Source organism: Ambystoma mexicanum, chromosome 1p (genome assembly GCF_040938575.1).
Source record: "Ambystoma mexicanum isolate Mex_15411 chromosome 1p, UKY_AmexF1_1, whole genome shotgun sequence".
Lineage (NCBI taxonomy): Eukaryota > Metazoa > Chordata > Amphibia > Caudata > Ambystomatidae > Ambystoma > Ambystoma mexicanum.
In genome coordinates this window covers 293,939,988-295,093,420 of record NC_090921.1, presented here as the reverse complement: position 1 = coordinate 295,093,420, position 1,153,433 = coordinate 293,939,988, and the positions used below count along the sequence as shown (strand labels likewise).

Sequence of the window (1,153,433 nt, the reverse complement as noted above, 5' to 3'; positions counted from 1 at the left end):
TCAAAACTATGTTGCTGCAAGAAGGATTTAATAAATTGCTGATGACCCAATTAATGGAGATTCAAGGAAGTGCACCACAAGAAGAGCAGGCATTATGAAAACAAAGGGGGTGTTCTTTATCCCCCACTGAAGCATTATGGTGACAGGATAGTACTGGAAAGCCGGTGATGCCAGTAGCATTATTAAAGGTAGTGGTTGAACAGTGGCATTACCCCGTACATGTAACAAGTGTGAATCTTGCTACAATTGCAGAAGACTGGCTAATTCCAAATTTATTGGAGCATGTTGCACTATTTATAGTGAATTGCATCATGTGTCAAATGTTTACTGCTGGGCACACACTTTGAACAATTATAGGAGTAATACCTTGACCGAATAGTCCATTTCAGCATTTACATATTGACTATGTGGATATGCTGTCAATCCCCTTGGAATCCTCCCCGGAATCCCAAACCTCCTCTTCCTGGTCACCTGAAGTGCTGGTGTCCAGGCTATTCTTCGCCAGGCATCTCCGAGCTCTGTAGTCCTTCTTTTTTTGATGAAGATAGGGCCTACTCTGATAGATGTGTATAACAGACAGTAAAAAACCAGGTGACCGGAAGATTTGCAATGTAGACTGGACTTCAATGAATTCCTGCAAGGCCTCTGTGCCCGTAAATCCTGTCCGGAAGGTAGGCTTGGGTCTACACCAAGAATGTTGGAGAGAGCAGTTTATTTGTGAAGGCAGAGTTGAAGAACAGAGCTGGTAATGAGCACAAACAGTGAGATTCCAAACAATCGGGCCGGCAAGCCGGAAGGGAAACGAGCATCCAGGGCAGAGCAGAGGAGAAGCGGCAGAGGGGGCTAAGAGGGAGACATGCGAGGAGCACGGCAGGTGAGGCACAAGTACAGGAGTGTGGAGTGGAAAAGAAAAAGAGAAGGGCGAAGTCAAACAAGGGAGGAGCCTGGAGAAAAGAGAAACCAACAAGGAGCAAGGAAGAGAGAAAGAGAGAGCTCAGCTCACGGGGAAGCGGAGAAGTCACAGGTGAGGTGCCAAGAAAGGAAGCGATCAGGACAGGGTGTTCCGGTGTGGAACGTAGGAGAAAACTTAGCGTAACTAACCGTAGAAACAGGACTAACCTCTAAGTTTGCAACACGCTGGCTGCCGGGAAGGGAGGGATTAAGAATCTCCCGGCAGTAGCCATCTTGGGGGACAAATAGACAGCTGGATGATGCGGTGGTGGAATGGATGGCACAAGTCAGTGTCGGCCCACCTCCATCTGTTCCAAATGCGCCACCGCCGGGCGCATGACAGCTGCAGGTGTGCAATGGATATAGGTATCTGATAGTGGTGGTGTGTCCCTTCTCTAGGTGGATCGAGGCAGGTTTGTGTACACACCCTGATGCCACTTGCACAGTGGTATTTTTAGTACGCAAAGTCTTTCCAGTACTAAAAGTCTGAAGTGCTGAGATCCGATAATAGGCCACATTTTGTGAATGAAGTGTTCAAACAGATAGGGCTCCTGTTAAGTATTAAACACAAGTTTTCTTCTGCTTATCACCTGCAAGTCAGCGGCATAGTGAGAGACTCAATGGCCTCCTCTAAGAAAGGATTGCCAAGATCAAATTAACATTGAAGAAGGAATGGCTATACTGCCTACCCTTAGCTTTATATGGCATTTGGAATAAGCCTGGCTCAGACCATCACCTAACCCCCCACGAACTAGTGACAGGGAGGTGGATGAGAATGCCTCTTCCAGCTACGTCTAGAAGTAGAAGTGATGCCCAAAACGTAGCCAAAACGTTAGGTGATGAATTAAAATAATATTTGACGTGTATGACCTCTAGCATCTCTCTCATTTCAGATCAACTCTGGCATCATGGGGGTCGGTCTCAGAACACAGATGAAACCATCCATCAACCGGATCGCTCAAACCTTTATGGACACCCAAGTTATTTGTTGGAGATTCTGTCCTAATTAAGAATTTCACCAGAACGTGGCATGAGCCACGTGTTCATGTCCCCTTTTGCGTTGAAAATATAATCCCCTCAGCAGTAAAAGTCTAAGGCAGGCGAGCTTGGCTTCACTTAAGTGATGTGAAACAATATAAAGGAGAGAACTACCCTCCCAACTTTGCTGATCCAGAAGCAAATAAAGAAGAAGAATTTCAGCGTGTGCAGACTCCATCGATGACAAAGAAGAAGGATGATAGGTGACCAGCTGCTGATGCAGATTTTGTACTAAGGGCCTCATTACACGGTAGGCGGTAAACCATGGTGCTATTAGCACCATGGTTGCCGCCGGTATCATACCGGTACCACCATGGAGGAAAGGGGAATTACCACCCTATTCCAAGGTTGGCGGGGCGGTAATTCCCCCTTTCTCCATGGCCCTTCCACATTCCCATTTTTGCCCCATAGGGCAGAATGGGAATGGGGAAGGAGCTAATTACGGTACCCAGCCGTTAAGGTCGGGTCCCGCAAAGGGACCTCGTAGTAAGGCGGTAAGGGTTAACGTTCACGGTCACCTTACCGGTGACCGTTAAACCTTCCCACCTTCCGTGTAATGAGGCCCCAAGACTCATACAAACACTCCTTATAGATATTTTAGTAGGAGTGTGAACCGTTGCTGAGAGTCTTAGGAATCTTGAAAAATGAACTTTAGAATTACATTGACTTATCAAAGTTATGCCTAAACAACAGTTTCTCATTAGGAACTGGAAAGTAGCTCAATATCCAGATTATTTCTTGGTGCATACCTGTTTTAAGTGGTCAACTCCAAGGTGTTGACTGATAGCGACGTGCATAGGCTTATGCTTGCTGTGTTTGTATTTATCCTTCAAGCTTGTCCTGTTCTTGTCAGAAGAGACGTTGATATTTACACTTTTTTACAGGATCCTAAAAATGGCCCTGTGATCAGAAGACTGCTAATTGTGATCATTGAGCAAATACTGTAACTACAGGAGTAAAATCATTTGGTAAAAATGTAGTAAACAGAGAAATTTGGAAGCTGGTTTGGTTCTAGAGAAAGAACATCAAGCACCAGTATGTCACAAAAGGTGGATGTCAGTGTTTTGGTCAGTATTTTGGTGCATGATATATTGTCATGCGCCCGGCCACATGGGGACTGTGGAGACGGCTCTGGTGGAGTGGCCATTACGTTGATACATGCTTTTCTGCTCGCGCATAGGTGGCGGTCTAGTCTTTTTCATGTTTTTCATGTTGTGACGTCACCGTCTCTGGAAGTCTTACTCAGCGTCTTCCCGGCGGACGGCGCGTTGCACTTTGAGCTTTCGCTTGCTTACTTTGTTGCAGTACGCTTGTGTTCTATCGCTCTATTTTTCTCTTTCAGATCTCTATCCACTCCCTGTTATTTTTTCCTCTCTTACTTATCTAGCGACGCTACGTCGCTCGCTGCTCTCCTCGGGTCTCGATCCCATTTTCTTTCCCCGTCCACACTTTCCCATGTTTCCTGGCTTACCTGTACTCTCCACCCATACTTCCTGCTCTACTCATTCCGTATACCTTGCCTCGTTGGATTTCCATCATTGGCCGCTCCGGACTGCTCCTGGACTTCAGAATCCATCCAGCCGATTCTTCAACACATTGAACTCTACAGAGGGATTTTTTGCCATTTGGCTTTTTCCCCTATTCACCCGCCTTCGGTGATGGGGCCGCAGTGGCCAATGTTGACAAGCGGCCGCTGGGGCTTCTCACAGCGGAAGGGATTTAACTTCCAACTGTCTTTAATACCGAAACGCTCCCAAATACACCATGGACTCCAGTTCATCAGGTGAGGAGTCGGAGGAGGGAAGTGGGACCGATGGTTCTGATATCCATAGCGACAGCTTTGACATATATGCCTGCACAATTACACTCTTTGGGCCTCATTACGACCCTGGCGGAAGACCATGGTGCTATTAGCACCGCGGTCCATGCCGGTAAATTACCGACTCCGCCATGGAGAAAGGGGGAATTACCACCCCATTACAAGGTTGGCGGGGCGGTAATTCCCCCTTCCTCCATGGCCCTTCCCCATTCCCATTTTTTCCCCATAGGGCTCAATGGGAATGGGGAAGGCGCTAAGTACGGTGCCGCAAATTGCGGCACCGTAATTAGCACCAAGGTCCCTTTGCGGGTCCCTACTTTAACGGCTGGTCTACACCAGCCGTTAAGGTCGGGTCCCGCAAAGGGACCTCGTAATTAGGCGCTAATGGGTTAACGGCGCCGCAGCCTTTTACGGCGCCGTTAACCCATTAGCGCCTGGGTCGTAATGAGGCCCTTTGTCTTTCTATCTCTTTTTGTTCCCAGTCTCTATTATAGTAGAGGTAGAGGCCACTATGATTCCCACTAATGCAGGAACTGCTATGGATTTGCTTACTTCCACTGAGATAGAGGCTCCTATGGTCCTCCCCACAAAGAGAATTCTTTCTGACCTGCTTCCTAATTACTAAGAGAAATGCAGAGGAAAACAATGAAGGGATAAATACCTATTTAGACAATGCAGCACACCTGGGTCACAACATGCGGTATCAGCACATGAAAAGTGTGGAAGAGAGAATGTCTAAGGAGAGTTGTTACGTCTGCGCTCTCATACTCTATGCCATGAATACAGTGCAAACTTTTATTTCAAGAGAAGTCCCAGAACATGATGCCAGGTGCTTTGTTCATCTCGCAGCATGCATAACCAGAGGACAATTCCAGGGAAATTGGGCCACGCTGCGGTGGAGATCAAAATGGTTGTTTGCATCCAAGGATGATTATATCAAGACTACACAGATGGAAAAGGAACCTGCTTGGAACAGCAAAATGCTTACATATCCTGCGACAGGAAAAGAAGAGATAGTTGTTTCAGAGATGAAGAGACTGAACTGCCCTAATAAAACAGAAGTAGCTGGATGGTCTGGATGTTGGGAACAAACTCAAGTTTTTGTATGGATGAATGAAATCCAAGAAGGGATAGGAAGAGGGACTGATGTCCTGCACAGCTCACTTATTAAAAGCAGAATACGTGCAAGAGGTGCAAAGAGTGAACGATGGATGTTTAAAGTCATGGGCTACACGTGCCAAGTGTCTAACATGGGTAGAAGATTAATCAGGTCCTATGTATGTAATCCCATTGGCAAATGTGACATTGTTCTTCCGGAGACAGGGAAAGAATCATGTGGGAGATAATAAAGACTGCAAAACTATAGTTCAAGTTTCCAGAATGGGTGCAGGGACAGCTTTTCTGATTGATAGATATTGGGCTTTTGGACCCAGGCCCTACATGCAGTTTGCCTTGGTGCTTGTCCATGTTCCAGCATTAGTGATTCGTCACAGTGACCTGAACATTGGAGAATTTCCAAAGTTCGATGCCCTTCCGAGAAGGAAAAGATCGCTTCAATTTCTCAATTGAACCAGAAGGGATAACTACTTCTCAGCCAAATCATTAGACGCATATGAGGCCATTCCGTATGAACACAGGCTGTTCAGCAGGACTGCTTCAATATTCATGACTATCTTCATGCCTGGAATCCAGACGATGGCAAATGCAAAATGGTTGCAGATTACCAGATGAGGGCTTCTGCGGACAATCAACACCACCATAAAGGGATTCAATGCTATCAAAGAAGAATGAAGGGCCATCCGGCTGATGACCCTACAGAAAAGGTATGTCCTTGACATTATCACTGCAATGGAAGGAGGAGTTTCTGCCAAAATCGGGCCATCATGTTGCACATTCATACCTTCTCACGATGACTAGAATGGGGCCTTGACAGAGGCCATAACGCTGTTGACAAACCTGCATAACAAGATGCTAGATGAGACAGAGAACATGCAGATGACAGTTGGATTCCGTCTATATTCTCATGGATTCCACAGTGGATGGCGAAATCTTCAAGTTTCTCAGAGCAGTGTTAGTGATGGTGATGTTTCGATTCTGTGTGATCATGAGCGATGTCGAATCAGGGTTTGGACCCAAGGAATTTGTAAGGAAATAGGGGCTGCTCTGCTGGTATTTATTTATTAATTAATTTATTTGGTTTTGAAAAGCGCACTAACAGCCCAAGGGCAATGGTATGAAGAGTTGCATTGTCTGGCAGCATTGGAATTACTGTTACAGTATGGAAGGGGGAAAAACTACACTTCCCATGATTCTCGGGACCGTTGGTACAGGTGTGCTGGGTTACATTAATAAGCCTATTTAACTTCCTCCCGAGCCCGTGCTACCTTTTAGTGATTGTGGCCATGACAGGCACAGGCCGAGGAGCGCAGGAGCATGGATACAGTGGTTTATTTTCTCTGAACTCGGACCGGCGGTGATGTTTGGCGTTCTGACGCCTAATGCCTTTCAGGAGCAGTAAAGGCTATGACGGTGGTCTGTCCAACGTAAAGTCAACATTTGCTTGGGGTGGTGCGGTCGAGCCCCCCAGGCCTCAGTTAAGTGCTTGGGAATGTGTGTACACATTTGAAACTCAGGCTGCATTTGTCGCACGCGGCTCACAGTGCGCGAAGCTATTTCTGGCAGAATCTTACAAAAAACATACAGGCGCATGTTTATTTCTGTTTCACTCTTGTAGCGTGCCGTTGTCCGGGCATAGAACTTTCCCACGTCTGGGGGGAGGCTTGTTGAACTTGGTTACTGTTCTATCACTTCCAATGCGGACTTGGAGAATATAACGCTGGAATCAGCGCACCGACAAGGAGAGAAATGCTATGTTGTATGTGCTTCTTGCTCTTGTCAATATTTATTTTGTTTAGTGTATCATGTCTCATGACCCAATCTCAAGAAAGTCTCTCAAGAGGGATTTAAGAGCGCCACTCTGCATGTGCTGTATCGATATGATTATCATAAGTCTGTGTATTCTGTCTTGTGTTGTATGCCCTGCAGTAGCTAAGGAAACTATACAGGATATCCTCACTGTCTGCGCTTGCTCCTAGTATTAGATTCTAACCATCATAAATAAATTAGACCAACAACTTGAAGTATGAAGCACTGGAATTAGCCAGCACTTATAACAACATATTGATAAGAAACAAGCAAAGTGCGAAATCCTGAAATAATTGTGAAAACTGAAAAAACGCCTGAAATAATTGTGAAAACTGAAAAAACGCCAACACTGCAGTAGCTATTCATGGCCATTAGAATTACATGTGCTTAAGTTTGTTGCTATGTTAGGAAGAAGCAGGTGGTGACAGGAACTACGAGGTATACTCTCTAATCAAGCAGGGAGTAACTCGGAATTAAGGAATCAGAATTGTGATTGTGAATTGTGATCATTATATGTACGTGGAATATTGTATGTTACTTTCCCTATGTTCCCTGTTACCCATCCAATGGCAAGGAAACCCTAAACCTTTTCCCGGTTTCCCTAACCACCCCCTACCTATCCACAACCTCTCCCTAACCCTCTTCCACCCTTTGGCTGCCTCGAGGTACCTGTATATTCAAGTCAGGGGCTTGTGCCAACCAAGGGTGGCATTATGTTTGGCTTCTGTGGCTAGGAAGGAGTTGTGTATACTCAGGGGTGTAACAGAATTGACAGACGAAGCTATCAGAAAATACATAGGGCCTCATTACACGGAAGGCAGTAAGGGTTAACGGTCACCGGTAATGGTACCGGTGACCGTTAACCCTTACCGCCTGATTACGAGGTCCCTTTGCGGGTTCGTACTTTATCGCCTGCTTTTTAGCAGGCGTTAAAAACCAACTGGCAAAGGGACCAGGGTGCTAATTACGGTACCGCAATTTGCGGTACCGTAATTAACACCTTCCCCATTCCCATTATGCCCTATGGGGCAAAAATGGGAATGGGGAAGGTCAAAGGGGGAAGGGGGAATTACTGCCCCACCAACCTTGGAATAGGGCGGTAATTCCCCTTTCCTCTAAGGCGGTGCCAGTAATTTACCGGCATGGACCAAGGTGCTAAAGGCACCTTGGTCCGCCGCCTACCGTGTAATGAGGCCCATAGAGACCAGCATTGTAGCACCTGAGGGAACAAAGGGGGTCATTCCGAGGTTGGTGCTAAGGGAACAACGATGGCGGTAAAGGAATACCGGCATCATTTACTGCTACGGGCTATTCTGATCAGCCGGACCACTATTAGCGGCATCGTAAAGTAAGGTGCTGTTAATAGCGGTCTGGGCTCGGCACGCGACCCACCATGCTGGCAATAGCGGCATGCCGTAAACTGGAGTAGATCACAAGTGAAGCGGACATGCAAATAACGGCTTCATGAAGGCGGAAAAAGTGGTTACCGGCATGCCGTAAATACCGGCATCGCCGACCTACCATAAAATGCCTTGAGCAGTGTTCCCAACTGCCACAGGTGCACACAATCAGCACAGGTGGAGGCAATGGAGTCTGGCCCAGTACAAAAGGAGCACACCCACACACCACACCCCCTCCCACACCAAGATGATTCCAATAGTAGTAGAATTACTAGAGCTGGAGGACATGCTTGCATTGCTACAACATCAACAACAACAACAACAACAGCCGGCATCACAGAGGAGACGCAGAAGTAGAAGGAGTGTGAGACAGGCCCAGCATGCCCTACCAGTGCAGCCACCGTTACCACGCCGGCAGCCCCCAATCCCTCGCATCAGAGCCAGTCCTTTCAACCTAACCCCTGAGCAGATCCACATCCTGTACCATCTGGACCGGGACACCATCACCACCATAGTGTACCTGATACACGACGACATAGTGAGCCTCATTGAAATACGCACCGCCATCCCCCCCTCTACTGAAGGTAGTGTCTGTGCTCCACTTCCTTGCCACAGGCACCTACCAGCACACAGTGGGGCACATGCATGGCATATCACAACCCTTATTTTCTCGGATTCTGAACCAAGTGCTGGATGCCCTCCTCAAGCACACAAGGGACTACATATCCCTATCACGGACTCCCCAGGAGATATCTGATACAAAAGTTGCCTTCCATTCACTGGCAGGCATGCCAAATTGTGTAGCTGCCCTCGACTGCACCCACGTGGAATTGGTGGTCCCGCATGCCAACGAGGTGGTGTACCGCAACCGCAAGCAATACCACTCCATCAATGTGCAGATGGTATGCGACACCAGCAAGATCATCACACATTGTTGTGCCCGATATCCAGGATCAACTCATGACTCAATGGTCCTTCGGAACTCCATGCTACCACGCTTCATGGAGCGACATGCTGGACGACGTGCCTGGCTGCTTGGTAAGTTGCAGGACTGGCACATGGCATTGAAATCGGGGCAGAGATGCACACTCACAATCAACTTAGAGAGATCAGAGGTACTATTTTTAACGATCACTTGTAAACAGCCCTCTACCAAAAGACTTTTGTTTAACGATACACTATGTTTACAGGGTCACTTGCTTCCCCAAGTCCTATTATGGGTTTTCCTTTTTATACATGATTTATACTCATTATATTATCATATACCACACCAAATTGTACCAAAAATAGTTATTTTTTATTTTTTCACCATATTGTTAATAAAAAACTTTTTTTTATCTTTTTCTGTTTTACAGTTATAGCAATTTATCACACAATTAATAAACAACAAACATTTTCTCAATATTTTTCAATTTGACTATGCACATTCAATAACATGCAGTATTTCTTAATTTAACAATTAATTAAGAATAAAAATTTCATAGGGATCTGTTGTTGCTCTCCTCTCTCATAGAGAAGTACATCCCAGTCCATAAAAACGTTTCACTCTGTATTTATATCACCCATGCTTACTTTCATACTGCATTCATACCATACCCGACATGTTTAATTTCTTTCACACTTTCATACAACTAACAAGGAAATTCTTCAGGGGTAAAAAATATACCACAGTCCATTGCAATGTACAATTATGTTTGTCTTCTTTTAGGTTTTTTCTAGGGATCAACTGTCAATGAGGTCCAATTTGTCCTTCCGTAAGGTCCAACCATCAAAGGAAAACTTAATCTTAATCACTTCTTCATTTTCGCGTCTTGTTGTAGCCCCTCTATTTTTCTGTCAACTTTTGTTGGTTACTCTGTTATGTTGACTTGGGTGTTAACTGCCAGATGGAAGCAAACGGGACAAACATGCTCTTCCCCTAATGTTCTTGTTCTTTCGGTTTCTGATTTAACGGGTTATTTACAGCTCCTGCAGTTTTTCTGTCTGCTAGCTGGGCCGGATTGTGTCATCTAGTCATTTCTTTATACGATGCGCTCCGCTTCTCTTGTACTTAGCGTTATCTTCGTACTCGTACTGCTCCCAGGCACCGGGAGTATGCTGACGTCGCTTCTTGTATGGTCCGTCTCCCATCTTCTCTCACTGTTGGCGTCTCTGTCCGTTTCTGTTGGTCACCTACGTTCCGGGAGAGATGCACACACCACCATGCTGCCAATGTTGATGTGACTGCACGATGTGCACATCAGCGAACACTGTGCCCCAAAGCATCACAAACGGTACATGACACCCAAATCCTATAGGAATGAAGTAAGGTTGACACCTATCACTACATGACTAACAGGAAACTACCCCACATCCCACAACATGTGCACCGCTCATCAGCGGCCCTCACCCTCCCTAACGCCATCCAGTACCATGCAGTGCATATGCACTATGTTGCTGTCTCCAGCATATCACCACACAGGACAAGCATCCATGTGAGAGCATCAAACTGAACCTACTAGGGAATCCACTTTCTGTCACAGGGCCGGCACACCCACAGGAGTGCTGCATGTCACCATGGGAATGATCAGTGCTGATTGCCCAATATTGCACAGACTACTGCCACGCTCCCTCTAAGTAAATCTCACAGAACACAACACCTCACTAATTTGACACTAACACAGCTGTATGCGTACACGATGCATGTGCAACAAGACGTCAGTGCACACCATGTATCATCTTGAAGATGCAACCCAAACCATTAGTCCATGGCACAGGACACATTGAGGGACTGAAAATGGCGTCAATACATCCAGGGACATGTGCATGTGGGTAACGATAACCTGCAGGCTAGTACAGCGTCCATCATGAATCGCCTAACATTTACCTTTAATTGCCTCTCATGCAGGTGATAGTGGCTATCCCTTGAAGCCGTGGCTCCTCACCCCTTTCCGAAACCCACAGAACATGCACGAGGAGGACTACAATCCTTCCCATACCCGTACCAGTGTGGTCATCGAGCAGACCTTTGGCCTGTTGAACGCACGATTTCGCTGCCTCGCCTGTCGGGTGGGGCACTCCTCTACAGGCATGAGAAGATGGCCAAGATCATCATGGCATTTGTCATGCTGCACAATATGTGTATCCGCCGGAACTTGCCCCTGCCCCCTGACATTGAACTGCTACCACCTGGTGATGATGAAGGGGAAGAAGAAAATGTGGCTGCACATCATCGCGGTGCCGATGCACAGGAAGGACGTGCTGTGCGCCAGTCAGTGATTGCACAATATTTCTGACACACATGGCAGCAGAGGGTGACATGATGGTTGCACTGGGTGTGGGGGTACATTTACACTATGCACTGTAAATTAATTAATGACACATGCGCAATGATGAATGTACACTCAGGTCTTGTTTTTCACACAACGGGTGTATTAAATATAACAATTCAAACTTAAGTGCAAAAACCCTCCACCACCCTCAACCCCCTCCGCCTCCCCCCACATCTCCCCCACACACCCTCCCCCGTCCCCCTACAACTCCCCCACATACCCTCACCCCCTCCCCCACAACTCCCCCCCACACCCTCACCCCCTCCCGCTCCCCCCACAACTCCCCCACACATGTCCCATCGAGTCTCCAATGCCTACATGAGGCTGCCCTGACGATCAATTGGCACTCCCTGGTCCAGGGGGCGGCATGTCTTGCCGGCACAGGGTACGTGCCGACCTGCGGAGCGGGCTTGTCTGTGTAGAACTGGAGGAAGACGGTGTGACCCCCTGCTGTGATTGTGTAGCGGGATCCCCTGCCTCCATGGCATCCGCTATGCGGCCTAAGACCTGCCGAAGAGCCGAGACCTACTTGCGGAGGCGGCTGGTGTTGTCAGCGAATAATTTGGCCATGGAGGCAGTGTTGTCCGTGATGGACCTGCCTACAGAGGCTAAGTCCTGACGCCACTCCTGTCTGGCCAGTCTGTTGTACTCGACAAACTCCAGCACAAGGGCAGTAAACAGGTCAGACCACTGCGTCCCTGCGGGTGCATCTGTGGAGGTAGTCGGCCCCTGGCTGTCCTGCCCAGCCTGCACAGCCTCCCTAGTCGTCAAAATTGGACTGAAGTGTCCCTCCGTCTGCTCCTGACCAGACTGCTCCGGGGTGGTGGCGTGCTCTGTATCGAGGGACGATACTTGGGGGGATGCCGGTGGAGTTGGGGTATGGACCACTTCCGAAACATCGTCCTCAATGGGCACCCATATGTCGTCCTGTGGGTCATCCACAGGCAGGGGTCCCGTGGCTGCCACCTCCCCAGCCAAACTCGACTCCTCGGATTGTGTGCCTCGCATGGATCATCAGGATGGCCAATGGGTGGTGGTGGTGGTGCTTTGCCCTCTATGGGCCTTGGTGGCACCGGTGTAATGGGTACCTGGGGCGGCTTGCCTGTTGGTGCACGGCACCCCCTGGGTTGTCCCCTCGAGGTCAAAGGGCAGTTGCTGTCATCCCAGGACCTCTTCCGGGGTGTGGACTGTGCAGGGGTTGCGTCCTGCCAATCGCTGTCATGGTCAGTGCCTGTGGGGGTCGAAGAGAGGGACAGCATGAGTGATGTTTTGTTAGGCATCATACATACATTAGGACAATTGCTCATCCACACAATTGGGGCACGTTCTTTGATACATGGGTGGTTTATGCAGGCATACGTCAGCGTCACTCATGTTGCCCAAGAGCAGTGCTATCTGACATGCATAGTATTTTGGCCCTGCACGCTGTGTGACTCATGGCATTTACATCTTTGTGTGGTATGTGTCATGTACGATATTGCCTTGCAGCATGTGTCTGTTATGCGTCCGCCTACTTTGCTGGGAGTGTGTGCGCGTGTTGGACCATGGCTTGACTCTTTGAACTGACATATTGGTTGACTTTTATCAGATTTGGCATTGCAATGTTTACTTTGGACACTCGCCTCCAATGCTCGATGTTGTGGCGCCACAATCCATCTCGCCAACACCTTCGATCCCCTCCACTCCTATCATGCTGGCGCAGATGTCCTCCCATGGGGTGAGCTTGATTGGGGAACTGGGACCTCCTCCTGTTCCCATGGCCTGGCTGCGGTTCACTGAGAGGATGTTTTGTTCCCTATGTCGCAGGTCGTCCCAGCGCTTGCGACAGTCTTTGATCGTGCGTGGGGTGTTCCCCACAGCACTGACCGTCTGACCAACAAGTGCCCAGATCTCCTTCTTCTTTAGTACTGCCTCTCTCTTCATGTTATTTGAGAAAAGTATGGCCGCATGCTCCTGCAGTGTGTCTACCAGCATCTGCAGCTCATCCTCATTGAACCCGTATTTCCACTGACGGGCAGCTCCCTTCTTCAGGGCCTTGGGCATAGTGGTGTTATAGGTGGATCTTTTCCCAAAAACAGCAGAGTCTGAGGGGTCCTGTGTGGTGAGGATGGCAATGGATTGTGTTTTTAAAGATGGCCGCCGTGCTCCTTCCCGTTCCTGTGCGATGACGCTACTTCCGTTTCCGTTTATTTGCAGTGACCATTAATAGCAGTGAGCATTATTAGCGGTCACTGCTAATTACGGTCACTGCTAATGCCGCATTGGACCTTGTCGGTAGTGTTATCTGCACTATGCTTGATGCCGCTAAGGGCATTTTAGGTGCCTTTAACAGCATGTCGCTAATGACCTTACCGGCATGGCCTAAAGCCTGTGCCCGTGAAGTCGTAATAGTCCTCTATTAGCAGGTTGATGACTGCCCAGACACGCTCTTTACGCCATGCCGGTAAGGAGCGTTACTTACCTCCAAATTCGGAATGAGGGCCAAAGTTCCTGCATCCAAAGAATCACAAGAAGTATGTGGGACGATGGGTCAATTGCAATCCGAATGGACAGTACAGATACATTACCTGGAGTGTGGATGAACATGTCAAATCAGCCAGATCCCTGAAGGGAGTGATGAAGATCTGGACTCCAAAAAAGAACTTCTTCTAGAGGAAGTATCAAGATGTGGAGACCGGTGAAGGTGTGGTTGATGGATCAACCAGAGGGAGAGTGTGGAGGAGCTACCGAATGCCTCTGCAGGAAGTCCGGCCCCCTCCCACCTATATTTTGGAGGCCTGAGATTGTGCCATGCTTGACACCAGCAGTTGTGACCATTCCGCAGCGAATCTTCGAGAAAACCCTATCAGATGTACTCCTGAAAAGGTGACAATCTCGTGGAGGAAATCCCCTAAGGAATATGAAAGAGACCAAGAAAAGGAGCTGGTGACATCACAAGAAGCAAGGCTGACGCACAGAGAAGACTGGCTGAAGAAAATGTATGACCCTTATAGAAACTAATGACGAAATAAAGAATCTAGTAAACTTTCATATGCAAAAAGAGGATTGCATGCGTGAAGAGCACTGCAGAAAATGCAAGTCGTTTAATAATTGTACACATGCAGCAATGCAAGTAGATCAAGTAATCTTAGAAGCTGGCAATAAGTAGTAAATAGACTGCAGGGGAAGCTGCCATTATATAGAAACTGGACATCTGTGTCACAACTTTAGTAAGCTTAAACCCATGGAGAAAAGAGCAGAGAGCTGTGTCTCAGCAAAGAATTCAACGAGATCATGGATGAGCCTGGATGGGCTGTCTAGCCTGGTGTCAAGGCTGAAGCAGCCAAGACTAGTTATCTATTCTTGAAGGCAGTGAACGTGAGATGCTGAATCATTCCTTTTTAAGGTGCAAAAAAAGAACACCATAAGTGGCAAGTTTTATTCACTAAAGACAATTAAATGCAGCAAAATGGACCAGATCGTGGTCTCCTGTCACATGAGCCAAGGATGGAAATAGAAGCGGGCGAAGAATTTGAGAACAACGATAGCGCGTGCTCGCACTCCCTTATATTCCCAGAGGCAAGGATACTTTGCAAGGCCAAGTTCAAAGACAATCTTCATAGCAGAAGGCATGGGTGATGAGAGACGTTGGGCTAATTGGGTGGGGAAGTACAGTCAAGTCCACCTCCTGGCACCTTGGTTATGAGCTTACATGCTGCTAGTGAGCTGAATGTTCCAGACTGGCACAAGCGTGCCAACCACTTGTAGAGGGCCATATAACAAAAGGCCTTATAGTTTGATAGCCAATGATATACTGTGTACTTAATAATGATGAAGGTGACTTGCACTAGAGATGGGCACAAGATGTCCACCTGACAGTAGAGACTCAATCACACCCCAGCCCCTTATAGAAAGTATACTTAGATGTTCCCCTTGAGCATATCACAACCCTCCGTATGTTTCCATTATTTGCCACGTAGTATGACATCACGTATGACACATTTTTACTATATAAATGTCATTTTTGTATGATGCGCCGAGATATCTTGTGCGACGTCCGTTGATGTCTGTTGTAACTCCCTGTTTTAGACAATTGATAATAAAACAGAAGACCTTTGCCATCTTCCTGAGTTGGTTCTGTTATTTTGTGTTAGAGTTACTCTACTTCCCATTCACTGCATGACACGCTACCCAAAGGGCCTTACGTTCAAAGGCCTTAGGCCAGTTATTGCTATATACCAATGTTTAACCATGTACTACGTCATGACCTACTACAGATGAATCCCAAGAAGAGGTGTGTTTTATTTAATATGATCTGAAGATGATAATCAAGAATAAGACTGGCCAATGAAAATAGAAATATTGGGAAAAGATGGGATTTCTTTGAAGAGGTTTTTTTCCAAACATAGTTGGGGGCGTATGGTGATAAAGTATCTGAGAGTGTTTTAAATTGTTACAAAATGTATATAAGATGCCAGCTAACTGCTGTCTGCACCCGAGCCCGGGACCGTAAAGGGGAACTAAGCCCCAACCTTGCCACCCCGAGCTGTAAGGACGATTGTCACCCCCAGAGAAGAAAGTCTAGGGCACCTCTGCCCCAAGTACAGAGGGAATTTGGGGCTGGATGGCTGAGATATCCGCACTGTGAGCCTAGGCAGAGCAGGAGGGAAGAAAACTGCGAGAGGCTCCGGCAGGCCACACATGAGGAGGGCCTGAGCGGAGGGACCTGGCGAACGAGTGCTGATCTCAGGTGGGGGCAATACAGTGCAGCAGAGGCCCCCCGAGCAAGTCGATTGAGGGAGAAGGGCCCAGCTGGGACAGCAGAGCAGCACGGGAGGCTGCTGCAACCGAGGCAGCCCTGAGAAGGAAATGGTGTGACCCGGCGGCCCTACAGGGCATTGCTGCAGACCCCAGGGTAGAAGTACACGGCACCCTGCAGGAGAGACCATCTGTAATGCCTGGAGTGTGGTAGGACCTGTGGCCCCCCTGCAGCTCTGCACCCCATGTGCTAGCAGTGCAAAAGGCAGAGGGAGAGGAGCGGGCTGCTGGAGACCCCTCGAGGGATGGCCATTGATATTCACTGCAGCGCGGAAACAGGGAGGGGGTGTGATCACTCTGTGGAGCTGCCGAGGCCACCTTGGAAAGCATCCTGGCGGAGGGGGCCTGCTGTGTCCCCTGGAATGGAAGGTGATGGCCTTGGCCAAGTGGGACCAGTGCAGGGCGCAAATGGTGAGGTGATGGCCCCCTAAGTTGGAAGAGGGGTGTGTGCCCTCCTCACTACAACACTTTTGAGACTGCCACAGGATTGTGCCGGCAGACAAGGAGGTGGGACTCCTGTGCAGATGGAAGTGGGGGAGTGGAGGAGTATCTACGAGGAGCCCCGAGGTATGATATGATATTTGATATTTTATTTTTATCGCGCTCATACACAAGACGTAGAGATACAGAGGCCCCTGGACATAGCGGGAGGTGACCAGCGGTAATTGGAGTGGGAAATGTGTGGGCCGTTGGCAGGGTCATGCAGCATTGAGGCCAAGCAACCGACCCGGGAAGAACAAGCCAGGCAGGCCATCGAAGGGGCTGCGGGGAGTACTGGGAGCCTGGAGACACATTTATTTATTTATTTATTTATTTTAGCATTTGTAAAGCGCACTACAGCCCACAGGAAACGAGGCGCTATAAGGACATTTTAAGAAGGCCTGCTTGAGGGTTACAGTAAGCGGCCCCAAAGAGTAAATTGAACTACATTCGCATGGTTACAGAGGATACACATAGGACGTTACAGTTGGTTACTAATAATCTAGTCTAGGTAACAGGAGGCAACACAGATATTCTCCCCTACAATGTTCAACAGTAGAAGTGCAAAACCTAGAATGCCAGGGTCTTAAATAAAGAGGTTGGTTTTTAAGGCCTTGCGGAAGGCCGTGTGTGAGTCGATTGATCTAATATGAGCGGGGAGGTTGTTCCCTAAGGTTGCCGCCATAGTAGGGAAGCTGGTGCCTCCTGCTTCCCTACTATGAGCTGGAGAACTGCCTTAGAAAGATTCCGGTTCCAGGCCCCCCTACTGAGTGCAACCCCGACTATACCCACCCAGGACGGAGGAATGGAGGAGGACCCGGTGTCCACCAAGAAGGACAATGCTGCGCTGATGGAGGAAATAAGGGGTATGCGCTAAGCACTGGGCCGCTGGTTAGACAAAATGAACCAGAGAATGGACTCAATCACTGAGAGGGTTCAATGTCTGGAGAGCAATGAAACTTCACTGGATGCATTGGTGACGCAAATGGATATGAGGCTCTCATAACTGGAAAGGAAGGAGTCTGAAGTGAAGCTAAAGATGGATGACTTTGAGAATAGGGAATGTAGGAACAACCTCTATTTTCCCAGGTTCCCGGAAAGGGAGGGAGAAATCGAGGGAGATATCAAGAGGTCAATCATGGAAGTGTTGAGGCTCCTGTTGGACTTGGACATGATTAACGAGCCCATGAACGATCGGGCATGCTGGGCAGGGGGAGGGGAAGAGGGGACTGAGAACAGTACTGGCGAGGTTCCAGTACTTCCTGGAAAAGGTGAAGATACTGGAGAGGGTGAGGATAGCAGGTCCAGTGGCCCATGGCACCGCCAAGATAACAACATACCAATTTCTGTCTGCCTTTATGTTGTCCATGAGGAAGCAATGTGTGCCTTAACGAAATGGCTTACTTCCAGGGGAGTGAGGTACCGTTGGGGCTTCCTCTTCTCAATATCTTTTGAGCATGAGGGGTATTCGTACAGGCTAATAACCGAAGATGATATTCAAAAGTTGGTCACCGAACTTATGGGGGACTCCCAGCACCCGCCGCAGGACCCTGGTGGAGCGTTGGAGGGAAAATGCAGCAGTGGCCAGTTGGAAAGATAGACAAAAGATCCCTAGAATGTGAAAGTTCAAAAAATGTAACACCCCCGTGAGTGGGTGGAGGCAATGAATAACAAATGGAATGGTACTCCTGGGGCCAACGCCAGTGAGGAAAAGTATGATGGGGAACTGAGGGGGTTGTGCGTGGCAGGAGCCAATTGTTGGGGCATGATGATGGGGGGTGAAAATAGGGGGAGAGGGGAGGAGGTAAGTGAGGACACTTGAAGTACATTTTGGTGGGGGCTCAGGGAAAAGTGCTTTGTGGAGCTGGTTCTGGGTTTAGGGGGACCACTGGTGGTTTGATCCTATCTAAGGTGACGAATCTGGATGGGGTTGGATGCCGAGGCTGGGGGGAGGGTGGGAAAGGGGAGTTAGAGATGGTTGTTTTATGCATAGTTCAGAGTGCACTGTTTCAAAGTTTATTACGTGTTCCATGGGTTCCGAAGACATGGGCTCATCTATATAAATGTCTCGGGGTATGGGGATGTTACGTGGTGCTCCGGCAACAGAGTAATGTCTGGGCTGGTTGAATTGATTATTGGCTCTCTTAATGTACAAGGTCTCAACTCGCTGAGTAAGATGTTGAAGGTGCTTCGTGAATTTATGAGGGAACAACTTCATTGGATGTGGCTTCAGGATACACACTGGCCGAGGGGCAAAGAATCCCGCCTGCGATCCCAGGAGGTGGGGGAAGTGATCATGGCCTCTCATGTGAGAAAAAAGTGGGGGGTGGTGGTTTTGGTCTCCACATGATTGGGATTTTGGTGGAATCGAATGGGAGATATGTGTTTGTTAAGAGTCAATGGAACGGTGGCAACTCAAGCTGGGTTCTGTGTACGCTCCAAATGTGGGGCAGTGAGAATTTTTTCGAGGGGGTTAGGGACAAACTGATTGAGTTTGTGGACAGTCAACTGGTAGTTGGGGCATTTCAACATGGTGTTAGACCCTTTTGGGACCGCAAGACAATGAAGGGGACGGCTGCACGGGCGGGAGATTCGGAACCTTTTAAACAAGTGAATGAGGTTTTGGGTTTGGTTGACTCCCTTTCGCCCCCCCCCCCCTGGAATGTGACTGGCCATACACCTTTTTTTCAGCGGTACATGATTCATTCTCACACATAGACCTGATTTTGGTAACCTCAACCTTGAAGGCACGAGTTTCGGACTCACAGGTCATCGCACCCTCATGGTCTGACCATGATATGGTAAGGATCTCGGTTGGCATGGGACGGACACCAGGCCCCGTGGCGAGCTGGAGGTGTAATGATTTTCTGCTAAAGGACAGGGAGGTGCAACAGAAACTGCTCTCAGGAATCAAGGAATATTTTCTCTTCATTGATACCGGGGAGGTGTGGATTCAATCTGTATGGGAAGGCCTCAAGCAACAATCCGGGGGGTATTGATTAGGAAAGGCTCCAAAAAGAAAATAGAGAGGGGGGAACAGGAAATTAATCTACGTCAGAAACTAACGCACATACAGCCGCCAGTGCCCAGGGAAAGTATATATCTCTGATGGAAGTGAAGGAGCTCTGGCTGTATAAAACACAGTTGAAGGGCATCATGACTCAAGATACTGAAAAGAAGCTTCTGTTTATTAAACAGAAGGACCATGAAAGGGGGGACAGAACGGACAAGATTCTTGCATGGAGATTGAAGGAGGGGAGGTAGCGGAGAACAATTAGACATATAAACACTTAGATGGGTAGGTCCATTTGCTCCCCAAAGGCATTGGAAATGAATTTGCAGAGTACTATAGCAACATTTACGCGTTGGAATGGAGGGTTGAGACGGCACAGATAGACGAATTCTTGAGGGGGCTACCCCTTCTGGGGCTTTCCCAGGATATAGTGGAGAATCTTGAGTGTCCTATAACTGTAGAGGAAGTCTTGCAGGCCATCAAGGGTATGAAGTCAGGTACAGCTCTGGAGGAAGATGGTTTCTCAATTAAGTTTTATAAACTATTTCTGGCATTGTTAGCCCCATACTTGTGAAGGTGTTTAATGCATGTCTGCAGGGGGAGGCCCTTCCCTCCAAGATGTTGCTGGCAACAATAGGGGTGATTCCGAAAGAGGGGAAATATTCCACCAGGTGTTCTTCATACAGACCCATCTCCCTCCTGAACAGTGACGTAAAGATTTTGGCAAAAGTCCTGGGAACGGGACTAGAGAGGGGACTCCCAAAAATGATACCTGGAGACCAGGTGGGCTTCATAAGAGGGAAACAAGGATCAGACAATATTCGGAAGACCATACATTTGATTCACAGTGCTCAGGCGGGGTGTCTGGAGGCCTGCTTGGTATCTCTGGATTCAGAGAACGTTTTCAACAGGGTCAAATGGCCCTTCATGATGAAGGTCCTGACAAGGATGGGGTTTGGGACAAACTTACTGAGATGGGTAGCATAACTCTACAATAAGCCCAGGGCTAGAGTTAGCATCAATGGGGGACTTTCTGAGGTTTTTAAGATAACAAGACAGGGGTGTCCCCTCTCTCCATTAATTTATGACCTAATGATGGAACCATTAGCAATTGCGATTCGAGCAAATGGGCAGATCAAGAGCATAACCAGTGAGGAGATCAAGAGCAAGTGCTTGCTCTTTGCAGACAATATACTGGGATGCCTCACTGACATTCAGCACTCACTCCCAGCAATCACGGCACAGATCTTGGAATATGTCCGCCTCTCGGGGCTTAAGATCAATGAATGGAAATTATGCATTATGCCGATCCTTAAGCATAGTCCTCTCCTATACTCGAAGAGACGATACCAGGGCATGAGAATTCACAAAAAGGGCATACAGTATCAGGGTAGTCAGGGGCCTAGAGGAGATGGTTCCAGCTAACTACATTCCCTTCCGTGCAAAATTGAAAGCTTATCTTAAAAGGTGGGACCCCCTGATATTAACCTGGTACGGACGGATGACTTCTATAAAGATGAATGTACTCCCCCGTCTGCTATATTTATTTGCAGCTATCCCGAGACAGCTCCCAGCGATGAAGGTCCAGTCGGTCCTCCAGTCGTCCCTCATGTGCTCAGGCATTACCCTCAGTTGGGTCACCTTATAATACAGTTGAACATCGGGGAACCCAAATCCCCCCTTGTTCCTCAGGAGTGTCAGAGTCGCCATTTTCACCCTCTGCATCTTATTATTCCAGATACATCTACAGAGTTCTCCTGTTACTTCTAAAATGAACCTTAGTTCCCTCATTGGGTACATCCCCTGTTCATCGTCTGTGTCATCAGATACTACGCTTGGAGGGGCAGAGGGAGGTGCGGAGGAATTAACGCCTTCCTCCTTCACCTAATGCTGGTTTAGCATCCATTGACGCCTCGCCGTTTCCCCCTCTCCCTCCTGAAAAATGCGCCACAACTTGATTATAGCCATGCATTTGGTCAGTTTCTTCCCTGTATGTGTGTCAATATCGATTGCTGCACGAATGGGGCCCCCCATTCAATTTTGGGTATCAGTGGCTGGCGTTCTCGCAGAAATGGTCAGATATGGGCCTTGAACAGGTGCGACAATTATTTACGGGTGGGGTTTTTCTGGACCTCAAAGCCATCCGGGAGGTATTGGGGAGAGACTCGGTTTCAGTGTTTGAATACCTCCACGTTAAGGGCATATTGACGAACTCGAAATGGGGAGGATCCATAGCAAGGGAGCCAACTACTATTGAAAAGGTTAATGACGTATCCACCACAAGAAGGGGTATCTTATCTAGATTGTATAAAGCCACAAACAAGACCTGCCTAATGGGGAGACAAACATTTCAGAGGCATTGGGTGGACTTGGTTGGGGAGGATATCTCGGAGGAGGACTGGGCACAAATCTACAGAGTTACCTTCCAGGGCAGTCTGTGTACCTCCACGATAGAGCATAATTTCAAAATGTTGATGGGCTGGCATAGGGATCCCCTGAGGCTATCCAGAATGTTTGCGGGAGCCTCTCCCATGTGTCCCAGGGGATGGGGCCAGCAGGGGTCTCTAGCCCAAATGTGGTGGCGGTGCCCTAAGGCACAGATGTTTTGGACGTAAGTGTTGAGGTGGATGGAAGAAGTCACAGGAGTTCAGTTAGGCCTTGACCTATTGCAGATGCTCTTGGGGGTCCCGGAGAAGGACAGGGAGAAATACAGGCTCCCCAGGATGTGGGAAGAAATGTTGAGAGTGGAGCAATTGGCCCTAGCCCAGAGTTGGAAAAGTGAAACACTTCCTTCGAAAGAAGTCTGGGAGGCGAAAGTACATATTATGATGGTAATGGAGAAGTTGACAGCTGCAGTGCACGATGGGATGAGTGTGTTTAATGCGGAGTGGAGCACTCTGCTGCTTAAGTGGGGGCTGCGAGAAGAGAAACCTACAGATCCTACAGGCACATGAACTATGATGGTGTTGGGGGGTGCCTCGGAGAGAGCTGATACAAGATAGTAAGGACACAGTGAGGACAGAACCTCCAAGACATAGGTGAATGGTTAACTGCACCATTGGACAAGGTTTTGAGATGGGGTGGAGGAGAGCAGAGGGGAGGGAGGGGAAGGGTTATATGGGTTTAATATGCAGGGGGATAGAGAGTCATTGGTGGAGATGAAAGGGAGGGAGAGGGTTGGGAAGGGGTGGGGGGGCCAAGATTGTTGATTATCATGTGGTTTGGAATTTATTCATTTTTGTTATGTCTTGTTCCCTTAACAAATGTGAATAAAAACTTGGTTAAAAAAAAAATGCCAACTGATGTTGTATTGTTGAGACTTGAGTTAGTTTGGTCATGCAACACCATCTAACCGCTCCCCGGAGCTTTGTACAATAAAGTGCTTCATGTACAACTGTGTACTCACTTCTTAAGTGGTTTCTTAAGTGGTGGGCCTGTTTTGGGTTAAGGTGATTAAAGGCCCATCCCCACAATATTGTGTAGTGAAACTGTTTTGAAAGTAGCTGACTTTAATCGACCCTTTATTTTGCAAACTGGCGCTTCTCATATTGGCTTAGGAGCAGTGTTATCTCAGCTCCATGATAGGGTAGATTGTCTCGGGAGGATAGCTCAGGGGCAATGCGCTCACCTTGGAAGCAAGACGACGCAGTGCAACACAGGTTCAATCGCTGGGTCTGCGCTTAGAAACCTCTGGGTATTAAGTATTAATAGATAACCAATTACAATAACAATCCTCTATATAAGTCGAGAAGTATTTGATCAGGAAAATAAATATGCCACTCTAGAGTTGGCAGCCCTTGCCATCAAATGGGTAATAACCTATTTGAAATACTATCTTACAGGAAGCAAATTCAGGTTTGTTACTGATCATGCCCCTTTGAAATGGTTGAGCCTGAGGAAAGATGCCAACGCTAGAGTCATGTGCTGGTTTTTAGTTTTACAGCCTTATTGCTTTAAAGTGGAACATCGGAAAGGTAAGGAACAAGGGAATGTTGATTTCCTTTCCTAGTTCCCCATAGACTGAGAAAACCAGCAGCATTAGGGGAAGGATATGTGAAGAATCAGAAACAAATTTCTCCAGAAACCTGGTCTGGGACCCTCCTCATGTGGCATGGGAAAGGCAGACGCTTCCTGATCCCGACCCTGGAGGTGGTGTACTGCAGGAGGATCACATGGGGGGGAAGAGGGTGGTTGAACAGCCCAGGAAGGCTTGGATGCCCCCCTTTTCAACTTCCCTGTAATCCCACCCTTTTGATAGCTCTTTTCCAGAGTTTTCCCCATGTGAGATGTGTTGCAGTGATCGCCAAGTCGTAGAAGTGCAGGTGACCAAGGCCAGAAGCAGAAGGCAAGCCGAGGGTCTCGGGAGAAAAGGAAACTCCCACATCAGGTGGCTGGACCGAAGACACCCATGCTCGAGAAGGGTGTGGGTCCTCAGCAAGCCAAAAGTAGCAGAAGAAGCAGAGGATGTCGGGGAAGCAGTGCAACCTGCAGGACCAGTATCACTGAAGCTGGTGAGTGAAGCATGGCATTCAGGTGCATTGAGTGAGCCTTACCGGTAACATTAACCAGCTCCTAATTGGCTTACGTTAGAGTTAATGCAAGGAAAATCTGTTCATTGTAGCAGAAGTCTCCCCATTGTTATGCTAGGCACTCAATAGACAATCAGATACGATAGAGAATGATTAGACTTACCGGGACTGCGGCCCTGTCCTGGTTTGAAGTGCTGTGTCTTCGTTCAAGGAAGGATCCAGTGATGAAGTAAGACCTTCCTAATGACCAACCCCACTAGCTGAGAAGAAGCTAAAGCTAGCGCCGTGGATCACTGGAAAGGGTGCGGCTGTAACAAGTTAGAAAGTAAATATGTAGTTTGCAACTAACCTGAGCAGAATGCAAGTCCTTGATGACAGGAAAATTCCCTTGTGAACTTAACTTCCCTCCGCCTGACTAAGACAGGACTCGGAGAGATGTAAAACCCCCAAGGAAACCCTCTCAGGGAAAAAAACCCTGCGTCATTTGAGAGCGAAGGTTGTGGCAGCTCTTCTATCTTCGACCCACGGACTGAGGATTACTGGACTGAGTTCTTCCAAAATGTTGAGATGATGCTACCTTCTGTCGGAAAGAAGGAAAGGGTAAGTATGGATGTGGAGAGGAGATGGAATGGAATATGAAGAGAGGAACTGGATTGCACCTGGGACCAAATTCATGCCAGTCTCTAATCAGGAGGCAGCAGAGGTGTAGAAGGATCGGGACTTCTTTCCAATGAATCGTGAGATCTATAGAAACAGAAGGAGAGTGAGAAAAGGGAAGATTCCTGATTCCGATCTTAAGCCTGCTCTACCCTGATCAACTTACGGGGCTACGTGTGTAACAGAAGCTTTGTGTTTCCGTACAGGCTGCGTGGTTGTCGGCGGACAGGACAAAGATCCTTCCGCGGAATCCCTGCAGAGAGAGATGGATTAGCTCTTTTGCTCGATCAAGGCTACGATAGATGTAAACCTTGTAAATGTCCCTACCAAGTCCTTTTGTTTCTGTGAGTGAAGGATGACAGAAAGCGGAAGTAGAACTTCTGTGTTGGAGATGCGGACCGGGGAGAGGTGACAGACCAGTGGGAAGTACGAGAGCCAGGAGGGACGTAACCGCAGAGCCAGAAGATCTGTAACACGAGAGACAGGTAAGCATAAAAGGACACAAGTGATAAGAAGATAGGTACTCCTAGATAGCGAAACCTACGGAGCGTCTAGTACAAGAGTAGCAACGCACCGGTTCACAGGAACCGGCAGAATATAATGCATCACATGATCCCAGGTAGGCGGAGTCTTTCCAAAGGCAGGAGCGGACAGTCTTGCTGTACAGAACCGGCGAGTCCCGGCGGCCATGTTGGATTTCCATAACGTACCAGCGTATCGAATACAGCCATGGCGCCACCATGACCAGCGGCCGTAATGGGACATAACAGCGGTGTTCCCTATTACGGGGTCAGCCAGGGATGCAGTGTACCTTCTCCTGGGACTGATTCTTCTAGAAAAAGGAGGATGAGATTCAATATAGGAAATGGCAACTAACTAACCTCCAACCGCTTTCAGTAATAGGCAATCCGGATACACACCCTATCTGGGACTGGGATGACTGTTCCCTGGTGGTTTAGAAGAAACCCAGAAGAAAAACAAGGAAGGAGGGAAGGTTAGTTAGGGACTAGAAGCCATACGGTACGAGGGACGCGCTAGTGTCGGGCTGGTGCACGTATCCACGGGAGAGTGTCTTTGAGTCCAGTGCTCAGGAATTCCGAGATAAACAGAGGTGGATCCAAAAAGGTAACAACACTGCAGCGTTGTTACAATCCATACAATGTCCAATCAGAATGGTGGCAAGTAGTACTGTGGGAGCTTTAAGAATGAGACAAAACAACACAGTGGAGCCTTGCCACCAGTAGACAGATGGGGTTGTTCATGGAATCAAAATCCAGGCTGTGAGAGTCAAAATAGAATAGCAGATGGCGGTGGGTACCCCCACTAGACCAAAAATTGCATCCAAGAATCTTACCCCCAAAATGGTTGTGGGAACGGCATGACTAACTGGAGCAGCAAGAGCAGTAACTGCAGGAGTATTGTGACTGTATCCGCGGGTACCATGCAGCTGGACCCGAACAGTAGGTCATCCAACATCGAGGGAGCCGCGCAGCATGAACGAACAGCTGATGTCTCTTGAAATAGCTGCGGATCAGCCAAAGTCGCGGGAGGGGAGCAGGATGAACGAGCAGCTGGAGTCTCACCGAGGATCTGCCGTAGCCACGGGAGCCAAGCAGGATAGCCGCAGAGCGGCCAAAGCCGCGGGAGCCAAGCAGAAATGAGTATGCAGCTGGGAAGTTGGAGGAGCAGCGGGAGAGGTACTGTGAAGGCGGAAACTGCTTCCAGCGAATCCATCTCAGAGTTAGAGCCGTAATAGAATGCCGAATGGAATGGCGAACTTGAAACAGATAACTGGCAACACTGTTGCTGAGCAGGAAAGCGGGAGGCAACTGAAGCTTCATGTAACAATCAATTAGAAGCACTGATCTCCCGATAATGCGTGTTTAAGTAGAAATTGACACACCCCCAAGCATGTCACATGATTCACGTGATGTGCAGTTCATTAGGGCGATGCAATGCAGCACCTCAGCAACAAACGCTGTTTCCATAACCTGGGCATTTGTCCAATAGCTATGCCGTTTGTATCCAACCTCACTCATTCTGTCAGCCCCTTCGTTTCCCCTCCAGTAAGGTGCTGCATGAGACATTTCCTTTGGTTTGGCATAACAAGGCCGCAGATTTATTTTTTACATATACATGACCACTGCAAACAGGTAAAAATTAGTTCCAACAGGTGTGGCGACTGCTCCTCGTCCTGCTTCCCCCTTTTTCCTCCATATTGATTGCAGGCACAACTCCCCCAAGGCCCTCGAGTCTGAGAAACCGCCTGCCCATGCAGGTCTTTGCGGACTGGGGGAGCGCCGTTTGTTGGGGGGAAGTTGAGCCCCAATTGCTACCGCCAGACACCCCCGCCGTTTAGGCTCCCAGGAGGCGCTGTCTAGAATGGGCGAAGCCCCTTCCGGTTTAGCAATGGCTCATTCGGAGTCTTTGTCTTATATTAGGTTGCCACAACCCGCCTGTCCATCCTGCGACAACGACGTCCAGGCTCCGCCATAGCTGTAGGGTGGGAGGGTGGGAAAAGAAGTCCTCCACTCTTGACGGGCGCCCGGCTGCTGGAAGAGCTGCAAGTGCTCCTGTGCCGGGCGCCCGCCGCCTTTATGCCCCAAGCCCCGCCCCCTTCCTTTGTTGCCCTTCGCGGGCTTTCCTGGGCTCTTGGCGCCCTTTTCTCTGGCTCCTTTGCCGCCCTCTCCCCTGCCCCTGTGGGGGAGGGGCAAGAGAGCGTAAAGGAGGAAGGCCCCTGCCCCGGTTATCGGGGTGCCTCCTCCATTCGCCGTGCTCTCCCCTCGTCACCTTCATAACCTGGGCATTTGTCCAATAGCTATGCCGTTTGTATCCAACCTCACTCATTCTGTCAGCCCCTTCGTTTCCCCTCCAGTAAGGTGCTGCATGAGACATTTCCTTTGGTTTGGCATAACAAGGCCGCAGATTTATTTTTTACATATACATGACCACTGCAAACAGGTAAAAATGAGTTCCAACAGGTGTGGCGACTGCTCCTCGTCCTGCTTCCCCCTTTTTCCTCCATATTGATTGCAGGCACAACTCCCCCAAGGCCCTCGAGTCTGAGAAACCGCCTGCCCATGCAGGTCTTTGCGGACTGGGGGAGTGCCGTTTGTTGGGGGGAAGTTGAGCCCCAATTGCTACCGCCAGACACCCCCGCCGTTTAGGCTCCCAGGAGGCGCTGTCTAGAATGGGCGAAGCCCCTTCCGGTTTAGCAATGGCTCATTCGGAGTCTTTGTCTTATATTAGGTTGCCACAACCCGCCACGCCAAAGGTGGGTTACCGCCCACCGTGGCTCCCCCTTTCCTAGCTTATAACTCCAGTAGTTTCGTGCAGATGTTCCAGAAAAACAGATCCATTCCCTGCTCCGACAAATGCACCCCGTCCTTCAAGTAGTACTCCTTGTTTTTCAGATTTGATCAAACCATGTCTGATATGTTGCAGGCCTCTCCCTTTGCAAAAATTAGCCATGGCCCAGTTCAACTTCCTCCTTGAGTTTTCAACGGCTGCCTGACTCTCGGCGCCCCTCCATTCGCACCTCGAGATGATTTCAGACCACACGATTTCCGTGTCCCCCAATTCAGCCGCTAGATCCTGCAATGAAGACATCATTTCCCTGAGTAAGATCCCCCTCCCCAACTCAGCCAAATCATTGCCGCCGAGATGAACCACCAATACATCAGGCCTCCGGTGGCCCCTCAGGAGACTGCGTATGTGCCCTTGTAACTGTGCCCATTTCATGCCCGGCACTCCGTGCCACTGCACCCGATATTCCCCGGCGGTCAGCACCTCCTGCTTGGCTGACCAGCTTCCCTTGGCCCTTGACACAAACGAATGGCCCACCACCCAGGCAGACGGCCGCCTTCCCCGCCTTGGTGCTACTGCGAGGAAACAGGAGGGAGGAATTGTTAGTCTTACATTTTATCAGGCCTGACATACCGCTTAAAACAACCGGACCTCCAGCCCCCAATCTGTTTGATTGTCTCCGCTCCCAGGCCCATCCCAGCCGCAGTTGTGGCGGCCCCTATCCTGAAGGAATGTGTCCCAAAAACCCCTATTGAGAACCCCGCCTCCCCCAGTGTCCTGTCCAACACCCTTTTAAACTGAAACAGGCTTAGTGCTGACCCGTCGTTGTGTACCAGAAAAGGGGCCTCGTCTCCTGTGTGGCACCTATGACTCACATACCTGCTCACGCATCCTACTGGACAGACCGGACTGTCTTGGATACTCCCTAACGTGATCATTCTGCCTTTCCCCGTCTGATCGGTCTTGGACCTCCTCAGAAATATGCATAACCGCTCCCCTTGTACCCTTATGTCACAGCTCCTCAGGAAACTCAAACCTTTACCCTTCTTGTTGGCTGGCACCAGCTCGCTTACCCTTAAAGCCCCAAAAAATGCCAGAGAGAAGGCTGCTGCGAACAATCCTTTTTCGTACTCGTCCCTGCACACCACCCCCAAGCTCCTGATCAATTTGTGCAACTTCCCCACATCTATGGGCCGTCTCTCGTCGGGTTTCGCCATCACCTGCTTGGCCCAACCCTTCATAGCCATGACAATGTAATGCTCCCTAGTGGGGTCAGGCATGCCCCCTAATTTGTAGAATTGCGCAATCGCCGCCAGGTGGTAAGCCACCCACGCCCTGGACCTTCCTTGGCTCCAAGACCATCCCACAAAGGCACGCACAGGCCTGCCCTTTTCGCTCTCGGGCAGGATATTGTTTTGAAAGGCCACGAATCGTTCCCAGAACACCTTGTATCTTCGCATAGTGCCTGGTGCGAGAGCCGTGTCGATCAGTGCGCTCAGATCTCCCCAACCAATCCCCACCACTGTGTCTGGAAGGGTGTCATCCTTGCGCTTGCCTCTGGATGGTTTTCCCGGAACCTTCCCCACTGCAAACGAGAAAGAGAATCAGCGGCCACATTCTTAACCCCAGGTATATGACGTACCCTGACCTCTGCATTCAGCTGCAGCAAGCACTTTGTCAGTTCCCTGAGCAGCCCCAATGCCCTACCATTCTTGCTAGTTCCCTGATTGATAATCTGCACCACCGCTAGGTTGTCCGACCAAACTAGCACTTTTTTGTCTTGCATCTGTTCGGGCCAGAGCTTGAATGCCACCACTATCGGGAACAACTCCAGTACCGTAATGTCCCTGGAGATCCCCTCGGACCGCCATTCGGCCGGCCAGGCCTGCCCGCACCACCTCTTGCCCAGGATGGCCCCAAAACCTAGGGCCCCTGACGAGTCGGTAACCAGATTGGGTCCATCTCCCTTCCCCAGGGGTTCCTTCCAAACCCATTCCCCGTTAAAATGGTCTAAAAAGGTATTCCACATTTCCAGGTCCTTCTTAACCTCCTTTCCTAGGCGCACGTGTTGACCCGCGTGCTTCAAGCCCACTGTTTTCAACTCTATGCTTCTAGCGAATGCTTTACCTGAAGGGATCACTTTGCCTGCAAAATTCAGGCTGCCCGCTAGGGACTGAAGCTCTTTCAAAGTGGCTTTCTCTTTGGCCAACAATCCTGCGATTACTTCCTTCAATTTTAGTACTTTGTCTCCCGGAAGCCTGCACACCCCTGCCACAGAGTCAATTTCAATCCCTAAAAACACCAGTGACGTGACCGGACCCATAGTTTTTTCTTTAGCCAGCGGTACCCCAAACTCTTCCATCAATTCCTGAAATACCGCCATAAGGTTCTTGCAATCATGCATCCCTTTGCTCCCAATAAACATGAAATCATCGAGGTAATGCACCATCCCCCCGACCTTGCTTCTTTGCCTTACTGCAAACTCGAGGAATCTGCTAAACCTCTCAAAATACGCACATGAAATTGCACACCCCATCGGCAAACATTTGTCGTAGAAGTAATCCTGTAACACCTTGAACCCCAGCAAATGGTGGCTGTCCTTGTGAATTGGTAGCAACCGGAAAGCTGACTCAATGTCCGCCTTCCCCATGAGGGCCCCCACCCCCGCCGCCTTTACCAAATCCACTGCATCTTCAAATGCTGCGTAGTGAACCCTGCATTCCTCTCCCGAAATGCCATCGTTCACTGACTCCCCTTCGGGGAAGGACAAGTGCTGTATAAGTCTGTACTGCCCTTTCTCCTTTTTAGGTACCAAACCCAACGGGGACACTACCAGGTTTTCCAGTGGAGGTGTGCGAAAGGGGCCAGCCACCCTCCCCAACTGTACCTCTTTCCCCACTTTCTGTGTCAAGACTTCAGGCATTGCTAGCGCAGATTTCAAATTACACGCCTCCTTAAATCCTATCTGCCCCTGGAAAGGAATCTTAAAACCCCACCTGAAACCCTCCCATAACAATTTTGCATCACCCTTGTCACTATATGTATTCAGGAAAGGCATCATGGCCTGTAAACGTATTGGCGTTGGCAGCTGTGTTTTAATCATGCTTGCTTTTCTCCTTGCCTTTTGCGTTGCCCCTTGCCTTACCCTCTCGGCTGGCGGGGCTGTGCCTCCCTGTGCTTGCAGCCTTTGAGTGTTTGAACCTGCATGCATTACCATAGGAGCACCTCCCTTCTGCAAACAACCAACATTCTGGCAACTCCCCTTGGTAATTGGGCCGGCTGTTCCAAGAGGAGTTCCCACGAAAGGACCCCCTCCCCTTTGAGTAGGACCCCCTGCCCCTGCCCTGGGCTGGTCTTTCGCTTGCCACGCTCTCCTCTACCGGCCTGGCTGGGACCGTTTTTGTGTCTATGCGCCCCCCCACATCCACTTCATCCCAGGTCATTGCTGGCCATACCTGCATTTTGAGTCTAAAACCTTTATCGTAGTTGCTCCATGTATCCCCCCCATGCTTCAGGTATTGCTCGTGAATATACTGCTCATACGCCATCAATGCCACGCCATCTTGTGGGAATTTTTCTAACATAATAGTGGCATAAACCCTGAACGCCCTTAACCAGGTATGTATATTGAGCTCTATTTTTGGCCTCTCCCTCTCCTTCTTCTCCCTTTCCCTCTCAGTGGGCTCGCTGAAGCCTTGTCCCGAGGGGACCATCCCCAACAACTCCATAATATCCATGAACTCCTTCCTCCATACCCGTTCTTTGTATGCCAGCGGGATGTGCCATGCCAATGCATTAATCGCTACTCTGGCCGGTGCAAACCCCGGAATTGGCCTCCCGTATATTGTGTTATTGCTGGCCAGCTCCTGCCCGTGTACCTGTGAAGGAGCCTGTGCCCCCCACCAAGGTGTCCCCCCAATTTGCGGCGTGTAGGTGGTATTTGCCCCTTGCGTCGCCATCTTCCCCGGGTTCACTCCCGTTACTGGCTGACCTACGCCTACCACGGGCTGACTCGCCCCCGAGCCAAGCTGCTCCGTGGCCCCACTACCCCCTATTATTAACAGGCAACTGACAATTTGCACCCGTCACCCAAGCTTCCATACGTTCCCTGAACATACCTTTCACCATCTCCAAGGTGGTTGGCACCTCAGCTGCTACCGCCGGTGTGGCTACAGGTGTGCTGCGAGGACCTCCCACTGGTCTTGGAGCCTCAGCAGGGACAGGTGCCGGAATGGCCTCAACCTCCTGCGCCCTCCCCCTTCCCTTGGGGTTGGCTTTCCGCTTCTGTGCTGCCGCCGCTTGCTGCTGGCTGTCTCTCGCTTTCTTGGTCATCACTCTTTTTCTTTTGGCGACTGGCTCCTCCTCCTCCTCGAGCTCCTCGATGTCCAGCTCTTTCCCTTCCTGCGAGTGCACTTCCACCCATGCCTCCTCGATGGGTGTAGATGGAAACAAGAGCGGTGACTCGGACCTCTGGTTGCGCCCCGCAACCTCAGCTCCCACCTGTGCTGCCATCAACTGCATCCAGCTGGTGCCATATTTGTCCCCAGCCCTTCTTGCCATCATCAAAAATGCCTCCAGGTCATCCTTCTGCTGATCCTCCTGGTTTTTTCCTTGCATCTGCATGATTCTCTTTAGGCAATGTTTTCCCAAATCAATGTCTTATGTGTCTCTTACTTTCCTGTACAGCACACGCAGCCAAAAAGAAAACTCTTTAAAATGTTGTCCTTTCTTTAGCTGTAGCCTTGCAATAGTTTTGTAGTCTCGCCCAGCACTTTTTCGTCCACCCCTCCAACTGAGCCGCTCTCTGCAGGCTTCAGCCTTAGGACCGGCAAATGACAAAGAGCCCAATACGGGGATTGAACCCGTGACCTTGGTATTAGAAGCACCACGCTCTAAACAACTGAGCTAAACAGCCAGCTTTATCTGTCCTTTGCGCCCGCAGCTGTTCCGTCGCACCGTGCGTTTCACTTTCGAAAAATATCCCCTGCCGAAAACCGGGATCGAACCAGGGACCTTTAGATCTTCAGTCTAACGCTCTCCCAACTGGGCTATTTCGGGCTGCTCCCAACCTGAGGTAGTGGCCGCCTCTCACCTCAGCTTCCCTTGTTGCGAGGCACCGCCGCGAGCGTGCAGGTTCCTGCCGCCTCGCCGACCAGCTGACTGGCGCCTCCTTTGAGGGAAACCTTGCCTTCGCCCCTGTTGGCTGCGAGCGTGTAGCTCCCGGCTGCCTCGACGCTCTGCTAGACGGCCTCGCCTGCTTCACGACCTTCCTTCCCCGTCGCGGGCGCCTCCGGATGCCGACCGCTCGCCACGCCGCAAGAGCCGCCGCTTCCTCGCAAAGGTTTCCCCTCCAGTAGAACGAAGTCCAGGCAACTGCTCCGCCGTCCAAGGAAAGTCGAAAAGAAGTCCAAAAGAAGTCCTCCACTCTTGACGGGCGCCCGGCTGCTGGAAGAGCTGCAAGTGCTCCTGTGCCGGGCGCCCGCTGCCTTTATGCCCCAAGCCCCGTCCCCTTCCTTTGTTGCCCTTCGCGGGCTTTCCTGGGCTCTTGGCCCCCTTTTCTCTGGCTCCTTTGCCGCCCTCTCCCCTGCCCCTGTGGGGGAGGGGCAAGAGAGCGTAAAGGAGGAAGGCCCCTGCCCCGGTTATCGGGGTGCCTCCTCCATTCGCCGTGCTCTCCCCTCGTCACCTTCATGGAAAACGTCCTGTGATCTTATACCGTGAATAGAACGTCCTAGTTACCTTGCAAAGTATTGTTTGGAAAGTGCTTTATTCATCCTGGAGGGAGAATGTACAGCAGCCTCTGGGACAAACCTGACAGGCATAACCCCCATCAATGGAAATGTAGCACTCGCGTATAATTCTGAAGATCCTTGTTTGTGCAAGAGGCTAAAGCACTTGAAACTCTATTGTTGGTGTATCTAAGACTATTTGCTGTATAACGAAGTAGTTAAATTTGTCTAATTAAGTTGACAGAGCTCTTTAAGAAACCTTACCAAATACCGAACCTTGATTGTATGCGAGTTACAAGTAGCAGAGTGAAAACTATAACAAAAGGAGATCGTGTGTGCCTAATTTTAATTCCCGAAGGAAGTCTGGACTGTATTCATTGTCAATAGGGGAACACAAGGTTTTATACAACTTTGAACCTTGAAAACCTTTTGAAAGAAAGATCAGTTATGCCCTATTGTGTTTTCACCTCGAAGACTGAACACTATACTATATCCAGTATTGTCATTTATTTTATTTAAAGAAGTAAAGAGTGCAAAAGCTTTGAAGAGAAGAACAAGCATTACCCGTGCCAGTAAACTTCACTTTTTCATAGTGAAACCTGTTTTGCCAAGAAGTAAAGAACCACCTAATTGTCTTGTGAAGTTGTAAAATGCTAGGTGCCATAGGAAGCAAGTACCTAATTGTTACCTGAAGCTGGAAGAGTGGTACATAAGCTTCTGGGTAATTCCTTGGGTTGATACCTGGTGGAAAGTTGGGAACAAAGCTGGGGAAGGTGAGATAAATCCTTGTGAAAAATATCTAGAAGCAGAAGACAACCTGTGGTAAAAGACTACTGAAGCCAGAAGGGATAGAGTCTTGTGAGCAGAAGCAGGTTGGTTGTAGTTAGACAGACTGAAGAGGCAAAGAGGTTGCCCCTTTTAAGAAAGCCATTAAAAGGAAGAGTGCCTTGCCTATCCGAAAAGGTTGAATGTCTAGTTGAAATCTAACTAATAATTTCCAAGTACTCAACCAGTAGTAGTTACACTAGAACTCTGATGGTGTCTAAAAATTACAGCAGATGTAACATTGAAGGGGTGGAAGTAGTAACGCACTGTGAGACAAAAGTGACAGTTCTCATAGTACTAACAGTCGGAAGTGTGGTTGTTGGATATAGAAGAAGCAGCACAGAGAAAACATCCTGACAAATATACAAAATGTAAAGTTGTAACAAAAGGAGTCGTAAAGAAGTGTATATTATTGACATTCAAGGAATATAAAGCTTTCATTTTGAATTGTGGCAATTCATCCAGAGGCAGAGACTATTGAAGTTCATATCCAGGATTACCATTGGTGATATTTTCTTTCTGGAAGTTGGAAGGCGATCTTTTCACCCAGGAACAAAGAACTGCCACCAGTGGATTTTTGTTTGGTGAACATTTGTTTTGACTTTCTTTTGTTGCACATTTTGAAGTGACTTTAAAACCTGGGGAAGGGATCTTATCCAGGAGAGGCAAAAGCCATTCTGATACTGTGTTAATATTGTTTCTTATATTGTATTGTTATATAATTACCTTTTCATATTGGTTGTTTAGTGTGAGGGGCAGTTTACCCCTGCTAGAGAATGTCCCCATAGCCTTTAGACTAGGTAGTGAATTCCTCTGTAGAGTAGGGCAAGCAAGGTAAAGGAAGGTATTTTTTCACTATATTTTCTTTAATAAAATGATACATTATGAGAAATCTACAAGCAGTTGTCTGCCTCCCATTACTGACCACTCACAGCAACCAAATGTCATCTGGCCCAATCAGCCGCCAAATATTTGGGATTCTTTGTGGGAAATTGCCTTCTCCAGCCCCAGTTGGGAAAAATTAGGGTGGTACAAGAAACCCCTCCCCCAAACTAAACGAGAACTAAGATCTTTCTCGGCCTCACCAGTTACTACGGTAGGTTCATCTTTCACTATTCAGAGATAACATCATGTCTGACCAATAAGTTGAGGAACGCTAAACCTAAAAAGATATGCTGGTCCAAAAAAGAGCAAGCTAACTTCGATTTCTTAAAGTCCATATTATGTACTGAACCAGTCTTAAAGGTCTCAAACTTCAATAAAGACTTCATCCTCTAAACCGACACTTCTTAGACTGGAATAGGAGCAGTATTTCGCAAGAATATGAAGGAGTTGAGCATCCAGTATTATATATCAGCTGCAAGCTCTTCCCCAGAGAGAAAAAATATGCGACAATAGCATTAGAAGGTCTAGTTATTAAGTATTAAGTAGGCAGAAGTGTATCTCAGACATTATCTGAATGGGAGAAAATTCAAACTCGTAACAGATCACTCACCCCTTACAAGGCTCAGTCTCAGAAAAGACAGAAACGCCAGAATTATGCGATGCTTCTCACATCTCCAAAGCTTTTGTTTCTTGGTGGAACATCGGAAGGGTAAGGAACATGGGAATGTAGATTAACTCTCAAGGTTTCCGTTAGGAGAAGATGGGGGAGCCAATAACAAAAGGGAAAGGGTATGTGACAAGCCACAGGACCTAAACACTACAATAAACGATTACCTGGGGTATGTGATGTCCAAAACTATGGAAGTTCAACTGATAAGGAAATAACAAGTGTATACCACCCTCTACTGCCTGCAACTCTCTCCATCACTACCATCTGTGAGAAACCTGAAGGTGTCTCCCTGGCTAGTCCCCGGGGATCTGTCATGCAGGTGGCTAGAACACAGCCATCGCTATTGGATCCAGTTCCTGGGGGTGGACTAGTGAGGGAGGATCACCTGGATGAGGGGTGCTTGGGAGTGGGAGTGGGACACTGATGGGTGAGACGCAGTATCCCCCTTCTTGCAACACCTTTGCCCCATCCCACCACATAGGATATTCCAAAACACTGCCCCCCCTTTCCGATACGAACACTTTTGCATAACACAGAAAACAACGGACTAACACCAGAGCCGTTTACATGACATGTCCCAATACAAGGGTCAGGCAAAGGCAGGCAATTGACCTAAATCACACACACCTGATGGCCCTTTCCCTTCCCCACAGGGATAAAAGATGGTGCACAAGAGCACATGATGAGCAAGGCAGACCACACGACGTGAAGGATAACTGAACATGGCAGTTCAAGAGGAGGCGAATGACGGCGGATACCAAGAGGGTGAAAAGAAGAGAACTGATCTTGCCATTTCGGGTCCAGGCTCATGAAACCTCTGCAGATGGAAACATAAGACTGTGAAAAAAGGCCAGCGTGTGTTACAGCAGATGTCTACAGTATTCAAAAACCCTGCTCCGCGGATTACCAAGCCAGGGAGAGCCGCTTGTCTCAGTGGTACCAACCTTGACTCCAAAGCCAAGCAGTTAATCACAGCTGGTGAGTCGAGGGGAGTGTCGATAAGAAACTGAACTGTGTTGAAAGAAAAGTAGCCAAAGACTAATTTATACTTTTAAAGATACGATTGAGGAACAAGGGGGAAAACCAGCAACAAAGGAGGCCGGCACCACGTGGGTGCTCAAGCAGGAAAACTCTGGGTGATTACCCAATAGTACAAAGTCTACCATAACCAGAAGGCCTTAGGAAGAGGAAAAGATAGGTCAAAGTGGCTATACAGGAGTCTTGTCAAGCCTCTGTACTGTCGAAGGTCTTTGACCGGCAGATGATTGAGAAAGCTAAGGGAAGTGAATCCCACATGGTAAACATTAATACATGAACTGTGTTCCGTAAAAATTAGCAAGAGTGAACCTGGTAAAGGGATGCTAATGAGAGGGAGCGAAGTCTAAAGCCCCATGATGAACTGCCTATAACCATCAGCGAGAGTGAACCCGGCAGAGGGAAGCTGACAGCCAAAGGTCGGTGAGAGTGATCCCGGCAGAGGGAAACTGACAACCAAAAGGTGGCAAGAGTGAACCCAGAAGAGGGAAACCAGTACCGAGGGGCAAAGCCCGAAACCTTGTTTAAAAGGACATTAACATTTGCGAAAGCAGGAAATATTGGAAGACAAGGGGAAGGAAAGTATCCCCCTTGTCCATTGTGATCCGAGCCCGGCCAAGGTAGATCCAGGGGTAGAAAGCTATCACCCAAAGTTCTCTGAGAAGAGAACTGTCCTATGAATTTGTTGAATATGATATTGTGAAGGGGCTACGCCCAGAAGAGGGGGATCCAGGGGTGAAGCCGCCAACCAAAGTATACATGAACCAGAACTTTGACTTTGTGTGTTGAATACATCGGCCTCGAAGGAAAGAGACTTTTATTGAAAAGAGACTTTACCATTGAAGAACCTGATAGCTGGAGCGTAACTGTGAGCTTGTGCTGAAAAGGCTCGAGCGTGTGCTATGCCAGCTGGAATGGAACTGTCAGCTTGTGCTGGGAAGACTTGCGCGTGTGCTGTGCTCCAAAGTCCCACCTTGTCCCATGCTAAAAACGTGGGGAAGGGAGACCTCAAGGCAATCACATCCTGACTTATTATTTGAACACTGTTTCCTTTGTTTTGTTACCCTAGCATACATTATTTCTGTGATTAGTTGTAAGGATTTGGAAATAGGTTTTTCTTAGTATAGTCTCTTTTATTTTGACACAACGCCACTAGGACTGCCTAATTTTTCATTTGATGGTCGACACTTGCTCCCATTTTAGATTTAAGATTAGTTTAGTTGTTTTTTCCAAACTGCATTCATTGTTCAATAAACACCCTTGAACTGTGATCACTTATGTCTGTCTTTATTGTTGCCACCATGAGTTCCTTACATATGATATTAGGGGTGGCATGTTAATCAAATGATAAAAATTGAATCCCATGCTAATAATTGTGGTACCACCGGAAGAGGAAAATAAAATAGTTGATCTCCTAGAAACTGACCATGTATCCACCTTAAAAGAGGTGTTGTCCTCTCAGTTACATATTCCCTCTAGTCAACAGGATCTGTTCTTTAAGACTCAATTCTTACTAGATACCCTCCCACTCTCTCATTATAACATCCAACCGTGGGACCGAATAATTCTAAAAATCTGGCCAGTCTTTTTTTTCAGCAGACCGAGTGCTCTAAATCCTCCTCCCTCGAAGATTTTTTTTCAGTCTCCATCGGCAGTGGGACCATCAGGGTTAAAACCTAATCCCTCTCAGTCCACTCATTTTACAGACTCAGACAACTGAGAGGATTTTGAAACTTTATGCGAAGGGGTCGAGAGTTGTTGTTTTTCCAATGCAGACAACAAAGGGGGACCCCTTACACTCCCAGAAGAAATGTCCGATCCAGCCAATATTATTGCCCAATTGGCAGCCCGTCAGGTACAAACCGAAAACAGACTTCAGGAAAATCTAACTAGACTAACTGAATTGCAAGCAAGGCCGTTACTAGCTCGAGGCATACTTCAGCCAAATCCCGAAAGGCAAAGATCTGGGAAATGTTTTCCTAAACTTCGAACGCCTGGTAAAACAACTTGGTTGGGGAGCAAACCTTAAGAAATGCTATTTGGGACCGTTGTTAAAAGTGCAACGCCAAACCTCTTATTAACTATTCAACCTTGCACAGTGAGCCTCCTTCCTATCCATCATGGAATGCTTGTTGAAAAGAGTGTTGCAAACCTGCAATTTAGATCGGCAAAAATTATGAGCCATTAGATTAAAACCGGGAGAAACTCCCTTGGAGATGGGTGAATGGATGAAAAACATGATGACTCTATGGACTAATAATAAAACCCTAGAAGAACTAACAAAGATGATTACCTTAGAACAATTTAAAAACTCCTTAACCCCTTTTTTGCAAATATCCGTACTTAAATGAAAACGACCTACCCTAGCCATGGCCATTGAGACTGCGCAAAGCCACGCAGATGCGGCTAAGTACTGCCAGCCAGCCCATAGATGGAAAGATCGAAGAGATCATAGACCCATCCATCGCCCTACGCCCTAGGGAATAGATAAACAAGGGGGTCATATAGAGCCAAGGAAGGGACGCCTCGAGAAAGAGTAGAGATCAAGAAACCTGATCCAACATCTAAAGATGAAAGCAGGAGGGAGGAATAAAAGGAAGCAAACCGCGTCCGTTGGTCTATTTATCCTGTAGAGAAACCGGACATCTAGCTAGACACTGTCAAAAGAATATAAAATATGAACCTATGGAAATAGGCTGCTTGAAGGGTGAAGAGTGAGAAGAAGCTGAGGAAGAGCTAGAGACTTTTAGCATGTTCTTATGTCAAACCCCTACCGAGTTCACCTATGAAAAGGCTTGGGTGAATGGGGAACAGGTCAAGGCTTTAATTGACTCAGGTTGTAAGCAGACCGCCATACAGGCCGATTTAGTTACACCACAAGACCTAAACCATGCAATGCCAGTCCGAGTAACTTGTGTACATAGACACAACGAAATCTATGCTAAGATACCAGTACAGATAGAAATCTGGGAAAAGACCTGTGCAATACCATCTGACATTAAGGGACTCCCTAAGGATGTTATTCTGGAGCAAGACTTCTCATCTTCTCTACTTTATGATAGGAGTCCCAACTTGTCCTGTGCTAAAAATGCAGGGAAGCGAGACCTCAAGGCAATCACATCCTGACTTATTATTTGAACACTGTTTCCTTTGTTATGATACCCTATCCCACACTCTTTCTGTGATTAGTTGTAAGGATTTGGTAATAGGTTTTTCTTAGTATAGGCCCTTTTATTTTGACAAAACGCCACTAGGACAGCCTTATTTTTCATTTGATGGGCGACGCTTGCTTAGTACTGCGACGAAGAAGGCTAAAGCTGATGAAGAAGGAAGGTAAAAGAACCAGGAGACGCAGTCTAGTCTTTCACCAATACTATGGTGGCTCCATAAAAAAAGAGCGAACCGACACAGAGAAAATGATCGTGATAGCAGTAGCAGTTGTAGTAGTGGCAGCAGAAGAGACGGCGCTAACGTAGCAGCACAGAACGAAAAGAAAGACCTTTTCATTAATCGCAGCGGCAGAGTGTCAGGCAAACACATGTGGCCGCGAGCGAAAAAGGAGAGAGTGACAAAGTTCCCATTCACGAGACCTAGCAGCATGGTGTGCACATCAGCAACAAGCATCGTGGGAGTCCCACACTGGCAGGGACCCCGTTGGAAGAATTGGGAAGCCGCCGGAAGACCCAGACAAGCAAGAGGAACAGGTATGGTTTGTCCGGCACCAGGGTATTGGTTAATGTAACCCGCAAGAAAGCCATAGTTGGCTGGGAGTTCGAAATCCATAGAAGGAACACGGTGAAACCTCCCGGTGGTAGTGTAAGGCGATAAGATTTCTTACACTTAAACCAGTCCTGGGCAGGAGAGTGAACCCTGGCTGGTTAAACCACATAAAATGGAGAAGGATATTTTTCTGTGTTAAATGGGCAGAAAGAGGTAGTTGTAAGATACAAGCAAAGACACGGTCTGCTCTTAAAAAACTGACCTGTTAAGACTTTTCACTGGTCTCCCTCGTCCCAGTCCATTTTTGCCATACAAAGTTGACAGCATTTGACAGCAGAGGAGACCAAAGCTATAAAGGACCAAAGGGGGTAGTCATTATATAATGAGTGAGAAAAGGAAAGTTGGCCTTTTTGATTGTGTTTACCTTTGAGAAGAAAGCTACTTCCTCAGAAGTTAAGGTTACTTCAGTGAGAAAAGGAAAGTCCAAGGAAGAGGAGTGTCCCCTTGGCGTTGTTGGTTGTGTTTACCTTTTGGAAGAAAGATATTTCCTCTTAACTCTACTGTACTGAAAAGTAGTTGACACGTTAACTATTAAGAAAGGCTGCAGTCAAACAGTCTAAAGACACCTTTCTTTTCCGTCGGTTATTTGTTAGAAACATTGATAGTGTGAGGTTCAGAATAGGTTTTTGGACAATTCGGAAGAGGCATTTAGTTTTGGACTTCCTAACAGGGTCATTAGTTTCATTCGAGGCAGGGAAACACCCTCTTAGTAATAGTTACAGGTAGGCATTTGTCTAAACCCAAAAATCTGTGGAACAAATAAATACTTATTTTGAAATGTCATTAATGTGTCTTAACACGTTTCTCAGAAACCTCTTCCTCTTCCTCGCCTGATGTTTCGGGTTCTGTGTCCAATGTGCTCTTTGACTGCGGAATGGCAGGCTTCTAGCTTCCTTACAGAGCACCAACCATCAAAGAAGTAAGTTCTTCCCCTTGAGGAAGCCACTCTGGCCGTGTAGATTACCCAGGAGGTCGAGTGGCATCAGGCACAGCCTGAACTAGGAAAAAAGCCAGTCGGCATAAAAGAAACCCTGGTGCACTGAGATGTAAACGGCTGTTCTTCGGTAGGAAATGAGTGCAGGAATAGAGTAGTATGTTAGCTGCAGCTGAGTAAGGTAACTCACCGAAAACCTAGCACAGAATAAGTCTTGCAGAGGCAGGTGAGCCAGCGAGCGTAAGTAGCAGCGTGAGAGATGTGCTGAGGATCGCTGAAAAAAAGCAGGGAGAGCCAGCGGTGGCTGGCGCTGGAAAGCAGGTAAAGTAGCAGAGCCATCAGGAAATGCGGGGCAGAGCGCAGGGAGGGCAAGTGGGGAAAACAGATGAAAAACTAGTGCCTTACCCGATAGTGGAGAAAAAAAGGGTTGCAACGCATCAGCAAGCGGATCCAGTCAGTTGTTATCCCGTGGGAGGGCACCATATTGGATCAAAACACTAGACCGTGGAAAAGACAGGAAAGAGAAAATATAGCAGCATGTTAATGGCGGTGTCGTCAGGCAAGCCATATCTTCCAAGGGTTCTGTATCATGACACAGATCTTCTGGCACCTGTGAGACACCAGAGGGTGGCTCATCCGCTAGTCCCCGGGAATCTCTCTCTCAGGTGAGCGGGGCACAGCCATCGCCATTGGATCCAAACCCTGGGGGTGGACAAGTGCGGGAGGATCACCTGGGTCAGTAGTCTTCGGGGAGTGGGACACCTGATGGCGAGATGCGGTATCCCTCCACCTGTAACACCTTTACCCCACCCTACCAGGTAAGATACGTGGGAACTTTACCCAAGCCCCCTTTCCCTTCATAAACACTTCCACACGAACAGCCTGCTCTGGGAGAAAACAGACTCACACCTGAGCAGTGTACCTGACATGTCCCGCTACTATGGTCATGTGAAGTCAGGTAATTACTGACCATCACGCACTCCGGACTTCCATTAAGCTTCCCCATGTGGATAAAAGGCAGAGCACAATAGCACACTCTGAGCAAGGCAAAATACATGAGGAAACAGCAGTTCCAGGGTGGCAGTTTTACGAGAGAAGACAGTCATACAGAAGGTGATCTCAAGTGGGAAATTCCCCTGACCTTTTTGACAAGGAACCATTGCTTTCATGAGCCCTCGAGATTGGAAAGCGTAAGACCAGGAAAATAGGCTGAGGAATCCTGCATTGTGTGTCGGAGATACCCGGGGCCCTCCCACGCCAATAATCAAGACGGGGAGAATCGCCAGCCACTGTGGTTCCAAGAACAAAGCAGCATCAGTGAAATCAACAGATACAATGAGTTGGGGAGATCGATACAAGACTGGTCTGTGCTGAAGCCAAGGTTGCAAGCAGGAACATTGTATGGAGATCACTGGAATGAACAGTGTTTGAAATACGTGTGTTAAAAGACGCAAGTAAAGTTGAACTGCTGATGAGTGATTGAACTTTGAAACCAAAATACAATACCTTTGACAGAGTAGTCCGGCACTGCGTGTGATCTCAATCAAAGGTCTCTGTAAAGTATCCAGCTGAAAAGTGAAAGAGTTGTAGACAATTGGGAATCAAAGTGGTCCTGCGACGGGTCATGATAAATCCTGCGCACAGTCGAAAGTCTTCGATGTTGATACAGTACAGAACGTTTCTGGTAAGGTACATAAAGTTGGTCCGAGCCCGGCAAGGGAGATCAATTGAAAGTTTTGTGTTAAAGTAGGTCTGAGCCTGACAGAGGGGGACATGGGGTGAAGCGAAAATCACCCGAGAAGGTTTTGTGTTAAAGTGAGTCTGAGGGGGACCAGGAGTGCATTGAAAATCATCCAAGAAGTTGTACACAAAAATCGTGAGGAAAAAGGAACTTTTTAATGTTTGTTTGTTGCATCAAGCCCTTTGAAAAAGAGACTTTGAAAGGCAAAGAGACTTTGGCACAAAAGGCCATGATGTTGAAGTTTTTAAGTGCACCCTCGTGCTAGAGTAGCCAGTGTGGGAAGCCAATGGCTTGAACATCCTGTCATATTATTTTTTGATCACTTTTCTTTTTGCATAACATTGTTTCCCACACTATTTGTATTTAGAAGTGAGGATTGGCAATAGGTTTATTAGTATAGGTGCTTTTATTTTGACAAGACACCACTGGGACAGCGTTATTATTATTTGATTGTCGTAGCTTGCTCCCATCTTTAGTTTTAGGATTAGATAGGCATTTTTCAAACCCAATTGAAGTTCAATAAACACCATTGAACTGCGATCACTTGTGTCTGTCTTACCATTTGATACCATGCCTTCCTTACAATTAGTATAGGCCCTTTTATTTTGACAGACTTGACTAGGACTGCGTTATTTTTTATTTGACGGTCATAGCTTGTTCCCATCTTTAGATTTAGGTTTAAATAGGTGTTCAACCAACCCATTGAAGTTCAAGAAACACCCTTGAACTGTGATCACTTGTGTCTGTCTTCACTGTTTGACACAATGCTCTACGTACACGTGGTGTCAGGAGTGGGATGTGACTCAATTGAGACAAATTGGGGACGCTAAAATTGCATAAACTTAATCACAGAGCCTCAAATCCCTCTACCGCCATGAAAGAACCCATAGGCTTTGACATTTTCTAGCAGTAGAGACACTACTATCCCTGCAGGGAAGAGAGGGATGGTTTCCACGGACTTAGTCCTAATACTTCCTGAGGATTGTTATATAAGACTGGCCGCAAAATCTGGCCTAGCCTGGAAGTTTGATCTGGATGTCCTAGCAAGCGTCATAGATCCTGACTTCCGAGGAGACATAAAGGTTCCCCTACAGAATCATAGCAAAATTCTATTTGCAACACGTTATGGGGGCATAATTGCACAGGGAATTCTTGAGAAGGCTCTATTTCCCCTTTTTAAGGAAGAGAGTGAACCACAAGAAACTGAGAGAGGTAGCTTAGGCTTTGGAGAGGCTGACGAACCACCCATCATTGAGCCATAAAGGGAAGAATAACCTACCATCCTTCCCGACTTTGCCTTTGTCCAGCAAAATGATCCAGCACTCGCGGAGGCTTTCGTACAAGTGATTCCGAGGGGGGAGGATGAGAAAAGGGAATCCCGCCTTTCTTCCTGAAACAGGGATTACTGTATAGAAAGAAAATCTCCAGAGAAGGCCTAAGTAAAGTTCAATTGGTAATCCCCAAAACCCATCATAAGATCATGTTAGAGATTGCACATTATCATTTGACAAGGGGACATTTAGGAAAATCTAAAACCCAAGGTCACATTAGTGGGAAATTCTACTGCCCGTATCCATGCGGACATAAATAACTTCAACCATACATGTGAAATATGCCAGACAACATGTGCAAATATTCACTTACCTGCCCCTTTAAGCCCCTTACCAATCATAGAAGTGCCTTTCTCACGAATTGTGTTGGATATCATTGGCCCGTTGTACACCTCTAGACTGGGTAATAAATATGTCCTCGTAATCGTTGATTACGCTACCCGATACCCGGAGGCGTTCCCCAATTAGAACAAAATAACCCAACAGATCTTAAAACATCTTCTACCATTCTGTCACAACTGAAGTTAAGGGAGGAGGATTTCAATCCCCTCTTCCGAACCACAGAAGCCGAATGGATCGACCCCTCCCACCGTGGTTGGCACGGGCGCCTAGATGTTCGAATTACAGGTAGCTACGTGACAGCCAATGGGGGGAAGAAGGAGTTAGGGAAAGGGGATGGACAAATAAAGGGAAGCAAGGGAAGACAACAAGACATAAAAGATAAAAGACCCCTACAATTCCTGACTAGATAGCTTAATACTCCTGCAACCTGACCTGACTCTATCTTCAGTAATTAGTTAGCACATAACACGCCACCCTACACAAATCGTGAGCAAACATGGATTAACACAACATAATGCACATAGAAAGGCGCTTTTCTCCATGTGGAAAAGCTAATAACTGGAAATGACTTAAAGCCATAATACACTGATCGTGAACAGGGAACATTGAGACATACACATGCCTCACAAACATGGATTAACATAATACACTGCACATAGAAAAACTTAATAACTGGAAATGCGGATTAGAAGAGTTGTTATTTCCCTGGTGCTTAGAACGTGAGGTAAACAATGTGCCTGCAACCAGACTGGCGTTTATCTTGCCCAAAACCAATGATTTATGAGCCTTCACTTAACTTTTGGTCCGGACGTTTTCCTCATACGTCCGGACATAAATACTTGAAGCTTCTGATTTACTCCATGTTAATGCCGTAACCCGGCCAAGCAAACAAACATAGAAACACTTAACTGATGGTCCGGGTGCCTACTGCGGCTGAAGCTCTGGAGCAGATTAAGGAGCGTGCACCACCGCACCCCGGGATATAAAGATGCCTTGCGACATAGCCGGCGTGACTCCTTCCCGTCGCTCACTTATACCATCAGCGTTCCTGCTTTGCTCCTGCCGCCGTCGCCGCCGCCGCCCATGCTCTCCAACATTAATCAACAGCACATGAGCACGGGCGGGCGGCCGTTAAGAGCCCAATCCCTAATTGCAAAGTGCCGGCAGCTGAGTACCGACAGGCCCAAGGAACTACATATTTCCTCATGCCTGCTGGGAATTATAGTTTTTAGATATGCCGTACCTGCTTCCTCCTGCACCACAGGCCCTTATTCCTGACACATTCTTTTCTAGGGTTGGTTTCCCCAAGGAAATGCTAACGGATCAGGGATCCAATTTCATGACCAAGTTAATGGCTGAAATCAAGGAATTACTTCATATCTCCACCTTAATAACCTCAGTTTACCATCCGCAAACGGACAGATGGTCGAGAGATTTAATAAAACCCTTAAGGTGATTTGGAGGAAATTCGTAGATCAGGATGGAAAGGACTTGGATAGCATCATCTCCTGGGCCCTATTTGCAGTAAGAAAGACCCCTCAGGCATCCACTGGTTTTTCTCCTTTCGAACTACGATAGAGAACCAAGAGATGTCTTAGACATGCTCTGGCAGACCTGGGAAGAAAGGGAAGAGGCGCCTATGCCCCTTTCACAAACAGCTACCCAATTACGAGAGCATATGAACCTCTTTCAAAATCTAGTCTCCACTGTGAGAAACCTGAGGGTACTCTCCCAAGTAAACCTCAGGAATCCCTTATTCAGGTGGCCTGGGGAGGGCTGGCGCTCTCAGATCCCAACCCTGGGGGTGGACGAGTGAGGGAGGATCACCTGGGTACGGGCGCCCCGGTTTGTGCTCAGGGAAAAGACCCAGGTGAGACGCAGTTTTATGCTGAGGAAGAAGTAGAGGAGAATGGGTTCTCTAGAACCTTTGTAGGTTGTACTACATCTATCTCCCTTCTTCCCAATGAAGCTCCTTTATACACCTGTGGTAAATCAATGAAAGACCATAACCCTGTTGCAGTAGGAAATAACATCTGTCAGAATCACTGCTTTCTTGTTGCCCACCAGAATAACTGCAACCATTCTTTTCCATGTCCCTCTGATAATTCATTCCCGAACACCCAATCTACCTTAGCAAACCGCTACCATTCTCGCAATCCCCTCTGTACAGTTCACGATTCCCGCTATACCTGTTTGTTTCATAAGCCCTACCAATCCTGTCCCTCTGATTGTCATTTTCCGACCTCCCAGTCAAATGTGACCAACAAATACAGTTCGCATAAACCCTCTTACTCATTGCACAAACCCTACAAATACCAGCCTTCTGAGATCACCAAAAATCCCTCTAGTACTATAATCCCACACAATACTACGTCTTCTCTATATCCCGTCGGATACTCTAATACTCTAACCCCCCCTTTTCCGACACAAACACTTTTGCACAACACAAAAGACAACGGACTAACGCTAGAGCTGTTTACCTGACATGTCCCGACACAAGGGTCAGGCAGAGTTAGGCAAGTGATCAGAATCACACACAACTGATGGCCCTTTCCCTTTCCCACAAGAATAAAAGGAGCACAAGAGCACAGGATGAGCAAGGCAGACCGGACAACATGAGAGCTAACTCAGCATGGCAGTTCAAGAGGAGGTGAAAGATGGCACATATTGAGAGGGTTACAAGGAGAGAAGCGACCTTGCCCTTACCGATCAAGGCCTGTGAAACCTCCACAGATGGAAACATAACACCGCAAACAAAAGCTAGCATGTATTGCAGCTTGTGTCATCGGTACACCAGACCCTCCTCTGCTGATTACCAAGCCGGGGAGAGATGCTTGTCTCTGTCGTACCAACCTTGACCCTAAAGAGAAGGAAAGCCAAGCGATTCATCACAGCCAGTGAGTCGATGGGAGAGTCGATAAGAAACTGAACTGTGTTGAACTCAAAGAAGCAAATGGCCGATTTGGAATGTCAAAGAACTATCAATGAAAAAGGGGGAAAACCAGTTAAGAGAAGTCCGGCACCAAGTGGGTGCTCAAGTAGGAAACTCTGGGTGATTACCTGATGGTAGAGACTACCGTAATCAGAAGGCCTTAGGAAAAGGTGAGAGGGGGTCAAGGTGGTTATACGGGGTCTTGAAAAATCCTCCGTACAGTCGAAAGGCTTTGATTGAGAGATGATTGGGAAGCTAAGGGAAACAAATCCTGCATGGTAAAAGTTGTACAGGAACAGTACGTTGCAAAGATTGGCAAGAGTGAACCCAGCAGAGGAATGATAACAAGAAGGGATGAAGTCTGAAGTCCCATGAAAAGTGTGTTGACAGGAGTGAACTCAGCAGAGTGATGTCTATAGTGTATTGTTTGAGAAGACATTAAGACTCGTGAGTGTAAGAGTCTAAAGTTCCATGAACAGTGTGTTGACAGGAGTGAACCCGGCAGAGGGATGTCCACAGTGATTTGGTTGAAAGGCCATTAAGATTTGTGAATGCAAGAAGGATTGTAAGACTAGGAAAAATGAATTGTCCCCCTTGGCATAAGGATCCGAGCCCGGCAGAGGGAGATCCAGGGGGGTGGAAAGTCACCACTCCAACGTTCATTTGCAAAAGGTCTTGTTATTTGTTTGTTTTGTTGAATACATCGGGCCCTCGAAGGCAAGAGACTTTTATTGAAAAAGAGACTTGGCCATCAAAGAACCTGATAGCTGATGCAGAACTGTCGGCTCGTGCTAGGAAAGTTCAAGTGTGTGCTGTGCTCAGGTGATCCAACGTGGGAAGAGAGACGCCTGGCAATCAAATCCTGACATTATTTGTGAACACTTCTTTCTTTATTGAAAACCCTATCATGCACTCTTTCTGTAATGATTTTCCAATCGTTTTTTAAGTATAGGCCTTTTTACTTTGACAAGACGCCACAAGGACTGCCTTATTTTTCATTTGATGGTCGAAGCTTGATCCCATCTTAGATTTAGGTTTAGGTTAGGCATTTTTTCCACCCTGGATTTAAAGTTTAATAAACACCCTTGAACTCTTTACTGGTGCCACCATGAGTTCCTTACACCACTCACATGGAAAAAGCCCAAGCCCAACAGAAGTCCACCTATGACAAAAAAGTAAATTTAAGCTCATTTTCATTAGGACAAAAGGTATTAGTCCTCTTACCTACCTCTGACAATCAGCTTGTCTCAAAGTGGCATGGGCCTTATGAGTTACTAAAGCAAACAGGGACCTGTACCTATAAAATAGCCCAACTTGATAAGAAGCTAAAAATCCACCTTTACCATGAAACTTTTTTTTTTTATTAATGAATTTATTTAAAACCGTTTGCAACAGAATAATTACATAGTTTTAAGCCAAGGCAATAGCAGTATGTTACAGTGATTTGTTAGCGAACCCAGCTCCCATGCTCTTTCCCACGTCCCTTGTCAGTGTATACATTTTCCTTTTCTAGTCCATCTCTAGTCCTGAGTGAGGCCGGGGGCGGGGGGATCGGGAATGAAAGGGAGCTGGTTTGAGTATATTACTAGGGGAGTTTCCCCAGTTGTGGTTGAAAGGTAAGTGCTGGGACAGCCTGGTCATATTCTAGGACGGGGGCCCAACAGACTGTGAAGCGGTAAAGCGCTCCTTCTTTTGCTGCTTCGACCTTCTCCGCTACCAAGATGTCCCTACCATGTAACTCTCTTAAAGGAGTGGAAAGAAAATACTTCCACTGCCTCAACCTCGATATTGTCTTGTTTAATACCAGAGGAGATAGACAATCCAGAGCTTATTCCCAAGAACCATCTAAACAGAAGCAAGAAGATTTAAACAACCTGGTCATTGTATTTCCCAATGTATTCTGCAGAAAACCAGGGAAAGTACATGCTACTTATCATTGTATCAGAAAGGGAAAAGTGGTCGATTTAAAACTCTATAGACTCCCAGAAGCCCGAAAACAAATAGTGGTAGAGGAAGTGAAAGAAATGCTGAAGTCAAACATTATTGAGCCTTCTTCCGGCCCATGGTCCTCCCCTATTGTGTTAGTAACAAAACCTGATAATTCTTGGAGGTTTTGCATAGACTTCAGATAGGTTGATATGACATGATATGATATGGAATTTATAACGCGCCTATACACAAGTGTTTCAAGGCGCAACAAGGTTAACGCCATCTCGGCCTTCGATGACTATCCTATGCAGTGCATCGATGAGTTAATAGATAAACTCGGAAGTGCCATCTTTCTATCGACCCTGGACTTAACCAAGGGATTTTGGCAGGTCCCCGTACATGGACCTGATAAGGAAAAGACAGCTTTTTCAATGCCCCTGGGATTATTTCAGTTTAAAGTCCTTCCTTTTGGCCTGCATGGGGCCCCAGCCACTTTCCAATGGCTTATGGACAGGATATTATAGCCCTCTTTCCAATGGCTTATGGACAGGATATTATAGCCCTACTCTGATTTCTGTGGGGCTTATATTGACGACAGAGTCATTTACAGTAAGACTTGAGTAGACACATTTTTTCCATCTCTTTACTATTATGAGAAAAGCCGGCTTAATTTCTAATCCATCCAAATGTAATCTGGCCCAATCATCCATGAAATACCTCAGTTTATTTGTAGGAAATGGCATTGTCCAGCCCCAACGTGAAAAAGTGAAAGCCATCCTAGATACCCCCACGCTTAAGATCAAGAGAGACCTTAGGGCGTTCCCAGGATTAATAGGCTATTACAGTAGGTTTATCCCTAATTTCTCAGCTAAAACAGCTAGGTTAACCAACAAGTTAAAGAATGCTGAACCCCAGAAGATTCACTGGACTGAGGAGGACGATATCTGTTACAACAACTTAAAACAAACTTTGTGCCAGAACCCAATCCTAAATGTGGAAGACTTTTCAAAGGAGTTTGTGTTAGAAGCTGTGTTGGAGTTAGAGTCCCTTGCCATCAAATGGGCAATCACCCATTGTAAACCTCATAGCCATGAATGACTTACTGATGGGCTCACGTCTGAAGGAGGGCAAGTACTACCCAGGGAATGTGGCCCGCCGACAACAACCAAGAGTGAAATGGAAGACGCCTCGGAAAACACATGGTGGGAAAACAATATAACCTGGACAACCTCTCAATAAGAAAACGCTGCAGGTGTAACCAACAGTGGTGAGGACAGTAATGCCGGCGGGGCGAAAACTTGTTGGGCAGAGTGCGCTGACACGAATGCTGCGTTATACGCAGTGAGGCCGGGGCCGTTCCCAGATCAAACACTGCAGCGGGGAGAGAATGAAAAACACGCCATAAGCGGGTGAGCGAGAAGGCCCGTGCAAAAGCCACGTGTCTACACAAAAACATAGACACGGTGGAAATAGGCTCAACAAACGATGTAAATAACGATGAACCCTCGGAATACCCTTTCCCTTAACTAGATTAGTTATGGCCATTAGACTCCGACTTACAAATAGACAATGTTTATGCTGACTTACCCAATACATAGGGACAGGAGAATCCAACCGGCAGTCCCCGCGAGTCTCCAGTTCACCAAACATTATGGTGGCCTTCATTCCGGAAAGAAGGGGGCCGGCCTTGGGGGCAGGGGCTTATCAAGGCTTCACAGTATGGTGATTCCTGATTGGACAATGGAACTCCAGCCCCTATATAAAGAAATCAGCATGAAGAGACTGACAGATTCTTCTCCCTTCTGTTTCAGAACAGACTTGGATGCGAGGAAGGAGCTGTAGAATTTCGCTGGGCTTACGAGGACTAGAACCAGATTCCAACATTATCCTCTAAACAGCCACAGACACAAGCTACTTTGGACTACTTTGAAGGAGAATATTTGATCCAGTTTTTTTTGTGCTCTTTATTAGTCAATAAAGACTAATTATCATTTCAAAGCCACATCCTGTCCAGCGTGTTCTTACTGCCATCTAAGATACTATCTTTTAGGACGGATGTTCACCCTTGTCACAGACCACTCACCTTTAGTATGGATAAGCCAACAAAGGATTCTAACCCTCGAGTCATGCAATGGTTCTTAGACCTGTAAACCTACTGTTTCACTGTGGAACACCGAAAAGTTAAAGACCAGGACAACGTTGATTTCCTTCCCCAGTTTCCCTGTGAAACAGATGCGGCTACATCACATAAAGGAAGGGTATGTGAGAAACCAGAAGGTGTCTCCCCCGCTAGTCACCGGGGATCTCTCACGGTGGTCAGGGCACGGCCATGGCCTTTGGACCCAGACCCTGGAGGTGGAACAGTGCGGCTGGATCACCTGGGTGAGGGGTCTTCGGGGAGTGGGAATGGGACACTGGATGGTGAGATAAGGTAAACCTCCACCTGCAACACTTTTACCCATCCTACCATGTAGGATTTGTGGGAACTTTGCCCCCGCTTTCCCTTCAGAAATACTTCCACATGGAAAGCTTGCTCTAGGAGAAAACAGACTCACACCCGCTACTATGGTCAGGTGAAGTCAGGTGATTTCTGACAATCACTCACAACTGACTTCCATTAAACTCCCCCACACAGATAAAAGGCGGAGCACAAGAGCACACTCAGAGTGAGGCAAAGCACACAAAGGAGTAGCCGTTTCAAGAAGGCAGCTGAACAAGGGGAGAAATACAGCAAACCAAGAAGGGTTTGCAAGGAGGGAAATACACTTGACCTTTCCAACAGGAACCCGTTACTTTCAAAAACCTTGTAGATCAGAAAACGTAAGGCCAGGAAACCAGGCTAAAGAATCCTGTATTGTGTGTCGGAGATACCAGAGGCCATCCTGCGTAGCTACTCTCATCCTTGGCTCCAAGAAAAAAAGTAGTGCCAGAGAGATCAACACAGCCGGTGAGTTGGACAGGCCGATGCAAGACCGGTCTGTGTTGAAGTAAAGGTTGCAAGCGGCAACATTGTATAACAAGCTCAGGAACTAACATTGTTAAATGTGTGTGATGAAAGACGTGAGTAAAACTAAATTGCTGATGAATGTTTGAACTTTGAGAAGGAAAGATATGATACCAGAGACAGAGTGGGAAGGTCTCTGTAAAGGTATCCAGCCAAGAGGTGGCAGAAACAAAGTAAGAACTTTGTGTGAAGTGAATCGAAGTGGTCCTGCGACGGTTCAGCAAAACCCATCGCACAATCGAAAGTCTTTGATTTTTGATATCAAGAGGAAAACATAGAAAGTGACATTGCATGGACTGAGCCCAAACAAGGGAGACCAAGTGTGAATGTTGTGCTAAAAGTATCTGAGCCCGAACAAGGGAGATCCATGGTTCAAGCCAGAATGAGGGAGACCATTTGTGCACATTGTGGTAAAAAGGGGTCCAGGCCTGAGTGAGAGAGACCCATGATGAATATTAAAAACGAGAACTTGTACATGTGAAAGTCCTAATAAGAAAGGAACTTTGGTGCTTAGTTGTTGCGACAGGCCCTCTGCAGTAAGAGACTTTTATTGGAAAAGAAGCTTTGTCAAAAGGCTCTGATACCTTTGCTTTGAACTGTCTCCTTGTGGAAGAGTAGCCAGGCTTGTAGGTTGGGAATTATGGTCACCGCAAGATATAATTCTCTACCGAAGATGGTGATGTGGATTTGGGCTTGTGGGTGTCCTTCAACCTGGCTATGGATACAGCCTACTCTCTCTTTTCTGGTCGGCTTCCATCCCTAGGGAAGGAAGTCTTTTCTTATCGCACAGCCCTTACTCCCAGTGTCTTACTGGGCCCAAATAGTTTTTCTGTTTTGGAAAATACAGATTTGATAGGTAGTTTTGGTCCAATTGTATAGGAAAACCTGTGTCTCTCTCCTCTCTACTAGCACCTCACAGGGTCGAATAAAGGGGATACTTGTATATGATGGTACAGCTTGAATGGGATCATTTATCTATGGTATGGAGAGGAGAGCAGTTCTATTCAAGGGGCAATACATTGCTGCATGGCCATATACTCCACAAGAGAAACGTTGTTTCTGATCTAAGGGATGTGAGCAATCTGAGGACGTCCTCACTTCTTTTCCACGGATATCCTCATCCCTGGTGGCCAGGGAAAGGCTGTTGCTATCGGACCCTGACCCTGGGGGTGGATATGCGAGTGAGGGCTACCTGGGTGGAGGAGACTTGGAGAGTGGGGATGAGGCACCCTTAGGTGAGACACTGTATCCCTCATTTCCCTTTCACCATGAGCCCACAGTCCCCCAAGCCTTTATAGGCTATTGTCAATCCCTTGCCTATTTTCTATTAACTCATTCCCCAATAGATACCAGTTTGGTACAGAGACGAGGAAGAGATCAACTAGAGAAATACATCCTTTCTTTATTGACACACACACACATGCAAACAACAGTTAAGTACTGGGAGAAGAGGGAGGCAAGCATGAGCAATGCAAAACTCTCCAGTCAGCAATAAGCAGTCTAGTCCTTTTTGGACCAATCAATCCGGTGGGAGGTTCAAAAGCAGGAAGTACGGTGAAAATGGAGTCAGCTGTGGAAGCAGGTCTACGGACTGTTGGACGACCTCTCCAGGAAGGCAGCGTGGCAGACGGATTGCTCAAGAACCCTGGAAAGATGCAGAGTGTATGCAGTGGGAAGCGAGGCTGAAGGAGCTGGAGGCCGGTGGCTGACCGCAGAAAGGAACCCAGCACGTACAGGCGAAGCTGCAGAGTGAGGCCCGAGCTGCGAGAGACACATCAGTGGTGGGAGTGAAGCCACACGAGAGAGAGAGAAATCGCTGAAATGCTGTAAGCCCCAACCAGTGAGTCAACCTTGGAAAGAGGACACTGGGACGGCAGGTGAACACGTAAACTGTGAACAAGCAGTGGCAAGAGCCATGAGAATATGTGAAAGTGCAACAAGTGAATGGTGGAAAATCACTCATCAGGATGTGAAATGAGAATAAACTCACTAACTCTGTAGAGCTGAAACAGTGGCAATGTGCATATGAAGGAGCAGCAAGTAGGGTGTGTCAGTGGGAGGATCTGTGATGGGTGGACTGTGTGGTCCGACAACTGTGACTAGACCGAGCACACCCATCTATGGAAAACCCACTTAAATCATTTACAAAGAAGCTTGTGGTTGAATACAAAGGAAATCTTGTGTGATATGAAATTAAGGAACTGAACTCTATGAAATTGTTGAAAGGTAACCAAACCAGAAGAGCTGGGAAGTATCCCAAGGAATTGTGTTGTTTTGGAAAGTTGAAAAGACTTGAAAGCTTGGGGAAGGGAAGCCCTTTTTGGACTGAGAACCATATATATATTTAGAGCTGGAAGAAGCTTTGAACTTTTATTTGAACACTTCTCATTTTGATGCTGACATCTCTACACATTGTATACAAACAGATGTGAGGGCAAGTATATGTGTTTGACCCAGACAAACATTTGATTTGGTCTTCCTGACACAGACTATCCTTAGTTTCATTTAGGTAGGGAACTACCACCTAAGCATAGGGCAAGTTAGGCTTTTTTTCACCTTTCGTTTGGTTTAATAAAAGTTTATAACCCAAACTTTATTTCAGTTGTCTGTGTCTACTTCCTGATGCCTTCACAGGGAAAAGACGAGGGTAGACTAGATAGTATATCTTGGTTTTCATCCTCTTTTCCATTGATGCCAAAACCTAAACCCTGCAAACCACTGAGTGGTGCCCCTGGGGTAGATGGTACTTGTTTCTCCTGGTCTAAAGGGCAATGTCCGGAAGAGTGTCCACATTCTTCCCATGAGGGATTTAGCCCGTCTCGCATGGGAGATGGTGGTCTGGGAAATTGTATTTCCTCAGGGGGGATTCTGTCTTTCCCAGATAGAATGAGAGTATTACCCAAGGTCAGGATTGACATTTTGCGACAGTGAAATTTCACCGTTTTTAGTTTTCAAAGGAAGAGGTATCTTTTCTCATCCCCTAGTGGTCTTGACTCTGTCTGATCGTAACTGGAGTCAGTGTTTCTTTCTGCCTCCAGCTTTGAGTCATACAAAACAAATCTTGGAGCCATCGCCCATCAAACTGCTTCTGTGGGTTCTCTCCATCTCCCTTTTTAATGTCAGATTGGGACAGAGGCTCCCATGCACCAAAGTCGTACCAGCTCACCCCTCCTAATCTGTATTGGATTGTATGACAAGTTCAAAAGGGCAATTTTTATTTCCTCCCCACTGGACAAAAGAGGCAACACTTTTAACCTTCCATTTCATCTACGTTCTCCCAGGGGCATAAGATACGTAACTGAACTGGTAGGGATTTCTTAACCTTAAGCTCTAGAGAGATTATTATTTTGTCCCTACTGGGAATTTGGTATTTGTGGGAAAAGAAGAGGTTATCAGTAATACCTTCCACATTTTCCCTAGTAGAGTAGATGGCTTGGGAGGTTAATGGGAGAAACCAGACTCCTAGTCTTTGGTCCAGGTGGTAAAGGGGTTCTTATGATCTGTCTACAGGTCTCAGGCCACTGGAAGAAAAAAAGATGTGTCTATATCTTTCTCCAGGTACAGGTGTTAGGGACATGGAACCTGTCTTGGTTTCTTGGGTATTTTACCGACTGGTGGGAGAGGTGATGTTACTCCACTATTTCCCAGATGTAACAACTGTGGGGCTAGTTTTTACTCTATTCATGTGGGATCCCCAGCTTTACTTTACTTTACTTACCGCGCAACCAATAATTGCCCACAGACATACGGGCGCAGAAGATGACACCTAAAAGAGGAGAAGAAATACACAACATAATACAAATATAAACAATACGCTAGGAACAGCCTGAGAAACAAACGGGACCTGACTCATACGCTGCATTTATCTGAAAAGGAAGGTCTTCAGATTTTTCTTACATTTCTCCTGTGATTTTTCACCTCTGGGATCAGATGGAATCGAATTCCACAATCTGGGTGCAGCTATATCAAATGCTCTCTTATAATGATAATAATAATAATAATTTAGCATTTATATAGCGCTATGAACCCTCAGGTATCTGAGCGCTGCTTATTATTACCCACGGTGTGTGGTGCTCATTTATCGACCTCGGAAGGATGAAAGGCGGAGTTTGGCCTTGCCAGGATTCTTACCTGCGTCAACAGGCCCTGTACAGATGTCAAAGCGAGCGCTCTACTCGCTGTGCTAACGGACCGGCTATCCACTTGTGCAAGCTTGGCTCTAGGAACAACCAAATGGAGTTATTACCTGGCTTCCGAAACATGATCATACTTTCTGAGGCCAACTATAGATCTAATGGCACTGTTCTGAATGACCCGTAGTCGTTCAATTTCCCATTTGTTAGCTCCCATCAGGAGACTACTGCAGTAATCAATCGTTGAGCCTATGCTTGCTCTAGCAATAGTCTCAGTACTCTTGATAGATAAGAATGGCCGTGTATGGCCAATAACCTTATATAATAGGAGGATGTAGACACAAGACTACTAATCTGAGCTCTCATAGAAAGATTTGGATCCAACAAGACTCCCAGCGTTTTAATCTTCTTCTTAGTGGGGATTTTACAGTCTGCTATTTTGAACTCTGAATAATCATCTCCCAGGCTGGCAATCCTGGGGGCGGTCCCTATAATCATAAAGTCTGTCCTCTCATTATTCAGAACTAGTCCATTCTCCCTCACCCACTGTTGAATGAGATCAAATATCTCATTAATGACAATTCTATCCTCCATGTGATTACCTGATAAGGGTATTATACACTGAGTATCATCTGCATTGTTGGAAAAGCATAAACCATTGTTCTCAAGTAATTGACACAGGGATGCAGGGAAAATATTCTACAATGAGGGAGACAGGCAAGCTCCCTGAGGAACTCCATAAGGCAAAGGAACTGGGGAGGCCTTGGCAATAGCCTTATAGACTCTTACAGATCTGCCCTCCAGGAAGGATTGACCCCATGCCACCACCTTATCACTAAAATTGGCAACTTCCTTCAGTCTGTGCAGCAGGAGCTGATGTTCTACCAAGTCAAAAGTGGCTGAAAGGTATAAAACCATCAGTAACATGGCTTGGCCCTTATCCATGTTGCACAGCATATTAGACTTCAGGTCCTGAATGGCCAATTCTGTGCTGAAGCCTGGTCTGAAACCAGACAGCTTGTGTCAACTGAGCCTGATCCCACCACTGACACCATAAGTGAGAGATCAGAAATGAGAGACGGACACAAGGTACAGTGTTAATATTCTCAACATTAGACATTTTATTAAGTTAAATAACATGTGGATAAAGGCTTTGCTGTCCGTTTCCTACAGCGAGTTTCCCTACCTATGAAACTGAAACTAATGATCTGTCATTGTCTCGACATTAAAAGTAGGCAAACTGTCCTTGTGTCCAAAACCTATCTGACCCTCACACTAAAAATGAACAACAAAATGTGCAAGGAAAATGTTAAACAGAGAGCAAAAACCATATAAATAAATATGTGAAGTAGAAATGTCTCTTTCACCCAACCCTTCCTACAGATGATAAAGAAAATGTATTTTCCAAACAATGAGGGTTGCAAGATGTGGGAAACCTGAGGGTATTCTCACTCCTACTCGCCCGGGATCCTCTTCTCAGGTGGCCATGGAAAGGCCATCATCTTTGGACCCTGACCCTGAGGGTAGTGAAGAGAGGGAGGATCACCTTGGTGGAAGGTCATTGAGGATTTGGAGTGGGGTGGCCAGAGGCAAAACATGGTATCCCCCTTTCCCTATGGAAGTCCAGCCTAACCCTCCCCGGCCTTTATGGGCTATTGTTGAATATCTCCCCTCATTTGCCAACATTCAACATTTGACAGTACTGGGACGAGGAAGAGGCTATTAAGAGTAATAAACACTAAACCTTCCTTTCACCACTCTAGTACTAGGACGAAGAAGATGCCTGCAGAGTACTTGCAAGGTCAGACATGCCCCTTTAATTACAGTCAAGCAGAATGAATTAAGAATCCACACCTGCAACCCGTCAAGGGGTTGTAGGTGTGTAATAAAGGGTATCAGGTCAAGAGACCTTTTGTTAAAAATCAATTTTGACAAAAAACGATTTTGAAAGAACGCTATGTGACTGCACAGAGGGATCTTTCTAAATTGAACTATCATGGGGCTTCCTCACATGAGGGCGCGCAGGGGCTGACAGCCACTCCAGGACCCGGAAGTGCTGTCGAAGGAGACCGGTTAAGTGTTTGCATGTGTGTGTGTGTTGTATGTTTGTGTATGTTTGGGTTCAAATTAATCGCACCTGAGAGGGTGGGTGGTAGGGGTCGAGGGGTGTGGGTGCTGATGGGGACGAGGGAGTGTTGTTTTTTGCTTTTTGTAGGTCGCCCAAAATCGGCTGAAAGGAATCTGTCTTTTGGTTGGGTGACCTACAAAAAGCAAAATTATGACATAGAACCGTGTAAAGGGAGACAAGTTCAACAAGCAGGGAGAACCACAGGGAGACCAGCAGGGGAGGCAGCCCTGGCGGGAACTGTGAAGAAGCCAGGATGCCGGCCAACATCCCAGCGAGCTTGTGGAGCCCAAGGCAAGTGGGCTATGCTGTTGTCCAGGGGTGTTGTTAGTTCTGGAAAAGATCAGAGGCTAAGCTAATGTCGGGACAGGCGAGACTCAGGTCAGGGCTAGCTATAGCCCTTTGGTTGTAGCCCTTGAGCTTCTATCTGGGACTACAACCAAAAGACATGGGGCTATAGCCCCCTAAGCACCTCCCCTAGCAACGCCTCTGCAGTTGTCACATTTGTGGGAGCCTTCGGATTGGAATGCGAGCAGCCAGAGCTGCTAGTGAGTGAGAAGAAAGAGGACTCTGTCCATGTCCGTGCAGGAGCACAGGAATTGCTGGCGTGCAGAAGACTTCACCCGGCCTGCGAGAAAGCACCGGGAGCTGCTGGAAAGGAATGCCGAGGACAGCCAGTTGTCAGAGGAAGACACTCGTAAGCCGGAGTGCTCCTAGTGAACCGCATGTAGGTAAAGTTATACCGAACCGAATACAAATTGAAATGAAGCTGAACTATGCATATTGAATATCGAACTGAATACAAACTTGAAACTAAGTTGAATTATATATATTGCGTAGCGAACTGAATGAAAATTAGCAACTAAGCGGGATTACGCATATTGAATATCAAACTAAATTAAACCTTGAAATTAAGCATTCTGAACACTAAATGGAAATAAATCTTTATGGGCAAAGCAAGTAACTGATGAAAGCTAAAATTGGAAAGTGCCCAAGTGAAGGTAGATTATGAAAAAGAGCGCAAGTGTGAAAGAGTATAACAGAAAGGTAGAGCATGATTCAGACCACCATAAAGTGAACTTTTATGGATGTACACATTGCAACAAGGTCCAAGTCTGGAGAGAGGTCTGTGACACGGTATTGCAAGGGCAAAAGGCGAACTAGGAGAGCCAAGAAAGTGTGAAACTGCCAACTTTGTGTTGGTTGCTGTTGGTTGTACTCTGTGATACATCTGTGCATGCCTCTGCAGCTCAATGTACATCAGGAATTCTTGTAGTTTGAGGTTTGCTACTGTTAGTATCAGAAAATAGTGGCTTCATAGTGTTCAAAAGTTTGCTTGAGAAAAGTGTGAGGCTCACATACCTTTTCAGGGACACTTGGGTGCACCCGTGGCTTCACTTCCATCACCTGAATGCATATATCTCTACCTTTTCGGTGGAGGCAACTGCACTATATTTTTGGTTGAATTACTACTATTCTTTACTATAGTAGTTTTCCATCTGGTATCTCAACTTGTTATACAACGGAGTCAGCATTTTTGTTTGTGACGCTAATTCCTCAGAGGGATTTAGCCCTGGTGGATGTGGCGCTGTTTTTGCACCGTAATTTCACCAGTGCTAATTTCTCGAATGTTAATTCCACTGGAGCAATTAGCGTCCATTTTCAACAACCCTTATTTCGGTGGAGTGTTAAAAGTGGCAGCACTTCCGTTACTGCCACTTTTTTCCTTTTCCGCCAAACCTGTAATGATACCCAAATAGAATCAATTAAACATCAACCATGTGAGAATTTCTGAATAAGCAGACATTTCAAGCCAACATTCAATTAATTCACATATCAGACTATAGGCAAGGCAGCATCAGTGCACACAATATGTGTAATATCTTGTGTGTGGACTTCAATATTATTACACACCACCTCTGTGGGGATTTCAACATAATCCCATAAAAAAAGCAAAGCAGGTCATATTTTGACTGGTTTGTTACAAAAGTGGCCAATGTTTAAACTGAATCTGGAAGTGTGGTGTGCAATAAGAGAACACTTCTGTAACGTATTTATTATATAAAATCTGTAAACATACAAAATGCTAATAAAACTGCCTAATTTCATTTATTTTCCATTTAAATGTAAAAAGGAAAGGGTTCTGGTCATTAAAAACACAAATGTATTGGGTTAATATGTTTCCCATGAATCTGATGTCTGCTGCGTAAGCATCAGATTTATAAAGTGTGTTTAAATTCCTGTGTGTTGAAGACTGCAATGCCACATTCAGCCCGCAGGGGCAGAACTGAGAAAAAAAATCAACACACCAAAATCAACACAGATTCTTAAGTTGTAAAAATTGGTACAGGTGTTTTTTAAAGTTATTTTAAGTCATTTGGCAACACATTACCATGTGGGTACTTGGGTTTAGGTCCTCACAGTGAAATTCAATCCCCACAACGTGTGCGTGTTTTCATACCCAAGTCCCCACTGTAAGGAATACATGGTATCACAAGTATGACACTGACACAAGAGATACAATATCAAAACCTTTATTAGATTTGTGGGTTTGGAAAAAACTCCTACTTTGCCCTCTATGGCTATGAGGGGAGTAGTCTCTACCATCATATAATAAAGAACACACAGTCCTGGTCAGTCTATGTCAGATCAGAATGGCCTATACTAACAAAACCTAATTCCTGTTCTATTTCTTATACACAAAGTGTGTAAAGGGGAATATGCATGCAAATAAAAGTCAGTGTTATAACATGAAGAATCAAGATGGCTGAGTTAGCTCCCCTTCCCACGTTGGACAGCATGGAATAAGGCGACCCCCCCCTTGGTAGGATGACACACTCTGGCTCTGGTTATCAAGAAGCTGTTCAAAAATATGGGTCGAGGCCCTCTTGGCCTTCCACGTTAAAGTCACTGGTATTCCCTCTTAAAGGAGAAAGTTCACATAAGTCTCCCTCTGTCGGGCTTGAGCCTCTCAAAGCATAAGGTTCACATAGGTTCCCTCTGTTAGGCTCGGACCTCTCAATAAATCATTGTTCAACAAAACGTTCACGTAGGTCTCCTTCTGTCGGGCTCGAACCTCTCAAAGCAAAAATAACCTGATTCAACGTCAGCCAGGCTCGAACCTGCAATCACAGCACTTGCAGGGGATCCCTTACCCAAGCTTTATTTACATTTGTTACGGGGTCCCTTCTCCTACCTTATTTTACATTCCAGGTCCCCCTCAGTCGGGAACTGACCTTTCACTGATGTCGAAGACTTTTGAATGTGCAAGGCTTTTACTATGGATCTCCGCAGGACCACTTCGACTTTCACTTCCATTCTCCTTTTGGGTTATTTTCCCCAATGTCTCTTTATCTTGGTAGTTCTGTACTATAAGGAAAAGTTCAAAGAAATCTTCCTCTTCAAGCATTCACCTTTTCACTTCCCCTTTTGCCAGGGTTAATCTTGACCATTACGCATTTCAGAGTTAATTCACTTTGCGACTTCAATTCAGGAGTCAAAGTTAATACAACAGGCTTGGCCTCTCCTCCCCAACTCTGTTGTTCACCTGGTAGGGTCGCTGGCAGCCTTGAAACACAATGCAGTCTTCTTGTCTCGGATTTGGCTCTCTCCTGGTTTTTCTGAGGCAATGACCTCCTGCAGGGAACTTCTGGGTTTCCCACCATTTCGCTCTGGTCACTCGCTCAGTCGTTCTGCTCCAGTGGCTTTGCCTTTACCCCAGAAGATCTGCTCTTTCTCCTGTTCCACACTGCTCCAATTCTCATGGGTCTCCCTCTGTCGGACTCGGACACCTCCTTTAGCTTCTCACACAGGTCTCCCTCAGTTGGGTTCGGCCCCTCTCGCTTTGCACAAAAGAAAAAATGTCTATGGACACCAAGGTCCACAATGCTCAGTCTTGATTTCACTCCCACTTCACCAGTTCCCCAAAAGTCGCGCGTGACGAAGCAGGTAAATGCAAGATGCCATCCTGCCTAGCAAACGCATCGCTTTGCGCACCCTTATCGGGCCGCAAGCCTGATAATGTGGTATTTGCAGGAACATATTTTGGACTCTTTCCTCTGATGGAAAGACCAACTTCTCTTGTGTGTTTATGACAGCTCCTAGGAAGTGTTTGTTTGTGCTTGGCACAAGGCTTGATTTTTTCTCGTTGATGGACAAACCCAATTGAAAGTGTAGGATACTGGCCACCAGGGGGCGCACGGATGAGCTCTGCCTTCATGGTCCCAGAAGCTGTTTGAGCCCCCACTTCTGGAATCCCTCCCACCCCACATGGGCAGAAAAGTGGTGTCAGGCTGCATGCGTGTGCCCCCCCATGACCCACTTGCAGGAAGAAACCTGTTGAAAAACGGCTAAGATTTCGCAAAATAACACCCTACTAAACATGGCGGTCTTCCACGCTGTGGCTATGCTGAAGTGAAAGTGAACCCGATCTATGTTAATCCTGTTGACACCTACGGGTCCAGTGGCAGAATCGAAGAACCTCTCCGAAGTACGGTGGACAGCCCAGTCTTGCAGCCGTCCCGCACACCCTCTGAAGTGAAAGCAGTGAATACGGTGCACGGTGGAATAGAATACTGCAAATACTTTGAGGCAGTGGAGGTGAGCCCGGCTGATGCATCTGGGAGTTGTGGGATTTCCAGTGGGGCTTTTCTGGGGTCAGGGTCATCCCACCTGCCCCTCAGAGGCCTGGGTTTTAATGTTACACCCAGGGGATGAGCCTTGGCTTGGGTCCTGTCAGATAGCTCCAGCTGCCTCTGGTCTGGTTGCCTGGAAGCACAGCTCTCTTGCCATGCTACAGCCTCTCCTGCACTCACAGGCCCAGTGATTTGGCAGCTTGTCCTCCTTCTTAGGGTTGCTTCCCAGATTCTCTGCAGCTTTTCCTTGGCTCCTCTGGACAGCACGATCCTCTCAGCCTCCCCATCTCGCTCAAAGTGTACCAGTGTGCTCTGCCTTTTATACCGACTGGGAGGCTTAACAGATTTCAGGTGGAAATGATTGTGGAGGGAGGCCTGACCTTGCCTGGCCTCATTATCGGGACAACATGGTGACCTCCCATAGGAATCCCTGGTGCATTGGCTCCAATGGGTAATCGTCATATCTCCCTTTTTCCTATTATTGTTCAAAAATGGGGGTTGGGGGCGAGGACATGTAATGGCACTGCACATTTTTCCTAAAGGCAGAGTGGGCGTGATGGTGACCGAGCGCCTGTATCAAGGCTACCGGGCTCCCCAATACAATATTGGGCTTGTCAGTTAAATCTTCTTCTTCACTCAAACACAGGATATCTCCTAGTTCCCCTTCCTCCTCACCTGACATGTAAGAGTAGTCCAGTTTCCTCCTTTGGGTGTGTCTGACATGTGGCTTCTTCTTCTTAAGAAGGTAAGGTCTGCCTCGAAAGGAAGCCACTGTGACTCTGATTCCGGAATCAACAGTGACTCCCCTCAGCGACAGCCAACAACGGAGTACGGGGAAAAGCCTTGCGGCACAAAAACCCCTTCAGGAGCGTAGGTTGAGTGATATGAGTCCACACCGGATGAAGACCAAGGCGACAAGTGGAAAGCTGACTGTAGCACAATTCCAAGCTGAGAGAATGAAACCAGATTCTCGAGGGAAACAAAAAAAGAACGGGGACGAAGGAGGCTGTCCCAGACAGAATACCTAGAAAGAGCCAGGGAGGAGTCAAGGAAGCAGGAACAAGGGAATGGCGAGCGGAAAGGAAAACAGGGGATAGAGCGGACCACCGCTAAGAAAGGTTACGGAGCGCAGCGCAACAAGAGAGATCAAAGTTGCAACGCGCCGAACCACTGAGTGTAGGATGTTAAATACACTCGGCGGCGGCCATGTTGGAAAGGTCTAGACCGTTAACTACGTCTAGGGAAGAAACGTTGTGGCACCGTTAGATGGCGGCCATGTTTCCACCTCTTCCACAGCCGCCAGTATCCCGTGGTTGTGACAGCCTTACCCTGCTTAGTCTTATTAGTGGGACAGGGCCTTTGCATATCATTATAGGCAATCTTCCTAGTCTCTGTTTTTTTTTTGTGGATGAAGGGATTGTAGGACTTGTGGTTTTGCTTAAGAATCCTGGAAAAACCATGTGGGTTTTTGTCAGGATGAAGGGGGCCGGTGTATTGTGTGGGTGGATGCGTTTTGGGCGATAATATCCCATGATAAAGAGGAGGCATGGTATCACAAGTATGACACGGACACAATAAGTACAATTTGTAAAACCTTTATTGAAGTTTCTAGGGTTGGAAAACGCTGACTCCTACTCTGCCCTATATCTAAGATGTAAGTAATCGCAACCATAAAACGATAAACAAATCAGTCCTTGTGGAGTCTGTCAAATCAAAATACCCTGTGCTAACAAAACCTAATGCCTGCCCTATCTCTTGTACAAAAACGTGTGTAAAGGAGAAATGTATGCAAAAGAAAAATCAGTGTTCAAATTAACAAAGGTGGCTGAGTCAGCTCTCCTCCTCACGTTAGTCCTCACGGAGTAAGGCACTCTTTGTAGGCAGGATGACAGGTTCTCAGTATCATAAACAGTTCCAAAACATGGATTTAGGCCCGCATGGCCTTCCACATTAAAGTCTTTCTTTCAGAACTTCAAATAATATTTCAGTGTAAAGTTCACATAGGTCCCTCTTTGTCGGGCTCAGACCTCTTCAAACACAGTTCACATGGGTCCCGCTCTGTCGTGCTCAGACCTATTCTAACACAGTTCACCTGGGTCCCCCTCTGTCAGGCTCAGACCTCTTTAGCATCAAGTTCAACAAAACTTGCAAAGGGGCTCCCTTCCCCAAGCTTGTTTCACTTTGGGTCTCCCTCAGCCAGGCTCAGACCACTTTTGGGTGTCTTTATAGACCTCCGCAGGGCCACTTCGATTAAAAGTTCAAGATTCAACTTCCACTGTCCCCTTCTCTAGGAGGTAACTCTGCTTACTTGGCTTTTACACTTCATTCGATTCGCTTTATCGTTACAAACAATGCACCTTTCATGGAGACTTTCGAGTGGACTACTTCCTTTCGCCGGACCCCTCCGTTACTCAGTATTGCTGATTTCACAGCTATCTTTTACTTTAAAGTTCATTCACAGGTCTGCCTTTCCTCATGTCTTATCCACACGCATACAGCCTTCACTTGCGATATAATGTTGCTACTTCAAGCTTTCTTTAACACACACCGGTCTCTCAGGCTTGCCAACTCACCGGCTGTGTGCTTTTCGACCCGCTGCTCTCGTTCCCTGGTCCATCGCTCTGCTCCAGTAGGTTTGCCTTCACCCCGGAAGTCCTGCTCATACGCGTGTTCTGCCTTGCTCTTAGTGTGTCTTGGGTTCTGCCTTTTATCCGTGTGAGGAGAGCTAATTGGTATCAGGTGTATGCACTTGAAGTCAAGTGCCTGACCTGATTAATGGGATATGTCCAGTACGATGTATGAGAGTTAGTCTTGTTGCTCTCAGTCACTCTCTTCCTCGGCCCAGTGTTTGTGTAAAAAAGGGGAAAGGGATCGGGACCTTGGAGAATCCTACAAAATAGGATGGGGTAGATGAACAAAAAAGGGGGGATTACCGTGTCTCACCATGAGCGTTCTCACCCCTACTCCTGAAAACCCCTCACCCAGGTGATCCTCCTACACTGTTCCAACCCCCGGGTCTGGATCCAACGGAAATGGCTGTGCCGTAGCCACTTAAGAGGGAGACATCCCTGGGGAAAAGCGGGTGAGACACCCTCTATTCTTTCACATACCCTTGCCCTATGCGATGTAGCGGCATCTGTTTCACAGGGAAACCGGGAAAGGAAATCGACGTTACCTTGTTCTTTACCTTTTTGGTGTTCCACAGTGAAACAGTAGGGTTCTAGGTCTAAGAACCATCGCATAACTCAAGGTTTAGAGTCCTTTCGCTGACTTATCCATACTAAAGGTGAGAGGTCGGTGACAAATGTGAACTTTCTCCCTAGAAAGGTAGTACCTTAGATGGTAAATTGCCCATTTGATGGCAAGGGCCTCTAATTCTAATACAGAGTAGTTTTTCTCATGTGGGAAAAATTTACAACTAGTGAATAGAATGGGATGTTCTAATCCATCGCATATTTGCGATAAAACTGCTCCTAACCCTCTGAGAGAGGCAACAGTTCGTAACACACATTCTTTGGAAAAGTCTACTATTTTTAGCATTGGGTTCTGACACAAGGTTTGTTTTAGGCTGTTGTAACATGCATCATCTTCATCATTCCAATAAATCTTCTGGGATACAGCATTTCTTAGCTTGTCTGTTAATCTAGCTATTCTATCTGAGAAATTTGGGATAAGCCTACAGTAATAACCAATCAATCCTGGGAATGCCCTGAAGTTTCTCTTGGTCTTGGGTGTGCGGGTGTCTAGGTCGGCTTTCACTTTTTCTTGTTGGGGATGGACATTGCCATTCCCTACAAAGAAGCCTAGGTATTTCACGGCCGATTGAGCCTGCTTACATTTGAATGGATTAGCAGCTAAGCTGGCCTCTCTGAGGGTTTTCATAATAGAAGAAAGATGGAAAAGAAGGTCTTCCCAAGTTTTACTATAAATGACTATGTCGTCAATATAGGCCCCACAGAAATCGGAGTAGGGCTGTAATATCCTGTGCATAAGACGCTGGAAGGCGGCAAGGGCCTGTGTAAGCTAAAAGGGAGGACTTTGAACTGAAATAGTGCCCGGGGCATTGAGAAAGCTGTCTTTTACTTATCTGGTCCATATACTGGGACCTGCCAATACCCCTTGGTTAAGTCTAGGGTTGATAGGAAGGTGGCATTTCCGAGTTTATCAATCAATTCATCAATGCGCGGCATGGTATAGGCATTGAAGTCGGAGATGGCGTTGACCTGTCGGAAGTCTATGCATAACCTCCAGGAATGATCAGGTATTGTGAACAACACAATAGGGGAGGACCATGGGCTTGAAGAAGATTCGATAATATTTGACCTTAGCATTTTGTTCACTTTCTCAACCACTATCTGTCTACTGGCTTCCGGGAGCCTATATAGTTTCAAATGGACCACTTTTCAGGCACAGCCTGAAATAGGAAAAAAGCCAGTCGGCATAAAAAAAACCATGGTGCACTGAGATGTAAACGTCTGTTCTTCGGTAGAAAATGAGTGTAGGAATAGAGGAGTACGTTAGCTGCAGCTGAGTAAGGTAACTCACCGAAGAGTTAGCACAGAGGAAGTCTTGCAGAGGCAGGTGAGCCAGCGAGCGTAAGTAGCAGCGTGAGAGATGTGCTGAGGATCGCTGAAAAAAGGTACGGAGAGCCAGCGGTGGCTGGCGCTGGAAAGCAGGTAAAGTAGCAGAGCCATCAGGAAATGCGGGGCAGAGCTCAGGGAGGGCAAGTGGGAAAAACAAATGAAAAACTAGTGCCTTACCCGATAGCAGAGAAAAAAAGGGTTGCAACGCATCAGCGAGCGGATCCAGTCAGATGTTAACCCATGGGAGGGTGCCATATTGGATCAAAACACTAGACCGTGGAAAAGACAGGAAAGAGAAATATAGCGGAATGTTAATTACGATGTCGCCAGGCACACCATATCTTCCAAGGGTTCTGTATCATGACCAGTTCTTCTGGTGCCTGTGAGACACCAGAAGGTGTCTCATCCGCTAGTCCGCGGGGATCTCTCTCTCAAGTGAGCAGGGCACGGCCATCGCCTTTGGATCCCAACCCTGGAGGTGGACCAGTGCGGGAGGATATCCTGGGTGAGTAGTCTTCGGGGAGTGGGACACCGGATGGTGAGATGCGGTATCCCTCCACCTGTCACACCTTTAGCCCACCCTACCAGGTACGATACGTGGGAACTTTACCCAAGCCCCCTTTGCCTTCACAAACACTTCCACACGGACAGCCCGCTCTGGGAGAAAACAGACTCACACCTGAGCAGTGTACCTGACATGTCCCGCTACTATGGTCAGGCGAAGTCAGGCAATTACTGACCATCACACAATCCGAACTTCCATTAAGCTTCCCCATGTGGATAAAAGGCAGAACACAATAGCACACTCTGAGCAAGGCAAAATACATGAGGAAACAACAGTTCCAAGGTGGCATTTCTACGAGAGAAGAAAGACAGTCAAACTGAAGGTGATCTCAAGTAGGAAATTCCCTTGACCTTTTTGACAAGGAACCGTTGCTTTCATGAGCCCTCGAGATTGGAAAGCGTAAGACCAGGAAAATAGGCTTAGGAATCCTGCACTGTGTGTCAGAGATACCTGGGGCCCTCCCACGCCAATAATCAAGACGGGGAGAATCGCCAGCCACTGTGGATCCAAGAACAAAGCAGCATCAGTGAAATCAACAGATACAGTGAGTTGGGGAGATCGATACAAGACTGGTCTGTGTTGAAGCCAAGGTTTCAAGCAGCAACACTGTATGGAGATCACTGGAATGAACAGTGTTTGAAATACGTGTGATAAAAGACGCAAGTAAAGTTGAGCTGCTGATGAGTGATTGAACTTTGAAACCAAGATATGATACCTTTGACAGAGTAGTCCGGCACCGCATCTGATCTCAGTCAAAGGTCTCTGTAAAGTATCCAGCTAAAAAGTGAAAGAGTTGTAGACAATTGGAAATCAAAGTGGTCCTGCAACGGATCATGCTAAATCCTGCGCACAATCGAAAGTCTTCGATGTTGATACAGTAAAGAAAGTTTATGGTAAAGTAGATAAAGTTGGTCCGAGCCCGGCAAGGGAGATTAATTGAAAGTTTTGTGTTAAAGTGGGTCTGAGCCTGACAGAAGTAGACATGGGGTGAAGCGAAAATCGCCCGAGAAGGTTTTGTGTTAAATTGAGTCTAAGCCGGGCAGAGGGGGACCAGGGGTGTATTGAAAATTACCCAAGAAGTTGTACACAAGAATCGTGAGGAAAAAGGAACTTTTTAATGTTTGTTTGTTGCCTCAAGCCCTTTGAAAAAGAGACTTTGAATGGCAAAGAGACTTTGGCACAGAAGGCCATTATGTTGAAGTTTTTAAGTGCACCCTCGTGCTAGAGTAGCCAGAGAGTGTGGGAAGCCAATGGCTTGAACATCCTGTCATATCATTTCTTGATCACTTTTCTTTTGCATAACATTGTTTCCCACACTATTTGTATTTAGAAGTGAGGATTGGCAATAGGTTTATTAGTATAAGACACCACTAGCACAGCGTTATTATTATTTGATGGTCGTAGCTTGCTCCCATCTTTAGATTTAGGATTAGATAGGCATTTTTCAAACCCAATTGAAGTTCAATAAACACCATTGAACTGGGATCACTTGTGTCTGTCTTACCGTTTGATACCATGCCTTCCTTACAATTAGTATAGGCCCTTTTATTTTGTCAGACTTGACTAGGACTGTGTTATTTTTATTTGACGGTCATAGCTTGTTCCCATCTTTAGATTTAGGTTTAGATAGGTGTTCAACAAACCCATTGAAGTTCAATAAACACCCTTGAACTGTGATCACTTGTGTCTGTCTTCACTGTTTGACACAATGCTGTACTTACATGTGGTGTCATGAGTGGGATGTGACTCAATGGAGACAAATTGGCGGACCCTAAAATTGCATAAACTTAGTCACAGAGCCTCAAATGCCTCTACCGCCATGAAAAAACCCATAGGCTTAGACATTTTCTAGCAGTAGAGACACTACTATCCCTGCAGGGAAAGGGCGTGGCCAGCACGCATGCCGTGAGGACAGACTTCCACAGAGCTCCGTCCGTGATCCTATAAATAAATATCGCTAAAATCCAGTCTGCAGAATGAAATAAACGCATAAGAGCGAGGGGGAACCGACTACTGGCTCTCGACAGCGTTTTTGGGGTGAACCGGAGAGCAGACGGCCAAAAACGGGAAGCCCGAAACCAAACCCCTGAGACCCTCAAGATGGCAGCACCCGCTGCGGAGCACAGCTGATTCGGCCACGGACCTAAACCGCCCCACAGACCGCCGCAGCTGAAGGCACTGCTGCTGGCGAGCCGACCGCCTGTTCCATCGGCCGCACCCCGGCTTTTGTGGATGGGCGGCTGGGACCGGGAAATTGGGGCTGGAGCCCTGCTGCAGCCGCGGTACTCTGAAGAGGAACTGGCGCGCGGGCGCAGATCAGAGGAAGACTCGCCCTTCGTGGCCGGAGAAGCAGGGGATAAGGAATTACGCCTGCGGCGCTGACCCACCCGCACACAGGTGAGACCGGGCGGGCCCACGGCTGAACGAAGTTATTGGGAGCATCGCAGGGGTCGCAGAAGCGGCAGGCTCCCATACAACGCAGTGCACGGCCTACCAGCGCTCGGGAGCGGGAAGGAGGCCATCTTCATCTTGGCCCCCGGACAGCGGGATGGCCCCAACGGCAAGGGGGGCCCATGACTAGCACGACTGCCCGCTCGGGTAGCAACAACTGCAACACCAAAGCCGCTAGAAGACACAGGAGTGGCCTGTGAACCCCCCGAGAAGCGGAACTGAAGGCGACTGAGGACCGCCAACACACCAGGAGCCCAGCGCTCCCCCAGCCACACATCGGGATTCACTGGCAGGCAAAGGCCCCCCCCCCCCGATGCTAGCAGCATGATAAGCAAAGGGGCGTCTATTACTGCCTGACGATCGGCCTCAGGTATTCTTCAAGTTCCAACGCCAATATAAGGCATACGTGGCCGGAGCACCGAGGAAGGCTGGGCCCGCCCAAGACCTACCGGAGGACCAGTCTGAGCTACATTCCACCAGCATAAACCAGCAGGCAAAGAAAGTGAGGCTGAGAGGCCCGCACTGTAATTCAAGCAGCTAGACACTGGCCGGATAGGGGGCCCCGCCCAGGGACACAATCGAGTAACGGCAGACCTGCAACACTGACTAAGGGCTGTAAGCAAAGATCACGCAACTTGTGGACCAGGACCGGGAACAGACAACCGAAGGACCTTAGGAGGGCGATGTCTCCGCCCAAAGGTAAACCGAAACTGGTCACAATGGATTCTTTCATGGCGGCCAGACCCCAGAGACAACCACAACAGGTCCAGGAAACCTTAGAACAGCCCCCTCAGCGGGAAGAAGACCTTAGACACGCGCAGGTCCTACAGGCGATAGCGGCCCTCCGCACATCGGTGGAAGGGAAGATAGAGGAAGTGAAATCGGACATACAGCTCATACGTCAAGATACCCGTAACCTCACTGAAAGGGTGACAGTGGCAGAAAATACTCTGCAAGACACTGTGGAAGGTACCCAGGAACTGAAGACGAAAGTCCAGGATCTTGAGCAAAAGGTGGCAAGGTTGGAGGCGCGCTCTGAAGATACCGAGAGTTGAGCCCGCCGAAACAATATCCGCATACTAGGAGTTCCCGAGGACTTGGAGGGCCCAGACCCGACCGAATTTATCGAGACATTGCTACTACAGAAAATCAGCCCAGGGAATCTTTCCCAGGGGTTCTCAGTGGAAAGAGCCCACAGATTATAGCCAGAATTCTGAATTTTCGCGACCGTGAAACCATACTCCGATACTGCAGAGAAGGAGGAGAAATCAAACGGAAGGACTTGACAATAGTCATATATCCGGACTATACCCCCACTGTGCAACGAGCAAGGAACTCCTTCATTCCAATAAAAGCACAATTACGGAAACTCAACTTAAAATACATGTTGCTTTACCCGTCACACCTAAAGATCCTCTATAAAGGAAGAGCCGTATTCCTGGAGTCCCCGGCCGCAGCAAATTTGTGGCTAGAACATAACAATCTGGCCGATGACAAGGAAGACCCACCAAGGTCAGAAATGGGATGACAACCCACCCGCTGTAACAAGAAGAATAGAGAGATATCCCCATGCGAAGCCACCAAAAGCAGACACTAAGATTACAACTGAATCCTACTGAGATGAAAGCTGGACCGGACGAGAGCTCGAAGGATTACACGAGCACAAACAAAAGTGACCCGCCCCTACGGAAACTGTGTAGGCAACCTACTTACACACATCCCGATCCGGAGGGCCAGGAGTGGCCTGGAAGGCTCGGGACCCCCTGAGCGTTGCAAGTTGGAAGCAACTGCTGGGGGCAGTTCAAAGTTGCACTGTTTGCTGTTTTCACTCAATAGAATGAACGTTACTACTGTTGGTAAGTCTCCAAAGGGGAAAAGGGGGAGGAGAGGGGCTGAACTGAGGGAAGGGGAAACATATACCTCGTCCCATACAGGGGAGGAGCCATCACCACTAGCACCACGACCACGGACACAAAAAAGGGAGGAACAGAACGAACATTATGCCCATCTTAAACCACCATGACCACAACGGCAATACAAATATTGACATGGAATGTGCGAGGCCTGGGTACATATCTCCGCAGAAATAGAGTCAAGACCTATCTACACAGAAAAGGGGTGATGATAGCGCTACTACAGGAGACCCACTGTACGGCGTACTCAGTGGCCAAACTTCAAACACACTGGGGAGGGCAGGGATTCGGCACCACCTATTCCAGATATGCTAGAGGAGTGTATACCTGGATACACCCGCAGCTCCCTTTCCGCCTGACCAAATCAGAAATAGACCCGGAAGGCAGATTTGTAATGCTATCGGGGCACATAGAGCAGACAGAAATATGCATAATGAACTCCTACTTTCCTAATAGTAACATACCGGCCCACCTGAACTCACTATACCCCAGAATTGCGCAACATAGAGATGGCCTGTTCATCTGGGGGGGCGACCTCAACTGCATATGCGATCCGACATTAGATAGATCCATTCCCCACCCGAAAGGCCCATCAGCAGCAACAACTGCTCTGACTGCAATGATAGACAGGCTGGACCTGGCAGATGTATGGCGAGAAACACACCTAGCATTAAGAGGATACTCATACTACTCGCCCCCGCACAAATTACACACGAGATTGGATCACATCCTCATAGGCAGGGAACATTTACCCCAAGTGGGAGGAGCGCAATACTTAGGGAGAACCATATCTGATCACTCCGCACTCTTAATAACATGGAACCACAATGGCCCCAGACCCCCGATTCCCATGTGGAAAATGCCGGCAGATGCCCTCAAAGATCCAGCCTTCAGAGAGGAACTACAAGACGCCATAGATAGCTATATAGAAATTAACGTGGGAAGTGTAGAACACAGCAGCACGGTGTGGGATGCCCTAAAAACGGTGATAAGAATGGAAACCATTGCGAAGGCCGGGGGAATCAAGAAACAGCTCAGGAAAGCCTTAGAACAGTTGGAGAAGGAGATAGAAATGCTGGAAGCAGCCCCCACAGACACCCAGGACAGGGAAACAGAACTTCGGAAAACTCAGGGGGGAAAATGAGATAGCGTGGAGTAGGCTAGAAAAGCTTGACTACACGGCCAAAACGAGCAGAACGCACACGGAGGCGGGTAGACCGGGCAGACTGCTAGCCTGGCTATGCCGCAGGGAACACCCTAGACACTCCACCACTTCACTGCGAGATGAGGAAGGGAATACACACCACACGCAGCAGAACATAAATGACACCTTTAAATGTTTCTATGCACACCTCTATTCACACGAGGAACAAGTCCCTCAAGAACAGATTACGGATACTCTAGATGAGATAGGGCTTCATAGAATACCCCCCGAACAAGCCTTGACACTAGATGCTGAAATTACACTTGAAGACATAACAGAAGCCATCAGGTCCCTGGCCACGTGCAAAGCGCCAGGTACGGACGGTCTGCCCTCAGAGTTTTATAAAGCATACAAGCCCTCCCTTACACCCCTGTTACATAAAGTATACCAAGAGACATATGAGAGGGGGATACTGCCTGAAAGCATGAGAGAAAAACTAGTGGTCCCGATCCTTAAGCCAAACAAACCGGCGGATCTGTGCGATTCCTACCGCCCATTGGCAATGCTAAATTATGACATGAAAATCTTAACCACGATACTAGCCAAACGACTGTCCAGAATAATAGGGGACATAATACACACCGACCAGAGCAGCTTTATACCGGGCCACAACACATCAATGAACCTGCGCAGGCTGCAACACATTATAGCGCAAACTAAGGAAGACAAGAGCTCATATGCGTTACTATCCCTAGATGCCATAAAGGCGTTTGACTCCATCTATTGGGAGTGGCTTGTGGCCGTGCTCAAGGAATTCGGCTTCGGACCTGGGTTCATTAGATGGGTCCAGATATTATACACCAGACCAAGAGCAAGAGTGAAGTCCGGGAAACATGTATGAGAAGCCTGGGATATACAAAGAGGGACCAGCCAAGGCTGCCCGCTATCCCCAATGCTGTATATACTGGGGCTGGAACCCATAGCAATCTATTTTAGGAAGCAGTTCTTCGACGCTGGCATAAGGCTAGGAGGGACAGACCACGCGCTTTTCGCTTTACGTGGATGACGTCCTTATATATGTTAGAGACCCACACCTCAACGTGCCCACTATGCTGGAAGTCCTGGATAATTACTCCAGAGTATCTGGGATCCAATTCAGCAAGTCAAAGTCTTGCATGTTCCCCCTGGCGGCCCTGAAACATGAGGACATGGAGGCACTCCCGGTGATAGGGATAAGATGGCAGACCACCACATTCCGATACCTAGGAGTCCAGATAATGCACACCCCCACACTGATGCACGAACACATCACAAAGGCAGCACTCCCGGCCCTGCGCAGGTCCATGAACTTCTGGTCGCGACTTCCCCTGTCAATGATGGGGAGGGCCTCAATAGTTAAAATTATTGTTTTACCGCGATTCCTATATGGGTTTCAAAAGTACACTATTATATCAATAAACCCTTTTTCCGACAGCTGGAGTCGCTAATAAAAGAGTTCATATGGGGGAAAAACAGACACAAAATAGCGCTGTCAACATTAACCCTACCATACGCTCAGGGCGGCATTCAGCTCCCAAATTTAGAGAAATATTATTTATCAGCCCAACTCAGCTTTGTAACTAAATGGTTTTCAGATGACCCCACCGATGAAACACCCCTGCTACAGACCATGAGCCTCCCACTCTACCTGAAAGAACTGGTCTGGGTACCACCGAAACTGCTGGGAGAAACACCCCACATAGTCACCCTGGGGAGGGACATCTGGCGTAGAGTGAGAACACTCACCCACACGCAGAATGCTTACGCTCCAGAAGTCCCACTGATTGCAGATCTATACACAACGGCCACTGACCTGAAGCAAATCAGATCATGGGAAAGGGAAGGGGTCTACACTTGGGGAGATCTCTATGAGGAGGGTACCTTTAAAGAGTTTACCACGCTACAGGACAGAGAAGGCATTCACTCGGGACAGTTCCTCTGGTCTCAGAGGGTCCTCGCTACAGCACGAAGTAAATGGGAAACATGGCCGGAAAAACCGGATACAGAACCACTATTAACGCTACTATACAATATGGGGGAGGGATGCCGACCAATATCTCAAATATATAAACATCTGAGCGATATACCTAACCCCCGGAGTATGGAGATGAAAAGTAAATGGGAAACAGATATAGGCAGAGAAATGACAGAGGGAGAGTGGAACAGAGCGCTCATATTCCCCAAAGAGGTGTCAAGAAACCATAGATTCCGGCAAATCCAGATGAATGTACTGCATCAAACCTATCTAACTCCGAAACGAATAGCCAAATTTAGCAAACAAGCGCAGTCAAAATGCACCTGGTGTATGAGGGAGGAAGCAGACCTAATACATATGATGTGGGAATGTCCCAAAACGAAGATACTGTGGGGTAAAGTGAAACAGACATGCGAGAAAACAGGCATAACCAAATACAAATGGATGCCCGAGGAGTGCTTGCTGGGAACCGATCCCAGACTAGGCAAGCTAAAGCACACTGTCAGACTTATGGACATAACGTGCATATTGGCCAAAAGAACTATAGCCATGTCTTGGAAAAAAAACAGCAGGACCACAATATAAAGCATGGCACGGAGAAGCAGAGCGATGGCTGCTGACTGAGACCAAGGCCTGGGAGGAATGTGTGGCTAGATCCACCGATGAGTCCAGCAGAGCCCTAGAGACATGGAAAGAACTCACCAGAAATATGTTTCTCCCTTCGGATGACAAAGAATTAATAAGAGACATAGCGGGCCCCAAGAAGGCACCCCCCCCATACCCATGAGTAACCTGATTGCCCTCTCCCGCACACCCCCCTCCCCGGGACAAGAGATGCTGAAACATACAAACATAGCAAGGAGACAGTTGTTGTTGTTGTTACAATGTTAAAGTTAAATCAAAATTCACTGTACTTGAACATGCGTAAGGCACAATCTGGAAGTTATGTAGCCGATATTACATAATGCCAATAAACTAATTTTAAAATAAAAATAAATAAATAAATAAATAAATAATAAAAAATAAATCCCTGCAGGGAAGAGAGGAATGGTTTCCACGGACTTAGTCCTAGTACTTCCTGAGGATTGTTATATAAGACTGGCCCCAAAATCTGGCCTAGCCTGGAAGTTTGGTCTGGATGTCCTAACAAGCGTCATAGATCCCAGCTTCCGGGGAGACATAAAGGTTCCCCTACAGACTCCTAGCAAAATTCTATTTGCAATACGTCGTGGGGACAGAATTGCAAAGGGAATTCTTGAGAAGGCTCTATTTCCCCTTTTTAAGGAAGAGAGTGAACCAGAAGAAACTGAGAGAGGTAGCTTAGGCTTTGGAGAGGCTGACGAACCACCCATCATTGAGCCATAAAGGGAAGAATAACCTACCATCCTTCCCGATTTAGCATTTGTCCAGCGAAATGATCCAGCACTCAAGGAGGCTTTCGTACAAGTGATTCCTGAGGGGGAAGGATGAGAAAGGGAAGCCTGCTTTTCTTCCTGAAACAGGGATTACTGTATAGAATGAAAATCTCCAGAGAAGTAAAGTTCAATTGGTAATCCCCAAAACCCATCGTAAGATCATGTTAGAGATTGCACATTATCATTTGACAGGGGTACATTTAGGACAATCTAAAACCCAAGGTCACATCAGAGGGAAATTCGACTGGCCTGGCATCCATGCAGACTTAAAGAACTTCAACCATACATGTGAAATATGCCAGACAACCTGTGCAAATATTCACTTACCTGCCCCTTTAAGCCCCTTACCAATCATAGAAGTCCCTTTCTCAGGAATTGTGATGGATATCATTGGGCCGTTGTACACCTCTAGACTGGGTAATAAATATGTCCTCGTAATCGTTGATTACGCTACCCGATACCCGGAGGCGTTCCCCAATTAGAACAAAACAACCCAACAGATCTTAAAACATCTTCTACGATTCTTTTCTAGGGTTGGTTTCTCCAAGGAAATTCTAATGGATCAGGGATCCAATTTCATGACCAAGTTAATGGCTGAAATCAAGGAATTACTACATATCTCCACCTTAATAACCTCAGTTTACCATCCTCAAACGGACAGATGGTCGAGAGATTTAATAAAACCCTTAAGATGATTTGGAGAAAACTGGTAGGTCAGGATGGAAAGGACTGGGATAGCATCATCTCCTGGGCCCTATTTGCAGTAAGAAAGACCCCTCAGGCATCCACTGGTTTTTCTCCTTTAGAACTACTTTACGATAGAGAACCAAGAGATGTCTTAGACATGCTCTGGCAGACCTGGGAAGAAAGGGAAGAGGCGCCTATTCCCCTTTCACAAACAGCTACCCAATTACGAGAACATATGAACCTTGTTCAAAATCTAGTCTCCACTGTGAGAAACCTGAGGGTATTCTCCCACGTAGACCTCAGGAATCCCTTATTCAGGTGGCCTGGGGAGGGCTGGCACTCTCAGATCCCAACCCTGGGGGTGGACGAGCGAGGGAGGATCACCTGGGTAGGTGAGCCCCGGTTTGTGCTCAGGGAAAAGACCCAAGTGAGACGCAGTTTTATGCCGAGGAAGAAGGAGAGGAGAATGAGTTCCCTAGAACCTTTTTAGGTTGTACTACATCTATCTCCCTTCTTCCCAATGTAGCTCCTTTGTACACCTGTGGTAAATCAATGAAAGACGCAAACCCTGTTACAGTAGGAAATAACGTCTGTCGGAATCACTGCTTTCTTGTTGCCCACCAGAATAACTGCAACCATTCTTTTACATGTCCCTCTGATAATTAATTTCCGAACACCCAATCTACCTTAGCAAAACGCTACCGTTCTCGCAATCCCCTCTGTACAGTTCACGATTCCCGCTATCCCTGTTTGTTTCATAATCCCTACCAATCCTGTCCCTCTGATTGTCATTTTCCCGACTTCCCAGTCGAATGTGACCAACAACTACAGTTCGCACAAACCCTATAAAAACCACCCTTCTGAGATCACCAAAAATCCCTCTAGTACTATAATCCCATACAATACTTCGTCTGCTCTATATCCCGTTGGATACTCTAATACTCTAACCCCCCCTTTTCTGACACAAATACTTTTGCACAACACAAAAGACAACAGACTAACGCTAGAGCTGTTTACCTGACATGTCCCGACACAAGGGTCAGGCAGAGTTAGGCAAGTGATCAGAATCACACACAACTGATGGCCCTTTCCCTTCCCCACAGGGATAAAAGGTGGAGCACAAGAGCACAGGATGAGCAAGGCAGACCGGACAACGTGAGAGCTAACTCAGCACGGCACTTCAAGAGGAGGTGAAAGATGGCACATATCGAGAGGGTGGCAAGGAGAGAAGCAACCTTGCCCTTCCCGATCAAGGCCCGTGAAACCTCCACAGATGGAAACGTAACACCGCAAACAATAGCCAGCGTGTATTGCAGCTGGTGTCATCGGTACACCAGTCACTACCGTAATCAGAAGGCCTTAGGAAAAGGCAAAAGGGGGTCAAGGTGGTTATACGTGGTCTTGAAATATCCTGCGTACAGTCGAAAGGTTTTGATCGAGAGATGATTGGGAAGCTAAGGGAAACGAATCCTGCATGGTAAAAGTTGTACAGGAACAGTGCGTTGCAAAGATTGGCAAGAGTGAACCCAGCAGAGGAATGCTAACAACAAGGGATGAAGTCTGAAGTCCCATGAAAAGTGTGTTGACAGGAGTGAACTCGGCAGAGTGATGTCTGTTAAGCAGAATCCTGTGCAGTGCCCTTAGGGACCACTACACACAATTAAGACTACAGGTGGCAATACAAGTTTTACCTTTGGTACAAGCCTGTACTACTATGTCAGAGTGGTAGCAGTGGCGGAGCAGCCAGGCTTATCTCAAGAGTATATGAGCATTAGCAGAGATTACACAAAGGGACCACAATTACTGAGACTCAAGCAAACACTGACTCAAGGTTTCAGGTAAAAAATATAAGTACATTTATTTTTTAAACCATTCGTTATAAACACAACACTTCTACTAACCTCAAATAAAAACCACACATTAAATATACTACAACTAACCAATTCACTTTGTACAGTAAGTCTCAAGGTAAGTACCCTGTGTTGAATGAACCGGTGTTACGAACAAAACACGTTACCGCAAATACGATTGCGATCACTTTTTGACAGTTCGGTCTACTAAATAAACGCGTATTGGTGACATGAAATGCTACGGGGGCAAAAACACACTTAGCACTTGAGATACCCAGAGGGAGTTGGAGGCAAAAATCACAGACAATATTTTGGTTAGGCAGGCAGAATCAAGAAACACTCAGAGACAGGAGTTCAAAAGTCAAAGGGCCGGAGCAAGGGTCGAAAGACAACGGGGCCTGTTGCCGAAGATCACACAGTCAGACAGTTCACGATTCAACGTAGCCAAAAGTACTTCGATATTGTCAATGTTCGGAAGCAAAAGTTATAAGAAGGAGGGAAGACAAGGGCAAGCCTTGGAAATGAAGAAAAGGGATTCACCCAGTTTCCTCAAGTAGAACACAGTGCCTTGTTCCAATGGTGCAGCTGGTGCCCTGGCAGTTGTTCCTGTTGGTTTCCCGCAGACCCACGATTCCTGGAGCTTTGTTGTGAAGGGGAACGTCTGAAGGAGGTCTGCACCACACAGGGATGAAGCCGGTAGCAGCGACGAGGAATAAAAGGTGCACTCCTTAAAAACAGGAGAGGCTCTTCAGGTGGCTATCCGGACCACTACAGCAGCGTGCAGTGATTTTTACCAAGGAAGAGGATCCTCTGGCTGTGGAAGATGAGCTGGTTACCCCCACCAAGCTCAAGGGAAGAAGACTCCGGACTGGATCTTCTCTGAGTCGTTGAAGGGAAGATAGCTCAGGCCTGCAGCAGGGCTTCACCGGGACGGGGTAGTTGCAGAAGCCGTCGTTCTCTCCTCTTCTCTTCAGTTTCTTGTAGTTCCAGTGGTGACTCTCTGACTTCTAGCCCAAGAGACCTGCCTTTTATGCGAACAACCCCCATTAACACAGCCTGGCTGTCAATAACCCAGCAGAGGGGTTGTCCAGCCCGGACAACTACTCTGGCCAATCATGACAAAGTGCGACTTGGGTTTCCTAGAATACCCTGTGCAGGGAGTGACTACACCCCTCCTTCACATTCAGCCCACCTAAACACCCAGGCACCTTGAGGAGGGCTTCTGAGCAGAAGCCGCCAAAAGACAGTGAACAAAGAAGGCGAACCTAGTTTGCTGCACAAAGTAAAACACAAGAAGGACTTTAACAAAAAGAAATGGTGAATAAACCCAACCGGAGCCAAAAGAAAGACGATTTGGTCAAGCGGGTTTATGTTCAAGGCTAATATAATAGCCAAGAACAGTACCACGTTTATCTAATATAATCGCGGTAGAAAAGTTAGGGTAGATACCACTGCCACCAGCCAAGTCTAAATGTTAAAAGAGCGAAACAATGCTCTAAGAGTCCACAATCACAAAAACAGGTAGAAACACATAGCAAAACACAGGTAAGAGAGGGGAAAAGCTCTCACTCTTACCAAGTGGAAATAAATAAACTCCAGAAGTCCAGCAAAGCTGCTGGGGGACTCACTAGGTCAGGGAAATTAGCCATAGATGAGAATTCTCCCTAACAATGTCTATAGTGTATTGTTTGAGAAGACATTAAGAATTGTGAGTGTAAGAGTCTAAAGTTCCATGAACAGTGTGTTGACAGGAGTGAACCCGTCAGAGGGATGTCCACAGTGATTTGGTTGAAAATCCATTAAGATTCGTGAATCCAAGAAGGATTGCAAGACCCGGAGAAATGGATTGTCCCCCTTGCCATAAGGATCTGAGCCCGGCAGAGGGAGATCCAGGGGGGTGGAAAGTCATCACACCAACCTTCATTTGCGAAAGGTTTTGTTATTTGTTTGTTCTGTTGAATACATTAGGCCCTCGAAGGCAAGAGACTTTTATTGAAAAGGGATTTGGCCATCAAAGAACCTGATAGCTGATGCTGAACTGTCGGCTCGTGCTGGAAAAGTTCAAGTGTGTGCTGCGCTCAGGTGATCCAACGTGGGAAGGGAGACACCTGGTAATCACATCCTGACTTATTATTTGTGAACACTTCTTTCTTTATTGAAAACCCTATCATGCACTCTTTCTGTAATGAGTCGTAAGGATTTTGCAATCTTTTTTTAGTATAGGCCTTTTTACTTTGACAAGACGCCACAAGGACTGCCTTATTTTTCATTTGATGGTCGAAGCTTGCTCCCATCTTAGATTTAGGTTTAGGTTAGGTGTTTTTCCACTCTGCATTTACAGTTTAATAAACACCCTTGAACTGTGATCACTTGTGGCTGTCTTTACTGTTGCCACCATGAGTTCTTTACACCACTCACATGGAAAAGGCCCAAGCCCAACAGAAGTTCACTTATGACAAAAAAAGTAAATTTAAGATCCTTTTCATTAGGATAAAAGTTATTAGTCCTTTTACCTACCTCTGAGAATAAACTTGTCTCAAAGTGCCATGGGCCTTATGAGGTACTAAAGCAAACAGGGACCATTACCTATAAAATAGCCCAACCTGACAAGAAGCAAAAAAACAACCTTTACCATGTAACTCTCTTTTTTGTATTATTGAATTTATTTAAAACCGTTTGCAACAGAATAATTACATAGTTTTAAGACAAGGCAATAGCAGTATGTCACAGTGATGTGTTAGTGAACCCAGCCCCCATGCTCTTTCCCACGTCCCTTGTCAGTGTATACAGTTTGCTTTTCTAGTCCATCTCTAGTCCTGTGAGAGGCCGGGGGCGGGGGGAGCGGGGATGAAAGGGAGCCAGTTTGAGTATATTACTAGGGGAGTAGCAACAGTTCCCAGTTGTGGTTGAAAGGTAAGTGCTGGTAAAGCCAGGTCATATTCTAGGACGGGGGCGCAACAGTCTATGAAGCGGTGAAGCGCCCCTTCTTTTGCTACCTCGACCTTCTCCGCTACCAAGATGTCCCGACCATGTAACTCTCTTAAAGGAGTGGAAAGAAAATACTTCCACTTCCTCAACCTCGATATAATCTTGTTTTTTTTTGTTTTTAAAAAAAATGTCAATGAGTTATATACACAACCAAACAATACAAACCAAACAAACAGTGCATGTTCCAACAGTTTCATTACACTTTCTTAACTTCTAGCCACTACTTCCCTTATCCCACCCCCCTCTATGTGTCTATTCCATTAAACCTTCAGTTTCCGCATCTTGTGGTTCGGTCTCCTTTTCTTCAGGCTCCACCGGGTCATCTAATGACTCAAACAGTTCGGCTATCAGTGATTTCCAGGCCATCAGGGACTCAGTCTCCTCCTCCCCCCTTGTGCTACTCGCTTCTTGCCATGCCATGGTTTCGGCTTCCGCCCATTTTTGCAAATCTCTCCACCACACTTCTACCTTTGGCACATGGCATGTCTTCCATCCCATGGCAATCCTCCTCTTTGCAAGCACATAAGCCAGATCCCTCAGCTTACTCACGTGCCTGAGCTTCTGTGGTCTAGGGAACCCCCCAGCAGACAGGCACACACTGTATCCACTACAATCTTGACCCCTTTTTCTTCCAGTTTCCCTTTCACTCCCCTCCAGAAACGTTCTATGATCGGGCATGACCAGAACATATGCACCATGCCCGCGTTCTCCTCATCACACTTGGGGCATGCTTGCCGTCCTGCATTATCAAACCTCGATATCCTCCAAGGCGCCATATATGGCCTATGCGTTATGTACAGCTGAATCTGTTTCAGCCTCGCGTTTCGAGACACCTTCTTATGATACCCCTGCACCCGTTCCCACATCCCGTCTTCCATCGGGGCTCCAACCTCCGTTTCCCAGTCCAGTCTCAACTGCGTGACCTCCTTCCCCACTTTAGACATCAGCATTTCATACAATCTGGAAATCTCATGACCCCCCTCAGCTATGTCATATATCATGTCTATGGTGGCATCTGATTCTTTCTCCAACACAGTTTCAGGCCATGTTCTCTTAATCCTCTGTACCATTCTATGATACGTGATAAACTGGCCCTCGTGCAACCCAGTTTCTTCCCGCAGCCCCTCAAAAGTAATACTAGAGCCCTCCCGCCAAATATCACCCATTGTTGCCACCCCAGCCGGTTCCCAGTGGTTCCTGAGTATCATTCGTAGCTGCGCGTCTGCCCCCGTCAATGCAACCAGTGGTATCTGCGGTGAGCATGGGGACGAGTTCTCCATCATTTGACATGCCCTGCGCCACACCTTCCACCCCAGTAGCATCATTTTAGGGCATCCCACCATTTCCGCCCTAGGACCCACATCATCTCTTTCAAATAAAAAGGTGCACAATCACGCCAAACAGCCTGAATTCCGAGGTCTCTTCGTCAGAGAGCCATTTGGCAACATACTGTAACTGGCTTGCCACAAAGTACGCCTCATAGTTGGGCAGCTTTATCCCTCCTTTGTCATGGAAGTTCTGTAGCTTCCATAACGCCACTCTATTTCGCGTGCCATGCCACAAAAAGTCCCTACACATGCTATTCAATATGGTGAAGAACTTCTTAGGAATCAGGTACGGTATGTTCCCGAAGTAGTGTAGGAGCCTTGGCAGGACCACCATCTTTAGCATTGCTCCCCGCCCCATCATCGCCAAGGGCAGCTTTGCCCAAAATTGCATGCACTTCTCAATTTTTTTAATGGCTACTTCTGTATTGCACCTATGCTCTTCCTCCATGGTGTGGTATATATCTATCCCCAGGTACCGAAATGTGCTAACCGCCCACGGCACTTGCAATACAGGTAGTCGCTCCGCTGGAATCCCCATGTATCCCCTAATGGGAACATGCTGGACTTCTGGGGGTTCACTGCTATACCGGACAGCACAGCATATCCCTCCAGCACTTCTAGGATGTACTGGAGATTTTCTTCTGGGAATCACAAGTACAGCAGCATGTCATCTGCATATAGGGAGATCAGATGCCGCTCCCCTTTCACCTCAATGCCTATGGTGTCATATTGCTGCCTCAGATATATTGCTAGAGGTTCCAGGGCCAGTATGTAGAGCATTGGAGACCACGGGCATCCCTTTCTAGTACCCCTGCTGAGCTGCCACCTTTTCGATATCACAGATCCTGTCCTAACTCTAGCCAGCGGTTCGCTATATAACATTTTCGCCCACCTTACATATCCAGGCCATAACCCATAGTACTTCAGGGCCGCAAGCAGCCATGGCCATTTAACGGAGTCAAAGGCCTTGATTGCATCCAAAGACACAATTGCCATTTCCTCATCTCTTTCTCTGCCAAACTCAATGATTCTCTGGAGTCGCCTATGATTATTGGTAATGTTTCTATGAGGGACATAGCCCATTTGATCCGGGTGTATTAATTTGCCAATAACCTTCTTCAGTCTATTTGCTAAAACAGCAGTTAATATCTTGCTATCTTGATTCAGCATTGACAAGGGTCTATAGGAACCACAGCTGTGCCCAGGTTTGTTAGGTTTGGGGAGCAGTATTATGACGGCCTCTCTCAGTGACTCCGGTAAGCATCCCGTCTCGAACGCTTCGTTCGTTTAACGTCTCTAACAGTGGGGGGAGGACCTCTTCCATGTATACTTTGTAAAACTCACTTGGGAGTCCATCTGTCCCTGGGGTTTTACTAGTAGGCAGCTGCCTCACCACCTCCCCTAATTCTTCCAAGGTGATCGGGGTATCTAGCTCCTCTCTCTCCTCCTCGCTTATCTTGGGCAACCCCATGTCCTCAAGCGTTTCTTCCATCATAGCGCGACTACTTTCCCCGTCATCACCATATAATACCTTATAATAATCCACAAACGCTTGATTAACTCCCTCCTGGGTGTCCTCTACGCTACCTTCTTCTCTTTCTATAGTCTTGATTGTGACTCTGGGGGTCTCACTCTTATATAACCACGCAAAAAGTCTCCCCGGTTTATCACCTCCCGCATGCTGTCTCTCTATGTATTTTTTATAATTAAGGTTACACAATCTCTCCCAATATTCTGCACATTTTTGCTGTAGCCTAAGTGTCAATTCTAGCTTCTCTGCTGTATCGTCTCCGCCCCTTAAGGCCTCTTCTAATTTTTCTTCCATCTCCTGTAGTTCGGCTAAAACCCCACCTTGTAGGCCCTTGGATTTCGCTATGGCTACCTCCCTCATGACAACTTTAAATGCCTCCCATAGTGTTCCCGCGGAATCCACGCTCCCAGTATTTGTGCCATGCGCCGCATTCTCAGCTGGCGTCTTCCTGATTCCCGTCACGCTTGACGCTGCGTTCACTAAGCAATCTAGTCTTTTTCTGCTTGGTTGACCATAGCGTTATTTAACCACTCCTCTCCCTTAGTCCAGCGCGTTGCAACCTTCCACGGTCAGCTGCTTTTCCTCGCTGCCGCGGTCTTGCTACACGCTGTTTACCTCTTGCTCCTCGAGCCTTACCTTTTGCACTTTCCTTTCTCTTCCCGGCTTTCTGCCTTTCGTTTGTTTACTTTCTTTTCCGGTGTTGCTGGAGTTTACTTATCCCGGTGCTTCTTGTTGCTGCCTTCTCCCGTCTCTCGTCTGCTTTCCACGAGCCCAGCTGCCATCAGGATACCTGCCGGTTCAAGGGTTTTTTTGCCTATTTTGGCTTTTTTCCCCCTTTTTTGTCCCTCCTGGGAGGGGGACACGGTCAGGGCGTATTTAAACGCTCTCACTGTGGCTTCCTCCTGTGGGAGACACGCTCAGCCTCGAAAAAAGGAAAAGGACTACACGGCACACCGAGCGCTCAGCCCAGTAGAGGAGGATTTCGACTCCACAGGTGAGGAGGTTGAAGAGATAAAGAGGGGAACTAAAATTGTATTAGAAGCAGGTGCTGACAGTTTGCAACGCCCCCAAACAACAACCATGGCAACTCCTGAGCAAGTGCAGGAACTAATTGCTGCAGTACAAAACCTCTCTATCGAAATGCAAAATATGAAAACCGAAAACAACCTGTTAAAGCAAATGGTGGCAGTGAGGGAGCCCCCCAACACAGACCTGCCTCCTATGTCATTGTCTTCGGGGAAGTACGATGGTTCCCCCAAAACTCTAAAAGAATTCCTTGACGCCTGCAGGGTGTATTTTTCCTTCAGAATCCGCACCTATGCCTCTGATCATGCCAAGGTTGGATTCTTGGTGTCCACAGGGAACGCTCTTGCTTGGGCCACCCCCCTAGTCACCGGAAATGACCCTGTCCTTCAGAATTTCGATGCCTTTGTTGACTTTGTCAAACGAACCTTTGAAAGACCCTCTAAGTCCCCGGCGGGTGCTCCCTTGTTCTTTATCCCAAAGAGGGATTCTAAAGACCTCAGGCCATGCATCGACTACAGGGGACTCAATAAGGTAACTCGCAAGGACAGGTACCCCATGCCCCTCATTCCTGACATCTTGGAATCGTTTCAGGGAGAGACAGTTTTCTCCAAACTGGATCTGCGCAATGCATATCACTTACTCAGAGTAAGTCCCGGAGATGAATGGAAGACGGCCTTCAGGATGCCATTTGGCCTGTACGAATACTACGTGATGCCCTTCGGACTAGTCAATGCTCCAGCTATTTTTCAAAGGTTCATAGACCGGATATTTTCAGATTTATTGTTTATTTCAGTGGTAGTTTACCTTGACGACATATTTGTTTTTTCACAGACTATGTCGGAGCATCTGCTGCATCTCACAGAGGTCTTGGAGCGCCTTAAAAAACATCATTTATTGGCCAAACGTGAAAAGTGTGTATTTGGGGCATCTTCGGTACCTTACTTGGAGTTTATCCTCTCACCACAAGGAGTACAAATGGATAAAAAAAAAGTCGAGGCTATTCTCCATTGGCAGGCTCCTTCCTCAGTCAAAGAGGTTCAGAGATTCCTGGGCCTGGCTAATTTTTATAGGTGTTTCGTGCGAGGTTTTTCCAACACTGTTCTACCGATTACCAACTTATTAAAGAAGACATCTGAGCCTTTCATCTGGAGCCCTCAGGCTGAAGAGAGCTTTCAACTCTTGAAGAAGAGCATCTGCAGCGCTCCCATTCTATGCCAGCCGGACCAAAACAAGCCTTTTATCGTTGAGACAGATGCCTCTGCCGCAGCTATAGGAGCTGTTCTACTACAAGAGCATGACAACGCGGAACACCCAATAGCTTATCTGTCAAAAACTCTCACTACTAGTCAACAGAATTATTCCGTAATTGAACGTGAACTTCTGGCCATGAAAAAAGCCTGTGAAGTCTAGCAACACCTCTTACAGGGGTGCAGTCACCCTTTCGTAATCCGGACCGACCATAAGAATTTACAGGTTCTACAGTCAATGGAGTGCATTAATTCCAGTCAAGCCCGATGGGCGCATTTTTTCTCACAATATGACTTTAGCATCACTTATATTCCTGGAAGCCAAAACACTTTGGCAGATGCCCTGTCCAGGAAGTCTTTTTCCTCCCATGTTGCCTCATCCTGCCCAGAGAAGTTGTTTCCCAGGAACCCCCTTGTTGCCACTATCTCCTCCTTGTTTCAACGGATAAAAGAAGCCGTCTCCTCTCATCCAGAACACGAGGCATGATTCAAAAGGATGGTTTGTTCTTGAAGAATCAGAGGATCTGGGTACCTTCCAAACCTCTCCAGAAAGACATATTGTCCTGGTGCCACGATCACAAGACTGCAGGCCATAGGGGGCAGGCGAGTACCTTGGACCTGATCAGAAGAGCCTTTTATTGGCCAAGATTGTCTGAAGACGTTAAACGTTACGTAAGGTCCTGCAGAGTCTGCTGTCAGAGTAAAAACAACACAAAGAGACACATAGGTCTGCTGCAACAAGATTCCATCCCGGAACGTCCGTGGAGTCATATATCCACTGATTTCATTGTGGACTTACCTTTGTCTCAAGGATGTTCATGCATAATGGTGACCATCGATTCCCTCACCAAGATGGCTCATTTCTCTCCACTCCCTGGTATACCAACTGCCGATGGTATGGCATTGGTTTTCATTAAAGATGTGTTTCGACTCCATGGTCTCCCAGACAAGATTGTATCAGACCGAGGGAGCCAATACGTCTCCAAATTCTGGAAGTCCCTAGACGCCGCTCTTAATATTCAGCGCGCATTGTCTTCGGGATATCATCCCCACACTAACGGGCAGACAGAGCGTTTAAACGCCACCTTGGAACAATATTTGCGCAGCTACACCAACTTGGAACAAGACAACTGGGTGGATATGTTGCCGACGGCGGAGTTCGCATATAATAATGCCAGTCATTCCGCAAGCAGAATGTCTCCCTTCTATTGCTCGTATGGATTTCATCCCCGAGCCATCATTCCCCATTTTCCCTGCAAACCTGCACTTCCGGCGGTAGAGGAGGTACTAGTCCATATAAGGGAAATCCAGGACAAAGCTAAGTTGAACCTCAGAGACAGCCTCCAGGCCTACAAGAAGCAAGCCGATCGGCACCGGCAGGTAGTACCTGACTGGGAGGTGGGCTCCAAGTTGTAGTTATCCACTAAATACCTTCCTAGATGGTCTCGGCCGTCTAAGCTGTCCCCCAGGTTTATTGGTCCCTATTCCATTACTGCTAAGATCAATCCAGTGGCCTTCCGCCTAAAGCTGCCACATTCTCTTAGGCGGATTCACCCAGTGTTTCACGCATCACTTTTGAAGAGTGCCGAACAGTCACTAAGGGCTCGTCCTTTCCCGACTCTCTCTCACTTACCTGATGCACCCGAGTATGAAGTATCCAGGTTGCTGGACTCCAGGTACCGCAAAGGGCGCCTGGAATACCTGGTGCACTGGAAGGGTTTTTCCCATGCGGAGGACTCCTGGGAACCCAAAGCACACATCCATGCCCCTGTCCTTCTCCGGAAGTTTCACCGATTACATCCCGGTAAACCGGGCGATCTGTGCTTTGGCGGGGGGCCTACTGTCATGCGCCGCATTCTCAGCTGGCGTCTCTGGCACCGTTGCCGCTTACGGACTTCCTGATTCCCGTCACGCTTAACGCTGCGTTCACTAAGCGGTATAGTCTTTTTCCGCTTGGTTGACCATAGCGTTATTTAACCACTCCTCTCCCTTAGTCCAGCGCGTTGCAACCTTCCACGGTCAGCTGCTTTTCCTCACTGCCGCGGTCTTGCTACACGCTGTTTACCTCTTGCTCCTCGAGCCTTACCTTTTGCACTTTCCTTTCTCTTCCCGGCTTTCTGCCTTTCGTTTGTTTACTTTCTTTTCCGGTGTTGCTGGAGTTTACTTATCCCGGTGCTTCTTGTTGCTGCCTTCTCCCGTCTCTCGTCTGCTTTCCACGAGCCCAGCTGCCATCAGGATACCTGCCGGTTCAAGGGGTTTTTTGCCTATTTTGGCTTTTTTCCCCCTTTTTTGTCCCTCCTGGGAGGGGGACACGGTCAGGGCGTATATACACGCTCTCACTGTGGCTTCCTCCTGTGGGAGACACGCTCAGCCTCGAAAAAAGGAAAAGGACTACACGGCACACCGAGCGCTCAGCCCAGTAGAGGAGGATTTTGACTCCACAGGTGAGGAGGTTGAAGAGATAAAGAGGGGAACTAAAATTGCATTAGAAGCAGGTGCTGACAATTTTTTTCAAAATAATTTACAATCTCCTCCCTCAAGTCCTCCCTAAAAAAAGGGTCTCGCAACGCTTCCGCTCGTAGGCGCTATGTCGGGATCCTCGCTCTCGGGGGGCAGTATTGCCATGCGAGAATCAGGGGCGAGTGGTCCGAAAGGACCCTGGCCTTGTACTCTATTTGTGCGATCGCCGCTATCATTTAGGTGATGTGAAGACATAATCCAGCCTCGTTGATAACTGCTGTGGGGCAGAATAATGTGAATATTGCCTTTCCTGGGGGTGCCTCACTCTCCATGCATCCTCCAAACCAAAGTCATACAGCAATGTATGTAACGCCCTGGCTGCAGGGGCCGGTCTATCCATCTTCCCATCCGATCTGTCCACCCTTGGGTTCAATACGCAGTTGAAGTCCCCTCCCCAGATCATCGCGCTTCCTACGCATGCGCTCAAATTCGCACTCAATGTTCTAATGTACGCCGCTGTGTTCTGGTTCGGGGCATACGTGTTAAAAACGTGGACAACACACTGTGCACACCTTGATTTGGACGATCTTATTACATATAGGTTGTATATTTTTATATATATCTAGAGATATTAAACAAAGTAAAGGTGCGGGGGAGAGGTGCTCAGCCTTGGTACCTAGGCTGGAGATAGAGGACAAAAGAGAGTGTTTTCCTATTAGGAAAGCTTTGTCCCCTGCACACTATCTAAAAGGCCAAAGCCTAATGGTGATTAGAGAATCGTTAAAGATGGAAAGTCTTTTAAAGGCATTTCAGATATATATTCAAAATTTCACTAAATAATTACATTTTGACAACTTGAAGGATAAATTCATAAGCAAGACGATTTATTATTCAGACAAGATGGTAGGCCCAACGTGTTTCAAGTAGCAAACAACTCTTCATCAGGGGCATTTTTTCTTTAAGAATAACATTTCTATAAAGAAAAGAAACATTTTAAATTTAAACAATATAATATTTTTAGTCAATAAGCAATTTCGAAAGCAACAATTTCAAAACAACCTCAATTCAAGGACATCTCTGAGATACATGTCAACACACAGATCCTGGACTTAAAGTGTACAGTGCAAAATTCAAATGGACTTAATTGTTTTAGAGTGTCTAACAGCCTTTAGAGTGAAACCGTTCTCAAAAATTGACAAAAACTTAAAACTCTTAATTTGAATCAAAACAGATACATTTTTCATCAAAACAGATACATTTTTTCGTACAACCAGGTTATTACTGGTGCTAAATGCCTATATATGCTATTCACGGAGAGAATAATTCAATGCTCTAAGTGTTTTTGAACAAAAATGGATAAACTGAAGTTGTCACATAAGGAACAATTATAGCTAGTTGTTCTTACCTATTTAAAATAGGCCAAAAAAGATGGAGTGTCTTGTATGGCCATAGATGAAAGTGTTCCTGAGATGATTTCGCAAAGTTTGTTCTTGACCTGTCGTGAGATCTGGTCAAAGAAGCAATATTCAGATAAGGAGAAAGACGCTGGCCCTCATTACGACCCTGGCGGAAATCGAAAAACGATGGCGGAAATGCAATACCGCCATCGAATAGCGCTCGGTGCGACTATGACCCGTCACCGTAAAGTACGATGCCATTAGCGACACCGTAGTGAACGCCAACGCTAACTGCACCAAGTACGCGCGCGCGCGCCATGCCAAACCGTAATTAGCACCATGGCGCAAGGGTACGCGAATTCCGACCCTAGCGGACATGTACTTAACGCCATCAAGCACGGCGGAAAGTACCATTCCGCCATGGTGAGAAGTACGGCATCGCGAATCAACCGTAAACGGCCCCACTGAGTGCCTGTACACCGCTCCCTGGCCACATAGTACAACTCCCCGTAGGTGCAACGAAGTCACAATGCAACCAGTGAAATGTACAAGTCACCCATGCATGCCAACGAACAAAAGAATCACAAGAGGGGCCAATGGGAGCTGCAGGGCACAGATGGCACGAATACAGAAGCTATACCAATGGACATGACCTCAGTCTCCCACCAAGAAACGCACGCAAACACAGGCACCTGTGACCAGCAATATTCCGATAATCACATCATTCCACCAATCCACCTGGCTGACCGGCATCTGTTACACAAAACCTAATCCCCCGCCCCTGAGCATGACATCATTCAAACAGTCATATTGGCAGCCCTCACCCCTGACCTCACTGGGCTTCGTAGGCAAACGCGCCCAGCACAGTACCACGCAACTATACTCCGAAGCTGGAACCCAATGCAGATCTCCTCACAATACATCGCTCCCCAAATAGGAATATGCCACATCACTTGCAAAGAAGAACGCTACACGGCCCATATCAGAATAGAAATTTAATGCACAACAAATTCACCAAGCCCATACAGCCATTAGGCCATGAACTCCAAAACACATTTCACCATTGTGGGCTGCATCCGCAATAAATGACCAGCTACTTCTTGTGTGACGCCCTGTTCCTTCATGGTACACAGGGGCTACATTCTCGTACGAAAAGGCAACATGGAAGCGCCTAGAACCGCAGGGCCGTCCCAATAGGGAGGCACTAGTCCAGCTGAAAGGCCGAAATGTTGCTCCGAGCCACTAGTACTGCGTAAGGGCATGTGGCCCATTGGCGATCGTCCCATAAGATCGTAATGCTGCTCCACTGATTAACACGAAGCAGCAGGTGTCGGGAGTAAAACCCATCTGCAGGAGTGGCATACAGATGGCAGTGGCAAAAGGGGAGGAGATACCTGTCAACCAAAAGAAAAGAAAAAGAATAGAATGGCCATCAGAACTACATTCGAACAACTCACTTCAATGATCACACTAGATCCACAGCCATATGCATGCTAGCCCACTCCAAAGGATCATCACCACCCCAAAACCACTTGCGACTCATAACTATCCATATCGAGGTGAAAACACCATCACAAACGAGTGTACCTGTGCATGCGTCTGTGAAAACAGAATCCATCAGATGGGATTGGTAACGTGCATGGACACAAGTGTCTGAAGGCGCGTCGAGACAGGGAGGGCTCAACAAGGCCAGATAGACGATGGTCCCACTATGGCAGCCCTGCATCACATAGCGCAGGGGAGGCGGACAGATTCCAAGAAGCCCTGTACATGGCAAACACCGTATCAAATCATCTGTCCATGCATCCATTCATCATTCCCTCATCCCGTAATGATAACGCCTGTGTCCATACTCACATAACATGTGAGAGCTCCATTGAGTCTGTGCGTCATGCAGCCTGCAAAATCCACTGTGCCCCAGCCCGTAATTCCAGTGTTGTGAAGTAACATGTATTTGGGAACGTCCGGCCTCATCATCCACTTCGCTATTGCGCATCCCAAACTATTCATATCAATCATTGCATCCTCGCCATGGCCCCTGTCCCAAGGACACTGAACAATAGAACGTTATATTTGCAGTCAGACCTGTGGGCATCTCCTCGCCGCTAGCTGAAGACCGAAAGCGCCGCCCTTCGAATTCCTCATTTGCAACATCACGTCGAAAAGGCATCTGTGGCCGCTTGAAATCACAAATTAATCCATCTAGTGCGGCTGTGTGTGAAAATGGCAACTGCCTTCACTCACAAATGGGAGGCCCCGCCCGTCGGTGAACCTCGGTACAGTGATGCATGAGGGTCCACCGTTACTCGAGTACTACGTTCCACTGACCCTTCACAAGTCTGTTCGCGACTGCAAAGAATGCATGTGAAACAATGGGACCATAGCCGAATGAACATATCAACCAATGTTACACGGCCATCGGGTACTAATACATGATTGTAATAGCAAGATGCCATTCCTCGAATTGCAGCGTTGTGTGCGGGACGTGCTCGCCCAAAGGGGAGAGCAGCTTGCACAGGTGGAATGAATCACCACAGGTGGAGGCCATACAGCCTGAAAACACATAAATTGCACACCCAGTCTCCTCCCACAACCACACCCACTCCGAAATGCTACCGGCAGGACTCGCGATGTTGGCCCTGGGGGACCTGATAGCACTGCAAGTACTCCAACTCCAAGAAGAAGACGAACACCAACTTCAACCGGCCGCACGGAGGAGACGCAGGAGGAGGAGGAGGGCAAGGCAGGGCCAGCAAGGGCTGCCAGCACAGCCACTACCACCACGCAGGCAGCCCGCAATCTCACGCCTCCGAGCACATCCGTTCAACCTCACTGATGAGCAGATCCACACCCTCTACCGTTTGGACCGGGACACCATAGCCGCCATTGTGGACATGACACAGGCTGACCTTGTCAGCATGATAGATAGCCCAACCGCCATCCCACCCCTACTGAAGGTGGTGTCTGTACTCCACTTCCTGGCCACAGGCACCTACCAGCACACAGTCGGACAGTTGCATGGCATTTCTCAGCCACTGTTCTCACGGACACTATTGCAAGTGCTCGATGCCCTCCTGCAGCACGCAGACGACTACATCTCCCTACCACGCTCGGAGCAGGAAATAACCAACACAAAAGTGGGATTCCATGCACTTGGCGGCATACCGGGTTGCATTGGTGCCATCGACTGCACCCATGTGGAATTGGTCGTCCCACATGCCATGGAGGCCCAGTACCGCAACCGAAAACAATTTCATTCACTGAATGTACAAATGGTGTGTGACTCCAACAGGATCATTGCACATTGTTGTGCCCGATTCCCTGGATCAACCCATGATTCTATGGTCTTGAGGAACTCTACAATACCACGCTACATGGAGCGACACGCAGGGGAGAGATCCTGGCTACTCGGTGAGTCTCATTTCATGCATGATGATGTGGGGTATGTGATGCGGCAATGACCTGGCAGGAAGGGGGGGGGGGTGCGTACGTAGCAATGGCATTCCACATAATTCGTTTATCGTCCACATACAGGTGATGCCGGATATCCACTGAAGAGATGGCTCCTCACACCAGTCCGGAACCCACGGGACCAGCATGCGGAGGACTACAACCATGCCCACTCACGTACCCGTGTAGTCATTGAACAGGCATTCGGCCTACTGAAGACCCGTTTCCGGTGCCTCAGCAGGTCTGGCGGGGCACTCCTGTACCGCCATGAGAAGGTTGCAAAGATGGTGATGGCATGTGTCATGCTCCACAACATGTGCGTACGTAGAAATGTGCCCATGCCCCCTGACACAGAACTGCAAGCACCTGAAGATGGTCATGATGAGGGTGGGGATGTGGCAGCACCTCAAGGAGTCTGCGAGGCACAGGAGGGCCGTGAAATTCGTCAGCATCTCATAGATGCATGCTTCTAGCACTCACGCCTGGTGGCTGATACATGGACACGGGACTCGTGGCACTGTGTGTGTCTGGTACATGCACAATATGGACTGTACGCCTATGATGGCCTAGTACACAAAGATCATTGTCCACACATCTCATTGTTTGATCGTGCATTGTTTATGGCATATGTGATATCATGTTGAACACCCTATCGACCCGCCACCCAAGTGAGGCCAACACACCCCCTCCACCCTCCTACCTCCCCCCGAACACCAGTGTCCAAAGATGCTCATTGTCAGTGGGCAGTCGCTATTGCAAGCCCCCTCTGCGGGTATCAGGGGCACCCCTGCTTGTGGAGCGCAGGTTCCTCCCAGATCTACGTTGGGGGCTGCCCTGGACGGAACTTGCAACGGATGATGTCTCTGCCTGCTCACGTCCATGAATGTCCCTAAGGGTTTGTGAGAGCTCAGTGAGCACACGGCGCACTGCGGCAAGTTCGGCACATACGTCTTTGGACGTCGCATGCAGTTCCCCCCTCAGGCTCTCGGTGCTTCTCTCCATTTGGACTCTCAGGCTCTCGGTGCTTCTCTCCATTTGGACTCTCAGGCTCTCGGTGCTACTCTCCATTTGGACTCTCAGGCTCTCGGTGCTACTCTCCATTTGTGCCCTAAGTGTCTCAGTTGATGTTTCTATGTCTGCCTTGGTGCCCCCACATCCATCGGCATGGTCCTTGAGGAGCGTGGCCAGTTGCTGCTGTTGCACGATTAACTGGTCGAGGGACTGTTGCCTCTGCTGGGCCATGGCCATTTGCGGTGGTGTCACAGAGGGGCTGTTCGCCTCATGTTGCCCTGCCACAGGGCTTGTGGGGGATGGCCAGTCGTCGTCTTGTGGGTGCCCCTGCGTGGTATCCTCATGGTGTACGGGATGGAACAGACAGGGGGATTGGGACAGGTCATGGATGGATCTGACTTCGACATCCCCGTCTTCTGTGTCGGAGCATGCTGCCATTAATGGGGTGTCACCTATGGTGCTGCTGCCACCAGAGGCAGTACCTTCTGTGGCATCCATTGGGGGGACCTGTGGTGGTGCTGTTGTGGGCATGCTGGCTGCTGGGGTGCCTGTTGATGTTCCCTCCTGTGTGCTGCCACTTGATATGTGCTGCTGCCGTGTCTTGATGCGTGCAGCTGAGGTGGAGGGTCTTTGGCCGTCGGTCTTGGCCCTCTTTGCAGGTGTGCTGGTAGGGGTGTCCTGGAGCTCGTCGTTTGGATCGGACCCTGTGGTGGAGTAAAGGAGGGCGAGCGTTATTAATGGGTCTGTGGGAATTGGAATGGCAATGTATCACATGCATTGGGGTGGTACCTGAGGGTGATTTGGGTCGGGCCTTGGAGGTGCTTTCATTTGTGTGTGGAGTGAGGGTGCAGTTGTTTGGCAGCCTGCAGTTAGGGTGTGCCTGCTGCACGTGTAGTGGGTGTTTTTGGGGTTTTTACTTATTTATGTATTTATTGTGAGTTTTAAAGTGCGCTATCAGGCCAATGTGTGTGGACGTTCTCCTGGCCATGTGTTGCTGTTGCGCTATGTGGACACATGTGAGTCACATGATTGGACATTGTGGATTTGGCATGGTTTTATTTGGGCCACCTACCTGATTCTCCGGATGTCTGCACTCCTTTCTCCATCCCTCCGACTCCCTCTATGCTCTCCATTCCAATGGTGGAGGCACAGATTTCTTCCCAGGGGGTCAACTTGATGGGTGATTCCGACCCTCCCCCGGTGGCTGTGGCAATGTTGCGGTTGGCAGAAAGTATGCTACGGACGCGTATCCGCAGGTCGTCCCACCGCTTCCTGCATTGCCGTGGGTTGCGGGGTGCGGTCCCCACCGCACTTACCCGCTGTGCCACCAGGGCCCATATGGCCTTCTTGTTCGCAAGTGCCGTCCTGGTCATTTGCGTGGAGAAGACGGCGGCGGCATTCTCCTGGAGGGTCTCTGTAAGCACGGTGAGTTCCTCACGGGAGAAGTGGACCTGCCGCTTGCGGTCGCACGCTTTCTTCGCTACTTTTCCCATTTTTCTTGGTTTCACTGGGGTGGATGACGGGTTGGGATGTGTCTCAGGGTGGTGTTTTTAGTGGTTGTGTGTATTTTGTGGTTTTATAGGTGTACGGGGTGTTGTTTCCCGTTCCGGGCCCATGTTTTTACTTCCGTTTCCGTATATTTACGGTCACCGTACTTTCCGGTTGGCGCTCACTGCGGTGTCCGCTATGATGGGTGGCGGTATTGCACCTAGGGCGCCGTACGGCGGCGGTGTGGGCCGTTTTGGGGTCATTTCCGCCATCGCGGACTTTGCACTTCCGCCATGGCGTGGTGCTCGTGCCCGATGGGTCGAAATGGGCCGCACTTTGCTCCATCGTGCAATGGCGGAAACGCTATTTACGCTGTGGCGGTCCGGTCAGTCACTTTCCGCCAGGGTCGTAATGAGGGCCGCTGTCTTAATGACAAGAATATAGGTATCTGGTTGTCATGTTTATGCATAAGTGAAAACACACTTACAAGTCTTTGGTTGAACAACTGGTCCAATGGTAGAGCTGACCAGTCAATGGTCACTGGGTATCTTAATCTGGTAAAAGGTTAATCGATGAAAACTAATCCAAATCAACTGTTTCCAAGAAGAGTAACCTAAAAATCCAAGGTGGTAGAGGTAAGTAAAGGGGAAACGGGGTATTTTTTAGAAAAGCTGTCACAGACCAAGTAAAGGCTATGTGGCCAGAATGGAAATGGTTAGTCTCTTATTATAATTCTACATAAAAGTGTTTGGCAGAAGAAAAGCTTTATTCCCCAAAGTACCTGGCATAGAACAAGTTAAGGCTATGTGGCCAGATTGGAAATAGTAAGTATCTTATTTCGATTCTACATAACTAAGTGATACCAATAAAGTGATAAAGTCCAAGTCAACTTACTTCTCTTCCTTTTTTACAGGTCCCAAAATGGAGCAACATCTAGACCGGCGAAGGCTCTGGAGGCGTCTGCCATTTTGTGATGGAACTCGTCTTTATGTACCTTTCGGACAAGCTGACGTCATTCGCGCATGCGCGAGTGACGTCACTGTTGTTTATATATTGAGTGAGTGACGTTGTTCGCGCGTGCGCGTGCAAAGTGTAAATAAAGGTGTCTCTGTAATCAACATGGAATATTAGGCGATCAGGTGCTCCAAGGGGCATGTCGTCTTGTTACAGCTAGAAAATAAGTGGGAAACGATTCCAATGAAGGTGGAAAAGGTGCATGTCACATTATAGGTAATGACTGCAACTTAGTGACGTCAATCGCACATACGCGTTGTACGTCCACCAAGTTAAATCTCTACAAGGGTAGATAAGCCAGTGATAGGTTTGGTGCAAATGGCTGTCTGTATTTTGACTAACGTCCTGTTTACACGTTTGACTAAAAATACAAATTAAATTTTGTCGGATGTAACTGTGAGGTCTTATTGACTGCTTTTCAAAGGTCCACAGGACATGCTTGGGTAAATGAGGGTGTTAAACCTAATGATAAGTAGAAAAACCTACATGGGCACATGGTCATAGATGCAAAATAGTCATGGAGTACCTGCCTGATTATTAATGGTTAAAGAAATGGATATCTTAGTGTCGACCATTATCCACATTTAAACATGTGATTGGCCTATTTGACAAATCTAGGACCTTGTGTAAACCATTATACACTTTTTATCATGTTGTGAACCTTTTTGACAAATATATGCCATTGTGTTAGCACTACCCCAATTGTATGGGTGTACAATCTAAAGCCAAAGCATCACTAAAAGCAGTTTCTTGAAGATGAAAATCACAAGTGAATTGACAGCAGATAATGTAACTAAAACACTCATATGCAAAGAAAATAAAGGTCTTTGTTCTAATATTCGATACCCCAGTAATGCTAGGGTATGTTTGATGGGAGAATCTATTTAAAAACAAAGAAGCAATAGTAACCTGTAAGGTTTAAACTGGTAGCAGCAATTGGTTTACTTTCATAGATGTTAAAACTTTAGAGGAATGGTCCAAGGTAATAGTCCTCATTCATGTCTAGTGGTGTCATTGCGTCAAGCCGTTGGATCCAAAAAAGTTCTCTTTGTAAAGTTGTCTTTGTAAATCGCCACCCCTCGGGAGTGGGTGTATTACTTCCAATATGATCATTTTCATCTGTGAGATGTTGTGGTTATGGTCTTGGAATTGTCTAAATACAGGAGATTTGATATTTTTTGTTCTTATGGAAGACTTGTGCTCTGCCCATCTTACTTTGGATTTTCTGTTGGTTTTTCCTATATAATAGACTCCGCAGGGGCAACGGATGGCATAGATGACGTTTTTGCTGTCACACGTAGCATAGTGTCTCAGACTGATTTTTTTACCTGTATTGGGATGTCGTACATATTCTCCTTTAATGATGTTGTTGCAATGTTGGCAGTGGAGACATGGAAATGTGCCTGCTTTTTGTTTAGAAAATGTTGTTTGTAGTGTTTTTTTTGGCCTTTACGCTTTAATGAGTTGATCCCGTAGATTTCTTCCTCGTTTGAATGCCATCATAGGGGGATCTGGAAACAATTCTTGTAAGGTTTTATCTGACTTAATCAGGTCCCAGTTTTTGTGTATTATTCTTTTGACTTGAAAGCTTTGTCTAAAGTATTTCAAAGAGTGAATCAAATTTTTGGGAACTGGTTTACTGTTGCTTGCTAGGAGTTCTTTTCTTTCCTGTGATTTGGTTCTTGTTATGGCTTTCTGTATTGTTTCTCCTGGGTAACCTCTTTCAATGAATCGATTCCGCATGGTTTCATATTCCATCTGTAATGTGGTAATATCAGATGTAATACGTTTCACCCTTAAAAGTTGGCTGTAGGGGAGGTTCTCCTTTAAATGTTTTGGATGAAAACTGCTATGATGTAAGCAGCTGTTAACATCTGTTGGTTTCCTGTATATTTTTGTCTTAAGACCTGGTCCATGTATTTCCACTGTAACATCCAGAAAATTAACTGAAGGTTTTCCAATTTCAATTGTGAACCCGATTCTTTCATTGCAGGTATTTAAGTATTTCCAGAATTGGAGAAGTTCACTTTCTGTGCCTAGCCATATACCAAAAATGTCGTCAATGTATCGTTGCCAGCATTTAATTTTTTCTTTCCACTGTTGGTTTTGTAGTACAAATTTCGTTTCAAATTGGTACATGAAAATGTTGGCATATGAAGGTGCCACTGATGAACCCATTGAGGTTCCTGAAATTTGTAAATAAAATGTTCCATTATGTCTAAAGTAGTTGTTATATAGAATGATGTTGATTAATTCTATAGCTAGTACTTTGTGAATGTTGACGTTTTTGTTTTCTAGTAGAAACCATTCCAATGCTTCTATCCCTTCTCTGTGTGGTATTGAGGTATATAGACTGTTCACGTCCATTGTGAAAAGAATTGGGCTCTCCTCTGTGAGATTAACAGAGTTGATGATGTTCAGGAAGTGGGTGGTGTCCTTTAGATAGGTTTGATTGCTTTGTACAGCTGGTTGTAGTGCCGTGTCCAAATATATGGCTAACGGCTGAAAGATACTTTCTGTCCCCGCAACTATGGGTCTGAAGGGAGGGTCAGTGACATTTTTGTGGATTTTAGGTAATCCATAGAAAACCGGGGCATACGTGTTAACAATGCTCATCTCCCTGTTCTCCACCAGTGCCCTCAGTATAACCATCCTCCTGTCTGTCTCAGCCACCACTTGCAATCGCTGAAAAGGGACATGTGGCGCCACCCAAATAAGCCCTCCTCTTGCATAAGCAGAGTACGATAAGCCCACCAACACTCCTTTCCACTTCCCAGCAATCGTGTCTATCCTCTCTCGTGTAAGGTGGGGTTCCTGCAGCAATGCAATATCTATTTTCTGCCTGCGCAGGTACAACATAACTTTGTTCCTTTTTAAGTAGCTGTTGAGCCCCCGCACTTTCCATGTAAGTATCTTAAGGTCTCCCATGGCCTGTACCAGTTCCGTTCCTCCTCCCCCAGGTGCAGTCTGACTTTGAATTCCAATCCAGTCTGTATAGGCTTGCATCCCATTCTAAATTCCCTTTAACCAAAAACACCCCAAACTTCCCGTACCCCCTCCCGCCTCCCGTCCCTTCCCCAACATCACTCCCCCCAACTGTTGCCCAGCTCCATCCCTGGATCTCAGGCTCCCCCGCATTTAGCTCTTTCTGGCTCTCGCCTGTACTCGAAGCTCCGCAGGGTGAGGCCGCCCTAGTGGCCAACCTACTACTACTACAACTATAATTTGGGGGGCAAGGTGCTTTCGCCCTGCCGCTCTTATGTCACTCCTATGTCACTTCGGGTTAACTACACATTGCTATACAATTTGCATATATGTACACGCTACTATATTCCAGTCCTTCAAGTCCGTTACAGTCAGCGGTATCTTATCAAAATATCAGCCTCATACAGCCGTGCCCATTGTTCTTAATCGTAATCTAGGCACCCCTGGGGTGCTCACTTGACGCCTTAACAGTATGGATACCGTATCCCAGTCACATATCGTGTCCCTCTTGGGTCTCTTCCGTGTCTCATTCCGGGCAGCCCTATAGATCCAGCCACGTCGTTGCTTCTTCCGGAGTGTCAAAAAAATACATTTTGCTCTTGTGCTCCACCTTCAATTTCACGGGGTACAGAAGCATATATTTTATCCCAGCCGCGCGCAGCCTTCTTTTGATTGCCACATAGCTGTACCGTTGCCTCTGGACCAACATAGTGTAGTCCGGATACGCCGTGATGGTGCTCGAGGCCCTTTCGATTGTTCCACCTTTTCGGTAGTATTTTCTCACGGTCTTTGTAGTTCAATATTTTGGCGATTATCGCCCGGGGAAGGGCCCCTGGTCTCGGCTTCCTCATAAGGGCTCTATGTGCACGCTCCACCGCAAATCCCTGCGAGAGTTTGCCAGCCCCAATTCCTTGTAGGAGTAGGTTCTCGACATAGTCTGTCGGGTCCTGTCCATCCTCATCCTCCGGCAAGCCCACCACGCGAATATTGTTCCTCCTCGCTCTCCCTTCTGCTTCCTCCGCTTGAGAGTCCACATTAGCTACCTGTTTTTTTTAGTACATGGATCTCCTTTGCGTTGTTAGTGCTGGTGTTCGTGTTGGTTTTCACCACACCTTCCAGGCTGCTTGTTGGTTCCGCCAGCCCCATGACATCTTGCCTCAGCAGGGAGACTTCTATGCCCACTGCGTCTATTTTAGCCTCCAGGGAAGTGCGCAGGTCTCACATTGCAACCCCCCCAAGAGTCTTTCAGCTCCGTGATGGCCTCTAAAATCTGATGGTTTTCAGCCACTGTGGTGCCCTCCGCTGGTGCCATCGAGCCTTTGGGCGCGATGGCCGCAGGAGAATGTTGTGTTTTGGCAAAAATATCCATTGTGGATTGCTTATTCTTGTTCTTGCTCACAGCCCCTCACGCCGACATTCTGCGGCCTCCGTTATGCCTCGCTGTTTCGATTCAGCATCCGCGTGCCTCCCCAACCGTCTTTTCCACCCTTATAAACTACTGTAGTACTCTTCAAGCAGTCGCACCGTCCGCCGCCTCTCACCGTGGCTTTCTGCTCATCGATGTCGAGCGAGCGCTTCATATGTCTATCGTGGCGCGGCCTATCTACCCCCGCTGCCCCGGGCTCTTGCCTTCCGGGTCAGCACGCAAGCCAACATGACACAAGGCTTACCGCTGCTGGGGTTTCGCTCTGTCTCCACTTCGCCATCATCATTATTTCCCTGTGGCTGCCGTCTCTATTCTGCCGCTCCGGGTGCTTCAGTTTCGTTTCCTTTGTTGTCGGCCATCTTGTGTGACAATGGACCAAGCAGCCGCTGTCTTTCGCCGAGCAATTCCTCCAGAATTCCACACACAATTCACTTGGTCTTTATACAGTGAGCAGAACACACGTTCCCATGCATGTATAGTCAATCCAGGAACCAGTAGCACGTTTTTGTAGATAGTTTTCACGGATCATATGTCGGATCTCCGGAGCTGCTCAGGAAGCACGTCCTACTCCATGGCTGCCCAAGCCACGCCCCGATATTATCTTGTTTAATACCAGAGGAGATAGACAATCCAGAGCTTATTCCCCAAGAACCATCTAAACAGATGTAAGAAGATTTAAACAACCTGGTCATGGTATTTCCCAATATATTCTGCAAAAAACCAGTAAGAGTACATGGTACTTATCATTGTATCAGAACTCCAAAGGGAAAAGTGGTCGATATAAAACCCTATAGACTCCCAGAAGCCCGAAAACAAATAGTGATAGAGGAAGTGAAAGAAATGCTGAAGTCAAACATTATCAAGCCTTCTTCCAGCCCATGGCCCTCCCCTATTGTGTTTGTAACAAAACCTGATCATTCTTGGAGGTTTTGCATAGACTTCAGACAGGTTGATATGGCATGATATGATATGGCATTTATAATGCGCCTATACACAAGTGTTTCAAGGCGTGACAAGGTTAACGCCATCTCCGCCTTCGATGCCTATCCTATGCAGTGCATCAATGAGTTAATAGATAAACTCGGATGTGCCATCTTTCTATCGTCCCTGGACTTAATCAAGGGATATTGGCAGGTCCCTGTACATGGACCTGATAAGGAAAAGACAGCTTTTTCAATGCCCCTGGGACTATTTCAGTTTAAAGTCCTTCCTTTTGGCCTGCATGGGACCCAGCCACTTTCCAATGGCTTATTGACAGGATATTATAGCCCTACTCTGATTTCTGTGGGGCTTATATTGATGAAAGAGTCATTTACAGTAAGACTTGAGTAGACACATCTTTTCCATCTCTTTACTATTATGACAAAAGCCGGTTTAACTGCTAATCCATCCAAATGTAATCTGGCCCAATCAGCCATGAAATACCTCAGTTTATTTGTAGGGAATGGCATTGTCCAGTCCCAATGTGAAAAAGTGAAAGCGTCCTAGATACCCCCACGCTTAAAATCAAGAGAGACCTCAGGGCATTCCTAGGGTTAATAGGTTATTACAGTAGGTTTATCTCTAATTTCTCAGCTAAAACAGCTAGGTTAACCAACAAATTAAAGAATGCTGAACCCCAGAAGATTCCCTGGACTGATGAGGACGATATCTGTTACAACAACTTAAAACAAACTTTGTGCCAGAACCCAATCCTAAATGTGGTAGACTTTTCAAAGGAGGTTGTGTTAGAAGCTGAGGCCTCTCTCACAGGTTTAGTAGAAGTACTATCACAAATTTGTGATGGATTAGAACACCCTAGCCTATTCACTAGTTGAAAAATCTTCCCACGTGAAACAAATTACTCTGTGTTGGAGTTAGAGGCCCTTGCCATCAAATGGGCAATCACCCATTGTAAACCTCATAGCCATGAACGACCTGCTGATGGGCTCACGTCTGAGGGAGGGCAAGTACTACCCAGGGAATGTGGCCTGCTGACAAAAACCGAGAGTGAAATAGAAGACGCCTCGGAAAACACATGGTGGGAAAACAATGCAACCTGGACAACCTCTCAATAAGAAAACGCTGCAGGTGTAACCAACAGCGGTGAGGACAGTAATGCCGGTGGCGAAAATGTGTTGGGCAGAGTGCGCTGACACGATAGCTGCATTATACACAGTGAGGAACAGGGCCGTTCCCAGATCAAACACTGCAGCGGGGAGAGAATGAAAAACATGATATGATATGATATGATATGGTATTTGTAACGCGCCTATACACAAGTGTTTCAAGGCGCGACGAGGCAGGGAGGGAGGGAAACAAGGGGAAGACAGACAAACGATCCTACTAGGCCAGGTGTCATTCAGATCGTGCAAGTGCAGAGGTAAGGGGAAAAGGAGAAAGTGCAGGGGGAGGAGGTGGGGGGGAAAGTGCAGTACAAGGTAAGTAGCGTAATAAAATAATAAATAATAAATAATGAATAAAAGGGCCAGCTGGTGGCAAGTGCGAGGTAAGTGCAGAGCAAGTGCTGGGAAGGGGGCTGTAGGGATGCAGTGACAGTCCCACAGTGCAGGAGGAGCCAGGGAGGCAGTGCAAGTGGAGAGTGGCTGGGCCCTGGACCGAGGTCACAGAGTGGCCCAGATGCAGGTTTAGTGCAGACTTCAGTGGGGAGTTTAGCAGGTTTAGCAAGGGAGAGGGAGAGAGAAGGCAGAAGCGAAGAGGAAGGTTTTGAGGTGCTTCCGGAACCGGAGATGGTTCTCCTCAAGTTTCAGGGAGGCAGGAAGGCTGTTCCAGAGGGAGGCCCCTGCTGCGGAGAGAGATCTACCCCCAGCTCGTTGCTTCGAGAAGCGGCTGACCATGAGGGAGTTGGAGACGGATGAGCGAAGGGCTCGTGAAGGCAGATATTTAGGAAGAGAGAGTTGAAGGTATTTAGGCCCCAGGCCCCAGAAGGCCTTGTGGACAATGCAGAGGGTTTTGAACTTAATCCTCGCAGCCACTGGGAGCCAGTGAAGAGATTTCAGTCCTGGAGAGATACGGTCCCTGGGCTTGAGGCCAAGGACAAGTCTCGCAGTTCTGTTCTGGATAAGTTGCAGAGGGCGGAGAGTGGAGGCAGGCAGATTAAGATAGAGGCTGTTACAGTAGTCCAGCCTTGAGAGAACCAGGGCTCGGGAGACAGTGAGCTTCTGGGGGAAGGAGAGGAAGGGAAGAATACCTCTGAGGAGGTGCAGCTGGTAGTGTGACTTCTTAGAGACGTCAGATATATGAGGAGAGAAGGAGAGTGTGGAGTCGAAGATGACCCCGAGGTTTTTAGCTTTGCAGGTAGGGGCAGGAAGGGGGCCAAGGGAGGCCGGCCAGAGAGCTGCAGGAAAGGAGGGAGTGGGTGTGCCGATGAGTAGAATCTCAGTCTTACTGGCGTTAAGGCAGAGGTCGTTGGCGGCACACCATTCCTGGATAGCAGACAGACAGTCGGAGATGAGGGAAGGAGAGGAGGAGGCCGAGGGTAGCCTGAAAATGAGCTGGGTATCGTCCGCATAGCACTGAAAGTGGGGGCAGAGAGCGGCGATGCGGTGGGCAAGGAGTGCCAGATACTGGTTGAAAAGCCAGGGAGAGAGGTTGGATCCCTGGGGGACACCACAGGTGGAGTAAAAGATGTCAGAGAGGAAGGAGCCCATTTGGACCTGGGAGGGTCGACCGGAAAGGAAAGAGGTCAGCCATGCCAGAGCCTGACCAGTGATACCCAGGTTATCACGGAGACGGTTGAGCAGGATGGCATGGTTGACAGTGTCAAAGGCAGAGGAGAGATCGAGCAGAATGAGAACACAGGGAGTGTTGGAATCGAGGTTCAGGAGCAGGTCCTCACGGATGTTCAGGAGAGCAGTTTCCGTGCTTCTGGCCGCTCTGAAGCCGGATTGATGGTCATGAAGATTACCAACATATTCAGCATGGAGGTTAAGCTGGGAGATGGCCAGTTTCTCCAGGAGCTTGCCCAGGAAGGGAGTAATGGAGATTGGGCGATAGTTGGCCGGGCAGGAGGGGTCGGAAGAGGGTTTCTTGAGGAGGGGGTGCACAAGGGAGTGCTTGAGGGGGGATGGGAAGACTCCAGAGGCGAAAGAGTGGTTGCAAAAGTCAGCTAGGGCAGGAGCCAGGGAGTCGATGTGGTCCTTGATGGTTTTGGAGGAACAGGGGTGAACCTGTTTAGACGAGGCTTTCATAGATCGGACTTGTCTGGAAACCTCATCAGCAGAAAAAGGTGGAAAAGCACAGAAGGAGGGCGGAGGGGTGGCTGCAAGAGAGCAAGAGGAAGAGCCGGGAAGAGAGGGAGGGAGGAGAGAGGAGGAGAGCGAGGACAGGATGTCCTGAGTTTTTGAGATGAAGTGCGAGGCCAGTGCAGTGCAGAGGGCCTGGGAGGGGACAGGAGAGGTAGAGACTGCAGCAGGGTTGGCCAGCACCTTGCAGATTTTAAAGAGTTCGGCCGAGTTGTTTGATGCCTCAGAGATGCGGGCTTGGATAAGGGCTCTCTTCTTGGTGAGAACGGAGAGCCGGTATTGCCTTTGGAGCAGGCGGCAGGCCAGTTTGTCAGAGGATGAGCATGAAGCACGCCATTTCCTCTCTGCCACCCTGCACTTGCGTTTTAGGGAGACGAGATCCGAGTCATACCAGGAGTTACATTTGGCTTTGGGCGTCAGGCGGATTCTCATGACGGGGGCAAGGATATCGAGAGTATCAGATATAGAGGAATAGAGCATGGAGAGGGCTGTGTCAGGGTGGGAGTCAGCCAAGGGGGGAGAAGGGGGCGAGAAGGTAGCAGCGAAAGCCTCAACTGACACGCGCTTCATGGGTCGGATGACCGAGAAGGTGGGTGGCAGTGAAGAGGGTGGCTTTGCCTGTGGGGTAGGGAGGGAGAGGTGGGAGGATAGGAGAAAGTGATCGCTCCAAGAGAGAGGAGTGGAGAGAGGGAGGGAGAGGGGAAGGTTAGAAGAGATCAGAGCATCAAGAGTGTGCCCTGCAGAGTGAGTAGGCCCAGACGGGAGAATAGAGAGTGAGAGAGAGTTGCAGAGTTCGCGGAAGAGACCAGTGGGGGGACAGGAGGCATCGAGGTGGATGTTGAAGTCACCGAGAAAGAGGAGTTGGGTGGTTGAGGACAGGAGTGAGGAGGAGAGGTCAGCCCACTCAGAGAGGAAGGAGGAAATTTGACCAGGTGGCCGATAGATAGTAGCCACGGTAAGGGAATGGCTAGGAGAGAGAGAAAGTCGGCAGACAAGACATTCAAAAGAGGAGTAGGTCTGCGTAGGAGTGACAGTGGCATGAATCCACTCAGGGAAGATAAGGGCAACACCACCCCCTGAACGGTTGGGCCTGGGCACGGAGAGGATCTTGTAGCCGTCAGGTAGTGTCATAAGCGGGTGTCATGGTGCAGGCACCCAAACCCCTGAAACTAGCGGGGCCATCCCGGACTTTGGCCCCCTTGGGGGCTTATCAGGCCCCAGCCAGGCCCACCTGGACTCAGTCCTGGCGCCGCTGGCGCCAGGCTCATGGAGGTGTTAGTTACATGGTCCATTAACTTGGCTCTGAGAGGCTGAGCCCTTCAGTTCAGGGTGTGGCCTGGAACTACTTTACCTGAGATAAGGGATACGGAGAAGAGGACTATTTCCTTGGAACTACTTGTAAGGCTATTTAAACCGCACCCAACAATCTGAACACGCTTCGCGTTATTCTGCACTCCTGCAGCGTAACGCTCACCGTGTCAGATCAGTGCTTGCTTCCTTCTGCCACGCCCGTCCAGAGTCTTCCATCCATCGGCACCTGCGTACAGAGAATAACAGGAGTTATTTAAGCTTCGAAGGCCTTACCTGCAATGCATCTAGAACTCATCTCCTGCTTTCCCACGGACCGCCGCATCTGCAGAACAGAGCGAAAAGCACCCTCTCGGGTAGCTACTCACCTGATCGGCCCGCTCCAGGAACTTCATCGGACAGTTCTTCACTCAGCAGCGCGCCGCAGCTCGATACGGCTACACAGATCTTCTATTCTTCTTCCTGGACTCGCGCCGTACCTGCTGAACAGAAAAAGACAAAAAGGTTAGTCGCACGTAGCAAAGGAAGGCTACAGAGGCGAACATTCGCGCGCCCAGCACAGCGCAATACTTACCGGCAGGAATCCTGAGCATCATTTTCAGGAGGGTCATCCATCATCCGAAGGTCGCTTAACGCCGCACCTGTAAGACAATAACGGACATTAGTTATCTTGAACAGAAAGACTTAAAGGCAGTCATTCCAAGCAGTTATTGGAATAGAGACTTACCTGCTTACTCCCGGGCCTTCTGCTTCAGCAATTTCCTTCAGATCAGTGACGTAACTTGATCCAGGAAAGACTCTGAACCACGCCCCTGCCAGCGTGTGCAGGACAGAGAGCTTGCCCATTAAAAAACAGAGGTGAGCCAGAAGAAGTGAAGGATAGACCAGAAGGAGGTGAAACCACTGACCAGCTTTCTTCGGTAGCTAATATCTTGTTTCGACTTGCAGGCTAACATCTTCTGAAGCAAGGACTAAGGGGAGACGCAAGCTAGCATCACCAGCCAAGCAGAGCAGCATCAGGACAGACAACACCCTTCGCACACGAGCACACCCCCCTGGAGACCAGGTGAGCGTGACAGAACGCGAAGCCTATACAGAATTCTCTACCTGGGCGTCATAGAAACCTCGGAAATTGATCAGCTAGCTCAGCTTTTGGGGGAACTCAGGGCCGAGGTCCATTTGGCTAGACAGGAAACCAATGCCTTACGAAGAGAACTGATTGTAGCCAAGGAGCGCACCGACGATCTCGCCAGACAGCTGCTCCAGTCACAGGTGGGGCAGACGCCGCTACCCGGGCTGGGGTCAGCGGTACCCCCCGCATAAAGCAGTCCGGTTCAGGTGGTCCTCCCGTGAGCTGTACCCTTGGCACCCCAGAACGATTCGCTGGGGATCCGAAAAGGTATGCGGTGTTTATGAACCAGTGCCGTCTACATTTTCTATGCAGGCCAGGAGCCTTTCCAAACGACCAGTCCAAAGTGGCTTTTGTACTTTCATATCTTAGCAGCAGTGGTGCTGACTGGTCTGTACCGCCGGTCAGTCGGGATGATCCCATTTTGCGAGACGTCCAAAGATTCCAATTGGATATGGAGAAGCTGTTTGCCCGGCGTTGTCAAGGTTAGACATTAGATAATGAGCTCTTGTCTTTGCGTCAGGGCAATCAGGATTTGTTAACATACATTGCGACCTTTAACAGACTGGTTGTGGAAACTGATTGGCCGGACGACAAGAGAACAACGCTTTTTTACCGTGGTTTGGAGTTAAAGGACGTTTTAGCTCAAGTGGTGAACCCGCCCAGGGACTGTGCTGAGTACATAGACTTGGTAGTCCAGCTAGATCACAGACTGCACAACCGTAAGGCAGATCGTGCTAGAATTGATTCTAGAGTATTCATGCGCCCCAAGGAAAATGCCTCCAGGACCACCGATGTGTCAGAACCCATGCAAATCGGGTGTGTACGGGGGCCGTTAACCAAGGCCGAAAGGGATAGGAGAAGACAACAACAGTTGTGTTTATATTGTGGTTCAGCCAGCCATTTTCTCAGAGAATGCACAGTGAAGCCACCCAAAAAGGCAGTAGGAGTCGCTGGTAAGGTTGAAACAGAGTCTGAGTCGGAAAACTTCTTCGCCCGGCAGGCGTAGAGGTCCGCTTGCCGAGCGAAAAGAAGGACTCCCAGACCTTGCACTTAGTTTTGCCTATGGTCCTTATAAACAACCAGCAACCGTCTCGAATGCATGCAGTCAGAGCATACATCGACAGTGGAGCCATTGGAAATTATATGGATCAAGAATTGGCTTCAAGGATGAACCTTTCCCTTTGCGAAAAGGCAACAACAGACTTAGTCACCACAGTCGACGGAACTTAAATAGATTTGGGGCCGGTGACACACTCTACGGCTGAGATGACTCTTTCGTGCCAAGACGGTCATCGGGAAACCATAGTGTTTGATATAACCAAGGCCCCACAATTTCAGATAATTCTGGGTATGCCATGGTTGGAATCACACAATCCTTGCATAGACTGGCGTGCCAAGAAGCTGACCTTCTCAGTCGATTGTGTTCAGACTTGTTATCCAACTAAAGGACCTTTGGTCACTGGAGCGACAACGATCATGGAACCAACCAACTCGCTACCTCTGGTATATCAAGACTATCGGGATGTATTCCAAAAGGATCAAGCCAACACACTGCCCCCTCACAGGTCGCATGACTGCCAGATCGACCTAGTACCAGGAGCACCGATTCCGTGCGGTCGAATCTATGCTCTCACAGAACCCGAGAACCTGCATTTGAGAAAATATTTAGACCAGTATCTAGCTAACGGTTTCATCCGCCCATCCAAGTCCCTGGCGGCTTCACCGTTATTCTTCGTGCCTAAAAAGGAAGGTGACCTTAGGACTTCCATCGACTACTGCGCATTGAATCAGGTCACTGTTTAAAACCGTTACCGGTTGCCTCTGATTCCTGACTTATTAGATCAAGTTAAAGATGCCCGGATTTACACCAAGTTAGACCTCCGCGGAGCTTACCACCTGGTGTGGATCAGGAAAGGGGACGAATGGAAGACCGCTTTCCGCACCAAATATGGACTATTTGAATACCAGGTGATGCCTTTTGGCCTTTGCAACGCCCCAGCGGCATTCCAATATTTCATGAACAATGTTTTGCGAGAAATGATTGATGTGTATGTCGTAGTATACATCGACGACATTCTGCTATACTCCCGTTCAGAGCAAGAACATGTGAAACATGTCCGAGCAGTTTTGGACAAACTTCGACAACACAAGCTATTTGCAAAGTTGGAGAAATGTTTTTACCATGTTACTGAGGTTGAGTTCCTCGGATTTGTTCTAACCCCTCATGGTGTGTGCATGGATTCACGAAAGGTGGATGCCATTCTCAACTGGCCGTCGCCAACCTCGATTAAAGGAGTTCAGAGTATGCTCAGATTTGCAAACTTCTATCGGCGCTTCATTCCAGGATTCTCGCAACTAGTGCACCCCATCACCACTCTGTTGCGCAAACACAAGTGTTTTCAATGGTCCGAAGAAGCTGAGAAAGCCTTCCAGGAACTAAAACAAAGATTCATCTCAGCCCCGATCTTGAAACACCCTCGTCCAGATCTACCGTACGTGGTCGAAACGGATGCTTCCAGTTTGGCTATGGGCGCAGTCCTTTCACAAAGGGATCCCAAAACTGGTCAACTGCACCCGGTAGCCTTGTGGTCACGGAAATGTACGTGACCCGAGCTGAACTATGCGATTAAGGACAAGGAACTGTTAGCCATCAAGGCGGCCTTCAAAGCCTGGCGACATTACCTCCTCGGAGCTAGACACACCATCACAGTAATTACCGATCATCGCAGTTTAAGGTACTTGAAGGTGGCAAAAGCCCAATCATCTCGTCAACTCCGATGGGCATTATTTTTTGCAGAGTTTGACTTTGTAATTACCTCCCGACCTGGCTGTCAAAATGGCAAGGCAGACGCACTGTCCCGTATAGGAGTAGACAAGGAAAACGTCAATCCCGACCCAGTGCCTATCATTCCTGGTGAGAAGATTCTTGGGATTACTACGTCTCTAACATTAGAAGACGTTGAAGAGAGTATCTCTCATCTCATGGATTCCAACACCCTAAAGGATTGGCCGACGAAAGGTCCTCACCATTCATTCACTAACCAACTACCCTATTTTCGAGGACGTCTCTATCTACCCAGCAGAGAACTTCAGGAAAAACTCCTCTCACATTACCATGACTCATTAGTAGAAGGTCATCCTGGAATTACAAAAACTGAGGCCAAGGTCAAACGACAATTTTGGTGGCCAACATGGCGTAAGGACATCAAGCAGTTTGTGCTATCCTGTGGAGTTTGTGCTCAAAACAAGGCCCAAAAGAAAAAATCACCAGGCCTGCTTCAGCCATTAGACATTCCACCAACGCCTTGGCATACACTGGGCCTCATTACGACCCTGGCGCTAATGGGTTAACGGCGCCGTAAAAGGCTGCGGCGCCGTTAACCCATTAGCACCTAATTACAAGGTCCTTTGCGCGACCCGACCTTGTTAAAGTAGGGTCCCGCAAAGGGACCTTCGCGCTAAGTATGGTACCGCAATTTGAGGTACTGTACTTGGCGCCTTCGCCATTCCCATTATGCCCTATGGGGCAAAAATGGGAATGGGGAAGGGCCATAGGGAAATGGGGAAATACCGCCCTGCCAACCTTGGAATGGGGCGGTATTTCCCCATTTCACCATGGCGGACACGTTATGATACCGGCACCAACCATGGTGCTAAATGCGCCATGGTTTAGCGCCGGTATCGTAATGAGCGCCACTATCTCTTGATTTTATAACAGACCTTCCTCCGAGTAACGGATTCAATACAATTTTAGTAGTGGTGGATTTGTTTTAAAAAATGGCCCATTTCATCCTGTTAAAAGGACTACCCTCAGCTTCAATTCTGGCTAAAGAATTTCTGAAACAGATTGTCCGAATTCATGGATTCCCTTCCATTCTGATCTGAGACCGTGGCAGCCAGTTTATCTCACGCTTCTGGAAGAAGTGTTGCGAGTTAGCTCAAATCGACATAAGACTTTCTGTCATGAACCCTCTCGGCTGGCGATGGATGCCGTTGCTACGGCTTCGCCGCCATTAAACACTGCCACCACGTCTTTCACGTTTCTCTGTTAATGGTCTAGTGTTTTCCCCTTTCCTTTCCTCTGGCCTATTTACTTCCTATTACCCATGGTTCTTTGCGTTGCAACCGTCTCCTTTCGTTTTCACGGTGAGACGCTTCCAGTGCTTTTCTCTCGCTCGCTTCCTTTCTCCCCTCCCGGGGGTCTCTCCCTCTCTCTCCTCCTTCTTGCTCTGCCTCCCTTGCGGCTCCCCCCTTCCGCCGGTTTCTCTCCACTTAGGCTTCACGGCGTTTGCCTGCCTTTCTCCCTGTTTTCTTTTCCTTCTTTGCCATTTTCCTCCGGATTAATTTTCGCATTGCTTCCTCGAGGATTCCTGATGCTATTGATTTCTACGACAGCCACAGCTATACTTCTTACCGCAATTCACTGCCAACAGTTCCACCACAACAAAGGGTTTTTTTCCGCCTTTGGGCTTTTTTCCCCTTACCCGCCTGTATCCGGGACCTGAGCCGAGGTGGGAACTGATTCGGAGTTCCACCACGGCTTCGTCCTGTGTCAGAGCTCTAACAACAAAGAGTAAAAAGGATTACCTTGCCCACCGACACGGCATCGGAGCGTCAGACCCTGAAGACTCAGGTGAGGAGAATGGTGCCTCGGGTGGGAAAGCAGAACATTCGGGGAATACCCCTACGGTAACTTCAAGTACTACAAAGGGATTTGACAGTTTGCAACGCCTAAGATTACTAATGGCTACTCCAGAGCAGCTGCAGGATCAGATGCAAGAGCTATGGAAAGCAATGCGAGCCTTTCTCAAGAGCTACAGATGGTCAAAGCAGAAAACGTAGTATTAAAACAATTGGTTTCGGGTAGAGAACCGCCCCTCCTCCAGAATTGTCACCGGTTGCCATACTTTCTGGAAACTTTGACGATTCTCCCAAGAAGCTTAAAGAGTTTTTGGAAGCTGCCACTGTATACTTCACTTTCCGCCCTCGCATGTTTTCTTCTGACCAGGCTAAAGTTGGTTTCCTCATTTCTAATATGGTTGGCAATGCCCTTGCATGGGCTACTCCTCTTGTGACTGGAGAGGATCCCGTTTTACAGAATTACGGGAATTTTAAGGCTCTTCTCAGAGAGTCATTTGAAAGACATGAGCTCACCTACACTGCGTGTGAGGATCTCCTGGATGTGAAACAGGGATCCTCGGACCTCCTCACTTACATCACTAAGTTTAAAACCTTGGCTGCAGGGGCCGGCTGGCCCGAACAGGCACAATTTGCCATTTTTCATAGAGGTCTTAAAGAAGAGATAAAGGACAAATTAGCCGGTCTCCCCGACCTGCTTCTTTTTCGGATCTTTTATCCTCAGTCCTACAGATTGAACATCGACTCCAGGAGAGGCGTAATGAAAGAAGATGTTACAGAGAAAATCCCTCTAGCATCGGTACATCATCCAACACTCTTCCTCCATCTCCTATTCACAGTGAAGAACCTATGCAGATCGGTACCACCCGGGCACCACTCACCGCGGAAGAAAGGAGACAGAGAAAAAGAGGTCTTTGCGCCTACTGTGGGTCTGACAAACATCTGCTCAAAGACTGTTCCGAACTACCTCAACGGCGTTCGGGAAACGAATCACCCCGGTTTTAAAAGGGACAGAAAGCCGGTGGTTATCTAACTCTTCCAGTCCCTACATTTCATTGGCTGTATCCACAAAGAAGACACAAGAGGATTCCAGACTCATGGTGATCAATATCAGCGTGATGATCCAAGACCAGCTCGTAGAGGCTTTGGCACTCTTAGACTGCGGAGCAGCAGGTAACTTTGTTGATACCTTATGGGTAGACAAGGTGGGCCTCAAAAGGCTAGCAAGACTCTTGGATCAGAAGGTGGAGGGTGTAGATGGTACTCCCTTGTCATCAGGACCTATAACGCAGACTACCGAGGAGCTAGATGTCCGGATTTTCCAACATGTGGAGAGTCTAAAATTCGATATCATTAGAGCTGCCCATTTTCCTGTTATTCTGGGTATCACTTGGCTCAGGAGACATAACCCACAAATAGATTGGGTCTCTAATGTGTTACGTTTCGAGTCTGAGTTTTGCAAGAAGCAGTGGGCCTCATTCCGAGTACGGCGCTAACCAATGGCGCTATTAACGCCTTGGTTGATGCCGTACCCGGACCGGCAGCGCCTTGGTGGTTGGCGGAATTACCGCCCCATTCCAAGGTTGGCGGGGCGGTAATTCCCCAATCCCCATTTACCCTTCCCCATTCCCATTCTTGCCCCATAGGGCATAATGGGAGTGGGGAAGGCGTCAATTACGCCACCGTAAATTACGGTGGCGTAATTAACATCAAGGTCCCTTAGCGCCATGGTATTTAACGCCTGCTAAAAGCAGGTGTTAAAAGCACCATGGCGCTAAGGGAACTCGGAGTATGGCGGTAAGGGATTACCGCCACCGCTCTCGTTAGCGGTGGCCGCTATCCCTTACCGCCATACTCGGAATGAGGCCCATTGTCTTCCCCAGCAATCTTACTTACAACTACAGGTCACCCCAGCTTCTTGTCAAGAATCGTCAACTGTCCATAATATGGCACATCTTGTTGAGACTTTCCGAGAGGTTTTCACAGAGGTCAAGCCAGCACCTTTGCCACCCCATCGCCCTGAGGACTGTTCTATAGACCTTGAGCCTAACGCCCTGGTTCCGTTTGTCATATATTTTCCTTGTCCCGATCCGAGAAGGAGGTCTTACGAACTTACCTGGACGTGAATCTTCACAATGGCCTCATCCAACCGTCAAAATCTCCTGCCGGGGCTCCTTTATTCTTCATCTCCAAGGGGGATTCCAAAGAATTACGACCTTGCATAGATTATAGAGGTCTCAACAAAGTCACAGTTAGAGGCCGCTATCCTATGCCACTCATCACAGACATTCTTGAGGCGGTTCAAGGTGCTCACATTTTCACTAAGTTGGAACTTCGCAATGCTTACCATGTATTACGCATTGCTAAGGGTGATGAATGGAAGACTGCTTTTCGAACGCCCTTCGGATTGTTTGAATACAGAGTAATGCCCTTTGGGCTAGTCAATGCTCCCGCAGTCTTTCAAAGATTTATGGACCGCATGTTTTCGGATCTCTTATTTGTTTCAGTGATCATCTATCTAGATGATATTCTTGTGTTTTCTATCAACAAGGAAGAACACGAACAGCATGTACTGACAGTACTTACTCGACTTAAGGAGAACTGTTTACTGGCCAAACCTGAGAAATACCAGTTCGGGGTCTCTAGCATTCCCTATTTGGGGTTCATTTTGTCTGACCGGGGAATCTCCATGGACCCTCGACGGGTTGTCTGCCATTTTGGAGTGGTCTTCTCCCACCTCTGTCAAGGAGGTTCAGAGATTCTTGGGTTTAACAAACTTTTACAGAAGATTTATACCCCGGTTCTCCGAGATGGTGTTACCCATAACAACACTTCTCAAGAAATCCTCCGGAACCTTTGTATGGTCCTCGGCGGCAGAGTCTAGTTTCAGGCATCTCAAGACTCTGTTTTGCTCAGCGCCCATATTGCTCCAGGCCGATCAATCTAAACAGTTTATCGTGGAAACAGATGCCTCTTCCGCCGCCATTGGGGCTGCCTTGCTCCAGGAGTTTGAAGGGATAGAACACCCTGTGGCCTACCTCTCTCGCACTCTGACTATCAGTCAACTACACTATACTGTCCTTGAAAAGGAGTTATTAGCAATGAAACTGGCCTGTGAGGAATGGCGACATCTGCTGTTGGGTGCCAGCATTCCCTTCGTCATACGAACGGACCATAAGAACCTAAAGGTCCTGCAGTCCCTCGAATGCGCCAACTCCCGCCAAGAGCGATGGGCTTACTATTTTTCCCAATACGATTTCACCATTACCTATCTACCAGGCTCTCAGAATGTTCTAGCCGACGCCTTGTCTCGCAATGAGTCGGTTACCGACTCGGGTCGCCTCTCACCCGAACTTAGGTTTCCATCTACTCGCATTGTGGCATATCTACATACTTTCCTACAGGAAGTCAAAGAGGCTTCGGACTCTGAACCCTGCATAAGAGATAAACGCTTGGCATCTCAGTTTCGCATCAAGGATGGTCTCTGGTTTTACAAGAACCGGCTTTACATACCTTCAGGACATCTCCGTAAGAGGATTCTTTACTGGTGCCACGACAGCCGAGTTGCAGGACATCGAGGCCAGGCAAACACCATTGAACTCGTTAGATGCTCATTTTACTGGCCCGACCTTCAAGAAGAGGTCCAGTCCTACATAAAGGCATGCCCGGTTTGCGCCATGGCTAAGAATCCAACAGGCAAACCGTTGGGTCTCCTTACTCAGCCTGACTTACCCCAAAGGCCGTGGGGAAACCTGTCTACTGGCTTCATTGTGGATTTACCCTTATCCGAGTCCTGCTCTTGCATTATGGTAATGGTAGATTTGTTTACCAAGATGGCCCATTTCTCTCCTCTGGAGGGCTTACCTATGGCTAGACGCATGGCCGAAGTTTTTGCCCGAGATATATTTCATCTTCATGGCTTGCCCGATAAAATTACTTCGGACCGTAGTAGCCAATATATTTCTAAGTTTTGGAAGGCTTTGTGTTCTCATTTAGGTATTGACCGAGCTCTTTCCTCTGGGTACCATCCCCAGACCAACGGTCAGACGGAAAGACTCAATTCTACTCTGGAACAATATCTCAGGTGCTACATTAATAGACTCAAGGATTATTGGGTTCAACTCCTCCCCACGGCAGAATTCACTTACAACAACTCTAAACACACTGCCACAGGTATCTCTCCTTTTTACTGCAACTACGGACTTCATCCCAAGTCCATTTGGCCCATTGCTTCCCATACCAGTAACTCTCCTGCTGTTGAAGCTGCATTATCTGACATTTCTGAGGCTCACCGGACAGCCAGAGACAGTCTAGCGAGGAGCCTTAGGACCTATAAGACTCTTGCTGATCAACATCGCCAAGCTGCCCCTACTTGGACTAAAGGGATGAAGGTATGGCTTTCAATCAAATACCTACCAAGGTGGATTCGTTCCTCCAAGTTGTCTCCCTCGATTCCTGGGTCCGTTTCCCATCTTAGAAAGAAACAACCCTGTAACCTACAAGATCCAACTACCCTCTTACCTCCGCCGGGTGCACCCTGTTTTTCATACCTCTTTTTTCAAGGAGTCACGCACTGAGCCACATTTTAGGTCAAGATCCTTGCAGGACATTCCACCCAGAGACTCCCAAGAGGTTTATGAAGTTTCTAAAATCCGGGACTCCTGCTACTACCGGGGACGTTTACAATATCTTATTTCCTGCAAGGGGTATCCCAGGTCTGAAGATTCCTGGGAACCCGTGCACTTTGTCAAGGCGCCCCGTCTAGTAGCTAAATTCCATCGGTTGCATCCTGGCAAGCTGGGCGGGGTAGGCAGTAAGAGGGGGCATACTGTCATGAACCCTCTCGGCTGGCGATGGATGCCGTTGCTACGGCTTCGCCGCCATTAAACACTGCCACCACGACTTTCACGTTTCTCTGTTAACGGTCTAGTGTTTTCCCCTTTCCTTTCCTCTGGCCTATTTGCTTCCTGTTACCCATGGTTCTTTGCGTTCCAACCGTCTCCTTTCGTTTTCACGGTGAGACGCTTCCAGTGCTTTTCTCTCGCTCGCTTCCTTTCTCCCCTCCCGGGGGTCTCTCCCTCTCTCTCCTCCTTCTTGCTCTGCCTCCCTTGCGGCTCCCCCCTTCCGCCGGTTTCTCTCCACTTACGCTTCACAGCGTTTGCCTGCCTTTCTCCCTGTTTTCTTTTCCTTCTTTGCCATTTTCCTCCGGATTAATCTTCGCATTGCTTCCTCGAGGATTCCTGATGCTATTGATTTCTATGACAGCCACGGCTATACTTCTTACCGCAATTCACTGCCAACAGTTCCACCACAACACAGGGTTTTTTTCCGCCTTCGGGCTTTTTCCCCTTACCCGCCTGTATCCGGGACCGGAGCCGAGGTGGTAACTGATTCGGAGTTCCACCACGGCTTCGTCCCGTGTCAGAGCTCTAACAACGAAGAGTAAAAAGGATTACCTTGCCCACCGACACGGCATCGGAGCGTCAGACCCTGAAGACTCAGGTGAGGAGAGTGGTGCCTCGGGTGGGAAAGCAGAACATTCGGGGAATACCCCTACGGTAACTTCAAGTACTACACAGGGATTTGACACTTTCCACCAGTCACCATCCCCAATCCGATGGTTAAACAGAGAGAACAAACCAGACCTTGGAGCAATATATCAGGTGCATGTTACATCAAACTGAAGGCAGCTGGAAGGATGTTTTATGGATCACTGAGTATGCCTATAACAACTCACTCCATTCCAGCACAGGTCAAAGTCCCTTCTATACAATCTACGGGTTACACTCACGAACTTCCAACCTTGACCCGCCACAACTTCTGGAAATGCCAGCTGTGAAAAGTTTGCACTCTACCATCTCCCAAGCCTTCAAACAAGCAACAGATCATCTAAGGCGGGTTAAGGAAAGGTACAAGAAATCAGCCGACGCACATAGAAGTGAAGCTCCAAGTTATCAGGTTGGGGATGAAGTCTGGTTGGCGTCAAAGCACATACCTGTTAAAGGGCCTCATACCTTCAATCCCAGATATTTGGGTCCGTATACCTTCAAGGCCATAATCAATCCAGTGGCTATGAAATTGGACTTACCCCCGCACATGAAAATTCATCCAGTGTTCCACGTCTCACTTTTGAAACCGGTGCAACCTGGAACACGAGTTGTGAAAGCACCGAAACCGGTCACAGTGAACGGAGAACCCGAGTTCGAAGTTAAAGAGATTCTGGACTCAAAAATCACCAAATCAAAACTCTTTTACTTGATAGACTGGAAAGGGTACGGAGCGCATGAAAGATCATGGGAACCTAGCGAGAATGTACATGCTCCACGGTTATTGAAAAGGTTCCACCGTAATCACCCAAACAAACCAGGACCAATGAGTGGATCAGCCATTAGGGGTGCATTGGGGGGGAGTGCTGTCATGGTGCAGGCACCCAAACCCCTGAAACTGGTGGGGCCATCCCGGACTTTGGCCCCCTTGGGGGCTTATCAGGCCCCAGGCTCATGGAGGTGTTAGTTACATGGTCCATTAACTTGGCTCTGAGAGGCTGAGCCATTCAGTTCAGGGTGTGGCCTGGAACTACTTTACCTGAGAGAAGGGATATGGAGAAGAGAACTATTTTCGTGGAACTACTTGCAAGGCTATTTAAACCGCACCCAACAATCTGAACATGCTTCGCGTTATTCTGCACTCCTGCAGCGTAACGCTCACCGTGTCAGATCAGTTCTTGCTTCCTTCTGCCACGCCCGTCTAGAGTTTTCCATCCATCGGCACTTGCGAACAGAGAATAACAGGAGTTTTTTAAGCATCAAAGGCCTTACCTGCAGTGCATCGAGATCTCATCTCCTGCTTTCCCACGGACTGCCGCATCTGCAGAACAGAGCGAAAAGGACCCTCTCGGGTAGCTACTCACCTGTTCGGCCCGCTCCAGGAACTTCATCGGACAGTTCTTCACTCAGCAGCGCGCCGCAGCTCGACACCGCTAAACGGATCATCTATTCTTCTTCCTGGCGTACCTGCTGAACAGAAAAAGACAAAAAGGTTAGTCGCACGTAGCACCGTGTCAGATCAGTTCTTGCTTCCTTCTGCCACGCCCGTCCAGAGTTTTTGCGAACAGAGAATAACAGGAGTTTTTTAAGCATCAAAGGCCTTACCTGCAGTGCATCGAGATCTCACCTCCTGCTTTCCCACGGACTGCCGCATCTGCAGAACAGAGCGAAAAGCACCCTCTCGGGTAGCTACTCACCTGTTCGGCCCGCTCCAGGAACTTCATCGGACAGTTCTTCACTCAGCAGCGCGCCGCAGCTCGACACCGCTAAATGGATCATCTATTCTTCTTCCTGGCGTACCTGCTGAACAGAAAAAGACAAAAAGGTTAGTCGCACGTAGCACCGTGTCAGATCAGTTCTTGCTTCCTTCTGCCACGCCCGTCCAGAGTTTTCCATCGATCGGCACTTGCGAACAGAGAATAACAGGAGTTTTTTAAGCATCAAAGGCCTTACCTGCAGTGCATCGAGATCTCATCTCCTGCTTTCCCACGGACTGCCGCATCTGCAGAACAGAGCGAAAAGCACCCTCTCGGGTAGCTACTCACCTGTTCGGCCCGCTCCAGGAACTTCATCGGACAGTTCTTCACTCAGCAGCGCGCCGCAGCTCGACACCGCTAAACGGATCATCTATTCTTCTTCCTGGCGTACCTGCTGAACAGAAAAAGACAAAAAGGTTAGTCGCACGTAGCACCGTGTCAGATCAGTTCTTGCTTCCTTCTGCCACGCCCGTCCAGAGTTTTCCATCGATCGGCACTTGCGAACAGAGAATAACAGGAGTTTTTTAAGCATCAAAGGCCTTACCTGCAGTGCATCGAGATCTCATCTCCTGCTTTCCCACGGACTGCCGCATCTGCAGAACAGAGCGAAAAGCACCCTCTCGGGTAGCTACTCACCTGTTCGGCCCGCTCCAGGAACTTCATCGGACAGTTCTTCACTCAGCAGCGCGCCGCAGCTCGACACCGCTAAATGGATCATCTATTCTTCTTCCTGGCGTACCTGCTGAACAGAAAAAGACAAAAAGGTTAGTCGCACGTAGCACCGTGTCAGATCAGTTCTTGCTTCCTTCTGCCACGCCCGTCCAGAGTTTTCCATCGATCGGCACTTGCGAACAGAGAATAACAGGAGTTTTTTAAGCATCAAAGGCCTTACCTGCAGTGCATCGAGATCTCACCTCCTGCTTTCCCACGGACTGCCGCATCTGCAGAACAGAGCGAAAAGCACCCTCTCGGGTAGCTACTCACCTGTTCGGCCCGCTCCAGGAACTTCATCGGACAGTTCTTCACTCAGCAGCGCGCCGCAGCTCGACACCGCTAAATGGATCATCTATTCTTCTTCCTGGCGTACCTGCTGAACAGAAAAAGACAAAAAGGTTAGTCGCACGTAGCACCGTGTCAGATCAGTTCTTGCTTCCTTCTGCCACGCCCGTCCAGAGTTTTCCATCGATCGGCACTTGCGAACAGAGAATAACAGGAGTTTTTTAAGCATCAAAGGCCTTACCTGCAGTGCATCGAGATCTCATCTCCTGCTTTGCCACGGACTGCCGCATCTGCAGAACAGAGCGAAAAGCACCCTCTCGGGTAGCTACTCACCTGTTCGGCCCGCTCCAGGAACTTCATCGGACAGTTCTTCACTCAGCAGCGCGCCGCAGCTCGACACCGCTAAATGGATCATCTATTCTTCTTCCTGGCGTACCTGCTGAACAGAAAAAGACAAAAAGGTTAGTCGCACGTAGCACCGTGTCAGATCAGTTCTTGCTTCCTTCTGCCACGCCCGTCCAGAGTTTTCCATCGATCGGCACTTGCGAACAGAGAATAACAGGAGTTTTTTAAGCATCAAAGGCCTTACCTGCAGTGCATCGAGATCTCATCTCCTGCTTTCCCACGGACTGCCGCATCTGCAGAACAGAGCGAAAAGCACCCTCTCGGGTAGCTACTCACCTGTTCGGCCCGCTCCAGGAACTTCATCGGACAGTTCTTCACTCAGCAGCGCGCCGCAGCTCGACACCGCTAAACGGATCATCTATTCTTCTTCCTGGCGTACCTGCTGAACAGAAAAAGACAAAAAGGTTAGTCGCACGTAGCAAAGGAAAGCTACAGAGGCGAACATTCGCACGCCCAGCACAGCGCAATACTTACCGGCAGGAATCCTGAGCATCATTGTCAGGAGGGTCATCCATCATCCGAAGGTCGCTTAACGCCGCACCTGTAAGACAATAACGGACATTAGTTATCTTGAACAGAAAGACTTAAAGGCAGTCATTCCAAGCAGTTATTGGAATAGAGACTTACCTGCTTACTCCCGGGCCTTCTACTTCAGCAACTTCCTTCAGATCAGTGACGTAACTCGATCCACGAAAGACTGTGAACCGCGCCCCTGCCAGAGTGGGCAGGACGGAGAGCTCGCCCATTAAAAAACAGAGGTGAGCCAGAAGAAGTGAAGGATAGACCGGAAGGAGGTGAAACCACTGACCAGCTCCCTTCGGTAGCTAATATCTTGTTTCGACTTGCAGGCTAACATCTCCTGAAGCAAGGACTAAGGGGAGACGCAAGCTAGCATCACCAGCCAAGCAGAGCAGCATCAGGACAGACAACACCCCATGCACAGGAGCACGCCCCCGTGGAGTCCAGGTGAGCGTGACAGCGGGTGAGCGAGAAGGTCCGGGCAAAAGCCACATATCTACACAAAAACATAGATAGAGTGGAAATCGGCTCAACAAACGATGTAAATAACGATGAACCCTCGGAATACCCTTTCCCTTAACTAGAGGAATTATGGCCATTATACTCCGACTTACAAATAGACAATGTTTATGCTGACTTACCCAATACACAGGGACAGGAGAATCCAACCGGCAGTCCCTGCGAGTCTCCAGCTCAGCAAACATTATGGTGGCCTTCATTCCGGAAAGAAGGCCTTATCAAGGCTTCATAGTATGGTGATTCCTGATTGGACAATGGAACTCCAGCCCCTATATGAAGAAGACAGCAAGAAGGGACTAACAGATTCTTCTCCCTTCTGTTTCAGAACAGACTCAGAGGCGAGGAAGGAGCTGCAGAATTTCGCTGGGTTTACGAGGACTAGAACCAGATTCCAACTTTATCCTCTAAACAGCCCCAGACACAAGCTACTTTGGACTACTTTGAAGGAGAATATTTGATCCAGTTTTTTTTGCTCTTTATTAGTCAATAAAGACTAATTATCATTTCAAAGCCACATCCTGTCCAGCGTGTTCTTACAGCCATCCAAGATAATGGGCCTCATTCCGAGTCATGCCGGTAACTATCGGAATTTTCCGGTATGGCGTAATGGTTGTAGGTCGAAACTTACGACCCATTCCGAGCTCTCGGACACGCGCTTTCTGCCATGCCGGAAAAGGACCGCGCGACCTGCCGCAAAACCCCCCCGAAAAACCCCTACCGGCATGCAGCGACACGTAAAGTGCAACACCGCCCTGTAAGCAAGTATAACGGTGACCGTAAATTACGTTGACCGTAATTTACCGCAAGCAGAGATTCTGCCCCGATGAACTCCAGGCCATGGTAGACTACCTGGCAGAGCATGCTGATGTAGTCTTCAGTGGCGACATGCGGAGGGAATCGACCCTCCACAAGAAGACCATCTGGGCGGAACTGGCACAGAGGGTGAGCGCTGTTGGCAACACCCCCCGGACCCCCTGGGACTGCCGCAAGCGGTGGGACGACCTGCGGGTGCGGTGCCTCCTATCCAGCAACCGCAGCCAGGCCCTGCAGACGGGAGGTGGGCCAAGCACCGCAGTACACCTCGAGCCCTGGGAGGAGACCTGTGCGGAGCTCATTGGCACGTGATCCATTGAGGGCGTGGGGACCATGGAGTGCGGGGGAACGACTTCTGGAGAAGGAGGTGAGTGTCGACAGTGTACACTGCCAATGTCCATTGCATGATGTAAACTGACCCAGGGGCCATCGAAGGCACCCTCTCGTGTTGCCCTCCACCCATCCAACAAATGCTGAGGCAAGTGCCGCCTAATGCTGGGCGAAGTGCGAGTACATAACGCACATCTACCATAGGCTATCATGCACATTGTCCAGCGTGGTAGGCATAGTAGCAGCCAAAATTTACATGAACAGGGCACAATGAATCACTCCCAGACATGTGTATATGTCATCACCATGCACATGTACCACTGCTATAGCTACCCCCCAAACAGAACAAACCGTAAATGACCGAAATGTCCATGCAACCATGTATGCAAATAGGACATTGCACATATACTAATGTTGTCCCTCTCTCCTACCCCCACAGGCACAGACCATGACAGCACAGAGCCCCAAGGAAGCCGCCCAAGCACCTCCGCGGGTACTGGCAGGGCCAGGCCGAAGCCAGCAGCCAAAAAAACCACCCCCCAGCCTACGGAAAGGCCACTTGAAGCTGGCAGACCAGCAACCCACCCAGCATTGGCAGCAGAAACTGTGCAAACCCCTAGCTCAGCACAGTCGAGCGTCTCAGGGGAGGCTGCTGCTACCGCACCGGATGAGTGGGAGCCCAGCCCGCCACCCATCCAGGGGCCCATGTTGGAGGACGACCAGGACAGCATGCACATGCCGGAGCCATGCCCCGTGACCCTTGCGCCATGCAGTGACTCCGGGGATGCACAATCACCTGTGCACAGTGTTGAACTTGACCCGCAGGGGTATAACGTCGTTCCCCCAAGTCCACCCATACCACCCCCTGCAGGGCATGCTGGTGCCAGTGGATCCTCAGATGGTCCCCCTTCCCATGACCAGCACCAAGTGCGCCAGGTGAGCGATCTCATTGATAACTATATTGAGGACAATCGCCAGGCTCGGGCTGAACTACATGAGGAACTAAATCAAATGCGGCAGTCCCTCACTGACTGCACCACCGAATTGTGCGACTCCCTGACGGACAACACGACCCGGCTATGCCATGTCCTGAATCCCATTGCAAATGCCCTTGAGGCAGGCCAAAACAATACCGAGGAGGGCACATCCGCGACAAGTGAGGCCACGCAATGCAGCCCGGAGAGACGCACTCGGCGTTCCTTGCGTCACCGGGATTTGCCTCCCCCAGACAAGGGGGGCAAGAGACATTAGCCATTCGCCAATCCTGCCACATGTGGGCCCCACACCCTACATGGGACGACTGCACTGGAGTTGGGGGGGGGGGGGAGGTGGGTGATGGTTTGTTCTGGAGTTGGAGGGGAGGGGGGAGGTGGGTGATGGTTTGTTCTGGAGTTGGGGGTTGGGGGAGGTGGGTGATGGTTTGTTCTGGAGTTGGGGGGGAGGGGAGAGGTGGGTGATGGTTTGTTCTGGAGTTGGGGGGGAGGGGGGAGGGGGCATGGACAGTTGCTGATGGAAGCACTATTTTGTTTTCCTTTTTTTATCACAATACACAATTGGTGTTGCAAAGTTCAACCGTTGTGGACATTCATCATTGCACATTTGTCCATTGACTACTGCCAGTGTATGGTGTACAAGTATGCACAAATCCGTTGCCCTGTGTGCCCATGTCATGACACCCTCTACTGACTTGTGTCCTGAAGACCTTGTCCACTGTAAGTACAGAGCATTACATGGCCCTCAAGTGCACAGCCTCAATGGACCTTTGTTGGCACTTCACCCTCCGCCTTCACCGCATCGTCCTGTGGTTGTAGCAGTACCATGTCAAGGGTGATAGCCGCTCACGTAGGGATGCACTTTTTGTCCATCTGCACATATGGCATGGGCCCATTTGACACCAAATATCATTGGAGGGGTCAGCCACCGGTCCTGGTTCGCCGGCACATATGTGCATCACGCAAGCCTGGTGACTGCTTCATCTACAAGCATGCACGTGTATGGCCATAGTCTGGTTGCCCCATGGCCATGTTCAGGGGGTTCATGACAGGGGTCATGTGGCTTGCTGTCAAGGGACAGCCAACAACAGCTGCATGTGTCGCCAAATGAGGTTGGTGTGTGGACTGTCATGGTGGAGGACAGTACTCGGATGTAATGGCAGGGTTTCTATGATGGCCATCTGGACATGTCCATGGATGTATTGGGCACGGTCAGGGACACAAATATGTGTACGATGAAATGTATTGCAGTGGGGTGTTGTCTCTACATGATGGTCTGTGAACGATGGTGTGGACATCTTGAGGTACATGTTCCTTTGTTGCATGTGTCAGGAATGGCACTCTGTCAAGAGTGGCACAGGGTACGCAGGTAGGGTTTGGGTGGCTGTGCTGAGGTGAGGTAGCAGATAAGCACACACAGCAGGAAGTTCAACAAGAAAGAAGAGTAGGAAACAGTAGCTGTGAGCCAAAAGGGGCAAAAGATACAAAGGTACAAACAAACTGGATTCCCTCTTGGGGTGTATGCTGAAATGGGAAAGAGTGTTCCACGAATCATAGGAAAATCCAGCCTTCTGCACTGATTGCTATAACAGAGGCCCACGCTGTATGCTCATGGCTGGGAACAACAGCAGTGGGTGTCTGTAACACTGAAAACGGGACAAGGGAAGGGGCAGAGGTTGCCTGCCGGAAACCAACAGGCAAGCTCTGTACAAAGGGATTACATAAGACACATGAGAAGACAAGAACAGATATATCCAGCAAAAAGGAAGTCAATGAGCAATCTAGCAGAAGGAAATGAAGGAAAGGCAGTTAGACTGAAATAGATAACCTAAGGTGGAGTACAGCGGACTCAAGGAAGAGAACAAGGAGCAGCAGTCAGGAAAACAGAAGTGCTGCAAAGTAGGAAGCAGGTCTGCAGTCAAGAGTGGCACTAGGTGCAGGCAAACTGTATTGGACTGCGGAGGACTGTAGTAGGCTGAAAGGCAGGGAGTCCAGAAGAACAGGACAGAGAGAGATTAGTAGTAGACGACAGACAGAGAGCCCAAAAGAATAGGGCCACTAGGTAGGGAGCCCAGAGGAGCAGGGCTGTAGGCAGCGAAGAGGTGCAGGCTGCAAGGCAGGAAGCCCAGAGGACAAGGGCTGTAGATAGAAGGCAGCGGAGCGTGATCGGCTGCAAGGCAGGGAGCCCGGAAAGGGCACTGGAACAAAACAGGATAAAGCAGCAACAGGAACAGCATACAAAGTAAAGGGTCAAGGCAAACAGGAGCGGGGAGAACTCAAGAAGCAAGACACTGTGCTCTGGTCCTGAGCAGGTGGAAGCAGCACTGGCCGCTAGGGCTTCTGTGGATTGTGGTCCCAATAACGATGAATGAGAATAGCCAGGAATTGAGGACTGCAGCCAGGTGCATTATGGTAAATGTAGTTAATTGAATAAAATAAGAAGGAACCAAAGTTGAGCAAATGGAAATAAAAGACCAAGGTGTGAAAAGGAGTTGTTCAAGGAGTATTAGGAGGATAAATGAGTACCAAGTAGTCCATGATGGTTGCAAATGTGTGCGCCAGCGGCGCGGGCATGACAGCATGTTGCTGTCCTGGCGTCGGATCATTGTGGTGCTGTGTACTGTGTTTATTCTTATTTTGGTGTGATGGCTGTAGTCTGTGGAGCATGGTATTCATCCTGCTCTGATCCATTCTATGGTGATTCCCAACACTCCTATGGGGGTGCCATGCCGGTGACGTGTTATCGTACCCCTGCTGCCCTCCGTGAATTCCACTCCCAGGGATGGGTCTCCAATATGGTGCAAGGCTGGGGAATGCCACATTGTGCATGTGCAGTGTGTCCTCTGATATGCGCTTACGGTTGTGGTGTCCGCCAATGAGTGGTGCTGGTGTAGTGTGCTTAGCCCTTGTCAGTTGGTGGAGATGTAGTGTGATGTGGGTGCCTTGTTCTGGCAAAGTGGGAATCTGTTCACATGTGCCGTTGCACTGGTTCTGTGGCAGGTTTGTTGTCGGGGTGAACACCGTACAATGGCTTCATCGTTTCAACGCAGTTGGTTCATGAGGGCACCCACCCTGTGGCACCAGTGCACTTGCATGACACAGTCAGACGACTCAACAGCCAGCCAGACAGGTCGTCCTGCATGTTGGGCCATGTTGCGCGGTGGCGTGGTGATCAGCTGGCCCTTTGAGTCATGTGTAGTTGTTTGGTGTCGGGCCCACCCATGTGTGCCGTTCTTGGTAGCGTTGCATTCCATCTGCACGTAGGGGGAGTGGTATTGTTTGCAGTTGCTGTCCGCAACCCGCATGCCAAGCTGGTCCACATACGACCTATGGGTGCTGTCAGGGGCACCATTGTCATTTGGCATGCCTCCATTTGCATTAGGTCCAGCTTTACTGTTGTGTATCTCATGGGTGGTCCATGTTGGGGATTGGTGGACCCTTGTGTGCTTGGGGAGGTGTAACATCACTTGTATATGTGGCCGCATGAAGGACGGTTATGACATGCCACTGTGTGCTGGTGGGTGCCTTTGGCATGGGTGTGGGGCACAGGCAACACCATCACTTGTGCCGGGTTGGCACTGTACATTTGTATAGTGCTCGCTTTTCTTGTGTCTGTGGCGCAATATGGTGGTTACGGTGTCACAGTCTAGGTGGTCAGGGTTGTCTATCTGGTAGGACTTCTCCTAGAGCGACCGGACATGCTGCGTGTGCATGGGGGCTGCTGGGGTGGTAACGGAGGCTGCACTGGTGCTGCATGCAGGGCCTGTCTCCCCCCTCCTTCTATTCCCTGTGTCTCCTCAGTGGGGGAGCGTGGTGTTGTTGTAGGGGTTTGTGTGGTTGTGGCCTTGCTTGTTCGATTGGTGTCGTCTTGGTGTGGGACGGGGGTGGTGTGTGGGTGTGTTCCTTTTCTACTGTGGCAGACTCCTGGCCTCTGTCTGTGTTGCATGTGTGCACCTGTGGCTCTGGGTCCCACTGCTCAGGGTTCTTTACTCCTTCTCTGAGATGCCTGTATGTACTCCATGCCGGTAAGGTACTTTACGGCCTTGAGGAGGCCGTAATTTACGTGTGCTCCTTACTTGGAATCAGCTCCGGTTTACGCCATCCCGTTAATTTCGCCATGGTGGGGCGTGCGCGCAATCCAGGAACGTAAATTTTGGCATTGTAATTTACGGTGCCGTAATTTACGGTCTGTGGGGTTGGAATGGCATGGAGCGGAAAACCATGCCGGTAAATCATTACCGGCATGGTTTGGACCTTACCTCCATGCTCGGAATGACCCCAAATATCTTTTAGGACGGATGTCTACCCTTGTCACAGACCACTCGCCTTTAGTATGGATAAGCCAACAAAGGATTCTAACCCTCGAGTCATGCGATAGTTTTTAGACCTGTTACCCTACTGTTTGACTGTGGAACACCGAAAAGGCAAAGACTAGGGGAACGTTGATTTCCTTTCTCAGTTTCCCTGTGAAACATATGCGGCTACATTGCATAAAGGAAGGGTATGTGAGAAACCAGAAGGTCTCTCCCCCGCTAGTCCCCGGGGATCTCTCTCTCAGGTGGTCAGGGCACGGCCATCGCCTTTGGACCCAGACCCTGGAGGTGGACCAGTGCGGCTGGATCACATGGGAGAGGGGTTTTCGGGGAGTGGGAGTGGGACACCGGATGGTGAGACGAGGTAAACCTCCACTTGCAACACCTTTAATCCATCCTACCATGTAGGATAGAACACAGACTCACACCCGAGCAGTGTTCCTGACATGTCCCGCTACTATGGTCAGATGAAGTCAGGCAATTTCTGACAATCACTCACATTTAACTTCCAATAAACTCCCCCACACAGTTAAATGGCGGAGCACAAGAGCACACTCTGAGCGAGGCAAAGCGCTCAAAGGGGTAGCTGTTTCAAGAAGGCAACTTAACGAGGGGAGAAATACAGCAAACCTAGAAGGGTTTGCAAGGAGGGAAATACCCTTGACCTTTCCAACAGGAAACCATTACTTTCAAAAACCTTGTAGATCAGAAAACGTAAGGCCAGGACACCAGGCTAAAGAATCCTGTATTGTGTGTAGGAGAAACCAGAGGCCATCCTGCATAGCTGCTATCATCCTTGGCTCCAAGAAACAAAGTAGCGCCAGAGAGATCAACACAGCCGGTGAGTTGGGGAGGCCGATGCAAGACCGGTCTGTGTTGAAGTAAAGGTTGCAAGCGGCAACATTGTATAACGAGCTCAGGAACAAACATTGTTAAACGTGTGTGATGAAAGACGTGAGTAAAACTAAATTGCTGATGAATGTTTGAACTTTGAGAAGGAAAGATATGATACCAGAGGCAGAGTGGTCCGGTGCTGCGTGGGTTCTCAATCGAAGGTCTCTGTAAAGGTATCCAGCCAAGAGGTGGCAGAAACGAAGTAAGAAGTTTGTGTGAAGTGAATCGAAGTGGTCCTGCGACGGTTAAGGAAAGCCCATTGCACAATTGAAAGTCTTCTATTTTTGATATTGAGAGGAAAACATAGAAAGTGACATTGCATGGTGCGAGCCCGAACGAGGGAGACCAAGTGTGAATGTTGTGCTAAAAGGATCCAAGCCCGAACGAGGGAGATCCAAGGTCCAAGCCAGAATGAGGGAGACCATTTGTGTACATTGTGGTAAAAAGACGTCCAGGCCTGAGGGTGCATGGTGCGAGCCCGAACGAGGGAGACCAAGTGTGAATGTTGTGCTAAAAGGATCCAAGCCAGAACGAGGGAGATCCAAGGTCCAAGCCAGAATGAGGGAGACCATTTGTGTACATTGTGGTAAAAAGACGTCCAGGCCTGAGTGAGAGAGACCCATGATGAATATTAAAAACGAGAACTTGTACATGTGAAAGTCCTAATAAGAAAGGAACTTTGGTGCTTATTTGTTGTGACAGGCCCTCTGCAGTCAGAGACTGTTATTGGAAAAGAAGCTTTGTCAAAAGGCTCTGATACCTTTGCTTTGAACTGTCTCCTTGTGGAAGAGTAGCCAGAGCGTGTGATGCTCAACGTTCCACCTTGTCCCGTGATGAAAACGTGGGGAAGGGGAAGCCAGCTATTCAACTATCCTGACATATTATTTCTTGAACACTTTCCTTTTTTGCATACACAATTGTCCCACACACTTTTCTATTTAGAAGTAAGGATTGGAAATAGGTTTATTAGTATAGGCTCTTTTATTTTGACAGACTTGACTAGGACTGCGTTATTTTTATTTGATGTTCGTAGCTTGCTCCCATCTTTAGATTTAGATTTTGATAGGCGTTCAACCAACCCATTGAAGTACAATAAGCACCCTTGAACTGTGATCACTTGTGTCTGTCTTCACTGTTTGATACCATGTCTTCCTTACATGCCTCATAGTCCAATTTGTGCAATTTGGGAAATCCATTGTTCAAAATGGGGAACATCAATCCCTATCACTAATTGGGCTTGTAGGTTGGGAATTATGGTCACCGCAAGATGTAATTCTCTACCCAAGAAGGTGTCCTTCAACCTGGCTATGGACACAGCCTACTCTCTCTTTTCTGGTCTACTTCCATCCCTGGGGAAGGAAGTCTGTTCTTGTTGCACAGCCCTTACTCCCAGTGTCTAACTGGCCCCAAATAGTTTTTCCGTTCTGGAAAATACAGATTTTATAGGTAGTTTTGGTCCAATTGTATAGGAAAACCTGTGCCTCTCTCCTCTCTACTAGCACCTCACGGGGTCGAATATAGAGGATACTTGTATATGATGGTTCATGTCATGGATGGCACTCTATAAAGAGTGTCACAGGACACCCAGGAAGGGTTTTGGGTGGTTGTGCCGAAGTAAGGTGGACAGATAAGTACACACACAGCTGAAAGTAATGAGAACGAAGAGTAGGCAAGCGTAGCAAGGAAATAAGGTACAACAGAATGGATTCCCTCTAGCGGTGTATGCAGATATAGGAAAAGAGTATTCCACGGACCTTAGGAAAAACTCTAGCCTCCTGCACAGTTTGCTATAACAGAGGCCCACGCTGATTGCTCATGGCTCCGAACAACAGCTATGGGTGTCTGTAACACAGAAACGAGAAAAGGGAAAGGGCAGAGGTTGCCTGACGGAAACCAACAGACAAGCTCTGTACAAGGGGTCTACAAACAGAACAAGAGAAGACACTAACAGACAAATCCAGGAAAAAGGAGGTCGATAGCAAACTAGCAGAAGGAAATGAAGGGAAAGTTGTTTAACAGGATTGGATTGGGATAAAGAACAGAGGGCTGAAAACAAGTAAGAAAGCAAGGGAGCAGCAGTCAAGAAACAGGGGGACTGCAATAACTGAAAGTAAATAATGTTGGTAAACTGTTGTGGATTGCAGAGAACTGTAGGGTACAAGGTTGAGAGCTCAGAGGAGCAGGAAAGCAATGAGCAAGCCCAAAGGAGCAGGGCTGTAAGGAAGGGAGCCCAGAGGGAAAGGGCTTAGGGCAGCGGAGTGAAGCAGGCTGCGCGGCAAAGAGCCAGAAGGACCGGGCAGCAAGGAGTAAGCTCAGAGGAGTAGGGGCGCTGACTGTAGAAGGCTGTAGAGTACTTTAGAAGGCTGCTAGGCTGAGAACCCAGCGGACAAAGGCTGTAGGTAGCAAGCAGCGGAGCGTGATCGGCTGCAAGGTCGGAAGCCCCGAGTACAAGGGCTGTTGGCAGCGGAGAGAAGCAGGCTGCGTGGCAAGGAGCCAGAAGGACCGGGAAGCAAGGAGTACGCTCAGAGGAGCAGGACTGCTGACTGTAGAAGGCTGCAGAGTACTGTAGAGGGCTGCTAGGCTGAGAACCCATCGGACGAAGGCTGTAGGTTGAAGGCAGCAGAGCGTGATCGGCTGCAAGGCAGGAGCCTGGAAGACAAGGACAGAAGGTAGCAGCGGAGCGTGATCGGCTGCAAGGCAGATGCCCGGAAGGGAAAAGGCGGAGGATGGAAAGCAGCAGAGCGTGATCGGCTGTAAAGCAGAGAGCCCAACAGGGCACTGGATCCAAAGCAGGAGTAAGGAGGAACCGCATACAAAGATCCGTAGCTCGAAGCAAAAAGGTGCCGGAAGGACTCAAAATGCAAGAAACTGAGCCCCTGCAGGCAGCAGGCTTTATACCGCCCAGCCCAGCACAGAAGCAGGCTAATTGGTCGCACCTGGATCAGCACACCTGCATACAATCTGCCTCCTCCCTCTCTGTTCCTGAGCTGGTGGAAGCAGAGCTGATCCCTAAGGCTTCTGGGGATTGTAGTTCCGAAGATTACGAATAGGAATGGCCAGGAATAGATAGTTATAGCCAAGTGCATTGTGGTAAGTGTAGTTTGTTGGAAAAAATAGAAAAGCACCAAAGTCTCGCAAATGGGAAACAAGGTCCAAAAAGTGAACAACGGTTGATCCAAGAGTTCTCCGCAGATAAATGAATAATAATTAGTCCATATTGATAGCCAATGAATATGCCCATGGCGCAGGCATGAGAGTATGCCCCTCTCCAGGCCCCTCTCCAGGCTCCCTGAAGACCGACCAACAAGAAGATTATCTGTCACACCGTGAAAGAGTCTCATACCAAAAAGGCACATCATGAAGCACCAAAAACTGTTTGAGGTTGCAAGGTGAGAGTCTTGAAGGACGGAGACAGTACCAATGTTCTGAACCATTGAGGTAGAATTCAGAAAAGACAAAGTCTTTGAAGCACAAAACCCAACAGTGTGTTCATGAATAGAGGAACTGTGAAAAACCGCTGCAGGCTCCATGGCAAATCTTGCTTTGAAAGGTTACAGTAAGGTGTTGAAAGGTGGAGCCAGAGGTACAGCAGAGTTGGTTGCTCTAGAAAGGTTCTCCAATACATCAGAAGCAGCAATGGCAAAGTCAAGATTAGCTGCAGAGAATTCAGGAGTCACAGCGGCGGGTTCTCCATGATTTGTAGGAAGTTCAGAAGCCACAGCAGCAGGGAGATCATGAATGGCTGTAGATAGTTCCAATGCTGTAGCAACTGGGTGTGTGGGTGCCATGGGAGAACCAGCGGGCTGGAACACACCTGAGACTGGTAGAGTGGAGTCTGGTAGTTTAAGTGCTGCAGAGGCATCAGCAGGAACAACCGGAGCTGTAGTCTTAAAAGAAGAGCTGTTAACTGGCTTAGCAGCAGGTACTGTCCTTGCAGGCAGAGAGGAAGGGGATGCTTCTACAGCATAAAGAGTGATGTGAGATGCTGCAACAGTAGCAGAATTTGAAGTATTAGCAGGAGGAGCATCAGAGATTGGGTTAGCAGATACAGTAACATGCAGTATGACAGATGTGGGGTCAGGATAGGGTAGGCGTTCTGAAAGCTGATCTTCAAAGTCTGGTGTGCTCAGATTGCTAGGTGGGTCTGAGGTATTGACTGATGGAAAGGCTGGATTCCAGATAGGTACTGGGTATTGTTCAGAATTTGAATTGTGGTCTGGTGTACAAAAACCCTTAGAAGCAGAGTACATTTCTGATTTGATCACTTCAGAAGAGGATGTAAGTGTGACTAAATGACAGTAGTCAGGGGTAAGAACGGAACAATCCTTTGACTCAGAAGGATATCTAATCAGAAGATTACACTTGTCTTGTGGTGTAATGGCAGTGTGAGTGATTTGGCCCACCGAATGAGTTAATTCTTTACTGTCTGTACAACAACCTGAGTTACTGTGGCTCAGTGGTGGACTGGCCCAGAGGGAACTCTGGAGATTTCCCGGTGGGCCTCTGCACCCTGGGCCTCTTTTGTGTGGTATTTTCAAACTTTCCCATAGGAAAAGGGTTGGGCTTGCTGAAAATTTGTAACATGGGGCCACTTTGAACATTATTTCCAGGGCCTCTTTTGCTTCCCAGTCCACCCCTGCTGTGGATGGAAAGTGAAAGAGTTGTGTCAGACTTTAGAAGGGATGCATATGCTAAATTTAGGTCTTCCATCTGCTTGGTATAAATCTGTATTCTTTTCTGCGTGGCAATTCCAGGCCTAATCATGTCGATCTTTAAAGACAGAATATTGGGTGTAGGACATAGTGTAAGAAGGTCTGGAATATTGTGTCCCTTCATTAAATATTTACTATGTAAATAAACAAAGTCATCATAGAGATCTTCGGTCTGTCTTCTAAGGCGTAGGAGTTGTTCTTGAAGCAGGTATGTACCATTAGGCTGATCTAAAGCTTCAGAATCTGGTGTAGCAGAAAATTTGGTTGTAGCAATAGGAAGACTGACCTTAAGGTTATTATGTTTGGTAGATACTGGGGAAGTGTTAAGACTACCGATGGTCAGTATTGGTCTTTTGTACCCAGGACTAGGTGGACTAACCTCAGGATACTTAATGCCGTGTCCTGTCAAATGAGGGTTTCCAGCAGTCTGGGGAGCTTGCCAAGCTGATCTTGAGCATATCACACTAGCAACAGCGTACTCTGGTTTAGAGTCTCCCACAATGAGTGCTATATCCTTGGGTGTAGCAGTGTTAGAAGAATTGTCAGAAGACGCAGGAGTGTTTTTCACTGTTTGGGCTAACAAGATCTGTAAGAATTCATTATCTTGCTGTAGCTCTTCAACAGATAAGGACTGCGGATCATAGTCGCAAATGTCATAATAATTATACATGGAAGAAGGGTCAGCAAGCCAGTGAGTGTAGTACCGTGCTTGTAAATCTTTGTTTACTAAGGCGAGACTGTTCTTTAGACTAATGTTCTTGTTTGCTGTCTTTAGGGAACCTATAGATTTTTGCAAAGGTTTCTTAACCCGAAAGGAAAGCATCCTTGGTCTGTGTGTGCCTTTCCTGCCTATGGAACAAGACATTTTTTTGCTCTTGCATTCTGTCACGGATGGCACTCTATAAAGAGTGGCACAGGACACCCAGGAAGGGTTTTGGGTGGTTGTGCTGAAGTAAGGTGGACAGATAAGTACACACACAGCTGAAAGTAATGAGAACGAAGAGTAGGCAAGTGTAGCAAGGAAATAAGGTACAACAGAATGGATTCCCTCTAGGGGTGTGTGCAGACATAGGAAAAGAGTATTCCACCGACCTTAAGAAAAACTCTAGCCTTCTGCACAGTTTGCTATAACGGAGGCCCACGCTGATTGCTCATGGCTTGGAATAACAGCTATGGTTGTTTGTAACACAGAAACGAGACAAGGGAAAGGGCAGAGGTTGCCTGACAGAAACCAACAGACAAGCTCTGTACAAGGGGTCTACAAACAGAACAAGAGAAGACACTAACAGACAAATCCAGGAAAAAGGAAGTCGATAGCAAACTAGCAGAAGGAAATGAAGGGAAAGTCGTATAACAGGATTGGATTGGGATAAAGAACAGAGGGTTGAAATCAAGTAAGAAAGCAAGGGAGCAGCAGTCAGGAAACAGGGGGACTGCAATAACTGAAAGTAAATAATATTGGCAAACTGTTGTGGATTGCAGAATACTGTAGGGTACAAGGTTGAGAGCTCAGAGGAGCAGGAAAGCAATGGGCAAGCCCAAAGGAGCAGGGCTGTAAGCAAGGGAGCCCAGAGGGAAAGGGCTTAGGGCAGCGGAGAGAAGCAGGCTGCGCGGCAAAGAGCCAGAAGGACCGGGCAGCAAGGAGTAAGCTCAGAGGAGTAGGGTCGCTGACTGTAGAAGGCTGCAGAGTACTGTAGAAGGCTGCTAGGCTGAGAACCCAGTGGACAAAGGCTGTAGGTAGCAAGCAGCGGAGCGTGATCGGCTGCAAGGTTGGAAGCCCCGAGCACAAGGACTGCTGGCAGCGAGAGAAGCAGGCTGCGCGGCAAGGAGCCAGAAGGTCCGGGCAGCAAGGAGTAAGCTCATAGGAGCAGGACCGCTGACTGTAAAAGGCTGCAGAGTACTGTAGAGGGCTGCTAGGCTGAGAACCCAGCGGACGAAGGCTGTAGGTTGAAGGCAGCGGAGCGTGATCGGCTGTAAGGCAGGAGCCTGGAAGACAATGGCGGAAGGTACCAGCGGAGCGAGATCGGCTGCAAGGCAGATGCCTGGAAGGGCAAAGGCAGAGGCTGGAAAGCAGCAGAGCGTGATCGGCTGCAAGGCAGGAGCCTGGAAGACAAATGCGGAAGGTAGCAGCGGAGCGTGATCGGCTGCAAGGCAGATGCCCGGAAGGGCAAAGGCGGAGGCTGGGAAGCAGCAGAGCGTGATTGGCTGCAAGGCAGGAGCCTGGAAGACAAGGACAGAAGGTAGCAGCGGAGCGTGATCGGCTGCAAGGCAGAAGCCCGGAAGGGCAAAGGCGAAGACTGGGAAGCAGCAGAGCGTGATCGGCTGCAAAGCAGAGAGCCCGGCAGGGCACTGGATCCAAAGCAGGAGTAAGGAGGAACCTCATACAAAGATCCGTAGCTCGAAGCAAAAAGGTGCCGGAAGGACTCTAAATGCAAGAGACTGAGCCCCTGCAGGCAGCAGGCTTTATACCGCCCAGCCCAGCACAGAAGCAGGCTAATTGGTCGCACCTGGATCAGCACACCTGCATACAATCTGCCTCCTCCCTCTCTGTTCCTGAGCTGGTGAAAGCAGAGCTGATCCCTAGGGCTTCTGGGGATTGTAGTTCCGAAGATTACGAATAGGAATGGCCAGGAATAGATAGTTATAGCCAAGTGCATTGTGGTAAGTGTAGTTTGTTTGGAAAAAATAGAAAAGCACCAAAGTCTCGCAAATGGGAAACAAGGTCCAAAAAGTGAATAACGGTTGATCCAAGAGTTCTTCGCAGATAAATGAATAATAATTAGTACATATTAATTGCCAATGAATGCGCCCATGGCGCAGGCATGACAGTTCAGCTTGAATGGGATCATTTAACTATGGTGTGGAGAGGAGATCAGTTCTATTCAAGGGGCAATACATTGCTGCATGGCCATATACTCCACAAGAGAAACATTGTTTCTGATCTAAGGGATGTGAGGAATCTGAGGACGTCCTCACTCCTTTTCCACGGATATCCTCATCCCTGGTGGCCAGGGAAAGGCTGTTGCTATCGGATCCTGACCCTGTGGGTGGATATGCGAGTGAGGTCTACCTGGGTGGAGGAGACTTGGAGAGTGGGGATGAGGCACCCTTAGGTGAGACACTGTATCCCCCATTTCCCTTTCACCATGAGCCCACAGTCCCCAGAGCCTTTATAGGCTATTGTCAATCCCTTCCCTATTTTCTCCTAACTCATTCCCCAATAGACACCAGTTTGGTACTGAGACGAGGAACTACTAGAGAAATGCATCCTTTCTTTATTGACACACACACACACATACAAACAACAGTTAAGTACTGGGACAAGGAGGAGGCAAGCATGAGCAATGCAGAACTCCCAAGTCAGCAATAAGCGGTCTAGTCCTTTTTGGACCAATCAATCCGGTGGGAGGTTCAAAAGCAGGAAGTATGGTGAAAATGGAGTCAGCTGTGGAAGCAGGTCTACTGACTGTTGGACGACCTCTCCAGGAAGGCAGCGTGACAGACGGATTGCTCAAGAACCCTGGAAAGATGCAGAGTGTATGCAGTGGGAAGCAAGGCTGAAGGAGCTGGAGGCCGGTGGCTGACCGCAGAAAGGGACCCAGCATGCACAGGCGAAGCTGCAGAGTGAGGCCCGGGCTGCGAGAGACACATCAGTGGTGGGAGCGAAGACACACGAGAGAGAAAGAAATTGCTGAAATGCTGTAAGCACCAACCAGTGAGTCAACCTTGGAAAGGGGACACTGGGACGGCATGTGAACACGTAAACTGTGAACAAGCAGTGGCAAGAGCCACGAAAATATGTGAAAGTGCAACAAGCAAATGGTGGAAAATCACTCATGAGGATGTGAAATTAGAATAAACTCAGTAACTCTGTGGAGCTGAAACAATGGCAATGTGCATAATAAGGAGCAGCAAGTAGGGTGTGTCAGTGGCGGGATCTGTGATGGGTGGACTGTGTGGTCCGACAACTGTGACTAGACCCAGCACACCCATCTATGGAAACCCCACTTAAATAATTTACAAAGAAGCTTGTGATTGAATACAAAGGAAATCTTGTGTGATCTCAAATTAAGGAACTGAACTCTATGAAATTGGTGAAAGGTAACCAAACCAGAAGAGCTGGGAAGTATCCCAAGGAATTGTGTTGTTTTGGAAAGTTGAAAAGCCTTGAAAGCTTGGGGAAGGGGAGCCCTTTTTGTACTGAGAACTATATATATATTTTGAGCTGGAAGAAGCTTTGAACTTTTATTTGAACACTTCTCATTTTGATGCTGACATCTCTACACACTGTATACAAATGGATATGGGGGCAAGTATATGTGTTTGACACAGACAAACATTTGATTTGGACTTCCTGACACAGACTATCCTTAGTTTTATTTAGGTAGGGAACTACCACCTTAGCATAGGGCAAGTTAGGCTTTTTTCCAACCCTTTGTTTGGTTTAATAAAAGTTTATAACCCAAACTTTATTTCAGTTGTCTGTGTCTACTTCCTGATGCCTTCACAGGGAGAAGATCAGGGTAGACTAGATAGCATATTTTGGTTTTCATCCTCTTTTCTATTGATGTCAAAACCTAGTCCCTGCAAACCACTGAGTGGTGCTCCTGGGGTAGATGGTACTTGTTCCTCCTGGTCTAAAGGGCAATGTCCGGAAGAGTGTCCGCATTTTTCCCATGAGGTATTTAGCCCGTCTTGCATGGGAGATGGTGGTCTGGGAGATTGTATTTCCTCAGGGGAAAATCTGTCTTTCCAGATAGAATGGGAGTATTACCCAAATTGGGGATTGACATTTTGCGACAGTAAAATGTTACCGTTTTTGGTTTTCAAAGGAAGAGGTATCTTCTCTCATCCCCTAGTGGTCTTGACTCTGTCTGATCGTAACTGGAGTCAGTGTTTTTTTCTGCCTCCCGCTTTGAGTCATACAAAACAAATCTTGGAGCCATCGCCCATCAAACTGCTTCTGTGGGTTCTCTCCATCTCCCTTTTTAATATCAGATTGGGACAGAGGCTCCCATGCGGTTCCATGCACCAAAGTCCTACCAGCTCACCCCTCCTAATCTGTATTGGATTGTATGACAAGTTCAAAAGGGCAATTTTTATTTCCTCCCCACTGGACAAAAGAGGCAACACTTTTAACCTCCCATTTCATCTACTTTCTCCCAGGGGCATAAGATACGTAACTGAACTGGTAGGGATCTCTTTTTTTTTGTTTGTTTATTTTTTATTTGGTTTCGAAAAACCTTTAAAATATTTGCTCTTATTTGCAACACATCATGAGATCCCACACCGTCTCTTGATAAGTTCACGATCATTCCATGCTTTCTCCTGACTCGACTAAGGAATCTGTTGGAAACAATACAGATGTGGGATTCGATTCAGTTAAGCAGAGTTTTAAGTCTTTCAAGAACAGCACTAGTCCAAACATGACTTTTCGTTCCGAACCTTCGAACATAGTTTTCCACCATTCATTAGCAAAGTAAGTTTGCCGCTCCTCAATTAACAGTCCAAACAATTTAGTCCGTACTGATCGAAACTTTAGGCAAAATAAAATCAGGTGTTTAAGAGTTTCTGTTGGGTATTCACAGAAACGACAAGTTAAGTTGAAGTTTTTATTCAGTTTCCAGGTTTTATGCTGTCTTTGGTCTTATAGAGGTTTAATCGAAAATGTAGGAAAGACAGTCTTGAATTTTGGTCTGGTGATTGAGCCAGATAAGACTTTATTTTGTCATACTCTCTTGCTTCCGGGGGCGCTTCTTTCATAAGGCGTGAACTTGCACGATCTGCGCAAGTTTGATGCCAGTCCGATCTCCATAACTTTAGTTTGGCTTTGTCTGGATTTTCTAACAAAGTTGAGTTTTTTATCTTGTTAGCAGCCAGTACTTCAATGCATAAGTTACTCCATTTTGAAAGGACTGTGTGCGTTTGGTTGGAGGCTGGATTTTGTAAGATTTTGAATTGAGGTGCTGGTTTCGGAAGTAAAGTCTTCCTATAAAGAGTTATTGCATTCCATAACACCCTAGCTTGTATTGATATCAGGCTCAATTCGTATCTTATATTGCTGGTAGGACAGCACTTAGGAAGGTTCAACGCTCTGGTCCAGAAGTTCTCCAGTGTGTTCCATAAATCATGCGGACAGCCAAACATGTTTTCTGCGCCATAGATTCGTGCCGGGACAGCTTTTTGTCGATAAAAGTCAATCATGGGCTTTATAGAACATTTTCCGTATTTTTTGTTTATAATTGCAGCTCGACAGGCTAACTGTTGGCATTTCCTTTTTGTAGCCTCCACCCATGGACCATTGTTTATGTTGGAGCTTATTAGAGATCCTAAGTACTTAATGTAAGGCGAGATTTTGAGAGTTGCTTTTTTTCAGGTGCCAGACATGTTGTTTGATTCCTCTTTTATGCTTTAACAGGTTTCTTAAAATCAGGACTTCACATTTTTGCTTGTTGATGACAAGCCCATTTTTGTTGACATACGTTTCAAGGGCATTCAGCCTTCGCTGAAGTCCGATGGGCGTGACGTCTAAAAGTATTAAGTCATCTGCATATATAAGCCAACCTAGATGGGATCCATGGATTTTGGGTGGAAAAGATGCTGTCGCATTTAGTGTATCTCCAATGTCCGAAATAAAGAGATTGAAGATGATTGCAGCCAAGGGGCAACCCTGTTTTACACACCTTTGTAGGTCTTGATCAGGGATCTCTTAACCTTAAGCTCTTGAGAGATTATTATTTTGTCCCTACTGGGAATTTGGTATTTGTGGGAAAAGAAGAGGTTATCAGTAATACCCTCCACATTTTCCCTAGTAGAGTAGATGGCTTGGGAGGTTAACCAGACTCCTAGTCTTTGTTCCAGGTGGTAAAGGGGTTCTTATGATCTTTCTATAAGTCCCAGGCCACTGGAAGAAGAAAAGATGTGTCTATATCTTTCTCCAGGTACAGGTGTTAGCGACATGGAACCAGTCTTGGATTCTTGGGTATTTTAGCCACTGGTGGGAGAGGTGATGTTACTCCACTATTTCCCAGATGTAACAACTGTGGGGCTAGTTTTTACTCTATTCACGTGGGATCCCCAGCTTTACTTTACTTTACTTTCTTTTATACCGCGTAACCAATAATTGCCCACAGACATACGGGCGCAGAAGATGACACCTAAAAGGGGAGAAGAAATACACAACATAATACAAATATAAACAATACGCTAGGAACAGCCTGAGAAACAAACGGGACCTGACTCATATACTGCATTTATCTGAAAAGGAAGGTCTTCATATTTTCTAACATTTCTCCTGTGATTTTTCACCTCTGGGATCAGATGGAACGAATTCCACAATCTGGGTGCAGCTATTTCAAATGCTCTCTTATAATGATAATAATAATAATAATTTAGCATTTATATAGCGCTACGAACCCTCAGGTATCTGAGCGCTGCTTATTATTACCCACAGTGTGTGGTGCTCATTTATCGACCTCGGAAGGATGAAAGACGGAGTTTGGCCTTGCCGGGATTCGTACCTGCGTCAACATGCCCTGTACAGATGTCAAAGCAAGCGCTCTACTCGCTATGCTATCGGACCGGCTATCCACTTGTGCAAGCCTGGCTCTAGGAACAACCAAATGGAGTTATTACCTGGCTTCCAAAACATGATCATACTTTCTGAGGCCAACTATAGATAGACAGGCAAGCTCCCTGAGGAACTCCATAAGGCAAAGCAACTGGGGAGGCCTTGGCAATACCATTATAGACTCTTACAGATCTGCCCTGCATGAAGGATTGACCCCATGCCACCACCTTATCACTAAAATTGGCAACTTCCTTCAGTCTGCGCAGGAGGAGCGGATGTTCCACCAAGTCAAAAGTGGCTGAAAGGTATAAAACCATCAGTAATATGACTTGGCCCTTATCCATGTTACACAGCATATTAAACTTCAGGTCCTGAAGGGGCAATTCTGTGCTGAAGCCTGGTATGAAACCAGACAGCTTGTGTCAACTGAGCCTGATCCCACCACTGACACCATATGTGAGGGGTCAGAAATGAGAGACGGACACAAGGTAAGGTGTTAATGTTCTCAACATTAGACATTTTATTAAGTTAAACAACATGTGGATAAAGGCCTTGCTGTCCCTTTCCGACAGAGAGTTTCCCTACCTATGAAACTAAAACTAATGATCTGTCTTTGTCTCGTCATCAAACGTAGGCAAACTGTCCTTGTGTCCAAAACCTATCTGACCCTCACACTAAAAATAAACAACAAAATGTGCAAGGAAAATGTTAAACAGAGAGCAAAAACCATATAAATACAAATTCAACAAAAACAATCCTTGTACCAGGGCATGGATCCTTTCCCCTGAACTCAATACAGGTAGAGGTTATTTATGTGAAGTAGAAATGTTTCTTTCACCCACCCCTTCCTATAGATGATAATGAAAATGTATTTTCCACACAATGAGAGTTTTAAGGTGTGAGAAACATGAGGGTATTCTCACTCCTACTCCCCCGGGATACTCTACTCAGGTGGCCAAGGAAAGGCCATCACTTTTGGACCCTGACGCTGAGGGTAGTGAAGAGAGGGAGGATCACCTAGGTGGAAGGTCATTGAGGATTTGGAATGGGGTGGCCACAGGCGAGACATGGTATCCCCCTTTCCCTATGGAAGTCCAGCCTAACCCTCCCCGGCCTTTATGGGCTATTGTTGAATCTCTCCCCCCATTTGCCAACATTCAACGTTTGACAGTACTGGGACGAGGAAGAGGCTATTAAGAGTAATGAACACTAAACCTTCCTTTCACCACCCTAGTACTAGGACGAAGAAGATGCCTGCAGAGTACTTGCAAGGTCAGACATGCCCCTTTAATCACAGTCAAGCAGATCCAATTAAGAATCCACACCTGCAACCCATCAAGGGGTTGTAGGTGTATAATAAAGGGTATCAGGTCAAGAGACCTTTTGTTAAAAATCAATTTTGGCAAAAAATGATTTCGAAAGAACGCTATGTGACCGCACAGAGGGGTCTTTCTAAATTGAACTATCATGCCGCTTCCTCACATGAGTGCGCGTGGGGGCTGACAGCCACGCCAGGACCCGGAAGGGCTGTCGAAGGAGACCAGTTAAGTGTTTGCATGTGTGTGTCTGTGTGTATGTTTGGGTTCAAATTAATGGCACCTGAGAGGGTGGGTAGTAGGGGTTGGGTTGTGTGGGTGCTAATGGGGGCGAGGGATTGTTGTTTTTTTGCTTTTTGTAGGCCGCCCAAAATCGGCTAAAAGGAATCTGTCTTTTGGTTGGGCGACCTACAAAAAGCAAAATTATGACATAGAACCGTGTAAAGGGAGACAAGTTCAACAAGCAGGGAGAGCAACAGGGAGACCTGCAGTGGACCAGTATCTTTAGGAGGCAGCCCTGGCGGGAACTGTGAAGGTGCAGGATGCCGCCCGACATCCCAGCGAGCTTGTGGAGCCCAAGGCAAGTGGGCTATGCAGGTGTCCAGGGGTGATGTTAGTTCTGGAAAAGATTAGGGGCTAAGCTAATGTTGGGACTGGCGGGACTCAGGTCAGGGCTAGCTGTAGCGCTTTGGTTATAGCCCCTGAGCTTCTATCCGGGGCTAAAACCAAAAGACCTGGAGCTATAGACCCCTAAGCCTTCCCCAGCAACGCCTTTGCAGTTGTCACATTTTTGGGAGCCTTCGGATTGGAATGTAAGGAGCCAGAGCTGCTAGTGAGTGAGAAGAAAGAGGACTCTGTCCATGTCCGTGCAGGAGCACAGGAATTGCTGGCGTGCAGAAGACTTCACCCGGCCTGCAAGAAGGCATCAGGAGCTGCTCGAAAGGAACACCGAGGACAGGCAGTTGTCAGAGGAAGACACTCGTAAGCCGGAGTGCTCCTAGTGAACCGCATGTAGGTAAAGTTATACCGAACCGAATACAAACTTGAAATGAAGCTGAACTATGTATATTGAATATCGAACTGAATACAAACTTGAAACTAATTTGAATTATAAATATTGCATACTGAACTGAATGAAAATTAGCAACTAAGCGGGATTACGCATATTGAATATCAAACTAAATTAAACCTTGAAATTAAGCATTCTGAACACTAAATGGAAATAAATCTTTATGGGCAAAGCAAGTAACTGACGAAAGCTAAAATTGGAAAGTGCCCAAGTGAAGGTAGTTTACGAAAAAGAGCCCAAGTGTGAAAGAGTATAACAGAAAGGTGGAGCATGATTCAGACCACCATAAAGTGAACTTTTATGGATGTACACATTGCAGCAAGGTCAAAGTCTGGAGAGAGGTGTGTGACACTGTATTGCAAGGGCAAGAGGCGAACTAGGAGAGCCAAGAAAGTGTGAAACGGCCAACTTTGTGTTGGTTGCTGTTGGTTGTACTCTGTGATGCATCTGTGCATGCCTCTGCAGCTCAATGTACATCAGGAATTCTTGTAGTTTGAGGTTTGCTACTGTTAGTAGCAGAAAATCGTGACTTCATATGTTCAAAAGTTTGCTTGAGAAAAGTGTGAGGCTCACATACCTTTTGAGGGACACTTGGGTGCACCCGTGGCTCACTTCCATCACCTGAATGCATATACCTCACCCTTTTGGGTGGAAGCAACTGCACTATATTTTTGGTTAAATTACTACTATTCTTTGCTATAGCAGTTTTCCATCTGGTATCTCAACTTGTTATACAATGGAGTTAGCATTTCTGTTTGTGCCGCTAATTCCTCAGAGGGATTTAGCCCTGGTGGATGTGGTGCTGTTGTTCACCTTAATTTCACCAGTGCTAATTTCTCGAGTGTTAATTCCACTGGAGCATTTAGCGTCAATTTTCAATAACCCTTATTTCGGTGGAGTGTTAAAAGTGGCAGCACTTCCGTTACTGCCACTTTTTTCCCTTTCCGCTAAACCTATCATGATACCCAAATAGAATCAATTAAACATCAACCATGTGAGCATTTCTGTATAATCAGACATTTCAAGCCAACATTCAATTAATTCACATATCAGACTATAGGCAAGGCAGCATCAGTGCACACAATATGTGTAATATCTTGTTTGTGGACTTCAATATTATTACACACCACCTCTGTGGGGATTTCAACATAATCCCAGAAACATAAAAAAAAGCAAAGCAGGTCATATTTTGAATGGTTTGTTACAAAAGTGGCCAATGTTTAAACTGAATCTGGAAGTGTGGTGTGCAATAAGAGAACACTTCTGTAAAGTATTGATTATATAAAATCTGTAAACAGAAAATGCAAATAAAACTGCCTAATTTCATTTATTTTCCATTTAAATGTAAAAAGGAAAGGATTCTGGTCATTAAAAACATAAATGTATTGGGTAAATATGTTTCCCATGAATCTGCTGTCTGCTGCGTAAGCATGTAAGGCATCAAATTTATGAAGTGTGTTAAAATTCCTGTGTGTTGAAGACTGCAATGCCACATTCAGCCTGCGGGGACAGAGCTCAGTCGGGCTCGGACCCTCTCGCTTTGCACAAAAGTTCCATTTAAAAAATGTCTATGGGCACCAAGGTCCACAATGCTTAGTCTTGATTTCACTCCCACTTCGCCAGTTCCCCAAAATGGCATTCTGCGGGTTCTGGGAGTTGTGGGGTTTCCAGTGGGGCTTTTCTGGAGTCAGGGTCATCCCACCTGCCCCTCAGAGCCCTGGGTTTTAATGTTACACCCAGGGGATGAGCCTTGGCTTGGGTCCTGTTAGATAGCTCCAGCTGCCCCTGGTCTGGTTGCCTGGAAGCACAGCTCTCTTGCCACGCTGCTGCCTCTCCTGCACTCACAGGCCCAGTGATTTGGCAGTTTGTCCTCCTTCTTAGGGTTCCTTCCCAGGTTCTCTGCAGCTTTTCCTCGGCTCTTCTGGACAGCACGATCCTCTCAGCCTCCCCAGCTCGCTGAAAGTGTACCAGTGTGCTCTGCCTTTTATACCGACTGGGAGGCTTAACAGATTTCGGTTGGAAATGATTGTGGAGGGAGGCCCTACCTTGCCTGGCCTCATTATCGAGACAAAATGGTGACTGCCCATCGGAATCCCTGGTGCATTGGCTCCAATGGGTAATCTTCATACCTCCCTTTTTCCTAGTATTGTTAAAAAATGGGGGTCGGGGCGAGGACATGTAATGGCACTGCACATATTTCTTAAAGGCAGAGTGGGCGTGATGGTGACCGAGCGCCTGACCCTGCTTAGTCTTATTAGTGGGACAGGGACTTTGCATATCATTATAGGCAATCTTCCTAGACTCTGTCTTTGCGTTTTTGTAGTGGATGAAGGGATTGTAGGAGTTGTGGTTTTTCTTAGGAATCATGGAAAAACCATGTGAGTTTTTGTCAGGGTGAAGGGGGCAGGTGTATTGTGTGGGTAAATGGGTTTTGGGCAATAATATCCCATGAAATAGGGGAAGCATGGTATCACAAGTATGACACGGACACAATAGGTACAATTTGTAAAACCTTTATTTAAGTTTCTAGGGTTGGAAAACGCCTACTCCTGCTCTACCCTATAACTAAGATGTGAGTAATCGCAACCATGAAACGATAAACAAATCAGTCCTAGTGGAGTCTGTCCAATCAAAATACCCTATGCTAACGAAATCTAATGCCTGCCCTATCTCTTGTACAAAAAGTGTGTAAAGGAGAAATGTATGCAAAGAAGAAATCAGTGTTCAAATTAACAAAGGTGGCTGAATCAGCTCTCCTCCTCACGTTAGTCCTCACAGGAGTAAGGCACTCCTTGTAGGCAGAATCAGGGGTTCTCAGCATCATAAACAGTTCCAAAACATGGATTTAGGCCCGCATGGCCTTCCACATTAAAGTCTTTCTTTCAGAACTTCAAATAATATTTCAGCGTAAAGTTCACGTAGGTCCCTCTTTGTCGGGCTCAGACCTCTTCAAACACAGTTCACATGGGTCACCCTCTGTCAGACTCAGACCTCTTCAGACACAGTTCATATGGGTCCCCCTCTGTCGTGCTCAGACCTATTCTAACACAGTTCACATGGGTCCCCCTCTGTCGGGCTCAGACCTCTTTAGCATCAAGTTCAACAAAACTTGCAAAGGGGCTCCCTTCCCCAAGCTTATTTCACTTTGGGTCTCCCTCAGCCAGGCTCAGACCACTTTTGGGTGTCGAAGACTTTCGAATGTGCGTGGCTTTCTTTATAGACCTCTGCAGGACCACTTTGACTAAAAGTTGAAGATTCAACTTCCACTCTCCCCTTCTCTAGGAGGTAACTCTGCTTACTTGGCTTTTGCACTTCATTCGCATTATCGTTACAAACAATGCACCTTTCATGGAGACTTTCGAGTGGACTACTTCCTTTCGCTGGACCCCTCCGTTACTCAGTATTGCATTTCACAGCTGTCTTATACTTCAAAGTTCATTCACAGGTCTGCCTTTTCTCATGTCTCATCCACACGTATACAGCCTTCCCTTGCGATATAATGTTGCTACTTAAAACTTTATTTAACACACACCGGTTTCTCAGGCTTGCCAACTCACCAGCTGTGTGCGTTTCATTCTTGGTTTTACGATTTCCAATCCACGAGTCAAGGTTAGTACAACAGGATTGGCCTTGCCTCCCTAACTCTGCCATTCACCCGGGAGGTTCACTGGTGTCCTTGAAACACAATGCACTCTTCACTTGCAGGATCTGGCCTTCTCCACATGTCTTTTGCGGCCTGTCGGATGCAACGACCTCCAGTAGGGAACTCTTGGGGTTTTCGACCCGCTGGTCTCGTTCCTTGGTCCATCGCTCTGCTCCAGTAGGTTTGCATTCGCCCAGGAAGCCCTGCTCATATTCGTGTTCTGCCTTGCTCAGAGTGTGTCTTTGGGTTCTGCCTTTTATCCGTGTGAGGAGAGCTAATTGGTATGAGGTGTATGCACTTGAAGTCAAGTGCCTGACCCGATTAACAGGATATGTCCAGTACGATGTATGAGAGTTAGTCTTGTTACTCTAAGTCACTCTCTTCCTCAGCCCAGTGTTTGTGTAAAAAAGGGGAGAGGGGTTGGGACCTTGGAGAATCCAACAAAATAGGATGGGGTTGATGAACAAAAAAGGGGGGAATACCCTGGCTCACCATCAGCGTTCTCACCCGTATTCCTGAAAACCCCTCACCCAGGTGATCCTCCTACACTGTTCCAACCCCAGGGTCTGGATCCAAAGGAGATGGCTGCCCTGGCCACTTGAGAGAGAGACATCTCTGGGGACAAGCGGGTGAGACACCCTCTGTTCCTTCACATACCCTTGCCCTATGTGATGTAGCCGCATCTGTTTCACAGGGAAACCGGGAAAGGAAATCGACGTTACCCTGTTCTTTACCTTTTCTGTGTTCCACAGTGAAACAGTAGGGTTCTAGGTCTAAGAACCATCGCATAACTCAAGGTTTAGAATCCTTTCCTTGACTTATTCATACTAAAGGTGAGTGGTCGGTGACAAATGTGAACTTTCTCCCTAGAAAGGTGGTACCTTAGATGGTAAATTGCCCATTTGATGGCAAGGGCCTCTAATTCTAATACAGAGTAGTTTTTCTCACGTGGGAAAAGTTTACAACTAGTGAATAGAATGGGATGTTCTAATCCATCGCCTATTTGCGATAAAACTGCTCCTAACCCTGTGAGAGAGGCATCAGTTCGTAACACACTTTCTTTGGAAAAGTCTACTATTTTTAGCACTGGGTTCTGACACAAGGTTTGTTTTAGGTTGTTGTAACATGCATTGTATTCATCATTCCAATTAATCTTCTGGGATACAGTATTTCTTAGCTTGTCTGTTAATCTAGCTATTCTATCTGAGACATTTGGGATAAACCTACGGTAATAACCAATCAATCCTGGGAATACCCTGAGGTTTCACTTGGTCTTGGGTGTGGGGGTGTCTAGGACGGCTTTCACTTTTTCTTGTTGGGGATGGACACTGCCATTCCCTACAAAGAAGCCTAGGTATTTCATGGCCGATTGAGCCTGCTTACATTTGAATGGATTAGCAGCTAATCCGGCTTCTCTGAGGGTTTTCATAATAGAAGAAAGATGGAAAAGAAGGTCTTCCCAAGTTTTACTATAAATTACTATGTCGTCAATAAAGGCCCCTCAGAAATCGGAGTAGGGCTGTAATATCCTGTGCATAAGCCGCTGGAAGGTGGCGAGGGCCCAGTGTGAGCTAAAAGGGAGGACTTTGAACTGAAATAGTGCCCGGGGCGTTGAGAAAGCTGTATTTTCCTTATAAGTCTAGGGTTGATAGGAAGGTGGTTTTTCCGAGTTTATCAATCAATTCATCAATGCGTGGCATGGGATAGGCATTGAAGTCGGAGATGGCGTTGACCCATCGGAAGTCTATGCAAAACCTGCAGGAATGATCAGGTATTGTGAACAACTCAATAGGAGATGACCATGGGCTTGAAGAAGGTTCGATAATATTTGACCTCAGCATTTTGTTCACTTCCTCAACCACTATCTGTCTACTGGCTTCCAGGAGCCTATATAGTTTCAAATGGACCACTTTTCCCTTTGGAGTTCTGATATAATGATAAGTGCCCGGCACTCTCCCTTGTTTCTCACAGAATCCATTGGGGAATGTCATGACTACATCTTTTAATTCTTCTTCTTGTTGACTAGATAGCTCTTGGGGAATTAATTCAAAATTATTTATTTCCTTTGGTACCAAACAGGACAGTGTCGTGGCAGTGGCTGCAGATGGATTTTCTTTCCATTCTTTTAAGAGATTAACATGGTAGAGGTGGGTCTTTTGTTTCCTGTGAGGTTGGGCTATTTTGTAGGTACAGGTCCCTGTTTGCTCATGCCACTTTGAGACAAGTTAATTTTCAGATGGAGGTAAGAGGACTAATAACTTTTGTCCTATTGAAAAAGATCTTAAGTTTACCTTTTTGTCGTCGGTGGACATTTGTTGTGCTTGGGCTTTTTTCATGTGGGTATAGACAAGGTTTCGGACAAGTTTCATATGCTCTTACAATCTGGTAGCTGTTTGTGAGAAGGGAATAAGTGCCTCTTCTCCTTCTTCCAAGGACATCTCTTGGTTCGCTACCATAAAGTAGTTCGAAAGGAGAGAATCCTGTGGATGCCTGAGGGGTCTTTCTTACTGCAAATAGGGACCGGGGAATCATGCGATCCCAGTCCTTCCTATCCTTGTCTACCAACTTTCTTAGGATCATCTTAAGTGTTTTGTTAAATATTTCTACCATTCCGTCCATTTAGGGTGGTAAACTGAGGTTCTTAAGGTGGCTATATGGAGCAATTCTTTGATTTCACCCATGAGGTTCCTCATAAAATTGGATCTCTGATCAGTTAGGATTTCCTTGAGAAAACCAACATTGGAAAAAATTTGGCAATAGATGTTTTAAAATCTGTTGGGTTGTGTTGTTCTGTATGGGAAATGCCTCTGGGTATCAGGTGGCGTAATCAACGTTTACAAGGACATACTTTTTAACCGGTCTAGAGGTTTCCAATGGTCCGATGATGTCCATCCCAATCCAGGAGAAAGGGATTTCAATTATTGGTAAAGGGTTCAGAGAGGCAGGTAAGGGAATATGCGTACTGGTTTTCTGACATATTTCACATGTCTGAATTAAGTTCTTTATATCAGCATGGATATCTGGCCAGTAAACCTTCCCACTGATGTGCGCCTGGGTCTTAGATTGTCCTAAGTGTCCCCCTGTCAAATAAGGATGTGCAATCTCTAACACAATCTTACGATGGGTTTTGGGGATTACTGAGTTTTACTTAGGCCTTCTGTGGAGGTTTCCTTTCCGGAAAGAGAGAAGAGATACCAACATTGAGAACTCCCATCCCCTGCACATTTTCTATAGCCTGAAAAGCCAAATGGTATTGAGCAGATTTCAGTAGCAGTAAATATATTTACAAAATGTCAATAGAAATTAGTAAATGATCATCAAACAAAAGAACTCATTAAGACTTCAAATTTAATGTCACACAACTTGTGTTTTAATTTTCAAATAAAAAGAAGCTTGACTCAGTTTCTCCATTGTGGAAGAATGAAGACTTCTAACTGGGTCCCTTCTTGTGAAAGAAATTTCATCACTGTATACCACAGGCATTGTTATAGAATCCATCATATTTGTTACCTAATGGAGAGCTAACTGTAACTATGTATACTCCTATTGTGTGACTAAAACATGGCCCTTTGACCCACTTCTGAAGACGTGAATGAACCATGCAAATTAGATCACACAATAACTTACCTGATTAAACACAGCATTGGATTGTATCAGAACGTTGAGATTTACACGCATTTTTTATAATTGTTTTGGCGCTTTCTTGTTTTGATCTTATTCTATCTATGGTAAACAAAGGTGAAAACATTTTTCGATGTTTACTTTGTTGGTAGAATATTTACTTACTGATATTGAATGTGCCTTACAATCCTGTAACACCACAAGTTGACATACATATCAACTGAGTTTGTGGAACAGAATACCTTATAAGGCATACAACCATGTACATTATTGTTAAGTTATCAGAATCTATGGGTATTAATTGTTGTGATGTACAGCTCATTCCTGTAATATACTTATTTTGGCATATGTAAGGGGTAGTCTTGCTCAATGACTCTGAGTTAGCCTTCCAACCTATTGGGCCACAAGCATCAGGGTTACCTTTTAAAACATTGAATAACATTACCATTTAATCATCACTGACATGACTTTGTAAAAATATACACTATGTTAGCTCCTAGGGTACTCCTTGTAGTTGGACTTCCTTTTAGAGTCATTCTACTTTATAGTGATTCCACTACATGTCATCACTATGACCCATGTGAAACAATTGGCTTACTTAGGGGTGACGCTATTGTCAAAACACTGTGGATTGTACCCATAAGTGGCTTTGCCGCGATTGCAGGACAGTGGGCGTGTTGTGATGACATCGTTGCATAACGTTACACATGATGTCATCATGTCACTCCCAGCGCATATTGCGGTGGCCATTTTTGCAGCACATTTTTGCCACGATTTAACCTCAAGAAGCTCTGACACTGTCATGCAGGTAATGAGACTTCTCAATAGTTCGATATTATACCAAATATTGGGTTTAAGTGGACTAATAGTGTATTCTTCTTGCAAATAGATGCCTCCCCTATCTAAAGATGATTGCACCCTGAATGTCATGGCAGCCAGCAGCATGGGGAAAATTATGTAAAAGAGGTTAAATGTACTTGCATCTTCATGTGTAATACAACCTCAGAGGATTAACGAGCACTTTATGCATTGGAGGCCAATTAGGGTTTAATGCATGTAATATTGCTTATGATTAATTATGACCTTCTTAATTATTTAACATTGGCAACCTCTACTTTTTAGGGATTTCCTTCCTTATACTGTAAATACCACTGGGAGGATGAACCTTCTCAAATTAGGACACAACCTATATTGATGGATTTAGGTAAGTTTTTTAAACTAATTAACTGAATTGTCAGAATGTAGACTCACTTCAGTCTCCCACACACCTACAGGTATTCACCGCGACTATCTCCCCATCTTCTATCCAGAGGCAGATTAGTGTTATCGGGAATATTGTGCTACTTGCGACATTTGAATCAAGTCACTGAAGATAAGAGGTGATTGACCAAGCTTACTCTATTTTGAAGTATTTTAAGTTTTTATGAGATTGTGATAATTTCGAGGGGACATCAACCTTAATGGCTCTTTATGATTATTTTCAGAATCTATAGATATTTGACACCCCCGAAGAAGAGAATTGTTTCTCGAAACGCGTTGGGTTCAGCTGCTTTTTATTTGAAATTTAAATGAATTGGAATTCTAAATGAGTTATTTTGTTTGATGATCATTTACTGATTTCCATTGACATTTTGTAAATATATTTACTGCCACTGAAATTTGCTCAATACCATTTGGCTTTTCAGGCCACAGATAGTGTGCAGGGGACGGGAGTTCCCAATGTTGGGAACCCTTCTCTCTTTCCATGTAATTATAGGATCCATGTGCCAGGACCTTGCTTTCTCCTCTGCTCCTTGACTTAGATTCCTTACTGCTTTTCAGATAGAATACTCTATTGATTACCCTATATATATTTCACAGAGAAGGGTGTGCCCTTAGTCTAGATTCTTTTGAGGTTTCCTTTCTGTACAGTAATCCTTGTCTTAGGAAGAAAAAGGGCTTCCCTTCTCTAATCCTTCCCCTTAAGCAATCACCTGTAACAAAGCTAGCTTCTGCGAGTGCTCATTTATTTCGCTGAGCGAAGGCTAGGTCGGGAAGGATGGTAGGTTCTTCTTTCCTTTTTGCCTCTGTGATAGATGGTTCATCAGCTTCCCCAAAGCCTAAGGAACCTCTCTCAATTTCTTCCGGTTCATTCTCTATAAAACTGGGAAATAGAGCCCTTTTAAAAATTCCCTGTGGAATTCTGTCCCCACGATGTACTTCAAATGGAATTTTGCCATGATATGATGCCCGCTGGTCCATCCAGACCGAACTTCCAGGCCAGTCCAGATTTTGAAGCCAATTTTATATAACACCCAGGCGGGGGTATCAAGACTGAGGGCCTCATCTCGAGTTGGGTGGTATCCTCAGCGGTATTACCGCCGGAGCTATTAGCGTTACTTCCAAACCCACTGGCGCTATTACCACTGGATCACGGGTTTGGCGGAACGGTAAATCCCCATTGGGCCCATTCGGGAATTACCCATTCCCCATTGGGCCCAATGGGGAATTTTCTGCGCTACTACCACCGGTGGTATTAGCGCGCGGTAATAGCGCTGAAAATCAGCAAAATTGTGGCGGATTTGCCACCAGCTCAGAGCTCGGGGTAAATCCTGCCAAAACCATGCTTTGGCAGACCCTTAAATGCAGCGGTAATAGCATTACCGCCACATTTAAGGGTTACTGCCAAACTCGTGATGAGGCAGTACGTCTTTGGGAATCATCCCTCTTTTCCCTGGAGGGATAGTAGCTTCTCTGCTGCTACAGATATCAAAGCCAATGGATTCTTTCGTGGTGATAGAGGGATCTGAGGCGCTACGACTAAGCTGCTGGAATTTTAGGGTTCCCCAATTTGTCGCAATTGAGTCGCATGCCACTACTGACTCAATATGTAAGGAAGGCATGGTATCAAACAGAAAGACTACACAAGTGATCACAGTTCAAGGGTGTTTATTGAACTTCAACTGGGTTTGAAAAACTCCTATTTAATCCTAAATCTGTAGATGGGAGCAAGCTAACGACCATCAAATAATAATAATGCAGTCCTAATGGTGTCTTGTCAAAATAAATGGGTTTATACCAATAAACCTATTGCCAATCCTTACTTCTAAATACAAAGAGTGTCGGAAACAATGTTATGCAAAAGAAAAGTGTTCAAGAAATTATATGTCAGGATATTCAAGTCGTTGGCTTCCCTTCCCCACGTTGTCTGCATGGGACAAGGCGGCACACTGAAGCTTAGCCCAGTTGCTGGCTTCTCTAGCCCGAGGGTGCAGTTCAAAACTTCAACATTATGGCCTTCTATGCCAAAGTATCTTTGTCATTCAAAGTCTCTTTTTCAGAGGGCCTGATGCAACAAACAAACATTCAAAAGGAGATTTTCGATTCACCTCTGGGTTCCCCTTCCTCCTCGCTCAGACCCACTTTAACACAAAACCTTCTCGGTTGATATCTCTCTGCCGGGCTCGGACCAACTTTATCTACTTTGCCATAAACTTTCTTTATGTAGCAACATCTAAGACGTTAGACTGTGAGCAGGATTTAGCTTGACCAGTCGCAAGACCACTTTGATTCCCAATTCTCTATAATTCTTTCACTTTTGAGTTAGATACCTTACAGAGACCTTCAATTGAGCACACATGCAGTGCCGGACCACTCTGTCAAAGTTATTGTATCTTAGTTTCAAAGTCCAATCACTCATCAGCAATTCGACTTTAGTTGCGTCCTTTATCACACATATTTCAAACAATGTTTGTTCCAGCGATCGGCATACAATGTTGTTGCTTGCAACCTTGGCTTCAACACAGACCGGTCGTGTATTGCTCTCCCCAACTCACCGGCTGTGTTGATTTCACTGAAGCTGCTTTGTTCTTGAAACAAGGTTGGAACCACAGCGGCTGGCAATTCACCCCGCCTTGATTATTGATGCGGGAGGGTCCCGGGTATCTCCAACAGACAATGCAGGATTCTTCAGCCTGTTTTCCTGGTCTTACGCTTTCCAATCTTAACAGATCATGAATGCAACAGTTCCTTGTCGAAAAGGTCAAGGGAACTTCCCTCGTTGCGATCCCCTACTGTGTGGCCATTTTTCTTCTCTCGTTAAACTGCCATCTTGGAATTGCTGTTTCCTCGTGTGTTTTGCCTCGCTCAGAGTGTGTTCTCGTGCTCTGCCTTTTGTCCGTGTGGGGAAGTTTAATGGAAATCAGGTGTGTGTGATGGTCAGTAATTGCCTGATCTTGCCTGACCATTGTATTGGGACGCGTCAGGTATATGGCTTGTATGTTAGTCTGTTTTCTCTCATAGCGGGCTGTCCGTGAGTAAGTGTTCATATTGTAAAGGGGGGGTAGAGTTCTTAATTATCCTACTTGGTAGGATGGGGTAAAGGTGCTACAGGAAAGGGGATACCGCATCTCACCATACAGTGTCCCACTCCCACCCCCGATGACTCCGCACCCAGGTGATCCTCCAGTACTGGTCCACCCACATGAACTGGATTCAAAAGCTATGGCTGTGTCCTTGCCCCCTGTATGACAGATCCCCGGGGACTAGTGGGTGAGACACCTTCTGGTTTCTCACAATCTCCACTCCCCAAAAACCCCTCACCCGGTGATCTTCCTGCACTGGTCAACCCCTGGGGTCTAGATCCAAAGGCGATGTCCGTGCCCTGGCCACCCGAGAGATCCCTGGGGACTAGCGGGTGAGACACCCTCTGGTTTCTCACACTGAGGCAATGTCGGGTAGGGATGTATTGGAACGGGGGGATACCATATCTCGCCCGAGGGAGTTCCTCCCACAGTTTCAAAGGGTCCCTTTCCCAGGTGATCTTCCCTCGCTTGTTAGGTTGGGATCCAAGAGCGATGGCCCTCCCCTAGACACCTGAGTCAGGGAGCCCCGGGAATAGCATGGGAGAAATGGCTCAGGTTTCTCACACCACAAGGATAGTAACACAAACCCACACACACAGATATACACACAGATATACACACACAGACACACACACCTCCCCACATTCACTTACACAACACTCCCGCGGCTGTCAGCCCCTGCATGCACTCGTGTGCGGCAGGGGCGTGACAGTTCGATTTATAAAGGCTGCTCTCATTCGGTCACAGAGTGGTCTTTCTAAATCAATCTATTTTTCAATTGTTTTTAAAAAGGTCTTTTGACCTAATACTGAGTTTACTTTAGTTATATTTAGTGGTAGGGTCAGATAGGGTTAGCATGGACAAAGGGCAGAGTTACTTTGGACTTCCTGACATCTGAGGAGCACATTTAGTTTCCTTAGACAGCTTGGTATCAGCTCTCCCTCCTGTGGAAAGCCAAGCTCTTCCTCCCTCCGGACAGCTTTAGATCCACTGTTCAAGCAATGGTGCTATCCTACCTAGTTGGGTGCAATGCACTCCTCGAAGGCCTCCCGTTGTCTGCTCTTGTGCCTCTGAGAAGTGTCCTACATGCGGCTGCATGCCTCATCAAGGGTCTACGCAGATACGACCACATCACCCCGACCCTTATAGACCTTCCCTGGGTCGCACTGGACGCACAAATCACCTTCAAGTCTTGCTAAATTATCTGTAAGGCAGTCGCCCTCAAGTCACCCAGCTACCTTGCTGAGAAAACTCAAGACCCACCTCTTCAATGAATCTCTCCTCCTCAACACATAAGCCATCACGCAGCCCCTCTGGTCATCTAACTCGCTAGACGCCACCCACTCCTCTCCTCCCTGCTACCTGGTACAGCTGTACCCCTCCTCTGTGCCCCTCTGTATCCTACCCCCGACTGTTCTGTTGTTACCTTTGAAAAGGGCATTATTGTGAATCTGTATTGTTGAATTTGTACCTTTGAAAAGCGCTCTATTGTGAATCTGTACTGTTGTGTACCTCTGTAAAGTGCTCAGTTATGTATCTGTATCTGTATTGTTGTATACCTCTGTAAAGCACTCCGTTGCTTCTTGAAGCTACGTCTGCGCTCAATAAATACCATAATAATAATAGTAATAATAAATCATAATAATAGTAGCGCATTCCCTTTAGTCATAGGGAGAGAAATGCAATAGTTTAATAGAGTACAAAATGTCCTCAGTGTCCAACTCCTTCTTCCGACCCACCACACACCTCTTTGTCTTGGCAAATAAATCCACAGAACTGGACCTTTTGCTGGATGAAACAACTTTTTTGTTCATGTAAGGTGAGCCCATTTTGTCTGAGATGTTGGAAATCCACCTCCACTTTCTCCAGATGTTGCTTTTCAGCTCTGGAATATATACAAATGTCATCACTTACGTTAATGACTCCTTTTCAACCTGCTAGTACACCTCACTGTGTGCCGAAACGCCTCAGCTGCTGATGACACTCTGTGAGGTTGATATCGAACATACAAATGACCCATACTGTGCTCCCAAAATCATACTGAGAGGATCACCCGCGATAGAGGCACATACCATAGCACCGCAGAAAAAACAGTACACCAATGGGAATCAGTCAGTCCTACCAAACTTGAACAACCCCCGCTGCCCCTAGGAGATCCAGCTTACTGGTGAAGGATGTAGGAGCCTGGAGGCACTCCAAACTGATTGGCAGGCGATGGCCTAGTAGGACAGGCATACAGAGTGGTGCAGCGACACATGGGGTGATGGAGAAGGTACGCTTATGCCGCAAGGGCATGGTGACGTGACTACCAATGACGAGGAGGAAATGATAGTGGCCATGACCAGTGGGGCGGGGCTAATAAGTTCAAAGGGACAAAGGACTCCTCAAGCAACAAGGGCATGGATTGGATAACCATGGGACAACTCCCTATAAAAGGGGAGGGTTTGGAACAAATAGACTTCACTTGCTTCTGTCCTTACAGGGAGAGGAGACTGTGATGAATAAGCAATGATTCTCCCAGAAACCCTGGCCTGGGACCCTTCTCATGTGGCCAGGGAAAGGCAGACCCTTTCTGATCCCGACCCTGGGTGTGGTGTTCTGTGGGAGGATTACATGGGGGAGAAGCAGGTCAGGGGGAATGGGAAACTTCCTTGTTTAACTTTAACCGAAGCACCACTCTTCTAATGGCTTCTTGCAGAACAACAGAAGAAACCATGATTTTTCCTTTAGGGGCTTCAGGTTCCAGAGAGAGGATGCTGGGACCACTGCAGTGCAGATTTCAGCTGCAGCTCCTGAGAAGGTCCGTATTCCCAGAAACCTGAGGTGCAGAGGTCGTGCAGCGGGAAGCGTGCAGAAGGAAGGCTTTCCCCCTTGTGACCTGTTTTGCAGAGGCTCTGCAGCAGGAAGCAAGCTGGAGGCTGTTTCGGGTTCCTGGCGTGCACCTGGGTCTTTTGTTTCCTTCTCCTTCTCTTGAACTGCCGTACTTGGATAGCTGTGTTGTTGTGCTGCCTACCTTGCTCGTATTGTGCTCTCAAGCTCCACCTTTTATCCCTGTGGGGAAGGGAAAGGGCCATCAGTTGTGTGTGATTCTGGTCAATTGTCTGACTTTGCCGACCCTTGTGTTGGGACATGTAAGGTAAACGGCTCTGGTTTTAGTCCATTATCTTCCGTGGTATGCGAAAGTGTTCATGTCTGGAAAGGTGGGAGGGGTACATTTTCTTATTATCCTACATAATAGGGTGGGGAAAAGGCATTATAAGAAGGGGGATACCGCGTCTCACCCGTCGGTGTCCCACTTCCACTCCCCGAGGACCCCCCATCCAGGTGATGCTCCTAACACTGGTCCACCCCGAGGAACTGGATCCAATACCCATGGCCGTGTCCTGGCCACCTGGATGATAGATCCCTGGGGATTAGTCAGGGAGACACCTTCAGGTTTCTCACAATATAGACTAGGTTTCAAACACGTTTCATATGCTCTTGCAATCTGGTATTTGTTTGTGAGAGGGGAATAGGTGCCTCTTCTCCTTATTCCCAGGTCTCCTGGGAGGAGGTGTAGCTATCATCTTTAAATCCTCCTTAGGCTTCAGATCAGTCAACTCCTCTCCTCCTAAATCATGCGAGCTTCTTACAACTAAGTTGCAAACCTCTCCCAACAGGTCATCCTTGAACCTTTGAGGAATAGCCGAGAACTCTAAGCCATCAGCTCAAACCATCATCCTCAGAGATTTTAATCTTGGGTACAATGACCATAATGACTTCCCAGCCTCTTCCGTGGCCAACGCCATAGTTGATCATGGATTCACACAACTCAGCACCCAACCTACTCACCAGAAAGGTAGAATCATCGACTGGGTAGCTGCGCTTAATTGCAATATCACATGCAAAGCTCCCCAACCTCTCGCATGGACCGACCACCATCTCATCCTATTAGATATTAATGTCAACAACCTAAATCCAAAAAGTTGCCCTATTGCACCAGCCTGTCCATCTAGGAACAAGCCTGGTCCTTCCCATTCTCAACGCACTTCCAGCCAAGGCCGACCTCAACTTATTGGTCAATACCTACAATGTTGCCACGGCTAACGCCATAGACACCATCGCTCCACTGAAACTGCGCAAAGGAAAACCTAGAGCTCATCTAAACTCCTTGTACACCCCTGAACTCAAACTATTGAGAAAAAAGAAAGCTAAGCTAGAAGCACTCTGGAAATCGGCACCCTCGGCTGAAAATAAAACCAACCTTTCAAATATCTCCTCTTTTTGCAAAAATGAGATAATTCGTACCAAGAAAGAAGCCTATAACGTTAGGATAAACCAGGCAGGATCCTGCACTAGAGAACTTTTCAACATATTAAAAGAATTAGAGAACCCGAATCCACCCACAGATACTTGCACGAAAGACAAACCCTGGTGCACCAGTATCCAGAACGCTCTTGCCAATAAAATTACAGGACTCCAAACCAAAATTGAGCGCAAACAACAACTTACTAGTAACAAGCCCACCAGCCCATGGACACAACCGCCCACTGACACCAACCTAGGCTTAAAATTTAAAAAGGTCACCATACCTGAAGTACAGAAAATTATAGCCTCTCTAAAACCGTCCAACTGTAAAGGGGACAGCTGCCCTGCCCAGCCCAGATTATAAAAGACGCAGCCAGAGATCTATCCCCTTTCATCTCCAAACTCATTAACCTATCATTCTCCACTAACTCAGTCCCTAGCAACCTGAAACAATCTTGGGTGCTCCCTCTTCTAAAAAAACGATCACTTGACCCGGCCATACCCACTAATTATAGACCCATCACCACAGTCCCATTCTTGCTAAAAATCCTTGACAGAGTTGCCTACCTGCAAATTCAGGATTATTTAGAGACTAACCAATAGGAACTCGCCAATCTGGCTTTAGACCTCAACACGGAACAGAAACTGCCCTTGTTGACCTCAAAAGCCAAATTGATGAAATCAAAGATAAAGGTAACGCTGCCATCCTACTCCTTTTAGACCTATCAGCAGCCTTCGACCTGGTCGATCACAAAATCTTCTGCAACCACCTATCCTCCACTGCTCACTTCTCCTCCTCTGCTGTCATGTGGATACAATCTTTCTTGGATAACAGAACCATGAGGGTCTTCTCACCAGTAGCTGACCCTATCCCTATCACATGTGGTGTCCCTCAAGACTAATGCGTCTCGCCCACTTTGTATAATATATTTACAAAGCCTCTTTTTGACAAACTGGACCATCTGGGTGTCACCTACACCAATTACGCAGATGACACCAGATACTCCTCACCCTCTCAGGTAACTGCAATGCCGACGTCAGCAAGATTAACGAAATCTTCACTATCATTCAGGCATGGATGGCCACACACGGCCTCTGCTTGAATGATGAGAAAACTGAACTTCTCCTTGTCGGCTCACCCAACAACCTACGAAAACTTAGCCCTAATTATAGCAGCATCATCATTGATGGTAACACTATTCCTATTGTTAAAAATGTGAAAACCCTTGGGTTTTATTTCGATGCCAATACTAACCTGACCAAACAAATTAACATGACTGCCTCAACCACTGCCTACACTGGTAAACTGATCAGGGCATGCAGACCTTTTCTATCCTCCAGCAGTTGACTCGCGCTGGCCAGGGCCCTGATACAATCCAAATTGGACTACTGTAACAGTCTATACCTAGGCGCCAACCAATCCATAATTAACAAACTCCAGGTACTCCAAAACAACGCACTAAGAGCAGCGTTAAATATCCCCAGGCGTGAGCATATCTCCAAATCAGAAAATCGTGTAAAAAGGCTTTCCATACAACAAGAAATTGACCTCAAAACCATCTGTCTCACTTACAAAGCCTTAAACCATCTAGCCCATCCTTATCTCACTAACAAATTTACCTTGAAACCTGTTGCTAGAACTACTAGATCATCCAACACACTTTGCCTTACGGTGCCCAGATTCACCTTAAAAAGAGCGGGAGGATCCAGCTTCACGGTCCTTGCCTCCCAACTTTGGAACACACTCCCACTCAACATTAAGTCCACTGAGTCCTTTCAGTCATTTAGGAAACAGGTCATCAGCTGGTTACTGAACAGAGAGTAGCATTTACCCTGTTCTCCTCTCTTCTATGACTGATCGTGTTCTTATACATAAAATGCATATTTGTATAATTGTAACTGTATCTATTGTACTATGTAACCATGCGCCCTTTTACCTCTGGGTCCGGAGCGCTTTATAAATAAAATAAACAAACAAACAAACAAGCATGTCTAGGACATCTCTTGGTTCTCTACAATAAAGTAGTTTGAAAGGAGAAAATTCAGTGGATGCCTGAGAGGTCTTTCTTACTGCAAATAGGGACCAAGGGATTATGCGATCCCAGTCCTTCCTGTCCTTGTCTACCAACTTTCATATGCTCATCTTAAGTGTTTTTTAAAATCTTTCTCCCAATCCATCCAATTGGGGGTGGTAAACTGAGGTTCTTAAGAGGTGGCCTCGAGGCTGTCTCTGGTGGCGGGCATGCACCAGGAGGTCTCCGGTGCAAGAGGCGCTCCATTTGAAAGTGGCGTGAATGAAGGCAGACTTACTGAGGAGGTTTGCCGTGTCTTGAAAAGCCAGAGCAGTAGAAGTAATGTGGAACGCGAGGGGAACAGAGGCGCACGTCGGGATCGGTGAGTGACCCCAGATCGCTTTCTCCTCACTCACAGGCTGAAATCAGGCGTGCAAGTAAGAGACACTTGTGTAGTAGCAGAACGAGTGCAAAGTAGCACTCACGTGTGAACGAAAATAATTTATACGCTGATTTTGAATACCGACCAATTGTAAAACAACAGAGGCAGCACTCGCATAAGAGCGAAAATGGTTCAGAAGCTATTTTTGCATATCTAGCTAGGGAAAAGCAGTGAAGACTTAATATCCAAGAACCAATTGACTGTAAGCTTCAAAGTGGGAGTTTGTGGAAAACCCAAGTAACTGTGGAGGCGACTTTATTGAGAGTTGATGTCAGTACGTATTGTCCAATTCAAGAGAGGCTGGAAATAAGACAAACACTATCTGGCCAATATTGCAAAGGGCAGAAGGGGGCTAATGCAAGAGATATAAACTCTGTAACTACGTGCCTATTTTATATGCAAAATTTGGTACAGACACAGACACAATGGATACAAGTTTCAAAAACCTTTATTTAGTATTTTACTTGGGTTGGTAGAATTCCTAACTGGCCCTAATTCTAGAATGGGAGTAGTTTCAATACGTCCAAGAGTCAGTCTAGTCAAATAAAAAGGCCTATACGAAGAAAAGCTAACCTTGCCCTCCTTCTCAAATGACAAATGCGTTAAGGGAATATAAAAGGAAAATAGTGTGTCAAAAGAAATGTCAGAATGGCTTCAGTAACAAAGCCATTCCCCACGTTCATCCTCACAGGGTCTAGAGAGTTTCTTAAAAAGGTTAGGTGGATGGCACAGTTCTATCAGTCTTGCACACTTTGGTTTACTGGTACAGTTCAACAGTACAGTCTTAGGCTTCAAACTTCTGGTAGTTCAATCACTTCCTTAGGCTTCGTCCACCTTGTCATCAATACTCTGTTCATATTCACCTTCTCCAGTTCTCACAGTTCTGCACAGGCTTCCCTCTGCCAGACTCGAGCCTGTCCATTCATCTTTCACTTTATCACACAGTTCTACACAGGCTTCCCTTTGCCGGGCTCAAACCTGTCTCTTTCCACTTTATCACACCGTTCTGCGCAAGCTTCCCTCTGTCAGGCTAGAGCATGTCTCTTTCCACTTTATCACAACAGTTCTACACAGGCTTCCCTCTGCCGGGCTCGTTTCTGTCTCTTCTTCGTAGGGGTTCCCTTCCCTGTATCTTTTCACTGTCAATTACTTTTGAAACTGCAAGGATTTTACATAGACCTCTGCATGACCAGTTCAACCTCTCTTTCAACAATTCTTCAATTCACAATCTACCTCGTGTTGCAACACCAATGCTTCTTGATACTTTCATCTTGTAACACCAATGCCTCTTGGTACTTGTAGTTCTTATTCTCATTAGCTTGCCTTCTTGGCCCCTTTTTAAAGTTCATATGCAACACCAATACTTCTTGGTATTTGTAATTCTTCCCCAATGGCTCTTGGTCTTTTCCAAAGCTCATTTACTTTGCCCTGTTTACATTTTGCCCTCTTGGTGTATTCATATACTTCCATTTTCTCTTATTCATCTTTCTCTCCTTATCGCTGTTACTTTCTTTCCTTTGGTTCTCGTTGTAATATCTTTCAACTCTCATAGCATTTCACAGAGACTTTTGAATGTGCTACTTCGCATTGCAGGACTACTCTGTTACTTTGTATAATTTTCTTTCACAATTCCACAATTGTCCTTGTTCATTCGAATTCTTTCGGCACACGCGCAACCTTTAACTTTCAGAATACAGTTACTTTTGCTTTAAAAACAAACCAGACTTTTGCTGCTTCCGATAACTCACTGGTCATGTTAATTTATTTTCTTTCATCTTATTCATGCAGCAGTCAAGGCCATTATTAACGCCTCCTCTGCTCCTGCCTAGCTGTCACAGTTCCATTGGCCCGTGAGTCCTCCAAGAAAGCGCTGCCTTTAAGAAAGAAAGCTTGAAAGGAATCCGTTCTATCCCGTTATGTTGTGGCTCCGTTCTTTCAGCAATGGAGGCGGCCATGGAGACTCTCACAGCAGCGTAAACTACATGCATAGCGCAATCACATTAGGATACGATGCGTTCCAGATGTCACGTGACATCACACATACTCTTTCGTACGGTGCTCTATGCCACTGACCTGCTTTAAAAGCTTCCGGGAACATTAGTAACGCTGCTTCTGAATATAGTCAAGTTCGGCGTTCATCTGTATTCTGATACCTTCGAAGTTTCGACTCCCTGCTTTGTTTCCAGTCCTTCCTTGCCTGCTGAATTGGTACTTCTGACGACCACACGAAAAATGATCTTTACCTGTTCCAACGGACTGCCTTTTTGCCTCAAGGACGACTGTTATTGAAACTGTATTGTGTTTGTTATCTTGTCTACCATTTTCCGCACTCCTTGTGTTGCGCTACGGCGCGACGAGCATTTATTTCAGCACGATCACACTCCGCTCTAAAACGAAAGATCCAAGTCAATTTCTACATTTATTTCAGCGTGATCACGCCCCGCTGTAAAACTAAAGTTCCAAGTCAATATCTACATTCTTTTCAGCGCGATCACGTTCCGCTGATAGAAGAGCTCAATACAGAACATGCCCTCTCATTACCTGCACTCCTCATCTATTAACTGCTTCTAACTCTTGTTTCCTTCTGGATTTATATAACCATGCTAGGATTTGGGACATTCCTCCTGAGTACCCATCGTGCACTATCTGGACAACTTATATAGTGCACCAACCTGTACCTAGTGCATCCTTCGTGCTGCTCGGGTGCAGTTCCCATACTAACATTCCTTCCTATACCCGTTTTTTCTTCCTGGATTGTACACCTTATCAATACTGCTTCCCACTCTGGTCTGTACCCAGTCCCACATTGGTAAGACATACACTATAGCTCCTCTGCTTTATTGACCACAATTAGACACACTACTAAAGCTTTTCTATTCCTTCCTGTTCAGAGAGGGTGGATCAGGTTGAAGTCTCAGCATCTCCAGCCCATGGGTTGATCCAAGATCGTACTACATCACGTAGGCTGGTCTTTTGACAGTATTATCTGTTGTTGTATTCATTTGCATTAAGAATTGGTCTTATTTTGTTTGTTTCCTTTGCAGCCTGGGTTACAGTGGTGTCTTGCTCCCGCTCTTTCATTTGACTTTCCCTTCTGGCTGGTGAATTTGGAATCAGCAGAGGGGCGAATCTAAAGGAAGAACTTCCCTCATGAGAGGAGACCTGGGCTAGGGCTAGCCCAGGTTCCACGACTACCAGGCCTGCAGGGATCCTGCGGCTTCTTCATCTGGAACACTGAGTGAATACAGACACCAACTCTGTCGTTCACCCAGGGGGGCCACAGGCCACTTTCTAGCACCTTGAAGGTTTCTTTCCTCTGCTCACTTGGGTTCGGTCGGGGAACGCTTTCGGCTTCCTGAAAGTATGGAATTCTCACCTGGCTCTCTCTCGATCCTTGCAATTGTCGATCAGCCTGTTGGCCTCCCAGCATCCAGAGCCTGATTGGCATCAACCCATGGGCCGGAGATGCTGCGACTTCAACCTGATCCACCCTCTCTGAACAGGAGACTAGAAGGAATAGAAAAGCTTTAGTACTGTGTCTTCACATACCCAGGCCCGTTCTAAATGTGTCTGTGTGCGCCACCTTTCATCCTCACAGGGAGTGTTAACAAGTGGCAGGCGTGCATTGTTAGGACTATGCGCCTGACTCTGCCTGGCCTCATTACAGGGGAAAGTCAATGCAAGTCAGTGGGGGTAATCTTCCTAACATCATTCCTCAACTTCCTTGGTGCAGTACTGTTGTCAATACAAAGTGAAGAGGAATTATGGGAGCTGTAGTTTCCCATACAATAAGCAGGGATAGGGGTTAGATGGGTTGTGGGAAAAAGGGATATCATGTCTCACCACAGCATGCTACTACCCCACCCCCGAGGATCCCCTACGCAGGTGATCCTCCCTTGCCCCACCCCCGCCGACCCATCCAGGGTCAGGAACCAAAAGCGATGGCCTTTCCCTGGGTACCTGAATATGGGATCCCCGGGGACTAGGTTGTGAAACACCCTCTGGTTTTTCACATTTGTCAAGAAAACCTATCCCTGTCAGTTTATTTGGTTGTTTGTGAAGTGGGGAAACACGAGTGGGAAAAAGGCTGCCCTTCTGAGGACAAGTGTTCAGAAGGAAATGGTCATAATTAACAGAAAAGTGTTGAAGAGGATTAATGTGAATATTGTCATCTCTAAAAAGGTGTAGAAAGTCTTGAAGCTGTCCCTGGTTGAATGCTGTGATGCTGTTGTAACCTCTAGTCAGTTGACATTGAATATAAAAAGAGATTATAGGCCTGGCAAGGAGGCTTGCCAAGTGGGAGTTGGAGGCGGGCTACAAGGTGGTCCTGACAGAGACATTGTAGGTTTTATTAGTACTGGAAGAAGAGTCAAGCAAGACTGTTAAAGGGGCAAATCATCCTGACCAATCCAAACATTGGCGTTACTGAAAGACTGAAAACCTGTTCAAAGAAAAAGAATTTTATAATCCATTTGCTGGAATTTACTGTTGACAAGTTGACTTTACACCAGACTATATTGGACCTTGGTTGTGAATCAGGATTTCCTTATGTTCTTTTCTTGAACTGTGAAGCAGAATTACGTTTAAAACCTGGGGAAGGGGAGTTCACCCAGGTTCCAAAGAGAAACTTTGGTTACTTTATGAACTCAATCATTATTGTTTTGAAATGCCATCTATTTCCTTTTTTATTTGTTGTATGTTTAAGTGTGAGGGACAGATATCCTTTGTTAGACTGTTTTGTGAGAAAGGCATGGTATCAAGAGAGACACAGACACAAGAGATAACAGTTCGAAAGCCTTTATTCAAATTATTTGGGGTTGGTGTAATGCCTAACTTGCCTTATCTCTAACTTGGGATTTCCCTTAACTGATGCTTCTAAGGATAGTCGATATCCGTATTGATATTGATATTTTATGTATATCACGCTTGTAAACAAGTGTTTCAGAGCGTGACAAGGCAAAGGGAGGGGAATAGGGGAGAACAAAAACTATGATCTTACTAGGCCCAGTGACATTGAAAACATGCAAGTGCATGGGAGAGGGAAAGGGGGAAAGTGCATGGAAAGGGGGGGTCGGAAAGTGCGGAGTAGGGGAGAAACAGATAAATAATAAAAAATAAATAAATAATAAAGGCAACAAACAGTGGTAGCGCAGCCAGCAAGTGGCAAGTGCTGGGTCTAAGGCAGCAGACAGGGTATGGCTGATAAGTGCAGGAAGAAAAGGGGGGACTGTATGGGTACTGATACAGACCTCAGTGTGAGGGGTGGCCCGGAGGCAGTGCAGGTGGATGGCAGGGTGAGCAGGTACCTGGGCCCGGAAGACAGAGGGTAGGCCAGGTGCACGGTGTCGAGAGAGAACAAATCAGGAGTGGACAGCGAGGTGAAGGCAGAAACAAAGAGGAATGTCTTGAGGTGCTTTCGGAACCGGAGATGGTTCTCCTCAAGTTTCAGAGTGGCAGGGAGGCTGTTCCAGAAGGAAGCCCCGGCCGAAGACTTTGAAAAACGACTGACTCTGAGGGAGTTAGAGGTAGAGGAGCGAAGAGCTCGAGAGGGGAGGTATTTGCGGAGGGATAGCTGAAAGTATTTTGGACCCAGGCCCCAGAAAGCCTTGTGGACAATGCAGAGGGTTTTGTATTTAATCCCTGCATCCACTGGGACCCAATGGAGAGATTTCAGAGCTGGAGAGACACAATCCCATGGCTTAAGACCAAGAACAAGTCTCGCAGTCCTGTTCTGGATTAGTTACAGAGTGCAGAGAGTGGAGTCAGGTATATTTAAAAACGAGGTTGTTATAACCTCGAGAATACCAGAGCTTGGGAGACAGTGAGCTTCTGGGGCAAGGAGAGGAAAGGAACAGTACCTCTGAGGAGGTTCAGTAGGAACCTACGTCCCAAAACAAAAACGGTCTGTGTCAAACCTATGCTTGAGCTCACTCTGGAAACAAATGTTGTGCAGGATTGCTCTAAAAGAAAAATAGTGTCCCAAAGAAATATATCCAAGACTAGATCCAGGCGGACTTCTTTTCAGGATTGGTGCTATAGTTCGACTGAAACATGCCCTTGGAATCTCCCAGGCAAATTTCTTGTAATGTCAAAACAACTTAGTTCACAAAGCCCTCTTAGGTTCGCTCGCGTTGCCTTCCCCAAGCTTCTTTAAGTACACAATTCTCTGGTTCTTTAGGCCTCTCAGGATTCCCTTCTCCAAGTGTAAGCCCCGCTTGTTTCAAAGTTCACCAACAAGTTCATAAACACAAAAGTTCTGCTTTTCAGTGTTCACTTTTCAAAGGCCCAATTCTTCCTCTTGGATCACAACCAATAACACAAAAGTTCAATTGTCCAACACTGGGGGCCTCATTACGAGAATGGAGGTAATGAAAAAAGGAAGGCGGAATGGTAATATCGGCATCGTTAACATGTCCATGGCATTCCGACCTGACAACCCGCCAATACCGGCACCGCCCGTACCGTGCCCCCTCATACCGGCATGGGCGCGCACACGTGCCCCTTCAGGGAGCAAATATCGGCATGGCGGTAATAGGAGGACATCACAACCCACGCGGACATGCAAATACCGGAATCCCGAAGGCGGTAATCAGGGGCTGCTCGATGCCGGACATACAGGCATTGCGGACCACCCACAATCAGCAATCAAACCAACTGCCACAGGTACACATAATCACCACAGGTGGAGTTAATGGAGGCTGGGCCAGTATAAAATGAGTACACCCACACACCACACCCCTTCCTACACCACAATGCTACCACTAGCTGTTGAAATCATGGCGCTGGAGGACATGCCTATACTGCTACAACTACAGCAACAACAGCAACTCCAACAACAACTACAGCAGCAACAACAGGCAGCAGAGAGGAGATGCAGGAGGAGAAGGAGGGCGAGACAGGGCCAGCAATTACCACCAGCGCAGCCAGCAGTGCCCCGTAGGCAGCCACCAATCCCTCGCATCAGACCCAGGCCATTCAACCTAACCCCTGAGCAGATCCACACCCTGTACCGGTTGGACCGGGACACCATCACCACCATAGTGGACATGATACACAACGACATTGCCAGCCTCATAGAAATACGCACTGCCATCCCCCCGCTACTAAAGGTGGTGTCTGTGCTCCACTTCCTGGCCACAAGCACCTATCAACACACAGTGGGGCAGCTGCATGGCATTTCACAACCACTATTTTCACAAATGCTGAACCAAGTGCTGGATTCCCTCCTGAAGCACGCAAGCACCCACATATCCCTACCACGGAGATAGCCGACACCAAAGTAGGCTTCCATGCACTGGCAGGCATGCCCAATTGTGTTGGTGCCCTGGACTGTACCCATGTGGAATTGGTAGTCCCCCATGCCATAGAGGCGGTCTACCGCAATCGCAAGCAATACCACTCCATCAATGTGCAAATTGTATGTGACTCCAGCAAGATCATCACACATTGCTGCGCCCGATTTCCCGGATCAACACATGATGCCATGGTGCTGCGTAACTCCATGCTACCCCGTCACATGGAGCGACATGCTGGACCACGTGCCTGGCTGCTTGGTGAGTTGCCGAACTGGGCCATGGCAGTGCTTTGGGCTACTGATGTGCAGGGATGCATACTCCACCTGGGTGGGAAAGGGGGGGAAGCATACTCCACCTGGGTGGGAAAGGGGGGGATCCATACTCCACCTGGGTGGGAAATGGGGGTGGCAATTGACGGTGATTGGAGAATGCATACAGAGCTAGACACTCCTGACCTGAATCTCCCAAACCCAACATGACACATCACTGGCAAACATTTGACCAATTATGCATATCGATGACAACAAGTAAGAGGCAAAACCAGGCCACCATGGGTATGTCAAGCAATGCATGACTGAACAGGATTGCAACTGTGCCAATGTGGCTAGTGTGACCATGCTCATTGTATAATTGTTATGCTCGATTTATGCTTGGTTCAAAATGGCGCGGGCGCGCAATGCATTCCGGGAGCTCTCGGAGACATGTTGGATATTTACTTCACACCGCAGTGAAAGGCCGCACACATTTAGCTGAAGTGTTAGATTCACAGTGCTGAGACAAACATGCTTTTCCAAACCTGGTATGCAGTCAAGGCCATTTCTGCTGGGAAAACGAACGCTGTTATGACTTGCTACTGTTCTCCGTGGAGCGTGTTTTTAGAGCAGGAAGGCCCTGCGTTCCTTGAGGAGAGCTCTCGATTGACCCAGCTGGCAACCGACGGCTGTTCCTATACTGCGCAAGTGCAATTTCCAGAATGTTCTGGAATTAACTCCCCTTTGTGGAGTGTGTATATATGTGGAGGCACGTAGGGGGTCAGGTGAGACTTCAGCCAGAGAAGGACGCTTACGTCTGGCCTTCCTGTGAGCTGTGGAACTCTCGGCCTGGCTGTCCCCGGGGTCTTCCAGCCGCTTCTGGACGAGATGAGGACTACTATTACACTCACGGTGATGTATTTCCTTTTGACTTCTTTACTTCTTCTGTGATGTATGACCTTACTATTTTTATGAGTTATTTCTATGTACTTGTAAGCTTTGAATAAATAGCCGTAAAGAGCTGATTTATCTTCTAAGAGTGCGTGGTTGTGAGTTATTGCGTCTGTCTGTTTTTTGTGGTTCAAAGTACTTGCTCCATAATTGCATTGATGATTTATGGTTGTTTCGTGCACTTTTCGGGGAGAGCAGTACATTTTTGGCGTCACGAACAGGATGTACATGATGAGTTGTTCCGTGCCTCCAAGAGTCTGTTGAAACATAGATAGGATTTGGTTGTCGTGTAAGTGAAGTTTTAAGTTTTTGGCTCTTTGGTATCTGTTTGAGTGCCTTTGGGAGTGATTGCAGTGTGGAGAAGAAAATATATAGGTTCAACGAGGTTTTGCTTTGCTTGTGATAATGAGTAGTTTGTTCAAGAAGAAGAACGTTACCGCTGGCGGTGACTGTTCTGATGTTGTTATTCCAGGTTGGACGAAGAGTCTGTATGATAAGTTGGCTCAAGCGTGGGCATGTGGTGCCGGTTTAAGTGAAACTTGGGATCAAGGATTGGGAGATGCCGATCCGACTGATGTAAGTGCATGCTTGCAACAAGTTCCAGTAGAACGTGGTAAAGAATGTATGGCATTAGGTAGGCGAAGTTGGGTTCTTTTGCATGCTTATAGGAAAATACATCAGATGAAAACCGACATAAAAAATGAGGTGTTGCGATTAGAGAGAGAGTTAGCTGCAGAACGGCAGACTGCGTTAATGCAGCAGATTCAAATGACATTTTTTAAAGATAAGGCTGACACATATCAGGCGGTGGCCGAGAGGCTAGCAGTCAGAGTAGCGCGATATAAGTATAGGAAAAGACAGGGAGGGGTCAACAAAAGAAAGGTGGCAACTGTAATCGCTACCGCTGGCGTAGACTGGGATCCGGACAAATGGGATGGTGATATTTTTGATTCGACCAGTCTAGAAAGTAGTTCAGCAGAGGAGTCTGACCCCAAACCAGAAATGAAACAGAAAACAGTGGCGGCGTAGCCTGTTAGAAGGCGGCGAGCCGGACCACACCTGCAGAATCCTGGTGGTGGTATGGTAGATTTAACTACTTTTGAAGATTACACACAACAGGAGGTTGGGAAAATTATTACCCGTTTGAGGCAAAAATCAGGGGAAGCCTTATTGACATGGATGGTGAGATTACTAGACGGGGGTTCTGCAGGATTGTTGGTGGATTCCACTGATTCACTGCTTTTTTTACCCCTGTCAATTGACACCAATGTACAGGAGGTCTTAAGAGCAGGACCGCCCCCTGATGCTAATGGTCAAGATACGCAGGTGTCTTTGTTGCACCTGATAGCCCAAGCATGTAACCGCAACTACCCTATTTCCACAGATTGGCCCAGTGAAGAAACAAATACGTTAAGAGAAGCAATTCAAAAAGTCAGGTGGCATGCTATGAAAGAGGCAATTCACATAGATGCTCCTGATCACATGGGAGCCGTACCGCTCTCAGTTTCAACTCGAAACATGGTGATTAGAAATGCGCCACCTGCATACAAAAGTGTCATTATGACTTTGCTCGTAGGCATGACTGGCAAGGCTACTGATGAGGTAGCAGATGCCATTCGGCAACTTGCAGATTTGGGAGAGTGGGATAAGAGCGATAACAAGCCACGAGAGAGGGAGAGGCATAGTGAGAGAAGAACCGAAGGCAGACGGCAAGATAGTAGAGACTCCCGAGTGTCCCAAAAATATATGTTTTTGGCTTTGTTAAAAGACGGTGTGCCACACGAAGAAATTGATGGCATTGAAACCAGAGTAATGTTTGAATTATACAAAAAACGAGGACTTGCAGCCAAAGAGCGCCATAAACAGGTTAAGAAACAAGTAGTCACCCACAGGGGGACGCCTCACCTTTGGCTCCCCCTGCGGAAGAACAAGATGAAGGGTCTATGGGGACACCTTCCCCGTACCAGCCGACATATGCTGACTTGAGAAAGGTGGTGAGTGCGATGGTAGAGGCGGAGGCGAGTCATACTCATTCGAAGTTTGACTAGGGCTTCGGCCAAGCTCCGGCAGCGTCTGCCCGCATAAAAGTGGATAGGCGGCCTCATGTTGATGTTAAGATTTTGTGGGGGCCAGGAAATACACAAGGGGTGCGAGCATTGATAGACACCGGGGCGGAGGCCTCTTTGATTCATGGTAATCTGACACGATTTAAAGGCAAACAGTTTAGCATTACAGGTTTAGGGGGAAAGGAAACTCCCACAGTGCAAACGAGTGGAGATGAAAATAGGCAATTTAAAGAGGCAGAAATACCAAGTGTTAATTGTCCCGATACCTGAATATATACTTGGCTTTGACATTTTGAAAGGGCTAACCTTGGGACTTGGCGGTAAAACGTACCACTTTGGGGTGAGTGCATTGATTTGTACACTCATTACCATAGGCAAATTGAAGATGCCCCCAGTGCAAGTGCCAGTGGCGATCAAGCGGGTAGCCATGAAACAATATCGCATTCCTGGGGGGCACAAGGAAATTTCCGACACCATCAAAGAGTACGTGGAGGCGGGTGTATTACGCCCTATTACCACATCATGGAACAATCCGCTCTGGCCCATTAAAAAGGGGGATGGGTCGTGGAGGATGACGGTGGATTACAGGGAGTTGAATAAACACACTCCTCCCTTAGTGCCCGCAGTCCCAGATGCTATTACTTTGATTGAAAATGTTCAAAAGTTTGAGGGGACTTGGCACGCAGTGATCGATTTAGCTAACGCATTTTTCTCTGTGCCAATTGCTGACGAGTGTCAAGAACAATTTGCATTTTCGTGGGGTGGACGTCAGTACACTTTCATGAGACTACCCATGGGGTACATGCACAGTCCGACTATCTGTCACCGGCTGGTGGCAGAGCATTTAGACAAGATACCGTGTAAACCTGACATACAAATCTCTCATTACATTGATGGTATTTTGATACAGGGCAAGGATGAGCACAGCGTGCAAAGTCAGCTAGATGTCATTATATAAGGATTGAAAAAGGAAGGGTGGGAGATTAATCTGAGTAAAATTCAAGGTCCAGCTGAAACTGATATTCTTAGGGATCCAGTTGCATCATGTGCATCGAGAAATGGTGCCATAAGCACGACAGAAAATACTTGAATTCACCACTCCAATGAGCAAAAAGCAAGCTCAGCAGTTTATAGGACTGTTTGGGTTTTGGAGACAGCACATTCCGCATTTAGGGCAGATATTGGCCCCCCTCTACAAGGTGACACGAATGAAATATGAGTTTCAGTGGGGGGAAGAGCAGCAGAAAGCTTTTGAGATGGCGAAAGACACAGTGCAGCAGGTGCTTGATTTATGGCCCTTGAAGGAAGGCAAGGTGGAACTAAATGTGTCTGTGCAAGACAATTATGCTAACTGGAGTGTGTGGCAGAAACAAGACAGGAAACGTGTGCCATTAGGGTTCTGGAGTCGTAAGTTGCCCGACGCTAGTAACTCATATACTCCGTTTGAGAAGCAATTGCTGGCATGTTATTGGGCTCTTGTTGATACCAAGCAGATGACGTTGGGTCATGATGTATTCATGAGACCTGAAATACCAATCATGCAGTGGGTACTGAGCTCTCCTAAAACGCATCGTATAAGACATGCTCAAGAAGCCAGCATAATTAAGTGGAATTTGTATATTCAAGACAGAGCCAAATCAGGAAAGGGTGGAGTGGCAAAGTTACATGAGCAAGTAGCTAACATACCGCCCTCAGATTACATACCACCGGAGGTGCCCGAAAAACGTGAGTCTCCCGTGAAATGGGGAGTACCTTACAGCGATTTGACCGTGGAGCAAACAGAGCATGCTTGGTTCACGGATGGTTCAGCTCGATATGTGGGAACTGAGCGGTACTAGAAAGCAGTGTCGTACAATCCCAAAACAAAAAAAGATGTTGACAACGACAGGGAAAGGAAAGAGCAGTCAGTTTGCAGAATTTTACGCAGTTTACCAAGCATTGAAACAAGAGACCCCTGGTCAATGTCATCTGTACACATATTCATGGTCTATAAAACAACAATTCATGGTCAGTGGTGAATGGATTGGCAGTATGGTTGCCGACTTGGCAAAAGAATGGATGGAAGATTCATTCAAAAGAGTTGTGGGGAAAGGAACTGTGGCAAGATATTGCAGAAATGTTGTTACAAAGTGAAGTCACTGTATATCATGTGGACGCGCATTGTGCCACAGATTCATTAGAACGTTGGTTTAATTCTGTTGCAGACGAACACACCAAGATTGCGACAATGGATGCAGAGGCTCGGAAAGACGATATGGAGGGTTTGTCCAAATGGGCCCATCAGAAAAGTGGGCACCTTGGGGAAAAGGCTACTATCAGGTGGGCACAAGCTCGAGGCATCAGTCTTCCCTTAGAAATAGTGAAAAAAATTATTTTGCAGTGTCCCGTGTGCCAACACCAATTGCATAGACCCATACCTCAGATTGTTAGAAGCACATTGAGAAGAGGAAAATTACCAGCTCAAATTTGGCAGATTGATTATATCGGTCCTATGCCAAACAGCAGAGGTTGTCAGTATGCATGCACTATTGTAGATACGTACTCGGGATATTAGATGGTTTTGCCATGCAAACGTGCAACCCAATTGAACACCATCAGGTTGTTAGATCAGATCATATTACATTATGGGGTGCCTTTGCAGATTCAAAGTGACAATGGGTCACATTTCAAAGGCAAACTGATCCAAGAATATTGCCAGGAAAAGAGCATTGAGTGGATTTACCACATCCCCTATCATTCAGCTGCAGCAGGGCTAATTGAACGAATGAATGGGTTATTGAAAGAACAGTTGCGCAAATCTGGAGACGGCAGTTTGGCAGGTTGGCGTGATCGTGTGTTTGATGCGGTGCAAGTGTTAAACAATAGGCCTGTGTATGAACATGAAACTCCTTTGACAGGTTCAACCCAATTCAGTCAGAGAAACATTGTTATACTGGGAAATTACGGCAGGTTCCTTAGCTCCCTATCGAGCAACTCCAGAGTCAGCAGGGGTAGACTTGCATTCTAATGAAGAAATCAGATTAGATCCAAGAGGAATAGTTGTCATTGAAACAGGAATTGGAGTACAGATTCCCCCGGAGCATATGGGATGGATTGCCCCTAGATCTAGCCTAGCATTGAAGGGAGTTCAAGTGTTGGGAGGGGTAATTGTTGCTGATTACCAAGGTGCGATCAAAATCATCTTAATGAATAGTGGGGATCAATTGTTATCAATCCACAAGGGTGATCGAGTGGCCCAATTGATAGTCATTCCTATTAAATTGTCCATGATTGAGAAAGGGGAGCCACCTACAGTGTTAACTACCCGTGGGGATCGCGGTTTTGGCTCTTCAGACATTATGGTACCGGGTGCAAAGGTGTGGGTGGAAAAGCCAAGTGGCCCACCAGTACCCACAGATGTCATTGCATCAGGCAAAGATCAAGTGGTTTTAGTTATGGAGCCTGGTAGAAAGAAATGGCAATACGTACCAGCAGACAAATGTTACCTAAGAGAGTGATGTGCAACACTGATATCTTTTCTGGTTTTGCTTTGTAGATTCTGGGTCTGGTTGGTGTGACTGTGGCACTAAATGGATTCCATTTGGGCGAATTCGACGATCTTCTGTTACCAGTGACAAATGTCACATCTGTGCCAGTGATCAAGGGGATACTGATAGTGATGAATAATGTTGTCCCCAAGCAGCCCTATGCCAGTGCCGAAAAGCCCGCCAGACCGAAGACATGGATCCGTGAAATGCGACAAACACATCAGGAGCAAGTGAAAACGACCTTGATGCCAGCTGTGCAGGAATCCTTTGTAGGAAGGAGAAAACACTCTCCTATGATCACCCAAGAAGAGAATATGTGGATATATCTGGCACTGCAAGTACTGAATATATCACACTTTTGTCTTACTGATGTGCCCAATGCTGAAGCTTTATTGACTACATGTTTAGTAGCAGTGCCCATGCCAGTTCCGGTTTTAAAGCATATCTTCAGCGTCACACATAATGATTCTTTAGTTCAAGACTCAGACATTAGACAATCTTTTTCAGTTTATGAATTTTGCAGGTTCTGCCAAGAAATGGAGAAATTTGACACGTGTGATTACGTACAACATAACCCAAGGCGATGTGTGTTATCTTATGACATGCAAAGCACAATAAATTGGTAAATGCAGACAAATAGAGTTGACCAATCAGTACAATCACACTACATTCGAGAGGAGACTGTGTTCGCAAATGTCACGCAAATGCACCAGTGTAAATAACACTATGGGCCTCATTACACGGTAGCCGGTGGACCAAGGTGCTAGAAGCACCTTGGTCCAAGCTGGTAAAATACCGGCACCGCCTTGGTGGAAAGGGGAATTACCGCCCTATTCCAAGGTTGGCGGGGAGGTAATTCCCCCTTCCACCATTGCCCTTCCCCATTCCCATTTTTGCCCCATAGGGCATAATGGGTATGGGGAAGGTGCTAATTACGGTACCGAAAATTTGCGGTGCCGTAAATAGCACCAAGGTCCCTTAGCGGGTTGGTTTTTAACGCCTGCTAAAAGCAGGCGTTAAAGTACCAACCCGCTAAGGGACCTCGTAGTAAGGCGGTAAGGGTTAACGGTCACCTGTACCATTACCGGTGACCATTAACCCTTACTGCCTTCCGTGTAATGAGGCCCTATGTCTTGCAATCATACAGTGATAACTGCTAGTCATTTCAATCATGTGAAACTTCCAACAGGATGCCTCTTTTCATGTGGTAACATTACATATACTTACATTCCAGCTAACATTTCTGGAGGTCCATGTGCTTTGACTCGATTAGGACTAATGATCTTTCCTTTACACTCAGCAATAACTTGAGGTAAAAGGTCAACTTTTGAATCTGTAGGGCTATCTCCTGACTGTGATTCACATGTACATTTGCTATCCAAAGCTGAGGTTCTAACATTAACCCTTTCATTAGTAGGTGTTTGGGGTTAAGCTGCTGGAGGTTACAAATTGTTGATGAAATTAGCGCGTTTACTAGTTAAAAGTCTTAATCATACTTTGCAGGCTTTAGAAGAATTACTCCTTGATAGTCAAGTTATTAGAAAAGCAACTTTACAAAACAGAGCTGCTGTTGATTACTTATTGCTGAAACATAATTTAGGGTGTAATGCCTTTGAAGGTATGTGTTGTTTCAATTTAAGTGACCACTCACGATCTATTGAAAGTCATATTCGAGGTTTGAGGGATCTCATTTCTCAAGTGTCTCAAGATCGTAAAAAAAACTGGTGGGATTGGTTATTTTCATGGATACCTGATATTGGGGGTACACTACGTTATATTTTTGCTTGCATTGTTATTACATTGTTTATTAGAATTGCTTGCTGTTGTTGCCTTCAATGTGTTCCCAATTTAGTTTTAACATTTCGTAGGTTTCAGAGACCAGTTCCAGTGCCACCTGGCTACGCAAGATAAATATCCAAAGGGTGGAATTGTTATGCTTGATTTATGCTTGGTTCAAAATGGCGCGGGCGCGCAATGCATTCTGGGAGTGCTCGGAGCCATGTTGGATATTTACTTCACACCGCAGTGAAAGGCTGCACACATTTTGCTGAAGTGTTAGATTCACAGTGCTGAGACAAACATGCTTTTCCAAACCTGGTATGCAGTCAAGGCCATTTCTGCTGGGAAAGCTAACGTTGTTATGGCTTGCTACTGTTCTCCGTGGAGCGTGTTTTTAGAGCAGTGAGGCCCTGCGTTCCTTGAGGAGAGCTCTCGATTGATCCAGCTGGCAACCGACGGCTGTTCCTCAACTGCGCAAGTGCAATTTCCAGAATGTTTGGGAATTAACTCCCCTTTGTGGAGTGTGTATATATGTGGAGGCACGGAGGGGGTCAGGTGAGACTTCAGCCAGAGAATGACGCTTCCATCTGGCCTTCCTGTGAGCTGTGGAACTCTCGGCCTGGCTGTCCCCGGGGTCTTCCAGCCGCTTCTGGACGAGATGAGGACTTCTATTACGCTCACGGTTATGTATTTCCTTTTGACTTCTTTACTTCTTCTGTGATGTATGACCTTACTATTTTTATGAGTTATTTCTATGTACTTGTAAGCTTTGAATAAATAGCCGTAAAGAGCTCATTTATCTCCTAAGAGTGCGTGGTTGTGAGTTATTGTGTCTGTCTGTTTTTTGTGGTTCAAAGTACTTGCTCCATAATTGCATTGATGATTTATGGTTGTTTCGTGCACTTTTCGGGGAGAGCAGTACAATAATACAAAACATAAATGCGAGGCTAAACATTGTCGTACAACCACAGTACATCCGCCTCAGCATGCATTATTTAACCCTGCATCATCTATTGAACGCCATCCAGAATACCACACCTCATAGCAGTATAGTATGCATCTAGGTAACATTCTTGCATACGTACAGGGACATGTGCATGTCCACACCAAATAGCTGCGGCCATGTGCTTCCTGAAGGTGGCTGCTCAGAGTGACACACACCTATTTGTATTTGATGCAGGTGATGGAGGATATCCCTTGAGGCCGTGGCTACTTACCCCTGTGCGGAACCCACAGAACAGCCATGAAGAGGAGTACAATCGTGTTCACACCTGTACCCGTGTTGTGATTGAGCAGACATTTGGCCTGTTGAAGGCGTGTTTCCGCTGCCTAAGCAGGTCTCGTGGGGCACTCCTTTATAGGCCTGAGAAGGTGGCAAAGATCACCATGGCCTGTGTCATGCTGCACAACATGTGTGTCCGGAGAAATGTACCACTGCCACCTGACATTGACATGCATGCACCGGGTGAGGATGGAGACGGAGGTGAAGTAGCCCCCCTGCCAGTACATGATGCACAGGATGGCCATGCAGTACGCCAAGCACTGATTCACGAATACTTCTGAACCACAGGGTCTATGATAGACATGTGTCAGTGACATACTGGGTCCATGTGGACATGCACACAGGGATTGTTGGGAGTTGGGCACTGAACACCGTCACACATTAAATGGATACACACGAAATGAAAAATGTCTAGCCATTGAATGTTTTTTCTCACAACGGGTGTATTAGTTCAAACAGCAAAAATGTGACCACTCCCACCCCAACCCCCAGTGAACTCCCAAACCCACCCAACAAACTCCAAAACCCCCCAGTGAACTCCCAAACTCACCCAACAAACTCCAAAACCCCCAGTGAACTCCCAAACCCACCCAACAAACTCCCAACCCCACCAATAAACTCCACAAAATGCTCCCCTTCACCCACAACATGTGTCCCACTCCCATTGTCCGCCCACACTACTTGCAGGACTTTTTGCTGTCCGGGGGCGACATTTCTGTGTGCCTTGCACTCCTTCGGGTCTGGCGCACAGGGCTGGTGGGGGCTGAGGATGCAGGTGTGGTGGCTGATGATGAGTCGGTGGCAGGTTCCATGCCTGCTGCAAGGCGTGGCCGCTGCATGTGGAGCAGGATTGAAGTAAGTACTTGTGTTACTGCCCCTAGACAGTCCCTCATCAGCACTAACGACGCATTCACAGCGGCTGTGTTTGCTGTAATGGCCACTGTGGTCCCCGCAATGGCAGTGGCGATACCCCGCCTGGTGTCCTCTCTATCTGCAATGTACTGCCGCAGGAGCTCCAACATGGCCTCCTGTCGGGCCTCCACCCTCGACAGACGTGACTCGAGGGTGTTGGTGGGAGATGGAGTGGTGGGTGGTGCACTCATGGGGCCTGATTTTCGGTGCTGTCCAACTCGGTGGGGCTCAGGTCCGAGTCATGGAGGCAGGGATCAGCACTGCTGTAGGAGGAGAGGGCTCGATATGGGGCAGGGGGGTGGACACGGGGCTTGGGCTGGGTGGACATGTCACTTCCGTGACTCCCTACTGGTCCACATTGCCATCCAAGTCATCTTCAGTGGTGGCCGGTGCTTGTAGGGACTCCCCTTCAACTGATGTGGGTGTGGGCTGCTGGGTCTGAAGTGTGTCAGGCACACTGGAGGCAGGTGTTGTTGGCTGTGTCTCGACTCGGTCAGGCACACTGGCTGTGGGTGTGGCCTGCTTGGCTGCCACAGAGGTGGTGGTGGGGGTAGCCCTTTTCTTTGGGTGGGACGTGGATGCCATTGCGGTGTTGTCTTGCCTGGCATCTTCCTCATCGGTGCCTAGGGGTTAGAAGAGATGCAGGGCATCAGTGATGGTGTTACATGCCAGAAGCATACAATGGTGCTGTTCATTATTCATTCAATCATGCATTCACGTCTAACACGTGTGTCACACAGGGTATTCTGAGGGGGCATTCTGGCATTCACTGCATGGTAGGTGGCATGCTGTTGATTTGGGGTTTGTGTGATGTGTTACATGGGCACGGTCCAGGTGTGTTGGCTGTGTGTTGGTTATGGGATTGGCACTCAGTATTCATTTCTGTCTGGCAGGGTTTGGCCCGCCATCTGGACTTGGATATGTTAATGTGGGTGTTGGGACATGCATTGCCTTGCCTAAACTCTCTTCCACATCACGTGTGCTATGTCATGGTTTCCCCTACAGGGATCTGCAGGGTCACTCACCTCCTTCTGGGGATGATGCCGCACCCGTCTCCATCTCCCCGAATCCCTCGATGGACTCTGAATCTATGAAGCTGCTTGCGGTCTCCTTCCAGGGCATCATTTTGGCAGGAGAGTGGGGACCCCCCCCCTGTGGCCATGGCCGCCCTCCTGTTGCTTGCCATGATGTTGCGAACCCTCAAGCGCAGGTCATCCCACCTCTTTCTGCAGTCTTTGACAGTACGTGGGGTGGTCCCTACAGCCGACACCTTGCGGGCTACCTCCTGCCAGATGTCCTTCATCTTCTGCTGCACCTCACGCTTCATGTCATGGGATTTAATGAGGTCTGTATGTGCAGCAAGGGTGTCCGCTAAAATATTCAATTCAGCGTCGGAGAAATGCTGTTTCCGCAGCTGGGGGGTGGTCTTCCGGGTAGCCTTAGACATTCTCAAAGTATTGGCACAGAGCTCTAAAGGAATCAACTGGTGGTTTGGGAGGATTGCAATGGATTGCATTTTTAAAGACGGCCGCCGGCCCATTTCCCGTTCCGACGCAATGACGTTATTTCCGGGTCCGGTTTTACGAGCCCGGTATTAGCATGTTGGTATTACCGGGTCGGTATTTAGGGGTTCCTCCTAGGCGGTGGCGGTATCGGCGGGTCCCGTGATGGTGCTATCGGGGGGTTGGAGGGCCTTTTGCGGCATGCCGGTATGACCATTACCGGCATGGGGGTTCGCGCGTGCTCGCGCACTCGTAATCACCCGCTATTAGCAGTGTCATACGAGCACGGACCCGCTCATTCCGCCGTGCCGGTAATGACCCTGTTTTTACCGCGCTACTCGTAATGAGGCCCTGGGTCTGTATAAGAAACCTTCGAGAACGCATAGCTTTTTGCTTCTTCTATGTGCGACTACTCTGATACACAGCCCCATCTCCTTCTGACTTATTTTCTGTGTTTGGCTTTAGCTGCTGCGGTGCCTTTAATAGATGGGATTCTGCTTCCTCACCATGCCTCTGGTACCATCTGTATTTTCCCTTGTTTCCTTCTTTATCTTATGCCTCTTCCAGCTTTCTTTCTGCCTTTCCTGTGCCACTTGCACTCTGATCTTCTTGCCTTTTAATCATGCCTCTTTCCATCCGTGCCATGTTCACTGTTACCTTTCTTTTCCTCCATGCCACTTGCATACTTCCTTTCCCATGTTGCTTGCACATTCAGACTTTCAGTCTTACTTTTAAACGTTCACTGTTGCTTTCTTTCCGTGCTGCTTTCACATTGCAACTTTCACTCTTTCTTTCTTTTTCGGGTCTCTCGGACCCTCTTCTGTCCTTTTGTCAAAAGCTCTCGACGCTTTTCCTTCTTCCCTTTTGGTGCTGCTCACACACTTCTGTTTACTTTTTTTGCTGTCGTGCCGCTCGCACACATCTTTCATTATTCAAAACTCCTGCTCCAACCTCACACACGTGTACCAGGTTTCTCATCCCAATAAAACTCACTGGTTAGCACAGCGCTTTTGGGAAAAGCTCATCAGCTTCAGTGTCGAGGTCAGGGCCTCACCACCTGCCCCTCAGATACCCCTGGGACCTGGATACCTCCCAGGGGGGTGGTCAATTGCTTGGCCACAAACAGCAGGGTTCAGCACACTTCAATCCGTCTCCCCGGAGACACAGCTCCCTCGCCACGCTGCCACCCTTCTTACACACTGGGTCAGCGTCAAGGTGTCCCGTTCTCCAGCAGGTAACTCAAGGTCTTCCTTCAGCTGCAGCGTTCACGGTTCCTTCATCATCTACGACTCGTTCAGCTTCTCTGGCAAAGCTCCACCTTTTATACCTGGTCAGTGTTCAAAAACAGTCAGGTATGCATAGTTGTTGTCAAGTGCCTGCCTGTGCCTTCATTAAAGGAGCATGTTGCTAGTGAAATGTAATGAGCCTTTTCAGTCATCTTCCTCCTCACAGTACTATAGGGATCTTTCCCATAGGTAACCCTTCTTACTCCCAGACTCCTCTTCTTCGTCTCAGTATGTGTTGGAAATGGGGAGTGGGACAAGACTGGCAATATCCCATAAAAGCTGAGGAAGAGAGGGGTGATGGATAACTGGGAAGGGGGAAATATGTCTCGCCCTCCAGCATTCTCTTCCCAATCCCCAGAGACCCTCCACTCAGGTGATCCGCCCTTGCTTATCCGCCCTCATAGTCAAGATCCAAATGCGATGGCCCTTCTTTGGCCACCTGAATGGAAGTTCCCAGGGGAGTAGATGAGAGAATACCTTCATGTTTCTCACAGTTCCCTTTAGTTTAATTTAGGCAGAGAAATCCTCATCAGGGTATGGATAGTGAGGTCTTCATCCAACCTCATATTCAAATAAAATGTCATTTGTTGATAAAACTTTACAACGTGGTCCCCCTCACATTTCTGACCCCTCTCAAGACACAGAGAGAAGAATCTGCCCAGCGATGGGCCTATTATAAGAGTTCAGAGGAGAGAAGCTATTCTCCCTTATTCACAGGGAAACCCCTTGAGAACTCAGGCTAAGTATAAACTATCGGAGAAGAAACCTGAGAGGTTATTAGGATGATATTGATTGCATGTCAATAAACATGTCAACCACCTTCAATTGAGTCTGACTTTCTTTCATTCTCACACACTCCAAAACTTGTATAGTAGAACTGGCTGACATGAGATAAAATGGCATGACTCAGCCAGAATCACAGTGCAGCGGTATTTGCTTGTATCCTGAGAGGAGGTTGATGGTGGAGAAAATGGCTGCTCCCTGGAGGTCAGCCACTACATCATTCAATGTGGGGTCAGGTGTCATTCGCATCTGATTGCCCTATCCTCATATTGATGCAAATGCACACCTAACCTAGTTGCTTTGGTTTTGCAGCTATCACTATCGAAGATACACATGGGGTGGGTTCCATTACACTTTCTTTGATATCCACTTCCTCTAGTCTTCGTAGCTCTTCCTCTACTTTTTTTTTAAGGTGGAACCGAATGTGGCAATGTCTGAAAGCCACAGGTTGTATTGTGGAATTGATGTGTAACCACACTTCCTGGTCTTGCAGACAGCCCACACCTTAAGATAAGTCCTGATCCCCAGCTTCTAGTACAGCAATGTCTGCTTGTTATAAATTGAATGTGAAATGCATAAGGCCAAAGTCCTCTGCCATATTACAGCTTAGTAGTGTGTCCGCCTCTGTTGTGACATAGAATGTTGCTAGTGTCACCTGTTCGTCCATTTCATGAGTGTGGAAGATGCTTCCAATGGTATTGGGTGCTTCACCCCCCATATGTAAAAATGTGTATCTAGGGTTGAGCTAGGCAGGCATTTGCTCCAATTTCTGAAATTTCACTGCTGCCGTCACATTGACAGATGTGCCTGTGACAATGCGTACTGGTACTTGGGTTGACAGTATGGTGACGGCACATGTAGGCTGAAATTGCAGATATAAAGAACACGTCTTCTGCATCAGTAGTTTCATCCAGCCCTTCGTTATTGTCTAGTGTGTCCTGCCTAACTGTAGCCACCTTGGCTGGGTGCTCTTTTGCGTGAGCTTTTGGAAGTGGTGGAGGAGGCCAGGCTTCCCTTAAGATGTTGATGAAATGGTTAAATCTGCCACAACGAACACACTGTCGGCCCACTCCCGGGCAACTTTGTGGGTGTTCCACAACACAATGCAGTCTACAGTGACAGACTGATAGAAGGTTACACGTGATATCGAGCCATCAGCCGGGAAAATAAGATCAAATGCAGAATAAGGAAGGACAGATACATGAGGGTTGTACAGTGGAGACAACTTTTGAAACAAATAATGAATATAAAGTGTGAAATGTTGCCTAAGATGGTTTACCGAATTTGAGTGGAGGTAGTTTTTGACCGCCACCACACCAGAGCGGTGGAATCTCGCTATACTACACAGGAGGAACCCTGATTCGTCAAATAAATCTTGATAGAAGGAAGATATAAAGAAATGGATGCAAGACAGTATCATCCAAAGAAGAAAAATGATAACAGCCTACTGAATAAACATCTCCTGAAGTAGGGAATCATTTTTTTATTTTTTTTTAGCATTCATTTTTAGTTTTAATTGTAGGCTTTCACAGCCCTCTGGGCTAGCATGATTAACTATTTTTTTTATTTTTTTTTATTTTTTATTTTGGTTGGTTCAAAATATTAAACCTTTCAAAACATATATATAAAAGAAATTATGATTTCTTAATTATATAACAACTTATTCCATATAAATCAATTTACCTTTACATATGCATATTCTTGAAGACAAAGTAAATAAAATATATCAACAACACAGTATTGATAAGATTAAGGAAAACAATCAAATGTATAACATTAAAATACAGATATTAAAACAAAGGAACATGATTTATTAGCCTGATTTGAACAGTGCGTTGAGATACTGTACAATTGCAATAGGCACTGTAAGTGTCTTATTAGTAAAAAGCCAATACCACCACGCTTGTGTTTGATTCATAGGAGATAAAAACATAGTGACTCTTGAAAAGTACTTCCTTCTTAAATCTATTAGATCCGGGCATTCAATTAGACAATGCTATAATGTTTCTTTCTGAACTACTGATTTACACCATCTACAATAGTATTGCTCACTGGTTATCACTTTTCTTTTTGCTAGTACATCACGTGTGTGCCAGAGGTTAAATCTGAATCGTAAATACTCACTGCGCATTTGTGGCGAGGGCCATCTGTAAAGATAGTATGCCATCATACCCACTTTCTTATGGCCAAATAACATATCAAAATCTTTTAACTGTGAGCATTGGCTGATGGTATTGATCCAATCCATCTGATACAATTATATTTTGGCTGTGCCGGGATTATGTATGAGTGTTTCCAGTGTGATGTTGGCATCAGCGAGGATATTTAAAGTGTGTTCTAACCATTTGGTAGGCAATGAATCCTTAGAAGTCATTAGATACTGAGCCAGCATACCTACTACATTTACCTCTGTGAAATTGGTTAGGCATTTTCCTAGCAAGGCACACATTGGACTTGGGAAAATAATGAAGATAATCCGACTTCATAGCGTATCATTGCTCGAGGTGTGCAATTGGGAAGGCATAAAGTCTTTCTCCAAAATTTCGCCTCGATCGCATCCCAAAAGGCTTGTTGTCGAGGAAATGTCGTCCCCTCTCCATACGTTAATATGGGAACTACTTTTTTTCTGTAAAACATTATAATATGGTCATATGAGAATTTAGCAAATGTATGCGATAGGAGTTTTGCCTGATTGATTAAAGATTGCAGTTTTTGTTGAGGTTCTGCAGTACCATTATTCATCTTAACTGAATTAGTGATTGTAACTCATAGGTATTTATAGGTTATAACTTTTTCAAGTTTTTCAGATCCTAAGTGCCAGTGTAGAGATTTAACAGCTGTCTTAGAGTTACATGCGTATACCAGAACTTTAGTTTTTGAAATATTTATAATCATGTTGTTCAAAGAAGCATAATTATTCAACTGATCTAGCATATCTTGCAGGCCCCTCAGCGTTTGCGCTATCAAAATTAAATCATCCGCATATAATAAGTAGTTAATGGAATGCAAACCCAATTTTGGGGCATCACATATGATATTTTGAAAGGCGCAGCTGATATCCAATATGAATAAATTAAACAGCGTGGATGCCAGAATGCCCCCTTGTTTCAATCCTCTTTGGGTAGAAATATATGCAGATAATAACCCATCCAATGTTAGCCTCACCTGCATTGAGGTGTGGGTATGTAAAGCATAATTAGGGCTAATTGCGAAGAGGGACAATTATATTTAGTCAGTTTCTGGTATAGTAGTAATCTATCAATCGAGTCAACAGCAACTCGGAAATCTACAAAGGCCATAAATACATTTTGGCCACGGTTTGCATATTTTGTTTTAATCAAATGAAGAATCATAATGTTCGGGATCGTGCCTACTCCTGTTACAAAACCAGCCTGTAAAGTGTCAAGGAGATGTGAATTTGATATCCATCTCTTAAGCTCTTTCAGCAAAATACGGCAAAAATCTTGCCCGGAGCATCCAGAAGAGCTATAGGGCGATAGCTGCTTGGCGCCTTACGGTCACCCTTTTTATATATCGGCACAGTTACTGAATGCCGCCAAGAAGGTGGAATGGTTTGATGTTTATTTACTAAAGTGAATATATTATATAGAATTTGGGCCCACAAAATTGGATTTTGTTTAAGTGTGTAATTAGAGAGGCCATCTGGGCCACAAGCTCTAGAGTAACTAATAGATTTGATACACATTTGAATATCTAGAAGATCGAACTTTAGATAAAACTTGGCTGGACAGGGAATGTCATCCAGGCTTATCTTGTTTGCTGGACTTGCATGTAAATCTGTGACATGGGTGATCCAGTTGCTTTCAGTAACACTGTTCACTTGGACAAGCATCTGGGATCCTGTGTATGTGTAATTGATGATAGACCATATTCTCGAAGAATTTTTTAGTTTTGATGAGATTGAGCCATCTTTTTGATATAGGGACGCCCGTCTAGCTCTTAACGAGTTTTTTATATCTAGTTTTGATATTCGCTAGGGCTAGACTCTTTAAGCTTGCTGAAAATTGGCTAACCAATCTTTTTTCTGCTCTAAATTGTGACTTCCGCGCCTTTAGGTAACCATCATAAAGATGCAACTGTTTACTTATATTTGTGGTTTCCTTCGACTTGCCAATCAAAAAAAGAGGCATCTTAGTGTAAAATGTTGCATCTGTAATGGAAGAATTTTCTGTGTCATAAAGATGGTGAACTATAAACGTATTATAGTTTTTGCAAATGTTAGTCTGTGCATCATAGTCTATTGCCTCTAATATTGACAGACAAATTAGTAAGGGCTGAAACTTTCTCCACAATTTTTGAACCAGTTCCAATTCGCCATTTAGCAGTGAGTAATTCATGATCACTGTATTGCGAATTTACAATCTGAAACGCATCCACTATAGGGAACAGGGAGGCACTTACATAGATGTAGTCAATCCAAGCAACAGAGACACCCCCGACGCCACGTTGGTCGAGCGGGCTTGATTCATTGAGCATCACCAGGTTATGGGTCGTAATAAATTTGTCCCAAATTTTCCGTCTTGAATTAGATTGCTGCCCAGTTTTGCCTAGGCAATTAAGATTAAGATCTCCTCCAATGATTACATGTTTCATCGCACTATCTAACGAAATTGCGGGCATAAGCTTGTAAAGATTCTCAATGAACCGTGTGTCCGAAATGCCCGCTGGGTTCCAATACAAATTGACAAACGCATATACATTCAGCGTTGTGCTAACCTTTACCATTTGCATGAAGCCATTTAACGTTGGCCATTGGGAGGCTATGGTTCCTATTTGCATTTTAATGGCAATTAGAAGACCTGATGAGGGGCGCCCATTGGTTGATTTACAAGCTGCATTGAGAAACACATCATAGCCATCTATTAAAGGGGGGTTCATAAGCTAAGTTTCTTGGAGCATTATGAACTCATATTTCATAAGATCACAGAAACTCACTGATAGATGCTTGTAGCCTCTCGTATTCCAGCTAACCAATGAACCCCACTCGCCCGATACAACTTGTGTTGGCTATTTTTGGGTTTGTGAACAAGAGCAGACCGCAATTTTCAAATGAATTTTAGAATCATTTTTGCGAGTAAGATTGGGCTTTTTACCACTTGTGAACTCTTTTTTTGGATTCATTTGGAGATTTTGAACATCAACAACAGCTATTTCAAAACCCCAGATTAAACAGAGAGTCTTTTGCTTGCCATATGGTTTTTTGCACAACTCTCGAATTCATCCAAAGTTTTATGCTCAAGATTGCTTTTGTTTTATGCTCAAGATTGGTTTGTTTCTCGGAAAATCGACACGTATAATGTCAGAAGACCTAATGTCTTCTAACTGCGATATGTCTGAAAAGATTGCCAGCGCTGCACGCCGATTCAGTACATATTGTGGTAATGGTGCCGGACGGCACGCTAGGGTCAGTGCATAAGATGCTGGAATCCTTGACATTCATAGGGACTATTTCACGTGTGGAACTGCTTGTGTGTTCACCTCTCTGGAAACCTATTGCACATTGGACGCTATCCTGCTTGGTGCACCAGCCCAGCTCTAGTTACGTGCCGTTGCCATCCGGGGTACTTCCCTGTACTAACCATCCTGTTTGTTATTTTCTCCTATCGTTGTTTCCTCTTCCTCTGGTACCATTCCTGCCTTCCCTGGGGTAAGAATCATTTAGGTGTCCCATTTCCTCTGCATTTACTTTAGGGAGGCCTGGGTAACCGTATTTCTTTTGTTCTACTTTCCCTTAGCTGGTGGTTATTCTGAGAAACATTCCTTTAATCTTCCATCCCTGGGCACTACAGGTAGATAACATCTAGAACAGGGTTTTTGTTACGTTTCTTTTTGTTGGATCATCAAACGTGTTCCTTTCTTTCCTTACAGCCTTGTCATAGCGGTGGGTATCTCCGCTCTTTTGAGCAATCCATCACTCTGTCTATTACATCAGCAGAGGGTTATATTGCCTAAAAGAAATCCTCAAGTGGAGGAGGCTGGGTTCTGAGTGTATCCTTGATTGGAAACACACAGCTTGAGCAGAACTATTATCTGGAGCAGCTCCCTCTTCTCTGCGGATTCGAGGTCGAGCAACGCCCCGGCCTGTTCAGCTATTGGTGAGTTAAAGTAATAGGACCCAGCAGGCCCTACACAGCCCAAACAGCCACAACAACTCTTAACGAAAAGCTTTTTCCGAAAAAGCGTGGCTTCTAGCTATGAAGGGTTGTGGGAAAAGAGGGCAGAGTTCCAGGAGACAGTTTAAAGTCTCTACATTGCTGTCTCTTTTAGTAGCGTCCATCCAGTAATCCAGTGGTCAGCTTGGAAATGGAGGTATCATACTTTCCAAAAGTCGCTGTTGCTCGTAGTATGCAGCAGGCACCAGACAGCAGGAGTATCAGCGCAGCCCAGCCACAACAGCTCTTAACGAAAAGCTCTTTCCGAAAAAGCGTGCGCGCAAATGCGCATGTGTTCTAGCTATGAAGGGTTGTGGGTAAAGAGGGCGGAGTTCCAGGAGACAGTTTAAAGTCTCTACGTTGCTGTCTCTTTTAAAACATTATTTTCGCTTTCCAAAAGTCGCCGTTGCTCGTAGTATGCAGCAGGCACCAGACATCCGGAGTATCAGTGCAGCCCAGCCACAACAGCTCTTAACGAAAAGCTCTTTCCGAAAAAGCACGCGTAGGGAATAATTTTACCGAAACGCGTAGAGCAATATTCAAGGAATTGTGACACTACCAAGACTATCAATCCATCAATATGAAACATTGTTTTGGAATTGTTTGGGAATAATTGTGTTGGTGTTGTTTTAATGCATTCTGGAGAGTGAAAAGTGAAATATTATATTTCTAAAAACTCAATTATTGTTTATTATTGGTTTGAATAAGATGTTGAATTTAATGTGGAAAGTATGATTCATAAATGATCATTTGAAATTAAGGACACAGAAATAGTACACTTTATTATTGAATATTAAGTATCTACTGGTTTTATTGAAAGAGATTCAGTATATATTGAATGTTTGGTTGTTTCACAACACAAATTGGGTGTGCAGGGGACAGGAGAGTTCCACTAAGGTGTGGACTTGTGCTGTTTTCAATTGTTTGTACCACCTCTTGTCACGGTTGTTTTTCCTCCCCAGCACCACATTGCTATCAGAAATTTTGAAGTAATAACAAAAATGTAAAGGTATGCTCCTAGACACTTAGAAAATCGGCTCAACTTTGTGGGTGTGCCAGCACACCACCACTGAACTCGCATGGGTTCTTTACTGGTATAGGACGTTGTTGCACGGCAGCACAATTTGTTGCTCTTCCCCTCTAGCTGGCACCTCTCTGAGGGACAGTTATAACAGTAGGTCTTCTTTGATTCTGATTCCTTTCATGGTTTCATCAATGTGGGCAGTTCTAGACCTCGCTAATTCATGAGCCCGGCCTAGCAAGTATTTGCAGTAAAGGTAGTCATGGGTCTTTTTTAAGAATTTGTTTGCACATTTGTGACGAATAACATTTATGGAGGGTCTGTTGGAGCCAGGGATAGAAAGTATCTAATGAATCTACAGGACGTTGATTTGCCTGGCACTGCTTGAATCTTTCATAATCAGCATTCACCATTGGGGTGAAATAATGTTTCATGGCATTTCCTAAATCTCTGCAAGAACCATTGCTTTGAAGCAGTGCCTTGAAAAGCTTATGCACCTCACTTCTAGCATAAAACAGGGGCATTGATTTCTTGGTAGCATATTCTTCAACACCTTTGGTGGCAAAGAACATTTCTAAACGTTCCTTCCACAATGTCCATCGTGTCAGAGTAGCAGGAGATCCAGAGATATCACATATGGGTCAGGATAACAGTGAAACTGTTGCGAGACATGCAGTGGTACCCTCATTTCTCTAGCATCTCTTGGTCGTGCGCCTGTCACGTGGCCCTTTTGATGTGGCTGAGGGTACCGCATCTTCCTCTTCATCAATACTGACCCCTTCCATATTGTGCCTGGACATTAATGTGAAGTCTGGCCCAATGATGGCAGACAATGGCTTATTGTTGCCACTGCCAGTGTTATACAGCACAATCACCCTGATGGATTTTGGCAGACGTTACCCCTGTAGCGTTTCACCTCCAATCAGGAGAGCACCGACCTGGCGTGATAGGGCCTGGGTGTGTTGGGTCCCATCGCTGGCACCTTGATTGGTGCACCGTTGTATTTCCAAAAACAGTTCCTGCGGGCCACTGTCTGCCGTGCAACATAAAAGGCCAGCAGCGATGTGACCGCAGGTGCCTTTTCCCGATGCCACTGCTCCTGACAGCAGTGTTGAAACCTGGCTTGTGATTTGCCTCTCGTTGGTAGGGGGGACCAATATACATGGCATCATTCTGAAGAACCTGGGAGGAAGATTTTGCCATGGAAAGCGGGAGAAATTAAAATCTCCGTAGGCTTGCGTTGGGGTTAAAATTATTTTAGACGTGAGAAAGTGAATATAGCAATATTTTTAATAGAAAATCAGGAGTCTCCTGCCTAAATCAGGAGGGTTGGCATGTATTGGAGCAGTCGCGACTCGCTCTCAGCCCTTGTCGCCTATGTTGAGGTATACAAAGTGAGGGGAGGCCTCATTTCATAAAGCATGGTTGCTGACAACGGTGGACGGTGTTGTAACTGACATTCTGAAGAAGGGCAGTGTCCCTCATTACGAGTTTGCCAGTATCCCACCGGTAATTCCGACGGGATACCAGCAAACTGCCCCTACCGTTACTGGTGCCTGATATCCTGGTATTACCGGGATATTTCAAGTGCTGGCAATGGCAGGGACATACCCATTCCATAGAGCAGGGACGTCCTTTCACCAAAATGCCAGGGGTAGCGGAAGTGACATCACACGTCTCTTGACCTCTGATGACATCACAGGAAGTAATGTCATTTAGACCTTCACAGGAAGTGGTGACACCCAACCTTTCACTCTTGGACAAAACAGGAAGTGGCATCACATTGCATTGTTCCAGTACACTAAGAAAAACATGGTTACGAGATCACTGTGATAAGACATACATTTCATACAAGAATGGATCACCATATGAAGCATTCATATCAGTGTGTATAGCACCATCAACCGTAGGGCAATAAAGTGCTGTCAACCGGCCGGTGACAAACTGTTGCTGCTGGAACGGAAAACACTGTATGAACAACCAATGCAATAAAGGGAAGATTCAGGCCATGGCAGGTGTATGCAGGGACGTTTAGCGCAAGAGTGGTGCACTACAATGAACATGCAAAACAAGGAATGGGGTGAAATGAAGGGCTGATTCAGGCCATGGCAGGCATATGTAGGGATGTTTAGCACGAAAGTGGTGCAGTGCAGGTGCGGTAGAAGGGAGGTGTTGTGCTGTGATGGCTTAGTACTAGAAAGGTGTAGCACAGTGATGGTTAGCACAAGAGTGGTGCAGTACAGTTTAGTAAAGCGAGGTGCAGTACAAGGGAAGTGTTGTGGAGTTTGTGCAGTGATTGTTTAGTACTTAAAGGTGTATCTCAGGGGTAGTTGGTACAGGAGTTGTGTACTACAATGGCGTTGCAGTAGAGGCCCGTGTTGTGCAATTTGTGAAGCGATGAAACTTGTGGTGCATAGGGTGGTTTGCCCAAGAGTGGTGCAGTACGATGCAATTGCAGTACATGGAAGGTGTTGTGCAGTTTTGTGCGGCAATGGTTGAGAACTAGACAGTTGTAGGAAAGGGTGGTTTGCATAAGAGCAGTGTACTATAATGCAGGTGCAGTGTGAAAAATGGGTTGTGCAGTTTGTGCAGTGATGGCACAAACTGTGCTCGTTAAATAGTTAACACACTAACACACTAGTTATAAAAAAGAGCAGCTCCAGGTTCCAGTATAGGCCAGGTCGCAGAATAATGCCAGAGGTCGCTGGTGAAACGGCAGAGGTCGCTCTTGCGACCTCTGGCGACCCCCAATTGACGTCCCTGAGTACAAGACTCCATGGAGGGGATCGCAGCATTTGTTTTGCCAGTGGGGGCCTGATTTACCGGCAGGTCATTCCTGGAGGTAGATCCGTGGCCCCCACCGGCAAATTTTGTTTCCCCGGGACGGTAAAAAAGCTAGTGCCGGAATTATCGGAAATGTTAATGTACATGAGAAACTGTAATGAGGCCCAGTGTCATTTAATGAACTCTTACGCCATGTACGCCTGGGTCACTGATCCTGTCTGACATACCTGCCAACCCTAACGATATGGGTGGTAGGCTAACTACTTTTCACGCAGTCCTACCTCCTACAGATTTTTTTCTCAAAACCTACCGATGTGCAAGCCTGGCTGCCTGAGGCCCAGCCAGCCGCATGAGCAACAAGAGCAGCATCCCCTCCTTGTCTTGTTGCGCCTAGAAACATTGTCTACAGGCATGTTATAAATGCCATATCATATCATATAATCCGGGATTCATGAAGGTGGGCGTGTTAAATGGCCCATTAATTTGATGGATGGATGCCGCCTGGCCACAGATTACGGGAGACAGACACCCCAGGGCCTGGGCCGTGTGAGCTCCGGACAAGTGTCAAAGTTTCACAGCGTGACACCACACACACGGTCCATGCCTCTCAGAGCTGCCTGCGTGAGCTCATTGTGCCATGGGATAATTTACTGTGTTTGTTCCGAGCTCCAAGCTGGTGCGCTGTCTCTCACTTCAGAATAGTTAACGTCCCAGTGTCTGTGCTGTATACATACAGCTGCAAATGTATATTCTCTGAGGCAGGTAAATGTGTTTCTTTTTCAAATATATGATATGTCAAGGGCAGGGACTGCATCAGGGTCTTTCAACCTTTGCAGTTGAAAGGGCCCAAGAGCCTCAGGGATGCTCCCAGCAATTGCCCCATGTTGCCAGTCACCAGTTATAAGACAGCTATATATTTCTCTCTATATTTTTTTCTTTTAAAATGATAGTTTACATTTTTAAACTTTTCATTTATAACAATATGTACTTTATAAGACATTAGGGGCCTCATTACGAGTTGCCCGGTAAAACCGGGTTCATTACCGGCATGCCGGAATGAGCGGGTCCGTGCTCGTATGAACCCGCTAATAGCGGGTGATTACGAGTGCGCGAGCACGCGTGTCCCCCCATGCCTGTAGTGGCAATACCGCCATGCCGCTAAAGGGCCTCCAACTCCCCTATGCCGGCATCGCGAGACCCGCCCATAGCAGTACCGCCTCATACCAACCCCTAAATACCAGCATGGTAATACCGGCATGGTAATACTGTGTTCGCAAAAAAACGGACCCGGAAATTATGTCATCGCGCAGGAACGAGAAATGGGCCGGTGGCCATCTTTAAAAACACAATCCATTGCCATCCTCCATAACAACCAGCCAATTCTCGGAGAGCACAGTGGAAATCCATAGAGGATGTCAAAGGCTACCAGGAAGACCACCCCAAGAAGTGGGAGGTGCAGCAACAAAAGAGGCAAATCTGGCAGGAGGTAGCCCGCAAGGTATCAGCCATAGAACCCACCCCGCACAGTGTGAGGGACTGCAGGAAGCGGTAGGATGATCTCCGGTTGAGGGTACGCAATATCATGGCCACCAATCGGAGGGAGGCCATGGCCACAGGCGGGGATGCCCACCGCCCTGCCAAATTGATGTCCTGGGAGGAGACGGCCAGCAGATTCATCAGTCCTGAGTCCATCGAGGGATTATGCGAGATGGAGACGGGTGCGGCATCAACCGCGGAAGGAGGTTAGTGACTCTGCAAATCCCTGTACGGGAGACCATGAAGTAGCACAAGTGAAGTGGTAGAGAGTCTAGGCAAGACAATGCATGTCCCAACACCCACATGACCATACCCAAATACAGATGGCGGGCCAAACGCTGCCACACTGAAATGCATGCTGTGTGCCCATCCCTTAACCAACACACAGCCAACACACCTGGAGCTTGCCCATATGATACTTCACACAAACCCAAAATCAATGGCATGCCACCTGTCATGCAGTGAATGCTTACATGCCCCCTCTGAATACCCTGCGTGACACACCTGTAAGACACGAAAGCATGATCAAATGAATAATGAACAGCACCGCCACTGCCATGTCACACCATCACTGATGCCCTGCATCTCTTCTACCCCCCCCCAGGCACCTATGAGGAAGAAGCAACCCAGGAGACAACTGCGAGGGCATCCACCTCACACCGTAAGAAGAAGGCAACCACCACCACCACCTCCGCTGGAGACAAGCAGGCCACACCCACACCTGTCCAAGAGGAGTCCCTGGAAGTACCTGCCTCCACTGGGAAAGAACTTGATGCCAGTGTGGAGCCTGAGGGAGACACGGAGGCGACATACCCGGCCACCCCGAGCCCACCCCCTCGCCCCAACACCTGCAGTCACCCACCTGCAGTGAAGTTGATCCCTGCCTCCGTGACTGTGACCTACCCACCTCTGAGGAGTCCAGTCCCGAAAATGCCATCCACGTGACTGCACAACCCACCACTCCAGCCCCCTCCAGAACCCTGGAGACACGATTGTCGATGGTGGAGGCCCAACAGGAGGCCATGTTAGACTTACTCTGCCAGTACATAGCGGACGGGGAGGAAACCAGGCGGGGTATTGCCACAGCAATTGCAGGGACCACAGCGGCCATCGAAGAAAACACAGCCGCTGTCAATGCATCGGCTCGGCTAATGAGGGACAGCCTGGGGGCGGTGACACAGTAGCTGACCGCATTTCTGCTTCATATGCAGCGGCCACGGCTTGCAGGAGGTGTGGAACCTGCCAGCGAATCACCTACTACCTCCACACCAGCTTCATCTGTCCCCACCAGCCCAGTGCGGTGTCCGGTGAAAGGATCGAATTCAAAGGATCGACAGGTCAAAGGATCGACACAAAAGGATCGACGGGTCAAAGGATCAAATTTTTTTTTAATTATTTTTTTTTGGGGGGTTTTCGTTTAGGGAAAAAAAGTGGTTTTACCACAAAAACAGGGGTGGGGAGGGGACCCCCCGCAAAAAAAAAAAGGGAAAAAAAAAGAAAAAAGAAATTTGATCCTTTGACCCGTCGATCCTTTTGTGTCGATCCTTTGACCCGTTGATCGTTTTGTTGTCGATCCTATGACTGGGAACCGCCCAGTGCGCCACACACGTAGGAGTGCAAGGCACACTGAAATACCGCCTCTGGACAGGAAGAAGTCCCGTAAGTAGTGTGGGGGGAACAATGGTAGTGGGACACAAGGTTGTGGGTGAAGGGGTGCATCTTGTGGAGTCTATTGGGGGTGTTGGTGTTTGTTGGGGGGGTCAGGGAGTTTGTTGGGGGGGACTGGGAGTTTGTTGGGGGGTCAGGGAGTTTGTTGGGGGAGTCTGGGAGGGGGAGTGGGCACATATTTGCTGTTGTAAATAATACACACGTTGTGATAAGAAAAATCCATGGCTGGACATTGTTATTTTTGTGTGCATCCATTTAATGTGATACGGTGTTCAGTGCCCAACTCCCAACATTCCCTGTGTGCATGTCCACATTGGCCCAGTGTCTGACTGACACAAGTCTTTCATAGTCCCTGTGTTTCAGAAGTATTCGTGAATTAGTGCTTGGTGTACAGCATGGCCATCCCGTGCATCACGTACTGGCAGGGGGGCTACTTCACCTCCGTCTCCATCCTCATCATCCTCAACTGGCCCATGCATGTCAATGTCAGGTGGCAGTGGTACATTTCTCCGGACGCACATGTGGTGCAGCATGACACAGGCCATGGTGATCTTTGCCACCTTCTCAGGCCTATATAGGAGTGCCCCACCAGACCTGCTGAGACAGCGGAACCGCCCCTTCAACAGGCCAAAGGTCTGCTCAATCACAACACGGGTACGGGTGTGCACACGATTGTACTCCTCCTCATGGCTGTTCTGCGGGTTACGCACAGGGGTGAGTAGCCACGGCCTCAAGGGATATCCTCCATCACCTGCAAGCAGATTCAAATAGGTGTGTGTCACTCTGAACTGCCACATTCAGGGAGCACAGTCATGGCGGCAGATATTTGGTGTGGCCATGCACATGTCCCTGTAAGCATGAACAAATGTTATCTAGGTGCAATCTATACTGTCATGAGGTGTGGTAGTCTGGATGGCGTTCAATAGATGATGCAGGGTGTAATCATGCATGCTGAGGCAGATATGCTGTAGTAGTGCAACAATGTTTTGACTCAAATTCATGCTGTTCATTATTTACTATGCATGGTCACACTGCCCACATTGTCACACTTGCCATCCTGTTCATTCATGCATTGCTTGCCATCACCATGGTGGCCTGGTTGTGCCTCTTACTTGTTCTCATCAATATGCATTATTTGTGATATGTGGCCCAGTGAAGTGTCATGTACCGTTTGACTGGTTCAGGTCAGGAGTGTTTGGCTATGAATGCATTCTCCAATCACCGGCTATTCCCACCAAGGTGCAGTATCCCCCCCACCCTCTTTCCCACCCAGGTGCAGTATTCCCACCCTTATGCATCCCCACACATCAGTACCCCAAAGCACTGCCATGGGACGGTTGTGCAACTCACCAAGCAGCCAGGCACGTGGTCCGGTATGTCACTCCATGTGATGGGGTAGCGTGGAATTACCCAGTAACATGGCATCATGTGTTGATCCAGGAAATCGGGCGCAGCAATGGGTGACGATCTTCCTGGAGTCACATACCATTTGCACATTGATGGAGTGGTATTGCTTGCAATTGCGGTACACCACCTCTATGGCATGGGGGACTACCAATTCCACATGGGTGCAGTCGATGGCACTGACACAATTGGGCATGCCTGCCAGTGCATGGAAGCCTACTTTGGTTTCGGCTATCTCCTGGGCAGTCCGTGGTAGGGATATGTGGGTGCTTGCGTGCTTCAGGAGGGCATCCAGCACTTGGTTCAGCATGCATGAAAATAGTGGTTGTGAAATGCCATGCAGCTGGCCCACTGTGTGTTGGTAGGTGCCTGTGGCCAGGAAGTGTAGCACAGACACCACCTTTAGTAGTGGGGGGATGGCAGTGCGTATTCGTATGTGGCTGGCAATGTCGTTCTGTATCATGTCCACTATGGTGGTGATGGTGTCACGGTCCAAACGGTACAGGGTGTGGATCTGCTCAGGGGTTAGGTTGAATGGGCTGGGTCTGGTGTGAGGAATTGGTGGCTGCCTACGAGGCACTGGTGGCTGCGCTGGTGGTAATTGCTGGGCCTGTCTCACCCTCCTTCTCCTCCTACGTCTCCTCTGTGCTGCCTGTTGTTGCTGCTGTAGTTGTTGTTGTTGTTGCTGCTGTAGTTGTTGTTGCTGTAGTTGTAGCAGTATAGGCATGTCCTCCAGCGCCATGATTTCAACTGCTAGTGTTAGCATTTTGGTGTAGGAAGGGGTGTGGTGTGTAGGTGTACTCCTTTTGTACTGGGCCGGTCTACATTGCCTCCACCTGTGGGGGGGGGAGGTGTGGTGTGTGGGTGTGCTCAGTTTATACTGGCACAGCCTCCATTGACTCCACATGTGGGGATTGTGTGCACCCGTGGCAGCTGCCTTGTATCCTGATTGCTGTTTGCGGGTGGTCTGCGATGCCTGTATGGCCGGCATCATGCAGCCCGTGATTACCGGCTTCACGATGCCGGTATTTGCATGTCTGCATAGGTTGTGATTCCCACCTATTAACCGGCATGCCAGTATTTGCTCCCCAAAGGGGCGCGTGTACGCGCCTATGCCGTTATTAGCGGCACCTATGTTCAGGGTGCCGCTAATAGCGGGTCGGAATGCAACAGGACGGTAAACGATGCCGGTATTACCATAACGCATCGTTTTTGCCTTACCGGCATACCTCGTAATGAGGCCCAAGGTGTTCAACTTAGTTATTGTAACACATTTACAGTGATACAAATCCAAAAAAGTCAAGAGAGTGTAAAAGAAAGACAAACAGCTATTGATTGGGCAGATCTAGTACGTATATGGTCCCATGATGCTATTTAAGAACTGAACAATGGTGTATATCCATTTTTTGTCCTTTCCCAAAAGGAAGTGTGCCCATCTGACTTCTGGGGCCATTTGTTGTACTGAGATCTGGGAGAATTCTCTATAGGTGTTTCTTTTTTCTGCCAAGGCTGGACACTCCATTATGAGATGATGCAATGTTTCCTGCCCAGACTCATTGAGGCAAAAACGGCAATGTTGGTCGGACGAAATAATTAGTTTCGTTTTAGCAAGTCGGTATCTTTTAGCGATTGTATTCAGATGTATTTTTAGATATGTATCACGAATGAGCTTATCCGGAAAAAGATTTGGATAAGATTGCAATTCGTTTAATGCTTGTATGTCAGGTCCACAGTGTAAGTTCATATGATAGTTTGATTTTATTCAGATAATTTCTGCCCAATCATTACGCTGTAACTTTATTTTGGCATTTCTCTCTATATTACTTTTGTTCTGGGGGTTGCTTTACAAGCTGCATTTGCGGGAGCCCTTGCACTGTCACTTCCCTTTGGGTTTACACAAGCGTTCTCACCTTGTTGACTGTTCACACTGGTTCCTCCACAGCAGGCACTTGCTGACATAGAAGGATGTATTGCTTTTCAGTGACTATTTCCTGTTTCAGCTCCCTGCTGGCTGACCATCTCATGATAATCGGCAGCTATTAACCCCCAGATGTCACGAGGTCATTTCCTGTAATGTCATAGGGTTCACATAACATAATTTCCTGAGATGTCATGCCCTGTAATTTCTTAGGGTAAAATTGATGTTACATCATTTCTTGTGATCTCATCATTATGGTCATTACTATTTTTGAAACTTCCTACAGATTTTTGATCACAGAATGTTGGCATGCATGTGACAGAGCCACATTTATCATGATTCTGGTGCACACGACAGCTGGCAGTACGTGTGGCCGTTCCGGCGGGGAGAGATGACTGAGGAGATTAGAACTAGACTGTGCGCATGATGAATGTTTTAGAACTCCTGCAAGTGTGGCATTTTACGTCACAAGTATAAATGTTAAATAACGGTATTCTTTAAAATAGCCTCATGTTAGAGACCAATATATATATTTCCACCTAGTCTAGAACCGTCGGCGCAGGACCACGAAATGTACGTCCCTTACTGAACAATAGTGGGAATGTTGAAGATAACTGGCTACGTCCTTCTGGATATTTGGATAATGTCGCGGAGTACACATGCAGGTGCACCTGCTCGCTTTACTTACTGAAGTAGTGTTGTAGCTCGTTCTACCTTACCGCTCGTTAAAATCCAAATAGTGACGGGTTAGGAATGCTTAAGCGTAATGTGACGTGGTTGAAGAGCAAGATACAGTACTAAGAAATGCGTTATATGGAACGTAGCGCGCAGGTCACGTGATGAAGTTACGCTGCTATGTCCATTCCTTTAATGGGAACTAGTCGCTACCTTTAAGGGGCTAGGGAGTGTGTGTACGGGTATGGTGGGTTTCTATTTATTCAAGTGCGTGTTTTAATATATTACGCCTTCGCTGATGACTCAGGCTTGAAGGCACCAGGACTTGGTCGAATTTGGTATTCTCTGAAAAAGGGAGTTGCCACAGATGTCAGTTGGATGACAGACATGGTCAGGAGCGACACCATGCATTTGTTGAGCCCCTTCCATCTTCTCGCACCTATAAGCTATGCATATACTTCCCAGACGGTGTAGAGACTGGCCACGAGGATGACCTACCTCCTGTTACGAGTGGAGACCGGCTGAACATTGCAGCTGGGAGGAGCATATAGTTCCAAAATACTCCTGACCCCAGCCAGGCCTGTGCTCGCTCTACAGATAACGTTTAGTACTGTTAAATTGGGTGCCGCTGGCTGCACCTCCACGCCCATCTTCTCTTATCCATGGTGCTTACCTGATTCGTGCACTGAGAAAACAGATAACAAGGACACCACAAACTGGTTTAAGGATACCTCCACAGAAAGTTGATTTATTACCCTGTTGAAAAGATCCTTTTAGCAAGGGATTCACAGGGTCCCCCCACTAGTAGATTTACGCCTCCGCCCAAATTAAGGATTAATTGGTCCCTACATTGTGGATGGTCTTCGATACCTCCGGACACCTAGGCGACTGAGCCGAGCCCAGCATGGATGAGGAAGAGACGACGGAAATAGGCTTTTTCGCAGAGGGCGAGCTGGGGATGGAATCTTTCATCCACCGAATAGATTCCACCGAGGTCATCTATCAACCCAGGCGCAAGCGGGCCAAGCTTATTGGCAAGTACTTAATGGGAGACCTGCTTGGGGAGGGCTCTTATGGCAAAGTCAAGGAGATACTGGACTCCGAAACGCTTTGCCGCAGAGCTGTAAAAATCCTTAAGAAGAAGAAGCTACGGAGGATACCAAACGGCGAGGCGAATGTTAAAAAGTGAGTATGTGAGTTAAATTAGCGGGTCTCGGCCAGAATCTGGCGCACCGTTTGTGTATTAAGAGTAAGCCGCATAACCAGTCTTTAAAGGGGACCGACGCTCTAAAAACACGTTTTGCAATCATGATTAAATTAAACACAGGACCAAAGGTGGAAAGTGAAGGGTTGGCTTTTCTTTTAACTCGCTCCAACAAGTTACATGCCTGATAAGTCTTCCTGTCCACAAGCTAGACTCGAAGAGCAGGGTAGACCGGCATTTCATCCATCCCAGGTTTGTATAGCTTACCAACCTGCCTTAACACACATCTCCACTGTTATTAACTCATGACACTACTACAAAAAACTGTTCACTTTATATATGACCCTCTTAAGCATACTTGATTGCATCGAGAAAAGGTAATGGAGTGGAGGGTAGGCAGAATCTGGTAGCAATAAACGCACGTGTTTTTGAGGGCATTTTATTTCCAAAGCCAAAATTGTATATCACTAGGCGTGGACGAGGTTGGTGGTTCTAAATTGTTGATAACAGCGTTTATTAGGTGATGCTGATCGATGAAATAATGTTTTAGGTACAGTAGGTCTTCTACTGTCTGTCACATTTTATGTTGAAATGGAGTCAGTCTGAAGGTACTAACAGTCCCATTTACATACATGTAAATGTGTTCACCCTTTCCTACTCGGACATTTCAAGGGTGTCTGACTTTTTCATTTCAAGTATTTATGATTGACCCTTCTCAAAATTCCACGTTAGGAAAGCGGTTTAACTATAAATATTTCTTTGTCCATAAGAGCTGTAGCAAGGTTATTTGTTGTGGCTTTTCTGCAAGCCACCTGTTGGAGGGTTGTTAAATTTGAGGTGGAGGAAAACTGTTTGATATAACAATTGTATAATTCTATACAAGTGTCATATACCCATACAATACTTTTTTTGTGTGCTCCTGCATCTGGTTGGTATCCTGAACTCTTTCTGGGAAAATCTTTGTTTCTGCTGTTCACTTTAATCCCCTCCATTCCTTGTTAATTTTAAATGGTCAACGATTATTTTGCCGTATGCATATTTGTTCTAATACGAAAACAAACCATGCCTCATTAAATTGATAGTTTTAGCATCCTTACTAATGCCTTTATCTGCCCATCAGTGGGATAAAAAAGCTCTGCATTTTCATAACGGATTTGAGTTTTTAAAAATAAATCTTCAAACTGAATGCCATACTGTTTTGCAATATGGTCTTTTCCTACTAATCTTTTGTGTAGGCCTCCTACCTTAGCCTTTACCAACACTAGTATTTCATAAACTGGAGAATATCATCCATAGAGAATGAAGTGAGTAAGCCAGACGGTTTGCGGCATCCTCTTAAGATCTTTTTCTCTTCCTCGCTCCTGCTATTTCTGAACGAGTGCATGGCTGCACATCAACACTGAAGTCCCCTTTCTCTTAGCTGCCAACGCTAACCCTATTTTTCCTCCTTCTCCTGGCTTCCATACCTCTTTGTCCATGTCTTGTAACCTTTGGGTCCAATTTAACGACAACTTGAACTCTTCCATTTCATCCTGGCACAGTAGCCAAGCTCAACCTCCAAGTGAAAAATCTGCCCCCATCTCACGCACTATTAAACAAAAACTTTTCATCGTCACTGGTGCTCTGCAGTTTGGACTACTGTGTGAGGCCTACTCCGTAGTCATCCCCTCTGCTTCTTCGCTTTCCTCAACAAAGCTTTCAACTTTGTTATACCTACAATTTTCAACCTACCCAAATGTCCCATTCTCCACCTACTAACACCATTAAGGATACCTCTCCATGCAAAATCACTTCGTTTTTTTTCTGCTGCTTGTTTTTAAATGTATCTATGGTCTTGTCCACCATTGCCTTCAATACCTGTTTTCTGTGGACTTTTTCACTTTCGACTCTGTGCTCCTTCTCTCAACAACTTGTCTTTTCCTGTCTTCCCAACATTGCCTCCCGCTCATTCTCCCTACTAGTCTTATTCTTCTGGTTTGTGCTCATTACACCCATAAAAGTCATTCTATGAGTGGAACTGTTTATAACCAGGGTCAAGTTGGACAGAAAGGTGCACCACTAACCCCCTTCCTAATCAGTTAGACGCCATCCTTTCTCAAGTGACCAAACCACTTGTATACACAGTCTTAAATACTCACCATTGATCGTGACCTGTTATAGTTCTGACTCCTGTCTGTTTCTTTATATTGCCCCCGAGGCAGGGTTCGAAATTGCTGGGAGCATGTTAGTTCCTGGATATAGCATAGGACAGCCAGGTTAGCTTGATGCAACCAGCTATCGGAAGCTACATTTGTCTCCAAGTAACTGGTACATTGCAACCATACTTATCTGACATTCACTCTTGCTGAGAATTTGTATTAAACGTGTATTAGAAAATCTATAGAATTAATTGAAAGCGTGATGGGTTACGGTTTGTATCTCTTACAAAAGATAGTTTGTGGCCTGCTGTGCATTAGCCCCTCATTCTGTAGGAGCAGCAGAGATAAAGATACGAATGAGCAAGGTGGCATCACAGAAAATAATTGGCCACAGAAATATGTTGTGGCAATAAAGAAACATCAACCACAATTGTTTGTTTGTTTGTTTATTTATTTAATATAGCGCAAAACCAAACCCGCAGGTAGCCGGGCGCAAACATTACAAGAATACTTGAGAACTTGGTTACAGTGACAAACACAGAAGTAAGCGGTAGGAGCAGATTCAGAAACATTATAGATTGCATGTGTTGGACAGTTAATGCCAGATGTTGGAAACAGAAAGAGAGTGGAAGGTGGTACAGTTCAGTGAGGTGTGCAGTAAGAGAGAACTAGTGCGGTTGATTGTCAAGTGTCGGAAGCAAGAAGGAGCTGAGTGGTGGTCGGCCGCAGTTTGTAGCTGGGTACTGGCAGTGGGGGTAGGGGTACCTAGGGACAAGTTAGCAGGGCATAGTCAAGAGGGTGTCTCTCAGGTGAATGGAAATGTTGCGGAGGGGGATCACCTTAGATGTCGTTAGATCGTAGCCATAAGAGTGCCTTGCGTCTGAGACTTGGGTAAGGTTGGTCCTTTCTGAGTTCTAGGGGGAGTTTGTTCCAAGTTTGGGCCGCTGTGACTGGAAAGCTGGCGCCGCCAGCTGTGCTTTTTTTATATCTTGGCACCAGCAGGGTGAAGGCGTTAGATATTCTTGTGGGGCGATTAGAGGTTCTTTTGTTGATTCTGTTAACTAGGTAGGTGGGAGCTATATTGTTGAGGCATTTGGATGTGAGTGAGAGAGTTTTGAGGGTGATCCTGTCATTAATTTTGAGCCAGTGGATGTTCCTTCTGGCGGTGGAGACATGGGCTCTGTTGGGTAAGTTTAATGCTACTCTAAGAGCGTTATTTTGGAGAGTTTGGAGTTTGTTGAGGATATACTTGTTAGATCCAGCATATAGGGCATTGCAATAGTCCAATCTAGATATGATAAGTGCATTAGCTAGGGTAATACAGCTGGCCTCCGTTAGGAATGGTCTACATGCTCGGATCAGTTTACAAGTATAGGCAGTGGAGGAGGCTAGGGAATTAGTTTGTTGCTTGAAGGTGAGTGCTGAGTCCAGATAGACCCCAAGGGTTTTGACTGCGGGCATCACTTTGATGACATTGTTGTCAATGTTAAATGAGGCGTAGTTGGGGTCTAGTTTTTTAATTGCTGTCTCTGTGCCGAGGATCAGAATCTCTGTTTTGTCGTCATTCAGACAGAGGCCGTGGGATGCCATCCATGCCTGAATGAGGAGGTATATCTTATTTACCAAAGCTGAGTCTTCCAAGAAGTTGCCCGAAAGGGGGATGAGGATCTGAGTGTCATCTGCATAGTTAGTGTAGATGACACCCAGTCTATCCAACTTGTCAAACAAGGGTTTGGTAAAGATGTTATACATAGTAGGAGACACACATGATCCCTGGGGGACACCGCAGGAGACTTGTATGGGATCAGCAGCTGCAAGGGGGGAGAAGACTCTCATAGTCCGGTTAGCAAGGAAGGATTGAACCCAGGTTATGGCATCGCTTGAGAAATGGGCAGCAGAGCCGAGGTGATTGCATAAAACTGCATGATCTACCAGGTCGAAGGCTGCCGATAGGTCAAGGAGGAGTAGCATAGCTGATTTTCCATTATCCTTCAACTCGTCAATTTGAGTCTTCAATCAGGGCTGTTTCAGTGCCGTGGAGGGGTCGGAAGCCAGATTGTCGTGAGCCAAGTAAGTTATTGGATTCAAGGTAGTCCTGGATTTGCAGGTAGGCTGCCCTGTCGATGATTTTAAGTAGAAATGGGACGGTGGTGATGGGTCTATAGTTTGTCAGGATGGAAGGGTCGTGAGTTTGTTTTTTTAGCAGGGGTAGGACCCAGGACTGTTTAAGGTTATTGGGCACTAGGTTAGTCTTGAAGGAGGCGTTGATCAGTTTTGAGATGAAGGGAGCTAGGTCTCTCGCTGCATCTTTTATAATTTGAGGAGGGCAGCTATCGCCTTTACAATTGGATGGTTTTAGGGAGAGTATGATTTTTTTCTGTCTCTTTTAATTGCAATTTTAGTTTGGAGAGAGCTGATTTTTCCTGCTAGGGCGTTTTGTACGTTAGTGCACCAGAGTTTATTTTTGGGGATATTGTCTGTGGTATGGGCGATTCCATGTCCCGCAGGATGGAGAATAATTCCTTAGTATTCGATTTGGCTTTGGTTATCCTGTCGTTGTAAGTGGTTTTTTTTGTACTAATGATTTCCTTTTTATATTGTTTGGCAAGGGTGGCTAATTTGATTTTGTTCTCCTCAGAGGGCGAATGTCGCCATATAGATTGCAGTTTTCTTTTTTGAGTTCTGAGGTCTTTCAGTTGGGGTGTGAACCAGTTATTCAGGTGGGAGAGTTGTTTGCCTTTACGGATTTTGGTGGGGGCAATCAGATCTAATGCCATGGTCATGGTATTATTATAGGTTTCCACAAGTAAGGTCGGGTCTGTAATGTTGTCTATGTTATTGAGGGTGGGGAGGAGATGTGGAAGGAGTTGTTCTGCTGAAATTTCTTTTTTACTTCTAGTGGGGTGTGGCGGGGCCATTACTATAGGTTTAGGGTGGTTAAGGTCAAGTGCGGCGGAGAATGAAATTAGATGGTGGTCTGTCCATATTTGCGGGGTTATATTAGTGATGCTAGTGTTGCAGTTCAGGTCCGCAACCCAGTCAAGAGTTCTGCCTTTGGAGTGGGTGGGGGTGGTGACTTTTTGCGTTAGTCCGTAGTCATGCAGTAGTGCAGCGACAGATGTGGCATGTTTGTCGTTGCAGTCGTTAAAACCAAGGTTGAAATCTCCTAATAGTAGGATTTGCGTATGGTCTTTTGTATTATTCGTTAGGATGCTGGTTAGTTCGTCCTCGAAGGTGCCTAATGGTCCAGGTGGTCTGTAGATCACATGGATGGTAAGAGTGCGGTTGCATGAAAGTTGGAGTTTGGCAGTGAGGAGTTCACAAGACTGGAGTGGCGTGGTAGTGGCTAGACGGATAGGCAGGTTGGCTTTGTGGATAATGGCAAGGCCACCTCCTTTAGTGTTGGGTCTGTCAGCTCTTAGCAGTTGGTAGCCGTCTGGTATTGCTAGCATAATGGCGGGGCCAGCAGCCTCATGGAGCCAGGTTTCAGTAATGCATAGTACATCTAGGTTCTCGTTTGTTAGAGTGTCTGAGATCTCGGTAGCGTGGGCAACCATTGATCTGGCATTAATGAGGGCGGCAGTTAGTGGCAGGGTGCTAGTTGGTAAGGTGGTAGCGGGTTGTATTTTTTTGGTTGAGGTTGTGGCTTGTGACAGTGGCTGCTTGGAGGGTAAGGCGCCTGGTGTCAGTGGAGCGGGCTTGGGGTGTTGAGATCGTTTGTTGGTTAGGTTGGTTTGGTTGGTATAGCCCCTAAAAGTGTGATAGGATGAAGGTTCATGTAGCTGGGATAGTCTAGCCCTTAGTCTCATGTTTCTGTCTTTGGGTGGGCACGTGGCAGAGGGTGCAGGAGTCATGATAGTAGGGAGGCTCAATACTAATGTGGTAGTGGCAGGCTTTGAAGACGCTAGAAGCATGATTTTAAACTGCGGTACGCTACTGGCACAGTCAGGTTAGGTGGGGTGGTCCAGGAGGGCAGGAACGGTTAGGTTCTGGGAAAGCTAGGGAGCAACCTAGGGTACCAGGGAATGTCAATGTGGCTGGTGAGCAGCGGGAGGCAAGAGCTCAGATGAGCGACCAGGAGGTGCAACACATTACAGTGAGGTCTAGGAGCGACCTTAGGGCACAACACAATCAGAGTGGTCTGTAGCGACCATAAGGCACAACACAGTCAGTGGTTATTAGGACCCTGAGAGCATATGCAGACAGGGCATACCTCGATTCGAAGTTCAAAAATATGGTTAGAATACAGGCGAATGCTAATATCACAGATGGGGAGTTGGAGGGACCAGGATAGAACAGCGTAGTCTGCAACTAGGTCAGCTATGCAACAACACACTAAGCAAATTACCTAGGGTCAAAGCACAGTTAGGTATCTGCGTGTTTGCGCACTGAGAGCAGCGGGTCATTGGAAGTGCAGAGTTAACGTTGGACCGTAGTTAGTGGAGGCTGAACCAATGGAAGAAGCATACAGTTACTAGGTATGCATGCAGGTTAAAATACCAGTATATGCGGAACAGTGGATAATAACACAGTTAGCGGGAATATGGTATGCGTTAAGAGCTGTTACAGGTGAAGCACATGGCGCGGCTGGGGTGTAAGTCTGGTAAGCGGGTGCACCTTAGAGTACCTTTAATTATCCTTTGTGCTGCCTCGGCGATCAGGGGTCCAGTCAAGTGGCAAGTGAGCAGATGCCGGTTTGCGTCTGCCGGACGATGTTTGGCTGAAATGTGGTGGGTGGCTGATTTTCGTGGAGCCTCTGGTGTGGATAGATCCGACTCCGATGGGGGCGAGGTGTGTTGCGAGAAGTTGGATAGCGGAGCAGAGTCACGCGCCGTGCTGCCGGCGCGGACAGGTGCAGGCAGGAAGTGTGCCTTGGGCTCGGAGTGCCTTGGGCTCGGAGTGCCTTGGGCTCGGAGTGCCTTGGGCGAGGTGGGCCGGCTTCCGCCTCCGGCTCACGTAGCTGCCTATGAGCAGGGAGCACGGAAGGTTGCTAGGCAACCAAAATAAACAAAAGAAGGCTCCGTACTGCGGCGGCCATTTTAGGGTTCTGGGACCACGGCGACGGCTCCTGGTGTCGAATGCTGGGGTGGATGGGTCGTGGTATGTGGCCTAGATGGGAGCCACAGGGGATTGCAGGTCCCACGTCGAGGGAACTGCATCAGCAACAGCTGATCAGCTGTGCGCGGCACGAGTGAGGAGGCGCCGTCTAGCTGCCCCTGCAGCGCGCTGTCCTCGCTGCTCGGCAGCGCTGGTGTAGATGGTGTTGCAGGGCTCCAGCCCTGTGGAATATGGAGGTCTGCTGAAGGTGCAGTAACAGCAATGGACAGAGTGGCAGAGTTATGGATCTATACTAGTAAAGATAGCAAATGACTCAATTGAGGGAGCTGCACGACAGAAGAACTGTGATGGGAATACATGAGAAAGGAGCATGACAGAGAAACATAGCGATAGTAAGAGGTGTTTACGATGTGTGGATTTTTGTATGCATGCCACAGTTTGAGAAATAAAAGCAAATCACATCATCTTTCAGTTTGTCTCTCAATGTTGAAGTGCTATACAAATGTTTATTTTCCTTCTCAATCTCTGCATTTCTTTTAGTGTTCTTATGCGTTGATTTCTTTAAATTATCCATTAAATGAACATTCTTGGTTCTAATAATCATTCATGAGACATTAATAGCTCCTACTCCACGATGAGTAGCTACTAGTTGCAGAAAGCAAAATCTTGACGCCCAGGAACTACTTGCAGATCCTGCTCCACGAATTCCAATTCGAGCCTTGCCCTGTTGCATCCTCCCTCACTTAATCAGTTCTTCCAATGAATTTGACAAGGTACCTTACTCATCGGACTGCTTCTGCCTTTTGTTAACTATAATCTGTATGTCTGTTCGAATTACATCCCGCGTTTAATGAATAAAAACTTACTGATATCAGGATCAGAGGAGTGGCTAATGCAGAAGATTTAAAAGATGATACACACAAGGAAAATTATTCAACGACCTGACCTTTGGTACGACTGAAGGAGGGTTTACAGGGTTATAGTTGAAGTAGCCTGTGAATTCTCTTCTCCCTTACATGTTGCTGATTGTGTAGAGGAAATTGATGAATCAAACATATCATTAACTTGTCCAGACTCAAAATAACTAGTTGATGTGTTGAGGCTGTACGATTGTCTTGATTTCTGCTGCATTGTCTCTGGATGTTTGAATTCCCTAGCTCCTCTTAATCATCATGGCACTTGGTCTAGGGACAGCACGAACACGTACCTTGCTGTAATGTCCCTAAACTCATGGACAGTAAACTAGGCTGTCACAAATCCAAACCAGAGATTTGAACTGTATTAAATAGATGTTCTTCCTCTGGCACCAGTTCACCCTCCTACACAGTTGGTTGTGAAATGTCTACGCAGCATGTAGCCCATCAAAGGAATTGAAAATAATGCTGCCTTTTTAAATTCAAATTGTGACCCTCCTTGCTCTAGCCACGCATTTTCACATATGTGGATCACAAACAATGAAACATTTTTCTCCCTAGTCTGCTGAGGTGTCTTGAAAAAACGAATTATGTATGTCGCCTTCCAATTATATTCCCATAGGAGTAACTATTAGTTAGTTTATTCTTGTGGCTGGTTTCCCACCATGTGTATATATATTTAATTGCTAGTTATAAATTTACTTGACTTCCATTTCCCTCTACCACATGTTGTATGTAACTTCCTGTTTAGAAGGTTGATAGGCCAGCATTTTGTGTGTCTGTTGTACATGTTTTTTTTAACTAATGGGGCTGCATCCCGGCATCCAGAGCGTTAGTTTTCTTTTCTCCAGTGGCCAGTTTCATTGGTAAACTGTGCTACTTGTGGTTGTTCATGCTTTCATTTAAGGGGCAGTGCTATTCTCTTTTTGTTTTATGCAATTTGGGAGGGTTTTGTACATTTTCCAGCTTTTGGAACCAAAAACCAGCATTTTGAGATTTGTCTGTTAGGATTTGGTTCTGTGAGGGAAAGGAAGATGTAAAGGCAGAGAGACCAGGTGTTCTTGTAACTGGTCCAATTTAGCATGGCTCCAAGCTAGGAGGTTTACGTTCCAAAATGCCTGGAGCTCCCTCCTCTTGGGAGGAGGCCTCATAATGCACGACTGCAAATGTGGTCAAAATCTGGCTTTTGCATGGCTTACTGATATTTGCAAATCCCTCTTCAAGAGGGAGAACGCTTCGGTGATGGACTGAGTGTAGCTTCTGGTGAGTTCGATCTACTTTTATGCTGGCCGATTGACTGTGAGTGCGGATTAGGAGAGTATTAATGCATGGTATAATGGAAAATAGTTTTAATAGATTATTCCAGAGCCCTCATGTGGTGAGGGTTTTAGTAATTCAGCCGTTACAGGGTTGTTCTAGTTAACTCTTGTTGATGTGCTCACATATCGAATTCTGTCAGGCTGGGTCTTCCTATATCCATATACTATTTTTGCCTACTTTAAGATTCAGGGCAGCCAGTGTATTTATCGAAGTTATCTGCTGTATGATTTACAATAAAGGATGTCCATGCTATGCAGACCAGAATCAAGGAAGGAGCTTGCTGAGCGAGTTTCTTGTAGTTGAGTTTCAGCCTGCCTTATCCACCCTCCGTCCCCAGGCCAATTTCATATGCAGTTTCACGGGAAATCTGAGCCAGTGCTGTGCTTGACTGAGTTGATGGATGGTAAAGGTCGCAAAAGGGGCACTTTGTCATAGGATAATGGTTGCTTCTCCGGCCTCAGTCGAGGAGCAGGGTTTCCATGGGGCCGGCAGTGCTGGTATGTGTTTGGGTGGTCAAGAACGGTCGCTATGATTGCAAGGGGTTAATGTTGCATGTGCCGTATTGATGACTGGGGGGATGACCACGAACTGGGCGCAATGTTGCAAAATCATATGTATCGAGTGCAGTTAAATAAAGATGGATGGGATATTGTCTGTCACTATTTGTTTAGAATTGTTTATACATATTAGATCTTCACGCATGTATAAAGATATATTAAAACTGCAAATGCACCATGAACACAATCTACACACTGGGAGCTTTGCAAAAAAAAAAAAACATGGTATTTGTGGCCATCTTGCAAAATGCATTTTGACTTTCAAATTGACTTTCTCGGGTTTTCAAACGACAGAAAATGAATCATTAACTTTAATCTTTGCGGTTAACTGCTGCACATGAGATTTAAGTAGCAGGGACACTCGTTGACGGAAAGGAGAAATCTAGTAAGGTCAGCTTGCAAACAGGACAAAGGTTTATGATTAAACACTTATGATTAAACACTTTCACAAGGTCTTGCTCATTGTATTTAAGTCACGTAGTGGTTTTTTTTTGTTGTTTTTGTTTGGGCTGGCAATAAAAATGGGTCCTGAGGCCAGGGTATCCAGCGGTTAATAGTTTTTACAGGTCGAAACCAAAGGAAATATGTTCTGGAGTATTGGTAGCATAAATTAGTATGTCTTCAGAAGCACCAGGAGTCTGGGGTAGTTGAGATCTCAATCAGTAGTTCAAAGAAGATCCTGTTTATTCAGGCCTTTCTCATATTTGCTAAACTATGTAAGCGGACCATGTGCAATCGCATACAGACCTATGCTAGTTATTGCTAGTAATGAATTCTGTTTCAATACCAATGTGTAACCATGTACTGATGTCGGCCTACTAATGACAAAGCCTAACGAGGTGTGTTTGGAGTATGATCTGAAGATAAGACTGGCCAATGAAGATGGAAAAGATGGGGTTTCTTTGAAGATGTTTCTGTGCAATCATGTTTGGGGGTGGACTGCAATAAAGTATTTGGTAGTGTTTTAACTGTTGCAAAACTGTATAAAAGATGTGCACTGATGTGGTAGTGTTGAGAACTGGGTTAGTTTGGTCCTGCAACACCATCTAGCAGCTCCCTGGAGCTTTGTGCAATAAACTTACTTTATGTACAACCGTGTACTCTCCTTTTTTCTATAGCTTATTTTTATTTGTTTTCAACAGCTAAAGATTAAACGCATCCCCCCCCTTTCCACCCTCGTCGCCCTCTCACTTCGCTGATAAAAACATCTATTTGGAAAGTGTTGCGACCTGGCAACTAGGCTAGCATACATCCAGTGCTTTTATTTGTTGGGGACACCATTGATCTCTGTGGTCCTCCCTTAGGAATGCCAACTTTTTCCTCCACTCTCTGGCAAGGTGAGTTTAAGTTATTATTCATTGCGTGTGTGGCCCATTCCAGAGCCCCTAGGTCCCATACCTTATGGAGCCAGTCTTTGATCGTGGGGATGGCCGCACCCTTCTATTGCTGTGCAATGAAGAGCATTGCTGCTATTGTGAGCTTTGTTCGTGCTTTCCTTCACCCTCTGAGCTCTCCTTCCATGGCCTTTCAACCCACCCCTAGTAGTATCTCCTCTGGAGACGCCCTTGCCCCTTCCCTAAGGACCTGGGACTCCTGTATCTCTTTCCAAAAGGTTTCAATTTTCGGGCACTTCTACCAGATATGAGACCACGTGCCCACCTCTCCACATTACTCTCCAGAAATCCTGCAAGGTCCCTGGGTAAATCTTGTGAAGGCGGGCTAGGGTATAGTGCCACTTGATAACAATTTATACCAAAATTCCTACAATTGAGATGCCCTAGCCACCTTTGGCATCATCCTCTCCGAGTCCTCCCTATCCAGCCCCTCCCTACTGTTCTCTCTCAACTTTCCATGTAGGGCCACTTTGCTCGGGGTGTGGCCTCATTAGAGCGTTTCGAAATGAGGCTCTTTGACCCATCATGCGTTGTGAGGAATTCTTTGAAATGGGTGACTTGGCATGTGGCTGATACCTTGAGCTCTGTGGGTTGAAAGTAGTGCTGCGTCAGAAAATACAGCATCCTCTCATTCTCCCCACTCCAAAGAATTGTTTGCACTCCGTGAAGGGCCTAATGGTTGGGCCCTAAAACTTATCCCGTAGCTTGTAACATCCCACTTCCAACCAGTGTGCGAAGCCCTCGGTTTGGTTCTAGTCTGGGTTATTTTGAATGGGAAGGTCATGATACTGTACTTCTCGCCAGCCTATCCCACCTGTCTGCCACAAAGTTCATTATGACACTCATGTACGTGTGCTGTGGTCAGTGCTGGCACGGGAGCCACAGTACCTCCGTCAATTCATGTCTTGCCACCACCTGGTCCATAGGCACCCACTGCTTCCCCTCGAGTCCCGAAAACCCTTCCTGTATGAGCCTCAGTTGTGATGCCTCATATTATATTTGGAAATTAGGGAGCGCCATCCCTCCCTCCTTGGGGACGTCAACAGCGAATGACTTATCCATGACCTCTTGACTTCCCATTTAAAGTGACCTGTAATTTTGCATAACTCTCTGAAGAAACTTTACAGGACTGCTAATTGGATGGCCTGGAAGAAGTAAAGTAGCTGGGGTAGTTACTAATGCCATTCTGCCCACCAATGAGATCCTAAGGGTCTTTCCACTTTTGGAGATTGTCTTTAATAGACGCTCGCATGGGTGGGTAATTTGCTGCATACCAACCTGTGAGTAGAGGGGTCATCCGAATTCCTAAGTACTTGAAGTCTCCTCCCCCACGCCCTCCAGAGCTCCATGCCTTTCGCCGAAAGATTCATTAATTCTGACTTGGTAATGTTGATCTTGAGACCTGGTAACACCTTAAAGTCCAATAGTATCTCCCTACATGTCCTCAACCACTCCCTCGGCCTCCTAAGTGCAAGTAGCATATCGTCTGCGGAAGCGGCTACTTTGTTTTGGGTGCCGCTGAAGGGGATACCATGCACCTCGCCAGACCTGTGCACGGTCTGAAGCAGAGGTTCCAGATAGATTGCATGAAGTGGGGGGGGGGGGAAAGGAGGCACCCCTGCTTATTCCCTTTATGTATGTGGATTGCCCCAGAGAAAGACCCATTAATGAGGTGACGCGCCAAGGGTGTGTTATAGTTGGCTTTAACCATTTGTAAAACGTCCCCTACCAGCCCCATCCTTTCCATCACTTTGAACAGAAAGGACCACTCCACTTGGTCAAAGCCTTTTCGGTGTCCAGTGATAGAAGGACCGAGGGAGTTGAGGTTTTATGTGCTTTCGGGTGTGCCACGCTCCTGATACTGTCATCTGCCGCCAATGTACAAATTCTGCCTGGCCCAGCTGGATTGGACTCTGGAGGAGTCTCTCTAACCTGTGGGCTAGGATTTTTGTACATATTTTGGCATCCACGTTTATCAGCGCTATTGGCCTATATATATGCTGTGCACCATGTGTGATCCTTGTTGGGCTATGGTAAGGGGGTTGATTTTTGCCTCCTCCACAGACTGAGATTCTACCTGTATCCCGAAAGTGGTTGAATAAGCTAGTTAAGGGAGGGACCAAAACTCTTGTGCATGTCTTGTAGTTTGCCGCTATGAGGCCATCCGCCCGGGTTCTTAGGGTGGATGGACGCTGTACCTCTTCCGTTGTGATCTGCTGCCCCAGCTGTTCTTCTACCCCCTCATACCCCCCCCACCTCTGCTCCCACTGATGGCATGCAGATCTTATCTAACGGGTCCGTCTGCAGCTGGTTCGTTGGGCTCTGGGATGTGTACAATTCTGCATAGTACGTGGCAAAGCATTCCTGGATCTCTTCTGTGAGGAAGTGGTGGAATCCCTGATCGTCTGTTATAGCAGCAATGGTATTGCTATCCGCTGCTCCCCCTCCGAAGCCGTACCAGAAGCGCATATGCCTTATTGGCCTCCGCATAATACCGCTGATGGATAAATGGCAATCACTGCCATATGTACAGCAAATTCATCTGCAATTTGCTGGTTTGGGATTATGGCAAACTAAAATTTGATACTGTGAAAAGCAGGGACATTTTGGGCGCTTGGGAGGTTGTCCCAAGATTAGACAGGGAATGTCGTCTGTGTGTGGGGGAGCACTCATTGATCATCTACTCTTTGTGTGAGGCTCTGGAGTTACTAAGAGCCTCGACAAAACTGGCTATGGATATGCAAAGCAGAGTTACAACCAGTGAAGGTTGGAGTGGAACAAGCGAACCATGTATCATCTACTTCACCCGATGATTTATAAATTTGGACATTTGACGTCAACAAAAAAAAACTAAGAGAGGGAATGCTCCATTTGAAGCAACAGTAAGATGGTTGATAAGCTTTGGTGTTTCTTTCCTTTTTTCTGTTTTGTGAAAAGTTTTGTTTATTCAAACTATAACACAATAGATAAATAGCAATGACCTCTCTGCCCTCTTAGTTTTAAGAAGGTTGGGCTGTATTGGATTACGGGACCCCCAGGGCATAACCCAGTACTCTGAGCTGGAGAAGCTACGGCTAGCAGCCAACCACCTGGTACAAGTGATGTCCGCACAGTCACGAGACCTGCAGGAACAGACAGAATACCTGCAGAGGGCCACCCTCCCTCAGCTGAAGCCCGCAGTTCGGAACACCTTAGACACGCCAATCTCTGCAGAAGAGGTGGAAGAGGCGATACAATCCCTTAAATCCAGAGCCCCCGGACCAGACGGATACTACACCAGGTTTTATAAAGTTTTTAGACATCAGCTGTTACCATCACTGGTGAATCTCTTCAACTCCTTTCGGGACACGGGCACCATAACCCTCTCCATGCAGGAATCCATCACGGTTCTTTTGCCCAAACCTGAGGGGGACCCAACGAACCCAGCCTTCTACAGGCCTATTGCATTGCTGAACATCGATGCCAATATCTATTCGAAGGTCTTGGTGACACGCCTTTCCTGCATCCTGCCGGACATAATCCACCCAGATCAAACCGGATTCATCAGAAACAGAGCAACAAGTGATAATATATGAAGAGCACTGGATCTGGCCACCCGGAACTCCCAAGGCCTGGCACTCCTGGCCCTTGACGCTACCAAAGCGTTCGATAAGGTGTGCCTTTATGATCCTCACCCTGGAAGCCTTTGGCTTCGGACCGGAGTTCCGTACCATGGTCCTGGCAAATTATAGGTCACCTAAGACACTTTTGAGAATCAATGGCACTTCTCTGCCCCAATCCCCCTGACCAGCAGAACCAGGCAGGGATGCCCGCTATCACCACTTCTATTTGCCCTGGTTATGGAACCCTTTGCCCAAAGAATTAGACTAAATTACTCCATTAGGGGTCTCCAGTTCGGATCCTGCCAACACAATGTGGCATTGTACGCGGACGATGTCCTACTTACTATCTCACAGCCCTGCCTCTCGCTGAAACACGCCCTGGCCGAAATAAAGGACTACGGAGGAGTCACTGGCTTCGCCATCAACTTAATCAAATCTGCTGCTCTCGGGATTGGCCTGACCTAATCGGCGAAGGCAACCCTGGCCCCGCTCTGCCCCATCCAATGGAAAACCACAGCGATCACATACCTGGGGGTCCAAATTCCAGCAAATCCAAAGGACGTCTACTGCGCAAACATCCCCCCTCCTTTTTAAGGAACTTACGAACGACCTGAAGCGATGGAACTTACAAGAAATCCCATTGATGGGCCGCATCACTGCATGTAAAATGAACCTTCTCCCCAGATTCCTATATACCTGCTCCTCACTCCCAGTCCCAATCCTGCCCCTGTTTTATTTGGAGAGGGAAAAAGCCCAGAATCCCCCTGGGAACAATTCTGGGGAATGCCAGGCTGGGCGGCCTGGGAGTACCCGACCTACAAGGATACCAGTTGGCAGCACAATTGGCAAACACCCAAGCTTGGCGGATCGCCCCAGATGGGTGGAACTCATACAGTCCCGTCTCGTTCTCCCCCTGCGCTTTCTTCCGCATATTCCACCACCTATGCGGCAGACGGAGAATCTTCTGCTCGCTACCAGGCACACCATAGACACATGGGACAGAGCGCTAAGGAAAAAAAGGGTCCCAAGATGACTGAGACCCTCCGCTCCGGTATTCCATAACCTGACGTTTTCACCGGGCCTGAACCTCTGGAACTTTAAGAACTGGATTGCGGGGGGCTTGGAATCATTGGGGCAGCTGTTCGAGGGGGCAGGGGGGAACTGCACACATTCATCCAATGCAAGGAAGCTTTCCAACTTCACGAGGCGGATAGATTCTCCTACATTCAACTTCGCCATTGGTGCTCCCACCCGCTAATTCGTCCTGCAGCAGTCCGCCCTCCCACAGCGCTGGAATTAACTCTGGTAGATCTCCCGGCCCGAGGTAAGATCTCAGCTTTATATAAACGCTTCCAGGGGGACTTCCTCGCCTCTAGAAATCGCGCCATGGTGCAATGGGAGGCAGACCTAGGCCATCCCATAGAGGACCAGTACTGGGTGGACATATGGTCCAGGGCACACTCATCCTCAGCCTGCATTACTAACAGGGAATGTTCTTATAAACTTTTGCTACAGTGGTATTACCCCCCGTGAGGCTCCACCACATGAACAGTTCACTGGACCCGGCATGTTGGTGACAATGTGGACACACGGGGTCCTTCATTTACATGTGGTGGACGTGCCCACAGGCCCAACAATTCTGGAGGCAATGTTTGAACATCATTGGAGATATTACTCAAACAACACTCCCTTTGGAGCCTGAACCCATTTTGCTGGGCATCCCAGTCCCTGGATCATACCCTAGGTCGGGGGCCAAAGCTAAGCTTCTGTCTCAATGCCTCCTAGCGGGGAGAATAGCGATTGCCCGCTCCTGGAAGACTAGAGGGGGTCCTCTCATGCCCCTCTGGTGGACCAAAATGTGGGACATCCTCATCGCAGAAAAGGTGACGGCAGCTAGGGCGGGGACTTCCCACCACTTCCAAAACATTTGGGGCCCATTCCTTGACTACGACCAGAGATTCCCGGCTCTTACATACAAGCCCCAGCAGGCCAGGCGAATTCTATGTAGCAGGACCGCGCCTGATGAGGGGGGGGCGAAACATGAAAAGGTGGGGAGAGAGCCCCGACCTCCAGGATGGTGGCACGGACAGGCATGCGAAGAGGGGGACGGAGGAGGGGGGTGGAGACAAGGGGATTGAATGTAATCGGAATGCTATAATAATGCATACCTGTACTTGTTTCCTGCCTTGTTAAAATAAACCTATTTAAAAAAAAAAAAAAAAAAAGGTTGGGCTGGCCCACCGCCTGGCGATATTCCTTCAATGTCCTCTATGAGGAGCTCCCGGCTGCTAATTTCCTGGTTACCACAACCTCAACTTCCAGCTGGGACTCGAGCCTTCTCATCTGCTTTTCCCGCTGAGCCTTTGCAGCTATAAATTCGCCCCCGATATTAACTTTAAATGTGTCCCAGCTGATGCTCTTTTCTGTGTCTGTTGCCATATTGATAACAAAGATGTCCTTGATCTTTTCCTCCTGTTCTCTCCTCGCCACCGGGTCCCACGGCAGCTCTCCCGGTACCCTCTATCCCCAGATCCCCGTCCTATGATCTGGAAGGCGCAGCTCCATCGTGACGACCGCATGGTCCCCTATACTGAGCGGGCCCACCTCAATACTCTCCACCACTCCCGATCTTTCCCCGTATTACTGCTTTAAATGCTTCCCATACTGTGGATTTTGCCATTCCTGGCAAGTTATTTTGTTCTAAGTAGTCCATTATTTGTTCCCTGATATTGTCTCACATTACAGGTAGTGTCCAACGCCATAAACCTGATTGTTTGCAACATGTGGGGAGTGTCAACCACAGAGGTGCGTGGTCTGATAATGATAATGAAATGGGGCCTTTCTCTGCGTCCTTTATCTTCGCTACCATACTCGCCAAAGCCCATATATAGTCGATCCTTGAGCTTGTGACATATACATGGGAGTGATATGTGAATCCTGGGGTCGTGCCCCTGATTCGCCGCTATACATCTTCTAGCGCCAGATTACCCATGGTGTTCTTCAGCGATTGCGTTGGGGTTCCCTGATGTGAACTTTTTCGGTTTGATCGATCTTCTCTGGGATCCCAAGCTAAGTTGAAGTCTCCAGCTAGTATAATCTGTCCATTTGTAAAGTTCTCTAATGTGTGCAGTGTGTCCTTTATGAAGCCGTCCTGACCCGTGTCTGGAGCATAGAGTGTTGCAAGTGTCAGGCGGTGGATTTCAATTTGGATTTTTACAAACCTTTCTTGAATTTGCACGTTTAGAGAGTTAGCAAATGCTATCAGGACTTTTTTTTTTCTCCCCATCGTTGGCTTGTATTATCTGATTGAAGCCTTTCAGATGGCGTTTCCCTTTTTCCTTTTTCTTTATATTCGTCTCTTGAAGCATTATGTCTAACTTCTCTATGTAGATGGTGTTCCACTTTTTCCTCTTGACTGGGGAGTTTAGTCCTCTGACGTTATATGTTAGGATTTTCAGCCCTATCGTGCTATGTGTGGTTACTTTCTCTCTTAGCTCTTTCGGGTAAATTCATCATTGTAGCGATCTCTGCCGTTGGATTCCCCTTATCCCCTTTGCCCTTCCTTCCACCACATAACGTTTAACTTCAAACCATCAACTGTCCCGAGGAGGGTCCAGGTACCTAAGGCTGCTGGGGTGCTCGGCCTGTGGCTCCTGACCCTCTGCTTACTCGAGATGAACTTTGCGGGGGATCCTATACCCTGGTCCACTGGAAATGGCCTTTTGTGTGTTTCTCCGACCTCCTCCTTGTCTCATTTTGCCGCCTTACCTCAGGTTATTTTTTTCCCTTGTTCGTCAGCGTTTTTTAGTGTCTTCCCCCCTCCTGTTTGTTTCTTTTGTTTGCTGGGCCGTCTTCCAACCCCCTGGTTACCTGAGATTCTCCGCCCTTGTGTGGTTGGTTCCCCAGTGGATCTCCTCTTCTTGTATGTCCATTATGTGGAGACCTTCTACACAGGTGGTTACCCGTCTTGGAATGCTTTTCACCTAGGAGGGCAAACAGAACAGGAAAGTCCCTTTGTAGCGAATTTTCCTCGCCACCAGTTCTTTTACCACCGGGGCCATCGCCCTCTTTTGCAGGGTCACTTGGGCTAGGTCTTGATATAATTTGATATCCACTCTGTTCATTCTGATGTGGTCGATCCCCCTCGCTCACTTCAAGATCTTCCTTTTGGGGGTATGAGGAGAGAGCCACCAGCACATCCCTGGGGCGCTACCCTGGTTCGCCTGTTCTTTTAGGGCCCTCCCTGTGCACTCTGTTCCAATGTCCTCCGCCTCTTGTGCCTCGAGTATATGCCTGAAACTTCCTGTACAGCCGATTTGAGGTCCTATCCTCCACTGTCTTAACCATATGTTTTATGCGTATGTTCGATCTTCGAGAGCGGTTTTTGAGGTCCTTGCATTGAATTTCTAGGTTGTGGGTTAGCCTCACCAGACATTTCTGCGCCTCATCGTGACAAACTGGTCTTGTACGGCTGTCATGAATTTACCTTGGAGTTCCGCAAACTATGCTTTCAGATCATCCCTTGTGGGTGGTGATTGATGTTGGGTGGGGGGATCCAGATCCAGATCTGCTGTCTGGTCTTCATGCGGTCTGCCTCTGGTGGTGCCCTAGGTGTCTGCTGACCACATTTGAATCAGATTTGCTTCTTGTTTGCTGGTTTGGGAGTTTGTTTGGGTTGTGCCCCCTTTCCCCTTTGCTTTCAACATAGTTTGTTGTGGGTGGTCTCTTCCGATGTTGTGTGGGGCGTTTCTTACGCCGTTGTCCTTAGTTCGCCTTTGTGGTATCTCCCCTGGTGTTCTCTCGCCACCCCCCCCCCCTAGAGCAGACTGATATGTGGTTCTATGGTTCAGCGTGATCTGTGTGTAATTGCTTTGTGTCTGGGGCCCTGGTCCGTGCAGACCACTCTTTATACTGTCTCTGGCGGTTCTGTGTTGACGGGGGGGGGGGTTCCCCCCCTTGCGGTTCTGCCCTCCTGTCTTTTGCTGAGGTTTTACGGTGAGCGTTCTGCTTGCACACCTATGCCGGAACAATCTGTAATGTCCTGGCTCGCCTGCTCTACACCCTCTGGCCAGAGGTCATAGATGCCTGCCCTGGCTCCTTTTTAGGGTTTTCCCTCGTCCTTGGGGATCCCTCAGTGTTTCGTTTATTTTGGAGGGAAGGTGTGCTGGGGGGGAGGGGAGCTCCTTCTGGGGCTGAGTCCCTTGATGCTTTGTGGGGGGGAGGGGTGCTCCTTCTGGGGCTGTGTCCCTTGATGCTGTGTGGGGCCCCTCACTTGATGCGCCCCTGGGTGTGCGCTCCTGCTCTTCTGCCCTGGCTTCCACTGTCCGTGTTCCCCACTCCGGAGGGGGAGGGGCAGAGGGGGGGCCTTCTCGATCCTGCTCCCGTGCCGTGGCCCTCCCTGTTGCGCTGATGGTTCCGCTGTTCTCCGGTCTGGGGTGGCCTCTCCTCCTCGTCTCCTGTATCCTGGGATCCTCGCCCCCGTTCTTACGGCTGTCGCTGCTGCAGTCCCGGCGCACCGCCTCCTCCTGATCCGGACTTCGGCTGAGTTTCTGCAGTGTTGGCGGGCTCGGGCGCTGCTTCTGGGGAGGGCAGAGGGGTGTTCTCCGCTCCTCCGTCTATCGTCCTCCCTGGGGCCTAAGAGGCTATGACTCCGGCGGCGCTGTCCTCCTGTGTGTGTCAGAGGTGGTTACGGGTCTGGTTTATTCCTTTTTTTTTTTTCCCTCCATTTTCCAGTCCCTTATTGTGGTGCTTTATTGTAACGGCCCAGCAGGAGAGAGCCTCACGCACGTCTCTGTGCCGCGGCCGTCATCTTGGAATCTGAAGTTTGTACTCTTAAGTGGTGGGTCTGTTTGGATTGAAGTGATTAAAAGGCCCATCAGCACATTTGCTCTGCATGGGTGCTGAAGCTGCTTCGGAATCCATTTAAACCTAGATGTAGCCCTTAGTTAGACTGAGATGTCTCCGGGGGCGCTGCTAAATAGCAAGAGAAATGGTGGCCTGAGTTGGAGCTCTAGCCCCGACAATATCCTAAAGCAGTAAATATCCTTTCGTGATCCATCAAATAGCAAGTGACGCGAAGGCAGCGATAGCTGGGGGCCTCTGCCATACACTGACCGAAAACCTTCTGGTTGTTGGTGTCCCGGTGGAGCATAAGGCATCTGCATAAGTAATGTCGAGAACACCAGACTCAGCCCGAAAGGCATTTGGGATAAACTCGGAGTGCCTAACGAACTGTGCGGAGGGAGGTGGGAGGTAGAAGCCGGAGTTCTGCAGCGGCATCATCCTCACGCACTGGCGGCCCTACGGAGCAGGATGAGAGGGGGAAGAACACACTCGCAGTGCTCCCAGTTTAACTGAGTGTGGAGGCGGATTGAGAGGAGGGCGGGAAGTGGTCCCAGCTGATGGGGACCGCTAGGGACCGGGGAGGATGATGAGATCCTTGAAGGGGTGGGGGAGGTCGGTCTCATCCCCCATTTGACATCCCGTGTTGGTGGAGGGGTCCGCCCTCTCCCAGTGCAGCTCCTAAACATTTGGAACTGATATTGAAAGGAGCACCGAAATCTGGGGGTACTGGACCATTTGGAGTCTGAAAGACCAGACTGGGCTCCTCAATCCTGCTGGAAGAGGCGAGGAGGGCAGAGAGCTGCAAAATGGGCTAAAGCCATTATAAAAGATACTTTGGAGGAGTGCATAAATCCTGTAATACACAATCCTGGGATAAGGTCACCAAGTACTAAGATGCTGGCGCGAGCGGGGCTGAGACTGGTGGAACTGCGACAGAGTACTGCCTCACAAGGACTCGTGATTTGGTAACACGGGAGGAGCAAGTGAGTTCCCGTGCTACAGAGGCCCCTACTCGGGTATAGCAGTGTGCAGGATTCAGGAACATTATTATTGACTCCCTCGTATGACATTCTGAGCGTTGTCCTGAACTCTATATCTCCGAGACCCCCGGGTGACTGGCCTGAGATCCCAGGACAGAAAGAACTGGCAGACTGGTAGGTGCAAACCGCTGCAGACGTCAACCTATGGGATACAATGCTAAGTGATTGGATCTGTTGCCCTAATCACATGATGATGCCTACATCGTTTTGAGAGGGAGTGCGTAGCCCCCAATACCCCTGACTCCTCGAAGTGCTGAAGTGATTTGGTGGCTGGCAGGACACTTCTCTGTGAAAGGGCACCAGGGGCAGTCCAGGGAGGCACTGACGTCCAGTGAACACATGATGAAGGGGACGGTGAAGAAGCGGTGCCCCATGTATTCTTTTACTAATAACCCGACAAGGACACCTACAGCAGACAACGCAAGTCAGAGCGAGGGAACAATACCAGCGATCACCCGAGAGGACCCGCTGATGGCTACAATGCCACTAGTCCCTGAAGATGGTCACTAGTACCGAAATGCATTGGACTTTGATTTTATAGGCCTTTTCTTTCTTTGGAATAAAACATCTACAACATTACATGCACCTGAACATTTTCAAACTACAGAATTATATTCTATGAAAAAAAGGAAAAATACATTAAAATGGACTCTGACTTGGAGTGAGAACTCGTAAAGGTCCTTCCAGCTGTTAGGGTTACCACATCCAGACAAATATTTTCCTCAAGAGAAGCTTGATGGTAGTGATTGCGTTTTGGAGCTCTAGAGGTTTTGCAAGTACACTGGAGAGACCCCCGGCCGACCCATAGATTCAGGGTTTGCTCTGCAGTACTTTAAGAAGAGATAGCTGCACCTTGAGATGGATGGGGGTGCAGATTTTCTTACTCCAATGCCAATCAATAAGGACAACTCAATGGTTTGGCAAAGGGGAGTCTGTTTAATGACGAGTACAAAAAATGGGGAAATATGGAAATCAACAGTGATGCGATAGCCCGTCTCGCTTCAACTCCCAAGAACTTCATACAAACAGTAACGTTTGTACCCAAAACTCGTCATAATCTGACGTGTAACACTCAAAAGTTAACATGCAATTCTATTGGTTGGTAAAAAGTAACTTTAATATAGGTGCTATTTCTGTATATGGTAACGGAGTGTGGGGATTGGATAAACCCTATCGGGTGGGCATCTAAGCCATTCCTTCAACATTACTACTGTAGGCATCAATAAAAGTACAACATCCCATTGGTTCTACTCACTGTAGGACCCTAGATTATTTGGTCCATTGTGATAGGGTTGGCATCAACCCCATGCATAAATCTCCTCTTTACTTGGAAGCACGCAGAATGGTCAGCCAGGTGCAGGATGCCCCAAGATTCACCCGGCCTCCCTTCCATCAATCATTACTTTAGTGGCTATGTGTCAGTTAGTTGGCTGTGGTCGGCCTTGAAACTGTAGCTTCCTGTCAGGAAAAGTTATGATATCTGTCTGGGTGACAGCCAGGCGTAGGTTTGAATCCGTGCCTCTTTTTGCTCGGATGGTCACGTGCTGCTCACACTGTGAATATGCCTAGTTTTCCTTCTATTTGCGCCTTTAATTCTTATTTGGCTTGCCACCTGCCTGGGCCTCCTTATCTCGGCCTTCCTGAGATAGGCTGTTCTGTTCTTATGTTTCGATTCCGCGAAGCCACTGTTCGCTCCTTCTATTGGTCTGACATTGGCTCTTCCTGGCTCACGTTGCCTCTGCTGTTTCGATTCAGCCATCTGTTCTCGTTTTAGCTGAAATACGAATCCTGTCCTGTTTGACCTCTAGTAACCTGAGTTAATTCTGGTTTTGTGTAAAGTGGACTTGCACTTATATAACATGCTTCGTTTTGAAGTAGATTGTGTATAATGGCGCTTGCCGCTCTATTCTTCTACTTAGCATAGCAAGCAGCACTGTTTTCTTAGCTTTTTTACGGTTACAAGCATATGTATAGGCGTTAGCGGGTTGAATATCTTCATCCTGCTTACAGTTTAAGTTCTTTTGTCTTTAATCAACGTTCTCTTCTTTCAGTTTCGCAATATCTTTATGCATGGCATTTCGTCTCTTTGTGTCATCCTTGGGTCGTCATATCTTCTATGGGTGTGTTAGTCTAGGCCCTCGTGACGTCACCATTCGTCTTCCATTAAGGACTTTTTGGTTTCTTCCTGGACAGTACTTGAGCAATCTTAATTTCGTTGCATTTGCTGGTAAGGTTTTCTCAATGGATACCTTACTGTCCATGGTTGTCTGGTTATCAGTGCTTCAATAGGTATTATTCTTCTGATAGGCACTGGGCAGAGCCCTACTGCGGCTCTCTGCTGGTTTATTTGCTCCTCATACCTCACATATATCGGTGTGAACGTTCCTGGTACTTCAAAATGGGCGACTGGAGTGCAGGCCTCGCTCGGGACCTCCTCCACACAAGCATCTTGGGGAAATCCGGGTTTGTTCGCACAATAGACTATTATTTGCTTACCGGAAACCCTATTGTTGGATACCCTGTTGACAGATGGGTTCGACGTTCTGTTTAAAACCAAACAAGGAATTGGGGGTTGCCCCAACGGCGATATCCTTACAGTGCTTAAGCGTAACTTAGGTTTTAAAGGGCGTCACATTGAATGTACTAGAAATGATATGTTTGCAACCATTCTAGAGTGGACTGTGCAGGGGTCCAGCGTGCCCCAGAGGTTTTTATTGGCTAATGTCTATCTCGACCCTGAGCTCACACGGATGGTGGAAGCATTGTCTGATCTCTTCGCTTCTTCTGGGCGAAATCCCAGAGGAAGGTAATAGTTATTCTTGTTGACTTCAAATGTGAGTGCTTGGAAGAGTGTAGGTACCAATTTCCGATAATGGAAAAGATGTCTAGTGCATCTCGAGACAGGGGATTTCTGGTCAGACAGGAGCTTGAGGTGTGAGATTTGATATTGTTAAATGGAAACTTTACAGGCGATGTGCCGCCTCCTCAATTTTTACTTGGCACAATAGCTCCTTGTGCTCCACCTTGGACTACAATTCTGTGTCGGCTGAATTATTCCATGGGGGCGGGAACCTGGAGATAATTCAGATGGACTTAAGTGACCATTGTATGATAATTTGTGAGCTCACCATTCCTCGTTCTGGTGATATATTAGATCGTGGTGTGAACCTTGATCAACTGACGTAATCATACTGTAAAATGAAAACAAAAATATTCCTTGGCCTTAGATTACCGGATCTCTGATTTATAGCAGAGTAATGATAAGGGTATAAGCTCACCAAGGGGGTTTGTCTCAAGAATTTGATCAACTCTCAGGGAATTGTTGCTGGAAAATCAGCTGGTTAAAAGGTCAAAATGACTGGGGCACAACCATTCATTTGATGCTGAAGTGTGTGTGCGTAAAAGGTAGTTGCGCGCACAAATAAAGTAGTTTTTAAAAAAAAAAACAATTTATATTTTATATAACATAGTAACTTACAGACTTGCATAATCATATAAACCACTTTTACATCAAATCTTAACTGTCTGCTCCTCACACGCCTCCTGCGCTTCCTCAGCTCCCTGGCCTACGTCGCACACAAAGGATTCATCTCTGCCTATCTCTATTCATTAAAGGCCACACTGGCATTCGTCTCTTCCTGTACAGGTAGGTTTTCTAGGCTTGTGGCGCCCTGCTCTGCAGTGGCCAAGTCCGCTATCAATTTCCTCCATGCATCAACCCCCACCGTCCCCTTGTTCCGTGCATCGACCCACGGCGTCGTGCCACACCACGGTCTCTGCGTTGGCCCATTTTAATAGGTCCCTCCACCACACCTCTACTATGGGCCTCGTATTTGCTTTCCATCCCATCGCAATCCTGTGTTTTGCAAGTATATAAGCCAGATCCTTAAGCTTACTCGCGGGTCTTGCTCTCTTGGGCCTTGTGAAGCCCCCTAATAAACACGCTAGGGGGGTATCCAATATCTAGGGTGATAGCTCCTGTGCTAATGCTTGGGTTTCTTCTCCCCAGAATCTTCTAATCTCTGTGCAGGCCCAGAACATATGAAGTAGATCTGCATTAATCTCCCCACACTTCGGACATGATTGTGCCGCTGCTTGGTTGAACTTAGCTATTCTGTATGGAGTCAGATATGATCTATGGGTCACGCACAATTGAATTTGTTGTAAACTTGCATTTCGAGGTTATTATGGTACGCCATAGCTCTACTACACGTTGACTCTCACATTGGTACCTGCAAGTCTGTCTACCAAATTTGCCTTGTACGCTCTAATGTATTTCCCCCCCCCCCCCTTGGACATAAATAGCTCTTACATCCTAGAGATTTTGTGACTTCCTTCTGATGCATTCCATCGCCTCCTCTGACTGCAAGAGCGCCTCGGCCTCTGGCCATCTGCGTCTGAAATTCCTCAGGAGGCTGAAATACGTGAGGTGTTGCCCCCGGGTTACCCCAGTGTCTACTATCAGTTCTCCAAACTCCTTGGTAACCATTCCTTTAGCACGTCTCCCACCATCGCCACTCCCCTCGGTTACCAGTACTTCCTCACATTTAACCTCCATTGCTTGTCTACCCCTTCCAGCGCCAACAACAGATTATCTGCGGAGTACGGTGTGGTGTTCCCCAGCCACTGACCGGTCCTACGCCACATTACCCACCCCAGCCGAGTTGCACTTGGGCCAGTTACCCATAACACTTCTTTTAAAAAGAATGGAGTGCCAACTGCCTGCATTAACCGTGATTCCGGTGTCTGTTCATCAGACGGCCATTTGGCCACAAATTGCAACTGGCTAGCGACAAAGAATATTTCAAAATTAGGCCCTTTCATTTCCCCCCTCCTCCCACGCCTCCTCCTTTCTGAACCTTCCCCAAAGCCACCCAGCACCTCAAATTATGCCACAGGAAGCTCATGCATATACCATTCAGCCAACGTTTTCGGTATCGGGAACAGAACATTTGCAAAATAACGAGTAGCACCACCATCTTCAGCAATGCTGCTTGCCCCATCATGGACAACGGCTATCTGCTCCAGACCGACATGGAGTTCTCCATTTTATCCATTGCCTTCACTGTTGTTGGGCAGAAACCTGTGCAGTTTGTTGGCAGTAAACCCAATTGGTAGCAGTCTGCACAACCTAGATTTACCTGGTAGCTGTGGCTGAGCAGCCATACTTATCTCGAGAAGAGTTAGACAATATATAGAGTATACAAAATAAGTACCAAAATACAGTATTACAAGCAAACACTGACCAGAGCTTTGGTATAAAAGTATATAATTATTTATTTAAAAACACACTTGTAAAATATACTAACACTAATATGGCAAGCAAGTTCAAACAGTCACTATTAATATATATACATCCCTGATTACTTATTGAACAAGTCTTAGTTAAAACACCACTTATTTGCCGACAGAGGTGAGCGCTTAACCTAAGATGGCACTCCAATAAGTTAGTTAAAAAGGGAGGGAAGAGGCAGAATTAGGAAAGCACACAAAACCAACACTTTTAAAAGATCCACAGCAAGTCAGAAAAGGCAGAGTCTACTGTAGAGCAAGAAAGTTCATAGGCCTGGCCCACTCCTGGAGAGAGCAAGGCGGAATGTGTCCAAGATCACACAGTTGAGTTATACTTAAAACGTCTTTGCAGATAGTTCAAAAAGAGTTGGATCAGTTCAGAGAAAGTTAGTTAACAGGTCCCAGGTGACCCCAGGATAGAAAGTCAAGTATTTACGGGACACCTTGAACAGTCTGTTGCAAGGGAGACCAGGCGGAACACAGTACCTGAAATGGTGAGAAAGCTCCAGCGGGGGCAGTTGTTACTGGCAGCGGGTGCAAGTCGGTGCTTCGTCCAGGGGAAGAGAGGATCTCGACGTGGAGGAAAGCTGGAGGTCGTTGCACTGTCAGGGAAGAAACCAGCCGCGGTATTTCCCGGTTAAAAGGTACTAACCTTTTTATTCGCGGTAGTGGTGAAGCGTGGCTATCCGGCCGCCGGGGGTGCTTGGCATGGGCGATTCAACCACGAGACGATCCAGGAAGGCGAAAAGAGGGCGAACTGGTTATCCCCAGCAGTTCAGAGGAAGAAGTCTCCCCGGGAGGAAGATCTTTTCTGTCGTCTGGTTCAGCAGGGCTCCACCGGCGGTGTCGTCGTTGCAGGTCGGCTCAGCTTCTCCCTCTTTGGTCCTGTGGCGTCTTCTGAAGTTCCAGTCCCCAAAGCCCTGCTTTTATGCAGAAAACCCCCACTCATCAGTCCTAGCTGTCACTCAAACATGCTAAGTGGTGAGCCAGGCGGCTCACCACTGGGCCAATCACACAAGAGTGCGACTTGAGTTGCCAAGGCAACTCAGTCCAGGGTGCCTAAACCCCCCTCCACACATCCTGTAGACCCAGACAGAGTGGCACCACTTTTGGAGGCTTCTGTGCAGAAGCCCGCCAAAAAGTGGAACAAAGGGCTCAACTTGGGTTGGAGTTAGAGGCGAACACAAACGCCATTTTAAAACCGAGTCCTGGCAAAAAGACCCAACGGGGAATAAATATTAAATCAATAACCCGGCGGTATCTTTAACATTGCACCAAAAAGTGGTGCGTTTAAAATCAATGGGAAAATCCCATAAGAAATATTCCGGTGGAATATTTTGCGTGGTAACCACTGCCACCAGCCAGAAACTCGACTAGGGGGGACTGCACAGTGCCCCCTCGAAAAACAGACCCAGGGGCAATCTAATTACCCCTACCAGTACTTTCACAATATGATAGTTGGTACTGGTTCTGTTCACAATTTAAGACTAGTAAAGTCAATGGTGACTTTACATGCCCTGGGAGACAGCAGTCCGTCCCAGGGTATGGAGTCTATGTTTGGGGGTCACCATGACACCCCTGTGTTACTGCACCGAGGGTGCTGTGTAACACACTTAACAAAAACATATGAAACCCTATGGAGTAAAAGACCCCATAGCTCATCAAACACATTACAAAGTCAAAGGATATCTCAAATCATGTCCAAGAGTGGGAGAAAAAGAGTCTCACTCTTGGCAGGAGAAAAACATCAACCCCAAAAATCCAGCAAAGCTGCTGGGGGACTCACTAGGTTTGGGGGAAATTAGCCTATACAGAGAATTCTCCCTAACAACCGTGCTCTGTATGTGTACAGTCTTGGGATCATGCTATGTCTACCCCCAAGTACCTAATTATCCGCCTTCCATCTAATTGGGAACAATTATCGACTCCCTCAGACACTGGTAGCCTACCTGTGTTTAGCATGCCCAAATTAAAGTTATGCATAAGGAGGAAGAATGTGAATGGGAACAAAGAAATTGCAATCCTAAAAAAGAATTTTTAAAATTGGTTGAAGGGTCATAAATTCTTGATGGGCATAAATAATGCAGAAAGGATGCGTTGCATAATGGGGGGGAAATGACACAAGTAAGTTCTGGCAGCTCATTAAACCGAGATGGACTGACCAGTGTTGGCAGATTCAAGCCATTCCGGAAGATGTGGGAGTGAAGTACTTCACAGATCTATACGTAAAGGAGGGTTTGTTTGTCTGACGGTCCTACACGTGCAAAAACTGGTTATGGGTTCTTTCTTGGGATTTGGATGATATTGTATTGTTAATCAAGACTAGTAAAAAAAAAATCAAATGCCCCTAGTCCAGATGGTTTATCCAATCTAACATTCAAATCTAATGCCATATTATGGTCCCACGTAATGTCCTGGTTATTTGGAAATATCCTGTAAAATCTGAAGTTTCCGGTGTCTCTAATAAGATGGTTGCACGGATACTCTTGAAAAAAATTCAAAATTGGGCTGCCGGGCAAACTGCTTGGGTTTCTGCCATTCCAGATGTAAGAAGGGTGTCTGGACAATCCAAAATGATTTTGTTCTGTCCCTTCTTGCTAGGCAAGTGAAAGATTTAGGGAGGCTGGTCTTCTTGACGTAAGCGAAGCTTTTGACCGTGTCAATAGGGAAGTCTTCTGGAAAAATCTAAATGAGAATGGATGCCCCCGGTCCCTTATTAGTATGCTGGAAGCCCTCCATCCAGGAACATAAAGATCAGATTGGATTGTGTTCTGACTGGATTGACACCCTTCGAGGGCTTTGGCAGGGGTGCGTCCTTGCCCCTCTCCTATTAAGTTTTAGATAAAGGATATGGCGTCCTGTTGGTAAGTGGCGAGGACTAAACCCCCCCCCCCCCTGTTTTTGGGCTCGTAAAGTTACAATACTTGAACTATGCTGATGACATGGTCATTTGCGATGACCCCAATAGGTCTTCAGCGGGCTCTGCATAGTATTTGGGGTTTTCCTTTTTAGCTTGGATCTCTCAATTAACATTGTCAAATCGAAAATTCTACGGAACTGTCATGGTCCTTGATTGGTCAGGTCTTGGAAGCTTTAAATCATGTAAAATATCTGGGCTCCTTTTGTATGCTACTAGAGGGAAGTTGAGGGCTGTTAGTGATCTTAATGCAAAATTCTCAGCAGCGGCAAGTCGGTTGATGCAATTTGATTTCAAATTTGGGAGATTCTCGGCTCTGCCATTAATGAAACTGTACAGACATAACATGTTACCAAGGTTGATCTTTGGGATACAAAGGTATGATGTAGGTATCCCTTTGGTAAAGCTGGAGGCAACAATGTGGCGGAAGGTGTTGGGACTCCCCAAGTCCGTTCCATTGGTGGGTATTTTGTATGAATTGGGTCAACTACCATACAGACATTTATTGACTGGGGGGGAGGGGGTTACAAACCCATGTTGGGTAAAGGGACATGTAGGGTGCTTGATAAATGGGTCCAATCATGTACAGAGCTTATTGTAAAAATTGTGGAGCTCTCTGGTAATCCTAATAACGTTAAATTGAAGTGGTACAGATATGTATGGATCCAGTCTAGGGCAGAACGTTTGGCTTATAGTTGTTTAATGACCATTTTAGTTGGTCAATAAATAAATGTAATGTGCTGGCGCTGTACCTAATGAAACATCCCTCCAGCGATTTTTTTTGTTTAGAGGCTGAACTTAAGCGTACTCCCTACCATGGAGGTGATGCGGATTAGGGGGAATGTTCCAAGGGGCATGAGACTGTGTCCATTAAAACGAGTCGAGTCCATTAAAACATTTATGTATATCCTGCCTGGCTTTGAAATCAGTTCGGAAGGAAAAAATGCAACTATTGTAACTGTCTTGGAAGATGACCTCTGGATTTGTATTGAGGATATGATGATATGGAAGATATATTTAAATTTGTAATGTGTGAAAAGGCCAGTTTTTGAACTATAAAGCACAATAAAAAAGTTTTCTCACAAGTCGCCATTTCATCAAATCATAAAGGGTGAGACAAACGCATATCTTTCCCTAACCTTACAAGGAGTTCCTTATCTAACAAACTAAGGCTAAAGGAAGGTGTCCTAATGTCTGAAAGTATCTTCCCCTCACACTGATACATACAACAAAATCATACAGGAATTATTTGGCTGTTTAAACTTCACAAAATAACATCTGAATTCAAATAAAAAACTGAAATCCTTGTGACCAGCGATGGATCCCCTTCCACTGGATCAATTCAGGGTACACATAACGAAATTGAGGAGAGATGGGGGGTGCTATTGTTCCTGCTTCTAGCATTTTAGACCCTGGTTAGCCTGAAACCAACAGCTTCCAGGACCTTCTTTTGGCTCCTAGGGCCAACTGGTACCATCCTAACATGTAAATGGGACATCAACTTTGAGCATTTGAGAATGTTAACCGAGAAGAATTGCACATATAATATACCTTTTTAAACACAATGGTTCATACAAAATGGACAAAAAGTTAGGACCAGCTCAGGTAGCTCCAGGTTACCCTGCTGTAGCTCCTGCCTACAACCCTGCTGTAGATCCTCCCCACAGGACAATGCCCGACACCCAGGAGCTGGCTTTAGCTTTGCTCATAAAAGTTCGAACCCTCGGGTGTTTCAAACCAAAGTCAATTTCAGGAAAGCTTTTTTTCACTAGTTCAGTTCCACTCCAGGTAGAATACACAGTTTGTTACATCCAATAAGTCCTTCACTTGGCAAAGTGACCATCTCGGTTCCAAAAAGGCTTCTCACTCTTAAGACGATTAGTTAAAATGTTCACAACCTTCCGCTTGGCAAACCAAAAACACTCTCTTCATACATCAAGTCGAAAAGTCAAAGTCCAAGTTATTTTCTCTGAAGACCAATCACTTTTTATCACATCGCATTTATTCTTCATAAGTAATGACTTAGTCGGGATGGTTCATTCAGAAATTGATAGTTTATTGAGCAGTGCTCCATATAAGATTTTGAAGTGAGCATTTTACTCTTTTTAAAGTTGGCAGAAGGAGTAAAAAGTCAGAGTAAAAAAGTAGTCCCATTCGGAACGGGAGTTTTTTTTTTATAAGCTAGTAATAATGTTTTAACTGCAAAATAGAAATGTTTTGTAATATTTCTTGGCACCAATTATTCATGCACATCAAAAGAATACATGTGTACCTCTTCAGATCATGCAGCAAGACTAGAAGACTTTATTCCTGTGGCATTAAGTGCACTACTGGTCCACACCTCTATGGAGCTGTATGGATGAAAGCAGGGAACAACCTCCTATGTGTCGGTTTTTCATTTTTGTTGGGAGTATTTGCCTATTTTAAGGGAGTACAAGTAGACAAAACACCCCTTATCTGTAAGGCTGTTAGTCAGGATGGATATACAACAGTTCATCAAAACACAGTAGTGAAATTACCACTTCCTTTCCACCGCAGCCTTCTACTACATTCACAGTACTTCAAATCATCATCTTCCTGGTACACTCGCCTGCCACGACTAACCCCTACTTGTCCTTTTCCTGGTGTACTTGCCTACCAGGATAACGCTCCTGCCATTACAACTTGTACTCTGTGGTGAGGATATGGATTGATGCACACTCGTTGCTGTTATGTAAATAGAACTGGTAGCGCTCGTAGACCTAGTGCAGTTGCAGTATAGTGTGCTTGCAAAACTCAGCAAATAATAAGCACGGAGCACCTTCCTTGTGCAATCCCCAGCAAACCAGGAAGGTTTATATTTATTTGGTCACATGGGTTACAACTTGGAGGTTTTCAGGGTGTGTGGTTTTCTTATCACGTGAACATTGGAACTTTCAGGAGGAATTGGGGGGGCTGCTAAGTGATACCCCAGTGAGAGCCTGCTCAATTACACTAATTTGTTCGTTTATATGCAGAAGCAAAGATGTCCCTGACAGATCTGAGAGATTCAGCAAGTTCGGTCTTTTGTGCTGATGTCGTTTCTTGTATTGTTGCTGATCTCTCCATTGCATGTGTAATTTCTAAAGTGCTGATGGTTCAAGTTGGGATTTAAATGTGTTCTTCTGAATTATTTGCTATCTTTCTAAAACCCAGTTCCTTCTTGTAATCTTCTCTGGCAGTTTGGTTCATAGATTGGTGTCATTTTAGATGAAGGAATTGCCCATTGTCCAGCCGTGGTTGCATTAAGGGACATGCAGAGGGCGCCTAGCTTTAATAGTGAAATTATCTGGCACTCTTATTCAGTTCAAATGTTTTATTGTAAGGTATGTGGGAGCATTTCTAAAAAGCATTATGAACTGAAGTGAAAAGTGCTGGTGTGTAGTGTAAGGAATTTATGGTGTCCACAGTAAAGACACACAAGTGGTCACAGTTCAAGGGTGTTTTTCATTGAACTATAAATGCAGGGTGGAAACGCCTAACCTAAATCTTAGATGGGAGCAAGCTTAAACCATCAAAAGAAAAATGAGGCAGTTCTAGTGGCGTTATCAAATAAAAGGGCCTATGCTAAAAAAAACACTATTGCCAAATCCTTGCAACTAATTACAGAAAGAGTGTGGGATAGGGTGTCAAAGTGTTAACAAATAGTAAGTCAGGAATGCGATTGCCAGGGGTCTCCATCCCCTACGTTTTGAGCACAGGACAAGGTGGATCTCCTGAGCACAGCACACACTGGCTTTCCCAGCATGAACCGACAGTTCCGTGTCAGGTATCTGTTTATTCGATGGCCAAGTCTCTTTTTAAAAAAAAAAAAAAAAAAAAAAAGTCTCTTGCCTTCGAGACCTAGTATCCAATAAACGAACACAAGTTCAGTTCCACGTATCCTTTGGGTGATGGCTTCACCCCTGGGTCTCCCTCTGCCGGGCTTGGACCCTAATGACAAGGGGGACAATTCACTTCCCCTGGTCTTCCAATACTTCTTGCATGCACAAATCGTTCTTTGGACTTTGCCCCTTTTTGTCGGGTTCACTCTCGCCAACCTTTTACAATACATTGCTCATGCACTAATTTCACCAAGCAGGATTCAATTCCCTTAGCTTTGTAATAATTTGTCGGTCAACTTTTGACCTCTTTTCGCCTCCTCCCAAGGCCTTCTGGTTACTGTAGTTTTTACCTCCAGGTAATAGCCCAGAATTTCCTTCGTGAGCACCCTCGTGGTGACGGACCCTTTTGTTGCTGGTTTCCCCCCTCTTTTATCAATAGTTTTTTAACCCTTTAAGTGCCATGGGTTTTCCCCCCCAGTGCCAAGGCAATTTTTGGTAATTTTGGTATGTCTCCATTCAATGCCTGAGATATCTTGGCCAAATTTGGCCCCTTTTTTTTCCTCACATGTAGGCGGTCGTAACGCCACCCAGGAATCCTAGGTTGCTGTAGGGGGGTGAGAGAAAATAACCAAAAAGTCGACAATTTTGTGTTTTTTCAAAAAATGCCAATAAAATGATATACAAAGAAGCCTGTGGTTTTTTCCTTGTACGAGCTAGGAACAAATGGTCTACTGTGCTGAATTTCCCAATGTCCTGGCTTTCAAGAACAGGTTGAGTGGAAACAAAATAAATGTATTTTGGTGTGGTTATGAACCGTTTTGTGAGAGGTAAGCAATTGGACATGCATGGACGTAATAGAAGAACGGGGGAAAAAGCGGGAAAATGACCAAAAAAGGTTTGTGGTGGACATGGGTTGGCTTGGTACGGCAATGGCTTCTATGAATTTTGAGAAAAATAATGCTCCGCTACATTCCCCTGACTCTTGCAGTTAGGAAAGCACACTTTTTTTGTAGTGTTTCGCAAAGCAAGCAATACCACAAGCCAAACACTGAGCCATGGTACACAGGAGTTTTATGCTTACGGCCTGAACAGACCTACTTAGCATGTGTAAATTGGGAAAACCAATGTGGCGAGGAACAGCAAGCGTACATTCTTTTGAAAGTGCACAGGCAGACCTTTTCAAGGGTAGGTGACTTGTGCAGGTTACAAAAGTGTATGGTGCCTAAAGCAGCGAGTAAATGTAGGGCACCTTTGGGAAATGCAAGGGGTGTGTGACAGCAAATGGGTCGAAATGTTATGAAAACCACAAAAACGCAACAAATACCATACCTTCCCGCGTTCCCACACATGTCCCGATGAAAACGGTACCTCACGTGTGGGTGCACCTACCTGGGCGCCAAGGGGAAAGCCAAAAACACCCCTAACCCCAAGTCTTTTCCGACGGCTATATCGATTTTTCCAGACGGGCACACCATACAGATATGGGCCTCGGGTGTCCAAGACACAGAGGAAAACGGGGAACCCCATGAATTTCCGAAAAGAGGACACCCGAGGTCTGACTTGCGCAAATCGGCCCAGAATTTATTACCCACAATCCCCGACAAAGTGTGATATTTGGTGGTGGAAAAAACACAATGTTCACTTTGTCAGGGGTTCTGGGTAATAAATTCTGGCCCGCTTGGCGCAAGTCAGACCTCTGTGCAGACCTCTAGGAAGGGGACACCTGAGCCCAGGGAGGAGTGCAGGACAGCCCCCCCCATATCTGCCTCCAGGGAGGGCTACATGAGATGCGCTGCCCCTCCGATTGGGGTGGGGGTGGAGAGGTGCCCCTCAGCAACCCCCTGCCCCCCTAAAGTGCAGCCTGCCATTTTCAATATTTTTTCTTTTTTCTTTGTTTACCAAACTTGCGCAGAGGGGCACATTGGTGTGCCAATCTGGCCCCAGGGTGCCCAAACCCCACTTCCCCATCCATTGGGGGCCTGTCTGACGTTTTGGGGTGGGCTTCACAGAAGTTAACACAAAAATAAACCAAGGGGGAAGACGCTCACAAAGGATGATACACACAAGCATGCCTTCAGAATTTGAGTGGCTGCTTTGCCAAATCTCGGCCAGTGTGCTTCTGTTTGTCTTTAGTTTTGGGTAATTGATGGCACATCCGCCGCTGTTTCAATGCATGGTAGAGGGCTGAGATAATTGACTTAAGAGCTATGTCCCCAAAATGTCTGTGCTGTGGCTACTCTACTACTTGATAGGTTTTGGTGTGGCGTGCATGTTGCCGAGCCATAGATGACCTTGGCAGGCGCTTACATTATAGAGGGTGGAAGTACACTTCAGCTGTGAAATCCTTTCTTTTGCTGCTACAACAGTTAAACAATCTGTGACCAATGATGTGGGAATAGGGATGTATTTGAATTATATTCATGGCAGCGAGTACTGGCAATGGTGTGGCTAAAATTACTTTTGATTGTATAGGATATGTGATGGGGGTCAGCATTGTGCAGGCAGGCCCCCTGCTCAACCCTCCTTACCTGTGGTGATGAACACCAGCATCACTTGCAAGAGGTGCCAAAAAACCATGCAACACTTGCTGTAGGCCTTAGTAAGGACAGACGCGGCACCAAGGGTGCTGTGTCCATCATGCATCAGCAGAAGACTGTCTGCTGCAGTCTGTAGCCTCAAGAGACCCCGCTAGCCTACCAGCGAATAGTTTTATCAATAAAGGCACCACAAAAGCCTTTATCCCCACTGCCACCAGGGAATATTATTTTAAAATGCCCTGTAGGCAATGATCTGTACAAAGTCCCTGGACCCCAGCAGGGTCCATGTTGTAAAAGGCGTGGTGCTTACCTGCCCTTTTAAAGCCCTGCCATGGCCTTTCCCTGTTGCACACCCTGGCAGCAGGTATGCTATTCGTTAAGGTAAGTGGCCAAGCCTGGTACAGGGTGGGGTATTTAAGTAAGCCTGTATAAATGCTTTAGTGTGGGCAGGTTGGTTGAGGACAGGAGGTGGTGAAGAATATCTTGGAGAGGAGGTGGGAGCGAAAGGAGTGCTGAGGCTATTTATAAGGAGGGGGGGGTCTGTGAAATGTTTGAGTGTGAGAGTAGAGAGTGCGAGTAGTAGTGGTAGGAGTGGAGCAAAGGGAAGTGAGATGTGCAGGTCACCATATCCCTGAGGTTTGTGAAGAAGCCGTGGTAGTTTGCGTTAGGGTCAATAGGTAGCGCACAAGAGAAATGGGTAGTAGATCGGTAGTGGGTAGTAAGGGAGATGGTGCGCATTAGTGAGTTAGAGCAAAGTAAACCCAGTGGTGGTAGTGGGAGGCAAAGGTAGTAAGGAGTTGGTGTGAGCAATGAAGCGGGAACAATAATAGTTTGAATAGGGACAGTGAGTGGGGAAAATAGGAGTAACTATTGGTGTAGAATGAACAGAGATTATAAATTGAAGAATAGTAAGAAGCAGGGAAGTAGTGTGAGGAAGGAGGGAAGTGAAGACAACCGAGGTAGATCGGAGTACAAGCATTAGTAAAGACAGGAGTAGGAATGGAAGGAAGATCGAATGGTGGAGGTGGAAAGCCAGAGTAATAGATTGTAGGGATAGTGACGTGGTGGGTGGAGAACATTTTAAAGAGGACAGTATAGTGAAGGGTCGTGTTAGCACGAGTGAAGCGAACGTGATATCTGATGCAAGAAAGGCACAATTCTTAACTCCCCAAGACTACGAAGCTTACTAGTTTAGGGGAAGCCTAGAAGATCCCTAGGGAGCCAGGTAGCCTTAGAGGAAAACCCTTTTTAGTACCAGTCAAGACTACGGGGAGGGGGGGGGGTTACCGATCAGAGAACTAATAACCCCCACATTAGGGACACCTGGGTTAGGGAGGTGGGGGGGGGAGGTAAGGCCGGGGAAGCCCAGGCAGAGAAGGACGGCCAATTGCCCTTAGACCCGGAAGCCGTTCTGCACATCTAAAATTTTAATAAAGGACCTTGGCCTTGCTCAAAGATCCAGCGTGATTGTTGTGGCGGGCCACCCCGTGACAGATGGAAATAACGGTATGATGGTGTTAATGGGCATATTTGTATTGAATGTTTTAGTGATGTCGGAGCGTTCTATGAATAAAAACAGTACATAAAACGAACTGTAACGGCAGCAATTTAAATTCCTGGGTGCGTAGGGAGGGAGCTCAGAACCGGCATAATGGTAGTCATGAAGGTGAACGTGGAGAGATGATTCCAGAACCGGTAGGGGGGGGGGGGAGAAGCCCCTGCCTTGCTCCAGCCCATGTATTGCATTGAATAGGGGTGGGTAAGCGCAAAAATGTATGATTAGAGAAAAGGTTGGGGTGGTGGAGGGTGTTTGGAAATCTACTGATAACTATAATCTCTGCAAATATCCTCACTAGACTGCTACTGAATTCTTTATGGATGGGTTAGGCTGGCACCATGTTGCCAAGGGGGCCTAATGAGGGTGGTGCCAGGTGAACAGGCGATGCCCCATGTAGTTGGATTACAGTTTATACCTAGTGTATACCAAAGAATTGCTTTTGCCAAAATGTCTTTTGAAATCTGAAAAGCATTTGTTTGCCATTGACGAGATATTATGTATTTGTGGGCTAAAATGCCAATGATCAGGAGTCCAGTAGAGTTGCAGAGAAAACGGCGGTAAGAGATTTTAAAGCAAATTATACAGAATATTCAAAGTCCACATATTTGCAACAAAAAAAAAGAATGGAAGGTCTTTTCGTGTCTTCCCAAGGCACCCATCGTCCTTCTGGCACTGGGGTGATTGATAGCCTATAAGTTGATCAGAACACACCACCATCCCACTGTCTTCTATGCAACCCAGGTAGCTTTGTCATTGAGGGTCGACCACACAAATTATGTATTTCTATATGCAATACTCCTGTTGAGAGATGATACTGTTTGTTGGCTCCCAGACATTTTTAAAATGGAGCTCATCAACACTTGTCACTGTCATGCCGCTGTCAATGTTGGCTAGTAGGGGGATGGAGTATTCGTTTTTTTGATGTTTTAGAGCACGGACTAACGGGCTAATCTCGAGAAACACCCTATGTTGGTGGATCTCGATTTATATTTCCTTGGATGGAGGAGCGGGGGGGTGCAGGCGGGAGGGAAATCTGTGTCCGATCAGGACTTTCCCTGGATTTTATATACTGCCCAGTGCTTTCCTTTAAATATTTAGTGTAAAACGTCTGAAATTCTCATTGCACCTTAAAAAGATTAAGGAAATGTTAATGTTGTTCAGCGTGATTTATCCTAAATTAGGGCCAGTGCGTTGCAGCACATGTGCAGCTTTAATGTGGCATTTTCCTTTAACTACAGTTTCTTCTACTTCATGCTGCAGCCTTCACGCAGCTGTCCACACTGCATACAAAGTTATGTTATGCTAACTTGAATTATACTGTGCACCGCTACCTCCCAGGGGCAGTTTCTAGGGGCTCGCGTGCCTCTGCAAGAGTGCGGTCCGTGGGATAGGATTAAAGAATATGTTCAGTACCAGGAGGCACTGGCGTCTGGTAGTGTTTTGCATGTGGGGGGGGGTTTGTGCATGAGGCCTTGTGCATTGTAACTGTATGGGTAAGATTCAGTGCGTAGGGGGTGTGGTAGTAACTTCTATTGGTGTTAGTGTCGGGTTGTGGTGCATATGGATGTGCGCACTGGTTAGATAGTGTCCATAAGGAATCCAGTCACGGGTGTCCGTAGCTGTAAGATAATCCAGTATCTTGGGGTGTAGTTGCGTTGTTGATGGTTTTATAGGTTCTGTAGATGGTTCACTTTGGGTATGCTTCAGCAGCCAGAGATGTATTGAATCTGTGATTGTGTAGTGAGGCTAGTCCAAGGTCTGGTGTATGTTGCATCAGTTACGTTGGAGGAGCAGGAAGGGTAAAGTGGGTTAGTAAGTCGGTCAGTTTGTTGGAGCCTCTGGCACGGCTCTTGGCTAGCCACTTGACTATCTATCCAGGTTCTTGTTTGTGATTCTTTGGCCCACCTCGTCTCCTCTCTAGCTGTTTGCCTGTGGTGGTGTTGTTTCTGGCATCCATTCGATTTTTATCTGAATAGCCAGGTTTTGAGCAGTTTCCTGAAGGTGATGTGGTCTTCTGTGGTTCTAATTTCTTTGGGCATGTTGTTCCAGATGTTAGCTGTTAGACGTCTGTTCTGCCGAATTTCCTTTTTTTCCGTAGTGTTTTGCCTCTTATTTGTAAGTCGTTGATGGATCTTAATTCCCTCTTTGATTGATACAGGCTAATCCTGTCTTGGAGGAATTCTGGTCCTTGTCTGTGCTATGCTTTGTGTGTGATGCAGAGTGCTTTGAATTTGGTGCTCATTTTTTTCTGGTGACCCGTGTAGGCTTTTCAGTGCTGGGAGTGATGTGGTCACCTTCTGTTTAGTCTTAATGGGATCCTGGCTGTTGTATTTTACACCCTTTCGAGTTTCTAGGTAAGTCTTTCCGGCAATTCCTAGGTAGATGCTGTTTACTTAGTCAATTCTTGTGAGTATCGGGGATTTGATTGTGAGGGTTTTTTGGGGGAAGGACAGGTAGGTAATCCTCTTACTTTCCTCCATACTTATGGGACATTCTCCGTCCTGTGGGATGGGACCGGCGCACTTTGAAAAAGCATCATATTTTTCCAAAAATGTGTCTTCGTTACGCGGGGTACCGCACGTGGCCGTAACCCTGCCCTCCTTAGCTCCGCTAAGCGCATCGTCCATCTATCCTTTTCTCTGCTCGTTCGGGACTGGACGCACTAGCATCTTCGGAAGATTTTTTACTTCCAGGTCCACCTCCTCCGGCTCCGGCTAGCTGTCGCGAGTCCGTCTATGCTGTTTCAGTTTATTTTTCCTACTTGTTCTCCTTATCAGTGATGCTTCGCTAGGGCAGACCCTCATCCTCTTTGTTTGGAGTATTTGGGTCCAGACTACCGGTGGGACTCGTGCTTTTACTGTGACTCCTTTTCGGTTCGGGCGCTTCTACGTCGTTCGGGGCGGTGGGAGGAGGTGTTCCTGCGTGCGCCCCCATTGCATTTTCTCACGTTCATCGAAGAAAAGAAGAAACGCCCGGTGAGTTCTTAGAGCACCCCTGCCGGGGGACTCATTCCCGGGGTCTTCCCGGTCCGGGAGGAGCACCAAGAGCTCTGTTACCGGGGTTTGCCCTGAGGTGCCTTCTGTGCCTAAAAAGTGTACCAGAGTTGTCTCTGAGGGTCTCCGTAAGGGGCCTATTGACACCGGATTGCTATCCAAGGCCCCTCCTGTGGGGGCTGTTTGTGGGCCCAGCTTGGCTGCGGGTACCAGAGCTTGCTTCGAAGTCTCCCTCGGTTGGAGCTTCCCGTAAAAACACCGGGGTATGCCCTGAGGCCTCAGTTGGGGCTGTTAGTACCGAACAGAAGTTGGAGGCCCGTGGTAGGGCTTTAATTACCGGGCTCGGGTCCGAGGCCCCTCGTTTGGTGGCTAGGGTAACCGACAGTTCTGAGAGACCTGTTAAGGTTTTGTCGGTGAGGTATGTTCCTCATCGGTCCCGTTCAAGCGGTGATACCAGACCTGTTGAGGGGGCACCGAGTGAGGTCTTGGACCGTAATTGATCAGTTACTGGCAATACTGAGGTCCTTCCGTTGAAGGCTTCTCTGGCTGTTAACATGTGTCAAAAACATTCTAGGCCTCGCAGCACCGGTTCGGCTCAGTTTTTCTTGTATCAAGGCTAAAATGAAGACCCCCCCCCCCCGATCCACCTGTGGAGACCCCTGTCTCACTTCAACACGTGTCGCAGTTCCCTTCAGGTGCGGACAAAATGGCGGCCGCTCCCGCCAAGACTACGGCGACCATTTTGGATACATCCCTACAACTACGCCCTCGGCCCTAGGTGTGGGGAGTGGGTTGTCAGGTGAACATAGTTACCCTTGCGCACATCCTTTTCGTCCAGTTTATGACTGGAATGCTCGGATGCCCCTACCGCACAATGTCTTTCTTCCTCAGACATCGGCTCCCCGGATTTAAGTGGACACCAGTGGGGAAGGGCCCTCTTGGCGCCCCTCTCCCTTGCGTCCCAGGAATAACTCTGCTCATGAGAAGCATCCTCCAGTCGCGCATAAATCATCGGCGTAGGACATCTTTTTTGGCAAGTTTCAAAGACTAATGCATTCCGACCCCATGAAGGAGTATTTTCGAGGCTTGTTTAGGGAGGTATGCGCCTGTGCCGACGGTTCCAGCTGCGGCTCCGGGGATTCCGCCGGCGCCGCCTTTACTGGCAGGACCTCCCCTGGCTCTTCCTCCCATGCCTCCGTTGTCGCCAGTGGTGCCTGATGCAACTCAGCCTGATCCGGATCTGCTGGATGACGCACAAGAGGATCAGGACAGCGATGACCAGCCCCGCTCTGTCAGGTCCTTTCATGACGGGATGCTGGACATGTTTTTACTAGATGTTCCAGTACCCGAGGCACCCGCTCCCCAGGAAGGGGTGCTTTCGGGTGCGTTCACCTTATCTCCTTCAGAGCGTACCGGCTTGTTCTTGCAGAAGTTTTGGCTGAGCGCCGTAATGTTTCGGAAAAACCACACTCTGGACTGTTTGTCAACAAGAAAATTGGCGCGCGTTATAGGCTCCATTCTTTGGAAGAGGTGGCTTTAGCGTTGTCCGCCTCCCTTCTCCACAGTAGTGGCTGCGGCCAATTTGCAGTCTAGACCTGCGGCATAGTCTTCCGCAATGGCTACTCCGGTTCTGGCTAAAGAGTACAAGCTTCTTGACTCTTTGGGATGGAGGATTTTCGTTAATTCAGCCCTGCAGTTACATCAAGCAAAAGCAGAACTGGCGCTAGCGGGGTCGAATATGAAAATGTGGAAAGGTCTTTCGGAATTTGAGGAATACATCCCCGCCAAAAAGCTAGAGTATTTCAGAGCGGATTTGTCAGATGCTAGGGTCCTGGCGCAGGACATGCTGGAGGCCGCAGTGCATCATGTCGACACTGCGGCCTCATGCTCGGTGTAGACACCTCTCGTCCGGCTTGGCTGCACGCCACCAATTCTCTAAGGCGGTGCAGGATAAGGTTTTCCATTCCACAACAGACGTGGAACTGACCAAAACCAATGATGGCACGGAGACCGCCATGTCCTTGTCAGTCCTGGTGAAACAGCCTTTCAGGGCACAGAGAACATCCTCACAGCCTCGCCCTTCCTCTGGTTTCAGGGGGTTTCTGGACCAAAAGTCCTGCAGGGTTGATACCACTTCGGGAAATTCCCATCGAATGCAGCAACGGAGCAGGTTATTCTCCCGTTCCTCAGCCTCCTCTTGTTAAATGAAGTCTCTGCGCTCGCACGAGACCCCGGTGGGTGGACCCATTGAGTCTCATTGGGAGGCGTGGCAGACCATCACTGAGGACCGGTGGGTCTTGTCAGTCGCTCAGGCGGGCTTCCGCTATACCCTCCCCCCCCCACCTCACCCTTCAATCCTCCCTTCCAGCAGTCAGGGTTGCCCTCCCTCAGAGCTGAGATTCAGAAGTTGCTGGATCTCAGGGCGGTGGAACCTGTTCACCTAGGGGAGCAAGGGGAGGGCTTCTATTCCTGACTGTTTACGGTGCCCAAACCCAATCAGGCTGGTCTGCGCACCATCCTAGACATTTCCCAATTCAATCTCTCTCTACACCAAGAGAAATTCAAGATGATCATGCCTTGTCAGATAGTCTTCTTTGCAGAAGGGCGATTAGCTCAGCGTGGTGGACCTCCAGGATGCGTATATGCATATACTGATCTGGAATCCACATCGGAGATGCCTACGGTTTTCTGTGGGAGAGGAGCACTTCCAGTTCCGAGTGTTCCCATTTGGCCTCAGCTTGGGACCGCGTGTCTTCACAAAGATGTCGGTTATCGCAGCTTATCTTGGCTTCAGGTTATTCACGTGTATCCTTATTTGGACGATTGCCTGCTGCGCAGTCCTTGTCCTATGGAGGCCTCGAGCAATCTTCAGTCTCTCCTCCAGCTCCTGTTCCACCTTGGGTTGTCGGTGAACTGGCAGAAATCCTCCATGACAGTCTCTCAGGACCTGATTTTCCTGGGTTTTCGCTGGAATATGAACGACGTCAGGGTATACCTGACCGGGGACAGAATGGCGGATCTGGTAGCCACGTGTCAGGTCTTTGCGCAGTCGAGAGCATGTCGGCCTGCTGGTTCCAGAGATTTCTGGGCCTCGAGGCCTTGTGTGTTTTGGCTCTTCCTCTTGCTCGGCTCAAGATGAGGCGGACACAGTTGGCTCTTCGGAGCTCTTGGCGTCAAGCTGTGGACCCGGACTCCAAAATGATTCAGATTCCAGCTTTCATGAGAGCGGACCGTTTTGTGGTGGTCGTCTCTCGGCAATCTGTTAGTGGCCACGGCTTTTCAAGACTACGTTCCACTGATGAGTCACAACCGCACAATATGAGGGCATATGCTTTTCCACCCCTGCCTCTCATTCATCGGACAATTTGAAAACTGAGGAACACGGTGAACTGTTCTCTTCTGCTCATAGCTCCGTGGTGGCCGGCCAGGTTCTGGTTTTCAGAGCTTCAGCATCTGTCAGTGTGTGCGCCGTCAGGCTTCCATTGGTTCCCGACCTGCTTCACCAGAGATATCGGCAGCTGTGGCACCCCTCCCCACAATTGTTCAGTTTGGCGGCAAGGTGCCAGAGTTCAGATCTCTAGAACATCTCAACCTGTCTGCTGATAACATGCGCATTATTCAGGCAGCCAGGAAGCCATAGACCTCTCAGTACAGGAGCAGGTGGCTTTGGTTCTGCCACTGGTGCTTAGCTAAACAATTGGATCCCAGGGTGGCTTCAATCAACAGTGTTGTCTTTCATCTCATCTAGTGGAGTCAGGCATCCATGTCCTCTCATGCAGGACTTATCTTTCGGCTGTTGCCTCTTACTTATCCACGTACCAGTGCTCTTTTTCACTATCCAATCCAGTGATTAAAAGGCACTTTGCGGGTCTAATGCGTCTTTACCTTCTTGTTCGCTAAACGCATCTGACCTGGGATCTGAACATGGTCCTTACGGCATTGTGACATAAGCCCTTCAAACCAATGGCTTCGTTAGATCTTAAGCACCTTTCGTGGAAAGTGTCTTTCTTGGTTGTCGTGACTTTGGGAAGACGTGCGAGTGAGCTCCAGGCTTTGTCTTTGGAGCATCCCTTGTTGGCTTTCCACAAGGATAAGGTTGTCCTGAGGACCAATCCTTCCTTCCTTCCTACCGAGTGGTCTCGGATTTTCATCTAAATCAATCAATCTCCTTGCCCGTCGTCTTCCCAAACCGAAAGGGTTCTGCGTTGCCTGGATGTTAGAAGAGCTCTTAAATTCTATCTGAACAGAACGGCTGAATTTAAGAGTTCTTCTCAACTATTGGTGACCTTTGGTAATCTGCAGGGAAAACAGGCCTCCAAAGCAATTATCTCCAGATGGGTTGCTGCCTGTATTATGGAGTCTTGAACTGTTCAGGGTCCCCAACCTCCTTAAGTGATTCATGCACACCTGGTATGAAGCAAAGCCGCTGCTGTTGCTTTTCAAAATTATGTCCCCTGGGAGACCATCGCGAAAGCTGCGACATGGGCCTCTCAATCAGCCTTTTGTAATCCCTACTGTTTAGATCTGAGCTCCAGAGCTGATGTCCAGTTTGGCCTTGCTGTGCTCAAAATCCCTTTTCAGTAAGGAGTTTCCATCCACCCGTAATACCAGTGAGGAGTGCTTGGAAATCTCCCATAAGTATGGAGGAAAGGGGATGGGACGAAGGAGTATAATAAAGTTACTCACCGTAGTGACTACCTTACTCCTAGTCCATACTTCCCTTTCCTCCATACGCCCGCCGTCCCCTCTAATAAGGTTCCTATGTTATTGCTTAAAGGCGATAGAAAAGGACTGATGGACGATGCGCTGGGCGGAGCGAAGGAGGGCGGGGTTACGGCTGTGTGCGGTACCCCGCGTAAAATGAGGAACGACACATTTTTGGAAAAATGTGATGCTTTTTCAAAGTGCTCCGGTCCCGTCCCACAGGACAAAGGAATGTCCCATAAGTATGGAGGAAAGGGGTCTATGGACTAGGAGTAAGGTAGTCACTACGGTGAGTATATTAAAACAGTCGTAGGAGGAAGAAGCATTTTATTTTTTTTGGCCATTGCGTTGACTTGTGGTTCCAGGGATAGTCGGTTGTCTGACTATTCCTAGGTTATTTTATTACATCGTTAGTCTCTGCTTGCATTCCAATGCTGATCGGCCAGTCCAGTTCTGGGTTCCCTTCATCGAATCCTGCGGGTGAGCATTTATTTCCGTTTTTGCTGGGTTTAGTTTAAGGTTATTCGTTGTCATCCAATTGTAGATGTCTGTGAGGCAGTTGTCGAGGCTAAGTTGGTCCTGGGTTTGTTTTTTTTTCCACTATCTATTTGTCTGGGTAGTTGTAGGCGGTAAGTCCGTGGCTTCAAATGATTTTCATCAGTGGGCACATGGAGATGTTGAAAAGCAGAGGAGGGAGGCTGGATCTCTGTGGGACTCCGCATGATCTATTTTTGGTGTTTCAGGTGAATGGTGACAGGTAAGTTTTTTGGTTTGGTTTGTTAGGAATAAGGTAAGCCACTTTAGTGCAGATTCCTGTATGCCACATTTCATAAATCTTTTTATTAGTGTTGCATGGCTGATTGTGTCAAATACTATATTATGATGGCCGATTGGGCATTGTCATCTGCGTTTATTTTCAGGTCGTTCCGTATCGATAGAAGTGCTGATTCTGTTCCTCTCATTGGTCTGAAGCCAACTTGTGACCGGTCAAGTATTCCGATTTGTTTCGTTGTGTTTAAGAAGGATTTTGTACACGTGGTTCTCCAGGATATTTGCTCTGTAGGGCAGGTTGGATATCTGTCTGTAGCTACTCGGGTCTTCTGCACTTTCTGATTCTTTTTTTAAAAAATCTGTGGTTTAATGTAGGCAGATTTGAAGGAGGACGGTACTATTCCTGTTTGAGTGATAGATTCATTAGGTTCCGAAGTGTCGCTGGGGTTCCTGTGTTTGAGGACTCCTTTGAAGATGTCAGGGGGGCAGGGATCCCTTGGGGATCTTGCAAGGTTGGTGTCCTTGATGAGTGTGGCGAAGGTTTCTTCTGTGATTAGTTCTAGGCAGGTGAGTTTTGCTGAGTCTGTATCGACCGGTGTCTGCGGTCCAGCAACAAGGTTGTATTTGCCCGGGTTAGGTTGCAGTGGACTGAAACCGTAAGCTAAAGTCTCACAGTATGAATTGTTGTCCTGGTGGGTTAATAGAATGGCGGTCGCACCCGCTCGTTTCGTTGCAATGTCGGGGTTGTAAGAAGATGGTCTGTAGATTAGGAGGAATACTATGTTGGTTTGGTCGTTGAGTTCTATATTGATAGTCTTGTTCATAGGTTGTGATGAGATGAGATGAGATGCTCTGTTGTGTTTGTGTATGATTGCGATTCCGCCTTCTTGTCGTTTATTTTCTGTTGGCAGACATTAATCGCAATGACACTGAATCAAACGCCTTTTGAAGGTCTACTCTAGCAGCCACCACCTGGACCCCCGGGTCTATCTGCGCCAGTATGTTGGAGGTGCCGCAGATTCAGTGCTGTGGACCTTCCCTGGATGAATCCCCGACTGATCTGGGTGAATGATGTATCGCATGACCAGCATCATTCAAGTGGCCAGTATTTTTGCAAACACCTTCACGTCTGTATTGATTAGGGAGAGAGGGTGATGGGAGCCGCATTGGTCCGTAGGTTTCCCAGGTTTCAATAGAGCTGCGATGCCTCACGCATACTGCCGAGGAGCGACTGAAATAGGAGGGATTCCTGCCACACCTGCAGAAGGTAAGGGGCGAGGACCTCCTTGTAGATCTTATGTAGTTCCGCTGTGAGGCAGTCAGTGCTTGGGGCTTTCCCGGAAGGTAGATGGTCAATTGCCTGGATAATGTTGGAAAGAGAGATTGGAAGGTCCAGTAGGGCCCTGGTATCTTGTGAAAGCTGGCTAAATGGCTGAGTGTCGAGCAACGTAATATTTTCTTCTATCGTGCGTGTGTCTTTGTCGGTATAGCGGTCCGTATAGAAACTTGTGAACACCTCATTGATGGCCGTGGGTGTGTGTGTGTGTGCGGCAAGCTACCAGATGGGTCCGTTACTAAAGGAATGTGTCCGCTGCCGTTTTCTCAATGCGCCATACGGGCAAGCAGTTTACCAGGTCTGTTGCCTTCCCTGTACTTCCTGGCCGTCAATGGGGCATCAAAAAATTGAACTTCTTGCTCAGCATGCATCCTAAAGGTGTCAATGGCCTGCTTGATCTGTGTCAATATGGACATGGGGGAGTGGGGGAATGTAGGGGGGAGATCAGCAGCTAGTCCTTGGTCCAGTTCCCTCTGTTTTCCCTCACATTGCACTATACTGTCTCTGATTGCTTTGAGGATCGTGAACTCTGCAGACATCGTGATCCCTCTAATGCTTGAAGGTTTCCCAGAGTGTGCCGGGCAAGGGAACAGAGCCCACATTTTTTTCAAAAAACAATTGCACGTGGTCGAACACTGCATCTTGTAATGCTAATGGCTTAAATCGCCTGTTATTATGTGACCAGGAAAGTGTTGTAATGTCAAGGAGGTACTAACTGGTGTGTGATAGGAATAGGCGCGAGGGAGCATGTGTTTCTTTAACCCCTCCAAGTAGTGTATCAGAAATGAGCCGCATGTCTATGCGGGAGAAGGAATAGTGAACCGACAAATAAAAGGAGTAGGGGGCGGTCATCGCATGTAGCGTTCTCCCAGCAGCTAGCACCACATACCCTCTTTAATAGTGGAGGCTGCGTGTGAGAGAGCTCTCTGAGGATGTGTGGGAGAGCCCTCTGAGGGTGTGTGGATCTGTCTAGTCTCGGAACTAGAATAGTATTGAAAGCCCCTCCTCACAATGTAGGGATCAGTGGGTAACGGGCAAGTTCCTCCATCACATCAGTGTAAAACGGGGGGCGGGGGGTCGTAAATATTGGGCCCATAGATAGTCATCATTAATACCTCCCTCCCATCAAGAGACCCGTACACCAGGGCATATCCTGCTAAAGGATCTACTTTTGCACGTTTGCACCGGAATGGAAGGGACTTATGCACCAAGGTCATGACTCCATACTCCTCGCAATCCAGGGAAGTATAGAAGCAGTTCCAAAGGACCTTAGCAACCAGATAACATTGGCAAGATCTGTTTATGCGTAGCCACTCCATGTCTACTATGTAACGCCGCATTTCGCTCCTGCGTGTAACCCTGACCGCCTTGAGTCTGTACATACATGATATGTCCAATACGGAGGTTGCCGGTTGCATTTGGCCCGCTTACCACCCCCACCTACCAGTCTTTATCTCCGCCGTACTTAAAGCTCCTCTTTCCAGCGTGTCCCAATCATAAAGCACTCTTGTATAATCCTCACACGCGTAGCCGACTGTATGCATAGCCTGTGTTTTGAAATCTGCCTACTGATTTAATTACCCGTGCTATTCCCATAGTAGCCTACCAGATGCATAGCCTGTGTTCTGAAACGCATAGTAGCCTACCAGATGCATAGCCTGTGTTTTGAAACCTGCCTATTGATTTAATTGCCCGTGCTAGTCCTCCTAGTAGCCCACTGTATGCATTGCCTCTGTTTGAAAAAAGCCCACTGCTCTAGCTGCCCTGCGCCAGCCTTGTTAGTAGCCTATTGCAGACACTGCCCTTATTTGAAACCAGCCCATTGCGCTACCCTCCTACCAGCCTAAACTTAGACCACTACCCATCCTTAGCTATCCACCATGATGTCCTCCTTCCATAGAGCCACGCTAGCGCTTGCCTCTCTCCTACCTTTAGTTTACCCAGGGACACCAGCACTCCCAAACTGCACCCAATCCACCTTACCCTTACCCAAACCCCCCCTCTCCCCTCATCACACCTCCCATAGACCATGTGGACTCACTCAGCCACTCTGAATGGTGACCGTGTTACGCCTCACGTCCCACACCTCTTGTCCCGCTCCCACTCCACACCCGGAACCAAAGACTTGGAACACGGTTTATTAAATCCCAAGTTTCTGTTAAGCCCAAGAATATTCCCAGTCCCTCCTCTCACCCTCCTCCCCATACGAACACTAAAATCTCAAATCCCCTGCCATCACCCACAAACATCAAAGGAGCCCTTACCAATGCTCGGTCCCTTGTAGCACATGCCCCAGAGATCCGACATCACCCTCAACAGTCTGGACTTTCTAGCAGTCACTGAAACCTGGCTTCACCAGGCAGCAGGCCCTGCTCTCTCCTTAGCACTACCAGAAGGCTACACCATCATCGGAGCCGACAGAACATTCAACAAAGGCGGGGGAGTGGCTTTCATCGCCAAATCCCACCTAGCTCTGAGCCATACCCCAAATCCGCTTCCAATCTGCAGAACTTCTATCTGTGAAACGATCACTGACACCCTCCACCACAATACTCATGCATCTTGTCTACCAGCCCCCCGGCCCGTCATCCACTTTCGAGAGCGACATTCTTGATCTCCTCTCCACACATACCAAACTCGCATCAAAAACTATCCTCCTAGGCGACCTAAACCTCGGCCTCCATGACCCCAACGACCCACATGCCCAATCATTGGCTAACTCTATCTCCAACCTTAGTTTCATGCATAGAATTTCCACTCCAACCCATTCCAAAGGCAGAACCCTGGACTGGATCGCTGACCTTAATTGCTCTATCACCATCACCCAAAACGATCCTGTTGCATGGTCTGACCACCACCTCATCCAGTTCTCCATCCCTGGCCGCCCCCAACAAAAGCCAACATAGAACCTCCATCGCTAGCCAGAAACTGTCGAAACATCTCCATAGACAGCCTCCAACCTCTCATCAAAAACATTCTCGTTGAGCCTAAAGTTAACAACCTCAACCCAACATACCTAGTTGATCTCTATAAAAACACCCTCAAGTCCGCTCTAGACGAAGTTGCACCCCCCAAACTCAGGAAACCTAATCCCCAGGCTCACCTCAACAAATGGTTGACACCCGAGCTGAAAAACCTCAGGACTTTAAAAAGAGCCGCCAAAACCACTTGGCGAAAAACACCCTCTACCTCTAAAAGAACAGCGTTCACGCTAGCATCTGCGACTTACAAAACAGCCATCCTGTCAGCCAAAAAACATACCTATGATACCAAAATCCAAAATGTCAATTCCAGAACCTGGGAATTATTTAGCATCCTAAAAGAGCTAGAGTCCCCAGCACCCCCCCACCCAAGACTGCATCAAAAATGCAGAATGGTGCACCAAAATACAGCAAGCGATCGCAGACAAAATCACCCTCCTCCAGAACAAAATCAAAGCCAAAAAAGCTAGTCTTCGAAAGGACCACCAATCTCCTAACCTCAACTATGACAGAACAACCCCCTCTCCCCCCTTGTCCCTCATTATCCTTCTCTCAAGTAACACATAAGGAAGTCAAACATTATTAAAAGCCTAAAACCCTCACACTGCCAAGGTGATGTCTGCCCGGCCACTCATCAAGGATGGAGCTAAAATCCTAGCCCCTTTCATCACCACCATGATCAACTCCTCATTCGCCTCCAATCGGGTACCCCAAAATCTGAAGGAAGCATGGGTCATGCCACTACTAAAGGAAGCCAACCTGGACCCGAACATCCCCACCAACTATAGGCCTAGCACCACTGTCGCCTTCCTCCTAAAAATCCTGGACAGGGTGGCATATCTGCAAATTCAGAAACACTTAGACGAGAACAACCTCCTCAGTCTTAGACAATCCGGATTTAGACCTAGACATGGAACCGAGACAGCCCTTCTAGACCTAAAGATTCAAATGGACGAGGCAAAGGATAAAGGTAAACTGGCAGTCCTTCTATTACTAGACCTATCTACAGCCTTCGACCTCGTCGACCACCAAATCCTTGCCAAACACCTATCAACAGCAGCATTCTCCTCTAATGCATCTGATTGGTAGTGTGGTCTGCTAGGAAGGATTTGATCCAGAGTCTTTTCACACTCAGTCTCCGCAGACCCAACTAAATACTGTGCGGCGTCCCGCAAGGTTCTTGCGTGTCACCCACTTTATACAATATCTTTACGAAGCTCCTTCGACCGCCTAGGCAACTTGGGTGTCTACACTAATTATGCCGATGACACCCAAGTCCTCATCCACCTTACTGGCTGCTATGACCATGACTCCAAACTACTCAACAATATCTATCCTGAAATTCAAGCCTGGATGGCCGACAACGGCCTTTGTCTCAATGACGACAAGACAGAGTTGATGATCGATGACGCTCTCAGGCACGCTTGAGCAAATTCGATTGCAGATACTCCTCTTTCGTCAACACAATCGGCGTCTCCAAAGAGATAAACCCACAGGGTTTTTATCTTGATTCAACCCTCTCCCTCAGAAAACCGGTCCACAGCGTTGCATCCTCTACAGCCTACACAAACAAACTAATCTATAGTTGTAAATCTTTCCTATCCACAAGTAGTTGCTTAACGCTAGCCAGAGCACTCGCTCTCTCCAAAGTTGATTAATGTAACACACTATTCCTCGGCACCTCGGAACACAACCTCAACAAACTTCAGGTGCTTCAGAATAACTCCCTAAGAGCAGCACTCGGCCTCCCGAGATCCTGCCACATCTCCACACAGACAAAATGCCAACTGGCTGCCCATCAGTGACAGAATTACCCTTCGTACTCTAGCCATCACGCACAAATGCTTCACCAATTCTGCCCTGAATTACCCGGCAGATAAACTCTGCCTCCACCAACCCACCCGTATCACCAGATCTTCGAACCCCTCAAACCTAGTGGTCCCAAGATGCAACCTAAAACCAGCAGGCAGCGCCAGCTTCCCAGTTCAAGCAGCCAAACGCTGGAACGCCATCCCCACCACCCTCAAACAGGAACCCTCTTACCTCACCTTCAAAGCTGGCATAAAAACATGGCTATGCAACAACCTCTCTCAGTAAGAGACTAGCCGCCCCCCTTGACAGATCCTACTGTAACCAGCCTCCACCATTGTACAACCACCCGTGTATTTTCGTATTCCGACCCAGCTGTAACCAGGGTCACTTTCTGTTATTTATCTGTATAACCTGGATACTTGCTGTAAATCTGTAACCTATATTCTCAAGTGCCCAGTTACCCCAGGGTTCGGAGCGCGATATAAGTAATAAAAAAATACTAACAAATACACCCCAGTTCTTAAAAAATCCCTCGTAGGTCACCGAAAGGGCATGGGTCTCCTGCAAATACAGGATGTTAACCTTATGCCTATCAACATATAAGTGCATCTTTCAACGTGTGATTGGATTACCCAGGCCACGTATATTCCAACTAAGGCAGGTTATGTCGCCCATCCTGTTACAGATCAATCAATATTATCTCTTACAACACTTTGATTCAACCACCCCAATACCAGAGCCTCTGTGCCTGTTCCTCTCTTGACGATATATGCTACCCCATAGAAAACACCCCAACCATAAATGCAACGTTGCATAGGGAAGCTGATGCACAGGCTCACCCGGGCCATCACCGGACTTGGATACAGAAAGAGAAGCATGAGTAATGTCCCACTGCTCATATAATTTACCCCAGGGAGTAGCATGTTCACCGTCTACCATAGCGTTGTGGAGAAGAAGGCACTCTACTGAGGATCCTGGTCCATGACAAAGCAGCAGCCGGGGCGTGCAAATCTGTAGGCATAAAGAGATCCACTGAATGTGTAAGGGCTTAAGAGAGCAGTCCACCTGGATAAGTACATCAATTGGGCTTAGTAATCAAGGCTCAGGGCGTCAGTAAGGTTTTGTCCAAAAACTTCATGGCTTCGCCTGGTATCATGAAGAAAGTTTTGTTCCATTCGACTTAGTTGGGTGGGGTACAGCATCGCATATTTCAGGTTGTTGACCCGCAGCCGTTTTTTTAACCGCCAGGAAGTATTTCCTCTCTTGCTGAACAGCCACTGAGAAGTCAGGATAGATGTGCATCTTGTTCGAACCCAGTACTAGGTCTCCGTGCTCAAGGGCCACCAAAAGGATAGCATCACGATCATTGAGTATGCAGCCAATGATGGGCTCGTTCAATAGCCAACTGCGGCTATCATGGTGGACTCCCTAGAAGTGGTAGCAGGGTGGACTCTATCCATTGTTCCAGGGAGCATTCGGTGCTGCCCTCGGGGACTCCTATAATGCGAATATTATTGTGGCGGGATCTTGTCCTTCTTTTCCACCTGGAGTACTCGCCTGGAGAGTGTAGCCAGTTCAACATTCATGGTGGACATATCGTCTTCCACCGTATCCACTCTTGTCTCGGCCACCAATAAACATTGGTCTGTCTTATCGATACGTGTCTTTAATGGAGTCGATGCTGCTGGTCATGTCATCAAGCTTACTCTGCACTTTAGCGAATCCCTCCTGCATGCATGCTATCATGTGCTGATTTTCAGTGAGTTCCATTCAGTTTTCATGTCAGCGGTTGCCCCGCCAGCTGTCTTAAGGTTTACGGGTATATTTGGTGTATTGGCTCATGGAGCATCAGTTCTTAGCACCTTCTTTGTCATCTTGTGTTGAAAGCCAGGTTTTCCGGTAGAAGAGGAAGGCACCCTGAGGGTGTCGGGCGTCCCAACCAGACCACTGTGCACAACCAATTCCAGGGCAATATGTCACCCAGTTGGTAGAGGGGCTGTCGAGTGGAAGTACTATCAAAACTCGAGTGGTAGGGTCATACAGGATAATCGCAGCGTGCTTTTTCAGGGTCACCACCTAGATATCCCCAGGTCTGCACGTGGTCTGCATGTGGTCCTCGCTAGACAGCGAGTGAGGCAGCACCCATACAAGGCGATCACCAGCACAACATGGTCTACCATGCCCCGGGTGTGTTCGCTCCGTAGCTATTCTCGATGGTCCGGCAGTTGCAAATAATTTCTATGCTGCCTCAAGGTGGCCGCCAGCTCTCCCACAAGCAGATGGCAGGCAGGGGGGCAAATAATGTTGGTCACCAGTTCGCGCCTGCAGAAGCCACAATGCAGCCAACCAATGCTGGACGGAGGCTTGTCTGTGCCTCACAACGTCTGAGGGACGATCTCTGGACCGAAGTGAATGTACAGGCTAGTGGGAGACCACTCACAAAGCCTTCTGTTGCAGGTATTTCTAAAGAAAGGTTGAGGCGCTGTGGTTCCTCTGGTGCTTCACCAATATCCGTATGTTAATGGTACTCCTCTTGCTAAGGAGTCTCCTCTGTCACAAACCACCCGCTTCACTAGTGTAGCGGCGGCGGGTGTCAACACTAAACCACCACAGTGGGAGATCTGTGTGGGAATCTGATATCCGCTGGGCATCTAGGACCAGGGTAGGATGTGCCCCCGGCCCTTAGTGTGATTTGCAGCAGGAGCCGGGCATCGCAGTATGATGGGCGGCGTAGGTCGTCTGTCGCTTGCTGTCCCCCTCGGGCATAGAAAATCGAGCCGCTCGTCCCTCACTTTTCGGATCTCTAAGCGGGGCCGGGCGAGGGATCACTGTGTAGCTGGGACTGTCGGGGATCCACTGGTTGCCCCCAGGTATCTTGTAGTCTGCTGTAGAAGGTTATTTCTATCCTTAAACAGTGCTGGGTGCGGGAGCTCTAGGTGAGAGCTGCCATCTTGGTTGCCGTGCTACAGCGTCCCGGAGCAGGGATGTTTAACAAGGAAGAGAGATGGAGTGCACGCTTGTGCACAACCCTGGCCTGGAAGCCTAAGAAAAGTACATGATATGAATTTGGGTGAGTAGCGAGGATGTGTGCGTAGCACCACCTTGCCTTTGTGTTTTACTACGAAGGGATTTTGTACTGACAGAATGTGTAGTTCACGAACGCTTCTGATGGATGTAACGGCTATTAGGAAGGATGTCTTGTATGTAAGGTGTTTAAGGTTGGCTTTGTGCCAACTCGAAGGGGGTGCCCCATGATCCTTGGGAGTATGAAATTTTGATCCCAGCCGGGAATAGGATTAGAGATGGGAGGGTACCGTTTTTGGCGCCCTTCCTGAATGCTTTAACTACAGGCCTCTTCCACCACAAAATCTTGGGAAGTGGTGTAAGCGGAGAGGGCAGCTCGGTGTATTTTGAGTGAGTTAAAGACGATCCTGATTAGAGTAGGTAGATTAGGTAGTTGACTATGTTGGCTGGTGAACAGTCTGTTGGATTAAGAGACTTGTTCTGCTCCAGAACACCAAGCGTTTCCATTTGTTATAATAGCAGTGCCTTGTGTTAGGCTTGCGTGCCTTCTTGAGTATTTCCATGAACCTCTGGTCTAGGTGACCAAATTGTATGACCTCGGGTGCAAAGGTGCTAAGTTCAGCTTCTGAGAGAATGGGTTCAGCATTGCCCCCCAGATTCCGGGTCGACAGGTTGTCCGTGCAGGGCAGTTTCATTAGAGGGATACCATTTGCATGTGTGAGAACCAGGCCTGGCGTGCCCGCATTGGAGCTATTCGGATCAGTGTTACTTGTTCCCTGTGTAGCTTGTGGACTATTCTGTTGAGGTGTGTCTGGGGCAGGGGGGAAGCGTATGCATATTTCCCTGACCTGTTCATCAGAAGTGCATTCCGCTTGGATCCTTTCTGGGGAACAACAACACCAAGGGCAAAAACTAATAGCGTAAAACACTTCTGTTACATTCCAGATGTTAAGGTCAACATGTTATATCACAAAAGAACGGGCACTGGAGTATGTATCTGTTATAAGACTCACTCAAAGGTTATCAAAAAGCAAACATAGACTGTCCCTGTTATAAGCACACCCTGACCCTGTCCGGGAAAGCTCTCCTAGAAAGCCGGTGGTGTACCGCCTATGTAATGGGGATAGCAAGATATCTTAGATCAACATGGCTGTAGTACTGTCCGAAAGGATTAGGACTGTTTGTGCACTAGTTAAGTGCTTTGAGAATCGCTAGTAGTTCCAGAAGGTTGATGTGCTTTCTGGTTAGCGCCTGTTTCCACAGGCTGTGAGCAACGTGATGCAGGAATGAGCACCCCACCCAGTCATAGACTCCTCTGCTGTGAGGGTGGCCTGAATCTGTGTGTGTGGAAAGGCGGTCTGTTTAAGAGATTGTTTGCGTTCCACCACTGTAGCGATTAAACCAGAGGTTGCGAAACCACCACTAGATTGTCCCACAACTTGCTTGCAACCATTGTTTCGTTAGTCACTCTTGCATCTGATGCACGTGCAGCCTGGCGTGAGGCACTAGGTAGATGCTGGAAGCCATCATTCCCAGCAGGCGCATTGCCTTTGGTATCGTCACCTGACGACTGGCTACATACTGAGGTGTTTGAAATAGCATGTGTCACATACAGTTTGTGCAGATAACTGCACCAGTACTCCAGATAAGATTTTGAAGTGGGAGTATTTTACTCCCTATTTTTTTTAAATACACGTTTTCTGATCAGGCAGTCAAAATAGAAGTTTCTTGCTGTTGTACTACGTGCTCTCCTGGTTCACAAACGTCCATGGAGCTGTGAGGGCGAAACCAGGGGGTGCAAGATTCTAAATTTTTTGTTGGGAGTTTATTTTACTCCCCACTTTATTTTTGGGAGGATGCCTATTTTTAGGGAGTACAAGTTGCTGATGCACACCTTTTGTGGGGCTGAACATCACCCTGCTCATGTACTATCTTTGAAGGACCTTTTCCGCTTGTGAATCTAAAGGAAAAGCAAAGCTATCTCTGTGCAAATAAACTACCCACCCAGAATATTTTGCAACTTTGCTTATATTTTACACAAATTGAACCATCAAGCAGAAAACGGTAACTGAACGGGGGAAGGAATGAGAGCAAGAATCTGAGCTAAAATGGGGAGCCAAGCCGGAAAATGTTCATTCGGGTGTGTAAATGGTGTAGCAAGATGCATCGAATATCAATGGGAAGGGAAATTACAAACTCTGAGCCAACAGAGAAAAGGAGCGAAAGCGGGCTTGAGCACAGGGGGGCTTGGGAGAGAGCAGGAGAAAATGGTTGGCAGAGTGTAGAGCAGAAAGGTGAGGAGGGGCAAGTAGATTTGTAGTGGGGGGTGGGGTTGAGAAAATGGTATCTGATTGTCCAAGGTAAACCATGAGCGAGAGTGAGAGAAGGAGCTTGGTAGCATGGGAAGAGACGAAGTGCCAACCCTTGCATATGATACTGAGAAGACTTGGCAATTGCAGCGAAGTGAGGCGAGAATGAAAGGGCAGGGTCAAAGATCACCCCAGATTACTGGCTGTAGTACTAAGCGATAGAGGAGGAAAGGAGATAGGTGGAGGAGGGGAGCACAGTGGACGATGGGAAGAGGAGCATTTTAGTTTTTGAAACATTGAGTGAGAGCAGTGAATGCTCATCCAAGATTGGATGGCAAGAAGGTAGGTGGAAGTATTAGAAAGGGAGTCCGAAAAAAAAGAAAATTAAAGATTTGGGAGTCATCTGCATAAAAATAAGTCCAAAGGAAGAGATAAGAGAAGACTGAGGGGTAGTGTAAAGTGAGAAGATGGCCAACGACCGAACCTTGGAGAACCCTGTGTAAAAGGGGAAAGGAAGAAGAGGTGCTACCAGACTAAGAAACCGAAAAGGAGCCGTCTTGGATATAAGAGAACCAACGTAGAACCGGGCAAGAGGGTGCCAGTGAAGAAAGCATAGAAGGAAGAAAAGAGGTGGTCCATAGTATGCAAAGCAGCAGATACGGCAAGTAGGATAGACAAGAGTTTGGAATGCCATGCAGAATTAAGAGTTGGAAATGCTTAGCAAAGCAGTTTCAGTAGAGTGATAAGGGTGGAATCCAGATTGGAGAGTAGATAGTTTGGATCAAGATAGGTGGAAAATTGGGCGTAGACCCAGTGAAGTAGCTTGGAGCGAAAGAGTAGCGGGGAAATGGGACAGAAATGAAGCGAGCAAAGTGGTCAAGAGAGGGTTTCTTTAGATAGGGATACTAATTTAAAGGTTTGAAGGAACATTATGGAGAATTTTAAGGTAGAATGGTAAGATTTAGTGAAATCTGTTATGTTTAGGAAGGCACATCGGGGAGAGGTTTAAATGGCAGCTCAGACTTTGCACATCATAGTCTCGACGTCAAGCACAAGGGTTTACACACCACTCCTTCCTGACCACATGAGCCGAATGGAAGTCAACCCTCCCACCTTGGTTGGCACGGGTTCATGATAGTCAATAATGGGTAACTGCAACCCAGCCAATGGGGGGGGGGGTTCGAGGGGGAAGAGGATTAGGGAGAAGATGGGGAGGACGAGTTAGGAAAACCGGAAAGAGGGTTAGGAAATCTTGTTTGGTAGGTAAGGGGGTTTTGGGGAAAAAACATACCATACACTATCTCTACACTGCACTTGTATGCAACTGCCAAAGACACAATGGCAGCTGGAAACCTAGACCTGTCTCTCGTAAACACCTGCAGATTATTCCACACTTGCCCTTCCGAGCGTACAACTTTTATTAAGGGCTCCTGAGCCTGTAGTGAACATGATGGTACCGGAGGTTATAGCACAAACCAGTAACAACAAAGTACATTTAAGCACATTTAGCATGGGCTGTATTTCTTTACACGTGGCAGCACGAACAAACCTGGAGCTTAAGCACATGTAAACATTAGTTGCGTAAAGTTCTGAGCACAACGAAGCGTTTTCACAAACTGCCTTCCATTCATGTTGACCTCACAGAATTACTTGTACAGTTTATGGATGCCTGAATGTGAATGTCTAACAACTTATCTGATGCCTGGGAGCCTTCCCTGGAACTCACCAGGCTCTGTAGAGCGAGCAAGGTTCACAGCGTCGCTGTCGGTGGCCTGGTTGCATGTTGCTCATCCTCTGTGTGGAATGCTGAGAAAGTCGCCCGCAGCACTTTAATGTATGGAGGCCCCAGCAGCCAGCAAAAAGGGTAGCCTCTTTCATACTAGTCTCCTGCTGCCGGAAACCTCCAGACACCCGGCCCATGCTTGTGAAAATCACCAGCAAGCAGCACGGGCTGGGGTGGAGCTTAAGAAGGCCTTTGCCTGGTGCTGCCGATCACGTGCACAGTCAATTACACGACCCACAGGATCATGGGAATAGTGATCCAAAAACCGTCTGGTCCCAACACACCAAATATCCAGGGTTTATTCGCCCATGTGTTGTGACTCCTGCTGCATAACCCAACATGCGAAACCCCAGATCCTCCACTTCCTCAGACTCAAGCTTGATAAATGTGATTACCATTTAGTCAGTAATTCATTTCCAACACCACGAAATGGAAATGCGCATGCAACTTTGGTAAGAATTGGGACTGGAAATGTTGGGAAGTGGGCTTTCGTGAGTGCTAGGGTACATGATAACATGCCCAATTTGTTATGTACGTTAGTAAACACTGACTGACCTGAGGCAGAGTAAATGCTGGAGTTTGCTTGCCATTTTACGTAGATGGTGAAAGAATCCCTGGAAGTATCCGACATCTGGAAGCAACAGGAGGTCGTATACGCACTGGGGAAACCCTCATGGGGCATAAATCCGAGACAAGTAGTGGTAAATCAAGAAGTCCAACAGCAATAAAGTAGCTGAGCGAAGACGGGAATCCTCTCAAGTAGCGATAGAATATCCAAGATGGGAAACGGGTAGTAACACAGCGAAAGCATGCAGCGGCAGGAGCTGTGAAATTTGGTAGTAGGCAGGATGAGGAAAAGAGCAAGCAAGGAAAGGAACTGGAGAATGGTCACCAAACGAGCAACAGAAACTGGCACAGAAAGGAAGAAAGAAACTAAAGAGAGTGTTTATGATCAAGGAAGAAGCGATGCACTGGACCTAACAGTTTAGTCCTCCTTATCAGTTTCCTCAGAGTGGTGTTGCCGTGCACTCTGCGTTCCGCCATCTTGTAAATTAACTAGTTGGTTAAGTCTAGTTCTGAAAGCGGCCCCTAGGGGTCCCTCGCGATATGGAAACAAGGCAATAACCATACACAAAAAGATGCGCCAGACACAAGGTTCAAATTCCCAATGCTAGGGTTTATTGCAAGCAAAATAGTCCCAATTGGCCAATTCTGGTCTCACGCCCCGCGACGTGTATTTTCTAGACCTCGAGGGACGCAAGAGCGAATTACGTACATCAGTTACATATATACAAAATGCATATCATACAATCCGCTATGTCATGTTTAACACCCCCCTTTATTAAGTTTCTTTGAACTCGGGATGACGATTTCCGACGAGCATGACAATTATGACACTTTCAATGTCTATTCTAGTAACAATATGCAATTTAGAAAGTGCGGAGGCATCTTTTAGTTGTTGAACAGAACACGGTGTTTCTGTTCTTGGAAGCAAGCTGCACACGGGGGAAGAGCCACATTCCAAGCTTTGCTATCTATGAGGTACTATTCGTGTCCTGGGAGCCGACACGCTCTAAACGGTTTTGCGGGGGGGGGGGGCCGTAAGAAGAGCATAATTCAAGCCTTTAGCTGTTTTATTCTAACATATTCTTCCACAGTACGAGACTGGCTGGCAGCTGTGAAATTATTAAATGCCCTGCAGCTCTCCCTCAAGGCTACAGAGAGGGAGCGTGGGCATTCCTTTCTGGGCTACTCATGAGGAGTTTCAACAAACTCCTCAGTCCCGCGACCTTGCCCTTTCATATTCAGACAACAATGTTAACAGTTGAGCAGAGTAAGCAGAATTCACAAGAATTGCAAGTTGCAAAGCAATTTAGACAGAAAGCAATGAGCAATGGTTAACCAGCAAAATGGCGATTCTTGCTACTTTTAAAATGGCCGCTTGCTGGTCAAGCATAGCATTCTGTATTTCTATAATTCTGTGTATAAGACGGTTGGCCTTCGTCCATCAAGATACGTCCGTCAACTAAATGAAGGGTATTCATTTTTCCAGATTGACAGTTCAACTGAGTCTCAACAGTGCGCCATATTGGGACTGGTTGTACACGGCGCACCGTAGTTCTCTTCCATTCGTGCCAACGGGGGATCAGGTGGGGCTGTGCTTCCCGACACCATATCATGTGGGATTAGTTTGCCCGTTCCAGATTTTTCTTTTCATTCTTGTACTTCCTGAATTTCCCGTTTATACATCCAGAACTAAAAGGCTGAGAATGCAAAAAACAGCACTGGATAAATCCCTCCCGATTTGGAATGGGGTCATGTAATGGTACAAGTGGTACATAGGGATTCCGCTTTACTGTTGGAATTTTTTGTGATATGTTGACCTGTTCAAGGTTGAGCATCGCCATACTGACCTATTGAGTGATATGAAGTTCTGCTAGGATATCTGCACTTATTCTAATATTTTTTAAAAAAAATAATTTGTATTGGTTTTCAACAAACCATCTGCATAAAACAACTTGCAGTGCATGTCATAACTTCCAACATTTTACGTTTATCGTTCAATGCCTACTGCCTATCCCTTGCCCTCCCCCCAACTCGAGCCTACTCCACTTCGCGATCCACAACTGCTTCTTCTAGAGGGATTTATTTTTCTGTATCCTCGGCAGAGTCCCAATCTGAGCTGTCCTGGGTGGTCCCATATAGTGTAGCCACTAAATGTTTCCAGGCCATCAGAGTTACTGCTTCTTCCTCTCTTCCCTTATCTCCCGCTTCCTGCCATACTTCCGTTTCCGATTCTGTCCATTTCTGAAGGTCTCTCCACCAGACTTCTACTCTTGGTCTGTTACATGCCTTCCATCCGTTGGCAATTCTACGTTTGGCTAGTATATATGCCAAGTCCTTTAGCTTGCTTACGTGTTTCAGTTGGCGTGGTCTAGGGAACCCTCCTATCATACATGCCCACACCGATTCAACATTTAGCTTAATCCCCTTTTTGTCTAGCCGGTTAGCTGTTTCCGCCCAGAACTTCCCAATTGCTTGACATGCCCAACATATATGCATCAATCCAGCGTTTTCCTCCCCACGTTTGGGGCATGTTTGTCGTTCTGTATTCTTGAATTTAGCTATTCTTTGGGGAGTCATATATGCCCTGTGGGTTACATATAATTGTATTTGCTGTAACCTCGCGTTCCTTGACACTTTCTTGTGGTACCCCTGAGCCTGTTCCCACATTCCATCACTCATGGGTGCCCCGACTTCTTCGTCCTAGTCATGTCTTAATTGTGCCACTTCCTTCCCCACCCTGGACATCAATAGCTCAGATAGTCTGGAAATCTCATGCCCCCCTTCGGCTTTGTCATATATCGTTCCTATTGCCATGTCAGGTTGTTCTTCCAGCGTTATTTCAGACCATGTCTCTCTGATCCACCGTACCATTCTGTTATGTGATATATTGCCCTACATGTAGTCCTGTTTCCTCCACCAGCCTCCCCAATTCTATAATCTACCCCTCCTGCCCTATTTCTCCCATTGTTGTGACTCCCACCGGTTCACAGTGCCTTAGAATCGTCTTCAATAATTTCCCATCTTCTCCCGTCGGAGCCACTAACGGCACCTGTGGAGAGCATGGAGTTGGGTTTTACATAGCCGGACAAGCTTTACGCCATAATTTCCATCCCAGTATCGACATCTCTGGGAGCCCTTTCAATTGTGATTTGGGTATCCAATGATTTGGGTATCCATATAATTTCTTTCAGACAGAATGGAGCACACTCCAGTCTCAACAATCTCGATTCTGAGGTTGGATCTTCTGATAACCATTTGGCCACGTATTGTAGTTGGCTGGCCAAGTAATAGATCTCATAGTTGGGCAGTTTTATACCCCCTTTTGTCATGCAAGTTCTGCAACTTCCAAAGGGCGTTTCTGTTCCTAGTTCCGTGCCATAGAAATTCCCTGCATATGCTCTGTAGCTTGATGAAAAACCACCTTGGTATCGGGTATGGTATGTTCCCGAAAAAATTAAATAATCTTGGCAGCACTACCATCTTTAACAGCGTCCCTTGTCCCATCATTGATAATGGCAGCTTAGTCCAGAACCTTATACTGTTATCAATGTTCTTTACCGCCTTTTCAGTGTTGTGCTGGTGTTCTACTTCCACCGTATGATAAATATCTATTCCTAGATATCTGAACGTGGTTATTGCCCATGGTATTGGTAAAACTGACAATTTATCTTTTGGGATTCCTATATACCTCCCCAGAGGGAATATACATGATTTTTTAGGATTCACTGCAATGCCAAATAGCAACGCAAAGCGCTCCATCACTTCCAGCATAAATTGGAGGTTTCCTCACGATATCTCAGGTAGCGCAGCATGTAATCTGCATTTAGCGAAACCAAGTGCGGTTCCTCCTTTACGCTTATCCCTATCACCCCATACTGCTGTCTCAAGTATATCGCTAGAGGTTCTAGTGCTAAGATATACAACATCGGAGACCACGGGCATCCTTGTCTAGTGCCCCTGCTTATTTGCCATCTCTCCGACATAATGGCTCCCGTCTTAACTCTGGCTAGCAGTGCACTATATATTATTTGACCCATTTGAGGTATCCAGGTCTTATTCTATAGTTAGTCAAGGCTGCGCTCAGCCAGGGCCATTTGACAGTCGAAGGCTTTTATTGCATCAAGCGATAAAATTGCAATCTCACTCAAGTCTCCTTTCGTGTGCTCTATGATCCGATGGAGGCATCTAAGGTTATCGGATATGCTCCTGCGCGGGACATATCCGGTCTGATCAGGATTTATCAGTTTATCTATGACACGCTTCATCCCATTTGCCAGCACCGCTGTGAGCATTTTGCTGTCTTGGTTCAGGATAGTTAGTGGCCTGTACGATCCGCAGTACCTGCCTGGCTTGTTGGGTTTAGGGAGTGGTGTGATTATTGCTTCTCTCAGGGATTCCGGTAACTTCCCTATTTCAAATGCCTCATTTAGCATTGCCATCAGCGGCGGAAGCGCCTCGTTTTTATACATTTTATAAAACTCACTGGGGAGTCCATCCTCCCCCGCGGTAATTACTGGTGGGTAGTTTTACTATCACCGCTTCTAGCTCTTCCAACGTAATTGGGGCGTCTAGTTTTTCCCACTCCTCTGCACTTATTTTCGGTATACCTATGTCTTCCAATGTGTCCATCTCCTTGTAGTCGCTCCCCCCTTTATCCCCATATAGTTGTTTATAATATTCAAGGAACTCCCTATTTACTCCCTCTTGGGTGTCCACTCTTTGTCCATTTTCCCCCCCTCTATTGCTCTGATCGGTGGTCTGGGAGTCTCGCTTTTATACAACCATGCCAGCATCCTCCCAGGTTTGTCTCCTCCCGCATGGTGCCTCTCTACGTATTTTTTTTTTATAGTTTAGGTTACATAATCTCTCCCAGTGGCTTGCGCATTCCTGTTGTATTCGGCTTATGATTTCCGCTTCCTCCTTAGTGCTGCCTCCCCTGCTCAATACTTTCTCTAGTTCAGTCTCCGCCTTTTGTAGTTCTCTAGTTACACCTCCCTGCAGCCCCTTAGATTTGAGTATAGCTATTCCTCTCACCACCACTTTGAATGCCTCCCATAGTTTACCTGCCAACTCAACACTGCCAGTATTAATTTCAAAGTAGCTTATAATTTCTTCTCTTAGGTCCTCCCTGAATATTATATCTTTTAATGCGTATGCTCTAAGCCACCACGTTGGAATCCTGGCCCTTGGGGGTCGGTATTGCCATGTTAAAACAAATGACGAGTGGTCTGATAGGACCCTCCCCTTATATTCAGTCTGTTATTTCTGCCGTGACCTCCTGTGTAGTGAACGTGTAATCTAACCTTGTGTGAAAATTCTGTGGGTAGAGTAATGCGAGCACTGTCTATCTTGCGGGTGGCGTACTCTCATGTGTCCTCTAACCGGAAATCTGTCTGCAAGGTTTGCAGGGCTCTAGCCGCAGGGGCAGGTCTGTCTAATCTGTCATCTGACCTGTCTATCCTTGGGTCTAATGTAGAGTTGAAATCGCCACCCCATATCACCGCCTCCCCAGGTACAGGCTCATTTTATCATATAGGGTCTTAAAATATGTCAGTGTCCTGATTCGGGGAATATGTATTTATTATGGATATCTTTGTATTTTCCACCAGCCCCCGTATTGCCACCATCCTACCATCCGCTTCAATTGTGGACTGTAGCAATTGGAATGGGACATGCAGTGCCACCCAAGTGATCACCCCTCTGGCATAGGCTGAATATGTTGCGCCTATGACAGTCCCCTTCCACTTCTTCCGGATCACCTCTAGCTTTTCTTTTGTGAGGTGAGTCTCCTGTATTAAGGCAATATCTACTTCTCTTTTTAAGTACAGTATGACCTTGTTCCTTTTTTAAATAGCTATCGAGCCCCCCGACATTGCAAGAAATTACTTTAAGGTCCCCCATCTTCCAGCCTCCCCATTGTCCCTCCCCACCCGCTGCTTGAAGCACCAGCACTTGTGTATGTAAACTCGTTCCCCAACTTAAACTACCCCCAACACCTCAACTTTTGTCCCCCCCCACCCTTCCCAACCCCAACTTCTCACATTCCCACCCTCCCTCCCAACTGTTTCCCAGCTCCATCCCTGGATCTCGGGCACCCCCGCACCTAGCCTTTTCCTGGCTGTTGCCAATACTCGGAACCCAGCAGGGAGATATCGCCATATAGGCGCACCTACTACTTCAACTATTGGGGATAGGTCACCTGTATCCTGTGTCTCCTATGTTGAACTAAAAGATCGCTGCGCTCTTGCATCTCCGGTCTAATTTACTCGCTATTATATTCCAGTCCAAAAAATTCACCTGGCGAGTGTATATGTTAATCTGTTACATATTTCCCCACTGTGTCCTTTTCACTCTCTTTGCATTTCGCTGCTGAAATATTGCTCGCCCCTCCCCCCCGCCCCCCAACAATATGCATGACGTCGGGTCACTTATCCTGTCCATCTCCCTCCTGGTCATGTCCTGACTCTGGGCAGCCCTGTGTATCCCACCAACATGTCACCTCCTCCGGGGGTTTCAAAGAAGTGTGCTTTGCCTTTGTGCAGGACCTTTTAATTTTGCCAGGTACCAAAGCATATATTTGAGTCCGGCTTTACGTAGTCTTTTCACTGCCACATAGTTGTAGCGCTGTCTCTGTACTAGCATGGTGTAATCTGGGTAAGCAGTGATCGTTGCCGCCGCCAGAGTTATTGTTCCGCCTTTCCGAAAGAATTCTAGGATCTTCTCCGTGTCTCTGTCTCAATATATTTGCTATAATTGCGCGGGGAGGGGCCCCAGGTTGAGGTCTCCTTGTCGGGGCTCTATGCGCTTGTTCAATCGCAAACCCTTGGGAGAGTTTACTGGCCCCTACTTCCTGAATTCTCATATTCTCCACATAATCCGTGGGATCCGAGCCGCCTTCTCCTTCCGGCAGGCCTACCACGTGTATGTTATTGCGTCTTGCGCGCTCTTACGCTTCCTCAGCGCGGTTTTCCAGATTAGCCACTTGTTGCTTCAGTATATGGACCTCTTTGGCATTGGTGGCGCTGACAACCGCATTTGTTTTTATGGCTCTCTCCAGGCCACTTGTTTGCTCTGCCAGCGCCCTCACATCTTGCCTTAGTAAGTTCACATCTATCCCCACTGCATCTATTTTGAGTTCAGTTCCGCCTTCAGCTCTGCCATCGCAGTCCCCCATGAGGATTTTAGTTCTGTGATGGCTGCGAGGATCCGATGGTTGTCTCTTGGCGAGGTCGTCTCTTCCTGTGCAGTGGTCGCGGCATGTGCTGGCGTGGTTGGGGGTTGCTGCGATTTGGCAAATATGTTCATTGTTGGCTCTTTGCCTTTGCTTCCCTTAATAGCCATTGCACTAGGCGTCACTGGTGCACTTTTCTTCTGCTCACTGTTGCATCTAGACGACACTGTGTTGATTCCGGTATCACTCCGTAGCTTTGCCTTCCCAGATGTGGGGCTCTTGGTGAAAATATCTTCCCTTCAACTTTTACTGCTTGGTGTGGGGGTCCGTTCCACATATGGACAGTATTTCGTATCCACTATCCATTCAGATCGGTGTGCCCTCTCTTTCCCCAGTGGGGGCCCCGGCACTTCAGTAGTCCAGTGCTCAGTCTCTGGTTCCGAACCCTTGAGGAACCTTATTTGTGTGGTCCGTATGTGCAATCTCCCCCCGGGCAGCTGTCCATGCTGGCAGTTTACTGTGTGTCCATTCAGATCAAGCTGTGGCACAAGTATGTCTATGTTGGGCAGGCCAGTCATAAGTCCAGTTACCCTTATTGCAATTTGTGGGGCCCCCTGCACCGAGCCGACATCCAGCGCACTTCGGGCATTCCAGTGCTACTCACTCACTCGACGCGTGCTATCTTCCATACATCTCTTAAGCCCTACTATTTGTCTTCATCATCCGGTATTTGCCTTTTGATACGTCAAGACTTACCCCCTGGCCATCTCTGTTAGGGGCTGAGTTTCGCTGTTTCCCCTCTGCTGTTACACACGCTCACCTTAGTTCCTGTTCCCACAGTCCGCTTTTCAGTGTTACTGCACTCGTATATGATGCGTTTTGGGTGGAGGTGCTGCAGCAGTGAGTTGTATACCATCTACTATATCAGGGCTACGTGCACTCCTTCCGTGTCTCATCTGTGTTTGACAGTTTGAATAGCGGTGGCTACGTTTCAGTATTTCCACCTTACCCTGCGTTCAATCAAGGTTCCCTCTGATCTTCACACTCTGCGTCTTTATTTTAGTTCCATTCGCGCCTTGGCCGCATCTGTTTCGTTGTGGTCTCCGGTTCTTCCCAGCTGCTGGTGGACCTTCAGCGCCACTTGAATCGCGGAGTACGTCTCCGCTTGTGTGGGTTCCCAGCCCTCATTATTAGATCGCCGTTCTTCCGCTGTGCACTTGTCCGGTGCTGCTTCTGAGGAAATCTTGCTATCTTCTCCAGCGCCCCCAGGACAGTGATATACACACAGTTGCTTCAATGTCCCAGTACGGGCGGCCGCTCTGCTACGGTGCTCCTCCGCCGTCACCGCCGGTTATATTCCTTGCTGCACAGCTATCTGCCGCACTCACTAGGACCCGCTGTCTCCTCTTCCCCGGCGGCGCTTGCAACAGTCGCGGACCTCACTTAAAAGGGGTTACTTTGTCTTGAGGCTGCTGCCATTTTGTTGACATCAACGCAGCGCCCAGCGTCCGTCGGAGGCAACAAAGATAATCAACTTTTTGTTGTGCTGCTCCGATCTGCTTGCTGGAACGTTCATTTGGGTCACCATGTATTCCTATTGCTCGGGTCTTCTTTTCGTGCTGAAATTAGTATTCAGGATGCATGCGCATATCCGGATCAGCTTTCGGATCGAGGAGCCCACAGGGAAAGCAGCCTAGTCCATGGTTGCCAAGCCACGCCCCCTGCACTTATTATATCTGTAGTCTGTTCAGCCACCTAAACAATACCTTTTGCATTCATGGATGTTTGGGGAACCTGCTGTATGCCCCTCCGACCCTCCCAGTAGCCTCAGAGGTTCATCTCGCTTCAACTTCAGGACCACATGGAGACCAAGCTCATTATGAAACATTCTCCTGGATTTAGACGGAGGGGAAAGAAAATCCATGCAGTTATCGATCTGAGACACCCTAAAGAACAATGCTGATGCACCATGTGCCCTCATCTGGATATCTCGGGACATTAACACCACCAGTTATAGAATTCTCCTGAAGACTTGTGGGAATCAAGCTGTGAATGCTACGCCAAAATATTTCGCTCCTCCCAAAAAGAACTGAGTCTTACTAAATGTACCCCATTCAAATTGCACCCTACCTCACCATATCACTTGTGGACTTTCTCGCGCCTAGCCTATCCCAAAAACCTCAATATTTAAATGGACTGGCTATTAAAAATCCTAAGCCTTCATCTGCGACAACTACGCAGACAATATATTCCAGTTATGTCCAAATGTACACAAACTGCAACTCAACATCTCCAACGGCTAGATAAATTGGTGATTGGCTGAAAGTCAGCACAACTAAACGAATTTAGGATCTATGGCTTAACAGCCCACCACACAAACATTCCTAAGACGTGCACCAAATAGAACCTTTCCCCCAATGACCTGGACAGTCGAAAACTTGAGTTTCTCATGGCTCGGCATCAAGACTTCCCCCAGGCTCTGAAAATTCAGAAAATAACTCCAGACCCCCTGTGACAAACCTGAAGGTATTCTCACTCCTAAATTCCCTGGATCCTCTTCTGAGGTGGCCAGGGAAAGGCCACCAATCTTGGATCCCGACCCTGGGGGTGGAGAAGCAAGGGAGGATCACCTTAGTGGAGGGTCCTTGGGAACAGGGAGTGGAGTACCCTTAGGAGAGACCTGGAATGCCCCTTATCCTGACTCCACCCGACCTTCCCTGACCTTTTTTATAGGTTATTGTAAAGCAGTTAGCCCTCCTTTCCCTACATAGAACACATAACAATACTGAGAAAAAAAATGGGCAACTAAGAGTAATGAACACCACACATTTTCACCACTTTGGTACTGGACGGGGAAGATGACTGCAGGGAGTTTTAAGGGTCAGATATGTCCCTGTAATTATGGTAAGGCAAGTCTCATTGGAGACCCACACCTGTAGCTTGATTATTAAAATAGAGGTAGATCAGATCAGAGCAGAGAGCAAGAGGGAGGCCTGGATGGAAGACACCAGGAGGGGGACCATGCTCCCGTGGAGGCAGCCGTGGTGGGACTAGACGAGAAACCAGGATGCCGGAAAACTTCCCAGAAGACATGCACAGCCCGTAGCTAGTGGGCCGTGTATGTTTTGTCACTCAGTGAACCTTTGTGACCTGTGCTCAGCAGTAGGAGTTGTGTGAGAGCACGAAGTGAAGAGGATGCCGTTCGAGTCCGGGAAACGGCATTCTGGCCACCGGCATGAGAAGAGACGCGCGGCAGGTGAAGGAAGCACGAAAGGGCGAGTTTCCCTGCTTTCCGCAGAGAAGGAAAAGGGGGCGTGAACCACAGGACGCAGACGTCACAAGCTGGTGCGTGTCGGGACACAGAGTAGCTAAAAAAATCAAACGCAAGCAATCCTTATTGATTCGAAAAACTTTAAAAAACAGCAAAACCAATGTATATTGAATATTGCACATAATGGAACTTTACAATTATGTGGCATGAATGCTTATCGAACACTGTATTTATTGAAACCCTGAAATTAAGCATTCTAAGTGTTTAATGGAATAAATCAATTAAACAAAATAAATCACCTAAATGCCCAGGGGAAAACTAATTGCAGGAAAGGGCACATGTGTGACAGTCATAAGAAGATGGGTGTGAGCAAAATACCCTTAACTGAACTTTTGTGAATGAATGCAGAGTGAGGAGACCAAAGACTGGAAAGGATGTGTGACAATGATGGCTGAGCCATGAGGATGATCAGGAAAAGCTAGAAGATTGTAAAAGTACACATAAAGCCAAGAGGTCAAGAATGTGGGATCCTGGTAGCTTGACCTGTGATGGGTGGACCATTTGGTCTGACACCTGCGCATAGGCCTGTGAGCCCTACATGTTGGAAACTTAAAGACATTGTGATCCTGAAGATAGTCTTGTGGGGTGGGGGAGGAAGGGAACCTGCATTGTGTGGCCTTGAGAACAAAACCTATGAACTGCGTTGCTTGGAACTTGGAGAATGGAACCCTGAAAATTGGTTTGGAACTAGATCACTGTGAACTGTAGAAAAGTAATCTTGAGACTTTTTCGTGTAACGTTTTAATATTTGTTGAAGGGGAGCTGGGAAGAAGGCTGTGAGCTGGAAGAAACGCGGAACTTTAAGTTGAATACTATTTCTTTTGATTCTGAAAACCCTACGCATTGGTTAGCTTTAGTTGTGAGGGCCAGTATAGGTTTTGGGCACAGACTTTTAAGTTGAACTCACGGATACAGACTTTCCTTAGTTTCGTTCAGGTAGGGAAATCCCACCATAGCGTAGGGCAAGTTGGCCCTTCTACCATCCTGATGTTTAATTTAATAGTCTTTTATTTTAAACTTTGTGTCTTGCCTCATGATGCCCTCACACCACCTCTTCAAGGAATCTTTCTGCCTCAACACCTAGACCATTGCATCTCCCCTCGAGCCACTTGACTCGCTAGATGCCGTCCGCCACTCTACTCCCTGCCACCCTGTACAGCTGTACACCTCTGTGCCCCTCTGTTTCACAACCCCGCTTTATATCTGCTCTGTTGTATACCTCTGTAAAGTGCTTTGTTGCTTCTCGAAACCAAGTCTGAACTCAATAAATTCCATCATAATGGCTACTTTCACCCTGGAAAGCTCACTTGAAGCTATAATGTTGTTTGGAAAGTTATATATTAAACTGTAACACCTGGAATAAAAACTTTAGTTGCTTCTTCCAACTAAAATCTCCAATACGTCATCTCATACCTGATGTTCACACATAAAAACATGGATTGCACTGCCCTAGTATACAATCTTGGTTATATCAACAGCCTTCACCTAGGCTTCCGTTAATACTTGCTACTCTGTCTACAGAGAGTGCAACGTGCAGCAGCAAGACCCCTCTTTAGATTGCAAAGTTGGCAACTCTTCATGCCATCATGCCGGAATTAGTTCCCAGTCTAGTGCAAAAGCCGATCTATCGTCCACAGGACCTTTTTGACTGCAGGGGCCCATGTCATGCAACATTGAAGTTAATCTATAGCGCCCCCCACCCCCCAGAATACTTGGCACACAAAAATGCAGCACTAATAACAGTTCCACGCTTTAGCCAGAGACTTCGAAGGAAGTTTCTCTTCCTAATTATTGGCAATGAACCTCTGGAACACCATGCCTACATTGGAAGACCACGTCCCCTTTTTAAACACGTGATATCTTGCTGGAAAACTACATAAAAAATAACTTGACTGAACTCAAACAGGTCTGTATAGCCCTTGCACTCTACGATGCGCCCTGGGATAAAAGATTGCCCCCACCCTCTTTCTCACCAGGGCACCCTGCTGCAGGCAGATGGGCTCCTCTGCCATTCTCTCTCGGGTTTGTCTTGACAGAGCTTCCCTGTTCGCTCAAAAGACCTGAGACATGAACAGCCACATCGAGCACCGGCTGAGGATTGGCTTCCCACAACTGTAACACAGAGGCAATGACAATTAGCTTGCTCTCGTGTTGCATAGCCTTACCTCTCCCGCCTCAGAGGATTGCCATGGACACAGAATATTAAGACCTCTTCATGAGTACTTGCCAAACAGGGGCAAGGAAACTGGAACACACCAGAACAACTCCTTTCCGACAAAGCCCCAATGTCCCCCCCCACTCCCCCTTCCCTACGCTTCCTCATAAGCACAAAACCAAGGTCTGACACAAACCCTCTTCCTCCGGCCCCTAAATTCAAGTGAATAGTCATTCCAATATTCCACCACCCACGCCCTCCACTAACCTTTTTCTACTTTTCATTAACTGCTCCACATCCTTAATTGCTTCCCTAATGGCGAATGGTTTTCTCCAAGACATATCTTTTCATTTTGAAAAGCCAACTGAACGATCTGTTTATAGCTCACTTTGGAGTTTGTCAATTTCCAGTGACCTCACTCTTGGGTATGTTATGTAGTCTACCCCACTCCTACTATGAGACCACATTACAATACATGTAGTTTCAAGGGTTAAAATATCAAGTTGCAAGTTAATAGCCAACAAGTTACATGTCCCCCTCCAGCTTTCCACATGCGCAAAGTGCACCATTTTGTTTACTCTAGGATTTAATTTTTGCTTACAAATGGCTAGTGGAGAATGCGCATTTTGAGACCTTTTATAGTGTAGCCATTTTTGGATAGGGCTCTATACTTAATATGATTGTATTTTTAGATGGAGTCCTTTGGAAGAATCCGTATTTAGTGAAGCAAAACCTTCTTCTTTTTTTTTTTTTTTTTTTTTGGGTACATTGTCGATTGGATGCATCTGTACTGCACGATGCACTGCATCTCTACATTATGACAGTGTATTGTAGAACACTTTTTTCAGTTTTTCTTTGCTCATAGAACGGAGCCTATTGTTGGAAATCTGGTCCAGCTGTTTCTATGTATTTTGAGACTGGGAAACGTGGCATCTAATTTTGCTATACATGCATATTTTGGCAACCTGCCAAGAACTAAGGCATTCCATTAGGACAGGGTTTGGATAGCGTTACTGCCTCTTAGATGCAGTCCATATGACCAAAAGCTCTCCAGGTATCGGTTCTATGTGATTTAAACGAATGGAAATGCAGAGAATGAATTTATAACTAAACATTAATAACGAAAAGAATATCGTACTAAACCCACCTACCTATTTTTATTACTCGATATTTTTTTCCTTGTTAATGTTTTTGCTGTAAATTCATTCTTTGTTATTAGGTATAATTACTGGATACCCAGTTATCAATCCTGTAGATACCCTGCCTCAGTGTGAAAGTTCAAACCCTTAGCAACAGCTGAATTCATTTGCCTTGAGAACTGGAGATGAATCCTGGCAAATTCGGGGAAACTCTTTATCCTTTTTGTTCAAAAAAGGCTTTTAGCCTGAAAGAAGCTGCAGACATGATTTATCTGACTGCGTTGGGGCAGAACTATGCATACAATTTCCTTAAATACTTAAGTTTGACTGTTATCAAGGAATGTACACTGCTTACTTCACCTACTCCTGCCTCCAACCATTAGGCACCTTCCTTTGTAAATGTGAAGCCTCTTATTGCAGTAAGCTGCATACTAAACCGAAAAGAAGTAAATTGCTGTATTATTGGGGTGTCTGGGCATTTGGATTTGGCATTTTGGATGTACCTGATGAACACTCTTCACCTGGTTGTAGGCTGATGACTGTGTGTATTTGGCTGTATCTGTGTAATTGCTGCACCTCATTATTATACAGGGTTCAAAATTAATTTTCGATGAGCAGGAGCTAAAATGAACTCCTAGGTGGCCGGCATCACCCAGTAGGCAGGAGCTGAGGAACCAGCCGCAAGTACTCTGGTGAATCAGAAGGAGGAGTTGTGGCTCTTTGAGGACATTCCCAAATTACGTTTATTTAAATACGAGAACCACCTACCTTTCCCTATTATTACAAAGTGTTTCCCTACCCATCTAAAGGTGCTCGTCTGTCATTAGGAAGTTCCAAAGAAAGAAAAGTACTCTGTACAAACCTAGTTTTACCCCCACCCAACCAGTAAGAAACTAAACCTAAACAATTCCAGGAGATTGGCCTGATTCTCCTGATGTACCAAACTTTTCCGACGGCCTCTTGGTATCAATGTCTTTTAATCTTGCAGATATTTATTGATTGGTTATTTATAACGTGCTTAATACCCAGAGGTTTCTAAGCACGGACCCAGAGCTCAAACCTGTGTTGCTCCCTGTCGTCTTGCTTCCAAGGCAAGCACGTTCCTGCTGAGCTGTCCTCCCGAGACAAGCAGGATCTTCAGTAATGGTCTTTTCATATCTCTTGCCTTGGCTGTTGTAATTCCTGTACAACATTCTTGGGTTTAATATTCTTTTTAACAAAGTGCTTATGCCAACCTTCCTTGTGACAATACTTCCTCTGTGGTTGGTTGGAGGTTTTCGACCTCCCAAGGTCAATTGGTCCAGCCTCTCTCGGCTTGGTTGGGGTTTCTGTCCACTTGGGGGTTTCTCTTTGTCGCCACTTTCTGTACTTGAAGTTTGTCTGTCCTTCTCTCTTACAAGACTTTGTGTTAGTTTCTTGGCTTTGCAGCTTGTTTCTCATATAGTATTTTCCCTTTTATTGTTAGGTTCTGGGTTCGACCTTTCATAGAATTCCCAGTCAGGGTTATTCAATCCCCCTACTTCTTAGCTTATACAATTCCAACTGCCTAGGTTTACATTCAGTAACTCCTGAGTACTGGGGCAAGTTCCTCTTCTTCCGTTCTCCCCATTACCCCTCTGCAGGCTCGGGAGTGTTGCAGGCTCTTGCTTTCCCTTGGGCACTCTTCTCTTGTACTGGGTTTCTACTTCCTTCTCTTTTTTGCGCTCTCGTCCTTGGCTGTCCTTCTGTTGTGTATGGAGGAGGCGTTTGGGAAGCAGCTTTTGTTCCCAATGACTCCCATTCATTGTGCTCATCGGTTTCCCATTCTCAGCTGTTGTGCGTGGTGAGTGTGTTTGTGTGTATATAACCTATAATCTCTATCTTTCCTGATGGCGTCCTCGCTTCTTTTCCCCCAGAATGCTCCGGTGGCCAGGGAAAGGCCATCACTTCATCCCGACCATGGGGGCGGATATGCGAGGGACATCACCTGGGTGGAGGGAACTTGGGGATTGGGGAGAGGACGTCCTTGGGTAAGACACAGAATCACCTTTTTCTCTTTTCACAATGAGCCCTCTTTCCCTAAAGCCTTTGTGGGATATTGTCAACCCCTTCCCTTTCTTTCAATCTGTTCCCCAGAAACATCTTAGTACTTGGACGAGGAAGAGACCAACTAGGAGGACACATCCTCATTTCATGAACACACCCATAGTTCGGAGACCAAACTGAAGTGAAATAATTTCATTTATTAAATCTGACGTTTCCAAACGCCACTCTGGTACTCGGAGAAGTAAGAGGCACATGGAGGCATACTAGGTTAACAACCAGGCATGGGTGTATAATGGTGACCCCCAGAGTCGGGCAAGAGAACTCTCTGTCCCACACTTGGATCACTTAACAACCCTAATGGATATAAAAAATGCCCGCCATTCTGAGGGACAATGAATGGGCTGGATGAAAGGAGGCTTGAGCAGTGCTGCAAAGGTAAAGTGGATGCCGTAGTAGACTGTTTGATGTTCCAGAGGTCCTGCCATCCACTGAAGCAGGTCTGGTGGGGAGAAGCAGTGGTGCTCCCTGTGACCGCAGCCACTGCCTAAAGAAGCCAAGAAAGCGTGCAGACCGCAGAAGCCTGGAGAAGCCTGTTGCTAAGGACGCCAGGAGGGTCAACGCTGCAGTGTGCGACCAGCGAGTGCAGAGCCAATATGCACTCTGACTGGGGCGCCCCGGTATCGTTTAGCCAAGTTCTTTGCAGCTGCCGAGTGAAAGGCAAAGTGAATAAAAGTACAATTCAATGCCGTAACAAGTATAGCGAAACAAGTGCGACCGATGGAAGGCACTTATTACCGCTCAGTCAAAAAGTATTCAAAGCAATTGTGAATATCGCAATGGAGAAAGTGTCTAAGATTTCTGAATGCCGCACCAAGTCAGTTGAATGCTCATGAAGGGAGCAAAAGCAAAGTAGTGCATGAAACAAGAGTGAAGGAGTACAGTGTGTGAAACAAGTAAAAGCAAAGTCAAGAGAGTACTAAGGAGGTATGTAGATCAAAACTTAACAATGACCCAAGTCCAGAGGGGCCCAGGCATGGTAAACTGAGAGAAAGAGACTTGTGTTGGCAAGAGCCAGAGAAATGCAAGCAAGAATAATTAGTGTACGGTGACTGAAGCAGCCACGGGACCGTGTTTAAAGCCTGTTACACTGAGGATTCGATGAAGCATCACTGTCAGATGGAACCAGTGGTTTAGTGTTGATGGAAGCAATAAGAAAGGGTTATCGGTTGCTTGACCTGTAATGGGTGGACCGTTGGGTTGGACAACTGCGCCTAGACCGATTGCCCTAATTGTCAAAAGCCAATGAAAGCATATTTGAAGTCAAGCTTGTGTTGCTACATCTTGGCTGGAGAAGCTGAAGTTAAGAATTATATCATCTTAGAGAGGTGGGAGCTTTGAATCTTTTAGAAAAAGATTCCCGAACTGGGGATTGTGTCAATTTTGAAAGCTGGAAGTTTCAACTCTTCGGGGAAGGAAACCCTGACTAGGGAAGTGTCCCAAGGAATTGTTTTGGAAACCAGAAGGTTTGGACTCTTGGGGAAGGGAATCCCAATATTTGGATAACTATTGTGAACTTGGGGAAGCTGAGCCTAAGCCAAGAGCTGCAAAAAGGTCCAACTTTTCTTTTGAACACTATTCTTTTGAGATCGACATCCCTACACGTTGTATATGGTTAGTTGTGTGGGCAAGTATAGGTTTTGGACACACAGTCCTCTGACAGACTACCCTTAGTTTTCTTTAGGTGGGGAAATCCCACCTTGGTATAGGGCAAGTTGGGCTTTACTCCACCCTGCCTTTTGAAGTTAAATAAACTCGCGGAGTACAAATTTGAATCTGTTGCCCGTGTCTTGCTTCGTGATGCCTTCACAAAATATATATTCAGTGAAAAATCTTTGTTAAAGGGACGTTAGGTTTTTAGTAGCACAACTTGACCATATCCCTTCACTGAAAAATGTACACTGAAGGAACTTTCTGGATCCACTGCCCTACTAAAAACCTAAGAAATAAACAAACAAAAACGCTGTTAAAGGAACGTTATGGCTAAGTTGCACTACTAAAAAAACCTATGAAAATTATTGGTAAACCGTAGTTATAGGGGTGTTATGGTTACAGGTAAAACTGAAAAACCCCAGAAATTTGCCAGTTATGTTAAGGTATGCACCGTTAACTTGCGCTACCACTGTGCACTGCAAGGACTAACACCCATGACCTCAAAGATGATATTACAAATGTCATTGATGAAATCACAGATGCCATCACATGTCTGGATCACTCTTTTTCTGTTCACTGACCTATCTAGGGCAGGTGGTTTTATACACTGACTGGCAGGAAGTGAAAATTCAAAAGGTACTATATTTGTAGACCTTACCCTTCTCATATCTCCTTGCACTCTTTTGTTAAGGGTTAAGTCCCATACTGTGATACATGTACATAGGGGAAGAAGCAGGCCTGAAACGCAGCAATCATTTCTGTGCATGAAGATAATCAGTTAGGTTATGAACACTTTCTGGTAACACAGCTGCATTTTTGCTTACTTTACTTTCCTGATATGTGGGCATGTTTGTGTGTGTTATGCTCTTTATGGTTTGTGTGTAGTGGTACAAATATGTATTAACTGAGGGGGTATTAGGCACTTATTACATGTTGCACAGTACGCAAAACTCTGGCAATAAAGCATTGTACTATGTAACATGGCAAAAAGTAGAATATTGGACCTCTATGGTGCATGCTGCAGACAATGCCTACATTTCTGTATGAGGTGGTTGCTGTGCTGGAAAGAAGTCTGTAATGCAATGGTGTTTATAGCAATGGATTGTATATTGAAATATGTATCTCACGATGGTTCTCCCAATGACCTCTGATAGTTTTGTGGCAACATTATATTAACAATCCCTTGTGGAGGCTTCTTATTCAAACTAAAGACACATGTGATGGCATCAGTGATGTCGTCAATGACATTTGTGATGTCATCTTTGAGGTCATGGGTGTTAGTCCTTGCAGTGCACAGTGGTAGCGCAAGTTATGGTTGCGTACCTTACCATAACTGGTGAATTTCTGGGGTTTTTCGTTTTTACTTGTACCCATAACATCCCTGTAGCAACGTGTTTCCATTGAATTTCATAGGTTTTTTTAGTAGTGCAACTTAACCATAACGTCCCTTTTAACAAAGTTATTTTTCACTGAATTTAATAGGTTTTTACCAGGAAGCCATTAGTTTGTGTAGATGTACCATACAGCATATGAAATGGATTTCTCCATACCGATGAGCACCATAACCACAAACTGTATGACTGTGCGCATATAGCGGCTAGCATTCAAAGTGCTAGAAACAGCATGAGTTCTATTACATACTGCTACCATTCACCAAAGTGAATAAACATGTACAAATAGCAACGTGTGTATATTGCAAGGAGAACGAAGTACGTTAAGTTTGCAAACTCTGTACTTTTGAAACCGACCAAAGGCAAAGAGTATGCACCATAATGCAATGCACCAGTAGACGAAGTGACGTGTGCATCCAACAATAGTACCACACTGGGAAACGAAGAGCAAATAGCAGAGTAAGGAATGCAAAGTATTGAGAGCAGAACGTAACTGCAATGTGGTAACTGCACTGAAGTCTCTCCTATGAATGCAACATTTCTGCAGTGTACCACAATGGCAAACCATGGTCTTTTTTTTTTTTTATGCAACAATGCCAAGCACCCTAGAATGGCTGGAAGACAACGCCCCTCTTCACTAAAGGAGTAACGATAGTAACTGTATTGGCAAGCAGCACAGTCTAAAAAAGTAATGTAGTTAATATGTATTGCTTTATGTACACTTCACACGTATGTTTGTGTGACAGGACATAACTTTACAAAGAAGGAATGCATCAGAAGTGGCACCTCTTCTGCAACTGCATGTAGCCACACGAAATCGATGAGAGACTGTAAAAAGCAATGTAGACAGCCTGTATGTAAAAATGGAACAATTGCTAAACAATTACTAGTGCCCCTATCCTGTCCTTATTACAAATTAAACATGTACATGTAAACTGTGATTGTGTGTAATTGCATTGTGACTCTGTAGCGCCCAGGGCTGCCAGAGATGCCTTCAGGTAAGCAAAATGGAGGTTTCCTACTGAGAGCGCACCTACCCGGCGTATGTCCAATCACAATTCAAGTGTCCATATGACTACAGGACTGGCCTCATGTCCGCATCTTCTCATTCCCTTTTAATTACTTGTGGCACTGGACGTCTGTTGGTTGCACAGCTATACGTATGCGTATGTCATCCTCTGTCTCCTGGTAATGCCGCCCCTGTCACCAACCCTACCGATTCACGCGACAGGCTATAGCATTTCCTGCCGCCTACGGATTTCGTGTTGCAAAGCTACCGAATTGCTACTGCATCACGCCTGGCTCCCTGAGGCCCATTGGGAGCAAGGAGCAGGATGCGCCAGTGTACAGTGGGTGTGTAAAATGACCCATTTCCTTGATTGATGAGCTGCTTGCCCGTGAAACTCGCACACTTTCTCTGCACTTCGCCCCGTGAGGTTACGTAGCAATTTGCGGTTTGTACAGGTGCACAAAAGATTGCACTGCACATATGACAATCCGTAGTGAATCTGGAAAATATGAACGCTGTTGCTGTGTTAACTTGCAGACAGTTACATGTAAGCACAGCTAAGTAAACAACTAAATCTTTGAATCTCAAATGTTATCAGTGCCGGTTGCAAAAGTACTGAGGCAGCGTGCAGCCGCCTGAAAAACTTTCTTGTTGCTCTCCCTAATGAAACTGCGTGTCTCCTGATGAAAAGCATTCCTATTTGGCAAAATGTACTCCTCTCCATGAATGCTACAGATACGACTTAATTAATGGCGTGCCTTCAAGTGACGGTACTTTTGCTTCGATGCACAGATTGCTATATTTGAAGATGTACAAATAGCAGTTTTGTGTCGTAATAGATGTCGTACAATATGCTGCAGAGCAATATGTGCGAGAACACATTACCCGTGGTGAGTCATTCACACATATGGCAGCGCCACTGCACAAGCTGTTTAGGACTAGTGCATCAGGCGTTGGATATATACATTCGCTGTTGTATTGTACTGATCATAGCAACCTATAGAGTGGCCCTTTGTTGAACACAGTGCGTATTGGGACCGAGTTGCAGTCAATGGCTTTCAGTCCCTGCCCACCCTTTGCAGTAGCTATTGCAATTACCTGCTAGCAAGATTATGTACAATGCTATAATATTTAGTTGGTAACTATTTTACAAACATTACACTTCCAAAACATTCTTGCTCACATCACACCCAGAAACCTTATTGCACATGCTCTTAGCTTCCACAGACCCATTTCCATGCGCGCCATTCTGCAAATGGGCCGGATGTGGCACGTGGAATCCCGGAACCAACGGGGTGTCCGCATACGTTTCGTGCTGTGTGCTGGCGTGGCGGAATACATTTCAACCAGGACAGGCGATTTCATAAATAGTAGTGGCTCTAAACAGAGGAGTGTTTTGTGGTTTTATTTTTTTTAGATGCTTTTAAGGAAACACTATTTTTGTGTTTTTTTTTTTTTTTTTATATAAGATTTTTATTTTTCTGCACTCTGCCCATTCTTACAGTAAGCTCCTCCCCGTATCCTGTAGATGGAACAAAACACCATTGCCAATATTGGACAAAGAAATGCCCTTGTCATTAAATAAGTCTGCATTTGTGGAATCAATTATGTCATTGTTGCCGAAGAACATTGGAGCATCAACAAAAACGAGACCGGCTTCCATTACTGACACACCTTTCGCTCTCTCGCTGTGAACAAACTACATTAGAACAGGCTCATAGTCTTCTTAGTGGTGTGGATAAGGAAAGGGTTTTTTGCTTTTTATACCAATTTCTTTTCTTTTTCTGTACTCTGCGCATTCTTTACAGTAAGCTCTTCAATGCATCTTGTATATGGAGCAACAAAATACCATTTCCAATGTTGGACAAAGAAATGCCATTGTCATGGAAGAAAACCGCATTTTTAGAACCAATGATGTCATTGTTGCAGAAAAACATTCCAGAATTGCACGAAAAAGTAGCATATTTTCAATTGATGATGCACCTTTTGCCCTTTGGGTGTAGAAGAAACTGCATTAGAACAGTCCCACCTTCTTCTTGGCGGTATAGATGAGAATAGAATTTTCGCAGTGGGGAAAAAACACTTCACTGCTTTCACCAATTTCTTGAGTTGATGCAACACATATGAACAAGGGGCATAACCCAAATGCGGTGCTCCGTACTGTACCACATCAACATGAAAAGTCGTGAAAGTGACCACTTCTTTGCAAAGGTCAATGACCATGCCGAAATTGCAGACATCGTCAGCGCACCACAATGCCTCTACTCCTTCCAACCCGAAATTGCCATGCAAGTCTTTCCTGGGCCTACCTGTGCAAATGTACCACAAACGCATGACCCAGTAACAGCACTCTGCGTCTCTCCATTTCTACCAGTCTGAGTACAAGAAGTACAGTTGTTACCGCCCCTTCATGTGAGTCGGAACCGAAGTAGCTAATTGAATAATCCCCACAGGCACATTTCCATTGCCCAGCATGCTTAGAAGGGCAGAATGTGGCAGGTGCTCTTTCCGAACTAGCGCAAGGTCCGTGCCCCAGTGAAACACGAGTTCTTCTTCCTATTAGTGTGATTTCCTGTGACTCACACCCTGAGCACCTGATGGGACAATCCCTACAGCTCCCATGTCAATTAGGCAACATGGTAGGCAGGGTAGATTCTAGCATGTGCGCCTTCCCAAGTTCCGCGAGGGCCTCACCCCAGTAAAACTAGAACAGCCCTTCTTCCCTTTCCACAATCTTCTCTACAGCACTACCTCATTGGGTTATGCATAAATGGGGACATGCACCCACCAATCGCTTTGGAGCCGCCATCATCCAACACTGTCACCCCTATACAACACTTCAAATGTACTGTTACATAATTAAAGTAAAAGTGTTGTGCCATTCCAAAGCACATCCACTGCAAACTTCAGTAAAAGTATGTACGATTTCTCCACCCGCATACATCCACAGGGCCACCCAGGATGTCGCGTGTAATCCTGAAAGTACTGCGGTATCTGCTACCTTTTCGTGCTAGTGAGGGGAGGCGTGGCAGTGGAATCCATGTCAAGCTGGGTAGGGGATTGAGTCTTCATCATTTTATGTATAAAGGCATAGCTCTCAACTCACACTTTTGGCGGGTGTCACCCGCATTGTAAAGAGCTAACTCACCCGCCAAGCCACTTGCACGCCAATTCATTTCAGTGGGCTCTCACTTAGCAAACACAAAATCTGGTGTTTTGACCCGCCGTTGCGACACAAATGGTTGAGAGCTATGATGAAGTTTTCTTTATTTTTCTTTTTTTTTTACGTGTGAGCAATTTTTATTTATTTATTTTTTTTCTCTTTATATGCGTTTGTTTGCCTCGCCTCACATTTTTTACCACATTCGGGTCAATGCTTCTTGCACAGTGTAGAAGAAAACAGCATGGTCAATGGCGCTCAAATGCCATTTATACAGAACCAATGCATAATTTGCCACCTCATGATCTCATAGTGGATGGAGAAGATGCCGGCAATCTGCATAAATTCACACATGCTTCTGTTTATAACGCACCTTCCGACCTCTGGCTGGGGACAAATTGCACCGGCATGGGCCAACACTCCTCTTGGTGTTATGCATGAGAAAACGACCTTGACATTAGGAAAAATCCTGATCACTGCGTTCAGCAACCTCTTCCGGTGACTGATAAAACATCCACACGACATGTAACCCAAATGTAGACTTCCATAGTGCACCACGACAAAGTCTACATTCATGATGAGGCCACATATCTGCAAAGCCGAACCATGCCACCAAAACTGCAGTCACCCTGACAGCTCCAGAAAGCGTCCTTCTTCCAACCCGAAATTACCAGCAACGCCTCTTTGCACACACCACCTGTGCAGATGGCACACAAAGGGATCACCGACGATGAGCAATGTGCGTCTCTTCATCTCCGCCAACCTCACGAGGATATGTACCGCCCCTTCCTGGCAACCACACCCATAACACCTAATTGCCAATTTCCCACAATTCCTTTTCCGTGGCCAGTATGCTCATAATGGCAGGATGTGCCACGTGCGCTTCCCCATCTACTGTGAGGGCCACGGCGCAGTAAAGCAGACCCATTACTTCTTCCCTTTGCAGTGGAATTTTTGCAGCGTTCCCTCATCGGATCCTGTCAAAGTATCAAACACGCTTGCAGTGATCACATACAAAATCTCTGCATTGCACACTATCATTTCTGTACACCACTCCATATTTACTGTTACAAACTGTCAGTGCACGTTCCGTTTAATTTCAAAACCGCTCCACCAGAAACATCTGCTAAAGAATACAGAATTGCAGCATCCACAAAGATCCTGAGGTGCACCCAGTACACCATTTTGGCCATGCACCCAACAGTGCAGCCCTTGCCCACACCCACCACAACACTATGGATACATGCGCGAGACCATGTGGGCAGCTAACAATATGCACAAATTCAACATGCACACTGGCACTTTTACCCAACTCCCCCACACCATAGAACATCCATTCTTGAAACCGTGTCACAATTAGAAGAATCCACAAACCTGCCGCAGCCTGCACCACCCACTGCCATTCACAAAGTCTTTTGTCACTGGCAACCGAAGCACAACACCATCACAACATTGGGCCTACTTAAATAAATCTGCACGCAGCACACTACCGAAGCACATATTAGCTGCACTTCAACCATGCCCTCTTCCATACTCTCATTATATACACACTGCACCTCGTAGCCACACTGCACACCTTCTCACTGCACCATCTCCTACCACACACCAAATACTGTAGCATGTTGCAACTATCAGCACAACCATGGAACGCACAATAAACGCTTTTCAACTCTCGTGTGATGCTGTAGCACGTCTACAATGAGCTCCGCACCCATTTTCCAAAGATCACCACCATGTGCCGCATGCACTGTCAAGCCAGCATTGTTGCAGTGGCTGTGCTCCTTGCAAACACTCCCCACGGTAAAGCATCCATGTCAGCATGCCACCACTGTGCACATACGCACCACTGGCACCAGCACTCCTACCCAATCTCTACACCACAATGGAGCTTTACAGCGTTAAATGCAAAGGTTGTAATGTTCTACAAACATTACACTGTCTCTGGCACCCAAACACCCTTTCATTCACATACTATGGTCTTACCCACTTCCACTCAAAGTTTTGTGTCACTGCCAACCTACCCACAACCTGTTCACAGCATTGTCCCTACTTCAAGCAATCTGCGCACAGAGCGCACTATCCAAGCACATATAAGCTACACTTCAACCATACCCTCTGATACTGCCAATATGCAAACACTGCACCCAGTGCACACACTGCATGACGTTTCACTGCACCATCTCCAACCACACAGGAAAACCTTACCATGTTCTAACAGTGACCTCACCTGCAAAACCAAATGTACACGCATGGCAGCTCACTTCTGCTCTATTGCGTCTAAAATGTGCTCCACATACATTCCGTTCAAGTCACCACCCTCTAACTGATGCAGATTCACAAATGCATCACTGCCTTCGGTGTTCTCAAGCCCTAGGCTCTTGAGTGCAGGGCCTACGGCCTTCGTTATTCTAGCCGTGTAATAACGTTTGTTTGCTTTACCCATGATGCACATTATTGTGTGCATCAAGGATAACACAAAAAACAATGCCTTGCCCCGAGCAGCCCACTAGATTTAGGGATGGTAGGTTGGAAAAACGCACGCACGTGCAAACCAACACTTCCATCCAAGCATTCGCACATCATTCATACAACTTGCATGCACGCGTTCATAAAAACCAATAAATCAATACACACCACATTTAAATAAAAAAACTCACTTGCATGCATGCATGCATCCACCACTCATGGCAGCGTTGCGATATGGTGGACCAGATGGCCCTTACTTCATCTCTGGGATGGAGACCTGCTGCCTGACGGAGATCTCTCCTGACAGCCAAGCGTGTCTACCATTTTAGCACAATGAGTGCCGGTGGGACCAGGTTTCTGCCGCCCGGTCGACTCTCATTCTGTGCTGCGTTTGTTGCAGAACCGAACTGCTCTGCATACAAACAAGAGTAAAAGTATTGTGCAGTAGGTGATGCATATTGCTCCAAGCAGTCAGCAGGCGGGGGGCACCACATACTACACTCCCGCCCATAGTGGTGGACTGCCATTTACTTGCACGCTTCAGGCCTTTCTGGGTGCAAAGTGTGATAGAAAAGAGCGATAGACAGAGTAAAATGAAACAATAGAAGCAAGGGCATAAGGGTTCTGATGTAAAAGCTGTGTGTGTGTTTTATTTTGCTTGTTCCCCTTTTCATGCCAACGAAACTTGAGCCAGTTTTGGACTTGAGGTTTCTCCACATGGGGCCTTGCTCTGCTTGTATTTTGAGGCTGATCTTTGGATTTCTTCCCATGTCCATTTTGTACATTTCTTGGTAATCCATATTGCAGTGAGGGGGGTGGTGGTGGATTTTGTTTGACGGATACTTTGGACCTCTGTTAAAATAAATATCGTCGGTTAGACCAAGCATTTGTTGCTGGAGCCATTTGAGCGTTTTAAAATGCACAAGATATTGTAGTGGTTTTTGAGGTCCAAGATGAGTCTTGCTCCCTTATTATGCCCAGTTGTACTTGGGTGCACAGAGATAATTAATAATAATAAAATGAAGGCTCTTGTATAGAACAAATGCTTGAATGGTCTCCTTATTTTAAAGTGATACTTTCAAATATAATTTTTCTATCTCTAGCATGCTGTTGGATTGCCAACTCGAGATCATTGCCACCAAAGGATTTTTAATGTCTGCCTAAGGTTGTGTCCTTTGGTTCAGAGCTTCAGCCCCAAAATAGCCCAGCCCAATTCAAGCTGCTAATATTTAGGCTCTCTAGACAACTGGAGGGAAAACGGGTATATAAAGAAGAGGCACTTCGGGACCAAACCTGTTACTACTTAAACAATATACATAAAAGGCTCCTTTGCCTACACACGGTTTGGAATTCTCAATACCCTGAATCATTAAAGGTATATCACACTGTCAAACCAGGTCATACAATGTCAAATTGAAGTACATGGAAGATATAACCAGACTTCTATGGTAATTCATATTAAAATAATTAGTTTAATTGGAAAAAGGGGGACAAGGAAAGAACTAATCATTAAAAACACACTTCTAAAAAAAAAACATACAAAAGTGACCAGTGCATCAATAAAGTGCTAATCACCGATAAACTGACAATGTGCAAGAATAATACAAATTGTATCTCTCCTAGATACTACAGTCACATGGATTGTTCAATCACATACATATTAAATTACAGGTTTAATCTGACCTTGAATTATTGAGTACATAAAAACCACATAACCTACATAAACAGCCTCAGCTCGGCTCTGCGTGTCTTTACGAAGATGTCGGTGATTGCAGCTTATCTTCGTCTGCAGGGTATCCATGTGTATCCCTATTTGGACAATTGGCTGTTGCGCAGCCCTTGCCCGCTGAAAGCCGCATGCAATCTTCAGTCTCTTGGGCTGTCGGTGAACTGGCGGAAATCTTCCATGACGGTCTCTCAGGACTTGATCTTCCTGGGTTTTCGCTGGAACACGTAAGACTGCAGAGTTTACCTGACCGGGGACAGAATGGCGAATCTGTTGGCCACGTGTCGGATATTTGCGCAGTCTGAGAGCATGTCGGCCTGGTGGTTCCAGAGGCTTCTGGGACTCGTGGCCTCGTATGTACTGGCTCTTGCTCGACTCAAGATGAGGCAGACTCAAATGGCTCTTCAGAGCTCTTGGCGTCAGGCGGGGGATCCGGTCTCCAAGATGGTTTTGATTCTGGCTTCCATGAGAACGGACATGGTGTGGTGGTCGTCTCTCAGCAACCTGTCAGTCGCCCCAGGACAAGCTCCTTCACATAAACCATTTGGAGCTTCTGGGATTTTCCTAGCGCTCAAGGCGTTTAGGCCGGTCATTGCCAACAAGGTGGTCCATATCTGCACGGACAATGTTGTGTCAATGTATTACATCTACAAGCAGGGGGGCACAAAGTCTCCTCCTCTTGTGGATCTGTCCATCCAGATTTGGGAGTGGGTGGTTCGGCATGGTGTCTGGCTGGTAGCAGTACACATCCTGGGCCAGCTAAACGTCACGGCGGATGTCCTCAGTCGGCGGACAATGGTCAGCTACGAGTGGGAATTGAAAGCTGAGATCCTCTCGCAGATATTCTGGTGTTGGGGCACTCCGGAAGTGGACCTCTTCGCAACATCGGCAAACAAGAAACTTCCTCTGTATGCCTACACAAATGGTCTGGGAGCCGCCTCTCTGGGGGATGCCCTTGAAATTCCTTGGCACAACATGAGGACCTATGCTTTCCCGCCTCTGCCTCTGATTCATCTGATGATTTGCAAGCTGAGGAACACAGTGAACTGTTCTCTCCTGCTCATAGCCCCGTGGTAGCCGGCCAGGTTCTGGTTCTCAGAGCTTCAGCATCTGTCGGTGTGTCCACCGATCAGGCTACTGGTGAGCCCCGATCTGCTTCACCAGAACGATAGTCAGCTGTGGCACCCCTCCCCACAATCATTCAGCTTGGTGGCATGGTTCCTGAGTTCAGGTCTTTAGAGCATCTCAACCTGTCGGCTGCTAACATGCGAATAATTCAGGCAGCCAGGAAGCCCTCGACGAGGTCTCAGTATAAGAACAAGTGGCTTTGGTTCTGTCACTGGTGCTTAATCTCGCAGCTGGATCCCAGGGTAGCTACGATTGACAGTGCTGTCCTTCGTGTCTCACCTAGCAGATTCGGGCGTTCATGTTCTGTCATGCAGAACTTGGGCGATAGGTGCCTACCTGTCTACAGACCAGCGCTCCTATTCACTGTCAAATCTGGTGATTCGGAGGTACTTCGCAGGCTTGAATGCGTCTTTATCCCCCGGTTCGCAAACCACATCCGACGTGGGATCTGAATGTGGTCCTTACCACGTTGTGCCATAAACCATTCGAACGTATGGCTACGGTGGACCTTAAGCACCTTTCGTGGAAGGTGTCTTTTTTTGGTTGCTGTTACTTCAGCAAGGCGTGTTGAGTGAGCTCCAGGCCCTGTCGGTGGAGCACCCCTTCTTGGTTTTCCACAAGGATATGGTGGTCCTAAGGACGAATCCCTCTTTCCTGCCAAAGGTGTTTTTTTGATTTCCATCTAAATCGGTCAATCTCCCTACCGGTCTTGTTTCCAAACTCCGCTTCAGAAGCGGAAAGGGTTCTACATTGCTTGGATGTTAGAAGTGCTCTTAAGTTCTATCTGGATAGAACATCTGAATTTAGGAGCTCTTAACTTTTAGTGACCTTTTGGTAACCCACAAGGTAGACGGGCCTCAAAGGCGAATATCTCCAGATAGATCCCGGCCCGTATTACGGAGGTTTACACTGTTCAGGGTCTGCAGCCTCCTAAAGGTATTCATGCGCACCTGGTGCGGGGCAAGGCAGCTGCAGTTGCTTTTCAGAAATATGTCCCCTGGGAGACAATCGCAAAGGCGGCCACATGGGCCTCCCCATCGGCTTTTTGTAAACATTGTCTAGATCTGAGCTCCAGATCGGATGCTTAGTTTGGCCAGGCTCTGCTGAAGAACCTTTTTCAGTAAGGGTTTTTTCCATCCACCCGTAGTTCCTGTAAGGAGTGCTTGGGAATCTCCCATAAGTATGGAGGAAAGGGGACGGGACGCAGGAGTATAACGAGGTTACTCACCGTAGTGACCACCTTACTCCTAGTCCATAGTCCCCTTTACTCCATACGCCCGCCCGCCATCTCTAATAAGGTTCCTCTATTATTGCTTAAAGGTTTCTGACCTGGCGATAGAAAAGGACTGATGGGCGATGTGCGGGGTTACAGCGGCGTGCAGTACCACGCGTAAAAGAGGAAGGACTACATTTTTTGCAAACTTTTGATGCTTTTACAAAGTGCTCCGGTCCCGTCCCACAGGACGGAGGAATGCCCCTTAAGTATGGAGGAAAGGACCATGGACTAGGAGTAAGGTGGTCACTACCGTGAGTAACCTGGTTATTCTTGGACATGCATATCCATCATCAGCAGGGAGTCTGCAATGTCTTCACCCTCTTGATAGGCCACCTGAAGATTTGAAAAAATCCGGCATATACTGCCCAGTCCCTGATGCTGAAGATCCACCGCCCTGAGCATCATATTCCTCATACTTCAGGGTGTTTTCCATCTTCCTGTACCCTGGATCCACTGGCAGAGGCTCATCGGGGGAGAGATTCTGTTGCCCAATGAAGTCCCCCCAACTGGGGGGGGAGGGGTCTGCTTTCACATTTCCTGAATACTTTTCCTCAAACCTCTCCAAAGGTTATAATTTGGACAGATGGGTGAGGAAAGGATGCTTTCTCTACATCCCTCTATTCATGTAAAAGATTTTCAATGTCCTCGTAAAGGGGAAATACAATACTGGGATCGCTTTTGAGCTGTTTAAACCATTTCCTCTCCATAGCAACAGTTTGTACTTTGAGTTCCAGGTTAGCCCTGCTATGGTCCAAGATTAGATCCAAGTCGTCCCATTGAAAACCTTGCTGCTGCCTCTTCCGCCCCATTAAGCAGAGATAATTTGTCATCCTGAGCATCTGCAGCAAGGTACCCATCCAGCTCCTCAATGACCCGAGGGTCAGAAGAAGTGTCCTGGGCAGATTGCGAGATATTTGGAGCAGGCAAGGTACCCTGGACAGGGCTGAACGCATTGCCTCTGCCACTGACTTTGGGAACAGGGGTGCCGCCACCCCCATTTTCTCCCCTCTGTGGTGCGAGCGAAGAAGGAAGGCTCAAAATGTGCACCTTTTGACCCTCCATCACAGCTCTGAAGAGTCCTATAGAAGAAGCACCCCAAGAGACACGCATTTGAATCCCCAAATGTGGACGGGGCTTGCTGATGCAGGTCTGCATTCGAAAACCATGGCAACATGTACAAGAGCTCGTGCATACCTGCGAGTGCCCGCCCCCTTCACGGCTTGGGAGCTTTTCTCCGACCACTGTATCATAGACCCGCAACTGCGTTGTCACTGGAGTACACTACCAAAGCGGGAACGGCCTGCAAGCAGCAAAGACAAAGTGGCTGGATTTTCTCTCGGTCATCAGCCGTCTCCTTCGGCAACAGGTAGTGTCGCTGCTAGTAAACTATCTAAATTATGTTTTTCATCAGTCTCACGACACTCTGTTGGGAGGACGAATATCGTCTCCTATGGAGGCGTGGCAGACCATCTCATCAGACTGATGGGTTTTGTCCGTCATCCGGTCGGGCTTTCATTTGCCCCTACCTCAAACCCCACCCTCACCCACCTCTTCAGAAGATTGGGTCATCTTCCCTCGGAGCTGAAGTACAGAAACTTCTGGACCTTGGAGCAGTGGAACCTGTTGCCTGGCGGGAGCAACGCGTGGGCTATTACTCCTGCCTGTTTACAGTGCCCAAACCCAATCGCGCCGGCCTGCACACTATCCTAGACCTCCAACTTTCATCCTTTCCTCCCCAAGAGAAATTCAAGACGAACATGCCCAGCCAGATACGGTCCTCTCTCCGGAAGGGCGACTGGCTCAGAGTGGTATATCTTCAAGACGCTTGCATGCATATCCTGATCTGGGGCCCACATCGGAAATACCTTTGGTGTTCCGTGGGAACGGAACACTTCCAGTATTGTGTGCTACCGCTTGGTCTCAGCTCTGCACCATGTGTCTTTATGAAGCTGATGGTGGTCATCACAGCATTCCTCAAACTGCAGGGAATGCATGTCTATCCATATTTGAACGATTGGCTTCTGCAGAGTCCTTGTCCACAGGCTGCAACGGCCAATCTTCAGTCACTCCTCCAGTTCCTGTTCCAGCTGGGGCTATCGGTGAACTGGTGGAAAATCGTCTGACGGTTGCTCAAGACCTGATTTTTCTAGGTTTCTGATGTGATCCTGTCAGTGCCAGAGTGTTCCTAACGGAGGACAGAATTGCACATTTATCGGCCACGTGCCGGCTTTTCCTGAAATCCTCCCACATGTCAGCCTTGTGGTTCCAGAGACTCCTGGGCTTGATGGCTTCATGCGTGTTAGCCCTACACCTTGCGAGACTGAAGATGACACACCCTGCTTGCTCTTTGGGACTGCTGGTCCCAGGCCGTGGACCCGCACTCCAAAATGATTCTGAGCCCATCTTCCATGGTGGCGGATCTTCAATGGTGGTCAAACGCTAGCAACCTTTCAGTGGGAACCTCCTTCCAGGAGCCCTGCCCAGAGGTTACGTTTACAACAGACTCATCCCTCGTAGGGTGGTGGGTGCACACAGCGTCACCTGAAGGTGTACAATCTGTGGACCCCCAGGACAGTGTGTCTTATATCAATTATCTAGACCTCCTGGCAGTTTTTCTGGCACAGAAATCTTTCCAGCCCATTAACAGAGTGGTGCAAATTTGCATGGACAATACCGTAGCAATGGTCTACATCAACAAGCTGGGGACAACCAAGTCGCCTCCCTCTGGTGGATCTAGCTATCCAGATTTGGAATTGGGCTGTCCAGCACAGTGTCTGGCTACATGCCGTGCACATTCCGGGTCAGATCACTGTTGCAGCAGAATCCCTGAGACGCCAGTGTGTGCTGGCCAGCCAGGTTATGGTTTTCGCTGATGCATCATCTATTGATATACACCCCGATCAGGTTGCCACAGATTCCCGACCTCCTCCACTAGAAGATTCACCAGGTGTGCCCCCCCCCCACCCCCCACCCCCCTTACAATCATTCAGATTGACGGCCTGGTACCAGAGTCCAGGTCCTTAACGCAATTTTTAATCTTTCAGAGGATAATCTGCAAATAATTCAGGCGGCACGTAAACCTTCTACGAGGGCTCGGTACAAAAGTAAATGGCTTTGATTTTGTCATTGGTATCTAGCTAAACAGCTTGATGCCAGGATTCTATTGACTGTGTCTTGTCTTTTAGATCAGCCCTTGCTGCCTCTGGCATTCACGTCTTATTGTGCAGAACATATCTATCAACCATTGCAGCTTATCTGTCTACAGACAGTTGCTCTTTTTCACTCACAAACCCAGTAATCAAGAGTCACTTTGCAGGTTGGCTTCACCTCTTTCCGCTGGTCAGGCATCCTCTCCTAAAATGGAATCTGAACGTGGTCCTCACCGCTTTGTCACAAGCCATTTGAACCAATGGCCTCTACCGATCTCATTGTCCTTTCTTGGAAAGTTGACTTCTTGATTGCAGTAATATCTGCGAGAAAAAGGAGTCCAAAGCCAGGGCTGCTACGTGGGCTTCCCCTTTTGGCTTTTTGCAGACACTATTGTCTTGACCTGAGCTCCTGGGCTGATGCTCAGTTCGGCCAGGCAGTTCTTCAGAACCTGTTCAGTAAGCAACATTTCCATCCTCATGTTTCTTTGGTCGGTGCTTGGGGAATCTCCCAAAAGTATGGAGGAAAGGGGACTGGACTTGTATAACAAAGTTACTCACTGTAGTGACTACCTTACTCCTAGTCCATAGTAACCTTTCCTCCATATGCCTGCGCGCTGTCCCCTCTAATAAGTATCTTCTATTTTGCTAATGGTCCTTCAAGTTTAATATACAAGGACTGAAGGGTGAAGCACGGGGGGAGGTGCTCGGGAAGGTGGGGCTACGGCCGCGTGCGGTGCACCGCATAAAAATAAAAGGACACCTTTTTATTTTTGCTTCGAGAGGGCTCTGGTCACGTCCAGACGTAATGTCCCAAAAATATAAGGTATGGCGGAAAGGGGACTATGGACTTGGGTGTAAGGTAGACACTACAGTGAGTAACTTAGTTATTCTTTTACAATGTACCTGGGTTTGGGCTCCCCTCTTGGGACAGTTGTTCCCCAGTTCATCACTCTGTCTTGTACTTTGATCAGAGTTCATATGCCTTTTCTGCTTATTGGAACCCAGGCCTTTTTTTTAGGTTGCGTATCCTTTGTAGGGACTTGACCACCTCCTTCTACTGGGTTGTCGGTTAGATTATCTCTTCTCTTAGTTGGTTCACCTGACTTTACTTCTCATTCAAATTTGTCAAGTCGTTAATGCCTCCTCTTTCAGTCTTATTTGTTATTCTATTTGCCACAGCCACACAGTTCCACTTAAATGGCTTTGTCTGTAGTATCTCATTAATTCACTTAAACGAGTTACTCCTGCTCCGTAACAATGCCCTGGCAGCATCCCGGTTCTCCAATTTACCTTGTTGTTACCGCTGTATCTCCAGGCGAATGCTATCTTGCTCGGCACATGCTCTGGTTCCATCGCTCTGCTCTGGGTTTCGTGCTTCTACTTGTTGCTGGTGTCCTGTCTTCGGTCCTCTTTCCCATTGCTGTGAGGTCTGGATGCAGATTGTTGGGTGTCTTGTGGACTCCCCAGCTAGGTGGTTTTGGTGGTGATTGGGCACACCACCACCGGGACGCTCCTTCTCCTCGGGTCACTTTTACTCTGAATTGCTAGGGCCTCCAATGTTTCACTCTGCTGCTAAGGACTCTTCCAAAAGTCACATGCCCAACAAATCTCCAGCTCTGCCTCCTCCTGGCGTCCCTTCGTCGGGGGGCTTCCCCTGCTTATGCTCTTCTCTCTGGCTCAGTGCCTCACCTCAGCATGCTATCCTTGTTCAGCCTCCTCGTCTGTTAAATGTACATATCTTCTCAGCGACAGATCCTCCTCCTTGGTCATAATGGGGTATTTTGGCTTTGTCTTCAGATAAATATCTGTATTTTATAATGCTCTTTATATCAGATTATCCCATATATGCTATCATGGTGGATGGTCACAGGAATGTGGGTCCTTTTCTTCTGAGGGCGAGTCTCTCCCAGTGAGGTCCCACCTGCCCAGACTCATATGGGAGGGTCTTGCTGAGGGGGCTCACCTCCCTAGCCTCAAATGGGGAGGCTCCACCTTGAGGAGAAGGGGTGAATTTCCTCGATTCGTCACATGACCAAGAAATAGATCTTGAGGAGGGGGAAATGAGGTGTGGAGGGTGCTCCTGCCAGACTAGAGAGCTTCAACTGCAGGGGAGATTTAGAGGAGTGAATGACAGTGGTGTTTTTGACATGGAGGATGTAGTAAATTCTAGTGGTGCACAAGCGAATGTGGGAGATTTTGTAAGTTTGCCACAGAATGACCAGATGCAAGAGGTGTTGGTGGCAGATGAGGGAGAAGTGTAGTGGGAGAGAGTGTAAACAGGTGGGTGGTGAAGTGATGCAAATCCATGTATTATTTTGAAGGCCAGTACTAAGAGCTTCACATTTTTCTTAGAGACAGTGTTCAGAAGCTGCAAAACAGCAGGAGAGATTAGAGGGCTCATGTGGTGAAGTTTAATATTTTGTAATTGGAGGAGTGGACAGAGGAGGTGGTTAGTAAATGACACTTTGACTAAAGTTAGGAGAAGGGATTTGGCAAAATGGTAGGCAAGCAGAGAGCAGATCCTCCCTGATATTGAGCAGGTTAATCCTGGCAGTGATAATAGTAGTGATAAAGTGGTGAATATGAAAATCTGTCAGAACCACACATTTGTATGCTTTTGGGGGCCAACGCCTGCCAGTTTAAGAGGAAATTAGAGTGGTGATGGAAGGAGTGAGGCATTGTGAGGCAGGAAGTTGGACGACTTCAGTCTTCAAGCACTTAAGCATGAGAATGTGAAGTAACATCCAATGATGGATTCCTGAAGGGTATTCAACTGGGTGCAGCGAGATCAGGAGTGAATAGGAAAGATGAAGATTTTAGTGTTGGCAAACACTTGTGTATGGGTGCGTTATAAATGCCATATCATAAGAGGGAGGGGAACACAAAGGAGGTGATGGGTTGTTGGAGGAAGAATGTATAGAGGGTGAAGAGTAGAAGCCAGAGGAAGAGCCTTGGTGGACCACAGTAGGGCGGAAGGTATGTTCAGAGTTAAATGTGTAGCTCGAGTTGGAGATTGATTGATTTTAGAAAGGTACCTGGTAATCAATTGGAAGTGGCATTATGAATTTCTCCAGCATTTGATCTTACTTAGATTCACATGCTGTGACTATTATCCGGCGTCAGGCTGCGAATACTCGGTTATCCTTGGGTTTCCCTTTCTGTAATCAAGAAAAACCTTCCATTTTGTAGGCTGTCACTCTCCTTATGGGTGTTTTTGGTTCCAACCATTGGGACCTTGAGTAGTTGGAGATTAGTCTCTCCGACTCCACCCAGATTCTAACCGTGTCCTCAAGTGTCTTCACATAGAATCTACATCTAAACGTCTTCTTGTTCAGAGAACATTTCCACAAAATTTTAGTTTTCATAGATCACAGGTTCCACGGTGGTTTACCCACACCAGATTGTGTTACAGATTAGTGGGGATGGAGGAAAAATGTAGACCCCTCTTTAAGGCCTGTGCCACCTGTAGCCTTAAAAACATACATGAAGGGAACAAACCTCTTTATTGTGTATATAATTTTTTTGCTGCCATCCCAGTGAGCATTGTAACATCTGTGTAAAGGCTTGGCTCGAAGGCCCTTAATCTCAAAATGTTGGCTAGTATGCTGGCTGACCGAGGGCAACTATTTAGAGTATTCCTCTGATGTCCAGTCACCGAAGAGCATGGCCATCCCCACAGAGAAGCAACCACGCTCCAGGGAGAGGGCCGGGTCGGACGAGCAGCGGTCAAAGAAAAAAACACTGAGTCGCCTTCGAGCAGTCTACAGGGCAGAAAGTCCCTGCGGTGGGTGAGAAGAGGTCCTTCATGGGTACAGAACTGCAGTCCTCGCTGGAAAAAAGGCTATTGTCCAGTAGGCTAAACATCATTAACACAAGTCCAAGTCCATGGAAGGATCGTAGGTACCGTCGACAGCATTGATGCCAGAAGTACTGAATCCGGCGGGGTGTTCGAGGTCCCCAGGAGAGGCTAAGCCCTCAGGCCATAAGGCTCCATTGGCCACGTCGACGGACACCACGTTGATGGAAAAACATCATTGGTGGCGGCTGTCCCTTTTAAGACGTCTAGCAAGCCGCGAGGCCATGCAAAGCCCCCCTAGACATGTCAAACAGGCGACCACGTCCATTGAAAGATGGTTGGTCGACAGATGCGTCAACAAAGCAAAAAGAGGTAGCAATGGGGTATCACTCGCAGGTGTCCAGTACGTCCACCAAAGATAAATCCCAGTCAACAGGTCGCTGCAAAAAGGCAGCTTGTCATTGACAATGCTCTTGTCGACGGAGAAGCAAAAGAAGCTTCTGGGGCAAGTTTTCAACCAGCAACCTCCAGAAATGGCCTCATTGACAATTTAGCTACCATCCGTGGCCCTCCTGCTAGACAAGCCGCTAGAACAGACTGGGCCATCACCAATTTCTCTGATTGCATACTCTGAGGTCATTCCATAGGAAATCTTGCAGCACAAGAGCAATACAGATTTCGAGACACAACACAAGCAAATTCAGTTTTCAGACTCTAAAGAGTCTAATGCTACAGGCAAGCTACACCAGGGAGACACATTCCTGTGGATGACCAATCGGGTCAAGTGAAAGCGAACCCCAATTTACAGGAGCACCCCTTAAATATTTTGGGGTACCCTCTGATATCACTCAAACCAGAGTAAATACTTCCCTCCACAGAATTAAGGCCATGAGTCTATCTTGCAAGAGATGACACATTTTAATCTGTACAGAAGTGAGGATTGGCAAAGATCTCTGCCCTAGAGCGGTATATTCTGTCCCTCAACCGCTCCCAGGTCCTGAAGATTGGTGCTGGGCATGGGGCTTAAATACTCTTGACTTCATTACTGGATACCGACACAGCTCATCCAAAACTGTTGTTCTTCCTTAAAAGGGATGCTGCATTTCTTCTTTCTGGCATGGCTGGGTTCTGTTTGGGACCAAGCTGCTTAACATTATGCTGCCTCTGCAGGAATACATTGTCTGTCATAATTTTCTATGTTCTAAACATTCATACATGAACACATCTTCCCGCCATTCTCTCAACACTTAACTCAACATAATTATATTTGATCTGGTCCAGAAATTCCTACAAAAACCCTTGTTTTCCTAGTACACTGTAGTCTTGCATTGAAACTTTTTTTAAATCTCCATTGGCTTGTGATGGACAGGAACAGTTGCTGAGTTACCTTGTGCTTTCTGCTAGAGCTAGCCTCGGTGACGTAATGCCTGTAGTCTATTTTTAGCACATGCTGTATTCACTGTGCGCTTTAACCAAAGCTAACTGAAGAGCACTATGCTCCTTCCCACACAAGCCTACACAACCACGAATGGAGGCGGCACTTCATCCTACTCCAGGGCCAAGCCACTTATGCTCCCACCAGGAGGAAATGCGGTCACTACTGACTAATCCGGAGGCCTTACTGTCGTTACGAGCCCTCTCTACAGAGGGTGATTACCTAACTAGACGCAGCTTTGATGAAACCAGCTTTACCGGCGTTTCAGCCACCGGTCCCACTGTAGGGTGGTGCATTTAAAGACCCTTGACAGAAGCCTCTCCCACCTGAACAGCAGAATTTAAACACTGCAATCAAAACGGCCTTATTTTGCTCTTATTTCACAAGGGGCAAGAATTTCTGCACTGCAACCAAAAAACGGCTTTTGCTCTCCGTTGCACATGAACAGCAGCCCTTTAAACATGCAAAATGGCTTGGCTTTTTCTTTGTGTTGATGTCAAATTAAAGAACCATGTGAAAGGGGGGGGGGGGCGTGGCTTGGAAGCCATGTGAAAAGACGTTCCTGTACGGGGGCTCCCGCTGATCCGTACATAATCCGACTGATACCGCGCAAGGACCGCTGCGATTTGGCGAAGATTGTGATGACTGTGTACATGAAGTTCGGCTGCACGCGAGGATACATTTTTACACGGGTTCGCATTGCGCACGTGTACTTAGGAGCCGAGTGAAGCGCTGGTGGCGAGACCTCGACGGACGACAAAATGGCCGCCGCCGCTTGACGAGGGGACAAAGGAGCGGTGGACCGGGACCACAGCATACGTGCGCCCTCTCGGCGTTATGAAGGGGGCAGCGCGACCCGGCCCATCTGGGGGGAGCGCCGGACAACAGCGGTGCCCGAGATTGTTGGGCGAGCTGGGACTCTCAAACTGAGTTGTGGTGTATGGGCATAGTGCCTCCCTGCCTTGGACCCGAGCGCGGCCAGAAGGACGCTCCTGACTGGAGATATGTCGAACAAGCTTCTGAGAGCGAAGAATAAACAGCCCACGCTCGACGAATAAGCCAGGACGCCGCCCGGCCCGGAAGGAGCCAGGAGCAAGGGTAAGGCTCAGACCAAGGAGATGGCCGCCGGTGGTGCGAACCAGGAGGTCCTCGCTGCGATCGCGGACCTGAAGGCGACGTGGGAGACCAAGCTCCAACTTGCTGTGGCCGAATTGAAAACTGCGATGGAACAACAGGTTGGGGCGGTGCTGGAGGACGTGATCCTCCTGAGGCAGGATGTGCGAGCCCTGGCTGAGCGCACGGAAACTTTGGAAAAGGAGATGGGCCCTACTGCACCACACATAAGCTTGATATCCATGCCCTGGTGCAGCAGGTGGGCAACTTGGAAAGTAGGGCTGAAGAGGCGGAAGGACGTGCCCGGAGGGGGCTGAAGGCCAGAATCCCACGGAGTTTATTGAGAACTTGCTGCTGCAGGAGATCACTGGGGGAGCCCTGTCGTAGGGGTTTGCGGTGGAGAGGTCGCACAGGGCCTTGATCAGGAGACCACCGCCGGGGAACCCGCCTAGTCCTGTGATCGCCAAGATCCTCAATTATCGGGATCGGGAAAAGATCCTCGAACACTTTCGTAAGGGGGGCACCATACGGCGAGGAGAGGCGACCATTACTGCTTACCCCGATTACACCTTGCAAGTGCAGCGCAGTCGCATGAACTTTGGGGCGGTTAAGAGGCGATTGCGGGCAGCTGGGTACAAGTATATGTTGCTCTACCCGGCCAGACTGAAGGTTTTCTTCAAGACTAAGATGCTGTTCTTTGACACTCCGGAGGAGGCCATGGAGTGGCTCGATGCACAAAACTGTCCTCAGGAGCCAGATGAGCGGACGGCGGATGGAACGGGAAGAGATAAGTGGCGCTGCGGGCCCGGCTGGGCTATGAACATTGGGACTGGAATATAGTCTTTGTGACTTTGTTATGGAAGTGTATGCGTTAGGAACATGGTCCGTGTGCGCGGATACGGATGCGAGGGAGAGGAGCCTCCATGGGCTGTTCTTTGTACCCCAGTTTGAGTTTAGGTTAGTCACTGTGTGTGGGGTGACACCCTGTCGGGTTCTCTACTTGGGTTCCATAGAGAACCGAACACGGGGATGCCTGAGATCCAGGGATGGAGCTGGGCAGTTGGTTGGGTTAGGGGGGTGGGGTGTGTTAGTTTTTATATGAGCCTGGGAGAGAAACTGGAAATGGGGGTCTTTGAGGGGGGGGGAGGCGAGCAGACCTGGGAGGGAGGAGGTAGCTACTGATAAATCATGGGGGACCTTAGGATACTAACGTGGAACGTTAGAGGGCTTAACAGCTACCTTAAGCGTAACAAGGTCATGTTGTACCTAAAAAGGCAAAAGATAGATGTCGCCTTGTTACAGGAGACGCATCCGACACGGGATAAACTGGAACTGGTGGGGAGGAAGTGGAGAGGGACAGTTATTGGATCTACATTTTCTGCCTATGCTAGAGGTGTGCTGGTTTGGGTTTCACCACATGTCCCGTTTAAGCTACTTGGGGAGGTTGTGGAGTCTGATGGGAGGCTGGTCATGGTAAGGGGGCTTGTGGAAAATAAAGTAGTGTGTATTATAAATACTTATGCTCCCAACCAGGACACAGCGACATACTTTAGGACACTGATCACTAGACTTGGTGAAGGGATGGGGGGTCCGGTGATTTGGGGTGGGGACTTTAATTGTGTACTAAATCCCAGGGAGGACAGGTCGGATGACAGGGTGGTCAGGCCCAGCCCGGCGGCTAGGGTACTGCAGACGCTGCTGGTAGACCTTGGCCTGGCAGACGTGTGGAGGACGAGACACCCTGGCGTGAGACAATATTCGCATTACTCGGCCCCGCACCAGCTACACACAAGGCTGGATTACTTTTTCGCCACTCCGGACGTTGTCGCGGAGTGTGACCAGATAGACTACAGGGCGAGAGTCCTTTCGGACCACTCGCCCCTGGTCATGCGATGGCAGCTTTGTCCCCCACATGCGCGAATTCCAACATGGCGCCTTAGGGCGGAAGCGCTCAAGGATCCAGTCTTCAGGGAGGACATGAGGGAGGAGATAGTTGCTTACTTTGAGGCGAATACAGGTAGTGTCAAGTCGGCTGGTACTTTGTGGGAGGCCTTTAAGGTTGTAATGAGGGGGGTTGCCATTGCGAAGTCCAAGGGATTAATGGGTGGAGTCCTGGCTGATCTGCGTAAGGCCGAGATTGAGTTGGAGAAAGAGCTGGGGGAGGGTGGGATTGATACAGAGGCGGTCACTAATCTGCAACAGAGGTGTGCAGAACACTGGGACAGGCTCTGTAATCTGAATTACAGGAAGTACATTGAGAGGTTGCATGCGGGGCGGGACAAGACGGGCAGGCTTCTTGCTTGACTGTATAAGAGCGAGACCCCGAGATCCCCGATCCGATCAGTTATCACTGAAAAGGGCATGGAGGAGGACACCCAGGAAGGGGTGAATGGGGCATTCGCGGAATATTATCAAGCATTATATGAGGATCGAGAAGGGGGAAGCCGGGAGGAGATAGAGGTAGTACTTGAAGACCTAGGCCTGCCCAGGATAAGTGACGAAGAGCGAGAGGAGATGGATGCTCAGATCACTCTGGAGGAGCTGCAGGAGATTGTGCGGCAGCTACCCACTTGCAAGGCCCCAGGAGCGGATGGGTTCCCCAGTGAATTTTATAAAGCGTATGGAGAGGAGGTGCTCCCGCCCATGCTGGAGATGCTTAATGAAGCGTTCGAGGTGGGGCGGCTGCCGGAATCGCTCAGGGAGGAGATTATAGTACCGCTCCCCAAACCCAATAAACCGGGACATGATTGTGGCTCCTACCGGCCCCTGTCGATGCTGAACCAGGACAGCAAGATCCTAACCGCTGTCCTGGCGGCCAGAATGCGGAGGGTGATAGGCAAGCTGATCCATCCTGACCAGACGGGCTATGTCCCGAATCGGAATATTACTCAGAATCATAGACGCCTTCACAGGGTGGTTGAATGGGGGTGCAATGAGGACAGCGAAATGGCGATAGTGGCGTTGGACGCGATTAAAGCGTTCGACTCTGTGCGATGGCCGTGGCTGCTGGCGGCTTTGGGGCGGTTTGGACTGGGACCAGGCTACATGAGGTGGGCCGAACTATTATATAGTGCGCCTCTGGCTAGGGTCCGTACGGGCGCAGTGGTGTCAGATAGATGGCAGTTAGGCAGAGGCACTAGGCAGGGGTGTCCTTGGTCCCCAATGTTGTACATACTGGCCCTCGAACCCTTAGCAATTTACCTCCGGCAGCAGTATGATCCGGTGGGCATAGAGGTGGGAGGGGAGCGCCATCTTATATCCCTGTATGCAGACGATATGCTGTTATACCTGAAACATCCGGAAGAGAATTTGCAGTATATCTTGGAGGTATTGGAGAGGTACGCCTGGTTGTCCGGCATAGCGGTCAACCCTCAGAAATCCGCACTATTCCCGCTAGGCAGTTATGTGGGGATACCGGTGGAGAGGTTGCCAGTGCTGCGGATCCCGTGGGCGACGAGCTCCTTCCGGTACCTGGGCATTGACGTGTATCACACGACCGAGGAAGAACACAGGCATAATACCGAACTAGCTGTGGGAAAGATTGAGAAGTGCATGAGGTTCTGGGAAAGATTGCCTTTAGCGATGATGGGTCGGGGAGCTATGCTTAAAATGGTGGTGCTGCCCAGGCTCCTGCATTACTTTAATAACATCCCGTATATGATACCTAGGAAGTTTTTTGCTAGGTTACATAGTGTATGTAGGAATTTCCTATGGCACGGCACGCGCAACAGGGTCGCATTGTGGAAATTGCAGAACTCTTATGAGAAAGGTGGCGTGAAGCTGCCGAACTTTGAGGCCTATTATATGGCGGCGCAACTGCAATATGTGGCCAGGTGGCTCTCGGATGAAGAGACCTCCGAACACAGGCTGCTAGGGAAAGACTGTTCCCCCTTCTATCTGCGGGAGGTGATCTGGGTGACCGGTTCATGGATGAGGGAGCGTCCTAAGATGCTAGCCCTTGGCAGGAACATATGGCGGCGTGCCTGTCGGATGATGGGTGACCCCTTACCGTGTATGCCGCAGTTACCTCTGGTCGCCCTGGCGAAGGAAGACTGGCAGCTGAGAGCTATTCTTCGGACATACTGGGAGTCAGTGGGGTTGATCACTATGGGCGACATCTGGCAGGATGGGACCCTGATGGAGTTCGATGAACTGGAGGCAGGGTCGGAGCTACACAGGGGTCAATATGTGACATATCATAGGGTGGTCCGGGAGGTCCGGAGCACGTGGCCCGAAACTACTTTGGCTGATGAACCGGATGCCACGCTGGAAATAATGTATGACGCATCAGAGGGTGGGCACGAGGTCTCTAGGTTGTACGAGATGTTGGTGACAAAGGTTGGGAAGGATTTGGGGCACCTGAGACTGGAATGGGAAGCGGAGATGGGGGCCTCGATGGCGGATGGGATGTGGGAGCGCGCCCTGGGGTACCACAAAAAGGTATCGAGGAACGCCAGGTTTAAGCAGATACAGCTCTATATTACGCACAGGGCATATACGACCCCCCTTAGAATTTCCTTATTTCTGGATAATGGGTGCCAGGCGTGCCCCAAGTGTAACGAAGAGAATGCGGACATGATACACATGTTCTGGGCGTGCCCAGTGATTGCAACCTACTGGGGTGAAGTGGCGCGGAGGCTGGCAGGGAGGGGTATCACACTTAAGGTGGATTCGGCTTGGGCCTGTCTGCTGGGAGGGTATCCCAGGGCGCGTAAGCTTCGACATGTTGAGAAACTTAAAGATCTGGCCTATGTGCTGGCCAAACGTAGGATAGCCATGGGGTGGAAGAAATGTCATAAGCCGCGAGTGGAGGTCTGGTGGCGAGATCTCCAAAAATGGGCTGATGCCGAAACGGCAGCGTGGCAGGATGGCAGTATGGCAGGGGAGGAGGAAGAAACCGGCTCTCTCACGGCATGGAAGTTATTGTTAGCTGAGCTATTTGGTATGGGGTCGACCTCGGCTGGACTTGAGAGCGATGAGGCCCCACCGCATGGAACGGACACTGATGGCGGACACTCTACAGGCTCATAGGGGGGAGGGATGGGGATTGCAGTGCCTTATTTTTTGTTTGTTTGGTTTTTGTTTGAGGTGTTTTATTTATGTTTCGTTGTAATGTTGTTTGGTTGAGATAAAATAAAAATATATTTAAAAAAAAAAAACCATGTGAAAGGGGGCCTACTATAGTCAATGGACCAACAGCAAAGGTAAATTTACCCCCAAAAGAAATCGTAGAATCCTGTGACCTGCAAGACAGGATTTTAAACATTAAAAGCAAAAAACAGCCTGCACACGTGTGAAAGGAAAAACGGCTTTACAAAGTCAAGTGGAAAAATATAGCACTGCTCACACAGAGAAATGTCAGGGAACATGATGTGGGGGGTTGACAAAAGCAAATGCAATGCATATGTTCCAACCCCCAAACTCAAGTCACCTTTCAATAGACCCTTACTTCAGGAAAAAAACAGTTCTGACATGAAGGCAGGAAATTCTTTATGACAAAGCGCCATTTCCCGCGGGATATCGCACATATCTGCAGACATGAAGGCAGGAGCCTAGAGATTTCAAAGAAGGCAAAGTGTGGCTAAAGCCTGACCAGGAGGGGTGAGCCCTTCCTGCAACCACTACAGAGAGCAAACTGCAAATTTCAAAGGGAGTCCTAACAATCTCTGCTTACTGGCTGAGCCCAGAGGCAGACAGATAGCTTTGGGGGGGGGGGGGTGAAGAGACTCCGAATTGACATTAAAAGACTTTCCTTTTAGGCATTTTTCCCAGCAATCAGAATGAGGACTAATTTTGTTTTATGCAACTTGTTTTCATGTAATTTCCAGGCAGTTTTTAAAAATATGAATTGCATTTCCTTAGGACTTTGGGGACTGAAATGGCCAGTTAAGACTAGTTTCTGGCTGATCTGAACAAGTATGACAGTTGGTGAAAAGATGGAAAGTGAAATTAGGAACGTGCTTGATCATTTGCAGATTCATAACTGTTATACATTTTATAAAAAGGACAAGAATGTGCCAAATGGCCATGCTACATCTTAAGGAGTTGGCGATCAGCTTACATAATTCTCTATGACCAGCTAAAACCGCATATCTGTTTCATATGGCGGCGGCTAGTATAAGTACGAAGTTATGAGACATAACTCGTTTTTGCCAAAAAGTGGTAATGAGAGCAAAGAATTGTAATAAATGTAAATTGACAGGTGGTGCTCTCTTCCCTTGAACCAATCATGCCGGGGGGGCCAGAGAGGGGAATGGTAAACTTTCCTATCTGAGTTGCAGGGATAATTACAGGGTACTCGCCCTAGATTACAAAGAAAGTAATTACATGTTTACAATGTATGGGGGGCTGTACTAGGTCAGGGAGACGCACAAAAACTGGGAGACAGGACGATGATGACTGCGAGAATGCTGCTGAACCTTACCATCTTTGAGAGTGCAGTGACCAGACCCCTTGAGATCGAGCTGGCTTTCCTGAATCCTAAACCAAGGCTTGCTTTGTAAGTAGTATTTCACCCCAGCCCTAAATTGCACAAACCCCTTCATTTTTGAACCCCCCCCATTGAAAACCCCAAATGGCAAGTGTAATCCAGTCCTCTCCCAATAGAAGAATCTCTTATTTGCTTGTGCGTTAGCGTATCTCCCTTTTTAAAAGCCTCTGTGTCTGTGTAAATTCTTAGTATATTAAAGTAAATTAATTCACCCATTGAAAAGCACGGTACAAGATTGTTGCAATTTGAAATCAACCATCTTGTTCCTGGTGTTAGTATTTATTTGTTATAGTCATTAAAGTATTGCCTCAAAAGAATATCTTTGTAATCAAAAAATGGACCAGCAGGACAGGGAATAGTCAACTCAACACATTTACCTTTTTAGAAATGCCAATAAATGCTAAATCTTGGATTCAAAAATCTTTTATTCTTATATAAAAAAAATATAAAATATTGTTTAATTAAAAACATTTAAACCAACAAATACCTTCATATTCAACTCAAACTGAATCACTCCTACCATTCATTCCAATTTCATTTTTCCAAATCAATAGCATATATTTTGTGGCCTATTAATAATTAGCCTCAAATTCTCATTTCCATAGTGAAAAAAGGTCCTCCACCAAATGATCTGATGGTTCAGTCTGTATGCTCCTGGTCACACAGACATACAGTGTATATATATACAAAATATGTGCTATTGATGTGGAAAAATGAAATTGGAATGAATGGTAGGAGTGATTCAGTTTGAGTTGAATATGAAGGTATTTGTTTAAATGTTTTTCATTAAACAATATTTTATATATTTTTGATATAAGAATAAAATATTTTTGAATCCAAGATTTAGCATTTATTGGTATTTCTAAAAAGATAAATGTGTTGATTTGGCTATTCCCTGTCCTGCTGGTCCTTTTTTTTTTAAGTATATGAAGCCTGCAGGACCAGGGACTGAAATCACGCAACCCTTGTGTTTATAAAAAAAACTCAAAAGAATGTCTCCTTGTAACTAAAAAACGAATTTGTCCGTGTGTTGTGTGCATTACCAAATAAATTCCTATTTGCCTCTGTCCTATTAATGTAAACCACGGTTTGGGTTTGTGAGCAATCCCTTTTGCCTAGAAGTCTACCTGTTATGTGCCTCTGTCCCGGTCATTGAAAACCAATTTATCTATTGTAAGCTAAATCCCCTCGCTTAGCTGCCTGTCATGGTAAACCTCAGTATAAACGAATTTCCATTTGCCACTCTTTTCCCTTTGCATTTGCTTTTCTCCCAAAACCGATTTTTTCCACTTCATTTCTCTTGTTACCCTGGTGTGCTGATTAGGAGATATGGAACGTTTAGAGAATAAGAAAGTGTAAGCAATTCGAATTTCCTTTCATTCTGTCCCCTAGCAGTTGGGAGTAATAATCAAAATCTCATTCTGTTATTTCGCTCCAAAAACATGTTCTGGGCATTAATCCAAATCTGAATATTTTTTTTTCTATCTATTCCTACTCCTTTGCTCTGCCTCCCATTCAAAGGAATAAAGTCTAATTGATGTTTCGGGGTGAGTGTTGCAGGGGGAGTGCTAAACCATTGGTGCTATCACTTGGTGGAAAATTATTATTTTTCTGTTGTGCCATTAAAGATCTGTGTGAACTGTAATAGGTTATCTTAACCTAGTTGTTCTGTAGAGATCATTGCATTTCGTGTGGCCTCAACATTGGTGGCTGTGATTTTGTTAGTTTGATTTTTTTTTTCTTCTTCTTCCCTTTTTCATCAAATAATAAATTAATAAACAATTTTTGATACACACCGTCCTGGTTTCTAGTCCACTGTGACATGGGGTGTTTGTGGAGGTTGGGTGAGGGACGGGTTGGAGGCCTACTCCAAAGAGAATCCGTAGTATAGTAAAATTAAAAAGCATTTTATTGTACACCACATTAATTGTTGGGGAAGGAGTCCCTGGCTGGAGTGTGCCGTGTAATGAAACCGTGACACCACCACTGCCACTGTGACACTGCTGGCCAGATTCAGGTCAAGGTCCATGAGCAGGTCCATGACCAGATTCCCATGGGCCTCTCGCAATCCAGATCATCTCTCGCTCTCTGGCCAGAACCCTAAGACCCCGTCCAGAGTAGAGGGGTAGGAGCGCATCGCCAGCATTGACGTCTCCGAAGGCCGTGTTGTACACTCGTGCCTCTACGTCGACCTGCGCAAGAAGAATGCGAGCTAATGGACACAGACGAGCCCCATGACACATCGACCGCCTCGTGCACATACCAGGGAGACGACTCGGACACAGCCACAGGACAATCTGCGCAATCAAGACTCATTCAGAAAGAAGGTGCTGGCAATAGGTGCCACCACCATAAAGGTGGCCAATGCCCTTGCCATCATCAGATGCTGCAACCAGGAAATGTGGAACACACTAGCGCCCATTCTAGAACAGCTCCCATAGGACAAGCGGGAAGAGACGAAGGTGAGTGATGCTCAAGGAAGGAGAGGAGGCCACAAACCACAACATAAATATGGATATGTTGGATTACTTTACATATTTGACAATTGGTGCGAGTAAATGGACTTATGTATGATACATTATTCAAGCACTAAATCCTCAGTGCATTAGTCTTCTAAGAAAGGATTCCAGTAAACTGTAGTCCGACACAGCAAATGTATACCTTGTGTGAAGACCAAGAAGTTGCAACACGGAGACCAGTCTAAATCCGGACAGTCTTTTCAGTAATACTGTTGAAAACATCTGGCAGCACAGTCGAAAATGGGCTCTATACACAAGCCAGAGTATTGATTCACCAATGCTTGTTCTCCCACAACCTGCATCTTGCAAGCGTGCTGCCATTTAATAGCACTTGTACCTTGATCCTTACTTTAATTCTCTAGTCTAATGAACATCTGACAATCGGCATTCATTATTTTGATCTGAATTTCAAGAATGTTTTCGTGACCTTAACACTATGCATGGCATACTTTGTGACACCGTGGCAATTAATTCAGTAAGTAAAACCAGTATCCTTTTCGGACTCTCAGTGGTTTGGTGCTTGGATGGTGAAAATACAGATGTGTGTGGACAAAGTAGGGTGTTTTGCAGATGTTGACATTATGATTTCCTGATGTTATATTTTGCCAATTATTCGGGTAACTAAGATCTTGTATTACAAATGAAATGCTCCACCCTAGCAATTGGAGGACATGCTCCCTAGTCCTTGTGCAGGACAGTGATCCTTTCTCCAATAGTGGCTAATTGCCACTTGCTCGTTCTTTAAGAAGCTAGCGTGCAAGTCAATGGTACATTCCTGCTGACCTAACCATTGTGCTGGAACTGTCTGCAGCCCCATTTAATAAAGTAGAATTCATGCATCTCTTGGTATTAAATGGAGACACTCTGTGTTAGAGCTTAAAGCAGGCCTTTCTGGATGAACATTTGAACTTCATTTTTAAGCAGTGGATCACTTATTTAACACTGGTAGAATTGCAACATATGATCTGATATTCTTTTAACTGTATTCTAGATGTTTCCCCGTGCTCCTTTTTCATACATCTTCTCAAGCATTGGTTCTTTCATGGATTCACATGCTGTGACTATTTCCCTCCGTCTGGCTGGGAAACCTTGGTAACTTTAACTTGCCGTTTTCCTATGGAAAACTACGAAACTTTAGTGTCCAATTTGTTTTTTGGGCGCTTTATGCCACGGCAATAGGACGTCTGCTATAAATAGTCCCGCCCCTGCAGCTTCCCTTCAGATTTCAAACTTCTCCAAACTGTTGGGATCTCCTCGTGTTTCTTTGTGTTTGCACGTGCTGTTTTGTATTGCCCATTATGTCATCTGTGGGCCAGAAGTAGTCTTTCGGCCTTGTGCTACCTGCGGCCTTAAGAAGGTATTCGAAGGACATGGCCATACGGGCTGTGTCTACCCCATCACAAGGCGGATGCCGCCGAGATATGCCAGGGGTTTTTGCAGAAGACTTTGAAAGACCGTAACAGTCGGTTCATATGTTGGCTAAATGAGGGCACTTAACCGGCTTGAGAGGTGGGTTTGGCCCGGGGGAGCCAGTCTTCAGGGAGAGTGGGACAGGCCTCTGAGCACCGCCGAGCGGCGTCGGCAGAACCCCCCCGCTAAAAAGCTACAGACTGAGTTGCCGAAGTCGGAGGTGGGGAGAGGTAGCAAGTCATCTACGTCCAGGTCGCATCATTCGAAGGGGGCGAGTGGTTCCCCGCTTTCCAAGTCAGATCGTCCAAGGGGTCTGGTGGTAAGCCCGAGAAGTCGAGTGTCGAACAAAGGACAGGTGAAGCTGAAGGAATCTTCCCCGAAGCACTCCTCGTCCAGAGGTCATCATAAGTCCTCGTCCAGTCGAGAGTCTTCAAAGCACCGTTCTGGTTCGTCTTCCAAGAAAGCCGGGTCTCCAGTGAAGGTTAAGCCCATGGATGACGGAGCTCTGACGAGATTGACTGATATTCCCCCGTCAACGGTACAGTCTGCGGTTCAGTCGTCGACGAAGGTGTCATCGGCGCCGTCCACGACTCTTGACGGACAGTGGGCCACTGCTGCTGCTGCTGTTGTCATTGACGCAGATGCAGTTGGAAGGCTTGTTGCCGATTGGTGGGCCGTGGCAGTCCGCCAGCTTCGGGCCCATGCTTCCTGTGGACACTTTGTTACAAGTTCCAGCTGCATATTTGGTTTCCTCCGGGATGGAGAAGGAACAAGAGCCAATTTTTGGTCTGTCGGCTCTGGGCCTGCAGAGTGTTAGGCTGTCTACGTCGAGTGGGGTGTGGGCTGGGCCGCCCCTTTACCCGTTGGCTATTCAGCAATCTCTGCTGTCTTTACAAGTATTGAATACGCTCCAGTCTTTGTTAGGGCAACTGAATGCGAGGCTGCCACCGCCTCCGAATCCGGCGGTGCCGGTGGTCGACTGTTTGCCTGGTGTGGCCCCTAGGAAGTCTCCTCCGGCACGGTTGCCATTGCTGATGGGTTTGGGCCGTCCACGTAGTCCTTGAGGAAGGGGAATTACCTGATTCAGATCCGGAGAATGCTCTGTGTGACACCCTGTCGACTATCTTTGTCGCTGATGAACAACGCCGCCTGGTACACGGACCCAGAGTTGGAGCAGCCATCTCCGCCGGATGATATTTGGGCATTCCACGCCATGATGGCAAAGGCGTGTCAGGAGTTTGGACTGGCACCTGAAGAGGATCGTAAGGATTGCTTTCTCTTGAACCATATGGGAAAGCAACGGAAGGCGCTCATTTCGGTTCCGATTTTCGACCACGTGTGGCAGGAGGGACTGCGCACTATGCGCCGCCCATTTTCTGAGCCTGCAGTGAAGGGTCGGCTAGAAAAGAAATTCAAGGCGCCTGAGTCTACCCCTAGATATCTTGTGTCGCAACCCGTGCCCAAATCTGTGGCGGCAGCCAGCCATAAGGCCAGAAGCCAACCCATGTGTTACGCCCCCGGACAGTGAGGCCAGGAAGCAGGATGCATTTGGGACAGTGAGGCCAGGAAACAGGATGCGTTTGGGAAGGTCCTGACAGTGGATGGCTATGACTGTGAAGGCTGCAAATTCTTTGGCAATTATGCAAGATATGATTAAGAAATGTGGCACCAGCTAGTCCCGATTCTTGACCATCTTCCAGAGCAACACTGTAATGAGGCAATGCTGTTGGTCGGGAGGGGGAGGAGACCTCCAACCACAGCATCAATATTGCAGTTGACCTGGTGGAGTCGGGTTTTAAGCAAATTAATAACTGGGTGGTGCTCCGATGGCAGGCCTGGTTGAAGTGTACGTATTTATGCCCAGAAGTTCAGTATAAGGTCATCGATATGCCCTGTGAGTGGTTACACTTGTTCGGCAAAATGATTGAGGCCCTGAAGGGTATGAAAAAGGATACTGAGACAGCAACGGTTTTGGGCTCCCTGCAAGGTGGTCGCTCCTTTCAAGCTTTTTGTGGAGCCTCTGGTAATGCCTGGTTTGCCTCATCCAGAGAGCGACGTTACTGGCGCTCCTCCAGCTACTCGTCTCAAGGCTATCAGCGATCCGTGCAGTCAGTTCAGAAGAGCAGGGACTTTCAAGCTCAGCAAAAGAAAGGTTCACAAGCCTCGGCTGCTAAAGGAAGGCAGTCAAAAGCTCAACAATGACTGCCATATGGACAATCTACTGGGGGTAGGGTGGTGAACCATGTCGACAAGTGGCAGCGGATAACAGATAGCTGGGTGCTGGACACGGTGCGTCTCGGCCAATCTGAGTTTCTGCAGCCTCAGTCCCTATTCCACCGGTGGATGTGGTGCAGCTGCATCATCGGCAGCAGGGGGCTCTCATGCTAGAGAAAGGGTCGATAAAACCAGTTCCGGTCGAGGAACGAGGCCATTGGGTGTGCTCCCGGTACTTCGTCGTGAAGAAACCCAATGGGAAATGGAGGCCTATTCTAGATCTTCGGGCGTTAAACAAGAATCTGCAACGCCTGAAGTTAAAGATGCTCACTCTTCAAGATGTCATCTGCTTGGTGCAACTGGGCGAGTTCCTAGCGTCTTTAGATATGCAGCATGCCTATTTTAACATCCTGATGAGGGAAAAACACTGCAAGTTCCTGCGTTTTGTGGTCGGCGATGATCACTTTTAGTTACGGGTCCTCCCATTAGGCCTAAAGTCGTCCCCCAGGACGTTTACGAAGTGTCTGGCTTCGGTGGCGGCCTTCCTCCGAGAGGGCCATCATGTGTACCCCTACCTGGACGATTGTTGGTAAGTGGTTTGTCGCAGGAACGGGCAAGGGCGTCTCTCATGGCGACAATGGGCCTTTTGCAACGGCTGGGCTTCACCGTCAACTTCAACAATTCATATTTGCGCCCCGAGAAACACCAACTACCTGGACGGCGTCAGTTTCTTACACAGGACAATCTGGTAAAAACTTCCAGTGAGCGTGTGGACACGTTGAGATCCAAGGCAGGCGAGTGGAGAAGGGGTGCAGTGGTCTCAGTCCGAGGTTACATGTCGCTGTTGGGGACCATGGCGTCGTGCATCCCTCTCCTTCCCAATTGCCGCCTGTTCACAAGGCCGGTGCAGGAGTTTCTTGCAGACCGGAGGTCGCAGAGTCGAGGATTATGGTCGGACAAGCTGGTGGTCAATGAGGGCTTAGTGGTCGCCCTTGGGTGGTGGACTTGCACGCCCAATCTTGTAAGGGGCATACCCTTGCTGGAGCCGGAGTTCCAATTTACGATCGTGGCAGACGCTTCCCTGTTGGGGTGGTGGGCACACCTCGATGACTCGGGTACGGGGCCTATGGTCTTGGGAGGAGACTTCATTGCATCTCAATGTACTAGAGTTGAGGGCGGTGCACTGGGCCCTGAGGTTGTTTCTTCTCGAATCCGCGGAGCGGTGGTGAGGGTGTTGACGGACAATACCACCACAATGTTCTATATAAGAAAGTAGGGCAGGGCGACACGCATTCCTGAGTCCGGTCAAAGGAGGCGCAGCACGTTTGGCATTGGTCTCTGGCTCAAGGGATCAGTATTGTCGCTTTCCATCTGCCGGGGGTTCTGAAGGTTCAAGCGGACGCCCTCAGCAGGGACGCCACTCGGCTGAATGAGGAGAGGCTGAAGGCACAGCAGGTGGCAAGAATCTTCTGGCGATTGGGGGGCGGTGGGTGCCTCTTAGCATATGCGTTTCCACTGATTCGGAGGACCATCCAGTGGGTGCGGAAGTACCGGTGCAGGCTTCTGGTAGCCCCGTTCTGGCCCAGGCAGACGTGGTTTTCAGATCTCCTTCATCTAGCTGTTGAAGAACTGTTGCTGTTGGGAGAGGAGCAGGATCGCCTGTCTAAGGATGACAGCAGGGTGTGGCATCACGATCCAGCTTCTCTCAGCCTGGCGGTGTGGCTCCTGACCACTCTGAGTTAGATCATCTAGGGATCTCTCGGGAGTGTCGCCGTATCTTGAAGGCGGCAAGGGCCCCTTCTACCAATGTCTCGTATGGTCATAAATGGGTGCCTGGTGTGAGGGTCACCCTGAGATAAGATGGTTGGATGTCTCCCCAGCTCAGGTTCTTCCATACTTGTTACACCTTGCGAAAGGGGGCCTGGTGTTATCCTCCATCAAGGTGCATTTGGCAGCGATTTCTAGGTTCACGAGAAGGCACCTTGTTGCTCCCGTTTAGTGATCGTTTTGGTGAAACATTTTCTGAAAGGGTTATTTCGGAAGTTTCCCTCGGAGAAGCGGGTTGCACCTGTGTAAAGCCTCAATGTTCTTTCGGCTTTGATGAAGCCTCCGTTTTAACCCATGTGGAGTGCTTCTTTTGAAGTTCCACTCGTGGAAGGTGGCGTTTCTGGTGGCAATTGCCTTGGCCAGACTGGTGTCCGAATTGCAGGCAGTGGTCATTGACCCGCCTTACCTGAGGTTCATGAAGGACAAAGTTCTATTGGCTACTAACCCACACCTTTTCCCGAAAGTGCCGTCGGCATTTCACAAACTTGCCTCTATTGCCTTACCCTCATTCTTTGCTAATGCATCCACGCCGGCAGAAAAGGCCCTTCATTCTCTGGACGTTAGAGGGCACTCAAATTTTATCTGAACCATATGCAGGACTTCAGGAAGTCGAAGCAGTTGTTTGTGGCATTTGGGCCTGCCAACAAGGTGCAGTCTATTTCCAAACAGGGACTTTACGTTGGGTTTCATCTACAATTTCGTTTTGTCACACGAAAGTTGGCAAGCGTTTGAGGAGTGGCAGCGTCGTCGGCGGCGCTATGGTCTGGGATACCGCTGGTGGACATTTGCAAGGCGGCTTCCTGGGTGGTGCTGCATACCTTCACCAGCATTATTGCCTGGCCCAGCAACATGAGGACGATGTGAAGGTGGTACGGGTGGTCCTTCAACGCCTGTTTCAGTAAGTTAGGCACGCAGCTTCGGGGGTTTTCTATTTTACTGTTATTTGCTGGGTGTATTGGCTCATGTATGTGATAAAATGCTATTGGTGGGTTTGCCTGTGATACACCACCACACATTGGTTGTACTGCTATGTAATCTATTCACAGCATGTGAATCCATGAAAGATTCAATGCTGGAGAAGGGAGTAGTTGTTTACCTGTAACTCCATTTCTCCAGCGTTGGTATCTTTCTTGGATTCGCATGCGCCCACTGGCCGCCCCTGCAGGCAAACCTAGGGTTCGGGTTCCCTCTAATTTGGAGGTTAAAAGCTGAAGGGCAGCCGCGGGGGCTGGGCTATTTATAGCAGACGTCCTATTGGCGTGGCCTAAAGCACCCAAAAAGAATGTCGATAGGACACTAAAGTGTTGTAGTTTTCCCTCGGAAACGCTAAGTTAAAGTTAGAGAGGCTTCCCACCCTGACAGGAAATATTCACACAGCATGTTAATCAATGAAAGATACCAACGCTGGAGAAATGGAGTTACAGGTAAGAAATAACTCCCTTTGGAAACTGAGTTAATGTCCGCTAGTTAGGTTTGTCACCCGCTGGCCTGGAGATTAAAATGCATCTCCTGGTACCTACCAGTTATTGTCAAGTTAACCAGGTCTTTCTATGTTACAAAAGGGCGTTAAGTCAAGGTATAAGTGTGGGTTGGCTAGGCTTTCTTGGGGCCATAATCCTAAATCGCTCCTGCTCTTCCTTAAAAACAATCATTTGGAGGAGAGGAGGCAGGGGGTGGTGGAGGTTGAGGCGGACACTCAGCCTTTGGGGTTTAAAGTATACTTTCTTTTCTTTGTTAGCCTTGTGGAGAGCATTCCTTGTCTTAATGTAGAAGTTGTCTGGATCTCTTGCTGGCTCTGCTGCCCTTCTGCAATACCCGATTCCACCACCCCAGCTTTCTGTCGTTTCTACATGGGTCAGACTGTGCATGCGTTGGACCCTAGAATTCTCAGGCTTAACCCTTGATAGTCTATCTACACCTTTTCTGGAGTTCCTTCTCCTTCTAAAAGCTTAGTTCTGGTGCAACTCTTCTTCAACCTTTTTCTTGGCCCCTTCCTCCTGCTTCTTACACCCACCTTGCTATTTGCTATAAATCTCCTCCTCTCTCCCATCCCCGATCTTCCTTCTGTTAACCCCTGGTCTTGATCCCCTCTGCTTGACACGCACACTGCTTCTAGATTCCTTCCTTTTTTCTATCCCCTTTCTGAATCGGCTCAAGTAGCTGAGGGCATTTTAATTTTATCTGCCACTGTTTTTTCTTCAGATCATGGACTGCAGCTTTCAGCGCTACTTTATAGTATTTGGGTCGCCTTTCACTCATGAACTGATGAAACTAAGGGTTTCTGGCCCATATGGGAGGTGGTGGGGGTGAGGTGCATCTGTGCAAGAGGGACTAGTGAACAGGTTATTTTATGTCACTGGGATTTATACCACGCATACCTGCTTTTTGCATGTGACTATAGACACTTTTGCACATCTGCAAGAGAGCATGTTTAGATTAGTAGGGAGAGTGGGGAAAATGCAAGACCACTTTGTTGCAGTGTTGATGCGTGCAGTTCTGAAGTACTTGGGTACTGTGTGCAGGTTTGTTTTAAGGGCATAGAGCAGTTGTGGGCATATAGCAGCACCAAGATACTCCGGCCCACAAATCCCTTGATCCTCTACCACGAAGTTAGCTGGCCTGTGCTGATGGGAGCTGCATGCCAAAATCTAGGGTGAGATGCAGGTTGCCCAACTTTGGCATAGAGTAATTTCTGTCGCTATAATTGCTTTGTGTGCCCATTCTACTGGAGTGCATTGGCTGGGGCAGAGGAATGCAAGTTGGTTGGGGTTAAGTTAGTCTGTAGGGCGAGATTTAAAAATTGCAGTGTTGGTGGCATAGTTCGGATTTATTGCGTCTAGTGCTTTGTCATCACGAATAGTGTATGTGTTTGGACAAACAATTCACATTGTGCCGAAATATAGGAAGCCAACGAGCACATATTTATCCCATGCTGCTCCAGATGAGTGCACAAACGTAAGGACATTGGGAACGTTTAACTGCATTTCCCTCCGAGTGTGTATGGTAGGTATGATATGGAATTTATAACGCGCCTTTACACAAGTGTTTCAAGGCGCGACGAGGCAACAGAGGTGGGGGAACAAAAGGAGGACAGGTAAGGATCCTTCTAGGCCAGGTGTCATTGTGATTGCGCAAGTGCATGGGATGGGGGGGGGGAAGGGACAGTGCAGTACATGTTCATAGAATAATAACAAGTAAAGGTAACGGCCAGCAGTTGGCAAGTGCAAAAGTTTAAGTGCAGACAACAGGTGTGTAGTGCTGGTAGTGGGACTGTATGGATACAGAAACAGTCCCCAAGAACGGGGGATGCTAGGCAGGCAGTGCAGGTGTGAGTGACTGGAGGCGGAGGGACCTGGGCCCGAGCACAGAGGTTGGCCAGGTAACCAGTGCAGTTTCATTTTCAGCCTGGAGGTCAGCAGGATAGGGGAGGAGAAAAGGCAGAAGCAACGAGAAAGGGTTTTGAGGTGCCTCCGGAGATGGTTCTCCTCAAGTTGCAGGGAGGCTGTTCCAGGGGGCGGCCCCAGCCGAAGAAAGAGATCTACCACCAACTCGATTCTTGGAGAAGCAACTGACCCTATTGGAGTTGGAGGCGGATGGGCGAAGAACTCGAGAGGGAATATATTTAGGAAGAGCGAGTTGAAGGCCTTGTGGACAATGCAGAGGGTTTTGAACTTGATCCTCACAGCCACTGTGAGCCAGTGCAGAGATTTCAGTCCTGGAGCGATACGATCCTTGAGTTTGAGGCCAAGCACAAGTCTCGCAGTCCTGTTCTGGATGAGTTGTAGAGGGTGGAGAGTAGAGGCAGGCAGATTTAGAAAGAGGTACATGTTTAACTAAGTTTCATGGTACATTTTGTCCAACATGTGAGTCTATCCTAATCTGTATTTTTGCTGTCGTGCTGAAGTATGAACAAGCTCAATGTTGCCACTTGCATATGTGGTCTAGTGGCACATTACGTAACACCCACCTTACTGTTTGTGACCTGCAATCTTTTCCAAGTGGGATTCCCAAACAATTGGACCGTTTACTTAGTGGGATTTGTCTTTCCATGCAAGATATAACCACCACCCTCCGTATATCAAGTTTCCTGCAGATTTGATCGTGGATTCTTTAAAAACACTGGCTGTTCAATTGTCTGGTTGTTATGAAATCTGAGAATTTAGACGCAAGGCTATAATTTGTTCTAAATACCACTTGTGTATGGCTACGAAAGCTCACTCCTTGTTCGACAGAGCTGGTAGTTAGCTAACTCTCCTGGTGGGCATGCTTGCCACCAAAAAAGAGTTCATGTAAGGCAGGGGTCTGCATCCTGTGGCTCTCAACATTTTTTGGACCACAACTCCTATGATGCTTCATCTTTGACTGAGAAGGTTCGGACTGATGGGACATGTAGTACAAAACATGTGGAGTACCAAAATGGCTTGCTTCAAAAGGCAGTTGCATTAACCACTACTGGCTTTGAGATTGGGGAAAGCAGCCTTATCTCGTCCTTGAAATTGGCAATTACTGGAAATGTCTATCATGTAGGTGTGTTACGGTATATGCTGACAAATGCATCTTTAGTGAATAGCATGCTAATCCAGTTGCTTCACTATATTGATTCTGATTCTTAAAGTTACATTTACTGCCTTGTGGACTAGAAAACCTATTTCACGATGCTTTAAAGTAACAAAACATTATGTCAATTCTGTGCATGTTTGTGGCAGACGTAAGTGTGATGAAGCAAAGATCGGCGACCTGTGTCTTTTAATACACAAACATTTGCACGGATCACCTGATGTTGCTCTGCCCTTCTATACATTTGCCTTCAATATGCCATGTTCTGAGACTGCCAGATGTTATCAGCAATATGAGAAACACCGACTAGGCTAGGGAAGGACTGAGGGGTGCTTTGGGAATAGACCTTATACTTCGACTGGGGCCTACATTAGAGCGCGCAGTGCTCCCTGGCACACAGGCTTCAACCCTCACCCCAGTTTATTTATAGCTTCAACCATGTGATCAATAAAAAGTGGCATATGCTGCGTTTTGACACTTAAAACATGTACAATTTTCAGTTTAAATTGTGTATTTTGGCTGCTTAGTCCAATTTTTAGGCCCCACTGCTGTGGGCATTTTACTGGTGATGCAAACAACCCATTCTGCTGTTCTTGTTCTGCAATATGCTTTATGTGGGTGCTGTTGTACCTTGTCTGTTATGCTGTGTTATGGTACGCTATTCTACGCGGTGACCTTGTGCCATTTGGTTTTCTGGGAATGCCTATTATTCCAGTTTGCCTCCTTGTAGAGGTAGCAAGTGTATAACCTTGAGTTAGTACTAGGGAGCAGTGGTCAAAGTGTACAAAAGGTAGTACTGGAACTATGTTCCCTGCTGACCTGCCCCGTCTCCCCGCCCACGTGCAATCCAAACACCCAAACAAAGGCGCCTGATGTTTTAAGGGATCAGTGCAAGTTGAAATGCAAGTTTCGACTTATTCCTACACTTTTATTTGAAAACCTAAGCCATTCCGAAACCGTTTCTTTTTAAAATAAAAATTATAGGAACGGTCAGACTTAATGAAAGAAAAAGAAAGTAGAGGAGCACCAGTCCCAAATGCTCCCGACGAACTTCGACCACTGACGGGGAGGTGTTCTTTTGTCATTACCAGTGCCCACTACAGTCACTTTTCCCCCCCACCAGAGACTCTGTGAAGCTCCTGGGAATGCTGAGTGAGGTTAAAAGACGACACACATTGTACCTCTGTGCTTGGACTGGCAACTGTCCTCTGTTTAAATGTGACGCGTGTTTGCGGGCAGAGGTGGCCAAAGCATAGAAGTCGCCCTATAGAATCCCAGTACCGCTCACCCCTCACTTGAGTTAGACACCACCTTCTGAGATCAAACTTAAGACACAATAATCAGTTTGGTGATAGATAATCACGAATGTGACATGAAGCCAGAGCTTCCCCTTTGACAGCCTTACAAGATGTCTGACGAGCAGTTTGTAGTGCTCGCAAGACACGTCGTATTGTACCAAAATAAAAAACACACACATAATGCACCTAAAAAATTTGATGATATGGGGTCACCTTCCCCAGCAGCTAAGAGCAAGATGTAGCAAAATCCGCGCACATACATTTGACTTTCCTCTCGCACTTCTGGACTTGGGGGGGCTAACTCATTCTACTTGTCCCATCTGCCAGCAGACTTGATAATATCTTTAAAACTGCAGCTTTTCTTTGAAAGAGCAAGCCTTCTAGCAGTTCTACTTTAGTCTCTTGTGCTCACTTATAGGATTCACCCTGATGGCCACTTCAAGAAGAGGGACATTTTGCTCTCCACGTCCCTTGTTATTGTGTTCTTTACACCTTGTATCAAAATGACATCTTGGCGTTGCGTATGCTTTAAAGTTGGATCACTTCCAAGACAAAGATATACTGCATCATTACACCCTTTCACACAAGGGTGCTGGACTGTCTCGCCACATACAGGAGATGCATCTGAGCCACAGCTTGCAGAGAGCTCACCCTATTGTAATGGTCATTTATATAGCTCCTTTTACTATAGTCTCAGCGTGCTGTGTTGGGACCATAGTTCAGAGTATGGGAAATTCTCATAGAGGTTTAGAATGCGTGTGGATTTTGGCAAAGATAATGCACTGGGTCGGCTGACCGGTCTCCTGTAAGGAACCCAAGAGGCCAAGCATGTGGGTGGGTGCTGAGAGGTCATGAGTGTGTGCATTGCAAGGGATTTGTTATGCGTCCAGCGAGACCAAATTTTGTCACAGGTCCTAGCTGCGTTCTGATGTGTGTGGATGGATAGCCGTGCCTGTGGCAGATGTCCACCCAAGTGGTGCGTTTATACGTATCTAGAGCTCTGATGGAGCATATCTTTGATGTTGCTGTCTCATCATATCCTCTGTAGGAAGACAAAACAGCTACTCTTGTAGATTTTCTAGGAACTAGGTGGAGGCTGCCCTTGAGCCTTCTAGGTGCAATAGACTCGCTGTCCTAGTACATCTTCTAGGCGTGAGAGGCAGGCTGCCATAGGATCTAGGATAATGGGATTCTCGAAGTGCTGTAGGCAGGCTACCTTTTTAGTCGTACAAAGTATCTTTCAAGGTCTATAAATGCTACCAACAGCCATCTACCAACTGCGTGATATGATTACTTGTAGATAACCTCTGTGTGGTCCAATGATTGACTTGGATAATACTAGTAACCCTTCCATTGGACGTAATGGGTGGGCTAACCTTATTCATTGCAACACAAGTCGCTCCCAGATCCATCTAAATGTAACGCGTTGCCCATCCGCTGGTCCGTCTAATACTGTTCTTCTAAATGTAATACAGGTGCCAGCCTTCACAGTTCAAAAGCATGTGATAAATCTACACCATCTTCCAAATGGAGTGCATGTGCTGACCTTCACAATAATTCTGGAGTATTACGAGTGTTTGACTTCACAGTTCTTAATATGCGATGCATATGTCAATCTACCCAATTAGTTCTAAGTGAACTAAAGTTGCTATTGCAACCAAATACATAGCGCAATAAGTGTGCTTACCTGCATAATCCCCAAGTGCAGTACATGTGCCAATCCTCCGTTATTCCACGTGCAGTAGGTGTACTAACCCACACAAAATGCTCCAAATGCAATACCAGGATAAGCAGATCTAGGTGCTAGCCCATGGCTGTCCTCGCAGGTATTTTAAGCGTTAAAGGTGGGCTAATATCTAGAATCTGCCAGATTCAATACCAAGGTCGGGTGCAGAGGAAGCTATCCTCATCTTCAATCCAGTATTCCTCTAGGTGCAATAAACTGTCCTCAAATGACTTCGGGTCCATGGCTGATTCTCCCTAGGATCCTCTGAGTGCTGGGGACAGGATATCCTAAACCTCAGCGTAAATACACTGGCTAATGAAATTCCCGCACAATTCCTACCCCCAGCAAGTCATCAAATTGCAAAAACATTTCCTACCCTAAAATTGCAGCTAGGTGCAATATTTTTTTCTGCCTCCTCTCCCCCACTCCCAAAATCCAACCAAGTGGACACCCTTCCCACTCTTAAAAATCCATCAAGGGTGACACCTTTTCTACTCCTAAATTACAGCTATGTGCAATACATTTGCTACCCCCCAGAATACAGTGTGGTACACGGATAACTCCCAACACATCTAACTGATTATCTAGGGGATGCAGCAGGTAATCTACACCGTGCAATAATATGATGGAGGTAATGTAGAAGTGGCAGGGTTGTAATTGACCGCCCGTACCAACCTTATCTTTGTTGTCGATGTAGGATGCTCTGTCTGGCGAACAGGGACAAAACCGTGAGATGAGCAACCCAAAAAGATGCTGCCCATGTGGCCCTTCGCTTATGGCTGCCCTGGGAGGATCAATGAAACGGGATCTCATGTGATCATGCTGGCGGGCCAATCCACTCGGGGAGGGTGAGCGGAGGGTGCAGAAAGCATTGGAGGGGAAAAAAAAACTAAAGGAGCCGGTGCCCAACAGAGGAGTTGGTCAGGTGGGTGAGGGGGAGAGGGGAGCACTTACCCAGTGTTCAGGGAATGCAGCCCCAAAAGGAATTGCAGAGTTAACAAAGTGTATGCAGAGGAACCATTGCTTACTACCTTGGTCATGCTGGTGGTCTTCTCTCTTGAAGAAACCCAAGACTTCAAATTACATTATGAATTCTACCACCGTCTATTGGTGTAAATAGCTTCTGTTTTGAAGAGTACGGTACAGCCATCAACCAACTTGGTAGCAAAGCGTTTCACGAAACATCAGCCGGTGATGCTGCAGGTCTCTGAATTAAAACCCACAAGGTAGAGGATGCAAAAGATCCTTCCCCCGAGAAGGAACATTCCCTTTTGTAGGTTGGCGTCTCTTCACAAGGTATCCTAGAATGTTCTTCAGAGTATTTCAGTGCTCTGGCGCATTCCACATCATTGACATTCATAAGCCAAAATAGACGAGTGATCCTATCTCCCGACCCCTTCCCAGTAAACAGAAATCGCATTTGTCAAAAGGTGCAGGCTAAGATGGGAAAAGTGTGAAATGGACTACTGAGGAAAAACATGCTAGTCAATCTTGTACCCACAAATGCTAGCAATTAAAAAATAAAAAAAATTAAAAAAAAAACACCAACTATAGATAGCTTTTTATTGATCTACTTTGATAGTGTGGTACCTTACTCAAAAACATGTCTGTTCCGTGTCTATTTATGCTAGACTTTGGTTTATTTCACGGCCAAACTCTTGATATGCCTTCAATGTGCCAGGCTTTTTCAATATATCCTTACTAGTTTGGCATTCAATTTCCATTCCTTTATTTGCCAATGTTCACCGTTATAGAGTCTATCCTGAAGTACACAACTCTTTGCTTAGGCTTGCCAGCCCAGAATTTGTATTCTGGAGTTTGACCTGAAGGCTAACGTAGAAATGCCAAGGCAAATAACTCGCCACATTTCCAGGGTTGCCCAAGCACGTGCTCTCTACCCACTCATGCATCCATCCTTACACTGTGTATTAAGTTAAAATTCTCCAATGCTGCCCTAGAATCTCAACCCAATTATCACGGGGCATATCCGCCTCCTTTTTTGAATAACTATGGTCCTCCTAATATGACTAACATGCACCCCCCACTTCTCCCCTCGCTGCATCCCTCACCCCACATGTTTGTAGCATGCATGTCCTGCTTTCCCTGTCTCTTACCTTGCCCTTACTCATTTTCCTTTCTGCAGCAGACTAAGCTCTGCATAGCCCTGTCGGAGGTACACTGTACCACTGCGTGGCCAAGACTTGGTTCTTCAAAATTACTACTACAGTGAATTTTTTCATGCTGTATAAAAGCCTATTAACCAAATCTCTCTCTCTCTCTCTCATATATACTACTTTTTTTGGTTTAACCTTCGCTATATATATATATATATATATATATATATATATATATATATATAATTTCTGAGGCTTGTGGAATCTGCTTAGATCACATGCTGTGCATAGGCCGACATCTAGTGGAAGCTGCGGAGTATTACAGTTTGTTTTTCGAAACTCGAAAATGGGCGAGCGACACAGGCGTGCCAGTAATACTATCCCTAGTGTGACGTCCACTGTACCCAAGATCCCTCACGCGTCTAGGATCCTCAGATTGTTTTTTTCCGCCATACTGGTCGGAAGCATCTTGCGGAGTCCCCTGGCCTTAGCCTTACTTTTGCTAATCATTGAAGTTTAAAATTATTTATTGACATCCTTCCCCACCCCAACGTCGACCCTCGACACTCGACGATGGCTGGAGAAGACATCGACCGTCGGCTGCTGCACGACGGATCTGGGCCTCGGAAGGCCGCTGGCCTCGGCCCGGGCCTAGTAGGCCGCTGGCCTCGGCCCTGCAAGTAGGGAGAGTGGGGGGTGGTACATACTCTTCACTCTTGGTATATAGGTACACCTTATATATTTCCTACACTTACCAGCCCGCTGCCTCAAGGTGCGTATGGAGGGTACCCCTTTCCAATTCTGCCCCAAGTGCAACCGCAAATACCCTTGGGTCGACAGGCACGCCACATGCAATCTCTGCTTGCCGAGGGACCACCCCGAAGCGAACTGCAGAGCGTGTAGTAGGTTTAAGCCTAAGACACTTAAGGACCGTTCGACAAAGCGTTGGGCCCACCACGCCAGGCAGGCGGCCATGGCAGCGGAGGGCGCCTTCAGCGATGGCAGCGACGCCGTACTTTCGGACGGCGAGGGCATTACGGCGTCGAAAGACTGCCGAGCGCAGGTCCCCGACCTCGGAAGGTTGTCCGGCAGGGCGGCTATGGGGAAGACCCCCGGCGACGCAAGCGCTACACACCCTACACGCACTAAGCACACTAAGTCCAACCGAACCTCGACGACGTCGACTTCTCGGAAAGGGGCACAGATAGAACGGTCCGACTCGGTGTCCTCTGGGCGCTCTTGATCGAGATCGCCTCATGACGCAAGGCAATCATCCACTCTTGCCAAGAGTGCCTCGCTCCCTAGATTAACGGAAGTTCGATCGTCGGAAGACGAAGACGACTTCCACCCCCAGGCCGCGCTCCAGGAGACCGAGGCCGCAGTTAACACCAGCGAGGCCCCACGCTCGAAACACACAGATACCTCTCCCGACCCTCGACGCCAGGCGTTGAAAGTCTCTGGGGCCTCCAAGGGGCAGGGAAAACATTTTTCCACGCACGGGGAGGGGGAAACAGCGGAAAGCACAGCCTTCCACTCCTGTAAGACCATCCTTCCACCCTAAGCAGACAGACAAACATAAATCTACTGGGACATCAACATCCAGCAAGGGTACCCTTGATAAGTCCTCTAAGTTGCCTACTAAAGTCATACCCTGTTCCAAAGAATGGTCCAGTGAAGACATAGACAGGGTCATGTCAAGGATGTCTTCCTTAGCTGATTTTTATGACAAAAACCCAGAACATTTCCTTTCGTATGACCCTCAAGGGGCCACACCCTCAGGCTCCTCTGATCCTATCCCCCTAAGTAAAAAGGCCCGGTTCGAAAGACCTGAACCCTTCGAGGTGCAGCCTTACTCTACTCCATACTCTACTCCACACCCCAGATACCAAGGACAGCCCTTCCCTGAAGGGGACCAGGAGTTTACAATTATGGAGGAACAAACCGGGACTGAATACTATGCGGATGATGAGGACCTGGAGGAGGTAGAAGATGAGCAGGAAATTTACAGAGTAGATTCCCCGGTAGAGAGCGAAGCCCCAGTTACCGACTCGCCAGTTGATAACCAGCCCCTCCTTAATGAAGTTCTCGCTCGCGCAGCAGAACATTTTCACATCGACACCCAGGGTGTACAGGAGGAAAGGGACTTCGCAGAAGAGTTGGTGGGAGAGAGGAGGCCGGTCGCTCAGACCATCCCCATCCTTAAATCCATCCAACGTAGAATAGATCCATCCCTGGTGAATCCTAACCTCACCAGAGCCGTCAACCCCAGAGTCGAAAAACTTTTTCGGGCAGCCCCGTCTGACCCTCTTTATATAAGAGGACATCTTAAACCAGACTCCCTAGTGGTTACCAACACTCGGAAGAGGGCTGGGACACCCTTATCGTCGTCAGAAGCTCCTCCCGACAAGGAGAGCAAAAGACTGTACGGGTTTGGCAGGAAGGTAGCCTCAACGTCCGCCTACCAAGCAAGGATTGCAAACTCCACCACCCTGTTGGCAAGTTACAACTGCCATCAATAGGAAGAGGTCGCGGCGCTCATAGCCTCTGCTCCTGAACCGTTAAAGGGTCAGTTGGCTCGGATCTCGGCAGAAGGGAGAGCCGTGTCTGGTTGCATATTAAAAGCAACTTTCGACGCCGCGGACAACGCAGGAAGATTGATAGCGGAAGGTACCGTTATCAAGAGACATGCGTGGTTACGGCAGTCGGGGTTCAAAACAGAAACCCAGCCTTCATTAATAGACAAGCCGGTGGAACCCGATCTATTGTTTGGGAAAGCGGTCGAAGACGCACTTAAGAATGCCAAGGACGAATACGAGACTCTCAAATCCCTTGGCCAGCTTACCAACAAACCCCCTAACCAGAGGGGGAACAGTAATTTTCGTCGCCCACGCGGCCAAAATTCACAAAGAGGCAACTATGCCCAAGGACAGGGTACACAATGGAACAACAACCAGCAGTCTACCCAAAGTTACGGCAGGGGTAACGAGAGAGGTCGTGGAAGAGGCAGAGGCAGCCCCAACAAGGGAGGTGGCACGCCTCCACCAAAGCAGTGACGCTCAGTTCAGGGTCCCTTCTCACGCAACCCCAGTAGGGGGACGCATTTCCAACTTCACCCAGGCTTGGGAAGGGATCACCTCAGACAGATGGGTGCTGTCAACAGTGTCCACAGGATATTGTATAGAATTGCTGCAGCGTCCCCGGAACCACCCTCCACGACAAAGAATACACTCCTTAGAATATCAGAAGATCCTTCTCGAGGAGATCGCCATTCTGCTAGAAAAGGACGCGATAGAACTCGTCCCAGGACACCAGGTAAACAAGGGTATCTATTCAACTTACTTCCTTGTGCCAAAGAAAGATTTGACAATGCGCCCAGTATTGGACTTATGGCCTGCCAACAAGTATGTCAAGCCCCAAAAATTCTGTATGACCACGCTACAAGAGGTAATCCCCCTCCTAAAAAAGGGGGATTACATGGCAACCTTGGATATGAAAGATGCTTATTTTCATATTTCCATGCTCCCAGCGCACAGAAGATACTTGCGCTTCAAGGTGGACAGTCGCCACTACCAATTCAAGGTACTGCCCTTCGGAATAGCTTCAGCACCAAGTGTATTCACCAAGGTACTGGCGGTGGCAGCTGCACACCTACGCAGGGAGGCAATCCCAGTGTACCCTTATCTGGACGACTGGCTCATAACGGGGGAAACCCCAGGAATTTGCAGGTCAAACATTCAGAGGACTATCGACCTCCTCCACGAATTAGGCTTCTCTATCAACGAGAAGAAGTCAAGTCTGGTGCCAAGCACCTCAAAACAGTTCCTAGGAGCTATCCTAGATACTCAGAAAGGGTTGACCTTCCCCTCGGAAGACAGAATTCGGAATATACTACTGCAAATTCCACATTATCAGTCAGGTCAACAAATAACGGTACGCAAAGCAATGCGGTTACTGGGCATGATGGCGTCATGCATTTACCTGGTCCCCCACGCGCGTCTGCGCATGCGTCCCATGCAGGAATGGTTGGCGAAACAGTGGTCTCAGGCAAGTGGTCAGTGGGACGATCTAGTGGTCGTTTCGCCAACACTCGTACAGAGCTTACACTGGTGGACAAGAGAGAATCTCGCAAGGGGAAAACCCTTTTACGATCCCGAAGTACAGGCAGTGGTGACTACAGATGCATGCCTGACTGGGTGGGGAGCTCACAATCTCCACCACACAGCTCAGGGTCTCTGGTCTCACTCAGTAGCCAAGAACCACATCAACCTGCTAGAGCTTCTGGCAGTATTCCGAGCGCTTCGGGCGTTCGAGCCCCATCTGCTAAACTTGTCGGTGCAGATCCGGACGGACAGCACGACAGCCATGTTCTATCTGAACAAACAAGGAGGGACTCGTTCGCCAAATCTGTCCAAGCTTGCCCAGAAAATCTGGATATGGGCACTCAGACGGAACATCTTCCTGTCATCACAACATGTTCCAGGGGAGCTCAATTCCCTAGCGGATGCCCTAAGCAGAGACTCCCTCCCAGAAGAACACGAATGGGTCCTTCACAGAGATATCGTAGAAGATCTCTTCTCTCAGTGGGGTTTCCCCACTATAGGCCTATTCGCCACAAGCGAAAACAAACGATGCCCAGGATTTGCATCAAGGTTCCCCCAGCCAGACTCCCAAGGGAACGCCCTGTGGATGAACTGGTCAGGGATGTTTGCGTACGCTTTTCCACCAACTCCTCATCAGGAAGGTGGTGTACAAGATGAACAAGGAATCGATGACGCTCATCCTAGTTGCTCCCATGTGGGCGAGACATCCATGGTTTCCACACCTACGCAGGATGGCGGTGTGCGAGCCCATCAAACTCCCAGCCTGGTACAACCTACTGTCCCAGCAACAAGGTCAAACAGTGCACCAGGAACCCAACTCAATGAACCTGGCAGCATGGCTCCTGAGGTCATAGAGTTTGCACATCTCAATTTGCCACAGAGGTGTATGGACATCCTAAAAGAATCCAGGAAACCAAACACAAGGCACTGTTACTTTGACAAGTGGAAGAGATTCGTTATTTGGTGCCAGAATAAACAAATCAACCCAGTTGATTGCACTCCTTCCAACGTCGTAACATACATGCTCCACCTGCTGGACGCAGGTTTGGTTTTTAACTCTCTGAAGGTACACCTGGCAGCCCTCTCGGCTTACACCACATCCCATAACAAAGTATCGTGGTGGAAAGTACCAGTAGTTCAAGCCTTCATGGAAGGAGTAAAGAGACTTCACCCTCCTATTTCGAACCCACCGCCAGGATGGGACCTCAATGTGGTGCTAGCTAAGCTCATGGGCCCCCCCTTTCGAACCCATGCATAAAAGTAGTCTCAAACACCTGACTTATAAAACGGCCTTCTTAGTAGCCATTACCTCTATAAGAAGGGTCAGTGAAATTCAGGCTCTGTCAGTGCAGGATCCGTTCTTTACTATACACAAGGACAAACTGGTTTCACGCACACACCCTAGGTTCTCACCTAAATTTATATCTAAGTTCCATGTAAACCAGTCCATCGAGCTTCCGGCTTTCTTCCAGAACCCGCAAAGCTCAGCTGAGGTGAAACTACACACCCTTGATGTGCGTAGGGCGGTCCTCTACTATGTAAATAAAACCAGACCGCTAAGGAAAACAGATCAACTGTTTGTCTCCGTAGCTACAGGCAGAGAGCGGGATCGCGTCTCTAAAGGCGCGATCTCGAAGTGGATTATCAACTGTATACAGCTGTGTTACTCTCTTTCGGAAAAAACTCTGCCTTTTACGCCAAGGGCCCATTCTACTAGAGGCATTGGGGCCACTCTGGCTTTCATTGCAAATGTTCCCCTCGACACCATTTGCAAAGCAGCTACTTGGAGCTCTAGTCACACTTTTACTCAGCATTACTGCATTGACACTCATTCCAAGACAGATACACAAGTGGGACAAGCGGTTCTAAGACACCTGTTTGCTCATGACCCTTCTCACATCCCACCTCCTTCTTCGGGTACTGCTCGCTAATCTATGCACAGCATGTGATCTAAGCAGATTCCACAAGCCTCAGAAGGGATACATTACTCACCGTAATCGTATTTCTGATGCTTGTATCTGCTTAGATTCACATGCGACCCACCCTTCCTCCCCTCCGAGAGAAGGCGCATGATTGTTTGTAGTCTTACCTTTATTTCTATCTGCTTGGATTATCTGTACTCGCGCTACTCCCCATGCTTCCTCATGTCAGAAAAAATACAATCTGAGGATCCTAGACGCGTGAGGGATCTTGGGTACAGTGGACGTCACACTAGGGATAGTATTACTGGCACGCCTGTGTCGACGCCCATTTTCGAGTTTCGAAAAACAAACTGTAATACTCCGCAGCTTCCACTAGATGTCGGCCTATGCACAGCATGTGAATCTAAGCAGATACAAGCATCAGAAATAAGATTACGATGAGTAATGTATCCCATATATATATATATATAGTTAAACCAAAAAAAGTAGTCTACAAACATCAGAAATAATTTCAACTTTTTTGACGGTTACATTATTATTGATTCGGATTTTTGTTTTTTCATTTTATTAGCGTGTTGTAAGAGCATGTAGTCTAAGTGTGTGGCGTAAGAGCATGTTGCATAACATCAGGTGACATGTTTGTATCCTAAGTGCGTGTGCTGTATGTTCTGTGTTATGATTGTGTGATCAGGATCGTGTGGTAAATGTAGACCCTACGTAAAACAAAACCCATGGAAATTGGGGAGAGCTCGGGATTTTTGAAGTCTGCAATCTGGGGACCTCTGCCCGACTGGATGATGGTTGAATGGGCTAGAACCTTGAGATGGGAGTACTCCCCATGGGCTCTGTTCAAGAGGAAGCCTGCTTCAAGCTTTCGGACTTTCAATCTGTCTCGGGGAATCCGCTCTGTAGACAGATGACCATAACTACACAGCCACTACTGTGTATATTTATTACACGGCCACGGTAGTGGCTGTGTAGTTCTGGTTAAGTTGCTGTTTCCATAAGAAGAGCACTTTTTGGGCAGCTTATAAGTTCGCTCCCCCTGGACGAATCCTCACCAAACTTTGCAGAAAAAGTATATGGGCCACTCTGCATTGTTTTGTAAAGTTTGGTGATGTTTGGTCCAGGTGGGGAAATGTTATAGGCGTGGTCCCAAAACGTCTTTTTTTTTCCCATAGACTGAATGGGGGAAAAACTTTGCGCATGCCTACAGGTCAAACCGTTGGATGGATTTTTGCCAAATTTGCAGCAGGGGCTTGCTCCCGAAAGCGTGCTTTTGTAAATTTGGTGACAATCTGTCTAGTAGTTTCCTTTAAAACGACCAAAGAATGTCTAAAAATATTAGTGATATCTATGTCCGCTCCGTGGTCACACTTCCCTGTTCGGTCCGCGGACAAGATACCGATTGGGCAGGGGGTGGCGTCATGACCACGGACGTGCGACGTTTTCGCCGATTGGCTGCAGAGAGCCATGATGTGCGTCAGAATGTGTGGCTGCGCCTGACATCTTGGATCCAAAGACAGCGCAGTCGCCACCAGAGGCGAAATGCTGTTTCGGAAACTGTTTTGCTCTCCTACAGTGCGTGGGGAGGTTCACAGAGTAAGCAATGGGTTAAATAGTGTTCTTGTTTGGGCGGCAGTTGTTAATGATGTATTCGCCATGCAAAATGTTGGTTCGGAAAGTACTTTGATGTCCTACAGTGCTTGGGAAGCTTCAGCGAGTATGAGATGTGTGAAATAATGTACTTGTTTGGGCAGCAGGTGTCAATGAGGTCTTCTCTATGTACGCCTTGTTCGGGATGTTTGTACGTGTAGAAAATGAGGGGGTCTCAAAAGGGTAGTATTTCAGTCAGTGCTGTGTACAGGCACCTTGAAACTGTTCGAAGGACACGCGTGGTGTTAGCGACCATTGGAATCGAGTAAATGTCGTTATTATGATTTTTGCCTAGGGGTGTGCATTGATACGATTGTTTATATAGCGCCTATATACAATGTGTTTCAAAAGCGCTTCAAGGCAAGGGAGGGAACAAGGGAAAATACAACCACATTCTTACATGCCATGAACCGTAAGGATGTGAAATTAACTATCGTACTCGGCCTGACGACATTTCAGATAGTGCAAGAGCTAAGACCTAGATAATGAAGTGTGGGGGAGAGTGGGAAGGAAATGGAAACAGACAGGTGACTACTGTACTAGGCCTGACGACATTTCTGGTAGAGCCGGAGAAAAACAAAAGGTGAGGGAGAGGGGTGCAGAAAGGGAGGGGAGGAACAAAACCAGCGACTATCATACTAGGCCTAACGACATTTCAGGTAGTGCTGGAGGGGTGGTGGGGAGGAAAAAAAACAGTAATGGGAGGGTGGAGGAAACAGAAGAGGTTGCTATCATATTAGGTCCAGGGACAATTCTGATAGAGTAAGTGCATAGAAGAAAGTAAGGGGTGGAGATAGGAAAAGGGAGAAGGGAAATGAGGAGAGAACAGAGAGTAAGCAGTCAAAAAGAGTGGAGAAGCAAGAGTGGAAAGCGAATACAATTGCAGAAGTTTTTTTGATTAGGGCGCCGCCATGCGTGTGACATGCTGCGGTGGTTGTGGCCAGGGCCTAGAGTCTTGGATGCATGGCCGTAGGCCGAAGGCCTTACTTGGATACGCCTGTAGTATTGATTGATTGTTGATTAGGTAGTTGTGAGGAGTGTGTACAGTCTTGGGTGCATGGCCGAAATCCATGCACCCAAGAACTAAGTTATAAGCACTGGAGGTATAAGCCACTGCACACCCACAGATTGTAATATCTATGAACATCTAGGAGTCTAGCCTCTGGCCAGAACAAGTGAGGCATTCCACATCTGTGGATACAACTGTACTTGCACACATCACTCAGGTGGTTGTGGGCAGGATGCAGAGTTTTGGATGCATGGCTGCAGGCCGTAGGCCATACGCCTTACTCCTAAAACTCTAGGCCCTGCCCAGAATCACCACATCATATTACAGGAATGCATTCACCCGTACTATAGCTTAGTAGTCTGATGGTTTTGGGGAGGGTGTACAGTGTTTGGTTCATGGCCATGCACCCAGAAACGACCTTATAAGCAGTGCAGTTATAAGCCATTGTAGGTCTTGCCCACAACCACTGCAGCATATCGCACGGGCACGTTAGTGGCTGTGTTGTTATGGTTAAGTTGCTGTCTCCATTGGTTGTGGAACAGCGTTGAGTATGACAGCTTTGTTCGTTCCCCCTGCTATCTTTTATTAATGGTTTGGTGTACGCGGACATCGCTAGAACCACATACAAAACAAGACCGCATTGCACTAGTTACACTTATGTAATAATACCCAGATGGCTATACCATATCCAGGCAGGACCGGGTGGGCAACCGGGGCGGTGGCATCGCCATCATATCTAAAGAAAGTTTAGCTCTCAGACTAGCCCCGACCCAAACTCTGCAATCGTGCGAATCCCTCACTGCCAAACTCCCTATAAACAACACCCAATCCCTCACTATCCACCTGATCTACAGACCACCAGGTCCACTCGGGACCTTCGAGGAAGATTTGCATAACCTAATTTCCAACAATGTGAAAACCACCTCACAACTACTGCTACTAGGTGACCTTAACCTAGGGTTTAACGACCCAGCAGACATACATGCCTCTACCATAGCCAACACAATCTCATCACTCGGACTCTCACAAAAAGTTAACCTACCCACCCACCTGAAGGGAAGAACCCTAGACTGGGTTGCTGACGCTAACTGCTCAGCGGTCATCTCCTCCACCACACCACTACCTTGCACTGACCACTCGCTGGTCTCATTTAATCTACTGACCTCTAGACCACCTACCACAACCGTGCCACTGGCACCACCCTGCCTCACAAGAAACAATAAAAATATTTCAGTAGAAAAAATCATCCCAGCCATCCTTCCAACCCTAAACGCATTGTCAGACAATCTAGATCCCAACACACTAGTTCACGAATATAATAAAATCATGTTAACTACCATGGACAAAATTGCCCCACTCAAACTTCGCACCAGCAAGCCAAAAACCCATTTAAATAAATGGTACACACCTGAACTCAAAGCCCTCCGCCTTAAAAAGCGAAAATGTGAAGCTGATTGGAAACTATGCCCCTCCAGTGAAAAGAAAGCCATCCTTGACACGATTTCTGGTCATTACAAATCTGAAATCTGCTTAGCTAAACGGAATTCCTATAACAACCGCATTGCCAACTCCAACTCAAGTATGAAGGAGCTCTTCTCCATACTGAAGGAACTTGAGTCACCCATTGCCACACCCGACACCTGTACCAAGGACCAGACTTGGTGCACAGACATCCAACAGGCACTAGCAAATAAAATAAACACCCTACAAAACAAAATTCAACTAAAAAAAGACTCCTTAAACCTCACTAACTCTCCCACATCTCCGCCCAACGCCTTACCAAGTACACACACTAACTCATTCACCTTCTCCAAAACCACCACCCTGGAGGTTGAGAAAATTATTCTTTCTCTTAAACCCTCAAACTGTAAAGGCGACATCTGCCCTGCACACATAATCAAGGACGCAGCCAGAGACCTGTCGCCCTTTATCTCCAAACTCATAAACGCCTCTTTTTCCTCAGGCAGTATTCCTTCCAACTTAAAACAATCCTGGGTGCTCCCCCTCCTCAAAAAGCAGACGCTTGATCCTCTCATCCCCACCAACTACCGACCCATCACCACGGTACCCTTCCTACTGAAAATCTTGGACAAAGTGGCCTATGTCCAGATTCAAAAATACCTAGAACTACACAAATTACTAGGCTCTAGACAATCAGGTTTCCGCCCATTACACGGCACGGAAACAGCCCTCATTCATCTGAAAACCCAAATTGATGATCTGAGGGACAAGGGTAAGACAGCACTTCTCCTCCTACTCGACCTCTCCGCGGCATTCGACCTCGTCGACCACAAGGTCCTCTGCAGACACCTTGATTCAGCTGCTCATTTCTCCCCAGAAGCTATCAGATGGATTGAATCTTTTCTGAGTGAGAGAACTATGAGAGTTTTCTCCCCTTCAGCAGCAGCAGACCCCTCTCCTATCACCTGCGGAGTCCCGCAGGGCTCATGCGTCTCCCCCACACTATACAACATCTTCACCAAACCCCTGTTCGACGATCTGGACCATCTGGGTGTCACCTACACTAACTATGCAGATGACACTCAGATTCTCCTCCCACTTTCAGGGGATCACAGTAAGGACAGAGAGTTGGTGAATAGGGTATATCTCATCATTCAGGCATGGATGGCATCTCATGGTCTATGCCTGAATGATGACAAGACAGAGCTCATCATTTTGGGTACCCCTGCTAATATCAACAAACTAGGCCTTGAATATGCCGAATTTAACATAGATGGTAATTCTATCAAAGTATCCAGGGAAGTAAAAACCCTCGGCTTTTATTTGGATGCCACTATGTCATTCACTAAACAGGTCAACTCACTAGCATCCACCACTGCGTATACGTGCAAATTAATAAGAGCAGGCAGACCATTCCTATCCAATGACAGCTGTATGATCCTGGCAAGAGCACTCATACTATCTAGGCTCGATTATTCTAATGCCCTTTATAGCGGTGCTAACAAAGCCATTATCCACAGGTTACAAATCCTACAAAATAATGCTTTGAGAGCTGCCCTCGGCATTAATAAGAGAGATCATATCTCCACCACCAGACGCCAACACAAATGGCTCTCCACAGACAACAAAATCAAACTAAAGTTGGCCTCCCTAACCCATAAAGCCCTCAACAATGCCGCCCCCAGTTATCTGATGGACGAGGTAAAGAGAAAGTCTTCCATCAGACAAACAAGATCTATCAATTCAAACTGCCTGATAATTCCCAGATTCAAACTCTCCACCATTGGTGGCAACAGTTTCCCGGTGAAAGCTGCCACATTCTGGAACTCTTTGCCACACAACCTAAAAGCTGATCAACCATATTTGCACTTTAGAAGGCACCTCATCAGTCACCTGAACTCCAATAACCCCTGTACTTGCACTTTCTATACCCATGTATAGATATTGATACCCTTGTTTGCGGCCTTGCCCTCGCCTCTAACAGCCCTGTACACACCTGTATATTTCTCTCCTGTATAGATATTGATTTTTTATGTATGAAGATTTGTATATTTCCTATTCCTGTAATCCTTGAATATTCTTTACTTCAACTGTATATTTCTGTAACATTGTAAGCTTCGAATTATCTTTTTGCCTGCGCCCTGTTGCCCCTGGGTAAGGTGCGCCATACAAATAAATAAACAAACAAACAATACTTCAGAAGGTCACCTTTGAGGGGGTTGGGATGGGATGTGGGAGCACAAACTAAAAAAGTGAAGTTTTCTTGTCTCCTAACTCATACGTTTAAATGCAAGTTCGTGTACACTGTACCACTAACAATTAGTGCGCATGGGTTAAAATGTTTTTGGAATAATATTGCCGTCAGACTGGCGATGTGATGTCATATTTGATGTCCTGGGTGTTAGCGTTAGCAGTGCAGTGATGTGGGCAGCTATGGTTACTTAGCCTACCATAACTGGCGAATTTCAGGGTTTGTTTGGTTTTATTTTGAACCATAATGGCACGTTTGAAAAGTGTTTTTTTTTTAGTAAAGTGCACAGGTTTTTGGTAGGGCAACTTAGCCATAATGTTCCCTTAAAGTTTTTTTGAAGGTGACCCACAATGCATTGCTGTTGTGGCTCAGAACTGGAGGTGAGCTGTCAGCGATGGCTACTAGTTGACTTCCCTACTGAGGTTATAAGCAGTAAGCAGCTTCTTCATCTTGCACATTTTTTTATTTTTTAAAAAAAGGCAAATATTGGCAAAAACATTAATATTTATTTGGTGCCTGGAGCAATACCCCAACCACAAATTGACTTTTCCAGGTTGGAAGGATACATCTCAAGCTTTGCAGTCCACTTCTACTTCGTACCTGTTAGTAGCCAGGTCAATTGTGGGTTTCACACAAAACTAGCTTCTACTGGACCATAACTGCTGTAAGGAGCATGTAAGCAGTCCACCTCCGTGCCCTCACAAAAGCATGGAGGGAGCACTGGGAAGCAGGTCCCCCTACACCACATTGGTGGCTTCCCTGATAACCGTGGTGTAGTGACCGTGCTAACATTGACTGGGAAATCAATGTAGGTTCTTCCAGAGATGGTGCAGACTACATGAAACTAGAAGGTTCATTTAGAACAGGACACTGCAGCCAAGGACAGGGTCTGAAGACCACTGTATGCTGCAGCAAGTGGATAGTGGGTTGGAAGCAGCAGGGAACTGGCAGGAGGAAGGCAAGGCAGTCCACAAGCAAGGACGAGTTAAAGCAACAGGAACGGGCAGAGTAGGTGGTGTGACGAATCTGGCAATGCCATCACTGACTCTTTGGAGGGAAGCTTCTCCTATGTGGACAGTAAAAGGCAGAAGCTACCTGACTCAGGGGTTGGCATCTGCAGAGGACCACATGGGGAAAGGCCCACTCCAGGGAGTTAGGGAACCCATAGTGCAAAATAACCTGAAAATCTGAACACCTTTTGTCTCCCATGCACCTGTACAAAATAACTGTATGGCCTATTGCAGCATGGAGAAAAAAATCACAGGTATTTTCAGCCGAAAAACCTTTGTGCCTTCCCCTCCCATATAAGTACAGAGACGAGGAGTAATGAAGATGACTAGAGGCGGGAAGCCAACGGTGCGCTCAAGTTTTTGGAATCTTTCAACTTCTACCAGGAAGTTTAAAACCCACACAGCCAATGCCAATGGCAATGGGAGCATGGCAGAGTGGAAGGATGCCAGTAATCCATGGGAGTTCTGATGACCCAAGATGGCAGGGAAGTGTAAGCTGCAGCGCAGAGGCGCGAACAAATGCTGAGAGAAGACCTGTGCTGTAAATGATCTGCTGCATGCTCATCGTGAGCAACAGAAGCCGCCCGGAGCAGGAAAAACAGAAGAAAGACACATCGACTGACCAGATGAACACAGAGTCAGCAGACGGAACAAAAAGTCACAAAGATGCCGCGGGCACCGCTAGAGACGCCCGGTAAGCACAGATGGACAGGATGGGTTACTAGGGAGGCTGAGAGCGGTTGTTGGGTCGCATTGAGGGCGCATGAGGACATTATTGAAAATAATGAACAAATCGATACAAATGAGGAACGCTTTGAAAAAGGCGAACAAAATAATGCAAACAAGAATATTGTGAAAGACCAGTATTCTGGAGAAGAGAAGTGTATATGAATGACGAAAGCGCAAACCTTAAAGGGAACTGATATAAATGAATGCAAGATTGATACGGGATCGCAGACCCACTTTTGGAAAAGGGGACAAAGTGAATATCGTAAAGGGTTTGGTGACTTAATTGTGGAAAGCTTCTGTGACCTGTATGAGAGAAGAGAAAGTGGATAAAGAAGTAGAAAGCCTTAACACATCACATAAAGAGTCTGAGACTCCTACACGAGAAGAGATTTAAGGAGCAAATGGTTACCCTGGCAGGAGAGTAAACCAGCAGTAAGAAACAAAGGAATATCCTGGCTAAATAGACAAGGAGAGAGAAGTGAGACTTCTACACGATTGAGAGGAAAGTTTCAAAGATCTTGAAATATATACATAAAAGGAATATAAGGGAAGGCACATACCACAAAGTAAAACCAAATTGAGACCAAGCATAAATATACCAAATTAACTTAAAGAGAAGAGTCATTTTCCTGGTGATAAGTGCAATGATGCTAACGTGTTGAGTGGACTTTAGAAATACTTTACCCAATACTGTGGAACTGTAAAGAACCAAGGAACATTGAAGGAAGAGTGTGGAAAGGCTTCATCTGGTTGGTTGTGTACCTGGTTAGAACTGTACACTACTGCATGTGTTAGTATGGTTGTGCTTTTGCTGTGACTTGCTGATTGATCTTCCTTTTAAAAAGCACTCAAAGCAACACTGAGCGGGCGCTCCGCAATAAACTACACCTCCCAGAAATCCTAGAGTCACCTTAAGAAAACGATTGCTTCAGTGCCGTCGCTTCTGCGACCAGCCGGTCTTCGCCAGTCTGCGACGGACGCACCGTGTCCTGTGCCCCGAACACTTACAGGATTGCACTGCCACCCACAAAGGTCACCTTTCTTAACCTGGCCATATTGGGACTGATACTTCTAGTGTCTTCTCTTTCTCAGTATGGGTATCCATGCAGAACTCGCTTTACTACTTGCGCTACAATAACTAAGAGGAGAAACTGGTAGAGAATTACATTACTGAATTCTACAGGAATGCCACTAATAGATTGCACCTGGGGGTCTTGCAGCACTGTAAATACGGTTCCACTCGCAGTGGAGCTACCAGAGCCATTGTCACACGCCGCTGTTACAAACTGCAGTAGCACATGCACCTTGAGGCACTCCGCTACTACCAGAACGAGGTGCAATAGACTCATCAGTCTAGATTTCAGTCCTAACTCAGCCCCAAGTGTACAGCCCTTGGGAGAAGAGATCATATGCCTTTCAAGTAGGAACAAGTGTCCCACAAAGAAGGTAGCTCCAGAGCCTCTGCGTCTCTCGACTGCAACACTTCAGATAACTACTGCTTATTAAAGAGGGGAGATGATCACACCAACCGTTAAAACAGACCACTCAAGACCTGTCTAACATAAAGATGTGCCTATTAAACACTTGCTCGCTTAACAAACGTGCCATCCATGTACATGAGTACATACAGGAAAAGGCCCTAGATGTCATGTGTGTAACTGAAACCTGGCTTAAAGATTCAACTGGCCCGATTCCAAGTCTAGCCATCCCTCCTGGTTTTAGTTTTTTCGGTACAATCACAAACGGGCAACAGGGGGGAGAAGTGGCTCTCCTGGTTAAGTCGGACCTGCACTACTTCGAGACCCCTATTACTTGCTCAGGATACAAAATCATCCATCTTAAATTTCTCCCTAAGGTTAATTGCTGCATCATTTTCATTCTGGTATATCGACCTCCAGTCAAGATGCCAGAGTTTAATATAGACCTACTTCACATCCTGGCACCTCTTATCAAACCTAATGGCACTTATCAAACCTAATAGCGCCACTATACTGCTAGGCGACCTCAATAGATAGCCAATTTGGAAGATAAGGATGCTAAAGCATTAGATATCTGAAAAAGCTAAATATTGATATCCTTAACACAGAACCCACACACATAGGGGGGGGGAAATATCCTGGATTGGGTGCGGTAAGGAATGTCACCATGAACATTACCAAGACTAGACCCTGTGCTTGGTCTGATCCCTGCTTCATGGAATGTCTTATGCACTACCTGAATAATCCCAGAAAAATCCATGGCTCACCTAAAATAGTCACCAACAGAAACTTGAAAGATTGATTCCGATGGTAGGCTTCACGGGTAATGGAAAATACATCGGACTTGGACAAGACCCCCGACCCACACTCCGTGTCCCAGAAGTGTTAGTAAATACATATAATAATCATAGAACTGACTTTCTGGATAGTTGCCCCACTTTAAAACAAGCTGGTTGGGGTCAAAAACAGCCAGCAAATATTTTCTTCAAACGACTTGGTAACACTAAAATGACGAAGGCAAGCAGAACGCCGATGGGGAAAGATTAAACGGACAAAAACAAAACGTCCAGGAAAACACTACAAACCATCTACAAAAACTAAATTCTAGATGCAAAATAGGTGTTCTGTAACAAAGAAATGGAGAATGCAGAGAATGATTCCCAAAACCTATTTATCGTAATCTGGAAAAACCATTACTCTAACCATACACCATGTAGGAAAGATGGCATTGAGTTATAACGGGCGTTTGCCAAAATAATCTCAATCTCTAAAATACCGGAGGAGGAGACTGGCTGCAATTTCCAACCTGCCAATAAAGAGGACCTTGCATTCTCTTTTCAAACCAATAAGCAGTGCCAAAATATGCACTTTCCTTAGAACTACGCGCCCAACCCACTGTCGGGGAGAAAGTCTGCCCTCAAATGTCATTCTAAAGAACCCTCATTTCGGATGAATTGTGTCCTCCCACGTATTCCTCATTTTATGATAATGCATCTCCCAGCTTTGCTGGTTCGGAATTCTTTTTTCACCAGAGGGCGCTGTCTTTGAGCCCTGCGGAGTCGTCCCTCAAAGGCCGCCGTCTACGTCATCCGCTGTATAAAGAGTTCCAGCAGCACCCGTTACCTCAGTTCTGTTTTTCCGACGCAACTGCTTTGTGTTACGAATGGCGCATCAGATGTTTCCTCACCACACCCAAGACAGGGTTCAAGAAATGTCAGAAGTGTGGTAGGAAAATGTTTATAACCGACCCCACCATCGGAATTGCCTCTGGTGCCTCAGCCCAGACCATCGGGTTGACGGGTGCAGTTCCTGCCAGGCCATGTCCAATAAGGCTCTTAGGGAATGTAGAGGTAAGCTGGTGTTGGGGAGGAAAATTACAAGTCTTCTAAAAGACAAAAAGATTCAGATGAATCTAGTCGAAAATCTCGACATGGGTCGAGGAGGGTCGACATCAAAGAGTCGCTTGGGGAAATCCTCGTCGTCGACTTGCGACATCACAGGTCGTCTTCCTCCTCTTACTCTTCTGAGGGGAGAGTAACTTATCCATCCAAACACAGTTCCCCAGAAAAATGGGAGGCCTTTGGGGCTTCGATGCTTGAAATATTCGAGAAAGCGGCCCAGACCCCCTCGAAGTTGCTGCGTGATGATCATGCCTCTACCCACTGGGAAATCAAAATCTAAACACGCGAGAGCCGAAGAAGAGTCGAGAGTGTCATCAAGGGAAAGTTCCCCACGCCTCGTACTAAGTCAAAACCTCTGGTGCATAAATCGGTGGTAGTGGAATCAATGACGCCTTTGACTGTATCGAAGCCGCCTTCGACAGTATGGAAGCCGCCTTCGAAAACGTCAAAGCCATTGGGTTTTTTTTTTTATCGACTCCTTTATAGAGGCATTCATTCATTCCGATACCCAAGTCAACGCCATTACCCATGCCTAAGTGGATACCACCCTCTTTACCTGAAAAAGCTTTCCATCCTCAACCCAGACAGGAATTTTTCAGATCCATGTCATCCATTTTTAAAGAAAACTCCTCTGAAGAGGATGTCACTTCAGCTGGAGTTAGGTTTGGAGCCAGAGAGGTCCCTGAAGAGCTAGTGGACCCGAATTCCAAAATAACAGATCTTTAGGACTGTCTCCAAAATGCCAGTGGCCTAGACACTTCACCTGAAGTGGATTATGAAAGACCAGACTCTACAGATCATGCTGATCCTAGTTATAAGAATCTTATGGGAAGGGTCATTGCTTTTATGGGTTGGAAGGCAGCTTCCCCAGAGTTCGACCAGGATGACATGACAGACATCCTGAGTGAAGGTCCTCTAAAAGATCCTGTTCTTCCATTCCATAAAGCACTTCAAAAGAGGGTGATGGTAAATTGGAATACTCCTGAATCTATTTCGGCAGTAAACCAGAAATGTGTACCAAAATACAGGCCATCTTTATCAGAACCAGAATATTTAAACATCCCTCCCCTGAAAGTCTAGTGGTTCAAGCTGTAACCTCCACTAGGCAATCAGTTTACCCATCAATGCCACCAGACAGGGATGATAAAGTTGATGCTTGGGCCCGGAAAGTTTTTTTTTTTTTTTTTTTTTTTTCCTTCGGGCAGCATGGCCCTTAAATCGACTAATGTCACTTGCACTTTAGCATGATTTACATATACCCTGTGGGACTGCATGACATCAGCGGCTGAATGCATCGCGCAAGGTGAGGAAGGGGTTATTTCCTGGCTATAGTAAAAGATGGTAAAGAGGCTATGGAGGAATATGCCTTCAGTCAGGACTGGACCCTGTGAATATAGTGTAAGCGGGTCCATGGCATCTAGCACGGTCCTACGCAGGTTTGCATGGCTAAGGAAATCTGGCTTTGCACCTGATGTGCAGTCTAGATTACTTAATATGCCCTTTGATGGCTTCAAGTTGTTTGGCAGCAAGGCGGACAAGAGCTTGGAGAAGCTGCAGACCTCAAAAGGGGCAGTAAAATCACTTAGCACCGCTATAAGGAAGCCTCAACAACACTCTTACGCATGCTCATCTTCCTGGAAGAGTCGCCCCTTCGCTTCTACTCCTCTTTTGGAAAAGGGAGGGGGCAGGCCAGTCAGAGAGGCCAACAGAGAAAACCCTTTTGTGGTGGAAAAGGGAAAGGTGCTAGAACAGCGGTGTGCAGTCATAATGTCGACATCAATAATGTCGACAGTCAAAATGTCGACAAATTAATGTCGAAAAACAATGTCGACAAACAAAAATGTCGACATTGTTCTATATTTTTTCGAAATTTAATTTATTGTATGAATAAATAAATATATATATATATATATATATATATATATATATATATATATATATATATATATATATGATGTGTTGAGTATGAGGGGTGGTTGGGGGGGGTGGCAGGGGGGTGTTGGGTGAGGGGGGGTTGGGAGGGGACCCCCCATAGTAAATACTATTTTTATTTATTTAATTATTGACTAAATAAATAAATATATAATTATGTGGTGAGTATGAGGGGTGAAAGGGTGGTTGGGGGAGTGTGGGGGGGTGGCAGGGGGGTGTTGGGTGAGGTGTTGATAGTTTTAAGGGTTTATAGTCATAATGTCAAAAAAAGTCGACATTATTATTTTCGACATTTTTTTTTCGAAATTTTTGTCTGTCGACATTTTTTTTTCGACATTATGACTATAAACCAGAACAGCCACAGCAGCGGCTCTACCTCCTCAGCCACTACTGCAACCGCTGCAAAGCCACTTTGAGGTCTTCACCCACAAGACCCCAGTGGGAGGCAGAATCACTTGGTATCTGGACGAATGGCAGGGGGAGGGAATGTAGAGGGGGGGGGGGGTGCATTCCATCAGATGCCTGGGCACTAGAGATAGCGACCCCTGGGCACTAGAGATAGCGACCCCTGGTTACTGCATTCCTTTTCATCAAAGACCTCAAGACCTCAAGATCATCCACAGGGAGCCAACTCTGTAAATATTCCGGACCCGCTCCTTGTGCAGGAGATTTTAACCCTGCTAGAGAAAGGTGCAATAGAACATGTACCTGTAGCGGAGAGAGACCAGGGTTGGTACCCCCCTTATTTTCTCATCCCCAAAAAGACAGAGGATTGAGACCCATTGTGGACTTAAAAAACTTGAACAAGTTCCTCAGGAAGGACAAGTTCAAGATGGTGACCCTTTCTCAGATCCTTCAGGCTCTTCAGCTTCAGGACTGGCTGGTTTCATTGGACCTTCAGGATGCTTACTTTCATGTGTCAATCCATCTCAAGCACAGGAAGTACCTTAGGTTCGCAATTGGTGGTTCTCTATCAGTTTCGGGTTCTACCTTTTGGGCTGACCTCTGCCCCAAGGGTTTTCACCAAACTGGTGGCAGCGAGTATCGGAAGAAGGGGATTCATGTCTACCCTTATCTGGACGATTGGCTAATCAGGGCAAGTTCACCCGAACAAGCCCAGGAACATCTGGCCTTGACCTGCCACTTCTTACAGTCTGGGATTCTCCATCAATTACAAGTCACAAATGATTCCAAGCCAAAGACTCCAATTCATCGGAGCAGTCCTGGATACTTCCGCAGGGAAAGCCTCGCCTCCCAAGGAGAGGGCTCACCATGTTATGCAGATGGTAACAAAGTTTTAAAATGCTCAACATCTACCGGCATTGGACTTTCTAAGGTTGCTAGGCTTCATGGCATCCTGCATTTTTCTGGTGCCAGAGGCCAGATTGAGGATGAGATCCCTGCAATAGGCCCTCAGGACTCAATGGTCCCAATTTTCGGGGGAGATGTCAGATCTTCTGCAAGTCTCGACCAAGTGGCTCAAGATCTCCTATGGTGGGCTTGCAAAGAGAATATCCTCAAGGGGGAACCTTTTTGGCAACCATGGCCGGAGAGAACGGTAGTGATGGATGCGTCACTCACGGTATTGGGGAGCCCACACCAACGATCTGACAATCAGCAGTCATTGGTCTCCATCGGAGTCCAAACTACACATCAACCTTTTGGAGCTAAGGGCAATCCGACTAGCGCCGTAGGCCTTTCTGCACTCTGTACAGGGAAAGAATGTCCTAATAATGACTGACAACACAGTGGCCATGTACTACCTCAACAAAAGAGGCGTCGTAGGATCACTCCCATTGTTTAGAGAGGTAATGCACATCTGGTACTGGGAAATGCAAGAAGAAGCCTCTATTGGCAGTTCACCTAGCTGGAGAGCTGAACATGGCGGTAGACGCTCTGAGCAGACAGAGCAGTCTCCCTCGAATGGGAACTAGCTCAGGAAGTCCTTCAAGAGATCTTCGCCCTTTGGGGAACCCCTCAAGTGGATCTGTTTGTGACTGGTACCAACCGGAAGTGCGAACTGTACCCACTCAAGGGAATTTCCCCCAAGAGGAGCTCTAGGAGACGCATTCGTAGTGGACTGGGTATTTCCACTCCTTTACGCGTTTCCTCCTGTCCCTGTGATTCCTCATGTAATCGGGAGGTTCAGAAAGTTCAGGAAAACCATGATCCTAATTGCCCCGGATTGGGCCAAGAGGACGTGTTACCCAGACCTTCTGGACATGTCCATCTCCCCTACAATACGTCTTCCACAAAGCGAGGATCTTCTCTCGCAAGAGGAAGGTCGGCTTCTCCATCCAGAGGTCAAAACACTCAGCCTTTATGCATGGTTTCTGAGAGGCTGAGATATAAGGATTGGGACCTCCCAGATGATGTAATGGAGATTTTGCTTTCGGCCAGAAGGCCTGCAACTAAATCCCTGTACCGGTGTTGCTGGAACAAGTTCAGTAACTGGTGCACGGATAAGAATGTGGATCCATTACTTTGTAATACTCCAACAGTACTTTCTATTCTCTTACTTAGTCAATTTGGGGCTCCAAGTTGGCACTATAAAAGGATATCTGGCAGCGCTATCTATCTTTAAGCTTTCCTCGGAAGAGGTGTCCTATTTTAAAATGCCCTTAGTAGTTCAATTCTTGAAAGGGCTAACAAATGTTTAGCCTCAGACACCTTTTCAGGTACCTATTTGGGATTTGAATTTGGTCTTACAATTTCTCGTGTGCCCCTTTCGAACCTTTACATTCTTGTCCATTAAGCCTTCTCACTCTTAAAACAATTCTGATGGTGGCTATAACATCAGCCCGGAGGGTAAGTGAGTTGCAGGCACTGTCTTGTAAGCCTAAGCACACCATTTTCCATAGGGACAAAGTTATTCTAAAAGTCAAACCATCTTTCTTGCCTAAAATAGTTTCTGATTTTCATCTGTCATAAAAAATTACCTTACCATCTTTTTATCATCCTCCTCAAGCTAGTAAGGAAGAGGAAAGGTTGCATAGACTGGACCCCAAAAAGGGCTCTGTTTCTACATTTCCAGATTGGCAAATCTTCGATAATGTGACCAACTATTTGTTGGGTATACTGGACACAAATTGGGCCTTGGAGTGTCTAAACAAACTCTATCCAGATGGATAATTCTAGTAATCTCTGAATGCTATAAATTGGCTGGAAAAGAGCCTCCAGATGGATTAAGGGCTCATTCAACTAGAGGCATGGCAACTTCCACGGCTCTTCAGAGGGGTGTCCCAGTGCTGGATATTTGTGCTGCGGCCACCTGGTCGTTAATTCACACCTTTGTGAAGCATTACTGCTTGGACTCTACTTCATATCAAGGAGGGCTATTTGCAAAAGCTGTCCTTCATTCAGTCCATAATTTAAAAATTCTAGTTCTCCACCTCCAAAATTACTACTGCTATGGGAGTCTATCATAAAATGAGGAATACGTGGGAGGACACCATCCATTTGAAGAACAAGTTATTTGAAGAACAAGTTACTTACCAACTGTAACATTCCTTCTATTGGATGTTCCTCCCACGTATTCCCCAATCAACGCTCCCAACCTACCCCTCCGTACGGTTTACGCCAGTTACACTCTAACTTCCTTAAGAGCCTGAGGACTTAAAACCTGATCAGCTGATGCAACCATGAACACTGTAACAGAACTGAGGTAACGGGTGCTGCTCGAGCCCTTTATACAGCGGGTGACGTAGACGCTTGACGGCGGCCCTCGAGGGACTACGACTCCGCGGCCTCTTACACGGCGCCCTCTGGTGATGTTTTTGTTTTCCAAAGCAGCAAATCTGGGAGATGCAGTTGGTAAGTAACTTGTTCGTCTTTGTGTCTTTCTTGGTGTTCCCTTTGAGAACTTTCTTTTCATCATGGCTCTGTCCCGCGATTATTATTATTTTTTAAATAACATTTATCCCAAAGGATCCAAATCTATGCCCCATAACAAACTCCCTATTTCTGTGGAAGATCGTGGCCTAAGTACCATCTGTCCAATTTCAAAAGCACTTTGTAAAGTTGGATATCCAGCACCCTTAGAAATCTGGTTTCCATCCACAGAATGGCACGGAAAGTGCCCTATCAGACCTGTAGTGACATATGTAGGACTATTTGGAAAAAGGCAAAGCTGGCCTTCTAGTACCTTTCGACCCATCAGCCGCCTTCTATTTGCTAGATTATGGTTGCTTATTGGGCACGCCGACCATGACTTGGAAATGTTCTAAAGAGGCTGTATATTGGATCCACTTCTTCTTGAGCAACAGACAAACTCGTGTAAACTGAGGCAGAGCTTTTTCCGATGTAGAGAAAATGATATAAAGAGTCCCACAGAGAACCTGCTCATCACCGGCCCTGTTCAATCTTTTTATGAAGACTTTCTGAGACTTAACCAGCCTGGGTGTGTATTTTGCCAATTATGCTGATGACACCCAGCTTGTGATAGAGAATGTGTGGAGACTACATAAGCGACTCAGCTAGGCTCGGTTCCATTTTTGATTCAATAAGTGGATGTGCAGTAACTGTGGATGTGCCTTAATCCCTCAAAGACGAGATCATGATCTTTGGTTCTACGCAGGCGATAATTAAACTAAGCCTTAAATGCAAATCCATGCATCTGGATGGAAACTGCATAGACATTTTAGAGAAGGTTAAGACATTGGGCGTCTACATTGAAGCCTCTCCGCTCCTAGGGGCACGTCGATGGAGTTGTCAGCAACACTATCATCTGAGAGTATACTGAGACATGCCAATCCATTCTTTGCACTAACCAGTAGTGAAGTCTTGGTACGAGCCATCATTATGCCCCGGCTGGACTACTGTAACTCTCTCCTCATATGAGCCAATGAACAATGCAATACCAAGCTTCAGATGATCCAAATGAAGATGTCCGGATTATTTTTGATATTCCCAAGAGGGGAACACATTTCCTGGGCCACAAGGAAATTGCACTGGCTGCCAATGTCAGCCAGATAGAGCTCCTGGGCCCTCTCCCTTGCACAGCCATGCTTGCATGGGGAATCTCCCAGCTATCTCTGCAAACTTATATTACCCTACATACCCTCTAGGTACATCCGATCAGGGACAACTTGTTGTATCACGTGCAAAAAAAGTCAAAGGGTGTGGGCCCTCATTTGACATCTTCGCACCCCTAAATGGAATGCACTACCCCCTGAAGCTACGCCTTGAGAACTGCCGTCTGGCATTTAAAAAACAGCGGAAGGTTCTCCCCAAAGAGGGGAAAGACCCTTTCCCTCTGTCATTCCTACCGGCCTATCTCCCTTCTCAATACAGATGTTACATTTTGGCGAAACTCCTCCCTTCCCTGGTGCACGGAGACAGGTTGGTTTTATTCCTGGTCGCCAGGGGTGGGACAACGTGAGGAAAACTCTGGATCCCATGCATGAGGTTTCGAGTCAGGATTTGAAAGCCTACCGCCTTTGTTTGGGCTCTGAAAAGGCCTTTGACCGAGTCGAATAGCCTTATATGGGTAAGGTGCTCTGGAAAATGGGCCTGGGAGACACATTTATTGGGTGGGTATCAGCCCTATACAATGGCCCTGTGGCAAGGGTTCTGGTTAATAACTGTACCTTGGCACTTTTTTCGCTTTCCAGAGGTACCAGTCAGGGTGCCCCTCTTATGTTTTTGGAGATGGAACCCCTCACCATTGCGATCTGGGCTGAAAGCGGGATTTCGGGGGTACAGTGTGGGGACTGTGAATTTAAACTATCTGTTTGCAGACAATATTTTGGCTTACTTGACTAACCTCCAGGATTCCCTTCACCAATTGCTTGGCCTCATTGGTTCCTTCTCAGGGCTTAAGGTCAACGTGACCAAATCCTGCATAATTCCGATCGGTGTGATAGACCACGAAATTAATGGCAGAGCTGAGGTGCTGGGAATGAGAGTAGAACGGGAAGCCACCAGATATTTAGGCACCTACATACCCAGAAACCTAGGTAAAATGTTTGAATATAACTTCCCCCCCCACTTGTGGCAAAGATTCGTAGTGACCTGGTACGTTGGGCTCCCGTTACTCTTTTGTGGATTGGCCGCATGGCCACGGTTAAAATTACCATACTGCCCAGACGACTCTTATCGGCCCTCCCCTGCATTGTCCCTGATTCCTTTTTTGAACCATTACAGTCCCGTGTTCTTCATTTCATTTGGAATGGCAAGGGGGCTAGAGTAAAATTTTCAACCCTAACTCTTCATAAAACTTTCTGAGGCTTTGGCCTCCCTGATTTTAGATTGTATTAAAAGGCAGCCCAGTTGCGTGTGATGCTAGAACACATGAGAGATGACCTAGGGACTTCTTGGACTTGCGTGGAGGATGTCAAGACCCACCCGAAAAAAGTCAGGGATCTCCTATGGCCCCCCCCCCCCGAGATCCCTTCCATCGCATACTAGATCGCACCCAACGTTGGCTGCCCTGTGGGCATCTTGGAAGCCAAACAAAGATAAACGGCTCTCTTCTTGGCCTTCCCCCTTATCGTCTCTCTGGGCCACCCCACCCCTCCACCCCCCTCTTGTTCAATCTTGGTTCTAGTGGTTTCCGCGAAACGCAATTGTGGTCTGATCAGGGGTTGGAAAGAGCAGCTCAACTCTTTCGCCAGGGTGTCTTCATTGAATATGACCAGCTGTCGGAGGATTTGGGGGGCGGGTCGTCCCCCATATTTGAGTGTTCGCGTCTCAAGGGGATCCTTACTCAGGCCGGTTGGCTGGCCGATATGACTCGCCCCTTGTCTCCCATTGAAAATATCTTTGTGGAATCCAAGGCCAGAAAGGGCTCTCTTTCTAAGATTTATAAGGTACTGGTCACCGCTAATTTAAAGGGCAGACAGCCGTTTAAATAAATATGGGAGGAAAGAATGGGCCTAACCCTGGATGATTCTACATGGAAAGCAGTCTTTAAGTCAATCTTCTCGGGGACGTTGTACACTCCAGCCATGGAGCATAGTTTCAAGATTCTCCATTCTTGGCATCGGCCCCTGGTCACCCTATCTAGACCGGGTCTGCATTTTTTCTTCAATGGTTGCAGTTGATGTTTTTCGCCGGGTATTTGCTGGTGGTTCCTTTGTATGTTGAAATGCTTAATACATTTTTTTCTTTTTGTTTTTAAACAGCAGAAGACCTGGCCCCCACTTGTCCGTATCTCGCTCTTTAAATGTTCTTGTCAGCATGTATGTCTGCCTGCGCCCTGATGCCTGTGTTCTTTGGCGCAATATAAATGCAATTAAACATTTTTTAAAACCATGGGGGAAGGCAGGATTCTCTAATCAAAACCTTTGTGCCTTTTTTCTGTTATGCACTGTGGGAATTTGTTGAGAATCTGTGAAACAAGCTAAAGGTTTATAGTTTAACAGAACCTCCCTATAAACATTTTTATTAAGTTTATAGTGTACAGGTAAGATTAGGAATTTTGGATACAGGATTGAGGACACTATTTTTTTGTTCAATATCCTGACAGACGTTCCATTTTCTTTTTTTGGGAAACCCCTCATTGTCTTAGGGACAGGTCAGGTTTTCCCCCAACCTTCTTATTATTCTCACGATAAAGGTCCTGATGGACCTTAATACTTCTTACTGTGCTCGACTCTAACTCTTGATCCCTAACAGTGGACAGAAAAACAGGTACTCTCTGGGAGCATTGATGCTCCAAATATCTGTGCCAGCGGTTTAAATACAATGCTGTCACAACATTGAGGCTTTGCATCGGCATGCCGGTAGCCACGTTAGCGGACAATGCAAACTGCAAATGTGCGGAGCTTGTTGACCAGTCCTCCGCCCATGTTTGGTTGTCCCAAGATGGCAGCGCTTAGGGAGACCGGGATTGGCACCGGTCCACCCGTGGACTGTAGCCACCATCTTCTCCGGAGGCCCACCTCGGTACTCTGCCATTCACCACCAGTGCAGGTAGACCTGCAAAGGTAAGTGGTTTGTGGGATGTCACAACACAATACAGACCTGCAGTCCGATTGGACTAATGGAGTGGGGACGAAGTGTTCAATTCGGTTATGTCTGATGCAGACCAGCCTGGATCAGGTTTAAAAACCCGATTCTGAAGTATGCTCAGCTGCAAGGAAATAGCAAGCAAAGTACTGCATCCACCGAAATCTCCAGTACCTCACGCTACAGGATTAATTTGCTCACAGGTTTGCTTTTTCCACTTTTTGCAAGTCTTTACAAAAATAAGAATACATTTTAATTACACCAGAATCTGGTTGGTTGATAACTACATACGAGGAGTCTGGAATGAAACTGGTCCATAGTTTTGGTCCGAGACTTGTATTAAAATAAAAGGAGTTGGGTAAAATGCCTCTGTCCGTGCGCTAGAGGAGTTTCCCTACCTAAAACCAAAATTAAGGACCCGTCAGTGGTCAGAGTGTCCAAAACAAAACGTCCTGTGTCCTGTCGTTTTTTAATCTATATTTGAGACACCTCTGGGAACTCCTGGAACACATTGGCGTATTCTTCACGAATTACGCCGATGACACGCAGCTCATTTTTGAACTCCAGGGTGATTTATACCAACAAGAATGCAAATATTACAGAGGTATATCCGGTTCTAGATTATTGGATGCAACATCATTGGATGTGCTTAAATAACACAAAAACTGAACTGATGATCTACGGAATGCGACATGCCAGATCAAAGCTGGGGTTGAAATATAAGACTTTTACCATCAAAGAGGCTATCATCCCGGTGATGCCGCATGTTAAAACTCTCGGGATGATGGTAGAAGCATCGGTGGGATCGGAGGTACAGGTAAACTACCTGCAGAAAAACGCCTACTATTTGCGCCTCTTGAGAGCGATAAGAATTGCTAGAGCCATCATTTTGTCACGTCTTGACTATGGCAATGCCTTATTGCTGAGACACTCGAAGAGGGAAATCCAAAAGTTCCAAGTCATGGAAAATGATGCAGTTCGCATAGTTAAGAATATCAAAAACAGAGCACATGTATCGATAGGGAGAAGAGCCCTCCATTGGTTAAGAGTGTAGGGCAGTTAACTTCAAGGCTATGACAATTTAACATAGATGCTTATATGGAGAGGCCCCTAGCTACTTTAAAAAACATTTCTCCCTTTACACATCCCGAAAATGCTTAAGATCAGCCGACAGGGGTACCTTGCACATACCCTGTGCCAATCGTGCACTCGGGCGAGGCAAGTCCTTTCTGGTAAAGGCAGCACACTACTGGAACAAATTGCTGATGGCATTACGGCAAGAAATGAACTACCAGAAGTTCAGGAAATTGCTGAAAACCTTTTTGTTCCAATGAGTAGTGCAGACCATTCTCTATTATCCAACCTCATTTTAACGAAGAGAACTATGTGTATTTGATCTTTCTTGGTTCCCCGCGCCCTGATGTTTTCGGGCTATCGGCACGTTACAAGCAGGCACATAACGTGAATATGAAATCAAACACATCTCAGAAATCAGGAGACAAGTCCACTGGCTCCCGGTTAAGCAGAGAATCATTTTCAAAACTCTCTCACTGGCACACAAATGCCTCCATGATACTTCCCCTCCGTACCATGTACAGAGGATTGTCAAACACACCGCCTCAAGACCCCGTAGGGAAGGTTACTCTAACCTTATCTTGGTGCCCAAAACCAAAAAGGCCTGTGCAGGAGGATCCAGCTTCCCCCACGATAGCAGCAACACAGTGGAATGCCCTCCCGCCTAACCTTAGAATGATTCAGTCCCACCTAGCTTTCCGCAAAGCACTCAAGACACAACTCTTCATCTAACAAACAAGCTGTTTTCCTATGTCTACTAAAGGAAAAAATGTTATGAATACTGTACTTGTAACTAAAAGACCTGTCGGTCAGATGTAACCTGCCTACTGAAAATTCCTTAAACTCCTGTAACAAGCACAACGATGCCCCCGGGCTGTAGGTGCGCTTTACAAATGCAAAAAATGTATCAAAATTCTATTCTGGTCACATTCTAGCAGAGTAATTCTAAAGTGGAAAGGGAAAATGTATTTGGCCTTGGGTGATGTATAAATGTTCCCAAAAATAATCCGTAACTCCAACACAGTTCGAAAGGATAGAGTTTCTTGTCTGAGAGGGTGATTACCTTCCCCTGGATTTCTCTTCACTCTGGTTTCCTTTCAGGATTATCAGAATTTTGAGTATCCATGTGGCTGGCACACAAAACCACTTTATTGTATATTGCTGTATTAGGATAGCTGGTGTACTCTGTTTCAAGGTTTCTTTTCTACTTTGATATATTTACTCTGACATTTTCTAATATCATCTGTTCAGGATTTCTTGAATCATTCTTTGTTTTACACTTAGGAAGGTATATCGGGCAACAAGTTGACCTATCGGGGCCCTCCTCATTGAGACATACATTCACAATTAACATCCACCTTGTATACTCTCCTTCCAGGCCTTTCTTATGCGTACACATTACCAATACGGAGAGTCTCCTATATTGGCCTTTTCTGGATTTTTATCCGCCTGGTGCGCTGTTTACTTGATTTTTATTTATTGAATGTTTGTATGGTGCCTATACAGCTAAAGTGTTTCCAGGAGCCACAACGCAAGAAATAGGGTGTGGGAGGGCGCAGGGGGTGGTGGGGGTTTGGTAGATCTAGGAGAAAACAACAAAAACAGTCCTGGGGAGGCTTCCCTTCCAAATGGTCTGGAATATTAGTCTTCTGCATAGCATACGCAGACAACCTAATCCTCTCTCAAATTATGATATGTAGCAAGAGGAAGAATATGAAATCATTCTCTTGGAAAGTAAATAGCGAGAGAATTACTAGAGTAGATTCTTTTTTTTATCTAGGGATTGTTATTGCACCTAAAAACCATTTGGGTAAATATAAAGTTAGGTTGGAGGAAAAAGTTCCCTCTCGTCTGTCAATGATGAAGGTGACATGCAAGAATTATTGTGCATATTCTAGATAGATTTCTATAAACCTAAGGCTACTGTAGTCTTGTGTCGGTGTGAGTTAGTTAGGAATAGAATATCTCTGGACATCTTTGAGGCTAAGATTCTAAAACGAGTGTTACGTTTCCCTTCCTCAGGCCCTATCGGTATTGTGAGACTGGAGTTTGGGCTGACTCTTGGTGTGCACAATATGCTAGTAGATGCTTTTCCCTTTGGAAGAAGTTGGAGAGATCTATCCCCGGTAGACCGGGGTGGAATATAAAAGACATGCTGTTGAAGGGCTCCCATATTTTTTTTGAGCCCTCGAGTAGGTGTGAACTATTTCTGAAGATGGTTGACATCCAACGTGAGGATTCTGATTACACAATATAGAAGAAAATACAAAGATGGGTTAAAATTAAAGGCACTAAGGATTTTGTTTATATAGGGGAAAGCGTCTATATGTCTGTGCCTGACTGAAGGGGCCCCTGAGGGTCCCTTACGTATGGAAACAAGGCACAATCGCCACACACGAACTGATACGCCAGACACGAGGTTGTATTCCCAAAAGCTAGGGTTTATTGCAAAGCAAAATAGTCTGTTGGCCAACTGGGTCCCACGCCCCGCGACGTGTGTGTTACCAGAGCTCGGGGGACGCAAGAGGGAGAGAGAATTGTACAACAGTTACATATATACAAAGCAAGCATCTTACAATCTGTAGTGACACATCCAATACCGCCCCTAAAACATTTCCTTTGAATTGGGTACAATGATTGACAATGGGGACGGGTATGACACCTTCAAACATTCAATTAGCAACAGTTTGCAATTTCGGGGGCCTACAGACACAAGTCTGTTAAAGAACACAATGCTTCTGTTTTTGCAAGCAAGCTGCGTGCATGGGAGAGCCACATTCCAGGCCTTGCTATCTCCTAGTTTCTATTCGTGTACTGGGGATCAACATGCTCTCCAGGGCTCTACAGGGCTCAGGAAAGGGGGGGCCACAAAGCAGAGCATAATTCAAGCCATTTAATGTTCGCTTCTAACATTTGTACTGTATTAACGAGACTAGCTGGCACCTGTGTACTGATTAGAATGCTTTGCTGCTTACTTCCAAGGACTCGTGAGGGAGGAGACCGGGCATTTCTGTCTGGATTGCTGCGTTATGTGTCAACATGCCTCTCGTGGCCTTGCGTTATGCACTAGTGGAGCAGAATAAGTTTTCAGCAAAGCAGTTTTAACAGAAAGCAAAAGGCAACCGTTAGAAAAAACAAAATGGCGATTTCAGTCACCTTAAAATGGCTGCACTTAGTCAAGTTTATGGCTATATATTTATAATACTAAACACATGAGGCGGTTGGTCTTCGGCCAACAAAATGCCTTGCTTTAAGATTGAGGGGTGTCTACTTTTTCTAGACTGACATGACAGAAGGCTGTATTTAAATAAATGCCCTTCTCAGGTACTCCGTAGGTGATATCTTAGGTTTCGGTTACATTGTTAGCCGACTCTGGAGGTTATGGGACCAAAGTTGGGTCTTCCGAGGCTGTTTTGTAGGCTGTGTGGGGCTGCTTCTGTTGAGTCATTATCCCATTTTGTAATGGAATGCTCTTCGTTCGGACATGTCGGGAGTCTAATGTTGGGACTTTTTGTGCATTCTGTTGGCCGGGTACTTACAGATTGTGTGGGAAAGACTGATGTCAACTTCTCTATTAGCTCAGTTTGTGGCTCTGGTAGTGTTATTACAAAATATCTTTTTGAGCATCACCAAAGTGATGATGCAGGGCGCTTGTGATTTAGGCGAGGGGTGGGACCTCTAACCCCATGGTTAAGATGTGCAGTCTTTTGTTTATCTGTTATGGTTAATAATCTGATTTTTTTTTATTTTTTTGATTGAATTATAAGTTATTGGTTTAAAATCGTGGATTGTGGTTTTAATTCTGTAATTGTTCTGTGGTTTATTTTTTTGTTACTGTTTGATTCAACTGTGAATTTTATCTGTGTAAGGTTCTGTGTTCTAACACAATAAAAAGAAAAGGTCATTCTAGGCCTTGTGACATTCGTATCGTGCAAGTGCAGTATTAAGAAGTACATGCGGATGGGGGTTGGGGGTAAGGAGAGGGGGAGTCGGAGAAGTGCAGGGAGGAGGGGGCCCCCAAGGGCTTGGCAAGTGCTAAGGGGAGGGCATGTGCACGGGGAAGCAAGGCAGGGGGTCAGCTAGTGCGAGGACTGGGGTGGACCAGACTCAGGTTAGCCAGGTAAGGGTGCCTAAGGTCAAGTGCTAATAAAAGGTAGGGCGCAGGAAGACTGGTTGGAGGAGGCCCTGGCCCCAATAAGACTCCTAAGGGAAAAAGGCAACCAGTTGCAGCTGCAGGTGGAGACTAGCAAGGGAGGAGGAGAAAATGAAGGTCTTGAGCAGCTTAAGGATCTTAAGGAGATCTGGCTGAAGCCGAAGAGGGGCAGGGAGGCCATTCCAGAATGAGGGTCCTGCCGGGGGGAAAAAAAAGATTTACCCCAAACTCTGCTTGTCTGATCTGCAGAGAGTTCGAGCTAGAGGACTGAAGGAGTCTTGCCCAGAGGTATTTAGGGAGAGAGTTGGATTTAACAATCAAGGATCAAGTGTGCAAGAGGGACAGGGGTGTAGGGGGGGGAAAGGTAAATGTTGAAAAGCCATGGCGAGAGGATGGAGCCAGAGGGACGCCGCAAGTGGAGAGTGTGGTAGAGGAGAGGTAAAGGCCCAGTTGCACTTGGGATGGCCGGCTCGAAAGTAAAGAGGTTAACCAATCCAGTGCCAGGTCCATGATGCCCAGGGTATTGCAGAGCCGATTTATGAGGATGGAATGATTGACGGTGCAAAAGGCAGAGGAGGATGAGAGCAGAGTAAAGGTTGAGAGCAAGTCGTTGCGGGTGTTAGTAGAGAAGTTTCCATGCCTCTGGCTGCTCTGAAGCCAGACTGGTTGTCGTGGAGACAGCCAACAGATTCAGTGTGGAGGATTAGGTGGGAGATGACTAACTTCTACAAAAGTTTGCCCAAGAATGGGGGTAGGGGAGGTAGGGTGATGGGCGGGTAGGAAGAGTCCGCAGATGGCTTTTTTAGGAGGTGGTGCACAAGGGAGTACTTGAGGGGTTAAGGGAAGGAGCCAGGGGTAAAAGAGGGGTTACAGAACTCTGCCAAGGAGGGAGTGAGCGAGGCAATGTTGTCCTTGACGTTCTAGAGGAGCAGGGAGGCACCTGTTTGGAGAAGACTTTCATGGAGCAAACTGTATTGGTGACCTCATCTGGTGCTATGGGTGAGAAGGAGGAGAGTAGGGGAAAGGAGAGGGGGGCCCAGGGAGGCCTGTCTGCAGGAGGGGAAGGGGCAGGGGCAGAGGGAGTAGAGGAGAATGACAACAGAATGTCCTGAGGCCCTGGGAAGGAAGAGCATTGGAGACGGCAGTAGGATTGGCAAGTTCCTTACAGATTTTGAAGAGTTCAGCTGTTTGTGTGGCCCCAGAGATGCAGGCTTAGATATGGGCCCGTTTCTTCGAGCGGATGTAAAGTCTGCATTGCCTTTAAAGCAGGCGACCGGCCAGTTTGTCAGAGGATGTGCTAGAAGCTATCCACTTCCTTTTCACTACTTTGCACTCAGCGAGGCTAAGTCCGAGTCGTAACAACTGTTATACTTGGAAGCAGGCTTCATGCAGATCCTCATGGCAGGGGCAAGGATGTCCAGGGTTTTGGAGATGGAGAGATGAAGGTCAGCAAGGACTGTGTCTGTGTGAGTCGATAGCAGGAGTTGGAGCAGGGGGGATGAAGCAGGCGCAAAGGCAGATACTGACACTTGCTTAATCAGTCGAATGAGAAGGAGACTGGCAGTGAGGGCAAAGGCTTACCCGGGGAGCCCCGTAGCTCCAGATGGGCAGAGAGGAGAGCATGGTCTGACCAGGAGAGAGGAGTAGTGAGAGGGTTAGCGGGGAACACCTTGGATGCGCTCATCTCAGCTGATATCTCCCTTCTCTGAGTGAGTTGGACCGCAGGGAAGAATGGTGAGGGAAAGCGTCACAAGGTTGCGCAAGAGTAAAGTGGCTGCATCAGGAGAACCCAGATGAATGCTGAAGTCTCAACGGAGAATAAGCTTAGAGGTAGAGTTTAGAAGAGGCAAGGTCAGCCCAGGGGTCCTGTAGCTGGTACCACGAGATCGGTAGAGGAGGCTCTGAGCTTGCAGACGAGACATTCAAAGGAAGAGTAGGATTGAGTGGGTGTGACAGAAGCAGGGACCCATTCAGGAAAGAGGAGGGTCACTCGCCTCTAAACCATTTAGACTTGGGCTTGGAAAAGATCTTGTATCCCTCAGGGAGAGTGTCAACAGCAGTGACATAGCTGACATTGAGCCACTTGTCAGTGAGAGTGAGAATGTCTAGGACAAAGTCTTCAAGGAGGTGACGGATGTCGGAGGAATGTTTGACAGCAGAGAGAATTTAGAGTGGCAAGCTGAAGCTGGCTGCCACGTTTTAAAGGTCTTCGAAGGCAGGGTACATGGACAAGCTACACCCGACGGAGGGAGCAGAGGGGTGGCAGACGGAGGAATGGGAAGAGAAGGGAGGAAGTTGATGAGAGACGGATGACGCCTGTCAAGGAGGTTGGGCTGGGCGCGCTGGGGCATGATAGTGCCATTCTGGTAGACATTAATGATGCACCTCGATGATTGTATGCATCTTCTTCACAACATGGAGGAACAGACTCTGCCTGCCTTCTCTTCATGATTCTGTGAGGCAGCCATAACGGGGCGGCTGGCTTAGCCTTGAACATCATGCGGTCAGCTACTTTTTTTTAACGTATCCTTAATGTTAAAAAAACAAATATATTTATTTGAACCTTTTTTTATTTTTGCAAATCAGTACTCTTATGTTGGCAAACTCCATCCACTGCCTGAATACACTAAAGTGTGTTGTTTCGGACGCTCCCTGCTATGGTAGCTGGAGTTGACAATTGAGTTGTTTACCTTACTGGGCAACTCGAGGTACTTCCAACATGGCTGCCGCCTGCTTCCCACATCTACCTGACACCTCTGCAGCACAGTGAGCTGCCTCCTGCAAGCAGATTGCCCAGGGAAGCCTTCTTCTAGCCTATCAAGGCACCGGTAGGATTCAGCCCGCAACAAAGACCCGGGCCGAGGAGGGCCCCTTCACCTGACTGGATCCTTGGTCATCTATGCTCCCTGCACATCTAAAAGTGAGTGATTGCTGAACTCCTCCATTGCCCCCTCCACCAGTCTGTCTGAACCATTCACTGTACATGTTCTCAGACTTCATTGTCACAACTAACCTACTACATCTCTCACTGCATGTGTTCCTCCTTTTGAAAAGTCAAAATTAGGTTGTGTACATTTAACATCTGCACCTCTTTTGCATTTCATTTGTGCCTTCCATCTGTGCACATCTTTCTGGATTCCATTTACGCCTTTGTGAAGACCTCTACTAGGCCACCTGGTGATTTTAGCTAGAACTGTGCTGTGCAGCCACTAGTCTTTAATTTCTCGACTAACCTCTGCTGCTCCTATGGCTCTCTCTATCTCGCCCATATTCTCTAACTGCTACACTATCACCCCCCCCCCCACCCCCGCCGCGAAGTCCGGTAGAAAGTAGCACAAAAAAGACATTTTGAGTGTAAACCATGGACTTGCCATTGCAGACACGTAGGTCAGCCCTTCCTCCAGAGAGGTTTTCACTGATAACCTCTTATGTCCCCACTCCAGAACTATGGACCCCCGCTCCCCCATTTCATCTCCATCCTTCTACATCCTCTACCATTAACAGTGGCACCAAGTGGGAGGTCCTCTTGGCCGGCTTCTCATCTTCATGTTGCTTCGTAAATGTTTATCACACTGGCACTATCCTGGTTCAGGGTCCACAATCCAACCTCCTTTTCTTTGATCGGATCTTGCCTTCTCTCATTAACTTCCTTCCTTTACCTGCATTGCTCCTGTTCTCTCTCCCCCATCCTTTGACGGGTATACCATGCCCCTGCACCCCACCTCGGAAAACCTTCAAAGACTGAGACTTCCTCCATCTGGCGACTCTTCACGCCCGCTCAGCCAACAAACACTCTGCCGATATCTCTCTTCCACTTGAAGACCTTGACTTTGACATTCTCGATCTTACAGAGACATGGTACAATACCAGCTCAGTCACTGCTTTTGACGCCCTCCCTGACTGCTTCAAGATCATCTCAAAGCCTCGACCTCACTGCTCTGGCGGGGGTTGCCTTAACGTTTCATGAGTGGGTTCCTGCTTCCATCTTACCCACCAAGCTCTACTTTTCCTTTGAAAGCCTGGTTTGCAAGTTGGTCATCTCCCTATCTCTACCCTGAACATTTCCACAATTTACAGGCCTCCAGGCGCCACCACCCTGTTCCCCTCTGAATGGGCTGATTTCTGCTTTTCCTTACTCTTGTCCACTTTCAACCTCCTCCTCCTGGGTGATTTCAACATCCAACTGGACTCACCTGGCTGTACATCCACTCTCTTCACTGACCTCTGCACCTCTTTCCCTCTCCATTCTGGGCCAACCCATTCCGCTGGCCACACACTGGTCTCTCTCTCTCTCACTCTCTCACTCTCTCTCTCTCTCTCACTCACTCACTCACTCACTCACTCACTCACTCACTCACTCTCTCTCTCTCACTCTCTCTCTCTCACTCTCTCTCACACTCTCTCACTCTCTCTCACACTCTCTCACACTCTCTCTCACTCACTCTCACTCTCTCACTCTCACTCTCATATATATGCCCCTAACTAGTCACCCCTATCTCCTGGTCATACTATTGTCTCCTCTCCTCTCCTCCCACCAAAGTCCCTCTGACCGTCCCCCAAAAAGCCCAGTCAACCTCATTCACTAATATGCGCCCGATGAAATGAGCGTCAGCTGCTGCCTTCGCTTCGACCTTCATCCCTCCACTCAACCCCCCCTACATCAGTTTCTACCCCTGACTCTGCCCTCAGCAACCTCCATCTGTCCATCACCAATACTCGTAACATTCTTGCCCCAGTCGTGAGGATCCGCCTGAAACCTGCCAATAAAATAACACCTGGTACGACTCCGAACTTGCGCCACTGAAACGTAAGTGCAAAGGTTTCAGGTGCATCCAACAATGGCTGAACTTTGCAGAAGGGTTGGCTATTTTCCTGCAAACCTTGAAGTCTCCTCCTTCCGAGGTCCTCTGCAATGCACTGGCTACACACTTGGCCACCAAAACGCAGGACATCCTGAACACCCTGGCTACCCACACTCCCAACCCATCCCATCTCCCATTACCTGCCTTGGTCCCTAGCCTTCCTCCTCCCCCCCTCTCCCCTGTCACACCTGAAGAATTTTACCAGAGTTGTCCGCTCCATGAAGGTCTCTTCTAAACAAGTTTCCCCTTGCTCATCCAGGATCATCTAGAATAACATTGACTCTCTTGCCCCCACACTCGCTAATTTTTGCACCACTCTTTTATTACTGGATCTTCCCCTCCTCCCTTAAGCACTCCCTTGTGCGTCTACTCCTGAAAAAGCCTTCAGCAGACCATATTGGCCCCGACAGCTACTGTCCTATTTCCATCACCCCCTTCCTGGGGAAGCTGCTGGAGAAGCTGGCATTGCCCCAACTCAACTCGCACACCGAACATGTTGGTGGTCTCCACAACAATCCGTCTGGATTCGGAGCATCCAGAGGCACAGAAACTGCTCTTCTGAACACACTTGAACAACTGCTTGCATCTCTGGACTCCAACTCCCCAGCTGTCCTCATCCTTCTCGATCTCTCCTCTGCCTTTGACACAGTCAACCATTCCATCCTCATACAAAGGCTCCACAATACGCTTTGTATCTGGGAACAGGCACTGGACTGGCTGATATCCTTCCTAACAGACCACTCTTCCCAAGTCATCCTGGGCACCTTCTCTCCTACTGCCTTCTCTACCTGTAGTGTCCACCAGGGTTCTATCCTGTGCCCTTGGCTCTTTAACATCTACCTTGCTCAGCTTGCATGCCTCATCTCATCCTTCTCCTCCAATTTACAACCTGCAGCTCTTTCAAACTTCCTGCAGACCCTCTTGCACCTTTGACCCCATAGGCCATGAGGGCTCTCATGACCTAGATCAAATATCTCCACTGAAAGGAAAAAGATATTGCGAGACAACAACTGTTCCTGCGTACACCCAGATGGAAGGAGTGTGCAATTTTTAGCAGAGCTTCCCCGCACCGTTGGCCTTTTTTAGACTGCATTTCCATTTTTTGAACTCCAAGTAACTCTGACTCTCTGACCTACGGGAATGATTAAATATCCACACAGGAAACGGAATACGAACAGTTGACCTAGTTCAAGTCCTTCTTATCACAACTACACAGCTACAGAATCTAATCCCCAGTTCTGGATAGCTTTGGATCAACAAAAATGGATCTGCCACCCTCCCTTCACCCCTTGCACTCGAGTTTGAAGATCTGTACTCCCAGTCCTTTGCTTCAGTAATCCTGATGAATTAAATACATTTTCCTACAAAACCGTTGCTTTTGTGTTATCACAACCCTCTTGCACCCTCCATCATCCCTGACTGCCTATCTGCCATCCAGCCCTTCTGCACCTCCAACGTTCTCTGCTGCCTCAATGCCTGTAAAACTGAGATCCTTCCCATCTGGACCCCTGCTCCCTCCTCCTTCCCTTCACTCTGGCCGCCTTCCTTGGTCTTCCCCCTGATCCTTCTTCTGAATCCAGAAACCTTGGAGTCCTCTTAAACTCCTCTCTCCTTCCTCCCTCACACTCAGGACATTGCCAAGAAGTCCAATTTTTAGCTCTCCCTTTAGGAATTCTCCCTTATCTCACTTTCTCCCTTTTCTCACTTTCTCCCGGAGGTTCAATGTGACCTGAGCCCTGGTTCTCTAGACTTGACTATTGCAATAGCCTCTTCCTGAATCTACCTTCAACTCTGCGATTCCTCCAGCTAAACCAGAATAGGGCAGCTAGACTTATCCTTGGCCTCAAGCCCGGGAACCGCATCTCTCCTGCCCTAACAAGTCATCAATGGCTTCCGGTTGCTGCATGGATTAAATTTGAATCCCTCTGCATTATCCACAAGGCTGTTTGGGCCCGGGGACCACAATATCTTCAACTTGATCTTACTAAATACTCTCCCCCTAGACTACTACGCTCCTCTGGCTCTAACTCTTTGTGTGTAAAGTGTTTCGCTAAACAGAGGGTAGGTGGTTGATAGCTTTCCTTAGCTGGCACCATCCTATGGAACAGCCTCCCCCTGCTGAAGCGCCTTGGGCAGGACGTGCTTAAATTCCGAAAGCTCCTCAAGACTTTCCTCTTTACCTCCTCCTTCCCATCTTCTCTCCTCTGCTTACCCCACAGTCTTATCTCCGGTTCTTGCGTCCCTGTAGCGGGGTTCCTCTTCAGTCTGCTTCCCTGGTCTTCCTTCATAAGCCGTGTGGCTCCACAGAACGCCTTTTGCCTCCTGCCCCTCCAATCTCTTGGTCGCCCCCGAGAGAAGCAGTCTTCCCCGCCGCAGCTCTGCTTGGTCAGCTGCTTCCACTGTTTACATTTCTATGCTGTAGGTAAACGCTCATAACAACTAGAAAGCGGCTTGTGCTCTTGAATCTGTATTACTCAATCCCTCGTCTTCGTCTCTGTAATCTCAGATTTGTGGGAATGGAAGCCCATGTTGGGTAACTCGCATATGAAGTTTGTGGAAAACATTTTTAGTCGTTTTTCAAAGGCAAGTTGGGTTTTGATGGTTTGTAAACGGATCTCTTTAGGTTGATTGGGGGGGGGAGTCTGGAAATACGCCATTTAAGGCATTGTGTATGGGTGGGATAGCCTCAGACGGAAAACAATACCATGTCTCATCTGGCGATGCTATGAACAGAATTTCCCCCCGCCCCCTCCTCTCTCTGGTGGATGGCCCCACCCTCGGGTGATCCCACATTTATCCGCCAAAGGATCAGGTAGGGGCTACCATCACCTGCTCAAATGAGGGGAGGTCACCACTGGGAAAGGAGTGATGCCATCGGATTAATCACATACAACAAACCCATTAGCTTTCAGGCAGATGCGTTTGCAGGCAGAAATGGCATTTATAAAACACCCTAATGTTGCTAGGATGTCGTTCAGTAGCTGAATGCCTGCGGATAATCCATTACTTTTCAGACAGATGTTTTTACATGCAGAAATAATCAGTAAAGTCAATATTTTCAGTCTGAGGTGGATGTAACTTGAAAATGTCTCACTCCTACAGATGGTATACAGGTCAGCGATCTCCAACCCACATGAGGGTAGGTTGCCTACCTATATAGGTCAACATACTTTAGTGTGGAGTATGTTCAAACACCCTCCTTCGACCAAATACTCTTTATGGGATGGGAACCTTGTGTTTACGCTCTGTAAAAATTGGCTGGCTAATGATTGTTGCCTCAAGCCCTTTCTTCCTAGTTTATTTTGATTGGCTAAACTTCCCTTGCTAAGTTTTCTGACTTTGGAGCATTAGATCTGAAGGATTTGGTCATGTCCTCTGGTGTTTGCTTTCAGATCTTCATGCAGCGTAAGAAGCTGGTCAAGTGGCACAGCGAGTAAAGCGCTCGCTTTGACATCTGTGCAGAGCCTGCTAACACAGGTTCGAATCCCGGCGGGGCCAAACTCAGCCCTTCATCCTTCTGAAGTCGATAAATGAGCACCACGCACCGTGGGTAATAATAAGCAGCGCTCAGATACCTGAGGGTTCGTAGCGCTATATAAAATGCCAAATTAAATTAAGAAGAATGGCAACCATGTAGAATGGCTTCCATGTGATGTCACCGCAAAAAAGTCTCCATGCTAACAATTTGCTGAAAAAATTGCAGTTTTTTGTGGGGACATTCTTATGTCACACCGTGCTCTTTGGAGCCATTACCTCCTGAAGCGTTCTGGGATAGAGCATGTTTAGTCGCTACCCTCAGATCAGCTGACGGGTCGTCCGAGCAGAGAGGATAGCTGAAAGCATCGCACCTTGAGGGCAAGTTGATCCCGTGCAACGTGTCCGATCCCTGATCAAGCAGAAGTAGAGCTTTAATTTAAGGGATGGACAATAATAGTATGTCACCACTTATCAATGAAGATAAATTGGGATCTCCTGTAAAATCTATTTTTTTATCGGGTCTATGGGTAGATGGGCCATAGTATTTGAGTCTGCCGAAAACTGGCATGGTAGACTACATTGAAGATGGAACATTTATTGATATTTTCGCTGGCTCAAGGGAAAAAGGCTTGCCTAAAAAGAAAGATTATATAAGATCTGATGCAAGATTGCTGCTCATTGTGTTCTATGTTAAGTGATTATTTGATTTGTAGCGCCAGTAAACTAAGTTCGAGGGGATTGGGTCCTCCGACGTATTCCATATCTATGACCGGTAATATCCACAGCTGTGCTGCATTTGGACAATTTCCTGCGTCGATGCGCCGTCCCCGAGGACCTCCTCCGACGGCCGACGTCACCCGATGTGATAAGTAGGACGCACGACGCCTGTAGCATCAGTTCTGTTTTTTCCGCGAACGTGTTCGCTTCGTGAATCTCGGTACGCCTCGACTCTTTGGAGTTTGTTGTATTCTTCTCGGTTCTTGGAACCTGTTCGGCTGTTCGTGACGATGTCTACCTCGTCTTCAACCCCGCGTCCGGGCTTCAAGAAATGCGTGGGACTGTGGGTCCAAGATGTCGGTCATGGACTCGCACGACGCCTGCCTCTGGTGCCTCGGGGAGGCCCACGATACGGATGACTGTCGACTGCCAGTCGCTCACGGCCAAGGCCTTGCGGGAGCGCAAGAAGTTGTCGGTAGGTCAGGTGTCTAAGCCCCGGAAGTCGAGGTCTATGGGGCTTTCGACGGATGACTCGAGAGGCGACTCTCCGCGTCATCGTCGGAAGTCCAGTGGGTCTCCTTCCAGGAGTCGGTCTCGCCTCTCGTCTGTCTCTTCGAGGCATTCCCGGAAGCACCAGCATCGGTCACCTTCCCCGTCACCTTCCCTGTCACCTTCCGAGGAGTCTGCCCGTCGGCGGGTCGCTTATTCCACCATGCAAGCGACACCGAGGGAATGGGCTTCCTTAGGGAAGCAGATGTTAGCGATTCTTGAATCGCAGGGCACCGGTCCGTCCGCGCCTCCGAGTGGGGTCGGTCGGCACCAGTCGAGACACCGCTCGTACGCCTTCGGGCTCGGGTGGTCGGCACGGCTCGCGGGAGAGGTCCCGCTCGGACAAGGGTAGCCACCTGTTCCAGGTCCCGGTCCTCGACGTGCTCGAGACCGCGTGATCCTGTGCCGTCTTCGAGGAAGACGTCGACGCCTGTGGCACCGAGGTCGTCGAGACACGCCCGGAGCTCCGGCTACAAGGCCTGTGTCGATGCTGGCAGCGCTGCAGTTGACGCCGATCCACTCGACGCCGATTCTCGGCACCCTAGACACCTTTCTGTAACGCTCACCTGGCTTCCACGGAGGCGCGGGCGTGGCTGGGACTGCTGTGAACTCTTCTGCAGAGATGCGTAAGACCCGGAAGATGGACTGGACTGGATTCCCCAACCTGGCTTTTCTGGCTCGGAGGAATATCCCACTGTGTGTGAAAAGGAAGGGTTAATAGTCTGCGGGCGATGTTCCGACCTCCCACTTCCCTTCTCTCCCTCCGCAGGGAATCCCAAAAGGGTTTCACGAAGACTCACCTTAGGGACCAAAATGACGAGCTCTCCATCCTGCTTCTGATGCAGGGGCGCGTTGTGATTCCAGTTACTTCACTGGATTGATGAGTTTAAACTAGTTTATCCATTCCCGTTGTACCGCAAATGTTTATGGCAAGTTTGGGTTTATATTCACTCATCTGTTCTTTTCTTTCGCAGGTGCTGGAGAAGATTCCGGGCTGCAGGCGATTTGGATGAAGCCAAATTCTGGTAAGAATTCCGATGAGAGATTCCTTTGCAGTTTTAAGTATCTCCTTTAATGTCCAATGTCCTCTTCCCCATAGGGGCCGGGGTACGGCAATGCCGGAGGTAAGGCGCCGACCCGAAAAGAGCTGCTGTGTCTCTTGCAAATGGGTAAGTCTTGAGTGAGGGTATTGCTAATGTTCTCACATGCTCTCACTAATACAATGTCTGTTTCTTTTCCCCTTAGGGGCCGGGGTGCTAAGATGCCGAAGGTATGGCACAAACCCGAAGGCGGAGAGGGAAGTGAACCACAGGTAAGTTCTACTTAGATTCGTGTTTCCCTTCTCACCTCTCCTTCTCCTTCCTTCCAATAGGAGTTGCATGGCGGTGGAAGCTCCGGATGGACGTCGCAGGACTCGAAAACGCCACGTGCAGGTGAGTGAAATGCAGCGTGCTGCGCGTGACGCGATGCGCGTTTAAAATGTTTGCCTTCTTTGCAGGATCGTCGGCGTGCAGAATCCGGAGTGCAGATGTATCGGGTAAGGTTCTTGTTTTCACCTGTTCTCTTCCCTTTTCTTCTTTAGGTGTTTCCAGGATGCTGGCAGGCGTGATGGAGGACCAAGGCAGGAGCAGGCACGGTGAGCGTCCAGCTGCTAAGTGCAGAACAACGCGAACCGTGGTCTGCTGCTTGGGTGTAGCTTAAATAGCCTTTCAAGTAGTTCCAGGTATGTATTCTTCCCCCAGAAATATGTATTCCTCCACCGGTTACACCCTAGAGATCAAGTAGACCCTAGAAAAATAGTTCCTTCCAGTCTTGGAAGTTGCAGCATGGTCTGCACAGGTAAGTTTACACCAAGCACTACTCCCAACCTACTTCTGTATGAGCCTGGCGCCGATGGCGCCAGGACTGATGTCCCCTATGAGCCTGACGCCAACGGCGCCAGGACTGAGTCCAAAGGGCACCCATCTGGGGCTGCTGGGACTTCCCTTGAATGCATGGTGTCTGTCTCTGAGGGTTCCGGGCCTGGTTTGACTCCTTGGAGGCAGGCATCATGACACTTTCGAGGCAGTGGTGTCTGAGGGGCCCCGTGGCACGGGTTAGCCCCTAGAAAGGCTCTGGATAAGGTCAGGCATAGCTTTGGTCCCCAGGTGTCTTCCTCTCACCACCTGGAGTACATTTCAGAGGGTGATGAAGGCTCTGATGAAGGCTTGGTTCCGGTTACGGTGCCAGATGAGCTTCTCTCGGGCCATAGCCAATTTGATGACCTGAGGCAGTCACTGCATGATGCCAGTGGACTGGACACCTCCGGATGTGGAGTTTTGTAGGCCGGAGCCTGGCACTCATGCCGATTCTTCGTACCGGCGCCTTATGTCTTCGGTCACCGAGTACTTGGGATGGTCGGCTCACACAGGGGAGTTTGATCTCATGGACATCCTTGATCTTGGTCCTCCCCACTGACCCGGTTTTGCCATTTCATATGGCTCTTCAGAGAAGGGTGGCGGTGGCTTGGACTGCTCCGGAGAGTCTCCCGGCAGTGGGCAAGTCTTTGTCGCAAAAATACCGTCCAGCCAGTAGCGACCCCTGCTACTTGTCCAGGCACCCCACTCCGGAGAGTTTGGTGGTGCAGGCGGCTACGGCCCCGGCAAAGCAGCCTTCGTATCCTACCAGTCTTCCGGATAGGGATGACAAACCTTTTGACGGCTGGGCGAAGAAAGTGTTTTCTTCAGGGGGTATGGTGATTCAGGCGGCCAACTCCGTATGTGCCTTGTCTCGTTTCACACACACTCTGTGGAACTGTGTTGCATTAGCGGCTGAACATATTCCCGAAGGGGACGAATGGGATGGTTTCCTTGCTATGTTATTGTTATTTTGCATTTATATAGCACCTTATATACCATTGGTATGGTCTGAAGGCGCTGGTAGGTTGAACGCCCTTGGGAACCGAAGTTCAGATCAGTAGAGGGAGTAGAGAGAGTCAAAGGTGCGTGTGGGCACCATGTATGTGTGCAGCTTGTGCGGTATTCGTTTAATAGCTGCTTCTTAGCGGTAGGTGTGGTGGTTGAGGGGTCAGGAGTATGTGTTCGTTCTGGCAGGATTTATCCAGACCAGATGTGGCTGCGTTAGGCCTGAGGAGAATGCCTGGCTCGGGGTGTGTAACCAGCAGTGTTTACATACAGTGATGTGGAGTATGTGACGGATGTTGGTATGAGAACAGTTATACCGAATGGTGTCATAGTATCTCTGTGTTCTAGTTGAGTGGTGGTGTAAAGGAGAGAGTAAGCATATGGTGGGTTATATGGTCATTTGAATGTTTTCTAAAATGTTCTAAAGAGGCTATTGGGGACACTTCTAAATTCAACTTTCACAAAAGGCTATTGGGGACACTTCTAGGTTCAACTTTTCACAGAGGCTATTGGTCACATTTCTAAATTCTACTTTCACAGGGGCTATTGGGCACACTTCTAAATTCAACTTTCTCAGAGAGGCTATTGGTTCAGGATGGCAAGGATGCCATGTGTGAGGCCGTTCAGTCGGGTTTGGACATGGCAGATTGTGTCAGCTGCTCCATGGCGGCGAGCACGGTAATCCGCAACCACGCAAACCTGCGTAAATCTGAGTTTGCTCCTGATGTGCAGTCCCGGCTCCTCAACATGCCCTTTGACGGTGAACATCTTTTTGGCAGCAAGGCTGACGAGAGCCTTGAGAGGTTGCAGACCTCCAAAGCTGCAGCGAAGTCGTTGGGCGCTGCAGTTCGACAACCTCTGCCTTTTCGTCCAAAGGGACAACAATGGAGGGGAGGTTCCTTTCACTATTACTCGTCCTTCAGTAAAGCGAGAGGAGCTGTCAGTCAAAGAGGCCACCGTAAGAGTGCCAGAGGTGGAAAACAGGGTACTCGAGGTGCCAAGGCCGCTCGGGCAGTTGCCTCGTTGCCCCAGGCAACGCCGCAGCTGCTACCACTCAGTCATGAGGCCAGGTCCCATGGTTCGCCGGTTGTGGGAAGGCTTTTCCCAGCATCTTGTAGAGTGGCGAGCCATTACTTCAGATGTGTGGGTTCTGGAGATCATAACCCACGGCTACTGTCTTCCTTTTTGGCAGAGGCCTCACGACAATCCACCTGGGAACCTCTCTTTGACGAGTCCGGATCCACTCCTTACGCAGGAAATTCAAGCCCTGCTGGAGAAAGGCGCCATAGAACTGGTGCCTGTAGCGGAGTGGAACAAGGGATGGTATTCCCCTTATTTTTTGATTTTGAAGAAAGACGGGGGATTGAGACCCATCATGGACTTGCACGTTTTGAACAAGCTCCTCAGGAAGGACAAGTTCAAGATGGTTACTCTCTCTCAAGTCCTCCAGGCCCTTCAACTTCAGGACTGGTTGGTGTCTCTCGACCTCAAGGATGCTTACTTCCATGTGCCGATCCATCCCAAGCACAAGAAGTACCTGAGGTTCGCGGTTGGCGACTCGCACTTTGTTTCGGGTCCTGCCGTTCGGATTGACCTCCGCCCGAGGGTTTTCACCAAGCTCATGGTGGTGGTGGCAGCGCATCTCAGGAAGGGGGGGATTCACATCTACCCCTACCTGGACGATTGGTTGATCAGGGGGAGCTCTCCCGAGAAAGTCCTGGATCATCTGTCTGTCACCTGCCACTCCCTTCACAAGCTGGGCTTCTCCCACAATTTAAAGAAGTCCCATTTGACGCCAACACAGCGGCTCCAGTACATCGGAGCAGTGCTCGACACATCCCTGGGGCAGTGTGTTCCTCCCCATGTGAGGGCTCTTCGCATTCAGCAGATGGTGCACAAGTTTCAATTTGCCCAGATTCTCCCAGCATCCGAGTTCTTGAGACTGCTCGGCCTCATGGCATCCTGCATTCTTCTGGTGCCAGAGGCTCGTCTGCGGATGAGATCTTTGCAGTGGGCACTCAAGCTCCAGTGGTCTCAGTCCTCCGGCAGGATGTCGGACCCTGTTCAGGTGCTGCCCTCGGTCGCCCAGGACCTTCTGTGGTGGGCTGTCGAAGGCAATCTGATGAAGGGGGCCCCATTTTGGCTGCCCTGGCCGGAGGTGACGATCGTGACGGACGCATCCCTAACGGGATGGGGAGCTTATGCCAACGAGTTGAGTCAGCGGTCGTTGGTCTCCATCGGAGTCCAGACTCCATATCAATCGGTTGGAGCTGAGGGCCGTCCGGCTTGCCCTGAAGGCTTTTCTGCCGACTGTGCGAGGAAAGAGTGTCCTGGTTCTAACGGACAACATGGTGACCATGCACTACCTCAACAAAAAGCGGGGGGGGGCAGGGTCACTTTCCTCTGTGCAGGGAGGCGATGCAGCTCGAGTTCTGGGCCATCCAGCAGGAAGTTTTGATCTTGGCTGTTCATCTGGCCGGAGACGACAACGAGACGGCGGACACTCTGAGCAGGCAGAGCACGATCACTCACGAGTGGGAGCTGGCTCAGGAGATTCTCCTGGAGATCTTTGCCCTTTGGGGGTCCCCTCAAGTGGATCTCTTCGCCTCCAGTGTCAACCGGAAGTGCGAGAGGTTCTGCTCAAGGGAATTTCCTCGAAGAGGAGACTTGGGAGCCGCGTTTGTATGTGGATTAGTCATTACCACTGCAGTACAAGTTTCCTCCATTCCCTGTCATTCCTCAAGTGTTAAGGAGGTTACGGAGGTTTGGATGCCACATTATCCTCATTGCTCCGGATTGGGCCAGGAGAGCGTGGTACCAGGACTTTCTTCAAATGTCCATCTGCCCTCAATGCCATCTTCCCTACCGAGAGGATCTGCTCTCCGCGAGGGGGGTCAGGTTCTCCATCCAGGAGTCTGGACTCTCAACCTTCACGCTTGGTATCTGAAAGGTTGAGGTATAAGGATTGGGACCTCCCGGTTGATGTGATGAAGGTGTTGCTTTCGGCCAGGAGGCCAGCAACAAAATCACTGTACAGTTGCTGTAAGTTTTGCGATTGGTGCAGAGGACAAAATGTTGATCCTTTTCAGTGTTCCATTCCTGTGGTTTCGCCTTTCTTACTTTCTTTGGCCTACAGGGGCCTTCAAGTAGGTACCATTTTAAGGTTACCTGGCAATGCTGTCCATCTTCAAGCGCTCGTCTGAAGAATGTTCTTATATTAAGATTGCTTTGATTTCCCAATTTCTGAAAGGGCTCACAAATGTGTTCCCACCGTCCCCTTTCCAGGTGCCGGTTTGGGATTTGGATTTGGATTTGGTTTTGAAATTCCTGATGTGAGCTCAGTTTGAACCTTTGCACTGATGTCGTTTGAGATTGTCTTTCAAGACGGTGTTCTTGGTTGCGGTTACTTCGCTCGCAGAGTGAGTGAATTGCAGGCACTTATCTAAGCCGCCCTTTACTGTGTTCCACAAGGATAGGGTTGTACTAAGGGTACGTCCTTCCTTTCTACCTAAGGTAGTGTCTGAATTTCATTTAAGCCAGAAAGTAGTTCTTGCGTCTTTCTATCCTCCTCCTCATCTTGGTAAGGAAGAGAAGCAACTCCATAGGTTTGACCCTAGAAGAGCTCATAGCTTTTATATTTCTAGAATGTCCATGGTCCGAGTGGACGATCAACTTTTTGTGGGATATGCTGGACAGGGATTGTGCCAGGCTGTTACCAAACAGATCATGTCCAGGTGGATTATCCCCACCATTACTGAAAGTTACCGATTGGCTCTTAAGGACCCTCCTGAAGGGTTGCGAGCACATTCCATTGGGGGCATGGCTACTTTCACAGCCCTACAACGGGGAGTTCCTATTAGAAATATTTGATTCAGCCACATGGGCTTCTATCCACACCTTTGTTAAACATTATTCCCTGGATATATCCATGGTCAAGATATGGCCTTTGGTAAGGTGGTTCTTTATTCCGCCATCTGATTGGGTACTCTAAATTCTTTTCCCTCCTCCATTTTCTGGTACTGCTTTGGAAGTCTGTCAAAGATGTGGAATACGTTGGAGGACACAATCAATTCAAAGAACAACTTACTTACCAACTGGTAACGTTCTTTCGATTCGATGTTCCTCCAATGTATTCCACATCGCCCTCCCAGCCTGCCCCTCTGGAGAATTTCCTATGCGATTGCAGCGTAGGCTGTGTCCAGTCAAGCAGGCATTGGATACGTGCATGTCACACGTTATGGGGGAAAAAACATAAACTGAGGCTACGGGCGCTGTGCGTCCTATTTATAACATCCGGTGACGTCTCCCTCGACAGAGGCCTTCGAGGGACATCAACCCGACGCCATCGACGCAGGACACCCTCTGCCGAAAGTTTCCGAAGTACACAGCTGTGGACATTACATGTCAAAGATGTGGAATAAGTTGGAGGAACATCCAATTGAAAGAACGTTACCAGTTGTTAAGTAACTTGTTCATTGCATGCGCAGCGCCCGTTGGTTTCAGTTCCGTTATTCAGAGGGAAGCTTTTGCTTTGTGAACTACGGCGTGGTTCAGAGATTTCTATGAGAAATATCTGAAAATGGCTGTCACCGACAACCCTGAAGACCATGTTTAAAAAAAAAAAAAGTGCCAATACTGCGATGCCAAGATGTCGATGGATTTGCATAGAGTATGCTTGTGGTGTCTTAGTGTGGAGCACAAGACCTCGGCCTGTTCAAAGTGTTAGTCGATGACCGGAAAAGCTGTGAGGACTGTATCTTGTCCCACTAAGGTCTCTACTCCGGCTGAATTGGAAACATTCAGTCAGGAAATGCTAAACATGTTTGAGAGCCAGAAATCCTTGAAGAAAGTAGGCCATGCTCCTACCGCGCCTTCTGAAACTGGTAAGGAAAGGGCTCGAGCCAAATCCTGCGTGCCCGAGTCCGTAACGAAGGCCCGATTCCCATTGAGAGCAGTCAAGGCCTCGTCGCGATGAAGTGTCAACGAGGAATCCTTGGCGTCTGTAGGAATTGGCACAGGAGTCAGTATTGTGATGCCAAACAATTCTTCATTTTCTTAATGTTCTTACTGTGTCCATAAACAAATAATAGTTGAGACTTGGAGGCAGTTGCTTCACTGTGTTCAAAGTCTGGTAGTCCGGCTACTCCTCTTGAGCCTCCTCCTAGTCACTCAAGCCCGGGTAGGCCCACCAGTCGCTTCCTCTCTTCTCCAGCTTCCTGCAATGAACCAACGCAGGAGAATGAACGTTACTCCTTTTCGTCTCCTGTGCTGGGCTTGAATTGAATCCAATCGGGGACAGGTCCTGCCACCCCCACCCTGATAAGCTGGTATTGTGAAAGCCCTCCCCTTACAAGAGGAGCTGCTGTCCCCTCTCCTCCTCGAGCCACTCTAGTGTGATTCTCATGACCGCCTTCTCTGCTCCCTAACTCCACGTGACTATTACGTTTCTGCTGCGCACTCCAGCATCAGTGCTCTGTGTAAACCCCGTCTCTGGTGTGCAGTGGGCCGGCAGGGGCCCATCTCCTCCAGATTGCGGTGGTCCGGTCTTGCCTCCTGTGTGGGCGTCTCTCCATAAGTGTTGCGGCAAGGGACGCTGCGTCCGCCAGCCATGCAGGTAAGATAATGTGCCCTGGGTATGGACGGCACTTCAGGGCTGCTCCTCGAGATTCCGTCCTCCCTCCGATGTCGGCCAGGTGTACTGAGCATGGGACAGTGTTTCCCCTTGCATGCTGCCGGACCCTAATGGAATGGGATGGCGTTCTTTCATGAGCATCCCGCACCAAGCGCGGCGTGTGCTGTCCCACCACCGGCGGCGTGGAATGTGGCCTGCCATGCTGGCTACGTACTACCGGCTCATAGGGCGACACCATACTATGTCCAGGAGCCTGCGGTACTTCTGAAGTTTGAAATGCCCTCGTTCCCTCTACACCCCCAGCCTCAACCATGGCAGTGTCCATGCCTCCCTCAGTCATTGGATAAAAGGGCAAGTCGAGGTCTAAGTAATCGGCACCAGCGGCGACATCGAAAACGTCTTTGTCGAACACTTTAACGAATACATGGGCATCTGGCCCAAAACCTTTGAAGCCATCAACGCCTTTACCTGAAATACAGAAAACCTTACTCCGTTAACAAGAAAGGATTTCTTTGTCTCTCACTTCTATTTAGGAGGACAATGAGCCATCTGATAATGATGCGCCCTTTGGTTTGCAGAATGCCACACCTATTGTCCCTGAGTTTCATATCGGAGGAATACAGATTGGGAGACATGCATGAAAATCACCAGACAGCCAGTGGAGTGGACACTTCACCAGTATTAGAATTTGGAAAGCCTGAATCAGATGAGCACGCAGATGCCTCATACAGGCAATTCATGAACAAGGTAGTGGATTATCTGGGATGGAGCAGACCTGTCCTCCCATTTTGAACAGGATCACTTCACAGATATCCTGGACAAGGGTCCTCAAAGGGATCCTATCCTACCTTTTTTCATGTTGCTCTTTAGAAAAGGGTAAGTGCTAATTGGGATGCCCCGGAATCCAGTCCGGCAGTAAATAAGAATCTGACAAAGAAATACCAACCGTCAAGCAGTGACCCCAGCTACTTGTCAAAACACCATACTGCAGAAAGTCTGGTGGTGCAGGCAGCAACCGCTACCTACAAGCGTTAAGTGTTAAGGATTTCAATCAGGCGACGCACACCTTAGTCTCGGCCTAGTATGCAGCGCGCGACTCAAATGCTTATTTCCTTTATAATTAGATTCAATATTGAGGTGGTACACCACTCATATCACACCCCCTTTTCAAATACCCTGGGTCACAATGGACCATGAACCAGGCTGGTTGGTAAAATACAGTATTTATTTAAAAAAATCAAAAGAAATCATACTTTTTAATAAGGAGCAGCAATCACGAATGTGGTGATAACAATGGGAATGTAAGCAATGCACTTAGTTTAACCTTCTATTGACGCATCTACAAAACGCCAGGGAATAGAACCTTTGGTTTAGGTAAGATAGCACCCAAGTTAGAATTTCCCCCTGCAATGTTCCCTCAACCCACAATAATCAGAAGCAACAAGTAATCGGAATGACAAATGGGACACAGAATTCAAATCTGAGCTTCCCTCCCCAACTAAGAGAAAAACGGATTTTAAACCCCTGGCAATGTTAAAAAATGACACTCGGAAATGGACAATAAAATAATGAATGTGTGTGAAAAACCTTGAAGCAAAAATAATTCCTCACTAAAGCAACAATGCAGAGACAATAACAATCACCAAGAATGGATTACCAAAAGCATACAGTTTGAAAATGAGTGGCAGGTTTAACACAGATTGTAGCAAATGACACGTTGGAAACTTAGCTAACTTTGCGTTTCCCGCCTGAAATTACCCAAACGGTTTTTAATAAAAACTGGTGAAATGCACTGATTTGAAATGCTTGTGTTGGGGGATAGCTATAGATCACAGGCACAATATGGAAGTGAAATCAAGTCTTTAGTTGGTAAATTGAATGAGTTATGCAAGATCTAGAAAGGTGCGCTTTGAGTAAAATGGAGCAGTGAAAAAGGAAAGGAAATCTGTTTTGACAAGAACAGTTTTACTCTACACTAGAGTATTCAGGCTAGGCCACCAAAGAGGGACACAGTAAGCTCCAGGGTTAATTTGCGAGTTCAACCCTATCACCCCAGCGCCCAACCCTGGCGGAACCAGCCCAATCACTCGAAATAGGACTAAGGCATAGGATTTACACAAGGCAAAATTACTAAAGAGATGGCGCTAGCACTAGAAATCAAGAGCAGGATTGCAAGAATGATTCTGACAGTTTGAACAAGGTATAAGGATATGGTGACAGAGTGGGATGAGGACAAAGACAAGATGGGCTATGGGTTTAGGTGGGGTGGCATTTGATACTCGCCGTCCACTTTTTAGTTTTTGGATTTTGGACAGTCAACGGTTTGGTCACTAAACGGCAGGGCGCCTGGCAAAACAGCTGGGCAGTTCTGGTTCTGGTCGCCGGGTAGCAATGCTGGACTGGCAATTCTGGTCACTGGATACTACAGGTTAGCTGGATTGCAGCAAGCATGCAGTGAGTGGGATCAGGATGTTTCCCAAAAAAACACCAGAGCTTTCCCCTTTGGTCATTTGGGAATTTTAGTGGTTTTCAGATTTGTGGCCTTGCTGGAGCAGGATCAGCAATGCTTGGGTTTTTGCAGTGGACCGTGGAGTAGGGTCCGCAATGTTTTGGCCTTCTAGTTGGGATCTCTAGTCTGGATGGATGGAACAGGAAGGCAGCACAGGAAATCAGGAAGAGTGTGTGTGTCTCTAGAGTCTGGTCAGGTACCCTTTATTTATAGTGCATAATGACATCATCAAAGTATAGGCTGGGTAGGGTTAACTAAGCACGCCCCTAAACTACTTGGATTGGGCAGGGGTGATTGTCTCCGCCTTGCTCTCAATTGGTTGGATTTCCAAGGAAATGTTGTTAGAATTATGAGGTGAGTTTTACAATGTCCAAAAACGCCCACATTTACTTTACTGAAAATATGATTTTGCCAAAAACATTTATACAATTGCAATCTCTTAGTAAATTATATACACATCTTACATATTATGTGCAGCACAGAGCAGTCCAATCCTCCAGTTTGTGGGACCTTGTTTCACCCTTCTGAGACATTTTGGTAATTTTGAGCATGAAAGATTCGGCCTAGAATTCCCTAACTTTATGCACAGATGCAAATTATCCCCAGGGATGTATGTACAAAATGTTATGTTTGCAACATTGATACTTTTTAATTTATCACCAATACTTTGCCCTTTCTGCCCCCGAGGTGTCAGCGATTTCTACCATGTCTCAAAAGAAAGTGCACAAAAAAATCACTTGTAAACTGCAACGTTTTTACAATTTTTCAAAGTCTTGCTGCAGAGATAGAAGTCTTTAAAGTGTATTCCTGAAATGGTCTTTAGGAACAAATGGCAGTCTTTGTTCCTGGATACATTTTTTTTCCTGCCCTTCAACTGCTGCCAACTGTCATTTCCTTAGAGTATGGTGGGTGTTTCTCCCTTGATTGAGTTATATTGCCCCTTAACACTTCAGACTTCCTTCCCTGGAAGCTTCATTGTCAGGGTCCCAGCAGAGACCCTGTAGTTATCAGGGGGTTGTCGGTATCTGCTGAGAGAGAGCCCTCCTTTTGGTGCCACCCCTCCAAGCAGAAAACCTGTTTTTCAACTTGCAGCTCCAGCCACCATAGTTTTAATCTTACATTTCTGATCTTAGATCCAGAATTAAAGCAAGCCGGTTGCATAAAATAACCCATGTTACATAGTCTCACCATCAACAAACCCCTTCATATTGCTAAAGACTGGCTGGCTTTCATTCACCAGTGTACTGTTCCAAAACATAGGCATTTGTTTTTCTTTAATTTGCAAAAGCCCATTTTTTTTTTACACGTGGTGCAGCTGGCCTTTCCTTCACTTCAACTTTTCATCTCCAACAGATTCACACACTGTCTTGCAGCTATAGTTATTCTCTTGAATGCTGAAGTTGGTCTGCAGCACAGATGCATTGAAACAAACATGGCTCAGCTAGTTAGTCTTTTTCTGAACAGCTGAGTTTTGGATACTTTTACAAAGAAAATGGCTGCATCCCCCGTGTAAGTCAAAGTAAAGTTCCTGGTTGATTTTAAGAGTTGGTTTGACTGGGCTTGTCAATTCAGATTTATGCCTGGTCTTTCTGAGGCACAGTGAAACACACAGGGATTTCTAGGGCTCATTAATAGCAGTGGCTTTAATGAACAAGAGGAATTGGTGTCAAAATCGATTATTTATTTTTTTATTTATTTTTTAAAGGTGAAAAGGTTTCTTTTCAATGGGGATTTTGGCTTTGGCAGCAAACAACGCTGCTTTTTCCACTTTCTTCCTTTTATTTATGTCAGAACACACTGGCAATCTCCTTCAATGTGCCCCTTTGTTCCATCTTGCCTGATGTGTGCTTGGCAGGACAGTGCAGCCATTTTTGTTGTAGTTGCAAAATGCAGTTTTGAGCCATGACGTTTACAGGAGCCAGCGCAACCATTTTGTGGTGTCTGCGAAACTGCAGCTTGGTGATGTGGGGAAATGCTGTTGAGTGGGTCAATAGATCCCACAGAAGGCAGTCGCCAAATCTCTAGGTGCTGCTATTAGGCAGCATCAGCCTTTTCACTCCAGTGGAACATCTTGGAGGGGTATATTCTTTCGCTACTACTCCTAAATTTGGAAGAGCGAGAGGAATGGCTGGTCAAAGAAGCCAAAGAAGATTCCCTCGTGGTGGACGAGGGAGAGGTGCAAAACCCAGCCAAGCATCAGAATCTTTACTAAGAGCCATTGCTTCAACTGCCTCAAAACCTTTGAGGTCTTGACTCGCGACACACCAGTGGGAGGCAACTATTTCAATATCTGAAAGCATGGCAAGACGTTACTTCTGATCTTTGGGCAATACAAACAATAGCCATCGGAGTCCAAACTAAACATCAATCTTTTGGAATTGAGAGCAATCAAGCTTGCGCTAAAGGCTTTTCTGCCCTCTGTATAGGGAGAATGTTCTGATAATGACCAACACCAAAGTGGCCATGTACTACCTCAACATCAGAGGTGTAGGGCCACTACCACTGTGCATAGAGGCAATTCAACTCTGGTTCTGGGCAATTCAAGAAGGAATCTGTCGGTAGTTCACCTAGCCAGAGAGAATACATCGGCGGACGCTCTAAGCAGGCAGCGCAGTCTCCCACGAGTGGAAACTAGCTCAGGAAGTCCTTCAAGAGATCGTCACCCTTTGAGGAACCCCTCAAGTGGATCTGTTTGTGACCAGTGTCAGCTGGTAGTGCGAACTGTACTGCTCCAGGGAATTGCCCCAAGGAAAAGCGTTTGTAGTGGACTGGGAATGTCCACTCCTGTACGCATTTCCTCCCATCCCAGTCATTCCTCACATGATCAGGACGTTGAGAAAGTTCAGGAAATCATGATACCCGGACCTTCTGGACATTTCCATCTGCCCTCCAATGCATCTTGCACAAAGAGAGGACCTTCACCCGCAAGAGGAGGGTCAGGTTATTCATCCAGAGATCAAGACACTCCACCTTCACGCCTGGTTTCTGAAAGGCTGAGGTACAAGGATTGGAACCTCCAGAAGACGCAATGGAGATTTTGCTTTTGGCCAGAAGGCCAGCAACGAAGTCCTTGTACCGCTGCTGTGGGAACAAATTCTGCGGCTGGTGCAGGAGCAAGACTGGAACTTTGGTATACAAAACACTGGAGGTGTTACCCTGTCTGTTGTACTTGGCCAATCTGGGGCTCCAGGTGTTGGGACCATTTAATGTTATTTGGTGGCGCTTTCCATCTTCAATCGCTCGTCTGAGAACTTCATATTTTAAGATGCATGTGATAATACAATTTTTGAAGGTATTCACTAATGTGTTCCCTCCTTTTTTTTTTTTTTTTTTTTTCCTTACCAGGTTCCCGTTTAGGACCTTAATCCTGTTTTAAAGTTTCTTATGTGTGCACCATTTGTACCGCTACATTCATGTCCCTTAATACTACTAACATTCAAAACCATCGCTAACATCAGCCCGTAGAGTGAGTGAGTTGCAGGCACTATCCTCTAAACCACCGTTTACAGTATTTCATAAGGACAAAGTCGTCCTGAGAGTCAAACCGTCATTCCTACCTAAGATCATATCCGACTTTCATTTAAGACAAAAGATGGTGTTAACCACTTTCTACCCTCTACCTCATCCTGGCGAGGAAGAGGAGAGGTTACACAGGCTCGACCCGCGAAGGGCTCTGAGTTTCTACATTTCAAGGTTGTCAAAATGTCATCAATGACATTTGTCATGTCATCTTTAAAATCCTGGGTGCTAGTCTTAGCAGTGCACAGTGGTGGCGCGAGTTATGGTTGCTTAGCTGACATAAAAGAAAGGGGCTAAAGATGTGAAGGCGTCAATGATGGCATCAATGACATGTGTGGTGGCATCTTTTATGGTCGGGTGGTAGCAGTGGAGAGTGCAGATGGAAAAAATGGGTGATAAGCTTACCATAACTCCCGAATTTCAGGGGTTTTAGATTGTACTTGCAATCATAACATCCTTTTTACAAAGTTTTTGTACAGAATGGCATAGGTTTTTAGTAGGGCAACGTAACCATAATGTCCTTTTGAGAAACGTTTTTTGAATTATTTCCATAGGTTGGCAGTACTGTACGTGATGCATATCATAAGTTGACCAAAATTTTATTGAGCATTTAGAAGGATTCCAGTAGTAACACAAGCATACCGTAAAGCAACATGTGACTTCAATGCCTATCTTTCTACGAATTGCACAGTACCATATGCTGTTGCACAGCATGGTCACATGGTGCAGAACGCATACACACTGCACAATAATATGGGTGAGTCGTTGATAGTGCGGAAGGACATTGTGTATTGTTGTACGAACTTGCAACTGCAACACTTCCCGTTCACAACTCAACAGGGCAAGTTTGCACTACAATAGAAGCAAGAGTGCATACCGAGGTCTTTGATGCAGTAAACCCCATTCCACCCTTAAAGGATTTTTTATTTTCAACCGGAACGCCTCTGGCGTTCCCGTATGAAAAAACAAATCCTTTTCCAAGATGGCCACCATGGAAAGGGAAAGCGGCCGTTTCATAGAAAGTCTTTCCGATTCTCCATTACAGCTGCCAGAAAGTAAAAAAGGAAAACGTGTGACCGTAGTGGGCGAAGATGATTTGTATTAGTTCGAAAATGTGTGGTTATCAGCAACACAGAAAGCCAGTGTCTGGTGGACATGTTGACTGCAATGCAATGTTTTGTCCCAACATGTAAATTGAAGTATTTGCTTCCCCAACACTGGTCAGTAAGCATACCTACAGCGTACCCTTCAGAGACGAAAGGCCTACCGTTGATTGCTTATGTACATGACTGCACTTGTGAAGTATGAAAACACTGACATGTAAAATACAAAGGTGTTTGTTCGTGCGCAATGACCTTTACATAAATGAGTGGAACATACAGGGAACATGTTTGGCAAAAATGAGCGTTCAACGCAAAAAAGTAATCCTCTAATATGTGGACAAAATCACAACCACCCCTAGGAAGTGAAGTGCACTAATGGCAGAAATATGGCAAGTAACACCCTTACCACTGACCTGTGCACACATTTTTGTATAAGTGTCACAAGGTGAAAAGGGTGAAGAAATGTGTAGTGCGAAGGTATAAGGAAGCATTGCTTTTGAAACGTTTCTGTACAGCAAACACTTTCAGTGCACCTGATCTCATTTTTCCACTTTTACAAAGATACCAAATCTGACAACATAGCGTCTTCATGCAGAACTAATGTTTTGTAATTGGGGCAGCTGGGTAACAGAGTACCCTAACGGCACAAAAGCATAATAGATGGGCCCGAGCCTTAGTTGCCAAAGCAAGTGGTGTGCAATAGCGTTCTGGATGATGTACCTTGGCAGAGTAAACAAATTCTTTCTTAAAGGCTTACACACCGTGATACGGCACCTATTAAAGAACATACTACAACCTGCAACGTACCATGGCAGATTGTGAAGGGGAACATGAAATGATTAAAAAACACACTCGCATGTAAAGAGTAGTAATGTACTTTTATTTCACAATGCACAGCGCTAAATCATCACCCTTATCTCAGTTGCAACGAAATTTGAAGTTTGTTTCTCCGCCGCACAATGAAAATGTTCATTTTGACGGTCACGTTGTTTTCTCACAGTCACCATGCCTTGGCGCCACAGTTTTTATCATGCACACAGTGTGCAGTGGCGACACAGTAGTAGGTTTCCTCTCACATTCATTGGCAAGATGCCGTCAATCGTTGGTATGTAGTCCATCAGAAAGTATAATGTTAGTGGCAGTGGTGACGTTGTAGTTTAACCACACATAAATTATGCGTGGTTGACACAGTAGGCGTATTCCTGTCAGTGATTTACAAGGCGACATGAATGGTTGCAAACTATGACACCAGAAAGGAGGGTATGTTGCTTCTTACTGCTAAAACTGCATAGGGACATAGAGGTCCGATGCGGTCATCCCATTCAATGATGACGCACATACAAACGGTGACGAATAGCTGCAATTGACGATTAAAAAACCCATCACTCGGACGCTGCAATCCATGACACTCGCAATACGGAAGGAAGTAGCTCAGGGGAAAATGACAAAAAAGATCAATATGAACCCTTTGCGGAAATGTAAGGTGTACTACATAGCATCTATATTAATAAAGAATGTTATGTGGGGAAATGTACTGATTCCCTACAAACGGCGACAATATGCAATAGCCATACTAGGTAAAGTATCAGTGCCACATAAGTTTTGTAGGTAATAGTGGAAATTGTAGTGACATTGTACAGACAGCGGTAAAATGCAATCTGAAATTTCAACGGCACACAAACTTCCAAATGCATTACTAGTATATTTTTTTTCACACTAAGTGAATAATGGCAGTTTGGTGTACAGGCCTGAGAAATAAGCTTACATTATGTGCACCGTCTCCATTTCGGCCTCCGCAGTCACACAGTAGTTGTTTGCAGTAAGACGTCCTCGGGAACTGATATTTCATGAGCTTCACAAACCTTTTCTGAAGCATAACTTATCAAAGGGAATGTTTTACAAACAGTGACTCCCTACATTCTTAAACAATTGACCCTTATGAGGTTTGCTATATGTGCGCCCATACTGAGCGCCTACTGAAGAAATGAAATGAAATGAAATGAACTGACCTTCACTCCGAACGCAAATACATTCTCATTTTGCAACAACATATCAGCAGTCAATAATGAGAACCGTTACTCCCGACCACGTGTTACTTGCGCCTTACTCCATTTTCCTCTTGGGTAATCAACTCTTTCCCTTCTCGCCTTGGCGCCATGATAGCAAAATCCTTGACTCATTCAATCTACCTGGGTTTGGGTCATGGGAATCAAGATATCCCAAGAAAGCATCTGGGACTTCCTCCTCCACTGCTGTCCCATTGGAATACTGCTTCTCTCCTAGGGTATTCACCTGAGGTCAACCCCGGCCTCCCCTACTCTGGTGATGCTCCCTCGCTTGTCCACCCCGAGCGTTGAGAACCAAAATCGGTGGCCTTCCCCTGGTCTATATGGGAGAATACCCCCTAGGTTTCTCGCTACTACTGGATACATTAAACATTCAGTCTAACATTGCCTCTGAAAGCAAGACAGGCAACAAAGGACCTGATATTGCGGCATCCAACATCAATATGAAATGCCTGGAATTTGATTTCCATCCTATATCTGACCATGATCTTGCCAAAATGTTAAGAACGCTAAAGCCAACAAACTGGTAAAGGGGACATTTGTCCTGCCATCACAGTGAAGGCGTGTGCGCCGCAGCTAGTACAACTCATAACTAAATTTGAGAATGCCTCCTTCAGGGAGAATTCCATCCCAAGTGGTAAAAATCAGGCCTGGATTCCTCCCTTGATAGAATCTTCCTTGGACCATGTTGTGCAGGGTAATTATTGACCCATTATGAATATTCCCCCATCTAATCAAAATTCTGGATAAAGTGGCTAATTTACAGTTTGATCTCCTTGCTAAACATGACACCCTGGGCCACAAACGATCCGGTTTGAGACGTGTTCATAGCACTGAATCTACCCTCTGCGAACTAATCACCAACATGTCTATGATTCTAGAGAGGGAATACTACTATGCTTGTGCTACTTGATCTCTCTGCCACATTCGATCTGGTGGATGATTCCATATTGGCGGAGAGAACACATCGCATGTTTCCTCAAGATCCACTCAGTGGTTGAAATCCACAAGGTTTGTGCGTGTCAGACTCTTTTTCTTTTTAAAAAATTTTTTTTAACATCTATATGCTCCCTCTGTTTGACCAGTTCGAGGAAGCAGGTAGTATATATGCTAATTATGCAGACGACACGCAGTGCCTTGTCCCTCTCACAGGGAATTATGCCACTGACTACACGCTGAACTCTACCTATGACCAATTTCAAATTTTGATGCAAGCTAATATGCTTGCGCTCAATGATTTAAAAAAAAAAAAAAAAAAAAGGAACTCCTGGTTCTGTGTATCAATTCACAGCTACACAAGCGTAATCCAGAATATGCAGGTTGTAGTATATCTACTCATTCGAAGCTCCAGACACTGGGGGTGACATTGGACCAAGAACTCACTAGCAAGGCCCAGGTTAATAGTCTTGTTTCCAGCACCTCATACCATCTAAAATTGCTTTGTCCAGCTTTTCCCATTTCTTAGCACCTCTGTGCTCCGATCGCACGTGCCCTCATAGGGGCAAAACTTGACTATTTCTCCCGTCTACTGCTTGGCATCTTAAAAAAATAACTTGGGTCGCTTACAGGTTATCCAAAACAATGCTGTTTGCATCGTTGAGGGATTACAGAGAACAAACCATGTGACTGCAGCCATGAGAAACCTGCACTGGCTTTCTGTCTGCAGTAAGATCTCTCTTCGTGTGCATTGTATTACGGTATTACCCAAATTGGTCGTTTACAATTGAGGTGACGTCCACTGTACCCAAGATCCCTCACGCGTCTAGGATCCTCAGATTGTTTTTTTCCGCCATACTGGTCGCAAGCATTTTGCGGAGTCCCCTGGCCTTAGCCATACTTTTGCTAAAATATTAATTTATTTACATCCTTCCCCATCCCAACGTCGAACTTCGACACGACGCCGGCTGGAGAAGAAATCGACCGTCGGCTGCTGCACGACGGATTTGGGCCTCGGAAGGCCTCTGGCCTCGGCCCGGGCCTTGGAAGGCCTCTGGCCTCGGCCCTGCAAGTAGGGAGAGTGGGGGTTGTACATACTCTACACTCTTGGTATATAGGTACACCTTATACATTTCCTACACTTAACAGCCCGCTGCCTCAAGGTGCGTATGGAGGGTACCCCTTTTCAGTTCTGTCCCAAGTGCAATCGCAAATACCCTTGGGTCGACAGGCACGCCACGTGCAATCTCTGCTTGCCGAGGGACCACCCCGAAGCGAACTGCAGAGCGTGTAGTAGGTTTAAACCTAAGACACTTAAGGACCGTTCGACGAAGCGTTGGAACCACCACGCCAGGCAGGCGGCCATGGCAGCGGAGGGCGCCTTCAGCGACGCCGTACTTTCGGATGGCGAGGGCATTACGGCGTCGAAAGACAGCCGAGCGCAAGTCCCCGACCTCGGAAGGTCGTCCGGCAGGGCGGCTATGGGGAAGACACCCGGCGACACAAGCGCTTCACACACCACACACACTAAACACACGGAAGTCCAACCGAGACTCGACGACATCGAGTTCTCGGAAAGAGGCACAAACAGAACAGTCCGATTCGGTGTCCTCTGGGCGTTCTCGATCGAGATCGCCGCATGACTCCAGGCAATCATCCACTCTTGCCAAGAGTGCCTCGCTCCCTAGGCTAACAGAAGTTCGATCGTCGGAGGACGAAGACGACTTCCACCCCCAGGCCACGCTCCAGGAGTCGGAGCCTGCAGTTAAAATCAGTGAGGCCCCACGCTCGAAGGACAGGGACCCTACCCCCGATCCTCGACGGCAGGCGTCGAAAACCTCCGGTGCCACAAAAGGACAGGGAAAACATTTTTCTACTCACGGGGAGGGGGGAAAACAGCAGAAGAAGCAGCCTTTGCACTCTTTCACACCTGTGAAACACACCACTCCCCCTAAACAGACAGACAAAACCAGGTCTGCTGATATGTCTAGAACCAGCAAATCTACTCAAGATAAATCACTGAGACTTGCTGAGAGTCATTCCCAGTTCCAAAAAATGGTTGAGTGAAGACATAGATAGGGTCATGTCAAGGATGTCTTCTTTGGCTGATTTTTACGATAAAATTCCAGAACATTTCCTTTTGTATGATCCACAAGGGGCGACACCCTCAGGCTCTAATGATTCTATCCCCCTGAGTAAGAAGCCCCGGTTTGAAACACCGATGAGGCCTACAGACCCCTTAGAGGTACAACCATACTCAAGACCATACACGCTGTATCAAGGAGAGGCTTCCTTTGGTGAGGACCAAGAATTTGGCATGGTAGAAGAGCAAACCGGGACGGGCTACTATGGGGATGATGAGGACCAAGAAGAGGAAGAGAAAACCCTGAAACCTACAGAGTAGATTCCCCGGTAGAAAACGAAGCCCCGGTTACCGACTCCCCTGTCGATAACCAACCCCTCCTAAATGAGGTTCTCGCAAGTGCAGCAGAACATTACCATATTGACACCCACAGTGTCCAGGAGGAGAGGGACTTCGCAGAGGAGTTAGTGGGAGAAAGGAGGCCTGTTGCCCAGATCATCCCTATCCTTCAGTCCATTCAGCGAAGAATAGACCCGTCCCTGGTGAACCCGAACCTCACCAGAGCAGTCAATCCCAGGGTTGAAAAACGTTTCAGGGCAGCCCAGTCTGAACCTCTCTATATAAGAGGACATTTGAAACCAGACTCCCTAGTTGTCACTAACACTCGTAAGAGGACTGGAACACCCTTGTCATTGTCCGAAGCCCCTCCCGACAAGGAGAGCAAAAATCTATATGGTTTCGGCAGGAAAGTAGCCTCAACGTCCGCCTATCAAGCAAGGATTGCAAACTCCACCACCCTGTTGGCCAGCTACAACTGCCATCAGTGGGAAGAAGTCGCGGCACTCATAGCCTCTGCTCCTGAACCTTTAAAGGGCCAGTTAGCTCGGATTTCCACAGAGGCTAGAGCCGTGTCTGGTTGCATTTTGAAAGCAACCTTTGACGCCGCGGACAACGCAGGCAGATTGATAGCAGAAGGCACTGTTATCAAGAGACATGCGTGGTTACGGCAGTTTGGTTTTAAGGCAGACAACCAGGCATCATTGTTGGACAAACCGGTGGAAGCCGATCTATTGTTTGGTAAGGCGGTCGAAGACGCACTGAAGAATGCCAAGGACGAATACGAAACACTCAAGTCCCTTGGCCAGTTAACCAATAAACCCCCTAACCAGAGAGGGAATAGTAATTTTCGTCGCCCACGCGGCCAAAATTCCCAGAGAGGATCTAACTATTCCCAGGGGCAGGGTACACAGTGGAACAACAGTCTACCCAGGGTTACGGCAGGGGTAATAGAAGAGGTCATGGTAAAGGCAGAGACAGCCCCAGCAAGGGAGGCGGCACGCCTCCACCAAAGCAGAGACGCTCAGTTCAGGGTCCCTTCTCACGCAACCCCAGTAGGGGGGACGCATTTCCAACTTCACCCAGGCTTGGGAAGGGATCACATCAGACAGATGGGTGCTGTCAACAGTATCCACAGGGCACTGTATAGAACTACTGCAGCGTCCCCGGAACCATCCTCCACGACAAAGAGTACACTCTTTAGAACATCAGAAGATTCTCCTCGAGGAGAGCGCCATTCTGCTAGAAAAGGACGCGATAGAACTCGTCCCGGGACACCAGGTAAACAAGGGTATTTATTCAACTTACTTCCTTGTGCCAAAGAAAGATTTGACAATGCGCCCAGTATTGGACTTACGGCCTGCCAACAAGTATGTCAAGCCCCAAAAGTTTCGTATGACTAAGCTACAAGAGGTAATCCCCCTCCTAAAAAAGGGGGATTACATGGCAACCTTGGATATGAAAGATGCTTATTTTCATATTTCCATGTTCCCAGCGCACAGAAGGTACTTGCGCTTCAAGGTGGACAGTCGACACTACCAATTCAAGGTACTGCCCTTTGGGATAGCTTCAGCACCCAAGGGTATTCACCAAGGTACTGGCGGTGACGGCTGCACACCTACGCAGGGAGGCAATCCCGGTGTACCCTTATCTGGACGACTGGCTCATAACGGGGGAAACCCCAGTAATTTGCAGGACAAACATTCAAAGGACTATCAACCTCCTCCACGAGTTAGGCTTCTCAATCAACGAGAAAAAGTCAAGCCTGGTGCCAAGCACCTCCAAACAGTTCCTAGGAGCAATCCTAGATACCCAAGAGGGGTTGACCTTTCCTTCAGAGGAAAGAATTCGGAATATACTACTGCAAATTCCGCATTATCAGTCCGGTCACCAAATAACGGTATGCAAAGCAATGCGGTTACTGGGCATGATGGCGTCATGTATTTACCTGGTCCCCCACGCGCACCTGCGCATGCGTCTCATGCAGGAATGGTTGGCGAAACAGTGGTCTCAGGCAAGTGGTCAGTGGGACGATCTAGTGGTCGTTTCGCCAACACTAGTACAAAGCCTTCACTGGTGGACAAGAGAGAATCTCGCACAGGGGAAACCCTTTTACGATCCCGAAGTACAGGCAGTAGTCACTACCGATGCATGTCTTACGTGGTGGGGAGCTCACCATCTCCACCACACAGCTAAGGGTCTCTGGTCTCCCTCAGTGGCCAAGAACCACATCAACCTGCTAGAGCTTCTGGCAGTATTCAGAGCGCTTCAAGCGTTCGAGCCCCACCTACTAAACCTGTCATTGCAAATCCGGACGGACAGCAGAACAGCCATGTTCTACCTGAACAAGCCAGCAGGGACTCGTTCGCCAAATCTGGATATGGGCACTCGGACGGAACATCTTCCTGTCATCACAACATGTTCCAGGGGAGCTCAATTCCCTAGCGGATGCTCTGAGCAGAGACTCCCTCCCAGAGGAACACAAATGGGTTCTACACAGAGAGGTCGTAGAAGATATCTTCTCTCAGTGGGGTTTCCCCACTATAGACATATTCGCCACAAGCGAAAACAGACAATGCCCAGGATTTGCATCTAGGTTCCCCCAACCAGACTCCCAGGGGAACGCCCTGTGGATGAACTGGTCAGGGATGTTTGCGGACGCTTTTCCACCAACTCCTCTCATCAGGAAAGTGATGAACAAGATGAACAGAGAGTCGATGACGCTCGTCCTAGTTGCTCCCATGTGGGCAAGACAACCGTGGTTCCCACACCTGCGCAGGATGGCGGTGTGCGAGCCCATCAAACTTCCAGTCTGGTACAACCTACTGTCCCAGCACCAAGATCAAACAGTGCACCAGCAACCCAACTCAATGAACCTGGCAGCATGGCTCCTGAGGTCATAGAGTTTGGACATCTCAATTTGCCACAGAGGTGTATGGACATACTAAAGGAATCTAGGAAACCAAACGCAAGGCACGGTTACTTTGGCACCAGATAACAAACCTCTTCCACTTTTAAGAGTAGACAAGCCATCCCTGTTGATTGCACTCCTTCCACTATTGTTACAAACATGCTCCACCTGCTAGATGCAGGATTGGTTTTTAACTCACTGAAAGTACACCTGGCAGCCCTGTCGGCATACACCACTATCAAGGTCTCGTGGTGGAAAGTACCAGTAGTTAAAGCCTTCATGGAAGGAGTAAAGCGACTTCACCCTCCTATTTCAAACCCACCACCAGGGAGGGACCTTAATGTGGTGCTAGCCAAGCTCATGGGCCCCCCTTTCGAGCCCATGCATAAAAGCAGTCTCAAACACCTGACTTATAAAATAGCCATCTTACTAGCTATTACTTCTATAAGAAGGGTCAGTGAAATTCAGGCTCTGTCAGTGCAGGATCCCTTCTTTACTGTCCATAAAGACAAACTGGTTTTACGCACACACCCTAGGTTCTCACCTAAGTTCATATCAAAATTCCATGTAAACCAGTCCATCGAGCTTCCGGCTTTCTTCCAGGACCCTCAAAGCTCGGCTGAGGTGAAACTACACACCCTAGATGTGCGTAGGGCGGTCCTCTACTATGTAAATAAAACCAGACCGCTAAGAAAAACAGATCAACTGTTTGTCTCCGTAGCTACAGGCAGAGAGGGGGATCGCCTCTCTAAAGGTGCCATCTCAAAGTGGATTATTAACTGTATCCAGATGTGTTACTCACTCTCTGAAAGAACTCTGCCTTTCACGCCAAGAGCCCACTCTACTAGAGGCATTGTGGCCCCTTGACACCATTTGCAAAGCAGCTACTTGGAGCTCTATTCACACTTTTACTCCGCATTACTGCATTGACACCCATTCCAAGGCAGATACACAAGTGGGACAAGCGGTTCTAAGACACTTATTTGCTCACGACCCTTCTCACATCCCACCTCCTTCAGATACTGCTCGCTAATCTATGCACAGCATGTGATCTAAGCAGATTCCACAAGCCTCAGAAGGGATACATTACTCACCGTAATCGTATTTCTGATGCTTGTATCTGCTTAGATTCACATGCGACCCACCCTTCCTCCCCTCTGAGAGAAGGTGCATGATTGCTTGTAGTCTTACCTTTCTATCTGCTTGGATTATCTGTACTCGCGCTACTCCTCATGCTACCTCATGTCAGAAAAAATGCAATCTGAGGATCCTAGACGCGTGGGGGATCTTGGGTACAGTGGACGTCACACTAGGGATAGTATTACTGGCACGCCCTGTGTCGACGCCCATTTTCGAGTTTCGAAAAACAAACTGTAATACTCCGCAGCTTCCACTAGATGTCGGCGTATGCACAGCATGTGAATCTAAGCAGATACAAGCACCAGAAATACGATTACGGTGAGTAATGTATCCCATATATACAGACCCAAGTACAAGGGTTGCCAGGAGGCCCTGTGGGTATACGGCTGTGTGGACAGGAATCTGGACCTGAAATTAGAGGGTAGGCAGGTGCCCAGCGCCGGGCACCTGGGTAGTGGACTGATGCATGAACAACTGCTCTTGCGCACCTTAATGATCTGAAAAGCCCAAGGAACAGATGCAGCATATATATATGGGTTTTGGGGTTTTGGCATTGGGGGGGGGGGGCTGTGGGGGGGTTTCACCCCACATATATGGTACAATTGACCTTCACAATTCGGTCAATTGTGAAAAGGTCAATTGTCATTCGAGCAGTTGTAAAACGATCAATTCGTATACAACCTGTATTACGCACAGATGTCTATGATATGATAGGTTATTTATAACACTTTTAAGACCCAGAGGTTTCTAAGCGCTGACCTGGGAATCAAACCTGTGTTGCTCTGTGTCGTCTTGTTTCCAAGGCGAGCAGGTTGTCCCTAAGCTATCCACCCGAGACAATACGGCAGGCGCTTGGGCATCTGTCCAAATGCATTTCTCTGCTTCCGAGCCGCATTGCGCCGAGTTCTAACACCTGCCTCTTGGAACTACTAAAGACGACACTCTCCTATGTGGCTTAGACCATTCCTGTATGCTGCCCCGAAAATCTAGAACAATCTTCCATTGGATCTGAGAACATGTTACTCGCTTGCCTCCTTCAAGCGCAAGCTGAAAACTGCCCTGTTCTTCTAGACCTTTTGAATATTGCTCTGATTTGATTTGGTTCTGGGGTCTTTTTTTTGTTTTATTTTTATTTATTTATTTATTTATTTTTTCATATGTCCTTGTCTAAGCACCACTATGACACTGGGCTCGTTAGGCACTATACAAATAAATTAAATATGAACACAGTAGAAGAAAATGCAGGTTACTGTCCCTTGTAACCGTCCTTAGTTTTCCTTAAGAATGTTGTTTTATCTAAACTGCTTTCCTGTTTTGGTGGGGTCGAGGCCTGGCACACAGGCTTAGATTTGCTCTGCTGCTCAATCCGTATGGTATGTAACGACATACTAGACTCTACGTAGAGATACTGAAGACTTTTTGCACCGTTAAACAGCATAGTATAATAACCTCAACAAAAGCACCTTGCTCAATAGAATGACAACTGAAAAAACACTAGTACTCAAGATATGGCTCTATACATGGCATGCTCCGAGTACCTAAATTACTTGTGGTTTTCATCAGTTGGCACAAAAGTCTACAAAGTGCTTGTTTTGGTGGGTATTTAGCATACTTGTCCATTTCATGATCATCATACTTGTGTTGAACTGGTCTGCTTTGTCAGGTATATACATAGGAGCCACTCTTGGCCTGCAATTTGTCTTTTCTCTTCTGTTTAAATCGGTAGCTAGGACTGTGATGTACTCCTATTTAACTTTGTTTTTTTATCTCTCTCCCTCCCCCCTCAGAGAAATCCAGCTCCTCCGGCGGTTGCGGCACCGAAACGTCATCCAGCTTGTAGATGTTTTATTTAATGATGAAAAGCAGAAGATATATCCTTTGCATTATCTTGTGGGGGTGATGATGGTGCGGGGGGGGGGGGTGGTTGGGGATCTGCATTAATGCCATGTTTTGGCTGCCTTCCTTGCACTATTGAATGTTCTCTGTTACGGCCTTTGCTAGACAGGCCCACAATCCTCAAACATAACCATGCTTTAATTCAGATTTTATATTTGCTACTTATTCAATTACAATCCCTTGTGACGTTAAAGCAGCCCAGCGCTGTAGCCTTCTATGGAATGGACCAGGGAGTTTGTCAGTCTCTAAAGAAAGGGACTTATATCTCCACTCATCTTGTAGAGCCCCCCCTAGAAGACATCTGGGGCATCCCAGATGTCTAACCTGCTTTTTGTCTGGCTATCACTGACAAGTAGCAAAGTATTTCTGAAAGGCCTTTTATCTTTGGTCGTCCCCAAAGTCAGCGTCTTGTTGGTAGCAAGTTGAATCATCAAGAACATTGTTACATTCATAGGAAGACTAAATATCTTCTTCACTAAAAAGTAAAATTAGAGTAGCTTTCACATACAATTGAACATTACAGGTATTTTCTGTAAGCCACTGTCAGAATGTGTATTTGGTGAAGGGTGGTCCTTGGGAGCAGAGGATTTCAAGATATCTGTGGAGGCATGAGGTTTGCTACTTGATTTCCAAGTCCTTCTTGTGTGGAAGGGGGTGATTTTTGATGGTAGGAATTCCGCTCCCTATCCATGCAGTGCTCTATGATCACTGAAGAGTGCTTTGAAGTGGATTCTTGGTAGTAACTGTAGGCTTCTCAAGGCCGGGGTGATGTGTTCACTTTTCTTTATTCTTAGAAGTCTTGCTGCTGTGTTTGTGATGCCTTGTAGTTTCTTTGCGAGGCAGTCTGGCTTACCCATGTATAAAATCAAGGGTAGGAAGTATAGGGCAGTGCGCCTTCCTGGGGTTAAGTTAGTATCAGATTGGGGGTTGGGGGGAGGGTTTAGTCTGGCAGAAGATCTTAGCAGAGACTGATACTCACTGGTCAGTCAGATTCAAGAAGTTTTTAGAGGGATGTGCGAAGTTCGGTTCATGCGCCTATGCTTTTGTATAAATAGCTTGAGTCTTAAGTATGTATACTTAATTTCTGATTAATGTTAGTCTCATTTTTTTCTTATGTACGTAGTGCCAACAATCTCCTTTCAGAAGCATGTGCTTGTGTTTCGCCCTTACCCGGACTTTCTCAAGGCACAGTAATCATTAGCTGTTGATCACGTTTGTTAGCTTTACATTCACATTCATTAGTGACTTCATCATATTCAGCATTTCATATTTATTGGCTTTGTTGTTGTTGTACATTCTATTTATGCATACAAATGTATACTTCGAAGGGATTGTGTTGTCCGACGTATTCCTTATCTTAGATATCTCCTTCCAGCTCTGCTGGCCTCGGAAAATTTTTCTCTAGAGGGCGCTGCGCGTCGACGTCCGCCGAGTCGATGTCCCTCGAGAGCCGCCGTGTCGACGTCATCCTGCCTATAAAGGCTGCGTGCAGCGTCCGTTGTTCAGTTCCGTTTTTCCGCGCTTACTCAGTGCCTCGGACTACCGTTGCTCAGTTTCGTAGACAATTTATCCTATTTACCTCAAGATATTCGATCCGTACACGATGGCTTCCTCGTCGGAACCGACGACCCCTCGGTCCGGCTTCAAAAAATGCTGAGATTGTGGGAAAAAGATGTCGCTGACTGACCCTCACAGAGTTTGTCTGTGGTGTTTGGGAGCTGAACACCATTGTTCGGAGTGCGAGGACTGTATGTCCATGACAGCTAAGGCCCTGAAGGAGCGTAGGAGAAGCTCGAGAAAGGCAAGACTTCAAAAGCTTCTTCTTCCTCGATGAAGTCGAGACATTAGTCTCCTCGTCACCATTCGCGCCTCAGGTCTCGGAGTGGGTCCCATCACTCCTCGAGATCGAAGCACTCGAAGAGGAGACGTCGAAGATCCCCTTTTCCGTCCTCCTCTTCCTCTGTTTCTCCTAAGAGAATCCCTTGCCCCACGAAACATAGTTCCCGGGCTGAATGGGAGGAATTCCGCAAAAATATGATGAGCGTCTTCGAGAAAGCGGCCTCAACCCCCTCGAAGACTGCCGAGAGCGATGCTCTGTTCGAAAGACCCAAAGGTCAAAAACGCTGCGAGTCGCAGTACCCGGCGAAGGAAGCTTCTCGAGTGCGTCACGAACCCTCGAGTAAAGCTATGACCTCAAACTTCTTCGAAGGTTCTGTCGACGCCGAGGTCGGTGTCTTCGATGCCGTTGTCGAAGGGACCTTCGACACACGCGTCTGTCGACTCGACGCCATCTTCGACACCGGCGTCGACGCCAAGGAAGGTCACGGTTACGACGCACCCAGTGACTATCCCCAGGTCCTCGATGACGATGGCATCGAGATTGTCGACTTCCTCGAGCAGAATCCCTATTCTATCGAGGACCTCGAGGCCTCCACCTTTGTTTTCGATGCCACGCCCGAAGCCTTCGACGTCGGCGTTGACGACATCGACGTTTTCGAGGCCGATAATGACAAGTTTGGCACCCTCTGCCTTGGAGATGGGTTTTACACCCTTTGTGAGTTCAGAACAATTGAGAACTATGTCCTCAATTTTGGAAGAGGCAGAACTATCTGAACAGGAAGACACATTTGAGTTGCAGGGACCTGCAACCCCAGTTAGAGAGGAGTTATCCTCAGAAGAACGCAGGTTAAAGGATCTTCATGATTCCTTACATGAGGCAAGTGGGTTAGACACTTCCCCTGAGGTGGAGTTTGCTAGGCCAGACCCGGGGGAGCATGCTGAAACCCCCTATAGAGCCTTAATGGCCAGGATCCCGAATTTATGGGGTGGTCAACACCTTCACAGGCTTTCCAACAAGATGACCTCACGGATATTCTTGACAAAGGTCCACAGGAGGATCCTGTAGTGCCCTTTCATAAAGCTCTTCAGAGGAAGATTATGACGAACTGGGAAACCCAGATGTCGTCCCGGCAGTAAATAAAAAGCTGTCTACAAAATACAGGGTATCTTCTGCAGACCCGGAGTTTTTGTCAAAACACCCATCCCCAGAAAGTCTGGTGGTACAGGCAGCATCTTCTACTGACGTCAAGACTGCTTACCCTACCGTCCCACAGGACAGGGACGATAAGAAATATGATGCTATGGCAAAGAAAGTTTTTTCGGCATGTAGCATGGCGTTAAAATCTGTTAACGCTACTTGCACCCTTGCTAGATTCAGCCATACACTTTGGGAGTGTGCTTCTACAGCGGCTGACAGCATCCCGGAAGGAGAAGAAAGGGAGGCGTTCCTAAATATCATATAGGACGGTAAAGACGCTATGTGCGAATCCCTTCAGACGGGCATTGATTCGGCTGACAGTATCAGCAGAGCAATGGCGGCAAGTACAACAACCAGGAGATTCGCTTGGTTGAGAAAGTCTGGTTTTGCCCCAGATGTGAAAGCCAGGCTCTTGAACATGCCTTTCGATGGCTCTTCTTTGTTTGGGGAAAAAGGCGGATGACAGTTTAGAAAAACTGCAGACATCAAAAGCAGCAGCAAAATCCTTAGGCGCTGCAATCCGTCAGACACCTTTTCGTCCCAAAGGAACCTCTGCGAGGGGCAAGTCCTTTCGCTTCTATTCCACATTCGGAAGAGGTAGAGGACGACCAGCTCAAAGGGGACAAAGAAGAACTACCCGAGGTGGACAGGGTAGATATTCAAAAGCCTCAGCAACAGCAGGTGCCTCTTTACCATCGGCATCTGCATCAGCCGCCCCAAAACCACTCTGAGGACTTCCCTCACAGGACACCTATAGGAGGCAGGTTAACTCGGCATCTGGCGGAATGGCAGGCTATCACGTCAGATGCTTGGGCATTGGAAACAGTTGCCCAAGGTTACTGCCTGCCTCTCCTACGCATACCTCAGAGTCATCCACCGGGGATCAGCTCTCAGAAAGCTCCAGATCCGCTCCTCTTGCAGGAAATTTTAGACCTGCTAGAGAAAGGTGCCATAGAACCGGTAACTGTAGCGGAGAGGAACAAGGGCTGGTACTCCCCTTAATTTCTCATTCCAAAGAAAGACGGAGGACTGAGACCCATCTTGGACTTGCGAGAATTGAACAAATTCCTCAGGAAAGACAAATTCAAGATGGTCACTCTTTCTCAGATCCTCCAGGCCCTTCAGTTCCAGGACTGGTTGGTATCTCTGGAACCCCAGGACGCTTATTTCCATGTGCCTATCCATTTCAAACACAGGAAATACCTGAGGTTCGCAATTGGCAACTCTCATTATCAATTTCGGGTACTGCCATTTGGGCGGATCTCCGCCCCGAGGGTCTTCACCAAGTTAATGTCGGTAGTGGCGCCAAGTCTAAGGAGGGAAGGGATTCACGTCTACCCCTACCTGGACGATTGGTTGATCAGGGATGTATCTTCGGAACAAGCTCAGATCCAGCTAAATCACGTTTGCCACTCACTTCACAGACTGGGCTTCTCCCTCAATTTAAAGAAGTCACAAATGATACCATCACAGAGACTCCAGTTCATCGGAGCGATCCTGGACACTTCTCTGGGAAAAGCCTCGCCACCAGAGGTGAGGGCTCAAGATATTCTAAAGATGGTTACCAAGTTCCAAAATGCCCAACGTCTCCCAGCCTTCGACTTTTTGAGGTTGCTAGGCCTCATGGCATCCTGCATTTTCCTAGTGCCAGAGGCTCGCCTGAGAAAGAGATCTCTCCAGTGGGCACTGAGGACTCGGTGGTCACAATTCTCAAGAAGAATGACAGATCTTCTTCAGGTTCCCGGCAGGGTGGCTCGAGACCTTCAGTGGTGGGCCTGTCAGGAGAACATTCTGAAAGGAGAGCAGTTTTGGCAACCTTGGCCGGAGATAACAGTAGTCACGGATGCCTCACTCACGGGGTGGGGAGCCCATGCCAACGACTTGACCATCAGCGGTCGTTGGTCTCCATCGGAGCCCAGACTACACATCAACCTGTTAGAGCTGAGGGCCATCAGACTTGCGCTGAAGGCTTTTCTGCCATCTGTACAAGGAAAGAATGTCCTGATAATGACGGACAACACAGTGGCCATGCATTACCTCAACAAAAAAGAAGGCGTAGGATCACTACCTCTGTGCAGAGAGGCGATGCAGCTCTGGTTTTGGGCAATCCAAGAAGGAATCTCTCTATCGGCAGTTCACCTAGCCGGAGAGAAGAACTTGACAGCGGACGCTCTGAGCAGGCAGAGCACAGTCTCCCACGAGTGGGAACTAGCTCAGGAAGTCCTTCAGGAGATCTTCGCCCTTTGGGGAACCCCTCAGGTGGATCTGTTCGCCACCAGTGTCAACAGGAAGTGCGACCTGTTCTGCTCAAGGGAATTTCCCCCGAGAGGAGCTCTGGGAGACGCGTTCATAGTGGACTGGGAGTTTCCAATTCTGTATGCGTTCCCACCGGTCCCTGTCATTCCTCAAATGATCAGGAGGTTGAGAAGGTTCCGGAAAACCATGTGTAACGCTCACCTGACTCCCACGGAGGCGCTGGCCTGGTTTGCGCTGCTGTGACCTCTTCTAAGGTGATGCGCAGGGTTCGGAAGACGGACTGGACCAGGCCCCCAAATCTGGCTTGTCTGGCTCGCAGAAGTATCCTTCTGTAGGCGAAAATAGGGGATTAACTGTCTGCGGGGTAATGCAATCAGCCTCCCACTTTTCCCTCTCACCCTCCTCGAAACTCTTCTGTGATTCCTCGTAGCGTCTCACCTTTGGGTCTGGAAGGACGAGCTCTCCATCCTGCTTCTGATGCAGGTGCTCGTTGGTATCCAGTTACTTCACTGGATTTTCGGATTGGTGAGAACCAAACTTGCTTGGCTTCCAGGTAAGTTTTTTTTTTTTTAATAAATCTTTTTTTTATTGGTTTGTTAAACAGAGAACAAAAAGAAGAAAAAGAAAGGTAGCACTTTCAGCATGAGTACACAAAAGACATTAGGAGACCTATCATCAAGATCGCAATAGACAGGGTGCTCAACATATTCCTTGACAGTTGTGTGGTTCTGCGGGGGGAGGGGGGGACTGGGGTTCGAATTCGGAAATCCGCACCCTCCACCCGGCAGCTGCGTAGGGCGTCGCCGCTGTCCCTTGTTTTGGTCTTAGCATTTATAGTTCCCATTTTCCCCATATTTTCTGGAACTTACGGGGGGAGCCCCTTGCATTATAAATTCGCCTCTCCAGGGAGGCGCATCTGTCCATTTCATTGGACCATCTGTCAATGGTTATCCCGTCCCCCGAGCCCCATGTGGCTGCCGTGAGTCTCTTTCCAGCACCAAGTGCTACTCCTAGAAACAATCTTTCATACTTGTTAAGGTCAGTTTCGCCCCCTATACCCAGTAGGATAAGCTTAGGGTCTCTCGGGATTGTGGAGCCAAGTATTCCGGAGAGGCGGAGTAAACAAGCAGTCCAAAACTCCTGTAGTACCCCACACTCCCATAACAAATGGTAGAAGGTGCCCTCTGCCCTCTTGCATTGACTACATTCTGCGGTTACATCCCCATCCCAACTGGCCATTTGCGTTCTGGAGTAGTAGGACCTGTGCAGAATTCGGAGCTGAATCAGCCGGAGTTTGGCATCTATCCCTATTTCCCTCGGGGACATCAGGGCCTCCACCCACTCCTCCGCCTCTAGTGGCCCTAGGTCCTGTTCCCATTTAGCCCTGAGAATGTCAAGTTCCCTGGATCCAAAGGAGTTAATTGCCTGATAGAGGGTGGAGGTTACCTTATGGGGGATGGGGTGCGGGAGTATGTTTGTTTCCAGGGGAGAGCAGGCAGGTATATCGGCCAGGTTCGGGAGTTGGGTGTTATTGGCGTGTGTGAGCTGGAGGTATCTGAAGCGGTCCATGGGTGACAGCCCGTGTCTCGTTCGCAGGGTTTCAAAGTCCATCATTCGCCCCTCCTGGACTATGTCCGCCAGTGTGGTTATCCCTTTCCTCTCCCAGGTTTCGAAATGGCCCATTTTTTGTATTTCGGGAAGGTGTGCATTACGCCAGAGGGGTTGGATCAGGGTTGGTCTGTCTGCCCAGCCTAAGTATCTATGTATCTCCCTCCAAACTCTCTGTATGTGACGGGACCCTGTCGGCGTTGCTCTTAGGATCCTTGGGCTATCATATAGTACGTGCAGGGGGGATGGCAAGCCAGTGTCCCCTGTCTCCACGCGGATATGTGGTAGCCGCGGGTCTCCGTGTAGCCATTCATTTGCCACTCCCGCTTGTGCCGCCCAATAATATGTACGAATGTTGGGCAGTCCTATACCCCCATCCCACACAGAGCGATAGAGCGTTTTCAGGGCAATGCGCGGCTGTTTCCCTCCCCAGAGAAGTGTGCGGAGAGTCCTGTTTATATCTGCAAATATTGTGGCCGGGATAGGGAGCGGGGCATTTTGGAGGACATACAGAAATCTCGGGAGAGCCAGCATCTTAAAAAGTGCCGCCCTCCCGAGTAATGAAAGTGGGAGGGAGTGCCAGTGGGTGACATCGTTCTCCAGTTTTTCCATTATCGGGTGTAAGTTCAGTTTGGGGAAGTCCTCCTGTGTTTGGTTAATTCGTATACCTAGATAGGTGAAGCCCAGGATTGAAACGGAGTATGGACAGGGATCTGGGATTGCTTCCTCCCCTCCCTGTACCGGGAAGTAGATTGTTTTCTGTGTGTTGACCCGTAGTCCCATGAAGTGTTGGTATTCCTCCAGGGTTCTAGTCACAATCGGGCAGGAGATTATTGGGTTGCTCAAATATATCAAAAGGTCATCCGCGTACAGCGAGACCCGTTCCTCCCCGCCCCGTGGCCAGACGAATCCTGTCCATCGTGTATCAGTTCTCAACCGGATTGCCAAAGGTTCAATGGCGAGGATAAACAGCAGGGGGGAGAAGGGGCATCCCTGCCTGGTCCCCCTACTCAGCTGAAACGTGGCAGATGATTTCCCATTGACTCTTACAGAGGCCTCGGGGAGGGAGTAAAGGAGTTTAACCCATGACATGAAGTATTGTCCAAAGCCCATGCGTTCCATTATGTCCCACAGGGCATCCCATCCCACTGTATCGAAAGCCTTCTCAAAGTCCACCGCCAGGAGGGCCAGTGGAGACCGGATCTCGTCAGCTCTGTTGAGGGCAATCTGGACCCTGCGGAGATTCATTCGGGTGGACTTGCCGGGCATAAATCCACACTGATCTGGGTGAGTTAGAGATCCAATCACCCCCAGCAGTCTATTGGCGAGGACTCTGGCTAGCACTTTTGCCTCTCCGTTTATTAAAGAAATGGGCCTGTAGGAGGCGCAGTGCTCCGGGGGTTTCCCTGCTTTGGGGATCACCACTATTGTTGTTTTTCGGAGGTCTGGGGGGAGGGTGCCCAATTCTCTGCTACGGAGGAACATGTCGTGCATGTGTTTCGTTGTCGTTGCGCTCAGTTTTTTCCACAGTTCTACGGGGAACCCGTTGGGGCCTGGGGTCTTCCCCGTCTGTAGTTGTGAAAGGGCTTCCCCTACCTCCTCTTCAATGATGGCAGTGTCTAGCTGTTCTGTCTGAAGTTCAGAAAGGCGGGGGATCGTGATCTCGTCCAGGAAGTTTGGGACGTATATTGTGGGGTCTCGTATTTGTGGGGAGTATAGTTCTCTATAGTAGTTTGCGAATTCCCCCGCGATCTCAGCGTCCCCGGTTAATAAGTTCCCGCCCTGGGTTTGGATGGCCCGTACTTGTCCTTTGCTCTGCTCCCTACGTTCCAGCCAGGCTAGTGTTTTGGTAGCCTTGTCTCCTCTCTCGTATATATGGCTCCGGGCCAGCCAGTGGGCGGTTCGGGCATTATCTAAGGCCCTGTCTTTCAGGATTATTTGGGCTGTTACCAAGGCTTCATGTGCCTCCTGGGTTCCCTCTTCGAGGAATTGCTCCTCCCGCCTAGTTACCTGGGCTTCTGCTTCGGAGATTGCCTCGCTATGTTGTTTGTGGTGAGCTGCCACCAAGGATATTGCTTCCCCCCGTATGACGGTCTTGTATGCCTCCCACCTTGTTATTGGGCAGTCCACTGCCTCCACATTTAGGTCGAAATATTCCGATGTTTTATTCTCGAGCCCTTCCAGTATTTCGGGTATCCCTAAGTAATAGGTGTTTAGGCGCCAGGTGGGTTCTTGTTTTGCTGATAGGCCCTTGTTTTACCAATAGGGGGGAGTGGTCGGAGATCCCTCTCGCCAGGAATTCTGCGGACAACAGTCGATGGCCCATATTCCTTGGGGTGAGGATATAATCAAGTCTGGATAGGGACCGGTGTGCATTGGAATAGAACGAGTAGCCCCGGTCCATTGGGTGGGCTGCCCTCCATGTGTCAGATAGCCCCATAGTTTCTGCAAAGGTGTGGAGTCTGGTCGGGATGCCTACAGCTCTGTTGCCCACGCGTGTTCTGTCCCGAGCTGTCTCCATGACCTCATTGAAATCCCCCCCAATCGCCCATGAGTCTGCCTGTTCTTCTAGTATTATGTCCTGGAGCTCGGCAAGGAGTTCCGCTGTAAGTGTGGGAGGTGCATACACTGCCACGAGGCCCCACGTCTCCCCCTTCAGTTCACCCAGCACCATCACAAACCTGCCCCGAGGGTCTGCTTTGACTTTCCTCGTAATAAACGGAAATCTTTTATGCAAGAGGATCATTACTCCCCTAGAGCCTCTGGAGAACCCAGCGAGGTATGTGCGCGGGTAATTTGATTTCCTAAAGAGCCCACAGTTAGTACCGATCAGGTGGGTTTCTGTTATGAATGCAATGTCTGGGGAATGGCGGTTAAGGTACTGGAGTACCAGTTTACGCTTTATGCCCGACCCCAGGCCGTTCACGTTCCAAGTCAACAGGGATATCTGTTTCTTTTGTGTTATATCAGCGTGGGATTTGGTTTGGTGTCATATGTAAGGATGCGGGGTGGTTCCTATTTTCTTCTTTTGCCTGTCGTTCTAAGGTGTAACTGACGCCTGAGCCCTTCTGCCTTGCTTATTTGGTGATCTACTTTGTGTACTTCATGTGCAAACTCTAGAACCCCATTCTGTGAACCATAGGTCCCGTCCGTGCAGGTGGATATGTGCTGGCCAGTGGGGGGGACGTGTCGGTCCCACTCATATCTAGTACAAGACTTTCTGTGAACTTCTGTTTTGCAGCCCACTGTTGCTAGCGGTTGTGACATGAGGCCAGTCTCTTCCTTCTCCAAAAACCCCAAACTCCCCCCACCCCGCACTTCCCCCCCCAACCTGAAGTACCTGTTTCCCTAACCATTTAAACTACTAAAGAGGCGAAGGCCCCAACTCGGAGGCGGGGGGGGGGGAGGGGTCAGGAGGACCCTACCCCGCAACTTGTGTGGTTCAAAATAACCACTGAACTTAAAGTACAGCTAGCCGTGAAGAGTCCCCCTCCGGGGGTGAAGAGGTGGTAGCCGGCCAGGGCCGCCGGTCGCAAGGATCTCTTCCTGTTTCCTTGTTCCTGTCCCACAGCAGCTGCACATTTTCAGGTGTGTCCTGTGTCTATCGGGGGGCCGGGTTCCCCCGCCTCCCCACGTGGTGGGGTGACCTGTCCAGTAGGGCGGTTGTTGTCTCCATCGTTCCTGCGGGGTGTGTTTCCATCCGGTCTATTCGGGCGTGGAGTAGAGAGGACCTGTGTTTCCAACCAGTCCCAGGCCTCGCGGGGAGTGTAGAACACTTGGACCTTGCCGTTGTGGTATACTTTGAATGTTGCCGGGAAGAAGAGTGCATATTTGATGCCCAGGGGGGACAGTTTCTTTTTGATAGTCGTAGGACTGTCGCAACTTCTGGACCTCCCTCGTGTAGTCGGGGAAGAGCCCGATTCGGTGACCATTGTAGGTGATGGGGCCGGTCGCCCTTGCCATGTGCAGTAGTGTGTCCCGGTCCCTGTAGTTCATGAGTTTTGCGATCACCGTTCTTGGGGGGGCCCCCGGAACTGGTCTGCCCGTCGGAACTCTGTGTGCTCTTTCTATTGAGAAGAATTTAGAGAGCTGCTTGGGAGCCATCAAGTCCGCTAGCCAGTGTTCCAGAAAGAGCTCCATAGAGGGCCCTTCCTCTTTCTCGGGAAGGCCGAGTATGCGGAGGTTGTTCCGGCGGGACCTACCCTCACTATCTTCGGCTCTGTTTTCAAGTGTGGTGATTTTCCGTTCCATTTGCTCAAGGCGGCTTCCCAGGTTTTTAACCGTGTCCTCGGTGTCTGATATTCGTTGTTCTGCTTCCCCAACCCTGGTAGTGAGGTTCCTTAAGTCTTGCCTCACAAAGGACACCTCGGAGGCCAACCAGTCTATTTTGGTCTCTACCGAGGTTCTGGAGTCGTTAATTGCTGCCATGATGTCGGTGAGGGACAGCGTTTGGGCCGCACCCCCCTTAATAGTCTCATTTTCCACCCCACTAATTGGGTCCGGGAGAGCCACCGGGGTGCTCATCGTGTATTTGTCTATTTTGTTCTGGGTCGCTCCCCTACGGGGCTGATCCTTGCCCATCCTGACCCTGTGGGGCGACTCTAGGTGCGGGTGTGTCTCCTTGGGTTGAGGTTCCTTCCTGGATGGTCCTCCGCCCTCCGCTCCGCCCCTGTGGTCTCCTGTGTGTCGCTGGCTGGTGGCCTTATCACTGTTTGCGCCGCACTGCTTAGGCCCTCATCTGGCCTTGGCCTGCACAATCTGGTGCTATGTCCCGTATGGCCTAGCGCAGGGCCTGCTTTGTCGTGTGGTTCCGGGGGTGATTATGCCGGCAGAGGGTGGTGTTGGACTTGTGTGCCGGGCTGGCAAGTCTGAGCCTGGGGGGGGGGGGGGGGGTGAATCCCTCGTTTCTTCAATACGTGGCGGGTGCTTTTTGGGCTGCCCGATGGCAGGGGGCCCCAGTTTGTAGTACCTGGTGCAGTCCCCCAGCAGGTCCGCTTCGATCCGCTGGTAATTTCACCTCCCCCAGCCGTCGCGCGTGCCCCCCCCCCCCCCCCCCCCCGCACTCGATGTTCCCCCTCGACCCAGGCGGGGGCTGGGGAGGGAGAGCCCGCACGGTTGCCGCACCGGGTGGGGAGGAGGCAGCCCCAGTCCCTCGGCACCGGCGGTTACGGCTGTAACGGAGGCCCAGGGGGGGACGGGGAGTCCTCACCTCACGCCTCGCTGGGCGATGATTCCGATCCTCCAGCAGCAGTCCAGCGGCCCGGGGCGGTGAACCCGCAGCGATCTCCGAAGTGCCCAATGTGTCCTTGGCGGAGCCGCGTTGGTCGCGGCTGGTGTTCGCGCCGGCTCACTCGCGCGGCCCGCCTCACGGCCCCGCGGCCCCGGCCGGGCTTTCACACGGTGCGGGAGGCTCCGGCAGGTCCGATTTTCCTCTGGATTTTTCGGAGGGGGTGCCGGTGCATTCCCCCACCGTGGTGCGAGGTGCTGGTCAACAGAAGGGTCGAAGGAACGGCAGGATTATGGAGGATTTAGGCGGCCCTGGCGGAGCGACGTGAAGCTAGGTCTTCATTCGGCGCCCCCCGTCGTTATTATTCATCTCCAGGTAAGTTTTTTGATAAGAGGTTCCCCTTGTGTCCATGCATTAATGTACTAATGCTAGTGTCTTTTTCCCCATAGGGGCCGGGGTACGGAATGCCGGGGAACAGGCACCGACCCGAGATGAGAGGAAAATCCTTGTAGAAATCAGGTAAGTCTTTAATGAGCGTTTTTTTGGTAATGTCTTTTCATTCGCTCATTAACGCTGATGTCTCTTTTTCCCCTTAGGAACCGGGGTCCGGAAATGCCAGGATGCGGCGCGGACCCGAAATGAAGAGGGAATGAATCAACAGGTAATTGTGAATGTTCGGGTGGGGTTTAAATAGCCTTGGAAGAAGTTCCAGGTATGTATCCTTCCCCGACCACACCCGGATGGTAAATTAGTCCCACAGGTAAAGTAGTTCCTTTCCGGCTTCAAGGAGGCCAGGATCCTGCAGCATGGTCTGCATCAGGTAAGTGCACCCAAGCACATCCATAATGAGCCTGGCGCCATAGGCGCCAGGACACTGTCCAAAGGGCCCCTATATGGGGTTTCTGGGTCCTTCCTTGAGGACTTGATGTCCGCTTTCGGGGACGCAGGGCTTGAACCGGCTCCCCCGGAGCGGGCATCATGACACCATGATCCTAATTGCCCTGGATTGGGCCAGGAGAACGTGGTACCCGGACCTTCTAGACTTGTCCATCTGCCCTCCAATTCGACTTCCACCTACTCCACCTACTCCACCTTCGACTTCTCACAGAAGGGAGGTCAGGTTCTCCATCCAGACATCAAAACCCTCAACCTTCACGCTTGGCTTCTGAAAGGCTGAGGTACAAGGATTGGGACCTCCCTGATGATGTTATGGAGGTGTTGCTTTCGGCAAGGAGGCCAGCAACAAAGTCTTTGTCGTTGGAACAGATTTTGCAGCTGGTGTAGAGAAAAGAATATCGACCCTTTTTCATGTAGTACACCAATGGTTTTGTCCTTCCTACTCTATTTGGCAAATTCAGGCCTTCAAGTTGGCACCATTAAGGGCTATCTCGCAGCGCTATCCATCTTTAAGCGCACTGCGGAAGAACCATCCTATTTCAAGTTACCCTTGGTAATACAGTTTCTAAAGGGGTTAACCAACGTTTATCCCCCAAGACCATTCCAGGTTCCCCTATGGGATTTAAACTAAGTCTTAACTTTCCTGATGGACACACCTTTCGAACCACTCCATTCTTGTTCGTTAAGATTTCTTACTCTTAAAACTGTTTTATTAATAGCACTTACATCTGCTAGAAGGGTGAGCGAGTTACAAGCTCTTTCTTGTAAACCCCTAATACAATCTTTCACAAAGACAAAGTTGTCCTGCAAGTGAAGCCTAATTTCCTCCCAAAGGTGGTTTCTGAATTCCATATCACTCAGAAGATTACCCTGCCATCTTTCTATCCTCCTCCTCATCCGGGGAAAGAGGAAGAGCGGTTACACAGGCTGGACCCTAGAAGGGCTTTTAGTTTTTACATCAGTAGACTGGCCAGGATAAGACAAGCAGACCAGCTGTTTGTAGGCTACACAGGTCACAAGCTGGGGCTACCGATAACTAAGCAGACCATTTCCAGATGGATCATTCTGGCCATTTTGGAATGTTATAAACTGGCAGGAAAAGAGCCCCCTCAAAACCTTAGGGCTCATTCGACCAGAGGTATTGCAGCTTCATCGGCCCTCAAAAGAGGAGTGCCGGTTAAAGACATTTGTGCGGCCGCCACATGGTCGTCCGTCCATACCTTTACACGATTTTACAACTTGGATTCCTCCTCGTCAAGAGACTAGGTTTGGAAGGACAGTATTGCACTCTATTCATCAATAGAAGGCAGCATGAAGTCAGTACTCCCACCTCCAATAATAGAATACTGCTATGGGAGCCTATCTAAGATAAGGACTACGTCGGAGGCCACAATCCCTTCGAAGAACAAGTTACTTCTTACCTTGTAACGTTCTTTCGATGGGATGTTCCTCCGACGTATTCCTTATCGACCCTCCCATCCATCCCCGAAGTTCTACTTCCCTTGTTACAGCTTACGCTCCTTCAGGGTGATTAGTCTAGTGCAAACAGAAATACTGTGGGCTACAAAACGGAACTGAGCAACGGACGCTGCGCGCGGCCTTTATAGGCAGGATGACGTTGAAGCGGCGGCTGTCAAGGGACACCGACTCGGCGGATGTCGACGCGCAGCGCCCTCTAGAGAAAATTTTCCGAGGCCAGCAGAGCTGGAAGGAGATATCTAAGATAAGGAATACGTCGGATGAACATCCCATCGAAAGAACGTTACAAGATAAGAAGTAACTTGTTCATTCGCATTAGTCACTCTTTCTCTGATATTGTTTCTACAGTAGTGTGAAGGGTAAAGGAAGGGTTGGAAGGAAGGAAGAGTCGAAGAAAGTGTGTTCGTTCCCAAGTGTATTACTTAGTTCCATTTCAACATATTTCAGTCTGACACCCATAGCAGAGCGTGTCTTACCTAATGTTTACGGTTGTTTGCAAGCAGTCCTTCTGTTAGAGTTTCTATGTTAAGTTACTATGTGGAACCTTTAAGAGTTTGAATATTTTAATTCTGGTGATTGTTTAAAGGCTTCATTGGTTTCACCATTGTAAGTAATTGATTTGCATTCAACATATAGTATTTAGCTAGTTACGTGGGTTTTACTTGTATAAATTCCCTGTCGTCATTTTTAATTTATCATTTCATCGTAATAGATTTCAATATTTAGGCAGGTACTATTAACGGCACAGATTGTAATAAAGAGCTCATTAAGGTTAGGGATTTGTAAATATTAGACTAACATTACACCAAAAATTGAGTATACATACTTTAGACGCAAGCAAATTATTTTCTCTAAAATAAACGACAGCCTAGTCGTGTGAACTAAACTTGGCACATCCCTCTAAAAAGGTCCAATGTATAGTCTGTGGGTATTTTAGGCATGGAAAAAATATGAGAAGCTTTTATAATGCGCCTGTACTCCAGTGTTTCTAGGCACCGCAAGGTAGGGAAGGGATAGGGAGGACAAGACTAACTATTCTACTAGGCCTTTTGTAATTCGGATCAGGGCCGCATGGTTCTGGGTAAGTGCAAGGAGGACGCAGGGGGTGCTGTAGAGCGTTAGTTACAGCCCCTACGTGCGAGGTAGGCCAGGAGACAGTATAAAGGAAGACTGTTTGTGGAGGATCCTGGTACCCAGTGAGACTGGGGGATCCAAGCAACCAGACGGCGCAGCAGACGGGTAAATTAGCAAGGGAGCGAGAGAGAAGGCAGAGGAGAAAAGGATGGTCTTGATCTGCTTCCATAAGTTCCGGTGGTCTGTCATCTGAGCAGGGCAGGGAGGCCATTCCAGAGGGAGGCACTTGCAGAGTAGAGCGATCTAACCAACCCCCCCTCTTTCCACACACTCTGCCTGGAGAAGCATCTGACCCTCAGAGCTGAAAGTAGCTGAGCGACTGGCTCTAGTAGGAATGTATTTCAGAAGAGCGAGTTGATGTAGTGCGGGCACCATCCCCAGAAAGCCTTGTGGACGATGTAGAGGGTCTTGAATTTGATCCTGGCAGCCATTGGGAGCCATTGGAGAAATATCAGGGTGGGAGAAATACGGTCCCTGGGTTGAGGCCAAGGATACGTCTTGCAGTACTGTTCTGGATTAGTTACAGGGGGCGGAGAGTAGAGGTAGGCAGATTGTGAAAGGGGCTGTTGCAGTAGTCCAGCCTGGAGAGAACCAGGGCACTGGAGACAGTGAGCTTCTGGGGGAAGGTGCGAAAAGGTAAATGCCTCGGAGGAGGTGCTGTTGTAAGTGGGCCTTTTTGGCAAGGTCTGTGATGTGAGGAGAGAGTTGAGTCGAAGATGACGCCAAGGTTTTCTGGCTCACAGCAAGGCAAGTGTAGAAGGCCGAAGGAGGGCAACGTGAGGGAGGGAGGGAGGGAAAGCGAAAGCAGGGGTCCCAATGAAAAGGATCTGTCTTACTGGCATTAAGGCAAAGATCGTTGGAGGTGTACCAATCCTGAATCGTGGCTAGACAGTCAGGAATGAGCGAAGGAGGAGTGGAGGCTGAGGGAAGTTGGAAAGAGAGCAGAGTGTCACACTGAAATTTAGAAGAGAAGGTTGAGATCAGGTAGGCCAGATAGACATTGAAGAGCCAGGCTGAGGGGATGGAGCCCTGGGGGGACATGCCACATGTGGAGAGAGAGGTGGTAGAGAGAAAGGACCCAAGTGGGACCTGGGAGGGGCAGTCCAGGAGGAAGGAGGCCAGCCACGCCAGGGCCTGATCCGTGATGCCCAGGTTCAGATTCTGTTGATAAGGGTGGCGTGATTGACTGTGTCGAAAGCAGAGGAAAGGTCAAGGAGGATGAGGACATGGGGGGGGGGGAGGGGGGAGGAAGCTGGAGTTGAGATTAGAGAGCAGATCTTCACTGGTATTCAGGAGAACAATTTTCGTGCCTCTGGCTGCTCTGAAGCAAGACTGATGGTCATGGAGACAGCCACCGATTCTGTGTGGAGAGGAGCGTAAACTGGGAGATGGTAATCTTTTCCAGGGGATTGCCCAGGGAAGGGGTGATAGAAATTGGGCTATAGTTTGCTGGACATGTATGATCAGCAGAAGGTTTTTTTTAGGAATGGGTGCACCAGGGAGTGCTTGAGAAGAGAGGGGTAATACAATGGTGAAAGAGTGATCGCAGAAATCAGCCAAGGCTGGAGTGAGGGTGGCAATGTGGTCCTTGATGGTTCTGGAAGAGCAGGGGTAGCACCTGTTTGGATGACACTTTCATAGATAAGGCTTGTCTAGAGACATGGCCAGATGGCGGGGTGGGGGAGGAGGAGGAGGAGGAGGAGGAGGAATTTCCAGATAGAAAGATGTAGGTTAGAGAAGCGGCTTTTGATTGAGCATAGGTGGTAGAATCATTTTCATAATATTGTGCTTGCGTTTGGTTCTAATGAGTCAACTGTCCATGAGAATTCCTCGAGTCGCCTTAGTTCTTAATACTATTTATGTTTCTGGTTTCGTTCCCATTTCCGATGGCAAAGGTAATGGAATCTGTAGTTCATTGTTGTGTGGAGTGATGAATATTTGTGTTTCTTTTAGGTTGCTGTTAGTTATCCAGAGGCTTTTTTCATTGAGGCATTTACTAGTTGTAATATGTTAATCCTGGTTTTCTGATTAATTTCATGAGGGGCCATGTATGTATTGAAGAGAAGTGACTAGAAGCGCCAGTGTTATTGAATCTGTTCTTTTCAGTTCGATCTCAAATACGTAATTTAAACATCGCACTGTGGCTTTGTGACTGCCTGATTTTTGTAGTCTCTTGATTCAGGAGGGCTGATTCTGTTCCTTTCGTTGGTCGGAAGCCTACCTGGGATCGATCCATAAAACCATTTAATTCCAAATAGCAAAGTTCTTTTTATACGTAACTCTCCAGGATTTTGGTAGGGTACGTTGGATATGGCCATGTAATTTGAGGATTCCCGTTAACAGTAAAAGTCATCCATCTTTGGCAAGTAGAGTGCTGGGAGTTCTTTTGGGAGTAGATATTTGTACAGGTGTGATGGGTAAAAGTTATTGGTTAATCCAACCTTATTACTCTGCTTTGTTTTTTGGAAGGTTTCTTCTGAAATTGGTGTGAAGTAATTGTTATGTTGGTATTACCAATTTCCTGTGTCTTGTAAATTGTTTTCTTTTTTTAAATCAAATTTTATTAACATTTTGCGTTATAACATTGCATAGCAAAACATGAATCTCCAAGGCACAATTATAACACGTCCCCCGTATCCCTCCCCCCACCCATCCCCAGTTCGAGCACTCATACGTGTTCCGCCTAACAAGTTCGAGAGCATAGCAATGTTTGGCCGAAAACTCCAGTGTGCAATGAAACAAAAGAACAAACATTGAGCCACTTTCAGTTGGTCCAGTCGGTAGCGGCTTTTCCATCCGGGTGGTGGGGGGGGCCCTGATGTGGTTACATCCCCCTAAGCCAGGCGACCATATTTTTCGAAAAAGGGGAGCCATAGTTCTTCAATGTTTGATTTGGATTCATCGATCAGATGAGTGAGGAACTCCATGTCGTAAATGGCCCGCACTTTAGTGACACATACCTCTTCCCCCGGCATACAAGGAGTTTTTAATTTCTGTGCCAGACAGCACCTGGCCGCCACCAACATGACCTGCAACATGTAACCCTGAGTTCCCTCATGGTCGTCCCCTATATCAATTCTAAACAGGAGGAGCCAAGGGCACAGGTACCTTTCTACTCCATCAACCCTTTTGATCCAGGATAGTCCCTCTCCCCAGTATATCTGGACCACCGGGCACCTCCACCACATATGGATGTAATCACCCTTTACCACCTTACACTTCCAACAGTGTGGGTCATACCCTGGCCTCATTCTGGCGATCCTTTGCTGCGGGGGGTAGTGGCACCTGTGTATAACCTTGAGAGCCTGATGCCGAAATTGCAGCGAGGCCGTGGAGCGGTTGGCCTGCCTGCACATTCTTGACCACCTTTCATCATCTATCTCCTCACTTAGGTCCCTTACCCATTGCAAGCTAGCTGGTGGTGGGTCGCTTGGCGCAGTGAGCAAAATGAGTTTATAGAGGCGAGATATCACCCCTTTGGAGCCCGGAGTAGAAATGAGGAGTCTCTCAATCGGTTAAATCTCTCCTGTGGGTGTCGCCCCACAAAGGTTAAGTAAGGACACTCTTGAGTTGGTGGTATAGGGATGGTGATAGGGTGCCTATTCCCAGTGCCTCCTCTAGATCTCAGGGGTAGAAATGAGCCCCCCCACCCAAAGATGATCTTTCTTGGGACCCAGAGCCATTCCTCAACTGTGACGGGTGCGAGGACTTTATTATCCATAGCCACCCATTGTTTTTCAGTACCTGGGGTGAAGTGGTCGACAACCACTCTCAACTGGGAGGCCCTATAGTACGTCTCCAAGTCCGGGGTAACCCACCCCACCATCTTCCTTTGGCCTGGTTAGTACCTCGTAGGAGATCCTGTGTTTTTTGCCAGACCAGGGGAAGTTCAAGAGGACTAGTTTTGTTCTGTAAAGAACGTCTTGGGGACCTGTACAGGAAGCATTTAGAAGAGGAATAGAAACTTGGGGAGAATCACCATTTTCACAAGGTTGAGGTGCACCATGCAGGAGAGGCCTGATCTTGCCCATCTCTTTTTAATTTCAGTCCAAAGCGAGGGGAAGTTACCCGGGAATAGTCCCTCGGGGTCGCGTGTCACTTACCCCTAGATATCGGAACCCTTCCTCCTGTAGTCTAAAGGGGAGCCCCCAAACATAATTTATCTCTGGATCTGGCAGACCTCCCCCTATGAATGCCACAGATTTCCTGAGGTTGACCTTGTATCCCGAAAGGTCCCCATAGCGCTTCAGACCCTGGAGAATCCTGGGGACTGTCTGGGATGGCCTCGTGATGTAACACATCAGCGAATAGGCAGATCTTGCACTCTGTATTCCCTATCTGTACCCCTCTAATGGCCTCATTCCTACGAACGGAGATTGCCCAAGATTCCATCACCAGTGCGTATATCAGGGGAGATAATGGGCATCCCTGCCTCTTGCCTCGCTCAGGGGAACGTCCTTGATTCCGTCGCTTTTGCGACCGCCCTGGCCGAGGGAGAAGAGTATAGCGAGGACATCCAACCCAACCACCTCGGGCCCCTGTCACGACCCACACTCTGAAGACCCCCTGGCCAACCTATGGGCCAGGGAGAGCCTTGACTACAGTCCCCACTAAACCCAAGAATTTTCAGCCTAGGCCTTCTTGGGGCCAGTCCTGGTGCCTTTGGTGCCAGGCTCATGTTTGAGTATGGACTTGTGCTTGGGAACTACTTTTCGTTAATGCCAGTCATGCGGCGGCATCCACATAACCTGGCTCCTTGAAACCAGGCTTGCAGTAGTGTTTTTGGGTGTGGTACCATGGGGACTATTTTACCTGGACTTCTTTCCTGAAGTTATTTAAACCACACCCAAATGGACTGACACACTTCGCGTTAGTTTGCATTTATGCAACGTAACGCTCACCGTGTTCAGCTTCAGCCACGAACCTCGGAAGAACAGCACCTGCAAAAAAGGAAGACATCGTGAGAAAAGGCAGCATCTTACCTGAACTTCATCGCCAGCGGTCCGCAACTCTCCCGACCATCATCCTGGAACTAGCGCTCCTTCGGATCGACGGACCTGTAAAAGAGAAGAAACAAGGCATTAGACATTGAACAATTAACGAACCGTGCCGAAAAGCTTACCGCACCAGCCGCTCCTCAATCAGCATCACTACGGAAATTCTATACTCCAGCCGAGTACTGCGACCTGTGGAGAGGAAAAGATAACAGGTTAACAAAGGCAAGGCATCTTAAGCGCAGCGTATAGCGCCTACTCACCGCATCAAGGCGCTCCAAAAACACCCATACTTACCGGCGAAATATAGATTCCGCATTGCCACATATTGGACTTCCGCGTACCTAAGTAAGAAAAAGACATTGTTTAAGACATTGTTTAAAACAGGCATGCAAGGATAGCAATATTCATAGCAATAAGACCTACCTGAAAGACTCAAGATTGACCACCATCAGTGAAGCAACTCGATCGCCATTGCCCACCAAGCACAGCGCGCCCCTGCCAAGACAGCAGGACGGAGAACCCGCCAACCTCTAAAACAAGGTCAGAAGTCCAGAAGGGTAGCAGACCTACAGGGAGGTGGGAGGCTGTTTACCCCGGTTGCCCAGTCCTGAACATAGCCTACCTGTATTTCAGGCAGAACTCTTCCGCTGGTCGCATCTGGGCATCGCAAGGAGGGACATCTGAACCCCAACTGCTGGGTGGCGCCCCCGTGGAACCAGGTGAGCGTAACAGCCCCATCCCCAGAGCTGAGAAAACCTCCCCCATGAAGGCCCAGCTAACCCTGTCGAAGGCCTTCTCCGCGTCGAGGGCCAACAAGAGTGTGCCCTCCTCCCGCACCACCCTCGAGTTAGGAACATGAAGGGTTTTCCACATATTGTCGGAGCCCTGTCTATTTAAGATTAATCCCGCCTGGTCGGGTGTATTAAGCGGGGGAGGCAACCCTCTAATCTGTCGCTACGATTCTGGCGAAGATCTTGGCGTCTAAGTTTAAGAGCGAGATAGGTCTGTATGACCCGCATTCTGGCTGGTCTTTGCCTGGCTTGGGTATTGCGGTGATTAGGGCCTGTAGGAATGTAGGTGGGATCGAGTCCCGATTTCTAATTTGGTTAAATAATTTGGTCAGCGGCTTCACCAAGATTGATTGGGATTGTTTATAGAAGTCCGCCGTATAACCGCCCCCCGCCCGCCCGGGGCATTCCCAGCCCTTAGTCTTTTAATGGCTCCCTCCACATCATCCTCTGATATATCCCCCTCCAGGGCCTCACGCTCAGGGTCAGTCAGTCAGTCAGTCAGTCAGTCGGGGCAGGGGGCACTCAGCCAGGTAAGTCTGGATGTCCTCCAGTGACTCGCCCTCCCATCTGCAATAAAGTTTGCTATAGAAGTTGGCGAATCCCTCTGATATCTCCTACCGACCTTTGCGGACCCCACCCTCTTTATCCCTGAGAAGGCCCACCCCTCTCTCCACTCTGCATCCCCGAGCCCTGTGCGCCAGGAGGGTCCCAACTCTGATCACCCCTTTCGTAGTACCTTTGTTTGATGTATTTCACTTTCTTGATGACTTCCCCTATGAGGACCGTGTGCAGTGCCTGTCTTTTGCCCTGCATCTCTACCAAGGGAGCCTCCTGGTCCTCCCCGGGTGCGCCCAGCCTAGCTCTCGGGGCCCGCAGTTCTGTACGGATTTTTTTTCAATTGGGCCCCTTTCACGCTTACGCCTTGAACTTTCGGCTATTAGGAGCCCCCTAAATATGGCTTTTTCCGCCTCCCACGCCACGGTTATGTCCGTCTCCCCATTATTGTTTTATCTCGAAGTAGGCCGTAGTTTCCTTCCTCATGAATTCCTGACACATTTGGGTCTCTGGGGAGCATATCGTTGAACCGCCATCGCGCTGTTCTCTGGGAGACGGGCAGTGACAGGTTAGCTATCAGAAGTTCATGGTCCGACCAGGTTATTGCCTCTACCCTTGGTTGTTCAACCTCCCCTCTCCCTTCCTCCGATATTAACAAACATCGATTCTTGTGTAGGTATAGTGTGGGGGTGAGAAGGTGTATCCACCCTGGTCCGGGCATGCTCTGCGCCATAAATCCACCCAGTAGTGTTCCCTCAGAAGGGTCTGCAAGGCTAAATTGTCCCTGGAGGGTCCCTTGGGCGCTCCGCCTTTTGCGGACCACCCGTCCAAGCGGGGGTCCAGTATGAGATTAAAGTCCCTACCAAGTATCGTGGCCCCCTCTGCCCATTCGTCCATAACCCTGAAGATTTGAGTGAGGAATCGTATCTGGCCCGAATTGGGTGCGTATAGGGTGGCTAGGGTGATGCGTTCCCCCTCGTAGGTACCCTTAACTCCCAGGAACCGTCCCCCGAAACCCTCTTGTTTTCCATTTCCGTGAGGCAGAACGTCTTGCCCAATAGGATACCCACCCCCTCCTTCTTGGTACTTCTATGGAAGGCCCAATAGTTGCTGCCTATTTCCTTCCCCCTTATCGTCGATTCCTTCCCCTGTTTGTAGTGTGTTTCCTGTAGGAAGAGGACCATTAGTCTTTGTTTGCAAAACCTGTTATTCGTGAGAGATCTCTTATTCTGGGAGTTTAGACCCTTAACCTTCAGTGTGCCTATCCTCCCCTCAATCATTGTTGTTCTTGTGCTCTTCGAACTCCTCTATGTAATTCCTATGTGAAACCCGTTGTGGAACAAAAAACCATGGCTCAAACTGTTTTTCCCCTTTTCCCTTAACCCCCTAGTTTTCTGGAATTTCTGGAGCTTCCCTTGAGTGAGGTCCGGGACCTGGAGGGCACGGCTGAGATCCCTGTCGCTTCCGTTCTTGTCTCTGGATGTTCCTGCCATGTCCCCTGTCCAGTCATCTGTAGCCCTCTGAATGTCCTCTTCCATAACTAGCTGGTATCTCTGGCCCTGCCATTCAAAGGCAAGGTAGAATGGATGCCCCCCAGCGGTAACGGACCCCTTTCTCCTGCAGCCATCTGGTGATGGATCCACATTTTTTCCTCATCTGAAGTGAGAGGTGCTGATTGTCACCCTAGAGTTCCCGTATTGTATGTCTCTCAAGGTCTTTGCCCTTTCTAAAAGTCTGGCTTTGTCTCTATAATAGTGAAATCTTTCCAGCACTGACCGCGGACCCCTTCCGCCCCTGCCCGCCCGATGGACCCTATCGAGCAGAAGCGTCTCTCCGGAGTCTGACCCAGGACGATCCTGATAATGTCTTGAACTTTCCCCTCCAGGCCCACATGGGTCTTCCCCTCTGTCTCTGCCAGACCAAAAATCCTCGGGTTGTTTCTCCTTTTGCGGTTTTCCATATCGTCGACCTTGAGATGGACATCCTCCTCACAGCGCTGCAGCTCCTTGAACCTTACTTCCATTTGTGTTTCAAGAAGGTCTGCTGAAGCCTGATTATTCTCCACCCCCTCCATCCGGTCCTCCAGTGTGGAGACCTTGGCCGTGAGGTCAGCAAGCTTGGCGCCCATGTCAGTCCTCATACCTCTGATTTCGTTGATGATTATCTGGATGTTTCTCTGGTGTTAATATCTGGAGCTGGCGTGCAGGGGGGTGTCTGGTTTCTATCCTCGTTTGCCCTGGTGTGAACTGATATCTCGCATGGGTTTCTTTCCAGCTCAAGGGACCCCAACCACCCTGCGTTGCTGTGATTTATGGTGCGTCCACTGGTGTCTTTCTGGTGCCCTGGGTTGTCTGTGCTGTTGTGTGGAGCAGGTCTTTGGGGTATTCTCCCTGCGTTCGAGGTGTGCGTTGCTCCCAGGGCCCCCTTCTGTGGGGCTACCTCTCATCTCCCCGGGTCGTCGACCATTGGTGTGCCATTTGCGAGTCAGTGTTCTGGGGGAATTCCAGTGCCCTGTTTAGTACCCCACTCTGGACCTGGGTGGATCCCTACTGGTATCAACGAGTTCAGTGGTGAGGACTCCGCTCTTCCGTATGGCCCACTCTGTATGTCCTCCCTGTGTCCCCTCAGTGCATTGGGGCAGGGGCAGTGTTTCCAGAGGGCCTCCTGCGCTGCTCCCAGGGCTGGGCACCGCTTCTAACAAGGTATTAATGTCTCTGCAGGTTCCGGCGGGGGCCCGCTGGGCTGGCGGTGCCCCGTGTAGTCCTCTAGAGTAGGCCGCAGGAGGGGGGGCAGTCAGGGCCGTCCCCCCGGTGTTGGAGGAAGGACTGCCCCCAGGGGAAAACCAGGTAGCTCTTGGTGCTGGTGGAGGGGCTGTCCAGGTAGCTCTTGGTGCTGGTGGAGGGGCTGTCCCTCGGAAGAGGAGCAGGGTGCTGTGTGATGCACGCACCACAGGGAGTGCACAGGAAAGAGCCTGAGGCCCTGCAACTATTCCGCCGTGTGAGCACTGCAGTCCAGGTGTGTGGCAGGGTGGTGTGGATGTTGCTCCTTATTGCTGATGTAGGTACGTGGAGTGGGGTGACTAACCTGTTATCACCCCCTTGCAGGGGCGGATTCCCCTGTGTGGCCTCCTTTTGGGCGTCCCCATGAGAGGAGAGGGGTGTGGGCCCGGGCGCGCTGCCGCGATGGCCCGGCCTGCTGAAGAGGGGGGGGAGGGGGAACCACTGGAGATCCCGACACCCCTGCGGCCTCACAGCCTCGGTTGTAGCCCCCCTCTCCGGGCTGCCCTGGTAGGGTCCCAGCTGATGTCGTGTGTTAGAGTGAAGGGGCCCGGGCATGCTCCCGCGTCGGCCCGGGCCGGGTGCTGTCCTTACTGGCAAAAGTGGGGGAGCCAGGGGAGCACATGCCTCGGCGCTCCCACGGCACAGTGCCAGAGATGCACAGGTTGCCGCGCCAAGCTCTCCTCCAGCCGCCTCCCCATACGTGGTCTCGATGCAGCACTTGACTCCGGGGAAGGGGCGGGGAGAGGGCCCTCGCGCCAAAGCGTCTGTGCCGGCGGACCCCGGGGGGGGGGCCCCGACACCTCCACAGCACTGTTGGTTGTTTTTGAGGTAGTTGCATCAAGAGCTTGTTGAATATTGTTAATTTGCTTCACTAATGCTCTGCAATGTGCGTAGCTTTTGGGGAATCTGGGATGCATTAGATGGGGTTTTTCATTTTGGTGATTATTTTATTCATTTCCTTTTGTGGGTCAGTGCTTTCAAAGTAGTTTTGTTTCTTTGCTTTTTAGACAGCGGTTTCTTATAAACTGTTAGTTGGCACTTGACTTAGCCAGGTTCATTATAGTGTTTTCTCCATACTTTCCTGAACTATAGGTTGTTTTTTTTGAGTGCTATCACTTATGACATGAACCATCTTGCTGCTCCTTTTTGTAATGGGTTGAAAGGTTTTAGGGAAGTCTGCCTACCTGGGGAATTGTTATCTAGGCTATGGAGTCTATTTTTGAAAGTGGCATAATTTGGTCCCGCTGGTGGATGTCTGGTTTGGTAGTTTCCATTAATTGTGCTAACCTTTCAAGGATAAGCTTTTCCCATCATCTTTTGGTTGTGGTTACTTGGTTTCTGTTAGTGGCTGGTGTGGGAGTTGGGATATTGATAGTACCAGAGATCATGTGCTAATCGGATGACTGTTAAAAGGTGCGGTAGTGATAAGTCCATTCCTGCAAACGATTGCATCTAGTGCGAGTGTGGCCAGATAAGTGGTTCAGTTTACCATTTGTTTCAGATAATGGCTTGTCTGGTGTAAGATGAGTGAATTTTGAATATTGTTTCCCCTTCTCAAACCAGATGTTAATGTTTGGCATTTAAGTTTAACAATGAACTTTGGGTTCTATGTGGGCAGTCGGTATATGAGAATGAAAAATAGGTTTCCTTGGTCTGAGTGAAGTTGACAAGGAGAGATTCGCAATCTGCAATGTATGTTATAGATGAGGCACTGATGGGATTTTTCTGGGCCTCAGCAAGGCCTCCTCCTGCCTTCACTGTGGAGTTTAAATTGGTTAGGGAGGATTTCATTGGCTATTACTTGTGGTCTAGCCGTGTATCTGTGAGGAAAAATGTGTCTGTGCCACCCACGTTTAGAGTCCTAGATTTCTGTTTTACTTTGCCATTAAACATACGTTGATTAGACTGCAGTGCATGCCTTTTGGGTGGTGAATGGGTGGTTCTCAACATTGAATGGGCACAGTGCAGCTCTCAGGCTGCTGACCAGTAGATTGATCATTGCTGGATGTTCCATTGTTTGAAGAAGTGTTTATCTGTTTCCTTTTTGTAGTCCAAATGGGTTAGGTGTGCGATTATTCTCTTGCATCGTTGTTTGTGCAGTCTATGGTGTATTTTTTTTTCCAGTTTCTAGTTCTGAATCTGATGGAGTGTGGTGTGCTTGTTTGTTCAATTTCTTACAATTGTTTGATAAGGTGTTTTTCAGTTAAGTGGTGCTCCGTTGAGGAGAGCACTCTATTTGGCTGAGTTCTATAGAAGGTTTCTCTGGAATTGTCTGTTGGGCACCCACTTCTTGTTGACCATGGAATCTTTGATCCAGTGAGTTGATAGATGGAACGTTATTGCGCAATGTAGGTTGTCTTGTTTTTGCAAATTGATTTTCCCTTATTCAGTCGGTGTTGATGGTTTTTCTACGGCGTTGAGATTGAGAGGGAGATTTGTGTTGAACAAATGGCTTGTATTTGATTCCTTTTTTGCTCTGTTTAACTCTGCCACAATTTGCAACTCCAAGCCAGGCCACATGAGCCTGTTGCTATATATGAAATATTACTTTTAGCTTTGACAGCCATTTCAAAAATGTGCATTCCAACTATTGACTTGTCAGCATTCTCTTGTTAAGCACAATTGGAAATATTCAGAACATTACTGAAGGTTTTCAGTGTGTTATGGGGTTAATGCATCACTGGAAACCAAAAAGCTTGTGTTTTAGAAAATACATGTCTTTCTGCCCGGATGTAGGTGTTTTGACCGAATCCATGTTTTCGAAAAAGTTGAGTGACTAAATTTGTTTCTTATATTTTTTTTTATTGCAGGGGAGACCCATGCATCCTCTCCTCCTTCCCCCTTACTTTATTAATATCCCTTATCCCACCCCCACATATACTTGATCACATTTCTTTTTTCAGTAAAAAAATAAATGAAACAATTCGATCAATTCTATGGTATTGGTCCTGCTCCCCCGCGACACCACTTCCGGCACTCGGACACAAGTCATACACAGGAGACACATACAGAGAAATGGGCTGCAAGGCAAACACAGCAGTGCATTGGAGTGCTACTGCTCTATCTTCCTTAGTTTGTCTATGATCTACTACATCTCTGTCCAAAGTCTTGCACTACTTCTACATAAAGGACACTGCAAAAAAACTATTCTGATATATACATACTCAATAAGGAAGCAAAAAAATATAAAACATTGTCAAAACAAGAAAACTAATGTATGTCATAGCTCCTCTAAAGCCATTCATTCACTGTACTGCCTAAACACCCCCGCTATCATCACCTATTATCTAGGGTGCATCTAAAACAAACATGTAACAGTCCCAACTACATGTTTCCTTTTATAGTGCGCTTTCCCTCACCACCAAAAAGGATTGAGTCATGCTACCGCTGACAAGTCTTTATATGTGGACCTTCTCTGGTGCACCTGCCCTGAAAACGTCCTGTTGTGTTTTCATGTAGTTTGCCTAACACTACCCCTTTATTTCTTGCCCATCTGTCTGGGTATGTCTCCCACTCCTAACCCCCATGCTGTCAGGACCGTGTGTGTGTGTGTGTGTGGTATTATTAGCCGTCGTCACCACAACCATTGGGACTATCTGTACCCTGCCTCATTCTCCTTGCAGGACCCCATTTGCCTGTCATTGCACCACTTTTTTCCAGAATGTCAGCATGCCCATGTGTTGCACACAGTTGCCTCTCCCGGTACCCACCCAGCCTGTGTCTCCCTCAAAAATGTAGAGCCACCTACATAGTGTTCTGCCTCACCCACCTCGATCTGCTCTGGTGCTAGCACCTCACAATCCTGCCCGCTGTGTGTTCTCCCTCCGCCCACTCCTTGCACTCCCTCACCGGCGCTGCTTTTCTCACCGTCAGACGCGCATCTGCATTCAGAATGTACACCCACCCCTGGGCGGACCTTATTTTCCTCCACGTTCACCTTCCCTCCCACCTCCGTCATGTCGCCTGGCATCGGCCATACTCTTTCCACAACTGGTGCTCTGACTGTATCACAGGTGCCTAACAATGCTCTGACCAAATTGCAGTCCTGTAGTTGCCCTTGCAGCCCTATACTGTACCACTGCAGCGCTCCGAGGCACTGTCTCTGTATTATTCCTAGTCCCTGAAGACTCCTGAGTCACCTAGTCCAGTGTGCAACAAGTACAGCAGTTGGTGAGCAGGTGCAAGTGGATCTAGGTCACCTGACCTAAGCCCCACCTGCCTTCTTAGCCCTTCCTCTTCCTTTCTGCTCTTAAGATGAAGGTTGTCTCTTGCACAGGCATTCAAAGTGAAGAGCAGACTTAGAAAGGGGCAATTCCTGTTTGGACCTGTTCGTATCTGGAGGCCCGAACACCGGCTCAGACAACAGATAAGCACACGCCGACATGCGTTTTGTTGCTCTGTTTCCACGGGCCATCCCCACCATCACTAACGAAATTGCCCCTCAAAGGCATGAGCATCACAATGCAGCAATCCCACCCACGTAAGCCACAAGCCCATCAACGCCCTCTCCATCCACAACACGAAAGTTGATGCTCGCCGATGTCCGCTCAGCTATTTCCCATGCAGCAGATATCCCTGACATCCTCACTACACACAAACTTGATGCCATTTTAATCACTGATACTTGGCTGACCCCCACCTGCATCCTAAACGCCCAATTCCCTGATGGCTACAGCATTCAACACAGAGACTGACCAAACAATACAGGCAGAGGCCTTGCAGTCAAACACAAGACCTTGTGGCCCTGCACCAGACTTGAAGTCCTCTCCTGCCACTTCCCACTCTCCGTGATGGACAGTCGACTTCCATCTGATCTATAGGCCATCCAAACCCAACACTGCTTTCATCAGAGACTTCACCGACCTGGTCACCACCATGTCCCTCGCGCACAAAAACATCTTAATAAGAGACTTCAGCCTCCCAGGCAACAAGGCCACCAAATCGATGAAGGAAGCTCTCCTCAGCCTTCTGGAAACCCTAAGCCTCCCACAACACACGAGAAAGGTAACCTCCACCTAATCATCTTTCCTTCACTAAAACTCTCCTCTGCTGCATGAAAGGTCTGACCACCTACCTGTGCCTTTCAACAACCTGCACACGGCTCCAGTCAAGCACTCCCAGCAGACTAACTTTCACGTCCTAAAAGAATTTCCCAGTGGAATCCCTCCTAGAAGACCTTGCTAAACTACACCTTACATGGACCGAACACCCCCAACCGAATTGCGACTCAACTGGAAGCACTCAACACCCCCCCCCCCCCCCCTCTCGGCCTCCATCGACCAACATGCACTTCTGAAACAACGCACTTGCAAACTGAAGCCATCAGCACTCTGGTACACGCAAGAACTCCACCACAGCAAAAGAGTGAAGAAAATGTGGGGCCACTCCAGGACCGCACCTGAGTTGGCACTCCTCAAGGTACGCCAAGCAACCTGCCGACAACTAATTGACACAACCAAGGCCTCCTACTATCCAAATACCATAGCAAAAGCCGACAACAAAAGCAGATCCCTCTTCAAAGCAGTTAAACAGTGCATCAACCCGCTACCCAACCCTGCCATACCACACCATCGAAAAATCCACTGCCATGAACACCTTCATGGATAAAATATGCAGGATTTGCATGCGCACAGACACCAGCTCTGCATTCCCAGACCCACCTCACGTCCCTACTTGCAAAATCTCCACACCCTGGACAACATTGAAGACAATCTTGACAGAGGACCTGGTAGAAACCCAGGAATTCCCTCAAAGCCACGTCGTATACAGATGGCATCCTCCCAGCATCCATTCTGAAGAGGCTCCCTGCAGAAGCTCTCCTTTCCTACCTGGAGAGCATCAACAACTCCCTAACTCAAGGCACCTTCCCATCGACCCTAAAAACAGGGCAAATCCTCCCTCTGCTAAAGACAACCTAGCTAACTATCGCCCCATCTTCCCTTCCTAGGTAAGATCATTGAGAAAGCGGTAGCCGCATAACTGCAGTAACACATAGACACCAACAACCTCCTCTAAACCTACCAATCCGGATTCAGACCCAGATGCAGCACAGAGACACAACCATACAGGTGGTCGACGCCCTCAACATCCTTGACTACCACCCCAGCCTCCAGGTTCTACTCCACCTCTCTGCCACTTTCGACACAGTAGGCCACCAGGTGCTTACGGACAGCCTACATTGGTGCATGAGGATCAGCAACCTTGTCCTACGCTGCTTCAAGTCCTACCTCGCTAACCGCAAGCAGTTTGTTCAGATGGACTCCTAGATCGCCAATGCTACCAGTCGCCAGAGGAGTCCTGCAGGGTTTCATCCTCTCCCCAGTGATCTTCAATCTATACACGGAACCGCTGTGAGCTCTCCTAGCCATACACATACACATCCACCAATATCCCAATGACACACAGCTATACCGCAAGGAAATCATAGGCTCAAAACCTGCCTCTCGCTGATCCAGTCTTGGATGTCCAGTGCTTACTTGACGCTCAACCCCTCCAAGACCGAATTCCTACTCACCAACAACACTGAACACCCAGATATACAGACCTGGCTATCAACCATTAACTCTGAGGGATCACACCCAAGCCTACCTCCTATGCCAAGTCCCTTGGTTTCCACATCGACAAACAACCTGCCTTCAAGATACACATAGCTAAGAAAACTCAGACTGCTTGGTATCCGCTCTCCCTCCTCCGAAAAGTCAAGCCATTCCTCCCTCCGGACTGCTTTAGATCTTCATTCAAGCACTGGTCCTAACCCACATGGATGGGGGCAATACACTCCTCATAGACCTCCTGTCCTCCTCCCTTATGCCTCTGAAAAGTGTTTTACCCTCGGCCACACGCCTCATCAAGGGTCTATGCAGATACGACCACATCACTCCGCCCCTCATCGACCTTCAGTGGCTCTCGCTGTCCTCGCTGATCACCTTCAAGTCTAGCTGCATCATCTATAAGGCAGTCGCCCAGCTACCTTGCAGAAAAACTCAGCATCTCCGGCGAACAGCTTAACACCAGAAGCCAGGACATGTGCAGACTTGAAATCCACCACTGCAAATAGGAAAGAACCAGAAAACAAGCCTGCTCCGCCTGCAGCCCAACACTATGATGCTAAAGGGGAAGAGGTTCCAAACTCTCCCCCACGTTCCTACAATTCAGAATAGAACGCCAAACCCACCTCTTCAAGTAGTCTCTCCTCATCGCCTAGACCATCAAATCGCCCCTTTCTCCACCTGATCCGCTGGATGCCTCCCGCCCAGCCCTACCCCATCTCTCCCTCTTTATCCTACCCCCCGCTGTATATCTGTTATGTTACCACTGAAAAGCGCTCTGTTATGCATCTGTAATGAGCACTATTGTAAAGCGCTCTGTTATGTATCTGTATTGGTCTATACCTCTGTAAAGAGCTCAGTTGCTTTTCAGAACTAGGTCCATGCTCAATAAATACCATAATAATTTGAAAAACATTTTTCACTTACTAGTTGTATTGTTGCACTTCAGGAAGGGGGAGCTCCTGGGTTTCGTCACCAATACGTTACAGGCTCTTCCTGCTTCCCATGACAACATTTCTGGCACTCAGACACAAATAATACACAGGAGTCCAGAAGTCCAGAAGTAATGAGAAATGGGCTGGAATGCAAACACACCAGTGCATCCGAGGGCTGCTTGCTGTTTTCCATCCTCCCCTCAAATCCACTGCTCAGCTCTGTGACCTCTCTTGGCATGGGTGTTCAGCTGTTAGGCCAGTCTGTAGGCCAGTCTCATTGCATCAGATTGGTCTCAAAGAAACAAAAAGAAAATGCAGTATCAGTGTAGGGCAACACTTACTTTGGTGCATGTGCAAGAAAACTTGCATCAGTTTGCTGGATTATTACTAGGGGTGATGCATGATAAATGTTGCCAGTGATTTAAAAGAACATGTATTTACATCTTTAGCATTTGCGCTTTTTGAATTTTTATATTCTGCCGTTACATTATTCTACTTCACATGCAGATTACTATTGTTCAGCAAAACATAAAATATTTACCAGTGATAATAAAATGGATTCGTATCCTATGACTTTACATATAGGTTAGAGCTCAAGAGACCTTTGAAAATATGCTGAGATCTTTGCACATCCTATATATTTGAATCAAGGCAGGGCTTTCTTTACCTTTTACCCTTGACCAGTTGATCAAATTCGTTAATTATATCTGGGGTAGCAGAAAAAATAGACAGTTCTGCAGCTCTTCTGTGTAGAGGTTGTGGGCATGTGATTCGAAACAGGTTCAAGCCACAGAAAGACTTCCTCTAAGTCACGTCTGATTTTGCCGATTTGTGAATTGATTTAGACTTGCACAATTTGCATAGACTAGTGAGCAGTACCTCATGAAGTCTGTGGGCGAGCTGAAGGACCCATTGATAAATATTTTAAAATCGCCTGACGCACCGTGGAATCTGCTCTTGGTTGTGTGTCTACAGTGTTTTGTAAAGGTATGAACTGTACTCACAAGTAGCTGTCTTGTATATGGTGTCCACAGAAAACATTTGTCATGAAAGCTACCATAGCTTCTTTACTACTTGAGTGAGCTTCTGGATATCAAGGTAAGCGTTTGTGCACTAATATGTAACCTTCCATAGAACAGACAGTCCAACTTGCAATTGTGGTCTTTTTACCAGGTTACTCTTGGCCTGTTGCAAAACAATGAATTGACTGCTCTGCAGGGACGTAGTTCTGTACATGTAAAACATAACGCTGCGCACATCTAAAGAATTCAAAGCTTGTAGTCGGTGGGTTAAGGATTGAAATTCAATGGATTGGTTAATTTCCGTGAAAAAACAAGGGTGAGTCTTGAAAATGTGTTTTGTGAACTGCTACAAAATGGTTCTGCAACAGTGCCCAAATTTCACTTATTCTCTGGGTAGACGTTATGCCCACCAAAAAAGCCACCTGAAATGTGACTATCTTAATGGTGGTTTTTGTGGATTGGCAAAAATACCGGACCCCTTAGCTCATGTAAGACTGTATTTAGAGTTTCTACACAAACCACTACACTGTGGCATATGTGCAAACTACAAAGACTTACTGGTAAGTAACGACTGGGATATATAAATGTGTATTTATATTGATGTATTTATAATGCACAAATATCTCGCCACCAAAGAGGTATCATGGCACAACTAGTACACCTAACAAACGTAGCCGATGTAAGAATTTTCCTAGAGAGAAGGAAAGTTTTGAGCTTTTCCCTAAATGTATTATATTAAAGGAGATGCAATGATAGTGGCAGAGTATAACATAGAATAGCTGCCTGCACAGAGATGGAACACACTCCTGTATGGGAGGATATGTCCAAGAGGCCCCCCCCCTTGTGGGGTCCATGGCTCGTCGGGGGTGCCCCCTGCCACCAGGGCCCAGGTGGAGGGTGAACCACTGGCTGAGACATTGACCAAACGTGCTGTATTAAGCTAGGCCCTGGAAACCATTTTGTGAAACCAGACTGACATGAGCCCCTGTGCGCCGCAGCGCGGCCCCCACCCTTGGAGAGTTCTCACTTGTCCCTGCAGCCGCAGCTCCCTGGCAGATCTGCTGAGAGCCTGTTCCCACAAACAGACGGACATGAGCTAGTGTTAGAAACAAACACTGTAACATTCACCTTACGCAGTGTATCACTGTCCACAGTATGGCCTGGCCAGCAGGGCCAGGGTGGAAAAGAACTGTAAAATGGTCCCCCGGCAAAAGCAGAGACCCTAAATACCAATATGCAAACTGCCTGTGATAAAACCCTTTTCTCCACAACCGTTTGATAAAATATGTAAACTCCATGAAGATGGCAGAATGAATGTGTGTGTGTGTGTGTGTGTGTGTGTGCATATGGCATTCTGGTTGAAATACCTACATCCCTGTAGTTATGCGCAAATGGTAGAAGTGTCCCGGGTTTTATGTTATGTTTCCTTGAGAAGAATGTACTCCAAGGCCCTATGCCATAACTGAACTAATGCTGCTAGAGCGCGACGGAAAACAAGTGCAATCGCATTGGGAGCTCATGTAAAGTGTGTACAAAAACGCATAGAATGTATTCGAATGTTCAAGCTCACCATGTGTCACTACCATCAGTCTCATTGGCCAGTTGTTCCCGCGTGCTCCGCCAACCTTAATACTACCTCGCTTATCGTGCATGCATAGAATGTAACAAAATGTCGTGGTTGTTAAATGCTTAATCATATACTTACCTATACCAATGTTGCTATTGTTAACACATTTGAAATGGCCATGTGAAGGCACTAACAATGTAGACATGTAAGTTTTGAAGAAAAAGCTCAATGAGCATTGAACAGTATATGAATTATCATGTCTTTTTGTATAACCTGCAAACACGCGAGGAAAATACTATTGTGGGCATATCCAAGGCCACTTCCCCTCCCTCCCCAGTGAAGCCTGCCAGATGAAAGGCAGAGGCCCGGGCTGCTCTGCCTCACCTCCCCCAATTCGGCTGGAGCCGCTTCAAGCATTCACGTCCCCCCGCAGCTCACATGGCCACGGCCTGCCCCCTGGATTATTTACTACCCAGCAGTAAACCCCGGCCATAAACGCAGGCCACAAGATGCCCTTTCTTAGGCTCCACGACCCATCAGCTCACCCCAGGTTAATGGGCCCTGTAAAATTAGGACACCCAATATTATAGCAACACTGTAGGAACACATTCATAATGACTTCTAACGAGACATGATAACTTGGACAGCTCACCCCTCGCCCTGAGACCCAACCTTGTGACCTATGATACCCGACCAACAGGATGATGGTAACCATGTATTACCAAGGGACCCCACTCTAGGTGCATTCCTCCTGTGTTATTAACCTGTAGAATAACCTATTGTAGGATTTACAGGGAAAGATAATATTGCAGTATTGAACGAATGGGGTGTGCGTGGCCCTTGGGGCAGAAAGCCAAGGAAGACGTTCATCAATGACAATGGCCATGCCTGGCGCAACAGCACCACCCGGATGAGTCCAGCTGACCTGCCCAGCCCACGTTGGCAACCAGTGACGTCCACCAACCACGGCGCACCACATCACAGCTGCACCTATAGTTAGTCGTCGCCACCCAATCCCCACCAACATGTGCCCCCTATAGTGTGTAGGTTCTTATGACGCATTTTGTAAATATATACGCCTGTCTTTGCTAGTGTCAGATAGAGCGCTCTCGGAGTTTGCAGAGTCCTTTGCATGCCCTGTTTTCGACTTAGATAAACTCCCATTAAGCTCACCCGCACTTTGTCTTAGCCTTATTCCCATCTTGGGAGAGTCCATTATTGTCTCTCATTGCGGGGAGGATCGTGCTATCAGGGGACGCTCACCTTCACGCCTTTGTTTTGATACTTCTATTTGGGGACGGTTCTGTCGGTAGACAATGTGACTAATCTGGACATTCGTCCTTTCTCCCCAGAGGGATGCAGCCCCTTTTAAGCCTGGTAGGTGAGCCTGCTCCACATACCCTCCCTGGTGGTCTTTGCAAGTGGGACCTCACTGAGAGTGACTCCCCCTCCATTCCTTACAAAACAGGGCCTAATAGGAGGCATTTTCGTTCTTTCTTACACCCATGTATTCCTGTCAACACAAAAAAGAACTTGCATATTCCACAATCTGCATTAGTAGCAATCACTGTCTTCCCCGAACGGAAAGTCTCTACTGTCCCTTATAAAGCTCTTTTCCTAGAGTACCGTGGTGGGCCGCCTGTCTAGGAAAAGAGGAGAGCAGAAGTCCTACCTAATTGCATGAAGAATTAACACTGTGATTCTAGCCACTCATTCCATACAAAAACGTTAAAAGTATTCTGGATGCGTCGCCTAATTTTGATTGTTGACCATCTCAACACTATATTAAAAACAGACACCCAAGTGAGTTCATCTGATGAAATTTCAGCTACAAAGAGAACACCCAATAGTGGTGTAGTTACTCAATTCACCCTATCCTAATGTGGTATTATAGGTTAGGGGGTAAACATTATTGGCTTTACTCTCCTACAGTCTGTCAACTGCTTTCAGCGGGTTTGTGTGGTTCTTCAGGACTGGTGAATTTTTTATTTCTGGAGGGCTTCTTACATGCAGGATTCCATTCTTCACGTGCCTCTATTGCTACCTGCTATCTGTGAGGAAGACAAAAAAGAGAGAAAGAAACTGCCATCACTGCATTTTAATGAAAGAGCTTTAAGGGACAGAGACTTTGTTAGGGGAAGACTGTGATTGCACCTTAATTATCGGGGTTGGGAAAGGGTTACGGAGCCAAGAAAATCAGAGCCGGTAGACTCTTCACTGAAGTAAGCCTGTTGTAGGGCCAGAGGACTTTGGCTGGCAATGTAACGAAGACTTCAGCGGTATTAATTTGGCAGATTAGAATTGTAGTTTTTAGAACATTGACCTGGTATCTATTCCTATTAATCTACTTCACAAACGGTTCATGCGTGGTTTGAAACTTACCAATTCAAAGTCTTTTTGATTTCCAAATTGTGTTACCAGCATGCTTTACCAATTGGGTCAGCCAGAATTCATTTATAAAGGAGTCTTTATGGAATACATCTGTGTGAAGAATAAAAAGACAGAAGAGACAATGATGGGAAACACCTGGTCAAGAAAGATTTGAGCCATTTCCAGGCTTATGCACATATTAAGTCACCCCAGAAGAATTTCATGATCTACAGTGTTGAAGGCCTGGGGGGGGGGGGGGATCTGACTGAATAAGCCATGTTTCCTGTGTTCACATAGAGATCAATCATTTGGGATAGCAGCACAGATTCTCTGTTTCTACCTGGCCTAAAATCTGCTTGCTCCTCACCAAGCAACTTGCCAACTTTGCAAATTGCTGAAGCTGGGGTACCATCCTTGGCCTCCAGAAGTTTACTCATGTAAGGAAGCTGTAAAATGAACCTTTGTAGCTGGATGCGCCGGCAGGAACTAGCACATATTTTTGTTTTCAGTAATGCTGCTACAATGTTTTAATGGGCCAGGGAATTTCCCAGACATCAGTTGTGTGATTGAGGCATGTAAATATGGTGCACCATGTTTCGGTGTGAGCCTTTCGTCGCTTGGCATATTGCTGCACCACTGTGGCTATAGAGCCCTTTTTGGCACGGCCAGTGGTGAGACAGCAAACTCGGCTCAGGTCATTTGGTGCGAGGTGCCGTTTAGGCACGGCTGCTAAGTGTCTGCATTTAATAGCTGACTTTGAAGCCCATTTCTAAATGCCCCTTGCACCTGATGAGTTGCAGGATATACATGGGCTGCAAGGTCAGCTGCTAAATGCTGACACTTAGCAGCCGCGCCCTAAGTGACCTTCGCTGGAAATTATCTGCGATGTGTTGGCTTTCGCACTACTGCGCCAAATGAAAGCAACCAGCACCTTCATTATTTTAAAAATAAAGTGTACTAGCGGTCACGGACCCCAGCCTGCAAGTGTTTTAGACCCAGCATTTAACCATAAGGCCACATAGAGCTTAGTGTGTGATTAGGCCCCAGTTTCATACTAAGCCTAAAATTGTATATTCGTGTAAATGTATTTGTATTTATTTATTGGTCATTTGTTAGGTGCTTCTACAATTAGCAAAAACTGTTTCAGGGGAAGGTTGACAATGAATTACACAAAGATAAATAATTGAATTAATAGTATCAACAAATAATGAGAATAACAGGGAGGCTAGACGAACCTACTATGCCTTGTGAGTGTTCAGAACTTGCATGTGCAGAGGGGAGTGGGGTGGTAAGGGATAGGTGTTGTGGTAAGGGATAGGTGTTGTGGTGCTCATGGAGAAGTGCTCGGGGTGAAGTTCTTAAGAAGAGAAGAATGCAAGTGCAACCTCCAGTGGGAGCCTAAGTGCAGTAAATAAGACATCAGCTGGGATGAGTGATGTGGGGGCAGAGGGTCATGGCCCCAAGGATACATAAGGACCCTGCACATCAATCACGCTACTGTATGATTAACAGGGAAGAGAGGAGGAGAAGGCAAAGGTGAAGAGAAAGGTGTGTAGGTATTTTGGGAATTTAAGGAGGTCCGGCTCAAGTCGCAGAGGGAGAGGGAGGCTATTCCACAGAAGGGAGCCCGCTGAGGAAAGTGATCGAACACCTCTGTTTGGCAAACCGCTTCACATGCAGGAAGTGGGTGCCAGAGGAATGCAGGGGTCTAGAAGTGGAGTATTTGGTCCGGAAGTCTTAAAGATGGTGGTCCCCGGCCCAGATAACCTTGTGGATGATACAGAGGGATTTGATTTTAATCTGTGCTGAGACTGGGAGCCAGTGAAGACTTTGTAGGGTAGGAGAGATTCGGTCCTTGTATTTGAGGCCAAGGATACGTCTTGCTGCCCTATTCTGGGTTAGCTGGAGGGGTCGCCGGGTGGATGAAGTTAGATTAAGGAAGAGGCTATTGCAATAGTCTATCCCTGAGAGGACCAGAGCACTGGTAACATTTATGTCTGAGAGAAGGTGAAGGACGAGCTCAAAGTGGGACTTCTTGATGATGTCCTGAATATGAGGGATGAAGGAAAGGGAGGAGTCTAAGAGGACTCAGGAGGGGGCAGGGGAAAGCCCATGGAAGAAGGCCTGAGTGAAGGGAAGAAGTAGGGTGCACGGGACCCAATAGCGAGAATCTGTTTTGCTGGCATTCAGGTAGTGGTCATTCGCAGTGCACCAGGCTTGGATGGCAGAGAGGCAGTTGGGGATGAAGGAAGGTGCAAGGGCGTCAGTTGGATGTTTGAAGAGTTGTACCGTCAGCGTAGCACTGGCTGTTGGGGAGAAGAAGGAAATGAGGTGTGCCAGCAGAGAAAGGTATATGTTAAAGAGCCAGGGCAAAGGAAGGGAGCCTTGGGGGACGCCCCAGGTGGAGGTGGAAGTAGGGGAGGAGAAAGCCCTTAATGATTATGTAGGAATAGTCGGTTAGGAAGTAGGTACGCCAGTCCAGTGCCCACTCCGAGATTCCAGGGTAGGGTATCCTGGAGCCTTTTTATGAGGATGGAATGTTTCACTGTGTCAAATGCAGAATAGAGATAAAGAAGGATGAGGACAGCATCAGAGTTTGAATCCAGGGATGCGAGCAGTTCTTCACGGGTGTTCAGAAGAGCAGTTTCGGTGCCTCTGAATACTCGGAATCCAGACTGGTGGCCTTGTAGACCTCCAACAAGTTCGGTATGAGAGTTGAGTTGTGGGAGGGCCAACTTCTCGAGCAGGTTCCCCACAAAGGGGGTGGTTGAAGTGGTGAGGTAGTTGGCTGGGCAGGAAGGTTCTGCAGAGGATTTTCTAAGGAGGGGGCGCTCAAGGGATTGCTTGAGGGAGGATGTACCAGTAGCAAAGGAGTGGTTGCAGTGTTCAGCAAGAACAGTGGCAAGAGATGTTTTGCTTGTTGGTTCTGGAAGAGCGTGCAGCAACCTGTTTGGAGGAGACCTTCATGGAGTTGACAACTCTGGTGACTTGTTCAGGGAAGGCAGGAGCGAAGAGGGAGCAGGAGGAAGGAGGAGGGTGAGTGGTTGGAGGCGACGGAGGGAACAAGGTTTGGGTTGGATGAGTTTGTGAAGATACTGCGGACGGGTTGCCAAGCTCCCTGCAGATTGTGAAGAGTCAGCCGTGTTAGACGCATTCCACACTCATGCCTGAATGTGTGCTCTTTTTTTGGCATGGATGGAGAGTCTGTAGTGTCTCTGGATCAGGCGGCAGGCCAGTTTGTCAGAGGATGAGCCTGAAATGTGCCACTTCCGTTCAGCAGCCATGCACTTAAGCTTTTGGTCTGCACGTTCAGAGTTATAGCAGGTGTAACGCTTGGTGGCAGGTTTCTGGGGGATCCACATGACTGGGGCAAGGATGTCAAGGGTGTTGGTCATGGCAGACAGGTTGCTGAGGGCAGAATCTGTGGTAGTCTGGGTTGGGTGGGCAAGGGTTAATGAAGGTGGAAGAGAAGGCATCTCCTGACACTCGTTTCATCGGATGGATGTTTGTGAACGAGGTTGTCAGAGCTTTATGAGGAGTTATCACAGGGCCATAGGGACCCAGATGAGGCGAGGAGAAAGTGGTCCGACGAGGAGAGGGTGGTGTCCAGGGAGAAGAGGGAGTGAGCTTGGAGTGGATGATGAAGTCTTGCGTGTCCAGCAGAATGGGTAGAGCTAGAGGGAAGAATGGAGAGTGGATATGGAAGAGCAGAGGTCAATGAAGAGGGTGGTTGCTGTGCAAGGGGAGTCTAGGTGAAAGTTGAAATCCCCTAGTAGTAGCAGGTTGGAGGTGGTAGAGAGTCCGCCCACTCAGAGATAAACTTAGGAGTGGTGCCTGGGTACTCGTAGATGGTAACAATGGGCTGGTGGCGGAAGGAGAGATGACCAGTTTGCATACTAGGCTCTCAAAGGACGAATAGGGCTGAGTTGGTAGGATGAAAGAAGGAATTCACTTTGGGAAGATTAAGGCAACCTTTCCACCAGCACTATGAGGTTGAGGCTTAGCGGTGATCTTAAAGCTGTCTGGTAGGAGTGAGTCAAGGAAGTAACTGAGTTGGCATTGAACCAAGTTTCAGTGAGTGTAAAGATTGTCCAGGTCAGTGTCTTCAAGAAGCAGGCAGATGTCAGCAGAGTGTTTGATGGCTGAGCATGCGTTGAGGGTCGCCAGGTGGAGGCGATTGCTACCTTTGAAGGTTTTTTGAGGCGGACTCTGAGTGAAGGGCTTCCATCCTAAGTGGTGGAGCAGAAGGTGTTAGAAGGGGGAGAGTGGAAATTGACTGAAAGATTATTGGGCATTTGAGTCTATCTTCTCTCTGATACCACCTTGCACGTACACATTAATAGGTTGGGAGAACTATCTAAGAAAATTAAGACATCTAACGGCCTGAGACTGGGTTTCTTTTTAGCACCCTGTCTTTTTTTATTTATCTCTGTTGGATTTAGATGAATGTCTGAAGGAAAGTGCATATGTGTCCCCCAAATTGGCCGGTATTAGAACTTTCATGGCTTACCTATGCCGATAATATAATTGTAATGGACCACACAGAGGTAGGACTACAAAGCATGATAAACCAATTTTATGTGCACACTTTTGAAAATAAACTGAAGATAAATGTGAAAACAATCTTGAGGTTCTCAAGGTCTAAAAGAAAAGCCAGCTGCCAGTGGAACCTGGGTGCGAGAAACTGGAGATGGTTCAATAGCTAAAATATCTTGATTTCTTTGTGGTAACTAAACCCTCCAAACACAGCCTAGAGGATAGGATGACAGCAAAAACGGAACAAAGATTTGCGCAAATGAAGCATATTTTGTATAAATAGTGTAGGTTTACACTGGTGCTATTCACCAAATTCTACAGCAGGAAGGTGATTCCTGTAATGATGTACGAATGGAGTTCTACTCTTACCTCGATTCTTCATTTTTGGAATGTTTGGAGGCTGAAATCTGACTTTCAGTTTTAATTTTGCCGGGTTTCGTACCAATAGTTGTACTGAGGTACGAGTTGGGATTATCGTCCTTAACTGTGCATGATTCTTGTAGAGTACTATTCGTGTATATGTGCATTTTGGAGGCAGATTCTGATCAATTGTATTGGGTCGTGAAAGATCAAACGGTCCTAGACAAATTGGGTGTGTTGGTTACATTTCAGGAAAAGAGCTTTTTTCTCCTTGAAGTGATGAATCAAAAATATGAACATTTAACTTCAAATTTGTGCATCAGTCAAAAAATGATTGCACTTCTACGACTGTTGCAAGATGCGAGCCAAGATCGCAATATTATCTGTCCAAAGAGTTGGCTCAGAAAATAAACAGTGTTTCCTAAATATTTAGAACTTTTTTTACTCTATCCTAAGAGTCGATATGCTTTTGAAATTTTGTCTTAATCTACTACCCACTAGTGTGATTCTTGGAATAAGGAGTGCTTCGCCTATGTGGTCCCGATCCTGTCACTTTTGCAATCAACTGGAAGTTTAAGGCTTAAAACATGTTCTGTTTTTGTCCCGGGTTGATTCAATTTAAAGAACATTTTAGAGATTTGATTACTCAGAGAACTGATAATTTACCGGATGAAGCATGGTTTAATTTCTTTAGTGGGACCAAAGTTGCTCAAGTGATTGCACTCCTAACCTTCTTAAAACTCATTCATTTGGTTGGTTTTAAACCACGAATATGGTTGAAATTTTAGCAGCTAGCGGAAATGAATTGATGGATTCAAAGACTGCATTTTGATCGGGTTTTAATTCTTCTAGTATGTTTAAATAAGCCTGTATGCGTCAAAGTATTGTTTTAACAAGTGTATTTGTATGTATTCCGATTTAATCGTTTTGTTTGATGTAGAATCTTGTGTTGGGTTTGAATAAAACAATACACAAATATAAAAATGACTTAAAAAAAATTGATCTGAGATGGAGGTAACCTACATATACCAAGTTTAATTGATAGGAAATTACTCCAGGACTCTGCGCCAGTTAATCACCGGTGTTCGTGTTTTATTCCGTAAAGGTGCCCTAAATGATAACAAGTGTTTCCGCTCAGCAGAGCCTTTCTCAAATCTCGGCTAGTATTCACCATTAACTTAACAAATTGCAGTGAAACTGTGCTATTTGCAAAACTATAAGGTATACATCACATTGACCATGTAAACATCCCCAATGCCGAATTTTCAACCGTAGACAAACATTATTTGTAACAATCGAAATCATATAGTTGGTTGAAACAAGCATATCCTGCAATTGCAGAAATGGTGCCAAGAAATGAGACAATGAGGATTGGTATTGGGGAGGATTGTATGGGATATGAGAAATGCAATCATAAACAATTTGTCAGATGTGGAGGGAAAAATACAAGAAAAATGTCCAAAATGTCTTATCTTCCTTGCAGAATTAAGCAATTATGCTGCGAATGGTTTGCCAGTTCTAAACTCCACCATCTAATGTTCTAAGGCACTGGCTAGTCCCCATCATTGATATATAACACTGCCATTATTCAAATGAGTAATTTGGTTATTGTATTATAAAAGTCGATTAACTCTCTGTTAAACTTGATAATATATCTTACCATGATGGAGAGCTGTTAACAAGAGATTCAAATGGCCAACAAAAAGCATCCCACTCAGACAGGTAAATCCACTTGATTCTCCCGTCTGTTTGTATGCTGAGGGTATCTTATCTGCCATGTTCAATTGTCTTTCTGAATGGCTCCTAATTGTGAGTTGAGTGGCAACCTGGTGCAGGCTGGTAGTGCAGAAATTAATTATACATGTAAATTCTTAATAAGCTTAAATCCCCAATATTCAAACAAATCTTGCAAGCAAATGCCATCCTGCAATTAACTCATAGGTCTATATTACAGCAATTTGTTCATAACGCTCAGAAATTCATTCTTTCAAACATATTTTTGCATCTGTATGGAGCACCTACAGGAACGATGCCATTTCATTATCAGTGTTTAGGCCTGTTACCGTTGAATTTAAATAACAAATGAGTCTTGCCTCCGCCTGACGTAAAGCTTTGGTCCTGTCCCCGCCCCTTTTGACCAGGTGTAACGCTCACCTGATTCCCGTAGAGGTGCCGGTCTTGACTGGGCGTATACCGTATCTTCAAAGGTGATGTGTAACACACGGCTGGCTCTTTGGGCTGGACCTCTGTGCACTGTATGTCTGACTCGAAGGGTAAGATGTCTGCAGATAGAAAATATGGGATTAAGGAACTGGGTTATTGAATGTCTCTCTCTTCTTCCCTTTCTCTTCTCCTGTAGAACCCCAAAGGTTAACGCTCTCACCTTAGGTAAGTGAACGCCGTGCTCTCCATCTGCCTCGGGGCAGGTTGCTGTAACCAGTTTCTTCACTGGATAAGGGGAGCAGGCCTCTTGACTTCAGAGGACTGCTGTCCGTCGTTTACTGCACGAACGGTACATTTCGAGTAATTATAATGTCTTAAAAGTCTTTAGTAATGATGTTTCTTGTTTTGCAGGGTTCCGGCGATGACGGGCTGAAGTGAGTTGAAGATGGAGCCCGTGTGATGAATAGAAGCGCCTGGAAGCACGTAAGTAAGCGCTTGTTGCCTGCTTCGATGCGCTCTAACTGTATTTTGCAGGTACAAGTTCGGAGCGGCTGCAGGGTGCCGGAATACCCACTGGGTTAGATGTGGAAAGGAGTAATGGCACGTGAGAATTAAAGTTCCCCAATGTCTTTAAACGCACCTTGTTTTGTCTTTCAGATGCGGGATGCAGCGCCGAAGGCCTCCGGAGCGTGCAAAGAGTTGGTAAGCTTTTGTCTTTCAGATGCCGGAATGCAGTGTGAAGACCTCCGGAGCGCACGAGGAGTAGGTAAGCCTTTCTTTCAGATGCCGGAATGCAGCGCGAGGCGTTGGTGACAGCCGATGGACCAGGTAAGTGAAGAGCTGTCACTGAAGACCGTAATGCTAACCTGTTCTTTCTTGTCTTTATAGGTGTTGCTGAAGACTGGATTCAGGATGGTAAGCCTTTTTCCTTAGGCCCAGGATCAGATGCAGAAGACACGATGAGCGTTCTGCTGCAGAGGATGCAGAATAACGCAAAGCAAGATTCATCCATCGGGTGTGGTTTAAATAGCCTCCTGTAGTGCTTAGGTGTCTCCTTCCACAGCCACGCCTAGGTAAGAAAAGAGTTCCTGCTTTCCAGAAGAGTTCCAGTGTTCTGAATCTAGGGAGTGGCTCCTGCCCCACCCAACAGGAAAAGTAGTTCCAAACAGAAGAGGATCAGAGGCTCAACTGGCAGGCAAGTAAGCAGCATGGTCTGCTGCAGGTAAGTCCACCCAAGCATTATGAGCCCGGCGCTTCCAGCGCTGGGACTGGGCATATTTATGAGCCTGGTGCCACTGGCGCCAGGACTGTGTCCAAAAGGTCCCGATTGGGACTGGTTGGCACTCGGAACCTGGGTTATGGATCTGCTTCCAAGGGAGTTGGGAAAACCCTGACCTTTTGGAAGCAGAGATCATGACACCAGGTTCACCTGTTGGAGACCATTAAACTTGATTTTAGATCTGTCATCCATTTGATGGACATTTTGCCAATGTAAGGCGAATGGCAATAATGGGTCTTGACTCCCGATCTTCGACGTGTGCTCACGCATCCTTGGTCTAAGCTCTCTTTTTGTGCTGCCTATATAGACTTTGACATACACAGAGAATGCCATACACAACATACTTAGTTTTACAGTTAATTCCTTATTTAATCTTGATAATGTTTCCATTGATATCCTTAAATTTGTTTGTTCCTTCGATTTTGCATTTACACATAGAACAAAATCCACATTTTCTGAAACCCGTTTCTTCTGTTCTTAACCATGTAAATCGCTTAGTTTCCTTAATGTCTGAAAGTAATAATGGGCTGATTAATGTCCTCAGGGTATCTGCTCTTTTGTAGATCATTGAACGTTTTTCACCTACAAATTTGGTTATATGTTCATCATTTAAGTAGGTACCAATGCTTTTGTAATGCTTTTATGATTCCAATATGATCTTTATTGAATTGAGTTATGAACAACTTCCATTGATTTTTCATCTGGTGTTAGGGATGTAACGGTATACCGTTTAAGATACCGTGAACCACTTAATTGAACAATAATAACAGTCACATTGTTTATACCGTATTACCGTTCATACCGTAAAGTGTGCTTTTCAATCTGATTTGGAAAGGCTGCAGTAAGCAAGTGCTGCGCAGTCTTGGTCTTGCACTGTTGGATGTGCCGTCTGCCAAGTAGTTTCAGTTGGAGCAGTTTTTAATGCCATTCCATAAACCACACGTGCATGACACAAAATCAATATGTTAGCAATAGGAAGAATAGATACAGTGCCAAGAAGGAAAAGGGTTTACTTTGGGTTGGCGGCTTTGGGGTTTATATATTTATAATGGATAATGTTCTCTAAACATAGGGCAATGGGGGATTTCCCTGGTTCTATCATTGAATTTACATATAATAAGTCACACTGCGAAATTCACTCATCTCTGTGGGTATTCCCTGCTGCCATACCAAAGGGTAACATGTCCGTGAGTAATGAACACCTTTTGGCCCGCAAGTAAACTAAAGGCTGTAAACGTAAAGAGAGTGTGTCTGTGTCTCTGTGTGTGTGTCTGTGTGTCTGTGTGTGTATATGCGCACAAGCGTATACTACCATCAGCCTCCATTGATCGGTGGCATGCAGGTTATCAAGATAGCAACATGTTCATCTTCACCAGTAGCCAGTGGGGGAGCATAAAGCCTAAATGACCACTTAAGAAAAGCTATTCAGTTTGCTTTGCCAGTTGCAGCAGGCCCCCCCCCCCTCCTCTCCACACGTGTGCTTGTGTTTGGTGGAAGCAAGGCATTTCAGTGGAAAGTATGTTGAAAAGCCCAATTCTGGCCCTGGGTGCCCTGTTTTGTTTGTGATGATAAATCTGTCAATTTATGACCTTTTAGAAAATATTTAAGATTAGTTAACTCCACCTGCTATACCGCGATAACCATGATATACCGTCATTTGGCAAGAAGATTATCGTACCGTCATAAAACTAATACCGTGACACCCCTATCTGGTGTTTGTATCTTCTTTTGTAAGGTATCGCCTGTTTTAAATGTTTTGTTTTTTCAAATGCCTTTTTCACACTACTCGTTGGGTATCCGCTGTTCTTAAAGCTATTTTTTAGGAGTTTACATTCCCGTTTAAATTTATCTTCCTCTTGGCAGTTGCGCCTGGCTCGAATATACTCTCCAATGGTATATTCTGAATGGTCGAACAGTAATGACAGCTCTTGGCATGTAAGGTTGAGTTCACCTCAACTATTTATCAACGGGTTAGGCTTTATACTGTTTTACTCCAGAGAACTGCAACATTCTTTTATGCATGGTCTTACTGCAACCAAGTTTAGGTTGATCCTGCACTCTTGTATTAAAAGCTTTATTTAGACCGACAGCAATGCATTTCATAAAAGCCCCATTTGTGTAGTATATTAGAGGGATCTGTGTACCAGAAGGTGGATGTCTCATAATGTATCTCCAGACACATGGAGCACTTGTCTGTAACTGCACCAGTTGGGAGTGGAAAGTTCCAGTAATGGATCCAAGCTTCATTTGTCTGTAGTACCTGGGATGGGATCACCACTGGAACCGCTGCAAACGTTGTGTAGTGCTTTTATACTGACTCCAACTCCTTTTGTGATCCAAAGATTCCCAGCTCCTGGGCTAACGATGGGGACACTGAGGATCTCTGTCTAGGGATCTCTGTCCAGGGACTTAAACCAATACAACTATTTTAGATCCTTCTCATGGGGGTGAATGCATAAAATCACCCCTGAGATTTGCCAAACCAGAACATAATCGGCAAAGTTAGTATGAAAATGCCACTGTTTGCTAGATGAAAATACTAGGGGCATAGCGCTGAGTGATAGTAACCCGTTACCATCAGCTGTGCAGCGTTCAGGGAGCTCCTGAAGCCTAGTGGCAACTTTGCTTCCACACCCAATATTCCGTCCGTTTCATGCTTGGGCCTTGCTCAGCATGTTCACACATGCAAAATGGTGAACGGCACTTAAGGGGCTGGTAACCATGTCCGTCATTTCACATACTGACGCTATACCTCTGGTTACCACCCACATCTTTGGCCATGGACTTTGGAGACTAGAGAACCTCTCCTTCCATTGTGGCAATGGGCTGAGGCTACATTTCAACAAGAGTGGACTGGTCAGCACTGTCGCTATATCCAGCTTTTGTGCCTCCATTTTGACTGCCAGGTTCTAAGGCATTTGCACACTGAATTGGTGAAGGATATTTTTCAAATTGCATGCCATCATGCCGTTGTCATCTTTGAAGTCCTTCAGTTGGCTGAAGAGGTCTTCTTCCTCCAGTGAAGGGCAACATTGGCAGAAAGCCCAGTGACTTCAGCTCGTTGGGAGGCTTCTAGGACATACGTGGTCTGCCCCACTCCCCATCACACCTGTAGCTCTTCTTGATCCTTGAAGCAACCATCTGAACCCCATCAGTACCAGTGTCTGTAGCTTTTTTTCGGCCCTCACCTCTGTTTGTAACACTGCCTTTGGTAATGGTTCCTCATCCTCCTCCAGCTAGCCTGCTTGTGATGCTGTTTCACCCTCCTGTGGATACCTCCAAAAGTGATTCAGTTATGCAGGAGCCCTCCCAGAGTCCTCTGGAAGAGGAAATTCCTTCAATGCCGGCTGGGCATTCTGAAATTTCCCCTCACTTAAGCAGAATCTCCTCTGATTAAGTCTGGAGGTTTTTTACCTTAATTTTATTGCTTATAGCACAAACCTAGCATGAGAGTCGGCAGAGTGCTTTACAACAGGAGTCTGATCGCCTTGGGCTTGATATTTTATATAGTAGCACAGTATTGTGGGTGGAGGAAGTGTGGTATTTTTGTTTGCTTGACAGGTTTTGTTGAAGGAGCAATGTTGTGTTTTTCAGAATTGGTGGATGATGGGGACATTTAAAATCTCTTCCAGGATAATGTCTAGACGGTCGGGTGTAGCAAGAGGAGAACTTGTTGGGATCTTTTCTTCATGGACTAGCTTGGACTCAAACCTTTTGATGGTTTTGCTATGCCAGCGTCCCGATGTGTGGAGTTTAGGCACCAAGTATATGTTTGTTCTTTGTATGTGATAACATGCAGTTTCAATATGATCCTGGTAGGAAGGAGGAGCTAGTGCACAGTGTAAGAGTGATACCATCGAATTTATATGCCTGTAATGAGGTCGGGTGCACCTAGATACTTTCTCTCACACGTGTATTCAGAGAATACCCTCAAGCCCCACTGTATATACACCTATACACAATAACTCCTGTTTCCTGGCTGCCCAATGGAGAACACTTCATTTACATTCTGCCCCAAGTGCAGCACAAAATCTGCATGGAAGGACACACACTCCGTAATAACTCCCCTCCGAGGGACCATGCCGACTTTGTGCAAAGCCTGCAGGCTTTTTAGTCCGAAAAAGGAATGTCGAAACAAAAAGGTGGACAGTCTGCAGGCCGAAATGAGATTGGGTGAATCTGCCGCTACTGCAGAAGATCTTGAGGTACACGAGTGACAGAGAAGAGCAAGAAACAGAAGGAACCCCAAACTGTTTCCTTGCAGCCAGCCCACAACTCTGTAGGGCTGACGTCCGGTTGGGCTGTTGAGACGACCCCTGGCATCCAAAAGGCGTCAACTCGAAACCCAAGGAAAAACTGGGTCGATTTTGAGTACTCCCACCCCAGCTTCTAAATGTTTCTGTGCAGTCAGTATGTTGGAAACTGTATCCATGAGGAGAACTTCAAAGATTCAAAGATCTAGGGTTGGGAAGGTGTGCACGACATTCCGGTAATGAATAAGACAACAAGATAGCAGTTGTTTATGAGATTGATGGTGGAGGCGGCATGTGGGGCCTTAACTATAACACCTGTTTTGTATACACTGGCCCTTTCATTTTTAACTGGTTTTAAGCACAACCATTACTTTCAGTTTACCGCACATAGACTTGACTTTGAGCGGGATGCTCACCAAATGGATGCTCTTGTCTCGGACATAGATCCTCACTTCCCATAACCTTGCTAACATGTCTAACTTGGCATGGGGTTATATTCCATCCATCCTTAAGCAAACCTTGAAACTGCACCACACACTCTCTTGCTTCAATTAAAATGTCTCCCGACCATGACACGTAGTTTCTCAACATATTGTAGCGGTCTCCACAGACGTAACACCTTTCACCAGGGTAATTCATTAACTAAGAACGGAACAAGCACCTTAGTGTATAGATCACCTTCACATGTATTTATATCGACCACAATGGCTCTGGCTTGGAAACATTTACAAATAACTTGGAAACACCTTTTCTTTTCTACCAACATTTTTCAGCCTCATGGATTCTTATTGAATATGCAGGCTTCCGTGCCATCCGGCGCAATAGAACTTAACACCCAGTTAGCACCATCAGGTCCTCCCCTAATAATTGCCTTTTGAAACCAATTGACATCCAACTAACTTCTTTTCTTCTCTCCCCGTCTAACCAAATGCAATTATGTGTAAATCTGATGAATGCAAACAACCTTATTTAAAAATAAGTTTTCACTGTGCTTATGTCACCTAGTCACACTACTTGTCACCATGCCACTATGCCTCACAAATGGTTGCAAATGTAATGCATTTCTTTGCATGTAACATAACTGCATGACTATGACCATCAATGCCTACCATTGTTATTATCAGACTTGAGAAAGACCATTATGGGTTGAAACACGTGTCGGCTGACCACCCTATCTAGACGAAACGTCTACACTTAACAATTAAGACACTCTGTAAACACAGCAACATGCTTCTGATCCTTTACTAAAGGGTTGCACATTCATTTTTTCTCACTGCAAGGTAACCAGGACTCTTTCTGTACTTTACTATAAAACGGCAAATGCAAATAGTAGGTTTGTGTAGAGAGTTGTATGGCGGATATTGACGAATATGTACAGACTTTTGTGGTTCCCAGTATAGGGGTAGGTCCCTGTAAACTTTCTCCTCAACCTAAAGGGGGCTCCCACCTCCCTCGCCCAGACACTGTCCAAAGAGGTTTTCTCCAAAATGATTTATTACCCTTTGTGTGCATGTGTCTTTGTTTTCAGTGGGAGTTTTCGGTCTGAGTCTGGGTTGATTAGGGGTTGAGATTAGTATAGTTTGCTTTGATTGTTCTGGTCTTTAAGCTAGCAAAAATGTCTTGGTTGATATGGAAACCTACGTTTTCAGCAGAATGGAAGTGTTTGTTGCAAACACCACTTGTACTTCAGCCCCTCCTCCTCCCCAGCCGAAAGGGCCTGCAGAATATGTATCCGCCTCTTGATAATCAACCAATAATAAGGTTTTTCAGATTTGAAGAAATTGCATAAATGCCGTGGCTTCAGAAGAGGAGGAGCCAGAGCTGTAAACAGTATTTCAGTCCCATAAATTCTTTTTAATAACTTAATGAAACTGTTCCCTTTGCTGAAATACTTTGACTCCAGGATTTTGTAAGGGTCAGTTTTTTTTTTCTCAATAAACTGATTGCTTCCACATAGGATTCCCTTTACTCCATTGTATGCCTACGTTAAAATGGGTGGAGTGTATGTGAGGACATAGTAATGGTCCTCTGAGAAGAAAGGTACGGTCTGCAGAGTAATATGAGGCTCCATTGTTGGTTAAGGTTTGCATTCTGTGGTTGCAAGAGTAGTTGTGCCACACTCTGGTAAAGTAGGTACCGGTACTAGATTTTGTTGGGCTTGCTCTATGTTAATAGCAGCCAACATACTAAGTCCTCAAATTCTGTATGACTTTGAAGACAGGGATGTTGAGATTTATTTATATAGTACCGATGTGGGCCTTGGGTGCTACCCAAAACAATATTCACAATAACGAACATGCATAAAATAAATATTATAGAAGGATCCAAAAGGAATACAATAGAGCATTTAAAAAGATATATTCGGCACAATCCTCAAATTAGAGGCAGATTACCTGTTGATCAGATTACATAAACTCAAAAATGATGGAGACTGCTCTGACCACAACCTATAATGATAGTCTGTATTGTTCCTAGTGCACCCATACCCTAATATACATCGTTCACTAAAGTCTGAAGTCCTCTCCTCTAACAGAGCTATGACCCACTTTAGTGTGTAGCCAAGACGAGACCTTATTTCTGAGTGCCTCTCTGCTACATTGGTGATAACAATGTTCCTGCGATCCATGGTAAGCCTCTGAGAGATACCGGTTATCACCAGCATCCTCGAGTTTGGAATTTCATAAGCCAACGTCCTGACCTGTTCAAAAGCAAGGTTGTTGTGGTAGAATGAGATCCCTTAGACATCCACTATGATTAGATATATTTGGAGATCCTATAATTTGTAAATGGGTGCATTAGGGAAGTAGATGTGAACTTACAGATGGAACATTGTGATGAGTAAACCAGCACAAGTTATTTGCTCTGCCACTGTCTGCACCTAGCAGATGTGAGGCAGAGGAGTGGTCCAACCAGTTTGACTCAGTTCAACCGATCCATTGTAGCAAATCTCCTCCTCATCTGTTTGAATGGAACTTTGAAGTTTATAAATCTCTTAAGTCATGACATAAGTGTAGGAAAGAATACTTTAGGGCTAAGACGTCAATCCGCTTGAGCACATTTATGTCGAATGACCTCTTGAAACAGGATAGCAGGACCCAGGATAATATTGTTGGTAAAGGTTGTCTTAGTCCTGAAGCTCAGGTTCAGAAGATAAATCTACATCTTGTAGAGTTGTGAAATATACTGACAAGCCTGTCAATCAAGAGAATAGGCAATCCAGGCTATACTAAAAAAGGTAGCTGGTTGGAAAATAAGCTACAGGATGGCATGTGTTAAAGCAATCTCAAAACATAGATTTTCCTCTACACCAAACCATCCTTGCATCTGTGGTGTTTCACGTGCTTTCCCGTCCTCTTCTCCCTACTCCTCCGCAGACTGAAATCTGGATACCCCAGACGTGGCTCCAATACACAAACCACCTGAAAAGCCAGCTTCTCGGATAACACTGCAGTATAAGCAGAATAAAATCTTGTAACATATGGCAACCTAACCAAATACTGCACACATTTAGGGATTGTTCACATAGAATAGTTATGAAAATATAATTCATAAGCTTTGGCAAGAAAGTTACGTCGTACTTGACGGGTTACATTAATGGATAGTCTTTAGGATATAGGCCTCCACTAGAGGTCTCCAAGTGGGCACAAAAGTACCTTATGATCAAGCTTTCGTCGTCTTTATTTGGGTATTCTTAGAAATGAGGATAAATGGGGAAACTTGTGTTTAGGATGAAAAAGAGTTTTCAAACTGTAAACTGTCTGCACAAATTGCAGGGTACTTGCCCAACTCACCGTGACAGTTGCATTGCATACGAGTGGTACTTTTGCTGCATTTTATTAACTAACTTTTTTAGTGGGGTTGTTGGTTATGCGTATAATTTTGTAAAGAATTGAGTAATGAGTGGTAGGATGTAATGGGGGGAGGCATTTGCTCTTTAAAAAATGATGCATGTTTTACTAGATCCAAATTTCTTTTGTGCTTTGGTGGTGCCCAGTGTCTTCCTACGGGCCCATTGTTATCCTATGCACCAAGGTCCTGCAGCAAGCCTACAATTATGACGAAAAGGAGCTGTCAAAGATGTGGTCCAGTAAGGATATGTCTGCAGGGTGTGCTGACAGCTATGGGACCAATTAGGGTGAGACAAGGTCCCTGGGCTATGCTGGATCCAGCAGAGATTAACCAGGTGCTGGAGCTTGGTGCACCTCCTTCAGCTGGTGAGATTTGCCGCCTTGGTGACTATGGCGCAGGCTGTTGCCCAGTGGATCAGGTGTTGGTAAGATATTGTTTGATAAGTGGTAGGTCATGTACATTCTCTGATGCAGTGAGCACCAAGTTTCTGAAGCTCCGGTAAGCCAGTTAAGTGGCTACATAAGCTATTCTGATGAGAGCCATCCCTGAGAGTCTTGAGATGAATAAACAGCCAGGTGTGCTTGCTGAGTCAATAAAAAGGAGCACCATTGTGGTGTACTATGGTCCAGTTGGTAGTCTGATTGTAAAGTGCAAAAATAAATAATTTGTCTTTCTTGAGTGAGTCCCCCCTTTAAGGTGCTTCAGGGCAAGTCCTGCTAATTGATGAAAGGTACAGCGCACAAATCTCTATTTTCATATAGTATACAGATCGTGGTGGCTGGATGCACAGCTACTCTCCAGTTAGTCACACTTATCCATTCAGATGTTTTACTTACACAGACTTATACAATTGGGAGTGGTTGCCACATTCAGACCTTTTTTTGCTTACTCCTGGGGAAATGCAGAATTGACATTTCTGATTAATTATCAGATATAATCGTACATCGGGCCAGATGTGGTCATGGCTGAGCTCAACCTAACATGTATGTAACAGCGTGCAGCTTCTAAACAATACAAACATCTTCCACCAGCCAGTGAGTACACGCAAGGAGCCAAGCAGTGTGACTTGGCATACAGGGCTTCCTTCTCATCTAGAGACCTTTCTTTCAATCCCACGTTCCCGGACAACCTGGCGGATGTGGTTGCTAACTGTGAACATGCAACTCTGTCCCAATACTGGAGGTTTTCAATCTTTGGCTGGACAAAAACAACGTGGTTACAAATTCCTCTGTGAATTGGCACCATGCGCATAAAGTAATTAAGAGGACTTGCATATGCAACCAGCCACACCCTTGATAGTCTTCTGTAATGAAAATATCACCAATGTGGCATTGCTATTACTTGTACCATCGAAAGCCTCCTCTCCGTTCTATTCACGGTTTTCACCCAAGCAGCACCACTAGCAAAATGTATCTGGCTTTGCACCCCCCCAAATGTGTTCAGTGGCTGTTTTTGCTTTCATCCTTTCTGCTCTGTAGATCTGGAGTTGTATGAGTACATAATTTGTCTATTAGTAAGTACTTTATAATCGAGCTCCGGTTTTCTTTCTTGAGCCGATTGATTTTGGGGTGAACCACTTAACTTGCTACATTTGTGAGAAGTAGAAAGGCTTCTCTGGGGCCAGTATGATATCCATGCATGAAGGTTGTGGAGTTGATCACCTGTGTTCCCATCAGGTTTATGGAGGGTTTGGGGGAATGAGGTTAGATTTGTAGGTTTCTTGTTCTTTGAGGATTATGCGCATTCGATGTCCTTCAAGGGTCTTATGTCTGCTCAACACAGCCAGAAGGAATTGTTGTAAATTATTAAAGCTTTCAGCATGCGACACGCCACCAATGTGCAGACTCCGTTTTGAGCACACCTCAACATACTAATTCGACATAGCCAAGACAACTTGGATAAAGACACAGCAGTAAACTTAATGTTTAACGTAGCACCAAGTAAAACCCCAATACCGGACCAAGGAGTTTTCCTTCCCTTCTCAATTCAAGTATTCATAACAGTCTATACCAACAAAGCAGGATTACCTGAAGACCTGTGCCCACCAACCCCTAGAAAGCTACAAAACAGTCCGGCCTACAGCCACCACCCCTTCCCCAATCATTCATACTCCAATCCATTTTAATTCATATGTAATGTGACGAACCTAGAGGTTACGTCCCCTTTTTTTTTTCCCCTAAACACAAAATAAAAAAATATTCTCTATACTTCGCACTCATTCTACAAGCACACAGCAAACTAGATATTTAAATAAAGGGACTCCTGTAATGAATATCTGTAGTACTGGGACAAGGAGGCCCTATACGGAGGTGCTGGTGAAACATCAATGACGTTCTAGTTGTTGCCCAAGAACAAGAGACACACTTCTTACAAAAGGAGGAGTAGAGAAGAAGTACAAGCTAAGAAGCAGGAGTGGGAGCAGATGACGTGGTAGTGTTGGAGAGAGTGAATTGATTAGTAGCTGGAGACTGGTAAAACGGAGAGGGAAGGAAAACCGGTACGACTCTGAAAGCAGGCAAGAAGCAGATGACACACCACCACAACTATGAAAACCGACTGAGGACTGCTGCCAAAGCTCACGAGACAGCAGAAACGAGGTCTTTGAGCAGTGTTGCCTCTTGAGTCTTTCCACTGTGTCGCAGAGGCACTCGGACTGTATAATCTAGCGGGTATGTAAAGGCCCTGCACATAATCCCCATCCGCTCCACCGTTTTTGCATGCCCATGTCAGAGCATCAGGCAGTGGTTAAACTTAATTAATGCTGCTGGGCCATGCAAGCAACGACTCTGTGAAGGATTGGTAAACTTTTGCGTGCGTATGGGCAATACTTAAACAAGAAAATGCCAGCCGTTGCCTGGGAACTTTAAGACCCAGTGTCTCGCTGTTAGTAAGACCTCCATAGCAATCGTGCCGTGCTGGAGCGGTAGCAGGCTGGGGAGTCGTGGACATTTAGGCAAAGCAGGCTGTGCACCCCACACTGGGATGCTGTACACTGCTCTACAGACATGGGCAGCGTCTGCAGATGTTGCAGATGGCAACCTTGCGGAAGCTGCAGGACCGTTTTGAGAACAGCGGGGACACCTGGTCTGGAATCCATACAACAATGCGGGCATCCATCAATGGCGGACGAGTGGAGACTCGCAGGTAAGGTAACCCGAGCAGCCCAGAGGACATTGGGCATTGAGTTGGGAAGCAGCAGGCCCACAAACTGGGAAGCCCCCTGACTGAATGAGGCAGCTGGGAGAGTTGCTGTACCCGGAACATCTCTAAACGGTTACATTTTGGGCAAAGTGGGTAGGGCTTAATAAAGAAAAAGTCCCAGGGAGAAGCTATTACACGTGTTGCATATTAGTGAACGCCTGCATATTAACAAGAAATACCATCGATCAATCACTGTAGAAGAAAAGCAACAAGCAGGTATACTTCTTAGAGCCATTCTTCCTCATATCAGTGAACTTTTGAAATAACATTGGCAGCATTTACCAGAAGGTCATACCTGGCCTACAGACCAGATAACTTTATTTAAATAGTTTATGTATACCAAACGTGTGGGCCAACTGGAACACAATAAAGAATCTTTGCACATAACATCCGTGCAGGACCCAATAAAAGATTGGCATAAACAATGTTTAAACAAAGTGACAATACAGAAAAGGATTGGCAAGACATGGGGAAGTGGATTGTCCTTCAAGGCACTTTGGGAAATTTACTTTGAAATACAGAGGGTGTAGAACTAACTTTATGCAAAACGTTGGAGAAAGGCTGATGGAAAACGGCCAAGTACATATTATTTTCCCTTTTTAGTAGGTTTTGAAGCATTTGAGTGAGGGTCAGGCTAGGTTTACGACACAGGACATGGGTTATTTTGGACATCCTGACTGGTCCATTAGTTAGTTTTGTTGCAGTAGGGAACCCCTTCGTAGTTTGGATTAGTGAGGCATTGTTCCCCTCCCCTTTATTATTTAAATGAGTATTTTTGGAACCTCCAACCTTTGTCAGTCTCCTTACTCCGATCCCTCACAATAGAAAAAGGTATTGTACAATCCTTCAAAGCCACTATCGTTTTGGATCTACTAAAAACAGCACTTAATCCTTACAACCTGGCGAGCCACCACCCACTTGAAATCCAACAAGACCCTTCATCTTGGAAATCCATACCGAATTCTAGGTGCACAAAGGGAATAAAGCACAGATTAAAGCTGATTAGGAAGACAGACTCTATCCTCTTTGATTGTTGAATATCTACAATGCAGATGCAAAACACACTAAGTGCACTTATCTTCCTGATTATGTATACATCATTCAACACTATCAGCCACCATATCATGCCAATAAGAAATGAGGGCATTTGATTAGAGGGTCCTGCACTCTGTTGTTAAACTTAGTTACTCTCAGATAGGACAGAGGCCTTATACTACTTTCCCCTTGAGGACCCCAAAACATACCTGGTGAAATACACATGTTCCAGCCTTTCACTGATTATCTTCAACATGTACATGATAACAATTTTGTAACTCATTAATAATGTGTGCCACTTGTCCATCTGTGGAGATGAAATCCACATTTTGGAAGCTTCTTTGGTTCACAATCAAACCTTAAATACAATTCACCCTCTGTATCGCCTACCTCATATTCCACGGCATGGGCCCAGAATCCACCCATAAGAATTTCATACACTATAAGCGGACCAGATGCTCCAGCCCTCGAACTCCACCCGCCCCCCCCCCCCGTGGCAATCTGGACTACTCTGTCTCCTTCAGATTAGAAAAGAACTGAAGACCTTCCCTTCTAACTACATCTTGTATAATCTAGATTCTGGCTATTGGGCACACCTGCCGATGTTCACTGTTGATTTTGTTAAATTCTCACTTCAAATGTTGTGCTCTGGCAGCACTTGTTGCTCTAGAGCTAGGTTTGGGTTAAAACATTCAATAAGGATTCTATCCGGCATTGCAGCCTTTGTAGCCCTTCCAAATCTTGTCTGGAAACTGCAGAGGATCTTCCTTCTCATTTATGTCGACCAAACTTTGGATTCAATCCTGAGTCCTCCCTGCACAGAGGAAGACCACTTAGCATTCAGAAAATACCTCAAAAGCGGGTTATTAAAAAAAAACAAGTGACATACTAGCAAGCACTTTTTGACCTTGGTTACTAGAGTGTAGGTTTTTCATGACAAGATGCAATTTATTTGTGGTGTGCAGGCAACCTACACATCAAATCAAATACTTAAATGTTTTGTATGCTTCATGTGAACGCTAAATTACTGTACCTCGGGTTAACCAGCTGTCCATGGTAAGGGGATGTGTCTGCTGGAGCAGCAAGTCCCCGCTGTGAGTAACTTGTACTCACCCAACCCCCCTCTAAAGTGGTGTACTAGATAATTGGTTGAGCCTGTGAACCATGTTGATCATTATGTAACCTTTGTCTCTTGGTATAGTGTACAGTTGCAAGTTCCTAACCTGATGTTTCCTTAACTTGGCCCACGTATATGGTGATGGAGTACTGTGTGTGTGGCATGCAGGAGATGCTGGACAGTGTAACAGAGAAGCAGTTCCCGGTTTTTCAAGCACATGGGTAAGTCCATAGCTAGACTTATCCAGACTGAGGTATTCGAATGCAGTTCTGGGACCGAAGACTGATTACCCAGTGTACTCTAGACCTTGGCCCAATGCCCCACTTGCCGGTCCAGTGCTCTATCCCAAACACAGCTCTGAAATGAATATATATATATATGTATCAATTTCAACATTACGTATTGCACTACTGAAACCCACACATCGCTCTACCCTTGCACTTTGGCCCAAATGCAGCCCTGCTTTTTGGTTACCAGGGGTCCACACACTGTTTTGTCAGTGCACTTGATATGCACTAAGCCTTTTGTATGTAGAACGTGGATGACACTTAAGGGCTGACAGAGCCTTGCTGTGCAAAGACTAGCACTTTCCCTTTACTTTTCTTCCACCAATGTGTATTTACCAGTTTATTTTGTCTGCAATTAGGGTATCTCTATAGTCCGTCTGTTTGGTGACCTCCTGTATACTTTTTGCTTTGCCTTATATGTGTTTTGTGTGAATGATCAGTCTCTTGTGTGTTCTAAACCTGGATGCCCACTACATGCTTTGTTTTAACTGTTACTTTGTTCCCACATTTCTCATCCTTCTCATAGATGCTAGATGTTTTTCTGAGTGCGTTCTGACACTAAATATCTGCAATATCTTCTAGAGTGTCCCAACTCTGCTGTCTCCCATGTGAATTGTGCCAGTCAGGTCTCCCACAAGCTCCTTTCCCCTTGATTCCACCTGCTTTGTTTGTCTCTTCTTCGGATTTGCTCATTGTTAAAAGTGCAGTTGTACTTTCCCATGTATGCTGCGGAGTATGTACCCCTCTCCTTCGTACCCTGCTCTCCACGTGCTATACTAGTATGATTTTTATGAGTTCTCGAAACATTACAATGATTTATAGAAGTTTTTTATAATGTAACTGCAGTGATTCACATTTTCCGGTTGGTGGTCCCCTTTGGGTAGACTGGGGTGGTTTTAAATATCTGGGGATAAAAGTGCACAGAGAGGACATGACATTTCTGGAGAACAGCCCGACCCGCTAATTCACAGATTGCAGGACAATGCTAAGCGTTGGGCTACCTTACCTATAACACTGTTGGGGAGGGTCAACCTGCTTAAGATGTTTGCTTTTCCCAGACTATTGTGCGTACTAGAAAACACTCGGATGAGGATAACCCAGAGATGGTTCGTAGTGATCAAAGCCTTGATTAGGGGAATTGTATGGGGAAATGGGAACCCCTCTATTCGCTATGACTACACTGACTAAGTCAGTGTGGCAGGGAGGGGTAGGACTATCTGATATTGCGAAATATTATTAGGTGGCCCACTTGATGGTCTCGAACTAGTGGATTTTTGGGGGGGGGGAGGAATCTCACATACCGGACTGGAACTATCATGTCTGGACGGGAAAGACTCAGTGTAGGTACTCTACGGGAATCGGTGAGGGAGCTGTCTATTCCTGCCCTGCCCCTACCCCCCCTCACCCACGCAGGACAGACTGTTTCAGATTTAGCAAGTAGTAACGATATGTATGGGGTGGAAAGGAAAGATCACAGGCACCACCCTCTATGGGATAACCCCGGAAATTAATTAAGTAATCTGGTGAATGTACCGCAGTGGATACGGATAGAAATGTGTAAAGTGGGAGACTTGGTGGAAAATAATGGGCTGATGCCCTTTCGGGCATTAAGAGATAGATATAGTCTGGCGCAGTATGAGGCTTATACATGCATACAGCTCTCACACACATGACTGCTCAATTTGGGGGTGACCTTGGCCTCCTGCAACATAGTCCCCTGGGGGTTAATCTCTTCTCGGAGGAACTAATGAAGAAAGGGATTTCGAATGGATTGTGCCCTCCAACTTATTCCTCATCTTTAACATGTAATGTCCAGCATCGGCTGCTTCGGAAACCTTTTTTGGCAGAGGGCGCCCTGCATCGATGGCGTTGAACTGGTGTCCATCGAAGACCTCCCATGGAGGGTGACGTCATCAGAGGTTAGAAGTAGAACGCACTTTGCCTGTTGGCCTCCGTTCTGTTTTTCCGTGTACGCGTTTGCTTCGTGAGAACCTCAGCATGCCTCCTACTTGTGAAGTAGACTTATCTCTTTATCGAGTTAACGACTCGTTATGTCTTCATCTACACCGTCAACCCCTTGGTCAGTTTCAAGAAATGTGAAATTGTGGCCCGAAGATGTCCACGGACCTGCATCGAGTTTGTCTGTGGTGCCTTGGCGAGGGCAACACAACTGTGTTCCAAGTGTCAATCCATGACGGGAAAGGCCTTGAGGGAACGAAAAGGGGAAGCCTCAGGTAGGAAAAGTTTCCAAACTCGCTAAGTCCCGACCTGCTAGGCCTTCGACTGATGAGTCGAGATGTGACTCTCCTCGGAGGAGGAAGGCCAATCGCTCTAGGTCTCGGAGTGGTTTCCACCACTCATTGTCTTCTTTGAAGAGATCGAGGAGAAGATGCCGTCGGTCACCTTAATCGACGTCTTAGTCAGACGGTTCCCCCAAGAGGGTGGCATTCCCATCCAAAACATCTACACTGAAGAATGGGAATCTTTCCCTATGGAAATGCTGAATATATTTTGAAAAACAAGGTCATGCTCTAATTGCTCCTTCTACAGAAACTGGAAAGGAGAGATCTTGCCTTAAAACTTGCACGCCCTCGAGCCCAAGTAAACTGTGATCCTCATTATGAGGCCTCGATCAAAAAAGAAATCCAAGGATCATTCGAGACAGCGGGAGAGATCGAGATCGACACCTTCGAAGCCGTTGGTGCCCATCGGGTCCTCAACCCCGATTAAGCCGTCAATGCCATAGACGCAGATATTGTCGACGCCAGCTGCGCCAATTTTGCCTATTCAGCCACCAGTGCCTATTGATCCTCAGAAAAAGGCGCTGACTAAGACAAAGTTGACGTCTTCGCGAACGTCGAAGCTTCTAGGTTCTAAACCAGAGAAGATATATAATCCTCTGCTAAAAATTATTTGAGGAGGAAGAGTGCTCGGATGAGGAGGGTGCTCCTTTTGGACTTAAGTAAGGCACACCAAATGTGCCAGAATGCCTTATTTCTGAGGAGAGTAAAATGAAAGATATCTGACCATTTGCACAATGCTAGTGGCATTGACGCCTCTCCTGAGCTGGAGTTGGGAGCATGCAGACTCCTCATACAGGCAGCTCAGGTCTAAGGTTGTCGAATAATTGGATTGGTCTCTACCTCCAGCCCCATATGATCAGGATGATCTAACCGACATTCTGGACAAGGGTCCACCTACTGATCCAGTCCTAACTGTCCATGTGGCACTTCAAAAAAGGGTGGCCAGGGATTGGGAGACCCCAGAAACTAATCTGGTAGTTGACAAAAATCTTAAAGAAATACTGCCCTCAGTAGCGACCTCGGCTACCTGTCAAAACACCCCACTCCCCAGAGTCTGGTGGTCCAGGCAGCTACGGCTACCTTTTACCAGGCAGCGTACCCTACCATCTCTCCTGATAGGGTCGATAAGCGCATAGATGGATGGACAAGAAAGGTGTTTTCTGCAGGGAGCATAGCATTGAAATCTGCCAACTCCACGTGTGCCCTTGCAAAATTTTCGTACACTCTGTGGTAATGTATTTCTAGGGTGGCAGAGCATATTCCCAAAGGGGATGAAAGGTACAGCTTCTTAGCTATTCTTAGCTATTAAGGTCGACAAGGAAGCCATGTGCGAGTCCCTTCAGACTGGATTGTATTCTTTAGTTGACCTCAGCAGGTCCATGGTTACTAGCACTGTGATGCACAGGTTTGCGTGGTTGCGTAAGTCTGGTTTTGCATCTGATGTGCAGGCTAGACTTCTCAACATGCCATTTGATGGTTCTCAACTTTTTGTCAGCAAGGCTGTCGAGAGCCTTGAAATTGCAGACCTCTAAGACGGCAGCCAAATCTCTGGGCGCCGCTGTTAGGCAACCTCAGCCTTTTCGTCCTAGCGGACAACCTTGGAGGGGTAGATCTTTTCACTACTACTCCTCATTTGGAAGGGCGAGAGGAATGGTCAGTCAGAGGCCAGCGAAAATGTCCTCGTGGTGGACGAGGTAGAGGTGCCAAGCCAGCTCAAGCAGCAGCCTCTTTACCATCTGCCTCTATAACATCTGCTTTAAAACCACTCTGAGGGCTTGAGTCACAACTCAACGGGGAGGAGGGAGGCTGACTGACTCAGCATCCAGAAGAATAGCAAGACAATTCTTTCGGATGCTTGGGCTCTGGATACAATAGCCATGGTTACTGCCTTCCTTCTATAAAGACGCCTCAGACCAATCCACCGGGGAAACACTCTTTGAGGATTCCGGATCCGCTCCTAGAGCAGGTAATTTTGACCCTGCTAGAGAAAATTGCTATAGAACCGGTGCCTGTAGCAGAGAGGAGCAAGGGTTGGTATTCCCTATATTTTTTGATTCCCAAAAACAACAGAGGACAAGTTCAAGATGGTCACTCTTTCTCAGATCCTTCAGGCCCTCCAACTCCAGGATTGGTTAGTGTCATTGGACCTTCCTGATGCTTACCTGAGGTTCGTAGTTGGTGGCTCGCACTATCAATTTCGAGTTCTGCCATTCGGGTTGACCTCCGCCCTGAGGTTTTTCACCAAACTAATGGCGGTGGTGGCAGCGAGTCTCGGGAGAGGGGAGATTAACGCCTACCCCTACCTAGACGATTGGCTGATCAGGGCGTGTTCTCACGAACATGCACTGGATTATCTGAGCGTTAACTGCCATTCTCTTCAGACTGGGCTTCTCCCTCAATTTCAAGAAGTCCTATATGACATCCTACCAAAAGCTCCAATACAACATAGCAGTAATGGATAGATCCTTGGGAAAGAGCTTGCCACCCGAGGTGAGGCCTCGAGATATTCTTCGGATGGTGACAAAATTCCAGAGTGCCCAGAATCGTCTGGCCTTCGAATTTTTGAGGTTGCTCGGCCTTATGGCATCCTCCATTTTTGTCATGCCACAGGCCCGCCTGAGAATGAGATCCCTTTAATGGGCTCTCAGAACACAATGGTCCCAATTCTCAGGAAAGATGTCGGACCGCCTTCATATTCCAACCAGGGTCGCAAAGAATCTTCTGTGGTGGGCCAGCAAGGAAAATATTCTGAAGGGAAAATCCTTTTGGCAACCATGGCCGGAGAGAACGGTAGTGATGGACATCTCACTCATGGGATAGTGAACTCATGCCAGCGATATGACAGTCAGCAGCTGTTGGTCTCCATCGCAGTCCAAACTACACATTAATCTTTTAGAGCTGCAGGCAATTAGATTAGTGCTGTCCGGGGGAAGAATGTCCTCTTGTTGACCTGTCTCAACAAGAGAGGAGGCGAAGCGTCACTAGCACTGTGCAGAGAGGCAGTAGGGGTGCGTTCTCCATCCAGAGGTCAACTCTCAACCTAAATGCTTGGTTTCTGAAAGGCTGAGATCCAAGGATTGGGACCTCCTGGATGACGTAATGGAGGTGTTGCTTTCGGCCAGAAGGCCAGCAATCCAAATCTCTGTACAGTTGCATTGAAATAAGTTTTGCGACTGAAAAGGATCAACATTCTTTTCTCTACACCAGTGTACAACATCAGATGTTTTATCCTTTTATCTTTCATTAGTACATCAAGGTCTTCAGGTTTGCTCCATTAAGGGCTACTTGGCAGCGCTCTCAATCTTTAAGCGCTAATCAGAAGAATGCTGATGGTAGGTCAGTGGTGTGCCCTCTTCCTCCATTTCGGCCCATAGTATTGCAAAAAGCAACTGACACCCCCCGCGCCCACATCGGCCCAGAGCGCTTTCATGCCTTCTCCCGCCTCCCTACCCGCCCTTCGCCTGTGATTTGGTTTGCTCCACCAAAGTCATAAGTGGCTTCTCCAGGGCAGCCCTCTGCCCATGCAGCCCCTGCGGCTAAGGGCCCCAAGGCAAAGGGCGGCACCAGATCGCGTCTGCAGGGGAAGCCAGGGGCCAGCCGTCAACCAGCAACGACTAGGACTAGCACAGTAGGAGTGGCCTAGGTGGGGAGCGGGGCAATCACTATACCCTGGAAGCCTAACCACTTAGCAAACTTATCTAAAACAGATTATTCTTTGCTGCTTCTCTCTCCCCCACACTGTCAACCCAGCTATGTCACTCCCTATACAGGACTCTCAAATCTAGACGTGCTTAATATTGTAGTCAATTGGCCAACTGTCTCAAATCTAGCTGTGCTTAGTCCCGTACACAACTTGCATTGTTAGGTCGCTGTGTACACAACTTGCATTGTTAGGTCGCTTTGTTTTGTCTTATACCCAAATTGCATTTGTAGGTGTAGTGGTGCTTAGCCTTGTACACAAGTCTTGTACATTAATTGCATTGTTAGGTGTTGGCCTCCCTCCAACTATACTGGACTCCCAAATCTACCGTGTTTTAATCCTCCACAAAAACTGCATTGTTGGGTAGCTAGGTTTTATTCCTGTACACAAAATGCATTGTTAGGTAGGTGATCTCATACACAAAGGTAGTCCTGCTCTACCTCGCACGCAACCCGTTTTGTGAAACCTTGTCCTCATTCCGTAACAGTCAACGAGGCACCATGTCATTCACTGGCCACACATGTGCATCTCCCTGGCGCAACCCTAGCCACACCGAAACCCACTGCAGTCGCGCTCTACCTCCACTACCACACAGCCCACAACCTTTCCACAGTGCACATCAAACTGGGATCCCTTACTCCCCTTTTTTCCCCCACACCAACCTTACCCTCCCGCTTCAAACTCTCACTCTCTCCCCTACTGTTAGATCCCGCTCTGCACAATTAAGAGCAGCAAGATGGAGGGAAGAATCAGATGGCTCCCACCCACGGAACACACAATCCCTGACACAGGCCACTTACACTCACTCCAACCGACCACACCCACCTCCCACTTCCCCCGCACAGCAAGACCAGCTCTAGCCAACACTCCACTTGCCAGAGAACCACCTACCCTCTCCCACACTCCCATGACCGCACACAGTGCAATGAAAGGGCGAGATCCCAGACACCCAATGTCCCCCCCCCCTCCACCACATCCTTCCAGCATTTCCCACTCCAACACATTTTGCTACCACTGCCACTGCAATACAGGAGCAAAACGTCACCGCCTGCACCCAGCCCAGTCCTAACTCTCTTCCCCTCCCTCCCCTGCCACCCACCCCAACTACCCCCTCAACCCCCACACTCCACCCCCCTCCCATCACCCCACCACTGCCTTTCCCCACATCTGACCCCGCTCGCCCCCCCAAACACCACCTGCCCTCTACCCACAAAGGCACCCCCCCAACACCCCAAATATCCAGCACCCTCATCAACGCCAGGTCTGTTTCCAAAAACAAACTCACATCTACAGCCTCATCAAAAAAGAAAACCCAGATGTCCTCTTCATTACTGAGACCTGGTTTTTGGATGATTACGAACCTCTCGCACACAAGTACTTCCCACCTGGCTACTCTCTCACAGTTCGCAACAGATATCGTAGGGGAGGTGGGCTTGCAATATTACACAAAGACCAATTTAATCTAATAACCACGGACACCTTCACCAGCCCCACCGACTACGAATCCCTCCTGGTAAAACTCCTACTCGCACCATCCACCTCACACAGCTTCCTACCTACTATCTATAGACCCCCTGCTATAACAAAAACTTGCAGACACTTTTGGTGAAGCTCTGGCCGCCTACCTCATCCAACACCCACTCTCACAATCTTGGGAGATTTCAACATATGGTTTGACTAACCATCAAACCCCTTGACCAGATCACTTAGTCTAGACCCCCTCAATCTGAAACATCACACTTCCACTCGCACAAAAGGCCACACCCTTGATGCAATATTCAGCACCACAAACATATCCACCCAATCCCTGCGCCCACTGTCGTGGTCTGATCACCATACCGCTCAACAAAGTGGTACGCGGCCAACGTCCTCCACAAACTGCCCCCTCCATTTTCCCAGTGTGCAACAAAGTGGTAATCTCCCCTGATTTTGAACTCACTTTGCAACTCCCTCAACTCACTTCTCCTATCGGACAGACCACTGGCAATTGACTCCTTTGACTTCTGGCTTACCAATGCCCTCAAACCCCTCACCTCGTCAAAACGTACCTTGCAGAGATCTGGACCATCACCAAGCTGGTTCTCCCCAATCTCCAACCCCTCAAAACTCTCAAGTACCTCCTGGAACGGGCTTGGAGAGCCGACCCTTCAAACCAAAACCAAACTGCCCTAGCAGGTACAACTAGAAACTACACAAGAGAAATCAGAAAAAGCAAGAAATCATTCTATGGGAACCAAATCCAAAATGCCTGCAACCCAAGTAAGGAATTGCATGAAATCATAGCCGAATTTAAAGCACCCTCATGTTTTCGCTTGGCTAATTTGCTGAATCGAATAACCTCCTAGATCCAGCACAATCAGGCTTCGGACCACTAAGGGGAACAGAAGCCTCCCTAGTCTCCATCTGGGATGACCTGAAAAAACAGCTGACACAGATGGCTGCGCGGTTCTCGTCCTTCTCGACCTGTCTGCAACTTTTGATACCATTGACCACATGATTCTATTAGACGGACTGCAAACACTAGGAATCAAAAGCACAGCCCTATCGTGGATCTCTTCCTTCATCTCTAACCGGTCGCAAATCATGCACCTTGACCAAATCACATCCATATCGCGTCCAGTCTGCAAAGGTGTTCCCCAAGCAGCATTCGTGTCACTGCTAATTTTCAATTTCTACATACAACCCATTCCTGCAATCATCCGTTCGTACAACCTCACATGCTACTCAGATCATACCCAGATCATCCTCAAAATCCCAACCGCTGAAGGATTCTGCAGCCCGGACCCATCATTGTGCCTCTCCGATATTGATCACTGGATGACGACCAACCACCTCATCCTCAACCCTGGGAATACTGAAATCCTACTCTGCGGGAAAACATTCTTATTCCCCCAACCAAATCATTGGCCTGAATTACTAGGAAAAGCACCAGTGCCTTCAAACGTGGTTAAAAACCTTGGCTGCAAATACGACTCAGATCTATCCCTCACCAAACACACCACCACTGTATCCAAAACCTGTTTTTTTCACTCGCATATCCTCAGGCTGATTTTCCCCTACCTCACTTATCCCCACCGCTTCTCGGCTATCAACTCCATTATCCTCTCTCGCCTTGACTAGGCAAACTGTCTCTACCTAGGAGCCCCCACATCCCAACTATGGAAACTCCAAAGAATAACCTTCCCGCCAGAGAACACATCAGCCCAACCCTGAGTCTTCCACTGGCTCCCTATTGCTCGATGCACCACATTCAAAGCCATGTGCAACACCCATCGCGCAATCCAAAACACTGGACAGAATTCCTCAAATTCCTCAAATCTAGGTGTTGCCTGGATCTAGGTTCACCATATGGTTACACCTTTAGCACTGTGAAACATAGGCCTTCATCCCGCTTTATAGGTTCCTCTAATGTAGGTTTTGACTCCGTTTCTGCTTATTACACTCTGATATGGCTACAGTATGAAACCTAGGCCCTTCGCTGTAGGACTCTCAATTCTGGACCCGGACACAGCTGACCTCACATAAATGCTCTTGACAATAGCAATCTATCTCAAACCCTCAAAGAGCACCCACCCACTTCGCTGACCTCTGCTGGTCTGCTTAGTCCAGACTTGCCAGCCACCCAAGTCTTAGATTGGCAAACATGCACACACACATCTAAGCTAATCCCCTAGAATCCACTTCGACTACGGTCACCAAGGGGTTCCAACCAAGGAAAAAGCTCATTGAGGCCACACAAGTGGTGAAAGAGCGTTATATACATAACAAAATACAATACAATACTTAATTTCTAAAAGGGCTTTTGAATGTGTTCCCTCCTCTCCTTTTCAGGTTCCGGTTTGGGACCTCAACCTGGTTTTAAAATTTCTGATGTGTGCTCCACTTGAACCTTTGCACACGTGTCCGTTGAGTTTGTTAACCTTTGAGACTTACTATTGGTTGCTAGAAAATCAGCTTGTAGAGTGAGCGAATTGCAGGCACTTAATTCCAAGCCACCCTTAACTGTATTCCACAAGGACCGGGTTGTGTTACGGGTAAAACCCTCCTGGTCTAAGGTGGTTTCTGACTTTCATTTAAGTCAGAAGATTGTGCTACCGGCTTTCTATACTCCACCTCATCCTGGGAAGGAAGAGGAAAGGCTCCATGGGTTGGACCCTATGAGAGCAAAATTTGGAGTAGACGACCAGCTCTTTTGTACGATATACAGGACACAAGCTAGGCCAGGCTGTTTCCAAACAGACCTTGTCTAGATGGATCTTCCTTGCCATATCGGAGTGCTATAGACTGGCAGGCAAAGACCTTTGTGAGGGTTTACAAGCCCGTTCTACTAGGGGCATGGCTACATCGACAGCCCTTCAAAGGGGTGTCCCTATTAAGAACATATGTGATGCGGCAATGTGGTCAACAATACACAAGTTTACAAAGCATTATTCTCTGGATACTGCTCATGATGTCGCTTTTAGTAAAGCAGTACTTTATTCTGCCCTTTAAGATTCTCAATATACTTAAATTCTACACCCTCCGCCAATCATGGATACTGCTTTGAGAGTCTGTCAAAGATGAGGAATGCGTTGCAGGACACAATCCATTAGAAGAACAAGTTACTTACCAACTGGTAACATTCTTTTGACTGGACGTTCCTCAAACATATTCCTCATCTGCCTCCCAACCTACCCCTCTGTAGAATTTCCCTTGCTATTACAGCTTTCGTTCCACCAAGGCTGATTACTGTCATGCCAGTGTATATGGGCATTTCTGCTGCACGAGGAGGGGGAAAAAACAGAACTGAGACCAACAGGTGCTGTGCGTGCTACTTATAACCTCCCATGACGTCACCCTCGACAGAGGCCTTCGAGGGACACCAATTCAACACCATTACACGTAGGACGCTCTCTGCCAGAAAAGTTATCAGAAAGCAGCCGAAGCTAGACATTACATGAAAGGTGAGGAATAGGTTGGAGGAACATCCATTCGAAAGAACGTTACCAGTTGGTAAGTAACTTGTTCATCTAAGCTATATCCCGTCATAAATGGCTTCACTGCCTCCCCGTTGACACAGCTGAAAGAAAAGTGGAAAAGGGATGTGGGGACTTAGGAGAGTGCGGTATGGGTGTAGGCACTAGTGGCAGCCACAGAGGTAAATGTATCGTTGAGGATGAGATTGATATAATACAAAATATTACACAGAGTATACTATGCGAGAAGTTATATAAGATGGGGAGAGCCAGAGATGAAAAGTGCCTTGAGTGTGCATGAGAGACGGGTACCTCCTATCACTTACTCTGGGAGTATCTGAAAGTCTCAAACTTGTGCAATAAGGTTCTACGTAAACTTATAAGGCTACTAGGGCACACATACATCATGACTCGAAAATGCTGTTACTGCACATTAGTGGGGTGCATGAAGGGAACAGGTGGGAGGGGAAACTGATCTCTATTGCTGCAATGGTGGTTACAAGGGACTTAGCAGTGAAATGGGGATCCTTGGAGGTGCCCACTTTGGGGATCTGGAAGATGGGTATGGGGCACGCTCACAGCATGGAAGAGATAACTTATAGGAACAGGTGATGGTAGGGGGATTATCAGAAGATTTGGGGTAAGTGGGAAAAGGCAACAGAATAAATAGGGGGCCTCTACACCCATTAACTAGAAGATACAGGTCTGGGCAATAATGTGCATCTTGGGCTCTGGATTGTCTATGGTAGCATTGTTATCATATGTTGTCTTACTATGGAAAACTCAATTAAAATTGTTTATAAAAGAAATCGCATACAATTTCCCAGTTTCACTATAAATAGCTACTGCAGAGTGATAGGCCTTCTCACCATTGTATCCTAGTTGTGCAGATCTTTTATAAACCAGTATGACATATTCGAGTCAGACTCTTCCTCACACCCATCCCTGCCAGAAACATATGGGCAAACATTAATAAATGTCAATTGTGTGTGCACTAGACTTGGGTCGAGTCAGGATTCTCTAGTACATTTTAAAGCAAATCTACGCCCAAACTAGGTTGCTACCAACAAATTAACAGCAAGAAACTTCCGGCATTATGGTATGTGTCAGTATGTCTCATCTGACAGGTTATTGCAGATGAAAGTCATCTGGTCCAATAATTTCATTGTGTTTTGGTGCTTTGAGATACAGCCCACATACCAGTCTTTCCATCACCCATCCAAGAGTGGTGGCTAGGTTTTCCTATTGCATATCTACATGTTCTCCAGCATGGAGTCTGGCATGGATTCACATGCTCATGAATATTCCCTGTTGTCAGTCTGGGAATCCTTTGTAAAAGAAAAACCGTTTCACTTTCACTTACAAACTGTATTTCTCTTTTAAACCAATCACTGTCCTCTGGGTCATACTGCCATCATCCAATGCCCCTCCTCTGGCAGCCAACTTCATATTTGTTCTGCATGCTTCAGTTTTGGTAGCCCACGAGTTTGCTCTGCGAGCTACTTTTACGTTCTTTTGTGTTTTTCGATGGAAAAGGTTCTATTTAGCCAATGTGCTCATGTGCTCTCTTCTCCATCTGCAGACAGCAGGGATCCATTCTCAGTAAATTTCAGCGCCCCTCAAGGGCCAGGATCGTCGAAGATTCTAGAAGGCCTTTGGGCCTACTTCGTGATCTCCACACATGATGTAGGAGAAGGAGGGAGGGTCCCTCTTCAAGCCCTGCACTAAATGGAGGCTACGGAATGTGTTTGTAGAAGACAAGCACCTGCAATGCCTTTACTGCCTGCATCCAGACCATAAGGAGGTGAGTGCGAAATGTGTCTTGGGTTCTCCAAGAAGACGAGAGACGGGCACAGTAGACTGGCGGTGTTGCTTAACGCCAAGCCTCTGGCCCATGCTCCAAGCAGAGTCATGCCTCCCCATGACAGGCTGGGCCAAAGAGCTGTCTTCCAAGTCCTTTGAGGGTGCCTCATCCGTGGGGCCCAAGACAATGCCAATAACTGCAAGTCCGAGTTCACCAGGTTCGCTGCAGAAGCCGGTCCCAAGGTGGATAGGGTGCAATCGACCTCACCCTCCATTGCCAGCCGGCAATCAAGCTCCTCCTCAAAGGAAATCTACCCCGGCTAAACTGCGAGAGAAGTCTGAGAAGCCGTGGACAGAGAAGGCCGAACAGCCCAAGCAGGCCCAATCAGCACAGGATAAGACTTTGTCGACGATGGAGTTGGTGACTGCTAAGGGCGTGGACTCTGAACAGGTAGCCCCTGCATCACAGAAGGTATCCCTGCCCCAAGGCGCAACACTGACCCGGTTCAAGCCCCGCTGGGGGGGAAAGGGGAGGCCCCCCAAACAGCCCTCCCAGGCTGTGGCCCAAGCCATGGAGGTCTCGTCCAGGAAGAGGACAATGGGCGCAGGGCCTAGTTTTCCGATCCCGCAAGCTCAACCGAGGGACGTGTCTCTGGACATTCCATAAACTCTGCACACCTTGGTGCCGGAGATCCAGAGGAGGATGCCCCCAGCACCGGTGGTCCTCCAGGTCTCTGGTCAGCCTCCAACGAAGTATCAGGTGCCGGACTCGGCACCGAAGTCGCAATCATCGCTGGATTCAGTGGTATTGGTGGCTGTGAGGTAGCGGACGGCTAACCCGTCCTAGTCGGTCCCTCAGGACAGCGAGGGGAAGAGGATGGGCGCCATGGGAAGGATGGCGATTTACACCACGGCGTCCACTATGAAAGCAGTCAACGTACTGGCGATACTAGCCAGGTACGACAGGGAGCTGTGGTAGAAGCTGGGGACTAGCCTGGAAGTCTTCCCTGACAATAAGAGGATGAGTCAATCTCTCTCTGTTCCAGAAAAGGGGGAAGTAGCATCTTATCAAAGTGGTGTTGGATGTCGCTGTCACAAAGTTTGGTCAGATGGGGACCAGTGTCTGCCTTAGTCGGCAAGGCTAGGTGAATGCCACGAAGAATCCGGTGGGAGGTCCAGGCGAAGGTGTTGGACATGTCCTTCGACTGAGAGAATTTGTTTGGGAAGGTAGTCGGAGTCCCTCCAGGCCATCGTGGCAGATACAGAGACGGCCTCTTCCCTGGGCATCTCCAGCAGCATTGCTCATTTTCTTTTTCCACTCGTTCAGGGGAAAAACAAGCAGTTCTTTCAAAGGTTTCTCCGCTTCGTACCGTCAGCCCTCCAGATCCATGACTCAGGAAGCCTAGAGAGGCCGTTCCCAGGCCTACAGTAGTGGAGGACAGCATCGTCGCTCAGTGTTGGACGGAGACGCCGGTCTGAACTGTCTGGGACGTATGGCCCCCACGCGTGCCCCCTGGTGGGAGGGCGGTTGACTAGGTTCGTCAGTGAGTGGAATTCCAGCACCACCGCCAGATGGGTGCTGGACGCTCTCACCCAGGGGCACACCCTGGCGTTTCAACGCAGGTGTCCGCGGATCCCTCTGATTACCCGTCGGGAGCAGCACATCCCTCAGCTGGAGGCCCATTCTAGACTTGCTAAGTCTCAACAAATAACTGAAGTGCCAAACATTCAGGATGGTCACGTTGCGACATGTGCTCGGCCAACTTCAGAAAGGAGACTTCTTGACGTCACTTGACCTGGAGGACCCCCCATTTCCATGTCCCCTTTCACAAGAAACATCAGAGGTTTCTGTTTCGTAGTGCAGAGACAGCACTACCAATTCAAGGCTCTAACTTTCTAATTGAAGTCGGCCCCCAGAGTGTTCACAAAATGCCTACTGCCGGTGGCTGCCTATCTAAATCAACAGGGCATACATGTGTACCCGTACCTCGACTGGCTCATTCGGGCCCAATCGCATGAGTTGGCCTTCGGCACACGGAGACGACTGTCCAGCTACTGATGGATCTGGGATTCTCCATCAACTATCCGAAGTACTGCTTAACACCATCGCAGAACGCGCTGTTCCTAGGAGCCCGACTCAATACGCTGCCCTGCCTGGCGTCGCCCTATGAGGATAGGGTAGCCGCCATTCAAGGGAAGGTGCAGCAACTGTGGTCGACGACAGCCACGGTGCGGGCCATCAAGTTGTTGCTCGGCATGTCGTCGTCCTGCATCTACCTCATCCGGCTCTGCAGGTTGCAAATGCGACCTATTCCGGAGTTCCTGGGTACTTGCTGGATACAGGTGTCTGGTAGCTTCGCGGACAAGATCCCTCTCGACGATGAGTTCCGTCGGGCGATAGGATGGTGGGGCGTCTGCTCCAACATCGCCCAGGGCACAGGATTTCAAAACCCTACATACCAGGAGATGGTCACCACAGACGCTTTCCTGGAAAGCTGGGTGGGGTAGGGCTCACACCAGCCGTTTGCACGCCAGAGGCTTGTGGCTGCCGGAGGAGGATTGCCATATCATCCTTGTGCTATGGGCAGCGTTCTGTGCCCTCAAAGTAGTTCCTATCCGTCTCTGAAGGAACAAGGTGGCGAAGATCATCATGAACAACACCACCACCATGTTGTACATCAGGAAACTGTGGGGCACTTGATCCCCAGCGCTCTCAAAGGAAGCGCAGGACTTGTGGTGCTGTGCCATCGGACAAGGGATGTTCCTCATCCCTCTTCACCTAGCGGGAGTCAAGAACACCATCTCAGGGAATTACGTTCTTGCCACGAGGGGGAACTTCTGCAGGATCAGGTGGACTGCATTTTCGTGAAGTGGGGCAGGCCCAAGATCGAGCATTTTGGCGACGGCAGCGAACCCCATATGCCATAGGTTTGCTTGCAGATTCCACCAACCAAGGAGCTGGGGGATTGTGGGGGGTGAGGGGGGCACGTTCGATTTCCCCAGGGTGTGTGGGGCGCATTCTACTTCCCATGGGGCGGCTGTTTCTGTATGCCTTCCTCCCCTACGGTGCGTCACCAACACACTCGGTGGCAATGCAGGATGGTTCGCCTCGCCCCGGACCTTTTCATGCTGTCAGTGGCTCCTCCGGTCAAGCTGCCAGTGGTTCTGGATCTTCTTTCCAGAGGAGCAGGCACAAACCTCCATCACGACCCAGGATCGCTGTATCTGGGGCTTGGCTCCTACAGCCTTAGGGTTTGAAGGATGAGTTGCCAGCTGACTGCAGGGAGGTCCTCGCCAAATACAGGGCGCCAGTGACCTTGAAGTGCTACGGTCACAAGTGGAAGCATTTCGCTACGTGGCGCCAGTCACAGAAGATAACCTCTTTGAGATTCACGGCCCCATGGATCCTGCCGTAATTGCTATCCTTGGCCAAGGCAGAGTGGCGCACGCCTCCATCAAGGTACCTCTGGCGGCTATCTCCTGATGTACCAGGTCGCCAGGCAGATCATCACTTTGGTCCCACCGACTCGCCTAGGATTTTCTCAAAGGACTTTTCAGATCTTTCCCACCAATCAAGGCTCCTGCCCCGGTGTGGGAACTCCATGTGGTTCTGACTAGGCTCATGGGGGGGTGGGGGGTTCCCTTGCATCAGGCCGCCAAGTTCTTCTTGTGGATAACTGCTTTCCTGCTGGCAAGAATTGATGTAGTATTCCTGTGGGAGGCTACACATTTGTCCTCTTGTTAATAGGTAATCCACCTTTTGCTATAGGCCTGTACGACACAAGTTGGTAGTGTGACTGAGCAGACGGGTAAATGTGAGCTTTAGAGCTGTAGAAATGAAATTCACAAGTACCAGTAACAAAGTGACACTTACACTCCAGGTTTCAGTTATAAATAGTTTTCTGATGCTTGTGAATCTGTTTAGAATCACATGCTGTGCATATAGTCTGACATCTAGTGGTCACCGTGGAGTATTAACTCTGGTCTTTCGTGGATTGAAAGAGGAAGTCGACAGGGTGTGCCTGTAACACTATCCGTGACGTGTAGGATACCCAAAATCCCTCACGCACCGAGGTCCCTCAGATTGTTTTTTTCCACCCAGCTAGCTGGTCGCCTTATGCAGAGCTCTTACAAATTGCAAATGATATTCTTCCACACGACCGCCGGTCGTATCTACATCTTTGCCAGAAAATATGATGGTGTTCGTAAAGTAATTAAAAAGAAAGCAGAGATCAATGATGAAAATGCAAGTCTGACAGAATCAGAATTAGAAGAGGATGCCAGCACTTCCACAGACGTCTCAAATTCCAGCAATGAAAGTACCCCCATCAGGCTGAATTTTTTTAGAGGACATGAGACTTTTACATCAAGTGGGGGGAAAAACAGGACAAGTGCGAAATACAAACAAAAGCAAACAATTCCCAAAAACAGAGTCAGCAAAAGGAGGTCAAGGGGTGCCGGGGACAAAGTAAGAAAAGGAGAGCAATCGACAGGCCGTCTGACACGCTCTGGCAAAACCAAGAAGACCTCCCAGTAGAAGACACCATGCAAGTAATCAACTTATCTAACAGAATCTTGACTCAATATGAACAAGAAGTATTAGCAAAAGGCCTTTCCTTTTGCCCCACTGCTGACTTTGATTATTCTCAAGTAAGAATCGATGTGTACTGTTTCATTCGCAAATTGAGACTGACCAAATTCCATGCTAGTCTAAATGATGCACCAACCCCTGGACGGAACAAAAATCCTTCACAATTGAACATCAGCGATATACCAGCATTAAGAGATCTTGTAAATCTAGTAGATATGGATACCATCCAGATTACCTCACATGCAATACAAGACGAGTGGCAAATCGAATTACCTCTGGAAATAGACACTGGCATGGCGATTTCTAGTGGAATGAAAAAAAGTCCAAATTCAATCCCTCTAATGTATTCTGCCCAACGATGGATCTCTTTGAGGACCTTGTTATAGATTATCTAAAAAAACTGGCGGTCAGACCACATGCAGTCCAGAATTTGACAAAACTACAACATCTAGCGATGGAAAACTTACAAGCAAACACGTCAATCATTATTAGATCCTTGGATAAAGGTGGAAATGTGGTAGTTCTCAATACTAAGGACTATCAAAGAGAAGCAGCTCGGCAATTGAATGATCCAAGTAATTATGTTAAACTGCCCTGTGACCCTTACCCTGAATATAAAGTGCAATATGACATCATGTTGGACAGATGGTACAACCTGGAACTCATTTCCATTAAAGAGAAACAGTATCTAACTAAAAACCATCCTAAAACTCCAATTATTCACTTTATACCAAAAATCCATAAATCCATGACTAGCCCACCAGGAAGACCTATGGTGGCATCAATAGACCCTTTGAAAACACCTCAAAGTTTGTTGATACATTTTTATTCTCCTTTGTAGAAACCTTACCCTCATATACAAAGGATACAACAACATTTCTGAACCAAATTGCACACATTCCATGGCAATCTGACTTTCTTTTGGTTACATTAGATGTTGTTTCTCTTTATACGTGCATTACTCACTCAAAAGGTATACAGGCAGTTAAAAGATTTTTGTCTACAAGATCTTTGAGTTTTCGTGAACATTCCATTATGCTTTTAGATATGCTGTCTCTCATCTTGACCCATAACACTTTCATGTTCGATTCCACATATTACAATCAAATTTGTGGGACGGCCATGGGCACAGCAGTAGCTCCGACTTTTGCTAATTTATACATGGGCGCATGGGAAGATCTCTTTTCCAATGATGACTATAAAGAACACACAGACAAAGTAATTATGTGGCAAAGGTACATTGATGATCTATTCATCATCTGGAGTGGGACGAGTGTGGAATGGACACATTTCTTTCATATTCTGAATCAAAATCAGCAGAATTTAAAATTTACGGAACATAGAAAAACAGAAATAGTCTATTTAGACATAAAGGTGAAAATCATTGAAAACAGTATAACCACAGAGTTGCATAGAAAAGAAACAAGTACCAACACATTATTACACGCAGCAAGTGCGCACCCACAATGTCTCAAAGAAAGCCTTCCATTCGGTGAGTTCTTGCGAGTGAAAAGAAACTGTAGTGAGAAGGAAGTATGGGAGACAAATGCCAAACTGCGGCCAGATTCCTAACCCGAGGCTACAAAAGAACAGTTATAAATAAAGCCTACAACCGGACTTGAAAAAACCCGCGAAGTAATCTTGGCCAAAAAAAGTACACTCAGGGATCAAACACAGGATCAACTGCACGAAAATGGCTCACTCAGATTTATCACCACATTTAATTCTGGAGCCAAAGAAACAAAACAAATATTAAACAGACATTGGCACCTTTTGAAAAGAGATCTGGATATCCGCCCACATTTGCCGACACATGACACTGTGACCTATAGAAAACTTCCATCTATACAGAATAAATTATCGCCCAGCATGTGCCAATCAACTAAAGAGAGTATGAACACCTGGCTAACCACTAAAATAACAGGCTTTTACACCTGTTCCAAATGTAAAGCATGTCGGTATGGAATAAACATGAAGGCTTTCTTACATCCTCGAACAAGGAAAGAAGTTAAAATCAAATGAGACTTGAGATGCTCCACACAATTTGCCATTTATGTGATTACCTGTGCTTGCAAGTTAGGGTACATTGGCAGCACCAAACTGGAAGCCAAATTACGAATACTGCAACATCTACGTGCCATTAAGAACCATGATATGATGTACCCACTTGCAAAACACTTTGAAGAGGTTCACAAAAACGACATTAGTTCCTTTAAATATTTTGTCATTGACTCAGTGGAAGTTCATCCCAGAGGAGGAGACAGACTCCGAACTCTAAGACAATTGGAATCCAGATATATAGTAGATTTCAATACTAAATATCCGGGAGGTCACAATCGTGACGAAGAACTATATGTATTCTTGGGTTCTCAATAATTTAAGGAATTCAGACTACTTTAACAATCATCATTATCTAGTTTGGGTGTATTTACATGATAACTTGGGTATATACGTGAGCGTCTGTACTCTCTGAATTCTCTGGACTTTCTAATTTTTCTACCTTTCTGTATATCTGTTGTTTTGAAAATCTGGTGTGCTTATACAACAAGCTAAGGTTTCTAGAATATTATGTCTAATTTGGATGCTAATGCATCCCTTTGCGGTTCTTTTTGCATTGATTCATCGTCTATTTTAATTCTCACTGTGTGAAGCACTAAAATTTCTTATTTTTAGCACACTTTTCTGAAATGAGACTGTTTTACAATTTTAGAAATAGCGTATTTTTTTTATCAATATGTAAAGTGAAGTATTATCAATTTGTTGTATTATATGGAAGCAGCAGCTCACCTAACACACAGGATGGTTAAATTACAACATATAGGCACCCGTATGGGTCAAATGCTGCCTACACTATTGAACCAGATCAACATTTATGTTTTTAAGACTATTTACAACATATTTTACATCACATGGATTACTAAGGCTTTTGCAGTATTTTCATGTTAAGTTGATTTGATTTGTGTATATTACATTATACCATGGAGGCACCCGCAAGGGCCAAATACAGCCTCAAGCAATAACACTAGACGCCCGCAAGGGTAACATACTGCCTTTTTGCTGCATCAGATCAATTCACATATAGCCTTATGAGCACTGCTTAAACCATATAAGGTTTTAACATTTGCACTTTACAAGTAGCACCTTATTGATAGCACTTTGTACCTTGGTAATTAGAAATCCTTTGATTACAATAGCACACAAGCACTTTGCTATTTAAGATATATCTATGATTTTGGTATTAATGTTTATAATGTGTACTCTGTAGACTTTGATAGTAAATTTCGGTTCAAGCTAAGATGTTGTGTTGGCTCACTTGAGCTGTTAAAACATATCTGGTGAAATAGAAAATTATGAGGAACTGTTTCCTTCTAACCAGGTTGGTAATGGTGATAACCATCATGCCAAACACATTATTTTAAATTACCATTTTAAAATAACATTTCTATGTAAAATCGTCCACCCTTAACCCACTTGGGCTAATAGGTATTTGGGACGAGAGCGAGGACCAAAATCATTGAAATAGTATCAAAATAATATTGTAATTATCAGCACACACTTTACCAAGTGCTTTAAAGTGAGAGGTCACACAGTTCCAATATGGCCACCTCCTTGACTAACAACTATCACTGCATTTAAGTAGTAAACATCAACAATGGAGGCACACACTATTCTCTATAAAATCAGTCCTCTTTCTCTGTCACATACCAGACGAAGCCCGAGTAGGGTGAAGCGCGTCGTTTTTTCTGTGCATTCAAGACTGCTTTGTCCTCCTTGTCTATGCAGTTTTAATTGATAAAGGACACTTTAATTGCACAATACACAAAGACTGTTTGTGGATCAATCGGAGAAATACGTTTTGCTGGAAACACTGCCGGAGTGCCGATGCGACTCGGATTGACTTCCAATCCACTTCTTTGTGTGTGTGTGTGTGTGTGTGTGTGTGTATATTTCTGATGCTTGTATCTGCTTAGATTCACATGCTGTGCATAGGCCGACATCTAGTGGAAGCTGCGGAGTATTACAGTTTGTTTTTCGAAACTCGAAAATGGGCGTCGACACAGGCGTGCCAGTAATACTATCCCTAGTGTGACGTCCACTGTACCCAAGATCCCTCACGCGTCTAGGATCCTCAGATTGTTTTTTTCCGCCATACTGGTCGGAAGCATCTTGCGGAGTCCCCTGGCCTTAGCCATACTTTTGCTAATTATTGAAGTTTAAAATTAGTTATTGACATCCTTCCCCACCCCAACGTCGAGCCTCGACAAACTCGACGACGGCTGGAGAAGACATCGACCGTCGGCTGCTGCACGACGGATCTGGGCCTCGGAAGGCCGCTGGCCTCGGCCCGGGCCTAGTAGGCTACTGGCCTCGGCCCCGCAAGTAGGGAGAGTGGGGGGTGGTACATACTCTTCACTCTTGGTATATAGGTACACCTTATATATTTCCTACACTTACCAGCCCGCTGCCTCAAGGTGCGTATGGAGGGTACCCCTTTCCAATTCTGCCCCAAGTGCAACCGCAAATACCCTTGGGTCGACAGGCACGCCACGTGCAATCTCTGCTTGCCGAGGGACCACCCCGAAGCGAACTGCAGAGCGTGTAGTAGGTTTAAGCCTAAAACACTTAAGGACCGTTCGACAAAGCGTTGGGCCCACCACGCCAGGCAGGCGGCCATGGCAGCGGAGGGCGCCTTCAGCGATGGCAGCGACGCCGTACTTTCGGACGGCGAGGGCATTACGGCGTCGAAAGACTGCCGGGCGCAGGTCCCCGACCTCGGAAGGTTGTCCGGCAGGGCGGCTATGGGGAAGACCCCCGGCGACGCAAGCGCTACACACCCTACACACACTAAGCACACTAAGTCCAACCGAACCTCGACGACGTCGACTTCTCGGAAAGAGGCACAGATAGAACGGTCCGACTCAGTGTCCTCTGGGCGCTCTCGATCGAGATCGCCTCATGACGCAAGGCAATCATCCACTCTTGCCAAGAGTGCCTCGCTCCCTAGATTAACGGAAGTTCGATCGTCCGAAGACGACTTCCACCCCCAGGCCGCGCTCCAGGAGACAGAGGCCGCAGTTAACACCAGCGAGGCCCCACGCTCGAAACAAGATACCTCTCCCGACCCTCGACGCCAGGCGTCGAAAGTCTCTGGGGCCTCCAAGGGGCAGGGAAAACATTTTTCCACGCACGGGGAGGGGGGGGAAACAGCGGAAAGCACAGCCTTCCACTCCTGTAAGACCATCCTTCCACCCTAAGCAGAGAGACAAACATAAATCTACTGGGACATCAACATCCAGCAAGGGTACCCTTCATAAGTCCTCTAAATTGCCTACTAAAGTCATACCCTGTTCCAAAGAATGGTCCAGTGAAGACATAGACAGGGTCATGTCAAGGATGTCTTCCTTAGCTGATTTTTATGACAAAAACCCAGAACATTTCCTTTCGTATGACCCTCAAGGGGCCACACCCTCAGGCTCCTCTGATCCTATCCCCCTAAGTAAAAAGGCCCGGTTCGAAAGACCTGAACCCTTCGAGGTGCAGCCTTACTCTACTCCATACTCTACTCCACACCCCAGATACCAAGGACAGCCCTTCCCTGAAGGGGACCAGGAGTTTACAATTATGGAGGAACAAACCGGGACTGAATACTATGCGGATGATGAGGACCTGGAGGAGGTAGAAGATGAGCAGGAAATTTACAGAGTAGATTCCCCGGTAGAGAGCGAAGCCCCAGTTACCGACTCGCCAGTTGATAACCAGCCCCTCCTTAATGAAGTTCTCGCTCGCGCAGCAGAACATTTTCACATCGACACCCACGGTGTACAGGAGGAAAGGGACTTCGCAGAAGAGTTGGTGGGAGAGAGGAGGCCGGTCGCTCAGACCATCCCTATCCTTAAATCCATCCAACGTAGAATAGATCCATCCCTGGTGAATCCTAACCTCACCAGAGCCGTCAACCCCAGAGCCGAAAAACTTTTTCGGGCAGCCCAGTCTGACCCTCTTTATATAAGAGGACATCTTAAACCAGACTCCCTAGTGGTTACCAACACTCGGAAGAGGGCTGGGACACCCTTATCGTCGTCAGAAGCTCCTCCCAACAAGGTGAGCAAAAGGCTGTACGGGTTTGGCAGGAAGGTAGCCTCAACGTCCGCCTACCAAGCAAGGATTGCAAACTCCACCACCCTGTTGGCAAGTTACAACTGCCATCAATGGGAAGAGGTCGCGGCGCTCATAGCCTCTGCTCCTGAACCGTTAAAGGGCCAGTTGGCTCGGATCTCGGCAGAAGGGAGAGCCGTGTCTGGTTGCATATTAAAAGCAACTTTCGACGCCACGGACAACGCAGGAAGATTGTTAGCGGAAGGTACAGTTATCAAGAGACATGCGTGGTTACGGCAGTCTGGGTTCAAAACAGAAACCCAGGCTTCATTAATAGACAAGCCAGTGGAACCCGATCTATTGTTTGGGAAAGCGGTCGAAGACGCACTTAAGAATGCCAAGGACGAGTACATGACTCTCAAATCCCTTGGCCAGCTTACCAACAAACCCCCTAACCAGAGGGGGAACAGTAATTTTCGTCGCCCACGCGGCCAAAATTCACAAAGAGGCAACTATGCCCAAGGACAGGGTACACAATGGAACAACAACCAGCAGTCTACCCAAAGTTATGGCAGGGGTAACAAGAGAGGTCGTGGCAGAGGCAGCCCCAACAAGGGAGGTGGCACGCCTCCACCAAAGCAGTGACGCTCAGTTCAGGGTCCCTTCTCACGCAACCCCAGTAGGGGGACGCATTTCGAACTTCACCCAGGCTTGGGAAGGGATCACCTCAGACAGATGGGTGCTATCAACAGTGTCCACAGGATATTGTATAGAATTACTGCAGCGTCCCCGGAACCACCCTCCACGACAAAGAATACACTCCTTGGAACATCAGAAGATCCTTCTCGAGGAGATCGCCATTCTGCTAGAAAAGGACGCGATAGAACTCGTCCCAGGACACCAGGTAAACAAGGGTATCTATTCAACTTACTTCCTTGTGCCAAAGAAAGATTTGACAATGCGCCCAGTATTGGACTTACGGCCTGCCAACAAGTATGTCAAGCCCCAAAAATTCCGTATGACCAAGCTACAAGAGGTAATCCCCCTCCTAAAAAAGGGGGATTACATGGCAACCTTGGATATGAAAGATGCTTATTTTCATATTTCCATGCTCCCAGCCCACAGAAAATACTTGCGCTTCAAGGTGGACAGTCGCCACTACCAATTCAAGGTGTACTGCCCTTCGGGATAGCTTCAGCACCAAGGGTATTCACCAAGGTACTGGCGGTGGCAGCTGCACACCTACGCAGGGAGGCAATCCCAGTGTACCCTTATCTGGACGACTGGCTCATAACGGGGGAAACCCCAGTAATTTGCAGGTCAAACATTCAGAGGACTATCGACCTCCTCCACGAATTGGGCTTCTCTATCAACGAGAAGAAGTCAAGTCTGGTGCCAAGCACCTCAAAACAGTTCCTAGGAGCAATCCTAGATACTCAGAAAGGGTTGACCTTCCCCTCGGAAGACAGAATTCGGAATATACTACTGCAAATTCCACATTATCAGTCAGGTCAACAAATAACGGTACGCAAAGCAATGCGGTTACTGGGCATGATGGCGTCATGCATTTACCTGGTCCCCCACACGCATCTGCGCATGCGTCCCATGCAGGAATGGTTGGCGAAACAGTGGTCTCAGGCAAGTGGTCAGTGGGACGATCTAGTGGTCGTTTCGCCAACACTCGTACAGAGCTTACACTGGTGGACAAGAGAGAATCTCGCAAGGGGAAAACCCTTTTACGATCCCGAAGTGCAAGCAGTGGTGACTACAGATGCATGCCTGACTGGGTGGGGAGCTCACCATCTCCACCACACAGCTCAGGGTCTCTGGTCTCACTCAGTAGCCAAGAACCACATCAACCTGCTAGAGCTTCTGGCAGTATTCCGAGCGCTTCGGGCGTTCGAGCCCCATCTGCTAAACTTGTCGGTGCAGATCCGGACGGACAGCACGACAGCCATGTTCTATCTGAACAAACAAGGAGGGACTTGTTCGCCAAATCTGTCCAAGCTTGCCCAGAAAATCTGGATATGGGCACTCAGACGGAACATCTTCCTGTCATCACAACATGTTCCAGGGGAGCTCAATTCCCTAGCGGATGCCCTAAGCAGAGACTCCCTCCCAGAAGAACACAAATGGGTCCTTCACAGAGATATCGTAGAAGATCTCTTCTCTCAGTGGGGTTTCCCCACTATAGACCTATTCGCCACAAGCGGAAACAAACAATGCCCAGGATTTGCATCCAGGTTCCCCCAGCCAGACTCCCAAGGGAACGCCCTGTGGATGAACTGGTCAGGGATGTTTGCGTACGCTTTTCCACCAACTCCTCATCAGGAAGGTGGTGTACAAGATGAACAAGGAATCGATGACGCTCATCCTAGTTGCTCCCATGTGGGCGAGACAACCATGGTTTCCACACCTACGCAGGATGGCGGTGTGCGAGCCCATCAAACTCCCAGCCTGGTACAACCTACTGTCCCAGCAACAAGGTCAAACAGTGCACCAGGAACCCAACTCAATGAACCTAGCAGCATGGCTCCTGAGGTCATAGAGTTTGGGCATCTCAATTTACCACAGAGGTGTATGGACATCCTAAAAGAATCCAGGAAACCAAACACAAGGCACTGTTACTTTGACAAGTGGAAGAGATTTGTCATTTGGTGCCAGAATAAACAAATCAACCCAGTTGATTGCACTCCTTCCAACGTTGTAACATACATGCTCCACCTGCTGGACGCAGGTTTGGTTTTTAACTCTCTGAAAGTACACCTGGCAGCCCTCTCGGCTTACACCACATCCCATATCAAAGTATCGTGGTGGAAAGTACCAGTAGTTAAAGCCTTCATGGAAGGAGTAAAGAGACTTCACCCTCCTATTTCGAACCCACCGCCAGGATGGGACCTCAATGTGGTGCTAGCTAAGCTCATGGGCCCCCCTTTCGAACCCATGCATAAAAGTAGTCTCAAACACCTGACTTATAAAACGGCCTTCTTAGTAGCCATTACCTCTATAAGAAGGGTCAGTGAAATTCAGGCTCTGTCAGTGCAGGATCCTTTCTTTACTATCCACAAAGACAAACTGGTTTTACGCACACACCCTAGGTTCTCACCTAAATTTATATCTAAATTCCATGTAAACCAGTCCATCGAGCTTCCGGCTTTCTTCCAGAACCCGCAAAGCTCAGCTGAGGTGAAACTACACACCCTTGATGTGCGTAGGGCGGTCCTCTACTATGTAAATAAAACCAGACCGCTAAGGAAAACAGATCAACTGTTTGTCTCCGTAGCTACAGGCAGAGAGGGGGATCGCGTCTCTAAAGGCGCAATCTCGAAGTGGATTATCAACTGTATACAGCTGTGTTACTCTCTTTCTGAAAAAACTCTGCCTTTTACGCCAAGGGCCCATTCTACTAGAGGCATTGGGGCCACTCTGGCTTTCATTGCAAATGTTCCCCTCGACACCATTTGCAAAGCAGCTACTTGGAGCTCTATTCACACTTTTACTCAGCATTACTGCATTGACACTCATTCCAAGACAGATACACAAGTGGGACAAGCGGTTCTAAGACACCTGTTTGCTCATGACCCTTCTCACATCCCACCTCCTTCGGGTACTGCTCGCTAATCTATGCACAGCATGTGATCTAAGCAGATTCCACAAGCCTCAGAAGGGATACATTACTCACCGTAATCGTATTTCTGATGCTTGTATCTGCTTAGATTCACATGCGACCCACCCTTCCTCCCCTCCGAGAGAAGGCGCATGATTGCTTGTAGTCTTACCTTTCTGTCTATCTGCTTGGATTATCTGTACTCGCGCTACTCCTCATGCTTCCTCATGTCAGAAAAAATACAATCTGAGGATCCTAGACGCGTGAGGGATCTTGGGTACAGTGGACGTCACACTAGGGATAGTATTACTGGCACGCCTGTGTCGACGCCCATTTTCGAGTTTCGAAAAACAAACTGTAATACTCCGCAGCTTCCACTAGATGTCGGCCTATGCACAGCATGTGAATCTAAGCAGATACAAGCATCAGAAATACGATTACGGTGAGTAATGTATCCCATATATTCCTCTTCGACTCTCTCTGCCACTGCCGAAGACAGCGGAAGACCACCACAGACAGAAGAATGCATTTCCTTCTCCCTTCTCTTTGCCCCTCTGGTTTTGCCATTGCTATAAACCTGAGCTATGGACAGGACACTCTTTAAATGTTGCCCTTCTTGTAAAGGCAAATACCCCTGGAAGGACACGCATCGGTGGTGCAATAATTGTCTCCCTTGTGATAACCACTAGGCGTCCTGACGGTCTTGTCAGCTCTTGCGTCCTAAGATGATCAAGGAGCATACAGTTAAACGGTGGGCGGCCTACGCCATGATGCAGGCTGAGGGTAGCGCACCCACTGCTGTAGGCACTGAGCATGACGAGGAGTTAAGCGACGGTCGTGGCTCGGATGCGGATGCCATCGACCTTTCAGTGGAGCGGTCGTGCCTCGAAATGTCCGTCCCCTGCTGGCCCTGGCAGGCAGGACGAGGGTTCTGCTATGTGGAGTGTACATCCTGGCGATGGGGACGCACCCTTTACTCGGAAGCATACAAACCCCAGTTCCGCCTCGACAGACTTGTCGGATCGGTCTAAGGCGCCAGCGGTACGCTGGGCTACTCTACTGCACCTGCCGATCCACGCGGTCGGCAACCTTCCCCGAAACTGCGTAAGCGGCATGCGTCTGAGCGCACCACAGACAAATGCATTGAGACGCCTCTTAAGAGCGTGCTGACACATAAGGTTCCGGCAACATCGAAATTGATGGCGAAGCCGCTTGAACAGCCGAAACCCCTCCCAGTAAATCCAATAATCTGCAAGAGTGTTGCAAAGATTGTTTCGACGGCCAAAAAGCCCAAAGACAGGTCGAAAGACACGTCCACACACCTGGAAAGGAAGGAAGACTATTCCGAGAGCCCCCAGCCTTTATTTAAAACACTCTTTTATAAATCTCGGCGTTCTAAGTAGGTAGATCCCCAGGAGGAGCCCTTTCCCCCTCTGGTTCCTCTTTATGGACCAGGGAAAGATTTCAGGGGTGTATGAATAAGCTTGCCAAGTTTGTGGACTTCTTAGAAAGGTATACCACACCCAAGAGGCCTAGTGAGTAAGACCTTTACCCCACAGTGTCTAAATTCCAGAGAACCTCCTGTCCCGTTTTTATTTGCATCTATAATTCTACAATTTTCAAATTTTGCTGGTTACATCACTTAAGTTATAGTGCAACTCTCAGGATTGTTATAACAAATAACAGTCAAACATTAACAACAACAAACGATGTATGTCTTCTAGGGCCTTACCCTGGCATCACAGAGTTCATCTCGGAGGGACCATGCTGGTCAGATATAGCCAAACTCATTTACCATTGAGTCACCTATACACGACATGTTGCAGTGCAATTCAGGGAGGCTTGTCATCCGCCAGGAGAAACATGTCTCTGATCAGTGCCTTCCATGCCTCGAAAGTTACATGGGACATGTTAGTTTCCATACCCCAAGCAGCAGCAGTCTCAGCAGCCAACCATCTTTCCAGTTCCCCAAGCCATCTATCAAACTGGGGGCCCCCAGGCAATTTCCATGCCATAGTAATCGACCTTTTCGCTAATATGAACACAATATCCATCAGTTTCACGATATGATTGTGCTTACTTAGCCTGGGATAGGTACCCAAGAGGCATTCCTTCGGAGTCCAATCATATCGGCTCACCCCCGCATTGCTACAGTCCGACACAGCACGTTTAACTGTATGAACCTGACTCTGGCGTTCCTAGACACCTCTTTCGGGAATGCAAGCATCCTTTCCCATTCTTTATCAGTAATCTTGATTGCTAGATCTCTCTCCCATTTTTCCTTCAATGCTGCACTGCGGGGGTTCCGACTATCGGACAGTTGGCCATATAGTCGGGACACAGGTCGCCAACAGTCATTCAGGCTATACATCTCATTCAGCTGGGGGTTCAGTGACGGCTCCTCCGGCCAATTATACCATTTCCCTTTAGCTGTGTGCTTGATGCGTTAATACCATAAAAACTGTCCCTTCACCACTCCCTCTTGTGTCTGCCATGAGTCCAAGTTCCTGAAGACTCCCTCTTCAAACATGTCTCCCCCAAGTGTACAGTCCCACCCTTTCCCAGTGTCTCATCATGGGAAGATAAATTGGCGCTTTGCAGACGTCGACCGGCATTAGGACTCATGGGGCAAAGGGGTGTTGCAAACAAAGCACCGATTTTGTCCTACTCCAGATTTGTCTCCCCAGATATGGGTATCAGCTGTCCCCATAGGGGGGGGGTTTCCAAAGAACCTCTGTTGGGTATAGCGGAGCAATCGGTCTATGCAGGATGCTAGTTTCGTCCGTGGGCTCATCTAATAGCCATCTGGTTACATGACTGAGCTGTGCCGCTAAATAATACCTCTCTAAGTCCAGGAGTTGTATGCCACCTTCTTTATGCGGTAACTTCAGCACTGACAGAGATATTCTGTGACGAGCTGCACCCCATAGGAACTGCCCAAGCAGAGCTTCCAATTTTTTGAAGTCTGATTTTATATAGTAACATACGCATTGGAAATAGTATAAGAATCTTGGGAAGATAACCATCCACCCTTTATTACAGCCACTGTATTACATTCCTGTGTGTGCTTGATGGTGACTCCCAGGTATTTAAACTCTTGTGGTTGCCACTTGATTCCCACATCTGGTAGATCCAGCGCGTCCTCCCCGGTCAGTTTCGCCAGAAGGAATTTCGCAAGACTTTTGTTTACTAACCCTTATTCCCGAGACCCACTTGCATAATTGTCTAGTATCTCCAGTAGTACCGGGGCGTTAGCCTGCGGGTCCCTCAGATATGAGGACGTCATCAGCATAGAGCGCTATTATGTTGTATTTACCCCTCACCTGTATCCCAGTATCGTATAGCTGTTTCCTGAGATATATTGCGAGTGGTTCTAGGCCCAGGATGTATAGCATAGGTGAAAGCGGGCAGCCCTGCCTGGCGCTTCTCTGGATTGCCTATACTTCCGACACCCTTCTGCCAGTTTTAACTCTAGCCTTTGGAGTATTGTATAACACTTTGACCCATCTCACGAAACCCTCTCCAAACCCAAATTCCCTTAGAACTTCACTAGCCATCCCAATATATCGAATCAAATGCTTTTATAGCATCTAACAATAGGACCGGCATAGGGACCTTGCACCCCTGTGTTTGTGCTATGATGTGTTGGAGCCTGTGCAAGTTGACAGTCGTATTGCGCCCCGGGACAAACCAGTTTTGATCTTCATGTATCAGGTTCCCCATTACCCTGGCCAGCCTTTTGGCCAGTATGGTGGTCAGAATTTTGCTATCATAATTCAGCATAGCCAGCGGTCGGTATGAGTCGCAGTCTACAGGGGCTTTATTTGGCTTTAACATTGGGACTATCAGTGTTTCGGTCCTACTCTCTGGTAGGCTTCCTGTCTAGAAAACTTCAGTGAAAACCTCATGCAACAGTGGGTTAAGGGTGGACTCGTAGGCTTTGTAGAGCTCGGGGAGGAAGGGGGGGTGCAGGGGGTAGCCCATCGCTCCCCGGAGTCTTACAAGTGCATAAAGATCTGATCGCATCTATCATCTCCTCAGGAGTGATCGCCTCATCTAGTACTTCACGTTGGGATGTGTTTAATTTGGGGGAGTCCCATCTCCTCTTGCGTGTCCCTTATTTCGGATATCTCGTTGGGGATTCGTGGACATATAATGTGGAATAGAATGTGGCAAATGTGCCGTTAATCGACGCTTGTGTCTTGTCATCCCACTCTCGTCCTTTAATTTCTGTAGGTAAGTGCCTTGGGTGTTCTCTCTTACATATCCACGCTAATAGTCTGCTTGGTTTATCTGCCTCTTTATGTGCTCTGGCAGTGTAAGTGGCATAATCAAACTTGGATAATCTGCCCCACTGCATTTATACCTGACCTCTACCAGTTTGGTCTCATCTTCTCTAGTTCCCCTTGTGCGTGCCTCAATCCGTAGTATTTCCCTTTCCCGACACTTGTTTGTGCCCTCCCCGTCTTTGACGTGCAAAAGAATAAAACACAACCCTGACGGGGTATAAGGCAAAGAGAGCAGGCTGCGAGAGTTTAAGAAAAGATTTTATCTCTGGTGAATAGTATTCAAGAGATATCTGAGAGCGCTCTGCACAAGTTATCATTACATTACGTTTTATAGGGTACATGATGCAACTAACATGGGATACTACTTTGGTCCCGGATTGGTCCGTTCACTCGATGTCTCAGGTGGGGTGGCATCTCTTCATCCAGGTTGGTCGCTTGGTTGGCAGGAGGATTGACGTCAGTCATCTGTGCTCCGCATAGGTGAAGGTCAGGTCGCTGGGAGGTAGGATGGTCACTATCTAAGCTAACATAATATATTCTCAAAGAATGCATGCACTAAATAATAATTGTTCAAAGACCTTCAGTATACCTCTCTATAAAAGTCACACATATATCTATACTATCAATAACATAGGATTATACAAGTCTTAGGTTAGGGGTCTTGACCGCTATAATAAACTGGTTGAAGTTAGGGTCCGCACATATAAGAATCTCTGGTATGTGGCATTTGTTAGTGGTAGGCAACAATATATTGCAGCAGGGGTCTAATGTTAGTTGGGGATCTGCTGGGTGGGCATCATGGCATGGTTAGTGGTCTGGCACATGAAAGGAATATCTTGCGGGGACACAGGGTCACAATGGTAGTACGTTTCCAGTGGCGAGGGTGCGGGAGGGGCAACGACACATTTGTGGAGATGGATGAGCTATGTGCTTAGCTCATGCTGGTTCACATGCAGGACAGTGATCTCAGAGGAAGAGCGATATGTTACATTTATTATTGTGTTGCGAGCATCTCCGGCTTCAGCGTGAGAATGGACCTGCAAAGATTTCCAGTCAGAGTGAGAACGGGGGTGGGGGCCCTATGCCCTGCGCGCCGGGCCAGGCTTCTGTGAGAAAAGGGAAGAGAAGCGTTTTTGTACTATCGCAGTAAGGCCTAGTCACCAAGATGGAGTCGAAAGGGGGTACAAAAAATGGATGCCCCATGTCCTGCTCAGTGGTCCCATCTATGCGGAAGTCAACCAAGGTTAACATCGCATAAGGGCATGGGGCGAACCCACTACTGGAGACACTTGGTCCGAGTTTTGTACTGAGAAGTAGAGGATGCGAGGGGCCTGATGGCCCATCGCTCCCACACACACACACTCCAGTTCATTTCTCAAAGTTCTCCTTATGCCACCTGCACTAGCTATCGCTTCCCCCCGTGTTACCACCTTAAATGTCTCCCAGAGTGTGCCCCAGCTTTCCACACTGCCTTGGTTAATACCCACAAATTCCTCCAGTTTGTCCCTCAGCTCCTCCCTGAAAATCTGATCTGTGAGGGCTCCTGTGGGCATTCGCCATATTGGTATAGGGGGGTTTAGGGCCTCTAATAGACCAGTGAATGTGCAGTGGTGAGTGATCAGATAGAATACGCGCAATATCTGGGCAGATCACTATCTGTGAAAATAATTCACTGTCTGTGTGAAAATAATCTAGTGTATAGACTGTGGGGAGAGGAGTAATACGACTAGCATCTGTCAGTGGGGTGAAGTTCCCGCCACACATCTACTAGGTCTAGCTGATATACCATCATGTTCAGTGATTGGCGGGGGATGTGCCACCATGGTTGTCACCTACCCATGCCCCGGACCCTGACACAATATGCATGGATCTTCCCGCCTCCCCACGTCTGCGTCCAGCATCTCTCACAGATGACCAGATGGAATTCAATGCCATTCTGAAAAAAGCAGCCGAACATTTCCAAATAGCCATGCAAGAAGCAGTGCAGGACTCTGATTTCGTGTAGGATATTCTTAAAGAGAAGCCACCTGCCAGCCAGGCTATCCCTTTGCTTAATTCCATTAAGAGGCGCATTGCACCTTCTTTACTGACACCTTCACAGACCAGGGCTGTGAACCCACAGGTGGAGAATCTTTTTTGCCCCCTCCGCTACAGACCGTCTCTATATTCAGGGACATGCCACCCCAGATTCTATTCCTGTCCCCTTTCCTCCACAGTGCCTGAGCGTCCCTTCCACGGAAAAAACTTCTTCACCTTTAAATTTAGAGTGCGCTGGGGTGTGGCCGTGGGAGCATGTGCTGCCCTGACTCCGCCCTCCGGCGCCACACCTCCGTCCCCTTTTCCGCATCGATGGCAATGGGCCAAATTCACCAGCGCTCCTAGGTTTGGCTTCGGCTATGTAATTCCCTGCGCGGATACTTCTTCTCTTCTGTCTTTGTCTTTTTATCCAGGTACGATCCAGGCCCAAGGTAGGGCCACTCTTTTCCAGTGCACCCCGCAAGGGAGACTCCTTTCCAGGGACTCGCCTGCTCGGGAGGAACCGCTCAGGTTCTCCTACCAGCACGAGTACCGAGGCTAAAGCAGCTGCAGGCCGAGGGGTCAGTTGATACTCCCAGGGAGTGTTGAGGGACCAGAAGGTTCTTTTACCAGGTCTTCACCCGAGGGGCCACACCCTAGTACCGGCAACATGTCAGAGGTGGCGCCTTTAAGCAGTTCTACCGGCAGATCTGCCGAGGGCGAAACGCCTACCAGGTCTCGGCCTGAGGAACTGGGCAAGCCTCATGATCCACACAAGTCCTGGACAGGGCTGGGCCCTGTGAGCCAAACTACACAACGCAGGCACGTGGAAGGCAGCTTGACAAAATGGCCACCGTGCCAGACATTTCTGACATCCGCCCGATACCGCACCAAGGCAGGGAGCAGGTGGAGGAACATGTGAAGGTGGGGATTGGTGTCAACCAGATATGTGGCCTATGGCCTACCCTTCATTTACGCAGGTCAGGAATCCGTTTGGCAGGGTATGCAACGGCTACAGCAGCCGCCCGCTACCCTGTCAGTATCGCCTACCACCCCTCTGGTCTGTGAGGACAGATTTTTTTAAAGGTTTCTCGGGCTCATGAAATCTCCTCGGATGGGGGTGGTCCTCATCAGCTACACTACGTTTAACAGAGATATAGTCCCCAGCTCGGTGGGCAGAAGGCTGGAGACCAGGACAGGACGGACTCTGAGACAGCACGCCGGCAGCCGGATGGGGGAGGGGGGCACACCACCAGGACCTCGGTCTTGTCCCTGTTCAATTTCAGCCAATTGCTGCCCATCCACTTACCCACAGTCGCAAGGCAACGCCTAAGCTGAGATGCGAGGTCCGGCTGGCAAGAATCCAGCCGGATGATGAACTGGGTGTCAGCATAGGAGTAGCACCTAAAGCCGAAGGCCCGGATGAGCAGAACAAGAGGCTGAATATAGATATTAAACCAAGCCGAGGAGAAGGCCGATCCCTGGGGGACCCCACAGAGCAAAATCGTAGCAGCTCAAAAGAAGGAGCCAAGAGTCAGAATTTGACTGCGGTTAACCAAGAGGGAGGCAAACCAAGGCAGAACCTGGCCAGACAGACCGGCTGCGGTCAAACGATACAATAGCACCTGATGGTCTACAGTATCAAACGCGGCTGATAAGTGTAATAAGATAAGGGTGCCTGTTACGCTCTCATCGGCCAGTCGGCAGAGGTCATCATACCACAGAGATCAGAACGCTCTGTCCCGTGACCCGGACGAAACTCTGACTGAAAGGGATTGAGAAAAGAAGGGGACTCAAGAAAAGACTCAAGCAAAGGAGATGCAAGGGATTCCATTCATTTCATGGAGAAAGGGAGTAAAGAAATGGGCCTGAAATTTACTGAGATGTGGGATGGTGTCTCGATTTACTAATAGTGATGACCACCGCTTTCATGTGTGTGCAGGGCTGGATTGATGCTCTTGGACCTACCCTGCTGTGGCTTGAGGGCCATTGGCAGCCCTGCCATTTCCCAAAATTGGCCTTTAATGGTAAATTGAAAGCAGTTGATATCAATGACGGGCAAGGGCGATCTTGTCCACTTGATGTTTACAATCACCCTGCCTACAGCAACACCATATTACATACTTGGTTTTAGGCTATTGATTTCCTTTAACAGTGTGAACTTTTTGATTTGTGAAACATCTGAATTCCTCCTTGCAGAGCAAATGATGGGTCAAGCCTACTATATAGTGGCCACAGCCCTGCACAACACCACTGCACCCGGGTGCACAGAGCCTTGCATTGAAAACTCTTTTCAGAGCCGTTTTATCGTATACATGTGTTCATCCATGCAGCTAACCTTTACATTTTACTGACATTCATGTCACCAAGATCTTTCTTCAGCTGTACACAGAAATGCTGTATTGTTGCTCATTTAATGTCTCGGATACAAAGAACTTTTTGCAACATGAAAAATATTTGTACAGAATTGCTAATCAAATAAATTGGTTTGCTAATCAAGAAAACTGTTGCTAGAAAACTCTGCTAATCAATTTTAGAAAACTAATGTATCCTTTGCGGCGTGCCAGGTAATATTCCACCTCTTTAATAACAAACTAGGTAAAAAAAAAATAATACATAATTTCTGAGGCTTGTGGAATCTGCTTAGATCACATGCTGTGCATAGGCCGACATCTAGTGGAAGCTGCGGAGTATTAGTTTGTTTTTCGAAAATGGTCATCGATGCAGGGCGTGCCAGTAATAGTATCCCTAGTGTGACGTCCACTGTACCCATGATCCCTCACGCGTCTAGGACCCTCGGATCGTTTTTTTTCGCCATACTGGTCGGAAGCATTCTGCGGAGTTCCCTGGCCTTAGCCATACTTTTGCTAAAATATTATTTCCCCATTTCACCACCCCAACGTCGAGTCACCGAACATCCACACTCGACGCCGGCACGGAGAAAGAATCGACCGTCGAGATCTGCATGACGGATTTGGGCCTCGGAAGGCCTCTGGCCTCTGCCTGGGCCTAGGAAGGCCTCTGGCCTCGGCCCTGCAAGTAGGGAGAGTGGGGGGTGGACATACTCTACACTCTTTTGGTATATAGGTACATTCTTTTTTTTTTTTTTTTTTAGTAAATAAATCACACTTTAATGAAAAGAATGACTGTCTAGTCATGATTAACAGTGCAACACCGAGTGTATTAAAAGGAATGAAAAAAAAAACTGGTGGACCAACACCACCTCCCCAACTATCCCGCCCTACACCCTATGTGGTGAAGGCAGGTTGTGTGGTTAACAGTGCTAAATACTGAAGAGAGTTCGAGGAGAAGGAGAATAGAAGAACATTGAGTGACTACAGAATCTCACCTCCCATGAAAAAAAGGCAGTTAATGTACTTCTTGCTGGTCTAAACCCCATTTGCTGATCATGCAAAAAGCCACAGGTTTCTGATATACACTGCAATTTCCTAGTAGTCCCTTTGTCAAGGATTCTTCTGATAAAAAGAAAAGCGTGTTGGCAATAGGACAGTCATTTGATGGAATATTAGGGTTGGCATTGTCTTTCTTAAAGGGTAGTGATATACAGCCTTTCTTCAAAACCGGAGGGACGATGTCGAATTCCAGGGACCAGTTTACCAGGGAGGTTAGGACAGTAGCAAGGGTAAGAATATTGCCCTTAATGGCATTGCAAGAGGGCGGTGATGCAACCTGATCAGTAGACGTTTCATATTCTTTACCAGTGGCAAAAGCTCTGATTGAAGAAGGTAGAGAAACAGGCATGTCTCCCTGTGTCAGGGACCAAAAGAGCTGAAGATTGTGGTTAAACTAGAGGTAGTCCTCGAAAGCTTGGGAGGCTACTAATTTGAAAGGCAATTCGGTGGGAGATCTAAGTTCACTACAAATCCAGAACAACTCGGTTGATGCATTGGGAGCTGATGCAATCCGGTGATGAAGGAAACCAGCTTTCTTATGGAGGATAGTTGTGTGGTAGCCCCTGTGGTGTCGCAGGCAAGCCATTTATCTTTAGGTTCTTTGATTTTCCACCATTGGCATTCTTGTGAAATATTTGCTTTTTGTAATGCTGTAAAACCTGTATCAAACTGAAGGTTGATTTTGGGAGGGAGGCTTGAGTTTCCTTTGAAGGACAGGAGCCAACTCTTATACAATATCTGTTGTACCTCCTTGATGCCTACAATAAATTCACTTCTTTCTTTCCAAATCTGCTGTCATACCCAGGTCTCAATGACGCTTTGGTCTTAATTCGATGGCAGCCTGAGCCTTTGCCTTGCTCCGAGGTGGGATTCTAGCAAATCTATATCACTACTGTAATTCCCTTAGGCTCTGGATTACATTGTTATTCTTTTTTTTTTTTTTTAACTTTATTTTTCGGTAGGCATACAGGAGAATGCATTAAAATATCAGTTTAACACTTTATCTCGGCATTATAATAGGCTTATTTATATCCCCACACCCAACCCCACCTCTTAGTCTCGGGCGTCTACCGTGGACTGTCTTTTTTTCCCCCCTATAAGGTCCGATTCCTGACTCATTCGCTCCTGTCTCTTCCTACCTCGGTTCGCCTTCCTCCTTCCTCTCCCGGCTTACGCCCCCAAATCCTGGGTTTGGCTATCCTCTAGGGCCTGCTCCTCCATCAGCTGGGACCGTTCCCTGTCCGCCGCCTGCTGGGCCAGTTGCACCAGGCGCGGTTTGTATGTCATGGCCGGGAAGCGTAAGTCATAGTCTATCACAGGCGACCAAATTTTTGTGAAATGATGGAGGCGGCCTCTGTTAGCTGCCATCACTTTCTCAGCGATGAAGATGTCCCAGATTTTCAGCCACCATAGCACCGTTAGGGGGCCCTCCGGAGTCTTCCATGTCCGGGCTATTGTGATTTTAGCGGCTAGGAGTAATTGCGTAATGAGGGCCGCGGGTGTGCCCGTTTTCGGGTAGGTGTCTGGGATCGGGGTCCCCAGCAGTAGCGGCTCCGGTTCCAGTGGAAGTGGAATTTGGGTTATGTCTGTGATGGTCGCTATACATTGGGACCAGAAGACCTTCACCACCGGGCATGACCACCACATGTGTAGGTAGGAGCCTGGCGAGCCGCACCGACGCCAGCACTGTGGGTCCAGCGACTGGTTGAAGTGGTGTAGTTGTTGCGGTGGGAAATACCATCTCATGAGCAGTTTATATGCACATTCCCGGTTGGTGATGCAGAAGGACGATGAGTGTGTGCGGGCCCAGATATCGGTCCAGTCTTGATCCTGGATTGAGTGCCCTAGGTCCTTTTCCCACTGCGCCATATATGTCGCTCTCTTGGACAGGAGGCTCTCCTGGAATAGTCGGTGCAGCGTCGAGATCCGCCCTCGGGAGGGGGGGTCCGCTACTGTTAATTCCAAGGCATCCAGGGACCGGGTGGCCGCCTCTCGCGTCTGGGGGTGTGTGCACCAGTGTCTGATTTGGCAGTATGTGAACCTGTCTGACTCTGCTAGGTTAAACGTACTTTTGCATTGGGCGAATGTCAGCGGCTGAGTTCCCTCAAATAGTTGGCTTAGGGAGGAGAGGCCTCCGGCGATCCAGTTCTTGAAGTTAGTGGGGTGAGCTCCCGGGGAGAACGCCGGATTGTGGAAGACTGGGGCTGAGGGGCCCAGAGCTCTCGGGATACCTCTGGATTTGCGGGCCCAATCCCACGCCTTCAACGTTTGCTTGGTTGAGGATAGTATAGCTGGCCATGTCCGGCGCAGCGCGGTTGGCAAGTGTAGAAGAAAGCGCAATGGGAGGGGTAATCTGGACTGCTCTATGTCCATCCATTTGGGGCGCCCTGACGTTATAGTCCAAGCCCTGGTATGCGCTATCTGCGCCGCCATTTGGTATTTTTGGAGGTCAGGGACCCCTATGCCTCCCTGGTCCGGAGCACATAGCATTGTCTTCCGAGGAATGCGGGCCTTCTTCCTCCTCCATATGAATCCAAATATCTTCCTTTGAAGTCTCTGTAGTTGGGGGCGAGGGACTATGATGGGGAGAGCCGAGCAGGCGTATAGGAATCGTGGCAACAGATTCATCTTACAGGCTGTGATACGACCTATTAGGGATATTTCCTGCTTGTGCCAGGAGTCTAGGTCTTTTTCCAGAGTTTTCATCAGGGGCGGGAAGTTTATCCGATAGATGTCTCCCGGGTTAGCGGGGATCTGCACCCCGAGGTAGGGGATGGATGTGTCATTTAACGGGACCGCGCACTGGGCATTGAAGGATGCCTTCTCTCTCTGATTCAACCCTATCCCCAGAGCTGTCGATTTCATCAAGTTAATGGCAAATCCGGACACCTTCCCGAATCTGTGGATTTCCGCTAAGGCGGCTTTTAAGGATTGCGAGGTGTCTGTGATGGTTAGCATCACGTTGTCAGCGTAGAGCGCTATCTTGTGCTGGGTAGAGCCCACTTGGAGGCCTTTGATTCTAGGGTTAAGTCGAATCCGCTGGGCCAATGATTCCATTACCATAGCGAACAGTAAGGGGGAGAGGGGGCAGCCCTGTCTGGTGCCGCATGTTAGGGAGATCGGGTTAGTCAGGAGGCCGTTCACTCGGAGCAGGGTGGTCGGGGATTGGTAGTTCGCTAGGGTGAGCTTTAGGAAGGAGGGCCCAACGCCGAACGACTCCAGAGAGAGGCGGAGGAACGACCAGTCCACTTTGTCGAAAGCCTTGGTCGCGTCTAAGGCTAGCAGGGCGAGTTTCTTCGAGTCTTGTCTGGCTATCTCGATCAGGTTGAGGACTTTGCGCGTATTATCTGTGGTGGCTCTGTTTAAGATAAATCCCGTCTGGTCTGGGTCTATGATGTCCGGAAGAAGCCTCGCTAATCGGTTTGCCAAGACCTTCGAGTAGATATTCGCATCCAGGTTTAGCAGGGAGATGGGTCGATAAGCTGCTATATCGCTGGGGTCTTTTCCTGGTTTCAGCGCTAATACTGTTATTGACTCTTTCATTGACGGGGTTGTTGATCCAGAAGTGGCGAAGGAGTTGAAGAGGGTCGTCATTGGGGCTAGTAGCTGAGGCCGGAAGAGTTTGTAGAATCGGGACGAGAAACCATCTGGGCCCGGGGCTCTCGTTCTTAAGCTTTTAACGGCTTTGTCGATCTTCTCGCTGGTAATCGGGGCCTCCAATTCTTCCCTACTCGTTGCTGAGAGCTTAGGCAAGGCGGCTTCCCGCAGGTAGGACTGCTGCTCTTCCTGGGGCTTTTGGGTAGCTGACATAGTTTCGGTTACATGAGCTTCTGCCATTCTCAGCTTATCCTGATCTGCGAATTGGGCTGCACCCTGAGGGTCTCGGAGGCTTAGTATAGTGTTCCTTTTCTTGATTCTTGCGAGTTTTTCCACCAGGAATTTATTAGCTTTGTTTCCCCTGGCGTAGTAGCTCTGCTTCGTCTTGGTTAGTAGCTGGGCTGTGTCCTCTGCGTAATGAGCCTCTAGTTTCCTCCGTGCCGTCTGCAGGATTCGGTAGGTTCTCGGGGACCAGTTTTTAGCTTTACATGCCGTTTCCGCCTCCAGAACCTTGTCTTCTAGGATGCGGCGGGTCTGTTACTTTTGCCTATGGTAGGCCGCTCCTCGAGAGATCAGCACCCCTCGTACTACGGCCTTCATTGCATCCCATGTCGTCGCTGGGGAGGTATCTTCGTTTTTATTGTCTTCGAAGTACTGTTTGATGGTTTTAGCTACTACGTCTCTCGTCGCCATGTTATTTAGGATCGGGTCATAAAGAGACCATCTGCGTCTTGGGGGCGGGTCCGGGTTATAGGCTCTTAGCGTTAGCATTACGGGTGCATGATCTGAATGGATTCTGGGGCCTATGAGGACATCGTCCGTGTACGACAGGATCTGCGGGGATGCCAGCAAGAGGTCGATACGTGAATAAGTCCTATGCACATAAGAGTAGCATGAGTAGTCTCGCTCCTCTGGATGGAGGATCCTCCAGGTATCCACCACTTCGAAGGTTCGGAACAATTTAAGCAGGGCGATCGCCAAGCCAAAGTCTCCGCGGGCAGGGGGGTGTGATCTATCTACTAGTGGGTTGGGGACTCCGTTGAAATCTCCCCCGATGATGGTCTGACCCTCAACAAACGGAAGCAGGGAGTTTTCCAGGGTCGAGTAGAATGCCTCTTGTTCTTGATTTGGTGCATATACTGAGATCAACGTGTATAGTTGGCCGAGAATTCGGCATTTCACCGCCACGAAGCGGCCGTTTGGGTCCCGTTTAGAGTCCAGGATTTGAGGCTTCAAATCTTTGGCGATTAAAATAGCTGTGCCACCCTTCTTCACTCCGTTCGAAGCTAGGAACTGCGTTGGGAATTGCCGATCTCTGAGCCTTGCGAAGTCCGCTGGGATCAAGTGTCTCCTGCAGGAAGACAACGGAGGCTTTATCATTCTGGATGCGTTGTAGGATTGTTTTTCTCTTCTGTGGGGCGTTGAGGCCTCTAACGTTCAGCGTTAGGAACCTTAGTTTCTGGATCGGCGGGGGGGGCCTCTTGGGTGCCTTCTGGGGTGGCATACTGTTCCTCGTGGGTGGGCTGGGGGTATTCAGTTTTCATTTCGAGATTCCGAGTTAGCTAGGTCCTCCTGCAGCCGGGTTTTCTGTATCCTCCAACGGGAGGGCAACATTTTATCTGAGTGGGTCCACCAACGGGTGGGCAAACTTAAACGGGTGGGAGAACTCCCAACTGTACGGGGGGCCGGAGTTTTCTGCGCAGCCACCCTTACGGCCAACGTGGCCCAAACCGTTTTCATCGCCAACGGGGCGAGGGTCGAACCATTGAGATCAGCTCGGCTCCAAGGGTGGGTAGGTGACATACTCCTTGGAGAGGGGGGACTGGGCCGTTCGGGGCCCGCGGCATTGCCATGCTTCGTTTTGGCTTCAGCGTCGGTCTTAGTATCATGGCCGCCAACCTCTAAATCATTTCATCTTTCGGCGTCTTTGCGCTTTAGACCAGGGTTGTTGCTGTCTTTGAGGTGATTGATCTGGTTCCTCTGGCGGGAGGAGTGGACTAGGGGTGGTTTTGGTCTCCGGAGAGTTTGGGTGCAGGATCGATTTCGCGTCCTCTAGGTGGCTAATTTTGCGTAGAGTTCCCTGGTACGAGAATTGTAATGTAGCGAGGAAGAGCCAACGGTAGCGGATTTGCTGGCTCTGGAGGAACAGGGTCAAGGGCTTGAGAGCTCTCCTTTTCTGTATAGTGATCGGGGAGAGATCTTGGTATATCTGCAGGGGGGTGCTCATGAACGACAGTTCATCTTTGGAGCGGCTTATTGCCGAGATGGCTTCTTTGGTAGCGTAGAAGTGTACTCTCGTGATCACATCCGGAGGGCCGTCTGAATCTACTCCTTGTCTCGGGCGTAGTCTGTGGGTTCGGTCCAGGACGAGTTGGGCTTTGTCCGTTAGCGGAAGGAGAGCCTGGAAGAAGTTGCCTATATACTCCGGGAGCTCTTTATCTTGGATCGTTGCTGGGACCCCACGGATGCGCAGGTTATTCCGTCGGGCCCTGTTTTCTAAGTCCTCTTGCTTGAATGCGAGAATCTCATTACTGGACTGAAGCGCTCGGATCTCACGGCGCATTTCTATTATTGCTGCATCGTGGTTCTGGGTCAAGTCTTCGACTTCTCCTATTCTCTGTTCCGCTTCCGTGAGTCGCTGGTCCGTCTGTTCTAGTCGTGTGGTGAGCTCGGTCATGCAGGACCGAATTTCGGCTTTGATGTCCCTCATGAAGGCCATTAAGTCATCTCTGGTGGCGAGGTTACCTTGTTCTTCTGGGGGCTTTTGCGGGGTAAGCTTAAGTGAGGGGTCCGGTTTTCTTGTCTTGTCTGTTACTAGGAGCATGGTGGAAATGTCCGCGGTTTTGGCTGGTTTGGTGAGTCTCAACATTTTGCCGGGGCTGGGACTCTGGGGATCCTCTTCTGGCTGGAAGCCCCTGGGGGGGGGGGGCGCTTTGGGGAGGATGATTGGTTTCGGACGAATCTGCTGTGTAGGGCGAGTGATCCGTCCGCCGTATTAGTTGTCAGAGTTGCAGTGGTTATGTCTGGGTCTTGCCCCTCTTGGATGTAGTGGAGGGGGTCGGCTCCGCTTGAGGTAGATGTTCACCCTGCCAGGGGGCAGCAGCTATCCAGGATGATTGGCCTGGTGGATGAAGTGGGCAGGTGCGCCCCAGGATGTTTTGGCAGACGGAGACGTGGGGGTGCCTTCAGAAGGAGGTCGGGGGAAAGCTGAGTGGTCAGGGGGGGACAACCTGACCACTCTCCCCAGCCGGCAAGGTATCTGGTGGGCAGGGGCGCCCCAGGAAGCTGGAAGGGGGGGCTCCGGATTCAGCGCTGGGGGGATTGTGGGGGAACGGCGGACACTCTCCCAGTCAGGCCTCCGATACCGCCTCCAGGGTGCTGGGCTGCAGGGAGGAGCCGCAGCCTCCTCCGTTCTCCGGGTCGATCGTTGCCAGTATAGAAGGTGGGGGGGGGCGGTAGAAGGGCCCCTGCCCCCACAGCTGGTCCCGAAGCTAGAGGGCCTCGGGGGCTTGGTCGCCCCCCCGCGAGCTGGTCCGCCGTACGAGCGAAGGTCGGGGAGCCCTGGGGTCCCTCCTCCAGGAGGGCCTCCCTCTGAGGTCTGGCCTTCAGGTCCGGAGGGCCGAAGAGTCAACCGGACTGGGGGGTCGAGATGGTGGTGGGGGCTGATGCCGATCCCGTACTCCGCTCCAATGGAGGGGGGAGGCGGATGGAAGAAGCACTCGAGCCCGCGCCGAGGCCCCAGGTGGAAGGGCCCCGGGGACCGGAGCGGCCGCCCCTCCAGCGAGACTTAGGATCGGAGCAGAGGGCGAGAGCAGGAGGTCCTATGGGCGTCTCGTCACTGGGCGCCGGCGGGGGAAAGGGGCCCGGGCCGCGGCCGCCATCTTGGCTCGGCGCGAAGAGGCACCCGCGTCGAGTTCTTTCGCCGCGTTTTCAGGGTTCCCACCGCGTTCGCTTTACCAGATTGGAGCGGTGGATGCGCAGGAGGTTCCGCCAGCTTCTCCCGCCAGAGGGACAGCAGCGGCGGCGCTGGCGCCGGCTAAATTTCAGCTGAGGCCGCGGGTCCCTACGGAGGCCATTAACGGAGCAGCCTCATCAGTGGCGCTCCAGGCCACGCCCCAGGTACATTCTTATATATTCCTACACTTATTAGCTCGCTGCCACAAGGTGCGTATGGAGGGTACCCCTTTCCAATTTTGCCCCAAGTGCAACCCAAGTACCCTTGCGTTGACAGACCCGCCACGTGCAATCTCTGCTTACCAAGGGACCACCCCGGGGGTAACTGCAGAGTGTGTAGTAGGTTCAAACCGAAAACACTCAGGACCGTTCGATCAAGGCGTCAAGAGGCCATGGCAGCGGAGGGCGCCTTCAGCGATGGCAGCGATGCCGTGCTTTCGGACGGCGAGGGCAATGTGGCTTCAATTGACAGCGATGCACAAGTCCCCGACCTCGGAAGATCGTCCGGCAGGGCGGCTATGGGGAAGACCCCCGGCGACACAAGCGCTAACCACAGCACTTCCACAAAACACATGAAGTCCAACCGAGACTCGACGCGCACGTCGAGTACTCGGAAAGAGGCACATAGAGAACGGTCGTAATCTGTGTCCTCTGGGCGTTCTTGATCTTGATTGCCGCAGGACTCCAGGCAACCATCCACAGTTGCTGGAAGTGCCTCGCTCCCCAAGGTAACGGAGGTTCGATCGTCAGAAGACAAAGCCGATCTCTATCCCCAGACCACACTCCAGGAGTCGGCGTCAACAGGCCGCGCAACGGCGGTTCCCGAGTCCCAACCTCCACACTCCAGAGATAGGGACACTACCCCTGAACCTCGGTGCCAGGTGTCGAAAGGCTCCGAAGGGGCGAAAAAACAGGGTAAACACTCTTCCACCCACGGGGAAGGGGAAAAACAGAGGAAGCAGTCTCAGCCTTCTTCCACACCTCAAAAACATTCTACCCCACATAAACAGATGGACTAGTCTCGGTCTTGTGTTATCCCAAAGACACCTGTTCAAACCAGTAGGTCTAGTCAAGATAAAACGGGGAAAGGCCTTCAAGAAAGAATCATTCCCAGTTCAAGGGAGTGGTCTAGTGATGTCATGTCAAGGATGTCATCATTGGTAGATTTCTACACCAAAAACCCGGAACACTTTCTCTCTTTTACCCCCGACGGGTCAACTCCCTCAGGCTCTAAGGATCCTATACCCCCAAGTAAGAAGTCCCAGGTTGAAGCTCCTACTTCAGACCCTTTCTACTTCAGATTCTCAATATCGGGGAGATCCATCCTTTTGTGGGGATCCAGATTTGGGCATGTTGGAAGAACAAGCTAGGACGGGCTACTATGGGGATGAGTAGGACCCAGAGGAGGAGGATAACCCAGAAACCTACAGGTTAGATTCCCCGGTAGATAAAGAACCCCCGGTTACCGACTCCCCTGTCGATAACCAGCCTCTCTTGAATGAAGTGCTGTCCAGAGCGGCAGAACACTTCCACATTGACACCCAGGGTGCTCGGGAAGAGAGGGACTTTGCCGAGGAGTTAGTGGGAGAAAGGAGACCGGTTGCCCAGGCCATCCCTATCCTTAAGTCAATACAAAGAAGGATAGACCCCTTCTCTTCTTAATCCCTATCTCACTAGGGCGGTAAACCCCAGAGTTGAGAAGCTTTTCAGGTCATCCCAAACAGACCCACTGTACATAAGAGGGCATCTGAAACCGGACTCCCTGGTAGCGACAAACACCTGTAAGAGGGCGGGAACACCCTTGTCATCGTCGGAAGCTCCTCCCGACAAGGAGAGCAAGAAGATTTATGGCTTGGGCAGGAAAGTAGCCTTCACTTCTGCCTACCAGGCAAGGATTGCAAACTTCACCACCCTGCTGGGGAGTTATAACTGCCACCAGTGGGAAGAAGTCGCGACACTCATAGATTCCGCCCCAGAACCCTTAAAAAGCCAATTGGCACGAGTTTCGGCAGAAGGAAGAGCCGTGTCCGGTTGCATATTAAAAGCAACCTTTGATGCCGCGGATAACGCCTGCAGATTGATGGCAGAAGGTAGTGTTATCAAAAGGCATGCTTGGTTGCGACAGTCTGGGTTCAAAGCTAAAACCCAGGCATCATTGATGGATAAACCGGTGGAGCCGGATCTATTGTTTGGAAAGGCGGTCGAGGACGCGCTGAAAAATGCCAAGGACGAGTATGAGACACTCAAATCCCTAGGCCAACCAACCAATAAACCCCCAAACCAGAGAGGGAATGACAATTTTCGTCGCCCACGTGGACAAAATTCCCAGAGAGGGTCTAGCTATTCCCAGGGGCAGGGTACGCAATGGAACAGCAGCCAGCAGTCTACCCAGGGTTATGGCAGGGGTAATAAGAGAGGACGTGGTAAAGGTAGAGGCAGCCCCAGTAGATGCGACGGCACACCTCCACCAAAATAGTGACGCTCCGTTCAGGGTCCCTTCTCACGCATCCCCAGTAGAGGGACGCATTTCCAACTTCACCCAAGCTTGGGAAGGGATCACATCAGACAGGTGGGTGCTGTCCACAGTATCCGCAGGGTACTGCATAGAAATGTTAGAGCGTCCCCAAAACCACCCTCCATGACAAAGAATACATTCTTTGGACCACCAGAAGATCCTCCTCGAGGAGATAGTCAATCTTCTAGCAAAGGACGCGATGGAACTCGTCCCGGGACAACAGGTAAACAAGGGTATTTATTAAACTTACTTCCTTGTGCCAAAAAAAGATTTGACAATGCGCCCAGTATTGGACTTGCGGCCTGCAAACAAGTATGTCAAGCCCCAAAAATTTCGCATGACTACTCTCCAAGAGGTAATCCCCCTCCTAAAAATGGGGGATTACATGGCAACATTGGACATGAAAGATGCCTATTTTCATATTTCCATGTTCCCAGCGCACAGAAAGTACTTGTGCTTCAAGGTGGACAGTCTGCACTACCAGTTCAAGGTACTGCCCTTCGGGATAACCTCGGCTCCAAGGGTATTCACCAAGGTGGTGGTGGTGGCGGCGGCACACCTACGCAGTGAGGCAATCCCGGTGTACCCTTACCTGGACGACTGGCTCATCACGGGGGAGACCCCAGTAATTTGCAGGACAAACATTCAGAGGACGATCGACCTCCTCTTCGAATTAGGTTTCTCAATAAACGAGAAGAAGTAAAGTCTGGTGCCAAGCACCTCCAAACAGTTCCTAGGAGCTATCCTAGACAAGCAAGTGGGGTTGACCTTTCCATCAGAGGAAAGAATTTGGAAAATACTGCTGCAAATTCCGCAATATCTGTCCGGTCGCCAGATAACGGTACGCAAAGCAATGCGTTTGCTGGGCACGATGGCGTCATGTATTTACCTGGTCCCCCACGCGCGCCTGCGTATGCGTCCCATGCAGGAATGATTGGCGAAACAGTGGTCTCAGGCAAGTGGTCAGTGGGACGATCTAGTGGTCGTTTCACCAACACTGGCACAAAGCCTTCACTGGTGGACAAGAGAAAATCTGTCCAAGGGAAACCCTTTTACAATCCCGAGATACAGGCGGTAGTTACAACCGATGCATGCCGTACAGGGTGGGGAGCTCACCACCTCCACCACACAGCTCAGGGTCTCTGGTCTCACTCAGTGGCCAAGAATCACATCAACCTGCTAGAGCTTCTGGCAGTATTCAGAGCGCTTCAAGCGTTCGAGCCCTACCTGCTGAATCTGTCAGTGCCGATCCGGACGGACAGCACTACAGCCATGTTTTACCTGAACAAGCAAGGAGGGACTCGTTCGCCAAATCTGTCTAAGCTTGCCCAGAAAATTTGGATATGGGCACTCGGACGGAAGATCTTCCTGTCATCTCAACATGTTCCAGGGGATCTCAATTCTCTGGCGGATGCTTTGAGCAGAGATCCCCTCCCAGAGGGACACGAATGGTGTCTACACAGAGAAATCGTAGAAGATCTCCTCTCAGTGGGGTTTCCCCACTATAGACCTATTCGCCACAAGCGAAAACAGACAGTGCCCAGGATTCGCATCCAGGTTCCCCCAGCCAGACTCACAGGGGAACGCCCTGTGGATGAACTGGTCAGGGATGTTTGCATATGCTTTTCCACCAACACCTCTAATCAGGAAGGTGTCAACAAGATGAACAGTGTCAATGACGCTCGTCCTAGTTGCTCCCATGTGGGCGAGACCACCGTGGTTCCCGCACCTACGCAGACTAGCGGTGTGCGAACCCATCAAACTCCCGGGCTGGTACAACCTACTGTAGTGTATCCTCAACCCAACTCAATGAACCTAGCTGCATGGCTCCTGAGGTCATAGAGTTCGGACTTCTCAAATTACCACAGAGATGTACGGACATCCTAAAGGAATCTAGGAAGCCAAACACGAGGCACTGCTACTTTGACAAATGGAAACGATTTGTTATCTGGTGCCAGAATAGACAAATCAACCCAGTTGATTGCACTCCTTCTACTATTGTTACATACATGCTCCACCTGCTGTTTGCAGGACTGGTATTTAACTCACTGAAGGTACACCTGGCAGCACTGTCAGCATACACCACATCCCATAACAAAGTGTCGTGGTGGAAGATACCAGTGGTTAAAGCTTTTATGGAAGGAGTAAAGAAACTTCACCCTCCTATTTCAAACCCACCACCAGGATGGGACCTTAACGTGGTGCTATCTAAACTCATGGGCCCCCCATTCGAACCCATGCATAAAAGCAGTCACAACACCTGACTTATAAGACGGCCTTCTTAGTAGCAATAACATCTATAAGAAGGGTCAGTGAAATTCATGCTCTGTCAGTGCAGGATCCATTCTTTACAGTTCATAAAGATCAACTGGTTTTACGTACACACCCTAGGTTCTCACCTAAGTTTATTTCTAAATTCCACGTGAACCAGTCCATCGAGCTTCCAGCTTTCTTCCAAGACCCACAAAGCTTGGCTGAGGTGAAACTACACACTTAAGATGTGCGTAGGGCGGTCCTATAATATGTAAACAAAACCAGACCGCTGAGGAAAACGGACCAACTGTTTGCCTCCGTAGCTACAGGCAAAGAGGGAGATCGCGTCTCTAAAGGTGCCATTTCTAAGTGGATTGTTAACTGTATCCAGCTGTGTTACTCCATTTCTCAAAAAACTTTGCCTTTTACGCCAAGAGCCCACTCTACAAGAGGCCTTGGGGCCACTCTGGCTTTCATTGCATATGTACCCCTTGACACCATTTGCAAGGCAGCTACTTGGCGCTCTATTCACACTTTTACTCAGCACTACTGCTTTGACACCCATTCCAAGACAGATACCCAAGTGGGACAAGCGGTTCTAAGACATTTATTTGCTCATGACCCTTCTCACATCCCACCTCCTTCTTCTAACATGCTGTGCATAGATTAGCGAGCAGTGTGATCTAAGCAGATTCCACAAGCCTCAGAAGGGATACATTACTCACCGTAATCGTATTTCTGATGCTTGTATCTGCTTAGATTCACATGCGATTCACCCTTCCTCCCCTCTGAGAGAAGGCGCATGGATGCTTATCTATCTATCTATATATATATATATGCTTGGATTATCTGTACTCGCGCTACTCCTCATACTACCTCATGTAAAAAAAAAATACAATCTGAGGGTCCTAGACCCGTGAGGGATCATGGGTACAGTGGACGTCACACTAGGGATAGTATTACTGGCACGCCCTGTGTTGACGCCCATTTTCGAGTTTCGAAAAACAAACTGTAATACTCTGCAGCTTTCACTAGATGTCGGCCTATGCACAGCATGTGAATCTAAGCAGATACAAGCATCAGAAATACGATTACGTTGAGTAATGTATTATATATATATATATATATATGTATATATATATATGTATATGTATATATATATATATATATATATATATATATATATATATATATATATATATATTCTGGACTTGCAACACAGAACAGTTCATTCACTCATTCAGAAGATTCAATTCAATTTTGCAATCCCTTCAACCTTGACTAATTCTGTACCTCCGTATTCCAACTCTACCCTTACCTATCCCCTTAAATCAAGAGAACAGAACCCACTTTCCCACCTGGCTTTACCTCCCAAAAGTGCACTTGTGTGAACTCGAGGCGCTCCGATGTGGTGCTCAGTCAAGTCGTCCCGCACACCCGGGCCACTGCACTATGCCTCCGGGGAACAGACCGATCTTTAACCAATATGGCCTTCACAAACCTTTTTCACCATGCATGAAAGACTGGTCCCCGCAGTGAGGTGCCACAGGTTAGTGGTGCGGACAGAAGACCCCCAACGTCTTGGAAATCCAGAGCTCATGGCTGGCTCGCCAATTTGTGTGGGAGGACCCCCTAATTACCCCAACTCAAGCGGGCCCACCACTTGAGGAACGAGTCAACATTCTGTACATAAAGCAGGTTTATTGTACAGGGAGCAGTTGGATGGTACAGCAGGATCAAGCTAACCCTAGTCTCAAAGAACCACATCTGTTGTTACCGTTTTGCAACAGTTAAAACACTTACAGATACATTGACAGTCCACTAACCCCACCCCTTCCCCCAACCCCCACGTGATTGGACAAAACCTCTTCAAAGGAATCCCATCTTTCTCCAATTCATACACTCGCATTGCTAGCCGTTCTCTTAACTACCATCTTAAGATCATGTGTAGAACATAACTCTTTTTAGGATTTGTTTGTGCTAAGTCATGACATTCTAAATCGGGTACACATTTGTAGGCAAGCATAATTAATTACAGTAATAACTGGCCTAAAATCTTTCTTGCGCATGGTTTGCATAAATACTTCAAGCGATATGGCTGATTAAACTAGTTCTTCTTTGAACTAGCACTATCTCATCCCTCGGTTCCCTGTCCCCATTGGAACATTCTAATGTAACTGCCATTTCATCGCACCCAGCACATCTAAAAATGTAATTCACACTCCTGGCTTTCAATTACTTTAGCCCTGAGCATTGACTTATCCTGTTTTACTGCTGGTTAAAAACAAATGGCGAAAACCCTCTGTCAAGCTCCCATGCATTCACGAGATTACATCTGCTATTTGTGCTTCTTATCAGACATTAACTCTGGCCAGCTCCTTCAGCTGAGTTGATCATTGCTAAGGTTGTAGCTGCTTATGCACCCCTACTCTGGGCTTTGAAACTCTGCAGAACCCGTTAGTTTGTCATTTATTAAACAATGCGTGGAAACTTGATGCAGTCGTCGGTCTTAGTGGAGGGCAGAGAGTCATGCCTCTTGCCACCACTGTCATATGTTGTTTTTATCCACACTGGCCCCTGGCTATTTGCGTTCCAGTGAGAAGGCTCCGGCCTGGGATTATTTGTGTTCAGGACCTCTCCTCCGGATGGGTGCCCCATGACATCCCCAGTTTTCGTCATTTCAGCAATGCTTGGCATGACTGTTGCCTTGCCTTCATCCCATTTCAGTACACTTACTCCGGCAAATGTATCTCAATGACTCTGGTCTCCTCTGAGCCTTGTTCACTCCTTAGTTTCTTTCCCTTTGCTTCTTCTGGTCTCCTCGCCACCTTCCTCTGGCTGCTGCTGGCTTCTTCCTGATGCCCAGCAGTCTGTGCTGGTTCCCTCTATCCTGCTTTTTCTTTTTCTTGCAGCCTGCCTGCCAGCCAGCATCCTGATGGGGGACATTTCCTTTCTCTGATTAGTACCTCCTTTTTTTCTCTGCTATAAGCTGGATTGCAGAGCTGCCTACCTCCACCTTAATTTATCCTGCCACCACCCTTTGACCTGTGTCTTGGCACGGTCATGCACCACATTTATCATTGGAGATGCCTTGCTCTTCTGTTATGAGTCAAAGCCATTCCAAAACTGTGTTTTCCTTCAGGTTTGCCGTTGTGGCGAGTTCCTCTTATCTGGCCTGCGGCATACGACTGCATCATGCTGGATCCTCAAGCTAGAAAATATTCATAGGTACACATTGCCAAGCCCATCTTGACAGACAGACCGACACAAGGGTGACCACTCTCTAAAGCTTGTTTTAGTCGATCAATGGTCACTTCTGTATTGAGTTGAACCCACCTTGCTGGAAAAGATTCACAGATAGTTTGTTTGGTGTTCATTCAAGTCCAGTAATAACCACCTCCTTTTTTAGAATGCACTTTTAAAAGCATTACTTTGGTTTTCTGTGCTGAGCCTATAGAATGACACCTGAGTAATACATGTTTCCAACAGAGGAGGGATGCAATCACCAGGATCCAACAAGAAAAGGACATAGGCCAAGACTCTGACTTCATGATGGGAATCCTTCATCTCGGGACTCTGCCTAACTGCCATGGGCTTGATGGCTGTACAAACTGAAGTTGTTACAGGGAACACCCTCCCCTTGTTTTATGAGGTAAAGTAAGGGGGAAATCAGTTGTTAAACAAGTTATATGTATTTGAGATACTGTAAAAGTCTGCCCAAGGATGTAAAGATGGGTCTGATTCCATGTTATTTGGCATGCACTAGGAAGGGACAGCCAATATGCAAAAGGCTGAATGACAGAAAATGACCTAGAGTCAGAGGAGGGGATTATTTGGTTAAGAGCCAGAATGCTTATCCCTATTAAATGTATGGTAACAATCATGTCCGTGATGTTTCACCCTTGAAATTAATAAGGGAAATGGGCCATTTGTTTAATTCTAATTTAAGATGTTGGTGAATATACCAGCAGAAATACAAAAAACGTTGGACCACTTTGTATTGATACTGTTGCAATAAGATAGAGACTTGCGGTTGACTTTCTGGGGAATTTTATCTAATAATTCCATGGACAGACCAGGCTGGTGTGAAGGAGCATTGTCCTTGTTTTTCACTGCTATTGTGGTCTTTAAAAATGCCCTCAGTGTCTGGTTGTCTAGATGACTCGGCTAGTAGGTTGTCTTTGTCAAGAAGCCTTCGAGCCTGCTATGGACTTTAACAGATTACTGACTCTGACCCTTTCAGTTAAGTTCTAAATAGAATCCATTGTGCACTTAGTGAGAGCAATGAAGTGCTGTTGGGCTTATCAAAATCTACTTTTTTGAGGCTGCTGACTTCTATTAGGGTTGTGGCAGCCTCCTCTCTCGGCAACGCCTGTTTCTTGGATACATAAACCATTCTATCACTTCGTAAAGCCACCTTAACACTAAATGGAGCAATTAATGTTTGTCAAAATCATTCTCTTGTACTGTTGAAACGGGTTTCCAAGATCAAATTTTGAAAAAGCTGGCGAGTAGTGAGCCAAAAGCAAGGGCCAAATATAGCTCGATCTCTGGAGCGAGCATGCATGTAGGAAATAAATAAGAAGTCCTGCTCAGAATGATTATATGGTCACCAGATGTAGTATAAATCCAGGGCTATGTGAAAAAAGCATTGTGATGTTTGGTGTCAAACAGTACATGTAGCATGATGAGCTGCTGCTTTGAAAAACACAAAGGCTTGCAACTAAAGCTCAAACCAAGAGAGTTGGGACGACATAAGTTCAAATTGGCACTCTCAGAATTGCAAATCAATGAGCCCGGAATTGCCAGTCAACCTTTAATTGTACTGAAAATTGAATAGTAACCCTCGCCCATCCTTTGGCGTTTACATTTTCAGACTTCCAAAGTGATGAATCCAATAGTCGTCATGGATTCCCCGGCGGTAACCTTCCATGTGGCAAGGAGGCAGCATCCACTACCTGATCCTGACCCTGGGGGTGGTTATCGGAGGGAGGATCACATGGGAGGGTATAACCTCCAGGGAGAGGTCATGGCTTCATTGGATAAGATGCGGTATCCTCCATTTCCCCCATGAGGAAGACTGTTACCCAAGACCCTGATGGCCTCTTGTTATGCTTCTGTTTCCCACTATAGGAAAAGTATGGAAACCTTTTCCCAGTATTCTTTGGGCCAACCTTCCATCCCTGACCTAAAGAGGCAAAGCGCCAAAAACCTCCCTTTCAAATATAGTTTTCCTTCAGATAGAACAGTCTACATGGAAGATCAAAGACTTTTCAAAAATCTTGCATCAGAAACCATCAATGGTTTTATTTCCACAACCACCTAAATCCTCAGTGAATATCAGTGTACTTCAATTCCCATTACTAAAGTACTGAGACGAAGATGAAGGAGTTGATATTGAGCAGCAAGCGTGGTGACCGTACTGGTCATTAGAGGGAACACCTGTACGCCGGCCTTAAAAACAAATTAACTTGCTGAGAGAAGGGGCTTCGGAGAAGATGTGATCTCTCCAGGGAAGGCGTACAGCGGCTGGAGGAATGAGCCGGTGCACAGACTCTAGAGGCATGAGTCCGTGTGCAGAAGGTGGATGTGTAAGCTGGTGTGGCATGGTGAGAAGGCTTGCCAGCAGAGAAGGAAAGAAACGTGGTGTGAGCAAAGCGGGCAGTGGAGACGCCAGGAACCGCAAGAGGGTCACTGGACTTCCGGCTGCCTAAAGAAAACCACCATCCATACCGGGATTCGGAGCGGAGCCAGCATTTAGGAGTAGAGCTGCGAGAGAACCTGGAGAGATGTCGGAGCCGCACAGAGTGGAGAGCTGGCTGTAAACGTACACCGTGTAAGGGCGTGGAAGCCTGGAAATGCTACAATAAGTAGCTACATCTGCCAGAGCAGAGTGGGGACCCCGGGCTGTTTCGTAGACCATGCTGAAGTGAATTTGAATATTGTGAAGTTACAAAAGTCAAACGGCAGAAGATTTTAGATCCTTGTGAGATTGCTGAAAACAAAGTAAGTGAAGATTGTTTATAAAGTAGAAATACCAAACCCAGAAGAAGGTTATATGCTATTTGCGACAGAAGTCCTGGGAGGAGAGTACACCTGGCAGTTGGAAGTGCACAAAGGGTCCTGGCTGGGGAGTTGTACTAGGCAAATTATGAACCCACAAGAAGTGTCAAGCGCAGAATCAGTGTTTGTGCTAAAAGAATTAACTTTGGTTGCAGGAGAATTTAGAAGACTAAACTGTGTTAATTTAACAAGACTGTTGTGGGCTAAGGTAGGAATAAAGAACAGTTACGTCCTAGAGACATTTGTGATACCTGTCCAGGGGCGAAGGGAACCACCCTCTGGAATGAAGATATTTTCCACTTTGGAGAATATTTACGTTAAAGCCATTCTACTTTTATTTTAGTACACCCTTTTTGCAAATACCAGGTTATAGACATTTCTCTTGTCTGTATTTTTTTGCTTTAGTGTGATGGTCAAGATGGAATGTTTTGTTCACAAGGACGGCTGTTTGAGCTATGACTGCCTGACAAAGACAGATCCTTTGTTTTTGTTTTTTAGGTAGGGGAAACTCCTCTTTAGAATTGGGTCAGAGGTGTTTTCCCAACCCTTTTGATTTAAATAAGTCTCTAACCAAAAGCATGACAATTTTGTGTCCGGCTTTAATTTCTGACTACTCACACATCACAGACAGATTGGTTTCTTCTAGGCACACGGGGGATGGTCTTGCTCATCCTCAACAAATCAGCACCTACTGCCTTGATTATTGTTGCAAATTTTAAGGAGTAGGAAAACCAATCCTACACCCATTCAAAGCCGTCCTTCGGCCGTAATGACCCGTATGTTACTCTGAAATTGTAATCTTTCTTTTGCAGTAAAGCTCATTATTCCAGCTTTCCTTGCGCCTTACATTGAGTGCTTCAGAAGATGCACAAATTCTCCAGCATGGGGTCTGGCATTGATTCACATGCTCATGAATGTTACCCGTCGTCGGGCTGGGAATCCTTGATAAAAGAAAAAAATTTCACTTTCACTTACAAACTTTATTTCTCCTTGAAACCATTCACTATCCTCTGGGTCATACTGTCCCCATCGAATGACAGTCCTCTCCCTAAGCCCCTGGCAGCCATCATCATATTTTTACTGCATGTTTCAGCATTGTGTCCTTGAGTTTGCTCTGCGGGCTATTACTACATTTTTTTGTGTTTTCGACGGAAAAAGGTTCTCTGTTTGTTCCAAAAGAGCCTGTGTGCTTTTCTCCATCTGCCGTCAGCGGGGTTCTGTTGTCAGTGAATTTTAGCGCCAGATCGTCGGAAGTTTCCAAAAGGCCATCTGGCCTACTTTGTGGCCTGCGACCATGACTGAGTTGAAGGAAGATCTCCAAGTCATCCACCAACTGCGTGCTACAGAATGTGTTTATTGAAGACCAGCACCTGCAATGCCTGTACTCCCTGCATCCAGACCACAAGGAAGGAGAAAGCGCGATATGCCTTGGTTTCTCCAAGAAGAGGATGAAGGATAAGCACAGTAGACTGGCGGCGTGGTTGAACGCAAAAGCATCTGCCCTGTGCTGAGCAGGGTCATGCCTCACCCAGGACCGGCCGGTCCGAGGAGCAGTCTTCTAAGTCCTTTGACAGCGCCTCATCCGTGGTGCCAAAGGCAAGGCAAAGTACTGAAAGTCTGGGTGCACCGGGATCGCAGTGGAAGCGGATCCCGCGGTGGACAGGGCGTGATCGAGATCACCCTCCGCCTCCATTGCCAGCCGGCAATCAAGCTCCTCCTCCAAAAGGAAATTGTCCAACCTGGCTTAACTGCGAGAGAAGCCTGAGATGCCGCAGATAGAGAAGGCCGAACTGCCCAAGAAGGCCCTATCGGGATAAGACTTTGTCGACAATAGAGTTGGTGCTGGCTGCTCTCACATCGGCTAAGGGGGCTGACCCTATGAAGGTAGCCCCTGCAGCGCAGCAGGTATCCCTGCCCCCAAGGCATGAAACCGCTGCACTTTGGTAAAGTCTACTGGCATGCCGGAGAAGGGGACACCATCTCCGAACCCGGTTCCAACCCCTCAGGGTAGAAAAGGGGCATGGGGGAAGAGGCCAAGTCAGCCCTGGATCAGCCCTAGGACGTGGCACAAACCATTGAAGTTTCGTCCACTGACGACGAGGACCTGGAGTCCTTAAGCACGGTCCACAAGGACATGGAAGAGGAGGACAACGGCGATGCAGGGCCTAGTGTACCAGTCACGCCAGCTCAGCCAAGGGATGGGTGTCTGGACATCCTGTTGACTCTCCACACCTTGGTGTCGGAGATCCAGAAGAGATGTCACAGGGCCCGGTTCCAATGGTCCCTCAGGCCTCTGATGACGCTTCCTCTTTTTCAGTGGCGGCATAACCAGGGCTCCCTCTCCCCCAGCAGACCCAGACACTGGTACGGTGACTATATGGTCACAGAGACTACAGACTACGATATTGTTGCAGCGGGTCTCCTCAGCCTAGGGCGTCCCCAATGGATGAGGTGGTATAGTTCCATTCCATAATCGCCAGAGCCTCCAAGCTATTCCAGCTTGTTGTGCCAGAATGAACCAGGAAGGAGGGTTTCTTGTACCAGAGGCTAAGAGGAAGACCATTATGGCAGTGCCTCTTCTGGATGACATGTGGGAGGAGGGCTTGGCCCTCTTGAACCCTTGCACGACTCCAGCCATAGGCTGGAGAAGAAGTATCGGGTGCCGTAATCAGCACCCAAGTGCTGAGGCCGCAACTATTACTGGATTCGGTGGTTTCAGCTGCCGCAAGGAATCTATCGGCTAACATGTCCTTGTCTTCAGTTGCTCTGGATAACGAGCGCAAAATGGATGCCACAGGAACTAAGGAAGGAGATTTACACTGCGGTGTCCACCATCAAGACGGCCAACTCACTGGTCATCCTAGCCAGGTACGACAGGGAGCTGTGGTAAAAGCTGGGTCTGATTCATTGTTTTTCTTTTTTTTTTTTATCACTCTCTTCCAGGAAGGGGAGGTAGCTTCGGATCATGCCATCACAGTGGCGCTGGACATTGCTGACACAGGGTTCCAGCAGATGGGAGGAATAGTGTCTGCCTTAGTCGGCAAGGCTGGATGATGGCCACGAATTTCCGCCAGGAGGTCCAAGCGAAGGTACTGCACATGCCTTTTTATAAGGTCATCAACGAGTCCCTACAGGCCATCAAGTCTGTCCCCGGCACTTGTCGACCGTGGCTAGTTTCAGCAGGGGCACATTGTGCAACAGTTCCTTCCCCACTTAAGATTCACACACGCTTTGTCTCCGGTGCCATGGGGAAGACCACCGATGGGGAAGGCTGCTCGGCGTGCAACGCCCTCACACCCCGATCTCTAAGAAACAGGCTGGTGCAGTAGAGAGAGTTGTTCTCCAGGACACCATCGGAGAGCATTAAGGAGTATGTACGCAGGAAGACCAAGAGGGTACGCCTCCTACTGAAGAAGCCTACCGATGGGAGGGGACAGTCAGCCCTCGCACCGGCAGCAAGAACACCAAGGCTCCTGTAGCTACCAGCTTAACATCCAAGGGTGTTAGGGCCTTTCTGGTTCCACTGTCGAGGGGCCTACAGGCTCTGATACCGGGATTCGCCCGAGGGGCCTAGCTCAGCTACCGAGCCCGCGCCGGAGGGGGCGCCTACACGCAGCACTACCAGCCTCATGACCAATTGCCTACCAGGCCCACACCTCAGGTGCGGGGGTGGGAGGTGGTGGGATATCGTTGATGCGTCCAGGCCCACAGGCCAAGCCCAGGCCCACGTCGTCCACAATGTGTGGACGGCACAGAGAAAATGGCGGTGCGGTCGCAGACAAGATGGCGCACAGGACAGAAACTTGCAGACATGATGAAGATCAAAGGTGATAGCCTGCGGCCAGGGCAGATTGGGGTCCTATGGCTCCGGACACATGGTCCACGTCCTACCCGACATTCTGGGGTCAGTCAAGGCACCAGGAGGGCATGTACTCGCAAGGAGGGAGCAGACAGCAGGCCTTTACTCTACCTCAGCCATTACAAGATCGTTTTTTCAACAAATTCTTGATCCTCATGCAGTCTCACAGATGGGGGAACATTCTCATGGGCATAACAGATCCTCCTCAGCCGGTACCTGCGCAGCCTTTACCTCCTCCACCTCTGGTGCCCATGCCACCGGTAATTCTGGTAGCAGCGCCTACACCCAAGGTGTCTGGGCCTTCTTCAACAGCAGTACCGACACCTGCGGGGCTTCTAACACAGGTGACCAACAAGACACTGATGAGGAGGAGGAGCAGGACACGCCTTTCTGCGCTAGGGCATTCCATGACCGGATTGCCATGCCTAGCCTACTATTTGGGCATTCCCCCACCACAGAGGGAGGCACCAGAGTTGGGGGTAGTCTCCAAACTGCTCGCCCTCAAGGCTAAATCCAGATTGGACACTGCTTTACAGAAGGATGTGGATGCCCTTGCTAAAAAGGGATGGCTCAAGCCCCATTCCACTCTGCAAAAATAAAAAGGTTGGGCACAAAGTTCAGGCAGGTGGAGTGAGACACTCTGCTCTTTTCGGTGCACCCCCAGCCACTGTCTTCAGTCTTTGCAGCGGCATCAATGAATGGCAGGCCCCAGACCTCCACCACGAGCACTGCAATTTCAGCCCCGCTGGGCAAAGAAGAGAAAATACTCGAGGCCTACGTTGAAGGTCTTTCCAATTACGCGACTTCACCTCTGGCAAGCCAATGCCGACACCCTCCTGGCCGCGGTTAACCAACGGCTGTGGACAGAGATAGCAGACTTCTTGCCGGATATGCCAGCTGATAAAAATAGCCTCTTTCAAGGCGGGACTCGCAGAAGCAAAACTTCTAGCACAGGACATCATGGTGTCCACGGTAGCGCACATGATACTGCAAACAGGGCCATCTGTGTGGCAACGGACATAAGTACGGCATGGCTCAAGGCAACCAGATTCAGAAATGTGCTAATTCCCTCCACCTTAGAGACCCCCAGCAACTTTGCTGGATTTTGAGGACTTGGTTTTTTTAACCTGGAGAGAGTGAGACTCTTTTTCCCACTCTCTCATGCATTTTAATGTGATGTCTAAACTTTGTGTTTCTTTTGGTTATGGAGCCTGACAAACTCCATATGCATAATATTGTACACAGTCACACTGCACCTTCAGTGCAGTGGCACAGGGAAGTTTTTTAGATTTCCCCCAGGTTTAAATACCTTTTCTAGGATAAACTACTGTTTCCTGGAGCTGTAAAGTGAAATTGATTTTACTTACATTTATAACTTTCTAGACCCAGCACACACTATCTTACAATAGGGTGCTGGAGGGATTATCTAGTATCCCCTTTGTCTAGCTTCTCGTGTATCAATTTTGTTACCCTTTCCTCACTGAAGGGCTGGTGGTAGTGGTTTTGTTTTAACTACCGTGGTGTGCATTTTACGCGGGCTGCATTCGCAGCTGCTGTAAAGCACCCAAGGGTGCCATTTATGTCAAAATGGCCCGCGTCTTCTTTTTTCGCCATGTCTTTCTGGAAAGGTCTTTCTTGAGATTTACTCTGCGCGCCAAACCAGGTTTGGTCCCATTGTTCGCTTTGTCTTTGGCGGGATTCACAAGTCAAGCCTGCCTCTTTCTCCAGGGTGTCTGGGGTGGGCAGGAAGTGAGGGAGGTGCCCGAAACTCACTCTGCTTAGTCCCCTAGGAGATCCAAATGCACTTTGTAGTGATTGGACGGCTGACTGTACAGCAAGGACAGCCACCCTGCTGGGTGAGTGACAGCTAGGCTGGAGTGAATGGGAGAGAACTTAATAAAAGGCAAGGCTTTTGGCTTGGAAGGCAGTCGACCACTGGACAAAGGAAGCGAAGAAGAGTTTGAAGAGGACACCTGATGCAACTCCTGGACCGTTGGTTAGCCCGGTGAAGCCCTGCTGCTGTGCGGAAACTCCAAATTCGGATCAACAGAGAAGCAGCCCCTGCAAGGACAACTTGTCCCCTTGAGTTGGTGGGACCAATCAACTCCAAAGTAAGCCACCTGGACATCCTTCTCAGAGATGGTTGAATTTCCAGAGTTGCTGCTGGAAACCGTATAGCAAGGGAGAGGAACACCAAATTGTGTGGATTGTTTTTAAGAGCTGGCCTAGAGCTTCAGGAAGATCCTCTGGACTCCCAGGAAGCAGGACTGACCGAGCCTGAGCCCCCTTAACAGAGTGCGGGACCCCAGAAGCAAGGAAAGTCCATCTCTTCAGCCAGGAACCGCGGTAGACGCGAGGAGCTGAAACCCTGAACAGCCGCAGATTTGAAGATTGCCGGTTGCGAGCGGTGACCGTCGCATTGCAGTGCAGGTGTCTCCAGAAGTCCTCCCTCTTGTCCCCACGACTGAGGCCCACGGACAGTGAGATCTGCAGAGCTGCACAGGAACAGAAGTCATCGGCTGCACTTTTTCTTCAATTCAAAGGTACTGTACAAAGTCTAGGAGAACTTGCCTCTTGCTGTCGAGTTGCTTGCATCTTCTACTTCTCACGTCTAACGGCTTGTTGCCCTACATTTGATTCTTCTTTTCTTCAAAGACACCTAAAACATTGTGCAAAGACTTTTTCTACTTACCAAAAGTGCTTCATTCTATATAAGACTTTTGCCCATTGACTTTGGCCTAGCCTGTTATACTGAATGACTCTGCTGTAGGGATTCAAAGGTACTTGCCTGGTTAAGAATATTTGTGGTCTCTTGTTCTAATAACCTTTTCCTTTTGCCAACTTCTAACAGTATTCTAAATGCCAACAGTGAGCTATTAATGTCCCCAGCACCCTAACTATTGAAGTCACCTGAGGGTGTAGGTTGTGTCTGTGGGCCATCCCAAAAGGTTCTTTACTGATTTAGAAAGTAATAGTGTACGGTATTGAAGTGTATTTGTGTTACTATTATATTGTTCTATTCTGAAGGCTTATTCTAACTGACTGATAAATTAATAATTGTTTATTCAAGAAACCTTGAGTGTAAGAGTTTATTTGAATAACTATCACTGTGTAACTCCCCTACAGCTCGCATTGACCCCTCTTGAGATGAGCCTGGCTGCTCAACACGCTTCCTAAACTGCGTAGCACAAGCTTATACCAAAGGTTGGGTTTCCTATACCTGTAGTCAGAGTTGTGTGCAGTGTGCCCAGAGGGTACTGCATACAAACTTTGCATAACAATGTCCAGGACAGGATCCTAAACCTACCCTTCGAGGGTGGTGACTTGTTCTATTCCTCCACTGATGAGGAACTCGATTAGAAGAAGCTCACAGACAGCCAAGTCCCTGGCCATTCTCATCAAGCCAGCAGCAAAGCCCTTCTCAGTGGGCCACTCTCGCTGAGACAGAGGCCAATCTTTTGGCGGGTTCCGGGGTTTCCAGGACTCCCGTTTCATGCAACTAGACAGGTCACCCAGCCAGCACAGACGAAAACCCCAGATGTCTTCGCACAAAGGCTTTTTTCAGACGCCCCCCCCCCGGTCATCTGCCTCAGACCCAAAAAAGCAATTACTGCTCTTCTCGGGTCCACAGCACCCCAGTTGGGGGCAGACTAAATCTGCACAGTTAAGCTTGTTCACCGTTAGCGGACTCATTGTTTTTTCAGTGTTGGTCTCAGGCTTTTGACTCACCCTGCTATCCCTTCCATAAATTGGAACTCCCTCACTCTTGGCAGAGATTAGTTCCCTGGTGGAGAGCAAGGTGGTGGAGGAAGGAAGTGCCTCTCCCTCAGCAGGGGCAGGGCTTTTACTCCCACATCTTTGTCATTTAAAAGAACCACCAGATGGGCCTAAGAGTGGTCCTAGAGCTTTCCTTCCTCAATCTATACCTACTGCTGCAGAAGTTCCAAATGGTGACGTTGACTCTTTTATAGGACATGGTGTGTGGGGTCTAAGCACGGGGGGACTGGACCTGCTCACTGGATCGGAAAGATGGATATTTGCATGTCCCCATAGTGCCACACCATCGATCCTTCCTCAGGTTTTGGGTCAATGGGTTGCACTTTCAATACAAGGAGCTGCCATTCGGCTTGAACTCAGCACCAAGGGTATTCGCAAGACTGGTGAAAGTGGTGGCCACAATGCACAGATCGGAGTGCCCTCATGTGTATCCGTACTTCGACGACTGGTTGGTTAGGGGGGGAGGGGAAGAGTTCCCGGAGCAGGTCAGGTACTGAACCTCCAGACTCATGACTACACTCTACGAACTGGGGTTTTCAATTAACTTCAAGAAGTCGCAGCTCTGCCCTACACAAACTCTGTTGCTGCTTTTGAACACTCGGAAGCAGAGGATGTTCCCCCACAGCGGGGAATGTGGCGGCAATCAAAGCTTCCGTTGCTCACTTCCTCAGCAGAACGGCACCTACGGCCTGGTGGTACTAGCACCTGCTAGTACTGGCAACATGCCTCCTGGCTATCCCTTACACCAGGCTGCGAATGAGGAAGCTGCAACTTCATTTTTTAGCATCCTGGGATCAGGAGTCTGGTCATCAGGGAAACCTGGTCACTATCTGCGTACCTACAGCAGAACCTCATGTGTTGGAGGCAGGATGTGAACCTCCTAGTGGGCAGACCGCCTGTGACAGATCATACTAGGACTACAAACTCCTCCCTCCAGGGATGTGGGGTGCTACCCTGGGGGCTCACTCACTTCATGGTCTCTGGACCAGGACCCACCAGCAAAATCAATTCATTTGTTTGGAAATGATGGCAATTTGGCTCGCACTCAAGACATTCCTGCAGTACGGTTGTATTCGGATGGATAACTGTACCTGCATTTATTCCATAAACAAGCTAGGCAGACTGGCCCTCAGCATCTGGGAGTGGACAATCAAGTAGAATATCTGCATCTCAGCTGTCCATCTGGCAGGAGAATCGAATGTCGAGGCGGACAGACTGTCGGATGGGCTCTGACAATTATGAGTGGCAGCTGAACACGAGAGTCCTTCATGAGATTTTCAGCAGGTGAGGTCACCCTATCGCAGACCTTACGAGTGCACGGCTCCCTTGGGGACACGCTCCAGATCCCCTGGGAATGGATCTGGGTGTACTTTTTTTTTTTTCTTTTTCCTACTACCACGCTCATCCACAAGGTTGTTTGCAATACAATCCCGGCGGCTGCGTTTATTCCTCATAGCTCTGCAGTGGCTGGCCAGGCCTCAGTTTTCAGACCTGCGACAGCTGTCTGCCCAACCAGAAGTCCCTCTCCCGCTCAGCGCGGCCCCGCTCCTGGTGCAGCTTGGTTGGGGGGAGGAGGCAGTGATTCCCCCTTGCCAGGAGTGGCTAGCCCTAGCAGCCTGGTACCAGAGAAGGTGACTCAGCAACATCTCCAGCTTTCCCAAGACAATCTAGAGATCATCCAGGGAACCAGGAGTCGGGCTACTCGAAAGCAGTACAAGAGCAAATGAACCGGCTTCTGCTTCTGGCCCATGGAAAACTGAGTGGATCCGCTATCCTGCACTCTGGATCAGGTGTTGTCTTTTTTGGTGTACTTAACCAGATCAGGGGTCCAGGTAGACACCTGCAGAACATACCTAGCAGCAATTGGCACATACAGAAACTCGGACAGGTTCACTTTTCCTCGGCTAATCTAGTGGTGAAGAGGCTCCTAGTGGGGTTCACCAGACTTTAACCACCTGTCGGATACCTGCAACCAATATGGGATCTTAACTTTGTACTTTTGCGTCCTTACACACAAACCATTTGAGCCTATAGTGACAGTGGACATCAAATTGGTCACGCTCAGAACAGCACTACTAGTGGGGCTTACTTCAGCTCGCAGAGTTGGTGAGATTCAGGCTGTGGTGGCTTCCGAGCTCTACACTTTCTTCCTTCAGGACAAGGTCGTACTCCGCACGCACCCTGAATTCCTACCGAAGATTGTCTCCTCTTTCCACATTAATGAAGAGATTGTGCTCGGCTCTTTCCAAATACCAAGGAAGACGCAGAGAAGGCCATCCATTGTCTAGACGTCAGAAGAACTTTAAAATTCTATCTTGATGGGACCAGGGCATTTCTCAAGACCATTGCCTTATTTGTCACTTTTGGAGGCTCAAGGCCTGGACAACAAGCGTCCAAGATCTCGATAGCCAGTTCGATGACTGCCGCCATCCAGGAGGCATACAGGCTCAGCGCAAGGAGTGTCCTAGGGGCATTCACGCTCACGCTGTAAGAGCCAAAGCAGCGGCTGTTGCCTTCCAATGTCACATCCCGTGGCGAGTAATTAGCAGAGCTGCAACATGGGCCACTCAATCGGCCTTCTGCATGCTTTACTGTCTGGATACCAGCTCCAGGGCTGACACAGCATTTGTCCCGGCTGTCGTTGGTCATCTGTTTGCTTAGAGTATCTATCAAGCTCTCCTCCCAGGTCATATTCATCAGTTATAGTTACCCATACAGGATGGAGTAAAGGGGACAGGGCGTAGGAGTAATTAAGTGTTAGTCACCGGAGTGACCAACGTACTTCTAATTCCCTTGCCTCCATATGTCCCACCATCCTTTCCCCTAAATAAGAGCGGCGAGGTTGAACAGTTCAATACAGCCGACACGTCAGTGGCGACTGAGGTGTGGCGGCGGTGGGGCGGGCTTAGGGGAGCACATGCTCCCAGAGCCACACCCTAGTGCGCATATACATTTAAATGAAGGTGTTATTTTTCTGGTGAAGAAAGGTTCCGTTCCCGGCCCTAGCGGGGGACACATCCATCTCCCGGCTGCCCGCAACCCTCCCTTCCCACAGTTTTTCTTCTTTCACCCAATTGGCTGTTCTTTCCCCTTGAGCCCTTTGCTTCTTGCTCTATTCCCTTCTGTAGGCATCTACCCACACCTACCCATCCTTATTGCACAACCTGACTCTGACTTTTCCAGTGATCCCCTGCTCAATGCTTCCACCGCCTCACCTTAAGTAGCCCCGTGCCCGATTTCACTGCTGTGCATATTGGCCCGCACTAAATATGTACTGCTTTTGCCTCTGCGCTGAAAATAGAATCTAGCTTTTGTGATGCCTTACCCAAATGTTCTGCTTCAAAATCAAATCTGGCTGTTGTGATCAATGTTGTTCAATTCCGATGTTGGGCATTTTGTAAGTCCTGTGACAGTGTTTATAATTTAGGCCCTTCACCCGTTCTCCCCCACCACCCATTGTCTCATTCATCAGTTGTGCTACTACAGCTTGCTGTAATTTAGCCCTTTTTTTCTATTTTTTTCCTTGGATACCTGATTTACAGCTGTTTCATCTCTCCTATACTGGCTGCTAAGCTGCCTGATGAATTCGTATTGCATAGTGCAGTTGTCTCCCCCACCCCCTCCTCTTCCTCCCCCTTGCTCTGTCTTCCCTTTCTACTCTGTCACTCTCTCACCTATCCCCCCCCTCTCTTTCGAAGTTGAAGGAAATTGTTTAAGAAAGAGCTCCTGGCCTCTAACCCGGGGTCCTCCTTGCTGATAGCTACGCCAATGCTTCCTCCTGGCAGACTCACTGACATCCTCGCCACTGTCCGTTCCCCTGACCTATGGACTCCGTATATGGTCGCTATCCTTTCCCGTTTGTCCTCCTCGCCCATTAATGGTGGAACCAGATGGGAAATTCTCTTGGCATACTTCTCATAATCTCGGTGCATCAATAACATCTACCAGAATGGCACTATCATGGCCCAGGGCTCGCAGCCCAATCTCTTCCTCCTTGACAGACCTCTTCAGTCTGTCATTCACTTCCTCCCTTCTCCTGCCACTCTTCCGACTGCCACCCCTCTGGCCTCTCTGCCCCCTCTGATGGGTGTTCCACGTCCCTGTACCCCACCTCGGAAGACCTTTTAAACGTGGCAACCACCTTCACTTAGCTACTCTCAATTCTATCTCTGCCGTCAAACATTTTTCTGACATCTGTCAACACCTCAAACTTTGACCTTGACATTCTCTCTCACTGAGACATGGTTCAACACCAGCTCTGTCACTGCTTTTGACAGACCTTGCTGAGGGCTACAAGATCCTCTCTAAGCCCAGGTCTAACTGGGCTGAGGTGGGGTTACACTTCACTTCCCTGAATGGGTCCCTGCTTCCATTATTCCCACTCAATCCTACTCTTCCTTCACATGTCTCGTCTGCAAACTTGGCGTCTCTCCTACCCTCTCGCTACCATCTACAGGAGCCCTGGGCCAATCCCCCTTTTCCTGTCGAAGTGGGCCGACATCGCCTCTTCTGACCTCCACCTCAAAGCTTCCCCCTTTCTAGGGGACTTCAATAACCATCTCGACTCTCCTTATGCAGCCACTTTTTTTTTGCTTACTCAGTGTCTGTAACTTTCCCTCCCTATTCCATCTGGGCCAACTCAGTTTGCAGGGCACACCTTCGATGCGCTTATCTCAGCTGACATGACATCCCCTTCTGTAACCCTCACTACTGCTCTCTCCTGGTCCAATCATGCTTTCTTCTCCACCCATGTGGAGCTCCCTGGTTCTCAGGCTAAATCCCTGCCTGCACTACCATTCTCCTCCTCCTTCATTAGACCGATAAAGCGAGTGTCAGTAGCTACTTTTGCAGCCTCCTTTTACCACTCCCCACTCCTGCTATTGACTCACTCTGACTCAGCCATTTCTAACCTCCCCCTCTCCATCTCTAACACTCTTGACATCCTTGCCACTGCCATGAAGATCCACATGAAGCTTGCTTCCAAGTGAAATCGTTGGTATGGTTTCGACCTAGCTCAGCAACACAAGTGCAAAGTTGTAAAAGTGGCTGGGTTCCAGCACATCATCTGACAAACTGGCCTGTCGCCTACTCCAAACTACTATCTACTATACTATACTGTCCTACTATCATCTGTCGACTCTCCAAGAAGTGGGCCCATATACGATCACACATCTCTAGGTCCATTAACAATGTGCCCAAACTTTTCAAAATCTGCAGGGAACTTGCCAGTCCTACTGCATCCTCAACTTCTCTTCCTTCCTAGTTCCTCTGCACGGCATCAGCCTTCCATTTCACTACCATACCTCAGGCATCTGGTCCTCTCGCCTCTACCCCCTCCCTCCTACCTCTGCACGCAGGCCTTCCTTGGCCCGCCTCTCTCCTTGCTCCCTACTCTCCTCCTCACCTGTGTCACCTGACAAGCTCACCAAGACTGTCTGATCTATGAAAGTCTCTTCCAAACGGGTGCTTCGCTTGTCCTCAAGAACTATAAAGGACAATATTGCCTCTCTTGCTCCGTCCCTGGCTGAGTTTTGTAACCACTCTTTTGCTACTGGCCCCTTCCCATCACCCCTGAAGCACTCGCTTGGGCACCTCCTCCTAAAGAAAGCGGTCTGCTCACCCTTCTTGCCTGGTTAACTACCACCCTATCTCCACTACCCCAACTAATCCATCACACTGAATCTGATGTCCGTCTCCACGACCACCAGTCTGGCTTCACAGGCACGGAAACTGCTATCCTGAACACCTGTGATGACTTGCTCTCAAACCTTGATTCTAACTCTCCTTCATTTCTCATCCTCCTCGATCTGTCCTCTGCCTTTGACATGGTCAATCACCTCACCCTTGTAAATCGGCTCCATGATAAGGTGGGCACCACGGATCTGGCACTGCACTTGTTGACCTCTTAACTCCTGATCGGCCCTCTTGTACAACTGGGCCTTTTTCTATACTCGATCGCACTCTACCTGCGGCATCCCTCAGGGCTCTATCCTCTCCGTGTGCATTTTCAACATTTATCTTGCCCCTCTCGCCCACCTGATCTCATTTCCAGTGCTATGCTGACACACAGCTTTCCTCCTCTTCCTCCGCTACTTCCACTCTCATCCTAGACTATCTGATCACTTGCAAAGCACTGTGTGCTGATAACGATCTCTGCCTTAATGCCAGTAAGACTGAGATCCTTCTCATTGGGACTCATGCCCCCTCCTTCCCTCCTACTCCCTGGCCACCCTTCTCGGGCCCCCTCCCTTTACCCTCTTGTGAGGCTAAAAACCTGGGTATCATCTTTGACTCCTTGCCAAGAAGGTCCACTTTCAACTTTACCTTCTCAGAGGAATTCTCCTCTTCCTCACCTTCCCCCATAAAGTTGGTGTCTCCAGACCTCCGTTTCTCTCCAGGCTGGATTATTGCAGCAAGCTCTTCCTTAACTTTCCTCTTTCCTCCCTCTTTCCTCCCTCTTCCTTCAACTAATCCAGAATAGGGCTGCAAGACTTATCCTTGGCCTCAGGCCCAGGGACTGCATCTAGCCAGCCCTAAAATCTCTCCACTGGCTCCCGGTGGTGTCCAGGATCAAATTTAAGACCCTCTGCATCATCCACAAGTCGTTCTGGGGCCGGGGACCTCACTACATCCAACTTTCCCTAAATATCTCCCTACTTGAGCCCTTCAGTCCTCTAGCTCCAACTCTCTGCAGATCTAACCATTCTCCAAGCAGAGATTGGGGGGTAGATTTTTCTTCGTCAGGAGCCTCCCTCTGGAATGGTCTCCCTGCCCCTCTACGTCTGGAGCCAGATCTCAAGTTCCGGAAACCTCTTGAGACCTTCCTTTTTTCATCCTCTTCTCCTTGCTCCCTCCTACCGCTGAGACTGGTTGCCTGTGAGCCTTATGAGCCTTATGAGTCTTCTGGGGCCAGGCCTTGGTTCCAACCAGCCTCCCCTGCACCCCCTCTGCGAGCACTTGCCCTCGGGCTCCCTTCCCTGACTAGCCACTGAGTCTGGTCCACCCTCGTCCTTGCACTGTTCACCCTTCCCCTGCCACTAGCCCTCTTGGGCTACCCCAGGCAGTTGCCCTTTCCCTGTGGGCTCCTTCCCCCCCCTGCACTTCTCCCTCATCCCCTTTCCTCTCCAATTCCATGCCCTGTTATCCCCCCACCCCCTCCCTGCGATTCCATTCCTGTTATTGCACTTACATGATCCGGATGTCACAAGGACTAGTAGGACGGTTACTGTTATTTTTTTTTTTTTTACTCTTCTGCCACTGCTCCCCCCACCCCCACCCCTTTTTGTCTTGTGGCACCGGGAAACACTTCCGTAGGCGCGTTACAAATGTTCAACATATAAAATTCCAACACCAAGCTCTGTGTTCAGGCATGTCACTTTTCAAGTTAAATAAAAATACAGTATTATTCAAATTCGGGTGAATTGCATGGAAAAATACAATGGAACTTCTGGTGGTTGCTTTTCTAGATTACGCTTCATTTTAGCTAACAAAATATACAGCAAAATACAATAATTGAAGCTGAATAAACGGTTATTATGCCCAATGCATTTTTTTTCTATATGCTTGGGGCCCAGGAACATTACACTTTAATGAAAACCTGTAATTGCTCATCTAGGTTCTCAAACTGTACATCCATGTATTTGAAGCCTGCTGAGTTCCTGTGGATGCGACAAACACTTTTTACATGTGCACAGTTCCATCGCCCCTTTGCATTTTTCTTCATGTCCTTACATACTGATTGGGCAATAGTTGAATAAATGCACAATTTACATTTCTGTCTTTACAGCATGAAATCATGCCTTTTTGCTCTTTAACAAGTAGAAGCTTTCAATTTAAATGGGTACGGTTCTCGGCATGTCCTTAGCAAGACAAGCAAGTGTCTGGATTCCACTAAATGCTTAAAGTTTGAGTCGTTAGTGCACATGCAATCATGTTCTACCTGGCATTTTAAATGGGAAATTTTTTTAAAATCACGATAGCGAGTAAGATGTGCAATCCAACAGGAAGCATACTTTTGTGAATGGTACTTGTTGTAATCTAAGTGCGAATATGATGTTTCTAGATTTCATATGGTAACGGGGGGGGGGGGTGTGTTGTATCGGAGTCCTTTCCCTGTATGCATGTATTGGTGAATGGTGATGTCCGTATGGAATGCTAGTGTGGAATGCTGTGTGCCCGAGTAGTGCTGTGTGGTTGGAGTTCTGACCGAGGCAGTTGATCATGATTTAGCCTGGGTGGTGGGAGCCAGTGGGGTCTCCACAAGATCTCTTGATGATTTCCTAATGTTACCTGATTACTATGATGTAGTCCAGAAGCAATAAACGTGTGACATGTGAACTACACCACTGAATAAGCGTGTTATTATGAAGACTGCATCCCAACTTTGGCGACGAGGACTGGCCCTGCCAGAAACTGGTATGAATGCATTGTGTAGTGCTGAATGGCAGTGTTTTTCCGAATCTACATTCTGTGTTGAGTGTCTGGATGGAGAAGAATGGCTTGAATGCACTGAGCCGATTGGCTGCCTGAATGCCCTTCTGAATGATTGGTTGCCTGACTGTGACCCAGCAGAGTGAATCGGAGATCAACAGTATATCTGCAGGCCTCTCACTGCTAGAAATCATTCAGAAGCTGAAGTTGAAACTGACATTTAACTTTGAAGCCCACTGGAAGAAGAACTGCTGCTGCTGTCCTTCGCTAATCTGAAAGCTGCTGTGCCTTCAAAGAACTGATCCAAGCGAGGACCTGTTTAAGAGACTTCTCCACAAGCTACGAGGGACCATAGTGCACTAGTTGATCTTTGCCAAAGCTCCCTGGTAGACAGACCTACGAAAGGCTGCCGACCAGGGAAGGGGACCGCCAGGGAGACCGAAGAGAAGCATCTGGCCGTCCACCGTCGACGACGACCGTCGCCGACTGGAGCCGCTGTGCTCCCTTTGCCTAAGAACATTTGATCCAAGTACTCCCTTGTTCATCACCTGCGACCGCTTTCATCCTGCCGGAGAAAGTCAAGGTCCTTGACGACCAAGGAGAATCCATGGGTGTGTTTCCCGCCAAACAAAGAACGCAGAGACACCGGACGACTTGACACCCTTGCTGGGCCAAAGTTGTTCAGTAACTCTTTACGGATATGAACACTCGTAGTCGAGGTGTCCCACACACCTCAGCTTGCTGGATGTTTTCGACCGATCGTCAAAGAGCACTGCAAGAACCTGAAGCTGTGCCGCAATGACTGTGTTCACCCTTACTCCTACGTCCCGTCCCCTTTCCTCTATACTTGTGGGGCATCTCTCCGTCCTGTGGGACGGGACCGGAGCACTTTGTAAAAAGCATCCAAATTTTTTTCAAAAATGTGTCCCTCCTCTCTTTCCTGCGTGGGGTCCGGCACGCGGCCGTAACCCCGCCCACCTTGGCTCCGACCCACGCATCGCCCATCACTCCTTTTCTCCGCTCGATCGGGGCCGGATGCACTTGCATCTTCGGAAGATTTTCTTCCCTTTTTTCCTCGCTGGCTCTTGCTAACGTTCGTATACTAGTCTGTCTGTCTTTCAAATGAGACTTTCCAGATTGTTCATCGTGGCAACGTCGCTTCGCGAGGGCGGATCCCCATCCTCTTTGTTTAGAGTGTTTGGGTCCGGAACACAGTTGGGACTCCTGTTTTTACTTTGACTCCCTTTCGGTCCGGGCACTTCAACGTCGGTTGGAGCGGTGGGAGGAGGTGTTCCGATAAACTCCTCCTTCGCATTTTCATGCGTTCATCGACAAGAAGAAAAAACGCCCGGTAAGTTCTTTACTTTTCAGAGCACCCCGGCCGGGGGATACCTTCCCCGGTTCCCCTCGGTCCGGGACGGCGTTGATTGTTCTGTTATCGGGCTTCACCCTGAGGTGACCGTTGGGCCTAATAATTCTACCAGAATTTTCTCCTAGGGTCTCCGTAAGGGGCCTGTGGACACCGGAGTACGCTCCGAGGCCCCTCCTGTGGAGGCTGTTTGTAGACCCAGTTCTACTGAGTCGTGGGGGTACCGGAGTTCGCTCTGAGGCCTCTGTCGGCTTCCCTCAAAAATAAAACCGGGGTGCGCCCCGAGGCCTTGGCTGGGCTTGTAGTTACCGAACGGATGTTCGAGGCCCGCGCAGATAAGGCTGTTACCGGGCCTGGGTCCAAGGTCCCTCGTACAGAGGCTAAAGTTGCCAACAGTTCTGAGAGGCCGGACAAGGCTTTGTCGGTGAAAGCACACCGTTCCCGCTCTTGTGGTGACACCAGATCTGTTGAGGGGGCAAAGAAGCAGAGTTCTTTTACCGGCAGTGCCGAGGTCCTTCCTTCGAAGGCTCATTTGGCGGTTGGTATGTCACAAAAACATCCCAGGCCTCATAGTACCGGCTCGGCCGAGGTTCCTTATGTTAAGGCTAAGATTAAGACCCCTGATCCATCGACGGGGACCCATTCCTCACGTGCCGCAGTTCCCCTCAGATGAGGACAAAATGACGCCCGTTCCCGCCACGACCACAGCAGCCATTTTAGGTGCTACCCCTACAACTACGCCATCGGCTTCTGGTGTAGGGCTCGGTCTCTTGGGTGAACCTAAGGTCCCTGTACGCATCCTTACCGGCCGGTTTATGATTGGAACGCCCGGATGCCTCTTCCGCACAATGTTTTGTTGCCCGCGGTGGCGGCTCCTTTGATTTATGTGGATACGTCGGCGAAGGGGCCGGTGAAGCACCCTTCCCCGTTACGTCCCTGGATTTGTCCACCTCATGAAAGGCCTCCTCAGGTCCTGAAACAATCTCCTGAGGATGCCTTTTTCGGTAAATTTCAAGCGCTTATGCGCACCGACCCCATGAGGGAATATTTCAAAGGGCTTTTCAAGGAGATATGTCCACCTGCGCCTCTGGCTCCACCCGTTCCTCCGGTGGTTCCGCCGGCGCCTCCCTTGCCCATGGTGCACCCCCTGCTCTTCCGCTGTTACCTCCATTGTCCCCAGTGTACAAGGCAGTGCCTGACACGGCTCAGCAGGATCCTGACCTGTCAGATGACCCTCAAGTTGATCAGGACAACAAGGACCTTCCCCGCTCTATCTGAGCCTTTCATGACCGGGTACTGGATATGATTAGTTTCTTTGATGTTCCGGTGCCCGTAGCCCCCGCTCCGCAGGAGGGTGTGCTTTCTGGGGCGTTCACCCTGTCTCCCTTGGAGCGTACTGGCCTGTTCCTGCAGAAGGACGTTCTGGCCGAGGTCCGAAGAGTCTGGGAAAAGCCACACTCTGGACTTTTTGTCAATAAGAAGATTGACGCGAGGTACAGGCTACATTCTTCGGAAGAGGTGGCCCTGTCATCTTGTCCGCCTCCCTCCTCCACAGTGGTGGCTGCTGCCACTTTGCAGTCCAGGCTTGCAGCATCCTCTTCCACGACGGCTACTCAGGTTCTGGGAAAGGAGGACAAGCTCCTTGACTCCCTCGGGAGGAAAATCTTCGCCAACTCAGCCTTGCAGCCCCGGCAGGCCAACGCCGAATTGATATTGGCGTAACCTAAAATGCGGATGTGTAAAGGTCTGTCGGAGTTTGAGGAGCACATCCAGGTCGAGAAGTTGGAGGACTTCAAAGGAGGCCTTCCGATGCCAGGGTCTTGGCCCAGGATCTCCTGGAGGCTGCGGCTCATCATGTAGACACGTCGGCCTGGGGCCTGATGCTCGGGGTTGATATCTCACGGCAGGCATGGCTGCATGCCACTACGTTTTCTAAGGAAGTGCAAGACAAGGTGTTGGACCTTCCGTTCGATGGTAAGGAGCTTTTTCGTTCTTCTACTGATGTAGAGCTCACCAAAACCAAGGATAGTACTCAGACGGCTAAATCATTGTCTGTTCTGGTTAAAGCTCCTTTCAAATCCCAGAGACAGTTGTCGCAAAGTCGACCTTCCTCTGGTTTTAGGGGCTTCCTCGACTGCAAATCTTGCAGAGTGGATACTCCTGCAGGGAATAACCGCCGTAGACAACAGCGCACGCGATTTTTCTCCCGCTCCTCAGCCTCCTCATCATGTTCAGGTGGCACCGCCACCGATAAGCCTGCCAAATGAGGGTTTTCCGCGCTTGCACGAGACCCCGGTGGGAGGGCGCATTGCGTCTCATTGGGTGGCGTGGCAGACCATCACAGAAGACAGATGGGTCTTGTCAGTCGCTCAAGGGGGCTTCTGCTTACCTTTACCCGCTACCCTACCCCTCAACCCTCCTTTTCAGCTGTCGGGCTCACCCTCCCTCAGGGCCGAGGTTCAGAAACTTCTGGACCTCAGAGCTGGGGAACCCGTTCCCCTTGGGGAGCGAGGGGAGGGCTTCTACTCCTGACTGTTTACGGTGCCCAAACCCAACCAGGCTGGCCTGCGCACCATCCTAGACCTTTCCCAGTTCAATCTTTTCCTCCCCCAAGAGAAATTCAAGATGATCACGCCCAGCTAGATACGCTCCTCTTTGCAGATGGGCGATAGGCTCAGCGTGGTGGATCTTCAGGATGCGTACATGCATATCCTGATTTGGAATCCACACAGATACCTCCGCTTCTCTTTGGGAGAGGAGCACTTCCAGTTTCGGGTGCTTCCTTTTGGCCTCAGCTCGGCGCCGCGTGTCTTCACGAAGATGTCGGTGATTGCGGCCTATCTTCGTCTCCAGGGTATCCATGTGTATCCTTATTTGGACGACTGGCTCTTATTTAGCCCTTGTCCGTTGGCAGCAGCGGGCAACCTCCAGTCTCTCCTTCAGCTCCTGTTCCATCTTGGGCTGTCGGTGAACTGGCGGAAATCCTCCATGACGGTCTCACAGTACCTGATCTTCCTGGGTTTTCGTTAGAACACGATCGACTGCAGAGTGTATCTGACCGGGGACAGAATGGCGGATCTGTTGGCCACGTGTCAGATGTTTGCGCAGTCGGAGAGCATGTCGGCCTGGTGGTTCCAGAGGCTTCTGGGCCTCATGGCCTCGTGTGTACTGGCTCTTCCTCTTGCTCGTCTCAAAATGAGACGGACCCAGATGGCTCTTCGGAATTCATGGCGCCAGGCAGTGGATCCGGATTCCATGCAGATAATGTTTCCGGATTCCATGAGAGTGGACCTGGATTGGTGGTCATCTCTCAGCAATCTGTCTGGGGGCGTGGGGTTTCAGGACCCGGTCCCCACGGTGACAATCACAACGGACTCCTCCCTCCTCGGGTGGGGTGCAAAGTTGGATCTTCTTCAGGTCTCGGACCTCTGGTCTCCTCAGGACAAGCTCCTGCACATAAATCATTTGGAGCTTCTGGCGATCTTCCTAGTGCTCAAGGTGTTCAGACCGCTCATTGTCAACAAGGTGGTCCGCATAAGAACGGACAATGTGGTGTCAATGTATTACATAAACAAGCAAGGGGGAACAAAGTCTCCCCCCTTCGTCGACCTGCCCATCCAGATTTGGGAGTGGGCCGTGCTTCATGGTGTCTGGCTGCTTGCAGTAAACATCCCGGGCCAACTGAATGTCACAGCGGATGCCCTCAGCCGGCGGACAGTGGTCAGCTACGAGTGGGAGTTGAAGGCAGAGGTCCTCTCATGGATTTTCTCACGTTGGGGCACACCGGAGGTGGACCTCTTTGCTACGACGGTAAGAAGCTTCCTCAGTATGCCTCCAGAGGGGGGCTGGGAGCCTCCACTCTAGGGGATGCTCTCGAGATTCCATGGCACAACATGAGCTTACGCCTTCCCGCCTCTGCCTCTAGTTCATCGAGCAATTTGGAAGTTGAAGAACTCTGTGAACTGTTCCCTTTTACTCATAGCCCCGTGGTGGCCGGGCAGGTTTTGGTTCTCAGAACTTCAACACCTGTCGGTGTATCCGTCCATGAGGTTGCCAGTAACTCCCGATCTTCTTCACCAAGGGTAACAGATGTGGCACCCCTCCCCACAATCGCTCAGCTTGGCGGCATGGTGCCTGAGTTCAAGTCTTTAGAGCATCTGAGTTTGTCTGCGGATAACATGCACATTATCCAGGCAGCCAGGAAACCCTCGACCAGATCTCAATACAGGAGTAAATGGCTCAGGTTCTGTCATTGGTGTTTGGAGAAGAAGTTGAATCCGAGGGTGGCCACGATTGACACAGTGCTGTCCTTCGTGTTCTCCATAGCTGAGTTCTGGATTCATGGTCTGTCATGCAGGACTTATCTCTCAGCGGTTTCCGCTTACCTTTCTACAGACCTGTGTTCTTATTCTCTAACCCAGTGGTGAAGAGGCATTTTGCTGGCTTGACACGCCTCTACCCTCCGGTTCGTAATCCGCACCCGCCATGGAACCTAAATGTAGTCCTGTCGGCGCTGTGCCATAAACCCTTCGAACCAATGGCTATGGTAGACCTCAAGTACTTGTCTTGGAAGGTGCCCTTTCTGGTCGCCATTACGTCAGCAAGGAGAGTGAGTGAGTTCCAGGCATTGTCGGTGGAGCATCCTTTCTTGGTCTTTCACAAGGAAAAGGTAGTCCTTCGGACAAACCCGGCTTTCCTACCGAAGGTAGTGACCGAATTCCATCTGAATCAGTCGATCTCCCTTCCGGTCTTTTTTCCGAACCTTGCCTCAGAGGCTGAAAGAGTTCTACACTGTCTTGATGTCCGAAGAGCTCTTAAGTTCTACCTGGACAGGACGTCCGAGCTTAGGAGTTCTTTTCAACTTTTTGTGACCTTCAGTAACCATCAGGACAAGCCGGCGTCTAAGGCAACTATTTTCAGGTGGATTGCCGCCTGCATCACGGAGTCTTTCACCATGCTCACCTGGTGCAGGGCAAGGCAGCCGCGGTTGCTTTTCAGAAATATGTTCCCTGGGAGTCCATCGCTAGGGCAGCTACTTGGGCCTCCCCATCTGCTTTCTGTAAGCATTACTGTCTCGACATGAGCTCTAGAGCTGACGCTCAGTTTGGTCAGGCTGTGCTGAAGAACCTGTTTCAGTAAGGGGTATTTCCATCCACCCGTAGTTCCTGTAAGGAGTGCTTGGGAATCTCCCACAAGTATGGAGGAAAGGGGACGGGGACGTAGGAGTATTACCAGGTTACTCACCGTAGTGACCACCTTACGCCTAGTCCATAGTCCCCTTTCCTCCATACGCCCGCCATCCCCTCTAATAAGGTTCCTCTGTTATTGCTTAAAGGCGATAGAAAAGTACTGATGGGCGATGCGCGGGGCGGAGCCAAGGTGGGCGGGGTTACGGCCACGTGCTGGGCCCCGCGGAGGAAAGAGAGGAGGGACACATTTTTGAAAAAAATGTGGATGCCTTTTACAAAGTGCTCTGGGCTCGTCCCACAGGACCGAGAGATGTCCCACAAGTATGGAGGAAAGGGGACTATGGACTAGGAGTAAGGTGGTCACTACGGTGAGTAACCTGGTAATTTTCCTTGGAGGATCTCAACAATCTGTGGCTACTGCCTTAGAGGGCATCCGTCGACGACCCAACGTCGAACTCTGCTATTCCAGGTACATTGGGTTTGTAGAACTATTTGGAAGGAAATGAGACTCTTGCGAACAGTATATGGACTGGGCTTGTACGATATATCTTTATTTACAGGTTGCCCAGGTGGGGGATCCTCATACAGAACTGTGCCTGGTGGTAGGGGCCTAGTATTTTGCCAATTGTTCTAACCAACTGCTTTCCTCCTATGTCTATTGTTGGTTCTCTTTAATACTTGATTTGCGTGACAATAGAACTAAGTCCAGTTGACGCACTTTAGTGAAATCTGATAGTAATTGTGGTACCACGCAGAACTGTGTATAGATTTGTCATTGTAGATTAACTGAGCACAAAGTAAGTTATTGTGTATATAACCTTGAACTTAATTGTATACAGACTGTGTTTTAACTAATAGTGTGTGGACATTCCTTTGTGGATGCTTGGGGGAATACACTGTACTTAAGAACCAGCCCACATCACAGCGTCTCGTATAAGAGGTCCTTTTATGTGAATTGAAAAGAGCGCGAGCAATACAAGAGGAAAGGGCCTCCTGTGTGGTGACATGTTGCGTTCCGTTGCCTGTAAATGTTAACAGAGACCGCAGTGTCTGAGAGATCCCAGATGCCACAGCATTCTGTATCGAAAATGGTCTCTTCTGTCACCATTGCAATGTCTGGCGGCTCCTCACTTGTGAGTTCTGAGGTAAGCGTGGAGAACTGCCCGCGTTATGCAGGTTCAAGCTCGGTAACTTTGATATCAGCGGATGGGGCCTGTAAGAAACCTGAAGGTGTCTCTGACTAGTCTCCCAGGATCTGTCATCCAGGTGGCTAGGACATGGCCGTTGTTGTTTGATCGTTCCTGGAGATGGACCAGTGATTGTGTATAGGTGCTATACAAATAATGTGTTTCAAAGTTCTTCAAGGTGGGAGGGGACATGGGAGAATACAGTTACATTCTTACACGTCCTTGAAACAAATCAGAATGTGAAAAATAACTATATCAGTTAGTACACGTTCATGGAACAATAAGGGAGAGGAGTGGAAGGAAAAAGAGACAAGACTAGCAGTAACATTACTATGCCTGACTAAAATTGTTGTAGTGAATGAATGTCAAGGGGAGGGCAGGCGAGTGGTGAGACAGGGTAAGGAGAGGAACAAAATAAGTGACTATCTAGAAATGTCAATGACTATTTAAGGTAGTGCTGGGAAGGGAGTGGGAGGAGAAGACGAGGAGGGAGGGGGAGACAGACGAGCTGTTATCAGAGGTCAAGGGACACATAAGAGTAAGGGAGGATCACCTGGATGGGGGGTCCTCAGAGTGGAAGTGGGACACCAATGGGTGAGACGCGGTATCCCCCTTCTTATAACAACCTTTACCCATCCTGCCATGTAGCATACTCTGAAAATCTACCTCCGCCAACCCCTTTTCCGACACAAACACTTTCTCACACCACGAAAGACAACGGACTAACACCAGAGCCGTTTTCCGGACATGTCCCAATACAAGGGTCAGGCAAAGTCAGGTAATTGACCAGAATCACACACACCTGACAGCCTTTCCCTTCCCCACAGGGATAAAAGGTCGGGCATGAAAGCACACTACCAGCAAGGCACACTGCACAACGACACAGCTATAACAAGACAACAGTTCAAGAGGAGGAGGAAGGTGGTGAGAACGAAAGGGGTATCAAGGAGAGAAGCGACCTTGCCCTTTCCGACACAGACCCGCAAAGCCTCCGTGAAAGGAATCATAAAAACCGTGAACCAAAGCCAGCTTGTACAGCCAGTTAGTCGAGGAGAGAACCTATAAGAAACCGAAATGTGTTGTACGAAGGTTGCAAATGGTAAATTAAGGGAAGTTCAAAGAACTGTTCAACATCTTAGTGGAAAAAACAGCTGCAGAGGGGTCCGGCACCACGTGGGTGCTCACTCGAGAGACTGTTTGATTCCCCTCTTGTTGAAACTACCGATACCAGAAGGCGTTGGGAGATCCACAGGAAAAAGGTCAATGTTGTCATACAGGGTTCTAGTAAAATCCCCTGTACAGTCGAAAATCTTTGACCGACAAACAATTAGAAAAACAAAACAAAGCAAAGTGAATCCTGTATAGTGAGAAAGTAGAAGGGACTGCGAAGCTGGCAAACGTGAATCCGACTGAGGGATTCCTGCAGAGCAGGGCAAAACATGATGCCCCAATGAATATTGTGTTGACAAGAGTGAACCCGACAGAGGGCGGCCCACAGTGAATTGTTTAAAAGGACATTAAGACTTGTGAATGCAACTGGAGAAGTTGTTTTGAGAAAAGCAATAGTGAACCCGACAGAGGGAGCTTAACATTCGTGATCGGTCTGAGTGAGCCCAAAAGAGGGGGAACCAGGGGTGAAAAGTCATCACCCAACGTGCATACAGAAATAACTTTTTGTTTGTTATTTTGAACACATCAGGTCCTCTGAGGCAAGAGACTTTTTGTAGAAAAGATTTAACCACCAACAGTCCTGAAAACAGAAATGTATTCTCGTGCTGGGAAAGCTAGAGGAGTGTGCTGTGCTCAGGAGTCTCGCCTTGTCCTGTGCTAGAAATGCGGATAAGGGAGACCAACGGCTACCACATCCTGACTTATTAGTTGTGATCACTTCTTTCTTTCTTGTGAACATTATCCCAGACTTTTCTTTTAGTTGTAAGAATTGGCAATCGTTATTACATTTTTTAAAATTTTATTTTTAGTATAGCCGCTTTTATTTGACAAGAAGCCACTAGGATTGCCTTATTTGATGGTCGTACCTTGCTCCCATCTTATATTTAGGTTTAGATTAGGCATTTTTCCAACTTACCTATACAGTTTAATAAACACCCTTGAACTATGATCACTTGTGTCTGTCTTTACTGTTGCCACAATGAGTTGCTTACAGGCCTAACGCAGGACCTCAATGGTAGAAACTCCCCTTTAGGGGACAAGGATTCCTGTTCCCATGAGGAACTCCCTCAAGTGGTACATACTTTGGCCTACATGGCATGTTTAGCAACAGCTTCTATGAAATACCAAGACTGGGAGGAAGAAGCTATAATATCAGTAACTGTAACCTATCAACACTGGGGTGAGGACATTCCTAATGGATGTGGTCGTCTCAGGAGAAAAGGTCATGACCCTTTAAATCAAGGAGGACGGCACTATTAAAACAGCAGGGTTTTCAATTTACGCCGGAAAGTGAGATGATCAATCGTCTCACGAACATCGCGCGTCTGTAGCCGAGACTTCAGATCATTTCGTAGCCGAACTTCAACATTCTTTGTCAAACGGGGAAAAAACATATATACAGCCGGGACTAGCCCATTTGGTTAAACACGTCCCAGAAGGCTTAATAAAGGGGAGGGAGTCCAAGAAGAAGACTTCCAAGTCCCCTCACAGGGAAAAGTCCCTTAAGGATAAGTCCCCTCACAAGGGTAGAGACTCACAGGAACAAGATTCCTTCTCTACAGCCCTAAAGAAAAAGGGTCTACCCTCACCACAAGTCCCTGTCACTCCTCAGGATAAGGGGTTTTCATTGGACTCTATGTCCATTCCCAGCTCTGCCCAATGGACCTGTGAGGATATTGATAGTGTCATGAGAAGGATGACCTTCATGGCAAACATTTTTTTAAAAGGACCCGAATTACTTGCAGATCCTTATTATGGTGATGATGAAGAGCCAGGCATGTATATCATGGACTCTACCGTCAACCAGGATCCCCCTGGGGTCGACTCACCCATAGATAACCAGCCACTACTAAACGACATGCTCATCAAGGCATCTGAGCACTTCCAGATAAAGACGCAGGAAACTCAACCAACAAAGACTAGGTTGACATTTTGGTGTATAAGATGGCCGTCCCTTGGTTCATTCCCCTCCTTTAGTCTACTCAGCGGAAGATACAACCCTCGCTGGAGACACCTAACCAGACACAGGCACTAAGGCCCTGCATCGAGAAGCTCTTCCGACCTGCTTCATCAGACCTTCTCTGAATCGGCGAACAGCTCAAACACTCTGGTAGTTACAACAACCAGGAAGAGAGCGGGAACACCCCTAGCCTTTTCTGAAGCTTCTCCAGACAAGAAGAGCAAGAAGCTGTACATGGGGAGGAAGGTGCCCTCATTGGCTGGCTTTCAGGCGAGGATAGCTAATAACACCACTCCTGGCGAATTTTAACTGCCATAAATGGGATGAAGTGCCAGCTTTATCAGCAGCCCCTGAACTCCTTAAGACACTGTTGACCCTTGTGGCTGCAGAAGGCAGAGTAGTTTCAAGCTGCATGTTAAAGATTATTCTGGATGCCGCTGACAACGTGGGCAGGATTATTGCAGAGGGAATAATTGAGCGTCATGCTTGGCTACCCCAGTCCGGCTTCAAGCAAGAGACGCAAGCCACGCTTCTTAATATGCCCATTGAGCCCAACATACTCTGGAAAGGCAGCTGAAGACGCCTTGGAAACTGCTAAAGAAGAATATGATACTCTAATTGTGCAAGCTAACTAATAAACCCACTGGCCAAAGAGTCAATAGTAATTTTCATCGCTCACAGGGACAAAATTCACAGAGGGGTGCAGGCTACAATCAGAATCAGGGAGCATCCTGGGGTAACAATCAGGGCCAGGCCTCACAAGGTTACCAAATGGGGCAGCGCTGGGGGAGGTCCTCCTCGTATAGAGGTGGTACCACACCTCCAAAACAGTGACTACCCGCTTCAGGTGCCCTCCCATGTCTCTCCATTAGGAGGTTGTATTTCAAACTTCACCCAAGCCTGGGACGGAATCACCTCCGACAAATGGGTGCCATCCGTCGTGGTGTTCGGTTATTGCATGGAGCTCATCCAGCAACCCCAGAATCATCCCCGTGCAAGAAGACTCACTCGGGGGAAGACAAATGCATCCTACTCGAGGAAATCGCAATGCTGCTCCAAAAGGACGCCATTGAAATCGTCCCAGCCAACCAGGTAAACAAGAGTATTTATTCCACCTACTTCCTTGTGCCAAAGAAAGATCTAACAGTGTTCCCAGTCTTAGACGTGTGCCCTGCAAACAAATATGTCAAGCCACAAACATTCTGCATGACTACGCTGCAAGAGGTAATCCCTCTGCTAAAGTGTGGGGATTACATGGCAACATTGGATATGAAAGATGCTTATTTTCATATTTCAATGTTCCCAGCGCACAGAGGATTCTTGCGGTTCAAATTGGCAAACCAACACTATCAATTCAAAGTGCTACCATTCGGTATAGCATCCGCACCAAGGGTATTCACAAAGGTACTGGCGGTGGTGGCAGCAAACCTACGCATGGAAGCAATCCCAGTGTACCCTTACCTGGACAACAGACTGATTACAGAGGAGACACCCCAAGTCTGCAGACAGAATATTCAAAGAACTATCTACCTTCTCTTTCAATTGGGCTTCTCAATAAACGAGATAAAATCAAGCCTAGTGCCGGGCACAACCAAACAGTTCCTAGGAGCTGTTATATAATCAGAGGAAAGAGTCCAAAACATGTTACTGCAAATTCCTCATGATCAAGCCAGCCGCCAGATAAGCGTACACAAAGCTATGCGTTTGCCTGGCATGATGGCAGCTTGCATTTATCTGGTACCACATGTGCGCCTACGACCCATGCAGGAATGGTTGGCGAAACAGTGGTCTCAGGTAAGAGGTCAGTGGGACGATCTTGTGGTCGTTTCGCCAGCACTAGTATAAAACCTTCGCTGGTGGACAAGAGTATCTGTTGAAGGAAAAACCCTTCCATGATCCGGAAGTGCAAGCGATTGTCACAACAGATGCCTCACTCGCCGGGTGGGGGAGGGGCTCATTACCTTCATATCACAACACAAGGTCTGTGGACTCAAACTACGGCGTTGGTACTTCTGGAAGTGTTCAAGGCCCTTCAGGCGTTCGAGATTCACCTAGTGAACGAGTAAGTGCAAGTCCTCACTGACAGCACTACGGCGATGTTTTACATCGACAAATGAGGGGGGGGGGTCACACGTTCTCCAAATCTGTCCAAGCTAGCGCAACAAATTTGGAAATGGGCACTCAGACAGAAAATATTCCAATGGTCACAGAACGTCCCAGGGGAACTCCACTCTCTGTCAGGCTCACTGAGCAGAGATCCCCTACCAGAGGAACACAAATGGCAACTAGACACAGGGGTCGTAGAGCACCTCTTCTCTCAATGGGGTTTCCCCACAATAGACTTGTCTGCTAAAAGGGAAAACAGTCAATGCCCAGACTTCGCATCCAGGTTCCCCCAACCGGGCTCCAAGGGGAAAGCCCTATGGATGAACTGGTCCGTGAAATTTGCTTACGCTTTCACCCCCCTACCATCCCCTCGCCTCCTCTCATGAACAAGATCATATTTGCTCATATGGCCAAGGCAACCTTGATACCCACATCTGCGCAATTTGGCGATGTGCCATCCCATCAAGCTCCCGTGCCTGACCAATTACTCACTCGGCATGGGGGAATGTACAGTGCAACCTCACTCATTGAACTTGGCAGCATGGCTCCTGAAGTCCTAGAGTTGGGACATCCTAACCTACCACCGAGGTGTATGGATATCCTGAAGGAAGCACGAAAGCCTAACACTAGACGCTGTTATTTCGACAAGTGGAGGATAATTTGGTGCCAGTCTAAACAAATTAACTCCATAGAATGTACCTCATCCCACATTCTAAATTATATGCTCCACTTGCTAGACTCAGGGGTAGTATTTGACTCTTTCAAGGGCCACCTGGTGGCCTTGTCAGCCTACACCACCTCCCACAATAAGGTGGTATGGTGGAATGTGCCGGTCATCAAGACATTCATGGAGGGAGTAAAGCGACTTAACCCTCGGATTTCAAAACCGCCGCCGGGATGGGATCTCAGTGTAGTACTCGCTAAGCTCATGGGACCCTATTTCGAGCCGATGCACAAGTCAAGTCATAAACACCTGACTTACAAGACTGCCTCATTAGTGGCTATTACTTCCATAAGAGGAGTTGGTGAATTGCAAGCATTGTCACTGCAGGATCCTTTCTTTGTCATACATAAGGACAAACTGGTTTTATGTACTCATCTTAGGTTCTCTCCTAAATTCAAATCTCAAAATGTCATGTTAACCAGTCCATTGAGCTTCCGGCTTTCTTCCAGAGCCCAAAAAGCTCAGCTGAGGTGAAACTCCATACACTAGACGCAAGGAGGGCAGTCCTTTACTATGTAAAGAATACCAGACCGCTATGAAAAACAGACCAACTGTTGGTCTCTATAGCCACAGGCAGAGAAGGGGATAGCATTTCCAAGAATGCCATCTCCAGAAGGATAGTCGGGTGCATACAACTGTGCTAGTCCCTGTCGGACAAGACAATGCCTTTCACGCCTAGAGCTCAGTCCACAAGGAGCACAGGAGCTACTCTGGCATTTATTGCAAATGTCCCCCTAGACAGCATTTTCAAACCAGCTACATTGAGCTAAGTACATTCTTTCACTTGGCACTACTGCATTGACACACATTCCAAGACAGATACACAGGTGGGACAAGCGTTTCTAAAACATCTGTTTGCCCATGAACCTTCTCACATCCCCCCCCCCACCTTCTTCTAACAATGCTCGCTAATCTATGCATGGCATGTGATCTAAGCAGATTCCACAAGCCTCAGAAGGAATGCATTATTCACTGTTATCGTATTTCTGATGCTTGAATTAGCATTCTGTGCATAGGCCGACATCTAGTGGAAGCTGCAGAGTATTAGTTGTTGTTTTCGAAACTCAAAAAAGGGGACGTCAACAGGACGTGCCAGTAATACGATCCCTAGTGTGACATCCACTGTTCCCATGGTTCTTCACACGTCGAGGTCCCTCATTATGTTTTTTGGCCTCTTTCTGTCCTTTTCCTTCTGTCTTCGACCAATTCATCGACGCACAGGAAAAGACGGGGGCGAAAGACGAATTCCAGATTCAACTGACCCTTTCGGCCATGGAAGGCCCACCGGGCCTAGGCCCGTACAGTAGGGAGAGTGGGGGCGGGGGGCTGGTCATTGTACAATGCATTTTCCCACCCATTCCCTTTATCGCCCGGCTGCCTTTCCTTTACATGGATAGAACACTCTTTAAATTCTGCCACACGTGTAATAAAAAATGTCTGTGGATCGACAGTGTGCAACTTGTGTCTGCACCGCGACCACGACGAGGGGCATTGTCGAGCTGCAAGCTCTTCAAACCCAAGACTCCTAAAGCCCGAGAACCAAGCACTGGGCCCATCACACAATGCAGGCAGAGACCGCCATTGATGTGGAGGGAGCTTCCAGTGACGACAGAATCGCTGTCTTTTTGTACGGCGAGGGCAACGGGGAATAGCCAAGTTCCCAAGTGCAAGTCCCTGACCACAAGAGACAGGCCGGCGGCTCTGTTACGGGGACGACACCCGGCAGCAAGATCACTTCCACTAAACGCACATCCCGGGCCGATGAGTCAGTGCCGTCGATGTAAAACGGCCAGATACTGCGTCAAGTACAGATTTACTGTCCTCTGGGCACTCAAGGTCCCGATCGCCCCATGACAGGCCCCCGGAAACCGAAGGAGGCCCCCATAAAAAAACATTGTCTGAACGTCGGCAGAAGAGGCAGAGGTTCATCCCACTGAGTGTCGATATCATTCATTGAAATTGGCTGTATTATCAAAACACACTGGTTTGTCACACCTGGTTAAGAAACATGTCCCTGAGAGCCTGCTAAAGGCTACTCATACTAAGCATAAAGACAATTCTCATAAGGTCAATGCTACCCTTTCTAAGGAAACTATACCTGCCCAACAAGAAGAGGGTTCTTTGGCCGAGGCCTTACAGAATACAGGCCTATCCACACCTACAACCTTAGTACAAGTCCCTACCCCCTAGTGCCCTGTGGTCATCCCCAGTTCAGCCCTATGGACTGCGGAGGACATAGATCGGATAATGTCAATAATGACCTTGATGGCCAATTTTTTTTAAAATAACCCTCAGGCTTTCGACATCTTTCAGATTACACCTCCAACTACTCAGGCTTCCAGCTCTCATCCCCTGGCTTCCAGCTCTCAGCCCCTGGCTTCAAACCAGCACCCAGCAAAAAGGTCTTGTGCAGCAGCTGAGCTTTATGACGTTAATACAGACACTTAAGGGGATAATGAGGACTACCAGCAATCTGACCATTACTATGATGATGATGGTGATGAAGAAGAGGCAGAGGTGTATACAGTGGCCTCACCAATTCAACAAGATTCCCCAGTGCCTGATTCTCTGGTGGATAATCAGCCCCTCACAACGACCTATTAATCAAAGCAGCTGAGCACTTTGGTATCCAGACACGAGACTCAGCAAGACAAGGACTTTGTGGGGGATATTTTGGGAGACAAAAAGGCTGCCACCCAATTCATTCCAATTTTAAAATCTGTCCAGAGAAGAATCCAAACTTCACTGGAGACACCTAATCAAACACAGGCAGTAAACGTGCAGGTAGAGAAACTTTTTCGGCCAGCGCCGTCTGACCCGCTTCATATCAGGGGCCAATTTAAGCCGGATTCGCTCGTGGTCCCAACTACCCGTAAAAGGGCAGGGACACCACTAGCCTGTTCAGAGGCTCCCCCAGACAAACAGAGCAAGAAGCTCTATACCATGGGAAGGAAGGTAGCGACTTCGGCAGCGTTTCAAGCTTGAGTCAACAACAATTCTACACTGTTGGCAAGTTATGATTGCCATGAATGGAATGAAATAACTACCCTAATAGCTTCTGCTCCCAAGTTTTTAAAGTCTCAGCTTGCCTTAGTAGCAGCTTAAGGCAAAGTTACTTCCAGCTGCATTCTCAAGAATAACCTTGATGCTGCATATAATGCAGGCCGAATAATTGCAGCAGGAATCATAATCGAACACCACGCTTGGCTTCGCCAGTCCGGCTTTAAGCTTGAGACACAGGTGAAGTTACTTAACATGCCAGTGGAACCAACAGTCTTATTCGGCAAAGTGGTAGAGGATGCCTTCAGGTCCACCAAGGCGGAATATTACACCCTCAAATCCCTTGGCCAACTAACTAATAAACCACCTGGCCAGAGAGGTGCAAACAATTTTTGCCATTTTCGTTGCCAAAATTCCCAGAGGCTCCGGTTACGGACAAGGTCAAAATTGTTCCTGGAATAACAGCCAAGGTCTGGTGTCGCAGGGTTACCAGAGAGGCCAGCGCAGATCCCATGACCGGGGGAAGTCCTCCACTTCTAGAGGTGGAGGAACACCTCCCAAGCAATGACAGCCCACTACAGGTCCCTTCCTATGCCTCCCCAGTAGGGGGACGGATTTCACACTTCACCCACACATGGGAGGGAATAACCACGGACAAGAAGTGGGTGCTATCAACAGTAGCGGGAGGTTATTGTTTGGAGTTCCTCCAAAAACCATCATACCATGCCTCGCGCCAAAGGAAGACAACAAAGGAAGACAACAAAGGAAGAACAGCTCATCCTTCTCAACGACATCAACTTGTTGCTTCTCAAGGACGCCATAGAGCTTGTACCGCCCAGCGAGGTAAACCAGGGTAATTATTCAACCTACTTCCTTGTGACAAAAAAGATCTAACTATGCGCCCAGTGTTGGACTTACGCCCTGCCAATACTTAGGTAAAGTGTCACAGTTTTAGAACACAGCACACTCCAGCCAGGCACTCCTTCCCCTGACAATGAATGTGGCACACTATAAAAACGTTTTTTATCTTTAATAGACCACAGGTTTGTTTTGAGTAGGCCCCAACCCATCTTGCACCTACCTTTACAAACCCCTTGTGCCACAATGGACTAGGAACCAAGCCGGCGTGTATCAAAAAGATATTTATTTTATTATTTAGTGGAAAATGAAACAATATTCAAAATAGAATTTACAGCAGCCACCAATGTTGTGGCACACAATGCAATGTTTTCTGCAAAACAATTGGTTCAAAATCCTAACACAATTCTCATACATATTTAATGGCAAACAGGAAAATGGTTTAAAGCATGTGATTGCACTAAGTTTAAGCACTCCCCCGCAACACTCACCCCAAAACATCAGCTCACTTAATTCCCTTTGGATGGAAGACTGAGTCTCCTGCACAGTGCTTTTCATTTGACATGGGATAAAAAATAAAACCAAGCTTTTTTTCATTCATTTGCAGCGTTTCAATGTGCTGCCCTCCACATGAAATGGACAACAAAGCCATATCAGTTGCAATGTAAAATGCTTGCCCCTCATGTGAATGAACAGTAAGACCAGGCTGTTGTTGGAATGTATTGCCTAGCTTTTTGGCATTCCGATGGAATAAGGTAAATGCAGGGCCGTTTTGAATGCTGTCATGACTTATTATTATTCAGATGAAAGGAAAGCAATTGCAGCGCTGTTCTTCGTGAATGGTTCAACTTCTGATCATTCAAAATGGAATAAAACCATTGCAGAGCCATTCTTTGAGTTGCAGTGTTCAATGCTTGCCACACATGTTCCAAAGAAGCAGAGCACAGTCGTTTTTGGGACACATTTTTAAATGCAGTTTTTTAGGTGAAGGTTATTTCTGTTAGGGCCTGTAAATGCACCCCATAAAAGCCACAAATTCTGCATGACAACGCTACAAGAGGTAATCCCCCTGCTAAAAAGGGGCGATTACATGGCAACTCTGGATATGAAAGATCCCTATTTTCATATTTCAATGTTCCCAGCACACAAAACTCTTGCGTTTCAAAATAGCAAATAAGCACTACCAATTCAAAGTGCCACCTTTTGGTATAGCTTTGGCTCCAAGGGTATTCACCATGGTACTGGCAGTGGTGGCAGCGCACCTGCGCAGGGAGGCAATCCCAGTGTACCCCTACCTGGACGACTGGCTGATCACAGGGGAATCACCCCATCTTTGCAAACTAAACACTCGAAGAACCATAGACCTTCTCTTCCAATTGGGTTTCTCAATAAACGAGAAGAAGTCAAGTCTTGTACCAAATCCTGGGAGCTGTCTTAGACACAGACTTGGCCTTTCCGTCCATGGAAACAGTGAAAAACGTGCTTTGGCAAATAACCCGGTATCAAGCCGGTCTCCAGAAAACCGTACGCAAAGTAATGTATTTACTAGGCATGATGGCATCGTGGTCGCACACGCATGCAGGAGTGGTTGGCGAAACAGTGGTCTCAGGCAAGCAGTCAGTGGGACGATCTAGTGGTAGTTTCAGCAACACTAGTTCAAAACCTATGCTGGTGGACAAAGGAAAACCTGTTTTAAGAAAACTCTTCCATGAACCGGAAGCACAAGCTATCGTTGCAACAGACTCCTCCTTCTCTGGGTGGGGGGCTCATTACCTTCACCACACAGCACATGGTCTGTGGACTCCCATAACTGCACAGAACCAAATAAACCTGTTGGAAATACTAGCCGTATTCAAAGCACTTCAAGCATTCAAAGCGCAATTTAAGAACCAGTAGGTTCAAATCTTAACAGACATCACCACTGCAATATTCTATGTAAACAAACAAGGGGGCACACACTCTTCAAGTCTGTCCAAGCTGGCGCAGAAAATATGGAGATGGGCACTCAGACGGGGGATGTCCCTATCCTCCCAACACGTTCTAGGGGTACTCAACACTCTAGCAGACCCTTTGAGCAGAGATCCCCCTACCAGAGGAACTAGAGTGGCAACTAGACTCTAGTGTCGTAGACCACATCTTCTCTCAGTGGGGTTACCCCACTCTAGACCTACACCCTCCCTCCCACCCCCCGAACTCCCTTAATGAGCAATTTTTCTTTACCGAGGATTCCCAGCCTGACGGGGAATATTCATGAGCATGTGAATCCATGAGCATGTGAATCCATGCCAGACTCATGCTGGATTGAAATTTCTGAAAGAAGTAGCTCCCATATCTTCGGCCATGTCCACGCGGGGTTGACCCATGCTGGAGAATAATAGTTACAGGTAAGTTACTTGTTCCTTCGAGGGGATTGGGTCCTCCGACGTATTCCATATCTATGACAGTAATCACCACAGCTGTGCTGCTTTGGAAAATGTCGGCGCCTGCGTCGACGTCTATGCGCCGTCCTCGAGGACCTCCTCCGACAGCCGACTTCACCCGATGTGATAAGTAGGATGCACGACGCCCGTAGCCTCAGTTCCGTTTTTTCCGCGAACGTGTTCGCTTCGTGAATCTCGGTACGCCTCGACTCTTTGGAGTTTCTGTTGTTCATCTCGGTTCTTCGAACCTGTTTGTTTGTGAAGTTATTCTTCGTGAAGATGTCTACCTCGTCTTCCACACCGCATCCAGGCTTTAAGAAGTGCAGGGACTGTGGGTCCAAGATGTCGGTCACGGACTCGCACAACGCCTGCCTCTGGTGCCTCGGGGAGGCCCATGACACGGATGACTGTGTCGACTGCCAGTCGCTCACGTCGAAAGCCTTGCGGGAGCGCAAGAAGTTATCGGTAGGTAAGGTGTCCAAGCCCCGGAAGAAGAGGTCTGCGGGGCTTTTGACGGATGACTCGAGGGGTGACTCTCTGCATCGTCGTCGGAAGTCCCGTGGGTGTCGGTCTCGCCACTTCTCTGCCTCTTCGAGGCACTCCCGGAAGCGCCGTAATCGGTTGCCTTCCCCGTCCTCATCCGAGGACTCCGTCCGTCGGCGGGTCGCTTACCCCACCAAGCATGCGACACCGGAGGAATGGGCTTCCTTCGGGAAGAAAATGTTGGCGATTCTTGCATCGCAGGGCACTGGTCTGTCCGCGCCTCCGAGTGGGGTCGGTCGTGAACAGCCGAGAGGCGCCGCTTGCACGCCTTCGGGCTGGGGTGGTTGTCACGATTCGCGGGAAAGATCCCGCTCGGACAAGGGCAATTGTTCTCGGCATGCCCGGTCCAGGTCCCGGTCCTCGACGTGCTCGAGACCGCGTGCACCTGTGAAGTCTTCGAGGAAGACGTCGACGCCTGTGGCGCCGAGGCCGTTGACGGACTCTCTCGAGGCACCACCTCCGAGGAAGTCATCGGCGCCCCGGATATTGAGGGACACGCTCGGGGCTCCGCCTTCGAGGACTGTGTCAACGCCGTCGATGCTGTCGGCGCCACGTCTGTCGCCGATTCACTCGACGCCTTTCGGGGCTGTGTCGACGGAGGTACCCCATGGCTCGGGGGTACCACCTAGAAAGGCTCTGGCCAAGGTCAAGCATGGCTTTGGTTCCAGTTCTGTGCCTTCTTACCGCCATCTGGATTTCATTTCAGAGGTGGATGAAGGCTCTGATGATGGCATGGTGCCAGACACGGTTCCTGACGAGATTCTCTCGGGCCATAGCCAGTTTGAGGACCTGAGGCAGTCCCTGCATGATGCTAGTGGGCTGGACACCTCTCCGGAGGTGGAGTTTTGTAGGCCTGAGCCTGGCACTCATGCCGATTCTTCGTACCGGCGCCTTATGTCACGGGTCACAGAGTACTTGGGATGGTCTGCTCCCCCAGGAGAGTTTGTTCAGGATGACCTTACGGATATCCTCGACATTGGTCCACCAACTGACCCGGTACTGCCATTCCATATGGCTCTGCAAAGAAGGGTGGCAGCGGCTTGGACTGCTCCGGAGAGTCTCTCAGCAGTGAGCAAGTCTTTGCTGCGAAAATACCGCCCAGCCAGTAGTGACCCCTGCTACTTGCCCAAGCACCCTACTCCGGAGAGTTTGGTGGTGCAGGTGGCTACGGCCCCGGCAAAGCAGGCGTCGTACCCTACCATCCCTCCTGATAGGGATGACAAATGTTTTGACGGCTGGGTGAAGAAAGTGTTTTCTGCTGGGGGTATGGCGCTTCAGGCGGCCGACTCCATTTGTCCATTGTCTCGTTTCACGCGCACTCTGTGGAACTGTTTCCTTGGCGGCTGAACGGGATGGTTTCCTTGCCATGGTTCAGGATGGCAAGGATGCTATGTGTGAGGCCGTTCAGTCGGGTTTGGACATGGCAGATTGCGTCAGCTGGTCCATGGCGCCGAGCACGTGATACGCAGGTTTGCTTGGTTGCAGAAGTCGGGGTTTGCTCCTGATGTGCAGGCCCGGCTCCTCAACATGCCCTTTGACGGGGTACATCTTTTTGGCAGCAAGGCTGGTAAGAGCCTTGAGAGGTTGCAGACCTCCAAAGCTGCAGCGACGTCGTTGGGCGCTGCAGTTCGACAACCTCCGCCTTTTCGTCCTAGGGGACAGCAATGGCGGGGAGGTTCCTTTTTGTTATTACTCCTCCTTTGGTAAAGCGAGAGGAGCTGCCAGTCAAAGGGGCCACCGTAGGAGTGCCAGAGGTGGAAAACAAGGTACTCGAGGTGCCAAGGCCACTCGGGTTGTTGCCTCTTTGCCCTCGGGCAACGCCGCAGCCGCTTCAGCTGAGTCATGAGGCCATGTCCCATGGTTCGCCGGTTGGGGAAAGGCTGGAGCAGCATCTTGCAGAATGGCGCGCCATTACTTCAGATGTGTGGGTTCTGGAGATCATAACCCACGGCTACTGTCTTCCTTTCCGGCAGAGGCCTCAAGACAATCCACCGGGGAATCTCTCTTTGAAGATTCCGGATCCGCTCCTAGCACAGGAAATGAATTCCCTGCTGGAGAAAGGCGCTATAGAACTGGTGCCTGTAGCGGAGAGGAACAAGGGATGGTATTCCCCTTATTTTTTGATTTCCAAGAAAGACGGGGGATTGAGACCCATCATGGACTTGCGGGTCAAGATGGTTAATCTCTCTCAAGTCCTCCAGGCCCTTCAAATTCAGGACTGGTTGGTGTCTCTCGACCTCAAGGACGCTTATTTTCATGTGCCGATCCATCCAAAGCACAAGAAGTACCTGAGGTTTGCGGTTGGCGACTCACACTTTCAGTTTCAGGTCCTGCCGTTCAGGTTGACCTCCGCCCGAGGGTCTCATGTTAGTGGTGGCAGCGCACCTCAGGAAAGGGGGGATTCACGTCTACCCCTACCTGGACGATTGGTTGATCAGGGCGCGCTCTCCCGAGCAAGTCCTGGATCATCTGTCAGTCACTACCTCCACAAGCTGGGCTTCTCCCTCAACTTGAAGTCCCATTTGACACCAACTCAGAGGCTCCAGTACATCGGAGCAGTGCTCAACACGTCCCTGGGGCAGTGTTTTCTTCCCCAGGTGAGGGCTCATCACATTCAGCAGATGGTGCACAAGTTTCAACTTGCCCAGACTCTTCCAGCATTCGAGTTCTTGAGACTGCTCGGCCTCATGGCATCCTGCATTCTTCTGGTGCCAGAGGCCAGGTTGCGGATGAGATCTTTGCAATGGGCACTCAAGCTCCAGTGGTCTCAGTCCTCCGGCAGGATGTCGGACCCTGTTCAGGTGCCGTCTTTGGTCGCCCAGGACCTTCTGTGGTGGGCCGACGAAGGCAATCTGATGAGAGGGGCTCCATTTTGGCTGCCCTGGCCCGAGGTGACGATCGCATCCCTCACGGGATGGGGAGCACATGCCAACGAATTGACAGTCAGCGGTCGTTGGTCTCCGTCGGAGTCCAGACTCCATATCGATCTGTTGGAGCCGAGGGCCGTCAGGCTAGCCCTGAAGGCTTTTCTGCCGACTGTGCGAGGAAAGAATGTTCTGATCCTGACGAACAACACTGTGGCCATGCACTACGTCAACAAAAACGGGGGGGGGGGCAGGGTCACCTCCTCTGTGCAGGTAGGCGATGCAGCTCTGGTTCTGGGCAATCCAGCAGGAAGTTTCGATCTCGGCAGTTCATCTGGCAGGAGACGATAACGAGACGGCGGACGCTCTGAGCAGGCAGAGCGCGTTCTCTCACGAGTGGGAGTTGGCTCAGGAGATTCTCCTGGAGATCTTCGCCCTTTGGGGGACCCATCAAGTGGATCTCTTCGCCTCCAGTGTCAACCAGAGGTGCGAGAGGTTCTGCATGCGGGTATTTCCTCCAAACAGAGCCTTAGGAGACGCGTTCGTAGTGGAGTGGTCATTCCCACTGCAGTACATGTTTCCTCCAGTCCCCGTCATCCCGCAAGTACTGCAGAGGTTACGGAGGTTCGGTTCCCGGATGATCCTCATTGCTACGGCGTGGGCCCGGAGGATGTGGTACCCGGACCTTCTCGACTTGTCAATCTGTCCTCCATGTCGTCTCCCTACCGAGACGATCCGCTCTCACAGGAGGGGGGGGTCAGGTTCTCCATCCAGAGGTCAGGTCCCTCAACCTTCATGCTTGGTTTCTGAAAGGTTGATGTATAAGGATTGGGACCTCCCTGAAGACGTGATGGAGGTGTTGCTTTCGGCCAGAAGGCCTGCAACAAAGTCCCTGTCCCTGTACCGTTGCCGTTGGAGTAAGTTCTGCGACTGGTGCAGGGTTAAGAATGTGAATCCTTTTGCATGTGAAATTCCCATTGTCCTGTCTTTTTTGCTTTCTTTGGCCCACAGGGGCCTTCAAGTGGTTACCATCAAAGGTTACCTGGCGGCGCTGTCCATATTTAAACGCTCGTCTGAAGAGTGTTCCTATTTTAAAATTACTTTTAATTTCTCAGTTTCTGAAAGGGCTCATTAATGTGTTCCCTCCGTCACCTTTCCAGGTGCCCGGTTGGGATTTGAACCTTGTTCTCAAGTTTCTGATGGGTGCTCCATTTGTACCTTTGCATTCATGCCCTTTGAGACTGTTAACTCTGAAAACTATTTTTAGTTGCGGTCACTTTCGCTCGCAGAGTGAGTGAGTTACAGGTACGTTCAGTTAAACCACCCTTCACTGTGTTTTAAAAGGACAGGGTTGTCCTTAGAGTTCGTCCTTCTTTTCTTCCGAAGGTGGTGTCGGAATTTCATTTAGGCCAGAAGGTTGTTCTTCCGGCATTTTATCCTCCTCCACATCCTGGTAAGGAAGAGGAGAGGCTCCATAGGCTTGATCCTAGGAGAGCGTTAAGCTTTTATATTGCAAGCATGTCCCGGGTCAGAGTGGACGATCAGCTCTTTATTGGTTACGCTGGAAAGCGTTTGGGACAGGCTGTGACGAAACAGACTGTCTCGCTGGATTATTTTGGCTGAGTGTTACCGCTTGCCGGGTAAGGACCCCTCCCGGTCGGCTTACGGGCCCATTCTACCAGGGGTATGGCTGCCTCTACTGCCCTGCAGAGGGGTGTTCCTATTCGCAACATCTGTGATGCAGCCACCTGGGCTTCGGTACATACTTTTGTATGTCACTATTCCCTCGATTCCACCCGGGGGCAGGATCTGGCCTTTGGCAAGGCGGTCCTTTGCTCCGCAATTTGATTGGGCATGCTAAATTTCTGTTTTCTAAATTCTCTTCCCACCCCCTTGCATTGGTACTGCTTTGGGAGTCTGTCATAGATATGGAATACGTCGGAGGACCCAATCCCCTCGAAGAACAAGTTACTCTTACCTGGTAACGTTCTTTCGATGGGATGGTCTGACGTCGTATTCCATATCTCTCCCTCCCTGCCTTCCCCGCTACAGAATTTCTTATGCGATTGCAGCTTACGTTTCCGCAAGGCTTTGTGTCAGACTGGCAGAAGACTGGTGGCACACGTTCTGGGAAAAAACTACAACTGAGGCTACGGGCGTCGTGCTTCCTACTTATCACATCGGGTGCCGTCGAAGGAGGTCCTCGAGGACGGCGCATCGACATCGACATCGACGCAGGACGCAGACGCCAGAAAGGTTCCGAAGCAGCACAGCTGTGGTGATTACTGTCATAGATATGGAATATGTCGTCGGACCATCCCATCGAAAGAATGTTATCAGGTAAGAGTAACTTGTTCTTCTATTCAGACAAGAACCCCCTCTATCCCTCCCATACCCCAACACCACTGCAGCCCACAATACCCACCAATCTCCACAGCACCAAGCCAAAGCACTATCAGATTGTGTGTTGCCCCCTCCACACCCCAAAGCTGCATCACTGTTTGTAACCCACATCAACTATTGCAATGTTTTGTGTGAAACTAGCAGTTTAATTAACATACGAAATAGGAACGTAAAGGCCGAGATTAGCCCCCTGCCCCCCCTCCGTCTCAATTGCCCAAATAAAAGGCACAGTGCGCATAGTTCTCACCCCCTCCCCCCCCAAGGCCCCTGAAACTCCATTCTTCATATAGTCGACAAGTTTCAACCTGCTAGAGCTAGTGCAGTAGATCATCAACTTCAACTCCGTTATCCTAGAAACCATAATGACCTGTGTCCTTCAGGACTGCTGCTCTGGTGGGGGGGTTGTTGGGAGGGGTTGGGGGGGCGAAATCAGATGGAGGGGTGTTAAACTATTTAAACTTTCTGGATCCTGGCATTCTATGTTCCCTGCCCCCCTTAACCTTTTGGAACCCATCACCCTGGAGACAATCATCCCCTCGATGCTGCTCACCCAAAGGACCCATCAGCAACACTATGGCCCTCTGAATTTCGTCTTCCGTTATAAACTTACATTTATGACCATCATATGTAAAATGAGGGAGAAAGAGAACCCCCAGTTGAATATCCACCAGTGATTTCAACAATTCCTCACCACAAGAAAGCACTACAGCGTTTGGCAGTCCCTCTGTCCAATCAGGCCAGGTGCACTCACAAAGTTCAGCCCTGTAGTCAGACTTGCAGACCCCAGGGCACAGACCACCTCCACGAACCAAGGCTGAGAGGCACGGTAACCAACATCCTCACCAATAGCACCGGGTTGGACCTCTACAGGAAACTCCTCATCGGGCACTGTGGAGAAAGCCAGCTCCACCACATGCACAAACTGGAGTCGCCTAGGGTCCTTCAGCACCCTCAGGCCAAGCCGACCATGTCCCTGACTTAACCACCCATTGGGACGGCTCAAAGTCTGGGGCACTCTGCTTCTAGCCCCTCCACTCAGCCATAGTGATTCTTATCTCCTTCTTTGGGGCCACACAGTCACCATGGATCCTTCAACACCACCTGCTTCAGGATCCCAGACCAGCCCAGTGGCTCTCGCTGGCATTCAACTGCAGGGGGACCGTCTGCAGCAGCGAGCACTCCACCACAGCTCACCCTGGGCTCCCTACTTGCAAGGAACTTAAATTGTTATGTCACAGGATCCACTTACTGCAGCAGGCCAGGATTGGGATATCCGCATTGCTGTGAAGTCTAAGCAGGGTCCCCAAAAGTTTCCATCAGGTCTTTCAGTGGAGGTTTGCCTGTTGTGAGTCAGCCCCACGTCTCTCCTGTTCTCTGGGGCTTGACCCCTGTTCTTGCTACTTCCTGGGGGTCCTGCGTCACTGCAGTGTTATTATCCATATCCCAGATGGGCCGGCCCTCTACTCTCCTTGCTCCGCGCCTGGGATCCTCTGAGAGGGCCTTTTTGCAATAGGGAGCGTCCCGCCCCACCACCAAGAGGCTGCACTGATGGCTCCCTTTCCCTGGGGCTCTGCCGCTACTTGGGCACTACGCTGTATATTTTCTGCCTGGTCACCCGAGCTCCGGCCCACGCTCTGGGGCTGCAGGCCTGCAGGTCCCCGCAACCTCGGTGTCCAGTGCAATGAAGAGCCTCTCCAGGGCACAGTCCATCGGGTCAAGCCTTTGACCCACCTCTGGTCTGCATGGGGCCAGGAAGGCCACACTCTGAAGCTGCTCTTCTTGTGACTGTATCTTCGCAGCCTGATGGACATGGGCTCTGGAAATTCTCCACTGAGCTACTCAAGGCTTAGTAGCCCCAGCTGTCTCTTTCTTAGCTTTTTTGGGATGCCCGAAAGGGGAGGCTCACCCATTGTTGACTGTCTAAACATAGAGCTCAGCACTGAAGCTGTCTCCATGCACACGCTCCCTGGTGGCCTCTGCACCTTGTCCTTTTAAGACAAACCCTGCCATTTATTTTTATATTTGGTGCATTTGATTTATACAGGTATAGATTTACCTTCCAAAAGAACGTCCAGTGCCCTAGTGAAAACGCCCTGGTTTCTTTAAATCATCCGCCAATAACCCATGACCTTAGTAAAGTATAAGAGTTAAAACTACCAAACCAAGTGGACTATTAAGTCAGAGGCTATACACAAATGGCATTTTGGTATTAGATGTGTGGTATATATACATTTGGCACAGTTTAGGGAAAGTAACTAGAAGGATGGATGGATGTGGCTATGCTGATTGGATATGGGGTATAAGAATCCAGTCCAGGGTACAAATGCCTAACATAGTTTGAAAAACGACCCTCGCGTTGGTTAAAATTGCTCCGTTATTCACAAGGAGGCGGAATGCTATGGCACATAGGCCTACAATGTTGGTTTGAGAGAACTGGGAAGGAAATGCTATACTGAAAATAAACTGTGTTGGAGGGAAAGATCATATGGTAAATATTTGATGCTTTTCGAAGGGATGCTTTTCGAAAGTTTCACATCATTGTCGATGCATTCAATTTAAGCATTAATTTACGTCAGCCTTTGACGCTACATGAAGGGAGTAATTCTGCAAGGTCCGTAATCTGCTATAAAAAAGTTTTGTATTGGGATTATTTACCAAATATTCCTTCAAGGTCGAGTGGGCTTACATTCCATTCAGTTTCCTTCATAAAATTGGGACATCTGTTACCTTGGGCCCCAACGGGGAGCACTGTTCAGGAATACATTATTTTACAAAATCTTTCCACGGCTGGGCTTGCATGCACAAGACTGCTGCATCTACCTTTTGCCTAGTGCATGTGCCCGGCTTTAATTGTTAGTCCTTGTATTGTAAACACCCCTGCACATTTTTTCTATACTAATGTATTGTAAGTGCTTGTTGTTCTTTTTTTATATACAGAGTATATTTACATAGACATTGACAGACATGAGGAGATGGTGGGAGGAACAAACCAGAATGCATGCCAATCAATATTGGAGAGAGGTTGAAGCAGTTGCCATCACTTAAAATGTTCATAATTGGTTTTGGTCCCCTTTCAAATTTCATTAATTGAAACTGTCGAGTAACAGCATTTTGTGGAGGTTATATGAAATTGCATGCAGACTAGTACAACACCTTTGGGAATCTTATTTGGACGTTCTAGTCCTCTGTGTGCGAGCAATTAAAGACTGCATGATTTGTAGAATACCTAAAGGCATACATGATTGTGAACCACGAAGATGATATAAATGTGCAGTTGCTGGCTTAAAGGAATGGTTCGGTCAAAAATTTGTATTGCCCCTACGGGTCGGCCATGTGTTTTTAAGCCTAAGTTCCTCGATTTTAGAAATATTTCCTATGGACCTTACCCGAGTTTTCGTCCATTAAACGCACGCGAAAACGGGCACCAGGGAGCTGCCATTTTGTGATAATCCTATCATTTACCCCATCGCCCTGGCTGACCTGCTTTTGCGGCACTAAATCGTATCCCCCGCCCCGCCTGTCATCAGCAGACAAGTACCGCCCATTTCACAACGCCAAAGCACGTCTCGTGTCAACATTCGCTGCGCTTCAGCTAATGACATGTCGCCATGGAAATGGCAGGACGCCTCTTTCCTCAATAAGTATAAACCGACCGTTTCACAACACACAGCAGCAGATTTCCGATTCCATTCCTCTTTCTGTGCTACTTTGAGTATTCTGTGACTCGTTTCTGTGCTCTGGTCAGCTACCTTCATTGCTTGTAGCCTGTGTGAACCGATAGCAGTACCACCGCTATCAATTATTTTAGTTTGAGTAACACACAATGGATACAATAATGCCCTACATGTACGAGCCTGAGTATACCAAGGAGGAACTACTGTAAAGGGAAACACGCGCAAACGATGGGTCTTCGGACGGCAGTTGGGAGGACGATTCAACAGCTGAAGAGCCTGGACCTAGTCGCATGGACGGTGTTTCCACCTGGTGCACATGCAATCGGTGCAAGCTAATGCCAACTGAGGACGAGAACTGCTCCTGCTGTGAAAACTCGGGATGCGTGGCCTACATTTCGGAAGGCGAGCCACGGCCGCAATGCATCACCGAGCTGCCAGACTTCAGGGCAGCCTGCCTCACACGGTCCGTGTTGAGGATAATGATGGTGCTTATGCACGAACTTCGCGCAACTGTTCGTCCTCGTAATCTGAGTAACGAGTAAGTATACTCTGCTTGTCATGCCACTCCCATTTCATGGTCTTCTACTATATCCAAAATTACATGTACATATCATTGTAACGCACGAAAGTCTTTCAATAGTGTGCAGTATCTAGATAGCATTTGTCCGAGCAGAATGCCATTAGTTACACGAATTGTCATTGACAACAAATGTTTATTAAACTTAGCTTGGTCATTTAAAAACAGTTTGTTTCATTCCTTTTCACAGGTGGTACAGGCTGGTGGCCTATCGTTCCTTTACATGGTGGCTTCACGGGAGGCTTGGACACCGCGTTCGAAGAGTGATACCTGCCTGTGCCAATCGTGCCATAAGAGAAACGTTCCCGAGTGACAGCGGTCAGTACAGGGGATTTTCTCTCGCTGCGCTGCAACCTGAACTGTACAATGTGTAAAGTTTTGTATTTTTGTGTCATCAAAATAAGTTACACAATAAAACACCACATATATCTTAACAACGGTTGTTTCGATTTTTTTAAGTGAATCCAGTGTGTCTCCATTCAAGGATGGACGTCGGACACCTGTGCTCGGAATGGGTGAAGTTCAGGTCGCTGTGAAGCAGGGTGGTCACTATCTAAGCTAACATAATATATTATCAATAATGCATGCAATAAATAACACTTGTTCAAAGTCTTTCAGTCGGTTATGTCTCTATAAAATTCACACATATATCTATACTATCAATTAACATTGGATTATACGGGCCTTAGGTCAAGGGTCTTGACCACTATAATGCACTGAAGTGTGGGTCTGTGCTTACAAGAATCTCCGCTATGTGGCATTTGTTATTGATAGGCAACGATATACTGCAGTAGGGGTCTAATGTTAGTTGGGGATCTGCTAGGTGGGCATCATGGCGTGGTCAGTGGTCTGGCACATGAAGAGAATACCTTGCAGGGACACAGGGTCAGAATGGCAGTAACTTTCCACTGGCGAGGGTGCGTGGGCAAGGACACGTTTGTGGAGATGAACGAGCCATGTGCTTGGTTCAGGCCGGTTCACATGCAGGACCGTGATCTCAGAGAGTGATGTGTTACATTTATTAGCTGTTGCAAATACCTCTGGAGTTTTCCAGTCAGAGTGGGAACGAGGCTGTGGGCCATGTGCTCTGCACGCTGTACTATCGCAGTGAGGCCTGGTCACCAAAATGGAGTGGAAAAGGGGTACAAAAATGGATGCCCCGTGTCCTGCTCAGTGTTCCCATCTACGCGAATGTCATGCAAAGCTAACATCACATAAAGGCAAGGGGCGAACCCACTACTGGAGGCACTTGGTACGAGTTTCTACTGAGAAGTAAAGGATGAGAGGGGCCTGATGGCCCCTCGCTCGCACACACTTGCCTGCACGCCAAAAGGCACTTCGCACCCGGGGATGAGCGCTGGCATGGGGGGCTGTGACGGGCGCAAACGGCCAAGGTGCCAAACAGCATGTACACTTCAAAAGGTATCCCACGCCCAGGGGCCATCGCTCACATGGCCTCCTCAGACCCCGTGTCTCCAGGCAGGCCTCCCCTGAGGCAGGCCGCCCCCCTGTAATCCAAATAATACCACGACATACACACGTCATTCTTTCACAAACACACCCCTGTTTCTAATACTTTATAAACCACTTGATATGTCTCATGAGAACATCTTTGTGCTTTGCAAGTCAACTCCTGAACCTTCTACCTGAGAAGCACTGAGATTATGCTAATCTGCTCGTCGCCGTGCTATCTGTGACCGCTTCGAGCAAACTAGTCAGTGTGCTACCTGTGGCCATCTACCTGTTCTCCTGCAACATACTGCTCGGCCTGCTGAATCCAACTGTTTGTTGGTCCAGGTAAGGCCATGTATCCTAGTCATATTTCGGTCATTTTCACATTTCAATCTATTTGCTATTACAGTACCCAATAGAGCTATGGTCATTGGTCTCATTGCTATTGACTTGAGTTTCAATTGTTATGCTATCAATAGATCTATTTATTTTCATCTGTGTCAATTGTCATCGAATTGCATCCTTCGGGGGTCCAGTCTATAATGTAAGCATGGTTCCTTTTCGTGCAAGACGGAACATCCAAGGGACGAGTCACTTGTTCAGAGTTTAGTCACATAAATTAAATAATTTCTGTAACTTATTCAAATACTAAGCCGCACATGATGAACTGGTATTGTTCCGGCGACCAAAACAAATCTTGCATTGAGCATGGTATGGTTCATTTACTTTTGTATGACATTTTTATTCATCAAGGTTTTATAATCTTGATATTTACTTTTCAGAATTTTCAACAGTGCCTGCCTGTTCGATTAGCGGTTGCCCTTTCGAAGACCCATGCTAAATCTGAAGGCAGTACAATGCATGTATTCCCGAAAACTGTTGATCGAATAAGAGAATGGGTCAGACATTGCAGATATCCACTGGATGAGCTGGAAAGTAGAATCCAACAAGTCTTTGAGGACAAGAGGGTTGATCGATACCTCATCTGCAGCCGGCACTTTCCCTCGAACATGTACACCACATCTTGGATAACAAAGAAGAATAAAAGTCGATCGACACGAAAATTGCTCGCAAACGCTATTCCCACTCTATTCGTCCACAATCCGCCACTGGTGCGTCAAGTGTCCGTTTTTAGCTTTAGGCCTGTGGTAGTGTGTAGGTAGCCGAATGGATTCATTGATATTTTAGGTGTTGTTTCCAATTTGTAATACTTTCGACATTGATATGAGTGTATAGCTTTTTGAATAATGACATTTATCAATATATTATTTTTAGATTTCATAACCCACAAACGAAATCTATATATGGGCACAGGGAACTGTGCTATATTGCACATTACTCAAGTATTCTGTCGCCTTACATGGCAATTTTAAATATTGGCATTTCATTATCAAACAATTTACCTTTACAACTTCTTGACTATCCTTTGAACCTGAAGCAAGAACATTCTACTTCTGTCACGTGCTCGCAGTTATCAACCACTTCTAGCGCGGATCAGGTAATCATACTTGGCTATTCTGCTACAGACTTGTTTTATGGATGTCAAGTAATAGTTTGTATGTATCTTGTGATTATTTTACCAATTGTTTGGTTAGTGCTTTCCAATTGATATACACCTTAGTTGTCGTCCCCTGGTGTTTGTTTTCAGGTATAATTAGTGTTATCCATACTAATGCAAGTACTGTCTTTCAGGGAGATGCTGAAGTGTCCACCACATTGACAACAGCCCTAGATGTTCTTCAGCTGCATGAGGTATAGATACTGACAGCTCCATCGAGCATGATCATATAACATGATTCCATTTGCTATACCTTCTTCCCTATTAACGCAAGTACTGTGTTTCAGGGAGATGATAGAGCTTCCACTACAATCACAAGATCCTATTTAGAAGATGCAGATGTAAAGAAATCCGAGAAATAAGTCGATTAAATCTGATCATATTTAAATATTCCATGATTCTTTTAAACAATGCAACATTTGTGGTTATCTCTTTATATGTACCTGTGCCTTCGACCCCAAGTGTTTTATGTTTACGATATTGAAAACCATACTAATGCAAGTACTGTGTTTCAGGGAGTTGCTGATGCCTCCTCTTCAATACAATCATTCGTGGCAGTCCATGCAGAGCCAGAGGTATGGATACTGACAGCTCCATCGAACTAGGCCATCAGAGCTCGAATACTTGTCGTTTAATTGTTCCACACAATGTTTAAATCGTGTTTGACTATTGAGATGTACATGTGTTCGTCCTCACGTGCGTTTTATGCTAACAATATTTTGATACACAGTAATGAAAATACTATGTTTCAGGGAGTCGATGGAGCCTCATTCCGTGCTATGTGTACGGATACAGAAAATATAGTCGTTGCAGCGCAAGAGGAAGGGGAGACATGTGGATACGTATCGGAGCAACAGCGTGCAGATGTTGAAGGTCGAGTCAAAAAAAGTTGCAAAGAAAAACAAAAATAAGGTTAGTTACAAACAGTTCATAACTTTAGTAATGTTTTTGTGCTGGGGACTATTTTGTTTTTTTAAAGTCAATTGTGCTATACTTTATCTTGTGTTTAAACTGAACATCCCTTTTCCAATCTGTCCTCTAGTTACCCATGGGTCTACGAACTATACATACACAGACAGTGAAGCGAATGAGAGATGTTGCTTGCCAGACCATTTACGCTATGGAGGCTATGGAGGAACTATTAATTCAGACGCAGCGTGTTGAGACTCTGGATGCTCATGTCCAATGTTCAGAAAATGAAATTAATGTGTCCGGAGAATCCGGCAAAGTTGTATTGGACCATTGCTACAGTACGACCGCACCACCGCAACAACATGATACTGGATGTATTGAAGATAGCACTGAAGTAGTCGCAGATCAATTTACACAATCTACACCCGCCAAAAAATTGTCACCAAAAATGCTGTCGACATTGTTGTGTTCTCCCATCAATGTTGAAGTAGCAGATGTTGAAATGACAGAGAATGAACCAGCAGCAGCATTCACTGAAGCATTAGAACTTGAATGCAGCGATCTTTCTTTCAAATGTGGTGATATGTCCTCAACGTCACAGGCCGAAACAACTTTGACGCAGGATGACAGTCTAATGAAAGAGGACAAATACATAGTATTCAACAGTTGTTTGATGGATATTATAAGTATGCTGAAATGTGGGCATTCCGTCAGAGGGAAAGTATGTGGGAAGCCATTGATTCATGTGACTCGTCAAAAACAAGGCAGTAACGTCACAATACATGCCGCCTGTAGATTACATCATACATTCTCATGGTCTGCACAACCGATGCTGGGGAAACTGCCAGCAGGCAATCTGTGTGCAGCTGCATCACTTTTTAGTTGGTCCAGTTTTAGAAAGTTAGTCTTTCTTTCAGTTTGTGGGACTCCATTTCATTTAAAAAACGCAGTACTACAAATACCAACATGATTATCTGTTTCCGGCCATTAGTGATGCTTGGAAAATTGAACAATTGTCTCTAGCAAGTACATTCGAAGGCAAACGATTCAGGCTAGCCGGCGATGGACAGTGCGATAGCCCTGGATTTTCTGCCAAGTACTGCACCTACCACTTTCAGGACATGGATAGTAAGAAAATTGTGAGTTTGGTGGTCGTGCAGGTAACACAATGTACATCCTCAGTGGCTATGGAGAAACTAGGATTTATAAAATCAGTGGAATATCTGAAATCGAGTGGAATTCACATCGACCTCATAGCCACTGACAGACACGTTTCAATTGCCAAGGCAATGAGAGAGCAGTTCCCACATATCAAACATCAATTTGACGTATGGCATTTTGCTAAATCAATCAATAAGAAAATCTCGGCTGCAGGGAAAAAAAAAAGGTTTGCAAAGTATTTCAGAGTGGTCCCAGTCTATCAGCAACCATCTTTGGTGGAGCTCCAAAACTTGTGAAGGGTCAGTGGAAATACGACTTGAAAAATGATGGTCACTGATGCACCACTGTACCAACGTGCACCGCTGGTCAGAAAACCTACATTCGAGGGGATTGGGTCCTCCGACGTATTCCATATCTATGACAGGTAATCACCACAGCTGTGCTGCTTCGGAAACTTTTTTCTGCGTCCTGCGTCGATGACGTCGATGCGCCGTCGTCGAGGACCTCCTCCGACGTCCGTCATCCGATGTGATAAGTAGGACGCACGACGCCCGTAGCCTCAATTCCGTTTTCTCCGCGAACGTGTTGCTTCGTGAATCTCGGTTAACGCCTCGACTCTTTGGAGTTCTGTTCTTCTCGGTTCTTCGAACCTGTTCGTTTTGTTAGAAATTCCTTCGTGTGAAGATGTCTTCTATTTCGTCTTCGCGTCCGGGCTTTAAGAAGTGCGGGGAGTGTGGGTCCAAGATGTCGGTGACGGACTCGCACGACGCCTGCCTCTGGTGCCTTGGGGAGGCCCACGACACGGATGACTGTATCGACTGCCAGTCGCTCACGTCCAAAGCCTTACGTGAACGTAAGAAGTTGTCGGTAGGTCGGGTGTCCAAGCCCCGGAAGTCGAAGTCTGCAGGGCTTTCGACGGATGATTCGAGAGGTGACTCTCCGCGTCATCGTCGGAAGTCTCGTGGGTCTCCTTCTAGGAGTCGGTCTCGCCACTCCTCGGCCTCTTCGACGCATTCTCGGAAGCGCCGACAGCGGTCGTCTTCCAGGTCCTCTTCTGAGGTCTCTGCCCGGCACGTTGCTTACCCCACCAGCCGTGCGACGCCGGAAGAATGGGCTTCCTTCGGGAACAAAATGCTGGCGATTTCCGAGTCGCAGGGTACTAAGCCGTCCGCGCCCCTGAGTGGGGTCGGCCGTGAGAGGTCGAGAGACACCGCTCGCAAGAGTGGTCGGCACGAGTCACGGTAGAAGTCCCGTTCGGACAAGGGGACTCGTTCTCGACGTACCCGTTCCAGGTCCCGGTCCTCGACGCGTTCGAGACCGTGTGCACCTGTGATGTCTTCAAGGAAGACATCGACGTCTGAGGCGTTGAGGGCGTCGACGGGCTTTCTTCGAGGCTCCGGCTCCGAGGAAGTCGTCGAAGCCGTCGAAGCTCAAGTCGTCGAAAGACGCACTCGGAGCTCCGGCTTTGAGGACTGTGTCGACGCCGTCGATGCTGGCAGCGCTGCATCTGATGTCGATTTACTAGACGACGACGCCGATCCTCTCGGCGCCGATGCCTGTTCTCTCAACGCCGGCGCCGATGCACTCGACGCCCTCGATGCCTTTCGAGGCCGGGGTGTCGGAGGTACCCCGTGGCACGGGGGAAACCCCTAGGAAGGCTCTGGTTAAGAGCAAGCACTCTCGGGTGCCTTCTTTTCGCCACCTGGAATATATTTCGGAGGTGGATGAGGATTCTGATGGCCTGGTTCCTAGTCAGGTTCCAGATGAAATGGTCTCGGGCCATGATCAGTTTGACGATTTGAGGCAGTCACTGCATGATGCCAGTGGACTGGACACCTCTCCGGAGGTGGAGTTTGTAGGCCTGAGCCTGGCTCTCATGCCGATTCCTCGTACCAGCGCCTTATTGCTAGGGTTTCCGAGTACTTGGGATGGTCTGCTCCCCCAGGGGAGTTTGTGCAGGATGATCTCACGGACATCCTTGATGTTGGTCCCCCAACTGACCCAGTACTGCCGTTTCATATGGCTCTACAGAGAAGGGTGGCGGCGGCTTGGACTGCTCCGGAGAGTCTCCCGCCGGTGGGCAGGTCCTTGTCGCGAAAATAGCGTCCAGCCAGTAGCGACCCCTGCTACTTGACCAGGCACCCCACTCCGGAGAGTTTGTTGGTGCAGGCAGCCACGGCCCCGGCAAAGCAGGCGTCATACCCTACCATCCCTCCTGATAGGGACGACAAACGTTTTGATGGCTGGGCGAAGAAAGTATTTTCTTCTGGTGGTATGGCGCTTCAGGCGACCAACATTTGTGCCTTGTCTCGTTTCACACACACTCATTGGAACTGTGTTGCGTTAGCGGCTGAACATATTCCCGAAGGGGACGAACCGGATGGTTTCCTTGCAATGGTCCAGGATGGTAAGGATGCCATGTGTGAGTCCGTTCAGTCGGGTTTGGACATGGCTGAATGCGTCAGCAGGTCCATGGTGGCGAGCACCGTGATACGCAGGTTTGCGTGGTTGCGGAAGTCGGGGTTTGCTCCTGATGTGCAGTCCCGGCTCCTCAACATGCCCTTTGACGGTGAACACCTTTTTGGCAGCAAGGCTGACGAGAGCCTTGAGAGGTTGCAGACTTTCAAAGCTGTCGCGAAGTCGTTGGGCGCTGCAGTTCGCCAACCACCGTCTTTTCGTCCTAGGGGACAGCAATGGAGGGGTGGTTCCTTTCGCTATTACTCTTCCTTCAGTAAAGCGAGAGGAGCTGGCAGTCAAAGAGGCCAACGCAGGGGTACCAGAGGTGCCAAGGCCACTCGGGCAGTTGCCTCTTTGCCCTCAGGTAACGCCGCAGCCGCTAACACTCAGTCATGAGGCCATGTCCCATGGTTCGCCGGTTGGGGTAAGGCTGGCGTAGCATCTTGTAGAGTGGCGTGCCATTACTTCAGATGTGTGGGTTCTGGAGATCATAACCCACGGCTACTGTCTTCCCTTTCGGCAGAGGCCTCGCGACAATCCACCGGGGAACCTCTCTTTGCAGAGTCCGGATCCGCTCCTTGCTCAGGAAATTCAAGCCCTGCTGGAGAAAGGCGCCATAGAACTGGTGCCTGTAGCGGAGAGGAACAAGGGATGGTATTCCCCTTATTTTTTGATTTTGAAGAAAGACTGGGGATTGAGACCCATCATGGACTTGCGCGGTTTGAACAAACTCCTCAGGAAGGACAAGTTCAAGATGGTTACTCTCTCTCAAGTCCTCCAGGCCCTTCAGCTTCAGGACTGGTTGGTGTCTCTCGACCTCAAGGATGCTTACTTCCATGTGCCGATCCATCCCAAGCACAAGAAGTACCTGAGCTTCGCGGTTGGCGACTCGCACTTTCAGTTTTGGGTCCTGCCGTTCGGATTGACCTTCGCCCCGAGGGTTTTCACCAAGCTCGTGGTGGTGGCAGCGCATCTCAGGAAAGGGGGGATTCACGTCTACCCCTACCTGGACGATTGGTTGATCATGGGGAGCTCTCCCGAGCAAGTCCTGGATCATCTGTCCGTCACCTGCCACTCCCTTCACAGGCTGGGCTTCTCCCTCAATTTAAAGAAGTCCCATTTGACGCCAACACAGCGGCTCCAGTACATCGGAGCAGTGCTCGACACTTCCCTGGGGCAGTGTTTTCCTCCCCAGGTGAGGGCTCTTCACATTCAGCAGATGGTGCGCAAGTTTCAGCATGCCCAGCGTTAGAGTACTCGAGGTTGCTCGGCCTCATGGCATCCTGCATTCTTCTGGTGCCAGAGGCTCGCCTGCGGATGAGTTCTTTGCAGTGGGCACTCAAGATGCAATGGTCGCAGTCCTCCGGCAGGATGTCGGACTCGGTTCAGGTGCCGCCCGGGACCTTCTGTGGTGGGCCATCGAAGGCAACTTGATGAAGGGGGCTCCATTTTGGCTTCCCTGGCCGGAGGTGACGATTATGACGGATGCATCTCTCACGGGATGGGGAGCTCATGCCAACGAGCTGACAGTCAGCGGTCGTTGGTCTCTGTCGGAGTCCAGACTCCATATCAATCTGTTGAAGCTGAGGGCCGTCAGGCTAGCCCTGAAGGCTTTTCTGCCGACTGTGCGAGGAAAGAATGTCCTGATCCTGACGGACAACACAGTGGCCATGCACTACCTCAACAAAAAGGGGGGGGGCAGGGTCACTTCCTCTGTGCAGGGAGGCGATGCAGCTCGAGTTCTGGGCCATCCAGCAGGAAGTTTCGATCTCGGCAGTTCATCTGGCCGGAGACGAAAACGTGACGGCGGACGCTCTGAGCAGGCAGAGCACGATCTCTCACGAGTGGGAGTTGGCTCAGGAGATTCTCCTGGAGATCTTCGCCCTTTTGGGGGACTCCTCAAGTGGATCTCTTCACCTCCAGTGTCAACCGGAAGTGCGAGAGGTTCTGCTCGCGGGAATTTCCTCCAAAAGGAGCCTTAGGAGATGCGTTCGTGGTGTAGTGGTCATTCTCGCTGCTGTATGCGTTTCCTCCAGTCCCCGTCATCCCGCAAGTGCTGCGGAGGTTACGGAAGTTTGGTTCCCAAATGATCCTCATTGCTCCGGCGTGGGCTCGGAGGACGTGGTACCCGGACCTTCTCGACTTGTCCATCTGCCCTCCACGTCGTCTTCCCTACCTAGACGATCTGCTCTCACAGGAGGGAGTTCAGGTTCTCCATCCAGAGGTCAGATCCTTCAACCTTCACGCTTGCCTTCTGAAAGGTTGAGGTATAAGGATTGGGACCTCCTTGAAGACGTGATGGAGGTGTTGCTCTCGGCCCGACGGCCAGCAACAAAGTCTCTGTACCGTTGGCGTAAGTTCTGCGACTGGTGCAGAGTTCAGAATGTGGAACCTTTTGCATGTGACATCCCCATGGTTCTGTCCTTTTTACTTTCTTTGGCCCACAGGGGCTTGCAAGTGGGTGACATTAAAGGTTACCTGGCGGCGCTGTCCATCTTTAAGCGCTCGTCTGAAGAGTGTTGCTACTTTAAAATCCCTTTAATTTCACCGTTTCTGAAAGGGCTCACTAATGTGTTCCCTCCGTCACCTTTCCTGGTGCCCGGTTGGGATTTAAACCTTGTTCTTAAGTTTCTTATGGGTGCTACGTTTTAGCCTTTGCATTCTTGCCCTTTGAGGCTGTTAACTTTGAAAACTGTGTTTTTGGTTGCGGTTACTTCCGCTCGCAGTGAGTGAGTTACAGGCACTTTCAGTTAAGCCACCCTTCACTGTATTTCACAAGGACAGGGTTGTCCTTAGAGTTCGTCCTTCTTTTCTTCCGAAGGTGGTTTCGGAATTTCATTTGGCCCAGAAGGTGGTTGTTGCTGCATTCTATCCTCCTCCGCATCCTGGTAAGGAAGAGGAGAGGCTCCAGAGGCTTGATCCTAGGAGAGCTTTAAGCTTTTATGTTTCACGCATGTCCCGGGTCAGAGTGGACGATCAACTCTTTATTGGTTACGCTGGAAAGCGTTTAGGACAGGCTGTGACGAAACAGACTTTGTCTTGCTGGATTATTTTGGCCATCTCGGAGTGTTACCGCTTGGCGGGCAAGGACCTGCCGGCTGGCTTGCGGGCCCATTCTACCAGGGGTATGGCTGCATCTACTGCCCTGCACAAGGGTGTTCCTATTCGCAACATCTGTGATGCAGCCACCTGGGCTTCTGTACATACACTTGTGCGTCACCATTCCCTCGATTCCATCCGAGGACAGGATCTGGCCTTTTAGCAAGGCGGTCCTTTGCTCTGCTATTTGATTGGCAATTCTAAATTTTGATTCTAAATTCTTTCCCTCCTCCTTGCTCCGGTACTGCTTTAGGAGTCTGTCATAGATATGGAATACGTCGGAGGAACCAATCCCTCGAAGAACAAGTTACTTTCTTACCTGGTAACGTTCTTTCGATGGGATGGTACGACGACGTATTCCATATCGCTCCCTCCCTGCCTTCCCCGCTGCAGAATTTCTTTTGCGATTGCAGCTTACGTTCCGCAAGGCTTTGTGTCTGACTGGCAGTTGACTAATGTCACACGTTCTGGGGGAAAAAACTACAACTGAGGCTACGGGTGTCGTGCATCCTACTTATCACATCGGATGACGTCGGACGAGGTCCTCAACAACGGCTCATCGACGCAGACGCCGAAAAAGTTTCCGAAGCAGCACAGCTGTGGTGATTACCTGTCATAGATATGGAATATGTCGTCGGACCATCCCATCGAAAGAACGTTACCACGTAAGAAAGTAACTTGTTCTTTCAACCAATGTAAACATGGCCCTTTATCCCCAGTGGAGGCACGGAAGAAGTGGTTGAATCCATCTTCACCGATACACAAAGCCATTGAGAAGATTGTTTTCGATAAAACTCTATTAAGAGATTTGAGGGGACTGACAGAATTCTGTCACACAGGAGGTTTGGAGGTGTTCCACAATATGTGCCTAAAGTACAGGCCAAATCGCTTGCATTTCAGCATACAGGGCATGAGACATAGGACTCTACTTGCCGTCTTGGCCCATAACGAGAATCTCGGCCGTGAACAATCTAGGACTACGGGTAATGTAAGGGTGCCTCGCTACACTAAGGCATTTTCAAAAAGAAGTAAGCAATGGGTGATCAAACCAGTCTATGAGGAAATGGAGTTCGACTTTGTCCAAAGCCTTATTGTTGCTGTATTAGAGAAGCACAGATATGGAATTTTGAACGTTTCTGTGCAGGACACTGATCCATTGCCACCCAACATTGCCACTGTGCCATGTCCACCTAAAGGAGAGCTGGTTGTGAAGTACAAATCCCGGTTTAAATAATTGTAATAAGATTGTCTTTTTGTAAATAAATGTTATTGTACAGTGTGCATACAAAGTACGCTAACCCTAACCCCTACCTTCACCATCCTGGGTGCCGAGCTACCTGGGTGTCATCTTTGAATTCTCTCTATTCACCTCATATTGCTGAGCTTGTCTATATGTGTATGTATCTATTTCTGTTGATGTAACTTTTCGCAATGTCTTATAAATGCTGCGCACTGTTAACCGAGGGGAGGATTGCGTATTGCAAATAATAAAGCAAACAAACAATCTCACTTTCAACTCAACTCATCTGGTACTTTATACTTTCCCTGACCTTCCCCAAAAAATTCAAAGTCTCAATAGTTATGGTTCTTTGGGGCTTCAAAGCTCGCAGACAACGAGGACAAAATTGGGGGCCTTAGAACGCGCCAAGTGAGCCGTTGCAGATGGGAGAGAAGCCAGTTCGCATTTGCACATAGAGGCACACTAAATAGATGGATTCGAAACTTCAAATTCTCACAGATGGCTTTAGTACGGGATGTTGCAAAGAAAGAATGTATGCTCATTTCTAGTGAAGGTCAGCGGCTTTGATTTTCAGCTCGCGCCCTGAAGAGGCCCACAACTCGCACTGTCAGTATAAGGTTCTATTGTTTTTTGACTTTGAGAGACAGGGACCATGCCGAAAGAACTTCATTTGAAGGGGGGTTTGGGGGGTGCAATAACATAAGAGACGATAAGGCAGAAAATTCTTAAACTAGACCGAGTTTCATGTTAGTTCAGTATACGAAAAATCGTTGTCAAGAGCACAGTGGAATTTACGGACTGCATTACGCAGAGAGACAATGTAAATTGCAAATATAATGTAAGTAACTCTTTAGACGCTTTTATACCGGAATGAAGAATTAATGAATGGATGCATGAATAAATGAATGAATGAAGAGCTTTGAAAACGTTTGTGGGATCGTCCTTGTAGCGGGCACATGGGCATGCAGGTCCACATTCCACACGCATGTAGACAAAGTAGTTTCTCATTGTGTACTTACCTCGATTTATTTCGTTAGTTTTCGCATTGATTTTAGAGCCGAACATACTCCATTGCACTATCCTTGACAACAAATAGTTTCAGCTCGGCCGTAATAAATAAAATGAATAATATTAATAAAGATCGGCTGGTGAGACTAATTATACATTTTATGTTTTCAAAACAGGTATATACTTCCCTTTTGCCACTGCCACCAGTTTCAGACACCGGCAGACGGTTTCTTCAGCCGCCAGCTGCAACTTAATGTAAACAACTGCACCATTCTGATGATCTTATGGGACGATCGCCAAGGGCCCATATGCCCTTGCGCGGTACTAGCGGCTAGAAGCAACATATCAACCTTTACGCTGGCCTAGTGCCTACTTGATGGAACAGCCTTGCGGTTCAACACCCTGTGTACCATAAAGGAACAGCGCGTGACTCACGATAACATTTTACGGATTTGCGGATAGAGATAAAAGAAAATAAATGACTTTCGGAGTTCATATGGCAATTGCTGAATATTCTATAAATATTTAATGTCAAATAAATGTACTTTACCAAATTTACCGTGTTGCTGGTTGATTTTAAAGTACAGTTTCATATTCCGAATTGTGGCGTGCTGTGTTGTGATCTCATCTGTGTTGGTTTCCGGGTTCTGTGTGAAGTCGCGTAGAAGACGACTGGGCGCGTTTGCCTACGCAGCACAATAACGTCACGGAGAGAGGCGGGGAATATGAATGTTTTGATAATGTCCGGCTCAGAGGCGGGGGATATGATTTAGTGCCGCCAGGGCGATGCGGCAAGTGATAGGATTATCACTAAATGGCGGCTCCCTGGTGCCTGTTTTCGCATGCGTTTAATGGACGAAAACTCAGGTAAGGTCCATAGGAAATTTTTCTAAAATCGAGCGACTTGGGCCTAAAAACACATGGCCGACCAGTAGGGGCAATACACATTTTTGACCAAACCATTCTTTTAAGGTTGTCGGAGACTGACAAAGGTGGCATGACTTTGGTTATAGACCTTTACTTGGGAAAATTGGAAAGGGGTCCTCACTATCCCTAACTTCTAAGAGGGGTTTCCGTGCCTCAAAACTACTAGTGTCTGTCAAGTTGTCCAAAGTATAAGCAACCATCCTGTGTCAAAAACGTACTTCTATACTTCACACTCTAAAGCTAAAGCGTAACCTAACATAAAGTTCCTTCTTTAAGGAGAGTTGCTCCTTTCTCCTGCTTCGGGACTTTTGCTTTACTAAAATGTTCCTTCAAACATAAACACCAGGGGGAATGATTCACTTCCCCTGATTTGTAGGTTTCAAAACGGTGTTTACAATGTTCCCTCCAGGAGAATGACTCCCTTCTCCAGGTGTGATTCTGTACATGTTTCTATACAACCAGGGGGAATGACTCTTCCTCTGACGTCTCTCCTTCTGTTTTGTTTGTTTATTGATTTAGGTTACAGATAGGCATAGAAAAGGTGACAAGCAAGTGCAAGCAATGTGTACAAAAGAGGCAGGGTTAATACAGTCTATGGCAGACTACTACAGTATAAAAGCAGACTAGCCCATTTAGATGTTATTGACTATAGTTTGACTAAAAGAGGCATTGTAGCATAGTTCTCCTTGAATGAGGTACTGTCCTAGGCATATCATTGGTCCTTCTCCGACAACCAACTTATGGTGTTGCTCCTGAAATTGGGGAATGCATAGTCTGATTTTTAGTGCGACTGGGAGTCTGTTCCATAGCTGGGCGGCCATAACTGGGAAGCTGCTCCGCCCCGCTTCTTTTAGTTTGTTCTTGGACACTACCAGGCAGGATGAGTTCGCCAACCTAGTGAGGCGTGAAGAGGATTGCAAAACAATTTTCTGCGAGGTATCGTGGGGCAGCGTGATTGAGGCATTTGTGGGTTAGTGACACTCTTTTAAGTTGAATTTTGTCATTGATGGAAAGCCATTTGTACTGTCTCAGAGATGTGTTCTCTCCTCGAAATACTCAAAGCAGTTATAAGTGCATCATTTTGAAGAATTTGGAGTTTGACAATGTAATTGCTTGCACCCAAGTATAGTGCATTGCAATAATCAAAATTTGGACCGGACGAGGCTCTGGCTCAGATAACACAGCTCTTTGGAAAGGAAGGGATTTCCATTTCCATAACACCTTGTGGTCCACCAGATCCAAGGCCCTTGTTAAATTGCCAGTGATTTCCTCTTCCCCACTTTCTGGGATGGACAGAGTCCCAGAACTTCCCTGTTGGCTATTGGGCTGTTCTCCAAACTGCAATTGTGGGCTGGTTCCCATACCATTCCCTGGTGGCCTGTGGACCACTTTGCCACTGTCTTGAGTGCAACTCACTCAGGAATTTGCTTGGGGTCCCAGACCCTTATCTTCCTTAGGTTCCAAACCCTTTCTTTATTCCCCTTTTTGCTACGCTCACTTGGTTCACTCTTCTGCCAAATAATGCCACAAGGAGGTTTACCCAGAAGATTGCTCATCAAGTTCGGTTAACTTTCATTCAGTATTTCCAATTAAATTGTATTTAGTTTCAAGTTCCCCTACTGGTTCCCTATTTACACATGTAACCTTTTTTCTGGCTTTGGGACGTTCTGCTGGTTCTTTCTTGGGGGGTGGGGGGGAACAGGGAGGGGAGTCTTTTTTCATTCAGGAGTGTTGTGCAGGCCTTACCTGTCTGTGGCTCCTGCTCCACTTTCTTTGTCTCTGCTCATTGTGCCGGCTCTGTTGGCGGTGTTGCAGGACCGCACAGTCTACCTTATGAAGTTCGCACCACTACTTCTCGGCCTCCAGCCATGTTCCTGACCAGCTCCACACCACCGGGCAAAGGACTCTTGCTGCATGCTTCTCGTCTCCAGCGGATGACTGCTTTTGGCTTCCCTGGTGTGTTCTCTGCTCCGCCTTTGATTTTTTGGGGGGATGGACGGTCTCCCGTGCTGCTTTCCTTCTTGGCTGGCCTGCATCCAGGACAGTTCTCCGTGTCTGTTCTTCGTCGGTTTACTTCGTTTGGTGATCACTCCCCCACGGAGCACTAGAAAGTTTTCTCTTGTTCATGAGTCACTCTTCATGGCTCCTTGGGTCCACCTCTTCTCAGTACTTGCATTGTAGTTGACCTTTGCTTTTCAGACTGTCTTCTTCGTCTCAGTTGATGAAACCGACACATATTGCATTTTACATCTTGGATGACCTTCTCAGTTGGTGAAACTGACCTGATGTTAAAATAGCACATGGTCGTCAGTCAGAGGGGAGGTGTGAAAGGGTGTTCGCGGATTCGGGTAGGTTTGGTGGTTGTTCGTATTCATACAGCGCACGTACTCCCAAGGGTATCTCGGTGCTGGACGGGCAAACAGAGCTGACTCTGGACCTAGAACAGACAGGTTTTGAGAGAATTACGAAAAACCAAGTGATCAGAAGTAGCTTGCATGGAAAGGGGAAGAGCGTTCCATGGCTTTGCAGTGGAAACTGAACAGGCACGCCCACCCACACGACACAGACGAAACCGAGGAATGGAATAGAAATCAGAAAGACAGAGTGAACGGAGAGAACGAGATGGAACATACAAAGGACATTTTTCCTGAAGATATTCAGCCTCAACTTTATAGCAAGCACGATGTACGATACAAAGGTATTGTAAAAACATGCTTCTCAACCTGAAGCCAGTGAAGCTGTTGAAGCAGAGGGGTCATATGGGCCCCCAAAGGATTATGAATAGATCTGGCTGCAGCATTCTGAAGACGCTGGAGTCTGTTCATCAGATACCGCGGTAGACTGGGATAGAACTAGTTGCAGTAGTCAACTGCACGAAGCACAAGTGCAGTTACAACTGGCGCCTGAAATTTAGCTGGAATAAACAGAAGTACTTTTTGCAAGATTTTAAGCTCAAAATGGCCAGTACTACAGACAGCTGTAACCCCATTCTCCATGGACAGAGATGCAGAGATTTTTACTCCTAGATTTGTTTTATTAGGAGTGCTGGAACAGGAAGGAGACCCAGGGAGCTAGGCCAGCATTCTGCCATCCAGAAAGAAAGGATCTGAGGTCCCAATCACCAGAACCTCCATTTTGTCGCCTTTCAGTTTAAGTCAGTTCTCCTCCATCCAAGAGCCCAGGTCATCAAGCAAACCCTAAGCCGAGCTGCAGTTTCTGGCTGAGAGAGATCGAGATGGACCAGAAATCTGCGTATTGTCAGCATAGGAGTAGCACTTGAAGCCATGGAACTGAGTAAGGGGGAGAAGTGTCCTAATATAGATGTTGCATAGAATTGGTGACAGCGCAGAGCCCTGTGGTACACCACAGAATAGCATAACCTACTTGGAACAAAAAGGGGGAAGAGACACTGACTGGGAGCGGCCGGCTAGAAAGGCAGAGATCCCAGCCAAAACCTGGCCAGATAGGCCAGCTGCCGATAGCTGGATGACGAGGGTGGGGTAATCGCAGATAGATCTAACAGTATATCTGCGCCGACCCCTCCCTGATCAACCAGGCGGGTCAGGTCATGCAGCACCAAGGTGAGGACTGATTCCATACCCCTCCCAGGCCGAAAATCTGACATTGTTGTGCCGTCTATCACCCAGGTGGTTGTCCTTATCCCCACTAGGGGAGCCCCGACCGATGAGGTCCTCCCACATTCAACCACCTCTCAGAGGGACTATTTGGTACAGCCTCACCACCCTAGTCTCATGAGAAGGGCCTCCACCCTGGGGAGAAGTGACGACACCTATTGAATCATCACACTGGTCTGTGTATGTTGAGAATGGTGTGCATACCACCAAGTCTACAATGTGATGAACAGATGAGTGAAGTTGTGAGATTATCCATCGACTCTTAAATTACGTAAATGGATTGTGAGCCTGGAACTAATTGTACTTGGGAGGTGCAGACTTGAGAGAATCATAAAAAGAGAAGATATATATTAACTGGATATAGGACCAACATTCAAAATAGAGAATTTACTTCTCGGAGAGGAAATGGGTGGAAGACCCCTAGCGGAATGGATTTACTCTGTAGTGATGTGCACATTTTAGTCCTATAAAAAGAACTGCTTGTATTTTTGCAAACTGTAAACTTACAAATGCCCTGCAAGGCCGTCTTTGTTTTGATATCTAATGCTCATGTGTTTTAGGTACTTCTGTCAGCTCGTGGACGGCTTGGAGTATTTGCACTGTCAGGGGATTGTGCACAAAGACATTAAACCAGGGAACCTGCTGCTCACCACGGATGGGACGTTAAAAATATCTGACCTGGGGGTAGCAGAGGTATGTGCTAATTTTACGTGGATAGCAGAAATGTGTCTGGAGGTGGTAGCTTCAAGACTGGCAAGTTGGCCTTTTTGGTGGAAGGGGTAAATATGCATGTCTGGTGGTTGCAGCTTAAATGTAAAGTACATGTGTTAGAAAGAGGAAGTAGAAGTGCATACATTTTAGAGGTCCATATTAGTCCAGAGGGCAGGGTTACATGCTTGCCTGAAAGAAGAGCATAGATCGAATCTATTCTAGTGCTTGTTTGTGTAATAATGTGATAAAAACACTTTTGTATATTGTAGCTTGATATTGCTTTCTGTGTTTATTTCATGGTTTCTTTTTTGGCAAATCATTAATGATGGAATGCACTGATAATCCTCATTGCAAGAGTAGTTTATTGGCATGTTATGTAAACTGAAAACTGAAAAGTCAACGATTTCGGTCCTTGCTATTTAAGTGTTACAGTACATGCTTAGCCCTTTAACTGCTGAGGATTTTCCCTGCCAGTGCGAAGTCCTTCTTTGGAAATTTTTGGTGTGTCGGCAATCCATCCCTTTTAAATGTGCACCCTTTTCTTGCCATATGTAGGCAGTCATGATGCCATTAAGCATTCGTGGTTTGCTGTTGGTGGGAGGAAGGAGAGCATGAGAAACTAAGTAACCAAATTGTGTGTGTTTTCAGAAAATGCCAATAAAATGATGTGCAAAGAAGCCTGTGGTTTTCTCCTGTAAAAACTAGGAACAAAAAGTTTGCCATTCTGTATTCACCATTTTCCAAGCTTTCAAGAACAGGTTATTGATATTTTATTTCTATTGTGCCTGTACACAAGTGTTTCAGAGTGCGACAAGGCAACGGAGGGGAACAGGGGGAGAACAAAAGAACGATCCTACTAGGCCCAGTGACATTGAGAACACGCAAGTGCATGGGAGACAGGGAGGGCAAAAGTGCATGGAAGGGGGGAGAGGTGGAAAGTGCGGAGCAAAGGAGAAAGATGAATAATAAAAAATAATAAAGGCAACAAACAGTGGTAGTGCAGCAAGCAATTGGCAAGTGCTGGGTTTAACGCAGCAGATAGGGTAGGTCTGATACGTGCATGAAGAAAAAGGGGTGTGGGAGTCTGGGTCCAGATACAGACCCCAGTGCAAGGGGTGGCCCGGAGACAGCGCGGGAGGGTGGTAGGGTGAGCAGGTACCTGGGCCCGGAGGACAGTGTGTGGCCAGGTGCACGGTGCCAAGAGAACAGATCTGAAGGGGGCAGGGGGAGCAAAGGCAGAAGCAAAGGGGATGGTTGAGTGGAAAGAAAAAAATATATTTTTCATAAGTGTACCTTCAGTTTTGTGGGAGGTAGGTGATTTAGTTATTTATTTTTCTTTTCTTTTCTTTTTTTTTTTAAATAGAAACTTATTGGACGGAATGGAAGAGGAGAGTAGGACAACTATGTGAACACAAAGGCATACATTTCTGAAAAGTAGATAAAATTCCAAATTCAGGAAGGGGTCATTTCTGCAGGTCAGGCAGCAACTATGTACCCATAATTCCAATAGTTTGTCATTGTTCACAGATGGGACTTTGAATGTTAGCATGCCTGCACCTAGGTGAAACTTGAATGTTAGCATATGCCACACTTAGAATTGTGGATATTGGCATGTGTTGCATCTGGATGGTACTGTGAATGTTGGCATGTCAACACCTAGATGGAATCCTAAACATTGGCCTGCGCCGCATCCATTTAGAATTGTGAGGGTCAACAGGTGCCACACTTAGACAAAACTGTGAATGTTAGCATGCTAAAGGTCAGGTAACCCACTAACCAATATAAGCTCAAACTCTGCATACTCCTCTCACTCAAAAAACTCACACAACCATCTCTCGCACAACAAGCCGCACGCACTTCACAACACTGCAACACATAAGCCGGAGCAACAGCACACGCGGACTGACACGATCCAATACCCGCACCAAAGCTCAGCATCTGTTGTATACCAAGTTGAAGCTGCCAACAGAACACCACTCCTCACTAGCCTACTCCCTCTTCACCTCACTAACCCATTCCACTTCATTTACAGATCCGCCAGAGCGCCTGCGGACCAATTCTGTTGGTGACGGTACGCGGTACAAATACCTTTAACATTGAATGCTGGACATGTTTGCACTTGTAAGATAATATCTTCCATGAATATTCGAATATTCAGAAAAGCAATGCAGTGCTGCTACATTTCCCCAACTCTTCTAGTTAGGAAATCACACATTTTTCGTAATGTTTCACAAACCAGCAATGTGTCAACAAATACGTGTACCCCTGCGTTCATCGCTAAAGAAAATACTAAGTTTAGTCAATAGAAGCTAGGGTTTGAGTCTGTCTTGGTTCTATATTGTCCAGTCTCCTTAATTTTAGAGATCCATGGACGTTAAGTCTAAGAATATCCACCCACAGTACCAGTGAATAATCAATTACATTTGGTAAATAAGCATTAAAGGGAAAAGAAAGGGGAATGGAGACACTTTAAATCAATGTTGCTCCTTTACTCAGTGCAACCAGACATATTTATTTTGTTCTCTGAACCTGAAATGTATCAACTATTTCAGAGTGTGACAACACTAAAGGAAAGCCAAAAGAAAAACATAAGTAGAAATCTATACATTCATCGATTATAATTCATTGATAATAATAGTTTTCAATTTGGTTTGGATTGACAATGATACATGATAAATAATAAATACAAGTATTTTTAATAAAATTGAGCAATGTAGTGTTTGGTGTACGAAAAATTAACAATGATTGTAAATTCTAACAATTCCAAGGCTGAGTTCTGGTGTTCCAGATGCTGGGTGTTAATGCCTTTAATGCATACCGGGACAGGGAAGGTTTCCTAGTTGCCCCCAGATTACGTTTTTTTAGAGAAGAGAGACGGAAAGATATTCCATGGTCATTGGGTAAAAGATATCTTTGCCAACGTGGGAGATGGTAACAGGCAAAATCTAAGGACGGGACCTATTATTTATAATGGTTCCCTGTAATCTTCACGTTTCGGCGGTCATGAGATGTATAGAGGCCGCCTTCATCAGGGCTCCGTGTCAACGACCCTGTAGAGAGGTACAAAAGTGGAGTGTGATTGGAGTATTTCGGAGAGTGCCTGTTAAAACTAGGCACAAATAATCAATAGTTAATTCTCTCTTTCCGAGACATCTATTTACCTGCCGGGTCTGGAATCCCAATTTCTGGGTTTGGTCATCAGTGGAGGACGATACAGTAGAGTTTGGTTAACGGTGGGTGTGCAATGCCCTTAGGGTTGCAAGAAGCCAGGTCTTGCTGGGTAGTGTGCAGAGAAACAGGTTAGGCACACATGGTGTCCTGTGAACAAACAGTGGTGTTTAAGAAAGCTATTAACTTACTGGGCTATGTGAGTATGATCATCTAGTGTCTGGAATAACCTGTGGTTGTTCCCAATTTTAATTCGAATCTGTGGGTAATCCGATTTGATTACTGTGGTGACAGTTCCTGTCAATGCGCTGCATGGTCACTGCTCCTGTGGAAGAAGGTAGAGGCCAGGGGGCCATGGTTAGAGAACTGCTCTGACTGTCGATCTTTGTGCAGACTCAAGCCATTATGTACACTGCCAGATACAGTGCAGCAAATATAATCCGTGGGTGCTAGGTAGACTATGAATGTGTATTTAGGAATGTGGCTGCCCTGCGGTCAGCCCCTGCAATCGTGAACATGCCAGCGTGATGCACGGTCTGTGCACTGGTTCAGACAATGGGCACTTTACCCAATGGCCGTATAAGTGTCATGCGTATGGTATATAGAATTCAATGTGGATGCTGTCCTGAGCAGAACCTTACTCGTTTGTTCCTCCGTGTGCGCAGCAAGATGCGTACAGCGTTTAGTCGACGGCAGACTAGTGGAGGGAAGGGCGCGCGACATGGCCGATGCTAGTTTTCATGTTGCCATGGTGATCACGCTTGCGTGGCTTCAGCTAACTGTTCGGGCGTAAACATAGTGCTTGAGTCTGTGCTGGTAGCTATGTGATCAGAGATGGTGACAAGTGCCTCATATGTTCACTACCCCTAACGTGGAGCTGGTGTATGGTTGTATGTTATAAAGTGTTGGGCAGCTCTTCTGGACGGGGAATGTTTCGATGTAGAGCCTTGTAGCAACGCGTTGTTGCAGGGTTACCATGGTGATCACGCATGTGTTGCTGTGCAAGTCGTGTCACTGGGGGACCCCAGGTGTTTTTATTACAGTATGAGCCATCCCTGGCCCTGTGGTGGTAATGTGGAGGAGGTGCCTCGGTAAGTAGATGGCTCAAATTGTAAAAGCTGGTGGTGCATGCAAATCCACTGTGCCCATTTGTATCTGCATATGGTTTGTAAAGTGCTGGTAGGCTTCATGTCATACTGGTGCATCTATATTGGTCCTGGTTCCGTGCGCCGTGTCATAATGGAGAAGCCTTTATGGAGGCGCCTGAAGAGCCTACGACAGCCTGTGTTTTTTGGCTCCGTTGTGAGTTTCAATGATCACTGCGTGCCTGGCCACTGGTACTTGAACAATTGCGTGAGGGCTTGGTGCTCCCTTCTTACTTTGCCAAAAAATGTTGGCATCATGTCCACGAGTGGTGGTTGTAAGTGATGCGCTGCCAATGCAGCTGTATATTCCCATGGATTCAATTCCCTGTCCTGATTGGGGAACTGGTCATGGGGCACATGAAACTTGTTTCAAACATGGGTGGATGTCGAGCACTGTGATAAGTCACGGTAATTGGTCTCCCGGCTCGTGGTTGTAAAGGGGGCCGAGGATGGCACCCCGTTTTTTCAAAAGACTATTGGCTTGAAGCTGTCATTCAGGTTGTGGTTGTATGTGTCTAGACGATGGATCTACCTGGATTCTTTGTGTAGGAGGCTTAGTTGGATGTCCGCTCCTCCCTTGATTTTTTTCTATCACCCACCAAAATATGTCATTGGTGTGTGGTTGGTGGCTAAATAGTGTTCGACTAGGGGTGCTGTCAGATTTTTACATCTGATTTTGATCAGTATTCCGATTATTCTTGTGTTCACCGAGCGGGTGGTTTGTCCGATGTTTCTTAGGCCACATGGGCATTTGATACAATAGACCACATTGTAGCTTTTTACAGTTTGTGAGATCTCTTAAGGTCCATTCCCGCCCTCCCATTGCAAAGGTACATCTTCTTCGTGAAATGGCAGGCGACAGTTGCCACATGGGTGATGGCCTTGTAAGGGACGTAAAGTCATAAGACCCTTGTGTTTTGGATCTGGTTGATGAAGAGAATGTACCAAGTATTCTCTGATATTCTTGGCTCGTTTGTACGCAAATCTTGGGGAGGGTTCTTCAGGTAAGTTGTGACAAGCTATGTGCCAGTGTTTATGGATGATTTTCTTTATTTGGGAAGTGTGGGTGCAAACCAGCAATACCACGAGCCAAAAACCAAGCCATGGTCACAGTATTTTTATTTTGACGGCCTAAACTGATTTCTCCAGTATGGGGTGTGGCATGGATTTATATGCTCATGAATGTTCCCTGTCAGGCCGGGAATCGCCAGTAAAAACTGTTTCACTAACAAACTGTCTTTCTCCTCTAACGCAATCACTGAGCTCTGGCTCATACTACACCCAGCCAATGACTGCCCTGTCCCCAAACCCCTCCTCTGGCAGCCATCGTAATGATTTTTACAGCACGTTCAAGTGTTGGGAGTCCTTATGTTTTGCTCTGTGAGCGTTTCTACGCTTTCACACTTTGTTTTGGTAAAAAGTTATATTTTTGGTTAATTGAGCCAGTGTGCCCTTTCGCACCTTTGACCGGCAAGTGGGGATCCATTTGTCAGCGTTTTTCAATGCCCCTCAAAGGCAAGAATCGTTGAAGTTTCATCAAAGATTCCAGAAGGCCATTGGGCCTAGACCGCATGCTGGACCATGTCGCAGGAGGAGGGAGGCTCCCTCTTCAAGCTCTGATCCAGCTGTAGATTGAGAACGTGTTTGTAGAAGACGAATGCCTCCAGTGCTTCTACTGTCTGCATCGGGACAACAGGGAAGCGGATTGTGAAATCTGTCTTGCTTTTTCCAAGCAAACAGTCAAGGATCGTCACAGTAGGTTGGCGGCGTGGCTCAACGCCAAGGCCTCTACTCCATGCGGCAAGCAGGGCCATGCCTCACCCAGGACTGGCCGGTCTGAGGAGCGGGCTTCTAAGTCCTTTGAAGCCGCTCCATCCGTGGGGGCCCAAGAAAAGGCCAAGTACTGCAAGTCCGTTTCCGTCGGGGATCGCTGCGCAAGCGGGTCCTGCGATGGGCAGGGGGGGGAACGCGCTCATCTTCACCGTCTGTTTCCATCTCCAGTCATCGCTCCAGCTCCTCCTCACAGAGAAAATTGGCTGCCGGAGAAGTCGGAGAAGACCAAGGCACAGGGAAAGGTGTCCAACCTGCCCCTCAAGGCCCAGGCAAAGTCGTCCTCGATGGAGCTGGTGGCGGCCGCCCTCTCGAAGGCAAAAAGGGCTGACCAGGTCCGGGGGCCCTGGCGGTGCCCAGATGTATCCCTGCCCCGAGCCAGGAGGCCTCGGCCAAGCTGGTGGAGAAGACACCTGAGAAGAGGTTGCCATCCCTAAGCCTGAGACAGACACCTCAGGATGCAAAAAAGGGTGGGGGGGGGGGAGAGAGGTCTCAACCATTCTCTAGGGCACAGATATTTCTTCCTCTGAGGAGGAGGACCTGGTGTCTGTTCTAACGGTCCCGGAGGACGGGGAGGGTAGGGGGGACGGTGGAAACGCTGAAGTGGACGGCAGAAATGCTGATGACTAGGGCGCTGGGCCCAGCAAGCCTACTCCCCCTCCCCTCCCCCACCACCTCTGAGGGACGTATCGCTGGATCTCCTTTTGACCCTCCACACTCTGGTGTCGGAAATCCAGAAGAGGATGCCGACGACGCCACCGGCCCCAGTGACACTAGGCCAGCCCCCGGCGAAGGAGAGGAGATGGCACCCTACACTGCTGCATCAACCTCGGACATGCCCTCCCCCCTCCCAGGGATACAGGGACAGACGCAGCGACTACAGACACGGGCGACGACGGCAGCGTTTCTCCACCGCTGAAGGCTTCTTCCCCAGAAGAAGTGGGGTTGTTCCATGCCATGGTAGCCAGATCGTCGGAGCTCTTCCCGCTGATGCCAGAATAGACCAAGAAGGAAGGTCTCCTTTACCAACAGCGTGAGGCCAAGAGGAAGACCATTCTGGCAGTGCCTCTCCTGGATGACGTTTGGGACGAAGGCCTGGCATTGATGAGAGACCCGGACTCAGCCCCGGCAAAGAGGAATAGGCTGGAGAAAAAGTACAGAGTGCCGGAGTCCGCACCCAAGTGCCTACGTTTGCAGCCTTCTCCGGACTCCAATACTGAAATACTCCCCATGCACACAGGAGGAACTGGGCCGGAGCAAGACAGAGCTGTGCTCTGGCAAAAACAGTCTTGCCCGAGCTCTGTTCCATTTAGACAAGAGGCCAGCCCCCCCACCCTCAAGTTGAGGAACCTCTGCTCACCTGCACACATCACCTACGTCCTAAACACAATATCGTTGCTCGCAACTCTCAAGTGACACCCCCGCCAAACCTAACCGCCCATTCACGTCAATGGGCTCTAACCCGGCAAAAATAAAAATCATAGGGTGTTTTCACCCACTTTTCTAGCACACAAGGTTCAAAGCAATGCCATAGCTCTAAGTTGCATGCTTTTGGCAGATTTAACCCCACCTTACAATCAATTAACTCATCTGCCAAGCCTTCTATTTGCCTACTTAATTCAGTGGTGTCTCATCCACCCCCCCCGCAAAAGTGTTTTCTTATTTTAAATGTTTTATTTTTTTATTATGCAGTTAGTTTATTACAAACTTTTCGCATTACTTATTATACCATTCTGTCATTCCATAACAATCAAATTTCCTATTTTTACATCTACTTTAAAAACATTATTCTACAGGCTCTTTCATTTTCGTTCCAACTTTGAACGTTACATTTCTTTTAGCTTCTTCAAAGTGGCTTTTAAGTTCACAGTGGCATAATTAACTTTGATCTTCCGATCCGTAGAGACTCTCCCACCATTTTCCAGCATCAAGACCTACTTTCTTGAAGAGTTCTTTCAGGCGGTGGATTGATTTTAGTCCCTTAATTTTGGGTAGAATATACATGAATATTCCAATGATTCTTTCTGTATAATACAAAATTGACACTTGTCCGAGACTTCTTTATTATTCCACCTGAGGGTGGTTTTGTTATGTAATGAATTTAATCTCCGTCTTATCAGTATGTTCCTTGATTCGTTATTTGGAAATGTCCTTAAATAATCTCTTCTTCTGTCAGTTGCCCATATTATTCTCTTCACTAACATTGGATTTTTATAGAGGGTTCTTTTTTTTTTTTTAACTTTATTGGCAAGGAACAGTAGCAATCGACAATCGGCATTTCACACTTAGAAGATGTAAGAAAAACAAGCAATACATAAGTAGTAAACAGGCACATTAACAGAGGGCGAATTAAGTCTAGCGGGGCTGCTCAGAGTCCGGGTTGCGCTTCCGCCCGTTCCAGCGATGGGGGCGAGGATAGAAGCTCTAAGTCAACTTTGTTGTTCAAATAACTACAAAACACAGTCCACACATTTTTGGGGCGAGCATTCGTAGGTAGGGTATTGATATAGGCCTCCTCACACTCTTGCGTCCAGGTGAGAGCCTTTAACCACATCTCTAATGAAGTGGGGGAGCGTCGCTTCCAGCACTGCAAGATGCATCTTTTAGCCACTATGGCCTAACATTCAAAAATTTGGCAACCTGCTTTGCCCCAGTTCCCTCCCATAGTCCGAACAGCACAGCAAGGGGTTGGGACTAATCCGGAACCCCACCATTTCTGAGAGGGCCTCAAACACAGCTTCCCAGAACGTGCCAGCGCCCCACAGGACCAGAACATGTGAGTATGCTCAGCTTCATTGGATCTGCATCTCTGGCACACATGGGATTGCTTATGTGCGAATTTCCCCATCGCGTGAGGAGTGTAATACAGGCGATTAAGGATCTTATATTGTATGCATCTAAATCTAGAGTTGAGGGAGACCTTACGTGTGTGTATGCACATTTTCGCCCACATGGTATCGGTAATTGCCAACCCCAGTTCATTGCTCCATGCGGCATTTTATACAGGGCAGATGTTATGCCCTTAACTCCTGCAGAGTTGGCAATATAGCAGATCTCAGGGGATTCAGGGGTTTTATCTGGGTGTGAGGGCCACATGTCATGCACTGCCACTCTAAGTCTGAAGTATTGTAGTAACTCCAGTGCTGATTTGGAGTGTCCTGGTCTCCATGTCTGCGGGGTGTTGAATTTCCCCTCAGGGAACAAGTCGGAGAACGCCCGATACCCTAGGTCCAGCCAGTATCGCATGAGGAGTTTGTCCTCTGTGGGGGCAAGGCCTGGGAATGACCATATGGGCAGTAATTGGTAGTATGCGCGGTGTTCGGGTGGGATTGCAGAATCGATCTCCATGCCATGATCGTGGTGGCTACTGGATCAGCCGGGGCATCAGTTTGTTACGTGTGGTAGAGGATCAGGGACATAACATTCACCTCCTCAGTTGCAAGGATCTCGAGTTTGATGTGGGGGGGAGGGTCTAGATATTTATACCAGTGTGTTGCATGTTGGACTTGTGCGGCAATCCAGTATCGGGTAGGGTCTGGGGTGTTAAATCCCCCCTCCTCATAGGGCAGAGTCATATGTTGCCATTTCCTGCGAACGGTGCCAGAGTGCCACAGGAACCTGGTGCACTCCGCGTGCAAGTTTGTGAAATAGTGCTTCCCGAGCCAGAGCGGGACACTAGCAAATTTGTATAGGAGCTTTGGAACTATAATAATTTTGATTAGGGACCGCTTTCCCGAGAGAGACAGGGGCAGGTTGCGCCATCTACACAGGGTTTCTTTTGATACACCCAAGTGTGTTTGATCATTTTCACATTCGTTTTTCCAGAGTTTGAGGATCTGTTCATCTTCACAATTTTCTCTACTTATTAGAACTTCAAATTGGGTTTTCAACCACCTTGCCAGCACACAATATATGCACCTACCCAATCAAAACCAACACCCCCCCCCCCCCTCTGAGTACAAGCACTGAAAATCACACACACACTGCACCTTCCTAGGGCAGATAATACTGCCAATCTACCCCGAGGGAGGGCAACAGATTGGGGTCTGGAGAGGGTAGGGATGCTTAAGCGCCCTCACTCTCCCCTCAAAAAGGCATCCCTGGTGATCCAGTGGCATTGCTGGGTGTGGGTGACATGCCCCATCCGTTTGGGGCGGGGGGGGAGAGGGCCTCCCCATCCCCTTTCAGAAACCCATCCCTGGTGATCTAGTGTGCCCCCCCCCCGTCCCAGTAAAATGCATACATTTGTGAAAAACAAAATAAAAAAATAAATGTTGCTGCTTCCTAGGGCCAGATTGGTAGGTTACACAGCCCATTTGCCCCCAGGAAGAGCAATGTGCATTGCCCCATCCCTTTGGGGTGGAGTGGGGGGGCTGACTTCCTATAAACTTAGCTGCCCCCCTTCTTCAAATAAAGCAGCCCTGGTGCTCTAGTGGTGTTGCTGGGTGTGGATTAGGTGATCCATGCCTAGCAATGCTTCAAGGTAAGTGTTGTTGGAAAGGGGAGTGTCTCCCCTTTCCAACGACTCCTCCCGTGATCAAAACGTCATAATGATGCCAGAGATCGAGGGAGGAACTTCTCCCTCCCCGATGCAGCTGAAAATGGCTGCGGCGTGTGACTTTCCATTCAGTGTCACGTCGGCACGCATTACGCACGCTGATGTAAACGGAAGTCCAACCCCTGGGCTGTGAGGATGAACAACCTCCTCACTTAGCCTGAGAGTTGGATTTACAGTTGGTGTGATTGCTTCACTGCAGCAATCGCAGAAACTAAAGTGCCTAAAAGGACGAGATAACTTGTCCTTAGAATGTAAGGGGTTAAATAGTGTCTGTTTGTATATTTATATGTATATGGAATTAGCCATTTGAACCAATTCAACCTGCCACAGTTCCGCCAGTGCATTTTGGGTATGCAAGTTAGTCATAATGTAAGATTTTAGATCGGAACATTATTTCTTACAGAGCAGTGCTACTTTATAGCTTCTTCGGCCTAAGGCAGACCGTTCACAAGGGTGCAGACAATTGCATAGCGGTTTCACTCGTATTGGCGATGATCAGCGCAGTATAGTGCGCCAGCCTTGTGGTTTGAGCATTGGGGTTGGTGAAGCAAACATTGCTGATATATACATTTTGCCCAGCCCATATGCAGATGTGAGATCACCAATAACATCATGGGTCTACCTGGGTCTAACTTGGGAACTGAGTCGACATGGTCGCCACTTCCCACACCCATCAAACTTCCTGGGTTTTGTTACAATGAATTGTATCGTCTTAATTTTCTCTTAACTGAAATTTTGTTTTTCACTGAATTGCAAGTTTTTGTTTTTTTTATGCCCGATCTTCTCCAGGGCTCACTGGCCTTGGTCTTCTGCCTTGGCCAGTGCCCATGGCCTCAGCCACTGTCCATGTTTCATCAATTATTAAAGACCAAATGGGACATTGTCTTTTTTCCTTTGCCTTTGTAATTTTGTTAGTTACTTGACGGGATATAGACCAGATTTCACCGACCACAGGCTAAAAAAACCATGTCCTATTGGCCATGGCCTTCGTCTGAGGCCCATAATCCCCATCACTGTTAAATTGTGAGATCCCACCAGCAATGCGCATGGTCCCTGTTGCACCAACACAACTAAAAATGGAAGGACCACTGACCATTGTCCCATGCACCCCCTTAGTTTCTACATAGGAGATTGCCACAGAAACGTATTGCACCTCCTTTCACTCATTAGTATGTACGACTCATTTTTTTCCCCTGAATGAGTCTTGCAGGGTTTGTGCTGGAATCCTGCTGCAGCCCCCCAGATAAAACTAAAACATTTTGCCATGAAAGAAGGGGGTGGGGGCGCTGTCCAGCACAACCGTAACTCTCCCACTACACATGTGGTCATCTACCCTAATGTAAAAACCACTTTCAAATATTGATTTGGGTCCTTTCGTCTTTCGGCTTTCTGCAGGATGCCTGCAGTAATGTCTTGCGTTGAGACAGCATTTAATTTCAGAAAAGCCTCACTGATGCAGTGCACTGTGGCATCATTTTTTGAGGGACACCGGGGCACTCCTTTCTCATTCACAAATTTTAAAAAATGACTGAACAGATTTACACTAGATGGGTGTTCCATAGAAACACCTTTTTCTCCTTTGCAAAAGGAATGGGAGTACGTTTTTTTTAAATTAACTTTTCAATGTTAAACACATTTTTACCAATTTTTACCAAAATTCCCTGCATGGAGAGGCAAATGTGAAACATTCCTTTAAAAAAAGTTATCCAAATCCATTGGCAATAGAATTTTGGGACAAGTCAATGAAAATTGGTTTTACCGTAATTAACTTCAGATACAATAAAATCAATAAAACCAGTACGTTGGAACTTTAACACAACCTTTTGTATTGTCCATGTTGGCTTAGTGCTGTTGCATGTATGATTGTTTCCAGTTAGTATGTGAATGTTAGTGTTAGTTTGGTATGAAGTATAAATATGGTACGAAAACATCTCCCCCCCCCCCCGCATTTAAAGTACAAACAAAATTGTTGTTTTACATTCAAGTTTTTCGACCTTGCAGTAAAATGTTGATTTTCTTTAACATAGAGCCGTGACAATCCACTTCATTAATGGAGAAATATGCAGCACACTGTGTCAAAAGCCTAAGAATACCAATGTGCTATGGCACAAATCCGGCAATCACCCAATAAATGTCACATAGCCCGCCTTAAAGTGAAATTCTAAGTACCAGGTGAAACTGTCTCCCCAAGATGTTAAACCTAAGGTTATTGACAAAATTCTATGCCCAATACTGTCACCAAAACCGAATCTGCAGATGGCTTTTCCTTTAAGGAAACCTCTGTAGTAGAAATGATTAACATCATGAAATCTATGCGGCTTATTAACTGCCCAGGTGAACTTCTCCCATCCAAAATCATCTTGGAGCACAAAGAGCAATTTGCGCATTTCTTATGCAGATTTACTAATGCCTCGTTTCGGTCAGGCAAAATCCCACAGCCACTAAAAAATGTTGCAGTCTTACCTTTACTAAAAAAAGCTGGACTGGACCCCACTGATGCTGCCAACCTAAGGCCAATTACTAATACTTTGTTTCTACTCAAACTGATTGACAAAGTTGCAACCATCCAATTGCAGAACTATGTATTGATGGCTGATATACTCCATACTAAACCGTCAGGTTTTAGAAGCCATCATGGCACTGAGACCGCCCTCCTGGACTTGCAGACTCGCATGCTTTCTAAGTTGGAAGAAAGCAGGTCAGGGCTGCTGATGTTGTTGGACTTATCGGCAGCTTTCGACCTGCATGATCATAACATACTTCTTGAGAGAATGCAGTCAGTTGGGGGCCTCTCTGCAAATGCTATAGAATGGCTAAGATCATTCCTAGAGGGTCGTCGATCACAGATATACTGGGGGGATTGCGCCTCGGAATCTCAACTGCTAACCTGTGGAGTTCCACAGGGGGCCTGTCTTTCCCCTTTATTATTTAATATCTATATCCCCCCCTTTTGTAATGATTTGGATTTCTTTCACATTTTCTTTTGAAATTATGCGGATGATTTCCAATTGATCCTTGACATCACAGGTAATCATGACACAGACCAAAATCTGGTGGATATGGTATATCAACTGATAAAAAAATGGATGTCTACAAACTGGCTTTGCCTTAATGCCTCGAAGACTGAGCTTGTGCTATTCGGACCCCGTCAGGTGCTAACCAAACTGGACCAGGCATATTCAGGTTTCAAGATTGATGGTAGTGATATAAAAGTTGTACAGAAGGTTAAAACGTTAGGCACCTTCATGGAGAGTAGCTTAGACTGCGAAGCTCACGTTGCTGCCATATCAAAGAGCACTAACTACCATCTTAAAGTGCTCAGACAGGTTGCCCCACTTGTTTCATTCGAAAACCGTACTAAACTGGTGAGAGCTGTTATTCTACCACGCGTAGATTATTGTAATGCTCTCCTATGTGGGGCAAGCAAGGCCAACATCCTTGAACTCCATAAGGCCCGAATTCGGTTTAAGCTTCTCACCATCTGTCATAAATGAGTCTTTGGGACTGCACCAATTTATTTGAAGGATGTGGTAAGTGTTTATGAACCCTCAAGAAGGCTCAGATCAGCGGAAGATCTCTTGCTAGTCCAACATCGTGTGAAACGGTCCCATGGGCTAGGCAGAGCATTTCACATCCAAGGCGCTAAGGCCTGGAATGCGTTACCAGCTACACTGCGTAAGACTGAGGATTTTCTCTCCTTTAGGAAACAGCTGAAGACCTATCTCTTTCATTAGTACCCTTTTCTTCCCATAGGTAGCCCGTATGGTCTGTCTCTCGGCGCCTGGATGCCTACAGGCTTTGGCGCGGTATAAGATAAAATAACATAACATAACAATAACAAGAAGGACTTTTAGGTAATGCAAAATTGATGGCCAGAAGAATTTGTGAACTGATGCTACTGAAAATAACAGACGCTTGCTTCAAGAAAAGGCCAAAACGTTGAATAAGAATTAACTATTAACATCAGTCAGAGCAAACTGCGGCATTGTCGGAGGGACCGATTTTGCAGGCAGTCATCGTTGTCAGGAATTAAAAGCCTTAAAAAGCACTGAAGTATTTTAACATCAGATTAAGGATCTAAGGGACATTTTAATTGGCAGCATCGAGATGACCTGCAGAAAACGTATGTCGCTCAAGAGAATCCTGGCTTTAGAAAGAAAGAACTGAGTAATGTCAATTAGCTGACCATATACAAACCAGAATTTATTCACACTGAGACGGCATGGTATCAAGAGAGACACAGACGCAAGATGTAACAGTTTGAAAACCTTTATTAAAAGTCTTTAGGGTTGGTGTAAAGCCTAACTTGACCTATTTCTAACTTGGGATATCCCTTAAATCATGCTTCTAAGGGTAGTCGATGTCTGTAAGTCCCAAAACAAAAACTGTCTGTGTCACACCTATGCTTGCCCTCACTCTGGAAACAAATGTTGTGCAGGATTGCTCTAAAAGAACAATAGTGTTCCAAAGAAATATATCCAAGCTGGATTCAGGTACACATTTTGTCAGGATTGGTGTTGCCAGTATCTATATTGTTCAACTGAAACAATAAGCCATTGGAATCTCCCAGACGAAATTCTTGTAATGTTAAAACAACTTGGTTCACAAAGCTCTTAGTTCGCTCTAGTTCCCTTCCCCAAGCTTCTTAAAGTGCACAGTTTGTTTAGGCGTTTTAGGGTTCCCTTCCCCATGCGTAGGCCCTTCCTGTTTAAAAGTTAAACTAGTTCATAAGCACAAAGGTTCTGCGTTTCACTGTTCATTTTATGAAAACCCAATTCTTCCTCTTGGATCACAACCAATAACACAAGTTCTATTTTCCAACACTGGGTCTGTACCAGAGACTTTGGAGAACACATAGCTTTTATGCTTATACTATGCGCAACCACTCTGATGCACAGTACCCTCTCCTTCTAACTTATTTTCTCTGTTTGGCTTTAGCTGCTGCAGTGCCTTTTAATACATATTCTGCTTCCTCCACATGCCTCTGGCACTATCTTGTTTTCTTCATCTTATGCCTCTTGCAGCTTACTTTCTGTCTTTACTGTGCCACTTGCACTCTGATCTTCTTGCCTTTTTAATTATGCCTCTTTCCTTCCATGCCATGTGCGTTGTTACCTTTTACTTCCCTCCTTGCCGCTTGGATGCTTTTTTTTCCATGGCGCTTAAACTTTTAAACTTTACCTCTTGCTTCCTTTTTCGGGTCGGTCAGACCCTCTTACTTCTGTCCGCTTGTTAAAACTTTCAACGCTTTTCCTTCTTCCCTTTCATGCTTCGTGTCACTCGCACACTTTGTTTCCTTTTCTTTCTGTCGTGCCGTTCGCACACGTCTTTTTCTTTATTTAATACTCATGCTCAAGCCTCTCACATGCGTGACGGGTTTCTCATCCCATAGAATCTCACTGGTTAGCCCTGTGCTGTCGGGAAAGGCTCATCAGCTTCAGTGTCGATGTCAGGGTCTCACCACCTGCTCCTATGTCGCACCCCGGAGTATCTCGCAGCTCCTTTCTGACCATGGAAGCCAAATGTAGTTGACCCCTCTTACCTTGGTTGGCACGGGCTCCTGTTTCTAGTTAACAGGTTACCTTGAGGCAGCCAATGGGAGTCTGGGGCGGGTGGGAAGAGGGCTACGGAGAAGTTGTGTATAGTGAAGCGGTTGTTAAGGTAACCGTATTGAGGGCGAGGTTGAGGCTCTTGCATAAATGGATGGTAGGGGGAGTAAGGATAGGCACAAACATGTATCATGAGAAAACGAGTAGCCTCCTGCTTCCCTGACCTCCTAGACACACTCCCCTACTAAACTGAGCACACTCCTTCTTGGTTAGGACCATGCTCTCATGGAAAAGCAAACATTAAGTAAATCATAGCATAGCTGGTAAGGAACTAACAAAGTACATAGCACCCAGGACCCAGGAACACCTGGACAAGCAATAACGAACACCGGTACCAGACACACAAGCATTTTTTAAAAAATGTCTTTTAGTTTTAACAATATAACCAAACTTACAACATTATCAATGCGACAATCATAATTCGCTCATCTGCGATTCCCCTCCCCCCTACAAGACCACTCTTTGTCCATCAGTCTTGTTGTACCAGCTTTCTATCCTGGGCTGCCTGCTTCCGCGTTGGGGTGGAGCAAAGGCACCGTTGGCGCTACCCACCGGTGCCGGTCTCCACTGGTGTCCAGCCTCTGTTCTAGTAGTGCAGTCACCCACCTCAGGAGATCTCTCTCCCCCACCACAGTGCCACACTTGGGTTTTTCGTTCTCTTCCATCCCATGGCTATGCCTCTTTTCGCTGTTATGTATATTAAGTCCTTGAGCTTATTCAAAGGCCTGTTTTTCCTGCTTCGTTTGTATCTGCCCAAGATGCAAGCCGCCGGTGTTTCCTCCTCCACGTCAATGCCTGCTCCTGCCACTTTTGCCGCAGCTTGCGTCCAAAAATCACGTATCACTGGACATCCCCAGAACATGTGGGTCATTCCCGCCCTAGGTTCATTACATTTGGGGCGTACTTGTGTGCTCGCTCCCCCAAACCTTGAGATGGCTTCTGGTGTGAGGTATGCTCTATTAGTGATGTAGAACTGTATGAGTTGCAAGCGGGCGTTTCTGGAGATCTTTTTGTGGTAGTGGGCTATTTTCTCCCATTCCTTGTCATCGAATTCTAGAGCCAGTTCGTGCTCCCACTTCGCCCTGCATTTGAGTTAGTTTCTGGTCGTGCTCTCCATTAGTGCCTCATAAAGTCGTGAGGTTTCATAACCCCCTTCAGCCGTGTTTAGCAAGGTTCCGATAACCTCATGTTCTGTTACCGGGTTTGTCGCTTCTGGCCATATGTCCACAATTCTCCGCACCACTGCTCTATGGAGCAAGAACTGCCCTGTCGGCAGTCCCGAGGTAGAGCCGGTTGTAAGAGTCGGGTGTCTGTTGTGGTTTCATCCACCATCCACTTCACTACATGCGTCAGTTGGCTTGCCAAGTAGTATAGTTCAAAGTTGGGGATTTTCAAGCCTCCCCTTTCGTAGTGTCTCTGTAGTGTCTCCAGTGCCACTCTGTGTCTGCCTCCTTGCCAAAGGAACCGTCTGCAAAGTTTATTTATTTCTCTGAAGAATGGAGGGGGGATGTTGAATGGGACATTGGTGAAATTATGTAAGCCGGGGTAGCACCACCATTTTGAGACCAGCCCTCCCTGCCACAGAGAGCGGCAGTTTCCCCCTGGAAGTCCATTGATTTCTCCAGGGCGTCCTTGGCTCTAACCGTGTGGAGGATGTGTTCAGTTTTGGGGTTTCGGTGTATAGTAATTCCCAAGTATCTGAAGGAGGTAGTCTTCCATTGAAGGGCCATGGGGGGGGTGAGGGGTCCGAATTCGTTGCCACATAGTGCAGCGAGAGGGTAGAGGCAAGATTGTACTTATTAATCTAGATCCCCGTGTATCTGTAGAATCCGTCTAAAGTCTCTAGGATATATGGAAGTAGGTGTTTGGGGTTGTGTAGATATATAGAAGTGTCGTCGGCGTACATTGAGATGAGGTGGGGTCATGCCCTCTATCTCTATACCCCCATCCCCGTATTCCTGCCATAGGTAAGCTGCTACCGGTTCAATGGCCATGATATATAACATGCGGGATAGCGGGCATCCTTGTCAGTACCCTGGCGGTGGGGTTAGTGTATACCAGCTGGGTCCATTTCAAGAAGGCAGGCCCTATTCCCATTTTTATCATGGTGGCGTGCGGCCATTTCCACCGTACTGAATGAAAGGCTTTGGTAGCGTCTAGGGACGCCACTGCGTATTTCTGGGGCCTATTTTCAGTGCTGTATATGACGTGATGCAACCTGTGCAGGTTCTCTGTGATGGAGCACCCAGGCACGTAGTCGTTTGGTCCTGGTGGATCAGTAGGGGGACTACTCTGCACAATCTCTTCGCCAGCAGGGCCATTAGGATCTTGTTATCTATGTTTAACATGGAGAGGGGCCTATACGAGCCGCACTCCGCACCATCCTTTCCTGGTTTTAGTAGGGGAATAAGAACAGCTTCCCTCATGGTTTCTGGGAGGGTGCCATTATTGTAAGCTTTGTTAAACACTTGGGCCATTAATGGAGCCAGGGTCTCCTCGTATGTCTTGTAGAACTCTCCTGGGAGGCCATCCGTGCCCGGGGATTTCCCGGATGGCAGTTATCTAATGGTTGCCAGCACCTCATCAGGGGTGATGGGCTCGTCCAGGGCTTCTGCCATCTGCCTGTCTAGTTTGGGTAGCTTAGTGGTGTCCAAGACATTGTCTATTTCGATGTCCGTAGGGGATGTGGAGCTGGAGTAGAGGTCTTGGTAAAACTCAGAGAAGACCGAGTTTATTTCTATCTGCGTGTGTGATGTGGTGCCGTCTGGTTTGCGAATGTGACAGATGGGTATCTGGGGAGTTTCTCCTCTTATAAAGCCAGGCTAGTAGTTTCCCAGATTTCTCCAGCATTGGATCTTTCATGGATTCACATGCTTAGAATATTCCCCGCAGTCAGACTGGGACCCCTCGGTACACATATATAGCCTTTTCCTATAGGAAAACTTCCGACACTTTTGTGTCCTATCTACGTCCTTTTAGGACCGCCTATGCATGCTCCGTAGGCCGTCCCAGTATAAGAGGCCCGCCCCCGCGGCTCCCCTTCAGATTTCAACCGTCTCCAAAGTAGTGGGATCTCCTCGCGTTGTCTTACTATTTTGTACAAGGTTGTATTCCTGGAGTTTGAGTTAGAGAAAATGTCCTCCATGTCAGGAAAAGCGCTGGTCCGTCCATGCGCGACGTGCGGCTTGAAAAAAGTTTACGAGGGGGACGGACATATGGATTGTATATATTGCCTCCACCCTCATCATTCGGCCGATAACTGCGACATATGCAAAGCGTTTTCTCAAAAAATCCTCAAAGACCGGAGTCGATGACTGGTGGCATGGCTGAATGATGGAGCGGGGGCATACCCCCCTTTGGAGGGAGGCTCCACACAATCGGCGAAAACATCACGCCGCGCTACCTCGTCGGAACCACCGGCGAAGAAATCTCGACCGCCGGAAAAAGAGTCATCTGGGAGTCACTCAGCTAGAGACTCATCGTCAAAAAAGCATGAAAAGGAAAGGAAATCCTCCTCGGGCGATCATCATAGATCGACCACGAGTCGAGAGTCGAGTAAAAGCAGGCCAAGTGTGGAAAAGGCGGGACCGCCTAAACCACCTGCTAAGTCACCGTCGTCGACGGCGGTCCAGTCATTGGCCTCCACCCTGCCACTTACGCAGGTGGCATCCACCGTCCCACCGACAACGGTGGCGACGATGGCCTCGTCAACGGGGGTTCTACAGGAGGCCTGGAGGCCTGAAGTTTTTGATCCGATGCCCCCGGATACTTTACTGCAAGAACAGGTTGTGTCGCTGTCCTCGGAGGACGAGAACGAGAGAATAGCTGGCCCAGCAGGGCTACGAGTGGCTGACAAGTCGTCGAGGAGGGGATCCGGTATAACTGCCCCTCTTCTTAATCCTCAATCTGTTTTGTAATTGGAAATTCTGTCCACGCTTCAGTCCTTGCTACAGTCGTTGGACCAGAGACTACCTCAGGCAAACCTGCCACAGTCACCCGTCGATGAGCCGGGCCCGTCCCGTCCACCGACGCACCTATGCACGCCAATCTCAGCACTGGCACAAGAGGAAGGTGAGCTGCCAGATTCGGAGTCAGGGGAGCCACGTCGGATATCTCATCATCCCCCTCCAGGGATCCAAACTGGGAGTCAGAGGTGGAGTTGGAAACCCCTAGAAGCCCAGCTTACCCGTCCCCTCCGGACGACATTGCGTCATTCCATTCTATGATGGAGAAGGCATGCAAAGAATTTGGTTTGTCCCAGGAAGAACAGAAAAAGGACTGTTTTTTTTGTTCGACCACATGGGTAAGAGAAGGAGGTCTGTGTTCTCAATACCAATACTAGACCACGTGTGGAAGGAGGGGTTGCAGACAATGCGTCACCCTTTTTCAGAGCCGGCGGTGAAAGGACGCCTCGAGAAAAAGTTTAAGGCTCCAGAGTCTACCCCCAAGTGTTTATCCTCCCAACCAACGCCAGACTCGGTGGTGTCGGCGGCAGCGGCGAGGAAGGCGAAGGCCCAGCACAAGTGCACGACTCCGCCTAAAAACGAAGCGAGACGCCAGGATGCCTTTGGCAAAAAAGTGCTATCCGTGGGAGCAACCACAGTAAAGGCCGCAAACTCTCTGGCGATTGTAGCCAGATACGATAGGGAGATGTGGCACAGGCTAGCTCCGTTGCTTGATCATCTTCTGGAAGAGCATAGGAAGGCAGCGATGTTACTTGTTCGAGAGGGTGAGGAAGCCTCAAATTACGCAATAAACATTGCGGTGGACCTCGCTGAGTCAGGCTTCAAGCAAGTCAATAATGGGTTCGTATTACGACGACAGTCATGGCTTAAGTGTACCTACTTCAGGCCAGAGGTACAATACAAAGATTTAGATATGCCCTTTGAGGGAGACCTTCTTTTCGGTGAGAAGGTGGACAAAGCCCTAAAGGGAATGAAAGAGGACTCGGACACGGCACGTTCATTGGGTGCCCTCCAGAGTGGCCGAAGCTACAAGTCTTTTCGTCCCTTTAGAGGGGCTTCAGGTAACTCAAGATTCTCTGCGTCTGGAGACAGATCCTTTGGCAGATCGGCTTACCCCTCCCAGGGATACAGACGTGCTTCCCAAACGGCAAACCGACGCCGGAACTTCCAGACTTCCAGGAAAAGACCATCATATCAGTCGTCGTCGAGAGACGAGCCAAGTAAAGATCAGCAGTGACATACAACACACCGTTCTGGGGGGCAGAGTGTCAGCATATGTCGACGAATGGGAACGAATAACGACGGATCAATGGGTGCTGGACACTATAAGAAACGGACACTCTCTACAATTCAAACACAGCCCTCCGCACATTCCACCTGCGTTCACCGCTGTAACGCCCACCTGGTTCCCACGGGGGCGCTGATCTAGTCTGGATTACTGCGGCCTCTTCTAGCGTGATGCGCAGGACCCGGAACACCGATTGGACAGGACCTCCAAATCGTGCTTCCTTGGCCCTAGGAATATCCTTCTGCAGATGAGAAAGGGGATTAACAGTGCAGAATGGTGTGCTAGCTCCCTCCTTCTCCCCCTCCGTTCCTCTCTATTCCTCCAAACCCGGTTTAAGCTCACCTTATGGTTTGGAAGGTTGAACTCTCCATCCTGCTTCTGGTGCAGGGGCGCGCGTTCGTCCAGTTACTTCACTGGTTTTCAGAATGGCGCTGGCAAAATCCACTTGACTTTCCTGAGCGATGCGCCGTAAGTATGAAAGTTCAAAGTTCAAGTGAGGCCCCCTTTATGCTGTCTTTCTCACCTGTGATCTGTCCTTTATTTCAGGTGCAGAATGAAGGTGATGCGTCGAGGGGTTAACCTGCCGAGGTGAGTAGTAATGAGGGCGATCCCTCTAGATGTCCTTATCATTCCTCTGAAATTGCTCTAGTCCTTTCCCCATAGGGGCCGGGGTACGGTACCTGCCAACGGGGCGGCGCCGACCCGAAACGTGGAAGAAAAGCCGGTAAATATTATGGCTGTTAATCAGGCTTTCCTTCTGTGTGTCCTTCTGCTCACCTTTTGTTTCTTCCTCTCTCCCCTAGGTGCAGAGATGTGGCGTCCGATGCTGACAGCCGCGATGGAGCCGGGAGATGTCTCGAGGACAGGACAGGTGAGTGAAGCGTGGCGCTGCAGCGAGCAACGCAATGCTCTTAAATTGAAGTCTTCCTTCAGGGATGCTGGCGAGAAGATTCCGGATGCAGGTAAGAAGCTTGAAATAATCCTTGGTTTTCACCTTTCTCTTCTCTTCCTTCCTTGCAGGTCTTCCAGGTTCAAGACGGGCGTGGCTGTAGTCCAGGAGCAGACACAGTGAGCGTTAAGCTGCAGGAAGCAGAACAACACGAAGCATGAGCTGCTGTCTGGGCGTGGCTTAAATAGCCTTCCAAAGAAGTCCCAGGTATGTATCCTTCCCCAACTAGGTATGTATCCTTCCCTGGCCATGCCCGAGTGAAAAAATAGTCCCTATGAAAAAATAGTCCCTTTCAGGTCTCAGGGAGGCCTGAAGCGTGCAGCATGGTCTGCATCAGGTAAGTGCACAAAACACCTCCCTTTATGAGCCTGGAGACCAATTCTATGCCTATGGCGCCAGGACTGAAGTCCAACATGAGCCTGGCGCCAAAGGCGCCCAGACTGAGTCCAAAGAGTCCCTATAAGGGGCAGCTGGGCTTTTACCCGAGGGCATGATGCCTGCTTCCGGGGGTGCTGGGCCTGGCCTGATGCTCCGGGAGTAGGCATCATGACAACCGCTCATTCCCATCTGAAGATACTGCAACAAGAGGTAACACTCATGTTAGCAAAGGGTGTGATAGAATTAGTTCCAACATCACAGAGAAGTCAAGGAGTCTACTCAAGATATTTCGTGGTAAAAAAGCCGAACGGCAAATGGCGTCCCATTTTAGACTTACGCAATCTCAACAAGTCTTTAAAGAGCCTAAAATTCAAGATGCTCACTCTGAAGGAAGTGATCCGCGCCGTTCAAGAGGGGGATTTTCTAGCGTCCCTGGATTTACAGGACGTGTACTTCCATATTCCAATGTGTCGGAAACACAGGAAATTCCTGAGATTTGTAATAGGGCGAACTCACTACCAGTTCACGGTTCTTCCCTTTGGGCTCAAGACCTCCCCCAGAACGTTCACGAAATGCCTGGCTCCAGTAGCGGCCTGGCTAAGGAAGCAAGGCCACCATGTATACCCATACCTCGACGACTGGCTGGTAAGGGGATCCTCCCCAGTGTCGACCAACACAAGTTTACAAGCCACTATGCAGCTTCTACAACAGCTGGGATTCGCCATAAACTTTGAAAAATCCTCTCTGCGGCCATCGAGAACGTTGGTATTCCTGGGGGCACAGTTCGAGACCCAGTTAGGGCTAGTGAAACCTTCTCTCCACAGAACCTCAAGACTCAATCAGCAAGCGAGCCGACTACGGCGAAACACCAGGCTCTCAGTGAGAAAATACGTTTCGGTCCTAGGGGCCATGGCATCCTGCATCCATCTGGAGGAAAACTGTCGCCTATTCATGAGGCCAGTCCTGGAATTCCTCGCGGACCGATGGCCGCAGGCTCAAGGATCGTGGTCAGACCAGATAACCATCGACGACAAGCTGCTTCCGACCCTTCAGTGGTGGCAGAGTTTCCACAATCTGAACAACAGTGTACCCCTACAGGAGCCGGAATTTCAGCGAACCATAGTCACGGATGCGTCCCTAACCGGATGGGGAGCTCACATGGGTGCTCTCCAAACGCAAGGTCGCTGGTCTCCAACGGAGTCACTCCTACACATAAACGTGTTGGAGCTCAGAGCAGTACGATGGGCCTTGAAGGCATTCCTACCATACATCAAGGGTTCACGAGTACTGACCGACAATACAACGGCCATGTTTTATCTGAGGAATCAAGGATGGACGCGATCAAGAACTCCTTCCATAGAAGCCCAGAAAACATGGCGTTGGGCATTAAAGCACGAAATTTCCATCGTGGCTCACCACCTCCCTGGAGTGAGGAACTCCCAAGCAGACTCCCTCAGCAGAAGCATGGCCCAGATACACGAGTGGGAAATGGACACAGTTCACCTGATGAAAGTGTTTGAGAAATGGGGTCACCCCCCTCTGGACGCCTTCGCGACCAAAGACGACAAGAAATGCGAGCAATTCGCAAGCAGATGGCCTCAAGAGGGTTCCATGGGGGAGGCATTCTCCTTCCCATGGACGGACATGTTCCTTTATGCTTTTCCCCCGTCCCCCTCATACGGAGGACGATAGTGGATACGCAGATACAATTGCCGGGTAATTCTAGTGACACCATACTGGCCAAGGCAACCGTGGTTCTCCGACCTGCTTCACCTGTCGCTGGAACATCCCATAGCGTTTCTGAGAGTCCCGAACCTACTATCCCGGGACAAAGGCACGGTGTGGCATCACGACCCGGACAGTCTCAACCTTACAGCCTGGCTCCTGACTTTTCGGAGTTCGGTGCTTTAGACGTTTCGGAGGATTGTCAAAAAATTCTGCAGGCGGCTCGAGCCCCTTCTACAAACAAATCTTACTCTTATAAGTGGCGGAGGTTCTGTGAATGGTGTAGAGGACAACAAGGCCTACAACCGTTGTTGGTGACGCCGGAACAAGTTCTACCTTACCTGCTCCTCTTGGCGGAGAGGGGGTTATCCTTCACATTGATGAAGGTGCACCTGGCGGCCATCTCGAGGTTCACAAGGAAGAGGCAGTCGTCTCCTCTATTTAGTGACAGACTTGTGAAACACTTCATGAGGGGTTTATTTCGAGTTTTTCCCCCGGTAAAACGTTTCCCCCCAACTTGGAGTCTCAACACAGTGTTGGCAGGCTTAATGAAACCGCCTTTTGAGCCTATGGCCACGTCCGACATAAAATTCATTTTGTGGAGGTTGGCATTCTTGATTGCTATCACATAAGCTAGGAGAATCTCGGAACTGCAAGCGCTGGTCGTAGACCCGCCATACCTAAGATTCTTTAAGGACAAAGTGGTCCTGGCAACTAATCCTACGTTCGTCCCAAAAGTTCCGACAGTGTATCACAAACACTCGTCCATTGTTCTCCCTACTTTCTTCGCCACACCATCATCGGCAGCAGAAAAAGCTCTTCATACCATGGGCGTTAAGAGGGCTCTGAAATTTTACCTACATCGTACACAGGAACTCAGGTCTACTCGACAACTGTTCATCGCATATGGTCCGTCGACGAGAGGAAAAGCAATCTCTAAACAGGGATTGGCTCGATGGGTCTCATCGACGATTGCGTTTTGTCACTCTAAGGCCGGAAGGCCACTGCAAGGACATCCTATAGCCCATTCTACAAGATCAATGTCCTCCTCAACAGCTTTATGGGCAGGAATTCCGCTGACGGACATATGCCAAGCTGCGGCATGGTCAGTGCCCCACACGTTTACCCGCCACTACTGCCTTGCCAGGCAGCATGCGGACGAGGTGCAGATGGGAAGAGCTGTCCTGCGCCATCTGTTTCAGTAAGGTAAGCTCCACGCTGTGGAGAATCTGTTTTCTACCTTTTTGATGACAGTATACTTTATGTGGGTAAGGTTATATGAGTTAACTTATTCCTACTGTACACATGCATTGTGTAGTATGGTGAGGGTATATTACATTACATTCTCACCGCCGTCTCAAGTGTTACTGCTATACAATCTATTCTAAGCATGTGAATCCATGAAAGATCCAATGCTGGAGAAGGGAATAGTTTCTTACCTGTAACTCCATTTCTCCAGCATTGGTATCTTTCATGGATTCACATGCGCCCGCCAACCTCCCCGGAATGCAATGTATTTGATTGATAAGTTTAACCCTTCCTACTTTGGAGGGGCCGAAATCTGAAGGGGAGCCATGGGGGCGGGCCTCTTATACTGCCTACGGAGCATGCGTAGGCGGGTCCTAAAAGGACGTAGATAGGACACAAAAGTGTCGGAAGTTTTCCTATAGGAAAAGGCTATATATGTGTACCGAGGGGTCCCAGTCTGACGACGGGGAATATTCTAAGCATGTGAATCCATGAAAGATACCAATGCTGGAGAAATGGAGTTACAGGTAAGAAATTATTCCCTTATCCCATAGGGCATGACTTCTCCCGACGCGTTTAGCGTGACTTAATTTCCCCAGGGTCTCCCACTGTGTTAGGCAGGTTTGCCTAAGCTCAATCTCCCTCTGCAAATGTTCAAGGGCTGAATCGGCCCTCCCCTCCAGATCTCGCAGCTCTTTCGGTGCGTTCCAATGTGGCTGTGATGGATCTCTGGGCATCTCCCATGGTTGCAATCATTTCTCCCCTCATGACCACCTTGTATGCCTCCCATACTGTACCTATGTGCCGCACACTGTTTAGGTTTGTTTGCCAATATTCTACTGTGTTTTCTCGTATGTGCTCACAGAAGGCTGCGTCGAGTAGAGCATCGCTTCTGAGCCTCCAGGTAGGCATCGGAGGTCTAGGTGGGAACACCTCCCAGGCAATTGCTAACGGTGAATGGTGAGATAACACCCTCGGCAGATAGTGCGCGTCCCCAAACATGGCTTGTTGCTCTTTTCTCACGAATATGTAGTCTAGCCTGGTGTGGACTGCGTGCGGCGGGAGTAAAAGGAGTATTCACGCTGTTCTGGGTGCTTTTCCCTCCACAGGTCTTGGAGTAGGAGCTGTTGCGTTAGTGTAGCTAGTATTTTGGCAGGGGGGATGGGCGGATGTGCTTGTTGTCTGATCTGTCCTTTCGGGGATCAAGAGTGCAGTTGTGGTCCTCCCCCCCCCGATCCCCATATCACGGTGCTCTCTCTGTAAGGGCTAAGCCATGTGTATAGTGAGCGAAAGAAGACTGTTGCGTCATGGTTAGGTGCATAGGTGCTGATTAGACATACCTCTTTTCCCTCTATGGTGCCATGTGCTAACGCCATCCTGCCCTCGTCGTCCGTTTTGGTGCCTATTTGAAGGGGGTGGTCTGGTTGATCCAGATCAGGACCCCTCTGGCATAGGAGGAGTAAGAGGATCCTATTAAGGTTCCCCACCAGGTCTTGGCTAATGCATCGTCGAGTTTTTGAGTGTTTAGGTGGGTCTCTTGGAGCATAGCGATCCCAACCTTGCGCCTTTTTAAATATGCGTGGATGCGGGGTTGCTTGACAAAGCTGTTCATGCCTCTGATGTTCCATGTCATAATTTTAATTTTGTCAGCCATGGGTGTTGGATGAGTGAACATTTGAGCGGGGTATCTCCAGAGGTTGTTTTATCGACATGTTTATGAAAGCTCTGTGTGGTCTTGATGTTTCCCTGTTCAAGTCCCCAACTTTAGTGCTAACTCCCGCTTCCCCTGCACCCAATAACTTTGAACACCCCAAACTAAGAACGGGTCCAGCGAGGTTTCACCCGTTATGACTATCCCGTTTCCACTCCGTTTGACCGAACATTGGTCTCCTGGTGCCCTACGGGCGGGTATATATACCCCAATAACTTCAGGGGGTAGAGGGGTATTAGTCTTCGGTGTCGCTCTGTAAGGAATCGTTCAGCTGCACTTGGCTTCAGTCATTTTGTTCGTGAGCTATTCTGGGTCAAAGGACCTGCGTGCAGCCTCCTGTAATGCGGCTTACCGCGGCTGTCGCCTTTTCTCATCAGCGTCTGGATCTGCTCCCCATCCATACATTCCCAGGCCTCTGCCGGGGTGTCAAACAGAAGGGCCTTGTCGTTATGTATCACCTTTAGTCTAGCCGGGTATAAGAGCATATAACGCAGTCCTCTTTCTTCAGTCTGGCTTTGGTGTAGATGAATTGAGCCCTCTTCAGTTGGACCTGGAAGGTCTAGTCTGGGTAGATGGCTATTTTCGCAGAGTCTCTCTGGATTTGGCCACCCGATCTAGAGAAGGCCAGAATAGTCTCTGTCCCTGTAGTTGAGCACTTTTGCAATCACCGGTCTAGGCGGGGTACCAGGGGGTGGTTGTCATGATGCCTACCCCCGGGCATCCGGATCAAGCCCATCAGCCCCGGGAGCAGGCAACAAGATATTTAATAAAAACCTCAGCAGCCCCGGCTGGGGGCTGTCTGGGTTCAGTCCTGGCGCTTTAGGCGCCAGGCTCATAGACTTTACTTACCTCATGCAGACCATGCTGCAAATGAATCCAAGCCAACGTGAGGCCTGGATGGGACTATTTTACTACAGGGACTATTTTTTACTCTGGTGTGGTTCTAGGGACTTCTTACCTGGAACTGCTTTGGAGACTATTTAAACCACGCCCGAACAGCAGCACATGCTTCGCGTTATTCTGCATCCAGCAGCGTAATGCTCACCGTGCCTGCAGTCAGCATCCATTCTTCAGCCACGCCCGTCTCGAATCCAGAGCTCCTAGCAATAGAAGAAAGAAGGAAAGGTTAGAATACAGATATTATTTCAATCCTTACCTGAATTCCGGATCCATCACGTCTTCGAACTTGAAAAGGACATTATTCTTCACGCGTTGCATCACCAGCTGCAGCGCCGCACCATACTCGCCAGTCCTCACAGCATTTTTCGATCCGGCGCAGCCTCCATCGTTTTCTTCGCCAAATTCCACCATCTAGGGGACAAAAGAAACATAAGGTGAGCCGAGAGAGCCAACAAATACAACCTCTCCACCATAGACTTACCTGATTAACAACCGGAGGCATTATTCTGTAACAAACCTCAACTTCTTACGCCGCACCTGTAAGGAGAGAGAAACCAGCAATTTAAATGCACACATCTTTTACCGGACAGTGTTGGGTGATACAGACTCTTACCTGAACACCATCAGCTGCCACAAGACAATCTTCCCTTGGATCCAGCTGCAACACAAGAAAGGATTGTACAAGAGTGAACATCGGACATATTGAACTCTTTGAACTTTATACTTACGGGTTCTCGCCTGGAACCTCGGAGTCTATATTTATCCGGAACTCTTCCAACGCCTTCAAACCAGTGAAGTAACTGGTATCTACGCGCCCCTGCATTCCACGCAGGATGGAGAGGTCATCATTAAAAAACATAAGGTGAGCTTACTGAAAGTGAATATCGGTGGCGATTAGTGGGGAGAACAGTGGGGTGCCATTACTAGGATCCACGGGTGGCTAAATCCCTTTCTCAACTTGCAGGAGAATACTTCTACGGGTCAAGCAGACGAGATTAGGCGGTCCAGTCCAGTCTGTCATCTCTGCACTACGCTTCACGCTGGAGGAGGTTGCAGCTGTCCGGGTCTGATCGACGCCCCTGTGGGAGCCAGGTGAGCGTAACAGTGGTCTTTTGGTGAGAGATCGATGGGCTCTCTCAATTGTGAAGCCTTGCAAGAGTTTCTCAGCACCTAGCTCCTGTAGCAAGAGGTTCTCTACATAGTTCGTGGGGTCAGATCCTTCGATGCCCTCCGGCAAGCCAAAAGTCGGATGTTATTCCGGTGTGCCCTCCCTTCAGCCTCCTCTGCCCTGTCCTCCAGGTTCTTCACTCTTTGCTGCAGCACGTCCACGTCTTTTAGAAGCTGCGTTTTCACCTGTATTTTCTTGGACCTGGACTTCCAGTGTTTCGGTCCTGCAGGCCAAGGAGTGAAAGTCCTGTCGCAGTAGGCCCAGATCTATGGCCACTGCGTCGATTTTGTTTTCCATTGCTGTTTGAAACATCTTGATGGCCTCCAGGATTTGGGTGTTGCTTGGCTCGGCTGTCATTTCAGAGGGATCAGGCAGCGCCTCTGCAGCAGGCTTATTTGTGGTTTCAGGTCCTGTGGCCCCTCTGGCAGTGTAGGTGTCCATGGTGGTTTGGGGCGGTTTGGCCCTTGCCCCTTTCGAGGACAGCACAGCCCGACTACAAAGGTTTTAGCTATCCCAGATGTAAGCTTGCGTTGGCGGCATGGTTAGCATTATTGCAGGGCAACACGGGCTCTCGTACATACCGCCGTTGCTCCTGCTGTGGCAGCGCCATGAAGTGTCTTATAAGCGTGCTCCTTCTAGGGGCAGTGACAAAGACCTGTTATATGGGCCCTGCGGCCCGTTTGGCTGTCATTGTGCGTTCGTGCTGTACTCCTTCTCAGTGCCTCAAAGTAGTTCTGCGTTGCCGGTCCCAGAGTGCTCGCTCAGCGTTGTGGGGGAGGTCGGGTGGCACCTTGGCAGCGTGCCCCTGGTGCGCAGTTAGTGCGTCAGGCTCTCTCCCCCACCGCTCACCTCTTCTGCTCCTCACTTGCCTCAGCTCTCCAGCGCCTTATCCATCCCTTTTCGGAGCGGGTCCCTAGGAGGCTCCACCGTCTCAGGGCACCCGCTTTCCTCTGCAGGCCCAACTCGCAGCAGGCGGGGCTTCACTCCTCCGCCTCTCCTCGCTCCTCGGATGTTGCCTCCAGGTCTCTGGATGCGCCGCTCTCGCTCCCAGATCAGGGGAGTGCGCGCATTGTCCTCGGCCTCTGTCACTGTTCGTGGGTCTCTCGCCGCTCAGCAGGTAATGGACTGGGGCCTCGGCACAGTATCCGCGCTCGCAATGTTATACGGGCTAGTGCATGGGAGCTGCCATTTTGGGCGCGGCTCCGTGGTGTCGCTTCGCGAGGAGTCTTGATCCTTGCAGGGCACTCTTGGTCGCAAAATTTAGCACGGAGCTTCCTGATGTTGTCTGCGACAGGTATGGTAGCTCACAGGCTTCTGGGGTTTCTGTGTTGCGTAAAAAGCAGCTTATTGTGGACACATTGCACGAGCTCACCCAAGACGCGTCCTCGTCACATGGCGGTTAGACACGCCCCCCTCCAGACACACAAGCATAACCTTTTAGCATGCAAGTGCTTGCAGAACACATGACAGGGAAATAGCATTTTGCAGGGAAGTTATTCCAATGTTCAGTACCCCTCTGACAATTCGGCCTCTTGCCTGAGAGTTACACATGTGTGCCTTAGCAAGCTGCAACAAACCAACATTGCGTGCCTCATGACCCATGTCCTCTAGCATACTCCTCCAAGAGCGTTCAGGGCTGTCAGAAGATGTGGTGAGGCCCGGGGCAAAACATTTGGTGAGGCCCCCTTACAGTTTTTTGCACTCGGCCAGCGGCGGCATATCCGCACACAGGAGACTTGAGAAATCTACCCTTGAGTTTGTGTGCAGGATCCCAAATATGGTTTATTACTACTTTCTCTACTGAAGAAAGGTTCATGCCAGACTAACTTTTTTATCATATGAATAAATATATATAAGATGGCATGAGCTCTCCACTGCGCCACCTCCAATTCTCTGAGGGTCGATCACTTTTCCAAGCAAAGAGTTGAGGGCAGATCTCTTTCTTCGGCTGGGGCCTCCCTCTGGAAACAGCCTCCCTGCCTCGCTAAAAACGAGGAGCACCATCTCCGGTTCCGGAAGCACCTCAAGACCTGTTTATTTGCTTCTGCCTTCTTTCTTCCTCTCCCTTGCTGATCACCTGCCTGATCCATGCACTGGTCACCTGGTCAAGCTCTGAATTCGGGCCCAGGTCCCTGCCTGTACGTCCTATTGCAATCCCGCACTGCCTCTTGGCTCCCCTGCACTTGTGGTCTGTATCTGTAACCCTACAGTCCCCGCTCTTGCTCGTATTGTCCACCTGTTGGCTACACTTATGAGTACTCGCACTTGCCACCAGTTGGCTGCACTCTTGTTTCTACTTTGTTCCTGCACTTCTGCATCCTACCCCACCCTCGGCACTTCTCCCCTCCCCATTCCCTGCTCTTGTACGATCTGAATGACACAAGGCCTAGTAAGATCTGTGTTTTGTCCTACTCCTTTGTTTCTCCCTCCTTGCCTTGTCGCGCCTAGAAACACTTGCGTACAGGCACGTTATAAATGCCATATAATATAATTAAGGAGCACCCTGCCCCTGTTTGCGCATTAAAACACACATCATACACAGTGACAAATGATGTACAGTGGAGGCTGGTACATTTCTGAACTTAACAGGCTTAAATGTTTGTTCCAATTAGTCAGGATCAACAGAGCACAGTGAGGGAGCCCAAACCAAAGGGTGGCTTGGGGGTGTGGGGGGGGTGGGGGGGGTTCTCACTCCCAAGAAAATGTTTGAAACATTGGGTTAAAAGTATGCATTTTATAGCACTTTCTTTGCAAAATTGGGTAGAAATCCACACAGTTTGCAATTAGTTTTGTATGGAAGCACATGGAAATTCCCAATAGTTGCAAATCACAAATTGTGCATAGGAACATTTTCCAATACATTTCATGCCGCCTTTCCACACGGGATATGCTAGTATAAACATATATTCATGCTGGTTGTTCTAATTATGTTGAAGCAGGCTGCATCAATATTTTCCATTATTACCATGTACGGATTCCCAACCAGTAAAAATGCCATGCCACAGAAAGTATATCCAGGCTGACGGTGTACCATAAGTGTTATTACTGGCTAGATTGGCCTACATTCAAAGTGGGCCAATTTAGCTAAGTAGTATGTTTGCTTTAACCTTGATGCATAGTCCTGTGCATCAAGGGTAAAGCAAAAAGAGCACTGGCAATGCTAACAGTTTGGGCATTTGTGTAGGCATGGCAAAGGCACTTCTGTATTGGTATTAGCTGGCCATTGATAGTGCCAGTGCAAAATGGTTTGAGTACCTGAGCAGCTAATAGCAGTGCCTCGTAAATGCCTAATACTTATACATAAGCCAAAACTGTTGGCTTTGCCAATGCTTATTTTTAAAAGAATTTCAGCGAAAGACATGCAGGGTGTTTTTAAATTGAGTGGCCAAAGGCAGACCTGATTAAGACATTTTTATTACACCAGTTACGTGTTTACAACTCCAATGAAGTCATGAACTCTTAGAAGACTCCTTTGAGGAAACACTTGCAGGCACATTGAGGGCAAAGTTTGATGGCTAGCCATGTTTAAAGCTAGCCCAAAGAGTTCCAGTGAGGAGTTGTTTTGGGTGGGGGAGGACAGGGACTGGGTGAGAATGCCATAGGGATAAGCATGGCCATGAGAAGTCATTTCACTTTTAGCACCTGCATTCATATCCATACACTTTTAGGTAATTGAAATCGTGATGTGGGGTTAGCACTTGCATGCTAGGGGAGTGATTAGAAGGGAAGTGGTGACATGAGACACCTCATTCTCACAGCAGTCCTTAAGTGTGATGTTTCAGAAATGAAGGCAAGAGGTAGCTGCTTGTAACATTGAAGCTTCGCCAGAATAGTCTCATTCGAAAAGTGGAAAGATTTTAGGTGCCCCCACACAAGGAAGTTTGCCCCTTCCTCACAGCTACTGACGTTAGCACCTCTCCCAACATTTGAAGTATTAGTCCCCTTTCCCCCCTGACATTTTAGCCTAGGTGCACCTCTGATGCCATGAGCCCAGCCCTTAATGAAGTGGCCCCCAGGGTGGCTACATTTAGGGGTGGTGCTGAACACACACTCACAAAAAACACTTTCACCCATGCATTCAACCACCAGTTACACAACTCCATACATGCATGTATACATAAAACCAAACACAGCATTGACACAAACATCAACATGCATGCATGCATTCATACATACATACATACACATATACATACTAATTTAAATACACATACCCACTTTTAATTTAAAATAAAAAACACTTACCTTACCTCCATGCACCCTTAAAAAGCATCCACACAGCCGACACGTAGACATGCTGCCTGACAAGAGAGAACTCCTCTCCTGTCAGTCAGCATGGTCATGCTGAGCAACGTGAACACTGACTGACGAGAGAGAACTCCTCTCCCATCAGTCAGCGTGGTCACACTGACAACATGAACACACTGACTGACAAGAGAAAACTCCTCTCCTGTCAGTCAGCGTGGTCACACTGACAACATGAACACACTGACTGACAAGAGAAAACTCCTCTCCTGTCAGTCAGCGTGGTCACACTGACAACATGAACACACTGACTGACAAGAGAGAACTCCTCTCCTGTCAGTCAGTGTGGTCACGCTGAGCAACGTGAACACACTGACTGACAGGATAGGAGTCCTCTCTTGTCAGTCAGCGTGTCCACGTTTTCAGCTGAATGACGGGAGGCAGCAGAGCTCACTTCTGAGCCCTGCTGTCTCCCATTATTTTGCTGTTTGTTGCGGAGCCAAACGGCTTCACAAGAAACCGCAAAATCATTGCAGCGGCAGCACAGTCCCCCATGTGAATAAAGGACACGGGAGACTGTGCTGCCTTCCACTTAGGAGAGGGGGCCGCGAGGCCCCCAGCAAGCGCGAGGCCCGGGGCAGTTTGCCCCCCCCCCTGCACCCCCCCTGCACCCCCCTCGTGACGGCCCTGAGAGCGTTCATATGCCGTTTACTCAGCAATCTTTGGAACGTTTCGTATGCCAAGAGAAACGTTCCTGATCAGCAGCGCTGTATGCCCCCAGCACTCCAACTCTATCCGTTCCTCCCTCATTCACCAGATAAGTAATACAAGGGAGCACTTAACTGAGGCCTGCGGGGCGGTGGGAGGGGCTGACTGCCTCCTCCCCCCACAGTGTAGAACATGCTATGAAGCAGGTTGAACCCCCAGTCTGAGTGGTGTTCGATTCTCACGCCGTGAAGAAAGTGTTGCTGCTGCCGCCTCCTGTCCCTCATACCGCACAGAGACTCCAGTTCTTTGCAACACGGGCCAGGAGGGGCTTAATAGCAAGTCCTGTGTGCACACGCGTGTGCACCAACACCCATGACCATGGGAAATGTCGTTTCCTGGTCCATTCAGCCCGCAAATGGAGCCTCCATGCTCCTGCTGCATCATGGCCAGCCCGCACTCCCCTTTTCCCCACACCCTCAGACGCCACTGGGACATCGACACCTCCCAGGGGAACAAGCAATTGTTTGGCCACAAGCAGCAGGGGGCAACACGCCTCGCTCCGGCTCCTTGGACACACGTCTCCCTCGCACCGCTGCACCCCTTCTTACACATCGGATCAACATCCAGGCATCCCGTTCTCTACCGAATACCTGTCTTCCTCCTGCTGCAGCTTTCACGGCTCACCAGCATCCACAATTCGCTCTGCTTCTCTGGCAAATCTCTAGCTTTTATACCTGGATCGGAGTTCAATAACAGTCAGGTGTGCATAGTTGTTTTCAAGTGCCTGACTTTGCCTGGCTCTGCCTGACTCATTAAGAGGACCTGCTGCTAGTGCAATGTAGTAGGCCTTTTCAGTAATCTACCTCCTCTCAGTACTATAGGGATCTTTCCCATAGGTAATCTTTCTTACTCCCGGACTCCTCCTCTTCGTCTCAGTATGTGTTGGAAATGGGGAGGGGGTAGATGGGATGAGACTGCAAATACCCCATAAAGGCTGAGGGGGAGTGTACCTATGTACGATCGGAAAAGGGGTGGAATACTATGTCTCGCGTTTAGGCATTCTCCTCACAATCCCCCGCGACACTCCACCACCCAGGTGAATCCTCCCTTGCTAGTCTACCCCCAGGGCCGGGATCGAAAAGCAATCCTGAATGGAAGGTCCCAGGGAAGTAGGTAGAATACATTCAGGTTTCTCACACTACTCTATGCTGAAATGAGAGATGAGCATAAAGAAGATGAAATGCAATGATCCTTATGAATGTATGCCATCTGATGCCCTTGTGAGAAGCTGTACATGGGAACCACCACCTGAAATCCAAATTCCGGTTTTCTTCTGCACATGAAGGCAATCAAAAATCGGGACTTCCATAAACCATTTCAAAACGTTTCTAAGAGCGCTACAAATCGGATGTTAAGTTCTGCAGACTTTTCACCATTGCCAAAGCTATCCCTCACATCATAAGGGAGCAGGGCTATTATAAATCTGGGATCAAAGCAACCTTATGGACACAATGTAGAGTTGGAGATCAACATTTTCCTTGGGGAGTTAAACGTGTGCCCTCTCTAAACTGCTCTACACTGCTCACCCACTGAACTTTGTATTCTTCGTTGTATTTTTATTTTTATTAGTCATTTGTTAGAAACCTTTACAAAAATACATAAAAGAAAAACAAAGATAATTATACATGGTAAAATGAGTATAAACAAAGCCTCATAGAAATACAGGATATACAGTGTTGTAAGTCTGACTGCCTGAATCATCACAGGTTCTTAAATATAACACAAATACATTCATGTATTGAAACTTAGTCCATGTGCTCTCTTTCTCATTTACAAACATGCTTTTCAAATCGGTTTTGTCCTCCCAAGTATACCGCAGTCTTGGAACGTTCCATGGGCTTTCAAGTTTAAGACACGCTGTAAACCGCTTACAGGATAGGATTTAGGCAACAGCTTTTTCATTCTATAAACATCCTCCACTCAGGCCAGTCGAATGGGTGCCACACCTGTCGGCTTCACCTGCCCAACGCACTAGCCAACTACCTATGCACTCCAAGAGGACGTTTCCTTGAAGTGATTCGAGCCCCAATTTCCATTTCCTGATTTGATGTTGAAGAGCAAGACAAACTAGTCATCGTCCAGTTAAGCAACCATCTAACTGATTCAGACTCTAGATGAAGTAGCCGCCCATGTCCCTCCCTTCGATGAAGTAGCACCCAGAGGGCTCCTCAAAGAAATTTTGAAAGGCCCTGAAGAAGGCAACAGCCAAGCCACAGACAGTTGCCGAAACATCAAATCGATAGACTCGTCGGCCAAGAGCGATTGTGAAATGGTTAATAAGAGTTCCCAAATGGTAACCCCTCAAAATAAAGTATATTTTTAGACGTAGACCTGCACTAGGATTTATTCCTTGTCCAGTCTAAACCAGGATCATAACACCACACTTGTACATCATGTAGTGTGCCTACAAGAAGATAATACAATGCGTTTTTCACTGTATGTCACATACTGATTTATTGAATGTTTTTTAATTGGTACACAGCACCATGTATTAGATTTTGGTACTGGTTTTTTGTCTCCTACTCTGCGAGAGACTATTGTTTTTTCTCATCTTTGTTGGTAACCACCTGTTCACCTAATGTTATGAGTATATAAAGTTTCTGCTCACAGATGCAATCAATAAATTAATATATTTTTCTATAATATGTATGACAAAAATTAGACTGAAATATTCTGCAAAAAGCTTTTGAGTGAAATAAAAAATCTGACGGATGAAATCGAAAACAAGTTCCACGAATGGACTAAGAAAACAGGTGAAAACAAAATGAAATGACTGTTATGTAATAAAAACCTTTATACATATAACGTGGCTGTCTGCGCCGCAAAATGAGAAAAAAACTACGAAAGATAAAGACCTTGGGGTTAAATTGCAACCAGTCCGATGAACAAAGAAAGCTAATAACAGGCTGTTACCAACGTTGGCTGCGAGACCATAAATACTCTATATTAAATCAAAACTGGCAGTCGATCAAATTATTAGCCAGTAAAAAGAGTATATGGGAGAAACCAGCCAAAGCCAAAGGAGACACACGCGAACAAACAGTGAATCCCATCCAAGCTAACACCTGGGTGACTGTCTTACAACAAAAACAAAATATTAGTTTGGAAGCGCATCTTACAAACCGCAATGAAAAATTGTGTTTGTAGTTTACTGTTGAGAATTTGAAAGCTGTGATCATAAAATTAAGACTCAAGAGCCCCGGGTCCCAACGGACTTGCGAATATCCTATTCAAACAAAATCCAAATTCATGGGCAGAGATACTGTGTGAACTGTTTAACAAAGTCTGCAATACGCAACAAATACCAAAAACGTGGACTTTGGCAATAATACTCCCGGTTTACAAGAAAGGGGCACGGGGGTTACCGGAAAACTACAGATTGTTTAATGCTCTATGGCTCTGGAAAACTATTCACTTCTTTCGTGGGCCCACAGTAAAGAGATACTACACTTTTCACAAACAGGCTTCAGACCAGGAGCAGGCACTACACACAATTTAAGGGTATTAGATTTGTGTATTGGTGATGCACGCCAACTGAGAGGAACTACACTATACGTGATTCTTGTTGACTTCGCTGCCGCATTTGACAGCGTTGATCGTAAAAGACTATGGAAGAAAATACAGAAGTAGGGATGCCCCATTGGCTGATCACGATAGTAAAACAACTGCACCAAGGTACACAAGCTCGAGTACGACTTGACATAGACGGCAGCACCACAGCCCCTATTGATATCACACGCGGGGTCTGACAAGTATGCCCGATGGCTGCGCTTCTCTACAAGCTGTACATGGCGGATCTACCAGACTGGCTCGCACCTGTGCATGGATGTTGCCCGAAATGAGGAGGGAAAGCTATAACATGCTTAATTTATGCTGACGATCTGGTGCTAATGAATTATATATATCTTGGGATCAAAGAAATGTTCACTTCTCTTATAAAATATGCAAAAGTAAACAAACTAAAGATAAATATGAGAAAAACTAAAATTATGGCTTTCTCCACAAAAAAGTCCCCCATCCAGATATGATCACAGAAATGGGAACAATAGAAAATGTGAACACTTAGCCGTATCTTGGCCTAGACGTGAGCAATGACAGAGGTTACAAAAACATAATTGAAAATAAACAAATAAAAGCAAAAAAATTAAGTTAATTGCAAAATTTGCAAGAGAAACTGCTGGGTTCTCAATAGAAGGAATTAAAATCCTTTATAAGCAATGCTTTAGCCCGATCTTATGACCTGGAGGCACTAGCAATGGAAAAATTAGGCTGGTTGAATGTTCTGGAAGGCTGGTGCTGGAGAAGAATTCTCAAATTGAGCCCAAGCACACCAATACAATACATCCGTCTTGAACTAGGACTAACTTCTTTAAAAAGTATGCAATGGATAAAGATTGGATCGTTACATCTAAAAATACTCATCCCCCTATGTAAATTATTGGACTCATTAGACGACAGAACTAGAAGGAATGATGCATTCGAAAAGATAAGTAATTGAGTATTTAACACAGTTAGCTGGCACCCACTGTATCATAAAAAGACTGCATACGTGATACTGAAACAAATATACACTAACAAGATCAAAGCTTGGGACTGGACTAAAAATTCTGAACGTTTAGAACAACTAAAGAATCATAATTTTGTTTCTGGGATAGTGCATAAATATCTACAATCAGAAACCTATTTAAAAAGGTGCCCAAATCGGGCAGTCCGATACTTTCGTTTAAGGGTCAGAACCAACCAACTTCCTTTATTATCTACGATGGGAGCACAACAAAATTCCAGTGTGGGGCACGCACATGTAGAATATGCAAGAATCCCAATACCTTGGAATCACCACAACATGTTTTATTACAGTGCCCTAAATTGAGTACCGAATATATGATACATTTAGGCCATTTGGTACACAACTACGATTTATATTAAAAGTGATGCCTTTTTGACAGCCTGAATACTGACTTGCAGACAGTCCACATAAGCCTATATCAATAATGGAAGTGTATTAAAAAAAAGTGAGTAGGTCGTCAAAAACGTGATGAGTAAGAATGCTAGCTAGCTCACTCAATACAAATGGAAAAATAACAAGTTGAAAATAGAAAGCCAGCATAATACAAAATGAACTCTAAAGAGAAAGATTATAGATTTTTAATATCAGAGTACTGTAACTGACACAGCCAGCGATGAAGCTTTTGTAATGACATGTATGCATGTAAAAGTGAGCTTAGACATAAGAATTTTTAGAATTGTATTTTTGGTTTTTAAGATACAAGGTGTACAATTTTATGCAATTATTTTTTTCTTGGAATTTGTTACTTAAGCATTGCTCGTAAATCACAATTTTATGTAATTTTAACAAAACATTTTTGTAAAGTTTTCTTAAAACTAAATCAAATGAAATATGTATTGGGGCCGTCGCCCAAGGGATGTTTCTGGTGCCGTTTCATCTGGCAGGGATAAAAAACACCATCGCCGACTCGCTCAGCAGAGAGCTGCGCTCGTGCCACGAGTGGGAACTACGACAGGATCTAGTGGACCGCCTCTTCCGACGGTGGGGCACACCCCAGATCGATCTGTTCGCGACAGCGACGAACTCCAAGTGCCGGAGGTTCGCCAGCAGGTTTCCCCAGCCGAGGAGCATGGGCGATGCTTTCGCGTTCCCCTGGGAGGGCCTGTTTCTATACGCGTTCCCTCCATTGCCATTGCTGATCCGGCTCATCAACCAGCTCAACAAGAGGTCACGGTGCAGGATGATCCTCGTCGCACCTGCGTGGCTGAGACAGATATGGTTCCCGGACCTTCTGGACTTGTCAGCGTCCCCGTCAATCAAGCTGCCAGTGGACGCGGATCTTCTCTCCAGGGAAGGAGGCGCCATCCTCCATCACGACCCGAAGTCACTGAACTTGCAGGCCTGGCTCCTGCAGCATTAGAGTTTGGAGGATACGACATACCGGCCGACTGCAGAGAGGTTCTTGCAAAGGCCAGGGCGTCCTCAACTCTTAAATGCTATGGACACAAATGGAAGAGGTTCTCTGTCTGGTGCCACGCACAGAAGATTAACCCTCTACGGATTACAGCTCTCCAGGTACTGCCGTACCTTCTGACGCTGGCCAAGGCTGGACTGGCGCACGCGTCCATCAAGATTCATCTTGCTGCTATCTCCCGATGCACCAGAACCACGGGGCGGACGTCTTTGTGGTCTCATCGTCTGTTGAAAGAATTCATGAAGGGACTGTTCAGATCGTTCCCGCCGGTGAAGGCTCCGGCCCCGGCGTGGGAGCTCAACGTGGTGCTGACCAAGCTCATGGGACCTCCGTTCGAGCCTCTGCACTCGGCTCCGTTGAAGTTCTTGTCGTGGAAAACAGCGTTTCTTGTGGCCATCACCTCCGCACGAAGAGTGGGAGAGATCCAGGCCCTTTCCTGCAAGCCCCCGTACTTGACTTTTCACGACACAAGGGTAGTGCTCAGGACGCACCCCTGCTTCATGCCCAAGGTGCCGTTGGACTTCCACCTCAACGAACCCTTGGTGTTGCCCGTTTTCTTCCCGTCGCCTTCGTCACCGGCCGAAAGGACTTTGCACTCGCTGGATGTGGCTAGAGCGCTGAAGTTTTACGTGGACCGCACAAAGTGTTTTCGAAAGACGTCACAACTTTTTGTGAACTTTGGACCTGTCAATCAGGGGAAGGCTCTCTCCAAGGCCTCCATTTCCAGATGGCTCTCCGGCTGTATCATGTACTGTCATCGGTTGGCAAACCAACCGGTGCCTGGCCGTCCCAGAGCACATTCCACCAGAGCGATCGCAGCTACCACGGCGTTCCTATCTGGTGTGCCCTTGCTGGACATCTGCAGGGCTGCTACGTGGAGGTCGACGCACACCTTCACGAAATTCTACTGCGTCGATCGGGATTCCAGGGAGGAGTCCAGGGTCGGCCAAGCAGTGCTGCGCAATCTGTTCGCCTAAGGTGAGCTTGGTGAGGAGGTAAGAATTGCTTAATGTTGATTTTGATGTAATGCTTAATGTTGAGCCTTTGCCACCTCCCGTGGTTGTGCATGTGTGTACTGCTATGTATTCTTTATTCATGAGCATGTGAATCCATGCCAGACCCCATGCTGGAGAAGGAACAAGTTACTTACCTGTAACTGTTGTTCTCCAGCATGGGTCTGGCATGGATTCACATGCGAACCCTCCCGCCTACCCCTCTGCGGCTCTTTACTTGGTCATACTGCCACTTCACGTGCTACCAAATCTGAAGATGGCTGCCAGAGGCGGGGCTTAGGTAGAGGGCAGTCATTGGCTGTGGTCAGTATGACGCAGAGATCAGTGATTGGTTACTACTACGAAAGACAGATCAGAAACTAAACTGATACTGATTTTTTTCTTTACCGAGGATTCCCAGCCTGACGACGGGGAATATTCATGAGCATGTGAATCCATGCCAGACCCATGCTGGAGAACAACAGTTACAGGTAAGTAACTTGTTCCATGTATTGGGGGAATAAGAACTTGTTTTGTAAAAAATAAACTTTTCCCTTTGGTTTAAAGGTTCTCTTTATGCATTCAAAATACTTGAAACTATGTTCATTTATTATGCAAGCATATGTTGGGAACCCACTTAAGTATTTTGTCAGAAAAAAGATTCACTGCAAAGGGCGCTGTGCGTCGTCTATCTCATGTCCCTCAGCGACCTCTGTCCGCTCTCGAGTATGACGTTTATGTATGTATGTATGTGTGTGTGTGTATATATGTATATATATATATATATATATATATATATATATATATTCTCTGAAGCTTGTGGAATCTGCTTAGATCACATGCTGTGTATAGGTCGACATCTAGTGGAAGCTGCAGAGTATTAGTTGTTGTTTTCGAAACTTGAAAAGGGACGTCGACAGGGCGTGCCAGTAATACTATCCCTAGTGACATCCACTACCCATGATCCCTCATGTGTCGAGTTCCCTCAGATTGTTTTTTTCTGCCATTCTAGAAGGACGCGCATAGCGGAGTTCCTCTTTCGGCGTAAAGCCTTTTACTTATTTGAATTACCGATAGTTCATTCTTTCTATACTTTACTTCACCGACCATCGAAATATCACGCTGGTGAAGACAAAGAGACTGCCTGTCGAAAGCCTACTGCGACGGACCGTTCGGCCTTGGAATGCTGCTCCGGGCCTCGCCAAGACTGTAGGGAGAGGGGGGAGGTCATTTTAGGATGTATATGCCCCTTTTCTTACACTCCTTTTGCCCAGCTGCCATAGGCTCTTCAAGCCCAGGACTTTAAAGTACCGATCGATAAAACGCTGGGCCCACTACGCCAAGCAGCTCAAGGCCATGGAGGTAGAAGGTGCTTTCAGTGATGGCAGGAATGACGCTGTTTCGTACGACGAGGGCGTCAGGGTAGCTTTGGCTACCCAAGCGCAGGCCCCCAACCCGGAGGACAGGCCGGCGGCTCTGTTTTGGGGACTACACCCGGCGGCGGAAGCGCATAAATTCCATCCACCACTAAACATACAACCCCATGTCGAGACTCGACACATTGGTCGAGCTGTCGACGGCGCACGACACCCAGAGAAATATCTGAGACCCTGCCCGCTAGGCACTCTTGCTCTATCGCCGCACGAAAGGGCCTAACCGTCAAAAGATGGTGCGGGTGTCGCATGTTTAACTCCCTCCGAGGGCTGATCATCCGAAGACAAGGCCTCGGCCCGATCCACTCCCGAAAGTTGACGCTCTGCGTCAAGTCGGGTAGTAGGCCCCAAACAGTAAGATAAACACTACTCTGTGTGCCAGAAGCGGGGGGCCAGATGGGGAAAGAAGCACAAAAAAACTCCTCAAAGACCCTTCTTAGGGATAAAAGCCCTCATAAGGAAAAAACTCAAGAACTTAGGCCCATCCCCCGGCACAAAACTATTTATAGAAGGTCTACTTGCCGCTCGTGGAGAGGTGAGGTTGCTCGAGTGAGCTACCATTTATAAAGCCACTCCGGGGACCTTGTGGGATATTTCATTGTATTGAATGTATTTTTGAACATTGTGCTTCATTTTGAACTACTGCTGCCTACGCTGCCTTGTAAGTGCTTCACATCTTCTTACTGGGCTATTTTTTAACCACATTTGCAGCCAGTCCACCTTTTGATTTCCTGAGGGGCGGGTTTACTGCCCTCTCCTCTGGCACAACCACTATTAATGTGTGTAGGCAACTGCCCGCGCTGCGTACGGCCGCTGTGGGCATTCAGTCGGTGCACCGAAGGCATGCTTAAGGGGAGCCCGTTCATGCCAGGGCGTTTGGGCGGATATATTACTCCAGGACTGACCTCCTGGAGTTACGGCAGTCTGTGCCTTTATTTCCTGCGGCCTGCCGCAATCTCCCCATCAATGTAGCCCCGCCAGGACTAGCTTTTCCAGCCAAGCTACATCGGCCATAGCAGAGAAGCCCAAACTCTTCCTGCGCATGCAGATGAAGTTTACTCCTTTTTTTTTTTTTTTTTAATCTGACAGGCGCCCAGCCATTCTATGTCTCACAGAGACGTGGCTGCAAGCCACCTCTGCCCCCTCCTTGGTTCAAGCAATCCCTCCAGGCATCTTATTACCCATAAGGACCACACTCACCCCCCTCCCCTTCGAGGAGGCGGGATTGCATTAATTTATAAGGATGAATTTACTGTCTCAGTTGAATTGTCCCCACAACTTGATGATGGAAGCCCTCCTAGTTGGGTGCATTGCTTCACCCACTAGGATCTATCGCCTACTACTAATATATCGCCCGCTTGGCCCTCCAGGCAAGTTCCTTGAAGCTTTCCCTGATCTGCTAGCTCAATTGCAAATACAGCACAAGCATTTGATTATTTTGGGAGACTTCAATATTAAATTTAATCAGCTTATGCCACCTGTACTTTATTTTTTGACAGCCTGCATGATTTAGATTTACATCAATTTGTTACTACTGCTACACATAGACTAGGTAATACCATAGATCAGACCATCTACTGGTATACGGGTCCCTGGAGGTATCAGGGCGGCTGCCTAAGGCTCCTGTAGCTAAAATCTGGCAACGCTCGTGGCGCGCTGTTGATGCCCAGAGGATGACCTCTGATATGAATACTAAATGCATGCCTGACTCTCCTATGTCGCTATCCTCTCTATTCCAGGTACTTGTGGAAGCTGCCCATATGGTCGCTCCCCTTCGACTGATATAACCACACAGACTACCATCAGAACCCTGGTTTTCTGACCAATTTAAAGCTGCACGGCTTAAACTTAGACAAACGGAGACAATGGCGCAAAGCCTATGACCCGGTCCAAATGTTATTCTTTAGGGCCTGTTCTAAAGAATACTCAGCAGCCATCAAAACTGCCAAAGAAGCCTATATTTCCGAAAAAATTGAATCCTCCCTGGGTCAATCCAGAGCTTTGTTTACGGCAGTAAATTAATTGATCTCGACAGAAAAACTCTATCCCAAAGTTAACCCTACTCGGGAACTGTGTGACGCTTTGTCCCTGTATTTTATTACTAAAATCAACACTATCCATTTAAACATTGCATCGTCTCTGACCAGTTCCACATCTGTAGATATACACCTCCCAACGGTTATGGATCCTGTTAGGCCTACAGGGTGGTCAGTGTTTCCTATGTTCACTGAGGAATTGGTGTTAATGGCTGTTCTTAAAATCAAATCTTGCTCTCCCTCAGATGCTATCCTGCTAGCTGTGATGAAACCAATTACCCCAGCCCTTCTTACTGTTATCATAGCAGCGATCAATAATTCCTGCCAAACAGGTTAGTACCTCAAGAATTGAAGGCGACTAGAGTGATTCGCTTCTGAAAAAAAGTCTTTTGACCCTGGTACTTTGTCCAATTTCTGCCTTATTTCTCTTCTACCTTCCTTGGCTAAACTTCTAGAATCACTGGCGTCACCTCCTACTTTCTACATTTCTGGAGTCTTCCTGCTTGCTCGATCAGGTTTTCGTCCAGGCAGAGGCACAAAAAGTGTGCTGGTCACCTTCCAGGATGATATGATCAGGCTGGTGGACGCAGGTGGAGGGGGAGCTGTTAGATCTATCAGCAGCTTCTGACACGGTCGACCACTCCATCCTGTTGCCTCACCCTGCTGGGTATATATGGGCAGGTGCTTGCCTGGTTCACCTCTTTTCTGGTGGATCGTACCCAGACCCTCTCTATGCCCCCTTTCTCTGTCCCTTGTCACCCCAGCTGTGGTGTCCCACAAGGCTCCTCTCCGTCTCCCATTCTGTTCAATATATACATCTGGGCCCTTGTGTCTCATCCGCTCCTATGGCATCAGATGTTACTCGTATGCAGACAACACTATGATCCTTATCCAGTAGGATCTTGATCAAGCTGAGATGTTGTCTTGCCTGCGGGGATGTCTGGCGGCTGTGGGAGATTGGATGCACCACAATTTGCTCAAACTGAATGGGGACAAAACTGAGGTGTTGGTGGTGGGTTGTCCTCCTGATTCCACACTTTGGGTGTCTTCATTTTGGCCTCCCTCCCTACTTCCCCTGCCCACCCAGGTAGACAAGGTGAAAAACTTTGGGGTTATAATATCTGCCTCATTGTCTATGGACAAGCAAGTAACAGCCGTATCATTTTCAACTCAAGATACTTAGAAAGGTACTCCCTATGATACCTGCCCCGCTGCGTCCTCCGGTAGTGGCGGCCTTGGTCATCTCGCGGCTGGATTATTGTAACTCCCTCTACTTGGGTCAACCCAAGGGAGTCATCTATCTGCTTCAAGTGCTTCAAAACCTATCCGCTCGGGTTGCCACCGGCTTCCCTTATGGAGCCCATATATCTCCAGTACTTTGAGCCCTGCATTGGCTTCCGGTAAAACACATCATGTTTAAGTCATTATGCATTGTGCACCGGGCCTTAAATGGCCAAGGAGCTGAATATCTTCAGGAGAAATTCTCGCCATATGTACCTCTTCCGTCCTTCCGTTCTGCCTAGGCTGACCTCCTTAAGGTGCCCGGTTATAAACGGACCAGGGTTGGAAGACGTGCCTTCTCTGTGGCTGCTGCAGTATTGTGGAATGGCCTCCCGATGACTATAAAGAAAATTCATAGCTACTTAGCGTTCTGGAAGGCCATTAAAACTTTTCTCTTCTGGGTCTCCGTGGCTTCATTAGGATCCTCTCTCCCCAGCACCATGATACCTTTGGGTGACCACGTGCTTTACAAGAGTGATTAACATAAGGCTAAATCTCTAGAGTATAGGCCTAAGAAATCTGGTGTAATTCCTCCCACAGATGAACACTTAAGACTTCCTTCCCAACCCTTGGTCTTCCCAAGTTCAGCACAATGGTCATCACAAGACATAGACAGGGTCATGAGGCGAATGCCCTTTATGGCCAATTTCTACGAAAAAGGACCCTGCCTACTTTGAAAGTTTCCACTCCACTCCCCCCACTACAGCTCCCTCTGGGTCACAAGTCTCTGCTCAACCTTCTCAACCCCCTGCTAAAAGGTCTCGTACAGAAATTCATGTACGTACAGAGTCCTAGAACTCTTATGACCCGGACTACGAACACGAAGACCTCTCAATTGTAGAGGCACCTGACCCTCAGTACGATGAGGATGCAGCAGACTCTTATTATGGGGACGATGAAGACCAAGAGGCTGAACCAGATGCCAATATGTATCCTATGGACTCACCTATTGATCAGGACCCCCTATCACTGATTCTCCTATTGACAACCAACCCCTTCTTAATGAGGTGATAGCCAGGGTGGCAGAACACTTTCAAATTGAGACACAGGAGGATAAGGATTTTGTAGAACAAATCCTTGGGAACAAGAAGACGGTGGCACAGTTTATTTCTCTACTTGAGTCAATACAGTACAAGATACAACCGTCAGAGACCCGTAACCTCACATGGGCTGTAAACCCCTGTATAGAAAAGCTATTTAAACCCGCACCTTCCGACCCACTGTATATTAGAGGGCAGCTGAAGCCCGACTTGTTAGTTGTAAATACAACTAGGAAGAGAGCGGGCACCCTCCCTTGCTTCCTCTGAGGACCCACCCGACAAGGAAAGTGTTGTAAAGTACTTGTTTGATTCTAATGTTTGCCATGTGATTGATGATGTCATGTGAGTGCCTCTGGAATGTTGATGTATGAGTGGGAGAATGCTGTTGTGAGTGTTCCATGTTAAGTGAGTTGGCCCCCCCCCTTCCTGGGTGATGGGTGCCAGTGTTTATATGTCTTATACCTGATGTCATAGTCTTTTAAATATAACTTAAAAGCTGAAGTAAAACTTAAGGAGAAGTAACCAAAAGCAAGCGTGGACAGTGCTTTATTACATTGGTGACGAGGATGGCTAAAAGAATGAACCCCTGCTGCAAGAAAAGCGGAGAAGACAGTGACTGAAGGGGACTGCTGCGTGCAGTAGACATCCGGACCAGAAGGAGTAAAGAACACAACACCGCCCCCAAGTAAGGAAACCCATCACCCAGGACGGATAAGGGAGGATAATACATAGGATCAGCAGCCCATAGGTTATTGGGAGTGCTGGATCCTGGGACATAAGAAGTAGTCCTGGGACATAAGATGTTTTGGAAGTGGTCCATGTAGGAGGAGTGCCCATACCAGAAAGTCCGGCAGTTGACTGAGCCAGGAGTCCGATTCTGCAGCACATAACTATTGGGAATACTGTACTCTAAAAAGGGGGCTCCCAAGGGGCACTATGATCAGGTTGAGGTCCATTTGAGAAAGGTGTCGGGTCTCATTTCGGATGGACTTTAAGCCCACTAACTGTGGAGAGATGTGTCCTAGCATGCCTGGACAGAAGCTATCTGCGTGACCGGAGTGCCTGTTATAGTATGCCCACATTAAAATGTAAAAAGCACTGGCTTTGTGCTGCACGCCAGAGAGAGAAATGAAACAGGAGTCATGTCAAGACTTTCTCTCCATGAAGTATTATGGCATGAACTAGGCGAACTCTGTGGGTAAAAAGACAAAACTCCTGTGTTTAAAAAAAAAAAAATGCAAAGAAAGTGTTTCCGTTTTATGAGATACGAACCGAGTGTTTTATTTGCAAGACTTCTAAAGATGAGGAAGCTGCAGAATCAAAGTGAAGGGAGCAAGCATAAGTGTGTGACGGTTGGATAAAGGAGCTCTTCACTACCCTGCTGACCTGTCAGGAATGATGTCACAGCATGGACGGTCAGAGATGTTTTGGAACCTCCTGTCTTGTGTTCCACAAATGGAAGATGCAGGTGTACGGGGTTTCAAGCAGTGAATTTAACTGTGATTGTGAGAGATGCAGTCTTCGAATAAAGAACCTTGTTTGGTGGACGCAACGCCACGCCATCACATGGTCATATCTGGAAGGGATCAAGGTACTGCTGTGTTTATTCGGAAAGCTGCAGCGTCTCAGGGAGAGAGGCGTTCAGAGGCAGCTCTTTGATGAAGATATGCCGCTCCGCCTCAGTAAGTGAGGCGTTTGAAGCGGCCAGCGAATAAGGTGTGCGATATATATAAAGGTCGCCGGACTTAAGCAATGGTTGTGGTTTATACCGGTGTTAGCTGGTAGTTAAAGGGATTGTATTGATGCAGTGCAATTATTATAAGAGGATATGTTATGGAAATGCAATAGTAACTCAACATATGCCAAAGTGTGGTGTTCAAGATATGAGTTGCACAACGCATTAGGATGTAAGCTTCAGTATGAGTGAGTTTCTTGTGGTGTTGAGTTTGACGATTTTGGGTACTATTACAGATTAGTAAACATTAAAGCATGGCATGTAGTTGAGTAGTATACTAACCAATTTTGAGGATTTGCAGGTTCGTGGACTATTGTAAATTATAGAGAAAAGTGCATAGTGAAGTGCAAAGAAGTAAGGTATGGATCTTATTTGGGTGCGAGTGGGCTAGTGTAAAAGGACTTTAAGCAGAATAGCACATGTTAGGTGCTAGGGAAAGAGTGTAGGTGTATAGCATATATGCATAATGGTGTTAGCATAACATCTGGAGGAATTTTAGGTGTTAGGTTGTTTATTTAACAATATGGACTTTTAGACACATGTAACATTGGCTGTGCTAGATATGCTAGATATGTTAGTTTAAATGTTAAAAGATGAAGAAACAGAACTGTCACAGATATATTTTCGCTTAGTTGAGAAGTATGGAAGTGAAGAATAGAATGTGTGGTTGTGACATTTGTTTTTTTTTTTAAATATTAAATATGGATATTAGGGAGAGAGCGCCTCCGTTGAAGTTGACAGGAGGTAGCGCCTCCGCTTTCATGTATGAGGAATGATAGGTGGTAGCACCTCCTATAGTGGTTTCCTCTTTCAATAGGATTAGATTAGTGTGGTTTTCACTATTTGGGTTTTGGAGGTAACGTTTGATTTAACTAGGGTGAAATTATTTTAACTTTGAGGTCATAAGTGTGATTTCTGTGTTGGGTTGGGTAATATTGTCAGGAATATGACCTAGTGGAAGTGAGAGAGATGCACTGAGGATGGAAGTAGTATGTTTAATGATTATAGGAGTAGTAGTGGTACATTGTGGTACAGGTTGACTCTTATCTTGTTTTAACCGACAGATATCCAAATTAGATGTAGTAGTGGTAGTTGTAAGGGACGTCTTCTAGTATACTTGGTAAGTGGCTGTCTAAGATGTAGTGTCAACTGAAGATTTTGTTTTTTTTGTGGTGTTTGTAAATCCTGGCAATTGTGTTTTGAGATCAGCGTTTGACCATAGGACTGGTTAATGCTGCCATTGAGATGAGTGGTAAGTTTAATCCATGTTTTGGTGGTGGTTTTGAAAATGGCTGGCCAGCATTTTTAAGTTTTGGAGGATCTGTAGATCATGGCGTGGATGGGTTGTGCTTGATTGGCTAAGTCCATCTGTGTATTTGTGTATGTGAAGCATCCATATTAATGGGGATTTTGTATTGGTTGTAGTGTTTTACTGAGTTTTCTGGTTATGGTGATTCTGTTGTCATTCTGGATGTCTACTATTGCTTCATGATGGCAAGTGGTTCTTCAGGGTGGCAGCCTGAAGGCTCGGCGGGGGCGGGCGGAAGGGCAAAAGTATTTTGTTGGTTATTGGGTAGGTAAAGCCTTGGATCTGGGCTGGTATTGTTTCTAGAGTGTGTATCTAGAGTTTGTCCGTGGCATGGGCAGATGGAAGGAGATTAGTGTTTATAATGATTGTGTTTGGAGAGGTTGAGGGGCAGTTTTGGAATTGCTTACCTGTGGGATTTTACTGTAGAATATGCACGGTCGTTTGTACTGGGTGTGATGCGTGATTACATGCTTTGTTTGTGCGTATGTTTGGTAAGGAGGGAGATGTGTTCTATAGTACTTGTTTGAGTCTGATGTTTTTTGCTATGTGATTGATGTCATGTGAGTGCCAGTGGAATGTTGTATGAGAGGGAGAATACTGTGGTGAGTGTTCCATGTTAAGTGAGTTGGTCCCTCCCTTCCTGGGTGATGGGTGCCGGTCTTTGTCTTATACCTGATGTCATAGTCTTTCAAATGTAACTTAAAAGCTGAAATAAAACCTAAGAAGAAGTAACCAAAAGCAAGCTTGGACAGTGCTTTATTACAGAAAGCAAGAAGCTTTATACAATTTGCAGAAAGGTCGCCTCCTCCGTGGCTTACCATACCAGAATTGCAAACAATGCAACCCTTCTGGCCATTTACAACTGCCACAAATGGGAGGAAGTGTCGGCCTTACTGTTGTCTGCCCCAGAACAATTGAAATCCCAGCTAGCACAGGTGGCCGCAGAAGGGAGAGCAGTGTCAATCTGTTTACTTAAGACCAACCTTGACACTACAGACAGCGCCGGACAGGTTATTATACAGGGTTCTGTAATTAAACGTCACGCGTTGCTGCGGCAGTCAGGTTTTACACAAGAAACGCAGGCCACCTTAACATGCCAATCTAACCCAGCGTGCTCTTTGGCAAGGCCATCAAGGACACCCTTAAAACAGCTAAAGAGCAGTATGACGCACTTAAATCTTTGGGTCAACTCGCCAAACAAGCCACCCGGCCAGAGGGGTAATGGCAATTTTTGCCGTTTTCACGGCCAATGTACACAACTGGGGTCCAAGGGACTCCCTGCAGAATTAATCAAGGTCCGTCCTCCCTGAATTATCCTAGAGGACCGCGAAGAGCCAGAGCTTGTGGCTGGGGTAACTCCTCTCATGGGGGTACCCCTCCACAGAACCAGTGACTATCCAATTCAGGTGCCCTCCCATGCCTCTCCAGTAGGAGGGCTTATTTCCAGCTTCACCCACGCATGAGAGGGAATCTCCTCAGACAGATAGGTGCTGTCCACAGTAGCAGGCGGATAGTGTATAGAGCTACTCCAACTGCCCCAAAACCACCCCCACGACAAAAGGTCCATTCAAAGAAACACCAACGTATCCTCCTCGAGGAAGTCGCCACACTTCTGCTAAAGGACGCCATTGAAACTGTCCCAGCAAAACACGTAAACAAGGGTATTTATTCACCTTTCTTCCTTGTACAAAAGAAAAATGCGTCCATGCACCCAGTATTAGATTTGAGCCCTGCAAACAAACATGTAAAGCCACAAAGGTTCTGCATGACTACGCTACAAGAGGTAATCCCTCTACTAAAAAAGGGGATTACATGGCAACACTGGATATGAAAGATGCCTATTTTTATATTTCAATGTTCCCAGTGCACAGAAGATTATTGCGTTTCAAGAGAGCGAACCAGCACTACCAATTCAAAGTGCTACCCTTCAGAATAGCATCTGCTCCAAGGGTATTCACAAAGGTACTGGCGGTGGTGGCCCCCCTAATTTGCAAACAGAACATTCAAAAGACTATCAACCTTCTCTTTCAATTGGGTGTTAGTTGGATGCTCGCAATGTACTTAGTTTACGGAAGAGCTTATCCACAATGTGTGTGTGTGTGTATTTGTGTATATGTATATAGTTACTCACTGCTCAGTAGTCATGTATATCCAGTTGGTTGACATATGATGTAGCTCAGCTGCTTCCTGACTACTGTTGCTATGTGCATTTGTTAGACTCACACCATAGAACAGGAATGCTGCAGGGTGAAGGTTTCTGGTGAGAGCAGTTGATTGTTGGCTTCCTGGCTGGGGGTTGTTATCTTATGTACTTAATAAACTCTTGCCCTCACCATATGCAAATGTGGTTGTCTTGTTACCTACTCACCCACAACAAACTGGCTACGAGGATGCAGAGAACAACGGCAACCCCCCAGCGGCTCCTGCTCGGGCAGATGGTGAGAGGTGGAGAGGCGACTGCCTGCTGGAGCGGAGGCGAGTTTGTGTGCTCTGCATGTGGGTCAAAAGTGCCCTGGACTGGTGTCTTGGTCTGTGCACCCTGGATGCCCCATCTGGACGAGGGCCACGAGACGCTTAGATGGCGATGAGCCCTCTGGAGAAGAGATTCTCGTACTGCGTTCTGTGAGTATTGAGCATCGCTAATCACTGAACTGCGGACAGCGGAGAACCACACGGATGCCTCGAGGATGAGGAGAGCGTGAGAGGTGAGCGCAGTGTATTAACGATTTCAAGACATTTATTTGTTTTGCCATAAGAGAAAAGAGAAAAAAAACTTGTTGTCGCGTCTTTCGAACAAGCAACAGCAAGTGAATTGCTCAGAGTAAAGGACCTAAGTACGTGCACTCTGCGTGGCAACCATCTTAAAGTTTATACATTAGGTTGCCATAACAACCAAATACATGTTTCACTTTACGTAAGGAAACAAATCGCTGCCGATTTAAGTTTGTATTCTGGGTTGCCGTGCCAACCATGTACACAGCGTTTCACGGGACGAAAGGTAACGAAATGCTGGTGATTGCATACTAGTCCTAATTGAATGCGAATGAGTTCACATTGCGGATGTACTATGCACAAGTTGTTGTGACGGAGAGAGTGAAGGGAAAGCAGCTGCCGGATCATGCAATACATCACACTGCAAGTGAAATTGTGAGCTCATTGTGGCTCTGGAGCTATTGAGTGTGCCATCCAATTAATCTAGTGGCACTTTGGAGATCTCCATAGGCGGACTGAGATTAGGGTTGGCTATGGCAAATATTCCGGCCCCTGTGTTTCCCCCCCTCCCCAATGCTGGAGAGCCCAGGATTAGATGGGCTGATTGGAAGGAGGGGTTTGTGAAATACATCCTGGCAGCCTTTGGGGGCAAACTATTCAAATGTGAGGAAGGAGGCATTGCTATTTCACTGCCTGGGGCCAGCGGGGCAGGATCTCCTGAGGAAGTTGCCGGAACTTGCAGACTTGGGGGATGAGGGTCCATATGAGAAAACACTGGCCAAACGAGACAGGCATTTTCGGGTGGAAGAGAACATCATTCTGGAACAATATAAGTTCCACTAGAGAACCAAAGCCTGGGGAAAGCATAGAATAATTCATGACACTGCTTAGAGGTTTGGCTGTTAAATGCAGATTCACACACTGTCACGATGAACATCTTGGGGAACAGCTCATGATACAATGCTTGAATGATGCCGTCGGGAAAGAACTATGGAAAGAGCGGAACCCTACCTTGGACAGGGCAATTGAAATAGCGAAAATGGTGTAACGCCGAAAAATGTATCAAGACCCTATAGCTTGACAAAGGTGGTGACCAGTCAATAGATAAGCCCGGGTTAGAAGAAGGGGATGTGTACAAAGTGTCCAGGGCACCACCAAAACAGTATTCATGTGATGTGTCCAAGAAATACTAGAAGCTGAACAGGCTTTCAGATGTTCATGGAGATAACAGGACACCCAGCAGCAAAGTCATTGGGCGCCAGTGGGTTTCTTCAAGGGATGTGAGAGGGTCCTCAAGGGGTCCTGGTGCTTTTAGGGATTTCAGAAGTGGCCCTGGGAGGAGGTGCTTCAGGTGTGGAAGCGACACACATTTAGCTTTTGACAGAGAATGTTTGGCGGTGCACATAGTATGCCATGAGTATGGAAGGAAGGGGCACCCTGCACAGTGTTGTTGGAATTTTAATGCTGGTCAGGTCTGGGAGCTTATAGCAAGGGGTGATGATAAGAGTGGGGAAACAGGGAGAAAAGTTGTATTCTCAGTGAATGCTGTAGTAGGCAGGGTGAAAGTTTCCAAACCTTATGCAGACGTGATGGTCCGATTGACATCGGTGCAGACTATACTTTGATCAGTGTGGGGGTGTGAAAGAACACATTTCAATGTTGTACCTTGTGGGAATATGATATAAAGGCAAATACTTACAGGGATGTTCCCATAGACATTGATTGCTTCGTGGGAGAACTCAAAGGGGAGGAAGGCGGTGAGTACTATTTGTGGCATCCAAAGGTGGGGAGTTGCTTTCTTGGAACGATCAAGCTGAGCTGAAGATTAGATTCCAGTCATCCTGATCAGGTTCTCACTGAGATGTCTTTGGTGACAATGAGGGACAGTATGGATGGGATTTGGTGAACAGGAGAGTGGTAAGATTGGTTGTCTAAAAGGTTTCGTTCACAAGATCAGGTTGAATAGGGGAGCAGTGCCCAAAGTGGCAAAGCTACGTACAGTGCCACTGGTGTTACGTAAGGAGGTTGACGAGGATTTGCTTAGAATGGAGAGGGATGGCATCATCAAATGGGTGCAGTCATCAGAATGGGTCAGTCCTATTGTTGTACTCGGGAAATCCAATGGACGGATCAGGTTATGTATTGATCTTCGACTTAACAGCATGGTTTGTTTTGTTTGTTTATTTATATGGCGCACCGGACCAGAAGGTATGAGGGCGCAGGCATTACAAGTATATTCACAGCTTAGTTACAGTACTGTACATTATTTTACATTGTTAGCATTGGTATTGCGAAGGACACAATGAGGTAATTGTCATGATGCCTACCCCCGGGAACCCAGACCAAGTCCAGCAACCCCGGAAGCAGGCATCAAGTTACCCCAAGCAAGCCCAACAACCCCTGCTAGCGGCTATTTTGGTGCAGTCCTGGCGCCTATGGCGCCAGGCTCATATGGAGAGTCCGTTCTGGCGCTATAGGCGCCAGGCTCATAGATTAAAACGTACCTGATGCAGACCATGCTGCAAGAGCTCCAAGCCAAAAGAGGCTTGGAAGGGACTATTTTACCTAGGGACCATTTTTTACTCGGGTGGGGCTGGGGAGGAATACTTACCTGGGACTACTTTGGAGGCTATTTAAACCACGCCTGAAGAGCAGCACATGCTTCGCATTATTTTGCATCCAGCAGCGTAACGCTCACTGTGCCTGCAAGTCTGCATCCAGTCTTCTGCCACGCCCGCCTCGAGTTGGGAGCTCCTAGAAAAAGGGAGAAAGAAGGAGAAAGGGTTAGAACAAGAGCAATACCTTTGATCCTTACCTGAATTCCCGGTCCATCGCGCCTTCGAGCTGGAAGACAGAAGTTATTTTATGCGCGTCACCTCGCCTGCTACAGCGCCGCGCTGAATTCACCGGCCTTCGCAGCATCTTCACATTCCACCGCATACTACTGCATGTTCCCGCCGCACTCCGGCACCTAAGGAGAAGACAAGAACAGCAAGGTGAGCCAAGGGAATACACAGAGGAATACCCCCCATAGACCTACCTGATTTTACCACCGGGGGTACTATTCCTCTTCACAGGTCCGCGCAGCTTCCACTGCATCCTAGCCGAACCCCGGCCCCTAAGGGGAAACAAAAGGACAGCAAGGTGAAATAAAGGGACTAACAAGGGGAACCCTCCTCACCACAAAAGACTTGCCTGATTTTACCGCCGGAGGCATTATTCCCCGAGACTTCATACTTTCTCTCAGCGCCTGAATAAGGGAGAAAGCAACAGATTACATATGGACATTATTTTATCGAACTGTTTTGGATAATACAAATCCTTACCAGAATATTACCGGTTGCCACGAGGAACTCTTCAATAGGGTCAAGCTGCAACCTGCAAGGAATCGGACAAGAGTGAAAGTCAGGCATTTTGAACTCTTATAAACTAAATACTTACGGCCTCATGCTGGGAATATCAGGGTCAATATTGTTGTGGAACTCACCAATTCCTTCGTGCCAGTGAAGCAACTGGTTATCTACGCGCCCCTGCGCTCTATGCAGGATGGAGAGCTCATCTTTTCAAACCATCAGGTGAGACTATAAGAGGGGACATCAAAGGTGATCAGTGGGGAGAACAGCGGGGTGGAGGGATTTACGCTCAACTTCACGGGTGGTTAATTCCCTTTCTCCATTTGCAGAAGAATATTCCTAAGGGCCAAGCAAATGAAGCTAGGTGGGCCAATCCAGTCCGTCATCTCGGCCATACACGTCACATTGGTGGAGACCGTAGCTGTCCAGTCCAGATCGACGCCTCTGTGGGAGCCAGGTGAGCGTAACAGTAATGCAGTTACCGGCAGGAGAAAGTCAAAATACAAATACGAGAGACAGATCAAGAGAGTTACAAGTTGATCATTTTTGCACGAATTACAATAATGGTGTTGGTTACTGGTCATTGTTCTTTAGCCACTGATGTAGCTGCGTCTAAATTGGTGGTAGGTTTGTGGTGCTGTAACGGATGGTGGCAGTGTGTTCCAGTGTTTGGCTGCTTTCACCTGGAAGCTATTACCGTCCATTTTCGTTCGTTTGAATCTGGGAACAGCGAGCAGGTTAGCGTTGCTATTTCTGGTGTCTGTTGGCCGTGTATCTAGTTATTCTGTCGGCTTGGTAACTGGGAGCTGCATTGTTAAGGCATTTGTGAGTGATGGAGGCTACCTTAAGCAGGATTTTGTCCGTGGTGGTGAGCCAGTTGTGGGTTCTCCTAATATTCGAGATGTGTTCTCTTTTCGGGAAGCTAAGCGCTGCTCTGAGAGCATTGTTCTGTAGGATCTGGATTTTGTTGATAACCTGTTTGTTAGCACCTACGTAAAGGGAGTTACAATAGTCCAGTTTGGATAGTATGAGGGCTCTGGCTAGGGTGATGCAACTTTGGGTGGAGACGAAGAGTTTGGCCGAGCGTATAAGCTTACATGTGTAGGCTGTGGTGGAGGCCATGGAGCTGACCTGTTTATGGAAGGAGAGGGTGGAGTCTAGGTAGGTGCCAAGCGTTTTCACTTCCTTGGCAACCTTTATAGAGTTGCCATCTATGGTGACGCTGGAGTAGTTGGGGTCCAATTTGTTTAGGTTTGTGTTTGATCCCAGGATGAGGAGTTCGGTCTTGTCATCATTCAGGCATGGACTGTGGGAGGCCATCCATGCCTGGGTGATAAGGTATACCTTGTTCACCAAGGCCAAGTCCGTGTTGTAATCTCCCGCCAACGGGGATGAGGATCTGGGTATCATCAGCATAGTTGGTGTAGATGTAACGCTCACCTGATTCCCACGGAGGCGCTGGTCCCGGCTGAACTGTTATAGTCTCTTCAATTGAGAAGCGTAGAGCTCGGATAACTCTCTGGACTGGGCTTCCTCTTATTGACCGTCTGGCTTGCAGGGTAAGGTTTCTGCAGGCGGAAGAAAAAAGGGTTAATGACCGTTTGGCTGGACTTCCTCCTCACTAATCGCCAACTCTCCGAAAGTCCAATGTCCTGGTGAGCTCTCACCTTAGACGTATAAATGCTGGGCTCTCCATCCTGCGACTTATGCAGGGGTGCGTGGGTTCCAGTTACGTCACTGGAGATCCTCAAAGTCTTTTGTGGCCTTAGAAGTGGCACAGGTGCTGAGATGCCAAAAGGTGATGCCGCCGTTACTGCACGAGCGGATGCCAGTAGGTATAAAGAGTTTATAGTCTTGAAGAGATGGGCACCTTTAATGAAGTCTTTGCATTGTCTTTTTCAGGTGCCTGGATGCTGAGGGCGTTGTTCGTCCGTTGCTGTTGCACATGCGAAGTACGTGAGTATAATGATCTGTGACCTTATTATAGCACCTCTAACAATGTTCTTTTCTTATTTGCAGGTGTCGGGACCTTGCGGGAGTTTTCCCAGTCGCGGATGCACGTGGGGAAACACGTAAGTGTTAGGCTTTCTTGCAGTCTTTAATGGCACTTAAATAATGTCTTTTCTTGTTTTCAGATGCCGGGCTGCTACGGTTGAAGAGATCGTAATACGCGCACAAAAGCAGGTGAGAAAAGTAAATGCGGCTGCCTTCACCCGGTTCCTACTTAACAATGTTATTTGTCTTTACAGGTGCCGTTAGGCTGCTGAAGAGAAGGCCGCGAAGAATCCGTGAAAGCACAGATGGATCAGGTAAGCGAGCGCGGCTGCGAATGTGTTGCAACTTGCTAACCTTATGTTTCTTTTGCTTGCAGGTTCTGCCTGTGTCTGGATTCCTGGATGGTAAGTATAGTTGTCGTGTCTTTCTTCCACAGGTTGCTGAGCTGAAGCTGGAGATGTCACTGGAATGCTGGAGCTGACTCGGTGAACGTCCTGCTGCAAATGCAGAATAAAGCGAAGCACGTTTTCCCAATCGGGTGTGGTTTAAATAGTGTTGGAGTGATTGGGTGTCTTCTTCCTCAGCCTCGCCCAGGTAAAAGAGTTCCTGTGTTCCAGAGCTAAGGAGTGGCACCAGCCCCACCCAGGTAAGAAAATAGTCCCAGTTCAGGGAATAGTTCCTCCCCGCAGAAGGCTGGGGACTTCATCCTGCCAGCATTTGCAAAGGTGAGTATGCAGCATGATCTGCTACAGGTAGGTCCACCCAAGCACCTTTGCAAGAATTATGAGCCAGAGGCGCCAGGACATGATCCAAAGGGCCCCAATAGGGGTTTGCTGGAGCCGGGGACGAGGGTCATGAGCCTGCTTCCGGGGATGCTGGGCTTGACTTGGCTTCTCGGGAGCAGTGCTCATGACAGTAGATGATACCCAGACCGTTGATCATCAAACAGGGGCTTAGTGAACACGTAAAGTGTAGGGGAGACACATGACCCCTGAGGGACTCCGCAAGTGATGGGGATGGGGTCCGCGGAGGCTGTGGTAGAGAAGACGCGCATGGATCTATTGCTCAGGAATTACCTGATCCAGCCAATCGCTGCTTGGGGAAAAATGGGCCGCTGAATCTAAGTGGCTGCATAAGATTTTATGATTAACAAGATCAAATGCTGCAGAGAGGTCTAGGAGAAGCAGTAAGGCAGTTTTCCCATTGTCTCTCAGAGTGTCGATTTGGGCCTTGAGGTCGATGAGAGCGGTTTCTGTGCCGTGTTTGGGTCTAAATCCTGATTGCCAGATTCCTACGGGATGGTTTTGTTCAAGAAATTTTTTAATTTGTTGATAGGCTGTCTTGTCAAGGATTTTAAGTACGAAGGGGACAGTGGTGATGGGTCGGTAGTTAGTGGGTACTGCAGGGTCTAGTGAGGGATTTTTTTTAGTAGGGGGAGGACCCAAGATTCTTTGAGGTTATTGGGGATGGTACCTGATGAGAAGGAGGCCTTGATAAATTTGGTAATGAATGGGGATAGGTCTCTAGCTGTGTCTTTGATGATTTGAGGTGGGCATAGGTCACCTTGGCAGTTGGAGGGTTTAAGGCGGAGTATGATTTTTACCTCTTCTAGCGTGGAAACTTTAGAGAAGCTGAAGCGGGTGAGGGGGTTCGGGGGAAGGTGTTGAGGAGAGGTGCGCGAGGGGGTGTTGTTAGGTTTGGGCGAGTTGGATAAAGCTTCTTTCTTGTTAATTTTGATTTTGAGGCCTGCAACTTTGTTGGACAGGGCATTCTGGATGTTGGTACACCATTGTTTATCTTTCTTGCAGGTGTCTGTGGCAGAGATGGGTGTTTATAGCTCTTTTAGTATGGTGAACAGTTCTTTAGTGCTTGATTTGGCCTGAAGTATTCTCAGGTTGTAGGATTCTTGTTTGGCCTGGAAGATTTCTTTTTTGGTGGTAGAAATTATTTTGTTGAGAATTAGCTTATTGCTGTCTGTTGGAGCTTGTCTCCATACTCGTTCTTTTTTGCGTTTCTCGAAGGGCTTTTAGGTGGGCCGTGAACCAGGTGTTCAGTTGTTTTATCGGCTTGCATTTTCTCAGCTTTAGAGGAGCGATGGCATCTAGGGCTGAGCGCATGCTGTTGTTGTAGCTTTCAGCAAGGTGGTGGGGGTTAGAGTTGTCTGGTAGTTGGGTCAAGGTTGGTAGAATGAGAGGGATGAGTTTTTCCACAGTTATGATGGCTGAGGCTAGAGAGGTGTTAGAGATTGGGCTAGACGCTTCAAGTGTGAAGGAGAGAAGGTGGTGGTCAGACCATGGTTGCGGGGTGATGGCAGTGATATAGATCACACAGTTGTGATCTGCTATCCAGTCAAGGGTTCTCCCTTTGTTATGAGTAGTCTTTGTGTGTAGTCTAGTTCTGACAGTGTGTTAATGACGGTCGCTTGGGGGTCTTTAGAGTCATTGTAGCCAAGGTTAAAGTCTCCTGGAGTTGAGGTCTTCCTCAAAGGAACCTAGAGATCCCGGGGGTCTGTACCCCCGGGACCCCTAGGTTTGTAGGTGGAGGGTGATGGTTTGGAAGTTAGCGGTGGGGAGCTTCGCAGTGAGAAGTTCACATGATGAGTAGTGGTCGGTGGTGTCAGGTTTAAGGTTAAGGTGGGTTTTGGCGATTATAGCGAGGCCACCGCCTCTGGAATCTGTTCTGTCTACTCAGAGGATGGTGAAGTTCTCAGGGATGGCTAATGTAAGGGAGGGGCCAGCGGCTGCATGAAGCCAGGTCTTCGTAATGGCTAAAAAGTCTAGTTCTTCCGTTAAGATGAGGTCTGCTATGTCGGTTGCGTGAGCTACTGCAGATCTCGCATTGATTAGAGCATCTCTTATGGGTGTAGTGGCTGGTTTGCTAGCCGTAGGTGAGGCGGTAGATAACCGAGATTTGTGCTTGGTCGTATTGTTGGTTCGGCTAGGCTTAGGTAAGTCTGAGCGGTTGTTGGAGGGGGGGGGGAGTGGCCACGATGGAGGGCTGGGACCAGTTAGAGGACTTGGTCTGGGTAATATCCCTAGCTCTGGGCTCATAAATTTTGGGGAGTCTGGCGCTCAGTTTGGCGTTTCTGGCAGAGAGGTTGCAAGGTGTGGTGAGGTACATGGTGATTGGGGTGGCGGTACTGTGTGTTAGCTAACAGATTTCCTCTTCCCAGGTTTGATAATTTATTGGTGGGGGTATGGGGGGTGACAGTTTTTTCCATACTAGATCTGGAGGCCGCGTATTACCAAGTTGAACTTCATGAGGAGTCCAAGGATCTTATGGCTTTCATAACCCCAATTGGTCTTTAGGTGTATAAGGAAGCCCTTCGGGTTAGTATCTGCCGCCAGTGTTTTTCAGGGTATCATGTACAAGCTTCTGGAAGGAGAGGCGGAAGTGATGTGTTATCAGGATGATGTGCTGGTTTGTGGAGTTGATGAAGCCGAACACGATATGACGTCGAGGAGGGTCATGAGGATTCTAGGAGAGGCAGGTTTAACAATAGCCACTGAAAAATGTGCCTTCAAGGCCAATAAGGTGGTTTATCTTGGTCATGAAATCTCATGGGGCGGTGTCAAACCCAAGGAGGATGCCGTGGAAGCTATCGGGAGTATGTTGTCACTGAAATGCAAGGGGGATGTCTTATCCTTTTTGGGGCTAATTGAGTTTTATGGGAAGTTCATTAAAGGTCTGGCAGACACGACAAGGAACAGGCAGAAGCTGACGCACAAGGGTGTATTGTTTTGTTGGGATAAGAATTGTAAGAGGGAGTTTGAGGAGGTGAAGTTGGTGGTGGTTAATGCACTCATTTTGAAGGCGTTTGAGGAGAGTAGAACTAATTTGTTGATCCTAGCGACTACGGGCTACGAGCAGTGCTGATGCAGGAGGACAGTGGTGGTTTGCACACCATAGCGTTTACATCCAGGAGTCTCAAGAGTGCTGAGAGTAGGTACTCTGTGGTTGACAAAGAAGCTCTCGCCTGTGTTTGGGGTGTCAAGGTTCAAAAGGTTTTTGTGGGGAAGGGAATTTGTAATTTGTACCGACCATAAGCCTTTGGCAAGCATATTTTCCAAAGTGGGTTTGGAGGGAGTTTCCCGACGCATAACGAAATGGGTGAGCTCAATGCAAGGGTTGTGATTTTCCATGGGCACATTCGAGGTGAGAGTAATGTTGTAGCGGATGCCTTGTCGAGCGGAGTGGAGCAGAATGGGGCTAGCGCGAGCGAGGAGATCCAGGAACAGGGTCCGATAGAGATTTCAAGTTCACATCTGCATACGATGAAATGAATGGGATGCTGCATGTTTGGAAGATGAGTTGTACCAAAAAGTCTTAACCATGGTGAGGAAGAATGACATTCGAGGACAGCATGGAGCAATGGAGGGCTTTGGTAAGGTGAAGGATGAACTGTGGGTTCAGGGTGACTGTATCAAGGACATCAATTGGTGGTTCCAGTCAAGATGAAGGGTGAGGTGATAGATTTAGCCCATGTTGGTCACTTAGGGGTGGCTAGGACTAAGCGCTGGTGAGTGCTGACTTTTGGTGGCCTAGGGTAGATAAGGATGTAGAGAGGGTAAAGGTATGTGTGGAAGTTGAGAAGGGTCTGACATTTCAAAGAACGCCCATAGTTGTAAGGAATGCTCGCGAGGTTCCCAGGGATGAGATAACCTTGGATTTATTACGACCATTCAGCATCCATGGGTCTAGAGATGTGTACCTGTTGTGATCGATCTTTCTAAATAGCCTCAAGTGTGTGTGTTGAGGGAAATCTCGAGTGGTAGGATTATCCAATTTTTGGAGCAGTTGTTCTGGAGGGAAGTTTTCCCGAAAAGGTGTTTGTCCCACAATGGCACACAGTGTCTAAGGAGTTTAAGGAATTTCTTGACAAATGTGGTGTAGAGCAGGTCACCACGGCGCTCTACCACCCCCAAGGGAATGGCTGCATAGAACGGTTTAATAGAACTCTCATGGAGGCAATCAGAATAGCAGTAGCCACTGGGGGAGACTGGCTGAGGACTGTAATAGAAAGGACTTTCCAGTATCGGTTGGCGCCCCACAGCGTTATAGGTGTGTTTCCCTTTGTGGTTCTGCATGGAAGGAAGCCTAATGCTCATTTGTGTCCAGGATGGATGGGAAGGTCAAAAAGTGAGTGTAGATATTGAAGGTGTGAGGGAGAAGATGCGTGTGAGTGGGATGAAAGCTTGCTATGACGAAAAGAATTGTTGCAGGAATTTGGAAGTTAAGGACGGAGATTGGATTAAAGTAAAGCTTCCTACTAGGGTGCGGAAGAGTTCTGCTGTTTATTCAGAACCTAAATTAGTGGTGAAGGATTTGGGGGCGTCTGTTCTTGTGAAAGGAGGTGCTTTGTGGAATAAAGAGAAGGTGGCAATTGTCAAAAATGGAGTGGTGTGGAAGGGAGTGGTGGATGCTAATGATGAGTAATTCTATTGCCACTCAACTCTCTGATTTTGTTTTGCATTTTGAAAAGAAGGGAGGTGTTGGGTGGATACTCACAATGTACTTAGTTTACGGAAGTGCTTTCCACAATGCATGTATATGTGTATATAGTTACTCATTGCTCAGTAGTCATATAGTATACAGTTGGTTGACATATGATGTAGCTCAGCTGCTTCCGGACTACTGTTGCTGTGTGCATTTGTTATGCTCACACCATAAAACAGGAATGCTGCAGGGTGAAGGGTTCTGGTGAGAGCAGTTGATTGTTGGCTTCCTGGCTGGGGGTTGCTATCTTATGTATTGCTATCTTATGTACTTAATAAACTCTTGCCTTCACCATATGCAAATGGTGAAGGCAAGCACAACATTGGGCTTCTCAATAAACGAGAAATAATGAAGCCTAGTGCCAAGCACAACCAAACAGTTCCTAGGAGCTGTCCTAAACACACAAGGGGTTGGTCTTTCGGTCAGAGGAAAGAGTCCAAAATATGCTGTTGCAAATAGCACATTATCAGGCCGGCAGCCAGATAAGGGTGCGCAAAGCGATGCGCTTCCTAGGCATGATGGCATCTTGCATTTACCTGGTTCCACCCTCGCGCCTGCGACTCATGCAGGAGTGGTTGGCAAAACAATAGTCTCAGGCAAGCGGTCAGTGGGACGATGTAGTGGTCGTTTCGCCAACACTGGTACTAAATCTTCACTGGTGGACGAGAGAAAATCTACTGAAGGGGGAACCCTTCTACGATCCAGAGATACAGATGATTATCACAATGGACGCCTCTCTTGCTGGGTGCGTGGGCCCACTACTTTCACCACACAGCTTAGGGTCTGTGGTCTTGCGCGATAGCTCAGAACCACATCAATCTGCTACAACTTCTGGCAGTATTCAAGGCCCTTCAGGCGTTCGAACCCCACTTAATGAACCAATCTGTGCAGGTCCTGACAGACAGCACTACAGCTATGTTTTACATAAACAAACAAGGGGGCACACGTTCGCCAAATCTGTCCAAACTTGCACAGCAAATCTGGAAATGGGCACTCAAACGGAAGATATTCCCATCGCCACAGCACGTTCCAGGGAAACTCCACTCTCTCGCAGACTCATTGAGCAGAGATCCCCTACCAGAAGAACACGAGTGGCAACTTAACGCGGAGGTCGTAGAGCACCTCTTCTCGCTTTGGGGTTTCCCCACAATAGACTTGTTCGCCTACAAGCGAAAACCAGCAATGCCCAGACTTTGCGTCCAGGTTTCCCCAGCCAGGATCCAAGGGGGAACGCCCTATGGATGAACTGGTCAGAGAAATTTGCTTACGCTTTCCCCTTAAACGCCCCCTTTCCCCCACAGGTCCAGTCTCAAGCACCTGACTTACAAACCGGCCTTCTTAGTGGCTATCACGTCCATAAAAAGAGTTGGTGAAATACAAGCATTGTCCGTACAGGATCCTTTCTATGTTGTACACAAAGACAAGCAGGTTTTACGTACTCGCCTTAGGTTCTCCCCTAAATTCATCTCCAAATTTCATGTAAACCAGTCAATTGAGCTACCAGCTTTCTTCCAGGAACCCTACAGCTCAGCTGAGGTACAACTCCTCACATTGGATGTGAGGAGTGCGGCCCTCTACTATGTAGATAAGACCACTTCGAAAGACAGATCAACTGTTTGTCTCCATAGTGGCAGGCAGAGAAGGTGACAGCATTTCAAAGAATGCCATCTCTACGTGGATAGTCGGATGTGTCCAACTGTGCTATTCCCTATCAAATAAGACACTGCCTTTTACGGCCAGGGCTCACTCCCCAAGAGGCACAGGAGCCACCCTGGCTTTCATTGCAAATGCCCCTTTAGACAGTATTTGCAAAGCGGCTACATGGAGGTCAATACATACTTTCACTTAGCACTACTGCATTGATACACAAGTGGGACAAGCGGTTCTAAGACATTTGTTTGCTCATGAACCTTATCACATCCCACCTCCTTCTAACACTGCTCCGCTAATCTATGCACAGCATATGATCTAAGCAGATTCCACAAGTCTCAGAAGGGATACACTACTCACCGTAATCGTATTTCTGATGCTTGTATCTGCTTAGATTCACATGTAATGTATCATATATATCGGCCGACATCTAGTGGTAGTCACAGAGTAATACATTATTTGTTTTCGAAACTCAAAAAGCGACAGGGCATGTCAGTAATACTATCCCTAGTGTGACGTCCAGTGTACCCATGGTCCTTCACGTATCGGTCTCTCTGTTTTTTTAAGCCATCATAGTCGGACACAAGTTACAGAGTTCCTTATTTCTGGCTAATGCCATTGATTGTACAAGTTTTAAAAGTTAGATTTCTTCCTTCCGACAGCCGTACCACCATAAGATCTTTGGCGATAGCTTGCAAGGACAAATTCTTTGTCGACGACGACTACTTCAACAATCTCGACGAATGTTGACTGCGGCCGACTTAGGCCTCAACCCTTCACAGTAGGAAGAGTGGGGGGAGGTAATAACTTCTTTCCTTTAAAGAATGCCTATTTCCATTTTCTTCCTTTTGCCTCGCCGGGAGGCTGCTATGGACTTGGAGGGAGCCTCCAGCGATATGATATATTTATAACATGCTTAATACCCAGAGATTTCGAAGTGCGGACCCGGGGATCGAACCTGTAGTGCTCAGTGTCGTCTTGCCTCCAAGGTGAGCACGTTGCCCCTGAGCTATCCTCCCAAGCGATGTCAGCGTCCTAAGTGACACTGCGGGCAATTGGGACCCGACAGCCCCCCAAACAGATGCTGAAGTCAGGTTCCGACGCCACACACAAAACACAACCCCTCTGGTACATGGTGAACATGCATCGAAAGACACTGGCCTTTCTAGTAGCACCAAGATGAGAGCTTATTAAAATTCATGTCCCAGACAATCTCCTCAAGTCCAAAACGTTGAAAAAATGCAATCTTCAACTCCCCTATTCCCTAAATCCCCTATTAGTGACACCCATTCAGTCAATGAAGCACAAACAACCCTCTTAATCAGAGTGTATCTCTATCCCTATTCCCATAGATTTTCCAAGCTCCACCCAATGGACCCCTGAACAATTCGACAAAGTATTTGCAGGGAATGTCATGGTTTAACTTTTTTTTATTGTTACTCTGATAAACTGTCCAACCTCGAAGGGACCCCCCACGGGGAGGCAGTGAAAAACCAACATGCTGCTAAAAGACCATGACTAGACACTGCCCAGCCAAGTACTTCACAGGACATGACCGAAGACCTATACTACATTGACACTTCAGGCTCCCAAGATCCTTGTTCAATAGCAGACCAAGGAGAACTAGATGACACAGACCAGTGTCATGACGATGACTTCTACATCATACAATCTCCGGACCATCATGACCAACCCGTGGCTGACTCCCCTGTGGATAATCAGCTGCAGTATAGTGAGCTGTTTTTAAAGGCTGCCGAACATTTTAAGATCAATGGCTAAGAGGCTCAAGTCGACAGTAGAAGACATACTTTGGAGGGGGGGGTAAGATGTCTGCAGCACAGTTTATACCACTCCTGCAGTCAATCCAGAGGCGCATTCAGCCTTTATTACTTACCCCCAACCTTACAAGCGCAGTTAACCCTGTATTGAAAAGATATTCAGACAAGCCCCCTCTGACCCATTACACATATAGGGTCAATTAAAGCCTGACGCACTCGTCTTAACTACCACAAGAAAGAGAGCTGGCATGCACTTAGCCTCTGCTGAAGTCCTTCCTGACAAGGAGATCAAAAAGAAATCTACACTGGGCAGGAAAGTAGCTTCCTCTGCTGCATACCAAGTAATGATAGCTAATAACAGCACGCTCTTGGCAAGTTACAACTGCACAAATGGGACGAGATCTCAAAATAAATCATCTCAGTCCCAGAGCCCCTTAAAACACAGCTTTTAAAAACAGTGGCTGAGGGTAAGCAGGTGGCAAATTGCATCCTGAAGAATAATCTGGACGCAGCAGATCATGCATGCCGCATAGTAGCCAATGGGACTCTTGCCGTGTATGGCTAAGACAATCTGGCTTTAAGCTGGAAACTCAAGCCACCCTGCTTTATATGCTGACCGGGCCAAATGCCTTATTTGGGAAAGCAATTGAGGACGTACTGAAAAGTGCTAAAAAAAAAGAATACGACACTCCAGTCCCTGGGATAGCATACTAACAACCCTTTTGTGCAAAGAGGCACGTTTAATAGACACAGATTTCGAGGAGACAACTCCCAACGGTCCTCTATAGTCGGGTGGACAAACTTCATCTTGGGGTTCCTCGCAGGGGCAGTCCTTTCTGCAACTTTCAAAAGGGGGCACAAAACATCCAGGAGTAGAGGCAGAGACTTCTCCACCAGAGGCTCCACTTCCCCCACCCCCTCCTGCCCGCCGCTCAAAGCAATGACCACCCTATCCAGGTCCCCCCATGCTTCTCCAGTAGGAGGTTGCATTTGTCATTTTACCCACGCATAGGAGGGGATCACGTCAGACAGGTGGGTACTTTCCACTGTAATGGGAGGCTATTGTCATCCTGCTCCTCCTTGTACGGAGGCCCGTGCGAATAGCTACATTGGATCCGACCTAGCTACAACAGGCAACATTAGAACTCGCGCCCCCAGCCTCGACCTTGTCCCGATCGCTGGCTTTAAGATCAGTCTCAGGCGAAGCCGAGGCAAAAGTCTGTAACAAGTCAGAGCCTGCTGTTTGCGGCGGCCGCGAGGAACACCCGCTACTTTCTACCCATACCCGGATGGTGACTGAGACCAGCGCCTCGTATTGTACTGTTGTACATATTGAAAACACCTGCTCTGTCATCCTGCTCCTCAGCGTACGGAGGACCGTGCAAATACCTACACTGGAGCTGTTGCCTAGCAACAACAGGCAACATTAGAAGCCACAGCCCCAGTCTCGACCTTGTCCTGCTCGCCAGCTTTATGATCGTCGGTGACAAGTCTGAGCCTGCTGTTTGCGGCGGGAAGGCGGCCTATGGCCTTGTAACCATGCCACGCTTTGCTCCCTCGTCCTCCCCAGTACCATCGGGCATACCACTACCCGTCTTCTGGATCACTATCAAGGTACTGCTATATTTTTACATGACTATTGCAATATCAAATGTCCAATCTACTGCCAGCAATCAGACAGCCGTTCTGCATACTAACCTCACTTATCCACCAATTACTGATACGTCTGCTGCCATAGACCTGGGCCTCTGGAATGCCAGGTCCTTATGTAACAAGACATCTGCAGTATTGGATTTTTTCCTGAGACTACGTTTTCATTTTCTTTGCATTATCGAAACTTGAATTTTACCGCATAACTCAACTGTTGCTGTCTGTTACTACTTCTGTCCTCTTTTGCACATGTCCCTCGTACCAGTGGCTGCGGAGGCGGCGTGGATATACTGTATTGCTCTTCTTACTTTCCAGTCCTTCACCTGTTGCCACGCTATTTACACTTCTTTTGAGTTCATTTATAAGACTTTCACTGCTCCCCATGCTGTTTCTTTTCTCATTATCTACCGTCCACCTGGCCAGCCTGGGTCATTCTGTTAGGACATTGATCATATTCTTTGTCATATCCTTACTAGCCCAACTCTGCTTGTTCTACTTGGAAATTTTAACCTCCATCTTTCCTCTATTCACTCTGCCTCTCCTTTAATTTCTATTCTCGACTCCCATTTACTATTTCCTCTCCCCACTCATATTTGTTGTTCTTCATTAGATTACATTTTTCTTTCAACAATTACTGCCTCCTCTGTGCTAGCCTTACCAGTCAATCGATCATTCTTTACTCTGTTTCACGTCTTCCTCCTATTTCTTATATCTCCCCTACTTCATTTATATCGAAGACATTCTTTCGACGCGATCTTTTAACTCTTAGCTTTCCTGTAATACCTATACTACTATTCTTCCCTCTTGCGCAATTTTGTTCTCTTACTGCTGACAAGGCCTTGGCTACTGTTTGGTAATTTGTGGAGATTTGGGACCTAGCGGTATTTTGTTTACCGCCAAAAACAAAATAATTTAGTAATAACCACTCCTTGTATTTAGATTGGGTTTGGTATTATAGTGGTATAGTGGCTATGCATTATTTCAGTACACAGATACATTTGGTTGGTATACATTTCGTTGTGGTATAGTGGTGAGCATAATTTCTTTGTTTTATTTGTGGCCCCAACATACAAAACCCCTTTCTTTTGTTAAGACTGTTCTTGTGATCTCTAGAGGCCTCAGGCTTCTGCATTATTCAATAACACCACATTTTCATATGGAGTGCCACTTATGGCTGTTATCACTGTTTTATCTACACCAGTGAGCTATGCTTCCATAAAGTATTCACAATGACATGTGGTGTTATCACTAATTTATTTACATTAGTGAGACTATGTTTCCAGAGGCCTCTCTCTGCTGATTCATATACTCCCAGCATACTATTGTATTATATTCCACTCAGAAGACACACGTACATATACACTGAGTGGAACCACGCACACAGCTATTTATAATTGCTCATAACATTACATTATCTACATAGGCAGTTTGGCACATATTACCTAATAACCTCCCCTTTTATTATGTGATATGGGCTAAATGCACCAGAGAAAGACAGAAGCAAAAAAAAAACCTTTACTCAGGTTGTGATTTATACCAGTTTCATTTCAAAATCATACATTACCAGCTTTGCGAGGCAGTCTTTTCTAGAATAAACAGAAGAGAAACAATACAAGGCATTTCATTAAATTCTTTGCAACAATAAAAAGAACAGTACATCAATTGACTTGCATTTGGATGGCAACATTAGAATGTGGCATTTAAACACGTTGATTCCCCAATAGTGACTATCGCTACACTGCCTGCCTGCCTAATAATAAATCATTTGTCCGTCACAGCAAACTCACTCCATTCGTATATTTACCAGCTATTTGTAGCTCTCCCACACGCGATCTCTTGGCTTGTCGCCTCCGAGAAGTGGCCCAGGGTTTTCTTTTTAAAGCCCGCAGCGAGAACATGCAGTTCCAATCTGCAGTCTTCTGTTCTCAAGCAGGTGCTAATTGACTGGGGAACCCCAGTCTCTGAGGTCAGCAGCCCAGCCAGGCGACCTCAGCAGCTTCAGCCAAGTCCTCACTGCAGCACCGCCAAATGTCTAATCCTTCTCCCTCTCCCCAAGCTGCTTCAGGAAACCTCTGTTACAGCCCCTAAGGTGACGTGTCCCCAATCAAAATACACTATCTATCCTCCTTCTTCAACAATGGCTTGGCTTATACAGTTTAGAAACTGTATCTACTAATTTCCTGGCATGCAGATTTTGCATCCAGCTTAACACAGTGAACAGAGAAAAAAATTAATCCATGTGCACGTTTAAAATGACTTTCAGAGCCTGTCTTTTCTACCTCATTTTCACATGGAGATCACATTATGATGTTATTTGATTAGTATTAGTATTTGTTAGTTAAGTTAATTAATCAAGTATCTAATGTGTCTCCTGTAATTGAGGCATTTTCAATTGAGAAAAAATGGTGTTCTTTTAAACTAAGTATTGAAAAATGGAAAAAAAATGTTTATAGATAGTCTGTCTTCATATACCTGTCCATATGTTACCCTGGCAACACATGACTTGCTGTACCACCTTACAGCTATAATGTGTTCCCATGAAGTGGTGCTGCACTCCAAAACAGGCTAAATTATACTACACTACTCTTTCTTCATCTTTCTTTAGGCCTATACAAACTCTATCCCCTTTCTGCTTTTCAGCCTACTGGTAAACCTGCCTAACCTTAGCTTTCTCCTCATCTTTATTCTATGTGGCACCTTTTCTGTCATTTGGAAAGGCGCTGGCTTAAAACCCCTACTTCTTCAAATCACTCTACTTATTTATTTATCACTCTATGACGAGTGTCTAAACTCTGCCAAATGCACTTATTTCTCTGATCTTCATTCTCAAGCTGCCCACCATAGCTGCCTTTTTCAAACTCTAACTCGGATTCTTCTTCAGAGACAGAAGATTTACTATATTTGGGCTAAAATGATGGAACTCCCTTCCACCGGAAATTAGAACATTAGTCACTTTCACAATTTCAGAGAGCACTGAAGACTTTTTTATTTAAATAACCTCACTCTTCGATTTCTGTCTTATCTTCACTGGACCTCTGGCCAACCTCTCTATATTTTTGGTTCCACCTGCGCCTTTATACAGGTCTCCTCGTCATGTGCACGTTAAAAATATAAAAAATCAAATCAAAATCATTCTCGCTTCTCCTGATCCTTCGATTAATTCCACTCTTATCTGCGACTGACTTTGCTCTTTTCTGTTCTTCTAAAGTTCACTCTCTACGTCAGGACATTGTAAACTCGTCTTCTTCTAATACTCTGTTCTCCCCCTCCTACTCCCTCGACTCTCATTTCTAGCTTAGCTCTTGTCTCTGATTATGATGTTTTACTTTTGTTGGCTGAAGTTCTTCCCACAGCAGCCCCTCCGGATCCAATTCCATCCACACTTATTCCTAATATCTACCCTGCTCTTGTACCTTTCCTTGTTTCTTTTTTTAGTACCTGCCTTTCTACTACAATTTGTCCGAAAGCTTTCAAACGCGCAACTATTATTCCCATCATATAAACCTCTGCTAATCCTCTTATTGTCTCAAATTTTCATCCCATCTCTCTCTTACCCTATTAATCTAAGTTTCTAGAGCGTCTAGTCTATTCTCAGATTTCCTCCTTCGTAATGGTCTTTCTTCTTCCATACTTTCAGTCTGGTTGTCGTCCTCGCCACTCCACTGAGACTGCTTTGGTTTGTGTGCTTAATTCTCTTCTTTCTGGTCCCTATTCTAAACGCTCTTCTATTATTATTCTTGATTTATCTGCTGCTTTCGACACCGTGGATTATTCCTTGTTCTTGGAATCTTTCGTCTTTTGGTCTAAGGGTTTATTTTCTTTCCTGGATTTCTTCTTATCTATCTAATAGAACTTTTTCTGTTTCCTGGGGTGGTAAAACCGCCTCAACCTTCTCTTGATCAGGGTGTTCCCCCAAGGCTCAGTTCTAGGTCCTTTTCTATATTTGCTTTACACTTCTCCACTTGCTCCTATTATCGCTTCCTTTGGTCTCTCACATCTTTTACACCGATGACACTCAACTTTTGCTATCCTTCTCTTCCTTCACTGTGGAAATACACCACACTCTCAAGACTTGTCTTTCTGCCATTAAAGCTTGGATGGCATCTCATTTTCTCACTCTAAATGCCGGAATGACAGAGGTTGTATTCTTCCCTGCGAACACACTTTCCCCTCACCACCCTCTATTTCTTTTCCTCCCTCTACTCTTTGCTTCTCTCCCACTGCATGCAATCTTGGCCTCTACTTATATTCTGGTCTTTCCTTTACTCACCACATTTCTCTCACCTCTCGTTCCTGTCGTTTTCATCTTTATAATATTCGTAAAGTCCGCTTCTCTCGCTTTTCATGCTACTAAACTTCTTTTTTCTTATCTTTTCTCGACCCTTCTACTGTTCCGTTATGCTTTTACGGTCTCCCTTGTTCTCTTCTTGCTCCTTTAAAATCATTCTATGATTCCTCTATTCATCTTCTGTCTTCTATACTATCGTGCCTCTACTTCAGCATCACTTGCCACCCTTGGTTGGCTACCTTTTCATTCTCAACTTAAATTTCATTTTCTTTGTTTAGTCTTTAAATCTCTTTATGGGTTAGCTCCCGATTATCACGCAGCACTCCTGTCCTTTAAACTCCCTCTCGTTATCTCCATTCTTCCTGTCTTTTTAGGTTCTGTTCCCCGTCCCCCTTGTGCCCAGTCCAGTTTCCAGTCTTGACAGCTTCTTGCCTTCTTCATTGGAAGGCTCTTCCTTTCTCTTCAGTTGATCAGTTTACTCTTTCGTACTTCCCTGAAAACTCATCTCCTCCACTGTCTGATTGCTCGCTACCAGAATTTTGATGCTTTACTTGTACCAATGATAATTATTTTGTACTGTTTGATTTTAACATTGTGCAGCGCTTTGCTTTAAGGCGATATATAAAATACAAAAATACATAAATAGAACTCATACATAGACCCCCGCCAAGACCAACACAGGAGGAACAATACATTCTGCTGGAAGAGGTCAAAGCACTGCTGGAAGAGGACGCTATAGAGATTGTGCCAGCAAACCAGGTAAACAAGCGTATCTATTAAGTGTACTTCCATGTGCGAAAGAAAGACCTCACAATGCGCCCTGTCCTGGACCTGCGCCCTGCAAACACATATGTCAAGCCACAAAGGTTTTACATGACAACGCTACAAGAATTAATCCCACTGCTAAAACATTGGGACTACATCGCAACATTGAAAGATGCATACTTTCATATTTCAATGTTCCCAGCGCACAGAAAATTCCTGCACTTCAAAATAGAAATCAACACTACTAGTTTAAGGTGCTACCCTTTGGCATAGCCTCGGCTGCAACGTTATTCACCAAGGTATTGGTTGTAGTGGTGGCACACTTACGCAGACAATCCATACCAATGTAACCTTATCTGGACGACTGCCTGATAACCGGGGAATCTCTGCAAATTTGCAAGCAAAATACCGAAAGAACAATAAACCTTCTGTTCCAGTTGGGGTTTTCAATCGACAAGAAAACAATCCAGCTTCATTCCAAGCCAAATCAAGCAATTCCTAGGAGCTATCATAAAAACAAAGGAGGGGGCTAGTCTCCCCCTCAAACAAGAGTTCAAAAGATACTGCTGCAAATACCTAATTTATCTTGGTGGTCGCCAGATAACAGTACACAAGGCAATGCGCATGCTCGGGATGATGGCTTCATGCATTTATCTAGTTCCATATGCACTGTTGCGCATATAACAGTGGCCTCAGGCAAGCGATCAGTGGGCCGATCTAGTGGCTGTTTCGCTAACCCTAGTACAGGCCTTTCGCTCTGGTCAAAGGAAAATCTGTTAAAGGGAAACTTTCACAATCTTCCAATACAAGCGACAATTACAACAGACTCCTCACTCTCAGGATGGGGAGCCGCTTACCTTCACCACACAGCGCATGGCCTGTGGACACAGATCACAGCCCAAAACCACATGAACCGTCTAAAACTACTAGCAGTACTCCAAGCCTGCAAGCTTTCCAACTGCATTTAACAGGCCGAATGGTGCACTGCTATGTTCTACATAATCGAGCATGGAGGCACACTCTCCAAGTCTGTACAGGCTATCCAAGAAATTGTGGAAGTGGGCACTCCAGTGGAACATGTTCATAGTGTCTAAACACATTCCAGAGGAACTCCTTTCTCTAGCAGACTCTCTAAGCAGAGATCCCCTACCTGAAGAACACTAGTGGCAACTCAACAGACATTTTAAACAGGATCTTCTCCCTCTGGGGCAATCCTCCTTTGGACTTGTTCGCCACAAGCCTAAACACACAATGCCCAGACTTCGCATCCAGGTTTCCCCAGATCCAGGGGGAACACCCTGTGGATGAGCTGGTCAGGGAAATTTGCTTACGCTTTTCTCCCAACACAGCGCCTGAGCAGGATAGTGCACAAGATGCACCAGGAACAGGTAACTCTAATCCTAGTGGCTCCTATGTGGGGGAGACAAACTTGGTTTCTGCGTCCCTTCAACATGCTCACCCAACACGGGGGGATAACGTTACACCCACATCCTCAATCGATGAACTTGTCAGCTTGGCTCCTGAAGTCATAGAGTTTGGTCATTTAAAACTACCACAAAGGTCTATGGAAATCCTCAAAGAGGCATGTAAATCAGACACTGTTACTTTAACAAATGGAAAAGATTTGTAATAAGGTGGCAGTCAAAAAATGTATACCTTATCAAATGTACCCCATCACACATTCTTCATTACATGCGCCACTTACTAGAATCTGGCCTAGTACAACTCCATCAAAGTTCACCTAGCAGACCTATCCCCATAAAGCACTTCTCGAAACAAGGTGTCTGTCATGGTCTCTGCTTCCAAAAGGTCAGGGTTTTCCCAACTCCCTTGGAAGCAGATCCATAACCCAGGTTCCGAGTGCCAACCAGTCCCAATTGGGACCTTTTGGACCCAGTCCTGGCGCCAGTGGCACCAGGCTCATAAATATGCCCAGTCCCAGCGCTGGAAGCGCCGGGCTCATAATGCTTGGGTGGACTTACCTTCAGCAGACCATGCTGCTTACTTGCCTGCCAGTTGAGCCTCTGATCCTCTTCTGTTTGGAACTACTTTTCCTGTTGGGTGGGGCTGGAGCCACTCCCTAGATTCAGAACACTGGAACTCTTCTGGAAGGCAGGAACTCTTTTCTTACCAGGAACTCTTTTCTTACTTAGGCGTGGCTGTGGAAGGAGACACCTAAGCACTACAGGAGGCTATTTAAACCACACCCGGTGGATGAATCTTGCTTTGCGTTATTCTGCAACCTCTGCAGCAGAACGCTCATCGTGTCTTCTGCATCCGGTCCTGGGCCTAAGGAAAAAGGCTTACCATCCTGAATCCAGTCTTCAGCAACACCTAGAAAGACAAGAAAGAGCAGGTTAGCATTCCGGCATCTGAAAGGCAAAGGCTTACCATCCTGAATCCAGTCTTCAGCAACACCTATAAAGACAAGAAAGAACAGGTTAGCATTCCGGCATCTGAAAGGCAAAGGCTTACCTACTCTTCGTGCGCTCCGGAGGTCTTCACACTGCATTCCGGCATCTGAAAGACAAAAGTTTACCAACTCTTCGCACGCTCCGGAGGCCTTCGGCGCTGCATCCCGCATCTGAAAGACAAAACAAGGTGCGTTTAAAGACATTGGGGAACTTTAATACTCACGTGCCATTACTCCTTTCCACATCTAATCCAGTGGGTATTCCGGCACCCTGCAGCCGCTCCGAACTCGTACCTGCAAAATAAAAAGACAGTTAGAGCGCATAGTGAAGCAGGCAAGAAGCGCTTACTTACGTGCTTCCAGGCGCTTCTATTCATCACACGGGCTCCATCTTCAACTCACTTCAGCCCGTCATCCGCCATCGCCGGAACCCTGCAAAACAAGAGACATCATTACTAAAGACTTTAAAGACATTTGAATGACTCGAAACTTACCGTTCGTGCAGTAAACGACGGACAGCAGTCCTCTGAAGTCAAGAGGCCTGCGCTACCTATCCAGTGAAGAAACTGGTTACAGCACCCTGCCCCGAGGCAGATGGAGAGCTCGGCATTCACTTACCTAAGACATTTTACTCTACACGTCAGGCATACAGTGCACAGAGGTCCAGCCCAAAGAGCCAACCGGGTGCTACACATCACCTTTGAAGATACGGTAGTCGCCCAGTCAAGGCCGGCGCCTCTGCGAGAATCAGGTGAGCGTTAGTGTCCTAGTGGAAAGTCCCTGTTAAGCCGTTCATGGAGGGAGTAAAAAGGCCTCCCGGGTGCGTTCTCAATGTGGTGCACTCAAAGCTCATAGGTCCTTCCTTTGAGCCTATGCACAAATCCAGCCTTAAACGCCTAACGTACAAAACAGCTTTTCTGGTGGCCATCACTTCCATAAGAAGAGTCGGTGAACTACAAGGTTTGTCAGTGCACACCCTTTCTTTGTTATCCACAAAGACAAGTTGATACTAAGAACACACCCTAGGTTTTCACCTAAATTCATATCCAAGTTCGATGTTAACCAATCCATTGAACTACATGCTTTCTTTCAAAACCCTTCAAATTCAGCTGGTAAAAACCTCCACACACTAGATATAAGGAGAGCGGTTCTTTACTATGTAAACAAGACAATCGCTTTGAAAAACAGACCAACTGTTTGTCTCCATAGAACCTGGCAGGGAAGGTGATTACGTTTCAAAGAACGCCATCTCCAGATGGATGGTGAAATGCATACAGCTCTGCTACTCATATCAAACAAAACTCTGCCTTTCACAGCAAGAGCTCACTCTACCCGGGTACAGGAGCTACTTTGGCCTGTATTGTAAACATCCCGCTGGACGCCCTTTGCGAAGCAGCTACCTGGAGTTCCATACATAATTTTAGTCAGCATTACTGCATTGAAACAGATTCTAAAGCAGATTCACAGGTGAGACAAGCGATGCTAAAACATCCATTTGCCGCTGTACCTTCTCACAACCTTCTCCAGACACAGCTTGCTAATCTATGCATAGCATGTGATCCAAGCAGTTCCACAAACCTCTGAAGGGATACATTACTCACTGGTATCATGTTTCTGATGCTTTTATCTGCTTAGATTCACATGAGCCCACCCTTCCTCCCCTGTGGAGTAGAAGGTACATAGATGTTTTCTGTCTCTATCTACTCTTATCTGCTTTATTACATCTGTATTCACGCTACACTTCATGCTACCTCAGGTCAGAAACAAAACAATCTGAGGTATCTCGACGCATGAAGGACGATGGGTATAGTAGACGTCGCACTAGGGATAGTATTACTGGCACACCCTGTCGACGTCCCTTTTCGAGTTTCGAAAACAAAAAATGTAATACTCCTCCCTATCACTAGATGTCGGCCTATGCATAGCATGTGAATCTAAGCAGATACAAGCATCAGAAATACGATTACGGTGCATAATGAATGCCATCTATAGCTATCACTGTGTCCGTTGACTCGGTTACGTTTTTCGACATGTACTGCATGCTTCGGATGGTTCTTTTCTACTGCATAGTAGCAGTTTTCTTTGAAAATGTCTACTCCTAAGACCGGCTTCAAAAGGTGTGCAGAATGTGGGTCGATGATGTCCATCAGACCCACACCGTTTCTGCCTTTTGTGCCTTGGAATTGATCACAAGGTTGATGACTGCGGTTCCTATGACTGGAAAGGCCTTGAAGGAGAGTAAAGGGAAACTCGCCCTGGGTAGATCCCCTTCAAAATCCCCTTCTACTACTCCTAAGAGGAGGTCATCGGATGAAAGAAGTTAGTGGGGCATTTCACCTCTTAGTAAGTGCTCGAAACACTCTGTAAGAGGATTCAATTCAACACTACAGCTAAGTCAATGCCTAGTCTGGGATACTGAATGGAAACCCTTATTGATATATCTTTATGTCCAGTTCATGCGTTCTGGATGACTACCCCTATATAACACCCCTCTCTTAGAATCCCCCTGACCCCACTGAGCCAAGAAGTAGTTCTGTTTTGCAAGTTAAAAGGTTTATTTGATAATTTAAACAATAGATATATATATCACACTTTAGAATAAATTAATAATTGAATATCACACTTAATCTGACCAGTAATCAACAATGGATAGTCTGGCACTAGCACACTTCTTTATAATCAATGAGTGGTTATAGGATGGATAAGATAGCAACAATACTTTATGGTTTCAAATGGATGCAAGGTGGAATGAAAATGCAGTACAGAAAATACTCAATATGATTTCAACAAAACAATGTAATCACTTTTCTCTGGCAATTCCCTCCCCCCTTTTATGCAATGCAAGGAAATGGAAGGAAAGCACACAGTTCTCAGAAATGCAATCAAATGTAATTCAGTTCACCCCAGCAAGCTTAGCCTACAGAAGTTTGAAACACAGGCCCAAAATGCTTTTATATGTGCTGGCAATGAAGTGAAAAATATGCTAAAATGCTTTTAATTCCCTCTATGAGGTTCAGGGTGAGTGAAATATACTTGGGATGAGTTCAGGCTCACTTTAGCAAGGATCTAGGAGTAACTAGCAGGTTAAACGAATTTTTGGCAACTGAAAGCAAGAAGCTTCTGTTTTCACACGTGGAGAAATTTGCAAATCGCGGCAAAATTCGCGAGTGCGTTTTTCACGATTGCGGCAAACCTATAGGGACTAGCACTATCGTTTTGGGGTCCTAGGAAAGCCTAGGATCTCAGCCTCCAGATGAAAGTTACTGCAAGTCTCTAGCACAAACGGTTACGGAGATATGAGCGATTAAATGAAGGTCGTTTTTCGGATTTGAAATTTTAAAGTTCAAAAAGACAAGTGCAGCTTGCAACTAGAAAATGACAGGTGACAGCTTTGCAAATGACAGGTGACAGGAGGCAGTTCTACTTAGATTAAAATAGATTGAATTATATTATTTTAACTAAGAGATTGGCTCTGCACAGTTTGCTAGGTACTCACACTATATTCTTGAATTAAATGGGCCTCGCCACGGATCTGGTCAGGTTTTAGACTGGACTCTGGTCTCTGCACTTCACAGTGATCTGGGTCAGCTCTCTCTGGTTCTGCTAACAGCGGTCTGGTCTGGGTCTGCTCTCTCTGGATTCTGGAGATTGATGGATTTGAAGTCTGGATCTTTCTGCACAGCTTTCTCTAGAGATTGATGGAGGTAAAGTATGGATTTTCCCGGCAGAGCTTCCAGCTGCAAATGGATTTGAAGGTCCCTATCTGTCCTGTCTGTCTGCTTTTATCTGTTTTGAAAATGGGTGTGTGTGCAGCATCACTAGACCCTACCCCTCTCCACTTGTCATTGGCCAAGCTTTCATTTCTCCCCTTATTGGGGGAGCTAAGTTGTGTCAGAGTGATGTCATTTTACAGCCTGCAGAAAGTCCACTCCTCCTGTCAACTTGCACACAAATCTAGATTTGAACCAAATACATATTTGCAGAGGTACATATTTGTTTAAAATTACATGCACCCATCACGCATTACAGGAGGTATACCCTGTCCAAATCTGCTCTTCCTGGGGGCTTGCATTCAGAAATGGCAATATTTTGCACTTTTTAACTGGTTTGCAATACCGGACATTACCCCAAATTTACACACATGTGCGCAAGGCGTATGGACATTAGTTGATGAAGTGTCAGATTTTTCACATGCACACATTTTGAGTAATATCATCTTTTCCGCTAAAACCCCCCTGAACATACCACCGGGTCCTAACACGTCTTAAAATGTGGGCAGAAAAATCACAAGAATTATGGTATCATTTAAATAATTTTCACAAGTCCGTACTATGAGTTATTCATCTTGTTAGAGTTATGTTCTGGCCGCAAAGGGGTGTGGTTTCCCCCCAGCACAAGGTTGAATTTCTGGTTTTTCCAGTTCTGCCAAGCCAGCTTGCTCTCACAGGCAGTGCCCCTCCCCTGTCCTTCCAGGAGGAAGCTCCATTTACGACTCCCGCCAATAAAACATTTGCCTGAGTCAGGACAGGGCTTTGTTCAGAGCTCCTGTATTCTGTGGGGGCTCCCCTTAATTCAATTATCAGAGAGATGGCATATCCTTAGTGTGGCCAGCAAAAGGCAGATAGGCCTGGGAACACAGCTGTGACTCAAGTTTCACTCCTGATGGGAGGTAGTTGCCAGCAAAATTGGAATCTCTTTAAGCCAGTTTTTAGCTACATGTCATTTCTGTTCCCCAGTTTTCTGCATTCAAATAAAACTAAACATTTTTACATATGCAGCTAGAATGCTGATTCTAAGTTTAAAACTATGACATTTAAACAATTGAAACCTATGTGACACTCAAAAGTAGGTCACTCAGTCAATTTAAACATTTAGATTTTTAGTGTCTTTCAGTCCAAATTTACTTAAACTGCTGAAATCCACAGCTCAGCCAGTCTTGTTATAAACCTTCAAGTCACTTCAGAATATAACTTTACATTGGATCCACCTCTCAGTAAGTCTTTCTTCGGCTTGCCTTGGGTTCATTTATTCAGTTTTCTACAAAAAAGTAAAATCTGGTGTTTTAAAACGCCGGCTTTTTGATAGTGGTGAGTACTGGTACTGCACCCCTTTTTGGGATTTAAGAAAATGAATTCCCAACAGTTATGGGTTTGCTTTTGGCAATCAGCATTGCCATTCCCAATGGTTTCAGACTACTGTGTGGGTAGTCCAATGGTGGTTTTAGGCAGTGTCCTTCTGTGCCCATAACATCGGCAAAAATGAGTGGCAGCCTATTCTTCATGCATTTCCCTGTGCATTTTCTGGGAAGCTCTGGCCATCATGTTTTCCATGTCAGTACTGCACAGTTTTGAGGTAGGGCTTGGATGCGTGGATAAAAACATCCCACAACTCCAACCGCTATTGATTCAGAAGAAGTTCCCATCATTCTTAGTCTTCGGCCTCCCGCAAAAAATAGAAAGAGAGACTACATTGTTCCCGCTCTTCATCTTTGTATGTCTCACCCGACTGCAGATGAGTGAGTTTCCCAGGTCTACCAAAGCTGAATCTGAGGACTTTCGCCTCCAGATGAAGGTTTTTGAGAAGGTGGTTCCTCCTGCCCCGTTGAAAAAGTTCAAGAAGGCTTCTGACCCTATCGAGCCTCTAAGGAGTCCACAAAGGTTGCTGCTTGTCCACACTTGAAGGTTAAGCCTTGCACCTCCACTCCTTTTGACGGGTTTCCATCAAGACCATCAGAGTCAAAGCTTTTGATGTCTTCTGAGGTTTCTAAGGTTTTCAAACCTCTGCCTAGAATAAACTTTCAAGTCTGTCTTACATTTTTGAGGAGGAGGTCACTGATCAGGACACTCCTTCCATTGGCCTGAATTTGGAACTCCCAATGTTCCTGAGGCCTTGATTTCTGAGGCGTCCAGGATGCAGCATGTGGTGGACTCATTAAGAGATGCTAGTGGGCTAGATAAATCCCCAGACATGAATCCTGCCAGCTCAGAGCCTTCTGCACATGCAGATGTATGATTCCATGATTCCTATAGGGCAGTCCTGGGCAAAGTGACTAAATATCTGGGCAGGGTAAGTCCGGCTGTGGTCTACGAACAGGATGACAACAGATCTTCTCAACAAGGCCCTCCTAAAAGACCATGTTCTCCCTTTCCATATTAAAAGCAGAGTTATGGCAAATTGAGAATGTCCTGCTACAAATCCTGTGGTTAAGAAGGTTTGTACTAGTAAAATACATGCCTTCGAGTGTAGAGTCATACAGTCTGGTGATGCAGGCTGCCACTTCATGAATAGCAGACACCTATTGTACAATTCCCCCTGATGGGGACGATACCCTAGCAAAGCTAGTTTTCTCAGCCAGCAGTATGTCGGTGAAATCCATCAATCCAACCGGTGCATTGGCCAAATTTACATTCATGTTGTGGGAAGTGGTGGCTATGGCTGCTGAACAGATCCCGGATGGTGAAGAATGGGACGGATTTTCAAATATTGTGAAGAATGACCAGGATGCTATGCGCAAATTGCTCCAGTCCAGATTGGATTCAGCTGACTGTCAGCAGAGCGATAACCGCCAGTAAAGTCTCACGTAAATTTGGCTGGTTGTGGAAGTCTGGCTTTCCACCAGATGGCCAAGCAAGTCTATTAAACATGACTTTCGACGGCTCCCATTTGTTTGGCTCCAAGGCTGATGCACCTTGGAAAGGAAAAGCTTCATTGCTCAAAAGCAGCTGCAAAATCGCTGGGTGCATCAGTTCAACAGCCGCAACAAATCCACACACCTTTTCAAAGTTGCAGAGGCTGGTCCTTTTGCTATTTTTAATTGGTTGGAAGGACAAGGGCTGGGAGTACACAAAGGGGCCAGAGGAGATTTCCTTGTGGTGGACGAGGCCAAGGAGGTACGTCCACCCACCCCACGCAACTGCAACCTCCTTGCCATCAGCGTCTGCCACCGCTCAGCCAACACCTCTGAGGCCTTGGTGCACGGGACCGTAGTGGGGGGGGGGCATGCTGTCTCGCCATCTGGAAGAATGGCGATGTATTATTTCTGAGACTTGGGCCCTGCAAACTGTAGCTCATGTTTACTGCCTCCCATTTTTGAGAATGCCTCCCGATTGTCCACTAGGGCATCGGTCCTTTGATCCGGATACGCTCCTTTTGCAGGAGATGCACATCCTGCTGGAGAAGCTTGCTATATAGCAAGTGCCTGTAGCGGAGAGGAACCAGGGATGGTACTCCACTTCTTAATACCCATGTAGGATAGAGGACTCCGACCCATCTTACTTGAGATGCTTGAACAAGTTCCTCAGGGAGGACAAGTTCAAGATGCTTACTCTTTATCATCAGGCTCTCCAGCTCCAGGTGTGGATGGTATCATTGGTCCTTCAGGATTCTTACTTTCCTGTCCCTATTCATCACAAACACAGGACGTATCCGAGGTTTGTAATTGGCAGTACTCCTTTTCAATTTTGGGTTCTACCGAACAGTCTTGTAATATTTCTCCATTGCCTCCATCTATCTCCACAAACTGGGCTTCCTTAATTTCAAGAAGTCCCACATGATTTCTTCTCAGAAGCTTCAATTCTTTGGAGCTGTCCTTGATGCATTCTCGGGTAAAGCCTCGACACCTGAGGTGAGGGCACAGCATATTCAGCAAACGGTCATGAAGTTTCAAAATGCCCAATGTCTACCGGCCTTCGACTTTCAAAGGTTGCTTGGCCCATGACATCCTGCATTTTTCTGGGGCCGGAGGCTTGTCTGAGATTGAAGTATCTTCAATGTGCCCTCGGATACCAGTGGTCCTGAGCAAGGTTGCGCTCCTGTGGTGGGTCTGCGAGGAGAACATGTTAAAGGGGGAACCCTTTTGGCAATCATGGTCTGAAATGACAGTAGTTACGGGCGCCACCGTCACAGGTTGGTGGAGCTCATGCCAGCCCTCTGGCAATCCGCGGTCGTTGGTCTCCTTCAGAGACCAAAGTACACATACACTTTTTGGAGCTTTGTGCAATCAGACTAGCGCTGATGGCCTTTCTGCCCTCTGCTTGCGAAATTAATGTCTGATGCACAACACGATGGCCATACGTTACCTCAACAAGTGAGGTGGTGCAGGGTCACTACCACTGTGCAGAGAGGCAATGCAGCTATGGTTTTGGGCACTGCAAGAAGGAATCTTTCGGCTGTTCACCTACCAGGAGAGAACACGGCAGTGGGCACTCTGAGCAGGCAGAGCAGTCTCCCATGAGTGGGAGTTAGCTTAGGAAGTCCTTCAAGAGATCTTTGCCCTTTGGGGAACCGCTCAAGTGGATCTGTTCGCATTCTGTGTCAACAGGAAGTGTGACCTGTTCTGCTCCAGGGAATTTACTTAGAGTAGCTCTTGGAGACATATTCATATTGGGTTGGTAATTTCCACTCCTGTAAGAGTGTCCTCCAATCCCTATCATTCCTCATGTGATCAGGAGGTTGAGGAAGTTTGGGAAGTCCATGATCCTCATTGCCCTGGTTTGTTTGAGGAGAACGTTGTACCCGGACTTTCTGGACCTATCCAATTAGTCTTCCCCTAAGAGAGGTTCTGCTCTCCCAAGAGGGAGGTCACATTAGTCATCGTGGAATCAGGATTCTGAACCTTCACGTCTGGTTTCTGGATGGTTAAGATGGAAGCTTCGCGCCCTGCCGGAAGATGTAATGGAGGTTTTGCTTTCGGCCAGAAGACCAGCAACAAGACTCTGTACCTCTGCCATTGGAACAAGTATTGATATATGGTGCATAGCTAAGATGATGGACCCTTTCTCGTGTGACACACAGGTGGTGCTTGCTTCATTTAGCCCACCAGGGGCTGCAGGTTGTGACTGTAAAAGGATACTTGGCAGTCTTGTCTATTGTAAGCGCTCGACCAGAGCCGGGATTGCATTTAAGGTCCCTATCGTGATCCAGTTGCTAAACTAACCTTTCCCCCCTTTACCATTCATTGAAATAGTCTGGGATCTAAATCTGGTGCTAAAGTTTCTCATGGGATCTCCATTTGAGAGACTCCATTCATGTCCTTTAAAGGTGCTGACCCTTAAAACTGTCTAACAGTTATTACCTCGGCTCATAGAGTCAACCAGTTGCAAGCCTTATCTTGTAATCCTCAGTTTACCACCTTTTACAAGGAAAGGGTTGTTTTGAGGGTCTGCCCTTCATGTCTACCGAAGGTGGTCTCTGAATTTCATTTGATACAGAAGATTGTGCTGCCTACCTTTTTATCTGCCTCCAGGAGGAAATGCTTCAACACCTCTATCCAGAAAGGGCATTAAGTTTATATCAATAGGCTGGCAAAACTCACAGGATGATCAGATTTTTGTGGAATATGCTGATCACAAGCTGGATCCAGCTGTGTAAGCAAGCAAACATTATCCCACTGGATTATTTTATGCATTTCTGAATACTATTACTTGTTGGGCAAAGATTTACCTGCCGGTTTAAAAGCTCATTATACCATAGGTGTGACTACTTCTTTGGTTTTGCAACGGGGGTTGGGGGGTACTAGTGCATCTGTAGTGCTGCAACCCTGTCTTCTCTTCATACCCTAATAACTTGTTATTGCCTGGATTCTGCATCGGTTCAGGAGGTGAAGTTTGGGAAAGATGTTCTGCACAGCATTAAGGAAAAGTAATGCAACAAATCGCCCTCATAACCTACCCCTCTTCCTTTCTCTCTTCCAACGTCTTGTCATCTTGTGGGCTTGGACGTCTGTGCCTACGAGAAGGAAAAATTAAGAAATGAGACAACCGGCGCAGGGCATGCTATAAATATCAACGCAGACGTCCTACTCTAGAGCGGAGAGGCCGCTGAGGGACACGAGATTGATGCACAGCGACCTCTGCTGTGAAAAATATTTCTAAAGCAGCTGAAACTGGATGGAAATATATCAAAGATGAGGAATACGTGGGATGAACATTCAGTCGAAACATTACTAGGGGAAAGTCGTTTGTTCATCTCTTAACAATTAATGTAGCTAGAGATTTCCCCAATTGCACGTACTTGTCCTGCTAACACTGAATGTATACATTTTACAGCAGCTATGGTTACGGTATTGTAAGTACCATTTAAATTCCTATGTCAAAACTAAGCAGTCAGATAGAATTGGAACTATGTACATATTTCAAAAATGTGTTTTCTCTACACAATAGTTTAGGGAATTCTACACATAAATGTTTCTACTACAAAATCGAAAACCTTTTAGAGATATTGGCCACTTATTGATAGCTCCCAGTATTTCCCTGTTTGGAAGCAGGCTAAATCTTCACATGAAAGGATCTCTGTGATGGCTAATTGGGAACAGTTTTAATTTTTGGACAGCTCGTTCGGCTTTTTGATGTCCTAATTGAAATGGGACAAGGATGCAAACTTTTTTTTTTTCCTTCAATTGAATTCATCCAATCAAGTAGCCAATACTGTTTTTTTTTTTTAATATATCAAGGACGCAAAGTCTTTAGTTGCATTTACTGTACCGAGAAGTGCCTTGCATATCCATTGATTAAAAACTAAGCAATTCCCTTGTCTTGCCAAGACAATTCTGTAAACTAAGTTTGGCCCTGGCAATAGTAGACTTTTCTTGTACAATGATGAAATTCCCCATGCCAATAAACTCTTGATGTGAGGACGCGTTTCCATTTAGTAATAAATACTGGAACACATGGGAGTAGTTGCATGAGTCGGCACCACAATTTGCCTTCTACGATCGACCATAAGAAAGCTGGATCTCTAAATACTCCCCATAAATCAGCGCAGGAATTACCTTTGTTTTTTAAAGTTTAATGGTAGGAATTGTTGTGAGCTTTCTGTATTTATAATTTTTTCTTTTCATTTGGGCGGCCAATGAGACAATCCGGGGCCACAACTCTTTCAAATCAGACTTCTGGTTATTTTTGTGTTTTAACTGAAAACCAGAAGTAATCATTTTTGTTATATGGACATTAATTTCGAGATCCATGTTTTTAGTAAATTATGCAAAGGGATTGAGAGAATGCTGTAGCCACATTGGTGTCTGGTCCAACAAGATGAAATCATTGTTGTAAACTAGATATTGGGCTGCTATGGCTTCTTATTGTGAGCAAAATGAGTTGGAAGTCTTAAGAACCCTAGATACGTCTGCTAAATGGAAGTTAATTAGTGCAGGGGCCGTCACCCCTCTGCCCCAACATACCCGTCCAATAAGTTGCAAGTGTGCCGTGAAGGAGCCATCCCTGTAGCCTAACTCGAACTTGCGTGTTTTCGTGCAAAGAGGTTATATCAATATTGAATTGGGGCAGCCTCAGGAGCTCATTTTATCCCAGTTTGGCCCCATTCACCCTGTCGAAGGCCATAGGCCATTCTATCCGCGCCAAGTCTCGGGAGTATAGCTTGGGGGCAACATGCTCGTCTTGACGACGCGGAGCAACACAAGTTCGATCCCTGGGTCTGTGTTTAGAAACCTCTGGGTAGTCGGTGCGTTATAAATAACCAAATATAATTATGTATATTTATTTTTGTTTGAAGAGCTTGTTCTTGTATCAAATGGATAATTAAACATTTCAGCGAGGTTGGTGCCCAGCCTCTTTCAGAATCCGGACAGATTCACATCCAGGCTACCAGATGCCTCAGCCCATGTGTGACACTTAACTAAAATTATAGACGCAAAGAGTTTGCTGTGGACCTTTATTATTAGGTAATTCTTATAGGGCGCAACACGCCTGAAGCCCTCAGTGTGCACAAGTAAGGAAACCTGAGATCAGGCCAAAAAGTTTACTTCAAGAAGTTCAGATAAAAGATCCAGGATGAATGATCTAGGGTATAGCAAGATGGGTAGCGGTAGTCTAGTCATTGCAATTAAATAGCAGTGTTTTAATAGCTTTTTTAAAGCCAGATATATTTAGGCTATTTTTCAGGTGCAGAGGAATAGAGTTCCAAATACGCGGCGCACAGCCATTAAAATGAGTGCCTCCAAAACACTTCAATTGTCTGGGGAGAAACAAGTTATCAAGAGCATTAGACCGGAGCGATTGTACAACAGACTTTCTTCAACCTTTTCAAAAGATAGGCAAGGGCCTTATTTGCCAGACATTTGTAAGTCAATGTCACAATTTTGTTAAATGCTGCGATGGGTGACCGGTAGCCAGTTAAGAGATCTCCGAACTTCAGTAACGTGGTCGCTACTTGCTAGGCCACAAAACGCTCTAACACCACCATTTTGGGCCACCTTCAGAGTTTTCAGATAGTTTTTTGAAGTACCTGCAAGGAGGCTATTAAAGTAGTCTAATCGTGAATTTACAAGGACAGTAGCCAACACAGATCTAGCAGGGCGATTGGTCGATAATTAGTAGGATTTTGACGGTCACCTGTTTTGAAGATGGGGTCCACATTTGCTGTACTCCAGGTGTTGGGAAATGTTTTCTGTATGACAATACGATTTAAATAATTTATGTAGAATATAGGCCCACATTTGTGTCCCCCTTCAATTTCACGTTGGAAAACCAATCAGGACCACGGGCATTTGTTTAACTTTATTAAAGAGGGCACATTCTTCTGGACAAACGCCAGATTCAAGGACCTATCTCTATCCTTCATGTACCAGTATAGTATGGTATCTAGGTGACGAGTAAAATTGTGTCTCATATTGCTTCCATAAAGTTTCAGAAATAGGATTGGTCAATGAGCTAGGGCGGTGTGCATTTTTGAGTTTACCAAGTCCCAGAAGTTGTTTTGTTTCTTCGAGAGTAGGTGGTGTAGCATTCTTTCAGATTCTCGTTGGATTAAGAATGATCTATGGGATTAGTCCCAGTTTTTTATTTTCCTCCTTCTCAGCGAGACTGTTATGAAAGTGTTCTAGGGAGTGTGGCATTATTTCTATATAAGATGCTTCTTGCAGTGTCATCTGAGACCCATTTTAAGGAAAACTGCACATTTAGTGGAATGGCGGTAGGAAGGCAATTCATCCAAGTAAGAAATTATTAAAACTGTCTTTTATCCTTTTATCAAAAACAAAATTGCGTGTTCAAATGTATTCTAATGGAAGATGTCAATCAAAGATTACTGTATATAGAAGTGCCTGGATTATGGTTAATTTTATACTTAGTTGAATTTGTGAATGATCACTAGTTATAGTTTCAACTTCAAAAGACATACATCTATCAAAAAGGAAGGCCTATACATAGCCTATTATAGACGTGAGAGTAACTCTTCATTTACATATAGGTAGATATATGGAGCGATATTCCCATTAAATCTGTGTAAATTCCATGATCTCTTAGAGTTCTAACCCATTCTTCGAACAATCCGGTCACATTGATCCTCCTCCCTAGAATACATGTCGGAGGCGTTTGCTATACAAATGAAATAAATGTCACCTGCTATTAGGTTTAAAGGGGAGGTGGGTGGGGGGGGGGATTTCATGCCAAGTTCCAATTAGATCACCTAAGCTTTTACTGAATAGTTGAGAACGATGGCTATTGGGATTCCAATGAACATTCCATATTAACCAGCCCTTTCCCTTTCTAGACCCCCCTCATCAAACCAAGTTGCTCTTAAGGCGAATATGTCAATGTGTGGCAGAGATAATTTATAACCCTTCATATTCAAGTTTGTACAAATGGCTGTGATAAGCCCACCCCTTGATATCCATAAGGGCAGGAGTGCAGTATAAGTCGAAACCATCCATCACAGGACATTCCCATGAGTTTCAAGAAAGGATTTTTAAGGCACAATGGTGTTTCCTCACAATGCATCTGTGTTTCTTTCATTAAGTGACCTTGCCAGCTAAGATCTGTCTTTTACTTGCCTTTTGTGGTTCTAGGCTATTTTGTCAGGAACACATTGCGTTGAGTTTGTCATTGGGACAACCCACCTTTAAAGGTCCTGCAAAGTTAATTATCTTTACTTGTTTGAGATTTAACAAAGTTCTGCTTATTCAGCGTAGTGGGTTCCTCAATGCTGTTTGTACTTTTCAGCCTCAACAACAACCACACAATTGGTCTTTCCCCAGCTCTGATACATTTTCTTGCACACTTTTTATGCGCAATTGCATACCTTTCTCACCAACTCCCTTTTTCAGTATTTTCTTGGATTAACACTTATTTCTCCTATTCAGCAAGTAGAACTTGAGCAGTGCAAGGCAAATATACATCAATATTCTGTCCACTTGCGGGTCACTTCTCCTTGGCCGTCAATGAATACCTCTGCACCCTAATAGGTCACAGTTGTTAGTGTGAACTGGGGGCAGGGGGATCATGTTTTATTGAATTTGGACAGTGCCCATTCTCTTTAGAGTTCACAATGACACTGCTAGTATGACTGTCTTGACATTAGTCATACATCCTGGGCAGTGTTCTGTCTTGTTGGGATTCTCATGTGCAACTTGACTATCCTGTTGGCCTGCTGTATACTTTCAAAAATCCCGTTTGAGCTATACAGTTAAAGTTGCTTTGCGCAACTTGTAAGAAAGTCATCCACATTTGCCTTTGAGACCCCCTTGCCAGATAAACCCATTTGACACTTAGCCAAACTTCCCCAGTCATTCCTTATATTCATTAGGCAGCAGTCGCAGTGCATGAGATACTGTCTTTGTATCATAATTGATGGTTGGATTTAAATCTAATTACATGCCTTAACACTTCATCAAGTTATATTTGCCACCATTTGGTTGTTTCATCACTTTGGACCAAAAGTCTCTTGATTATGGCTTTCTCTCCTACATCATGGTTTACATTAAACACATTACCTTTGCTCATGAGTGGTCCTGACACATATGAGGACTTTTCTTGGGCCAACAGTGTCCACAGATACTTGCTGTAATGGGATAGGATGTAACCTTCCCTCCCTCTTTTTTAAGCTGGCCAAATGTAAGAAGTATATCACAAGACATTACAAACAATATTTTCGTTTTACAACTGTTGCTGCACTCAGTATACAGCGTTGATTGGTGGCATAAAGGCATTTTTTCAGTTACTGACAGCTCTCATCCCTTGCCACTTAAGCACAATGCCACAACAACACCATGGATGAGTCCTGATCAATCTAGCGAAGTGTCTTTAGCATCTGGCCCCGCCCGCTAACAGGCTTTTGTGTTGCTTCCTTTTTAACATGTATCCCTGGAAAAAGCCTCACAGGGAAATGTCGTCATGATGACCTCACCTGCCAACTCACAATACGAATAAATACATTTAATTGCCTGTCTGTGTCAAGGGTCTGGCCGGAGAGCACAGGGCAAAAGCTCTGTCTACAATGTAGATTCAGGGAGATTCATGAAGCAACGCTAGCATGTAACAGAAACTGGGTACATACCAAGCTGATCTGAGTTGACAGGTATTCACAGGAGCTGGCGGTAAGTAAAGCGACATAGAGAAAGCAAAGACAAGCAAATCTACTGGGCAACACGGATTGATCAGAATAAAAGGTGTACCGGAATATGATAAGGGGTCTCCAGGGATTAGGGAAAGCACTTTGGATTTGTACCGGCAAATTACTCTTAACGGTCATAGAGCAGCGCCATGAGTTAGGCATGCTGAAGAGACTGTTGTAAAACTGGAGACCATAGGCAGGTAGGTAAGACTACAATGGACTAGGCGAAGGCAACAGGAGTCTTTCCTTTACCTTCCCTTACCTGATATGAACGGAGACCAACCCAGGGGTCACAGTGTAAACGGATTCAAAGCGGAGGCACAACAGTGGACCAAGATGTAACAAGGTAGAAAGCAGTGTTGAAAGAAATAACCTAGTGCATGACAGGATAGTGAAACTAATTACAAGGCGGAGTCTGGAATTTCAGAATACGCAAGGCAAAGGACTGCCAACACAGCGATCGCAAGGGATTCAGGAGACTCAGAGTACTTAAGAACAGGCACTAGAACTATGGACTGAAGTTGGGTGATTTTGCAGGCAAGGAACAAACGGGAAAACATAAAAAAGCTGTGATTGCAGAGAGAAAGAAAAACTAGGCAGAAACAGGAGAAGTCTGTGAAGCAGAAATACAGAATGTGTCGTTTACAGAAAGGCAGAAAAGTTATCCGTAAAGAACTGATTGTCTTTAACAGCAACACAGGACAAGGTTTTAGAAGTCAAAAGCTGGAAATCGAGGAAAGGTTCAATAACAGGCCGACTTTAAAAGCAGACTGGAAAGGGTGTTGCAAAACAGCAAACTGGATTCAAAAGCCAAAATCAGGATATTCAGAAAGGTTCAAATACTGGTCACAGGCGTACAAGCAGGAACTCCCAGTGGAAGAAGTTCACAACTGCTTCTGTTCAAAGTGATCTTATAAAGGATTTCCCAGCCAACAAGGGGGAGGCTGATTGCAGTCTCAGGCAGCTGTGTTCAATTAAGCCCAGCCCTGGTTTCAGTAGCCTGCAGCAGTGGTTTGTAATTAAGGGTTCTCCAGCTCTCTGCAGCCTAGCCTGCAGTAGCTTGGAAGAGGTGAATGCAATAAGGGCCTCTCCATCTCTCCATCTCTTGCTACAAAGAAATGAACTTAGTATGCATCCTCCACCACTCTGCCTTTTGGACAGCATACATGTACCAGAATGTATCAGCTGGTTTAACCCAAAACCCGGAATGGAGCATGAAATTAGATTGGTCCAAAACTGCAGCGGTAAAACAAGTAAATTAATGCAGAGGCAGTTTGCATCTTTTAACTTCGCAGGTATACTATAAACAGTCTCTGAATGTGTGCGTGTAGTGGTGCTGGGTGGCAGGTGGGTAGGATCGTGACAGTCTCACTTAATTGAAGGAAGGAGTGTGGTGAGACATCAGACATTTGGATTTCTTTTTAATGTAATGTCATTCATTGGTTGCCTAAATACATTTGCATATTAATTCAGACCTTTTTAGTGCTTAACCTTTAGTTTATCACCCAGGTTTAATCGGAAGACAACCACACTTGCCAATAGCGCCCAACTTCAACCACAGACCCTAGCCTTGTGGCTCAGCGATTATGCTGAACAGTTTATGCTTTACCAATAAGCTGATTCTGGCAGTCCATTTTAGAATATATTTATAGTGTAGTAGCGTGCTAGTTCAAAATGAGCATATATGGCTTTTGCAATGGAACTTTACATCTTCGCTGTACCCAATAGTATACTCGTAGTCTGAAGATCTCCATCTCTTTTCTTTTACATTTTGTGCACAGATGTTAAAAGGTCCCTGGGCCAGTGTTCAGGTTGAGCGTTGGTGCATTTAGAAAAGTGGCATGGAATAATACATAAACTGTGACGGGATGAGGTGATGTATAATTTTCCTCATACTCAATATGCCCGAACCGAAGATCTACCTGTGAGGCCTGTAAGGGTGCCGAATTATGAGTGACGCAATAGTGTCATGTATGGCAAAGACTTGTATTAAAGTGCAAAAAGGAAAAAGAAACATATCTTTGCATGCCTCAACAAAATAATAGTCCGTCAGGATGTCCAAAAGACCTCATCCATCGTCCTGTCGGAAAGCTATTACTTTCTCATACAACTAAACTAAAGACATGGTAAGTCTCTTTGATCCAGAAGAATGACTCCCTCCTTCTGAATAGTGGGTAAAAGTTCCAAAGTGAGATCGTACTCCAAGGGGGATGTCTCCATTCCCCAGGCCACAATCTTGTTCAGAGGTAAAACCCAAAGTTTCAAGGTTTTAAAAGGTCCCTTAGTTATCTTTACTATTGGGTTCTTCTTTGGCTAATTTCGGGGGGGACTAGGGGGGGAATTGGCTTCTTGCTCCTCTAATACACCATTCACAATGTCAGGGGGGCTGTCGCACTCCCATTAACCCATTTCAGCTTATCGCAACGCGTGCTGAGGGATTGTCTCCCTTCTCCTGGCCTTTTTCATGATTCTTAAACAGTTCAGACTGTGTTCACTAACCTTCCCAATAATGACACAAGTATGCAGTCCCACAGAGGATTTAGATTTTTCTGTCCATTTGCAGGTCCCTGACCCGGCTTCTTTCTCTTACTTCTGTTGCCTGGTTCTCTATCTGCCCAGGTAAGGATTAAGGGTGTTCAGGCCCCAGCTCCTTTTAACAACAATATCTTTTGTCCCGCTTCAAGACCCTTGCATCTCCGGTACTTTTCGGGTGCTTCTCTACTGGTCTCTGGATGGCTTGGCGACTTCCCAGCAGCTCTCCTCACCTATGACTCCCATGTCACGGCTCTGCTGCATTCTCCCCAGCCATTCCGGCACTCTGCCTTGACACTTTCTTGCTGTTGCTTCTGCTGCTCGGTTCTGTCTTCATCGCCACGGCTGACCGTGCATGGATGCCTGAACCTCCCAGTTCGAGTCCCAGCTAGCAGTCCTTTTCCTCTGCACGGCTCGAATATCCAGTTCCTAGGGGTACCTCCAGGGAAGGTTTCTTCTTTCTGGGTAGTCTTTAAGTCTTTATACTTAGCCTATCAAATTGGCTAATATGGTGACTGTGACCTTCTAGATGACGTCAGAGTTCTGCGCATCCTCCTTGTCGCAGGCATTATTTTCTTTCTCATCACTGCTCTTCCTCGTCACAGTACAATGTGTAAGGGTGGCCCGACAGAAATATGTAGCAGAGAATGGGGGGGAGGAGGAGAATAGATCTGAAGGGGTAGAGGTGTGATGTAAATACTGCGTTCTTTCTAGATTGTCATCCCTGATCCCTCCCCATGTGATCCTCCCACGGTATAGTACGCCCAGAGGGACTAATCGGATAGCGGCCTCACCTCCTTGGTTGCATGGGAAGGGACTCCCCCTAGGGTAGCAGGGACGATATCCTGGGATTTGTCACAGGCCCTATTGTTAGAATGGACTGCTCTGCAGATTGTGCATCAGAATAGTGCTTTACTAGGTGCACCGCTCCAGAGTTCTCTGTGCTCTATTGCAAGGGTACCCTCTAACACCCGACAGGTGTTAACTGTTGGCAAAATTGTGTTTGGTCCTACCCCTGCGCATGCATGGACTAAATGAAAAATTGTAATTTAACATCCATACATTTTTATCTCTAAAACAAGTGTTCCTACTCTCTTCCTCTATTCCAATACTTCCTCTCCTCCCCTTTCTTTCACTTGCATCCCTCTCTCCTATCCCCCCGATGTTGCACACTCACCCTCTCAACTCTACTTGCTTCTCTCCCCCGTTCCTCACTCATAGCTTTAGACTTTCACAATTGACACCACTCTCTCTGACAACCAATACTTACCCTGCACCCTGCTGAGCCCCCTGTCCTCCACCTGATCTGTCCTTGTCCTCTCCTTTTGAACTCCCTCCCACAATTCACACACTGCCGTCCATTTGCTCCCATTATAAACCGATTTTTCTGACCTAATGCCTACTCCCCCTCCTATTGGTTCCAGTGCTCACCTGACTTTGGGCCAGTGTTTGCCCATCTCTTCACCAGACACATCGCTACATGGGTGAAAAGCTTTAAAAAAAACTAACCCTTTTCCAACACGATTGCGTTTGTAGTCTCTGGTTTCTCTGCCTGCTATGGGTCTGGATTTTCGTTTTCCTTTTCTTTATAAGGTGTTCGTTTTGTTGGTGAGCTGGACACTGTTGGGTTGTGTTGCTGGTAGCGTTTTGAGTTTTCTGGTTATTTCTCTGCGTGTGCAATGCATTCTGGTCCAGGTATTTCTGTACAAGCAGAGAAAGAACACAGAGGCTTCGCATCTGGTGATACGGTGGTTCTGTAAATAGCATTTAAGGATTTAGACTCTCTCTCTGAAAGGGGTCAAGTCACTGACCCTGTCATAGAATCCAAAATATAGAAGCCAGACTCCTACTCAGACTCCACTGGAGACAACATATAATGCCAGCTCTCAGAGCCTGATTCTGGCTGCCATTCAAAAAAGCATCCAGTTTTAGGCCCTCTGCACCGCCCACAGAGCACTTAGCAAAGAGCAGAATTCCTCAAAAACAAAATCTCACTGTACCAACCAGCCAGAAACCGAAAATCGAGAAACCTACTTTTAGAAACCAAAATATTTTGCAGCCTGAGACACTTGAGGCTTTGTCTTTCCACTATGGTGTGCTAACACTAAAGCGTAATCTACACCCATCAAGCAGTGAAACCAACACTTCTCAATAGTTCGTCTTTAATTCGCAGACACATCCGAAGGGAATGCCTTATCGGCCCCTGTCCTTCTGCCTAGAACACATTGCATGGCACTCAGGAATCTAAAACGACTGGAAGCCATCACATAAAAGCACTGCAGAAACCCAAAGAACACCTTTCCCATCTCCCAGAATATTTAGAATGCAACACAGGACATCTTCATGCATCAACCCCTAAAGCCAAACACTGCTCATAACTCAACCGACAGCAAGAACAATAATTTGAAAGTCTTACATAAACCACTGTACTCATCACGCACAAATGCAAACCTGTCTTTTCTCACGGCATTAGAAAAAGACGCACTCTCCAGACTTTAACATCACAGATGTACGCCTTGAACTGCCATGGACATAACCAGTCCCTGGCCAACACACTCCAATACTATAGGCAGAAGGTCACCCCTCTGAATACACAGCCTTTGATGCCTCCTACACTGTACACCTAGAAAGCTTACAAGCATGCAGAGCTCGTGTTCCACAACACACAGCCCTACAATCTCGTGGTTCCCTCTAATATTACCAATGTGCAGTACAAATCCTAAAAACATATGTTCATGTTAAAGGATATTTGTACCGTGCACCATCACCACCAGAGTGGTGCCCTGGCGGCTCTGGAAAAAAAATGGATGGGTGGGGGGAGTTAGTGGGATGAGCTGGAGAAGTGCAAGAGAGCAGTGATGTGCTGTTGGTGGCCTCAGCCCGGAATTTCCGTTGGCTGGGCTTGGGGTGTTATACTGTCGGAAGACGTTGTGTGGGTCTGTGTGCTTTTTGTTGTTGCAGTGAAGTGAAGTTTGTGTGGTTTGTTTAGTTGTACTTTTGTGTTTGTTTGGTTAGAATTTGAGGTGTATGCAGAGGGTGAAGTTGTTAGTGGGTTGGTTAATTGGCATTGCTGTCTTGAGGTGCGGCGCTAAATTTCTGTATTTCTAATTAGGTGGGGTACTCTCATTCTCCCTTTCTCCTCTCTCGCAATCCCCTACTGCTAATCCCTCCCTTCCAATCTACTCACGTCGTGACTTTTGTGACTTCGACACTACCCTCTTTTTTTTTCTTGCACCGGCTCTTCTTCTCTTCCATCTCTCCATGCTTTATTCTCTGCGGACGATGCTCTATCCTTCCCTTTCCTCCTCTATCTCCACTGCCCTTCATCAACTTACCCCCCTTTCTCTCTTCCGTCCAACCCGGAAGCCTTCTCAGCCCTAGCTTACTTCCCATCTCTCTATGCGGCCCCTTCTCCGACGGCTGGAGAGACTCTGGCTCAAAACTCCCTTGTTTTCTAATCAAACCTCTTACTTCTCTTACCATGCACTATGCAACTCTAGTCTTGCAGCGGCCAAATCCTCCTACTACTCTAATCTTCTCCAGTCTCAAGCCTCCCACCATCGGCGTATTTTTCAAACTCTCTCTCGTCTTCTCTCTCTCCTCCTACTCCTGATCCCTCATCCAACTCCACACTTTCTCCCTCTGACTTTGCTAACTTCTCCTCCAAAATCCTCATCCTCCGGCAAAAAATCAACTCCCTCTCTGAACCCCCTCTCATCTTCCCCCTCTCCTCAAGTCTCCTCCCTTCTATCCAAAGCCCACCCCATGTCCGCCTCTTCTGACCCTCTTCCCTCCGTTCTTAACCCCAAGATCTACCCTCTTCTTATCCCTTACCTTACCACTTTCTTCAACACCTGCCTCTCCTCCTCAACCTTTCCCTCTGCTTTTAAACATGCAACGATTATTCCTATTCTAAAGAAACCCTCTGCCGATTCACTTATCACTGCTAACTACAGACCTATCTCTCATCTACCATTCCTTTCTAAGCTTCTTGAACGCCTTGCCTACTCTCAGCTCTCATCCTTTGTCACTACTGCCTCTCTCCTTCCTCCCTTCCAATCTGGCTTCTGTCCCAAACATTCCACAGAAACTGCTCTCACCTCTATCCTTAACTCCCTCCTCTCTGCTCGACATGCCAAGCAATCCTCTATCCTTATTCTCCTTGATCTTGCTGCAGCTTTTGACACTGTCGATCATCCACTATTGCTCCACACACGTTCCTCCTTTGGGTTTAAAGGCCCTGTTCTAAAATGGCTATCCTCTTACCTCTCCTCCCGTTCCTTCGCTGTATCATGGGGTGGCCAGACCTCTCCTTCCTTCCCTCTTATTTACGGTGTTTCTCAAGGTTCTGTACTTGGTCCTTTCCTCTTCTCTCTTTACACCTCCCTCATTGCCCCTGTTATCTCCTCGTTTAGCATCTCCCACCATTCTATGCTGACAATACTCAACTCTTTCTCTTTCTCCTCCTTCTCAACTGACCTTCACCTTAAACTCTCCTCCTGCCTCACTGCTATCAAGAACTTGATGGCCTCCCGCTTTCTCTCTTAATATCGAAAAAAACGAAATCCTTTTCTTCCCCTCTAACTCTCTTCCTCCTCCCTCTCCACCCCTTTCATTCACTTTCCTCCCACCAATCTCCCTATCTCTCCCCAAGCTCATAATTTAGGCGTTCTCTTTAACTCCTCTCTCACCTTCTCCCAACACATTTCATTCACCTTTTGCACCTGCCGATACCACCTCTACAATATTCGCAAAATCCGCCCCCCCCTCACATTCTACGCGAACAAACTCCTAATTTCCTCTCATCTTTTCCCGCCTCTTCTACTGCTCTTCACTACTCTTTGGACTTCCCGCATCTCATCTTTACCCTCTTAAATCCATCTACCACTCTGCTCTTCGTACCCTTTGTCCCCTTACCTCCCGTGACTCCATCTCTTCCTCACTCTCTTACCTTGTCTGGCTAACATTTCACTTTCTCTGCCTTGTCTTGAAATCCCTCCATGGTCTTGCTCCTCCTTATCTCTCCTCCCTTCTCTCCTTCTACTCCCCCTCCCGTTCCCTTCGTTCTGCTGAACATTTACTTTTCACTGTACCTTCATCCCCCTGCGCTTCCTCCCGTTCCGCTCCTTGCACCTCTGCACTGGAACTCACTCCCTCTCACAATCTGCTGTACCACAACCTTCACCTCATTTCACACTTCTCTTAAATCCCTCCTCCACCTCTCCTCCACCTCTCCTCCTTGAAAACTCCCCCTCTGCCCTCGTTACTTCCCCTCCCCCCTCTCCCTTCCCTCTGATTTTCTCTCCCCTCTCCTCCCCTCTCTCCCTTCCATTACCCTCGTCCAACTCATCTCCACCCCCCACACCTAATCCCACTCCCCTTCCCCCCCACCTTCAGTTAATTGCTCTTTACACTGTTAGTTCGAATGATTCATGATGTAATTTTGCTCCCACTGTTATTTTGTTATCTTCTTGTATTATGTTCCACTGTACAGCGCCTTGGTGTAAGGCGCTCTATAAATAAATCAATCAGATCAGGTCTGTATGACACTCAAGGTTCCTTTCCCATATGGCATTTGTTCATATGCATAACCTTGTCCAAGTTGGGTACTGGCCGCCTGCGTGGCCTGTGTTTGTATGCGGGGCGGGCAGGTGTTGTGCGTTCCTTGCAGTCTAGCCCAGAAAGCATTCCCAATCTAGTCTAGTAGGAGGGCGGCATCGGTAAGCCCAGGTTTACTCCCTCCATGTGTTGGGGCTGTTCGGGCATTCAACATCTTATCCGGTTGCTCATTCATGTCCAGAGGCGGCATCTGCCTTCATTCACAACTGTCTTCGGGCCATGCCCCTGCCAGTATCTACAGCTTAGTGTGACAAGTGCTAACGTTCACCCAACTTTATACAGGTATGATCTATAGTAGCATTTATCGAGTGGGTGAATGTTGTTCGCTGGGAGTTGGCTAGGGATGCTGGGATATCTTTCAATAGGGTGCCCTTTTATGTTCCCTAGTTGGTGACAAAAAATGCGTTTGTTAATTTAGCATCTGTGCATTTATTTTCCTGTAAAGATAATATAAGTATTAAAATGAGCATAGTCCAGCAATAAGCAGTTCCCAATTGTATTAATATTCTTGAATATAATATCTTACTGTTTTCCAATTGACTTTTTAAGAATTTTAAAACCTACCGCCAATTAATAATGTGTATAGCTGTCTAACCTATGCCACAGTAAAACCTAGGCTAAATTCACGTTTCATGTTCTGAAGATACACTCGCCAGTAGTCATGATTGTGTTTTATCCACTGTGTAAGCTATCAAAAAGAATAGCTAAGCAGAATGATGATTAAAAGGCACTAGTCTAAAAATGAGCTAAACCCATGGACAAAAATACAGACAAAACAGTAACAATCCGGGATCCAACTGTCTTTTTATCTAGCGGTGCATTTATGGGGGTCACTTTTCCTGCCATCACAAAAAGTTGAATTGCCACTCTATTTACTTTAAGTCCATGTAAAAGGTAAAACTTATGAAAGCATGGTATACATTTTCATTCAACACAGAAAATATAAGAACAATAATGAAATGAGAATTTTTAACTATCACCAATTCAGAATATGTGCAAATTTACATTACCACTGATTCCCATCCACTCTAGTCATGTGAGCTCTGCCCCGAATGGATCTGCTCACAGTTCTTGTTTATGCCCTTCCCCAATTCATACAGGCAAAAAAGGAATGTGCCCGTATAAATTGGGAAGGGCATAAACCAGAACGGTGGCTCCTTGTGGAGAATACACCATAGAAAGGCATAAATAAGGTTTTTGATGTGTTTGTTGTTATGCCTCTAGTGGAAATGCACACACAATAATATGTGGTCAAGTATGTGTTTTGAACTAACGTATGTGTTGTTTTAACATTGTGTATTTGAATTGATGATATGTTGTGATAAATATTAAAATATGTATATTTTTTCAACTACATGGTTAAGAGCCCTTGTTTTGGGGTAAAAGATGCAAAGGATTAAATATGTATACATCTAGGGTAGCTCACTCGGAGCGGTAAGGGAAGGAAGCTGATTTGTGGGATCCTTTTGAATTTGTGTTTAATCATCCTCACCCACTCAGCCCCTAAAAAGAGGATCATTGTGGCTCATAATTTGATAGTGTTTAATCAAGCCTCCTCTATGCTCCCGTGTCTTCTAACAGCCAGTCGTTGTTCGCAGTGTAAATGCATTGATCAAATCCATGCAAAATGCATGTTTATCTAATTTATTTTGAAATTTGTTTATTGAATAAAGTACAGCATGATTGTTATTACATCACTACCACAAGGATGTGTGATGTTAAATTCACATCAACGGAACTGTAATATGCTGTTCTATTGTCACGTTTCATAACATATAAACAATCAGTTAATAAACAGACAAACAAAAAGAGTTTGGGTAGTCCTATTTCGTAAATGAGTCCCTAGGCTGGGTGGATTAGCGGGCACAGCAGTGTCAAGTGCTCAAAGGTGTTTACAAGAGCAGCCTAAATCAGAGAATTCAAACAGGTACAAGTATATCTTCTATGTTATGCAGCCACTACTACAATAAGCATATCATTGTTCAGGGTGGTTCTTCATCCGAAAAATAGAAAATTGCTATAGTAAGACTTTCCCCAGGCATCAAATGTAGTGGCTAGCTCCTCCTCACTCTCGTGTACAGCACCAGCCCGTGCTTTTGGCTCAGTCAGGCACCAGCACACAAAATCGTATTTTTGTGCAACCTAGCTAGGCGTCTCTTTGCTATAATGCATATGAGGTCCATGAACTTAATTGCGTGCCTATGGTTGCTCGACCAATGATACATTCCAAAAATACACGCTAGTGGAACCTGTTCTATACGGGACCAGACGTTTTCCATCAAATAGCATTTCGAAAGCATATGCATTAACTCTGCTCCTTCACCATTACACCAGGGACAGGTTGGGGTTGCCTGCATACTAAATTTGGCCACTCTGCTGGGAGTCATGTATGTACGATGCAGCACGTTAAATTGGATAAACAGAAACCATGCATTCCGGGACACTTTTTTGGTGAAGATCAGGGCCTGTTGCCATTGTGCCTCTGAACTTTAACCCCATGTCCACCTCCCATTTTCCCTTCAGTCGCTCATTGTTTGTGCTTTCCATGCCTAACGGACATCCATAAATCCAGGTCACCGGCCTTCAGCTATCTTCCAGGCTATACATGAAGGCTAAGACTGCTGTCTCTTATGGTTCAGCAGGCAACCCTTTCCGCAGCCTCCAAGTGGTTTAGTCAGGCTCCCACAACATTTTCCAGCTTTCAATAACACCCTGCATTTATTACAGGCCGGTAAGCTTCTTTATGGAGAACTAGAGCAGAGTAGCCCTCGAGTTGCTATGTCACCGGTTCCATGTGTTAAAATCGTGTCAGAAATTGCTGTGGTAACAAAATATCGCAGCAAAAATGCTGTGGTTTTTGCGCCACGATCCATTTAAAACATGCGGGGGACACCCCCGCAACCACCACGCCCATTATACCATTTAAGGGGAGCAACTCCCGCTCCCCTTAAATGGTATAATGGGGCACATCTTTACCGGGTCAAACCACTGCCTTTTTGCCGCAATTCTTTTTTTTTTACTGCAACATTTTTGCCACAATTTTATTACCTGATACCATGTCACCTTAGCAATAGATGATCCCGTTATCGTAAAAAATCAAGACGAAGACTACGCCTGTGTCATCCAATCGAGGGTTGAGCCTTTGGATGTATATGGTTGTTGACTAGCAAGGGGCGTGTTCTTTTGGAATCTGATTCGTATTCTGATACTTTTGACAGTATCACAAATTAACAACTGTGACCCAATTTAACATGGAGGCAGTACCTTCGAACAGCATTACGTACTCGAATAGCATGCATGTGACTAATACGCCGTTCTGACCAATTGCGATGCTTATCCGCAATATCGCACAACCTTTTATAAATATACCGTCAAACAACGAATGGGTCGCTGTAGCGATTTTGAACATCGACTCATAAGCCACGGCATAGCGTCATGAAAATACAGCAACCTGCGGGGGAAGATTATACCAATTAGGTAAGCGAGGGCATTGCGTTTGAAAAGTTGAGGGCAGCAGTGTTGATGTCTGAATTGAGACTCCATGTGTTTTACATTTTCTCACTTTCAAATGTGTAAGTCTGCATTAGTGGATTAGCCTCTGTGCTTCAGTTTAGAAAAAAAATTCCCCCATAGCCGGGAGGAAGAGAGGGAGTTCTCGTCCCCACCTCTTTTTCCGGGAGCAGCAACCGGTTTGCTGCTTTCGGAAATACTGACCGGGCCACAGGGACCTGCAGACCTTGCACATTTGGCGAGGCGGGTCAACAGTGACACAATTACAAACACGTTTGGGGGCAGAGGTAGCAAAAGGTAAAATACTGGCAATTCCATACCAGGCACACTATAATCCATACATGCGTCCACCCGGTGCAATAACCTTTGGGCAACAGACTCCTTCGGATAGTTTTGGAACCTCCAGGGGCTGTCGTGCATTCGGGAGACAGCAACCGGTTTGCTGCCTCACTCAGTCTTCGGTCACCTAATCAACTCTTGAGGGGCTGCAGGAAAAATGTTTTGATGGAATTCCACTAATACCATCCCGTGTTATTTCTAATTGATATAGATTGGTCTAGGCCACATCGATCAGCTGTCATCAACACACAACTTGTCAGACTGGGCTTGAGATTTTGAACTTGGGTCACCTCTCTTCCCTCAGTACCCAATTACAACAATAAGGTCACATTAGAACATTTTTACAAATCAGTAGGATTGGTTTTGTCCGAGGGTAATGGCAATATGAGAATGTATGGGGTATGTTACATAAACCATATGTTTCAATATTTGACAGAGAATTTGTGGAGTTATCAGGTAACAAAGTAATGCTCAGCCTGCCATATTTTAACATCGGTCTTACCCGCTGTTAACAAGTAGAGACGGCTAATTCTCCATTTTAGAGGGATGTTGTCAAATGAACATCGCTAAGCAAGAACGTAGGTAGGTGTCTGTGACAGACAGCCATTAATGAACTTGAGATGATGATTTGTGGGTGTTCGCACATGTGACTGACATTAATATATTTAAAGCCAGTCAAAAGGGATAGGCCATGGGGTCAAATGTCTTTTCTCTCCACCCTTGACCTAGGAATGCCAACCACTGGGTTGCCGGAAATTCTGCAAATGTGGGAAGTTCACAACCCTTTCCAGATAAATGATTTGATCTTTTTAAAAGTTTAAATTGTTGCAAGAACTGGAAAAAGTAGAGCTATACCAATTCATTATTGCTATGCATCAATACCTAAGGGTAGTTAAGTGTGATATTTTCTATAGTTCAGAGGTTCCCTTTTTAAGAGGGGTATGAATACAAAATATGTCTCTGCTTACACACTTGAAATATTGTTGGTTTGTATATTGATGGAGATGCATTTTTTCTCCTTTTTTTGTTAATTTGTGTTTTGGAATGCGTGAAACACAGACAAGACAGGGAAATTCATTAGCCAAACGATTCAACACACACCAAGGTGGTCCGAAATGAAGGTTTCTTCATATGTACTGATGAGGGTGGTGGTAGGAAGAGCACATCAAATACCACACCCGAAACTCAAGTCTACATTGTAACAGCTCAAGTTCCATTTAGGAACTCGATTGTGTTGGTTTACATAAACGTTTGTGGCAATTTATTGTATTAGAATAATCACATAATACATGCCAGTTATTCAATTATCGATGCATTTATGGACAACAAATCTTACCTTGCATTGAAGGCCTAATTGTATGACCTGACGTTTTATGACATTGTTTCCATTGCGTGTTTTGCACAAGTATGACTGGTTTTTGAATGTGTATGAATGAAATTGAAATGGATGATTGTGAGATCACAATATGTGGTATTGTGCCAATATGATGAAATTGGTTGACTCTAGATTTAGGTGCATTTTTTTACCAATGTTTTAAATGATTGTTATTCTAATGCACACTGTCTTTATACATGATGATTTCTAAAGAATGGAATAATAAAGAGAAGAAATTGCTCAAGCTAATTCTGATAAATATTTTTATTGGAAGGGATTTAAGTTGAGCATTTATAAATAATTAAATTCTATGAGAGTCTATACATGTCTGTGGCAACTGTATTTTTTGTGACAACTCTTCCCATTTACGCTTTGTCACTTTCATCACCCTCCTATATCTTAGGAATTGGCCTCCAGTTAGACCCTCCCTTTGCACCAAACATTCTAAATCTTCAAACATCCGTTGTCAAACATTTCATGGATTCCTTAATTCCGTCCACCGCCTTAAATGTATTGTGTAAGAGTGTCATGAGGTGCATGTGTGATCCAGACTCCTAAGTATTTAAATGTGGTTGTTTCCTATTCCAACCCCACGTCTGGTAGGTCTTCTGTGTCTTCTCGTCGAAGTCCTGCCAAAGGAAATAGGCAGGACTTGCGCCTGCTGAATGAAATCCCAGATATTTTTTCAAAATGATCGAGGACATCTAGTATAATAGGAAGGTTGTGTGCCGGCTTGCACAAGTACAGTAGGACATCATCAGCGTATAATGATATAAGATGCCTAGTTCCTCCGATATTCATACTAGCCTCCAGGTATTCCTGCCTCAAGTATGCATCAAGGGGCTTCAGCGCCAATATATACAACATTTTCCATATGTCTGAAATCTGTCTTCCCGACTTCACTCTGGCCACCGGGCCAGTGTACAATAGTTCAACCCAGCGGATGAAAGTTTCCCCAAACAGCCTCAGTGCTGCGTACATCCACTCCCAATAAACCAAATCAAAAGCCTTAATAGTGTTGAGGGATGCAGCCACCAAATATGCAGGTTGCGACTTGTTCTTGATTATAACATGCTGCAATCTGCGAAAAATGTATGGCTTTGCTGCGGCCAGGTCCGAACCCCGTCTAGTCTTTATGTATTAAGGAAGCTATCACCTTGCGCAGGTGGCCAGCCAATATGGTAATATCTTAACATCCTAGCTGAGCATGGCCAGGGGGCGGTAGGAGACGTATCTCTATAAGTTTTCCTAAATTAAGGATTGATCTCACCAGCGTTTCCCTCATGTTAACCGGAAGCATGCCTTTATGAAACGGCTCCTCATAAACCTTCAAGAGTGCTGGTGTCAATTTAGAGCTATGGCTTATACCATTCTGCTGGGAGTCCATCACTCTCGAGTCTTACCTACAGAGAGTGCATTAATAGCTTTTCCGAATTCTTTCTGGGAGACTGGGCAATCTAAAACAGCCACCTGGTCGTCAGCAAGTCGCGGAAGTCGAATCTGCCTAAATGCACTATGGATCTCATCTTGACCTATCTGTGCGTTTTGTACAACTGAGCATAAAACATGGTAAAGATATTATGAACTATCGGGGACCGCCATGGGGCCCTGCATTTGTCGTGTTACAACTTGGTCATGACTCTGGGGTGTTCACTTTTGGACAGCCATGGCAATATCCTTCTGGATTTGTCCCCCTCAGCATGTGTTTGCGCCACTCGTGTTTCGTAGTCAAATTTTGGACAGCCTCACTCAACCCTGTGCACATTGCGAGCGCAGTTCAGCAAATTCTTTTTCCAGTTGTCGTTTATCAGAGGAGCGCGGGCCTCCAGTTTAGTGATCCTATCTTCTGTTGTCTCTAAATCCTCCCTTGGTTGCCTACGGATAACCACGTGCCCTTGTTATAATCGCCCCTGTAACCACTACTTTCATAGCCTCCGAAACACTGCCACAGCTGTCAACACTGCCAATGTTGGTCTCCAGTTATTGTACTAAGGTTTCACGTAGTGAGTCTCGGAAGGGACCAGCCTGGACAGTATCTACAGGCATACGCCATGTCTGGATAGGAGGCCTTGTTTTCCCAGTTTCCCATGTGATCAAAAATGGGGAATGGTCTGAGATTGTGCGTCCCATGTAGTCTGCGTTGGTAAATTCTGCCAAATGTTCGATTCCTACAAACATGCAATCTATCCTAGTGTACAGATTAGGGGGGGGGACGAGTAAAAGGAATATCCCTTCGTGTCTGGATATAATCCCCTCCAAATATCTTTCGCAGCAAACTATGACAGGGCTGCGCTAAGGGCATCAGTGGCTAGGGTTGTGCCACCCTGAGGGTTAGCAAATCTATCGAAGGATATATCTGGTACACAATTAAAATCGCCACCCAATAGTAGCAGCACATTGCATCTCAATGCGTTCCTGCGCTCAATGAACGCACATGTTCCGAGATCCTATTTTTGGGAAAATATGAATTTACAATGCACACCTCTCTATGGCCAAGATTGCCGCGTAAAATCAAAAATCTCAACATCTCCATCAGCCATCACCTCCAGTAGCTGTAATGGGACAGTCGCTTCCACCCATATAAGGACACCCCTCTCAAATTGTGAGAATGTGGAGCCGTGTCCAGTCCAACCCATCTCGTTAAGAAGACCTGCTCCTGATTTTCCGGCAGCAGATGGGTCTCCTGGAGTAAGGAAATGAATATCTTTTTCCTGCAGAGATTTGACTTCACCCTATTTCTACATATGTATGATCCCAGTCCTCTCATATTCCAGGACAAAAATCTATGTTGCCATATTAAGCTTTTGATAGCCGGCCCCACCAAGCGCTCAGAACAGACTGTCGTACATTCCAACATGTGTCCATCACACAGCGCGCACACCCCCCACATGGGCACCCCTCAACGTCGTCCACTGGCTCACCCAACAATAACTCAGCAGGTTCCTGTCTGCACCGTCAGCAGCCCCCTACCCACCCTCTGGTGCTCACTTTCACTAAGCTCTATAAAATAAACAGTAACAGTTTAACAACCCCCTTAACCTGGTGTACCCAACAGAATGTCTGGTCTGGCATACCCATACCACCAAAGCTATCTTTAGCCATTGGGTACTGGGTTAAAGGGCCAGTAACAGGCTGGGACCAACTATAGTAGTTCAAGCACCATCTAGTGGGTGACAGTACCCCCTCCCACTGATACCCATCACTTGTTTAGCAGTGATCAGATCATTTGCAATAGTTCCATAGATGGTCCGGACCAAATGGACCTCAAGGTGCTCTGCTGCTTGTAAGGTTAATCACACTGGTGCAGTTCCGCTGTTTCCTCGGGTCCCAGATGCAAGGAGTCAGTTTTCTGAGGAGAGCTTCCATGGCCTTCCATTGTCAGCTCAAGAGGCCACTTAATTGTTCCCTTGGATGCCACCGTCGTCCTCGCCCGTTAAGTTGTGTTCAATCCACATGTTTACTGCCGCTGGGCTTTCAAAGAAATGCGTTCTCCTGCCATGTAAAACCTTCAGTATGGCTGGGTACATAAACATATACTTAAGTCCCAGCTGCTGAAGCATTGCCTTGGTGTGCACAAGCGCATTCTGCTTTTGTTGTACCATAGGTGAATAATCTGGGTATACTGCGATCATTGAGCTGCCCCTCTGTATCTTCCCACCCTCTCTGGAGAATTGAAGCATCACTTCCCTGTCTCTGCGATATGACCCGGGCGGGGGCCTCTTCTGAAGGGATCAGTTGACTCTCTCAATGGCGAAGCCCTGCGATAATTTCTAAGGGCCTATTTCTTGCATGAGTAGATTCTCAATATAATTGGTCGGATCCCTGCCCTCTGTTCCTTCAGGCAGCCCGAGCACTCATATAGGTCTACGAGTCCTGCCCTCTGCATCCTCAGCTCGTAGGTCTAAAATAGCTTTTCTCGCCTCCAAAGTCTTAATTCTCATCATTAGGTCTCCAGTAGTGGAGGCTGTGTCCATCAAGAGTGCTTCTGCTGTCGTGACCCTCTCTGCAAGGGAACGCACATCCTGCCGGAGAAGCTGCACATCAATTCTCATCAATTCTACCTTCTAAGGAGGTTCGTAGAGCAGCAATGGCGGCTATTACTTTGCTTTCCTGGGATTCTGTCTGTAGCATTTTGTGTTTTTAAACTCTTATTTATTGGCAGAAACAACCAACACACACCTGTGTAGAAACATTACTATACAGCAGGAGCAGCACATTGCAACATTTATCAACAGCAAGTCATTAACATCTTTCCTGGAGGTACACAGTTTAGATATGACCACTTAATCTAGGTCGTAGTGGCGGGGGCCAATCATTCAGGTGATGACGAATCGCAATCTGTTTGTCCATTCAAATAGCTGCAAAATGCAGTGCACACATTTTTAGGGCGGTTAAGTGACGATAGGGAGTTGATGTATTCTTCTTCACATGTTTGAATCCAGGTGAGTACATTTAACCACATCTTAAAGGTGGGAGGGGATGAATTCTTCCAGCACAAAAGGATACATTTTTTGACCACCATGCAACTCACGTTAAAAAATGTAGACGTTTTCTTGGCATTATCTTCCTTCCACATCCCAAACAATACCCCTGCAGGGTCAGGGTCAATTTCAGCCCCCACAATTTCAGAGAGCCGTGAGAATCTCATCCCATTACAAACCAAAGCCCCTGCAGGACCAGAACATATGCACGGGCAGGTGTGTACCTGGTGTCTAGTGAACCTGGTTAGTTTGTGTGGGGTGTAGTACAGCCTATTCAGTAGCTTATATTGCATACAGCGGAACATCTGCGTGTGTGCAAGCACATTGCCTTCCAGATTTCATCTGTGATCTCCTGATTGAGCTCATCGGACCACTCATTACTTGCCCTAGGTGGTAAGCTTGGAGTTTTTGACATTAGTATTTTATACAAAGCGGAGACTACCCCTTGTGTCTGGGCCGAGTTGGCTATGAATTGTAGTTGCGACGTCTCGTTGGGTGTGGGGGGTTCATAATCCGGAAAGGATGGCCACATGGCTTACACCGAGGCGCGAAGCCTGTAGTACTGCAACACCTCCATTGCAGATCTGGAGTGTCCTGGTCGCCATGTAAGTGGGGTCTATGAACTTGCCCCCAGGGAAAAGGTCTGCCATTGCCTGGTATACCAGCGCTTTCCAGTGGGCAGAAAGAAGGCTGTCATGCGTGGGCACGAGCCTGTGAAACCCCCATATAGGAAGCCATTTGTAATAGGGTCGTTGTTCCGACACCAAGCCCAATATGCGCTCCCGTGCGAACAGTGTGGCCGCAACAGGTTCGACCAGAGAGGCATCTTTATATGTACGATGAAGAATTAATGTCATAAAGTTTACTTCAGCCGCTGCAACACTGTCAATTTTGACATGGGGCGAGGCGACTGGCCTATAGTACCAGTACGTTGCGTACTGTGCTTGTGCTGCGATCCAGTACAATGTGAGATTAGGGGCAGTGAAGCCCCCTTTTTCATACACAAGAGTCATGTGTGTCCACTTTTTGCGAACTGCACCAGCATGCCACAGGAATTGTGCACACGAATTGTGAAGTCTATCGAAGTACTTTTTCCTGGGCCATACTGGAACATTAGCAAAAATAAAGAGGCGTTTAGGAACAAGAATCATTTTAACTAATGGTCTACCTGCCAACGAGAGTGGGAATGGGCGCCATCTTGGATTCCACTTGTTGTGCAGCCGCCACATAGTTGTTAGGAGGTCTTGGACAATGACACTTGGACCCCCAAATATTTGATTCCCTCAGGAGCCCAGCGAAGAGGATACTCGCACCCAGGCTTCTGGTTCACACTGGTTAACGGAAGCATTTTGGACTTGGAATAATTAATGGTAAAGCCAGAGTACAACCCCATCTGTGTCACATCTCGTATAATGGGGTCCAAATTGCTAGGTGGGTCCCTAACATATAGTAGCATATCGTCCGCATATAGCGAGATTATTTTGGGGTTCCTTTTTAGACGTATTCCTCTGCGGGCATGTCGGGAGCATATGTAGTCAGCCATAGGCTTGATGACCAGCGCAAAGAGAATAGGGGAAAACGGGCATCCCTGGTGAGTGCCTCTAAATAATTAAAAAGCAGGTAAAGGTGAAGGTGTAGAATTCACCAGAACCCTTGCTGTGTGGCCAGTGTACAATAGTTTGATATATCTAATCATTTCGGGGCCCGCTCCCATCTGCCCTAGGACCTCCCACATGTACTGACATGATACCATGTCAAAGGCCTTTTGAGCGTCCAAAGTAATGGCGACTGCTTCAGCATTTTGATCCTTTCTGGACATAACATTAAAGAGCCGTCTTATATTGAGGACGGTCGATCTCCCAGGGGCAAACCCACCCTGGTCTTCCAGGACCAAGTACGACATGATCGGCAAGAATCTATTTGCTATGACCTTAACGAATATTTAGTGTCTAGATTCATCAGTGACAGGGGCCTATAAACCCACATTCATCACTAGGTTTGCCGGATTTGAGGAGGATGGTGATCGTAGCCTCCTGCAAGGAGGGAGGGAGAGCAAATGCCTGGAGGGACGCCGATCAAACTTCAAGTAACCTCGAAGCGAGCAGTGCCATTTACTCCTGATAGAATTCAGAGGTGAGCCCATCTGCTCCAGGGGCCTTGCCCTTCGGTAGGTCTGTTATAGCCTGCACTATTTCCTCTAGCGTGAAGGGGATGTCGAGGTGGTCTCTAGATGATTGTGAAATGTGCGTCATGGGAATCTGATCAAGTAACTCATGTATATCTTGTTCTGTGTGTATTTGATGTGGTGCGAACAGGTCAGAGTAATATTTGTGAAAAGATCTCCAGTATCTTTTGGTCCGCCCATTGCGGGTTCCCCTGCAAGTCCTTGATACATTCGTTCTGGGAATATCCACCCTCCACCCGCACTAGTCTGGCCAACGTTCTTCCCGGCCTTTCACACTCACTATATTTCCTTGCAGCTTGTGGACGAGAGAAGTAGCGTATTTGGCGTAAAGCGTGCGCTTCAAAGAACTCTAATTTTTTCCTAACATGTGCTAGTTTAATGGGGGTAGCAGCAGTTGCACATTGCCGCTCGACGTCCTTGAACTTGACCACAGACCATCAGAGGTCATTCGTAATTACCCTGAGTATCCCGGACTCCCTCGCGATAGACATGCCCCTTATATATACCTTAAAGGCCGCCCAACGTACACCCACTTCAGTATCATGCTGTGTATTGCACTCAAAGAAGCTCTCAATGTCTGAAAGGATCTCAGCCTTAAACACAATGTCATTCAGAGCTTCCGACTTGAAATGCCAAGTCGTGCGGGGCGGGTGGGGATGAACCCAGTAGTACGGACAAGGTGACCGGGGCATGCTCGGACAGTGTCTGGGTAAGTATCTGTAAATCCTCAACTCTACCAATCAGGTCACCAGAGGTTAAAAACAGAACTATTCTGGAAGAGCTGTCATGGACTGACAAATAGAAAGTGTACTCATGTTACCGGGGATTAAGTGCTCTCCAGATGTCTCGAATACCCATGTCGTCATATGCGCGTGTAGCCTACGTACTGCGTGCGACTGGGTCCTCACTGAAACCCTTGTCCTGTCAAGCTCAGTATCCAATATCAAATTCACATCCCCCCCCACCCCATTACAATCTGCACTCCAACATAGCCCATGAGTATCGAAACTACAGTGTCAAAGAAATCCGGGGTATCAACATTGGGGGCGTATGTATTTACTAGTAGGTAATCACCATTTGCTATCATGCAATGAATTATAATAAATCTGCCGTCTGGGTCTATGTGGCTCTTATTCAAGCTAAACTTAACTGATTTATGAATCCACGTCATTACATGCCTGGTCTGGGAGGAGTAGGTTGTGAAAAATCGATTAGGTCCCCAGGAAGGCGGCAGGCACTGAGCCAGACCACCCCGAGCATGCGTTTCTTGAAGGAGAATTTTCACTCCATGCCTTTGGGCATATTGTCACGACCCTCGCCCAAAACCCCCTCTGGCAAACCCATTGGCCAGGTAGAGTCAGGACTCGGGCCACTAGAGCCTGGCATCCTCTTCAAAAGCCCTCATGGCCGCCAGGCTCATACACCATGAAAAACAATGTGCTTGGGAACTACTTTATTGTATTGTCAGCCAACATGGAGGCATCCACATGGCTTGGTTCCTAAGAACCAAGCTATGCGGTTTAGTGTTTTGGGTGTGGTAGCCTAGGGACTACTTTACCTAGACTATTTTGTTGGGGCTATTTAAACCACACCCGATCAAGACAACACGCTTCGTGTTACTTTGCAGCTTGCAACGGGACGCTCACCGTGTCCAGCTATTCCCTCGAACCTCGGAGAAGCAGAACCTGCAAGGAGATAAAAGGAACATCATTAGCAGCAGCATCTTATCTGCAGTCTTCATCTTTAAACACTCGCAGCTACTGAGAACAGCTTCCTCGAATCTGCAGGCCTCCCGGACAGAAGGACCTGAAAGAGGAAGATAGAGGCAACATTAAAGAAAACAGAGACATTTGCAAATTACGAACTGCTCAAAAGGCTTACCTGGCTGGTCGCCTCTCGGCTGGCACCACTCCGGACATTCCACTCGCGCTGAAGAACACCACGACCTACAAGGAAGGAAAACACAGGTTAGCAAAGGCAAGACTTTGCAGTGCTGCGCATAGCGCTTACTTACCGCATCATAGCGCTCTTAATGCGCCATCATTTACCAGCGGGGCTCAACCATGCCAGTTCGCCGCGCTGAAGCTCTGCATACCTAAGGGAGAAAGAGACATTTTAAACAAAGAAAGGCATGCAGGATAGCAACAAAACTAAAGAACAGCAATAAGACCTACCTGAACAATATCAAACGGGCCGGCGTCAGTGAAGTAACTGGACCGCACTCGCCCATGAAAGACAACGCACCCCTGCAAAGAAGGCAGGACGGAGAGCATGCCTAATTCTACCACAAGGTGAGGAGAGGGCGCCAGAGGGACTGAAAGCATACGGGGGTGGAGGGAGGATACTTACCCCAGTCGGTCAGTCTTGAACACAGTCCTCCTGTATTTTCAGGCAGAACCTTCCCCGCAGACCACATCAGGGCAAAGCTGAGAAGCATACCAGCGAGTAACCTGGCTGGGTGGCCTCCCTGTGAATACCAGGTGAGCGTAACACATATGCAGTTATTATACGGGCCTTTGTATAATTACCTATCTCCGAACGTTCCATGTCATTAGTCGCAATGCCATAGCTGGATTTTAGGTGACGTCCCAACAAGCTTGCCTCCGTGCATTCCTAGTTACTTTAACAACGCCATAGTGCCACTCGCTCAGTATGTGCAATGTTGCATTGCCTCTACCATTTCTGGCATAACAACCTCCCAACAACCTACCATTCTCCCTCACTGCCCTCCCCAACCAAGCAGTGCTAGCTCCCACCCTATTCACCCAATGTCGGGAGGGCCGGCCCCAACTACGCCCACCCGTGCCATAGGCCTACCGGGGCCTACAGCAATGTGAATTTCCAGCTGCCGTGGGGCGCGCTGCTGCCACATCACAACACCAATGGGATATGTGGTAATCGGCCATTTAAATATTTTGGCGGACATCTTACAACATACTATCAGCTCTTCGTGAAGAAAGGATAACGGGGCCTAGCAACACAGCCCATAGTCTAACTCTGATTCTGATCAGTCTTTTCCCCCTACTCCCTCTGCAGCGTTGTTGAGTGGTATCTGCGCCTCGATACATTACACTGCTTCCTCCGACACAGTGAAGAAGTAAAGCTTCCCATTAAAAGTAAACTAACCTGAGCGCGCGGGGAACAACATAGCATACTGAATGTTGCGTTCCCTGAGCATCTTCTTGACACCCAGGAACTGCTGTCGTTCCTGTTGTACCTCGGTGGAGAAGTCGGGAATATTCTTATTGTCTGGGAGCCCAAGCGCAGCTCCCCTCTCTCCCTTGCCAAATGAAGTAGATGGTCACGGTCTCTATAGCTCAGGATCTTCGCTATAATGGGCCTCAGGAAGTCTCCAGGCTTGGGGTGGGGGGCAAGTGCCCGGTGAGCACTCTCCAGTGTGAAGAAAGGGGACAGATTGGGGTTGGCCAGCAGGTCTTTAAGTAGGATCTCTACAGATAGCTCCATTTTCCCTGTTGGGGCATTCTCCGGCACACCAATTATCCGGTCGTTATTTCTGCGTGACCGGGATTCCAGGTCATCACACTTCGACTTGACCAGTTTCATGTCGCGAGTGAGGGAAATGACGGTGTTCTGAAGTGCAAGTATCCGTCTACATTTACGCCTATTCTGGTCTCCGCTTCGGTGATCCTGATGCCTGCATGGTCAAGTTGTGTTTTTAGTGATGCCACATTGGCATTAATGCCATCCAACTTTTCATGAAAGGACGCAAAATGTTTAGCCGTAGACTCCATCATACAGGTTAGGTCTGGCGTTGGTTTCGGGGGCATTCCCTTACACTGAGACGACCTAGACAGCTCCTGCTCCTGTCTAGATGCTGATTTGGTGAATTTGTCCATAGCACCAGTGTTCTTGCCTGCGCAGGTTTGTTGGACATTCTCTGGATGGGTGGTGGTTCACCTATACACCACTTGCCGTACCCAGTGAAGACCTACAGAATAGTGAGTGAGTGTTGCCCTATATATGTCGAGCACTGTATCCAGGAGTAGCCTTGTTGAAAGTCAGAGTGGTATGAATTGTGTGGGCATATGTGGAAGATCAGGGCACGTCACAGGGGCGTGGCAGGGTTCGATGGGCTAGGAGAACCAGTGGAGCATCCACTTGGATCGCCGCAGACGAATCACTGTCTCCAGAGCGGTGTTAGTGCGTAGGCGCTGCAAAGATATGTCATGCGTTTAAGTGAGGGGATCCCGTCATAACTTCCATTGCACCCAGTGGGCACCGCTATGTTGAGGAAAGGGAACAATGCGCATGTAGCAGACAGGGCCGTCTCAATAGAAGGAGGGACTACGATGTTGGGGGCCCCTATGTGCCCAGGTATTATGCCAAGGATCAGCTCAGATGGCCGTGCTGGAGTGTGATTGCTAGTGTCCCAGCCGCTATGTAGCAGCAGTATCGGAGTGGGCAGTGGGTCAAGCGGAGGGCCATCACAGCCCATGTATATTAATCGCAATGTCACAGTGCAATGTGCTCCAATAGGTCTCCAGTGGTGTATCCGGCTATCTGTGTTGGAGCTTGGCTCTATGGGTACAGCGCTCCGCTTTACTCTGCAGTTGGAGCAGGTGGAGTTGCCATGGGCAGCTCCTACAGGGACCCCGGTGATCACTGCCCTAAGCTTAGTACTCATACAGGGTTTGCTCCAGTGCTCAGTGCTCTCTTCTGTGGTGAGGGGTAGGGGAAGCAAGCAGGAGGCCACCAGATGCCACAGGATCCCGGCTGCCGCAGGGGAGATGAAGCGGAACGGTGCTGCAAGCACTCACCCGCTCCCAGGAGTTCCAAGGCAGAGATCAAGTATCCGACCGCCAGACCCTCAGTGCAGGCTCGACGGGAGTCACAGGGGTAGAGGCGGGACCGGCTCAGCATTGTCGGGGCATGCGCCAGCCCCCAGCAGGCGAGACTCTGATGCTCAGCAGGGGGGTCGCCCGCCTCCAGCAGGGGGCCACAGACTGCCCTCGCTCTTTGGGGATAAGTGCAGGAGGATCAGAGGCCAGCCGGGGCCCCGACGCAGGGCTCCCCAGGCGAGCCGACGTTGGGGTGAAGGGACTGCCACCCTGCCGGTGTGCGACCAGCCCAGCAGTCACTCGCCGGATATGCGATTCAGGAGCCCGGTCGTGGTCGCACCGCCACGATAGCAGGTAAAGGGGTCGCAGCTGCTGGTCAATCCAGCCCACTCTCCACAGGGTGACGCCTGCACAGTTAGGCAATCAAGGAGTTGGCGTCCGTTCCCTTCTGCACCAAGCATGCAGACTTGCGTAGTACGAGCCCCAAATCAGCCAGCCAACCGGAATTCGCCACACTTGTGCCCGATAGTCTCCAGAGCCTGTGTGTGCAGTATAGGATCACACACAGCCGTTGATGCAGAGCTCTTCAGCAATGCAGCCATTTTCAAAGCTGCTCAACAGCGCCCCCTGTCTGTAGCTTTTGAGCTTCACACTGCGTTGAGCCTGCAAGAGAAGCACCATCCCGGGTTTTCGCTTGGCTGGGAAGAGTCCATGATTTTGCCTTTATTTTCGTTTTTGGTAGGGGACATAGCCAGGCTTGTGCTGAGCTCACCGGTCACGTCGTTGGCTTTCACAGCCGCAGGGCGAGAGTAGGGAACCCCCCTGCAATGTGTCAAATGTCACGCAAGTTTACTTACTCGGTGCACGACGTGCAAGACAGCAGTGCTTCAGTGCAGAATTAATAAATTGATCCCAAGGACAGGGCATAGGGCTCAGCATTGTGGTTCTGTGATGGCTGCACGTGCTTTTACAAGGTTCAAAAGTGCAGCCTAGTTATCCGTGGTGTCCCCCTGCTCCGGGTGCGGGGCACGCACCAGTTCAAACCCTTATGCCATGTAGACTGCTCCTCATAGGCCCGGGCGAGTTCCCTGATGTTCCCAATATGCAGGCCCAATATCAGTCTTCCCTCCTTCCGGGGGGAGGAGCAGTTCAGAAGACCCAGTGATTTAATAGCGTGTCCGTGAAGCGTTTAAACAACGTATTCCCAACTTGCGTGGGCACTAGCAGCGTACAGTGTTTTTCCCAGGGCAACATGCCACGGCAGCTACTCCCTGATAATTAGCAGTACAATGCGAGGGAGAATCGGGAGTGTCTTCCTGTAGGGCCCTGATGCCAGCCGGGCATGCAGCTGTAGGGTCACCAGCTATGTACTCCACCCAACAAGCCAGAGGGCTGGCTTCTCCCAGCCTAAAGCAGAACAATGTGGCGCACTTACGCCCACGCACTACCTCTAGAGGGGGTCACCGCCCACCAGCAGCTGTCCAAGCGGACCACAATCGGTCTTTGGAAAATCTGTGCCTGTGGAGTCCCGACAAGTCCTCTCGTTGCTTGCTGGCAGGAGTCTGAGTGCAATCAGCAATCTCGCGCTGGGCCCGCTTACCGTGTGCGCAGGGTTCGCCATTGTGTCTCCTGCGGTTGTCGCCGCCTCAGCCCACTTTCCTGCTGATCGGGCCAATAGTCACTGTTTAGGTTGCTGTTTTCATTCAGAGGCCAACTCTATCCTCTGTCTGCCTCTGCAGGTGCCTTCCAGCATTCAAAGCCAATCCCACCCGTCTGTGCCCATGTCCTGTCCACAGCAGCCCGCTCCGCTGCACAAAGCCGGGCCAGTTGCCATCTTGGGTCTCCCCACTCGGGCTTTCCCGAGCTTCCCAGGCATCAATCTTCATTGCAGTTGGACCAAAACGACCAGCGCCGCTTTTAGCAAACAAACGGTGCCGGCATAAGTGCCCAGTTTAACGATTAGGTACTGCCTTCAGGATCTTACTACAGGATTGCAGTGGGTGCTCAGGTAGGTCACGTCTTCACTGCATGTGTTCAGGCCACGCCCCCATGTTTATCTGAAAGAGACTAGACCTGTTACTCAATTAGGAGTTAATCTGAACTGCCATTTTAACACTGATATGAACTTTAAGCTATCTGGATAACAAATATCCAGATACAAAACTATCTTGTCTCGGGAGGATAGCTCAGCGGCAACGTGCTCGCCTTGGAAGCAAGACGTGGAGCAACACAGGTTCGATCTCTGGTTCTGCACTTAGAAACCTTTGGGTATTAAACGCGTTATAAATAACCGATCATATATCATAAATCACCCATAGAAATATTGATAGTAAATTTGGTGCAAGGAATTTGAGTTCAGGCGGAGAGGAGTTCAAAGAGCAAGGATCCAGTCTGCCCTTTAGAATTTTGCACTAATTATATGGCCTTATACTTTGCCCCAGCTGTACGTGGATAAAAGTAGAACGTGGGGAGTGAAGATAAAGGCCACAGCCAGGATATGATCTACGGCTTATACATCAAGCATGCACTCATCTATGCCCTCAATAGGGACACATGGGTTAAGGTCAAAACAAAACCCATTTTTGAGTAAGGCAGATCATTTACAAAAACACATCCACACTTTGGACCCCACTTCATTTTATTATGCATCACTGCACATATAGGGCGACGTGTTGCCATGAAACAACATTGTGAAAATGTGCAACCCCTGATATAACTTTAGAGTGGATTGTGTCCTCCCACATATTCCATATCTTATATTTCCAAATCCTGCTGCAGCTGCTTCAGACATTTTTTCCAGCAGAGGGGGCTGCACATCGGTGCCTGTCAACTCGATGTACCTCTGAGGCCTCCGTCTCGATGTCGATGTCATCGATGGTATAAAGCATGCGCAGCAACCGTTGGCTTCAGTTCAATTTTTCCACGAAAGCTATGGTGCGCTTTGGTTGCCTACGAGAATCTTCAATAAAATGTTTACAAATGGCGTAGTCATCGGTGTCATTAACTCTGAGATCAGGGTTTTAAGAAGTGCCAGGACTGTGGGGCAATGATATCACTTACGGACCCACATCGGGTGTGTCTGTGGTGCCTGAGTTCCTCTCACGCTACTTTTGACTGAAAGGCCTGCCTACCCATGACAGTGAAAGCCCTGAAAGAGCAAAGAGGAAAACTAGCGGCAGGTATGTCTAAATCCCCATCGATGACTCTGTCAAAAAAAGATCTTCAGACGATTCGAGAAATTTCTCCTCGTCGAAAGAAGACAAAAAGATCACGATCACGCAGTGGCTCTCACGACAGCGTTTGAAGAAAAGGCACAATAGATCGCCGTCTTTGTCGTCAAGTTCCTCCTCCAGAACGGGTCAAGTGCCCGAGGAAATCAGCCTCTCTGGCTGAGTGGGAAAATTTCCCAGTTAAAATGATGAAAGCATTCCAGAATGCGGCCTTGACTCCCTCGAAGACAGGTTGAAAAACTCGACAAGAAAAAAGATGAGGGCAAAACCTTGCGCCCTCGAGCCCAGCAGGCAAGGAATAAAAACTCCTCGAGAGCGGTGGAAGGATCACTCGAGTCAAGACCAATCTCCTTCCAGGAAGAAGTCATTGATGCCAAAAGACTCCTCGTCGGGCCCTAAAGAGTTCACCACACCACAAGCGTCGAAACCCACGTCGACTGGATAAAAAATCTCGGCAAAGCCATCGATCACTGAAAAATCATACAAACCACTAGTAAGAGAATTTGTTTGAATCACTTTCTTCTATTTGAATATCTATAATATTCCTCTGATGATTCACATCACTTTGGCCTACAATATGGAACACCTGGGGCCCTGAACCCTTGATCTCTTAGGAATCAAGGATCAAAAATCTACAAGAGTCCCTGCAAAATGCAAGTGGACTAGACGCGTCCCCAGAAATCTAATTTTGGAGACCTGATCCTACTGACCATGAAGGTGGGTTTTACAGACATTTAATGTCCAGGTTGGTTGAATAGATGGGGCGGAATAGACCCACACCAATATATGAGCAGGATACTCTTACAGATAACCTGGACAAAAGGGCCTCAGTAGGATTCTATTCTTCCCTTTCATGTGGCTCTACAAAGGCGGGTAAATGCCAATTGGACTACAGAGTTAATTTCAGCTGTAAATAAAAAGCTATCCTCTAAATAAAGGGTGTCCAGTAGTGACCCTGGTTATCTGACGAAACGCCAGACTCCTGAAAGTTTGGTAGTGCAGGCTGCCACGTCCACCTCAAAACAAAATGCATACCCAACTATTCCGTCAGACAGAGATGACCAGTGTTGGGACGCATTGGTCAAGAAAGTTTTCTCTGCGGGGAGTATGGCCCTAAAGTCTGTGAATGCTACATGCCCGCTGGCCAGGTTCACGTTCACAATTTGGGAATGGATAGCCATGGCGGCTGCACATATTCCCAAAGGGAAGGAAAGAGACGGAATTTTAAATCTGGACAAGAATGGGAAGGACGCAATGTGCAAATCTCTCCAGACCTGTATCGACACTGGGGAAAATATCAGCAAGCCAATGGTGGCTAGTACAGTAATGCACCGATTTGCCTGGTTAGTCTGGTTTTGTTCCAGATGTGCAGTCCAGACTTCTCAACCTGCCCTTTGACGGCACACATTTATTTTGTAGCAAGGCTGACGAGAGCCTGGAGAAGCTGCAGACCTCCAAAGCAGCAGCCAAATCCCTTAGTGCTGCTATTAGACTGCCACAAAACCGCCCTACTGGGTCGGGTAGGTCCTTTGGCTTATACTCATCAGTCGGAAGGGTGAGAGGACTGTTGAATCAAAGAGGTCAAAGATTCCCCGTGCTGGACTGGGAAGAGGTACTTAGACCGCCCAGGCAGCGGTTACTTTACGATCAGCTACTGCTTAAGCCACCTCAAAATCTCTCTGAGAACTTAGTTCACAAGACCCCGGTGGAAGGCAGACTCACAGCATCTGAAAGAATGGCCAAGTATTACTACAGATGCATGGGCATTGGAAACAGTTGCCTAGGGTTACTGCCTTCCCTTTCTAAAAAACCCTCAATCATCCACCGGGGAACAGCTCTTTGAAAATTCCAGATCTGCTTCTTATGCAGGACATCTTGACCCCGATAGAGGAAGGTGCTATAGAACAGTAGCTGTAGCAGAGAATAGCAATGGTTGGTACTCCCTGTACTACTTGATTCCCAAAAAGGACAGAGGATTGAGACCCAGGCCCTCCAGCTTCAGGACTGCATGGTATCATTGGACCTTCAGGATGCTTACTTTAATGTGCCAATCCATCACAAGCACAAACAGTACCTAAGGTTTGCTGTTGGCAGTTCTCCTTATCAGTTTCGAGTTCTGCCATTTTGGCTGACCTGTGCCCCAAGGGTTTTCACCAAGTAGATGGCGGTGGTGGCACCGAGTCTCTGGAGAGTGGGATTCACGTCTACCCCTACCTGGACGATTGGCTGATCAGGGCCTGTTTCCCAAACAGGCCCTGGAACATCTCAGCTACACTTGTCATTCTCTCCACGGACTGGGCTTCTCCCTCAACTTCAAGAAGTCCCACATTATACCATCTCAAAGGCTCCAATACATTGGAGCAGTCCTGAATGCATCCATGGGAAAAGCCTCGCCACCAGAAGTGAGGGCTCAAGACATTCTGTAGGTGGTCACCAAATTAAAGAGCCCAGTGTCTCCCGTCCTACGACTTTCTGAAGTTTCTCGGCCTCACTACATACTGCATTATTCTGGTGCCAGAGGCGCGTCCGAGAATTAGATCTCTCCAGTGGATACTCTGGTCTCAATGGTCTCCATTCTCAGGCAGGACATCTGCTCTCCTTCAGATTCCAAGCAGGGTCACACAGGCTCTCCTGTGGTGGGCCTGCAAAGACAAAATTCTGAAGGGAGATCCTTTTTGGCAGCCGTAGCTGGAGATAACTGTTGTAACGGACGTCTCATTCACAAGGTGTGGAGCACATACCAACAATCTGACAATCAGCAGTCGTTGGTCTCCATCGGAGTCCAAACTACATATCAACCTTTTGGAGCTGAGGGCAATCAGACTAGCGCTGAAGGCTTTTCTGCCCTCCGTGCTGGGGAAGAATGTCCTGATAATGACAGACAACACAGTGGCCATATACTACCTCAACAAGAGAGCTAGTGTATGGTCACTACCACTGTGCAGAGAGGCAATGCAGCTCTGGTTTTGGGCAATTCAAGAAGGAATCGCCCTATTGGCAGTTCACATAGCCGGAGTGGAGAATACGGCGGCGGATGCTCTGAGCAGGCAGAGCAGTCTCCCACGAGTGGGAACTAGCTCAGGAAGTCCTTCGAGATCTTTACACTTTGGTGAACCCCTTAAGTGGATCTGTTCGTGACTGGTGTCAACTGAAAGTGCAAGCAGTACTGCTCAAGGGTGTTTCCTCCCCCCTAACCCCTCATGAGGAGATCTAGGGGACACGTTCATAGTGGACTGGGAGTTTCTACTCCTGTACGTGTTTCCTCCAGTCCTCGTCCTTCCTCAAGACCTCAGGAGGTTGAGGAGGTGCAGGAAATCCATGAACCTAATTGTTCCAGATTGGGCCAGGAGGACGTGGTACCTGGATCTTCTGGACATGTCCATCTGCCCTCCAATACGTATTCCACAAAGAGAGGACCTTCTGTCGAGATACGCGAGGGCCATGTTCTCCATCCAGTGGTCAAGACACTCAACCTTCATGCATGTTTTCTGAGAAGTTGTGATACAAGGATTGGGACCTCCCGGATGAAATTTCTTGTACCGCTGCCGTTGGAACAAATTCTGCAACTGGTGCAGGGATACCAATGTGGATCCTTTTACATGCAGTACACCTATGGTGTTATGATTCTTATTACACCTGGTCAATCAGGGGCTCCGGGTTGGTACAATTAAGGGGTATATGGCTGCGCTCTCTATTTTTAAGCGCTCCTCTGAAGAGGTATCTTTCTTCATGATCCCACTAGTTCGAAAATTCTTAAAAGGACTGACAAATACATTTCTTCCGGACCCATTTCAAGTCCCATTTTGGGACTTCAACTTGGTGGTGAATTTTCTAATGTGGGCTCCTTTTGAGCCAATCCATTCCTGTCCTTTAAGGTTATTAACTTTGAAGACCATCCTTTTAGTGCCCAACACATCAGCCCAAAGGGTGGGTGAACCTCAGGCCTTGTCCTGCAAGTCTCCTTACACAATCTTCTATAAGGACAGTCTCAAGGTTAAATCTTCCTTCTTACCTAAGATTGTGTCTGAGTTTCATTTAACTCAGCAAATAAATCTACCTTCATTTTTATCATCCTCCTCATCCTGGAAAGGAAGAGGTGAGGTTATACAGGCTTGATCAAAGGTGTGCATTTAGTTTCTGCATCTCCAGGATGTCTAACCTAAGGCAGGATGAACAACGTTTCGTCGGCTACACGGGCCACAAGTTGGGTATGCAATCTCGAAACAAACTATCAAGATGGATCATTTTAGCAATATCTGAATTCTACAGGTTAGCTGTAAAGGATCCCTCCATAGGGTCTTTTAGCTCAATCGACCAGGGGCATGGCTACCTCCTTTGCCTTACAGTGGAAAGTAAATGTGTGCGGCAGCTACATGATTGTCTGTACACACTTTTACCAAACTCTATAATCTGGACTTTTCCTCAAGCCAGGAAGGTTTATTTGGAAAGGCAGTGCTACATTCTGTGCACAGAGACCTATAAAGAAACTTCTATATTATCATGAGTCTGAAAATTCTGACTCCCTCCTCCAGGGATACATACACTGCTTTAGTAGTTTATCATAAGATGAGGAGTAAGTGGGGTGGGGGAGGGGGGGGGGCAATCCAGTCGAGGAACAAGTTACTTACCCATAGTAAAATTCTTTTGAGTGTATCTTCCTCCCACGTATGCCTCATGGACCCTCCCAACCTGCCCGTAGTAGAGTTATTCCATGTGTTTGCAGTCTTTAACTTTTCAGGTGGAGTAATTGTCGGGTGTAGGATATCCTGTTCACGTAAAAAAAGGAACTGAAGCCAATGGTCGTTGCGCATGCTTTATACCATCGATGACGTCGACATTGAGACAGAGGCCTCAGAGGGACGTCGAGTCGACAGGCATCGACGCGAAGCACCCGCTGCTGGAAACAAATTACGAAGCAGCTGAAGCTGGATATGGAAATATCATAAGATGAGGAATGTGTGGGAGGAACATCCAGTTGAAAGAATGTTACCATGGGTAAGTAGCTTGTTCTTCTAAATTATACACTATCCATCTATGCAGGTTTGTATGCTTTTGTACTTTGTGGGTTCGCCTAACTTTGTCTATATGTACTATCTGCTTTTGTGGGTTTGCAGAACACTCCATGACTATTTTATGTGGCAAATAACTCTGAATGCAGGCGAGTTGCGCTGCTTTGAGCTTTCTACAAACTAAATGGCACTCCACAATGCCTTTCAGCATATACTTTTTAACTTGGTGGGTATTATACAGATATGTTATGAGTTGATTAGACACTGAGGTTAAAAGGTGCTTGAACTGAACCACCTGGTTAAGAATCTGTCTTGTAAACTTAAGATAATTGATAGTATAATCTATTATAATATTCTAAGCTTTAGGGTGTATGACACCATATCAAAAAATGTCACCTTTCCCCGTGTGCTTCTTGCTGAAGGAACATTCAGTGATAACTTTTTGAGTCGTCCATAGTTCTTGTGGAAATACTCATGATCAGGCATTTTCATCTGTGGTTGTGGAAGTTCCTTGCCCGTGGTGTGGTGGTACTTGTTCCTTGCCCGTGATGTGGTGGTACTTGTGCTGCGTCCCACTTAGTCCACATAGTGAGCTCCACACTTGAGCAAACTCTGCCCTTACACAGAACATCATATTGACAACCATGGGTAAGCAGTTCCTACCTTTTTATTAGTGACATGTGGATTGTGCACCAACGCCAGCATTTTCTGGTCCTGCTGCGTGGGAGGGTACCTTCCTTTGTCCTCTTGAATGGTGGATCATGGAGCTTCATATAGGGTTCATTACCAGCACTGACTCCTTTGCATGCCATCCTTGGTACAAACTCTTGGAGACAGAGTTCAGTTAGCGGGGCGAGCATCTGGCCTAGCGCATTGATGTATGATTGTGCAATTCTGCCACTGTCCATTACAAATATGTTGCAGTGGTTCTCGTGCCGCTGCTCACCATCCTTTCCTGACGCTACCTTACTTGGTGCCTATGCCCAGCCCATTACTCAAGACGGTAATTGAATACTGTCCCTGGTTCGGCAGAATGGTTAAGACCTCCTTTAACTCAGCTTATATGTTCTACAGTTGTCAAACACCATCTACCACTGACAGTGATGGAACACTGCCCATAAATCGGCAGCACTCACAATGGCAAGGGTTGGTGCCGGTAGGGAACCTGGCTCATGAGATACTGTACTCTAACCCACACTATACCTTAATTTCATTGTAGGCACTCTGCAGATCATATTATCTGCACAACTGTTCCCCCAATAAACCCCCAAGCTTAGCCAGTACTACACCTACTTCGGGTCTGAGGTAGAGCAGAACGCTTCCTGGCCGGAGAATAAGCTAGCATTCGGGCTCAATAGCCCCATGCAGTGCTTAATGGCTGGTGGAAGGCTCTATACCAAACACTGGGTCCCAAATGTCGCGCAAGTAGCTTCTGCCTTTGGAACAGCACCTTTACATGTTCCCTCTAGAGCAGTAGATCTAGAGAGATGCTGTTCTCTGTGACTAGAGCAGCTGGTTGATGGGCTCACCAGCACAATTCATATCCTTGTCCCAATATGCTGATTGACTAGTTGGCTCCAATCCTATTCCTTCGTCTGACTTTAGCTTCGTTCAATGGCTACTTTGCAAGCCAGTGGTGTCCAAGGAGTGATCATTGTCTGACAGGTGGTGGATGTTGGATGTTGGTGGCTCCCTCATAGCAGCATTAGATTTCTTTATCTCCTTTGTTTTACACCTTCGATTGAGACTGCATGCTGGAATCAGGTTACTTAGATCTGATTCTTTTATTTTAATTCTTCATCTTAGTCTCAACAGGTAATGGGATATATATGCGAAGAGTGTCTCTTTAAATTACTTTAACCACATTCAGGAATCAAGACTATAGCACAACAGTTCTTTCAGGGTGTTAGATGCTTGTCAGTAAGGGACTACTGTGTTGCCTTCGAAATAGCATGTACCATTGCTACGCTATAACAAGATATGTGCAAAGTATGTGTCAGAAGGGGAGGAATAGAGCTACCCATCTCTGGAGGGCCCATCGGGGGCATGTGCATTCATGGGCGTTAAACAATTCAAATCATTTCTAAATGGTGTCTCATACATATGTTTTCTTGGAGGTTTTCTTGGAAGCCTTTTCTGCTGTTGCTATGTGAGTGAAGTTTTTCAGGTGGAAGTAGCTTAATCAGACTTGTCAATAGATACTATTTGATGTTTGTGCATATTGGAAGGTTGTAACAAATGTGGGTGGTATCTCAGTTGTGTACATCAGGAAGTACTAAATGTACTTGCATGTTAAAGACTGAGGGCAAATGTATGCCATTATTAAGAAAGGGGGTGAGAGGGGAGAAGTACAGGCATGAGAATTTTCAATGGGATTTTCAGGGGGTGTATGTGTTGTGGGTGTGAAGTAGCTATATGATGAGGGCAAAAATTCAAGTTGCAATCTATTAGCCAGCCATAAGTCACTTGCCACTTCAATTTTATGCATACACACCCCATCATTTCTCACTCATCAACAATCATGTAATCACTAGCCAATGGCTAGTGGCCAGTGCATATTTGTGCGCTCTGCTATATTCATTTCAAGAGGGCATTCCAGAGGTACATGCTTCTTGGGAAAGGCAGGTCTCTCAGCAGGACTTAGTGGAGTTGTATCTTTCTCAGTAGTTTGGCAATAGTAAGTCTCAAAAGAGGGTACAGGCTTTTCACACAATTCAGCAGTAGTAAGGTGTATGAGAGGAAAGCGCAGCAGAGTGTAGTTGAATGAGCATCAGCGAAGGGTAACATATCTGTCCTCTTGTGAAATTTTGTTTTGGTGGAATGTGTGCAGTCTCTAGCACCTGAATGAGGGCTTGCGCTGATACATACCCCTGCCTGGAACGAGGACCAATTTCTAAATTAGCATGCTCCATGGCACAGGTTTGAGAAATATTTCTTTAGTATTGGATCTTTCTTGGATTTGTCACCTTATAGAAATCTCTTCCTTTATAATCTTCATTAATTGTATAAGGGTTAATGCAATTTGTACACAGAGTATCAGTGCCTTGCTTGAACTATAATTACCAACGAATTTGCTTCTGTGATGTACCTGATGATGATGCCACTCCTTTCCCGTAGGTAGCCTCTCCTCATGTGGCCAGGGGACGGCAGTTGCTACTGGATCGTGACCCTGATCCCGACCCCGACGCTGGCTATGCGAGGGAGGATCACACGAGGAGAGGCGACCGTCAGGGGGATGGATGGGCATCATCAGATGAGGTTTGAAATCCCCCATTTCCTTTTAGTGATACCCCCTCCATTCCCCATGTCTTAATGGCATATTGGGAACCCCCTCCAACATCCTGCAAAAGCTGCTGACCGAATTTATGAACCTTGTTACCTAGTAAAACATGTACTGAGACGACAAAGAGGACTGCCATGAGAGAGAGTATGAACCATGTTGTGAAGAATGATTGGTTCAAGAAATCTTTCCATCCTGGAGGTGGGAGTTTAAATCAGCTGATGTGAGAAAATTGAGAGATCTTCCTTTTCCAAGCATTGGCTTGGAGACCAAAGAGAGACGCAGGGTGCAGAGCAGACAGTGTCCCAATCAGTGAGCGAACCCAGATGGCAAGCGAGTGGAGCCAGCGAGAGAGGGAGCCGAACTATGCGCCCCTGGCCGGTCTGATAGATCAGGAAACAGACGGGGCCGAGAGCTGTGGCTTCAGAACACTGCCAGCGAGAGGAGCCGTGCCGAGATGAGCTTTGGACTGGCAGCATAGTAAATCGGTGCTGGATGGGCATAGAAGCGACAGAAGGAAGTTGCAGCGGGAACAATAACAGTGTAAAAGTTAAAACGTATGTTTTAGAAAGTACTGCTTGGGACCAGGGTTAGGCTCGCTTCCCCTGGATCGATTCAGAAATACCCATGGAAAAGTTCTTATTCAACAAAGTTCCGTTCAGTTCAAAACAAAATGTCTTTTCCCTCCAGTGCGTCCTTCCACTTGGTAAAGTAATTGTCTCTTTAACAAACACAAGTTCATAAATCAAGGCAATTGTTTTCCTCAGGATGTAAAGCAATTACTAGCATATAACACTTATTCTTCCAATTGAATGCTTTTGTCATGATAGCACAGCCAACTACCTTTGGTGATGTAACAGTTTGCTGCAACCACACTTCTACAAAACCTCTTTCCTGGTGTACTTGCCTTACCAGAATTCGTCTAGGTGTCAATATTTGTTCCATGGTTCGCCACGCCGTATCCCATGTGAAGACGGTTGAACAATGGCTGCCACATTGGCAATGTGGGTTCTCCAGCATGGGGTCTGGCATGGATTCACATGCTCATGAATATTCCCCGTCGTCAGGCTGGGAATCCTCGGTAAAGAAAAAACCAGTATCAGTTTCGTTTCTGATCTGTCTTTCGTAGTAATAACCAATCACTGGTCTCTGCGTCATACTGACCACAGCCAATGACTGCCCTCTACCTAAGCACCGCCTCTGGCAGCCATCTTCAGATTTTTACCGCACGTTCATGTGTTGGGATCCTCGTGCTATTGCTCTCGAGCGTTAGTGCTATTTTTTCGCGCTTTTTACAAAAAACTTCGATTCTTTCGGTCAAAAGAGCCTCAAGCTCCACCGATCCTACATCCGATCAACGGGGACCCGTGTCGGATTCATCTGTGCCCCTCAAGGGTGAAGATTTCGTCGAGCTACGCTTCGGAGGACTCCAGAAGCTTCTCAGGCCCTGTCTCGGAGATGGCCCAGGAGAAGGGAAGCTCGACGCCCGGAAAGCTGTTCAGGGTCTGCCCTGGATGCCAGCTGCAGAACGTCTTCAAGGAGGACGAACACTCTTTCTGCCTTTACTGCCTTCATGAGGACAAGACGCACGTGGAGAAGGACTGTGCGTTTTGCGGCAACATGTCGGAACGGACCATGAAGGACCGCCATCAACGTCTCGCCAACTGGCTGGAGGGTAAGAGCCCGTCTGGCGAGAAGAAGAAGAAATCCGAGCGGTCTTCTAAGACCTTTGAGGGCGCCCCGGCGACGGGGGCCCAACATAAGGCCAAGCACCGCGAGTCCGCTGGCACCGGGAGCGCCGAACGGTCGGGCTCTGCGGGCGCCAGGCAGGGCGCACCCTCCCCGGCACCATCAACCACGAGCCAACGCTCTGGGTCGGGTAAGAGGAAGGCCGAGCACCCGGCGAAGCTCCTGGAGAGGCCCCGGTCGAGCTCTAAGGCAGAGGAGGAGCGTGGCAGTGCCCCCTCCCTCAAGGATAAGGCGGTGAGCGCACCTAAGGTGGTGAAGGCCTTGATCCATCCGGCCAAGCCCTCTATCGAAACGGTCGCGGCGGCCCTGGCTCAGCCTGTGGTGGCTGCACCAGTGGTGGCGACCTCAGGGCCCAGAATCTCCCTGCATCCTCGGAGGGAGTCTTCCTTTGTGCCCATCGATAGGACCCCCGTGAAACCCTCCGTGGGGAAGAAGAAGGGGGGGCAGGGCGTCGTCGTAGAGTCGGCCTCAACCTCAGAAGAGGAACTGATCGAGGTCTTAAGCCACGGCCTAGGCGTGGAAGAAGGCCAGCCCGTCGGAATGGACCCCGACGCAGGTGACGACGACATCGTCGAGGATACCGACGGGGCCCCTGCTTGCCCGTCGGATTCCCCTCTGCCAGCGCCGCAAGACAACTCGGCGGCCATTTTGTTGGCCATACAGTCCTTATGCTCCGAGATAAGGACGAGGCTACCGTTACCGACGGAGGAACCTCTCCCGTCGGGGGATCCAGAACCGGGACATTCTGGTGTTCCCCCTACCAAGAAAAGAAGGATCCATCCACCACCTCCTTTTCAACCGTCGCGCCCCTTCCAGCCCTCCTCCCCGTCCACCCGAGGGGATGATACGGGGACTGACACGGCAGCGACGGGTACGGACGACGAGGCATACGACGAGGATTTTCCGTCGTCGCCTCCCACCAGGGCCTCTCCGCCCGACGAGATCGGATCTTTCCACTCCATGATCTCCAGGGCTTCCGAGCTTTTCCAACTCTGCCCTGAGGAGAAGAAAAAGGAAGGCTTCCTTTATCAGCGGCGCGAGGCCAAGAGGAAGACGGTCCTCGCAGTGCCTCTGTTGGACGACATTTGGGATGAGGGCCTTTCCCTCCTCAAGAACCCTTCCACGACGCCAGCTAGAAGAGACCGGTACGAGAAAAAGTACCGGGTCCCGGACACGGCCCCCCTATGCCTCCGGGCGCAGCCTACCCCGGACTCCGTCGTCTCCGCGGCAGCCAGGAAGAAAGCGGGGGGGGGTGCGGCCTCCACATCGACTTCCCCGCCGGACGGCGAGGGAAAGAAATTGGATACTATGGGGCGTAGAGTCATCTCGTCGGCAGCGACGACGATTAAAGCGGCCAACGCCTTGGCTATCGTGGCCCGCTACGACCGGGAGCTCTGGTACAAGATGGCTCCCCTGCTGGATTTTCTGCCGGACGACAAGAGGGCGGAGGCCCTTGAGATCCTGCAGGAAGGTGAGGTGGCCTCGGACCACGCCATCACCGTGGCGACGGACATCGCCGACACTGGATTCCGCCAGCTGGGCAACGGTGTTTGCCTTCGACGTCGTGGATGGCTCAAAGCCACGGACTTCCGGCAGGACGTCCAGACCAGAGTCCTGGACATGCCCTTCGACGGGAACAACCTGTTTGGGAAGACGGTGGACGATTCCCTTCAGGCCATCAAGGCGGATACTGAGACGGCCCGGGCCCTTGGAGTCCTGCAACGACGGACGCCCTTTCGGAGCGGCGGAGGCAAGGGCGCCTCCAAAGGTTCCGGCGGCGGTTTCGCTTCCTACCGTCAAGCGGCCCGCTCGTCGTCGCAAGAGGCTTACAGAGGACGAGGCAAGTCTAGCGGACCCCGCCGTCGTCGCCAAGGAGGTCAAGGCGGCAAGGCCGCGTCCAAGCAGGATTGAACCGGCCTTGGGGTCGGGCCCCCACCGAAGCACCCCGGTGGGAGGCCGGCTGGCGGGCTTCGTCAGCGTGTGGGAGTCCATCTCCACCGACCGTTGGGTGCTGGACGCCCTGGCCCGGGGCCACGCGCTCGAGTTTCAAAGAAGGTGCCCGCGCGTCCCCCCCGTGGCCAGGAAAGAACTTCACGTCCCTCAACTTCTCCTGGAGGTAAAGGCGATGCTCAGAAAGGGCGCCATCGAACTCGTCCCAAAGAGGCTTCGGGGCTCCGGAGTCTACTCGAGATACTTCCTCGTGAAGAAGAAGACGGGAGGATGGCGCCCCATCCTGGACCTGCGACGTCTGAACAAGTTCATCAAGGCGCAGAAGTTCCGGATGGTCACCCTCCAGCACGTCCTGGGTCAGCTGGAGGAAGGAGACTTCCTATCGTCATTGGATTTGGAGGATGCCTACTTCCACATTCCCATCCTAAAGGGGCACCGCAAATTCCTCAGATTCGTGGTCCAAGGGCGTCATTACCAGTTCAAAGCCCTTCCCTTCGGACTACGGTCGGCACCCAGGGTATTCACCAAGTGCCTTGCACCGGTGGCGGCGCAGCTGCGCCGCGAGGGGATCCACGTCTACCCCTACCTGGACGACTGGCTCATCCGCGCCAAGACGAGGGAGCTCGCCGTGGTCCACACGGCAAGGACCGTCCAACTCCTCACGGACCTGGGATTCTCCGTGAACTACGCCAAATCCCACCTGGTGCCCGCGCAAGCCGCACTGTTTCTGGGAGCGAGGCTCGACAGTGTCCCTTCTGGCCTCCCCGTCGGAGGAGAGGACCAGGACCATCTTGGGCAAGGTGCAACGGATGTTGGTGGCCGACGCGGCCAAAGTGAGGTCCATCAAGTTCCTCCTCGGGATGATGTCTTCCTGCATCTACCTCATTCCCATGTGCAGGCTCCGGATGCGCCCGTTGCAAGAATTCCTGGATGCGCGCTGGATCCAGACGACGGGCAGCTTCGAGGAAAGGATCAAGCTCGACGAGAGTTTCCGACGAGCGATACGGTGGTGGGGCACCCGCGCGCATCTGACGGCGGGCATGGACTTCCAGACCCCAGCCCACCAGGAGACTGTGACCACGGATGCCTCCCTGGAAGGGTGGGGAGCGCACACCGAAAATCTGCACGCAAGGGGACTCTGGCTCCCGACGGAGAAGTCCCTACATATCAACGTCCTGGAGCTCCGTGCAGTGTTTTGGGCCCTCAGGTCCTTCCTTCCGTCCCTCAAGGGCAAGGTGGTGAGGATCTTCACCGACAACACCACCACCCTGTTTTACATCAGGAAACAGGGCGGAACCAGGTTCCCAGCGCTGTCCAAGGAGGCGCAGGACCTGTGGCATTGGGCCGTCGCCCAAGGGATTTTTCTGGTGCCGTTTCATCTGGCAGGGATAAAAAACACCATCGCCGACTCACTCAGCAGGGAGCTGCGCTCGTGCCACGAGTGGGAACTACGGCAGGATCTGGTGGATCGCCTCTTCCGACGGTGGGGCACACCCCAGATCGACCTGTTCGCGACGGCGACGAACACCAAGTGCCGGAGGTTCGCCAGCAGGTTTCCCCAGACGAGGAGCATGGGCGATGCTTTCTCGTTCCCCTGGGAGGGCCTGTTCCTCTACGCGTTCCCTCCCTTGCCTCTGCTAATCTGGCTCGTCAACCAGCTCAAGAGGTCACGGTGCAGGATGATCCTCGTCGCACCTGCGTGGCCGAGGCAGATATGGTTCCCGGACCTTCTGGACTTGTCAGCGTCCCCGCCGATCAAGCTGCCGGCGGACGCGGATCTACTCTCCAGGGAAGGAGGCGCCATCCTCCACCACGACCCGAAGTCGCTGAACTTGCAGGCCTGGCTCCTGCAGCACTAGAGTTTGGAGGATACGACATACCGGCCGATTGCAGAGAGGTTCTTGCAAAGGCCAGGGCGTCCTCGACTCTTAAATGCTACGGACACAAATGGAAGAGGTTCTCTGTCTGGTGCCACGCACAGAAGATTAACCCTCTACGGATTACGGCTCCCCAAGTACTGCCGTACCTGCTGACGCTGGCCAAAGCTGGTCTGGCACATGCGTCCATCAAGATTCATCTTGCTGCGATCTCCCGATACACCAGAACCACGGGCCGGACGTCCTTGTGGTCTCATCGTCTGGTGAAAGAGTTCATGAAGGGACTGTTCAGATCGTTCCCGCCGGTGAAGGCTCCGGCCCCGGCGTGGGAGCTCAACGTGGTGCTGACCAAGCTCATGGGACCTCCGTTCGAGCCTCTGCACTCGGCCCCGTTGAAGTTTCTATCGTGGAAAACCGCTTTTCTTGTGGCCATCACCTCCGCACGACGAGTGGGAGAGATCCAGGCCCTTTCCTGCAAGGCCCCGTACTTGACTTTCCACGACACGAGGGTAGTGCTCAGGACGCACCCCTCCTTCATGCCCAAGGTACCGTCGGACTTCCATCTCAACGAACCCTTGGTGTTACCTGTGTTCTTCCCGTCGCCTTCGTCGCCGGCTGAGAGGACTTTGCACTCGCTGGATGTAGCTAGAGCGCTGAAGTTCTACGTGGACCGCACGAAGGGTTTTCGGAAGACGTCACAACTCTTTGTGAACTTTGGACCTGTCAATCAGGGGAAGGCTCTCTCGAAGGCTTCCATCTCCAGATGGCTCTCCGGCTGTATCATGTGCTGTCACCGGTTGGCAAACCGACCGCTGCCTGGCCGTCCGAGAGCCCATTCCACCAGAGCGATCGCAGCTACCACGGCGTTCCTATCTGGTGTGCCCCTGCTGGACATATGCAGGGCTGCTACGTGGAGGTCGACGCACACCTTCACGAAATTCTACTGCGTCGACCGGGATTCCAGGGAGGAGTCCAGGGTTGGCCAAGCAGTGCTGCGCAACCTGTTCGCCTGAGGTGAGCCTGGTGAGGAGGTAAGATGCTTAATGTTGAGTTGATGTGATGCTTAATGTTGAGCCTTTGCCACCTCCCGTGGTTGTGCATGTGTGTACTGCTATGTATTCTTTATTCATGAGCATGTGAATCCATGCCAGACCCCATGCTGGAGAAGGAACAAGTTACTTACCTGTAACTGTTGTTCTCCAGCATGGGTCTGGCATGGATTCACATGCGAACCCTCCCGCCTACCCCTCTGCGGCTCTTCACTTGGTCATACTGCCACTTCACGTGCTTCCAAATCTGAAGATGGCTGCCAGAGGCGGTGCTTAGGTAGAGGGCAGTCATTGGCTGTGGTCAGTATGACGCAGAGACCAGTGATTGGTTATTACTACGAAAGACAGATCAGAAACGAAACTGATACTGGTTTTTTCTTTACCGAGGATTCCCAGCCTGACGACGGGGAATATTCATGAGCATGTGAATCCATGCCAGACCCATGCTGGAGAACAACAGTTACAGGTAAGTAACTTGTTCCTTACAGGTTCTCCAAGTTGGTATCCTATAAAAGAGGAATTGCGACCTTGTCTCTTCACTTTATTTGTTCGGTGTTCATAATTATTGGTTGCTGCCAGATGTCCTGCTCTGATCACCCCGGGATCCCCTTTAACTTTAGGCCAACTCACTGGTCTCCTTTGGCATCTCTGCTTCGCTTTCTGCTGCTACTGCTGCAGACCACCTGCGTTCTGTCCACTCAGTTGGCAGCTCCTTGGGTTTAAATGTCCCACTCTGGGTTCTTGCTCTACAACAACTAGACAACAACTTTTGTACAATAGCACCTCTGATCCTCACTAACTCAGAGTCCCTTTTCCTCTTCCCAGTACCACAGGTACTTAGATCCTGAGCACATAGTGGTTTTGGACCTTTGACATTTAGTTGGGCGATGTTATGTAATAGGTTTGTGATTTAACATTGGGGTTGGGGTCCTCTACCTAAAACCGAATCATGACAATTGGAGGATGGCGTATTTAATTCCGGAACTCCCAAAGCACAAAATATATTCTGTTTTAGATGACTTTTCATAACATGTTCTTTGGGTAGTTTCATGGGAAGGACTTGTGCAATCACAGCATGCCATTAGATATTTGGGAATTATAGGACTCATCTTCACAAGATGAAGAATACCGTCTCTCTCCCAAGGAGTCTCAACTTCCCCCTGACAGCAATCTCCTCCCATGTGATCCTCCTTTAGTAGAAGAAACGGCCAATAGCTGCAGGGGCATTTAAATGCCACTGCCTGGAACTCTTAAGGAAGCCACTGATCTCTGACAACCTCCTCTGTAACTGAAAGGCATCAACTTGAAAAGGTTCCAGCCCTCACTTAGGGCCCAACATTAGCAATGGGGGTAAACCTATTGACAGCACAGAATGAAGAATAGAGTGTCCCGTATATTTGTTCACTTGCCCAGCAACATATTCCATTCAGGACAAATTGAAGACAACACCCGAAGGAAATTGTCTTATGTTAAAGTCACCCTCTGATTACCAAAAAGCCTAGCTGACCATCTGTTTGAATGAAAACACAATTGATTTCATAGATATTTGAATTGTGAAAACACCTCAGAGTTGTCCTAAATTGAAGGATAAAGATGGATGACCTAGGCTGTCAATTGGTATGTTATAAATGGCAAATTAACGTAATAAAATGGATATCGAAACAATCCTTCAATGAACCTGGAATGGCATGTTGTTATAAGGGCCTGTCGCATGGAGAAAAGTTTATAGAAACACAAGGTGGCAGTAGAAAACCACCCATAGAAGGGCAGACATCAGATCCTGCTCAACTTTAAGAAATGCCCCATTTCAGTCATGGCTACACAATGTGATGAGTCCGGATTTGGGTTGTTCGTGTTAGATTTGTTCGCAGTAAACTCGACACAATATAATTGCTCGGGCCAACGTTTTAAACGTACATATTAAAGCAGGGAATAACATGAACAATCAACCCAAATCCTACAATGATGCGAGCCAGTTTACATCCATAAAATGCCCCTGATAGACAAATCGTACACCACCCCCACTACACCACCCCCACCACTCGCCTACTTACCTGCTTGCTCACCTCCGCTTCCCCTGCAGCCCTTCCCGTTCTTTGTTTAGCTACCCCATCTCCAATGTTAAGGTAGCGGGGGACACCCCCACACCCTGTAATCCCAAAATTACCAAGCATGGGGAGCGGGAGACACCCCTGCATCCCCTGTTTTCTGGGCTCCGTGTTTTGAAAAGTATGCAGGCAAAGTGCACAGAAGGTCAATTCAAACATGTAAAAAATGATCAAATGATTAATTTGATCAGAAGTTTTCCAACGAATTGGCTAGTTCCGAGTCAACGATACAGCCTCAGATAGTCTTAAGCCGAGAGATGCGGTCAACCTTAACATTATAAAATACAGCAGGAAACGCCATTGGTACCCATGCAAGGAGTGTTTGAAGCACTGACCCTAATAGTCAATAATTTATATTCACACCCACGTGTAAAATAGGTCAATTTGGACCCAGCACATAATAGATGAACCAGGTGTTGAAGTTTGGAGAAATTCTAAAAAATATGAAATTAAACTTGAATAGAGAAGCCAAAAGGTTGTCCAAAAGAGATCTGCCTAGTATGAGTTTGAACTCGAGAGCAGTTTTGTACAATACCAAAAAGGTACTTTTTGTAAATAAGTACTGCAAAAAGCAATCAGACTAAGAGTGCAACGGTCTGAATTATGAGATCAACCTGGGATTACTGGAGCTCAAAACAGAAGAACATCAATTTGACTGAAAAAAAAAGACAGCAGTTTAGTCCCAAATTATGTAGCCAATGGGCCTAATCCGATATAGACAAATTTGTGTTCATAATTGGGAATAGTAGAGAGCCTGAACGAAGACGCTGTACCTGGTGTTTTTTCACATGACCAAAGTCCCTGCTCATGTCTGAAATGTGACCTAGCACGTTATTGTGCATTAACAAAACAATCATAGTTTGACATCAGCAGCTTTGACTGTGAAAAGTGGTAAAGACGCAAATAAAACCTTATTGGGAATATTTAGTGGCAGTAGCTTATTGTAAACAGTACAACTAAAAGATATGCTCAGAAACCTGTTACCTTGTTTGAAAATAAATGGAGACCAAAACCTAACGGGCCGATGCACACACATCTCTATTCCCATTGGATTATCAGCAGTAAAAGTTAAATGAGAGCAACACTGCAGTGGTGGTGCAGAACATTTTAGTATCCATGTGAATCAGACTTTGTTCGAATCTTTCCTTGCAGTGCTAAAACACTATGCTCAACTGATCTCCATAAAGAGACTGCTTTAATTTGTTGGGTATTACTTTCAAGAAATACATTTCCATTAGAATTGTTAATGCCATTTTCTTATCCAAAGATTATAATCTGCATAACAATATATCTTACATTTGAGACATCAGCGTGAGGACTGTTTCAGTTCATAGGTTCTTTTCTCAAGCAAACTCTGAACCAGTAATGACATGGCTGGTTCTTCATATTCAATGTGCATGCTACTGCTGCTTTGACTTCGCCTAAGCACGTGCGTTATCTGGGGTTATAAAAAATAACAAAATACTGCGAGATGCTTACGTTTCTGTAACACAAAAAACAGATTCATGATTAGTATTAAGCAGTATTCGTTCTTCCCGTCCACTTTCCTCCATACTTGTAGGCATCCTCCAGTGTGGGGGATGGTACCGGAAATATATAGCAATAAATGAGCTTCCCCTTTAAATTTAGTATAGCACAAGGGTGCACAGCCCCAGGCGTATGCATGCCCACTAAGCCCCACACTCTGGTGCCATTCCCTTTTTCCGCCCGGACGGTAACAGATCTGGCAGCTTGCCCGGGCCTCTTTTTACAAGCTTTGCTCGCTTCCCCTTGCCATTTTTCTTTTTAAACCTCCCTTCCGTGCCTCGCCTTCCCCGGCGCATCTGTCGTGGGAGGCTTCTCCAGGTGTGCCTTGTGCGAATATTGCTTTCCGAGATCGGATCGGATCGCCACGCACTTTGCCTGGAGTACTTGGGCCCCGACCACTGTAGGGACGCATGTGGCGCCTTTTTTTCCATATTCTCTCAAGAACGGTATTTCCCGCTAGACGGAGAATTTCAACACTTCGCCACCTAGACATCTGAAGGACTTGGTCTCCAAATCATTGCGGCACAACAAGGTAAGTCACCTCTTCAATAAAGCACCCCAGCATGGGGATTAATTCCCAGGGTCACCGACTGGGAGGGACCCTTCGGGCTCTTATACCGGCGGTATGCCTGAGGCTATGAAGACTACCGGTGTACATGGCGAGGGGCTCAGGGACTCCCTAGTTCTCAGGCCACACCAGGGTCTGAGGGGTCTTCAGGCTCTAGCTTGAAAAAGAGGGCAGAGGCGTCTTCTTCTAGCGCATCGACTACTGGTGTTTGCACCAAGGCCGGAGCACCTACTGGAACCCTCTCCGAGGTCGAGGGGCAGTGCCAGAGGACTTTGTCGTTCGACTGAGGGGGTGGATGATCCACTCAGAGGTCCGGAGGCTTGGGCTGGGACATGCCATTTGGAGGCCCTAAGCATTCATCAGTTGCCGTCACGCAGCCCCTAAAATGGCAGCCAAGCATATGGCACCACCTTACAGGCCTGGCTTCACGTTTCAGCCCATCTAGTGCCCCGGAGGTTCGGGATCAACCACGTGCGCCCAGTGCTTCAGGGGGCCAAGCCAGGCGGCGTGTGAGGACTGCTTTTTCAAGCACTTTATAATGCTCATGAAAGCACAACAGATGGCGGACTACCTTAAGGACCTTATCCGGGATATGGTGCCTCAGATGCTGCCTTCAATGCCACCCCTACTGGGCCCCCACAACAGTCCCTGCCGCCCAAGTGGCGTTGCCAGCTGCCACTGCTGGCTCCTATACCTCCACCGTAGGGTCTGATGACGCCCCCCCCCTGCCGCTGCTCCCTCCAGCTCCGTGACCAATTCCCCCTGGCATGAGCCCCCTCCCATGTGATCCTCCCACATAGTACCACTCCCAGGATCAGTATCAGGTAGCGGCTGCCTTTCCCTGACCACAATTTGAGGAGGCCCATAACAGGGTCTCAGTGATAAGATCTCGCTGAATTCATCACAGTCCTTGGTAGCGATGGCTCTGTGCTGGCTGGTGCAGGGCTGAAGTGTAGGGCTGGTTTCAGGCTGGCTGATCCTGCCGACAAGGCTGAATGGTGGTTGGCTGGGTCCTGTACCTTATGGATGATGGCTGGGGCCCTCTTCTTTCTTCAGGGTGGCCCCACCCACCACACAGGGCCATCCATACTCACTGCGCAGCCCACGCTCTTAAGTCCTGGGTGACCCCCTGTGCGTGGAGATCCGCTCAGTCACTGCTGCAACCCTGCAGCCTTTTGCGATCTTCAGGATGGGGCCTTTGACTTGGCCCCCGCCCAATACCCCTGACTCGCTGCCATTCCCATGTCCCTTAAGGATCTTCTGGGTGGGCCCCGTTGGCTGGGGAGGCAGGGGGGGGCACCTGTTATCACGCTACCCTTCAGGCTTTTATGAAGGGCTGGCTGAGGCAGGCCATTGGGGTAATGGCCAGGCAGCCCCACACATGCTGCCTGGGCCTTGGAGTCTGCTGAGCCCGCTGGGTATGGATCCGGATGGCTTGACGACCGCCACGGCAGCGGGGCAGCAACATGGCCCCCTTGGATCTCTGTTTGGGGGGGTGAGCCGCGTGATTTTAATGTTTTTTAAAACATTGTCTTTTTATCAAAGACTAAGACAGGGAACGCACACTACACATTTATTAAATACTTTAGTTACCCTGGTGTCTGCGTCTTTGGTCCCTTATGGGTCAAGCATGTAGCCCCTACTAGCTGGGCCCAGTGGGGCCAACGACTACATAAAGTAAAATCTGCTTTCAGTCATCTAATAGATGAATCCATGGGTATCCACACACCATTTTTGTGGAATATGGAGTGGAGAAAAGTCTGTTGGCCACTTTTTCTCCTAGTAGACTATTTCTTTGTGGCATGTATTGATTGATTTGTTCTCCTGGATAACCGAATGTTGCCAATAGTTTCCGTTCTAATTTAATGAAAGGTAAGCCAGTAGCACTGGCAATTATTCTTCCGACACTAATCGATAGGGCAGCCATATCAAATTTAAGTAGGTTTTGTGGGCATTTTATTATATTCCCTGATGGCTTGTTTTGACTTGCTGATGGAGTAGGCTTCAATACTTCCTCTCACTCTGCATGTGTACTACTTGCTAATGTGCTGCATCTAAGAAAGTCCTTTCACTGGACCATGAATTCTTCAGTGGTCATATTTTCCTGTGATTCATAACTACACTTCCATTTTCTTTTAAAAATGAACTAAATGGCTTCTGCGGTGTGTGAGGTTGTGGAAATGGCCTCCCTTTTCAGCAAGAATGTTCATTAAGATAGAGCATAGTTTGCCATTGTAATACTTTTTGCCTTTAAAAAAAATAAAGGTGGTGGGGGGCGGGAATGGAATTGTATGAAAGTGAAATGTCACTCCCTGACAGCATGGATATATTTCTAATTCATGTGAAAGGAACATTCGAAGGGATTGTGTCCTCCGACGTATTCCTCATCTTAGATATATCCTTCCAGCTCTGCTGGCCTCGGAAAATTTTTTCTCTAGAGGGTGCTGCGCGTCTACGTCCCTCGAGTCGATGTCCCTCGACAGCAGCCGTATCGACGCTCGACGTCATCCTGCCTATAAAGGCCGCGCGCAGCGTCCGTTGCTCAGTTCCATTTTTCCGCGCTTACTCGGTGCCTCGGAATACCGTTGCTCAGTTCTTAGTCAGATTAATCCTATTTACCTCGAGTTATTCGATCCATACTCGATGGCTTCCTCGTCGGAACCGACAACTCCTCGATCCGGCTTCAAAAAATGTCGAGATTGTGGGAAAAAGATGTCGTTGACCGATCCTCACAGAAATTGTCTGTGGTGCTTGGGAGCTGAACACCATTGTTCGGAATGCGAGGACTGTATGTCCATGACAGCTAAGGCCCTGAAGGAGCGTAGGGGGAAGCTGGAGAAAGGTAAGACTTTTAAAGCTTCTTCGTCGACGAAGTCGAGACATTCGTCTCCTCGTCACCATTCGCGCTCCAGGTCTCGGAGTGGGTCTCATCACTCCTCGAGATCGAAGCACTCGAAGAGGAGGCGTCAAAGATCCCCTTCTCCGTCTTCCTCTTCCTCTGTTTCGCCAAAAAGAATCCCTTGCCCCACGAAACATAGTTCCCGGGCTGAATGGGAGGAATTCCGAAAGAATATGATGAGCGTCTTCGAGAAAGCGGCCTCGACCCCCTCGAAGACTGCCGAGAGCGATGCTCTGGTCGAAAGACCCGAAGGTCAAAAACGCCGCGAGTCGCAGTACCCGGCGAAAGAAACCTCTCGAGCGCGTTTCGAACCCTCGAACAGGACTATGACCTCCAAACCTTCATCGAAGGTTCCGTCGACGCCGTCGACGAAGGTCCCGTCGAGGTCGATGTCTTCGGCGCCGTTGTCGAGGGGACCTTCGACACACGGGTCTGTCGACTCGACGCCGGCGTCGACGCCAAGAAAAGTCACGGTGACCACACATCCAGTGACTATCCCCAGGCCCTCGACGTCGATGGCGTCGATATTGTCGAGTAGAATTCCAATTCTGTCGAGGTCCTCGAGGCCTCCACCTCTGTTTTCGACGCCACGCTCGAAGCCTTCGACGTCGGCATCGACGTTTTCGAGGCCAATAATGACAAGTTCGGCACCCTCTGCCTTGGAAATGGGATTTACTCCCTTTATGAGTTCAGAACAATTGAGAACTATATCCTCAATTTTAGAAGAGGGTGATTTGTCTGAACAAGACACATTTGAGTTACAGGGACCTGTAACCCCAGTTAGAGAGGAATTTTCCTCTGAAGAGCGCAGATTAAAGGATCTTCATGATTCTTTACATGAGGCAAGTGGGTTAGACACTTCCCCTGAGGTGGATTTTGCTAAGCCAGACCCGGGGGAGCATGCTGAAACCCCCTACAGAGCCTTAATGGCCAGGATTACAGAGTTCATGGGGTGGTCTGCACCTTCACAATCTTTCCAGCAAGATGACCTCACGGATATTCTTGACAAAGGCCCACAAGAGGATCCTGTGGTGCCCTTTCATAAAGCTCTTCAGAGAAAGATCATGACAAACTGGGAAACCCGAGATGTAATACCAGCAGTAAATAAAAAACTGTCTGCAAAGTACAGGGTATCTTCCACAGACCCAGAGTTTTTGTCTAAACATCCATCCCCAGAAAGTCTGGTGGTACAAGCAGCATCCTCTACCGATGTCAAGACGGCTTATCCTACAGTCCCACAGGACAGGGACGATAAAAAATATAATGCTATGGCAAAGAAAGTCTTTTCAGCATGTAGCATGGCGTTAAAGTCTGTTAATGCTACTTGCACCCTTGCTAGGTTCAGCCATACACTTTGGGAGTGTGCTTCTACAGCGGCTGACTGCATCCCGGAGGGAGAAGAAAGGGATGCGTTCCTGAATATTATACAGGACGTTAAAGACGCTATGTGCGAATCCCTCCAGACGGGCATTGATTCGGCTGACCGTATCAGCAGAGCAATGGCGGCAAGTACATCAACCAGGAGATTCGCTTGGTTGAGAAAGTCGGGTTTTGCCCCAGATGTGCAAGCCAGGCTCTTGAACATGCCATTCAATGGCTCTTCTTTGTTCGGGAAAAAGGCGGATGACAGTTTAGAGAAACTGCAAACTTCAAAAGCTGCAGCAAAATCCCTAGGAGCTGCAATCCGTCAGACTCCTTTTCGTCCCACAGGAACCTCTGCGAGGGGCAAGTCCTTTCGCTTCTACTCCGCATTCGGAAGAGGTAGAGGACGACCGGCTCAAAGGGGTCAAAGAAGAACTACCCGAGGTGGACGGGGTAGATATTCTAAAGCCGCAGCAACAGCAGGTGCCTCTTTACCATCGGCATCTGCATCAGCCGCCCCAAAACCACTCTGAGGACTCCCCTCACAGGACACCTGTAGGAGGCAGGTTGACTCAACATCTGACGGTATGGCAGGCTATCACGTCAGATGCTTGGGCATTGGAAACAGTCGCCCAAGGTTACTGCCTGCCTTTCCTACGTATACCTCAGAGTCATCCACCGAGGATCGGCTCTCAGAAAGCTCCAGATCCGCTCCTCTTGCAGGAAATTTTGGACCTGCTAGAGAAAGGTGCCATAGAACCGGTACCTGTAGCGGAGAGGGACAAGGGCTGGTACTCCCCTTACTTTCTCATTCCGAAGAAAGACGGAGGACTGAGACCCATCTTGGACTTGCGAGAATTGAACAAATTCCTCAGAAAAGACAAATTCAAGATGGTCACTCTTTCTCAGATCCTCCAGGCCCTTCAGTTTCAGGACTGGTTGGTATCTCTGGACCTTCAGGACGCTTATTTCCATGTGCCTATCCATCTCAAACACAGGAAATACCTGAGGTTCGCAATTGGCAACTCTCACTATCAATTTCGAGTACTGCCATTTGGGCTGACCTCCGCCCCGAGGGTCTTCACCAAGTTAATGTCGGTAGTGGCTGCAAGTCTAAGGAGGGAAGGGATTCACGTCTACCCCTACCTGGACGATTGGCTGATCAGGGCTGTTTCTCCGGAGCAAGCTCAGATCCAGCTAAATCACGTGTGCCATTTCGTTCAGACTGGGCTTCTCCCTCAATTTAAAGAAGTCACAAATGATACCATCGCAGAGACTCCAGTTCATAGGAGCGATCCTGGATACTTCCCTGGGAAAAGCCTTGCCACCAGAGGTGAGGGCTCAAGATATTCTACAGATGGTTACCAAGTTCCAGCATGCCCAACGTCTCCCAGCCTTCGACTTTTTGAGGTTGCTAGGCCTCATGACATCCTGCATTTTCCTTGTGCCAGAGGCTCGCCTGAGAATGAGATCCCTCCAGTGGGCACTGAGGACTCAGTGGTCACAATTCTCAGGGAGAATGACAGATCTTCTTCAGGTTCCCGGCAGGGTGGCTCGAGACCTTCAGTGGTGGGCCTGTCAGGAGAACATTCTGAAAGGAGAACAGTTTTGGCAACCCTGGCCGGAGATAACAGTAGTCACGGATGCCTCACTCACGGGGTGGGGAGCCCACGCCAACGACTTGACCATCAGCGGTCGTTGGTCTCCATCGGAGTCCAGACTACACATCAACCTGTTAGAGCTGAGAGCCATCAGACTTGCGTTGAAGGCTTTCCTGCCAGCTGTACAAGGGAAGAACGTCCTGATAATGACGGACAACACGGTGGCCATGCATTACCTCAACAAAAGAGGAGGCGTAGGATCACTACCCCTGTGCAGAGAGGCGATGCAGCTCTGGTTTTGGGCAATCCAAGAAGGAATCGCTCTATCGGCAGTTCACCTAGCCGGAGAGAAGAACTTGACAGCGGACGCTCTGAGCAGGCAGAACAGTCTCCCACGAGTGGGAGCTAGCTCAGGAAGTCCTTCAAGAGATCTTCGCCCTTTGGGGAACCCCTCAGGTAGATCTGTTCGCCACCAGCCTAAACAGGAAATGTGACCTGTTCTGCTCAAGGGAATTTCCTCCGAGAGGAGCTCTGGGAGACGCGTTCATAGTGGACTGGGAGTTTCCGCTTCTGTACGCGTTCCCACCGGTCCCTGTCATTCCTCAAATGATCAGGAGGTTGAGAAGATTCCGGCGAACCATGATCCTAATTGCCCCGGATTGGGCCAGGAGAACATGGTACCCGGACCTTCTAGACTTGTCCATCTGCCCTCCAATTCGACTTCCTCTCAGAGAGAACCTACACTCACAGAAGGGAGGTCAGGTTCTCCATCCAGACATCAAAACCCTCAACCTTCACGCTTGGCTTCTGAACGGCTGAGGTACAAGGATTGGGACCTCCCTGATGATGTTATGGAGGTGTTGCTTTCGGCAAGGAGGCCAGCAACAAAGTCTTTATACCGCTGCCGTTGGAACAGATTTTGCAGCTGGTGTAGAGAACAGAATATCGACCCATTTTCATGTGGTACACCAATGGTTTTGTCCTTCCTACTATATTTGGCAAATTCAGGCCTTCAAGTTGGCACCATTAAGGGCTATCTCGCAGCGCTATCTATCTTTAAGCGTACTGCGGAAGAACCATCCTATTTCAAATTACCCTTGGTAATACAGTTTCTAAAGGGGTTAACCAATGTTTATCCCCCAAGACCATTCCAAGTTCCCCTATGGGATTTAAACTTAGTACTAACTTTCCTGATGGGTACACCTTTCGAACCTCTCCATTCTTGTTCGTTAAGATTCCTTACCCTTAAAACTGTTTTATTAATAGCACTTACATCTGCTAGAAGGGTGAGCGAATTACAAGCTCTTTCTTGTAAACCCCCTCATACAATCTTTCACAAAGACAAAGTTGTCCTGCAAGTGAAGCCTAATTTCCTCCCAAAGGTGGTTTCTGAATTCCATATCACTCAGAAGATTACCCTACCATCTTTCTATCCTCCTCCTCACCCGGGGAAAGAGGAAGAGAGGTTACACAGACTAGACCCTAGAAGGCTTTTAAGTTTTTACATTAGTAGACTAGCCAGGATAAAACAGGCAGACCAGCTGTTTGTAGGTTACGCAGGTCACAAGCTGGGGTTACCAATAACTAAGCAGACCATTTCCAGATGGATCATTCTAGCCATTCTGGAATGTTATAAACTGGCAGGGAAAGAGCCCCCTCAAAACCTTAGGGCTCATTCGACCAGAGGTATTGCAGCTTCATCGGCCCTCAAAAGAGGCGTGCCGGTTAAAGACATATGTGCGGCCACTACATGGTCGTCTGTCCATACCTTTACACGTTTTTACAATCTGGATTCCTCCTCCAGTCAAGAGACTAGGTTTGGAAGGGCTGTACTGCATTCTATTCATCAATAGAAGACAGCGTGAAGTCAGTACTCCCTCCTCCGAATATAGGATACTGCTATGGGAGCCTATCTAAGATGAGGAATACGTCGGAGGACACAATCCCTTCGAAGAACAAGTTACTTCTTACCTTGTAACGTTCTTTCGACGGGATGTTCCTCCGACGTATTCCTCATCGACCCTCCCATCCATCCCCGCAGTTCTACTTCCCTTGTTGTTGCAGCTTACGCTCCTTCAGGGTGATTAGTCTAGTCCAGACAGTAATACTGTGGGCTACAAAACGGAACTGAGCAACGGACGCTGCGCGCGGCCTTTATAGGCAGGATGACGTCGAGCGTCGATACGGCGGCTGTCGAGGGACATCGACTCGAGGGACGTCGACGCGCAGCGCCCTCTAGAGAAAAAATTTTCTGAGGCCAGCAGAGCTGGAAGGATATATCTAAGATGAGGAATACGTCGGAGGAACATCCCGTCGAAAGAACGTTACAAGGTAAGAAGTAACTTGTTCTACTGTGGGAATGGCATTACAATCAAGTACTGTTTCCTTCTTGTTTCAGGCACTGCATCCTTTTGCAGAGGATGATACGTGTAGGACAAGCCAAGGGTCACCTGCATTCCAGCCCCCAGAGATAGCCAACGGACTTGATACCTTCTCAGGATTCAAAGTGGACATCTGGTCAGCAGGGGTCACGCTGTAAGTCATTGCATCATTCAAATGTTTTCACCTTTGCAACCAACATGTGTTCTCTGGATTGCCAAAAATGTTGTCTAAAACAATTAATAAACATGTAGATAGTCTCCACAGTGGATCCTACATGCACCGCTGTTTGCAAAGCTCAGACTTTTCTGTTAGACTCCCCCAAAGGCTCCCGGTTGGAGTCACTTAATGCACATGAAATCCTCTTTGGCCGACTACCCACGTAATTGGCACAGTGATCACTCAAATTGAATTGTTGCAACTGCAGTGCTATTCCTAAACTATGGCTATCCAACCACTTCTACTCGCTTTGCAAGAGAACGGCTGCACAAACACGGTTCATGGACGTAGAACAGTCATGCAAATGTTTGGTCCTCGTGGTGGTCTGTAGACAATTGAATTCATGCTGCTGATTTCACCAATCCTAGAGTGCAGTATAAACCGGATCCAAACAACATAGAAGAGTTAAAAGCCCTTCTTGTTGCTTCAGGCTCTTAAAAATTAGATTGGGCTCTATAAAGGCCTTGCTCATCCAACCAGCTTGGTGTAAGTTCTGTGTCAAAAAGAACTAAGTCTGCACGGCATTTAAGGGAATTATCTAAAGGTGTTAACCTATTAGAACAAATCTGTTAACTTGGGCAGTTTCTGAGGCCTGCGTGATGTCTTATACACAAATTGGAAAACAAATCTAAGATCAATTATTTTAGAACAAAGGCTTGTTAAAAAGAGAAATCCACTGGTAGCATAATGGAATTTTGGAATGTATAGATCTTGGGCTGCGTTACTAGAAATCATGAGATTATCTAGACTAATACATTATTTTACAATGTTGTTCCATGCCACCACTTAACAAGCAATATTACACACATTGAGCAGGTGACTGAATGGTCTTTAGGGGAAGCACTGTCCGGGCTTCAGTGCATGTGGCATGGGAGATGGATCTTGGGAAAATGAGGGGTTTGAAACAAGTTTCAGGGTTCATCAGCCTGATATATTGGCCGGGGTGGTGAACCATTGATATGGCATAGATATAATACTGGTATTGGCGGGTTGGGGAAGAAATGGGTACTTTTACTAGGGACGGTTGTGGCAGAGGGCACATCTGTTCAGTTTGAAGGTGCATGCAGAGGTGTTAGCTTAGTGGATGGGGGTCAGAGCAGTGAATGTAGGCAAGTGGCTTTGGACTAGCATCTGCAGCATCACTCTTGTCTAGTGTCTATTAAACTGACAAATATTTTCCTTTGAGATGCTGTACCATTCCATTCTCTCCTAACCTTCATTCTTCTTTGGTTACTCTTTGTTTTGAAGATATAACATCACTACAGGCTTGTACCCGTTTGAGGGCGACAACATCTATAAATTATTTGAGAACATTGGGAAGGGAGATTACACGGTTCCAGAGGACTGCGGCCCACTGCTGTCCGATTTACTCAGAGGTGAGTGCTTGTGTAATCCAAGGCCATGGCTTGCAGGTTAAAGGCATCCTGCTGAATGAGACATTTAAGGGGATTGACTCTGGTCGTTTGGCGCTCATACACAATGCTTCATTGCTTCGCTTTCTTTCCATAAAGTGCGTTTTTTTGCTAGTTATATGTAAGCCTTATTTACAGTGTTTCATGCTTAGCCTTAATTACAGTGGAAGGTATCTGCTCTGACAGTGTTGACACACAAAGTGAAATATAAACTTTCTTTTTCCTGATGCCTTTCCTAATTTTCTGGCACCTGTATTGTCTTCCTACAGTAGGTTTTTCTTCGCCATTGATCAGAGGCTTACTATGAGTCTACTGCCGGGTTGTGCATGGCCAGCAGCGTTGTCTTATCGTTGTGTATAGGGAGAAATGTTATGATGCACATGGTACTGTAAATGGACACATTATCCCTCCTTTATTAGGGGGAGAATGGTATTTCTCTGCTGGGAGACTGTGTGCAGTGTATCCTCAATTTATTATCATTTTTTTGTTGTTGTTGGTCTTGGAACAAAGCAGTTGATTTGTTTCCCTGATTAGCATGTTGACAAGGCATGTCTTGCTCTTGCACACTGCTTCATTGGCCTAGGATTGGTGAGGGTTGGTCTGGTTTTAAATTGCCCAGCCAATGATCTGGAAGTGCTAGCAGGTTTAACCAGGGATCTCTTATGCCACTTCTCCAAGTAGTGGCCTCATACATGCCCACTTTCCCCTTAATCCAATGCTCCACACCTCAAGGTTTGAAACATAAAATAGTTGCTCAACTGCATGCCAGATGTTTCATAGGAAAATGGATGGAAACTATTAAGATAGCCAGCAAAAGGGTATCCAGACGAGCAGATCTAAAGAGGAAATGGGAAATTGTAGCTTGGGGACAGTGACGATTCACAGGATCTCGTTACTTCTCACCAGAGGGGGAGCCCTACTCTGTGAGGCTAGTGCGGTGAGCCCACTATGCAACATTCCCCCCAGTGGTGGCAGTAAGCGGGACCTTACAGGGAGTGACTCTCCTTTTGGTGATAGGGACTCCTGTTCCGTGAAGAAACTCCCTGATCCTCTATCCTATGAGATCCTTAGGTCATCACTACCTCAAGAACTCCAACCTTGAAGAGATCACGGTTTGCTATTGTAATACGTCTTCCCTTACCTCATTAAAACCACTACCAATGAGAAGAGGAAGAGGAAGAGTGAAGGAAACTTGAAGAATGCCAACAGGTTGGAATCCACTCATACTAGGAAGAGGAATGAAGGAGTAATAAAGATCACTCCTCCATTGGAAACATCCATCACTGGGGAAGAGTAGGAACCATGTAGTCCTGACGAATACTTCATGAAGACCGTGGAAGCACAAACCCCCTCCCTTGGGGAGGTCCCAGCCAGATAGTATACAAATTGAAGCAGGACTTGCAGAAGCGGGATAGCGGATGCTGAGGAGGTGTAGCCTGGGAAGTTCAAACCCGGGAGGGAGAACACTGTGGTAGCAAGGCTGCTCCTCTGTCGAGAGGACATGGTGAAGCAGTCTAGGAGGCAGCGAGCCAACTGATGTGAAGTACTGGAAGATCCAGGTGGTGGTGTGACCTTGAGGAAGTGGACCATGCAGTCTGCAAACGATGCAGAGACTGCTGAGCAGAGGGCTCTGCAGAGATGCCAAGAAACACCGAAACCAGAGGGAGAAACGTTGGAAGCTTTTACCATCGTGGAGGAAACCGTCAACCCCACAAAGACCTGGTGACGCCAACCCGTCAAGACAAAGGTAACTGGAGTGGCGGGAATCGTGGTAGGGGACCCAGTAGTAGTAAAGTAATTAAAGTCAGTCACAAGTACTGTAGTACTTGTGGTACTGTTCCGAATAACAAAAAAGTGGCACTAACAGAAAACCAGTGGGGGTAAAGGGCAAGATTCTGACATAGTGAAAAACATAACATTGAATCATTGGACATATAAGAGGGACTTGAAGAGCCCCCTTAAGGAACTTGGGGGTTAATTAAGAATATCACAAACTATATGTAGATAAGTTACTAAGGCTGAGTAATCCTGTCCAGGAGAAAGTAAGCTTTCTCCTGGAACCCTTTTTGTTTGCTTGACCTTTTTCTTTAGTGGTAGGGTCAGCATTTTAGTTTTTGGACGGAGAACTGACTAGTTTGATTTCGATAACATCACTGACGATGAGCACCATAAATAGATTTCGAGGGGATTGGGTCCTCCGACGTATTCCATATCTGAGTTATCACCACAGCTGTGCTGCTTCGGAACATTTTCGGCATCTGCGTCCTGCGTCGATGCACCGTCCTCGAGGACCTCCTCCGACGGCCGACGTCACTGGATGTTATAAGTAGGGCGTATGACGCCCGTAGCCTCAGTTTGTTTTTTTCCGCGAACGTGTTAGCTTCGTGAATCTCGGTAAGCCTCGACTCTTTGGAGTTTCTGTTGTTCATCTCGGTTCTTCAAACCTGTTAGTTTGTGAAGTTATTCTTCGTGAAGAGGTCTACCTCGTCTTCCACACCGCGTCCAGGCTTTAAGAAGTGCGGGGACTGTGGGTCCAAGATGTTGGTCAGGGACTCGCACAACGCCTGCCTCTGGTGCCTCGGGGAGGCCCATGACACGGATGATTGTGTCGACTGCCAGTCGCTCACGTCGAAAGCCTTGCAAGAGCGCAAGAAGAAGGTATCTGTAGGTAAGGTGTCCAAGCCCCGAAAGTCGAGGTCTGCAGGGTTTTCGACGGACGACTCGAGGGGCGACTCATCGCGTCGTCGTCGGAAGTCCAGTGGGTCTCGGTCCCGGAGTCGGTCTCGCCACTCCTATGCTTCTTCGAGGCACTCCCGGAAGCGCCGTCATCGGTCGCCTTCCCAGTCCTCATCCGAGGACTCCGCCCGTCGGCGGGTCGCTTACCCCACCAAGCATGCGACACCGGGGGAATGGGCTTCCTTCGGGAAGAAAAGGTTGGCGATTCTCGAATCACAGGGCACTGGTCCATCCGCGCCTCCGAGTGGGGTCAGTCGCGATCAGCCGAGAGACGCCGCTCGCACGCCTTCGGGCTCGGTTGGTCGTCACGATTTGCGGGAAAGGTCCCGTTCGGACAAGGGGAATCGTTCTCGGCATGCCCGGTCCAGGTCCCGGTCCTCGATGCGCTCGAGACCGCATGAACCTGTGAAGTCTTCGAAGAAGACATCGATGCCTGTGGCGCCAAGGTTGTCGACGGACTCCCTCGAGGCTCAGCCTCCAAGGAGGTCGTCGACGCCTTTGGCGCCCAGGATGTCAAGGGACACGCTCGGGGCTCCTCCCTCGAGGCCTGTGTCGTCGCTGTCGGCGCCGCGTCTGTCATCGACGCAGATTCACTCAATGCCTTTCGGGGCTGTGTCGACGGGGGTACCCCGTGGCTCGGGGGAACCACCTAGGAAGGCTCTGGCCAAGGTCAAGCATGGCTTTGGTTCAAGTTCTGTGCCCTCTTACCGCCATCTGGAATTCATTTAAGAGGTGGATGAGGGCTCTGATGATGGCATGGTGCCTGACACGGTGCCTGATAAGATTCTCTCGGGCCATAGCCAGTTTGAGGACCTGAGGCAGTCCCTGCATGATGCTAGCGGGCTGGACACCTCTCCGGAGGTGGAGTCTTGTAGGCCTGAGCCTGGCACTCATGCCGATTCTTCGTACCGGCGCCTTATGTCACGGGTCACCGAGTATACTTAGGATGGTCTGCTCTCCCAGGGGAGTTTGTTCAGGATGACCTTACGGGTATCCTCGACATTGGTCCACCAACTGACCCGGTACTGCCATTCCATATGGCTCTGCAAAGAAGGGTGGAAGCGGCTTGGACTGCTCCGCAGAGTCTCCCGGCAGTGAGCAAGTCTTTGCTGCGAAAATACCGCCCAGCCAGTAGTGACCCCTGCTACTTGTCCAAGCACCCTACTCCGGAGAGTTTGGTGGTGCAGGCGGTTACGGCCCCGGCAATGCAGGCGTCTACGGCCCCGGCGATGCAGGCGTCGTACCCTACCATCCCTCCTGATGGGGACGACAAGCGTTTTGACGGCTGGGCGAACAAAGTGTTTTCTGCAGAGGGTATGGCGCTTCAGGCGGCCAACTCCATTTGTGCCTTGTCACGTTTCACACACACTCTGCGAAACTGTTTCCTTGGCGGCTGAACATATTCTCGAAGGGGATGAAAGGGATGGTTTCCTTACCATGGTTCAGGATGGCAAGGATGCTATGTGAGGCCGTTCAGTCGGGTTTGGACATGGCGGATTGCGTCAGCCGGTCCATGGCGGTGAGCACTGTGATACGCAGGTTTGCGTGGTTGCGGAAGTCGGGGTTTGCTCCTGATGTGCAGGCCCTGCTCCTCAACATGCCCTTTGACGGGAACATCTTTTTGGCCACAAGGCTGACGAGAGCCTTGAGAGGTTGCAGACCTCCATAAGCTGCAGCGAAGTCATTGGGGGCTGCAGTTTGACAACCTCTGCCTTTTCGTCCCAGGCGACGGCAATGGAGGGGAGGTTCCTTTCGTTATTACTCATACTTTGGTAAAGCGAGAGGAGCTGCCAGTCAAAGGGGCCACCGTAGAAGTGCCAGAGGTGGAAAACAAGGTACTCGAGGTGCCAAGACCGCTTGGGCTGTTGCCTCTTCGCTGCAGCCGCTTCAGCTCAGTCATGAGGCCATGTCCCATGGTTTGCTGGTTGGGGGAAGGCTGGCGCAGCATCTTGCGGAATGGCGTGCCATTACTTCAGATGTGTGGGTTCTGGAGATCATAACCCACGGCTACTGTCTTCCTTTCCGGCAGAGGCCTCAAGACATTCCACCGGGGAATCTCTCTTTGAAGAGTCCGGATCCGCTCTTTGCGCAGGAAATTCAATCCCTGCTGGAGAAAGGCGCCATAGAACTGGTGCCTGTAGCGGAGAGGAACAAGGGATGGTATTCCCCTTATTTTTTGATTTCCAAGAAAGACGGGGGATGGAAACCTATCATGGATTTGCACGGTTTGAACAAACTCCTCAGGAAGGACAAGTTCAAGATGGTTACTCTCTCTCAAGTCCTCCAGGCCCTTCAACTTCAGGACTGGTTGGTGTCTCTCGACCTCAAGGACGCTTATTTTCATGTGCCGATCCATCCAAAGCACAAGAAGTACCTGAGGTTTCCGGTTGGCGACTCGCACTTTCAGTTTCGGGTCCTGCCGTTCGGATTGACCTCCGCCCCGAGGGTCTTCATCAAGCTCATGGTAGTGGTGGCAGCGCACCTCAGGAAAGGGGGATTCACGTCTACCCCTACCTGGACGATTGGTTGATCAGGGCGCGCTCTCCCGAGCAAGTCCTGGATCATCTGTCAGTCACCTGCCACTCCCTCCACAAGCTGGGCTTCTCCCTCAACTTGAAGTCCCATTTGACACCAACTCAGAGGCTCAGTACATCGGAGCAGTGCTCGACACGTCCCTGGGGCAGTGTTTTCCTACTCAGGTGAGGGCTCATCATATACAGCAGATGGTGCACAAGTTTCAACTTGCCCAGTCTCTCCCAGTGTTCGAGTTCTTGAGACTGCTCGGCCTCATGGCATCCTGCATTCTTCTGGTTCCAGAGGCCAGGTTGCGGATGAGATCTTTGCAATGGGCACTCAAGCTCCAGTGGTTTCAGTCCTCCGGCAGGATGTCGGACCCGGTTCAGGTGCCGTCTTTGGTCGCCCGGGACCTTCTGTGGTGGGCCGACGAAGGCAATCTGATGAGGGGGGCTCCATTTTGGCTGCCCTGGCTGGAGGTGAAGATCGTGACGGACGCATCCCTCACGGGATGGGGAGCTCATGCCAACGAGTTGACAGTCAGCGGTCGTTGGTCTCCGTCGAAGTCCAGACTCCATATCAATCTGTTGGAGCTGAGGGCCGTCAGGCTAGCCCTTAAGGCTTTTCTTCCGACTGTGCGAGGAAAGAATGTCCTGATCCTGATGGACAACACGGTGGCCATGCACTACCTCAACAAAAAGGGGGGGGGCAGGGTCACTTCCTCTGTGCAGGGAGGCGATGCAGCTCTGGTTCTGGGCAATCCAGCAGGAAGTTTTGATCTCGGCAGTTCATCTGCCAGGAGACGAAAACGAGACGGCGGACGCTCTGAGCAGGCAGAGCGCGATCTCTCACGAGGAGGAGTTGGCTCAGGAGATTCTCCTGGAGATCTTCGACCTTTGGGGGAACCCTCAAGTGGATCTCTTGGCCTCCAGTGTGAACCGGAAGTGCGAGAGGTTCTGCTTGCGGGAATTTCCTCCAAACGGAGCCTTAGGAGACGTGTTCGTGGTGGAGTGGTCCTTCCCACTGCTGTACGCGTTTCCTCCAGTACCCATCATCCCGCAAGTACTGCAGAGGTTACGGAGGTTCGGTTCCCGGATTATCCTCATTGCTTCGGTGTGGGCCCGGAGGACGTGGTACCCAGACCTTCTCAACTTGTCCATCTGCCCTCCACTTCGTCTTCCCTACCGAGACGATCTGCTCTCACGGGAGTGGGGGGGTCAGGTTCTCCATCCAGAGGTCCGGTCCCTCAACCTTCACGCTTGGTTTCTGAAAGGTTGAGGTATAAGGATTGGGACCTCCCTGAAGACGTGATGGAGTTGTTGCTTTCAGCCAGAATGCCCGTAACAAAGTCCCTGTACCGTTGCCATTGGAGAAAGTTCTGCGACTGGTGCAGGGTTAAGAATGTGGATGCTTTTGCATGTGAAATTCCCATGGTTCTGTCTTTTTTGCTTTCTTTGGCCCACAGGGGCCTTCAAGTGGGGTACCATTAGAGGTTACCTGGCGGCACTGTCCATATTTAAGCGCTCGTCTGAAGAGTGTTCCTATTTTAAAATTCCTTTAATTTCTCAGTTTCTGAAAGGGCTCACTAATGTGTTCCCTCCGTCACCTTTCCAGGTGCCCGGTTGGGATTTGAACCTTGTTCTCAAGTTTCTGATGGGTGCTCCGTTTGAGCCTTTGCATTCATGCTCTTTGAGACTGTTAACTCTGAAAACTGTATTTTTAGTTGCGGTCAATTCCGCTCGCAGAGTAAGCCACCCTTCACTGTGTTTCCTAAGGATAAGGTTGTCCTTAGAGTTCGTCGGAATTTCATTTAGGCCAGAAGGTTATTCTTCTGGCATTTTATCCTCCTCCACATCCTGGTAAGGAAGAGGAGAGGCTCCATAGGCTTGATCCTAGGAGAGCGTTAAGTTTTTATATTTCACGCATGTCCGGGTCAGGGTGGACGATCAACTCTTTATTGGTTACGCTGGAAAGCGTTTGGGACAGGCTGTGACGAAACAGACTTTGTCTCGCTGGATTATTTTGGCTATCTGAGTGTTACCGCTTGGCGGTTAAGGACCCACCGGTCGGCTTAGGAGCCCATTCTACCAGGGGTATGGCTGCCTCTACTGCCCTGCAGAGGGGTGTTCCTATTCGCAACATCTGTGATGCAGCCACCTGGGCTTCGGTACATACTTTTGTATGTCACTATTCCCTCGATTCCATCCGGGGGCAGGATCTGGCTTTGGCAAGGCGGTCCTTTACTCCGCAATTTGCTTGGGCATGCTAAATTTCTGTTTTCTAAATTCTCTTCCCACCTCCTTGCATTGGTACTGCTTTGGGAGTCTGTCATAGATATGGAATACATCGGAGGACCAATCCCCTCGAAGAACAAGTTACTCTCTTACCTGTTAACGTTCTTTCGATGGGATGGTCCGACGACGTATTCCATATCGCTCCCTCCCTACCTTCCCCGCTACAGAATTTCTTATGCGATTGCAGCTTACGTTTCCGCAAGGCTTTGTGTGTCAGACTGGCAGAAGACTGGTGGCACACGTTCTGGGTAAAAACACTACAACTGAGGCTACGGGCGTTGTGCGTCCTACTTATAAGATCCAGTGACGTCGGCCGTCGGAGGAGGTCCTCGACGCAGGATGCAGATGCCGAAAATGTTCCGCAGTGGACCGCCTCCACCAGACAGCGCAGGTAGGGCACGTGCTGTTCCTCTAAGACATGGCAATTCTCAGTTTAGCCAGTATACAGGCCAAGTCCATAAGTTTAACCACATGCCTAGCCTTATTTGGTCTGGGATATATACTCCGTAGGCATGCTGAAGGGTCCACATGTATCTACATAACACGCACCTCCTCCACCACCCGCTGGAGGTCAAGCCAAAAGGTGTACACCTTCGGCAGATCCAGAACATATGCAGGAAGTCTAATGGCTCACCACTGCATCACGGGCACCCAGTGGGCGTCAGCCTATGGAAATGAGACCTTATGGGTGGTCATGTACTTTCTGTAAAGAACATTCAACTGCAAAAGTTGAAATTGAGAATTTCTAGATACTTTCTTAACCAACAATAGTGTGGTGTCCCACTGCTTTTCATCAAACTCACATTCCAAATCAGTCTCCCATGCAACCTTCATGTGAGAAACACGTACCCTCCTACTCATTGTCAGACTCTGGTAAAAGCGCGTAAAAGACCTCCATCCGTCCTACAGGTCATATAGTGTGGACAAAATGTTAGCACATTGGGGCTTTTCGGACCAAACTGGGCAATGCGCCTTAGCAAATTTCGGGAGCCTCAGGTAACCCAAGAACTGACCCTTGTGCATCCCATATTCCTTCACTCTCGGAAAAAAATCCTTAAACTTTCTCCCACTAATGACATTGCCCCAGGTGGCAAGGCCTGCCTGCTCCCAATGCCTTAATTGCGGCTAGTCACTCTGACCTCGGCACAGATTAGCCGTCAAGGGCAAGTTGGGGTTATTATGGTGTTTGTAAATCAAGGCTCCTGTGTTTTCTACACCATACTCGCCTGCCCACGCTCATCATATAGCGTATATACGTGAGGCCGCCATCTTCGATCGAAAATGCATCCTTGAGGACAATCAGACTAAAAGCACCATTAATTAGGGAAGTTTCCAATGACCCCTCATCTGACAACCAGCCAGCTAGAAACAACGCCTGAGCGGCCATGTAATAGAGCTTGAACCACGACAACTGAACCTCTCATCCTCAAATCGCAGCCTCAGTAGCCAGTCCAATCTGACTCTTCCCCCACCCTCCCCTCCTCCGAGAAACACTTTCACCAAGGAGTCTAAAAATCTAAAAAAATGAACACGGAACAAAGAACAAGACGTAATTCAGATCGCAGGACAACTGCCAGCAGCTCCAGGGCCGCTCTCTGGCTTTCTCTCCTGGTGCCCCCAAGTATCTCCCAGAAGGCAGAAATGTGTCTGCCTGTGCAGACTCTAGCTACAGGTGTGGAATAAATTAATTTAACCCATTCCCAATCCCAAAGCCCTCCAAGACAGCATAGATCCAATGCCAATAAACAGAATCAAAGGCTTTGATGTCATCAAGTGATGCTACAGCATAATACGCGTTGAGCGCGGGACCTGTCCATGATGTACTTGAGTTTGCGCAAGTTAATGGATGCGTTTCTATTCTAGACAACCAGTCTGGTTGCAGCGTATCAAGGAGGAAATAAAACACATCAGCCGGGCTGCCAGCAACGTGGTCAGTATGTTGACGTCCCGATTAAGCATCGACAGAGGCATTGTTGGAGTCACACATGGTTTGTGGTTTTCCAGGCTTAAGGAGCGGGACTATCATGGATTTGTGCGTACTATTAGGTAAAATACCAACCTCGTATGCCTGTTCAAACACCATTTGTCACCAGCGCACCGCTATGTCTTAGAGAGCTCAGATGGTAGCCTATTCCTCCCCGGGGACCTGCCCATCTTTAGCGACAATGTGACACCTAGGACTTCCGCCTCCTGTTTATAGGGGCTTCTAAAGCAACCACTTGTTCAGCCATCACCTTCGGTAGCTTAACGTGTCCGCGTAATGGTCACCTCTTCTACGTCTATGTACACCTGAGCTCCGTACAGCTCCTGATCGTACCTACTGAAGATATCTTTGATGGCTGCCTGGGACCTTCAGGTCTCGTCACATTCTTCGGAAATCTCTTATCACATGCCAGGGTCTATCATTTCCACATAACCATGCCAACAGGCGGCCAGACTTGTCCCCATCCCCTTGCATCCTAGAAGTAAAGACCCCATAATCTAACCTTGTAAGGTTTTCCCAGGTCTCCTTACAGGCTATGCACAGGGGGGTCAATCCCTCTTAATCAGTACCCATCCCACCATCAGCCTCTTCTAGTTGCTGGATGTCATCCTCTAGCCTATTCAACTCGAAGACCAAGGTTTTCCTAATGCCCCCGCCTTAACCATCGTCTCCCCTCAGGTCACCTCCTTAAAGGCCTCCCAGATCGTTCTCCCAACACTCCACACTACCAACCTTAACCTCCTGGAACTCTACAATCACCGCCTCCAAGTGGTCTTGGAAAATATCATCGGAAAGGGTATGCACAGTCATACGCCATGTCTGAATCGACCCATGTAGGACTCAGGACACAATGAGTGCGGAGTGATCAGAAATGGTCCTGCTGGCCTATACGGACTCCACAAATTCAATATGGAATTCCCTCCCTGTGAATTGATAGTCTATTGTAGTATGAACCATGTGTGGTGTAGAGTAATGAGAGTAGGACCTACTGTCCCCATTAAGTGCCTGCCAGATGTCAACCAGAGACTGGTTACGGAGCATGGCACCAAGGGTCCTGGCTGCCCGGGAGTGTTGCGTGAATCTGAGGTCATATCTATCCCAGCCGGGATCAGTGTGCAATTAAAATAGTCTCCCCCAGATCCACAGGAGTCCTCTGAGATGTGTCAGCCTCCCGTACAAAGAGTGAAAGAAAGCAGATTCATTATATTTTGGGGCATAGGAGTTCACAATGCAGACCTCCCTATGCACCCATGAACAGTCAACAGCCTACCCTGATCGTCCCTCTCGGCTTTAATCAATTTGAACGGCACTGATCACGCTATCTACACTGTTAATCCTGCTGGCATACGCCGAATACGTAGAACCATGTTATCTTATAAGGATTCCTGATGCTTGCTAATCTGCTTAAAATCACATGCTGTGCATTTAGTCTGACATCTAGTGGTAACCGCAGAGTATTGCAGCTAGTCTTTCGAAGATCCAAAGGTGACGACAACATGGGCGTGCCTGTTAACACTATACCTAACGTGACGTGTAGTTTACCCAAAATCCCTCTCGCGTTGAGGTACCTCAGATTGTTTTTTTTTTCCACCCAGCTAGCTGGTCGCCTTATGTGGAGCTCCTACTTATTGCAAAATTGTTATATTTCCCGACCGCCGGTCATTTATTATCGTCCCCTCTTCGATTTCTTCCTAAACCACCGCCGAAAACAGCAAAGAACCGATTTTGACGGCTGGTGCTCTGGTTGGCGCAATCCGATCGCTTGGCAGGCCTGTACAGTAGGGAGAGTGGGATCTGGGGGTTTCTATTCTTTTCAAAATTGGCTTTCCTTCTCCCCTCTCTTTGCCCTTTTGCTTTTGCCATCACTTTCACACACCTGAGCTATGGACAGGACACTATTTACATTTTTCCCTTCCTGTAAGGGAAAATACCTCTGGAAAGACATACCGTCAGTGCAATAAGTGTCTCCCCCCTCAATCACGACGAGGCGTCCTGTAAGCACTGCCTATTCCTGCATCCTAAGACGATCAAGGCGCGTCGAGTAAAGCGGTGGGTGCCCTACGCCATGTCGCTGGCCGAGGGTAGCTCCCCCCGCCGCATCAGCCGCCCAAAGTGATGAGCTAAGCAACGGCCATGGCTCCGATCCGGCTGCCATTGACGTCACATGGGAGCATGTGCGCTCCACGATGTCCGTTCCTGGCCCCACCAGGCACCACGATAGTCCTGCTATGGGGGAAGGTACACCCCGGCAACAGGGACGCACACAATACCCTTAGTACCAAACATACAACCCCAGGTACCGCCTCAGCGGGTCAGTCAAAGTAGTCCAAGGCGCCAACGGGTACGTCTCTCCGTGCAACTGTCAGCAGCATGCATCCGGGCACTCTACAAGTATGGGTGCCAGCACAAAATCTCATGAGTGTCGAGACGCCTCCTGAGAGCGCGCTGACACGTAAAGCTCTGGTTGCGTCGAAGTCTGTAGCGCAACAGTCTAAACAGACTAAACCCCTGCTGGTAATGCCAAACATCAGCGAGCGTCTCGCTAAGATCGTTTCGGCGGCCAGTAACCAAAGGACAAGTCTAAAGACATGTGGCAAGACAAAGACACGTCGAAAGACACGTCGAAAGACACGCCTAGAAGGGTGGGAGGATTATTCTGAAAGTCCCCAGGATTTTTCTGAAAAGCCCCTCCTTGATAGATCTCAATTTTCAAGGCTGGGGGATCCACAGAAGGAGCCCTTTTCCCCCCCCTCTGGTCCCATCTGGCTCTTCTCCATAGACCAGAGAAAGATTTGAAGGGTGTATGGACAGGTTGGCTAGATTTGTGGATTTCTCAGAGAGGTTCTGAGAAAGGTAGACTACCTTTATCCTGCTGCGACCAAATTTCAGAAGACATCCTGCCCTCTTCATGAGGTGTTTGATCTAAATGATCAAGAAGAGCCCCTTGACTCTAACTTGCAGGAAGATGATCCCTTTGTGGATACCACTGATCAGACCCAAGATTGGGGGAAATGTCCAGCAGGGGGATGGCCCACCCTGGCTGTCACCCACCCATATTCCGGACCCTGATACCATATGAATGGACTCTCCCTCCTCACCTCCTCTGCGTCAGGCTTCACCGGTCGATGACAAAATGGCATTTAATGCTGTTCTGAAGAAGGCACTTTTTATGATTGACTGATTCTTGGGATTCAAAGCCATCATCCCTATATATACTACCTGTTCTGATGCACTGTTTTACAGTCCTGTAAAATTACACTAATTGTCCTAACAAATATTGGATTTGTGTAGGTTTTAGATTTTGTGTATGATAATAATAAAATATCTATTTGTATGAAATTATTTAGCTAATATTGGCCTTTGACTGACGTTGGGTTCATTTATGGTCTTTTGCCTAGCAACAGAGTTGTCGTGCTATTTTGCTCATCCACAAGCATTGCTTTGTATGTTAATGAAAGGTTGGTAACCTTTTGTAAGTGATTGCTTGTGGTTTAATTCCCCTCAAACCACCTGGTTGTGGTGTAATGCATTCTGAGGAAAAGCAGCAGTACACTTCAAATAGCCACGCAAGAGGCAGAGTTAGATTCAGACTTCGTGGAAGACATATTAAAGGAGAAGCCTCCTGCTAGCCAGGCTATCCCTTTGCTCAATTCCATCAAAAGGCGCATTGCCCCATCCCTATTAATGCCCTCTTAGACTAGTACTGTGAACCCACGGGTGGAAAAATTGTTTCGCCCCTCACCCTCTGACCCCCTATATTTTAGGGGTCATGCCACCCCAGATTCTCTTGTGGTTATGACTACAAAAAAGGAGGGAGGGTTCCCCTTGTCCACAGGCGAGGCTCGCTGGACAAAGAATGTAAAAAGTTGTATGCTCTTGGGAAGAGAGTCACTATTGCGGCAGCATATTCTTCCAGCATAGCCACCAATACCATGCTTTTAGGCAGCTATTTTGACGTCCAATGGATCCTGCTGCAGGAGGGCCTACAAGAGGTCCCTGAACCAGTGCGTTCTCGTCAATTTCAATTGTTTCAGAGGGTAAGCAGGTAAACCACAACATCCTCAAGAACACTTTGGATGCTGCTGAGACGGCAGGGAGAACCTTGGCCCAGGGTACCTTTTTTAAAACGCTACGCCTGGCTGAAAAACTCTGCTTCAAACCAGAGACAAAGGCGTTGTTGATCAACAAACCTGTGGAAGACTCAGACTTATTTTGCAAGGCCGTTGATGAATCACTGGAACCGGCAAAAGAAGGAACACAAGACTTTAAAGACTTTGAATCAGATCACTCGGACCCTTTCAACAGAGAGGGGGAAGTTCTTGCTGCTCCTTTCATGGGCAGTCCTACTCCCGTTCCCCACAGAACCAATAATTGCTCAGGCAACAATTGCTCCTCAGGACAGGGTACTGCCGCAAAAACCCTTATCCACCCAGAGGACAACGCTGTGGGAAGGGAAGGGTTCGGAACACTACCCCCTGAGGCTCCCGGGCCTCCGGTGAGAAATGACTCAAGTCCGGGGGGGTGCTCAAGACCATCACCCACGGTTATTGCATACAGTTCAGCCGGCTACCTTGATACAAACCTCGAAGCCCAGGTGCCTAACACCGGACCAGCTGAAGATCCTGCTGCAAGAGGTTGAGATCCTGCAGGAAAAGGTGCAATCAAAGTTGTCCCCGTTTTACAGGTAAACCAGGGTATTTATTCAGTGTACTTCCTTTTACCCAAAAAAGATCTCACCATGTGCCCAGTGCTAGACTTCGCCCAGCAAACCAATTTGGCAAACCACAAAAGTTTTGAATGGTAACATTGCAAGAGTTAATTCCTCTACTAACGCAGGGGATTACATGGCAACATTGGACATGAAAGATGCATACTTTCATATTTCAATGCTGCCGGCACACAGGAAATACCTAAGTTTCATGATGGAGGACCGAAGTCATCAGTTCAAGGTCCTTCCTTTCGGCATTGCCTCAGCCCCAAGGGTATTTACAAAGGAACTGGCAGTTGCAGCTGCACACCTGCACAGGCAATCCATTCCAGTTTATCCTTACCTCGACGACTGGCTCATAACAAGGGACTCCTACTGTACATGCCTGTCGAACACTCAAAAGACGATGGACTTCTTAATCAGTCTGGGATTTTCCATAAACGAGAAGAAATCCAGCCTAGACCCCAGCCAAGTCATGCGGTTTCTGGGGGCTCTAATTCAGACAGAAGACTGCCTCGTCTTTCCCTGCAACGAGAGGGTTCAAAACATGCTGTTTAAGATCGCTCATTATGTAGCCAGTCGAAAGGTGATGGTACGCAAGGCCATGCGACTGTTAGGGATGATGGCATCCTGCATTTACTTGGTTCCTCAGGCACTTTTGCACATGCGCCCCATGCAAGAGTGGCTCAACAGCCAATGGTGTCAGGCCTGCGGACAATGGGACGATCTAGTGGTTGTCTCGGCAGCCCTCGGCCTCTCTACAGTGGTGGTCGAGGGAAAAGCTTTTGAAGGGGAAACCCTTCACCACCCCCGTAGTAGAAGCCACTCACGACGGGCGCATCTCTTCCGTGGTGGGGGGTGGGAAGGGCTCACCTTCTTCAGCAGCCAGTGCACAGCGTTTGGTCCCCAGCAGTAGCAGCCAACCACATAAAACTGTTGGCCGTTAGCGGTATTCAAAGCACTGAAGTCCTTTCAGACACAGTTGCAGGGAAAGACAGTACTGATCCTCGCAGACAGCACCACGGCCATGTACTACCTGAACAAGCAAGTGGGCACTCACTCTCCATTGCTGTCCAAACTGTCACAGAACATTTGGAAATGGGCTCTCCAAACACAAGCTGTTTCTATTGTCTCAACACGTTCCAGGGGAACTCAATCTTCTGGCAGACATGCTCAGCAGAGACTTCCCAATGCCCTTAGAGTATGAATGGCGACTACACGAAGACATCGTCTCCAACGTTTTTTACAGAATGGGGCTTCCCAGAGATAGACTTGTGCGCAACTCTGGAGAACTCGCAATGCCCAGATTACTCCTCCAGGTACCCTCCGAACTGGTCCAAGGGGATTGGTCTCTGGATAACATTGTCAGTGAAATTTGTTTACTCTTTTCCCATGATGCCCCTAATCAACAAGATTGTGCACAAGATGCACCAGAACCAGTCACCATATTATTGGTGGCCAGATGTGGGCACGCCAACCCTGGTTCTCCCATGTGATGGAGATGTCTCTCTCTCCTCCATTGAAACTGCCTTGCCCATACAACATGCAATCTCCGGACAAGGGGGAAACACTTTATCCATGCCCGCAGACTGAATTTAGCGGCCTGGCTCCTGAGGTCATAGAGTTCGGGCATCTCAAACTTTCTCAAGGATGCATGGATATACTTAGGCAAGCAAGAAAGCCTAACCCCAGACATTGCTACTCCAATAAGTGCAAACGCTTCGTCAACTGGTGCAATTCCAAGAGCATCAATCCCATTGACTGATCTCCTACTCATATTGTGTTACACCTGACTCACTTACTAGACTGGGGTCTGGTTATTAATTCTCTGAAGGTTCACTTAGCTGCACTCTCGGCTTACACCATGTCCCACCAGAAGGTGTCATGGTGGAAGATCCCAGTTATCAAAGCTTTCATGGAAAGGGTTAAGAGGATTCACCCCCCGCATTTCTAACCCGGCTCCCGGATGGGACCTAAATGTGGTATTAACCAGACCATTTTCTGAAAAAGCAGGCTCTCTATATAAATGGTGGGGTCAGCTCCCTTCTCTCCTTCCCAAATCTCCATTATGTGAACATTGTTGCAGCGAGACCTGCCCACTGCATCCTCAGCTCGCTGTTACAGGACCTTGTTCGTGTGCACCGGGTCATCTATCATTTTCAGCGACTCAGTGGCAGTCTTTTTAGACGAGAGCTTCTCCTCCTTATCTGTCAGTCATGCGGCCAGCGGCCACATGTCTTGTCAGAGGTTGACATCTAACTTGATTGCATCAATTTTATATTCTACAAAGGAGTGGAAAGCTGCAATTTCTGCCAGTACCTTATCCTCCTGATCCTGCTGTCAAAGGCCCACAGCCTGCAATTCTCTCTGGTCCCGTGGAGGGATACTTCTGGCTCCCCCTAGCCTTGGTTTCCGGCATGATCAACAAGGGACGGCTCCAGCCACCAACAACATAGGGCTGGTCAGAGCTGACCCTTTCCTGCTATGAGGATCTTCTACAAAGTCCTGCCAACGGATCCAGTCAATAAGTGATGCATCAGAGCCACTCCACACCAGCTGCGCACCTAGGCAGTAGTGTAGGGTCTCAGACGGTGCAAGGATGATTCTGTTAAATAAGAGACAGTAGAGGGCTCCAAGGGCACACCGGTGTGTCAGACCTGTGAGAAACCTGAAAGTGTCTCCCTGACTAGTCCCCGGGGATCTTTTATCCAGGTGGCCAGGACACTGCCATCGTTATTGGATACAGTTCCTGGGGTTGGACGAGTTCGGGAGGATCACCTGGATGGGTGGTCCTCGGGGAGTGGAAGTGGGACACTGACGGGTGAGACACAGTATCCACTTTCTTATAACACCTTTTCCCTATCCTACCACGTAGGATACTCGAACTCTACCCCCTCACCCCCTCTTTCTGACACAAACACTTTCTTTCACCACGATAGACAACAGACTAACACCAGAGCCGTTTAACTGATATGACCCAACACAATGGTCAGTCAGAGTCTGGCAATTAATAACCACACACACACACACACTTGACAGCCCTTCCCCTTCGCCACAAGGATAAAAGGTGGAGCACCAGAGCACAATATGAGCAAGGCAAACTGCATGACAAGGCTGCTACTCCAGGATGGCAGTTCAGGAGGAGGAGAAAAACATTGAGAACCGAAGGTACGCCTTGGAGAGTAGCGGCCATGCCCTTTTCGACCTAGACCTGTGGAGCCTCTGTGAAAGGAATCGTAGAACGCGAACAATAGCGGACGTATGCTGTAGCAGAGGTCAACGGTATACAGAGCCCTCCTACACTGATGACCAGGACGGGGAAAGACGCTGGCTACCGTGGTACCATCCTTGACTCCAGAGACCAGAAAAGCGAAGCGGTTCATCACAGCCGGTGAGTCAGAGGGAGAACCGATGAGAAACCGAAATGTGCTGAGCGAAGGTTGCAAATGGCTAAATAAGGGGAATCAAAGAACTGTTAACACAGAAGGGGAAAGACCAGCTGCAGAGGGGTCTGGAGCCACACGTGGGCCCTCTTATGAAAGACTCTAGCTGATCCCCCTCCTTGTTCTGTTGTTAAAACTACCGATAGCAGAAGTCCCTAGGAGAGCCGCAAGGAAAAGGTCAGAGTGGTCATACATAGGTCAGGTAAAACCCCATGTACAGTCGGAAGTCGTTGACCGACAAATAAAGCAGAAGGAGCTATATAGCTGGCAAACGTGAACCCGGCTGAGGGATGGCTGCAGAACGGGGTGAAGCATGATGCCCCAATGAACATTGTGCTGACACGATTGAACCCTACTGAGGGTGGTCCACAGTGGATTGTTTAAAAGACATTGAGACTTGAGAATGCAACAGGTGAAATCTTTGGAATAGAAGCCGTAGTGAACCCGAGGGAGGCTAACATTCGAAAAGGGTCTGAGCCTAGAAGAGGGGGGCCCAGGGCTGCCCACTGTGCAATTAGAAAGGAACTTTTGTTAGTTATTTTGAACGCATCAGATCCTCAGAGGCAAGAGACTTTTTGTAGAAAGGAGAATTAACCACCGAAGATCCAGATACCAGAGAACAGTACTGTAGCATAGTGCTTGGAAAGCTTGAGGGTGTGCTGTGCTCAGGAGTCCCGTCTTGTCCCGTGCTCAAAAACGCGGGGAAGGGAGACCCCGGTTATAACATCCGGACTGATCATTTGTGAACACTTCTTTCTTTACTTGTGAACAATATCCCACTCTTTTTGTGCTTAGCTGTATGGATTGGCAATAGTTTTTTGTCATATAGGCCTTTTTATTTGACGTGGTGCCACTAGGACTGCCTTATTATTAATTGATGGTCGTAGCTTGCTCCCATCTAATATTTAGATTGGGCGTTTTTCCAACCCATTTATACAGTTTAATAAACACCCTTGAACTGTAATCGCTTATCTGTCTTTACTGTTGCCACCATGAGTTCCTTACAGACCCAAGCACACTGGTGTTCTATACTACACCAAAAGGGTTGCAGGAGACGCAGAATAACAGTGGCTGCCTCCGGTTGATGGTTTGGTGCAGCACCCTCAGATCTGTGGTAAATGGGGGCTGACAGCAGCTGGTCAAATTTGTCAGACCATGTTGTCTTTACTCTACTGCAGCAAGCCCAGTAGCTTGAGTCCCTTTCCCGTCCCTCCACCTCCCAGGCACTTGGCTACCATTTAAGGTACACAGCCGTTGTGTGACGCTGCTGCAGTGGAACAGATACTGTGCTTAGCGAGTACCAACCAGACAGTCACAAATTATGGCAAGACATTGGTGGTATATGTGGCGAGGACCGCTGCCCTCAATAAGCCAAGCCTACTATGCGACGCTAAGGCTCAGAAGCAGCAGTCACGTCTCTGGCGTCCCAGCAGTGTTCAAATCTGAAGCAGCAGTCATAGATATGTGCACAGCACCTCTCTATGGCAGCCCCCGCCTAGGGACCAATGCGGACGAGTGCGGCTTACTCCTGTCGGGGCCTCTGTTTTGGTGTGCTGCCTCACAGTCAGCGACTCCAGTTTCGGAGAGCACCTCGCCCTCTCTAACAGTCCGCCATCCACACCAATGGGCCAAGAGACCTCATAGATTTAGACTTTATATTTACAGCAGTTTAAGCATATGTTGAAGATGTACTCTCAACTGGAGCAGTCAATGTAGAAGGTACACCTCATCATGGGTATACCAGTTGATTCTTCAGGAGAAGTAGGGTTTAAGATGTGCTCTTTCTGGAAGCGGAGAATTGGAAGTTATGGATGCTCCTAGGTAGTGTGAACAATTTTGTAATTTCAGATCTATTTTTTCCTGCCCTGGCCTCCTTGATCAAAGGCACTCCCAAAAGCCATCCTGGGAGGGTTAAAGCTTGCAACTGTCCATCTTGATTTCTTCTCATTTTTGCAGTCTTAAACACACGTGGTTTTATGCCTATTACTGTTCCCATCTAGCTAAACCATACCTTTGTCATGGAGAAGTGACCCCTTTGGACCCAGGATGGAGTTCTGTTTATACTTCATGGGATCTTCATTAATTTTGTATAGACACTGGATATCTCTGCATTGTGTGCGCTCTCAGAACACTTTACTTCAGAGAATGACTTTTCATTAGGTCATTTATCCAATATTGTGGAAGCCTATGTGCCATGTATACATAAAGTAGATCACCACAGCCAATGATGCACCAGAGGCGCAATTAAATCTGAGCTCATTTCATTTTAATGGGAGTAGCTCTCACTTTTCCTTATCTTTTTTCTTGATCCTTCTCGGGAGCTTTTAGATTGTTTGAATTTGTAGAAATTGTCTGTGATGGAACTCAGATTAGGAATGAGCATTTTGTATTCTAGATTATGGGCTCTTCATTCATTTTCATGAAGACTGTGGGTGGAGAAGGAACAAAATGACTATGTTGGAGAGAAAGGAATGGCATGGTCACAGATGGTCTTCATAACTAAAGTATCAAAGGATTTTCCTGATACTTGGACTGCCCCTTTCACCCTTGTCTAGAATCAGCAATACCCCTCCCCGCCCCCAAATCCAGGCATCACTACGCCGGTTAGTAGCTATTGACCCCCTACTTTCTACTTTCTAACATGTTGGTCATGAAGGCCTAAAGGCAACTGCCTTATCTATTTTGTTTCTTCTGGATTTTCAGGATGTGACCTATTCCATGCCAGTGTTAGTTTGTAGGTTTATACAGGTTCCTTCCAGACACTGAAGCACCACCCTCTTCTCTGTTCCCTTTTGTTCCTCTCCATGTCTGTCACTCTCCCTTCCTACAACTACTCTCAAAGTCCACCCACCTCTACTTTCTCTTGCTGCATCTTCGTCTCTCTCGGTCTCGTTCTCTCGGTCTCGTTCTCTCTCTCTCTGTCTCGGACTCTCGGTCTCGGTCTCTCTCGGTTTCGGTCTCTCTCGGTCTCGGTCTCGGTCTCTCTCTCTCTGTCTCTGTCTCGGTCTCTCTCTCTCTGTCTCTATCTCGGTCTCTGTCTCTATCTCGGTCTCTCTCTCTCTCTCGGTCTCTCTCTCTCTCTCGGTCTCTCTCTCTCTCGGTCTCTCTCTCTCTCGGTCTCTCTCTCTCTCGGTCTCTCTCTCTCTCTCTCGGTCTCTCTCTCTCTCTCTCGGTCTCTGTCTCTCTCTCTCGGTCTCTGTCTCTCTCTCTCGGTCTCTCTCTCTCGGTTTCTCTCTCAGTCTCTGTCTCTCTCAGTCTCTGTCTCTGTCAGTCTCTGTCTCTCTCGGTCTCTGTCTCTCTCGGTCTCTGTCTCTCTCGGTCTCTGTCTCTCTCGGTCTCTGTCTCTGTCTCGCTCTCTCTCTCGGTCTCTCTGTCTCTCGTGGTCTCTCTCTGTCTCTCGTGGTCTCTCTCTCTCTCTCGTGGTCTCTCTCTCTCTCGTGGTCTGTCTCTGTCTCGTGGTCTGTCTCTGTCTCGTGGTCTGTCTCTGTCTCGTGGTCTGTCTCTGTCTCGTGGTCTCTCTCTGTCTCGTGGTCTCTCTCTGTCTCGTGGTCTCTCTCTGTCTCGTGGTCTCTCTCTGTCTCGTGGTCTCTCTCTGTCTCGTGGTCTCTCTCTGTCTCGTGGTCTCTCTCTGTCTCGTGGTCTCTCTCTGTCTCGTGGTCTCTCTCTGTCTCTCTCTCTCTCGTGGTCTCTCTCTCTCTCGTGGTCTCTCTCTCTCTCGTGGTCTCTCTCTCTCTCTCGTGGTCTCTCGTGGTCTCTCTCTCACTCTCTCGTGGTCTGTCTCTCTATCTCTCTCTCTCGTGGTCTGTCTCTCTATCTCTCTCTCTCGTGGTCTGTCTCTCTATCTCTCTCTCTCGTGGTCTGTCTCTCTATCTCTCTCTCTCGTGGTCTGTCTCTCTCTCGTGAAAGCAAAGAAAAGTGTCTAAATCTAAAGACACTCCCGTCCCTGCACACCATTAAAGCTGATACAAAATCGGTCAAAGTATTTGTAGTTTTTACTTCAAAAAAGTCAATAAATGTTCATAAAAACGGGGAAAAATGTCACAAAATAAATTATAGACCAGAAAACCTCTGGTTAACATTGAAATATCATTCAAATTCAGAAAGGCCAACATGAGACAAGTCAATAATCCAATATATCTCTCTCTCGTGGTCTCTCTCTCTCTCGTGGTCTGTCTCTCTCTCTCTCGTGGTCTGTCTCTCTCTCTCTCGTGGTCTGGCTCTCTCTCTTGTGGTCTCTCTCTTGTGGTCTCTCTCTCGTGGTCTGTCTCTCTCTCGTGGTCTGTCTCTCTCTCGTGGTCTGTCTCTCTCTCGTGGTCTGTCTCTCGTGGTCTGTCTCTCTCTCTCTCTCTCGTGGTCTGTCTCCCTCTCTCTCGTGGTCTGTCTCTCTCTCGTGGTCTGTCTCTTGTGGTCTCTCTCTCGTGGTCTCTATCTCTCTCTCTCGTGAAAGCAAAGAAAAGTGTCTAAATCTAAAGGCACTCCTGTCCCCTGCACAACATTAAAGCTGATACAAAATCTGTCAAAGTATTCGTAGTTTTTACTTCAAAAAAGTCAATAAATGTTCATACAAACGGGGAAAAATGTCACAAAATAAATTATAGACCAGAAAACCTCTGGTTAACATTGAAATATCATTCAAATTCAGAAAGGCCAACATGAGACAAGTCAATAATCCAATATAGTGATTATAACAATAAAAAATCAAATAAGAAGAATTAGCAAGGAACAATATTCTTGCGATGAACTGAAGGGCTCTACGCGTTTCGGGGAACACCCCCTTCTTCAGGAGCAAAATAATCTGAAATTATATGCATAAAGAATCATCAGTTACAAGAAACATAGCATAATATTTACAGAATACACAGGAGAAAAGAACACACGCCATGTACTAAACATTTTTATGGAGCAGCAAATTTGTTCTTTCACATTCATTAATATTTATATAAATGCAATGTAAACTGTCGAAATCAAATGCCTGAATACATCATCCAACATACTGTGGGCGTGACTCCAAAAAATAACATAAATGGCCTCAGAAAACGAGGTACTAGGGTAAATGAAAAAGAGAGGATAAAAAGGCAAAATATACCTATGTAAACAGAAGTTGATGGCAGCAATGCTTGGCTCACCACATCGATGGATCAAATTAATAAGTAGGATATTGATGCACAATGGTAATTTCAAAGTATTGTAGATACCCTATATGGAGAGAACAAAGATCTATCCATCCTTAGTATATTGTCACTCGCCTAGTAACTACCCTGGAGTTCTCCATGTAATTAAGTATAATGCTTACCAATGGTGCAAAACCCCCCGCGTTCACTAAATACTTTACCACATGAGTAGACGATGTGTCAATCAATGACTCTCCACTCATTGGATGTACTCCCATATGAGTCCACTGTCACGGTTTGTGGTACCCGGAAAATGCCAACACATACCAAGTGAATCACTAAATATAATAAAGAAAAAAATCAAAAGGAAAAAAGAAAAGCAACAAAATTTATAAATAAACCAAAAAACTAGTCTACTCTTAAAACAAGTCTCTAAAAAAAATATTAATGAGGTTCAAAATTAACCCAAAAAAGAGGGGTTAAGGAAAAATTATTAATAAAGTACTAGTTGCTCAATGCAACCTAAAAAATGTATAAACTTGACTAATTCTAAACCACAAAGAATATCTACAAAGAGAACGCCAATCTATCCATTAAACTCACCTCAGATTCAAGAAGTACTGACTCCAACGATCTCCACGACTCGTACTGAAAAGCCTCTAAAAGAGGCTAACGCTTAAATAGCATCTGTTTGGAAGTCATATGACCAAGTCACGTGGTAAAAACGTGACCTGTTGTAAATAAGGTCGCCATTGTAAAGGTGCTTAAATACGTGACTATAAAAAGTCACGTGGCCTAGTCATGTGGCTTAAGCATGTGACCGCATTACTTATCTCCACGGAAACGCAACCCAACTCAAATGAAAAAATTCCTGTCAAACGGCAAGAGCACACAAACATAAATGACACTCTTCAAGAAAGCAAGAATATAAATCATTCAAGACAACTCTGTGTTGAAAATAAAATTCTAATCTAGCCTGAACTGACGCGGAAATTTGTTCGTCACAGAACTGATGTATAAGTCCAATAAAAAGATGAAAAAAATGTCCAGTGTAAAACCGAAACGAGTGCGTGCAAATATAAAAAAAAAGTACTGGGCCATATCTTATTGCCATGGAGGCGGAATCGCGGTCCCTATCATGCAGAGGCACCACATATAAATAGTGATTGCTACCAGCAACTGTTAAATGTGGAATAGAGTAACCTGAACTCCTTAATAAAGCAAAGTATGTACGGAGTCAAGTAAAGACTAAATTGTTAAAAAGTTAAAGTATGCTTAGAATGTTCAAATATCTATAACACATTAATAGTAGTTCTAAAATAAATCTCCAGAGCCTAATAAACGAAAGGAAATGGGGCAATGAAGAAAAACTAAAAAAAAGTGCAATTAAACAGATACTGATGAGAAAAATCAAACAGGAACTAAATAAATTAGCAAAAAATGTAAAGTAAGACTAAAACAGGAGTCAAACAGATCAGGTGAAGAATGATAGAAAATAAAGTAAAAACGGAAGATAATTATCCCAAAAGGGGACAATTCACATGTCCATGGGAATTCATACAAAACAGTTGAGGGAGAACTCTTCATTGAGCCCTCTAGGTGAAATAGTATCCAAAGTGTCTATCCAGAACATTTCCCTTTGTGATAAGGTCCTCATATAGTCACCTCCCCTTGTGGGTCGTCTAACTACTTTCAAAATGGTGAATCTGATCTGGGCTATTGTATGGCGTGTGGCTGAAAAATGTCATGCAACCGGTGATTTAGCATTATTACATCTAATGTTTGATTTATGTTCTGTCCACCTCTCTCGGACAGACCTTGCAGTCTGCCCGATATACATTAGTCCACACGGACACTTGATACTGTAGATACTGTGTACCTATCCATTCCTATATTTGTTCATGTCTTTCTCTCTCGTGGTCTCTCTCTCGTGGTCTCTCTCTCATGGTCTGTCTTTCTTGTGGTCTGTCTCTCTCTTGTGGTCTGTCTCTCTCTCGTGGTCTCTCGTGGTCTCTCTCTCTCTCGTGGTCTCTCTCTCTCTCGTGGTCTCTCTCGTGGTCTCTCTCTCGTGGTCTCTCTCTCGTGGTCTCTCTCTCGTGGTCTCTCTCTCGTGGTCTCTCTCTCGTGGTCTTTCTCTCGTGGTCTCTTTCTCTCGTTGTCTCTTTCTCTCGTTGTCTCTCTCTCATGGTCTCTGTCTCTCATGGTCTCTGTCTCTCTCTCTCGTGGTCTCTGTCTCTCGTGGTCTCTCTTGCGCTCTCTCGTGGTCTCTCTTGCGCTCTCTCGTGGTCTCTCTTGCGCTCTCTCGTGGTCTCTCTTGCGCTCTCTCGTGGTCTCTCTTGCGCTCTCTCGTGGTCTCTCTTGCGCTCTCTCGTGGTCTCTCTTGCGCTCTCTCCTGGTCTCTCTCGCGCTCTCTCCTGGTCTCTCTCGCGCTCTCTCCTGGTCTCTCTCGCGCTCTCTCCTGGTCGCTCTCGCGCTCTCTCCTGGTCTCTCTCGTGGTCTCTCTCTCTCTCTCGTGGTCTCTCTCTCGTGGTCTCTCTTGTGGTCTCTCTCTCGTGGTCTCTTGTGGTCTCTCTCTCGTGGTCTCTTGTGGTCTCTCTCTCTCGTGGTCTTTTGTGGTCTCTCTCTCTCGTGGTCTCTCTAGTGGTCTCTCTCTCTGTCTCTCACTCTCTCGGTCTCTCTCATGGTCTCTTGCGCTCTCACTCTCGGGCTCTCTCTCGTGGTCTCTCTCTCTCTCGGTCTCTCTTGTGGTCTCTCTCTCTCTCGCTCTTGTGGTCTCTCTCTCGGTCTCTCTCTCTCGCTCTTGTGGTCTCTCTCTCTGTCTCTAGTGGTCTCTCTCTAGTGGTCTCTCTCTCCCTCTCTCTCGTGGTCTGTCTCTCCCTCTTGTCTCTCCCTCTCTCTCTCGTGGTCTCTCCCTCTCTCTCGTGGTCTCTCTCTCCCTCTTGTCTCTCCCTCTCTCTCTCGTGGTCTCGCCCTCTTTCTCGTGGTCTCTCGGTCTCTCTCTCTCTCTCGTGGTCTCTCTCTCTCTCTCGTGGTCTCTCTCTCTCGTGGTCTGTCTCTCTCTCTCTCGGTCTGTCTCTCTCTCTCTCGTGGTCTGTCTCTCTCTCTCGTGGTCTGTCTCTCTCTCTCGTGGTCTGTCTCTCTCTCTCGTGGTCTGTCTCTCTCTCTCGTGGTCTGTCTCTCTCACTCGTGGTCTCTCTCTCTCATACTCGTGGTCTCTCTCTCTCTCGTGGTCTCTCTCTCTCGTGGTCTGTCTCTCTCTCTCTCTCGGTCTGTCTCTCTCTCTCTCGTGGTCTGTCTCTCTCTCTCGTGGTCTGTCTCTCTCTCTCGTGGTCTGTCTCTCACACTCGTGGTCTGTCTCTCACACTCGTGGTCTGTCTCTCACACTCGTGGTCTCTCTCTCACACTCGTGGTCTGTCTCTCTCTCGTGGTCTCTCTCTCGTGGTCTGTCTCTCGGTCTCTCTCTCTCGTGGTCTCACTCGTGGTCTCTCTCTCTCGTGGTCTCTCTCTCTCTTGGTCTCTCTCTCGTGATCTGTCTCTCTCTCGCGTGGTCTGTCTCTCTCTCTAGTGGTCTGTCTCTCTCTCTGTCTCTCGCTCTCTTGTGGTCTCTCTTGCTCTCTCGCTCTCTCTCGTGGTCTCTCTCTCTCTCTCGTGGTCTCTCTCTCTCTCGCTCTCTCTCGTGGTCTCTCTCTCGTGGTCTCTCTCTCTCGTGGTCTCTCTCTCTCGTGGTCTCTCTCTCTCGTGGTCTCTCTCTCGTGGTCTCTCTCGTGGTCTGTCTCTCTCTCACTCGTGGTCTGTCTCTCTCTCACTCGTGGTCTGTCTCACTCGTGGTCTGTCTCACTCGTGGTCTGTCTCACTCGTGGTCTGTCTCACTCGTGGTCTGTCTCACTCGTGGTCTGTCTCACTCGTGGTCTGTCTCGCTCGTGGTCTGTCTCACTCGTGGTCTCTCTCACTCGTGGTCTGTCTCACTCGTGGTCTGTCTCACTCGTGGTCTGTCTCACTCGTGGTCTGTCTCGCTCGTGGTCTGTCTCGCTCGTGGTCTCTCTCACTCGTGGTCTCTCTCTCACTCGTGGTCTGTCTCTCTCTCTCTCGTGGTCTGTCTCTCTCGTGGTCTGTCTCTCTCGTGGTCTGTCTCTCTCGTGGTCTGTCTCTCTCGTGGTCTGTCTCTTTCGTGGTCTGTCTCTCTTTCGTGGTCTGTCTCTCTTTCGTGGTCTGTCCCTCTCTCGTGGTCTGTCCCTCTCTCGTGGTCTGTCCCTCTCTCGTGGTCTGTCCCTCTCTCGTGGTCTGTCCCTCTCTCGTGGTCTGTCCCTCTCTCGTGGTCTGTCCCTCTCTCGTGGTCTGTCCCTCTCTCGTAGTCTGTCCCTCTCTCGTGGTCTGTCCCTCTCTCGTGGTCTGTCCCTCTCTCGTGGTCTGTCCCTCTCTCGTGGTCTGTCCCTCTCTCGTGGTCTGTCCCTCTCTCTCTCACTCGTGGTCTGTCCCTCTCTCTCTCACTCGTGGTCTGTCTCTCTCTCTCTCACTCGTGGTCTGTCTCTCTCTCTCTCACTCGTGGTCTGTCTGTCTCTCTCACTCGTGGTCTGTCTCTCTCTCTCTCACTCGTGGTCTGTCTCTCTCTCTCTCACTCGTGGTCTGTCTCTCTCTCACTCGTGGTCTGTCTCACTCGTGGTCTCTGTCTCTCTCGTGGTCTCTGTCTCTCTCGTGGTCTGTCTCTCTCGTGGTCTCTGTCTCTCTCGTGGTCTCTGTCTCTCTTGTGGTCTCTGTCTCTCTCGTGGTCTCTCTCTCTCTCTCTCTCTCTCGTGGTCTGTCTCTCTCTCGTGGTCTGTCTCTCTCTCTCGGTCTCTCTCTCTCTCGAGGTCTCTCTCTCTCTCGTGGTCTCTCACTCTCTCGTGGTCTCTCACTCTGTCTCTCTCTCTCGTGGTCTGTCTCTCTCGTGGTCTGTCTCTCTCTCTCTCTCGTGGTCTGTCTCTCTCTCTCTCGTGGTCTCTCTCTCTCGTGGTCTGTCTCTCTCTCTCTCATGGTCTGTCTCTCTCTCTCTCTCGTGGTCTGTCTCTCTCTCTCTCGTGGTCTGTCTCTCTCTCTCTCGTGGTCTCTCTCTCTCGTGGTCTGTCTCTCTCTCTCTCTCATGGTCTGTCTCTCTCTCTCTCTCGTGGTCTGTCTCTCTCTCTCGTGCTCTCTCTCGTTCTCTCTCTCTCTCTCTCTCGTTCTCTCTCTCGTTCTCTCTCTCTCGCTCTCTCTCTTGTGGTCTGTCTCTCTCTCTCTCGGTCTCTCTCTCTCTCGGTCTGTCTCTCTCTCTTGCTCTCTTGTGGTCTGTCTCTCGGTCTGTCTCTCTCGGTCTCTCTCTCTCTCTCGGTCTGTCTCTCTCTTGGTCTGTCTCTCTCTCTCTCTTGGTCTGTCTCTCTCTCTTGGTCTGTCTCTCTCTCTCTTGGTCTGTCTCTCTCTCTCTTGGTCTGTCTCTCTCTCTCTTGGTCTGTCTCTCTCTCTTGGTCTGTCTCTCTCTCTTGGTCTGTCTCTCTCTCTTGGTCTGTCTCTCTCTCTTGGTCTGTCTCTCTCTCTTGGTCTCTCTCTCTCGTGGTCTGTCTCTCTCTCTCGTGGTCTGTCTCTCTCTCTCGTGGTCTGTCTCTCTCTCTCGTGGTCTGTCTCTCTCTCTCGTGGTCTGTCTCTCTCTCATGGTCTGTCTCTCTCTCTCTCTCTCGGTCTGTCTCTCTCTCTCTCTCGGTCTGTCTCTCTCTCTCTCTCGGTCTGTCTCTCTCTCTCTCTCGGTCTCTCTCTCTCTCTCGGTCTGTCTCTCTCTCTCGGTCTGTCTCTCTCTCTCGGTCTGTCTCTCTCGTGGTCTGTCTCTCTCTTGTGATCTGTCTCTCATTGTCTCTCTCTCTCTCACTCGTGGTCTCTCTCTCTCTCACTCGTGGTCTGTCTCTCTCTCACTCGTGGTCTGTCTCTCTTTCACTCGTGGTCTGTCTCTCTCTCTCGTGGTCTGTCTCTCTCTCTCGTGGTCTGTCTCTCTCTCTCGTGGTCTGTCTCTCTCTCTCGTGGTCTGTCTCTCTCTCTCGTGGTCTCTGTCTCTCTCTCTCGTGGTCTCTGTCTCTCTCTCTCTCTCGTGGTCTCTGTCTCTGTCTCTCTCTCTCTCTCGTGGTCTCTGTCTCTCTCTCTCTCTCTCTCTCGTGGTCTGTCTCTCTCTCTCTCTCGTGGTCTGTCTCTCTCTCTCTCTCGTGGTCTGTCTCTCTCTCTCTCTCGTGGTCTGTCTCTCTCTCTCTCTCGTGGTCTGTCTCTCTCTCTCTCGTGGTCTGTCTCTCTCTCTCTCTCGTGGTCTGTCCCTCTCTCGTGGTCTGTCCCTCTCTCGTGGTCTGTCCCTCTCTCGTGGTCTGTCCCTCTCTCGTGGTCTGTCCCTCTCTCGTGGTCTGTCCCTCTCTCTCTCTGTGGTCTCTCTCTCTCTCTCTCTCTGTGGTCTCTCTCTCTCTCTCTCTGTGGTCTCTCTCTCTCTCTCTCGTGGTCTGTCTCTCTCTCGGTCTGTCTCTCTCTCTCTCTCTCTCGTGGTCTGTCTCTCTCTCTCTCTCTCGTGGTCTGTCTCTCTCTCTCTCTCGTGGTCTGTCTCTCTCGTGGTCTGTCTCTCTCGTGGTCTGTCTCTCTCGTGGTCTCTCTCTCTCGTGGTCTCTCTCTCTCACGTGGTCTGTCTCTCTCACGTGGTCTGTCTCTCTCACGTGGTCTCTCTCGTGGTCTGTCTCTCGCTCTCTCTCTCTCGGTCTCTCTCTCTCGCTCTCTCTCTCTCGGTCTCTCTCTCTCGGTCTCTCTCTCTCGTGGTCTCTCTCTCACGTGGTCTGTCTCTCTCGTGGTCTGTCTCTCTCTCTCGTGGTCTGTCTCTCGCTCTCTCTCTCTCGGTCTCTCTCTCTCGTGGTCTGTCTGTCTCTCTCGTGGTCTGTCTCTCTCTCTCTCGTGGTCTGTCTCTCTCTCTCTCTCGTGGTCTGTCTCTCTCTCTCTCGTGGTCTGTCTCTCTCTCTCTCGTGGTCTGTGTCTCTCTCTCTCTCTCGTGGTCTCTCTCTCTCGTGGTCTCTCTCTCTCTCGTGGTCTCTCTCTCTCTCTCGTGGTCTCTCTCTCTCGTGGTCTGTCTCTCTCTCTCTCGTGGTCTGTCTCTCTCTCTCTCTCTCGGTCTGTCTCTCTCTCTCGTGGTCTCTCTCTCTCGTGGTCTCTCGCGTGGTCTGTCTCTCTCTCGGTCTCTCTCTCGGTCTCTCTCTCGCGGTCTCTCTCTCGCGCTCTTTGTGCTTGCATGTTTGTCTCTCGGTCCTGGTGCCTCCCTTCACCATCTGATCTTATTCACCCTCCTCCCCACCACCACCACTAGTACTTTACCCAACTTCTACTCTCTCGCTCCCATTTTCTTTTCCACAGTCCTTCAACTCACCCTGTACTCTTTCGTTAACAAAATCACTCAAGCACCTTACACAGATTCATAACAGTTTCTGATGCTTGTTAATCTGCTTAGAATCACATGCTGTACGTATAGTGCGACATCTAGTGGTTATCAGAGTATTGCATCTTTTTTTCGAAGATCGAAAAAAAGGGACGTCGTTATGGGGGTGACTGTAACACTATCCCTAAAATGTGTAGTGTACCAAAGATCGAGGTCCCCCAGGTTTGTTTCCACCATTCTGTTTGGTCGCTTTATGCAGACTTTGTGTTACTAGAACTATTGCTGTTTCATACCTCTTTGACAAATGCATAGGCTTCTTCGACGACTGTTCCTGTTTTGCCGTCCTGCAAGCATTTGCTGCCTCCAGTGACCGTCTGTTGTCGGCATTGGCCTTCAGGCTTCGGCTGTACATTAGAAAGAGTAGAGACAGTTTTTCTCTGGACACTTCTCTTCAGAGAATGACTTTTCTTTCCTCTCCTCCCCCACCCACTCTTACTTTTCTCATCTGGCTGCTTTTCTACCTTATCATGGAGCGAGCTCCTTTTAAATGTTGCCCTTCCTGTAGCAGGATGTTTCTGTGGAAGAACACTCACAGGGAGTTTGACCACGACGAGCAGTGCTGCAAAGCCTTTAAAAATTCTTTAGGCCTAAAACGCTCCAAGAAAGTCGGCACTAATCGGTGGCCGGCCTACACTATGCAGGCCGAGAGTTACTCTCCCGTTGTTGCCTCGGACGACGATTCCTCCAGCAGCCACGGCTCTGTTTCGAAGTCCAAAGACTTTATTGTGGAGTCGGCTGTCTCCTGCGCTCCCAGCCCCGCTAAGCATGCCGTCGGCAGTGTGATGGGGAGATCACACCCTGGCGACAACGGTACACTTTCTCTTTCAAAGGCCAAGCACACAGCCTCTGGACCTCCTTCATCTGACTTGCCGAAAATAGCTTTGGCTCCTGTAGGCCTATCGAAGGCTACTGCAGGGCCTACTGAACCTGAAGGTTCGGGGCCCGCTGTGCCTCCACTGCTGCGGTTTGCTCATAGCACCAAGATGTCAGTTTCCCAGGGTGTCGTCCCTAAAATCTTGACGCATGTTTCCAATGTGCCAAAAGACATGTCGAAATGCGCCTCTTTGGTTAAAACCTTGCCGAAACTCTGAGAAAAGCATTCCAAGGCCCCTCCTTGTGAGTCTGTGACCCGAAAAGTCCCTTCTTTGCTTTCAGGGTATTCCCAGGCCTCATCTCCATTGTCCCAGGCCCTACAACAGCCTGCAGACCGACCCTGCTCCTGACTCCGCTTTCCCTCTTCCAGAAGCTTCCTCTACATGGACTAGAGCAAGATCAACTCTGTATGAATACAGTGTCTGAATTTATTGACTTTTCAGATAATCTTGTCCCCTTTATGAAGGCGCTAGACGCTCTAAGTCTCCTACGCTTCACTCTCCTGAGGCTTGCTTTTCTCCCAGGCATAGATTACCAGATCCCGCTGAAAACATTTTCCAAGACGATCGGGACGATGGCGTGTACTGCCTCCCAGATCATGATGATGGCTCCCAAGACAGGTTTCTCATGACCCAGATGCTTGGATTGTCGCAGACGACCAGGGAAATTGGCCCACTACCCCTGCTCATGAAGCTGAGCCTGATCTTTTTTACACGCACCTCCTGTCTCTCAACCCAGGGAGGCTTCCCTGCATTGTTGATCAGATGCTGCATAACACTTTCTTTAGGAAAGCAGCAGACTATTTTAAAATTGTCACCTATTTTGTACTTTGTTGAGGATATCCTCACGGAAAGTCTGTCAGCCAAGCTATCCTGCTTCTTATATTGAAAAACGCATTGCCCCCTCCTTGCTTATGCCCTCCCTTACTCAGGTGTTTAATCCTCAGGGGAAGATGTTTTGCCCCACACCTTCTGATCCTCTCTATATCTGGGGACATTCTGTCCCGGACTCCTTAGTCGTTGCCAAGACTAGAAAATGTGTGGGGGTTCTAAATCGCCCCTGTTAAAGACTACAAGAAATCTCACGCCCTGGGCAAACGTATAACTTCTGCTGACTTCAGCACCTGCATTGATAACAATACAACTCTCCTTGATAGCTTTAGTGATGTCTAGTGGGGACTGGTGCAAGAGGGTCTTGAGTTAAATCCTGCGGAATCCTCAGAGTATGTGCCTAAAGTTTCCTCCCAGGGGGCCAGTGGAAGGCAGACTCTTCCTGACCCTGGGGGTGGCATTAGCTGGGTGGATCACCTGGCAGGAGAAGGGCTCCAAGGGCATAGGAGGGTTCTGATAGGGACACAGTACTCATAGTCTTTGGAAGATGAGATGCAGAATATCTAATGGCTTGTAAGAATCTGAACCCCTTTCCTGAAGGTAACCAACCTATTGGTAAGGAAAGCCATTTACTCCTACGTCCCGTCCCCTTTCCTCCATACTTATGGGACATCTCTCCGTCCCAGTTTATGATTGGAACGCCCGGATGCCTCTTCCGCACAATGTTTCATTGCCCGCGGGGCGGCACCTTTGATTTATGTGGATACGTTGGTGGAGGGGCCAGTGTGGCACCCTTCCCCCGCTACGTCCTTTGATTTGTCCACCTCATGAGAGGCCTCCTCAGGTTCCGAAACAGTCTCTGAAGGATGCCTTTTTTTCGGTAAATTTCAAGCGCTTATGCGCACCGACGCCATGAGGGAATATTTCAAAGGGCTTTTCAGGGAGATATGTCCACCTATGCCTTCAGCTCCACCCGTTCCTCCGGTGGTTCTGCCGGGGCCTCCCTTCCCCGTGCTGCCTCCCCCGGCTCTTCCGCTTTTGCCTCCATTGTGCCCAGTGGACAAGGCAGTGCCTGACACAGCTCAGCAGGATCCTGACCTGTCAGATGACCCTCAAGGCGATCAGGACAACGTGGACCTTCCCTGCTCTATCAGAGCTTTCCATGACCTGCTCTATCAGAGCTTTCCATGACCAGGTACTGGACATGAGTTTCTTAGATGTTCCGGTGCCCGAGGCACCCGCTCCGCAGTAGTGCGTGCTTTCTGGGGCGTTCACCCTGTCTCCCTTGGAGCGTACAGGCCTGTTCCTGCAGAAGGATGTTCTGGCCGAGGTCCGAAGAGTCTGGGAAAAGCCACACTCGGGACTTTTTGTCAATAAGAAGATTGACGCGAGGTACAGGCTACATTCTTCGGAAGAGGTGGCCCTGTCGTCTTGTCCCTCCTCCACAGTGGTGGCTGCGGCCACTTTGCAATCCAGACCTGCATCATCCTCTTCCATGACGGCTACTCAGGCCCTGGGTAAGAAGGACAAGCTCCTTGATTCCCTAGGGAGGAAAATCTTTGCCAACTCGGCTTTGCAGCTCAGGCAGGCCAATGCTGAGTTGTTATTAGCGGGGGATAATATGCGGATGTGGAAAGGTCTGTCGGAGTTTGAGGAGCACATCCCGGTCGAGAAGTTGGAAGACTTCAAGGGTGGCCTATCTGATGCCAGGGTCTTGGCCCAGGATCTCCTGGAGGCTGCGGCTCATCACGTAGACACCTCGGCTCGGGGCTTTCAGCTGGGGGTTCATACCTCACGGCAGGCATGGCTGCATGCCACTAAATTTTCATAAGAAGTGCAGGACAAGGTGTTGGACCTTCCGTTCGATGGTAAGGAGCTCTTTCATTCTACAACGGATGTAGAGCTCACCAAGACGAAGGATAGCACTCAGACAGCTAAGTCATTATCTGTCCGGATTAAGGCTCCTTTCAAAACCCAGAGACCGTTGTCTCAAAGTCGACCCTCCTCTGGCTTTAGGGGCTTCCTCGACTGCAAATCTTGCAGAGTGGATACCCCTGCGGGGAATAACCGCTGTAGGCAACAGACGTGGTTTTTCTCCCGCTCTTCAGCCTCCTCCTCAGGTTCAGGTGGCATCGCCACCGATAAACCTACTAAATGAAGGTTTTCCACGCTTGCATGAGACCCCGGTGGGAGGACTCATTGCGTCTCAATGGGAGGCGTGGCAGACCATCACAGAAGACAGATGGGTCTTGTCAGTCGCTGGAGCGGGCTTCCGCTTACCTCTATCCCCTCCCGCAACCCTCCTTTTTAGCTGTCGGGCTCGCCCTCCCTCAAAGCCGAGGTTCAGAAACTTCTGGACCTCAGAGCTGTGGAACCCGTTCCCCTCGGGGAGGGCTTCTACTCCCGGTTGTTTACGTGGCCCAAACCCAACCAGGCTGGCCTGCGCACCATCCTAGACCTTTCTCAGTTCAATCTTTTCCTACCACAAGAGAAATTCAAGATGATTACGCCCAGCCAGATACGCTCCTCCTTGCAGACGTGCGACTGGCTCAGCGTTGTGTATCTTCAGGACGCGTACATGCATATCCTGATTTGGAACCCACACTGGAGTTATCTCTGCTTCTCTTTGGGAGAGGAGCACTTCCAGTTTCGAGTGCTTCCTTTTGGCCTCAGCTCGGCGCCGCGTGTCTTTACGAAGATGTCAGTGACTGCGGCCTATCTTCATCTCCAGGGTATTCATGTGTATCCGTATTTGGACGACTGGCTCTTATGCAGCCCTTGTCCACTAGCAGCAGCGGACAATCTCCAGACTCCTTCAGCTCCTGTTCCATCTTGGGCTGTAGGTGAACTGGCGGAAATCTTCCATGACGGTCTCGCAGGACCTGATTTTCCTGGGTTTTTGCTGGAACACGATCGACTACAGAGTGTACCTGACCGGGGACAGAATGGTGGATCTGTTAGCCACAGATATTTACGCAGTCGGAGAGCATGCCGGCCTGGTGGTGCCTCATGGCCTTGTGCGTGCTGGCTCTTCCTCTTGCTCGTCTCAAGATGAGACGGACCCAGATGGCTCTTCGGAGTTCCTGGCGTCAGGCTGTGGTCCCGGATTCCAAGCGGATAATGATTCCGGATTCCTTGAGAGTGGACCTGGACTGGTGGTCATCTCTCAGCAACCTGTCGGTGGGTGTAGGGTTTCAGGAACCAGCCCCCACAGTGACGATCACGACGGACTCCTCCCTTCTGGGGTGGGGTGCGACGTTCAATCTTCTTCAGGTCTCGGACCTCTGGTCGCCTTAGGACAAGCTCTTGCACATAAATCATTTGGAGTTTCTGGCGCTCAAGGCGTTCAGACCGCTCATTGCCAACAAGGTGGTCCGCATACGCACGGACAATGTGGTGTCAATGTATTACATTAACAAGCAAGGGGGAACAAAGTCCGCCCCCCCACCCCCTGTGCACCTGTCTATCCAGATATGGGAGTGGGCCGTGCTTCATGTCTGGCTGCTTGCAGTACACATCCCGGGCCAGCTGAATGTCACAGCGGATGCCCTCAGCCGGCGGACAATGGTCAGCTACGAGTGGGAGTTGATGGCGGAGGTCCTCTCATGGATTTTCTCACGTTGGGGCACATCGGAGGTGGACCTCTTCGCTACAGCGGTAAACAAGAAGCTTCCTCAGTATGCTTCCAGAGGGGGACTGGGAGCCTCCTCTCTGGGGGATGCTCTCGAAATTCCATGGCACAACATGAGAGCTTACGCCTTCCCGCCTCTGCCGCTAGTTCCCCGGGCAATTTGGAAGTTGACTAATTCAGTGAACTGTTCCCTTTTACTCATAGCCCCGTGGTGGCCGGCCAGGTTTTGATTCTCGGATCTTCAACACCTGTCAGCGTATCCGCCGATCAGGTTACCAGTAACTCCCGATCTTCTCCACCAAGGGGAACAGCAGCTGTAGCACCCCTTGGCGGCATGGTGCCTGAGTTCAAGTCTTTAGAATGTGTCTGTGGATAACATGCGTATTATCCAGGCAGCCAGGAAACCCTCGACCAGATCTCAGTACAAGAGTAAATGCTCAGGTTCTGTCATTGGTGTTTGGAGAAGAAGTTGGCTCCAAGGGTGGCCACGGTTGACACAGGGCTGTCCTTCGTGTCCTCCCTAGCAAAGTCAGGGGTTCATGTTCTGTCGTGCAGGACTTCTCTCAGCGGTTGCCACTTATCATTCTGCAGACCAGTGTTCTTATTCCCTTACTAACCCAGTGGTGAAGAGGCATTTGCTGGCTTGACATGCCTCTACCCTCCGGTTCGTAATCCGCACCCGCCGTGGGACCTAAATGTGGTCCTGACTGCGCTGTGCCATAAACCCTTTGAACCAATGGCTACTGTGGACCTCAAGTACTTGTCCTGGAAAGTGTCCATTTTGGTCGCCGTTATGTCAGCAAGGAGAGTGAGTGAGCTCCAGGCATTGTCGGTGGAGCATCCTTTCTTGGTCTTTCACAAGGACAAGGTAGTCTTTCGGACAAACCCGGCCTTTCTGCAGAAGGTTGTGTTAGGCAGAAACCTGTGCAGTTCCCTTAGGGACCACTGCAAAAAGTTTAAGACTACAGGAGTAAGCAGTAAACCCAATTGGTAGCAGTCTGCACCACCCAGATTTACCTGGTAGCTGTGGCTGAGCAGTCAAACTTCTCTCAAGAAGAGTTAGGCAGTATATAGAGTATACACAATAGGGCTAAAAATACAGTTGAACAAGCAAACACTGACCCGAGCTTTGGTATTAAAAATATATAATTATTTAAAAACACACTTATGAAAATACACTGGCACTAATATCTCAAGCAAGTTCTAACAGTCACTATAAGTATATACACCTCCCTAATTAATTATTCGACAAGTCTAGGTTAAGACACCACTTATTTAGCAAAACAGAGGTGAGCGCGTAACCATAGATGGCACTCCAATAATTTCTTTAAAAAGGGAGAGAAAAGGCAGAGTAGGAAAATAACACAGTACCAACACTTTTAAGCAACCACAGCAAGTCAAGAAAGGCAGGGTCTACTGTAGAGCAAAAAGTTCATTGGTCAGACCCACTCTTGGAGAGCGCAAGGCAGAATGTGCCCAAGATCACACTGTGGAAATGCACTTAAAGTTTCTGCAGAAAAGTAAAAAAAAAAAGTGGTTGGATCAATTCAGGAAGGCAAGGTTAGCAGGTCTGAGGGCAACCCAGTTAGAAAGTCAAGGATTTACGGTACACCTTGGACAATCTGTTGCAAGGGGGACCAGGAGGGACACAGCACCTGAAATGGTGAGAAAGCTCTAGCGGTGACAGTTGTTCCTGGCAGCGGGTGCAAGTCGTGGCTTCTACCAGAGGAAGAAAGCTGGAGGTCGTTGCACTGCCAGGGAAGAAACCAGCCGCGGAGTTTCCCGATTAAAAGGTACGACCCTTTTATTCGCGGTAGTGGTGAAGCGTGGCTATCCGGCCGCCGGGCTGCTTGGCACGGGCGATTCGACCACGAGACGATCCAGGAAGGCGAAAAAGGCGAACTGGTTGGTCCGACCAGCTCAAAGGGAAGAAGACTCTCCTGGAAGAAGATCTACTCTGTCGTCGGGGGAAGTGGTGAGTTGGTACAGCAGGGCTCCACCGGTGGTGTCGTCATTGTAGATGACTCAGCTTCTCCCCTCTTCAGATTCTTTAGGTCCTGTGGCGATGTCTGAAGTTCCAGTCCCCAAAGCCCTGCTTTTATGCAGAAAAACCCCAATTCATCAGCCTAGCTGTCACTAAAACATGGTAAGTGGTGAGCCGGGCGGCTCACCACTGGGCCAATCGCACAAGAGTGCGACTTGAGTTGCCAAGGCAACTCAGTCCAGGGTGCCTAATCCCCCTCCCACACATCCTGTAGACCCCAGACAGAGTGGCACCATTTGGAGGGCTTCTGTGGAGAAGCCCGCCAAAAAGTGGAACAAAGAGCTCGACTTGGGTTAGAGTTTCAGAGGCGAACATTAACGCCATTTTAAAACCGAGTCCTGGCAAAAAGACCCAACAGGGGAATAAATATTAAATAAATAACATTGCACCAAAATGTGGAGCGTTTAAAATGAAATGGGAAAATCCCATAGGAAATATTCCGGTGGAATATTTTGCGTGGTGTCCACTGCCACCAGCCAGAAACTCGACAAGGAGGGACTGGACAGTGCCCCCTTAGAAAACAGACCCAAGGTCAATCGAATTACCCCTACCAATACTTACACAATATGATGGTTTGTACTGGTTCTGTTCACAATTTGAGACTAGTAAAGCCAATGGTGACTTTACATGCCCTGGGAGACAGTAGTCAGTCCCAGGGTATGGAGTCTGTTTGGGGGTCACTATGACACCCCTGTTACTGCACTGAGGGTGCTGTGTAACACACATACCAAAAACACATGAAGCCCTATGGAGTAAAAGACCCAATAGCCCATGAAACACATTTACAGTCAAAGGACATACTCAAATCAAGCCTAAGAGTGGGAGAAAGAGTCTCACTCTTAGCAGGAGAAAAAAATAAACCCCAGAAATCACCCCAAAAATCCAGCAAAGCTGCTGGGGGACTCACTAGGTTTGGGAAATTAGCCTTAACAGAGATTTCTCCCCAACAGGTTGTGACCGAATTCCATCTGAATCGGTCTAATTCCCTACCGGTCTTTTTTCCGAACCCTGCCTCTGAGGCTGAGCGGGTTCTACACTGTCTTGATGACCGAAGAGCTCTTAAATTCTACCTGGAGAGGACTTCCGAGCTTAGGAGTTCTTCTCAACTTTTTGTAATCTTCGGTAACCCTCAGGGCAAGCAGGCGACTAAGGCAACTATTCCTAGGTGGATTGCCGCCTGCATCACGGAGTCTTTCACCGTCCAAGGGCTGAAACCTCCTAAGGGTATTCATGCACACCTGGTGCGGGGCAAGGCAGCCGCGGTTGCTTTTCAGAAATATGTACCCTGGGAGTCCATCGCTAGGGTAGCTACTTGGGCCTCCCCATCTGCTTTCTGTAAGCATTATTGTCTCGACATGTGCTCAAGGGATGACGCTCAGTTTGGTCAGGCTGTGTTGAAGAACCTGTTTCAGTGAGGGGTATTTCCATCCACCCGTAGTTCCTGTAAGGAGTGCTTGGGAATCTCCCATAAGTATGGAGGAAAGGGGACGGGACGTAGGAGTATTACCAGGTTACTCACCGTAGTGACCACCTTACTCCTAGTCCATAGTCCCCTTTCCTCCATACGCCTGCCCACCGTCCCCTCTAATAAGGTTCCTCTGTTATTGCTAATGGGTCTTTGACCTGGTGATAGAAAAGGACTGATGGGCGATGCACGGGACGGAGCCAAGATGGGCGGGGTTACCGCTGCATGCCGTGCCCCGCGCAAGAAAGATGGAAAGGACACATTTTTGGAAAACATTTGGATGTTTTTTACAAAGTGCTCCGGTCCTGTCCCGTACGTATGGAGGAAAGGGGACTATGGACTAGGAGTGAGGTGGTCACTACGGTGAGTAACCTGGTAAATGGTCAATATAGAGATCAGAACATTAATACCTATTTCTGAGAAGTCTGATCTCTCCTGTGGTTTAAACTGTGGAATCCCAAAACAAATCTCTATTTTCAAGTCCTTTATCAAGAGATATATTGTTCAGACAAAGTGAGATGACTAAACCTGAAAAGAATCATGATATAACGTATAAAGATGCTGGGGACTAAATGTCCCATAATTCCATGGGTACTGGGACGAGGAGGTGGAGGCACAGAACTGCAACGCACAGTCTAGTGTCTTTAACAAACTACACCTGAGCAGGAATTTGCATTGATTAAATCCCCACAGGTGCAGATGCAAATGAAGGAAGAAAGAAGCAGTAGCGGAAGTGAAAGGAGTTTGTGTCCATGTATGCAGCAGGGGGAGGGGGAGGGGAGGAGGGAGGATGCCGGTAACACTGCTGTGACTTTTGGCAGTTAATGGTGCTGAGAGGGTCGTGAGCTGGAGAAGTCCGGATTGCAGAGTTTGCGCAGAGGGAAGCACTGAGGTTGCTGGGTGCCATGTGGGAGAGAGGAGCTCTCTGCACACTGTGGTGTTCTCTGGTGGCCGGTGATCACCGTCCAACGACAGGAACAAGAGGAGATCCTGTCTAGGAAGATGCAAGGTATTCAACAGCAACAGAGCTGTCGGACGCATCAAGTCAGACGAGAGCAGCAGAACTGGCATCAAAAGTGGCAGCAGAGGGGCCCGCGATGAGAAGCCAGTGAGTTGGCCTTGCATAGGTGACCCGGGGCTCTCTGCTGTGAACCGCTAGCCGGATGTTTACCTTTTGGATACCGATCTAATGATAAAAGCACTTCTGGCACAGTACGCATGCTAAGGGAAACCAAGAAAGTTCATAACTATCACTTGCTAAGCAATGTAGAGTTTATATTTGATGAAGGCTGTTATTACCATTGTCCAAGGAAGGGGTGGGTAGTTGTAAACCCGCAGAGTGACCACCATTGGCAAATCAAAGGGCAGGCAATAAGTAAACCTTATAACAACCAGCATCGGCAGAGAGACACTTGAAACCCCGGGTGAGCACGAGGGTTGTTGCCCTCCTTAAGGAGAATGTCAAGGGGTGGAGGACCATAACCTGTTTTGCGGGTGGCCAAGCAGTTGTTGGAACTAATGGCACCAAGGAGTGTTGCATCCTTATGGAAGTTGTGAAAATTACTGTCAAGTCAGACTTTACTGGTGTTATGTAACCTACATTGCGGAGTAGTAGTATCATTGTTCGTAGTGTCATTGGTCGCAGCAGCGTCATCGGTAGTAGTATCATAATCAGTATCGTGGGAAGAGTATACCACAAGATGTTTTGTTAGTGATAGTCCTGGCAGGTTAGTGAACCAGGAAAAGACATTGACATATTCTATTGTGGTGTATGGTTGTGGCGGAAAGAATGTGGCAACACCACCCATGTAATTGATTATCTGTACTGAAAGCATACTGACAAAAATATTGTTGTATATAACAATTGTTACGCTCACCTGGTTCCCACGGGGGCGTCGACCGGAACTGGGCCGCTGTTGTTTCCACCAGCGTGACGTGTAGCGCCGAGATGACTGACTGGACTGGCCCGCTCAGCCTAGTTTGTCTGGCTCGCAGGAATATTCTTCTGCAAAGGAGAAGAGGAATTAACCACCCGTGGAATTGAGTGTCAACCCACCTTCCCCACTCCCGTTGTCTTCCCACAGATCACTCTTGATGTCCCCTCCTTAGTCGCACCTGATGGTTTGGAAGGATGAGCTCTCCATCCTGCGTCGACCGCAGGGGCGCGTTGATGACCAGTTACTTCACTGGCGTAGAGGAATTGGTGAGTTCCAGTATTGACTCTAAAGTCCAATTGATCATAAGAGTTCAAATGTCTGATCTTCACTCTGTCCGATTCCTTGCAGGTTGCCGATTTAATCCACTCGAAGATTTCCAAATGGCAATTGGTAAGATTCAGGTAAGTCTATTGTGGTTTTCCCCTTAGGGGCCGAGGTGCGGCAATGAAGCACAGTTGACTGCGCTGACCCGAGATGAGGTGAGTACCCCCCCGTGGTAAATCAGGTAAGTCCTTGGGGGTAGCTTGTATAGCCTTAGAGTCCCCTTGCTCACCTTGCTGTCTTTGTCTCCTTAGGTGTCGGAGGGCGGCCGCGAGATGGAGAGAGCGTGATGGAATGCTGAAGTACCGCCAAGCAGGTGAGTTTAGCGCAGCACCCTAGGAATGCGAAGCGATGCTTCAAAGACTTCTGTCTTTCAGCTCCATGGCGCAATGGATCAGGATTCAGGTAAGGATTAAAGTTAAAACTCCTGTTCTAACCTTTATCCTTCTTTTCTTCTCGTTTCAGGAGTCCCAGGACTGAAGCGGGCGTGGCTGAAGACTGGAGCTGCTGAAAACACGGTGAGCGTTACGCTGCAGCAAGCAGAATAACGCGAAGCACGTGTGGCTGTCCGGGCGTGGTTTAAATAGCCTTGGAAGAAGATCCAGGTAAGTATTCTTACACAGCCCCACCCAAGTAACAAAATAGTCCCTTCAGTAAAATAGTCCCTCCTAAGACTCATTTGGCTTGAGTCTTCATGCAGCATGGTCTGCCTCAGGTGAGTATGCAGCATGGTCTGCTTCAGGTAAGTTATCAATAATTAGCCTGGCGCCCATGGCGCCAGGACTGACTTTATCCTTATGAGCCTGGCGCCATAGGCGCCAGGACTGCACCCAAACAGCCCCTAACTAGGGCTTTTGGGCATGCTCCAAGTGGCATGATGCCTGCTTCCGGGGCTGCTGGGCCTGGTCTGGTCTTCCGGGGGCAGGCATCATGACAACAATGGAGTGTGTATTGGTTGGTTTTTCCCAAGAGAAGAGAAACCACATTGAACTATTCAATGGATGTATGATGAACATTGTGCTTTTAAAACAATCACTATGCCAAGTGAAACTATCCAGGGGTGAAGAAACGATTGTGTTGGAAACAGAACTTGGCTGTTGGGAGAGACTTTTGTGCATTACCTTTGAATTTGAAAACGGACTGTTGGAATGAACTTTATTCATTGGAACTTTCATTGGGGAAGAGGGATCTGACCCTGGATACAAGAATATTTGGTTTCTGAATATTGTTTTGTTGAACTTGGAACAGCCAACCGAATACCTGCATTACTTAAGTTGTGTGTATAGGCATGAGGGACAGATATCCTTGTTATGTTAGTGTTGTTTAATAAAATGGCTTCTTGTGAAAAAACGTTACCAAGTTGTCTGCCTCACATTTCTGACCCCTCAGTCTGCAGAATGTACATGGGGTCACAGCTACCTGTAGTGGTGCATGAGGGATGTCCGGATACACAGAATATATTGAAGAACACGCTTGACTTTGCAGAAACTGTGGGTAGGGTGTTGGCTGAAGGCACTCTTGAAACGGCATGCATGGTTTAAGAATTCTGGGTTTAAGCCGCGATCCATGCCTCGCTCATAAATTAACTCATCGAGGACTTGGCCCTCTTCGGCAAAGCGGTGGACGATGCCCTTGAGACCGTGAAGCAGCACGAGATTTAAGTCTCTTAATCTATTCTCGTTAAGCATTATGTACAATGCAGGGTCTTCAATACCCGCTGCTCCTTTCACAGGCATTCTTTTACTTTCTTGGCTAAGGGTGCCTCTGGGACTGGGGCATCTTCCTGGTATTCCGGCCAAGGAACATCCAACACTTTTCAGACCCCTCTGATGCAGGTCCCCTCCGTTGCTTCTCCAGTAGGACAGCTAATAACATTCTTCACCCACACCTGGGAGGGAATAACTTCAGACCAGTGGGTGCACAAGACTGAGGGGTGGCTATTGTTTTGAGTTTCTCCATCGTCCCCGATACAACCTGCCAAAGAGCAGAAGACCATCTCCAGAACATCTTCACATCCTCCTGGAAGAAATACAGACCCTGCTGCAAATGGGATCGAAGAAGCTCACCCCAGATCTTCAGGTAAACCAGGGTTTTTGTTCAGTATACTTCCTTGTACCCAAAAAGGATTTAACCATGCGCCCTGTATTAGATCTGCATATGGCAAACAAGTATGTCAAGCCTATAAGAATTCTGGATGAGCACTGTGCAGGAGGTAAACCCATTGCTGAAGCAGGGGGATTACATGGCCACCTTGGATATGAAAGATGCATATTTTCAGATTTTAATGTTGCCAGCACACAAAGGACCTAAGGATCAAGATAGACGATACTCCCTATCAGTTCAAGGTACTCCCCTTTGGCCTCAGCCCTGAGGGTGTTTACCAAGGTATTGGCACTGGCAGCAGTTCACCTGCGCAGACAGTCCATTCTGGTGTACCCTTATCTAGACGACTGGCTCATAAATGGAGACTCTCACCAACCATGTGTGTCTGGTGAACACCCAAAATACTGTAGACCTTATTTTCAGCCTAGGGTTCTCCATCAAAGAGAAGGAGTAGAGTCTTGTCCTGCGTCAACTCAAACAGCTTCTGGGGGGCCCTAATTCAGACAGAAGACTGGCTCATCTTACCCTACGAGAGGTTTCAAAACATGTTCCAGATTACTCTGTATGTAGCCAGTCATCAGATAACCATACGGAAAGCCATGCGGCTGTTGGGGATGATGATGGCATTCTGCATCTTTCTACTTCAACACGTGGGTCTGTGCATGCGTCCTAAGCAGGAGTGGCTCTCGGTGTCAGAAAAGCGATCAGTGGGACGATCTAGTGGTTGTCTCAACAGCCCTCGTTCAGTCTCTGCTCTGGTGGTCGAAGGAGAACCATCTGAAGGGGAAATTCCTTCACCACCCCCGCAGTAGAAGCCACTCTCACCATGGACGCATCCCTGTGAGGATGTGGAGAGCACCTTCAACACCCGACGGTGCACAGTGTGTGGTGAGAATTGGTAGCGAATAAATATATCAACCTGTTGGAGCTACTAAAGGCCTGAAAGCTTTTCTGACACAACTGCAATTTCAGGCCATTCTGGTGCTTACAGACAGCACCACTGCTGTGCTTTGCCTGAACTAACAGGGGGGCACACACTCTCCAGGGCTGTCCAAACTCACGCAGAGCATTTTTAATTGGGCACTCAAACAAGATATGTGCCTCCTGTCACATGTTCCAAGGGAACACAATCTTTTGGCAGTTGGGCGCAGTAGAGACGTGCAGCTATCCGTAGAACACAAGTGGCGCTTGCATGAACACATTTCACGCAATGTCTTTTCTGAATGAGGACATCCAGACATCAACCTTTTTGCAATACTGGAGAACGCACAATGCTCAGACAAGACTTGGGGCTAGTTTTTAATTCTCTAAAGGTCCACCTTGCTGCCCTTTCTGCCTACACCACATCTCAAAGCAAGATTTCTTGGTGGAAAATCCCTGTAATTAAGGCTTTCGTGGAAGGGGTAAAAAGACTTCACCCTCCTATCTCTAATCCAACCCCAAGGATGGCACTTGAATGCCGTCCTTTTGAGCCAATGCACGTAGCTAATCTTAAGGCTCTTATCTACAAGACTTCTTTTCTGATGGCTATTACCTCTATTAGGAGAGTTTTGGTGAACTGCAGGCACTCTCCGTTCAAGACCCATTCAGAAGTACAAAGTGGTGCTGCGCACACATCCACACATTGCACCTAAATTAGTTTCTAAGTTCCATGTGAACCAATCCATCCAACTTCCAACTTTCATTCAGAAATTAGTGGGATTTCATTTCAGAATCCCACTAACTGAGCTGAAGAAAGCCTCCATACACCATATATCGGGAGAGCAGTGGTGTATTAACTTGATAAAACAAAACCATCAATAAAGACAAACCAATTATTTTTCTCTGCCACTGGTAGAGAAGGGGACGTTGTCTCTAAGCCTGTAATCTCTAGATGGCTTGTAAAATGTATTCATATGTATGACTCTCTGGCTAAGAGATTTACCCTTTAGGCCTAGAGCACATTCTACTCGAGGCACAGAAGCTACTATAGTTTTTATTGCAAATCTTCATCTTGATTCTATTTGCAATACGGCTACCTGGAGTTTTAGTCACACTTTCAGAGGTCAGAGGAGGTGGGAGACCAGGAGGAGACAAGACGGTGGGCAGGAGAGTGGAGGCAATGTTTAGAAAAGGTGATTGTTGGATTTCAGGTGATTCGCAATGAAAGCTGGTATATGAAGTTTCCTGTAATGGGAAGACTGGGCAGATGCATCAAGCAGAGGTATGGGGTGATTGAGTGGTACTGCCCAGACATATGTAGACACTTGGGGAGAGGACAGGAACTGGGGCCCTCACAGCCGCTACCTTCTCCCGACGGTAGGCCCTGGCTTCCACCTTAGTAGGCTTCACACCCCAGGCTATGGGGAAGAGGCTGTCTCCATCCCCTCTTGATAAGGTCAGCCTACCGACCTTTCACAGCACTTAAAGAAGAATTGATTGAACAAATTGCCATGGGATACTTGTCCCACTTAGGCATCCACGCTGTTACGTTATGGGTTGTATGCAGTGCTCTGGGCCTTATGTTTCTTAAGCCACTGAAATTGTTACAGATGTAAATTAATCTTGCTGGCTAGAATATTACAAGCAAGGATTAGTGTTTTGTTTTCTCTTAAACTGAAGGAATTGCAGATGTCCTATAGTTGGAGGGGGTGAGCGGTGTCAAATTTCAGAGGTGATGGGCAAGAACTTTATAATTTTCCGCCTACCATCGGAATCAAAACATTAGGTGCTAAAAAGGTAAGCACTTCCCTTAATGGTGGATTAGAACGTTTCTGATAGCAGGATGCTTCTTAGGAGTGCTGTCATAGCTGCCTTTCCCTTGTATAGTGAGCTCAGGGCATGCTTCAAAGGAGCTTGCTAGCCATCTGGTAACATAAGGACATTTAGTGTTTAATGGATTACACAAAGATACTCATGATACAGAACTAAGATTACAATTATGTACGTTTCTTACGGTTTTCAGTATTGCTTCCAGTTGCTAACATTGAAGACCTGCAAGCAAGTTCAGTGCTGTGATGATGCTATTGTCCGGCAAATCCTTGGATGACCGCATGGGTATCAATCTGATTATGACCAAAACTTAATATACTTTTAGGAGATTATCTCTTTCTGGAGACTGGAATGTGCTCAAAGCATCTGTGTAATTCAGGGAGGCCTTAATTGGACAACTCAGATGCATCACATCTCATGGAGATAAAGATCAGCGTTTGCTGTTCAGGACATGCACAATTATCTCATGAGAATTTGGGGTGTAGGCACCATATTTGTTTTTGTGCATTTATGCCGTGCATTTGATGTGTGCCAGGTCCGATTACTCCTAATCCCCACATCTGGTCTCATGTATGAACTATGGTTCTGTTTGACTTGAATACATTTGCATGTCTGCTATTTTCATTTCATCCAGACCTTTACTGCCTCTCCTCTGTCACCTACCTTTGGGATAATATGTTGCACTTTGTGTGGGTTTACAGAGAGACTGACAGTCCTGCTGTGTCACTCTGTTGCTGGGTTTCTGTATTTTATTTCAGTTTCTCTGGCCCGATTTTGCCACCCAGCCGCCAGTGAGCAATAATCCAAGGACTCTTCAGAGCGGTGAATACTGAATGTTTTTTCTTAAGAGACAATAGATCCCTCTTGGTCATGGACACTGCGTACCCTCTCTTCCTCAGAGTGATCTTGCATAGCCAAATTTGAGGCTTTTGGTGTCGGCCTTAACCTATTTGAGTCGTACTTTCTTGGTGTGACCCAGGTGTATGCCTAGCGCTCACCCCATGTAACATTCAGTGAACATCCCTGCACCCGTAAGGGTTGCCTATATATGCAGTTGTCTATGTTTCAATAGCACCGTAGATGAAACTGGTTCTGGATGGTGTTTGGATTCGGACCAAAAACTACATCTGGACACTTTTGCCCAGGAAGAGGACTGTAAGGTTTGCATGTGGCAACTGCAACAAATCTTGGTATTTAGCCCTTTCTTCCCTAGTGGGAGCCACCCACTTTGAGGCTACGGAGGTCAGTTCGCTCAGCAAAACCCTGCATAGGAATTTGGGAATGCTGGGGCGTGTTGGGAGTGACTACCCTTCAGCGGACAAGTAATCCGATTTACAGTGTGAACTCCCTATACCCAAAGTATTATCTGCCTACGTGGGAGTAATAAAGACTGACGTCACATGTGTTGCACTCAAGATAACGCTGAACTTTCCACAGGCTCCACAGTCGGGGTGTTAACAATCCCACCCTTGTGAATCTCGGAGCAATAATAAAGGGCTAACAAACCTTGAATGGTGGAGGAGAAACCCAATGTCAAGTCGAGCCTCCGATGTGAGCTGCAGAGCCGTGCAGTTCAGCAGGGCTGGCTGCAGCATGTAAGGGCGTGGCTGCCAGAGTAAGAGGCTCTGCAATGCGAACCGTACCTAGATGTGTGACCATATACAGGATGTGGTGGCTCTGGAGCCCACAAACAGGCTCCAAGTCCAGGAAAGAAAGGAGCACTGCGTCCTCCGCTTTCAACCCGAGAGCCAATCAGCGAGAGAACGTCTGGACAAGTGGAACACGAAAACCACTAGTATAGAGTGCGCAAGAGGCCAAGCCTTGGAGAATGCCACCAACACTAATGTGTCAGACCCTCTATGGAGCGCAAACAGCAGCTGCGCGGTTTGCCAAAGTCTGAGGGATGAGAGGAAAGATCGATAGTGAGAGAGGGAAGGACTACCATAACCCCATACCAGGGTCTTAGAGTATGAGCGCAGGTTGAGGAGAAGGGTTGCGGGAGCATGAGAAACCATAGCAACACAAACCCACGAGAACTGAGAGCCAGAGAGGGGGGAGGCGGTCACAGGGACCCACAGGAACTAGGAGCAAGAGATGGGTCCCGCGTACCTCCAGAAAGGTCAAGAGTCCCCAGAGAGCTAAGAGACTGAAGGAGAGAGGTCACAGGAACCCCCAATAGTGTCAGACAGAAAAAGGGGTCAAAGGGATCCAAAGAGGTAAGTGAGACATTGGGACGGTGGAACCCAAAGGGTCCGCAAGGGCCCAGTAAGCAAAGTAAAGGGCAGATACCAGGGGCACATGGAGGCTCTGAACAGTTGATCAAAGTGGGGGAGAGATCAACCAAGGTGACGGAGAGGGACCAGGGACATTTTGTGGGTTTTTTGGAACTTGAGACTTCTTGGTCGAACTTCTGCTGAACCTTTAGACTGGCAGGAACTGTTTCCTGAAAGGGGTGGCGGCGGGGGCAAACTGTTATTAACTGATCATTATTGGATCCAGACCCAAGACAGATTCCTGGTACACCCGAGAGAGATTGTGGTGAAAACCTTAGGTTGAGTGCCCTGTTCTTATTTTCTTTTACATTTTTTGAAGTTGAGGCCAGTTTAGTGGATTAGTTTGGACCGGGGACCATCGCCGAGCACCTTAGTTTAGTTAAGAAGAGAATTCCCTTTTAGTAGTGTGGTCAGTGAGGTGTTACCTTTTTATTTAAATAATAGTGTAAACCACAGCCTCTGGTCTGAGCCCTTCTTCTGGCTTGCCACAGAGCCCAAATCTATTGTGTGGTTGTCTTGTTACATCCTTCCTGACGGCAACCTGCTCAGCGACTCTAAACTGGACTTACTTCTACCTGGATGAGCTCATGAATGGCATTCACTACCCTTAATTTAGCTGGTGAGCTTTTTCGCACCACTGCTTTCAAGAACGCCTTGCTTTCTCCCTGCTTCAAATCAACGAAGAGTCGAGAGCATGGAAAAAACGGGATCCAGCGGCAGTTGACAGTCTGAAACATGCAGCTGCTTAGCATGCTGAATGACAGTCAAGTCACCACAGTGTCTGGCCTCCAGGCTGTGCCCTTGGGAATATAGTCTCTGGAGTCAACCTTAAACTCTGCCTCTATAGCTGCACCTTCATCAGATTAAGTGGCTTGGTCTTCTCTATGCCCTACCAACCTAAGCAATCGGTCTCCAAAAGCTTCCAGCTGCTCCTTGTGTGCGGATATTCAGATACTTCAACCCAATGCTGGAACTTCAACACTGCCCAGGCACTTTCAAAATACATAGTCAAGCATCCAGTAGTTCTGCTCAAACAATTGAAGCAGACAGGCCAGTAGCTAACTGAGCACTGGAAAGTCCTTGCAGAGAAGTCCAGGCGGCATCCTCGACTGCTGCTTACCCAAATACGGGCTCTGAATGGAACAGACCATAACGTTTTGAGCAACGGAACTCTTCCACAAAGACTAGGGACCTTCTATTGTTTAAATTACTTTCATATCTATATAGTTGCAAGTAGGTACATTTTTAGATACTGTATAAAATAAGCATCCATGTTGAGTATTCCTTTATTACAATTATTTGTGTTTTAACTTATATTCTCGTGTACCCAGCTCCTCTCCTGATAGCTTCACTTTGAGTTCTTGACCCCTAATATCAAAAGATGAGCCAAATGAAAACTTAAGGACCACCTGTGTATTGGGAAAGCACCTGACTGTTATTAGGTTCAAGGGGGAGAGCCTGCTTACTGCTTAGATAGCATTGATTGCTTCTTTCCCCTCTTTTAGCTGTGTGGTCCAAGGAGTAATGTACCAAGAGGGCATCCTCACTGTAGTGGAACTAAGACAGCAACTGAAGATTTAGTATATCCTGGACTTGTTGGTGATCTCGATGGCTAGCATCATGGACCTCTGTTCATGAATTTTGGAAGCATTAGTTTGTCGCCGTAATACATGTCCTCTTTGCTGTAACCTTTGCTTCTCTTCATTTATGTTTTATCTGCTCATTAGATAATGGGGTTTATGAAAGGGCCTGGCTTAAGAATAAAACGTGCTCGTCCTTCCATAGATTCTAAATCTCAACGGAATATTCAAAGTTATCAGTATACTACCCTTGAGAAGCATTTCTTCGATGCTTACATCACAATGCTGACTATGCACACACATCCTTAGCTCTGTAGATCACACACCTGCTTTAGGCTCTTTCCCGATCAGCCAGTGAACAGGTTGCTGCTAAGACACTACCTATAGGCCATGTACAATTCTCTTTCTGCCATATGTTCTGATGGAGTCCTTGTCAACGGCTAACACGCTTTATTTTTCGTCATGTAAGCTGCAAAGGGGGAAAACGATCATTCCACTTTTGCATGCCTTGTGTCCTGGCCTTGTCAATTTTTCTTGGCTTAAGCTGTATTGCCACGTCAGTTTTTTAAAAAAAAATTCTGTTGAACGATATTCACTGGAGAGGCAATTGAATAATATTAAAACTGCTCTCAATCAGGAAATGCAAATTGTGCTAGGCAATGATCATTGCTGATAAGGATCCTCATGAAAAGTTTGTACTTAATTTATCAAGGTGATGATGTGGTGGCTTCAATTAATTGCATCTTTTACATCAAGCATGAGACCCAGTTAATACCCCATGGGTGCTGGCCTTAAGCAACCCCAAAGATAATTTGCATCAAAGCAAAGTCAGTTCTTCTTTGTGGGAACCTATTCTTGACTGGGCTGTTTCTCTGCATCTGAGGGGGCACAAATGTAGTGAACCAAGGTACGGCAAAGATGGGAGTGGCAAAATGCAAGTATTCCATCTTGAGCAAGCTCCATCCTCTGTTTTTCAATTGAAAAAGAGTGGAGTTGGGGGGGGGAGCTTCGCAGCCTTTATCATCTCCCAAGATACCCATTGGTAACCTTCACTGCATCTTTTTTGGACCCCCACAAAGACTTGCTGAGACAGGCATCACCAGGGTCTTTCTTGAGAATTTAATAGACACCATCTTCTGACTAAGAAAATCTTCCATTTGGTCCATTGATGAGATCTGTGTTGGAGATTTCTGTGGGCAATTTCCTGTAGCTGCAAGGCCCGTTATTGGTGACTAGAAACAATCCTCTGAGAATACACGTAATGGCAAATGAGGCCATGGAGATGAACAGGACACAACCGTTTCTCCTTCCATTATTTAATCACCTTCTAGTAGCATATTTGGGGCTTAAAGAAGCAGACCACATCCGGAAGTCCCTCCCTCAACAGGAAAAGGTGGTGCAAACGGTGTACATCGGCTATGTGTAAATATGCAGAGGAATATCATTATGGGGATACGAAAACTTGTAATGGTGGTCGATCCAAGGTGTGCTGTCTACCTCTACACCACCAACATGATTGTATTAAGCCAGATTAGAACCCAGAGCATACACTTTGCTTTTGCTGTTGGTCTGAATCCTTGGATTGTAAGCACTAAACTTCCAATTGTAAATGGTAAATAAATGCACCCCATCTAATTAGCAAAGAATACAAACTAGAAATGTAATTAACGAAACAGTTTCTCGGGTGTGCACTGGATCACTATGCGGCTAAACCTGCATCTACCTCACAAGCCCCACTACCGTACATCTGAACTATGTGCTTGTAATTCACACCCTCCTAAACCCTAATAAGCAACACTGTTCCTCCAAGACATACAGGTGACTGGAGTTTGCAAGGTGGACTGAAAAATGGTGTACTCACATCCTGGATCCGTCTCTCCTCGCAAAACTCCCACAGCCCTTACTATGGGTGGCATATACAATGCAATTGCTTTGCGTTACATGTTCTATATGATCATTTGATTCCCATTGGGAAAAGTCCCCAATCCCACTTCTTGAGGTGTACTGCTTCCTTGCAAAGGACTTGAGATTCTACCCAAAATAAAAAATGGCTTTCTATTTCTGTGCTTTAACTACATTGGAGCATTGAAAATTGCTGCATTTACTTCTAAAGTATGATCTACTTTAAAATATATGTAATACTAGCTGTCCCCGGCCACGCGTTGCTGTGGCTCAGTCTGGTTAAATGGAAAAGAAAGAAAAGAGAAAGCGCACGTTTCTAATATGTTTATTTTGACAATGCTTGTGGGTAGTTTTTAATGGCTCTGACGGTTCTCCAAGTTGAGGCACTTTAATTTTCCAGGTGGCGCAACACATTCCTTTCGTATCTCCATTAAATTTCAGAGCCTTGCAATAAGGACACACTTCAGTCATGGTGCCGATGAGAACATGCTGGCTCAAACTATTATCAGCTGGGTTGTACCGGAATGCAAGGCAATTGTAATCGCGTGATTGCTGAGCTCGGAGTCGTGGTTGACGCTGATCTGCTGTTTTTCGTTGACGTCTTTCACCCACTCTCCGCCTGTCTCGTTCATTCTGTTGAGAACTAAGCAGATCTGATGCTGCAGAACGCGATCGCCGTGCTCGCAACCATGCATCCTAAAGTCTGGCTGCACGTCGCTCTGCTGCTTCCTCGGCACATATTTGATCCATTCTAAATCAGAAACATTGAAATGGAATCATAAAATAGCGTGAGTTGCTTTTACGTCCAACAGATTGCTCTGTTTTTCAGAAAAAGCATGTTTTTACCTGTCACAGGTGTGACATCTATATATAGTAAATATATAAAAACACGTGCCTATTTGAATGCATCGTTGTCAAAATTTCCAATATCTAAAATCATTAACCTCATTAACATGTACACCATGCCTATATAATTAAGTGCCAACAGCACCTAAAGGTTAATGCTGTAATGTGGTAACACAGCTGCAGAAATTATAATATTGGTATGTCCCTAGTGACTGCTGCTTCTGGATGCGCTGGCTTGCTTACAGCAGGAACACCACCCTAAAAAAAACTGACATTACAGGATTGTTGTCGTGCAGCTTGTGTCGATACAAAACAAGATAGCTTGTACTCCTTCACAGTTCCATATCTTTACACCGAAGCATGCATATAGTATCCAACCTACATTTCCAAGGGGGTTCATCGGATTGTGACTAAACTACATTTGTATGAATGCTCTCATTGATTAATTGTAACCTGTTATTTTACTGCTATGCAACGCTACTCCGAAATGACCGTTATATCACATGTTGCCATCAGCATGCTACTTTCAAATGGGCTCGCAAGTCTTTGTCTGTGGATCCTCCTGCATGTCTTGCCTGGGGCTGGCTGTTCCTAGCACTACATTTCAGTAATAGCGGCACATGTTACGTACGGTCTCTGGTTTAAGGCACGGTATGCCACACAAATCCTTCTGGCTTCTGTTCCAGTGGGGCAGGGCATGCATTTCAAAGCAGCAGCTTGTGTGTCTACCAACTCTTTTTAAAGTAGACCTTCATTGGCAGTACCCTGCCTTAAATAGATAACCAGGCAATGCAACTATTCTGTTCTCCTCCATACTTCTTTGTGAGGCAGGATTCTCCATGGGAGACCCAAATGCCATGATGCAGAAGTAAGTGTGCCTTCCTAGAATCTCGTGCTGTAGCACCTCACCCAGGCTTTAGAATTGCATGCTGATGCATTATTTTTTGAGAACTTTGTTTTGGATGGTGCCTGCTGCAAACTGATAGTTTCTCCGAAGTTGTCCGTTTGGGACCAGAAGAATGCCCCGTATTCACTGGGGCACAATGAAGAGTCTCACAAGGAGAGTCTTGTCAGTTTATGCATTTCCTTAGGCACCGGCTGCCACAATGTTGGCATTTCACTGTGGTCCCAGGCAGCTGCAGTGGTCCAGCGCAGGTCTTCACCAGCAATTCTTTGTTCATAGCTAACACCTTCGCACACCCACTGGAACCTTGTCTCTCTATCTTCATACTGATTCTTTGTGGTGCCGACACATGTCTTTAGATTAACTTTTTCGTAGATGGTGATGTTGCATGCTTTAAGGGATGGTGGGCATTGTTGGCTTCTGCCTCACATAGCAGCTTTTTTTCTCCTTTTAGCCCTCAGCACCAACTTTTAATATGCAGGTAGTAATGATCACCCGGAGTCTCTACTGCATCTTAAAGATTGTTTTATTCTTAATTTTCAGGTTAGTTTCAGGATTCAAAGGGCGGAGCATCTCTCCATCCAATTCCCAGAAACTAACTGATGCAACACTCATGAGCGCCACTCAACCTTCCCATTACCTCACTCGTCAATTTCACTCCTCAAATTATCACTCTGTACACAACAAGACCATCCTGAACACAACCTGCACCATCAACATCGCTCTAGCTAGGTCCTTGGTATCTGGGCGTGACTCCCCCCCCCTCCCCCATCAGCACTAGATCTCATAATAAAATGTGAAGGACTGTGGAAGCTGTAGTCCAAACATCTGGAGCGCTGCTTGTAGTAGACCTGTGTACTAGAGCATGTGTTGTCACCTGTGAAGCCCATTAAGGAGCCAAAAGATATTAGTAAAAACTTGCTCTTCTGAAAAACCTGCCAAACCATAACCCCCTGGTGATTCTCTTAGGACAACACCTAGGCCAGTTACACCACTGGGGCAGGCTGGTTCAAGCTTGGGCTGGTCTGATTATTCTGACATGTATCCCTGCCAGTGATTTGGACATCATCCCAGAGTGTCAGAAAGGATCTGCAGAACAATTGAACACATCATAAAATCAATCAATCCTTTCCTGAATGATTTATCTGGGCAAGTGGTATGCTCTAGATTGGCTGTGCCTGAATGTATTCTTCAGCCCCAACCCTGTGCTGCAAATCCTTTCATTGCCCACCTGTCCTAATTTATTTGTTTTTTTTTTTTTACCAATGTAGAAAATGTTTGCCTTTTTGAAAACTGTCATTTTTACAGATGGACAAAGTTATCCTAGCTTGGCAATTGTGGGCCTATTGCCATAAATCATTTCCCATTGACCGGGCTAAAAATATTAGCACCTCAGTGGCATCTGGCCTGAAACTGAACTATACTTTAGAGCCTCACTGAAAAGCCATTATTATTTGCATTCTTAATCCATGCCTGTTTTAGAGCGCTCTTCTAAAGAATTTCTCTCAAATTGAAAATCGGACAACTCATCAATCGCTAAGGAACCTTGCTTTGCACCTACAGACCCTCTGGCTTTAGACTTTTCTGCACATTGTCATGCAACTCTGGTAATGTAACTTGCCCACAAGTACTTGCATCCATTCAAAGGTAGTTTAGATTGTTACAGATGAAAGCATTGCAGTAAGTTATCTGAAATAGCAGAGTTGTACTGAATACTGCTCTATGTTCTAGCAGAGCAGATTTGGGACGGGGCACTAACTATTTTTGTCCTTCTTGAAATAAAGATCATTATAGCCTAGACTTGTAGCAGGTTACATTTGACTCCTTGTGCATGAACTGAATGAACCTTTCCCATAAGGGGTAATCTGTAAATAGCTCTGTTTGCCACATCTGTTATATTAAAGGTTCTTATACTGCGCAGTGTCACCACCTGCGTGGTACCTTGGTTCTCTGGTGGATCTGTAAGGCAAGAGGGTAAGGGGGGATGTAAGGTAGTAGGACTGAGCGGGAGAAAAGCGCATGTGCTTGTGGCAGCTTCAGTTCAGTTTACACATTCGCTGAGTGTAGGTGTGATTTTCGGTTGGTAGCCGTTATGTGCTGTTGTGCAACGCTTTGTGGTGTGGTGAATTGCGTGTGGTTTGTTGTGATGTAGAGGTATGGTTGTGTTTAGTTCACAGTTTGAGAGGTGTATGCAGAAGGGAGAGTTATATTTTTAGTAGGGTTGGTTAGTGGCGTAACCCTGTTTTGATTCACAGTGGTGCGTGGCACCTCCCCTGTCGTATAGTCCGATGTCCTACACTTACCACACCTATGTTGTGTGCAAAAGAGTGGGTCCTAAATGGGATATTCAGTGGTGGTACCCTTCCACCCACAGCGTGCAGACAAAGTGCTGTCCACATCCCTCCCCCTTGGAACCTTCTGGTGTGCAGCAACCACCACCACCACCACCCCGGCAGGCCTGTCTACGGGGGGTGGGAGGGCATGAGCTCCCCGCCGTCCACCAGCTCCGAGATCAGGACGCCTCTCCCTCCCCAGTTTCTTCTAAGTCTCTTTGTCAGTGGTCCAATTAAGTTGGACCCATCTCCCAATCCTCCCCGCCCACCTCCCCAGCCTCCCGTTTGACCCTCTATAAGGAAGTGCACATCCAAATCTTCCCTCCCATTCTGATGGCTCCCCTCCTACAGCACACCACTCCGGCCTGATCCCCAGTCCCTCTCCTGGGAGAAACGCCTACATTTGGGACTCTACAACAAATACAGGGACACCTAGATTAGAAACACCGCACTCAATGATAAAACAGCTTGATTTGAGACCATCTGAGTCATCTGTAATTAGGCTTTTCACATAGACCATTTTTAGTCATCATGTGGCCAAGATTAGTGATAAACTAAAAGCTTTATCAGCTATGGTGCTGCACACAGTTCTTATTTCCTTGTCTACAGAAAATACATTTGCCATCCTTGTCAAATCCATTGTACGAGGTGGAAAGATTTGCGTCGCCTGGATTTACGTAGGGCCCTCATATACTGCATTGACAGGATCATGCTTCACGGAGTATGCTTTTGTGATATACAGTGACCATCATGCTTGAAGTGGGATTTCAAGAACTTTGTGGCTCATTATGTTGCTTTTGTCCTAGACTCGTACAATGCTCAAAATATCTTTGTTTCGACCTTGCCCCATGTACATTCTGAAAGGGCAAAGCAAGTGTTTTTGTAGAAGCAACTCCTATTCATGGATGTAATATGCAGTGTGTATATTTGCACTACACTACTTGCTTTCTCAAAGCATTCTGCTGAGACAACAATTACAGGCCCTGTACTCTTCTTGGGGTGATGTTGCTGAAAAGGATTTTTATTTAATGTAGCTTTCTGCCATCTTCCCTAATGTACTTTTTCAGTGCTTGATAATCAATGTAGTCTGGAGGCAGGGGGACAAGACGTACCAGTAAGTATAGGTTTGTCATTGTAGTGATGCTTGTTCAGGTGGTTCATGCCCACTTCCCTACAGGCATCCTATCAATTATAGTCTTGGTTTCGCCAGTAGCAGAGTATCTGTGACCACACTTTAGTATCCAGTGATTGCATGCAGAGAACTGTCAGATGAGAGCACAGAAATCACTTGGCTTGTGGAGGGAGGAGAGGTATCATATTTGCTTCATGTGTGACATACAGGAAGGATAGATAGAAATAACTTAAATGTTGGGGCAAACACGTAGTTCATCACTTGGATTTGCTGAAGGAGGGTGCAGCACTTTATCATGTCAAAGACTGTTGGCAGAACAGCAGGATGAAGATGCTATACCTTGCCTGCTATATTTAGTTATGGTCATCTTGCACCAGTAAAATCTCTGTGCCATAACGAGTGTGCAATACAGACCGGCAATTATGTAGGATATGTATGAATTTTTTTTACCAAAAGAAAAATTGATGGGTTGTGCCCACATGTTGGAGAACCAGGAGAACCTGCAATGGAGCAGTAGTTGATTCAGTCTGCTTAGTTAAATGACCATTTTTTGTAGGAAAGGTTGATTGTATAGTGTTTGACTGTTTTAATATGATGGTGTGATAATCTGATGTCACTCCTTTCCCGGGGATAGCCTCTCCACATGTGGCCAGGGAATGGCAGCAGCGCCTTGATCCTAATCCTGACCCTGGGATGGCTAGTTGAGGGAGGACCACATTGGGGAAGGCGAACCTCGGGGGGAGGGGCAGGGAGATTAGGGAGGATGGGGGGATGACATTGTTGGGTGAGACATGGGTCCTGGTTCTCCATTAGAGCCTTATAGCTCATTCTGGAATCCCCATTCCCCTATGGCTTATTATAGCATTGCACAACATTCAGATATGACTGTTATAATTTCTCAAACTATCCCTTTTTATTTGACAGACAAAACTGAGATGAAGAAGACTGCCAGGAAAGATTGCTCCACTGAATTGTAATGAGCAGTCTAGTGTTTATCAAACCCTGGTTGGTTCCAGGAAATTCCCAGCTGTAACGCACAACTGAGAGCTGGCCGAGAGATCCTCCAGGTGTCGGCTTGGATGTGGAAGTAGGCTGCTGACTGAAGTGTGAGAACCAAAGGGCTGAAGAAAACGGCATCCCGAATCCTGTGGGAAACCCGAAAGGCTCTGGAGCGGCATGTCAGCGTGCCGGCACAAGCACTCCTGAGTAGCTTGGAGAGTCGGGAAACAGACTGGACAAGGTGCTGTGACTGCGAGGTACTAACGACGAACGGAAGGAGACTGGGGCAGCCCACACATTGGTCGCCTCGGAAATTACAATAGTACGCTGCAAGGCTACAGGAGAGATACGACGAGCGAGAAGCCAGGTCAGGCTTTGTCCCGCGGCAGAGAGCAAGAACGCTTGTAGCCGCAAGCCAGGAGAAGCAGCCTGAACTCTATAGAAGAAGCAGAGGCGATCTGAGGTGGAGCGACGGTTGCCTGGAGAAGCACAGAAAGCCAGTGAGCCCACAGAGAAGGGATGGGACACTGAGGTGGAGTTGCATGAACTGTAAGAGAAGCTGATGCAAGTAAGGAGCAGGGGGTCTCTCCTAACTCAGTTGGTGACTGTAAATAACATTACAGAGGGAAGTGAATTGTCAAAGTCAAACCGCAGATTGTGAAGTGTGAAAAAAGGAAAGTAACTCTGGGAAAAATCATGAATCATACCCCACTGCACCCGCCTCACTCGCCCCTGTCCTTAAAAAGGTGTTGGATGATTGAAACCCAAATTCCTTGCAAGAGAGTATACTAGCCAAACTGCGAATCTGGGATTTGTGCCCACAAGGAAGTGTATGAGAGAACCTGGCTGGAGAGTATACCAGGTGTTTTATGAGTCGGGTTCCGCACCGAAGTTGTAATATCTTGAGAAGAGAATCCCAAGGAAGATTCATGCCCTTTGAATTGCATTGAATGTGGAAAAGACCTGGGGAAGGGAGTCCTTTTCCCTTCAGTGGATACCAACATCAAGAGGAGGGCGTTATCCTCTTGGGTTATAAAACAACTTGATTATTCTTTTGAACTTTTGTTTTGGAGGAGAAACCTGGGGAAGTGAGCTATTCCCTAGAACTATGAACTTTATCCATCTTAAAATGTTGTACAATTTCACCTTTTTGTTGAACTTGAACATTTGTGCACTTTCCAAGGCAAAGACAATACCCTTAACACCTTTCAGTAGTTTTAGATTGTGAGGGCTAGAATAAGATTTAAGACGCAGTACTTTTTGCTTTCGACATCTTGACACGGGACAGACCCTTAGTTTTTGGTTGAGGTTGGGAAATACCTCCTAGATTAGGTACAGGCAGGCATTTTCCAACCCATTTATTATTTAATAAAAGCCTATATCCACAACCATAAATCCTGTAGCCGAATCTCATTCCTGGTTAATCGCAGTGGGCTCTACTGATTTATATGGGCAAATGTGAAATTCTGCAAGAGACTTGGACATAATCTTTCCATATGCCGCTGCTATGTAGGGTTCATTGGTGTGCTTTCTTGATCAAAGCCTCTGAGGAACTGGACAACCCTTGTGGTTCGACTGGTAGGAATGGGAATACCCCCTCTGACTTGCTAGCTGGGAGGTATGGCATTGGGGGACCTTGGATTTGTTGGCTTATTTTATTTTTATTTTGGTTTTTTTATTTGCACAAACCTAATTGCAGGAATCAGCGGAGGCTGTATCTTGTTAGGCGCTCCAAACGTACATTAGATCGATATGGGGAGAAACTGTCCTTTCTTTACGATATAGTATTTTGTATTTTATTGAGTGCCTTAAACCAAAGCGCTGTACATAGGATGAGAGCGCAGTACCATAAAAATGAATAAACAATTAAAACCAGAAAACCGTCACTCAAGAATGTTGGAGTAAATGAGATTTCAAAGAACCACAGAAAAGGGAATAGACAGAAATCGAGTGGAGAGAAAGTGAAAGAGCATTCCAGTGAAGAGGGGCAAGGAGTTCAAAGGAACGAGCCTGAGCACAAGGAGGATGGGGAGCGAAGGGTAAGAATTGAGAAGAGGAGCGAAGAGAACGAGAAGGAATATAGCAAGATATTAGTGCAGTAAGGTAGCTGGGAGCAAGACCATGAAGAGATTTGAAAACCACACAGAGAATTTTAATTTGAGAATGAAAGGGAAGCCAACCAAGTGTTGCGAGAGAGGAAGAGATAGAATCCCAAAATGAGAGAAGACATAGAAGACGGATGGATGAATTGAATACTGATTTAAGATGCGCAAGACAGGAGTTATGCAAAACAGGGCAGTCGAACAGTAAAAAAGTTGAGAAAAGATTACAGAAGACATTTAAGTTTAGCTGCTTGGAAAGTAAGAAATGGCGAGCCTTACGAATGTTATGGAGGTGAAAGCGACAGGAATGAGAGGTCAATGAAATGTGATGGGAGAAAAGGAGATTAGTATCAAAGTAGAGACCAAGATTATGAGCCGTAAGTGAGATTGGGAGTTTAGATGGGGGGGGGATATAAAAGGTGTAGGAAGAGTGTTGTAAGGAAGAACCAGTACTTCAGTCTTTCCAGCATTGAGGGTAAGGTAGTGGGAAGACATCCAAGATTCAATAGCAGCTAAGCAAGCAGAAAGAGTGATGAAATTCAGGAGAAAAGGAAAGAAATAGTTGGGTGTCGTCAGCATAAAAGTTGTGAGATAGCGTAAAGTAAGAGATGACTGTGAGATCAGATGTATAAAGACAATAGAAAAGGGCCCAAAACTGAACCTTGAGGAACATGGGCAAGTTAAAACGAGTCGGAGTCAGAAAACGTTCTGTTAGAAAGAGAAGTGTGAAACCAGGCTAAGACTGGGCCTGTTAGACCCACAACGAAAGTGAAGCCAGAAGGAACGCATGATCAACTGTGTCGAAAGCAGCCGATACATCTAGAAGAATAAGAAAAGATGAGTGCTTAGAATATCGTGCCGAAAGAAGAGCATTCAACACAGAGAGAAGAGCAGTGTCAGTGGAATGAAAGGACGAAAACCAGACTGAAATTGGGGAAGAATAGAACCGTTGGAAACCAACATGGAAATCTGAGAGTAGAGGTGCCATTCAAGAAGTTTAGAAAGATAAGACAGGAAAGAGGACAACAAATTAGAGACAGAGGATCAGGAGTGGGTTTCTTAAGGATTGGGATCATAGATGCATGTTTGAATGAAGTAGGAAAAGTAGAAGTGGGTAGACCTGTATTAAAGGAAACAAGATAAGGGACAAGAAATGGATAAACATTAGGAATAAGTGCAAAAGGAATAGGATCAGTGGGAGAAGCAGTAGGGTGAGCTTTAGCTAGTAAAAGGACGTCTGAGTTGGAGACCGGAGCAAAGTGAGCAATGGAGGCATGTGGACTAGATATAGGAAAGGGTAGTACTTCAGGTGAATTAGAAGCTTCAATAGCCTGACGAAGAGAACAAAACTTTAGAAGAAAAGAACTGAGCAAAGTCGGAGGCAGATAGAGTGGAGTTAACAGAATGATCTAAAGTGGGAGGGAGAAAAGCCGTGCAAGGGTTTGTAAGACGCCTAAGGCTAGTGAACTGGGAGTGTAGAAGGTCAGAGAAGTAAAGACCCTTAGCAGAGAGTAGACGGTTGTCATAAAGAGCATTGTAAGAGAAATGGGTGGTCAAACGTTGATTTGATCTTAAACCAACGCCTTTTGAAACGACGAAGAAGACTGCGCATAGAGCACAGGTGAGGAGAAAGCCAAGGTTGGGAAGGTTTACGAGTGGGATGTAAAGAGGACTGGGATAAAGTTGATCAAGGGTAGTAGAAATAGATGAGGAAATAAGACGCAGCCTCATCAGCATTGATCGCTGAGAAGGAAGAAGAAAAGAGCAGTAGTACAAGCAGTGTTAAAGTGAAGAGTTGAAATTACGTAAATCACGTCGAAAGAAAGTTAATGGGGGGAAAAGGAAGGAGAGGGGCAAACAGAAATTGAAGGAAATAAAGATACCGAAAGCAAATGATGATCCGAAAGATAGACTGGGAGAGATTGCACAGGAGAGGCTGTGAAAGTACAGATGAAAATCAGAACAAGAGAGGAGGCAGATGTATGTGGTGGGGTGGAAAGAGGAAGTAGGAAATGAGTCAACAGAAAGAAAAGGAATAGTGTGTTGAGGACAGGGGAAGATTAAAGTCCCCCAACAATACAACAGGGATAGGGGTAGGTAAGATGTGGGACATAAGATGATCAACATCTTTGCAAAAAAAGCCAATAGGACCAGGGCGACGATAGATAACAATAAAAGAGATAGGAAAAGGTTTAGAAAATATGTTATAGATAAATTCTAATGAAGAATAGGACGGGAGATCATGAGGAGAGGAAATAACAGAGAAGAAAGAGCAATTAAGTATACCAGTGCCCCCTCCACGAGTAGTGGAGTGGGGAACATGGCAGAACAAGGTCGAAGATGTGGCCAGTGAGGCAGCAACTGTAGTGTCATGCAGCAAAATCCATGTTTCTGTAATGCAGAGAAATTGTAGGTTCAGTCTCAGAAATGAGTCCAACACTGCAGTAGATTTGTTACAAACTGACCGAGCTTTCGAAAGTCCTAGGTTGATGGCTGTGTTGGTTGCAGAACACGGAGGATAAATTGCGATTTTTGTAATTGCGTTTGTTGGTAGTACTTGCAGCAAGATGATTGTATTCTGGAGGTATTATGTTAACAGTAAAGAGCGTGAATAGTGTTGTCAGCACTTTGATGTAGACCAGCTGAAAGCCAGGGAGTGTATTACCTGGACGTGCTGGGAAGATGATGCTGGCGCAAGATCGCATCGCTGGATGGTTTCAGCGAGCACTCACTTGAACTGACTTCACCTGGGTGGATATTATCAGCAGGCAAGGCGGGATGATTCTGAGGCTGGGGGAGTGTCCACAGGTGTTGCCTTGCAACATTCACACCAGTGATCGCACTGGAGGGGCGGGCGGGTTATACAACCCAGTAACTGTACTCCTGTACAGCAGCTGACAGGATCGGTGTGTCCACACACTCTCAACCATGTGCATATTAACAGGGCTCCATACAGGCACAGTAAGTTACAGCAGATGATTGCACGTGGCCACGGACCCCGCAGACAGCGAGGTCTGACTTGGCCTGAAAAATATCATTTACTACTGACAAATCTGTTAGGTACCAAGTCCTAGGCAAGAGCCAACTCAATTTTGATTTTCGTTTTGTGGTTCAGCAACCTTTTTGCCTGGTTTCTTAATCCAAGGCTGCACTGTGGACTTAAGTCTGCCTTTTGTGCCCCCAATGGAGACTTTGCGTTTCCCAGTGTGACACGGTCAATCCAAAATAACTCTATTTTCGTTTTTTCCTATCCCAATTATCTTAGCTTGGTTTGCTATGTGTACCTCCCCCCAGAGCGATACTGTGTTTAATTACATTACTTTGAAATGTGAGTAATGCTTGCACCTTGCACCAATAGCATATACATTGGTCCCTATGTTGTCCGAGGTGATCATATGTGGCATTGGCAGCAACTTGCCCAGTAAAACTGGGGCTTGGGTGGCTAAGGCCATATTTGGCCAGTGTGTGAATAGGATGTCTGGAATTCAAGGTTGAATCTACATCGTATTTGTTTTCTGTGAAGAACTCTATTACGTTTGTATGTCCCAATGAATGGGTGGCCTCCAAGTTTGAAAGGATTATTCAGATATTTCTATTAGATGGGTGAACCTACACCTTGCCGGTTGCTGACATGAGTCCCTAAGATGACGCCATACAGAAACTCAGCTGCAACATCTCTCCAGGATCACACTCTTGATGGCAAAGCACCGCTAGTACCTGTGGATCCAAGTCTTCTCAGTGCAGAGAACTTTGCAGTCAGTGCTTTCAGCCTCCTGACACAGCAGACACAGTTGAATTAAAAACCTTCAAGACCTCCCTGATCTCTGAAGCTGCCACATGGACAGACCTGCACAGTAGGACATGCATGTCGAAATGTTCTATAATGCAAAGACTTTGCATTACAGTCCCCTGGGACTCTGAGAAACCACAGGTTTACCTGACTCTTTCTGTTGGGTCACCATGCATCTGCTGGAAAATGGACCTACATAATCTAACACGGGACAGCTGCACCAAATCCTAGCTTGAGAAGCATCTGCACTTGCTCCAAAGTCGACTTGTCCATGTGCTAGTCTTGTTTTACACCATCAGAATGGCTACTGCCAAGGGCAAGAGTAAATCGTTTGAAAAGTCAAAGTTCACTGGAGCAGAGGCAAAGTTTAAAAGCTCACTGTTTATTTTCCATAAACGCAATGGCGACCTAATGGCTTAAAACTGCAATGTTATACTCTGCGAGATATTTATTTTCTCTTTGGATAAACTTGGTGGGGTGACCATTCATACACTGAACTGATCAACCTTTGTGCCTGCAGGTCAGGTTTGACCTTTGTCTTTGGAGATTGTATTTGGTATGTGACCCTATTTTGCACATTTAGTTACCTGTAAACCTGCATTGCCATTTATTTCTGCACAATATTCCTTTTGACATATTTTATGTGGATATTCCATTATTGAATGTTAAAGTTCTGTACTGTACCTTTTTAATACTGCCTACAATACAAATCAAAGTTATCAGGGGACATGGAATCAGGGGTGGGCTGTAAAGCATGGTAGTCGAAAGGGATACTGAGCTCGGTTTGGAGATGTGAATTACAGGATGTGACGAAGAGGCTCATGAATATTTGGGTTTTCATTTCCTTTGTGAATCGCATGAGTGTTGGGGTGGGGCTTATGTTTATGTGCAGTGACTATCTGTTGACCTAAAGCTAGAATGCTTTTTTCCTTGTTCTTTCCCTTTTTTGCATATCTTCTGGCCAAGTCCTCACTAAAGGTGTTCGGTTGTGTGCCCGAGCACGTGCTGGCCATCTTGGTAGGGAGACAGATGTGTTGTTATGGAGAGATGGCTGGCTGTGGAATCCAAGACCCTTGGCACAGGGTGCCAGCTGTGGTGTAAAACACTTGGGTTCATGGCAGACTCCCCAATCGGAATGTGAAGTTGCTTGTTGGAGAATATAAGGATGTCAGTCTTGGTGGGATTTAGTTATGAATTTAGTGATGCACACCCAGGTTTGTATCATGGCGAGGCAGGTCTTAATTTTATGGATGTCTTCGATAGATGTTATTTTCAGTTTAAGTTCTGTATTGTGTATTGTCTGGTTTTGTGGATGTCGTGGTTAGAAAATGAGTTATGGTTCTATAAAAATACTCTTTTAATTAAACAATACAAATTCAATCAACTAACTACAACTCACCCCTGTAAAAGAAAATCCAGAGAATTCTGTCTTTTTTGGAAGGGCACACTGTGCTAATCTTTTGCCTGAACACCCTTACTCATCTACCCAAGATTACTGTTCAAAGGATATGTCTTGAATAACAAGTCACACAGTCTTGTCTTTGGGGCTCATCAGTGTTGAGCTAGAGTTTTTGGCATTGAGAAAGGGGGGTCTGGGTGCCAGTGTAGTTGGGGAGCTGCACCACGTCGATGAGGTGGTGCTGTTCTACCATCTGCTTGCAGGTTGAGGATGCTGGCGACAGCAAGTGGTCTCCGGTCTGCAGTACTTGAAGACTGATGGATAGGAGCTGAGACTGGCTGACGGCAAGTGAGCTTGAAGCGTGTGACCAAGCGGTGGTGTCAAGTTGGGGATGCTTGAAGACTCTGTGGGTCTTGAAGAGATGGCAGAGCTTTGGCCTAGAGCGAACTCTGACATGCAGAGGTAGTTTAGCGTAGAGGTCAAGGATGACTGGTGGTTCCCTTGCAGCATCAAAGGTGGCTTCGAAAGTGGTCAGCCCAGTGTTGGGGAGGCTCAGCGATGCAAAGAGAGCCATCATCCACTTGCTTAGTTCTCTGGTTTCTTGGAGTACCCATCCAAGTTTTTCAGGTCCAGTTGAGTCCTTATGCTCTGCACTCACATTCAAGGGAGCTTGGCCCGGCACCTACATGGGAAAGCTCACTTCCAGTGAACAGGAGAATGGTTCCAGTGCAGCCAGTAGAGACCTTAGTGCAGCAGCAGTTAACCCTGGTATTTCCTGTAGATGGTTATTGGCCAGAGCTCTCCTCCATTTTGGTGGCCTTCTGTCTTCACCTCTATATTAAAGGACTTTCAAACAAGCTGCACTCTCGACAGAGTCCCAAAAGTGTCCTTATTTTGATGGTCAAAAGGTGACTCGAAGAATAAGGGGGTGCCCAAGGGAAAATGTCACAAGGGATTGGGCCAAAGCAAGCCTGTTGTAAACAATTTTAATCTAGGTAATTGCAGCAATTCTCCTTTGCCATATAATGTAATACCCAGACTACCTTGCCTGCAGGAAATAGAAGGGACAGGAAAGGTAAGAGCCCCAGAACAGAAATCAAGATGGTGGGACCTTCCTTTCATTCACCTCCCCTCTCTAGCTACTCTAACTTTGCCCCCATCCCATGCTTGATGACTTCAAAGGGATTTCGGTAGTCAACACCCTGTTGTAAGTGGCATTGTCAGTGCTGCCTCTGAAGAACTGGTTCCTAAGAGACATTCCTTTGACCTGAGGGAAGGTGTTCCTACCCTACACAAGGATCAGATGGCAGTATTCTGGCCCTTGTCTCACATAGCAGCGTAGGAGGCACAGGACAGGCACCAATATACAAAAGTCCATCCCTAACTGTGTCATGGTCATAGAGCTGACAAAGGTGTGATAATAGATTTGCTACGGCAGTCACGCCGTATATTTAGAGATTTACATGTCACCAGACTGACTAACGCATACAATTTTATAATTAAGATCAAAAGTGTAGCAAATTAAAAAATCACGGCTCTGCAGCAACTTTGTTACCCAGCAGCTGTCAGAAATGTTTATGCGACCTTTGAACCTGCTCTATGCCTTTGCAGAGCTGGGACTGTAGATTTGTGGAGACCGGTAACGGCAAAGGCTAAATATGTACTAGAATTTTGGCATGGAACGTTATGAAAAGTGGGTGGGGCTTGATAATTACCTGCATTGTTTTATGTTAGGGAGAAATCAAAAATGGCTCTGAATACCCCTCCATCAGATGGCCATTCTGTCACAAAATGAGTGCCACATTAGCTGTATAAACAGATCCAGAGGCCTGTCAATACAGGTACACAAATACCTAAAGTATATGGATCTACAACTTTACAGGACGTAGAATGCAGATTCCTCCTAATTTGGTCCCTAATTTATAATGTAATCCCCTTGGCAACACCATATCTCCTTAGCGACAACTGTGCAGAGTATTTTATTATTATGGTATTTGCGTGTGGACCTAGCTTCGAGAAGCAACCGAGTGCTTTACAGAGGTATACAACAGTACACATGCATAACAGAGCGCTTTTCAGAGGCAACAGAACAGATATACAGTGGGGCTAGGGTGCAGAGTGGCAGGAGGAGGGGGGTACAGCTGTACAGGGTGGCTGGGAGGAAAGAGGCGGATGGAGTTTAGGAAATCTGGAGGCATGGGGGGGGCACGTGATGGCTTAGGTGCTGAAGAGACTCCTTGAAGAGGTGAGAGTTCTTTTCTGATTTGTAGGATCAAGGGGGCGAGTCTGATGCTGACGAGGAGGAGGTTTCATTGACTTGGGGGGTATAGGCAGAGTAGGCTTGTTTTCTGGTCCTTTCCTTTTTGCAGTGGTGGATTTCAAGTCTGCATGTGTCTGGGCTTCTAGTGGCGCGCTTTCCTCCAGAAATGGTGAGTTTCTCCGCGAGATAGATGGGTGACTTGAGGGTGACTGTTATAGATGATGCAGAAAGACTTAAAGGTGATTCATGCGTGCAGTGGGAGCCAGTGAAGGTCGATGAGGGCCGCCTGGGTGATGTGGCTGTGTCTGCTTAGACCCTTGATGAGGCATGCGGCCACGTATAGGACACTTCACAGGGGCACAAGGGGAAGACGGGAGGCTTTGTGCACGCCAATGCTCCTGCAGCAACTTTCTTGAATAAGTTAAGCACTACCTTTTTCCCCACAGTACCTTAGGATAGAAGAAAACATTTGTGGTGGGTGCTCTGCGATGTTGCAGGTCTGGGCCTGACCTCCGGATTCCTTTGTTCTGATGACTGAAGGCAGGACAATGGATGGAATCTCTCAGCAGCAGTCTCGAGGGAGGAGCTCTGGCATGCCTTTCAGCAACTTCTCTGGTGTCACTGCGAATTTGGTGTCTTTTCTGCAGCAGTGTTGCAAAGGGTCTGCAAGCGTCGTTGGTAGTCTTCGGTTACTTCAGCTTCCAGTGGTCGACTAGCTTTACACTCCAGGAGCCTCAACTTTTTATACAGTTCCAGCACACACTCCTCTGCCATCTCTCTGCAATTTATGTAAAGGGTCAGCCAGACCCCCATTGGGAACTGTTTCTATTCAGGCACTCTGGCGGATAGGGGGTGGAAAACCCCTCCCCCACTTCCTGCCTAGACGCACTGGAGCCTACGTGGGGTCACCCAAGGGTTTGTGCCAAAGGCACCACATACACCAGCCTCCCTGAATGGTAGAAAGGCTAACAAAGAACAACCACGCTAGTAATGGTGAACTAAGAAGGCAGGCCCCAAGTTGGTACTTGGGTGTCCCTATTGTTCACTACCGAGGCTATGGACATAGCCTGCGGTACAAAAATTACACAATAGTTGGTACAACACGTTCACCGTCACCAGCCCTAACTAGGAGATTGTGACTAATAATTCACAGGAGAAGCGAGAAAGGGGATACTGGGTATCCCTTTGGCACTCCACATCAGGTGGTGTGTACCAATCTCTCATAAGCATCTCTCTATCCTTAAGAACTGTACTTACTCTAGAATAAAGAAACTAATCTCAAATGAGGACCCTAATGGTCCCCTGCAACCCTGCGCATAAGGAACTATGTGCTACTGTAGTAATAAACGGCCTTTAAGAGCTATGGAGAAAATGGACTCCATAGTACAGGTATGATACAAAGACTAGAGTTCCAATACACAAAGCCCAGAAGAATGAATGAGTCGAAAGAAGCTCCACCCATTCAAGATTTCAGGAAAAGGTCCAGAAGTCCATCAAAAAGTGCTGCATGTCTCACTAGGAGAGGGGATGCATCATACAAATTATACATCTCCCTAACACACTGCGTTTTCAAACAGAAACGTTTCCAGTTTCAATGGCAGTAACAAGTGATGCAAAATAATTTTCCAAAATGGAAGTTTTGAATTGCTAGCATAGTGCTCTTTTCCATTGCATTGAAGAGTTAATCATATCTTTAGGCACAATATAGTTCAAGAGGGACTGTTGGCTTCATAGTTTGCGTGTCCTATTGGCTTGGCACGTCTGCTCAAGTGTAGAACTCCATCTCTTCTGACAGGGTTTTAACCTTCCTTTTTTAATCTCTTATGTGAGTGCTGGTCTCCAACTCACAACTGTTGTCCGGATTGATTTACTCTCTTGCCAATCAAATAATTGTTGTTGAATTGTCTGTTTTCTCAGGGTTCCAAACCCTTTTTACATGGGTGCGAGCCACGGGGCTGCGATGTTGTGCGGTGTGCACTTGGGCCACTCTTATCAGTGTACCACTGATGGCTCATTTGACTCAGAGTTCCAGATCCTCTTTTATCAGGGTCTCAGTCCCTCTAGTGTTTGGGTGCGGGTCCCAGACTTGCACAGTTGTGCTGTATTTGCTTGGTTCACTCTCCTGCCAAGTATACAACTGTCTCGGGAGTACTTCAATGCCACAGGCCCACTCTTTAGTTAGGTTCCCAGACCCTCTGGCTTTTGGGTGCAGGTCCTGGACTTGCACAGTTATGCTGTATTTAGTTAGTTTCTCATTGGCCACCCTCTGACTTTCAAAAGTGTAGGGTACCAGACACTCTTAGTCTCGGTTACTCAATTGTTTCCCTCCGACTGTCAAAGGGCTCCATCTGACTTCGAAAGAGTAGGGGACCTGACCCTCTTGTTCTCGGTTTCTTGATCACGCTGGTGCTTCCTCGACCCTCTCATAGCTCCTGGGCCACCTGTGTACCTGTCTGACTTCTATTTGGCGGTATCAGTGGTGCATGGGCAGCTGTGTACTTCCTGGAGGCTCTTGTAGCGTCTGGGCATCCAGCGGGGTCTGCCGCATCTCTGTAGACTGAGGCCTCCCATCAGCTGCACGGTTAGTTTCTTCTGTGGTTCGGTTTGGGGGTGGCTCTTGCCCTCTCACGTCTCTTGCGCGTCCAAGCATGAGCTTGAACTGCCAGGAATTTCCTGTGTCTGCTTGTAATCTGTGTAACCAATCACTGACCACTGGGAACTAGACCGCTCTCTTCCTCGCGAGCGATCATTCTCATGCTCCTCCTCCACCTCCACTTCTTCTTAGTCACAGTACCAGTCTTAAAGTTATAGGCACAATATCTTGTATCATCTGGGTTTTTATCGCTGTTATGCAACTTGGGTGGGCAACAATATGTCAACTGCTTCAGAGGAGGGAGTAGGAGGTTTTATTAAATGAGGTAAAGTGGATTGACACTGTTGTAGAGAGGCAGATGTACACGTCATCTATAGAGCCCACCCCCTCATCTCCGACATATTACCGAAACAGCAAGAGAACACTTTGCAGGACACCTGGTATCATCCCAATACCATATCGAAGGTATGAAAGCTGTTATGCACTCAGACAACCATACCAAATGTACCCTCAAACTGATGCGTTAGACAAGAGTCTGCAGACACCTCTGGACATAGAAGAGCTATAAGTAAAGTCTGACATGTGCAAAGTGACTTCATGAAGCGAGACGATGCAAAGACTCACTAAACCTAATGTATGGATGCCTGAAGAATGAATATGTAACTGAAGCAACAAAGTAAATATTTATGCGAATATGAAGAAAACCATATAGACGTAGAAGGTAAGTGACAAGAGATGTAGTAGATGTATATATGCAGAAACACAAGGTACATAAGAAAACACAGATGCTTGCTGAAGTTAGTTGTGGATGGCCCACATGCTCATGAATATTCCCCGTCGTCAGGCTGGGAGTCCTCGGTAAAGAAAAAAATCAGTATCAGTTTCGTTTCTGATCTGTCTTTCTTAGTAGTAACCAATCACTGATCTCTGGGTCATACTGCCCCAGCCAATGACTGCCCTCTCCCTAAGCCCCGCATCTGGTAGCCATCCTCAGATTTGGTAGCACGCCAAGTGGCAGTATGACCAAGTGAAGAGCCGCAGAGTGGTAGGTGGGAGGGTTCGCATGTGAATCCATGCCAGACCCATGCTGGAGAACAACAGTTACAGGTAAGTAACTTGTTCCTTCTCCAGCATGGGGTCTGGCATGGATTCACATGAATAAAAGAATACATAGCAGTAAACACATGCACAACCACAGGAGGTGGCAAAGGCTCAACATTAAGCAATACATACCAACTCAACATTAAGCAATTCTTACCTCCTCACCAGGCTCACCTTAGGCAAACAGGTTGCGCAGTACTGCTTGGCCGACCCTGGATCCCTCCCTGGAGTCCAGATCGACGCAGTAGAATCTTGTGAAGGTGTGCGTCGACCTCCACGTAGCAGCCCTGCAGATGTCCAGCAGGGGCACACCAGACAGGAACACCATGGTAGCAGCGATCGCTCTGGTCGAATGGGCTCTCGTACGGCCGGGCAGCGGTTGGTGGGCCAACCGGTGACAGTGCATGATGCAGCCGGAGAGCCATCTGGTAATGGAAGACTTCGAGAGAGCCTTTCCTTGATTCACAGACCCAAAGTTCACAAACAGTTGTGACGTCTTCCGAAAACTCTTCGTGCGGTATACGTAGAACTTCAGTGCTCTAGCTACATCCAGCGAGTGAAAAGTCCTCTCGGCTGGCGTCGAAGGCGACGGCAAAAAAAACTGGTAACACCAAGGGCTTGTTGAGGTGGAAGTCCGACGGCACCTTGGGCATGAATGAGGGGTGCGTCCTCAGCACCACCCTCGTGTCATGAAAAGTCAAGTATGGAGGCTTGCAAGATAGGGCCTGGATCTCTCCCACTCGTCGTGCAGAGGTGATGGCCACAAGGAACACTGTCTTCCATGACAGGAACTTCAAAGGCGCCGAATGCATAGGCTCGAATGGGGCCCCCATGAGCCTGGTCAGCACCACATTAAAGCTCCCACGCCGGGGCAGGAGCCTTCACCGGCGGGAATGATCGGAATAGTCCCTTCATAAATTCCTTCACCAGGCGATGAGACCACAAGGACGCCCGTCCCGTAGTCCTGGAATATCGGGAGATGGCAGTCAGATGTATTTTGATGGAGGCGTGAGCCAGTCCAGCTTTGGCCAGCGACAGTAGGTACGGCAGTACTTGAGGGGCCGTAATCCAGAGGGTTAATCTTCTGTGCACGGCACCAGACAGAGAACCTCTTCCATTTATGACCGTAACACTTGAGAGTTGAGGACGCCCTGGCCTTTGCAAGAACCTCTCTGCAATCAGCTGGTATATCGTACCCTCCAAACTCTAGTGCTGCAGGAGCCAGGCCTGCAAGTTCAGCGACTATGGGTCGTGATGGAGAATGGCGCCTCCTTCTCTGGAGAGAAGATCCACGTCCGCCAGCAGCTTGACTGGTAGGGACGTTGACAAGTCCAGAAGGTCTGGGAACCAGATCTGCCTCGGCCACGCCGGTGCGACGAGGATCATCCTGCACCTGGACTTCTTGAGCCGGTTGAAGAGGTGGAGCAGCAACGGCAATGGAGGGAATGCGTATAGAAACAGGCCATCCCAGGGGAACGAAAAGGCATCGCCCATGCTCCTCGGCTGTGGGAACCTGCTGGCGAACCTCTGGCACTTGCAGTTCGTTACTGTCGCGAACAGGTCGATCTGGGGTTTGCCCCATCGTTGGAAGAGCCGATCCACTTGATCCTGGCGCAGTTCCCACTCGTGGCACGAGCGCAGCTCCCTGCTGAGTGAGTTGGCGATGGTGTTTTTATTCCTGCCAAGTGGAAGGGAACCAGAAACCTCCCCTGGGTGACGGCCCACTGCCACAGATCCTGGGCCTCCTTGGATTTGGCTGGGGATCTGGTGCCCCCTTGCTTCCGTATGTAGAACATCGTGGTGGTGTTGTCGGTGAGGATCCTCACCACCTTGTCCTTGAGGGACGGAAGGAACGACTTGAGGGCCCAGAACACTGCTTGGAGCTCCAGAATGTTGATGTGAAGAGACCTCTCCTCCGGGAGCCAAAGGCCTCTTGCATGGAGAGCTCCGGTGTGGGCCCCCCAACCCTCCAGAGAGGCGTCCGTCGTCACCGTCTCCTGAAACGCCGGGGTTTGAAATTCTGTGCCTGTAGTGAGGTGAGCACGGGTGCCCCACCATAGGATCGCCCGACGGAACTCCTCGTCGAGAGGGATCCTGTCCTTGATGCAGCTCCTCGCCTGAAACCAGCGGGCGTCGAGGAACTCCTGTAGCGGACGCATCCGAAGTCTGCAAAGGGGTACACGATAGATGCATGAGGACATCATCCCGAGAAGGGACTTGATGGACCTCACCCTGGCCACGTCCGTGGCTAACAGACGCTGCACCTTGCCCAGGATGGTATTGGTCCTCTCCTCTGAAGGGGAGGCCAATTGCCCCACTGTATCGAGCTTCGCTCCCAGAAACAGTGCTACTTGCGATAGAACCAGGTGGGATTTGGGGTAGTTGATGAAGAACCCCAGCTCCGTGAGCAAACCGGACAGTCCTCGCCGTGTGTTCGACGGCGAGTTCCCTTGTCTTTGCCCGGATTAGCCAGTCGTCCACGTAGGGGTAGACGTGGATCCCCTGCAGGCGCAGCCGCGCCGCCACTGGTGCCAGGCACTTGGTGAAAACCCTGGGTGCCGATTTTAATCCGAACGGTAGGGCTCTGAATTGGTAGTGGCGTCCCTGAACCACAAACCTGAGGAACTTCCTGTGCCGTTTTAAAATGGGGATGTGGAAATAAGCATCCTCCAGGTCCGACGACGACAGGAAGTCGCCCTCCAGCTGTCCCAGCACATGCTTGAGGGTGACCATCCTGAATTTCTGCACCTTAATGTATTTGTTCAACCGATGCAGTTCCAGGATGGGGCGCCAACCGCCGGTCTTCTTTCTGGCACCTTTCTTGAGCATCGCCCTTACCTCCAACAGCAGTTGAGGGATGTGATTCTCCTTCCTGGCCACGGGAGGAATGCGAGGGCACTTCTTTTGGAATTCCAGCGAGTGCCCGTTGGCCAGGGTGTCCAACACCCAACGGTCGGTGGAGATGGACTCCCACACGCTGACTAACTTCGTCAGCTGGCCTCCCACCGGGGTGCTTTGGTGGGGGCCGACAACACGGCCGGGTCAGTCTTGCTTGGAGTCGGCCTTGCTGCCTTGGCCTCCCTGGCGACGACAGCAGGCTCCCCCTTGCTTGCTGCAACCTCTGTAGGCCTCCTGAGAAGAGGAGCGGGCCGCCTGGCAGTTAGTGGAGGAGCCACCGCTGGATCCTTTGGGGGCACCCTGTCTGCCTCAGGAGCTCTGAAAGGGCCGTTGAAGCACCCCTAGGGCCCGGGCCGTCTCCGAGTCGGTCTTGATGGCCTGTAGAGACTCGTCCACTGCCTTACCAAAAAGGTTGTTGCCGTCGAACGGCATGTCCAACACTCTGGTCTGGATGTCCTGGCAAAAGTCTGTCGCCTTGAGCCATCCTCGTCGTCGGAGGTAAACTTCGTTGCCCAGTTGGCGAAATCCGGTATCGGCAATGTCCGTTGCCACCGTTATGGCGTGATCCGATGCCACCCCGCCTTCCTGCAGAATTTCTAGGGCCTCCGCCCTCTTGTCGTCGGGTAGGAAGTGTAGCAGGGGAGCTATCTTGAACCAGAGTTCCCTATCGTAGCGGGCCACGATCGCTAAGGCATTGGCCGCCTTAATCGTCGCCGCCGACGAGATGACTCGTCTTCCCATGGAGTCCAACTTCTTGCCCTCGCTGTCCGGCGGGGAAGTGGAAGTTGAAAACGCTGCACCCGCAGCCTTCTTCTTAGCCGCTGCCGAGACGACAGAGTCCGGCGTGGGCTGGGCCCTGAGGCACTAGGGGGAGGCATCGGGGAATCGGTACTTCTCGTACCTGTCCCTCTTGGCGGGTGTCGCGGAAGGGTTCTTGAGTACAGCAACCCCTCGTCCCAGATGTCGAGCAAAGGCACCACGAGGACAGGCTTCCTCTTGGCCTCTCGTCGTTGGTACAGAAAACCTTCCTTTTTTTGTTGTTCAAGGCAGAGCTGGAAGAGCTCGGATGCCCTGGTTATCATGGTGTGGAAAGAGCCAATTTCGTCGGCTGGAGAAGCCCGCGCGCGGGGGTGATGACTGGATGTCCGCTGTGTCATCGCCACCGCCGTCATCGTCCGTCCCCGTCGCTGTATCTGTCGCCGTATCCTCTCTAGGGTCCGGCGAGGGGGATGCGGGGTCCACAGATCTCGCAGGCACGAAGGGCGGAGCGGGGTGGACTCTCCTCCGCTTGTTCGGAGGGCTTCCCGACGGGCCTGGTTCTGGATCCTCCGTCAGGGTCCGTGGCAATCTCGTCCTTATCTCGGTACATAAGGATTGGATTGCCAACAAAATGGCCTCCGAGCTATCCTGGGGCTCGGGTAATGGCTGCGACGGATGGGATGGCCGCTCCACTGGGCCCTCTTCGTCGCCATCGTCGCTATCTTCGATCACGTCAGCAGTGACCGCCCCCTGGGATCGAACCTTCTCGAACCTTTCGTTGAGGCCTATGGACCTCTCGTCGAGGCCCTTCTCGGTTTCCACCAGCTCCACCTCAGAGGCTGATTCCGAGTCTGTAATGGCCACCGCCGCCCCCCCCTCTTTTTCCGCCGGGGACTTCACGTGGGTCATAACGATGGACTGGAAAGAGGATTCCCTCCGCGGTGGCAGGGATACTCTGGGCCCGGAGGCCGTTTCCACTGGCGTAGTCTCAGCCGGCTTCGCCAGGGTCGCAGCGACCACTTCGATAGAGGCCTTTGCCGGCTGGATCAAAGCCCTCACCATCTTAGGTGCGTCCTGGGCCTTCGCCTTGGGGGGAGGGTCAGCGCCTCGCTCCCCCTTCGAAATGGACCGGGTCCGCTCCAGCGGCTTACCCGGGTTCTCGGACTTCCTCTTCCCCGAACCAGAGCGCTGGCTCGTCGTCGAACATGCCGGGGAAGTAGCACCCTGCCTTGCAGCCGAAGAGCCCAACCTTTCGGCGCTCTCGGTGCCTGCGGACTCGCGGTGCTTGGCCTTCTGTTGGGCCCCCGTCGCCGGGGTGCCCTCACAGGACTTAGAAGCCCACTCAGACTTTTTTTTCACCTTCTCACCAGTTAAAGGCAAGTAACTTGTTCCATGCATACCCCCAACAAGCAGATGCATGTAACTGCCACTATTAAATGATCAACCTGTATGATGCATGTGATGCAGCCATCAGGCACCACCACATAACTAATTACATATCCACTGTGTCCCCACAGCTGTATCAAGTGACAGTGATACTGCACAACAGCCCAGGCAATCAGCACCGGCACGTGTCCAAGCCACCGCTCCTGCACAGGAGGATGCTGCCAGCAGTTCGACATCCCTGCTCCCAGTAGCAACTGCAACACATGTGCTGGCCACCATCACCAACATCCCCACCGTCTCCACGCTGCCTGACGTAACACGGGTGCCACGGGCACCCATCATGCCCACCCAAACCACCACAGAAGGCAGCTGCACTGCAGAGGAGGCAGCCTGTAGTGACAACAGTGCCCCGGCAGAGCAGTCTGATACTGGCCCACAGGGGCAGATGCCCACATTGGATGACCTAGAATCCTTCCATCAGCTGGAGTACAGCCACACATCACTCCGAAAGTCCCATGAGGTCACCCACCCCATTAATGGCAGAGCTAAATTCCCGCATGCAGCAGTCGAAGGAGCAGCAGGCTACCCTCACCCAGCTGGTGGAGAGGCACCTCGAGGAATCTAGGCTGCATAGGGAGTGTTACAGCACGTCAGTTTGTCGCCTCTCAAGGTCCATTGGACGCTTTGCCAGCACTATAGTTACCCTGGCACGCCATGTGCGGCAGGGCAATGACAACACCTCCAGGCTCATAGTCCATGTTGGTTGGCCAACAGGCAAATTTTGCACATATGCCATCTATTCTTGATTCTGTGCCATCCAATACCACCACCCCATCCAGCTCCACTGCTGCCAGTCCAAGGAGGCGCTTGAGTCGGCTAACAGGGTTCTCGGGCAAGGATGCACAGGCACAGAAGCGCACACGGAAGTGATGGCATGTGTGTGGGGCACTGCAGGACACATGTGGACTTGAAGGGTATGAGGGGTGGGTACGCTTGGGTGGTGGGGGAGGTTGTTTGAGGGGGTTAGAACATTGGGGCCTTGTTGGGGTGGGTACGTTTGGGTGGTGGGTGGTCACGGGTGTACAGCTTCCCTAACCGTTGCACCTCCTTCCCTGTTGTTAATTCATCAATATATCATCATTTAGAAACCAAACATACATGAGTGGACATCTATCATTTCATTTGCAGTACAATTATTCATTTATTGGCATCACCAAATCCATGCATTGCTGTGAACGTGCCGTGTCTCAAAAGTAAATACGAATCAGTTCATCCCGTGCTCTTTGGCCATCTAGTGGACCCCCAGGAGGAGGTGGTGCCATCCCATCCCCATCCCCATCTCCTTCATCTGCATTCGGGGGCATTGGGATGTTCCTGCGCAGGCAGAGATTGTGCAGCATGGCACATACGAGCGTGATTTTACCCGTCTTCACTGGGCTGTACAGCAGTGATCCGCCAGATCTGCTCAAACAGCGGAACCGGCCTTCAGCAGTCCGAATGTCCTCTCAATCATGCCACGTCTGCGGACATGTGCCCTTTTGTATGCTTCTTCATGCCTGTTCCTTGGCCTCCGTACATGTCATCATCCATGGCGTGAGTGCATATCCAGCATCACCTACATGGGATGTAGATGGGGGGACATGTCTGTGTTAGTGGTATCATGTCTTCATCTGATGCTGTGCTATCTTGTGTTATTGTTCATTCATGCATATGTGCCATGCAGTGGTTGGTAGTGTTTTTTGGCCATCAGAGGACGTTGCCAACTGGACATTGACCTACGCATTGACGTGCATGTGTACTCTGCCCTGCGGGTGAAATTTGATTGCGAGTATGGCATTGTGCAGTGATGTGAACACATGGCAGAGTCACTCCACTGTAATGAAATAGTTGATGCAGGACGTCTCATGTACAGGCATCATGTGCATTGGGAGGGCAGTGTTCCATTTGTGGGTGGGTGATTGCAGTGGCACAAAGTGTATGGGACAGTAATAGTATTGGCTGTGTGTCATGTGGCAGGGTGTGTACGGGCACACTGTGGTGACCTGTCATGTGTTGCTTTGTGATGTTTAGGATCTGCTGTCTATTCAGTTGATGGCAGGGGGGGTGATGCATGTGCAGTCACAGCAGCACACTCGCATTGCTCATTGGTCTGGACACACACACACCCCCCACTTCAACAGGGTCGGTGCATTGGCAGCTGTACTCGCCCAATAGCCATGTGCTTTTTCCGTCATAGCGTTTCATGTACTGTGGCAATGTGGAATTCTGCAGTACCATTGAGTCATGGGTTGAGCCTGGGAAACGTGCGCAGCAGTGTGTTATCAGTTGCGTGGCATCACATACCATCTGTACATTCAGCGAGTGGTACTGTTTCCTATTGCGGAACACCATCTCAATTGCACGTGGTACTGTCAGCTCAATGTGGGTGCAGTCAACTGCACCTATGCAATTTGGCCTGCTATGGCATGGAAGGCCAACTTGGTAGCAATGACCTCGGGGAGGGTACGGGATAGGGCTATCTGTTCCGACACATGGCGCAACAGGGCATCCGGTACCTGTACAAGGATTTTTGAGAAACAGGGTTGTGATATGCCGTGCAGCTGACCAACCGTGTGTTGATAGGTGCCAGTGCCAAGGAAATGCAGTACACACACAACCTTCAGGAGGGGTGGGGGTGGCAGTGGGGGTGTCTCTGTGGCTGCTGATGTTGTCCTCAATCATGGTGGTGATGTACAGGATTGTTGGACGGTCCAGCCGGTAGTGTGTGGATCTGTCCTGGGGCAATGTTCCAGGGTGAGGCCCTGATGCGTGGTATTGCAGGCTGCCTGTGTGGTTGTGCCGGCTGGACAATGGGGTTAATAAATATTTACATCACAGATTTAGTAGAGTCCGAGTCCCAGCTCAATGCGAGCTTTAGTTCAGATTTGAGTTTTTCGCCGTTTTGATTGGGTACCCGATGTCAGATCTGTCCACATTTTTCTACATATATGCGCATTACATCTGGGCATAATCCTGTGAAGTTTCATATTTCTAGTACCTTCACAATTGCTACAAAATTACAATTTTGCTAGTCCTGTCTCTGAACATAGCACAGAGTTCAGAGTAGTTTCAAACTGTGAGCAGAATTTTCAGGTTAAACCTATATTTTACAGATTTTTACACATTTTGCACAGTTCTGTGAGTCTTTTTCAAAAAGATATTTTCTTGAGGGTTAAGATACACAAATCTGTCTGGTCCCGCCCCCATGGTTTTGCTGGGCCGAAAGCAATCCAGGCTTCTCTTCCTGCTGGCAGTTAGTTTCTGTTCACACTTGAATTTGCATTCCCTTTCAGTCCAGGAAGTCTATTGTCTCTCCCCAGAGAAGCAGAGCAAAATCTCCTCCTCTTTTATTAGCATCTAACTGAGAGCTCCTGGGCAGAGAGCAAAAGGAAGGCACCTTTGTTTGGGGCAAACTGTGGAATGTGCTTTGAAGTGCTCTAACTGGTATCAGTTCACTTTAAAACACTTTTTGTTTGAAATTGTCTTTGCTAAAATACTTTACATTTTCAACAAGTATACACTCAGATCTCTAATTCCAGTCTTTTTTAAAACATAGAGATTGAATAGTAGCAACCTATATTGCTTTTGATGGCAAGTCACTTCTTTTCCACAATGTGATCTTAATGTACAAGTTTAAGCTAACTGTGTAACTAAATGACAGGTTTGATACAGGCAGGCGGTGGTACTGCGCCCATATTCTGACAGATTTTTCCAAGCAAGCCTTTTTGAATGTGGATATTCTTGTGATGAAATCTGCTTCTCCTGACATTGTGCTTATGGGGATTCCTTAAATAAGGTGGTTAACACCAAACAAGGATGTTGGCTCTTTTCTGATGTTTGGGAACCATTATTTTGCAATTTCAACAGCCAAGGAAAAACGGATTTTAGAGCATGTCTGGGTTTTCCTGGCAATGAAGCACTGCCTTTTCAGGTAGTTCCATTTCACTCTGTGGGCAGCCCAATGACAGGTTTTGGCAGTGTGGTCTCCTGCTCTACCACTGACACAGGCAAAATAGATTGGCAGCCTATTTTTCCTGTTTCCCTGTGCACTTATTAGAGATATTTAGCACGCATAGGGCTTTTTGGCGGCCATTCTGTTTCTGGTGAAAGCAGCACACAGTGATGTCGCAGGGCAGAGCCTAGTGGGTTCATGCATCCCACACCACACAAGTTTGAAACCAACATCAAGGTAACATGCACCTTTGCCTACCTTCTGTGCACTATGCCCATGTGGCTAAATAAAATAAAAAATGTAAGTGTAATTCTGCTATTTCAATATGGCTTTGCTTTGGAGCACTACCCAGGCTAGTATTCAATCCGGCCACAGATTAGAACACTGTTAGGATGTGCAGTGTTTCCAATGTTTACCTGTTAAACCATGAGTGTATAATATTTCCCTCACTATGTCTATTGTCACTTAGATACTATAGAACATAGAACTGCATCTTATGTAGCAGGGTTCCAAGGAGAACCAGTGAAGAAGCAGGGCCTTGGTGGGAAGATTGTACTCCTCCTGCTGGGGGTCGTCTTATGTCATCAACTTGCAAATAAAAGGTTCTTTACCTTTAAACTACTGGTTATGTGAAAGCCTCCCTTTGTACATAACATTTGGCGACGAGGATTTTGACTGGGACCCGGAGGACGACCCCCAGCGCCTTTTCTACAGATCTAGTGTGCTGGCTGTGGAGCGGAGCCAGCCTGACTTGCCTGAGGGAGGGCCTTTTTCAGTGGATTATTGACGGCCTGACATCCAGTGTGTGGCATCCACCGGAGGGACATTGCTAGCGCCAGAGGAAAACCCCTGGAGGCTCCGTGGTCTGTGGGAGCTGGAATTAGACCCCTGCAATTTTGTTGAACTTGTGGAGACCGGGCTGGCAAAGACACGGCTTTGGCACTTTTATAATTGGATTTTGGGTTGTGTGTTTTCCGAGCGGCCATTGGACACCCTGGCCCCACACTGAGCAAGGTTGAGAAAGGAGTCGCCGCCGATGACCCTGGTGAGGCGCTCCAGGGTGAGTACATAACCAAGCAGCTATCTTTTAATTAGTGTCACCTACCTGTTTGGGTGGGAGCTCTATTGGTTAAACCAGAATTGCAAGCTTGTTATTCTATTCTGCAACTTTGAGACATGGCAAATGTGCCTGCTCCTGTGTTTTTTCTGGCAGTGCTAGGTGAACCCAGGGTTAGATGGGAAGACTGGAAGGAAGGATTCAGCAAATATGCTTTAGCAGTGTTTGGTGCCAACTACTCCAATGAGCGCAAGGAGGCATTGCTATTTCACTGTTTGGGAACTGCAGGCCAAGAGGTCTTAAAGAGATTGCCGGAGCCTTCTGACATTTTGGATGCTGGTCCATATGAAAGGACATTAGCCAAACTGGACAGGCATTTTAGAGTGGAGGAGAACATTATATTGGAAAGATATAATTTTGCCACGAGAGAGCAGAAGAATGGGGAAAGTATCGAGGATGTTGTCACGGCTTTAAGGGGCTTAGCAGTGAAATGCAAATTCACTCACTGTCAGGATGAGCACTTGAGAGACCAGCTAATGATTAAATGTTCCAATGACAGTATCAGGAAAGAACTATGGAAAGAGAGGAACCCCACTTTGGATCGAGCAATTGAGATAGCGAAAATGGTGGAACACACAGATAAGTGCATTGAAGTTCTTCAATCGGATACTGTGAACAATGGTAAACCCAAGTTGGATGAGAGTCAGGGTTCAGTGCTGAAGGTGTCAAAGGTTGTTCAGAGGCAGAGTACGTGGAATCCAAGACGCGCCTCGCAGAATGCTAAAAGGAGCGAAGAGAACAGACCGGCAACTGGCAAAGGGTGGCGTCAAAGGGTTCCTGCAAAAGATAGCAGAGGGATTCCCAAAGACATGAATTCTTTCAAGATGGTTGGGGATTCAGGACAATCCAGAGGTTTTCCAGGGAGAAGATGCTTTAGATGTGGAAGCTTGTCGCATATAGCCTCGGATAAGGATTGCTTTGCTATTCATATCATATGCAATGAGTGTGGTGTGAGAGGGCACATTGCCCGATGTTGTAGAAATTTTAATGCTGGGTCAAATCAAGTGCATGAAATAAGTGCAAGTTATGAAGATGAGTCATATTGTGAGGATGGCAGAGAAGTGGTATTTACAGTGAATGCTGTCAATGGCAGAGTGACAATGCAGAAACCTTATGCTGAGGTTGTAATTCGAGGTGTACCCGTACGCATGCTAATGGATAGTGGTGCTGACTACACCTTGATAAGTGTGGAAGTGTGGAGGAACAAATTCGATAGTTGTACTCTGTGGGAAAATACTGTTAAAGCAAATGCTTATGGAGATGTTCCCATAGATATTATAGGTTGCTTTGATGCTGAATTACAGTTTAAGGACAGGAAGGCCAAAGGTTGTGTGTATGTTACCAACAGAGGGGGTGAATTGTTGTCATGGAGTGATCAAGCTGAATTGAAGATCAGGCTTGAGGCAAGTCATCCCGAGCAGGTAATGTCTGTTGCGGGAGGAGAGCCCACAGAGATACAAACCACGTTATCTGGGAAATTGGGGTGTCTTAAGGGCTTTGTACATGTAATTCGCCTAAAGAAAGGAGCTGTCCCTAAGATTGCAAAACTGCGAACTATTCCTCTTGCTCTTAGAGGAGATGTAGAGGAAGAACTCAAGAGAATGGAAAGAGATGGTGTCATTGAAAAGATAGAAGCATCTGAATGGGTCAGTCCTATAGTTGTAGTCAGAAAAGGCAATGGGTCTTTGAGGCTCTGTATAGATCTTAGACATCTAAACAGCATGGTTGTGGCAGACAGGTTTCCTCTTCCCCGAATAGATGATTTGATGGTGGGAGTAGCTGGGTCAAAAGTGTTCTCCATACTAGATCTTAAATCGGCCTACCATCAGGTTGAATTGCACCCTAATTCCAGGGATCTCACCGCCTTCATCACCCCGATTGGATTGTTCAGGTGTGTTCGCATGCCATTTGGTTTGGTCTCAGCCGCAAGTGTGTTTCAGAGTATTATGCATAAATTACTTGGGGGTGAAAAAGGGGTGATGTGTTATCAGTATGATGTTCTTGTATGTGGGAGCGATGAGAAGGAGCATGATGTTCGTTTGAAAAGAGTTTTGGATATTTTGAAGGAGGCAGGCCTCACCGTTGCCTTGGAAAAATGTACTTTTAAAGCCAACAAAGTGGTGTACCTGGGTCATGAGATCACTGGGGAAGGGGTTAGACCCAAGGAGGAGGCTATTGAGGCCATAAAAAGAATGGAGGAGCCTAGGTCTAAAGGGGGGACATACTATCATTTTTGGGACTGGTGGAGTTTTACGGCAAATTTGTCAAGGGGTTAGCAGAAATGTCGAGGAATATGAGATTTCTCACTCGCAAGGGAGTCGTTTTTAAATGGTGTGACCGGTGCAAGAAAGAATTTTTGATGATAAGAGGCTATTGTCAATGCTCCCATTTTGAAAATATTTGAGGAAAGTAAACCCACATTGCTTTTTGTTGATGCCAGTGATTATGGTGTTGGGGCTGTTCTGATGCAGGAGGATCAGACAGGTTTACAGACTGTGGCTTTTGCGTCCAGGTCTTTGAAGGGCCCAGAATCTAGATATTCAGTTATTGAGAAGGAGGCTCTAGCATGCGTTTGGGGTGTCGAGAAATTTAAAAGATTCTTGTGGGGGAGGAGTTTCACCATTTGCACTGACCATAAACCCTAGGTTGGAATTTTTACGAAAGGTGGTTTGGAGGGAGTGTCAAGACGCATTATGAAATGGGTCACGGCATTGCAAGGGTTACAGTATACCATGCTCCACGTAAAGGGGGAGGTTAATGTGGTTGCAGACGCCTTGTCTAGATCTGTCCAGAGGGAAATTTCTGACGATAGTGACTTTACAAGTTCAGAGGAGAGTGCAGAAATATTCCAGGTGCATGAAACATTAAAGAAAAGTGAGTGGGATGTGTCTTGCACGGAGGATGTTGTATATCAAGGAGTACTTACTCTGGTTGCAGAAGGTAAAATTAAGAGCCACAGGGGCCAGATGAATGGTTTTGCCAAAGTGAGGGAGGAGCTATGGATTCAGGATGGTTATTTATACAAGGGTCACCAGATGGTTGTGCCAGTCGGTATGAGGAAGTCTGTCTTGGAGTTGGCCCATGTTGGGCATTTAGGTCTGGCCAGGACGAAGGGACTTGTGAGGTCTGAATTTTGGTGGCCTGGTATCGACAAGGACATAGAGGAACAAGTCAAAGACTGTGTGGAATGTATTGAGGGAAACAAAGGCTTGAAAGTGCAAAAAGTTCCCATGGTAGTGAGGGAGTCCCCGCGTGTCCCTTGGGACGAAATTGCGTTGGATCTCCTCGGTCCATTTAATATTGGTGGTGGCAGAGATAGCTACCTATTAGTAGTCATGGATTTATTATCAAAATGGCCGGAGGTATGTGTACTCAAGGACATATCCAGTAGTAGTATAATCAGATTTTTGGAACAACTGTTTTGGAGAGAAGGGTTTCCAAGAAAGTGTTTGTCTGACAATGGGACCCAACTTGTTTCCAGAGAGTTTAAAGAATTCTTAGAGAATCATGGGATTGAGCAGGTGAATACTTCTTTATATCATCCCCAGAGTAATGGGTGTGTGGAACGATTTAATAGGACTCTGATGGAGGCTATTAGGATAGCGGTGGCTACTGGAGGAGATTGGGTGAGAACAGTGATGGAACGCACGTTCCAGTATAGGCTAACTACCCATAGTGTCACAGGCGTGAGTCCATTTGAGATCTTGAGAGGAAGAAAACCAAATACTCATTTATGTCCAGGTTGGATGGGCAAATCAAAAATGGTGGATGTGGATCTAGAGAGTGTAAAAAGGAGAATTTTTGAAGCTGGAGTTAGATCCAAGGAGAGGTATGATCCGAAGAATTGTTGTAGGGAACTCAAGGTCAAAGAGGGTGATTGGATTAAAGTCAAGCTCCCCACCAAAGTTCGTAAAGGAGCCTCGTTGTTTTCTGAACCCAAGCAAGTTGTGAAAGACTTGGGTTCGTCAGTGTTGGTCAAAGGAGGAGCTATTTGGAATAAGGAAAGGGTGGCTTTTCCGTTTCAATGTTAATTTGTCTTCAGTTAGTTGGAGACAGGGACTTTCTTGTGACTCTACCTAATCAACCACTAGAGGTCATATATCTATGCTCTTGATTTGTGCCAGGACTTGCAGCGCATCCAATGTTTTACCTGTTAAACCACGAGTGTATAATATTTATTACAGGTTTCAATTTCAGTTGTTCAATGTGTTTTACAGGTTTCAATTTTAGTGGGTCCTCACCCACACAGTTACTTGTTATGTTTAAGGAGGAGAGGTGTTAGGATGTGCAGTGTTTCCAATGTTTACCTGTTAAACCATGAGTGTATAATATTTCCTTCACTATGTCTATTGTCACTTAGATACTATAGAACATAGAACTGCATCTTATGTAGCAGGGTTCCAAGGAGAGCCAGTGAAGAAGCAGGGCCTTAGTGGGAAGATTGTACTCCTTCTGCTGGGGGTCGTCTTATGTCATCAACTTGCAAATAAAAGGTTCTTTACCTTTAAACTACTGGTTATGTGAAAGCCTCCCTTTGTACATAACAAACACTCAAACTCTGTTTCAGCAATTTAAATGACATTGTTCGTTTACTGCCATCATTACGACTCATCACTGGCCACGTACAACAAAGACCAAGATAGTCTGTGCTCAGCCTTGTACATTTGTGTCTTGTTTGGTCATAAGGAAAAATGATAACCAATCACTATGACAACATGGCCACAATGCTAAATGCAACGCCGATATTGTCTGCACGCAGCCAAGGACAATCTCTTTGATTGGTCAAAAGGAAATCGAAAGCAAATCACCATGACAACATGGCCACAACGCTGCATACTACATTTTGTGGCTTTTAGCTCACGAGTACAAAGCTACCCTGTAAACATGACAACACAGGGTTGTCCGGTGGTTTGCACAGCAGGCAGACACTGCGTTGCACGCAGAATTTTCTTCCAAAAGGTATTTACATCGCGAGGGAATTCTTGCCCTTTTCTATCACACACGGTCAGCTGCCGTGACGTCTGGAGTCCGGGTGGACTGATTTTTATGTCTAAATGTATAGATAGAAACGAGGATCTCTTTCTGACGTCCGGGCCATCCCATCCATTACCAGTCTAGTTGCCGCTTGACTGATCAAGCAGGCGCACAGAGGAGACTACATGTTCTAAATAGTTTAATCGATTTGGATTTTAAAACCATGATCTTGGGCAGTAATGATTTGTTGGATAACCTCTCAATTTCCCAGAAAAAAAACTTGTTCAGAGGTGCGTAAATTGGGGGGAAAAAATGATTCTCTGTAATTGGAAATCACAAAGTATTACCGCTTTCTTCAGACTGGATTTCTGAGATGCATTTTCTTGCAAATATGGAGGAGGTAATATTCAGAGAAGAGATTGGACAATTTTGAGAAAATTTGGAGAAGATTTATTGATGTATATTAATTTTCATTCTTTTACCTGTTGATTTTCTGTTTTTGTTTTAATGTGGCGGGGAGTCGATTTGGGCATGTGTAATTCTTATGGTTCTCCTATTCTGAATATACTTTATTCATGACTGAATGCTACTTTGATTTGCCTTTCACTGTTTTACTTTTGTATAAATAAACAAGTTAAAAAAAAAGGACTCGGCCATGTTTCTTGTATTATGAACAGGTCCTTACTCAGCATTATTGCATGGTCAGTAGTGTGGGAGAGAAAAGACCTGTGACCCCTTGTGTTCCAAGTTATCCATTTCATGGGTGGTTGTATAGGGGTCCGTCAATTTGCCTCCTCATAAACTGTCAGGGTCCCACTGAACCTTTTCTTGTTGATTTCCAACCTTGTTTCCAGTAAGATTTTGTTAAGTGCGTAGAGATGCTGAGTCCTGAGAACCAGTCATAGATTTCTTTTTTTTTTTTTTTTTGGTGTGGTAGAGAATTGTACCTGTTTTTTAACCTTCCTGCAGATGGGATCAAAGCAAAGCCTATTTAGTCTAACACGTGAATGTTTGATCTGTGAACATTAGCCTGCATCGCATCTGGATGAGATTATAAATGTTAGCATGCCCGCGCTTAGGTGAAACTTGAATGTTGGCATGTGTCACACCTAGAGTTGTGGACGTTAGCCTGCGTGGCGTCTAGATGGGATTGTGAATGTTAGCATGCCCACACTTAGATAGAATTGTGAACATTAGCCTGTGTCGCATCTAGATAGGATTGTGAGGGTCTGCAAGTGCTACACTTAGACAGAACTGCGAATATTAGCATGCTAAATGTCAGTTAACCCGCTAACCAATATAAGCTCAAACACTCTGCATACTTATCTCACTCAAAAACTCACACAACCATCTCTCGCACAACAAGCTGCACGCACTTCACAACACTGCAACAACACAAGCCGCACCAACAGCAAACGTGGACTGACACCGATCCAATACCCGCACCAAAGCTCAGCACCCGGTGTATACCAAGTTGAAGCTGCCAACAGAACATCACTCCTCTCACTATCCTACTCCCTCTTCACCTTACTAACCCATCCCACCTTATCGTTTACAGATCCGCCAGAGTGCCTGGGGACCAACTCCGTTGGTGACGGTGCGCAGTATAAATACCTTTAACGTTAACATAAATTGAATGAGAGCGTGAGTGAAAGCACTATCCATTTGTGGCAACTCGATTTGATGAATACCTGCAGAGGAGATTACATTAAGTTGGTCTACCCCGATGACCAATTTGAGTAAGTGTGCGTGATTCAGGAATGGGCTGTATGAAGTGGGGTGGTGTTCCTCCAGAATTGCCCATTCCCCCAAATCCTGCATATTGTTGACCACCATGTAGTCTTTAGGTGTCTGATTTCTTATCAAATTTGACCCTGCTTCATTCTTTGCTTTTAGGCAGCTATCTAAAGGTGTCAGTGGGTGGTACAATTGGATCTGTATTATCATACGAGGGGCCCAGTTCTTATGTTTTTTTTTTAACAAAGTGGGGCTGTGATGTCAGGTAGTCGTAGGATTTAGTCATTGGTCCAAAGGAACCGTGAGTTGACCCTGTCTTTTGGATCCATCAGGAAGCATATTCATAATTGATGTTTTAATACAAGTGCATGACTTTCCTGGACATTGCATCTTTACTATGCTACTTACTAAATTCGTTTTTTGATTTTTATTTGTATTGTTTTTCTTTTTGGCCTTCTTAATATTTATTTTTGTTTTTTTGGTCTGTTTTGAGCTCGTAATTATACACTGAGTCTCCATGGATGTGGATGAGATTGTGATCTCCTGAAAGACCAAGTTTGAATAAGAAGCTGTTGACGTGTCTGTGGGGAATAATTTTATTTGCTATACTATGTGTCTTCTCTCGTAGTAGGCCTCGGGGGACTGTCTTCCAAAAGCAAAGAATTTGATAATTTTTCTTGTGGACATTGGACGTCCATTTGAGAGCTTTCTGTTGTGTATTGAAGAGTTTTTAAGTACCATGTTGACAATTTTTGCCAAAATGGATTTGAGCTCCATATGTTCCTTTGCTATAGATGCGGTTAGTTAAAACAAAGCATCAATCTTCGGAGTGATATAAGTTTGTTCCCATAATATTTTCGGTATCATTGTTGTAAGAAATGCAATTGGCCCCTCCCAGAGAGGCTCTCTGTAAGCCTATACACATGTTTAATAGTGAATTATTTTTGTCAATTGTGGGCGACACACTTAGTGCCCTTTTTAATCGATCAGATGGTGAATCTATTTGATCAACAGAGAGGAGGGGGGGGCAAATAATCCAGTAATTGGTGGTTGATTGCCAGCTTGTTTATCCAACCTGTCTTTTGTACTGCTAGTAGGCTTCTCACTCACTGCGCTTATCATTTTTGAGCTTTGGGTACTTCCCCCCCCCCCCCCCCAAGCGCTCGTTGTGCTGCATGTCCCGTATATCCTAGCAGAGCATTTTATTTCCCTGCAGTCACCACGGTCCTTAATTCTGCTAAGGGGTGGAAGCAGAGGGAGGCCAATGTCACAGTACCTTTTAGTTCCATTGGATTTAGTTCAGTATGGACTCACACAGACCTTGAGAGGCCGTGTCTCTCCATACTGGGGTGTGGGGGTTTGGACCAAGGAGGAATTGCAACCAAGGCTCAGCTGGTCCTAGGATGCAAACTTGGCTGGCCAAGGTAAACTCACCCGTCACACTCCCAAACACTGCAAAGACTCCTCACACTCCGCTCAAAGTGAGATATAAGTAGCGGAGTGGGTTGTCCCAGGCGCAGAGCGGTAGACATGGAGAACAGACTTTAAGTCCAGGAGCTCTTCAGGAAAAAGCGACCGGGCATCTGTCACCTCAAACACCCCTGTGCAAGTGGTTAAAGGCACATCTTGTTAAACATCTGAGAAGCGTGGCAGTCATTGTATTCAATTTTGTCAGAACCAGGTCAGCTTTTCATCTTTACGAAGTCAAAATATTTTTGGTACATCATTTAGTGGAATGTAATTTCTGCCTTACGTCATTTGTTAAAAAATATTGGTACATTATAAAATAACAGCAAGCATGTTGGTTTTCTCTCCCCTTGCTACTTTATTGCAGTTTTCAAACCTATGAAAGAGGTGTGTTCAAGGGACAGTGCTTTAAACAATGTTGGTGTGGCCTCAAGCCCGATTTTGGCACCAAAGATTTCAACCGGTGCTTTAAGTGGCCCAGGGCAGAGCCCCGGCAGGTTCAGAAAATTGAGTCCGAGACACTGCTCTTCTGAGGCTTCCAAAAGTCCTTGGCTAACCCCAGCCCACCAGGCTTCTAGAAGCCAGGGCTTTTTTTCTAAAGCATGAAGCTCTCGCTTGAAAGAGAGTTTCAGGCTTTAGAAAAAAAAGCCTCACCTTTTCATGGTGTCACTGCGCCGGCCCCTGCCAGATACCCCTTTCATTAGATGAATATCCCTGCATCTCTAATGAAAGTGGTGTCTACGGGGTCCTGACACCATGAAAAGGTAAGACTTTTTTCCTACTGCCTGAAGTTTTCGCGTGTAAGCGAGAACTTCAGGTGTTGCAAAAAAAGCCTTGCCTTTTCATGGTGTTGCGCCGACTCACTGTCCTTCGTTAGAGATGCATGGATCCTCACCCTCGCACCCCAGGTGGGAGGCTGGTGATGCCCTCACCCCTAGCAGGCAGCATTCTGGTGAGTTGTGTTGCTTCTCCAGTATGGGGTCTGGCATGGATTCACATGCTCATGAATATTCCCCGTCGTCAGACTGGGAATCCTCGGTAAAGAAAAAATCAGTTTGTTTCGTTTCTGAACTGTCTTTCTACTAGTAACCAGTCACTGGTCTCTGGGTCATACTGCCCACAGCCAATAACTGCCCTCAACCTAAGCCCAGTCTATGGCAGCCATCTTCAGATTTTTACCGCACGTTCAAGTGTTGGGAGTCCTCGTGCTATAGCTCTCGAGCTTTTACTGCGTTTTGCGATTTTTCAAAGAGTTTACTCTATTTTTTTTGGTCAGTCGAGCCTCAAGCTCCACCGTTTCTACTTCCGATCAACGGGGACCGTTTCGGATTTTCCTACGCCCCTCAAGGGCGAGTTCATCGGGTTTTGCTTCTTGGAGGATTCCGGAAGATCTTTGAGGCCTACCCTGCGTGGACATGGCCCAGGACAAAGGAAACACGACACCCGAATCCAAGCTTTTCAGGTGCTGCCCTGGATGCAGATTAGAAAATGTCTTGAAGGAAGATGAGCACTCTCGGTGCCTCTACTGCCTTCACAACGACAAATCGCACGTCAAAAAGGACTGTGCGTTTTTGTAAGAATATGTCCGAACGGACAATGAGGGATTGTCGTACTCTACTCACCAGCTGGCTGGAGGGGAAGAGCCCAGCAGCAGGTGAGAAGTCTGAGCGGTCTTCTAAGACCTTTGAGGGGGCTCCAGCGACAGGGGCCCAACAGAAGGCAAAGCACCGCGAGTCCGCGGGCACCGGGAGCGCCGATGGGTCGGGCTCTTAGGCTGCCAGGCAGGGCGCGATGTCACCAGCGCCATCAACCACGAGCCAACACTCTAGCTCGGGGAAAAAGGAAGTCTGAGAACCCGGGTAAGCTTCGGGAGAAGTCCCGGTCGATCCTGACGGCGGCAGCTGAGGGGGAGCAAGGCGGCGAAACTCCCCCCAAGGTGAAGGCCTCAGGTGCGCCCAAAGTCGTGAAGGCCCTGATTCACCCAGCTAAGGCCTCGATCGAGGGAGTCGTGGCGGCCCTGGGGAAGCCTGCCGAGGCTATCCCACTGGAGGCGACCTCCGGGCCTAGAGTTTCCCTGCCACCAGGGAGGGAATCCTCTTTTCAGCCTATCGATAAGACCCCCGTGAAACTCCAGGCAGAGAAAGAGGAGGGCGTGGGGCACGGTAGACATTACAGACACAGATGCCACCTCTGAAGATGAGCTGGCTGGCATCGCAAAGGTCCTGGACAAGAAGTTCGAGGAGGTCCCGTCCTACAGGAGGGATCCTGATGAGGTGGACGAAGAAAGCGATGGTGGTGCCGATGAGGAGCCTCGGACCGTGGAGGAGACGGAGGATCCTACTCCCCAACCATTGCTCCCGTTGCAACCGCTGCCTATGCCACAAGACAACTCGGGGGCAATCTTGATGGCTATTCAGGCCTTGTGTACGAGGATGAGGACAAGTTTGCCCTTACCCACAGCGGATGATCCAGCAGAGCCTGGACCGTCGGGAAGCCCACCGAGCAAGCGGAGGCAAACCAATCCTCCTCCTCCTCCTCCTCCTCCTCCTCCTCCTCCTCCTCCTCCTCCTCCTCCTGTCCAGCCTTCACAACCTTCTCAGCCTTCACCTCCTTCCCCAGCGAGGGATGAGACGGGAATGGAGACTGCGACGACGACAGTGGTGCTGACGGAATGTACCTCCCATCACCTCCCGCTCGGGACAACCCAACCCCCCCCCCCCCCCCCCCCGGACGAAATTGGCTCCTTCCACGCCATGATCACCAGGGCATCTGAGCTCTTCCAGCTCTATCCCGAAGAACAGGAGGAGGGCTTCCTCTACTAACGGCGGGAGACCAAGAGGAAGACCTTTCTTGCAGTCCCGTTTCTGGACGACCTCTCCGACGAGGGGATGTTGCTCCTGAAGAACCAGTCAATGGCCCCTGCTAAAAGAGCGGTACGAGAAGAAGTACGGGTCCCGGACTCCGCCGCTATGTGCCTCAGGGCACAGCCGTCCCCGGATTCGGTGGTCTCCGCGACGGCCAAGAAGAAAGTGGAGGGGGCGACGGCTTCAACTTCGACATCCCCACCAGACGGCGAGGGGAAGAAGCTGGATGCCATGGGACGACAGGTCATCTTGTCGGGGGTGACGACTATTAAAGTGGCCAACGCCATCGCGGCACACTACGACAGGGAGCTGTGGTTTAAGATCGCTCCTCTGCTGGACTTCCTCCCGGATGACAAGAGGGCTGAGGCCCTAGAGATCCTACAGGAAGGCGAGGTGGGGTCGGACCACGCCATTACGGTGGCCACGGACATCACCGGCTTTCGTCAGATGGGCAACAGCATTTGCCTTCACCGGTGTGGTTGGCTTAAGGCCATCGACTTCCGCCAGGACGTACAGACCAGGGTTCTGGACATTCCCTTCGACGGAAACAACCTGTTCGGCAAGATAGTGGACACGTCACTGCAGGTCATCAAGGCGGACACCGAGACGGCTCGGGCCTTGGGTGTTCTTCAACGACGACAGCCGTCCTTTCGGAACTCCGGATGCAAGGAAGGTGCCTCCAAAGGATTCAGCAGCGGTTCCTCGTCGTACCGTCAAGCGGCCCGCTCCTCATCGCAGGTAGCCTACAGAGGACGCGGCAAGACAGGTCGCGTCGTTGTCACCAGGGAGGCCAAGGCGGCAAGGCCACGAAGAAACTGGACTGAACGGGCCGTGGCGTCGGGCCCCCACCCGAGCTCCCCGGTGGGAGGCCGGCTGGCGAAATTCATCAGCGTGTGGGAGTCCATTTCCACTGACCGTTGGGTGCTGGATGCCCTGGCCCGCAGGCACACCCTGGAATTTCAGAAAAGGTGTCCCGGCATACCACCCGTGGCCAGGAAGGAAAACCATGTTCCACAACTACTTCTGGAGGTACGAGCGATGCTAAGAAAAGGAGCCATGGAACTCGTCCCAAAAAGGCTCTGGGGCTCCGGAGTGTACTCGCGGTACTTCCTGGTCCAGAAGACCAGCGGTTGGCGACCCATCCTAGACCTTTGGCATCTAAACAAGTACATCAAGTCTCAGAAATTCTTGATGGTCACCCTCCAGCACGTGCTGGGACAGCTGGAGGAAGGCGATTTCCTATCATCGTTGGACTTGGAGGATGCCTACTTCCACATTCCCATTCTAAAGGGACACCGCAAATTCCTACGATTCGTGGTCCAGGGGCGGCACTGTCAGTTCAAGGCCCTTCCCTTCGGATTGAAGTCGGCGCCCAGAGTGTTCACCAAGTGCCTGGCACCAGTGGCGGCGTGGCTGCGCCTGCAGCAATCCACGTCTACCCCTACCTGGACAATTGGCTTATCCGAGCAAAGTCAAGGGAACTCGCCGTCGATTACACAGCGAAAACCTTCCAACTGCTCACAGATCTGGGATTCTCAATCAACTTTGTGAAATCCCAATTGGTACCATCGCAAGTCGCCCTGTTCCTGGGAGCCAGACTCAACACAGTGGCGCGATTGGCTGCACCGTCGAAGGAGAGGACGAAGACCATCCTGGGCAAGGTACACCGGCTGACCATGGAGGCGGCCAGGGTGAGGCCCATCAAGTCCCTACTCGGCATGATGGCCTTGTGCATCTACCTCGTGCGCCTATGCAGGCTGCGGATGCGACTACTGCAAGAGTTCCTCGACGCCCGTTGGATACAAGCGGCGGGCAGTTTCGAAGACAGGATGTCACTCAACGAGACTTTCCGCCAAGCGATCCGGTGGTGGGCACCTGTGCGCACCTTGCGGCGGGCATGGACTTCCAGACCCCGGCACATCAGGAAACGGTGATGACGGACACCTCCCTGGAGGGATGGGGAGCGCACACCAGAGATCTCCACGCAAGAGGCCTTTGGCTCCCGGAGGAGAGGTCACTCACTACACATCAATGTCCTGGAGGTCTGAGCCGTGTTCTGGGCCCTCAGGTCATTCCTTCCATCCCTCAAGGGCAAGGTGGTGAGGGTCATCACTGACAACACCACCACGATGTTCTACATCCGGAAGCAGGGGGGCACCAGATCCCGGGCCATATCGAAGGAAACGCAGGATCTGTGGCACCAGGCCATCACCCAAGGAATGTTTCTGGTACCCTTCCATCTGGCAGGAATAAAGAACACCATCGCCGACTCACTCAGCATGGAGCTGTGCTCGTGCCACGAGTGGGAGCTGCGGCAGGATCAAGTAGATTGCCTATTCCGACGATGGGGCAATCCCCAGATCGACCTATTCGCGATGGCGATGAACACCAAGTGCCGGAGGTTCGCCAGCAGGTTTCCCCAGCCGGGGAGCATGGGCGATGCCTTCTCATTCCCCTGGGACGGCCTGTTCCTGTATGCGTTCCCACCGTTGATGTTGCAACTCATCAGTCAACTCAGACGGTCCCAGTGCAGGATGATCCTCGTCGCACCAGCATGGCCGAGGCAGATTTGGTTCCTGGACCTTCTGGACATGTCAGCGTCCCCACCCCCCAGTCAAACTGCCGACTGACGCAAATCTTCTCGCCGGAGAGGGAGGCGCCATCCTCCACCACAACCCGGGGTCACTGAACCTGCAGGCCTGGCTCCTGCAGCACTAGAGTTTGGAGGGTACGATATCCCGGCGGACTGCAAGGAGGTGCTTTCAAAGGCCAGGGCGTCCTCGACTCTCAAGTGCTTTGGACAGAAATGGGAGATGTTCTCTGTCTGGTGCCGTGCACAGAAGATTAACCCTCTGCGGATTACGGCCCCTCAAGTGCTGCCGTACTTGCTGTCACTGGCCAAGGCGGGGCTGGGCCATGACGCCAAGATCCATCTGGCAGTGATCTCCCGCTACACCAGAACTCCGGGGCGATCATCTCTCCTTCCCATTGCCTGCTGAAGGTGTTCATGAAAGGACTTTTCCGATCGTTCCTGCCGGTGAAGACCCAGTCCCCGGCGTGTGAACTCAACGTGGTGCTCACCAGGCTCATGGAGCTGCCATTCGAGCCGCTGCATTTGGCACTGTTGAAGTTCCTGTTGTGGAAGACAGTATTTCTTGTGACCATCACCTCCGCACGACGAGTGGGAGAGATCCAGGCCATTTCCTGTAAACCTCCATCCCTGACATTCCACGAGACAAGGGTGGTGCTGAGGACCCACCCCTCCTTCATGCCCAAGGTGCCGTCAGACTTCCATTTCAACGAGCCCTTGGTGTTACCGGTTTTCTTCCCGTCTCCTTTGTCACCAGCCGAGAGGACTTTGCACTCGCTAGATGTGTATAGAGCGCTGAAGTTCTACCTGGACCGCACAAAGAGCCTGTGGAAGACATCACAGCTGTTTGTGAACTTTGGACCTGTGAATCAAGGGAAGGCCCTCTCGAAGGCTTCCATTTCCAGATGGCTCTCCGGCTTCATTATGCACTGTCACCGGTTGGCAAACCGACCCTCGCCCGGCCGTCCCAGAGCCCATTCGACCAGAGCGATCGCTGCTACCACGGCGTTCCTATCTGGTGTGCCCCTGCTGGACATCTGCAGGGATGCTACGTGGAGATCGATGCGCACCTTCACGAGCTTCTACTGCGTCGACTAGGATTCCAGGGAGGAGTCCAGAGTCGGCCAGGCAGTGCTGCGCAACCTGTTCGCCTGAAGGTGGGCCTGCTGAGGAGGTAAGAGATGCTTAATGTTCAGTTGATGTAATGCTTAATGTTGAGCCTTGCCACCTCCTGTGGTTGTGCATGTGTGTACTGCTATGTATTCTTGTATTCATGAGCATGTGAATCCATGCCAGACCCCATGCTGGAGAAGGAACAAGTTACTTACCTGTAACTGTTGTTCTCCAGCATGGGTCTGGCATAGATTCACATGCGAACCCTCCCGCCTACCCCTCTGCGGCTCTTCTCTTGGTCCCACTGCCACTTTACGTGCTACCAAATCTGAAGATGGCTGCCAGAGGAGGGCTTGGGCTGGGGGCAGTATAACCCAGAGACCAGTGATTGGTTATTAGGAGAGAGTTTGTTCAGAAAACGAAACAAACTGAATTTTTCTTTACTGAGGATTCCCAGCCTGACATATTCATGAGCATGTGAATCCATGCCAGACCCATGATGGATAACAACAGTTACAGGTAAGTAACTTGTTCCTTCGTAATTATGTCACTGACCCCATCGAGCCATGCCACCTAAGATCCCCTGCTCAAGTTTGACGCCCACTTAAAGCACTGGTGGTAACCCTATAGCCCTTCTGCCGTTGTTTATATCTGTTGAAGGAGCGTTTGTAGTAGTAACCTTATGTAATGTCGTTTTTGCAGCACCAGGATTTGCTCTCAGTACTGCAGTACCTGTGAGTGGCAGCTGATGGTGCAATCTGATCACTTTTGATAGAATTCTCGTAGGCCGAGGAATGCCATTGGGCTACTTTTAATCCCTGTGTCACCCATATATACCTGCCAAACGTCATAGAAAAGGAATCTGGATTAGTTATTTTCCCATCCAGTCGATTGTATGCAAGTTGCGTGTCATGGCCTTTGTGAGGCACTAATTAGAAGGGTGAGGGGAACCGTCTTTAATAGCATGTAATTGACGTGTGTTTTAGACATTACATGGTGTGTGTATATATATATATATCTCCTCTCCATGGCTGCACCGTCAACCACCCCTAAATTTGTTGGCAAAAAAAGCAGTATAAAAGAAACCGCACCTCCGTTGGCCTGAGAGGAGTACGCTGCTGCACAGCCAGCGGGCGCTAATCAAGCCGTATGGGACACACCTGAGCGCCCCCATCGATAGGTAGGTAGATAATAATTCGAAATCCACCTGCTTAGTTTGTTGTGCTCCTTCCCTGCAGTGGATCTTTAACTAGCCGCCTGCCACTGACGGAGCAGAGTGACAACTCCTCCTACATGTAGCCTTGTCCAGCTGCTCCGTTTGCTCTTGCGAAACGTAGGTGATTTGCACAGGCTCCATCTACAGCAAGAGGCAGCAGCGACACCCCACCAGATTTTCAGAACCATAAAGCCGGAACAGTTTTATAAAGGCAAAACAAAAATGGACACCGGAGCCTTATTGAAACCTACGTAACTCACGAATAGAAAGCTGCATTATCGCACGGACAGCAGGTGGCTTTCACAAGAGACTGCAGCCCTGCTGAGTCTAAGAAGAGGAGTCTGCTCGTTGAAGTGATGGTTGCTTGTGCGTGTGATAACTCGACTTCAGAACAGGATCTGGCCTGAAGCCGAGTTATAACTTGCATGAACAACCCACGTTTAAACAAGCAGACACTTGGCACGGGAAACTGGATACAGAAACATTCAAAGCCTCACATGCTTGTTGCAGCTGGCCAAATTGGGTATATATGTCAAGCAATGTGCTGACATTTTTTTCTTAGGGCGAGTACTGTGACCAATCAAAACTGCAGAGCCCAAATTACATTATTTGCTCAAGTGTTTTTTACTGAATCATTATAGAACATGTTTCAAACTCAAAATAGTAGACATTCTTCTGTTCCCAAGGTGCTCGTTGCTTTTATGCAAAACGTCAGGATTGGGTTCTAAAAAGATACTGTATTGGTGACCTAGGGTTACGCCCCTCTGCTACTCCCTTCCTCCCCAGAGCTGCGTCCCTCCAAGGACGAGGGCGTCCCCCCAGTACATTTTTTTCCATTTCAAAACTGAGCGTTCCAGGGCGCAAACTTTGTTTTTTTTTCCCGTGTTTTAAGATTTTCGTGTAATTGGGGATTTGAAGCTGAACCCTGCTGATAAGCAATGTAATATCTCACTGTGCTATCTTCCATGTGCTGTATTTCAGTAGGCTTCTTGGGACGTGAAACCCATTCACAAGCAGCCAAAAAGCTCAGCTCGGCATCCGTATATGAAGGCGCAGCGTTGTTGGTAGGTAAAGAGGGGAGGTAGGTGTGTGTGTGTGTGTGTGTGTGTGTGTGTGTGTGTGTGTGTGTGTCGCTAGAGTCAATGGCATATCCCTTAAAAGGTGCGAATGGTGGGTGATTGGAAAGGGGGGGACAATGACACGCGAATGGGAGATAAATATAAATATATATATATATATATATATATTTATTTAACTTTTATTTTTGTCTTCGATTTTGCTACAACTGTTGGAAAGCGCAGCATTGGTTGTGGCGTGTAGTGGAAGAAAGAAAGGAAGGACCCAGGTATGGGGTTTGAATTCGGGGGATGGGGGAGTTGAGTTGGGGCACACGATGCACATACATTTTATATCACTTCGATGCTCTCCTATCTTGGCTCCTTGTTTTCACTTTGTTCATCCTTTACTGCCTCCTTAGTCCCCACCCAATTATACAGTTTCATCCCCTCTATTGCATACAATAACACCACATGTCCTATGTCTGCTACTCTTTTTCTTTTAGGATCTGGTTTTCTGGCAGCAATAAGTCTTTTTTGCAACGTCTTACTTTCACTCATGCAAGACCTTTGCTGCAGCTGTGACATGACCTGAATCCCCCATTATAGAACTCATCGCTAAAGATTGATCTTCAAAACGTATTCGAAAAATGTGGGACATTTGACAATTTTTCAGAAGCTTACTTTTGACAATGCCACATGGTGAGAAACAATGGCTGTCGCACAAAACCTGGACATCTGGTCCCTCTACTTGCGCCTGGCTATTCCCAGAGGGAGGGCAAGGGAGAGGTTGATGGACAGCGAAGATGTGCGCCATGGAGATTGCAGATCTCCAGCATATTCCCCATATCAGGCTGGGAATGGTCTGCAAAACACCCGGGGTATTGACTTGCCCTACTCCTACGTCTCGTCCTTGTCCCCCCCTACTATGAGCATCCCTCGCTAGGGACGGGAAACGGAACCCTTTTCACCAGAAAAATGTTGTTCCCCCTTTTGAATTTAGATGCACACGGGGGTGCTTCCAAGGGAACTTGGGCTGCCCTGTCTCCGCCCACTGGTGCCACTCCTCGGTCCTCTTTTCCACCTTGATGGGAGCAGACTGATTTCATCAGTGCTCCTGGGTTAGGCCTCCTGCCTTGTAATTCCACGCGCTCTTCCCCGGGATAGGTTTTTTCTTCCATAGTGAATTCTTGAGAATTTAAGGTACTGTGTCCTCTGGTGCCACGCTCCTCCCTGGCGCATGTTGACAATGGCGGGATTCAGCAGGTGTCCGGCAAGCAAGGGTTACTTCCCAACGTCGGATCCACATGCGCTCTGCCTCAAGTGCCTTGGCCCAGACCACGGCTACTTGGCGTGCGACACACTTGCCCCGCGTTCGTTGAAAAACCGCTGGGCCAGGTGGAGGGAGCTGGTTGCAAGTTAACCACCGGAGTACGTCAAGAGGAAGACCAGACTAAAGGTAGGTGCCCTGTTCTTGTCTGCGCCCTGCAAGGTTGACTCCTACCCTGGGAGGCACCCAAGCGGGAGGTGCCTTCCAGGCCCTAAGACCAGCAAGGGTACCGAGGCTCGAGAAGCTACTGGCTATCTGGCTGAGGGAGTCCACATACCCTCCCAGTCCCACTGCTGAGGGGCCGCAAGGCTCTTGCTCCAATGAGCTCCCTGAGGGGCTCTTCTCGGACACCAGGCTTGATCCAGAGTGGGCGCCTTAATGTGTTACAAGCACTACCAGCACCATGGTCAAGGGCACTCCTCCTGCTAGGTACCTACCTGAGGTGTAGCGAAGGTCAGAGCCTTCGCAATCAATCGCACAGGTGAGGCTGGCCCAGCACAAAGGTCGGCACGCAGCAAGCACAGGGTGCAGTTCAAGACCAAATGGCTACCCGGCTAGACAAAAAGGTGATGCTTCCAAGGCTTTCACATTCCAATGTGCAGGCATCGGAACGCACGTCATGGTGGGACAGGTCAATGCCGGTTACTTTGTCCACCTCCTATACAACTGCATCTGCGCAAGGGCGATTCTCAGACCCTAGCTATACCAGGCCAGTGACAGTGAGAACACAGCAAGAGGTACAGGCTCAAGGACCCGCTCCAGCGGGCACCTCACCATTTTGTGAGGACAGGTTCTTTGAGAAGTTCCTCACCCTCATGAAATCCCCTCTAATGGGCACTATACTCGGAGGGGGAGGGGGGAGTCGTTATCCAGGACATACTCCCTCCTGTCGTGGTCCATGCCCCGGTACCTGTGCTGGCCCCGGTTCTCACACGACCACAGGTGCCTATCATCACAGCGACTCTGCCCCCGGCGCAGCCTCCCAACACTTCCAGCCAGCACTCCAGAGCTACCCACAGCACCCTCCAACACTCCACCAGCATCACCTGACCTGCAGGACACAGCGGGGGACACAGATGACCAGGAAACTTCCTCTTCAGTTAGGGCCTTTTATGAGAGGCTGGCAGGTGTCGCTGAATATCTGTGAATCCCTCAGCGTAGGTTGAACAACCGGAGGCAGGGGTATTGGCAGAGGTACTTACAATCCGCGCAGCCACACAAACGGGCATCCCTGTGCAGAAGGATGTCGAAACTTTAGCCAAAAAAGGCTGGCTGAAGCCACATACTCCTATGTCCAGCCCCGTCCCCTTTCCTCCATACTTTTGGGACATTCCGTCCAGTGGGACGGGACTGGAGCACTTTGTAAAAAAGCATCAAATTGAAAAATGTGTACATCTCTTTTTACGCGGGGTGCCGCAAGTGGCTGTAACCCCACCCTCCTTGGCTCCACCCTGTGCATCGCCCTTTAGAACATCTAAACTTAAGAACTCTTCCCAGCTTTTTGTGACCTTCGGCGATCCGAAAGGAAAGCCGGCCTCGAAAGCAACCATCTCCCAATGGATTGCTTCCTGTATATCGGAGGTGTATACCGTTCAGGGCCTTCAGCCTCCAAAAGTTATTCATGCCCATCTTGTGCGGGGCAAGGCGGCTGCCGTTGCCTTCCAGAAATATGTTCCCAGGGAAACCATTGCCAAAGCAGCTACGTGGGCTTCCCCATCTGCTTTTTGTAAGCATTACTGCTTAGACCTGAGCTCCAGAGCCGATGCTCAATTCGGTCAGGCTGTTCTTAAGAACCTCTTTCAGTAAGGGAGTTCCATCCACCCGTTTTCCTGTGAAGAGTGCTTGGTAATCTCCCAAAAGTATGGAGGAATGGGGACCTTAGACGTAGGAGTATAACAGTTACTCGTACTCAAAGTAGTGACTATCTTACTCCTAGTCCATAGTCCCCTTTCCATCATACACCCCCCCTGCCGTCTCCTCTGATAAGTAGCCTCTATTATTGCTTAAAGGTCTCAGACCTGGTGATAGAAAAGGACTGAAGGGCGATACGTGTGGCAGAGCTAAGGAGGGCGGGGTTACGGCCACGTGTGGTACCCCACGTAAAAAGAGGACACATTTTTCAATTTGATGTTTTTTTACAAAAGTGCTCCAGTCCCATCCCACTGGACGGAATGTCCCAAAAGTATGGAAGAAAGGCGACTATGGACTAGGAGTAAGATGGTCGCTACGGTGAGTAACTGTTATTCCACACAGCCTACTAACAAAGGGCTTGATGCCAAGTACAGACAGGCGGAGGAAGACGCTCTTTCTGGCAGTGCACCCCCAACCTCATTCCTCAGTTATGGCGGCAGCTTCTATGTATTCTAAGTAATTGTATTCATGAGCTTCCGACACACAATTAAGCAAGATTCAAGGCAGGTCAGGTAGAAGTGAAGATGGTGGCCCAGGATATCATGGAGTCAACTGTGGCACACACCGACACCGCAGGCAGGGCGATTTGTGTCGCCACTGACATGAGAACAGCATGGCTGAAGGCAACCAAGTTTAACCCCGATGTGCAGGATCTCATTATCGGCCTGCCATTTGAGGGTTTGGTGGGGGGTGCTTATTTTTTTTTAACATATGAGGAGCTGGATAAAAAGAAAAACCTCTCCCAGATAGCGAAGTCCCTATCATTTCTAACCAAGTCTGCACCCAAGATCTATAGCCAGAGTCACCACCGCTCTGACCGAGGCCGTACCTTTGGTGGCTTTAGGGCCTTCCAGGAGCACAGTTCGAGGCAGCCGGATAGGTTGCCCAGCCAGCACCAACGCAAATGGCACAGATCATCAAATAAGGGGTTCTTCCAGACCTGCTCCCAGGCACCAGCCTCAGAAGGAAAGAAACGGTGATGGTGCCATCCAGATCCACCGTGCTCCGGTGGGGGCAAGCTTGCCATTCACTTTAATTCTTGGTGGGCAAGGCTCACGGACCCATGGATCATGTTTGTGATTTCCTCGGGCTTCCGCCTGCCGGTACCCCCATTTCCGCCCCTTCCCGCACACTCCCACCAATTGGCACAGCAACTCTTCTGGCATCGATCTGCTCGATCATGACGAGACAAGCAGTGGAAGAGGTTCCAGCTTAAGAGCGAGGCATGGGCTTCTATTCCCATATCTTTGCCATAGAGAAAAAGAACCATGTAGGCCTGAGAGGTGTACTGGACCTTTCATCGTTGAAACTTTCCCTTCCCCTTCATAAGTTCAAGATGGTTATTCCTGTGCTCATCGCCGAGACACTGTAGGGGAGACGAGATATGCTCCCTGGATCTGAAAGATGCGTACTTGCATGTCCCAATTTGGGATCACCATCGGTCCTTCCTTCAGTTAAGGATCATGGGCTTTAATTTACTCTAAAAGGTTCTCCCTTTTGGCCTCAATTCAGCTCTGAGGATCTTTACAAGGTTAATGAATGCAGTAGCAACCCTGCCCCGGGCAGAGGGCCACCACATTTATCCAAACTTTGATGACTGGCTCATCTGAGCAGTCTTGCCCGAGGGAGTCCAGCGGACAGCTGCCACACTTATGCACATGCTATACGAGTTGGGGTTCTCCATTAACTTTAAGAAGTCAGTTACTTCTCACGTAGTCCTTAACATTCCTGGGGCTAATTTGGGATACAAGGGCACAGAAGAACTTCCCCTCGGAGGACCAGATCAAGGCAATCGAAGGCCACAGGGCATTTTCTCAACAGACCAGTAACCTCAGCATGGTGGTACGAGCACCTGCTCGGCATAATGGCGGCTTGCCTCCTGGCGGTGCCGCACACAAGGCTGAACATGAGGCTGCAGCTACATTTCTCAGCCTCCTGGAATCGAGTGACGGGCTCTTGGGCAACTCCAGTCAGCATACCACAGTACCTTCACCAGGAGCTCTTGTGGTGGAGGGCAGACGCCAACCTGTTAATGGCCCAGACGTTCAGGCAGACTCCTGGAGCGCGCCATTACCACAGACACTTCCTTGGAGGGATGGTGAGCTACCCTTGACAACCAGTGTGTCCTTGGAATCTTGTCACGCCAGGCACAACTGGAACACAGAAACTGGCTAGAGATGGTCCTCTGGCTGGCTCTCAAAGTGTTCCTCCCCATTGTCAACAATTCGGTTTGCATTCAGACTGAGACAGCTCTACATGCATCCATTACATCAACACGCAGGAGGTACCGGGTCTCCTCCCCTCTGCAGGCTATCGATCGACATGTGGGAGTGGGAACTGGCGAACACCATTTACTTATCAGCAGTCCACATCCCGGGGGAATCTACACAGAAATAAGCCCTGGCAGCGTGATTCCTGAACAGGTCACTCTGAAATATCTGCACCTGTCGCGTGACAACTTGGCTAGAATTCAGGGGGCCAGAAGTAGCGCCACAAGGAGTCTGTACAACAGCAAATGGACCAGGTTCTGTCACTGGGCCAAGGCAAACAAGATAGATCCTTTGGCATTCTTACTTGACGGTGTTGTCCTTCCATTTGCCTCTGGCTCACTCTGGGGTGCAGGTAGACAGTTTTCGTACTTATCTTGGGGACAAAGAGGCCTACAAAAACTCTGGCGATAACTTTTCCTCCTCCAATCCGGTGGTTAAAAAGCATTTGGCGGGCCTGACCCGAATGTATCCCCCATCAATCTCCCTCATCCGGTCTGGCACCTCAACGTGGTGCTGGGCACCCTGGCCCACAAACCTTTCGAGCCTATTGCGTCAGCGGTTATTGGGCTGGTTACTATAAAAAATGTTGTTTTGGTTGGCCTTACATCAGCCTGCAGGATCAGTCCGATAATGGCGCTGGTGGCTTCAGAGCCTTATACCACATTTCACTGGGAAAAGGTGGTGCTCAGGACGCACCCGACATTTCGCCCCAATGTTGTGTCATCTTTTCACCTTAACGAGGAGATGGCACTTCTAACATTCTTTGTGGATTCAAAGGATGAGACTCAAAGTATTGCACTGTCTGGATGTCAGGCGTGCTCTAAGATTTTAGCTGGACAGGACAAAGGGCTTCTGTAAACCCGGTGCCTTGTTCATCACTTTTGGCGGGTCAAAACCAGGCTGTCAAAGCCTCCAAGGTCTCGAAAGCAAGGTGGATGGTGATGGACTTCAAGAAGGCTTATGAGGGGCAGCACAGGTCTTTGCCAGAAAACATGCACGCCCACACCATCAGAGCCAAGGCCACAACTGTGGTCTTGCAGGGACACGTTCCTGGCGGACAATCAGCAAGGCAGCTACTTGGAATTCCCCATTGGCTTTTTGCAAACACTACTGCTTCGATGCGAGAGCCATATCTGATGTGGCATTTGCCAGGCCGTTTTGAAGAACTTGCTCTCTTAGAGGGGAAACTCACCTCCCCAGGGCTGCATTCAGTTGTAATCACCCATATAGTATGGAGGAAAGGGGACTATGGACTAGGAGTAAGTTAGTCACTACGGTGACTAACATATAATATGCGAGCCATGCTTCCTTCTACTGCCCTATGGAGTGCTGGAAAGTGAAGAAAAATGTACTGCGGCATCCCACCTCCAGAGGGATATGGGGAGGAGTTGTCTTGAGGATGGGTGTGTGGCTAGGGGAAAAAAGTATGATTGTAGCTAACGGAAGCCTACCAGCATGCAATGTAATATAAGCCTAAAGATATCTCATGAAACATCTGGTTCGGTTGCTTTTGAAGTTCCCTTATTGACCCTGTTTTTTTGCTCATTTCTTAAATGCCATTACACCTAGACCACTTAGTCCCCTTTGCTGTCCAGGGGCAGTGTTGGAAAAGTGTAGGAGGTTGGATGTACCTTAGAACTGTTTACACCCCACCATTGAGTTGCAGGTGAAGCCCATACAGTGGTACAGTTTGTAAACTTACTGATGGAAGCTATGAGACCCCAAGAGAGCACAGGTAGGAGGCAGAGATGGTGGTGGGACAGTTGTCCCTGCAAGTGGCTATTTGTGCCCGTAATAAATTTAACAATGTTTCGAATGGATTGTGTCCTCCCACGTATTCCTCATCTTATGATAATCGTTATCTCCAGCTTCGCTGCTTCGGAAAAAAAATTCTCGGCAGAGGGCGCTGTGCTCGAGATTGTGGCGTCAATTGTCCCTCGACGTACTCCATACTCTGTCGACGTCACCGATGGTATAAGTAGCTCGAGCCGCGCCCGTTGCTTCAGTTCCGTTTTTCCGATCGCTTCGCTATCGAGAACGGCGCGCTTCTTTTGTCTGTGAAGAAAAATGTCATCATCTTCGACACCTTCGACACCCAGGACTGGGTTCAAGAAGTGTGCAGATTGTGGATCTAAGATGTCGATTACTGATCCCCAACGGATTTGTCTCTGGTGTCTCGGTTCCAGTCACCGAACCGACGACTGCGGCTCCTGCCAATCGATGACCGAAAAAGCTCTTCGTGAGAGGAGAGGTAAACTGTCGGTGGGGAGGGAGGCCTCAAAAAAGGTTTCGCCGAAAAAACATAAGAAAGCGACCGATTCTAAGGGATCGGATCGCCATAGACACTCGAAGAGATCTCGATCTAGAAGTAGATCGAGACATTCTTCGTCGTCATCGAAAAAAATGAAGAGGAGACCTAGATCTCCCTCGTCATCTTCTTCATCAGAGTCGACCGAAGAAATTCGTTGTCCGACTAAATCGGATTCTCCCAGTAAGTGGGAAGAATTCCGCAAAAAGATGATAGAGGTTTTCGAGAATGCGGCCTCGACCCCCTCGAAAGAACCTCGAAAAAGCCATACCCCTAAGGTCGCTCCGTTGGACGTCAAAGGGAAGTCTAAGGCTACTATGGCTAAGACCAGTAGTGTCTAAGTCTAAGGCTACTATGGCTAAGACCAGTAGTGTCGAGGAATACAAGAAACCTCGAGTCGACGTAAAACCGTCGAAGAAACCTCGAGAGTCGAGCACCTCTCCGGTGCCGGCCAAGAAACACAAATCGTCGAAGACTTCGACGACGCCCTCGACGTCGATAATTTCGACACCAAAACCACATGCGTCATCGACGCCATTATCGAAGTCATCTTCGAAAACTTCGAAGACACCCTCAAACTTCGAGGGATTTGCCATTTCCTTCGAAGCAGATGGAAGAGGAAGAAAGGAGATTCACTCCTTTGCCCAGATCAGACTTTAAGTCCATGTCTGCAATTTATGAAGAGTCTGCTTCAGAAGAAGACGAAGTTACTCCTTTGGGAGTTGCTTATGGGACAAGACAGGTTTCTGAAGAACTTATTGACCAGGAATCCAGAATGAGAGATCTGAGTGATACTCTACATTCTGCCAGTGGAGTTGACACATCCCCAGAATTAGAGTTCGCCAAACCTGATCCTGCAGAGCATGCAGATGGTGGGTACAGGGGTCTTATGACCAGGGTAGTTGAATACATGGGTTGGGGGTAACACTTCACCCATTTTTGAACAAGATGCCACGACGGATATTATCGTCAAGGGACCTCGGAAGGATCCTGTTCTCCCTTTTCACAGGGCCCTTCAAAGGACTGTGGAGAAAAACTGGGAGAAACCAGAAACCATTGCTGCTACAGACAGCACTTTTCCAAGAAAATATAGACCAGCTGGATCAGATCCAGAATATTTGAATAAACACCCGACTCCTGAGAGTTTAGTCATTCAAGCAGCATCCACTTCGAAACAAACTGCTTATCCTACTATCCCTCCAGATAGAGAGGATAAAAAAATTGACGCCTGGGCACGTAAAGTTTTCACGTCACGTTTCACGTCAGGCAGTATGGCACTTAAGTCGGCAAATGTCCCCTGTACCCTAGCCAGGTTTACCCATACCCTGTGGGACTGTATTTCGGCGGCGGCTGATCATATTCCGGAAGGCGAGGAAAGGGAAGGCTTCCTGAATATAGTCAAAGACGGGAAGGAGGCAATGGGGGAATGCCTCCAGTCTGGACTGGATACTGCTGATAGTATCAGCAGATCCATGGCTGCAAGCGTTGTGCTACGCAGATTTGCGTGGTTGAGAAAGTCGGGGTTTGCACCGGATGTGCAAGCTAGGCTCCTCAACATGCCCTTTGATGGCTCGAGGCTCTTTGGCAGAAAGGCTGATGAAAGCCTTGAAAAACTTCAGACCTCGAAGTGGCAGCTTAATTTCTTAGCGCCTCTTTGCGCCAGCCTCTAAAACCCTATTCCGGCTCATCTTCCTGGAGGGGTTGTTCTTTTCGATACTACTCCTCTTTTGGTAGAGGAAGAGGACAGGCCTCTCAAAGGGGAAAAAGAAACTTCCCTCGTGGAACACTGGGAAGAGGTGCAAAATCAGCCTCAGGAGCGGCATCTGTACCCTCAGCCACTCCTGCAGCCGCCTCCAAATCCCTCTGAGACCTTGTTACACAAAACACCAGTGGGAGGCAGGATATCTCAACATCTGAAGGAATGGCGAGGCATTACCTCAGATGCTTGGGCACTTGAAACAGTAGCCCATGGTTACTGTCTCCCCTTTCTAAAAAGGCCTCAGAATCATCCAACGGGAGCCAATTCCGTCAAAATTCCAGATCCGCTCCTGTTGCAGGAAATTTTAACCCTGCTAGAGAAAGGTGCCATAGAACTGGTACCTGTAGCAGAGAGGAACAGGGCTTGGTACTCCCCATATTTTCTCATCCCAGAAAAGGACGGAGGACTGAGACCCATTTTGGACTTGAGAAACTTGAACAAGTTCCTCAGGAAGGACAAGTTCAAGATGGTGACTCTTTCTCAGATCCTTCAGGCTCTCCAACTCCAAGATTGGTTGGTATCATTGGACCTTCAGGATGCTTACTTTCATGTGCCAATCCATCCAAAGCGCAGAAAGTACCTGAGGTTCGCGATTGGCAATTCTCATTATCAGTTTCGAGTTCTGCCATTGGGGTTGACCTCCGCCCTGAGGGTTTTCACCAAACTGTTGGCGGTTGTGGCAGCAAGTCTCAGGAAGGGAGGTATTCACATCTATCCCTACCTGGACGACTGGTTGATCAGAGCAAGTTCTCCAGAACAAGCTCAGGAACATCTTTCGATCACCTGCCACTTCCTCCACAAACTGGGCTTCTCCCTCAATTTCAAGAAGTCCCACATGATACCATCCCAGAAACTCCAGTTTATCGGAGCGGTCTTGGACACTTCATCGGGAAAAGCCTCGCGTCCCGAAGTGAGAGCTCTCCACATCCAGCAGATGGTAACAAGATTCCAAAATGCCCAACGTCTACCGGCCTTCGATTTTCTCAGGTTGCTCGGCCTCATGGCATCCTGCATTTTTCTTGTGCCAGAGGCCAGATTGAGAATGAGAATCCCTTCAATTGGCACTCAGAAATCAGTGGTCCCAGTTCTCAGGGAGTATGTCGGATCTTCTGCAAGTCCCGAGCGCAGTTGCTCAGGATCCTCTATGGTGGGCTTGCAACGACAACATTCTCAAGGGAGAGTCTTTTTGGCAACCATGGCCGGAGATAACGGTAGTGACGGACGCCTCACTCACGGGGTGGGGAGCACACACCAACGATCTGACAATCAGCGGTCGTTTGTCTCCATCGGAGTCCAAACTACGTATCAACCTATTAGAGCTGAGGGCAATCAGACTAGCTCTGAAGGACTTTCTGCCCTCTGTACAGGGAAAGAATGTTCTGATAATGACGAACAACACAGTGGCCATGTACTATCTCAACAAGAGAGGAGTAGGGTCACTGCCACTGCGCAGAGAGGCAATGCAGCTCTGGTTCTGGGCAATAAGAGAAGGAATCTCTCTGTCGGCAATTCACCTAGCCGTAAAGAACACGGCGGCAGACGCTCTGAGCAGGCAGGGCACACTCTCTCACGAGTGGGAGCTGGCTCAGGAAGTCCTTCTGGAGATCTTCGCCCTTTGGGGAACCCCTCAAGTGGATCTGTTCGCCACCGCGATCAACCGGAAGTGCGATCAGTACTGCTCAAGGGAATTTCCTCAAAGAGGAGCTCTGGGAGACGCATTCGTAGTGGAGTGGAATTTTCTACTGCTGTACGCGTTTCCCCCAGTCCCCGTGATTCCTCAAGTAATCAGGAGGTTGAGAAAGTTCAGGAAAACCATGATCCTAATTGCCCCGTATTGGGCCAGGAGGACGTGGTACCCGGACCTTCTAGACATGTCCATCTGCCCTCCAATACATCTTCCGCAAAGAGAGGATCTTCTCTCGCAAGAAGGTCGGGTTCTCCATCCAGAGGTCAAAACACTCAACCTTCACGAGAGGTTGAGATGCAAGGATTGGGATCTTCCGGATGACGTAATGGAAATCTTGCTTTCGGCCAGAAGACCCGTAACAGTCTTTGTACCGATGTCGCTGGAATAGGTTTAGTAACTGGTGCAAAGACAAGGATGTGGACCCTTTTCAGTGTGGCACCCCAATGGTGCTTTCTTTTCTGCTACATCTAGCTAATCTGGGGCTCCAGATAGGAACAATAAAAGGATACCTTGCTGCGCTGTCCATTTTCAAGCGCTCCTCGGAAGAGGTTTCATATTTCAAAATACCGTTAATAGTTCAATTCCTAAAGGGGCTCACTAATGTGTACCCTCCAGTCCCTTTTCATGATCCAGCCTGGAACTTACATTTAGTACTAAAATTCTTGACTTGCATACCTTTTGAGCCTCTGCACTCATGTCCATTGAGGCTTTTGACTCTAAAAACTGTCCTACTTGTGGCCCTATCATCAGCCCGCAGGGTTAGCGCACTTCAGGCTCTCTCATGCAAACCACCATATACTATTTTTTATAAAGATAAGGTAGTCCTTAAAATGAAACCTTCATTTTTGCCAAAAGTAGTCTCGGACTTCCATTTGTCACAAAAAATAGTACTTCCTACGTTTTATCCTCCTCCTCATCCGGGCAAAGAAGAGGAGAGATTACACAGATTAGATCCCAAGAGGGCTCTTAGTTTTTACATATCTAGGATGGCTAAATTGAGACAAGATGACCAACTGTTTGTGGGTTACACTGGTCAAAAAGTGAGCTTATCTGTAACGAAACAGACCATTTCCCGCTGGATCATATTAGCTATAGTTGAATGCTATAGATTAGCGGGAAAAGAACCACCAGATGGGCTTCGTGCCCATTCTACAAGGGGAATGGCTACTTCTGCGGCTCTAAAGAGGGGTGTTCCAGCAGCAGACATTTGTGCAGCTGCAACCTGGAAAACAATACATACCTTTGTTAAACATTATTGTCTGGACACTGCCTCCTCTAACGAGGGTTTATTTGCGAAGGCAGTTCTGCATTCTGTCCACGAAAACTGAAATGGTACTCCCACCTCCAAAAATTGATACTGCTATGGGAGCCTATCATAAGATGAGGAATACGTGGGAGGACACAACCCATTCGAAGAACAAGTTACTTACCAACTGTAACGTTCTTTCGACTGGATGTTCCTCCCACGTATTCCTCATCGACCCTCCCATCCAACCCCTCAGTACAGTTTACGTGTTCTTACACTTTCCTCTCACGAAGAATGTATCGGTCATGGGACACGCCTGGGTGTTCCTCCTACATATATTTCATCGAAAAAACAGAACTGAAGCAACGGGCGCGGCTCGAGCTACTTATACCATCGGTGACGTCGACAGAGTACGTCGAGGGGCAATCGACGCCACGATCTCGAGCACAGCGCCCTCTGCCGAGAATTTTTTTTTTCCGAAGCAGCGAAGCTGGAGTTAATGATTATCATAAGATGAGGAATACGTGGGATGAACATCCAGTCGAAAGAACGTTACAGTTGGTAAGTAACTTGTTCTTTTTGACATTACTGCTGCCAGACTCTTTTAGAGGGTGTTCTATGTTTAGCCTATCTCCCAAAGGGCTTTAAATTCTGTACCTGAGAGTTATTGCCCTCCGTGTCAGTCGCTTTTTTGTTTACTGCATGCGAGAAGCAAAGTGGTTGTCTTCGTCCATGTTCTATGGTATTTTAGACGACCGGGCCCTCTTTTGAAAGCAAATTTAGATTTTGGGTAAGGTAGGTTGGGAGATGTAGGGTAGGCTCTGGCTAGAATGTTGTCCCTCTATATAATGTCCTGACCAGCACACTAATCTCTGCAGAGCCCATTACGATAGTCTGTTTTCTGAAGGTTGTGGTGACTGGACCAGCTATAGTGAAGATTAACTTGCTATCCTGCTGCGGAAAGTGTTTTGGGTGCCTGATATAAGTCAGATACCCCTTTTTACTTTTACACAAGCTTCTACCAATCTGTCTTTTCTGGATCATGTCCTTCTTTTCAAATGGACTCTTGCAGAGATGCTACTTGTTATGCAAAAGCAGATATTAGCACCCTGTAATGGTTGAACGTGGTGCACTAAGCCGACTCTGAATTCCAATGTTTTCTTTTAAAAGTGTAACCCTCTAACATGTTAACTTGTAACACTTGTGTGCATGTTTCGTAGCCATATGTGACCTACTAATGAGATCAGTTTCTTAAATAAATTTGTGATGACATTTGTCAAATATAGACATTGGAACAGGAGAACTCTTTATGAAAACGAATATTGGTGTTCTTTTCAAAATGTGCAATTTAAAAAAAGGCTAACCTTTTAAAGGTTGTGTGATAAGTGGGACTTGGCATATGGACAATGGGTCATTTTTCATAGTGTTTTATTAAACAGAAGAGAGTATGGTTTATCCTATCCCTACCTCTAAGGACGTTTCACCCTAGACTATAAAGAAAATAGGGTGCTTGTCAGAATGTCTTAAAAACATAACGGTCCTCCGTTAAAAGAATAATCCACCCCAGTTCTGTCCCTACCATTAATAAAAGGATTACACAAATTCAACGAAGGGTCCAGTAAAGGGTTTCTTCTCGACCTATGAAGTGGTGGCTGGGGTTCTGGCCCCGACCAATAAGTCTTTTGTTTCTCCAAGGCCACTTGGCCAGTTAGAAATTCAGGTTTGCAGAATGCCTTTCTCCTTCCTCCGCGCCTCATATAATTCTGACTTTTGCAGTCAGACCGTAGTTACTCAGCCCTGGAAGAGAGGGTGTCTAGCACCCTGCATTTGGGCCTTGATTTTCCCATCCAAGCTTGTGGTCCTGTTACCCTGTCTCCTCCTTGGGGGTTTTAGGTCTCTCACCCGGCCGTGGGTATTGCCTCTTTCTCCCTATTTGTGAGGCTTGTTTCTCACACCTTTCTTTGGTGTTTGGCTTCTCACACCCCACTTCCTCTGCTGGTGTGAACAGCGATTCCGGTTTCTCTCTGGTCTCCTGTGCCTGCGTCGGTTGCGTCTTGTGCCTGCATCAGTTCTTCCCATCTGGGCTCGATAGGACTTCGGTATCGGTTCCAGCAGATGCCGGTCTACCACTTTCTGTGCAGTCTGGTTGCTTCTTCTTGGTTGTTTTGGCAGGCCAGGGCCTCCCTGGTTCTCTGCCTCGCAGGAGGCAGCAGCTCTCCAAGGGCTCTCTGGCTCCTCTGCTCTCCAAACAGTGTGCGTGTAGCTGCTTTCTGCTCTCTGCTTGTAAGAGGGACGTCTTCTCCTTTGCGCTTCTCTGCAGGCTTTCCTTGCTGCTATGTGTCGGTCTCCCGGGATCCTTATGTTCCACACTCCGAGAGGGCATTCCATTGTACATGAGCGTCATACAAGGATGGCCGCGCGAAAGAAACAGAAACCCCTCCAGCCACTTGTATAGAGTCATTCATATGGTTGTCTTATGCAATTCCCATATAGCCAACAAATTTGTGATCTTGATGTAAGGGAGGATAAATCGTATCCCTCTCAGGGGATTTCTAGTCCTTTAAGGAGGGAGTTGCCACCAGTGGGATCCCGCTTGCCCTGTCCTCGAGCCGGTTAATGAGCTTAGCGGGCTGACTCCCTATTCCCAAAGGAGGCGGATCCCTCTTCGATAGAGGGGATGAATTCCTGGATTCGTCACTATGATAACTTTATCTTGGGTCAACCTTTTGGCATAAGGTATCAATTCCAGACCCTCCTTTGTTGGAGGAAGGATTCCCTTTGTCTATGGCACGCCATGGTCCCAGCAAAGACAAGTTGGTCCAACAGGATTTCAGTCCAGCTTAGCTTTTGACAGAGAGCTGCTGGGTATCCACCTTATTCTACTGACAGGAAGTCTGTTAGTTCAGTGTTTGCTGGGGATTGTCCTATATGGCACAGAAAACACTGAGTCTCAAGGACAGTTCAAGGGTTTTTATGGGCATTTCTCTCTACTTCCCACGCATCCCTACCCCTGTTACCTTGACCTCAAGCTGCTTCCTTTCCCCTTACTCTTCCCCATGTTTCTCCTGTCCCTCTGATATCTCACTCCTCCTCTCCTGCCTCTGTCCTTGATTTTCACTCTCCTCACTCGCTGTTCCTCAGCCATCCTCCTTTTATCACTCACATTTACACCTTACACAATCCTCTCGACACACACCTCACAATCACACACTCACAATACAGAACTTCTATCACTGTGAAGGTTTCAATTTCAAACGTTCATGCTTTTCTTTTTAAATTAAGAAGGGCAGGCAAATGCAGAGGGGATCTACCGCAGCCCCATTAATCCCCAACCCCACTCCTCTTTAAAAAAACAAACAAAAAAAGATCTCCCTTTTTCCTAACTTACTGTCTGCACCTTTTCTTTAAATTTATGTATGGGGGATTTTCTTCTTGGGTGGAGAATATTCTGCATTAATACATGTGTATGGTGAATATTCTGCAATGCAAACACTGGGTAATCGTGAACAATTATTTTCGCATGTTACCACCAACTTTCAAGTACTTCCGGTTTTGGTATAAGCCTCTGTTCCAAGATTGCTATGGCTGCCTCGCTTTGATGCCTATTTTACCAAGCTTCCAATGTGCTTGCTGACTGACAAGCAGCCTGCATTTGTTGTAGTTGTCCCACTGCTCCCCTATTCACCTCTTTCCATTCTGTGACTACCCTCTGTTTTTTCTGCCCCACGTGTTTTTATAGCAACGGTCTTGCAGGCGGTGTCCCATTTGATCTATGGAAGCCCTCTTTACTAAGAGTAACTCCCTAACGCTAACACTCCTAGCTTACCTAGAAGCCAGAGACTGGCCAATCTCAACTCTGGACTCTTTTGTCATTTGACGATCGTCACTTGCCTGATGTCACTCCGTTACAATCTGATAAAATTCTTTCCATTGAAGCACGAGTTGAATTACTTAAAATTCGCTCTACCCAACATTTAGAGTGCATGCCAAGTTTATTGGACTTCGACTCCTTCGACAAATATGTTCTCTCTATAACCATTTGCTGTTTTTATTTTCAAGTGTAACGCTTTACATGAGAATACAAAAAGTGGAGCAAGCTATAATCGAAGTGTATAAAAGGAACCACAGTAATCCAGTACGTGTAACACAAAAGAAATGGAATTGCTTTGTAAAATCAAATCCTAATTCTTCTTTTTGTCTCCACTACATTATTACTCAAGGTACAATTAGTAACATTTGCATATATAAATTTGAGGCTTGTGGAATCTGCTTAGATCACATGCTGTGCATAGCCCGACATCTAGTGGAAGCTGCAGAGTATTAGTTATTTTCGAAACTCGAAAACGGACGTCGACAGGGCGTGCCAGTAATACTATCCCTAGTGTGATGTCCACTGTACCCATGATCCCTCACGCGTCGAGGTCACTCGGATTGTTTTTTGCCGCCATGCTAGACGGAGTTCCTTTCGGCAAATTAGCCATTGACTTTGTTAATTAAGATAATTTCTTTCTATCATTTCTTCGGCTTCGTAATACCACGCCGAAGAATCAGAAAGAAGACTACCGTCGAAGACCATCGCGACGAACCGTACGGCCTTGGAAGGCCGCCCAGGGCCTCAGCACCCAAACAGTAGGGAGAGAGGGCGGAGGCCATTAGGCCATTTGTAGAATGCATATTCTCCCCTTCCTACACTTTGCTCGCCTAGCTGCCTTCACCTTTACCCAGTATTATGGAGAACACCCCATTTAAGTTTTGCCCTAAGTGCAATCGTAAGTTCCCCTGGTTAGACAAACATCTCGTTTGCAAGTTGTGTCTCCCCAGAGATCGCGTCGAGCCATCTTGACGAGCCTGTAGGCTCTTCAAGCCGAAGACTGAGAAGGACCGTGCCACTAAGCGCTGGGCCCACCACGCCAGGCAACTCGAGGCCATGGAGGTGGAGGGAGCCTTCAGCGATGGCAGTGACGCTGCACTTTCAGACGGCGAGGGCACCGGAGTAGCTGTAGCTACCCATGCGCAAGCCGCTGACCCTGTAGGACAGGCCGGCGGCTATGTTGTGGGGACTGCACCCAACGGCAGTAGGGCTCCAAGTACACACCCCAAAACACACAACCCCCAGTCGACACTCGACAGATGAGTTGAGTACTCGACAACGCTCTGCACCCTGTGAACGGTCCACTGAATCCCGGTCCTCTGGTCAATCTCGATCCAGATAGCCGCATGACGAGAAAAAGACGTCGAAAGACGGTAAAAAGTCGAAAGCTGGTAAGATCGAAAGACTGCAAGGGTGTCTCATGAAAAACAACATCCGAGGGTCATTAGTCCGCAGACGAGACTTCGGCCCTCACACCCGAAATTCAACGTTCTTCAGCAAGCAAGATGTCAGGCCCCAAAAAGTCAGTTTCACACTCCTCTGGGACCTAGGGTGGGGAGAAACACCATAAGACACTCTCTTAAAACCTCCCATACTGAAGACTTTCTATCCAAAGGGAGACCTAAAGACTCTAGGACTAAGCCTATCCCACCCACTAATGAAGACATGTGTCTTCCCGACTCTGAGCCCGAAGTTGTTATTCCAAGCTCGAAAGATTGGTCCGCAGAGGACATTGACAGGGTTATGCCGAGGATGTCCTTTATTGGCAATTTCTTTGAAAATAATCCTACCCAGCTTCTAAGCCTTCAGATCACCTCAGCCCCTTAAATCTCCCGACCCCAAGGTCCCCCAAACCCTCCTGTCTCTCAACCCCCTTCTAAGAGGGTTCGTACGGATGTCCCAACTCAGGGCAGAGTTTCAGATCTGTATGACCCTGAAGTCCATCCAGAAGAACAGGAGGATCTTGTGTTTATTGATACATCTGATCCTCAACTTATGGATGAGGACTTAGACGAATTCTATGATGGGACGATGAAGACCCAGAACAGGAGGCTAAACATTTACTCCTTGGATTCAACCATTAATCAGGATCCTCCAGTAGTAGACTCCCCTATAGATAACCAACCCCTACTCAACGAAGTTCTAACTAAAGTGGCAGTACTCTTCCATATAGACACCCAAGAGGTGGTAGAAGACAGGCTTCGCTGAGCAATTGTTGGGAGATAAAAACAGTACGACAATTTATTCCAATACTAAAGTCTGTACAATGCAGAATCCAACCTTCTTTGGAGGCACCCAACCTCACACGGGCTGTTTACCTGCGTGTGGAAAAAATGTTCAGACCCGCACCTTCCGACCCCCTTTACATAAGAGGCCAGTTAAAACTTGACTTCCTGGTGGTTACCACCACACGGAAAAGAGCAACCATTCCCCTTGCTTCCTCCGGACAAGAACAATAAGATTTATGCAATGGGCAGGAAAGTAGCCTCTTCTGCAGCCTACCAGACTCGCATATCAAATAATTATACACTTCTGGCAAGTTTCAACTGCCACAAGTGGGATGAAGTTTACGCATTACTTTTTCGCACCTGAGCCACTCAAGTCCCAATTAGCTCAGGTGGCAGCAGATGGTAGAGCGGTATCTGTCTCCTAAAGTCAAACTTTGACGCAGCAGACAATGCAGGCAGAATCGTCGCAGAGGGCACTATCATTAAAAGACACGCATGGCTTCGCCAATCAGGCTTCAGGCCAGAAACACAGGCCACCGTAATTAAAAAGAGGTGGAAAAAGAGGTGCTCTTTGGCAAGGCGGTAAAAGACGCACTAAAAACTGCTATAGACGAATACGAAACCCTTACGTCTTTGGGCCAGCTCACGAACAAACACACGGGGCAGAGGGGCAATGGCAATTTTTGCCGCTTTCGGGGACAAAATTCTCAGAGAGGATCTGGATACAACCAGTGCCACGGTTCCTATGACAACAACCAAGGACAATCCTTTCAAGGCTATCCACAAGGACAACGAAGAGTTAAGAGTACTCGGGGCAGAGGCCAAGCTCGAGGTGGCACCCACCTCAGAGCAAGTGACATTTTGCTCCAAGTACCCTCCCATGCATCTCCAGTAGGAGGACAATTTCCAACTTCACCCACGCATGGGAGGGTATTAACTCAGACAAATGGGTGCTGTCGACGGTAGCAGGGGGCAACTGTTAGAACTTCTTGAAAGACCTCGCTATCACCCCCTGAGACAAAAGGTACACTCAGAAGAACATCAACGGATTCTTCCAGAGGAAATTACAGCGTTTTTATTAAAGGATGCCATAGAAGTGGTCCCGGCCAACCAGGTAAATGGGTATATATTCAACTTACTTTCTTGTGCCCAAAAAAAAAATCTAACAATGCGCCCTGTATTGGATTTCAGGCCTGAAAACAAGTATGTCAAGCCACAAAAGTTCTGCTACAAGAAGTAATCCCGCTTCTAAAAAAGGGGGATTACATGGCAACACTGGATATGAAAGATGCCTATTTTCATATTCCAACGTTTCCAGCGCACAGAAGGTTCTTGCGTTTCAAGATAGCGAACCAGCACTACCAATTCAAGGTGCTGCCCTTCGGAATAGCCTCGGCTCCAAGGGTATTCACCAAGGTACTGGCGGTGGTGGCAGCGCACCTGCGCAAGGAGGCAATCCCAGTGTACCCTAACTTGGACGACTGGCTCATAACAGGTGAATCGCCTCCGATTTGCAGACAAATCATTCAGGCAACAATCAACCTCTTTCAATTGGGCTTCTCAATCGAGAAAAAATGAAAAAATGAAGCGTGGTGCCCAGCACCTCCAAACAGTTCTTGGGAGCTATTCTAAAAACAGAGGAAGGGTTAGTCTTTCCCTCAGAGGAGAGAGTAAAGAACTTGTTACTGCAAATACCACACTATCAGGCCGGCCGCCAGATAAGGGTACGCAAAGCAATGCGTTTAATAGGCATGATGCATCTTGCATTTACCTGGTTCCTCACGCGCGCCGTCGCATGCGTCCCATACAGGAGTGGTTGGCGAAACAATGGTCTCAGGCAAGCAGTCAGTGGGACGATCTAGTGGTCGTTTCGCCAACACTAGTACAAAACCTTCGCTGGTGGACGAGAGAGAATCTGACCAGGGGGAAACCCCTTCTACGATCCACAGATTCAAGCAGTGGTCACAACAGATGCCTCACTAGAAGGCTGGGGGGGCGCACTACCTTCACCACACAGCTCAGGGTCTGTGGTCTCACTGTACGGCTCAGAAACCACATCAACGTGCTGGAACTTCTAGCAGTGTTCAAACCCCTCCAAGCATTCAAGCCCCATTTAACAAGTCTGTTGGTGCAGAACAGACAGCACCACAGCAATGTTTTAGATCAACAAACAAGGGAGGGGGACACATTCTGCAAATCTATCCAGACTTGCACAGAAAATCTGGAGATGGGCACTCAGACGGAATGTTCCTGGCTTCTCAACATGTTCCAGGGGAACGCAACGCTCTAGCAGACTCACTGAGCAGAGACCCCCTGCCAGAAGAACACAAGTGGCGTCTACACGAAGAGGTCGTAGAACACCTCTTTTCCCTGTGGGGTTTTCCAACTATAGACCTATTCGCCACAAGCGAAAATCGTCAATGCCCAGACTTCACGTCCAGGGTCCCCCAGCCAGGCTCCAAGGGGAACGCCCTCTGGATGAATTGGCCAGGAATGTTTGCCTATGCTTTTCCACCAACGCCTTTGATGAGGAAGCTGGTAAACAAGATCCACAGGGAACCAATGACGCTCATCCTAGTTGCTGTAACGCTCACCTGATTCCCGTAGAGGCGCCGGTCTTGACTGGGCGTATACCGTATCTTCAAAGGTGATGTGTAACACACGGCTCGCTCTTTGGGCTGGACCTCTGTGCACTGTATGTCTGACTCGAAGGGTAAGATGTCTGCAGATAGAAAATATGGGATTAAGGAACTGGGTTATTGAATGTCTCTCTCTTCTTCCCTTTCTCTTCTCCTGTAGAACCCCAAAGGTTAACGCTCTCACCTTAGGTAAGTGAACGCCGTGCTCTCCATCTGCCTCGGGGCAGGGTGCTGTAACCAGTTTCTTCACTGGATAAGGGGAGCAGGCCTCTTGACTTCAGAGGACTGCTGTCCGTCGTTTACTGCACGAACGGTAAGTTTCGAGTAATTCTAATGTCTTTAAAGTCTTTAGTAATGATGTTTCTTGTTTTGCAGGGTTCCGGCGATGGCGGATGACGGGCTGAAGTGAGTTGAAGATGGAGCCCGTGTGATGAATAGAAGCGCCTGGAAGCACGTAAGTAAGCGCTTGTTGCCTGCTTCACGATGCGCTCTAACTGTCTTTTTATTTTGCAGGTACAAGTTCGGAGCGGCTGCAGGGTGCCGGAATACCCACTGGGTTAGATGTGGAAAGGAGTAATGGCACGTGAGTATTAAAGTTCCCCAATGTCTTTAAACGCACCTTGTTTTGTCTTTCAGATGCGGGATGCAGCGCCGAAGGCCTCCGGAGCGTGCGAAGAGTTGGTAAGCTTTTGTCTTTCAGATGCCGGAATGCAGCGCGAGGCGTTGGTGACAGCCGATGGACCAGGTAAGTGAAGAGCTGTCACTGAAGACCGTAATGCTAACCTGTTCTTTCTTGTCTTTATAGGTGTTGCTGAAGACTGGATTCAGGATCGTAAGCCTTTTTCCTTAGGCCCAGGATCAGATGCAGAAGACACGATGAGCGTTCTGCTGCAGAGGATGCAGAATAACGCAAAGCAAGATTCATCCATCGGGTGTGGTTTAAATAGCCTCCTGTAGTGCTTAGGTGTCTCCTTCCACAGCTGGATGCAGGGTTATTGTTTAACTCAAAGTGCACCTGGCAGCGTGATCAGCCTACACCACTTCCCTTAATAAAGTGTCATGGTGGAAAGTGCCAGTTGTCAAAGCATTTATAGAAGGGGTAAAGAGACTCCACCCTCCAATTTCTAACCCACCACCAGGCTGAGACCCTAATGTGGTACTTGCAAAGCTCATAGGGGCCCCCCTTTGAGCCCATGCACAAATCTAGTCTCAAACATTTGACTTATAAAACTGCCTTCTTAGTAGCCACCACTTCCATAAGAAGCATCAGTGAAATCAAAGCTCTGTCAGTGCAGGATCCTTTCTTTACTTTCAAAAATTTCAAAATTCCATGTTTACCAGTCTATTGAGCTACCAGCTTTCTTAAAAGAACCCAAAAGCTCAGCTGAGGTAAAACTCCAAACACTAGATGCGAGGAGGGCGGTCCTCTACTACGTAGATGAGACCACACCGCTAAGAATAACAGATCAGCGGTTTGTTTCCATAGCACCAGGCAGAGAAGGAGATTGCGTCTCTAATAACTCCATCTCAAGGTGGATAGACTGATGTATCCAACTGTGCTATTCCCTTTCAAATAAGACGCTGCCTTTTACGCCCAGGGCCCACTCCACAAGCGGTACTGGAGCCACGCTGGCTTTCATTGCAAATGTTCATTTAGACAGTATTTGCAAAGCAGCTACATGGAGCTCTATACATAATTTCACTTAGCACTACTGCATTGACACCCATTCCAAGACACACACAAGTGGGACAAGCGGTTCTAAAACACTTAATCGCTCATGAACCTTATCACGTCCCACCTCCTCCTTCCACTGCTCGCTAATCTATGCACAGCATGTGATTTAGGCAGATTCCACAAGCCTCAGAAGGTATACATTACTCACCGTAATTGTATTTCTGATGCTTGTATCTGCTTGGATTCACATGCGACCCACTCTTCCTCCCCTCGGAGAGAAGGCACATGGATGCTAATGAGCTTGTCTGATCGGTATGTGCTTGGCTATAACTGTACTCGCGCTACACCTCATGCTACCTCTTGTCAGAAACCCTTGTAAGAAAAAATACCAATCTGAGGGAGCTCGACAAGTGAGGGATCATGGGTACAGTGGATGTCACACTAGGGATAGTATTGCTGGCCCGCCCTGTCAACGTCCCTTTTCGAGTTTCGAAAACCACTGTAATGCTCTGCAGCTTCCACTAGATGTCTGGCTATGCACATCATGTGAATCTAAGCAGATACAAGCATCAGAAATACGATTACGGTGAGTAATGTATCCCATATCAAACAGGTATTTTTTGCTATTCGACTTTCGGCATGCAGGTTGTCAGAGAGAGCTACCTAATGGTAACATAATATTCCTATATAACTGTAACTTTCTTCACTGCAACCGCCCATTTAGGGATACCAAGCCCAACTCGTGACGAATCACAGAATTTGGGACATTTAATGGCAGATTTGAGACTCCTTTCCATATTTTCCCTTCAATTATACTCTGATCAATATTGTCAATTAGTTTTTTTTTTCCAGGCCATAAATGAGAGCCGGAACAACATTTCCGACATAGAAGTTGATAAAAGGTAGAATTGTATAGCGACAATAACTATACTTCTCTTCCTTTGCGCTATATCGAAGCTTGCTTCAACGGCCAAATCCGTACAGGTATCCTCTATACTGAGATACGATCGCATCTTAAACCCTAGATATGGCAAATCAGTAGGTTGCCAAAGCCTTCCCACCGGTGAACCATTTGAAACCATATCCACCATGGATATGGTCGCGTCTAAGGGATCAAGACAACTCTGAACCCACCAAGTAGGGTTCAATCTGATTTATTTCAGAACTCAAAATGAGTCCAGGGCTTGAGATGTACTTGTGAAAGAAATGCCGTTTTCCAATTTAATCTGATGGGAGCTATTCTATTTTACATTAGGACTGTAGTCATTTCCTTAGGGTTTACTCCTCCTGGTGATCAAAGAAAGTCCCTCAGTCCAGTGCTCTCTAAGTCACTGCACCACATTATTAGCTGTCTGGGTTTTTTCTGGTGGTGCTTTCAAAATGTGGTGTTCTCTAGGTGATGTTCTCTACCTGCCAGATATAAAGTTCTGGCCTTGTTTGAGGCGATTCATGCCTGGGACATGCTTCGCCAGTTCTTACTAGGCAGAGGGAGCTTCAAATGTGCTCCCAGGTTGCGGGCAGATGGCTGTTGGTCCATAGTGGTCAGGAGACCTTTCTAATTCCCCTCTAGACAACATCTCAAACTCCCTAAGTGTTTTTAGGCCCCCTAGACCTCTCCTTTTGGCTTCTCATCCTCCACTGAGGACATGTTCTTTCACCCTATTGGACTCGGCCTCTCCTTCTCACCTTGCTATTGGCTTGCCTCCACTTCCTGCTCTTCCTTTCCATCCTTCCTTGATCTATGTTTCCACTCATTGCATCTTTCACTCTTTACTCCCAAATCCTTTTCTCTCGTTTTTGCTGTTCACATTCTCCCTCTACTACTCCCCTCTCCAGGTTTATCTTTTCTGCTTTCTCTCCCTATTCTTCACCACCTCTCTACTTGCTCTCCTCGCTCGCTCGCCCTTCCTCTTTGATCTATTACTGCACCACTGTCCTTCCAACTCTCACACATGACTTAAACTGCAGGCTTTTTATATAGTAGGACAGTCTCCTCTTGGGGCTGTGTATCTCCACCTGCGCACAGCGATGTGGATGCTGAGCGCAGGAGTAGGATGCCGGATTTATAACTATATTTAACAGCAGAGTTGAATTGTTCGGAGTTTTCCGCCATTTTGAATTTCTGTTCAGTCCAATGTGTTTGTCCGTTCTTTTCTCATGGGTTCCTGGCACAAATACTTGGCTCGCTTCCCCCACAAGCATGCCTCCCACCGGAGGTAAAAGCAAACAAGTCCCTATGTGAAACCAATAGTTAATGTTCAATGCTGGTAGGCATTCGGAGGAGGGGAGAGATTCATGCACTTCTCGTAGGTCCAGTGTGCTAATCCGGTAAACTGTGCATTTGAGAAGGCACCAGTTAGTACCATGGATTTTGTGTATGGTTGCTGAGTGTCACAGATCTGTCCTTCAATTGGCAGCAGCAAGTCTGGGCGGCCTGAAACAGCATGGGATCAAGACTTCACCAGCCTAGATGATGGACAACAAAATGGGATGGTCATTGAGAATTGGAGCGGACACCACAGATTAGAGGGGGGCTAAGGCGTCTGAAGGGGTGCCCTTTACCACATACTGACCACGTGGTCTGGACGGTGACATCCAACTTATTTCATCCCTCGTTTCTTAGCTTCCACTGTTCACCACAAATGTGAGACCTTTGCACACTGCCATACTTTCGACTATATTCAAGGGTAAAGATTTTAAGTTGCCAGCTACTAGTCAACCATAATGTCACTCTCCACCTCAATTCTACATATGTAAACAGCTCACCATTTCCTACTCTGGTGGTAGTGAAATTTTGGAGTCTGACTATACCTAATGTTGCTCAAGATAATACTCTGTACAATATTCTAATATAATTCCAGCACTCAAAATCATATTTTTCTGCTTTACTCTATACAGCGCTGTGACACTGCCTCAACAGTTAAATCATGCTTGCCTCCATATTTGCTCAAATAAATTGTCGGTCACCTTAATGCTACGCTTTTTTGTATGCTGGACGTGGCTGTAGAGGTAGGGAGTAGAAAAGTCCACAGCCTTGTCCCTGTTAATATACTTGTGTTGGGCAAGGTGTAATTAGAACACATTCAAATGCCCCCTTTTATAGTGCCTTTCACGTGCACAATTATAGGATAGTCATGGAGCACACATTCTAGTCTTTTGAGCATTCTTCTTTAAATGTAACAATGAAACATTGCTTTAACAGCATTAAGCACAATTTTAGGGAAACACATTTTTAAACCAACAAAGGATGTATCTACAGACATAAAAGAAAGCCTTGATATAAAGCACCATAAAGGTGTGCAACACGCATTGGCTAGATAAAGACAAAGTAAAGCAAAGTGTGAGTTTAATAAACTCTCAGCTGACAAGAGTTTGTGTGCTTAACATCCATCGTATCATGGTGCACCTGAAAGGCAATGTAGAAGCAGGCATTTGACTATGACCATTGCCATTTTATGGCTTAAAAATAGTACCTGAGATGTAAGATTCTTTTGAGCTCTAGCAGTTTTGATTTGAAAGACTCTTTTTAACAAGCGTTTGAGGGCTTCTGTCAAGCCAGTTCAAAGGCATTGGCTCAGTTTCAAACATATTTGTGTGTGTGTAGAGAGAGAGAGCATCAAGCCCTGGGGTATCTGGACGCATTATGCATTACATGGTTACTTAGACAATTTACACAATAACAGATAATAGCAAGTATTTACAGCATTGAATCACATAAGTTTGACTAACTTTCCAGCGATTTACATACATTTGAATCCCATTACAAGAGATATTTTACAAAAATCTATATAGGCAGGCAGAATGTTCAAGATATGAGATGATGAATGGTAGCTGTGGCAATATTTATACATCAAGTGAGAAAAGCCACGTTTTAGTTTCTTTCCTAAATGTGTAGTGAGAGGGGTCTGCTCTTATGGTTGCAGGCAAGGAGTTCCACAACTGGGCTGCCATGACTGCGAAACTGCTTAACCCTGCTTTCTTAAGCTTGAATTTCAGGACCTTGAGGCAGTTAGCATGCAAGGTTCTGGTGGGATGTTCGGAAGTATGTTTGGCGAATTTGTCGACTAAATATTTGGGGGCCAGGTTAGCAAGACATTGATGGGTAAGGGTTAAGGATTTGAGTTTGATTCTATCCTTAATGGCAAGCCATTTAGTGGTGCGCCTGACGTTTGAAATGTGCTGCATTCTTGGGATACTATTTTGCAGTATGCTAAGATTGTGTTTGCTTGTTCCTAAATAGAGTGTATTTCAATAGTCTAATTTAGACAGAATAAGAGCTCTTGCTAATGTAATGCAACTATCGGAGGAGAGAAACGGTTTACAAGCGTTGATTAGTTTACATGTATAACTTGTGGCTGAGGCAGTTATATTTACTTGTTTGTTCAAGTTCAGTGCTGAGTCCAGGTAGAAGCCTGAGGTATTTACCTGTTTGGAAACATTAATGTTTATGTCGTCGATTCCGAATGACTTGGAAGTGGTTACTATGTTTAAGTCTGGCTGGTGATCCAATGAGAAGCAGCTCTGTCATAACGTCATTAAGGCCGAGACCGTATGTGGCCATCCAGGCTTGTATAGTGAGGTAAATTGTGTTAATCCGTGCCACGTCAGTGTCGTAGTCACCTGAAATAGGAATGAGAATCTGGGTGTCATCCACATAGTTCGTATAGGAGACACCCAGATTATCAAGGTCATCAAACAGAGGCTTGGTGAAAATATTGTACATGTTGGGGGAGATGCAGGAGCCCTGGGGTACTCCACGTTACCGGTACAGGTTCTGCTGATGACTTAGGTGAGAACACTCTCATGAAGCTATCTATCTAAGAAGGATTGGATCCAAACAGTGGCTTCAGTTGAGAAATGGGCAGCTGAGGTCAGATGTTTACAGAGCGCTTTGTGATCCACCAAATAGAAAGCGGCAGACAAGTCTAGTAGGAGAAGATTGGCAAATTCATCTTTGTCCTTCAGCTCATCCATTTGGTTTTTCAAGTCAAGTAGTGCAGATTCAGTACCATGTCTCGGGCTGAAGCCTGATTGAGTCCTAATAAGTGGTTAGTCTCTAGATAAGTTTGAATCTGGAGGTATGCTGCCTTGTCTAAAATTTTCAAGTGAAATTGTAACATTGTTATTGGTCTGTAATTTGTGGGAATGTTAGGGTCTAGATTAGTTTTCTTTAAAAGGGGAGGCATCTTTGAGATTAGTTGGTACTGTGCACGTGTCGAAGGAGGTGTTAGAGTGGTAATGAACAGCGCTAGATCCATGGATCCCTCTTTGATTATAGATGCTGGGTAAGTGTCCCCTGGGCATCTAGATGGTTTAAGTGAAGTTATTATATTCTCCACTTTGTGGATGGAGATCGAGGCAAATTTAAACTGGGTAGCCTGTTTTGGGGGGCTTACATTTTTGGCTTCTATTTATTTTTTGGAACATGGATATTTTGTGGCATAGCGCATCTTGGATATTAGTGCACCAAGTTTTGCTTTTGATGCAAGTGCCGGTTGGAGTAGAGGGAGATCCAAGTTCTCTTAGAATAGCAAAGAGTTGTACGAGAGTTAGCTTTGATAATTCTCTCGTTGAATGTGTCACTTTAGTTTGGAGGATCTCCGATTTATATCTAGCAGATATTTTAGTGAGATTCTCCTTATTCAGATCTGAGGGGTTGTTTTTCCAGAGGGATTCTGCATGCCTTTTTTCATTCCGTGTAGCTTTAAGATTTGGGAGTAAACCAGGAGTTGAGCTTGTGGTTTACCTTGGCATAATTGTAGAGGTGCTATTTTATCAATAGCTTAGTTGAGTGTTGAATTGTAAAGCTCTAATAGCACTACTGGATCTGTACTAAGATCTGTAGGGTTGGTGATGGAGGTGAGAAGCGGTAGTAAGTTAACAGTTATATTGCGCTTGTTTCTGGTTAAGGATGGATGGGCCATTTGAATGGTAGAGTTAAGTTGTAGATTATCTTGAATCGAGAAGGAAATAAGATGATCAGTCCAGGCACATGGTTCAATGGATGTTATTGAGGTCTTGCAATTGAGTTCAGCAATCCTATCTAATGTGTGACCTTTAATATGAGTAGGCATAATGATCCTTTGGGTAAGGCCTACCTCTGTGGTGGTATTAGCAAGGGTAGAAGCATTTGCATCATTCAAGCCGAGGTTGAAATCTCCAAGTATTATTATTTGATTGCCATGTTTCGTATTAGTGAGTAAGGCAGTTGCGTCTTCCTCAAACGTGGAGATGGGGCCAGTCAGCCTGCGTACAAGATGGTGATAGTGGTAGTTTTACTGACAGAAGTGAAACCTGATGGGAACGGTGGATGCTGTGCGATCCTTAGTCCCAGTTCAGTTTTGGCGATGAGAGCAATGCCTCCTCCTCTAGAGTTTCTCTATCTAGTCTAAGGATGGAATAGTTCTCAGGAATCGCTAAAGGTAGAGTGGGTCCTGCTGCTGGGTGAAGCCAGATCTCCGTTATGGCTAGAAAGTCTAACTGATTTGCAATGATAAGGACGGCGAAGTCTTCTGCATGGGCTACCATCAATCTACAAATAATAAGTGCACCTTTAATCACTGGCAAGGTCTCATCTTGGCAGCCATGTGGGCACAATTGTGTTTGCGGTTCAGACAGGTTGATTGAGTCTAGGTTAGGTTTAAATTTGACTGTAGTATTAAGTGGCATTTGTGGGTTCAGTATATTGCTCATGGTGGGAGGAGGTGGGGGAGTTTTATTAAACCTGGATCACAGCCTGTGATTTCTGGTTGAATATGCGATTGAGTACTTGCAAGAACAGCATAATGAAATGCACGAGTCCTCAAGAACCGACTGGCAAAGAGGTGCAATTCTGTGACGGCACCTCCTCCTTTAGCGGTCAGCTACTATCTTGCATCAATCTGTCTTCATTGTGAGCACCTATTCAGCCAATCCAAGGCCGTGGAATCTGATTCAGACAAATGGAGGCTTTGTAAGGTGGCTAGGGACGCATTTGCGCACTGCAGGAGTTTGCCAAAACTGTGAGGGGCTTTTGCATATTGACGTTACTCATTTGGAGATAGCTAAATTGGCATTGGTATAGCCACAATATGAGTATTATCTTGGGCGTTAATTGTACATGGTACTGGGATTTTAGTGGACCGAAGTCTGATACGGCATTGTATGAGGAAGAGTGTAGTATTCATAGCAATATTTTATTCGATAAACATTTGCATACAAAAATAACATTAAAAAAGTTTGCTTGTCCTTCCATCTGCAGACATGACTGGCCCTTTAAGAATGCACAGAATGAAATATTGATTACTGTGTATCACTGGTTTAGCACTGGTGAGACTGGGTGTTTGATTACTTGCAGCCCCATTTTAAGCGCCAAATGGACAGGCTGCTGCTGCGGTGACTACACCATGCATACAAGTGCTCACTAATGTCCAGTGGAGGATGGGTTACCGTGAGATAAAGGAGAGAGGCTTCTCCCCTCTCAGACCCCTGACCTTGCGGACAGATAGGAGGGATACTGTCATTGCAAGATGGCAGACAAGGCTTTTAGAGTATATGTCCAATTTCACCCAAAGCTCCTCCATATCTGAAAGAGAAAAACTGAATGGCCCAATCACAAATGAACACTCATTTTGCCGCACAGGTGGGTGCATTTTCGCAATGCCCAGCTCAAGTGGTGGTAATATTGGGGTTTGTAGACGCACACAGAGCAGTAATAACATGGATGAGCGCAGTTCTGGAGCAAAGTGTGTAGGACATTGGAGGGAGAGGGAAGAGCGAAAGGGTCATGAGGCAGAAGGAAAAGAAGAAACATTAGAAGGTGGCATAAGGGGAATATCCGGTTGCAGCAGAAGCAAACGTCTTGAGATTTGTAAACTGGAGGGGGAAGCATCCAGTGCTACTGAGGAGGTATTTAGTGAGAATAGGAAGGAACGAGTGTGCATGCTTTGCCCAATATGAGGGGGCAGGAGGTAGCGGTGGGGCAGCAGTGAAATCCCTGGTCTGAATTAGTTGAAACCACAGGAGTTGAACCCACGGCGAAACAAGCCCTCAGTTTGAAGAGCACCAGCGGGTTGAATTCCGGACCCCATGTAAGCTCCTTTGTGTAAACGTGTGCTGGAAAGGCCGGATAGCTATTTCTGTCGGCAAAAGAAGCTCCAGTTAGTTCTACGGCTGATGGCCAAAGCACAGCAACTTCTAAAGCACCTACAGGTGGTATCGGGGAGGTGGTCGTAGCCAACATTGTTCTTTTGAGAGAAAGGATCGCAGACTATGTGCCGGTGAGATGTTCAAATATTGTTACATTATGGAGGAAAAAGAGACATTGTACTGATTTGACAGTTGTTGAAAGTCTGTCTTGACAATTTTCTGTTCTTGAATTTTGCCTGCTTTTTTTGAGTTTATTAAAATCAGTTTTTGTAAGATCTTTTGTTGAACCACACTCGGCTATATAACATGATCCATTGATTAACGAGTTGTGGAATCATTGAAAAGTACGATGAAGGCTCAGCCCTGTGTAAGGGAAGACCACATTTTTCTATTCACTGTAATGATCGTTTCAATCAGAGGAGTTTCTTCTTGTTAAAATTTGAGTGATGTCTGCTAATGTGTAATGTTTGCACCCTATAGAACAGGCTTTAAATGTCTTAACATTGCTGTCTCAAATATATTGTAATTTATCTTCTGGTTTTACGGATCTGCATTTTTTATTTTACCCTCAACACTTGTACCAAGGTTTTTGCATGTATTCCCGAATAACATTACTTCATGTCACGAGATATGAAATGGACAATGTTTCCTTTTCGAATGGATTGTGTCCTCCAACGTATTCAATTCTTTGACATATAATGTCCACAGCTGTGCTACTTTGGAAATTTTTCGGCAGAGTAGCCTCGGTTCAATTTTTTTCTGCAAACATGCTTGCTTTGAGAACTCGGCACGCCTCGTGTATTCTTCGTGAATGCCGCCTTCATCTACCCCACCGACTCCGCGGTCTGGGTTTAAGGCTTGCCGGGACTCTAAGTCTAAGATGTCGATTACGGACCCACACCGAATTTGTAGTGTCTGGGCGAGAGTCATGACATCGACGACTGTTCGAAATGCCAGTCGCTGACTGCTAAGGCCTTGCGGGAGCGTAAGGGGGGGAAGTTACAGGTAGATCGGGGTACTAAGCCCAGTAAGTCCCAAAATGATGCAAAAGGGATGTCCACTGATGATTCGAGGGGTGACTCTCCTTGTCGGAAGGAGTCCTGGGGATCTCGATCCAGGAGTGGTTCCCCCGCTCGGCGTCCTTGTCTTGGCATTCCCAGAAGCAGTGTCACCAGTCGCCTTTCCCGTCTTTGTTGAATGATGGCGCCGCAAGGACAGTGGCTTGTCCCACTAATTCCTCGACTCCTGAGGAATGGGAGGCCTTCAGGGAGCAAATGCTGGCAATTTTTTAATCCCAGTGCACAGTTCTGTCCGCGCCTTCGGAAGAAGCTAGCAGGGAACGGTCTCGGTCTGATGCTCGCGTACCTCCGGGTCCTCGGCGCGATCAACCTCGGAGACGTGATGGGTCCAGGTGCAGGTCTCGGTCGGTGTCGACTCAGTCGGCGCTGTGTCCGTCGGATACAATGGCTGGTGCTTTGCCTTCACTCCAGCCCTCTGTGCTGTTGGCGCCGTTGTCGACACTGAAGCCGTCGGCACCCTTGACGCCTTCGGGGCATTTGTCCGGAATTTGCTGCTGACAGAGGTCCCTGGTACTGTGAATCCTCCAAGGAAGGCTACATCCAAGTCGGTGACGCCTGTTGGGGACTCCATATCCTCTTCTGTCCCTAGGCAGGAGTTCTTTCTTCCTCTGGATGATAACTATGAGGAGAGGTCAGATTTGGAGTTTGACCCTGTTGAGCCAGATGTGGCTCCTGTCTTTTCCGGGGATTGTCAGATGGAGGAGTTATGTCAATCATTGCATGATGCCAGTGGCTTAGACACATCTCCTGAGATGGAGTTTGGCAGGCCTGAGCCTGGGGCTCATGCTGAATCCTCTTATAGGAGACTGTTGGCTAGGGTTACTGAGTATCTTGGTTGGTCTAGTCCTCCGGATGCAATTGTTCAGGATGACTTGACTGATATTGTGGATCAAGGTCCATCCACTGACCCAGTGTTGCCTTTTCATTTGATTTTGCAAAAAACAGCGGCGGCTACTTGGCAGATCCCGGAGTCTCTTCGGGCGGTTAACAAGTTGTTAACTAAAAAATGCTGCCCTTCCAGTAGCGACCCTAGCTACCTATCCACTCGCCCCACTCCCGGGAGTTTGGTGGTTCAGGTGGCTACGGCCACCTCGAGGCAGCCGGCGTATCCTACCATCCCTCCTGATAGGGACGACAAGCGCTTGGATGGTTGGGCACGCAAGGTGTTTTCTGTGGGGAGTATGGCACTGAAGACAGCCAACTCCACTTGTGCCTTGGCAAGACTTTCACACACACTGTGGAATTGCATCTCTCTAGCGGCTGAGTATATTCCTGAGTGGAAGAAAGGGATGGGTTCCTTGCTCTCGTGCAGGATGGCAAGGATGCCATGTGTTAATCCCTTCAGTCTGGGTTGGACACGGCTGACGGTGTTGGCCGGTCCATGGCTGCGAGCACCGTTATACGCAGGTTTGCGTGGTTGCGGAAGTCTGGTTATGCTCCGGATGTACAGGCCCGTCTTCTGAACATGCCCTTTGATGGTTCTCATTTGTTTGGCAGCAAGGCTGACGAGAGCCTTGAGAGGTTGCAGACCTCCAAAGCTGCTGCTAAATCTTTGTGTGCAGCATTGCGTCAACATCTGCCTTTTCATCATAGTGGACAATAGTGGAGGGGGGGATCCTTTCGTTATTACTCTTTTGGTAGGACAAGAGGAGCCGCCAATCAAAAGGGGTCAACCAAAAAATACCTGTGTTGGTTGGGGAAATGGAGGTGCCAAAGCTGCTCAAGCAGCTGCCTCTTTGCCTTCAGGCGCTGCAACAGCTGCTCCAAAACAGCTATGAGGCCATGTTCCATTGTTCGCCGTTTGGGGGCTGACTGACTGTCTCAGCATCTCGAAGAATGCCAAGCTATTACTTTGGATGCGTGGGTTCTGGATACAATAGCCCACGGCTACTGCCTTCCCTTCCTAAAGCGGCCTCACGACAATCCACCGGGCAGTCTCTTTGAAGCTTCCGAATCTGCTCCTTGTGCAGGAAATCTTGACCCTGCTGGAGAAAGGTGCTATAGAACTAGTCCCTGTAGCGAAGAGGAATAAGGGATGGTATTCTCCATATTTTTTAATTCCAAATATCATGGACTTGCGTTCGTTGAACATGTTCCTCAGGAAGGGCAAGTTCATGGTCACTCTTTCTCAGGTCCTTCAGGCCCTTCGACTTCAAGATTGGTTGGTGTCTCTGGACCTACAGGATGCTAACGTTCATGTGCCGATTCATCCAAAGCACAAATTACCTGAGGTTTGCGGCTGGCAGCTCTCACTTTCAGTTTTGGGTCCTGCCATTCGGATTGACCTTCGCCCAAGGGTCTTCACCAAGCTAATGGTGGTGGTGGCAGCGTATCTCGGGCGAGGGGGGCGGGGGTGGATTCACGTCTACCCCTGCCTGGATGACTGGCTGATCCGAGCACGTTCTCCCGAGCAATCTCTGGATCATCTCAGCCTCACCTGCTGCTCCCTCCACAAGCTGGGCTTCTCCCTCAATTTCAAGAAGTCTCATCTGACACCTTAAAAGCTCCAGTACATCAGGGCTGTGTTGGGCATGTCTTTGGGGAAAGTGCTCGCCTCCCAAGGTAAGGGCTCATCACATTATACAGATGGAGGACACATTTCAACATGCCAGGGTCTTCCGGCTTTCATATTCTTAAGGTTGCTTGGCATCATGGCATCCTGCATTTTTCTGGTGCCAGAGGCCAGACTGAGGATGAGATCCCTGCAATGGGTTCTCAAGATGCAGTGATCCCAGTTCTCAGGCAAGATGTCGGATCTCGGATCTCGTTCAGGTTCCACTCATGGGCTTGCAGGATCTTCTGTGGTGGGCCAGCAAAGGGAATCTGATGAAGGGGGAGCCATTTTGGCAACCTTGGCTGGAGGTGACGGTGGTGACGGACGCCTCACTCACTGGATGGGGGGGGGGAGCTCATGCTGATGATCTGACTGCCAGCTGTCGTTGGTCTCTGCCGGAGTCCAAACGCCACATCAACCTGTTGGAGAGCTGAGAGCTGTCAGACTGGCCTTGAAAGCTTTTCTGCAGTCTGTGCGGGGGAAGAGTGTCCTGATCATGACAGACAACACAGTGGCCATGCATTACCTCAACAAAAATGGGGGGGTGGTAAGGTCCCTCCTGTTGTGCAGAGAGGCAGTGCAGCTCTGGTTCTGGGCAATCCATCAAGGAATTTCACGCTTGGCAGTTCATCTGGCCGGAGAGGAGTAAGCGGCGAACGCTCTGAGCAGGCAGAGCATGATCTCTCACAAGTGGGAGTTGACTCATTAAGTCCTTCTGGAGATCTTTGCCCTTTGGGGAACCTCACGTGGATCTGGGGAGGGGAGCGGGGGGATGTGAGAGGGGAAGGGGAGCGGGGAGCTGAGGAGGGCGCAAGGAGGGAGAGGCAAGGGGGGACGGCGGGGGGGGAACGCGAAGGAAGAAAGAGACTGTCAACCTTCACGCTTGGTTTCTGAAAGGTTGAGATATAAGGATTGGGACCTCCCGGATGACGTGATGGAGGTGTTGCTTTCGGCCAGGCAGCCGGCAAACAAATCCCTGTACCCTTGGTGTACGTTTTGCGACTGGTGCAGAGGACACAATGTCGATCCTTTTCAGTGTTCCATTCCCATGGTTCTGTCTTTCTTGCTTTCTTTGGCCTACAGGGGTCTTCAAGTAGGTACCATTAAAGGTTACCTGTCGGCGCTATCGATCTTGAAGCGCTCGTCTGAACAATGTTCTTATTTTAAGATTCCTTTAATTTCCCAATTTCTAAAAGGGCTCACTAATGTGTTCCCGCCGTCCCCGTTTCAGGTGCCGATATGTGATCTGAATTTGGTCTTGAAATTCCTGATGGGTGTTTTGTTTGAACCTTTGCACTCTTGTCCTTTGAGACTGAGAGTGCATGAATTGCAGGCACATTCATCTAAGCCATCCTTTACTGTGTTCCACAAGGATAGGGTTGTACTGAGGGTATGTCCATCCTTTCTACCTAAGGTAGTGTCCGAGTTTCATTTAAGCCAGAATGTGTTACTTCCTCCTCCTCATCCTGGTAAGGAAGAGGAGCGACTCCATAGGTTGGACACTAGGAGAGCTCTGAGCTTTTAGATTTCTAGGATGTGAGGTACGCTGGACACCGATTGGGCCAGGCTGTTACCAAACAGACCTTGTCCAGGTGGATTATCCTCACCATTACTCAATGTTACAGATTGGCGACCAAGCACCATCCTGAGGGGTTGCTAGCTCACTCCACTAGGGGCGTGGTTACTTCCACAGCCCTGCAGCGGGGAGTTACTATCAGGAATATTTGTGACGCAGCGACATGGGCTTCTATCCACACCTTTGTCAAACATTACTCCCTGGATTCACTCCATGGTCAAGATATGGCCTTTGGTAAAGTGGTTCTTTAGAATACCCAATCAGATGGCAGAATAAATTCTTCTCCCTCCTCCATTTTCTGATACTGCTTTGGGAGTCTGTCAAAGAAGTGTAATACATTGGAGGACACAATCCATTCGAAGAACAAGTTACTTACCAACTAGTAACTTTCTTTCGACTGGATGATCCTCCAAAGTATTCCACATCGCCCTTCTGGCCTGCCCCTCTGAAGAATTTCCTATGCTATTGCAGCTTGCATTCTCTCAAGGCTATGTGCAGTCAAGCAGGCATTGTGTACGAGCAGGTCACATGTTATGGAGGAAAAAACATAAACTGAGGCTATGCGCGCCGTACGTCCTATTTATAACATCTGGTGACATTGACCCGACACCCTCTACCGAAACATTTCCGAAGTAGCACAGCTGTGGACATTACATGTCAAAGATGTGGAATACGTTGGAGGAACATCCAGTTGAAACAACATTCACTTTTGTTAAGTAACTTGAATAGAACATTAATGTTTGGGTCAGTGTCTAATTTTCATTTTGACTGGTGCGCCTTCGTAATTGCATCTCTTTCTGGCATGTTAGTTTCTTTTCCCTTGGTAACATTTGGTACTGTTAGTGGTCCATGTTCTTCTCCTAGGTGCGTTAATATTTGATAAAATTGATATTTTTTTTTCCACTATGATGGGTGCCACATGACAATGTTTCTGGATAGAAAGCTAGATCAGGGGTAACATTCTGAGCTCGTCATTCGTATCTGTGTATTGTTAACAGTTCAATATGGGGCTGCTTTTTTGGTGATTTTGTCTTCCCGGTGTGATAGCGTTCTTGACATATGACTTCTGTCCCCCTTACGACATCCTCTTTGACAGTAAAAGTTTACATCAGTTCTATGGGGGGAAAAGAGTGCAATAAATGAATAGTCTGTCCAATGCACGGAAATGACAGTGTTTGAAATCATACAAATGGCAAATAGGAGCTGATGAGTTCTGTATATATACAGAAGGCTATATTGCCACTCTGAGATTTGCTATAAAGTGCTAATTTTAAATGATAAATGGTGTAAAGGCATGGTTTTGGAATTTTATATTGAGAAAAGATTGCCTCTCAGCAATCTAGGTCTTGCAACGTTTTTAGTCTTATGAGCCAGCTGTATTTGATCACCAGTAGAAAAGTTTCAGAATACTTTACCTTGCACCCCTAGAGATAAAGCTACCCGCCTACATCATTGGCACTTGGATATCTTAATGGAAAATTCACTTGTCTGATGGCAAAGCTAGATGTGGTCAACCTCTACACATCTATCCACAGTAATCTTTGAAATAATGCATTTTACAAGTTCTTACAGGCCAGACCAGAAAGTGATACAGAGCAGAAATCATAGGTTGATCGGAATGTGTCCGGTTCACATTGAATATCATTTGTTTTTATTTCAAAGCAAAGCTTTTATTGCAAAATGTGCCATCCTTGCAGGAAATCTGAAAATAATGTTGCACTCTGCGTTCACGGCTTATACCGTTTAGCAGCACAGAATGAGGTTGAAGCATTCACTAAGGTTTTAAACCAAATGATAACCCATTTACGGCATCAACTATATCCAAGCTGGGACCTTAATCTGGTACTGCAGGTACTGCATTGATGTATGCGAACGCACTTAATCTCTCCACAGGATAACCTTTCTATGTTAAAAACGTACTTGCTTTTACCTCCGTCCCCAGTGAGTGATTTGCATCATTGATGGATGAACGTTTTTTCTGTTGATGCAGAAGTAAGATGATTTTAAGAATATACCCGGGTGATTTAACATTTTAATGTTGCACCAGAGAACTTCAGGTTTTCTTAAAATTACTGCAATCATGCACACAATTCTACATACAGTGTAACATTCAGCTAAAATGCTCACTCATAGCAGATTGTTCCCAATTGTGGGTACATGCTGGCTGTTCTCCTTGGCAGGATATTTTATAGCCTGTCTCCAAAGTCTTGTCTTTCTATTTATTTAAGAGCTGGCCAAGACTAGGACATTGAAGTGGAGTGGACTTGTATGGGGGGTCATCCAGTGTGGTGTCAGTGTCCAGGGACTTCATCACTTCTCCCCAAGGGGTAACCCTCCTTCTGGAACTAGGGAGGTGATCCCGCGAAGTTTATTATCCCCTATGGGACAGGGCAAGCCGGATCCCACTGGGGGTGTTTCCCAAACTCCAGAAATGGATTTTCTCCAGCATGGGCATAGAATCTGGCATGGATGCACGTGCTCATGAATATTCCCTGTCGTCTGGCTGGGAATCCCTGGTAAAAGAAAAAAGTTTCACTTTCATTTTAAAACTGTATTTCCCCTCTAAACCAATCACTGTTCTCTGGGCCATACCCCCATCCAATGACAGTCCTCTCCCTAAATCCCGCCTCTGGCAGCCATCTTTAGATTTGTACTGCCCACTACAGTGTTGGGAGTCCTCGAGTTGCTCTCTAAGCTATTTTGTAAGTTTTTCCAAATATTTTCATGGAAAAGTTCTATTTTTGTTCCATTAGAGCCTGTGTGGTCCTATCTTAATCGGCCCGGCAACGGAGATCCAATGTCTGTGATATTGCACGGCCCTCAAGGGCGGTTTTTCCTCGATGGGCCATCTTGGGGCTACTTCGCATCCTCCAACCATGACGGAGGAGGATGTGGGAAGGACACGTTTCAGACCCTGCACCCAATGCAGGTTAAGGAACGTCTTCATGGAGGACAAACATCAGAAGTGTCTGTACTGCCTGCATCCGAACTACAATGAGGATGGGTGCGATAAATGCATGGGCTTCTCAAAGAAAACTAAGGACCGGAATAGCAGGCTGGCGGCATGGCTGAAGTCGTGCAAGGTCTCAGATCCATGCTCTGAGCAGGGTCATGCCTCACCCAGGACCGGTCGGTCCGAGGCACGGTTTGCTGCTGATGCAGGTCCCAGATCGGACAGACTGTGATTTCCATCTGCCTCATTAGCCAGCCCGCCATAGAGTTCATCCTCAAAGAGGAAATCCTCCAACCCGGCCCAGTTACAGGACAAAATCGGACAGAAAGAGACCCCAAAAGCAGCCTTCCAAGGCTTACGTTCAGCCAATGGACATCTTGTCCACGGACAACTACCACCATGAGTCCGTCCATACAGTCCACAAGGATGACGGCGGCACAGGGTCTAGCACTTCCTCTTTCCCTCCATGGACAGCCTGTCAACTCTCCACGCCCTAGTGACAGAGATCCAGCAGAGGTTGTCACGGCACCTGCTGTACTGCAGGCCCCCGACCAGCCTGCACGTAAGCGGATGCGTCACCCATCGCATCAGCCTCTCCACCATGTCGGGATCCGACTCCACCAGCGGATCCAGATACACACACTGACATTGGTACGGAGATGGCCACGGAAACCGCAAAGATGAGAATTTAGTCCCGCCAGACGACGAATAACTGCACCTGGATGCCCCTCATATTCTCTCCACCAGACAAGCTGGAATCATTCCACTCAATCTCCAGGGCCTCCAAGCTGTTCCAGCTGGTGCCCGAGGAAGCCAAGAAGGCGTCAAGAGTCCAAGAGGAAGACTATCCTGGCGGTACCATTTTTGGATGACATTTGGGAGGAAGGCCTAGCCCTCATGAAGAACCCATGCACGGCTCCAACCAAATGGGATAGGTTGGCAAAGAAATACAGGGTGCTGGACTCTGCACCCAAGTGCTTGAGGTCACAACCACCGCCAGACTCAGTAGTGTCAGCTGCTGCAAGGAAACGTTTTGCCAAAACCCAGCCTCTTTATCGTCATTTCCCCCGGACAACGAGGGGGAAGATGGATGCCATGGGGACGAGTTTCTACACAACGGCATCCACTATCACAGGGGCTAATGCTCTGGCTAGCTTGGCCCGATGCGACCGAGAGCTTTGGTACAAGCTGGGCCCTATCCTGGAATTCCTCGCTGACAAGAAAACTGAGGCTCTTACCCTCTTTCAGGAAGGATCTGGCATCGGACCATGCCATTACGGTGGCAGTGGAAACTGCCGACATGGGTTTTCGGGAGATGGGAAACAGTTTGCCTTCGTCGGCAGGGATGGTTGAAGGCCATAAACATTCACTAGGACGTTCATGCAAAGGTGCTGGACATGCCTTCGGCGAAAATCTGTCGAGTCCCTTCAAGCCATAAAGACGGACACAGACGGCACGTTCCCTTGGCATGTTACAGCAGCATCGCTCTTCATCTTCTTGCTCCTCCAGGGGAAAATTAAGCAGATCATCCAAGGGATACTCCACATCATACAGGCAAACCTGCCTGATCCTCCACACAGGAAGCCTTCAGGGATCGCACCCAGCCCTATGGTAGTGGAATCAGCATCGCCATCGACCGCAGGGTGCCGGTGCACAAGCAAGCCTGAACCGGCCAAGACGTCAGGCCTCCCACTTGTGCGCCACTGTGGGAGGCTGACTGACTAGGTTAGCCAGCGAGTGGAAGAAGATCACCACCAACAGATGGGTGCTGGACCTTCTCACCCAGGGACACACCTTGGAGTTCCAACGCAGGTGCCCTCGTATTCCACTGGCTCCCCCGTGGGAGCAGTACATCTCTCAGCTCCTGCAAGAAGTAGGAGCCATTTTACGGAAAGGGGCAATAGAGCTACTTCCGCAAACGCTCAAGTCTATTCCAGATACTTTCTGGTCAGAAAAAGACACGGGTTTGGAGACCCATCCTGGACCTGCGCCGTCTAAACTAGTATCTGAAATCCCAAAAATTCATGATGCTCAGGTTGCAGCACGTGCCCTGCCAACTGGAGGTAGGGGATTTCTTGATGTTGTTGATCCTAGAGGATGCATACTTCCATGTCTCCATCCACAAGAAACATCGGAAGTTGCTCAGTTCGTGGTACAAGGCCAGCACTACCATTTCAAATCCCTACATTTCGGTTTAGTTGGCCCCAAGGGTGTTCATAAAATGCCTGGCCCCGGGGGAGGCCCACCTGCGGCTGCAGTGAATGCACGTTTACCCATACCTGGACGATTGGCTGATAAGAGCCCGCTCTTGGGAACTGGCTGACAAACACACAAAGGAGACTGTCTGGCTATTGGTGGAGCTGGGGTTTGCCGTGAACTATCTGAAGTCCTGCTTAACGCCATCTCAGAAGGTGCTGTTCTTCAGCGCCAGACTCGACACAGTGGCTTGCCTAGCATTCCCATCGGAGGAGAGACTAGCGGCCATTCAAGGGAAGGTAAAGCGGCTGTCATCGACAAAGACCACCACGGTTTGGGCCATCAAGTCTTTGCTGGGCATGTCGCCCTGCATCTACCTCGTCTGTCTCTGCAGGTTGCAGATGCGACCCCTACAGGAATTCTTGGATGCATGTTAGATAAATGTCCTGGAATTTTGCAGACAAGATCCCCCTCAACTAGGAGTTCTGTCGGGCAATAGAGTGGTGGGGGGGGGATATGCTCCCACATCACCCAGAGGACGGGATTTCAAACCCCACAATACCAGGAGACTGTCAACACGGACGCATCGCTGGAAGGTTAAGGAGCTCACACCAGACGTCTAAACGCCAGATGTCTGTGGCTTCCGGAGGAGAAGGATCTGCACATCAACATCCTGGAGTTACGGGCTGTGTTCTGGCCTTCAAGTCTTTCATACGTCTGAGAGGCAAGTTGGTGATTATCTTCACAAACACCACCACTATACCATGTTCTACATCAGGAAGCAAGTGGGCATCCGATCCCCAGCGCTCTGCAAAGCAACTCAGGATTGGTGGCAATGGGCTTTCAGACAAGGGATGTTCCTCATCCTGTTCCACCTGGCAGGCTTCATGAACACCATTGCCAACTCTCTCAGCAGGGAGATGCGCTCCTGCCACGAGTTGGGCCCTTTGTGAGGATCAGGTAGACTGTCTGTTCGTCAAATGGGGCAGACCTCCGATCGATCAGTTTGTCACAGCGAGAAACTCAAAATTCCAGAAGTTTGCCAACAGATTCCATCAACCGAGGAGCACGGAGGTCAAGTTTGCCTTCCTGTGTGAAAGTCTGTTTCTGTATGCCTTTCCCCCTGCTACGTGTGATCAACACACTCAGTGTCTGCGCAAGATGACACTAATCGCCCCGGTGTGGCTGAGGCAGATTTGGTATCCGGACCTACTCGGCCTGTCAGTTTTGCCTCCGGTCAAGTTGCGCAATCCTTCATCACGACCCAGAACGATTGTTCTCCAGCATGGGTCTGGCACGGATTGACATGCAAACCCTCCCTCTGCGGCTCTTCTTGGTCATATTGCCACATTACGTGCTTACCAAATCTGAAGATGGCTGCCAGAGGAGAGGCTCATTGTATGCGGGGAATATGACCCAGAGGACAGTGATTGGTTTAGAGGAGAAATACAGTTTTAAAGTGCAACTGTTTTTTCTTTTAATGAGGATTCCCAGCCTGACGGGGAATATGCATGACAATGCCAGATCCATGCTGGAGAATAGTTACAGGTAAGTAACTTAAACCTTATTCACCCTCCCTCAGCTGAAAGCTCCCATATGTTTGTAGGCTATATGGGGATTGTGCAGTGCAGTTCTACTTGTGAACCATTAGCGTTTGCTGGTGTGATTTAACAACCCATCTTGTTTCAGCTTGGCTTATAAAGATGACCAACAACCTCGAAGAGAGAAACTGGAAGGGGAAGCCCATGGAGCCAGCCATGAGGGGACAGGACCATTTCCTGGAAGATGGAGCTAAGCAGCAGACTGACGTGGAAAGCGTCTAGTGTGGAGCAGCGGAGGAGCCCATACACGCTGCTAATGCCATATCGGTATGCAGCCAGTAATTGTTCGACTGAGGAGATGGGGCAGTACCATCCGAGTGAGCTTGGTATACAGCGCCTCTAGTCCACAGCGTCGACTACCTGAACCTTTGGCTGAAAAGGAGGATGACGTGGAGAACAGATGGGAGAACACAGAGATGCCAAACCGCAGTCCTGCCTTAGCCGAATTGGCCACCTCCTCCAAGGAACACCACGACATAGATGGTACACAGCTGTTCCTGTGAGCAGTGAGGAAGGCGGGAAGACCAGGCAAAACCCCATGGCTGAGAGGAAAACAAGAAAGCCTGCTGTAAGCTGACAGCCAACCGACCCCAGAAAGGGGTGAGAGCACCAATACCCTATGGCAGGGTGAGAAACCAGAAATACCTTAGCAGGGTTACAGCCAAGCATCCCCAGGCTGGGTGAGGGACCCAGGCACAGTGAGAATCCAGACATCCCTTGCCAGGTTGACAGCCAAAGGACCACAAGAAGGTGCCAGAGATGCAAACTACACAGGGTATGACAAGCCAAAGGACCCCTGGCAGGTTGAAAGCCAAGCGACCCCAAGACTGAGCGAGATGCATACGAACGCAAGGACAATTTAAGTCACTTTGGGACTCACCTAGGTCGGTTTTCTTATATGTGAAATAATTGCAGTGGTCATTAACGTGCTGTACAGCAACACGTCAATTAGCACTGGGAAAGCAGCTCAGGAAACGGACTACGCGAGTCTCCTTTAAAAAGTCGACTTGCGTGGTCTATTTCTTTATCTGTGAAATTGCAATCAGTGATTGCTGGGACTTACCCCTTCAGTCACACAGCCTGTATTGGAGTCCCTGCCTTTTTTTTCTGGATGCTTCAAATAATGTTTTTTGTAAACAAAATTTGAAGCTTCCAAAATAAATGCAGGTGGATATTTGAACCCAGGTCAAATGGTTGAAAGGGCTAACCCTTAACCACTGGACAACACAAGTCCTTTGAAAAGAGCCAGGCAAACACACCCAGTTAAATAGCTTGGTTACCTCGCTTACACGTTCAAATGACAGGCAGTCCTATGCATGCCAGATGTTTGTTTGCTGTTTTAGGCTCAGGGACATCATTTCACCAAAATGCCAGGGGTAGCGGAAGTGACATCACATGACCCTTGACACCCCCCCCCCCTGGTGACATCACAGGAAGTGATGTCATTTGACCCCACCCCAAAGTGATGATATCGTGGGATGCGATGGAACGCGACCTTTCACCCGTTGACATAACAGGAAGTGCCATCACATAGCATTGTATACTACAAAAAATATGGTTACGATATCGGTATAATGTGATGTACATTTCATACAAGAATGGATCGCCATATGTATCGTTAAGATCAGTGTATGTAGGTCCATATTACCAAATTACTTTGAATGCAAGCAGACGTCTACAACGACCAAATGATAATGATGTGTTATTATATAGCACTTACGCTTAAGCGCTTCATATAGAAATAATATACACCCAATATCACCCAACCTGTGTTGGGACTCATTTATCAACCTCAGAAGGATTAAGGGCTGAGTTGAGGTGTTTAAGAACAGACTAAATCAGTGACTCACCCCCTGAAGTATGCCTGAAATAAACCTTTAATGAGTCTAGCAATTATTGTATAGAATTCCAGAAAGACACATTATTTGGTATTCCTAATCTTTTATTTAGGGTCAGTGCTGAAAGTGATAGACATGTGTTTCTAATTTTTCTTCTTTTTTTTTTTTTTTTTAAGAGGCTTTAACAAGAAAGCCAGCCACTCCAGAACTAAAGAGCCACAGCCCATGAGCTTACATTACCAAAAAAAAAACTTTTTTTTTTTCTAGAGGTTGCAAGGGTGACCAGAGGTTGCGACCTCTGGCGACCCCCAAATGACGTCCCTGCTTAGGGCTGACTGACTGTCTTTTGTACATGTTACGTAATTCTCTGCTCTCTGGCAGCAACAAGCTTAAGCTCCAAGTAGGGGACTCCTGCTCGATTACTGCCGCAAGAGCAGCGAATTAAAAGAAACAAATGAAACTGTTTCTGTATGCAAAATGGATGCCTCCAAGTCATTGAAAAGCAGGATTTAGGGGCACATTTTGCAGATTATTTTTATAGTAACTTCAACAAAAAAAAAAGAAACGCCCCCTTTAAGTACTTAGGACTGTTTTGTAGGTTTAAGCTCAGGAATGGTGAAACAACTCATTAAGTAAAGAATTTTTTTGCAGTGCGAATTACAGGATCTTGCCGGCCAGTTACTGCAACCCTGTATCCAGAATGACCCAGATAACCCAAAAGAATAATAATCAGCCTTCACAGGAGGGTGCCGTGCCACCAAGGTGCTTGGCAATGGCAGACAAGACAACCAGACAGCGTAGGCACCAGACCAAGCAGATAGGCAGCTGGGATTGAGATAACCGTGAAGGTGACCTGAGACATCCAGACAAAGAGCAGAGGAGGGTAGAGAAGTCTCACTACCCTTATTGATGACGGAGGTGTCCTACCTCAAGGTGCTATGACGAGGAGGACAAAATGGAAAGATGGTGAAAAAATGGCCAAGAAACAGTCATACTGCAGGACATCCGGTCCCTCAAGTGATGACCAGGAGAACAAGGTACAGCCTAGGAAGCGCAGCCAGAAGAAGAAAACTGTGCTAAGGGACAGGAAACATAGGGTCCAATCAGTATGGTCAACATGGTGTTGGGTGTCTTGACCCACGTTCAAGTGATTATGCTGCAACATTTGGTGCTGTGGGCTTAGAAAATCCAAGATGGCCGAAAAGCCCACATTTGCTCCAGAATCCAGGAAAACCGCACAATTTTGCGCACACCAAAATGGTCGCCTGACCTGCCACCCACAAGTGCGAGCGTGATGGACCAGAAGCGCCATGAGTGAAACGTGGTGCCAAAGGAAATACAGCAGTGCCTGTTAGCTCAAGAAGTGCTTTGAAATCACCTTTGTTTCTCTGAAATGCAAGCTAAAAATGCCTATTTTAAACATTGCAAGATATTCAAAAATCTCACTGAACACCAGCAGACATTTGGCAGAATGTAGTCTTGTGTGCATACAAAATCTAGAAAGATGAAGAGCCCAAAACAATGTTTATAACAAAACTGGCTGAGCTGTGGATGTCAGCAGCTGAAGTGAAATTGGACTTAAAGCCACTAAAATCGAAATGTTTAAAATAAATGTGACCTACTTTGAGTGTCACATAGGTTGCAACTGTTTAAATGTCATAGTTTTGAACTTAGAATCAGCGTTCTAGCTGCATGTGTAAAAATTGTAAGTTTGATTTGAAAGAAGAAAAACTGGGAACAAAAGTGACACTTGGCTGAAGCCTGGCTTGAAGAGATTGAATTTTGCCCGGCAACTACCCCCGACAGGAGTTGAAACTTGCCCAGCCAATGCATTCGCAGGCCTGGCTGCCTTCTGCTGTTCCCACCAAAAGGAGATTACACCGCTCTGATTGAATCTGGGGAGGAGCACCTGGGAGCAGGGAAACAGAACAATGAGCTTTCCTTGGCTCAGGCAAATGTTAAATTAGGGGGGGGTGGTCCGTAAATGGCTTCCTCTTGGGAGAAACTGGGGGGAGCAGTGCCTCTGTGAGCAACCTGAGTTGGAGGAAGTGGACAAACCAGAAATGTCACCATGTGCTTTGGGAAACCACACCCCTCTGGGCCAGAGCATAATTTTAAAAAAAGATGGATAATTCATAGTACGGACTTGTCAAAATGATATAATATTATTCTTGTGATTTTTCTGTGCATAGTTTAAGAGTTGTTAGGACTCTGTGGTATGTTCTGGGGGGTAGTAGTGGAAAATAAGGTATTACTCTGAATGTCTGCATGTAAAAAAACACACTTTATCATCTGATGCCCATATTCCTTGTGCATGTTTGTGTAAATTCTGGAAAAGTTTAGAGGTTGTGTTCTTGATGAAAAGGGCAGAATTCTGTCATAAGTGGACACGACATCTTACAAAGACAGGGATCGGATGGTTTGGTGCTACAGAAAATGTTAACTGGACATATAATATTAGAAAAATGGTACATAGATAAATATGTATTTGGATCAAAAATAGATTTGTGTGCAAATTGACAAGGGGAGTGTTCTTTCTGTATGCCATAAAATTGATGCCCGATTACGTTCCATTCCTTCCCCCAATCAAGAGAGAGAGGTGAGCTTGGCCAATAAGTTGTGAGGGGCAGGCTTAGTTATGCCCACGCACACACCCATTTTCAAAACGAGATTTAACTTTCATTTTAAAGCTAAGATTCTAAGCTTTTCAACAAACCTAAAATTTTCTATTCATTATAGTTCTTCCATAATCGCGCTCGATGCACTCGGAAAAAGTGCCGCGGTTTGCGATTTGGTCCAATTAGCTCCTGTTAAGATAGCCGTCTTTTGCATTGCTGAAATTCGCTTTCAACCTGATAATCCCTTATTAATCATTGTTAGGTTGACCTGAACCAATTCAAAATAGCTGGCACCTACCTTGAATCTCCTATCGCGAATTAAAATCATTTTTAGCATATTTTCCCTTCTTTGCATACCACATTTAAAAGTATTTTGCCTGTGTTTTAAAATCATCCCTGTGATCTAAGCTTGCTAGGGGGGAACTGAACTACATTTGATTGTATTCCTGAAAACTGTGTGCTTTACTTCCATCTCCTTATATTGTATAGGGGGGGGGGAGTGAATTGCCACAAAGGGGAAAAGTGAACATATTATCTCTTGTGAAACTCTATCAGTTTATTTCTGTACTGAATTCTTTCCATCATTGTTTTTCCTTGAAACCCTAAAAGCATTCTCAGTTACCTTTTCCTTCCTATACCAACTCCTAAGTAATTAAATAAGCGTACAATTGTAATATTATCCATTGTTGATCACTGTCATATTCTTAAGTGTATCAAATATTAATTTATTATAAAAGTGTGATATATAGTTTAATTTTTCCAATAAATCTTTTAAATTGCAAAACAAACCTACTTCTTGGCTCAGTGAGGTCAGGGGGATTCAAAGAGAGGGGCGTTATATAAGGGTTTATCATCCAGAGTATAACTTGTCATAAAAATATATAAGTAAGGGCTTCCCTTGGGCGTCCCAGACGAGGCACTGGCTTAGTGGGATTGCTGAATTGAAGTCACTTAACAATGGTCATAAGAATCCAGCATCACATTTTTGGCCAAACTCCTACAAAATGCCAGCAGCCTGGAGGAATGGCCAGGTTCAAGCCAGATGTAGCCATTCACTTATGGGCTGGCCTAAACCAATCTTTCAGCCAAACAAAGCATTTCCAAATCTGGCTGGTCCTAAACACTGCCAAGCACTCTGGCCCACTTGCATAATTTGTGTATTGGCTTGTCTAGGGCAATGGACCAGTCTGAACCAGTCCAGACCACTAAAGCGGATACAGGGCTGACTTCCGAGTAAGTCCATATTTCCATCACAGCCATTTTAGGCCTTGGTTTCCTCGAATAAAAAATAGCCCTTATCAAAATGACTGAGTGGGCCTTAAAATAAAATTACGTTAAGACCCCAATGGTTGCCATGAAGACACATTAGGCTATTAATGTAGTACAATTGTCTGTACCAAGGTAGAGCCAAAACTAAATTAAACCTTCAACCACTCTATGGCCCGCACAACTATGGTACAGCCAAAAGGGAGGTGTTTAAAAGCACCCAGATTCTAGAAGCCATGTTAGTTATCATCGGACACCATGGCAAAACGGGTCGAAGGGGACTGCAGTCCAAGTCCCTCTGACCACTAAAATGAGCCAGACATTATACAAAACCAAAGGGGGCAACAAGGTTTAGGGGTCCCCATAAAGTGGACCAGAGCACCTGAAAAATGGAATTCGGTCCGAACATAAGGTAGTGAAAGGTGTAAATGAGAAGGTATGAATAACGTTTGCTGAGGAGATCGGTTTATTGCTGTAATTGGCACCCATCACTCACTATCACCTGAGGATTTTGTAAAATGGAGAATTAATCATTCTCTGGCTATACCATCTTCATCAATAAGGACCTTTTGACATTCAGGTACCAATCATGCTTTCTTCCTTCTTGTTTTAGTCATATTTATATGTAAACGTAATGTACCCTGTTGCTAGACAAATCATATTTGCAAACTCGATTTCTTCAAGTTGTTCAGACTACTTTAGTAGACCCGCACCTGCAGAACCCAAGATCTTCTAATGCTTATTGGCCGAGGCTGCTGCTTTGCAACCTATGCTAGGAGGTATTTCTGAGACTTCTTGCCCTCTTCACTTCTTCATGCAGGGGGCCCAAGTCTGTTGCTCTCGACATTCTCCAAAGCAGCCACAGATAATCGAACGGTCTCGCACTGAGTTGTCTGCATACAGTAGCACCACACCATGAACATCTGGCACTGCCCACACTAGCCTGGTATTGTGGAAACCCGAACTAGAAAAGCAGCATTGGCAATGCCAACAGTTTGAGATTTTGTGTAGCCATGGGCAAAAAGCACTTGACAGGGAGAGCTGTAGTAGTATTAGCTGGCCATTGATAGTAGCAGCTGCAAAATGGCGAGAGTATCTGGCCATCTAATAGCAGTGCCTGGCAAATGCCTAATACTTCTATACAAGCCAAAACTGTTGACTTTTCAAATTCGTATTTTTAACAGGACTTCAGTGAACTACGCACAGTGCTTATAAATCGAACGGCTGAAGGCAGACCTGGTTAAGAAATGTGTATGGAATCAGTAGCGGGTTTACAACTCCAATTAAGTCATTAACAGAAGACTGCTTTGAAAAAAACACTGGCGGGCACTTTGAGTGCATAGTTTATTGATCAGGCTTGATTAAAGCGAGCGCAGAGTTCCCGAGGGGAGGGGCAGGAACTGGGTAGCAATGGCCGTAAGGATTAGCATGGCCATGGGTGGGCAAGTAACCAAACGCCTACAATCTGTGTCCCTCCTCTTATGTTATTTCTCCCTATATGTACTTGAATTTAATATTTTCGGCTAATAGGTGTCGAATAGCTCAAAATAAAAATGGCCATAACCAAACTTTGTCTTAGTCTGGACATCAAAGTAAACTTGGAACAGTTGCGTGCTTGACCAGGGGCATCTATGGAATTTGGAAGTAGCAGGCAGTCTGTGCCCTTTGGACTCTGGTATAACGTTGCAAAGTGTTTTAATTACTACTGTTAATATGCTACCGTATTGTACCATACAATTATACGGCACACGTTTGCACAGAGGCATCTTGGTGCTATGACATTCATTAGGCAAACCTTCAGTTTGACGGGTGCTAAATCAAGCATTTAAGGCACTGCATATTTAAAGTGTGAATAGGGGGAGCGCCTGATAAATACAATGTGGATTATTTGGCAGTAATGGCCTATTTATTATGGGAAATTGCTAAGTGTTTGGTGCATAGTTCTAACGTTTGTTGCCCTTAATCTGGAAATACATAACCAATCAACCATATGTTTACAAGAAAAAAATACTTGTCCCCTCTTCCCCTTCCGAAATGTTTAACCAACACATTTAGGGGTGGGCGATGTATGAAGTTTTGGAGATACATCGTTATATTTTCACAATCGATATAGGGTGAGGCAATATTAACACTGAGATATATACATATATTTACATTACCTACAATACCTTTTTATTTCCATTTTGGTATTTACACAGCTGTGTGTTTTCAAACAGGAAGAGGAGCCCTTAATATTGATCATGGTTTATAAATAAAGGTGTTTGTGGCATCTCGCATGCAGTTGGCGGCTCGCAACTGAGCGTTTAACCCACATAAACAATATCGATATATATATGTTATATCGCCATTTAGCCCAAAAATATCGAGATAAGACGTTTGGTCATTATCGCCCAGTCCTAGGTTCCAGAATTTGCGTATTAGAGGACCATAGCACTCTTAACAACTCTCACCCAGTTAATTTTGTTGCTGGTACATTGTAGAATTTCGAAAGTGTACATGCAGTATAGGAATGTGCGACAGGAAAACAGCCTCCTGATCAGTGTCTTCTGTCCGCCCACAAACTATCCAAAATGATCCACATATTTGTAAGACGTAGTGCAACCATGCATTATTCGGTTCACTCGCCCAGGCTCGAAATAAAACCCTTTATCGTACTGATGGTGCAACGGGGTAGGTAAGCACTGCACTGCTCCATTTTAGTGAGAACAAAAAACGTCTAGCTGAAAGTACATTTTGGCTCCCAAGCTATTGTGTGTAATAATTGTGATGGTGCACTAGGCCCTCATTGTGTGCCCACCATGTTTAAGTAGCAGAAAATATTCTTACTCGAGGTTTGCTTGTAACAGCACTTCTTGCCACACTTTAATCAAGAATTGCATGCAGAAAACCCGCTAATTCCTGCCCCCACCAATGATTGTTTTTCAAAAGGATGCTGGCGGGTCCTCCATTTTTTGAGGAAATGACTCTTCCGGGATAGATGATGATATGATGGGTACCCAGAGGTGTCTAAGGTGGACCCAGGATCGAACCTGTGTTATCCGTGTCGTCTTGCTTCCAAGGCGAGCACGTTGCCGCTGAGCTCTGCTCCCGTGACAAGTACTTTGACGAAGATGAAGTCAAGTAAGGAGTGACTGCTTCAAGCACTCTTGTTTATTCCTTGGCAATGTTCCTGCCTGTTCAGGGTATCTTTCATTGGGTTTGGTGCAAACATGTTTGTATTTTATTCCCAGAAGCACAGTAATTTTAAATGTAGGTATAAGGTACATGTAAGGTTGTGCCAGAGTCAACACATGTCTGTGTACAGCTCCTTGGACTTTACCCCGTAAAATTGAAACCACCAACAACTAGGCAGCCTCTACAGTCATCTAAAGATCCTCGCCTGCAATAAAAGGCATCTTTTACTCTGACTAGGGAACCTACTGATGTTTGTGTTGCATATTTAGAATTGACACCACGTTGTTCTCTAGTTGGTCCGAGCCCACTGGATACCAATCTGAAACCGCGTGAGTCAGCATGGACAGATGGAGATTGCAGGGCTTTCAGTCCAGCATACTTTAATACATCTTAACTCCCCTCCTTTCTACGACCACCCAAACCAACCCCACTGCTCTGCATTCTTTTGACTTGGCAACCCGAGGCTACCGCCTTGGCATTTAGCTGATTTCTAAAACATAATAAGTATTTTATACCAGGCTGCGTTAAGTTCACACGCCTCACAACCAGTACAGAATAGCAAGCATCAGTGCAAACATCCTTCATCCACTACCATTATATCCAAGAAGCAGCAAATCATGTGCAGCATTCATTGTATAACACCATCGTAAGCCACGACTGCAGATGCCGAACAGATGCATTATTGGTGTCACTTGTACATCATTCCTGGCCTTGCAGAAAAGTCAAAGCTTCTCTTTCTCTCCGAGTCGGATATGTAACCTTCTATTTCTTTTTCAGGGATGCTCACCTACGACCCAGCAAAAAGGTTTTCTTTACAACAGATCCGACAGCACAGGTGACTATAGTATTTTTGATTCATTTGGAGGGTCTTCACTTCTGCACTGGAGATATGGGGGAGGAGTGTGGCTGTTGTGCAGACTACCACTTGTCAAGGAGGTGCCTCTCTGTGTGTGGTTTGGGAAACACCTTTGGACTATTTGGAGGGGAGAGAAGGAATGGTTTTGTCATTTGAGTGGTGGTGTTTATTCCTGCCGCACCATCTTTCATATGATCTTCCCCTCTGCCTTTCCCTGAAGGGTACCACACTTTGCTCTGTGGTTAATCCCCCACCTCGAGTTTGTTGTTTTCACCCCGCAGCATTTTACTAGTTGTGGTCTTCCGACCTTTTGTCCCCTCTTCCTGTTGCCAAAAACATGCCTTTCTAGTGTAGTAGACTCAAGTGAAAGATCCCAAACCAGCTCTTTTATCTTGGGTGTTGTCATCTTGTCCTTCCCCAGGATCTCTCCTGAATTGGGGAGGAGAGCACACTTTGCTTCTCCAAGGTATCTAATCTCCTTCTCCACCGCTGCCTGCTGTCTCCATTTGTCTCTCCTCGATTTCACGACTCTGGTGTTGCCTGGGGCAGCCTCACCCTGGTGACGGTCCCTGCAACTCCCTGTGGTCCATCCTTGTGTCTGATATTGCTACCCCATCTCTCCCTAGAATGTCTTGAAGTGGTGGCAGAGGTTACATTCTGCCTCTACCTGGTCATGTTTGCACATTTCGTCTAACCCTGGTGTTATTGAACACACACCCCATTTAATCTATTATGGTACAATAACCTGCCTCTGACAAGTGGTGTTCACACAATCATGCCCCCCCTACCATCTTGTGTTGTCTTCCACAACTTTTTCCACTGGTGCTCTCTCTTGTATTGCTCCTAATACCCTGCTTCTACCTCATATATTTTCCCCTTTCTCAGACTTTCGCTGTATCCGTTCTGCCCACCCAGGAGTGATTGCCCCCACAACCACCTCCTGTCCCTACTGCCATTTTACACTGATAGTTGTCCTCCCTCTGCTGCTGTGGTCATCAAACACCCCTTTGTCATTTAAGACTCCGTATTGGTGTTACCACCCTCTTCCACTGTTTGCATTGCACCATTTACACCTCCCTGCTGACCTTACCCCACCCCTCTCTCTAATGGCATTAACCGTGCATACCTGCTTGTCCAAGCCTTTCTGCATGGGTTGAACTGCACCTATCACCGCTGCGGTTGGCGCTGCCTCCCCTCCCCCCCAAGCCTGATTATGTTGGTATTGTAACACTCCTGGTTGCTTCCTGCTGGCATTAAGCTCCTGTCTCCCAGCTGGCAATATCTCCCCGCCCCTCTCCCATTACACTTTGTGCTGATGAGGCCCGCTTGATTCTCCCTGATGCCCTTCTTCACTCTTGCTGCTGGTGATGCCTGCCCCGCCTCTTGCTGGCATTGCACCTGCCCCTTCTCATCGATTTTAAGGTGGGCTTGTCTTGCTGAAAGGCTCTAAAGAGCATATTTGTATAGCTTGCAGTGGAAGGGGTGCTGAGGAGTGGGTGTCTGAATGCTTACTTGCTTGTGTTGGAGGTGAGGTGCTGGGTATTCCGTCTGTCACATTCTTGGTGATTTGGTAGAAATCAATCCGAGACTAGTCCACAAGCTGGGGTCAACAAATGAGTGACTGCTTCAAGCACTCCTATGTATTCCCCACAAGTGAGTCGTTTTACATACTTTCTACTGGGGCCTAGGATGCCGCTGCATGTGTGCATATGTATAGCATTGATTTGGTGGGAGGACTGAGTGGAAGAGTTAGGGTAGAGCGCCTGGAGCTTGTGTGGCAGCACTATCTGACAGCACCAATAACTGGTGCATCCATAGAACCAGTTTGCGAGTAGAGTGCTGGGAAGGTAGACCAACAGCGGAGGGGGCTCTTGAGAGAGCCCAACTACACCTTCGCAGCCTCTGGGCACTTCAGCAGACATCAAGACTACACCCGTGAAAGGGTGGAGGTCTCTTTGGCATACTAAGATCTGTTCAAAGCATCCTGAGAGACTGTCCCCCTTTTTTTTGTTACATAGAGGCTGTGACTCGTTCTCAATTTTTCAAACGTCCTTACCAGGGAGGGAGAAACTGGGAGACCAGATGAGACTTTATTGGGGAGGGCCATTGTACTGCTAACCATAATGGGAACTTTGAGAGCAAAGCGAGTCAATACTGCACATCAATGAGCCCTAATTGGAAAATGTTGAGAAAAATATATATATGTATGAGGAGATTGAGGCCCGAAGTAGGAGGGAAGAGTTTAAAGGAGGTTCTGTCTAGTTGGGTAATGGAGGTTTAGGGGCTAAGGCTTATGTATCCTTGATATGATAAGTTATTTATAACATGCTTAATACCCAGAGGTTTCTAAGCGCCGACACGGGGATCGAACCCGTGGTGCTTCGTGTCGTCTTGCTTCCAAGGCGAGCATGTTGCCCCTGAGCTATCCTCCTGAGACAGAGGTACAGATATTAGAATAAACAGCAAAAGCTGTGCCAGAAAGAGCAGCACAACCTTAGATGGGGGATGGCTGGAAGCCCTGCCGAGTCCTTAACACACATGGTCTGTTAACACTCCTGTGAATTGCTTGCTGGCCTTCTTCCCAGCGTTGTGCTGAATAGGCCCAGAGTGTGCACTGTACCTTTAATTCCTGGCTCCCCTCAGCCTTGATCGTGGACCAGGCTGAGGGATGCTGAAGCTGAACTACATCGGCACATGGTTTCCATGACAACTGCCTTCTTTCTTCCAGTGTCACACTTGATTTGTTCAGCTATACATAACAATGCACTGGTGTATAATGTGAGATCCCCACCTCTCTGTTGGGAAGGTGGCGGGGGCTGGCGGGCCTGGTTAATGTTGTAGTCACTGTGGAAGACATCTGTGGAAGATGGAGGTAATGACTCTTTGCCTCCTCCCCACCCACTTCCTCCTGTGTTCCAGACAAAAGATGCCAGTCTGAATCTGGCTCTGATCTGCCCGGAGGACAAATTAAGTCAAGAATTACAGAAAGTCCTGCAGGTGGTGGAAAGCTATTCTACTAAGTCCTTGACCTCCACGCCACTCTGGTGCCTTGCCACATACATCATGTCATTGCTGCACTGCAGTAGGACACTGTCCCTCTCTATTTTGTCATGGGGCACTAAATGGGTGATGATCTGGGTATGGCATTAAGGCTGCCCTTTCTTAAAATCTGTGTAGGGGGCAACACGTTATTTTTGGGTAAAACCCTGATGTAATATTAGTGCCCCAATTTAGTACCAGGAATCATTAACTGAGTTAGTTTGTTCTGTATCCCATGGTTGAGCTGGGTCAAGATAGCTATTATATGAAATTGGTGACACCATCCTAATCCATCAAGTGGTGCAGTAGAGTCTGAAGTAGGATTGGCATTCCGTATATGATTTAAGCATTACTTCTTGGAAGCCTTTGACACCAGTGGTTGCCTAAAGCATCCCTGTTTCTGTCCCCACTTAACATTTGGTCATGTTATTAAGAAACCGAAGTTACATCGGTGCTCTTCAGCTAAAACCTGAGTTTATCCACATGCAGCCCCTGTAAGCCTTTGCCGCAGACAAAAGGAGATTCACATTTTTTCAGAGAGCCCCTGCTGCAATAACGTTCTCCATTTTTTTCACTGCTGCCCCCTATTTCACCATGGGTGGGGAAGCCAAAGGATCGATAGTTTGACTATGATGGTGCTGGAGAAAAAGTATTGGCTATTGGGTTGAGATTTAGGGTCAAGTTGACTCTTCTGTCTGTCACTGGAGATTAGTACGAGTACTTTAGTAATGTATTTTCTGTTTTTGCCCCACCACTCTTGCAGCTGGTTTAGAAAGAAACACCCCCAGGCAGAAGCATGTGTCCCAATCCCTCCCAGCCCAGAAACAAGGGACCGCTGGCGGAGTATGACAGTCGTGCCATACCTGGAGGACCTGCATGGGTACACAGAGGAGGAAGACGAAGAGCCGTTTGACCTAGAGGATGAGATTATCTTCACTCAGGACTTCACAGTGCCAGGTGAGAGTAGGGTCTCCATAAGTGGTGTGGGGGGGATAGTCTTTGACTTCTCTCTAGCATGCCAAGATCATCCCTTGAATCTCTCACTAAAGTGGTCTGTCAAATGCCCCTGTTTGTATGTGACTTGTATTCACACTTTCTCTTTGACTTATTCTCAATGCTTCTTTATTTTCACCTATTGCTACACTGCATCTTCATTCCACCATTATACCCAATTTTAAGACAGCTGTCCTGGCATGGATTACTTTGTTCAGTTACTTCATTGTTTCCATGTCCTCTCTCGGCCACCTCCTAAACCAGAGTTGCTCATGCGTACACTGATTGCCCCTCTCTACTGCCCACACTCAAATTTGACTGGTCTCCTTTCAATGTGCCATGGTGAACATTTCCCTCCAGTGAAAACTGCCCTAGATTGATCACCTCTTGCTGGTACTCGCCTGGCTGTAGCTCTGTGTGCCCTGCACTAGGCTTATGATTGCCATTCACTGCATTCTGAACTAGGGAGACTGCCTCAAACTAGGGTCCAAGTATTCCTCAAGAAGCCTCTGAATCATGCATTTTCTTGTTTAGTAGCTCATGTCAGACATTGGCGCATGCTCACCTACAACTGAACTTGAGCCTCTCTCTCTGCGACGGGCATGATATGCCGCAATGTGGTTCTGCCCTAGCTATGATCCCAAAAGCGGTGAAGGAAAGCTCTGCTGAACAGGTGCTCGGTAGACCACTGTCGAAATCCACTCCAAAGTTGGTCTCAAAGTCCCCAGAGCATGATCCCGAGGGGCCTTACCTGAGAAGTGTCGAAGTGAAGGCGTGACAAAATATCTAAAACACTCACACTAGTGGAGCGAGTCCCACCACTCTTTCTCTTCACACAAAAACAAACGCAGACACAATTCTGATTCATCAGAATATACGGGTACTTTGTACCTTCGAAGAGTGCCTGTAGGGAGGAGTTGGGAGGTCTTCAAAAGTCAGATGAAGGTGGTCTTTGAGAATGCCTCGGCTGGTATGGCTTCGGGCTTGATGCCACAGGCGTATTCTGCGATGACCGTGCCGGTTCGTACAGCATGAAGGAAGCCACAGGTGGTCGAACGCCTTTGAGCGAGACCCCGATGTAGAAGCCTCCTCGTACACCAATACCATTGGCAGCACCCACAGGCCGAGAAGCCCCTCGACTGGCAGAAATCCTGCAAGATGGAACCTTTGTACCGTTTTCGAGATCAATTGTGTTCGACCCGGTGTTCGATCTTTGACGTGGCCGGCAACCCGATGCCTTTCAGTTTGGAACCCATGGGGGCTGCGGGAGGTGCAGCCTTGGATTTGTTGCCTGATTTCATGGTGTCTGGTACTAGCAGAGGGCCTCCACGATGCAAGCAGACTGGGCACGTCCCCGGACATCAAGCTCCAACACTCAAACCCATACGCACACCCAAACGCTCCATACTGCACTGTCTAGAAGGTTACTGCTGCTTTCACTCGCATGTGAGTGAATCGGCCTGCCGTAAACACGCGGACAGTGATCTGCGCTCCAGAGTCGATTGCAAGCTCGGAACTCACCAGGTAAGTAACTTGATTATGCTCCGCTCGGTATTCGCACGTCTCTGGTACTTGTGGCTCCTAGCGGTTCGGTGGACACCCTCCTCTGGTGGTCCTCTGCTCAAACCACTGAGGAACTGGAGCCGCCTCTGCTACGGAGAGGGTCCGGTGCAACCCAGCCACCCGGAATCTGCAAAGAGGGAACGCTTCACTCATTACTGCCGCTTCCCGCCGCACGTACACTGCACAACTACATTTTATCAGGGAAGCGTCTCTGCCTTACGCTTTCTGCTGTGCAACCCCTGGAACAGGGATAGTTCAAGGCAAAGACTCTCTCTGGACATGCCACGGCTTCAGGCGTTTCAGTGGTCTGTCTTTTTGGGTTTAAGGCTTCCCCCTCAGCTGCAACCATTGCTCTAGCTGCTTCTTCCTTTTCCACTGCTCTGCTTCTCCTTCCCCTGATCCATTTTCGGATGCCTGCACCTGAGGGGGCTTTTTAAGTCTCTCTGCCCCCTTCAGGTGTAGTTCATGTTCACTAATTAGAAGCCCGCTCCCACAGTACTGTTCCTCCAGTATCCCTTGTGCAAGTGCTGAGGGAATTATGGGACTTTGAAGCTCCTTGCAATAAAGTTAGTATTTCTAGCTCTTTCTATTTTACTGAATTGCCTTTTTTTATTTTCTATAACTTTCTTTGAAAGAATATCCTACAAATAAGTTACCAGTTTGGTTTGAATAAAAGAATGTTTTTCTAGGCTTTTGGCGATTATTATTCAGACTTCTTTCCAGCTTTTTCAGTCAGGGAAGCTTTTAGCTCTATTGGCCTGTGATGGGTGTTATTCACATTAATACAACAGGAGTTAGTTACTTAGGTGTTCAACAGGTGGAACAGTTAGATTGTGGGAACAACCTATGTGTATTTTGGCAGTTGTAACATCTCTTCCCTAGAGGAAGGTCAATACTGTCTTGCCCCACTGATTCTTCTCACTTCCCCGAGTCTTTTCTCTCCCCAGGTGATCTTCCTGCAGAGCACCATCCCCAAGGTCAGGATCAGGAAGCGTCTCTTTCCCTGGCCACCTGGGAGGAGACATTAGTCAGGGATTTGGTGAGAGATCCATAGGATTAATCACATGACCTTGTGGCAACACCTGTGTTTGAAGCCAGCGGTCGACGCAGAGCTGAGGAAAAAATTAAAAGCCGGCAAGAGGCGAGCGTCTATTCGTGATGGCCCAACCGAACCCCGCGGTTGAGGTGCAGGCTGGAACAGTTGAGTCCAGGTCCTCAACGTTGAACCTCCCCACTGATGGGGAGTCGAAGAAAGTCGACGCTTTGCAAAGAAAGTGGGATCATGATCCTAAAGACCATTAATGCCTCTTGTGGCTTTGTGAAGTTCTGGCATGTTCTATGGAACACCATCTCTGAGGCATCCAACCATTTCACAGTGGGTGGAGGTCAAGAATGGTTTCTTGGAGCTCACAGGAGATGGTAAGGAGATGGCCTGTCTCTAGCTCCAAGGATCCTGCACTGCCCCACCTTACACAACATCTTCACCCTCCCACTGTTCAATGACTTGGGCCGTCGTCACATAGTCTACACCAACTATGCTGACGACACACAAGTTCTGCTCTCCCTCACAGGTCTCTATGAACAAGACGCCGCAGCATTAACCAAGATATATACAGGCATCCAAACCTGGATGCCAGCCAACAGCCTCTGCCTAAACGGGGACAAAACAGACATCCTACTAGTTGGCACCAAAGAAACACTAAACAAACTCCCGCTGCACTACAAATCCTTTAACATAGACAACTCCACCATCACAGTCTCCACTGCAGTAAAAACGCTAGGAGTATATCTTGACTCCACTCTTTCTATGACACGGCAAGTCAATGCCATAGCCTCCTTTGCTGTACTTACCACCAAGGTAATTAATGCCGTTAAATCCTTCCTATCCTCTAAAAACTGCCTGGTCGTAGCCAGAGCCACAGTAAGTACCAAACTGGACTCCTGCAATTTCTCTTCTTGGGCACGTCTGCACAAAACCTAAAAAAAAAGGCAAGTTACACAAAACAATGCTCTAAGAGCAGCCCTAAGCATCCCTAAAAGGGAGCACATCTCCCAAGCCAGAAAAGAAGCCCACTGGTTACCTATAAAAGAACGCAAATTATTCTAATCCATGGCCATCACCCACAGATGCCTCTTTGCCAATGCTCCGCCCTATCTTACTGAAAGAATCGCCCTTAATACATCCACTAGACCCACCAGGTCACACTTGACTAACCAGACCCATGTACCCAGATTCAAAAGAAGCAAAGCTGGAGGGTCCAGCTTCCAACGCCTAGCACCCAAAAACTGGAACGCACTCCCCACCGATTTAAGGAACGAAAAATCATACCATGCCTTCCGTGACTACTCAAAACCACGTTGTTTAACTAACCCCTCCACCCAACCCTACCTGTCCTGATGTATTTTCACAACTGTATGTAAATAAGCACAATCATATGTAATAATGCTCTGCATTGTATCTATCTATACACCATGTATGCCTGTAACAAGGAAGACTGCTTTCAGCGCCACGATGCCCCGGGCAGATGTGCACTATACAAATCCAAATAAATTAAAATGACCACCGGACAGACCCCCTCCATCCTCCTGACAACTGCAATGGGAGGTCCAGGAGGGTGCCAGCTAAAGAAATATGCTTAGGTTGGTATTCTCGATACTTCCTGGTACCCAAGAAGGGAGTAGACTCTGTCCCATTCTGGACATCAGGGACTTGAACAAGTACATGAGAAAAGACACATTCAGGATGGTTATGTAGAGGGAAATTCTCCAGGCTCTACAGTCCCAAGACTGTCCGGTGTCATTGGACCGTCGGACACCTATTTTCACTTGCCTATCCACATGAATCACAGGCAGTTCCTGAGGTTTGTCATCAGGGATGCCCCAAGGGTCTTTATCAAGCTGTTGGAAGTAGTAGCGGCCCATCTCAGGAGAGCAGGTGTATTTGCGTTCCCATACTTGGAGGATTGGGTCTGTCACCGCAACAGGTTTCGAGGACACTTGCTCGCTGCTTCACGACTTCGGTTTCTCCCTGAACTTACAGAAATCACAGACCACCAGCGTAGAGGCTCCAGTTCATTGGAGGGCTCTTGGGTACCTTGGAAGACCCGGTGGAACGACAGGATAAACATGTTGGCAGGTGAACCATTCTGGGCACCATGACCAGAGGCACAGGTAGTCATGAATGCCCCGCTAGGGGGTTGGGGGAGCTCATTGCAGCTCTCTGTAAGTCAGTGGCCATTGGTCCCAGAAGTAGAAATGTTGCCACATCAATCTGCTGGCCGAGCACTGATGGCATTAGCACCTTACCTGCAGGGGAGACATGTCCTAGTTCTGAACGGACAGCACAGTGACCATGCACGACCTCAACAAGCAGGTAGGCGTATGATCACTGCACCTGTCAGGGAGGACATATAAGTTTGGTTCTGGATGCCTGAGAACAACATCTCAGCCTCTGCAGCTTCTCTGGCAGGGGTGGAGAATGGGTTGATGGACGCTCTGAGCAGGCAGACCTCCGTCTCCCACAAGTGGGGAGATATGCCCAGAAGTGATTGCCGAGATCTTCAGCCAGTGTGGCACCCCTACTTTGGACCTGTTTGCGACAAAGGACTTCACAAAATGCAAGCAGTTCACTTTAAGGGAATTTCCCCACAGGGGGGCTTTAAGGGACATGTTTCTGGTGGAGTGGGTCTTCGATCTCCATTATGCATCCCGCTGTTACTAGTCATCCCTTAGGTTCTCAGGAGGTTGTGGCGATTCAGGGCTCACCTGATGCTGATCACCCCGGACTGGAGGAGGACGACGTGGTACCTGGATCTTCAGGAACTGCCCATATGACCACCTCTACGGCTTTCTCAGAGACTGGACCTCTTGTCAGTCTGGTGGCAATGTGCTTCACCCGAACCTGGACCTTCTCAACCTAGCCAACTGTTCCACAGAAGCAGCCACTTGGCTGGCCTTCTTTTTGGCTGATAGGGAAGCAAATTCATTGGGGGAGTAATTGCTCCATGGCAGCCCTTAAGTATTGAGTCCCACAAGGGGCGAGTCTGTCTCCACTCTTATTTAATCTATTCATGAGATGTCTATGTGAGGTGCTGGAAGGAGTTGGTGTATTTTTTTTACAAATTACGCCGACGATACCCAATTAGTGGTAGAGCTGAAGGGTGACTATATAAAGGATAGCACAAAAATCTAGTCACTGTACAGCATCATTGAGAATTGGATGAGAAATTGGATTAGTCTTAATAGTAAGAAGACCAAGCTAATTAATTTTGGCTCGCAACAAGCCAGAGCGAAACTAGGTCAAAAGTGTAAATACTTTCTCATCAAAGACACCTATATTTAGGTCACGGGTCAAGTAAAAACCCTAGGTCTGGTTATGGAGGCATCACTGGGCTCGGAGGCTCAGGTGCAATACTTGCACATATGTAGTTCCTACTATCTCGCCTACCTGGAGCCATTCGGCCGTTCCTGAGTGAAACAAATACTGCCACCATAGCAAAAGCTATTATACTGTCATGCCTGGATTATGGCAATGTCCTTATGTTAGGGGCAGATCTACTTGGAAAAATGTCAGGTTATTGAGAATAATGCCTTTATAATCATCAAAGGCAAAACAAAGGGCAACCAAATCGCTAAGGATAGGATTGCTCTGCACTGGCTTGGAACAAAGATCGCATCCAGTTTAAGGCTATGACGTTAGCCCATAAATGCCTTACTCCATTGTCCCGTCCCCTTTCCTCCATACGTCCTGTGGCATTGGGACCAGAGCACTTCTTGTAAAAAAGCATGAAATTGAAAAATGTGTCCTTCTCTTTTTACGCGGGGGACCGCAAGCGGCTGTATCCCTGCCCTCCTTTAGCTCTGCCCCGCGCATCGCCCTTCAGTCCTTTTCTCTGCGCGGTCGCGGCTGGACACACTTGCATCACCGGGAAGAGCTTTTTTCCTTCCCGTTGTCCTTCTCTCTTGCTCCAGTTCTGTGGTAGCGTAGTCCTCCGTCTATGCCGGATCGTTTGGGATTTCCTACTTGTTCCTCTTGCGAACGTCGCTTCGCTAGGACAGATCCCCATTCTCTCTGCTTGGAGTGTCTGGGACCGGAACACCGTTGGGGACTTGTTTCTTCTGCGACTCCCTTTCGGATCGGGCACTTCAGCGTCGTCCTTGTCGATGGGAGGATATCTTCAAGAAGGTTCCTCCTTCGCATTTCCAACTCTTCATCGACGGAAAGAGACGCCCGGTAAGTTCCTTACTTTTCAGGGCACCCCAGACCGAGGACTCCTTCCCGGGGTCCTCCAGGTCCAGGAGGGGCTTTAAAAGCTCTGCTACCAGGGTTTTCCCTGAGGTGTCTCGCAGGCCTAATAGGCGTACCAGGGTTTCCGTGAGGGGCCTGCCTATACCGGATCACGATCCGAGGTTCTAATAGCTAATGGCGAATAGCCAGCATAGTCTTGCTGAGGCGTTTGGTACCGGAGATCGCTCTGAGGGCTCCTTGTCAGGAGCTTCCCACACAGACTCACATGTGACGCAGTTCTCCTCAGATGTTCACAAAATGACGGGCCTTCCCGCGTGGTCTATGGTGGCCATTTTGGATTCTTCCCTGTTAGGGAGAATTCTCTGTTAAGGCTAATTTCCCAAACCCAGTGAGTCCCCCAGCAGCTTTGCTGGGTTTTTTGGGGTTTATTTTTTCTCCTGCTAAGAGTGAGACTCAATTTCACCCACTCTTGGGCATGATTTGAGAATGTCCTTTGACTATGTAATGTGTTTTATGGGCTATGGGGTCTTTTACTCCATAGGGCTTCATGTGTTTTTGGTATGTGTGTTACACAGCACCCTCAGTGCAGTAACACAGGGGTGTCACAGTGACCCCAAAACATAGACTCCATACCCTGGGACTGACTACTGTCTCCCAGGGCATGTAAAGTCACATTGGCTTACTAGTCTCAAATTGTGAACAGAACCAGTACAAACCATCATATTGTGGAAGTACTGGTAGGGGTAATTCGATTGCCCCTGGGTCTGTTTTCCAAGGGGGCACTGTCCAGTCCCCCCTTGTCGAGTTTCTGGCTGGTGGCAATGGATGCCATGCGAAATATTCCACCGGAATATTTCCCATGGGATTTTCCCATTCATTTTAAACGCACCACTTTTTGGTGCAATGTTAAAGATACCGCCGGGTTATTTATTTAATTTTTATTCCCCGGTTGGGTCTTTTTGTCGGGACTCGGTTTTAAAATGGTGTTTGTGTTCGCCTCTGAAACTCTAACCCAAGTCGAGCCCTTTGTTCGACTTTTTGGCGGGATTCTCCCCAGAAGCCCTCCAAATGGTGCCACTCTGTCTGGGGTCAACAGGATGTGTGGGAGGGGGATTAGGCACCCTGGACTGAGTTGCCTTGGCAACTCAAGTCGCACTCTTGTGTGATTGGCCCAGTGGCGAGCCGCCCGGCTCACCACTTAGCATGTTTGAGTGACAGCTAGGCTGGTGAATGGGTTTTTCTGCATAAAAGCAGGGCTTTGGGGACTGGAACTTCAGAAGTCGCCACAGGACCTAAAGAATCCAAAGAGGGGAGAAGCTGAGCCATCTACGACGACACCACCGGTGGAACCCTGCTGTACGAACTCGCCACTTCCCCGACGACAGAGGAGATCTTCTTCCAGGAGAGTCTTCTTTGCTTTGAGCTGGTGGGACCAATCAGTTCGGCTTTTATCGCCTTCCTGGACCGTCTCGTGGTCGAATCGCCCGTGCCAAGCACCACGGCAGCCGGATAGCCACGCTTCACCACTACTGCGAATAAAAGGGTCTTACCTTTTAATCAGGAAACTCGGCGGCTGGTTTCTTCCCTGGTAGTGCAACGACCTCCAGCTTTCCTCCACGCCGAGATCGTCTCTTCCCCTGGACGAAGCCCCGACTTGCACCCGCTTGCAGGAACAACTGCCCCCGCTGGAGCTTTCTCACCATTTCAGGTACTGTGTCCCGCCTGGTCTCCCTTGCAACAAATTGTCCAAGGTGACCCATAAATCTTTGAGACTCTATCCTGGGGTGACCTCGGACCTGCTAACTTTACCTTTCTGAACTGATCCAACCTCTTTTTGACTTTTCTGCAAAGACTTTGAGTGCATTTCCACTGTGTGATATTGGGCACATTCCGCCTTGCTCTCTCCAAGAACTTTTTACTATACAGTACACCCTGCCTTTCTTGACTTGCTGTGGTTTCTTAAGTTTTGGTACTGTTATTTTCCTATTCTGCCTTTTTAAACAAATTATTGGAGTGCCATCTACGGTTACACGCTCACCTCTGTTTTGCTAAATAAGTGGCGTCTTAACCTAGACTTTTCGAATAATTAACTAGGGAGGTGTATATACTTATAGTGATATAGTGACTGTTTGAACTTGCTTGACATATTAGTGCCAGTGTATTTTTACAAGTGTCTTTTTAAATAAATAATTATATACGTTTATGCCAAAGCTCTGGTCAGTGTTTGCTTGTGCTACTGTATTTTTAGCCCTATTGTGTATACTCTATATAGTGCCTAACTCTTCCTGAGAGAGGTCTGACTGCTCAGCCACAGCTACCAGGTAAATCTGGGTGGTGCAGACTGCTACCAATTGGGTTTACTGCTTACTCCTGTAGTCTTAAACTTTTTGCAGTGGTCCCTAAGGGAACTGCACAGGTTTCTGCCTAACATTCCCTCACACCCACGCTATCGACAGTGGGTGCTGGAAATCTTCTTTTCGGTGGACAACCTTTTCCATGCGACAGTGTGAATCCGTTCCGCCCTTCCTATGACTGGCATGCCCGGATATGTCTACCTGATTCGGTCTCGCTTCCTCCTACATCTGCCCCATTGGTCTCCGGTTGGTGCCGGGCCCTTTTAGCAGCCCTCCTCACTACGTTTGTGGGGTTATGCTCCTCATGAGGCCTCTGCCCACTCCAGCGTTTAAGGTCTCGGCAGAGGATGCCTTTTTTGGTAAATGTCATAGTCTAATGAACTCTGATCCCATGAGGGAGTACTTTAAGAACCTCTTTAGAGAAATCTGCCCTCAGACTCCTTTTCCTGCCCTGGTAGTTCCTGTCACGGCACCTGTCGCTCCTGCGGTAGCACCTCCTCTGCCTCCCGGCCCTCCTCCGGCTCTTCTGCCTCTGCCTCCTTTGTCTCCGGTGGACAAGATTCCGGCAAAGCGTGATGTCAATATGACGCTGGTCACATCGCAGCCGGTGGATCTGGATACTCTAGACGACCCTTTGGCAGATCAGGACAGTGAGGACCAGCTCTGCTCTGTCAGAGCATTTCATGATCGGGTACTGGACATGTCACTCCTTGACATACTAGTGCCGGAGGCACCTGCTCTGCAGGAAGGGGTCCTTTCGGGGGTGCTAACTTTGTCCCCACAGGAGTGCACCGGCCTGTCCCTTCAGAGGGACGTCCTGTCCGAGGCCCGCAAGGTCTCGTATAAAACCCACACCGGTCTGCATATAAATAAAAGGATTGATGCCCGTTACAGGCTTCACACCTCAGAGGAAGTAGCCTTGGCGTCATGCCCGCTCCCGTCCTCGACTGTGCTAGCGGCCGCCATTCTGCAATCCAAGCCAGCCTCTGTGACTTCCGCAGCTGCGTCTCAAGTTCTGTCCAAGGAGGACAAATTGCTAGAGTCCTTGGCAATAAGATTTTTGCCAATTTGGCGCTGTAATTGCATCAGGCTAACGCAGAGCACATTCTGGCGGCTGCGAATATGAAATTGTGGAGAGATTTGGCTGACTTCCAGGAGTTCTTTAAAGGCAACTTGTCAGACGCCAGGGTGTTGGCGCAGGATATGCTGGAGGCTGCTGCGCACCATGTTGACACCTCGGCTCGTGGCCTCATGCTGGGGATGGACACCTCTCGTCAGGCTTGGCTTTATGCAACAAAGTTTTCAAAGGAGGTCCAAGATAAAGTTTTGGATTTGCCTTTTGACAGAGTTGTTTCATTCTTCAATGGATGACGAGCTCACTAAGGCGAGCACACAAACTGCCAAGTCTTTGTCGCTGCTCGTGAAGGCCCCAGTAAAAGCTCAGAGATCTGGGTCCCTATCTCAATCCTCTTCAGGCTTCAGAGGGTTCCAAGACCGCAGGTTGTGCAGGACTGATCCTCCGCTGGGTAACTCCCGCCCAGAGGCAGCAACGTGGCTGGTTTTTCGCTCAGTAGTCAGCCTCCTCTTCAGGGACAGGTAGTCTCTCTTGGCACTTGCACGAGACTCCGGTGGGAGGACGCATCTCGTCTCATCTGGAGGCGTGGCAAACCATCACCGACGACTGATGGGTTTTGTCCATCGCTCAGGAGGGCTTCTGCTTGCCCCTCCAACCTACCCCACCCTTCATTCCTCCCTTTTAGCAGTCAGGGACTCCCTCCCTCAGAGCCGAGGTCCAGAAGCTTCTAGATCTCAGGGCGGTGCAACACGTTCCCCTAGTGGAAGGGCTTCTACTGTCTGTTTATGGTGCCAAATCCAACCAGGCTGGCCTGCCCACCATTCTAGAACTTTCCCAAATTAACCTTTCTCTTCCCCAAGAGAAATTCAAGATTTCACCCTGCCAAATAAAGTCCTTTCTTCAGAAGGGCGACTGGCTCAGCGTTGTGGACCTTCAGGATGCTTATATGCATATCCTGATTTGGAGCCCGCATCGGAAATATCTGCTGTTCTCCTTGGGAGAGGAGCACTACCAGTTTCGAGTGCTCCCTTTTGGTCTCAGCTTGGCGCTGCTGTCATCGCAGATTTTAAGGCTACAGGGTATTCATGTGTATCCATATTTGGACGACTTGCTTCTGCGCAGTCCTTGTCTGGTGAAAGCCTCGAGCAATCTTCAGTCCCTCCTTCAGCTCCTGTTCAGTCTTGGGCTGTCTGTGAACTGGTGGAAATCCTCCATGACGATCTCTCAGGACCTGATATTCCGGTTGTATACGAATTGTTCGAATGTCAATTGTTCGAATAACAATTGACCTTCTGCACAATTTACCGAATTTAAAGGTCAATTAGGATATATATGCGGGGGGAAACCCCCTGCAGCCCCCCACCCAATCCAACTCCCACCCCAAAGCCCCTCCCAATCCCCTTATATTATTATTACACCAACCCAACCCATAATATATATTAAAATGACCATACGGTCAATTGTGCAGAAGGTCAATTAGGACCCCTATTATTCGAACAATTGTGTCATTCGAACAATTGTAAACGAATAATTCGGGTAATACCGGTATTCCTGGGTTTCCGTTGGAACACGATCGTCTGCAGAGTATACTTGACGGTGCACAGGATGGTGGATCTGTTGGAAAGCATGTCCGCCTGGTGGATCCAGAGGTTTCTTGGTCTCCTCTCCTCGTGCGTTCTTGCTCTTCTCCTTGTGCGTCTCAAGATGTGACTTAAGCAGTTGGCTCTTCGGAGCTCCTGGCTTCAGGCAGTGGACCCAGACACCAAAATGGTTCCGCTTCCACCATGCATGATGACAGATCTCCTATGGTGGTCTTCTTCCAGCAATCTGTCGGTGGGTGCGCCTTTTCAGGAGCCCTCCCCTCAGGTGACCATTAGGACATACTCCTCCCTTATCGGGTGGGGTGCAACGATGGATCATCTTCAGGTTTTCGACCAATGGTCGCCGCAGGACAGACAATTTCACATAAATGATCTGGAGCTCCTGGCCATTTTCCTGGTGCTCAAAGCTTTCAAGCCAGGGATTGTGAACAAAGTGGTCCACATCCACACAAACAATGCGGTATCCATGTTTTACGTCAACAAGCGGATGAGTACCAGGTCACCTCCTCTTGTAGATCTAGCCATTCAGATTTGGGAATGGGCCATTCTGCACAGTGTTTGGCTGTTGGCGGTGCACATTCCAGGCCAGCTGAATGTAACGGCAGATTATGTCGTCGAGCGGACGTCCGCTACGAGTGGGAGCTGAACACGGAGATCCTCTCTGACCTTTTTTGCCATTGGGGCACTCCAGTAGTGGACTTCTTTGCGACCTCATCAAACAGGAAACTTGGTCTTTATGCTTCTAGGAACTGGTTAGGAGCCTCTTCCCTGGAGAGAGGCTCTCGAGATTCTGTGGCCCAATGAGGGCCTACTCCTTCCCGCCTCTTCCTCTGATTCACCAGGCGCTATGCAAGCTCAGGAACACTTCGAATTGCACTTTCCTGTTCATAATCCCGTGGTGGCCAGCCAGATTCTGGTTTTCGGAGCTTCTGCATCTGTCAGTCTGCTCACCGATCAGGCTTCCGCGGATTACCAACCTGCTTCACCAGAGCGATCAGCAGATGTCGCACCCCTCCCCACAATCATTAGGCTTGGCGGCCTGGTACCGGAGTTCAAATATTTAGAAAGCTTCAATTTGTTCGTGGATAATATGCGTATCATCCAGGCGGCTAGAAAACCTTCGACCAGGTTGCAGTATAGGAGCAAATGGATCGGTTTCTGTCACTGGTGTTTAGCAAAACAGCTGGGCCCCAGAGAAGCTGCCATCGACACAGTGCTTTCCTTCATTTCTCATCTGGCATCTTCGGGCATGCATGTCTTGTCTTGCAGGACTTATTTGTCAGCTATTGCCCCTTACCCGTCTTCGGACTCTTTTTGTTTGACGAACCCTGTCATTAAAAGGCACTTTGCAGGTCTATTGCATCTGTATCCACATGTGCGTAACCCAAATCCTAAGTGGGATCTGAATGTGGTTCTTACTGCTTTATGCCATACAACCTGTGAGCCCATGGTTACGGTGGATTTGAATTTCCTTTAATGGAAAATGGCTTTTCTTGCAGTGACTTCAGCAAGGCGTGTAAGCGAGCTTCAGGCCTTGTCGATAGAACATCCACTCCTCACCTTTCACAAGGATAAGGTTGTCCTTCGGACCAATCCTTCTTTCCTTCCAAAGGTGGTGTCCGATTTCCATCTGAACCAGTCTATTTCCTTACAAGTTTTCTTCCCAGAACCAGCCTCCGATGCTGAGGGTTCTGCATAATTTGGATGTAAGGCAAGCTCTTAAGTTTTATTTGGACAGAACATCTAATCTTTGGAGCTCTTCCCAGCTCTTGGTGACCTTCGGTGACCCGAAAGGAAAGCTGGCCTCGAAAGCAACTAACTCCTGATGGATTGCTTCATGTATCTCTGAGGCGTATACCATTCAGGGCCTTCAGCCTTCGAAGGGAATTCAGGCCCATCTTGTGTTGAGCAAGGCAGCTGCCATTGCTTCCAAAAATATGTTCCCTGGGAAACCATTGCCAAAGCAGCTACATGGGCTTACCCATCAGCTTTTGTGAAACATTACTGCTTAGACCTGAGCTCCAGGGCTGATGCTCAGTTCGGGCAAGCTGTTCTCAAAAACATCTTTCAGTAAAGGATTTCCATCCACCTGTTATCCTGTAAGGAGTGCTTGGTAATCTCCCAAAAGTATGGAGGAAAGGAGACGGGATGTAGGAGTATAACAAAGTTTCTCACCGTAGTGACTACCTTACTCCTATTCCATAGTCCCCTTTCTTCCATACGCCCGCTCGCCGTCCCTCTAATAAGTATCCTCTATTATTGCTTAAATGGTCCCAGACCTGGCGATAGACCAGGACTGAGGGGTGATGCGCAGGGCGGAGCTAAGGAGGGTTGGGTTATGGCCGTGTGTGGTACCCCACGTAAAAAGAGAAGGACACATTTTTCAATTTGATGCTTTTTTACAAAAAGTGCTCTGGTCGCGTCCTACAGGACGGAATGTAGTCACTACAGTGAGTAACTTTATTTTGGCCAGGCTCCTAAGTATCTTAAGTAAAAACAGACCAGATCATCCCAATCGTGCATTAAGATCAGAGGCAATGGGAAAGATCAAAATGCCAGCTCATAGACTCGCTAAAGCTTTAGGCAGATCCTTCCTTACTCGTACAGCAGGGAAATGGAGCAGCCTCCCTCTTGCTCTCAGGCTTGAGCCTAATTACATGGCTTTTAGAAAGAACTTTAAAACATTCATTTTTAAGTAGATATTGATGCTGAGCAATGGTTGTCGAAGCTTGCAGAAATTATTAGGTGGCTCTGTTGTGTGTAATGTCTTGTTTTATGTGATGCTACCTGATGCCTGTGGGCTTTCGGCGCTTTATAAGTGTATAAATAAAAATAAAAAATAAATAACCTGCATGCTTGAGAGGCTGAGGTACGGGGACTGGGACGAAGAGGTGCTAGAGGTGGTGTTCGCTGCACTTAGAAGTCCACCAGGTCCCTCTATGCATGCATTGGAGAATGTTTCTGGCCTGCTGCAAGGTGTAGGGAGTAGATCAGATGTCTTGTCTCACGTTCTCAGTGATGGAGTTTTTGTTGGCCTTCGCCAAATAGGGCAAGGGAAAGGGGTACCTGGTGGCCCTTTACTTTTTTTAAAAAAAAAGCACCAGAACAAGGTTCTTTTCTTTTTTCTTCTTTTTTCTTCTTTTTTCTTCTTTTTTCTCCTTTCTTCTCCTTTCTTCTCCTTTCTTCTCCTTTCTTCTCCTTTCTTCTCCTTTCTTCTCCTTTCTTCTCCTTTCTTCTCCTTTCTTCTCCTTTCTTCTCCTTTCTTCTCCTTTCTTCTTCTTTTTACAGTTAGTGGTGGCACAGATCCTGAAGAAACTGGTTAATGAATGTACTTGGTCTGGTTTTGTGGTCCTCGATTGGAAATTCAACATGGTTCTCACTTTTCTAATGGCTCTGTTTGGGCCTTTGCATTCTTCCTCCATTAGACTTCTTACTTTAATGACTTTTTTGGCAGCAATGTATGTTGCCAGACGGGTCCGTGAATTGCAGGCGCTCACTTGTAAGGCCCAATACCCGACTTCTTTTTTAAGGAGAAGGTATCCCTGAAAGTTTGACCTAAGCTTTCACTGAGGTGGTGTCGGAATAATCCTTGAGCAGGAGCATAGATATTCCAGTGTTTTACCCTGCACCCCATCCATCTAAGGCTGAGGAGAGGCTTCACAGATTAGATCTCAAGGAGGGGGCTGAGTTTTTAACCTAGCCAGAACGGGTTCTTTCAGGAAGCATAACCAACTGTTCATTGCATTCTCGCAATCCAGGTTGGGGCGAGCTGTTACCAGACAGACTATCTCTAGTTGGATAGTACTTTGCATCTGAGTGTTATCAGAATGCAGGTGAGGTGCCACTAGAGCTTAGGGCCACTCTACCAGAGAGGTTGCAGCCTCCTCGCTCCTCCAGAGGAGTTCCAGCTAGGGACGTTTATTGCGTGGCAGCGTGGTGGTCTTTGCACACGTTTGCCAAACATAACAGCCGAGACCTTGCCCGGGGACCTGATGCTCGCTTTGATAGAGAAGTTGTCCAGAGTTTCTCGATGTGACTACCAACTCTCCACCAGCTTGAACAGTGCTTTGGGAGTCTATCAAGATGAGGAATCTGTGGGAGAATGCAATCTTCCATTGAAGGAGAAATGACATACCAATAATGTTCTATGAATTCTTCTTCTCCCCCCCCCCACTGACTCCTCATGGCCCTCCCAACCTACCCCACTTGGAAGTCCATGAGTCTCAATTGCGGTCTGTTGTCATGCTTCTGTGTGTAGATGACATGAGGATGAGTTATTTTTTTTAATTTAATGATGCAACGTTAATTGTTGATCCAAGTTGATCGGTTTCTGCTGGTTTAAAAAATAAATAGCTAGGGACCAGTTGCCTGCTGTTGTATGATATGATTAAAATTGCCCTTAACCAATGAGGCATGTTCACTCTTGCAGCCGAAACCCAGGGGTGGGGGGGGGGTAACTGAGGAAAGGGGGCAGAGGGCAACCCGTTAGTGTGCTGATCAATGTCATGTCTGTTTGAGTAGTGCAGCTGAATACGAGGGAGTCGGGAGACATTGAGTGGCATTTCACCCCCTGTTGAAAATAATTTCGAGCAGCTGATGCTGGATGAATATCTAGCAAGGTAAGTTACCTGTGCAAGAAGAGTCTATAGAAATAAATATTACTGCTAAGTAGTTTCTCCTTTGTAGAAGCTGAATCTTACTAGCCTGTCAAAATCAATTTCTTTTCAATCCCTTGGAGAAAATATATTGAATCCTTTTTTTTTTAATTTGTTTTAATCAAGAAACTTGATTTTTCAACTTAGAACAATATGTAAAAAAGAAACAGTTATACAATTTACTACAAAAAGAAATAAACAAATATGACAGATAAATATATGCTGCATACATCAAAATATGACAAAACAAAGTCACTATAAATGTGGATTAAATCTTGAATACTTCTTTGACAAATAATTTCCAGTTTGCTGCCCCATTTTAAACTATATAAAACATTTAAAATATCATATCTAACTGATTTCCTCGTGGTATGAAATAAGTTCCACAGTTCTGCACTAGTTATGATACAAGATCCTTGGAATAAAGTTTTAAAAATCAAAATCCTTTACGGAAGCAGTTTCAAACATCAGTGCACAAGTGTCTCAACGTTTCAGGAGCAGATTTACAAAAGCGACAGGCTAAGTCATTTGTTGATGGCATTCTTCGTCTACATAAAATCTCATGTGTCGGCCATATGTTCAAACGAAAGCGCAAGAAGTCATCTCTTTGACGCGAATTTGGAAATATAGTTCGATATGGTTCATTTGAGCCATACCGTTTTAAATTGAATGGATTATCTTAAAATGCACGATATGTAAGGCATGCACGCCTTGTTTGAATCCAGTCATTTTTCCACATATGCTTTCTGACATTATCAGGATTTTCAAGCAATGTTGATATAGGTAGATCTAGGTCATTGAGGATTCCTTGCGCTTTTGTCCTCAAGTGTAGGAAAAACATCTGCGTTTAATAGGTGATCGGATTTGATGTGCAGAATGCCAGTTCCATTGGAAGCCATTAAGCATTTCCTGTAGTGAACAGATCTTCCATTTATAAGAAGCAAACAAAGACTTATGTCTCAGTATACATATGGGTTCAGATACAGGTAGATTCAAGATTTGTTTCCAATAATACCCCTCTATTGGTGTCCAATATTCATACGACTTGATTTTAAAGGCTTCTGTACCATATGTGACCACAGGGATACATTTTTGCTTTTAATAAATGATGGGCATCAACGAGAATTTACAGTACATGGCTTTAATCAAGCGTGCTTGGGACACTGTTAAGACGTTTTGCTTCAGGTGAGAGTCCTGCTCCCGAGTGCCCACTTGCTGTGTTATCAATGTACCCAAATAAATGTACGAGGAAACTGAGTTCAGAGTTTCCGACTGCAGAGGCCATCGATGGATTTTGGACCGGTCTTTTAAAGTACCAAATTGAATTACTCTTGTTTTGGTGAAGTTAACTGTTATACAATTATTTATACAGTAGACCTCCAAGGCCTTCAATAAGGCACGTAGTCCATTACGTGTTTTAGAGAATAAAACCATATCTGCATGTAATAGATGTTGGATTTGAACACCGTTGATTTTTGGTGAGTCGGTCACAGTTGATTTGAATTGCGAATTTATGTCCGAAATGAAAAAATTAAATAATGCAGATACTAGCAAACATCCTTGTTTTAGGTCTTGTGCAGTATCAATGAACTCAGAAAGCAGACAATTGTTATCCAACCTGATTTGAATCGTGGTGTCAGTATGAAAATCCATGATCCATTTTAATATGGACCATGGACAACCGCTATCCATTAGTTTCTTATACAGCAGTTCACGCGGGACAGTGTCAAAAGCCATACGGAAATCAATGAAGGCCATCTATATGACTTGTTTCTGCTCATCAGCCTGATAAATGCTATTGAGGGTGATGTTTATTGCTGTACCTAGTTCAGGTAAAAAAAAGTTTGAAATGTGTCCCGTAGGCAGTTTGTGTTTAGCCATGAGTTAAATTGTTTCAAAATCAGACGTGCGAAGATCTTGCTTGGGCAGTCTAGAAGGGCAATAGGACGATAGGCCTTTGGATCAGTCCTATAGATTGGCACTATTATTGATCGCTTCCAGGTTTTTGGAATTTGTCCTGTCGCAAATATATTCTTGAAGATCTATAACAGAATCGATGCTCATTCCTTGAAGGTAATCGTTAAGCATGCCATTGTGCAGCCCATCAGGGCTGCTAGCTCGTGATCGACTCAAAGTCCTGATGCAGTGCAGAAACGAGTGGAATGTGGATGTTAGATGAAAGGACCAGACTATCTGAAAAGGGAGAAAGATATAAATCTCTAAAGTACACTTTCCAGTCTTTGTTCGGTATTGCATTAATCAATATTGCTTCTTGGGTCCTCGAGGTGGCTCCAATCAAACATGCCCAAATACCACTTGTGGATTTATTAATTAGTTATTTCAATATTTGTTCACCATTTTCCGGATAATGACAATTTTTTCGATCTTTCAGCCATCATGTGTAATTAAGTCTCAAATTCTTTTGCATATATGATCGAATACCTGAAGGATAGTGCATCAGATTTCGTAAAGCACGTCTTAGATCAGCCTTTGCTTGTTGAATGGCAGCATCGAATGAATGTTGATGCTTGTGCCTGATGGTCAAATCAGGCATGAAGGTTTGTTTAAATATCTGCGTTTTTTGGAAATAACAGTCCAAAACGTTAGTTGAGGAAGAATTAAACGTTTTGTTGAGGCTATCTCTAAATTGGATTAGCTTCTGTGGATTCCATCTGAAACGAGTGCCACAATTGTTTGTTGATATGCGATAAATTTGAATTTCTGTGTTGGGCCTGCCATTCACATGGAAATTTAAAGGACATGATTAATTTGTTGTGGTCGCTCGTACAAGATAATATCACATTCAACAACTGTATCTGGGAAAGGCATTTGTTGTTCACATAAATATAATCAAGTATGGCACACTGCGGGCCTCTTTGCCAGGTGACACGAGCTGGGGTATTTCCATTACATGCATTATTTATCATAACAAAGCCCCTGTCTTTCATAATTCTAATCCAAGTGCTCTCATTTGTCTGGGTTAAGTTGGTGTCAGAGAGCAGATGTAAATTTAGGTCACCTACTATGAATACGCTCATAATATGATTATCCAAATCTACATTATCCAGATGCCACAATAGGTGTGTGAAGAATAATCGGATGTCAAATTTAACTTGCTCCAGTATATGTTAATAGCAATACCCAAGCTAGCTCTAATGAGTTTCATAACTTGAAAATAAGGGGAAGGGGAGGAGTACTCCTCGCCTATGAAACCACAAGTTTTTTTAACTGCTAATAGGAGACCACCAGATGGACGGCCCTTTGATTTTTTTAACAGCCAATGTATTGAAGACTATGTGAGAATCCCATATGGGAATCTCAGTAAGCCACGTCTCCTGAAGTGCAATATCATCAAAATGCTCAATGTTACTCCCACTTGAATTTATGAAGTGGCTGTGACCTCTAGTATTCCAGGAGATTAGGCTAATTATGTCCTGTACAGCTAACTGTTATGAGCTCGCTCCATAACTGTGTGCTGAAGGTACTAGGGTTTGCTTAAATTCAAGGCCCTTGGACTGTGCATTCTGGCCAGATCTATATATTTTTATTTGGGATTTTTCTACTTGACGACAGTTTCGGAAGATTGACCTGGAGCAATATAAAACCTAGATCAAATAAGTTCATTCTGGCCTGCCACAGCATATTATTATACACCAGGCCCGACGACACATATATTTGCTTGAGATGAGTCTTCTTGGTTCACAAACTCAACTCGGTCAATGTCAGTTGTAGTCAACTCCTTTAAGGTTGGAACCTCTGTGCATATATTGAGAACACTTGTTCGATTGAGAACATATCTCGGAAAGGGCAAAGCTCTGCACTTGAGATTCAGGCAATAAGAGCCTGATTTTTTGACTGAGATGGATGTGTTCGGATGATTTAAATTCGATAATGCCAGTAAAGATTGCTGCATTTGAGTGGGAGGGCAAGAGTTGGTATATTTACGTTGAATCTGTTGACTGTTGTCAAGGGCCCTTAGATCAATGGTCTCACATCTGGAAATGCCATGTTTGGTGGCAAGTTTGAATTTGCAATGTGATTTTGAGAGTCTATTAAATAAGAGTCGATTGACAACTTAATCATTTCCCTTAAATCTTTACTACACAAGATTGCTTGAGCTGGCTCGCTACTACTTGTTTGAGTATTCATAGCCTTTTGTACAGACTGTACTTGACATTGTAGTGCTTCTGGGCAACTCTGTTGTGATGCTGCCGTGAAGCCTTTTTCTTGTCTAGGAAACATGGACATGAGTGCCATTTAAGAGGATGTCCCAGATGTTTGCCCATTGATCGTGTCTGAAGGGCGGGATGGATTAATTGCTTCCACTAAAGAGGTAGACCTGGAAATAACCCCCTGCGATAAATCTCACAGTGGGAATGATGTTATTTGCTGTGACTGGTATGCTTTGATGGAAGCTCTGATCTCCTCTCGAAGGCCTTCAATGGTCACCTGGACCGCTGTGATTCCTGTCTGGAAGGCTAGATGAGCCATCAGAATTCACATGATTAGGCTCGGCGATCTTATTCAAATTAGCTGGTGGTACTATAATTTGACTCGGATTTGGGGTAGAAGGCACAACACTCTGAGAGGCTAGTTGTGTAGTGAGTGCCACCAGATCTAGTGGTGTATAGGATATTGCTGCTGGGGGCGCTGAGGCAGGTATATCGGAAGCTAACATGTTTTTCACTAATCTCACATGGGCCTTTATATATTTGCGTCCTTTCTCTTTCGACTTTATGGAGTGATTTTTGAGATTAGATTTTTTGGGCCTCCTTCTTCCGTCCTTTGATGGTTGGGATTGGCGAGGTTCAGATGTCTGGATGTTATTACTCTGCACAAATAGCTCAAAGAAATTTTTTCGGTTTTGGCAAGATGGAACTGTTGATTAGTTCAGGCAAAGTAATTTTAGGTTGGGCCTCACTCACAATTGTTGACCATCTGTCAACTGGATGTTCCCATTGGACACATCCGGTAACACAATCTGGATTAGATGGTTGTCACGATCTCTGCTTCCAAAAGGTCAGGGTTTTCCCAACTCCCTTGGAAGCAGATCCATAACCCAGGTTCCGAGTGCCAACCAGTCCCAATTGGGACCTTTTGGACCCAGTCCTGGCGCCAGTGCACCAGGCTCATAACCTGCAGCAGACCATGCTGCTTACTTGCCTGCCAGTTGACCCTCTGATCCTCTTCTGTTTGGAACTACTTTTCCTGTTGGGTGGGGCAGGAGCCACTCCCTAGGTTCAGAACACTGGAACTCTTCTGGAAAGCAGGAACTCTTTTCTTACCTAGGCGTGGCTGTGGAAGGAGACACCTAAGCACTACAGGAGGCTATTTAAACCACACCCGATGGATGAATCTTGCTTTGCGTTATTCTGCATCCTCTGCAGCAGAACGCTCATCGTGTCTTCTGCATCTGATCCTGGGCATAAGGAAAAAGGCTTACCATCCTGAATCCAGTCTTCAGCAACACCTATAAAGACAAGAAAGAACAGGTTAGCATTACGGTCTTCAGTGACAGCGCTTCACTTACCTGGTCCATCGGCTGTCACCAACGCCTCGCGCTGCATTCCGGCATCTGAAAGACAAAGGCTTACCTACTCTTCGTGCGCTCCGGAGGTCTTCGCACTGCATTCCGGCATCTGAAAGACAAAGGCTTACCTGCTCTTCGTGCGCTCCGGAGGCCTTCGGCGCTGCATCCCGCATCTGAAAGACAAAACAAGGTGCGTTTAAAGACATTTGGGAACTTTAATACTCACGTGCCATTACTCCTTTCCACATCTAACCCAGTGGGTATTCCGGCACCCTGCAGCCGCTCCGAACTTGTACCTGCAAAATAAAAAGACAGTTAGAGCGCATCGTGAAGCAGGCAACAAGCGCTTACTTACGTGCTTCCAGGCGCTTCTATTCATCACACGGGCTCCATCTTCAACTCACTTCAGCCCGTCATCCGCCATCGCCGGAACCCTGCAAAACAAGAGACATCATTACTAAAGACTTTTAAAGACATTAGAATTACTCGAAACTTACCGTTCGTGCAGTAAACGACGGACAGCAGTCCTCTGAAGTCAAGAGGCCTGCTCCCCTTATCCAGTGAAGAAACTGGTTACAGCACCCTGCCCCGAGGCAGATGGAGAGCACGGCGTTCACTTACCTAAGGTGAGAGCGTTAACCTTTGGGGTTCTACAGAAGAAGAGAAAGGGAAGAAGAGAGAGACATTCAATAACCCAGTTCATTAATCCCATATTTTCTATCTGCAGACATCTTACCCTTCGAGTCAGACATACAGTGCACAGAGGTCCAGCCCAAAGAGCCAGCCGTGTGTTACACATCACCTTTGAAGATACGGTATACGCCCAGTCAAGACCGGCGCCTCTACGGGAATCAGGTGAGCGTTACAATGGTCCCTTAGTTCAGGAATATGGCTTACTAAGTCTTTTGCGAGTTGAGAAGAGCTTTCAGTTTGTATTCGCTCCATGTTGCAAGGTGATTCACTTACATTTTTATTCTCAACTTGTATTAAGTCTATCACATCAGAAGGATTGATGTTAATGTCTTGGATTACGACTCTTTCTTTGAGTTCTTCAAGTAGCTTTGTTTGGTAAATCATTTTATTGTACAAGACTTCATATAATTTTGCTGTGGACAAAAGCTCAGTATTCATTGCACTCAGTGTATTGTTGAGTGCAGGTGCCTCGGGAAACGAAAAGCGTTTTGTCTGTGCTATTTGAATAAAGAATTCAGAATCACAAGCTGCTTCTTGAAATCTAGTGCGCCGCGGGTTATGCGCCATAAATGAGAGCGACTCATCAACCACTTGGTTGTGGGATTGTTCTAGAACATTTGGTTTTTGTAATTCAATAACGGGAGTCTTGTGCTGAGGGGAGGTATGTGTAGTGAGGGCGGGTTCGATTGATTCCTCTCTATCACTATACATGTGCTCTTCTTGTAATTGAATCAAATCACCAGAGTTTGAGCAAATGTATAGAATGTCAGATTCAGGTGCTTCAGAGCTCCTTGACATGTCCATGAAGTCAAGGGCATCTTTGTCAATTTCACCCGCCAGTGTTAAACATTCATGGGCTCTGCGCAGCTTTATTTGGGCTTCCATGGAGCATCTTATAGGCTCCATGATTTGAGCAGCGGTCTCAATAGGCACACGTGTCGGGCAATTATTAGACTCATGCTTATTATTTGTATGCCCTGCTTTAGAGCTGATTATACATGAGGTTGAATGCTGCAGATCTAAAGGTTGCAGCTCACCTGCAATGCATGCTGATTCCAATGTTGTATCGGTAACTTCACTTGATAAAATGGTTCCATCATTCTTAGTCACCTGAAGCGTGTCGGTCATAAGCGACGTGAAAGTTTATCTGGTGTTTCTGGTGTGACGGCAGGTATTTCTGCTGTGCCTAGATTAAGGTGGAGAACAGGTTGAACGGGCAGCGCTACAGTGACGCTTGAGAGATGAAAATGTTGGAGGAATGCATGTATGTGAATGCGTTATTTTGCTTGAATCTGTCAGTCTCTCGGTTCCTATATGCATATCGGTATTATAGTAGCAACGGATGTCGGATGAAAGAGAAAGTGAGCGCCGTAGTCTGGTGCTCGCTAAGCTTGCTGGAAGGAATATTGATTTACTCGTCAGGTGTTTGTCTGGTGCCGCTTGTGGATGAGCTGGAGAAGACTGCAGCCCGATTTTAAAGTACATTTCCGCGTCACCATTATCCCTGGGGCTCTCGCAGGAAACGATTGCAGTAGTTATTTAGCTGAATACAAAGTGTAATCCCAAGGCGGGCCACAGTAATTAAAAGTTAAGACTGACTGCTCACCTTGGAGTATTGAGATAATGTCCTTAATGCTGTCTAAGCTGTAAGCTAGTACGCTAGACAGCGAGACTGCACCACCACACTTCACCACCGCACTTCCTCTACTGTGCTCGTGCCACTGCGCGGGTCCGGGAGATGTATAGAAGGCGTGACAAAGCCTCTGTAGTAAAGAAACAATAGTCTATTACCAACAGTTACTAACGGTTCACAATCTTCCTTTGCAGAAATGCAAGAGTTCCGCCGTAGGCTTTGAAATGGAAACACTTCGTACCAGGTTCAGGCAGCCAACAAGGTTTGCGACGTGAAGCAAGTCACAACGAGTAACGGCCAGAAAATTCAACAAGGAAGAGCGCAGCGAAGACAGCCCCACCGCTCTTCCTCCCCATATTAGCCACATAGGTTTTGATGTAAAATATAAGGAATTTATTAAGGGAAAACCATCCAAGGAGTACGTTAAAAAAAAAAAAAAAATTATATTATTGATTGATCTAATATCCTATGTTTCCGTGGGTAGATAATTTTGTAATGCTAAAGAGGACAGATAGTGAACATTTACCCTCATGTATTGTTTATAAACTGCCCTTCAGTTCTACAGATTGCTCAGGAGACCATGCCACTTTTTAAAGTGATACTTTATCTACAAAGGTCCAAAATACCTTATTTTTAAAATCTGCAATTCAACTCCCTGAAGTTGAGGCTATTCTAAAAAGCAGGGGTGGAACTCGGCAACAAAAAGGATGTTAGTGATTCAAAAATATGAATCCATGACATTAAGGTCAGTTTTTACCTCCCAAGAACATGACCAAGTGCAGTAAACCACGAATAGGCACAGGGATGCCCCCTGGTTTGACTCGGAATGCAGAGAGATGAAGTTGGTTAACTGAAGCAACCAAGGAAGGCATATTGACCTCGGGGCAATTGTTCACTCATAAGGGCTACAAAAAATGGTTGCGCGATTAAAAGGATTATATAATCATGCAATGGGATGTAATGGAGAAAATCATTCTCACCAAAGGCTGCACACGCTTCTGGGGGCTAGTGGTTAAGAGCTTTAAAGCCCCGCAGGAGAATAAGGAAGGTACTATTACGCCAGATAGCTGGACAACTCACTTCCAGGAACTTTTCTACAACCAAGGATGGGCAAATAATGATGCATCTAATTCACAGTGGAATAATGCTAATGTTTTTACTGACTAGGAAATGTTGGTAAGCATCAAATATATGCTACTGGGGAAAGCAGCATGCTCATGTGACTTGTGATCAGATGTTTTTATATGGTGCCCTAATTGGTGGGCTTTTATTTTGTCTTGACTTTTTAACGCGATCACCCAGGTTTGAATCATACCAAAGACATTGAGCGGCAGCCTTATTATTACTATCTTTAAAAAGGGTTCAATAATTGATGACGCTCAATGCTACCGTCCGATTTCACTCCTTGATGCGGCAATTAAAATGTTTAATAAAACCCTGATGCATCGACTTGAACTCTGGGTCCTTGAGCACAAACAGGGCTTAGAAAGGGTTTTCCCACAGTTGATCATTGCTTTGTACTCAACACTTTAATTGGAAAATATTGCATTGTCGAAGGGGGTACATTTTAGACGTAGCCATCTTAAATTATGAGAAGTAGTTTGACTCAATTGACAAGGAAATCCTGTGGAGGAAATTGGCAATTATGAATATCCCTGTAAGCCTCTTAAATGTGCTATACAAATGAGTATCCAGCAGTGCATTTCTCAACAGCAGGCACGTTTCCCCCAGATTTTAGGACAAATAAAAAGGTAAAATAAGGCTGCTCTCTAGCACTGCTTTTATTTTGTTTTTGGCAGATTTGAACCCCCTTTCTAGTGGAAAACTGTTTCCACTGTCTTTGCAGAAGATTTTTTTGTGGCTGCTGTTAATATGTGGACAATACTACATTGCTAGACTTGATCCGAGTGGTCTGCAGCAGAGTCTAGAGTATGCAGCCCAATAGTTCCCAAATAAATGGATTAAAACTAAATAAGAGCAAAACAAAAATAATGTTTTTTGGTAAAGGGAAAAATGGTTACTCATGGCATTTAAATTGAGAAAGAATAGAAGTAGTGGATACATACTGCTGTCTTGGTATCACATTCGCTAAGAATGGGAAATAGTTTTACCCACATTAAATCTATCAAAGCTACCCGTTGGATGGGGGGACTATAAATTCTCGAATACATTTGGGGCTCATATTAAAAATAGAAATGCCTCGAAGTATATAGGGCAAAGGTGGGTTCTATGGTATTATATGGTAGCAAAATCTGGGGTCCTACTAATTGTATACAGTTGAAGATATTACAGAATAACACACTGAAAATCTCAAACGGCAATATACGTTTGGAATTGGGGGTTCCTAATTTGGTCACCCTGGCACGATTACAATTTGGTGCTTTCTTTTTCAAGACTTTTATAAATGGGCTGCAAAATCCAAATATTGAAAATGCCCAAAATGAGATGTCTAAATCAGAGTTCAAAAGAAAGCACAGAGGTTTTAACAAACGGTGCAAACTTGTACAGGAACTGTATTTGCGAGAAATGAAAGCAACTGTATTTGCGAGAAATGAAAGCAATACAAATGATTGAGTATAAAAGATGTATAAGGTATTTAACAAAAAAAGTACTTGTGCAAGATTGGGTGGCAGTTAGGAGAAAGGTGGGGCGCCTACCCTCGCTAATAATTCCAAGAACACAATCCTAAAGGTGCAGTTAAGAGATGTACCTCCTTCGCATCTTGTGGTAATGTGGGCCGAGGGAAGGCTTTGCTCTTAGGAGGGGTGTGAATGAGATTTAGTGGTGACCCAAACAGCAAAGCATAACAGTCTAAAATGAAGGTAATGTCCAATCAAGGTTGTATATAAATAGATCTACTTTAATAAAGCACATCTGCAACATAAATGAATGGAAAAACACACACCTGAGGAACGAAAGTGAATAAACTAGAATAGCTCAGAGCACCACTCTGAGTAATGAATCAGTGGTGTCGGGCAAGTAAAAACCACAATGTTCTTAAAGGATGTGTTTCTTGGATGCAAAAAGGAATTTGACCAGTCTCTAGGGCCAGGAAGTAATTTGAAGTCGGAGTGCAAAAGGCAGCACCACAGGGTCCCGATGTGTCGAATGTGTTGAACGTTGCTTGAAAACATCTCAAAGTAGTTCAGTGGCAAGCTCTAGGATCCCAGGGTGCTGAGTCCCAATCGAGGGGCAAGATGAGTCCTTTTCTTGTGCACCCAAAGACTGCAGAGGCTGGCACACAACTGGGAATCTTCCCCCAAACTGTACAGATCTCCCCCTGGCTACACTAACCCCAGTCCTCCCTATAGAATCAAAGTCCTTTTTAAATGCAGCATCAAGATGTGAGGCCTAGCCGTTGGTGATTGTGTGCCCATGGATTCCTGTTTCCAGGCCTGTCTCCTGTGGAGTGGCTGTGCCTGGGTAAAGGGTGTTATCTGCCCTTAGAAAGGAACAAAGAGGGGCTTTACCCCAGGGCTACAGTCCTGCCAGTGGGAGCCTTGTCTAGAATGAATACACATCACCTTCCACAACCAAGCTATTCTCCCAGTAGCTGACACAGGTGTACTATCAAGTTGCATGTGGCAATAATGATTATACGTAGTGCCATGCATTATGCTCTAACTCAGGAATAGATTTATTTTAGCGCTTAACCTACCAGCATCATGGGCTACTTATGATCATAGTCACTGCATCTGTCCAATGGGCAACTGTGTCCTCTGAACCTGCTCTGTCCCACTGCTAAAGCAGGCTCTGCAAAACAGAATACTGATGAAGCAGGTCACCGGTACACCCAATGTTCTTGGCATGTTGTTTATGAAAGGGGCATCTGGTTAGCAGATTACCCTTTCATAGATGGAATTGCCCACATCTTTTTATTTAATAAAAATCAAAAAAAGCCAGTGTTTTAGAAACTTTAGAGCGCCTGGAGACTGCCCTTGGGTGGTAGCAGTGCACGGTATAAATCAACATAACATAACCCTTGCCAAAAAGGTAATCCATCACACAAGTTAACAAAATGTTACTAAAGAAAAGTGGATACATAGCACTCTTGCTGCGCTTCACTGTAAAATGTGTGCTACAGTAAAACACAGGAATCTCCCAAGTGGGACAGAGGTCTGACCAGTTCCCCCCCCCCACCAAAAGAGGTGAATTGAGCAAGGGAATTAAAGCTAAACAATTGTACCTGCCTTCCAAAAATATACGAATCGAGCCAAAGCAAAAAGCTGCAGGTTCCATTGATGTCAATAGAAGATAAGTTGCAAGAGGGAAAATCTTGTCTAACTCTATGGAATATGTAATCCTGTGAGTAGTCTGCTGAATGGCAATAGCTGTTCACTTAGAGGATGTGAAGTATCTAGCGCACTGTTCTTGTTAAGGAAATCTGTTCATAGTTATGTACATACTTCAATGTCTGTTTTGTTCATGATTGTGATAAAGGAAATAAAACAATTTAAACCACCATTGTGTGTGTCCTCGTGAGTCGGAGGCACTGTCTCTTCCCAGAGGGTTACTTTGAGATACTTTAATAGAGGCATGTTCTATGAACATCCTGGGGTCTTCTGAAACACCATTGGTTTACCATGTTTGGTAACATCCTCTCTCCTGTACAGGTGCAGTGCTATAGCTCATTCCGCTAAACATCTAGGGACCACACCCCCACACACACGCAGGAAGAATGGAACAGGGGATTAGACTAGAAATGCCATCCATTTCCCAATTGTGAAACCATCACATGAACACACACTCATCCTACTCTGTTGATGTCGTCCACGGAAATGGAGACCAACATTTGTGTGCTTCTCCACCCAGATTTCTTCTACCCCTCTCTTGCATGTAAGGCTTACTGGGTGTCTGGATAGATCTTCCGTGGGGTTACCTGCCCAAGCTCTGAAACATAAGGCCACCTCATATTCCTAAAGCTGCAGAAGCCATTGTTCTATGCATACTGATTGTCTTGGTATAGGGCTTAACATGATGGGGTAGGAGAGGCTTGTCCGTGACTGGGTGGCCATGTGACATGTTGGGCTAACTGTATTACACCGCCGCCAATGCTTCCCGTTCAATTTGCCAGTATTGTTGGAGACCCTCCTCTTTTTCTTCCACCAGCACCACTACTGCCCTTAATTCTGAGCAGCTGGCCTTCACCACAATTTGTTGGCCCTAGTCTGGTATTAAAAAGCCATCTCCACCAATGCTTGTGTGTTTTTTTTTATTTTGTGCCAAACGCCAGTTACACTCTCTCCCTCCTCGTCCCCCAGGTCAGTCCTTCCTGACATTATTGTGACAAGATCCACCCTAATAAGCTCCTCACCTCTTACTGTGGTGTGGGGGAGGATGCAGCTTTAATGTCATTCACCTTCTGCGAGTCCACTGTGAAACTGAAACCTTGAAAGATATAACGAGAGAAACTCACTGGTCTTTGTAGGAACGCAGATTTGCCGTTGCTCAGCATCAATCCATTGATCTTAGGAGGTGCAAATGATGGCTGGCTTGCACTGATGAGGCTTCTTTTAGTAAATTATCACTGCTGTGGAGCACTCCCGGGAAACTCGCAAGCACCCCTCTGATAGTCTGTGACAGATGGCACACCAAAACAGAGGTGTTGATCTTCGTGTAATGGCACCTTCCTTAGGGAAGATTGTAGCCCCCTGTATATCTGCAATTTGTAGTCAGTAGTGGGGGCGGGGCGTGCAGGTTTCAATTTATTGCCCCTTTGGGCAGCTGAATATCGACATATATTCTGACGGCTTCTGGTTGCTTTGCCTCCACCAAAATCTGAGACCCCCACACCATGGATCCTATTGCTCTTTCAATTATTCCTTCTGATTCTCAACTTCAGCAATGCCTGCTCCCTGTTTTGAAAGGTACTCCTGCGGTGCAGGCCCCCTGGTTGCACATTGAAACTAGTGTGTCCAGATAGAGGAATCTATACCCTGAAATTGCTAATCGTAGTCCTGTGACAGGTCATTGGCTTGTGCAGTTTACATTTGCAGTCTGGGGTAGAGGTCATACAGCTGAGCAGGGTGTCACTGGCCCGAGACTTGCCATAGCATTTGGCATTCCCTTAGTCCTGGTTATGATGTCCTACTTAAATACAAAAAGTCCCTTCTTTGCAACAGAACTTCCATATGTAAAGATCTGTAATGCCGGCTTTACTAACATGTGGAGAGGGCCATGACCTGTGACATGGACATCACTTTCGCTGAGGCCCAAATTGATCTGTACTGCCTTTGATTGTATGGTTGCTTTGTCACTGCTCTTGCCCCAACTAATGCTAAGACTAGAAATACTACTTTGATGTCCTCATCTTCATTAGACCCCAGCCAGTTTCACATCAACCTCCTGTTCAACTGCAACAACTGTGATCTTGCGTGGCATTGGAGAAATGTCCTTAGTGTGTTATCGCAGCCCAAGCTGCGCGATACACTTGGGAAAAGTGGTTTGCCTTTAGCTAGTTCCTGTACTTCTGCCTGATGCTGGATAGGGCCCTGCATTAGCTAGGGAGAGCCACAGAAGTCAAATGGAGTTCTGGACCCCTTCACTGGTCTTTGACATGCCTTGCATTGGGTTTTTCACCACTGTGATTGGCCTTGTGATGCAAGGCAGTCACTGATGGCTTTCGTCACCTTCACAAATTCAAGGCAATGTCCCATATGTCCCAACTTTCTCTCGGCCAACTCATGCAATTTGCCCAGCCAGCTCTTGATGGCACTGCAATGTGATTCCTGGTTATCTTGAGATCTTATGGTGCACCTGTGCCAAAATCATTGGATCCAAGTGTAAATGGACCTAGTCTTCCTCAATGCGCAGCTTGTATAACGGGGCAAGATGGCACAAATGCACATGAGCATTGATGGATTCCTGTGCTTTCCTGGCAGGCTTAACACAACTGGAACTTTTCATGGTCTGGATTTGTGTGCGTGTTTAAAGTACGCTCGGAGCGGTTGTTTCGTCTGTGTCCTATGATGCATCCCATGCATGAAGTCTTTGAGATTTTGTGAACTGTGCCACCAGCAATGATTAGGAGGATGGGCGTCTTTGCAGCATCATCGTGTGTGTGTGTGTGTGTGTGTGTGTGTGTTGCAGTGAAGTCCGGCAAAGGAGCATTGGTGAACGATGAACTAGAGGTGGGTATTTCTCAATCTTTCTCATAATTCTCATAATCCTCATCATCCATGGCCTCTTAGTTTATGCAGTAAACTGAGGAGAGGTTAAAGTCTATGCACAAAGGTGTGGGTTGCAACAGGAACTGCCTTCCACTCCGTCACTATAAACCTTCATGGTGAGCAGCGGGGTGCTAGTTCAACTAACATCTGTGCACTTCATAATAGGCAGTTACTGCCCATATAGCAGAAGCTTTCAGTCCTGTGGTGGCTCTGCCCTTTTTATTTGTTTTTCAGGAGAGGGAGACGCGTAGGCCCCACAAGCACCCAGTCGTGGACCCCAAGCCACAACTCTGCTTCCCCGTGGAAAAGTGCTCCCTCACGCTTTTACCAATGTTTCACTAAGGTATGGATGCACCACCAAGTATTGCCAATAATTAAAGCATATGGCATAATTACAGTGCTCATCGTTGGTTGCTGTGCTGATCCAGAGTGGCGCATTAAGAGACCACACAGTGACAAACGCACACACCAGGATTAGAGACATATAGCGATCATGCCTTCTGTCCGCGTCCCAACTTTATTAACTTGTACGCGTGATTAGCTCATCGGGATTTCTGGTGATGACAGCTGATCCATGTAGAGCATGCCACGTCACACTTTTCACACCTGGCTGCCTTTGACTGGAACTTCCCTAAAATTGCTATGTCCAGCGTTTTAAAATGATTTCACATCCTCCTGAACCTCCAGGTAATTTTCCATTAACATTTTTCTACAATGTCACACTTCTTTAAATAGTTGGTGTGCAGCGTATTGGTCGGTGTACCATACATATTCTAGGCATCAATCGTCTCTTCCTGTAAATGATTCACTGTCTTTTAATACTTAACACTCCTATAATTGTAAAGCAACATTTTATGGTAATTCTCTGTTGTGCCTGGATACTATAGTATGGTGTGTTTTAGAGAAGTACTACTCTTAACTCTAACAAATACAAGATCTTCGACAAGAAGCTCTTTGCATAAGCAGGGATAGCTTTTTGGGCATTGCCCAGATTGGGTGCCTTAAATTGGTAATTGAGATGCAAGGGCATGTGCGTTAACCAGTAGTAATGAGAAGGTGTTGAGACGGCAGTAGAGGAGGGCACTGACATACAATGAATAGATGAACATATTACATGAACATTTATGCTATTTACATCAATGTACAGGTGATAGAGATGTATGTGGGGATAATGGAGAGGGGGTGTTAACCAAAAGACAACTGGGATAATTCTTCTAGGAAAAGGAGGTGCCTCTTCAGGGCAGTCTTCAGGCCTGATAAAGTTGGGATGGCTTTGAGATCAATGGATGGTGTGGGGTAGGGAGTTCCAGTCATGTGGAGCTAGGAGGCTCGGAGGGAATGAGGACAGTGAACAGAAAGATTGAGAGAGGCTTGGGTTCTTGGAGTGAAAATGGCGAGGAGTGAGAGGGTGGTAGCCCATTGATGAATTTGGAGATAAGAATAAGTAAAGATGGGAAGCGTGTGGTCTGGCAGGAGGTTAATTAGGTTGTGAGACTCATGAACTCCGCAGCCATGCCAACTTGCATGCACCTTCGTGGGACCTTTTGCTGCAGTATTGCTCCCGAGTCTGTTTGGCATACGCTACTTTCTACCTGAGGCCAACCCCGGCCATGTTTCACCTTGTCTTCATGGGTATTGCCAGAGAGCGAGGACCTGAACTGAAGTGCGGCTGAAGCACTGGACTATGAACACTCTGAGATGGCCGGCTGCTCCCTATGCCTTCGCTGAGCGGACCCCCGCTGCTCGACCTTGCTGCTGGGATTGTGTTGCCTTGGGGGTGAGTGGTGGAGCAGGGGAAGGTGCCTAGCTCTGTGGCAGCGGCTCGCCGGGTAATTATGCCCTATCGGCACCGGGAGGTGTGATGCGACGGGGTGCGTTTGTGGCCCCAGTGGGTTTCTCTGCCGGGCGGCTTCCTTTTAACATCACCCGGGAAGGACCCGGAGGATCGATCTGGAACTGAACTGGTCTGTCAGCACTGGGCGGAAAGACTGAATTGGTGCTTTGAAGAATGAACACATCCTCCCCATGGCGGCCAGCAGGACATGCTTTAGCCGGTTTTGAAAATGACTTGGTCACCTTCTGTTCGATACACCGGGGTGCACCTCTGTTGGTCAGGGACGAGAAGCTGTTAATCACTTAGGGCACCACAGCATAGGCCTGGTTTTGCTGGAGTGACCCTACCACCCCCTCAAAGCTCATTCTGCCCACCTTAATTGAGTAAAGGGGCCCCTTGGTACACCTGGAATCTGAGGAAGTTCCCACTGCGTTTTGATGGGTAATATTTGGATCTCCTAATGTGGGGCGGGGAGGAGGCATTTGAGTGCTTGTTACAGTAGTGTTTCGAGTCTTCTCCCATAAGTTGGTGTCCAGGAGCACCATGAAGGCAACTAAACAAAAGGAGAAGGCCGAAACTCCCATTAAGAAATTGCTGCAAATGCCTAAAATGTCCATGGTCTGTCAGCCTGACCCTCCCACTATCAATCCAGCCGGACATGGACTCCCAGCCAGCCACGAAGGCTGATGTTGCACACTTGCTGCAGGTCATTCAGAGGGAGATGGCGCCTACCTTGCAAGAACCGAAATGTTCCTTCACTGACCTGGCCCATAATGTGCAGCAGGCAGAGCATAGACTTTGGGATCTCAAACATTCTGTGACTATGCCAACAAGTTTCACCTCTTGGAGCAGCGACTCTCGACACTATAGGTGCATTGTTGGTCTGTGGAGGAGAAAATGGAGGACAGTGAAAATTGCTCTAGCCGGAACAATGTTAGAATAACGGGTATCCTCTGGGGTGTACAAGATCTGAGGCCTATGTCTGTGACCTCTTTACTGAGATCCTTGGCGACACCATGGAATCTGATCTTATACTGGACCGCACACACAGGGTGTACTTCAACCTTCAGCAGTGCCATAACCTGCTTCCTGATGTCCTTAACCGCGTGTACATTTTCAAGTTAAGGAACTGCTTTTCCAGAAGACAAGGTCACAACATGGATCCCCTTTAGAGGCGTTTCTGACTATATTTCATGATCTGGCACAGGCCACTATTCAAAAGCGTTGTCAAATGAGACCACTGACGCAATGGCCGTTAAACAAGGAGATCCAATAAAGTTGAAGGCAGACATGGTGCTCCTTCAAGAGACCAAAACACACAAACGTCTTGGACTGTTCAGGGTCTCTTACCTCGAGACTTCCCTAATCAACTTTTCACACAAGAGTCTCAGGTGAATTTACTACAACATTTTATCTTATCACCAAATGTTACCCTAGTCTTTCTTGCCCCTCAGCCACACTGAACTAAACCCTTGTGTTTTCCTATCCCTAGGTAGTGCTGGTTGCTCCTCTTATCTAGGGTGAGGGGATAGTAGAGAGAAGACTTGCTCTATATTGTTAACCTATTGTACACACTGTAAAGTTGGCTGTTAAGGTTATTCTAAAAGGGACATGTCATAACCATCCAGGCATGTGTCGTCTGCCTTACAAATAACATTGTTTTTTATTCAGCTTCTTTGTTTGGCAAAAATATTTAAAAACATATTGCATAAAAGCACCGTCAGTTTTGTGTGTTGGTGTTTAAAGAAAAACAAAGCATATATTGCACAGAAAGCGTTCCTTTACTCTGGGCGCTATCTGTGTTTGGTTTGTAAGCAATTAGATCTGTGTACTTCCTGTAATTTTTGGAAGATTACAAGTTCAATATTTTACAAATCCACGGACAGGAACTCCCTACTGACCTAAAATTTCATTTGTAAGGCAGACGACACATGCCTTGATGGTCATGGCATGTGCCTTTTAGAATAACCTTAACAGCCAAGTTTACGGGTCCTTCAAGAGACGCATCTCCTTAAAGTGAATTGGCCATGGAGGCACTCAAGGTGGTTTCCACCCCAGTTCTTCGCGTCATCCTCACAGAAAAAGATCAGAGTGCCGATTTTATTCAGTCACACATTTGTCTTTACGAAGGTTGCAGAGTTGAGGGATCACCATGCGAGATTGCTGGGCCTACATGTTAACCTGGGGAACAGAGAGCTGATCTTGGTGTTCAATAAATGGTCCAAATCCACATCGGGATACATTTTATACCCATCTGTTCACCCGCATTGTTCAATTCCATAAAGGGGATCTGATTCTCAGGGGAGACTTTAATGTGGGCTTGAATGTCCCAATATATTGGACAGCACAAGCAAGTCTTGGATCTCTTTCCCTTGCAATGAATGTGCACACAATAAAGCTGCTTTTTATTTTTACAATCCCAATTCGTTTTTAGAGAGGCCTCAACCCGTCTTGCACCCAACCTCCACCAGCACCCCGTGTTACAGTAGACCAGGAACCAGGTTGGTGTATTATCAATGAATATTTTATTAATTTGCAATCGATTTAATGGGAAAATTGAATAAACAATTACAGTGGTCACCAAGGTGTGGCAACACAAACGTCGGAGTACTTTTAGTCAAGTGTCACACTAAGACAACTACAACATTTATGGTGCACAGATTTATTTTACTGATTTCACCACTATCAGCAGTTCAAGACTTCCTCCCCCCGTTCTCCACTAGGCTTGTCAGATTTGAATGGAAGGCAGTGGCAAGGAATGGGAACACCAGGTTAAAATCGGAATTTGAGTGATGTTTTCAGAAACAATAGGGAGCTTGCAATGAATGGAGGCAATTTGTTTTTCTGCACCAGGAAAAAATGGGTTTTTGCTTGGGACAACTTCTATGGGACAGCACAAAAGGGTACTTTGTGTTGATTAGACTAGAAGACAACTAGGGCTTCAGAACAAACTAGCTAGCACACAATAAGAAAATCGATTTTAGTACATGCAACACATGGGTAAATATAAAGGGAATGTAATAGGACATTTGTTAGCAAAATATAGTAGGGGAAGAGGAATAGACTAGGTAAAACCGTTTTTAAAAGATTAAGCGAAATTTCCAGGAAAACGAAAATGACACTTCTTTTTACTAAGGCTGCAAAGGACTGACGCGCTTTAAGCAATTGGGAACTCAAGATAGGAAAATCGGTTTTCAGTTAAAATGACATGGGCAAGTAACAGGTAGGCTCTGGGCAAAGGGATTACTCAATAGGAAAAAGTTTTGGGTTTAAAATGAGTCAACTCACAATGAACAGAATTCTTTGGGGAACACGTTAGAACTATAACAAATCACAAGACACTGGGAAGTGATAGTTTGTTTCGAATTCTAACTATCTCGATCCCGTGAAATAATGTGGAAATGTATTGATTTACTGAAAAAATATATACTACTGATCTACAAAATAAACTGGAGATTCAAGGGAAATGACGGAAATGCATAGGCAAACAAAGGATTTTCAATGGGGACAATTACTACAATGCACAGACAAGTGAAATATTTTTCAATAGGAAAATGACTGAATTACGCAAATAAGATAGGGGATATTTCTATGGGGAATCTCTATGGCAGTGAAGAAGACAATAGGGCTTATTTAATCTATGGCTGGGGATGTATATACTTACAGGGGAGGGCTAGATGGACATCAAGGGGGCACCAGCGCCTCACTGCTGGGACAATCAAGGGGTCAGTCAAGGCCTTGCTGTCCTTCAAAAAGGTCCCGCTCCAGCTCCTGTCTTCACTCCAAATTTTAGGCCCAACTTTGCAAGTATGGTTTCAGATTTGGTCAGCTGCCAATCTCTATTTGGTAGGGAGAGTCTTGATTTGAGGCAGAGTGACCTATTTATAAGCCATGTGATATCACTGATGGGTCATAGTTCTTGCAAAATTGATAGGACAGTGTTCAAGGGTTCCCTCCCCTCTGTGGGCTGATGGGTCCAAAGAAAGTGGGAGTGTTCTGGGAAGCCAAGGGAGGATACCCCATCCATCATCTAACTGGGACAGGGGTCCGGGTCTGCTTTTTTCACATGGAAATCTCACTGCATGACAAATGCCCCTTCTCATGTTATGACACATGCTAGCATTTTTGGATACTTCATTTTTCAGGTAATCGCATAAACCTCGTTTGATGTCTCTGCGACCTACTGATGAGCTACAGTATTTTCTTGTTTACGCCAGAACTATATTAATGAAAATTCCAACACTCGGTGGGCGGAATATGGATAATATTTTACACATTTACTCACATTTTTATGGTTCAACCCTTTATACAGAGATCACAATCATGTTTTTCCTCTAACTTTTAGTATGTTGGTGTCGCCAGAAGCAGCTCACTGACAACTTTTCAGAAATCCGAACATGAATAGTGTATGCTTAATATGTCCCATAAATAGCATATCTCCCATTTTGTGCAATGGTTGTGAAACTACTCCTCAGCTCTGCCCCCGCCATTGGGATTGGGTTTTGGCTCTGACGCCAAGAGGGGAGGATTTTGTTTAGATTAGGCCACAGCTTCAATGGCTTATGGCCAGCTTTATGATGGCCTAAGTGGTTTTAGTCCTAAACCTAAGTAGCAGGAAAATTCCTCAACTCGTCCCCCTGACAACAGAGCTTTGAAACCTAGTTTCACACTTGGGGGAACCCACAGCAAAGAAATTAAACCAGGATCCCGGCCTGTCTCTGCTGAACAGCATTTTACATTTAAATCAACTCTTACAATTGCACCATTTCCACAAGAAACCCCTCGCACAGCGGTTACCTGCAAAAAGTGATTACAGAAGGCTAGCATAATGTATATATAAAGACTTTATCTGTACATGTAAATGCTTAGTGTTCCTTGAAAGACACAATTGAAATGTCCTTTGTCAATTCCAGCCGTGAATGGCTTTCACTCTGCTGCAATTCAACATCTACAAATTGTTTCCTCTTGTGATGAGACCATGATGGTCAAAACTTAGTTCCTTTATTACACTTTTCCACACATTTTCATGAGCATGTCTTTAACATAAAGGGAAACACGGATTTGCAGATTTCCTTTAATATTTCTGCAGAAATGCACTCTGCTTCACAGTAATTGTAGCTCACAATGCTGCCATCCCATTTAGGGTTCTGTGAACTGTAGTTCTGGAGGGTATTATTTCAGCGTTCTCATACTTTAGCAAATTATGCCTTTTATCTTTCCCTTGAATGAGGCAATGAACATTTTTAGTCATCTCCAAGTTTTGATGCCTAATTTCGCTCCTTTTTGTTTTGAAATTGCAAGGCTTTATTTCCATGTCCATGTTAAATTCAAAGCCTTTCATTTTGGGGAGCCCTCATACTGACTCCGGCCTTTATGCCATTCAGGGCTTTTTCACCCCACATTAATAGGATGGATATCGCTGGGACCTCTGCGGACCCTGTTTTGGATTTGTTAGACTCCCTTACTAAAGCAATAGCTGATTTGCACTTAATAAATGTTTGGAGACATCAGAACCCTTATGAAAGGGACTATACACATTATTCCCATGTGCACCAGAGTTTCTCCGGGATTTACCTTTTTCTCATTTCTATGGCCCTCCTGCCAGCTATCACAGACTCCATTGAACTGGCGGTTGTCTCAGATGTTCTGTTATTTGACATTTATATTTGACATTTATATAGCGCTCTATATATCATTGGTATGACCTCAAAGAGCTGGTAGGTTGAACACCCTTGGGACCGTAGTCCAGGTCAGTCAAGCGAGCAAGGTGTCAAAGGGTGCTTGGGTGCACAGATCATATGCGCAGCTGATGCGATTGCCTGATGGTAGCTGCATCCTAGCATTAGGTGCTGCGGTATTTGATATCAGTTGAATGTGTGCAGTCTGGAGGATAGTCACCCAGACTGGATTCTGGCTTTGTTAGGCCTGTGTCGGACGCTTATGTCTGCAGCTCGGCCGATTTTTGTGGGATATAGCTGCGTTTTATCAGAATCAGATCTATCATACCCTTATTACGATGCAAATAGATGCGTGTGCCTCAGTCGAGGAAAGCTTCTTTATGGAAAGTGAATGACTCCCTCTTAGCAGATGTGCGTTTCTGTCCTTCAATCTCTGTGAGAATCATTTTCTGGATAATGACAGAGGATGTTGCAATTGTGACATTCTGGGAAGCCTTTAAGCCTACACTTAATGGGGAGCTCATTAGCTTAGCCACGGCAAGGAAACGCATATTGGAAGCGTCATGGCTTGAGAAAGAGAGGGTACGGGGTGCTGCGCGCCTTAGATGCGCAGTGCCAAAGGGAGGGCCTTCGGCGAGCGTACAGGAGATTACAGGTCACCGGGGCCGACCTAAAGGCACTCTGGCCAGCAGATATCTCCCATAGGCTTCTGAAGACCAGACCATTTTATTTCAATACCTCCAATAAGGCCACTCAAATATTTGCCTATAAGCTACGAGCCCAGGCTGCTTACAACACCATAGAGCAATTGAAAGATGCGGGCTGCTGTGCACAAACGGATGATCAGGTCAAGTTAAATATCCTTTCGCGTTTCTATCCTGACTTGTTTAGGGCCAATGTTTTGGACAGAACCATGTAGAGTGACTTTGTTCGCATTGCTCATCTCCCTAGGGTTCCCAAAGAGGATACATTGAAACTGGAAGGCCTGAATATGGAGGAAGAGGTTTCTCTGGTTATCTGTTCTCTTCCCACTAATAAGACATGGTGGTTTTCCTGCCCTTTTTTTTATTAGAAATTCTCTGGGGTCCTAGTTTGACATTTAGTAAAATTATGTAATAGTTTTGCTGCAATTGGCTCAATTACGCCCACGATGGGGGGGGGGGGGGTCTTCAAACCAAGCAAGGATGCCACTGAATGCTCTTCGTATAGCCCGATAGCGGTTCTTATTTATGATGCCCGCATTTATTCCAAAATCTTAGCCATCAGTCTTGCGGGCCTTCTTCCTGGCATTATTCATCGGGACCAAGCAGGGTTTATTCCAGGGAGGCAGGCTCAAAATAACATCCAAAGGGTCATAGACGTGATCGAATGGGCAAGGCGGATGAACCAGATACTGGCTGTTTTGTCAGTCGATGCTGAAAAAGCATTTGATAGAATAGATTGGGCCCATCTCTTTGAAGTTCTGAAGGGATTTCATTTTGGTTGCATATTTTTAAGAGTGTCCTTGCCCATTTTGCCCATCCGACCACCAGAATTGAGATGAATGGTGCGCTTTCTTAGCCTCTTTCGCTATCTCTGTGTACCTGCCAGGGGTGCCCATTAATCCCCTCTTATATTTGCTCTTTCCATGGAGCGGTTGGCATGCAAGAAAAGGGAATAGTCATAGCTGGAACCCCACATAAAGTTTCATTGTATGCTGCTGACCTCCAATTTTTTCATGTGAGATTAGTATGCGACGCTCCCAGACATAGTGTCTTAACTAGACAGGTTTCATCAATCTTGGGGGTCTAAGATTAATTTGACTTAATCGATTATATTGAATGTCTCGCAAGGCCCTTCCAGCGAGTTAAAAACTGCTTACGCCTTTCAATGGAACTCTGTCAGCCTGAAATATCTGGGAATTCATATCACATCTATGCACCCTATTCGCTGTCAAGGAGAAGTTCTTCCTTCCAAACTCATTTTAAACAATCCTGACATCGTTGCTCCTTTCCTGCTTCGCTTCATGAATTCCATCTTCCAGCACGGCAGAGTTCCTAACTAGATTAAGCCGGTAGCGGTTACACCTTGTTTGAAGGAACCCTAATATGGACCCAAGTGAGCACCATACACAGTAGGTAATAATAAGTAGCGCTCAGATGCCTGAGGATGTTTAATTATTATGATTAATCAGCGCCCTATAACACATTGGCTGTTCTTGTAAAAACAAAATGGTTGACAATGTGGCGTCTCTCCAGTTTCAACAGCATTTGGAAAAACTGGACATTCTGCATTCTATGAAATCAGGTTCCCGGGCACAACATGAAACAGAAAGCGCCATACTACACTTAGTCACACATGCTTTACTTTCTGGAAAGTGGTAAAGCTGGCTTACTTGTACCTCTAGACTTGTCAGCCGCTTTCAATTTATTGGATCATGGGCGCGTACTAGATGTCCTGCGTCCTGCAGGTGAGTCCTCTAAGGAACCAGTAAACCATTCCTGAGCGAAAGGGAATTCTGAATATGCTGGGGCAGTGCTTCATCTGATGGTGAGAAAATATTATACAGCGTTCTGCAGAGTGCCTGCCTGGCACCACTGCTATTTAACGTATACTTGAAGCCATTCTGTGACCTACTTACCAACTTAGGTGTCTATTTTGTTAATTAGACTGATGATACCCAACTTATCGTGCTGAGTGGTACCTACGATATAGTTTCATCCAGGCTAATCTCGATATATGACTTTATAAACAAGGGCATGTCCAGAAACTGGATGTCTCTAGACCCCCGCCAAGACGGAACTTGGGTCTTCTCATGTCCTGGTAGGAACAAAGATCACAAGTCCAGAATATAAAACCATGATCCTGGAGGGAAATGCCATTATCACCCTTGAAAGGGTTAAGACATTAGGGGTCTACATAGAAGCATCCCTTAGCTCTAAGAGTCATGTCAATGGCGTGGTCATTAGCTCGCAATAACACATGAGGGTACTGAGACGCACCAAACCCTTTCCAACTCAGAAAAATCGCAAAGTGCTGGTCCAGGTAATTATTATGCTCCAGCTGGACTATTGCAATGCCCTGCTTATAGGAGCTAACAAAAAACCTTTTCCAGACTACAGGTGATACAAATTGAGGCCCTCCAAATCATCTTTTACATTCCAAGAAAAGAGCACATCTCTGGAGCCAGAAGGAAGCTACACTGGATGCCGGTATCGGTGAGACCAAGCTACAAAGCCCTAACGGTTGCCCCTCGATGCATACATGGGAAGTCGCCATTGTACCTTATGAAATGCATAATGCCCTATGCTTTCTCCAGACACCCGCATTTGGGTACCCAATGGCAACTTGTGGTCTCGCATGCTAAAAAGGCCAAAGGAGGGGGACTTTCATTTGACGTCCTTACTCCTCTTTCTTAGAATACTCTACCTCTGAATTTACGTCAGGAGAAATGCCGTTTGGCATTTACGAAACAGTTGAAGACTTGGCTATTCGAATAAACCTTATGAACCCTCTTGGCTCTGACCCCTTGTGTTTCGCGTTTCCCGTGACCTCCCAGTGTTTGTGTGCGCCCGGATTCCTGCGGGGTTTGACGCATTATAAATAAACAAAAAATGACCTGGTGGTTATTTGCTGCTCTTAAATTAGATTTGGATAGGTGGTGGTGGGGGGAGAGGGGGGGAGATGTCATCTCCTGGCTCGGGAAGAAAACATCATTTAAAATGACTGTGTTACCTAAATTCCTATATATTTTTTATGGGACTTCCTCTTTGGATTCCCAAATCTGTTATACATGATTTCCAATCCCAGAACTTCCATTTAATCTTGGCCTAGCGGCTTGCCAGGATGCCCAGGCATATGCTGCTGGCGGCTAGGGAAAGTGGGGGCTTTGGGAGTACCTGATTTGGATAGTTATTTGTACAGAGCACAGATTGCCCCTCTGCTGAATAGTCGAAACGTGGCTCAGTCTCCAACACACTGGGTGAATATTGAGCAATCAATGCTTGGGATCCCGCTTCATGACTGGTGCTGGCACACCCTTACTGCCCGGAGTGGTAGCGGCTTCCTGCTACCATCCACTAAAACGTCGCTAGACTACTGGGATAGACCAATGCGCAAATATGCTGTCAGTATGGTCCCTTTCCCGCTTAAATGTATTTGGCATCCCTAAGATTTTTCCCTAGGCCGTCTGATGGAAGAAGGGTGGTTTGTTGAGAGTGGGTCAGCTTTTCGAAAATGAGCAGCACTGACCTTTGCCCAATGTGTACATATGTTTATGGTTGGGGATGCAGACAATTATGTAGTCATTCAGCTGCTGCACTGGGTCACAAATTCTAAAATTACATGGCAGGCTAGGAGGGTCACCACCCCGTTTGAGGATCTATTTCTAGGAGATTCCATGGCCAGTAACATGTCCTTGCTATATAGGATTCTAGATCCCAGTCGCTTCAAACCTCCACATCCTTAGATGCCCTGTTGGGAAGCTGACTTGGGTTCCCCGATAGATGAGTTAGCATGGTTCAATATGTGGTCTAGAGCCGCAAGGTCCTCTAGATGCATCCAATTAAAAGAGAACAGTTATAAATTACTATACAGATGGTATTTCACCTTGGAGCGGCTTCATAAGAATTGTTGCCTCTGTCTGTTGGAGATGTTTTCAAGCCCCCGGTACGCTTTATCATATATGGTGGGCATGTGGTCGTATTCAGATTTACTGGAAGGAAGTACTCGCTCATCTTAAGGAGATCACAAGAGTGGAGTTGCCATTGACCCGCAAGTAGTACTGTTGGGTAATGTAGACCTTTGGGGGGGGGGGGGCTTTACAGGCTGGAGGGGACACCCTCCAAACTGATTACTAATTTTTTGGTCTCGGCCAGGGTGGGATAAGCGTGTAGCTGCAAGGTTTTGCATTCCCCTGATGCCACAGAATGGCGGGCTAAGGTATGGTTTGTGGTGGCCATGAGTAAAATTGAAGCCGCTGTTTAGAGCGAAATGTCAAAGTTTTTTGCTGAGTGGAACCCTTTATTTTGTTAACCGGAAGGTTTTCCCAGCTGTACATCATAAAAGCCAAGATATGTCCTTTATATTGTCGTGATTGTTAAATTGTGTTCACTGCTGTAAACATTTATTTTCCATGATTTTGTTCACTTTCATTCTCAGAGTAGCAAAACCGTGATCTGATCTGTTGATAAGTAAACATTCGCTAGTTATTGTTCTTGTTGGAATATGAGAGATGATCATGTGCTTTACTTCCTCTTCCTGTTTTGACTCACTGTTGCTATTGTTACTGAATAGTACTTCTATGCACTTTCTTTTGCTTTGATTTTCAGTAAAACAGTGAAGGACAAAGAATAAGTAAAGGGAGTGACTGCCCTTTGACACTGATCCGCACATGGGGGCTGTGCGCAAAAGTGGGGTAGGAGTACTGGAGGTCAAAGAGTATGTGGATAACCAAGTTAAGTACCTTGCAGAGTAGAGTCGGGGGAGAACATCTCAGGAGGCTGCAGCGGTAGTCTAGCTTCTGAGGACAGGTGTTGAGATGAGTCTTAGTGAAGGGTACAGTGAGGGCAAAATGTAATGCTTAATACACAACCCATTTTCTCTAGTTTGCATCACGTTGCAAGTGTGGCAATAGTTGACCATATAGTTCATGTACATTGCAGAGTACCATAGGTAAAGAAACTATCACCCAAGGTCTCCCTCATGGATACTCGGACACAAAAGCACTTGATAGAAGGCTTGTTTGCCATGTAAAGGTCAATGGTCGCGTGACTCGGCAAAAACTGAGGCAGATTAAAGACATTACTGGGTCCTGAGGTAAGGCAACAACTGAATGGTTATTTTGGGGGTCAGGATGCGGAAAAGGGAACGTGAATCTCTTGCCGATGCCTTAAGACGTCACTGGTTGTGACAACGAATTGCAGCTGGGTGACTGCATTTCGTGTCCTCTCACACACTTAGTAATTCTGTGCATTCCTGTTCTACCATAGGTTGCTTAATGCTCAACTCTTACTACGCAGGCTTTATATCTCGCATGAAGGTTATTAGAGTGGGTTTTGTAGTGTCAGTTGTGAACCATGGCCTGTAGTTTGTTTGTAAGGATCTTGTGCATTGTATCTGAAATGCTCTTGTTGAAGTAGAAAGAGTATCGGAGATGCAGGTAAGCCGAATCTTTGTTATTTCGTGGACCCGACAAGCCTCTGACCTCAATTCCTTCTTTGCTTCCCAGGTGGAGAGGGATACCACACGTTTGGAGTCTGGGGTAGAGGGAGAGCTGAGCACAGAAGGGAGCTGGTGTATGCAGAGGAAGGTCAGCCCACAGCACTGGGGCAGCAAGAAGCAGGCCTTGAGGGAGATGCTGAGCAAACCGAGCCAGAGGCTGTTCATGCAGAGGAAGCTCTGCATTCAAGAGGCAGACAGCAGGTGGCTGGCCTTAGAGGCAATGCAGAGCAGAGCAGAGAACTTGTGCCTGCTCCTGTGCAGGAAGCTCCTTCCACAGGAGTCAAACAGCAGGAGACTGCCATTTTAGGAGATGAGCAGAGGTCGGATCTGGCGTTTGTGCCTGGAGAGAGGCCTCACTCTTCAGGAATCTCAGTACAGGGGACAGGCCATCTAGGAGATGAGCAGAGGATGGAAATTACAGCAGTGCCCGGAGAGCGACCTCGCCCCTCCGCAATTGCACTGCAAGAGGCAGGCCTGGGTGGGTGTGCCCACCAAAAGAGTGAGTCTGTGTTAGTCCCAATGCTAGCTTCTCAGGCCACAGAGGTCGTTCAGGCTGCAGTGCTTAGGAAGCTTGTGGAACAGCTAGAGGAGTTGATGGTTGGTCCGTCACAAGAACCTCAATCTCCAGTGCTGCACGGGAATACAAAACGTAGAGAGGATGCATAGGTTGTGGAAGCTGAGCAGGAATGCAGTTTCAGACCAACACTGTAGAGAGACTTATGCCTCCCTCTGGATAAAGATTGCTTGTGTTCCTGTGATTAAAAATGGGCTGTAATGACCATGGATCACCCCACACATATTCTTTCCTATCATGTTGTGAATACATTCCACAAAGCCTTCCCAGGTTTCTTTGGACCAGGGAGTGCTGCAACCTCGGCTCTCCAGTTTTTGGACTAGAACTCCCTTGGTCACTCACGGGTCACTGCTAGCCGGGGCTGATGGGAGTATTAATCCAAACATCAGGAGGACCAAATGTTTCAGACCCCTGCCCTAGATCTGGCGTGCTTACTTCACAGTAACAGAGCACATGTCAAAGAACTGAAATGTTAAGCCTAAATTCATATTTCCATTTAGCTCCAGCTTCACTTGCTCAGTCTCGTATTCTCCTGCATATCAATTAATGGCGAGATGCTAATCTAGTTCTTGGCAAAAAATGAATGGCATATTGTTAGGCTATTTTTTTTTGTAACTCCAAATACTTTGTGCAATCCTTCTGGTAGGTCATTTAAGTTCAGTTTTGAAGTGTGCAAGATATGTGGATGCATAGGTTTTATCAATACTTCGAAAGGTTTTACTCTTCAAAGAACATGTTTTTTCTAGCCACTATTCCACCTCACTTGTGTTTTGCTTCGCTGTTCTATCTGTTTTATGGAAAGACACGAAGTTGCCAGGTGTGAATGTCATGCTATTCTGTCCCCCTGGATGCTGTCTAATTCGTCTCTGTGGGAAACCCTTGAGGAGCAGTTTCCTATTCCTGCCTTTAAGTATAGTTGCAATCTGGTACCACATTGTCTGCCTGGGCCCGATGGGTCTCTCTGGTGCTCCAAGACTATCCTTGTACCACAGACCTCTGCCAGTATTATAGCCATACTGAGGTCAAATGAAAAATAACCGAGCATTCCAAAAGAGCATTTAATTTACGCTTTTGAAAAGACAAAACAGAGAATGACTTCAGCTGTGGAGTTTAAAATGGTGGAAGTAAAGCTTACTATTTCTGGGGTCGACCTCGATTCTTGCAAATCGTATTCTTTGGTCGATGGGGGTCTACTTAACTGCTACAGAGTTTTGTGTGAAAAGGAAGCAGTTCAACGACATTTTCATAATAGGTGATTGTGTCTTTGTCTATTCCATTCTCTAAAGGATTCAAATGTTGTGGCTGTTTTTTCTTAAGATTTGTGAGCTTCTGGTTGCAGAGCAGTTAACTGCTCGAATGATTCCCTTACTTCCAGCTCTACGGGAATTGGATGCCTAGGTGTCTGCTGAGAAAGCGTAGTGCAGCTGACTTTGCATTTCCTCTACAATGTTGACAGGCTACTACTTAACCATGCAATCCTCCTTTTTTTCTTTGCCAATGCCAACTCATGGGCTGAAAGAACTCTGCCGTTTGATTTAGCTAATTGATATGACATTTTACTTGTCTTGCAGAAAATGAACCCTGGAAAGGAATTTAAGAATGTCCTTTGACTTTGATTATTGCTTATGCTACAGATTGCCATAATCTTAATGTTTTTGTTTCCATTTCATTCCTTTCCAGACTATTGCAACACAACCATCTTGCAGTTTACACCTGTCCAGTCGAATGTGTCTGGAGTGCACCCACTGCTATAATTTGTGGGGGTGGTTGCCGGTGCCCAACACCGGCACTCTTTTTTGGGCACCGGAACTCATGCAGGGCCAGAGCACGTTCACTTGCTTTGTTTGTTCTTCCGCTTCGCTTTGATTATAAATCATTGGGATTTGTCATTCTGATCTCGATCTCTCTCGTGCTTGCAGGTTGCAGGCCAAGGCTGGCTGGTCCTGGGAGGGGCCAGCAATAGCAATGAACAACAAACTGTTACAAACAGCCGCCAATGTACCATTCTGTTGTTACTATGCATTATTTGATACATTCTGTATAGTAACACAGAATGTGCAGTTTTCATTGGCTGTTCTTCTGAGCCAGTGAAATTATGTTTTGTTGTTGCGTTGTTGTTGCCACAGGAGGCAGCACGGAGCCACCTTCATTTCACAAGTTACTGTGAAGTGAAGGTGTCGAGACGTGGCATGGCGTCGTCGGTCCTGACTTGTGAGAGAGGGGGCCTGCCAGGCTGCACTGCGTGGTGCAGCCTAGTTGCTTCCTGGGGCCCCTTCTTCCTGCTTTTTCATTTGTGCGGGTGCCAGTGTGCGCCTCCCCCCCCCTCCCCCCGCCTGAGGCCCTGACAGGAGACCAAGTCCCAGCCGGCAAAGCAGGTAAGTCACTTGTTGTTGCGTGCGGTGCAACCTGAGCCTGTCAGTCAAGTGATCAGGCAAGGAAGGCCCAGGTTGGGGCCGGGTGGCGGCACGGTCCCCTGGTGGTGTCCTGACTGCCCAGGAGTCGAAACCCCACCAGGGGCCCGTCCACACCCAGGCTTGTCTGTGTGACCTGTGTGCAGTGTGCTGCTGACTGCAGTCAATGCCAAGCCCAAGCTAATTTCTGTGACCAGGGGCTGCCAGCTGCCGCTGACTGAGTCGGATGACTCTGCCACGGGTGGCCAGGCCTGTGGATTGTGCCCAAAAGTATGTTTTTACTTTTTTCTTTTAAAACCTGACCTTCCGTGGTGCCGGTGGCCGGCCCCGCCCCAGGGAAGATAGGTTTTAAAAGAAAGAACTTATTTTGAGTGGCGGCTATGGCCCATCACTTCGAAAGTGATGGGCCCCAGCCGCCCAAATATACGTTTTTTCTTTTAAAATCTTACCTTGCGTGGGGCTGCTGCGCCGCACACCTCTTTTTGTCGTCATCAGGCTTAGCGGGGCACGGGCGGCAGCGTGCTCCCACTAGTGTCTGTCACAAAAGGAATGAATTGCCGTTTTCAACTTTGGCCACTTTTTCATTGGTGCCGAGCCCTACTCTAGACAATTGTATGCCCCAGTCCGACCCTGGATAGCATTCATCTAAGCGAAACATGAACTGTGAATTTTTGCCTGGGTGTTTCCGTTCTTCTTTTTAATGTCATCGGCCTCATTAGTTCACAAATGAGCTTCGGCGAGGGGACCCGGAACGGTGCACGTATTGGGCTGAACCGGCAGCACTTCGCGAGAAAAGCCCATGCAAAGACGAACTTCTGAAATGCCATTTCAGGCTTAAAGATACACACATAGAAACTAGACAGGGATAAACATGGTGCACGCGCCCACTAATTTGTCGTCATAAATAAAAGCACTAGTTGAGTATTCGTGTATAATTCTCAACCGTCTTTTGCTGTCATTTTTTTTACATAATTCCAGCGCATGTTTTCTATCCTGATGTGTTTTATACACCAGATGTGGCCCCTTAACCTGGGTACAATACGCTCCGAGCATGTGCTCCGAATGAGAGCACATGCAATCCTTAGATAGGAATCCTCAGATAGGGAGGAGGGTGTCTATTACACCCCGCAGTTTAGTGAAGTATGTCAAGAACATGTTAGTGGGAAGGAGATATCCGAATATGCATTCTCCTCTGGCTCCTGAATATTGGGTGACAAAACATATTTAGTTTTTTAATTTGTGTTAAGGTGGAAAGAGGACCTAAAGCAGAAGTAGCACAGGCCGTTGATTTCACAACAAAGTCTTGCAGAAATTACTTTTTCCAAGTTATACAAAACCATGCTCATGCTTGAAGGAAGGGTGAAGGGGATGCATTTATGAGATGCGATGACTGATAAGGGCTTGAGATAAAATTGATTACACAAAACACCTGGATGAGGTGACTGAAGAACAGGCTGAGGGGAGGGTGCTCTTCCTGGTAGTAACCGATTAACAATACTTGGTGTACTTTAACAGACTGTCAGATGGGGAAGAAGGGGTAGAGACAAATGCAGTGCAACAGTGACTGAAACAGAATGTTTTTTTATTTATTTGCATTTTTAAAGTGCTCACACAGCCTGGGGGCATCGAGGCGCAGTTACAGGAGGAGCATGTCTTAGTTGCGTATTTACTACTAGCCTGTTCCAGCAGTTGCAGCAGTGCCAAACATGTGACATGGAGCAGCAGCAGTGTGATGGGCTGGTGGTGGGCCGATCTAGGTAGGTCTAGCACTGAACTGGCACGGACGGCGCGGCCGCACTGAGGGCGGCGCGCCCACACGGAGGGCTGCACCGCACCCGGCATTATGGGGCCAATATTTTTTGGGCACTGGCACTTATTTTTTTTACAAATTAAACACTGAGTGCACCACTTGTGTTACACCCCAGACATTGCGCAAACGCTATATATGCTGTTTGCGCCAAACCTGATATTTAACTTCTTTGACTCTGCCCTTTCTAGTCGGCACATCTATTGCCCTCCATCAAACTCTACCCCCGTCATTGCTTATCACTCGGAATGCGCCCAAACTTGGAGGAAAAAAATGTCTTGGTCATTAGAACCACCTTACTAATGCCAGTAATCGGTAAGACAATTCTTCCTCCCCTCCACCTTGCATCCAATCTAACGACACCCAATCATGGTTGCTCCCTGTACAGTCATGTCCCATTTTTTTTTTTTTTTTTTTTTTTTTTTTTTTTTTTGGTGGACTGCTCAAAGAAAGGGGAAAGTGTGGATTGAGGTCTGGTTGTACAATTTGCACTCCCGTCTCATTACTTCAGTGCTGGGGCACAGGCTCGCATCCTGCTCATCACAAGAAAGCCACCCCAGATGTTGTGAAGTGGAGGAAATTAGAAATGATAGCTGGGGCCAGTACGCTAAGACTATGGTCCTTCGAACCCACTGTTGTTCTCACTGGTCTCAGGCCTGCTTGATGTATTGATAACCTTCCTTAAGGTGGAGGGTGTGTGAGGAAGGATTGGGAGAATGGACTGCCTGTCTGAGAAGACTATGGAGCGATTTGAGGGGTTGGGGGGGGGGGGCAGGTGAGCTAAGCAAGTCATAAGGTTTACCCGTGGTACAGAGTACATTTGGCCTTACTATGAGGTCGTTCAGTGATGATTTACTTGTGATGTAATTGGTAATGTGATTGAAGTGGCTGATGAGTGTTCGCTTGTTTGTAGTGGGGATGAGTATGGTTGAGTGATGGAGATGAGTTTCCGTTTTTGGGAGGAGTAGTGCACATGTAACCACTTAAGTTGTGTGCATTAAAGAGGGCTGCATTTTTATTGTGTGGCCTTGGAACGTTGCCTTGTATTTGCAATGTTCATATCCTGTTCCATTCACTTTGCACGGTTCGTAGGCCGATGCCCGGATGTAGCATGGCCGTCTGTTGGGGTGATGCCAGCAGCCAGAAGTGGCCTCATCCTGAGCAAAGTTTACTTGCATTCACCGATTAAAATGAGCCTGCTTGGAGAATCCATTGCTATTTGTTCCAGGTGTTTGATCTTGGGGCAGGGCTGGGCAGGCTTGAGCAAGTGTGCTAGTTATGTAGATAAAGTGCTACTGAAGTGGGATGGATGCTCTGCTGTTTAATTCAGCCAATGACTCGCCCATGAGCCCAACTTTGGTTTCGTAATGAATGTGTTCCATCTTCCCTGGCGCCAGCAAGGCAGACCTCCCGAGTGAAAAAGCGACAGCTGGGGGAAGGTCTGTGCTGTATTGTAAGGAAACCTTCCATGTGTCTCCTGTCGCTCCTCCAACACACATCCCTACCTCCCCGAGAGATGGGGAGACCGAGCTGGTGTGAATGCTAAAGTGGAATTCGTCCAGGTTCAGCTTTCTTTCACCACGGCTTTGTGGTGCCTTCCCATTGTGGTCAGTGTGCATCTGTCCTGTTGGGTACTTGCTTCTGCACCTCCCCACCTAACTGCCCTTTCTGGGCATCCCTTTCACTGCTTTCCCATACGACCTTGCATGTTCATATGGAGGAGGGAAGCTTGAGGGGGCTGGGTGGTGCAGAGGGCGTTACCTTGGTTGGCAAATCTTTGCGATCACTAGTTGGTGCAGCACTGGATTCTAGGCATGCCTCATGACATGGGGTGCATTGCCAACGAGCTGCCGGTCTGCCAAGGATGGTGATGTGTCTGGGTAAATGTGTGTACAAAGTGTACCTGGGTATGTATGTTAGGGTACAGTGCGTTAGTGTTGGGTCCCAATAGGTGTCCTTTTCTAGGTAGCGGTTCGGGTGTATGCCCATGGGTGGCCTGTTTTCACTGGATATTGCTTCCTTGCTTCACCAAATGCGATTTCTTGGATCCCAGGAGAGACACGGGCGCTTCCTTACCCATATGCGGGTCTTGCTTAATGGAGTTTGGCTTAGCTGCTTTTGTGCTTATCCTTTGTCTAAACGTTTTGCCCGTGTACTCAAGAAACCGTACTTCCCTGCACTTCACTCCTTGGAACTAGTGAGACACATGTAGATATTCTATGCATCCTAAAGCTCATTAACCCTAGTGGGAGTTGTAAGCATGCTCCTCTCTTTCAGTGGCATTTGCAAAGACGGCTTGTTTTTTGAAAACAGTTGTAGTCCTTGCAAAGTATGCAGCAGGTCTTGCTGTTGCACTAAGCCGTTTCTGAAGGCTAGCATTGTGTCACCTGAACTAAGGTCTCTCGTCTGGTATGCACCATAAACTGATGGTTTGACCAAGTGGTAGGTACCACAATAGAGTAGGCGGTTTACGACTGGAGGCCAGTCTTGTCAACTGTGGCCTTCCTCAAGGCCTGTACCTGCTAAGAGGCGGGTAACGCGTCAGAGTAAAGAAAGCAACGCGCATTGTCGCTCTACTGGCCACGTGCTGCTGTGGCTAGTAGTCAGGGGTGCCCGCTGGGGAAGTCCTCGCCCAACGTCGGGACAGCTCACCCGTTCCAGGGTGGAGTACATAGAGTGGCACGTATGAGCTCATTGGAGCTGCTGCTGGTATTTTTATCGCGGCGGCGCTGCAGTTCACTGGTCCGACGTGGGCAGAAGGAGCGTAGTTCTGTCCAATTCCGCGCCAGCTTCAGTCAGAAGCTGAGTCACCGCGCGTAGGAGTGGGGGTTTCTCTGCATCCTAATGCGCCTCCTTCGGCACAGGGAGCGTGTGCGTGTTCCAGGCAATCCCATCCCTCCTCTTGCCCTGCCGGTCCTTACCTTTTGGGATGCTTCGCCCGCCCCCGCGTAGGAACGGTGCCATGGCAACGATTACATGTTGTTTCCTACATCACGCATTGTGGGTTTCTATTATGCGGTGCCGCATCATCGAATGAGACGTACATCAGCCCTCCACTGCTGCCAGCAGCCCACTCCTCGGGCTTTTTATTTTACCTGCCGTCAGAGTGGGCCTCGGGAAATTAGCCTAGAGTTTTCATTCCGGCGGAAACCCTTCAGTTATGTAGTCGGGTGATAAAAACAGCAGCTGTCAAGTTATTCGTCTGCGCCCTTGGGTTTGTCCATGCGGTGGTGGGGGAGAGGGATGGCAATGGGGCTCTTGGGCTGATCGCTAATTGTCCACGTCTCTGGTTTCCTGCAGCTACTCTGCTATATCGTTTTCACCACCAGTACTTTTAGTGTGTGTAAGTTTACCTGCAGCTCTTTCTTTATCTGTGACCGAGTTGCTCCATCTCGAAGCTGCCTCCTTCGTTTCGCCCTCAGCACGTGTGCCGTGTATGTGTCCGATCTGAGCTGGGGGAATCTTGTTGTCTTAAAGTGTCAATTAGGGGTGTTAGTATTTGTTGAGTCCCCCAACCGGTCTGTGAGAACCAAACTACAGGCTCTCGCTCGGTAATTCTCCCGTGCTCGATCTACGCAAAGACGCTCATCTATCCTTTTTACGTATCATCTCCTCAGGGCCGCCACCAAATGTACTTCCTGGTGCCTTATCAGGTTACCGCTGCCATCGATGACCGTTAATCCTTCTCCTTTTACTCAAGATTTTCCTAATTTGTGCTCATCCCATTATTTTCAGGTGCCGATAGGAGAAGCACAACATTGCCCTAGCGTTTCACAACTGTGAAATACATTAATTCCTGCCTCAATGCGGTTTTCTGTCTGGTATGGCTGTTAGAGCGCCATTAATTTTGGTTCTTCTTGGGTCTGGTGGCCTTTTATCTTTACGTCCGAGTCTGCATTGTAGAAGACTCCACTAAAGTTTCGCAACTTTCCCTTCATGGAAGAACAGTAAATACACCTATGGTTGCCCCAATAGCAAAATCTAGAAGTGACTCGGAGAGGTTTGTCTCATCTCGAAAGCTCTGTCGCCCTCAAGTGTGATATTTGTTCTAGTCTGCTTTTGCTGCCCCCCCCAGGCCCCTCTAGGCAAAGTGAAACTGAATGACATGCCCAGTGGTAACCGCTAGGAATGGTGAGAGGAAAAGACAGGGAGAGTGTTTGGGTGTTCTGGGCTAGTGGTGGAAGTGGAGATAAGGAACTAGTGATGCCTTGGTTACATCCAAAAAGGAAGGCGGGAGTGAGGTGGTGGGAAAGGTAGGGCAAGAGGAGTATGGGACATAGCGGGCTAACCCCTACTTGGCCTCCCTCCCCACAGACATATAGCCGTATTGATGTTTCCCTTATCCCAATGGCACAGACTTATTTAGTATTGGAAAACCGAGCTCTGATCCCCTCTAGGCTGGGCTACTGCAACTGTCTCTTCCTCAATCTTCCTTTATCCTCCTTCACCCCCTTCAACTAATCCAGAATAGAACTGAGATTTATCCTTGGCCTGAAGCCCACGGACCGCATCTCTAAAGCCCTAAAATCTCTTAAGTGGCTCGTGGTGGCTGCAAGGATCAAGTTCAAGACCCTCTGCATCATGGCTCAGGCTTGTGGGGCCTTGCTGGATCCAACTCTCCCTCCCTAAATTACCTCCCTGCTAGAGCCCTTCGGGCTTCTATTTCCAACTCTCTGCAGATCAGATGCTTCTCTAAGCAGAGAGGGGGGCCTAGGGGTAGATCTCTCTCCTCCGCTGGAGCCTTCCTCTGGAATAGTCTCCCTGCCCCTCTCAGGCTTGAACCAGATCTTCTTAAGTTCCGGAAGCTCCTCAAGACCCTCATTTTCTCTTCTTCCTTCCCCCTCCCCGGCTAACATCCCTGTCTGCTGCAGTGACTGGCTGCCTGGTTCCGTCTGAGTTCTACAGGGCACCAGGCCCCCTCCCTGCCAACTCTACCACCCCTCCTCGCCTTCTGCATGTGGACCATCACCCCCTACACCCCATGCAATCCCTGGCTCTTGCCACAGCACTAGCCTAGCCCCCGTGGCCCTCTCCCGCCCCTTCCACTTCCCCAATTTCACTTGCACTCTCTCCTCTTTGCTCTGCACTTCGTTTCCCACCCTAGATTTTCGCATTCCGTGCAGATCAGCACCCTCCCTCCCTCATACTTCTTGTTACAGCATTTGCACAATCCGAATGTTTCAAGGCCTAGTATGACTGTTCTTGTTATCTTTCTGCCGTGGCCCCCCTAGCCCACCTTGTCTTGTGGCCCCTTGAAATCCCTTTTGTTGTATAGGCGCCTTAGTATTATCCAGTAAATAAATACAGATCCTTCTATTGGAGTCAACTCCCCCCAGTCGCAAGTGGACCTGGTGCAAAATACCTCTCTGGGTGGCACTTGGCCATTCCCAGGCCACACACAAACCAGTGACCCATCACTTCGGTTTTACTGTCCTTCCTGGGGACCCCGTCACTTCCAGCTTTATTTCTTAGCCAGTAGTCCGACACGCCTCTGGTTTTATTTTTCTGGCAGGACAGGCATTTCCATACACCTGTAAGGAGTCACCCATGGCCACTGCAGTTGCGAGCAGTCCCAATTGTCTGTAAGGGTGTCGTGTGTTCGTAGACCCTCAATCTGGCTCTTGCAGGTAAAGCTTGCATCAGCAGGGTTACTGCCCTCCTCCCCCAGCTAGGACTGCCGTGTAACTCTGCCATGCTTTTGAGTTACCCCCCACTCATCCCAGAACATACTCACTGACTCCTTACTCGCATCCTGCTCTCCTGAGTGCTGCAAAGACGTCTAGGAGGAAAACATTGGGACACACATTCGACAAGTGCACCCCAAAATGCACGAGGTCCTTGTCACAAAGCATTCTGTACCTTTATAAATCCCAATCCTTCGAGCCACATACGTTTTTCTATATTCTTATTGAACCGCCTTCGTTTCATCCATGGCCACATTGGACCCTGCCAAACACTCCATGGGTCTCAGGCCAAAGTATTTCGGTGTCCTCCACCATCGGCCCCAAGAGCCTGATGCTTTCCTGCATCAGGCCCAGTGGCCGCTCCCTACCCAGGGCAGTGAGATCGTTGCCCGCAAAGTTCACTACCAAGATCTTGGGCGCAGGCAACCTGACCAGTTGCCTTTGAACTGCCGACACCAGCACGTGCCATCAGCACGTGCCATTGCATGCCTGACGTACCAAGCAAAACTCTTGTTTCTCATCCTTATATTTTCTCCATCCGTCTGCCATTGCCGTGCTTTTTGCTCTGCGCTCGTAACGAAGGAGTGCCCGATGAAGCAAACAGTCCGGCCCGCTGCTGCAATAAAATAAATCCAGTTTAACACTGACACTACATCAAACCTGCTCGTATGGTTTTCCCTTTTTTTTTTAAAAAAAAGAAAAACACCCTATTATATACCACTGATGTTGAACCTCGAGTGTCCGTTTCGTTTGGCCTGATAAATATCCTAAATCTGTCAGACTTCCTTCTGCCCAATTTCATTATGGCCGCCCCAGGCACCCCTTGCTCAAACGCAGTGGTGGTTGGCCCTATCCTGAAGCTATGAGGGAGACCAGCCGACCCCCTTCATATCCTGCAGTACTCCATTCAGCCGCCAAAGCCTTGTGAAATTGGAACATTGTTAAGGGTGAGACATCCTCATGCATTAGTAGGTGTGAGCCCCGCCATTGAATTCCCTGCCATATAATGCGCGAGCAGCTGGGTCGGGCAACTACCGTCTTGGGTTAACCATAGAGGGAGGTCATTTAGGGCGGGAGAGTTGGATGTAGCAAGGTCCCAGGCACCAAAAGCGTGGATGATGCAGAGGGTAAGCCGGTAAGAGAGCTCAGCGGGTTGAGTGCTCGCTACTGCGATCTGAGCGTGATATGCAGGTCGCAGGTTCGACTCCTGGCCAACTCAGCCTTTCATCCTTCCAAGGTCAATAAATGAGTACCAATTTCGGTTGGGTGATATTATGTAAATATGTGCTCTGTAAAGCGCTTTGGATTAAGGCGCTATATAAATAACACATCATTATCCATCTACCCATCCCATCCTGGTCTGTTTTACCCATATTGTCACCCGTGACCACAACAACCCCTTTTAGCAAAATTCTCCCCAACACATCATCCTTGCTCTTTGCCACTAGTTTGCTGACCCTAAATGCGTCTAAGAAAGCCAATGAAAAAGCAGCCCTAAAGAGTGTAACTTAGTATGGGCTGTAATACACCAGGCAACAACGCAAATATATTTACCAGCGTCTCAAAATCAGTGGACCTGTGCCCGTTTCCCTCCTTGGACCCTCTAATTTCCACCAGCCCAATCAAAGTAGGCCACACCTTAAAACCTTTTGGTGGGATCCCCTTTTCCAACACAGCTTGCTGTAAAATGCTGTATCTGCAAGGTGCCAACCCGTCCAACTCCTTGTTTTCCCATCCATGTGTGCCCACACCAGAAATGCTTGCACTTGCTCATCCCCTGCCAGCTCTGTGCCCCCTTCCTCTTACAGAAACCTTAAGAATGTACCGTAGCTTCGCTAGTACCTGGACCTCACTCCTTGCATGAGAGAACTCTCCCCAAGTTCCCAGAGTGTCCAGCCCATGACACCAGCTGCCACCACTCAATCTGAAAGTGCTCCCCTCTCTCAGCAGGCCAGCAGCTGGGCCCTCAGGAGCTTGTCCAACTGAAAATGAGGGCATCAGCAGCAATGTTCGCAGTGCCTTGCATATGTCGCACCCTAAACTCGATATTCTGGTATAAACAAATTTCTCCAGCATGGGGTCTGGCATGGATTCACATGCTCATGAATATTCCCCGTCGTCAAGCCGGGAATCCTCGGTAAAGAAAAAATCAGTATCAGTTTCGTTTCTGATCTCTTTCCTAGTAGTAACCAATCACTGATCTCTGCGTCATACTGACCACAGCCAATGACTGCCCTCCACCCAAGCCCCGCCTCTGGCAGCCATCCTCAGATTTTTACCGCACGTTCAAGTGTTGGGAGTCCTCGTGCTTAGCTCTCGAGCTTTTACTGCGTGTTTCGCGCTTTTTCAGGTGAACTTTCACATTTTTTCGGTTCATCGAGCCTCAAGCTCCGCCGTTTCTACTCCCGTTAACGGCTACCCGTTGCGGGATTTTCCTACACCCCTCAAGGGTGAAGATTTCGTCGAATCAACTTCTTGGAGGATTCCAGAAGATTCGCGGCCTACTCCGAGATGGCCCAGGATGCAAGTTCGTCACCCGGACCCAAGCTGTTTCCTGGATGCGGGCTGCAGAATGTGTTTAAGGAAGACGAACATTCGCGATGCCTCTACTGTCTTCATGGGGACAAGACTCATGTAGAGAAGGACTGCCAGTTCTGCAAGAACTTGTCGGAGCGGACCATGAAGGACCGTCGATCCCGTCTCGCAAGCTGGTTGGAGAAGGGCTCGACGGGTGAGAAGAAGAAGAAAGGGTCCGAGCGGGCTTCTAAGTCCTGTGCGGGCGCCCCGGCGACGGGGGCCCAACACCAGGCCAAGCGCCGCAAGTCCGCTGGCTCCGGGAGCTCCGAAAGGTCGGGCTCTTCGGTCGCTAGGCAGGGCGCACCTTCCCCGGCACCGCCAACCACGAGCCAACGCTCCTGTTCGGGGAAGAGGAAGTCTTAGACCCCGGGTAAGCTTCGGGAGAAGCCCCGTCCGATCTCGGAAGAGGGGGAGCGAGGCGTCGCCCCTCCCCCGAAGGAGAGGGCCCGGGACGCACCTAAGGTGGTGAAGGCCCCTACCCAGCAGGCGAAGGCCTCTATCGAGGCTATCGCGGCGATTCTGGCCAAGCCGGCAGAGACACCGCCAGTGGAGACCGCCTCCGGGACTAGAGTTTCCCTGCCGCCAAGGAGGGAATCCTCTTTTCAGCCCATCGTCGTGGCTGCCATGATGGAAGAAGCGAGGGGGGGGCACGGTGCCCTCCTCGAGCTCGGAGTCAGCCTCGGAGGAGGAACTGACCAAGGCCCTGAGGAACCTCGAAGTCCAATTCGAGAAGGTTCGATCCCATCACGAAGATCCTCGGGAGATAACCGAGGAAGACGACGATGGTGAGGAAGAGCGGCCTTCCCTTCCGGCGCAGCCGGATCCTAGGCCTCAGGATGGCTCGGCGGCCATTTTGTCTGCCATCCAGTCCTTATGCTCTGAGATAAGGACGAGATTCCCACGGCCCAGGCCGGAGGACCCGCAACCTGGCCCATCGGGAAGTCCTCAGAACAAACGACGGAGGACCCAACCCTCTCCTCCGCTCGCCCCCGTAAGGCTTACAGTTGCCTCCTCATCCTCCCACGAGTCGGGAGATGACGGTGTGTTGGGCTCGACGACGGGTTCTGAGGGCGACGACGACGGAACGGGTCTCCCATCTCCCGTCGCACGGGCCTCGCCGCCCGACGAGATTGGCTCATTCCACGCCATGAACGCGAGGGCGTCCGAATCGTTCCAGCTCTGCCCGGAGAAGCAGAAAAAGGAAGGTTTCCTCTATCAGCGCCGGGAGGCCAAGAGGAAGACGGTCATCGCGGTGCCCCTTATCGAGGACATCTGGGAGGAGGGCCTGTCGGTTCTCTAAAACCCCTCCACGGCACCAGCCAAACGGGACCGGTACGAGAAGAAGTACCGGGTCCCCGAAACCGCTCCCCTGTGCCTCAGGGCCCAGCCAACGCCAGACTTGGTCGTCTCGGCGGCGGCGAAGAAGAAAGCGGCGGGGTCAGGAGCCTCGATGTTGAATTCCCCGCCGGACGGCGAGGGAAAGAAGTTGGACGCCATGGGGCGGCGGGTCATTTCGTCGGCGGCGACGACGATCAAAGCGGTCAACGCCTTGGCGATCGTGGCCTGTTACGACAGGGAGCTCTGGTTTAAGCTGGCCCCCATATTGGACTTCCTGCCGGACGACAAGAGGTCCGAGGCTCTGGAAATACTGCAAGAGGGCGAGGTGGCGTCGGACCACGCCATAACGGTGGCAACCGATATTGCCGATACCGGGTTCTGCCAGCTGGGCAACGGTGTTTGCCTACGACGACGGGGTTGGCTCCGGGCGACCGACTTCCGTCAGGACGTCCAGACCAGGGTGTTGGAAATGCCGTTCGACGGCAGCAACTTGTTCGGGAAGGCGGTGGACGAATCCCTCCAAGCCATAAAAACGGACACTGAGACGGCCCGCGCCCTAGGAGCCCTTCAGCAACGACGGCCCTTTCGGAGCTCCGGAGGCAGACAGGGTGCCTCCAAGGGATCCAGCGGTGGCTCGTCCTACCGCCAGGCGGCACGCTCCTCGTCTCAGGAGGCCTACAGGGGTCGCGGCAAGCAGGCAGCGCCTCGCCGCCGTTGGCAAGGTGGCCAGGGCGGCAAGGCCACCACCTCCAAGCAGGACTGAACCGGCCGTGGTCTCGGGCCCCCACCGAAGCACCCCGGTGGGAGGCCGGCTGACGAACTTCGTCGGCGTGTGGAAGTCCATCTCCACCGACCGTTGGGTGCTGGATACCCTGGCAAGAGGACACACTATCGAATTCCTGAAGAAGTGCCCTCACGTTCCACCTGTGGCCAGGAAGGAAAATCACGTCCCGGAACTGCTGTTGGAAGTACGGGCGATGCTCAGGAAAGGCGCCATCGAACTTGTCCCGAAGAGGCTCCCGGGCTCCGGGGTATACTCAAGGTACTTCCTCGTCAGGAAGAAGACGGGCGGCTGGCGCCCCATCCTGGACCTTCGTCGTTTGAACAAATTCATCAGATCACAAAAGTTCAGGATGGTCACCCTCCAGCACGTACTCGGACAGCTGGAGGAAGGCGACTTTCTATCGTCGTTGGACCTGGAGGATGCTTACTTCCACATTCCCATCCTCAAAAGTCACCGAAAGTTCCTCAGGTTCGTCGTCCAGGGACGCCACTACCAATTCAAAGCACTGCCGTTCGGATTGAAGTCGGCCCCCAGGGTCTTTACCAAGTGCCTAGCACCAGTGGCGGCATGGCTGTGCCTGCAGGGGATTCACGTCTACCCCTACCTGGACGACTGGCTCATCCGCTCAAGGACGAGGGAACTCGCCGTCGAACACACTGCGAGGACCGGCCAGCTACTCACAGACCTGGGATTCGCCATAAACTACCCAAAGTCCCACCTGGTGCCGTCGCAGGTGGCCCTGTTTCTGGGAGCGAAGCTCGATACAGTGAGGCGCCTGGCGGCCCCGTCGGAAGAACGGACGAAGACCATTCTAGGCAAAGTGCAGCGCCTGCTTGCCACGGACGTGGCCAGGGTGAGGTCCATCAAATCCCTCCTGGGGATGATGTCCTCTTGCATGTACCTGGTGCGCCTCTGCAGATTACGGATGCGCCCTCTTCAAGAATTTCTCGACACCCTTTGGATGCAGGCGACGGGCACCTTCGAAGACAGGGTCCCCCTCAACGAGGTGTTCCGCCGGGCGATTCAGTGGTGGGGCGTTCGAGCGCACCTCACGGCGGGCAAGGACTTTCAGACGCCGGCGTACCAGGAGACGGTGACGACGGACGCCTCCCTGGAAGGTTGTGGCGCCCACACCGGAGATCTCCACGCAAGAGGCCTCTGGCTCCCGGAGGAGAGGCTCCTGCACATCAACGTCCTGGAACTCCGAGCCGTGTTCTGGGCTCTCAAATCGTTCCTCCCATCGCTCAAGGGCAAGATGGTGCGGATATTCATGGACAACACCATGACAATGTTTTACATACGGAAGCAGGGAGGCACCAGATCCCCAGCCCTATCCCAGGAGGCACAGGATCTGTGGCACTGGGCAGTCGCCCAGGGGATGTTCCTTGTTCCCTTCCACCTGGCAGGAGAAAGCAACACCATCGCCGACTCGCTCAGCAGGGAGCTGCGCGCGTGTCACGAGTGGGAACTGCGCAAGGATCAGGTGGATCAACTCTTCCGACAATGGGGCAAACCCCAAATCGACCTGTTCGCAACAGCGACGAACTCGAAGTGCAAGAGGTTCGCCAGCAGGTTTCCCCAGCCGAGAAGCATGGGCGATGCGTTCTCGTTCCCCTGGGACGGCCTATACCTGTATGCGTTCCCTCCGTTGCCGTTGCTGCTTCGACTCATCAGCCAGCTCAAGAGGTCCTGGTGCAGGATGACCCTTGTCGCACCGGCGTGGCCGAGGCAGATCTGGTTCCCGGACCTTCTGGACTTGTCAACGTCCCCTCCCATCAAGCTGTCGGCGGACGCGGACCTTCTCTCCAGAGAAGGAGGCGCCATCTTCCACCACGACCCGGCGTCGCTGAACCTGCAGGCTTGGCTCCTGCAGCGCTAGAGTTTGGAGGCGACGATATACCGGCCGATTGCAGAGAGGTTCTTGCAAAGGCCAGGGCGTCCTCGACTCTCAAATGCTACGGTCATAAGTGGAAGAGGTTCTCTATCTGGTGCTGAGCACAGAAGATCAACCCCCTACGGATTACGGCCCCTCAAGTGCTGCCGTACCTACCATCGCTGGCAAAGGCTGGGCTAGCCCATGCCTCCATTAAGATTCATCTGGCGGCGATCTCCAGATATACCAGAACCACGGGACGGACGTCCCTGTGGTCCCATCGGCTGGTGAAAGAGTTTATGAAAGGACTGTTCCGGTCGTTCCCGCCGGTGAAGGCCTCTGCCCCGGCGTGGGAACTTAACGTGGTGCTGACCAGGCTCATGGGGCCCCCATTCGAGCCGATGCACTCCGCACCGATGAAGTTTGTGTCGTGGAAGACTGCGTTCCTGGTGGCCATTACCTCCGCACGACGAGTGGGAGAGATCCAGGCCCTATCTTGCAAGGCACCGTACTTGACTTTCCATGCCTCGAGGGTGGTGCTTAGGACGCACCCCTCCTTTATGCCCAAGGTGCCGTCGGACTTCCATCTTAACGAGCCCTTGGTGTTACCTGTTTTCTTCCCGTCTCCTTCGTCGCCGGCCGAGAGGACTTTGCACTCGCTGGATGTGGCTAGAGCGCTGAAGTTCTACGTGGACCGCACGAAGAGTTTCCGGAGGACATCACAGCTGTTCGTGAACTTTGGACCTGTGAATCAAGGGAAGGCTCTCTCGAGGTCTTCTATTTCCAGATGGCTCTCCGGCTGCATCATGCACTGTCACCGGTTGGCTAACCGACCGCTGCCAGGCTGTCCGAGAGCCCATTCGACCAGAGCGATCGCTGCTACTACGGCGTTCTTATCTGGTGTGCCCCTGCTGGACATCTGCAGGGCTGCTACGTGGAGGTCGACGCACACCTTCACGAGATTCTACTGCGTCGATCGGGATTCCAGGGAGGAGTCCAGGGTCGGCCAGGCAGTGCTGCGCAACCTGTTCGCTTAAGGTGAGCCTGGTGAGGAGGTAAGAGATGCTTAATGTTGAGTTTTTTGTATTGCTTAATGTTGAGCCTTTTACCACCCCCCGTGGTTGTGCATGTGTGAACTGCTATTTAATCTTATATTCATGAGCATGTGAATCCATGCCAGACCCCATGCTGGAGAAGGAACAAGTTACTTACCTGTAACTGTTGTTCTCCAGCATGGGTCTGGCATGGATTCACATGCGAACCCTCCCGCCTACCCCTCTGCGGCTCTTAACTTGGTCATACTGCCACTTCATGTGCTACCAAATCTGAGGATGGCTGCCAGAGGCGAGGCTTGGGTGGAGGGCAGTCATTGGCTGTGGTCAGTATGACGCAGAGATCAGTGATTGGTTACTACTAGGAAAGACAGATCTGAAACAAAACTGATACTGATTTTTTTCTTTACCGAGGATTCCCGGCCTGACGACGGGGAATATTCATGAGCATGTGAATCCATGCCAGACCCATGCTGGAGAACAACAGTTACAGGTAAGTAACTTGTTCCTTCCATTTGCTTTCTTAACCCCAGGACCACTGAACAGGAAGCTGATTGCAAATTGATTGCCTGCACAACCGCCCAGTTTTCAGACCGAAAATGCACCCTCTGTTACTCAACTTCTTAGGCCAGAGCAGTAGCGCTTACAGTAAAGGGAAGGGCTCTAGCGCCATTATGTTCTTGGTCCTGCCCTTTTTCCGACACTGAATAGGCCACCTTTGTGCGCACCACTCCTGTCCCAGGGTGACCCCGAACCCTTCCCTGCCAGAGGCATCAGAATAAATCTGCAACTCTTTAATGGTCGCCCATGGTGCCCTCCACAGCATTGTACCATTGAAACCTTGAACAAATGTGAGCTACATGTGCAGGTTCTCCTTAAGCCCTGCGCTAAGTTTTATATGGCGAAACGTCTGGCTGACTCCTGCCCTGGCCCTCACCCACCTTCTTGCAAATACTCTACCTACTGGTATCGGCATTGCCACAAAATTGAGCTTGTCGAGCAGTCGCTGCATCCTTTCCAGGGTGACCTTATCATGCGCCAAGTGTGCATCAATGTTTGCCACAAGGCCTACCGCAATGTCCTGGGGCAGCCTGCAGGTACCCCCAATGGTGTCTATCTCCATGCCTACGAACGTGAGCACCTCTGCAGGCCCTTGCATCTTCAAGTGCCATTGGGATATTAAGCTGTTCCATCAAGTCCTGGAAGGAGGCAAGTGCGCCTGCACATTCCTCCGAACCTTTCCTACGCATGAAAAGAAAATCATCCAGGTAATGAACAATACCGCCCCTCTCTGTTCCTTCCGGCATGCCACCCACTGGAAAAAAAGAACTGAATGCCTTAAAGAATGCGCCGGACACTGCAACCCATGGGCTTGCACATGTCAACGTAAAACTGGCCCTCCCACTGAAAAGGTGGCAACTCTCAGGGTGTACCGTCAGGAGCCAGAAAGCCGTTTTGATGTTCACTTTTGTCAATAGTGCCCCCCTACCTGTGTCCAAGACCAGCTCCATCACCTGGTCAAACGTGGTGTAATTACCATAGCAGTACTCTGGGTCAAACCAATCATTCCTAAAATTACACCGGGTATAAGACAGAGGGTGGATGAGCCTGTACTTTCCCTGCTCCTTTTTGGGTACCACACCTAGCGGAGAAGCAATGAAATGTTCTAGTGCTGGTTGAGGGGAAAGGCCTGTCCAATTCCTTCTCTTTGGAGATCTTATCAAGCACTATCGCTGGAAGCTTCTCTGCTGACTGCAAGTTTTTGGCTGACAGCATGCGGAGGTCGTGCCTGAAACCCTTGTATAACAAAATGTGCTCTTTTTCTGTGGGCTAGTCATTCAAATATACGTGAAGCAGATATTGCTTTACTGGTGTTAGCCCTTTTTTCCTTATTGTGCCCCTCTGTGTTGGCCCCTGCTCCTAAACCCTCACCCTTCCTTCCCACCTCCGAGTCCTTGGACACACAGTAGTTGGGTGGCTGCCCCGCATTTGGCACATTTATGTGTAAAGTGGCAAGACCCACCATTGAATAGTCAGCACGAGGTATCCCTAAAACCCTCTCCACCTGCACGTCTCCCACCTGAACCCTGTAAGCCACATTTGTGTGACCGCTCCCTGCCTCTTGGTGCCTGAATTATTTGCTGAAACGGCTGGTAACTGCCCATTCTCACCTCCTGATTCCTGCCATACCATGCCTTCCTGAGAGGCTTACATGCACCACTGTCCAGCTGGCTGGACCTGTCTTTACCGCCCATGTAAGCTACCCAGCCCTCTGTATCCTTGTGGCCCCACGTCATTCCTGGGACCAATGCCATCTTGGACCTGAAATCCTTATAATCCAACTGCCCTGTTGTACCGTACCATACCACCTCAGTTGCTCAATTATCATGTCCCTATACCTCCATATGTCTGCTCGCCTGATCAGAGAACTTTTTCAATATCACTGCTGCTAATAAAGAGAAGGTTTAATATCCCAATTACTAATCGTCTCCTCTGGCCTGTACCTCTTTTGCCTCTTCCTGTCCTCTTCCTTGCTAACAGTAATGTTTGGACCGGCCGTTTCTAGTGATAGCAATGAAAATTGCTTTTCTCCTTTGCCCTTCCCTGGGGATTAGGTGGGTCGTCCCTTTCTGAGCTGCCCACTCTTGCCACCTGAGGCACCCGAGAACCTGTATTCTCTGTTAGGGGGAATGGTGGACCACCTACTACAAAAGCAATGCCCCTTGAGCCCCCCCCCCCCATTTGCCCACCTCTGGTGTTGGTTGATGTGGGTTGGCTGCCCTTGTAGTTGTGTCCCCAGCTACCCCTCCTCAGATCGCCCTGACACCCACATGGGAGTGGCAGGCTCGTGGGGCTTCTCCCACGCTCCCCTAGTAACTCCACCTAAACCTGGTCTGTTTGCCAACTGCGCCACATTTCGCATCACATTCATCACCTCTACCATGTCACTGCTTGGCATATCCTGCCCGGTGTTGGAGATGGCCCCTTTACCACTATGCAGCATCTCGGGTCCTGCGGCACAGGCACAGGGAGCCGACAACCCCAGTGGAGTAAGTAAGGCATGCCCTTCCTTCGCCCCAGCCACCCCTTCCCCTTGGTCTGTTCTTCTCTGCTGGTTCCGCAGGCAACCCCAATACAGGTATTAAGGCCCACCTTGTTCTCCCTGTTGAAAACCCCTTACGCTTGGGCGGACACACTGCTCTCTTCCTCTTGGATGGTTCCTCTGCACGCTCTTCTGTAATTGGGGGAGTGTTCAACGAAATCAGAGTTGTCTCGGCATGCCCCCTCACCTAGCTGCTCAAGCACCTTCTTCGCCCAACCCATCCATCTGCTGTGGTCGGTTTATAGTCAAAAAACCGAATAAAAAAATCTCGAAAGAAAAATATCGAATTGAAAATACGTTTTTATTTCGAAATGGGGGGGGTTCCCCCCAATCCCTCTTTCATTTTTTTTTTTTATACTTACCTGAACCCACAAATACATATAAATAAATAAATAAATAAATAATTCGAGGTTTTTTTCCGAGATTTTAAATTCGAGATTTTGGTAATTCGATATTTTTTTTCGGTTTTTTGACCGACCACCGCTGTGGACCTTTTCCTGGATAAGTGCCCAGAGCTCTGCCCTTTTATCTGTGTCGGCTCCAGTCATGCCGCTGGAGCTGATTTCCCCACTGGGGACCATAATGGGTGATCCCTGGCTTGACATAAGTTCTGTCCTAAAATGCAAAAACAGTATTGAAACAAATTTCCACTGGCGCAGCTAGTCCTTGTACCCGAGGTGCGTTACTACACGTCTCTTTTTTGCCCACACCTTACCAAAATTGATCGCTCTGCTTGTTCTCCGATATGCAATCCCTGATACAAAATCTGATGCATTTTGACCTCACTCTGGTCTCTCTCCTGTGACGGTACACAGACAAAAATGTTAAATTCCGATCATTCTCGGTGGGACGTGCACTCACATAGGCGCCCCAAACTCAGTTCTGCAAACACTAGGATCCCTCCTTGTCAGAGTTCGACCTATGTGACCCTCTAACCTTTACCTAAACACCTGGTCCTTTTAGCCCCCTTAAAAAGGAGTCACTTTGCATATAATTAAGTGAAGTAATAAGTAAATATACTGTCTAATAATTGACCAGGCTGCCCTAGTGGACGAGTGACAAGGTTATTTTGCTAATAAGCTAAACAGGTGCAACAGTAACTCTACCCAAACCTCCACTTATAAACAGTCATTGTTTTTCTTTTTTTTTGTGGGGTTTTAAAGTTCGTGTGCAGTACCCGTCCTCTTTGTGGAATGGTGTAAAGTTCCTGAAAACCCGCAATTCCCAGGCCCTCTCCCACCCGAGTACTAACCAGGCCGGACCTACTTCTCTTCCAAGAACGGAAGAGGTCGGATGCATTCAAAGGTGTAGCCGTAACTAAGTTGCTAGCCCCCATTCTTGTGTACGTCGACCTTGCATGTGTGATCTGAGGGGAGTCGCACTTTTTAAATACGTTTTCCGAATCTAGCAGCTCATGGCCGCTCAAAAGCATGCCCTCAGCATTGCCTGCCCCAAGTATTGCTGTCTTAGATGAAGTGTGGTTTCACCCGTTTGCCCCACTGTAGCTCCCTTCATCACCTTAAAAAAAAAAAAAAATGTAACATAAGGACGATTGATGATGAATAATAAAATATTAACAGGACTATAAAAAAGCAAACTTAAGTTTTCATAATATTGGCGGCTAGCAGTCGAATACAAACCGGCTTGATGAAACGCAGCATGCCCAGTTCAAAAATGGTGCCTAGCGGTCACCCAAACCTGACCTGACAAATTGTTACGCAAAGGCCATGTAACACCTTTTTGGGGTGCAGTTCACTCACCTTGACAATGCTAGCCCACAGCACTTCTAATGTTCGGCCGCCACTCCTGCCGACACCTGATGGTCCCCAGGTGGGAAGGCGCTGCGCCCACCGCCCTTCCCTGCACTGTCTCCCATCCAGCCCCAGCCCCAGCCAGCCCTGCTTAGCTAACCCGCTCGCACCATGCGCATACTCAGGGTCCCCATTTCCCTGCATTCATAATACTTCTATCCTCTCCAATTAACTGACTATGACTGCAATTGTTCCGAACTCTATCCCTTCTCTTTTGAAAACTTTTTTTTTTTTTTTACAATTAGCAGAAACAGCCCTTGTCGTGAAAATGCAGGTCTCCCTTCCGCCCCGGACTAGGGCCTCACCTCTTCAGCTAATAATTTGTGCACATCTTGAAGCAGTCTGGCTTCACACCCCCAAACACAAACCTCCAGATAAAATCCTCCCCCAATCCTGTCCTGGCCCCCGATCACTCACAGTGCAGGAAATTAGTTGCCCAATGTTGCCGCTTTCTGATTTGCGTGCTATAAATCTGGGCAGAACGAAAAACATACTAGAGACAACATTGTTGCACATAAAATCCCTATCTGCACAGCCGGAAGGAAGCAGCGCCTAAATCGGTCCAAAACTCGCCATGACAGGGCAAGTTTCAATGCCTGCAAAACCTTGGGGAGGCCTCAAGCCTTCCCTTCCCCCCACCCCCCTGTGACGAAAGTGCTGTTCGGTATCCGTGAAGAGGGGTATGGGATGAGTGCTGTGGTGCTCATGGAGAGATGCAGGTGAAGTGCTATGAAGAAAGGGAAGTGCAACCTCCAGTAGTGGAGGGTGAGCCGAGGCAATTGCAGAGGATAGACAGCAGCTGGAATGATAAAATGTGGGAGGTCAGGGCCCAGAGGATGCATGAGGTCCCTGCACACCAGTCAAGCTACAGTGTGATGAGCAGGGGAGAGAGGGAAGGAAGATGTAAAGAGTAAGATCTTGAGGCTTGTCCCTGGGCTTGAGGCCGAGGATAAGTGTTGCTGCCCTATTCTGGATTAGCTGGAGGGGTCGCAGAGTGGACGAAGGTAGATTGAGGAGGTTATTGCAATAGACGAGCCTAGAGAGAACCAGAGCCTGAGTAACATTGATACTCTGGGGAAAGGTAGAATTCCTTTCAGAAGGAAAAGCTAAAAGTAGGACTTCTTGGTATCGTCTTGAGTATGAGGGAGGGAGGGAGGAAGGAGAGAGGAGTTGAAGATGACTCCAAGGTGTGTGGCTTCCGAAGAGGGGCCAGGGGGAGAGCCCATGGATGAAGGCCAGAGTGAAGGGAAAAGGTCTGGTGCGGGTGTCCCAATAGGCAGGATCTCTGTTTAGCTGGCGTTGAGGCAAAGATCATTAGTAGTACACCAGGAAAGGATGGCTGAGGCAGTCGGGAATAAAGGAGGGGGCAAAGCCGTCTGTAGGAAGTTTGAAGAAGAGGTGTGTGTCCGCATAGCACTGGAAGTTGGGGGAGAAGGAGGAAATGAGGTGTACCAGCAGAGTAAGGTAGATGTTAAAGAGCCAAGGCCAGAGAATGGAGCCCTGGGGCACGCTACAGGTGGAGGAGGAAGTGGGGGAGATGAAGGTGCCCGGTGTGACTTTGGAGGAGTGGTCTGTGAGGAAGGAGGTAGGCCAGTCCAGTGCCCACACAGATACCAAGGGTGTCATGGAGCCTTTTTATGAGGACGGCGTGGTTCACTGTGTCAAATGCAGAAGAGAGATCAAGGAGGATGAGGACAACAGGAGAGTTGGAATGAAGGGATGCAAGCAGTTCTTAACGGGTGTTCTGAAGAGCAGTTTCCGTGCCGCTGGCTGCTCGGAATCCAGACTGATCGTCGTGAAAACCGCCGACAAGTTCAGTGTGGGAGTTAAGTTGGGGGAGAGCCAACTTCTCAAGCAGTTTCCCCAGGAAAGGGGTGATGAAGATGGGGCGATATTTGGCCCGAGCAAGAAGGGTCTACTGATGGTTTTTAAGGAGGGGGCGCATAACTCTGGTTTATTTCAGAGAGACCGAGGCGAAGGAGGAGGCTGAGTGGTCATGGGAGGCAAGAGGGGTGGGTGATGGCTTGGAAGAGTGCGTGACAAGGCTTTTCAGTAGGTCCTGGGTTTTGGAAGTGAGTGGCGAGTGCGTTGCAAAGGGCCTGGGAAGGAATAAGTGTAGAGGATACTGCGGACGGGCTGGCAAGTTCTCTGCAGGTTTTGAAGAATTCAGCTGTGTTGTTGGGCACGCCAGATACTCGTGCCTGAATGTGGGCCCTTTGTTTTGCACGGATGGGGTCTGTAATGCCTTTGAAGCAAGCTGCAGGACAGTTTGCCAGAGGGTGAACCTGAAGTTTGCCCTTTCGGTACTGCTGCCCTGCACTTAAATTTTTGGTCTGCAAGTTCGGAGTTGCACCAGTGAAACTTGGAGTCGGGTTTCAGATGGATCTTCATGACTGAGGCAAGGATGTCAAGATCCTCATGACTGGGGCAAGGATGTCAAGGGTGTTAGAAATGGAAAGAAACAGGTTTCTGAGAGCAGATTCAGAGGTAGTTTGAGTTGGGTAGGCTAGGGGGAATGAAGGTGGAAGTGAAGACAGCAGCTGACACTCATTTAATCGGATGGATTTTCGTGAACGAGGTTGGCTGGGCCTTTGGAGGAGTTGTCACAAGACCATAGGGACCCAGGTGGGAGGAGAGAAGTGAGTAGTCTGATAAAGAGAGAGGGGTGACCAGAGAAGATGAGACGGGGATATCGGAGTGGTTAATGGTGTCCAGCGTTTTTCCGTCCAAGTGGGTTGGACCAGTAGGAAGAATGGGGAGGGATAGGGAGGTGCAGAGGTCAATGAAGAGGGTCAATGCTGTGCACAGCGATTCTACATGGATGTTTGTCACCCAGGAGTAGCAGGTTGGAGGTGGTACAGAGTAAGGAGGAACAGAATTCTGCTCACTCAGAGTGAAACAGAGCGGAACAGCCTGGAGGCTGGTAAATGGTAACAGTGGTCAGGGCGGAGAGATGACCAGTTTGCATACTAGCCTCTCAAAAGACGAACAGAGCTTAGTGGGTAGGATGGAAGAAGGAATCCACTCACGAAAGATTAAGGCACCCCACCGCCAGCCCGGTGAGGTCGAGCTTTGGGGGTGATCTTAAAGCCGTCGGGTAAGAGCGAGTCAAAGGAAGTGACTGAGCTGTCATTGAAGAAAGTCTTAGTGAGTGTGAGTATGTCAAGGTTAGTGTCTTCAAGGAGAAGGCAGATGTCAGCAGAGTGTTTGTTGGCTGAGCGTGTGTTGAGGGTCGCCAGGTGGAGACAATTGCTGCCTTTGAAATATTTTTGAGGTGGAGTACAGGGGCGTGGTACTTCAGTCAGAGGTGGCGGGAGCAGGGGGGAGGCGGGTAGGGGGAGAGGCAGGAGATGGAAGGAAGTTGATGCGAGACGGCAGGATCCGGTTAAAGAAAAGGAGGTTGGCCTGGGGGCTTTGAACCTGGATTGTGCCAGTGAAGTAGACATTAATGCAGCAGCGAGATGAGAAGAAGCCCGCCAAGAGGACTTCCCACTTGGTGCCGCCATTAATGGTAGTGGAAGAGTACGTGGCGAGAGTAGAGATGAAAAGTCCATAGTTCTGGAGATGGGACAGAGAAAAGGATGTCCGTGAAGATTTCTCTGGAGAATTCACTGCAATTGGAAGTCCACAGTTTGCAGAAAGGATGTCTTTTTTTTATTTTTTAATGCTTTTCTCCGTCCAGATTTTGAGATGGTGGTTATGTGATAGTGTAGCAGTTGGAGTATATTGCAGAGATGGAGAGTGCCATCTCGGAGCAAGAGGGGAAAGCGAGAGGCAGAAAGAATTAAACTAGATACTATTTAAAATACATTTTTAGAGCATATTTATAAGCGTTAACTGTGAATCTTTTACTTAAAATAAATTTGTGCCTTAAATTCAATACACTTGGTATTTGCAAATAATCTGGCTGCAGTCACTTCAATTGAATCTAAGGATTAACAAAGACAAAGGCTTTGGCTATTATATAGACATGGGAATGTCATATTCAAGGCACTGCCATAACAGTACTACCTAGTCATGAGGTCCACATATGGAAAACGGCGTGATTAACTGGGCATATTAATAGGACTGTCTGCCAAATGCTTATTGACTACATATACACAAGTTCAAACTGTTAACTTTGCCAATGCTTGTTTAAACACCCCTCCAGTGCAATGGACAAAGATAAATGAAGTGATTAAAGGCACACTTGGATACACTTCGCGCCTTGAAAAACGTATATATAGGTGCGCTATGAATAAAATATCAAATCAAATATCATACAGGACATTTTTATTACAGCAATAGCACATTTACAGCTGCAATGAAGCCATTACAACTCATACTGTTTAGATATAACACTGGCATGCAAACGTTTTGTGTTAATGCTTGATAGTCCCCTCCGATCCCAAGAGGATGTGTTTTAGCCGAGGGGATTCAGATGTTGGGAGGGGAATGACAATAGACATTAACATGACTATTGGTAGTCAATGGGTAGGTTAATAAAAACCACCACCTTCAAACTGTGTCCCACCTTACATCTCTCCCTCCTAGCTGTAGTCGGTGCAAAGGTTCTGGCTTTTAGATGGCGCTTAAGCGCTACTTAATAGCAAAAACAAAGGTAAAAGCAATATTCTCTGGCGAGTCGCTCTCCTCTGGGCTCTGCCTCACTTGTGAGTTGCACATCTGGCCCGTTGCACCTCTTGTTCACGGCTACCGCTAGTCGCCTGCAAAAATGAATGGAAGTAAAAACGCTTAATATTTCTGCCTGCTGTTGTCTAAATTCCCACACTTGCATGGTTTTCATGCAATCAAAATTGGCACTGATTGAGAAAGTATGATTTTAAAGTGTTTTTTAGAATATGTTTCTCCCCCTACCTGATAATATACACGACACACAGCCTGTCCACCAAAATGCAGGCTACACTTTGGAATGTACACCATCCGAAGGCACGTGTCTGCACAAAATGTCACTAAACACCAGACAAACCCACCACAGATGACCACTACTCCATGCCCAGGACCACACACCGTGAAGCAGAGATTATAACTTACTCTTCAATTTAGGCCCTTGACATTTGCTATTTGCTTTGCTTGGTAGAAATAGTTAAGTTTCGGATTTTACACCATCCTTATAGAAACATGTTAAACCTAAAGAATATCATTGTAGCTTTATTTCGAATGGATTGTGTCCTCCAACTTATTCCACATCTTTGACATGTAATGTCAAAGATGTGGAATACGTTGGAGGAACATCCAGTCGAAAGAACGTTACCAGTTGGTAAGTAACTTGTTCTTCTCATATCCTGAATGGAAAACTAGAACTCCTAGAATGCAAAAGAATCTAGGCCTGTGAACAGTCTTTAACAGCACTGTTTTATTTTTTTTATTTTATTTTTTTTTTCATTTCAAAACCTTTATTTACTAAGGTTCCTGGGTTGGTCTAATTCCTAACTGGTCCCAACGCTGAAGGGATGGTTCCCTTAACTGATTTCTCTAAAGGATGTCGATGTCTGTCTAAACCTATGCTTGCCCTCACTCTTTACAAACGTGATGGGAAGTCTATAAAAAGGAAAAACGGTGGTTCAACAGAAAATTTGAAACAAAGGGTGGTTTCAGGTGGTCTTCTCTCTAGATGTAGTTTGGGCAATGTCACAAAAATTAGTTAAATCAAAAAGGGCTGCTCATAAGAACTTCTCCACAAAGCCCTTGCAATATTCTCAAATACTTTCAGTATCTTTGGTTGCATGGGGGGCCCCTTCCCCAAGCTTCAACTTGTTTACATTTCAAATACCACAAATGAAATACAACAGCTCCTCTAGAAGCTTCAGAGGATTCCCTTCCCCAAGCTTCAATCCTTTCAACACTGCAGAATAGGTTTACAACTTGGTTAGGCCTCAGATTTCCCTTCCCCCAAGCTCAGGCCCCTTTTCAGTTTCCAGCACAAATTCGATTCTGTCAGGATGTGCTTTTCATTTCTTTTTTTTTTTTAACTTTTGTTTATTGGCAGGAAGTCAAGACCGGTACAGTACACATTTCACATAAGAGCCGCAGGCTCACATTTAGGCATTATGTCATACAATATTTTCAACCAGTGCAACCCGGGGGAAGGGGAGGAAAAGGCCAGCAGGAGCGTGCAGGACTCCTTGCCCCTGGCACGTCGGCCGAACCCGGTGGGGGGGGGTGGAGTTCCACTCTGCTTCATCTCTATTGCTTAGATAGCTGCAGAACTCAGTCCACACGTTCTTAGGGCGGGATGTCGTGGGGAGGGAACCAATATATTCCTCCTCACAAATTTGTACCCAAGTGAGGGATTTCAGCCACATCTCAAGGGTGGGGGTGAAGGGGAGGGAGCGACGCTTCCAGCATTGTACTATACATCTTTTAGCGACAATGGCACTTACATTTAAAAATGTAGGCATTTTTTTGGTATCTTCATCGGTCCATATTCCAAACAGAGCTAGCGGGTCGGGGTCCACAGGGGACCCAATTATCTGACTGCGTTCTTGTAACTTTCATCCAGAACGCACTCAGCGCAGCACAGGACCAGAACATATGTATGTGATCTGCCTCTTCAGATTTACATTTTGGGCAAGTGCGTGTCAAGGTGCGTGTGAATTTCGGTACTCTGTGCGGTGTATAATAGTATATTGAGAAGTTTATATAGTATGCACCGGAAACTAGCGTTAAGTGAAACTTTGCGCGTGTGCGCGCACATTTTCATCCACATCCCTTCAGTGATTTCCCTAGCCCATGCTTCTCGGGGTTTGAGGGATGCATCTCCTGGTTTTCCATACTGCATTTTATAGAGAAAGGATATTATGCCTCTACTGCCTGCAGAATTTGCTATGTACTGGAGTTCGGGCGAGTCTGGGGGCTCGTCTGGGTAGGAAGGCCACATTTCACGGACCGCCGCTCTTAACCTGAAGTATTGCAGTAGCTCTACCGCTGAGTTAGTGTTTGGGGCGCCAGGTCTGAGGGGTGATGAATTTACCATCCAGGTATAGCTCCGTCAGCGCTCGATGGCCCAGGTTCTCCCAGTGTCGTAGGATATGTTGGTCATGTGTGGGGGAGAGTCCAGGAAAGTGCCATATGGGGAGCCATTTGTAGTATGGGTATTGTTCATGTTGCGGGTCCAACATGCTGTTCCACGCCCTGATCGTGGCAGCTACAGGGTCTGCAGGGGCATCAGTTTGGAACGAACGGTGTAGTATTAAGGTCATGATGTTGGTCCCATCCCCCGCCAGTTTCTCTAGTTTGACATGTGGGGGGTGGATTCAAGTGTGCGTACCAGTGTGTAGCATGTTGGGCCTGTGCCGCAATCCAGTACAGTGTTAGGTCTGGGGCTGTGAAACCTCCTTTTTCATAGGGTAGGGTCATGTGTTGCCACTTTTTGTGGACCGCCCCGGAGTGCCAAAGGAACTGGGCGCATGCCGCATGGAGCCTCTCTAAATATTGTTTCCCGGGCCACACTGGTACGTTAGCAAATATATAGAGGAGCTTGGGGACCGCTATCCTTTTTATTAGGAACAATCTGCCCGCAAGTGACAGTGGGAGGTTGCGCCATCTAATCATTTTGGATTCTATGAGCTGTGCCATTGCCTTGTAGTTATCCGCCAATAGGGAAGCTTTGTTAAGTGACATTTGAACCCCAAGGTACCTGATACCACCCGGTGACCAGCGTAAAGGGAATTCACAGGACGGTTGTTTAGTTGCTGGGGTAAGTGGGAATATTTCTGATTTGGAATAGTTGATGGTGAAGCCGGAGTACATGCCTATTTTGGTGATGTCGCGGATGATCAGGTCCAGGTATGTGGAAGGGTTTCTGACATATAATAGTACATCATCAGCATACAATGAGATGATTTCTGGCGTGTCCTGTAGGTGAATGCCCTTGTGAGTGTCGGTCCCTGACGTGGTCCGCCATGGGTTCAATCGCGAGAGCAAAAAGAATGGGGGAGAACGGACATCCGTGCCTGGTGCCCCTGTGTAGCGCAAAGGGAGGAGACATAAGGGAGTTAACTAGCACCCTGGCCATTGGTCCTGTGTATAGCAGTTTTATGTAGGAGATCATGTTTGGTCCCACCCACATTTTTCCCAGCACGGCCCATAAGTATTGCCATGAGACCATGTCGAATGCCTTCCCGGCATCTAATGCGACCGCCACTGCATCAGCTTTCGGGTCAATTCTGGACATTACATTGAAAAGCCGGCGGATATTAAGTGCAGTAGAGCGGCCAGGGACAAATCCACTTTGGTCTGCATGGACCAGATGGGGCATGAATGAGAGGAACCGGTTTGCTATTATTTTGGCGAAGATTTTCATGTCAGTGTTGATGAGGGATAGAGGCCTATAGGAGCCACATTCGTCTGGGGGTTTCCCTGGTTTGGGAAGGACGGTTATTGGGGCTTCCCTTAGGGAGGGAGGGTGGCTAACCAAAGTGATTCAATCCAGACCCCGTGTAGTATGGGAGCTAAAATGGCAACGTGTTCCTGATAAAACTCTGATGTGAGCCCTTCGGGGCCAGGGGCTTTGTTCTTGGGGAGGTCCGAGATTACCTGGACTATCTCATCCAGGGTGAACGGGGCATCAAGTTGCTCACTGGTGCTGTGGGAGATGAGGGTCATAGGAATACGTTCTAGCAGATCATCCAGGTTGTGTGTTGTGTGTTCGCTCTGGGGGCCATAAAGGTTGGCGTAAAAGGTTGCAAAAGTGTCAATGATGGCTTGGTCCGACCAGTGGCGTGAGCCTTGCCCATCCAAGATACAATCTATTCGCGCCCTCCCGCCCTTGGCCCGGACCAGTTTAGCTAGGGTTCTTCCAGGTCTGTCTCCCTCGCCATACCTTCTCGCGGCTACAGGGCGAGCATAGTACCGCACCTCGCTGAGGGTGTGAGATTCATATAGTTCTATTTCTGTTCTAATCTTCGCCAGGGTTGCTGGTGCACGAGAGGAGACGTATTCTTGTTCTAGATTTTTAAGTTTAGTTTCGGAGTGGTTTAGGGCCTGCCTTATAGCTTTGAGAACCCCCGCCTCCCTAGAGATGCATATCCCCCTGATATATACTTTAAATGCCTCCCAGCGGGTCCCTTCAGGTGTATCATGTATGTTATTCTCTTGTTTATATCCGCTAGGATCTCGGCTTTAAAGACAATGTCCGCCAGGGCTTCCGATTTAAAGCGCCCAGCAGGGCGGGTGGCCGGGGTACTTCCCAGTTGGATCTGCATCAGTACCGGGGAGTGATCAGAGAGCGTGCGTACGAGAATCCTGACATCTGTCACCCTCCCCACTCGACACCCCGACAGCAGGAACATATCTATTCTTGAAGAGCTATCGTGTACTTTTGAGTAGAAAGTATAATCCCTCTCTCGGGGGTGGAGTGCCCTCCGTACGTCGTGGAGGTTTAGGGACCTCATGTGTGTGTTAAGTTGTTTGGCGGCTCGGGACATGACTCTGCGGTTAGTGGTTGTTCTGTCCAGGACATTGTCAAGTATAAGATTCATGTCCCCACCCCATATAATGGGGACTTCCACATATCTCATAAGGATGGTGGTCACTGAGTCTATGAATTCCGGGGAGTCAGTGTTGGGGCCGTATGAGTTTACGAGCAAGCATTACTTGTTGGCCAGGGTGCCGTGGACGATCACATATCTGCCTTCCGTATCAATATGGGATGTATGGAGTGTGAATTTTACAGATTTGTGTATCAGAGGCAGGACTCCCCTGGATTGAGTGGAGTACTGGCTATAAAATCTGTTAGGACCCCAGGACTGTGCTAGGTTTGATGATAGGAGTTTCAGAGCATGTGTCTCCTGTAGTAGGAGTACCTTGATTCCGTGTCGTCGTGCCTATGCTGCGATTTTGCCGGACTTTGTGAAACTGGTCAACCTCCGAACGTTCCAAGTCCTCATTTTGATAGCCATGTTTAACAATTCATGGAACATCCCGATTGAAGGATCTATCTCTGATTGCCATCAAATGTGGTGCGGCGGCGTGATCACGCCCTTCTACCAACCGAGTCCTAACCTTCCTGCCCTTTTCTGTGTAACATTCCCAACATTCACCACCCCCCACCCTCACCGGCCGGCACAAACAGGCGGTGTGATAGTACCAACCCATGAATTGACCAACTGCGTGCAGTCCCCAACTTGGCAACACTCGGTAAGCACCACCCCTAACAGAGATGCCAGGGTGCTATGTCTGATCTGGCCGTTCAACCCATGTGCCCAACAGGGGCAAAACTGAGAACAAAGCAAAACAACTAGTATTGCAATTGCAGCGGGGGTAGCCACTGCCGTGTACCCAATTAAGCAAGTGGTGTGGCGCGGAAGGCGCCTCAAAGGCGGCGACGGTGTTTAAATGGACTGTGTTGCAGTTGAAGAATAGTGAAGGATGGTAGTAAGCAAGGAGGGATGTGGTTAACATCCATATGTTGGAGATATAGGCGACCTCAGTCGTTGTCCATCAGATCATTAATAGGTGCTTCCAGTGCGATCTGTGATTCAATGAATTTGACTGCTTCATCCGGGACCGTGAAGAAGTAGAGCTTATTATGATAAGTGAATTTCAGACGTGCCGGGAATAACATTGCATATTCGATGTTCCTTGCACAAAGCATTTTCTTCACCCCATTAAATTGTCTGCGTTCCGCCTGGACCCCCACCGAAAAGTCTGGGAAAATTCTAATGATTTGCAAGTCCATTCTCAGTTCGCCCTTCTCACGTGCAAGGCGCAATATATGGTCTCTGTAGCTAAGGACTTTCGCTATTATTGGCCTGGGAAAGTCACCTGGCTTGGGGCGGGGAGCAAGTGAGCGATGCGCCTGTTCGATTGTGAAGAATGGTGAAAGCAGAGGGTCGCCAAGAAGATCTTTGAGGAGGGATTCGACCGCCAGTTCCAATACGGCCCCTAAGTGCAGACTCCGGAACCCCCACTATTCGGATATTTTTTTTGCGTGATCTCGATTCGAGATCGTCACAATTGGCCTTGACGCTTTTCATGTCACGTACCAACCCTAACACGGTATTTTGGAGGGTGAGTACATTGTCCTCATTCTCCCCAATTCTGGATTCAGCATCAGTGAGCCATGTTGGTCCAGCTTCGATCTAAGCAAGGCTACATTAGCGTTTATATCCTCTAACTTCGAATGGATTGTGTCCTCCCATGTATTCCTCATCTTGTGATAATTTATCTCCAGCTTCGCTGCTTCGGGAAAAAAATTCTCGGCATAGGGCGCTGTGCTAGAGGTCGTGGCGTCGATTGTCCCTCAACGGACTCCGTACTCTGTCGACATCACCAATGGTATAAATAGCTTGTTCCGTTTTTAGATCGCTTCGCTATCGAGAACGGCGCACTTCAATTTTCTGTGAAGAAAATGTCGTCATCTTCAACTCCTTCGACACCCAAGACGGGGTTCAAGAAGTGTGTAGATTGTGGATCTAAAATGTCGATCACCGATCCCCACCGGATTTGTCTCTGGTGTCTCGGTTCCAATCACCGAACTGACGACTGCGGGTCCTGTCAATCCATGACCGAGAAAGCTCTTTGTGAGAGGAGAGGTAAACTGTTAGTGGGATGGGAAGCCTCTAAAAAGGCTATGTCAAAACGACATAAAGCGACTGATTCGAAGGAATCTGATCGCCATAGGCACTCAAAGAGATCTCGATCTAGGAGTAGATCGAGACGCTCTTCGTCTTCATCTAAATAAATGAAGAGGAGACATAGATCTCCCTCATCATCTTCTTCTTCAGAGTCGACCGAAGAAATTCGATGTCCGACTAAATCGGATTCTCCCAGTAAGTGGGAAGAATTCTGCAAAAAAGATGGAGGTTTTCGAGAACGCGGCCCTGACCCCCTCGAAAGACCCTCGAAAAAGCCATACCCCTAAAGTCGCTCCATTGGACGACAAAGTGAAGTCCAAGACTACCATGGCAAAGACCGGTAGCGTCGAGGAATCTAAAAGAACTCGAGTCGACGTAAATCCATCGAAGACTTTTTGAGAGTCGAGCACTTCTCCAGTGCCATGCAAAAAACACAAGCCGTCGAAAACTTCGACTTCTTCGACGCCCTCGGCGTCGATAATTTCGACTCCAAAACCAAAAACATCCCCGACGCCAGTATCGAAGTCATCTTCAAAGTCTTCGAAGACCCCTTAGACAATTTCGAAGGATTTATCAATTCCTTTGACGCGGATAGTAGAAGGAGATTCACTCCATTGCCCAGATCAGACTTTTTCAAGTCTATGTCAACAATTTATGAAGAATCTGCTTCAGAAGAGGACGAAGTTACTCCTCTTGGAGTTTCTTATGGTACAAGACAAGTTCCTGAGGAACTTATTGATCAGGAATCTAGAATGAGAGACCTGAGTGATACTCTACATTCTGCCAGTGTAATTGACACATCCCCAGAATAAGAGTTTGCCAGACCTGATCCTGCAGAGCATGCAGATGCTGGGTACAGGGGTCTTATGACCAGGGTAATTGAGTATATGGGTTGGGGTAATACTTCACCCATTTTTGAAAAAGATGACATGACGGATATAATCGTCAGGGGACCTCAGAAAGATTCTGTTCTCCCTTTCCACAAGGCCCTTCAAAGGACTGGAGAAAAACTAGGAGAAACCAGAGAGTATTGCTGCTGCAGATGGCACTTTTCCAAAAAAATATAGACCAGTTGGAACGGATCCTGAATATTTGAATAAACATCCAACTCCAGAGAGTTTAGTCATTCAGGCAGCATCCACTTCAAAACAAACTGCTTATCCAACTATCCCTCCAGATAGAGGATAAAAAAGTTGATGCCTGGGCACGTAAAGTTTTCACATCAGGCAGTATGGCACTTAAGTAGGCAAATGTCACCTGTACCCTAGCCAGGTTTACCCATACCCTGTGGGACTGTATTTCGGCGGCGGCTGATCATATTCCGGAAGGCGAGGAAAGGGAAGGCTTCCTGAATATAGTCAAAGACGGGAAGGAGGCAATGGGGGAATGTCTCCAGTCTGGACTGGATACTGCTGATAGTATCAGCAGAGCCATGGATGCAAGCGTTGTGCTATGCAGATTTGCGTGGTTGAGGAAGTCGGGGTTTTCACCAGACGTGCAAGCTAGACTCCTCAACATGCACTTTGATGGCTCGAGGCTCTTTGGCAGAAAGGCTGATGAAAGCCTAGAAAAAGTTCAGACCTCGAAAGCGGCAGCTAAATCACTTAGCGCCTCTTTGCGCCAGCCTCTAAAACCCTATTCCGGCTCATCTTCCTGGAGGGGTTGTTCTTTTCGATACTACTCCTCTTTTGGTAGAGGAAGAGGACAGGCTTCTCAAAGGGGCAAAAGAAACTTCCCTCGTGGAGCACGAGGAAGAGGTGCAAAATCAGCCTCAGGAGCGTCATCTGTACCCTCAGCCACTTCTGCAGCCACCTCCAAATCCCTCCGAGACCTTGTTACACAAAACACCAGTGGGAGGCAGGATCTCTCAGCATCTGAAGGAATGGCGGGGCATTACCTAAGATGCTTGGGCACTGGAAACAGGAGCCCAAGGTTACTGCCTCCCCTTCCAAAAAAGGCCTCAATCATCCACTGGGAGCCAACTCCGCCAAAATTCCGGATCCGCTCCTGTTGCAGGAAATTTTAACCCTGCTAGAGAAAGGTGCCAAAGAACTGGTACCTGTAGCGGAGAGGAACAGGGGTTGGTACTCCCCATATTTTCTCATCCCAAAAAAGGAAGGAGGACTGAGACCCTACTTGGACTTGAGAAACTTGAACAAGTTCCTCAGGAAGGACGAGATGCAGATGGTGACTCTTTCTTAGATCCTTCAGGCTCTCCAACTCCAAGATTGGTTGGCATCATTGGACCTTCAGGATGCTTACCTTCATGTGCCAATTCATCCAAAGCACAGAAAGTACCTGAGGTTCGCGATTGGCAATTCTCATTATCAATTTCGAGTTCTGCCATTCGGGTTGACCTCCGCCCTGAGGGTTTTCACCAAACTGTTGGCAGTTGTGGCAGCAAGTTTCGGGAGAGGGGGCATTCATATCTACCCCTACCTGGACGATTGGTTGATCAGAGCAAGTTCTCCAGAACAAGCTCAGGAACATCTTTCGATCACCTGCCACTTCCTCCACAAATTGGGCTTCTCCCTCAATTTCAAGAAGTCCCACATGATATCATCCCAGAAGCTCCAGTTTATCGGAGCAGTCTTGGACACTTCCTCGGGAAAAGCCTCGCCTTCCGAAGTGAGAGCTCTCCACATCCAGCAGATGGTAACAAAATTCCAGAATGCCCGACGTCTACCGGCCTTCGATTTTCTCAGGTTGCTTGGCCTCATGGCATCCTGAATTTTCCTAGTACCAGAGGCCAGGTTGAGAATTGTTTTTTTTTTTTATTAATTTACATTTATATAGCACGCAAGCATCCCAGGGGAATTCAGGCGCTGTTACTTGCAATAACTTAGTTACATAGTACAGGCATGGTAGCGATTGTTGACACATTATGAATGTTACAGGAAATCATACTGCTATTACAGATATTGCTTTTGGTCATATAATACAGTATACATGAAAAGTATTTGTGCTGATGTGTCTGGCCTTATGTGAAGAGGGTAGTCTTCAGCGTTTTGCGGAAGGTGGTGAGGGAGGCCTCACCACGGATAGTGGGTGGTAGGGCATTCCAGTGAGAGGGTGCAAGATAAGGGAAGCTGGATCCTCCCGCTTTTACTCTTTTTACTAGTGGCACAGAGAGCATGTTGGTGCACGGTGATCTGGTTGGCCTGGTAGTGGAGACTGGGTGTATCCTTTGTGAGAGGTATGCACTTGTGGGTCAGTGTCAGGGCTTTGAATATGATCCTTTCTTTTATTGGGAGCCAGTGGGCTAGTTTTCTGGCCTCAGAGATGTGTTCTCTTTTAGCAATGCCTTGGGCTGCCCGGAGAGCATTGTTCTGTATTACTTGTAATCTCTCTAAGTTTTTATTGGAGGTTCCTAGAAAGAGTATGTTACAGTAGTCTAGCCTAGAGCCGGTGATGGCTCTGGCTATGTTGGTGCAGTTCTCTTTGGAGAGAACGGGTCTGACTGCATTGATAAGTTTGGCATGATATGCAGCTGCAGAGGCTATTGCATTGACTTGTCTGTCCATGGATAGGCTGGAATCCAGATAGACTCCCAGAGTTTTGACAGTGTCGGACACTGGAATTTTAATGGAATCAATGGTGAAGTGGCTGAATGAGATCCCTTCAATGGGCACTCAGAAATCAGTGGTCCCAGTTCTCAGGGAATATGTCGGATCTTCTGCAAGTCCCGAGCGCAGCTGCTCAGGATCTTCTAAGGTGGGCTTGCAACAACAACATTCTCAAGGGAGAGTCTTTTTGGCAACCATGGCCAGAGATAACAGTAGTGACGGACGCCTCACTCACGGGATGGGGAGCACACACCAACGGTCTGACAATCAGCGGTCTTTGGTCTCCATCGGAGTCCAAAGTACACATCCACCTTTTGGAGCTGAGGGCAATCAGACTAGCTCTGAAGGCCTTTCTGCCCTCTGTACAGGGAAAGAATGTCCTGATAATGACGGACAACACGGTGGCCGTGTACTACCGCAACAAAAGAGGAGTAGGGTCACTACCACTGTGCAGAGCGGCAATGCAGCTATGCTTCTAGGCAATACGAGAAGGAATCTCTCGTTCGGCAATTCACCTAGCCGGACAGAAGAACATGGCGGCAGACGCTCTGAGCAGGCAGAGCACGGTCTCTCACGAGTGGGAGATGGCTCAGGAAGTCCTTCTGGATATCTTCGCCCTTTGGGGAACCCCTCAAGTGTATCTGTTGGCCACCCCAATCAACCGGAAGTGCGATCAGTACTGCTCAAGGGAATTTCCTCAAAGAGGAGCTCTGGGAGACGCATTCGTAGTGGAGTGGAAGTTTCCACTGCTGGACGCGTTTCCCCCAGTCCCCGTGATTCCTCAAGTAATCAGGAGGTTGAGAAAGTTCAGGAAAACCATGATCCTAATTGCCCCGGATTGGGCCAGGAGGACGTGGTACCCGGACCTTCTGGACATGTCCATCTTCCCTCCAATACTTCTTCCGCAAACAGCGGATCTTCTCTCGCAAGAGGAAGGTTGGGTTCTCCATCCAGAGGTCAAGACACTCAACCTTCACGCATGGTTTCTGAGTGGTTGAGATACAAGGATTGGGATATTCCGGATGACGGAATGGAAATCTTGCTTTCGGCCAGAAGACCAGCAACAAAATCTTTGTACCAATGTCGCTGGAACAGGTTTAGTAACTGGTGCAAAGACAAGGATGTGGACCCTTTTCAGTGTGGCACCCCAATGGTGCTTTCTTTTCTATTACATCTCGCTAATCTGGGGCGCCAGATAGGAACAATCAAAGGATACCTTGCTGCGCTGTCCATTTTCAAGCGCTCCTTGGAAGAGGTTTCATATTTCAAAATACCGTTAATCATTCAATTCTTAAAAGGGCTTACTAATGTATACCCTCCAGTACCTTTTCATGTACCAACTTGGGATTTAAATTTACTACTAAAATTCTTGACTTGCATACCTTTTGAGCCTCTGCATTCATGTCCATTGAGGCTTTTAACTCTAAAAACTGTCCTCCTTGTGGCCCTATCATCAGCCCGCAGGGTTAGTGAACTTCAGGCTCTCTCATGCAAACCACCATGTACTATTTTTTATAAGGATAAGTTAAACCTTTGTTCTTACCAAAAGTAGTCTCGGACTTCCATTTGTCACAAAAAATAGTACTACCAACTTTTTATCCTCCTCCTCATCTCGGCAAGGAAGAGGAGAGATTACACAGACTAGATCCCAAGAGGGCTCTTAGTTTTTACATCTCAAGGATGGCTAAATTAAGACAAGATGACCAACTATTCGTGGGTTATAGTGGTCATAAATTAGGCATATCTGTTACAAAACAGACCATTTCCCACTGTATCGTATTAGCCATAGTTGAATGCTACAGATTATCGGGAAAAGAACCACCAGATGGGCTTCGTGCCCATTCTACAAGGGGAATGGCTACTTCTGCGGCTCTAAAGAGGGGAGTCCCGGCAGCAGATATTTGTGCAGCAGCAACCTGGAAAACAATGCATACTTTTGTTAAACATTATTGGTTGGATACTGCCTCTCTAATGAGGGTTTATTTGCTAAGGCAGTTCTGCATTCTGTCCACGAAAACTGAAATTAGTACTCCCGCCTCCAAAATTGCTACTGCTATGGGAGCCTATCACAAGATGAGGACTACGTGGGAGGACACAATCCATTCGAAGAACAAATTACTTACCAACTGTAACGTTCTTTCGACTGGATGTTCCTCCCATGTATTCCTCATCGACCCTCCCATCCTACCCCACAGTACAGTTTACATTTTCTTACACTTTCCTCTCACGAAGAATGTATTGATCATGGGGCACGCCTGTGTGTTCCTCCTATATGTTTCATCGAAAAAACAGAACTGAAGCAACGGCCGTGGCTCGAGCTATTTATGCTATTGGTGACGTCGACAGAGTACGGAGTCTGTCGAGGGACAATCGACGTCACAACCTCGAGCAGAGCACCCTCTGCCGAGAATTTATTTTTCCGAAGCAGCGAAGCTGGAGATAACGAATTATCACAAGATGAGGAATACATGGGAGGAACATCTAGTCGAAAGAACGTTACAGTTGGTAAGTAACTTGTTCTTTTCATGGAAGGAGGCAAAGTTCTTTGCCATGGACTCCATCATTGTTGCCAGGTCAGGTTGAGGGGTTTCCAGCGGGGTCTCCGTGTCGGTGTCATTCGAGGGGGTGGCGCACTGGTCCACCTTGGGCGTTGGCTTCGTAAACTTGTCCATGGTCCCTGCCCTGTTTGCCCCGCGAGGCTTGTTGGGCATCCCAAGGGGAGGTGGTATTAGTGTAGACAGAAGAAGGTGCTACTTGGGTGGTTCAGGGAGAAGTCTGGTAGACCCTGGGGGCAGCAGAGCCAGGTAGCTCAGGGAGTGGACGCAGTCTAGGTGGCTGCGGGCGCCAATGGACTTTCTGCCGGAATTTCCTTCACTGTGGCATAGCAAGGGGGCATGGTGGGAGCCGCTAGGTTAGAGGCAGGGTATTTCGTCCGGCACTTGAGATCAGCAGGAGAGCACTGGGCCCAAGCGTAGCAGTAGAGGGGAACCAGGACAAGGCGATTTCAAGCAGAGAGCGAAATGGTCCTCGGTATGTAGTTTCAACAGATAGGGCCGCGCTAGGTGAGGCGCGGGGAGATCACCCTGTCGGCTCTGCCTTGCGGGTACAGCGATGCTACGTGTCGGGAGGGTGGCCGCGGCATGGGACAGAGCCCCCCACTGGTTGGTGATGATGCTGTAGAAGTGGTGATGGGTGCGCAAACTTTATATATAGCGGCGCCGTGGGGGGGGGGGAAGCCCCCCCTCCAGCAGTATGGTCACTGGTGGTGTCAGTCAACTGGACTGTAGTTCATATTTGGTGGCCCGGTAGAGGAGATAGGCCGATGCAGTATCAGTAGTCAAGCGTGGGAGCTGGGGGCTGTGCGTTCGGGTGATATGATGCATACAGCTGTAGTGCGGCAGCCCCCCAGCTCATCACCTCGTTCCAGCCGTCCGGATACGTGTGATACGGGCTGCCCCGCGGATGGCGCGGCCCCGGCTGCTCGGGGCACAGCACAACCACGGCCACCTGCTGTCATCAGCCTGCAGCGTTGGGCTCAACCAGCAGCCACACAGGGGCCGCAGGCAGCCGACAGCGGGCAGAGGTCCCCGCAGCACACCACGGGGTGTAGTGCGAGGCCACCTCCCCGCCACGGAGGGGCCACAGCTCAGCAGCCCACGGAGGTCGCAGGAGCGAGGGTTGATGGGCGGGTCTCCAACCGGCACCGCTGTAGGGTCCTACACGGAGGGGCCGGAGGGCCACACCAACAGGTGGACGCGCCGCAGGTATCGAGAGCGCGGGCAGAGCGCGGACCAGGGAAGGCCTCACACGGTTCTCCTGGCCCAGACGTCCGGATGCCACAACTTGGCTTCCGAGTTCCGATTCCTTTCAAAATTAGATGTTGGAGTAGCTCAGGACCAGCGCTGCACTTGGCAAGTGTTTTCAATGCAGAATATGATGTTATGCCGCCGATGCCGTCTGATGAGAAGTTACTGGGCACAGAGCTCTTTGACTAGGCAGCCATTTTGTAGGCTGTTCAACAGCGCTAACAGCACGGTTTTCTTTCGGCGCTTTAAGATAGGAAATAAAATATTGTGTAAATAAAGTCCCTTACCTATGAAGAGCCTCCGTCAGAAACTTCCAGCATATTGTCATGCATGTTGTGAAGAACATTTGACTACAACAAATAAGCAACCGCCTGCCCCCATTTCACGCTAATAGGTGTGGATATAAACTCAATTTTACCAGAGTTGTTTTTGTGTCCCTCCAACTGTTGTAGGATTACTCGTTAAATGGTGTGAAATGCAGATATTTCATTTGGAAATGCTGTATCGCGCATAAGGGCGTGCCGATAACAAAATATGTGCTTTAGAGAATTCGCTGAGGCGCAGGCTGCACTGCCCCACACTAAGCTGTGTGTGTGCGTTTTAGCTGGACCTTACTTGCGAAAGGCCACAACTTTCTTTCTGAACCGAGTCGATTCTAAATTTAGCTCGGGAGAAAGAAAGTGTGCCTGCGCCCAGGACACCGTTAACAAAACGTTTAACTAAAAAAAGGTACGGTCTTTAAAAATAGAAATGAACTACGACGGACCATTGGTTTATATTAAACTTCCACCCAGGGACGTCATTTCACCAAAATGCCATGGGGGTGGGGTAGTTGAAGTGACATCACAAGACCCTTGACCTCTGATGACATAACAGGAAGTGATGTCATTTGACCCAACCCCGAAGAGACATCACTGTAAGTGTGGAAAATAACCTTTCACCCCTTGACAAAACAGGAAGGTATCGCATGGCATTGTTCCTAAGTACACTACGAACAATACGGTTTTATTTATTTTTTTCAAAACTTTATTTATACATTTAGAACTTTACAGAAGCAATAGAACATAATACAATTTCTCAAATGCACAAGGTGATACTTATTCACCCATAATTTCCTAAAAAAACCTTTAAGAAGTAACAGAGGGGAACTGAATACAGGGAGTAAGGTGACGGAAGGTAAAGGAAAGAAATAAAATGAAACAAAACAAAGCAAAATAATAAACCTAGAACACAATCAAATATTTTAAGCGTAGAGATCATTAAATGCACCTTACATCCTCTCAAATTTATCAAGCTGATCTTTTGCTTCAAAGGATATTTTCTCCCTCTTGGACAAAAGGGACACACTCTGCAGCCAGTCATCAATGTTAGGAGAGGTATCACTTTTCCAAAATTTCAAAATCTGCTTCTTGGCTAGCAAAAGAGCTCTATATATCCAAAACAGTTTACTTGTAGTTAAACCAATATTTGAAGGCAGTAAACCTATCACAGAAACAAGTGGATCGCTGGGTATAGAGAGAGATCCAGAACCAACTCCATCCTCTGGAAAACACCATCCCAGAATAATTGTATTTTACCACATAACCACATCATGTGGAGTGTAGTGCCCGCCTCCCTATTACAGTTCCAACAACAGTCCACATTATTCAATTTACTCATTCTCATCTTCCATGGGGACCAATATAAATAATGAGTAAGTCTTTGTTGTGTATATCTCAAATCTAAATCCACTTTGTATTTATCTGGACCTGCACCTATGTGGCTCAAATCAATATCCAACAATGTGCAATCTGAATCCCAATTCCCTCTACCACATTGCGATGGTAACTTAGATGCAGAGGGTGCAGTCAATTCATACAGAGTAGATGCAGACAAGGGCACAGTCCTTGAAAGAACAAAAGTTGTAGGCGAGGCATGCATCTTAGCATTCAACGGCGAGAAAAGTACAACAAAAAGGTCCCGCAGAACATTATATCGACAAATTTCAGACGCTTTCATCTGATACTTAAAGCGCAGAAACTCAAAATCAACCATATTCTGACCATCATAAACCTGTCCAATCTTCCATATACCAGCTCTCTGCCACGAGACCCATGACAAGACACGGTTATTCTGTTTCAGAGCCTGGTTTCGCAAATAAACTAGAATCTGCACACTAAGAATTTCTCCTCCCAAATCTCATTACTTTTACGCCATTCCTTCACAACGTGCTTTACAAAAGGCGTAGTGGTACCAACAGACAGTCTCTTATCCATGAACAAAAGAACATCCGGTGGGACGGGAGAAACTGATTCCTCCTCTATTTTAATCCAACCTGCACAAATACTGCGATCAGACATCAACCAATGATGCATCGCGCTTTGTCGGGGAAAACCAAAGCTGCCTAGCTTCACTGACTTATAAAGAACATCTTTCGGAACTCTCGCTCTACTTCCTTCCCCCACACAAACTTATCCAAGGATTTATTATGCTACCTAATACATTTTTTGAAAGTGGCAGTGGGAGCATGCTAAAAACATATAAAAATTTGGAAGAAGGGACATCTTAACTACGTTAACCTTCCGCCATAAGGTTAGTTTTAACTTCTCCAATCTACAGCAAAGACTGTCTACCTCTGCAACTTTCAAACGGATATTGTATGCAAGCAAGGACTTCACATCCCTATTTATATAAATACCCAAATATTTAAGACCCGACCCAGCCCACATATCCCGATCCACCCCGAACAACCCCCTATGACACGATGCTGAAATCAGATAAATCAAAGTCTTTACTACATTAACTTTATAATTAGAGAATTTCATACAAGAATGGATCACAATATGTATCGTTAATATCAGTGTGTACAGGCCCATATTACCAAATTACTGTGAATGCAAGCAGACGTCAAAGGCCAAATGATAATGTGCTTTTATAAAGCACTTAAGCTTAAACACTTTATATAGAGCAAATATACATACAATATCACCCAACCTGTGTTGGTACTCATTTATCAACATGAGAAGGATGAAAGGCTGAGTTTGAAGTGTTTAAGAACAGATGAAATCAGTGACACACACCCTGAAGTGTGCCTGAAATAAACCTTTAATGAGTTTAGCAATTTCTCCAGAAAGACACATTGTTATTCCTATTCATTGTTATTTAGGGTCGCTGCTCAAAGAGTTACACTTGTGCAAACCCCTGTTTAATTTTTTTTTATAGGCCTGAACAAGAAAGCCAGCCACTCCAGAAACAAAGAGCCACATGGCGCTGGCCACAGCACAGGTGCTTAAACTTAAAAAGAAACCCCATTTTTGTATTTTTCTTTTTTTTAGGGCTAGCAAGTGAGACCTCCCAAATGACGTCCATGTTTCCAACTCTGTTATGAACTGGCCTATGCAATACATAAAGCCTAAAACTTTCCGCCACCTGTCTAACTGAATCAAGACCGTGCAACCTGCTTCGTCATGAAGTTCTAGTCATGAGAAGGATCTCTAAACCATTCTGTTGCTCCTACTCCTAAGATAGCATTCCGTTTGCTCATGGACTGTGCTTTTATCAATGCCCCATGCTTTTATCTTTAATCAGACACCAACGGTACCCAGTCAATTTACCGAAAACATTAGAGTGGTCAATTTCACAGAGATCATAATACCAGAAAACACAGAACACATGAAATATATAAAGGGTAGTGGGGTAAAGGGGTTAAAATGGGGGTGGGCCCAATTAAAAAACATAAACATTTATTGTCTGTGATGAAATGTACCACTCTGTAATGTCAGTCGGTAAAATCACATACAACCGACCCCCACATTCCATCTCTCATACGATGACCAGCAGGACGGGCAGCACAAGAAACGGCACTGCTTCTTCCTTACACTCAACACTGGAGGTATAACCAGCATGGCAAGAGTGGGGGATGCACTATAAAAAAGATAATTTGGGGTATTTTTGATTGGGGAATATGGTTCTCCCGAGGTACAGTCAAAGAAGATGGGGCTTGGATTAGCCAACCTGGGACAACATGGTGGTCTCAACCACCGTTATACTTGACATCACTCTTAAGGTATCAAGGCTGAACAGCAGACTTGACATTAGAGGCAGGAGGGTGCAGTTCCTTCGTCATTTTATCTGTATTTATCCACATTTATAATTGCTCAGTAAGAATAAAAACATTGCAACTAGCACTTTACTGCATTCATTCAAATACAAAATGTTGCACCTCGATGCCTGTAACGAGAAGCTCACCTTAAAACTGATTACCTATTCCTTCTGTTGATGTGCTAAACCTTACTGCAGTAACAAATTCAAGGAGAAATACATGATTTTTATCCCCTCTACATTGTGTAACTTTGCACAGCCATTGGCTTGCAAGTCATTGTGAATGTCTGCTTTTTACAAATAAATACTGAAAGGAAAAAGTGCGATCTGCAAGAAGCCCACTAAGGTGCATGAAGAGACAGGGCCCTCACCCACCTGGCATAGTAGGAAGACCCACAAAGGGACAGGCCTTATTCAACAGGACTTCAAATAGGAGGAGAAGCCATTTATATGGACCTCATAAATGCATTATCACAATTTAAAAAGACAGCACGCAATGGTGCATACGAAAAAAAGGTAAAACATGACTTACTCCAGCCTGTTCAGAGATACCTAGAAAAGCTATAAAAATGTATTTATGACAAAAGTGGATACCAAGTGGCCCCACACAGCAGTCCGTGTAAGATGGCTTCACTTGTGTTGTACTAAAACAATACACATGTCTTGCAAGAAGGGCGTGCCATCCCCTGCACTGGTAGGCACTCAGGCCACACAGTGCACCAAAAATGAAGTGTGATGTGGGTAAAAGGGGCACTAAGGGTTCCCTGACCATACTTTACTTAAGGGGAGGTGTGCACCCATAGGAATACCATAGATGCCAGTGTAATATTATGTTAACCAATATTTATACTGCACCCATCACCACCATTGTGTTCTTACAGTGACTGGCCTGGTCAGTAAGTTATCATATTGTGACCCTGCCGGGCTGTTGCCGGACCCAAGGCTGTGTAAAGAAAGGTGAGTGTTAGGGAGGCGTTGCTAAGAAAGGGAAATTAGACAGTAGAAGGACCAAAATCAGAGGGAAAAACATTTGGGAAGAGTGGGAGGGGATTGGGTTGTTGAAGCAGGGATTAGGTATTGGTAAGCATGAGTGTTGGCCTCGGGAGAGTACAGTTGAATTGAGTGTAGTGTTTTATTGTGATGGCAATATCTAGACCTGATGAAGCATGCTACTAGATGTAGTTAATGAGTGGTTGCTATGGGAGCGGTCTCTCAGTATTGGTACCCAAGAAAGAGTATGCCCAATGTATCAGAACAAAAGCAATGTAGCAAGGAAGGGAGGTTGAGAAACCTCACTCGCCTCTTAAAGTCGCAAAAAAAGTCCAAAATGTTTCAGCAGTATGTAACGCTATATTGAGAGACTACCCTTAACATGGGGAGCACCCCCGGCCCCTATTAAGATGACCCACAGTACATCGATTATTTTTGTTCCGCTAGCCCTGTCTGACTCATGTAGAGCCACGTAGATCCCTCCCCTGTGCCAACAATGAGCCAAGGACCTGGCCGGTGTAGAGAAAGAATATATTTGTTTAAATTGTAACTTCAATTAATCTTTTCACTAAATGGTTACAGAGGCCACCTTCTCTGTGGCACACAAAGATGCAATACAAAATGCACTTTCTCAATTTTCTCTGGCATAGGGAACACAGTCCAAATAAACAGATCAAAACTCTCGTCCCTTGCACCCCTTTGATGTCATAATTAAATAATACCTTGCAACATTACAAAAACATGAGCCTTAGCGTTTCTTGAGGAGGTGTAGATTTAAAACTGCAATAGTTTGTGTGTTCAAAAGCAAATTCACATGCAGTGCTTGGTGCATTGAGTTTCCATGCACACTTAAAAATGCAGGCAGTTTTAAAACCCCATGGACATTTGAGAATGCTTTTGATTGACGGAACCCTTCTTCAACCCAAAGCAATACAGCATCTTTCTGCTATCAGGGTCACGTACTCACTCCGGAAAGAGTGTGCATTTTTCATTGGAGAATTACACTTGGTTTCACTTTGGAAAAGCATTTCTCTCCCCAGCACCAAAAACCCAGGTTTCAGTTATGTTCACCACCCCTCTGTTTAAAGGCATAGTCTAGGGTGAGGTGACAGTTTAGGAATTTCTTTAGAGAAATCCGGGGTTGACAGGAAAAATAAATGTACCCAATTACTTTCATGACTAAAACTAAACTTACTGCTTGGAAAGAGGGTATAAGTTTCGAATTCCCCAGAGCTCTCCCTGTGTCAATCAATATGGGAGTTAATTAAATTAATATTCAGTAGAATATGCTAAGGGTCTACACAGTTTCCCTCCACCCACTATTCAAGGAAAATATTAAGGCTGGCAGATCCCCCACACACTTGGTCTAATTTGAATTAATCTACTTACATTGGATTTCTCCATTTTGGCTGCCCAGGAAAGTCAGGAGGGCTCCTCTTTTGGGGTAGCACAGGGGTGTGGTCTGGCACTTCAGTCAAAGATAGCCACTAACATTGATCCCTCATTTGCCTCTCCTTAATCATAGGACGCAGTCAGCATTTTAGGCTTTCCCAGTTTCTGTCACCCAAGTAAAATAATCCTGCAGCAATCTTCAGTCCTTTCCAACCCAGGTAATGTCCGGCAGCTATGTCCGGGTTCACGCAGATGGATTATAGGCAAGTCTCCAAGATTTTTAAGCAGCACTCCCTCACCCCATAGAGGGAGGGCTTTTTGTTCTATAAGCCACACCCCGAAGTATTGAGATCAGGGGATGTTAATTTATGAGCATTGAACTTTCATTGGACCTTTACTGTCCTCCCCTCCTCCAAGGTTCAATGCCCCTCTACTGATGGGCTCTGGGAGTTCAGAAGAATTAATATCACGGATGTAACCACCCACCAGAGTTGCCATTTAAACTTTTCTGATTTTTCACCCAAAAAGTCACAACATGACTTCACAATTAACAAATGAACATCAGAATATCTATATATTTATGTTCCTCTAATCATGGTGGATATATGAAAAAGATTTCTTTTTTGGCACAGTATTGCACATACAAACTGTGGTTTTTCGCACTTTACACAAAGTATAACAGTTATGAATGTGAAGTTTTCTGGCCAGATATCTAATTTAATAAGCCATCAGCTCCCCATATTTCAGATTCAGAACCTTTTTGTGGAAGCTATAAACACATTTCGATTATAACAGAGTCTCAAAAATCAAATGACAACATGACTGGGTCGGGACACGCTTTAAAATGACACATGTCCTGAGTTTTATGGTTCAGAAGTTACTGGGTAAAATGTCATTTCTAATTTCCATATTTCTACGCTTCATTTCGCTTGAAACATGTGCCTCAGGCGCCTCTGCTCTGACATTAGCCTGGTATAAAATGATTAATCATTCTAATTAAAATCCGAGTTAATGAATGCTGAAGAGATTTTATCTCTCAAGCCAGATGGGTCTCTGACGTCCTGTGAGACACTTCATGGTAGGCCACCCGCCCAGCCAGGCCAGGTATAGTCCACACAATTTCCTGAGTTTGGTGTATTTTATAAAGTTAATTCAATTTAATTGCATCCTCTGTTTATCCAGCACCAATAAATGGCTCTGCCATACCTGAACGCAGCCGTTCAATTTAAGCTTCAAAGCAGTGATCTTTAAGATGATCAGCAAGGCGTAGCATGTCATGATGGAAGGTAGCTTTGAATCTCAATATTGAGGTCAGCTCCAATGACCATCATTCTGCACTTTGCATTTTACAATTTCTTTCTTTAGACATTAGGACTTCCTCAATGATATGGTCATTTTAGCAAGGGAAATGTATCTTTTTTAGGTCTTTTTTTTTTTATCTCCAGCTGGAAATGTCCACACCTTTGGACATTGCAGTTTCAATATTTGAAAAACCCTGCTTTTCATGGAGAATAATTTAACTTTTTCTTGGCCTTATCAACTACATGCACGGCCCTTTTGAATCAGTATCTTTTTCTTGCTTTGCACACCGCTTTTTTAATGTGGTAGCTGAAATTGACAAGCTGCCTTTTCCTCTGTCAGCTCACAATGTTCCTTTTCCATAATAACAAAGTATTTCACATTTAAGGCCTAACCTAGCCTTTCAGTTCATATCATTCTGGGGCTGTCATTAAACCCCACAAATAGTACTGTCGGCTCCGATGAAGTAAGGGAAGATTTATAAAAAGAAAATCGCCTTGACAAAGACCTAAATAGCCATCTTCTTGGGCTTCCATGCCCTCCTCCAACAATACCCCTATAGACCAGAACAGTGGCAGCTGTTGAATTTGTAAAGTGGAGGGGTATACATGTTTCCTGAATTGGCCCAAGCCAACATACCTGAACTAATCAAGTGAGGCTTGTTTTCAAACTTTTTTTAAATGGTGGATTGAAATAGTGAATTCTGCAGTGCAAATTTCACTAAAATTGGTTTACAAACCATAGCATTTACTCTGTTCTGCATGGCAACACATGAAACACTCCAATAGATGCCAGTTCTCCAAATGTGCAGAGCAGCATTTTGCAACATATGTTGATCCAGGCTGTCCCAAAAGAAAAAATGAAAAATCATGAGACTTGTCTCAATGTATGTCAGCATTGCCCCTTTTTCAAACATATTCTTCCCAAATCCGTTCGATATGTATCCCACTTTGATGCTGGTTTTGTCCAAAGAAAGTAATAAGGCTGGTCACAACAGTAGATGCGAGCACAATAAAGCACTTTCTTATTCTGCTTATGCCCAAAGTGAACGTTTGAACCTTTGCGACTATATATGCCCATGCTGCTCCAGTTCCAAGTCTTGTCATTCTCGTTGCCCACAGTTTAGGTTTTAGACACGATTTGCATGCCTGCTAGCGCGCGCACGCACACAAGCATCTACTTAAACACACACACTCATGCATACAAACGCACATTTTTTCACACATACCTTTTTTCTTCATTTGCTTAAGTCAAGAATGGTTAATTTATGACATTAGAAAACGTGATCTATCCTTAAACTGTCTGATAGGTCGTTCTATGTTAAAGACTTATGCACACCTTAAAGAGTATTTCTGATAAACCCATCTCCATAGTCTCCTTTTGATGGCGATATGCTGCATCTTGTTATGAATAATGTTCACATCAATCAGTCATAACACTGAAGGAGAGGTGAGACGTTTTAGAGGGAAAGTCCCCACGCCCCCACATTGATTGTCTTATCTGTTGCAGCCATTTTATTAGACTGATGTCTGCTAGCGGTATATTGCTGAAAACGAAGACAAGCGTGGAAATACAGTGGGCTGCTCATTAAATCTTCTGTGAGAGTGGCTGGGACACTCTACCACCCGCATGGCCTTGTGACACCGCTCCAAAAGGCAGCAGCTGGAGGAAAAGTCTTAATAGTCTAAACAGTTCCTGCTTCTCTTCACTCTGGAGCCTGTATGTAGGCAGGCTGCCCCTGTTCAACACATTCACAAATCACTCCCTCATTCAACAACTTAGTCAGCAGGCAAAACATACATCCCAACGTTGCGTACACCACAACTGCTTACTTATTATCACGCACACACGCGCACCCTCACTTTTCAACATTATATACCAGGAAAAACAGAACACAAACCTTCCACAACCCATTGGTAGGGGATATAGACTAGCCCCAAAGTCAAAACTGTCCAAAGAAAACTCCATTAATTTGATAACCTTTGCATGCCCAGATGCAAACATCAAGCACAAATACCAATGCCAAACATGACCGCATCAACAGGATGCATGCAGAACACCCGCTGATTATAGTTTTACTAACTGTGCACTAAAGGAACAGACCTCAAAGTATTCACTTTTGTACCAAGTTTGGATCAATGCACTCACACACCTCATAAGGGTGACCAGGCCTAGAAAGATAGGCCCTCATAATCCAAAACCAGACACCCATGACACCAAGCACCATAAAAGGCCCAAAAGAGCATCGTCCAAAGTACCAATCTCCAGGCCTGCCACAACCAGGATTTACTCGCAGCTAGGCCGATCACTCCCAACAATTCATCAGAGCGGTTCTATGTGATACGATACTGCAAACATCCTGCAGCAAAAAAGACTGAATTTAAACAAATTCAGTCTTTTCTGTCGCAGGATTGTTCGCAGCGACCTTATCGCTGGATACAATAAGAACATGTATGCCTAGGCTTGCAACACCCTGGTGCCTTCTGAAACCCTGAATGCTGGGGGAAACCTAAACACTCAAATCTGTTAACTGGCAGGGAGAGAGTGGGGGTGGGGGGAGGTGCTTTAAATGGGGTGAGGTTTTGAGGGGAGTCTCTAACGAGTGGGTGTTGCCTAAGTGTGAGGGGAGAGGGATTTGGTGGGAGGGAGAGAGGCATGGGGGTATAGTCGGAGCCAAGCAGAAGGGGCGGGGTTCATCAGTGCATGTGCGCCCTCCTTTTGTTTTGTTAATCACTGGCTCAGACGAGATCGAAGAGGGTGTACAAAGATTTGCAGGCTTCTACTTTTTGTTTCTTTGTGCGAGGCTTCAAACCTCTCAGGCAGTCCTTAACTAAACATAGCCTTGTGGTTTAAGAACTGCTTTCGAGGTCGGCACCTGCTATATATCAGTGTTTTCTATTTAGAAGCTTCGACTTTGCAGGCTATCTTTTAACCATGCAGCTCAGGGCTGCCTGAGGTGTTTGGCATGTTGAGGGTCGGGGGCTAGTCCGGCTCTCTCAAAGCCCTGACCAGTTGTCGACAACCACTTCTTCAGTACCAATGGAGAAACGCACTCAACATCCCCAAGAGAGACCACATCACCCAAGCAAGAAGAGATGCACACTGGCTTCCGGTTAAGGAAAGAATAACTTTCAAAACTCTTACCTTAACCCTCAAAAGCCTCAGTTTCTCCGCCCCTCTTACCTCTCCGAAACCATCAACGAGGTTCCTCCACGCGCCCCAGAAGGGCACATCTCTCCAACCAAGCATACCCCCCATAAAAAGAGCTAAAGCAGGAGGTATTAGTTTCTCTTATCTAGCCCCTAAACTATGGAATGCTTTACCCAAAGCCCTGCGAGCTGACACCTCCCTTACCACTTTCCGCAAGGGTGTCAAAACCACTCTGTTCAACTGAGCCACCAACCCTTCTACTGCTCTCCCTTGATTCTCACATATGTAACTAAGTATGTATGAATAACTGTTACTGTACCTGCAATTCCTCACACGTACAGCTTTGCTCCACTGCAACCAGACAAGATTATTCTCTGTACCTATCACCTGTAACTGACTTTCCACTGTTAACAGTGCCACGATGCCTCCGGGCTGATGTGCGCTTTAAAAATGTTAATAAATAAATAAGACTCCAGGACACACGCAAACGATCCACTGCAGCATCTCACTGGTACCCATAGGCACAATTCACCATTAATGATTGCTAGTAGTTCAGCCACTGACTGCCAGAGCTTCTGGAATCCAAGTGCGCGATAACTCCCACCATATCTCATATCGGTGCGATCCCCTATTGACTGCCCCTCCACCCCCTTCCTTGTGTGGACACAGCATAAAAACATGTTATTTTTATTTATAATAAACCACAGAAACAGTTGTAAAGTATTTGGAAACTCAAGGTCACAATTTATTTGGAGGAAACAAATTGGGGTGGTCCCAGCCACATAATAAAGATAAAATACATTTCCAGCATGACCCGTGTCACTCCCTGTTTGCACTTGGCAATAAAGCGGACATGCGCTTCTGGTTTTCTACTGATGGCAAATATTCTCGGGACCACTGACATCGGATGCTGTAGCCTCAATTCCCCTGAAGGGGAGTCAGTGCTCATCCCTTGGATTTGGCTCGAGCCCGGCCATTCCTGAACCGCTCACGGCTGAAGCCGCCGCATCAAAACTCCTCCCTGGCTTGGACCGCCGACACTCGGCCTGTGACAGAAAGACAATTAGAAACTGTTGGCAAAAACATATCCATAGTAACAGATCCATGATCAACCCTGCTGGTAAAACACCACCCCTAATATTTAAAGACTGTGGATAGAAATTGGTCATGCAAACACATAACCAAACTAATAAATAACCTGAAATAAAAACATTAAAACCACTTTCTATACATGGAGACATTGCTTAATCTTACAACATCTTTCAACCTGCTATAGCATACTGAAGGGAGAGGGTGGGTGGGTGTTAATTACAGGCGGGTGAGGGGGCTGCCGAAAAAGTGACACCATTGCAGTCCCCCGCCTTATGTGCGCCCCCAAGCACCCGAGACTGGATTTGTCAGACCCTGGGGATGCCCCTTCCGCCTCCAATGGGAGGAGTAGTAGAGTTTAACCCACACCAGGGCGGGGCAGCTAGAGGGGTAACCCGCTATGTAGGCTGTCCCTCTAGCACCCGCTCCGGGGGCCGGTCAGCCTCGTAGTGTGGCGATCCCCTATTGACCACCATCCCCGCTTGTGTGGACACCGCATAAAAACATGCTATTTTTCTTTCTTTATTTTTAACTTTATTTTTGCATTTTATCAACAACAAGGAAAGAAGAAATGTGCACAAGGTCAGTTCCCCTTCGACGCCACCCACCAACATAGTTTCCAAACAAAAAGCACAGCTGTAGAGAATGAATATCAGTGCAGTCATTAAAATATCCAACACTTTCAGTCCGCTGTTGTAACCAAATATTGAATGTACGGGCCCCAGATCTCTGGGGGGCGGGCATGTAGGGGCAAGGTCTGGATAAAGGCAGTCTGTGTCTTGGCAATATGCAACATCCTGATGCCACCCAGGGTGGTGGGCGAACGATCCCTCCCCCAGGACATGGCCACCCTTCTGCGTTCCAGCAGCAACCCAGCCAGGCATCTCACTGCAGGCTGCAGGGCCCTAGTATATACCAGCAATGCCACAATAGCATCAGGATCTAGCGGTTCCCCTATTATCAGTGACATTTTTGCTCGCACCTCCACCCAGAACTTGAAGATCCGTGGGAACTCTGATGCCAGGTTGAGAAAGCCTGCCGGAGTGAATGCACATCTTGCACGTGGGGCCGAGGCAGTGGGAAAGTGTTAATGGATCCTGCCCGGGGAGTGATAAGTCTGGTGTAAGACATTAAAATGTATGAGCTTATATTTGGAGTTTAAAGATACTTTTTGGGTTTGCTTTATTACATAGGTCCAGTCCTCGTCCCTGATAGGGCCCCCCAGGGCTTCCTCCCATCTCCTTCGGGGTGGGTCTCTCCCTCCCATGGTATGTCCGTCATCAACCTGTTGTAGATTTGTGATACCTGATGGCCCTCCCCCTGCGACTGGATCACCCTGTGTAATAGTGGCCAATCCAGAGGCTGCTCCGGAAATGTGGGGACAAGGTCTTTAATGGCTAGCCGCAGTAGAAAATACAGAAAGACATCCAGGGCCGAGTTACCCCCTAGGTCCCTCGCCAGCTGGACCGTGAGAAACACTCCCGCCACGAAAAGATCACCAAGGGATGCGATTCCCAGCTTGCTTGGCCGCTCGAAATACACCCGCTCACTAGTGATGGCCAACCCAGGGATGCGCTGTGCTGGTCTAAAGGGCGGATACAGAATAGGGATGCCTATCCTCTCAGCCATCTTTTTCCAGATTACACAGGTGATCCTAACTGTTAACCGTTTTGGGCGATGCCCTAGATTACCCGATGATCACTGCTCGGTGGAGGACCGGAGACGCCAAAGCCCTTTGAACCTGTACGTGGGGCCTCACAAACTGTGTGGCATACCAGTGCCCAATAAACTGTGCTTGCAGAGCCCAGTAGTAGCACTCCAGGTCGGGCAGGGCCAGTCTCCTCCTAGCCATTGGTTGTATCACTGTCGTGTATGCAACTCTAGCTGGTTTCCCGGCCCACAGCAATTCAAGAATAAGCCCATGGAAAAAAGCCTGGTAACAATAGGGGGACATTAAGAAAAAGAGGAATTTGGGGAGGATTACCATTTTGACCAAAGAGACATGTCCCATCAACGTAAGCGGGAGTCGCTGCCATCTTGCCACACTCTTGCAAGATTCCCATTGACTCTCCCATAATTGTCCCAGAAGAGATCACCCCAATTGCGGGGCACCACCTCCGGATACCGGACTCCCGTGGTCTCCCACCTGAGGTAAAACACGTCTGCGAATGCACTAGTTCCCTCCGTGAGGGAAAATGCCACAGACTTACTACGGTTAATTCTCAGTCCCGAGAAGACTCCGAACATCCGCACCTCCCTCATTACCAGACATAGGTTATCTGCTGGTTTATCAATGAAGAGGGCCACGTCCTCTGTATACAGCGATATTATTAGTCTGTGTGGGCCTAGACACGGTCCCCTCTGAATATGCTGATCCCTCTAGATCACTGCCAGCAGTTCCATCACAAGGGCAAATAAAAGTGGGGATCAAGGGCACCCCTGCTGGGTCTCCATGTCAAAGCTAGTGGATCTCGAATGGCCCACCTTGATTCTTGCTAATGGGCCGGTGTAAAGGAGAGAAATCCATCCGATGAAATAGGGACCGAGTCCCATCTTCTGGAGTACCAAGAACAAGTAAGGCCATTTGATAGTCGAAAGACTTCTCGGCATCCAAAAACACTGCAGTCGCCTGGGACGATCGGTCCAGCGCGTCAAGAACCCCAAAGACGGCGGATGGGCCTCTTTGCGAGGACTGTGACAAATATCTTGTTATGCATGTTTATTAAGGAAATTGGGCCGTAGGAGGCAGTCTTCGGCCGGTTTCCCCTGCTTGTGTATGAGCACTATGTTCGCCTCCCACAGCGTAGGGGGCAGAGTCCCCGTTTCCAGTGGTGACTCATACACTGAGGAGCAACGGGGCCAGAATAGGGGCGTAAGCTTTATAAAACTCACCCGGTAGACCATCGGGTCACGGTGACTTGGACCCCCTCCTTGATTGCTGATATTTCTTGTAAGGACGATTCAGAGGCTCTCTGCGGGATGCTTCCACCCAATAGAGTCCCCTCCCCACCCCCTTCCCTCCCAGATAATCGCACACGGCCTCCGGGTTTCCCGAAAACTGGGATCCATACAGTTTCTCGTAGAAGGACTGGAATTCTGGCACAATTTCCTCCTCTTTGTACACCGGCCCACCCTGGGGGTCCCTCACACAATCCACCTGCAGGGGTTGCCTATCAGCCAAGCCAGCAGCGACCTCGGCTTTTGCCCTTCACCGTATTGTCGTATCTGATGGCCACGGGCTGGGAACCGAACCTCCCGGTCCGGGGTGGTTCTGCACCTATCCTCACTGAGCCGAGCCTGCTTCTGTGAGTCTATCACTGCATATTCTCCCTCCAGTTCCTTTTATCCAAGCTTTCCCGGTCGTGCGTTCTCGTTGAATATCGCAGAGAATCCCTTTCTCATTGGACATACATTTCCCTCCGATATAACACTGAAGGTTTTCCCAGAGTACCCCCATGGTGGAGGCCGAGCCCTCATTGCTCTGAAGAAAGGCCTTGCTCTCTTCCCGCATCTCCCGTAGGAATACTGGGTCCTGCAGAGCATCCACCTTAAATCTCCAGAAGCATCCTCCCTGCCCCCCCCCCTCCCCTCCCTCAGTCCACATTCCAGTAGCACAGGGGAGTGCTCTGACAAAGTGTGTGGGAGTATGACTCTTGCCTCATTGCAGCACCCCTTCTCGGGATACCAAAAAGTAGTCCAGTCTAGAACTTGACACATGAACCTAGGAGTGATGTGTAGTCCCGGTCCTCCCGGTGTTGGTGCTGCCATATATCAATAAGATTATATACCACGCACATTTCTCAGACCTGCAGGCACTCCTTAGCCACACCGTCCCTTTTCACCCCAGATCTGTCTAGTGTGGGTTCCAGCACTGTATTTAGGTCTCCTCCCCAGACAATGGTCGCACCCTGCCAGCCCTGCAAAATGAATGCGTACAACAAGAGGGGATTGTCCTGACTGGGGAAGTCTAAGCTGACTACAATATATTTTTTGCAGTATAAGTTTAAAGACAGTATCCTATCTTTGGGTGTCGCAATTTGTACAGTTACCAAAGATAGCAGTACATGAAAACCAACAATAATCATCCACATGTACAAGGTCATTAGTTTATGCAAGACATGCAAAATGAGCCATAACCCAGCCGAAGGCATTCGGGTCATCAACGTTGGAGCCATAGTTCACCAGTGCCACCAGGACTCCCTCCAGAACACCACACACCAGGAGAGCTCTCCCCTCATCTCTTGCTACTGAGACCAGGTGACACTTAACCCCCCCCTTGGATATCAGAATGGCCACCCCCTCTGGCGCAGGAGGAAGAGGAGGAAAAGTGCCTATGGCATCACCAGCTAGCCCCCATTTATGCTTGGATGATGAAATAAGGTGAGTCTCCTGAGTAAGGGCCACACTGAGAAGTCTCCCACCTAGCATTCCCCAAAGTTATGAAAACTCTGCTCTTCACTTACGTCCTGCCCAAAAAACTTACTAACCAAATTGACCAATACCCTACACCTATGTAGGATGCCAGAATGTATGGATCTTGTTTCTGTACTAGTATGATCTGACAATGCATTGTATTCCTCTGTAATTCTGTAACTAAGCCTGCCACAAGTACCAGCGCCGCGATGCCCTCGGGCTGTATGTGCGCTATATAAATGTAAAAATAAATAAATAAATCGATCTGGTGCCTCCTAACTTATTGCGCGAACCTCCGGATTTTGGAGGGGCTGTTTCTGCCCCTAATGTTCCATGTTGCTATCCGAAACCCCATTGCCTCCCTGGACGCACCAGAATTTGATGACCACTCTGGCCCGCGCATCGGTCTGCTCTCGTGAGCCTGGCCCAACTGCTTTGTAAGATGTACCGGCAAGATGCTCTGTGGGGAACCTGACCTCCCTCAACCAGAATAACTCTGTAATTCCATGAACCACCACCACTCCCCCACTCTTAACCCCCCCCTTCCCTGTCCACCCACAGGCAACCCCCAACCCACCTGTAGAGCCCCTCCCCACCCAACCAACAAACCAAACCATGCAGTGCACGGGCCATTAGTGCCCCGGACAAGCCCGGTGGGGTTCCACCACATGTAGGCGGTATATAAACAAACTGAGGTAAACTATCGGAGCATTATGGTATCTGTAGTCATCACACTGCTATTCTTACGACTAACGCATAGCCATCCATTCTGGGTGTCATCTTCCCGGGTCTCTTCGGTCACCCCGGTCTTGCTCCCGATCGCCTGTTCTGGGTCTTGGGTTGTTCTGGGGGTGTGCCTGCCAACCTCATCTAGGAACAAACTCGCCGCTGCTGTGTTGTAAAAAAACGGAGTCCGAGTCGTCCTCCCCCCGTGCTGGATCTGGAGTTTCGCAGGGAACTACCTGCAGTATTGGATGTTGTGGTCTCTCGGGCGCCTATTGACCCTGTGAAGGATTGTCGAGAGGACTGCACTGCCGCGGCAAAGTCGTATTTCATCTCCGTCATACTGCAAGTCTCCTTTCGTTCTGGTCAGATGCAGCATTGTATCGCGGTCCCTGTAATTAAGGAGGCGTGCGATGATAGGCCGGGCAGCTGCTGCGGGTATTGGCTGAGTCGAAGGAATGCGGTGGGCTCTTTCCACCACGAACAGCGAGGATAGCTTGGGTCCCCCAAAGAGCTCCTTACAAAGGGCCTCCACAAACTCTTCCATATTGAGCTGCCCTTGTCTTTCTCGAACCCCCACCAGATGTAAATTTCTAAGAGCTCTCCCTTCTAGGTCTTCGTTTTTAGCTGCCACTGCTTTAATCTGCACCTCCAGGGATGAGTCTGGCTACCAACGAGGTCGACCCGTCCTCCAGTCCTGATACTCTGTGCTCGACCTCATCTAGCTGTTCACCGTGTATATCCAATCGATGTTGAAGGAGGGCGACCTTGGAGGAGAGTGAGTCTAGTTTCGAGTCAAGGCTGCCAATGCCTGTCTTAAGATTGAGCAGGATCTCCCTAATGTCCACCTCTGGAATCACAGCAGCTCCTCCCGACATCTCCCCCATGGGTTCCGGTGCCTCCATCTGCTGCTGTAGCCTGGGCGTCTTGGAGGATGCTCCCCCTCAAAGGTAAGCTTCTGCTGAGACTTGTTTGACTCACCCCGCAGGGGTGAATGGAGTAAGCAGGAGGCTCCCCGGCTGCGGATCTAGGCTTAATATATGCGTGGGTTCTTGTTGGGTTCCACCCCACAAATGCTGGTAGTGTCAAGGCCGGCAGCCGCCCACCCCAAGCCCGGTCTGCACCACACGCACTCACGGGGCCAAGGCAGCGTCTGTCAAATGAAGTCCACAGGGTCCACAAGCTCCCCGCTGGTGCCGCTGCGCCGTCTCAAGTGGCGAAGAGGGGCAAAGTCGATCTACGCCCAGATTGCTCAAAAATGCACCTGCATGCTCACTGCAGGGTCTATTCAGTGGGGCATGTGAGGCCCAGAAGCCCTCCACCAGTGTCTGAGACAGCCCCAGGCGGCGGCGGATGCCGCGCCGTACAGACGAGTGTAATGCAGGTTGTTAGGAAAGATTTCCATTTCATGTGTAATTTTCCCTCCAGTTGTGTACCCCCCAATATTTTGCTGATGTTAAGCACCATAGTCTGACTTTACCAGAGGAGCCCAGCTGCACTCCTTTGGGCTTTTTTTTATGGGGAAACTGACATGCCCTTAAGACAGTCGGTACTGGGAGACTGTTTCCTTTAGTCCTTTCCAATGTTGCAACTTTTCTGCAACATGTAGTAAGTGTACAATGTAACTTCCAGTACAGTGCACTTGGCTATTTTGGTCATTTCCAAAGGCCCTAGATACTCTCGAAAGTATTTTTTAGGAGAAGTGCAGATGTGCCTTGGCCATGGCTGGTGGCAGCTTATTTCGCATATTTTGTATCCTTTCCTGCCAGATAAACCGCGATTACCGTGTTTGGCACGAACAGGTGGCATGGCTTCAAAATGGCCATGCCACAAGGTTCTTTGTCCTGTCCTTTGGCCATCTTGCCCCTTCACCTTCCCCAGGTCGATGCGACCCGGGTCAGTCCTTATTTGGGCATGCATTTTCCTGTGAAGCGCCAAGCTTTCGCAGGCTTCTACATGCCTTGTGTGTGTGCCTCCAGGATGTGGGCTGGAACGTCTGGTTCCAATACACATCCTGGGTGCCAGAGAGTCTGGAGTGCTGTGAATGCCTGGGACCACCGTGGTCCGTGATTGGTCCACGTATGGGATGCCTGTATGTGAGCAGATCTCCCATTGGGTCCTCTTCGTTTCGGCGCACAGGAGATTCTGGATAAGAGAAGGCCCCAAACACCCATACCATGTCGATCTCTGGAGTTCTCACTTAACGAAGGATAAGTATCCTGAAACTAAGAAGCCGAGTCGAGGAACCGCTGGTGACCCGCTGGAAGGTTTGGCACCCTGAGCCCGCTGTCGTCCCATGAGACCCCTCTGCATCTGATCATCCTAGAAGGTCTGCGAAGACGCTTCGACCCATTGGAATAGTGGGACCAACTATTCTCGGCACCTTCATCAAACCCTGCAAGTAAGCTCTTTTGAAAGTGTCCCTGGGCCATCCAGTGGGCTGATCATCTATTCAGACTCTTTGCCCTGATACCGCCGCCATTTTGAGGAGGGCCTCGAAACTTGGTACGTCGCTAGCTCTGTGTTCACGGCACTCACACCAAATTTCATACACTTGGCGTTCCCAGCTCTGGAGTAAAGTGACTGCGCCCGAACCAGAGTATACGCGGTTACCGTGTCACCCAGCTGTGGTAACAAACTTTGCATGTGCGCTGCATTTGAGCCCCTCTTGTCCCATAAGCCTGCTGCAGTGAAACTGGCCTGATCCATCCACCAGGAGCCGAGAAATTGCCACTGTCCCGTTTGGGAATCATCGCTGCATCTTCGTCGCTGAAAGTCGTAGAGCCGCCATATTGCCGCACTTGAACATGCAACCGAAGTGGACTCGACTATCGAAGTTTGGTCCGGAGTGCGCCGGGGGTCAGTGAATAATCGCAACCCTAACCGGTGGCCCCTAGCGCCTCCATCCATTTTTATGCACAAGTGGCCCCTGAGGGCCCCTCTCTTTTCCACTGCTAGTGCGAATTATTCCCAACTCTTGGAATCGACTCTGCCCTCAAGTGGAGGTCCTCCTCGAATAGTAGGAACCTATTATTCATCACCTCACTCACCTTCCTGCGCTGCTACAGACCCGTGAAGAGACCCCGTTTTGCCCATTTGAACTAACGCGTCCATCAGCTGTGCAAGTAGTTCTGAGCAATAGGCTCCACTCTTTTCTTTTTCTGTTAGGAATGTGTTGGATGCAGAGGGGGCTAAAGACTATTTGCTCTGCCTGTTTCCTTCAACTTGTAGGTTGTGGACCCAGTTCGTGCATTAACCCTTTAGACCCCATTGGTCTTGCATGTATATATTTAGATAGGATTGTGTTGGCTTAAAAGTATTACTGTGATTTTATTTGTGTGTTGAAACTCGAAGGCCTTGAAATAAATGTATTTGTATTTTTTCTATATCTACACCTGACTGGGAGTGTTGTGTAAGTGTCCTTTGCTCTGTGTGCTCTTTGAGGTCCTTCAGTCACCCTCACCCCTCCTGAGACCTAGTCTTGACCGCCGCCAAGCTACCTTGATTGGTCTGGCTTGTCCAGAAGGTTACCCTGTTCCAAGAAACCAGGTCCGAGTTCAGAAATCCATCTTTACACAGGTGGGGCCACAGTTTGCAGTCAGTTATTTGGATTAATCCTTTGCCTGAGCGGTGATGCCCTCCGGGGTGGACCTCCAGTCCTGGCACCGCCTCTCTCACACACACTCCTGGACCAAAGTGCGCACCAGCTCTCACGAGGCACCTGCAAGACTGCCCCGTCCCTAGTCCAATCACTGAGTCCATGCCCCTCCATTCCCCACCCGGACACCGCACTGCACCATGGTCCAGCTCGGGGAGGCTCCTCTGCTCAGGGCTCCAGCACCGGATCCTTTTACTGGCCTACTGTCGCTCCTTTGTTGAATCTGCCTTTATTACGTGGCAGGGAGCGGGCCCAAGACTGCCTCCGCTCTCTTGAGTATGGGACGTGATTATATGGGTGGATACTCTTTCCCCATTGTTCCAAGGCGCCAACTCACAAGGGTTGTCGGAGCTCCTTGTTTGGAGGATGTGCCCAGTCTTTCTCCTCCAGCTAGGGACCTCGGAAGCCGGCTCCTGGCAGTTTCCGCCCCTGGCCCGTGTTCCGTCAACACCTGGGCCTACGGGTCGGTCCCAGCTTCTCCAGGGAGTAGTATTACCAGATGAGGGGGGTGAAGATGGATCCCACTGCTTTGCTCACCCCCCTCCACTCACCCTCAAAGCGGGGGCCTCCGTGCCTCCGCTCCTGGGCTGATTCGGACTGACTGGTACCTCACTCCCTCCTATCTCTCCGGACCGGGTCCAGGCCTCCCAGGTCTCCTTTCCGGCTCAGCTTTGGCGCGCCCCACCAAGCAGTCGCCGCAGCCCGTCTCGCCCTCCAACAGCGGCTGGATCTGGGTCGCCTTTCACTACCTGCCGGCTCCTCCTCACACCGGTGGGAGAAGCAACCCTGCACTGTGGGCACAGCAAGGGCGGCACCGCACCAGCCGCTCCTCTGGTCGGTCCTGACCACAAATCAAAGCGGCCTCCGCTCGCCCCCAGCAGTTCAGGTGCCGCGGTTCTCTCACTCTTCAAGCGGCTGGCCCCAGCACACCTTCCACCGCCCGTCGGCTCTGCCACGCCGATCTGTTCTAGAATGCAGGTACAGCAGGGGTCACAGTCGTGACAGGCTGCCCAGCTCAAGAGGCATCCTCTGGGCTTTCAGACGCGCTGTGCGCAACAATTGAACTACCTCAGAAGCAGATTTTTCTATAGGTTTTTTTCAGAGCTGCTCCCCACGGAGCTCAAAGAGAGACGGGTTCTCTAGCGCCACCTTATTTTCTTTATAATAAACCACAGAAACCGTTGTGAAGTATTTGGAAACACAAGGTCACAATTTATTTGGAGCAAACAAATTGAGGCGGTCCCAGCCACATAATAAAGATATAATACATTTCAAGGATGACCCATGTCATTTCCTGTTTGTACTTGGGAACAACGCAGACAACTTCCAGTCAGTAAACCTTCTCGGGACCACTGACATCCAATGCTGTAGCCTCAGCTGCCCTGAAGGGGAGCCAGTGCCAGTCACTTGGATTTGGCTCAAGCCCGACCATTCCTGAACCGCTCACTGCTTAAGCTGCAGTGTCAAAACTCATCCCTGGCTAAGACTGCCCCCACACTCCGCCACGCTTTGGGGGTGGCTGCCCCAAATGCCCCGACACCCGTAGGACATACTCACCAACACTCCTGTCTGCAGCTGGCCCTTCTTAATGCCACTTGGATTGCCATAAGGATGAAATCCATTCACTTGTTCACTCCTAGATTTTTCGAGCCCTTCATGTGAAAAGGCCCCATGCAAGAGCTGTCTCGGTGCAATCTCGGACCAGAATATGTCGGTGCATGCAGCTCCTGAGCCACGATAAGTAAAACCACCTGGGCCAACCAGCAACCCTGACCCAACTTGGCAAGGTCATTACCGCCCAGATGGATGACCAACATTCTAGGTGCGGACCTCCACTGCCGCTGCCAATGTATTGCCGGTAACAAGGTATCAGGCTGCTGGTCCTGAGAATAATCCGGTAGAACTGGAAGCCTTGCTGTAGAGTTCTTCCTACCAATGTACCCCTTTGTATTTATAATCAAAACTACAAAGGGATCAATTAGCCGAAAGATGGAGATAACTGCATCCGTAGTTTGGCAAGTTCAGACACCGTTGTTTGCCTCAGGTTGGAAACTCCAATACTGTTGTTAACCTCGGGTTGGAAACTCCAATACTGATGACTGCCTAAATGAAAAGACCTGAGTTCAAACAAGGTATCCCCAAGAACTATACAAGACCATGAATATTAGAACCAAACAAGAACATTGAACTTCACGGATCAAGAATTTATTATTATTAAGAAGAAACGAGGAGATGGAATGTAGTACACTTACCAATGGGGTCTATGGTGAGAATACTACCGAGGAACTCGTACACCATCCAACTTAACCCTAACACCTCGCCGACAAGAGGACACCTAAGTGGAAATAGTCTCTAGTCCAAGGTACTATCCCGACGAAACGAGGACGCCGAACGCCTTATGCGCCAATGTTCACAGTCTCTAGTCCAGGTGCAGAGAAAGGGATGGTGTAGGTTCACTCTAGGCAGTAGTGGAGGCAAGCAAACACGGCCGCCCAATCAGCTGTAGCGGATTGGGAGCCGCTTCCCAGTAGACGGCGTGTGGCAGATGCAGATGATGTCCAAAGAGGTAGGCCGTTGGACGTTCCGGGTCAGCAGCGGGTGAGCAATACAGATAATGTCCGGAAAGAGGAGGCAGGTCGTTGAACAATCCGAGGTCAAGCAGCGTGTAATCAACAAGAGGTAAGACGTATCCACAATGCAGGTCCGAGGACAGTCCAGGGTCGTGGGCCAGGAGGAGAGCAAGCCAGGAAAAAGAGGGCAAAGGGGGGTCAAGAACAAGGAACGAACAAACTAGCCTTGAAATCAGAAGCAACGAGTGCGGCAACCCGGAAGGGATTATAGCTGGTGAGCGCGGCTTAGTTTCTGCTTGACTCCTCCCCTGGAGGGGACACCACAATTGCCATGGCAACGAAGCTGTATGCGTCCTGAAACGGGTGTGGATGTAACGGGAATCCGAACGTGACGTGAGTTTTGCAAGGGTTCTGCCAGAGGTACTGCCGGGTGACATAGGAGTGTTTCTGGCCAATCCTGACACAAGGAATGCCACCTCATCCTTGGAGTACCCAGCCATATGACCTTCATCCCCCAAAATCCTAAGATGGGGTCTACCTCCCACTTCTCTGCACGTGCTATAAAGGAATGACCAATCCAAACTGCATCATGCGGCCCTGGAGGACGTCCCTTCTGCTTCCAAAGGGGGGAGGGGAGGAGGAGGAGGAGGAGGAGGACAATCCCACAATTTCTCGGATTGGTAAACAGATGCATTAGAGAATAAGCATAACAGTGGCACTTGAAATTACAAATACATGATGGAAGGCTACTAGCATAAAATGCAGCTCACTAACCTATGTAAAATGCGAACACAAATAATGTAATTAGTTAAAATGTTAACTGACTGCACCACCACTAATACTAATCCCCAACTGTGGTGCTGAGCTTGAACACAAGCATTCCACAGGGCAGAGGCCCATGACAATTGAACAGGAGTACTTGCCTTGGAAAGAAGCCCTGAAATAATGCCTGAACTGTAACTCTAAAAATACTATACTGAAACAAGAATGAAAACGGACACAGAGATCACAAGACACAGAAATTGTAATAAACAGAATGCATATTTATGCTTGACAATAGTCACTAATCGTTAACAAACAGCACTCTCTAGCTATGAGTGCTTTAGCAAACCCTAACCCTCCCAGCTTCTCTCTAGCAATGCTCTACTGAACACCATAGCACTGAGAGATGCCTCAATCCTCCCAGCACCCCAGCCCTCTCTAGCTCTGAGTCCGCTCTCCTGAACAGAACAGCAATCTACTGTTATACAGAGCAATGATGCATTTTACAAATGCATGCGTAGAAAGCATTCTATGGCAACCAGCATTCTATAGCTACGTGCGTGCATACATAATTTCAACATAGCATAATCGTGTACTAGTTCACAATGACATGTTCTGTATTCTATTCTAAGAACAGCAAGCATTTTGTGTAACATTCCTTTCGAGGGGATTGGGTCCTCCGACTTATTCCGTATCTATGACAGTAATCGCCACAGCTGTGCTGCTTCGGAACATCTTTCTGCGTCAATGACGTTGAGACGCCGCCCTCGAGGACCTCCTCCGACGGCCGACGTCACTGGATGTTATAAGTAGGACGCACAACGCCCGTAGCATCAGTTCCGTTTTTTGCGTGAATGTATTCGCTTCGGAGATCTCGGCGCGCCTCGTCTCTTTGGAGTTTCTGTTCTGTCGGTTCTTCGAACCTGTTCGTTTGTGAAGTTTAAGTCTTCAAGATGTCTACCTCTTCTTCTTCCACCCTGCATCCGGGCTTCAAGAAGTGTGGGGACTGCGGGTCCACGATGTCGCTGACAGACTCGCACAACGCCTGCCTCTGGTACCTCGGGGAGGCCCATGACACAGATGATTGTGTCGATTGCCAGTTGCTTACGTCCAAAGCTTTGCAGGAGCGCAAGAAGAAACTGTCGGTCGGTAAGGTGTCCAAGCCCTGGAAGTGGAGGTCCATGGGGCTTTCGACGGACTATTCGAGGGGTGACTCTCCGCATCGTCGTAGGAAGTCCGGTGGGCTTCGGTCCTGGAGTGGGTCCCGCCACTCCTCTGCCTCTTCGAGGCACTCCCGGAAGCGCTGTCATCGGTCGCCTTCCCGTCCTCATCCGAGGACTCCGCCCGTCGGTGGGTCGCTTATCCCACCAAGCATGCAACGCCAGAGGAATGGGCTCCCTTCGGTAAGAAAATGCTAGCGATTCTCAAATTGCAGGGCACTGCTCCGTCCGCGCCTTCGAGTGGGGTCGGTCGTGATCGGACTAGACACCGGTTGTACGCCTTCGGGCTCGGGTGGTCGGCACGATTCGCGGGAGCGGTACAGCTCGGACAAGGGGAATCATTCTAGTCATGCCCGTTCCAGGTCCCGGTCCTCGACGCGCTCGAGACCGTGTGAGCCTGTGATGTCTTCGAGGAAGATGTTGATGCCTGTGGCGCCGAGGTCGTCGAGGAACTCTCTCGAGGCTCCGCCTCCGATGCAGCCGTCGGCGCCCAGGATGTTGAGGGACACGCTCGGGGCTCCACCCTCTCGACGCCATTTCACTTGACGCCCTCGACGTCTTTCGAGGCTGTGGTGTCAGAGGTACCCCGGGGCACGGTGGTACCCCCTAGAAAGGCTCTGGCCAAGGATGGCTTTGTTCCCCTTTCTCTGCCCACTCTCCGCCATCTTGAGTACATTTTGGAGGTGGATGCGGGCTCTGATGATGGCATGGTTCCTGATAAGGTGCCAGATGAGATTCACTCGGGCCATAGCCAGATTGAGGACCTGCGTCAGTCCCTGCACGACGCCAGTGGTCTGGACACCTCTCCGGAGGTGGAGTTTTGTAGGCCTGAGCCTGGCACCCATGCGGACTCCTCGTACCGGCGTCTTATGTCTAGAGTCACCGAGTACTTTGGGTGGTCTGCTCCCCCAGGGGACTTTCTTCAGGATGAACTCACGGATATCCTCGACCAAGGTCCACCAACTGACCCGGTACTGCCGTTCCATATGTCTGTACAGAGGAGGGTGGCTGCGGTTTGGACTGCTCCTGAGAGTCTCCTGGCAGTGGGCAAGTCTTTGCCGCGAAAATACCGTCCAGCCAGTAGCAAACCCTGCTACTTGACCAAGCACCCCACCCCGGAGAGTTTGGTTGTGCAGGCGGCTACAGCCCCAGCAAAGCAGGCGTTGTATCCCACCATCCCTTCTGATAGGGACGACAAGCGTTTTGATGGTTGGGCGAAGAAAGTTTTCTTCAGGGGGGCGGCTCTTCAGGTGGCCAACTCTGCATGTGCCTTATCACGTTTCATGCACTCTGAGGAACTGTTTCCTTAGTGGCCGAACATATTCCCGAAGGGGACGAACGGGATGGTTTTCTTGCTATCGTCCAGGATGGCAATGATGCCATGTGTGAGGCAGTTCAGTCGGGTTTGGACATGGCAAATTGCATCAGCCGGTCCATGGCGGCGAGCACCATAATACGCGGGTTTGCGTGGTTGCGGAAGTCGGGATTTGCTCCGGATGTGCAGGCCCGGCTCCTCAACATGCACTTTGACGGAGAACATCTTTTTGGCAGCAAGGCTGACGAGAGCCTTGAGAGGTTGCAGACCTCCAAAGCTGCAGCAAAGTCGTTGGGCGCTGCAGTTCGCCAACTTCTGCCTTTTCGTCCTAGGGGACAGCAATGGAGGGGAGGTTCCTTTCGTTTTTACTCATCCTTTGGTAAAGCGAAAGGAGCTGCCAGTCAAAGGGGCCCCGTAGGAGTGCCAGAAGTGGAAAGCACGGTACTCGAGGTACCAAGGCCGCTTGGGCAGTTGCCTCTTTGCCCTCAGGCAACGCCGCAGCTGCTTCAGCTCATTCATGAGGCCATGTCCCATGGTTCGCCGGTTGGGGAAAGGCTGGCGCAGCATCTTGTAGAGTGCATGCCATTACTTCAGATGTGAGAGTTCTGGAGATCATAGCCCATGGCTACTGTCTTCCTTTCCGGCAGAGGCCTCACGACAATCCACCAGGGAATCTCTCTTTGAAGAGTCCGGATCCGCTCCTTGCGCAGGAAATTCAATCCCTGCTGTAGAAAGGCGCCATAGAACAGGTGCCTGTAGCAGAGAGGAACAAGGGATGGTATCCCCCTTATTTTTTGATTTTGAAGAAAGACAGGGGTTTGAGACCCATCATGGACTTGTGCAGTTTGAACAAACTCCTCAGGAAGGACAAGTTCAAGATGGTTACTCTCTCTCAAGTCCTCCAGGCCCTTCAACTTCAGGACTGGTTCTTATTTTCATGTGCGATCCATCCCAAGCACAAGAAGTACCTGAGGTTCGCAGTTGGCAACTCGCACCTTCAGTTTCGGGTCCTGCCGTTCGGATTGACCTCCGCCCCAAGGGTTTTCACCAAGCTCATGGTGGAGGTGGCAGCGTATTTCAGGAAAGGGGGGATTCGCGTCTACCCCTACCTGGACGATTGGTTGATCAGGGTGCGCTCTCCCGAGCAAGTCCTGGATCATCTGTCCGTCACCTGCCACTCCCTCCACAGGCTGGGCTTCTCCCTCAACTTAAAGTCGTCCCACTTGACGCCAACTCAGAGGCTCCAGTACATCGAGCAGTGCTAGACACGTCCCTGGGGCAGTGTTTTCCTCCCCAGGTGAGGGCTCATCACATTCAGCAGATGGTGCACTCCCTGCGTTCGAGTTCTTGAGGTTGCTCGGCCTCATGGCATCCTGAATTCTTCTGGTGCCAGAGGCCATGTTGCGGATGATATCTTTGCAATGGGCACTCAAGCTCCAGTGGTCTCAGTCCTCCGGCAGGTTGTCAGACCCTGTTCAGGTGCCGTCCTCGGTCGCCCAGGACCTTCTGTGGTAGGCCGTCGAAGGCAATCTGATGAAGGGGGCTCCATTTCGGCTATCCTGGCCGGAGGTGACGATCGTGACGGATGCATCCCTCACGGGATGGGGAGATCATGCCAACGAGTTGACAGTCAGCGGTCGTTGGTCTCCGTCGGAGTACAGACTCCATATCAATCTGTTGAAGCTGCGGGCCGTCAGGCTTGCCCTGAAGGCTTTTCTGCCGACTGTGCGAGGAAAGAATGTCCTGATTCTGACGGACAACACAGTGGCCATGCACTACCTCAACAAAAAGGGGGGGGGGCAGGGTCACTTCCTCTATGCAGGGAGGCGATGCAGCTCTGGTTCTGGGCCATCCAGCAGGAAATTTCGATCTCGGCAGTTCATCTGGCCGGAGACGAAAACGAGACGGCGGACGCTCTGAGCAGGTAGAGCACGATCTCTCACGCGAAAGGTTCTGCTCGCGGGAATTTCCTCCAAGAGGAGCCTTTGGAGACGCGTTCATGATGGAGTAGTCATTCCCACTGCTGTACGCGTTTCCTCCAGTCCCCGTCATTCCGCAAGTGCTGCGGAGGTTACGGAGGTTCGGTTCCCGGATGATCCTCATTGCTCCGGCATGGGCCAGGAGGATTTGGTACCCGGACCTACTAGACTTGTCCATCTGCCCTCCACGTCGTCTTCCCTACCGAGACCATCTGCTCTCACGGGAGGGGGGGCGCTCAGGTTCTCCATCCAGAGGTCAGATCCATCAACCTTCACGCTTGGTTTCTGAAAGGTTGAGGTATAAGGATTGGGACCTCCCTGAAGACGTGATGTTGCTTTCGGCCAGAAGGCCCGCAACAAAGTCCCTGTACCGTTGCCGTTGGAAAAAGTTCTGCGACTGGTGCAGGGTTAAGAATGTGGATCCTTTTTCATGTGACATTCCTATGGTTCTGTCTTTTTTGCTTTCTTTGGCCCACAGGGGCCTGCAAGTGGGTACCATCAAAGGTTATCTAGCGGCGCTGTCTATATTTAAGCGCTTGTCTGAGGAGTGTTCTTATTTTAAAATCCCTTTACTTTCTCAGTTTCTGAAAGGGCACACTAATGTGTTCCCTGCGTCCCCTTTCCAGGTGCCCGGTTGGGATCTGAACCTTGTTCTCAAGTTTCTAATGGGTGCTCCCTTTGAACCTTTGCATTCTTGTCCTTTGAGACTGTTAACCCTTAAAACTGTGTTTTTAGTTGCGGTCACTTCCGCTCGCAGAGTGAGTTACAAGCACTTACTTAAACTACCCTTCGCTGTGTTTCATAAGGACAGGGTTGTCCTTCGAGTTCGTCCTTCCTTTCTTCCGAAGGTGGTGTCGGAATTTCATTTAGGCCAGAAGGTTATTCTTCAGGCATTATATCCTCCTCCGCATCCTGGTAAGGAAGAGGAGAGGCTCCATAGGCTCGATCCTAGGAGAGCTTTAAGCTGTTATATTTCACGCATGTCCCGGGTCAGAGTGGACGATCAACTCTTCATTGGTTACGCTGGAAAGCATTTGGGACAAGCTGTGACTAAACAGACTTTGTCTCGCTGGATTATTCTGGCAATTTCTGAATGTTGCCGCTTGATGGGTAAGGACCCACCGGTCGTTTTACGGGCTCATTCTACCAGGGGTATGGCTGCCTCTACTGCCCTACAGAGGGGTCTTCCTATCCACCTGGGCTTCGGTCCATACTTTTGTACGTCACTACTCCCTCTATTCCATCCGTGGGCAGGATCTGGCCTTTGGCAAGGCGGTCCTTTGCTCCGCAATTTGATTGGGAATTCTAAATTTCTGTATTCTAAATTCTTTTCCCACCTCCTTGCATTGGTACTGCTTTGGGAGTCTGTCATAGATATGGAATACGTCAGAGGACCCAATCCCCTCGAAGAACAAGTTACTCTCTTACCTGGTAACGTTCTTTCGATGGGATGGTCCGACGACGTATTCCATATCGGTCCCTCCCTGCCTTCCCCGCTACAGAATTTCTTATGCGATTGCAGCTTGTTTCCGCAAGGCTTTGTGTGGTCAGACTGGCAGAAGACTGGTGCCACACGTTTTAGGGAAAAAACTACAACTGAGGCTATGGGCGTCGTGCGTCCTACTTATAACATCCAGTGATGTCGGCCGTCAGAGGTGGTCTTCGAGGGCGGCGTATCGACGTCATTGACGCAGGAAGCAGTCGCCAAAAGATTTTGCGAAGCAGCACAGCTGTGGTGATTACTGTCATAGATATGGAATACGTCGTCGGACCATCCCATCAAAAGAACGTTACCAGGTAAGAGAGTAACTTGTTAGCATGAGACTGTCTTGTGCGAAGAGACTATCGCTTTCTCTGCAGCCAGCCAGCCAAGGCTATTTTCGCAGTGAAGGCTATATCTGACAGTCTGCATAGAGTCTTTATTATGAAAACATCTCTTCCACTGTGTTCGGCTGCGAACACATTTCCCTCTCCGCGCTCAGCATGAGCGGATTCCTGATGGACAATACCCACAATTGCGCTTCGAAACACTACAATGTGCGCTGTACAAAATAACAAGCTAAAGATATATTTCTACATGGCTCTCAGCAAATGTCGATCTATGAGAGCTCAAAACAAACTATAATCCTAAACATAGCTTATACTAAATGAATGCATGTATGAATGGATGAATGAATGGATTAGTCCACGCAAACTAAACCATAAAAAATGCAGATTAACAGAACAAAGTTAAAAAAAAAAAAAACAACCTCACAGCCAGGTGCCTTAAATTTGCATTGCACCACATGCCTAATATTAAATGTACATTTTAGTGCCCAGATCTCATTTTATAATCCCACAATTTTCTTTCAGTTGTGCTGTGTCCAGGTAGTCCCAGCAGCAGGCCACAGGTCCTCACAGAACCTTTCATGTGTTTATTCACCATATACTGCGTCCTAGCACAAACAGTCCTATGGAAGTCTGTTCAGACGTTCACCACAGGGCCGCTGTGGAGTCATTGGGATTTGGAACCTATTATGCAGTAGCATTAAGAACACTTAAAATGGTTCCGTGCTCCTTCAGGTCTGCACATTTCCCTAACTCTTGGGAGCACTAAGCTCCAACACCTACCTTCCCACGTAAATGTCTTATGGAATGTACCCCAAATTCCAAAGTCATAAAGACAAACCTATAGGGTAGGCGATCTGTTCTGCTCACTGCACCTGTCACCATCCAAGACACCACTCTGTTTGCTTCCCGTCATCCCTACCATAGCTCTAAGGGAACTTGGTAGTTGACTAGCCTAGCGGTGTAGGACTCCCAGCCATGCTGCTATGCCCCTCAAGGCACAGTTTCTCCTGACTGCCTAGCGTTCGCGGGTCACTTTTAAAGTAGCTGGGGGAACAGGACTTTAGCGTGTTCCAAGAGCTGCAAGTACCCTTTCAACTACTGATATAGCATTGTAAGTGCTCAACTCTTCATTGCCTCAGTGTTCTGCATGCAAAGGGGGGAGAGGTCCCTTTGTCAATGAGCTGTTCTTTTCCTTGGAGCAGAGCCAATTGCTCAATCTCACACTGCCCTTTAACCACAGCCCACTGCTGCTTGAACGTATCTGCAACACAGGACTGTTCACACTTGGGAAGACCCAACGTTGGGACTCCTGGGGCTAAATGTTGAAACTGCGGCGCTCTCCCTATTGCTTGAAAAATGACGTGTCCTCCGGATTTCCAAACGTGGGCATCTTCACTACACAGTTCACTTTGTGGGCAACTTGTAGGCAGATTGGTGGCACCTTCATCCTTGTCGCCAGTGTTCTAAAGTTAACAAGGGCCTATCACACATGAAGCAGGAAAGCAGGTATGCAAAAGAGGAAAGGCTTTATTCTTCGTTTAAAGGGTTCACTTCTTAATCTGCTACAAATAGCAGAAGACAAGAGATGCACACTGGCCGAGTTCGGTCCCCAACAGACCTACACATCGAGCACTCATTCATATCAACCAACCAACCAGCATCCTGAGATGTCATGCACCCTACAAACACCAACTTTCGATCGGTTCCTCGTCATTGGCCAGGAGCACAGGACACCACAAGGATGAATTCATGATTTAAGGTAAAAATACACATTTATTTTTCAAATTCACTTAAATGAAGGAAACTGGAGGAAATACACCCCTCTTCATCTGTGGTACATGTTACCGAGTCTTGACCACCTAGGACCACTACATAATTCATAGCAAATCATCAAGAACTGGCAAACCTCATTTAGCACATATGATCGAATCACCAAAATGGAATATAACAAAAAACAGCTCAATCAATATAAATCCAGTTTAGAAAATTCAAACATATTTGCTGACAATATTCAGAATCTTTCACTCATTAGCGGAGCACATTCAAAATAAGGTGCACACCTAGAACTATGTGTTTATTTCTACAAAGCATGAGGAACATAAAAAAAAAATCCAATTACATGGGACATGTCACACTAGACACAGTCAACACTTCTTATTTTAGTGAGAACTGCCTCATTTAGATATTCCACAATTGCGGTTTGGTCATTTTAGTATATTCAGCATATTGTGTAATGATTTAACTGCTCAACTACATTTCGTAAACAATCCAAGCATTGGCACAATGTATTTTGGCCCTTTGTGAGCTAAACTTCCCATTGCACTTCAAATAGTGCAACCTTTCTTACGACAAATTCCTTTGGTGTTAATTGTTGATTTCCCATGTATGAACTCTTTCCATGATAATTCATTGTTGCATAGGTTACATAATATTTTGTCCCATCATTCACCTATCGCCACATTTCATTGACTTTTATCCTTGGTCATGGGAAATATTCCCATTGTGAGCGTGCACTGAATAGCCTCATCCAGTGAAGCCGTAAGGTGGAAAGGGCTGAGGACTTTGTGCTGTTTTGCTGTGGCGAGTGACAAGGAGGAGGAGAGAAATCTACAGAATTCTACAGAGAGGGAGCAGAGGTGCGTGTGCCTTTTAACTACCAGGCAGCTGACTATCACTGACTACTTAAGGCCACCTCTGTTGCCCATGCGGCGTGAAGCCCTTAGGTGGAAAGGGCTGAGGACTTTGTGCTGTTTTGCTGTTTGGCTAGTGGGCGAGCTGGGTCCATGTCTGCTGTGCCGTCCCCAGTACTGAGGACGCGGGCTCAGAAGCGACACGATTGTGCGGCTGGAGCGTCTGAGGCTGCAGGGATACAGCGACTACACACGACACCAAAAGTAAGCCGCTACTTTTCATGTTACTCGGTTGTGGAAGTTTCAGACCTAGAGTCTGCTGCCCTCCCAAACAGTGATGTGGTAATTGTGGACCCCACGATGGCACCCTGGCCAGCTCCGTGTCCCCGTTGCGAGGGTGAATGGAGGCGGGGCAGCCATGGCCGAGGGCTGTAGCACTGGCGAGCCTGTTGCGAATTCATCATCGCCTACCTCTATAGAATCAAACTTCCCTGCCGACATACACATAACCCCCCAGGATCCTCACCCTGCCATGAGAAACACCTACCCACCTCTCGATTCTGCAGCTGGCGCCAATGCAGTCCTGGGTGAGGGCGGTCCGTGTTTCAGTGTGACACGCGATGCGCAGTCGCGTCTCAGAGTGAAACGGCCTGTGGCCGCGGCGATGAGGAGGCAGACTTTGGTGAGGGGCTTGCGCAGTCCCTAGAAAGTGCAACTTCACGGGGTGAGTGCGGGAAACCCCCAGAGGTCCACAGTGAGTGTGCGCTTGCCCAAGTAGATCACCCACTTGAGCCTACGCGGCTCATGAACGGGTGCGAGCTAGGTATAACCACCACAAGAGGCGCCGATCAGCGCAAGCTCGCCGGTCAACGTGGCAAATAGCATGCAGCTTGAGGCGTGTAACGACAACAAGTTTTGTGTACCCAGCTTCAGGCCAGAAATGAGATGTTGCGTGCCTACACTTGGAGGCGATGAAGACTTTTCTCCACAAGACGCTAATACGATGGAACTGCCTTTAAACAACACTAGAAATGTCGCAAGAAGAGACTCCATTGAGGTTGTAAATAACGTACTACATAACTTAGTTCTCATGAATAAAGCCTGCTCTGATAAACTACATAAAGGGCACATGTCGCCTGTTGAATCACAGAATAAACCATCACTGAAACAACACAATACTCAATTAATGGGAGCTAACGAGTATATTTGGCCAAAAGTATGTTATAAATGATCAAAAACATATGATCATCCGCTCAACAAAGAGTCCTGGCACAACTTATCTGGCAGCCATCTGAACTCCCAAATAAATCACTTTTGTGAGCAGGAAAGATCCTAAAGATGGAGAGATCTTTTTTAATGAGGATTCACATTATGAGGGCACTTCGGACTCATCTATGATGGAACGTCCATTCCCCAAAATTCGACCTGATAAGGATCGTCCACAAAGCAAGCCGCTCAAGCGCATAGAGCTGAAGCACCTCCTAAGATGCCTTCAACGGAACTCCATGCCCTTCTAATTTCATCTGCATCGATTTCTTTAGCCCCATTCATGAAACTGTATGAGAACATACATGAAGCAACTAAAGATTTGACGACTGTTGTGGCTTTGATGAACTCCAAATTGATTCAACTGGAAAAAACATGTGAGCGTTCTTATGCAGAGCAACATGAGGGAATCAAAAAGTTGGCTAAGTGATGACAGAAAAAGCGATTCAACCGACAAGACTGTTTGCTGAAGTCACCAGAGAGGCACTCGCACTATTCAAACATGATACCAAGCGAACGCTCTGGTTAAGACAACCAGACAATATTAACATTGAAAGCGTCTCAACAAATGTCATCAATAGAGCTCAAGGCGAGCAGGCCACAACTCGCCAAATCATAATCGGCAAATCCAAGCCGGAGTGCACAGTGCAGGAAATCCCACACTTAGTCGTTAAACACAAAGGGTCATTCGACAACTCATAACGTGGCTCCCTCTGACGTGAGTAAGGACAATGTGGCTCCATTGGCTTCTGTAAGCAAGGATATGCAGCCACAAAACAAGACTGGACCCCGAACATCTGTAACATCCGTCAGTTCAATTATCGCGGACATTTCATACTGCATTTGAAGCCTGAAGTAATGCTAATTAAGCTCATCATGACAATCAAACAGCGTCGACCTCGGGAACTACCCCTCCATCGAAAGAGGCATTAAGTGAACATCCAGTATTGCCTATAGTGGCGCAGCCTAATGTTTACTCAATTTTCATTGGTGGGACACAAAACTCATGTAACCCGTAGAAAATTCATTCCCAACCACAGCACCCAGTTAAGAAAAACATAAGAAATCAAAAAACCAAAAGGCAAGACAGAATAACACACTAAACGGTGCACGGAAGTTCCTGCGAAACTTGAAAGTGGTGCAAATAGTGGCTATGGACACTAACAAACCAAAGATTTTCTCATTATTTATGTAACTCTAAATACAATGGAGTGATTAGGTTGAATTTATTTGACATTTATGAACCATCAATTGATGGATTTTGAAAAGAGTGCAGGGGACGGGAGGGCTCCTACCTTTTGGATCCTCGTTTTTTTCCTCACTTGCAAGTTATAGTGATTCTGTGCCAGGATCTCTTTTCCTCCCCCGCACCTGGAAAGAATATCTACATTGTTACACATTTAGAAAGTTTACTTTATAATTGAGACACTTAGTGTGCACCTACTTCCACTAACAAACCGCTTAAGAACAATAATCAAACGCAAGGTAACTCCTTGAATTCAAAATCTTCAAAGCTTCACCCCGCGGAGTGTGCAAGCTCAGCGGACAACATACCGCCTGAGCTCCTAGACCTGTCAACATATGATGATCCAGAATACGTGGACCTAGAGGAATCAACGCATGCAAAAGCATCAAAATCACGGAGATCCAACCAATTCTGGTGCCTAATGCAAGCGAGCCCAAAAACTCACAGCCTGAAGCCAAAATTGTTCTGGACATACTCGACTCGAGCCAAGCAGAAACCGACAATGGGTCTGGATGTGTGTCACATGAAAGAACCTGTCACTTTATTGAAGAAATGGACAATGATAAAGCTCAGTCTCCAACTTTACTCCGTCCAGTGTTCATGACAATGTGCATAAAGCAAATGCAGTCTCTAGTCAACTTTCAAGCAACAAGACCAGCAAGGCCATTGTCTAACTCCTGGCAAGCTGCCAAATCAATTCAGGTAAATGGTCCTTGTGAAAAGTCTGACACATTTGCCAACACTGACATCTGGCAGCAAATGGTCGGAGTGGCAGTAGAAGGAAGCCTTCAAAAGTTGAAAGCAAGCATTCCTAAGCTGGACTCCAATAAGAGCGTTGTCCACAAGTTAAAAATGGAGAGTCTGGAGGCCAACAATAATTTGATCCTAAATCGAGGAAATATAATCAAGTTACTTCACTTTGTACCAAGCCTACGGGCAATAACCTCAAATGACCTAAAATTTCCGGATGCAGGGAAGAACGATAAGGTGGTGCTCCACCTAACTTCGTTAATTGCAGCAACCATACTGGAAGCCAACGTTGCTTTGTTCTCACTGGGCTTCGATGTCTACAAGCATACAGAGCCTGAGTCGCCCTGCCCTCTCACTAATGGAAACATGGCAGTTCAAAGGTCAGCAACTACAAAGCCATGCCCGGCACTGGAACCATTTCGGGTCCCAATGGGGACAGCCTCACAAGCAAATGCACAGAACCTTCAAGAATTGGCCCGCAACTGTGAAAAATCTCAGTCTCCCAAAACATCTCCACAATCGCCTTTGAGCAACTGCTTAGGTGTAATTCATGGCCAGAACCCGCAAATAAGAATCACAATAAAAAGGAATGGAACCTCTGAAAATAGCGAGGGGACTGGGACAAAAACCTCAACTTCTCTGTTGACAAATAATGAATGGCAATGGTTGGCAGGGGCATTAAACATGAAACCCAAGCAATAACGCCAGGAAGCCGAGGTCCTACATATAGCCTCTTGGAACACACGAGGCTTTACACACCTGTTCAACTCTAACTGGCTAGATGGTCTCCATATTGCAGGTCTCCAAGAAACATGGCTAAGTGACATCCCGGTAGCATCTGAGTTTGAGGTCGCCTTAAAACCAGCAATAAAATCAAAAAAAGGGCGACCAATGGCGGGTATGATAACTGGTCAGAAGATCCTCAGGCTGGCGGATTACAAACTCGGTGATCCATTCTCCCTACATTCAAGAGACTATCATTGAAGGGTTGCATCTACACGAGCACAGTCCCGACCAGATTATCTTATTGAACCTGTATTGGAACCATCTAAGAGCGGGAAAGTTCGATTACATCGACCAGATATCTGAACTACTTGATCGTCGGCTAGAAGCCTCGGGATGGGTAGACATAATCTTTGGTGGTGTCTAGTCAAATGGTCGACAGACAAATGGTCGACACCATTTGGTCGACAGGACAAATGATCGAATTTTTTTTAGTTATATATAAAAAAAGGGGCTTTGGGGGGGCCCAAAAAAAAGTGAAAAAACCAAAAAAATAAATTTGATCATTTCACCTGTCGACCTTTTGGTGTCGACCATTTAGATTCGACAATTTGACCTACAGCCATCTGTGGTGACCTAAACATCGACCTTTTCAAGCCTTTAAAGGTGGATCAAAACACATTGGCACAGGCTTGGGTCAACGAAATTTTAGTTTACGAAATGTACAAATGCTGAACGGAAGCACTCGGGGATGACATACCAGCGATACCCATATGGCGCCGCGATAATTTATCTTCTAATATAGACTACATGTTTGTGTCTGAAGCTCTACATCCAAGGATAAATTCTCTGAAATTATGTATAACAGCGACCACGAGATGTTGCTAATGAAGTTTTCAACATTTTCAAGTGCTCAAACTTCAACGTGGTCTCACAAAATCAAGGTGGAATCTAATAGAGTACACTTAAGATTAGACGAGTGTGAAGTCAACATCTTGACCAACTAGTATTGCCAATTCAGTACAGACCTCGAATATGACCAGTTATTGACACAATTCAAATCAAACAAGGTCGGCCTAAAACATCAGTACGTGGTCCGTGTACACTGCTTCGATCTCGAGATCCTTAAACAAAAGCGCACGATGCGGGCGGCGCTTAGGAGATCTCAGCTCCTAGATGTCGACGGTCGTAAACAGGCAATAAAGTCAGTGAAGCAAAGATGCAAAAACTGGCTAAAGCTACACAAGCATGCCATGTTACGCAGAACAAATGCTAGCGACATTAAAGAACAAAAACTCGAGGGACTTTTGGAGCCTTGTTAACACGCAAGCCCCTCAAACAGCCCTACAGTCTTGCATGGTCTCGGAATCATCTTGGATAGCTCATTTTGAAGAGCTATACAAAGCAAATGAGCATCCAAGAGGCCTAGTAGATGCACCCCTTAAACCGTGGGCCTTGACCTTCCTGAAAGACGACATTGTGTCAATTAAGAACGCAAAATGTTTGCGATCCCAGGTCCGGACGGCCTCACCAATTTTACCATCAAACAGCATCCTGACTCATGGGCAGACTTATGCGAAGCCTTATTTGACAGAATAACTAGGTGCTGCCGAACCCCAAAATCCTGGAAGTCTGCAGTTATCGTCCCGATATTTAAGAAGGGAGACAGAACAAGCCCCAAAAACTATCGTCCAGTCGCATTGTTCGACGTACTAGGTAAAATCTACGCCACAATGTTGCAACAAAAACTAGTGGCTTGGGCTGTCAAATCACGCATACAAAAGGCAATCCAGGTTCGTAAAACAGGTGGGCTATTTGCTAAATCTGCTACTATTGAAATTGATCAAAACGGAGGCAATAAAATCAAACACAAAGGTGTACTTGGCCTTCATTGATTTTTCATATGCGTTCGACACCATTGACAGGGCACTCTTGTGGTCCAAATTGCGAAGTTGGGGATGCCCGCCAGACTTAACAGCAGCTATCCAAGAACTTCACACTGAAACTTCAATCAAAATACGGCTCGATCAATCAGGAACACTGTCTGCACCAATTAAAACCTTTAAAGGTGTAAAACAAGGATGTCCTTTAGCTGTCGCTATATTCAGTTTGTTCATATCGGACATAAGTCTATCAATTGATTCAGTAAACACATTTCCACCAAACGTAGCTAATTTGCACTTAAGTTGGCTTCTGTACGCCGACGACTTGGTCCTGATGGACGTGACGCCTGTCGGCCTTCACAGAAAACTGAACGCAGTCTTCCAATATGTTGCAACCAACCAACTCTTAATTAACACAAAAAAGTGTGAAATTCTTATGCTTAAGAACTTGAATGGCCAAGGCGGCAAGAAAACTGAAATGGTTCTTGGGTCAAGAACTAGTCCAGACTTTTCAGAGTGTAAAATACCTTGGAATGTTAATAAACTCATATATTAACGACGCTCCATGGATTGCTGAAACTCAAAAGAAATGCAGACAACTGGCGAGTCAAGTGGTGATTATGCAAAAAAAATCTGACAATTTTCAATAAAACCGCTGTTGGCTTTTTATCAACAAAAAGTAATCTTAGCCTTTAATATACGGCGCAGAAAATGCATTGGGCTGCTCTTATGATGTATGGTGTGCATTAGAGAATCATTTCTGGTCCAAGGCATTGGCTCTCCCAAAGGGAATTATGACTGCTTGTGTGAGGTATGAGTTATCCCTCATATCGCTTCATGCTAGGTTTTGTTGGAGTCTGTTGGGCTTATTTCGCAAAACTCGCTTACGTGAGCAAATACAACAATTTGACCTTTTTCACTGTACACCACCTGCAAACTCGAGCATTGTGACAATGTGGATTAAGAGATGTGAAGGGATTCTGAAAGAACACGAAATTAGCTTGGACATGCTTCACGTCAATCCTAATACGGCAAAATTAAAAATATGGCGTGCGGACTGGGATCAAACCTGCACACAAAGAGCTGCTACAAAATTGAGTGAGGTGCCTCTTGAAACTCGGGCATTTAACGGGCCACAATGTTACATTGAGCTATTTCCAGACCCTCAAGCACCAAGGCTATTCATGATGTTGCGTCTAAATACGTTCAGAACCAAGGAGCGACTGTGTGCATGGAAATGTAACAGAACTTGAAATCCAATGTGCAGGCTTTGCTCACAAGATAAGGAAACCCTCAAACATTTAGTGTTATTTTGCACTAAACTTCGTTCAGAAAGAACAATCCATCTGTGTCCTTGGAGTCTAAATCACCCCTCCCTTTGTGCAGATGAATGGTGGGCCTACATGTTTCAGGGATTAGATATGAAACTGTTACTGCCATTGACCCGTTTTTATCGATAATTGAAAATCGCTTAAGCTTGCCTTTGGCTGAGGAACAATGAAGGTAACACATGGGTCACAAAGGACAAATAGAGGGGTTCATCAGGAGAATGTTTGACAAAACGGTTTGTTTTATGTTTGTATTAAACCGATAAAATTAAATTATAAAAAATATTTTTTTTTCTGATCTGTTTAATATTCTAAAATGTTCACGTCAGCAATTGTAGAATATCTAAAGTAGGCACTACTCACAGAATTGATGTCGAGGGTTTTTATCTAGTGTGACATGGAATTTGATTGTTTTTAATGTTCCTCCAGTTATGTCAAAATAAGCACGTTTTTGTTATGATTATTGGAATTAACGCCCTCCTGCCCTCTCGTCCCTCCCAAAATGAGTTTATGGTTTTGAATTGATGCTGTCAATGACTGTAGTTGAATTTTCTAAAATGAATTAGAATTAACAATAGACAATGTTTTGTTAAATACCCCTTTTGATGAATCTATCATCATATATTCTGATGAATAAGATTGTTTTCCAGTTTTTGACAATATTTGATGGCAAATAAAAAAGTGGAAATCTAGTGGCTGTTTTGGAGAACAGCCTGGCAAATCCTGTTGCTGTTCCAGTGTTACAAGTATAAAACAAAAGAAACCATTGTAGAGTGGGGCAGGTGGTAGTAGGTTCAAGGACAGCCCCAAAAATGCCCTTGTTCTGCAGCAGTTCTGAGCTGCTTCATTAAGGTGACTGATGTGTCTTAAGTTTGTTCTGTGCTTTCAGAGTTTTGTAATTTGTGGAACCTTGTGCTGAGTGGCTTTGCAGGGTCCCTCGTGTGCTGTGGGGCTACGCATCTGAACAATCTGCCATACCATTGGAAGCACATGTGCTCTATGGAAGGGAAGTCTGCAATGGCTCCAGGGCTAAGGCAGGTCTGCCTTACCGCAGTGCCTTTGCTGCAGGTTTTCACTTCTAACAAATTACATTGATTTGCTGTTGAAGGCTTCCTTTCGTTACAGGCTAAGCACGGATGGCGGGACCTGAGCGAAATCTACCATGCAAAGCTTTTACTAAGAGCTGTAGTGAAGGCAGGAAGTGGCTGTTTTCCCCAGTGTTTTCTTTCACAGCAGGTTGTCCAACGTCTGCCTATCCACGACCCACTGATTCGCCTGTGACACAGACCTGCTGCATTACGGATAGAAACAAAAAACGGACTTCAGTAATGATGCCTGGGCCACCTGATGGAGACAGTGCAGAAGTTCCTAGAAATTGCATGTTTTTGTTGAGCAGGAAGGCAAACCAATATACCGCCTCCAGGGTGAGATCAGAAAATAAATTAGACAGTTGTGGTGGAACTGCGTGTGAAATGAAAAGCAGATTGAGGTTTAAATATCGACATAAGTATCAGAAGGACACTCTTTAATGGTATGTATCTAGCGCAGCACTTACACCCGCTTTAACTGGCACACATTGGGTTCTTCAGAATTTAAGGGTCTGTTAATGGCGATTCCTTCTAATAGGCCTTCAGGAGAGACCAGAACTGTGCAATTCATAATGCTTAGCACCCTCCCACTTTGTACATTGCATCTGCCATACTGTATGTCTCTTGGTATCTTAAAACTAGAGTTGTAAAGGACGGCGGGACAAATGAAAGCAATTATTATAGCTCCTGAAAGTCTAGTACTGCCTTGTGTGTCACCAAGAGAGATCCTGGAGTGTAGACTCGCAGTAGACCCACAGTATGGCAAAGCTTACCAGCTCATGGTCTGCAGACCATTCTTGATATGAAACATCTGCTTTAGCTGTAAAGGGAATTTTCAACTAGATTGCTTTGCAGTTCGCAATGAGAAACTAGCTGGGACTGCCGTGTGTGTGTGTGGGTGGGTGTGTGAGGTTTTCTGTTAGCATAGCACAGAAAGCCAAAGGCATCAAATCCCTTTTTGTTCTAAATGATGTAGCCTGTCTGCAGGCGTAAAGGTCTTAGCTAAAGAATAGACTGTTGGAACATGTTATTCAGCAGAAACAAAAGCTCCTTCACCAGATAACATACAACAAATGTCTCCTGCCATACGTTCATGACTTTTCCAACTCCTTTGTCCCCTTCATATGTCTGCTCCATCTTTCCAAAGGCTATTGATATTTGAAAGAGCTGAACAAATGACTGGGCACATTTATTTCAGCCTAAAAGAGGTTGCGTTTGAATCCCAGGCACATCCTTTGCCTCGCTGTGTCCAAGCCATGTACCATGTAAAATGCCAGCCAACGTCCTTCTCTGTTCCCTTGTGGTTATGGTAGCACATGACCCTCGTCAGATACACTTGCTCATTGTGTGCTTGAGTTTTACTTTGGTGGTTTTTGAATGCCTAGTTCTGGTCGCCATTTTCTTTCGTTGTCCTGCAGCTCTACATATGACATGTTGGTGATGGACAAACCAGTGAAGAGGCAGCCATTATTTATGTTCACCCACACAGTAGTGATCGGAATACCTGGGCCCTCAAAATGCTGTTCCAGATTTAGTCCTAATGAGGAAAAATATAGCCAGTAAAAAGCTATGTAGTGAAGGCTCCCTGTCCCAGCGGCATGTTCCGGAGGCAAGACCTCTCAGTTGGTAAAAGGTATGTGCAACCACTTTGCTCTTGGTACTTGGGTAGTTCTTTTGGTTTCTTCCAGCATGACACGAGAATCTGGCCCACCCCACAGTTGTCAATGGAATAATCTTAGCAGAGCTTGTTCTGAGGTGCCAGTTTGGCCTAAAAACTAGGTTCTTGAGGAATCTTGAAGACTTGCATCTGTATGTGGTTGTTATGAGATGTTCTGTATATATGGGGTTCTCTCCAGTTACTCGAGCACTCCTTGGTGAACCCTGGTACTAAAGACACATTGTACATTTCTGTAATGCACCCTGTCGCTTGACAAGGGTACCTCCCCTCTGTTGACAACCTAAATCCGGTATGGGTTTCAAAGTACAGACTGTGACTTGGAGTAGCATGGTTCCTGTGCTTAGGCATGACGTTAATGAGATATGCTGACTGCAGAAGCTGAGGGATCATACATGTGCAATGCATGTGATGCTGAAAGGACATGTCTGCATATTTCATACCACAATCCCCTCAATGGACGTCTCTTCCTGCAGGGAGCCTTAGGTGATTTATGTGGCTAAATTCTATGTTTGGGTGCATCAAGGGCTGAACATATTCTCTAGACACTCCATTTCCTCCAGAAATAGTACTGGCCTACTTCAAAATGACGAGTCCTTCCTTTCCTATCACACCTTCAGGTGAGTGGACAAAGGTTTACATGGCTGAGATATAATGGTCTGGAGGGTTGCTCAAAGCAAATTCCAGTGGTTTGGATGTATTCATTATCTTCCGGCCATCAACCGTAATTTTTAATGTGTCACCTAGATCAGGACGGATATGCCCAGATGTGGGTCGGTGCCTATGCCTAGAGACCCAAGCAAACCTAAGCTATCGCTCACTGATGGTGCCCAATGCAGGTGAAACATGTCTAGGGTTCCTTGTGGTCTTATGGAGAAGGGATAAGGCCTAGCGGTTCAGGCTGGACTCCCACCCATTCCTGTCTTGCATATGGGCTTTACACTTCTGTCATTAAATGGAAGGCTGAACAATGAGTCTGAAGGGTTGCCAAGAGCAGTTGCCAATGCAAGATTCTTTCATACCCTTCCAGCCATATCCTATTGAAGGTTAAACTAAGAGAGAAACTACACTCTGTATTCATGGTAAATACACGTTGGATGCATAGTGAATAGCTCTCCCACATCCACCCAACTGAGTGGCTTCTCAAACTGTTGCCATACATCGTGACGTGTGTGGCTCTTAGAAGAGTAAAGTATGCCAGCCTCCACCTCGTCCAAAGAGGCTAAATTCTTGTATGACTAGATAAATCTGTGCCAGAACGCCACCCACCACTTTCCTGAGGCAAATGGGAGTTCTCTTTTAGCTACTGCAAACTATACGACATAGGTGGAGATTTCAGAGCTTCAAGCAGCTCTGGTCACGAGTAAACAGCTAGAGTTTAATATATTGGAAACTAAGCACACCAACCTGATAGTATTCTTATCTTACCAATGGAAATCTTGCAGTTCCGGGACAAGGCACCAGTCGTCAGGCTGACAAGGCTGCTTTGATCTTTCCTCACTGAAGAGTCACCAGTGAAAATTCTTGACCGAGGTCCCTTGAAAAGGGGGAAATTAAATCCGAATGCAATAGAATGTGGAAGATTTGCTTTTAGTTCAGGTATTCTGTACAAGTTAACCCTGCCTTTAGGTGTCCTCAAGATCTGCAAGAATCGCCTATGATACTTCCCATTGCTTTATTAGTTGCTCAGATTCTTGCTCAATTAAACTTCTATGCTATACTGTACAGTTATGTGCTATGCCAATCCATGCAGCAGTGAATTTATTTTATTGTTTTTGAGGCGAGCATCTTAACGACACATACAAATCAACAGTTACAATTACATAACAATTGCATAAAATAAAATATCAAAAAATATTTAAATAAGAGCAACACCTTCAACATAATATTTTTACATATTTTACAGATTTTTTTAAAAAAGAGCCTATCCTGTGCTCAACAAAACCACCTAGATAATGTTTTAAATCAATTCTCAGAATCTACAACTCATCATATGGTATCCCACCAGTGTTTTTCCAATGTTTCATGCGTACTTTAGTTGCCAAAAGATTGAATTTAAAACGTATGTACATTATTCTTACATTGCAGGAAACCTGCCTAATATATAGAAGGTAGGGTTTTTGCTTATGACGAAATTTCGCATATTCTTCATATGATTTGTAATTCCCAATCATATCTGATGTATTTGCCCAATCATGTTGATAGTGTCTTTTTTACAATCTGAGGACGTGATAACAAGTCCTCTGGGTGCATCGCAATAATTTCCAGACTTTGTTTTAACAAGTTACAAAAAAGGTAGTGATTTTGGTTTGCCATTCTCAATCATAACAGCCAAATCTTTTTATAGTGAATTCTGCATTGGTTGTAACATTTTTGCAAAATTTGACTTTGATGCCAAAGATGTAAACCCCAATTCGTGAATGATACTAGAATTAGGCAGCGTGTTGGGTAAGTGCAAGACCTTCTTCTAATTCATGCCTTGGATGGTGTTCAAGACAGAGCCAATAGATAATGTACACAAGTCTAGGCCATAAAGGATAATTGCTTCCACCTTAAGAAGGTAGAACGCAATAAGTGGAAATAAGGAAAACCTACAGACCTTGTGATGTAAAATCTTCATCTGTGCAATCAGAGGCATAATTTTAATAGAAATTGCTGATTGCCATTTCACTAATGAATCAGTATTTGACAGGTCATTGCCTAAATAGATCATACCCAATGCACGCAGGATCACAATCCCGTTTGTTTGCCATATATAAGATATGATCTTTCTTTTGTTAGTAAAGACAAGTATATTCGATTTCGCTGGGTTTATCGTGAGATTGTGTTTATCACAGAAAACAGAAAAGTGATTCAACTTATTTTGCAAACCAAATGGAGTCCGGTCAAACAGGATCACTTCATGCGCGAAAGCAAGCAAGTTAATTCTCAAAGCCCCTAATTTGACCGGAAAAGAGTTGGCATGGGTCCATAGGTTATCAATGTTGGCAAGATACAAATTAAATAAAATGGCTGCTAGATTGCACCCTTGTTTTACACCTATATGTAAATATAGGGTCTGTTAGAAGCCCAGTTTGATCGATTCTCACCCTATAACTTGTATTGTTGTGCAAAAGGGCAATCATGGCAATTTGAGCTGGAATCTGGAAGGCTTGCAGTTTTCCCCATAGAATTTGCCTGATGGCGCTATCAAAAGCTGAGGAATGATCTAATAGTGCCATAAAGATCGGACCATTGTCTGCCTGACGAGAGGACAGTAATACATGTGCTAGAATTGTGGAATTCAATTGGGTACCCATTCCTTTACTGAATTCGGTCTGGAAATGTGATAGAAAGTGCCGGGTTGAAATAAATTCATTAAGCTCTCTAAGAATTAAGAAGGCAAAAACCTTTGCAGACACGTCCATCAGCGCAATGGGTCTAAAATTACCCGGATCATAAATAGATCCCTTTTGGTGCAAAGGAAAAACTAGCAGATGACCAAGAAGCTGGCAACTTTTTTGTTTGAAAGATGTACTCCTATCGGTGTTTCAAGAAGGCAGCCCAAAACTTCGGGTCATCTTTTAGAACGCACAGAGGAATGCCGTCTGGACCTGCTGCTTTAGAAGGTTTCAGGTTCCTAAAGACCAACTCGATTTCTTCCACCCCCATGGACATAGGACTGGTAAAGCTGCCACTAAGGTTTGAAACTTACTATTCATGAATTTCTGCGGCAGAGCATACTTATTTCGAAAAAACTCAACCCAGGTCTCCCGACTCACAGCAGAACACATTACAACCGGTGCTTTCGCTAAAGGGTCCCTTAGAATCGCCCAGATTTCCTGAGTTTTTCTGGTTGTTAAAAGGCTAATAATTTTTTGAGTTGTTTTTAAAATAATTTTCAAATTTCAGGATTTTGATATCGTTTTTATATTTTACTAAAATTGCCTTTTTTCTATTTTATGTTCCATTGAATTCCTTAGCAAAGCACTGATTGCAAATTTTTTTTAAATAACCCAGGTGAATCGTCAATTTGTGTGTGAGATTTCATGGTTACCAGATAGTTTAGATGATTACGATTATCTGTTCGTTCTGAAGGTCAAAGAACCTGCATTCAACTGCAGACATCAGAGTAGTGTTGATGTTTACGACAATCCGGTTAACCAGGAAAGTCAATTGCCTACAAAGTACAGGACTCCATCTAATAGATAGAACATGCCTATCCATTTCTGGTACTACCAAGGATTTTAAGAGTTTATACACTGGAAAGAAAATCTCAATGGAGCACTCCAACAGACAATGGTCACTCAATCTCTGGTCCAATATTGCACACAGAGATGCTATACTGCCAGTCTACTCGACATGGCAGTATAGTCGATTGTAGACTAGTTCGTACCCTAAGACCAGGTGACTAAGGATTCTTTAGGGTTGAAGTGAATAGTTTTAATATCCCATGATTCAATAAACTTTTCTCAAAGTTGTCCTCTCTCGTGCGATGCACTTGCGTAGTAATGATTTTGTATTTCAATCTGAATATTGCTCGCCATTAATGTTGAATTACAGTCGCCACCTGTTATTATTTGAACATTCGGGATATCAACGAAAACATCCATCAGCAAAGTGTTCAATCTATCAATTATTCCATCAATATGCATTGCATTTGAATTCCAATACAAGGATATAATTAACATAGGGTCACTAGATATACAACATCTGAGAAGTAGAATGCACCAAGCCTACTTTCATACAATACACATTTTTCACAAAGATAGCGAGTCCGCCACGTGGTCGCCCAAGTAAACCCTTTTTGGCATGATTAAAGAATCCAGAGTAACCTTCCAGTTGAATGTCTGTCATTGCCATAGTTTCTTGTAGTAAAATTAATGCTGGATGTTTGTTGTGTGACAGCTTTCTAAACCACAAGAAAAGATTATTAAAGCCACAGCAATTCCATGAATTCAACACAAAGGTATTATTTTATGATTTTTCCTTCTGGGGTATGTCATTGACTATAGATTTCATCAAAGGTTCTAACCAAGCCAGACCATTTAATATCTGTGCTACTGATTCAAATTGCACTCTTATTTTTTCATTCAACGTGGCCAGCTGGAAATCCCTTGAAGTACCATTAGTCTCTTGCATTGCCACTGGTGGTTGGTAATCAATGAAACTTGTAGCCTCCTCCATTGAATTGAAGGCAAACAGTTTGTAGCCTAATAACTCAAGATCGTTTTCATAGTTCCAAATTAAGGAAACAATTATAGGCGTTTGGAACTTACAAATCATTCGATGATTGAGAGAATGAGGTAATCTAATCCAATCTGTCATCAGAGACCAGATTGCGCAGGGCAGGTATTTGATGTAAGACACATCAGTGCAGCTCGATTTAATTGGGTTTATTTATTTTTATTGGATCTTCCCACCACCCCATCACCAATTTCATCTCAGGTGGTATATCCTGAACTGATGCAGAAGGGGCCACATTAAACGAAGCATCGACAGCGATGTCTTTTGTAGTTAGTTTGAGTTTTAAGGAGTGAAGACCAGAGGGGTACAATAATGAATTCTCCACCAAAGCAGGCTGTGAACACGCCTCCATGCTTTCGTTGGACACAATCATTCCTGGCTTTACATTATTAAATGAGGCAGGATCGGTATCACAGGACCCGCGGCCATTTAACACACTTCCTTTGTTAGCCAGGCTGTCAATAGTAGTTGGATTGCTTACTGTTTGAGACAACATCAAAGTAATTTTCTTATCTATTTTCTCAAAAAATCTTTGTAGGTGTGTTTGGATTAAGAAAGGTGATCCTTGTGAAGGAGCACCCTTTTCAGAATCTTGTGCACCCTCCATCATATCTTGTGTTTTCACATGCGTTTTCTTGTGTGGTATTAAGCTATCATCGCTGTTTTGCAATCTCTTATTAACCTCCATGTGTGATTGACTTTCTATATTCAATTGATTCAAGTCAATAACCATTTTTGGTAAACGAATTGGGACAAGTGGTTTTCAAGTTGTGTAACTTTTTAGACTTTTTTTTCGTCATATTTGCACTGTCAGTATTGGAATTTTGAGCATTTGCCTGTGCCCACCTTTTCTGTGCTCTTACCTGCAATTGTTTAGCTTTTCGAGACATAAAGAATGTGGTTTTTTGTACGCAACTTTGTTCTGACAAGTCTTCAATAGAGAGATGGGGGCGTGTGAGAGGCCACATTAAGATCAATCAAGTCAGTTAAAGCCGACGGACTATCTGGCATGTCCTCAGCACGTTCCATGTTTATAACCGGGCTTCCAGTCTGTTCCCCCCTCAATATCTCAGGTGGGACAAGGTTGGCTTCCACAAGAATGTTTTCCAGAACCAAGATGTGGTCGTGCTGCAATTTGGCAATTTCCAAGTAGTCAGGCACAGGGGCTAGGCTATCTCTATCACTGGGAATACTTTGTTGTAGCGCGATTTACGCAAATGTCTTCTGCGACATACTCCCTGCATCACTTAAGTCAGTTTGCGTAAACTGTTCATGTGTGCTGCAAGCGGAAGACATATGGGAACTTTGTACAGTGTGCTGACCATTTAGGAATTGAGTTGCCCAAAATGTATGACATTTTTCCTGGGCCACATTGATGGCATGGCACCATGAGTATATTCGTGCCCTTTATCGAGCAGATTCAAGATCCTAGTCAATACAGGAAAGTTTTGCAGCTCCTGTTTAAGATCTATAAGAGTATCCTCCAGTGGATATAGTGGTAGAGATGAGTTGGGTAGCCGTGTATGGTCAGCTAAACCTTTATGCTGTTGTAGATCAAAGCCTAGAACATGGGATTGCGAATAAATTAAATCCCTGGGGGTTACCTACAAGCTCGTGGGAAGTGAGCTAGCATTTTGCTTAATGCTGTTCGCTGCTAAACTCAATTCTCTTTTATCATTCTCCTTTAGTTTCAAATTAGCGGCAATTGCAGCATGAAAGTGAACTTGTTATCTAATTCCATGTGGCTGGTGTAGAAGGTCCATTTGACAGTCATGCACGACTGTGTAATTCAGCCAAGACTACCGGGGCCACCAGAGATGTGTCTGACGGTGGACACGCAGATACATCACCAACAGCACCCAGGAGTGAATTGTCGTTGATTGGAACATTACACATTGGAATTATGGGGTACATGTGTCCATTATTCGAATCAAAACAATTATCTTTTGATGCATCTAGCAGTGTGTTACATGTATCTAGCACCTGACTACCAATACGAGTAGAGATGTTAGGCAAGGCACTGCTTACAGTCATACTATTGGCAACGGGGAGTTCATTTTCGGCCGCTTCACTCGCCCCGCTTCTCCCTTTTTTTAAAACCTGGTTTGCAGGTTCTTCAGACAAGTCCTCTTCTGACAAATTACCGACAGGCATTGTGTTAGGAGAGCCATTGAGACCACGTTTTCCGCTCCTCAAATTTTTGGCCATAATTAAGTTGTACTCAGATTAGCTACAGCTATTTCTTTCACCCTTTGAAGATTAGTTGTATAGTCACTCTAGCATACCTAACGTACAATCTGAAACTAATGATTTATCTGACCTTCAGTACAGCCATACACCTAAGTTAATTTCTTCAATACAAATGGGCAATACAAACTATTCCACCTTACAACCAAGTCAAACGGTTCTCTACTTCAAAGATTACTTTGTGTATGGTTGTGTATAGCCTCAGGAGTAGTTACTAAGAAACTGCACCCCCGCACTCACCGCCCACCCGAACAGCCCAACAGTGTTACACTTTCAGACTCTTCCGGATGCGCAGTGAATTACTTTGTGTGGGGGGATGCATCCGTCCCATAAAGTGCTACCTCACTTAAAAGGGACCACAGGTCCCTCTCGTTCGGGCTCAGACCCCTTTTCCACAATGATCACAATTGGTCTCCCTCGTTTGGGCTTGGACCACAGATCCCCCTCATTTGGGCTCAGATCCCGTGATATCAGAATCAAAGAATTTTGGATGTGGGATGCGTTTTGCTTAACCATCACAGGATCACTTCGATTCACTTCACACAATTGTTCTCATCAATCTTCCACTTTTGTTTCTCTTGGCAGGATATCTTGGAGACTTTCGATTGAGCACATTCACAGTGCCAGACCACTCTGTCAACGGTATAGTATCTTTCCTTCTTAAGTTCAAACATTCATCAGCAGTTTAGCTTAACTCACTTCTTTCATCACACACGTTTAACAATGTTCATTCCAGTTGCAACCTTGACTTCAACACAGAGCGGTCCTGATTCAGTCTCCCCAACCCACCGGCTATGTTGATTTCTCTGTCGCTTCTTTGTTCATGGAACCAAGGATGATACCACAGCGTCTGCTGCTCCTCCCAGCTTTGGTCATTTATGCAGGAGGGCCCTTGGTAACTGACATACAATGCAGGATTCTTCAGTCTGGTTTCCTGCCCTTACGCTTTCTGCCGTGAAGGATTCTTGAGAGTAACGGTTGACTTACTGAAAAGGGCAACGGTGCTTCCCTTCTGACGAACCCCCATTGGTTTGCTGTCTTTCTCCTCTCATTCAGCTGCCGACTCGCAACTGCTGTACCTTTGTGTGCTTTGCCTCGCTCAGAGTGTGCTCTCGTGCTCTGCCTTTTATCCGTGTTGGGAAGTTTAATGGCAGACAGGTGTGACTGATTGCTAGTAATTGCCTCACCATGGTAGTCGGACATGTTAGGTACATGGCTCGGGTGTGAGTCGGTTTTCTCACCTAGCGGGTTGTCTGTGTGAAAGTGTTCGTGCAAGAAAAGGAGGTTGGGGGGGTAGAGGTTCCAAATATCCTACCTGGTAGGATGGGCTAAAGATGTTACCGGGAAGAGAGGGATACCACGTCTCATCAGGGTTCCCACTCCCCGAAGACTCCTCACCCAGGTGATCCTCCCACACTGGTCCACTCTAGGGTCTGGATCCAAAGCGATGGCTGTGCCCTGGCCACCTGAGAGAGAGTTCTGCAGGGATTAGTGGGTGAGACACCTTCTAATTTCTCACAGCTCAAAATGGGACATGTGGCACCCGTTCTACCTTTTTCAGTCTTCCCTGGGTGTCCAGCCCAGGTGTCTGCAGTGAAGGACCAAAATCAGCAAATGGCCTGTTATGGCATTAAAGGGCCTATGGCCAGAGCCCCTGATCAAGCTAGGACTTTGCTGAGCTCACCCTTTTCCTGACATGCTTCCACTCATAGGGATCCTTCTACCTATTGACTATACTTTCACCTCAGAGCTTCGGTTGCCTCACGGGACCAAGGAAGTGTAGAGCAGGAGCCAAATGCCTCTACCAGAAATCCCACCCCTATTTATATCATTTATTACATTTATCTTGCCTATATGTTGGGAACCGGAAAAGGTGACAAGCACGACTCCTGTAATGATGCCCATAGCACGAAAAGCCTTTAAAATAAGGTATCCATTGAGAAAACCGTTCTTTATGTATCCACTAAGAGCTGACCGACTCTTGGGAGAAATCCCTGAAGAACATGTAAAGACTGATGTAAGAGGGGACTGGTGACGTCACATGAAGCAAAGAGACACGCCAAGAAGAGATGCTAAGAGAGGTGAAAAGACCATATAGAATCTGATGACCAAGTAGAGAATCAAGTGACCCTTTACGTGCGGAATGAAGATTGCACGTGTAAAGAGCATGGAAGGAAATGCAAGCCGTTTTATAACTGTACAGATGCAGTAACGCAAGTAGACTAAGTATTCATGAAGGATGGCTATACGTAGTGAATAGACATATATATGTATATAAAATCTGGATGTTCCACATCGTATTTTAGCAAAGAAGCGCTTAAAGTGTGGCGCAGTAGAATAAGAACGGCTGACAATGGAGGAAGAATCGAGAAGGCTTGTCTGGCCTAGTGGCAAAGGGTTGAGGCAGCCAAGAATATGGTCATCCATCATGGAAACATACAATGAACGTGAGAGACAAGATGAGCTCCGGGTAAAGAAAGACAATGAGTGCCAAGTTTTATTCACTTAAATAGTATTAAATGCAAAGAAGGATCTCAAAACACGGGCTCCTGTCGCATGGTCTAGATGCCAATAGACTTTGGTCAAACTACGCCGAGACTTGAAGATGAGGGTATGCTCATACTCCCTTTCATTCCCAGGAGCAGTGATACTTGCAAGGGCAAGTTCAAAGACTATTCGAATAGCAGACCGCTTGAGTAATGATGGGCGAATTGTGTGGGGAGGAATGGTCAAGTCCACCCTACAAGCACCTGGGGTGCCAGCTTGCATGCTGCTAGCGAGTGGAATATTCCAGAAGGGTACAAGCGTGCCTACCAATTGTAGAGGGTCATGTATCAAAGAGCCCTATATTTTGAGACCCAATGAAACGTTGTGTATTTTATGACACTGACGATGACTTGCACAAGGGGTGGGCATAGTTGTCCACCTGACAGAGACCCAATGTCAATTCCATCCCTCATAGAAGGTATACCTAGATATTCCCCGTAGAACAACCACAATCCTACTTTGCCACGTAGTGTGACGTCAATGATGAGTTTTTACTATATAACTTTTTATTTTGCAACTCTCAGATAGATATGCTGTGAGACATCCGTTGATGTCCATTGTACGCCCTGTTTTAGATAATTGTTAATAAAACAGCTGACTATTTGCCTTCTTCCTGAGTCGGTCTTATCGTTGATGTTTGAGTAACCTCTGCATCCCCATCCATCCCATAGAGTGCTACCTCGCTTAAAAAGGGCCTATGGGTTGAGAACATTGCTGGTTTGGGTCTGTTGACTGTCCATTGGTTACCTATAGCCCCGTTCTAGCCCAACTGCAAACGTACACCTGCATCTTCTCAGTGAACCATCCAGCCTTTCCCATTCCACTCACCCACCTACCCTTTCTTGGACTGCACCCTTTCTTCATCTTTAGTTGCCGATTTTGTCTACCCTTCATCATGCATCTTGACATTGCTCTATTCCATCTTCTAACTCTTCTCCTTACCTTCTCTCATACCCCTCGGACTCAATTTGGTATAACTTTTGCATCACTCTCCGGCCTCCCAATCTTCTTCCTTCCACATGCACCTGCACGCCTCAAATAAGACGCTTCCGTGCTCCCCGGTACTCAAACCTCATCTATCCACCTAACCTACTGCACGGCACCTGCTCCTCACCCGCACATCCTATCCCTCTTTCACATAGCATCTGGAATGCACAATCCCTCTGCAACAACTATCCTACATCACTGACTCTTCGAATCCCTCCACATTTTTGCAGTCACAGAAATCTGGATCTCCCCTCATTACTCTGCTACAATTGCAGCTCTCCTGACTGCTACTTTCTCCCACTCCCCACCCTACGATGCTGCCGCAAATTACAAACTACCCTAATTGTAACCTACACAATTTCCCTTGCTTTCCCAACCTCTGCACTGTGGATTCTGACGAATCCTCCTCCTTCACAAAGATAGTCTCCTCTTTGCAATACCCCGCAAACTTGCGTCTACCCTCCAATCTCTGCTCCCACCTCCCAAGCCAATATCCATCGCCTCATTCCTTTTTGCTAAAGACTTTGCTCAATACTTTTCCTCTAAAATTTGAGACACTCGCAGCCCTCCTCTATCCCTCTCCAACATGACTACTGCTCATATCTACTCCTTGGCCTTCCTGTTTACTTTTTGCTCCCTCTAGACAAAGTCCTCAACTTTGCTACCCATGCTCTCTACAACCTACCCTGATCCTTCCCCACTTATGTCTACCGACAACATGCTGGTTGGCTTCCCATGCACAACAACTCTTTTCAAGGTGTCAAAAAGAATGGCTTTGTTGAAAGTTGATCCGCCAGGCGACTCCTTACAATCCCTAATTAGCTCCTTTGAGTTTGGTTATTGTGCACCAAAAAATAAATTGTGTTGCAGGTCTCTGGACTGTGACGGTATAAAAGCCCAAACCGTCATAAAATACGTAACATTGAAGGAAAAACTCCCGAACTCTGCGCCATTCAGTATAGATATACTTTGTTTAATGATCATTCAAAGTAAGACGCCCTCTCCATGATTACACTTGTTTCGGCTCGGCTGAGCCTTTCTCAAATCAGGGCTATTACAGAAATACTTTATGCGAAAATTCTGCTTGATGGTTGTCAGGTAAGTAATATAGGGGTTAAATCCCTAAGTCCAAATCTCCTGCAGCTTCTGTCCCTCGTGTCGGCTGAACTTCACGCAGAATTTTTGCGTAAAGTATTTGTTATAGCCCTGATTTGAGAAAGGCTCAGCCGAGCCGAAACACGTGTAATCATGGAGACTCCAGGAGTTTTTCCTTCAACGTTAGTCCTTTTAAGGTTCTTCGCATAGTCTACAAAGTTATCAATGGTCTTGCTCCTCATTACCTGTATGATTGTATCTGTTTATTCACCATCACGTTCCCTTTCGATCCTCCTTTGCACTCTACCTCACCATCCCATACTCTCACTTTGCCTCCTCTCGCTTCCGCTGCTTCTCTACCCGCCCCGCTCCTGTGGAACCCACTTCCCATAGCAATCAACCCCAGCCCAACTGGGGATCTCTACAAAGCTCGACTTAAACTTCACTTTCTTGCTAAAGAGGGACCTAAGCCTGCCTCCCTACCTGACCCCACCAGACTTAAGTGACGCTTTATTATGTAATTTTCTTTCTTTAAATAGCACTCCTCTTTCATTTGAAGCACTTGCTCCCTTAGATGAATGTTACCTTTGTGGTTTTCTTATGTATTATTTTATCCCTTGTATATGTCCCACTTCTTTACATCCATATAAACTGGCTCATCACTCATTCTCCTCTTTGTGCATTATGCAGCTCCATACATGTAAATGTGCTGTTGTAAGCCATTTGTGTTCGACATTGACATCCCTGTTCTTCAAAAAAACACAATACATCGCAACCCTAACACATGCTGTACACAAATAGCACACCCACATGCAACAGTAACTCCCTCTTAGTACCACCATTTTACTTCTAGGACCTGAAGCGATGAGAGACCATTCGGATGGTGAAAGCTGTGCTGTAGTCGGACCCAGTTCATAACTTAACATGGACCCTTTGATGGGAAGCAGTCTTATGAAGGATAATCAGTGGTCATGGCATGATCCTTTACGGTTATTGTTTCCAACCCTTCTGTCGTACTGTTTCAGGCTGCTAATTATCAAAGCACGAAAGTGCCCCTAGTTAGTAACTGCTTTTGTCTCTGAACACGTGCCCAAGAACCAAGCGAAGATGCACCCATGGCTGCCCACTACTTGTGAAATCAATATGAAGCACACTACTCCATAAATGCATACAATGAATTTCTTCATTTTCGTAGGCATAAACTTCTCTATCCTAGAATCTTTATTTGAATTTTTGTTTAGCGCTGGCCCCAGGCATAATGTCTCAGAGCGCCTTACATGGTTCAAATATTGAAACGGTGGGAGTTGAAAAAAGAAGTTACAAAATGTTTTCAGGAGAGGATAGGTCGATTAGGATACACGAGTGATGGAAGTGGAGGAGGGCAGGGTTATGTGTGGGGAAACGGGTATGTTTTGAGACTCTTTCTGAAAGTGGTGATGGAGGATATGCAGTGTGTATGTGGAGAGGTAATGAGGCCCTGGGTGCCCAGTGGGTAAATGCTTGTTTTTGTGTGCATGTGAGTTTGCACAGTGCAATGTGTAACAGGTGTGACTGGCTTGTCTGATATTTGTGTGGGCGATAAGTTTGAGTCTGTGAGGAAGTTAAGATGGAGTTTTTAGGTGGATGGCTTTAAATACAATGCAAAGAAAGCAATTCTCTGGGGGTATGGCGAGCCAGTGGAGCTGGGCAGGAGCGAGGGTGATGTGACTCTTTTGGTATGTGGAGGATGAGTCTGGCTACTGTTTGTATTGCTTGCAGTGGGGTTTAGTTGTAGAATAGTCAAGCTTGGAGAGAACCAGTTCTTGGACTCTTGTGGGGAAGTCGCCGGGAGGAATTATGTCTGATTTTCCATAGGAGTTGTAGCTGTAGATTGCATGTTTTAGCGACAGTGGCTATGTGGTGTATGAAGGAAATGTGGGTGTCGATGGTGAAGCCAAGGGATTCATTGGGTGTAGAGAGGGATATGTGTAGGTTGTCTGTGGTGAGTTCTTGGATCCTGGGGGTGATGTCAGGTTTGTTCCTTGGGGGGGGGGGGGGCAGTTGAGGCGGTATTTTGTTTGGGAAGGGTTGTGTTTGAGGAAATGGGTGGCCATCCAGGTGTTCATGGAAAGACAGGTTTTGCAGGTGTTGAGTTGTGAAGGGGTTGACATTTTGAATTATATTTTGGCTCATCTTCGTATTGGTGGAAATATGTTGTTTGCCATGGGTCTGTGCAAGGGATTTAACATATAGGTTGAAGAGTAGTGGAGATAGGGAGGAGCCTTGAGGGACCCCATAGTTGGCAGGGGGGAGTCTGATCGGCAAGGGGGCATGGAGACGGTGTGTCCGGTCAGTGAGAAAAGAGGTGAATAAGTCAAGTATGGTGCCAGAGAGATTCATCCTGTGGGTTAGGATGTCTAGTAGAATGGTGTGGTTGATGGTGTCGAAGGCTGCAGAGGTTGTGGAGTCAGAGTAGTGCTGTGTATTCTTTGTGATGCTGTGGAGGTCATCGGAAATGTGAAGAATAGCAGTACCAATGCTGTGTCTAGGCCAAAAGCCAGATTGGAAGTGGTTGAGTAGCTTGTTTGTGGTCGTGTGTTGTTGCAGTTTGGTAGTTACAAAGCGTTCCATGATTCTGGCAAGGTTGGCAGGATAGTAATGGGGCAGTAGTTTTCCGGGAGTGTGGGGTCGAAAGATTATTTGAGGAGGGGTGAGATTTGTCCCATCTTGATTGCAGCGCTTGTCACTGCCACTTTAAGAAAGGTCTGAGCCCCGTAATTCACTGTAATGATAATTAGCCCTCACTGGTTTTATGCTTCCGAGATGCTATTGGGAAAGATTTTTTTTTTGCATCTTAACCATCGTTTCCTATGGAACCCCATTGCTTTTGCTCTGTTTTTGATCCTGATCTGACTTTTTGAAGCGAAGTAAAGCCTCCAGCTTCACCTCCCTTGCCTATGGCTCATTTATCATGGGGAAGCTGACCAGTCCTTTAGAAAGGAAACTGTTTCCATTTTTGAATTCTTGTATTTTTAACATTGCACGTAGCACCTTAGAGTGCAAGGCAATGGGCATAAGTCTGTATCCCTCAGGCATTTTACACTCATCTTTTTGTGGTTACTTTTAGATGTGCTTAAAGAGAAGCTGGTTAGATTTGTACTGCATTATTTTGGGTGTGCACTTTCTCGTTTACTACTTAAGGGTACTAAGCGTGGCTAATGCCCTAACATGACCGTGCCACAAGATTTTTTGTTTTAATTTTTATTTTCTTATTCATATTGGAATTTACCCTTCTTCCTGCCCTCTCAGTTCAGAAAAGTCCTTATAGGTCATCCACTTGCTTGAGAAAAGGTGCTGCTTTCGCCTACTAGTGAAACTTTGTGTGCCTGGCCCCCGAAGGGTCCTGCGGCTGTCTAGTCTGAGTCCACATATGTGATACCAGAAAGTCTGCTACTGGGGTGGACGTAAAACCACTAGTTGTCCCTAATAGGGCAACTACTGGCTGTTTGAATGGTGCAGATCTTTCCCATTGGTGGTTTTGGACTTGTTTCCAGCGCAGGTTTTGTTCAGAGGACTTCTGCATATATTCATAAATTCTTTGTTGGAGCCAAGAATCCCTTGAAGAGTAGACCGTTGATCATCCGAAGACCGCCCCTGAAGTAGCCCTGTTTCCCCTTCAGTATTTGGCCAGTTGATGCCCTGCTCCTCTGATCTCCGAAGACCCTGACCTGTGCGTCAGCCATTGGACTAGTGGAACCAACTAGTTTCAACACTTTCTCAAGGACTCTGCCCTTCAGGGACTTCAGAAGTGTCCCTGGACTGCCCGGTGGACTGATCAGATCTCTCGTGAACTACCCCGCCAGAACTATCTCCTTTCTGCATTCAAACCCAGAACTTTGGTGACCACCAGCTGATACCACAGGTAACCACCTGCCTGAATTCCAATTTCCTATCTTTGCCAACCCTAGTCGGTGGGTAGTAATTAAGCATACCTGTGCCTGTCCTAATAGGATAACATTGGGAACAAGTCACTTTGTCTCTGGTCTCCCCTCAGCTTTGGTTGTCGAATTTGGGTTGGGTATCCTGCCCTTGCGTCAGCCTTCGGTGTTGAAGAAAGGAGAGAACTTACCCATCATTGTGTAAATTGTTAAAGAACTTTTAATTAGTTTAAAACTAATCACTGCCACAAGCCATCACATCCTTTTTAAAGAGAACACGTATTTTGTGTGCCAGATAACATTTTTAAAGTAGGGAGTAAAATTATTTCTTAGGGACTAAAAATGTAAGTCCATTTCCCAGTGGGAGTATTTTATGTGATCAACAATTTTTTAAACTGAAAAATTGATATATTTGTATAATCATTTCTTTTCACCTAATTATTCATACTAATTAAAAGATGCATGTTGAAAAGACAGTAATAATGCCAGTTTCTTCCTGTGCCACTACATGCACATGTGGGCCAACAAATCCATTGAGCTGTGTGAGTGAAAGCAGGGGCGCAGAGTTCTACATGCCGTATTTGCCTATTTTTAGGGAGTGGAGGTGGCTGATACACCCCTTATCTGTAGGGCTGCTAATACTTGTGTGTTTGACCTTTGGGCACAAGGCCCAATTCATCTTGGGGTTTGGACTTCAAAAGTTAGAACATCGTACGTGTGACTAGTTCCCATCATTTTAGACCATCGACATTACTTGCTTTCATTGCTTGATTAAGTTATCTGATGTCTATTAAGTGAACCTAGTAGTGATTGTATATATGTGTAACGCTTAAATAACTATTGTTATATAGCAGAATATCTAAATGTAATTGTGTGCTATCCTGTGTGGACTCAGATAGCAACTGGTGCCACTCACTCTCCTGAGACAAAGCCTTGACTGCTCTCCTTTACTACCTTAGGTTTTGTCTAAATTGAGCTCCCTTTTCATCATAACTAGGGAGGCATCCTAACATCTATCCACCAGACCAGATTCTATAAATGTATCTTAACAGATCCCATCCCTGAACACCTATGACCTTTCAGTCCATCAATTACTCTTTTCTTAATCTTTGTTTTCTTTTCCCTCAACAGATTGCCTGATTTGTCTGCCTTTTCAGTCTGAAACCAGGGGTTCTGTCTGAATCCTTGATGTTATTTTAATTATCTATTCCACCTCTGTTGTCATGCCTGCTGTGTTTGATAGGTGCCCAAATATGCTAGGAATGTAGAATTGTATGTGCAAAACGGGTAATGTATTGTTTGCTAGAAGATCATTAAGGAGTGGCAAGTTTGTATGGTTATGCCCTGGCAAAGGATGAGGGAAAGGGAGGTAGAGGGTGCTCCAGGAAGGATTGGTATATCTGGAGGACCATCTGACACCCCGAAGACCATGACTGCACAAGCAGAGAAACATCCACAAGTAGCAACAGCCCTAAGCTTTTTCCCTCCAAGAAGCAACAGATATTTTAAATCTGTTAATAGCACCTTCAAAGTCAATGAATTCAATGGCATGACGGGCAAAGACAAAAAGCAAAAGGAAGCATTGTGAAAGCTCGACCTGCCAAAAAGTCCCAGTGACTTCCTTCCTCCTGCCCTCCTACCACTATAAAAGTGAGTAGCGGGGCTCTGTCGGAACGAATGACAGTTGAAAAATGTAAACATGCATGTTATAAGCAAGGCTAAATCGCTTGCCTTCAGGTTTGAATTCTATTTCTCTATATGCTTACAACACAGTTTTCTTTTGGGGTGCTTTGTACTCTCCTGTAGTGAGTGAGCATTTCATGGTCTGGTCAACATAACAAAGGATGCATGAGGGCTGTGGCGATGACTGGTGCAAGTGATTATGGCAGTGGACAGTCGCAATGAACCTGGGATTGACACCGACCCATTAAGGGCTACTCTGGACATACGCTCTCCTTTTCTTCTGTTAAGCAATAGGACCAGTCGGTGGGCCCCTTTATTGGAATCCATGAGAACTCAAAATCGGAAACCACCATCAAGTGTAGGCCCTACTAATCAATGCTAATAACCGCAACCAAAAAAAGCCAAAAGACTGGGGCCCAATAAGAATCAATAGTCTGTGTCGGATGAAGGAGGATGGCAGCTGCAGCAACAGCATGAAGACGCTTTAAAGAGATCTGGAGGAAGAGGTGCCTAGGGTTCTCCAAGGAGTTTGTAATAGGAGACGAAAGAGAGAGCAGAAAGGCCAAAAGGGAGACTACCCTGGTGGAGATTGGTCGGAGCAAGGAAGTGCAGATTTAAGTTATATTGGAGTAGATGGACAAGGAGCAAGGAGAGGTGTATTTGTAATCCAAGGAGGTGGTAGAGGGGTTTCAGTAGGCTGGTCTTGAAGATAAGAAGAGAATGACGATGCGTTGTTGTAAGGGAGGGTAGAACTTGTGTTGCAAAAGGTGGTTGAATAAGAAATACAAGATTGTCAACAGGAAGAGAGACCAAGGTGGTGGTAGAGGAGGCTACAAATGAGGTGGTTGGAGAATATATAGTAGAGTATGGATGAGGAAGAGGCGGGATCTGGAGATATCGAGGTGATGGAGGAGAGTTGCAAGGTTATAGGAGAGAAAAACAAAACCGTGTTTGGAGAAGACCTTCAAATGGAATCACTGAAGACATCCTGTATAGGCAGGAGGGAGGGTGAGGCGCAGAAGAGTCTGACTAGGGAGGAACATTAGGAGGAGGTTTGAAGACAGCGGCTCAGTAAAAACCTGAAGATAGATTAATTTGTGATGGGAACTGGTGAGAGAAGTGGGAGGAGAGATCAAGGAGGTATTTGGGGGAGATACCCAGGAGGTTGAGTAGTGGTACAGAGGTGGGTGAGGGAATGGAGAGTTGGAAGACAATGAAGATGTGGTTTGTGAGTTCAAAGAGGAGATGCCACGATTTCCCCAGCAGCCCAGAAGCAACTGAATGGAATTTACTTAAATAAGGTTTGGCATCCACTTTAAATATGCAATGGGAACATCAAAGCAACTACCCTGAATATGCCTCGCAAACTGCCCAGAAGTCCAGTGCAGTGGAGGCCAAGGAGGAAATAAATATGCTCGAGGTGTTTTGTGGTTCTAAAACTAGCCCAAAGATGTTTTCAGGCATATGCTGGATCTCATGTTTGCAGTTAAGTGTTTAAAAAAGTTGATAATTAGGCTAGCTTTTCACCTAGTCGTGCCACACCAGAGAGAAGCCGACAGGCAACCGCATCAATCCTCAGTAAGGTGTCAGTGCTCCAGCTCAGTCTTTAGACCAGTCACTAGTGGTTTTGGTAGAACTAGGAAGAAGTGTGGTTTCGGTTCTTTGGTGGGTGTTCCTGGGGTCATCTTCTGTATGTCAATGATTTTTGCAATGGTTTGGTTATTTAAAGAAATGCTTAAGAAAATGTACCAAGTCCCCACACACTTTTAACCATTTAATCCTGGTAGTGCCGGGCAGAGAACTGGAATCGCACAACAGTAGTGCAGTTCTCCAGCCTTGATCTGTCATGGATTCAAGTGCTCATGAATATTCTCTGTCATCAGGCTAAGAATCCTTGGTAATATTAAAGCAGAAAAACCTCTGGTCACTTTTATATAGCCTAATACTGTCACTCTGGGTGATACTGCCCAGCCAATTGCACTAGACCTCCACCACTGGAGGCCATCTTCAGATTATTTTAGCACACGTTAACTGTTCGGAGACCTTGTGTTTCACTCCTCGAAATATTGACTTCATCTGTTTTTGTTATCTTCAACCATTTTTCTTCATCATTGGTCCCATGGATTCATTGCCTGTGAAGATCTGGACATCGAAAGGTCTATCTGCAAGAGCTCCTCTTCTTGACGTTGAGGCTTCCTCCACACGGCTATGGCTATGGCGAACACCAGCAAGAACATTATTGTGGACGATTGACATGAAAACTATATATATTGCGTGCACCCGGACCACAATGTGGACGGCCGTTTCATTTGCCAGTCCTTCTTCACGAAGACACGAAAGGATTGTCATAGGAGGTTGGTGACTTGGTTGGAGGAGGGTGCCTGGGCATCAGACTCGCATCAGTGCAAAGTCATGCCTTTTGTCAGGGTTGTCGGATCCACAGAAAAAACTTCCCTTGCAAAGAGTTTGAGGTTTCATAAGGACACTTGCTTGGGGAAGAAACCAAAAAGGGGATATGGGCGTAAGCCACACACCTCAAATGCCCTTCCATGGGCTACGATGACAGGCAGGACCCCGTTGTTGATATTGTCAAAGGCTTTGTCCACGATCATGACAGGATCGTAGTCTTGCAGACAACCAACGTCTGTTGACATCAACAACCACAACTGATGAGCCACAAGCATAAATCTTAGTCTGCACCATCTTCGTCGACACGCTGAAGAAGGTCCAAATCTACCACGACTGCGCCGCCTACGGTTGAATAGTTGACAACCTCGCCACAGTCACGACCATCGTGTCCAGCATTGTGTTGCCTTCCAGGCCTGCACCCACAATGATAATGCAAGCTCCTGTGATTGCTCCTTTTGCTAAAAGTGCTAATGTATAGAGAGATGTGTGCTTAGCGTTTCTTCTTTTTCTTTTTTTTTTCTATCAAAGGCAAAACCAATGTTTACTCTGGTGCCCATTGTCCACTGCAACAAGACCTGTCCAAATGCTACAGGAGGGTTTACAAATCTTGTCCACTTCTCTGCAGCATGGGAAGATATATTCCCCAGCCTCTGCCTCCTTGACCAGCACCTCATTTGCTAGGCCCAGTGGCTACTCTCTCGGACACGGATACCGGTCCGGACACTGACACATCCCGGGGTATGCATGTTACTACTGACGATTATGATGACTTAGTGCCAGCGGATGGAGATCCTCCTGAGGTACCCTCCACTAGACAACATGGGTTCCTTCAAAGCACTGTTAACACAAGCAGTGAAACTATTTGACCTCATCCTGCAGGAGTAGAAAAAAGGTTTCCTGTTCCAGAGGCGTCAAGCCTCCAGAAAATCAGTGGTGTGCTAGATGACATCTGATATGATGGTCGATTGGTCATGAGAAACCCTTTTGCAGCGCCACCAAAGGAGGATAGTCTGGAAAAGAAATATAAAGTTCCAGATTCCGCACCGAAGTGTCTTGGCACTTGCCTATCTCCAGACTCTGTCGTCTCGATTACAGCGAGGTAGAGATCTGCCAAACGTTCTCACCATTCATGGTTCCCCCCCTGACAAGGAGAGAAAGCAGCTGGATGCTTTCGGAAAGCAGTTCATTACCACAGCTGCTACTAACAAGGCCGCAAATTCCTTGGCCATACTTTCCCGGTACGACCGAAGGAAGGGTCCCATCTTGAATTTCCTACCAGGCAAGAGGAATGAGGCTTTGGCCTCGTTACATGAGGGTGAAGCAGCATCTAATCACGCCATAACCGTGGCCTTGGATATTGCAGACACATGGTCCCCCCCAGATGGGAGAAATGCGGCTGTTCTGAGGCACCAGAGTGGTTGAAGGCCACCAATTTCCACCCTGACCTACAGTCTAAGGTCATAGACATGCCCTTTGATAGCACCAACCTGTTTGATAAAAAGCTCAACGAGACCTTTCAGGCGATCAAGACTGATAGTGGCACTGCCGGTTCCCTTGGCACCCTGCAACAGCAGAGGCACCTCATTTGTTCTGCCAAGTGAAGATTTTCCAGAACCGCCAGAGATTATTGCCCATCATACAGCCAACCGCTTGCAGGAGGCATACGAGGGATATACAAAAAAGGTAGCAGGCGCCCCTCTCTAGAAATAACATGGCATGATAGCCTGTTCTGTGTTTTTTTTTTTTTTACCACTTTGAGAATCCGCAGCCATCACTTTTTTGCTCACTGTACCTTTCACAAAGGAGGAATAATCATTTGCATAGAAGTGTTTGTCCTGCCCACAAGGGCAGTCCAGCACTGAAATGCCAGGCAAACTGCCTTTGAACAAGAGTACCAACAGCAACACTGGGTTCAAGGATACACAGAGACGGCGCAGAACTTCCTCCTATGCTCAAATGCAAAAGCAACCCTGACCAGCATCAGGTTCCGAGTCCCCACTTCAACACCACAGTAGGAGACTGGTAATCGCAGTATGGCGAATAGTGGGGCAACATATCCACTGACAAGTGGGTGCTCAACATCATTCAGCGCTGTCACACTCAAATTTCTGGGGAAAATGCCCTTCCATTCCGCCATATAAAAAAAAAAAAAGAAAGATCAACTTTCCCACCTCTTACAGGACGTTCGTTCACTGCTAATAAAGGTTGCTATCGAAGCCATGCCATCGCAACTCCGGGGTGTAGTCAAGATACTTCCTGGTGAGAAAGGTCTGGTGGGTGGAAACCCATTCTCAACCTCGGGCAGCTCAACAAGTTGATAAAATCGCAAAAGTTTTGCATAGTCTTGCTGCAACATGTTCTCGGCCAGCTGGAACAGGGAGGCTTCCTCTCCTCTGGACTTGGAGGATGCTTACTTCCACATTCCCATACATCGCAAGCATAGGCGCTTCCTTCGTTTCGTAGTGCAGGGCAAGCATTACCAGTTCAAAACTTTCCCCTTTGGCCTAAAATCGTCTCCAGAGTCTTCACAAAATTCCTAGCTCTGTTGGTTGCCCATCTCTGCCGCGCAGAAATTTAACTTTACCACTACCTACACGACTGGCTAATACGTGCCCCCTTGCAGACACTAGCCCTGAAGCACACTGAAGGGGCCATCCGATGCTTGACTTCTCTGGGATTCTCCATCAATTTCCAAAGTCATGCATATCACCGTCTCAGAACGCTCTGTTCTTTTGCTCACAACTGGACAAGCTGCAATTTCTGGCGACTCACTCGGAGGAGAGAGTCCATGCCATGCTCCACAAGGTCCAGCAGCTGTCCTCTATACTGCCAACAATTGTTAACTCCATCAAGTCGCTACTGGCAATGTCTTTCTGTATTTGTCTGCTACCTCATAGCAGGTTGCATATGAGACCTATTCAGGAGTTACTAGAAGCAAGGTGGAAACAGGTGTCTAACTCATTGAGCGACAAAAATCGAGCTCAGCTCGGCATTCTGCCGACCTCTACAGTGGTACTCATCGACAACCCCTCACACGGCGCTCCATTTCACCCACCGGTGCATCAAGCCATTGTGACAACTGATGTTGGGAAACAAAAGGGGTGGCGTCCTATCACTGACATTTGTAACTTTACACAATTATTTTCAGTAAAGACTTGCTATTTATCATGCATTTTTGGCTGTAGAAAAAACAATTTATTTTTACAATCTTACAATACTCGAAGAGCGAAGACACTATATTGAGTACACAGCTTTTTATTATTTAGCTAGTGGTTGAACTGCAGATATGGCTCAACATTGTTTTTTGTGCAGGTCGAAAAAATCTGCATTTTTGTCACATATATTTTGTAAATTATTAACCGGAAAGGGTAACCGGAGAGAGGAAGTGGGAGAAGGTGAAATGACAGATGGGGGGGGGGGGAGTTAGGAAAGTACTATCTAATGCACATTTCTGCAATCTCCTTTCATACATGCATGCGATTTCCCCGGCGAGCACACAGTACATAGAATGCCTTTATGGTAAGCACATAACAGTAGAACACTTGGCTCTGATTTCTGCTGATCGGAGTGTCCCCTATTGAAAGGCTGCCAAAAAGCAGCACAATTAGTGCCCAAGAAAACATTTGCTGCACATGGCTTCACACTTGCCTGATTGGCTGTCAACTGTATTGGTAAGGCACACACAGTTAATCTGTGTGCTTAACTCATGCAGTTCTTCTGCGATGGCCACACGTGGCTAATCTACATGCAGCACTGGTCGGGGACCAGCCACACAAAACTAGTAGTGTGTGACGTTCTTTGGGGAGACTATGGCAGTTCCTAGATGCAGCAGAGACTATGGTGAAGCTCCAGGTGAGTAGCGCAGTGTGGGGCGCTGTTTATTGCTGTCGCTATGCGCTGCGTAGCAACATGTGGTGCAACTTAGCAACTTGGAGTAGGGGGCAATAATTGGGTGGGGCTGGCCCCCCTGCACTTAGCCTTGTTCCTGCGAAGCTGCCGAGGCGCTGCACGATTTACCTCAAATGAACGAGGGGCTGGAATGGCTTTCTGGTAGGGCATGGCCCCTAGTGTGTGTCCTGGGCTGGAGCGCCTTGCGGCACCTCTTGGCTGTTCGGTGTCTCGAGCACGAGCCCTGTCTCTTCCGTTCGCTCATGCGTGTAGGCAAGCCACACCCATTGTGGCTTGCCAGCTGCAGTTCCTGGCCCATTGGATGCTGGGAAATGCAGTCCTGTAGGCTGCTGCTCTGCAAGGAAAGCGGAGAAGCTTGTGAAGGGGATTTAAAGGTGCCCGATTGTGTTTGTCTGCTTCTGCCGGTGCAAGACAGTCTGTCTTGACCCCTTCAAGCCCTGGACAATACTGCCCTCTCTGCAAACTGCACCACCAATCATCTTTGTACTGCTTTCTCCCTACTCTTAGGCCATTAACCCCTTCATAGAGTAGGGACAGTCTAAGAACTACCTGAGGGAGTTTAGATAGAGAAGGCATTTGGCCTTTAGGTCTTCTTTTTTATTAAAATTATATTATTGATATCGTTGAAATAAATCAACTTTGCAATACAAAATATTACATACAATTGATCTTAAAAGGTACATAAGATTAAGATTTAAGAAAGAATTCATTATAATTGATTGAAGCATTAAAATTGATACATTAGGATGATGCACAATTCACATGAACCATAAAAGAGAGAAAGAAGTTAATCAATTCAGTTCATATAAAACACTAGAAATACTGAGAACAAGAAGATTCAACACGCCATTTCTGGATAAATGACAGAGAACTCAAGTAAACAGAAACAATTATTTAACAGGTTAATAAAGAAAATTAACAATAGCAATTTGAAGAGAAACATTGGTCGTCAGCAATAATGTGGACCATCTTTCTACTGATTCTAAGTTCCCTAAGTAGCTACAATGCCATGAGAAAAATTTCAAGCGTTTTTGAATTAGCGCGGGGCATAGCAAAAGTATATGCTCTAAGGTTTCTAAGGCTTTAGTATCACCACAAAATCTACAGAAAGAGGCCACCTCCTCACTGCCCTTCCGTTTGGCCAAAAGTTCACGAGTGTGCCATAAGTTCAGGCGTATTCTGAGGATGGCTGAGCGTATTCTCTTACAGGGAAATTTTAAGAGATAAGGTTCAATACATCCCAATCTCTTATGTCGAAATTTTTCAGGGATTGCAGACTTATATTGCAAGCATTTGTTTCGAGTATTAATCCAATCATTGCAGTAAATTAATTGTTTTACTTTGTTTGGATTGGTCAAGAGCAATTTAAGCGACGCATCTGCCTCCACCAAAGTGCGATAAATTGCCCGCAACCACTGTTTGACAAAAGAGTGTTCAGTATGGAAAATATAATTTGACAAAAATTGTAAAATATTGTGCTCACGGTGAGGTAGAAGAGTTTTCCGCAATAAGGCACATGTCCTCCACTGATACTGGGCATAGAGAGCAGTGAGACCCAATTCATACCGTATCCAGACTATCGGGATACATTGAGGCAGCTGAAGAATGGCTTTCCAGAATTTGCCTTCGAACTTATCAAAGACTTTTGGTAGCCATTGTGATTGAGACTCCAAACCATATAGGATACATGGGGTGGCTTTTTGTTTCCAAAAGAGGACAGCTGGTTGCATCGAGAAAGCACCATATCGATGCATTATAATTTTTGTTTGGGAGATAGCCGAGTTAAGCTTACACTTAATTGCATCGAGGTGAGCATTAGTCGTGACACTAACATCAAAGACCATACCAAGATAAACATAGCTTGATACTATCGACAGATGTATGTGATTAATGGACCAAGATGAAAGAGATCTTATTGTGTTACGTGGTCTGTAGACAACAACCTGGGTTTTGGTTGTATTCACATGTAAGTCATTGGCCAATATATAGCTATTAAAGCCATCGAGACGTTTTTGTAGTCCAACTGGAGTTTTGGAAACTAACACCAAGTGGTCGGCATACATTAAAGTTTGAATCTGGCAATTGTTTATCTTGGGGGAGTCCGATGTTATTTCCTCAAACCTTTCGCACGTCATACATAAAGTAGTTGAAGATTGCTGACGCAAGAAGGCAGCCTTGTTTGAGGCCACGAACAGTTGGAATTGCTCTAGATAGAAGACCTTCTAGGTTCAGTCTAATGCGCACTGAGGTTTCCCTATGCAACAGCTGGATAATTTGTTGTAGAGTGGGCGGACACTTATCTCTGGTAAGTTTTGCAAAGAGAATCGGACGAGAGATGGCATCAAATGCTGTGTGGAGATCCACAAAAGCAAAATAAAGTGCTTGTTTGGTATTTTGTGCCTGAGATTTAAGAGCGTTAAGACAGAACAAGTTAATATTTGTGCCTAGCCCCGCAAGAAAACCCTTTTGAAACGGGTCTCTTGCATGAGCTACTTTGGTCCAGATGTTAAAGTCCCTCAAAATAAGTTTTGAAAAAAGCTTTCCGGGGGCATCAAGAAGGGCAATGGGTCTATAATTGTACGTTAAAGTGCGGTCGCCCTTTTTGTGAATCAGAACTATAATAGATGTTTTCCATGAGTTGGGATCTCGCGAGTCCTGATGATAGATTGGAAGAGATTATTTAATATTTCAGCCCACTTCGTAGGGTTCAATTTAAACATATGATTACTAAGGCGATCCGGGCCTTTAGCCCGAGAAGAGCTAATATGTCTTATGTATTCTTCAAGTATAAGTGGGGAACAAGCAAGAAACCAACGCTCGGAATCACTAGGTAGCTTGACCAAAGGCACAAACGACGAGTCTGCATCTAGGCTAGAATAGTGTTTGATCCATTGGGTCTCAGTAACACTGGAGGCCTGTAAAGTACCTTGAGATTTATTAGCACATTGGTTGAAAATTGCCCAAGTTTCGGCCGTATTCTTATTTGCTATTAATTTAAGCATATGTTCACCATCTAGTTGCAAAATGTGTGCACGATGTTTCATCCAATTGTGGAATTTGCTTTTAACGATTCGCAGCTGTTGAATGGAGTTAGGCAAATTCATTTTGAGAATCATTCTTTTTTCACGATGATATTCAGTCTTTTTAGCCTTGATTAGTGGATTGAAGGTATGTTTGTGTGGATGAAACTCCTTACTTTTCATACAGGAATCAAAAGTAAGGAGAAGGTTAGTATACTGTTTTGGACAAATAGAGCTATCATTTAAGATGATTGGATGAGCTAGAGATGACAAGTTACTATTTGACCAACAAAGGCGCGTTTTAGCATTATTGACTATTAGGTCGTTCGTTTAGTATGACCTTTTGATAGTTAAATAATTCCACTTAATTGTAAGCACTAGTAGATGGTGCTCACTATGTACTTGTGGAAATATTTTAAAAGTGCTTATTTGTTCAGTTAAGTTGGTATGTGTTAACCAACTTTGTAGTAGATCTGGAACCCCTATGCCATGTGGGCTGAGCCGGAATATCGCCTTGAATTTCACCATTGGTCATGTGAAAATGGCGATTTGACATAAAGGAGGTCCATCGCTTAACCTTCTCCATTGTGATTTTTCCTTTAGGATTAATACAGTCCAAGTTAAGATCACCTACAATAAGGGTATCCGTAATATCTTGGGAAAGGAACATCAAATCTAAAAGTCTGGACAAACCTGTATAAAAAGCAGTATCAGTCAACCCTAAAGGATTGCGATAGATATTAATCAATGCAATAGTATGTGCTGGACATGTAATCTTGACAAGTTGGATAAAGGCAGAAACAGAATCCCAGGCTTCAATGGCGAAACCACTGGATATGTTTACTCCTGTCAATAATCCTGATGATGGTCGACCTCTTTGACTCCCAATGGCTGGAAGCAGAACAATCTCGAACGTTCCATACAGGTGTTTGCAGGAGCCAAGTTTCCTGTAATGCTATTATGTCCATAACAGCTGTAAAGTTAGCAATAGAGGTTTGTAGATGAGAATAACCTCTAGTGTTCCAACTAGCAACATTAATAAGATGGTCTTTAGATGTTTCTAATGGTTATGACATATACGACTTGGCACAACCAATGTTCTGCATCACAGGGAGGCTTGTGCTAAATTGATTAGATGGTTGCTTTACATTAGAGTCCCCATTCATAAATGCTGGGTCTTGTGCTAATAAGAACCCCATCGAAAATAATTGCATTTTTGATTTCCAGATGGTATTTAGAACGATACCCGAAGGTATCCACAAACGCACCACTGAACAAGTATTCTCAGAAATGAATTCAATCTGCTCAATGTCACTCGAGCTTATGTCTTCCAGCTCCACCACTTCAGAGAAGATGTTGAGCACACTACGACGGTTTAAATCGTAGGTGCCAAAGTTTCCTCCTCGACACTTCAAAATTAAAGAATGGCATTTGCGCCGTGCCAAGGGATGAGAAGTGGGTACCGCTGGGGTGTTATTTCGGGAATTGTGGCTGACAGAATAAAAAGGATCATTTAGATTAGGTTTAGATAGATCTGAAGCGTGAGATGGAGTAGCATGAGGGCGATTGTCAGTACTCAGAGAAGATTGTTGAGTTACTATGGATGTTGGCATAGAACTCGGTAAGAGCCACTGGGTCAGAGACGAATTTGGACCACTTGGTTTTTGAGAAGGCTTAGAAGGGATAGGCTGAGAGCAGGAGGCCAAATATGCATCTACAGCCTCACGTATTTGTTCCGCCGAGATTGTGGTGGAAGAGTTGATGCTCTTTTTGGTGGCTGAAGACACAATTTTGTCACTAACAGCTAGATTTGTTTGGCCTGTGCATTTGTTTGGAAGTTGGCAAGTGGAGGCTAACTCAAGTTCACGAATCAAAGCATCTAAGGGAGGATGGCTAGAGGCCATGGTACTAATAGACACTGGAGGCAACACTGGGATAATAGACCCAATATTGGACTGTAAAGGGTTCTGACACGGAGGTGAGGCAATTAAAATCAGGTTTGGAGAAGACGCTACAATATTAGCCAGAGGTACAGTAGGAAGTCCTAAAATGGGTTTAGGATTCTGCAGACCAGAGGTGGGAGGCACTAAAGAAGTGGATATTGCTATCGGTTGTGTAGGATCGAGAGTTTGAACTGGCTTACTTGCCAAAGAAGCAATTGTCGCTTGGGTCAGGGGACAAGAATTGGCACTACTAATAGTAGAAGCTAAATCGCGAGGCAGCGTAAGTGAAAGTTGTTTAGACACTGGCGTTTGTATTGAATCTTGAGAAGCTTGTGGAGCTACCAAAGACTCAGATACCGGGATCAGAGTTTGAAAGAAAGTTTTCATAGTTTGCTTCTGTAATGTCAGAGTAAACCGATTAGAGTTTTTCTTGTTTTTTTTCGGGGTATTGTGAGAAATTCTGGAGGTCTTTTTTCTGTTTCTTCTTGCTGGTAAGGACGGAATATCATTTCCTTTCTCAACAGTAATCGCAGAAGACATAGGGGCTGGGGGTGTGAGAGCACTAGGGTAGAAGGATCAATAGGGAGAATGGAGTGTGCATCATTCACAGGATCACAAGTGGTGGCAGGATTCAGCCGTCCTTCAGAAGTAATAATATCCACAAATGCAGGTATAATCTGCGGAGGTGGAAAATTAAGGGACAGGGGACTTGTAGATCCGATGGTCACAATTGAAATATCGTCATCATGAGCATTGTTAGTTGGACAAGGATCGCGGGAATTTGATGACAGATTATCAGCTAAAGTCTTGAGTAGTACTAAGGTTTCGTGTGCTTCTACTGAATGAGCAGTAACTTTGGCATCTAGGCATTCAAATAGTTTAAACAGACTTTGTAGATTTAGCTGCATAGCGGCCAAAGTAATGTTGGATGTTGATAGAGCAATCCTAGCTTCTATTGGGAGGGTAGCTGAAGGGAGATGAGAGTCAACTGGTAATACAGTCCGCACTGGTGATGTTGTTGCAACAAGAGATACGCTCTTAAACGGCATGTTTGCTATGTCCACCAGATTGGCTAATGAAGTATTAGATGGATTCTGAGAAGTGAGTTTTCCCACAGCACTTTGAAAAGAAAGTTCCTGTGGGGCTTGTATTTGGACTCTGCAAGGAGTCGGAAAGACAAAGGAAATTGATGGGGAGCTTAGTGAACACTCCGAACGTGAACTGGCTGAAATAAGATTAATTACGCTCTGAGAATCCTGCAGTGTCGAGTTGTTCGAACCAGAGTTTCTAGCATGTAGTGAGAGTTCAGGTTTGAAACATGGAGAGGACGTTAAAGGTCTGCTTAGCACCTCTTCTTTTCGTAGTCATACATGGCAAGGGTGTATGCAACATTGTGTTGTCTGAGAGTGGAAGAGCCGCTCTCATAGCGTCACTTTTAGTGTGTTCCTTCGTTATGGGCTCATAAGGAGACAGAGTGTCAAAAACTGGAAGAACTTCACTAATGTGATCAAGGGTTGATGGAATCTTTGTGCAATGGGAGCTAGCTAACATAGTAACAGAAGGAAGATGGACAATCCTACGAGAGAGACAAGGTAGTCGTGCCGCAGGTATTGTCAATCCCTTCTGACGTAAATTTTGAGGCATACCCGAAGTTAATAAATAGGCCATGTGAAACAAATTAGAAATGGCCAACAATTCAAATTTGAAAATTAGATGAAATACAAAACTGAGTTTTTTTTCAATGGTACCACAACAATAGACACACAGTGGTTGGATTGGGTGCCTTCAAAGTTCGAATAGAACGCTTGTAAATAGAATACAACAGACACTTGGTTCTCTTAATTCAAGCAGAAGTTCACAGTTTATCCCGCCACAGGGTAAGGAACGCCCGACAGCGTAAGGAGCTGCCAGAGTCCGTCTCTCCCCCCTTACCCTTATGGCAATTGGGGGCTTGTGTAGCTGATGGAACAAAGTACCTCCAAACTGGAGTACTCACCCCACACGGACACAGCCAAACAGCAAAACAGCGTCTCCAGCCCTTGCTGCCTCCAGGGCTTAACACCGCAAGGGTGGTTGAGCCGGCACTAAATGCGGGCTGTGAGTCACGTGATTCGTCACGTGACCGCAACGAAGTCCACCTCCTCCAGGAAGCGAGGCGTGCCCAGCAAGAGCAGCGCTCGCAGTGCTGGAATAGCAAAATGTGCAGCAGGCAGGTATGGAGTCAGCAGGGCACTCCTTGTGGAATAAATAAAGGAAGGTCTTCACTTCTAGTACTAGTAAGAACCTGCGCAGTAGTATGGAATCTGCTAAATATACTAACCTGGGCATAAGGGCGCCTGAGCTAGGGGAGGTGTGGTGCTTTTTAGAGGAGAGAGACGGCCATAGGGCCCTGAAAATTCAAATAAACACCCTTGAGCCATCTCTGAAAGTTGGAGTATTTCTTGAATCATATGTATGATGGTCTGGCCTGGGTTTTTACTCTGTAGGAGAGTGGGATATGTTTTACTGGGTGTGGTTTGGTAGCTGTGTCTGCTTAACGTGGACTTGGGTATGTTTCTCTACGTTACTCCTGGTGTTGGCGACCTGCCTACATTTTTCTCTATAGTCTTCATGATCCTGGGCCTGGTCTCTGGTTTTACTTCTGAAAAAGAGGGGAATACTGGAGTCGCCGTCCCGGTTTGTTTGATCTTTTCAAATGAAATAAATGGATTTGACCTAGGGCAAGTGTTGTCACTTGCTGCTTGCGGGACCTGGACATCTGATTTCCATGTCCATTTAATGATCGCATTGGTCACTTAGCCACAACCCCATTTAGAAATGAGGAGTCAAATACTCAATCAAAGCAGGAAGGTTAATGGCGTGGAAACAACACTGATTAAACAGGGTGCGGAGGGAACATACATCGAAGAAAGAGAAAACTCAAATAAGCTATTTGTAGGAAGGGGAGGCCACTTCTGAATGGATGCCCATGTCTACTTACGTTTTAGACTGCTACTTCCAACGAGACTCAGCATTTTGCTAACACCCTCCATGCAGAAGCTGTCCACCTTGCCATAAATGCATCCTTGCTGTTTAAAGGGTGACGGGGGTGGGAGAAGAGTTGTCAGCAGTGCCAAACTCTGGGGTGTCCAGAAAGATTTGCGTTTTGAGGTTTGCATTGTAGAGGAAAATCGTTCATTTGAGTTGGAGGCCATTACTGGCTGAGATGCAAGGGTTGCCTAGCAGTTAAACGAATTTAGGGGTGGTGTTGCTCAAGTTAAGTATGGTGGGTTGGCCACACATTGATTTTTCTAATCCAAGGTAAGAGCCCCAATGTCCCTGCTGTCGTATATGCATTCTTAAGGAAAGGAACCAGAATCTCAAAAGGTACACAGAATTTGGCAGACTGCCTTATTAGTTACTCAGGACCTGGTGGCATCTCTGCTCTGTTTAATCTCTAAAAGGAACAGGGAACGTATGTTTTGCATATAGACTACGGTGCAATCAATAGGATCACACGGATTTATACTTGTTTGGGGCGTAATGAGTTAGGGCATGGTTCTGCAACCTGTGGCTTTCCACAGGTTTCGAACTATGAATTCAATAATTCCTCATCTTTGATTATGCTTACTAGATATTTTAGACTACAATTACCATCTGCCCTAGCGGGCCTAAGGTTGCAGGCTTGTGCATTGGGGTGCAAGATGGAGATGCAATATACCACTTTAAGGATGAATATGGCTTGTACAAATATCCGGTGGTGCCACTCAGCTTGTGCAACCTGTTACGAATCGCAGGTATCCGTCCCTTCTCCCCCTGTGAGCCTATAGAGGTGAGCCTGCTCTGCAGGACCCTCACTAAGGGTTGAGGTAAGTGGGACTTCACCGGGAGAGACTGCCCCTTTGGGGACAAGGACTCCAGTTCCTGTGAGGAACTCGCTACAGCAACTGCCGTAGACACATATATGGGACTGTCTTCTATGAAGAATACTATGGCTACTTCATGTTTGGCTGAATGCAATGTAAAAAGAAATCCACGTGGAGATGAGGAAAATTTCTCTTTAAACAGATGTGTATTTAACGGTTTTGGGTTGGTTGTTCGTCTGTAATTGTTTGTGGCGAACTGATCGAAATAAATCTGTTTGCATGCTAACAATTACCAGACGAAGAAACAACCCTAATCCCTCTTCACATTCAACCCAAATACACCCACTCCCCTAATTACCTGCTTGCTCACCTCCAAGTCCCCTGCAACCTTGAGGCATCAAATCCGTCACTCTAAAGCAGGTCTGATCTGACGCTGCAGGGTCCCTTTTTCCCTTTTTTTTTTTTTTTTTTTGGGGTCCTCCACCTCCCATGTTGAGGAAGCGGGGCACACCCCTTCAACCTCCAAGGCCAAAAATAATGAACATGGGGAGCGGGCTACACCCCGCTCCACATGTTCGATATGTTTTATAATCGAATGAATGGTACTGGCCTAATTTGTCAAATTGGTGATAAACTTTCCAATAGGCTAATACCTATTTAACTGCGACGAGTCAGGGCAGACTGAGAAAAGGAGAGTGCTATCCGCAAGGCAAAGCCCCCTGACCTAATCACGCCTTGTGGAGGTGGAGCCCAAGCAAATTACAGAGCCCAGTTTCAAAGAACCAGAGCAGCAGAGCATGAGATGCTGGACCCCTGGTGTGCAGGTCTGTAAAGGAAGGGGTAGGAACAGGATTAAGATGTACATGGTAGTGGCGCAACCACGCATGCAAAGTATTGGGCAGGATACCTGAAGAACACAGACTACCCCAACGAGAAGTCTGTATGCCTTCATGCAGCAGTGTCTTCAGACGGCAGATTTCTGATGAGGACCCAAGAATGGAAAACGGAGGAACAGCAAAGAGAGCATAAAGCAGTACCCGAGAGAGGACCGAGCCAGTCAACCGCTCCCTGCATAACGATGGGTACCGGGGTACTTTGGAACAATGGGGGGCCACTGGGGAATCTACGTGAAGTCCCAGTCTTAATTACAAAAGAATAACTAGAAAGCTGAATGATTGGAACAGTAAAAATCTAAGAGAACGAATAAAAACTCAGTAGGGAAAGAGCCCAATAGATTTAATGTTGAAGCTTGGAGAAAGTGTAACCCATAAACCTATAAAGTGAAAGAGGAGATGTGGCTTGCAATTGAACCAGATAAAAGAACAGTGAGCCTCAGAGACTGTATCGGTGGTAAAGAGAGCATGAGAGGAAATGCAAGTAAATATGGAAAAGGCTAAGAAAATAGACTGTGTCGAGCCTATATGTGGTGACAGGAGTGTGAGGAACTATTGTAAGGAAAAGTACTGCAAAGAAAGGGCCACTAAGCACAAGATCCAAGAGTTATCTTGAGGATCTGCAGGAGTTGATCAGAAAGATACTCAAAGGAGATTATGATGAGTATATAATTCAAAAGTTAACCTGTATATAAATGGACTATCCAAAGCGAAGAGAAGACCAAGCAAAGAAGAAACATTCTCTTGGCCTGTTTACTATAGTTGCATTTAGTGGTAGGATCAGATGGGGTTAGTTTGGATGGAGGACATAGTCACTTTGGACTTCTTGACTTGGACCTCGACATCTGACAGCAAGCTTCGTTAAAGCGATCCTTTGGGAATTGTGTCCCTTTGTCATCATCTAGAGAACTGTACTGATTTACTCCCAGAATTTAGCAGCAGGAGCATGTCAGGGCAGTTATACGCAGACTAGGGGGGACATTGGTTGAATGTGAAACTGGAAAAGAGCCAGTTTCACACAAAGTAAGTTGACTTTCTTTGTTATCGGGACATATGATGGGCAAGGCTAGAGCAGATTTGGTGTGGCAACACTTCTTGTGTTAGAGAGCGCCAATATTATAGGGTTTTGTGCATTTCTAGTATAGATTTATTAAATATTTTTCCAGGTTACTAACTTCGGGGGCCCATCTGGTAAAGAAAAGAGCAACGCTAATTTGGTAGCTGGAAGCAGATGTGGCATTTGTGGAATAGGAGAGGCTCCTTTCTGAGCCATTATTGTTGCAGCCTTTTTTGTGGTAGCAGGTGCTTCAAATAGTGCGGTTGGGGCAGTTCTCTAAGATGGAGAAAAGCAACAAGCAAGTTGCATCCAATGACCACCTACTTGAAGAAGCTATTATGTGCTGAAACCAACCATGCAGTTTCTGACAATTGTTGGCCATTTGAGGAACCTTCCTCGAGGGTCTGCACTATTTGCTTGAAGAGAGTCTTATGTTTACAATTTACACAGATCACTGGAGGTTACTCCTTTTGCAGTCATCATGTGCTTTAACCCCTAAATGATTTTTGGTCTGTACTGTTTTTGTCATAACCTTCAAGCCTGCATCCCAGAATGTTAAGGTAGATACACTCTCATGTCAGACGCCAGATTGCATTCAGAGGGCAGCTGCAAAGCCAGTTCCAGTGTTAAAGAGGGTACATTTGGTGGCAGACCATAACCTGGGAGTTCTGAATAGGTCGATCAAGTGTGGATAATGCCAACTTACAAGCATTTACGAGATTGAGGATGACACTATTCATTATGAGGAACATTCAATGTGGTACCATTTGTGGGGGTAAAATGTTTGCCTGTCGACTGAAGTGCTGCAACAAAAGGCCAAGAGAGATGACTATTCCTCAGCAGGTACACTGGGGTGTCACAAGTTGCTACAAAGGATAGGGTGGTGGGAGAAAATGACAGATATATTACATAGCTACTTGTGAGATTTATTCTAGGGTGAATCCGTAGACCGGTACACGGGCTGGTTTGCTTGGCAGTGTATTTTATTTTGAAACAGACAGTGGAGTGGTAATGGGGGCGCACACTGGGCTTTTGGTGATAGTCGATCTACCACCAAAGTATACTTTTCAGTTAAAGGAGAGGTAGATTAAACTAAGTTAGCACAAGGTTTCATGCAGGGAGTAGAGTTTTTTTACATGAACTGGTAACCACCACAGGATCTGACGGAGGGTGATCGTTTGAATCAGTTTTATCCTGGGTTTTGGTGAAAGTTGTGAATTAAGGTGAATCCATCTTTTAGCTACCACCCCAAGTCTGACGGCAGACTGAGACCCTATTTCAAGAATTGGAAAATTATCTAAGATGCTATTTGCAGACAAAGAAAACTTTGATCAACCTGATTGACTAGCCAAATTCTTTACATAGCACTGCTAAAGATTTTCAGTTATCTGATATCTGTGATGTCATAGTTTGTGTGGGCCACTGCAGATCCCTAAAGAAGATGTGGAGTACAGTTATGGTGTGTGATACAGAATTAAGACCGATATGTCGGCCCGATGAGCCTGAAAGGAAAGATGCACATAATTTGGAGACAGGATGAGGCATAAGGCTCCAGATTGAGCTTTGGTGTTCACGAATGGAAGTCTGAGCTAGCTTTTGTCTTAATTACTTTAGACCATTATCTGTGAAAATAGGGGATATATATCGAGTACCCATGAAAATAAGTTTGCAAACGGGGTTGAAGCATCTTCATATTTTCCGCTGAGACCTGTGAACACTGGAATTATGGTTCTACAGTTTCTCTAATGGTGATTAGGTTTGAGGAAAGAAATGAGGAATGTGCAATCCTAAATTCCAGAATATGTATGGGGAAAGCTCCAGGATCTGCTTGATTGGTAATATTTGGTCCAGAGGAGTAGTCCAGTGAGCCAAATAATCTGTTTTCTTGGAAGCAAAAGAAACCGCTTTCTACCCCTCATTTAGTAGCAGGGATTTGTCAGTAAAATTCCACCAACCCTGGCATTTTAGGACAGGGCTCATGAGAGGGGATGGGAGGGTGTCAATGGGGTGGGTGCTGTGGGAGCATAGTCAGATTGCTGACCAACATTTATTAGATGGGGCACCTGAGCTTTGGTAGGTATAGGAGTTTGCGGCCCTTTGTAATTTTTCTGGGATCCATTCTAAATGGTTCCAAGTACTGCAGGCACTTTAACCATTTCATGGAACGCTGTTCATCTGGTGGGTCTCTAAGGCATTCTTCGGCCCAGAGCACTAACCACATTTTGATAGTCCTGTTATAGAAGTCGGCGTCACAACCGGTGCCTCAGTCTTTAAGAACTGAAGTCGTGAAGGTGTTTCATTCTATGTTCCCCCACCCAAACTGTAACTGGTGCGCATTATGGCAGCCGTGCCCATGTTTTCAAAGGCTGGGCTGAGTTTAGGTAGATGCATCCTACTGAGATATGCAAGACTACCTTGTGGAGCATTCATAGTGGTAGTGGAAAATTGAAACCGAACCCAGCCATGCTATGTAGTAAGAGGAGAGTTCATGAAAATGTTAAAACAGGCATGCAAAGTAGGGATTCGTTTCTAGGCATTTCCTTTCCAAGAAATGTTAAAAATTAAAAAAGACTGGAAAGTTAATTGGAGATTATAAAGAATATAATCAATCAGTCTGAGATTGTACATGTGTTTTTATAGTTAAGACCAGTATTTTAAGACCATAACTCTGGTATTACATAATGGCTGGGAAGACTGTCCAAAGTTAAGAATTGATTAAACTCTGGTAATCCATAAACTACAGTCAATGAGACAGTACATGAGTCCTACAATCGGGACACATTTTATTTTATTAGGAATTGGACAGTCCCTACAGATTATGAGTAGTCCATCTTTCAGACCAAGGCAGAGTGAGACATTTGAAAAATAGTGATAGAGAATTTAATGCAAATAGGCGAATGAGAATTTAGGCTAGACCGGTCCAAGTCTAGGCAGGTAAAGGGGGCAGTCTCTAGCTCTGCGTTTAGAACTGTCTGATGCAAAAGCTGGGGCGAAGAGAGTGAAATCCCAAAGAGAACCACCCTCTGAAGATTGTGGAATTTTTGTGACAGTTCAAAAGTCTGAAATATTTTTCAGGCCATCTTGTGTAGGTTTAAAGGTGAATCTCAGAAATAGGGAGGGCTAATTATTCATCCAGTAGATAAGAGAAGCAGTTGGGGAATTATGAGAAGACATTTCCCTTACGTTTTCTAGCACTTCTTCAAACGCAGAACCAGAAGGCAGCTCTGTTTATTTTTATGTACTCCCCTCACCATCTGACCCACCCGGGGCTTAGCGCTTTAGGCAGAGAGCTGCTTAATTGCTTAGACATTGAGTATTGGGGAATCTGAGAAAATTGGCAGCTCCTGTGTACTCTGTAAAACTGAAGATCCGAACAGAATGTCCAACACATCTTGTGACTCACAGCCGACAGGAACCACTACCATTCTACCTCCAGTCTGTTCTTAGAACCCTCTCCAAATGCTTGGCAGTGATTACTATGGAATATTTTAGTCTATCCTTAGAGTACTGGTTGATGTCATGGCCGAGTGATCAATAGAAGACGAGAAACCAATGTGAATTTCTCAATTCAAATTTATTCTGGTTATCAAAGGGGTTGGGTTTAACTGTGCCAATACTGGTGTGGTTAGAAACTAAAAATAAGTCAGATTGGTAGGCTAGCCAAACCTATACCTTATCTTAAGACAGTGGTCCCCATTCCTTACCTCTGATAATAGTTGCCACGTGGTGAGTTAGTCACTCGGTCACTGGGTTTTTATAGTATCTTTTAGCACTTCTTTCTTGTCTATCTTTCTTGGCTGATGAATGAGGCATTGTGGCTTCACCTTGGTCCTCATGAACTCCCTTACCAGGCACCACTACCCTGTAACTTAGGTTCTCTGGCATATACTTAATCGTTGGACCCCGGTGCTCTTCCAATGTTCCCCTCCTAAGAGATCTATGAATTACACCTTCTTAATGTGAGGCTAGACTAGGGTTTTCCCTCCTGCGAAGATGGATTTCTGAACTCTGACCTCGTGGGCAGAGGTTCAGAAAGCCAGCCTAGTTTCTTGGAACAGGGTAACCTTCTGGACAAGCCATACCAATCACAGTAGCATTGGCGGCGGTCAAGGCTAGGTTTCAGGAGGGGTGAGGGTGATCGAAAGCCCACAATGAGCACATACAGCAAACAATACCACACATTACGCTCAGTCGGGTGTATATTAAAATTATAGATTCATTTATTAAAGGCCTTTGAAGTAACACATAGTAAATATTCAGCAGTAATAGCAAAGCCAACACAACACTAATCTAGCAAACATATATACATCAACCAATGGCCAACAGGGATATTACTCAGTACACTTCCACAACCTGCAAAGAAAGGGGTCATTCACTGTGAATATCTCTGTGGCAGTCCTTCAAACTCCGAACCGTAACTGAGAGTCAAGCCAGGCCCTAAAATGAGTGGAGCCTTGAGCTCAAAAGTACTTCCGGTGCTGGCACATTCGATCGTGTGGTTAAGTAAAAAAACAGGGTCTCTTCAAGGGGCTGTAGCGACTCAGGAAGATGGGTGAGGCAGTGAAGAATAAGACCCCACTATTCGAGGAGGGTCTCCCCAAGAGGGCAGAACAGGATACAAAAATTGGGAATCGCTTGGTAGCACAGGCTACCTTGATAAAGAAGAGTGGCCCACAGGGGACACTCGTGCGTAAAAATGGATGGATGCGCCAGGGGCCACCGGTAAGGGTTGCAAGTACTCACCGACCCTCGGCGCACTCCGGCCCAAACTTCGGCAGTCGAGTCCACTTAGGTCTTTGGTTCAAATCCTGCAGTTGCGCGGCTATGCGGCTTTCAGGAGCTGCGTTCCAGGAATGATTCCGTGGCATGAAAGAGGCGATTTCTATGCCCCTGGTGAAGTGGTCAGGCCAGTTTCTGCTGCTGCGAGTCTGAGAACACAGGGGGGCACAGTAGCAAGGCACCCATGAAGTTGTCACCACAGCTAGCCAACACGGTAACCGCGTATGCTCTTGTTCAGGCATACTCTCTTAATTCCAGACCTAGGAATACTAGGTGTATAAAACTCGGCGGGAGAGTCCCTTATACCCAGAGCCTACGGTCTTCAGAGGCTCAAGTAATAACTTGAGATGGCGTACGTTCCAGGGCAAAGGTCCTGTACCAGCTGGTCAGTTCACTAGGCGGTCCAGGAACACATCCGAAGAGGCTTGATTTCAGGTTAAGTTGGAGGTGCCGAGAATAGTTGCTGCCACTATTCTAATGGGTCCAAGCGGCCTTGCAGGCCTTCTAGGTTCGATCAGAAACAGGGGGTCCGACTGGACAACAGCGGGCTCAGGGTGCCAAACTTTCCAGCGGTTCAATGGATCTGCTTCGTTGATTCAGGATACTTGGCTTCTTTACAAAGTTTGGTGTGAACTCAGATCGACCTGGAATGGGTGTAAGATGCTGCTCTTACCAAAATCTCCTTCGCGCCAAAACGAAGAGAGACCAATTGGAGATATGCTCACATACAGCCATCCCAGACGTGGACCAATCACAGACCCCAGTGGTCCCAGTCATCCCAGCACACCAGACATCCTGGCACGCAGGTTGTGTATTGGAACTAGACTGCCCCAGCCCACATCCTGGAGGTACAGAAATAAGGCATTCAGAAGCCAGCGAAGCCTTCGGTTTGTACAAGGGTCTGCATGACCAAATAAGGAATTTCCCAGGTCTGCTCGAACTGGGGAAGGTAAAGGGACACGATGGCCAAAGGACAGAACAAAGGACCTCGTGGCATGGCCATTTTAGGCACTGTCCACTGTCCTGGGCCAAACGCGGTATGGACCCTTAAAAATAGTTGAAAACACATGAAAAGTAACAGCTGCCACGAGCCAGAATTCAGGTTATGCGATTAAACTAATTAACCCAGCAAACCATAAACCAAAAAATCCTTTGAGGGTGTCTAGGACCTTAAAAATGAAAAAGGCACCCAGCGCCCAGAACGGTAAGGTACTTTGTGCACTAATACAATGTTACTAAAGAATAGCAACAAAGTGAAAGACTAAGGGAAACAGTCTCCCAGTACTGACTGTCTTAAGGGCATGTCAGTTTCCCCATAACAAAATGAGCAAAAGCCCAGTACAGCAGAAGGCTGGGCTCCACTGACAAAAGTCAGGCTAGGATGGTCAGACAACAGCAACATGTTGAGGGGTTCACAACTGCAGAGAAAATTACACATAAATGGGCTTGTTTCCTAAGACCCCTTAGTATTTGTTCTCCTTTGCATGTGGGTTGCTTTCCACCAACTGAAAAGCAGACCTCTGATCCTCACAAGAGGTACACTCCTTCCCTTACTTCCACTTGCTGTTCCCCTCTTCTCAGTCACTAGGTCGCCATTCTCCTTTTCCTTTCTGCCTCTTACTTTCCCCACTCGTTACTTTCATCTGTTCCCCTCTTTCTCTTGATGTAAATCTTTTAGCCTCACCCAAAATGTTGTTCATGCTCTTCTTCATCCCCCCCTCTACTTTCTAGGAGTTTTGCCACCTCTCCTCAACCTCTGCACCACTCTTAAACACTCTTCAGAAGCTTCAGTTCCTCCTCTCATCTTTATGGGTCGTGAGTGCGCCTGTCATGTGTTTGAGAATGCAGTGTGCGTGTGTGGATGAATGTTCTGGGTGCTTGCGTTTTGAATGTAATGCGAGCGTATGACTGCTGTGTGTCAAAGGGTATGGAAAAGTGTGTGTGTGTGTGTGTGTGTGTGTGTGTGCTTGCTAGTGTGAGAGAAAGTTCTGGGTGGGTGGTGCCTGTGTTGTAGAATGCAATGGGCCTCATTACAAGTTTGGTGGTAGCTCGGTGTTAAATAGGCTGAGATACCACCAAACAGAATTACAATCACGGCCACTTGGTCCGGTGATAATGCCGCCGGATTACAAGTGGACGTAGGCAGTGTTAGTACCATTAATTGGAGTCCACAGGACTCCTCCATAGGGGATTTTGGTGGTATTAATGCCAGCGTTCTTTCTGCCTAAATTGTTGCATTTTGGCAGAATGGTGCAGATTTACCTCCAGCTCTTAGCTGAAGGTGATTCCTCCACCTCTCCGTCAAACTCCTGGTTGAACTGTGCGGTAATGTAGCTGTAACACTATTGCCACCACATTTTTACAACACCCCCCAATTTATGAGGCCCAGTGTGAGTTAATGTGAAAGATGTATGGATGAGTGATAGGTGAGTGAATGGGTATGAATGTGAATGTTCTGGGGTGGTGGGTGCCTGTGTAGAGAATGCAGTGCGAGTGGGTGCCCGTGTGGAGAATACAGTGTCAGTGAATGTAAGAGAAAGTGTATGGGTGAGTGACTGGCTGGTGAATGGGTATGCATGTGATTATGCCCATTCAACATTGTTCCTGTGCTCCCAAGGCTGGAAGGCCTTGGGAGCGCAGGAGCAATGTCGACATTTTCAAAAGTTACATGTTATGTTTTACTTCGATTTTTTTTTTTTGGCAAAGCAAACTTGATCAGTTAGGTGGCTGGGCTAGCTTTCTGGTACAGTCAGTCTAGCTATTACATACTGTAGATGGCATTTTGCTCTGGGGGTCTATGATAAATCAAGCATGCGTGTTATAACTTGGCTACCACTGTCATTTTGGTACAGCCTGCGTAGTTGTTTGTTACTGTGACGTTACGTTTGAGTATCTATGAAAAATTAAGCATACGTGTACTTGAACGTCTAGACTCTTACATTGGACCCAGTTTTGACATGTTTTCTTATTGTGGTATGGCATTTTTATTGGTAATGCCAACAGGTGTATGTTATTGCGTGGGGATACTACTAGCATATATTGGCAGGATCAGCTTGGCCATGTTTTCTTATCGTATCAGTACGTGCAAAGTGACGTTGGATAGCACAGGTGCAACACGCTGGTCTTGGAAGCAAGATCACGCAGAGGTTACGAATTCCGGATCTGTGCTTAGAAACTGAAAGGTATGGTATTGGGCGCATTATAAAAAAACTATTAAATAAAGTAGTATGTTCTTATATGGAAATACTGATCTATCTATTTATTGGTGCAGCCAGCATGGAAATGTATGGGCATAGAGTGTGAAAATATTTGTTATACCGGCATATCCTGTCGAGGCTGAATCCTGTCCTAGCCTGTGACTACTAGGAGAAGCCTTCCAAGAAGCAGGAGCTGCCCAAGCTGCAGGAGCAGCGTCCGTAGCACAGACCACCCTGGCAGCCACTGGAGGTAAGCCTCAAGGCTGCAGCACCCTCCCCCAGCAAATATTCGAAAATCATCCCGCGCGCACTGAGCGCTGCGCTAATTTGCATATTTTGCCCATATTAAGTCAGATTTCAGCAAAATCAAGGAAATCTGCTGCATTTGCTGCTCTGCGACCGTGAAGCCCAGGCTACCCCTCATCTCCATTAAGCTACATGAGGGAGAAGCCCTTCTAGGATGGCCGCCCAGCCCACTGATCACATCTAAGCAGCCCTGCCATATACTGCTCCACTCAACAATTGGCCCCAGCTCCCCTCATATTAGCCAATCCGTGTCCGGAGGCGTAAGCCGGCCCACCTCCTGGAAGGCACCGACTGCAAGGCTGAATCCTGTCCTAGCCTGTCACAGCCTACTCTGCCGTCTGCCAGAACCCCTGTTCGAATTGGCCCAGCCCACGCTGCCAAAACACTAAGATAACTCTTCTCAGACCAGCACTCAGCCACTGACTTTGCCTTTACTGGCTTCCAGACTTAAATATCCGAAATACGCTTGCTACATAGTACCCTGCGCACGCGCCTCAGAATGTGCACTATCACAGTGAGCACACTTGACAAACAAATCAGCTTGTTTAATCCTGCGTTGCCATTACCTAGCCATTGCGTAGCTGTTGTGTTGCCCTAGCTATTGTGTTACCCTAGCCATTGCGTAGCCATTGTGTTGCCCTAGCCATTGTGTAGCCATTGTGTTGCCCTACCCACTGTGTAGCCATTGTGATGCCCAAATCCAGCCATTGTGTTGCCCTAGCCACTGCGTAGCCATTGTGTTGTCCTAGCCATTGTGTTGCCCTAGCCATTGCATAGCCATTGTGCAGCCATTGTGATGCCCACATCTAGCCATTGAGTAGCCATTGTGATGCCCACATCTAGCCATTGTGTAGCCCTAGCCATTGTGTAGCCCTAGCCATTGTGTTGCCCTAGCCTTTGCATAGCCATTGTGATGACCATACCTAGCCATTGTGTTGCCCTAGCCACTGCGTAGCCATTGTGATGCCCACATCTAGCCATCGTCTTGCCCTAGCCATTGTGTTGCCCTAACCTTTGCATAGCCATTGTGTAGCCATTGTGTTGCCCTAGCCATTGTGTAGCCCTAGCCATTGCATAGCCAATGTGTAGCCATTGTGATGACCACACCTAGCTATTGTGTAGCCATTACCCAGCTATTGTGATGCCCACATCTAGCCATTGTGTTACCCACACCTAGCCAGTGTGCTGCCTATACCTAGCCATTGTGTTACCAATGCCTGTACTTAGCCACTGTGTTGACAGCCATTGTACTTTCTATAGAATGATCCCCACCTTCATCTTCCTGATCATCCTTTGCTCCACAATGACAACAGCAAACCACCCACTGCAGTCTATGCCTACTGCAACGTCAAACTCTGATGACGAGCCCAGACACTAACCCACAGCCTATAAAGATACCTATTACCCACCACCCCATAACAAATATCCCATGCGATACCTTAAGTAGAAATGTCAAGTTACGATCAAGACTACCTAAAATCTATGAACCCCCAGCCAGACTAGCTACCAAACCTAGCAATACAAGAGACCACCAACGCAATGCCCCCAAACTAGACACCGCCCCCACCAAAAGAGATTCCCACGCTAACAGTCCCATTAACAACCACCGCAAATCAAGCAACAGACCCACCAAAAAGAAAAGCCATGTCACCCCTACGGCACACAAACCAAACATACCTCTGAAGGGTGCCCTTATTAATGCTAGATCATTAATGGCACATGCCACCGAAATTGCTGATCTCATCCAAATAGGCGATTATGACCACCTAGCCATAACGGAAACTTGGCTTCACCAAGCAGCAGGACCCGCTCTGATGCTTGCCCTGCCCCCTAACTACAACATTCTTGGAGAGGACAGAACCAACACTCGAGGAGGCGGCCTAGCCATCATCACTAAAAACAATCTCGCCATAAAAATAGAAACGCCCTCAGTCACCAAAATTTGTGAATCCTTAACCGCCAAACTCTCAACATCACCTTCTCAATCTTTCAACATACACCTCATCTATAGGCCACCAGGTCCCATTGGAACCTTTGAGGAGGACATCTCTATGATCCTCTCAAACAATCTAAAAAACTCATCGCAAGCCATCCTCCTGGGAGACATGAACTTAGGTTTCAACGACCACAAAGACTTGCAAGCGACTAACATCGCCAATGTCATCACAGAACTGGGATTTGCCCAAAGAATCTCACAACCTACCCACGAAAAAGGTCGAACACTCAACTGGGTAGCCAACCACAACTGTAATGTAACAATTACCGATGTCTGCCCAGAAATCTGGGCAGATCATGAACTAATAACCTTCCTCATAAATGAAAACACCACCCAACCCAAGAAAAATATATTGCCTCCCCACCCCCCACCATCCAGAAATAAAAAGAACATAACTACGGACAAACTGCTTCCACTTATCCTCCCAACTCTAAATTCCTTACCTGAATCACTAAACCCAACAGCCCTAGTGAACGAATTCAACTCAACCATGGCCATAGCCTTGGACACTATCGTCCCGTTCAAAATGAGAAAAAGCAAGCCCAGAGCACACTTAAACACTTGGTTCACCCCTCACCTCAAATCCCTAAGAATTGGAAAAACGCAAATGCTAATCCGCCTAACTCCATCAGAGAATCTACAAAATGAAATAAGGAGGGCCAAAAAAGAGAACTTTAACAATAGAATACTACAGGCTAAATCTGGAACCAAAGAGCTATTTCTTATACTAAGGAACTGGAAAACCAGACTGCTCCAGACAACTGTGACAAAAATAAAACGTGGTGTTCTAACATCCAAAAAGCTCTAAACAACAAAATTGCCACACTCCAAACCAAAATTGAGAAAAAAACAAAATATACCCCCTTCAACCAATCAAAGTGGTAAACCACCTACCTCTACCAAACCAGAACATAAATTCAACTTCACCAAAGTAACCATCCTAGAGATTGAAAAAATAATACTCTCGCTCAAACCAACCAACTGTCGAGGCAACATATGCCCAGCCCAACTGATAAGACGCGGCCAGAGACCTATCCCCATTTATCTCCAAACGTATTAATGCTTCCTTTGCATCAGGCACTACACCAGACAATCTTAAACAATCATGGGTCCTCCCCCTCCTTAAAAAGCAAACCCTGGACCCGCCATCCCTACTAACTACAGGCTAATCACTACAGTACCATTTCTGCTAAAAATCCTAGACAGAGTGGCCTTCCTACAGATACAAAAATATTTGGAGATGCACCAACTATTAGGTACCAGTCAGTCAGGCTTCAGGCCTCAACATGGTACCAAAACTGCGCTTATCGAACTCAAAACCCAAGTCGATGAGCTGATAGATCTTGGAAAAACTGCCCTACTCCTCCTACTGGACCTCTCAGCGGCATTTGACTTGGTGGATCATGATGTGCTCTGTACCCATTTGGAAACCGCGGCCCACTTCTCCACACATGTCACTGCATGGACCAGGTTGTTCCTAAGCGGCAGAACCATGAGGGTTTTCTCCACCTCCGCAGCGGCTGACCCAGTACCCATCACATGTGGCGTCCCCCCGACTATGTATAACATCTTCACGAAGCCCCTGTTCGAGGATCTGGACCTTCTGGGTGTCACCTACACAAACTATGGAGATGACACTCAGATTCTCATCCCACTTTCGGGGGATTATGAACAGGATTTGGCCTTGGTGAACAGAATATACCTCATCAAGGCATGGATGGCCCGTCATGGTCTATGCCTGAATGATGACAAAACGGAACTCCTCATACTGGGGAACACACAAAATATCAAAAGACTGAACAATGACTACTCATCATTTGTCATAGATGGCAACACCATTAAAGTAGCGAAAGAAGTAAAAACACTAGGTTTTTACCTCGACTCTTGCCTCTCTCTAACAAAGCAGGTGAATGTGATGGCCTCTAGCACCGCTTACACCTGTAAGCTGATTAGAGCAGCTAAACCATATCTATCCGCCAGCTGCCTCACCCTATCAAGCCCTGGTATTCTCCAAATTGGACTATTGCAATGTACTATACATAGGGTCCAATAAACTTGCGCTGTAAAAAATCCAAACCCTGCAGAACAATGCCCTTAGAGCCGCCCTAGGAATCCCAAGAAGAGAGCATATCTCAGACGTCAGAAGACAATCTAACTGGCTATCCACAGCTCACAAAATTAAACTCAAAACAGCATAATTGACTCAAAAGTATTAATGACCTAGACCCCAAATACCTAACAAAGATTCAAAAGAAGAACTTCTAACGGACCTACCAGAGAAGCATACACCAACCAACTAGCTGTGCCCCCATTTAAGTTGAGCACAGCCGGAGGCACCAGCTTCCCTGTCAAAGCGGCCCAGCTATGGAACTCCCTCCCATCATCCTTAAGGTCTGACCAATCTTATCCACACTTCAGACTTAATTGCATTATATGGCTCAAAGGAAATTACCTATAACTGACTACACTAGGACTACTCACGTCTGACCCACCTGTTAATCTGCAGCTGAACGCATACCTCCTTGTTCATCACCCCCACTTAATCCACCTTGCTCCTTGACATTCAATGTATACTGTGTATACACCCCTGTGTACGATCACCTGTGTATGTAACCATGTATATTGTCCTCATTTACTGTCAATGCACCCTGTAACCTTCCTGAAATGTGTAACTGTAACATGTAAGCTTAAAGTATTCTTGAACACGCGCCCGGATACCCTCGGGTCTGGCACGCGCTATAAATAAACAAACAAACATATATTGTGGATAAGGCAGGAAATGTTCCTGTGCACTGTTAGTGCCTTGCATCTATTGGATTTTTTTTTATGAGTTTCCCAACAAAACCAGTTGCACACTGTTTGGCTTTTTACCCAATTTTTCCGAAAATGAGCTGTATAATGCACCATTTTAATCAATTATTCAAAGAAATGTTGGGCTCCGTCGTTACACTCACTTGTATACTTGTGGCAAATATTGACAGTCCTCACCAATAAGAAAAAGGGCACCAGCCACCACTGATGGCTAGTACATTTGGCTGCCAGAGGCCAAGCACCATCCCTTTGTTTCTACACTAGATGAAAGATTAAAGCTTTGATTAAAAGACAAAACATACATTTTTTTACCAAGCGCGTGACCATGCAGCAACATGATCATGGACATTGCACATACATGGAGGTCCAGGCCAGCCTTGTGTGAGGCGCCTCCCGTGCTTTGTTGAGCTTCGGGTAGAGGGGGACCCTAATCATGACTGGCAGGGGATCCCAAATCTTGTTATGCCCCTGCTTGTGTCTTGTGGCCATCTCAGATATTCTCAATTTTCCAGCTGTTTGTCACTCTCCTGAGCCATCTGATATGAACCCCTCCCTGCTGTCCTCTCCTTACATCGCTCTTAGGCCAGCCGCCTGCCTGGGCTGGTGATACCTTGTGACACTACTCGCACCAAGTATTAATTCCCACTTGCTTAGGGATTTTTTTAGGCTTCAGATTTTTAACAGTCAGCTTTGGGTTGCCCCAAAACAGCATGCCCCCACTCCTTCCACTGAGGATTTTTTGATTTTTCCTCACTGCAGAATCTTTTTTCTCTGGCTCAGATTTCTGCTTGTGTGTAGGGAATTCCCCAGCATGGATCTTTCATGGATTCACATGCTCATGAATATCCCTTGTCAGGCTAGGAATCCTTGATGATATTGAAGCTAAACCTTAAAGAAGCTAGTTTTCCCTTATATAGCCGATTGCCGTCACTTTGGGACATACTGCCCCAGCCAATGGCTTCAATCAGATTTATTACTGCATGTTTCGTGTTGGGAGTCCTCTTGTTTCACTCCTCAAAATGTAGACTTTTTAAAATATCTTTTTTTGATAGGTCTTCAACCTTTTTCCTTAATTATCTGGAGATTATGGGACTGCTGTTAGCCGGGATCCATTGCCGGTGCAGGTCTAGACATCGGTAGATCGTCTAGCTGCAAGAGGCCTTCTACTTGACTTTACGGCCTCCTCCGCATGGCCATGGCGGACTCCAGCAAGAAGAGCCTTTTCAGGCCCTGCTCGAAGTGTTGCATCAAGAACATTTTTGGATGATTGATACGAAAAATGTATATATTACTTGTACCCGGACCACGATGTGGACACCTGCTCCATTTGCCAGTCTTTTTCCATGAAGACATGGAAGGATTGCCATTTAAGTTTGTGACTTGGCTGGAGAAGGGTGCCAGGGCCTCTGGCTATTCCTCGGTGCAAAGTCATACCTCTGTCTGGGTCGGTAGATCTGCAGGAAAAACACCCTCTGCGAAGCGGTCGAGGTCTCATGAGGACACTTCCCTGGGGAAGAAACCAAAAAGGCGATATGGTCATAATTTGCACACCTCAACTGCCCTTCTGTCAGCGGCTGCCAGGACCCTGTCATTTGTGTCGTCAACTGCTTCATTCACAAACCAGCAGCCACGATGGGATTGTCATCCTCCGGAAAACAGTGTCCATCGGCAGCCAAATCAACGACCCCGTTGACGAGCCACAAGCAAAAATCGCCATCTACACCACTCCAATCTACAACAGTGTTAGCGAGCCATAGGTCCCAATTTACCATGACTGCACCGTCTGATTCGTCAACCACCTCGTCCACGGTTACGACCATTGTTTTCAGGGTTGTTGGCTCCCAGGCCAGATCACACAAGGACGATATAAGCTACTGTTATAGCTTCTTTTGCTAACCGTGCTACTGTGGAGAGGGTGGTGCAGCCAGCACAATTTCTTTCTTTTTTCTTTCTTTTCACGACCAGGAAAGGCAAAGCCAATGCTTTCTCTGGTTTTTACAGCCACTGCAACCTGACCCTGTTCTACCAGCACCACAGCAATCTGTGCCCCTTCAGCACCTCCTCAACCGGCGCATCCACCACATCCACCTTCTACACCCACTTCCTGTTCCCACGGGAGACCATCGGCACCTATGGATTTGTCATTATACATCTTGTCCATTTGGTAGACCTTGGTGAAGGAACTGCAACACCCTTACCTCCTCCGGCTTCTCAAGCTGCCCCTAATAGGAGCCCTTAGGCTCTGCCTGCACAGGAAGATATGCCTCTGCCTCCTCGACCAGGGCCTCGTTTGCTAGCCCCAATGGCTGCTCTCACAGACACTGATACCGGTCCGGACACGTCACAGGGTATGCATGCTGCTACTGATGATTGATGAGGTGGTGCCAGAGGATTGAGCAACTCCTGAAGTTTTCTCCAAATGAAATAGGTTCCTTCCACGCAGTGATTCCATTTAACCTCATCCCGGAAGAACAGAAAAAGGAAGGTTTCCTATTCCAGATGCGTGAAGCCTCCAGAAAATCAGTGTTGGCTATCCCTTTGCTAGATGACATCTGGGACGATGTTTTATTGGTCATGCAAAATGTTTTTTCGGCACTACCAAAGAAGGATCGTCTGGAGAAGAAATATGACATTCCAGACACTGTGCCCAATTGTCTTCACACTCTGCAAACCCCAGCCTCTGTGGTCTCGGCTACAGCCAGGAAGAGATTTGCTAACCCATCCCTCCCCCCCCCGTCCATGATGCCCCCTGACAAAGAGGGAAAGCAGCTGGATGCTTTCGGAAAGTGGGCAATTACCACGGCTGCTACTCCAATCAAAGCCGCAAATTCCTTGGCCACTCTCTCCCGATACGACCATGACTTGTGGTATAAGATGGGTCCCGTCTTGGATTTCTTAACTGTTAAGAGGGATGAGACTTTGGCCTTGTACCTGAGGGTGAAACAGCATCTGATCACACCATCACCATGGCGTTAGATATTGCAGACACATGGTTCTGTCAGATGGCAATTGTGCCGTTCTGAGGCACCATTCCTGTTTGACGACCAACAATTTCCGGCCTGACGTACAGTCTGTCATAGACATGAGTTCATAGACATGCCCTGTGACGGCGTCTACAAGACTCTTCAGGCGATCAAGACGGACACTGACACTGCATACTCCCTTTTCAATTACCGCCCAAGATATCAGCCAGCATATCGCCAATTGTCTCGCACCACCTCACAGGAGGCATACTGAGGGAGATTGCAGGCGTACAAGCGTACACAAAGATGGCGTGCAACCTTCTGCTGTGCTCAAACGCCCAAGCAAGCTTAACAGGTGTCAGGATCCGGGTCCCCAGTGGGAGGCCAGTTATCGCAGTTTGTCGAACTGTGGCGCAAAATCTCCACCGACAAGTGGGTGCTCAACATTGTTCAATGGGGTCACACACTCGAATTTCTGGACTAAGGCCCTTTCATTCCACCAATGAACAAAAAACAACAGCATCTGCCTCTTACAGGAAGTTTGGTTCCTGCGATAAAAGAAAGGGGTTATAGAAGCTGTAAAATCGCTCCGAGTGTACTCCAGATACTTCCTGGTGAGAATGAAGTCTGGTGGGTGGTGTGACGGGTCAGAAATGTGAGGCGGACAACTTTGTAAATAGTTTTCAACTTTAGCCATTTTATCAAATAAATAGGTTGGATAAATGCCTCACTATCCCTACCCTGACAAGGATTTCCCTGCCTTAAATAAACAAAAGGAAATACTCTAACAAAAGGACATCTGACCCTCACGCTTGTACAACAAATAAAGCAAAAAGGAAATATGACAATTCAATTCAATAGCAATGTGTGACATCTCATCTTATTCACAATAGGATCAACATCTTTTCTCATAACCTGGGTGAGTTTTTCTCCACAGTTCAAAGAAAACCTGGAAATGCTGTTTAGTACAAAGTTCCACTACAGTTCTTAAAGCTTGATACTCTATCACACAAAGTTCTGTTGCTTCATTAAAGTATCTCAAACAATCGTAAATTCCACACCTCCTTGAATAAGAACCATCTCATTTGTGTCTTCTCCAAGCAAGCAACAACACTTGTGTTTGTCACGATAATTGTTACAATGATTTGGTTTCAGGACTAAAAACTATTCCCACTCTTCCTAGAGTAAAAACAGGTTTCACCTTTGTAGAAACAACAAATGCCTTTCTCAAGATGGTTAGTACAACTTCTGGTTTCAAAAACAAATAAAACTGTTCCAAATCCTCCAGAAGAAAAAACAGGTTTCACCTTTGTAGAAACAACAAATGTTTTTGCCAGGATGGTATACTGCGATTTTGGTTTCAAAAGAAAGAATTGTAGTTGTTTTCTACAAAAAGCTCTAACAATTCTTCTTCCAATGTTGTGTGTCAGCATGAGTTGTTAGAACCACAGTTCTGCACTTGCATCAACTACCATCTGGTTCTTTCCTTTGCCAGGCTCTTTTAGGCAACTAGTTGTTGCCCTACAGAGATACGCACCTTCCCATCTAATTCTTCAACAATAAGAACAAATAAGTGGTTCAGTGGTCATTTCCCACTTTAGAAAACAACTTAATTTAGGATTATTTAACAATAAACTTTAGTTTAGTTACGGGGCAACTAAGGACTACATTAGTGCTCTTAAGACGACTTGGCAACTATACTCTCTCTAAATAACTTTCTCCAGAAGAGCAGCCCGTTTCCTACCTTTCCTTCCTCTCTGTACCAACAACCAAATAATGACCACAGGTAGTCTCACTTTTCCTCCAGTTTGGCTTTGTCAGTGTAGGTTTCTTATCACCTGAAGATCTGTATGTCATGGCACATAAGCAGCAAGTCTCACAATCATTAAGCCGCTCAATCTTCCCCTCCCTCTTGCCTGGAGTATTGTTTGTTTTACTGGTATTGCCTGTTGGTAATGGACGCTTGGCTTTGGTTATGCTCGTCAGCTTTCCACCTGTTTACAGTTTTCCACTGGGGTTCTTGGGCTTTCCACATTCATATGTTTATGCAGTAATTTCGTTTTAACAAGTACCACTTTTTCTGGTTTTGTACAGATCAGTATTCAACATTAGTGCTACTGTTGCTTTCACTCACTTGTGAAACAGCCTGTTGTGAACACACAGACAATGTACAAGCTGTGGACTGACTGGGTAAGTCGCTTAAATACACTCTGCTCTGTGTTCGCAGATCTTCGTTACTTGTGGCTCTTCGCAGCAAGGTGGACATCTTCCTCTGGTCCTCCTCTGCTCATGCCACTAGAGATTGGAGCCACCTCTGCTCTTGAGGGCCGGTTTCAATCCTGCCACCTGGAACCTCCAAAAAGGGAATGCTTCCCTCATTACTGCTGCTTCCCGCTGCGCAAACTCTGTACAACAAAATCCTTTCAGGCAAGAGTTGCCTCTTCACGCTTCCTGCTGCGCGATCTCTGCACCAGGGAGAGTCGTAGTCCAAGACTCTCTCAGGACCCACCATGGCTTCTGGTGTTTCCGTGGTACCGGCGTCTTCTCACCACAGGCTTCCTCTCAGCTGCAATCTCGGCCCGTGCTGCTTCTTCTGCCACTGCTCTGCTTCCTCTCTCTCCATCTCTAGTGCCTGTACCTGAGGGTTTTTTTAATCCTCAGTTCTTTTCAAGTGTAGGTCATTTACACTAATTATGAGATCGCTCCCACAGTAGTGTTTCTCTGCATCCCTCTTCCTCCCAGTACTGAGGGAATTATGGGACTTGGAGTCTCTAGCACCAAAGTTACTTTATGATTTGCTGATGTGCCTTCTATTTTTTACAGCATTCTTTTAAGAAAACTCATGAAATTCAGTGATCAGTCTTGTTGGGAAAGAGGTATAAGGTGTTCTAGGCTTTTGGTGATTCTTATTTACAGACTTTTCTATTATCCCCTTTTGAGCTAGGGAAGCATTTAGCTCTAGAGGCTTTGGAATGGGTGTTCACTTTTATACCACTGGAGCTTTGGCTGACTTCACCGACGGTTAGGTGTTTAACAAGTGGAACAGTGATATTATTGTGACAACAAGTGATTAGGTATTTTGGTATTTGTAACATCTCTTCCTTAACAGAAGGTAAATATTGTGTCTCCATGGATTCCTCTGACCTCCCTGAGCCTTTTCTCCTCCCTGGTGATCCTCCCGCAGAGCACCACCCCCAAGGTCAGGAAGAGTCTGCCTTTCCCTGGCCACCTGGTGGGAGACTTTAGGCAGGGATTTGCTGAGGGATCCATAGGATGCATCACAGTGGAGACCCATTCTCGACCAGCTCAACAAATTCCTAAAATCGCTAATGTTCCACATGGTGATGCTACAACATGTTCTCGGCCATCTGGAACAGGGAGACTTTCTCTCCTCTCTGGACTTGGAGGGTACCTACGTTCACATTCCCATACACTGCAAGTACAGACGCTTCCTTCATTTTGTGGTACAAGGCAAGCATTACCTGTTCAAAGCTTTACCCATCAGCCTAAAATCGGCTCAAGCGTTTTCATAGAATGACTGGCTAATACACGCCCCTTCGCAGACGCTATGCCTCTAGCACACTGAAGAGACCATCCGATGTCTGACTATTCTGGAATTCTCCAACGTCACGCGTATTGCCATCTCATAAAGCTCTGTTCCTGGGCTCACAACTGAAGACACTGCAATGTCTTGTGACTTCCTCTGAGGAGATAGTCATGCCATACTCCAAGGTGCAGCAGCTGTCCTCTTACTCTTACTCCTATGTCCCTTTCCTCCATCCTGTATGGGCGTCCCTCACTAGGGACAGGCACTGAACCTTTTTCACCAGAAAAATAACACTTTCCCTTTGAATTAATACGTGCACAGCCCTGTGCACCCTTAACCCTGCCCACCGGCACCACACCTCAGTCCTCTTTTCTGCATCGACTGGAGCAGGCCACTTTCACTAGTGATCCTGAGTGAGGGCTCAAGCCTCGTAATTCCATGTGCTTTCCCTAATCTTTTTTTTTTTTTCTACTATTCAGATTTTGGGAACACAGACCCTAGTCTTTCCCCAGCAAATGTAGGCCCGTCCTGCGACTTTTCCGTTCCCATCTCAGATCCGCATGTGCCTTTGTGGAAGACCACAGATGGGAAGGCGGCTCGGCGTGCAACCCTCTCATGCCCCGGTCCTTCAAACTGGCTTGCGCAGTGGAGAGTTATTCTTCAGGAATCGACTGGTGGAACATTAAGGAATGTGTACGCCGCAAGACCAAGAAATTAGGTGTACTCTTCTCAAAAGCACCCCACAGGGGCGACTCCTTTGCGGGGAAGCCTGTTGATGGGAGGTGTCAGACCCTCGCACTGGTAGGAAGCACACTGACGCTCTTGTCGCTACTGGCTTAATGGCCGATGGGTCTAGGGGCCCTACTGGATTTGCCGCTGAGGAGCCTACTGGCTCTGGTACCGGGACACATCCCGAGGAGTTTGGCTCTGTTACCGGGCCACACGCCTTAGGGGGTGCCTACACGCAGCACAGACAGCTCTACTGGCCCCATGGCTGAGGGCCAACCACCTACCAAGCCCACACCTGAGGTGCAGGGTGAGGGCAGAGCAGATGCGTTCAAGCATGCAGGCCGAGCCCAGGCCCACGCCAGCCACGGTCCCACATGCGGAAAGAATGGACAAGATGACAGTGCAGGCAGACAAGGTGGCTGTCAGGCCAGACCCCCAAAGGTGGGTAAAGATCCTGACCAGGAAAGACGCCCGCCAACCGGGTGACCTGCAATGGTTCAAACCTATGGCCAGGGCGGATTGCGTTCCTCATGACTCTGGTCACTTGGACCACTTCAAACCCGACCTCCATGGGGGCAAGCATGGTACAATGTGGGGATGTACACTCAAGGTGGGTGCAGGTAACAGGCCTTTATGCTGCTGGTGCAAAACCGCTCCCAGCGAGGATCATTTCTTCGACAAGTTACTGACCCTTATGTGGTCTCTGCGGATGGGTGAACATTCTTAAAGGCATAATTCAGGGCATGCTGCCGCCCACACAGCCACCTCATACTGTGCCTGCACCACCACCACCGCTGCCCATGCCTCTGGTAGCTCCGGTTGCTGCACCTACACCACCAGTTGCAGCGCATGAGCCAGGTCCAGCGGCAGACCTAATGCCTACCGACCCTGGGGCCCCTTCTAACGCTCGTTAGAAGCAAGAAACCGATGAGGAAGAGCAGGACACGCCATCTACGGCGAGGGCATTCCATTATACTCTCTGGCCTTGCTGATTACCTGGGCATCCCTCAGCCCCAGAAGGAGCTGCTGGAGTGCAGGGTACTGGCAAAACTACTTGCCATCAAGGCGGAATCCAGATCTGGCATCCCATTGCAGTAGGACGTGGAGGCTCTGGCGAAAAGATGTTGGCTCAAACCCCACTCAGCCAGTAAATAAAAGGCTAGATGCGGACCTTCTGCGTTCTACCTCCTTCAGTGACCGCTCCTACATAACCTCAGCAGACTGCACTTCAATTATTCTCCGGAGCTCTGCCAGCTCCGTAGGGTCTCCGCTTCCTCCCGCACTGCGAAGCAGCTCACGTCTGATATGGAGTACGTCTCCTAACCTGCTTGCCTGCTTATTCGACCACTGCCCCCAACGGGGCTTCCTGCTACGCACATTCTACAATGCGGCCCTTCTTCCTGCATAGTCTTCAGCTGCTGTTCTTCTATCCTCTTCTCCGGCAACCTCAGGACTTTGAATTGCTTCTGCCTCTTTGACTACTTCCATGTCTCCCTTCAGCTGAATCTCCTTTTGGGATTTAAATGTCTCACTCAAGTACTTTGCTTGATAACGACTAGACTGCACATTGTGCTCAATGGCACTTCTAATCTTCATTAACTCTGAATCCCTCTTGCTCGTCCCAGTACCACAGGCATAATGGGCTTTGCAGTCCATGGTTGTATTAGTCCTCTGACATTTATTTAGTTTTGAGTATTTGTTGAGCTGAGTGGTTAGTCAGGGAATGTTATAGAAGAGGTTTGTGATTTAACATTGGTGTGAGAACCTCTACCTACAACGGAATCATGACAGTATTTTTGATGTAATTCCTGAACTCCCAAGTTACACATTTTACTCAGTTTAGATGGCTTTTCATAGCATGTTCTTTGGGCAGTTTCATGGGAGGGACTTATACAATGACGGCACACCTTTAGGTATTTCGGAATTATAGGGCTTTCATCCTCATAAGAAGACTTATACTGCGTCTCTCCCAAGGGAGTCACCGCTTCCCCCTGACAGCCATCTCCTCTCATGTGATCCTCTCTCATGGTACCACCCCCAGGGTTAGGATCAGGAAGCGGATCCCTTCCACCTGGGAGATTACTTTAGGCTGGGGTTCTGTGATGACTCGAGAGGTTTCATCACTTGACCCTCCCCGAAGGCCCAACCAAGATCCAATAAACCTAGGCAGCACAGTCTGGCAGGGTGAGTTGTAGAATCTTCACAATTTAGGAAGTCTCAAGAGAGCAGAGAAAGAGGGCAACAATGTGAAGGAGGTTAGCATGGTAGTATAGGGGACAGCAAGATGGGGTGCTGAGCTGGAAAAGGGATTATCAGAAAAGGAGAGTTAAAGGAAGGACATGGTGGTAGTAAAAGATGTGCCAACATCAGGAGGTGTAAGTAGACAAAGAGGCGGGAGTAGGTGGTAATACCTGAAGTCAAGAGTTGGCATGAAGAGAGCCAGTGGAAGAAAGGAGTTGGAGGAGGTAGGAACAGCGGAGAAGGCCTCAAAAACAGATGGTGGTGAGGCAAGAAGGAAGACTGCTCCAGGATGTACAGGAGAGGTTTCAGGAGTAGGTAGTGAAGTCCTGTGATGAACGAAAAGTATGGAATTTTAGGTCTGGGAGTGACACGAAAGCAGTCGTTATAGAGGAAGAGTGCAAGGGAGGAGGAAAATCGATCAAATCAAGGAATGGCGAAGAGGGTGAATAAGACCAGGACATAAGCAGCCATAAATGACCTTTCTGGCTGGCCAAGTCGGACCTAGGCAGGATTTAGATGGTGGTAGATGGAACGAGAGTGGTGTAAGGAGGTTTATGCGTCTCAGACAGGTTAAGGCGGAGACATCAAGGAATGCCTAGCCCACCTTCGAGAAACCTCGCTAGCTCTACTGCTGGCCATCGCGGACGACGCGTCTGCCTGGAAAACCTGGTGTTGAGTGGGTTATGGACACTGGAAGGCCCCCATCTAGATCAAAGAAAGATGATTTGGAACCCTATGCCCCCCCCATGCCAAAATGTGGAGCAGTGAGGCACCTCCCATTAACTCCAAAGACTTTGACATTGGCCTAGAGGCCTTGCTCACTGCATCCAATGAGAGAGTATCAATTAGATAAGACCATCCTGCTCATTAGTATCGTTTATTGTAAAATGCTAAGTTTAGTTGCCACTTACGGTTCCATAATCCCTGAATAAAGACATTAAACAAACAGTATGACACATAGTCTCTGTCCATGCATTCTTTCAAACTGTCAAAGAAAAGAGTGTCTGCTATGTTAGCTGGGCTCAGGGTGTGGGAGTACTCCCACAACTATGCAAATGGGTTCCCTCAAGCCCACCTGACAGTTCTTTCAAAAAGATTTTTTCACTTAAAGACCGAATTAGAAAGACCGCTCCGTGACCGCAGGGAGAAGTCTTTCTAAATCCAACTTTAATGCCCGTGCCGCGCACAAGTGCACACGGGCTCGCCGGCAGGTCAGACCAGGAAGCGCAGGACTTGGAGAATGGGTACGTGTGTGGGTGCGTGTGTGTTGGTGTGTGTTTGCGTTGTGTGTATGTATGTGTTTGGGGGGTTGGTGTATGGGGAGGAACAATGGTGGTCTTGGGTGGTGAGACCTCCCAAATATATGTAGGAAAAAAGGTAAACTGCATTTTAAAGGTCGAGAGAGAAAAAGCTTTTACAATACCGGTTTTCCAATCAAAAGAAAATCGGTCAATGTAAATCAGTCTTTTTCTCTTGAGACCTTTAAAAAGAGGTTTATTCACATCGAACCGTTGCAAACAGAGCGAGCAGCCAAGGCAGCACACTCATGAGGGGGGGAGGTGGATAAAGGAACACAGTTTGGTGTGTCTCAAGGTCCAGGTTTTATGCTAATCGAATAAACTACTCCTGTGTGTTTGGTACTCTGTTGCTTACCTGCTAGGTTCATGCTATACAAATCCCATACATAAAACCTTTGGGTAGGGGTGGGGGTCTCAATCCAATCATGGCAGAAGTCAATGGCATCCTCGGAGATTCATGCCTAAGGTACTTTGTTGGTCATTGGTAAAGAGCTGCTTGGTGTTCAGGTGGACAAGCGCCACATTGGCAAGCTCCAAAATCTCGAATGATTGATACAAACGAGGGCTTTTTATGCCCAGCATAACCCAGCCACATAGTTCATCTCCTCCACGGCCTCATCCTCTGAAATCAAGGACTTCTCGTTTGAGTTCCAAAATCAAATCCTCTGGCACAAACTTTGTGTGTAGCGCTTGGCAAACGGAGGGCAGGAGGTTGATCGTTTTCCTCAGCTGGCCCCCTACAATGGAACAGCCTCCTCCTCCCTCTATGCCTTGAACAGGGCCTCCTTAAATTCTGGAAGCTCCTCAAGACCTTGATATTTGCCTCCTCATTCCCTTCTCCTCTCCTCTGTTAATCTCACAGTTGCTGTGATTGGTATCCTGGGCTCTTATGCATCCTCGGGACCCCTGACCTCCCACACCCCTTCCCAGTTTGTCTACTCTCAGCACTTGCCTTGGCACTCCCTCCGCCTGGAGGCTCACACTTACACCCAACACAGCTCCTGGCTGTTTAGCACTTACCTCACCATGCCCTTCATCTGTTGCTCACTCACGACCGCGGACGCTCCAGCACCTACTCCCTCTGCCCTTTTCCCTGCTGCATTTGCACGTTCTGAATTACTCACAAGGCATAGTAGGTTCGCCATTTTTTCTTTCTTCTCCTCTGTGTATTCAATATGTATCACTCCCTTGATCCCTCCCTTGTCTTGTGGGCGCTTTGAAATAGTATGTACTTGCTGTATAAGCGAACAATAAATAAGGGAATAAGGAAGAGGAAAGAACGATGTAAGGAAAGAAAGCGGGTCTGGGGTATAGGGGAAACGGCAGAAGGAACATGTTTTGTCATGTTCGTTAACTTTATTTCTCTTTTGTGCTGCTCTGAGTGGCAGAACCAGAGCAGGGTAAAAGGGAAATTTAAGATAACCAGAGGGTATTGGGGGGAGTGATGAACGAGCATGTTATCCTGTCTGCTTACCTGCCTGTATAGCACTTAGCCTAACCAGGACATATCAGAGGGTTGTTTCAATGTCAAGATATTGTGATGGAATGAGTTCCACTGCCTTTCTCCCCTCTTGCCGCCTCTGATCCTACATTCCCCTCCTGACCCCCCCCTCCCAACCCCGCTGCTCCCAGCCTCTGCAGACAGTTTGCATCTTAACGTGTTTTCCTCCTTATCTCTATTCTTCCACCTTCTCTCCCTCTTGATCCCCCACAATGCGCACTGTAGACAAAAAGAATCAGTGAATGGCAGGTGAGGGGGTGGATGGCTGCCTGGGAACACACCTCATTTTCTTAAGTGCTTGGTTTTGTGAGCGATATTTTTTGTTTGAGATAATGCTCCCTGTAATATAGAAACACAGGCTCTCATCTCGCCTTTCTTAAGATCTAGATGGCTGGCTGTGGGAAATGTTATGCCTCGCGCACTCCTTTTGCACAGGTGCTGAGACCAATATGGCCTAGTAGGCCTTTTACCCAGTCAGTGCAAGGAATTATGTTTGTCGGGTAATCATTAGGCTTTGGTTCTGTGGGCAAAATCTCTGGTGGTTTCTTCCAGACCTCTGCCACAATATCCCCAGTCCTTGCCAGATAACAGGAAGACCCCTATGCTGTGGGACCCAGTGGGTCTGAGCGTGTACAGGTGTGTGTGTGGGGGGGGGGGGAGTGGCTGCGGATTTCTTTTGCAGTTACTGGCCATCTGACTGGAGGTACAAGAATGGAGAGGTTCCCACCACCCCACTCACACAGCAATTGTCCAGCAGGGTGCAAACCTCCCCCCAGCCCTTATTAATTTTACCCCACCTCTACTCACCTGTTAGTGTCACTGGAACGGAGGATGGAGACTCAGAACCTCTTGGATATGGGACCCTTAAAGATCCCTGCAAAATGGAGGAACCTACATTTTTATCCCTACTTCCTTGAAGTGGAAAGGACCAAATGGCTGCTCAGCTTACATGGTCCACATCTGGTTCACCCAGCAGTGTTTCCCAGACTAGCACTTCAATGTGGGCACTCTGCAGCAAATCGTTTAGCCTCTTCAATTTTCCATAGTTATGAAGGGCATCCGTCTGGTTTCTGCCTAGGATATACCTCTGATTTAGGGCAGTTGTCGAGTGCCCCAATAGATGGTGCTTTCTTATGTACATTAAATAGCACTCCATTTTCACTGAGACAACTGAATTGGTGGCCTCTTATTTTCATCTGCAGCCGAAACAACAATACTTCTACCTAGAGAACTGGTTAATTTGTGCAACATCTCAGAAGGAGGCGGTTAATTAGCGCCAGTCTTTTATATGTTGTATCCCAATGTTCTTTCTACGAATTCCTGGAAGCCTACATTGACTCCAGACAGACCATTCCATTTATGAGCGATTTTGGCAATGGGTTTCCTGCCAGAAGAAAGCCTTTTTTCGTGAAAGATATTAGTCTCCACTTGATGAGACCAGATTGCAAATGATGGTGGCTCACATGTCCTCTTATGTGAAAGTGGTCCCTGTAAATTCCCTTGTGCATAAGATCCAAGTTGCAGTTGGTGGCGTTGACCTGACCCAAGACCGGCTGTAGAACCTCAAAAGGTGGACAGTGGAAACCCAGCATTATTGTATATGGTTAATTTTTACGTTCAACTTATACAATAAACGTAGATTTTGTTTCAACTACAACACAATATGAAAAAACACAAGAGTCCAAGTTCATTACATTAACATATCTAAAACATATATTATTCAAAACCCCATTAATCCAGGATTTAACACAATCTATTATCACTTTAAAAAAGCTCCCCAAGCTAATACCCCTATTTAAGAAAAATCTACAATTTTCACAACTTCACATTAAATTATTTCAGTTGGAAGTCCCAAATGCTTTAAAAGACGAATTGCAACCAGGAATAGATGTACATGTTGCCCACTAATTAAAGCTGCCCACCAAAGCCCCTCAGTTCGAAACCCAAACTGACTAAAGTATTTCCTCCCAAAAAAATATCTAATATTAGACAGGGAACAATATTGAAGGAGATGTTTTATGGTCTCACGTTCTGCATCTGCCATACAAAAGCGGCAACTACAAGCCGGCTTGATTCCAATTCTGGCAAATGGATATCAAGGCGAAAGTTTCAAAGATGTTTGACTTGGGGGTTATTGCGGCATCCCGTAGACCATGGGCCAGCTCTGTGGTGCTGGTACCTAGAAAGGCTAGGCATTGGAAGACTGAAGTACATTTGCCACTTCAAAATGTATTTGAGATGCTTTGACTGTTGTATGCCCTTCAAGCCTACGCATGCCATGCAGTGCTTCTTTTGCACTCTTAAGACCATGTCAACCTGTTTTGCTGCATTTCGAGCCACAGACGCAATCACAATCCCTTGCTATTGACTGTCTCAAGCAACCGGAACCGTAGGCTCGACCTTTGCCGGAGCAACCAGATTCCAGCTGTTTCTGGGCTTCTAGGAATTGTGAACTCCACACCAGGGACTCTGGAACAAGCAGAGGCCTCCTTGCTCTGCGCTCCCAGTCCAGTGAATTTGGCTGGCACCTGCAGGGGTTCCTTCACTTTGCGAGGAGCAAGGTACAAGTGCAGCTTGGGCCACAACAGTTCACTCTCCATGTGACCTGAGGTTGTTTGGTGAATAGAGGCTTCCACTGCCTGTGATGCCGTCATTAATTAATGTTGGGGGTATTTATGTCTCTCACTGGACAGTTTGAAGATCAGTCAGGCAGCCCGCAAGAACTCCATGAGAATATCATAAAGCAGCTTATTGAGAAGGTTCTACTATTGGTTCTCCGGCACAGTTTAATCCTCTTAAACCTTCCTTGGATCAAGATCTCTCATTCCTATGACTTTGGTTCAGAAGTCAAGATATCCGTGCAGGACGTACAGTACAAGGCCACTCGCAAAAATGGTGCCGTTCTGTCTCATAATAAAATTATAAAAAAGCATTTAGAAGCTTTATAGGGCATGTTTCTTCCAGTTAAACGGCTGCAGCAAATGTGAGATCTAACCGTACTGCTCAGTGCATTGAACCGCAAAACTTACAAGCCTAGAACTATGGTGGATATAAGCTTCGTTTCTTGGAAGGTTGTATTTCTGGTGCCCGTTTCTTCAGCCAGAAGAGTTGTTGAATGGCAGGCTTTGTCAGCTAAGGAGCCATTCACAATTTTGTTCCTCTGGAAAAAAGTGTTGCTGAGAACGCACTTGCTGCCTAATATGGTTTCAGATTTTCATAAAAATCTGGAAATGTTTCGCAAACTTTTTTCCTAACCCTTCCTCTGAAGCAGAAAGTGCCCTCCACTACGTTGATGTCAGAGAAGCACAGGTGTTTTACTTTGATAGAACCAGTCTGTTAGTCAAAAAGACAGAAACACCCCGTCCAACCTCAATCAGATGACGGTAAATGAGCATTGAAATATAAGTTGTATTTGTGAATCCTACAAATGTCAGGGGAGAAATCCTCCTAAATGTCCCCTCTAAGGGCAGAGACGTGTCTAATCGGCATAATTAGAAGGCAAGGGATGCTACTTAAAAAAAAAAAATTGGAAACACTGCTCTCTGGACCTTTGCTTCTGAGCTGACGCTGGATTCAGACAATCAGTTCTTCAGGACCTCGTTTTGGAAAAATACTCTTCGAGCCACTCACTGTAAATCATGCTTTATAAATATGCCATACGTTTGGTGGAAAGGAGACAGGATGAATAAGCATGTGAATGTTGCTGTAGTCAAACTACACTTAATACGGGCTTCCTCATTTCCCAGCTCTAAGCATGCATACCAGCTCAAGATTAATTCTGGGGCTGTTTCTATTTCATGCAACAACAAAAAAAGGCTTTGGTCCTGACCCAACGCAAGGACATCCCGTACGTCTGAAGGAAAGGGAACTACGAACTAAGAGTATAATCCCTATGTGAGTAACTTTACCCTGGATGCCTGCCTGGTCCACCTTAAAGTGCAGAACTTGAGATCCCCTAAGGACAGGGTTCTTCACATAACCCTGCATAAGCAAAATTAAATCTTACCAATAACATCCATTCTATCACTGCAGAGCAATTGAGCCCTGATTTTAACACAAAATGTGACTGCAACGCTATGTGTGAAGCCACATGTTCACCATAGCAATGTGCCCTGGTAGTAGAACTAGCCTGTATTGTGAATTAGCACATGGAAATCGTTATTGGCCACTCGCCAAATCAGAATGGTTACAGTGGAATCAATAACTACTGGTAATGACTGCACTTTGAACTTTTAATTTTCAGAAGCAGACAGAGAAAAACCGTGCAATTTCCAGGCTAGAATTTGGTTCGCAAGACACTTCCTTTCTGGGAGGACCCTTTTTTATGGCAGCATGCTAATTGAGACACTAAAGAAAAGGGTGAATATTGGAAAATGCTTTCACTTATAGAGAAACCATTTACTTTTACATGACACCTCATGCATGCTCATGTTAAACCTATTCCAGTTCTACCAGGTTGCAATTAAAATGCCTAACTTGAAGACAACCATGTTATTTACATTTTACAAAATAAAACTGCATTTAATTTACTAACTCAGTCAAGAGTGTATTTACTTTGCTTACTTTTAAAGCACCATTTTTTTACTTGAGCATGAAAACCTGTTTTGATACTACCACCATGTGCTAATAGCCTTGGGAGGGGTCATTGCTTGGAATAATGACCCTTCCCCAATTTATGGCCCTCAGTCTCGCCTCATGCCATAACTTGGTGATGGGTCATTACCCTGCAATAACTACTCCTCCTGCAGTCTAATAGGCTGTAATGTTCTATAACTATGCTTTTTGTCTTGTGTTGAATCACCACAGTACTAGTTTCAAAGCACTGAATCCTTATTCTCTCCATTCTGTACCTCAATCCAACGTCACCAAAAGATTGGTTGCTGAGAAGAATAGTTTCAGCTAGGGTGGTAAATTGTGAAAAGAGTTTGCAGACATGGAGGGAGTTAGGTTAAGGCTATGCACTAGTATTTTGAATGCATGTTTGTCGATTATACATGGACTATTTTTAGAGATGGGTGACACAGAAGAGTATGTGTTGAGATAATCTATGCACTTTACTTTCGTATTTCTACCGCGCAGACCAATTACCCGTAGGCTTAAGGACGCAACAAGTAACAGAACATAAGAGTGTCTATGCTGCACTGTTTTATGGGCACATCAGACTGTGTTTAGCAAAACAGTTGTGTTTTTAGTTTATTTTTTAATGCATTTGTTGCTTGAGTTTCTCTGATCTCACAAGGGAGTTTATTCCAGGCTATAGGGGCGGCAATGCTGAAGGCTCCTTTGTTATTTTTGCATTTGCATGTCATAAACTGTGACATGTTGCTCGATCTGAGCTGTCTCTGGTTTTTCTTTTCCATAATACAGTGCTGCAAGTAGTCTGGCATTTTGCCCAATGTACATTTGTGAGTAATCCCCATCAACCGGAAGGTGATTCTTGCCTTACCAGGTAGCCCGTGTAGATTACGTCTGGCCTCTGATACGTGATCCCTTCATTTCAATGTTTTGATCACTCTTACTGCGTGATTTTTACTAACCTGAAGTTGTTGGATTTCATATTGTGCAATACTGCTTAGAGGCTACAGCAGTAGTAGATTTTCGAGCCTTTGATGGCTCGAGCGATCGTCTCTGCATTATCTTGGGTGATAAGTGTTCGTAGGTGTGTTCTTATATAGTATGATTATGCCGACACCAAGCTACTGACTTGAGCTTTCATATTTAGATTTTTGTCCAGTGTTATTCCTAGTGTTTTTACTTTACTCAGGATGTCCAACTTGTGGTTTGCTATAGTAAAGCTACTAAACGCCGAATAACATCAGTTCCGTTTTTCCATTGTTTAAAGCCGGATGATTTTGAACCATCCACTTCTGTATAACATCATAGATGCCGTTGATAGCCATCTCGTCATCTCTGTGATTCTGTGACAGGGATGACACATTGCGTGTCATCGGCATAGTTTGTGAAATATTATTATTTTGTTCCAGAAGGTTGAAGAAAGGAGCCATGAATAGATTATATATTATAGAGAATAGGCGAGACACTTGTCCCCTGTGGTACGTCAAAAGTTAAGGTAACTGGTTTAGCTTCCGCTTCCCCACTTGCCACTCTGCATTGCCTCCCGCTCAGGAATGATATCATCCACTGAGTTGCTTGTTCGGAGAAACCAGCGACGTCCTTATACCTGGTGGCCAATATATTGTGGTCCACCAGGTTGAACGCTGCAGAAAGATCTAGAATCATGAGCAGTGATATAAGCCCACTATCCATTTTTTCTAGCAGCTTGGACTTTAGGTCCAGGAGGGGCGTTTCGGTCCTGTGACACAGACGGAACCCTAATTGAAATGTATCCAAAATAGGGTGATTATTAATATGAGGTGAGATCTGGTCATAGGCCACCGTATCCAGGATTTTGAGGTGGAAGGTTGTGTTTGTGATCGGCCTGTAGTTGCTTGGGGTTGTGGAGCAAAAATGTGGCTTTTTTAGCAATGCTGTGACCCATGCTTGTGTAAGACCGGAGGGGACACGATTTTCTTCAAATGAGGCATTGACAGATGTAAGTGCAGATATTAGGATGTCCGGAGATTCCTTAATAATTATGGCCGTGCAAGGGTCTCCCTAGCAACTGGTGGGTTTCAGTTTTCTAATAACCTTGCCTAGCTCCTCCTCAGATATAGGATTAAAATTAAATTGCCATTGTGGTCCTGATGTACTGGGACGCTGGATCTGCTCTGAGTACATCTGAATGTTTAGGGATTCTTTTTTTCGCCTCTATCTTTTTTAATATTAGCACGTTTATTGGACATTGCTTTTTGGATTGCGGTGCACCAATCCTCATTGTTTATCAGCGGTTCTTTATGGGGGCCTCTGGGAGATTCCTGTTCTCTAAGAATTTTAAAGATATATTTCGTATCTGACATGGTCTTTATGATTCTGTTAATTGTTTATTTTTTTGCTAGTATGATTGCTGTCTTGAGAGTCTTAACTGGGTTTTTGTAACGTATAAGGTCCAATGGCTTCTGGCTTTTTCTCCAGGAATAGATGACATTTTCTTAAGTTTTGAGTTTTTTTATTTCTGCCGAGAGCCATTTGTCTTTACGTCCTTCTTGGCAAAACTTCCTCTTGACTAGGGCTAATGACTCTGTTATGAAAAGTGTTAGTCAACGATTGAGTCGTCCCATTTAATGTCTGTGTTCAAAATCTCAGATGACAGGGTCGTCACCAAAGATTTGAGTACTTCCTGTGTTAAATTCTTGTGATTTCTGGACAGCTTAGAAACTCTGGCCTTATCGATTCTCTTAGAAAACAATTTGTTAGTAATGTTAAAATAGATGCAAAAATTGACTGACCAGGGGCATGGTGAAATTACCATCTGTGAGACCATGACATTGTGGGCCACCACCTATTCCAAGATGTGACCTTTTGTATGAGTAGGTTTGTTAACTTAGTTACAAAATCCAAAAGAGCATACTGCCTCCTCTAAGATCCCTGCAGTGGCATCAGCCTTATTCCCAAGCTACAGGTTGAAGTCCCCCATTATTATTATTTTTTGTGTTTGGTTTGGTCATCGGTAAGACCCGATTACAGAATTGCTCAGGGAAATCTGTGTCGATCCTGGGAGCTCTGTAGATAAGCAGTAGGTTAAGAGTATTTTCGGGACTAATCCCTATTTTAACAACCAGAGGTTTTGACTTTGGTATGTCTTCTATTTTAGTTTCCCATATTTTTAGTTCTGATCTAAATATAAAGGCGTCTCCACCACCTTGACCCTCTTTTCTATCCATCCTTAGGATGCTATATCCAATACAGAGATGGGATTAAAAGGCTGTTTTGGTGTATTCTAATATGGAGATCCAGTGGTAGGGCACGTCCGGGGTTTGAGGGCAACCCTTGTAGATATGTACAAAAACCAGTAAGAGCGTTTTTAAACTATACTTTTTTAGCTCAGCGACCCTATTACAAGATAACCCTGTTGTCGTGTTTTATAGGAGTATGGCGGAAAAAAGCCAAAAAATCAGTTAAACCAGTAAACGTCACAATACTCCATTAAAGACAAGCGCCAAATTGTACATTAGATATCACCATTTATTCGCCATAGTGTGGTGCCCTTTTTGATGACACTTGTTTCGGCCTTCGGCCTTTGGCCTTTCTCAAATCAGGGCATAGTGAGTTGGTCATTGTTATTAATTACTTTCCTTTACACATGTACGTAGTTGAGCAATGATTCATTGTCCGTGTTGAAACATCGTCCACAAAACATACAAAAATATTAATGATTACACAGTCGTGCACATTGACAAAATTACAATGAATTGTATGGAATTGGGGAGGGTTTGAAGGCCAGTTCATAGAGACGAGAGGAAACAAAAAAATATAAACCAAAAATAAAATCCAAAATCAAGAGAGAACTATTATGGAACATTATTAGTATTCAAGTCATCTTGCCCAATTGCATTCAAAAGGTATACATAATAACATCTTAAATTATTTCAATAGTATTCTTGATGTATAATATGTATTTAACTATACCTGTCAGTGGTTATGCTTGTGATTCACAATTGCATATATTCAATTTTGCATTATGATATATTTACTGTATTTGAGTCAGTTTACTGCTTTTGAGGACAACTCAGAGGAACAATGAAGTATATATAAATCACTTGGCGTAGGTGAGATAGATGCTGGCTAACCAATGGTCCTTTGTGGTTCGATTCACTCTGTATGATGAGGGGTTAAATCCCTGCAATGAGATATTGTCTATCAATTATTTGTCTTTCTAATGTTGCCAAAAATTATATTGGACCTGTAGAAGTCGAGTTAAAGTAACCTAATTCTCCATATTCGGTAGTGCATGTTTTTGATCTTGTTAATTATTGATCTTATTGATTCAGTATAATTTTGATTTTTTCTTTGCTTTTGCATGTAGAGAATATTGGATAATCACTCACCAGTGGGTGTCTGCATGGATTTAATATTGGCCTATTTCGTATTGTATCCATTAATATAAACTTAATGCTGATTCACAAGCGTGATTGCCACGTGTAATTTAGCCATGCTTTCTACTTGTTCCGATGACAGTAGTTATACGACAGAATGTTCAGATACACCTACAATGAATTTTACATTGGCGTATTTCGTATTGTGTCGATTGATATAATTCTGATGCTGATTAGCGTGCGCGCTCGCTGCGTGTAATTTTGCAGTGAGCCCTGCTTGTTTCGATGACAACAGTTATACCACAGAATTCTCGGATACTCCTAGAATAATCACAGTACTTCTAGCGATAATCTTAATATTCACTCATATGATATCTACTATCTCGCTTACTCATTTGCTCAGTCTTGCGCGTTGGCTATCTTCTGGTTACGCGAGACGCCGGCGTCATAATTTTTGTTTTGATGTGTTGCCATGACAACCACTGGGTCGTTTGCTGTTTTCTGTTGCTATTGCTCCATCTGGGTGCCATATTTTGGGATCTAAAACACATACTTGTATAATTTGACATATACCTCTTGATTCGGTTCACGGTGTTAGAACTAAGTTAACGGTGTTAGAACTATATTAAACTGGTCATTTTTATGGATGTTATTGTTGCAATAGTAATATTTTCTTATTTACACTTCTCATAATTATACATTGAAATTTAAGGAATTTGAAGTTTATAATTGAAAAATATCTGCAAAATCAATGCTATTGTATCTATTTTGTAGTGCAATACGCACAATTGCCATTAAATCTTTTTGTCACACTTGCCTCAAGTTTCATATGTGTGACTTGTATTGTTCATAGCTACTAAGTAATAGCAACAATACCAATGCTTACCTTATTCTGATCCGATTACGCATAGTAACAACGTGTGAGATAATTTAGAGTTACTTTTGATTATTAATTTACGACATATATAATCCTTAACCCTTTCTGGTGTTACAAGAGCCTGGGAAATTGCTTTATAAAAAAACCATCTCATTGTTAGTGTTCAAACCTGTTACAGGGGTATTGAATTTACATATCAGTCTTGCATCTTACTGTCTTAGGCTTTTTTCTCTGTCGCCACCTCTCCTGCCAAGTGTCATCTTCTCTATGCCTATGATTCTGAAATCTATTTTGTTGTCCATTTGATGTTGCCAGTGTTGAGCTATTGGAAATTGTGGGTCTTAGCTGCTGATTTTGGATAAATGTTCTCTGATCCTAATTCTCAATTCTCTAATAGTACTTCCGATGTATAGTTTATTGCATTTGCATATAGTGCTGTAGACAACATATTTATTCTGACAAGTGTCTTTTATTCTGTATTCTTTGCCGTGCATGTCCAAGAAGATGCTTGTTTTATCATAAACATATTTGCACATGGTACATGTTCTGCACTTCCTGAATCCATTGTTGTGCAATTGTAGCCTTGTTTTGGCTACTGTTGGTGTTTCTTTGGGTAAGCGCGAAGGGCTCAGTTTGTTTTTGATTGTTTGCTCATTTATACTTTCATATGTTCATCTAAGTTCAGTAAATACCAGATTTTGTTTAAGACTGTTTTTTTTGTTACATAAATGCAACTGCTGTATTTTGTTATAGATATGTAGGCTTAAAATACCTGCCGTATCTATTTATTGTACCTCAGGTAAATTGCAAATTAATAAACCAGCTCAGGTTAAAACCAAGGAAAGGCTATGCTCCTATAGAAATGGGAGCAAACTAAGATCAGAGAATTCAAAGGGAAATCCCCAGACTGAAGGGTAGAAACGAGTGATCTGTTTAAAAAAATAAAATGGATAATTTGTGACCAGTGGCCAAATATATTTACAGATTTAATACGTTAAAAGGCAGGCACATCTCACAACAAACCAACAAAGCCGAATTTTGGCATAAAGGATGAAACGGTGTGAGAATGAAACTTATACAGCATGACAAAGTAAAAGCAATACATTATTATATACAGCTTGTACTAGTCTGTCATTACATTTCTGTAATGTAATTGTCATTTGTATAGCGCCTTTTCCCATTGGCATTACCTCAAAGCGCTGCATGTCAACGCACTTGGGGGACCGAAGTCCAAGTTTTGGGAAATTAGTCAGATGAGTTTAGAATGCTGCATGTGTGCATTTTAGCCAATACGAAGGTAGGAGGGGTGGCCAAGACCCTGTTGGCTACCGATGTCGTGCTGGCATGTGGGTAGTCTGGAGAGCAATAAAAGTGCATGAGATCGAATTTGTGGTGTGGGAGATTAGCTGCATTCCTATGGCAGAGGTGTTGTGTGATGTCTTCGGCTATTTTCCATAAGCATGGAGTGTATAACAAAACATATTAAAGAAGAAATGTATTCTGAGTAGATGTGAAACCTCCAGCCCAAATAAGAGAGACAGTGTGAAAAAAATTAAAATAAAGTGACACTGTCTGTCGACCTGTATATAAGGATTTTGGGGTATGTGGGCCTATATGATGTATAGCAGGCCAGGAGAGAAAAAGCTGCAAGTATGCAGAATCTTTCATGTAAGTCGTGAATAGGTTCAGGGTTCTGAAAATAAAAATAACTATACAGGAATATGTAATCCTATGAAGCTTGTTGCACAGTTTGGAAAGAGAAAGTGCACACAGAATTAGATTACGGCACTTACTGTGGTCTTCCAAATTCAAAGGGCCCTGGATGAGTACACCATCTGAATGAACCAGCAGTATCTATCCATGGTGTCATCACACTGGTATAAAACAGAAGAAAAGAATAGAGCAAGAGTTGCAAGATGTCAGAAGGGAGAACAACAGAAAACAAAACAGAAAGAGGGCGAAAGTATGAGGATATACAGAGAAATTACTAAATGGTCCCCGCACGGTTGGAAACATTTAAGGCAATGGCCTATATGGTACCTGCTCAGGTGGGCAAATCCACAAGTTGGATGTATGCAAAGTGTATGTTGGTAACAAAACAAAAAGCAAGGCAGTGGTATAGGCAGTATGAATAAAGTAAATGTGTCCCGTCTGGCTCTAGATGTAAAACAATGTTCTGTTAAGTGCTTTATACCACTGTAAAGGTACCTCATAGCACTGAGAAATGTGGAGGGAAATCTTTCAGTCTGAAAGCAACAATCTAATACTAGTGTGTCCAAAGCAACACTGAAGGGCCCCTCGGCCACCACGAACAGCCATTTCTAGAGTGGGGATGAAAGGGTGACACTGAAGTCGCTTTTTGGCTGGGTTGACTTTCAGTTGGCAGGTACGTTGCTGAGGATACAACCTTGAGTTTACTGTCCTAGCAGCTGTTTTCTTATCCCGGCAGCCCTTTGGGGATTCCAGAGTTGTTCTGTTTAGTGGGTGTACCTTAGGTGGTTGCTGGGCTCCTCTGGAAGTAATTTGGTAATAAACTACCCCCTGAGTTTCATGCCTATTTTGGTTAGCATGTGGTAGTAGGGAGAAACCTAGATAGCTTTGAGAAAAGAGCTCAGTTACTGGGCACCCTTCACTTTATACTGCTCAGAACAGTGTTCAGGCCCAGAATGGAGAGGGTGGGCTTGAAACACAAATTGAGGCAAGAGAAAAGGTACTTTGTGGAGCTAATCCTTTAAAAACAAAAACGAAGTACAAGTAACCAACAACCCAACCATTAACCTAACAGACTGATTCAAGGAAGAGGCTTTTGCTGATCTTCAAACAATTGGCATGAGCAGGGAAGCACTGCTATTGAACAGCCAAGCTATCAATCTAGCAGATTGCTTCAATGAAGATGCAGCCTTCGCTGATCTTCATCTTCAACCAATCAACGTCAATACAGAAGCACTGCGACCGAACAACTGCAAACCAAAACAAGCAACCACTAATAAGCAGAACTGCACCAAAAATATCCGCTGAAATGTAATCAATGCAAGGTCAATGTCCAAACATGCCACCGAAATATACGATCTCCTTTGTAACAGAGGTATCGACATCCTATTTGTAACAAACATGGCTAGACAACAACTACAAGATCACCCTGAACTGCCTGAAAACCTCAAATGCGTCCAAGCAAACAGAAAAACTAAAAGGGGTTGGGGAGGCTGGAAGTAATCCACAAGTAACACCTGGCTATCAAACTGGAAGACCCACTAAACGTCGATAAATGCAAATCCTTAATCCTACGCCTATCAGTAAACCCCAAAACAAACCTGAAATTCATACTGGTATACAGACCATCAACCTACGATGCAAACTTTGTAGGCGCCTTCACGGAAGCAATCGCCATCCTAGCCATCAATCATAATCACCTGATCATCCTTCGAGATTTCAACATCAACACTCGGCAGGGCTTACACTTGACGCAATCTTCGCCAACAAAGAACTCATTATCAGAGCACCCCCAATTCAAATACTCTGGAGTGACCACCTCATAGTTCCCTTGGTAATCACAAGAACCATTCCAATAAACAAGCAACAAGACAAACCACCGACCACCAAGAAAGGAAACTGGAAGAACCATCAAAAACTCCAACCTAACTGAACTTCTGGAGCTCAGCAAACCACCCCATCACTTATGGAAGAAGCCGACCTGGACAAAATAGTAGCCCCACTCCACACCTGGATTGTAACAACTATCAACGACATTGCCAAAGAAAAACCTTTCACTCCTTCTCTTTAAAAGAGCAATGGCAAAATAGTTCACCCCACTACTCGGCACCATGAAAAGAAAAACAAGAAAACTAGAACTAGATTTGAGAATCAAAGATGACACTACAAATAAACTGAAATTCCTGCAACATAACCACTCATACATAGCTCTATTAGCAGATCATGTTGAAGCACTAACTTTCATTCCCATTGAAGGTGAAGCAGAGGCTACTGCCAAAAACCTGTGTCAAAAATAGACATCTGTCACCCTAATGAAATGGCTGTATTTTTTGTTTGTTACTCTTGTGTTTAGTTGTGTGTGTATAAATGTGGAACACTCCAACTGCTGTGTGGGAAACAGTATATATCCCTGTATTGATGCAAAAAGTCAAAAGAAAAGTAATGCGGCGAGGTCCTTATGTAAATCATGCCACAAAGAATAAGGTTAATCACTGTCAGTAGATTGTGACTACCGTACATCATATAAGCTCGTGTCACATCCTCTCTAAATAGTGCGTGGCCGTAATAGCAAAGACACCCTGGGTCATTTGACTTTTTGCATCAATACAGTGGAGTGTTCTACATTTATACACACAACTAAACACAAGAGTAACAAACAAAAAATACAGCCACTTCATTAGGGTGACTGATGTCTGTATTTTTGACACACAGGTTTTTGGCGGTAGCCTCTGCTTCACCTTCATTTGGTTAGTGCTTCAACATGATCTGCTAATAGAGCTAGTTGTTTCTTTTGAGTTGACAATTGAACTAAGCTTAGTGTTTTCATTACCTTTTAGCGGATTGTGCGAATACAGAGTTACTATTGGAAAGGTTATGGAACTAAATACCCCTTGGCCCTGAAGATGGATTTCTTATAATCTGAAATGCGTTGGCAACTGTAATCTAAAGGGGAGCCTATTGGGATTATTACAATTTTTCTAATGATTTACGTTTGATGTTTTGAGAATCTTCAATGGCATTGCGTGAATTTTGTAACACAACTAATCATTGAATTGTCCAAGTTGAACTTGGCGCAAATGATGTTACCACTTTTTGATTTGATGATCATTTTCCCTTCTTGATGTTCATTATTAATATTGTGTTTCAAGAAATCGCATTGACTGGTGGTATTATTTTCTTGTGGGAATGATACCTTCCTGTTTATTCTGCATGTGTGAATATGGTATGAAATCTCTGCCTTCAGAGTTTAAAGAAATGGTGAAGATTTATGAACTATGGTTGTAACTGAGGGTATGCGGGTATGCGGATATGCTAATATTCCTAGATTTCAAAGTACTGTACATTACAAGCGCACTAGGGTGAAAACCCTCTATCGCTTCTGAAGTTTACTTGGGACGTTACGTCCCTTGGGAGTGCACACAAGGGTTACTGGGTGGCAACAGCAGCTTTTTTTCTTAAATCAAAGCAACAACTCGGGCTCTCCTGAGGACCCCTGCCCCCAGACATATACAAATCAAGTCTTAAACAAGGAACTCCCATGGAATATAACGGGAAAGTCCACAACCTTTCAATCTTGAAAGTGCCATATTCCTTCAAATCAGCGTACATCAGGCCACTACTCAAAGATACAGCGGGAACCGTAGAGGACCTTGCCAACTACAGACCCATCTCTAACATCCCGTACACAGCCAAACTGCTCGAAATGTACATACACTAAACAACCCAAAAATTCAGCCTACTAGACCAAACAAAAGTTGGTCTCAAACCAATGAAAGTAACAGAATAAGCTCTCCTCGCAATATGAGACGACCTAAAAACAAACGCAACAGTACTCTTGATTCTTCTAGACCTAGCCGCAGCATTCGACACAGTTAATCACGACATCCTCATAACGAGATTCGAAGGACTGGGTTTAACAGACACCACCCTACTGTAGAACAAATCCTTCCTAACAGAACGGAAACCATATGGATGAAACCTTTCAAATCCAACCCAAGAGACTCCATATGCAGAGTACCACAAGGATCATCCTTCTACCTGCTATTATTCAAAATCAAGACACAGCCTCACCTGCTACAACTACGCCAACGACACACATATAATCTTCAAAATACAAGACACAAAATCAACACTAGAGAACTTCATTTGTGATGTATTCAACTGGATGAACTCGAACTACCTCAAAATCAACCCAGGCAAAACAGAAATAATAATGATGATGGTCACAAAAAACGGAGGAGACAACCACTACAGCCCTTGGCCAAGGGAACTCTGTACAACCCCAGCACCATCGATTGTAAACAACCTGGGGGTACTGATGGACAACAATCTTACTCTAGAGCCACAAGTAAATGCTCTTAAGAAATGCTTCTTTCTTCTTCTGCGCGTGGCAAAAAGGATCCTACCGTTCCTGTCATTCGCCAACAAAACAATCACCATCCTCGCTCTCGTTATGTCCAGAGTAGATTACGCCAATACCCTATACTTGGGCATGCCTGAACGACTTCTAAAAAAAAAACTACAATGCATACAAAATGCAGCAGCCAGATTGCTTCTCAAACTACCCAGAAGGGAACACGTCACACCTGCACTAAAAACACTACATTGGCTACCAATAGAACAACTAATAAAATTCAAAACAATGTGCATCGTGCACAGAGCAATACACAAACAATGCACTGAGTTCCTGAGAGACAAACTACACCTACATCAACCAACAAGAACGCTCCAGATCAAACGACATCCGCATGGAACCAAAACCCTACAATAAAAAAAAAACTCAACTTCTTTCTCTCACCAGGCGGACACTAAAGAATGAATACATAGGCAGACCAAGACGGAAGGTCTAGGACTATTCATCAATAGCACCCTGGCCCTGAACCACACCAAGTTCCAACAGATGTTTGTCACAATAGATAGCAAGGGAATAGGGAGCACCCAATCCTCAGCTCCTACACCAGAAGGAGAGAAATGGGAATACCCAATAACATTATAGAAAGCTCATTCGAATACAGCTGGGAGCACACTGCGCCATCACACACAACAGACGGCCAATAAAGGAGATCAGCAATAACTCCACCCATAGGAATACTATTTAAATGGAACAAGGTGTACTGGAACCAGGATACAGACCCCACTAACCCAACTTTCAAATCTCTGCATACCTAACCCTCCTGAAAATTCACACAAGCATCTCTCGTCCAGCAAAACGCACGCACTTAATACACTGCATCAACAACAAACACATAAACAGCACCAACCGCACACGAGGTCTCGCCCGGTCCGATACTCGCACCAAAGCTCAGCGCACAGTGTATACCGAACTGAAGCTGCCAACAGCACACCACTTCTCCCACTCTCCTACTCACCCCCTCCACCCGACTATCCCTACGCGCCCCCCTTGTTTACAGATCCGCCAGATCACCTGGGGACCAACTCTGTTGGTGACGGTGCGCTATAGAAATACCTTTAACATAAACATTTACATTATAAACTGTAAAAACAAATGAATGATCTGTAAAGCGATCTCCCAAACATATATTCTTTCCCAGCAACAAGATACATGGGGATTTGGGCAGTAGATAAACTGTGAAATCCTTCACAAATCCTTTCAAAACCAAGGCAGGATTAGATTAAAACCTAAGCAAAGACAAAATTGTACAACACTGTCCTAGTCTAAACGTTTTCTGGCGGCAAGAAGTGTTGCTTAGTTCATGCATTCAAAGTCTTTACAAATAACTCTTTCCTTTGAGGGTTTTTCGGAGAGCCAGGGGAAGCATGCAGTCTTCTGTGTATTTGATGGGGATAGAAGGCATTAAAGATAGGTTACTATCCCAAGATTCCCCCACACTCTAAGACACATTCCAAATGCCACATCTGCCTCTAAGCCTGCAGCAGAGGATACACTTCATGTCAAGGTGCAATGTCCTGTCCATAAGGAGAACAATTAAGCATTGCTAAAGTGAGGCTCCAATTTCCTTGAGCTCCTGCATGCTCAACATGCTGAGGGGCGGATCAGGTGGGCATTCACTGAAAGAGAATGATGGCAGATCCTATTAGCATATTGGTTTCTAATCGGATTTCAATTAAAACGAAAATCGGTGAAATTGTACAGAATGTTCAATTTTGTTTGCTTAAAGCGATGAGGACTTTTTTTTTTTTATTATGCTGCTCTTCTCAAATCCAAATAATGTAAAAAAAACATCTAGACAAACCCCAAAGTGAGATGCAGATGCAAATGTTGAGGCAGCGCCTCCAGGGAATGTTGTAACCCTTATTTATTTTGAGCAAAGACGATGGGTAGATCCATAGAAACTTGTACTGCCAGACAGAAGAGCAAGGGAAATAAATCGCTGGTGACAAGTCATTGATTTTTTTTTTCTAAATTAAATATTCTGCCCCATCAGTCACTGCCTATACGCAGGTGACATGTCACTTTCATGTGCATTTTGTATTTATTTGAACAACAGTGATGTCCATTTCGATCAGAAATGACTTGCGTAGAAGAAACACGGGAACTAGTGGTGAGCTAGTTTGAGTGTGTGAAAAAGTGGGACATATAACATGCACACAAAAAAAATCAAAATATATTTAAGAAAACAAGTGACTTACAATGGTAACATTAACCTAAGGGGCCAAGTACTTCTAAGTAAAGAGAAATACTATTTACATTTACAGGATTACATTATTACAAGACACTGGAGGCAGTGGTTGGGGGAGGTGGCACGGGGCCTGACTCTTTAGCAAGTCAGTTCAGTTTAAGCCTAGCTTTGAAGAGATCCGAAGTTGGGCTAGCTTTGATTGCTATGTGCAGTTGCTTCCAGTGCAGCGGGGCGGGTATTGAGAAAGAGCGGAAGCGAGAGGAGGCACAGAGGACGTATGGTTGGTGACAGCAGAGGAAGATCGAGGTAACAAGATGGTGATTAAATTGATACAATGTGACTGGTATTTGGGAGACTATTGATGGATTTGTAGACTAGGAGAAGGAACTTGCAAGGAGACCCAACCAGCATGGTGTGCAGTGCCATTCTAGTGAACTAGGGGAGAAGGGGTTGCAGGAGGGTCCCCCGCACTCTTGTTCACTACAATCGCATCGGGGGTTGCGGGGGTGTCCCTGCTACATTTAAAAAAAGTGTATTTGTTTAAGGGCCCTGCTGCACCGGTGTCCATGCATGTAAGTAAAGGGAACTGGTGTCGCAGAGGGATGGAGGAGTCGGCGGCACACAGCGAAGTGTGCCGCCAAATGAGAAGTAAGAGGGTGGGAGGGGGGCGGGTTACCAGAAATGTCTGCGGGAGAAATAACCAAAAGTAATTTCCGTTCAAATGACTTTTGGTTTTCTCCCTCAAACATTTCTGATTTGATTAAATCATGGACAACCAGTAACCAAAGTCATTACGGTAAAGAGACAGGCCTGATGTCCTCAATTCATCTAGGTAAGAGGAAAGAGTCCTGCCTGAATTTCCTCTTAGCTATTGAAAAGGGGAGGTGAGGAGTAGAAGGACCAATATGTTAAAGTGAATAATTAAGGGATCAGAGGGTCAACTGAGAGGTCAGAGGATGAGTATTTTGGAGAGAGTCGAGGTTAAGAGACTTCCCACGAGAGTGTGTTGGCAGACCCTAGGCAGAGTAGAGTGAGTGGTCAGATCGGAGGTAGATAAGTCCAAGGCAGGTGGCTGTGGATGGCTTGTGGAAGATAAAGCCCCCCAGCATGACAATGATGGTGCCGGTAAGAAGTGACTGAAGAATTTTCTGATCAGGGAAGGAGGATTTGAGAGGGCCAGAGTGTCATATTCAGAAGTGGAAAAGGTGACGTCCGGAAATGGAGGGACAGTGTTGAAGGCCTTATTGATGAGGAACCCCAGACTGCCTCCCTTCACAACAGGTTGGGGAGAATGAGAGAAGTAGCAGTCAGTATGGAGAGCTGCTTGTGTAGCTGAATCATGAGGGGAAATACAAATTATGTGATAGCAAGAAGTGAAAGTTGAGGAAGATGAAAGTCGAAATTGTCAGTGATGTAGGAAGACTGGTTGCAGAGGAATTGTGCATTGCAGAGGCCAAGTGGAACGGTAATGGGAGGTGAGGGAGAGGAGCAGCTATTGTGCGGTAGGCTAAGGTGATTGATGAGATTGGAGATCCTGGGAGAAAGGGAGCGTCATATTTTAGGGTGTGGGCATGCCGGAGAGTTGACACTGAAAGCTATATGAGAGAAAGTAAGGTGCAGTGAGTGGAATTGAGGCAAGTCGATGCATATGGGAGGGTAGAAGAAATAGACAAAAGACAATGAAGAAAGTGTGTAGCCCAAGAGGGAGGGAGGGAGGGGGTTTGGGCATAAATGTAATGGATAGTTGGCTGAGAAGAAGCAGATGTAAATTCTTAGTAGGGCTGAATGGGACTATAGTTGGCTTTTGTGCCTTAATATTTGGAAGTTCTGGTCGAGGAACACAGAGAAGATGTTGGAGAAGTTTAATACGCTTTTTGTCTCGCTGGGCTTTCATTTCTGGTATTTGCAGTCCTGCGTTTCTGATGCAAAAATATGACAAAGTATTACACAAGAGGGCGGGAGTTTAAAAGACTTGCAGACCGTATTAATTCTGCAATTTCTTCATAAATGTGAAAAATATGTAATATTAGTGGGACAATACAATTAATAGTTTAACAAAATGACAAGCATTAATGGGATTCGTGAGATGTTTACAGAAGTTATTTTGCCTGCATGTTACAGCAGTGTGGGCGAAGAGAAAAAGTACTACATTCAGTTGAATTCATCTTGAGTGGAAGTAGGCACATTCTCTGTGAAGAGCGCCAGTGTTCTGTAGAGCGCTGTAGAGATCTTAACCTTCGGAGGTACATGAAATGAATACCAATAACATAGGGGCTCCAAGCAGTCGTACATATTTCTTTGTTTAAATAAAGTTTGCCCACACTGAACATTTGTTGGTTCCTGTGGGACTTGACCATCCTCTCCTGATTACCAATCCCTGTTTCCCCTGAAGGCACTACAATGTATATTCCCCTCGGTTGCCAAGTGGGTGGGGATTGTGAGGCGAGTTTCCATTAGAGTACATGATTTTTGTTCTTGCACATGTTGAAATAAGGTGCATCTATGACATGGAATTATCTATTCAAGTTTGGGCCTTGCTTTAAACACAAATACATTATTGGAGTTGCAGTCCTAGTTAAAGGTACTCACAAAATCCAGTAAAGAAATGTATACATTAAATTCCAACTTACTCAAAATAATTTACTACATTTTATTACTTAATCATAAACTTCAGAGTTTTAAATTAATTCTCCAAAGAAAATCCACATTTAACGAATGCTTTCACCTAGAAACAATTGGTGTTTCTTAAATCTCGCAACTTTAAAATATCAACACTAGCTTTCTCTCACTTTACTGAACAATGCTCATTTCATGTGAGACATGACTACACATCTGCAAAATATATTATGAATCCCCAATACATAAACATTAGTTCACTCTGATGTGTTTTCAGAGCTCGAACTTAAGATTGTTTAAGCAGGAGCTAAAAGCATCTCCTCTTTATTCATCATTTAACAGTGACCAGGAGCTATCAATGGGGAATGAGGTGTTGACACACAGCGATCCGCAAATCCAACTTCCACATAAGATGCAAACACAACATTTTGTCCATTTATTTATGACCCCTTAGTCTTTATGTTGTATAGATGTGTTCTTATATGTAGATATAAATTGTCCCAAACGCAGAGTTAAAATCACATAGGTGTATTTGTTCAGCATCAGTTGGCCTGTGGAGCCAAAAGTAGCTTTTGGGAGCTGTTGATATCAAGCCAACCGGGCTGTAGTAGGCCACAAGCAGGAGCTAAATAGCTCCCAGCTCCCCTCAATTTCGAACCCTGTGTATATTCCAGTTAGTGTCGTGTGATAGTATTTGAGGTAATTCTTTCATTCCATAGTTTTTTTGGCAAATAAAATCACACTTCTTAAAGGAAAGTGATGTCTGACTTCCTTTCTGATATTTTCTTTTAAAGCTTTCAGAAGTGTGGATACCTAATCTCTTACATAGGTTATAAAACAGAAACTCAATAACCTTATTCATAAAGGTAAATAAGTCATGGAGAATCTCCCAAAGTATCAACCGCTTCTCCACTTGCAACAATTGAATTCATCTGCCCAATGTTGATTGCCTGAAAAACCATGTATTGTGATAGTTTAGAACCTCTTCACTATCTGAATCTGAGTGTGACCATAAAATAAAAATACCATTCACAACTATCCATCTAACTTGCGCACATTTTTACAGTAATATACAGCTCCACATGATCTCCAAATCTCTCTCCTCTTTGAAATCCGGATATAAATACTTTTGCCGAAACAGCAGTTTAAACCGCATTGCCCATAAATGCACAAGATCAGCCGCCATATCTGTTTGACTAAAGCTGAAAAAATCTGTTAAATCACTACAGCATTCACTGTTATTTAAATTAAGAATAGCTTTCAAACTAGGACTAACTTGGTATCACACTTCACCATACACACATTTTCTGTAAAACAAAATATGCCAATATGAGCATGTAACTATAGAGTAGTAAGTGTCCGCTCTCCAAACTAATCATGCATGTATCTCATTAATTTATCTGTTTGACTAAAGCTGAAAAAATCTGTTAAATCACTACATCATTCACTGTTATTTAAATTAAGAATAGCTTTCAAACTAGGACTAACTTGGTATCACACTTCACCATACACACATTTTCTGTAAAACAAAATATGCCAATATGAGCATGTAACTATAGAGTAGTAAGTGTCCGCTCTCCAAACTAATCATGCATGTGTATCATTAATTTATAAACAAAAAAATGGACCTAAAATCTGTAAATGTACAGAACATCCAGCAAGGAATGTTTACAAAGTACACCCCAGTCCCAAAATGTAAACTACCAAACCGTGTCAGCAAGTATCCCAGCTTATTGGGAACTTGCATCAAATGTTGATTATGATACTTCAATCTCCTGGTTGGTTCTTCACTTACATTAATCATATCATATCATAGAAAAGAACCCAGGTCCCAGTCAATGTTGAGACATTTATTATGTTGGTGCTCCCAATTTGTGTATTCAGAACATCTCTTGCTGTACTAACAATTTTGTCAAGTTACCCCCACGTGTTGATGACCTCACTAGCCCAGGAATGGTAAACTGCATTTGCTATGTCTTTTCTCTGCAAAATGGACTGCCACAGTAGATTTCATATTGCCTGTTTGTATGTTTGATTTGTGTTCAGACTACTCGATCTTTACTTTCCTTGTTAGTCCTATGTAATATAAGTCACATGGGTATTTGATGTCATAAACAACGTTTGAGGAACCACATGTTGCAAAATCTCTAAGATGATTCATTTTCCTGGTGTATGAGTGCTGTATTTGGTTACCTTAAATGACATTGCTACAGTGCTGAAAATGCAAACATGTATAAGTTTCCTTTCTTTTTAATTGTTGAAGACTCAACATTTTGATCAGCTCTAAATAAATAAACACATGCTGGCAGATTTGAAAAAAAGATGTTTAATAAAATCATCCAATTGCAAAATTTGCCAATGTTTCATGATGGCCTTTATTATTTTCATACTCCGTTTCATGAAAGTCGTTACATACACTAAGATACATTCAATATGTTTAATTGTATCCTCCAATAATGGGCGTCTCTGCACCGTTGACTCTGCATTGATTTGACAATAGTACCTTCTTTATATCCTCTTACAAAATTCCCTATTCTTGTGAGCCCAATATGGCCGTTCATAAGGTCATGGTTGTTCACCATGAACATTACACATCCTTTCTTCGGTCAAATTTGTCCTTCAGGAACACCCATCCTTCCTTCTGAAAGTTATTTCAAATTACTACATGACTCCGGCGATTGTCCTGCCATTCTTTTTCTAAATAGCTTTTCTGATGTAGTATAAATGTTGCACAAACCGCATAAGAAACTGCAGCTTCTGTGAGCAAGAAAGTGTCTTAGACTTGAATTCCTTTCTTGGTGGTTTCCTGCATGGTGGAATGTTATGCCAAGATTGAAATTCTTCTACCGGAATCCACTTGCAGTCTGTTAGGATAGATTTAGTCGCATGCCTGCACCATGCACCTTTGTATCATTTTGCATTCATTAAGCACTAAGTCTGCTGCTTTGCTTGGTCACTTACATGTGAAAAGTCTCTTTAGAAAAGTTGTAATGGCAGTTGGCAGCCTTATGCGCTTTCAGGATTTTCATGCTTTCAATTCTTCAGGAGTCTGACGAAAGGGGCAGACATGCCTGGGCAAACCCGCAGGAACAATTACTTGCTAAAGTGGCTCTTTTGTGATGGTCTGTAGTGCCGTTTATGCACATTTCCTGGCTTGTGCAATCAACGTTTTGCATGTAACCAGTGCAAAACGATGATTGCGCAATCCAGGAAGCAAAGTGGTGGCAGAAGAAGAAATAAGTGAGGAATAGGAAGGGGTGCGTCAGCCTGGTGGGGAAACAGACTGCGGAACTGGGTCAGTGGGGGAAGAGAGGCGCATATTGGCAGCGATTCCGAAGGTGTCCCCCGAATAATAATGGCAGAGAAGCACGTGGGTAGGGATGGGTGTTCTGGAGAGTGTGCATAGGAGGTAGGGGGTAAAGATTGAAGTGGAAGGGAACTAAAGGGTGTGATGTTCCTGTTTTGGTAAAACTTGCTATCGTTCCTTACTTCATCACCGGGTCAACATTCCTGGTCAGAAAGCAAAGGACACTTTGGTGTATGCGCCCCCCCAACCCCTCTATAGTCCTTAGCATGTCCCTTAAGAGGTCAGATTGGTGGGCGAATAGAAAAAGGGGCGCATAAAGCTGCATGGGCAATATTTTCTTACACTGTTTCTTTCAGTCTTGATATTATAAACCCCTTACTGGCGGGGGAGGGAGTGGTGGAAAGGCAGGACGTTTGGAATGGTTAGTTTGTGAAAAAGAGCACAATCTAGTGCCCTCTCTTCAGACATGCCCTACCTCCATCCCCAGTCCTATGTCTGTATTATTGGATTGAGAACAGAAGATGGGTATGAGATGGGCTGGACGTGTCCTGTGCCCCCCCCCTCTCCTTGGAAAGTTTTCAGAGTCTATCTGCTGTATTTGAGAGTTTAGAAAACACTGTTTACGCTGGTTGAGTCTGTGCTTTGGTGATCTGAAGTCTGTTTGCTGGAGTATTGCACATAGCAGAATTATCATTGTTTTCAAATGTGTACTACAAGAATGGTATCCCAGTCAGCCCTCACTAATGCTGCTCTAATTTCCCACAAAGCCATTTTGTAATGTCTACATTGCTTTTGGGTCCCAGTTTTCCTTTGACATATCCCACCCTTCTCTCATTTCCAGGGCAGGTGCCAGAGATGGACCAGGGGCTGAACGGAGAGGAGCACAGCAGGGGAGCAAGCGGCAAGCCGCTGTGTATGAACGGCACAGAGACTGCACAGCTAGGCACCAAGAGCAAGGCAGAGCGGAGGGCCAGCGCGGCCTCAAACGCCCCACGCAAGGCCCATTCTGCCAGCAGCAAGATCCGGAAGTTGTCCACTTGCAAGCAACAGTGAGCACTGACATGGCTGTGCCTGCGGTATGTATCCATGTATGTAGAATCATTTTGAAAAATGTTTCAGCCTAAGCGGTTGTGGAGCCGTGTCTGTATACCGCCAAACTGATGGTACTCGGAGGGAGCTAGCTAGGCTTCAGCAAACGGCATGGTTTTTGTCTCTGGTATAAACCTGGAATTCTAGTATAAAAAGGATATTATTTTGAGGTAAGTGCCACCTCACCACGAACCTGGTTCAAGTGCTCAGCGTGAACGATTTTATATCCAGAGGGGATGCTCTGAACCTAGAGATTCGATGGATTAGGCATTGAGCGAGATTTTGGTAACCATTAGGATATATTGGTCGGAGGAAGTCAAAAGATGGTTCTGCACTGTTATTAAACGCTGTAAAAGTGGGGATGGCATGTTCTCCGAGATGAGCACAAAGGCAAGGAGACTTGAAAATTGTGTAACCCATTTAAGTTAAGGCCAGTGAGCCAGGCAGCACAGCATAGCCATCTTGCTCCCAATTACAGGCAGAGCCAGAGTATAAAAGGGGCACTAGCCTGTACAGGGAGAACGCCCAGAGATGTGTAGAGAAAATGAAGCTAGATAAGGAAGCATAACAAAGAGGACTTTGTTTGAGAAGGCACAGAGTTGGAGAGTGGACAAACGAGTTGGCAGGTAATAGAAAGGAGGGGTCGTTAATGGCAGAGGAAGGGCTGGGTATGTGGAAAGTTGTGAAAGTGGACAGGTCCAGAGTACAGTACCAGCAATGCCAAGCCGAAAGGGCCCAAAGATGGAAGGAGTGATGAAATGTATCCTGAGAAACCAGTGGGGGCCAGAGCTGGAGCATAGCCAGAACACCCACAATGGTGATTTGGGGAACCTTGTTAACCTGGTCCTAGAGACTGGTAAGGCATAAAGACCCAACCGATCCAGAAGGAGAGGCTAGGCTTGGAGCATGTACCAATCCCATCACAATCCAAGCATACTTGCTGGGTTAATTTGAGCTAATGATTCCAGGGGAAGCGGAGACGATTGGGCCTTCTCAGTCTGTATAATGGGAACTGTCTTACCTATCCTGAAGTAGCGCACCGCTGACCCCAATAACCTTGCAAACTATCAGCCTGAATCACTTCTACCCGCACTACTCTAAAATCCTTGAATTGCTCTTCTTTAATACGATCACCTCCTGTTTCTAGACACCAACTACCTCGGTGCCTCTCACAAATCTAGATTCTGTGGCCAGATTCTGCCCTAACCCATGCCTCTGTTTTGACCACCGATCACCACTGCAAACGTTCTGCTATCCTAATGTTGCTGGACATCTTTCTTTGGACACCTCCTCGCTCCTTCAAACCCTTTCTGACCTTTGTATCCATCATATCGCTCTGGACTCAATGGCCTCCTACCGTTCCCATCAATCTTTCATTATCTTGTGGACACTGAAACCTCTAATCCAACCTCCCTCCCAGTTTGCGTCCTGCAAATCCCCAACCTGAGCCACTTATTATTCATCACCTCCACCCTCTGTTAATTCCGCCTTTGTGTTGCGCTCTTGTGCCACCGGTTTTCAGATGTCAAGCAAATCTTTGTCTCAAGTTTTGCTCCTGACCTACCATTTTGTATCTCTGGGATCAGCAACAAAATCTTCAGTGGTGCTTCCCATACTGTGTACAATCTTGCTGCTCTTTTCTCACCTCGAGACATTGCTTTCATGCTGGTTGACTTTCCATGAGGCCCCCTGTTTAAATTCCTACCGATTGTGTTCGTATCCCTGGGTAAGTTTGCACCCCTCTAGTTAGCTACTACTTTCTCCTGCTACTTTCTTGCCCCTCTTTACTGGAACACCGTTCCTCTCCATGTTAAAAGCGTTACTACTATGCACTCGTTCAAATCTGCTCAAGCTCCACCTTTTCAATCTAGGAGTACCTTCACCTGCTATTTGCTCACAAACTCCTCCACGAGTGCATGACACTTAACTCAGGGTTGCCATGTTGACTGTTGATTTCCTCTGTTTATGGTCAAAACACCCTGTAGCCTCAATAATGCAATAATTATACTCGTAATGCTATCCTGGCTTATGAATAGTTGTAGGCAATGGTAATGCTGTGCCAGGCCTTTTAAAAGGGAAAGCCTTGACCTTGTTTTCTTTTCTTTGCAGTTTGTTGTGGAACCACTGGGTGCTTTTGGGTCCTCGCCTTTTCAGCGCCCCCCGGAGACCTTTGTGGACTTGTGGTCAGGAGCACACTTGAAAATCCAAAAAGTTATTAAAGGCCGCGAGAGATGCTGAATCCTGGAGAGCAGCCTGGCCGTTGGCAGGACGTTATTGGCACAGGTGCAAGAGCCCAGCTGGAGGAGAGCCATACCCCAACACAACTGTCCATCTCCTGAGTCACCACAACATTTTTTCTCCCCCATGCCCTCCCACAAAAAATCTGTTAATTAGTGGAAATTATGAGGATTGGGTCAGACATTGCTCCTAAATTATTTCCTCAACATAGTTTTCCTTGGAGGCAAGTGTTTCCCTTCTAGTATCTGTGACAGGTACTGAATGCCCAAAAAGTCCCTTCATCACACTGGTGCCCCGAATTTCAAATGCTCCGATAACTTGGTCTCAGCTTCCTTCTTCATGACTGTCATTCGTCACCACTGAGAGTATACATCACTTTTTGGCCTCTACTGCCTCCACCCAGTGCCCAAGTCCATATCGCTGCACCCCCTCCAATTTCCTTTTTTTAATCCAGATCTACGGTTCGCCAAAATGCCTAAAGCCTCAGTGCCCCTTTTCCCTTGCTCCTGCAGTCCTCTTGCCAAAGGGGTTTTACTCTCCTCTGCAGCCTTATTGCACCCCGTTTGTTTCCTGAGCTATGGTGTCTCTACATCTTTCACTAGACCTGTGGTCGCCTTCAGCTTCAGTGCCCCCCCTGCTTTACTTCACGCATCTTATCTGCTGTTTTCCCTCCAAGATCCCTTAATCCTTCTCTTCCACTATAGGTCTGCTTTGCTTCTTGCACCACTAGTTTCAGGTTTTGCCCCCTTTGCTTGCCTCTCGGCCCTGTCATTGGTTCCCCAGTTGCCCCCAATGCCCCCTTCTCACCTTGGTCTTCCCTACACCCCGCGGTTCTCCCCATTCTTTGCTCTACTCCCAGGATTTGCTGGATGCATGAAGACGTGGAAGTGCACTTTATGGTTCAGACTCGTGTTCTGTGCTGGTCCCATTGGGTTTTCTGTCCCCAGTGCGCACTGCAATGTGTTTTGGAAGATGAACCTTATAAGAAAATGGTATTAAACCCTATACACCTGCATGGGAGCCAACGCCAGTACCTACCTGGAGGACTCTCTCTTTATGGAAAAAAAATAAAATTTATTGGTGAATTTTCTGTTTTCCTATTAAGATAACAAGATATTGGCGTTGGAGAGCAAAATATGCTGAAGGCTCCCCATTAAGAAGAAAGGAGAGGTATACCTAATAATGCATGTCATGGCATCTGAAAAGCGAGAGTACCTCTGTCTAACAATGTACTGGTGCTTCCTAAGGAAGGGGCGCTGTGTGTGGACGCGTTTGGTCACCCCAGGGCAGAAAGGGGCTCCATGTAAGGATGGATGTGGCGGCGCCCGCGAAGGAAGAGGTGCTTGCTCTTAGACGGTGACACCACAGTACACTAAGTGGGGAACTTGGTCTGTTTGGAGCAGTGGTAGCTGCTTTCATCGAGGGAGGTGAGAGCTCTGCCTACAGAGGAACGTTATGCAGCCTAAGGGAGGTGGTTGAAGGCACACGAAGGAGAGGTGTCTCCTCACTGGGGAGTGACTCAGCAGTGCCAATGTGTGGAGGGCAAATGTGTAAATATGAATTCACCATACGGAGGCAGAATTATTACCCTCAGCCCTCAAAGCAAATGGGTACATTTGAATTCCACTTAAGTAACTAGATTACTCCTCCCCCCGCCCCCACTCCAAGTGGCCACTTTGCTATACATGTATAATGATGGGGCAGTGTGCAAAATGTAAAGGATGTTTGGCGTGTGTGTGTGTGTGTGTACAATATACCTGGGCATCTGTCTGTGATGGGGCAGTGTGCAAAGTGTAAAGGATGTTTGGCGTGTGTGTGTGTGTGCACAATATACCTGGGCATCTGTCTGTGATGGGGCAGTGTGCAAAGTGTAAAGGATGTTTGGCGTGTGTGTGTGTGTGTGTGTGTGCACAATATACCTGGGCATCTGTCTGTGATGGGGCAGTGTGCAAAGTGTAAAGGATGTTTGGCGTGTGTGTGTGTGCACAATATACCTGGGCATCTGTCTGTGATGGGGCAGTGTGCAAAGTGTAAAGGATGTTTGGCGTGTGTGTGTGTGTGTGTGTGTGTGTGTGTGCACAATATACCAGGGCATCTGTCTGTGATGGGGCAGTGTGCAAAGTGTAAAGGATGTTTGGTGTGTGTGTGTGTGTGCACAATATACCTGGGCATCTGTCTGTGATGGGGCAGTGTGCAAAGTGTAAAGGATGTTTGGCGTGTGTGTGTGTGTGCACAATATACCTGGGCATCTGTCTGTGATGGGGCAGTGTGCAAAGTGTAAAGGATGTTTGGCGTGTGTGTGTGTGTGTGTGTGTGTGTGCACAATATACCTGGGCATCTGTCTGTGATGGGGCAGTGTGCAAAGTGTAAAGGATGTTTGGCGTGTGTGTGTGTGTGTGTGTGTGTGCACAAAATACCTGGGCATCTGTTTGTGATGGGGTGTGCCTTGTTTGATATCTGGTACCCATTTCCGCAGGTGCTACCTCTCTGAATTTTCAATTGCTCTTTGTTGAAACGGATGCAAGCAGCAGTTTTGTAGCTGGTGCTTTCTCGAAGCATGGATGGTTTTCCCAAACCACCTCTGACACACACCTCACCCTCCTCTGACCCCAATTTGTACTACCGCATTTTGAGGAGCTAGCTTTTGGAGGAGCTAGCTTTCATAGGAGCTAAGGACTTCGCTGCATGCAAAGATGGACCTACCCCCCTCCAGCTGTTATGTTACTTTATTTTTATAGCGCCAGAGCCCTAATGTCCAGGTGCTGAGAAAGAACAGATCAAGTAAAGACTGTGACCCTAGTTGGTCCCTTTATTTTAACTGTCTAGTCTTTAGCAATTTCATGAAAGACAGGTGATATTTCTCCTTTCGGAGTGCTTCCGGCAACTCGTTCCAGGCCCCTGCTGCCAGGACTGGGAACGAGCGGCCGTTTCCCCGGGCTCTTTTCATGCGGTCTACTTTAAGGCAACAGGCCTTATCAGATCAGAGATCTTTTTTGGGGGGATATATAGTCACCTCGCAGAAACCAGTAACCTTTGCAGCTGCATCCGATCTGTGGATCTTGGTTCCTTAGGACCCATTGGATGAACAATGCGTACAGCAGCATTTTGGACCTTCTGTAATTTCTCGCATTTTAATTTAATTTTTTTAAATTTTATTTTTCTTTACTAGCACCGCCCAAAAGTGCATTACGATAATCCAAACGGGGAAGTATAATTGCCCTGGCCAACTTAGCCTGGTTATCTTTTGAAATCATATGGGCGACCTGTTTTAGGACTTTTAGATGATAATTGGTGTTCTTTACAATAGCTTCCACGTCATGCAATATTAATGATTATAAACACTGACATACATAGGATCTTCTAACACTTTATAACCGAGAAGGCACTCTTTTTAAGATAGATAAACATATCCCTGAACAGATTGTATATTTGGTATTTAAAAATAAGCTGAATTGGCCAATATGAACTCCAAAAATATATTAGTGCTACTTTACTTTACATTGAATTTTCATTATCCCCCCACCCCCCAAAAAGAAGAAACAAAGTAATGGGTGATCTTATATAAAGTCAGTCACTTTAAGGCGGCCAAGCTTACCCCAGTTTCCTACAATGCTGTGCAAAGCAAACTCTATTTCTCTCTTTGAAGTAAGGATCTCTGTAAACGGTTTTACATTTTTCATACTGTTTCATTTTCTGGGGCTTTTTTCTGTCTTTCATTTTCCCTAGCACTTGAGCCCTGCCTGTGATTGAGGTGAATTTTCACTTTTTAAACATTTTTTCCTCGGTGTTGTGTCCCTTGCAAGTGTATTGCCCTTTTAAGATGGCCCAAGCTAATAAAAAGAGCAACTGCAGGCAGGTGTTTCAGAACGTCTGCAGGCGCCAACAATGGAAGTTCTGTTGTCTCTGTCTCTCACTTTAGGTCTGCAGGCCTTCACCGGGTGATCATGGTCCTGCAGGGCCCTGCTGGTGTGTGGCCCCCCAGACCAGCCTGGTACCCTGGATGCAGCCCAGGCACCCATGGTGCCCCTGGCACAAAGGCCGATGTCCTCACTGCCTATCAGGGTCTCACCCTGCAATTACCTGTAAGTCTAAACCAACATGGGGCCCAACAATGGGCCCAAACACCTGTGAGGCCGGCCGCGTGACCACCACAACCGGCCCCACAATAATGGCGACAAAGGAGAAGAACCCTGTGGCATGGTTGGTTGCCTGGGGGTTAATGAAGTAGGAAGCGGCAAACACTATATAAACGGAGGATGCGGTATGCGCCGGCATAAAGGAGTGGATGCTATGCCCAGCCCCTGCCGGTGGATCCTCCCTGGCTGCAGCCCTCCGTGAAGAGGGTACTCGTGCGGCTTGGGTGGACGCCGCCCACACCCTCTACGGTATCTTTCAGCCTGGTTACATGATCAGAGGACAGTAACAGAATCTGGCCCTGGGGCATACGCTGCTCGTTTGCTTGCTCCTGCTCAGGGGATGCAATGTGCCCCAAGAAGAAAGGTGACGGTGTGCGCCGCTGCCGCGTCGTTACCGTAGCCGGCTGCGCTGCCGCAACAAAGACATTTCCCCAGAGAGCGAAATGTGGGTGCGTGTGCAATCCGCCCTCGCCAAGAAAAGTGAAAATGCCAAGCGGCCTCTGCCGCGGTAAGGAGGGAGAAGCTTGCTGCTTCCTGGATGTTACCGGGTCAGGCGGTGGTGCAAAGGATGAAGCGTGCCATGCCAGCGCAAGGAAACAAGAAGTAGATGGTACTACCGGGCCACCGGCTGTGGAAACATGGGAATGAAGAATGGGCCTAGTGCGATGCCGGGCCCAACCGGTGGTGAAAAAGTAAAAATGCTCCATTTCGGAGCTGCATAAAATGTATGGGAAGGCTGCCCGTGCTCGCTTTGTAAAGCCTGGCCGCACGGCGGTGAAAAGAATTAAGCGCTGCTTGTACACGCAAATAAAACATGAGAAAGGCCCTCTAACGATCCCGGGGCTCCTGCAATAAATAATACTTGCTCCTGTCAGCGGAGCTTTCGTGGAAGAGGAGCTTGCAGTCAGGGCCATCTTAAGCACTTTTGGGGCCCTGGCTACAGACATCTTTGGGGCCCCCCTCCACCAAACCAAAGGAATTATGGGATCAAGAGTATTGGTTGTGCACCCCACCCGTCGCGCTCACAATCTATAGGTTGATTTGCTGTCTCGCAGCATAATAAGCTTGTTTACTCCCTTTAAGTCTCCTTGCCCTCTTCATTGTTGCTCTAATCAGAATGATAAACAAGCAGCATTTGAAGACCAACATTAGCAGTCTACAAAGGGGTTACTGTTATAGTACATACAGGATACTTTTTATCAATAACATCCAGGAAGGTAGATGTAGTATTAATGCAGGACCGTATGTAAAATGTACATGTAACCCATAATACAGATAATTCACGTTAGCTTCCTCACAGAATGCAAAAGTGCTCATGCATGGATAGAGAACATGAATTGGAAGGAAGGAGAACGCTACACATACCGTAGCATGGATAATGGAGGCAGATTAGAAGATACAAGGAAGTTGTCCTTATCCAGACAGACTGAGATTAGAAGTGGTATATGGTTTTCAAATAGTGTTGCCATTAGCTATCAAAGGAACAAATGCCTGTGGTGTGCAATATAAATATGCTCACTATTAACACAGTGACACCATGAATAAGGCTTTTATGAAGATCATACCATGAGAAGGAAATCACTCTGAAGGGCTGACAATTTTGAAAGGTTTAGGGACTGGCAATATTGAGAAGTTAGGCAATACAAGAATAAATGAGATGCCCAGGATCACACATTGGTTAAGGGGTGAAACTGGGAGGTGTGCCAACTCTGCAATTTCTGCATTTGAACACTTTCTTTTCTAGTTCTTACCATGAACTTAAACAATCTAATTTTATTTAAAAAACAGACTTGGAAAGTACACAAATCACATTACCAAACATGACAAAATATTATAGAAGGGTGTTATGCAAAATGGGAATGATTCTAGCTTCATTCTCTCGATCAATGGAAGTATTTAAGAACCAGCATACCAATCGATGTGATTTAACAAATTTAATCTGGGTTTGTCTTTTGTATTGTAAAGTTTTAAATACTTCCAAAAGAATGGCTTGTGACATTTTCATTTATAAACGTGCATAAAAACCTTTGACTTTTACCAAAAAGTAAACCGTTTTTTGTGTCAAACAAGCAGATGTTGTTCTGCAAAACCAAGTACATATGCAAGCAGGTTTATAAACTTCAGATTTATAAACTTCAGACATAGGAAAGGCTCAGCCAGCCTTGCTGGAATGTGATATTCTAATTTTGCATATGAACAAATATCTCTGCAATGGGTGCTTCACATACTGACTTAACTTCTGAACCATTGTGGCACTCAATGTATCAATATGCATTTCAGCATTGACTATTGCACATGATCAACCTAATTTCCACAGGAAGGAAGGAATGCTACCGAGTTGTGCCATAAGGAACACACACACACACAATGTATACCACAGTGAAAACAGAAAGCAATACATGATGCATTGATCAAGGCAGAATGCACTTGCCAAAACAGAAAGGCAATGGGTTTAGAGCCCGAGAAAATATCCTGACGTGTGCTATTTAAGACTGGTGAACAATGGAATCTTACTTCAGATCGGCTATTTTTGTGGGGCCCCCTCCGAGGCGGAGACCCTGGACGAGTGCCCCGGTTGCCCTCCAATAAAAACATCTCCGCTTGCAGTCCTCCATGGCAGAGCCAAGAAACGAAGGGGAAAGGGGCTGCCTGCGCCCACTAATACTACGGGGCAGCCCCCTGCTGTGCTGGCAGCCCCATCGGCAGTAATCCCCGGCCGCTTCGTGTGAAAGCCATGTCGGAGCGAATAGCAAAATGACGTGCTCCAGGATGGCGCAATGAAAGTAAAGTGTATGGCCCCCTGCAGATCTCGTTCCCGATTGGCGATGAGTAAATGGAGGGCTCTGTGAAAGCAGCAAAGGAAAAGAAAGGACTCTGCGCTTGCACTGAAAGCAGGCGTGTCGCATCAGAGCCGGGTTTTTTAGGAGCATGCAAGGCTCACACTGTTTCTAACGTGGACCTGCCACCCTTGTGCTAATCGGCATTCCAAGCCATGATCACATGAGCCCCCTGTGCACTACACATTACTCTAGCATCACCAGTGTCTGGAAAATTGCATGCGCTGGACTTGACAAGCTTAAGACCTTAATTCACTAGATAAGAGGCGCTCTGCAATACCAGTTGACACGAGAAGACTGAATCCCACTGCTCACCTGTAACACCAGGCCATTCATGCACTGTGCCAGTAATACAAGACAACTGCGCACTGCAACAGCAGTAGAAATACACTAAAGAAAAGAAAATGGTAATCGCCTCCCTGCACAGCTCCATCAAGAAATTCAGAAGCCTGTGAGGTTTGCAGCTCCACAGTAGTGCTTAGGCGCCCTTCGATGCCGATTGTGCCCTGCCAGTGGGCCACTACCTGGTGGGGATAAGAAGTGGTCCAGGCACCCCGTCACCTGTGTCCGACCAAACAACATCTTGTGGCCCCGACACCCACCACCAGAAAGCAGTGTAACGAGCAAGTGAGGGTTGCAGCTCTGCATGAGTGCCCTCCTGTGCCACTACAGTAAAGTTACTACTGCCTAGGGGAGCTTGAGCAAGAAGAGTGGGGTGAGTAACATACTATCACCCCATGCCATGTCAACATCATGTGGCGCAGCCTAGACGCCATGCTACCCGCACCTCGCTGCCTGCCCCAACATCAAGGGACTAAGCCAATGTGGCCTGTGGTGCTCCCCAGTGCCGCTTTGCCAGACGTTGAATTGTGCCATCAACGCGCCTTGACCTGTAGTAGTGACTTTCCTGAACGGACATTGATGCAAAGTGAATTGGTCTCATGCAGTTCTGCAAGTACTCGCAGAAGACTCAGTAAACCTGTGTTTAGATGCTGTGAGCCAGCACGTAGATTGTATGCTTCAAGTGGTTCCAGTTATTTGAATGTGAAGCTCTGCTCCTGTAGTTTGTAGGCATGCTCTAAATGGTGCCAGCAGGTAACAATGGGGTCATTCAATGGTTGTAGTTACTCTTACCCAAGCGTAATATATAGTCTTGTAAAATGTGGTAGAACTGCCAACATTCCACCAGCGGTTCCCCAACCATGACTGTCACCAGCTGACTGTTTACAGTGTTTTGATGTGTTATATGTCTGCAAGTACCTGAGTCCCTATGTATGTAGCAGTGGTCTATCCTACTATTTGTCTACCCTACATGGTATAAGTATTTTCGTTCTGTAACGGGGAAGGGGAATCATTTCTTTCAGTAACATTTGTTTTGTTCGCTATGAAAAAGGAGTGTTGTGTGACCCTCCCAAGTGTAATGCCCTTTTAAGATGGGCCACGACTGGGTCTTGGCCCGAGCTAATAAAAGGAGCAACTGCAGGCACGTGTTTCAAAACTGCTGCCGTCTCCACCAATGGAAGTCCTGTTGTCTCCGTCTCACTTTGGGCTTGTAGGCCTACACCGTGTGATCACGGTCTTGCAGGTCCCTGCTAATCTGGGCCCTCCAGTCCAGCCTGGTGCCCCGAATCCTTCTCGGGCACCCTCCATCTGGATGCTCCCAGCATCCATGGTCCCCCTGGCCCCAAGACCTGTGTCCTTGCAGCCTTTCAGGGTCCCGCCCTGCAACTACCTGCAAGTCCGGGTGACCCCTGCAAACCAACATGGTGCTTGGCCCTTCCAGCACCTGGGAGGCAGGCAGCGTGGCCGCCACCGGCCCCACAATACTCGGGTGATCTTCCAACAAATGCGCTTCCTGTGGTGGGAAAAGTCACAATAAAACACCACATAGCAGGCTATAGGAATCCCATGCTTTCAAACAACACAAAACCGTGTAACGGGCCTTATTCTGTGACTGAAAAGGATTCATCGCATATCAGCATCTCTCAGTACACTGCATGAGCTGCCATCAAACAAGAGGGTTGAGTTGTAAACTGTCTTGTGTACACAGCACTGCATAGCCCTGCACCTCTTTAGTACAGGTAAGTATTTCTACTTTATTAACCACCAAGAAGTTTAAAGTCTGCTTCTAAAAGAGACGCTCATCTTCCAGCTAGATATACTGGTTTTGGACAAAGAGCATTGCATATAAATTGCTTAACCTGTGGACCTTTTCCGCATAGCATGTATGCTTGATGATAGTCTTCAGCAAATCTCCCACTCCATGCTGCCCATGGTCTAATCTCAAGCTAGTATCCATCTGGTGGTTTCTTTTCTTTAGTATTCTAATTCTACTGTAATCCCAAACCTATTGAAAGCACATTGAAGTAACTCAAAGGCAGTATGGTTGCTTAACCAGAAACCTCAAATTAAAACAGAATGTGACTGAGGGCAACTCCGGGGGAGATGTCTCGCAGCACTGCCACATTATTCACTGTCCACCATTGACAAACGGCAGCCTTCAGATAGGGACAGGAGGGCCATTTGAAGAACTTTGGCATTCTTTGACCAGTTTTCACAATGCCAGGAGTCACTTGGAGCAGGAGCATCAGTGGTGTCCTCCTAAGCCCAGCCACCATTGGTATACATTGAGAGCCTTGGCAGAGTCATGGCCTCGTAAAGGCCGCATACATCGAAAACCCCATAAAAGGCAAAAGATGTTAGAAAAGTCAATCACCTTCAAAACCATCAACCCTGCCTGTGGCTAAGTATTGAAAGCCACTGTTTCCAGTGACTTCTACCAGACCCCTAAACAACCGTGCTGCAACTAGGTACGAAAGGCATCCCTAAAAGTGGGCAAAGGTACTTGATTATTTGTACATCTCAGATCGATACCATGAAGAACCCTCATTTGAGAAGACCACCTCCACCAAGGCCAACCTCTCTGCCAAGACAACAGACCACCTTGGTGTCCAACGTGCGTGATTAATCACCAATCTACACTCTACCTCCTATATTACCAATGGATGACTTGTTAACCTTTTTGGACTTTAGTGAATGAGTAATGATTAAATTGAATAGTGCCATCTCTTTTTCTTTTCCAATACTACAAGCATTTATCTGTTTTGAGTCTCAATCTGAAATGGCTGCCTCAACCCATTTATTTCCGTGGTATGACGACTTACGGAATTTATACCAGGGACATTCATCACAGCAGCCTGGGTAATTCACAATCCGAGGCAGAATTGGGCAAAAAAGACCTTAGAATGTGACCCTATGATTTTTAGAAAGAACGTGCTTTGCTTTTTGTTTCAAAGGGCCGCTAAAGCCCTTCCCGACAAAGAAGGTACCTGGTACAGCTCATGGTTGGCCAACACACTGCAGTCGTTTCCACACATTTTTTGTGGCATGTTGGAGGTACAATCCCATAGCTGCTATTACACTCTCCGCCTCTAAAGAATGGTTTAAATCCTGATCGCTGCTCACCCCATAAAAACGCTACTATAGAAATGTGGTGAAGCCGGTGGGAAAAAATATGGGGCTTTTGCTGCAGTGGTTTGGCCCAGTACCAAAAGAAGCTGGTGATTGGTGGTGTGTGGGTAAGAAAACTTGCACAATAGAGATCACACAGCTGAGGGCAGACGACAAAACAATGCTTCTGGGATTGTATGACCGATTCCTGTGTGAATTTGTTGAGAAATGTGTAGCCTATTTTCTCCAACATTGGATCTTTCATAGATTCACATGTTATGAACATTCCCTGTTGTCCAGCTGGGAATCCTTGGTTAACTTTAGTAAATAAAAGAAAATGGGTGTCTATTTTGGAGCCCTTCTCCCTCCGAGTGTTTTTGTCCTCAAATATGGGACGTTGAGCATGTAGCTTCTCCCCTGCAGCCTCTTCAAATTCTAACCGCATGTCATGCTGGAAGGAGTTCTTGTGCTGGTGTTCCTTAGGAAAATCTCCACAACTTTAACTATAAGAAAAATAACTCCACTAGTTTTACTCTACTCATCCAATCATAAGTGAGGGAAAAGGATGGAGGGGAAAATAATCTCTAAAGCCTGTGCCACTTGTGGCCTAAAGAATGTTTGAGGGGGGATAAACACGCAGAATACATTTATTGCCAACATTCTCATCACTCTGCAGAGGATTGTGCAATTTGCAAGGTGTTTAGAGTAAAAACGCTCGAAGACGGGCACAGACGCCTTGTCTGTTGGCTGAATGAAAGCCACCACCTCACTTCAGAAGCAGAGTCTTCTAGAAGCTTGGCAGGCCATAGGCGCTCAGAAAAGAAAAAGCCTAACCCAAAAAAGGCTAAATCGGAGAAACATCAGTCGACCGGGAAGGGCTCAACGACGAATGAGTTGTCAACCACGGACTGGCGCTAGACGACGGATAAACCCTAGTCGGTGAGCTAATAGTCGACAGACATTCACCAACTGGAAGACACTCCACGGGAAAGCTTTCGTGAACGGGAAAGCACTCGTCAATGGATAAGAATTTGTCAACAGAAAAAAGTTCTATTAAGAAAAACACAGGGGCCTGCATGCAGCCAGTCGACGACGAAAGAAAAGTGTTGTCGACGGGCAAGCAAAACCAAGAATTGTAACAGCTGAACACTGGAAAGCTGATGGGGAGCAACAGAACCCCACCAACACAGGCAAATGGGGGCATACAGGCCCAAGCCACTACACAAATTCTCCAGGTGCCACAGCGTCCCTCTCTGGAGCAGGGGGGTTACAGCCCCAACCAATCACAACTTCGATCTCCCCGATGACTGACTTCAAAGTCATGCCTGAAGAGATTCTACAATACAAGGTAGATTCTGAATTTGATGCACTCCATAGAACATCGCCAGGGTTTTCAGACTCCGACACATCGGTGGTGATTGAGAGCACTTTGCGGCTTCCGATTACTCCATTGAGGACGGCACACCTTCCCCAGCAACAGCAATGCCAAAGTCCCAATGATCCACTGGGGCCTCTCCCTCAAGAGCAGCCACAAGAACTGCTATTTAATCCACAAACACTACTCTCACTACAGGTGTTAAACACACTTCAAAATCTCCCAGTGGTCATCCAGGCTCCTACAACACCAAAACAGACACCAGAGGCCCCTGCAGTGAGGTCAGTGTCGCCTCTCCGATCACAGCCAGATTTATAAAAATCGCTCTTAGTCTTGCAAAGTTGCCATGAAGTGCAAGCCTGAGGACAGGTCATCGTCCCCTCACAGCCAGCTCCTGTGAAAGTCAAACTCTGGTGAGCACTTGCGCCCTAATGTCCAGTAAGCAGGCAAGTGGATCAAGAGGAAAGGGAACTGAAGACACGGGCACAGATCAGGAACCACAGGATACAAGGTCTACAACCACCACTGAGTCTCCGTGGGCCAGTGGGATACAGATGATGACGACTTAATGACCCGGTGGAAGAGCCCCAAAAAAACGTATCCGCCTGGTGAAATCAGAATGATGAAGTCATTCCAAGAATTTGTTCTTATACCTACGGAAGACAACACATTTTTTATTTTCGGTCACATGCACAGAAGAGGAGTCTGGCATATCGATCCCTGTCCTCTAACATGTATGGGAGGAGGGACTACTTATGAGGCATCCGTTCACCAAACTGGCATTAAATGGCAGGCTCCAGAAGTAATTCAATGTGCCAGAAACCACACCCAGGTGCCTTACGTCGCAACCTTTGCCAGAGTCCTTGGTGTCCACGGCAGTTTCCAGAAAGCTTCCACGCTCAAGCGTGCAAGTATACAGCGTCTCCAGAGCAAGAAGGCCGCAAAGTGGATGCTCTTGGAAGGAAGGTACTCTCCATAGGAGCTACTACAGTAAAAGCGCTCAACGCATTAACGATTACATCCAGGTATGACTGAGAAATGTGGCACCGATTAGTACTGCTTGTAAAGCACTTACAAGAGGTAAAGCATGCTGAAGCAGTCACCATCCCAAAGGAAGGTGAGGAGGCCGTGAACCACCATCAATTTCGCAGTAGATTTGGCCGAGACAGGCTTCAAGCAAATCAATAATGGAGTGGTATTACATTGGGAGAGATGGCTATGCTGCACCGACTTTCAACCGTATGTACAACAAGAAGTCCTAGACATGCCCTTTGAAGGTGAACATCTTTTTGGCCCCAACATTGATGAGGCGCTTAAAACAATAAAAACTGACACTGATACAGTTGGGTCACTTACTACTCTACAAACCAAACTCACTTTTCGTGCCTTTTGAGGTTCAGTAGGAAGGTCCACTTACTCTGCGAGCTCCAGGGCATACTGGAGACCTTCCCACTACTCGAAGGGATATAAAAAGCATTCCCAAGGCTACCAGTGGCAGAGACTACAAGAAACAGAACCAAAGAGGATCCATTAGCTCCCATAGCAACAGGGCAAAAGCATAGGGGCTGACTGTGCAACTGAAATGACGCCAGTTGAAGGAAGACGGTCACAGCACTAGCATCACTGGCACAACATAGCAGACCAGTGGGTTTTACAGGTGGTCTGATGTGGCCATGTACTAGAAGTCAATAGGAAACTACTGAATATTCCCCCAGTACACAAATCCATCCCACACCTAAAGGTGTTAAAACGGGAGATAAAGCAAATGTTGGCAGAAAATGCCATTCAAAAAGTGTCTGAAAATCAGAAGGGCAGTGGGTTTACTCCCTGTGCTTTGTGGTGCAAAAGCCGGATGGAAGCTGGCACCACATACTCTATCTAGAAAACGCATACTTCTACGTACCAATACACCAGAAACATCGAAGGTGCTTGCGTTTTGCAATAGGAGAACAGCACTATCAGTTCTGGGTGCTGTCATTGGGGCTAAAATCTGCTCCACGAATGTTCGCAAAGTGCCTGTAACCAGTCGCAGCGGCCTTCCAGAAGAGGGGCCATCACGGATATCTATATCTTGATGATTGGTTGGTGTGGGCATCAAACGTTACGGTAGCTTGCACATCCATCTCAGAAATCAAGCAAACTTTGTAAAAACTTTGCTGAAACCATTCAGAAGCCTTGTCTTCTTGGGGGCTCAGCTTTCAAACCAAGGCTTTAGTGTGCTCTTCCCAGAACAGGCTACATACGCTCCAATCGCTGATCCCTCGGTTCAAGCCAGGAGCACAATTAACAGTCCGTGTATGAGACTACTGGAGACAATGTCTGCCTGCATTCCACTCATACACTGCAGGGTCAAAATGCGCACATGTTAGGCAAGATTGTATACAGTACCCTTTGGGTGCACTGCAATAACCTTGACCTGGCAATAGAGACCCAACCTTTGGTATAAGTCTGAACTACACAGCTTGGTAGTGTGGCTGAGCAGCCAGGCTTATCTCAAGAGGGGTCAATGTGAGCAGTAAGGTTGTGACAGAGTTTGACAATAGTTATCCAAATAAACACTTATACTCAAGGTTTTTTGATAAAACAAGAAGCCTTCTTAAGAAAGGGAGCAAAACATGGAACACTTAAATATATTTCAAAACACACTCTTAGTTTCTCTAAATCAGATGATACCCATTGCGGATGGCACACAGACACTTCCTACACCCTCAAGTGACTTAAATAGCTAGGACACGGTGGACATTGATTTATCACTGGTACATTTAGAGCAATACTGAGTTTGGTGCAAAAGATAGAATAGAGGAATAAAACAAAGGTTAACAAATAATTCATACTGTCCGAGGAGGATAGCTCCGTGGCAACCTGCTTGCCTTGGAAACAAGACGACACGAAGCAACACCGGTTCGGGCCGCGCTTAGAAACCTCTGGGTATCAAACATGTTATAAATACGCAACTCAGACATATTCCTGTAACAGCGCCTCGATGCCCCTGGGCTGTGTGAGCGCTTTAAAAATGCAAATAAATAAATAAAATAAACTGGTCAGTACTTTTAAAAACCTACCAATGCAGAGTAAATTAACCCTTTCCTGGGGAAAAAGCCAAAGCACAAAGTCGGAGGTAAATAGGAGTCTCTCAGGGAGCCAGGACCGCCAATGTTAATTGCACACTGTCAAGGGGAGCTGAAGATCTTCATTGCAGGTGGGTAAAAAGTCTTACACAATGTTTCTAGAAATGTTTCTAGCAAAATAGAACACTTGAAGGGCCAAAAGCTGGGAGGCTTGTGAGGGGCAAAGCTTTAGCAACTCTGCAAGGTAACCAAGACAGGTTTCCACTGAGAGCAAGTAAGGCTACACAACAAGAGTTAAGTTCTCTTAGACTTTACAGTACCTCTGATTAGAAGAAATGGTTCCAGCTGGCTTCTGTTCCTGTACAGCTCTGCAGATCCTGTTCCTGAGCGTCAGCCGTGGGGACAAGAGGGAGGATGTCTGGGGACTCCTGCTCTGCAATGAGAAGGTCAGCGGCAGCGATGGGCAAACTTCAATTCAGTGGTTCTTCGTTGTTTCAGCTCCTCATGTCTGACAGCAAATAGCAACACTGCGGTTCTCGGATACCACTTCAGACTTTCCTCGCATCTGGGGTCCAGCACTCTGTGGTGGGTCAGGCTTGGTCAGACCTGCATCGGGGAATTCCGTAGGATCTTCCTATCGCTCGGGTCCAACTTTAAAGCAACGCACACAATCTGGTGTTCCTCTCCCTGGCACTTTGGTACCAGCAGCAGAAATACAACCAGCTTCGAGATGATGTTCAGACTGGCTTACTTTGGAGTGGATTGGTCCCACCAACTCAAAGGGGGGGAAGTCGTCCTTGCAGGGCTTCTGTAGTAGAGGCGAATTCAGAGCTTCAACACAGCAGCAGGGCTTCACTGAGCAAACCAATGGTCCAGGAGTTTCAGCAGGCATCTATTCCAAGTTCTTCTTCGGATTCCTTCGTCCAGTGGTCGACTCTGCCTTCCAAGCCAAAAAGCCTTGCCTTTTATGCAGGTTTCTCACATTCATTCCAGCCTAGCTGTCAATCACACAGCAGGGTGGCTGTCCTTGCCGGACCAGCCAATCACCTTTGGGTGCATTTTGGTAATCAAGGGGATTAAGCACAGGGCGTTTCGGGCACGCCCCTGCCAGACATACTGGAGCCAGAGGCGGGTTTCACTCGTGAAGCCAGCCAAAGACCAAACGTACAAAGGGACCAAACCTAGTTTGGCACGCAGAGTAAATCTCAAGAAGGACCTTTCTGTCAAGAAATGGCGAAAAAAAGACGACCAGGACCATTTTGACGAAATGGGCACCCATGAGTGCCTTACCGTGGCTGCGAACGCAGCCTACAGAAAAAACACACAATGGTAGTAAAAAGTAAACCACTGCCACCAGCCATTAATTGTTGAAAAGCTAACATAAAAATGTTACATGAGAAACTAGACAAAGGGGATACTAAGTAACCCCTCCAGCACCTTATGGTAAGATAGTGTGTGCTGGGTCTAGAAAGTTACAAAATGTAAGTAAAGTCTATTTCACTTCACTGCTCTTGGGAACAGTAGTTTCACTAAGAAGTATTTAAACCTTTGGGAAATCTAAGACTTCCCTGTGCCAGTGCACTGAAGGTGCGGTCTGCCACAATATAAAGATGCCTATGGAGTTTGCCAGACTCCAAAGTTAAAAGAAACACATAGAATCGCATTAAAATTACGAGAGATAAAAAGTCCTAAAGTCCAGCAAAAAGAGCCGGGGGTCTCTGAGGGAGAAGGGAATTAACACATTTCTGAGAATTCTCCCTAACCGCCCACTACAAGAGTTACTTGCAGTCAACTGGTCCCAGATCAAGGTATCATGGGCGGACAGTGTAAATCACGCAAATGCTCACATGCCACTTGCAGTGGTGGGAAGTGCCACAAAACATCATTAAGGAGTCACCCATTTCAGGACCCATACTGGACAAAACCCTCATAACGACGCCTCCTTGTCAGGGTGGGGAGCGCATGTGGAATCCTTTCACATCAAGGGCAAATGGACAACGGAGGAGGCCAGTCTCCACATAAACATCTTGGCGCTGAGGGCTGTGGGTTGCGCCCTAAAGTCTTTCCTACCAATACTCGAAGAATCCGCAGTCGGGGGTTCTCACCTACAATAAAACGACCATGTACTATTTCAGGAAGCCGGGTGGAACGAGGCCGGCTATCCCGGGAGTCGCTGCGGATTTGGCACTCGGCCATCTCCAACAAGAGTAAACAAAATTGCCAACCTGCCAATCCCACAAGCGGGAGCTATGTGACGGCAAATTAAACATTGTGTGTACCCGGTGGGGTGGGGAGGAGGCCAAAAATTGACTTGTTTTGCAACAAGACAAAACACAAAATGCGCACAGTTCGCCACCAGGTCTCGCCAACGGGGGTCGATGAGGGAACACGTTTGCGTTCCATTGGACGGGCCTCTTTGCCTATGATTTCCCACTGTTTTGCAGTCATCAGGAAAGTAATACAGATGATAGACATACCCATGCAAGGTCATACTGATAACACCCAATTGGCTGAGGCAGGCATGCAATTGTCCGGGGGAAACCGGATTAGTCTACACGAGCATCCAGAGGTCACTTCACAAAACTGCAGGAAAGTGCTACACCACAACCCGAAAACACTAAAATTGACCAAGTGGCTAGTTACTTCAGAGGATTCGGGCACTTGAATATTTCACAGGACTGCACAGATATTCTGAAAGCAGCGTGAGCTCCATCCATGATTTGCTCCTACCAAAGCAAATGGAAGAAGTACTGTGCCTGGTGTGCACATGAACCGGATACTCAGCCCCTCTCAAGTCCAGAAGCTATCCTTCCGTACCTATTGTCTTTGTCGCAAGGACGGTTCTCACAAACTTGGATTAAAGTGCACCTGGCAGCCATTTCCAGATCTACCAGAGAAAGAAGAGAAATGCCCCTTTTCAGTGATCAACTAATAAAGCATTTTCTGAAGAGTCTGTTTAGATCTTTTGCTCAGACAAAGTTTCCACCGCAGTTGAGTCTCACCGTGGTACTTGCTGGGCTCATGAAAGCACGGCTCAAGCCATTAGCAACAGCTCCTTTAAAGTTCCTTTCTTGGAAGCTTGCATGCCTTATAGACATTACATCGGCAAGGAGAGTCTCGTAGCTGCAAGTCCTCACGGTACCCGAACCATACGTACGGTTTTAAAAAGACAAAGTAGTCCTCACAAACAATTCACATTCTATACCAGAGATACCTTTCAAATTTCATAAACTGTCCTCGATTACCCGGCCACTGTTCGTCCAAGAAGCGAATACACAAGCAGAAATTGCATTGCACTCTTAGACGTTAAAATAGCACTCAAATACTACGTACACAGAACTGAGATTTTTCTTGCCTATGTACCCTGAAACGAGGGGAAGGCAATCTCCAAGCGGGGAATGGCGAGGTGGATATTGTACACCATTTATTTGCCATGCAAAGTCAAACTGCTTACCTGGCCTGCCCAAGCCCACTCGACAAGAGCTATGTCAGCGTCTGCAGCAATGTTGTCCAGGGTTCCCTTGAAAGACATTTGTCCTTCAGCCACATGGTCCGTCCCGCACACTTTTACTAGGCATTACTGCAATCAGGAGCAACAGGCTGCTGATGTGAAGACGATGAGAGTGGTCTTGCAATGCTATTTTCAATGAGGTAGGCCTTTTTTTGTTACCACCATTTCATATGTATACTGCTGTAAAATCTATTCATTAAATGTGAATCTACGAAAGATCCAATGCTGGAGAAGGGGCAAGTATTTTACATGTAACTCAATTTCTCCAGCATTGGTAGATTTCATAGATTCACATGCGCCCTCAAGCCATTCCCTACAGAAAAGTGCTGCGTTATATTGAGACCACCCTTAACCTGGGGAGTTCCCCCCCCCCCAATCAAGGAGCCCTGCAAACCTAGCTTAAGTTTTTTAGCGCTGGTCTTAATGAAGACTCCTATAGAGTCACACGAATCTCCTCCTGCCCGCTGTGCCCACAGTGAGCCAAGAACCAGGCCAGATATAGGAAATATATTTGTATTTATTTTAATTATAGGTAATACAAATCACACTAAACTACACGTCACCTTCTTTGTGGCTCACAATTAATGTCTCAAGTGAATTGCACCAATGGGTTAGGAAAAACACAAATTACAATACTTTTCTTTCTACAAATTTCACTTCAACATAATTAAACTGATAAATAAACAAAAAGAAAACAATTACTTGTGCAATGCTGAGCAATTTCGATTTTCCTGCATGCTTAAAAGGCTAGCAGTTTAGCGTTAAAAATGTGCGCAAATGCATATGACCATTATTTCACCTACACATTTTATTTAAAATAAATCCAGGGTCATTTAGTAGTTTTTTTCAGTCCCCCCACACCTCCCACTTTGGTCTGTGTTGGGGAAGTCTGACAGAAAAATAAGGTTGATTGTAACATTTTGGATTTCAGACCCACCACCACTTAAAGGCCTGTGTTGGGGAAGGTGGCAGTTAAGTTTTTTAAAATTATTTTAGGGACAAAGACACCCTTTTCCTAAAGAAGTCAGGATCTTAAGGACAAATGGGATCACCCAATTAAATTACAGTCTAGTTTTCAATGCGCACCAGGAATGAGCTTTGTTAATTTCGAAATTTAACAAAAATGAACCCGTGGTGTTCCGCCAAGGGACTTAAATTAATAGTTTAAGTTTTAGTTATTAAGGCTGTGCCACACACTAGTAGAATCAGGTAGAAAGGGGTTCGCTGTAGAAAAAGGTTTCTTTACGTGTTGCAGACAGTTTTGAAGAGTGGAAGTGCGCAACACTTACTACAAAAATTCCTTCACTACTTTCAAGAAGGGCAGCAAGGCTATTTGGATAGGGCGTGCAGAAATCAGGATTGCAGAAATAGCAAGATGAACGTTATTGGTGGGGAAAACTGTTTGTGCTGTGAAACGTCATATTCCCATGTGTGAAGTATGCCATTGGCACATGTCGTAAAAAGGCACAAATGGACTTCTTCACAATGTAGCGTGCTTTCTCCATTTGCGACCAAATGAAAAATAACGCAGCCACATCAGTCTACATAATGCGATAGAAAGTTATGCAGGAGATCGGAAACAGACGCATGCCCTGGGCAAGTGCCTCCTTCATCACAAACGGCACTGAAACTCATGTAACATGCTGTGCAATTTTCCCTCCACAATGAAGAACAATGTCGGCATGATCGCTCGTCACCAAAGTGTCACACAGACAAACCAAAATCAGTGACTTCATTGTAGGTACTCTATAGCAGTACACATCCACATGATAGACTCCAAAATGAGCAGCCACTGCAGTGTTTTGCATTCACTTTAAATCAATATATTTAGAACTCCCCCAAAACCTGCACGCTGTGGCTCGTGAAACACACAGCCATAACCGCACCCTCTGTATTTCTGTCGACAAGTACACCGTGTGCCACAGTCTATTCAAACAAACCACACCCAGAAACCTTATTGACCAATCCCGCAGCCTATACAGGCCCGTTTCTATGGCTGTGGTCTGCAAAAGGGGTGTATGTTACATGTGCAACCCTGCAACTCTCGCGATGTCCATGGACTTTTTGTGCTGTGCGTGCGCGGGAATACATTTCAACCAGGGTAGGGGATGTTGTTAGTTGTGGCGGCTATTAAAAGAGCCTTTTTGATTTTTATTTTTAAAGGTGATTCCATAGAAACACCTTTTTTTGCGGTTTTTATATGTATTTTTGTGTTTTGTACGTTAGCTCACATTCTTACAATAGGGTCTTCAGTGCAGCCTGTAGATTGTGAAACAAAATATCATTGCCACTGGTCGCGAAAAACATGTCATTTGGTTTGAAAAGGTGTATATAGTGTATATATTGAGAATCAATGTTCTCATTCTCACAGGAGAACATCCCAGCAGCACTCAAGAAGTCACACATGCTTCTGTTGATGGGACCCCTTCCGACCCCTGGCTGGCGACAGGAATCATTGGAATAGTCCCATACTATTCTCAGTGGTATACATGAGAAAAGCACCTTGGCAGGGAGAAAGATGTGCTGCACTACTTTCATCTTCTTCAGTTGACGGTACACACGTGAACAAGGCATGGAACCCAATAAGAAGGCTCCAAAGTGCACAACCACAACATGTAAAGTTGCGGAACGAAACAGCATGCTTACACACTGCACCACAAAGCCTCAACTCCCTCCAAATCGAAATTGGCACAAAAGCCTTTTTGGAGGGCATACAGGAACAGATCTTCCACAAAGGCATCACCCACGAGGAAAACTGTGTCTTGCCATGTTTGCCAGCAGCACTACACAAAGTAATGAAAAAAAGGATTGCCGCCATTTCCTGTGACGCACACCCTGAGCACCTGATTGGGCAATCCCCACAGTCCCATTTCCATTGGTCAGCAAGGTGAGGAGCGCAGAATGTGGCACATGCTCTTCCCCAAGTGCTGCTAGGGCCGCGCCCAGTAAAGCAGGAGGAGTCCTTCTTCCCTGAGCACTATTTCTTGTCCATCACTACTTCATTGGGGACTGTTAAATAGTCAGATATGCATCCACCAATAGCATTCAAGACGTTCGCATTTTACACTGTCACTTCTGTACAACACTTCATATGTACCGTTGCACATTAAGCCTCCAAGTGGCGTCTCAAGTGGCGTCTCATTGTAAAGCACATCCAGTAGGAAAGTTCAGTAAAATAATGCAAAATGTGTGCATCAACATTCATCCACATGAGCAATCATCACCACAAAGTGAAGGTATGAATATTATTTCTATGAAATGTGTACAACTCCCTTATAAGTACTTGTGCGCATGGTATGTGCCACTGAACGTCCATTACGTTCGTAAAAATGTTAATGTTTTTTCTCCGTTTTTTTTCTCCCATCCTCTGCCATGAAGTGACACGTCAATTGCATATGCTTAAGTTTCCATTTACCCATATCACCCATTGTAATATCGCAACAGGAACTCTCTTCTTTCCTTGCGACAATAGTACACATTGTTTTCCACACTAACCCATCTCTTACAGAAATTGTAAAAATTTGGATTCAAAACCAGCACTGAATGTATATTGGCAATGTAAAGCAAGGTCTGAAAACTTCACTGTCTCCACAGCTGTGGTTCTCTGTAGGCTTCACTATTGCAACAGCCTTGGTCAAAATTTGCCTGCTTCTACTCTGTGCCCTCTGCAACTCATCCAGGAGAGGACTGGGCACCTCGTCCTTGGCCTCAAGCCCAGGGATGGTATCTCTCCAGGACTGAAAAGCCCTGGGGCTTCAATACCTGCAACTGAAACTCACAATTTGTAAATATGTGTGTGCTCAACCTCTTCCCTCATCTGCCTCCAACTCCCTCAGGGTCACTCGCTTTTGCAAGCAACCACTTGGTGGTAGAACTATTTCCTTGGCTGGGGCCTTCCTCTGCAATAGCATCCCTGAAACTTGAGGAGAACCATCGCCGGTTCTGGAAGCAACTGAAAATCTTTCTCTTTGCCTCTGCTTTTGCTCCTCATCTCCCCTGCTGACTTACTGCCTGAAACTGACTCTGCACTGGTTACCTAGCCACCATCTAATCTCTGCCCAGGTCCACCTCCCACCACCAGTTGCACCCCTGCACTGCCTTTCTGGCAAACCCCTCAGTAGGGTTGTTGTCTCTGTCTCCCCTCTGTTCCCCCTCCCTAGCCTTGTTGCGCCTTGCACAACTAGTGTATAGGCGCATTGTAAATGCCAGATCATACAATTTCGCATCATATCATACCCACATTGCATTCATAACAGGAAGGCCTGCCACTTACCTTGTGCACTTCATGTTTTTATTCCACAGTACCCCACTTAGGGCAATCATTTCAAAATGTATTGCACAAAAGCACCACTAAATGCATGTTACCAACTTCAAACAAGTACATGCAGTGCATGCATACAACCAGGATGCCTGCCCCTTACCTTGCACACTTCCACCATAGGCTTCTGCACTTCTTTGTACAAAGAGACCACAGTTTTTGTTTACACACCACAACCACAAACTTTATTGAACAATGCCTTAACCCCCACAGCAAATGGCCAGATGTGGCACATGTAATTCTGAAACTACTGCAGAATCTGTGGAGTTTTTGTGCTAGGGGGGTTTGTGGGAAGTGTGAAACAGGGTAGGGGTTTGGGTCTTTAGTACTGTTTGAAAAATTTGCTTTTTTTTCTTTTTTTGTTTTTGCTATATACGTGTTTGCATACAATTTTCTTTTTAATCTCTTTAGATGTTTGTTTGCTTCTCCTCCTGTAATTTCTACCAACAGAAGGTGAACGATTCTCTTACATTTCTACAGGATTCTCTGCAATGCTTTGTGCATAGTGGCAAAAAAACGGCATTGCCAAAAGAGGTAAGAAAAAATCAATTTCCTTGAAACACTGCAAATCTTGCTTGTTAATGCTGTCATAGTCCGTGCAGAACATCCCAGCACTGCACATAGTCACACATGCCTCTGTTTATGAAACACCTGGCTGTGGACAAATTACACCGGCATGATCCCATGCTCCTCTTGCTGGTATGGCTGAGAAAATCACCTTGGCAGTGGGAAAAATCTCCATCACTGCGGTCATCAACTTCTCGAGGGTACAGAACAAACGTGAGCATGACATGTACCCCAAATGTAGTGCTCAATAATGCACGACGACTACATCAACAGTACTGACAGAGGCCACACATGTACAAAGGAGAACCATAGCACTGACACCCCACTCATACACTGCCCCAAAAAGCCTCCACTCCTTCCAACTGAAAGTTAACAGCAAAGCCTCTTTCCACGGCATACCTGTGCAGATCTTGCACAACAGTATCACCCACGATGAGCACTCTGTGTCTGTCCATCTCTACCAACCTCATTGCATCTACATTTGGGGAATGATATCACCGCCCCTTCCTGTCAACCATACCCTCGACACCTGATTGGGTAAATCCCACAGTTCCATTTCCATGGCCACCATCCTTAAAAGGGCTGAATGTGGCACGTGCGCGTTTCAAGCTACATTGAGTGCTGCACCCCAGTAAAGCAGGGACAGTCCTTTTCCCCTTTCCACTCTAGCCATGCATGCAAGGCGGTAGGCCCTCACCACAGAGATCACTCCATAGTACACGCTGTGTTTAAATGTTCATGTCGTATGCGCTGCATGCCCCATAAGCAATTGAGCATTCCAGCTTTCATCCTGGGCACATATTTGCATGCATTGCTGCATAACGTTGCGTTGGGTGTGCTGAACGGTATGTAGGAGGCTGTGTACATTAGCCATAGTTTACATGTGTGCTGCTGAGCACATCCTTTCATGCTGCAATATCTTAAAGCACTCCCTAAAGCAATGGGTTTAGAAGGGCCAAACCATAGGAAATGCAAATAGTGACATGTGGCTTCCTATTGTGCAACAGTGGCAATGATGTGCACCGTATGCTAATGTACGCATAGCAGCTCACTTCTGCTGTCCTACCAAGTCTACAATGTCCTCCACAACCATTGCGTAAAAGTCACCAACCTCAAATGTATGCAGAGTGACATGCACCCAACAGTCTAGGCCTTGCTCACACCCACCACAACATAATAGCCATGCAGGCGAACATGTAGGCATGTGCCACGATTCAGAAAGGCAACATAGGCACCAGCACTTCTACCCAACATCCGCACCCTAAAGCAGGGATGCAAGCACACATGTTCCACTTACCGTAATACTCAAACATACCACAGTGTTTGGCACCGCTACTCACGTCCATTCAGAAAGCATTGTAATAAAGCCAACCAAACACAATCTTCACAACATTGGTCCTGCTCCCAACACTCTACTACATGCATAAAAGCAATACTGCATTGTGCACTGCAACACTTGCTAATCTGCGCTATCCAGATTACCCGAGTACATATGAAAACCATTTCAACCGTAATTCCATCTAGATGTACACTATTCCAATAGTGCAGACAGTGGACACACTGCACGGCTGCTCACTGCAGCATCTCCACTCATACACCGACAACTGTACGATGTCCTAACAATCACCACACCCATGCAGTCAACAATGTCTGCAGCCAAATCAAACACACAAAGGAACAATGTGGCATCTACTTGTAACCAGTGGACATAGCTTTTCAAGCAGTGGACATATTTTTCTGTGCAAGGACTCCAGCCATGCATCAAAGGGGCTACGGATTTACCACACACAACACACCATAGTACACGCTATGTTTAAAGGTTCATTTCATATGGAATGCACTCCCCTTCTGCAATTCAGCCTGCCACCACTCATCACAGGAAGAGATTGCTGCTGGAGCTGTCATGCCATAATGAAGGCTGCCTGCGATCACCACACAAGGTTGTTGCCTGCTGAGGTAACCGCAAATTGCATAGTATGCAGGAAGACCACTGGCACACCACTGTCTTCTTCTAATAAGATATATCACATGAAGCACTTCTCACTCCCCCACCCTTCCATACCTTCTTCCCACCACCCGATGCCGTAAAGTATGTTTTCCACACCCTTTCGCCGTCGCATTGTCCTCGGATACAACATGCCAGCATTATCAACAACTATTGATGCACAACACGTCACCTCACACTGCAGTGCAATCAAGATTTTGGCCGCACCGTGAACAGGGAAATGGGATGCCGGCGCGGGGGCAGATATGACTACTTTTAGTTGCCACACTGTTACATACAAGTACAAGAGGACAAGCCATGAACACGATGGGACTTGGCACACACACCACAACACCATACTCCGATACACTGTGGCAGTGTTTCCCAAAAACTTTAACGCACAGCACGCTTCTCTCCAGCCAACCACCGGCCACGTCCAAAGTTCGTCAACAGCACGGCGTACTACAAGCCAATGACCCTTCTGTCCATGGAGCGAACAGGGAAATGGGTCCGTGCAGTGGAGCCAGATATATCACATTTTTTTAGATGTACATTTCAGTTCATTGCAACAAAAGTACTGGTCGGATTTCCACCAACACAAAAGCATGCTTTCTGACCCAAGCCCCCACTCCTGATGCATATCTGGTGAAAATCCATCCAGCCGTTCGGCCTGTAGCCGTGCGCAAAGTTTTTCCCCATTCGGTCTATGGAAAAAAAATGTGGGACCCCCTATAACTTTGCCCCCCCCCCCTGCACGAAACCTCACCATACTTGCTGACACAATTCAGAGTGGGACATATACTTTTTTTGCAAAGTTTGGTGAGGATTCCTCCAGGGGGAGTGAAGTTATTAGCCACTGGAAAAGTGGTCTTCCTAGGAGTTTAGCAACTTAACCATAACTACACGGCTGCTACTGCGGGCCGTGTAATATACATCTGATTTTTCATCCTTCCTTTTCATTCTTCATATGGTTCCTCTGCTCGACTTTCATTTGGCTCCTCAATCCGTCATAAAGCGTTTCTGGGATGACAGCTCTTCAACTGGTTAATGTGGCCCCATTTTGCTTCTGTCAGTTCTCCTTTTGGGATGCAGATCTTGTAAGCAACAGGTGATATTTTATCTACAATTTCAAAGGTACCACACCAAGATGGCAGGAATTTCCACTCCTTGGCCTGATTCCTTTGAAAATTGTACAGGTAAACGTTGTCACCTATTTCATACTCTTTCTTGGTGGTCTTTAGATCATAGTAGGTCTTCCTTCCTACAGCCGACTTTTCTGAATTGCGCTGAGCATAAGCAAAAGCATGCTAGAGGTGCTTCCTTAAATTTTCAATGTACTTCTGTGTAGTGGACGCATTTGGGTCAGCTCCTGAGTCCTATAGAGCAGATGCTGTGGTAACACCATTTTTCATCCGGTCAGGAGCTCAAATCGAGATATCTGCAGAAGATTGTGTAGACCTAATGGCCATCAGGACAAGTGGCAATCCGATGTCCCAACTGGATCCAGAGTCTGCCACAAACTTCTTTAAGATACTCACAATTGTTGTGTTGCATCTCTCTACCCCCCACTTGAGGTCAGGTGGTAGGCAATGTGGAGTTTCTTTTCATCTCCCACATCTTTGCCATCACCTCATTGGTAAAATGGCTTCCTCAGTCTGACTCCTTCCTTTGCGGGAGGCTGAAACGAGAGAAGATGTGGTTGATGATTAGTGCATCAGCCGTCTCTGCCTTACAATTTGGGGCTGGAAGACATTCTACCCACTTCGAGAACAAGCATGTCACAGTCAACATGTACTTGTTTCCTCTAAAGGAGCTAATCTCTGAAATCGACTTGCAAATCTGACCAAGGCAGTGTCATTTCCCCTTTATTTTATAGTGGAGCTCTGTGTGTGAATGAACTGGGTTGAATAGAGCACACAAAAGACACCCCTTTAGGTAAGTGTCGAGGTGCTGGCCCATGTGTGGCCAGTAGGCAACCTCGCGCAAGATTTCCAATGTTGTGGCCGCGTCATGGGCTTGGTTCAACATCAGTCTTTGTAATGAGATAGGTACCACCCACTGATCACAGCCTGGTGGGGCTTTCCTTACTAAAAAGACTTTCTTGGATCTGAAACATCTTGGAAAACCTCCAACACTCAGAGATTCTCTTTAAAGTTGTAATCTGGCGCTGTTAGAGAAAAGTTTACAGGGTCTTCAATGTGTCTTCAATGTGTCAATAACATTTCCCAATGATTGGGTCCTCTTTCTGTGCAGTGATCAAATGTACATCTTGGGTATCTTTACTTCACTGGGCTGTTGAGAGTTTGCTGTTAGCTCGAATTTGTGACTTGGTGACAGCTGCCACTTGGATTTCACCCAGCAGGGATTCAGTTTCTATGAAATACCCCTGCAGAGCTCTGGTCAGCCAGGTCATTCCCAGTTTTATCCAGCCCCTCTATTTTGGAATGACCTCTTATCTTCTTCCAAAAGATGGTCATCTCATTGGAAGTCACCAGATCGTCAATTGACTGGATCAGTTTGGCATGCTTTAGGGGTTTGTTGGCACAAAGCATGCCTCAATTCTTCCACTTAATGAGGTGCTCCACAAACCCATTGCTGACATAATCTGAGTCAGTGATTATGACAGTTCATTGAGTTGGTGGTGCACTGCAGTGAGAATGGCTTGATAAACAGCCATCAACTCTGGAACCTGACTACTTTGGGGTCCTATTTTATAACCAGCAGAGGATTCCGGGGTAATATTCACCCAATAATTCCCAATGCCAGCCACCAGTTTTTCCCCCTTGCTATCAACATGTTAGGAGCACCCATCCACATAAACTGTGGGTTTCCCCTGACACGTGTCCTCTTCATAGACCTTGTGTGGGGAAGTTAAGTATGCCTCCATTTTGTTGTTGGTCATTAGACTTTCATCCTCGAGACAGTTTTCTTTAGCGCAATCATGCAAGTCCTGCAACCCTTGTGCTAGGGGACTCTTCTTGTTTTGGCCATATCTGACCTCCACTGGAAAGCCTTGCATGGACAGAATTCATGAAGTAATTCTGGAATTGCTAACGTTCCCCACCTGGATTCGGACACTTTGTAGATACTGCAAGGGTTGGTGAGGAGTCTTGACAATGATGGGCAGTAATTTTTCAGCACCCACACCGTTGCCAGGAGTGCCTTCTCACAGTCATTGCATTTTTCCTCCACAGAGGACAAATACTTGCTCGCGTATGAGATGACTTTGTTGACCATGTCATGCTTTTGGTACAATACCGCTATTGTGCAAGTATCTGAGAACCCCGTCTCCAAGAAGAACTCCATGTTCTTTATGGGGTAAGCCAAACAAGGAGCCTATGAAAGGCTCCTTTTCAGTTGTTTAACTGCCTCGGATTGTTCTGGACCCCACTCCCACTTGACTCTGGCCTCTAATAAATGGACCAAGGGTCGAGTGACCTCTGCGTAGTCTTGCATGAACCTTCAACTATAATTAGTAAGTCCAAGAAGGCTTCTTAATTCTTGCAGAGTGGTAGGGTATTTTAATTTCAATAGGGCTTCCACCTTCTTCACCCAGGGATTAAGACCCTCTGGTGTGAACTCGTACCCTAAGAAGTTCACTTTGGTCTTACACCGATGTGCGTTCTGAAAGGACAGTTTTGCTCCGGCCTTCAGCAACTGCATTAAAACATAGCGTATTTCTGCTATATGTTCCTCCGCAGTTGGGCTCTTGATCAAAACAGCATCCACATAGGCCAGGTTTCCCTTTTCGTCTAACATGGCCTTATGTAGGAAGATATTTAACTCCTTGCCGGAGTTTATGGATCCAAAGGGGTTAGGTTCCACGTGTACTGCTGCCCCCCGAAGGTAAAGGCAAGCTTGTACTGGACTTCCCTACTCGCGGATGCTGCACAGTAACCGTTGGTCATGTCAATGGCAGTGTACACCTTTGACCCTTGGATCTGAGCCAGTCCCAGATGGATGTAAGGAAGGGGCCATTGGCTGTTTGTTTTAAGGGTCCCCAGTACCAGGTTGTTGAAGGTACTGTGGATCGGACAGATTATCCCACGGGATTCTAAATTCTTAATCTCTGTGTGACTCCATGGATGCGAGAGGTAACCGGTATTGTTTCACAAATACTAGAACTATCTCGGGGTCCATGGGAATGGTGGTTGAATGAATGGATGTACGTCCACAGTCCGGTGAGTCCACTGAATAGGTATCTTGGAATTCCACGAAGACCTGTTTCAGTTTTTGCCTTTGCTCTTTGGTCTCACAGGCATCAGCAAGATCGATCCTTTCCTCGACCATCTGTTTGAAACCTGGAATGATCTTGGTGTTGGCAATTTCAGCGGCATCCTCCAGTTTGGTGGAGAAGATCTATTTTGATGGTATTGACCTGGACAGGGGATTCGAGGTAGTGATCCTAGACTCTGAACACTACCTCCTCCAGCTTAATGTCACAGGTCACCTCTTCCACACCGTAGGGGCAGGAAGAGTCACCAGGAAATCCCCCCCATGTCTAGTCAAAATCTTTTCTGGAGGAATACCGTTGCTGATGTCGAAACATTCATTTTTTATTGGTCGCATGATTTCATTACCTAAATCAATAGAATAATGTTGGTTATCGATCGCCATTCCAATAAAGTTGTCTACACCCAAAGTGATACTTCTAGGGTAGATGTTATCCACCAATATTCGAATAGTGTTGTGTTCTAGGTCTACTAGAGGTGTCGGCTTTAAATATAAACCTTGTTGTTGGAGATGGGAATTCAGATTTATATACGCGTCCTGATGTTTGAGGTTCTGTCCTCGCTTAATTTTGCAGGGAAGAGTACATTTTTGCACCTGTCCTGGTATGGTAACCTCTTTTCATACTTGAACTTCAACTGCATAAGGCAGCAATTGAGCAGACTGGAATACATTTTCAATGTTGTTAAAGCCCACAGGGTTACTCCCCACTCAGGACCAGGCTTTATTATTAATTAGGTCCAAATCGATGGTGAAATCGGTTGAGAATGTCACTTCCCAGATAAAAGGCAGTAAGGACATCTCTCTTGACCCAACAATTATGGTCTATGCTTTTGTTACCAATGGACATTTTTAGCATACACCTGCAAGGCAAGAGAAGGTTGTAATGTGGGGTTTCCAGACCTACTTCCCATTTATCAATCACTTTAAATATGGGAATGGTGTGATCTTTTGGGAGTTTCCAGAATAATTCTTCGCTGATAACGCTCCTTCCATTATTCAGGCATACTCTGGCGAGCACTGGTTCCTACCACTCATTTAACTGAATGGGGAAAAACTGGTGTAAAATTTAAGGGTGTTACCTTCCAGTGTGGATTGCCACTTAAAACTGGGAAGAATGTTGATTTTGAAGATTGACGAAGGGTTCCCATCACCCGTTTGTTCTCCCACAGAGAGGACAGTGATGTCTGGGACTTGCTTATTTTTTAAATGGAACTCTACATTCTCAGAAAGTTGATCAATTGACAGGTACCATTCAGGCTTACATAATTGGTACTCATTTTTTATTTGATAGGGCGGTTACTCTGAGTCCAGAGGACCATGTTTACACAGTCAATCAGAGGTGATAACCTCCTCAGGGAATCGTCCCCCAGTAAACATGCTGTGCCCTCTGAAGTCACAACGATCACTGGATGTTTCAGTCGGTGTCGCCCAATTTTTATGTTCAGATTCTCGAACTATAATTCCTGTCGAAAATGTGGAGTTTTTTTTTTTAAGTGGAGTGAGTGGAATTTGGTGGCCCTCCCCCGCCCTGTGTTTAGTTGGTCAAAGGCCCTTTTTGACAGGAGGGTGGCTTGGGATCCAGTATCCACCATAGCCGATAATTCACACTGACCTTGACCGGTGCATAAAATCTGCCTTCTTTCTCCTCCAAGGTGCAAAGAAAGTGTGAGTTATTTGACAGCCCAGTGGTAATTTTCTTAATATTGAACTCTGACACTGTGTGACCCTGGGCAGTTTTCTGTGTCGGAGTTCTGGAATATGTAAAAAGAAAAATGTTGCACCTCGCAATGGGAGTTGTTGGGGAATCCTCATTTTCCCCTGCTCCTTGGCTGTCTACAGTTACCTAGCAACAGTTCTCAGAACCTCTTTGGAGAAAGGCCACCCCCTCTGTTTCACTTCTGTTTGGCTCACATGTTTGAGGTTGAATAATTTCCAGTCCTTGGTCTGTCTCCATACTTACCCTGTCCCACTCATGGTCTTTTGGGTCCCATTTTTCTCTGGGAGGTATACCCCCATTTTTGAAAGAGGTCTGCTTACCTGAATCGTCCAAGGATTTGTCTCTTTCAAAGGGGATAATCCAGAGTTCCTCTACAAAGTGGGTTCTTCTTTGGCCTCTCCTACTTACCCTTTGCTCTTCGGGTTCTAACATTTTGGGGGGTAGAAGACTCTTTCAGGCTGAGAGGTTTTTAGGGGTTCTGTTTGGGTGAGAAAGGAAGCTTCCTCAGGGGGTTGGCATCACCCTCCGCCTGGCCCCCTCCTCCAGAACCTGTAGCTTGTCAGAGGATTCCTCCAGTCATTTCCCCTCTGGGGCATCAGACCTGGGTGTTAGGGAATTCTGGGAAGAAGGGTTAGGTTGAGAGTTGGACTGAGCCCTCAGCATGCGCCCCAGAACATCGGACGGTTGCTGGACCTGTCGCTCCAGTTGCAAGACCTTGTCTGGGTAATAGGGAGGTCTCAAGTCATACCTCTGCTCCTCCTGAAAGGGGTAACTGTCCCTTCTCACGACCACAGAACATCAGACGGTTGCTGGACCTGTCGCTCCAGTTGCAAGGCCTTGTCTGGGTGGTAGGGAGGTCTCAAGTCATACCTCTGCTCCTCCTGAAAGGGGTAACTGTCCCTTCTCACGGAGTAGCTCGGGTACTGGAAATTCCCCCCCCCACCCATAGTTTTCCATCTGAATCTCCCTGCTCCTGGGTTCGGGGATCTATTGTCCTGGAACTGGGGAGAGAGAGAGGATTATTGTTTTGGAAGTTCTGGTTTGGGGGGATATCTGGAAAAAAAGTTCAGAATGGGAGGTGGCGTGTTACTTCTATCCTGAGGGAAGGTTGGAGGGTTTCCCGGGCATTACTTACCTGATTAGTCGCCCCCCCCCCTTGTGCCCGGGGAGTGTATACATACCCAGGATTGGTTTAGTGCCCTTGTACCTTGTATAGGTGGCAGTGTCAGAGGGATCATTATTCTTGGCCCCTGTCTGATTACCATTCGATTTGGCCTGGTTGGGTGGTCTCATTTGCTTTCCATTTCCTCCTGCTTGTTGGCAGGAGGGTTACTTTTAGACCCCCCGTCTCCAGATCTAATGGAGGGATAGTATTTACCCCTGCCACCTTTGCTGCAGCAGGAGTGTTAGTTGGTTTGGGGGTTTTGACAGTATTTTTACTCTCAGCAGGTTTTTGGACTTCATAAATCCTGGTGGCCTGTTCAATCACCCAATCCAGGGTCCCATGCTCATGAAAGTCACGCGCCAACTGAGTCATTATGTATTTGGGGAGAGCATGGAAATATGTACTTAAAAACTCTGTGTTATTGGTGTTCACCCCCCGGGCAGTCTGAGCCAAATGCCTGCTTTAACTCCTGCACCAAATGCTCTAGGAGCCTGCTATTCCCCACACTGGAAGTGATATGCAGCCTTATGGGCCTCTTGCGGGTTCCTATAGGTGGAACAATGTTTCAGTATGGCCGCCTTATAAGTGGACCATTTATGATGATCCTGGTCCTCCAGTCCTGCAAAGAAACTGGAGTACTCGGGTGAGAACGTCCATTTAGCAAATGCTATAGAATGCACATCATTCCTAATCTGCAATGATGCAATCATCTGTTCATAAAGTTCCAGGTGCTCCCATACCGAATGCTTGGCATTCTTGTGGTATGGGGCCAGGAAGCTCTTTATGACCTTGATTTGTCTTATTGGGTCTTTCACAAAACCCTTGCTCTACTTCACTGTCTTTTTCTTCCTATGCACCTGAGTCCATTCACCTTCCTACTCAGAGCCGCTAGTGGTACTCCCTTGCCTGTCTTCTGGGCGCTCCTTATCTCCGAGACTGAGAATATCTCCCAGAACCACCGTGTCTGAACTCCTCTCACCTGGACTGAAGTGAACTTAGTTCTGCTCTCCCTGGAATTCCTCCCACCCCTTCCCCTGAATATACAGAGGTTTTTAAAATGCCCTTCCTAGGCTCAGGGTCTGGTTTATGCCCTCCAGCAAAGCAGGCAAGGTGGTCTCTTTGAAGTCTCATCTTCAGCCAATCTAACTCCCTGACTTTCTCCTCATAAGAGTTTTCATGGTTTGAAGCACTTACTGTATTATGCCTTACTACCCAGGACACACTTCCTTCTGTGTGGTACAGATGAATACTCACCAATATCAGACAGGGTCTGGCCTTCTTGATCAATTGGACTAGGCCTGGGTAAGTTGAACTGCCACCTGTTGCCCTGTTCTGGATAGGTAACATGCATGAGGTCAGTTCCCATTTGTGCCCAAGAGGTTGTAAATGACTGGCATGAGGCCTGTGTTGGGAAGGGAGCCTCACCTTGATCAGTGGGGCTTGTTCCATATCCTGATTGGTCTGGGTGCCTCATGGCATGTTTACACTTCGATTTCCTTGGTTAGGCTCTCACATCTGTGTCTCTTTACTTATTTGCTGTTGGTAGTCGGAGATCTGGCTTTTTAATTCTGACACCAAGGCCTGATTAATCTCATGCAGCCTGCTCTGAGCTAACAACCGATCCTTTGTTTGCTGCAACTCCTGCTGAAGTGAGTAATGTTCCCTATGTGAGCCTTGTATGCTGCGTGCATATTCAAGATGCTTTTCCTTCTGGAGACTAATATTTCTCTTGTTCTTCCCTACATTTTGTGCCTCTAATAGTTCAGCTTCTATTTGCCTCACTCAACAAGCTCATTCTTTTCTTCTCTAATTTTGGTCCATTCCTGAGAATGTCTGTTCCTTTTCTACCTCCATTTCCAACTGATTTATCCTCTGTAATAGGACGCTGTTATCCTGATTCAAGAGGTCTTTTTCCTGAGCCAGCCGCATGCTCTGTTGTTTCAGAGTACTGATCTGCAGATGTATCTGATCAAAGACATTTTGGGAATCAACTCCTTTGATAATTGACTATTTTCAGTTTTCAATTGTTTTATTTCTGTTTGGAATGTGATAATGTCCTCACAAATACTCTATTAAGAGCAGATTGGTCATTTAGCTTGTGTTGCAGTGCGTTCAGATTTTCCACACACACTTTTTGTGAATTGTTCAGTGCAAAAACTGGCTTCCACGCTCTGCACTCTTGCTGCAGTGTTTTTAACTCAGCTTTGAGTTGGTGAACAAGATCCTGGGCCCGTGACAGGTCTCCAGCCTCATTCATCCCACTAGCCTCACTATTTTGCTAACGCTCTTCTACTAACAGCAAATGAAAATATAACTGAGCCATCTGTATCTGTTCCTCATGAGCAGATTTGGTCATATAAAATACCTCCAGTGCTTTATGCAATATTCCTGCTTCAAGCCAAATATCATTGCTTACTGAGGTAACCACCTGCACAATTCTGATTTGCCAGTTTGCTACATCGTCCTCAACCCATTCTCCTTTGAGAAATATTTTACTTAGGAGATGCTCCCTGGCTTCCCCAATTTGTACAGTAGTCATTTTCACAATTGGCTTTTTGCACTTTAATAAAATATTCTTTATTCAGGGGCACAATCACCCTGTTCCTGCTTGATTTCCTCACTGAAATACATTCTTACACACTCTTAATATTTTACCTATACACCACCTCGAACTCGGGAGTCAAGTCCTAGTGGCACTTTGACAAAACAAAGATGACTTCCCCCCCCCACCTTAATGCAATTGCATCAAAATGAATAGACTGTCACAATGTACTTGTCATGGGTCAGGTATAGGGAGCTAAATCCTGGGCGAGCCCCCACTTTGTAACGGTGTATTGATTAGCCACCCTCAACAGGGTGAGTTCCTTCCCTCCCAAATCAAGTGGTTATGCAACAAACTATTTAACTGTTTTTTTTAAGCCCTATCTCAGACACATGATGCTCCTTTGGATCCCTGCCCCCTGAGCCAACAATGAGCCAAGAACCAGGCCGGTGTATGGGAAATATATTGGTATTTATTGAAATTAACAGTAATAGAAATTAGCACCAAGATGTCAAAACACCACTTTATCCGTGGCACAACACAATCAACCTCTCTTAGCATAAATAAATCACAAAAGTGAGTTAAAAACACAATCACAATTCTTACTTTGTGCAAATTTCACTTCACAAAATAATTACACTGATCAATAACAAAGGCACTTATTTAATGTTGTGCAATTTTGTTTTTCCTGCAGGTTTAAAAGGATAGCAATAGGATTTCAAGATTGGTAAACCTACATATGGCAATTATAAGTTCACCCACACTTTTGGTTTAAAATAAACACAGGGTGATTTATCGCTTTATTTTTCATACCCCATTTGCTTTCGTCTAGGTTGGGGAAGCTGGCCTGTGTTTGGGAAGCTGGATAAAAAGGTTGGACAGATTTCAGACACCCCTCTTCCCTAAAGAAGTCTGGGTCAGCTGGATAACAAGGATTACCCAATTAAATTATAGGCTATAGTTTTCAGTGCACACTGGGAAGTGAGCTTTGCCCATTTCAAATGTTGACACAATTCCCCCTGTAATGTTCTGCTAAATGGGGAATTAATCGAATTAATATTTCTGGTTACATAGGATAAGGATCTTCACAGTTTTTCCCCCCGACCCCACTCACTATAAAGGGAAAGGGTTTAAGGCAATCAGACTCCCCCCACCTTTTGGTTTCCCAGAGCTCAGTTCTACTTACATTGCAAGCATCTGTTTAAGGTTCAGGAAAAACAGCTGCATACAGGACACTCTGGAAAAATAGGGTAGGGGTCTGGTCACTCCACTCTCAAAGATGGCCTCCCACTCTCCACCATAGGACCCAGTCAGCTTTGAGGCCTTCCTAGAGACAGACAGCTCCACCTAGATGCACTATCCGCAATCTCCTCTGGTGTCTCCTTACAGCTGTCGGATGGTATATTTCAGTAGCCCTCCCTGATGGTCTTCTCTTCTTGTGGTGGTCCTGTCTTTCTCCTTTTTCTGTCCCCTATCCTAGTGCAGTCCCCCTTATATAGCAGCGATGACGCCACACATTTTACAATCTTGGGGAGATACCCTGCAATAATTCCTGCCACTAGGAGTGGACAGTTACCCTTCTCTCTCCTCCCAAAGCCAGCATCCAAGTCAGGATTGGTTTAGGGGTCTGGAGCAACACATGGCAATTCCCATTTGCCATCATCCTTTGTTCTCCTTTCAACCTTTTGGCAAAAAACTAGTTATGAATTACAACTTCATAATTTTACTAGCAACTGCCAGACTAAATATATTTTCTGTTTCAACTAATCATGGGGAATTAGATAAGACGACCACCAAATCTGTATCATGTAGCACGGCCATGTGGCACTTTTCTACCGTTTCCATAAAAAGCACAACAGATATGAATATGAGCATATCCCTAATTTCACTTTCCACCCGCTCACCAACTCTAACTTTTGGAACATTTTCAGATGAGCCAGAAACCTAGTTTAAATGGCCATTACACTTCCCAGAGTCACAGGCGGATGACTTTTATATCCCTGAAATTACATTAAAAAAGGTACAAAGATGAAATCCACCTGCTTTATGATGGCTGAGAAAAATACCTAAATGATGATCCTTTCAAATACATTGTGGATCTTCATGTGGGACAAAATGGTGCTCCTGCTTCCGGCCATTTGTTTTCACTGAGACAGCCTGTGTCCCATTTTTTTTCTCCAATCTCCTTTGTGTTGGAAGCTTGCTCTTTGAAGTGAGTGCCCCCATTTTTACACTTATTAGTCATGCTCCAGCCAAAGGTAACTTTTGCTTTCAGAGCCAGTAGGTCTGGAGAACACTGAATTTTGACGCCTTTAGCAGGACATTTTTATTGCAGTTGGTCATTAGATGGGAGATGTGACATCCAGGCTGGGCGTGGGAGTTTTCCTTGTGAAGTTTACCCACAGCCAGCAATAGGGTCTGCCTTCGGCTGATATTTATTTCATGAAGACAAAGTGGCTCTTCATATGTCACTGGAGTTTGGTGGGGGGAACATAATATACATTGCTCTTTGTCAATCCACACATGTTTTGTTTTCCTGACATTTTTCTGTGAGCAGTGATATTTCTGTCACTTTTTCAAACAGTTTTTATTTGCACACACACGGGCAGGCGTTTTTTGTTTTTACATGTTTAGAAATCCTGTTTTCCATGTGACGGGGACTTCAGTTTCCTCATTCTTTTATACATTTAAAATGCTGCTTATTCATTGGTAATGACAGGTAGGCCCCTTTCCACATGGCTCTTTAATTTTACTTGAAAAACAAAGGGCAGGCCATTTTTGTTTCAGTATTTAAAATCCTGCCATTCATGTGACAGGTACTTGGATTTGGGACCTTTAAATGCACCCCACATGATTGAGCGCAAACCTAGCTTTTGGAAGCAATGGAGGGCTTAATAATTATAGGGGGAAGAGCACAGTGAGGGAATTGGAGAAAAATAGAGCCAGGAGCCAACAGGGCGAGGGCAGGCAAATAGCAGCAAGTGGTCTACGAGCAATCATGTGAGGAAACCGTGAGGAGCAGGTCTGTTTCTCAGATAGGGTGCAGGGGTGGGGGGGGGTTGAAGTGTTTGTGGAACTAGGTGTTGGGGAGGTGCCATCCTTGAAGAGGAAGGTCTTGAACTGTTTCCTGAACTGTAGAAGTGATGCAATGAGGCTGATGTTGATGGGGAGGAGGTTCCGGAGAAAAGAGGTATACACAGAGAAGGCCTGTCTTCTAGTTATGTCCTTTCTGCGCTGGTGGATTTCAAGTTTGCACATGTCCTTACTTCTGGTAGATCGCAGGCCTGCAGAAATGCAGAGTTTCTAAATGAGGTAGCTTGTGGACATCAGGGTGACAGCCTTATAAATGATGCAACAGGATTTGAAAATTATACAGGCTTGCAGCGGGAGGCAGTGCAGTTCGATGAGGTTTGGGATTATGTGGTCCTTTAAATCATGCTGCTGCATGCAGGACACATTTCAGGGGCACCTAGGTAGTTGCAGAAAGGCTTGCTAAAGGGGCATTACCACCATCCAGGTGGGAAAGGAGAAAGGAAGACACAAATGCTGCTTTCCCACTTTCTCTCCTGCGGAAAGCAAGCCCTTCATTTCAGTAAAGTTGTTTTCTGAGATGAAGGGCTTGCTTTTCCACAGGAGAGAATTCTGGAATTTAAATGTTTGTGTCTTGCTTGCTATGTGTTTGCAGACAAGGTGTCCGCCGATCTGATGGATATTGGTGCGGCCAGCTGCGGTGTGAAACCTGTGAGGTTCATAGCAGAGAGCCACATCTGGATGTCACGGTGTTCAGTGTTGTTGGTCGGCAGTAGGAGTTTAGTCTTCGAGGGGTTGCACTTCAGGTAGGCACTGGGCATACAGGACTGGATCAGTGTGAGACATGCCTTGAGTCTGTGGATGTCTTCGATGGAGGATATCTTAAGGTAGTGTTAAGAGGCAATTAAATGTGTCATTCATTAAGTTGACCCCCTAACCCCTGTCTCGATGTTCTAGATATGGACGTTGCACATCACTTATATCAACCGCCTCCTCACCACCACCATATCGCAGATGTGAGAGATTACTCACTAAGGCAACCCTACTGACCTTATCCTGGATCAATCGTAGAGGAGCTACATTTGAAAACCACGCAAGACATGACATGTTGTAAACAAAGATACAAATTAAGTCACCACTGATACTGACCAACGTAGATGTATTAGACACGAAGCAAATACTCATCCACCATGAGGATTCACGAACAATAGGTCAAATTGCACTTGGACATGAAGAATAGGCTTGAACCAATAGCCTAGAAAACATATATACGCTGAAACACAGGAGGTACAAGAATACAGATAAAGCTTGATTAGCGCAGAAACACAGCCAGGATGAGTGGCCGTGTTAAACAAGATGGATGGTGCTGTCACATTTGAGGGATCGGGAAGACATTGAGAAACCTCAACACTGTAGGGGGGCCTAGCTCACTGTGATAGCAGAAAACCCAGACCAGAGCAGCTCAGACAATAATTGTACAGCCTGTGCCAAGTTTATCATGCCCAGAGAAGGGTTGGATTGGCATCCAAGAGAACTGACGGAATTTCCCAGGGCAGGACACATCTCTCTTAGATTAAGCAAAGAAACAAATAATGCTGGAAGGACAGATTCCCATGAACTAAGGCTTAGTAATGGGAAGAACATGTCTCTAGAGTCTAGGAAGGGTAATGATACCCGCATTAATAAGGGCTACAATCCTAGTAAATTGTAGAGAAAGAGATGTACATGTCAAACATGTTGTCCGCCCCCTCACCTCCATCATATTGGAAGAGCAGTAAGAAAGCACTGTGCATAACACCTGGTATCGTCCCAATACGGCATTGAAGATATGAAAGACATTATGTGCTCAGACAACCAGACCAAATGTACCCTCGAACTGAAGTGGTAGAAGGAAGTCTGCAGACAACACCAGACACAGAGGTAAAGTCTGATGGGTGTTAAGTGCTGTCTTAAAGAGAAGACATAATGACATAGTAAAATGATATGCGAATACTCAAAGAATGAAGATGTAACTGAAGTAACAAAGTAAATGAACATGTGGGTATGTAGAAATCCTAAATACTGAGAAGGTAAGAAGAGATGCAGTAAATGTGTATATAAATGCAGAAACGCAAGGTAGATGAGGCTTATAAAAAGATTGCTACAATAGAAAATATAACGCAGGTAAAGCAGCCATGTTGAGAAGATGGACGTCTGTTTTGTGTAATAAGCTAAAAACCCCAAGTGAAGAGGCCAAGGCTACAGAGCTGACAGGCACTGAAATACAAAATAGTTTGTCTGAGGATCAAGGATACCACAGTGAGAAGCAACTGCAAAGTACAAAAGGAGTTCAAGCGGATAAGCCATGCACATAAGACATATTTCTCTTAGATTAAAAAAAGGAAGAAAGCATATGCAAGAAGCAACACATTTCCAGAGGCCAAAGAGAGTAATAGCATCCAGTATAATTGGATCAAATAGCACTAAATAAAAGGACTGAATGGAGAAATCATGGTCTCCTCACACGTGATGCAAGACCGGAAAACGAGGCCAATTATTAACATTCCAGACGAAGATGGCAATGTACCCTCCATTAAATGTTTCAGAGAATAGAACAGTCAGCAAGGTCAACTACAAAGAAGAGATCTTGTCTTGGGGCCTCACTGATGAGAGATGGTAAGGCTAATTGGCCAAGTGCGCAGTTGTCTGACGTTGTTCCCTGCAACTAGGTTTTGCATTGCTTACCTGCTGCTAACGAGCCAAATGTTCAAGGTTCTACGATGGTGCCAACCAAACAGGATGGCCTATGCGATGATGGACCATACATTGTTGCAGAAGCCAATCCACTGCGATAATTCTACTATTATCTGCATTATACATAGTTGGAGGTTGTTCTAGACGTGCCTACCAGATAAAGGGCATCCAATGATGTGACTAACACCTAAATAAGCTATAGGTATGTTCCCTTAACCAATCCCTGTACTCGATAGGTTTTTGCTATTTGCCACGTAGAATGATCTCATAGATGACGCATAGTGAGGTATAAAACCTTTGTGTAATGGAAATGTATTTGCGAGTGAGTAGCTGCGATTTGTTATGCTTGCCAGAGTTCCCTGCTTCTTTGAACTGATAATAAAGTAGTACTTTGCCATATTCTTTGAATCTGTCTGGTTATTTGGGCCCATAATTAGTTACAGTAATCCCGTCCAGCAATTGATACGCTACAGGTGCTAATGCACAAAATGCTGACCAGAATCATTCAAAATGTGGTCCCCACGCATGAACTACAGTTGGGGGATGATGTCTATTCACCAGATTCAGGGATGGACCATCTCAGGCCTTCTTTCCCATCTAGTTCTCAGGACAAAAGATACAAAGTAATGCAAGGTTGAAAGCTGAACATCCTGGCTTGCAGCCTAGAGAATCAGAAATGGTAACCTTATTGGAAAAGGTAGTTCCTTGATGCCGTTCCCACCAACCCCTATTGTTGCTCATGTGCTTGTAACCTTCCAAATTGACAAGGCTGAGAAAGATACCACTGACAAATACCTACTCACCTTTAACGCATATCTATAAATGTTTCAACGGCCAATAGACATGTTTTCACCCTTATCTGTTTAGTAGGTGGTCTCATGGGGGCCATCAGATTAATGTACTTACCCCTATGGAAACTATATCGAGTTGATCCTCTTCACCAATCCTCTCACCTCATAGGTTTTCTAAGATGAAACATTAATTGTGATGGCATTCTCATTTTGAAAGCAGTGTCAAGCCTGAAGATATTCAAAAGTGCAGAGATTGCCTTGATGTCCACAGCTGTCCCTGTTTTCTTTTTTCTTTTATAAAACAGGTCTTTGTCAAATTCTTAGGAGTCTTCTGTTTTGTGCATGGGATTTCCCCCGGCCCATCCTCTTTGTTTACCCAGGGGGTTCCTACCCCTTCTTTACATGTGGTACCAGAGAACGGTTAGCCAATGCCCTTGGAATTATATTGACCCCCCCCCCCATCCCCCCTCCCCCCCCCCCCCCCCGAGTGGGGCGACTGATTGTGGGAGTAGAGAGTGAGGGTTAGGGAAGGTGACGCTTTAAACTCAGAGAAAGAGTATTGAAAAAGAAAAGAAAAAAAACAAAAAACCAACAGTATCAGAGTTATCCTGTGTCGTGGTCATAGAAGAAAGCGTCACGCCCGAGGGGCAGTTTTAAGAGAAGAAGGATCCCTTGTCAGAAGGAGGACAGGAAGATTGCTGTGGGGAATTTGTGTGTTGTGTTGTTTTGAGGGTGCACACATATGTTCACATGTTTGGAAATGACTGGTGCCCGTGGTAAGATATAAGGAAATTGTGGAGAGTTGATCAAAGTTTTGTTCTGCCAGTGGTAGGATATGAGGAAATTCTGGAAAGTTGATGGAAGAAGTTTTGTTCCACCAGTGGTAGATTGTGAGAAGGTTGTGGAGAATTGATGGAAGGAATTTATCAGCAGTGTGGCGACACTGAGTGAAGGGGAGAATTTGGTGTGAAGACGAGGTTCTGGCAATATTGGTCCATGTCATAGGAGCATGTGGAGTTTTGGTTTGGACTTGAATGATGGAGTCCCGTGGCTGAGGCTTGGGAAAGTGTTTGGAATTAGAGAATACATTGTTGATGAGAGGTTTGTGATGGTAGAAAGGAAATATTTGGAGTCAAAATTATTTTAAGGGCAGATGAAATATCGGCAGTCTTGACTGTGAAGTGCCATCATGGGAGACGCTGCTGTTATACACCACTGCAGGTTGCTTCGGTGGTATAAGACCAAAATTTGCAAGTATAATGTGGAATGGGCTCGCAAAACAGTAGGCAAGGTAATGAAAGCCTGGCCTCAGGAGGGTAGTCTTTCGAAACCTGTGCTGCAACACATGACCACATACTTAAATGCCGCATATAATGGAAGGAACTTAGGCAACAGGTTAGTAATTCTGGAGCAATGGAAGATGTTTTGGGGGTGAGGTGGAGGACCCTCCCTGGAGGGAGTGGATGCTTAATCAGCATAAAGTAGAAGGCGAAACTCCCATGGTGGCGGTAGCTCCTCCCCAGAGCACTGAACCACCAACTGTAGGACAGGGATTTTACCACTTGAAAGAATTAAAAGCAGCAGCGGCTATAGTAACCCTGTATATGCGCCCCTTCCTCCCTGTGTATCGTAGTGAAGATGCAACAAATGGAGTCAAATTAAATAATGAAAAGTCAGGGTTCACACGCAAGGAATAGAAGGAGTGCTGTGAACAGTAGGCGAAGCTAACATGACAAATTAGTATGAGCTCTCACGTACAGCCACCATACTTTTCTCATCAAAAAAGCCATCGAGAAACTTTGGTCGGTGGCTCAATTATCTTTACCAGCAGAACCACTGCCGATCTTCGCAATGAAGAGACAAAAGAACCTAAAGGACCAATTGGTCCATGCATCTTCCTCACAAAAAATCTCAAGATCTTCTACTACAAGTTGGGATCTCCGCCCATTGACGGAACATTTTCCCTGTTGGTCATGTTCCATCTGCAAATTTGCAGTTAGGACCAAAACATTTTCTGTGCATGGCAAACCTTGGGAGCTATGACACTACTCTAACTGTAAGACCGCGTGGGCTATTTACTGTATTGAAGTGCCCCTGTGGGCTCAAGTATATAGGAAAAACTACACGACCAGTCCATACTAGAATCACGGAACACCGTTCCAGGATTCGCTGCAAGTCAATCAACTCACCGTTAGTGAGCCACTTTATGGAACATGGCCATACTACGGAGGACTTACGATGGTGGGTGATTGACATTGTCAAGAATTCCCCCAATCCCTCTCACGCTTTATCTAATAAGGAGGCTCGATGGATTTTTCAATTGGACACGATCGCCAATGGTCTAAATGAGGCATCTCCATTTTGGCGCTAAAGTGCATCTTTTTATCAATTTCTATTCATTTTTCCTATGTCCCCACGTTTCCAGTCTTATTATTCCCTGATATATCAAACATTCCTTGTTTAATTTCTGTTTACCTCTTGCACTGTTTCCCATTCATGACTTGAGTCTATATAAACATAGTAACATATGCCTGAGCATACATTTTTCCTGGCAGAGCACCGTTAGTCTTAGTCCGCTCTCTATGCGCATGAATCTCTGAATGTGGTCCACGCCCCCCGGAAGAGCGTTACGTTTCTATACCGGCGCCGCACTTCTACACTGCCGGCAACTCGCTGACACTTGTAGGAGGCTCCAGAAGTAAGCTCCGTGCAGCATATGCTATCCTGCACGTTCTCGGAGGAGGCGCCAAGAAGTAAGTTTCGTGCTGCACATGTTGGCATGCACGTTATGCTTCACTCTTTCGCCTGATTACTTTAAGCATTCCGCGTCTGTCGTTAGTCACGGCGCGCTCCTTCACATTTCCTGACCCACGGCTTGACGGAAGCTGATACATGCTCCGACTCTTCACTCCCCCTGCGCTGAACTTGTGCAACGCGCTTTCTCTAATAAGCACGGTGGGTCGATGTCCTTTCTGCCCGATTTTCGTTCAGTCCATAACTTGTGCCAGTTCTGTACATAAATGCTTTCAATATTTGTGTTTTTGCAGTTCTGCCTCATATTGAGATTCGATCATATTCACGCTGTCACGTCACCGCAATGTACTGACTGCGAGACATTTTTTCCTTTGGCGAACACTCGAAGCGCCATCTGAGGTATGACTTTGTACGATTATATCTATGTGCCTACCCTCTTCCTGGTTCCTCCTTTTGTATCTTCACTCGTTTTTAAATGGCACATATACTTTATTCTTTCAAAAGGGTTCTTCTAGCTCCCTGTACCACTAGGGCTATCTAACATTTTTATGTCTATTTATGGGGTCACTGCCTGCCAGGTATTGGGTTATTGAGGCCTGATGCTCTTCACCATACATTGGTATCTTACCTGGTCTATCTCCCACCTCTAGCAAAACCTCTGAGTTTAATATGTCCCCTGTAATTATTATTTTAGGTGGACAGCTTATTCCATCGCTTACATAAGGGCTGAACTTGAAGATCCTAGTACCTGAGGAAGGTGGTTTTCATCCACTACTACACCACCGAAACGGCACCTAGTCCCACGTGACAATTGCAGGCGCTTTGTGCTCCTGCTTCCAGTCACTGTGGCCATACATGCTTTATAGCGGTAGGGGTGGTACTCCTACTCCTGTTAATTTTATTCATGTATGACTTTGTTTTCATTAACCTAATCAACCAAATAGTTTTGTTTTTTCCTGTAAATCGTATTCTTCATGTGTGTTGGTCGCTCTATTTTTTATTTATTAAATTGGTCTATTTTTGTTACAAACAATAAAACAAAAGAAATTTTATTTTCAAATTAGTGTACCTATTCCATTCTTATAGGGTCACTTTGATTGGTGAGACACCAGAAAATCAAATACTGACAATTTGAAGTATTGTGCTGTTTAGGCTATCAGTTGAATAAATACTGATAGTTAATGTAAATGATACCTTTACTTGAGTTCGTTCAGGAACACCCTTGTGTTTTAAGATAGTTTTTGTGCTCCATTAAGTTCCTGAACCTTTGGGAGTCCCTCTTCTGTATACATCGAAGCTAACAGAGTGACAAGGAAGGGAAGACAGCAAGCTTGAATGAGTGGATTGGTGAGAGGACAAATATTGCTTAAATTAGACGGAGAAAACAAGAGTGACGCTAAAGCTAGAGAACGGGAAGCCAAAGCTAAGTAGGAAAAGGAGGAAGAAAACACAGCAGAAAATGAAGTTAGAGGAGGAAGAAGGAGAATGGGAAGAAATAATGTAGTCAAAGAAAGGGAAAGAAGGAAAAAGAAATGACATGAAAAGATGAGCAGGGAATTTGAAAAAGGAGAAGATAGGGGAAAAACTGAGAAAATAAAAGGAGGAAAAGGAAAGCCAAAAGGAAACTGGACAAGAGAAAGAGGGAAATAGAAGAAGAAAGGGAGGGACAGAATGAGCGAAGCCAAGAAAGGCAGCAAAGGGAAATTCAAAGGCTTGTTAAGGAGCACGTATTTCAGAGGGAGGCGATGAGTAAGGAACAGGAGGAACCGAGGAGCTGGGAGAGGCGATCTAAAGAAATGGAAGAGATCATGAAAAATCATACTCTTCCAGGTGAAGAGGAGGGAGCAGGGATTCGGAGAGGGATCGGTACCCTGTATAGAAGCAGGAGGGAAAATGTTACTGTTCGTAAAGGTGAAACAGAGGGGGGAGCAGAGTATATTGGAGAAAGTCAGGGAGGGAATGTATGGGAGAAACCCTCTAAGACGATTAGATTTTGAGGATGAGGAAGATGGAGAAAGTGATGACAGTTGCAGGACAATGTGTTCGGACGAGGAGCATCCACCGTGTCTGCTGCGTGGAGCGTGGCATCTGCTGCCCATCAGATGGCTGCCGTGGTTGCTGAGGCAACCTCCATCAACAAGAATGACTCCCGAAATCATCACTGCTGCAGGCCCGAGGTCTGATTGGCTGCCCCGACCTGCCTGCGCCTCCCCTCCTGCCTTAAAGGGAGAGGGAGTCTGCCGGGAGAGGGAGTCTGCCGGCAGACAAAGCCGTGCGGTGAAGGCCTAAGGGAAAGGCATTTGGTGCTCTCTGCAGCACCGCTGCGAGCACTTGATCAGATGGAAGAAGAAGCAGCTGACTACCTGATTTGAGGGACACCAGAGTGTTTCCTAATATCCACCGTGTCTGCCACATGGAGCGTGTAATCTGCTGCCCATAAAATGTCTGCCGTGGTTGCTGTGGCAACCTCCATCAACAAGAATGACTCCGAAATCATCACCGCTGCAGACCCGAGGTCTGATTGTCTGCCTCATCCCTGCCTGCGCCTCCCCTCCCTCCTTTAAGGGAGAGGGAGTCTGCCGGCAGCTGAGCCGTGCAGTGAAGGCCTAAGAGAAAAGCCTCTGGTGCACTCTGCAGCTCAGCTGCAAGCACTTGATCAGCTGGAAGACTCACTAGGTATCTCCTACACAAACTATGCGGATGATACACAAATCCTCCTCCCACTGACAGGTGACTATGAATCAGACGCTAAAGCCCTCAACACCATATACGTGACTATCCAAGCCTGGATGGCCCTGAACGGACTTTGTCTCAACAGTGACAAAACTGAGCTTCTTATAATTGGGTCCACCGAAACCCTAAATAATCTCAACTCCCAATTCACAGACTTCACTATTGATAACATCATAATCCCATTCTCCGACTCAATGAAAACACTTAGTATACCTAGACACAAACCTTTCCATGACCAGGCAAGTCAATGCCATAGCCGCTGCCGCTGCATACCACGCTGAACTTCTAAACACAGCCAGACCTTTTTTATCCAAGGAAAACTGCCTAACCATTGCTGGAGCCATAGCAGGGTCAAAACTTGACTACTGTAATGCCCTTTTTCTGGGCACGTCAACTAAAACATCAAGAAGCTGCAGGTTATCCAAAACAGTGCTCCCAGCTGTGCAGCATTAGGCATCCCAAATGGAGCGGAGTTGTGAGGAGAGTTGGAGTATGCTGGAGTCCCTACAGTCTTTCTCTACTGTCTACTACCACTGTGGGAGGACTTAAAAACTCCCACCCAGAGCGAAGCAGTGAGCAGAGTTATGAGGAGAGTTGGAGTCTGCAGGAGTCCCTACAGTCTTTCTCTACTGTCTACTACCACTGTGGGAGGACTTAAAAACTCCCACCCAGAGCGAAGCGGTGAGCGGAGTTGTGAGGAGAGTTGGAGTCTGCAGGAGTCCCTACAGTCTTTCTCTACTGTCTACTACCACTGTGGGAGGACTTAAAAACTCCCACCCAGAGCGAAGCGGTGAGCAGAGTTTTGAGGAGAGTTGGAGTCTGCAGGAGTCTGCGGGATCTGCGGTGATCAAGGAAGTAATGGACAGTAATGTGAAACCCTCACGACACACTAAACACACAGAAAGGATATGTGCCAGAAAGGAGCAGCCTGAAGACGCTGCCACAGAAACTGAAGCGGACTTGAGCCGTCGACGGCCAAGAAGCACCAAAAGCACATCAAAGGTAGCGAACACAAAGGACATCCACATGGCCCAGACAAGCCCTGTGCAAACATTAAATCATATACCCCACACGCACCACGGCGTACAGATCACGAATGAGGACACCCAAGAAATACTAGAAATTCAAGATGATTTTCAAGATCAACAAGAAAGCATCTGCGACACAAGTCACCCTCGCATGATGCGTGCAGCACCCAGCCAACCGTTGTTGCAGCGAGCGGGTCTCCAACCAAGGCTGCAGAAGGGTGGCCTTCGTCGGACCCTGAGCGGGAGCACTGCATCGAAGAGGGGGCCAGAAGCGGGGGGGGCCTGCAAGCCAGCAGCCGCGCTCCTTGCCCTTCCTGGATCCGCGCTGGAGCCGCAGCCAGCGATGGGGCAGGAGCCTGCTGCAAATGAGCCCGCTCCACATGAGGACCGAGGTTCTCAGAGACCTGCCGAGCAACAGTAGGGAACCGGCTCAGCAGCCGCGGAGGAGAAGAGTTTGGAGCCGCGTACAAACGAGGCGGCCTGCTACGGGAGGGAAGCCCAAAACCAACCTGCGGATCACTAAGCAGATAATGAGAAAAAACCCATTACGGCATTAATGCACACGGAACCTATAGTTCCACGGAGCACAGCACCTCAGTCCACAGAAAAGACCCGTCAAGATGCAAATAAACCGATAAGAGGCAACCATGAGAAAAAAAAGACAGTCCTGTCATTGCGCAAGATAATGAAGAGGGCGCTAATGATCAGGAGACGAATGAGGAAGAAAACTCAGAGTTGGAGTCTGACTCGGCATCAGAGGCGAGCCAGGCCTCTGTAAAAATGAAAAAGAAAAAAAACAATCCGAAAATCAGAACGCAAGGAAAAGCCCAAAATAACACTACCACTACCAAACAGAAAACTCACAAGAAAAAACAAGAAAATGGTGAAGAAAAACTGACGAAGAGTAAATCAGCAGTAAATAGGCACCAAAAACCATGCAAAAGAAGCGTCGCTCAGCTGAAATGGCTGCCGACCCCCATGATGTCGGGCACCTTGAAAGCATTTTTCTGCAACCATCAAAAGCGCAAACTGGACGCAGATTTAGAATTATCTGACGCAGAAATTCTAGAAGCAGTCCAGGAAATTACGCCAGCGGATAAGTTGCGCAAAACTGATCCAGCGCGGGGCTAAAATGGAAGCGTACTTACAGAGAAACCCCGATCCCCCCCAAGGCCCATTGTTAAAAGGAAAACTGATAGACACCAACCAAGCGCCAAGGGGGCCAATCCTGCCACCTACTCCGACAAAACAACTGTTCTCGAGCAATCAAGGGGACGAAAACAGTCCACCAAGCAAAGTAATACAACAAAGGGAGCGACAGCAGCAGAATGAGGCACGCTCAGAGCTCCGGGAGGAAGGAACTAAGCAACGCGACCACACACCAGGAATTGAAATTCCTCCATCCAAACAATTGGTTAGATTGAAGGTCTCCCAGCCGAACCACAATCGCTTTGACTGGACCAAAATCCACCTCAGTGCTAGTCAAAAACCAGCTACCCCAGCAAAAATGGGGGATCAGAACACTAAGCATTACCAGGGCCAGGCGAGCAGCGGATCAACGGTACTAAACATATCAGAAGACTAACAGTGTGGAAACCACTCATGCAACATCACTACCTTCGAGGCTCCAAGAACACCGGGGAGACCAGCGACAACGATCCCATCTCCTAAGAACAGACGGTTGAGCAAAATATCCACAAAAACACAAAGACTCACCAACTAAAAAACCTGACATGCTAACGGTGATGTCTACTATTACGATCGCTTTAGCCCCATTCTGCAAACTCTGAGGCTATAAGAGATGGAGTCCAAGACAACACTTCGATCCTGGCAAGCTTAACGTCAAAAATGACTTATATTGAAGGTTACGCTCTAGAGGAAAGAACCAGTAACCACCAAAAAGATTGGGGAAAAAAGTAGAAGACTTAAACAAGCTGGTAGAGTCGCTTCAAGCAGGGAAGAAAAACCAAGCGTTAACGGAGAAAACAAATCCGGCCCAGACCAACGTTAGAGATGAGCAGAAAGAAGCAGACGCTCCGCAGGATGCAAAAGAAAAGGGCATGCAAAAAATCTGGCGCAACAACCAGACCGAGCTTCACTCTATCAGTGAATCTGGGAGCAACAACCATCCCATCCAGAAGAAACCCAGTGGATTTAAAATTAACCAGCAAAGAACTAGAGATCATGACGACACAAATTCTCACTGAAGGTAGCCAAGAAACGAAGAAGCCTAATCACAAAAAATCAACCCAAGAAAGTTTACAATCAGAATCCACGAGGCCACCAAAAAAGGCAGGAAACACTATCAGCTCCCCAAGAACAGCAGAGGACTTCTTGAAAGATACGGAGTCGATGAACCTCTCCCAACACTGGGAAGTCTCCTCTGACGACTTAGATCAAGAGGTGTTCATCATAGAATCCGCAAAAAAACCCACAAAAACCAGAGGCCATGCCACCAGCAGTAAAGACGACGGAAAGAAGGAGAAAACTGCAGTAAAAGAGCCTCAAGAGACAGACCCATCTATCCATGAAAAAATGATACGGCACAACAGCGAGACAAAGATCAAAGAAGACAGGCGGAGATTAAGCAGGCATGCACCACCGGAGTAGAGCAAAGAATCGAAAAGGATAAATGACCAGCAAAACAAAAACTCAAGGGCAGAAGAAAAGGAATGGCTATTCAAAGTAGCACAATCTAAAAGATTTGAAGAATACATGATTCTGAATAGGAAAACAATCCTAAAAATAACGAGTAAAACAACTACACTGAAAGGTCTCAAGTCTGATGACATCAAATTAGTCGAACCATATCATAGAGGAAACACAGCTTAGGCATACCTTCACATTAAGGCTGACTGAATCCAACAAATAAATTTGAACGCAGTCAGAGAAATGGAGCAACTTGGCTTTTTACTGTCAGAAATAAAACTGCCAAGCGAGAGAGGAAAAAGCGTGCCACACAAAAGGCACAGAAGAACGGAAACATCGATTCATATCTAGAACGGAAGAGTTGTACCAAGCAAAACGGGGTAGCAAAGGGCAGAGGGAAAAGATACATTTCTTCGTAAACCGGCAAGCCCGTAAGGAGTTTCAACCTCATTGACGTCGCCAGTGTAGTTATGACATGGAAAGTAAGAAGCCACAAGAGAGGAGTGAAAGACATGAGAAAGGCCAGCGCGATCAGACTACTTGGTCCAGACCAGAGGAGCACCAGAGTCATCTCTCCCATACTTCCAAGACCACCTCACGCAGGTATTCCGACAACACCAGAGACGGAAATCTAAGAAAATCAAAATCTACGAAAACAGAGCAAGGCCCGTGGTCATGTTTCAAATCAGCCCTGAACCCGAAACTAGTGAGATAGCAATGAAAACGGACCCCGGAATCCACCCCCTTAGGACCGAGCATGACATCTACAGAAAGACACACCTTTGGGTGATGGAACACGAGAGGTCACGCTCATTTGACAATTGCGGGGGACGTCGATTTAGGCGCCCTGGACCTCGTATTTCTCCAAGAGACTTGGCTGTCAGAAAAACCAACCCTAGATGGTTTTGTAGTGGAAATATCTCCAGCAGCCAAGGGTCTGCTGGGCCGTCCTTTGTCAGGTCTCCTGACAGCAATAAAAATGGGTTCAGGCTTAACTACACCGAGAAAGTTAATGGAATCATATGAGATGCTGGTCATTTTGACAACATGGAGTCGCCAAACCACAAGTCCAGAACAGGAATTCACCACCCAACTAGCAATAAAAAATACATATTGGAACCGCCAACGGACAACTACAAAAGCCTACTGTAGGAAAATGGGGGAAACTATAGACCTGATTTATGCGGAGTTCGAAAAGATTGACATCTTCGTGTGTGTCGACCTAAATGCAAATTGCAACTAACCCTTCGACGACGGAACGAAACGGCCGACACAAGGTACCACTTCAGAACGAGGAAAGGCCTGGGGGGCGGTCTGCAAACCAAGGAACCTGCATAACACAGCAGCACTGTTCCCCAAACAAACAAATTAACATCCCAACGTTGGAAAACTCAAACTCTAAAGCCACCTTGGATTACATCTACGCTTCCCAAGGTCTCCTGCCCACTATTCTGGAATCCAAAGGACCGCGCACAGTGACCACAACCTTCTGACATGCACATGGCAAGGAAAGCAATCAGTCAAACTGTGATGAATCCAGTGGGAAACGTGCAGGAGATCTACAATCAGGCGCTGGCTCTGGCAATGTAATGACACACCGGACAAGCCGGGCTGTCAAGGGTTAACTGCAGAGGTTCGCTGGAGACAAAATAATGGACAGTGATTACAGCGAATCACGGAGGTCTGACGCTGTTGTGTTTTTCTAGTTGTCTAGGGAACGGAGGAGGGGGAAGACGACGGTTACAGCTGGGCGTACTGAGGTACGGGACGAGGGCAGCTAAAGTCGGTGATCTACGCAGCTGAGTGTCTCAAGAAAAGTAAAAGAGAGAAAGGAGAGAGAAAATTCCAGACGATCGTTATCGATCTGGGAAAAGCAGAGATTACAGACGCCAGACTGACAGTCTGAGCTACGAGCCGGATCGCTGGAGTAATTGAAGCAAAGAGGCGCATCAGATGAAGGAGGCGATCTTTATCGCCAGGGGCGAAAGGCAGCTCCGGAACATGAAGGCGAACAACGCTCATTCAAACCGGGTAAGCAAACGCTCGTGTTTGAATGAATGAAGAGAACGCAGTTCTGCCTGATAGACCAATGCTTATGAGACCAAGCTCAGCCTAATACCGAGACATTACAGTTAAGATAAAATAACGTTGCGTTTTTTGTGAAGAAGAAAGTTAAAACGAAGAGGCGAACGTTGGCCCATAGAGTATTAGAAACGAAGCGCCGTTGCGCTGTGAGTTATTTATCTAGCGCCGTTGCGCTATTTGGACACAAGAATACGCTGAGTGTTAGTAGATAAAAACTTGGCATATAACAAGGAATGTGAGACCAATATAAAGATAAGAATTTGAAGGGACTTAATATCGAGGATGATATACATGTGACTAGAAAAAAATATAGAGAGAGAGAGTCTACATTGAAAGTGCACAAGAGCATCAGAGAAAGGAGAGTGTGTCAAGTAATGTTTCCAGTTATAACAAGGGCCACCTGTGAAATCTAGTTGAATAAATAGCATGGACTGGCAGCAAAGAACAAGTCTGAAGAGTTTAGACAATAAATAAATAAAAGATAAAGAAGGAAACAGAAAGTAACAACTAGAGGAGTAAGTTATTCTTCAAGACTATAAAAGTTAAAGCTGCATAGAAGGAAAAGAAGTATAGAGACGAGAGAGAAGACATTGTTTAAAGAACTAAAGTGACTCTTACCTGAGTTCCCTCAAGCCAAGTACGGTTAGAAGCTGAAGAGGTTCGAGGGAAACCGTATCCTTTTGTCCTTGTGTTCAAAACAAATAATTATTAAATAAAGAGTTGGGTTTACGTTATAATCCAAACAATCTACTTACTGGCTCAGAGTTTTATTAATGTGAACCATACGAACTGCTACACAAACAGACGTACAAATTCAATGTGGAGGTGAATAAGCAACTATCCAGGTTACGTCTGACAGAATCGGACGTCCTAAAGATAATCGCGAAATATGGGCAGCCCGCTGCAGCAGAGACACCTAAGGGTGAGGTAGAGCGTCCAAACTATCTGCCCCTGCTACTACCTTACAGAAGGCCTGCATTAGGTCAACAGAACAAGGTGGCTCAACCGAAGCATACATACAACAAATTGCTGACTGAAAAGAGGAAAGTGGTTCGGAAATGGAAAAGAACAGCAAAAAAACGAACACTAAAGAAGCATGGGAAAAATGGCAATTGGAAACAAAGGCATACAAACACTGGCTAAAACATCAGACTTCTCCTTTACCAGCAAGACGCCGAGAAGATGCTGAGAAGTCTAAGCACAAAAGAAATCGAGCGACTTCTGAGTGCTAATAAAAACAACAAACTCGCCCCAATTGTTTGATATCTCGAACGGTATTTCAGAGGAAAAATGGGAAATATACTTGACGCTTCAATTCGATCTGCCTCAGGGGAATGGACCG

General features: G+C 47.2%; 1 protein-coding gene and 1 non-coding gene across 2 annotated transcripts; one reads left to right on the top strand and one right to left on the bottom strand.

Moving 5' to 3' along the window:
* Window positions 1-33,211: 33,211 nt before the first annotated feature.
* TRNAF-GAA (transfer RNA phenylalanine (anticodon GAA)) lies at window positions 33,212-33,285 on the bottom strand. Its single transcript has one exon. It is a non-coding gene; the product is annotated as a tRNA-Phe (tRNA).
* Window positions 33,286-204,625: 171,340 nt separating this feature from the next.
* STK11 (serine/threonine kinase 11) lies at window positions 204,626-1,100,470 on the top strand. The gene is made up of 10 exons (XM_069647254.1): window positions 204,626-205,647; window positions 398,451-398,534; window positions 457,687-457,776; window positions 577,117-577,249; window positions 724,622-724,758; window positions 726,070-726,197; window positions 877,499-877,556; window positions 881,380-881,573; window positions 1,096,900-1,097,134; window positions 1,099,257-1,100,470. The coding sequence occupies exons 1-9, from the start codon at window positions 205,367-205,369 to the stop codon at window positions 1,097,109-1,097,111; spliced, it is 1,317 nt and encodes a 438-aa protein (XP_069503355.1). The 5' UTR covers window positions 204,626-205,366; the 3' UTR covers window positions 1,097,112-1,097,134; window positions 1,099,257-1,100,470.
* The last annotated feature ends 52,963 nt before the right edge of the window (window positions 1,100,471-1,153,433 follow it).

Excerpts from the sequence above, each read along its gene's own strand:
- STK11 (XM_069647254.1), top strand. The coding sequence starts at position 205,367 with ATGGATGAGGAAGAGACGACGGAAATAGGCTTTTTCGCAGAGGGCGAG. Across the intron at positions 205,648-398,450 it reads GGCGAGGCGAATGTTAAAAA|AGAAATCCAGCTCCTCCGGC; the intron begins GTGAGTATGTGA and ends CTCCCCCCTCAG. Across the intron at positions 724,759-726,069 it reads TGGTCAGCAGGGGTCACGCT|ATATAACATCACTACAGGCT; the intron begins GTAAGTCATTGC and ends TTTGTTTTGAAG.